Below are 964,449 nucleotides of genomic sequence, written 5' to 3'. Positions count from 1 at the left end.
CACTTTACAACATGTGAACTTCAAATATAAACAGGGTATGGACCCTTTGTCTTTCCATATACCACCTGTGGATACCCAGGAAGACCTGGTACCCAAAAAAATACATGACTTTAGGAGAAGCTGGGGAATCTCAATTTCATTGGAAAAAACATAATCCAGATCCTCCAGTCATATACATGTATATGTGTCATTATTGATTTATCAGATATTAGAAGTATGCAGAGCTAAAGAATGAAGATTTTATGAATGCATAGGTATTCATTTGAATTAGTTAAAGGTATTAATCCTACTGTTAGAGTATAACTGATAATGATCCTCAGAACGATTTTGATGAGAAGGACTCGGATTTAATTATAATAAGCTTGAGGTGCATATAGTTCAAGCAAAATATTAAGTTTTGGCCTTGTGAATGCTGATTGCCAAATTCAAAAATCAAAAGTTTGACTATATGCCTGAGTCATCTATCTCTGTAATATGTATCCATGTTGACAGTTAAATTCCTAGAGGCTGGTAATATTGATGCATGAAATGAAAAATAGTTTTGCATAACTTGGAAGCTGGGTCTTTAAGGCAATGGGGTAAGTGTAGATTTGGAGAACTTTAAATGTGATCATGGAAAAGAATGGGGATAATAAAATGAACTGTATTAAGTGATGTGCTAGTTAGGGCTTAAAGGAGTAGCAGCCTTTGATTCCTTGCTCCATCAAAAAACTACCTTGACCAGTGGACTAGTAATACCTGTAAATTTTACTCAAAACATTCGGCATTATTTTTATAGCCCACCGGTATACTGTAAACCCCTTTAGTAAGAAATTATTTTTCATTGAGATCCATATAAGTCAAACAAAAAAAATTTTCTGCCAACAATTTGGTATGTAATATTTTTGTAAAATTCTTGCAATTCGTATTTTTACCATATACCAGGAAATTTGTGGCCTCTTCCTGTTTGACTCATTAATGATTTACTCTACGTTACTTTTATCAGATAAAATGAAGACACAATAAAAACATATTATCATATAGTTAATAAATTAAACTTTTTTCATTTTTCAGGAATAGATATTTTTTTATTCCACTAGTTGACTTTTGGTAACCTTTTCTTAGAGTGGCATATCCAAGTTAGTGAAGTGCACTTATTGAATTGTTTCATGAAATTTGGTATTTTAGCCAAGCGTTTTGTTGTTATGACAAGAATGAACTAGTCAAGGCTGAACCAAGGTGTCCATTGGATCATTCCGGGGTTTATCAAAGGTCAATGAATGCTCACAAAATGTCTGGTATTAATCTAAAATAGCAAAAGTTGGAATTTCTAATAGTAGTATTCAAATTATTTGGTAACTCTTATGTTATTAATACCACACTCCTTCAGTCACCATCACTCATATTTGTGTTGCCCAAAAGTTAGCATATAAGAATGAGTTGTTCCAGGTTGTTAACAATTACTGGTTTATGTTTGTTAGTTGTGGGACAAGATTGTTCAGTATCACCTGTAGTTTTTAGCTTATTTGCAATGGAAAAGAGGCAACATTGATTCAATATTAAAGATATAAGGAAACAAAGCATTCATTGAAGTAAGATCTGGTGCTTTCCTGGCATATTTGCTTGATGAAGTTTTCTCAGGTCTTCCACCAGGTCAGGGGTTCCATGTTGGCCGATGTTTCGATGCACTAGTCGGGCATCGAAACGTCGGCCAACATGGAACCCCTGACCCGGTGGAAGACCCAAGAAAACTTCATCAAAGCATTCATTGTGCAAGATTAAAACAAAGCAGGATAAAGATGTATAAAATAAAACAGGTGGAATGTAATCTATAAATAGAGGGAGTGTATTAGACAGAAGAACACATAGTAATAAGAACTTGAGGGTATGGATGTCACTGTTCATATTCATAAGAAAGAATAACTCTGAAAGTAATCAGTTCTTAAAGTAGTAGAGATATTTGTTTATGGCTGTGAACTAATAAGTATAATCAGATGATTTATTGATTTGGCAATCTTCCTTCATCTCTGTGCCTTTTAGAGCTAGGGAACAATGTTAACCAATGAACCAATTCAGATACACATTGTCACAGTTTGTTTAAAATACATCCTCTCAAAAATGCAGATATACCCATGGCCATGGTCAAATGATGAAATGTGGTTAAAGCCACTAATTCCTTGTTGGGATACCAAAGGATTGTCCAGAATTAATTTTCATTGTACCCCTTTCATGCCAAGAAAACATTTAAATATGTGTTCTTGGGAAAAATTTTTGAATTTTTTAAAATAAAAGTATCTTGTTTGGTTAAAAATTACATTTTGACAAAATTTTGAGGGCAAGATGTCCATGGGTCTGATAGAGGTAGGAAAATCATCTCATGCTTTCCTTAGCGAAACCTTTTTTCAGCATGGCTGATTTTTCAATCAGTTTGGAAAATATCTGATCTTCATTTAAAAGTACATTATTGTGAAGTAGATAGTCTAGTTGTAATGGTTTCTCAAGTTTCTGGGAGAAAAATTATGCAGAAAAAGATATAAAAACACACAGAAAATAGTTGTTGCTTGATACACAACATTCTGTGTCATGATATGTCTATATCAGTATCAAGACTGTGTGTACCATGAGTTCTTGTTACTGTCCATTTTTTTTGGCAACCCTGGATTTTAAGTCTCTCCCTTCTTTTTGGTAAAAGTAAAATTTTTTTGGTTGCAGAATTTTCAGCTGTTGGCCATTTTAAATAAATATTGTTATTTTGAAAATCCAGTCCTGATTTTTGGAGATTGCTCTCTTTTTGTCAGTCATTGTTGCTTGTTTGAACAGCTAGCCATGGATAACAGTGCCCAAATCAAACATTGTGTACCATTTGAGAGAATACTTTCTCTTTGTACTGATGACTTCAAGAGGTAAGAACCATACAACAGTGATACACAACTCTCTATTATGCCATTAACAATTCAAATTAATGATACCGAAATGCTGTGTTGAAACCAGGCTGTTTGCATCATGTTACAGAGATTTATTCGTCATCTCTTCATGAATTTTCTCCTGATTTCATACACATCTAAATATGCAATCTCTCAAGAAATTTGACACATACATACATCCATGACTTTAAGCCATTGGGAGAAGAGGAGTCAATAACTCCAACTAGGAGAATACAGAAATCTCTCTTAATGGCTACTATTCTTTAGAACCAATATTTTGTTTCACAAATTCCACCTCTGTGAGATTAATCCCCGATTCAAAGTCTATGTTGATTACCACAAGTTTAATATGTATTCAATGGCCACAAATTTATGAATAACATCAAAATGTTGAGTGTCATTATTATTGTTATTAAGTAATCTACTGTTAAGGTAGGTTTTGGATGGACACAACTACAAAATAAATATTTTGTGACTCCTTACAAAATACAATCCAGCAACCTACTCTACATCAGGACCCTCTTCATCTCTGAGTACTTCCTGCCTCCTTCATTCTGTCCAAAATCCCTATCCTGTTCCTTCCCATTCCTGGATTGCCTAACGTTCTCTCATCTATTTCAACATCCCACTCCAATCAATACACCATCCATTTTTCCTGCCTCCTTAGGATTTCTCCCAAAAAACCCCTCTCCTAGCCCACCATCCCAAGGACTTCCTTATTTGTTTTCTTTTTGGTCCATTTCACCTCCACCATTCTCCACAACCATATTTCAAAAGCCTCCAATCTACTTCTATCATCCTGTTACAGTGACCACGTCTCCATGTCGTACACAACTACACTCCATATCTGAGTTTTGATGAGTCTTTTCTTAACATCCTTACTCAATCTCCCTCTCATCCACTCCCTCCACCTTGTGAAAGACTCGTTGTCTAGCCCAATTCTTCTCCTTACTCTCCTATTACTTTGACCGTGTTGCTCCAAAACACTTCTAAGATACGTAAACTGTTCTACCTGCTCTAGTTTTTACCCTCCTATTTTAATGCTTAGTTTGGTCTTCTTCTTTCTCGGAAATTTCATCACCTTTGGTCAATTAAAGTTAATTCTTATCCCATATCTATCGCACTGAATTTTCAATTCACTCAGTAATCCTTGAAACCACTTGTCTGATAGACAAATCAGAGCTTGATCATCAGCAAACAGCTGATTTTACAAATTCCCCTCTGACTTTCATTCCTACCTTCAGTTCTTCCCATGCCTCTTTAATCACTTTTTCTACATATACGATGAACATCACCAATGATAATGGGCAACCCTGCCTTATATCTCTTCCTAACACTGCCCATCCGGACTCTCAGTTCTCCTCTCGTACCTGAACAGTCTGAGACATGTACAGGTTGCGGATTAGCCTCCCATCCCTCCAATCTATTCCTATTTACTTCAATATGCAAGAGAGAAAGTTATTTACCTGGTTCAGTTTCATCTTTGATCAAGAACTTAGGTTCTTGATTTCTAGCTACATTCTTCAATTATTTACACTATCATTACATTTTTTCACCATGAATCTCTCTGATAATTAGGAATGAAATGTTAAATGATTTGGTGCGCATGCAGTTTCAAAGCTGATAATAAATCAAATATTTAGATTATGACATAGCCCATACAGTTAAACCTAGAAAAACAAATTCATAAAAATACTGCTCCAGAAAGAATATTCATTTTCATTATAGAACAAAAATTGTCATAAAGCAGAGGGTTTTCAATGGTAACTATTGCCACGACATTGGTCCGAAACCAAAAGAACTAACAATTGTACCAGAGCTAAATTCCCCTGGTCACATGCTATGCGTATATTAAAGCCAAACTGTGAGCTTCATTTTCAGTAGTGTCTTCAGGCAATACATTTCAGCTTCTTGATCAGATTGACATGCCTTCTAGAACTGCTTCAATTGAAGCTAAGATTGATTGTTTGTTAATACACTTCAAAATGATTTTTATATCCATTGAGAGAAAAATGAATTTATATAATCAGTTCAGGGGTACAAAACTGGAATTTGTAACGAGTTGAAATGAGAAAAATAATGCAAACAATGACCAAATGAAGGTTACTTATTGATTTTTAGTACTGATGAATGAATACTGATTTCAATCTTTTTTCCTGTTCTTTGTTTGCAAAATATGGATGGAAGCATTTTTAATGATGAGGTCAATTTTATAAGTTTCCAAGTTTTCATTTAAACTACTCAAAATCACATTGATTAAACCGCTTTCCCACCTACCACCATTCTGTGATAACATTTTAGTGTGGGAAATATTATGCTGCTTTTAAGATGTCATCCGGAGTTGAAAAGTAAAGAGCTTACTCCCATGAGATTCACTGAGGACCACCAACACTGTTGGATCCACACAAGGCCAGATCTTGTGAATGCACTCATTTTTAGAACTTTTTTTAGTGCACAATGTTTCTCTTGAGTGCTTTGTTGCCAAGTTTATCATTGTTTTTGTAGGTAAAAGAGGCTTCCCTGTACTTATCTCTTGACTTGCAGTTGTTATTTGTCTTTAGAGATGATGCTTATGATTTAATTCACTGTTGATTGCTTTTCAAACCTAGGGGGATTGATTCCAAAGAATTAAAGAAGATATTTACCTAAATTCAAGTTATTCTGCATCAGCAATTACAGGCTGATATTTTGTGCCATTGTAGTAAATTTGCAGCAAATGTACAGTAATAATATAAATTCACACCATCACTTCCTTATCCTAACCTTTGAGCTAAACATGGATTATATATATTCATTGAGTTGAAGTAAAATTTTAATGCATGAAAATTAACTACTTAGCTTGTATAAATTGACTATGAGCCAAAAAATTACACAAGTTTTGAAGTTGATCTGAAAATATTACTAATGCCTAGAAATGCCTCGGTCCAATGTTACTTTCAAATGTCACAAACCTTTGTTGATAACATTCAAGTCAGAGTTAACCCATGAGTTATAAAGCAAATCCATGAATATCCATGACTAGTCATGCTTTTGTTCTTTAGAGTTGCGAGATATATCAATATCAATTGATTGCTTATTACTTATGTGGTACTGAAAAAGAATGGGGAAAATAATTTCTATGAAGAGGAAAACAAATTCTGAAGTTTTAAATATGGTGAAAAAGGGAGAATAATCATGTTATCAGTGGAATTTCCTCTCATTCTCTCTGGTTGATTTTTTGTACCTCACTTAAAATGCCCCTCTATGTATCTCAAGAGTGAGAGATATTGCTAATGAAGTAGAGTACAATAAAATATGTAGGTACCCTTTTCCCTGTTCTAGCCAATTTTTTTTAATACCCACTGAATCATTGAAATGGTAGGAGCCAGCATGTGGTAAGAAGATGCAAGAAAAATCTTTCTAAAAGATTTCTTAGTGTACTATGTCTTTATGTGACTTATTGTTGATGCTATTGTGACAGAAAATACAAGTTGCTACAGTGCCTGTTCAAAATACATCCAATCATATGAATATCAGTGAGGAAGATTTTTCTCTTTGGCATGGAACACTGAGGAATGGACAATTACAAATCTAGGATTTTCAAAGAAGATTGTTCTATTAACTTAAAATGTAAGCCCAAATCATTAAGAACTACCTATTAGAGCCATGCTGTACAAAAATAACTATTGCTGATGCAAAAAATGTAGTTAAGTTTTGAAAGAAATAGACATAATCTATGATTAAAGTAAAAAGTAAGGAAATTACAGAGGCAGAAAGAAAGAACTATTATCATTTTGTGACTTCTTTGATTATTGGTCAAAATTTATATCATAATGTGGGAAGATATGGTAAATATATATATGAAATAACGCTTGTTTTGAAAACTCTTTCAAAGAATGAAAATGAATATAAGGCCACAATGTGAACTTGAACTTCAAAAGAAATATAATGAAGGTAATTAAATACCACATTGAGGATTGTTAGAATGACTTCATTGTATTTACAGATTTTACAAAATAATCTATAAATAGTGCAATTTGTTCAACTGCCAGCACTGAATTGCACAAGCATTGATTCTTCTTAACCCTAGATTTATGATAATTACACGATAATGTAATTATCATAGTTTAAATAGACCTATATTAAGTGTTTAAAGGCGACATGTGAATACTTCTTGGTTTTTAAGTGGCTGATGAAGCAGATAAGACACAATGAAAATCACAGCAACAACTATGCACCTGAATGCCATGTCTACATTAGAAATGACCTCATTTCTCTTTCAAATAGGCAATTTAATATCTTTTAAAATGGTAGCAAAACCTGGTGCCATTATAGCGGTTTCAATAATGCTTTGCTACTTCAGATGCCTATGCTTGTCAGTTAAACATTCAACTTAAAATTCATAATATAGTGATGAATTCAAATAGTGTCTCTTCCATTTAAATATTCTTTTAAATAATGGAAATAAAAATTACATATAAGATGTCTTTGTGGCATCATGTCTCCTCACAGGCAGATGAATCGCTTCATTATCAGATTCTTTGATTGATTATTCAAATATCTTTGGAACCAAATATGCATAGCCAATTTTTGATTAATGGTAATCATATTTATTATTGATATATTTGTGCAGCTTAAGTGTTTTTCTAGTCGATGTAAAAAAAATTCTTGATTTTTGATAATACTTCAGTGTTATGTTTACAGTAAACCCTTTTACAACTAATTTATGAAGATGGCTACTTCACAAATCCGAGGCTTAATCTATAGAGGAGTTCAGAAAGCCCATTTCATCATTATCAATTATTATTTTATTTGAAAGGCAGAATACAAACACCCATGCATATTAATTTTAGTTAATAATAATATCAATTACATGTAAGATATATGTGGGGACATGGTAGTCCAGTGAGAATTGTATAGACTACTCACTGGATGGCCTGTCTGATTTTTTGGGTACCAGAACTTCCTGGGCAACTAGAGGTGGTGCTGTGATAGGAACTGATCTCCTTACCCTGATGCATGAAATTCACATGGTTTTGGGCTTAGTGTTAGGTGAGCTTTACCCTCACCTATCAAGTTTTCCTTTGGGTTGACAACTGTGGCTTTTTTGGAAAGATGTGCACACTATTTTTTTATGTGACTGACATAAACTAGAGGTGACAATTTTTTCACCCCTCCTGACCTGTCAACCATTGTTTCTTACTTATGTATAAACTTACACACTCACAGATATATCTATTTATTGTACACAAAAATAGCACTAGTGAGCAAAAACACAGAGAAACGCACACAAATGAAACTCACAGATATTCCGAATTTTCGGTGGCAAGATCACCTTTCTCAAGGGAGAGAAGGAACTCCCCATGGTATGCATGCCAGTGTGTGTATATATAAATAGCAGTCTGACCTGAAGAAAGCCTCAGAGAAGGTTGAAAGCTCAAACTTTCTGAAATGTGTTGTTTTACATATTATATGCCGTCCAAATGTTTAATTGCTCTCGTGAGTGCTTCAACATCATCAAAAGATATACTATATATACACACTATCATATATGCAGTTAGAATTTTAGTGCATGCACCTAACAAAATTTGAAAACAAATCCATCCATAAATTCACCCGGCATTTCAAATTTCACAGTTGCTGACCACGTTAGTCAGATGAGTAATGCACTATTCTGCAAATCCAAGGATTGTAGGTTAGAGCCCCCCACAGGCATTAATGTAGCATCAACTCTGGTGGCTCAGCCCCAGAGCCAAATGCTCATTAGAAGCCCAAGAGGCACCTGGAGAATAAAAAAATGCATCAGAATTAAGTAGTGCTGTGCAAGGGCATTTTTGGGCATTGCTTTTCTATCTGATGAGAAGTACTATATGCTGCTTTTGCTAGGATTCAGATTCCTTTTTTGAAGTATTTAAAACTACTAGTGGTACGTTGGCACATGTGAATAAAGAAGGGGAAGCGGGTTGATCCACTTTACTTTATTTTGGAGGGTTTCCTACAATCGGGATGCCATAATTCAAAGGGACTTCAACACCTGGTACCCCTTCCATAGTCACTGCTCAGGATTTTAAGGACACATCAAATATAGGATTCGACAGAATGACCCTTGAGCAGTGCTTTCATTTTTTTTAAAGACTGCTGAAAATGAGTCTATGTTAATCACCTGTTTCAACTGTACATAATAATTTAGCTCCCCGTGATATGTCATCCTGATATCGCTCACTCAAAATCCATTGACAAATTGATCAAGTTTGGTTTTGGACTGTACCAGTAATATTAAACCAAGAAGATATTAATTTAACTGAGGAAGAGATAGTATAAGCTGTCCCAACTGAACAATCTTACTTTTATTCGTGGTGCACGGTGGATGCATGATGCAGCCTCAGACACAACTAAAATTTCAGCCAGCACTAGCAGTATATTACTGCATATGAATAGCCATCTTGGAGTAAAGAATCAATTCCAAAAGAGCAATTAGGTAGGTATTACATACGTCACCTTACCATTTAGGCTAGCATTAGATATCAGCCCAAGCATGGGAAAAAATCTAGAGCATCCAAGATTGGCCGCGGATGTGGAGAGATTTGTGTAAGATAAAGCTAGAAAAAGTAATAATTAAACGAAAGTGTGGAAAATAATGACCTTGCGGTTAGAAGGAACTCAAAGAGTTCCTTCTGTCCGCAGAAGGTGGTTGGGCCACCAAAAATTTTGGAATATGTGTGAGTACTCATTTTAATGCGTCAATTTATATTTGTTTTGGCTGATGCAGCTCTTTCCTTCGTTTTATGTATGTACATACTTACATAAATAGTCACTTCACTTCCTTCTTACATCAAAGACTAGTACCACTTTCAGAAACGTTTACACTCAACTCCAATTCCTCAAATACGACCATTCTCGTGGCTACAATAGACATTACATCCCTCTGCACCTCAATTCCCCACAAAGAAGGCCTAGAATCCCTCAAAAATTACATCTCCCTACGAGCCACACCACACACCCCGTCCACAGATTTCCTCATTGAACTGACCCAACTCGTGCTCACCAAAAATATATTCACATTTAGCTACAAAATATATTTACAAACAAAAGGCACTACAATGGGTATGCGTATAGGGCAAGGAGTGTAGATATTGTTCCGCGAATAGATTTAAACACTGATCAAATTTTGAAAAATATTGGGATTATCTTAGATTTTTTCCTGAACCACGATGAGACAGTGATTCCCACGAAATCTTAAGCCTATATCTACCCTGATCATCTATGTTATGGCCGATGATTCATCTATAAATATGAATTCGACTGTAAAACGTCGCAATCTTGATGGCTTTTCTAATTGACATTAGGTTAAGATACCGAGTGACCTGACCTATCGTCAATTTGTATTTAGTCTATACAATGAAAATTTGGACTTAAGTGGAGCAAATGACATTAGCAATCCTGCACCATTCGGGATAAAATATATTCTAGACGAAAAAACACCCTCGAAGTTCACTATAGTAAATTAATTGTTCTCCAACATGTTCAGCCTGTCCCACTTTCCCCTGGGAGAGCAATTACTTTCGTTCGGTGTTGTTCAGGTGCGTGATAAATTCTCTTCTTAAGTTAAGTATATACTCCCCAAAAAAGGCAGCAACGAGAAACTAATTTTTATAATGAATTTTCTCTTCCCCCGCTTCCCCATTCAAGTGTCTTCGGTGTTTCATACCTTCGTCTATGCCGTCTACAATGCCTATTTACTCTCTGCCACCCCTTTCTTCGCCTACGATTTTTCAAAATCTCCTAAACTCAACTTACATGACATCTCCGTAATCTACAGACTCCATTTCTTTCCATAGAAAGTTCAAAACTTGTTAATTATAAATCCATCTAATATACGCTGACCAGGGACACAGAACATAAAAACTAATTTGAAAAACAGGAAAATAGAACAAAGTAGATCATTGACATGAGTCAGATTGTAGATATTCGAGGACGAGAAAATAATTTTTAACGAGTCTTAATTATTTCGTGTCAATTGAAGTACTCTGACTTCGGATTGAAAGATTGTACAGTGAACCTACTTATTTTTCCTTGAATCAGCCTTTGCAAACTCATTGATATCATCTACATTTTACCTTGCAAGTCAACATGAGGGTGTGTGGCAGTGGGTCGCCAGCCTAGTCATCTCTTTTGATCGCCAACATTATCCCTTGGGATCTTCTCACTTGTCAGATCATCTCTTGAAATCCATTTACTCACACTCACAAAGATAGCCACCTCACAAACACTCTCTTTCTGTCTCTTCGCCTCAATTTTGCCGTAAAGGAACAAAACGGTCGATAGCCACATACAAAAAGTCTTCAGTTACCCGAAATTTCCTTCTCTCAATCTTTTTTCAAAATATCGGTTCGCCCGGAGCAGCACTCAAAAAGAGAACACCTCAGCTGCAATTTCTCATCCGCCCAGCTTATTGTCACAGCTCAAACCGTCTTGGGAAAGTGTCAAAAAATAAACACGCCGTACGACTAAATGCTATCTAAAAATAAATAGAGGAGCAGGGCTTGTGTAGATTTCGAACCGGACGTAATGATTGACCTTAAAGGCTACATCTGCGGGACTCAGTGATCTTATTTACCTGTACAGGGCGGCAACGGATACGTGGTCGATATATGGGTCACGGCGTTAGTGCGATCGTAAATGACTATAGCATGGCAAAACTACTTTTAAAACTATGGATAAAATTGAAGTATCATCAAATATGTATGTATGTGTATCAACTGAGTAAATATTCAAGAACAAGGGACTCGATTGTGAGGGGTTATGTGAATGTAATTTGGCGATTGTATTTTTCGGGAAGATATATCGGAGAGGTTAGAATAAGTGGACCGTGAATGAATGTCAGTTGGAAGCACGGTTAATGGACAAGGTTGAAAGAAGTACTCAACACTGATTCGATCATGGTGAGAGAATGGATCAGAGACAAATCACGAAACAGATGGAGTCAATGTTTCGAGAAGAAGAGATACCTACTGTACATATAGAAGGTCATGGGTGATTGTGGTCGAAGATACCTTCATTTGCAAGGAATATTAGAAGTCACGGGAACAGAACGGCATGCATGAATGTAGCGGAGGCAAAATAAATATACGTACAAGGAAATGGCATCACAGGAAAATTTGGTGAAACAGTGTCGTGACCTAAAATTTAAGCTTTTCTTCATGGTAATGTCTATCTGGACAGGGAACGTTGCCAAGGGTTGCGTGTATGCATTTTTCAAAATCCAATTATCGGATCACATATTTCGCCCACTATTGGTTGCATGAGAAATCTATTTTTCATGAGGCAAGCTTAGCCCTAACCTCATACAAGGATTTGTCATTATTAACCTTAGTGAAGCCCTGGAGACCTGAGAGCGTGTAGAGTGCGGAGACGAAAACCGGCGTCCTCACCGACGACAATATTCATCCAAATATTGTCATTTTATTATTTCAATGATTATTGTAATTTTTCGTTTGAGTTAGGTTTTAGATCGCTACGCAAATTAATCACCACCACATTACCAAGCCTTTTATAGGCTAGACATACGTGACAGATGACGTTACCAGAAAATACTTCAACTCCATATACTTCAACAATTTTCGAGCCTTTTCAATTCAATTAAATTTTCAATTTTTCAATTTTTTGACCGGGATCCCGATCAAGGTGAATGATTCTTACACCCTGAAATTGTTTCATCGTAATGAGAATTTAGCGGATGACTCGGTTAAAAGTTACTGTCATGACATCTCCCGCAGTTTTCTTGGAATCCGTATACTTATTTTATCCCTTCATTCCGTCCAACATGCTTATCCTACTCCTATCCCTTTCCTCGCTCGCATAACGTCTTCTCTCTATCACTCGCTTCAGCATTCCAACATCATCCAAATTTTCAATTGTTCCTGGCTCAACTTTGTGGAAATTCATGTTTATTAAATGAAGAATACAATGTATCTATCCACTGTCCTTTATTAACGTACAACTAGTTTCAAGGCTCAAGCATCATCATCAGGCACCTGATGATGACGCTTGAGCGTTGAAACTAGTTGTACGTGAATAAAGGACAGTGGAAAGATACATTGTATTCTTCATTTAATAATCATCCAAATTCTCTGCATCCACTTTTCCTAACTCCTTCAGTTTTCTTCCAACAGCCCCCTCCGCTCTCCCACCATGCCTTGTATATTGCTTTCCTTACCGTCTGTGTCTTCTTTTTCATCTTTTTTACACTAAAATTCCAAATGCCTCCCTTATTGGTTTTGCCTTTAAGGGCCAAGTTTCCGCGCTGTATATACCTACCCTCTAAATCAAAGTTCTCGCCACGTTTTATCTTGATCAACATCCCTGTCATCAACTCTCTCCAATCTGAATATTATTAAATTGAACTATTGCCTTCAAATCTCTTTATTTAACACCAAAATTTACCCTACCACTTCGCTTTCTTTTTACTTAGATCCTAATAGATATATTTGTAAATTAAATTTTAAATTAATCTTCGGACTCGATGACATGGATTTCTGATATCGGAATTCCAAAAGCTCTGGAAGTATATACCTGTAGCTCCGGAGTTTTCAGATACACTATATTTATTGTAAATTTTCCGGGTAAATGTAGCACAGTGTAAAACTACATGTGACAAACCTCCAAAATATGTAGCATAACTGCAGTCCTCTCTGTTCCTCGCCTTAAGAATCAAGTCACGAAACAGTGACGGCACGATGACTAACCTACAAATCCCTCAAGGAAAATACAATCTTCACCCCTCTTTTGACGCAATTGTTTCATTTTTGCCGAGTTTAGATCCAAGAGCTTGTCTCTTCCACCTCGCTACATATGAATCAAACTTGACGATAGTTCGAAAACCAACCCCTTAAGATAAAAAGATGTTACTGATTGGTAGATCCAAACTAGATTGGCTCTATCGAAACGGATTCGGCCTCTTATTTCACCCTCTTCCAATAAAGCAATAATACCCATAGTCAATAATGCAAAACAAATAGAAACGAGGTTAAGAAAAAGCAATAACAGATACTTAAATTTGCGCGATAAGATGCTAGACAGGACCTTAGTTGTTCTCGCAAGTAAAATACTTTCAAAGAAACACGCCACGAGATATGGGAGGGAAAAATCTGCGAAAATCCAAAGCCTTACGTCGGGTCAATGAAATAATCAAGCATTTCATACATATGTGGAGATTGCGACGATATTTCGAAGCCAAGGAACAGTTTATGTACCTGATTGAGGGAAAATAAATATCAAAATTCACCAATGAAGAGTGCAGAGAGGAATAAATATTTCAAGATCGACGAAAGATATTAAGGAAGAAAGTACACGCTAGCAGTAAAGTAGAAAACTAGAACGTTCAGGAAATTTTCAAATTAAAATATGATTTATGTAACATTTTTCCTTCTTCCATGAGGTTTGGGCAGGCTTAAACATTGATGGGAATAGAGTATAGTAATTTGATAGGGGAGGCCATCGATGACTGAAGTCTTTTGCGCGATTTAGGAAAGGTAAGTAATTATGTAAGGGTACAATTTTCAAGGAATGGGGGTGGGTAGGGTGGAGAGAAATCTGGCGCCGTAATTGGCATGCTCTTAACAATAGGTGCCTAAGTTTAACCGTTTAACATCAAATCTAACGGACGGTGTAGTTCACTTGAAATGCTTGCCATATTTAATCCAAGTAGGGATCGGGATGCCATTGAAAAATTCTGAAATCACTGGGATCTGAAATCTACCTGGTGCTTGCACCCCCTGCCACACACCTTTTTGATGGATCGCGGGGTATTTATCAATGAACCGTCTCCCTCTGGTTGGGAAGACAGTACAATGTCCACCATACCAACCCGATCCCCAATTGTAAACCACAGAATATTTAGCATGGCCATATTGTGAGCAGGTTTCAACTATGTACATACATGTATATGGACGAAAATATTACTTTTTACTTATGCTTTCAATTTAAAAACTCATTTCTGAGAGGAAGGTTTTAGGTGTAAAAAAATAATTAAGCAAATTCAACGAATATTTGCAAGTAGATTCCTCATGTAATTACGAGTTATAATTTATCGTCTTTGGTAGCCCACCGTAAAAATGAGGTTTTGGATGGACACATCGCTACATATCTAAGCCTTTCCTAACAAAATATAAACCTATCCACTTTTCAACAACTTTTCTTCATTTCGTTTCTTTCTCCCTTCAGCAGTACCTACAATTAATGTTTTGTTTTTAACATGTTTATTTCATTATTTTATTCATACGATGGAAAATGTAAAAGCGCGGACTGCCCCTCAGATGGCCTCACTATTTAATTTCATTGTTCCGAACATGCTCATAGCCAACTGAACACTTTCCCGTCCTTCCAACCTCCAAAAAAATAAAGACTGCGAATATGGTGACCTCTCCCACCCCTCCTTCGACCCACTCGAACGCCTCCAAACGTCCTCCCATCTCTGAGCCACCGTGGAATTTGCCAATTCTCTGGCCTTTTCATTGTCGAGCCGCTCGGACTGTGGGTGAGGGTGGGGGAAAGCAGAGCTGGAGGGGGAGGTTGGCGCGGCGGTGGGAACGGCCTCCGGGGTGGGGTAGAAGGGGGAAGGTTGGAGAAGTGAGAGGGGAGGTCAGCCCCCCCCCTAGGGGGTGGCGAGGGGGAGGTGGTGTTTGGAGAGGGGGTTCGGAGCAGGGAAGGCTTGGGACGCCCCCCATTCTAGACAGACAAGACACTCCCGTCCGTGCCGTTCTTGCCACCACCGACCGATCCCGTAAACTGCCCTTACTCGGCTCCCCCGCGCTCGACGCTCTTTTTGCCCACCAGATCACCCAAACACGCTCCGCAGTGAGACTCCGGACCCCCCGCGAAGACCCTGAATACATCGTCGGATTTCGGTCGAGGGAGGCATTTGGCAGCGCTTCGTCGCCGTTCCTCTTTCGCCCCGTCCTCCCCACCTTCCCTTCGCCTCCCCGTTCGAGTCGGACGGAAGTCCCTCCCGCTCCTCCTGAGCCTCTGCAAAGCCGCTCCCCCTCTGGAGTCCTACGAACGATTTAGTCGATTGCATCGCGACAGACAGCGAGATGACATCTGTGCTCGCCGGATCTTCCTCGGGCGGCGGTGTGTCGTGGACCTTACGGACGCGGACGGTGAGTCCTGGCCCGGATTTTATTTTTTTTGCACGGTTTGGAAGGGGGTCGTCGCGAGGGTTCACGCGCTTCGCCAGTGGTGCGAAGTAACCACCGCGTTGAAATCACCACTCGTGTTCCAGTGTCGGTCCGCATTCGAATGCAAGGCAAAAGTTTCTCACAGAGGCAACGAGTTTTTTGGTGATATCATCGTCGACATTTCGGAGACTGGCGACTGCGGCTGGCAGTTTTGACTTCTTCCCTTCCTACTTCCTGTCATATTTTTAAATCGACAGATACTAACGCGGGGTGGAGGAAGGAAGGCTGAAGGAATTTTGGAAAAATTAAAGTTCTTCCCGAGTGATTTAGTTGAATAAGGACGATCCAAACGAGTTTCACCTTCCGACGTTTTCGTTTCGAAGTCGAAGATTGAGACCAGCTGTATTTCTCTGTTCCTTCCCTTATATTTTTCCTTTTGTCTTAAAAAATCAAGAAATTTTTAAAGAGGTTGGAAAACATTAGTTTTCCTCGAGTGAATCGATGTACATATGGTGTTCATCATTTATCAATTCCCAGTTCGTTAATAATCGCTTAATATTCTTAATTTTCTGTTGGATTATTCTAACGAATAACTCGCCCGCTCACTAACTCAAAGGTCGCGGGTTCAAGTTAAGTGTCGGAGAGAGGTGCGTATCAAATATTAGTGGTTCGGTCACCAGGAAACCTAAAGACAAGCGCATGCAGGATTAACAGGATCAAAGGGCACATTCGCCACCAGAAGTGTCGACAGTTAAAAAAATAATCGTTAGGTCTCTCTTGGAAAATTAAGAAAAACGAGTGCGTTTGATGTAATCACCATTATGAGCAACATATTTGTCTCCTTGTGTGTGGTATACATTCTTCGGTGATTGTGGGAAACAATTTGATTCATTTCACAGCTGATTTCAAAACTTCATGATGCTCTAAACTCTGGACTAGGCTGATAGGGTTTCTAAATATCTACTTCTTTATGAAGAGTCTATGTTCAGGGACAGAAGTTGTAGGATCATACCAGTTTGTCTCTCTGCCCTGATGTAATTATTTGGATTTTAACTCCTTTTTGACTACTGGACTACATCAGCCACGATTTATTGCTGCAAAAAAATCACCTTTTTGCGGGGAGAGGACGGACGTGAAATAGAATCAATATAGAGGAGGAATAATAAGACAGAGGTGTTATCATAAGGAAGTCCATCAAAAAAGAAGTGTATAAATGAGTATGAAAGAATTTAAATAAAGATAGAAGGATTATTTGTCCCCGAAACATGGCAAAAAGTGTAAATAGTTTAAAATGAAAGAAATTAATCGAAACACTGAGATTAATAATGAATCAGCGAATAATAAATAAAAAGAGATTTCCGCATTCAGAAGGATGGAGAGGAAAGTAACCGAAATTGTTGTGTTGCGTGTTGGATTGGAGTTTTCGGAGTATACCGTTTTCAGAGTAAATCCAAAGAGGTTAAAACGATAGCCAGAGGGTATTGAGTCGCAATTCATCGCCTAAATCACTGACAGAATATGTTAGTTGAAAAGGACGAAAGGGGCGGATAGTAAAAGTAAAAAGGTGCAGGAAGGAGTAAAATAAGTGGGACAAAAGGAGTTCACATCGTGTGGAATCACTTTTAAAATTTAGGACGAAATATAGCTTAAGGTTTCGTCCTTAATTCACTTCTAATCGAACACCAAAGTATTTAACCCGAAGTTGATAAGCGAGGGAGGAACTTAATTCGTTCTGAGTCTATCCTATATGGTGAGGGATAATCGAACGTCAGGGTATGCGGGGTGTAACCATTAGAAATTTCAGGAAGACCTGGTACCGGAAATAATTACAAAATGCGGATGTAGCTGGCGGTACAGAGAGCCACTTGATTTTGAACCAGTGCCCCCTAATCATCAGCCACACGCACCACTGAACTGCCACGCCCCTCTAAATCGATAGATTTTCTATATGTGTAATATGGGGGCTGGTATATCCCGCACGAATGCAACGGGCTATAAACCTTGACAAGCCTAACATTTTCCTTTTTCCTCAGGTATCAAAATTAATGAATTTTTCTAGAAACAGGAAGGTTAATTAAAACTTTAAAGTTGAAGACCATAGACCTGAGTAGTTGTAACATTGTGCGATATCTACCCAAGAAGTGTTTTGAACCAAGACTCATATTTGTTGGGGCACAAGAAGAAGAAACGTATTAGGCAAAAACAATTTTACAAGAATGTGACAGTAGATGACAAGGGCGCTGAGGACGTATGTTAAAAAATATAAGTGAAAACTTGGATTCAGGGCGTAGTTTGTAAGGTGCGAAAATTTGATCGCAGAAGAAGATTGGAGGCTTTTGAGATGTGGGTGTGGAGAACGATGAGAAAGAAAAAGACACCGTGAAGTACTAGGCATAGAGAGGGAGGAGAGAGTTGTTGGTAGAAATCCTAAGGAAGTAGTTAAAGTGGACGCACAGCGTTTTGATGGTTGATGGAACGTTGAAGACTGATAGAGGGGAGGACGTCAGGCAAGCGAGGTAGAAAGAAGAAATAGGTTGTTTAATTTTGTCATGTTAGACGAGGCTGAGAAATGGTAGTTATTTATTAAGTAGTTAGTTTCTGCCAATTTGAATCCAAAACCTATCTTAAACGTTCGACTGCCTTAAATAATAAACACGTCGTTCGTCGTATGAGACACCAAAATCCGTGCCCATCAGTTGAGAGGAGACCAACGCCGAGGTCGCGTCCGACTTCTTCCGTACGCTCATTCCGTTTCCCCGATTCCTCTCCGTCCCTAAATAGAATCGTTCCGGCTGACATTAACGGCGAAAATCAACTGCAGGATTCGCTCCCATTCTACGACGTGCCACGCGTCAGTTGGGCCGAGCGTGAGGCAATTGCGAGCGGGGTAAGGCATCCGTCTGATGAGACATAAAACCGCGTAATAGTCGACGGTCACTTTCGCTTGAAAAATTTCTTTTCAGATACGTCCCCATTCTCATACCCATCTTCCACTCCATTAACTACACTTCGACGTAATTGCCGACCTATCCCTAATGAAGCAAATGACCTCATCCGTCGAGAAACATTCACAATAAATTCTCGTTAGTCCTCAAACTTGAGTGATCCGGAGAGGGTTATTTGGCAAACGAAATGCTGCCGCGATTTAACTGCTTAAAGCTGGCTATTGTTCGCGCTTTGCAAGGTCATAATGAATGGTACATTGAAGATTTTAGATTGTGGCAATCGGTTACATCTTTTATGGAAAATCTTTCTCTATCAGAAGTTGCATTATTCAGTTGGCAGAAAAATAGAAAATGTAAAATAGAAAAATTTCGTGAAAATTAATAATGAGGTGGAGTAGATAAATATATATCATAATGACAACCAATTTTGATGACTATATTTTGTGATAGATTCATTTTCGTATGAAGTCTTGATGACCTGGCAGTGGTTACCGGTCGGAGGGTTCTCAGCTTGAATTCTTAGGTCAAACCCATCTGAAATCTAATTTGTTCACTTTCCTGGGCCATGTTTTTCAAATATACGAGTCGATGTTCTAGTCCCCTGAAAACAGTCCTTATTAAACGTTTTAAATTCACATATTGAGCAAATTTGGCATCGTTGATGATCGTTATTAAGTTCATTGTGTCCAAATTAGAAGGACTTGTAAACTGATTGGTGGATTTGAGAAACGAACCCCAGATTATATGGAGGAATCAGAATTTATAAGAAGCAATGTCAGGATTGTACAATTTGTAACGAAAGATCATCTTTGAAAAAAGCTCTCCATTCCTACCCCAGTTAAATAGTATTTTTTATTAATAATATATATTTTAAATGATTTATTGTTTGAATAAAAGAAGTAGCATTATTTTCAGGTGCCATTAAAATATAACGGAATGAATCTTAGACTTTGCTACGTGCGTTCAAGATCAATGCTCTTTTAATTTGTTTCTAACAAACTGCATTCACCCGAAAGTTGAAATTGCTTTTGTGTTCGATTTTTGTCGTTTATCTTTGTTGTTTAAACTTCTTAATCTCACTTTCAACGCAAATCTTTTCACAATATCGATGCCATAATTTCATGGGCGCCGAGAACACTTCCGAAATGTACCTTTTTGCCTTCGCGAAAAACCGGCTGGTCCGTGGTCGAGGCTGCTTGGATTCGTTGTCAAATGACGTTCGGTCTTCTTTAAACTATCGCACGCATGAAAGCTCAATTTTCATATCTATAAAATCATTACCGCAAATCTTATTCACTTGAAGATTAAATTCATCAATTTCGATGGGTTTAGGACTAAGCAAACGGAGAAAACGTATCGTATGACCACACGCTCTCTTCGGTAAACAACGTCATATTAAGGATTGTAAACGCGGGTATCTCTTGCGGTAACTACACAAACCATGTGCACTGGTAAAGAGTTTCCATGTTTGTTTACTCAACCAAATCTTTCTGTCTGCGCCCAGTCAAGAGAATAAAAATTATTAAGCGAAGTCCTGACTGCTAACCTTGGATCAATTCCGTTAGCAATCAGGAATGTAGTAATGTAGTGATATTCATAATGAATGACTAATTGCCGTTAATTATTTGTTTGAAAATAGAAGATTGATCGTGTAATAACTTTTCCAAGGACGAATCACTGATTGGAAATTAATATTGTATCTTCGGGTGCGATGGAAACACTGAGGGAATGGCTTGTAATGAAGTTTCTATAGTTGCTGTGGTATCCCAAAAACTGCGCCAGATTTACGCAACAGAAGCTGGCAAATTGGAAGATACATAATCATCTTCTCGCCCTGTGAAGGCTCGTGCGGGCATCGATATAATCTATGCGGCAAACCCCTCCCCCTCGCTCTTATTACCGTAATCGGTGACTTTCTCTGAGGAAACTGCTCTGAAAGAAGGAAGGCAAGCCTAGCCGGGAACTGTGCATCTCTCCTAGGAGAGTGATCGAATAACTCCAGCCCACATATTTACGCTCCGAGTGTGCGCTCGCGTCTGGGATATTTTTGCAAATGTTTTGTCCCTAGGATTTTGAAATGTTGAGGAAAGGACATTACAAATCAGCATCGAATGTTACGGGAATAAATGCGGTGGTAAAATACTCACCAAATTACCGCGAGTACTGAAAGTTTGGTCTCGAATGCTCTTTGACAAGTGTACGCCACAGTAATGTTAGCACTTAATATCATTACCTCAGAAAAGCCTACATAAACTTTTAATAGCGTTAGATGCTATTTCATGTTTGTAAATCCGTCCATACTTAATGAAAGTATATGTATACCTTCGGGCACATATTTCAGCTTAAATTTGTGTTGTTATCTTTGTTGATTTAAGCATAAGGAAATTTAAGGTAGAAGTCTGGTGTTAGGTTTTCATTTACACTTAAAATCATGTTCCTATCATGCATTTTGGCCTTCGTGAAAGTTATCTATATAACTGTATCTGCGTTGCATACTGACGGAAATACATATTGCGCTATTATCTTAAGTTTTTTTTCATGATTTCCGACCGTGATTGGAAAAATTATTACCCACAGTACAGCTAACATTATGCACTATGCTGAGCAGGTTATCTATTAGGTTTATATGTCATTCCAAAGTTATTTTTGTGTACGGGTCTTGAGGTACACAATTTATAACAGGTATTGCGTTACCACAACATCTTCAATTAATTAACTTATTAAAATTGTATTAAATTATCAATTGACTGATATTTCATGAAATTTGTAAAACCTTTTCACATGTAATCCATAACCAAAAGTTGTTGGATAGTAGCTACAGTTATAACACAGGCTACCTTTAAGACTGCCTAAAATTACTCTAAAACTCTTGAATGCCTGTTTATGTATGGATCATTTTTTTAAATTTTTTATTACAGCATTCATGAAATTTTATTATTATTATCATTGAAGAGGGTTAAGTAGAAACAAAATAGAAGTGGAAGTGCTTTACGTTATTTTTATGTTTTCATTCGACTTAATGCTCGCGAGTCCGGCGGAATTCTCTCTTTCTAATGTTTATGTTGACTACTTCACTAATATTTTTCTTACTATTGACATTGGTTCGTCTTTTGTCGACGAAAGATGAACTGATGAATACGCCCGCGGATTTCCTCAATGATTACCCAACCTTTGCATTTTATGAAAGTGATTGGGGTGAGGTGAATTATTTTTTTTTTACCTATGCGATGCCACAACCTTTAAGGGTAAAACTCATTCGACTTGATCGGCACTCGAACCCGGATCCCTCGATGTCCGGCAGGGTGCTAAGCCAGTTAAGCTATCGAGGTGTCCTCTTTCACTCCGAAGTATTTTTTTTCGGAGAGTAAGAGAACGCCTCGGTAGCTTAATTGTCTTAGCACTCGGCCGGACATTGAGGGATCCGGGTTCGAATTCCAATCACAAGTTCTGACTTCTACACATTGAAATTGTAGCATTAAATGCTACAATAATATTTGCGGATGACTCAGTTAAAAATGTTACTGTCGCGGCATAGTCCACAGTAATTTGTCATTGCAACGCATTTACCAATAAAATGAACTCGTTCAATATACTATATTTCATTATTTCGCTGCGTTTTAGGTTTGACCATCAAATAAACGTTCCCCATTCATTGTGTTAGGGTTGAGAATGACGCCAAGGTGATAAGCTCAGGCGTTACTTTTGCGAATGCTTAATGGGTTCTAGTAGATGATCACGATTCCTAACAAGATTGAATACACGTAAAATCATATTTCATATAATTTAAAATCTGAATTTTCGTAAACCTATTATCGCTGGATCAACTTATAACATTTTTATATTTTTATTGTGCTTGCATAGTTAAACCCTAATCGGATGATAGTTAACGTATCGCAGTCTCGGCTCGACTGTCTGCGTGAGTTGTGATGTGCATGGTCTTAAAAAACTTCAAAACTTAGAATATACAACATAAAATGAAAGAATCATGTTAGGCGATGTTGGGAAAATGAACTGTCACCTCAGCCTTTTTTGATTTCAATTACCTTCGGGTTATTAATAAAGCTTTTCTCTATGAAAAATGTGACCTGGTCTCGGAAAGTAAATGGCAAGATAAATATCACTCCTTTAAATAGCCTATCATGACTTCTTTCACACTTAGATCTAAGGTCGAGCTCACACTCGTGGCATTTCTATTAAGTAGAACAAGACCGGTTTCAAAGTGGACAGATTTTATCATTTCTAACTTTCATTAGAATTGATACATTTGAAATTAACTAGCCTAAATATGCATGCGTGCAAACGATTTGGATGTGAAATATCTCATTGAAATTAAGAACAAGGAGGAGATATTCTAATTTGATAATTCAAAGATGTCGTAAGCAGGTCGAACACTGAATATTTTAATATGTTACAACGTGTAAATTATTTATTGAATCTAATTTCAAACGTACGGACAATTCAATTTTCTAGTTCACCTTGCTGAGCGATTTCAAAACGACTCGCTAACCTCAGAGTCAAAAGTGGTAAATACTGCCCTTAAATATTTCCAAAAATATTTTTGCCCATTATTTTAAATAATTTTCGCGTTCAGTAACAAATGAGGTCATAGATTTTTATGTTTTATAGGATTTTGTTTATCAATGATCTTAAAAATTAGGAATAAAATATGTATTTCCCTCTGCATATGCATTTGATTTCATATATCCTTATTCATTCAAAAAAATATATGAATATGATTTGTTAAGTAGATATATTTAAGAATATTCTTTAATATTTTTTCCACTAATTAATTCTTAAGAGCAGTAACAGGGAAAAAGTACAATTCTGTAGACGTATTTTCTTCCTCCGATTAAAATTCACTATCGATCATCCATTTGAATTGTTTCGTCATTAATGAGTCCTTGCCAAGGGCATTTCACCTCGATATTGTGTTATTAGTTCAATGAAGAGAAACATTTTGAAAACTGGCACTGCCATATTTTTATCTGTTGCTATGTGGACAAACGGGGACACGAGGCCCTGAAATGGAAATAGTCCATAAGCGATGCATAAAAATGGACCAAAACCGACCGATACATTATTTACCATTTTTAGGTATAATCTTTGAGGCAAGAAATAATCGCAAAATAATGTTGCATATAAAATACTATTTAACATAAAAGTACAACTTTTGACAGAAAAAGGTTTACTCACTCTAGTCATTCTAATCATGTTTATCCGGAGTCGAATATTTCTGACTGTAATATTTAGCGGGAGTTGAATAAAAGATTCAAGTCTTGAAATATGAAATCAAAATTATTCGGTTTTTGGGTGCATCAAGTACTGTCCAAAAAAAGTAGAATAAATCCGGGAAAAAATTATTGCAAATGAAGGTACGAATTATAAAAATTCTTCAAAATAGCACCCATTGTTTGCATCAACACACCAATACCTATGCCTGTCCCAGTCGCGGTACACTTCATGGAAGGCGTCGACGGGAACGTTCGGGCACCTCGTCACGACCTATTGATGTTGTAAAACGTTCCAAAATGGTTGCCCTTCAAGCTCCTTTTAATTCTTGGCAAAACAAAAAAGAATCTGACGGCCCCTGGGACTGCCGCCTTGCGTTTGACCGAGTACTCGGTCACTAGGTGGTGTGGGACGGCATGTTGTCTTGGTGCAGCCTCCAGTTGTCAAAAATCTCCTTTCAGACGCGTTTTAATCTTTTCCACAGGCTTTCAAGGGCTTCTACCTCAAACTTACTACACATGTATATACACGCACACACAATAGTTTCTGGGAAAGACCCTGGAATCATAGAATGTGTCTTGAGAAGGGGAAACTACTTGTAACCTATGCAACAATTTCAGAGAGTTAAAAATCATTCGTCTTGACTGGGATTCGAGCCCAGATCCCTCAATATCCGGTCGAGTGCTTTAGCCAGTAAATTTATCAAAGCGTCCTCTTAAACTCTGAAATTTTGGTACTTGTAACCTAATTACTATAATCACTTATTAATCACTGATGATAGCATATAACAGTAAAATGAGGAGGTGACCACAAAGAGTGAGGACGTTTGGAAATCCTATGAAAACGCAAGTAAACGCTGTTTTAAGGTCAATCACTTTCCTCCATACGAGATTTGAAACAGAACAGCGATAGATTCAAAGGACTATTTAAACCATTGTGTCCTAGATGAACGGCAGGCAGAAACTTTAACCTTCGAGTCTCTTTCCCATTGCTTCGCTGCGGCTGTTTCCGCTGGGTGGCTTCATAGGCAGGCGTCTCGAACGAGAAAATGTGCTAGTTTTTTTCCCATCGACAAGCTTGCGTCCACTTGACATTTGCCATGACAAGCATTTGACATGAAAAAGTCGTCAAAAATGTTTTCCATCAACTACGATAGAGGGAAGTAACTCAAGACCTGTGGCCACACCACCCATATTAGTTTTCAAGAGAGGGTGCTAGGTGACGAAGGCGAGGGAATAGCGCGAAATCTTTTTTTTTCTCTCGTGCGTACTTCCCAAGGGTGATCCAGAGAACTGAAATAACTGGTTAGATTTCAATTGGGTGAAAAATAACTTGACGTGAAAGTGTAGGCAAGATAATATGAGACCAAGACAGCATAATGCTTCAAAAAAACGCAGTGAATGACCTCATGACACAATTCAAATAAGTTTTTGAATATTCGCCGCATTTAAATCAACCGGGTATATTTCCCCTCCTCTCCCTCGCTCGTCACATGCTGATATTATTCAAACCACCCCGCCCCGTCCTCAATGTGTATGAAAATGTGGTAAGGCGGTAAAGTCGTCCGGGGTGTGTAGATAAATAATATGTTGTGTAAAAGCACTTGCAAGTCGGTCAAAATACTAATTTTTAGTAAGTCTCAATTTCAGTCATGTTGATGTGATATCTTCTACAGTTTTGCTGCCCCTCAAAACTCTGTGTCAGGAGGATTTACGCTAAGTACCTCGCCCTAATTAATTAATTTATTTCTTCATGCCTTTGTTGCATTTGAAAAAGTGCAAGGAGTGGAATATTCGATTACGAAATCGGACTCGCGTCGAGTTTGACAGCGTAGTTTTTATAATTCAAGCTGGCCGGAGCAAAGATTTTATCTCCGTTCATTCATTCATCCGTTGAATTGTGAAGCTATAATTAACCCGAAGCTTTGTTTTTCTTTACCTCTTAAAACTCGATCAGTGTGTCACGAAAAACTATGGATACAGAAGCGGGCTCCGATAGTCGTGATGCAGTGTAACTTACGGTACGTAAAGAATTTGAATCCGAAATTCCTTCCGACATCTTAGGAAGTAGTATAGAAGTGATAGGATTCCGTTTTTTTTGTGGTCAGAGGAGAATGGCAAGGTAAAGAGGGGTTGAGGAACTGTTAGTTAGAAGAAAGTAAAGTTTTTTTTGCTTTTAACAGCGGTAGGTAACGTATTACGATATACATGCTGTAAACACGAAAGCTATAAATTGACAATTAGGAAAACCCTGTATTGGGTAAAACGTGATTATAAATAAAGAAATTTACAGCAAAAAATGTAAATATAAGATTTTTAGACAAAAAATAAATTGGAATGGAATAATTACGTATACAATGATAATGAAATAAAACGGTAAAGAATTTGTCAAAGGTAATGAAAGAAAACGGTAAAGCCCTTTAATTTGTCTAAAAGGTTCTATTTCTCATTTTTACTATATTAAACACGCACTATGCTTCGTTTCAATAGACTTTTACGAGTTCTATCTCAACTCATTGCTTTTCATATCTCCCATCGTCGCCAAAAGTAGTTGATCCTAAGGTTGATTGTGATGGATTGAATACCTTGTATATTAAAATGTAAATACTATAATCGTTTTCCATATTCAGATTACATTAAGATTTTTCATTGATGAAACCTCACCTTTAGACACTCGAAACATTATGACCTCATCAAACAAGATCTTTTATTTTTATTAACTTTTGAAACTCACTCATGATGATATTTTGACATCGAGACTTTTCAGTGTGTCTCTCGAGGATTTTCCCAAGGATGAATCTGACCTCCAGACGCCTTTGTTCAGACGTTTCAAGTTTGTTGTGACTGGATGACAACAATTTGGCAGTCGTTCGCGAAGGGAATGATACTCCTCAAGTCACGTCCCCTCACCCTTGGCACGTAGGGAAGAAGACGTTGTAACCACTCCAGTTGGACACGTAGATGAATGAATGTCTGCATTGCCCATGTAGATATGTAATAACACTTTTTTGGCGTTCATCAATGTTCGATGTATACGCATATATATATATATATATATATATATATATATATATATATATATATATATATATATGCGTATACATATATATATATATATATATATATATGCGTATACATATATATATAACATCTATATATAAATATATATATATATATATATATATATGCGTATACATATATATAACATCTATATATGAATATATATATATATATATATATATATATATATATATATATATATATATATAGATGTTAGCGTGGAAAATATTTTTATAAAGATTAATAAAAATTAAAATAACTCACTTATATTTTGGTGGTCTCAGCCGTCTTTATCAGCCCACCTTTTTAAAAATCAGCCAACTGATCCCAGCCTCTTTTTTACATAGAATTAATAAAAATTAAAAGAACTTGCTTTGTTTTGGGTGGTAGAGTACGAGAATTAACTGGCACTCCTTGTGCTCTACCACCAAAATATCGGAGAGTACTTTTAACCTTTAATTATCTTTTTTTCAAATATGTTTTTATGATAGTAATATATACGTGTATGTATATATATATACATATATACATATATACACAGATATATATATTACGAAAGTCTCACGGATGTAAATAATAATCAAACGAGGGAGCGAGATGGCGTCGGCCAACACAAATATAGATAGACAAATAAAAAAGGACACACACGTATTTCGAAATTTTCGGTGGCATAACTACCTCTTCTTTGGACAGAACCAACTCCTGTTGGCAAGAGGAGTTCCATATGCTCTTTTTCCGTGATACAGGTATGATGCCAGCACCTGCCAGTTCGTCGCGCGGCGAAGTTGCAAGGGTTGAACAACAATATGGCTTACTGCACATTCTGCCGCGCGCCACTGTGCCGCTCAGGTTTCTTTTCCAACGCCTTGTAAATCCTATGTATCTCCTACTCATGTCCTCCGGGGGAAAATATTTCATCGTGTAACAGCATTCAGCGGCTGAACGGAGGATTCTGGCTTCAAATCCGCGTTCTGGTGACATTCATAAACTAAATCGAAGTCGCATTATTTTCTCAGGCGTCGACACTTCTCGAGAAACCGCAGGCGGCTCAGGGAAAAGCGCTACCCACGCACCCTTCACTGTCACGGTGGACGAAATCGCCCACCGATATTTCTCACGCATTTGCTATACCTTTCTCGACTCTCAGGTGGACGATGTCGTGCGATAATAATGCCGAAGAAAAACGAAAAAGAAAATTGGCATTTACAGTTCTAAAAGATCGAAACTCAGATAAAGTCATTTTAAAGAAATATTGATACAAAAATAAAAAAATGAGTCAGTTAATGTGTGGTTTTAGTTTACCGAAGGGCTTAATACCAAATGATCTCAGCCTTCGGCTATCAAACTGACTTTCAGGTTGGTAAATGTAGCATTTTCAGTTACACTTTTTGGTAAATCGTTTTCAAACTTGGGAATGGATATATTTCGGACATTCCTCTCCCATCTCCGCATTATTTTTTCTATCCTACGATCCGGATTTTAACTAAATAATCTTCTCATTAACCTCAGGATTTCATATTTACCTAGAGTAAGCGGGCTTTTCAGAAAGGACATTTTGTCGACCTTAGCGATGCAAATAAAACAATCGAAATGGACCTTCAGCTATTCAACTGTGATAGAGAAATCAACAGCAAAAGGATTTGAATATTATGGTAATTCTTGGAGGGAAATTTTACCCAAGTCCATTGATTTTAAATGTAGTTTTATGAAAAATCCCCTACGACACGTCAAGGCGATAATAAACCCATATGAGCTTGTAGAACTTGTAAGCTCAGAGGCTTGATAAGTGAGGATAGATCTCGACAGTGACGCTTGATCTCCGTTTGGGGAACGTGAAATTCACTCACTCTGGGTCGGGAAACCAGTTTATTTCCCTACGGAGACTGTTCAGTAGGGATGAAATAAAACTTCTTGAAGGTTTTACCGCGGGATGTCCCGAGGTATCACCCGGATTCTATAAATTGGGGCCATCAAGCTGATTGGCCGAACGCTATGCAGCCGCGGGGCTATGACTTGCGACCTTTGGCGAGCGACTTAAAAAAATTACCAGTATCTACGTCTATAATTCAATTAATTCCGAGGGTTTTGGCGAGCGAGTTGAATTCGCCTTCCCATTCGCACGCCCCGCTTTGCACCTCTGCCGGTTGCACCACGGGAGAGAAGGCATGAGGGGGGAGGGAGGCGCGTGGTGGACGGATAGGAGGGTGTGACCGACCGCATCTGAATCTGGTTGTGCATTCGCGCGCCCTCGATCCTGAAAAACAGGCTCCCACGCGGGCGGGCCAATGTCGCGCGAGCGGCCTCGCGAACACGCGCGCGCGGACGACTCGAGAAACGACGCACTGCACCATGGAGTCACGGACTGACTCTCTCTCTCTCTTGCCCTCAACGATGAACGGCGAAGAGACACAAACCAACCGAGCGACCCAAGGGCGCCCGTGCCCTCTCTGCCCTCCCTCCCTCGCAGCTAACCTATCCACACCGCACACGGGCGAGAGGGAGAGAGACCTTCAAGAGTCTGCAGGGTTGGGAAACTGCGCGCATTTAGTGGGTGGCGGAGTCTTTCCACTTCAAACTGAAAGCAGGCCGTGATAAATGCTCAGCGGACCCCCTTCGAGCTGGAGGGCGGTGTGCGGGGTTGGGAGAGGAGGGGGTTGGTGCTACCCCCGGCGTAATGAGTCTACAAGTCAACCCCCCCCCACATCAATGCAATCTCCTCCTCTCTCTCCCCCCGCCTCCCCCTGACTGGCAAAAGTTTCGCAAGCATGTCTCGGGCGTGGGCAGACACTAACTGCTCCATGACATCGAGGTTGAAAAAAATAAAAAGAGGGCGGATTGGAATTCGCGGTTGCGTGCCGGCTTCCTCGGTTTTAAACGGTCTCTCGATTGCAATTAAACATCGCCACGGGACATGGACGTCTGGGCATAAATAAGCTTTCTTCTACTTAATGAGATACGGGGTAGGGAAGGAAGTGGTACTGCACGAAGAAATGAACGGGATTGGATAATCGCGACGACTGCGACAAGTCAAACCCAAAATTATCAAATCACTGCGACCTCCTCCACTTGAATTTGTGTTCATTTTCCCGCATTGCTTTCATACGATCAGAGTCCTCGCGTAAATGGAAATTTTAAATATTCTCTAAATATGGAGAGGCAAGTAAGTCGGAACAATGGTTTTTTTTTCTGTCCGGCTTCAATTTTTATGCTAAATTTTAAGCGATTCCCATGGAATACGTTCATACCCTACCCTATTCTTTCACCAAATAATGATGGGTGAAGAAAAATTGATTGGAAACTTTGAGAATGTATGCTCAAATTTTTTCGTGTACACGTTTGCCATACACTTTGAATGTTATAGTTTAACACTAGATATCTCGCTATCATAGTTCGTTGTTATTTCATAGTTTTTAATTAACTGTTATGAATCCATTTCTCGAAAGATAAAATTTCAACAAATTTTGTGATGGGGTCACTTAGGTTCCGTCGCTGCTGACACTAGGGTAACTGTTCGTGTAAAGCGTCCCCTGGCAGAGAAATACTATATGGTGAAAATGTAGAACATGATTTTTACACCTATATACACACATATATACCACGATAATCTCTACAGAGCGTTGAGAGTTGAAATGAGTTACTTAAGCGTAGTATTATCAGTATTAAAAAGTGAGTTTGTGGTAGTTTCTACCCTATGGCATTACATTAAGACTAAACTATTTCAAGGAAGATACACTCATTTATGTATGAAAATATCCGTAACTGTAAATCGGCAATATTGGAGTAATTTTATAAAACTGGCTACTCTTTCGAGACTTTGAACGAAGTACAATGAATGTAACTTGAACGATCATTTAAATTTTAAAATCCAGCGATTCATTTTTCAATCAATACACCAACCAGTTACCTCTCACAAGATCTGTAATGTAGAACCCAAAAAATGCAATGAAATTAATAAGGATAATTTCTTTACTTTTTCCGACGGAGGTTGAATATTTTATTGGTGGGATGGATTTATTGGTAAGATGAGGAGACTCCGTTGATAAAATGAGCCAGAAATAAATCATTTGACTTCAATAATTATTCGCATGTTTGATAATACAAATGCCGAAGGAATAAATGGCCAGAAGACTCGGGAATTTCATCCCCAACGTTTGGTGTCATCGCACCCAATGACCCATCCTGCTTTTCTATCAAGTAATGTGATATGTATAAAAAAGTGTCACCTGTGCTCCTTCACTTGCCAGTTTATGACATGGCGTCCCCGCATTATGGTTCTTCGTTAATTCAACTTAGTTATGTAATGAATAAAAAAAGGCTATCTTTTCTGGATTAAATAGCGTTTATGATGTCTTAGTACTGTGTTAATTTTACAGGAAATCCAAGAAGGCATTTCGATGGTAGGGAAACTTCGTCATAATTTATTTCATCGTTATCAATCTTAGATAATAGTTATTTCTACTATTGAGCATGCTGAAAATCACTGCGCAGCATAATGTCCATTATGCAGTTTATGGCAGCTCTTTTTTTCTTGCTGAGATTGACGGAACCTCTTGCCGCAACATCGCGCTGCGAAAATGTCTATTGGATTCGCGACACGTTTTGCACGCAACAGATTCTTGACATTGGGAATCAAACCATCGTCTCATGAATTGATGTTTGACGAATTCGAATTGTGTTCCAAGACTTCTGTCTTCGAACGGAAACGGCTACACACTGTTTGATAACAAGATTAACGAATAATCGTTACTTATCTAGAGGTGGTATTCAGAGGCAGTTCTAGTGGAATTTTTAAATGTCTTCCCTGAGATCAGATCCTTCGGGGAGCATTAGGATCCAGCTTATGATTGGCAGGAAAATAGTATTTGCCCAGAGCCACCCTCGGTTTTCTCACTTTCGAATTCACGCGAATAAGCATAATTGTATTCGATGACATTCAAGTAGATTTTGTGTTGAGAAAACCGAAATGTAATGTTAAGTATGATGTTACGACATGATTCGGTTCTTTCGTTCGCATTGGACATTGGACGCATGAAGGGATGGTACACAGGCACGAAGGAAAAATATTTCTTCGAGTCAACGGAGATTTTTTTGTAGACGCCAGTTCCTTGATGAGATCTCAGATAAAGCACCTTAGGCTTCGTGCGGAAAAGAAAATTCGTGAATGAGGCCGTGAGTTTCATGAAATTCAGTGAAAGCGTTCGGTAGCCGCGACCCGGAGCGGGGATGCATCCCCGCCGTTGGCCCCGAGAGCCTTGGCAATTCCCGATGGCAAGTCCCAATGAAGGGCGAGAATTTTCTTAACAATCCCCCCGTCCTACCGTTGGCTCACGCCAAATCGGCCCAAACCTCAACATTTCGTTCTTTTTATTTAGAGTTCGTTTTATTTATCACCCTTATACGATTCGGCGGGAATATTGAGCATATTGAAATTAAAATATCAATTTGCCCTTTGTTACTCATTAGAGGTGTCATGTTGGAGATATCCTCAACAGCAGGAAGATGGAAATGTGAATTTTCAGGAGGATAACATGAATAATCTGTACAGATAAGAAGACTATGACATAGAGAGGGGAGAAATTTGATGCAAGAGTTAGAGGAAAGGCAATTTAAATTGGTTGGAAATGTTCTTCGGCATAATAGCTTTCTAAAAAATACAATGGTAGGAAAAGTCTTTGGATGAAATGGAAGATAAATGGAAGAAATAAATTCCTAGATGATATTCAAAACATTACTGATGTTACAAAATATCAAGAATTTAAAGCTGCAACGATGAGGAGACCCATATGGCTGTCACAGCGAGAAGATGAGGTTATAGGCAGTAGGAAATCTCCAAAAAAAAATTATGTAGCGAGGATTTCATGTAAATTCACTGCGCTACAACCTGGTGTCATCGCGTTGTAATGTATATTGGTCCATCGGAAGGGAAACGATGGAATGCGGCAGCTTAAATGAAATTAAAAGTTGAAAATCACTAAGAGGAAGTTCCTATTGCAATATCCGCTGTTGGACAAAATGCTTTGTCCGCCATAGAAAGCACTAGAGGTGCGCGAATCCCATAAAAGCGCTCGCGCGAAACTTGCTGTGCCTATCTACGTACTTGAGGATCACGCTCGACGTTTTGAGGGTGGCAGCTGTATCGAGGGAATATCGACGGGCGGAAATAGGTCGTTAAACGGAGGGTAAAGGATGCCGGAAACGGAGAGCGAGAAGTTAGATTTTCACGCAAAGATAAGGATTGCAATTCATGCACTTTCTATGCCCGATGCGTTTTTGGTTATTTTCTTCACAAACTTGCATTCCTCTCATCCATTAAAGAGCATGGGCGATCCTCGTTGTAACCATAACTTCACAATTTTCTTATTTCTCAACTCTCTCTTTCTTCCGCGTCGCTTCGTTTTCTCAATCCCCTCTAATTGATTGTTTCGTCCGCTACTACCACACAACCGGTCTCATCACGCAACAAATGGTTTTATTCCTTTCATCCGGTTTAAATACGAACATTGGTTTAGGGTAGAACTATATTAATTCTAGCATTGGTGTTTCGACATTTTCACTCTTTGGTTTGAATGACTCCTTCAGCAAAAACGTCAAAATTATGAGGATATTTTTAATTTCCGAGTTTAATTATTAGTGATAATTAAAATTCAATTACATGATTAAAACTAAATTGTCATTAAATAGCACCTACAGGTCTGTTTCAACGAAAATTATACGCCATTTGATGACAGTCGTTGTTTCTTAAAATTTAAGTTTATTCATTAAAATTCAAGCATGAAAAAAATTCTCGCCTAATTTAAATCTTCTATTTGCATAATTTGCACAAGGTATGTATCATCCTGTAGTATCGTATTTCTGTATCAGTCAGATATATTCCCCTGAATTTGATTTATATTAGGAAAATAAGAAATGAGGCTCAACTTTAACAGTGAATACAAATGCCCTCCAGGGTCATCGAGTTTCGAAAATAATCTAGTATTCGTCGTTTATATAAATGTATGCTTAATGCATTGCATGTAAATACATGCTTAATATGTATTCTTAAATTATCTTCGTACATTGTTTATCTATAACATCATTACTCGAACCTTTTCTTTAGCAAATAAATAAATGGCGATAGAAAAGAAAAAATATTTCACTCAGAGAAATTCATCACGAAAATAGGTCATCTTCAAACATCTCAACCCCTATGTTAAATTGGATGTATCACTAAAATTTTAGTACATCGGAGAGAGTGTTGATGAGGACAGAACTAATTACAAACATTTTCAGAGATACCGTTTCAATTTAAAACACGGAAATTATTCCGTGTTGCTAATTTTACTGCCGTATACATTTGTTGGATATGCCACAAATTTGACTGGAATTGCTATTTCGTTTGACAAAAAAATATAGGAACTGAGAAAGTGAGGAACATTCCTCTCAATTAAGTTAAAATCCTCTACCTTGTAAGAAAATAAAAGGGTCGTTATTCGGAGACGGCTGGGGTGGAGATGCCGTCCTTCCGCAGTTGGCAAAAAGAGCAATTTTGCACTGGCCGAGCGATAACCGTTCGAACGACCACCGCCGGTATTTCGGCGCACGGTGGCTGGATTATGTCTATACCGTTCAGTGTGTCACCTTATTTTATGTAGTATTAACGACGAGTGATGCAATACTCATTTTTTTGTATACTTGTGTGAAGATAGGATTTGAGTATGCAATCTTTAAGCACCTGAGGCTCATATTCATTTTGTAAACGTGCTCTAAAACTTATTTTGGAATAATTCTGAGGTGCCAATTTCTGAATCTATGTGATTTTGGCTGTTTTTCCCCTAATTTATTATTGTCACTGAAGTCAAGACGGGCTAGTGCTGTTACGCAATTGCTAGTGCAACAATTGTATAATTGCGCACATAATATCTCATTGAGGCGGGAGGATATACGTAGATTGGAGGCTTTTGAAATGTGGGTGTGGAGAAGAATGGAGAAGGTGGAATGGAGAGGTAAGAAAACAAATGAGGAAGTTCTTGGTATGGTGGGCGAAGAGAGGGGTTTGTTGGGAGAAATCCTATGGAGGCAGGAAAAGTGGCTGAAGGGGGTATCGACCGGCAGCGGGATGTTGAAGACAGTGATAGAGGGGAGAGTGTTGGGCAAACGAGGAAAGGGAAGGAACAGGATAGGGATGTTGGACGGGATGAAGGGAGGAAGAAAGTACTCACAGCTGAAGAGGGACCTGATATAGAGTAGGATTCTGGATTATTTGTTTTGTTAGGAGTCACAAAATATTTATTTGGTAGTTGTATTCATCCAAAAACCCACCTTAACCGGTAGATTACCTAATAATAATAATATCAGTTTTTCATAAGAATATGATGTATTATATTTTTGTACCATAAACCCATAATTATTTTGGTGATAATCCTCCTCTACCATAAGAAAGTGTATTAGATATTGCATATTTTTGATATATTTAGATATTTTAGTACCCTGCAGGCTATTACTAGCGTGTATGACCGAGGGTAAATGCACAGGATGTCTGGCGTCATTCTATAAAACTAGCTTAGGAAGGCCCTATTTCATCATCCTCATTTTATAGTTTTTAATTTATGCACTTGGGGTTATAAGTGGAGGAACTTTTATCAAAATTACATACAGGTATACCTGTATACTTGACATCTCGATGAAACCTCCTAAAGAATGGACCATCTTCATTTAAAGTAATTAGAGACTTGGTGAGCACCTATTTTCAAAAGAATTAGCCTTTGCATTCAACAGATTCAGGCGAGATGTAGTGGGAGTTCGTCATTATGGAAAAAAAACAATTTTTCACTTTTACAAAAGTTTATTGGCAATGTACTACGCGTTCCGGTTCACAGAAACATCATCAGGTACAAGACAGCACTCTATTTCAAGCTAAAACTCAAAATCTCAACTTAACCTAAACTCGAGGCTCAAAGCGCTACCGAGGACCAAAGCGTTTGGTCGTAACCTTCGACCCAAACTCCGTGCAAGCGTTGTGGCAAGTTCTGCACGCCTGAAAATCACTTCACTTCATCTTAACGCCCCACGCTCGTTTCTGGCATGATAAAGTGCCGATTCTGAGCCGAAAAATTAGTTCTCACACTCCAAAATATATCCCTCGATAGGTCCACAATCTCTTAAATTCAACTGACCGTTAAATTTGTCACCTTACAGACTCACCTTCCAAAGTCAACCAAGGCCACTATTTCTGTAAACTGACCGGTGGTGCGTTTGCACTGTCCAATTTTTCGCCACGTAACGGATTACCGAAGAGACTCTGGTCCGAAATTTTCACCATATCTATTTTATGAAATTTGATCACCAAAACATTGTATTCACAAATCTAACATGGGACGACGAGTCTAGGTACTTCACGGCTGATGAAACCGTGACATTTGTGTGAAAGATACTGGGCGCAATAATTCTTCAGCTCAGTTAAGTTTTGGTGGCGTTCATCGACCCTTAAAAACAGCCTTCCAGTCATGTGGTTCCCATTTCAGCGGTCCATCCGACCTCAGCCAAGAGGAGATATCAAAAGGAAAGGAAAAAATCATTCTCCAATAGTGGTACACTTTCCACAATTGTGTTTAAGTAAATTGCATATTCGCAGCAAGAGTTTGAGAAAGAAATATTTACGATGGAATTCGATCCATTTCAATAACTCTATCAAACTATGAGCAATGGTTTAACTAAGGAGCATATCGACGACATAGAATTTAGGATTTATGCCAGAGAGAGTTTTTTTAATTAGCTGATGGATACTCTTAACATTTTTTAAATATCTGTAAAGAAGTAAAAGCATCCAGATTCATCCTCCCTTATTCTATAGGCCTCTGATAAAAATGTAAAGATATTTAAGATACTTATATCACTCATATTTCAGTGAATGAGAATACATACAAGAGAATACTGCTCTAATATTTTTATCGAGGAAGTTACCAACTGTCAACCGATCAGAATGATTGCATCACCAAATAAGATGTGCGGGGATTCACGAATAAGTAAAATTGATATCTTCAGTTGAAGCAGGGAGCTAGGATTGTATCTGTTACGGAAGGTGGCATTGTGAGCATAAATCTTGGCGTCTGACGCTCCGTGACAGTGAAGCATGTGGCGTTTCACAAAGTGAGCTTGTATTTTTCCCTCTGGGTCTAAGTTCAAATAGGAACTCAAAAAGTTAACTGGACTCCGGGTCAAAATAAGCGGAATGATGCACTTACAAATGTACCTTTCCGACAAGTGAGTTTAATGAATGCATATAATATTATGCGGAATAAATTTGCCCCATAATAAATAGCATACATTCGTTTCTGAGAACTTATTAACCAACGTAGAGAGCAAAAAAGAATTCGGAACGGGGCTTGTGAATAATTTTTCAAACATACGTGCGGATTTTTTTTCTACTAGGAGGTTACTCGTGACTCGAATGCTCACAATCCGAGGCTTACGTTGATAGCTTGGGGAGGAATGCAGGCACTGTAGCAGGGCAAAACGTCAAAAAAGAGATAGATGATCAAAGAAGAGGGAAATGGGATTCGTCTGGTTCGTTCTTGTGTTCATATTTACGTGTCTGAATGCACAGGACTTATATAAGAATTTTTCTTTAGGAGATAGATATACCGTATCTACATTTTGTTTTATATTTAGAAAGGGTAAGTAACTTACGCTATGAATTATCGCAGTTAAATTTTAAATCATTAAAAAAAAATGTTTTTAGTAAAAAGTAAACAGCGAGCTGATAACATAATGAAAAATATGTTATAATTGCATTTAGATGTGAAAATTTAGGGACGAATGGGCTAATGAATGCTTTACGGTGAACTCGCGAATCGATTGTATGTCTCAAATTACAGAGCTACACTTAATGTAGTTTTATTTATGTAACTAATTATTGGCGAAACTACTTAAAGATAATTATTGGGTTAAAAAAATGATCTGTGAAATTCTTACAGCAGCGTAACACTCGAACCACACGGCGCGGTATCTATGACGAGAGTCATCAAAGTCGTAAGTAATCTACCAATCAAAAGTATATTTTCGGCTATCACGATTATTCCTTTTCTTTTTTCCATATAATATCCCTTCTCAGTTCTTCATACTATCCACCACTTTTCAAAAAGCACAAAAACTTCATCACATCCACCCCCTTCCAGGCTTAGCGAACGCTTTCTTTTATCTTATGGTTTTTAACATCTGACTGCTTCCCGTTATTGACTCCGCCCCATTTTTCTGACCTCACGCGTTTAGGCAGTATTTCGATGGAAAACGAGTGTAGTAGTTCGGACATTATATTGAGTATTACGCCGGAGTAAGAAACATTTGCGTGGAATAGGGAATTGAAGAGGGGAATTGAAGTTTAATTGGTGAAAATCGGAAAAGACAATAGTGGAAAAATATTTTGAGCATAGTAAAATGTTTGAGAGCCTACCGTGAAACCTTACTTTGTAGATTCATTATAGTCTTTACGCTGTCGAACCTCAAATATCAAAACATGTAAATTAAGCGCTTCGTTTTATTTCGTTCAAAAATTACTCACGGGAAAATTGAGCAGTGGTATACGGTCACAGCAGTGGGGACATAAGGAGAAGAAATGCATTGGGCAAAGAAGCTCTTACAAGACGATGGGAATTGATGATGGGGGCGTTGGGCAACAATGTTAAGAAAAGGCTTATTAAAACTTTGATATTGAGCGTGGTTTTGTACGGCATGGAAAAATTGTCGTTAAAGCAGGTTGATAGGTTTATTTTGCAGTCTTTTGAAATATGGCTGTGGAGACGTATGTAGCAGGTGAAGTGGACTTAAAGGAAAACAAAAGAGGAAATGCTAGGCATGGTGAAGAAAGAGAGAGATTTGTTTTGATTACACATGGAATGTTGATGACTGCGATAGAGGGAAGAACGTTGGGCAAACGAGGAAGGGGTAGGATAGGATAGGGATATTGAATGGAATGAAGGGAGGAAAGAAATATACGGAGATGAAGAGGGACTTACTGAAGTGACTTGATTTCCGATTTCAGGTTGTCATTTTGTTAAAAGAGGCAAGTAAATGTATTTTTGTGCAATTTCTTAGGCTGTGTCCATCAAAACCTACCCTAACCGGTAGAATAACAATCCTTGGAGGATGGAAAGAATAGGGATGCTGGACGGGATGAAGTAGGCGGAAAGTATGCCGCAATCGAAGGAGAGTTTACCGTAGTGTGTAGTATATCGCGATGTCTTCTACATCTACATCTACAGAATACCCCGCAAGCCGCCGCAAGGGCGTGTGGCGGGGGGTGTTAGGTCACCAAGCGTAAAAAGGAACAATACCACATGCAAAACAACAACGTGGAAAATTACACCCACAGCAGCGCACACACTCATGCAAAAATCCCTTCATCCAACACTCATGCAAACACATATACCGCAAACCAACAAAAAACTGCACCCCAGGATGCAGCACGAAAGCCATCCAACAACACGCAAGCCAGGACACAACAAGCAAGAATGTGAAACACCACTACCGCTTGAACATGCACCACAAAAACACTCTACCTCCCGAGGAGACTGTAAAAGGCCGGGAATGCGACCCAACGTTGCAGGTAGCAGGAACCAACCTCCATATTTCTAAGGTGGGGCTTAGAAATATGGAGGTGGGTTTTCAGTTTATTCTGTCCAAAAACTACTCTGATCGGTAGACTACAATTAATAAAAATTATACGAGAAAATATTTCAATTTAACGTATTATTTTCTGCATTTACTAAAATTTTCCTAGTGGTTTACGGATGTTTGGGGGAGTAACAGTTCCAGGGCGTGATGATAGACAAAGGTAAGGCACCACTAATATATGTTATAAAGATTGATCTTCTAGATTACCTTCCCGCACTACGCCACTGTACTCGTATTGATTCACTAGAGCTTCTACCGGGACTATTTTCCTTAGTGATCTGCTTCTGTGCTCTCATTGAAACCTTGAAAACTTGCGGCCAACGTGAATCCGATAGTCTTTCGCCGACCGCGACTCATCACTTACTCATGCAGTTCATTACGCGAGAGCGCATGCGCCCGACGCCGCGAAGTAACGAAATCCATCACTGCATTTTCTCCCGCACATTTGATCGTTCTTTTTCCACGCTCCGTAATTATCTCTCCGTGCACAACGCGACCTCGTTGTAGACATACCCAGTGCGGCTAATCCCCTTTGAAGAAGTTTGAAAAATCAGATCGCTGCCGATTGAGCTGCGATGGGATTTACGAGTATAATATTTCGGGTACTCGTGGATTCAAACTCGATGAAGCAGTTCGAGGGAGAGAATATCAATTAATACCTTAATTTTAAAGATATTTTACTCGCCGGTGAAACGTGTTTGGAGTAGGATATTTCTTAGGTGAGATTTCTTGGATTCAGCCTGACGCTCTAATTAATTAATCGCCCTTGAGGTTATAGGAAATGATTCCGGCATGCCTGGGTATGACGTCCTGGGTTAACGGAGTCGGGCTGGAATACTCATCTTCCTTTGAAATTATTGTGTTCCATCTTTAAACATTTAAAACTATTTCTAGCTCTACTATACTTAAGAGTAGATTCTCTTTAAGCCTCTTGTAGAATTACATAACCCCACGGATGTGTATTTGATCAGGAAAAACGACATTTAAATACAGCGTCGCGTATAGCCTCCATCGATGCTGTAGACGAATTGAATATGTTTCAAGTTGCAATGCCAGATACGGACTCATTACTGGAGTCTAAATCAATGAAATATGTGCCACATATACATCACGCATTAAAATAACTAAATAGCATACAATCACATTTTTATACAGTGAATTCTGAGAGTTGATCTCTCTTTATTGAGAAAAAGTGTCACTTTCTAACATATCTAGTCATTTATGATTTATCCAATACATAAGTTAATAATTATACTATCCATGAATGGACATTCTAATCATAAATACAATTATATTCAGAGATGACGCAAAATTATATATATATATATATAATTATATATATAATATTTAGGTTGGGTTCTCAGTTTTGCGGTAATACTTTCGACCAAATACGTAATTCTGCCATGTGTCTTGAGTAATTCTTGGCACTTGGTAGTTGAGAAAAATCCCGTGTAATATCATTCATGGAATAGCACTTTCCTCTTCCTCGACATATGCGATGGTATGTGTCCAAGCCAATAAAATCGGTTTTAAATTCAGCTTCTGATCATTTCTCTGTGTGGTGAAAATATGTACGCCAGATCGTAAAGGCAATGAAATAATTTAGTTACCCATAAAACTCGATTTTTCTCGTCGAATCAACTCTCGGCGCCGGCTACTCTCAGGGTCGTTGCCAGGGTTGAAAACATTTCCCCTTTGAAGCATCCGGGATTCGCCGACTGGTGCTATGAAGAAGCTTAGTTTTATTTTTTAATTGATGTTTTTTTCTCACGTAACGTTTTCTTTGATACTTCTGGAGAATTTCTTGAACTCACCCTTTGTGCGCGAGGTCAGTTATATGCGAAATTAATGATTCACACTAAACGCATCTCCCATTCACATAAAGGTAGACTCCGACATTAAAGAAAATGAATTCTAATTATTTATGCAGTATTATATTCAGACGAATCATTAATCACTTCATCATTTACGAGATATTCGCATTTCACCTGGTGCGTACGAACGGTGAACGTGTACATAGGACGAGAACTCTTCCCTCTTACGCCAGCACGGGTTTATATTCATCATCTTTAAGTGCTTACATATGCTAATTTCGGTGTTGGAAGCTCATGGTTTCCCGAGTCATACGATAGCGATACTCAAAGCAGCTTCATTTGTGAAATTCTTATGAAAATATTTTCTCCCGAATGGGGAGGTTTCCCAAATATGAGATTTCTAAAACCTTGATCACACTGACGTTTTCAGTGTACTCAGTTCGATTTTCGAGCATTGAATGCGAAATAATTCCCATCGTATCTTTCGATATTATTTTAGCGGTATCTTTCGTTGACTTCACGTAAGCCGTACCGAAGGGACCCATAAACCGTTCCTATCCGGGATATTTTTTATTATTCAGGTGAATCTGCCGAAATATTACAAGGTTTTTGAAGAGAAAATGTTACCTTCTTCTGTTAAATCGGTGGTGACGAGTATCGTGTAGACCTTTCTGCCACGTATGGGTGCCAAAGGTAAAATCAAGCCAAGAGTTATAGCCAAGGTAAGCGATTTCCCCGAACCACATGCAGCCTTGATCATGTGGACTTACTGTTTATCCACGTCACCACTGAGTCAAAATTACTTTCCCCGCCTGCTTAAAGGCCGTCGGACTCCGAAATACGGTCTTTGTTTACGAATGAAATTGGCTGTGGAAACGAAAATTGATGGCTATCCAGCTGGGAGGGGATTTAGCCTGTGGAAGGGCGGAGACGCGCCTGCAAATGACTGTTTATGCATTCAATTTTTATGTAAATTATACCAAAGAGATTCTGGATCACTGGTTACTCTTATGTTTCCGCGAGGGAAATTGAATAGATCTGGTATTTTCTCCCTGCAGGGAAGAAATTTGAAGCACCCTACGATGGCCTAAAGGTGTCTTCAATGACTCCTGTCATATTTTAGTTTATAAACACAGAGCGCGTGAATGCCGTAAAAACTGATTTGAATGAACAATATAGAAAATATTCGTTCTATTACTATATTCAAGTACCATCGTGATGTTAAATTTGGATATTCTTATGGAACCCATACTTCTATAAGTCAATTGAAAATATTTGCTGTAATTGTTTTCATGTCGAGATGAATGCGGGAAATTAAATTTGGGAGTATCATAAAGCCAGGAAAAGTCATCGAGGACCCAAAAACACGATTGAGACTAGAAGTACGTGCTATTAAATTCTCTGTTTTCCAGGACTGAAGTAAAATAAGCCACAAATGTGTTGCAAGCACAATCATATTTTAAAAACCAATGTTAGGATTCAGTGGCTCGTAGATCAACAATACCGAGCTAATGGCTGTTGAAAAAATTTATTTCAACCATTATAAATGCTAAATCTTCCAGCGTTCATTCAAATAATTACACTTCTGCGCTATGAAAATTGAAAACTAAAGTAGGAATACAACATATGATAATTCGTTAAGTACGAATACCATTAATATTTAATGATTAGCATGGATATGGGCTAATTATGAAGCATAATAACCTCTCTTAGTATTGGTATTTTCTAAAATCACTTGGTTATTTCAAATCCACATTAAGTATAAACTTGAAGAGCTATTAATGAGGAACTAATTATATGAAACTTATATTTTCGATACCTATTTGGAACAAATCGTCAATTCAGTCATGCTTTGCAGTGTACGCTTCACATAAAGATGCTAATGATTTACGAGTTATATTTGATGTATTGGACTATTTTTTAATTAAATTCATGTTCATTGATGGCTTTGAGAGCGCCAGAAATTTCAATATTTCAAGTACATATTTCCGGAAGGGTATTTACTGAGGATCAATTATATAATTGAACCTGCCAAACAAAAAAAATATTTTCCGCGATCCTCCCCGTTCCCATATCCTATGCTTAGCTTCAAAATGATGGAAAACACACATTGGCCGAACGGATGCAAATCGCATGAGGCGCATTAGGACTCATAGATTCGGTAACACTTTTAAGTTATCCTTACCTTCGCCTCATTTTTTCAAAGGAAATATTCATAATTTATGATGAATGAATATTTTATTCCCTTGTATGTTCCAAGGCTTTACTATCGATGGCGGCCCTATCACTGACTCGCCATAGATTAAGGTTTTGAGAGAAATCCCTCGTCAGCATTATCCTGTCAATATCGTAAAGAAAAATGTGCTTGTAAAACGATGATTACACTCGTGTAGGCTTGTGAGGCATGACGTGATGAATATAGATTTAAGACCCCATCAAACTGACGGCTCAAACTGCACTTGTGACGTACTCGATGCGATGGTGGAGTGAAGAACAAAATGCTTTAAGGATGGTGAAATATCTTCCATTAGAAATTTGAAACCTTGGAGATTTCGCAATTTCTCAGGCCCTTACTTCGAGGCTAGTGCATTAACCGCAGCAACCAACCTGATCAACCAACCCTCAGCAAACTTTCTTCCTTGCTAAAGAAGTAATACATACATAAATATCTTTAGAGGCAAGATTTGAAGCGGTATTTGATCACGTATTTTTTTTTATTTTTGGCCTCTCCGAAAGTACCAGAAGCGTAAAATGCACCTTGTTATCGGAGCAGAATCAACGAAGCAATTAGGTATTACGGCATGGTTTGCTTTTCGGTCTTTACGAACCAATATCGCACCCTCGCGAGTGGATCAAAATATTCTACGGCAAAAGACGGATATTCCTCGTCCAATCCTTTAGGGATATCAAATCAAAGAAGCAGATATTTGAAAGATTTTCAATGACGGAACTGTAGCACCCGAGAACGAATTTCGCGTTGATCTACTTTAGCATGTATACTTTGGTGCGATATCCAAGAGATAATGAAGCTCTTGGGGAGGGATTTTGATAGAAAATGCTCCAAATAAGATTAAGAAAAACTTCATATATGAATTAGCCCTTCGATGACTATCTCCGATGAGGATTTGTACGTCATTGAGCGTTTGATTTGCGTTTTAAGTATTAATAATGATAATTCGACTTTAATAGGGCGAGATTAAGGTTGTGGCAGTTCCTTCTTCCCTCTCACCCATCGTCAAATACATTCAATGAAAATATAGTTACATTTCAGTGCTAAATAATATAAAATAGAACTAGATAATGGAAATCGATTTGCAATGAATATGCATGAGTGCAAAAAGTGTAGAAAAATATGCGAAATTGTGGGAAAAACGTAAGGAATAAAATATTTACTTGTTACAGAGTTGGCAAAAAGAAAAATTTATCAGATGATCTGTAAAATCATCAACACATGTGGAACAGACACTTGGCATACAAGCAAAACGATATGAACAACATTGGAAGCTGTTTATACGAAACCCTTGCGAAGAAGCTGTTGGCTAGACTAAGAATATAAGAGTAAAAGCTGAAGAATTCAGAAGGAGATGGAAGTTAGAAAAAAACAAAGAATTCCAGTGGTCAGAGAACTAATGTTTTATGGAAATATGCGTAAGATGGAAGGAGAACGGTCTCTCCCGGGAATATAGTGATTACAGTTTCTGGAGAAGGGATGGAGGAAGACCAGGGGAAGGATGGAGCAATGATGTTCTCAGTGATATGAGGATGGCTTGAAGAAGAGTATCAGCCAATCATCCAGCTCGGCTGCATCGCTTTAGGTCAGAAATCTTCCAAATAATTATCCATGATCCGATCGATCCAGAAAAGTCCGTTAACTTGGCCAACCAAATGCTGAATCCTTTCTGTGCTTCTTCGTCGGATGCCAAAGGAGTTATTGTTTGTTTTTTGAGGAGTTATGATAACGAGCTATTATCGACTAAGATGTTTTTATAGTTAAATCATCTCTTGAGTCATTTTATAGTTAAATCATGAACTTTAACTCTTACGACATATTTTGGCATAACCTAGAGAAAATGTTATTCCATAAGATTCTCTGAGATGCTGAGAGTTGGGAATATCCCGAGATATACGGTGAGGCTAGATAATAAATTGATTTAAATAAATTATCAATAAGATTGATAGCTTTAACGAATGTATGCCAAACAAGAAGTGAAACAAGGGATGAAAAGTAAGTGAAGTAAAGTACGACAAATAAGTAGAAGTTCTCAATGTACGTAGAAGGCAATTATCGTTAAGGAAGGTCCAAAATCTACCCTTTAATAAGTAATGTCTAAAATGAATGAATTATATGTTGAGGGAGGAGAATTCTGTCCTTACTTTCAATATGTATTGCTGGTTACATAAAATATATTTAATGTTTTTAAATATATCAACGACTACCTCACCTAGCCCTTTAAAAGGGAAGATGTGAAAATGTAATGAATGATATTTCGTATGGTCATCCGACAGAAAGTGCGTCTTCATAATGAAAGTCACATCGGAGCCCTGATGCGACTCACGGATTCTTATGAAAGCACCCACACCACCTGAAGCCCATAAAATTTGGTCAACACCCCTTTAGGACGATTGTGTTAACGTTCTCCACGTAATCTGGTTTCTAAAGGTGCTTCCCTAGTGGAGCTCGAACACAATGGATTGATTCCGGGATGAAAGCGGACGATAACTTAGAATCGTCTCACGGCTCCCTTAATCAATCAATCATAACCCCGGAGGCGACGCTGTTGCAGGCCCACGAGAACCTTTCTCGTCCGTCCCTTGGGGAGGAGCCGTACACGAAGTCGTTTCGTAATTTTTTTAATGCAGAGAAGCCTTCAGGAGATGATTTGTGACCGTGATTTTGGGTGAGAATGGATCCCACATGGATATATATATATATATATATATATATATATATATATATATATATATATATATATATATATATATATATATATATATATATATATGAGAATATATATAATAATATATATATAATTAATAGATGATATAATATTTAATAATTATAGGTAAATTTGAACATTCACATGGATATAGATATAAGGAAAAGGGGTAGGAACACAGAACGGTGAGGAAGGTAAAATTACGCGGATCACAAGCGTGAAAATGTTTCCTTGACCGGGCTTGAACCACGGACTTTCGACGAAATGTAGCTAATTAAAAATGATTAGTCCTTGAGAATTCCCTTAAATAAACTACCCACCCTGAAGGAGCAATGTTTACCATTCGATAGATGGATGCAAACGTTCTAATGCCACCGTTTTACGCCTTAAAGTGACCGCAAACGGGTCGCCGAATATCCCTACACAAGTGGTTCGTTCCCAAAGTTACGCCACACGTATGGTTGGGAAAGGACCGTTAAGGCGTGACAGAGCGTCCCATGGGGAAAGGAAAACTATCGATCGGTGAACAATTTCATCCATCAATGTATTGAATGCAATTCTGTTCTCCGAGAGTGGTAGGGGAGGGTTGGGTCAGGTAATTGTGACGTATTTCTAAAATCGAGAATTTGGAAAGTATGATGTAGGTTTAAGGTGGGGGAGGACAAACATGGTCAAAAAATTTAGTGTGACGCAATGCACTGACGTTCGCCAAGGTTAAGATTCCCGATCTGATTTACGTTCGCATGGTATTCGAGCCAGTGGTATCTTTGAAAGGCATTTTAGCAGAAATCTATCATGAAGGGATATGTAACGGTAGAGGTTGACGATCCAGCTCTATCGACACTTTTGAGTTTAAGGGGTTACAATTTATACCCTTTGGGGAGAATCCAGAAGTTGAAATCCCTCCCCGCGTAAGCTCCAGCGTTGCCTTACTTTCTCAAGCTACCGTAATCGGCTCAGTCTGGTCAACAAAACGCGCCGATCCGATGACCCAAAGGTCATAGGATCAAGCTCCGCTCGCGGCATGACCGTGGTGCAACTCCCTTCGTTCGTTCCTTGGGAACCTGGACCTGTTTCCGAAATAGCTTTTCTGCGTTTTGACTGAGCACATGGCTCACTATTTGGGAAATGGAGGGAGCGGAAAAGTTAATTTTGAATTTCCTTGAAGAAATTTCGAGTGTAAAAGACTTTAACTTTTTGAAATTCCGTCTTAGTGGGAAAAAAATAAAAATACCAAAATTTCACGTTATATTGAATTTAAAATTATTCAATTATTAAGTTTTTACTAAGTATTTTTATTTATTTCAAACATTCATAGAGATTCTTCGTGTTCTTGGAATTTGTGAGCTATTTCTTTTTTCAATTGGATACTCCCGAAAATGAAAGAAACATTTGCGATAAGAAGGGAGTTGTATTGAAAGTTATGCTATATGGAGGAGACGCAAAGAAAGACTTAGTATTGATTTTAAAACGGTGCTTATGGGCAGAAACCTGGCATTTGAGGTAAATGGATATGAGAGAAAATTGGAGGATTTTGAGATACGGTGTTTGAAAAGAATGTGACAAGTATGTTGGGCAGAGAGCAAGACTAAGGACGAAGTTAAACTTGTGTTGGGAGAAAAGAGGATATTTTTAATGAAATTGAGTGGTAATGGGACATTGAAGGTCGTGATAGAAGGCAGAATTTCGGTAAGTTAAGTAGAGCAAAGAAGAGTATGGACTTTTTACTCATGAAGGCTGATAGAAGGTCCGTAGATCTGAAGATGAAAAATACTAGGAAGCTCACGCACTATGAAGCTTCATGGTAGTTTCAAGGGATGGTTAGAAAACTCCTCAATACGCAGATTACCTTCACGATGTGAAACTCTACGTATCTTTTTGTTAAAAAAACTTAATGAAAATAAAATAAAGTGTGTGGAATTACAAAGTCAATAATTTCATTTCATTTCAATACACGTATCTTACCGACTCGCTCGACAGTTTCGGGCAAAATTAACAAACTTTGCGAACGCTGGCTGGCCCACTCTGGATAAACCTGTTGTCAAGTGAAGGCTTTTCGAGATTGCAGTGACCACAGGGACCGCCCGTGGTCTCGACCAAATCGGAGAAGAAGAAAGTCATGCTGGTAATTGATGGCTTCTTTTGCTGCCCCCGAAATCAAAATGCCGCAAAAAGAAAGAAAGGAAGGTTAAAAAGGGCGGTCACCTGGTTTATCACGTGAGTTGAAAATGGGGATCGCGTTCGAGTAACCTTTTGTCAAGATTTTTGGTTGGATTAAATATGCCGAAATACGTTAATTTCATACATCACATATTGTATTTTAGTTTTAGTTTTATCATCAGCTGAGCATCAGATCTTAAACGAACTGACATTTATGTTCACTACCATTAATGGTGCAAGGAAAAGAACGTACAATACTCTGACGCAAATTTTCCTCCAGTCTCAGTCATCCTTAATTCCAAATATTTCTTACGATTATTCTTGAGGACGAAAATAAATATAAAATAGAAATGCAAACGCTTCACAAACCCTTACTTACGTAACGCTATAACTACCGCTAATTTCTTCCTGTATTTTGCGTTGCGTAGTGGAAAATAAATACCTTACACATGTTCTTGTTTATTATCAAGAAAACGGGAAGAATGATGAATAGTATCGAGTAAGCTCCCGATCAGTCGACGATGCACCACCATTTGATTGACACATACTGATGACGATTCAACACTTACTTCATTGCACTAATGATGCATGCTACGGTGATGGTAAAGTGCATTTTAATTTTAAATGCATTTAGATACACTGAGAGGATAATTCGTAATGACGTCGACTTGACGAAAAATGATTCGATGTTTCCGTTATAAAAACAGAATCTGTGTGTATTTCCAGTGGGTGCGATTCGAACTACCAAGATATTATTTATTTATTTTTTTTTAATTTACACAATTACGTTGCAATTAGGCAAATTTCCTGGTGGCAACGGTCAGGTTCGGTCAAAGATAACTACTAACAACGAAAATTACATACGAACACATAAAAACAGATAAGGTGGAGAAAATGTTTGGAAAAATGGAAAAACAGATTTGGTGGAGAAAATGTTAAACCCATGAAAACTTATTTTATAACTTCTGATTAATGTAGGAAAAAGTATGCAGAACTCAATTAAAATGATAAACCAAGGCGTATATATGGCAATAGTGCATTATGTGCCTCAGAGAGTATGGCTTATACACATTCAAATCAGCGGAGTGCAGTGTAACTGAAGTGAAAGAGAAAGTTTAGTCTTTAACAACGATGTAGACCCTATCTCAATGCAAATTAGGGTCTATAAATTACAAGTATGAATAAAAAATGCTCAAGAAAAATTTTCTTTAAGACGTAGAGTTGATACTTGGATTTACGTTATTTTTTTACGATTTTTTAGCACGAACAAAAATTTTAACTAGTCATTTTTTTACTAAAGATTCCAAAGATGGTTTCCAGAAGTCCAAGTTTGATTTAAATCACTACAGAAAGACTGAATAAAATGACAGAGTATTTGCGACGTTTCGCGTTGATGCTGGAAATAATAATATTCATCATTATGACCCTGAAAGTCATAGTGAAGAATATACGAGGCGTTTATAGAAAATTAATATCGCTTGGGTATTAAAAAAAGCAGAAAATTGGAAAAAATGATAAATTTTCCGATTAAATGGTTCATATACTGTCGTTAGTTTACATTTCACACAGCCGCCGTGCAAATTAAGGGAGTCATAGAATGGTTTGAGGCGTCACTTTGCGGAAGCGATTCATTTCGGAAAAAGAAATACTTAGTTATTCCATGTATAAAATATATGTGGAATATCTAAGTATTTCTTTTTCCGATAAGTTAAGGGATTCATTTTATCTTTGAAATAATTTTAAGAGATATCTCTGGGTGAATGAAAAGGACGTGATTAATGGACATGGTCTTCATTTTACTAGTCTGACATTCTTAGAACTTACTCGCTTGACTTAATAAAATTAGTTAAATAATTCCCCGTTACCTATCGATGCGTTCAATTTAATGACTACGTCCACTCTTCTGATTGTGAACTCCTTGAAGTCTTCGTGTCTTTAGAAAGAATAGCATGTTCTCATTTAGTTCACCATTTATAATATAGCTAAAAAAATATCAACGAAAGGTCGTTCTAATACGGATTTTAGTGTTTTTAAAAGTTCTTGTGTATCGTGGTCACCGAAGAAAATGCTAGGTGTTTGGGCTAGACAGGTTCAAACACGAAACTGAACGAAACCATGCGGGCACCGTTTAAATAAAAAATCTTTAATAAAATGTACTGAACGTCCGATTGATTTGTTCCCGAAATATTTGACAGAGAGTTGTTTACAAATGTTGTCAACTATTCATTATGTGAATCATTTTTAATATCGAAATATTAATGTTTTATTTGTTTATTATAACCATCTTTAATATTATGCCTTAACAGAAAATAAGTTTAGAGTGAGAATATTATTCTTCTTTCATTGAATTGTTATATCTAACACAGATTGAAAAAAACTCATACCGCAAACGACGTGAATATAATTTTTTTATTAAATAAACTATTGGTAGTTAGCCAGTTTAAAAAAAATAATCCCTTCCGACATAGGAGAGTCAATTGTTCCTCCGGTTGGTATTTCAAAGCAGCGAAAATGATTTATTTAACCGCATGGTCGTAGTTTTGTCGAACGAATTTTGGAGAATGCCTTCACTTACAGCGCGGGCTGGCAATTCTACCCAAAACTTGACCGGAAGCAATCCAGATCAAAAGTCGTAACCTTCTCTTCACGCTCGAAAATCATTCACTTTCCCTCACCCCACTCGGCTTTCCCTTTCTTTCTCAATAGTTTAATCCTCCGAGCCTCACGAAAACGTATTGTTTTGTCCGTCGACGAAATTGCTGCTTCCTTTGGAAATCTATTCTCGACCTCCTTAATATATCTTCGGACGGAGTTTTCAAAAGCACTTCACTCTCCATCCTTCCACCACCCCGAAACACCCTCCCTCTCTCACTTCGACGCCCTATCACATCGAACGGCGTTCCTGCAGCCCTGCACACGTACGTATTGAGACAGGCTTTCGCGTTCCGAGGAATTTTCCGCAATCTTCCACCACATTCAAGTGATTGTGAAACGTCCTTGTTGGTTAAATCGTCCAAGCCGGAGGACTACATAGGCATCCCTCAAACAAGCATGTAACTATTCACTTTTAACAAGAACGATTACGACCGGCGGTTACGCGTAAATAAACCATTGAGCATAGAAATTACCTGTGAGTGGAAGCCTTTCACTCCTATGTGCCGATACATCGTCTTTTCTTCTCCAGCGGTATGTACATCTCGGCCATACCACGATAAAGTGGATATTAGGAAGATTTTTTCCAAAATAATTTTGACAAATACTTATTTATCACCAAATTTTTCACAGGTACTTATGATGGCAAATAATATGGAGTTAAAAATTGTTCTCTTTGGTGTAGTTCGGTGATCGTATTAAGTATTTTTAAGTCGGTGACATTGCTCATTGAGAACGGTTTGACAGAAGTACATTTTGTGCCAAACTTTTCCCTATGTTACCTTTCCCTATATTCCCCTTGAGCCTTTATATTATCTTAACTCATGAGGTAATTGACGTTTTATGCAACGTTTGTTTGGGAAAACTTGAAAAGGTTTTGCTATACATGCAGTAGTTGGGAGATTTATTATTGCTTCCGTATAAGCAAAACTATTCATGTGAACACATCTGTGAAGATTTCTCAACAGTAAAGAAAATATCTGGATTAACGAGAAACTCATATTTCTCTATGAATGTGTTTATGTAATTGTCTTCAATGTAATGTCGAAGGATTAGGTGGAAGAAGGAACAATAAGTCTCGATCTCGCCCAATTAAGTCGATACATTAATAAATAAATTATTTTATGGCATTACACAATATGTAATTTTAATTATAGTAGCAGTAGTTTTAGGGGAGACCAACGACAGCCGTTACCTTACTTTTAACTAAAGGCGCCAAGGGGACGTCCCATCCGACGGACGGCATACTCACTCAAAGTGATCTCCGCAAAGCACCTCAAGTAAGGATCGGGATACGACAGAAAAATATCTGTTTTCTCCAAGATTCGAACTGGGTCCTCTCGGTGGTAAGCCAGTACCTTAGCCACAGCACCATCTCGATCCCAATTTAAAAATAAGGAGAAAAATTATTTAAAATAACCGCGGACAACCAAATAATTAATCGTATGGAACCATCTTTTGTAGAATGTCATATTAAGAGCAAAAAATTTGGTTATGCCTTTATAAATACAATGAAAGGATTTAATTTGTGCTCAAGCTTGAAAAATGATATGTCTTTCCGCTTTGCCACGTTTTGAAAAAGTTATCAAGAACCAAAGGTCATGCTAACCTCAAACGAATCAATTAAGACGATTAATTTGACGAGAGAATTTTTTTCCTACCTTTTATTTTCAATGTTATTAATGGCACACATTTCCTCTGACTGCCTCTTGAGTTCATCACTGATTAGATGGAAGAGAAAACCTATCTTGTCGCAGGGCTACAATAATATCTTAGCTTTGGTCCACGCAAGAATAGGAATCAATATTCGTTCATTCTCTGCATCAAGTGATGCTGATTTTAACCTATCCCCGATTATATTATATGTAACGCCGTGATCATGTGCAGCCATCAGACGATATTACTCTTCTGCAAGTAAGCGTAATCTTCACGTTATGATACTTGCAGACGTATGTAGATGAATAATAAATATATACAATATGACTCATTCATTTATTCGTACGTATTTCATTTCGAATGCCAGTTTACTGCAGCCCTCAAATCCCAAATAAATATGACCCCGGGTGTCTTGCCAAAGGGAGGAAGATTAATTATCACCATCAGTCGATGACTAGTGACCACACCCATAATTAATCTTCAATCGAATGTTTGTTCCCTCACGCCCAGATTGCCTCCCTCTTCAATCTCTCATATTTAGTCCACTTATTTGTATCGTGGCACCTTCCTTTATGTTTTCCCATCAAATAGTACATTGTGTCTCGAGTTGTTCCAAACCTATATGGTCTATTTTTCTGTGAAGAGGTACATATAACCTTTTGGAGTGTGGCGAAGCTTCTTGGTATGTGTAATGGTGGCGTAATAGCTTTCATTAAGGAAAGGTATTTTCTCCTAACTTCACATAGTTGGTATTGTTATATTATAGTAAGTGGAATTCAACAGCTTTTGATTTTGGTAGATTACCCCTGAACGTAATTGGGTGGATTTTAACATTCATTCAGCAACATCGGAAAGAAATTATGCAAAATTAAGTAAGAACATTTTATTTTTCATAACTGATTGCAAAGGAATATGTTAATTACACGTCTAATGGACGAATTAAATCTTAGGTTTTCAATTGCTTTCTTCATTATTCACAAGCACAAGCGATAAACGTGTTTTTCGACGTGTTTCAGATATCGAATCGGAAGAAAAATTCTGATGTATAAAATTTTACCTGGAATTCAGTTTGTTATTTCGAAGTCCATGCTATTAATTTCTCAACGATTACTCCAGTGGCACAAATGCGATTCTCCCAAACAGGCTACAAAAATGTTCAAACGAAAGCCAGCTATCGAATTCCTCGAAATATTTTGATAGCCGTGGGATTTCCACTCGGAAGGAAATATTTGCGATCTCGCTTGAGATACACAAAATGTAATTCATTGTGTGAGAAAACTTTTCCCCAAATAACGATAACCGTCGTATGCGGGAGCAGTATAATTAACTGGAGGAAGGAGATTTGTTTGGGTCTCAACTCTGCGATTTACTAGGCTAGATATAAAGAACACTCGGAGATTTGTGTTGGCTGTTAGGTGATCAAATGCAGTGCGCTCACCTGCCATGTAAACTCCTGTTTTTAAAGAAGAAAAACAAAATCCATGAAGTCACGGAAACCCGAGGTAGAACACGAGCGTGCCTTTATCAGAGATAGAAATCTACCTCGCTCATGACAAATGATGTGTGCGGAGATACTTTTATACGCGCATTTTCACTCGGTGCGAAAGCAACGCCTTAAGGAGTGGTAATGGGTGCTGAATCTTCCGCAAGGGCGTGCACGTCGCGATGAGATACTCTCCTTCTACGGCGCGGTCTTCAGCTCTTACGCGGGTTAGGGGTCGAGGGTCGCCAAACCATTGAATGACCTCTTGACTAGTTCTCCGTCTGCACCATGGGAAAACTACGTAATTTGCAGTGTATTCGCTGTTTTTAGCTGGAATGGATAAATGAGGCAAATGAAAGAGGTGAAGTAAAATAATGGAAAGTTGCATTTCTACGCGTATGAGGGGTCATAACATCTACGGATTTATTTCGTTGGCACTCTGCATTATTTCCCTTAGGAGAGTTTCGCCACCTACAACGAAACTCTCCTAAGGGAAATAATGCAGAGTGCCAACGCAGTACTGGGGAAACGACCAAAGACGAAACTAATTTCCCCAGCAAGAATAATAAGCGACCAACTACACCTGTACTACGAAGAGACACACCTACCACCTTATCGACTGGGCAGCATTCTACCAGTGCCCGAGAATCTACGCCCCATCGAGGAGTACCCACTCTTCCGAAAGAAAACAAAACGGAGAAAACAACAAGGGACTGAAGAAGAGCCGCAATAGGAAACAGCAGTGTAGTGATAAAAGTGCCAGTGAATAATGTGTTTTAAACAAAGACAATTACTTATTTATTTATTTATACTATTTATACTATATTTTACATTCATGTTAATTTATTTATTTATTTATTTATTATTGGACATTACTGTTATGGACTTCCTTATGGCGGCCTGCGAAGGGTTTTTCGGGTTTCCCCTTCGCCTAGGGTGAATGCCAGGCCAATGCTACCCCGCGAAAAGAGAAAAGATAAAAGATACATGCAATAGCTGAACGAAAGACTTTATAAAACAGTTTTTAGACCCTGAAGAGGCGCACAGCCTAAAACAGGGCTTCCTTGTTTGTTGTACAACTTACTGTTTTTATATATACTGTTACATTGTTACCTGTTATTTGTTATTGTTGCTTATAAATGTTATGTACAACAACCTGGAAAAAATAAACACCTTTTTGAATTGAATTGAATTGATTTCAGAGATCATTTCGCTAGGATGTGGGTATCGCTAGGAAACACGTGGGAATTTTTTCAGAGATATTTTCGCTGGATCGTCGGTTTCAACAGCAGATGCGCAACGCGCACGTTGGTTGTTTTCGAAAAGAAATATGGATTCAATAAGGTGTGGTTGGCCGCATGATTTTAATTTTAATAGGGATAGTTCACCCTGTAGAGGCAGATTTATGACGGTACCTGGGAACTATTATGGATCATCGTAGACTTCTTAAACTGTTAAGCGTCATATAAAATCCTTTTACCAAATCATTATTGCCTCCTTGAGGTCGTCATTTTTTCAACCATCTACCTTTAAGCCATTCAAAATACGCAATATATGGTATACTCTTCCGCCATTATCAAAAGTTCTATCATATCTTTCAGCGCCCGATACCTTGCATTATCTGTATATATATATATATATATATATATATATATATATATATATATATATATATATATATATATATATATATATATATATATATATATATATATATAGGTCTGACCTGAAGAAGGCGTCAGAGAAAGCCGAAAGCTTAAACAATCTACAATGTGAGTGTCCTTTTACGTGTTATCTACGAGAAATCTCGTATTTAAGAAAGCTTTCGGCTTTCTCTGAGGCCTTCTTCAGGTCAGACCTATATATATATATATATATATATATATATACATTACTACCGGTTGAGGTAGGTTTTTGGATGGACACAACTACCAAATAAATATTTTGTGACTCCAAGCAAAACACAATCCAGCAACTTACTCTACATCAGGTCCCTCTTTATCTCCGAGTACTTCTTTCCTCCCATTATCCCGTCCAACATCCCTATCCTCCTATCCTGTTCCTGCCCTTTCCTCATTTGCCCAAAATTCTCCCCTCTATTACAGTCTTCAACATCGCATACGGATCCAAATTATATACAGGCAGTAAACACAACTTATAATCTGCAACGTTTTCCGGATCATCGTCCGAACACATGCTCATACCTTAACCCTTTACAGCGTAGGGTATGTATAGGGTGCGGCAGCATAATTTTCTGAATTGAATGACAAATGCTTTGAAAATCAACAAGCTAATCAGCCGCATCCCTAACGATATTATTATCACTAATGATATTCTGCCGGTTATGGTATATTCAGCATGGAGGCATAGATACTACCACTACCCTCCTAAACCTCACCTAACACGAAAATAACAACTTCATGCTCTACATTACAATAAACTAATATATAAATATATACATACATACATACATATATATATATATATATATATATATATATATATATATATATATATATATATATATAAAATATCTTCGAAATGGAACGCTCTTCGGCGACACACAAATATATAAAAACACAGATGTAGATTTTTAGAATATAGAGACACAAAGAAAGGACACTCACAATTTGTTATTTTACGTTTCGACAGCACGGCTGTCGTCTTCAGAATGGCGTTCTCGGGGAAGAGCGGAGAGGATGTGCGGGGGAGAGGTGGGGGAAGGAGAGGTAAAGGGACCAATAGGAAATGAACAAGGGGGTGGGGGGGATATGTAGGCAGCCAATTGATGCATTCAGTGGGCTTGGTTCAGCCCGGGCGGTTTGAATGATTGGGCCACCCAGATATGCGCCATCTCGCGGGTTCTCACTTCTATTATACTCGCAGATTTGGGAAGGATTTCAATCACCGAAACAGAGAAGCAGTCGTCAAAAGATTGGTTGTGGGAAGCGGTGTGAGTGGGGATGGGATAATTAAGAAAGGTGGGAGATTTGGTGGAATATCGGTGGTTATTCATGCGGAGGGAAAGTGCGGTCGTGCACTCGCCCACGTAGAAGGCAGGGCAGAAGTTACAGGAGAGGCGATATATAATATTTTTTGAGGTACAGGTGGCGAGTGGTTGGGAGTTGGTACTGAGTGAGGGGGAGGGTCTTAAAAGATGACAGCATTTGCAGCGTGGGCGGTTGCATGGTGCCGATAGGGGCGGGGGAGAGACGGGGGTGCTTGAAGTTGGATTTGTGGACTTAAAGATGTCTCGCAGGTTCGACGGGCGTTTAAACGAAACAGAGCGACAGTGTGGGAATAAAAGTGATGTGGACTGAGTGTTATTGATAATTGGGAAGATATTATATATATATATATATATATATATATATATATATATATATATATATATATGAATGTATATATATATGAATGTATATATATATGAATGTATATATATATATATGAATGTATATATATATATATATATGAATGTGTATATATATATATACACACATTCAAACACGAAATCCCGCCAAACGGCGAATAAATACTCATATATACAGAAACAGATATAAGGAAAAGGGATAGGAACACATATAAAGGACGAACACAATAAAGGTGGGGAAGGCGGAATCGAACGGATCACAAGAGTAAAAATATTTCCTTGACCGGGACTCGAACCTCGGATCTTTCCACTTGCCGGGCGGATGCTCTTAACCACTCGAGCTATCGATTGAGTTATTGAGGGTAAATTACGTTTCCTCGATAGCTCAAGTGGTTAAGAGCATCCGCCCGGCAAGTGGAAAGATCCGAGGTTCGAGTCCCGGTCAAGGAAATATTTTTACTCTTATGATCCGTTCGATTCCGCCTTCCCCACCTTTATTGTGTTCGTCCTTTATATGTGTTCCTATCCCTTTTCCTTATATCTGTTTCTGTATATATGAGTATATATATATATATAGTACACATTCATATATATATATATATATATATATATATATATATATATATATATATATATATATACACATTCATATATATATATATATATTTATATATATATATATACATGGTGCTTTTCTTCCATCCAGTGGTAAAGAAGGTTAACCTACCGAAAATATTTCAAATCTCATTTGTTCGTTATAGATGTGACTCCCAATTTTTGTACACAATCGCTTCAATAGCCTTTCCACGAATATATCGGTCAGTCAAACTCTCGATATAGAAGTAGGAGTACTTCCATTGTCTTCGTCTCTATCTAACAACAACAACCTCATCCAATTTAAATGGCAAAATCTCAACGACCACCGAGCATAATTGCGAGGAAAAATTTGCGGTAGCTTTTTAACCTTATTTAATCAAAAGAGAGCACTTGAGACGGGAAAAATGTCGATGGAGGTAAGAGCTCACGCCGCATGACGCGGATCTTTCAATAACACTATAAAAAAATGTGCATTTTAGAGGCTTTCTTAATTTCATACCGGTTCTCTTTCCACAGAGGTCCATAACAACTACGCAATGCTCTGTGAAACGGCGTGCGGAGAAAACTAAGCAGTGCGCTCTCCGATAACAAAATGTTTCCTCGCGAAAAGCGTTGCACAAATGGATGGCGTGGTATTAAGGTGGGAGATTCAGCGTGTCAATCATCACTTTCCCTAGAGGGCTATAGTTTATAAATTACGTCATGTCCATTAGGGAGTGGACGGGGGTTCGCATAGCGTGGAAATAGATAGATAAGTTCAGATCGGAACAAGTGTCTCGCCGCATCAAAACAGCTACTATGGAGTGGAAAGAGGAATCGGATTGGTGTGGTAGTCAATGTACTGGCTTCCCACCCCGAGCGTCCGTATTTGAATCCCGACGGTGACAGGATATTTCACTAGTTTATCGATTCCTAATTGGGTGCCACGTTGAGAGCATTTCGAGTACGTCATTTTAGGATGGGATGTAAAGTTATGTGACCCATTGGTTTCCTCCGTTGATATAGTGAGTTAAATACGACGCCGGGTTTCCATCCACTCTACTTCCCCCATTACCACGAAATCCTATATCTACCAAATTACCCACCTATCCCCAATGTCGCAAAGGACCTCAGCGGTCCTTCGCCTGTTCTAGCAGCAAATAATTGTTGAGGAATGAGTATTACCGTTGATGTACCGGCCTAAACCCTTTCCATTGTTTGGATTTGTGGGAAATTTTAAAATGCTCGGTCAAAAAAGTTTAATTTTTTTTTATTTATACAATATGAAAAGGTAGTAAAATACAGTTTAGTGTGCAGTAAGGTTTGTGAAACCGGAATAATGGTTCATTTTACATAAAATTATGTTTTTCAATGCTATATAAAGTATGCACCATGTTTGGGAAATGTTGTTGAATTATTAATTGCTATTACTATTTTCACCAGAGCGGGCTCTTTCCTTCTTTTTCCTGCCTATCGGATTTTATGTAACTTTGTTCTGCGGCACAACATTGTCTCAGGACAATAAACCTTTATTTATTCATTTGCACGACTCCCAGAAAAGCAAGGATATACATCAACACGTGCCGATTTCCCTATTTGAAAGAGGTGTACGCTTGAAGAGAACTTAAAAGTCGCCCCGTGGTAAGCTTGTCACCGGCTTTCGCACTCTCAGCCTTTTTAAATCCCTGCCAATATAACCTGTGGCGAACGACTCCTAAGGACGAAATGTCACCGATAAGATGACGTGAAAGTCACCCGGAGTTGCCTGATGTCGACTTGTGTCTTGTTTGGGGAGAAACCATTTGCCCGCATTAAAGTTTAATGGCCATTTCCACATCGACAGGAGCCAACGCCTCGTAACCAAGCTTTCATGATTTGATCCGAGTTTTCGTCCCGCAGACTAAAATTCGAGATGAACCTTTTGTGCTGTGATTTACACTAGTTTATTTAATATTAGACAGGGTTAATAATTCTAGGAGAATTTTATTTTTTACATAAGTTACTATGTGTTATTAGTTTTTCATTTGTTATCGATGGAGGAATCAGTTTTTATGCTAAACTCAAGTGGCATATTTCAAATATAAGAAAGAAGGAAAAATGACCATGTAAAAATTATTCTTGAATGGAGGTTATCTTCGAGAAAAGTAAGTTTGCGAACGAATGCAATGTGACTAAATTTCTCCAGAGAATTTGATATTCACCATCTGGAACTTCAATATAATAAAGATAAAAAATCATTAGGAGAGAAATGAGTAATTAGGTCGGTTCACCTGCAAACCAAGAGGGCGTGGGTCCGAGTCTAGCTTCGATATAGATGCTGTTTAAAATCTAGTGGTTCGACATCTGGCACTCTTAGTGGCATGGCATTTCCAAAAGCCACATCCCAATTACAATTTTTTTCATCGCAGGTGTCTTTTTAAGGAAAACGATTATAGTTTACTATTAATGGTCTTAATGCAACTCAAACTGTTTAGGAAGTTTTTTACAATGGTCAACATTGTTTAAGAGGGTTTGTATTCGGATTTTGCCTTTGAGGTACGAGCCGATCTAAAAATAGCACATTTGAATCCCAGGAGGTATTAGAATCGACAGGTATGCTCGGACATAAAATAATATTTTCAAGTTCTCTCGGGTTTCCCACCGGGTCAGGTTGCATTACACCGACGTTTCGAAGGCTGACTCTGCCATCGCCTTCAGGGTGAAGACGATGGCAGAGTCAGCCTTCGAAACGTCGGTGTACTGCAACCTGACCCGGTGGGAAACCCGAGAGAACTTCTTGAATACCATACGCCGGGAAAACCTGAGATCCTTCATTAAAATAATATTTAATTGGGGATCGGTAAAAGGTAGATAAACCGAGTAAAGTTTAATTCTGACGTAAACCATGACTCCTGAAACTGAAAAACAAACTTTTCGATTTTTCGAACCGGGCGTTTCAGTTGAAAATTCATATTTTATTTTCATTTTTTGTTAACTTTTATCAGCCACCATGGTCTAAATCCGAAGAAACAGGTGAGCCTGAGCGAAGAAGTGCGGCAACACCGGACATCTTATCACTCGATGCCTATCATGTGATAAGTTCTCCGTGGTTTTTTTCCTTCGGTCAGGAGATCTTTTTGAGTACAGGGGGATCATATGGAGCGCTAGAAGGGTAATTAGCTCCTCCCAAAATTACTACCTTGAATCTCTGAACACGGTGAACAATGAATGACGGCTCGTATTGATGATTCTTAATCTATCTTTGAGAGGCATGACATTAATTGCTTGTTATTAAAATAACCAGAGAGTTAGAGGGAGGAAAGAATTAGGGATGTCGGGCGGAATGAAGTAAGGTAGACAGAGTAGGTGGGTTTAAAAATGTTTTATCCTGATTTGGGGTAAGTTTAAGAGGACGCTTCAATAGCTTAACTGGCTAAAGCACTCGACCGGATATTGAGGGATCTGGGTTCGAATCCCAGAATCCCAAGGCAAATGATTTTTATACTCTGAAATTGTTGCACTGATTTGGGGTGTTAAGATATTCATTGTTGTGTTATGTTTAGCTACGAAGGATCGCAGTGCTGAACTCTCTCGACAACCATCAACCTACATTGACCACCTGGCTACTGTTAGTAAACATTTTAAAGACATTCGTTTACCATTAACCGGAAAATATACTATATTAAATACATTACAATTTCCTGAGTTAAAAGATAGAAACTATTAAAAAATCTCGAGCTTCCAAGTAATGCTCCTTTCTCAGAGTGGCTATATATATGCTTTTCTTAAAACGCCATTCGACCATCCTGGATACTAAACACGCATGCTTTTTGGTCTGCTTATGCTGTTAATCGCCACCTTTCCTCATTCTAATCAAAATGAGAGTCCAGCAAGAAAATATACCATACTTTTATTTGCATTTTTATAAATTAAACCCGTTGGGTGAAGCCCATGACCGATTAATCAGTTCAAGCAAGATGGTGCATCACGAAGCCCAGTACTACACATCACCCGTTGGATCGACGGGCGGGTTCGTGCACAGATTTCAGCAGGGGGTCCCCGTGAGCCTGCTGACTTCCGTTTTGACCAAGGAAACCCATTTTTCATCGACAGAAGTGAATCTATTCCTTCGGCGTGCGCGCATGCAGCCTCTTCAATCAAACGCTTGAGGTCGGTCGTTCCTGAATCGAGTGGCTGTTGCGCGTGATCCCGCTTCGTCCCGGAGGGGTTCGTGGGGCTGCTCCCCTTTCCCCCCTCCGCGAAAATGAGACTGGTCTACAAATTAATCGACACGCGGTTAATTGGTTGGAGTTGCGAGGCGAAGTTTATCTCCTTACGGCCATTAAATATTTTCCCAGCCTGTCACGAACTCGCTTCGTACACACTTCGGCCCGGGCAGGCGTTGATAAGCTTTATTTTCGCGGCATTAATTTGGACCACGGCCGTGGTCGAGTTTATAAATGCTTTGGATATTTATGCGAAATTATAATTAGTGCAAAATGCACGTTGAATTTCTGGAAAAAAATACGTTAATCTCGGTGAGCAACGGGCCTTTCCAGTACAGGGATATGGGACCGCATTTTGAACACATTCCCGGTCTACTGTCAGCGTCACAAGGTGAACAGGCGGCTTGAGAATTTAAGGTCTAATGAGTAACGGAGTATAAGGAAATATCTAATTAAGATTATCCCATGCGTAAAAAATCTCACATTTAGCTCTATACTTGTCTACTTTCGAATAATGGGGTAATTCCACCGAGTTTTTATTTCATTTCCTTTGTGGGTATTCCTTCACTCTTGCCTATATTATAGGAATTCCCTTCACTGTAACTTTTGTTTTTGGTTAATTTTTACTGCCTCTTCACCGCTATCAATCTGCAAACACGTGAATCACTCGGTGCTATGGCTAACACGTCGCTTGAGTCATACTAAAATTTCAAAACATCTATTTCCTAATTCTGGAGTCACCTTTTCCTCCTTGCGCGGAATTCGTGTTCACATCTCGTAAAGTTTCTTTGGTGTAGATGGAACTCCCAAAATAATATCCTTAATAGTTGCAAAAACAATAATGTTTTCCTGCATGCTTGAATTGTCCCAGTAATTCATTAGAAATAACAGGGAAAATGAAGAAAGATGAATGTTATTGCCTTTCAGTTGGGAGTAGATTTTGTACGAGCCCTGTAAGGTATTAAACAATGCTGTCGACTTCTGATGAGATTCCTCATATCATAAACTTGGGCTGGAAAAGAATAGAAAAGGTGAAGTGGAGTGAAAGGAAATCAAACGAGGAAGTGCTAGTCATGATGGTGGAGTAGATGGAATTACTGGGAGAAATCCAAAAGAGGCAGGAATGGATGCAGAGTATTTTGATTGGCAATGGGATTTTGAAGACTGTCATAGAGGGGAGAACGTTAGGCAAGCGTGGAAGGAGTAGAAATAGGATAATCATGTTAGACGGCATGAAGACCGGAAGGGTGTGTGCGGAATTTAAGATAACTACTGTAGCGCCCATGGTCAGGTTGTGTCTTGCAAACGTAGAGCTCAGAAATGTGCGAAGGGTTAGTCAATGTATTCATCCAAACATACCTCAACCATCAGATTCATTAATAATAATACCGTAAGCACCTTTTGTCTAACTAGTAACTAGTCCTCAAACTTACTGTTCCCACAAAACCCCGATCAAAATAATTCTTATTTTACTCCATCCTACCAACCTTCCTACATCCTACAACCCGTTCACCCTACATCCTTCCATCTGAATAACTTATGTTCCATTGAATCCCAATTTTTACTTTTATTCAATTATTCTGTATTCTTCTAGTTTGTTGCAAAAAATGTTTTCCTTTTTTTCACCACTCCTAATGCCTCTTTTGTTATCTGCTTCGGTGTCTACCAGCTTTTCTTCATTATTCTCCTAGCTCATATTTCCAAATCTTACAAACTACGACTGTTTCTCTTCCCTCAAAGATCAATTTCTCAAGCATAAAAGTGTAAGCTCTAATAAAACTCTTCTGGTACCTTTTCGTGATGTTGGTACAGGTACCTGTATGTACAAAGATTTGAATCCATCAATGACATTCTTTTTGTAAAGAGTACTTTTCCTGACGCAATTAAGTTTTTATGTCCAAAATTCTCAAACGCATGACATGTTCCACCTGCTCTAATTGATGCCCTCTTACTTAAAATTAAGCGCAGTCTTTTAATTGATGATAATTGCGTCACTTTCCATTTCTTATGATTTATCACCAACCCATGGTTAACTAAATTGAATTTTTAATTCACTCAATAATGACTTTATTCGCTTGGATGACGTGCTATTTGATCATCAGTCTTAATAAATTACCTTGCTAACTTTGATAACCTTAACCTTAACACCTTAACCGTAACCTTCCTGACACTATCCAACTCGATTCTATCCCCGCTATTACTAATAGTACTTTCAATATCATTTACAGATTTCGTAAAAGATGCACATAGTCTACAGCCTTATGTTTACTACCTTGCCATAAAATCTTTCCACTTTATTTCCATCCAAAATGGAAGGAAAAACAGATTATTCTATTTTTCTCCTAATGATGATCTGGGACTATGAGTTCCTGAACCAGTTTAAGGGTAACTTATTACCCTGTCACTCCATACATTCTATCGTTATATATTTTCAGGGGTGGGAAACATTACCCACCGAAAAAAGTCTTCCGATTCATAATGATCAAGTATAAATGCTGATGAAAACTCGTCCCTCCATCCTTTATAACACTTTTGTGTAAAGATTCTGTATTGAAAATATTGTCTATTCGGACTCTCTTCATTTGTATTCATTTCCTGTAATGGTTTTTATCTCTCGCTATCTTTTATTCTTGGATCCAAGGTGTCCTCACCCATGTCATGTAGTTGCATTTATACCTTAGCTAAATGGCCTAAAGCCTTGACCATTAACATCTTCCATGTACTCCTTACGCCTTCTCTGAATCTCTTTAATGGTTCCATTAATAACTTTCATACCCTATCTCTTATAGCAGGTCTGGTAGTTTTTTTTTTATTTTCACGATTCGTTCGCCTTCTTGCACAGCGCTTGGTATGGCGTCATCTCTACGTACTCCGCCTCTGATGCCACTCCGTCTCATCATGCTGTTTTTTCGGAAATGTATCCTTCAAGTCGTTTGTTTCCTGTATAATTTGTTATGTAATTATCTTCACATTATTTTCTTCATGTTATTAATTATCTTCTCCCCAGATTCTTGCTCACGGTCTTCCATTCCTGTCGTCCTTATGACTGCATGTTGTGTCGGTAAATTTAAAACTCCGCTTACGTTTAACAACACATTGTTCTTACTCGAAAGTTATTAGCTGATCCCTAATATTTGACCGTTTGTTTTAAGTGAGAGCTTTTCCCCTCCAATTTAGGATCCCTTTCGTCTTTAAAATCGCTGAAATTTTAAGTTACGCTTGCTAAACTTTTAAGGATGACCCGAAGGTATATCCATCTCCGAGATTAGGTTCAAAGTAATGGTATTTAATCCTTAATGAATATGTGGCCATCTTAGCGTATTCGATTCACTGCCTATTAATCAATGAATTAATACCTATAGCATAGATTTTTTATTTCTTCCTAATTTCAACCAAATGTTCACCTCATTGCATATCTAGTTTTTTTCACTTCGTTCCTATCCCTCTCCTTCCAACTTTTTTATTATTATTTTATTATTTTATAGTTACGTTGCAATTAGGCAATTTTCTTGGTGGCAACGGTCAAGTTTGATCAAAGATAACTCTTACAACGAAAATTACATACATACACGCACTATAAAAACAGATAAGAGAAAATATTCCTACATACAATGACACTTCCACATCACATACAAACAAACTTCCACATCACATACAAACAAACTTCCACATCACATACAAACAAACTTCCACATCACATACAAAATGCCGTCCACATCACATACAAACAATATTTTAATAACTACAATGAAGTTTATTACCCAGTGGCTGCTTTACATTTATACTTAAAACTTTTAAAATTGGATGGAAAGGGCTCAAACAAACCTCCAGGCAGCTGGTTCCAATCAATTATGGTTCTATTTAAAAAGAGTATTTTTTCTTATTTGTTTTTTGCGTCCTTATTTTTATTTTGAAACTATGGTCGTTTTTTCCCTCTAAGTTAGGCTTTTCTATCCCTTGCCATAAATCTTCCCACCCTTCATCCTTTTTAACAATTCTATACATCGCGCCTAACCTACTCCTTTTTCTTCTATTTTTCAAACTCTCCCATTTCAGTACATCTAACATTTCTGTGACACTATCTGTTCTTTTGTACCTTCCGAGTACATATCTTGCTGCCTTTCTTTGAACTTTTTCTATCTTTTTAATATGTCCCACCTCATATGGATCCCATACTATGGAGGAGTTTTCCCACCATCCTTCCACAAAACCACATTTAATCGCAAATTATGCACCAAAAATTACTGGGAGTAATTATTTATTGGCGCAGTAAAAGGTATTTCCACTTGCTGGTGCACATAAACTAAGAAAGGATGCCATTTATCAAAGCGACAGACTTTATTGGACCAAGTATTGATTAAATGGTGATACAACAATATATGACGTACATGATGCTCATATGGTGATTTCATCACTCTCCCAGTACCAAAAAAGGTAAATCACCTTCCATTCTCCCAGAAACGCTTGCTTTGAACAAGTTTCGTTTCTGTGTGACAAAATTAAACCGTTAGTAATACGCGCTCCTCGGTACACATAAACGGCTCAATCAACTACGCATTGCAGTCCCTATGAAGTTATCCATTGAGCGAACGGTCTTCGAGGTGTTTACGACTTAATACGGCAAAGTGTTGGCCACAGCGCGAGCTGGAAATTACCGGCCAAGGGCGGCCGTTAATGAACTTACACCGCTTCTTTCAAGACCAACCCGGTGACTGGGCGCTACCGTGGACGAGGCACGGAAATGTGAAAGTGGGACCGCGATGGTCGACCATACGAGACGGAGGGGAGGCCACCTCTCTCTATCTCCCGGATGAATGGACGCCTAGGCTCCCAAAAATCCCCGGAAAATTTTGACGTTTAAAATCCGCGACGAATCAATTCCATTAAAATTCAAAACGAGGCTCTTGTTAGAATCTCATCGTAGAACATGACTACCAATCGGGATTTTAATTATTATATATACGTTATTATTTGAAAGGATAAACTTATAGACTGTATGCAGTTCAGTTGTGTTCATTTGTCGAAATGGAGCAGTTAATATTTTTCTCTCGCAGAGCAGCTAATGGAATTGGGAGTGAATAATGTCTTCAGGACTTTTTCTGGAAAATTTTCACTTGGCTTTAGCTATAGACCATCAGCATGACCGTTCCTCAATGGCATGATTAACACTTGCGAAGTTCATATAATACTAGTCAATCGAAACATAAAAATATTCAAATGGATAATGTAATTGATCAGTTTATCGTGTAAAATATCAAATTACCTATGTGATCTTGCCTTAATCATAAGCCTAATTTGAGTTAGAGAAATTGCATTGTAACTTAATAAAAAAAATAGCTTAAGCGATCTACGTATGTTCGTATGTGGTGAATACGAAGATGCATTTGTCAGATATCCTTTTTTAAATTTTCACAGCGGATGATTATTAAATTCAAGAGTAAGTCGCGGGCAAACTAGCGGATAGCTTCTATCTCTTCTCACTTCTCTCACCTCTATATTGGTGGCTGAATCGGGTAGGGATTCTAGGATGCTAAGAGCAAAACACTGGTCAATTGAAAGGTTTTGGGAATTTGCGTGTGAAGGGATAGGAAGAGAAGAGAGTGAGGCAGAATTGCAGGAGTACCGGTGATTGTTCATTCGAATGGATAAGGGGGTAATACATTCGCCCGTGTAAAATGAAGTGCATTGTTTGCATGATAAAAGATAAACAATGTTTTTTGAGAGGCAATTAGCGTGGGAACGAGGTGAGGGATCAATGAGGGGATGTGGGGAGAGGGGAGTAGATCTAATAAGTAGATAAGTTTTACATCGGGGGCGGTTGCAAGTAGGGGAAATATTAGGAAATTTGTCGCGGGGGGGCGCCAAAGGGTTGGGGTATCTGAGAAGGTTTTTGAGATTAGCGGGTCCTCTGTATACGAGAGATGGGCATTGGGGTAGTAAGGATGAGGTCGTGTCATTGTCATTGACAATCGGAGATGGATTGTGTATATAATGGCATTATGCCCCGATTATTCGGGTTTGAAATACGGCGAAATTTTTCAACGGTGTCCCGATTGGGTCCCCTTTGGCGAGCGCTTTAGGTAGAGAACGCCGTCCGTCGGATGGGATTTTAGTTTGTATTATCCCTTGATGCCTTTTATTAAGAGGAGAGACATACCTTTAATGGCACAAATTATCTAAGCTTTCGGTTACCATATTAAATTAACTACATATATATGGATAAAGCAATGCAAAAATGAGAGAGAGGAAACAGATACATGCAAGACTGATGTAGTGAAGAAGAAGTCGGTAAAAGAAAGCATATCTCCAAGTTATAATAAAAAATACTCCTTTTTACGAGGCGAAAAGGAAAGATTTGAATCTTACGTTCCTTGGTATTTCAAAACCCGTGAACTGAAGGCTTGTGGCAAGTGTCATGATGGATTGAACGTCATTGAACGTCGCGGTCGAATCCTCATTGAGCACTCGATCGCGAGGAATCGTCAATTGAACTGTCGTCTTCGAGAGACGTGACCATCAGAGAACATGCGAAACGTCGCTTGTGGACGGTTTTCGCCCACCAACGCCTCAAGTGGAGCCTTCCGAGATTGTGACTCGTGAACCTCCTCGGATACCAATTAGGAATTACCTCGCTCGGTTTAAAATTCGATGTTCTTTCCCTCCCCTCCCCGTAAAATCCTCTCCTGGTACCGATTTAAACGCCGTAAGGATGCTGCGGACATTTTTATCCGTTCTCTCTAGACCTGATCGAGGGGACGGGCCATTTTAGGTAGACACAGGTGAGTACATACACCCGCGCCGAGTAGTTAGTTACATTTACAGCACCGCCTCCTCTACTCTCCTCCTCCCTCTTCCCCCACGCAGTGTCCCCTGCATGAGAAAACCGCTTCTCCCCCATTCGCCTCCCTCTTGCACTTCTGCGTCACGACAGCCGTCCCCATACCCGTTCTCCCGTCGACTTCCCGTCGATTTCGATTTCGACGGCCATCTCCCTCAAAACCACTACCCCACCCGCAATCGATGAATTATGGCGACCACACCTCTCGGGCGCCGGAGGAGTGGGAAAGCAGAGCGTCACTCTCCTCAGTACCTGGAGAGATTTTCCTCCGCGCCGTGAGGTAATCCAGGCGCTCAGAATAATGCATCACGGGAAAGCTGGAAGCGGGATCAGTGGTAGCGTGTTTCTTTTATTCTTTCCTCCGAACGCAAGTTTTCCACTGCCGTGGAATAATGTTCGGAGTCGCAGGCTGTCACGCCGGAATTGATTGAGTTGACGCGGGGACTCGTTTTCTGAACTAGGATGTCGAAGCAGTCCGTTGTGATAAATCATATTCGCTTGGTAAATTTTCACACCTCTCTCATTGTAATAGGTCATGATATTGACGCATGTCCTTGATAATAAAGCACGATCGATTATATACAATAAGGATGAAAATTAACCTAGGGATTTTAAATAGTTGTGATGATGAAATTAAAAAATCCACAAAGTAACGTCTGTATCTATTTCAAATACTCGTTTGAGTACGCAGCTCTCCGAATTCTGGAATACCTACGCCTACATATCCCAAATTGAGGTTATTGCAATTTCAAAGCATTACGGCATTAATCGAAGGTGCATTGATGGTCAAATGAATTAACATCTGTAATCTTCCAATTCACATGCTTTAAATAGATTTCAAGTTCTTTTCCAACAATGTTAACTCAGTTAATGATAGCTCTGCATTACTTTCTCTGATCAATTGGAGAGTACCACCTCGTTCTACCCGTAACCACTCCTTAATTTGTATGCTACTTTCTAGATTATCACATACTAAACGCTCGCTTTTCTTCCGCCTATCTACTGTCCTTAACTTACTTCCTGACTGCATTGATCCTTTCCATTTATCCTCAATTACCATTTCATAAACTGGAGCAGGTGGAATAGTTTACCCAGCTCGAAAGTGTTCTGGACCAAAATGGTTATAGCAGTATGGACATAAGACGGAGATTTGCATAAGTCAAAGAAGCTTTCACAACGAGGAGGGAATTTACAACAGGGACGTTGAGTGAGGATGTCAACAAAAGTGTCGTCAAAAATTTGATGTGGAACATGGTTTTGTACGGTGGAGAAATATGGTTGTTTAAGCAGGATGATAGACGTATATTTATTATGTCGAGTGAGGATGTTAAGAAATGGCTCGCCAAATATTGATATGGAACGTGGTAAACGGCGTGGAAGCATAGTAATTGAATCAGGATGATACGCATAGACTGGAGGATTTTGAAATGTGGGTGAGGAGAAGTAAGGAAAAGGTGAAGTGGACAGTAAGGAGAACAAACGAGGAAGTGCTAAGCATGGTGGGGGAGAGGATAGGATTTTTGGGAGAAATCCAATGGAGGCAGGAAAAATGGATGCAGAGCATTTTATTGGCGTTGGGAATTTGAAAACTGCCTCAAAGGGGAGAAAGGCAAGCAAGGAAGGGGTAGGTATAGGATAGGCATGTTCGGCGGTATGAAGAAAGCATGCGAGGAGTGGTTTATCAGGCTCATCAGGTGGATGTCAAGCTATATTTTATGGGAGAGGCAAAGGAGCCATCAGTGTGCTCTTGCTTAGCCTGTGTCCATTTAAAATATACATATACCGGTAGATTACCAATAATAATAATCAAATAGTACAAATACCTCTAACAACCAAGCCCTATCTCTACAATAAGCAATTGTTATAACCCTGTTTTTCAATGCTTGTTATCTTTTTGCTACCATTGTTCATGTCAATGTTTGTAACTTTAAGTCTCTTATTCTATGATTTATAATATGTACTGCTATAAACTGGCAGTATTGCTGCATGCGAATAGTTTTTCTTAATGAAAAGTGCACATTTTTGAGCGATTAAAGAATTGCAATTGATACCCGTTTGACATGAAAAAAATTGATAAAAATAGACAACACTTTCCACTACAATTGCAGAAAAGTACAACGACAATGTGGCTCGGGTCGTTCGGCCACTAGAAATTAGTGTATTTAATTTTTAATCATCGAGAAAGATTAGATAACTCTGTTATCAATTAGTTCGAATGGTAGCATGTGTTGTTTTCTATCAAAGTGACCACGGAGTAAACAAGGGAAAAGTATTTATTGCATCAATTCGTTCAGAAGGCTTTTGAATTACTTTGCCTTGACTTTTCATTTTGGTCCTGCCTACTGGTGTAATTCGGGGCTAGAAATATTTACTCTACGTTCTTAAATTTACCTAATTCTTACTCATCTAACTGGCTTAGTTTGGCATACGTTATTAGGTCTACCAGTAGCTTCCAACCAAGGTTCTCAGTCATCGCTTTCTGCCTTCCGATTATAATTTAAGATTAAAGGTGAAATTTTTTTCTTATCTGATATTCTCTATTTACTCCTTCGATTGGCACCTACAATTTAATATTTAGGATATAAAAAGTGGCAATCAAGTTCGGACATACGTTTCAGTGCACTTCACAATGAATATAGAATGCATAGGTTATAAACATGAAACGTTATGTTGAAACCTGGATGTTGAAGAGGAGCGCGAAAGACAAACCAAGTTTCGTCGATAATAATTTTTAAGCATCGTCACTTCGCTCGTTTTTGATCGTAAAATTTCAAACTGCACGACTGTTGTCCATTTCAAGTGTACGATGAAATATGTTTACGTTCCCAGGACGTTTTGAAACCTCATTCCATTGAGCAAACAAAATAATTCAACCGCGAGCATTATGGGAAACTAAAAGTTTTTAAAAATTTTTTTACTGCAATGGATATATAGTCCGTGAGAAATATAATCACTTTTCCGCCACATCCCCTGGGGAACAATGCTCAATGTGTCCCTCAGTTGAAGCTTGACTTTACCTGATAAAACGAACGGCATTTCATAAAATTTTATGAGTCACGTTCTGGGTCAAAATCAACGATGCATGGTGCTCCAACTTTTACGAGTGCATCCACATCCTCTCGCATCGTAAAGCACTGGAGAAAAACTAAACCAGACCTAGAGAGAGAGAGAAAGAGATACCTGAGTAAGAGAGAAGGAATTTGCTGCAGCTTCGAAGGCAAGAAAAAAATAAGTACGTCAAATAACTCGGCACCACCCTACTTGCTTGACAACTTGCGGGCTCCTGGGCTTCTGGAGACGCAGCAAAAAGCATGAAACCTGAAATTAAATACCGGAATGCTGAATTCTCTTGTGATGCGTACAAATTTGGGAATACAACGCTCTCGAAAAGGCGACAGCTTTCGATAGTTGGACCATTATCGGAGGTCATCTGACCCCAAATGGGTGGTGGATGGTGGTTAACAATTACCTAAAGGTAAAGGTTTATTCCTATTGGTGAGAGCTAATTCTGCATTGGTTTTGGATTTTTTTAATGCAAGAGACGGCTTTGGTAAGTTCTTCCTTCAACTGATTGCGAAAATTTTTGTGATGAACGGCATCAAAGTTGTCAAATTTTGGTGTGGCCATTTATGAACACATTATGGCGGACTATTTTCAGATAAAGCGATGAAAACTAGATTATATGAAGAAATTGCAATTCTCCTTTATTCTGTATAGAATCTTTTCCGGCGACCTTCCACTTAAGACGATTCAACTCAAAACCTTCCACTTACCTAACGAATACGTCACCAAAACGACATTTGAATTTCGCGACTCAAGCTTTTTGGGCACCGGCCTTAAATTACTTAATTTAAGCGAATCATGAATTATTAAAGTACGTCATAACAACTTCCCAAGGTCTTTCCGTCCACAACTTTGGGGTGCGTAAACCTTGACTTCGTTGTGATCGGAAAGTTGAGCAACGGAAGAACGAGTACGTGAACGTTCCCTATTGTGGGCCTATTTATTTTAGCCGGGTGGTTTAACTTGCCAATACATTTTTATGTTATAAAAAAATAATGTGTGTATACTATCGTTTCAAGTAGATTTTGGATGAGCAAAGACTTGCAAAGATTGCACGTCTTTACGTTTTCTAACTTCTCTTCATTAGACAGAACTTGATTCCCTAATCTACATTAACCGTTCTTCAATTCCGAATACTTTCTATTTTTCTTCATACCATCCAACTTGCCTATCGTTTTCATCCCCTTATTGTACCTGCCTAACATTATCTCCCCTCTATCACAGTCCTCAGCATTCCATCCCCATTTAAAATGCTGTGCATTCATCTTTCTTGTATTTTTTGGATTTCTCTCACCAATTCCAGTTCTTGGTTTATTTTCTTATCCGTCCACTTAAAATTTTTCCATTCCGCTTCACATCTGCATCACAAAAGTGCCCACAGTCTCAGCATGCTATCTTACGATACATCAACCGTTGCAAGAAGGATTTAGGAAAATTGATGATGATATAATCATGCACACGCCATCGGTCATTTAGGGCTATCGTCTATACGTACCATGTAGTTCATGTTCATTGCGGTTCAATGTAAAATGGGGTTATTTGATAATTTAAGCGTATGATATACGCATTGTTAAGTTGAAAACTAAGTATTATTTTTTTAATGGGAACTTAAAGGGGGTAGTGTGAATGGTTGAAGTGTGAAACTGAATTATTAAGTGAAAACTAAATCACATTACAAAGTCATTCATTTCTTGAAAACAGGAAATGAATGAATCAAAGTAGGCGTAATCATTAAGTTTTTATCTTCCAGATATTAAACTTTGTTGCCTAGGCAGTTGGTCCTTGAAACTCTTAATGCTTCTTATTATTTATCAAGTCCTAAGCATTTACCCGTCAATGTTATAATTCAATTAGTCATGCCAAATTTGAGAGGATGACGAAATTAATTATTTGGGGTAATGAAAGATGAAATTTCCATTTTATGCAGAATTGAATAGTCGTCCGGGACCATTCAGAACCCACCTTCATTAGAAATTAAATAGAATAACTGGAATTAAATGAAATTTGAGGGAAATACCGGTTTTTTTCTAGTGCAGCGTTGGAGGAGATATATTATTATTCAGTGTTGTATGTTATTGCTGACACTGAAATAAGTACTCCATTATGAATAATTTTAAGTATAAGTTGCTAAAATATAGACAGCTAGTTGAACGCTACGAAGGCTCATAGGATATGTCCTGGTCCCCTATTGTTGACTAAGGGTAAAGTGCGGTCATTGTAACTGCCGCCTCTTGGATGAAGGATGACCGATGCTGAAAGCTATATTAGCTAAGAGAATATTAGGTATGAGAGGGAGAAGAAGTAAATTAAAATTTTCCTTAAGAGAAACAGTTTCTGAAGAAACTGTTGTGACAGTTAACACTGGTTTAAGGACACCTTGAGCCATATTTGTTAGGGCTTAGGAGTGCAGTAGTGTACCGCACCAGCGTTGTATGGCTTTTATGTCATCTGACAAAGTTGCTGTGTCCTCAGGTTTGCGGACATTACGGTAAACCATGGTATCGTCGGCAAATAAACATATCTTACTAGTGACAACGGAGTTAATGTCGTTAAAATAAAATATGAATAAAAGAGGTCCGATAAAACTTCCCCGGGAAACACCTGAAGTAACTTCTACTGCATTTGAGCAAACTCCATCTATGTATTGTACCCGACCATTCAAAAAGCCTTAAATCTAACCCAGGATATTCCAATTTATATCATATTCCCCTAGCTTTGTGAGTAGTTTATTATGAAGTACTTTGTTAAAAGTTTTCCTAAAATCTAGAAAAACCGTGTTCACTGAAATATTGCTATCTCCCAAAATAACGATATCATGAACAAAAAGACGAATATAAATGACGAACGTTCGAGACTTCATGGTATCTGTCATCCCTAAAAGCACAGGGCACCTCTCACGTGGCGATATTCAAAATCGTGTCTTCGCCTTAGTTGCTCCTTCGAAAATTCCTCTCTGCGGAACCGAAAGTAAATAATACCCGTTTTCAACCGGGGGAAGCGAGAAAAGCCGTTCGATTGCCTCATTCTCCCGATTTTCCCGCGACCTCCGCAGATGAACCGAAGCCATATCCATCGTCTATGGATGTAGCTCAGAGGTAGAGTGGCTGGTTGGAGGGTGGGGGGGGGAGGGGCAGGATTTGTAGAATTTGAGAGCACGCCGTCGTGCTCCCAGGGGCGAAAGTGAGGGTAAAAATCACCGCTCCACGCTCCAGTTGTTTCACGATCGTCCCCGGGCTAGAGGGCCACCAGTCTGCCATCACCTCGCTCCCTCCGTGGGTGCCCTCGACTCACCCAGTGTCTCCAACACAGAAATTCGCCCTCCGACCTCGAGCGCCACATTGACTTCATTCGAATTGGAAATCATCTTGTCCACGATTTCACAGCCATCGTCTGTTTTATCGCAGAGACTACAATGCTGAAACCACTCCATAAGATCAAATTAACTCATTATTTTAATGATTGATATAAAGAATAATTTATAACGAATAGTAAATGTAGGTGTCTTCTTGCCAGATCACACATTTATTTTATTTTTTATTTTATTTCCTTTTTTCGTTGCAATTAGGCGATTTTCCTGGTGGCAACGGTCAAGTTAGATCAAAGATAACTCTTGCAACGAAAATTACATACATACACGCACTATAAAAACAGATAAGAGACAAAATATTCTTACATACAATGACACTTCCACATCACATACAAACAAACTTCCACATCGCATACAAAATGCCGTCCACATCACATACAAACAATATTTTAATAACTACAATATTTTTATAACTACATCCTAATGGTGGCTCGAAGGGTACTAAATAAAACTATAACTAAAAAAAAAGCGATTTAGTCGAAGCATAAATGCACTAAAATAGTGACTGATGATTGAGAATTAAATGCATTAGAAATGTAATAACGTATGTTAAAAATTATTAATGATAAATAGAAAATTAAGGAGAATTCGATGGTTTCAGGCTCTGCTAGGTGAAAATTCATGATCACTGAATAAGTCAGCTTTTTATTTTTTTTCGCTTCAAATCATTACATTACCATCGGTTTCGACGCATAAGCGACATCATCAGGTATTGAGTATACATGTAGATAGGTTATAGAGAGTAGTAGCTCATACCCTGTATACAGGGTACACCTGATGCTGTTGCCTATGCACCGAAACCGGTGGTAATGCATTCAAGTTTAGTGTAAAAACATACATGGTTTACATATTCAGAGAAAATTTGAGGAGTTCACTAGCCCGATGCGAACGATTCAGTTGAAATAATTCATAAATACTCAAATGGCGACCATAACGGTGGCTACTGCATCCACGTATCGAACTCAAACATGCTTGATAGTAATATCGTCATTGGATAGGAGAAATGAACACGAATGTCTTGAGGATTAAAAGTAGTGGGAGATGAAAGAAAAATGCTGGGAAGTTCAGTAAATATTGTAAGCAGTGGAGTGCCAATGAAATAACTCGGGATTCTGAAATATGCGAATTCCAACTACCGTTGAGCAACGGAGCCTCTGCCGCGTGCGATCATATTCCCAAGCGCACTCAAGCGAAAGCACTTATCTTCTGCTTCTGATAATAATTGAATTGGTGGCATGCCGTGCGACCTCCCGAGGTGTGAATATGTACAGGATTTCGGATACTTATGGTGAAATACTCTCTAACCCACTTCTTTCGTAAACGACTGCATTGACAAACGGTATCTGGGTCGATTTGGCGAATATCTACTCCACCCACAAGGTCCTCCTAAAATCATCTGGATTTAATTTTCTTTTCAACACTCTCTATGAAATTATCAATAGAGTAACTGGTTCTCTCAACTGGTGACTTTCTGGCTTAATCAATTATATTTAACGTCCAAGTCGGTATGTGGCATGTGGATCGGAAGTGCTTAATTCGAAAAATGGCAATTTCTCCGGGTAAACAATACAAAAAGTCCGAAGAATTGAGAGGGTGGTCAATTTACAATATGAAATTAAATTTGAAACACTTCGCATTTCCTCATAAAAAACTTGTGGTCAATGTTTACTTTATGTACAGGAGCCGTCTATATTTTAATATCTTGTCTCCAGTTTTGCAAACGGAAAAGGGTTTAACATTAACTATGGAGTTCTTTATACTGAACATCCAGTGATGTCACAGTTCTTGTTCTAAACCCCTTTGCCCTATGTGTCAGATCCAAAGATTTGTGTTGTAATGAAGCTCTGCTTCATACTATGCTAGTTAGCACTATGTGTTTTAACGGAAAAACTCAGTGAAGTGGTACGGACGAGTTTAAAACCATTCAAACCATACCATAGAGTCATGTACACGTAATAAAAGTTACACTGGTTTATACTCATCGCGGGTATAGTCTTTCGAAGGTAATTGGGTACTAAAACATACATAATATATTTCAACGAATCCTGTCAAATTCGGAAATATCGAAATATTAATGCAGAGAAATCGTTTTCTTATTGTTTAAGACCACCAAAAAGATGAAACCTGTGAAACGCAAACGGAAACGATTCTCGTCGAAAATTATTGCAAGAATAATTTTTTGTTGAATCTTTGAGAGATGGATAGTAACGTTTCAGATGGAAATTAAAATAAATATTTATATTCGGAGTTGAAGTTGCTTCAGTGTTTTGTTTAATTTGTAATTCAACGTTTCCAATTTCCACTAAAATTTCCATTTTCGTTTTTTTATAATCTGTGTAAGGTGGAAACCTTGCTATTTCGAGAAAGAGTTCATGGTCCTCCGTGAATCTGCCACCAACAAATTTTCATGTAATTTCCTTCTTTTTCCGACTTTGTTAGGTTTCCGTCTTAAACAGGTTTCACTGTGATAATCATTTGGATGTTTCGTGTTGCATTCTTTAACGTTTATTTTCTCTAATTCATTGACGCGTCACATGGCGCAAAGTCGAGACCCCCTTCGAGTCGCGAGAGTTACAGTTTGGAAAGTTCAGAGCTGTGTCATTTCGTGCATGAGCAATACATTGTAGGGGAGAGCGGGGGGCAACGGTTTGTTCGGGTGTGAATCAGCGTGAGGAGGTGGGGCCGTGATCTTGTATCGCAATCGATAAGCTTCATTCTCCAACCGACGAGGTGACTGTGCACAGTACGGCACACTTTAAGTCTACAGGGATTTGGAAACGGGGGAAAGAGAGCGAGTGGAGGAAAGGGAGACGACGTAGGTGTTGGGAATATTAAAAATTCACGCAATATAATTCGTGGAATTCCCGTGCGAAAATGTCAAACGGATAAAATAACCCACCCGGAAAGCTGAGACAAGTAACATCCCTCGATTGGGATGGGTGTCCTGTGCGACCGCAAGGCCGTCCGGTTTATTTGCTTGCTCTTGGTTTCTGAAATTCGAGAAAAAAATGCGTGTTATGTGTGTGTGTGTATAAATAAATAAATAAATAAATATATATATATATTTATATTTATTTATTTATTTATTTATATATATTCAAACACGAAATCCCGCCAAACGGCGAATAAATACTCATTTATATAGAAACATATATAAGGAAAAGCGATAGGAACACACATATAGGACGAACACAGGAGAGTTGGGGAAGGCGGAATCAAGCAGATCACGAATGCAAAAATAGTTTTTAGACCGGGATATTTTTATCCCAGTCTAGGAAATATTTTTGCATTCGTGATCTGCTTGATTCCGCCTTCTCCACCTCTCCTGTGTTCGTCCTTTATGTGTGTTCCTCTCCCTTTTCCTTATATATGTTTCTCTATAAATGAGTATATATATATATATACAATATTTTTTTTCTTTATATATATATATTTGTTTATGCATATACTTCACTTTTTTAAACAATCGGCATGCACGCGACAAAACGGTCTTATGGTCATCAGTTGCGCATCCAAGGAATATTTTTGGTCAAATCAATGCAGTTGGGTTACTTATTGTATGGTATCTCTCTCATATTATTATTTGATAGGCTATCGTTTAAGGTAGGTTTTGGATGAACATAGACTGAACACCCCAACATTTTTTAACTTCGCCCAAGAAAACCTGACATCCCACACTACAATTAATCCTTCTTCTATCCTACATACTTTCTCCCTTCCTCCCTTCATTCCGTCCGGTATACTCATCCTATTCCTCCCTTACCTAGCTTTCTCGTCTTTCTTCTCTCTATTTCAGTATTCAACGTACCATTGTCAATCAAGAATCCTGTACCCCCTTATCTTGCCTCCTTTAAAGTTCTCTCAACAGCCCTCACTCCTCGCCTATCGTGCCTTTCTTTAATGAACTTAACTCTGAAAATTCAACGCATAGGAGTTCATGAATTTACTTTATCATGAATAAAATTATAGCAAAAAGTACAATTAGGGAAAAATTAATTTTTAAAAACTACATGCTTATGAATGAGCCCTAATAAATTCGTGTATTGTTTATTTTTGTGTTCCCTCTTCAGACGATGTGGAAAAATGAACGATGCCTTTGAGTAACTTATGCTAAAATCCAGGAGTTGGGAATTCTGGGTACGAGAAGTTCTTAGAAACTCAAATATAGTGAATAATGCTGAATTCTGGTCCTTTCTACTCGAATGTATAAATTTCACAAGTTTGGTGCCTTAGTATAAGGCGATTTTTATCATAACTAACCTTTAGTCATGTTTCAACAATTTCACAGAGTAAAAATCATTCACCTTGACCGGAATTCGAACCCGGTTTCATCACAACTTCTTGTTCCTTTAAAGCCCTCGAAATTTCTGAGTGTAAGAGGACGCCTCGATAGCATAACTGGGTAAAGCATTCGGCCGGGCATCGAGGGATTCGGGTCCGATCGGTCGAGGCGAATTACTTTTACGCTCTGACATTGTCGCATTGTAATACATATCAGCGGATGACTCTGTCAAAAGTTACTGTTGCGGCAACTCCCGTAGTTTCTTGGAATTTTTCAATCATGTTGGTAAGTGTATTCATGCGAAACAAACACATCATATAAGATTGGTAATAGGCCTGGTGCTGTAGGCAGGGCAGAACTAGAGTTTAGAACTAAGGACAATAACACTAAGTACCAGCATTTGGGGTACGAATACTAGTCCCTCTGTATTGCCATGTATCACAATAATACCAGGTAATACTTGATGCGCAGGCACCTGTAACTACAATTGTTTTGAATATACAAAATATGTATAAAGTTTCACATATTTGTGATATAGCTAAATCGAGAAAAGCAACAGCCTTGGGTGAGATGTGAAGGTCTATGAAAGTGGTATTCACGGACGAAGAATTAATTTAAAGGACTTTAGTTTTATTGCGCAAACAATTTGTTATGTGCACTGAGCACTGGTACTGCTAGGCCAAGAAGGGTCAGTGTAAACTTCCAGGCCCAAGCCGCAGTCGAGATAGCATCCGGTTCATGTGTGCCTGAGTGTCTCCATGGATTGCACCATCGCGCGAGGCATGTCACGAAGATATACAACAACGTTAAGCCGTATGGGAGATAGATACAATCCAAACCGAAAGCATTCAGTTTAATCCTCCTTGTTAGACGCGATTTATATTTAAAGGCCCATTGAGAGCGTGACCTCGAGGGGAGGGGGTTGGAGGAGGAAAAAGGGCAAGAAAGGTCGCCAGCGGAAGGTCAGCAATGGAATGTAGTTACCATTTCAGTGATGGGTCGTATTGAAATTCAATCCGGAGGGAAACTGGAATCAATGTCACAAAAATTAAAAATACGTGTGTAAGTGAATTCAGCCAAGTCCAGCACTGCGAATTATGTCGGATGCATAGAAAAAAACAAAAATGTACATGAGTAGAACAGATCATCTATTTACGAAATATTTCCCAAGAGGGTGGGAACTTAATAGACATTAAGAAGATGCAAAGAAGGATTGCAATTGGTGATGAAGCTTCTCTATAAGCGCGGGAGTTGATAACATGTGTATTAAGTAAAGATGTGAAAACCTGGTGATGTAAAGGCCAGATACGTTGTATTGAAACCGGTCGAAGTAGAGTTATATTTTGTGGAATAGCAGAGTTATAGATATTGGGGAATTTTGGGTTGTGGGTGTGTAGAAGTATGAAAATCAAGCAAATGGATGGAATAAAAAACAAACGACGAAGTTATAGGCATAGGAGTCTAAGCTCTATGAATGCTAGGTTAGGGAAGAGAGATGGATGTTGGGAGAAATTCAGTAATGGCAAAACAAGGGGATGCAAATACACTACGAGGCGATGAAAGGCTGAAAGGGGTAGTATTGGGGACAATGCCTGGAAAGCGAAGTGTATATAGGAAAAATTTAGGCATTTTGGATGGAATCAAGGAATAGTTACTCAGAACTTAAGCATGGGTAATTGTTATACAATATTTGGAGTTTAAGGATATTTTGTGCTGTCTTTTTCAGAGATTGGGATTGAAGTAGTCCGTAGTGTCTTCCTCATTCGAAATTCTACCCTATCTCGGCAGACTAATGATAATAATAGATAAATATCATAAATTTGCGATAGGTGGGTAAGAGGTCTATCGGTAAAAACTAATTTTGTAAGAGTAATAAGATCGGGGCTGTATAAATGTCATTAGCCTTTAATCATTGTTATCGAAATATCAAATTTACAAGATGCTCACCTCCTTCAACGAAATATCTTCCGAATTATATATTTAAATATCTAAGAAAATTTAATATTACAAAACAGTACTGACATTATGTAACATGTCAGTATGTAACATTGACAGTTCGTCTAAACGCCTATAAGCGGAAACCAATGGACAGGCAGTTGACTCGCCCATCCAGTGGAAAACCTATGAAGACTTCACAGCAATAAGTATATTATTGCATTAAATACAAAAGTACTAACAGAAGTACTTCCCCGGTGTGCAGTCTTTAAAAATTATTATTAGAAATTCTTATCCCGTCGTCTTCAATAAGTGAACCACCGCCAACCTACTTTCCAAAGGCCCCTCTGTAACATTTGAACGTCCAGCTAATATTTCAATATTCTTCAACCCACCTGGCCCTTTTCTAAATCCATTCTAATTCCCAAAACCCTTCCGACTCCATGCAATTGTGTTAGACGCAAAACTTGTTCCATTCTTATCACGGATTCCCTTCCGCAACATCACCTGCTCAAATACCTCCTGTGATATCGGGTTGGCGCGGAAGCTAACGTACTGGTATCCCACCAAGAGGGTCCTTATTCTGATTCTGGAGACAACAGATATTTTTCAGGGGCATCCCGATCCCTAAATGAGGTGCTTTGTGGAGAGCACTTGGAGTGAGTACGCCCTCCGTTGAATGGGACGTTTAATTGTAGATCCCCTTGGCGCCTTTCGATAAGAGTAGGCTAATTTCGACGCCAGGTTTCTCTCCACCTTTCCTCCTTTCCCATCCATCCCAAATGGTGCAAATGACTTTTCCGTCCGCCACCTCCCCTAAAACTACTTCTTCTACTCAAATATCTCCTGTCCCTCCCGAATTCTTCCTCTATTTCTAAATTTATCATGTATAATGTATACTCTTGTACCTCCTGAATGTGTACACTCTACCCAGCTTTTTATATCGGCCAATGTACCACGCCCTTCAATATTAGAATTTACAACCACAGATCATCCTGCAACACATCCTACCCATTCACCTCCCTCCCAGTTCCCAGACATGCAGCTCCCCAAAGTTACGATAGTTGTTAGAAAGTATCGACCATTTACTTCCTCCTGTAAACGGCCAAAGCAATCCTATTAAGTATCTAAAGATAGTTTGCACCATACTTTTAAAATCTGCCGATCCCTTGGATTCCACCATTCTGATTAGCTTAAACCTTCCCCTCCATTTCTCTCAACAGCCAAGCAACGATTATGTATGCCCCTCTACCCTCCTCCCAGAATCTATATATATATATATATATATATATATATATATATATATATATATATATATATATATATATATATATATGTATATGTATATACATACGAGTGTAGGCTGAAAACTGAGGCGAGTCTCTTCTTAGCATCCTTGCTCAACGTCCCTATCATTAACTCCCTCCTCATTGTGTGTGTGTTTATATATATATATATATATTCACATATATGTGTGTGTGTGTATATATCTATGTGTATGTGTACACACACAAGCATACATACATTTATACCGAAGGGAAACTGTGAAATTACGGAAAAAGATTGAAAACATTTGCTGAATCAGGTATGGGGAACCGTTCTACCCCGTGGGACTAACCCGTCTCGCGTTACCAATCTACACGCACTTACTCGTTCCCCTTAATCGAGTTATAAAATTTGTGGACCGCGCGTTGCGAACATCCATCCTTTCCGCACATGTCGTTACTCGTCGATACTCCGTATTTGGCGATGGACGTTGGCCACCGCCTTTGCATCCACTTTCGCTTGCATCCTCCGGCCAAGGACCGGTCCGGCGTCCTAAGTTTCTCGTGCCCACGCGAATGTGACCCCTCCACACAAAAAGAATACCCCGCAAATAATTGTCAATGCCGTGAAAGTATTCTTCGTCCGACTTTGGAAAAAAGATAGCGATTGAATTAGTGTGTAGCTTAAGTGGAGAATCGACTCGAAAACGTTTTTTATCCAATCCTTAAATTATGTATAAAGACAAATACAAACGGCGTGTAGCATGGGCTTCGCGAGTGGGATGTATTAACTGTCACTCGAAGGAACCATCGATTTGTTGTACTGGGAAAAAAACCCGTTTTTGAATGCAAATGATTCAAAAATGAAGTGAAGTCCACCCAAAGTGAAAATATAGGCAATATATTTACGCTTTCCTGTCGTATGTTAAGACCACGATGCTATCCATGTTGCAATTTACTTTATTTTACATTTTAAAATCTAATAGAGCCAAAAGGATGCATGGAAATATCGTAGTGAAACTTTAAATGAAATTTAGAGAATTTGGATTCCAAAGACAACATTATATTGGAGAATAATTGATAATATACAGTTGTTGTTGAAATGATTAAGTTTCTTTTTTTAACCTTTTACATTGATATAATGAGCGTCGTGATAATTTGATAATAAGTGCTTAGAAATACATTAGTGTGAAAAGTCTGGGTCCATCAAAAATCTACCCATACCCGGTAGACTGCTGTTATTAATTGAATATTAACCTTTAGTCGACCATGACTTTTACTCGAGGGAAAATATGGTATTGATACAAAAAGCTAATGAATTCAAGAGTCAAAAAGAGCCGCCTGCAAGAAGAGAAGTCATTAAGAGAAAGCCCTAGAACAAGTTGTAAAACTTCCGCATATACATTTATATAAAAATTCTGGATAGGGGTTATGCAACTGATTGAAGATTAGACAAACTAAAAGAACGTGAGAAATGGCGAGAAATCCAAGTAGCAAGGATAAGAAATTAGATTAATCGGGTGGTAAGAAACTCCAGATAATAGTACCAAAGGAATTTATTTTACGAAGAAATATTAAATAAACTGGCACATAAAAGATTTAGTGGCATGAAATATGTATTAGTATAAATAAAGGTAAATACAATACGGGAAGAGAAAGGTAAATTTTCTTAAATTGAAAATAAAATGATATTATTGAAAAATAGTTTGAGCAACTTTAATAAGTTAAATACCTTTATACAAAAATAATTTAAAACAAAAAAATCAACAGCTGCATCTTACTCTATAGGTCCTTACGCCGCAAATAATTGGGTTAAATTTGATTAATTGAAAATTTAGTTGTAAATTATATTATGTATTACATTACTAAAATATTTTTTTCTAATCTTTTGGTCTCGAATTAAAAGTCAAATATGTGGATGAAGACAACGATAGAGATCCATATATATTTTTATATGTAAATATATATATATATATATATATATATATATATATATATATATATATAATACAATGAGGTTAGAGAGCAACACTACTGGGAATTGAATCAAATGATGTCGTAGTGATGTGCTCATACAGGCAAAACTCCGGCATCGATTTTGCAAATTCTGAGTTTATTTGAAAAGGCTTGAGGGAAAACTTAACTAAAATGCACTAAATCCATCCATCTGTGATCTGTTACATATGCCAAAATAAAAACATTTCAATGGGATTCTAGGAATTGATAAAGGTCCTAATCCCAGTTTGGAGTGGGTTGAATATTGTGAAAATTCCCATGAGATCTCTTCTCTTGCACATGTATCAAAGATCTTGACAAGATTCAATTAATGAAAAATGGCGATTACAGCTAATGAGATCCTAAACAATGGTCGGCGTAGATCGATAAAATTAGAATCGCAAGAAAACAGAAAAAAGTTTAGACCACTCATACAACAATGCATGGATGACTTTAACTGGAATTAAAGTATTCTTCTACTGAAGGATATTTGAGTGTCTCATAATGATTGTAGAGAGATTTTCAGCTCCCATAAAGCGAAAATTAGTTTAATTAAATAATTGGAACCATGTAATTAAATCTGGACCGATCGCATAGAATAAAGGATTAAGGAGAAAGTTTACCACTCTCAACCATTCACTTCAATGGCTAGTTCAAGAATGAAATGAATGAAATTAAAGGAAATCCATCGGGGGGGGGGAAGGGGGAGAGTATCTAGCGAGAAAAATATCAAAACGTCATACTGAAACGAGTGCGTGGTTGTTGTGACTGGAAGAGGGAGGGATAGATCTGAAAAGTAGAATCGAACATTTGGAAAATGTCATTAAGAGGTAGAAACTGGATATAAACAAAGAAAAAACAATTTTTTAAAATTGTGGCGGAATAGCAAAAGGAATTACAAATGAAAACTGATGTCTCTTGTCGTAGAAGAAATGGAACAGTTTTATTTTGGAAATAGAACCACCAGCGATGGAAGTATCAAGAAGGAAATAATTAGAAGAATAGCATGGGCAGAATAGCCATGTATAGCTGTCATTTGTAGCTCGTATGTCAGCTAGAAACACTTATTAAATCGGAGACTGGCATTCCTACACGTATGATAGTAAGGCATCGCGGGCAGAAGCAGAAAGGACTGAAAGCATTGCAAATGTGTGGCTACAGGAGTTGATAAAGATGAAATGGAAGGGTCGTATAATATACGAAAATACACTAAAAGGTATGGAAGAAGTCCTATGATGGAAAATCTGAAAAGAGAAGGATCTGAATAAAAGATGACTTCGTCGGACAGATTTTGAGAGTCGATGATACTTGATGAATGTAGTCGTTGAGAGACGACATGTGAACGGGGAGGAATATAGGGGGATGAGATACATGGAACAAGTAATGGCAGACGTCAAAGAGGAGATATATGTGAACACGGAGGGGTCCGCTGAGGGAGGAATCGAAAAGAAGTCTCCGTCAAGCCAATATTAGGATTGATGGCCGGAGATGATGATGACTTTTCCTTGCTCACGGTCACTTTAATTAGGTAAAAATGCATTCCTTTTAAGGGCCAACTTAATGGATTTTTAAGGATGACCTCTTCCTAAAAGGATAATTTGCAGTGATGGTTTATTAATGGCACTAACCAAGGGCCAATTTCTCTAAAGGCCATGCGCGCATTCATGAATACATATTTTTTGTGGCTAAAATACATGGAACAGAGCATCATATTTATTGTGAAAGCACGTTGTACGAGTATGCTGTACTGAAGACTCATAAAAAAAACGTTTTGAAGTACATTTTAGCGGTGGTAAGCTGGGTGACTCAAGAAATGAAGTTGACGAATTCTTTTCTCAATGATACTTTTACCTGAGTATAGTGAAGAAGGGTATAAGCTAAAAGAATATGGGAGTAAGAAAGGGCTGCGCATTATCTCCCTTCATATTTTTTGGGCACATTTTGGAGGAAATCAACGAAATTCAGGAAAAATAAGAGGTGGCGTACACCTAGAAAGGATATGTTTGCTGCGATTTGCGGACGATATATGTACTATGCTTGCAGAGAGGAAGGAATACCTGATAAGGATACATGCCACTACGAAAAAGGGAACGAAAAAGTATCGTTAAAAATAAACAAGATTAAAACTAAGGTAAAAAATAAAGTAAGTAAACTATGGTCTGGAGTCGAAGTAGAAAAAAGATGAGCTCTAAGTAAGACTAAGGGATTGGCATACTTAAGCAAAGGACAGATTTTTACAATATGGCTACAGGATCACTTGTAATGGAACAAGGAAGGGATACAGTCTATCTGAAGAAGCAACGACAGAAACAAAGAAGGAGAAGCAACTACATGTACTAACACCAAATATAAATAGCATAGACATAAGGAAACGATTTATTAAAAGTTATATATGGTTTACTTTTCTACAGATATGAGACTTGTACGACAAAAGTAGCAGTGAAAAGAAGATCGGAGGAGATGGAAATGTGGTGCTACCGGAGAATGGTGAACATAAAATGGATAGAGGAATAAATCAAGATGTACCTTGGATGCAGAGGGAGGCCTATGAAAGACACTCGCAAGAAGAAGAGAGAAATTGACCGGATATATCCCGAGGCATTATAGTTCATTGAAGACCGTGATCGAAGGAAGCATGGTGGGGAAGAATTCCAGAAGTAAGCCTAGGATGAACCAAGAGAATCAGAAATGGAACATGTTGGTGCGTGGTGCGATGAAGGAATGAAATGCTTGGCAGGTAGCAGGATGTAGACTACAAACCAATTACACGGATGCAGCTACAAACCAATTACACAGATCAGTAACCCTTGATGATGATTTACAATATTTGATGGGCTGAAACGGTGGATGCACCTTTCCACGCGTTCCCCGTACCAATGGGGGATGTCTGCCATGGCGACCGGAGTTTTCTCCTTAGACCAGACACGATACAATCCTTACCGAAGGAACATCCCGTACCGTCACAGATTACTGGGTGAAAAAACAGCTGACTGTCCGTGTCCAGATTACTCCGCCATGACGCCACGTGCAAGCTCCAACTAAAATTCACACGGCATTCGAGTATGCCCACGATAATGGGGATAGTCTTTCCAGTCACCATAAGGCCATCAGGGGTCGTGGAGGAAAGGTAAGGGGAGGGGGGGAGACATGACGGGGGAAAGTTTGAAAGCAGCGGACCATTTTGTGCGCGGTTTGTGGCCGGCGCCGTCGGATTCGCACGCTTCTTGTGGTCATCGTGTCGCCGCAGTTGCAGCGAACGTTGCGTAACACGAGGAAAGAAAAACAACCCCGGTGGCTCGTGGAAGGGAATGCGACATGGAAAACAGATGGAAACCATTCAAATCAGTTGGGGGTTATTTGTGGATCGACGTGGGGAGCTAGCTATAAACCTCATCAAGTGGGATTACGGACAACATCCTGCACCTCGAGCGCCCGGGTATGAAGTCACCCCGCCCCCGGCACTCGAGGTGGTCATGATCGGAGAGAATCAGGGCCGTCGACCAAAGGAAGGTGTGGACTCACTCGTCGCGAAGACTCGATTGTGATTGCTCCGAGGCATCAGTTCCATAAAGTTTCCGACGATCCGGTTAGAAGGGGAGTGTAGGATGGTTGTCAAGCATCACCTGGCAAAGCACGTAAGGACAGGGAGGATATCACATCAATAGTTTTCCAGAGGCTCATCGCAATTATTCAAGAGTTTTTTGTTGAATTTATGGTCTAAAAGCTATGAATAGTCAAAAGAAGTCTGTTTGGAAGTATAGCTATTAACAGTCAGAAGAAGTGAAAATTTTCGTCGGGTTGAAGTTGAATTTTAAGAGTAAACTATTGGAAGAGAATACTTATACTGTTTTATTTATACTGTTAAATTTTCACAGTTAATGTCGAAATTATTATTGCCGCCATGGTAGAAATTTAAATGTAAATCTTGAACTCTCACATTTTTCTGTTGGAATTTAACAGTTTACTGTGGAGATCCAGAAGTCTGGTCACAAATTTGCTCCTAAAATTCTCTAAGTTTTTTCAACATCAACATGAGTAGGATTATCTAATACAATCAGCAATTTGATGACAGAAAATTCAATATTTCTAATTAACTGATAAAATTTCATGTTTTATCACAATGGTTCCTACTCTTCTAAGGTTTCGGGGTAGAACACTACGGGGTAGATCCGTCTCACGTCTCATCCAACTTCTCCCGAGATCTCTTCTGTCACGTTATGAGTAATTTGAGAGAAAAATACGTATTCTCGTTAAAGCTGTCCCTTATGCAAAAATACTGCTTTATTATACCTTCCTGAATTATTCTTAAGCAAAGAGGAAAAGTCCTTTCTCGGATGTTCATGGGCTGACTGCATAGTGACTGAAATATTGGATATATCTAGCACAGTTTTTTTCCTGTCTCATTTTAAATAGAGGCTGGGGAATATAAAGAATGGGTGGTAACCTTCAAGCTTACGATATTTTCATGCCACCATTCGAAATGTTATAAAGTCAGAGTAGGTGATTTGGAAAGCTTTGTGCGTTAAAACTGTGAATTTTGAAAGTAGGTGCTCTTACAGATTCATATCATCAGTAATTTATCCCGGCTAATTAACTGCTAAATGTGGCACGAAAATTAAAAAAAAATTTTGCCAAAACCTTGTTAACGGAGTAGAGGTATTGAAACATCTGTGTTTTCTTACATATAAAGTAGAACTGCAATAAACAACACACGTTATTTTGTCAAAAGATAAATTTAAGCCGACATCTGTTATTTAGAAGCGTGGAAATAAAAATATCTCCAGGACTTCGAGCCACTTCGCCTTTACGAGTTAGACAATTGCTTTTAAATCTACTGGAGCGTGATAAGTTCGCATTAATTCATGTAAACTGAATCAATTTAAATTACAAGAGAACACTTTTATACCTACAAAAGTTAGTTACAAAAGTCAGTCATATGAAATGATATTTTCCACATATTTTAAATTTGAGTCAAAGGAAATGAACATCTACCTATTTTTGCTCTGTCAATCGACTGCTGTTGACATTCGAGTGGTTTCCATTTCTTTAGCTTCCGTGTTGAGGTTTGCAGTGCGAGCATTCAAGACGAAAATACCGCTGAGACAGCCGCACTGCCTCCGGCACTGAAACAGCATATAATGCCTTCCATTAACGGGAAGCTTATGAAACACTAGGCGTTGAACTTTCTGAGCATGATAACCAAAAAAAAACTTATCTTCTTTTCCCCGGCACTTAAAAAACATCCGTACTCGTCCCTATGGTAATATGTTAGTAATAATGCGAAAATTAATTTGCTAAACATAAAAATGTCTCCCTCTCCGAGCAGGTGAAGTTATAAAATTTGACGACTATTTCCCAGAATTGATTCCTCTGTATATTTTTATGAGGAGAAAAATTAACGAGTATATACCCTCGCTGGCTAGCAGATGGTCATCATTAAATTGAAATTTACACTTGAATGAATCTTTTCTGAGAAAATTATGTTGTGATAACCATGGTTTTTCTTTCATTCGCGAGCCATCGCACGAGATAACGGTGAGATTTCCTCTCGGAAAGCACGCAAAGACTTATATTAGTGATGCTCGCGATGGTCGTCGGAGTGCCTCAGCTTTCGCAACCTTGCATGTCGTATTAAATGCAGGATTTAAGACTCCCTGGCGGAAATTAAAGACGGAAATGAGCGAATGAGCAAGTAATGCGTGCATCACTGGCCGAGATTTCTGTTGGACGATCTCCAGTTATTCATCCCGAGACGGTTTGCGTCTGAGAAAGTTTTGCGCCGGTCTTCTCACAATGCATTGAATCTAGAGTAGGATTCAGTCGTTAGCATGTATTAAAAAGATTGAAAAAATTAAACCAGCAATCGGAAACTCAAAATTTTTTACGCGAGCACGTTACATTTCTGCGGAGTGTGACATCATCGTCCCCCCGTCATGAACATCCCCCGTTCATCATCAAACACTTTTAAACGTTCCAACTTGAAGGAATTCTGCGAAATTATACCTAGAAGGTTAAAAGATTTCGTTACCTTAAATTATTACTCATCAGTTGTTGAGAGTACATACCGAACGTGCCATTGGTAAAGGGGGTGTTTTTTTTTACTCTTCACCAAATGAATAACAGAAATCGTTCTCAAGAAATCATTCCATATTTTGTTCCAAGAGTCCATCACATAAAGAGGTTGATTTATGGTGATTGACTCTTGATTAGAGGCCAGCAAACAGAATGGTTGGTTTCGACATAAAGTCTTCGCCGAATGGGATTTAAGCATTACGAAATGCGACTATGATTTCGATTAAGTAGCGTAATGTTTCTTTGAATGATTTACCCCCATATATACGCAATTTGGGTATATAAGGTCGCGGTTAGAGTGTGCATTAAAATTCTTGGCCTAGAAGTCGAAAGAGCTTCATCGGACAGGTATGCGAGAGGCGGAAGCTCCCTTTTCATGTACATGCAATCAGAAAATTAAAGGGAGTTAAAGAACACTCAGAGGCGCTGCTAGGAAAAATCTCGTAAATCCAGACCCTCATGGGGCGGCTTTAGGCATTATGCATTTCGCAAAATTTTAAAGATAAATAAATTACAACATTTGGCTTCTTTTGAATATCTCTGATTTCATAAATCAGCATGAAAAGCCTTACATCGTGTTCAAATAAATGAAGTTTTATAGCGAAAATCCAACAAATGGTGGACACATATTCATTCGCATGGATATATGGTAGTTGTAAGGAATAGGGATAGGAGAACATATAAAAGACAAATGTAGGTATGGTGGAGAAGGTGTAATCGAGCAGATCACAAGCGAATAAAAGTTTACCTGAGCGGGACTTGAACCACGCATCTTTCGCCTTGCCGGGTCGATCCTCTAACCATTTGAGCTGTCGAAGGAACTTAATGACACTAAAATATGTGGGAGGTCTACCTACCACCACCAAGCACCCCGATCCTTTGGCCTGGAGATGATGTTGGAGAGATGTTTCGCCTACTGTAGAAGAAATGGACGAGGATACAAGAGGAAAGGATAGTAGAGAAATCAATCATACAACGTCATAAAGGACAGGAAGTGTCTTCTATATGTGTTCCTAACCCTCAAAAACCTACCTATTTATTTGGATAGGATGAAGGGAGGAAGGAAGTTCGCAGAGATGAAGAGGGACTTGTTGTAGATTAGGATGTTGAGTTGTGTTTTGTTAGGTGTAACAAAATATTTATTTGATAGCTGTGTCCATGCAAAACCTACCTAAACCGGTAGATTACCTAATAATAGTAATTATACATATATATATATATATATATATATATATATATATATAGTATATATATATATATGATTTCGTCGGCGTAACACGGAAATGCCGAATAGTACATTACACAGTAACAAACAACATAGAAACACAAAAAAAGATCACTCACACGTTATTTCTTGATAATTTCGACGGAATTCTACTCCGTATTCATCGGAAGATAGAATTTTCCGATGAAGACGGGGTAGAATTCCGTCGAAATTATCAAGAAATAACGTGTGAGTGATCTTTTTTGTGTTTCTATAATGTTTGTTACTGTGTAATGTACTATATATATAATATTATATATATATATATATATATATATACATTCAAACACGAAATCCCGCCAAACGGCGAATAAATACTCATATATACAGAAACATATATAAGGAAAAGGGATAGGAACACGTATAAAGGACGAACACAATAGAGGTGGGGAAGGCGGAATCGAACGGATCACAAGAGTAAAAATATTTCCTCAACCGGGACTCGAACACCGGATCTTTCCACTTGCCGGGCGGATGCTCTTAACCACTTGAGCTATCGAGGATATGTAATTTACCCTGAGATCTGTGGGTCTTATATGTCGCCAAGCGCCCCGATTCTTTAGCCAAGAGATGGCGTCAGGGGGCTGTTTCACCCACCAAAGGAGAAATAGACAATACGCAAGAGGAAAGGACAGTGGTTAGAATTCATACAACATCATACAGGAAAAGAACAGTGCGCTTCGTGGCACGCATAGCCAGAAGAAAGAGATGAGCCACATTGGCCAAATACACATTCAAACACGAAATCCCGCCAAACGGCGAATAAATACTCATATATACAGAAACATATATAAGGAAAAGGGATAGGAACACGTATAAAGGACGAACACAATAGAGGTGGGGAAGGCGGAATCGAACGGATCACAAGAGTAAAAATATTTCCTCAACCGGGACTCGAACACCGGATCTTTCCACTTGCCGGGCGGATGCTCTTAACCACTTGAGCTATCGAGGATATGTAATTTACCCCGAGATCCGTGGGTCTTATATGTCGCCAAGCGCCCCGATTCTTTAGCCAAGAGATGGCGTCAGGGGGCTGTTTCACCCACCAAAGGAGAAATAGACAATACGCAAGAGGAAAGGTCAGTGGTTAGAATTCATACAACATCATACAGGAAAAGAACAGTGCGTTTCGTGGCACGCATAGCCAGAAGAAAGAGATGAGCCACATTGGCCAAATACACATTCAAACACGAAATCCCGCCAAACGGCGAATAAATACTCATATATACAGAAACATATGTAAGGAAAAGGGATAGGAACACGTATAAAGGACGAACACAATAGAGGTGGGGAAGGCGGAATCGAACGGATCACAAGAGTAAAAATATTTCCTCAACCGGGACTCGAACACCGGATCTTTCCACTTGCCGGGCGGATGCTCTTAACCACTTGAGCTATCGAGGATATGATGATGTTGTATGAATTCTAACCACTGACCTTTCCTCTTGTGTATTGTCTATTTCTCCTTTGGTGGGTGAAACAGCCCCCTGACGCCATCTCTTGGCTAAAGAATCGGGGCGCTTGGCGACATATAAGACCAACGGATCTCAGGGTAAATTACATATCCTCGATAGCTCAAGTGGTTAAGAGCATCCGCCCGGCAAGTGGAAAGATCCGGTGTTCGAGTCCCGGTTGAGGAAATATTTTTACTCTTGTGATCCGTTCGATTCCGCCTTCCCCACCTCTATTGTGTTCGTCCTTTATACGTGTTCCTATCCCTTTTCCTTATATATGTTTCTGTATATATGAGTATATATATATATATATATATATATATATATATATATATATATATATATGCGTGAATTGCATGCACCGGCATTAGTCAAGTATAAAAGAAGTTCGCTCCGCGGGTTTGTTCTTGTTTCAAATAATAGGTGAAAGTGGTGTGATCAAGTAGTGTACCATATACCAAGAGGATATGGGTTAAGAGAAAGGGATAGACCGAGAATATTATGAGTGAATGTGAACGAAGACACACTCGAGGTGGAGGTTGCAGTCTATCTGAGACAATGCATAAATGAGGTAGGGCGGGAGGAGTGTGAGAACGGTGGTATGGAAGAAATTAGTGGGAGGGAGAGAAAGTTTTTCCGTAAAATCCAGTAAATCATACTTCTTAAGACTTCACCTTCCCCAGGCGTGAAGGGTATTTATGTAGGCATGCATGCAATGAGCTTGAATTGAGTGCATCCACTTTCGGAGATCCCGTATGTCATCTTGACCAATCGGTGTCATGGATACAGACGAGAAATCACTCCACCCTTCAATGCAGGTAGGCGCGGCAATATTTTTCGAGTGGCCGTGGAGGGCGAACAACGCCGCGCGTACTTACGTAAGTATTGACGCCCCGTCGCTCGCATTTAAATTTCAATCCTTCGCTTACTTTTATGATTTTTATTTCTTCGTATGGCAACTCCGTATGCAACGATGATTGAATGCAACGGCCTTTGTTTCCTCTTTGCATTCAAGGTGACCCAGTTAAAAAGGGCCGTAAATTGTTCGACTTTTGGTCTCGGGTTTCGTTTTAAAAAAAGATTTTTTTTTGGCTCGCGCGAAACACAGAGCTATTTCGCCCAAAATACTTATTTTTTTGGTTTTCTTCTCTCTGTGAGAGCGAGATGAAAATAGAACGATCATCGATCATCGACGAGGATGTCGATCATCAATCAGGTAATCGTCCTTCTGCTTCACAGATTTCGCGATGAGAAAGAAAATCCGTTTGGCGGTCGTCGATTTTTTTGCGGGAGCCGGAGGCTGGATGGGTTTCAAAACACGGGTTTTCTTGAACAAGACATTATGTTGTTGCAAATTATCGATCCCCCTTCCCTCTTTCTAATTAATTCGTATGCAACATTTCCCCGTGCGAGATATACAATCTGGCGAATTTAACACGCTGTTTTTTTCCATTCGAAAGATATTGCTGACGAGAGTCATGCTCATAAATATATGATAAATTAAAAAATATCATCGTTCCATTTTTTATCGTATAATTTTACGCTTAATTCGGTGCTGGTAGTGTGCGATTTCTACACGGATAATTTTGAATCTGGAATCACCTAGTTTTCCTTGCCGAAATGCCAATCCCTTTATGCAAAATAGGACCATGATTATGAGCAAGATTTTCATTTCTAACGATAAATACGTGTTAACTTTTTGGCCATAGGTAGCGCAATCGTGACTTTGAGATCACTAGATGTAGTTTAAGCGGTTACATTTTTTGGAACCTACAATTTCAGAACTGATAAATAAATTTTCGCGCATTATCACCTATCAGGAATACCAAGACGAGTTCTTTGACAGACACCCGTGTCCATCAAAACTCGAGCAGAAAACCTTCACTGCCAATACGGTAAGAATATCAAGATTGGCCAGCATACATCAGTGCCACGTAATTCAATATCTTTTATTTAGAAAAAAATGACAACCTTAGTCTTTCGATAGTTTTATGAGCAGAAAATTGCCAAAATATCTCACTGTTTGGTGTCGTAATCTCTTCAGTATCGGGCCGTTATTATGGCTGACGACCTGATAGGTTTACACCTTTTTGAATAGGTGAAATTTTAAAAGAGGGGATGAAGAGTGGAGAGATACCCCCCGGCGTTGGATTCAATCTAATCTTATTGAAGATCTCCAAATAGCTTTTGATAAGTTTAGGCTTTCAAAATCAAGAGGAGCTGCAAAATGACGACATATTTTGGTTCCATTTTATCTACAATATGTTTACCTGATGATATGGAGCCTATATTACAAACATAATCGACATAATGAATATTGTATAGTATACAGCAACGAAAACGTCTATATTATGGCGAATCACGAAGGGAAAGGGGGAAGTATGTGCTGTAAAAATGTCCTGATAAAGTCGTGCTCCAAGCTTAGATGACGTGTGATAGCATTCATTTCCAGGGAGATTTAGTTTTGAAGCGAAATGTTTACATTTTGCGATGTGGAATCTGCATGTTTAAAATCAACCATCGCCGAGCCTTAGTTCCCATTCACCACCTACATCTGCAAGTTCAGGCATCCGTTCTTGAGAGTCATGATTTCCCTCTGGACCTCCCCGGCGTCGGCGCGAGTGCTTGAGTGATCCAGAGACGCCTCCGGTGATCTCGTTACTCGGCCTCCTCACCCCTCCGTGAGGTCTACTTACCCCCCTTCCCCGCGTACCGTCCGCTCATACCCCCCCTCTCCGGCCCTTGGATTTTACCTCCAAGACCTTTCCATCCCGTACGCGGTTGGTCGCCGCGGTAAAGAGTTTGGTTACAACTCTCGCCCGTTGTCTTGCGGCTAGCCCTCTGGTACCTATGGAAAGTCGATTGTCATCGTGCACCAAGAATTCTCTCCGAAATCAACCTCTGGTGATATTTAGCTTGGGAAACTCCAGTGGTGATCCGGAAAATGTCTGAAACGAGGAAATTTTTGAGCCGCGGAAAGTGTTGTTGGTCTACCGAGCATCATCCTTGGGGAGAGAGTTATTCATGGGCGCCTCATATATTTTCTTCTCACTTATTTGTTGAGTCCTTCCCTTACCTCATCTTCTTTATGTATCAGAAACGTGGGACATTCCAGTTTTTTATGATGCAATAAATTCACAAAAATAGAATAAATGAATGTATATATAAATATACATAGATATAATATAAAATAATATGCATATGATATATATGTTAATAAATGTAAAAGTATATAATATACTCTAGAAAGAAAAAGGCTACCAAAACGACCATCGGTTTGATTACTGTGTTTATGGTTTATATATATATATATGTATATATATATATATATATATATATATATATATATATATATATATATAGATATATATTTTCTAGATCTATAGATATCTATAGATATATACTTTCTCTGTAAGATATATATATATATATATATCTTACAGAGAAAGGAACTGGTTCCTCTAATGTGTGAAATACAGAACAGCTCTCAAGGAGTGAGAGAATTAACACTGAAAAAAGAATAATGAAGAGAGGGCTACACTAAACAATTCTAAGGATTGAAATACTGATGGATGATGATGATTACGCATCACTCCGTTTCCAATTAAAATGTGGAAAATCATTAAGTACAATTTTACTATCAACTTCTCCCTGTGCTCAATTGTTATTCCTTCAATAAACTCATGGAATCTGTTTGATGAATTTTACCATTGTTGAATTCTCGTTATGCTACTATGCGCGGTTATCAATCAATGTGTCCAAGTACCCAATTCGGATTGCCGAAATCACAATTTTTCTGAGCGTGTTACGACGAGCTTATGCCAGATCTCAAGTTGCTCGCACCCTCTTCCATCGGAGAAGGAGGGGTAGGGGTGGGAGGCACTGACCAATCTTTCGTACCTTGTCCGAAGTTGGTAATCGCGCCGATTTTATACGAGGGTCATCCGGAAAGTAGTACCCGTTCGTGAAATAAAGACACAAAAGTAAATATTAACAAACATAAAAAATTTTATTTGAAAGAGGATACTTTAAACTACTTCTCAACATAATCTCCAAGCAAATTAAGGCATTTGTCATAACGTGTGACAAGTTTCTGTATTCCTGCTGCATAGTCCTTCGCCGCCAGCTCATTGAGATACGCGAGGGACCCATCTTGCACAAATTTTTGCATAATGCAGATGGTGTTTAACAATTTCATGAACAATTGTTCGAGAAACATTGGGAAAATGCTCACAGATGTCATCAATTGTGACGCGCCGATCGTTCCTCACGAATTCGTCAACTGAGCTCACCAGTTGGTCTGTAATGACAGACGGTCTCTCCGAACGCTCATCGTCGTGTGTGTTCCCCCTCCCCATGTTGAAGTTGCGACACCACCGCCGAACAGACGACTCGTCCATTACATTGTCTCCATACACCTCCTTTAATTGGCGATGAATATCACATGGGCGAACGTTTCTTGCATTGAGGAATTTAATCACTGCCCTCACTTCACAACTGGCGGCGTTCTCAATTTTTTTAAACATTGTAAACAATCACAGAAACAACACAGGCAATGCTAGCGTCACGCAACTTGGCTCAGAGAAGGCAGACAAGCCACTGAAGCTATCTGACCTCGTCCAGCGGCTACTCGCGTCGTCAGCACTTCATGCGGCACGAACGGGTACTACTTTCCGGATGACCCTCGTACATGTGGACAAGCTGTATCTATATTTAGCATGGCAAGAGAAAAGTGAAGGCATTATGGAGGGCGGCGGCACACGACCGTATCCTGTTGTACATGAGATAGTTATCGCACGGCTCGCTAGTGCTAAAGACTCAAATACGCGTCCAACTTACACCCTCGCCTCAACGTGATCATTGCCGTCAATGGCTGTCCAGCAAGGTTTACGTGGATTTAGGTTAATGCAGTAGTTTTCCAGGGGCAAAACCCTTCTTTACCTGGGCAAAAACCTGGAAAGCTCTATCGTAAGAATAGACTTTTAACGACTACGAGAAAAACATTTCACACCTTCCTCTTCTTTAAGTAACATATCCTCCAAAAATATTGGCAATCAATCAAATGTATACCTGTATGTATCAAAAGGGGAATACTCGATTTCCTAGGCTACATAGAAAACAAAAATTATAAGTCTCTCCGTATATTCTTTCATTCGAGGTAACACTGAACGCAAATGTGGCCCAGGACGGCGAAAATTATATTTACTCAAAACACGAATGGCAATGGAATTACAAAAGAGGAAGTACTATGACGCCTAAATAGACAAGGTAAATATATATAGATAGAAATATATATATATAGAAATATATTATATGTATATATATATATATATATATATATATATATATATATATATATATATATATATGCTTTCGTAGACGTAACACGGAAGTGCCGAATAGTACAATTCACAGTAACACACAATATAGAAACACAAAAAAAGAAGAACACTCACACGTTATTTCTTGATATTTCGACGGGAACAATCCGTCTTCATCTGAAGATATAGAAGTAATGCTGGAATTGTAGAGGTGAGGGGTGCGAGAGAAAGGAAAGGGGGCCAGGGGAAGGGGAGAGAGGTTAGAGGGGAGCGGAGATAGGCAAGGAGGGAGAGACAGGAGGTGGAATTGACAATTGTCAATACGTAGATGTTGAAGGAATAGCGTCTAAATAGTCTAATCACGTAAAGGTATAGGTAATACTTTGTTAGTTCGAATTTATATCAGCTCTTGGATTGTATTTATTTAATGTTTTCTTCTACATCTAATTTGTTGGGTTTAATCTTTATTCCGTCAAATGAACCAGCCAAGGCTATGAGATCCGATTCTCCTTATGACTACCTTTCTAACTGGTAGTGTATTCTGTATCTCAATTTCTTATTTACGAGATTATTTATGATTTCTTATTCAATTTATTAATTATTTCCTTCTAATTTCATCGATTCAAAGATACTTAACAACCACAAAACATACTCTGTTGCTTTTACTAAGCCTCAGAATTTTCCTTAAGAAAACAATGCCGTTATTAACCGAAGCCTCGGTTTCGGTGGTTTCAGCTCATTTCGTACCATGTGAAATTTACCCATCAAGATAGGTATTCCAGAACCATTCCTTGTGCCCCCTGTGGTTTCCAAGGAGGATCTGATTCCCGAAAAATCACACAACTTGTGTGAAGTCAATGTAGCCCATTTTCATTACCTTCGATCAAAATTACGTATTTTTTCCGTCTCGCTCCCTCGCTTTCCTAGCATTCTCTCCTCTAACTCTTCCCTTCAACATGTCGTCTATTCTCAATCTTCTTAATCCATTTTATCAACCTTCTCCAAACTCCCCATATTAACGTAAATAAGGGAAAATAGGATGGAAAGCTCCGAGGAAGTACACCTTCGGATAAATACGAGTAAAGAGGCTGAATAAGAGCGTATCTAACGGAGTTATCATTAGAAATGGTCGAGTAGAAGGCTAAATTCATCATTTCTTCGAATTAAAATATGTACTATGGATATCCTAATCCTCTTTTCGAAGACGGTACTGCTAATATGTCAATTCTATTTGTGATTCAAATATGCCTACGCATTAACGTGCCTAACTCTCGGAGAAATATGAAAGTTGAAAATTCTCCGGGATTTTTTATTTACTTTAATGAATCATAATAAGGTTGAATGGAGACTTGAGAGATCCTTCGTTAGTCCCCGGTAGGTCACTGCACTGATGTTGCAACACGACATCAGTTCCATGTCCCTAAAGGATATTTTAATATCGAAGACAACCATTTCGAGGTCGACATCAACTTCGATGTTGATATCCATTTTGTCCCGACATCCACTGTCGCGTCGACACTGTTCAATCTCTCTGCCCGTCTTATTCCCGGTATTGTCTATTAAATCGGCCTTTGGAGCCCATTATAGAAGAATTTAACTCCGAGCAACTCCAAATAGTTTACGTGTCGGAACTCATACCAAAATGATTCTAAGAGAGTGAAATAATCGGACAGGGAGAAGTAGTCTTTCAAACCTATGACATAGCATATTTTTGTAAGGTTCCCTCAAGTGTTGGCAGATATCAGGAGTCATTATTGACTTACGTTCAATCCTTCAAGCCTCAGGCGTAATACTTAAATATGTAGAAAATGAGTTGGATGCCTCCAAAACATGGAGGAGCAGTTTGCTCGAATGTAGTGTAAAGAGAAGTTCTTTCTCGCATTCATATTTTTTTTCTTAACAGATCTGCCCATCCCAACATAGGGTGCCAAATCAATTTCAGCCTCGATATCAGTTATCGATATCGACGTGAATATCGGCGGCGACATCGATATTGACGTAGAAATTTATGTCGCCCATGATATTTCGACAGATTAAAATTAAAGTTAACGTCGACACCCACTCGACACATCGAAGAGACACACTGTGGCCTCCGTCCACAGACTGATAAGTCGTATCCAATGTTCGATTGTGAAGGCAGTCCGAAATCCCCCTCCTGCCATGCGAGCCATTAATACGTGAGATAAGCGTGACAGAAATATCGTCTTAAAATATTTCACACCATCGGCCTACGTGTCCCGAACCCCTAGCTCAGTTTCAGTCTTCAGAGTTGTCTTTGTAGCACGAATTGAGTAAATGACACGCTCTGAATTCTTTCCGTCCGTCTTTGGAGTGGTGTCTCGCATACCATTGGGCAAAGCCCTCCATCCACGTCAAGAGACAAAACCGGTGAACACATTAATCATGAAAAGATCTCTATTGTCATTCGTAGCTAACGCTTACATACACGCAGATAAGGCTGGGTTAGTTCTGGGTATGCGGGTATCCATTAAAACTGACGGGATCCATTAACCTAGCGAAAATTCAGATTGCGATCATATGGTAAAAAAATAATTTCGTGACCTGTCGGCAGCCCAGTCATTCGAGGTTTTGAGAATGTATTTTTAATACTCGTATATGCCCAAAGCTGTGGGTATTGGCGGGTTCGAAGTTATCCGAAATTTCTACTTACAATTTGGGCCCTATAAAAATTAGATGTATTCGGAATTAAAGAGGTGCTTATTGTAATGTTGAATTTTAGGTTGTGTTTTGTTGATGAAGACAAGGAAATTTTCGCAGTACCGTTTGGTAGCCTGTGTCCATCCAAAACTTACCTTGATTGGTAGATAATCGATAATAGTAATACTTCGGCAAACATTTTAAAGAGAACTTTCGAGTGTCTTGAAACTAACTCCTAAGAATTGCGTAGTGCCAATTTGTTGCGATTTAATATATCTACTCTGTCCCATCACATACATCAGCATCTGAATTACATTTTTACGTATGTAATACGTAAAAACATTCAATTTAAATTCTACTTTCTACCATGCTCTAAAATGCTCCGGTTCTTATTTACGTAATTTTCTCCGTGTGTAATGTTTGAAACACATTGCTAGGAGCTTACCATGCCACGGCTAATTGTCCAGGTTTGCGAATATATATTGCACTATTATTTTTAAAACTGGAGTAAAACCATTAATGTTCAACTACAACATTGATTCGGAAGCACACATAATATGTGTCGAGCAACGAGTATCGTCTAGGATGGATAATTGAAACTCATGATCAAACTTTCGGTGTCAACTTTTCCTGCAAACTGAAATGAGAAATGGCATCGCAATAAGCATATTTAAGACTTGATTGAACTCATGCATATATGCAGCGCTACCTCATTCCAGGAGGCGAAAGATATTATCGGACCCAATGAAGGAAAAAGGCTCAAGAATACTGATTCGTATACTTGACTTTTCATGCGTGACGAAACTTCAGGTTGAGTATTTTCCTCGTGAAACAAGTTGAAAAAAACATGCATTAAGGTGAAGAACTTAAAAACATACCTTTGAATGTGAGATTATAGAATTGCCGTTTAATTTGAAAATCTGATTCCGTAATTGAGTCAAAACTGTGCGTCCGTTTGAAAAAGACCAATTACTCATGGTAGTACATACATTTAAATTGTATAATGTGAATGTTATGAATATTATTAAATCGGTGACTCACAATAGTAACACAACTCGTATTCCAATGTCAAATAGTTAGATAGTCAATTTTTCAGTGCAAGAAATGAAAAACAAGGTCAAATTTCAAAAGAGATTATTTAGGTCAACGATAATACCTGAGAAACAAATCATTTATGCCAATTGATTGCTTCTATGGGATATACGATCCACATTTATAAACACACTGTTGGTATAAATGTGCCATTTTTCAGTGAAAGTCGAGAGAACAAGTCCTAGAGAAAATTATATAAAAGTGTATGGGACTAAATTTCAGAAACGATGAAAATACATTTGAAGCAAGCCGTGTGATGTGCAAGTTCTGCATAAAAACATCAAAAAGTTTGTCCCGCTGTATTAATAAAATTAATATATTAAGATATTTAAAAAACTGACGTCCGTAAAATTTCGGTTGCAGCACTTGTCCATTGGAAGAGGAAAGAAAAATATTCTTTTCTTCGTAGGATAATTATGATAATTTGTTAATTTGTCTTAGGTCGGATTAGACGTTGGCATCCACTTCTCCCCCGACCCAAGGCTTATAATGTACGTAATGGGTACCAAGGATATAAAATTACGTTGGGCGCGCAGTTTATATGTAATGTTACGCAGGGTCTCCAAGTGAAATGAATTATTGCAGTCATGAAGACTGCTTCTCTAGGATCAGACATGAATGGGAATGTTTTTGCAGTTAACCTTCTTTCTTGGCCGCTGCCATATAATAAGGAAAGAAACTTCTTAATGCTATGACATTTGTTACGACCACTTTTGCTGCTGATAATTGCCATAATTAGCATTTAAATTTAGCATCGTCACGATAATACGAATTTCTTTGTTCAAATCCGTCTGTCCACATTCTAATGTCCTCCGCCAAATTAAAAAAACTCACGTTTTTTCATCTCCTAACACTAAAACCTACCCGCTGTGTACTATTTTATAGCCTGCTACTGGTAATATTCCTTTCACTTTTCTTATTACCCTTAGTTACACACATAATTTGGTTTATGTTAGATAATTACTCTTTCGCCAACTTACGGTTGAATGAGTTACAACATATTTTTTCGAATGGAAAAGTCGTTTAAAAAAAAAGTGAGAACTTCTGAGAAATGACAAAAATATGAGGTCGAAATTTTAGCGCAAGACAGCCGATTGTTCCGTACTGCACCGATTGTAAAAATACTTTCTCAAATTGCTTTGCTGAAATAAATCTCGTAATTCAGTTTTTCGAATTGTAGTTGCTTCAATAAATGAGTGAAAAAAAACTTATTTTGACCGTAACAATATTTTTATTACGGTCAAAAACGTTTTTCTCATTCCTTTGATGGAACTATAATGGCTTAACATACAATTAGCAGATGGTATTTTCCTTACTTTACTATAAATCATTCAAGATTTCATTATTTCTGAAACTAAGTTACCAAAGAAATTATTTTTTACATCTGATTTATTGAGATCTCGATCAAAATGGAAGGGATTGAATATGAATTAATATTGATGACAAAAGACACTTTGCTTTTATGCATAGAGTATTTTTATTTCGCAGTAACATAGGTCGTCACACTTTGCTTTTCCACATAGATTATTTTTATGACGACTTAGGTTACTGCCAAATAAAAATACTATACGTGGATAAGCAAATTGTCTTCTTTCATCATGAAGCATTTCCACCATGTTATGTCTGACACTGTGTTATTGACGCATTATGTTTATTTAAGCTCCTTAAAAAATTAGTAAAATAATTGCTTCGCACAGGTTCTCGGAGGCCATCAAGGCTCTGGTATCCTCTAACATTGGCCGCAATGAGATCCTTATACAAAATGACACCTTAACCGTCTCTGTAAGCATTCTGCGTATACATTTCTATAATTCGCCTACTACGTTGTAATGTCCCTTTGGATCTATCGATATCCTCTTTGGTATCACGTCTTTGAATCAAAACTGTTCTCGTCTTACTTAAAGAAAAAATGTGGTAGAATGGCATGAAGACGTACAATCGTACAAGGTAGCCTGCCAAGGTGGCCTAAAATAAATTTCTGGAGATGACCTTAATTCACTGAATCTGATAATGGTTTTCTAAAAGAAAAGGAGTTTCAAAGGCAAATATAGGCTATTGATAATATTTTAATTCCTAAAGACGGATCTTAATGCACAGAACTAAGCATTTGATGTTTTTCCACTTTTTTTGCTATTTTTAGTGTGCTGAGAGTGGGTTCAAAATGACTTGATTGGTCGATGAACCCATTAAAACACCGAAATACTAATAATTTTTGGTTCTATTGAGAATAACGCCTTTGGTGCGATAAATTAAACGATCTGTTTAATTAACAATATTATTAAAGATATAAGTAAATAACCATCATTAAAATGAAACATTTACTTCAAATTTGAGCGTCTTCGAAGTCAATCAGACTAAACTTCAGGTGAATTGAACTGCGTATACATTTGAAATATAATTCTGGAGAAACAAAACCTGGTATTTTTTGAGTTCCCGAAGCCTCACGTATTTTCTTTCCTTCTTTCCGTATTTTCTTCGAAGCGAAATTGTGCTTGTGTGGGTTCATAAAAGAATCCAACCTGTAACATTTTAAACATCCGGAATCTGATATCCTATTGGTCTATGATAGATGTCAATTTTGAGCGGAAAAAGAGGGGTTATATGCTAGGTGTGAACGATATTTTTCGTAAACAGAAACGAGAGATGACCGAGGGATTTTAGAACAGGGTTAACGACCGAAAATAATGAGGATTTGTGGATGTGAGATCAAAAAACGTCTTTGAGTTAACCTGCAAATATTATGGCCAATATATCTTAAAATAATTCCATTAATAATTTGTAGGTATATTAATAAGAAGAATTGGGAGTCAATTTCATGGAATCAGTTCGGATTTAAGGCCAGTGGTTCAAGAGAGGACATAACCTACCTAAAACTATCGGCTGGAATAATAGTACACACCAATATGCCATTGTAAGTGATAAAATTGGTCTTTTAGAAGTTCTTTGATTAAATAATATTTGGGAAAATATGTTCATAATTCTGATAAAAATCATGCAAATTATTTTAGCCAACAGTATAAAAATCTAGCAACTCTTCAACAAGAATGAAAAAATGTACATTCGACAAGAGACGGAAACAAATTGAAACTTAAATAAATAAAGGCTTGAGAAAAATCTGCAAAACTTACCATTGCGTTTATTTACGTTTCTTAGGTAAGGTACTTAAAGAGCCAAAATAATAGTAATTCAAGTAACGGGGGTGATTGGAAAAATAATGTTACGTATCGCGAATTAGTTCGAGGTTGCCGCGGAGAACTTAAAAGAAATTAATTCATCCTTGTCGTTTGAGGTATTTCAAGGGTATAGCACTTAATTCAATTGGAGTAAAACTTGCATTCCATTTAACGGAAGAGAGGATCCGGATGAAGTACACGTAGTTGCGGTAAAAATATATTTGTAAGAAACGTAAATATTGGATATTATGAGACTGTCCCAAAAGTTAATGAGAAGGCCCCATCAACAAAGCCAAGTGGTAAATACATCAGAAAATTAATGCTGGAAATAAGACCTATTAGGGAATTGTTAGGGAATAAGAGAATTCGAGTTGGATAGTAAGGGTTGGGTTAGAGGGTTGCCATTGAAGGAGAAATTACCAAGAATTTCTCAAGAAAAATGTTATTTCATTCCAATGTTCGATTACATCAATAGATACATACCAAACTACATTTCTGCGTTCGCAGGAGCCTCATTTTGTCCTACTTTTGAAAATCCGGTTGAGAATAAATTATGCGAAATTGCGTCATATAATTTTAATCCAGAGAATGAGGCAACAAATAAAAACCATCCCTGAAAGTTAGTACTATAATGACCAGAGTAAAAATAAAAAAAACTATTTCTCGAATACCACAACATTCTTGCATCACGATCTCATTGTATTCCCTTTTCGTCAATGTTCGAATGTTGCTCCGTCACTCTACTAAATGAAAAACCATGAACACATGTTGAAGTATGAAAGGGAAAAGGTACTGTACCTCCCCCTTGAACACAGCGATGCGAAATATATTCTAATTGCACGGTGTATACCTAGAAGTTAAAGGTAAATGTGATCATATTATTTTTGTTTTTTTACTTTGCTATCTCTTTCTTTCAACCATCTCGTTAGTTTTTAAAGCGCGTGGATCCGTGTGTAATTTTGCATGCACGGAAGCATGAGTATTTGCAACTCCTGTGCCCGATTGCAATAATCGTGTTCCAGCTCTATGATCCCCATCGGGAGTCTCCTACGTCAAAAATCGCGTGCACAGTTGTGACGTAGAAGACTCGTAAGAGGCTCCCGGAGCTGAAAGACGACTATTGATGCGAGCCTTGGTTGCCTTTCATGTGTGCTGAAGGAAGATTTCCCTTACACCATTTGATTATATTAATCATTCGCGATGCCCACTCCTTGAATGCAACTCCTTCCAATCCTTCATCTCCCTACCCTTCAGGTCCCAACCACTTCATGCTCATTTCCAGCAGTTCACGCGTGATCACTTAAACATCGTTTTGTGTTTTTTTTTAATGCTCCCCAAGCAACCTTCCGAGACTGGCAGACAAGGCTAAGGAGAGATAAAATCTTCGAGGGAGCCAAAGATGAAATCGAACTACCGTTGAGATGCCGGCTGACTTGAAAAAGGAGGGGTATCCTTGCCTCACTGAGATACTCAAGGAATGATGTGGTATCCATCATGCATAGACGCTCTTCGCTTGGCATGATCTTTTTGTGGTACTCACGTCCTTATTGATTTAGGAGCGCTTCGGTACATATTCGTGCAATTTACATAATTTGTAGGTATAAAAGTGGTCGTTTGAACCGATTTGTAATATGGAGCGTAAAGGTTGAGGATTCTTCTCAGCAGAAAAAAAATTCCTATGAATTTTGAAACAGAATTATTCCGTTGAACCTTGAAGTTTTCATTAAATAATTTTTTTTAATTATTTACCTGTACCAAATAATCCGTTCAGTTCCTGATTCCTTGCCTCAAATTAAGTAGTTTTGGATTTCAAAATAAAAACATTACTATTAGTTATTTTTCACGAAGGAGGAATGATTATTAGGTAATAAAAACTAATGAAAATTTGAGAATCTCAATCACCGAAAATTGATTTCATTGATTTCTGGTCTTGACAAATGGTTAACCTTCCATTAATCTCGAAATAAAAAGACATCGCGTAATTTAAGTATTTCCAAAATGATTTACTTTTGTGAGCAGAAAAGGTTTCCGAAATTTCCAATTTATTATGTCCAGTTGTTCGACTAAAACTGGTTCGGAGTTTCAGGCTAATTACATTGAACGCTCTCAGTATATTCGGAATTCCTTTATATTGTATTCACAAGTAGACGAACCAACAAACTTAAACTAGCCGGCAGTTTGCATAAAAATTTCAGCAAAAGTCTAAATGTCTTAAACTTTGACTTCATGAAACATTCAAGTGGTCCTGTTACTTCGAGTTAATGGAAGGTTACTTCGAGAGAATGTAAAATCTTGGACTCTTTCCCATTATTCAAAAAATATTCGATCAATTAAGTCTTTGTATCCTTTCTCAATCAAAATTCCCAATTTATTTTATTCAATTGCGTATTATACTTTGCTATACATGTATTTATTTATTTTATTGCAAATTGTAAATTCTACTTTGCGTGTTTTCTTTCCTTAAACTTGTACTCGAGGTTGGTAGTCATCATTTTTGGTGAGAAAGTACATTTTAAGTTACGTATTACCCAAATTGTCTTATGCAGTTTACTAGACATGTGCTGATACGCCAAACGTCCATTGGCCGTCCCTCACTTAGAAGCCTTGGGTTTGTAGTCAGATAAGATTTTTAGTATAGGTGTCGCTTCCACCCTGTTAACGAATTAAACCTAGTTTTCCTTATATCCCCGCGCAATTCTTTCTAACGTTCTCACATTTAATTCATACTCGTACATAGCTTCATTTTTAATATTATCTTTTCTTGCGTAGCTTTAATTTTCATGTAAAATTTCGTCTCTGTTATTCTAAAAAATTGCACGATTCTCGTCATAATTGACCATATTTTACTTTCACAGTACCACTGGAAGAGTTGACGTATTCAATAAACGTATTTATTTCTCACTAAGTGGTTCACCAAAATCTTGGAACGGATCGAATATGTATTTAAATAACGGTTGTAGTAACATTATTTTTAATTGTTTTTAGATAATAGATTCAATGTTTAGTCAACAATCGATGATGAACGAAACTATATTATGGACAGTAGTTTTATATGAATCGGAAACTTGGTCCTTGAGGTAAAACTCTAGGCGCAGATTGAGGACTTCTGGGATTCGAATATGGAGAAGAATGGAAGAAATAAAATTGACTGAAAGGAAAAAATGTGGTGACATTTTAGGCATGATAAGGGAAGACAAACGGCTAATGTGGGAATTTTGAAGATGGTAAGCAAAGGGGATTTAGGAGGTTTTGAGAGGCATTTGTGTTCTGAAGACGATAATTAAGGGGAGAATGCCGGGAAAGTGAAGTGTACGGTGGGAAAGAATAACCATTTTATATTGCATTGGGGGAGGAAGAGCCTACGCAGAGCCGAATAATTATTTACTTTAACATGTTGTATGAAGCCCAACGGGATCTACTGCCCTGTTAATATGGGCCAAAGAGTACAGTAGTGTGTAGTGCCAGGGCCCATCACTACCAATTAAAAAAAATCGATGATAGAATAATATTCGAACATGTGGGTGCATTTTGATATTTCATTCCATAATTTGCCTTCCCCCTCTCCTGTGCCCACCACCACAAAGGCCTCCCCGCCACGCCCCCGACATGCGTCAAAGTCCGCCGCAATCGCCTTTCCCGTGACCTCCCGCACTGGAGATTTCAACGCTCGAAGCGGTTTCCCTCCCTCGCACCCGCCCCCGTCACCCTTTGTCTCTTGACTGCGGCCCCGCCCCATCGTCTCTCCACACACCCCCACACACAATAACCTACTCCCCGCTCCCCCCTCTCTGGTGGAGAGCCCGCGGGGGAAGTGATACAAGAAATTTGGTTTTGGAGCGTGTGAGAAGAATCATTGCGTTCACTTTTCGGGGACCCTATGAGCGAAGTGGATCTGCAGTCACCAAACCCGAAGATCGCTCTGATCTAAGGCTCGCACGTGTAAACGACCCACTAAGGTTACGCCTGAATACGTGGGGTGAGCTAAACATAATTATTCGGAAGGACGGAATCAGAAAGAGGGGAATTTTGGGTTTTTGGATTCGATCAGACTTTTTTCAAGCTGTAGAGAACACTTTGCCATTTTTCTGGAAGCAAATACTCTTAAAAACCTCCGGGAAATTTTTCTTACCTAATCCATTTAGCTGCTTTTCCCAACATAAATGCTTTTCATAGTAATTAAAAGGGAAGTAATTTTCTTTGCTTGAAATTTGTGACTAAATTAATCGATGCTCAACAAACCTCTACTGCCCTCATTTTCAAAGAAGACAATAAATGCCATTAAAGATAAATATTTTGTAGTTGGAAAACTAGGTGCTTAAAGATTTAGATCCAAGAAAGTATAGATAGGTGCTTAAAGTTGATAGTAAAAATAAAAAACTTTTCTATGTAATATAATATTTGTGATCATATCGCGGTAAATTCGAATAATTTTTACACTAAAATTATTGCATAATTTTCGTAATTTTAGCTTCAATTTTATTGATATGTTCAACTTTTCCTGTCTGATATCAATTAGTGCCTTCCTTCTACCAAATAATCCAGCATTTCTCTACAATTATTATATATTACACAAAGAGTACATTGTACGAGCAGCAGGATACTGTAATAACACATACTGGTATATGCATTTACTAAATAAGCGCCTTAGAGATATAATAAAATATTTAAGAAAAATTGCAAGCGAAAGATTATATCTTTCTAATCAAGATATTTTCATTTCCCAAATTGGTATTTTATTTTAGTTTAAATTATTTCGTCGTAGTTAATGCAGTTTAAGTGGAGAACATATTTTATCTTTTTATGCGTAGAGTTCACTATTTTATTACGTACAATTATTATTATTATACATTCAAAATAATGCATTAATAAGCTGGCGTTAAAGCATTGTCTTCAGGATAAGTTTTATAGTTAATTCTAGAACATTCACTGATACCTTGATGAACAAAAATGAGACTCAGCTAACTGTTATAAAGTCAAGGCCTGTAATGTCTGTAAGAATATCGAGGCAAAATCCATCACCATCAGGATTGGATTTTACCTATGGAATAATTACGTAAAGTTAGAATTCATTACGTGAGGTAGGTATTCAAAAGTTACTCGAAAGGATCAGCATTGAATTTCATTAGAGTTGTCATATCTTTCGCGAGCACGATAAAATTATTATGAAATCATACTAGGAGGATTTTATAAGTGGAAAGAATCACCATCCAAGTGTTTTGCTCAAAACGAGAAATCACGTCTCACTCCCTAATATATTGCTCCGTCCCTCCGTCAGCCGATTAAGGTCATCACGTCCTTCAGGCGCCGTAGTGATCAAACCGGGAGAGGGTGAGAGACAAAGAAAGGTTTTTTTTAGTTGTGGGAGCCGACCCAACCTTCTCTCCCATTCGAAACTCAATTTTCGAGTGGGAAGATGCTATTGGGAGTCAGCGGGGGAAGAGAGGGGAAAGGGAGCGGAAATCGATTCGGTCGACGAGATGGGAAAAGATGAAGAGGGTGCCGATTTTGAGAGATTAAGGCCCACAAGAGCCGAGGGCGAGGCGAGAGTGCTTTCCTCTTCTTCTTTCCTCTTGCACAATCGCGGGCTGAGTCTAAAAATAAGGCCCCCGTGTACATATTTTCCCCGAGTGCACCTGCCGTCCAATGCGTCGGGCGAGGCACGGCATTTAAGAAGCGGAGCAGATGTGTGCGACGCTTCAACTTGTCCTGTTATCGACAGTGGTAGCGGAAGTGGCGAATGCATCTTTTTGTGCGAGGTGTTTACCTCTCTGCATTCCGTCTGAGGAATGGTTTACTCAGCCGCATTAGTTGCTCCGGCTCTTGGGTATGATTTCAGAGGAATGAAAGCGATGATGATATTTGTGCTGGAAGTACACATTCAGCCGTGAATAGAAATATAAGGAGCGTTAGCTTCGGGTTTGAAGATGATGTGATTGGGTTTTGTAATTGAAACATTGTACCTTTTACTGGTGCTATGAAGAAAATGTGAACTAATTTCCGTAAAATCTTTCCCAAATTACTGAGTTTAATGAGATAATTCAACAAATTAATTATGAAATACAATTGAAATAGGAAATATTTATGAATTCTCATTACGATAAATAGATTTTAAATAGGTATTAAGCATTTAAAACAATAGTACAAGTTTACCGAGAATATTTGCCATCATCAAGAATTAACTTGATTGATTAGCAAACAACTAATTGTTTTTCTCCAACTAATGTTTAAGACCCAATAAATGGCGAATAATTATGCTAATGAGAGTTCTTACAATTTTTTTCTGCATTATTATTCATATCTTATTTTTCGTATCCTTATGAAAATTCTAAATACCTCCAGTTTTGAAACACCTTCATTTCATAACATGCATGTTTTGAGAGCCCTATGGGAATACCCTTAGATATGTTTAAAACTTATACGTACATCCAAGTCGTTGCGATATAACTTCTATGTCCCTTAGTGCACGAACTGTTCCTCAGTTTGAAAAGCCAGGTTCAGTTCTGGGGATACTTGGCCTTTTCGTGATAATCCTCAATTTGACTCGAACCATTGAATGCAACGTTATGGCGTGAGCGGGGACGGCGAAGTGTAAACTACACGACCTATTGGTCGTCTCGCCGAGAGTTAGCCTATGACCAGCGAAGAATTCCTCCTCTTTCTTTTCGCTCCCTTGTGTACCGTGGCCCTAATTTTGCAATTACTATTGGCGGTGGTGGTGCAACTAACCGAGGCTATCGGACGCCTACTATAATGGCCTCCCTTCCCTGTCGTACGCTCCCGGACTGACAGCCACTCGAAGTTCATTCCGTCGCTGCAGCATAAATTTCTCTGCAAAGTACACCCCACTTGCTAGAAACATTTTTCTCAGAAGTGTTTATTGGCTCGCCAAAGATCCCTTGTTTAATCACCTGGGTGCGGAGGGAGTCCACTTGCGAAACGGATCACGTTCGCCATGCGTTCGCCGAAAAGCGTGGGTGAGGCTCGTTTAGTTACTGCCAGTGTAGTTTGCAAAAGCATCCAACGAGTCGTATCCGAAAGTGCATAGAACACGAAAAATAATTAGAGCAAAGTGCCCGGGAGTTAACGGTTTTTTTAAGACAAATATAGCATTTATATCACTGAATGAGTTAAAGATTTATATTTTCACAAATGATGCTTCATGGTCAGAGTCTTTTATATTTTTTTGGCTTTCGTAGGTAGTGGTGCTCTTATTGAATTCAACGGTCTCAGGCTCAGCACTAATTGTGAAATTATACTGTTTACTCATTCATTGATCATAAAATTTGACAAATTAAAACGATCTGAAACGATTGAAACCATCAAATTTTTAGCTTAATTCAATTTTCATAGGACCACATCTCGGCTACAGTGATTTATACTGTTTAATAGTTATAAACACTGCAACAATGCAAGCATCACTTCAATCGCCACTATACTGCCATAAAAATTTCAAAACTTAATATAAAATATCGAAAATATCCTTGATTCCAATTTTAAGTTGAATAGAAAGGGGTCAAATTTCACTTTGAAACATGTAAGGGGATCGAAATAAAATGGTTATATTTTAGTGTTATTTTCCAAAGCAATTAGTGCAGACGTAACAGCGTTTTAAATCCAAATATCTATCCTTGATTTTTCTCTTTATATTTCTAGAAACGTCCGGAGATCGCTGGTTCTACAAAATTATCCTGCACGATATCAAGATGTTGGTCAATGAAGGCGGCCGAATTAGCCGCATTCCGATTGTATTTCAGTCATTATCGATAGCATGCATTCCAATCGCATAGTTTTTGCATCTCATGCCGACCGCAATGTTTTTAGGGCGCGTGATGTGAATAATAGATATATGTATGCATGAACAGCCGACACGAACTTTCCACCCTGCAATGAAATTGCATTTTTGTCTTACTTGCGCTTAACGAAATACCTCATGGACTTTATATGTCAGTTCGACCTTCTCCTAGGTGTAACAGTCGTTTTCTTCTAAAACCACATAACTTTGTTAAAGACAGAAAACCTTTCGCAAAGAAAAACTTCAAAAAAATGTCGGGGATCATTTAGATATTTTTATAGGCTCAACTGTTAGTGAGGATTGATTAGAGAATACATTATAAATCACGCCGTTAAGAATTGCAATGGAAGAATATGCGGTAAACCTTAATTTACTTGATTAACCTGAGGTTAATCTTATTGTAAATTCAGTTGTATCATTATTATCCTATACTCTCAATACTACCACCAATTGCCATAGATTAGAATCAATATTTGAAATGCCAAACTGTATCCTATATTACTTTAATATTGATGTTAGAATGCAAATACAATTAAGAGTACGGGCGCATTGAGTGGTTGTGTCATTCTAAGTTATAGGAATTCCTACCATATCTATATTAAAAAAAGAACCTCTTCGTAAAATCTTAAGCCATAACAAGTATGATACAACAATTTCAGCGTGTAAAAATCATTCGCTTTGACCGGGATTCGAATCCGGAGCCCTCAATGTCCGCTAACTTAATTGACCAAACCACTTGGCCGGAAATTGAGGGATCCGGGTTTTGATCTCTGTCCAGGCGAATGATTTTTGAGTTGTGAAATTTTTGCATTGTAATTTACATTTAGCGAACGGCTCCGTTGAAAGTTACTGTCGCGGTATCTCCCGCAGTTTCTTAGAAGTTGTCTTAACAGGTACATTTTAATGAACTTATTTGGATGTGCAAAATTAATTATGATAATTATTAGCCTCAGCATAACATTAATTCACCATTCTCTGTTTTCTAACGCCGCCGAATATCAAACTTCCCAACTCAATCCGGAGTTAAGGTGTTTGGTGTTTCTGTTGAGGTGTTGATTAAATTTAAAAATCTTTTCTGGATTTTGTCTACCCACAACGATAGTCCCAGCCGTCTACCATATCCCCATCCCGACATAACGAGAACCCCTGGAATCTCCCCACCATCCCCTGCCCGCAATTACCTGCCGCGCCGCGGCCCAGCGGCCGACCGACGGCCAGACCATAAATCCGGCGAGAAGATTTCTCACTCGGTGTCCTAGAGGGGCGAGCCGCCATGTTTCCTTCGGGAGGATGCGATATTTACGAGAGTGGGGAAGGGGGAGAGAAAGAGCATCTCTCAAAAACACACGGGCGGATTGGTTACTTTCCCTCAACACGAGCGGATCCTGAGACTCTACTGCTTTAGCACGCTCGCTCGTTTCGCAACGCGCGCGCACGGGGAGGCGGAAGCCCCGTGTGCTCTTGCAGCGCCTCGACTAGCGGTTTTAAATCACTCCGAAACCCTCTCCACCTACGTCCATCCCCCCCTGGATCCGCGGGCATCATGATTTGTGCTCACCCGGAGGGGAAGTTGGTCTCAGGGGGGTTGGAGGAGAGGGGAGTGATACTGTGGGTGTCGAATGCTCCAGAGGAATGATATGGAATACTCCTCAAAACCCTTTCTTTCCCAGACTTCCCTGTGCCACAAGCCATTCCTCACCATCAGTTTGGTATTAGTACGCTAGCAGAATAAGAGAGGAAATTTGAATCTCAAGGAGGGAGGAAAAAATGTGGGGAGATGTAGAAGGGAATAGTTTAAGGTGCAGTTTACTTATAATGCCACAGGGGATCTGAGGGCGGGAGAGTTAGGAAACAAGGCCATCTAAAGTACTGCTTCCTTGGTACTTGGTATTTCCTACCTCATCAGGGATTTCCAGTCCATTCTGTCCCCTACCAATCATTCTGCTTCCTCTTAGCTCCTTGCACCGACATTTTTAATCGCCTGCATCTCCTAAGTCAACCTTGGCCTCCCCCTGCAATTCCTCTCTTTCGTTTCCTTAACGTCTTCAGTACATTTTCATTTCATGGGATGTACCCAAATAGTTTTCCTCGTCCTCTTGTGGGTGTTCCCCATGGGACTATCTCTTGATCCATTCTTTTCATGTACTACATCGTTTATTATTTCATGTATCCATTTGATTTCCACCAATTTTCGGCAGCACCACGTTTGCAATGCTTTCAATCTTATTTTTTCTACCACACCTATCGTCCAAGATTCACGTCCATTGAGAACCCATTCTCATTCCACTTCAGTAAAAAATAAACTGAATTTGAAAATTTTCGGCCTTTTCCAGTAAAATTTCTTAGAATGAAATATTCAGCGCTTTCAGCAATTGTAATCTCCAAAAAACTGAGAGCTATTTGAGTTGAAAATTCGGAATATTATGACCAAGGCTGTTTTATTTTTCAGTACAAGCCTGCTTTAAGTTCTTAAGTTCTCCTTATTTGTTTCCAACAAAATGCTTACACCAGAAAATTGAAACATTGTGACTTCTCAACATAATCTCCCTGTGTTCGTGCACCTTTTTAACGACGTCGACTCCATGATTCCATAGCCGCCGAGAACGCTCTTTAGGTGTCCCAATTTTTTCCCACTGGAAAAACCGACTGGTACATGGCCGAGGCTTTTGGAGTTTGCTGTCACACGATGTTTGACATTCTTTAAACTACTGCTCTCCTAAACTTACATCTTATCCACATCCATAGCGCCATCACCATACTTCTTACTCAATAAGCGACAGATTTTGATAGGTTTTAAACTACACAAATGGATGAGGCTGAGGATGATTACCCGCAGTTCTTGCTCACTACGCCACGCCACGACACGACGTCAATTCAAGTATATACACGCCTCTTAACTTTATCGACAGATATTTGAACCCTGTGAACTGTATGATGAAGTCTTTATAATTTGTACCCTAGAGCTCCCACGTAATTTTCGCTCAACCACATCTTCATACATACTTCCAATCCTGAGAAAAATTGGGGGACCTTATAACTTGAACCCACCTCGTAATATCTGTATTTTACAAGGCCGCCTCGTCTGCTATCATTTTTTTTAAATCCGCATGGCAAACAAGCTGATATAATAATGGCATAATTTGAGTTACGAAACGATATCCGGTATAACTACATTAGTTTCGCCAAATGCGATAGCAGATTTTTATTTGTGAAAATTTTGTGCGTATTCTGTCATTCTTTGTCAAATATGAGTATATAATACCATTATTGGTAAATCATTCAAACTAATTGCACATTTCGGTCCGAAATAATAGACTACTATTTAGTGCGAGACTGCTATAAAATCTGAAACGTTAAAATCTGCGATAGAGTGGGGGTGGTGGGGTTACAAAGTTAGAGAGAAAAAAGTACATGGGATTTTGGACGGAATGAAGAGAGTTAAAGTACGAAAGTACAATAGAGACGGAAAGTACTTAGAGCTGAAAAATGATAATTATAATATGTCGTTCAAGGGTATATATCACTTTAAGCGGGGATCAGGAGTTAAGTAGTGCTCGGGTGAACCGAAATCATACTTTGACCTGGTAACTATTGCTAACAATACTTAGGAGTACTATTTGTGAAGAGTACGATAGGATTACGGACTTCACGTGGAACGACACCTGAATTGATGCCACATACCGCTGTGGTGACCAGAGAAAGACTTTGAGGAAGCCTCTATTTTCCCTGGTGATGCCGGCAGATAGTCATCGTAGCGAATGGAGGAGAAGGGAGGCGATTGGAAATTTAACGCCGAGCGCTGATCGAAAAAGTATTGGGATCACGCAATTCAATTTCCTGGGGCCACTGGACATTCTATTGCCCCGCGGGTGCTCCTCATAGGCGCGCTGATTATATTTCGGAGCGATCGGTGCTTAAATCTTTTTTTCTCCCTTCCCCTCCGATTGTGATTGGAACGAGGGCACATTCCCTTTCCGTATTTTCTCCCGCTGCTGTCATGGACCAAGTTCTTGAAGTTGTGGCTCCCGCAATGAGATATCTATGTAAGTGCATATATTTTCCAAGACCGTTTTAAAAGCTCATTACGGAGTCAGTCGTAATTTACTCGAGCGGGCAGAAGATTGCTGGTACCATGTTCGGTATCTTTGATCAACCCATCACGAATAATAGTTAGAAATTAATAAACTCGATAATTAAAAAGGTCCTTACAGTAGAAAGAATTTTTTTGAAAATCGTATTTTGTTGTCTGAAATATTGGTTTCTTTCATTGCACTGGACTTTTGTTTTTTCATATAAACCTCTCATCAATTGAAGAAACTATCTCTAAAACTGGAAATCTATTTTTGTGGGATAATTTCCACGTTTTAATAAAAATAGAACTCGACATATGTGTATGTGCATAATAGACTGAAATTAATATAGCTTGTCAATTTGTGATATGTTTAATTCCCATGCTGCAAATATTTTAAAATCAACTATTATTATTTTTAAATCTTTTTTTAATTTCCTCTTAATTTTAGTAAGACTAGCGGAGGTGGCAAACACTAACTAATTTCTAAATATTTTGATTTTTGAGTGGTATATTGAACGCGTTACGCAGAGTAATAATGGGTTTCATGGAATCCAGCTTCTGTAATAACCTCCTCTCATCATAAAGGATCAGGGATCCACATTTGAAGTGACACTACCATATGGATATCTTCGTCTTGAAAATGGCACTTTGAATTCCCCATCAACCAATAATATTTCTCAGAGTATCAATTTAGAAGTTAGAATCCAAGCAAAATGAGTCTGATACCCTTTTTTAACCATCAAAAATTCATGAAACGATCACTTTTTTGTATTAAATAACAAGTACCATTCAAATATATTTCCCATTATATAATATTTTAGTAGCCTAAATAAAAAAAATATTTAACTCCTTCATTGACCTTTAAAAAATAAGATCATGGATATAAAGGTTATATCATGCCCTTCGAAATGATCTAAGTCGGTTAGCGCATTGAATTATATAAAAACCGCAAAAAACCAACATGTATCGTGCTGCAACAATTTAAGTCGGATGTAATATAATAGCGTTTCACATTGAAAAAAATACAACACCACAAAATGAACGCCAAATTCTCTCTCTAACGGAGGAAAAAGCATTACCTTGGACTGCGTCTGAATGTGTGCCACCATGTAATTGCAGACCTAAATGAATACTATTACCTCTTCTAATGATGGCGATAAGACTCGGACACCGCAGGCAGTAATCATTAATATTTATATTATGCCTTTTCTTATCTTTCTAAAGACCTCTCTCCCACAAATGTGCTTCGAACTAATCGAAATGGCCGAACCCCTTACTTGACATCTAAGTCATCATTTTATGTTTATTGACTCTCTTGAAATATTATGAAACCGGGACTCAAATTGTACGAGAAGAAAGAGAAATTTTTGTGCAGTTAAACTAATGCTGTCGCAAAGAACTTGAACAATGGATATTAAAATGGTGTTAATGAAAACATATCACCCTATGAAGTATATTTAACAGTCATGGCGGAGAGTATATTCCTATTCCTAGGACCCTGTCCAGAGAGTTAATTCCTATTTTAGGTAATCAAGTGGATTCTCATTTCACTTTTATATAATGGCAAAGAGAGAAATCACTGCTTCATTTGGCCGAAGTAAATAATTTATCGGATAAATTATAAAATATTACAGTCGGAAGCGGTATGTTCCCAAGTAATGTCCCCAATTTAGCGTCGTGTGCCTCAGAAATGACACAAATTGACTTCGATCTCTTGATTGAATATGACTTAAATATATATATATATATATATATATATATATATATATATATATATAATATGTATATATATATATATATACATATGGGCGAAGAGAGGGGTTTGCTGGGAGCAATCCTATGGAGGCAATAAAGTGGCTGAAGGGGGTATTGACCGGCAGCGAGATGTTGAAGACTGTGATAGAGGGGAGAATGTTGGGCAAAAGAGGACTGGGAAGGAACAAGATAGGGATGTTGGACGGGATGAAGGGAGGAAGAAAGTACTCAGAGATGAAGAGGGACCTGATATAGAGTAGGATGATGGATTTTGTGTTTTGTTAGGAGTAATAAAATGTTTGTTTGTAGTTGTGTCCATCCAAAAACCTATATATATATATATATATATATATATATATATATATATATATATATATATATATATGAAGAGGGGTCTGATGTAGAGTAGGATACTGTATTTTTTATTTTGTTAGGAATCACAAAATATTTATTTAGTAGCTGTGTCCATCCAAAAACCTACCTTAACCGGTAGATTACCTAATAATAATATGTATATTATATAATCATGTCGCTCCTAATCTGAAAATTGCCTGCAGGAATTATGGAATTCAACAAATTAATTCCTTAGCGAGACATCTTAATTCGGTAGTAGAGATTCAATGGCCTGAGCATATTGATTAATCGAAGTTGATTACACGCATCTCATTTCGACGATTTTCCATTAAACGGCCGACAACGCACTTTCATCGTGTCCGTGCTATCATGTGATGAAATCTCAATTTCAACCTTGGATGTTTTTATGATTCGCGCGAAAAGTAGAGCAAACTGCTTTCGCAAAATCATGTACGACGTGAGGGGACTAATTCAAATTTTTACCGAGCCCGTAGCCTGAGGGATTTTTCCTCACAGATTAGTAATTCGAACTCACACAGTCACCGATAAATAACGATAATTTTACTTGAAAGTTTTTCTCCACGTGCTCTTTAAACACGTATACACCGAAACTGCAAACTCCACCTCAACGAGAATGGATCGGCTCCGGTATTTGGCTTGCTATCAGTGAAAGCCATCTCTTGCATTATCCGGTAAGCAAGTAAACCCCTCATTTTTCGTGACAGTATGCGTCCATTAGAATGTTAGAAGGCGCATATCCATATGCACTCATTAGAATAACCATATAGTGGTGATTGAATGACTTATGTTCTGGGTAAGAACACTTCGTTCAATTTGGAGAGCGATAGCGTTACGATGATGGGAATTTAAAAGTAAAAAATGGGTATACTCTTAAATCTATTCTTTAAACCCCAAAAATTGAAGTAATGGATAATGTGACTGATATGGTGGAATGTAATACGTATTCTAGTAATAAAAAAATGATGAGACACAGATTATGCTTGGCCAGAAGCTAAGGTTTCTTGGCAAATTCAATTTGATACTAGTTGTATAACTTGTTGGATTAAGAGCAATGATTTTTATCGTGTGATTCAGAAAGTAAAGACTGTGTTATAGATCATTTTAAGTTATGAAAATACATATTAAAACAATTTAAAAACCTGTTATTAGGTAAAAAATAAAAAGTTCTAGAGAATAAATAAAGAGTAAAGAATAGGAGAACAAAATATTGTACTATTCTTTCCGACAGTCGTTAGACGACAATTCAGGAATTTCAGATACATCACCTAAATCCATGCTTAAACATAAATATCAATCATATATTACAGAGATATTTTTTCTAAGAATGACGTGAATTATGAAACAATACTAAGATAAATTAAGGCTTGCCACTTGAAGAGAATTTTAAAACTTTTTCCGCTTAAAATCATTTTCATATCGATGAATATTTAAATGCAAAATTCATTTGAGCATATACTTGCAAATCTTAATCAGGCATCCAAAGAGACTTATTATATTTTAACATTAGTCTACCGATCCATATAGATTTTTATGGAGCCAGAGACTAAGCATTGTTACTCTTCTAAACCTCGCTTAGCTTTACACTGAATACCCTAAAGCCAAGTGTTGCAATAAACAATTCTTTAGCTCTGAATTCCCATTTCCACCCTTCGTTCTATTAAACATGCCAAATGATTTCTTCCCTCTACCTTGTTTACCCGGCATTAAGCCTTGTGAGAAAGCATTAAACATTTCCACTCACTGAGACCTGCATATGCTTTTCTCGCTTTCTTTGGATTCCTTTTAGCAACTATCTCTCTTCCCCTTAAAAGTCTAGTTTTCTCGTTTATTTTACTTACTAGTCAATTGATTTATAACCATTCTTTTCTATACTAACATCCCAAAAACCTCCATTCCATATCCATCCTCTTTCCTTAAACGAAATTTTGAACCTGTTCAAAACTATATCCATATTAATGTTTTATAGAGATCAAATAAATAAACAAAATAAGATAAATTTATCATCAAGGTAATAGATACGATTTTATAATTTTGTTACGTCTTTTAATGCGTATCATTGGCTAATTTTATTTATTTATGTACCTTGTAAGTCAACGCTAGGGTGTGTGGCTGGGGGTGAATACACACCGGACTAATTTTTACCCGAACATAATACTTACTTGAAGTAAGTATTGAGCATAATACTTATTTGAATTTATTATTGAACATAGTACTTAGTTGAAGTACATGAGAGTTTAAATGTTATAATTCCCTCATACAGTTTTGCAAATCTTGCCAAAATTATAGTTTAAGCAAAATTTATTGTAAAACAGCGGCAAAAAAATTGAATTTAATTATTTATTTTAAAGTTTAAATACACCATCGTAGTCGACATTGAATTTGATCTCTTGATAGCACGAATTTCCATAGACTTCCGTTTAACTTGATTTTTAAAAGTTTTCAGTTCACGAAAACTACTTAAGCCTTTTATTAATAGAGATACGCCAATATTTTCCAAATTAAATGCTACATAATTTAACTCAACACTCGATTCATATCCCCAGAATTCAATATCGATTCCCTTTAAAGTTCTCTCCTTCTCGCGAGGATATGAGCATGATCAAAGTCCACCTATTGGTGAGAGGAGCCTGCCTTTGGCCGCAAACGAAGGGGCGCTGGATGAGCGCATCTTCTCGCCGTGAGGCGACTCAACGAGAGGCGTGATTCACACAATTGCGATGCTTTTGTCCCCCCCGCTGCCATCTTAACCTTGACTGAAGAAGAAAACAATTCATCAGCGGTGGGTAATTGGTCTCTGACTTTCTCTACCTCTCCAAATTATGATTATTTACGAAACCAATCATACAAATTACGATTCCGATAGCAGTTTCCGTTAGATCAACCTCGGGCTGTACCACCATTCACCATTTCCTACTGTTAAGAAGATAAGTGAACTAATGCACATTTATTGACGTAATGAATAATTGAATACCACTTATTCATCGTTGAATCGTAAATAGATTCACGCTAATGACTCAGCCATTCACAGATTCTAGTTTGCAGCCTCGAGAGACTCATCACATGTTTCAAGTTTTAAATTACATATCTTCCTCGAATGGGTAGTAATGATATATAAGGTTTTGAGAGCCAACCGAAAATAAACGCATTTTAATATATAGATGTATTAATTCAATATCCACATCCTATTACACTGATTTTCACCATTTACTTTTCGGCATTAATTCATATGAACGATTATTTGAGATTGTACTTTCAGGGAACTCGCAGCAAAGTCTACCTGAAATTGATGATTGGGGAATACGAAAAAGGTGAATGAATTACAACAGAATATTTTTTTACAGAATTCGCATATGCTTGGGAAAGATTGAGACAATTTTTTACAGGTTCCTTGGGACGTATACCACTTATCTATTTCTTTCTCTATCTTGTGAGGAGTTCCTGATTTTCAAATATAATACAAATAACAAAAGGAAACATTATTTTAGGATTAAATTTAAATCTTAATACCTTTGGTGCTTTTACTCTGAAGCCAAGACTAAATGCCACTGCCGACCTTAGGAGGTGGCAAGTGGTGCGACGGCACCGGGACCCGCGCTAGCATGGCGCTAACAAGGCCTCGCGGATGTCGATTACATACATGCTAGTTATTTCGATCACGTGAGAGATTTTGTGGCTTCGCGAGGACCTCACAGAAAAAGCCATGAAATGTACGAATAACTTATAAACGATAGAAGTTTGCAGCATCCTCTGTCGTTGTGCGGTTATTATTTTCTGTCTTGTCGAAACTATAATGTTCCCGCAGATCACATTTTTACCACTATCGCTACATTAAAACCAAAACGTCAGGCCCCTCGGTCATCAAAAAGGCCGCCTCGGCTCATTGTTCCATTCAATTTAATCCAATTAGTCGAGCTCGGTTTTAGCGGAAGGACATCCTCGCCTTTTATTGTGTAGGTAATGGGTTCAATTCTCCCCTACATGGTCCGTCCCAAAAACAAGTAGAATATTTTCGAAAAAAAAAGTATTGCAGATCAAAGCATAAATTACTAAAAGTTTCCGAAATAGTACCCTGGTGCATCGACGCAACGCACCGATGCTAGCGCCTCTGCCAGTCGCGTTACGCTTCCTGTAAGAGGTCGACGGGAATTTCGTTCAGGCACCTCGTCTTTGACAGTATCTAGCGTTCAGAAATGGTTGACTTTCAAGTTCCTCTTTATTCTTGGGAGCAAAAGGAAGTCTGGGGGCTCCACATCAGGGCTGTAGAGTGATTGGGACAGCCTTACCACCTTTGGCATAAATACCCCGCGATCTACCAAAATGCTGTGTGGCAGGGGGCATCTTGTGATCGACCAGGTACTTGGCCACGAGGAAGGCGGATTGGGATGGCGTGTTGCCGTTATCTAGCCTCCAGTTGGCAAATGTTCTCTTCCTAGCCCTTTTCGCTCTTTTCCGCAGGCTTTCGAGGACTTCCACGTAAAACTTATTGTTTACTCTATGCCCCGATGCATAAAATCTTTTAGATAAAGGCTTTTTTAGTCAAAAAAGACCAGAAAATGAATACTTATTTTTTGGACAGACCCTTAGGTCACCTTTTTAATGCCCACCTAGATGGATAACCCCCCCCCCCAACCTAGGGTTTGAGTGTTTGCGACTATTTCAAGTTTGCAAAATGGTGACATTTAAAAGAGTACGCTATGACCCAAATTTCTGCATAAATGAAGATATTTTTTCTTCCTAATTATTCTGGTACAGCTATTCTAAAGTCCTAGCACCTCTATTGATTCAGGCTAGCCATAAGTTTTCGAAAAAAATAGGGCGTGTATTTTGGTCACCTACCAACTCTGGGAGACTTCAATGGATCTCGCGAGTCAAAACTTGCCAATTTTTATAAGAGAGACTCCTAACGACCTCCCAGTATGAGCATAGGACAAAAAATCTTGATTTATTGATTTCGTTTCAGAGGTACAAAATAAAAATAGGCTATTTTAAACACTCCTGCTGGTAAGTCATTTTTCAAGCATAGAACCGCACCAAGTTTACAAAATATTCTTACCATTTTTCTCACTTTACTTCATATAAGCTACAGAGTTAGATTGACCTGTTGTCTGGCAGTTGTCAATTCCAACTTATTTAGTTTCTGGGTCATCATATAAGGATATTTCCTAATACTTTTAAAAATGAGTTAATTTAAAAGTTATATTTAAAATATTTATAAATGAATTTTATAACATTTGGAATCGCTCTGACTGTGAAGTGTAGACATGATGAGTATCAGAAAAAATGTTGTCATGAGAGTGAACTTTTAGTGTGCCAATTGAATTTTGCCTTTGAAAATCAGACCTCTTAAAATGCTGCCGAATGGCATGGTTGAGATCAAGGTCCTTGTGTACGTACTTGATGAAAGTAAAGTGGCTGTAAGAACTGCTACTTAAGGGAAAAAATATTCAACGTTGCGTTAATGTTACATGACGGTATATTTTAGATCCAAGTCTGGTTCACAAGTGTCAAAAATTGCTTTTTGAATTATTCAAGTTTCGAGACAATCGAAGTTAATTCCGGAACTCTGTTACTCAGTATGGCTTACTGTAATCACACTCAGCGACCATGACCATGAATGAGTGGAGGGATTAGAATAATTACAGGTTGTTTCACGAATCTATTTGAAATGATTTGTCCTTAGTTCATCTTCCTTGAATCAAAGTATAATTCATGATGTGTGCCCATAGCTTGAGGGTAGACTTGAAAATTTCCGGATATATACGCATACATATATACATATACGTATAGCAGTACAGCGACGATTCCCTTGCCTCCCACACCAAAACACATCCCGACATCCAACCCAGCATATTCTCCTCTTCAACATCATCTACATACATGCTTACTTCCTCCCTTCATTTCGTCTAAAATCTCTATCCTATTCCTACCCCGTCCTGACTTGCCTTAAATTCTCCCTCTATCACAGTCTTATATATACACACACAAATCCCTCAGTAGGCTATCTTGATACACGCAGTTGTACACGTTATACTCAGCAAAAAGGTCTGAATTATCTAGAAAACTTTCATAAGATATAATCGAATGGCTATTCACAACATTTATAGTAGCTTTCATTTCATTTTTATTCTGAACCGATAATAAACGTAGTATCTCCCGATTATTACAGGAGAGAATTGTAACGGCATTCGTCATCGTTGAAATGCAACAAACTCATTTAAATCGAGTCCAACCGCCAACTAGAAATTGATCCACAATATCGGAGTCTCATGAATTTTCACCCGATCGATTATGCCGGCATGTATATAGAATGCAAAAATCGACGTGTTTTTCTTGAGGCCGGAATTTCTCATCAGCATTCAGCGAATCGCGAGTCATTTGAAATTACAATGGGAAAGAAATTGTCTCCCCTTCATCTCGCTGCTCACCTCAGTAATGAAATGACATCATAGGATGATTTTGATTTTCTTTGCCTCAAATTAAACTTGAATACGATTACTTGAAAATATTGTAGCCAGTTCATCATTTTGGCCATCACTATTGATCAACTTCTATGTAATTTTCTGGCATCATAAAAATATCTCAACTTGAGGATTGGCAACAGAGCTTAATAATTTAAACTATACAATTTATTTGATGAAAATAACAAAGTAAAGAGATTTACAAAAGTTTCACATGAATGTTGGCAGAATAACAAAGGTAAATTTTATAGAAGGCAGTATTATACAAAAGGAGGGATTAATATTCGGTCGAGTTTTCCGCACTAAACCCTACGTGGGCATTTGGTAGTGTCAATAAATTGATCATACTTGAAAAACTTGACATTTTTCTATAGCCTATTTTCAGTAGCTTACTCAGTTCATGTAGACAAATGACACCTACAATATGAAGATGAGTTGATGAAGAGACAATTGGTATGAGTGATTTAAATAAATAGTCGTTTGTTGCATGAAATAGTAGGGAAATCAAGCCAGGACTGAAGCACCTTAAATCCTACCAAAGCTTCTCTCACCTCCAAGTTTACATTAAATAGGCTCAACCATTTCACGTGGTCATTCGTTGTAACTTACGAGATAGATGGAAATTGATTGTCTCCCTTCTTTAAACGTTTAAAACCATTTTATATCTGTTTCATACAAAATCACAGACTTTTCATAACCCTTTTGTAGCATTATATTATCCTCAAATAACGATTTATTCAGGCGAAAGTAAAATTTCAGATCATCGTCGCGTGTTTCCTAAATCGTCGCTGTAGTCGAACTGAACATATTTTAACTTTCAACGACTGCTACTATTGTAAGACGTGAGTAAAATCAATGAAACTTGTACCACATAAACTATATACATTAACCTAAAAATTAAATTAACCTTTTTACCATAAACCATTCGAATACAAATAGATTGATCATGCTTTATTAAACAGCTCCCTCTATTTTTTTAGAAAAATAGCACACACATAAATATGTATATACACATTTCAAAAACGTCTTCAAACCTAGCAAGAAATGTACCTTGCGATTTGTGAGATCGGTGTCCGGTAGAGTGAGGGAGCTGTTTAAAAATGAGAGGCGATAAATAATGAATAGCTCGTGGTTGGTTTACAGAAGCACGCCCTCAGCTCTGAGACGAATGGTTACTCTTTGAGTACTGTAACAGAGAAGTGTATCAATCTTTGGGTGCGATCGAATAAAATGCCATCAAACCACTAATTCCAAAGTTCAGGCTCAAGACAAATGAGGTGACTTGTATACTTTCAGCACAACTCCCTATAGTTTATTCCAGAAAAAAAAGTGATTGACTCCCCTATCATTACTCTAAGGAGAAAGACAGAGAGAGAGATAGAGAGAGAACATACGCCTTAACACGTGTTTTGAACCGAAAACGGTAGAACAAGTCCACATTTTCACCGAACGAACGTTCACTCGCTCCGATCTCTAGACTTTATGCAAAGTAGATCCAAACTCTCATTATGAAACCCATCTGATATTGATAGAACATGAAACATTAGCGGCTATATATTCAAACTTTTATGCACACGGAACACGAAGGCTCGTGCCTCGCTAGACTATTCAACGTGCACTTGCAGCTTTTAAAATAGCGTGTACTCCTCCGAATCATGGCCTCCATAACTTGCTCAACCAGCACTCGATGCGAACACGGCGGGAGCAACGAATGAGCTTCTCCGCGTTCTCCGGAAAGCAGAGAGAAAATATTTCCCGACAAAAGCACAACTTGAATTCACACTCTTAACATTTGTCGTCCTCCTCGCTGGAGTTCTCATCCGCACATCTCGTCCCAGAAAGCTATCTGTAATCGAGTTCTCATTACGAAGAACCCGTCTCCTTCCGAGGATTTTTTCCTTTAGTAGTCGGAATGCGTCCCTAACTCCTATACTGTACGTAAATATGAATTTCTTACACGCTCTCCGTCCACCTTGGGTCCATTTAAAATCTTTGACACTAAACCAGCTTTTTGAACTCCAGGCGTGACCTTTTTAAAAAGATTAGTATCCATTTCATACTGACGGAGTGTTAGGAGGCCCGTCAATTGACATGGTGGAAAAACTTCACACATGATCAAAGATGTCGTTAAAACAGTTTAGGTTCTCTTTTTATTGCATTAAAATGTGTTTTATTAGTAATAGGGTTACGTTTTGGTAAAATATATATTATGTAGCTATAGAAACCCCTTGACAATGAATGATTGGATTTTAATCCAAAAACTTTATCTTAAATAATATCCTCGGTCGACTTTGTGTAACTGATAACTGTAGTATCTATGACTAATTCTATATTCATCGTTTTTGGTTGACTATCAATGTAAATAATTTAGAATTTAATTTTGATGGCTATAAGGTATACTTAAGATACTTAGTTAAGAGAGAATAATAAAAAGTTATTCTTGCAATCATTAGTTCTTATTAATTAATAAAAGTAATAGTTCTTGTAATTTATCATTATTCTTCAACACAAAGAGTCATAAAAATTGGTCGAATGAGTCAATTCTGCGTTTCTCATTGTATTATAACCAGGTAAAGTTTAATTTCCTTGCTACGTCAATACATTTTCTTAGCCTTAAATCTTAATATAGCATTATTATTGAGGAAATTTGGATGAAAAATATTCCATTAAAATTATTAACCATCAAATTTTTTGGCATAATACCTAAGTAATTAATAGGATTAATTAAAAAGCATTTTTCATTACTTATTTCTTTAGAAATTATTCAAAGAAACGTCTCGGCTTATTTAGAATATTTTTTAAGTTTAATCAACCTCACATGATGTATATCTTCAGAAAAACTGAAATACATAGGTGATACTCTTCAGCCTGTTCTTCTAAGTAGATTTTTCAGGTGTCAGCCCAGTAATTTATTCGTAAAAGCATACGGAGCGTTCAGTGATCGGTATATTCGAGAATACAGGTCCCAGAATATTAATCCAAATGACTTCCTAAGACTATTGGCATTCGAGGTAAGTCATTATTATAGTTTGAAGGATGATTTGAGTTAACATCCAATGGTAGTTATTTTTGGTAACTAGTTTCAATTTGAAACTTATTACTTTGCCTGCTGTTATTTGGCTGCAAATAATAACAAGTTTTATCAGGATAATCCTGATAAATTTAATAGCGCGCTTGATTGAGCTAAGCCTTCCCTTCGATTAATTATTTCCGATCGCCTCACGGTTGCCCCAGAAAAGTTGGACTGAAACGTAGTTCTTCCATAATTTAGGAAATATTTGGGTAAATAAAGTACTTCAACACGAAATCGGAAGAAATTTGCGGTGAGAAATTAATTTTGCTTCACTCGGATGCCGAATTGACAAGACAACCTGAAGTGCTACTGCAACGACCTCCCCTCAGGGTAAAGCCATCACCACATTTCTCCCAATCAGTCACCATCAATGGCCTTAATATTGGTAGTGAAGTCTCCCTTTCCATTAAATTTTGAATGTAGTATTACTTCCCTACTTTGCATTGTAGTTTTACATCTCCCATCCATTGAAAATTTGAAAAATATTGGGTAAATAGAGAAAATTGCTAGATTTAATCCGAACAAGGCAGAAAAAGTGAATAGAAGAAATATTGAAGGACATTGAGATGTTAACGGGCGTGATAAGAGGAAGTATTTTTAGTTGGCGTAGTAGAGGACAGAATTTTTAGTACAAAAACCTGAAGGTGAAAATAATGTAGGGCAATGAAAGACGAAGTTCACACGATAATCAGTCGCAAATACTCGTTTGAAACCATGCAAAATCCACCGTAAATAGATAGAATACCTTGAATGATTCATTTCGCTGGAAACTAATTTAGATTAAATCGTACAACTCCTCTACAATGCTATATCCAGCAGGAACATAGTTTGGAATACCAACAGTGGGAAGCAAACAGGCACTACTCTCAAAATGAAACGTATAGGAGGAGAAGAGGGATGAAGCTTGCGGTAAAAGGTACTTCCATTTTTTTCCGAAAGGCTTCAGAAATCTATATAATATATTAAGATTCCTTATGACCATCCAAAACATTTCTCTTAATTGTACATCTTAGTTTGATTCACTCCCCCTCAGGATTACACCATACATTTTTTTTAAATGGTATACATTTATTTCTGTAACAATATTTACCATCAATCGCTTATATACGAAGATAGGCTGAAAACTAATGCACACATGCTTGTAGACCACAAACAAAATGACCTTCAGAAGCACTTCTGGTGGCATGTGAAAGTAACATACCCCCTCAACACGCATGAGCAGGTTTTATGACGTTACATTCATTCAGTTTATTTTGAGAAGCGGAAGTATGCAGACGTGTTTTAGTGTTATGCCAACGCGAGTTAAACAGCGTACTGTTATCGAATTTTTACCTGCTGAAAAAGTGACTCCTACTGAGATTCATCGTCGTTTGAAGGCTGCTTATTGTGACGATGCCTTTAATAGGTCTACTGTAAATCGATGGGTAGTAAAATTTAATGTTTGCGAGCCTGGAAAAGCCATAATTGTCGATGAAACACGCAGCGGAAGTCCGATCACTGCCACAGACGAGTTTTTTGACCGATTTTCTTGAACAGGGGTTAACGGTAAATTCTTTTCAGTAAAAACTCTAAAATACCTCCAACGACGAGTTTATCGTGTTAAAGGCAGCCTAGCGCCAATAATCTCGCAACATGACAACGCTCGTCCCCACACTTCGCGCGCAGTTGGAGAGGCTCCGCGAAACCTGAAATTTGAACCGATTCCACACCCTCCTAATTCCCCCGATCTTGCGCCTTGCGATTTTTATTTTTTACCTTAACTCAAGAGACACCTCAAGGGTAATCTTTACACCTCGGACGATGAGATGAAGGCAGCTGTCAAGTCCTGGATTCAAGAAAAGTCGGAAGAGTGTTTCAGTGATGGAATGAAAAAACTTGTTACACGTTGGAAGAAATGTATTTGCCTTAACAGTGACTATGTTGAAAAATTAATATATTAGTTTGAAACTAAATAATTGCAGTTATGTACGAGTCGTAGAGGACTAAATAAAATATCTGGGAGCCAATGAGGAAAACTCAAAGTGAATCACATTGAAAGGACTGTGGCACTATATGGAAGAAAATTGACTTCGTCATAATTGAGAAATACCCCTAAACGATTGAAGGAATTTGTTATTTCGTGTGCGTGGGACCTTATCATGAGCATGCGTCGAACGTTTGTGATCTTGCACACAAGGATACAATTCCTCAATTCAAAAATACATTCTAAGAAGAGCTTCATCGATGATGAAAAATCTTTTTTAAAGAGAAGAAATCGTCACATGTTTATTTGAAATCTTGTCTTTAGAGTCACTGGGATGATTAACACAAATATTACGTGAACGATTCAAACTATTTGATAGATACCAATCTTATGAGTTTAACGTTGGCACAGAGAAAATAATTCCAGCCTCGATTCACGTTGATATGTGAGTTCGCAACGAGAAGTTAATTATTTTATAAGAATCCCTTTTTCCTCGCCGAATCCGTACTCAAAATAATAGGGAACGTCTATCTATCAAACAAACAAATCAAGCTATATTAAATGCACATCTACCTTTAGTTTAAAATCATACAATACCAAAATGAATGGTAATATTAAACCCGCTGCCACACAACTTCGTAGCGTAAATATTACACTAATAGTTACCTATTAGTACTTAACATATTAATTTAATATAAACTAATGTTGAGAATTCTGATCATTCAGAGTCATCATCACGACATTGAACCAACTTTTGCCTGATAAACATATTTTTCTAGTAATTAGTTCACCAATAAATTATAATTTATGAATAAAGACTCTTTCTACAAATGCTACGCGTGTATTTTAATTTTAAAGGGATAAAGCATATTGAAAGATTTTAAGTTCTATGGATATATACAGCTAATTTAGTTTTCTAAATGACAGATCATTTTGGAAGTATTAGTCATATTGCTAGACCACATTGGACAGGTCGAAGGAGAGGAACTCTATATAGAGTATGTAATAACCTGATGTGATAATTAGGATGTTTCTCCTCCATGAGTCTAATCTCGATAGGTTTTTTTCTGTCAATATCTGAGTATATTAATGACCTTTTTCAACGAAGCATCCATTAACATGTCACAATGTCATCATCCAGTCTTGCCTTTCGTTATACTTACGGCTTGATTAGTATTCTTGAAGATTCTGTTTCTCCGGTGAAAATCAACAGTAGCCCTTGATTAATTGATAGCAAAATAATGACCGTCTACGTTAAGGGAAAGTCGTGTTATCGTGTTACTAACAGGTAAGATGCCAACTTGCGGTGCTTTGAGCTTCAAAGAAACCATAAAAATGAACTAAAGAAATCTTATTTTTTTAAATTTTAATTTTTAATTTAATCCCAGGCACAGGGAATATAATATGTGCCTGGAATCATTACGTACACAATGAAAATATTAATATTCCCGAAATTAATGTATATAGTGTCTAATATTCTTTCCAGACTTTACGTTACATTCTTCATTCGTGAAAATATCTTTTCATTTTTTTCAGTCTCTACCGATATGAACGCATTTCCTCACATAGAGATATACATCGTTATGAGAAAAAAAAACAATTTCTCACTTTTCCACAGGTCCAAACCAGGTAAAAATCATTCGCCTTGACCGGGTTCCCTGTCAAGGCGAATGATGTTTACCCTCTGAAATTGTTGCATCACATACTTATCTTTTTCATTTTTAATTATTGCTTTAAATTCATGTAACTCTCTAAGGGCATCACTTTTTAGTGGCCATTATTTCCCTCATGAGTTCTTGTGCCCATAGTGCTATAATAATTGGCCTTTTATATTTGGCACCCAAACGTACAAAGCGCCTCTAGTCTATGTAAATGCGTCATGTATAAATTAACCCAAAAGCCCTGAGAATGATTTATGATACGGTGAAAAAAAACGCTTAAACATATGCTTTGAGTTAATGGAGAAAACTTGTTTTTTTTATTTTGGAAAATTTCTAGCGGTCTTTAGATTCATGTTAATGGGAGAGACTGTTGTTTCAGATTCTCCAAAAGTTGACGAAGAATTTTTAAAAAATTATGTTTCTTTTGACTGTACGTAATGGGTTAGTGGAGATATTTCCAATTGCAAATAATCATATGCGATGTGGTGTAGATGGGGCATAATACCGTCTGAAATAATAGCATTTTTCCACTTTTAAAGTATTCAAGTAGGAAAACTTGATCGAAATAAATATTTCTCTAGTGGAATATTGTTATTATTTCGGACAGTATAATCGGGCTAAATATGTTTTCTCCCAAATTGAAACCCCGGAAAAAATGTCTTCCGTGTACCATCAGGATTCCAACCGATCACCAAGTGGAGCAAGTAATTTAGGTATAGTAGCACCACCCGCGACAAAAATCGACCATTAATAGGGCCAAGAGGGCCTAGCCCCGCATGTACATTTGGAAGTCTGCGAGTTTGCTCCGAAAGTCAGTCAAGTGAAGTCCTGGAGACAGCGGAGGGAAACGTCGAGGATCAAGAGTCGGGAATCGCTCCCCCAACCACCAGTGAGAGAAGTCCCTATCTACCCCATCAACTCCTCCTTCCCCGTTCCACATGACAAAAGCTCCCTTGGAACCGACAGCTCCGAGGGAAAGGAGTCAAGGCCGCGGCGGTCGCACGACAATTGGCCGGGGGAAAGGAGGGGACGCCCCCGCGGGCACCCGAAAGGACACCGCCAGAGGTGGCGGCCGACGGCTGACGAAGGCTACAGAGTCTTAGTCTTTTATTCGTGTCCGTGTACCGCGATGAGAGATGTACGTCGGATCCCGGATTTCGACGCCAGGGCGGTGGTCGGGTCCGCAACGCCACGGCCCGACAAACGAAAAGGAAAGTTGCCGATGGGAATCGACCCTCCGGCCGTGTAAGCTGCGCCCGTCCAAGGATCTGTCACTCGAGTTACGGGTCGCTATAGAACCAAAGTATCTGGAGTATGAAAGTGCCTAAAAAAGAAATTGAGCACAATTTTAATATGGATAACGAGACGAGAATTGGATCATAAGAAGATATATCACATTATAATATTAAAAAAAAATATATATATATATATATATATATATATATATATATATATATATATATATATATATATATATATATATATATATATATATATATCTATCTGTGACGAATCAATATGAATCCTATTTCACGCTGTTAATTTCAAAAAGCGACGCGAATGCTATTTTGAGACATTTTTGTTTGGTCATTGGTCATTGATGTAATGCTATCCATATAAGTACATCTAAGTATCGTCACAATTCCTATCGGCGCGAGCCGCCGCGCCGATAGGAATTGTGACGGGGGAATCAGAGCACCAGTCATAAATGCACTTGTATGTCCATACATGTATATGAATATATGTGTACTCATATACACAAACACTCGTGCACATACACACACAAAATACTATGTACGGAATGATATAAGGGGTGTATTCGACCAAATAATTGCATTTTGGTCTCTAAGTCAACATATTCGAGTGCTCGAGACGGATTTTGTTATGATTGCGTATCTTGCGAATGAAAAATTAGTAATTGAATATGTATGTGACGGTGACTATCTCTCTATTATTACATCCCGGTGGCCTAATCTATCAATGTGATTTTGGGCCGCAAGACTTCCCTTGTTGTCTCATTCAATATCGAGTGTTCTGTACCTTTCTAAACACCACAATTCAACGCCCAATCCGACGGACGAGCAGACGGACGGACAATTCTTCAATTGAAGAATTATCCACATAGGATACAAATCTTGCCTGTTTTCTTCTTGAGCCAAGGGGCTCCCAAACTAATTCCTCCAACATACTAGTCATGCTTACTATCTTCTCGTAGAAAGTTTTAAAACACATAGAAAATTTTCACAAATCTTTTGCCAATTCATTAATTTACTTTTTATTACAGGAGTTCGTGTTACTTTCCACATATTTCAAATGTGGCCTAACCAAAATGGATAAATAACAACTCCCTAACCTTTTCGTTGCATTACAGCCGTCTAATGAAACATTATTTCCTAAAGACGGACCTGCGCAAGCTTGCATGTATTATGAGTGATTTGCGGTTAGCGTTTGATTTTTTAGTCTGTCATTACCTTTTCCCTCTCGTTTTGTCATTTTATTATAATCACCTTGATTATCGTTAAAAATGGAAGGTGTTTAAGAAGTTAAAGAGAGCATCTTCAGATATTCATTTGTAGAGCAAAATGTAACAAAAATGAAAGCTTTTTTGTATCTTACCGTGTCTCATCAACTATATAGTATGTAAACGGCCGACATACTCTCCTCCTAATTGCAATAAATCAGATGTGACATAGTGTAAATGGAACATATTACTTTCCGAATTGATATAAACTATCTGCTAGAATTTCGACCTAGGTTGCGAAGTTTCTACTTCATCCTCAGGTCAAATTAAATACTTATCTATTAAAATTGTTATTATTTGTATTGCATTAGACTCTCCTGCCTTCAAATATCTCCTTTGGTGCTTCCTATATTCCCTCATTTTAATTTATGTTTTTTCCCACCGTTATTCTTTCTGTTCTTGCCTTTTTTAATGGCCTTTAGCAGTAGTAAGCAGAGGAATCGATTGGCAGTTGTTCGTTGGCGCCATTTAGGATTAATGGATAATTTGGTTAGGACAGGGTGATCAGGGAATCTGGGGAGAAGGGTGGAGAGAGACCCAGCGCCGACATTAACCCACCCTTTACGAAGTACTCCAAGGACAATTTAACGTCCCATCCGACGGACGGTACACTTCAATTGAATTACAGTAGTAGTAGTAGTAGTATTTTGGGGAGGCGACCGACAGCTGAGGTTATTTGCGCCATAGGGGATGGACAGGAAAGGATGAAGGGTGGAGAGAAACCCGGCGTTGGCATTACCCTACTCTTCACGAAAGGCGCCAAGGGGTCCGCAGCTTAACGTCCCATCCGACGGACGGCGTACTCACTCAAAGTGCCCTCCACAAAGCACCTCAAGTAGGGATCGAGATACCTCTGAAAAATATTCAACACTGCCGGGATTTGAACCCGGGCCCTTTGGGTGGGAAGTCAGTACGTTAGCCCCCGCACTATCTCGATCCCCTAAATTGAATTACTTTTCACAGAGTAGTATAAGGATGGGGATACCTCAAGAAAATTCTACCCCCGGAACCATCGGGGTGGGAAGTCAGTGCAGTAGTTGCCACATGAACCCATTCCCCTTTATGGTCCATCATGTCAAATAATAACGTAATGATTTATTCACATCTTTGTTGTATTCTCGATATCAAATTTCATTCATATCAATAGGAGTCTAACCTTACTTTTCTCTTCCACCAAATCTGTTTTGTTTCCTTTGCTGTTCAATCCTCACTCACTTGTAGAATCCGTGCCCTAGGTTAACGTCATGAGACGCTCGATAAAATGAATTTCTGTCGATATCAGCGCATCGACGCTTTTGCTATCATCAATTTTCATGGCCACGAGTCGTAACGAATCAGAGCGCTTAGCGATCGAATGCCCTTTCGGGTCTAGGAGAGTGAAAATTCTACTTTGACGGGGGACATTGTGACCTCTCTATTTTCAGGGCTGGAGGGATTTTCAGGGAACGAGATTAGTGGGGTAGAATGTGGGAAAGTATGGAATAATCAAGGAACCGTGGAGAGATGGGAGGCGGACCGCGGGTTGGGGATTGGAGGAAAAAGAGAGAATGGATAGGGCGTCGGGTACATTTCCATCTTGAAGGAGGCCGTCCCCGACGCGAAGTGATTCGGCACTGAATACCTAATGAGACAAGACGGGAGTACACTTGAGCGTGAAGGGAGAGGGGGAAAGGGAAAGGATCGGCTGATGGGTTGACCCTCATCTCCTCGACGCGAGCCGGCTCCCGTCAGCTGAGACCCAATCTCCTCCTTCGCGCAAGAAACGAGTGTGTCGCTTTGTCGGAGAATTTAACGGCCCTCTCTCTCTCACTCCTCATAGTTCCCACCTCCTTAAAACGAGGAGCCTGAACTAACCCCTTTGTCCAATGTCGCATGGTGAGTGACGAAACCGGTCGCGCGAAGAAAAGAAAATAATCTCGCGTCAAAGCCGAAAAGTCACTGCGATAACTCGCAGCGGAATTTCACAATACCGGGTCAAAAAACATTGAATGCTATGTCGTATGTTTATGAATTGACGTTGAAATATAGAAATGTTGAGCTCAGCGTGATGTTTTAATTCGAATATTACACTGCCCTACTTTTGACGTATTTTCACGCGTCGATACTTGGCCCAGGTTGACAACGCCACCCAATAATTGTGAAAAGCAGCATTTATCAATCCGAAGATATGGGTTATAGCACCTCCCGTCAATTCAGATAGAGGTCCATGTATGTCGGCTTCCGAAACACGTGGTACCCCAGGGTGCCGTCTTGCTAGTGGTGAATTTGGATGTAAAGGAAGAGTAGGCTGTAGTTTTGCTCCATCTGTACGGTGAAATTGATGTTCGGGTGCTAGTTGATCTTGTGGTTCAGGAGCTCCTGGAGCGTCTTGGTCCCGTGGGGCCAGATATGTTTGGGTTTCTGCTTCACAGAGGAGGAATCCTTCTCCCCAAAGCCATTTTCAGCTACTCAAATTCTCGCATCTTCATTCATTCCTTCCAAGATATCCATCTTCTCTCGCCCTTCCTCTTCATACTACTTGTAAAACGGAAATCCTCCCTTCAATCGCAGTCCTTCAGCCTCCCATTAACTCCTCACTTATCTCTAATACAAATATCAATACCCTCCGAGGAAAATTGCTAAATATTTTCTTTATAAAACGATCCTTCTTACGAGTGTTCGACCCTTTTGACGGTTTCTCTTTTGCCACTTCCTAAACAGATGAGGGATATTCATGAAGTGGTTCAGGGAAAGTAACTAGGAAGTACACTAATGTAGACGAATGGGATGGTGGGAGCTTAACGAGTATTAACTTGTAAATAATCCATACTAAGAAGGCCCCACGATGGGGCAACTACTACTTTGCTCAAAGAAGATAATTTTGAAATCCAGGAAAGTGCGTGAAAGCATTCATGTAGAGTGTAATACTCTTGAATTACAGCTTTGGACCATTGGATAAGCTGACAAGAGAAGAAGAGAGACCTTCAAAACTTAGTTTCGGAAGTGAATTTTCGAAGCTCGAATGTACAGATAAAAGTATCCCGATATTTCATTTTAATCTCAAGTGTGTGATGATGCAGAGGGACACCATCACACACCATCATACCAATGGCGTTCGGGTAATACTTAGCTGTGGTTTTACCCTCTTTGGAAAGGTATTCCGCGGAAAATGCTTCACTAAAGTTCCGATACTTATCCGATGGGACTTCGAACTCTGGATTAATTTCTTAATGCAACTTAATATAACTCATGGCTTAATGGAACGGGATAATGATATCAATGACGGATTCGCTGACCCTCCCTCGTGTCTCCAGCGGCCAAGTGCTCTTAAGATGGATGCAGCCTCAGAGCTGAGGGCCTCTTCAACGTTCATCCTTCTTGCATCCCTTACATTATTTAACTAACTCTTATGAGTACTTGTAACGGAGGCTACACAACGCGGCGTGTCATGTTCTTAGAAACCAAAGGCACATGTACTCAGGAATTCTCCCGAGGATGATTATTACTCGTTCTAAATATTCTTGAGTCTCTTTGTTTTAGATCAATAATCTTGGTCGAGGTCAGCGTTTCATCTGCCTTTATTTATTGAAACATCGAGCTTCATTTTGTAATATTTCCTCACCGTCCTTGTGGACATAAGACTTTGCAATACTTCGATGCATATCCTAAACATGCGAATTGTGAATTTGAATTACTTTATTTAATGTGTTTTACTATATTTTTTAATAAATATGTCCATTCCCTTTTTTCCCTTAAGTTTCCCTAGACCTTACTCTATAGACGGTTGTCCACTTGTGAGTTACAGAATAGTCTGATTAATATACAGGTAGTACTGTACATCTCGACGTGAACGATTGACGTCCGTTTACCCAGGTGGGAGGGAATATTTTTTTAATGACAAAATTTTTATTATTAATTATTGGCGAAATATTTTTACGATATTTAGCCATTTCATTGTCATGATATTATGTGGGAGGGATTATTTTAATTTTCGCTGAAGTTTTTGCCATAATTTGTTCGATGTTTAATTATTGATATTTCTAAATAGCACATTGGTCTTAGGTTACCTATCATTGCCACGATTCGCTCGGTGCTCAAAGATTTGAACGGTATTATGTTCTATTGGATTCGTAGTTGTTTATCAGTAATTAAAATTCCACTGCCAATAAAACTAACCGTAATTAATCTCGCATACATCTTCCAAGAACATAGAATGTCTTAGTTAACTCTTCGTAGGTATTCTTCGAAATTTTTGCCTAACTCTATAACCTAAGTAATGTGAAGGAAATGGAGGGAATATTTTTTGTAACTCGCAAACTTAGCAGGCTCGTAGTATTTGTTGAAAATGAACAGCACAGTAAGAGGAGTAAAATGGACAAAACCGTGAGAAATTTCGCATTGCGAAAATTTCACATTCGCCTCCAGCGGGATGGAATGTGGCAAATGGAGTAGATACACACATTTGACTCCGTATAATATTTTGCCGCCCCGATTGTTTCAGGGGAAAGTGACTTATCTCGAATGAATATCAGCGAGATCGGTAAATGTGTGACGAGGATGAACGTGACGGAAAGTTCAAAGCTCGCGTCGAACGAGACCGCCAGGGTAATGGGACATGTTCAAGGTGCAAATGACCTCATGAGCTGTCGACCACCTGTTACGGCTGCCGACGTTTCGCTCGCCCTTACTCTAGTTCGTGCTTCGCCCGGCGTTTGCGTCGACGTGAACTGTGGGATTGGGTGGGGGGCGGGAAAGCGGAGAGAGGAAGGAAAGACTCACGAGTCCTCTCTCCTTCTCAAGATGAGGGAATGGGTCTTGGATGACAACAGCATTCTCCCTTACCCGCAATTCCCCCTCCAGTGCCATTTTCCCGAGCGAGCGAGGACTATCGCGGCAACTTCACGATCTCCCAAGTAGACTCGCCGACAAGTGTGGCGAATAATCAACCATGGCCATCAAACCGGTCTCTTTGATAGTATAGGGCAGATACGACCCCTTCACTGGGCCCCAAGCACATTAAATTCACAAGTTCGGATAAAAGCGTGGATTCCTCTACCAGTTCCGGCTTTGGGTTCAACCAGAGCTATAAAAAATCGGGATATCTTGTATTCCGTTTAAAATTATCTTTGGAATTATCATCTTTTTGTCTAGTTAAATCATTTTGAATGACCAGAAGATTTTCATCTGCCATCTGATAAAATACTACCTTGAACAAAAAGTTCCCGGAATAACCACCGTGTGGCGCTCCCATCGTTCCGATTTGAGTTCTGTTTTTTTTGTTAAATTTGTACATCTGTTGTTGATATTCCCTTTAAATCTGAGTGTCATAACTTGACATTTACAAAAGTTACGTAGCCAAGAGTACATCTATCTCTGTGTGTGTTGGCGATTTTTTACAATTGCAGAAATGGATTTAAATTTGCAACAACGAACTTGTATTAAATTTTGCGTAAAAAACGGATTTAGTGACGCACGGACGTTGGAAATGTTGGAAAAGTGTTTCGGCAACGATTCTCTAAAAAAAACGGTCGTTTACCAGTGGCACGAGCGGTTCAGAAGTGGTCGTGAGTCAATCGAAGATGATGAACGCAGTGGCAGACCATCGACATCGAAAGTCGGTGAAAAAATTGATAAAGTAAAAGAAATGTTGGTCAATAACCGCAAATTAACCATCAGAGAAATAGCGGAGGACTTGAACATTGCCTATGGATCCGCCCAAGACATTGTGGTTAATGATTTGGGTTTCCGTCGTGTAGCAGCAAAGTTGGTGCCAAAATACCTCAATTTCATGCAAAAAAGAGACCGTGTTGACGTCGCAAAAGACATGATTTGCGAGGCTGAATCCGATCCCACATTCATCAAAAGGATCATTACTGGAGACGAGACGTGGGTTTATGAGTACGACACGCAATCCAGACATCAGGCAAGTGAATGGCGTTCACCAAATGAGCCGAGACCAAAAAAACCACGTCGTTTTCAGTCAAAAAAGAAGGCAATGCTGACGGTTTTCATGGATTACAACGGTGTAGTGCATCATGAATTTTTGCCAGAAGGCCAGACAGTAAACAAAGAGTATTATTTGGGCGTTATGAGACGTTTGCGTGAAGGAATTCGCCGAAAGAGACCAGAAATGTGGGCAGAAAACTCGTGGATTTTGCACCATGATAACGCACCGTCGCACAGTGCTATCATTATTCGTAATTTTTTGACGAAAAATGCAACAAATACCATCCAACAGCCACCGAATTCACCTGATTTGGCTCCCTGTGACTTCTTTCTGTTCAATCGAGTTAAAAAACCATTACGGGGAACGCGTTTTAGCAGCCGAGAGGAAGTAATGGAAAAATCGCAGGAAGCACTGATGGACATACCGAAAACCGACCGTAACTTTTGCAAATGTCAAGTTATGACACTAAGATTTAAAGGGAATATCAACAACAGATGTACCAATTTAACAAAAAAAACAGAACTCAAATCGGAACGATGGGAGCGCCACACGGTGGTTATTCCGGGAACTTTTTGATCAAGGTAGTATTACGCACTTGAAAATGAAATGATTAGGTTTCTGAGATTTTTTCTCCGATTAAAAATTCGGTTTTGGTTTTGACCAGAACCAAGAAACTGTCTTGATAATTTTTTCGACTCTTATGTCCATCTTCTTCTATTTATCATCTAAAGAATTCCACCATAAAAAATTAAGTTTATTTGATTTTTTCATAAAAAATCATGATAAAAAAGTTTTGATCAGTGATTTACTTAATCAATGATGATGAAAAACTTTTGGGTTTCATGAAAAAACGTATGCTGCATACACGCTTCAGAAAGAAAACCATACGGTGCACAAATCTTTGACAGAAATTATTTAATTCAACTCATCCGGGTACGCGTGTTGTTGAATTTGGTATGTGGAAGAATTTTATCTATCACGCTTCAAAATATTATGTGAATAAGCACGATTATGCAACTATAATTTTTCCCTTGTAAAATATACTACCTTGATATACATATTCAAGAGTAGACTAGCATGCAGATATCTATTATGTTGGTTCTATTTATAAAAAATATATTGCCGCTGGATTGCTCGAGAGGTAAATTCATCCGCTGAAAGTGCACGTACCACCGTCAGGGCGGTCTCCACGTGGGGAGGAGGTGTCGGCGGCAACTGTCGAACTGCCCGCCTGCCTGAGGCTTTTAATGGGAGTGCACGGGGTGGGAATGCCAAACGAGCCTCGTCGATCGGTTTTTGCCCCAATCTCTCGCGAAACACTCCGCTCGAGTCGTCCGCGGCCTTGATCCGTTTATCCGACCCCTTTCACCTTCGCCCAAGACTTCGTTTCCTCCGAATGAGGAGTCGGTCGACGATCCAATCGTTGAGGGGAGAGAGAGAGGGAGGAAGGGCAAAAAATAAACGTGTTTAGATAAATATATTTTCAATGGTCTAAACAATTAAAAACATCAAGCTAGCTTAAATGAAATGTAAACATCTAAAGCCTTGACATCGAGATTTACGGAGAATTTCGTCTCACTCTTGGGAATATACGCTATACTAAATACACATGCTCGAAAATGACGTATAGGACACACATATTCTCCTGTACAGCAATTTCTCATGTGCTATGAGAAACACTTGAGTACTTTCAATACACACCTGGTGTTCAAATTTGCTACGATCATTGGAGTTACATTTATCTCATCTACTTAGACAGTATAGCTCCCATCTCATTATCGCGGGATCAATTGGTGGCCTTCGGCTGTGTTGTTGAAGTTTCAGTAATATCCCTTGAGGGAACCCAGAAAAATTGCGGGACAGCGGCAAATGGCGTGGGGGTGCTGCTTTGCACGAAGTCTCGGCGATATTTAATGAATGGGGAAAACCGATCGTTACTTCCGATTGGAAAAACCACGTGAGCAAAAGTTACATTTATCTTTGACACCGTTGGGAGAGAGAAAAAAATTAAAATTCATCGCTGGGCTGTACTTGACATATTTAACGTCGGTCATCGTGCTGTACTGAGAAAATGCGCGAAAGTAAAAAAAGGGTGGTATCTCGCAACCTCCTGGCGAAGGAAAGTAAGAATAAATACACGTTTATGTGTATATATGACAAAACAGAAATAAGGTTCGCAACCAGATATTAAGTAGTGTTGAAATGCGACCAATTCCGCACGTTCTCCTTAAGAAAATACTCAACTACTCGCCTCGGGATACGTTCTGTACGACGCTTAGTGAATCGAACTTTTATTATTTTTTCATTATTATTGCACTATTAATATAATTTTAGCATATGAATAAAGTGTAGGTTTGAGATTTACTACTTTGTACGCACATCCTCGTGATTTTTGTAGGTATCTTTGGACAACCTTTAGTTAGTTATGGCAGTGCCGCCTCCCTGATATACCTACCTTAAGAGTGCAATTGGTTCATTTAAAAATAATTCAATTTTAAGGGTGAATGATAGGTGCGGGCAGAGCTCCAATTTCAAATTTGGCGCGATCCCAATTTCGCGTTTTGGTGTACCAACTTTGCTTATGCCATCATTCTCACGACATACATTCACCCTCATCACATTCATAGGTACATTCATCACTTAAAATTACAGATTTGGCGGATACAAATCACTGGTATACATTTCCTGTGCATTTTCATCCATTCTTAACACTTACCTTCTCTATGCTGCCATGTTCTTCCGCTCACTAAGTAACTTTTCATCGCCATGCTCCTTCTTAAAGTCTTTGCTAATCTTCAATTAGCGTCTTTATTTAGCTTGTATGTGATAAGTAACCCCATATTTTCAAATTCTTCTATTCTTTATATTATGGCAAATAAATTAAAATCCTCGCCAAAAGACCCTAAAATTAGGAAAGACTTAAAAAACGCGTATCTGATACCTGATCTCTGAGAGAAGAAGATGAGCGTAGGCGCTTTGAGATGTGAATGTGGGAAAGAGTGAAGAAAATTAGTTGGTAAGAAAGAAGGCTAATGACGAAATTTTAAATAGGGAGGGGGAAGAGAGAGGGCTTTGCTGGGAATAATCCTAAAGAAACAGGGAAAGTGGTCGGAGTAAATATTGAATGATAGTGGAATTTTCAAGGCCGTGATAGATGGAAGAACGTTGACTAAGCTAAATGGTTAAAATAAGATAGTAGACAGCATGAAGGCTGGCATAAGTTATGAAGAAGTCAAGAAAGAAATAACGTAGAGCAAAGAAAGAGGAAGATCTCTTGATATGTAGACGTGAATGAATGTTATGGACCTCCCAAAATCTACCTTTACATAGGTATACTGCCTTTTATAAATCAATAGACTCCGGTCCCATCGATTTTACTGTAAAGGAGCGATCGGTGGAATTGCAGAAATGAGTTCAGTTGATAGGGACATTCGGAAAACATAATCTAAATACGCAAATGAATTTAAAGCAGGTACTACGTCACAGGAGGTAGACATCAATCGATTGTAAACTTGATATCCTGCAGATGATTCTATTGAAGTGAATTGATGATGCTATTAATGTATACACTGTTATAGTGTACGAATAAAAACGGATATAAATATTACGATGATTATCGAAAACTTTCCAGAACCTTAACTAATATTCGATACTGATTAAAAAACGACCAGATAAGCAATAGTCTATGCTAGCGTATTTGCAGTCATCTCGTAAATGAGTGGTTATTTGATTCAATGGGAACATTGTAAGTTTTTGATGTTGTACATAAACGCCATTTAACATTTATTTATTTGAAGTATCAGAGATATAACGATTGGAGTACACTTTTCGTGAGTTGAATCGAATGCATCGGGAGGAGAACCAAATTTAACGCTATTCCGACAGTGTTGGCATTTACGAAATGAAGTCATTTCAGTCGTGTTTCAAACACCGGCCTTCTTCTCATTACGATTACGTTTTTCCATCTTAATAAGTCAGCCAAAGAATGTAATCTACATCCAATCAACATTCCGCTTAGATGGCTGTACGCTCTGGTAAGAAGGTTGCCAATAATTAATCAAGCCCAAGGCCACTTCAACTAACTCTTTACATCTTAAAACTCTAGCTTTCTTACATTTTTGAATATGCCAACAAACTTGACCCAATTTTAAATTGACATCCATTAATAAAATCACAACAAAACTTATTTTGATTTCTTTCCTTCAAACGCCACCTATTTGCAACATCTCCTCGTTATTTCTCCAGCCATGCCATGTATTTTAATTTTCACTGCAAAATTTGACCTTATTTTAATAGTTGCCAACGAGGTGGAGGTTACTGAGGTAAAAAATATTATAATTTCATCACATACCCTTTACAATTTCTTTGCGCGGTAGGCACCTACTCAAAAAGTCTGGTATTTCATTGCGAAAGGAAAACTAATACCTCTTAGTAATTCCTTCCATAGTACCATCTGTGTTTTGCGTCCTTCATTCCTCTCCTTCACATTCATACATTGTTTCGTGCATGGTCCTCTGATGCTCAGACTTCGAATACCAATTTTCTTTGCCTTGAGAATCTCTTCAACCACATTCAACCATAACTTTCCGAGTCTACCCTTCTCCTAAAAAAAACCATTTAGTCTTCTCTCATACACCTGCTTGGTGATCCGAGTCCAGTCCATTCTCTTAACGCAGACATCGCAGAGTAGCACATTTTTTGCGTACATGTCTATCACAGCTCCACCCAGTCCATATCCATCCATGACCCACTCATTCCCTCTCCTATCTCTAATAGATAGAGAACAATACTGGAAAAGAGGTTGGCGAAAGGAAACGAGACATACTTCTCCAACACCACCCGAAATTACAAAGACGAACTTTTTTTTTTGAATTCATATAAACGGAAAATACATACATTCGTAAAGTTGACATTCCGCCTTCGGGGTGTGTTTCCCGCGCGGCTGAGGGCGGAATACCGATAAACTGAGAGAGATTTATTCGCCGTCCTGTTTGATGTCGGTGGAAAGGTTCTAAATCAACCTCACCCCCGTCGCAAGGGGACGTGACTTTCCTCCTGTATTATTTTTTATTAGCGAATTTCTTCACATCCCGTGTCGTGGTCACGTAGGATGCCCTTTTAATTCGTACTGACGACAGCAGATGACCTCCTGACTCTCGAATTGTGGCCAAATTGGTCACCTACGGACGCTTCGAGACCCAAAAGCCTGGGGCGGAGCCGTTTGCAACGCCGTGGAATCTTTATTTCGGCACGGTGGGCACCTTCACTTAAGGTTGTGACACAGAGATTTTCAACTTCGTGGAAAAACCATTGCATTTATCATGGCGAAAATAATAAACTACTCTTCAAAACTTGGTTTGAGGAAAGAGAATGGACGTGGGCTGGAGGCTCTTGACATAAGACACTGCACGGGGGTAGAGGAAATAAGCTGGACAGAGTGGAAAGAAAGATGATAGCTGTTGTGTTTTTAAGGAAAGGAACGTTTTCGGAGAAATTCCAAGGAGGAAAAACGAGCGGATGAGGACAATGTTCAAAAGGAATGGAATGTCGACGACTGCGATAGTGAGGAGGATCCTTAGGTATGTAGAGACGGGTAAGGAATCATTTTTGACGGGGAGTTTGTTGTGTAGCGGTCTAAAAATGGATTTATTGCAAGAGTTAAGGTATTCACATTAGCAAAAGTGCTAAGGTGCCCTCTAAAATGCACATATAGATTTTCAGGCCCATTTCAAATCAATCGGTAAGCTACCGTATTTAAAAACAAACAGGGATTTGAATTTCGAAGGAGTGAGTAAGATTTATTTCTATGAGAAAAATAAACTGGGCAATATTTTCAAATGTTATATATTTTTGTTCTGATGCGGCAATGGATGTAATTGATAATGCTAATTACTTCGACTCTTTATCTGATATATCACAGGGAAAGATTTCAGGCAAAATAACGAGATAAATCCATGCTCGGAGAGGGATTTAGACGCACGACTTTCGTTTTAGCCTGCAAGTGTTCAACTAAACGCTCTGACGGCTGGGATATATTTATCGGATATATTATCCAACAACTTCGGCTTCTTATTTAGTTAACGGAGCAATATCAATTTCCCATGCGATCAATTAGATCACGGTGAAGTGTGTTTTTTGTTTTTTTTTCATCTGTGGTTCGCCACTGATTTAATCAATCGTTGGGCGGAACATCCATGACAGAGCCGGAACTCGAAGATACGATCTTTAGGTTAGCAAGCGCTTGCATTTCCCCACCAGATCTACTCATCAGGGAAAAAATATATTCTTTCATGTTGCAAGGTGCCAATGATTTTAAAGAAAGTGCTCAAGAATCAAACCTGATGGAGAACTCACTTTAGAGGAAATATCGCCGAGTTTCACCAGATGTTGGATCGTAAAATTATGAAATTTACCGAGGTACACTTCCAGTATAACCACTCACAGAGTAACGGACGTCACGTTGCGTAGAATTTAAGTTGGTTCTTTTGATCAGTCATTCGTGGAAAATGATAAGGAAAAACTGCGATTAATGTTCACAAAAGATTCGTGGTAAGAATCGAAGCAATTTTTCCTGTTGCGAAATATCTTTCTGAGAGGCGCTCGTTTGCTGTGGTCAAAAAGTGACCGTTAATGTATTCGGACCTAATGCAGAGTACACGAGTGACAAAATTATGGTTTTGCCTTCCCACTCTCATGTCTTTGAGTCAAGCGATGGGAAACTACTCTTCCAATTGCTATCGACTCAAAAACAAAAGTTGAACTTTCCTTTTACACTCCTCACGATAGTGTCCGCCTTCTTCTTTGAAATAACAACAACAGATGTTTTCCTTCCTCGGTCCTCCTCAAATAGCTGCATGAAATTTCTGAAAGACGTCATAAGTAAACAATTCTGCGAATAATAATCCTAAGCAATGGCGAGCAATTATGTCGAAAGGTAGGAATCTTTATGTGAATGGAATCACCCTTGAGTAGTGAAAGTGTGGTAAACTCGCCGGTTTCCTTTTGCTGAAGCGAAATGGAGCCTAGGACTTGTGAGCAAACGGGATGACCCTGGGGTAAAAAATTACTTATTTACGTTCCATCTCCAGCGATTCCCCTAAGTAAGCTTTAACATTAAGAAAATGTATCATGGAGTAATTAAGACAAGAAATCACAATAACTGCGTATATTACTTTTCCTTTTTGCTCAATTAATACGTATGTTTCACTTTCTTGACTGCTTAAAGTTCGGTATCATCCTTAAAATATGGAAACGCAAGGGAAATTTCGAAACAAAAATGTTGCTGTTAATGCTTTTCAAGTTAAATCAAACGAAATAGTTGAACGTTGTTTTGGTATTAGAAACAACTAGGTCATGTCGTCTTGGTCGGTTATAGACAACGCGTAAAGATTAATACGAATTCTTCAAATTGAGAAAAAATAGCAAATTTTTGCTTTTTTGACAAAATAACTAAGCTCTTAAAAAGTATTCCACATTTTAATTATCCGATAACGTGATATCTAATTATCTATCGCAGTAATAAAAAGTGAAGCAGGGCAGGTTGGTGATTCTAACCTGGGAACTACTGAATTTATTTTTTCAAATTATACGTTCTGATTCAAACATTTGTCTTTATTGTTACATTTTGCAAAGTGAAAAAGACGCGGGAGTTTTCATATAAATTTGTCAGCCTTGATTCAGCCATTTCATTGAAGTTGAAGTTTATGTAAAACGGTTTGCTATTCATTGAAAGAAAAGGAATATTTTACTTAAATCGAAATCAAATTATCAGCACCCCTGAATATTTTCCAGTAAGAATTGTTAATTATTTTTAAGTGAAAGGAAAACTCAAGAGTTCTTGTGTGATAGCACAGTATTGGAGTTTATATTTGACTTCTATAAGGGATTAAACGGTGCCAAAAATAAGCTCTGCACCAAATTTTGCGAGAAGAACCGAGATAAATGCGGTAGATAATGATTAAAAACGAATGAGGTTATGAATCACTTAATTGAGAAGAGCAGAAACATTAGAGTTGAAGCTGAAGAAAAATCAACGGGTACCAATACGGAAAAATACTTGCACGGTAAGTATAAAAATGATAAATGACCATAAAAGGGTAAAATTGGGTAACCATATAGTATCCATCATGCTTGTAATATAAGTACAGACACCATGTTCTTGCGAGAAAAGACCGCCCGTTGACTGATAACTTTCGCATTTTCGTTGTAGACAAACCCTTCAATGCGACTTGGACGCTGCTAGGTGTTGAAGAATGATTGCTCAAGAGCGTCAGTCTCGGCATTTGATCTAGTATTCTAAAACCTTGCGACTATTTCACAAGATTTGAAAATATTGCGTAGCTCTACGACCGTGCTTTAAATTGACAAATATTAAAAGATGGTGCAAAGACTTAATAGATTACAAGCAAAGCAATTAAGATAAGGAAATAAAATTTAGATGAAAGTACACGTAGATTGAAAAATATTTTGTGAAATTTTATATTCTTGATACAGTAGATTTAAGAAAGCAAAGCCATAAGTTTCCGCCAAAAGAGCCTAGAACGATCGTAAATTTTTAGTTTTGGTCCATAATTTCAAAACTTCAGAAATGTGAGTGAACTGGTTAAGATAGGTGGACATCAGTCCGCCCTTAACGACCTGTACTAGAAAGATATCGTTGAAGTCGAATACACCTGAGGTCTCCTTACTATGTTTTAATATTACGACCTCAACATGTGAATTGCCTATTACACCTGGAAATCAAGCACGGGCTGAATAAGTGAGAATCCAGAGTTTTAAATCAATATTCTTTTTTATATTATTTAAGCTATTGTTAAGAGGACAAAGAAACAAATCCGTATCATTTTACCTAATTTTTTTAGGAAGTATTTCCAGAGAAGTCGAATAAATAAAAATATAAGAGCTTTAGGTTTATTTCAACGTACAATTTATAGTATTTTATGAAATGTTTACTTTCTAAAAGAAAAATTATTATCTTTGAATCGGCCAGCGACCGATCGGGGATTTTTCCTTTTTATGCAGATATGATGTAATCACATTCACCCAAGAAACGTACACTAGTGATCTTTGTATCTAAAAAACGTGACTAAAACCACTGGAAAGACCTTCATATGTCATCCAGTCACTTCAAGAATTCGTATAACGAATGAGACCGAGTAATATCATCATCCTTGATTTTAACACTCCTTTTTATCTAAATAAATCAACTCTCTGGAATGTTTGGAAATAACTGGCAGCATTAAATTTAACTTTTGTATTATTTTGTAAGATTTTTTATCACCACTTGGATATACAATTCTTGGATAGTCTATCTAAATAGTGAGCTACTCTCCCACTATTTTTGAATGAAATCTTTTTAAAGAATATTCCATTTAAAAAATTCTTCATCATCTTATTACATAAACCAATTTTCTTATTTTATTTTCGATATGAGGGAAAAAATTCTCAAAATAATCTCAAAAGAGATAGAATTTAGGGTGTGAGAATATACGCTACTTGGAATTCTAGTCTACCTAGTATTATTACCTAGTATTTATTGCTTTTTTGAATAATGTTCTTTGAGAATTTTATTTGTCAATATTTTATATAAATTTAATTGGAGGAAATTTAGGTATTACTTTAATTTGAATCGTTAATTTTTTCGTTTATTTCCAGTCAAACTTTCTGACATTTAGAAGCCTCATAATAATCTACACAGAAATTATAAATATGGTGAATCTTATTTCAAAATGCTAGGCTAACTTCTGATACTGTTTTAAAATGATTAATAACTAGTAAAAAACTACGAAATCCCGAAAAAGGTATCAATAATAATGCAATACTACTTAGAACTTCCATATACTTAGTTGATATTGTGGCATTTTGGTTGAGAGAGAAGTTCAGTTTTCTTTGGAGACCAATTATGTCTTATTATTTTAAATTCCAAAATATAGCAGTTACCTGGAAGGAAAATTTCTCAATGTTAGAAGGGATGATAACACCAAATTCGTGATATCCAATGAGATAGATTACCCACGCCTGGGGAACCAGGCATTTAAGTCTTTGCTACAGTCTCCGTTACGTGGAGACTTCAACGACCGACATTCCCTGAATTGTTGAGACCTTTCTGAGATTTCTCCAACTTCAATTTCAGGCCAATTTGGTGAACATCTCTTTTATTTTTTTAGGAAGAAGTGGAATTGCAGGGTGGGTGAAAATTTGTGCTTGATTCAATATTTTAGAGAAAAGTCCAAGGAAATGCGATAGGCGTTCGTCTCACGTCGTCGGAGTGAAAAAGAAACGAAAATATTGGCTCATGAAAGAATGCGCTACGGAGACTATAAAGTAAATATATATGGCACCATGACTTCTCTTAGGGTAAGGGTTTACAATGTCAAGTTAGAATGAACGTCAGGGACGCCCTCAGATCACTGAAACGTACAGTCCAGGATTTTGTATTTAAAAATAGATTATTTTTTACAATGATGATATAAGATTACCACCGATGTAGTATCAAAATGGTTTTATACACTGGGGCCATAAACATCCACCCTTAGCCCTGGTCACTCAGCTATTTATATAAATGTTGTATTATATATACCTACTACTATTAACTATATCCTTTGGAATGCGTCAATTTCAGCACTACAGCATATATATTTTCGTGCTTTTTGCACATGAAATATATTTTAACTGAAATTATTAGAGGTTAAAATTAAAAATATTCTAAGCAGGAATCTATAGGGTGTGTGAGGGACTGTTCCATAAATCTTGGTTGCTATGGTTTCGCTTTTTGGTGTTTTCCTTTTCCTACCTTTCTAACACGACGACTGTCGAGTGAAAACTGCGCCCGATTTGTCTTTCTGGCCAAAGTAAGCCGAAATCTAAGCCTAATTCAGCCTTCTCTCACCGCTTTGTAACCCGTCATTCGGCTTCTCCCACTTCCCCTTGCCCTTATATCTATATAGGCTTGTTTTTTATTTCGGCCCACCGTTTTATCTCGGCTCCCTTTTCCACTCACCTCATCTCCTTCCTCATTCCCTTCTCTCAATTGCACCCTCCCCTTTCCCTGGCGGCGACCACAAACACCTCCTACCTCCCAGGTCCTCGGAACACGTGCAACGGTCTGCACACCTACCTTCTTCGTTGGGGCTCTCGACACGTTCGTCGGTCGGATTATATCTTTATCCCACTCCCTCGCTCTCATTTTATCATGTAATATATATTTCGCACATTCCCCACGCAACACGCTCTGTCCTTAACTCCCCCCACGAGTTTTCCCTGGGTTATGGTAACAATTCCCTCCTCCAATTCACAAGGGGAATTATATTTTTCTCCTTCCGTCCACTCCCTTCCCAGGGATATTTCTCTTAAAGCGGTTCGCAACATTTCTTATCCGCCTCCACCGTTGTACGCAGCAGGCAAAGTCAAAAAGTTTCCTCAAATTATAACATATTACCAGGTTTCAAAAAATTTAATTTAATCATATTAACGCTCTATATAATCTTCATATACTCCAGAAAGCCGCAAGAGATACTACTGTTTCCTATATTTTAGTGTTTAGAGAGCTCAAAGTAAAGAAAGGGCTAAAGAATGGTAATACAAAATAATGTATATGTATATCATGCCAATATCATTAATATCTGGTGTAGTATTATATGTTTGTATAGCTCCTAATCAGGTGCGAGTCACTGGTGCATTCTTTTTAATACAAATATGCGTAAATTTGGAATTTTATAACCCGCCAACGTGCATCGTGCTATACTACATCTCCAGGAGGATTTCTCGTGCCTTTTGGACCCCCCGTGGAAGGACCTAACTTCTAAATTGAGCTAGATATAGATAAATGCTGATCTTTTCGTGAAAAATCGTCATGAAAAATAAAAATTGCCACGGTATTATTGAAAATTTTATATTTTAAGCTTCTGTTATGATAAACTGCACGTAAAACACAGAAGTAGATAAATATAAATCGGATTCGTTTAACTATGGTTAAATATTCTAGGGGGAGAATTGTTCTAAACCCGTATTGTTTTGGGAAATGGTACAATTGCGTACACGCCTACACTTCACCTAATGACGTACAACGTCGAAACCTGGGTCGCGTTTTAAAACTAGGTGTGTGGAATATTAAAGTCGATGTTTTCATTTCATTTCAATATATATCATGCAAATTCCATAAGGTTACGACGGCGACAACAAATATGTTTGAGTTTTTTTAGGGAGGGAAGAAACAAAACCTTGTGTTTAACCGGTGAGTGTTCTTCCTTAACGCAAGTACTATACCGGATTAAATTTTCCAGAAATACCTAATTTTTATGTGGTGTACAATGCTATCCACCTACCTGCTAAATATCAAACTCATAGGTCTCCTGGTAGTGCTGGAACAATTATATGCATCATCAATTCAGTGTCAAGCTAGACGCAGCTTTGCATACGTTAACAAAAAAGGCTTATATATTTCACTGTTCAGGGTTGAGGTAATGCATATGTCTGAAATAAGACCATTGAAATAAATATTCTTGTTATGTTTGCTTCCTCACCGAACGCTCGAAATTTCGTGAGAAAATTCCTTCAAGCACTTTTTCTGAGTCATCTTCTCGAATTAATGTTGCCATTCTTTTATTAAGTTGAACTTTAAATAAAATACTTAGATTTATATACATACACACACACATATATATATATACACATATATAATATATATATATACACATATATAATATATATATATATATATATATATGTATATGTATGTATATATATATTTAAAATTATACAAGAAGCTGTATGTACACTAATCACACTCCTACGTTACACACACACATCGGCTCGGCTGGTATTGTTGAAGTTTGTAACAGCAAACAAAAACAGTCGTTGCGCGAGGCCATTGAGAGGCGTAATCATTTGTGCCACTATGGATATCGGGGTCACTCAATTGGAATAAGTGAACGGAAGCAGAGAGGGAAAAATTTTATCTCGCTTGTAACGAAAGGCATCAATTATAGATCTGCGGTTTAAACTGCTATCTGGTCGTCATAGAGATACACCAAGTACCCCAATTGCGTACAGTTAAGTCCTGTAAAATGCTGACAAATGCAATTGCTATCGAGATTTAAACTTAAGGGTTCGACGCAAGGTTAATTGTTGTATGAGCCATTATAACCCGATTACTAGTGAAATGTTTTTTCCAATTAAAAATTATAACATTAGATGGTAAAGTATTTAGTCCAGATGATTAGAATTATCGTTAATTAGACGAAGGGGTGCATATAAATGGAATATTTGCATTAATAATATTTAATAATATTACTTTAATAATTTTGTCTACTCTCTTTAGGAGTAATTTAAATGTGTTGACATTTTTCAAAAGTTTAGCATTCAAATAGGAAGACAAAAATTATGGCAGATGAAATTCATCAATCTTGGCAGTTTTGGTTCCAAATAATCGGATACTATGGGCGTTAAAAGAAGAATTGCGTTAAACACAATCTTTATCAAGGAGGAGGGAATGAATAACATTAACGTTGAGTCAGAAACTTAAGAAAAAACTCGTTAAAACTTCAATAAGCAACATGGTTTTATACTGGGCGGAAACTTGCCGTAGAGTGGAGGGTTTTGAAATGCGGATGTATGTGGATAAGGATGTAAAATGTAAAGAAATGAAAACAAAATAGATAGTGCGAGAAAATAAGTAGGAAGAGGGAGGATTTTGGGAGAAATCAAAAGGCATATTAAATGGAAATCATAAGATATACGAGGGTCATCCGGAAAGTAGTACCCGTTCGTGCCGCATGAAGTGCTGACGACGCGAGTAGCCGCTGGACGAGATCAGATAGCTTCAGTGGCTTGTCTGCCTTCTCTGAGCCAAGTTGCGTGACGCTAGCATTGCCTGCGTTGTTTCTGTGATTGTTTACAATGTTTAAAAAAATTGAGAACGCCGCCAGTTGTGAAGTGAGGGCAGTGATTAAATTCCTCAATGCAAGAAACGTTCGCCCATGTGATATTCATCGCCAATTAAAGGAGGTGTATGGAGACAATGTAATGGACGAGTCGTCTGTTCGGCGGTGGTGTCGCAACTTCAACATGGGGAGGGGGAACACACACGACGATGAGCGTTCGGAGAGACCGTCTGTCATTACAGACCAACTGGTGAGCTCAGTTGACGAATTCGTGAGGAACGATCGGCGCGTCACAATTGATGACATCTGTGAGCATTTTCCCAATGTTTCTCGAACAATTGTTCATGAAATTGTTAAACACCATCTGCATTATGCAAAAATTTGTGCAAGATGGGTCCCTCGCGTATCTCAATGAGCTGGCGGCGAAGGACTATGCAGCAGGAATACAGAAACTTGTCACACGTTATGACAAATGCCTTAATTTGCTTGGAGATTATGTTGAGAAGTAGTTTAAAGTATCCTCTTTCAAATAAAATTTTTTATGTTTGTTAATATTTACTTTTGTGTCTTTATTTCACGAACGGGTACTACTTTCCGGATGACCCTCGTATATGCATTCAAACACGCAAATCGGCCATATGGCGAACAAATATTCATTCACTTGGAAATATATATAAGGAAAAGGAATAGGAACACATGTAAAAGACGAACACAGAAGAGATGGGGAAGGTGAAATCGAGCAGATTACAAGCGCAAAAATATTTCTTTGGCTGGGACTTGAGCCAACGATCTTTCGACTTGCCGGTCCGATGCTCTGTGTTCGTCTTTTAAAGGAAGGGGGTTCGGCCACCGAAAATTCGAAATACGTGTGAGTTTCATTTGTGTGTGTTTCTCTGTGTTTGTATTCGCTAACGCTATCTCGCTTCTCCTTTTAATTTATTATTTACATCCGTGAAAATTTCCTTCAAGATATATATATTTATATATATATATATATATCTTGAAGGAAATTATATATATCTATCTATATTCTATATATATTTATATATATATATATATATATATATATATATATATATATATATACACATATATATATACACATATATATATATACACATATATATAAATATATTAATATATAGTATACACATGTATATATTTGTGTGTGTGTATTTACTGTATGGTTTCGTAAATTGTTCAAAAGTTTCCCGTTTTAAACAATCTAGGTAAGTGACATCATTCACCAAATGATCTACGAACATTTTTAACCATTTGTGAGCGTATCAAAGACTAGAATGCCCATTTAAACTGCCGCAAGAGATACCAAAGGTGATGTAGGTCGCAGTAAAAGCATTCAAGTCCTCAGGAGGGCAAATGACGTGGGATTGCTTTGTAAGTAGGAGGTTACCGCCGTGAGAAAAGGCAAAAACGATTGCCGAATGGTCGGAGAGGGAAATTCATCACCCGTGATGTAAAGTCTTCCGAATAAAGAAGCGTGTCGTATGCTCAAACGACTGACGTGTCTGTATGCTTGCACCGTATGAATCCCTTTAAATACAAAACAGGGTTGATAATAGGGTAAAACATCCCATGCTCTATGGGGGCTGATCCATAAATTTCAAAATGTTTTGTTGAGTGAAGTCAATAAACTGCTCACAGTAACGGGAGTGTGAAACAATTTAACCCTGACCGTGAATTTTCGTAGAAATAACTTTCATTCCATATTTTTTCATGTAGATGGCCGCATGAATTGCTATTAACTGTCAGATTGTCAGCATAACCACCACCAGAGGGAACCGTTAAGTATACCCGATCCGAAAATATATCGAGTGGTGCGATTTCCTCCTCTTGAATCCATCCCCGGCCGAATTTGGAACAAACAGCATGTTTATGAGGAAAAGAATATGAATAACAGAAGGCAGATAAATGTTTTCGTTCTTTGAGAAGAGTGAGGAAATAATAGTGGCTCGTAGTGCGTAGGAAGTCCATGATGGATCTTAAACGACACGAGTATTTACCGCAGATTTAATTTTATTCCTTACACGGCAATAAATATAAAATCTAATAAAGATGATAATGGTAGTTGCGTATGTATATTTCCTGCTATTTTGGAAAACCTATTGGAAAATTAAAAAAAAAACATTATTTTGCTTTGGCATGTTCGAAGAATGTTGTCCAAAGATAAAAGAAAGTTAAATATGCATGGCAAGAGTTGAGTGAAGAATCTTTTAAAATGTAAATATACTTGTATAGTTCACTTAAAAATGTACAAGTATGTTTTTATTTAGAAAAGAAATTAAAAAGTTTCATAAATATTTTTTTAAGGCGTGGCTTTATGGAATCGATTCAATTTAAAATGAAAAAATATGACTTTGTTATTCCACAGTATTTGATTTTGAGTTTAGACGTTCAGCGTCGAACCCTGGTTGTGTTATCCGATGATGACATTGAGAGTCAACTCCCATGTTGCAATATGATATATGTGAATATTATATATGTGAATATGATATATGTTAATATGATACTATTTTTGTACAAAGTTATAGTTTTTTCCTATAAATCGTTTTTTTCACAAAGTGACGATTGAGACATTGAAGTTTGAAATAAATGAGTTTAAAGGTAAATTTATCGTACCTATACATTTAAAGTACAACCAAGAAACCCGCATAGTTATTGACTGTAGGGGAAATATACACATGGAAAATACAGGGAATTAATTAATTTAATTTTTTAGGAAATATATGTTTAAATAAAGTGATCGAGTTCTGAGATTAAATTATAACGTTATAAAAGAGTATTGATCCAACCTGGATCAAGGTAGTTTTTTTAAGAGAAAGGGAAAGAGAGGAAATCGATATGATCTTGCTTTAAGAAGCAGGCTCTATCTGGTCCACTATTTAAGACCCCGTTCTCTGGGTTTGGTATCGTGCCTAAGGCCATCCACCAGAGTAAAGCTATAAGAATTAGGTCTAAGTAATATGAGAACAGATTAAGCTCAGGGGAATAGCTTGGCTATATTAAGACTGAAGAATTCGCCATCTCCAGGAATCGAAACCAAGTCCAACAGCCACCAAACCAGTCAAATCACCTCCCGTACCGTCCCCATAGAGGATGGGAAGGCGGCCGGGCATCCGACTCGCTGAGAGACGCGTGAATTATTTGCCCTCCGTCCCGCAGCCGGCTTCCGCCCAGCCCAGCCACGAAGGTCCCACCTCCTCCGCGATTATATCATACGCTCGCGAATGAACATACCCCCCCCCCCTTCCGCCCGCCAAGGACACCTGGAGGTCAGGTGCTCGAGGTTCGACCGAGGTGTGAGCCCAGGATGCGGAGAAACAAAACAGATCCTCTCCCTCTCTCCCCCTTGATGACGACGGCGCGGAGATACCTTCTCCTCCCGGCAACGCCCCCCTCTCCCTCCGCCGCCGCCCACGCCGCGTCGGTCGTTGAGCATTCCGATACCGTCCGCCCATTCACAAGTTCCACACACTACATCCGCGCCGAAACAAGGACGGGCTCGTTAATGGCTCGCAGATGTGCGTCACCGATAAGCATTTCGCTTTTGCGCTGCCACCACCACGGCGCAGGTGTGCGCTCGATAACAGTAAAAGACGTGGTACAAGGTGTGATGGTTGTAGTGCACACGCTGTTGACTTAAAAGAGACTCTGGGACCATCTGCAAAGACTTCGAGCCTACTTAAGGTTGCGCTGTCGCTTCGGGAGGTGTCAAATCTAAGGCGGGCGATGACGTCAAGTGCGCGACCTCGACTGCGACATAGCTCGCGATGTGTAATGGTCAGTGTCGTAACACCTCCGAGGCTTACCTGTCATGCGAGAGCATGTCACTGCGGCAGACATTCCTGAAATGTGAGCATGGTATCAACAAATAAATCATTTTAAAAGTTGATATCGCATTTCAGTTTTTGGAATACAGTAGCAGAGTAGAGAATGCATTCAATATTTGCAACATTATCATTATTATTTTTTATGGTAGTATTCTACCGGGTTGGGGTAAGCTCGGATGGACTACACTATACTACACACTGCTCTATTTCTAAGCCCAAACGAAGACAGCACAACATATTCTCAAGTCCCATACTACATGTTACAAAACCCGTACTTAAGTTCAGCATACTCCCTACTTTTCTTCATTCCATCCAAAATGCTGATTCTTTTCTTCTCTTCCTCATTTTTCCAGCATTTTCCCCTTTATTCGTATTCCATCGTTAAATTTACTCTGAGCATCTTCTGCATCCACGTATTCTGCCTCCTTAGACCTTCTTCCAAGAGCTATTGATAGAAACTAACGGCTGCTGCACTTATAAGGGTCAACTAAAACGACACGAATGAAGTATATAATTCGCTATAATGAACCATTTTTTTAATTCAACTCCTCCCTGTCTTCCGTTCCTCACCGTTTAAATTCCCATTTTTTCCTCTTTTTGTCTTACTCACCTATCACACTCCTTTTCTCCTCTTATATCACAGTCATTAACACTCAATCGTCTCTCAGTATAGTCTGCATCCACTTTTCCTGCGTTCTTTAATTTTCATTCGAATCCAACCATCAAACCAATTCTCTCTGTAATGTCTTGGTATTTCTCCTTCTCTCTTTCTTTCCTTCCATTTTTTTCATATAGATTAAGTGAGTTAATGACTGCATGCGGGACTTGTGTACTAATGCGTACGAGTTAGACCTAGGTTTCCCGAGTATTAGCTAGCTGATATCTTCATCATTTAGAGTGAAATTGTGTTCTGATTTTATTTTTATTTTTTCAATCATTTAAAACTATTTGAAAATGAAATTTATTTTCATATGTCATTCAAATGTATTAAATGTCACAGATCCGTTTAAAATTTTGAATAATTCTATATTTTTTTGAATTAAAATTTCAAATGAATTTTTTTGGGGTTATCTCGTATATTTTTAACGAAATATCGAGTTTTGTACATATAAAGTTTTATGAAATGAATTCCATTCTTCCTGTATTTCCCAATAAGAATTTTGATTGCTGATGATGGACATTAATGCGTAAAACCTCTTGAATAGCAAATGACTTCCCATTGATTTAAGGGAAATCCAAGTCGAAAGGAAACCTTTTCGTATATAATGCGATTTGTTTTCGTGCTTAAAAAAATGTAACTGTTGAATCATTTTTATTTTTTACGCTGTGCTCCGTTGATCACGGGAGATTTCCCCGGGGATAGAGATGGTGCGGGGGCTAACGTACTGGCTTCCCACCCAGAAATTTTGAATTTTTTTCAGAATTTTTTTTAACTTAGCCAGAAATTTTGAATATTTTTCAGAGGTATCTCGATCCCTACTTGAGGTGCTTTGTGGAGGGCACTTAGAGTGAGTACGCCGTCCGTCGGATGGGACGTTAAGCTGCGGACCCCTTGGCACCTTTCGTAAAGAGTAGGCTAATGCCGATGCCGGGTTTCTCTCCACCCTTCATCCTTTCCTGTCCATCCCCTATGGCGCAAATGACCTCAGCTGTCGGTCGCCTCCCCTAAATACTACTACTACCCTAGATTTCCCCGCATCGACGTGATAATAATTTACTGTAAAGTGTGAGGATTTGTTCCAAGTCATCTGTATAGAATACTGACGGCTGGTAACGTATCCGGAGAGACATTGCTTTTTCAGATTCACTTACGTGAGGGCATGGTCAGTCAACGTTCTTCTCCGGAAGATTTTCACAACAAGAAATCTCTCAGTATGATCGAATTTCGAAGCAGATGATTGCCGTCGAGTGTGATATCAGCTCATAATGTTAAGTAACCGTTCGCAGTTATTTCGTGGCCTGTGTTGCTTGACGTATGTATCTGACAATATTTGTAACAATAACGTATATTCTATTATAGTTCCCCAATCAATACTTATGGAGTTACAGACGAAAAAGGCTCTCGCTACATGCGAAACCGTTCACTCTCCATCATAATCCTGTTCCGGTGATTGCATTTTCGTGAAGACAAAAATGGACCAGAATATTATTCGATTTCTTTTTCTAAGATGGAGGAAAATCTGAAATACGACTGGAGATAATAAGAGTAGCAAAAATAATCCGAGTTGGACGGTCACGAATTGGTGAAAATATTACCTTCCGTCATCCTTGAACATTGCCTTTCCCATGGGAGTCATAAATGACCCTTCCACCTTGAAGCCTCGGCTCCCAACTGACCTCTTTCCGCCATTATCGCCGGCCACCAGTGCGTTTGAATACATCCTTCAGCTCCGTCCTATTGTGGTCAAATTCTCGTCAGTGGAACGAGATCGCATATCAGTTCGCATACTCTCTTTGTGTCTTGGGAGTTAATTTCTCAGCGTCCGGAATTTTTTCGGCTAATTAAGTAGTATATTTAAATTTTGGCAAGCCTAAAAGGCATTTAAAACCTTTTAAGTTTTATAACAGAGACATTAATTGCTCATCACTGTGTGTTACAATGAATAAACTCATCTAAATAGAGTAAATGTTGCTCGTATTAAAATATCGTTCGCGTCCAGAATTTTTCCGGCTAATTGAGTAGTATATTAAACTTTTGGCAAGCCTAAAAGGCATTTAAAACCTTTTAAGTTTTATAACAGAGACATTAATTGCTCATCACTGTGTGTTACAATGAATAAACTCATCTAAATAGAGTAAATGTTGCTCGTATTAAAATATCGTCCGCGTCCGGAATGTTTTCGGCTAATTAAGTAGTACATTAAAATTTTGGCAAGCCTAAAAGGCATTCAAAACCTTTTAAGTTTTGTAATAGAGAGATTAATTGCCCACCACTGTGTGTTACAATTAATAAACTCATCTAAATTTAATAAATGTTGTTCGTATTAAAATATACATGAAAAATGATAAAAGTGATTTAGAAAAGATATTAGTTCTCAATTTTTTTGGATCTAAGGTAATCAAAATCATACAAACTGGGGAAAAATCTGTTGCCAATTAGTTTTGGAAGTTGATTGAGATCTTTTTGGAAAGGATTCAGGAAAACGATTTTTTGCTCCAAATTCGTTCGTTTTCGTTGCTATCGTTTTATTTTTTCCATTTTTCTCCACATCTCAAAAACCTTCAACCTCTTCCTCTTCAGAGAGAGTTACTTTTTCCCATAGCTTTTTTGGCTCCAAAACATGGTCTTTTCAAAACCACATTTCGGGGCCAACAAGACTACTCAACTACTATCAACATTTTCACCAATTTTTCGGGACAAATCATCTTAAGCCTTTATTATCAACGCACTTCTTTACTGAACGCAGGTAGTATCTCAGTATTTCCACTACTACTAGTAGGTTTTAGGTGAGGTGATCGGCAGCTGAGGTCATTTGCGCCAATAGGGATGAACAGGAAAGGATGAAGGGTGCAGAGAAACCCGGCGTCAGCATCAGCCTACTCTTGACGAAAGGCGCGGGGATCGGGGTAGGTGCGGTGGCTATCGTACTGGCTTCCCTCCCAGAGGGCTCGGGTTCAAATCCCGGCGGTGTTGAATATTTTTCAGAGGTATCTCGATCCCTATTTGAGGGGCTTTGTGGAGGGCACTTTGAGTGAGTACGCCGTCCGTCGGATGGGACGTTAAGCTGCGGACCCCTTGGCGCCTTTCGTGAAGAGTAGGGTAATGCCAACGCCGGGTTTCTCTCCACCCTTCATCGTTTCCTGTCCATCCCCTATGGCACAAATGACCTCAGCAGTCGGTCGCCTCCCCTTAATACTACTTCTACGAAAGGCGCCAAGGGGTCCGCAGTGTAACGTCCCATCCGATGAACGGCGTACTCACTCAAAGTGCTCACCAAAAAGCACCTCAAGTAGGGATCGGGATACCACTGCAAAATAGCTGCCACCGCCGGGATTCGAACCTGGGCCCTCTGGGTTGGAAGTCGGTACGTTAGCCAGCGCACCATCCTGATCCCTCGTCTTTACTACTTTATCATTTTTTTAAATGCTCGGAAAATAACTGAAATGTCCACTAGCTACACTTATCCTTGAACCATTACAATTATCGGTATCAACGTTGAAACCTGTGCATTCCCTTAATTACGCGATGATAAAAATTAATTTCTCCCGTCAATCGTAATTAAGTGATCATTGTAATCAAAAATTGATTTCCTAACCAAAATGACCTCTGCCACGGTCGTGTTTACGCCTTTGCCCTTAACTCTTACACGAGTTTAACATTCCCCTCCCTCACTGATTTTCGTGAAATTTCTCAAATAGGTTAATGGAAACAATTATTAGGAAGAAGCAGCAAGAGTTTGAAAAGGGAAAGCAAAAAGTCATGGAGAGGTAAATGGAGTTTCAGCTTGCCTTAGCCGAAAGCACGTGAAACTCGAGTAAGACCTTAAAAAAACGCACTGAGTCATAAATCTTTCTTGACAAGGAAAAATTACTTAATGAACAGGAACATTTGTAACACATCTCAAGTTTTGATATCGAGTCTGTAATGATATTTCAGCGAGGCATGGAGAAAACTGTTTGGGTTTCGCAGGGTTAAGAACGCTCAAACCAGTTATGTAAATCTGTGGCCGATATCAAAATCGAGTATTTTTGGATAGAGGCCTCAGGAGAAGGAGATCTATTTGACTATGAAGTCATGTGAGCTATTCTTCTCCCATCTCACAGCTGTTAATCCTCTGGTATGTATTTTTACTCGTCCTATTGCCTCGCAGACCAGTTTTCGGTTCAATGCAACGCTATGCTCCATCAATCAAGTTATTTTTTCTATTTGAGATAGATTTTTAACGGTCCTCGTATCTTCTACGTATCACAACTTCCTTTTGCTTTCCCTGCATTATTCTCTTCCTCATTTCTTCATCAATTCAGTTTAACTTCATGATGTCTGTAAAACCCTATTATCTTCCTTCCTTCCACACCACTAATCCGAAATTCTTCTAGCAGCCATGGCCCCTAACATCCCATTACCTCCCGATTTTTCTCTATCAATCTCTACTGCCTTTTTCGGATTTTCCCCAGTATCCTCCTCCACTCTGCGATCCTATTTAAAATTTCACTTTATTGCCTTCTCCCCTGTCCAACTTATTTTTAACATTCTTCGCTGCACCCAAATCTCAAAATTTTTCAATCTAAGCTTTTTCTCTTGCCTCGAAGACAAGTTTTCAGATCCATAAAGCGCTACGCTCTATATTAATTTCTTTACTAATCTTTTATTCAAATCTGTAAACCTTGCGTCTTTTATGCGTCTTTCCTAAGAGTATCCGTCATCAATTTTCTGATTAATGAGGATAAAAAGCTAAAACCTCTTTTTCTAGCGGAAATTCGATCTTAGGACTCTTTGATGGTTACCAGAGGAACGAGCGTCTCAACGTTTTCGGGCACCATTAACGGGATAATGAAATTATGATGATAGGTTTGCAATGGCAACATGCGCACCCGTATCCTTTCTAAAACCAAACCAATCTTCCCCTAATTAACCATTATTGCGTTAATATATCGATGATGGTATCGAATGAAAACAATTTCCTTTAAGCAAACACACTAAATGTGATAGAATAAAAATAAAACGGATATGAGTCACTCCGCATGGATCTACCCTTGAAAGGCGTCGGTGTAGTTCGAGTTTCTTGTCACTGTTTCGGTTTTTAAATGCTAGATGGAGAGAAACGCTTTTACACTTGACTGCTATTTGTTCAGCAATCTGTCCCTTGTCCCTCGGCCCACGGCCTTTTTCACCTCTCTTGGGCACACCCGTGCGCCGTGGATTCCTTCGGCGCTCGGCACGCGCGCCCGGCTCGCTTTGCCTCGATACTCGGTGATGTTAGTAGACAGGGATTGGCGTGACGAGAGAGTTGAACAAGTAGGCATGTCGATGCTCGACAGACTTGAAAAGGTTGATGAGCACTCCTCTCGAAGGGACGATGAAGGACTATGGCCTTTCCGGTTTCGGTACTAATTAATCCTTATGTCTATAGTTGACTCGTGGGGTATGATAATTAAGATGCGAGCTTTAGTCGCATAATGGTGTTAGATCAACATGATATCATGTAATACCTGATTACAAATCTCACATAATCTTTTAAAGTCGACGTCTGCTTAAACTTTGGATTTTTTGATTCGTTCAAGATAATCCGACATCGACATAAATACTCTGCGATCCACCAAAAAGGTGTGTGGCAGAGGGTGCAAGCACTAGGTGGGAAGTGTAAGTGATAAGGTAGAATATGGGAGAGGAATGTAAAAGGGAAAATATTCAATTAAAAAACTATCAAATTACGTGCAAATTTTTATACATGCTGGAGGAAGACACAATTCAAAACAAAGGGTAAATACACCTATTAAATTACTTATTCGTTATGCAAAAAAAGAGATTAAAAATGTACCAAAGCCATTTATACGACAGGCCTCTACCATAAAAAGACACGTCATGCAGAGCCTACCTATTATAGGTAGGCAGTATTGTAGTCATGCAGTGTTCTACCTATTTTAGGTAGGAGGTTATGCAATATTCCACCGATTATAGATATTTTAGTGCAATATTCTACCTATTATAGGTTATGCAATATTCTACCTATTATAGATAGCTTTGGATGGCTCCAATAGACAGTTAGCTTTTACGTATCACGGGAACATCCACGTGTCCGTTTTACATCATTTCCTTCTTCATGAGTGAAATTTCCTCTCGGGACGAGAGTTTCCATTCTTACCAACGTTTCGATGCCAAACGTGGGTCAGAACGGAGGCTGACCCGGGAGGAATTTCTAGACTCAATACGAAGGAAAAGTACCACATCACCCTTATTCATATCTCATTAACTTTTGCCTTCTTTGGTTATATCTTAAAAGCCCATTCTTTTCTTTCCTCTAACCCACTTACCCAATGTTCTCCCTTCTATCACGCCCTTCAACAACACATCGCTTCTCTATATCTATTCCATTTGCTCTTTCTGCTTTAACCATTGATTAAAAATATATTATTAAGGAATATTATTTTTAAATATTGATATTTTTAAAACATAATTTGATTTACCAATGATCTCTATGCAATTAGTACGTGGGTATAAATAACTATGAAAATTCTCTCTTTGCTTTATGATGGAATTTGTTTCCGTTATCACAAATGGGAACATATTACCATTGTTTTTTTTTAAACCTACTAATCAACCGGGATAAATGCGAAACGTGAACATTGCATTATCCCATGAAACACCCCATAAAAAAACAGAAACCCGATTTTGTTCTTTTTAGTAGGAGTCTGTTTCTTATGTTAAATGGGCGGTGGCCTTCAAGAAGGGCTTGAATGTTGACCGGGGTGTGTCTTGGAACATAATTAATATACGCGACACAAGGAGGACGAAACGTGGGAACAATGGAGACGAGAAACGTGGGTCCACTTTGCGTGGGATCATTTGTACGCCACCTTCCCAAGCATCTGGCGAATGAATAAGAGAGTGGGGTTGGCTCTGCTAGCCGTTACCGACGTTTCGTCCAATAATGGTCAACGCTTCCGCTTTGGGTAGCTTAGTGCGCATTCGGTCTCTGAAATAACGAATGCCTGCGTGTGCACGACAAAATATTATTCGTACGACAATATCTGCACCTGCTTTATATTACTGGTAGTTTTATTATCCTTTATGGTAGCTTTTGGCACAGACTGAACATCGACAAACTTATCCACCAAGTCTAGCAAGATACTCCCTAGCACATCTCGCTACATTAAAGGTCCCTGTATCAATGAGAATAAAGCATTTAAAATTATTAAGTCTCTGTGCATTGTTGCCGGATTATGAATATATGTTTATTACTGAAATCATTTTACCGGGGGCACATGCACGATTAATGGAAAAACATTTCAATTCATTTATTGTTTTCGTAAATTTTGATTGAGGCTGGTTGTAAGGTTTATCGAAACAAAAAAGATTTCTCTCACCAAATTATGAACAATTCACCGCTGCAATGGAAGACGAGAGGTTGTTGGTTCTATTCCCGCCTATGTGTGTTTTTCTCCATCTAGGGCTCGCATGCTTGTAAATGTTTATATTGTTGTTATTATTATTATTAAGTGATATACCGGTGAAGGTAGGTTTTGGATGGACACTACTATCCAAATTAAATATTTTGTGACTCCTATAAAAAAACAGATCAACACATTCAGCAGCCAAATCTACATCAAAGGCCATCTTCATCTCTATGTACTTCCTTCCTCCCTTCATCCCGTCCGACATCCCTATCCTATTCCTGCCCTTTCTTTGTTTGCCTAACATTCTCCCCTCTCTTACAGTCTTCAACATCCCACTGCCTATAAATACACGCTTCATTCATTTTTCCTGCCTCCTTAGAATTTCTCCCAACAAACCCCCCTCATCGCCCTCCATATCTAATACTTCCTCACTCGTTCTCCTTTCGGTCGATTTCACCTTCTCCTTTCTTCTCCACACCCACATTTCAAAAGCCTCCAGTCTACGTCTATCCTCCTGCTTCAATGACCACGTTTCCACGCCGTACATAGCTACGCTCCATATCAAAGCCTTAAGCTTAATATCCTTACTCAACGTCCCCGTCATCAACTCCCTCCTCCTTGTGAAAGCCTCTTTGCCTAGCGCAATTCTTCTCCTTACGTCCCTACTACTTTGACCGCGTTGGTCCAAAACACTACCGAGGTCCGTAAACTGTTCTACCTGCTCTAGTTTTTGCCCTCCTATTTTTATGTTTAGCTTCGCCTTTTTCTTTATGGAAAATCTTAACCTTTGTTTCATTAATATTGATTCTCATCCCATATCTGTCGCACTGAATATCCAGTATACCCAGCAATGCTTGCAACTCCTTGGCGGATTGGCAAAATTAGGCATGGTCATCAGCAAACCTAACTGATTTTGCGAATTCCCCTTGTATAACTAAATTGCGGTCAGAGTCCGCATCCGCTCCCGGGTAAGCTGTGCGAATTGACCGCACTGTTCCTAAACCTGTGTCTAACCAGAATTAAATCAAACGGATACCTTTCTGAGTTAACTGACATTTTCCATATATTCCTCCGTCTTTTGTGGTGTCTAAACCAAGTGTTGGCGATGACTAACCCTTGCCTCCTGCAGAATTCAATAGCTTTCTCCCCGCAGTCACTCCTCGTACACAAACTGTAGTCCCCCACTTCATCACCATCTCTTCCTTCCCCTACCGCCGTACACATACACTCATATGCATACACACACATGAACACACAGACTCGCATATGTGCCTATATTTTTATGCAAAAATGGGTGTGTCTGACCAAATCATTATATTTTGTTTTTTTTTATAGAAATATTCGGGTCCTTGGGTTATACTGTGTACCAAGAGAGGGATTAAAGAATAGTGGAACCCGCCATTGGCGGTATTCAACTTTTTTTATTTTATCCCGGTGGTCGAGTCTACCAATATAATTTTTCCTCTACGTAAAAACCCTCATTTTCGTAATAAAACTTCAGTCTCAGGCATTCCTACGTAAATGAGGGTGTTCCCAACCAAATTGACTAGGCAGAGTAACTGACTATAAACTTTTTCTTCTCTAGAATAGCAACATTTTAATATTATTCAAGAAAATTATATTTCTCATTTATTTCAATGCAAGTATTATTGGCCAATGCAATTTGCTATGGGCATGGTAAAAATGAAATAAAGCTATTTTTAATTGTTACAACTCAGGTAAGTTTTTCTTTGGCAGTTTCTTGGAACTGCAACAGAAAAAGGCTGAGTCAGTTGGTACTTATCCACTTACATTTTATGCCTTGAAAGCTTACCATAATTATCATAGCTAACAAATAAATTCAACGAGCTCTGGGACGAGACAGTAAATTTTAACGGACTCATACGCTAATGTTCATTAAAATACTATATGTTCAATGAGTAAAAATCATTCGCCTTGACTAGCATCCCGATCAAGGAGAATGATTTTCACACCTTGAAACTCTTGTATCTGAATAGCTAATAGAGTTCAAATTAATTCTAGTCTCTCTTCTCTGATTGATTTTTTTCTTGAATGAGAGGCCTTTCCTCTTAATAGCTACACTAGACAGTTTTATTGAGAACAATAACCTCTTGTAATATGTTTTCCATAATTCTACCTAAGCACGATTTTGACTCATCTTTAACCTTCTGCATGAGCTTATTCAAGTCATATACCATATTCATTTAATTATTACCTACGATTTTACATTATAATTTAAAATAAATTAATTATACAGCGAGAGATTTAGTGTCCGGAGTTTTGTAATTCAAAACTTCGTCCAGTGATCATCACAAAAGCCTCAAAGGAATTTTGCTCATCAATCTTGATTATGAAATATTACGGAGAGAAAAATCTCGAACGTGGGAAAATGTTGAATAAATGGCTAAGTGAAAGATGAAAGAATAAATACGAAATGTAAAGAAAAAGGTCAAAAAAATCAATTATCACTCATGTATAATGAAATTTTATCGCCAAGTAGATAATTATATACCGTATTACTGAAAGTCATTTTTCATACTATTTGGTCTATTTGAATGAAAGTGATAATTTAAGAAATGACAATTTGTCTATCCCATGACTCTATTTCATTATCACTCGGTATCTAGGATGACGCCTCAAACAGGATACAAGCGGCTTTTTTGTCACTATAGAGCAAGTACTTAACAAGTCCACAAAATTTATCTTACGCAGGATCATTTAATGTCAGTACGTCTCTTCAAAAAATTATCATTATTACGCCCACATTTCATGTAATTTGATTTTGCGATGGAACAAAAAATGAACCTCATGTACAACAAATGAAAACTAATGTACATTTTAAAAAATTTTCCCATTTCTCCGTGACTACCTTCACCTGTTGGACACACCTGCTCTCGATTAACTGGAGTCTGCCAAGACACTTATTTAATCCGTATTGTAATCGTGCAAACCCCCATGTGTTCTTCTTGCTCAATTCAGTTGAGTTCAGATACATACTCTTTCTGGTCGTCGTGTCATATTCTTGAAGCGCAAAATAACGCGCCTTGAGGCTACAGAATACATCAGAGTTGGTCATAAATATACAGGTACGTGAGGCAGTAACGTTGGAAAAAAAACTGGAATTGCTTATCGAGTTACAATTTCGAGTTGTTCTCACGCCTTAATCGACGCGGTAACGCGAAGTAGCGAACACTAGATCCCATTCGAGGGTATTGTTACTCACGGACTCGTGGCTGAAATGAATTTAGAATTGACGAGGGAGCGCAGGTTGCGAAGTCATCTCTCGCTAATAGGTCTTCGGGAGGTAATCATCTGTGAGAGAGTGGACTCCCATACCCTCCCCTGTACAGGATTAACAGATACGTTTAAGAAATTAAAGAGACGGCGAAACGTTCCATGGCACAAGAATGCTTCGATGGATGTTTTTCATTTCGATAATGGCGGTGTTGTGCACTGATGAACGCGAAGAGCATTCATCTTGCGTTATTTCCCCTCTCGCATTGTCGGCATTGGCGTCAAAAATTACTCGTGGAAGGCATCGTATTTCATGAGCTTGTGGCATATTCAAGCGCATTCCCTGGGAATAACCCCATTGTAAAAATGAACTCGTAATTACTAAGGCTCTCTGAATCCAACTCCGCTGGAAGATTATACCTTACCTCATATAATTCCATTCCATTTTGAAAAGAATGTTAAAAACGAGGAGAAATGGATTCACATCTCTACTACGTTCACTTACGTTCACGTGTTAACTACAAAATGTGATTATAAAGCTATCGCACAAAAATTCCTCATCTATCCTTGAGGGCTTAATTAAAAAAATTATGAGAATATTTTGCTTCAGTAATTTGAGTTCTGATAATTTGCTTCAGTTTGAGGTTATTTCATTATTTTTAATGAAGTTAGTCTAGTGTTTTGTGCGGCAAGAATGTCCTCTACTTCTTATTTTGAAACAAACTGGTCATTTTACACATATTTAGAGGTTCATCCTGAAATATTTCTGTATTATGCGAACCATTTTCAGTGGCTATATAATCTTTTTTTAAACATAACTAATATGGCATTTTCATACAATCAGCATATGCACAAATTTTGGTTAATAAAGTATTTTCTAGTGGAACTTCATCCATTTTAAAAGATTAATTGAGACACGATTAACTTTATTTGATGGGAGATTAATTATGAAGTACGAAGTACTCCAAGAATATATATATATATATATGTGTGTGTGTGTGTGTGTGTGTGTGTGTGTGTGTGTGTGTGTGTGTGTGTGTGTGTGTGTGTGTGTGTGTGTATATATACTCATTCACATAGAAATAGATATAAGGTGAAGGGATAGGAACACATATAAAGGACGAACATAGTAGAGGTGGGGAAGGCAGAATCAGGCAAATCACAAGTTTAAAAATATTTTCTAGACCGGAACTTGAACTCCGGATCTTTCCACTTGCCAGGCGGATGCTCTTTACCACTTGACCTATCCAGGAAACTATATTTATACACACACATACACGATTCGCGATAACCTCTTACATTATTAAAATAGAAGTTACAAATTGTTTGCTCCATAAATGTAAATTTGAAAATATTAGAAATACATAATATATTCCACTCAAAAATCCTTAACGAAGTTGCAAGGTCTTTACGTCACCATAATAAACCTTGAAACTAATATAATTCTGAGAGTTAGTGAAGATAAATGCTCCGGAAGATGCCCATATTCATTTTCATATCTATAAAATTTCATTTTATTTTTTTACTCATTTTTAGGCTAGGTCATTTAGAGAGAATTTACGTCCACTTATTCATGTTCTAATGACTATTGGAATGGCTTCACTCTTGCCAACTGGTGAATGAAGATATTCCCACAACTTTCAAGCTATGAATCACAGAGTTTTACGCGAACTGTTTTTGTCTTTTAGGATAATTAATCATTATTCAGAGGTTTCAGTTCTTAGATTCGCTTGTAGCATACGTACCTCCAAGCTATAACTCCCATTGCCAATCTCCCCATTTCTTCACCGCACTTGCTTCTTTCGCAGACGTCTTCGACCGCTCTCCTCACATAAGTCTTCCTTGACCTCTTCCATTATTCATCCTTTCATGACTTCCATGTAACTGTCTTAATTGCACCTTTGTGCTTCAAAATTGCTCACTTCGTATTTTCTTCCCTTTACGGTATCTTGTTCCTTCACGCTCTTCCAAAGAGTCGTCCATAAGTCACTCTGTTCAATTTATTTCCATAATTCATTTGAAACACAAGGTCTCCATTAAATCTTATTTTCATCCCTGTGCCACTCCTACCATCCTCTTCAAATGCGTATAAATTTGAACTCTTAAGTTTAACTTTCTATGCATTGTCTCCTTATACTCAGATCAGTTATATTTGTTGTCATTAAAAACTTCATCTGGTAGAAAATCCTTATTTGTTTTGGTCATTCATCCTACTATTTCCCCTTTTAACTTTCACTGCTGGTTATCTTGCTTCCCAATCTTAATCTCAATGATTTTCAGATTATTTATTACGTTTGTGTAATGTTTTTCAGGACTCAGGAGTATAGTAGTGTGTAGCGTCAGGGTCCATTGAAAACCTACTCCAACTCGTTAGACTAATTCCAATAATAATAATTATATATCATATACCGGATTCGGTGAGATTTTTGATGAACCTAGACAGTACGCTGCTATACTTCTAAGCTCTGAGGGACACAGCATAAAATACCTTTAAACCCCGTACCACAGAGTATATAATAACTCATTCTTTATTTCTGCATACTTTCTACATTCCCCTCAACTCCATTCAAAGTGCATATCTTCCCTCCACCTCGCTTTGACGACATTCTCTTCTCATTTAGCGTGTTCAACCTCCCAGCACACCACCCTCACTATCTCATCCGACTTGTTCTGCCTTCCTCGGGTGTTCTCAAAAGCCTTTTATATTATTACGTTTTGCTTTATTTTCAGTTACTACTACCACAAAAAAAAGTTCGTTTGGGATTTATGAAAGCGTAAAATGAATTTGCGAGAGAATTTTTGTGGACGAAATGATCGGAGCCCGTACCCGAGGGCTGTGGAAGAAAATGTCTTAACTGTGCTCCATTTATTCAAATGTAGCACAATGTTCCTGTCCTAGTTTTATTTGATCATATCCTCCTTTTCCCGAAAAAATGATCCGTCTTTAAATAATTCTTCAAGTATAAAATGCCAAGTCAGGTGTAATACATTCTCCAAATTAGGTAGGCATGGGGTAGAAGCTACCAAAGGGAAATCATACTAGCCAATGAGACAAATCAATTTCAAGAATCTATCTTTCAAAATGATGGGACACTTAAAGACGCGAGCAGAAGTCTGGAATAATTTTACCAAACTGTAAAATCAATCTTTTGCTGTAAAATGTTATTATATTCTACGGAGAAGTAATGAAATCTAGCGCCGTGACCCTGCGATGAAAATTTCTTATGACTTAATAAGCACCAGTCCCTCAACCAAGTTAGCATAAGCACCTTGTCATTTGTCATCTCCCAAAACTCAGAAGATAACACAGAAATCGGACCACATATTTGAAGAACAAAAATACTGCAAAAAGCTTGTATTTTATTTATTTAATTCTATTAAAAATACAGTTAACAAGTGAAGGGAGATCGGTCGATACAAGTGATTTTTCGGACCTTTCCTAACAATCTTTCTGGTTGAGAAGACACCGATTAGTTTCGTAATAGAAATCATTTCGATCGCTTATCGACGCAACCCCGCTGCCATGCACCCCTGAAATAATTGGCACGTAACCTTCGCCTCATTCCCGGATGAATTTCAGAAGAATAACTAAATAAATATCCACACGGAGAGTATGGTTTGGTGTGAAAGAAAGGCAGGGAGCCATTGAATAAATGTTCCCGGACAATTGAGGCCGATTTTCATTTAATCTGTCCGTTCACTCGTTTGAAACTGTCCCCGGGCTTGAAAAATGTAACTGGAGCACGGGTTGATAAATCGACAGAGCTACACTTGGAATGACTGCAAAGACATTCCAGTTTCTGTAACATTATCCCCAAGTATTTGGAACTCCCGTTCTCCTATCTTAATTTCCCATTGGGCCCGCAATTAGCCTTGGGCTCGAAACATTTATCAGAGAACAGAAGATCGATCATAAATTGGCCCCGCCTCCCTCTCGGAGTAACGTAGAACATAAGAAACTCTACCCGAAGTATTGGCCGCGCCTCTATTAGCCTATTATTAATATCGGATTTGAAATAAACTTAAATACATCCTCCTGACAAAACGACGGTAAGCCCCTCAGCGAACGATCTGAAAATCAAAAGTCCTCGGGGTTGGGTGGAGTATCGTCATTTGTTTACGCGAATCGAGAGATAGTTTAAGCAATAAATGATCTCCCCCGTCTCAGAGAAACAAAACCGTATTGAGGCTACCAGTCAAGTGACTCAGCATTCGATACGATATCCAGCATCCGTTTTGGTTAATGGCTGTTCTCAAGCGATCTGACGCAAGGGATGATTACTTCGGATTCCAATTGCCCGCTCTCTTTCCTCGCACACATTTTCCTCTTGTGCGTGCCCCATTTTTAATTTTTCGAGACCACCAAGGCAGCCAACTTTAACTTGGAGCTTGGAGCGTTTGTGCGGATCTGAAACTTGGCCTTTGAAACAGGAAAATTAGTGTAGATTGTAGGCTTTTGAGAGAGGTGTAGATGTGAAAAGAGAAGAATGGAGAAAAAAATGGGACAGAGAGGAAAAGAAACGCTGAAATTTAACTTGAAATTTTAAACGCGGTGGACGTAGAGAGGAAGTAACCGAAGGGAGTCATAAAAATGGAGAGAAAGTGAAAGGAAGAAATATTAGGAAGTAATGTGTCGCTGAGCAGAGTGATGGAAGGGAGAAGTTTGGGTAAACGGGATAGAGGGAGGAAGAGAGTATTCTTTAAAGACAGCATGAGAGCAGGCAGAGGTTGCGAAGAAATGAACAAGGAAATGTAGGAAAAACAACGTTATGATACATACATTATAGTATTTAAGAACCATCCCAATCACACCTTTTAATAGGCAGAATACGCGTGCCTGGAATGGATGGTGGCTGTCGACTTGGCTCAATAGGAGCTCAATATCGGCCCTTGCGAAAAGAGGTACCTCAGGGCCTCTTATCCATCGGTTTCGTTCGAGCTCAAGACTCCATTTTCAGGCCTGGACGTGAGCGTTCCTACGACGGTGCAATATTGCGACATGTGTACTGTGGTGTGAGATGTCGGGCCGTCATGGTTTACGATGCATCGCACTTTGATGTAATTTACAATATACTTACCGCTCCCCGACTATACCAAAGGGTTTCGAGTTCGGGTTGAGAAAACAGCTGCGCTAGGACCTATGGATACCTTTCATGTTCATCATAGATGTTCCAGGAGTCTTATGTCTGTTTTAATACTACAAATTTTACTATTATAACTGTAACTTTTCCAGCAGGATAAGCACAACTACGACAATATTCATTTTACCGAGAAAGTTACTAATGAACAAATGTATGCTCTCGAGTGGTATGCATTTAGGCGTACCAGCGAGTGAAATTTTCCCTTCAAGCAGAATCTGAATAAATGAGAGAGGGTAACCTGAGAATCTATGCGATGTTTAATTCGCTCCTTTCTATGATTCTTCACATTATTTTTTCACCAATTTCAGACCGAACGTATTAAATGGGGATGGATTAACACTTCAGTAGGCAATCAGGCAGTTATATTTCTCAGAATTTCCTGTAACGAAGAAGTAAAACGCATGATTTTCCCTATAATCCAAGTAATATTGATAAAAGCTTCATACTCGGGGAAGGATGTGTATACAAAAGGGTGTATGCATGCCCAAAAATATTCACCTTACTGTAGGAAGACAAAGGAAGTTGAAAATTGGCACATTGATAGTTTTTACGAGAAATCAGACAGAAAAGTCGTGAAACCTGACGCTGAGTCCCTTATACCAACGAGAATGAATGCCAAAAAAATATCTATAATAATTTTTGGGAAGTACTTTGGGAAAAGAAATTTTAAAGTGCTGTGTAATCCTTCACTGATTTTGGACTAAGAATACACAAATATTACTCATGACCGCGGGAAACTTTTATAATTCTTGTAAAACACTTTATATTTCAATTCTAGGAGTGAAAGTAGGTGAAAAACTTGTTGAATAAAATTATTTTAACTTGTGAATGATCAAGCGTTAGCTAGACAGCAAAAGAATTATCAAACTAACGCTTACAGTCATAACTCAGTCAATTGCAGAGATAGACATGGGATTAGAATCAATAATAAGAAAACGAATAGAATGAGAATCTCATGACATAGAACAACTAAGGTAATAATTTAAGTTAGAGAACATAAAATGAAGCAAGAAGTTCAGTTCACCAACATAGGAAATGTTTTAGAAGAATATGGGGAAAGTGCGAGTAGAAAACCTAGAAGTAAGAACATAACGAGACGAATTTGCGTTAAGTGGATAAGTTTTTATGAAGAGCCGGGAGATGATGACAGGCCCCTTGAGATAAAGAGAAGACTAGCTAAAAAAATCATATGGAGAATAATTTTTTTACTCAGAAACTTGGTCATTGAGGTAAAAAGATAAGCGCAGATTAGAGGCCTTTGAGATGTGAGCATGGAGAATAATAAAGAAAATAAAATGGAAAGAAAGGAAAACAAAGTATGAAGTTCTAGGCATGATAAGGGAAGAAAGAAGAAGGTTTTTGGTAGAAATTTGTAAAAGTATTAGAGGATTCAGGAGATATAGGGAGGAATTGGAATGCTGTAGACGGCAAAAGAAGAGAATACGAGAATATAGAACACGTACCCTGGGAAAGAAATTTGGTATTTAAAAGGTATTTTGGATGGAAATAGGAGAGGTAGAAATTGTGCAGGGACATAGAATGAGTTATTGTGACATATAGTTTGAGGTCTAACGCTATCTTGAGTATTATTATTTGGGTCTTCAAAGTACAGTAGCGTGTAGTGCCAAGGTCCATAAAAAACTCATCTAACATTTATCGGGTTAGGATAAGTTTTCCATGAACCCTGCCACTGATAAAATCACTGCTATTCATATAATGACTTTTTCTATTCTTAAATGCCCAAATGTTTTACCTTAATTGGAACGTTTATTGATATTTTGAGGGTATGTTACGCGGGATTACCCTTATTTTTCATTTCAAAGATACGTCTTATAAAGCTACGCAGGTTAATATTTCAGTAATGTTTATTCGATGCTTGGTTTGCTCTGTGAGCAATGTTGCCTGTTTCCCATGTGATGGTACTCTACTCACGGAAGTTACGCCGTGTCGGTATCATAAAGAGAGGAGTAATAAAATGGTTTCCAGGAATTTCCCGTGCGAATAAAGGTTAGGTACAGCAGTCATGGTGTATGCAATGCTAAATTTATTCATTGCAATTTCCGTAGTACATTTCCGTCCGTGCTATTTCAAATTTCCGAGGGGGATAACGACTGAAGAAATGACGCGAGATTGAAGAAATGGTATGTAACCCAACATGATGAATGAGGATATCCAGTCAACCAGCGCTGATTACAAATGCGACGCGATATTGAGAGCAGTGAGCGATATATTAACGTTACATGTGCGACGCATCGAATCGAAATATAATCTTATTTCGACATTCGTACATTTACGTCGCTGTTTAGATGCGTGTTAAATTACGGGGCATGTAATTCACGTCACGTTTTAATATCCGGGTTTGAACGCCGAAGCATCGAAGAACACCGTAATCCCATCTAGGCAACTACTAGAGTCCCGGATGGCGAGCACCCTCGTTGGTGATTTATTGGGGTTGGCAGCTTGCATAATTCCGCGCATGAACTGCGCATTGTAGGCACGTTTAAATTACCGGAGCGAGACTCTTTGAGGACCCATAACCTCCAGTTTGGTCGGACCCATTGCCGATGTAACGATCGCAGTACCCCCCCTCCCTTCCCCACAGCTCCGGGCACCCTCGTTACTTGGACATCCTTTTTTCGTGGTGTGGCCGAACTTATAAACCGCACGAACAAGATGGCAGTCCTACCCCGTGGCAAATGCAAAATCCTTGAAATTTTAAAGAGCGTAAGGCAGGTGGGGAACCATTACGACCCGATCCGTTCGGCAATAAATAGGTCGCGTCGACCAACTTCGAGCAAACAATCATAACGAACAATGCGGCATTAAAAGTGTAAGAAGTGCGTGAGCTTGAGGGAAGGACAGCGGACGAGGTCCCATGTCAATCAGCCCGGGGCTGCCTCACACGACCGCCCGGCAAGCCCTAGTCAGGAGATAACGGATCTGAAAGTTGGTAATGCATTCCATTTCCCTCTCCGCGGGTATTAAATTGGGTTCCCTTTTGCGTAAAAAAATAGGTGAGTCCATCAAGGTGGGAATGAAGTAAGCTCACTTGAACGATCACGCAATCTTGGTAGAGAACAGCCTTGACCGGGAGTCGAACTGTATCCCTTTCGGGGCCTTCATTACGCGGGATGATAAAAGTGTCAATGCATTCGCGACTTATGAGATTTATGTGTTGTATTGGAGTGAATGAAAATGCGAGACGGAAGGGCGTGCCGACGCCCGTGGATTGCGTATCAGTCGTTCTATTCTAGATGGAGGGAATTCAGTCTGAAAGTATGAGGCGAAAGAATGATCATGATAAAATACTATGGAGGCTATTGCTTGAGAAGCTTGAGAGAACGAAAATGGGTGCGCACAGTTTGATCGCGTCTAATATGACCAGAACGGGTTTGCAAAACAAATTGAAGTCAGCAGAAATAAAGCAGATGACGAAATGGAATCGGAGGTCGAGTGGGCAACATTCTGAATGAAATAGTATGAGGCAAACTAGCTGGAATAACACTTCTTCGCAAGATTAATTCCTAAAACTCATGTTTATTATTTCTCTTTCCGTATTCTGCAAAAAAAACTCTCTCCTGGGACCATCCACAAGTGAAGGGCCGCGTTTGCTCTTAGAGCAAATTAGGCGCTAAAAAAATAGATGAAATAGAAATGCAGGTGGTCACCGAATCTAAACACTAAGAAACATTCCAATGAAGTCCAAGCTCCCTGGACACACAACGCAAGAACAGAGAAATTTATTCTGAATTTATTCAGTGTTTTGTGCGTTTAATGAGATATTGTTTTTGCTCAGAAGTTTATATTAAGATATCTAAATATCCAATTCAGTGAAATAATGCAGGACACTCTGGAGTTTTTTTGTTATGTTTCCCAATCATCCGAATGCAGTTTCTGTTTTCTACCCTCAAAGACATAAGAGTTCCTACATAGGGTTTGGTAATTTTTCTGCCGATTTTCACTTAAAATACCAACTTGTGTGCCTTATTCCAACTTCCTTCATCTTCTGCAAGTAGTCTACATATTTTCGGCGCAAACACTATCCTTTGTACCATTTATAAAATACTAGATAGCTGCTAAACAATTGTCTTCAATCAAAAGTTAATTAGCATTTATCTACCGTATTACGGTAGATTTTTGATGGGTCCAGACTACATGATGCTGTACTCCTAAACCCTAACCAACATGACACAAAATATTCCTAAGTCCCATTCTCAACATTAAAATAGCTAGTGTAAACTGAAAATGTGTACGTATTTATTGCATATATATATTTTTGTCTTTTTATCAGTGACCATTAATAAGAATTAGTATTTACAGGAAATAAGAATTGTCAGAATAAAGCATAATAGAAAGACTGAAGAAATATAAGTGAATAATAATAATGGAAAAAATGAAAATAATATTGAGGTAATAGAATAAATTCAAGAAATTTGTTACTTGAACGGCAGAATTAGCAACGATGGAGAGAACAAGTGAGAAGGAAATGATTGGAATAGCCGTGGCAAGTATGATATACAATCAAAAGAAAATTTTACTATCAGCCGACAGCACAGACTTTGAAAGAAGCATTTCCTTAAGACGCATAACTAGAGAACGCATATCAATAGTACCCAGTGAGGCATAGACAATAGGAGCAGCAGTGAAATGAAAATAAAAAGCAATGGAAATGTGATGCTTAAGGATGGCGAAAAAGATAAAATGGACGAGTACGTAACGAAAAGATTCTACGAGCGATTGGAGAAAGAAGTTCAATGATAACTCGGAAATGAAAAAGGGATAATCTTATCGGACGCATGCGTAGACAACATGGCATGATGAAGATGGCAGTCGTGGAAATAGTGGTAAGAAAGGTTTACAGAGAAATATCATAAATGAGATACCTGCATGGAAAAAATAATAATGATATCAAAGGAAATGAATAAATGTGCAGCCATGAAAGGGAATCCAATCGCGAGAAGGGCTGCGTCAAACTAATCTTACGGTTGAAGACGAAAGCTTAATATATTGATATATGTCATTGAGAGATTTCCAATAAAGTTAATATGAATCCTTAATTCTTGTCAAAATATGTGTATGAACAGAGAAAGAATTACATAATTTGAAATTGATATAGATGCAATTTTGTCATTTTTGTTTGTGTTTGTTTGCTTTGTAAGTGTGTGTATATATATATATATATATATATATATATATATATATATATATATATATATATATATATATATATATATATATATATATATATCGGGGACCAGGGTTCGATTCCCGTATTAGTAGTCCAACAGCTGTAAGTATGAGGCCAGCTCTACCGACAGTAATGTTGCCATTGGTTATTTTCATCAAACACCATAGAGCATATGAAAGAATATTAATTAATAATTTTAACATTATTTAGTCAAAATAAAAGATAAATTGAAAAGTTTTTCGAAAGACATTTGGTGGATTAAAGGAGCTGAAGGTGTGAAAGATGGAGATTCATTTAGGAAAATTCTCAACCCTATGAATTAATGCATGATTGTTTTAAAAATAAGAAATATTTCATCAGATAATATTGAAATTTTTGCTTAGCAGATAGCAATCATCTCTACGAAGGTCCGCATACATTTAATGGGAGTTTACCAATATCACAATGGATATAGTTTTCAAGGTCGGCTGAACTTTTGAATAAATTGAATAAATACCAGGTAATTAAATGCATATCACCAGGAAATGTTCATAAAAGAGAAGCAATTCATTTCGGTCTCAGTCAGTGTTTGAAATACAAAAGATCCCGTATTCTTATTATCCCTTTTTATTTTGTATCCCTTATACTTTTGTTTTCAACTCTTTGATACTGTTCTGTTGATCACAATTCTTAAGGATTGGTTCTCATCTATTAAATATTCTTATACTTTCAGGTATTATTAAACATTCCATATTTTATTTTCTTCTTTGAATATATAAAAAAAATTAGGATGTTAAGGAACAGGTAACGTGGAGGCACCATCGCTCAGGGGTAAGATTTGTAACGATTCGCATTTTCGATCCCCTGGCCGCGTGATTATGTAATCTGTCATTATCGCTCATCTCCTACAAGCGTATAACTTGGCTAATATTTTTCTATAACAAGTATTTTTCCCGAATATATCTAATTGTTAGCAAATATTTTCCGTTCTTAGTTTCTGACATTGATTTAACTTTCTTGTATAGTGCACCGTTTTCACCCTTCCTCCGCAAACTTTCCATATCTTCGCACTGTGTCTTCCACCACGCTTCTTTTGGGCTATTACCTTTATTTTTATTTGGGCTCTAACTATCTCTATGTTTACATTGTTCCATTTCCTTTCCTCGTGTATCTCCAATCCTATCATCCGTAATCCATGGTTTCCTTTTCCTATTAATAGTTCCTATAGTGTTTTTTGCGGCTTTCGATACCTTTTTCGATATATTCCCATTTTTCCTCGATAGTATTCAGCTTTTTTCCCTCATTCATGATTTTCTCTACAGGCTACTGATACTCCTTCCTTGTCAGCCCATTTAATGCTTCTACATTCCATTTTCTAACTCGCTCCCCTGCCTTATCTTTTTGAAACGGACGCTACACTTCATAATAACTAAATTGTGGTCCGAGTACGCATTTGTTCCCGGGAAGCTATGCGAATTAATCACACTGTTACTGAATCTGTGCCTTACCAGAATATAACCTAACTGATACCTTTTTGAGTCACCTGGCATTTTTCATGTATACCTACGCCTTTTTTGGTATCTAAACCAAGTGTTGGCGAAGACTAACCCTTGCCTCCTGCAGAATTCAATAGCTTTCTTCCCGCAGTCACTCCTCGTACCTAAACCGTAGTCCCCCACTTCAACACCATCTATTCCTTCGCCTAGCGCCGTATACATACACTCATAAAACATGAACACACAGACTCGCATATGTGCCTAGCTAGAATATAATATAACTGATACCTTTCTGAGTAACCTGGCATTTTCTATGTATACCTTCGCCCCTGTCTTTTATAGAACTCAACTGCCTTCTCCCCGCGGTCATTCCTCATATTTAAACGGTAGTCCCCCACTTCATCACCATCTCTTCACCTGGACCCTCAACATTCGGAGTTCCTCTTCTGACTAATTCGTTCTTCTTCTGCGTCTTTTATGCTGCTCCTGGCAACTTTCTTTTTCGAGGATTTTGTGAGATGACGACCGCAGAAACCTTACATCTCTCACTGTCGGGCACGACATGCGGCCGATTGGGCTGAGTCCCGTAGTTGCTAGGACTCATGCTCTCTACACTGTCCATCATTATATTCTTGGGAATGATAATTGAGGTGGTTTCCCGTTGCCTTCCTCAATAGTGTTTTTAACGTGACTCCATCATTCAATGGCCGCCCCACTGGGGTCAGACGCCTTTGGAGCCGCCTCACTGAGGATAAGACGATGCGTGGACTACCTTTCGTCTGGCTCCTAACCTTCGACCTATAGGTCCCTTCGACATAGGTAACCCTACCAGGAGCAATTATCACTGCTCCCGCCAACCCAGCTCCATCAGTATTCACAAACCCTTCCACCACGTCGAGGGTGTAATTCGTGGAAGATATATATATATATATATATATATATATATATATATATATATATATATATCTCACAGTATGTTAAGGACACTCACAATATGTTATTTTTAAATTTTTAGCGTTCCATTTCGAAGATATTTATATATATATATATATATATATATATATATATATATATATATATATAACAAGCTTTGACAGCAAAAAACAATATAAGAACACATAATGGGGAACCCAAATTTTATAGGCAGAAATGATCACAAATTTAAGATAAAATGCCGGGCACAGAGAACAATTAAAAAAAAATTTTCTTTTCTAAATAGAACAATTGTTGAGTGGAACACTTTACCTGCAAAAATATTCGAGCCCTTTCCTAACAGAGTGTATACTTTTAAGAATAGATGTAAGGCATATATGTAAAATTTTGATTGATGTGTGGTGTATGGTATTATATGTAATAGCTTAATTTTTTTTAAATTTATCTTTTTTTTTCTTGCTGATTAATGGTTGTAAATGGGATGGGGATTCACTTGTTTTGTTAAAGAGATTTGTGTTTTGAAGTCTAGTTTTATGTATTATCTTTTGCCATTATTTTGGACTTGTGTGCCACCTGACAATGTCTATCAGCACATGTGTATTTTTAATAATAATAATAATAAAAAGATCACTTACACGTTATTTCTTGATCATTTCGACGGAATTCAACTCCGTCTTCATCGGAAGAAGTAGAAGTAATGACTAAGTCAGTCGAGTTGAATTCCGTCGAAATGATCAAGAAATAACGTGTAAGTGATCTTTTTATGTGTTCTTATATTGTTTGTTGATGTCAAACCTTGTTATTCAACACTTCCGTGTTACTTCTTTGAAATCATATACTATATATGTATATATATATATATATATATAGTATATGCTTTCATAGACGTAACACGGAAGTGCCGAATAGTACAATACACAGTAACACATAATATAGAAACACAAAAAAAGAGAACACTCACACGTATTTTCTTGATATTTCGACGGAAACAATCCGTCTTCCTCTGAAGATGTAGAAGTAATTACTTCTACATCTTCAGAGGAAGACGGATTGTTTCCGTCGAAATATCAAGAAAATACGTGTGAGTGTTCTCTTTTTTTGTGTTTCTATATTATGTGTTACTGTGTATTGTACTATATATATATATACTACCTTGATCAAAAAGTTCCCGGAATAACCACCGTGTGGCGCTCCCATCGTTCCGATTTGAGTTCTGTTTTTTTTTTTAAATTGGTACATCTGTTGTTGATATTCCCTTTAAATCTTAGTGTCATAACTTGACATTTGCAAAAGTTACGTAGCCAAGAGTACATCTATCTCTGTGTGTGTTGGCGATTTTTTACAATTTCAGAAATGGATTTAAATTTGCAACAACGAACTTGTATTAAATTTTGCGTAAAAAACGGATTTAGTGGCGCACGGACGTTGGAAATGTTGGAAAAGTGTTTCGGCAACGATTCTCTAAAAAAACGGTCGTTTACCAGTGGCACGAGCGGTTCAGAAGTGGTCGTGAGTCAATCGAAGATGATGAACGCAGTGGCAGACCATCGGCATCGAAAGTCGGTGAAAAAATTGATAAAGTAAAAGAAATGTTGGTCAATAACCGCAAATTAACCATCAGAGAAATAGCGGAGGACTTGAACATTGCCTATGGATCCGCCCAAGACATTGTGGTTAATGATTTGGGTTTCCGTCGTGTAGCAGCAAAGTTGGTGCCGAAAGACCTCAATTTCATGCAAAAAAGAGACCGTGTTGACGTCGCAAAAGACATGATTTGCGAGGCTGAATCCGATCCCACATTCATCAAAAGGATCATTACTGGAGACGAGACGTGGGTTTATGAGTACGACACGCAATCCAGACATCAGGCAAGTGAATGGCGTTCACCAAATGAGCCGAGACCAAAAAAACCACGTCGTTTTCAGTCAAAAAAGAAGGCAATGCTGACGGTTTTCATGGATTACAACGGTGTAGTGCATCATGAATTTTTGCCAGAAGGCCAGACAGTAAACAAAGAGTATTATTTGGGCGTTATGAGACGTTTGCGTGAAGCAATTCGCCGAAAGAGACCAGAAATGTGGGCAGAAAACTCGTGGATTTTGCACCATGATAACGCACCGTCGCACAGTGCTATCATTATTCGTAATTTTTTGACGAAAAATGCAACAAATACCATCCAACAGCCACCGAATTCACCTGATTTGGCTCCCTGTGACTTCTTTCTGTTCAATCGACTTAAAAAACCATTACGGGGAACGCGTTTTAGCAGCCGAGAGGAAGTAATGGAAAAATCGCAGGAAGCACTGATGGACATACCGAAAACCGAATATAAAAAATGTTTCGAGGATTGGATCAAGCGCTGGCATAAGTGTGTTGCAGTCGATGGGGATTACTTTGAAGGGGACAATATAGATTTAGATGAATAAACTTGTATTTTTAATTTTCTGAATAAATTCCGGGAAATTTTTGATCAAGGTAGTATATATATATATACATATATATATATATACATACAGATATATATATATATATATATATATATATATATATATATATATATATATATATTTGTACACACATGTATATATACATATATATTCTTGTATATATATATACTACCTTGATCAAAAATTTCCCGGAATTTATTCAGAAAATTAAAAATACAAGTTTATTCATCTAAATCTATATTGTCCCCTTCAAAGTAATCCCCATCGACTGCAACACACTTATGCCAGCGCTTGATCCAATCCTCGAAACATTTTTTATATTCGGTTTTCTGTATGTCCATGAGTGCTTCCTGCGATTTTTCCATTACTTCCTCTCGGCTGCTAAAACGCGTTCCCCGTAATGGTTTTTTAACTCGATTGAACAGAAAGAAGTCACAGGGAGCCAAATCAGGTGAATTCGGTGGCTGTTGGATGGTATTTGTTGCATTTTTCGTCAAAAAATTACGAATAATGATAGCACTGTGCGACGGTGCGTTATCATGGTGCAAAATCCACGAGTTTTCTGCCCACATTTCTGGTCTCTTTCGGCGAATTGCTTCACGCAAACGTCTCATAACGCCCAAATAATACTCTTTGTTTACTGTCTGGCCTTCTGGCAAAAATTCATGATGCACTACACCGTTGTAATCCATGAAAACCGTCAGCATTGCCTTCTTTTTTGACTGAAAACGACGTGGTTGTTTTGGTCTCGGCTCATTTGGTGAACGCCATTCACTTGCCTGATGTCTGGATTGCGTGTCGTACTCATAAACCCACGTCTCGTCTCCAGTAATGATCCTTTTGATGAATGTGGGATCGGATTCAGCCTCGCAAATCATGTCTTTTGCGACGTCAACACGGTCTCTTTTTTGCATGAAATTGAGGTCTTTTGGCACCAACTTTGATGCTACACGACGGAAACCCAAATCATTAACCACAATGTCTTGGGCGGATCCATAGGCAATGTTCAAGTCCTCCGCTATTTCTCTGATGGTTAATTTGCGGTTATTGACCAACATTTCTTTTACTTTATCAATTTTTTCACCGACTTTCGATGTCGATGGTCTGCCACTGCGTTCATCATCTTCGATTGACTCACGACCACTTCTGAACCGCTCGTGCCACTGGTAAACGACCGTTTTTTTTAGAGAATCGTTGCCGAAACACTTTTCCAACATTTCCAACGTCCGTGCGCCACTAAATCCGTTTTTTACGCAAAATTTAATACAAGTTCGTTGTTGCAAATTTAAATCCATTTCTGAAATTGTAAAAAATCGCCAACACACACAGAGATAGATGTACTCTTGGCTACGTAACTTTTGCAAATGTCAAGTTATGACACTAAGATTTAAAGGGAATATCAACAACAGATGTACCAATTTAACAAAAAAAAACAGAACTCAAATCGGAACGATGGGAGCGCCACACGATGGTTATTCCGGGAACTTTTTGATCAAGGTAGTATGTATGTATACATGTATAAATATATATTTTAGAAAGTCCACTTATATTAGCAAATACAAACCGAGGCATTAGGAGAATTAGAAAAAGACTGTCGTGAAACTACCGGATATGGTGGATGCTTCAGGGCAATGGGGTGAAATATAAGAATGACAGAAATACCACAACTTATTCTGGTAACAGAATTCGGTGGGATTTCCAAGTAAACAACAACGTATATGAATATAGCTCTACTCGAAATCGTAGTTTAATTTGGTTGAAGCGATCTTATTTCCATTCCGTATTATTTATTTTTTTGTTTCTAGCATTCTTAAGAGGGTGCACGGATTTTCTCTAAAATATAAGTTCTAGTCCAATCCCTAGAGAGTGTATTTATCGTGAGAATTTGTTAGAACATTTTCAAAACGGCGGACTTTCATCGGAACGCAAACTATTCATTCTCAGTCTTGTATCATTTCCCACCGACGAGACGTGAACGCAGAGCAATTTATTTGTACACCACTTCTGGATACAAAATGATGATTTTTTTTTGTTTGCTCTCGTGGCGAGCCGGCGTTTCAAAAGTAAGTAGTACCTCTTAAAAATACCATGAGAAATCCATAAGATTTTTTCCCGAAATTGCGGGCCGTGGTGAACGATTTTGAGCATTCATGGCGGTCGCTCATGGATCCCTAGAACGGGTTGGCCTCCCGTGGAGAGGAAAGTGGGCTATGGTATAACTCCGATTTCGTGAAAGGCGTGAAATTTCCCACGGGGAAAATCGCTGCCGCACGCACGTAATCGACGAAGTTTCTTGGAGGTAGGGTGTTTATGCATCTGCGCCATTGAAGGCTGATGGAGTAGGTAGGTACGTCCAGCAGGCGTCATTCTTTTTCATCGCCGGGATGCCGTAGGGCGCAATTACTTCCCCCCTCGAAGTGATGTATGCGGCGGTAGGAATTGGGTTTTTAATGTTCTCCGAGTGCTGAGGTCACATCGCCCACCGTAAACTCTGCTCGGGGAAATCCATTACGAAACGACGCAACACCCACGCCCCGGGCGGGGCTCGAAGACGCGACCTTCGGGTTAAGTGGCCCACGCGCACTGCCCACCGCGTTAACAGGAACGGGTGCTGTTCCCATACTGGTTTCGCCACCCATACTAATCAATTTGTCACCGATTGCTGATAAATGTTGCAAATGAGAGCACGTAAACAGAAATATGAGCTTTAGCGTCAAATAGATTTATAAAGTTGAACTCTAAAGTTGAACTGTAAAAATGAAATCTATCTAAAGTTCAAAAATTGTGTTACGCGACAGCTAGATCATACAGATACGGTCATATGCATATTATGATATCAGATGATAATAATATGGTAATATATACTTAATTGTGGGTCGCGGTAGGGGGTAGAGCGTTTGACTGCTGACCGGAGGGTCCCGGGTTCGATTCCCGGGCAAGGCACTTTGGGCACCTGCAGCTCCACCCAAGCTATATGATTTTTCGGGTACCAGATCTTCCTGGGAAACCATAAACGGCACAGGGAAAGGAACTGGCCCCCCTACCCTAATGTGTGAATTTCACACGCCGTCAGGCTTAGTACTGGGTGAACTCTACCATCATCTACCAACCCGACCTTCGGGTTGATTACTGTTTATGGTTTTATATAATTAATTAGATTACATATTTGCTATTGATTTATCATGTTAATTTAATTATAAAGTACATTATCTTGCATAAAAACCTACTTTTATGAGTTGGGATAACTGCCTTCACTCAATGATTTGAGGCATTTTTCTCGGTAGGAATAATTCACAGGGTTTCTCCATTCTGCCTCGTATATTTAAAAATATTTTAATAAAAATATATTCATTAATAAAATAAAAAATGTAGCGAATTCAAGTGGTAGAACTAGTGATTTATTTAATTTTTTGCAAATCTTTATATATTATATCACGGTATTTTTTATTATGAATTCTCAATGGTACAAAATGGTACTCGCAGGCTTAGCAACATCCCCAATAGAATATTAATCCTTTTTATGCAAGAATTAATATCAAGAGTAGAATATTCTGAAAACGATGGAAATTCAAGACTGAATCTAAGTAGCTGAGTGACGGTTAAGGCGGCAGGGGTGATTTTTGGATATGCACTGACGCTGATTCAGACAGAGCTGAAATTGATAAAAAGCCAATAGATATAGATTCAGACAAAGATAAACAGTGCCACAAGCTCCTAACTATGCACAGAAATATAGTACTTTATGACTGAATTTATTTTTGCAATAATTTAAGAAGTCTTTTAAACTTATCTCTCACCGTGGAAAATAAATATTTCCGTTTTTCTTAAATGTTTACATCTAAACGTTCACGAAAAGGGCACGCAAAACGCACCATATGACCAGCATTATATTTTCGTCCTAATAGACGTTAATCACTAAGATTAATATTTCAAATAAATTCACGTAAACGATTTTCTGCTATGTTTTCTAAATCCTTGGGGATTAAATGGAGTCAGACCGACTGTCAATGACCATAAAATATCTAATTAAAACCTTCACATCTCACAAATGGCGAGGTATATATATGGAATTCGCGGCCTCATTCATTTGAAAACGCTTGAATAAAATGAGGTTCTAAAATTTTTCAGAGTGGAATAAAAAGTCAGTAACTTTAAAAATACTCTATGACACAATTACTGCTTGAACCGCCTTAACAACGTCGTTATATATATAGAATTCTATCTATTTCTTGCTAGACATCATAAGCTTTTAATGAATTTCTACGGCAATTCTCCTTTCTCTTGATCCACTTTGATGACACAACACATTAGACTAATTTTTAATGGTTCTCGTGGACAAGCTAGGAGGACAGGGACAGGAATGAGATGAAGCTATTCATTACTCTGTCATGTCATCGCTGCGAGCATTCTTTTCTTTACATAGAATTATCCAGTTGCTTTGTTCCTGAACTCAATTTGAAGTTATTAATCTCAAATCAATTCAATGAGAGAGAGAGAGAGTGGTTTCTTGGATTAGATTAATAGCTACGTAGTCCTTTGTTTGTCAGCGAGCGGGACCACCTATGGATAGTTGTTCCTCTCCCCCCCGTACGGAAAACCTGTTTGGGATGAATCGTTGCTGGAGCATTGCGAAGTGCACGCACATATTATACGACTGCCGCAACCGTCCATCGCCGATCCTCCAAATGATTCATCCCGAATCCCTGCCTCACCAGCTATTTTTCTCTGAAACTACGGTGGAGGGGACGTGACAAATGAATGGGGCCGATATGTACTCGGTTGGGAAATGGGCCCCACCAACGAGAGTCGACCCACCCTCCCGCCGAGGCGATGCTTCGGGAACACGGGGATGGGCTTGCCCCCCTCACTCCGCTGTCCTCTGGCGGCTGGGAGAGGCACGTCTTCCGCTCGTTACATCACGGCCACCCCTCTCCCCGCCTACACTCCTCCCAATTCGAGTTGGGAAGAGTCTCCCTCGCACCCTGAGGTTAGGGCTGTGCAGTGCAATATTAGTTTTCTAATATTGACTGTCGATGTAAAATTCAAGCGATCATGGTGGCGTCGATAACTCTAAATGGCCACAACTATCGATGTGCATCGGAAATAATGTAGCAACAAGCAAGAGGAAGTTTTCTCGACACGCAGAACAAAATCCTTGTGTGGAACCCTCCAAAAACATACCTAAATAAGTATATTTCTTTTGAACGACGTAATTTCGACAGTGTCGGGAAAATCGATAAAAAATCGGCGATATCGTAGCTCGAAGAATTGATCCAAAGCATCTGTGTTGTGTAATCTACCCACGAAGTTCATAGTCATATCGAAAAAATCGATTTTATTTCTTCAATTTGACTGAAGCGTTCATTTCGATGTCATCGTGCGTATCGACCTATCCATATGGTAATGTCTACAGTAAATATCGACTCCCCGTTTCCTTAACATTATTCATATCGATATAGCATTTATGAAAACTATACCTATCGACATGATGTCGTCATATCTCACAGGCCTGTGACGGAAGGCATCTCGGGGAGCGGCCGAGACTTCCAAAGGGATTCGTGACTTCCAAGGTAGCCGGGGAAACGCCTAATGGTGAATTCGTCGTCAATTCGTGCGTGGACAGACGGAGTCAGCAGCGTTAACGCCCTTTCCTTTGATTCTCGACACGGGAGCTGTGGATGCTGCGTAAATCAGGGTTCCACAAGCATCGCTCAAATCCCAAGAGGAGACACGAATGACGTGAACGAGTGGGCGCATTCGGTGACCCTACCAAACTTCGAAAAGGGATGAAGTTTAATTTGAGACTGAGGGAAAATTTATTTTAGGAAGCTTATAAAAAAAATTTATAGTAAAACTTTATACAAAAATCCATTATTAATACCCTTTTTAAATTCATATCTTATTTGGAAAAAGGAAATTGGAAAATGGACAAAGTAACAAATCTCTAATCTGTCATGAAAACTAATCCTAAATCCTTTTTTAGAATCTTCATTCATAAAAATTCAATTTGAAGCCGTCCATTCATTTCTATTCCATGTTTATCCCTAGGATTACCACCAAGATATCTTCATCCTCTCTCGATTTCAATGGATTTTTTGTCTATCCTTTTGTTTCTTCAAGTACTTCGTGATATCCGATCATTAGTCTCGACCAGTGATATGACTGTTTTGCGGTACTCCGAATATTAAAAAATAACGAAAATAGCAAGCAATAGAAATTCATAAGATGTAGTGATGAAGCATCGATTTCCGATATCATTTGTGAAAGTGATTTTTTCCGTATTTTGGTATCACAATGATTTATCTTATAAACTAGGTCAATAGTGCAAATTACAGAAATATCCAAAAACATTTCATTTCAATTAACAAAATTAATTCTGAACTTGGTTATAACAAAATCAAATTTAAATGAGGATGAATGTTGAAATACCATTCGCACTAGGAAATGACCTCAACTGATTATGGCATCGTTGTGTATCGGTCTAATAGCGAAACATTTTCAATAGAAATTAATAGTTGGAAGTTTAAATGACAAAAAAATAAAGAAACAATAAACACAGTAATCAACCCGAAGGCCGGTTTGGTAGGTGATGGTAGAGTTCATCCAGTTCTAAGCCCGACAGAATGTAAAATTGACACATCACGGAAGGCGGGCCAGTTTCTTTCCCTATGCCGATTATGGATTCCCAGGAAGAGCTGGTACCCGTAAAATCACATAGCTTGGGTGGAGCTGCAGGTGCCCAGAAAGGCTTGACCGGAAATCGAACCCGGGCCATCCGGTCAGCAGTCCAAAGCTATACCGTCTACCGCGAAATAAATAGCTAAATATTTACAGCGTTAGAATCATATTATGAACATTAAACTTTCATAGCAACAGCTTCTTTTCCTTTCCCTTCTTATTTTTATTTCATAGCAATGTACGACCTGTAATCATTTCTAATATTACCCCAATGCTACAAAGTGCCAAATCAAATGTTTCATCCTAATACCTTATTTACGTTTTCATTTAATAAATATATATTTATTCGTTAAAATGAAGAATATTTTTTAATAAATTAATGCCGACCGCTTACTGGAAAAAGTACATTATCGGTAGGTAGCTGTAATATGTTTAAGTAATTCTTTTATATCATCTCACATCATGACGTATTAGTTATGTCATCGCATATATATATATATATATATATATATATATATATATATATATATATATATATATATATATATATATCATGTTAATCTAGAAAATCGCATAACCTAATAAAACAAAGGTTATGCGATTTTCTAGAAAGAAAAAGGCTAAGCTTAACATTAGAATAGGAGGGCAAAAACTAGAGCAGGTAGAACAGTTTACGTATCTCGGTAGTGTTTTGGACCAACACGGTCAAAGTAGTAGGGACATAAGGAGAAGAATTGCGCTAGGCAAAGAGGCTTTCACAAGGAGGAGGGAGTTGATGACGGGGACTTTGAGTAAGGATGTTAAGAAAAGACTCGTTAAAACTTTGATATGGAGCGTAGCTATGTACGGCGCGGAAACGTGGTCATTGAAGCAGGAGGATAGACGTAGACTGGAGGCTTTTGAAATGTGGGTGTGGAGAAGAATGGAGAAGGTGAAATGGACAGAGAAGAAAACAAATGAGGAAGTACTTGGTATGGTGGGCGAAGAGAGGGGTTTGTTGGGAGCAATCCTATGGAGGCAGGACTATACTATACGGAGGGTCTCCTCTCGTATATGTCGTTGAGAACGTTTCAGTTTTTACTGAGAAAATCTGGAATGTTTTCGACAGTTATCTTTCCTGTATTCTTTCAAGAGGCAAATATGGATGAAGTCTTTACCAGCCTATGTATTTACGTGCAGAGTAATCATCATTTCAAATCCTATTTATTATCCCAGCCAGGAGTGAATTGCTTTCCAAGCCACCAAACTACCTCCCCGACATTTCTCTTTCGGGTTCCGTGCCTTGATTAGCCATTTCTCAAAATGGCGAGACTTATTTTCCACCTCCGTGATCCTCTGAGTGGGAGAGGAGATGAACAAGGAGCGCGAATTCCCCAAACGTAGGAAAAGCAAATTTTTTAATATAAATTCGGGTCAACTCGGACATTTCTGCAATCCACCCCCGCGAACAATCCCAGACGTTTCTTATTCTGCAATCCTCGTTGGACGCGTGACCTATCCATCCGACGCCGGGAGAGTCGATTCTCTGCTGGACGGGATGACCAAACCCGACCGTGCACGTGCTGGGCGGATGAGGGCGCGGTGGGACGATTCCCGGGTGGGTCAAAGAAGGCGGTCGATCTCCACTTTTTCCCGCGCGCGGGATTCCTCCCCGTAGATCCCAGCCACTACGGTTAAATCAGCCGACGCCATCCGTCGCAGGCCAGGGACGTGCGGGGTTCAAGCTCACGTCGCAATCATCCTTCAATGAGGGGGCGTGGGGGAGAGGCGAAGTTGCCGCAACTGGTGCACGAACTCGGGGCCGCGCACGCAAAAGAAAGAGGGGAGGGACGTCCACCGCACTGAGTGAAAGACGTGGAAGAGAATTTGGTGGAGAATTATGAACGTAGCAGACACACCCTTCAAGAGTCGAGGACAATGCCTTGATTCGCGCGGCGGCGGCATTTAAAGAGGTAAAAAAATGCGAATCACAGGGAGACCGCCGTGCAATGCCTCAACAGTCGCTGGTATGTTACGATTTACAGTAGCAGTCTAATGACACATATGTCGCCATGACCAAAGTAAGGACAGTGAAAGGTGCATATTTCACGGTAGCGACTTTATATGCCTTCTCCATAGTTTTCGACCCTAAGTTTGAGTTTTCATAAGTGAGGACGTGATTACCCCAAAGAAAATCCTAGGGGATGGAATTGGTGCGGTGGCTAGCGGACTCACTTCCCACTTAGAAGGACAGAGTGAGACTGTTAACCCATCCGCCATCAGTTTTTTTGGGTGGAGATATTAATATACCAGTCTGATAAATCATTCACCATCTGTAACCTCCAGGTTACGTACTGAATTACATTATGGTATTACTAATGCAGTGCTATCAAAATAATTTCAGCCTTATTCGATGTTTACCCCTCGTTCCATTAGACCTTCGCATCTCAGGGATAAAAGAGCAGTTTTGTCTCTTTCCTGAAAAATGAAATACTAAAAATGATATTTTTAGAGAATATTCAAACAAATGAATTTGGAGAAGTGACACACGCTGACTGAAAACCAGCTGTATCGTTCTGCATGAGCTTTCAAGGACTTCCTTCCAATTAATAAGAACATGTATTGAATTTAGCCTAGAGTAACCATATCCCTCAAGGTTTTAAATGACTGCGTTCACTTTCTCTCACCACAGCCAAAAATAAATTTTAAAAAAATGAGTTGTCCCTCAGTCTAACCCGACTGGCAACGCGTCCAGGGACAACCAAAAAGTCGAAGTATTCGGGGTTGTGTTAACTGCTGTGGTTTCATCCCTGGGAGACCCGATGACCTGGATAATGAAGATCCCGGTAAGTCCTGAGCGAATCTAGAGCAAAAGACATAATCAGACGAAAGTCGGGAGGACCAACGAATTGAAATTCGCGCGTCGCTAAGCGACTTTTGTTCCCCGACTGATTTATTTGTCCTTGCGTGATGGACGGAAGCGAATGAGGGCATAAGAACGTGTTTCGCTCCGCATTGAATCGAAATGGTATTGTCATGCTAAGACCGGGGTATCTCCCGCCGCCCTCTTTAACCTCTATTTTGGGATTCATGGACATCAGGGCGATCCATCACAATCCATTTCCACTCGAGCGCTACGCGCTCCATTTTTCTCTTTCCCGACGCATTGAATTCGCAAAACGTCTTGATCTTTCGAGCTTCTGCCATAGTCTTTTCATCATATAAACCTCTTAAGTGGATTCAGGCTTGGCAATTTGTTACTATCATGAGCAAGATAAAAAAATGTTTTAAACATATTTACTACAATTACTTTAAGAATTACTAAATGCTCCAGGAGAATTTATTTATTCAGTACGCGCTCTGTGATATACGAGTACTATTGGTGAATGGATTTATCAGACAGGCATTAATAGCTGAATGCCAGTAGCTTATGGCAGAGGTGTTAAAATTCTAAAGAGAAAATATTTAAAAGGCATTTCCATCATGCTTAAGAAAGTTTTCTTTTTTCAAAGGGTTGTAATACCATCTCATAAATATGTCTATTTTTAAATACTAACCACTTGAATAGTCACGCAGGTAAGTATTTAAACGCAGCGTGGTATTTAGAAAGGAGGTAATGATAGTCAATTCTCTAGTTGAAATTTGTTAATCCGAAAAGTAGCCACCCTGTGATTAACGTTTTAAACACGTTTTAATTATATTCCCATGTAAAATTTTAGGGATTCAGCATGCAGCAAACTACTGACACAAGCAAACGAGACCTTAAGAGGGAACATCTGAATACTCAAATTTTGCTATGCAATAAGTCGTTTAAATTATCCACGCCTCGGCATTAGGATATAAACTAGCACAGGTACTGACAAACCAGAACGCTTTCCAGTTATGAGCTGATATTTTAACGGTTTCAGAAACCTACCACAATTATTCAAACCATTTTCAATGATAGTTATCCATCATCCGCATACTCTCTTTTTATCCTTTCCGAGGTTTACTAAGTAATTGGATTAGTGAATATTTAATGAGAACATTTTTTTGAGCACACCACATAATGGGTACCAAGGTAATTTAGTCGACTTTTTCAAAGGTAATTGAACAAATTTAATAAATGTACGATGCTGGGAAGTGGTGGTATTTGTTACGAATTTACAAGTATCGTTCAGATATGCTCTGATAATAGGTAATAAAACTCACTTCATTTCCAAGTGATTCAAAATTAACTCGACAATATTTCAATGAATATCCCTTTAGCAGTAATTGTACAGATTAAAATGGCAGTTTCAAATGTACCCAGTATATTGCAATCAAGCACCGCAGCAATAAACAATAGTTCTACAAACAAACTATAATACTGAGCTTAAACTGATGGAGCTCCACCTTAATCGAAGAGGGAAATTCACTTTAGACTTCGGCCGAAAAATTATAATTAAATACGTATAGGATTAGCAAAAATAAGGTATCATGATCAATTATTAACTAACATGATACTGCTTCGATAATTTAATAAATAAATACACTGCCCTTAGATTTGAAAGCTCTATTTTTATCTGAGTGAATCCCTCTCGGATCTTCTACCAGATTAAGATATCCATCCCTCTCTGTGGACGTTTTGATAACCATCTCGTTCATCGCCCTCAGGGCTTCTGAGTATTTCTAAGCGTTCAAAAAGTACCAAAATGATGAGCGCGACGGTTATCGAAACGTCGGAAGAGATGGGGAACTTGACTCGGTGGAAGACCCGAGAGAAATTCGCTCCGTAGATACACTATGCCGGGAAAGCACCGGATATTTCATCAATGTCGTAGATTTTATTCAATAAAATATTTTCTGACATTTTTTATATAATTTCCATCCTACGAGTTTTTTATCTCTTTTTAATATATTTTCTAGTTGAAACGGCGTTCCTAACATATGGGAGAACATCGATCTTGTGGCAGACTACGACCCACCTCGATCATAATTGTATTCTATATGAGCACACAAAACGACTCATACTTGCGACTCCGAAATCATATAATTTGATCTGTTGTTCCTGAGCGGAAATAATTCCCAAAAAAAGTGCCTCTCTGAAAGGTCTGGGTTTCTCGTTTCACTTATGCGAAGGACGGAGATAAAGACGAAAGCCTTCCAGGTCCTGGAACTTTGCATTGTAACCCCATTTCAGTCACGGTCGTATTCATTTCGATCGATCGCCGGACGTTCTCACGCACCCGGCGGATTTGGCCGAAATAACTAACGCAAGGCCTCATCACCTTCGTTATTAATCGCCGACAAGACGGGGAAAAGTTAAACCATTCACTTTAGAGAGCAATGCATCATCCGCCCAAACTTCACAATGGATTCGGTCCCCACCCACGACACCGCGGGTAGAATGTCGAGCTAAATCGATCGACGAATGACAATCAGTTTCTCCATTCAATTCCAATGAGATGCTCGGGAAACAAAATACATGGTAAGGCACCTACCAGAAGGAGTAAGTGGTGCGTGCCATTTAAGTCACGAACGTAACGAGAAGAAGCCCTCAGTTCCGCTCGATAATTACCTTGGCATTTCTTCCGCGGGGCGTACGATAGCCCTCCGCACCCTTGCACTGATCTTAGACAACGTGTTTGAAGAAGCTCTGCGGCCAGTCCTTGAAATGGGAAGCTTTTGTTCTGTGCGGAAGGGGAAGTTGGTGGGGGGCGTGGCGTGTGTAGCTGTGAGCACGGGAGGATGCGAAAGGATTTCCGATTTCCAATTTGGGCATGGCGAGGCTGTTTAACTGTTACGACGGGTATTCTGCGAATGGAAAACAGAGGAGACGCCCTTAATGGTTTTTCTGAGGAATTTTACTTTATCTCTTTCTTATGATGACATCCTAAGCCGCGAGGTACGCGAAAGGAAGTCGTTAAAATGTGAACACGACAGTCACAAATTAAACATAAGTTTGGGAGATATTTTCTTAAAATCACTGGAATAAAAATTCTTTTAATGTTTTCGTTAATTTATTATTTCCTTTTTCAAAGCACATCGATGTGCTGCACAGTTAAATTAACCTACCTCATTTTCAGCGAATATTGAATTGGTTACCTAATTTTTATTTCTAACATGTAATTTGAAAAGTTGTACTCCTCATGAATATATATATATATATATATATATATATATATATATATATATATATATATATATATATATATACACATATATATATATACACATATATATAGCACGCGATATTAGATGTATATTAAAAATAAATGTGTAAAAATTTTTATCGTTTAACTCCTGAATAGTAAGTCAAATGATTTAAAGGGAACGACAGATTAAAAGAGAAATAACTCAAAAGATATAAAGTAAAAGAACTGTAGAGTAACGTATGGTATTGTAATTTCTTCTAAATATATAATATATTGGTCCACAACGCCTCTGAGCATTACCTCATAAAATTCTCATTTTCATGAAATACATGTGGCAATAGTTCTTATATTTGAGATGACATGAGAAATTTAATAATTGTTTTTTTTTGGTAATTGACTCATTGATAATTTGAAACTCGATAGTCGCTAATACTCATTGATCCATTTGCCATAACTCGACGTTCTTTAAGACCAATTCATTTTTTATGGGAAACTTATGTGTATATATTGTCTAAGAGATAATTTACGGTGGAATACACCTAGTACCCGTACTCACTTACGAGTCCGTTACTTAAAGGAAGTGAAATCTGATGTAGTTGAGTCTGCACATATAACCGGTGATGGAAATTCAAGATAACCATTGTAGACCAAAATTGACGCTATCTTTATAAAAAAATAAGCTTCAAAATGCGCACAATATCAACATTCCAATTAAAGATATCATTAATTAAAATTTGTTTTCTCAGACATCCTGAGAAACAAAATCAAGGTATATACTTATTTTCTAAGCAACGGAGCTGACATGATTTGTTTATTCTCTGCTTTCTGACTTTAACACCCTTACCTTACCTTTCATTTCCAAAATTGGAAGGAAGAAATACGTTTTCGATTTTTATGCCCCGATGCTTAATGAATCTCTAATAATATTAGGTAAATACATTTCAGTATAGTTTTTAATCGCAATGGACTTCAAAACGTGAAATAACCACTTTTTGTCATCTTCGTATTTCTGCTAAAAATGTAAAATATTAGACAATTTCAATTAAATATGTGTTAACTTGGCGTACAAATTGCGGGTCACAAGGAACAAGAAGTAATGTTGTCGGCCGGTGTTATTCATGTAATTGGATCAGTTGCCTTTGCACCATTTGCCTTTGTATAATTCTGAAGTTAGAATTAAAGTAATGGTTGCTTCGAGGACGAAAAATCTTGAATTCATGGTCCAAACTTTAACCTATTAGGGTTGCATTCGCTGGTTATCGCGTATTATCTCGGATTCTAAGAATTGACTTCGTGCATTGAGGTCACAGAGAGTATTCCTCTGTGTCCATGGGACGGTTTCAAATCAGCGGAGTATTTTCTAAAATTTTATAGCTATCGTTGCCACTATGTTAAAGATGAATCCATATCGGATATAAGATGAAGATATACTACCTTGATCAAAAATTTCCCGGAATTTATTCAGAAAATTAAAAATACAAGTTTATTCATCTAAATCTATATTGTCCCCTTCAAAGTAATCCCCATCGACTGCAACACACTTATGCCAGCGCTTGATCCAATCCTCGAAACATTTTTTATATTCGGTTTTCGGTATGTCCATCAGTGCTTCCTGCGATTTTTCCATTACTTCCTCTCGGCTGCTAAAACGCGTTCCCCGTAATGGTTTTTTAACTCGATTGAACAGAAAGAAGTCACAGGGAGCCAAATCAGGTGAATTCGGTGGCTGTTGGATGGTATTTGTTGCATTTTTCGTCAAAAAATTACGAATAATGATAGCACTGTGCGACGGTGCGTTATCATGGTGCAAAATCCACGAGTTTTCTGCCCACATTTCTGGTCTCTTTCGGCGAATTGCTTCACGCAAACGTCTCATAACGCCCAAATAATACTCTTTGTTTACTGTCTGGCCTTCTGGCAAAAATTCATGATGCACTACACCGTTGTAATCCATGAAAACCGTCAGCATTGCCTTCTTTTTTGACTGAAAACGACGTGGTTGTTTTGGTCTCGGCTCATTTGGTGAACGCCATTCACTTGCCTGATGTCTGGATTGCGTGTCGTACTCATAAACCCACGTCTCGTCTCCAGAAATGATCCTTTTGATGAATGTGGGATCGGATTCAGCCTCGCAAATCATGTCTTTTGCGACGTCAACACGGTCTCTTTTTTGCATGAAATTGAGGTCTTTTGGCACCAACTTTGCTGCTACACGACGGAAACCCAAATCATTAACCACAATGTCTTGGGCGGATCCATAGGCAATGTTCAAGTCCTCCGCTATTTCTCTGATGGTTAATTTGCGGTTATTGACCAACATTTCTTTTACTTTATCAATTTTTTCACCGACTTTCGATGTCGATGGTCTGCCACTGCGTTCATCATCTTCGATTGACTCACGACCACTTCTGAACCGCTCGTGCCACTGGTAAACGACCGTTTTTTTTAGAGAATCGTTGCCGAAACACTTTTCCAACATTTCCAACGTCCGTGCGCCACTAAATCCGTTTTTTACGCAAAATTTAATACAAGTTCGTTGTTGCAAATTTAAATCCATTTCTGAAATTGTAAAAAATCGCCAACACACACAGAGATAGATGTACTCTTGGCTACGTAACTTTTGCAAATGTCAAGTTATGACACTAAGATTTAAAGGGAATATCAACAACAGATGTACCAATTTAACAAAAAAAAACAGAACTCAAATCGGAACGATGGGAGCGCCACACGGTGGTTATTCCGGGAACTTTTTGATCAAGGTAGTAAGATGAATCTGAATTTTTTTGGCATAAAATGTGTACATCATACATAAAGCCCGAAATGTTTCAGCTTGCAATAAATTAGTCGTTCACAAACTTCGAAATAACCAGAAATCCGAAAAAAAAACTCACAACTCGGGTTCGAATGAATCGTTGTCATTTTTAAGTGATGGCTTCAAAGTCATCACCATCTTCAGGTAAGAGCCTCAAGGTCATCATTTTCAGGCGAAGAAGATGATGATGATGATAAATTGAAGCACGGCCAGGAAATTCCACGCATGGTTTTGTGAATGAATGAATTTTTCTGTAACGGAATATCACAAAGCAAGTTAAGAGGCACCTTTCTTTTATTTAAACGCGCCATAAGTTTCGTTTTCGTGATCGCGACTGTAAATATTCTCGATAGTTCGCTTTGGGAAGATTCTGAATAAGCTTAGTGCCACCGAAGGCGAAAATGACAAGAAATATTACGTATTAATTTATTTATTTCAATTTTTGACTTCAGTTATCTCAGTTTATTTCAATTCACGTATTTATTTACATGTATTTCAACCATTGTATTCCTCTCAATGTCATTATTTATCACAATATACTTCAATCAATTTATGTATTCCAGTTTATCTAATACTTTTCAATCTATTTATGCCATTCTATTTTTGCATTTAAAAATATTTGAATATATTCATGCAATTATTTCTATTGGTTTATTTATTTATTATAATATATATTATACAATTTATTCATTTCAAAAATTTATTTCTTTAGATTAATTTACGTATGTATTTCCTTTTGTCTCTGTAAATTCATCTATCCCATCAATTTTGTCAAGACAAAACATGATGTTAGAGACATCGAACGTGGCATCATCGCAATGCTACGTAGTACCTAAGCAGTGTTTGGAGGTGTGGAACTCTCTGGCTGGTTCGATTAGAAGGTTCTGACCACGAAGGTGTGTGGCTAGGGAGGTGATGGAACTGGCCTCCGCTAACCAATCTCTTCTAATCAATTTCCTTCTCCCCCCTTCTCTTCCCGCAGATGCACTCATTCGCCGCCTTGGTGCTGTTCCTCATGCACGCGGTCCACGCCACTTCCGCGTCGGCCGCGCCACTCGCATCGACCAATTTGAGGATTTACGGGGCACCGCTCGTCGTCCGCCACAGGACCCCTCACGTCTACCCGGCGGCAATTTCATCTCCCGGTGAGTGATCGAAAAAACTTCGAAATGTTGCATCCACGCTTTTTAAATAATTCCCTGCCCAATACAAGTGCCGTGGGAGAGTGTTTCCTTGCTGGCGCGTGCGCGTTGAACGTATAGCGCTCACAGGCGCCCACGGTACGACCCTCGAAAAAAGTGTAGGGAGAGATTGAAAGAGCGTTTTCTAAATTACGCCCGTCTTACGATAAGAGTTCCGCGCTCAAGTAAAAAGGCGAATACGATCGAAATTCACGCAACCCGTGCAAAACACTTGAAAAATAAATAACATGGTAGAGTGCCTTGCGCACTGAAGTGAATTTTTTGTATCGGGACGCCTTACGTTTCCTCTCCTCCATGAAAAACATGATGGCCCTCTTAAGGCCCTAACGGTACTATAGCGCCAATTGAGGGGAAGAAAAACTTTTTCATGCTCTTTAAAGATGAACTTTCATTTTTACTTCACTGGCGACATGAATAAGAACAAATTAGCACACTTCAGAACGTAGTGTACACTTCTGCGGACTGCGCTACATACTACTCGTAGAGCATGAAAAATAATAAAATGAAGTTTTTCGCGCTAGAATAAATATATATTTAATGATTCGGAAGAGTAACGAACATTTAATAGAATATATTATTTTAATACGCAAGCCCTGTGAGTCAGGGGCGTCTGAGGACAGCTAGTTTGTTCTAATGGTTACAAAACTCCATTTCTTTTTAAATCAATATTCTTCTTATGTAAGTGACTTCGGGCTAGTAAGAAGAATTAGTTCCTATAACTATTGCTGAAACATGAAAACAAGGCTTTGCATAGATGTAATCCTTATTTTAAGTTCTAACGCAGGGTATTGTGGAAATTTCTATGCAAGACAACCAAAACCTTAAAACACCAGGCTTAAAAGAGCTATCGAACGGTTTTTAAATCAGTTTTTAATTAAAAATTTGGAGTTAAAATTTCGTTCCCATATTTAAAAACCTGATATTGTAATCAGTATTTATAAAACACTATTATTATTATATAAACAATTAGATATCAATTAATAAACTATTGAATTGCATTGATACTAACTCTCACTGTGCTTATTAGTTTTTCTATTGAAAATATTAATATTCAATATGAATATATGTGATTGGCACCACTTGGTAAATGTATAAATGTGTAAAATTGTACTGAATACGAGTATTTATGTGTGAAATAATTTTGAAATAAAATAACACCAACAATTAGATATAATAGCTCTGCTGAATTATATGTATAAGTAAATTAACATGCTGTCTTATGGAAGTGATCGATCACCGTGCATACGTACCACAGATTAGAAGTAGGCACTTAAACGATCCCTGACAGAGAAACAGAGCTTAAAAACGTTTCACTTCTCCCTTTTTCTTTTCTTTTGTCAACTTCATACTCCTGGCAATTCTCATATTCCTTCACGTGCTATAAAATGTTTTCTCCCCCGTCTGCATGTCAATGAACCTCCGGCCTCACATCATCATGACAGGCAGTTTGTGCCTCTCAATTTTTTTCATTCAGAATTTCTTTATTCTTAGTTTTTGATTAGGAATGAAATAGAATTGGCGTAAAAAATACTGCCACATGATTATATTTTCTTCATTCACATACATTTTTGACAGAGTCTTTATTTTCTCGTTACAGATATAATTTAATTACAGATTGCAAATGTTTTCCAACATTTTCAACAACTCAAAAATCAAGTAACGATCGTAGGTGAGAACAATTTGAACAGATTTGATAATGATGTCAATTTAAACTTGGCATCGAATCCGATTGGTTCTTAATTTTCCGACCCAAATTAATGAGTGTATTTTTTTAAGGTCATGATGAAAGTATTTATGTGAAAGTATACCAAATATTTTTCAATATGTGTCAACAAGGGTTAATAGAATGATAGCCTAGATAGAATAGATACGACAAATGTGAAACCTCCTGCAACAGCAAGCTCCCAAAGTAGAAATGATTTCTGTTAAACAGTGGCCAATAGCCAAAGCCACGACTAAATGAAAATATTATTATAGATAAACTCTTCTAAATCCAGTGCTAATTTCGTGAAAATTGTATCAGAAAGTAATTCACTTGTAGCCAATGGTGTTCTCGATCTTATTTAAAAAATTTCATCCGTCTTCCTTGATCAGATTTTTTACATTTTACTGGTGCCATGAAAACTTGCCAATCACTATGAAACAGATTTTTTACAAATTAATTCCTTAACGGTTTTTCATTATAATTATTTAGAACGATATTTCTGATGTGAATTGAAATTCTACATGCCATTTATTATACTTTTCTTGTTTAAAATATAATGTCATAGCTTTATTAAACATTTCTGCTATTTTTTAGAATAAATAATCATTGTAGCCATTTAGGTTCATAAAATCAATTTCATGCTTGTGAGAAAAATTGCTTCATAAACCTCGACCAGTACCATGAGAATTAGAGAACTATAAGTACTGTAATACAACATAGAAACGATATAAAATAAATATTTGAGCACACCCGGTAAACGAGGTAGTTGAAAGAACCACAACTCGAAGGTTGGCTTGATCGGTTCGAGTAAAGATCATCTCGCCCTATGCCCTATATGAGTGGCATCTACACATAAAAGGGTCCCTTTGCTTGTGCCGCTTGTGCTATCCAGGAAGATTAACTGCTCGCAAAAATCACACCGAAAAGTTGAGAGTACGTAGAGCCATCAGGATTTGAAATCCGGGACTTCCGGTCAGTGGCTCAATCCTATATTCCCGTGGGCCATCGCGCCTCTTTTGGTCGCCTTTGAAATAATTTTATTCACAATGTTAACTAAGCAACTGTAGACTTATAACAGCCGCTCAATTGACGATTCTCGGAATTCCATTTCAGCCATTGTTCCATCGATAACTCACAACTACTTTCTTTTTAGCATTTCAGCTACTTATATTGACGGATTACATTCTTAGTAGTAGTATTTAGGGGAGGCGACCGATAGCTGAGGTCATTTGCGCCATAGGGGATGGACAGGAAAGGATAAAGGGTGGAGAGAAACCCGGCGTCGGCATTAGCCTACTCTTTACGAAAGGCGCCAAGGGGTCCGCAGTTTAACGTCACATCCGACGGACGGCGTACTCACTCAAAGTGCCCTCCACAAATCACCTCAAGTAGGGATCGAGATACCTCTGAAAAATATTCAACGCCGCCGGGATTTAGACCCGCGCCCTCAGGGTGGGAAGCCAGTACGATAGCCACCGCACCATCTCGATCCCCGGATTACATTCTTTTACATGCGAAATGGTAAAGGATTAGGTACCTCATATCCCTTTCGAGGCTATTTGGTAAGAATAATTACTATGGCTGGATCTCAGGGATAACATTTGTACACGTAAATCATAATGCGTGTCGTTCGTCTTGAGCATTATGTAATTTTTGTTCGATTAGCCATCTGGGTAGTAATCTGCACGATGTCCCCGCGACTGGCGAATACTCCGCCACCTGTCCTCTAGAATTCACGTCGAATTCACCGTCGCTGATTACAGCTTGTGTTCGAAGATAGCGTTGCGTCCCTAACGACCCCGGTGGAAATGGATTCTGAGGCATTGGAAAGAAAGGGCGAAGGTGGGGGGAGGGGGCGAGAGGTATTCTCCGTGAGCAAATGATTATTCAGGTCATACGTTGAGTTATGAACGAAGGCTGTGCAGGGGAGGCGTTGGCTTTTGTCTAACGTCAGGAGATTGGGCACATTAATGCAGCGCAGACAATGACATCACCGTGGCCTCGCATACGAATATGACGTTTGGAACAAGGGGTTGACGCTAATAATAGCAATGACAAGATTCGCCGTCCGAAACATTTTTCAAATTATTTCATTTTTTCCACAACGTCCCGGGTAGGGAAACGGTATGAGAAGACTTTATTTACGACCGCCGACTGTTCCGTCGTCGCGTCCCTTCGGGTTCAAGAAGTTGGAATATCGCGATAGTCTGGACTCGGGTTATTATTTTAATGCTTTCGATTTATTTTTTCCTTCGACGGTCTCTCCCTCGTGAGCGAAAGATCCGATCCGCATGAGTGTGAGTGTTCCCACTACCGTGACGTAGCTTGGAAATTGCGCTGCGCGGCCTAGAAAAATGAGTGAAGGGGTATTCTCCTGAGGTTTCATTCACTGCGCATTACTTGGAGAGCGGACGTGTCGCCGGGGCGCTCGAATGCCCCTTAGCGAGTCCCGGCCGGACGAACGATCTTCTGAAATTGGTCAGTTTATCGATGCGATTTCGGTGGCCTTGGAGACTAACCGGAACGCGGGACCGCTCGACGGGAATCGATAAAGTATTATTGAAAAAAATTGACGCCTTGAAAAATTCCATTTTCTGTTTCAAAATCTAGAAAATTCGAAAGGTTGGGTGGGGGGACATTTTCATAATATTACTTAAGGTAGGTATTGTATGGACACGAACTGCAGGATACGTTGCTACATTTCTTAGTCTTGCTCAACAAGGCAAAACCTTACACCCCGAAAACAATAAACTTATCTTCATTTTCATATGTGAAATGATATAATACGATAACATTTGTTGTATTCAAAGAAAGTGGAAAACTACGTACTTAGAAATCGTACTGAATTAGATATCGCAACGTACTCAATAAAAATAATTTTATGCCCGATGGATAGCAGATATTCAAAATTAGTTTCGCGTGTCTATGTAATTTTCCGTATATAGTTATGTATAGGTCGATCCTGTGTAAATATCAACCCCCCGAATTTTTAATTAAAATTTCTCTTTTTCTCATGCATAAGTCTACCCTAGTTTTCCTCGTAATTATGTTATACTATTGATTGTTAGAAGTTAATTCAGGTGAGTTAATGATAATTATAACTCGCGAACTTCTATTATCTGCATGTTTTCATGTATTGAGGACTGAAACGAATATAATTATACATTTTGACAATAAAAAACAAGTTTTAAACAATAAATATATTTGTTAGGATTATTTCAATGCAACGAAATTATCGACCATTATCATCGACAGTGATATTTTTAGTACTTTCCGAAATTCACCGTCAGCACCACGATTGTGTCTGCAATTGTTTGCTTTTACTGATGTGCTCAAACAAGCAGGAAGCACTAGCTTCAGTTGAAATGAAATGAAATTACTGACTTTGTAATTCCACACACTTTTATTTGCGTCAGTATTATTTGTGGTGAGAAAATTCCTAACTGTGTTGCTCAGCATGCGACTTGTAGAAGTTCAAATCACTTCTAAAATAACATCTATTTTAACTTACTATAACTACCTCTACTATTAGTGGATTAAGGGGGTATTTACCGGCAGTGGGATGTTGAAGACTGTAATGAAGGGGAGAATATTAGGCAAACGAGGAAAGGGAAGGAACAGGATAGGGATGTTGGACGGGATGAAGTAAGAAAGTACGCAGAGAAGAGGGACCTGATATAGAGTAGGATGATGGATTTGTAATTTTGCTAGGAGTCACAAAATGTTTATTTAGTAGCTGTGTTCATCCAAAGACCTACCTTAACCGGTTGATTACCGGTTGATTAACTACCTCTATCGTAGGTCGACCCATTAATTTTTTCTTTTAAATTTTGTATTTGAAGTTCGACTCATTAAAGCAGGAGGATAGACGTAGATTGGAGGCTTTTGAAATGTGGGTGTGGAGAAGAATGGAGAAGGTGAAATGGACAGAGAAGAAAACAAATGAGGAAGTACTTGGTATGGTGGGCGAAGAGAGGGGTTTGTTGGGAGCAATCCTATGGAGGCAGGAAAAGTGGATGAAGGGGGTGTTGACCGGCAGTGGGATGTTGAAGACTGTGATAGAGGGTAGAATGTTGGGCAAAAGAGGGAAGGAACAGGATAGGGATGTTGGACGGGATGAAGGGAGGAAGAAAGTACTCAGAGATGAAGAGGGACCTGATATAGAGTAGGATGATGTATTTTGTGTTTTGTTAGGAGTAATAAAATATTTGTTTGGTAGTTGTGTCCATCCAAAAGCCTACCTTAACCGGTAGATTACCTTAAAAAAAATACTATAAACGAGTACAAACAGCAGTATTTTCAATTTTATTAAAGCCAAAAACAGACGCCAAAGGATACATACCCCATCGTTGGACCCTCCTATGTGCCAATAAAGAACTATGCGAGACTCCGAATTGATCGATTGCCTTATTACGAATACTTTAGATTGTCGAGGATTGAAGGCTTTTGATTTGTATTTTTGTCATCACACCGTCTCACTGCCTATCGCCTCTCTCTTTCAAAATTGAATAATAAAAAAAGACTTCAATTTACGCAGTGACCCATTACTGACAGTAATCTAATTGTTTAAACCAACATATTCTTTCTTTAGGCACATTGCAATGATTTAAGGTCAAGAGAAGTTTCAATCAAAAATCGCTGGTAGCCACGAGTGAATAACGAAATTAAGCTTGAACTATGATCGATATAATATCTTTAGATGGAAGGTGAAAAATATATAATGTTAACATAATAAATTTAATTTTATGGTGATTTTTTATGTCAGCGTTGTAAATTTAATTCCATGGTGATTTTTGAAGTTTTGGAGCTCCTGTGAAAGGCCCTTTTCCTGAAAGTGATATTCTTATAAGTTAAAGTAAATAAAGTTAATTAATACCGTACCGTTTTGTTTAAATAGGTTTAGGGTCGTAAAAAAACCGCCAAGAAACAGCGTATTTGATGCTCATTTGAATAACAATTAAATAATTAATAAAGTTTATTATTTAATTGTTATTCGAATGAGCATCAGATACGCTGTTTCTTGGTGGTGTGTTTACGACCCTGAACCCTATTTAAACGAACACGGTACCAAATTCAGCTACCATATAGTGTCTTTCAAAAGTGCGTGAATACAATATGTACCATTCAGGACATAAAATTATATCATGGGTATTTTGGTACGTACTCAAAGCTATAAGTCGACATACAAATCCTCTGAAAACTCTTCAAATTAACATAAAACTTTGAAATTCGTGTTCTGCCTGAGGGAGACAAGTAACAAGTACTGCCATCGTTTATTACCCTCGACAGGCTCCGTACGAGAGGTAAATTACGAAGACTTACTATGAGCTGACTTACAGCTTTGATAAAAAGTATCCAAGAAATTTAATATTTTTTTCAGTGATCCGTAATTCTTCCCCAATAAATCATTCTCACGGGTCCTCCTTTCATTGTCTTGCTAAATGATCTCAGGAGTGAGATATGGACACGAATTCCATGTTATTACCCTCTAAAAGGTTTTCCATTAGACGGCTTAAGTCGTGAGTTTCTACTTTGAGGTCGAAGACGGCAGCGTGTTACAAACAAGGACGGATTTTGCGATGTTTTCAGGATTTTTACACTTGGTGCCATGGAAACCTAATTGTATGGACTTCCATTGTTGGTCTCTCTTGCATTGTCATAAATGAAGGTGGCTCTACACGCATGATTTCACCTGTTCTATTCAGCTCTCGCGCGATTATATCGATTTGAGGGACAAATACTGTCTGTTTACCTTTGCCATTTGCATGACGTTTCTACTGTCACGGCATCGTAGGACTCATTAAACGTCACAGATGATGCTGCAGGAGATTCCTCAAGCATCAATTGCTCCGCGTGTATTATTTCCTTGCATAATAAGGATTATCATCGAGAAAAAAAATCTGAAAACCCTGAATGTGTCTAACAATGTGTGGGCATCTTCTTTTTTTGCTTTGCTTGACATTGTATTTTAATTGCACGCCGTTCCACTAAGTGAACATACACCCACCCACACACACACGCACACACACACACACACTATCTTTTTAGTGATTACAGTCCGCTTAAATGTTAGCAGTTGGAAATAAATCGACTTGTTGACTGCAATTTATGTCTTGTGTAATTTAAAAATGTATATATTTCACCGTCGGAAACCCGAGTAAGCGCGCTTAACTATTCCCAGCACAGGTTTCAGGAAATATCTAGCAAGGAGAACGTGAGAATCATAAGGAATAGCTACGTGAGTAGAATTCAATTGTCCAAGTTTGTCTTTTTCTTAGATGTGATACTTATGTTCCGCTTAGTGGATGTGAAATAGTTGTTTAATTATTTCGTAGAACGTCGTATTTCTTGTCCGGTCTCTGCTTTCCCTGCATTTCACGTGTGGAGAAGGGTATGAGTTAAAAAAATATATGTATACAGGTACTCCATTAACGTCCATTAACTTAATGCCGTAAATAAATCTTATGATATACTTTATTGTGTTTCCGGCTGTTATAGTAATATTTCCTTCTCTTTCATGTTTATATTTAATTTAAACAAAACATATTGAATTTTATTCACCGATAAGAACTGTAATCGCGGATTTTGAAAAGTTGGGGATGAATTGAAATGTATACAGGTTTTGATACCTCAGACGGCGACAATGTTTTATTTACTGCAGCTATCGAACACCAAGCTTCATTACAATACCAAATAACGTCAGGCATCCGGTATACGTGATCGACAGGTGCTTAATGATTATTTAAAATCTCAAGGAAATGCTTAAAAATTCAGCTGACAGGAATTTCCTGAGATTCAATTTATAAAAGCACTGTGTTCATCATTTTTTGCTCTGCAGTGAGGTCAAACAGAAGTAGTCTGACCACGGAAGGAACGCTATGAAAAATCTTCTCAATCAATGCTGTGTGAAAACGTTCCATGTCAGAATAAACCATTACCTTGTATTTTTTCATGCCTCATTTGATAAGTGACCAACCATTATTTCGCGAATTCACTCTCAAAAGCCTTACTCACTGCATTTTTCTACCGAAGCCATTTTCTTTTATAAATTGTGGTGCGAAAAATTACTGAAGTAACCATTCATCTCAATTTTAATTTTAAAAAGTCTTGAAAATTAGCAAATTTATTGAAATTTTTGAAATTTTCGTCATACTATGGCGTATGTTATCTTATTTGTAAGGTACGGAAAGTGGCTTCATTCGATGGGCAACTTGAGAATCAATGCGGAAGTGAATGGGATAATTATGAAAAGACGCCTTCGAAGATTAGTCAAAGAGATAGCGGTAACGTCAAAGGCCCCTCTCTCTAACGCTGTGCTGAGAATATCAAGAAAAGGAATGTGGCGGACTGACTCGCAAACAGAAGAGTGATATAGCTCTATGCTTGGAGAAACCAACAGAAAACATGTAAAAAATATTTAAAAAATAATACAATGCCCTATTATTCCATTCATTAAGTATAGTCCCTTCTTTCAAACGTACATAACGAAGGATTGTATTTTTTTATCGACAGGCTTTTTTTTCAAATGCTAAGAGAAGGGAAAATATGAGAAAATTTAGCGGAGACATCCTCTGAAATATCATTATTCTATCTTTCCGCCGGGGATGGAGATGATGCGGTGACTATCGTACTGGCTTCCCACCCTGAGGGCCCGGGTTCAAATCCTGGCATTTTTCAGTGGTATCTCGATCCCTACTTGAGATGCTTTGTGGAGGGCACTTCGAGTGAGTACGCCGTCCATCGGATGGGACGTTAAGCTGCGGACCCCTTGGCGCCTTTCGTGAAGAGTAGGCTAAAGCCGACGCCGGGTTTCTCTCCACCCTTCATCCTTTCCTATCCATCCCCTATGGCCCAAATGACCTCAGCTGTCGGTCGCCTCCCCTAAATACTACTACTATCTTTCCGCCGCGCCAGTGTAAGCTAGACGTCATAGTGGAAATGGCGGTCAACCAAGGATCGAAGTATTCTTTACAACCTCAGCTGTCGGTCGTTACCCCTAATAACAAGGATCGAACGGTCCCCAGTTAAATGCCGAATAGCACCTTTGAACACCCGATGGTGACAAGCGGTGCGATTTTCTGGGAACCAGAACTTATTGTGAAATTCCAAGGGGGCATGGAGAAAGGATCGCTTCCCTCTATCACGACTACGTGAATTTCACACACCGTTGGGCTTGGTTACGGGTGAGCTCGACCCACCTCCCCTATCGAGATGATCTTCGGTTTGAAGACGGGGTTTTTTCCGGGAATGGCGAGAGGTTTTGAAAAAAATCATACATGCCCTTCATGAATCATCGCCTCGATGACTGATACGTCACCTTTCGGGATAGGCACAGTAAAAGGTGTGTTTATTATAGGAAACTTACGTGCTTTGATTTATCTCTTCCACCTTTCCCTAACCCTAGTGGATAATCATTTTGCTTCCACTGTATTTTTTTATTGTATCAAAAAACATACATCTTCTTGAGACTCCTGATAGTTCTTGGTGAGAATGTGGCGGGGAGAAATTGGAAGAAAGAGAAGTCAATTCGGGCAAAATGAGTGGCAATAAAATCTTGAAGATTGTGATAGAGAGGAAAATGTTGGGTGGGCAAGGTTTGAGATAGGAAATGATTTGGAGTGTTGGACGGAATAGAATGAGGAAGAAAGTATGTGATATGAAAAACCTAGTTAGACTGGTAGAATGCTACTAAGAATAGGTATTTTATTTCGATTTCAAAAACTCACTCTTCAGTTGAGTGACCACAGTCACCTTCTCCCTTTCAGAAGCCTCTATTCCTCATTGCGAAGTGGGAGCTGGGGTACCAACCACAATTGTACATGAAAGTCTGCAGTTTTTACTTTTGGCATTTAAATTAATTTTTAGCTCTCATAAATTGACAACTTCTGCAGGAAAAAGATCATCAAGGTGGCTGAAGAAAGCATGAAGTGATTTAGCACCGGAAATAAACGCATTTGTTTATTACATTTCAGTTAGGTTTTTTTTAGACGCACAGACTAAGCACTGCCGAATTCCTGAGTCTCGCCTAACAAGAGACTATCTGGCACCCTGAAATAAACTCTAATTTAATTCCGCATACTTTCAATTTATTTATAGGAGGAGAAATTGATTTTTGCTAACTTTAAAACGGTTCTTTTACTGTGTTTAAAAAACAGAATCATCACTTTCCCATCATTGGATCACGCAAGGCCCGATATCTCTTCTATTTTTCCTGCGCCTTCGATCAAGATGTATACAGAGTTTGTAGATACTGCCCCAATGCTGGGCAGTTGTCCGAGAATGTATCGAGTTTTTGGGGAGTTCAACAGATGCGCCCGCTTCAAAATTATTTCACTTCATTCGTATCGACTAAAAAGGCAACGAAAACCGGCAATATTCATTTTTACGAAAACAATTCTCATTCTCAAGTTGAAATGCAGAGATGATGTCAGCTGGGTAATGAACGCTCGGGGATGCCTTCAGCCTCTCTCATATCCATCAATCTCTCTCTTTCCGCCCATACGAGGCTTCGAGGAACACCCGAGGAACCTACAGTAGGCATGGAATCACACTATTGATCTATTGTCGCGTGGGGAAGTGCAGAGTTTAGAGGAGAGAGGGTCGAAGAGAGTGAAGTATGGCTATGAGAGGGGAAGCTGACAGTCGGAGATGAGTTAAGGGGGAACGCGAAGAATTTTAATTCTTGTCTTGCTATCTATCGAACTTAGACGGGGTCTACAGCTTGTGAAGCCTCATTGAACCATTATGAATGTTCTCTAAGGCAATTGTATCGATAGTCAGTATCTCATGGAAATGATAAAGTCAACAGAAAAAAAATATTTCATTAATGGTTCCACTACATTAATGTGCCATTTTATTTCAAATCGTTCCAAAATATTAACTAAATATTCTAATATATTTTCAATGATAATATACTGCATTTAAACTGAAAAAAAAATCCTTCAGTCAAATATTTTATTACGCATTCCAAATATTTGGTGCACTGGGATGGAAAATCAATAAAACAGAAAAACAAAATATAAACAAAACTATTAGATATTTTATTTAGGATGTAGAAATACTACCATGCATGCATTCCATTCGCGCCGTTCCAGATTGAGGCAGGCGCCAGAATGCCTAACTTTTGTAAAGAAAGGAGACTTGTATAAATATATAATGTATTCCAAGATAGCACCAGCGAAAAAAAACATAGAAACACACACAAAAAAATCTTGATCCTGATCCCAAAATAAACTGTGCATTCTTTTCCTTGAGAAAAGTGTTATCATCACCGAAAATTCAGAATTCATGTGAGTTTCTTTTGTGTGTGTTTCTGTGTTTTTTTGCTAGAGCTACTTGGTGCACATTATTATTCACATCCGTTAGACTTTCACTCGAGTTTTATATAATACATATATATTATATTATACATAAAATATTTATACTATATATACAAGCTTGCATGTATATATACGAGGGTCATCCGGAAAGTAGTACCCGTTCGTGAAATAAAGACACAAAAGTAAATATTAACAAGCATAAAAATTTTTATTTGAAAGAGGATACTTTAAACTACTTCTCAACATAATCTCCAAGCAAATTAAGGCATTTGTCATAACGTGTGACAAGTTTCTGTATTCCTGCTGCATAGTCCTTCGCCGCCAGCTCATTGAGATACGCGAGGGACCCATCTTGCACAAATTTTTGCATAATGCAGATGGTGTTTAACAATTTCATGAACAATTGTTCGAGAAACATTGGGAAAATGCTCACAGATGTCATCAATTGTGACGCGCCGATCGTTCCTCACGAATTCGTCAACTGAGCTCACCAGTTGGTCTGTAATGACAGACGGTCTCCCCGAACGCTCATCGTCGTGTGTGTTCCCCCTCCCCATGTTGAAGTTGCGACACCACCGCCGAACAGACGACTCGTCCATTACATTGTCTCCATACACCTCCTTTAATTGGCGATGAATATCACATGGGCGAACGTTTCTTGCATTGAGGAATTTAATCACTGCCCTCACTTCACAACTGGCGGCGTTCTCAATTTTTTTAAACATTGTAAACAATCACAGAAACAACACAGGCAATGCTAGCGTCACGCAACTTGGCTCAGAGAAGGCAGACAAGCCACTGAAGCTATCTGACCTCGTCCAGCGGCTACTCGCGTCGTCAGCACTTCATGCGGCACGAACGGGTACTACTTTCCGGATGACCCTCGTATGTATGTATGTATATATATATATATATATATATATATATATATATATATATATATATATATATATATATATATATATATATATATATATATATATATATATATATATATATTTATATATATTTATATATATTTATATTTATATATATAGACTTATAAAATTCACATATCAGGGCTGGGGGCCAGATCCTTTCTTTGTTACGGCTATGGTTTCCTAGAAAATCTGGTACCCAAAAAATCAAAATTTCAGTGACTACCACCTCCTCTCGAATAGTGAGGAAACCTCATCTCCCCATAAATCTGTTTGGTGAGTGAATCTCATCCAAAATGAGGAAGCCCACTTCTTTCATTATTTTCTTCAACGGGTAGGAGCATCTAATTACTATTCTTTCGTAACTCAACCATAACTCACATTATCTCTATTATTTTTATCACAAATATGCCTCAGGTAGCCCATAAACGAGCAATTAGTTCATCAGATGATGAATGTTGACAAAAAGTCCCGGAATCAAAATTGCCAAATGACTTTTACCTGAGGTAACAATCCAGAAAACTGTAGAAGTCAGTGAAATCGAAAATCAATTTCTTTTGGCCATTTAATATGTGGAATGCTACAAAGAGTAGAGTGATTCCGCATATGCTTGTCTCGTTTCAGGATGGTTACGATGAATCCATCAGAAAACAAATTAAATAGCCCTATATCTTCCGTCTACTCTGTCCCGTAATCCGGTTATACTTTTTGTCTCTTCAAGCATTTCGTGCGCCCCTGTGATCCCAATGGGCCTTCGCGTATCGTTGAGTTTGCCAGGGAACGAAACACTAACGTTCACGCAGTACCACCGTTTCTTAAGTCGGAACTTAAAACCCACTATCGTTGGGTAGGACTAACCCTGGAAAAATGAGTTCACACGATTCGTCGTATATCTTGCGATTCGCTTTTAGAAAACCTTTCTGGTGTTTTAGTAAACTTTTCCGATTGTTCATTTATATAAATGTAAACGTTCGGCGAAAAGCTTACGTCTTTAACCTACTCATCTTTTCTAACCCTTCCTCTTTCCGGTATCCACCCGCAGTAATACATCTCCGGAAGTCATTGCGACAGGGGCGGTTGGTAGCCCTTTGGATGTTAAGGATCAGACGAATCGGTATGCAAGATCTGTCCACGAATCAATCGGTTTGGAGAACCCTTTAAGTCCATGGAGGATGAGGGGGGGGCCAAGGAGCGAGGTGGGTTGAAGGGCATCAGGAAGAAAAATACCAAGTCCAATGGAAGCTTGGGGTCGTCAAACTTGTAGCGTTAGGCAGGTGTGACAAGCGATATGAAGGACACGTGCTATCCTACTTAGGCAACGCGTAGGAACTGCTGCTGGCCCTCGTGAGCCATTGTGCGATGTGTTTCCCGAGGAATTAGGCAGATAATGTTCATTCGCGATGGGTAGGTTAATTCGAAAAAATATTGCGATAGGAAATTAATCCTTAGGGATTCATAGGAATACATATTTTGGTAGCCAGTTTTAGAGGGCAAGCTGAATTTGAACTCGTACTTAATGTTCAGTGCTCCCGAGCTTGCTTTTTTACATCAATGAAATGATGAAAAACCTCATAGAAAGGGAAGAGTCATAAAAATAGGGATGTGTATTCAAATTTGCACATCCGAGACAGTAGTTATACATTACTCTTCCGCGTAATTCCAGAATTTTCTAGGAAATTTTAGGTTTCTAGAAAAATGAACGTTGTGGATAAGAATAGAGAAAATAAAAAGGGCTCTCAAACGATTGAGTTCCGGGAAAATAGTAGGGAGAAATTCGAGGGTGACAGGAAAAGTGGATGGAGGAGGTACTGAGTGGAGATGGGATGCTGGAGACAGTGATAGATGGAAAGTGACGTGGAAGAGAGTAAAGGGAAGGCATATTGGTAAGAGTTATGGGGTAGAAAGTATGTAGAGCTGTAGAAAATATATTGTTACATGTAGTATTGGGCTAAAGTTCTTATTTGTGTCATTTCAGTACATGGTATGGGGTATAAGAGTGCGTAGTGCCCGGGTCCATCGAAAACCTACCTAAGGAGGTTGATTACTGCAATTATCAATTATTTTTAAAAATATTTTGAATTTAGTTCCTGGCGTTTCCAGGCGCCCCCCCCCCCCTCACGCCGGGCTTTAACCCAAAGAACTCAGGCCGACAGTCGAGCTTCCTACTTCCCCCGGAATTACCCCGTTCACTCCGGATGGGTCCATAATTGGGAAGGACAAAAGGTGGAGTGACGAACGATGATGCAATGCGAGTGGGTGAAAGGTTTTAGTCCCGCACGAGAGAGGAAGCGATCACGCAGTAATATTTCGGACGCGAGGTAATGTTTGCCTCTGCTACGTCGTGAATGCCATTGTCACCTCCATGCTTCCTAGCGGCTCGTCTGAAAGAGTTTCTCAAGCCACGAGGGGCTTGTCGATGGCTCACGGCTCGGCTTCTCCTCATTCGCCGGCCGCCACGGCACAGAACGAACTGAACAGGGTGTGGGGACTTCATTTTTTTCAACCGATGCAAACGGACAGGATGTTCGGCGCGGGGCCGTTGGCGCTGGTACGAGAGCGGGTGGAGGAAACGTCAATGGCTTCAAAGCAAGCGAAGTCGCCATAATGCGGTCCTTAGGTAACCCGTTCAGGTGCCAAAAACGGATTCCGGGTGAGATAATCAAAACAACGCGGGACGGATAGAGGGAGGGGAAGGAAGGGGGCCTTGACCGTGCAGGGCGCTGGTGAGGGGGCTTGGAGAACGGGGCGGGAGGAGAAGGATTTGAGGGGTCAAGGGGAACGGAGGTTGAAATTCGGCGCGAGAGACACGGACGAGGGGAGTGGGTTAGCGCAATCACAACTACGGAGGACCGGAAGGAAGCGTTTAAAAAAAATGTAGCGTGCGGGAAGGAGAGGGGTTGATGGGCGGCTGAACAGAGGGAAAGGTTTTTGACGGAGTTAAGAAGGAAGACGCATAACACACTCCTCTCCCCCTCCAAGGTCGCGATTTGATGGTTTTCGTCGGCTTTCGGCAGCGTTGCGACATCACCACTATTGAGAGGGAGGGCTGGGATTCCCCACGACTCGTGGGAAAATGAAAACCTGAGAGAGAGAGAAAAAAATAATATATTGTTGGGGTTGGTTTGGACTGAGGGTCGTTCGTATTGGAGGTGGGGTGAATAGAGGGAAAGGCCGATTCCGTCCTGTTTCCTTTCGTCCTCACCCTAGTCAGAAGGATCGAGGGGAGATAGGTGTTTCTGAGAAGGGAGAATGCCAGGGCTCGAGAGTCTAGCTTACGGTGTTGGCCCCGAGGGGCAATTACAGTCGGGATATCGTGATTGAATTCCTCCAACTTATTTTTTTTAATTTCGCGAAGCTCTCAACTCTCCCCGGTTCAGCGGGGGAAGGTGGCGATGATATCCTGAGGGGCGGGCAGTGGGTGTCGGGCTGAGAAGTCTGGAAGAGATCGTGCTTGCAGGAACATTTCCTCGCCCCCTCGGCATAGTTAGTAAGCCCAAGTCGGGCGCCACTTCTGGCCCGCCGGTGATTTCAAAGGGACCCGCCGGCTGTTTCCAAGTTGCCCGAGGTTTTCGCGTTGTCATAATATTAGCACGATGCCTGAATGTAAATGTAACACATTATGCATTTCACAGTATTATTGAAAGCGAGAGAAAGGGGAAGAGTATTGGCATACCATATTGTAAGAGGTGGCTGGTTGGTAGGGTATAAAGTACGAAGAGCTAAAAGGAAAACAGCACATGCACAAAGGGAAAATGGTTTTTTGAAATTTTACGAAGGTGGCCGATGAATCAATGACTTTTTATAATAAGTGAAAGAAAAAACCTACTTCTATGTTTTGATTATTAACAAATATTTTTTTCCTGTACTTAATCGTGGTTAGGCTATGTTTTCATTGGACTTTAGCTCTAGACACCATGAAATTCTTAAGACTTGATTAAAATGGCACAAAAATCCTTTACCTTATGCTTTACAAGTATATTACAATGACTGGATATTTATCTCTGCATTCTTTTTACATCCCTTATTTCCATCCAAAATACTTTTCCTCACTCTACCTCGCATTCATAATATTCTCCCCTCAGGCAATACTCGAGAAGGAAAAACATTTCTTAATTTTTAAGAATGATGTCGATTACTTTTCAAGGCACACCTTTTTTGTTTTTTTAAGAAGCACTCCTTCGTCTCTTAAGGCATATTTAAGCACAATATCTGCCCCACTAGCAAAGAAACGCTGCTAACGCATAAGTACCTACTTATATAGAGACTACTTTCCGTCTTCAAGAAGCGATTGTAAAGATTGGCAGGATACCAGCCACTAAAGAAAACTTTATGGCGATATTATGTAACTCAGTAAACGGTAAATTATGTAACTCCTGAAGAATCTTTTATTAAATGGTTAATATTTTCTTATATTAAAATTCAGATTATTCGTGAAAAAAATTCCTGCACTGGTTATTTTGGCAGCCAATTTCATGGATCAGGAATATACTCAAATGGCTTTGCTAGAAAAACTGAACATTGCAAAAATACCAGTATATTGAAATTGTAATGAAAAATGAGATCAGGATACATATCACATTAAGATCACGTATTTTATTTACATAAAAACCGTGCGAGCAACTTCGCTATTGAAATTATCGGTGTGCAATATCCGCTCACGATCCTCATACCACGAAAGTTTTATCTTTCGAGGTTCGGCATTTAAAATGAAATATTGCATTTGCAAATTTACGTCGTGACGTTGGTGGCTATCCATCGCCATTCGCGATCAAATGACCGCGGATCATAGGATCGCTAGTCAGAGGAAATGCATCGCAATACATATTGTGGAGCCCTCGATCAGCTGAGAACTCGGTAATAAATTGCCATTGACTCCAGCCAGTGAGAGAAAAGAGTGCGGGGGAGGCGTTTCTGGGCGTGGGTCGTTGGGAGCTCTTTCGGAGGCCATCGTGTTCGTCCGGTGGTTACGCTTCGTTAAAATGCACCCTCGTCATGGTTCACTCCTCGTTTCCATGGTGACGTCTTATTTTCGCTCAAGTCACCTCAGGAGAAATAATGGAGTGATAACTTTTTCAATCTAGCAATCTCGGTAATTTCTCCATTCTCAACGTGCTGACGGCGAGTCCTGGTAATGACGCCCGTTCTGCCTCGAGCAAAAACGGATCGATCATTTAAAAATCGACCGGGTCGTTAGCCACGAAGTATCTTAATGCCTTTCGATGAAATGACTCGACATATCTTATGTCTTTCATCCTGAGGGGGTTGGATTGGTGTTGATATTAGCGTGAGAATTCTCCACGGCGAAGGATTGGCATGGATTTTAGCGAAGGACTATTTTCAACGCTATTCTCTGTGGTTTATATTAAGCACTTATATTTCACAGTCTGTCAGATGAGACGCTAAACTGCAGTCCACTTGGAGTCTCTCGGTAAGAGTTAAACAACGCTGATCCCTGATTAATTCCCACCCTGCCTCAGCTGACCAAATTTCTGCATTCGTCCAAATCACTTGGCCATCACTAATTGCGTAAATGATCTCTGCCTGTGGTTACTTTCACTCTAATAATCATTAGTATTTTTTTCACATCGGGACATGTCATAAAATAAGAGTATGTTATGGTGTAATCCAGAATAAGCTTGTGGTATGTATATCTTACATTTTAGTCCATAGGGACTATAATTGGTGGATAATAGCGAACATACAATTAAAAAACAATCTATACAGAGTGGCTTCGGACGTACTCCATTCGTCTAATTACAGTTAAATGCTTTTTACTCAAAAGATTGCGTTTAGTTTTTAATATTTTGATACTTTCCTCTCCAGCGTCGAAGTTTCCAGCCACTCTCAAGCCCACCATCACGTCTATGGCACGGAAGTTTTGAAAACTGTAGCGTTCATCTATTTATATTGTAGAATTTCCAAGACACAATGAACGAAATAGACGTCAAACTTTTGTCCTGGGACCCAAGTCTGCGCATGCTAGTTTTGTCATTATTAATTTAACTGAATTATGCCGTTTTTCCTCCCGTAATTACTCAAATTAGAATGATAAATGGAACTAAATACTAATACAACCGTGCTCCCTCCGGCAATAGTGATTAATTCACCGCGAATTTGATCACCTCTTTAATTAATATTCGTGTAGAGACAACGGCCCCTTCATCTTGACTTGTATGCATTTTTTTCGGGGCCTCCCATAATATCCTCCTTTCCCATTATTAGATTTTCGCTCGCGGAAACCACCTTTCGCAGGGCCTGCAGCCGTGGCTTATTTAGAAGGAAAGGCGCTCCATGCAAAATCTTCCGCAAGACATGAATGGAATAAGATTAGCTCCGCTCTGAGATGGAAAAGAATCCGCCACATCTTAGTGTTATGGACAGTTTCATTTTTTTTAATATCCATTGGGGACGTATTTCATCCCGACCCAACATTTCCGCATTTTTCAGTGCAAGTATCTATATTTGAAAGTTTTTCAGTTCAGCAAAGATGAAAAGTATCCATGATCCTTTGTGAATTTCCAGCGTCTCATTCAGCGTTCTGCTCCCAATTACAAATGCATGTGATGCACATACATAGTAACACATAGCTTGTGGTGTTATGGTATTAAATGTGAAGCTGGTTGCAGCAAATATAAATAACAATCACTCTGGTGGAGTTTTAGCCTTAAACAACATATTGTACGTAAACTTCCTGGTTGAAACAAATTTTTCCCTTCCTGAGCTACTCCTGCATTATTCTTTGAATCTAGATAATAATGCGGCAGCAAAACTCCTTGCAAAGTGGGAGGGAAGAGAAAGGGTATTTTTCGCAAAACAATACCAAATTACGAACAATGGATAAGTATTGACATGTTTTATTTAAGAAAACATTCTCTTTCACCACTTGAACCCATTTTACCTTCCCTTTTCCTAAATTATTAGCTATAAAATCTTTATGCCTATTTATATAAAATTCAATTCCTTTGTCAATGTCTCACGTCATCCTAAGTCTTTCTAACATAGTATGATTGATACTTGTATAATATTGAAGTAACGCAAACGTTAACGAATCAGTGACATTGCATGTCGAACTGTCTTTCAAGGGCCGTAAAAATCTTCACTCTGGTCCACACGCAAGAGAGGTCTTTACTCCTTCGGGTCCGAAGCAAACCAATCAGGCGTTAACCGAAACAATGGAGGCGTGCCGCAATCACAACGGTGCATTGTCTGTTTACGTTGCAAAATGCTTATTTTGGGGAGTAATTTAACGTTTCTTAGCGGAGTAGGAAGTGAAAGGTGGTCTCGATTGCATGATTAACGATGCACTTATTTTTTTTATTGCACCTGACTCGAAATACGGAGCAAGGATCAGCTCCACGACTTTGATTCGAAGAAGCGAAGACGGAAAATATCGTAATATTTGGTCTCCGTTCGAATGTGAATCACGGTGTCTCTGAGAGCACCCCATTTTGCCAAAGCATTTCTCTCGGCCATGTCTGACCTATAACCTTAACGGCTTTATAACTTGCTCATTCGTGTGTGGATGATGAATTTACGGCCAAAACAGCCGGGTAACAAGTGAAACAAATGAATCACGCGATTCTGGGCATCCGCTGGACGGTCAATCACCTCCATTTTCAAAGCGTCACGAGAAAAAGAGATTACGTCAGAGTTTAATGGTGGCACAGTTTTATTCTATCATTTGGTTTACCGTCGAGGAGGTGATTATTTTTGTATTAACATTAATATCCATTATCTCAAGCGCGAATAATCTCAGATAAGTTCCCCAGGAATTTTTGACCAATATGTATTATCTGGCCCTCTATTTAATGATTTTAACATACCGTATTACACGATGCTTTGCAGTGCGAAGAAGCAGTTGGAGGTATAATCGTAAAAAAAATCCGAAATCAGTGTCAAAATGAATAGTCATTCTCCTGAGTCAGATAAAATTAGTGACAGTAATTTGTCTGAGGTTATTTTGCCTGGGAGGAAAGATGGATGCAGATCATTTTGTTTGGAATGTTGAAGACGGCGATAAAGGGAGGACGTTAGGCAAGTGAGGTTGGGATAGGCAAAGGATAGGCATGTTGGACATATTGGATGGTATTGTGGGAGGTAGAAAGTTTGCGGAGCAGAAGAAAATTTACTTTAACGTGGGAGGTAAGGTCATGTCTCGTTAGGTAGGACTAAGAAATGTATAATGTTATAGTTTGAGTTCATTCAAAGCCTACCTAAAACGATAGGTACAATATTCTGATAATAGCTTCCTCGGTCGATGTGACGCAAATATTTACTCGTTCAGTAAAACCTCTGAACGTTTAATAACAATATTAAGAAAACTTGTTGCCGTGGTTGTACGAAAATAAAGGTGTTATTCGATTAATAAATTAAATGCACTTTGTGCTTTTCTTTGAAAACTATATTCTGCAGTTTCTCTTCAGGCCTTCAAGAACGTATCCAGGGACACTTAACCGACCGTTAAGTCTTCAAGTCGAACACTTTTGTTCATAAATTATTTTTTCCTTTCGAACGTCCCAACTGTTAATGGTTCTTCTAAACATCTTTGAAAAACAATTCTTAGTAGAGCAGCATTTGAATGATCGCTTACCCCTAAACGCGGTGTATTTCTTCCTTCATGTTTAACTGCGAGAAGAACACTAACTTGGTGAATATGAAAAGGAAATAAAAAATCGAGGCAGGCATTCAAGAACTGTGAGAATCTAACAGCAAATCTTTCAAGTCAGGTGATCGGAATAATAAATACCAGCCCGTGAACGTAATCTCTTCATTCAGCGCTGAGCAGGATGTCATCAAGCCTGACTTAACATGAATTCCGTCATCGGGGCGTATGTCACCGTGTGTTGGAACCTCAGTCACCAACAAAGACGAGTACTTGAAGTATTTTGTTAAAAGAGGTAACAAACGCAACTGGGATATAAGTTCATTCACCCAGATGGTAGAACATGGTAGGGGAATAGTAGGATGTTGAAGCCCGTGATAGCCGGTTTAATTTAAGTAATAAAATATCAGGGTAGAGGAAGTAATACGAGTAGAATAGTCTTTTCAAATCCTCATCAGGCAAATTTATAAGTAGACTCTTTTACCAACTTCTGAAGCTGCTGATTGTGTGATTTAATAATTTCAAAGACGTCAGGTGCAGAAGAGCGCGAGATGAGAGGAAATTTATGCTGACGAGAAAACGCTGGAAAATTTAAGACAGCAGTATCATCGGGGCATGAGAGAATCAGCAGTAGATGAGAAATCAGTCAAAAAAACGTGCTGATTGACACACCAGGGCCAGAGAAATATTTCAATTTGATAGCTTATGTATTACGTCATGCCACTTGCAGGTGATATTCAGGCATTGCAAAGAAGATTGTCCACACTAGAAAAATGAACGGCAGAGTATGACATGAAAATAATGGTAGAAAGACAAAAGTTATGAAAATTAATGATGAAGAGTTTATGAAAGTAACAATAAATGGAACAAGGATGGAGGGAGCTGAAATGTACAAGTATCTGGGAAGTATGATAACTGAAAACGTTAAGAGTGATGTAGAAAGTAGAACGAGAATAGTCATGGCAAAGGGGGAATTAAATTGAATGGTTGCCAAGCAGTAGTCTTGAACTGGGGAAGAAAAAAGTGAAGTACTTCGTGAGGAGTGTAATGACTTTTGGATGTAAAATGTTAACCTTGGGTGGAAGAGAGAGGGAGAGAATTGAGATGTATGGACGTGGAGGAGTTTGGAAAGAATAAAATTATGTACAGGATGAAGATGAAAATTGGAGAAGAAAGAACTGTCCTCAATGCGATCGAGAGGAGAAAAGAAAACTGGATAGGACATTTAACAAGAGGAGAATGAAATATAAAAAGAGCAAAGAAAATCAAAAGAAAAGAGATGGGGAAAGAGGAGATTGAAAATGTTGCATGATATCAGGTTTGGAAAAATCTATAAAGGAACAAAGGATCAGGCAAATTACAGAAACAAATGGAGAAAGTAATGGATTAAAGGGGCTACCGTGTTGCAGAACAGCGGATGATGAATCCATATGCGAACTGGACAGTGAATATAAGTACATTATCAAGTACCACGAGTGAGTCCAGCCCCTGTTAGGCTGCTAAATGTTTCAAGATGGGTCCAAAACCGTGGTTGCGTAATACCTGGTGCTCCGATAGAGTTGAAATGTGGGAGTGTGGCGGTTTTTTGTGAAACTATCCAGAAGAATGAGTCAGCACAAGGTCTTGCGGATGGCATAACTCCGAAAGGGATAAAAAAAATTCGCCCTCGGAATTTGATAAACGGCCGATTGAGACAGGAGGCGCGGGTGGCGTTGAAAGGGAGAAAAAGCATTTATTGAATGGAAATGTCATCCAGTTGGGATTTACTTTCGAGCAGTGCTTTAGGAAACTTCCCGCAGAGTCGGTTTCACTCTCGCTTCGAGGCCTATTTATGGCGAGCGCCACGTTACTTGGGGGGATAACTGCTCCAGCTTTTTGGCTGGGATGTTCTCGACCGTGAATGATTGGATTCGTTAGATGATCGGAGGACTGGTGAGAAAAATATGATACAGACCGTGACCTACTAATTTCAACCACCCATATTCATCGGAGAGCTTTACGCACTTAATTCGCGTAAATCAAGTTACGTTATTATGCCCCAATCTTTAAGGAGTTATCTAGATTATTCAATTACCTTACTCTGATGGAGGTGTAAATTCCACCGTAAACTTTATAGCGAGTTCCTGTCGGAGAACTATTTTAGGACCAATGGGATTTTGAAGTAAACTCGTGTTTCAACAATAGATTATTTTGCCTCTTTTACTTGGGTAATAATAGTAGTAATAATGTATTCAATGCCCACAGGTGCTTATATCATAGTGAAAACCAAATAATTAACGAAAATAGAGAGGTAATAAAATGCAAACACTAAAAAAGTATATTAAAATTTCTGATAACAAATTAAAGTTTGTTTAAAAGCTAAACGAATATTTGGAAATGTTGGATTCAGATTTATAATCTAAAAATTCATTTGCCGATCAAAACACTCGCGTCAATGGTTCAAACTTCCTAAACTCCTCCACCCATCCGAATCAACCTCGAAAGAGTGGTGTTCTCCGCGCTAGGGACTCTAATATCTACAACTCTTAGAAGAAGGCCAGAGCCATCAGGTCCGTTCAAAATTTTTAAGAAAAAAATTACGTTGGTAACCTACCGGCTTACATTTAAAGGAGTTAAACTTAATTATTGGCATCAATTGGAATAGTCACTTTCATTAAAAATAGGGTCATTATTTTTTGCAACACATCTAATTAACAAAACGTGTATCTATTTTCTCAATAGTATCTTTTAATATTTCAATCATAAGTTAAATGCTATAAGATTTCAGATAACGCAGCCGTAATCAAAAAAAGACGGAACAGGGGCGCAGCATAATTGTACTTGGGTATCGATAGAGAATTTGGAGGATTAGTTTCCCTTTAAAATCCCCGATTAGATATAAAAAGGCCTTTGATTGGATAGTTTAAAGTGTGAATTTCAAGTTAGCTTGTGATTATTTGACACCAAAAGCAGTTTTTGAAGTTACCCGCTCGAGAGGAACACTATCGACAATATAGGTGAAATTGACAAATCTTTTCTTCAATGTGAAGGTGATAATAATATTGCCAGTGTTTTATAACTTCTTCAATGAAATTGATTTAAAAGCTCGTTAAATGATGCATTCAAGATACAATTCCGCATATCTTAGTGATTGGTATATTCATTTATATTTTTTTTATTTCTTTTAATGCTTATTATTCAACTATTGAAGAACAGATTATATATATATATAAGTATACCATTATTCTTACATTTTTTAACAGTAAGCTCTTTAAAAGACTTCTTTTGACATCTGTATACACAAAACCGTGATGAGAAGTGTTTTACCTAAAATTTGAAATTTAAATAAATGCAAATAAAATACATGCCTGACTTGCGATGAGAATATATCTTTGAAGATTAGAGAATATGAATAATGGGTCATGTCAAATCCTGTCAAAATGTTAATAATTCTTCTGAATCTTAATTTTACATTATTTAGATACGCGTACTGTTTTTATATTTAAATAAAAAATGATTCCTATATCCAATTTTCTTAAAGCATTGAAAAAAATACAAGAGCAATACATATTTTTAATGTAACCATAGGGTCTGCATGGCATAAAGCATTGGGATATGCTGTGTCTTTAAATATGAAAATGTTCAATGTTTAGCTATGATTTTAAAAAATGTGAGTTCGTTTGTGAAATAAATATTTTTAGTTTTTTGCAGTTTTAAAAATTTCCCAGCATATAGAATAATGTTTTGAAACTTTCAATCATTTTGATTGTATCCTAATCTGTTTCAATGAATCATTGTCTATGTAGAGTATTAACAGCTTTTTCACCTTTGTCTCATTTGTTTCTTTCATAAGCATTTTCATAAGCTTTCTCTATGCTCATAACTCTTTTTTTATTTTTTTACAAAAGTATTTTTTTCCATAGCGGTAAAATTCTGTAAGTTAATGAAAAGACACAGGAAAGATTCCAATTAAAAAACAACATCACTGTTGTACTTCCTCTATCAGTCCATGTAGCTAAGTTGTTGGTAGAAAATAGGGAAGCAATCGTTGTCTTCAGCCATTGTAATCGTTATAAGGACCCTCGCGACGAAGCTCGAGAAGAGAGCATGGAAATATCTACGACATGAAAATTTCTTAATGAGCAATTCAGAACTGTTTATGTATTCCGATACAATATCTAACGAACAAAATAAAATACTTTTTGAAAAATTTACTGCATCGGGTTACACTACGCACTTATTAAAATGATTTAATATCAATAAATAAGATCTATCTTGAACAACTTCTCCGACGCCGCTCTAATGATGGCATCGTATGTTGAAGTAGTTCATTAAAGTCCTCTCAAGTGCGTACGATTTTAAAACATATTTCAAAAGAAGGCCAGTCAACGCCGCCTCGTTTCATTAACGTGGGAATAATTGAGAGCATTGCTGCGGAATGAATGAGAAAATTACGGACGGTAAAATGAATGCGTTTTCATCTTGCGGAGTGCTCTCAGTTTTTTTTTCCTGTCCCCGAGTTGTCTTCGTTCGTTTTTCCAATGGCATCTATCCTCGCGACTCCCGAAGGAGCGTGAAAGGCGTTCGAATGAACTCGCATGCATCATTGCCTCGCCGTACCTGAGATCAAAACGAAACGAAAAAATAAAGCACCAGTTCTACTTCTTCATGAGCGCCCGGGTTGACAAATAGCTCTATAATATACGCGCGAGTGAAGGCATTGTCGCAAAAAAATGTGGCCGTCTCAATGTTGGAATTACTCATGGGAATCCGATGTGAGGTAAAGAGTGCGTTTCGATGGACGAAAATATTCGCGAATGGAAAGTAACAACCTCGCTCCGTGCAATTAGGCACCGACACGTGACTACCCCTGCGTACATTAAATGGGAACTGGAGAGATTCATGGTGGCTTTCTGATACATTTTAAGATCTTAGATTTAGATTTATGTAGTACCCTGCAAGCTAGGGGGTATGGCAGTGGGTGATTACACATCAAATTACCATTGACCCAAAACACCTTCCCCCCTAGCACGGTCGGAGGGTTACGTTAACGCTTACGTCATTCTGATCCCTTATAGCTCGTGGGAAAAATAACATCTTTCACCTATCTGTTCTGTACTTAATCTCTCGAAGTTTATTGGCATGATCTCTCCCACCGTAATACGATGGAGCTAATTATACATTTCCCACATCGTTACTTAAGAGACACCCTTCCAATTAATGCAAGAGATTGCATCTATAACTTAACATGAGTGATTCCCATCCTAGATCCTATAATAATGTTGATGCGACTTTTATTTTGTCATAACGTTTTACAAATCTAGCTCCTCTATGCTGTACGCAATCTAATTCGTCAATTCACCCTACTTCATGAGGATCCCATATACTAGCAACATAGCGAAAGATAACATTTCTCCTTTACCTTGTCATCACATTTCCCCAAAACTCATCTGATAAATCCTAATTTTTTGTTTGTTTGACCTCATATTCCACGTCTATGTTTCTCCCAGGACAGATCGCGAGTGAGGGTAGAAGATGGATTAAACGAAAAAACTAGATCGCTACTGTGTGTATCAGAGAAGCCATATCTTAGGGCCCCCCAGGCTGAACCCATCCCAAAGACTGCTTGAAAATATCAAGGTACAAAGGAATTCTCTTTAAGACAAACGCCCTGATAGGTGATTTATATGCAAAAAGGTATCTAAAATTCGATGTCAAAACCGTGAAAAAGCTCTCGACACGGTGGTAATTGATTTTCGCTCCGCTACGCGATCGCATGCAAATTTGCAAAATTGTCCTATTTTTCCCGAGTCGTGAAGTAAATAGCATCCTGAAGTGAGAGGTAACGCGTTTATTTTTAATATTCCAACGAAGTTGAAAGAGATCGCTCAGTCAAAATCAAAAGATATTAATTCGATTGGCGACGGTGTTCGACCGCCATCGATGAATTTTGAAACCAGGTCCAACGCTCGGGATCCAGAATTTCATAACCCGTGTCATGAACAACTCCCACCCCTTCTACAAAATATGGCGAAAAGGGAATGATTAATTGAAGTGAAACATCGGTGGTGATTTCTGAATCTGGCACTACTTTCGCTAATCTCTCAGAGTCGCCTTGACAACGCCCTCTTCTTGAATGAGATACGAGTACGTGGATGATTATGGAATAAAAGTGATTAATGTAATTTAGCAGTCGTATTAGTTTATAAAAGTTAATGAAAAATATCCGAAGGTGTATCTAACAGTAAATCATTGGGGAAACAGTCAAATTATATTGACAGGTATCTATTATTTAGAACAATACGTAATGTTATTAGCCGTTTAAGAAATTTATTATTTGGAGCAAATCAGCACTGAATGATCTCTTGTAAACGCTGTTTCGCGCATTTTTCCATTGGTATATCTCATACACTAGATTGAAACGTACCTAATCTTAATTAAGGTTAACGCGATATGTTGGAGCATGATGATTTCCAGATGAAGTTGGTAGTTTTTAGGGGAGGCGACCGACAGCTAAGGTCATTTGCGCCATAGGAGATGGACAGGAAAAGATGAAGGGTGGAGAGAACCCCGGCATCGGCATTAGCCTACTCTTTACGAAAGGCGCCCAGGGGTCAGCAGTTTAACGTCCCATCCGGCGGACGGCGTACTCACTCACGTACTCACTCTCACACAAGTGAGAGTGAGAGATCGAGGTACCTCTGAAAAATATTCAACACCGCCGGGATTTGAACCCGCGCCCTCAGGGTGGGAAGCCAGTACGTTAGCCCCCGCACCATCTCGATCCCTCTATGGTCTGGAAAAGTTTTGCAGAGCATTTCAATTGGTGACAGAATATCGAAGAATGTGACATGGGGAGAATGTTAGGGCGGGAAAGGTAGGGGGAGGAAAAGAATGAGCATGTTGAATGGGATTGAGGAAGGTTGAAAATGCGTGGAATCGAAGAAGGATTCGGTACGGGGTGTCACGTTGTGTCTTGTTAGACGAGCCTTTGAAATGTAGCGATCGTAAGGCGTGCGTCATCTCGAAACCTAGCTTAAACGGTAGTTAATTAACATTAGTTAATCATTTCATTTATTCCGTAGATAAAATTCCAGAGTGAAATTCTTAAATTTCGAGAAGATTCCTGATGGATTACACAAAATAATTACGTCAACCACATTAAAATGGCAAATTTTATATCCTTTGCATCATTTGGTAATAATTTCTTGAGATTTCTGAATCGAAAAGAATTCTGATTCCATTCGCTTTCCCATTGACTGAGTTAGCGTCTGCATTTTGCTCTATTTTGGTGTTAAGTTCATACCAATAAGATGAAAGTAATTGATATTTCATTTCATTTTTTGTAACAACATTATTATCAATACCATTTTGGATCCATGCAACTGCTTTAAATGTGATCTGTGTTCTCTTTAAAGGTTCCTCATATTTGTCAGCGGCGGCTGAGGCAGCGGCCGTAAAGAGAAGCGCTCACTTCCTGTACCCTGACAGCCATCGTGCAAGTGGTAATCACATCACTCTATTTACTAACGGTTATGCTTGAAAGTATGAAACTAATTGTCACTATTAACCACATAGTCCATGGTGCTAGAAATAGTTGAATGCGTGTTCAATGCTCAGAGAGAAAAAGAAACTGAATTTGTTGGTCTGATTGGACAATAAGTCCCATCGTACAGATTGATACAACTGTATCATTTTTTATCGAGTTTTTTTTCAATTTCTTATTGTACAGTAATACATTCATTTACATGATTTAACAGTAATAAGTGTATTAATAGTAAAAATAAATAATTACAATATAAGTGTGACGGAGTGTGTCTTTGCAACCCCTTTAAGAGTGTGTCTTTGCAATTTAAACATATTTCAGGTATTTTTTGAACAAATGTGTAGACATAATAGATTTTATTTGGTTTTGGCTCCTAGTATTATTAATATTATTCGGTGAGAAATCCCATAGGTTACTCTAGAAGACAAGAAACGACCCTGTAGAGTAAATATCCTTACTGTTGATTTCCTACTACGAACTTTTATGGCGTATCTTTATGTTAAATTAGAGCAGGGTTAAGAAAAATAATGTGAGATAGAGGAAATGCAGCAGTTGCAGGTGAAATTAGACTTTCGCGCTGCTATTCAAAAATGCTTTCATGTTTAAAAGATTTTACTCGAAAATAACGATTATCAGCCGCGAATCTACGCGAAAAGCTCTATTAATTTATCACATTAACAGATCTCCAATGAAACACTGATGAAGCTTGGTTTATGTGATGAGAATCAATGATTAACAAATTTTAAGTTTGGCTTAGCGGTTATCTTATTATTTTGTTTTGTATATCGGCCGTCCTGGCGCTACCTTCGGGTATATGCCAATTGCTGCACATCCATGCATTACTTACAATTCACAATTAATTACTTCCGTAAAACTTTGTAATCAATTTTTAGAATGTTTGACGTACACGAGTGTCAACATTTATAGTTACACTGTCCCAATAATCACTATACGTCATCAAAAAGATCAACGTTATAAAACTGAGTTGGCAGTCTACATTTTAAGGCACACTTTGGACAAGCACAAACTTCGCACTCATGCATTTCGTAGCCTCGACTAACAAGATACACCTAACCTGACACCACTCTGTACAATAAACCCTTCTTCTTTTTTGCATGAATTCTGTCTTCCTTCATTCGTGTCAACATGCCCATCCTACCCTTTGTATATCTCCCAACAATCCTCTCTCTTCCCCCACCTTGTCTTGTTCTTCCCCGTTTGTTTTCCTTTCTGTCAATTTTATCTTTTCCGAACTTCTCCACGCCCACATCTCAAAAGTCTCCAATCTATGACTATCATCCTACTTCAATGACCATGTTTCTGCACCGTACAAAACCACGCGCCTTATTCACTAATCGTTTGTTAAAGTCGTTACTCAACGTTGCTTTTATCAAATCCTATTCACTTCTTGTCAAAGCTTCTTTGCTGCTTTGACCAACTTGCTGCGTGCAATACACTTCCAAGCTATGTAAACAGGTGTAAGCTGGTTTAGTTTTGGGATGATATATACCTGTAGATAGGTATTGATGAAATAAAAGTTATATGCGCGTCTCTTCTTCTCCGTCTTCTGAATAGTGAACTTTCATAGTCATAATTAACTATTTAATTAAAATTTGTGCAGTTTTCAAATACTTTGCTTAGGCATTAATTATGAGAGACGGCTTCCATCTGCTCGAGATGATTAACGGAAAGGAAAGCAACCTCTTCGTGATGATCGTGAATATTCAGTAGACATTTCCATCGGTGGTTGGACTGCGTTTCTAATCATAGCTCAAAAACGTGGGTATCTAAAATATGTTATGAGACGTTACCTAGTGCTTGCAAATATTTTTTCACATAAAAATTATGTATCAGAAAAATGGCCGCTACCCTCGTCTTTCGGGCTATTACACATATTTAACATCATTTTTAAAGATTTTCTTGCGAATAAAGGAAAATTTTGCTGAAAGGGCTTTCAATGAGATAGTTTTTAAATTACAACGTAAAATTATACAGTTTTAGCTTCAAAATGCTCAAACCATGGGGAAATGAAGTAAATTTAGAAGGAAAACTTTTTCATTTTTTCTAGTGTCATATGAAGGCTTTTATTTACGCATCCACTTGTTTTATTTATTTTTTATTTATTTGTGTACCCTGCAAGCCACCGCTAGGATGTGTGGCAGGGGGTGAATATACACCAGAATAATTTTTACCTGAACATAACCCTACCGCGGTCGGACAATGCTATTATGATCCCTTATCGTTCATGGAAAAAATGACATCTTAAATCTTACTGTTCTACACTTGACCTCCCTAATTTTGTTGACATCATCTCTCCTTCAGCAGTACGATGTAGGTACACATTTATAAAATCACTGGTAAAGAGATGTCCTTACAATTTATGCAAGAGATTTAATCTGTAAATTAACCTTCGCTCCGTGAGTGATTCCCAGCCTAGCTGCTCTAATATTTTGGACACGCGACTAAGTTTATCATAACAACGTTTTACTAATCTATCATTTATTGATCGATTCATGGTTGTATGAAAGTGCATACAGCCACGAATTTATTTTTTTATCTTGCGTGAGTGCCATACTCTCAATAAAGAAGCGACGATATTCAGGTACGGAAAAATCGAAAGTAAAATCCCAAGGATCCCCTCGACGAGGCAAAAAAAATCTCAGAGTTTGCCGGCAGCATGATCTCCTGCAGAAAAAAAACATGAACCGTTTTCGTGGTGGAAAAATTGGGCCCGAATTTTTTTTTCGGGCGGCCTCGCATTCCCTGTTAACAATTCATTATTGATGCTTCGATGAACTACTGAGATCAGATTTTCTGATATGTGAGAGGAAACCGAGTGAGGGTATATTGACAGACGTATGGGGCATTTTTTTTACGTAAATGCCACGATTTAAGTTATGCTGCTAGTTGAGGCTGTACTGGTCTCACCCCACCCCACTCTCCACCCACTCAGTCATGTATTTATTGGAAACGAGTCACGTACTCACAATTTTAATCGTAATTTAAAATCTTGAAGCAATCACGATGACAAAAAAAATTCACTGTTTCTCCCTTATTTCAACCTGCTCCGGGGTCCTTGTTTGCATTCCCGCACGGAATTTAAACGTTATGACCTTACTTGTGAAAGCTTCCTTTGATTTTTTCGACTGGTAATTAAGTAATGAACTGATAATAAAGTCATGTAAGTGGGAGGGGGGGGTCTTACCACCGAGGTCAGCCCATCCTTCTTGGGGAGGCGAGTATTTGAATTATTAGGGTTAAGCCAGGGAGAAGATAGAAGAAAGGAAGAGCTTTCTCTGTTTAGCCCTTTCTCTCGAAATGCTAAAACAGGCCCAGTTTCTCAAACCTTTCAGATGGAATTGGAAATGATTGTAAATGCTTGTAAAAATCCTTTCCAACTGAAATTCGACTTCTGCCATTATATCGAAGATACATTGAGTCAAATACGGACGACGACGTTTCGACGACGGCAATCCACGCTTTACCGCGAATCATTTCTTGATTTGTCAGAATGTTTCGTTGAAAATGCGTGTCATCGGCAAAAATAATCGTCCATCGAGGATCAAATTGTCAATTGAGTCTCTTTTGGAAAATGAGCGATCTAATCAAGAATCAACAAAAGTACCGATTACTTGCTATTGCCCGATGAAGAAATAGGAATCGTACTTTTATACCAGCAAACTAAGGAATCTCGGTATTACCTTAAAGATATGCCTATAAAGTAAACGCGTAGAAATTGAGTTTAAATTATGCTTTTAGATTGTCTGAGACTACTGCTGATCGTCAAATCTTGATCATTCTACGATATTTTGCACCAGGTAGTGTTCTAGTGAAGTTTCTGCATTTCAAGCATTTGTAGACGGAAACCAATAACGAATTTGTTACTAAAGCAAAATACAATTAACAAAGTATCATGGTATTTGGCCTAAAAGAATATCAGGGAGTGCTAAGCCTCTTAAATTTGATATCTGAAATTATTTATTTATTTGGGATACATTGCTGTTAGGCGATAAGCCGGGTGGCAATGACATGATATAACAAACAGTAGTCATTCTTAAAACATATCACAGTGTCATTAAATAGTCGCCATTAAATAGTGTCATTTAACAATCCCATCATGTATACCTTTTGCATTCACGCCTAAATGATTTAATGCTTTTGGGTAAGGGCTTAAAGAGTTCATCAGGCAGCTGGTTCCACTCTTTGATTCCCATATTTAGGAACGAAAACTTGGCGGTGTTTGTCCTTTGGGGCATGTATTTGATTTTAAGCGGGTGATCATTCCTGCCGAGATAACATGGCTTATTTACACTCTCGTTCAGTTCTTTCCAGCCTCCGTCAGCTTTCAATATTTTAAAAATGGCACACAGTCTATTCAGCTTCCGTCTGTTCTTTAGTGACCCCCATCCTAGTGAGCCTAGCATGTCACTTACACTGTCGGTCTGCCTATGTCGCCCTAAAACGTACCTGGCAGCCTTCCTTTGCACTGCTTCTAATTTTTTCACATGCCCTATTTCAAAGGGATCCCATACTGTGGTCGCATATTCGACAATAGGCCTTACAATTGTTTTGTAGGCCAATTCTTTAGTTGATTTAGTGCTTCCTTTGAGGCTCCGCATGACCCAGTGGAGCGATTTAAAGGCCTTGCCTACCACATAATCTGTGTGAAGTCCCCACCCTAAGTCTTTACTTAGGTGTACCCCTAGATATTTACAATTATCTTTTGTTACAATCGTTTCTCCCATTATTTTATATACCCTTCCCTCACCTGCCTTCCTTTTGGAGAATGAGATGTGGATAGTTTTTGCAATGTTTATCTCCATTTTGTTGATTTTGATCCAATTAGCCACGTTATCTATGTCACCCTGCAGAACGTCGCGATCACTGCTGCTGCTGATTTCCCTATAGAGTATACAGTCATCAGCGAACAATCGTATTTTGGAATTGACACATTCCGCAAGGTCATTCACGTAACAAAGAAACAGAGGAGGACCAAGCACGCTACCCTGAGGTACTCCGGATGTGACGCGGGTTTCTTCTGAGATTTTGTGCCCAACACGAACCTGCTGGGTTCTATCTTGTAGGAAGGCCTTCGTCCATAGTAGTACTCTTTTATCAATATTTAGTTTTCCAATTTTATCTAACAATCTGTCATGGGGAACCCTGTCGAAGGCTTGAGAAGTCGAGTATAACTGCATCTATTTCTTTACCTTTGTCTAAGCAGTCTGATATTTCCTGGCAGAGTCCAAGTAGTTGGGTTTCGCATGAGTACCCTTTGCGAAAGCCATGTTGGTATTTAAATAGCCAGTCCTTATCCTCCCAGAAGTCACGTAGATATTTTGCGACCTTCTTCTCCATTAGTTTACAGGTTACAGACGTTAGGCTAATCGGGCGATAGTTCTCTACACTGCTATTGGTCCCACCCTTAAAAATTGGTATTACATAAGCCTTCCTCCAATCATCGGGGATTTGATGATTATTTAACGTAATGTTAAAAATGGTGCGCAGATACGGTATCATTGCCTCTGACCCTAATTTGAGTGCGTCTTCAGAGATGTTGTCAGGGCCAATCGATTTGTTGACTTTAAGCTTTTTCACTTTGTCCATAACTTCGCGGTCACAGATCTTCATATACTTAGGAATAACAATATTACTCTTTGAAGGTGTGATGACTAGTTCGCCCGGACATAATACGTTCTCCCCTTCACAAACATGAAAAACACGTGGGGGGAGGTAGATTGTTCCTAGTTTAAAAATATTAGTGGCAGAATTCATTACAGTGTTTGAAAATGTGAGGATATACTATTCCATTGGGTGGAGCACTGAGCTACTGATCGCCGGGCCTGCGTTCGATTTCCGCGAACTCTGTACATCCTCAACTTCACCCAATTTGTGTCCTTTTTCGGGGGCTAAAACTTCCTGGGAAACCTTAGATGGTAGAGGGAAAGGAACTGGCCTCCTTACCCTGGTGTGTGAATTTCAGACGCCGTGGGGGCTTAGTACGACATGAGCTCTATGACAACCTATCAAACCAACCTTGTGGCTGATAGCTGTGGTTTTTTTAATGTAGCATTTTTAATGCATTTCATTTAAAAGTATGGGATAGGTGAACATGAGAGTGGCAATATTTATTTTTTAATTCATTAATTTACGGAATTCCCAAGATTTACTCATAAACTGTGATGGAAAGGAAGAGCATTAATGGACGTTAAATTATAAATATTAAAATATGATAGTGGAATTTTTCAATTTTAACCTCTCATTTCAACTGGATTTAAAATTAAATATTAATTATTGCATTTTATTTTATTTATAATAGATATATGAATAATTCACAGAGAATTCCGGAAAATAATCAAGGATTAAAAATTGCATTCTATCTCAGTGTAAATACTAAATTATGATAAATAATTAAGAATTATTACCAAAAAATGGGTTATTGTATATTCTACATAGATATTACGTGTCACCACTCCATTACTAGGTACAAAATTACTCCAGCGAATGCATAAAAAAATAGAAGAAAACATTTACAATTTTAAATTTTTAATTTTTATTCCTCATTTTCAAATTGCAATCTAACCACACTTGCAGGATTGAATAGTAAAAACCGAGCGGTCTCCTATGTATTTTTTAATCTACAAATTTACATTAAATATCTATATACTTTAATTCACACTCACAGACCGCTAGTGAGCATGTTTCCAAAATGAATTTACGCATTTAAATCCCAAAAATTAATTAAAAGTTAAATGCTGTCATTGTTTAAAATATAATGTGCAGTTTATGGTAGGTTCTGGAGGGACACACTGACTAGCCAGGGCTACATTTATCACCCTCGTCCAGCAAGAGACAACTTGACATCTCAAACTGTTCCTCAATTCTGCATATTTTACATCTCCCTAAATTCTGTGCGTTCTCTCCTGCCTTACGTTCTCCCCTCTATTCCGTTGTAATTGTTCTTAATTTTTTGTGTGAATCCCTTATTTTCATAATTCGAATTCTAAGTACTTTGAGAAGGCGCGGGTAAGTTTTTATGCTCATGGGAAGTATCAACCAAATTAGTTTCAGAAGACCGTTCATGATGCCACGTGATTAAAATTTTAAAGATATTTCCGAGAGAATTTTGAAAAAACTTCCTCCACTCACTCGAATTAAATTCTTAAATGTTCTTCGAGTGATCAAATGGTCCTCAGAACATATGTCCCGGTGTCAGTAGCTCGTTATTTTTTCTCCTTCGGAGGCATCTCAATATTGATGAATGGGCACGGCCGAAGTTATCCAACGTGAAACGGCTTCCTTTTCTCATCTCCAGTCTTCCCACCGGAGGGGAAGACGGGTGCCCTCTAGGCACAGCAGGAGGTTCATCATCCCGCGTATCAAATTCGCGAAGAAAGACGCCCATTTTTTCTGCATTTCTTTTTTCCCCTTCCCCGATGGCCTCGCATTCCTCCCCGAAGTCACGTTTCGTGGCACACTCTTAAAGATCCGAGAGGTTCTCCACTGTGGCGTTGATGCGAGCAGAGACTACATGCGTCTTATCTTCGCAAACATCCATGCCTCTTGTGGGGCGAGGGGGATGAGGATGTCAGGGAAAGTTGCGCACCGTGTGGGTGGGGAGCGATAGGCTTTTGTGTGTGCTCGCCCCACCCTTTCGGTCCTCAAAAGTGAGAGTCAGTTTCCTATCCGATCCCTAACCCCCAACGTGTTCAAATGTCACGCAATTGGTGTGCATTCAGGGTCGTCAAAACTTCTGCATCCTACCCTTGCAAACCACCTTTGAAATTGTAACTTTACAATGCCATGAATTTGTCGGATGAATTAAATAATTAAGTGAATGAACGAAATGTATCAGGTGATATCACTTGAAATGATAGTTCATTATAAATCAATTTATTTTTAATTCTATTTTTAACGTTTGCTACTCGTGAAATGTTGTAAGTGAGGTGACTTTCATGTTTTTGAGTGACCGAGTTACTTAATTCAACCGATTACCTGTTGGCTGGTAGTTATTGCTATTTGGCAGTCTACAGGTTTAGGTAGGTTTTGTGTGGACACAGATTGAACATCGCTAAATTTCTTAGCTTTCACTAATAAGACACAACGTGACATCCCGCCTTACGACAAAAAACTGACTCCTTCAAACGCCACACCCATACATATCCAAGCTTCGCCCAACAAGACACAACCTGTCACCTAACACTGTATTAAATCCTTCTTCAACTCTACAAACATTGTTCCTTCCTTCATTTAATCCAACATGCCTAACATTTTCATCCCCCTACCTCGCTTGACTTAGTCCTACCCTCTTATCACTGTTTTCAGCGTCCCTTCCCCAATTAAAATGTTCTGCATCCAACTCGCCTGCCTCCTTAAGGTTTATTCCAGCAATGCCAATACCACCTTAACATGCGTCGTTTATTTTCCTTTTCGTTCATTTTAACTTTCCGTCCTCCTCCACGGCCAAATCTCAAAACATTCCAATCTACGCCCATCATACTATATTTCTTCAATGATCATTTCTCCACGCCGAGCAAAATCACGCTTTATTTCCGGGGAATGATGAAATGCTATAAAAAGAATGCAAAATAATGGAAGACTTTGAAACATTGCTCTTTACTATTTTTATTTTTCAAGAAATACTATAATATTTAAATTAGGATAATTCCTCCCAAAAAATAAACCAAGGGTCTCGTTGTCAAAAAATAAAAATCACAGTTTGGGTTAGCTGTCATTGTCTAAATTGGGAAAACTGAATTGGAACTTAGTACCCAAATACTATTACGAGATAGGTACTCGTAGGTAGATGACATTGCAAACACTTAACGATCATCATCACGAGTTGCCAATCCGAGGATTGGTCTCTACTACCATCCAAACCGTTCTTTCCCCTGCTAATTTCTTCATTCCCTCACAGCTCCTTTTACAGGCATCTTCCATCATCTCTTCGAAATTAATGCTAGGCCTTCTTCCACCAGGCAAAGAAAGTAGGGGCGGAACCTGATATTCTTTGAACGCTTGCTACCGGTGAAAGATTGAAAACGAGATGACTCTCAATAACACATATTAGTTTCCAACGTATTTAATTCAAACGTCTGCTTTTTGGCGTGGATACATGGCTTCCGTTGAGTAATAAAAGGCTATGAGATGAATGTGAAACGGGACTTCTTCCAATGTGCGTTTCTCGATTGAAGGTAATGTGAAAATTATGATAACTCTTGTTTCTCAAGAATCTTTCGGAACAACAATTTGGGAGAAAAGCAAAATGTCTTGTTCATTGGATATAAATACAAATGTTCATGGTGATTCACTAATATAACTGCTTTGGAAAATTGAAGAAAAAGCTTGTTTACTAATCGGGTCTTCAAATTTGTGTCGCAAAATAATAAAGTAAATAATTATTTCAATATTAAATTGCACTATTAATTAGTTAATCATGGGCAGAGAAAATGTTTTCGTATCCTTTAAGAGCAAGAGATAACTTAAGTTTCATTCAAGTAAGCTTCTAGATGCATTTGGTGTCGCTTCATAAGAGGAACAGGGTTGCAGCTTTGTGCAATTGGGGTGAAAATGAAAATATTAAAAATTTGAAATTAAGTTTTTAAAAGCACTCTTTTGTAACTTTGCAGGATAGGTCCTCGCCCAGAGTATAGAGAGAGCTGGGAAAAATTCTTTCCAGAATCCTTCAATTTGAGGTCAATTCTTTCAAAAAATTACCATTTTCACATTAATTGACAGAAATCTTTGCAAAGACTTGATTGGTAAACGGTTTGTACAATAAGATCTCTGCATTTTTTCAGTGTGTCTAGTCATTGGGTAAAGAGCCGGGACGCAGAAAGTCCAAATCATTAAACCGTAGAATAGCTCCTGGGAAACCACAACCCACGATTACACTCCCATTTTGGAAAGAAATAGACCAGCAAAAGGGAGTCGCCATGCTTTATCCGATGCCAGAACATTCACTACTGCCATGAAGGTCCGTGGTGAAATACTTCATAGTATAGGATCATATCGCTGGCCTAACCTATGAATATCTTCCGATCTCTAAAGTGATGATTCTAAAATAAGTCTTTTAAAATGATAGAGTACACCCTTTTTCCAGCATTGACTTCTCATTTGACTTATTCACAAAATAATATGTTTATTGTTAATTTATTTTATTCATGGTCAGGAAACCTTAACGTTCTGGCTTCCCACCCAGTGGGCCCGAGTTCAAATCCCGGCAGTGTTGAATATTTTTCAGCGGTATCTCGATCCCTACTTGAGGTACTTTGTGGAAGGCACTTTGAGTGAGTACGCCGTCCATCAGATGGGACGTTAAGTTGCGGACCCCTTGGCGCCTTTAATAAAGAGCAGGCTAATGCCGATGCCGGGTTTCTCTCCTCTCTTCATCCTTTCCTGTCCATCCCCTATGGCGCAAATGACCTCAGCTGTCGGTCGCCTCCCATACAAACTACTACTACTGGGTACCTCCACCCCAAGGTTCATGTCAAACCTTGAGATCAACAAAGGGATACCAATCCACACTGAGAGAGCACCCACATTATCTTAGATTAGTTCAGTGAATAATGTTAACTATTTGTAGGTCACGTAGGAGTTCAAAGGTGGAGAAATTGACTGCCAAGCATTACAGTCGAGTGTGTTGTGGGACTGCCAATCCTCTGAATTTCTAAGTAGAAATATGAAGGGTCTTAAAATTGATTGAGCAGGCTAAAATTCAATTAATATTTATGGGAAGCAACAAGAGGTAAAACCCAAAGAGGCAAGAAAAGTCTATGAATGGAATTTTGATAGGTGATGGAATGTTGAAGACTGTCTGAGAGGAAAATTGGTCAGGTAAAGTAGTGGGAGCAGGAGAATAGGTATATTAGGCGAAATGAAGGGAACTAGAATATAGTATACTCATCATTGGAGAAGGGTTTATTTAAATGTGGGATGTAGTCTAGTTAGGCAAGGTTAAGAAATCTAGGCATATGTCCATCTAAGACCTATCTTAAAAGGAAAGCTTCATAATGAATTGATTCATTTTCTCTATTAGAAGACATATTTCCAGGATTATCATGTTTTACACCACCCTATTTTCAGAATGTTTTGTACCCTTACTCAGCAGGCCCACTTCTACCTAGGGGTGTAGTCACTACTCTTAGTCCAAATCCCACGGGTAAAAAGACATGCTTTTTCTTTATCCCTTTCCCTGCAGCTATCTCTTTAGGATTTGGATCTCCTCTTAGCAAGAACAGTGACAGGTATCATGACTAAGGAACTGTTTTTTGATAAAAATATCCATGAGTAAGAAAAGTGATGTTAATGTCAAATTAAATTTAGTATGAATTTTATTGTAATGTACGAGAAGAAGGTATCTCAAAATTAATTGACTGTAGAAGCCTTAACTCTGTGAAATTCCATCTCTATGCAAACAGAAATATAATTACTGAGTATACATTGTATATTGTGAAACTTTACCCAGTAATTTTATTTCTAAAGGTTAAAGGTTTACTTGTGGGGAATCAGAGTGTAATTAAAAAAGAGGTGATGAGAGTTAACTAGATTGTGATGTTAAAAGCATGTTCAAAGCAGCCTACTGAGGGACTGTACCAGTACATCCACAGCATTGGAAAGATAAATCAGCATCTGCACTATTTTTTTAAATTAAAAAAATCACCATGAAAAGGCAAAATGTAGTTTAAAAATATTTCTTTGATTCTTTCAGCATATTACTTTTTGTCCCTACTGAATTAAATCCTGCCTGCAACTCTGATCTTACTCCACATAATAAAGTATTTAGACAGTTATTAAGTTCTGTCAAAAATATTATGTCCATACTCTTTTCTCATTCTACCAAGATTTCAGGAAATTTCATTCATCAAATTGTTTTACCAGGAAGTAGTTTGGTCATTTCAGGTGCCTTTTTGAATATTTTATTCCTAATGCATCTATCTAGTGATCAGAAATATCCCACTGATGAATTTTAAGTTGCTTTGGCCTCACCGAAATTGGTATGAAATGTATAGATAGATATTAACTGGTGCCACCTATTTGTGTTTCATGCATTTAGCATCGGAATCCATGTTATTACTCTGTAAAATCTGTGGTTCCTCAGTAAGTTCTGGTTCTGGTAAAGTCACTTGTTTTGGGTATGTTCAGAGATATCACCATGATTATCTTGGAGACATAAGAGATGATGAAATGGGTGTACTATGCATGAATGTGAAAAACTTTCAGGTGGTAAGAAAGAAAAATTCATTCACTATATCAGATCTATACAATAGTATAAGTACCTGCAAATAGATAAATATCATTGCTACAGAACTACTCAAGAGATTAGAAAAAGTGGAAGGAAGAATTTTTTAGGACTCATTTATGAACAAGAAATTTGTAAGAAGACTTCATTTGGTTAATATGAATTCCCATCCCAAAAAGCAGTTTTATGTGATTACTATAGATGTAGAACAACAAGTGATTTTGCTTGAAACAAAGGAAGTAGGTACTCAGGAAAATCAATGTGGAAGGATGCCAAATAAAGACTTAAGAAGGACAAGATTGTAAACAGAGCGGCAAGGGGTATGCATGATGCAATAGCAATTTTGATGTCACCGATTGAAAAAATTGTAAGCTGATTTACCTTAGAGGTATTTTTCAGAAAGTCCCCAGTTTAAACCTGGGCAACACCTCCAAACGCCCCACATTAAACAAAACCTCTGAGATTTATGGAATACCAGAATTTACAGTTTTAGAACAGACTAAATGTGTAAAATTCAATTTAGCTGATACTATTTCAAATCTATTTAGACATCAAGATACTGAACAGTGATGAGAAAGAAATTACATAATGTTAAATAGCTTATTAAAAATCATTTTTAACATTGCTAAAAATATTTTGTTCAAATCCATGGGGAGATAAAATATCAGGGGTCAATTCTGGCTATTCGCAATCCCAGACTTAACCAAAAGCATATTTCAAAGATATGCTATATGGTAATGTGGTAGCATAGTCTGTTAAGTAAATTGTGTAGATTTTCATAATGAGATTTTTTTAATGGGACTTGAAGGCAGGCTTATTTATTTGCAAAACTCAGGCAAGGAGAGGGTAGGTGGAGAGAGGTCCCTTCATGTGCTCAAGCTCACCTTCTCACTGTACTTCCCTGCACACTCTCCTCCTGTGAGTTCACAAATAGATTCAATTACCTCCATTTCTTGTCACTATTATTGCTCCTGAAGATGTCACCCATGTGATGAAACCAGTTTCATTGCTTTAATGTTTCATCCCTATGATGTTTGCAAAACTGAAACTATGACGAGACTTGAAGATGAGGTTGCACCAATTTGACTTCACAACTGTTGATTTTCAATGCCTGATGGCCAGGTGTGAAATTGGGTTTAATATTAACATATCATGTAGTAATATCAAATATGATATAGTTTATTAAATAAATTTAGGCCTCATTTAGGATTTGCTTCTAGTTTAGGGGATCATCATGAAGCTAGATTGATTGCTGAATTAAATAACATACAGGGTAGAGGTGCTAGATTTGTAAACAATTGTTATGACAAATGGAGTAACATATCAAAACTATTAGAGGAACTAGGCTGGGAATCACTCTCAGAGCAAAGGTTAAATTACAGATTAAATCTCTTGCAATGATTGGAAGGATGCCTCTTTAGCAGTGATGTTCAATATGCATTATTATCCCTTTCATACTACCGTAGACGAGATGATGTCAATAAAATTTGAGAGATTAAGTGTAGAACAGATAGATATAAGATGTAATTTTTTCCATGAACTCTAACGGATCATTATAGCATTGTCCAACAACAGTAGAGGTAAAAATATTCGGGTCAAAATTAGTCTGATTCACCCACTGCCACACACCCTAGCGGTAGCTTGCAGAGAACTTAAAAAAAGATATTCAATACTCGGAAATTTCAGACTCTTGGGTCTAAACCAAGTGAGTTTATACAATAAACTCTTAACATTCTACTCTAAAATACATCTTCTCAAAATGGATTAATGAATCAGAAGAATCCTTGCAATATGAAGTAGTCCTTCCTATAAATATTATCATTACTGTGGATTCCTAGATATTCACTCCCCCTTCCCTAATTAATCCTTACTTAGCCAGTCTTTTGGCATTTTCTTCACCCTTTTGTTGATGATTCTTAGGTAGAGCTTTTATGCTGATAATTTATGTCCTCTTTCTTTGCCCTAATCTCAACTACTTTAGAACATTTTTCCTATTTATTTCCATTCTGCACATTCATGTAATTTCCCACTTTACTCTAATAAGAACTTTTTTAGAACTTTCATAAGAACTTCTCACTTTTCCTTAATTTCCCACTTGTACTGATGGATTAAAAGTGAATGATAATAATGCTTTCCTGTTACTCTACCTAATGATGTTTTTAATTGCATTTATAAGTAGACCTACTCACCATTACTTACATAGTCACAGCAAAGTGTCCAGATGTGTTTCTAGCCAATGAACTAAGAAATATATGTCATTTAGCAGTAATTATATCAAATATGTGGATTTCCTTTCATTTGGTGTTTCATGTTGTAGCTATATGGGCAGATGAAGGACTATGAAACTCGAACAACTATGCTATTACGGGGTGTCCTGAACTGTTGTTAAAATATCTTTTCACATCTTGAAACCCTGAAAAACAGAAGATACTTTCAGTTATCCATTATACAGATGTCTTCATTAGCTACTACAGGATAAAATATTGTTGATGTCCTTTGAATCAATGTGATTTAGAAGAAGTTTGCCAAGTAATACATTTCTTTTAATTTCCAGTTAAAAAGAAAACAAAATAATCACAAAGTATCTAATTTTTCCACATGACGGTAGCTTTCCTCATGGTTGGCAAAAGTTTTGCCTCTAAGAACTGCTAAGATAAAACCCTTCAACTATTACTTCAAAACTACAGTAATCACATGGAATATTGGTTAAGAGCATTACTGTCAAATGAAAAAGGATTTGTCTAGAAAAATTATAAATGAATAAATGACTTTACATAAATATTCTATTCTGGTGCTTTTATAACAGTCCTGCTAATTACTAGGACCCACCCATAGTAAGATAGTATTCTGTCGAAAGATGTCTTTCCTCAATATCTTATAATAATCAGAGCAGAGAAAACATTTCAATGGAGCAGGTAAAATATAGGTTGCAAGTAGGCCTGCAAATATGAAGAAGGCTGAAAATGACAAATCTATAAAAATAATTTGCTTTGATAAGGATAAAGAATTATGGCATTTGAAGTACACAACTTTGGCCCATTGTTTTTACTACTTGTTTGTGCAACTAATCCTTGAACTTGACCCTGTTGGTTTCTTTAAAGGATCCTCCTGTATTCAGAATCAAAACAAATATGATAATTGAGTTAATGATGCTCTCGTTACTTTCTATGTACTAACATGGCTTACTGATACACTGAAAATCTCAGAAAATTTATACATCCTCTCAACATGTTACCAACCAAGTTTTCTGTTATTGCAGCTCCAAGAGCAAATATTCTGCAAGCACTGGACGACCATGCATTTCCATGGGCACTGCAAACCTCAAGTCCCGGACTTCTATCAGCACAGAGTGCTGCTGAGGCTGCATTGTCACGAACATTGTTCTTTGATGATTATCCCCATCAAAGAGCCCTGGGAGCCTACATCTCATTCCGAAGGGAACAAGGACTGCCTGACATTCGCCTTGGAAGCATTAGATTTTCTTCACCTTTCCTGTTAGCATTGTGAAAATGGACATTAACTTTATAACGATTTATATGATTTTTCCTATACTGTAATCTGGTCTGGGTATTTCATCTTTCCTGGCCCATATTTAGGATTTCACTTAAGAGGTGGCATGATTATGACTTACAATGAGTTAATCATTATGAATTTAGTATGACAAAGAGCATGCAAACATCCTGGAATTTCATAATTGGTACATTTGAAGAGTCCCTTTGAATGTGAACAAACATTGATTTGTTTTCAATGGATACACTAACAAATCCAAGTATAAGTAAGATTAACCTTTTAAATGAACATGCATTAGTGATCCAGAACATATTATATACTGAGAGGTATGGTACGAATAGGTTTACGTCATTTTTATATCATGAAATATGGCAAAATATTCCTTTCATTTAATATAAAATCTTATATTAGATGTTTACACTAAATTCTGCCTTCAGCCTTAACATATAGATATCACCCCCCTTATTGACATTATTTATTACCTCCCCATTTATAAGGTAGGCACCATTTCTATAAATCCTCCGATCATAGCTTTGTTTAATTTTTTGCAAGCAATTAGTCTCCACCTCTAGAGTAAAATATACATACAGATGCAGTTCAGAAACAACATACATAAAGAAGAATAAATATCAAAATATTTGGTGAATGTGTATTTCTGTATGTTTTGTACATTTTCTGCTTCTGAAGTTACCAGTGTCCCTACTCATTATGCATAATAGTATATTGAGTACCTACTTACCTAGATATCAGAGATTGGGAAAATCATTCTGCACAGAGTTAACAATTATCTTATTAAGTATATCAAGTAAAACCTGCCAATTTTATTCGGATATGCATTCCATTTGAGTGGCACTAAGCCTATTCTATGTATGGCAATGTATATGTAGGTACCACACAAATTGACTTCTGAGCTTAAAATTTACCAGTGGTCATCCACCCATTTATTTAAATCCCATAATTTTGTTGGAATATTTTCAGTTTTATTTAATAGAATTAGGTACATAATAAGAACATAATACCATTGATTTATTTAGTGGTATTAATTTTCAAAACTATACTACAAAATTTAGTTACCTTTCTTCCATTGATCAATTAGTTCTACAATTTGCACAAAGGCCATTAATTTACAAATCAAATGTGATATCATCGATAAAAAAATAACAATTTGTAAAATCCTTCCCCCATATTTTCATCGCTAAGAGTAGGTTTTGATTTGCTGCCCTTCATTAGGTACCTACCTGCATAGTTTTTCGGCATGGATAAATAATTATTTATTTTTTTAATAGAATATAATAAATTGATTTTATGAAGGAGATGGTACCATGTATTTAAATGCCACAGAAGAAATACCTGGGAATAAGTGTACTGTAGTCGGTTACTATCTGTGTGGGCATGATTGACAAAAACCATGGTAATTGTAAATGGAGCATTCACAATAATTTTTGCAAGAAACAAAAACAATAGAAGAGAGGATACAAAATGTATCCTTGAATTAATGTCCATGAATCAGTGATTAAGTATGAAAAATATATTTTTTTAAAGTTTCCAATGCATAGAAAACAGTAAGAGAAGTAGTAGTAGATATTATTCACTGGCATCACAAGTAGATCATTAATAATGAGCACCATGTACAACAAACCCATGGATAATAAGGGACTACTGTATAAAATGTCTGTAATTATAGTTACCAAGTGTGCAATGAAAAAATATAATTCTGTTAGGTATATTTTAATCGAAATCAGAAAAATTTATGTGAACCATGTTAACAATATAAACTAATAAATGTAAAAATATATGACAAATAAAAATTTATTTTATTTCAGCCTTGCTGACCAAACATGAGACACATCAAGTGCAGTCAAAATGCAATAATTTCATCCAAATCAACCATCTTATCTTATAATCTGGATCTCGTCTTCCAAATGTTTCGGATATCCAAGTACATGATGATGTCTCATTTTTTCAAGCTTTTATTTATAGATATACCCCAAGAGGAGAACACGTCAATTTTGGAAAAATGATTGATCCTATTGTATCAACACTATGAAATGATAATTCAGGAACCAAAGCACTAGAGTCAACATACCATCTATTCATCAAGATAAGCTCTTTAAACTATCTCAGAGAAATATTAGCTCATACATGAACCTATGAAGCTAAGCCAGATCTTGAGCTGTAAAAAAAATGTTTTCCTACTTGGTTTTTATTAAATATGTGTTTCTCCATGGAAAAAAGGTGACTTTTTTTTAAATGTATAGCAGATAAATTGATCACAAAAAACAAATAGTTTTGATACGCCTCTATCCATTGCATTACATAAGTATTGGTCTGCCTAACATTATTTCATGCAATATATACCTATTGCAATCAAATCTGAATTAAAGGGAAAACTAAAGAGGTACTAGGCATAGTGAGAGAAGAGAGATGATTGTTGGGAGAAAAAAGTGGATTCAGAGCATTTTGTTGGGTTATGGATTGTTAAATACTGCGATATGGAGAAAAGTACATTAGTCAAATTAGGAAAAGGGAGAATAAATAGGTGAATAGGAATAGGTAGAAAGTATGTAGCATCAAAGAACATTTTATTGTAATTTGGGGTGTCTGGGTGTGTCTCATGAAGAAATATGGCAATGTTAAGTGGATGTCCTTCCAAAGCTTACCTTAAGTAGTAAAGGCCATATCAAATAATTTAATATTTTTACTACTGGCATTATCATTTTTTCAAATAACTTGTTAAGTGCTTCAACTATCAACCTTTGAACAGCTTTAAATTTTGATTATGCAGTTACCTGCCATGGTAGCTACCTTATTTTTTTTGGTTGTTCATATAAAAAATTAATAATTTTAATAAGTCTTTGAACTATTTATCTCCGTTTAATGTGTTTTACAACCCCAGAATATCTAATCCATCAGTGTTGAAAGAATAATTTTCTCTAGAATTTCCATTGCTAATTTGCTAAATGAAAACAGTTTTTCAAAATGGTAGAGGTTCTCATTTTTCAAAATTAAATGAAGTATGTGCACATTTTCATATATACTTTAAAATGGCTAGAGAGTCTCTTGTACTCTGATTTATTCTTGGTCCAGCTGATGATTCCCATAATAAAACAGTTCATATAATGTGCACAGTGGGTTCTGAAATCCTATTTTATCCTGCGTAACACAAATTTGTAACCAAATCACAACCCTGTTTAATAGTCACACTGGAGTCAAGGCAACCTGCATCCAAGAAATCTATTATGAAACCTATTTTCAGTTTTAATAACATGACATTGTTCATCACTCTCTATGAAAGCCTAAACAGATTTACTCACATAAATTATGCAGATTTATTGAAAACAACATTCAACAAATGTATTCACACTTTATTAGGAATACAGAGTATTATGGTTACTCTCTCATATGGCCTACCACATTTCCACACTTAGAGAGACTGTTCAGATCTAGGTTAAGAAAGCATGTACAGTTGAAATTATAATATTTGTTTTTGGTGCATAATGTATCCCAATATTTCCTGAAATAACTCAATTCAGGTTTAATCAACAAAATTTTTAACATTTATCACATTTTACGAAAGTACAACATAAAGTATGTGTGTAATTATATCTGTTGTTATCATCGCATGGCTTGTAAGGCAATAACACTGCTGAAAACAATATTTCAGCTGCAATACTGCTTGATACATGTTAATTTCAATTGAAAATACAGTTTATGACGAACTCAAAATGGAACAACCACCATTGTTATCCACCCAAAGGCAGATGTGATAAGGGGGGGATGAACTTATGGAATAATAAAACCCCTACTGCATATGAAATTCACACATTAAGAGGGCAACATGGGCGCGCTAGTTCCTTTCCCTGTTCCGTCTATGGTTCCGAGGAAGATCCGTCACCCAAAAAATCACATAGTTAAGTTGAAGCTGAGGGTACCCAGAGGCATCACCCAGAATTGACACCGGCCCCTTCCGTCATCTCTCTACCCACTGAACTACCATGCTCAAAACAAATAAATATAACAACATGTAACCATAAAAATATTCAAGTTGTAATAGAGTGGGTCCGATTTTTTATTGGTGTTGGTATGATTGGGTATTGGGGTTGCGTTATAGTTTGGGGTGGGGGTGAGCACCCCTGGCTAAATTATGGAGGCGATTGTGATGCATGAAGAGCGGTGAACTTCGCAGTGAGACGCGCGAGCACTTCCGTGAAGGGAGTGTACAAGGTCGAGTGCAGTCGTCATGGGTGGAGAAGGGAGAAGTTGAGAGCGCGGAAGAGATTCATCGAAATTCAAGGAGGGAGGACTGGAGAACGGAAGAACGGGTGAGGGCAACAACCTCCCCGAAACGGAATTCAAATTCTATGCATAGACAATGTAAGCATCCCACAAATCCGACTGGACCCATGTTTACGTTCTAATGATTATTCCCAATCCACTTGCCTCGTTTTGTCTCCTCAAAACTAATTCGTGGGGTCAAATTTCAATCTAAGGACGGAAATTTATACTTATTTTTTTGAGGGTTGAAAAGGTGAACTTGGTAATAATGTGTAACGAAGCTTTTGGATGTGAATATATTTCTTGTGGATTTTCGCGAGCGTAGTAGTTTAAGCATTATAAGTGAGAAGGGGGATCGAGATGGTGCGGGGGCTAACGTACTGGCTTCCCACCGTGAGGGCGCGGGTTCAAATCCCGGCGGTGTTGAATATTTTTCAGAGGTATCTCGATCCCTACTTGAGGTGCTTTGTGGAGGGCACTTTGAGTGAGTACGCCGTCCGTCGGATGGGACGTTAAACTGCGGACCCCTTGGCGCCTTTCGTAAAGAGTAGGCTAATGCCGACGCCGGGTTTCTCTCCACCCTTCATCCTTTCCTATCCATCCCCTATGGCGCAAATGACCTTAGCTGTCGGTCGCCTCCCCTTAAAACTACTACTATAAGTGAGACAGGAGTGTCGTGTTCGAATTCCGCATTGTGTGCCAAAAGAAGGGAGTATTGCGAAAATAGTTTGTTTTTGGCATCAGATTCGTCAGGGAAAGCTTTTTGCCTTCAAAAATGCATCACTATTTATGACTGTGAATCATTTAAATTTGCTCTTGATTGCAGCATATTTTATCTTGATTGCCATTTTAATAATGTATTTGTAAATAATCAGTAATCCTCATTATTATGCGTTTATGTGGAGAAGAATGGAGAAGGTGAAATGGACAGAGAAGAAAACAAATGAGGAAATACTTGGTATGGTGGGCGAAGAGAGGGGTTTGCTGGGAGAAATCCTATGGAGGCAGGAAAAGTGGGTGAAAGGGGTATTATCCGGCAGCGGGATGTTGAAGACTGTAATTGAGGGGAGAATGTTAGGCAAGCGAGGAAAGGGAAGGAACAGGATAGGGATGTTGGACGGGACGTTGGACGGGATGAGGGGAGGAAGAAAGTACTCAGAGATGAAAAGGGACCTGATATAGAGTAGGATGTTGTGTTTTGCTAGGAGTCACAAATTATTTAATTAGTAATTATGTCCATCCAAAAACCTACCTTAACCGGTAGATTACCTAATAATAATAATAATAATTGAATATAGGCTATTATATCGACGTTCTATTGGCAAAAGTTATCATCCCCTTCCCAAATTCTACGGCACACTCCGTCCTTCACTGCATCAGCCGTACATATACGGCATCAAGCGTCTTGCATCTTCCTATCGATACTTTACGTCGAATAAGTGAAGAAACTCAGCGAAGAATTTCTTCTGAAAAGGGTAATCAATGTAAGATCTAGGGAAAGCCTACACGCGTGACTGAACGGTAACCGAAGGTCATTGGGGGGGTTCAATCCCATGTCGAAATTTATACCGCAGAGAAAAAAGAGACCCTCTCCTTCCGCGTTGACTCCCCAAGATAATGTTTAACCTGAGCGCGCACATCTCCGCCTGGGTCTATCGAGGGGAAACATTCACCTTCTCTCCCGATTTGCTTGAATGTCCATCTATATCTTGTTAATGGAGTCAAGGGAAGTGGAATCCGAACGGTGAAACCAGAGGTAAGTCCTCGGCTGTGCTTCAAGCGTACATTTACTTCGTGTGTTCTGGGGGTTCATTTTGAACGCGGCTTTGCCACACAGTTGTGAAAAAAAGGCAGGTCAATCAAGAAAAAAGTGTAATTATTTTATTCACGCTCGAACTAAATGTCATTTTCTTCGTGGGTTCATAGCTATTGCTTCGAATAGAAAGGTTTGACTCCGCAAGTGTGTCGAGTTGATAGCCAGTCCGGCGGGATGGATGCGGAGATGAATACAAAGAACGTGGGTGAGTAACCTACGCGTATATCTTTCTTCCAACTTGGTAATTAGCAGTCTTCAGTGCTAGAATGGTGGGCGGGGAATGAAAAATTGAGTCCTTAGGTCGTTAACGACCACCGGCGCGTAGTCAGGCGGAGAAGGTAATCAACGGAACCTAAAGTAGTAACGGTTTCGTACCGACTGCCTAATACAGTCAAACCTACTGAATAGAGTACATGTGTATCCTGGCTAGGTGTACTTAAGCTGGTGGCATCTACACTGTAGTCTGAATTTTGAAAATGTTGCGAATTGTCCATTGTACGGTAAATCAAGGTGGGAACACTTTTTAAAATATTCTCAACGAGATCTGTATTAAAAAAATCTTTCAATATTTTTCATTTCGGAAATGAGATTCGAAACGGGTATTGCAAATTCAAAGCCACAATTGCGATATCTTGTAGTTTCCCGTGTATAGCGCCTATTTGTGCATCGTGCCCATATGAGGAGGTTGCTACTATCCGCTTATTTTACTTTATCAAGAGAAAATTTGAGATTGTGCACTGAATGCTTCCTTTAAATTTAATTTATTACTGAAGATACATTTCATTTTATTAGGGGATTGGGATAGTCCGGTGGCTAACGCACAGGCTACCCACCGGGAGGGCCCAGGTTCGAAGCCCGGCGGCCTCGAATATTTTTCATTAGTACCCCGCTACCTACTTTAGGGGCTTTGTGAAAGGCACTTTGTGCCTCCGTCGCAACACCGTCGTTAAACTGCGAACCACTTAGCGCCTTTCAGTGACAGTAGGCTAATGCCGACACTGGGTTTCTATCCACCCTTCCTTTCCAAACCCTCCTTAATGGCGCAAATGACCTTAGCTCTCGGTCGCCTCCCATAAAAACTATTAATACGACATCACACATCGCACCACCAGACAGTGTCCTCCCCATCAAAACGTCAAAAAACGATATACCCACTCTTCCCTGAGGTTTAATGTTTCAAAACTTTGATGTTAAACGTAGCTATCCTACTTCTAGAAAATCACATTACTTTTGATTCATAATAAAAATAATTTGCGAATAAATGAAACACGCTCCTTCAAAACTATGGTATTCCTTTACAATTATTTGATTGATGGGAAACTTTAAAAAAAAACTACAGATACAGAGTAACACTATCAGGGTTGCAAGGCATTGGCATCATCATCGGGCTCATTTACTTTTACGGCAAGTATTTGTGTAGACATGTTGTATGAGACCCTTGTCTGGGTTCATTGAATGGGTCCCACGACGGATCTTTTAATGACACGCGCGCATTTCTGGAGGGACACGCATTCGCATGGTTGGTTGGTGGTCTTGGAGGCAGCTGTACACGCGGCACTCAAGCGTTCGGCGAGGAAGCGAGCGGTAAATTGAAGAACCCCAGTTCGCTTCGTGCAAAGCCCACCAAAGACACGTGAAATGTGCACTTTTGGGATTTAAATGGGCTTACCTGCGCGTCCTTTTCCATATTCCCAATTCGACTTCTCTCTCTCTTTTCCGGTGTTTCCCACTCAACTCACCACCCAACCCCCTCCCCCCTCCCACCCCCCCCCCAACCTGTCCCGCCTTCTCCACCCCTCTTGCCGACGGGCATTCGGTCTCGCCTGTCTGACGTGAGAGTCGGGATGAGCCTGCCGATCGGGGCGGATGGATTGGTCGCGATCCCGGAGTTGGTGAAACCCACGAGACCATTTCGTCCAGCTACTCTTGAGATGACTAAGCAGTCGAAATCACGGGTAGCTCTTGAATCAATGGTGGGTGGCGATTTAATAACATTCCATGTGCAAAAATTCATTGATACATTGGGCTTCCTCATATACGTGATGTGTGTCAAGTTTTTAATTTTCAGTTGTCATTTATCTAGCTCTAGGAGCCACTTTCCAAAATTGACGGTGGCAAGTTGGTACGTAAGTAGTCATTCTTCAAAAACTGTTTTGAAATGTGCTTTCTCTTGCAGGCAACTGTATATGCATACTCTGAGCCAAGGTTGAAGTATGTGGTAATTCCGATATTCAACCAGACTTAATTGTCGTTGGTTATTATCCCGGGGAAGCATTCATTAAGGTCTCGTAATCCTCGTCGTCTCTGGGGATCGGCATGGTGCGGTGGCTGGCGTACAGGCTTCCTACCAAGAGGTCCCGGCTTCGAATCCTGGAAGTGGCAAATATTTTTCAGTGGTATCCTGATCCCTACGATTACGGTGCTTTGTAGATTGAGTGAGTACGCCGTCCATCGGATGGGACAATAAGCTGGGTCCCCCTTGTAGGCTAGTCCCGATGCCGATATTCTTTCCACCCTTCCTCCTTTCCTATTGGCGCTGATGACCTCAGATGTCGGTCCCAGTCCCAAAAATCGATGCTGCTATTGTAGTGTCTCGACAATACTTAAAACCAGTACTGCGGGGGACCAAGATGGTGCGGGGGCTAACGTACTGGGTTCCCACCCAGAGGGCCCGGGTTCAAATCCCGGCGGTGTCGAATATTTTTCAGAGGTATCTCGATCCCTACTTGAGGTGCTTTGTGGAGGGCACTTTGAGTGAGTACGGCGTCCGTCGGATGGGACGTTAAGCTGCGGACCCCTTGGTGCCTTTCGTAAAAAGTAGGCTAATGCCGACGCCAGGTTTCTCTCCACCCTCCACCCTTCATCCTTTCCTGTCCATCCCCTAAGGCGCAAATGACCTCAGCTGTCGGTCGCCTTCCCTAAAAACTACTGCTACCAGTACTGCTGTACTGCCATTCCTAGGCTGTGCTCAAATTTAGCCTGAGGCTGTGCTGAAACAATTGTTTTGCCTTCTATAATTTTAAAATGTTTCCTAATTAAAAATTATTTCCTCCGAGAAAACTTGCATGCAAAATATGGCAGTGATTACTGATTGAGGCAAAACATTTTGATAGATCACTACTGAAATATGCAATAGCTGCCAATATCAAGTTGGTATATGTAGATTTTTTGTTTTAATATGATTAGGAAATTCATCAGTTTGATGACACCCAAAGTGAAATTATGGTTTCAAATTAGCTTTTATGTTGAGAATAGAGTAGCCCATGTTGGAAGCATCATATCTTTCGAAAAACAATGCAAAAAGTAACCAAAGAAGCCCAATTAGTAATCATTCCAGTGATGCAGGATTGTTGCAATCTTGATAAAAAATTCATAATTTTTTCAAAATTTATCCTGAAATTAGTATAATGTCATTTCAGAAATTCAATATGCAATTATTTCTAGGAGATATGGTAGCCTTAGTGATTAGATGATTCAGTTGCAGTCCGGAGGGCTTATGAATGCTTCCTGGTGACTATAGACAATTACCTGCTTCACCATTGTTCTGTTATTTTTCAGGCGCTCAACATTGAAACCACAGGCGGCCCTAGGAAGGGAACTGCCTCATCTCCCATCCTTAGTTTTTGCAAAATGCCCTAATATGCTCAATACCCTTGCAGCTGATTGTGAATTATTCTGTTAAATTATTTGAATCCCACATACCTTAGCCCTTCATTATAGGTAAGCTGTACTCTTAGATTTATGAAAAATCAATATTTTTGCTGAAAACTGTGGTTTAATCATTTGGCTAATTTGATTTTCAAATTGGTTTTGAATTAGACTAAAAGTTTCATGGATTTGGGTGAAAACAGTGCCACAAATATGCTGACATGGGGATCTTAGTTTCATTTAAGTTATCCAACAACATTAATAAACTTGTAGGTTGGCTTTGATAGACCTCAACTGTCCTAAGTCTAAATGCATATGACATCCACATATCAAGAGGGGAATAATGAGGCCAGTTCCTTGTGCCACTTTTTGATACTTCAGGATGATCTGGTTTACAAAACATCCCACAGCAAGGATGAAGGGCAGAGGGTCCCCAGAGGCATCACTCGGACCAAATCCTGGATGACCATTGGGCTATCACACCACCTGCTTAGGTTGTGTGCTTTATATTTTTTAATGAGTTGACTTAAACCAAATTAAAATTTCAGTTAAACCAGAATTAGCTTTAATTCCTCCTGTAAATTAAATGAAATATTTTTACTCCCAGTAAATGTTATTCCAAGAACTTGATCATTTTCTCTAGGTAATAAATAATCATTATGAAAGCCAATGAACACTTAAATTTCTCTATATAGTATAAAATTGTCATGTTAAATTTTTTCTTATCATTCTTTCATCTTTTCCTTGCATTGAAATTTTATTACAATAAGAATCTCCTTTTTGTGAGATGGATTAATTATTGTGTCAAGCTTTGCTTAGTTTAGTTCTTCCTTATAAAGTGCAATTTGAAAAAAGCTGATAGAAAAATATTTTAAATCATCGAGGGTTGCTCAACTAAATAAATTTTTTAACATTTTCATTTAAGTATTGGTATCTCAGCAAACATATGTACTAGTTTTGTAAAAAGACACAGGTCCATGCATTTAATCGTGAAATGATGTAAAAGGATATTGATTTCAATTTGCCATCCATGCCTTTTTGCCATCCATGTTTAAAAAACTGGTGTGTGGAATAGTGATGCTATAAATGTTCGAAAATGTACACATTGATGCACACAATTCAGTTCCTGCATAAGTCTCTAAAAATATTAAAACTTGTCCATCATTCTAATTTTTTCTCTAGGGTAATCATATGGAATAGTGCTATGGGGATCATCTGTATGCATATTGCACAGTTATTCCAAAGAAACTGCAGGAGATGCCGCAACAGTAACTTTTAATGGGGTCATCCCTTTATTTTTAAAAAAATTGAGAAGTGTACTTTGTGCTTCTTATCATACACGGTGTAGGCCCTTATTTAAAAAAACTAATTTTGTTACCAATCCTTCTATGTAATATATTTGCTATGTCTGTCTAAATGAAAAATAGTACCTATATGCTATTTGTGATTTTCACTCAAATTCAACAAGAAATCATCACATCCATAAAAGTTATTATAAATCAGTGAATATCACATATATAACGCCAATAGCATTGGGTGTCCGAATTTATAAACAATACCAAAGTCATTGAAAATGAGTAATATATTGTAGTTTCAAATTGAAACTCAAGAAACTCCTGGTCAAGAAGTGTTATTTTTCATTGAATTAATTTTTAAATGAGAAGTAATTGTAATGCATTGTTTTTAATACACACTTTAATATGTATACATTTTTTCAAGCATGTTCATAGTAGCAATAAGTATTTCATAAATTTCTTGTTTAAAGACTCGCCTAGCAACATGATATGCATGGTATGTGGATAACAAAATATTATTTTTTATTGGGCACTCATTGCTTCAATTACTGACTGTGCAATTTCTTCGTTTCATTCTTTTCTGGTTTTAGGTTATTTGTGATTTCATCTAATAGTTAAAAAAATTCTGCGATGAATGTTCTTCTTCCATGATAGACATTCTGGTCTTGATAATAACTTGCTGTTTTCCTCCTATAGTGTCCAGCTGGTCATTTCTGTCAAAGCTGTGATGTTTACTGGATGCCAGATTTTCCACCACAGCACTTTAAATTTCCTCCAAAGCATCAACTCTTTCCCTTCATTCTACCTTTTAATCTAGAACGTCTTTAGTTGTATTACTCAGAATTATTTTCTTAAATCAATTGACAGGGGGGAAAAAAGATCTTAGCTGACAACAAACCCTTACCATCTAAATCTAAGCTCCGTCCACCTCACATACCTAGCATTCTCCTTTCTATCACAGCCATGGAATTTTTATTTCCAGTCCATATACACTGCAATAATTCCAACTTTCTTCAAATATCTCCCAAAAAACTTCTCTCCTCCCCTACCATGCTGCAAACTTGTTGCTTTAATGTCATTCTAATTTTACTTTTTTCCATCTCCATTCCATTTCATAAGCTTCCAATACATGCTTATTCTTTAGCATTAGCACTGTTTTTAGTGATAATAAAAAAACAAAATTTGTTTCAATAAGTACTTGCATTCTCTGTTAAAGGATATTAAGTAAGGCAGATGTTAAGATTAATAACTAGCAAGACATTTCCTAGTTTACCCTCGCTGTTTTCCCACCTCTCTAGCCTCACACTCAACCAACACACTCTCCTCTACTTCAATTGTCCTTCATCTCACATCCCAATTATCTTCATTTCTTGGTTCATTTTTGGTCTCCTTTTTGGGATTTATGACTCACATGGGTAGGTGAAGAGGGTGGAAGTGTAGGTTTAGCAGTCATCGCAGATCCTTCAGGAAAAACTCTGAATCCATTAATAAGTCTGTAAAAACTTGTTGTGAACTTATTTATTATTCCATGTGACTTTCCATTTAAAAAATTTTTGAAGGTGAACCAATCTTTCATCTTTCAATCTGAAACCCATAGATATTTCTTCAGCTCTTTTGAAAACTCAAGTATTTATAGATATTTTTGCTCAAAATTTCTTGAATTAGTCAAAAAATTTTATTAACTTAAAATTCATTAAATTCACATTGTTTTCCTTCAGGTCTTCCATTGGATGCCTATCCTAGGAGAGAACAGCAGCATCCATGGGAATCCAGATTGATCAGCAAACTTTGCCTCTCTAAAATATGGATAGTGCCATCAGCATCTGAAGTGCACTTCATGGTGGTGTCAGCCTTAAATGAGGCCCCTGATAGACTGCAACTCTTCCACCGCTACCTTTGTGGATAGTGGCAAATGTATTTGAATAATAAAGATAAAAAAACAATAATGTGGTCTAATTTTTAAATCGTTATCCTTTTCTAACTTTTGAATTACTAATTTTGCCTTAATATGCTGGTAAAGAACTAAAAAGAGAAATATAAGAATCTAAGAAATATATCTTTTTTCCCGAGGTTAACACTCAATCAAAATTTTTATTTGAATTTTTATCTAAAGTGCATTCAAATGTAAGTAAATATATTCTAAAGCTCTCCAAAAATTAGCAGGTTAAATTAATTTATCCCATCTGACATACTCCCATTTGCCAAAGTGGGTTATTTAAATCGTTATGCATTACAAAACAATCAAAAGTTGTTTATTTAACTAAAACAGCCGGAATATCCTGCGAATATCAATGCGAAAAAAATGTTCATTAAAGTTATTGTTTAAAAGCCAAAAAACCGTGAAAGAGGCGTCATTTTTTATAATTATCGGCACGAAAAAGTAAAGTACATTTATGTTTACTAAAAAGTACTTTACTATATCTAAATCATGTGTAGCATTTGTAAAATGAACAGATGCCTTAATCCTCAATGATAGCTTACAATATTGTTTCATTCATCGACAGTAATTATATCCTATACCGCTGAGCAACATTTTCTGCAGTCTGAGCGATTGCTATTTGTTTTTTATGGTGAACTCGTAAGTCGCTATTGCCCCGAACATATTATCTCAATTTGCTCGCAGAGGATCAAAAATTACGTCACGCACCGAACTGGACAAAGTCCAATAATTAGAGTTAACTGATCCGTCACATGCGAAAGAGCATGGTATCGAATGTCTTCCAAGAGCCGGCTCACGTTCCAAAAAAGAGTAGCTCGATCGATGCGCGACCGCTAACGAACCGTCTCGGAGTACCGCGAGGCCCAAGGTGAGGTCCCAAGCCTCCCCGAGAAAATATATTTCAAGTCCCGAGTCCACCCAGCGAAAAATATTCTAAGTCCAGAACCCCTCGCCAAAAGTGAGGCGTCGAGGCAGGCAGATGCCTTAGATTCGTCAGGTGAGAGCCTTGCCGAGCTCACGGAGTTGATTTTGAGAAAAAATTGGCAAAGTCCGTAGTTTTGCAGAACAAATAAAAGTTCCGATCACACAATTTACAAGAAACCCGGTAGCCTGGGGGACAAGAGGCGGAATGCGGAGGGGAGGCTATAGGGTGTATTACTTCGGTTTACTTTTGCAGCCGAATTTTTTTTTTTTTGCAAAATATTTTCGATTCATTAATATGCACAAAAGTGTCATCAGAGATTTTGACGGTAGGTTCAGGACGCCGCGGGAGATCAGGAAAACAATTAAATATTGAATATTTTTGTGAAAAGGGCTGCCATTTTTTCCAGCCGGGCGGCGGGGCGCCGGAAAAAATAGCAGCCCTTCTCACAAAAGTATGCAATATTTAATTGTTTTCCTGATCTCCCGCGGCGTCCTGAACCTACTGTTAAAATCCATGGAGACCATTTTCTGAAAATTAATGAACAAAAAATTAATAAACTGATAGGTTGGAAATATAGTCCACAGATGGCGCATGCCTTCACTGGTTGAGACATCCTCAACCACCAGCACTTCCTAATACATCATTTTCCCACTAGTGGCACCACCATATAATTTCCAAATTCAATTTTTTCATGGCTATATAAAATGTATTGTTATATATTTCTTGTTTGGCTTTGGCTTTTTGGGATTCGTTTGAACTTGGGGCACGATTAATATAAGGTATTTTTCCTATTATTAAATTCAGAACAGATGCATACTCCTTTTTCTAATAAATATTTGCCCAAACTTCGTAAGGTATTTAAACATTAACTAGTTATTAATGAGTGGTCAAATTAAAAATGTGGAAGCAAAACTATTAGGCCACAATTATCTCCGAGTTCATGTTCATTAATTGATATATTTTTTATATGAATGAAATCAGTCAATATCTGAAGTATAGAAGAGGTAAAATAGGTTTGATCCAAAACAGACTTTTATATTGGTTGATAATATCAATTTCCAAACATTCTTCTAGAATTTTACCTCTACACCATTCAATGGTACAGATCATCCATACAATTCTATCCACTGCACAGGTTCACACATGGCTGCAGTCATGGTAGTTTACATTGTAATTATACATAAGAAACATTTGCACAAGAATATATTCAAAATCTTTATTGATTTCCAAATTATAGAATGCAAATATGTCAAAAAAATATGCCCTGAATTTCTTGTTAAACAATGTGGCAAACAATTAACAGTTCTGTTTCTGAAGACTCCCTAAATTAGAAAATTAACTTTATAAACTACGTCTCCATACTTCACTCTAGTATGCCATATTCATAATTAATAACATTTAACTATTAATGAGATTCATATTTAAAACCTACCAATGATTTATTTGAGTAGTTGTACAGGCATAAGGAGTTTAGATTGTTTTGTATGTCCCAAGGGTATATCATGAGACCACATACGAGGAAGTACTATTAATCATGGGAAAGAAGAGGGCATTGTTGAGGTAATTCAGCAGTAGGAATGATGGAATCAGAGCATTATGATCAGCAATTAGGTGCTGAAAATTGTGATAGAGGGGAGAATCTTAGGCAGGAGAGGAAGATGGAGGAATAGTAAAGGTATATGAGACAGAATGACGGAGGAAAGAGGTATCTAGAATTTAAGAGGGGTCTACTGTAGTGCTGGATGTTCAGTGTGTTTTATTTGAAGCGGCAAGTAATTTGTCACTGTACTGGTTGGTAGTTGGTGCTCCGCAAAAACCTACCATAACTGGTAGTTTAATATAATAATTATTATTATTGCATTAAAATTTATGGAAGGATTTTGGAATAATGCAATTTCGTGGCTACTTTTTGTCTAATGTTAAAGAACAGGTAGAGTATACAGAATACAAGGAAGAGTATACAGAATACACAATCAAATGAAACTAAGATAACAAGGAATAGAAAATAAATAGATTGTAAATCAAGTACTATATTTGATCTAAATGGAATCTGACATCAAAACGAGGATTACTTCTCAGGTAAACATTGATCAAAACAGTTTAAGAACTGCTAAATATGCTTAACAGTAATTTACTAGATCAGATTTCCCTGATAATTACAGAACAAGACAATTTCTTATGCCAGGGGAAGGATTTTAATTGAAACTTTAATGGGGGCTTTTAAGGGAACTTTCATTTGCCAAGACAATTAAATGTGTCTCAAAGTAGGAATAAAGAATATTAGAAAACTCCAAAGTGCTATTAATTCTTTCCATGTTTCATTGCACCCCTCAATTCAGATTAAATTACCTAGTTTGAAGATTTAGAATTTGGATCTTGAGAAACTTAAGTAGTAAAAAGAGGGGAAAAGAAACCTTTGGAAGGATTGGAAGAGTACATATATAATAAAGAAAATATAGCAACAATTTTCCACTAGATAAGTTTAATAGTACCATTGGGTTTCAATGTATCATATTATCTTCACCTGAAACTAGTCAATTTGTACCTTTATACCTTGTATATTTTAAGGAAGAAACATTTGTAATCAAGATCAAATGAAAGTAGGCCATCTACATATGAGTGAGTGATTGAAGGCTTTTTGGATTTCATGTCTCTTAAAGAACTATTTCCAAAGGTAGCTAAACAAGAGATACATCAATATGGTTACTTTATTGCATTGAACTCATTGTTTTTTGTTTACAGTTAATCCTGTTTGAATGATTTAATGTGTTGAATCACACTTAAATATAATCATCTGAAATTCATATATATTCAACCACAGGCACCTACCGTTCTGTTCATTTGGTCTGCTGCTTGCAGCTGGTTTCTGGTAGTTAAAAAATGTATGGCTGGATATTAAATATTTTTCAAAATTCTACAAATATATAGGAAAAGTATTTATTTATACACTTCATATTAGGGATTGGATTACATGAAATTGGGAAAAATTGAGTAATTATAAAAACAAAAGACTAAGCAAGCCACAAGGAATGAAAAAAACACCATTATAACCACAAAATAATTTAGGTTGGCAGCACTACAATATAAACTACAAAAAATCACACTCATCAACCCAAAGTTCTATTTGGTTGGTGATGGTTGAGTTTGCTCAATATTATTCCTAAAGGGGTGTTAAATTCGTACATCAGGATACAAGGGCCAGTTCCTCCTCTGTGTCAGCTATGGTTTCCCAGAAAGATCTGGTACCCAAAAAATCACACAGCTTGGGTGGAGTTGAGGGTGTCTGAGAGGCATGACTTGGAATCGATCCTGGGCCCTCCAGTAAGCAGTTCAACCCTACTCCTAACTACCACGTTCCCCAATGATATGATCATATGGTTTTTTTCCTTTGCCATCATATTAGAGTGAATATTTGGCCCAGTTTTCACATATGTTAGAAGCAATTAGTTTATAAGCTGACACTAACTCAGTTTCTGTAAAAAATAACTTTTATCAGGATTACGAACAAAATTTAGCATAAGAAATGAACATCTTGGAAAACACACTATTTCATTCAAACATTTTCATAGACGTTGTGTTATGGACTGATTGATTACATGTGTGATTTTCCAATTAACTAGATCTCCCTGGGAAATCATACTATCACTCTCTGTACATACATTTGATCTAAGAGAGTTCTGGTGTAGCAGAAGCTGCCTAAATTATCCAGATAGGCACACTCCATACAATCCTTCCCACATCTGTTAGAAATATCTAAAATATTTCATTATAAGCCTCAATGACCATTTGAAGAAAAGCAAACATCAGGATCACTGAGTGGGCTAATCTTCATGACTAATATTGAGAGTATAAACCTCCTCATTAGTGCTTGAATAAATACCTTAGGATATCACTCAAGGAATTGGGGATGGGGAAAGATAACCTATGTCGGCATCAGACTACTATTAGTGAAAGATGCCAAGGGGTCACACAATTTAATATCTTATCTGATGGATGGACGACTGCACTATGGCTTTCATAGGCCCCAAGTAGGCATCAGGATATCTTAGAAAACCGTTCTGCCACCACTGGGATTCAAAACCAGGCCTTCAGCATGGGAAGCCAATACACTAGCTGCCACACCAACCTGATCTTGATTGAAGCCATGCTATTTGGCAAGCAACAAAAATTGCAAAACATTCCTAAGGAAATTCGATATTATGCATTGATTGTTAGAATTAATAAATTATTTTCGAGTTAATAATTATGTGCCATCAGTTTTAAATGACATGTATATATTGACTATGATTAATTATCTTCACTTTGAGCGAATTTATCGTATGTAAATGTTCAGAGACACATGGGTGAGCAACTTGCCTACCTGGGTCTTTCCTTGCCAAGCAACCACTCCAAACATTTGGTATACGTACAAAATTAAGATTCCTAATAGAATAATGAGATTTGGTAGTCTTGAGGACCGAGATTTTACCCACTGATAAGTTGCTCCCGGTTTGAAATCTTGGTCGATATCATTGAAAAAATTTGAAATTAAAATTGGAAAATTAACTGGTATTCCAGAAATTGAGGAAAACGATGTCGTTCGGCAGATAAATGAACTGAATGGTCCCATACACTCGATTATTGAGTTTCACGCGGGCTAAGACAGTTCATCGCGAGCTCTACAATCATCATAATCTTTCAAAAAATCCCTTCGGATCGATTACCAAAGCATAAATCCATGGTGAGAGCTAATGAAATTTATTCAAGCCCCCTAGGAATACGCGGCTTAATCTACCCTCACTCCGCAACTTATTTCTTATCCACCTTCCGCGCCAAACTCCACTCACGTCTCCGAACGAGGGAAGGAAGCCTGCTGGGAGTAGAACGGAGAAATACAGGAAAGACGTCGAGATGGAGGAATGCCAGGAATGAAGAGCTGGATGATGTGTGCGTATAAAGTGACGGAGAGAGAGCAAGTGAAATGGGAGACTTCGACGCCCGCCTGGGACGGGGAGGGGAAACGATAGAGGAGGGTCACGACGAGAGAGGAGAAGGGGGACAAAATTGAAAGAGGGGAAAAATTCGTCCACATCGGTCAACCTGACGGATGAGGGCTCTGGAATGGTGAAATGAGCGAAGGAGGAGGAGGGGAGGATAAGTTTGTTGGGGTAGAGGTCCTTTCGCATTGACCTAGCCGATGGCATCGCGCGTGGTAGGCGAAATAAGTGGAGAGGTTGGAGTGATTTTAATGAGCGCGGGTGCATTCGACCAAGCCAAGCGCGGCGGTTGAGTGTGGTTCAGGTACGTGTCCAAAGTTTAGTAGGCTGCCCCACCAAACGGAGTGCATTGGGGCTGCTGTACTAAAATCTGATACTAGGCCTTCAAGGGGACGGTGGTGTGGGCCGTTTCATTGCGTCTCCTTACTGTGGGTAAGTGAGAGGAGGTCTGGGCCCCGTGCCAAATCTTTCCTACGAAGCGAGCCTCTGCTAAGGCACACGTAAGAGAGAAGAAGGATTTCGTTCGAGAGTCTCTTTTACGAAGGTAGTCCACGCCAAGACTTGAAAGGTCGGCCGCGAGTTCCCTTTGTTTAGGCCGTTCAAACAGAGGAAGTTTCGAATCCGAATGAGGCTTTTCTCCATTCTCGGTAGGAAGTAGGCGGAACAAAGCAAACGAGTACGAAGACAACCTTAAATAGGTGGCTCTCGGTACTGGCCTCAAACCTTCCCAAAGTTTTATTACTGCGAAGTTTCAACAATTTTAATGAGGAAAATCTTTATGACTCTATTTCACCAAAACATCAATATAAACATCACATTTCACGCCATCCCAAATGGACTGGACGACGGGGGTTGATGGTGCGGTGGCTAACGTACTGGCTTCCCACCTTGAGAGCCCAGGTTCGAATCCGCCGACGACAGATATTTTCCAATGGTGTCCCGATCCCTACTTGAGGTGCTTCCTGAAGGGCTTCTTGAGTACGCCGTCCGTTGAATAGGACGTTAAGCTGCGGACTCCTTGGCGCCTTTCGTTAAGAGCAGGCTAATGCCGACTCAGGGTCTCTCTCTATCCTTCATCCTTTCCTGTCCATCCCTAATGGCGCAAATGAACTGAGCTGTCGGTCGCCTCCCATACGAACTACTACTACGGGACTGGACGAAGACAAGCGGGTGTCGGCCAGGTTATCACGAGCGGATAGCTCTTGGTTTGTTCATCGATGACCTCTCACTGCAATTTTAGCTTTAGTTCAGAAGTTTCCTGAGCCTCCCTTTTTCGCTCTCTCGCACGATTTTTGAGCGTTTTAAACAGCGGGAATATTTTATCCTTATTGCAGTAAGTAAATGGCCCTTCTCTTTAAGATGGGAGGCTTGATGGCGCTATCAAAATCGATTAAATCTCTTTCAACTCACGATTGCTTAGAACTATCGGAATGTTAGTTTAGGAGCTTAGTTTAATCAGCAAAGTCACGGGAGAATCTGAACTGAGGGAAAATGAGGATACATTTACCAATGAGATATTCACAGCAAGCATGCCTGAGTTTTACGACAGTATTTTTTAAAAATTGCTAATGGGACGGGTCTCGACACATTTGAAAGGTTTAACTTTACTGACTTGTCACCTGGTTTCCACGCCAACAAAGATTACTGATCCGCATTGGAAACCAAAATTAATGATTGTATCGCCGAGATCTAGTCTCGTATCCTTCGATGAATTTCTTTTTGTTAAATCAAGGAGTGATCTCAGTTAATTCCGATTTTCGTCATAAATGTGAGTTTAAATAGCCGAGAATACAGATCTAGACTTAACTAAAAAATACTTTGGTTTTCAAACTGTATGAAGAAGCCCGACCTATTTGATCAGCAGTATCGGGACAGGCTAAGGAGTTATGCTAGCGCTAAAAAATGTCTACTAACAAGCGGAAACTCAACCATAGAAATGAGAAAACTTCATTCAATCTGGAGTATGGTTTTAAGACTCGAAGAAAAACAAAGAAAAGTTTTGAAGCCCATAATAAAAAGAAAGAACAATCTCATCGGAAATCATGTAAGTATTCTGGTATTGCAGTGCGTTGTTTCGAATACCATTTCTCTAACCGGTATATTACCAATAAAAATAATAACTTTGTAAACAGCGGAGATTTTCAATTATTACTGATGGTATCATATACGTGGACAGTTTGTCAAGTTCTCGGAATGGAACAGAAATAAACGACTTAGCTCAGTGAAATATTTTTTTTCGTTGTATTCTCCTTGTACACCAATGCACCTGGTCAAGCGATGTTCCTATGTCCTGATCGCACCTCGAAAACTAGATTCTTTCAAGCCAACAAAATACCCGTCCACCTCGGCTGTTAATTCTTTATTTGAAGAGTATCACCACTATTTTTGTTTCGAAATCAACAAAACATAAATAGTCATCCTGATTACATTCTATGTGTACATCATTAATGCAATCGCATCACGCGTGCCTCTCCCATCCCTCAACCGAAACTGATCATCCCCAAATTAATCATTTTTCCTGTTTTCCACCCTCTTGTTGATGATCCTCTTAACCACTTTAGCCACTTGGGAAATTAAACTTATTGTTCTGTAGCCCTTACATGATTTATCCTTTACCCTGTTTAAAATAGGAACTAACACTGATCCAACCAAGTCTTCCGGCCAGTTTCCTCTCTCATAAATGTCATAAGTGATTTAGTCCATAAAGACTATTTCTCCCATATTACCATTAAAGCATTAAGTAGTTCCGCGGGATTGTTGTCCACCCCCACGGCCTTGTTTCACTTCAATTCCATCAATGCCCTTTCTATCTCGGCATCGAGTACGCCTGGACCTTAACTACCCTCATCTACTCATATTCTGTCTCCAAGTCCACCCTACTATCCTAAGTTCTTTACCATACAGTTCTTCTTATTCCATCTCTCTTGAATATTTTCTGGTTCAACTAGAAATTTTCCCAACTTATCTGTTATTTTGAACACAGATTTTCCCCTTCTTACGTCACGATATTTCTTTAACCATTATGTATAGCGCACCCTTCGTTTTCTCTCGTCCCCTCCGCTGTTTATTACTTTATAACTAATAATTCAGTAATCCCCGCTATCCTTCCATCTCACCTGGCGTAGACCTAAAATATCTACATTTCTTCTTTCCACCTCTCGCTTTATATTCTCTAATTTTCCGGCCCTCCACATTTTACTAGTATTCCAAATATCTACTACAACTAATTTGGTCTTCTTCTTTGTCATCTGTGCTTCTGCTGTAAGCTTTGCAAGGATTTCGTGTGATGACGACCAGAAGCCTTGCTCTTCCCACTGCCGGGCACGACATACGGCCGATTATGCCGAGTTCCTGAGTTGCCAGGAATCAATTTTTTGTATAATGTCCATGGTATAAATCTTGGAAATAATAATTTGATATCCCGTTTCCTTCTTCAATAGTGTTTTTAACGTGACCCCACCACTAAATGGCCGCCTTACTGAGGAAAAGACGCTGTGCGGACTACATTTCTGGGTCCTAACCTTCGACCCACCTTGCATGGGTGACCCTAGCAGGAGCAAATGTCATTACTGCCGCCAGCACTCTATCGGTCATCGGAATTCACAAGCCTTTCCACTACGTCATGGTTGTAGCCAATGGGAAGGTTATAGGAGTAATGGATAAATATTGCAATCTAAAAAGAACAGCGTTGAACGGTGGTGATTTCAGGAATCATATTCCTACCTCAAAACTTATATGGCGACCTATAAATTGAGGGTCACTAGGTATAATAGTCCCTCCCCGGACTACAACCTTGACGTGGTGGAAGGGCTTGTGCGTTCCGATGACCCCTAGAGCTGTACTGGCGGGAGTAATAATTATTGCTCCTGGTAGGGTCACCCATGCCAGATAGGTCGAAGGTTAGGAGCCAGACGAAAGGTAGTCCACGCAGCGTCTGTTGCTCAGTGAGGCGGCTGCAATGGCGTCTGACCCCAATGGGGCGGCCAGTAAGTGATGGTGTCACGTTAAAAACACTATTGAGGAAGGCAACGGGAAACCACCTCAATTATCATTCCCAAGAAAAATATGATGGACTATACAGATATTTTGAGTCCTGGCAACTACGGGGCTCGGCCCAATCGGCCGTGTGTCGTGCCCGGCAGCGGGGGAGACAAGGCTTCCGCGGTCGTCATCCCACAAAACCCTTGCAAGGTAAAACCAGCAGCAGCAGGACAGAAGACGCAGGAGAAGACCAAATTAGTTAGAATAGGAACGTGGAATGTTGGGACAATGATGAGGACAGGGAAATTGGAGAATGTTAAGCGAGAGATGGAAAGGGGAAATATAGATATTTTAGGTCTATGCGAGGTGAGATGGAAAGATAGCAGGGATTACTGGAGTGATAAGTATAGAATAATATACAGCGGTGGGGACGAGAGCCAACGAGGGGTTGCCATAGTATTAAATGAAGAGGTAGGAAGAGGCGTAGTCAACATAGAGCAGGTAACGGATAGATTGTTACTACTAGAGATAAAAGCAGAACTGACGAACTAAATTATTATTAAGGTGTACATGCCACCGAGCAACCATAAGGAAGAAGAGGTCGATAGGATATACGATCAGTTAGAGGACATGATCGCGTGTGTTCCTTCAGGGAAACATTTGATAGTGATGGGGGATTGGAATGCGACGGTTGGCGAAGGAAGAGATGGTGACGAGGTCGGGGACTACAGTTTAGGCACGAGGAATGACCGCGGGGAGAAAGCAGTTGAGTTCTGCAGGAGACAGGGGTTAGTCATCACCAACACCTGGTTTAGACACCACAAAAGACGCAGGTATACATGGAAAATGCCAGGTGACTCAGAAAGATATCAGCTAGATTATATCCTGGTTAGACCCAGGTTTAGGAACAGTGTGATAAATTCCCACAGCTTCCCGGGAGCGGATGCGGACTCAGACCACAATTTAGTTGTTATGAAATGTAGCGTACGTTTTAAAAAGATAAGGCAGGGGCGGCGAGTTAGAAACTGGAATGTAGAAGCATTAAATGGGTTGAAAAGGAAGGAATACAAACAGGCGGTAGAGAAAATCATGGCGGATGGTAAAGGGCTTAGTACTATCGAAGAAAAATGGGAAATGATCAAGAAAGGGTTGTCTAAAGCCGCAAAAGACACCATTGGAACCGTTAACGCTAAAAGGACTAGGAAACCATGGATCACGGATGAGATGATTACAAAGATGGATGAGCGGCGAAAATGGAAGAATATAAATACAGAATTAGGCAAAATGAAGTACAAAGAATTGAACAATAAATTGAGGCGGGCAACAAATAAAGCAAAAGAAGCAAGGTGGAAGACGCAGTGCGAGGATATGGAAAGTCTGCAGAGGAAGGGTGAAATCGGTGCGCTGTACAGCAAAGTTAAATCGTTATGGGGAAGTAAGAAAGGGAGAGCTATGCTAACAGTTAGAGATAAGGCGGGTAAGGTAATAGTTGACGCAGGAAAGATCCAAGAGAGATGGAAGGAGTACATAGAAGAACTGTATGGTAAAGAACTCAGACCAACAAAGTTAGACATTGAAAAAGAAAATGACGTAGAGGAGGACAGCTTAGGTCCAGGCATACTAGACAATGAGATAGAAAGGGCATTAAGGGAGATGAAACTAAATAAGGCCGTGGAACTTTTAAAATGCTTAGGAAAATGTGGGAGGAAGAGGCTATATGGGCTGATCCGTAGCATTTATGAGGAGGGAATCTGGCCGGAAGACTTTGTGAGATCAGTTTTAGTTCCTATTCCGAAAAAGGTAAAGGCCACGTCATGTGAGGACTATAGGACAATTAGTTTGATATCCCACGCAGCTAAAGTTGTTCTCAGGATCATAAACAAAAGGATAGAGAATAGGGCAAATGATTACTTAGGGGATGATCAGTTTGGGTTTAGGAAGGGGAGAGGTACGCGTGATGCCATTGCAGTAATGAGATTATTAATCGAGAGGAATATAGAACACAACCAGGAGGTATTTGCCTGTTTCGTAGATTTCGAAAAAGCGTTTGATAGAGTGAATTGGGAAAAAGTAATGAGTATATTGCAGAAAATAGGAATATATTGGAGGGAAAGGAGGCTAATCCGCAACCTGTACATGTCTCAGACTGCTCAGGTGCGGGTGGGAAACGGGGAGTCGGGATGGGCAGTGCTAGGAAGGGGTGTGAGGCAGGGTTGCCCATTATCACCGTTGCTGTTCAACCTGTATGCAGAGGAAATGATCAAAGAGGCATGGGAAGAACTCGAGGTAGGAATGAAAGTGGGCGGGGAAGTCGTAAAATCAGTTAGGTTTGCTGATGACCAAGCTTTAGTTTGTCAGTCAGTCAAGGGACTGCAAGCATTGCTGAGTGAATTGGAAATTCAGTGCGACAGGTATGGGATGAGAATCAATATTAATAAAACAAAGGTCATGCGATTTTCTAGAAAGAAAAAGGCCAAGCTTAACATTAAAATAGGAGGGCAAAAACTAGAGCAGGTAGAACAGTTTACGTATCTCGGTAGTGTTTTGGACCTACACGGTCAAAGTAGTAGGGACGTAAGGAGAAGAATTGCGCTAGGCAAAGAGGCTTTCACACGGAGGAGGTAGTTGATGACAGGGACTTTGAGTAAGGATGTTAATAAAAGACTCGTAAAAACTTTGATATGGAGCGTAGCTATGTACGGCGCGGAACTTGGTCATTGAAGCAGGAGGATAGACGTAGATTGGAGGCTTTTGAAATGTGGGTGTGGAGAAGAATGGAGAAGGTGAAATGGACAGAGAAGAAAACAAATGAGGAAGTACTTGGTATGGTGGGCAAAGAGAGGGGTTTGTTGGGAGCAATCCTATGGAGGCAGGAAAAGTGGATGAAGGGGATGTTGACCGGCAGTGGGATGTTGAAGACTATGATAGAGGGTAGGATGTTGGGCAAAAGAGGAAAGGGAAGGAACAGGATAGGGATGTTGGACGGGATGAAGGGAGGAAGAAAGTACTCAGAGATGAAGAGGGACCTGATATAGAGTAGGATGATGGATTTTGTGTTTTGTTAGGAGTAATAAAATATTTGTTTAGTAGTTGTGTCCATCCAAAAACCTACCTTAACCGGTAGATTACCTTTAAAAAAAAGGTATAATAATGAAAGTATAATAGTAGTAGAAATATAATAGAGATAAATTAATAGAAATATAAGTAGAAATAGTAAAAAGATATGAAATATTCGTATTTTCTTGGGGAATACGGAGAGAAAGAGAAAAGCGGGATTTTGTAATAGTTGCCGTAAAATGATGTACAGGGTGCGTTCGAAAAGTAATGCAATTGAATTTGCCGCACCGCTGCTTTTGGTCGCAGTGGAATCGAATCCCTTCGATAAGGTGAGGGGAATAGAATTCGGATTAAGCATTGCCCCAAAAGCAATCTGAGTGATCTCCAAGCTGTGGAAGCGGCAGGACGTCAGTTATTGTATACGAGGGAGGTTCAATAAGTACCCGTTTTTGACGACAAAGGGCATTCCTGAGGGAAGTTTATGTTATCATCGTGTGCTGCCATCTCTCAAACGACCGTGAAACAAATTTCAGACTGATTTAAAGGTTAGTTTGGATTTGTCAGCCATTTGAGTAAGACGTGTTTCGTGATTTTCGCTAAGATGGAAAAAGAGCAGTACCGTTCGGTAATTCGCTTTTGGTTTTTGGATGGAAAGAAATGCGAGGAGATAAAAGCAAAGTTGGCTGCTGTTTATGGGGACACTTCGCCATCTATGACCACAGATATTGGTTCAACGAATTTAAACGTGGGCGAACATCTGTTTTTGATGAGGAGCGACCAGGACGCCCGGCAGACTTGATCAGATGAGCGTCGGAGTCAAGTATTTCATTTCACTCACCGTCGTCATTCGGCAGAAAACCTCCCCGCGGACTGGGATGGCTGATGAACTCAGCGCAACTGCACACCTCTTACGATGCGTGGCCTAAAGAAAACAAGGAGAAATGAGAACCGATTCGGTCAACTATGTCTCCCTTTTTTTAATTGCTGATGTTATATCTGATCGAGAATATATTTGTTAATTAATCCTTCTCTCTGGATATTATAAGAATCATATTCCTCACGAGGATATGCCCTTACGTATTGCTTCAAGTATTGAATTCGGCCTTCGGCCTTCGCATTCTCCCACTTCGGCTCGACTCGAGCGATCAAGTGAATGGCTTACTTTACAGACAAATAGCTGCACATGCTGAGTTAAAAGTTCCGGAGATTTGCAGGAATTCTTTCCTCGTGAGAATGATTGCATTTGACCAGAAGAGCGGACAACGAGCACCTGCGCGCTGTCGAAAGCAAACAGATTCAGAGGGTGGTGGAAAGTGGACGCGGGAAGGGATAAAGAGAGAGAAGAACTGTAATGGAGGAGTTATTGAGTGTGAGAAGGAAACCATTGCGAGCACAAGGTCCTAGAGGCAAGAAGGGAGAGTGATTTTTCCAAATGAACGAGGCAAGAGTTGAGAGATGGGGAATGGAAAGTGAAAGTTAAGAGAGGGTAAGAGGACTAGCAATTTGTTCGCATGTATACACGATAGTGTTCCGTCGAGTAAAATTCTATCTGAAAAACTCCTGAGAATCCTAACATGACTTTGGTATTACCCGTGCTCTGGACGGCCCCTATTCTGGGTATCCTTCATCCAATGAATTTTATGTTGATGCTAGTATGCCCTACAACAAGTTGAAGTAGAAATTTGAAAATTTAATCGTCCGAAGTACCACCATCTTCATTTAACCCCGTATGAAAATTAAACTCATTATGATGCAATTAAGAAAATTTAAACGGGTCATGAGCCCATTCGTTTAATATGAAATTTGAGAATGAAAACTAACAAGTGTTAAAACATCACATAATATCATGTTTTCTGTATCCCGAGGGTCTCTCTTAACATTATTTGATTAAAACAGTTTACCTGACAATTTTTTAGCCAAAAACCTTTCGGTGATGATCAATGATGGTCCTTTTCTCTTGTGCCATTAACTTCCAAACATTGAAATTAGTACTCTTTACTGCTGCTAAAAATGTGTTCACAACGAAAGGAACCTCATAGATTTAAGTTTTACTTCCCAAAAAGATTAAAAGCTTAATTGTGAATATTCTCTTGAAATTTGCGTTTAGACTCTGCTCAATGCAATCTACTCCTTTGGTCAAAATAACTTCTCCTTTGGTGGAGTGCAATTGAACTCGTATAAAACATTCACATTATTTTTTTCTAACGGCCGATTTTAACAATTGAAAATTGTACTTCGGAGAAGTTAAAATATCAACTCTATGAAGAAGTGTTAAGGTTTAATAGCCATAATAAGGATGGGGAGAGTGCGAAGAAGATCTCCATTAATTTTAAGGAAATGAGAAACAGAAATTTTTCACATACCCTGGGCGCAATTAAAACCTCCGTAAACCTTACAAAATCTATTTTTAATAAAATAAATACATGTCTCCATCATGAACCAGACCCGTTCTCATGTTATATAAGAATGCTTCAAGAATCACGATAGCCGGATACGATGAATATATAAACATCTACGTTTCAGATCCATGGCTTGTCACGATTCTCTCAATCCCATTTTCGGCGGTTTCATTTCGAATTACGCTTCCCTCCCATTTTCGCTGCCATCGTCCTTCGAAGCGGTGACACTGGAACATCTGCACCGTATCTCCTTCGGAATACACTTAAATTCATACCAGTAAACAAAACCTCGTTATATCCGTCATAAATATTTTTGTTGAATGATAAATGAACAAAAGTAAGCGGCACAAAATTATGAAGAATTTATTTTTTGCCAAATATTCCAATCCTTTCCGGCAAACGCAGTAATTGATAGTATAGAGCCCAAAATGCTCCCCATCTATCTTTCTTGTCATCTTATTTCTACCAGCATACCCTCTCCTCCACCAGCATACCCTGCACTTCCTCATTGGTTTTCCTTTCTGTCCACTTAACCTTCCCCATCCTTCTCCACACCTACATTTCAAAAGCCTCTAATCTGCACCAATCGCTTTGCTTAAATGACTATGTTTCCTCACTGTACAAACCAACCTCTTAATCAAACTTTTGATGAGTCTTTTCATAATATTCCTACTCAATTCCCAATACTCAATTTAGAAACATTAAAACAAGGCTTAAAACATCAGGGTTCTCTAGTAGGATTGTTCCCAGATCTCCTGATATATTTAGCCTTTCCCGTACCCTCCGGTAATTGTGACACTCCCTCAAAACATGTCCTTGTAACTAAACCATGATCCCTTACCTCATCACCATCTCTTGCTTCACATACTCTCACATTTCAATCCACCCATCTAGGAATTGTCCATGTTCAATCACCCATCTGTAATTATGACCGCCAACTGATTGTATATCCCATCGACTTCTTCCTCCGTATGAATTCTTAGTGGTTTGTATGTATACCTGAACAGTGACCAAGTTCATTGGCTTAGCTTATATGTCGAATAATAATATTATGAGGAACCTCACTGAGGAACAGACACTGCTAGGACTACCTTTCGTATGACTAGCACCTTTGGAACAATTCACCCTGGGTGACCCTACCAAGAGCAAATATCAATGCTCCCACCAGCACAGCTCTAGGGGTCATTTGATGAAAATATTAGACAAGGAAAATATTAGCTAACCAAATGCATGACTTACGATTCCATCACGTTCAATGGTAGCACGGATTTGCTCAGAGCCAGGTGTCACATGGAAAGCAATTTTAGACTTCAGGCCATGTTTCAGGGCTTGCTTTACAATGCTTCAACAGCGAACCATGTCCTCGTAACTGAAATTTGTGCAGCTACCAATCAGTCCTACAAGCAAAGCAAGAATATATATTTATCATAATCATATTTTTAAAAGCATCCACTATTTGCAGTTAGAACATTTCTTGTAACAATGAATAAAAATTAAGTCAATGAGCACTTAACCCCTCAGCGCGGGACTCAGTACGTGATACATCGCAGTCGGCAGGCCTTATCCGCAGATTGGCATATGCCGAAGGCGCCGCTCCTCTCCCTTGGTTTTGAATTGTTTTCGGGGCACCGTCGAATTTTTTTTAATAAATATGGTTGCCCTAGGACTCTTATATAATAAGTCTTCCCCATCGTTCTTTTTGGGCAACATGAAAAGGCACTCTGTAAGGAAGATAAATCTATCAATATGATTGATGGTTGAGGCCGAGACTTTGTGGAAATCCATTGCGAACAGGGGTTTCACCAAATAACTTTGCAGTTTCCACATAAAATCAATTATTTTATGTGGAAACTGCAAAGTTATTTAGTGAAACCCCTGTTCGTAAATCTATCAAGTCCGTCGTTATAAGATAAGCAAATTTTTGGCATATACGCTTTCTCCTCAGGTTGGTTTCGTCTTTATTGCTCGATATGATCTCCCTATTTAATTTCTATGGAACAATTCGTGAATCAGTCTTCCTTTTTGTTTCGTCATAATAGTTGCGAGGTCAAAAGGCCTCAGTTGTTATATTTCTTTCTTAAGAAAGAGAAGTAAAAAAGCCTTGTATATAACCCCCGTAATGCATTCCAAGAGGGACAAGCTTTTTTTGAGTGAAGATAATATGGAGAATATAGTTGAATATTTAGACAGAGAAAGAGAAGTGAGTATTGGATGTATTAGTGCAAATTCAAGTGAGAAAGATTGGTAGGGGGGCATTTCGTTGAAAAGATACGGCCGAACGGGAAGAAGTCCAGGCCTCAAACAAGATGTCAGGTGTGCTCTGTACGAGGGATACAGTGTACTGGTGCCCCGACTGCAATGTAGGCCTATATTTACAGGATTCTTTCAAATCATGTCACACAAAACCAAACTTTTAAACAGAGGTTCGAAACTTAAAGGCGAATGAAGAAGTGAAAATATAAAATATTACGTAAGAAAAATATTTGCCAAATAGAATAGGTAATTTAACATAAGGTAATTTTTTTTAATTCTAGAATTGATGTTTTAAAGATATAAATTATTTTAAACAATGCTGCAATAGGGAGAGATATTTTTGAAAAGTTAAATACCGCGAGTGGGGCCGAAGCATTTAAATACCTACACTAGCTTGAAGGGTTAAATTAAGGAAGTATTTCATAGAAAAATTCTAATAATATTAATTCATAAAAGATATACACTTCGGATCCATTTTCACACATTCAATCATGAAGTCAAATTAAATAAAGAGGACTAAGGAATTTTTTTTTCATATTGTTGACATATCTTCGTTGGATTTCTCGGGAAAACCCCCTCAATCCCTTAAGGTAGAAATAATTTCTAACACTGATTAAAGAAAATTTACTGGTGCACACTTAAACTACATCTTACTGGCCATTACATGGATTCTGAAAAAACTGTTATAAAAATTATATTACATAAATTTCTACTGCATCGTTTCAAAGTTAAGTAAGGTGCACTGAAACACTAATTAAAATAAACGGCCGTTATACTCCAAATGAGGACGACACTCTTTAAATAATCGCTAAAATCACCGTAAAAAATATTAATAAAAGACTACAGTCAACATTTCAGTGCATTCATGAAAATTTCAAACTTGTTGAGGTCTCATATTGTTATTAGCAGGTGGAATTTCCCCACCTGATTCCTTTTTACCCTTAACCAGATCGCCATGGTTGCAGAAGGGAAGGAAATGCTGAATCGAATAACAATAGAAACGTCTTCCTAAAGAAGAACAGATGAAACCTATGAAAAGATAGTTGTTGTAGTTTTAGGGTGAAGCGACCGACAGCTGAGGTCATTTGCGCCATTAGGGATGGGCAGGAAAGGATGAAGGGTTGAGAGAAACCCGGCGTCGGCATTAGCCTACTTTTAACGAAAGGTGCCAAGGGGTCCGCAGCTCAACGTCCCATCCACCATCCAACGGAGGGTGGAGTCATTCAAAATGCCCTCCACAAATCACTTCAAGTAGGGGTCGGGAAACCACTGAAAAATGTCGGGCCCTCTGGTGGAAAGCCACCGCACCATCTCGATTACCGTATGAAAAATTCTAATGCCTCTGCGTATTTAGGAAAATCTCCCGAACTAAAATCATGCCATGCCAAGAAACCGTGACTAAGGACCGATTCAAATGGTAATTAATATTTCGATTTATTTGGAATAAATTAATATTTAATTCGTTCACGTTCACTGAGTCCGGGTGGGGTACACTGGAACACTATAATGTTTTCGCAGAAGCACAGCAACTATTCCATGTGGATATATTGATTTAGGTCTTAAGTCGTTCTAGAAAATAGCTCATCCAAAAAATGGTCATACTACTCCGAATAAGAAAAATATCGGTTTGTTATCGCTTAAGTCACCGCTAACTTGCCAAATTTGCAACAAGTCAACGATTTAAGATGCACATTGCGTAATTTTAGTCCAGGAAACTGCTATGCGGTGTTGGCACTAATTAAAGTCTTATACTAACATATCCCTCGTGGCTTATGGGCTTTGAGTTAGGGACCGAGTACGGCAAAAATAGCCATTAAAAATAAAAGGAGACGAAGGCAGCAGATTATGCTTGTACGATTATGATTCGTTCCGGGGCACCGATCGGAATCCAGGTTCTGTTCATTACCGGCGGTCGAATTTCCATTTCTGCTCTTCATACGCAGAATAACACGTTTCCATGCCCTGCGAGGTCAAAACCCCGACTTGAGGGAGATCCGAGCACACACACACGGGATAAGCGAAGGCTCTGGACTCGCCCTCCGAATGGCCTTCTGAATGCGTCCTCCTTTCAAACTGATAGGCCACGGGTTCGAACGAACGGAGGGTGGCGAGTCCATTTGACCGCAAATGCTGTATCCACCGGGTATCCATCCGGCCGCGCAACTCGACAAGCACAAGGAATTAACTCACCTTTCTGCTGCTGTTGATTCTCCCGAAGAGGAACTTCCGTGCCTTCAGTCCTTGAAGAACCGCCAGCCAGCCCAATGCGAACGGGTAACATAGCGGGCCTTGACCCTTGAGCACACGCTCTCACCAATCGAACGCAAGGAAAGAAACAGCTCGGCGGTATGTTCTTTTGTGTTTTGAGAAGACACGTCCGTCCTCCGCTCCTTCGTAGGGGGGGCGCGGTACTATTTGGAAGCCATTGAACTGTTTTTGCGTGATTTTGCGGGGATTGTGGGAGCAAGTGAATGAAGCCGTGGCGAAGTGAAGGCCGTGTTCTGCGGAGAAGACCACGCGAGAACGGGATCAAAAGTCGCGGCCACGGACCCGCTGTCTTTTTAAGCAGAGTAATTTCGCAGGTCACGGCTGAGAGTGGTGTGAGTCAAGGCCTTCGCCACGACGAACGGACGAAGATGGGCGAGGGTCCTGAACTCGCGGTGTTGGGGGCCCCAAAAGAAATGAACGCCGAGCTCGCGCTTAGGGCCGACTGCCAAGACTGGGGAGAGGGAAAGGACTGTTCCTGGTGGCGGGCGGTAAAGGGGTGAGACGGAGGGAGGGAAGTGAGCAAGGTGTGGGGATTAGGGGCACGTTGGAGGGGCGGGGATCCTGAGGCGGGGTCGGGTGGATAATATTCGTGTTGTTAAACAACATTCTTTACCCTGAAAGTCTTACAGTTCAATCAGTAGGAGTCCGTCTAATTATCTGTATCTGAGGATGATAAATGGACCCACTGATGTACTCCAGAGCAAATAATAATCGAAACAGTGCATTAATAATGTGAATCCGGCCCCAAAGAGATCAAAGGCAAAGAGAATATTCTCCAAACTAAACAGAACAATGTCCTTTAGCAAAACATTCGAACGAACATGTCATTTCTCCAAATGTTTTTCGACTATGAAAATGAAACCACAATATGTAGATAGAGTTTTAACAGCAGTCCAGTAACTGCACTCTTGATATCACATTTAGGGCGTTAATCTAATGTTTTCCATTAGTTCCCTTTTATTTTCAGGAAACTGGTTTTGACTTGGCAAGAAACGTATTTCTCCTCTTCACGCCAGTACTGTAAAGGTAGACACTACACATTGACCTGACAATAATCCAACACCAATAAAAATGACAGAAGGAGAACTGTACTTTTCCGCTTAATATTTACCATTAAAGTCAATATGATGGATAATGTTATATCTCAGATAGTTAATCCCCAGTATTACTATATTCCCAATTGATCAATACTCATCAACAACTGGATATTTTATACATATTCGTGAATTGTGAATCCATAGGTACAGAATAAAGATAGCAGTGAAAAGAGACAATACAATAATTGTTTAAAACAACATTCCCATTATGGACACAAATGTGTAAAACAGGAATTTGAATGGCATGAATGTGTAAATAAGAATTTCATTGTGTCATTTCAATTGCTTATTAAATTCTGAAGTAAAATGTTTCACTGTTAAATATTATTTTTGTAAGCCCGTTAAAAATCTATTTTGAATTTAATTGGGAGTTCATTCCTTTATGATACCCAAGAAATAAAAAATCAAGAATCTGAATGGTGGCCACATCATGCCTGCAAGCCACTGCTTCGAAGTCGGAAACTGACGTGAAGAGGAGCGATAGGTATTTCGGAAACAAAATCATCTGGAAAGCCAGCAAAAGGTTTCGACGTTAATTTGGCATCTTCATGTCACTTCATTATCTTACACTTGCCAAACTCCATCACTTAGAACGACGCATGAGGGCCAGCCGTTTAGGGAAATCAACCCCTCCTCGACTGTCAATGACTTTTTCACCTACTGGCATGGATCCCCAGCCTTCCTCTTCCTCCGCTCCTTGATGACCAAGCGTAGCGGAGTTCCACGGACACACATTCTATATTATTTTGAAAATTCTGTGAATCCTTACTTTGTTCCTTCCCTCCTCATATACCCCGCTCCTCCCTAATTATCACCAACTTTCCCCTTTGCAGTCTTAGGGAAGGATGGGAGGCAGGTAATAAGGGCAATTGAAAAAAATATTATCTAGTGTGGGGTGCTAGGCTGTGTCTTTTTAGATGAAGCTAAGGAAAATAGCAATATTAAGTAGTTATCCATTCAAAACCTTCCTTGAATAAAGACTGCCAACAACAATAATAATGATATTGAAAGACAAACGCAAAAACTCGGCAAAATTAACCGCAATTATTCTTTGGAGACGAGAGACTGAAAACCGACCCTCTTCATCCCAATTAGCATCAACAACTGTTATTTACAGGACTCGAATAATTCGAAGACCTCGGCTACAAGACTTGATATTGAAGGACCATTGCAGAACGTCTTTAAGACTTTCAAGCAAACGAAAAAAATACCACCTTCACTGAACAAAATACATATTCATATGAGCAATCATATTCTTTGCCACGGGAAATAATTATGGCATTGCCTTGCTTTTGTAGGCGAGATCGCTACTCAAGGAGTTAGGGCAATTTGACCGCTGGGTTTATTATTATTATCGGTAATCTATAGGTTAAGATAGGTGTTGGATGGACACAAGCTACCAAACGGTACAGCGACAATCCATTTCCAGTGACCATAAAAGTAACTCACTGGTAGCACACTAAGAGGATAAAGAACGTGGTTATTCTAAGGTATAATACGAGATTTAAATTGGTAAATAGACGAACGCTATGTTCTCTAACCTGATAATGGCCCACTTACATTCGCGAGACCGGGGTCGTGAAGGTGAATCCTTTCATAAGATGTATTGAACAATTCGCGAGAAGGTTAAATATCCTCTGGGGCTGGGGTATAAGTGCCTGTCTATGGAGAGTCGCACTTTCTTACCTGCCAGTGCAAGTTGAATCAGGTTGTAAGGTGTGGCCGAGTCGTAAAGTGGGCCAGCGGGTTCAACGTTTCGCTCAGCACAAACGCGATAACCCGGAGGGTAGGAGCACTTTATTCCGCGTTACAGGACTGAGGCATTATCCCTCGCGCGAATACGATGACACTGCCAACGTTGTGTCCGACTGACTCATAGTCTCTCCTTCGCCTTCATGGCTCAGGGCATGATTTCGCCTTCTAAACCTCACGTTATCAAAAGAGTGTACACCGCCTGCACGTAATTGCAAGAATTTCATTGGATTTAAATGAATAAATTGAGTCGTATGAAAACATTTTCCTACCCACTTATCCGCGCTACTAATTTGCCAGTTATACAATGACCATCCGAAACTTTTCTCTGACTGCAATGTTCAGATGACTAGCTCTTCGGCGCCACTGCCTCAGCATATCGAAAGTACTCACCCCATCCAATTTTTGGATACCTATAAATGATGTGATTATTTGGATAAATGCCTCCTATCAATACTAGAATGAATGATCGTCAGGTACTAATGAGGGACAACATACTCATATAACGATATGACAGCATACTCATTTAACCAATTAGTTTACCGTAGCCAAGCTTAGTGTCGTACAATGGATGATACTGACTAAGAAATCGCGTTATCATACATACCAATTTACTTCGCTGATTTTAGTTAATCCCGTTGAATTCGTTTTGAAAAATACTTATTTTATACACCTGTGTGAAATTAATTAAGTGGATGAATTTTATTAAAAATGGTGTGCCATTAAAATGCTTGTCAGCAGGCGAGAGCTTAGATCTAGGCCGGAGAATCTGTGATATTCACGTCAACGGTAAAGTTTCCCCATAATGGGCGCTTCAGGGCAAAAATATCAAGTGACCTTGTTCATTTGCTCTAGCCCATTTCTAATTTCAAATAACCTATATTCAAACTGGATATTTTATTGAAGAAATTGATCCGCATGCATCATCATAAGCAGAAAAGCGCCACCAAAGTACAATGTTCGTCAAAGAGAAAAATAATTGTCATCACTTGAGGATGTAATTTAAGGTTTCATATTTTTTCCCCCCTCCTCAGTGAAGAAAATTTTCCATTTCTGAAACATTCTTGCTCATTGTTAATGTAAGAGTGTAAATGGACACACAACACACAACTTACCTCTGTTTAAGTTGCCGAGGATGACATGTATGCCTACATTTTATGCCTATGAATGCGTTGATTTTATATTTTCGAAAGGGTCAGACCAAATTCTGATGACATATATAGGACCCTTCCCAAAGAAAATGTCGGAATGTTATTGCGATTCTTCAACTGTTCTGATAGCTAGGATGAAGTCATCACCCAAGTATCAAGCCCGAACTCACTTTGGTAACGCCTACCCTCACATTAATTCGCGAGAGAAAGAAATGAACCAAATTAAACAATATATTGTCGCCTTTCAAGAAGAATAAAACTATTTTTTCATCACTTCAACATGTAGGTTAACTTTCTCGAACGTCAGTATTCATCGTGAGAAATATTCTGAGACTTCAATATTCACTTTTGAGTGAATTAACAATTATGATTTGTGTTATATAACACTACTGAGGAATCATTTGAACCAATTTAAAGGAATAAATTTCTTCAAATTAAATATTTTAGCGAGTTAAGATCGGTTTAAAAACATACCACTGAACAATAACTTTGCACAAGTAGCAAATGCACGTTAAATCGAACGTTTTAAAATGAAGAAAATGTACATCCTAATTTCTAAAATGAATGGATATTACACTTATTTAGCGGACATGTGAAGGAACGGAGGTTAGATGAAAATAACAGTGACTTGGCTGGTGAAGGGCTAAAACTTCACAGTCGGGAGGTAAGAGAAATGAATAATTTCCCATAGTTGCTATCGATTCAAACGTGAAAATGTATAAAGGAGATTAATAATAAGTATAAAAATTTAAAAAAAATTAAGGACTTAAGCTCTTTGCGAGGCATAATATGGATTAAGGGTCGACGATTAAAGAACAAAAACAAACGTGGCAAACCAAACTGTACAACTAACCTCAACTAATTACCGAAAGTACATATACTCAGTATCCTGCAAAGTCTGCAATTTGGCGAAACTCTTATGCAATGTTGAGTTGCATTCCTCAACAATACGTAGAATGCTGAATTACAAGAAAGGGGGGAGCCTGATGGAAAAGGCAAGTGTTAAGCTGAACCTTGAGACGGTCGGAGCCAGACATCACCTTCCCTTATTGCTCATGTATGCCATTACTTGAAGGTACTTTTATCACACATCATATTTATTTTCAAAATTAATCCACTTCCATAACATTTCAATTATTGTTTCCACAATAAAAGGAAGGTATGAGAAAAAATAAAGCTTAATTTTCTTCTCTTCACCAGCTTAATGAACAGGTTGTACCATTCACTCATTTGAGAAGTCATTCAAATTAGAATGGGCAAATTAATAAGGATGGTCAGAGAAGATTTGCAATGGGTAAAGAATTAATTACCCCAAAGGAATTTATTACGAGAAACTTGAATGAAAGATGTAAAGAAAATATAATAGAAAATCGTTTTCCACGTGACTTCATGAAACTGCTTCATGATTAAAAGAATTGAAAGCGCTACCCACCCGGCCCCACCTTCCCACCCCTACCAAAAATGTGAGCATATCCAACAGTTGATAATTTCTGTATCATTGCCCGAAGATGTTGCACTGCAATAATACTTGGTCCATATGTTAGCGTCGAATTAATAAGCATTTCATACTCCTTTGATTTGAAAAAAATAGTATAAACTATGTAAAGAAAGTAAATTCATCATCATGAAAGTAAATCATAAAAAATATGATGTGGAGAGTGGTATTTCTTTATTCAAAAACTTCATGTAAATTGACTGAGGTAATCAAGGAACAAGGATCAGAATAAAGTAAAAGGCTATGAGATATGGACCTGGGTTGAACAGGAGAATGGGTTTGTGGAGGAGGAAAATATATGACATGCTGAATACACGTAGAATTAAGTAGTAGTAGTATTAAGGGAAGGCAACCAACAGCTGAGGTCATTTGCGCCATTAGGGATGGACAGGAAAGGATGAAGGGTGGAGAGAAACCCAGCATCGGCTTTTGCTTACTCTTACCGAAAGGTACCAAGGGGTCCACAGCTTAATGTCCCATCCGACAGATGGCGTACTCACTCTAAGTGCCCTCCACACCTTGAGTAGGGATCGAGATACCACTGAAAAATATTCAATACCGCCGGGATTTGAACCTGGGCCCTCTGGGTGGGAAGCCAGTACGATAGCCACCGCACCATCTCGATCGCTACGTAGAATTAAGGAAGATAGAAAAGATGTATTGAGGAAAAATAGTGTATTATTGTAAGTTATGTTTTATTTCAAAGTGGGTGTAAAGTTTCAAGTTAGGAGGGACTTAAAAATCCTTGGTTCATATGAGCAGTTTTTCCAAGACCATAAAAATCTTGCTTCTAAAAGGAAAGGTACTGCAAATAAAAATAAGATTTGCATGAGAAATCTACAGTCATTTTATTAAACCTTCCATCATTTTAATAATCCATCAATTTCATTGTTCCTTCCATTTCATTGTATTCCAGAACTACTGAAAACCACAAATCCACTTTGCTTATACAATGGGTTTATGGTTCTGTAATTTGTACATTCTCCCAATTGCAATTGGCAGGGATACATTAAAATACAGGGAATGGTTAACATAAGAGAATACTTTCTGGAAAGAGGGACCACCGAATGAGATTAGAGAAGGTGGCTGGACATCAAAGTTATTAATAATATCAGATGCAGGGGAACACCCCACAGGTGAACACTTCACTCCACCTCTGAGTGATTCCTCTCTCTACAAAGTGCCAAATAGAAAGCATAGGTGGCTGGTATGGTCTTCTCCATTAATGTCTTTAAAATTGCAAAAACTATGTAGAAGCCATTGGCAATGGCTCTCTCTACTAACCCCAGTGGAAAAATTCTTGATTTCCTGGAAAAGCAAATTGGTTCAGGTGTTATATTTCAAGTGTATTGCGTATGAATGATACCGATGGCATTTTTTCACAGACTACTAATGAGTACTATGGGGTTTAAACCCTAGATCAGCACTATTGCTGTGATGTAGCAGTGATGATATGCTATCCTTTATTACTTCATATTCATAATATGAAGTAAAAGAGGACATGAAAAACCTTTAGTATAATGACATTCATGGCTTCACCACTAACTTGGCCACACAAATACATTTGTTGTACCATAGGAAACTCTTCCCTAACACTTTTCCTAAGCATTACCTTCCCCTCTGTATCTTAGCTATAGATACTGAATAATGACACACTGTCAGCGGTATCCAGCAAACCTGGTTATCATTATCTATGACATTACCTATGATTCCATGAATTGGCATGCTAAAGTTTCAGTAATTATTATGATTTTCACTGCTACACCAATGAAATAATAAATAAATCATTTAAAATATTACAATTACTTTAAAAATTATGAATACCTAACGTGCAATATGAACACCCGCAGTACTAAACTGAGTAATATCCTGGAGGTGATTATTTATTTCAACAAAACAACATATTTTCCCCAAGGAAATAATGTCAACAGTAAGTAGATATTATATTAACAAACAAGAATTTATGGGTAATCATCTAAGAAGTTTTACCAATCATTCATTGGCATATTCCTCCAACTACTAGCTCCTTTAATTTTACCTGATTTTGTCTTCAGAGCAGAGAAATTGATATCAATGACTCTAACACTAGTCTCTAGCCAGTTGTATTACAGCCTAGTTTCTGAATTTTACATGAAAAGTATAATTTTTTCTCGTAATATAATATGAAATTGTATGCATGATGAAGGGATGTAATTAACGTATTAAGTAAACATAGTAATTATCCTATAGGTCAGTTTGGTAGGTGATTGTAGCGTTCACCCAGTACCAAGCTCTACAGCATGTAAATTTCACATGTCATAGTAGAAGGGCCAATTCCACTTCCTGTGCCGACTATGGTTTCACAGGAAGTTCTAGTACCCAAAAAAGCTCACAGCTTAGAGTTCCTGAGAGATGTGCCCGGGAATCAAGTCCAGGTCCTCCAGTCAGTAATCCATCGCTCTACCCTTGGGCCACCATGTCCCCATAATCTATTGAGTATCTAATAGAGAAAACTGCAATACCAATATTGTATTCGCAGTAGTTTTCTGGCTTAGGGATGGTTTTTGATTAACTCTGGCACTACACATTATGGTAGGTACTCCTATGCCTTCCTAACATTATACAAAATTATCCTTGAACCCCATACTATATATTACAACAAATCATTCTTTAGGTATGTATTCTTTCTACCTCTTTTATTTCCAGCCAAAATGCTTATTATGCTCTTCTCTTCACCTCAATTTCCCAGTATTTTCCCCCCTATTACTATGTTAATACCAATTTAACGGATGTAATTCTAGGATTAACTTTATAGAAGCATAGACATTCAAGAAGCTATGTTAATCTTGTCCTAAAAACCCCACTTGAATCACATTTGGACTATGTTGCCATAACAGAAAAAAGCAATGTAGCCTTCAGCATTGTAAGTACTGAACACTGCTGGCATGAGTACCAATTGAAAAAATGTGCTTTTAAGCATCAATCTAGACAAGGGGATTTTATTCACAGAGGATTCTACAGCCCCATACAGATTCTGCAGCTGACAGAGATGAGTATGAAACATTAGAATGCCTCCTCAAGCACTAATGGAAAACTCTAACCTGGTCTTGAAACAATATTATGTGTTGCACTTCCATAATTCACAGCATCTGAAGTAGGGAAAATGAGTGTAGGGAGCTAATATTGTAATCATGTCAAAGAGAAAATATGATCAAAACACATATAAACATGGAAAAATGTCCAGCCTATATACTAAAAAAATAGAAATGTCACCATAGTCTTCTTCCTTCACTTTGAATCAAAACATTATTTCACACCTAAAATAAGCATGCAATAAATATCTGAGAGCTGTACAGTAGTCAGTATTTTTAAATTTATATGTGATACTAACCTAGAGCTAGCATTTTCTATTACCTTTGCAGAATTTGATAGCTAATGCATCTTCTAGAGCCATTTAAGCAGGAGCATTAGGAGCATGCTTGAAGGTGGTTGGTAGTTTAGGAATATGAAGTTTCTCAGTTATTATATTCCCTCCAACTTTGCTAATCCCATCCATGTACTCTGAATGCCATGGTCTTATTAATGCTTCCATTGCTTGAGATAGGGATTTGAATAGGATTTTTATTCACACATGGGTCCAAGAGAAATGCATGATATGTTAACAAGTCACTTTAATATTTACTTAATTATAGTTTTCTCAGATATCTCAAATTCAATGGTAACCATTTCATACAATGTTGTAGTGATCTCTGAGTGAGCCAGTAAGTTGGAAAATACATGTTAACCCTTTTTAAGCATTTTTGTGGGGTATACATATACATGTTCATGAATGATCATTTTGATTGTTATGATAGTATGAATTAATCATTTTGGCATTGACTGAATGTTTCAGTTAAAAGGGTGGGTACTGCTTAGTATTTATTTGAAATCAGTGCCTTGAACTATTTTCAGTAACTGAGAAAATACAAAAAAGAGGAGATGCTAGTTTCCTTGTAGATAGTTCTGGGTACAACAGAAAATATGTGCTTTGCATCTTTCTATGATTCTCATTGGCAGCTAGACGAGAAAATTTCTACTGTGTACCCCATGAAATTAAAATGACAAAAATGGAATATTTTTATTCATTACCAATAGACTCAATGATAGACTAAACAGTTCTTACTGGTATAATTTTGTTCACTTTGGATACTATTGTTTACAAAATTTTAGGGTTTTGATCATTTAGGTAGGCACCTAAAGTAGCATTACACATCCTGTTTGATGATTTAAACTAAATGCGTTTTTTTCTGTTAAAACTGGGAATGAGAAAATTTGAGGTTTTACATTTTTGTCATGAGTACACCTGAGCAAAACATGAAGAAGAGAACAAAATTGTACATTTGAATGTTTTAAATAATAGATTTTATTCAACTTCTGTTTTAGGTCATTAGAGGAAGAGAGGAAGTACTACATTTAACCAAAGGGGGAATGAATGTTTAAATAAGCACACATTTAAATAAAATTCTACTTGAAGTGTGAACGTAAATTGCATGCAACAGATTACCAACATTTCTTATGGCATTACTAATTGAGATGCATCCTTGCCCTTTTCTGTACCAAAAGTAAAATCCAAAATCTGAAGTAAGTTTATTAAGGACCTCAATTGATGTATATTTTGATTTTAAACTGTTAATACTTCTTTTAAAACAATCAATTAACTGATTTAGCATGAAAAATGGTATGAAATAAAATTATTCCTGTAGGATTGAGTGAGTGAGAGATGACATTGTGATAATTTTAAAACATCCTTAATTATCTGAATGCAGATGCCCAACACAGGTTTTAAAAAACTATTTACGCAATGTAATTCATTATTTATTTAATGTATCCCATACTTACGCTTAGAAGTACGTCTTGCCTTCATCCTTTTGAATGATGGTGTGGTTTTGGCTGATGCATAGTTCCTAAATGCTAAGGGGTTTGATGGTTTTTGCAAAGCAAAGCATTCTGGTCTGTCCCATTGGCTGGACATAACACCTTCTATTCTTCGTTCCTCACAAGGAACTGTGTTGTGAAACCTGTATAGCTGGCATGCTGAGGTGTATAAGGTAAGAATTTTTATAATGCAAGCCATGCAAAGGAGATATATCCTTATATCAGTAACTATGCACATAGGTAGAGGCACATAAAGGTATTTATGTCCCTTTCACAGGGCTCCATTGACTTTGACTAGGAATATTGAACAGAAAAAAATTGAAGCAGGATTTGAATCATCACCCTGCAACTGTAATTAATAAATATCACCATACACATACTAACTTATTAGTTAATGATATTTGACAGCATGAGATAAAAGAAACATTCAACCGGATTTTTAGCAGGGCTTAACTGAAAATCAAATCATAAAAGTTGATTCAAAATGAAAAAGGCTAGGTTTCGGAATGTATTTTAAGCTTATGGAATGAAATTGGAGAATGTTTTGGCCAATGAATGAGAATTGTGTATTCAATGAACTAAACATAATCATACAGAGATCCATTCAAACCACAAATATTTACAAAGCCTTTGCAAGCAAAAAAAAACAATGTAGCAAGAAAATTAATTAGGATATGTCTTATTTTACTCTTTAAAGAATGCTTAACTTTAACTTCATTCATATTCTTTTGATTGCATGCTTGAATGTTTTCTAAAAGAGCAAATTTTATAGATTTATCAATACCACTATTCACTAGGTTAGAGCAAACTAAAATTCATAATATGTACACAGTTCTTCTCTTTAATGTTACATCAAAATTATTTCAAGTAAAATCCATTCTGCAGAGTACTATAAAGAAAGAACCAAGAACTGGCCATGGCTATCCATCAATTAATTTATGTATAAACATGAATTTGTACTATTCTTTAACTCATTGGAGTAGTTGCATTTAAAACACATATATTCAGATTTTAAAAAATTTACTAAATAAATGGTTCCATTCTGTTTGGCATAGATTTCACTACATTGTCTAATAATATAGGCAAGTCTCATGGAAGAGGGGCCACAATGAGAATATATTCCAAAAGATACCAAGATTTATATCACATTTGCACTCCTCTCATCATCCACACTTGGCACCATACATATAACTTCAGTGGCTCAGGACTGCCATTCCATCGAAAAAGACTGTTTGCATTGCCAAAATAAAATGCCATGAGTTATTGTGCAATTTTGCACCAAACTTGACCGACATGTTAAGTGTAAACATGCATTTAAAAGAATTCTTTAAAAAAGAAAACATCTTAAATGTGCTAAGAAGGAAAATTCCCTTGACTTACGATCTCTCGAATAGCTATTCTGATAGACAGAGCAAAACCGATCCTTCTTGAGTTTGGCCATCATTTCATTTTGATATGACAGTTGCTTGTCTTCTGGCTTGTAGATGAAAGGATACCTTTGCTGAAGCTGAACAGAATGGCATAAAAAGTTAACTATAAATGTACCAAGTTTATTCTTTCTCTTTGTAAAACAATTTTACAGTGGCACTTTGATCAATTTCCCAAAAATCTTTGAAATTTCTCAGGTATGACTGCATGGAATGATGGATAGTGATTCATAATCAAAACATTGACTACGTAGTCTCCCCCATATATTCATATATGTATTATTATATCCCCCGTTCTTCCCAATTATGCCCCAGAAAGAATATTGCCATAATGGTAAAGCTTTTTGAATACATTTTAATGGTTATAGGTACATTCCCTATTTATTTACTGAAGTTAATTCAGATTTAACTCAACTGAAATTAATTTTATTGGGCCATGAATATTTATGAACTGTGTTAAAAACAAATTTTATGGAAGTCAAATGAGCTAACAGTTACAGTTTGTCCCCAAGTCTGCCCCTTATCATAGTCAATACATCCCTTCTGTACACAATTACTATATGCATCAAAGCCATCATCATTATCAATATCTTGCTCATACCTCCCCTTATACATGGGTGGAACAAATTGACAAACATCAACCCTGCAGTTAATGGCTGAATAACTGAAATGGCTATAAGTTGGTATAAATATGAGCAAGTCTTTGAAAATTTCCTTTGAATAAATTTACATGAATATATAGGCTTGGGAGTAAAAATTACATTAATGGAGTGGACAGCTTAGGTAAAACCACTAATTAACATGGGAGAGAATTGGCGAAAGAAGCCAGAATTAACCCAGTTAAGTATGTAATCTTTTAAGCAAGCTGCTGCATGTTTTATATGTACGTACAAAAAATGCAAATTTCATGGGCTTTCAACTTTATAATGAACTCCCAGCGGAGATTAAGGCCCAAAAAAGTGTGGCTGCATTTAAAGTCAATCTACTTTGGTTCTTAAAATTAAAAATGTTTTATTAAATTGCTGAATTTCTTGATAATGCCTGATTTGTGTCTTGTATCCATTGTATGTATTTTGTTACTTTCTCCTGAAGTGTCTTATATCAAGTGTAAAAGTTGTAACAACTTGATTGCTCAACAAATAAAATGTATCATTATTATCAAGCAAGCAATTTCTTATCCATCCACTAAATTATTATGGATTCAAATTCGTAGACATTTTATCAACTCACATCCTCTCGAGCATCTGCACATTTCATTTCTCTGATGCAATCAATGCACATGCAGTGAAGGTTATTGTAAGGGCTTCTAACATGTGGTTTCTGGTGATATGAACCACAGTTTCCCATTGGCTGTATCCTACACGGACCAAAGTTTTCACTCATTCCAGTTTGACATGTATTTTGCAAATCTTCTCGGGTTGGAAGGTTCAAATAATAATCCATTGGATTATATACTGTTGGATAGTAAAAACACTCTCCATCTTGCCTATAAGAAATCACCAAAGACATTAAAATAATTATTCTAACATTTTTACCAGATTTATTTTAATGCTCTTCTAAAATTTAGTCAAGAAAAAGTTGATTTGGTACTAACCTGTAATTTTGGGATGGGAGGTAAGGCCATTGGTAATCTCCCATGTAAGTGCTAATGGCTGGATTGATTAGTTTTTCCATTTTGCAAATTATGCTCACTGAATTATATTTTAGAAATTTAAAAAAATGTAAGAATTCATCCTTTCAGTGCTGAATTTTGACAGATGATTAGTGCAGACTGCAGTCACCAGGAAATAGCTGCCATGGAAACTAAACAATGGGAACAATTATTCAACAAATATTGCTTCTTTGTTACCAATGATTTCTTCAATGATAAAGATGGGCTTCCAACCAAACCAGCAATTTGAATTTTCTTTAGGAATCTCTGCTTTTCCTTCAAATAGATTTTTAAACAAGTTTTATTTCGGGTTCACTCTCCAAGCAAGATGTTCCTCTATTACAATATTTCCAGTCTTGTTAATGGCATATTGATATTCAGTGAGTCCCGTTTTAATCTGCATTGCACGCTTTGTTGCTTCTGGAAAGGTGTATTTTTTTCACATTAGAAGAAAATACACAGAAATAGACAGGCAAATCACTGGCAAAAATTTACTCATGGCATGGGCATACATTTGAAATCTACTCAGAAAATAATAAAATATGCAATTGTTTATTTTAAAGGATTGTTTCTACCTATTGGCTAAGTACATTTATCAAGTTTTAGCTCCAGAAGGAAAGCATTTAATTCCATACAGAGGTTTCTTTTTTGCTTTCTGAAATTACATACACTCAATGCTTACATTTCTGATCCATTTTTATGCTAACAACTTTTAACAAACTCTTGAAAAACTTTAATGTTTTTATTTGATTGACAATGGAAGAAAACAAAATGGATAAAAAGACATAAATTGATTGATTATACTGAATCCATGGATTAGATGACAGAAGCTTAGAAGACACAAAAGGGAAGGCTTTGAGAGATGAGAATATTTATAAAATGATTGTATAAGACAACATATAAGATGTGCCCTCATTTCAGTAGGCCACACAAAGGAAAGAAGTCAAACAGCCCATGCAAAAGCATAACACCCCACCAAATTAATTGTTGGTAATTTTCGGCTATTTTTCCTTAATACAATAATATCACTCACAAAGAAGTGAACATGCTGTTGTGATAAAATATGACCAATATGGAGTTAAAACTTTCACATATAAAAAAGGGTGACTTTTTCATCATAATTTTAGAAAAAAAGGTGCTTCTAATATGCCATCCAATACGGTATGTAATACACAAAGGTGAGAGAACAATTGGGCACTTGAAATCAATTTATGTTGGAATATGGGTGTAGGAAATTTCATCGGCAGGAAAATATGGACACTATTAAAAAGTTGGAGGACAGTGGTAATGGGATTAAAAAGGAAAAATTATGCCCGGGGCTGGAGATCAAACCCGAATTAATTACCAGAACATTTATGAAAGGTAGAGAAAATGCATGGAATACCTATGGACACTATACCTATATGCTTCCAGCATAAGATGAGTTAAAAATATATATTTGGGGACTTCTTTATTGCTGGATATTATTGATAATGATAAATTGAAAATTGATTAAATATATTAACACAATCTGCTTCCAAAGAAGAAATCAAAATTTTGTAAACATTAATAATATTTAATTATGATCACCAACAGTATTCATTAATGCCCCACTGAATTTTGATATTATTTCTGTTATTAGAGTTATCTAATATCCATACCAAATACTTTAGGAAGTGTATGAGGAAAAACAATAACCAATTTGAAATAAATCACAATTAAATGAGTCAAATGAATCCAATCCACTTGAATATTCTAGTTGATCAATCAACCAAATCAAAATCCCTCATAATTAGAAGTATATGTCCCTGATTGTTTGGTGATTTGGACCTTATCGGAAACTAAGACATATTTTGGTATATGAACATCCTATTCATATGACTTATGAACATGTGTTAATCATTCGATATTACTAACAAAGCTAGAATATTATAGTATTAAGGGAGTTACACTGAAACTAATGAAGTCATATTTGGGTGATCGCTACCAATTGGTTGAACTTGATGGCTGTCGATCTGCAGCAGAAGTAAAATGTGGTGTACCACAGGACTCTATGCTTGGCCCAGTACTTTTCATCATCATGATTAATAATTTGCCCTGTTATATGAAACCTATATCTGTTTTATATGCTGACGACACTACTTTTGTGCCAAAATTTCAACATCTAGAAGATGCAAAGGTACAATCTAGCACTACCCAAAGACAGGCTAAGGAATGGTTTGATGTTAATAATTTACATTTAAATAGCAATAAAACTCAGCATATTGTATGCAGTCTTAAATAAAAAATAACTGATATTGAAACTGCTAAAATACTAGAAATTTATATTGATACAAAATTTAACTGTGAGACCCACATCAGTCAGATCTGTAATAAACTGAGTAAAGCTGTTTATATGTTAAGAAAGGTCAACTTTCTCATTTCAAATGAGTGTCGTTTAACACTTTATCATGGCTTCTTTCAATGTCATTTGAGTAGTAGTAGTTTTGAGGGGAGGCGACCGACAGCTAAGGTCATTTGCGCCATAGGGGATGGACAGGAAAGGATGAAGGGTGGAGAGAAACCCGGCGTCGGCATTAGCCTACTCTTTACGAAAGGCGCCAAGGGGTCCGCAGTTTAACGTCCCATCCGACGGACGGCGTACTCCCTCAAAGTGCCCTCCACAAAGCACCTCAAGTAGGGATCGAGATACCTCTGAAAAATATTCAACACCGCCGGGATTTGAACCCGCGCCCTCAGGGTGGGAAGCCAGTACGTTAGCCCCCGCACCATCTCGATCCCCATGTCATTTGAATTATGATGTTGAGTTATTGGGTCATTCCCCACATGCTAAGCAAATGTTGCTACTGCAAAAGAGAGCTATTTGCTCTCTTGCTAATATACCACCACGTGATTCCCGCTAGCCTTTTTTTTATTAAGTATGGAATCATGATTGTATTTAGTTTGTATATCTTTAAGGCTATGATTTATGTGAAAGTTAATCTAGAAACTTACCAATTTAGATCTTACATCCATAAGTAAACCACAAGGGGTAAAGCGAATCTAAATACTACTTATTGTAGATTGTCATCAACTTACAACACATTTCATGATATGACCATACGACTGTATAACTATCTGCCTACTCAGTTGAAGTTGGACTGTATCCAGAGTTTCAAGAATTGGGTATATACCTGGTTACTTCTTCACCCACTTTACTCATTTGATGAATTCTTTTGTGACAATCTTCATCACATTTAAGAATATATCTTTCAACATTTAATATGGTTGTACTATTTTTCAAAATGAATTAAGTATTATTATCATAAGCATCAAGTTGAGATAAAAATCAAACATTGGCACTTAAATTCAATAGCTGCTCCAAATTACAATGACTATGGATCATTTGCACATTAAATAGCTGATAACTTATGAATGAAAATATTCACCAACCTCTACATATTAGCTAAAGCAGAAACAAGAATACTCACCACTCAAAGTCAAATTCTCACTAGGCTTAACAAATGGCTTTGGGCGAATATTCAAGCCCATATCAGCAGCAAATTTTGGATCTCTATAAGAGGATCTCTGTGTGGTTTCAGGAATTTTAGAATCTTTTGGCAAGAGTACTCTTTGGTTTCTCAATGTTCTTGCAGAAATTATATCAGAACCTGGACAAAATGTAGTTGCATGTTGGTTTTTTCAAATTAACATGCTCATGGCAATCCAAGATCAAAGAGCTATGTGCCATTGCATGAAATAAATATTTGTAGTTCAGTAATGATTTGCTGAAAACATATTAAAGCTAAGTCTCAGAGTAATAATAGTCAAAAAAATTTACTGAACAATTAAAAACTTGTTTCTGACTCTCATGGTCAAATATTCACCAGACTAACCAACAAATAAGATAGCTGTTTATTGAGAAAAAGACATTAACATCTCATTTTTTTCTAGTAGATGAATTAATTAATTGAATAGAATTCATGATAAATTGCCAGCATCTCTTCCAAAAAGAATATGGCATGACAGTAAAACTGCACAGTATTAAATAAATGCTTAGTATGTGTAAACTCATCAATGCATAAAATATTATTGACCTGGGACACAGTAATCCACAAAATATACAGTTTTTTGAAGATCTTTTTTGCTTTGTCGGATCACATCATCACTTGGTATTCCTTTTCCAAACTGTTGCTTAAGATTCGATTGATATTTCAAAACCTAAAGTTGAATGAGACAAACAAATGAAAACATGCAAATATTAAATTTATAAGCTTACTCATCATTAATAAACTACTTAAAATGACAATAGTTGTTGAAGAAGCATTATATGAAAAGAACTTGAGGTCATGATGGCAAAAGATAGTTAAATGATGTAACAGTGCATATATTTGAAAGGTATTGTGCATCAAGATTCCTTGATGGCTGAAGTGATCTAGTATTAAACTTAACTCAAGGAATGACCAATGAAAGACTAAATGTTATTGAAATCATGATTGTAATATTACATTGCAAATATATTACCTAGCAAGTTTAGTGATAGAGATATTATTTTTAAATTAATAATAGATAAAAGGAGGCAGTCAGGAGACACATCCGTAACCTGTACATGTCTCAGACTGTTCAGGTGCAAGTGAGGAATGGGGAGTCCGGATTGGCAGTGTTAGGGAGAAGTGTAAGGCAGGGTTGCCCATTATCACCATTGCTGTTCAACGTATATGTGGAGGAAATGATTAAAGAGGCATGGGAAGAAATGGTGATAAGAATGAAGGCCGGAGGGGAATCCATAAAAATAGTTAAGTTTGCTGATGACCAAGGAGGCCCAACTGACTTTGTCAGTCAGTCAAGGGGTTGCAAGCATTGCTGAGTGATTTGGAAATTCAGTGCGATAGATATGGGATTAGAAATAATATAGGTAACACAAAGGTTATGCAATTTTCCAGAAAGAGAGAGGCTAAGCTCAACTTTAAAATAAGAGGGTAAAAACTAGAACAGGTAGAATACTTTACGTATCTTGGAAGTGTTTTGGACCAAAATAGTCGACTTAGTCGGAACATAAGGAGAAGATTTACACTAGGCAAAGAGGCTTTCACAAGGAGGAGGGAATTGATGATAGGGATGTTGAGAAAAGGCTAGTCAAAACTTTGTTATGGAGCATAGTTATGTATGGGGTGGACATGATTACTGAAGCAGTATGATAGACATAGATTGTAGGTTTTTGAAATGTGGGTCAGGAGATGAACGGAGAAGGTAAAATGGACGGGACGGAAAACAAATGAAGAAGTGCCAGATATGGTTGGTGAGGAGAGGGATTTGTTGGGAGAAATCATAAGGAGGCAGGAAAAATGAATGAAAAGCATATTGGTTGGCAGTGGGATGTTGAAGACTGTGATAGAAGGGAGAATGTTAGGCAAGCAAAGAGAAGGCAGGAATAGGATAGGGATGTTGGATGGAATGAACGGAGGAAAGAAGTATACAGAGATGAAGAGGGGCTTGCTGTAGAGTAGGATTGTTGTGTGCAGGTTGTTTTGTCATGAGAGACAATATTTAGTTGGTAGTTGTGTCCATCCAAAACCTATGTTAAGCAGTAGAATACCAAATAATAATAATAGATAATAGTTCAATCAACTTGGTTTATTTGATAGGTGAGTATAGAGGCCACGACTAAGCCGAAGAGCATGTAATATTCACACATAGGGTTGGGAGGACAAGTTCCTTGCCACCTGTGATTTTCAAGGAAGATCTGGTACTGGAATAGGCATGCAGGTCAGATTGGGTAAATATAAGGGTGCCCAGGTTAACCCATATTTGAACAAGGACCCTCCTGCCACAAATTTGCAATTGAAAGGAAATATAATTCGGAAAGAATTGATAAATGTGAGAGCATCTAAGACGATGAAACTTATTCAATGGTTATTTAATTGAGGATGGACAGTGGCACAGCAAGAATAAGTTGTTTTAGCGGCTAAAGAAAATGTTGAATAGTCAGATAAGTCGGTTTTAATTATTTTGTCATGATCCCTCTATCCCTGGTTGCACCCAAGATGATTAGAGTTAGTATGTTTAGTTCCCAAACGACGGGGAAAGTCCAAACACAAAAACCAGTGATTCTAATATCCTGAACGTTCAGTGGCAACATGTACATATGCTGAAAAGACTATATATTACTTGTTTAACAAAGTGTATTATAAAGTAATCGTATACATATACAAAGTTAAACGATCAACTTAAACCATTTAGTAGTTATATCACAACAAAGTATGAAATCCATATTGTTTAGTAACTTACTTATTAATTATTGGTCTGCGAAAATATATTGTTAAACCCAATAAGTTTATACAAATAGATTTAATTCCATGAATTCCAGAGGTAATACCTTTTTCAGATATTCGTCAGGACTTTCGTAATTCCCTATTTCCGTTTTTGCGGCAATTTCGTCTGGCAATAAAAGTGTTTCTTTAATGGACAAAGGATGACAATCTTCGCGTTGTGGCACAATCATCGAGGTTCTAATAATAATATTGATATAGACTTAGTAAATACAAGTAGAGAGGTGAAAATATACAATTAGCAGTGAATAACAACTTACCGCTTAACAGGGTAATAAACGAAATCCTTCATGGTGGTTGTTACAAATTCTTCCATGTTTAACTCTCACAAAAAACATGGAATGAAGGTATAAACTGGGTTTCGTGATATTTCGGAGTTCACTTCAATTTACGTTTAGAAGGTAACATTCTAAAATGACTTTCAACTGTACGATCGTCGTCTTTGTTGTCATGGAAACCATATCAACCGCGGTCTTCGTAACTTTCCCCTTTCACCACTACGCAAAAATCAATTTTGCTCTTATTTAAGTTTGATACGATCGTGTAACATCAATGAAGAATATTATTCATATACCTTCAGCAGTATTTTCTCAGGTTGCAAAGTTTTGGTTTACACTAGCTCTTGAAAAACGCAGGTTTTGTATGTTAACTATAATCACGCCAATGTTATCTCTTGAAACCGTACGAACGAGTTGATATTTTTTCTGTGAGAACTCATCAAGTGCAGTACAAATCGCCCAAGGTCATGTGGCTCAAAAATATGTAATTCTGAATAGGCATTTATCACAACTTACATGTAGTAATTGCATCGGAAGAAAAAAAACAACAATTACAGAGTAAGGATGAACGTGAAAGTTTTAGAGATATTATGAAATTTATTTAAACATAAATTGTCCGTGAATCCAAACAATTCCTTTTCAAAAGACCTACGTGCTTGAACCTTAGGTTATCCGCTTCGCCTATTTTTGTATGTATAACGGTGGCTCAGCCAGGACTGATCTTGATTTTTCTACAATCGTACTACTTTTATTACGCCTCCTCTTGCCTCAGGATATCATCAATAATTCATATTTCTATGAACAAAAAGATAAGCCATATTCCTAAACGGGATAACGTACCTACTGATATCGAGTTGATTCCTTGAGTTAAACCAAAAACGGTATTCTGGAGATCAAGAAATTATCTCTCCCACCCTGGCTGCGAGGCAGTAATGAAACTAGTTTGGTATTAAAATTCATGAAAATCGCTCGGAGGCTATGCATCACAAGTTATGAATACACGAGTGCCTGCAATTATATATTAACCTTAACTGAAGGATATGACATTCTACGATTGAGATATAATTTGCATTTTGACAATTATCCTTATGTTTTCAAAATCTACACGCAATCGTAACAAAGTGTACACAAGAGGTGTTAGTATAACGTGAGAAGCTCTAAATGTAGTCACAATACAGCATTTCATTGCATAAATGATCAGGTTTCCAAAGGTGACTGAATGTCGCAGTACTGACCTTTCTCTGTAGGGATCTCTCCGTTAAGGTGAGATGAAGGATGGACTCAATCCTGAATCATTCATAGACGCAAGCCAAGGCAAACACTTAACAAACACCCCACATGCTCGAAGTCACACGCAGAATTTTAACGATACGAGCACGTGCGAGGGAGAATGTGGATAGGATTCCCTCTTCTTTGGCGCAGCAAGGAGCCTGTCTGTCATTCAGGCTCCCTGGGTACGGCGAAAGGGGTTTGGAGGGGAAGGCAAAAGCGCTGGAGGCGGGGAAGGTCGGCGAAAATAATGTCATCCATGAAACAGCCTTGCCAAGAATTGGACACAACGCCCTTTCATGTCTAGGACTTGAACTATATTCTCAGAGCATTTTTTATTCGAAGACAGGAGTCATTTCATGTCGCTAATCGCTTTGTAGTAAAATACTTAGTTTCAATATTCGTCGCTGCGTTGCGTTTCCCCAGATATCCGTAGAAAATTTTTCCGTAGAAGTTTTCACTTAATTTTTAGCAAATTATTTATCCGCATATAAGAGATCTCTTCATGGCAGAGTAAATGCATATATTTACCTATTGGCATAAAAGCATAGTAAAATAAAGAGTGGTTATCTTTGGAAAGGAAAATGCTCAACGATTTTCTCAGAAAAGAGATATCGCTAGGCATAACTTGAGACGTCCCAATTTTTATGCTCTAATAAGTAAATGATGGATGCTATCATTGCTTTATTTTCAAAAAAATATGTAATTCGGGGCATTGCTTTGACGGCTTATGGCATCACCATTTTGATTAATTCTTTGATGGCGAAACATCGAGGGTGGTTGGAACAATTATAAGCGATGCAAAAATTAAACTTTCATTCGGAATAGCAGTCCGAGGGGTGGTCCTTAAATGATGTAAGGCTCTTGGAAAATGGGGAGGGTTATGTCATTTCATTACTTTTCCTTGAGGAAAATTGGGGGATTCCAGGAGGAATCATGCGAAGATTTTATTATTCTATTGCTCAGCTTTATCGACGAAAGGAGAATTTTTTCATTATTGACCACCTCAGAAAAAATTGCGCCAAAATTAACTACCAGATATGTTGCTTCGGAGTAATTTAAAAGTTTAAAAATCTGTTAAAAGTATTGATTTTTTATTTCACTGTATTTATTTCGATACTAATAATGAACCGAGTTTCTTTTAAGATGGTGTAAGTACTTCTTCAAGTCAAACAAAACATGTAACTGATCAGACGTCTTAGTGAAGAACTTTTTCGTCATATTTTTTTTAGAAAAAGGCGATTTATGTATTAATGGTAGCACCGATAAATATGCAAGAGGGATTCATGTCTTGCGGGTCCTCACAAATCTTTGGGAGCAGTAAAAAGGAGTTGAAGCGTAATATAATTAATAATACGCAGTGAGGAAGGTCCCCGAAGAAGCGTGGGGACACAAGGATGAGAGTGATATTCGAGATGATATGCCTACACCACGCGAGGCCAATAAATATATAATTTTACACACCATCGCGTGGAACGGCCCAAAATCAACTTTTCAGTTGACAGAAGTATTGATCGCATCGATTCTTCCTCACTGGGTCACAAAAATTCGAGAATAAGCGGAGAGTAAAGAAGTTTGTGGAGAGTGGAATGAAAAGATTCGCTTAAGAGTGGCGTAGAGTGAGAAGGTGGCAAGGCTGGATAGGCTCCAAGGTTAAGTAACGATATTTAAGTAAAGACGCAGGCAACCATCTTTTCTATGCCATTTATGTAGTTATTGAATGACATTTATGCATTTATTCACAATTTCCAACTGTTTTAGAGACTTTCCAGTTAAATTCAAAGAAACTGCGGAAGATGCCACGGTAGTAACTTTAATGGAGTAATACGCTAATGTGAATTGCAATGAATCCGCTAATGTGAATTGCATCCTGATCCCCGGCTAGGCGAATGATTTTAACACTGAAATAGTAGCATTTTTTCAGCTAAGGCTTTTCAGGCCATTGGCACGATTTTATTTCTATTCTTCCAAATGTTCTATAAAGTTCATTTCGTAATATTTTTTTATGCATACCCTCACCCAATTTTTGACAAAACTATCATTTTGCTTTGCATAAATTATTTAAAAAATCATGCATTTGTTATAGTGGTGGGATGCTCATGGGAAGGATGTATAAAGTGTAAGAGGAGGGTTCTGGAGAGGGTCATGTGGTAAGTGATAGGAGGAAAGAATGTATGACTGATGTTTATGGCTTTGAAAAGGAATATGAGAAAGACAGTTCAGTGGATGATAGTACTGGAGATTATAAGATTAGACTGATTTGATCATGTATAATGGAAAGAAAGGTCGCGGTAGTCAATGGGGTAGAGCGTTGGACTGCTGACCGGAGTGTCCCGGGTTCGATTCCCGGAAAAGGCACTCTGGGCACCTGCAGCTCCACCCAAGGTAAAGTCTTCCTGGGAAACCATTACCGGCACAGGGAAAGGAACTGCCCCCCCCCTTCCTTTATGTGTGAATTGCACACGCCGTATAGGGCTTAGTACTTGGTGAACTCTACCATCACCTACTAAACCGACCTCCGGGTTGATTACTGTGTTTATGGTTTTTTTAATGGAAATAAAATGTAATTGCAATCATTTCCAGTTTCGAAATTTTCTCACTTTAAGCTGTTGTACCCAACAGAAAATGGTGAGACTGGAGAGACAATTTAATTGTACTCAAAAAAATATCTTGACCAAGGCATCCACCCTCCTTCTGTAATACAGGAAGTATGTGTGGAAGTTATTAGCTCTCGGCAATATACGTGGAGTTGGACTAAAGAGGGTAACAGTCCTCTATTGCCCTGTCTGTGGCTGTGCCATGGCTGGGAAGTGGATATGATTCATTTTCAAAAGAACAATTAATGATATAAAAATAAAGGTTAAAGATACCACATTTACCTGCAACAATATACATTCAGGGAATTTATTGCATCGATGGAAGAGCTGATGTACATTCTGGAACATTCTACAAAGCATAAAAAGATGTCATAAAATAAAAAGATGGGTGTTTTGGATATATTTATTTATTGGTACCCCACCCCAAACAGAGAATATATGACTTATTTACATGCTTACATAAGCACAAGGGTTGAATCTACGGCGAGTTTTTACAATATCCAATCATAACTATTCTGCTCTTCTGGTAAAAGCTGAAAATTAGACCTTTATGTAGCAATCAGTTAAGATGTGTTGCAGTTCATAGAAAATACAGTCACTGGAAATAGGAGAAAATATCATACCAAGAGTCAATTTATTAAACTGATAATGATACCTTTTTCCATGGGTAGGTACCAGTCTACTTAATCATCTTCTATGCTGTTCATATCATCAGCCATTAGTTTTGCACAGCTAGTGGAAAGAATAAAAAATTATATTAGCTCCATGGTAATAAAATAATAAACATACATGAAGTAAAGATATAAAATGAATTTCAGGTATTTATTAATATTTAGATTTAGGCAATTAATATTAAATGTTACTCTGGAAATAATTTATAGCAGACAAGTTGCTATTGATAACTATGAGGACAGTCCAGGAAGTAACTTACGTTTATGTGTAGCGAGCAAAGTAGTGGGGGGGGTGTCTAAATAATTGCTGCATTGGCACACACACACTAGGGCAGTGCACCTTGAGCTATGGTGTTTGGAAGGTCACATTCCTTTTCGTTTGTTTACGGTAGCGAGTCAAAATGAATAATACAATTGAAAATCCCTCCAAATGTGCATGTAATATCCATTTAGTGATAAAGCTTTTACTGAAAATAAATTTCAATGCTGTTGACATTTATTGATAAATTTGTGCTGTGCATGAACTAAGTGATGAGTGACAGTGCTGTGCATCAGTGGTGTTGTTAGTCTAAGAGTGAACAGACAAATGGTCATGATGTGCTAGAACTGCCCATCGGTCAGTTCATCTGTCACAAGGCTAGGCCGACCACTGCGGTCCTCGTCATGAATATTGGTGCGGCCATTTTTAAACTGAATGCACCACCGCCTCACTCTGCCTTCACTCATTAGTTCATCTCAGAATGCTACACAAAGTTGTCTATGAATTTGAATTGACTAGTGGTTTTTTGCCAGTAAAAACATAATCACAGATCCCACTCCACACATTGCAGGATTTTCTTTTGCGGCACATATTTTAACAGTTCACAGGGAGCAAAGTTGAAGAACAGGAAGAAGTTGAGTGATAGCCATATAAAGTTTTGCTCAACTATTATTATTATTAATATAATAATTTCTTTATAATTTAGTGAGTCATTATATGTTTTTTCTTTCTCTCTGTAAAAAGGATTATCAGAAATAATGAATAAACAAAAAGCTATTGAGGGCTATTGAAATGGCTCTAATATGCCCAAGTATTTTCATGGTTGGACTAGAAAGGAAGAAATACTAAGAATTTGAAATAACTTATGTCACATATCTCACCTGCAACGTTCAGGCACCCATACTAGTCCTGTTGTGCACTCTCTTTCAGCAAGACATTCACATCTACATGTGCTACTGTTCCAAAACCTTCCACTACCCTTAGAGTAGCATAGTTTCCTCTCTTCATCATTCATGCACAGGCACATGCACTTTCTGGGTATGTACAGCTTAAAAAACAGAAACATTCTAGTTAAAATGATTGATAAAAAGGGATAACTTCATCAGAAATGTTAATTTGAGCAAGTACAGTTGTGCATAAGTTATTCTGGTTAATTTTTGGTTTTTGTAGCTGAATTTTAACTGGTACATTAAATCTAAAAATTAAGTAGACTTGGGGCTTTAGAAATACGATTTTTGTTAGCATAATATTAACTAGTCAATCATAAAACCAAGCTGATTGAGGCTGGATTTTAAAATGCATGTACTTTGATACTCTCTTTAATAACTACACAATCAACACTATATGCCTAATTTTTCTTTCTAATCATTGCTCAAAGATGTGGTTTGTTCAAAACAGGGAGATATTTATATTGATATTAGTGACACACCTGTTTCGGGTTGCAGTGATGTTCCATAACAGTGCATTCACAGCGGCATCTAGAATGTACTTCCACATTAATAATTCCACACTTCACTCCACTGAGTTCATCAAGAACATGCAGTTGTTCCACCTGACATGTACAAAAATTCTATTCAATAGAGAAATATAAATTCTTCATCCCTTCACAATGCATTGTAATACCACAATTATGATTTAAGAAAGTGCTTCGCCTCTTTCCATTCAGAATGCCTTTGATTTATCAACAATGGGTCGGTAGATGCCTGATGACAATGTCATTAGAAAGAAGCTCACAATGTAAGGAATACATGACTTGATGTTGATTGTAGATAAGGGAGATACTTTGAGGTAGATAGCCTGAATAGTGTGCACGTGGAAGGTTTACCCTTTTCCTCATCCCACTAAGCCAATAACTGGTATGGAAATGAATAAGGCTAAGGGGCTGAAATGATGATTTTTAAAAAATGCTACCAAATAAAGGCAAATCCACTGAAAGGTTAGTGGAACTTTGAGACTTTTAGGAATAGTTATAAATTTATTATTAACCTGTACATGTCTCACACTGCTCACATGCGAGAGGGGGAGATCGAGTCCAAATGGACAGTGTTAGGAAGAGGAGTAAGACAGGGTTGTCCGTTATCACCTGAGCTGTTCAATGTACAAGTGTGAGTGGAGGAAATGATTAAAGAGGCATGGGAAGAACTAGAGGAATAGGAATTCCTATTTTATAGGAATGGAAGTTGGTGGGGAATTCGTAAAATCAGGTTAGCTGATGGCCAAGCTCTGCTTTGTCAGTCAGCCAAGGGAATGCAAGCATTGATGAGTGATTTGGAAATTCAGTGTGATAGGAATAAATGTAAATAAAACAATGGCTATGTGATTTCTCCTGAAAAAGAAAGATTAAGTTAAATATTTATATAGGAGGGCAAATAATGGAGCAGGTGGAATAGTTAACGAATCTTAGAAGTGTTTGAGACCGAAATGGTAAAAGTGGTTTGGACATAAGGAGAAGAATTACATTAGGAAAAGAAGCTTTCACAAGGAAGAGAAAATTGATGACAGGGATACAAGGTCTGCCCAATAAATATGCGAACTGAGGCCATAAAAACTTTATTTAGCAAAATTTAGTCCACATCGATTTTATTGCCTTCAAAGTATTCTCCGTTCGTTGCTATGCACTTATTCCATCTTCTTTTCCACTGTTTATAGCACCCTTGGATGTCCTCAGTAGTTAGGCTTTTTAGTTTACTCATCATTTCTTGTTTTACTCTGTCCACATCTTGCCAGTGATGTCCCCTTGTCATATTTTTGCATTTTGGGATTAGGAAAAAGTCGCAGGGGGCAAGATCTAGCAAATATGGAGGATGATCAAGGATGGTGGTTGCATTTTTGCTAGAAACTGGCAAACAATCAATGCTGAATGTGCAGGGGCATTGTCAAGGTGAAAGATCCATCCATCACCTTGAATCAAATTTGGTCACACATGACACACGCAAACTCTCAAACAATTGAGAACTGTCAGGTAGAACTCAGCAAATACTGTTTGTCCTTCAGGAAGAAATTCTTGATGAACAACACTTATGACATCAAAGGAAACCAGGGGCGTGACTTTGATTTTCAATCGGCTTTTTCTTGATTTTTTGGTTTGATTTAATCCACTTGAAAACAGATGTTTTCTTCATAGCATTATCACCGTAAACAGCTGTCAACATTTCAGTAATTTCTTGATAACTTAAACCACATGTGGGGTTGCTGGAAATTATATTTCCGTGAACGGTGCTAGGAAATACTAATAAATCACATTTGAAGCGTTTGAATAAACAGCAGATTTATTCTGTGTGCTGTGCATAACAGACCAAGATCAATGCAGTAAGACATATTTTATGGACGCATCGTGTACAAGAGGGATGAATGCTCGGCTGGGGTTGAGACTTGACCCGTTCCGCATGGGTCATGCCTAGGGTGACACCTTGCGGCACACCCCTGAATTGCACAAACAAATGTACCACCACATCACCCCCCTACCAAAAACTTTGCATTGATTCGTTGCTCTGTGATTTTGTCAATTTCTATTTTCGACATACAGTCAAAAGAAGGACAACAGAAACTAACATAACTGGCACCATACGCACAGCTCAACGATCCACCAAGCACAGATGGCTCATTGGGTCTCAGGCATCTAGCGCCACTAATGGGTGGGGCTACAGTCTGCATCATGGCCACCAGGTTTTACCAGTTTGCGTATTTATTGGATAGGCCTCATATTGAGCAAGGATAATAAGAAAAGGCTTGTTAAAACTTTGCTAAGGAGCATAGTTATACATGGTACAGAAACATGGTCATTGAAGCAGGATGATGGGCATACAATAGAGGGGTTACTTATTGGAGACTTTTGAAATGTGGCTTTGAAGGATGGAGAAGGTGAAGTGGACAGAAAGAAAACAAATGAGGAAGTGCTAGGTATGCTGGGGGAGGAAAGGAGATTATAAGGAGAGAGAAATAATTGATGCAAGGCATATTGATTGGCAGTGGTATGTTGAAGACTGTGATAGAGGGCAGAATGGTGGGCAAGCAAGGAAGGGATAGAAAAAGGATAGGGATATTAGATGGATTGAATGGAGAATGGAAGTATTCAGAGATGAAGAGGGGATTATTTTAGGGTAGGATATTGGATTGCATTTTGTTTGGAGAAACAAAATATTTATTTGGTAGTATTGTCCATCCAAAACCTACCTCAACCGGTAGATTACCTGTACTAAAAATAAATTCATTATAATAAATTAGGGTAGGTTTTTGTTGGAACTGGCTCAATAGACCACTCTACTCTTAAGCCTAACTGACATGTCATCCATCTACATCTCTTTCACAGCATGCTCCCCTCTTATCACCCACCGCCTTAAGCAACCTGCTGCCTGTCCATAACTCCTGCATCCACTTGTCCTGCCTTCATCAAATTTCTAGTCATCTCTCTTCCCATACCATGCCAGTCCCACATCATTTGTTTTTATTTTCGCTGATTTTTAGATCTCCCAAAAATATTATGTTTTTCCCATCTATTTGAAACAGCTGAAATTATGTTGAGAATATTTTATTTTTTCATATAGGTGTTCATGAAAATATTTTGGCTTTCACGCAAAAAGCCAGCACACCAAGTTCTTGGCCAGTAATTGAACTTACCTCAACAGGGATTGTAGTTTTATTTGTAGGCATGCAAGATAATTTGGCATGGCATTCACCTGCACAGCGGTTGACCTCAACTTTGCTTGGAACAAGCTGTGTAAAAATAAAAATTCAATGTAGGTGCATTAGTGCTCTCCAAATGCTAATTCATTACCAATAGTTAAATGGAAATATTCAGCATTTTATTTTATTTATTATTCACCCTTATAAATCTGTTACTATAATGCATGATTTAGTAATTAGTGTTACAAATGGTTTTTCATTGACATTCATTTGGTGTTATTGAACTAACCTAAGGAAAATTAATATGTATATGCATTTATTACATGCATAAGTATGTCAATTTTAAATACTCATGAAAAAGACAGTACATGTGCTCATGACAGACAATAATGTTACAATGAAAGTCATGTAGCTTACTCACAAGTATCCCTGGTGAAGAAGAAATCAAATCAACAATTACAGGTCGAGGCATACAATTGCTGCTCATCATCACTTTGCTGAACTTCTTGAAAAATTTTCTGTCACATTTGCCTACATTAAAAGTAGATAATGAAAAATCATATTAATATCAAGTGGCTTTGAATGTTCCACCCAGCGTAATCAATATTGACTCCTGCCAACAAACACTGCTAGAAGAAAATATTGTCCTCAAAATGACAGCTCATAAGTAAATTCTATGAATTCTCCTCGGGTCAAGGTCTTCATTGAATTAAAAAAAATCTAACCATAGAGTAGGGGCTTTTGCAAAATATAAGAAGGAAAATCAGCCATTGAATGGGCCTAATATGTATGCATACATTAGAGAACTTTCTGGGAAGATTCTTAATGCTTCAACCTCCAACTGTGAATGGTGGATAATGGGTTGAATGAACTGCCAATAGAAAGGAATGGCAATAAATTTTAATTAAAATGCATAATAAATTTTATGTGTATTAAATTCATTAATACACCACCCTCATTAATCCATAAGGGAATATTATAAAATTCATTACAACTTTCCTCAATTTGTGAATCGCTTAAGTTTTTGTGTCAATTATTTCCACGATTTATTTCCATTATTTTCAAGTTCCTTACATTCTCCTCCTATACCTATCCCACCGACTATCCAATGCATTCAACGATATTTTCAACCCCTCGGCTGACTGACAACTGAAGCTTGATCAGCAAACTGCACTGACTTTATGAACTCCCCACCAACTTCCATTTTATCTCCAATTCTTCCCATGGCTCTTTAAACACTGAAAAGTACCAGTGATAATAGGCACTCCTATGTTACCCCTTTTTATATAAAAAAACCAAGGTTATATGGTTTTCAAGAAAGAAAAAACCTAAGTTAAATGTAATAGTAGGTGCTCATAAACTAGAGCGGGTGAAACAGTTCATGTATCTTGAAAGTATTTTGGGACCTAAATTGTCAAAGCATTAGCAACATAGGAATCGCCTTAAGCAAAGTTTTCATAGTGAACAGGGAGTTAATGACAGGAACGTTGATTAATGATGCTAAGAAATGGCTCGTTAAATGGTTGGTTTAATAGAAGATAGTTTAGATCGCGCCACACCACGTCGCTTTTTTTCAAACAATCACAAATCCCAAAAAAAGTCGTAAATATTTAAGAACAATGAATCTTTTTGTTTGAGCCACGGTAGTTAAGTTCCTTTCTAAGCGCCACCCATGACTTCCCAGCTTAATCTGACAGAAAATAAATCATACAAACTTTTTTCTGAGTATGTCCTGATGTAATTTATGTCATGAAATACTTCCTCAGTTAATGAGCACGCCCTGAAATACTGTTGCATCATTCACCTTTTACTTCGGATGCTTGACCTTCAATTTTAATCATCATCACGGATCTAATTTCTCCAAGGAATTGGAAGAGTATTTTAATGTTTCACGGTATACTTTTGGTTTGCACCGAGTAATAGATAGGTGACTATTTTCTACTATTTATTATTCGAACTAATAAGTGGGTCCGTAAGCCTTCTATTTGGGGGAGCCGAAGAGGTCCTGATAACCAGAGAAAGAAAACCACAGCATTCGGCCTGAAGACTGGTTGGGTGAGTCGAGGATTGAGCTCATCTCGCACTAAGCCCCGCTGGTATCCGAAAAATCTTACAGGGTAGGGTGAAGACCAGAAAGGCGATTTGAACCCGGGCCCTCCGGTAAGGAACCGAACGATCTATACCCCTGGCCGGCACGCTGCTCACAAAAGACAAAGAGGTATGACAAAGTCGATGAAAGAGTCAAAAAGAGATTAATATGGGGTGAAATCGAAGACAGAGTTAGTGAATGACTAGCAAATGTTCTACCCGCGGAGGTAAGGGAGGAGACATGGGGGAACCACGCCCTGTAGTCAGCAACTAATAAGCCGAACGGTGGCACCACTAAGGAAAAGTGATCCTACTTCCACCTGAAAAAATCTCTTAAAAATTACGCACGGCTATGAATAGGAAATATTTCCAAATTCATTTCACAGCAGGTAATGTAGAAAGAAACGTTCATGGCGAACGGATTCGAAATATTTAAAGCTATTATTATTCTCGTTCAATGAAGTTAATATCGCACAATATTTGTGTGTGGAAAAAATAGTGCTTCGGTGCATATATTTTTCGCACCCAGACTACAGACGAGCTTCAGCAGTTAATAAAGAACGAAACTGTTTTAACGACACTTACCTATTTCATGGAATTCGTGTTGATCTTTTTCCATTGCATTTCTTTTCGCAATTTCCTTGGATTCCTGTGAGAAAACGAACCCATTACTGTGTTGTACGGAGAGTGTTAAGCAATTCTACAAATTGCTGTCGTCATACTTACCACTCCTCTAATCGTGTAGGTCATTGAAAGTAATAAAACTAGCGAAAGCGTGGAGGCAATAGGAAGAAGGGAAACCCCCATGTTGTGTGCCTCACGTCGCGTGCCTTAAAACTGCGGAGAGTATGGCTGGTCTGGGTTCCCGGTTCTTCTGCGCGATTATGCGGTGACCACATCCTTCTCCTCCATTTTCTTCCGCTTGAGTTCCAAGACAGAATAGCGAAGTAACGGCAGGGCCTCGGTTGCATCACCGCGAAATTTGGAATATTTGGAAATTTTAGTGGATTGTTTTCTGCTCTTCTTGTAATAATAACCTACCTGCATTTCTCCATGTTATTTCGAACAATATCAAAACATTTTTCTACGAAAGGTTTATTTAGGAAGAGAAGTATCTAATACGAGGAATTTCTCAAATATTGCACCCCTGATTTGGCAAATAACCATTTCAATTTCGTATAATTTGCAAAACTAGGCGTAGTAAGCGATTCTATAAAACGATGGTCAGTATGAATCTTCCTCGGTGAATATATTTCGTGCCAAGTCAATAGAACTTCTCGATTTACGTAAACACGACAACGCTCGTGGTTCCTAGCTAGGTGGATTTCTTTTTCGTGAATATTTTCACGTGTAACAATATCCAGCCCTCATTCCACGGGGTATTTCCCGATTCAAACGTTAGAGTAAATTATGGAAGCATTTTACAAACTATTGTCGTCAGCTGTCACGGTCGTTTACGCAATAAAGGCTGGTTTTGATCTACCCAAATTATCATTAAGCTTTGCATTGGAACGGATTTTTAACTCTCATGGGCAAAAGGCCCCGAAAATCTCAGCTGTCCTAATAATCGTAACGGGGATATTCAACTTATTTTCGCTGCAAACTTACTAACTGGCGTGCATAACAAGAGACCAAATTATCTCCCGTCCAAGGATATGCGCAGTACTATTTCAAATGGTGAAAAATCACCGCAAAAGATTTTTCGCGCACATTCCTCTCCTATGAATCTGCCGCCACTTCCCACGGTTGATAGTGTTAGTTACCTTAGCTGCGTGGAGGGGGATTGGGGCGAGTTAGCCTCTCCTCTTTCGCTGGTCCTCTCTCGCCAGCTGGTTGCTCTGGAGACGAGATCTGTCTTCTGACTCGGCTGAAACCGGGCTCAGTGCTCTCCAAGCTGTGGAATCGGCAGAACGTGTTATTGTAAACCTCTGCGCGCCGACCGTGTCACGATAAAAATGGACTCGACGATCGAGCATTTTCTCCTGTATTTTCATCCACCTCGTCTGGGACTGAAAGTAATAGCGTTGGGCCATGAGTTATCACAGCATTAACTTCATCACGTTTCCTTATTTCCCTCCTCATGCTTTCCACCTGTTTTCATGCCATCCGAAAACCTAGCCTCATATTTTCTCTTCACCATTTACATAACATACTACTTTCCTCCATGGTCTTGTAACATCCTCTCATTTACAAACAGTAAAATTCCACAAATACTTTTGGCTATAGCCCTCCTAGGGATTTCCCTCCCAAAAAAAACCATAGGTAATTAATAAACGTTCCTCCCCAAGGACCACTAGAATATTGCATAAAGGTGAAATGTTGATAGCAACTTATTTAAATAAATTGTTATCAACATTTCACCTTTTAGCCACTTATTCAATTAAAAAGTTGATTAATAACTATGTCATACAAGAAATTTAAGTTTTCAATTTTCAAAAGACAATGTGTGTGCAAACAGGAGCAACAAATGATAGTTAAACATCAGGGATATTAATTATTCAATCCTTATATTTGCCATATTTTACTAAACCAAACTTTAATTTGAGTGAAACCCCTTATTTGCATTATGGCCACTATTCAAAACATTTTCATCATCAAATTTCAGCTTAGTCCAATGACACTAAAATCCTGCTTGAATAATATTCCATTTTCAATTTTCCCAATGTTTCTGTCTTTTTCTACTGCATTGTCCAAATATATTCACCAATTTTCCATCCATTTAGTATATGTGGTAGATTATGAAAGTAAGGCGCATGATTTTATTGTGACGTGACTATCCATGACAGCAAGGTAAAACCGATGCGGGGTCTGCCCTTCCAACGCAGCCGGTCACCAGTTTCCTCCGAGTCACCGGAAAGACTTGCCTCCAAGTAAAGTTTGATTTTCGACTTTGCAACATGGCACGATGGAGCGTTCGCTTTAACAGCGGTACGCCATCAAGTTTTGCGTGCAGCTTGGGAAGAATGCAACCGAAACATTCCAGATGATTCAAGAGGCCTTCAAGGACGACTGCATTTCCAGTTCACAGTCCGGGAGGTGGCAAAAGACGTTTAAGGAGGGCCGGGAGGAGGTTGCTGACGAACCCCGCTCTGGACGCTCAACAACGGTCAGAACCGACGAAAATGTGAATCCTGCACTCGAAGTTTTGCGTTCCGACCGTCGATTGAGCATCCAGCAAATTGCTGGCACTCTTAACATGTCCACATTAACGGTACATGAGATAGTGACTGAGGATCAGGAAATGTGCAAGGTCTGCGCGAAGCTTGTGCCGAAAGTGTTAACGGAAGAACAGAAAGAATTTCTAGTTTCACGTTGTCAGGAATTGTTTTCCCGCAGGATTTTGTTCCCCAATTGAATTTTGGTCCCCTAGCCCCCTTAGGAAGGCCGCCAACTGAAATGAAAGCATTGGAAGACCGTGGAAAACATCCAAAAGCATGTTACAACATTCCTAAGAGACATTCCCGTCACGGAGTTTCAGGGTGCCTTCCAGGCGCGACAGACACGTCTAAGCAAGTGTATTGATGCAGGGGGAGAGTATTTTGAAGAATTTTAAGCATTTGTACCAGTACAAGCAATAAATCATGCGTATTTATCTCATAATGAACCATTAATGCTTCCAAGTTAATTAAAATATACTACAGCTTTATTCTGATAGCCATCATCTACAGAAATTAACCCAAAAGTTGGTTTAATAGGTGAGGTGAGATCTTATCTAGTACTAAGCCCAACAGCATGTAAAATTCACACATCAAGGAATGGGGGCTAGTTCCTTCCCCTGAACTTCCAATGGTGTCCCAGGAAGATTTGGTATCTGAAAAATCAAACATCTTGCGTGAAGTTGAGAGTGGGCAGATTGACCATTTTGCTATCACATTGATTTTTTCAACAATTCGACATCATTTAATCAATACATCAAATTTACAAGTTATATATTATTAATCAAAATGATATCTGTAATGCCATGGATGAAGTATACTGATTGGCAGATATATACACTGAATCAATGTAGACTTTTAAAATAGCAGCATGGCTGGCACAGTGCCATTTGGGGCAGGAAGGAAGGAGAATAGCACTGGAGGGGGTGAGAATGCAGTAAATTGTCACAGTTGCCAGGACTCCTAGCAAAACACAATCTCGCAACCTAATCTACATCAGGTCCCTCTTCCTCTCTGCATACATTTTTCCTCCTTTCTATATGTCTAACAACCATATCCTATTTCTGCCCCTTCCTCATTTTCCTAACATTCTCCCCTCTAGCACAGTCTTCAACATCCCACGACTGATATACATTGCATCCATTTTTTTGTCTCCTTATGATTTCTCCCAACAATCCATTCCCTTCTCCCACCATAACTAGCACCTCTTCATTTGTTTTTCTGCCCACTTCACCTTCTCCATCCTTCTAACACCCACATTTCAAAAGTCTCCAATCTATGCCCATCATTCTGCTTCAATTACCATGTATTATATTAAAAAATTAACTTATTTAAAGTTAGGAAATATAAAGTTCTTTATTGCCAGAAAACATCAAAATAATACTATTTTTTTTAGAGCTTCTGTGTATATTATGCTATTTATGCATAAAAATATTTATATCAATCCAATTATTTGAACCAACATGCCAATACTAACACAACGTATTGGTTTTTCTATTCATTTCACACAATCCTTACATTGATAAAGATCAACTAAATTTTTTTTAAACGACATTGAGGCACAAAATGATTACAAGATAACATTCACACACTCATACTTTCAAAAGCTACTGCAAACATAGAGCAGTCACTCTGTCCCCACTCATACTATTTACATCTGCATAGTAACATTATCATAAACATGACTATAAATACATGATTTCATACAGGACAGTAATGAACACGAACTGTAGCATTAAGGGTTCATATCAGTGTTTCATATAGATCAGCAGGAAATCCCCTAATGACTACCAGTCAAGAAAAGTCAAATAAAAAGAGTAACCAAATCACATTGCATGTTGCACCTGCAGACTATTGACAGTAACGGTTAGTAGTCATGTGAATGAATTTTAACCCATTTTTTCAACTTGTGTAATTTATATCCAGATTTATAAAACACTGTCTGTTGTTTGAATCACAGTTGGAATCCACACTCAATGCATAGTTGGGTATATATAATTATATACATATATATATTTATATATGCAATTATAAAATTGTACATGCCACCCAATGTAAAAATAGATTCTCAATACATCCGATTAAATTTCAATTGTGCCCGTGTACATGAGACAGTACATTTCAACTAGAATTTTTAATAAATATTAAAATTTTAAATTTTGATATAATTAAACAGCCAATCAAACACAACTTCCTGCCAGTAGATAGGTTTGTAACACTTAATTTAGTCGACTTTGAAAGCACTTTTCAATAATCCAAAAATCATTAATTAATTTCACATCCATACATAGGGAAGCACTATGTAATTATTACAGATATGAGAGCATGACTCACTTTCAATTACATATTAGCTACATGAATGCATGACGTAGACTTCAAAATGCATGTAAATTTGTTTGAGAATAAGAGCAACCAGACTCAAATTATGTAGAAATGCAGTTAAAAGATTTTCTAAAAAAATCTAACAATGCCTAATTAACACACTGCAAGACAAAAAAGTATTTATTTCGACAGATAATCCCATTCCCTACGGTTTTCACTTATGCCGTCCTTCTAGCACATGGATAATTTATTTGTTAACAAATGAAAGTGATAAGTTTTATTTTCAAAACACTGGTGGTTTGGAGGTTAAAACAGGAAGAAATGATTCTTGCACCTTGATTTAGTCTTTTCTACGTGCAGTTGCACATAATAAAATCACTTATTCCTTCCAAACAATTCCTTCACCCTTCTCATGAGGCTCCTCTTGCTTCGAGTCTTCTCATTTTTTGTGGATGCATGGGGCAGTGTGAAGGTTGCTTCAAACAGCTACAGTAATCCTTCTTCTAAAACGTGAAAAGAAACTTCTTTTCTTCTTATCAGGATTTTTCCCTGTTTCTGAAAATATACAAGGCTCGTTAAAATGGCATGGCTAACAGCACAGTCCTATTTACTTTGACAATTCCCTTTCTGTAAGTTGGGATGAAAATGACAACCTTGTGCACAGCGGGCAGAGGGCAATACAAAATTAATTTTCCGTTAAATCATCAGATAAATTCAGGCATACCAACTCTTCTTACGTGCCAATGAAATATGGGAAATACCCTCTTTGAGGATTCCATTCCAGAAATCAAAATTATTACTCCACATATTTCCCAAATTTACCACATTATCATTTCTACCCTACTAGAGTGATTTTTATTTTAGCACTGTAAATAATATTCAAAGAACTGCGGGAGATGCCACAAAATTAACTTGAATTTTACTGTGCATCATGATTAATTGTATAAATTAAATTTTGCCACAGCAAATCATGATTAAAAGAACCATTTTCCTCACAGAACATCTAGATTAGCAAGTCAATTTGATTTTTCCCATGGTCAATCATTGTGGTCATAATAATTTTCAATTTTCCCAAAGGATCAATGGAACCCATAGGTATTATACCATTTCATTGCTGACACAATACATGAGCCTTATTACAAATCTAACAAAGTTATCCATCTGGCAAATCAATTAAAAAATTTGTAGTAAAAAATATTTTCAGTTATTGTTATCATACTATTAATATTAACATTTTAATGGAATACCAAAAAAATAACCACTGAAAATGTGCATTAGTCCTATAATACTTTAGTTCTCAGACAATTTTTGTTATGATTAATTACAAGATTATTTGTCATGTTTATTAAAAGAAGCTTTGTGCTTCCCAAAGAGTACATAACACTGCTATGCTTAAAAGGATTTCATTTATACCACTGACTATGTAAGTCACAGAAGTTCAAGTCAATGAATTTGACTTATACACTGACAAATCTGTACATGATTCGAATAAATAATTTATTATTAATTTTTCTATCCTTATTTTTCATTATATCCTTCAGAAACTGTAAAAATTATACTCCTTCAAAAATCATTTTAATCATGCCTCTCAGTCAGGGAAAAGGTATGTAATTCAACAAAAATTGGATCAACATTTAAACATAAAGCAAACAAGAGTAATTTGAGCAATATTTTTGAACAGCTGAATGCATAAATAAGAGAATTTCGTCACCCCATTAACCCAAATCACTTCCAGCAGGCACTCTTTATTCAGATGCAATCATATTTTGTAAAGTGGGACTTCAAAATCAATGGACCTGGAGAAACAAAAAATATTGAGGTTCCTGAGTTAGCAGTCTACTGAAAATCCACATATGTTATTTGCGGTGCTGCTATCCATAAACCAGCACTGTAGTCAAGGTAGGGTCCGCTTAGTACATTTTTAAGGGACCAGGGCATGATCTACTACTTCTAAATGAGTGATGTAAGGAACTTTACAAAAAGAGCTCATAACAAGACTGCAGGAGGATGGTTAAGGCAGGAAGCCATCTTAGTACTTTTTGCATTAATAAGACACTTGCGTTTGGTTCTTGAACGCACAGAATTAACAATTATTGTATGAAAACTGGATTGAGAAGCAGCATGTCTTAAAATTACATTAATTACAATATATCAAGTTTGTGAAGAAAAATGCCATCATAATGAAAGCTGCTTGTATATAAAATTTTATGAGTTACTTCCTAAGATATACTCATGCTTCCATTTACTATATAAGGAGTTAACTCTTGCTGGCATTTTAAGAACATTGTTTCGATAGGTACATCGAATGTCTCCTGTCCTCAATTCCCCAAATTGGTCTTCTCTTAAATGACGACGATGGGGAAATAGAGCTGGGAGATATCCAACTGGCTTTTCACCTGATAATAACAGCTATTTTTTTCATATGTAAATATCACCATTTTGAAGTTGATTCTAATGCATTCCTCTAATTTAACAAGTCTAAGGAACTGAAAAATTAGAACATAGCGAGGAGGGAAATAATGATCAGAGTAAACCCATCGAATAAATATAAGCAATTACTTATCAAATGCAAATTAAACTGTTACGATTTCTCATCCTCCAAACTCCTTAACTCATAAATCTTCCTCTTATAAGTACTTAAAAACACAGTAGTACTTGTACTTCAAAAACCAATCTTTCGGTTCGCATAACCTTCAATAAATATATCTAACACTGCTTTCACCTTATTCATAATAAAGCTTCAATCATGCAGATATGATCAATCAAATGTACATCAGATTGATCTCAACCCCAGATGAGGAAAAAAAATCCCAAAAAAACATACAAAATGAAGCTCAGTAGAATTGGCAAACTTACAAATAACTGGTGAGCAACTTGCCATGAAGAGAAGAGCACGTTGTTTTTTTACTGAAATGGGTGGGTGGGAGGCCAGCCCGAGGGGGGAAGGGGGAGGGAAGAAGTAAAACTGCTTTGAAACTTCACTGCATCCTCGCCCTCAACTCCCACTCCTCCTTCCTCTGCTGGATTCGTTTGAAATGAGGCTTACTGTCCTCCTCACCATCCATGCCTAAATCGATGGGCTGGCGGCATACCTCGGAGATTTCCGAAGCTCCAGACTTTCCAAATGCATCTGAGATACCCTCAGAATGCATCTGAGAAGCCCAGGATGGACGCCTCAGCTCAGAGGGTATCCCTACCCGATTCATTTCAACTCGAATGGGTTGAGATTCAGGCGGGAGGTTTATGCTGGAGCCCCTGGGTCGTTTCTCCGGTGAGGGTCCTTCCCTCCTAGGGAGACTTCCCCCAGTGACTGATGAACGGTGAAGTTTTGGACCCTCACCCCCAGGCTTCTCACTGTTACCGTACAAGGAGTTGTTTCGCAGCTCAACATTCCCAGTGTTCAGGGGATTGGGTGGGATGATCCCATTGCTTGAAGGTATCCGCTGCAAGGGTCTCAAGTGGTGAGGTGTGTCGGCTGAATGGGTTGGGGCTGACTTCACTGGATGTTCGGAGTCCTTGAGGAACTCGCCTCGAATGAGAGAATCCCTCTGCTTCTGCTCTTTCGACATGGGAAGTATTACAACATCAATGGCATTATCCCCACTGTCATTCTCCTTGTCACTGTCTCTGGACCTCTGTTGCTGTTGTGGTGGTGGATGATTCTCCCAACTTTCACTGTCCTTGAGTTTGAGAGAACGGCGAGCAAAGACCTTAAAAAGCTCTGGCTCATCCTCTTTACTCTTGGTTCCAAAATCCTTACTTGTAGTAGATTTCCTTCTGGGCACCACCTCCACTTGGGCATCATCCCCTGATACCTTACGAACAGCCTTAGGAGGTAGGGATGCATCCTTGGGTCTGTTGATATCATTCTGTGTCATCACAACCCCCAATGATTCCCTGACTGACATTGGTCTCTGCTTAACATCTTCGTTTTCCTTGATAGGCATGACAACATTCCCACTCCCCTTGCTCAAGTCCTCGGTTGATTTTCTTATCATTCTGCCCACCAAGGGAGGATCCTTGACGGGGGTGCTGTTATTTTCATTGGAGATCATGAAGGGTATCTCCCGAGTTGGTGATTTTCGAATTTGGCTGCTCCCATTCTCCTCTTTGACCGGAGGCTCCTCAAAACTTTCCACCTTATTGGTCATCAAGTCCACTTGTTTTGATTGAACATTTTGGGGCTGAGATGCCTCCTTTGCCCGGCCAATTTCACCTAGCTGGGTCACCTCTGCAAATTCTCGAGTAAACGGTCTACCTCTGGTGGTGCTTGCCAGCTTGTCATGGCTGGTGCTATCGCTTATCACTGCCCGTCCCATTGCCAATGGGCCTAGCGATTCAGATTGATTTGTCTCCAACCCGTCAGCACTGTGGGGCCTCATTCGTCTCCTCACTGGAGTATCACTTGACTCGGGCGTATTGACCGGCATGGGCACACCACCAGTGGCCAATAGGACGACATTAGTCGTGGGTCGGCTATCCACATGATTTAACTGCACCCGTAAAAACTCGGGGACTTCCGACGATTTGGACACTGATAAGTCACTCGGAACAGATTGGTTCCTTTTGTACCGTGGACCAGCCAACAGTGCCATTGATGTAAGTTGATCCACAGGGGTAGGGACTGATCCAGTCACATCCTGCAATGCTGCCTCTGGGACCTTGTCCACTTTGTGTGAATCATCGGCTCTCCTGAAGGACTGCTGTTGAAAATTTTCATTGCTCTGCTCCATATTAGTGTGCTGAAGCATCACCATGGACTCGAATCCACCAACTGTTTGGTTCAAATCATGGACCGGAGTGCATAGGCCCAAGTCCAACTCCTCCTCGATTCTCCTTTGCCCTTCATCCCATCCATCAACATTTGCTCCACTTGCCTCTTCATTAGCACCCAGATATCCACACCTCTCTCCAACCAAAACATCTGTTGGACTTGTCTCCTCAACTGTCCTATTCACATCCAACGTCAGAAGCCCTTCTGCAGATGATTTCAACAGGGCATCCCTTGGTGGTGGGACATCTCTCTCAGCCATGCCATCATTTCTTGCATCATCTCTCAGGAAAGATTCTGGAGGAAGAGCAGAACTACTGTCCAATTCACTCCTCTCAAAGCTCACGGGTAAACTCTCAGGAGCATCTGAGGAGTAAAACATGCCATGTTGATGATCCAGACGGTGAGCCTTCATGCTCGAGGACTTAGCCAGTGTTACTTCAACTTGGGCCTCACTGTGGGAGACAAACGGCTTTGCCTTTGACTTGACAGAAAATGGTTCAGGGCCATGTGTAAATGCATTTTGACCTTTCTCTGTGCCATCTCGTACATGCCGGGAGTCCATCATGTCCTCCTGCAGCATGAGTGGGAGGCTGTGGGGACCACTGAATTCAACCGAAGCCCACATGGCTTCCTCTGAATCATCCTTCCCTTGCTCTATATTCTCAGAAGAGATTTGACGACTGCTGGTGTGGCATGACCTTGGCGTGCTGTGAACAAGGGGTGGCCAGGAGGTGGAGAAAGAAGTGGGTCTCCAACCTGGAGACGGTGGGGTCTGATTTGCCTGAGAGGCAAAATCTTCTGTCTCGCATATGACTTCATGCACATAGCGGCCGTGCACATCCATCCTTCGAGATGGCCCCTCCAAGGCTGCTGTGGCACCCTCTGGTGGCTCATCCACCTTCTTCTTGCTCCCACGCCATGACAGTATTCGGCTGAGAAGGTTGGTCCCACCACTCTCGGTTTCATCCATGCCTGTGGCATCATCAATGCTACTGCCACCTGCCTCTCCACCTGACATCGACTCATCCCCCCACCTTTTTGAATCGGAGATATTCTTAGTGGGGGAGCCAGTATTTTCATTTTTCTGATCGGATGCATCCTCGTTGCAAAACTCTGATGGTTTTGCATCAGCTGGTCTGCTGCCATCGGAAATGAATTGGTTCAGGGTTCTTGGAGGCGGGGAGATGCTCTCAGGCAAGTGCAATGGGGAAGAAGAATCGACTTTGCTGCTTGAGCTCTGGTGATGAGTGTGGGACATTCTCGAAGGTATTGAAGGAATCTCTGCTGCAGGTGAAGTAATTGACGTGTTCTTGTGGAGAGGAATATCAGATGGCACTTGGATTTGCTCATTTGAGGAAGTCTCTGCAAAAGAATGAAGCAAAGCAAGAAAGCAGAGAGAGAAATTAGCATGGTGAAGCAGTGGAAGGAGGAAATAAGCCAAAAGGTTATGACAATGGCACTCTAAAGCATACAATTATTATTATAATAGGTAACATGGAAATGCAGTTGAGTGATTTCTTTTCATCACATGAAGAAATTTATATCACTTGGCAAACTATTCAATGGAGTAATTTCATTGGGCACCTAATTGGGCAATAGCCAACTAATTCAAAAATGAATCAAGAGTTAAGTAAATAATTCAAAGGAGTAAGAGAGAAAACAACATATATAATTTGATTTCCAAGTTTTTTGGTTTATATGACCCAGAAAGAAGTTTGTTTGGCAAAAAAAAGTTTTAGGTACTTTAAGAATCAAAATTAGTTGCATTGATAAATAAAATGAATTAAATGTATTGAAGTTTGTCTGTCCTGTAAAAATATAAAAACAAAGTGAAAGCAGAATTGGGCAATTACAATTGACAAATATATTTTCAATTAAAACACAACAATGCATCAGACTTATCCACTTTTATTAATTTCTCATCAAATATACATGAAACACTCAAAGAGATTAGTGAAAATTATAAGTAGAGCGGAAATATTTGCACAAATTTAAGTTAGTTAGTTATGTTAACCTAGGTTAATTGCAATTTGAAGTTAATTGGTTGAAATCTGTGCATTAATTAGCCTGCATGCACAGTACACCTCAATGCTTTAAATTAATGCCAAGAAGAATGCAGGAAAAAATTAAGCTTATATTTGGGAAAAGGAGTCTCAAATTAGGATTAAAAAACTGAGCAAAGTTTTATTAGTATTTCGTTCATTAATTTTCAAATACTTTAATATTTTAATGCTTTATGTCTCCATATTTTAATTAAAACATAGATGACAAAACATTATGAGTACATGAAAAAATGTCACATTACAATTCATCCTATGGCTATTATTAAGATAACCAGTATGGGTTTTAAAATCACAACACCCAATTCCCAGTACATGCAGGTGGAACATGCGTGGGGAACATCTGTATCTCAACAATCATTCATGGGCAGATATTTAAGACATATGCCAGTAAGTGGACTGCCATAAGCTACAACTGTCTTTAAGGCATACATTAACAACAAACTGAAGGGGTTCTGTAGCATGTAACACCATCTTGGTAAAATAAATTCAATTTAAATAAAGAACTTAGTGAAGTAAATTAAATTTTTCATTTAATCTTTCATGGTTCGTGTTGATTGATCATTTTCTCAGGAAATCTTACTGATATATCCCGGAGTATTGGTTAACATTCCATGATCTTTACTGGCCACTTTTCCAAAGTGAATGAACACCTACTCAATACTCAAAAGAGTACATTAATACTTACACTTTTTGTGCAACCTATGAGGATTTATCGACAAGAAGGGGAGAAGAAGGAGTGGGGCAAGTGTGGAAGGAAAATTTTTATTTATAACAGTCCTCCTCACATGGATTAATTTGAAGCCTCTGTCTGTTGATATTGACTTCTCTAACAAGTAATATTCAAATTATTCTCAGCTTAAATGTAACCACTTTGATACCACATGTTTTCATGTAGCTGTTAAAAAAAGTATCACATACCAATTAATATAGAAAAATCAACCTCCTAAAATTGATTGGAGAAGAATCGATTTGAATTGCAGTAGCAAATTCCAACAATCATTATGAAATCAACTTTCTATCTCTTTTTGACTTGACTTCTGAATGCTTCTGATGGCCAAAATACTCCTGGGATCCTATTAATCTATAATTGTATTGTCACCTGGTTTCTCAGGGGGAAGAAACGATTGGTTTGCATCAGAGCTCAGCCTGAGGTAGAGCACAAAACTGTTGACTTCACCCAATACATTAGACTTCCCTTAATGCCATATCAATTGCACAACATAAAATTTGGTCATCGTTACTTCCTTGAGAACAAAGGAGTGTGTGTCAATATCTCGACCTAAATGGGGTTGAACTTGAATTAAATTGAATCAAATCAATATTGCACCGAAATCAAAACCTGACTGAGCAGAATTGTAATTCGGATAAAGAGAATTAAATGAAGATACCTAGGAATGGGCAATTAAAATAATTTTATGCGGTGGTTCAATTTACTGGATTGGAGACTCCAAATCTGTATTTGAAATAAAAATCCTGGTCTAAGCCAATGATTTACCCAGCAACTTACCGCAGTCAATGCAATCCTGGGTTACAAAGAAGCTTAGAATCATCAAAAGTGCTCGATAAATTCCCACCACATTAAATACCGCCATGCAAGCATGTTTTTCGCCCATGTTTTAGATGCAAATCAACTCCACCTTCTTCAGCCATTAAAAATGAACAATCAAAATAACTCAATCACTTACTCAACCAAAAATAAAAAGACAAATCCATCTCTGCATCTAAACTTTTTATGTCATAACACCAACTAGAAGTAATCACCAATTCGTAAAACCTGCCGAAGGTTAAAAGTGGCAAAGTACACTTAAAAGGCCCAATCAATTCCAAGAAATAGTGGGGTGGGCTCCTCATGCATCAAAAATGCACACGTCAAATCAAAGCACACACAAAATTTGGACCCGAAGAAGTGCAGCCTTCACCAAGTGAAGAATAAGAGCTAAGTACCTACTTGTTTAGTACAATTTTCCATGTTTCTCCAACAAGTAAAACAATAAAATAATGAAACCAAATACCTTGGTTGAAACTTGTCTCTGGGCTGCTACAACGGCCAGAATCTTCATTTACTTCAGGAGTGGTAGGCAAGGAACCAAGAGATGTTACCTGACGAAATGAATTATGACAAAAACACATTTTTCAATGGTCAAAGCCCAACAACAACCCATAAAAGAAATTTTAAACACTAAGCGGAATAGCCACATTAATGTATGATCATGAAAAGGAGAACAAACTGAGACATCTCATTACAGTGGCAAATGATTTCCCAATCTGTAGCTGGAATACTTGATCAGTTGACCAATATATTTTTTTGAGTTGAAATCACACTCAGAATTGAAATATAGAACTTCTTGTTTATGATTTTACCCTGATAAGACATGGAAATAGGGATTGACAGAAAAGCACTATGATATGGTTATCCTGCTGGTCAATTATATGATGATGAATGCCATTCTGGCCCATATAGTGATCTGCCAATCTCAACCTTACCATCAATTTGCAACAAAAAATTTTAAACTTAAGACTCCCTTTCAAATGAAGGAAAAAATGCATCCCATATGGAATGATTTCCTTTCTAAATGCTCATACCGTGTAGCCAGTAAGAAATGAGATCCCTAATTTTTCATTCACGACATGTTGATGTCATCACTCCAGAGAATATTCACAAGGCTAGGATTATTAAATGTCTCAGGAATAGATGAGCACGCATAAAAACAAAATTGCAGACAATTCCACTGTTAGGAACACAAAATAAACACCGTATTCTGAGTTTTTAAATGGAATTTGGTCATGAAAAACACCCCTGTTATCTGCCCATGTTTTGATGTATTTATAAATCTATTTCAGGGCTAAAAACATACAAAGGAATGCACAAAACTTATGTGTCATACGTAAGTATCCACTAAACTGAGAAAGGCATTTCTTATGATGACCATAGGAATCAAATCTATCATGTATCTAAATAATTTTTTATAAATACTAAAAAATATATATCAGATTTGGATTGATAAATAGGAATATTGATGATACATGTTAGAATAGTAGCCCACTACTTTCTTTGACACATTCTACTTCTATGCAAAATCAAATAGGTTAGTCCTATGATGCAGATGAAAAATTACATATCAGACTTATGGGTCAATGGACTCGAGCAAGATCCCATTAGGATTATTAATGGTTCACAATGAGGCAAATTCAAATCCATGCCAGCGAATTCATCAGGACGAGACTGTTGGTGGATCAATCCGAGGTTGTGCTGGGCTCAATATCAGAGATGGTAAACATAGCGTATCAAAACTGACTTTTAAAATATTAATGAAAAAATTCACCTCTTTTAAGCGTCTGAGTCTTGGAGCACCATGGGTGCGTTTTGGCCTCACAGCCATCTTGTGACGTGCTGCACTATGGCTGAGGGGCTCAGCAGTGGCACCAAGGTCCAGTTCAAGGTCTTTGCAAAAAAGATTTTTTGGCATAATGGGTACATCATCAAAGAACAAATCATTACAATATGCCAAAAGTAAAAATAAGGTATCGTGAGAAACAAAGATCTCTTTCATCATAATCACATCGATGCTCATACATTAATGCCCAATGACATCACATAAAAAAATCAATAATAGGGTATGACGAAATAAATGTAAGAAAAGATATTTAATTTGAGTACACACAGATAGGTTTGCATTTTTCGTGTCATATTTCATTACCGATAATATTTAAAAATCATTTTTCAAGTGTGTAAAATCGGAACACAATCAAAGAATAAACTAATATTTAACATGAATAAATATTTGCATTAAGTTTTATTAAATAAATATTCATTTAAAACATGCTAATTAACTCAAATTCAGATATTTATAACATGGTGGGCACATTTCGGGAATCCCTATGACACAGGGTTTTGGCGGTACCAACTCCACACATATATTCATTCTCAACATATAACAACTCCCACTTATTACAACTCAAAACATACATCAAAGACTTTGTTTAGGTCTATAGAAAGACCACCCAAGAGAGTGGAAACTCTTGAAATGTGATTAAAAACTTACAATTGTACTCTGCACAAGATGATTAAAATAATGTTTAAAAGAATTGCTTGGCAACAAAAAATGTCTTTTAATAAGTTTAGATGACTTACCATACTGACTGCTAGACTTCTCCTGCAATGACAATTTCGAGGAATGACCAGAAAAGTGTCCCTGGGAGTCCTGCAATGTGATAAACGTTGTAATTTATTAGCCACTATGGAAAATAAACTCAACAGGGGACATTTCAGTTATAATTAAACACAGCATTTAAATGCAGTGCATACATTAAATTAAGTCATAATGGGCTTTCATAGATAGACAAAATACACTGATTTCTCAAATATCTACAGAAATAAATACAGGCAGATACTGTTTTGCAAGGGATTTAGGCTACTTGAAGACGAAAAGTGAATCAAAGTTTAAAAAAAAGTGCCCATATTCCATGTATTCCTATGATAAATAAACTGGCACACAACGTTTTTTTGCAAAAAACATAATTTCTATATAGCGATATGTATTTTGATGTAACCATACTCCTGAAGATTGGAAAATATAAAAAATCAACAGGAAGGGAAAAAACGAAATGTTAGGCATGACATGGGAGGTTGCTACGAGATATTTGACATAGTGAATTCAGGTGATAATGAGAGGAATGTTGGAGACCATAAAATAGCTGCTGGAGACTGTTGGGGAAAATGTTGAGTAAGCAAGTTATTCAAGGGTGAAAATGATACGACATGTTGACTGGAATTGAGGCAGAAAATAAGGAGCGTTCAAAAATGGTTCATTCTAATATGGCAGAATAATGTCAAATTCAGAAAGGCTTAGCAGTGTGGCGGCGGAAGTCTTTGGGTGTCAAGAAAATCTTGACCAGTAAAAAACATTTTATAAAAATGGTAACAGTATCTAGAAAGGGGCATGAAATTACAATCATATTGCTTCCCATTCCCCAGTTAGGACAAAGTCCATGACCTAAGGGCTAACAGATAAATGCACTGTCCTCCATGGTGAAAATCTCTGATGGTGGACATTGATCAAATGGCATAGATCTTCATATAAACACCTCTTATTTTGATTAAATCAATATTTTATTATTGGCAATATCGATAACTGCATGCATCAACCTGATACTTAATGTGATAATTTTAAGTGGAGCTAATCTTATAATAGGAGTTATGAACCTCTCATGCTCACAATAGATAGGTAATAGATAGTCCTCTAGGTAGTTAGATGATATATAGATCAATTGTCCTCTTAAAATACCTTGCAATGAATGCAAGTGGCACTCCAAACAAATAAATGGTTTTTCATTCAAGTATATAAACTGCTAATATTCAACCAGTCACCCCCATTAACAGTTCTGTTTTGTTTTGTGCATATTTCTATTGCCAAACACAAGTATACACACCTCATCCATATCTGAACTTCCCATGCTGAGCAGTGACCCCTCACTGCAAGTGCTGTGAGACTTGCTCTGAATTTCCTGGAAAAAATAAATAAAACTGAAGTCAGCCAAAATATTCAACAAAGCTGTGTTAATATATTTAAGTTTACTATCAACAGCATTTATGTCAGACATGGGTGCTTTAGCACTTTCTTTGGTCAGCTTGATTTACTGTGTACCTCAATAATAATATTTCAAAATATGGTAAAAATCATACAGCATTCCGTACAACAATTTTGAAACTAATTGAACAACAGAAAATAAAACAGGCCAGTTTTTCATTTAGTGACTCAAAGAGAATCGGTTGTAAGCTTAAACTATGGGCAGAATGGTTCACCTTAAAGATATGACCTATACATAAGTGCCACAAAAATAGCCTCCTCGAGGAACTGGCTAAAACCTTGGACTAGAACAAGTGATACATTCATCATGCTTTGCAAAAAAAGAGCACTTATAGGTCAATTTTTAACAACACTAAAGCAGAACCAAGCAAGTAATACCTTTTGATCAGAGCGCAGTCCTGCTTCACCAGATGAAGGGGAGTTACAGGGACTTCTTGGAAGGCCGAGGTCTTCCTCCTCATCACTGCTTCGGCCGGCAGAGGCAGCTGCACCTCTCACCTCATCACCGTTGTCCTCTCTGTCCTGCGAATGGCCCCGCCAGCGTCGTCTCCTCACAGCATCAAATAGCTCTGCCTGCAAAAGGAAACATACAAACAGGTCAATCTTAAGTAACTAATTTGAAGCCAGTATTCTTCACCCTATATGATTTCCCAGAAACTTAATTTTATGAGGAAAATCACAGATTAACACTCCCTCCACTGAAGGTCAGTTTGGTAGGTGATGGTAGGGTTCACCCAGTACTAAGTCCGACGGCGTGTGAAATTCACACATAAGGGTAGAGGGGCTAGTCCTTTCCCTGTGCCGGTTATGGTTTCCCAGGAAGATCTGGTACCCGAAATATCACATAGCTTGGGTGGAGCTGCAGGTGCCCAGAGACTTGCCCGGGAGACGAACCCAGGACCCTACGGTCAGTAGTCAAATGCTCTCCCCCCTGGACTACCATGACCCATATATATATATATATATATATATATATATATATATATATATATATATGGGTCATGGTACTATGAATCAGTAATAGGAGGAAGAAAAAAATTATTAAAATCACAGCGATTTAGTTGGCCCAATACTGCTTTCAAAAGTAGCCTTACTCTTAGCTGACAAGCATGTGGCCCTGATTGGAAAGAGAGGTTGCCAAATAATGATATTCAACTTCAGCTGACAATGCCAAATTATTCAAGAAAAACTAATTGGGCCAACAATTACATCACACAACATATGTCAAACAAAAGGTATTTCAATAAAAGCTTATTTGCCATTGCTATTCTAATGCTGGACAACAATTTCATAGCAAAAATAATTTCATCACCACAATAGAGATTCCAAAAAATGTTAACCATGGTTTAAAATGTTCCCAAATCATTTTAAAGTTCCCTTTTTGAATGTTGATTTTCCGATTTTTGAGAGAATAACCAAAATTACACAAAACATTTAATGTACCAGAACAAAAGAATCATTTTAGTTTATGGCTGCAATTTTATAGTGATTCTTCAGTTTTCAGAAGAGCAAAATTAAATTACACAAACATGACTAGTTTTTTTTATATTATTCGAAAATCCATCTGTTAAGGAGACATGAAGACACGTTTTTTACATTTCAATAGAGTTATTTCAATCAATCCGGTTTTTTTTTGTATTCATAAAACAGATAACAGCTAGATAAGTGGTGTAAACAAAGTCCCTCCTGATTTTGTACATCAGTTATATCAAGTTTTTAATCACCAAAAGGGTGTTATCTAGACAAGCAATCAAAAGAAATGACAATTACCATTATAGAGTGGTCAGTACATATGAGATTATCCCAATGCCATAAGCATCATCATTAGCTTCGCCACAAAAAACTTGGAAGGAATACAAGGGATTATCACAGCCAATATCAGCCTGGAATTAATCAGATAAACAATCATGTTGTAACCATGGAAAACAATGACGCCTGCAGGGTACGTTCTATGGGTTAAAACCGGTAACACTCTGGATAGGATTTTTCCAAATCTTAGCTTGGTTTCATAACCTTTTTCTCTTTCCCGTGCATTTTTCCCATCGAGCCCGAAATCCCGTGTGTGTGCTGAAAGGAGAGTTGACTATCGGGTTTAATCCCTTTCACTGGAGGGAGTCATGATGTCGTGAATGTTCATTGAGATGTTTTTTCCTCAAAGTTTACCGATTCTCCGACCTTGATTTTTGTCCTTGGTTAGTTGTTCCGAGACAGAAACGAATACACTCAAATTCTGGGCTTTTATCGGACCGGAAGTCTCCTCCTTCCGGTTCCCCACACACAGAGCGCAAGGTGCACTCCGCCACTGAGGGAACCGTAGCACGCGTCCGTGATTCAAGAAAAAACTTTTACAGACAATGCAACCAGAATTATTAAAGCTGATCCGAACTGATGCGAACACCGATGGCAATTTGAAAAAGAATCCTGGCGAATGCAGTGAAGACAGACTTGTCGAATTGTTCCTCTCTGATAGCATGTTCCAACTAAACTAAAGCCGTCCCGTGGACTACAACGTTGAAGGGATTGCAGGTTTTGATGACCCCTAATTCTTTTATGGTGCAAGCAAAGATAGTCATTCCTCCATTAATGCCCAATAGATCAAAATCCAGGCTAGGGCATTCCGCGCACCAATATTACCTTGACTATGCTTCTACAAGACAATCTGGCCCAAGTGTGGTGGCAAAATACGCGATGATGACTCGTTAAACGATACAATTGAGGAAGGAGCAAAGAATTACCATGATGTTACGATGGAACACAACATTGAATCTAGACTCAGCTCAGAGGAGAAGGTGATTCCATAGCATGAGGCATGATCTCACTTTCGTGAGTGAAATCACGAAATACTTGAAAGGCTACGTGAAGACCAGCAGAAAAGGATGCAAAAAACAACTGTGAGAATAGGGAATAGATGGTGAGGACAGCGACAGAAGAAAATACTAAATAAGAAGTGTAATGTAATGTAAGAAGTATAGAAATTCACAGAATGAGTTACGGTCTAAAGATGGTAGGGATTACTTGAGCTTATAATAATTTATAGTGGAGGATGAGGAGAGTCACAATGGAGAAGCCCTAGAACTGAAGAGAAAACTAGGAAGGAGGGTGGTAAATAAAGAGTAGGTTATTGACTGATTTTTGTCGTTAAAAGCACAATAAACAGGTTTAATTGTATTTTAAGTTTAGCTTCCTAGTAATCAAAGCGAAGAAGAAGGTAGCATATGAGACCAACAACAGAAAATAACTATTAAAGTTTCGGAGATAACCCACTTGATGGCGATGGGGTTCGGGATATCGTGGTGTGCCTCGGAAGGCATGGATATTAGATGCTTGTTTGAGGTCTTTTCGAAAGGTTAAGAAAACTAGCAAAAGGTTGTAAGGTTCGATGCACACAGGAGAAAAGATAGCCACGATTTGTTACCAATTTGCGCCTTGCCTCACGAAGCCATAAGCGTAAAAGGCGAAAGCAGCCTGCGCATAAATGCTCATACTGTAAACCCAAATATTCTTCTTCGAATCATTGAATGGCGAAGGAAATTAATTAAAAAATTAAGGAAAATTATATTTTCATCAAGCGCTTTGAAAAAACCAACTCAAACATCCTCCTTGGTAGAATTAACCTCAAGGAAAACTTCACTTGTACATTGAGCGTGAGGATCGGGATGATGCGGCGGTTAACGTACTGGCTTCCACCCCAGAGGGCCCGAGTTCGAATCCTGGAGACGGCATATATTATTCAGTGGTATTCCGATCCCTACTTGAGGTGCTGAGTGAGTATGCCGTCCATCGGATGGAACGTTAAACTTCGGACCCCTTGGCACCTTTCAGTAAGTCCATCCTTAACGGCCCATCCTTCCGGTCGCCCTTAATCTAAAACTACAACATTGAGCGTCGTATCCTCCATTGTAGCACACCCGCTAGGGCTCAATCATTAATTTCCTTAAAAAACAGCCATTGGCCAATCTGCATTGAATCACCCCTGAAAACTGAAAATTTTGCTGCCGTATCGTACCTAAACTGATCACACTGTTAGCAAATAAGCACCTCTGAAAGACAGAACCAGGCATATGCGGAACAAAAGATATATTACAATAATCAATTACACATAAAAATGTGCAAGAAACAAATTTCAAACCAACGTTTTAATGAGGATTTTTAGGTCTGTTTTGGGGGATTTTTCCTGATGAAACAACTCCTAAAACTCTACATCCTTAGTTCTTTAATAAAAAATTATTATTTTTATGAACTAATTTTTTAAAGGAAAATTAAATTTTACAAGACAGGTACTTCGGCGCCCCTTCAGGTTACATTTGAAAACATCCTGGCCGTTTATTTCGCTGTACAAGGAATGAAAAACGGAGCATTCCGGAGCTATCTCATTGTCAGCTGCAATTCCTACTTAGACAGAATTTACTATATTACGAGCAAGCTGCAGGGGAAAATTAGTATTTCAGTTCGCACGTCCACAGCTAGTAGTCGAAAAGCAACACCAGAGTTTCCACCCCAGATCTCGCATTAGATCCGGGTTAAGCCAGGCAGCTAGGATGGATGAAGGATTACCACTACCTAGTAATCAACCGAGGGTTACTGAGGGGGATTACCAGAACTCAACAGTTGGGACAGCTATCTCGTTCATCCATTTGACATGCCCGTGGCACACCCTAACCTTCTCGATTCACGCAGTTTTGACAGGCGATGTAATTTCTAGTCGCTCAAGGCAATTTGGATGGGTCAACTGCAGGATGGTTATCTCCTCCCACATTTCACGCAATTAAATAGGAATAGCAATAATAAAACAATCCCAATAATCCTCTCTCCTCCCCCACCATACCCAGCACTTCCTCGTTTATTTTCCTCCCTGTCCATTTGACTTCTTCCATCCTTCTCCACACCAACATTTCAAAAATCTCAAACCTACGCCTATATCATCCTGCTTCAGTGACCATGTTTCCACGCCATACAAAACACCACGCTCCACATTAATACTTTGACGAGCCTTTTCTTAACATCCTAACTCAACGTCCCAGCCATAAATTCCTTCCTCCTTTCGAAAGCTTCTTTGCCGAACGCATTCTTCGTCATAGATCCCAACTATTATTTTGCACATTTTAGTCCAGAACACTTCCGAGGTGGGTACGCCGTTCCACCTGCTCTAGTTTAGGAACTCTGATATTTAACTTAATTTCTCTTCCTGAAAAACCGCATAACCTTCGTTTTGTTTGCATTTATTATCACACGCCTTTATTAAAAAAGAAATACACTCAATGAAAAACTTGAAGGAGTAATTAGGCGTGAACGAAGAATAAAAGAACAGGAATTCGTGACTATCGATAGTGCAGCACTTAGCGCATCACGACAGGAACCCTCTGATAAAAAAATCCCGTATCCACGAACCTTCCGTTGATTCGGGCGCTCACTTCCGAAACAAGTGACTTCGGGCACCGCGCCCCAGTTGCTAAGGTTGGCTGTCAGCCCTTCTGGTGGGAGCGTCCTTCGGCGATTGCCGCCCTCCAAGTGGCGAAAAATCGACTCGGTGTGGAGTAGAGGGAAAAAGGAAAATGCACCCTCCACCCACTAGCACAAAACTAATGTCGCAGGGATCAACATCGATCGTAAAAATCTCGAAAGATCGCACTGTTTCGTGACCCCTTTCATTTTTATGCCATGAGGGTGTCCCTCATTGAGCTATTTTATTCTTCCGCACAGTTTCCAATTCCGTCCGCCAATTATGAAAAATTGATTTCAAAAAAGGGAAAATAGGAGAGAAAATCGCATTGGATTAACCGTGGGGCAAACAAATATGCAAAGCAAAGAGGAATGTTGGACGGAAGTAAACATTAGAGAGGGAAGTTTGGAGAACTGCAGCAATAAAGTAATCCTCCGACTGGCATAATGCGTAAGAATGAATGTATTATTAACCGCAGTAAATAAATTATCAGTTGGTACGGTAATCATATATCAACAAAGCCATATTCTAATAAACAATAAGTTCCGTATGGTGTTGAATTTGGCACGCACGCGCACCGACCATCGAATTGTACGCCTCTCTGAGCGTGATCCGCGGATTCGTTTCTGATTGATGGAAGACGTCTTTCTTTAAAGGATAAAGCGAGAATATTAAAAAGAAAAAAATCACCTCGAACAGACAAAAACTCCCAGTGTTTGAGCAAAAGGCATGTCCTTCCGATAAGAAACCTGTTCGACCTCGAATATTTGCGATAAAATCAATGTTATGAACACTCCATACAACTTAACAAATGAATACAAACGCGGTTAAGGCTTTGAAAAGAGAATCACACCAATTCATAAAAAATCAAGATTTTTTTCTTGTTATTCTAATGACATTATTTAATACTTCTCACTCGGTCTTCTACGCTGTGCTTCAACGCTATGCTATTGATATTAAGGACAATGAATTCAAACACTAACATTTGACGAATGGAAACAAAATTTTATTTGTGACTCAATTCGGTTGGAATGGATTTCACAACGCCACGCCTGAAACGACGGAATTAAAATTATTAATTTATAATGTGTGTGTGTGTATTTATAATACATATCATTATAAGGTTATCTACCAGTTAAGGTAGGTTTTTGGATGGACAAACATACCAAATAAATATTTTGTGACTCCTAGCAAAACACAATCTCGCAACCTAGTCTACATCAGGTCCCTCTTCTTCTCTGAGTACTTTCTTCCTCCCTTCATCCCGCCCAACATCCCTATCCTGTTCCTTCCCTTTCCTCTTTTGCCCAATATTCTCCCCTCTATCACAGTCTTCAACATCCCACTGCCGGTCAACGCCCCCTTCATCCAATTTTCCTGCCTCCATAGGATTTCTCCAAACAAACCCCTCTCTTCGCCCACCATACCAAGTACTTCCTCATTTGTTTTCTTCTCTGTCCATTTCACCTTCTCCATTCTTCTCCACACCCACATTTCAAAAGCCTCCAGTCTACGTCTACCCTCCTGTTTCAATGACCACGTTTCCGCGCCGTACATAGCTACGCTCCATATCAAAGTTTTTACGAGTCTTTTCTTAACATCCTTACTCAACGTCCCCGTCATCAACTCCCTCCTCCTTGTGAAAGCCTCTTTGCCTAGCGCAATTCTTCTCCTTACGTCCCTACTACTTTGACCGAGTTGGTCCAAAACACTTCCGAGATACGTAAACTGTTCTACCTGCTCTAGTTTTTGCTCTGCTATTTTAATGTTAAGCTTAGCAATTTTCTTTCTAGAAAATCGCATGACCTTTGTTTTATTAATATTGATTCTCATCCCATACCTGTCGCACTGAATTTTCAATTCAATCAGCAATGCTTGCAACCCCTTGGCTGACTGACACACTAAAGCTTGGTCATCAGCAAACCTAACTGATTTTACGAATTCCTCGCCCACTTTCATTCCTACCTGCAGTTCTTCCCATGCCTCTTTAATTATTTCCTCATTTCCTTCACATATACGTGGGACAGCAACGGTGACAATGGGCAACCCTTCCTTGCACCTCTCCCTAACACTGCCCATCCGGACTCCCCTTTCCCCACTGGCACCTGAGTAGTCTGAGACATGTACAGGTTGCGGATAAATATATATGTGTGTGTGTATATATATATATATATATATATATATATATATATAAACACACGCGCGCGTATAATGCTTATGAATAAAATTAATTTGTTTGTTTCTTAGGGGACACATCACGCCAAGACGGTATAATTCACTTCAATGAGGGGCGACAGTTAAATTTTGGCATAATTTCCCTAGCTATTATATACTTGACAAACAGCCGACAGCTGAGGATATTGTAAACAGCTGTTTATGAAGTCGATAGATTCGGACGATTGCTTTAAAAGTTAACTTCAAAAATGCATTATTTGTTCCATTCGGATTCAGTGTTCATTATTCCAGGGAAGACGTAATCACAAAACCAACTGCAAAATCGCGTGCTCAACAAGGACACCGTTATGAAGAAACTACCTATGTACATAAAAAAGCCCACAATACAAATGAAATCCAGTAACATCCGTACGCATAATTTGGTCCAGCAATGCCGGTCATAGCCGCTAGTGGATTTTATTTTGACAATTTATTTCATTCATAAGTAATTTTATTATTAATCTTAGACACTGATGGGCCCTTAAACGACTATTACTCTTAATGTGCCGCGTGGATTTGATATCTTTTGCCTGATTTACGTCAACCCAATGGTACTGTGGAATGCAGAAGGCTGTTCCCGTTGTTACGTGCCGACGGGGGACAAATGATGGGACTTCCTTCACGGAATCGAGATCAATGCACCTCCCAAATGTGACCCATATTCTAAACTTCATTATGGAAGGCATAATGCCGTTAAAAAGATTTGAAATCTCTTTCGAATAATTTTTCCAGCTCTATAGCTCCAAAATATTTAGCGACGTCCGGAAAATCACTGGGGAGCTAAAGAGATCCGATTCTCCCCTCTCCCTTTCATCTGACAGACAAGGCATATCGGGCGAAGGCGGATGCGGACTGAAAGCTTTTAAAAGCGCGGCGGGTTTTATCCTGGGTAATACCGGTCCCATCCTTCGTTTAGCTGTCTTATCTTTAGGAAACAACTACGGATCATAGAGAAATAATAGAATACTTATTGTGACATGAAGTGAATTATTGTGGCCCCAACATATAATGGTATATTCGACCACCGAATGACATGAGAGCGACAGACACCGTCGCTGACAGTTTCAAATACTCGTTCTTCAACGCAGGACACACAGTCGTAACGAAATCGATCCCAAGCACCCGAATATCCTTTTATTTAAAATAGCAAAAATTAATGATTCGGTCAAACGTTACTTTACTGCATGGTGGATCACGAATGGGGGCGTGTGCGTGTATGCTCGTTGGTGCAAAACTTAAATGCATACTTATAACCACATATGAAATATTTGCGGGAGATAGGCTGATACCCTAAAACACCTTTCGCCACACGTCCCCGCGGCGGTTTGCGGAGTATCGTTTACATGCATATGCACGGACTTTTCATTCGTAGTTGAGCCCCTACCGTATTAAGACCTCGGCCTATCTCGACAAACCAATCGGCTAACTACTGATCACCCCTTTGAGCTCAAAACTCACGGAACAACCAAACTATCGACCACAATAAGCAAGCACTATCCCAACGGTGCGTGAAAATCACACATAAGGGTAGGAGGGGGCAGTTCCTTTCCCTGTACCACATATTCTTTTCCAGGAAGATCTGGCACCCGATAAATCACGTAGCAAGGATGAATTTTCAATCAGGTATGGTCAAATAAGGCATCGGGAGTATGACGGCACACTTTAGAACAGATCCACGCGAGATGCACTCCGGCCGAAAACACGTCACTTTGGCCTAGAACGTGGGACATCCCGACTCGACCAAACGGGTCCACACCCATCGTCATCCTCGGGACGACCCAAGCACCCTCAGAAAAGACACAGACGCTCGACCCATGAGAGAATGACCTTATCCAAGTTCATCTTCCTCTCGATCCCCTTCCAGAGAGGTCAGCCTCGAGGCTCGAGGACCCCCGAGTCACTGATGCGGTCCACGGTGGTGGCCGGTGCGAGACGGTGAGACGACGCACTGGTTGCTGGGTACCGGGCTCGGAGCACTGCCCAACGGCGAAGACGACGAGACGCACTCTCGGGTGCAGGAGAGGCGCGGGAGGGAAAAGTGGAGGACGTCGGCGGGCGAGGGGAGAAGGATTGATACCATCAAGAGCCCTCGGTGACACACACTGATGGAGCGAGGAAGCGCCTCTCTCTCGCTCAGCGCGGGGAAGAGGGGGAGCGATGGTGGAGGGGGGGATTCTGGGGACGGGTTTTTTTAAAGGGGTATCGAAGGAAAGACGGGTGAAGGGGAAGGGGATGAGGACTGGTGGAGATTATTCGGCGAGGAAACGGGGTGGGAGATTTTCCTCGTTCCCTCCCCCACTTCACTGGGGAGGGGGGGGGAGGAAACAAATGACTGGCTGGTGAAGTTTTTAGGGACGCGACCTGGGCCCCCGCCGACGCGGCCGCGAATGCACCACGGGTTCAGAGACCGGGGAGCCGAGTGTTGTTCGGTTGCGTCACCAAAACAATTGGATCGGATGTGGGGCGGTGGGAAGCGTGCTGCGTTCCAGAGCTAAAAGGCCACGGGTTCGAACCCCATCGGCCGCTTCTATCGACAGCGAAAACTACTCTGGTTTATAGGGACGTCAATTATGGTGATTTGAACAAAGGTGGACGTAGGGGGGGGGGGGCTGTCTCACTTTTACTAATACAGTAAGCGTAACTAAGCCTTCATGATGGAAAAAATCATAATTGGTAATTCAAAGTTTAAGGTACCTTTTCTGATGGACACGCACTGAACATCGCCACATTTCTTAAGTTTCGAAAAATGTACATTGGAAATGAAGGATAGAAAGCACACAAGTAAAGGCAAGAAAAATCAAACTTCAACCAAGCATTGTAAATATTTTCATACCGCGTAAAATAAGAACTTAGGCCACCAGAACTACAAAAAACTATTCTCGATACTCATATATCTTGCCAGGCAAGAAAGAGAACTGCGAACGCAGAAAATACGAACTGCATCAAATGACCACAACCAATAATAATTGCCACTAAAATCTGCATTAATTCAACAAACTTAAAACCTAGCATTCCATTTAAATAAACTATTTTTTTAAACAAAATAGATAAATCATATCAAATTTATAGTAAAATTTTCTGGTTGTCAAAATAATAGGGATGTAAAAAGGTAAAGCATTCCTACGCCATATTGTACGTTTTACAACAAAGGAATACGGTGGAGGGCTTGACGTCCCCGATCCCGTCCATACTTGCATTGGCATTATACAGGAGTGGGCGGCGTAGTGACTTTCACTGATTGGAGGGCTCGGGTCCTAATCCGAGCGATCTCTATATCAAAACACCTGATCAAATTGAACGAAGCATGTTGAACATTAACATACTGAGAAACACCCAATGTTTTTTATATTGATTCAACAGCGATGCTTTGATTGCCCATCAATATGGCCATATATGGTATTTTATCTAATTCCAGATTAAGTTGTATCTGATGTCATCGATCTGTTGCTGCCACGCTCTTGATAACTTCTCCGAGTAATTTCATCTTTCTTATGCATTGCCTCATGCGACGACATACCTATAATTACTGCAATGACGCGGAGCGAATTTTCTGTTTTTTACAGCGTAGTATGTCACACTGGCTTGGTCAAATGTTAGGGATTCAGTGAACGAGTGATTTAAGTCATTAAATATGTTTCCATCACAAATGGCATCGCCTATTTACCAATTATTTAGAATACTAAACTCGTGTCGCTATTTTTGAAATACGTATTACCTGTTTCCTGCAGCACTAAACGCATGCTTAATTACAAAAGCTCTCCGAAGTGTTATCTAACTGTCTAAGATTTCAACTGGCATGTGTTACAACATTTGTTGTATACAACATTTGTTTCTAGGAGTCCTAAAAGTTAGTTCACCAACTTGGACGTAAAGAGAAAGGTTCAAGTTAATCGCAAGTCATTTTAATCGCCTACGAAAGTCTTCCGTCTGCTGGCTCAGTATTTAGAACGCTTTGATAAACTGACTTCCTCTATGTTTTTGTTGTGATTGTCGAAATCCATGAGATAATGACGACGTTATAAGTTAAACCGTAGCGCCCGAACACGATAGTTGACGGCTCCAATTAATGAACATGAAATTTTTAAAACAAAGCACGTCACGTCCATGTGTTTTTTGCACGTACGTCTATAGACTGTAACTTGACAGCCATGTAGCAGGAGTGTTTAATACCGAAGAAATTTTGGAAAGGCGGCTTTTTATTCTAACCTCCACACTCAACAATGGACTTGTCGCACATTAGAGCGTTTCCGAATCTTCGTTTCTTAATTGAACTGCATGAAGAGGTTTTGATTACTCACGCGTCTCCCTCAAGTGGTGAAATCTGCTATGGAATGATGTTCTAAGGTGCTTGCTAAATAAATATTTCCTCAGTTAAGGAGATAGGCACAAGCATCGTTTCAAATCCCGATATAAAATCGCCAAATGTCAGTCCAAATGAACCATCGGTCTCAGACTTATTTTTTGTAACACATATGTTTTGTAAAACTTTCGATGTTGCATGCCAGGTGTCGAACTACCCGCTACCACACACTCTAGCGGTGGCTTGCACAGTACCATGCAGAAATAGATAAAGGAACGGCAAGTCGCTTTTCATCAATTGGATCTGCTGACAACCAGAGGTGTAAAGATTACTTCTAAAATGCAGTTGATTACGGAATACTTTTGACATCAAACAAAAATTATTTTTAATGAAATGGCTTTCCTCAATCAGAAAACAATTACTTTCATATGACATGTTGAAATCAAAAACACTTTTATGTACAGCAAATTTTTTAATGATGTTTTTTATTACTTTCGATGGATTGCATAAGAAAGCTCAGAAGTAAATAATACGGAATTAGAGCGAAGTTTAATAATAAATATATTTTGTTTTATAGGAATGCTATCTAATTGTGCTAAAAATAAAATTTATCACATTAACACTTAACACAATACTCATAAATACGTTTTACATAAAAAATTTACATTATCTATGTCTCTCATCAAATGTATTAGAATTAATTGAAATATATTCAAATAATTGAAACAATCATTTAAATATATTTCTCAGGTTCTATGCAGTCAATAAGTTGCCCACCTCTGTCTACAAATTTCGGATACACTTTGCCTGGTATATACACCAGTGATCAAAAAATAGCTATCAAATGCACACAATTGGAATGCCCATCAAGGTTAAACATCAACCCTAAGAAACCACAGAATATACACAACGTTTGTTACACAAAAACACAATTATGATATACCTAGTTTAAGAGTACTTTCACAATCTAAATTATGTTGATGCTGAAAATACGTGAAAGAAACTAAAAATATGTATTACATCCAAGTATCCACCCCGGAGATTGGGAACCACGAGATGTGCCATCAAGTTCTACGCTTTTCTATTTTTCCTGACAAACCACATACACCAGATAGTTGAAACTCAGTTACTTTTCAATATACTATCCTTGTAGACGAACTGATTCATCACAATGTCGCCATGATTTCATGGCCGTTTAGAACGCTACTTCAGTGATCGCTTCTGCCCACTACAAAAACCGGCTGGTCCGTGATCGAGGCTTCTTGGGTTCGCTGTCACAGGAAGTTCGTTTTTCTTTGAAATGTCAACACAGCCGAACGCACATTTTTACACATCCGCAACACCACTACCGCAGGTGTCATTTTTATTTATGATTACTTTCGACGTGTTTTAAACCATAGCAGTCGAGATAACGGATGGTTCAACTGTTCTTGCACACTAATTGACGCCATTTTAAACACTGAAAACATTTCTCACCCTATCGGAAGTAATACGAACCCTGAGCACTGCTCGGCGCAGTGCACAGGGTTCTCTGTTTTCTCTTCTTCTATTCATAAAGATCGCTCACGGTGGAGTTTACGTAAAGCTCTACCGCATCTTTGTACAATTTCTGAGAAAAATTTAGGATATCTTAGAACCCGAACGCGCCTCGAACGTATCGAGGGGAATACGAGCGGCTTACCGAACGATCTCATTGAAATATAAGCAATAGAGACAATGTATTCAAAACGCATGACCTTGAGAGAATACATACACTTGTGCACCATCGTGTATCATATAGTAGTAGTTTTGAGGGGAGGCGACCGACAGCTGAGGTCATTTGCGCCATAGGGGATGGATAGGAAAGGATGAAGGGTGGAGAGAAACCCGGCGTCGGCATTAGCCTACTCTTTACGAAAGGCGCCAAGGGGTCCGCGGCTTAACGTCCCATCCGACGGACGGCGTACTCACTCAAAGTGCCCTCCACAAAGCACCTCAAGCAGGGATCGAGATACCTCTGAAAAATATTCAACACCGCCGGGATTTGAACCCGGGCCCTCTGGGTGGGAAGCCAGTACGGTGTATCATATATAATAAGAAAGGGATATCTATGAAATCGTAGCCCAAGAGCAAAATTTTTGAGTAACCACTCGCGTCACCAATATCGTTCGTAGCTGATTTCCAAGAAAGTCATTTTAATCGAGAGGGTAATCATGGCCACTGTCAAAATATCATAATCGAAATTCATTTCATATGAATTTTGCCAACTTCAGGTATAAATTCACTGCAGGCAATCAACATGAAAAATACTCGGGTAATGTAATCTGATTAATTTTGAACTGATTACTTAAAAGCCCTGTCTAGAGTAATTCTCGGAAATTCATCAATGGTTGCGTGTACTTACGATAGATTCTGAGAGTTTCTATTTAAAAATTCTGCGGACATTCAAATAAACGATTGACTTTCAATATTGATAGGAAATTTCATTCATATGATCATTTAGGAGCGTTACTATCGTCTTTCTACTGCATTCCTTGATTGGGAAATATTAATGGCAGAACTTCTTCAGGGTCGTATCATGACTCATTCATGCTATTAAGGGACGAGTTTGAGAAAGTTACATCCAACACAGCTGTCAAATTACGTGTACACACAGCGTTTTACGAAAATGTTAATCTCTGAATTACATTGCGCGAGACACGTTTAAGGCATTTAAGGTTCCCAACAATGAATAGCGGTGGCCCTTGTCGGGGAACTTCTCGTTGATTGGGAGATTATCGGAAGTATCCGAAGGAGGACACATTTAATAGTAACAGTCGATCCAAGCCAACAAGATACGACCTCTGACCCTCGTAGGGCCCATTCGCTAATTAAACCCTCTATCGGTAGACCTAATTGGATGCTGAAAAATACGTGTCTCCATCAATGACAGCCGTTCTTTCCCGGCAACGGGAATATCTCCACCAAACAGAACTAGTAACAAAAGAAAAGAACCACAGGTGTCATTACATTTTTTCCATTCGCGAAATAGTTACCAATTAAGATAAGGCAGCTAGCACAAAATTATAACATGGACCTCATGATATGGCTTATAATACTACAAGTATGTCGTCGACAGTAATTACACCGAAGGTTGTCCTGATAGATCACAGAAGAGCTCACCTAATGCGTATTGGGTTCAAGTTCTACGACCTATTTTTTTCTGAAACAGTAGAAAGGAGAAACCACCAGAAAGGTGAAACTTAGGATGGCGTAACGGACATGTAGGACATTCTGAAATGGGAGAGTTTGCAAAATAGGGGTAGGTTAGGGGCGATGTATAAAGTAGTTAAAAACGACCAAGAGTGAGAAGATTTAAGGAGAGAAATAGAAATACCCGGTTTTAAGGTAAAAAAACGACCACAATTTAAAAATTAAAATAAGCACCCAAAAAACAAATATACAGGGTTCGTCCGGAAAATAAGTGTACTGACTCCTGGGCTGGGCGCGCCGCTCCAGGCGCGCCCAGCACCGCTCTGACGGGCTGCGATTGGAGGGGGGTATGTTGGCAAGCGACGCTGAAAAAGGCAGTCGGCTCTGAGCTGTGGTGTAGTGAGGACCTCTGTTAACGCGAACCTCCACGCTCGACCCACGTCACGGAACGCGATGCCGAAGCAGCGTTATTCCATCAAATTTGCGGTAAAGCTTGGGAAATCGTCTACCGAAACTGTCGGTATGATTAACCAGGCTTACGGCGAGTCAGCCATGTCCAGAAACATGATCTTTCGGTGGCACAAGATGTTCGTGGAGGGCAGAGAAGAGGTCGACGACGAGTCTTCGAGAGGTTCCCGATGATGCCTTCGCGGGAGCGTTCCAGGAATGGGAACGCCGCTGGAACAAGTGTATCGACTCACAAGGGTCCTATTTTGAGGAATATTAGCTTAAGATATGTAAAAGTGTAATAAATTTTTTTTCCTGAGCTCAGTACACTTATTTTCCGGACGAACCCTGTATATACGTTTTTATTCCAAATATAAGTATTGCGAAATCGAAGCAGCCAACTGAAGAGTTGCTTGAGTCCTGGCCATCAATTGCTAGGGGTTTTAAGAAAAATGTATGGTAGCCACTGAACAAAGGACTGGGTGATAAACTTCACAATGACTGTGTGCGACTATGATTTGTAAGTAATGCAGTTGGTGCGAAGTTGGGACTGTGAAAGTGTGTGATGCTGGACGGTGCATGATTTTGGACGGTGTGTGACGTTGAAAGGTGCCTGGTTTTCGACGTGATGTGACTTGGTAGGTGAGTCGTTCGTATAGTGTGACGCTGGGCCAAGTGTCATAGTACTGGCTTCTTATTTGATTTGGTTATCTTAGTATGCAGTAACTAATTTTTTATTTCTTTGTTGAAGTTCGCGTTATTGATTCAAGTTTGTGATGCTAGAGAGTTGTGTACCACCTGACACTATCTATCTGCACATGGATTTTAATAATAACAATAATAATAATATATATAATAACTTTCAATTCTCGATATATCGATTCCTTGAAAATATGCAAAAACAACCGGTCGATAAGGAAAATATTTCGACATCGTGTCGGTTTACTATCAAATCAAAATTACCAGCTTGGTTTGATGGCTTCTGTCAGGTTTTTACGTGAAGTTTTATGTTTTTCGGTTTCCCGAATCGGCCTCCCATTTCCGTGGGCCCCCCGCAACCTAAAAGGTAAACGAAACCGTTCGGGAAAGAGGTTGAATGCGCGACATTTGCGAGGAATAGATAAATAAAAAACCTCCTTCACAGAATCTCATTCCGTGGCGTCCCGACCTCAACTTCCCCCGCTCCGCAGAGGCTAACTTAATTCCCTCCATCGAGAAGCATTATCTCCAGATGACTTATTACGATCAAAAGAGGAGATCAAAAGGTTTGAAGATCGCACGCCATTATCATCTGCTGCCTGGCCAGCATCAACGCAACACTGTTCGGCCGATTCCTAATATTCGATAAAACGCCAAGAGCGAGCGCTCGGCGCTTATCTCCAACGCTAGCGATGATAAGCGGCAGATTGCACGCGATCTCGCGAAGGAACAATCTTATAAGCGATGAAGCAACGACATTAAACGGATAATAAATGCAAACAAACTGCAGCATCTAAATGATTTCCATTGAATCGTCCCGTTCCGGGAAGTTTTAAGGTTTTCCAATGAGCAAACAGTGATTTGAACATGTGGGAAAAGAATAAGATAATCGCATCATCGTGGAAAAATCAATACTTAGCTCAAGAGAACGTTCAACTTTAAGGATCTGAGAACTTCAGGAAAATACGCATCATGAAAAAGTAAGAGAGAGGTGTCACTTCGTTTTGGTTAGGCCACATTTAGAATACGATGTAAGTATCGGGGAATCATGAGAGAAAAGTTAATTAAGAAATTGAATGATGTCCAGAGGGAGTCCACCAGGCTTGTCAAAAACTGCCAAGAGAAGTAAGTAAGCGTGAAGGGTATGCTGGGGGCATTAGTTCGGGAGCCTTTCGATTCTCGAAGAAAGCAAGCAAGACTTACACTTCTAGAAATGTACACAGCACCTGCGACCCAGGGGGCATTATTATGACACCAAATCATATTGGACCACCGGGATATAATAAGATAGATATACGCCGTCACAGATAGCTTCAAGTGCTCGTTCACCTCGATGAGTATGAAAGAAAACAATTTGCCGTTCCACGCGATCTCCTTTTATTTGCAACCGGTTTCGAAACAGAGTATAATCCTCTGGCCACTGGTGTTCTGTATCGAAAGCGGTGACAAATAAAATAATATCTTGTGGAACGGCAAACTATTTTCCATCTTGCTCACCATGAAGGAGTTCACCCCAAAGCAAGGCCATCTACCATTGCATGCTTGTTCTTCCCTCGCGCGATAAGTAATCTTAACAAATTCAAACTCAAGAGTCCGAAAAAACTACATTCATTTGGATACAAAAATTTAATTAATTGATCAAACAATAATTTTTGCATGATGCATACAGGAATTTATGTGAGTATGAGCAGAGATTTTTTGGTTATGAGTCAGCACATATTCGAGATAATATTTAAACTAATAAATCTGCATGTATACCTACTGCCCCACACCTCCCGCCACACGACCTTACGGCAGCTCTCGGTGTATTGTGTAGATGTAGAACCGAAACTTTAGAATACGACCATGTGAGCTCAGTGCGCATTATAAGGTGGCTTCAGTTAAATGATAAGGCATTCACTTTTACGTCTAGAGACTAAAAGCCTGGGAAAGACGTTACTGATTGAGGCGGCACCTGTTATCCAAGGGCGAGGAAAACTTCGTAGGGTACACTTCATCGAAGGAAGGATCAAAATACTCGGGGATTGGGCAATTGATACCGTCCAATACAATTAAATGTCACATCTTCTACAACTCTCAGGAATGTTGATCGAGTGCCGGTTGGTTTACCAACACACTAAAACATTGCAGAAGATCCTACTCCACGTGGTCGGAGGAAAATGTTCCAGGTTATATGTTACCGCTGATTTCTACGGACCCAAGAGTGCTTACCCTCCAGAGGTCAGTGGTGTATGATGAGAATTCCTACTAATAGTGAATGAAGAAAGGGAAGCAATGTAATTGAGTACACACAGGTATACAATTCCAGGAATAAACACTTAATAGCAGAGACATGGAATTATCATTCCCTAGAAAAATATGATGGACAATAGAGATATTTTGAGTCCTGGCAACCACGGGGCTCGGCCCAATCGGCCGTGTGTCGTGCCCGGCAGCGGGGGAGGCAAGGCTTCCGCGGTCGTCATCCCACGAAACCCTTGCAAGGGAAAACCAGCAGCAGCAGGACAGAAGACGCAGGAGAAGAAGACAAAATTAGTTAGAATAGGAACGTGGAATGTTAGGACAATGATGAGGACAGGGAAATTGGAGAATGTTAAGCGAGAGATGGAAAGGGGAAATATAGATATTTTAGGTCTATGCGAGGTGAGATGGAAAGATAGCGGGGATTACTGGAGTGATAAGTATAGAATAATATACAGCGGTGGGGACGAGAGCACACGAGGGGTTGCCATAGTATTAAATGAAGAGGTAGGAAGAAGCGTAGTCAACATAGAGCAGGTAACGGATAGAATACTACTAGTGGAGATAAAAGCAGAACCGACGAACTTAGTTATTATTCAGGTATACATGCCACCGAGCAATCATAAGGAAGAAGAGGTCGATAAGATATACGATCAGTTAGAGGACATGATCGCGTGTGCTCCTGCAGGGAAACATTTGATAGTGATGGGGGATTGGAATGCGACGGTAGGCGAAGGAAGAGATGGTGATGAGGTGGGCGACTACGGTTTGGGCACGAGGAATGACCGCGGGGAGAAAGCAGTTGAGTTCTGCAGGAGACAGGGGTTAGTCATCACCAACACTTGGTTTAGACACCACAAAAGACGCAGGTATACATGGAAAATGCCAGGTGACTCAGGAAGATATCAGCTGGATTATATCCTGGTTAGACACAGGTTTAGGAATAGTGTGATAAATTCCCACAGCTTTCCGGGAGCGGATGCGGACTCAGACCACAATTTAGTTGTTATGAAATGTAGCGTACGTTTCAAAAAGATAAGGCAGGGGCGGCGAGTTAGAAAATGGAATGTAGAAGCATTAAATGGGTTGAAAAGGAAGGAATACAAACAGGCGGTAGAGAAAATCATGGAGGATGGTAAAGGGCTTATTACTATCGAAGAAAAATGGGAAATGATCAAAAAAGGGTTGTCTAAAGCCGCAAAAGACACTATTGGAGCCGTTAACGCTAAAAGGACTAGGAAACCATGGATCACGGATGAGATGATTACAAAGATGGATGAGCGGCGAAAATGGAAGAATATAAATACAGAATTAGGCAAAATGAAGTACAAAGAATTGAACAATAAATTGAGGCGGGCAACAAATAAAGCAAAGGAAGCATGGTGGAAGGCGCAGTGCGAGGATATGGAAAGTGTGCAGAGGAAGGGTGAAATCGGTGCGCTGTATAGCAAAGTTAAATCGTTATCGGGAAGTAAGAAAGGAAGAGCTATGCTAACAGTTAGAGATAAGGCGGGTAAGGTAATAGTTGACGCAGGAAAGATCCAAGAGAGATGGAAGGAGTATATAGAAGAACTGTATAGTAAAGAACTCAGACCAACACAGTTAGACATTGAAAAAGAAAATGACGTAGAGGAAGACAGCTTAGGTCCAGGCATATTAGACAATGAGATAGAAAGGGCATTAACGGAGATGAAACTAAATAAGGCCGTGGGGGTAGATAACATTCCCGTGGAACTTTTAAAATGCTTAGGAAAATGTGGGAGGAAGAGGCTATATGGGCTGATCCGTAGCATTTATGAGGAGGGAATCTGGCCGGAAGACTTTGTGAGAGCAGTTTTAGTTCCGATTCCGAAAAAGGTAAAGGCCACGTCATGTGAGGACTATAGGACAATTAGTTTGATATCCCACGCAGCTAAAGTTGTTCTCAGGATCATAAACAAAAGGATAGAGAGTAGGGCAAATGATTACTTAGGGGATGATCAGTTTGGGTTTAGGAAGGGGAGAGGTACGCGTGATGCCATTGCAGTAATGAGATTATTAATCGAGAGGAATATAGAACACAACCAGGAGGTATTTGCCTGTTTCGTAGATTTCGAAAAAGCGTTTGATAGAGTGAATTGGGAAAAACTAATGAGTATTCTGCAGAAAATAGGAATAGATTGGAGGGAAAGGAGGCTAATCCGCAACCTGTACATGTCTCAGACTGCTCAGGTGCGGGTGGGAAACGGGGAGTCAGGATGGGCAGTGTTAGGAAGGGGTGTAAGGCAGGGTTGCCCATTATCACCGTTGCTGTTCAACCTGTATGCAGAGGAAATGATCAAAGAGGCATGGGAAGAACTAGAGGTAGGAATGAAAGTGGGCGGGGAATTCGTAAAATCAGTTAGGTTTGCTGATGACCAAGCTTTAGTTTGTCAGTCAGCCAAAGGGCTGCAAGCATTGCTGAGTGAATTGGAAATTCAGTGCGACAGGTATGGGATGAGAATCAACATTAATATAACAAAGGTTATGCGATTTTCTAGAAAGAAAAAGGCCAAGCTTAACATTAAAATAGGTGGGCAAAAAATAGAGCAGGTAGAACAGTTTACGTATCTCGGTAGTGTTTTGGACCAACACGGTCAAAGTAGTAGGGACGTAAGGAGAAGAATTGCGCTAGGCAAAGAGGCTTTCACGAGGAGGAGGGAGTTGATGACGGGGACTTTGAGTAAGGATGTTAAGAAAAGACTCGTAAAAACTTTGATATGGAGCGTAGCTATGTACGGCGCGGAAACGTGGTCATTGAAGCAGGAGGATAGACGTAGACTGGAGGCTTTTGAAATGTGGGTGTGGAGAAGAATGGAGAAGGTGAAATGGACCGAGAAGAAAACAAATGAGGAAGTACTTGGTATGGTGGGCGAAGAGAGGGGTTTGTTGGGAGCAATCCTATGGAGGCAGGAAAAGTGGATGAAGGGGGTGTTGACCGGCAGTGGGATGTTGAAGACTGTGATAGAGGGTAGAATGTTGGGCAAAAGAGGAAAGGGAAGGAACAGGATAGGGATGTTGGACGGGATGAAGGGCGGAAGAAAGTACTCAGAGATGAAGAGGGACCTGGTGTAGAGTAGAATTTAGGGTTGTGTTTTGTTAGTAGTCACAAAATATTTGTTTGGTAGTTGTGTCCATCGAAAAACCTACCTTAACCGGTAGATTACCTTAAAAAAAGCAGAGACATGAAAACCCCGAAGTATATATTTTGGTCGAAAACGTTGATGGTGCGACCGTGAGAAGAATTTGTATTGAGAGATGAACATCGGGTGATACGAGAAGAGATCGGTACCTATCTACAAACTATTGTACAAAAATAGGTACACCAAATCAGCTTCAGGAGTGTAAGTTTTTGTACTCACGAGGAAAACACCTCGTGTGTCATTGAGACAAAATAGTTAACAGCAGATACGATGGAAAATACCATAGAATGGAGAGATTTAAGGGAAGATTAAGAGAATCTGAGTGAATTTATGAGTGACAAGTGATGAAGGGCGTCATCATAAGGAACAATGAAAGAATGTAAAGAGTGGCTAGTGACAAGATAGCTTTGAGAAATGCTAGAGAGCATTCTCAGCGATAAACAATGAAAATTATGAGGAAGGGAGTGTGCTTCGAGGTGGAAAAATGTTCAAAATTGCCCCGCGGCTCCCTGAGAAAGCATCATACGTGTATTTCGAAAGGTCAACTCAAAACAAATGTACTATGAATTCCACTACTTTGCCAAAAAAAAGTTTTAGTTTTTTCTTTCCAATTATGGTTGATTTTAAGTGAAAAAACTATAGAATATTTCAAACTTTGTAAACGCAAACGCGACTCAATTGTCCCATGTTTTATTTATTTATTTATTTATTTTATTTATTCAGTATAAGTCCGAAAACAGCACATTTTGGCCTTTACATCGAACTATTAACAACGATAACAATGGTCACATTTTACAAACACCCAAGCCCGAGATGGAGCGAAACTCACCCAGGCGGGAATCGAACCCGCGACCCTTGGAATGGCAGACGAGGACGTTACCCCGCCGCCACCGGGGCCGACTATACATTAAATTTGGCGTATAGGGTGAATTACGACAGATTTATTTTAAGACAAACGCTTTAAATAATAAACGAGGGCGTATCGAGCTAAATTAAATTATTGTGGTAACACCCTTAAAATACTGTCGAATCTGCTGTAAAGCTACACAATGGCTTGCTATTATAATAGTATTTGATGCTCTTGTTCCGGAATTTTATTGTGATTTTTAGCGTCGCCAAATTGAACGGGTAAGTTTACAGCATGACCGGGTCAACAAGTTATACACGTGTATAAGGTGTAATATATATAAATATATATATATATATATATATATATATATATATATATATATATATTAATATTACACTTGGACGGATCATTAGAACACAAAAATATAAATAGAAAACACGTAAAAGGACACTCACATTAAACTTCCTTAAATGTGTCATTTTACGTGTTTTCTATTTATATTTTTTGCTCTATTGTGCCGTCTAAGTGTTATCTTGCTCTCGTGAGTGATTCCACATAATTGATATATACACTGCCCCATCCCACCCATACATATAAATATATATAAATATATATTTGCATAATGTATGTATATATATATATATATATATATATATATATATATATATATATATATATATTGTTGGAGTCGAACCTCCTTTCCTCCCTCCCATCCATCAACCCTGCCCCTCTTCCTGACAGTGTGAACACCCTGTAATAAAAAGTATATTTCCTTGAAAATACTACTCAGAGGCAACGATGGTCGTGAGAGTGAAAAATTAAATTAAATTTGTAGGACTGCAGTGCCTTCATTTGTCTTTGCGATGGACAATAAACCACCGAATAACAGCTCACAAATTTTCGTGATTATTATTCATTATGAAATTATTTCACCAAGTGAGGTCTCGAGCAAATATAATTTCATGAGTGGTTATATTAACCTTTTCCTGCTCTAGTTCTCCTTACGTACCTACCCGGTCTAAACCTGAGATCTGGATAATCAACCCTTAACGGCCGGTAGGAGACGACCATGAAGACATTTTCGCTCGACACCAAGCGATCGAATAGTTCCGCAACAGACACCCTACGCGCAAGGTTCCGCACACCAATAGGATCACACCCCGTTTCCCCTTTTCGCCAATTTTCCGAAGGCGTTCAATTCTCTTCTTTTCCCCCCCGAAACCTTTCTTTATATTATCCTCCCTCGGATTTCCGTGGGTCCGTCCGACGATTTAAACGCGGGTTGAATCTTTATTTTCTCCTATTCGGACACGGGGCCGCGCCAACGATTTATACGTGCCAGCCATTGAGAACACTCATGTTTTTCTTATCGAAGCTTCGGCCGCACTATGCATGCTTCCGACTCCGGGCCCATTACGGCGAAAAGCCATTTGTTTTAGATAGCGGGCCGCGCAAAGATTAAATGAAACATACATCGGCTTCCTTCCCTTCTGCGCGTCGGCATCACGCTCTCGCCTTAAATTCAATTTCCGACGCCGGCCGCTCCCCCTTCCCCCCCGCGCCAAGAAAAATAAAGAAGCGCCCGCCCTCGGTGCTGAGACATTCATGAGTTCTCCCACGCAGCGGAGGAACGCGTGTTCCGCTGCCTAAGTGGGCCGCAGTGAAAATGGGGCGGAAAGGATAAAATTTAAAGAGTCTGCTGTATCACTTCCTCTGAACCCGGATTTCGTCGAAAACAGTTCAATTTTCACGAAATGCTATGGAAAGATCTTTCATCATTATTACTATTACTACTGCTGACAGTAATCCACCGGGTTGGGATAGTTTTTCGAAGAGCCCAGGCACTACAAAACACTGCGTTCCTAAACCCTACGTAGCAATGCACAATATATCTTTATACCACGCTAAAAATTACAACAACTCTTACTTCAACTCTGCATGCTCTCTACCTACCTTTATACTATCCAACCATTCTTTTTCTCCCCCTACCTCTTTTTCCAAGCATTCTCCCTCCTATTACCGTCCCCAGCATCTCACTTTCGTCTCAGTATGTCCTGCACCCACTTGTTCTGCCTTTTTCGAATTTCTTCCTGCGGGTGTCTATCTTCCCTTGCCGTCCCTAGCACTTCTTCGTTTGTTTTTCTTCCCTTCCAATTTATTCCCTCCGTTCTTGCCCACAATCACATCTCAAAGGTCTCCAATCTATCGTTATTTTCCTGCATCAGGTTTCGAATCCATGCAAAACTACGCGACATTTCAAAGTTTTCGCTAACCTAGACATTTACTTCAGATGCCTTTTACTAATTCCCACCGCTTTGTAACAGGTGCTTTGCCTTGTGCAATGCTTCTTCTTTTAATGCCCGTAATACTTCGACCAGCATCTTTTAAAACAATTTCTAAGAAGATTAATAGTTCCATCTATTTTAGTTCATTTTTGGGAGACCTTGGAAACTGAATACTTTTCTCTAGCGCACACAGTAAAATAACGAGTTTTTAATGCCTACCCAAACTGAAATCCTCTTCGTCACATGAAATAGATGGCTACGCCTTTTCTTCATCGAAATTCCAGACTTTTTCCGAGTTTCCCGACAAAAATGCTGTCTTTTTTTTTTCGAATATTTTAGAATTTTACATCAAAATCTGCCGACTTATAATAACAAGCGAAATTAGACAAAATGCAATCTAAAACGTTTCACAGTAAACATCATATAGCACTTTCCACAAGGTTTCCTAATAAATCAGAAATATGATGAGTATATTTCGTCATTTTCAAACGATAAAAATTGAGTTTCTCGTGAATTAAGATGCAGGATGTTGCACCGAACTTCAATCATACCTTTTCCCTCCGAGTCAGCCCCACCGTGTCACTAACACCACAGTCGGGTCCATTCAGTTTTGGTTACTGTAAGCGTTTGAAAGCACAGGCCATTTCCAAAGCTAAGCTCCAAATGTCTTCAAACGTAAATCACACATCCTCCTCTTCGATAATCAGTGAATCGTGTACCATACTCTCGATTTGCTTTTTAAAAAAATTGGCCATATTTCCGAAATTACGAGGAAACCGAAAAATTTTGGAATTTTCCACGATTATCCCAACAGAGTGGCTGTGGCCCTAATCTTTAAGGTCCCATGACAATCGTATGCATTTTGATTTTTCATCGATATTTCGCTCAAAATGTTTGCAAGTGAATACAAGCATCCATTTCTCCAACAATTTCAGAGTGTAAAAACCATTCGCTTCGACCGGGATTCGAACCCGAATCCCTCGATGTCCAGCCGAGTGCCTTAGCCAGTTAAGCTATCGAGGCGTCCTCCAATCCATTGCTCCATTTAAATCCTCATCGAAAAATTTCGTTTGTGAATAAACCCAAAATTTGAAGGTTCGGAATTCATTACAACGACTGAAAGTCATACTAGAGACAACAGTCCAACCAAAGGGTAGCTAGTTAACCGATGGTGGACAGCACGACTAATATGCAAAACAATTAATCTTAAAAAGGTGAGGGAAATTCGCACAAGCTGGAGAGGGCGTGGTTTATTTCCCTGTGACGCCTGGGGTCACCGAGGAAAATCTGGTTCCCAGAAAATAACGCTGCTAGAGCTTTTAAGTTTGAAAAGTGCGTACATGCAAAACCATTACCCGGGATGAGAATCCGGACCCTCAGGTCAGAGGCCGAAGGCCATGCACGCTATTCCACCACAGCCTCCCACTGCTGCGTGAGTTACAAGGAACACGTTCATTTATTTCCTTTTCCATTTCGATTTTGACAACTGAAATTTAATCACAAGGAAACACAAAAGGGGGATTTTCTTTGGATTCCCACGATGAGGAATTAATGACTCTACAGTTTTATTCCTGTATATCGAGGATAGACCATGACAAAAGATAGCAGAAACGATTTATCCAACGCAACTACCTGACTGAGTACTGACTAAAGAGTCTCCAGCCTAATAATGAGGTTTCACTGGTCCCAACAACCAAAAAACATGTTTTCGGAATATTCCCTAACGTAATTAACATGCTATTTGGGAGCCATTAAGAATTTATGACTTTGAAAATGACTTATTAGTGAGACAGATAAGTGGACCTGGGGTCGACTTGCGGCTGGGTGAAGGGAAAAATTACCACAATTTTGATCGGGGGGAGGGGTGGGACAGATATAGAAGAATAAAAAAAATAATAATTAGCATAAATAAATAGAGAATGTATCTACAGCCTTTGAAAAAATATAAAAAGGGAAATTAGAGGAAAACCCTGATAGCAGTACTTTTTTTGAATAATTGATACGTAGCAGTTGACTGTTTTAGCCGTTACTCTGTGGAATTTTTCCATCGTATAGAAAGAAAGAAAACACAGCAATTCCACATTTACACTTTATTTAGACGACCATGGTTTCACCACTGCGTGGCATCTTCAGGTGAAGGCATACATAGTAGAGGGCGGGTATATATACACAGTCAGGGAGGGAGGGTGGATTGGGGAGAACGGAGGAGGGAGGGGGGGGAGGAGTCTGGGTAATGGGTATGAGTGGGAGAAGTCTTAGGCCACTCAGCGGGGGTTTGAAGGCTTTGCGAGGTTAAAGGGGAATGGTTTGGTAATGGGAGGCATAAGAGAGGGGAACGGGAAGGGTACAAAATCTCATTGACCAGGTGGGTTTCTTTAGAATTCTTGCGGGTGATTATTTCCAACTCTTCCAGTGCATCTAACCTTGGACCTTTTTTCTCTATGTGTAAGATGTTGGGGATAAATTTACTGTGGTGTTTGTGTGTTAGTAGATGATTTGCGAATTGGGATGTATGTTTGTTGTTTGTGAAGCAAGCTAAGTGTTCTTTGGTTCTGATGTTGAATGTTCTCCCAGTCTGTCCAATATATATTGCGTTACAGTCATCGCAGCGGAGCTCGTAAACTCCGCTTTGTTCCATTTTGTCTATTTTGTCTTTGTTGGATCCCAGGATGTCTTTTAGTGTCTGTCTGTTGTAGAAGGCGGCTTTGATTTTTTCCCGGGGGAGTAATCTTTGGATTTTGTGTGATATATTCCCAAGGAAAGGTAGTCTCCGCCGTATGCCTTCACCTGAAGATGCCACGCAGTGGTGAAACCATGGTCGTCTAAATAAATTGTAAATGTGGAATTGCTGTGTTTTCTTTCTTTCTATATGATACGTAGCAGGTTTTTTAAAGTCAAATTCATCCGGTTTTCGGTTGCTACGTCATTTGAAACAGCCTGAAAGAAGCACAGAAGGCGTCTGAAGGGCCAGAGTACCTTACGGGCGGAGGAGTACCAGGTGTTACGCCCCCCAGCCACCACACCGCCTGGATACGGCCCTAGCTAGAGACCTGCGGCAATAACCCTGATAGCGTACCTCACTTGGCGGGATTTTTAAGTTTCAGGCCAGGCATGCTCCGATATGAGTATAATTGGGCATAAATATCTATCAAAACTTGTTAGTGAGAAGAGATAATAACCGCAACTGATATTCTTTCACAAACGTTTGGCGAATCGTCATCGACTTGCTCCATCTTGTCCCCCTCCCTCTCCCGAGGAAAAACCTTAACAAGACCCATCACGGATATTGTTTTCAGATTCAGCGGATTTTTTCGAGCGGTTCAAATTCGATTCTCGTCCACTGCATCCGGAAAAAACAGCCGACCGCGTTCTCAAAACCACTCATGATAACCCCGTTAAATAGTCGATTCGCCCTCGCGAAACCTTCGCGCTAAGCCGCTTTCTATCGTCCGCTTCCCGCTCACGTTATGCTATGAGAAAACGCCAACGGGGGGCCACCCGGGGCAAAATTATCTCCCACTTTCATCGCACCGGAATAAATTGCTCACTTGATGGAGGAAGCGTCAAAATATCCGCCGCGGGGGAGAGGGGTAGGTGGATGTACGGGCATCCGCCGCCGACACTGGGCGCGAGGAACGTCCACGTCGCCGAGCAAACTCCCTTATCTTCCCATTTCGGTTTCATCCGAAAACGTGCCGTGGGAAAAATTTGCACGGCGGACCCGAGAGTTTGCCAAAATGCAGTCACCGCCGCGGATGCATAAGTATGTTACGAGAGGGAACAGTTATCACTGGTTGATTTCAAGTTTAAATGTCTTCCAATTTATTTCTGATAAACCACTAGCACCAGAAATTTGAAACTTACGTTACTTCTCGACACCATATCCCTGTAGAGGTACACATTTTTCACAACGCCGACTCCATGATTCCATGGCCGTCAAGAATGCTTCCTTAAGGGGCTTCCACTTTTGCCCTCGGGAAAAACTGGTTGTTCCGTGGCCCAGAAATTTGGGGTTCGTTTTCCGCCCGACGTTCACCCTTTTGTTGAACTTTTGCATCAACTAACGCAAATTTTTCACATTAATAACACCATCACCGCACGCATTTCTCGATTGACGCTCAATTTCGATGGGTGGTAAACCATAGAAGTGGATAAAACGAATGATCACACTGTTCATGTATACTAATCAACGCCATTTTCAGAATTGAAATTGCGTCTCAATATAGCGGCAGATATACCAACCTATTGACTGCGTGGTGCAGTCATGTATGTATTTCATTCATTAAGAGGGTCCTCGTATTTTAAGTCCAATCACGTCTAATTATCTACTCCCGACTCCGAGAAAAAAATGAGTAACCTTAGGACTTAAACGCTAGGTTGCACACAGCGTTTTGAGACAGTTACCACCAGTTATCTACCCTTTAACGCAGGCTTTTGACAGAATATTCACCGCATTTGACAGCCTCGATTAGTCAACGGTTAACTACAGTAAATCTTGCCAAGGGTGAACTCGTAAGGCACCACTTATGATTTCTGGAAATAGCAGGAATTCCACAGACTAGTTAAAAAAAATTGATATTTTGATGGAAATTGAAAAAGTAAAAGTTGTAAAAATGCCATTTAATAATCTTTATTTCAAACTTGAGTCCAGACTAAGATGTATTTTCAAACGATACAGGGTTAAAACCAAGGGTGGCGTTTCAACGTTTTGACAACTCAATTCCCGATTACATATATTTTTTCAGAATTTTAGTCTGATAACATCCTCTCAAATATTTCAATTGAAACTCCGCCGCTGAGAACATGGGGCAGAAAATGCTTTCCAACAGCGTCACACATGTTTCTCAAATGGGTCATTCAGCGGGTTTTACATGAGAATTAGGCAACCATGATGAATTAATATTCCGACATAGCAAATAAAAACAAATTTTTAACTCAATAAGCATTCTGTCTCTTCCATTCGTTCCATATTTTATCCTCTCCTCCTTATATCTCGCTAATTCAACTCACACCCCTCTACCCAATGCCGCTTATGTCAATATCTCCATCCACTTCTTCTGTTTCCTTTGAGTTTTCCCCACAATCTTCTTTCTTCCCAGGCAACTTCTACCCCTTCCGTTTTTATTCGCCTCTACACCCAAAGAGGGATGCAAAATAAGTAAATGACATACTTATTACAAAGCTCTTCATCTATGTATATCTATATAAATACCCACCGATCCACCAAAAAAGGTGTGTGGCAGAGTATGCAAGCACCAGGTGAGATGGCGGAGTAAGAGATAAGGGAAAATAGGGGAGAGGAAGGGAAAAAGGAAAAAAAATCCCTAAAAAACCTCCAAAAAAGGTTCATTTTTTAAACGCATGCTGGCGGAAAACTGAACAAAACAAGTGGCAATTACACCCAATAAAAAATAACATGCAGGGCCCGTATAATAAGTATCGCGACTGGTTCGCTGTAGCCTCCACGGAGCGGTGGATGGGGGTCCGCCAGGTCGGCTCGGTAGAGGGGTTCCCCACCACTCAGGCGCACTAGTTCAGTCGCCTCCCGGCATGCGTTGAGACAGGAGGTGGATTTTTATGACGTGTGATTGTTTGTGGTGTCGTCGCGCCAGCATGGAGCGCACCGTCGAGCAACGCTACGCTGTGAAGTTTTGCGCTAAACTCGGGAAATCCGCGTCGGAGACCCTTGAACTCATTAAACGGGCTGATGGGGATGATGCCTTAAGCCGCACAAAATGTTTAAGGAAGGCTAGGAGCTCGTCGAAGACGAGCACCCCGTCGGACGCCCGACGACCGCTCGAACCGATGCTCCGGTGGCCAAAGTAAAAAAGTTTTGGACTCTGACAGGCGTTTAACCATCGCCCTTATCAGTGAGGAGACCGGCCTTTCATTCGGAACCGTCCGTGCCATTGTAACAGAGGATCTTGTGATGAGGAAAGTGTGCGCGAAGTTGGAGCCGAAAGTCTTCAGCGAGGAACAAAAACTGTCGCGGGTGGAAATTTCGCAAGAAATTTTGGACTGCGTCCAGGAAGATAAAGATTTTCTCGACAACGTTATTACCTCAAAGGGTAGCTCAAAAGGAGCTCAAAGGATATCGGTTCGACTCCATCGAGGCGGTTCAAGCGGCGACGACAAAGGCTCTCAAAAAGTATTCCGGAAACCAACTTCCAGCAGGCTTTTGACGAGTGGCAGACGCGCCGAACTAAGTGTATCGATGCAGGAGGAATGTATTTTGAAGATTATTACGCAATTGTAATGATATCCGCAATAAATTTTGATTTTTGGAACCAGTCGCGATACTAATTGTACGGACCCTGTAGTTCTTTGTTAGACGAAAAAAAAGGGAATGAAATTGAAACACAACCACCTAAACGACAGATTTCCATCGCCTGCGTGCATTTAGAGACTGCAAAAGTTGGGGTTATTTACATAATAAGCCACAATTTCCAGTCACTCCATATTTATTGAATGCTGCCTCGAGTTGCTGTTGAACGAATCAATGGCATTAAAGAGTATTACTGCATTACTGCTTAACAACTTTGCTTATTTGAGACGAGAATAAAGGGATAAAAATGGTCACACTCATGTTCAGGATTTTTCGAAACGAGGTTTCACACTTCCAGAAATATAGAGACTTGCTTCATCAATGTGCGCCGTCACGGTTTTGTGTGCACGCCTCAAACCACGCAGTATTCGCATAAAGGAAGTGACTTTGAAGTGCCTTCACGAGTCAAAGGACTGCAGCAACAATTATTCACGTGCAAGGAAGCGCTACGCACCTTGATAAGGGTAGCTTTAATGAACCTTTAAAGCTCCCAGTATTACCCAAACTTCCCCAAGAAGAACGGAAATAAACCAGCAGCTACCGATTCAGACAGACGAAAAACAATTAGGATTAACTGGAATCCCATAAAACTGCAATGACCACCCTGTTGCTCACAATGACTATTTTTTCAATTGAAATCGATATTTGAACATACACACCCCGTAGGCTTTGGAAAACGAAGTGATTACCAAAGGTCATAAAGGCTTCTTTTATTGTACAGCATTCAATTTTATCGTTCCCGATTACGTTTCACTGACGATCGCCTGGTGCCCGCATAAGTTCTTACATTAGGTTGTAAAAACTTTACCACTGGCCAAATTTTAAATCCAATCGCACTGCAATTAGAGCGATACCAAATCTTCTAATCTAACAAACGATATCACAGCCAACTACAATTACATTAAACACTACTAGTGTTCATATTAACATTTGTTTTTTTAATATACGCTTCACTAATATTTAAAACAATATGGATAACCCTCTGGGATGAAGAAATGTGTATGTGATTTCGAACACCAATGCCAAATTTATTAACTAAATAGTGGAGATTAAACAATATAATCTGCGAAGTTAATACTTCCTGGGATTGTAGGTACTACTTGGATGTACTACTTTTTGCCAAATCACGAAAACCGCCAAGTCGCTGAAGTCTCGAAGACGATCACAAATATCCATTCGGTCGGATGACTCGAGTGTAGAAAGATCGCAAGCAATCAAGGGGGGAAACCTCATCTTAGCATATATCGGCGAAAAATATGAGAAAACGTAGCCATCAAAACGAAATCGGGTATAAACATTCAAATCGCACCTTTCTAAATGATTTCACGAATTCCACAATGAACGGCTATGGGAAAGGAGGCTTGGATCTTAAAGATCATTGGCAGTTTTAAATATTTTAACGACCAAACTGAAATATTTGTAGGCATATAAATATTAGTCTAATATTTCCGATTGCCTTTTGTTGAAACATATGATATCTTCAACTATTTAACGAGTCTCTCATGGCATTATTGTTGAACTAATCATTTTGGTTGATTTTGTACTTGTGTTGATTTTGGCCAGGACTCAATTTTTAATTAACTTTAAGAAAACAAATGAGGTGATATCTCATACTCCCCAATTACGTATTTTCACCACGTATTGGAGATCCATATATTATCGGTTATTGCGTGTTTTGAAAACGTCTTCTATGTACCTCAACCAGCACCTTACAGACCTCTGAACAGTGTGCTTACGTGGGAAGTATTTACTCGAAAATGACTACGTCTTATCGTCGAAATAATATTCGCCCTAGCTTTTCTCAACTTTTTCTAGTGGTTCTCAACGTAACAAGTACTGTGGTGCATTTCTGCTCTTCAAAAGGTAATCAACTGTTTCTACGAATGAGCAGGACGATAAAGCTTCCCGATATAGAACGACAGTGATAATATGCGAAAAGATTTGAAACCGTCCTGACATCTACCAATAAAGCAATGAGTTTCCTGTTTCACTACCTCAGTTTAAAATCAGGGAGCACCATACCCAGAGGAATAGAATAATTTAATTCCTCCATTCTGTAATGACAACAAAGGGGATCGAGATGGTGAGGTGGCTATCGTACTGGCTTCCCACCCAGAGGGCCCGGGTTCAAATCCCGGCGGTGTTGAATATTTTTCAGAGATATTGCGATCCCTACTTGAGGTGCTTTGTGGAGGGCACTTTGAGTGAGTACGCCGTCCATCGGATGGGGCGTTAAGCTGCGGACCCCTTGGCACGATACGACAAGAAACTTTAAGTAAGGCACTTCCCTTCAAAGAGTGTGTTGACCACAGATTTAAATGATCGGTGGAATAACAGATAAATATGATGGCTGAAAAACTACGGCATTTGACAACTCCTTCACCAGAAAAAATAAGTACCACTTAATTTTAATGGGATCGAGATGGTGCGGGGGTTAACGTACTGGCTTCTCACTCAGAGGGCCCGGGTTCAAATCCCGGCGGTGTTGAATATTTTTCAGAGATATTGCGATCCCTACTTGAGGTGCTTTGTGGAGGGCACTTTGAGTGAGTACGCCGTCCATCGGATGGGGCGTTAAGCTGCGGACCCCTTGGCGCCTTTCGTAAAGACTAGGCTAATGCCGACGCCGGGTTTCTCTTCATCCTTTCCTACCCATCCCCTATGGCGCAAATGACCTCAGCTGTCGGTCGCCTCCCAGTAATACTACTACTGTGGTATTTTTAATATAAACTCTAAATTTTTTTATAATAAAAAATTATAATAAATATTCTACAATTGTACAGCGATACACTTACTTCCCTCTCATAACAAAACAATCTAATACCCAACACATCAGTAAGCCCCTTTCCAATTCCGCATACTCCCTTCATTCCGTCCAACATCCCTATCCGATTCATACCCCTTCCTCGTTTGCCTAGCATTATCCCAACTACCAGTCTTCAACATCCCCCAATCAAAAAGTTCTGCATCCATCTTTCCTACCTCCTTTGGATTTCTCCCTACAGTCCCCTCTCCTCCCTCACCATGCCTAGCACTTATTCGTCTCTTTACCTCTCTGTCCATTTCACCTTTTCCACCATTCTCCACATCTGCATTTTATAAACCTCCAACATACCAATCCAAACCTATAATCAATGACCATGTTTCCGCGCCACACAAACCATCCTCCACATTGTTTTGTCAAGCATTTTCGTAACATATTTACTCAACGTTTCTCCCATCAATGCCCTCCTCCTTGTGAAAGCTTCATCGTCCAACGCAATACATCTTATGCATATTCTTATTCATATTCCATACTGGGTTTAAAATTGCAATTGCAGCGTCCCAATTTATTTGAAAGCGTTGGTTCCTCCGGGGCACACAAAGTAGCATCGTTTAATTTTAGATCAAGAATGATGCAGCTACATAAACAGTTTCGCTTTGACGTAGACGACCACGGTCTACGATCAGCTGATTAATTCCTCGGTCGTCAATTCATTAAAATTCTAGAGGAAGGCTAATTAAAGGGAACAAATTATATCATTATTTTCACTTGAGGCATAACAAAAGAGGAATGCGACCCAAAGCTTGAATGAAATTACTTTCAACCATTATTCTAGGTCTACACAGCGGACGCGGACTTAATCTGCCGCGATACACGCTAGGTCAGGCTGCTTAAAGGAAGGCGGGAAATGTTGAGGATGAAAGAGAGTGGTGTGAGTAAATAAGGTACGTTGGTTTATTAAATTAATTTCTTTCCTCCGTTTTTCCTTGGGTGGAAAATGGGAGGCGACCGTTTTTCTCTTCGCCTGATGATGAAGCAATGACTTAAGAACCTAGATAGGCCGAAATCAATATTCCTGTCGTGGAAAATCGCTACCTTTCCGTACAATATTACGTTCGATTTCCGACACCCCACGCCTCATTTATCGATAATGAATTGGAATAAGTTGAACAACAAAGAGTAAAACACAATAACAATTGTATCCGCCTGGAGAACAATGCACTCGACTATCATGCCTATTGTGCTATTATGGTCTTCAGTGCGAGGATCATTATCACCGAAAACAATAAGAAAACATCCCATAAAATGTCAAGATGACGCCAAGACCGACGCGGGACAGGACCATTGTAGGAGGCCGGTAGCCGCCGAGGACTGCATGTGATTGCCCGTATTGTCATAGGTCGCTGATATGTCAGGACAAAAATGTTCAAACCTAAATGAGTATACAGAGACCCTTATTTATACAAATAACTTTCGTATAACGCTGAATTAACTGGCGTCCAACCACCATAGTTCGTCCCGAACGCAGAAGAAATGGAGAAATACCCAATACTCGACGACATCTCTGCCCCAAGTCGGCGAATGATTTTTTTTAACAGATCTCGCATCCACGTTGCGTCAACATTCTACCACGAACCCCAGTGCACCGTTAACGGACGAACAGCGGCTTGGCGTGAGTATATCAGGACGTGCCCGCGCGTGCGCCGGTGTGTGTGCGGGTGTGTACTTACGCAGCGTCCGCACATACTACGAGCGCGAACATGCAATTGCCGAGAAAAAAGCGCACGGTCATCAGTGGAGCCTGAATGAACCGGAAACCCATCAATACGCGCTCATGAGAGTCGGGAAACGGAGAGGGCATCGCGCGCGAATTTCCGCCCGCGGGAATTACCCCGAGCGTGAAAGAAAAGGAGAAAGCAAAAGAGGAAACGGACTGCTTCGGAGCGGGAGGAAAAAAAGACTAACGCTTTCCACGCGTCGTCCGCCGTCCGGCTTCCACAAGCGAAAGTGGATGCGAATTAATTGACGAGTGTTTCGGTGAACGCGAAGCCGGAAACCGAGAAGCGTGTGTCGTTGTGGGATGAAAACCTGAGGGAGGATGTTGACGTTCCATTTCGGACGGGTTTTTACCGTAAGTCATCCGTCGATGGCCGACGACGGCATCATATCGATTGCAGCAAGGATCAGAGTTCAAAAAACACAGGAAGTATAATGGTAGTGACCTCAGCCATGATTAACATAACCTATACGAGCATAACCTGTACAAGCAGCAGGGCTTCCGAGAGATGCGCACCAAGTTATTTAGATATTCGTACGAAAGGTAGTAATTAACTTCGATCGTTTCGAAAACCCAGCTGGATTTTGACCGCGGCGTACCATTTTATGCAATGCTCTGGCAAAAAGAACATTCTATTGATTTTTTCCCATTTGCTTGAGCGAAAAAATTGATTCATAGCAGCTCTCCGAACTTTCGCTTTCCCTGCCACTCTCTTAATTTCCTCATAGCTCCTTGCACCAACATTTTCCATGACCCGCTTCTTGTAATTAATTCCAAGCCTTCCTATGTAATTCCTACCCTCAAAATGTACTGAATTAGTTTCCCCCTAAGTTTCCTCCATTAGTTTCACTCGTGACCCTCTCTTCTGAGTACTTCATCTGTAGCTCATCTACCCTTTTCATTTTCATGATTGCACTATATTACATCGCTAATAACCTTCTTTTTCCAGCTGCTCCAATTGCCCACATCTCACATCTTTAGAAAAGTGTACCGTGCATATAAGTTTTGATGAATCAATTCCTAATCTTATCTTAGTACACACGCTCTTTGTTGTGAGAAATGTTCTACAGATAGACAAAAACTTTTTAAGATGCTATCAATATGAAAACTAAATATACATACATATATATATATGTATGTATATATATATATATATATATATATATATATATATATATATATATATATATATATATATATATATATATTTGAGAGATGGAATATATAGATATATAGAAGAACTGTAGAGTAAAGAACTTAGACCAACAAAGTTAGATTTTGAAAAAGAAAATGACGTAGAGGAAGACAGCTTAGGTCCAGGCATACTCGACGATGAGATAGAAAGGGCATTAAGGGAGATAAAGCTAAATAAGGCCGTGGGAGTGGATAACATTCCTGCGGAACTACTGAAATGTTTAGGCAAATGTGGGAGGAAGAGGCTATATGGGCTGATTCATAGTATCTTTGAGGAAGGAATCTGGCTGGAAGACTTTGTGAGATCAGTTTTAGTTCCTATTCCGAAAAAGGTAAAGGCTACATCATGCGAGGACTATAGGACAATAAGTTTGATATCCCACGCAGCTAAAGTTGTTCTCAGGATCATAAACAAAAGGATAGAGAGTAGGGCAAATGTTTACTTAGGGGATGATCAGTTTGGGTTTAGGAAGGGGAGAGGTATGCGTGATGCCATTGCAGTAATGAGATTATTAATCGAGAGGAATATAGAACACAACCAGGAGGTATTTGCCTGTTTCGTAGATTTCGAAAAAGCTTTTGATGGAGTGAACTGGGAAAAACTAATGAGTATATTGCAGAAAATAGGAATAGATTGGAGGGAAAGGAGGCTAATCCACAACCTGTACATGTCTCAGACTGCTCAGGTGCGAGTGGGTAACAGGGAGTCCGGATGGGCAGTGTTAGGAAGGGGTGTAAGGCAGGGTTGCCCATTATCACCATTGCTGTTCAACCTGTGTGTAGAGGAAATGATTAAAGAGGCATGGGATGAGCTGGTGATAAGAATGAAGGCCAGAGGGGAATTCATAAAATCAGTTAGGTTCGCTGATGACCTAGGTTTACTTTGTCAGTCAGCCAAGGGGTTGCCAGCATTGCTGAGTGAATTGGAAATTCAGTGTGACAGGTATGGGATAAGAATCAATATTAATAAAACAAAGGTCATGCGATTTTCTAGAAAGGAAAAGGCTAAGCTGAACATTAAAATAGGAGGGCAAAAACTAGAGCAGGTAGAACAGTTTATGTATCTCGGAAGTGTCTTGGACCAACACGGTCAAAGTAGTAAGGACGTAAGGAGAAGAATTGCGCTAGGCAAAGAGGCTTTCACAAGGAGGAGGGGGTTGATGACGGGGATGTTGAGCAAGGATATTAAGAAAAGACTTGTAAAAACTTTGATATGGAGCATAGCTATGTACGGGGCGGAAACGTGGTCATTGAAGCAGGAGGATGGACATAGATTGGAGGCTTTTGAAATGTGGGTGTGGATAAGAATGGAGAAGGTGAAATGGACAGAGAAGAAAACAAACGAGGAAGTACTTGGTATGGTGGGCAAAGAGAGGGGTTTGTTGGGAGAAATCCTATGGAGGCAGGAAAAGTGGATGAAGGGGGTATTGACCAGCAGTGGGATGTTGAAGACTGTAATAGAGGGGAGAATGTTGGGCAAACGAGGAAAGAGAAGGAACAGGATAGAGATGTTGGATGGGATGAAGGGAGGAAGAAATACTCAGAGATGAAGAGGGATCTGATGTAGAGTAGGATACTGGATTTTGTGTTTTAAACCATAATCATTATTATAATGGCATCTCCAAGTAGTATTTTTCATCACTTCTTCAAGTTACGAATGATTTAAATACCAGCTAAGCTGAAAGAGCAGTTATGATTTACATTTGATAGTAAAATTAGTCTGATTTTTGAACGTTAGACAGTTTAAAAATTATAAAGCATGTAACTTGAAGATTAAAATGGAACGACAACGAATGATAAACTGTCTTTGAAGGAAGGAAGCCCATTCAAATTTCTAATTGAGGAATCAAAAATGCTGGAAGAAGTGGAAAAATTATGATATTTGGAAGCAGGTCTACATTTGATGAAAAGTGCAAGGACACAATACATGAATGGCAAAGGCCATAAACATGTTCCATGAGAAGAAAAATCATACACAAAATTAACCTAAAAATTAAACAACTTTATCAAGGGTTAACTTATGCATTCTATCCCTATGTCAATGTGAGATGTGGAGAGAGGTACCTGAAGAGTAAAGACAAATCAGGAAGCAATGAAAATATGGCACTTCTAGACAATTACGAATTTGAAAAGATCAAGTCAAGTTACTACCAAGGCTCATCTACAAAATGTTGAAGGAGAAGTAGCAGCCTGGAAACAATTAAGCGGTAAGGAGTTATCTTACCAAGCATATTTTGAGGCCTGGAGGCATAATGAAAAGCCAAGTTTAAGTTTTTAATGGATGGTATGAAAGTAAAGCTGAAAAGGGCTCACAAAGGATAGCTAAGAGAAGATGAATGAAAAAGAAATGCTGATGACCTTACTAATAACTACTGATAAACATAACTATTGCAAACTTCGGGAATCATCCTAGAAAAATGGATTTCCTTTTAAATAAAACAAAATAGGCACACATCACTTGCTACAAAAATACATAATAAACTTATCACATAAAGCATAGAGAGAGAGTGTGTCTAAAGTAGGAATTCTTTAGATCAAAGAGTAATGATAGAAAGGTGAAGGCTTCTCTGAGCAATACCAAATGCAATCTGGAGCTTGACACATTCTAATCCTCTCCGATTCATTATTCAGAACTTTATCAGGGTTGCAAAATTTTGGGAATAGAATAAACAAAACATGATCTAAAATTCCCTTTATCCTTAGGAATTGATATTATAATTTCTAGTTCCAAAGCTTTTATGTTGAAGACCCTAGCCATTTCACCGCATGAAAATAATTTTTCTTCTATATAAGGATAGCAGCATGCTATGATCCCATTCCCCCATGGTGTATAGCTATGGAAGCAAATGATGCCGCATTGATGGAGCTCAAAAAGGGATATAACATACAGTGGTAGGCATATCCAAACACAACACCCTAAATCAGACCATAAATCACATCCCTTCATTCATGGAATTCAATGCGATACTGTCTAAGCTTGAGAAATAAGGATCAAGACATTGCAGTCAGTCATAATTTAATAATGTACTCATTGTCATGGCTCAGTTCACAAGTACATGAACATAATTTTAAGCAGTTTGGAAACACTTCACTCATACTGTTATCAAAAGTGGTCCATCAGCAATGGCTTCACAGAACAGCATATAATTCAAATGGCAATGCATAAAATACCAGTGCGATAGAAGCAATTAAAGCAACTGTTTATAAAATATCACTGCTATTTCGAATTCCAGAGAGAAACTGTGTAATTGGCATTGCAGCAGAGATAGTAATTCTTGTTAGATACTAGGCTCTCCAAATTCCTACATTATGGGCACACATTAGTCAAAACTTCAAAATCCCTCCGCACAGAATAAAATTTTCATTGGCCTTCAACTCTTGAGAACATAAAACCCAACCTGTCGGAGTTTATTATGAGAAATGACCATATGCTGTTATTCTTTTAATGCAGACAAGAGGAAGAATGTGTCTACTACATAACTTTAAGGCAAAAATCGATTTGAATGGTGGTCAAAATCCAAGCCTAAATGGCAAAGCGCCCACATCACAAGCAAGTCCCCACCCAGAGAGCTACTCCCCTCAGCCAACCTCTCCTCCAATCCTAGTGCAGCATCAATATCATTGAGATTCTCCCTGGAAGATGCTATATCTCCCCTTCCCAACACAGTCCTGTTTTTGGATCCAGGTGGTCCACTTGAACCACAAAGGGGCTTGCATGTGAGTGTTCAATGAATATTGATTCCAACATGGAATATTTGGCTCAGGCTTTTTATTCCTCCCGTCCCATCTCCATGGGCACCCGCTGTCCAACATAGACCTTGAAATCAGGGCCCATGTGATAACTAAATCAGCCTACCCATGACAAAATAGATTTCTATTATGAAGAATTCTTGTGACTGTAGAGTATAGACTCAGTTATAGGACATCTTTTTTGGTAACAACCTTCAAGTTTAAACATATCCATTTTTTTAAGTACCAAGTGCAATCAAATTCTAGGGTGAACAAGAGATATTCACTGGAATACCATCAACTATCAAGATTAAGTATTGAAATAGTGTCAACTTCCATAATATACTTAGTGGCTCGGAATTGGGAGAGTTAAAAAATCTAAAAAGTGAAGCCACAGTACTTTTCTATTCTTCATGCTAAGGCACATCCAGGACTGCAATCTCATATCAGTGTTTCCATTTTTGGAAAAAAATTTTTGGATAGCCATTTTGACAGAACTCAGACTACATTGATAAAAACAGGACAGCTACAGAATATGCTTTAAGGATGTGAAGTACTATCGTTTCCCAAATAAATGTGTACCTGACAATGATCATGCTTACATTAATGTGAAATCTACAAAATATGGCAATTCTTAAAGGTATCCCTTGCCATGGTAGGTTAGTAGGAATATGTTAAAATTTTGAAACATGAGTTTACAAATACAATAATACAACTATGCCATGATGTCAACAGCTATTTTTTATTGAAGCTTAAAACCTAGAATGTACCAGAAAAAATCTACTCTATTTGGAGCACACCTGCTCCAAAATAACCGAGAGCCTGTAACTCTCCATGCGCAAAGCCAGCAAATGATGGTATATCAACATGAAGATCTCCAAAAATACACCAATGCCCACTTACCCTGACACTTTGGTGCGCGGCCACCTGCTGTGCAGATGACGATGGTGCCAGGGGCTGTGGAGGCCTCCCACTGCTGGCCCCACTCCCCCCTCCTCCACTGGACACCCTTCGCTCCCCAGATGAGAACACACTGTCATGGGAGACGCTGTGCCGTAGACTGTCCTGGAAGATCTCTCCAGATGTCCTGCAACCACTGCAAAAGAGATGACACCAAACTGAATAAAACATACACATAAACACACTGTTACGTCAAAGATATATGTATGCATGTATTTAGAGCTATGCAGGCAGTATATACAGAATATGCCTACTAATCATTATGGCAGTACATGTCGGGTATGTCTAATAATCATTATCTTTTTGGTACACCAGATCAACTAATCCTAGACATTTTCCAGGGTAACAGCCAATAAAACTTCTCAATGGGAAAAGCCATTTGGATTTTGCCATTGGGAAGTTTTATTGGTTGAAGAACCTAGAGGTTACATAAAATAATGAATATATTCAGTCAAACTTCAGGAAATTTCATCATGAGTTTTTTTTTCATAAGAATTATTTTAACCTCTCCAACTTTCACTAAGCGACCATTGATATCCCACTTTTAATTTTTTCTACTTACTTTCTCCAAGTAAACCAGCCATTTCTTAGGGACTTCTAGGATAACATGAGTGTTATGTGCTAAATCAAGTAAATCCTTAAATTCAATATTCAGACTAATTGTGGGCACACATTTAACAGCAAAAGAAATACTAAATAAACAGAAAATCTTCAATGAGGCCTTGCTTCATCATCAACTCTGGTATTTAATTGTTCATAATACATATATCTTTTCACCAATGTTCCCCAAAACGTTTATATCCGAAGACGATCAACTGCAGAATGGGGCTAAAAAGTAGTGGGCAACCACTATCCAATGAATGAATATCAGATTTTTTTTAGTCACTCTTTTTGCCTCTTTAGTATGGGATGAACATTAAAATATAAACAATACCCTTAGAGGGAACAAAATGAGATCATCATGTGTCTTCATTTGTAAGGAACTCTTAAGAATTAAGGTGTTGTACTTGAAATAAAACTCTAAATTGAATCCATATTGTTCTTCACCAAAAAATTTGACTGTTTCAGTCAGGTAATTTGCATCCCCCCCCCCCCCAATGGTCAAGGATGTGGTCTCACCTAAGGAGTGAGTGTCATGTAAATTCATATTTTCATTCTGGAGAAACCTAATTGCCTGACATAAGTGGAATAATAAATCCTTATGGGCATTCAGGTTACCAGAAAGAGAAAATGTCAAATGAAACTTCAGTTTTCTTTGTTTTTATGAGTTACATGTATCTCGTACAACACAATTTGAGGTAATCTACCTAAGCCAATTGAAAACTCCACTTGTTTCAATTGGTACACAATGGAAAGTGGGTGTACAAGTGGGAAAAATATTTACAGATTGAAACATTAATCACGTCCAAAATGTATAAAATACAGACCTGTGTTGAAAAAAGGTTATTACACATGCAACTCATATGTTAATAAAAGTGAGAAAGGTGGAAAGCGCACACATGTAATGTAATGAGTTGATTTTTTAAAACAATTGTGCCAGATCAGTGGACAATTTTTAGTTGATTCATATTTTTATTGGACATTTAGCATGACAACTGGCTTTGATGCATGTCAATTTTCAGTTAATAATTTTTGATGGTACAAACTGAAAACAATATGTTGAGTCAAAGAAGAAAATAGAGCGGAATAAAAAATACTTTATTAACCCATGATCAAGAGTAATGACTTTTAAGTACATCCAAAACTTACTTATCAAATCAAATGACTGAATTAATTGTTTTATTCTTACTTTATCATTTGATACACTGCATGCACAAAATAATTAATTGGTTGAGATATCGTCCTTAGTCCAGAATTGTGAGCTCATCAATTTCATGCCTTGAAATGTCTGCTCCGGGACATTTATATGAAATGTTTTTGTGCCAATTTGTTTCTTGGATTTTGGAACATTAATGATGGCAGATAAAACGGACAGCAGAAGAATTATTTTAGTGCATGAACAATGGATTAAATTTGTGTTTTTGGAAATAAAACCAAAAATAACAAAACATCTCATGGCAACGGCAGGGTAACTGAAATAAGCAGCTAGTTTGCAAGGCCTCACAAAGTAGTTACTGTAACAAAAATAAGCCAATATGTTAGAAGTGTAAAATGTGGGTCCTATGTAATGAATAGCAAATAATAGCTTTATGTTCATTCAAATGGAGCATTCATGTGCTGATGAAATATTCACATAACAAACTGGATGGTGCTTCAACAGATGGGGAAATATGTGATTATAGGTTCAATGATGTCGTCGATACATCTGCAGGGAAATAAATTAAAGTAAAATGTGTTCAATGACAAACTTGATGCTCATTTTGCACAGGAAAATCCAAAATCCAAGGAAAGCGAATAATTCATATGTAAAATGCTGATTCGCTTTTCGTCGTACCGCTAATTCGTCGCATTTTTCAAGCTCGCGACCAGTCGAAAAGGCGGCGACTGCCTGTGTTTCAATGATACTCTCATAACCACTGTTCTACGGCGCGGACTCACCTTCTCCTCCGGCTATCTTCCTCCGGGCTCCCTTCCTCGTCCTCCTCCTCCCCAGAGAGTAGCTCGGACGCGGACCGACTTCGGTACGCCTCGTCTAGATCCCCGCAGGCTGCGGCCGCCTCCCTGCGGTCGTCCGAAGGTAGGGTGCCCCCGAGGGCGGAGGACCCCGCGCCGCCGCCCGCCGGCACGCGCGGAATATCCCGGCCGCCCTCGTCCGGGGACCGCCGCGACTTCCGCCGGAAGATGCGCCGGAGGCCTCGGAGCGGGTGGAAGCGCCGCTTCTTTGTGTCTGTGGCGGAAGAAGAAAAAGAGGGAATGGAGAATCAGAGCGAGGAACCAGCCGACTTGCATTTCAACCGACGCATCGGAAATCTTTGTTACCGCCCCTTTGCCAGCCAGAACAATGTCCTGGTGGGCGGTAACGGCAGGTGTCTCGCATTCAGGACCGCCAAATGTTCCTATTTTCTGGAACTGTCTCGGTTTATCAGAACTTCCACTTGGTGTAGTAGCAAATTCAAGAGACTTTCAGAATTAAATAACGGACCAATTATGGAAATTGTTTTCGCCAATATTAAGGATTAGAGCAGAAATAAATGTTGAAAATGTATAGAGGAAAGAGGGGAAGTTGATATTTACACAGTGCTTCCACAAGTACAAATAATGCTCCCCATTCAGAACAATATCATTCCAACAGGGGCAATTAAAAAGGCAAATCTTTAGAAATTAATATTGCAGCAACAGTGCAATTACTGAATAATTAACAACCTACACTGAGATAAAAAATTGGTCAACTCAACAACTTAGAATTTCAGACCATTGATTGAGGAGTTCCTCACACCATTGCATACAATTATACCTTAAAACGTCCTCTCTACTACTCACAAGTGATTTTGATTGTACAATGAGGTTCAATTGATCTGTTTAATATGAATCTATCAAAAACATAATTCTCTAAATATATCTTGTGGTAGTAAATGGTCAGAAAGGCATGGCTATCCCTGGAAATTAGTCATGCTCACGTTGAGGGGGATTCGAAAAAAGGCAGAAATGGGTGAGGGAAATACTGAAAGGTAATGGTATGCTGAATACCGTGATGGGAGAACGTTGGGTAAGCGGGGAAAAGGAAGACAGAGCAGACTTCTGCAGTCGTATGAAAGCAGGCAGAAGTAATGAACGAAAGAGTAAAGAAATAATGTAGGGCAAAGAAAGATTGTAAACAGTGGTCCAGGACCCTTTCGAAACCTACCATTAAATAGGCAAAATACAGTGAATGAAAGAGTAGCTGAACTGCATTTAATCCAATAATTTTGCCTTTTCAGTCAAAGCTAATAATATTGATACATTATTGTATCGTTTTCCTTAAAACAAAGGTGCTGCATCTAGAAAGCAAAGAAATGAAGGTCGCCAAAAGATGTGGTTTAATTGATAGCCAAGTATACGAGTCACGTAAAAGATGAACAATTCTCAAAAAGGAATCATTTGTTGTGGTTTATAATTAACTATGAAAAATTCAGTGAATTTTGAACTGTGATGAATAATGTATATATATAACCGTTATCGTAAAAAACCTAAAAAATAAAATAGGGGCAGTGTGCAACATTTTGACCAGTTCCATTTGAGAGAGGCGAGGAGGGGAATATAACCTGACCGGAGGATTGTTAAATGGATGCAAATCCCCTTTACAATTCAATACATCTTTACTTCAAGTACACTGAATCATGACAAATACTCGGAAAAGAAGAGAGACTAGGGCTAGAGAAGTTTTGAAGGCAGGTTACCAAGGGAGATTGATACTGTTTATAGGCTTGTGACGACCTTTGTCATTTGAAAGACTTTCAAGCAATGTTTGTACAAGTGAGACTTTTAGGGACTTATTTAAAAATAGGGGAAAGGTCTCTAATTAGGGACCGAGCGTCAGCCCTGCGGTTTACTGCCTCTTTGTTCCATTGTCGCCCGAGAAAATCTTTCGGGATAACGTATCCGACTCAAAAGACGCTGCTCAGTTGATAAAATTCGAAAACCATTTCGGGAAAATAAAATTTAACGCTCGCTTTCCATTTTTCACTATTTTGATAATTTTTTGTGGCGGCACAGATTTCACAAAATTACAACAAGGTGTGAAGAAACAAGAAGGGAATATGAAGTTGCAATGTTTTTCCCCAAACATTTAATCGAGTAAGTGAAACTAATCGCATGTGAAAATGGTTTAAGAATTTTGAGCCCTTTTTCTAACAATAATTTGGCTGTTGTGCGCCGGCGCAACATCTGGTTCAAGGGCTAACATCCTTAGCATTTTTCAGTTTAAGCCATTTTTACATGTTATTCACCAAGGAGAATCTTATATATTGTTTCGCCATTAGAGGATTAAGATAAAAGGGAAGACTTCGATTCTAAATCTGCGACTTTATCTTATTCCCTAACGTGAAGAAATGGCTCGCGGGAAAAAAATTTAGCTCAAACGAGGAAGTTATCGCCGAGATAGAGGCGTATTTTGGAGAGTTCGACAAATCCTATTGTTTGGAGGGGTTAAAAAAATGGCCGGAACGTTGGGATAAGGGAATCCTTCTAAAAGGGGACTATGTTGAAAAATAAAAAAAAATGTTTTTGAAAAAATGGTTTCTTCATTCCTTACACGGGTACTTACTGAACCGCCCTCGTAAGTCTCAAATTGGCTTCAAAGAAAGATCTAAAGATCAGTTGTTTTTAAATAGATTTTTAATAACTTGTGGAACCCAATGCACGGCACATTTGGGTCGTATGCTTTTAGATGACGTTACCTACGCTTGAATTTCATTATTTTTTGTGACTTTTTTACGCTCACCATCACATAAATAAAAAGAGCAAAACGATTATAATTTAACCACATTCGTGGAAGAAACATGGACCAGCTAACGTTATAACTACCTGATTATCATAATGTAATATTAAATTACTCAAAATGAAGACATTTAGCTAGCTTAAACGTTGAACAGCGTGAAAAACGGATAGTCCATCGAAAAAGGAAAAAAATACGAATGTTTGCACCTGCAGAGAAGTCACAGCCTACCGAACATAAAAAGGTAGTATTTTTGAAAACATAAAAAATATTTGGTAAAACAATGCGTGATCATAAATTTAAAATTCACTAAAATCACACTTCAAAAACAACATGGAGTGCTACTAGAAATGTTTAAAATTCAGATTTGCACATTCTAGAAAATTAATGTTTACCAATAATATTAAATTCCATCACGAGCCTTTGCTGACTAAAGTAAAAATACGAGGGTCATCCGGAAAGTAGTACCCGTTCGTGAAATAAAGACACAAAAGTAAATATTAACAAACATAAAAAATTTTATTTGAAAGAGGATACTTTAAACTACTTCTCAACATAATCTCCAAGCAAATTAAGGCATTTGTCATAACGTGTGACAAGTTTCTGTATTCCTGCTGCATAGTCCTTCGCCGCCAGCTCATTGAGATACGCGAGGGACCCATCTTGCACAAATTTTTGCATAATGCAGATGGTGTTTAACAATTTCATGAACAATTGTTCGAGAAACATTGGGAAAATGCTCACAGATGTCATCAATTGTGACGCGCCGATCGTTCCTCACGAATTCGTCAACTGAGCTCACCAGTTGGTCTGTAATGACAGACGGTCTCTCCGAACGCTCATCGTCGTGTGTGTTCCCCCTCCCCATGTTGAAGTTGCGACACCACCGCCGAACAGACGACTCGTCCATTACATTGTCTCCATACACCTCCTTTAATTGGCGATGAATATCACATGGGCGAACGTTTCTTGCATTGAGGAATTTAATCACTGCCCTCACTTCACAACTGGCGGCGTTCTCAATTTTTTTAAACATTGTAAACAATCACAGAAACAACACAGGCAATGCTAGCGTCACGCAACTTGGCTCAGAGAAGGCAGACAAGCCACTGAAGCTATCTGACCTCGTCCAGCGGCTACTCGCGTCGTCAGCACTTCATGCGGCAGAACGGGTACTACTTTCCGGATGACCCTCGTACTATCACGAGAAGAATCAACATAATTTGAAGCCATATCCCAGGACAAAGGCACTTCAAAATGAGGTCAAAATTTTGATCATTCGAAAAAGCTGGTTAAATGATTTAATGAACATAAGTGAGGGACATAACTCATATAGCCCTAAAATTATCTCCGAATTATTTTGACAGCACTCAACTAACATTCGGAGGCAGAAACTCATTTCAGAGTTATCACTACGATAGCGGAAAATTTAAATTAAAACGCACATCAAATTACTGCAGGTGCATTTGCATATGAACACGTTCCTGTTCTCTTGTCCGAGAGTATTTAAAATTCTATTTTCCTCCAAAACTCCACCATGCAGAGAGGAGTGAGTAAGAATATTAAGTGCTTACCGGTGGAAAATCGAAGAAGAGTATTGGTGCTCAGGGCTACTCGAATGAGAGAAGGGAATGAGAACATTCGACGAGGAGGAATAGAGAAAACTTGAAAGATTATTAAGTATTTTTTTCCATTCGTATCATTATAGAAAGTTAAAATATAGAAAACCTATTCCAATATGACGTACCACTAGTTGCGTGGATGAATATCCCTATTATGAAACGAAATAGAAATATAATGCGAGGAGAACATACCATGAATAGATAATTTTTAACCGTTCGTTGAGATTTTAAATAGAAAATTAACACGCCCAAGACTTGAATACGCTGAATTAATAAAAAATGAGGGGACTTACGAATTCGCGGAAGAAACAGCATGCACGCCAAGAATCCACAGCTGCAAAGGCCAACTAATAGCTAGAAGAACTTATAATTAAGTTCACGTATGTATTCATTTCGACAGTATGTGCGAATTAGCTCTTGGGCTGACTCACAAATTTGGAAATTTACATGATCGAGCGCTCTTTAATAGCTCTCCTCGTTTCTTCTTCAGAACTATTCGTGGAAAATTAAGCCCTTTGCCAGTCACGACCAATTCGAGTATCGAAAAGATCTTGCACCAAGACACTAAAAAAAGTTATTTATAACCCATACCCATCCACTTCCTTCACTTTAATAGTTTTCTGAATTGGTTAACATATTTAATTGAATTTTAATTTTTCTTTTTGAATCGTATTCTTTTATCACTCCATTTTAAGGCTTACTTTTAATTGCAGTCGATTTTAGATATGTTTTCGTTATTGACGGATTAAATAGTGAGTGATTTTACACTCATGGTTGTATTTTTATCTATTATCGTGTTTTAAATGCTTTTTTGAAAGATGACACAAATTTTAAGATTGAAATAAATATAAATAATTTTAGAATTTTGTAAACAGGTAGCTAACATTCATTTATAAAGCATACTTAATAATATTCATTGAAGACATTTACTGAGGCGTCAGACTAAGGGTCTTCAACCATTCGGACGAGACAGACCACTACATTTTGAATCCCGTGGAATATTGACATGACCATTTTAAATTGTACAAGATTCTATGAAAGAAGGTTTATAAATACTCCAATGTATTTATATTAAACGTATTTATTCATAACAAAGTACTTAATCGTTATTTTTAATAAATAAATTATTACGATATTTTTTGTTCTTGAAATTTTTCGCGGAAAATATTCCCGCGATGAACCGTTAGGGCACTACTGCTCTAGGCAGCGGCATTTTTCCGTGTCAACGAGAAATAAATCGTTCCCCTAGTGCCACCGGGGTTCACAGAGGGGAGAGGGAAGACAAAGCCATTTGTGCATTGCAGCCGTGTTGCGCATACGGTGTGAATCTGTAAAAATACAGCGAGCGAGCTCTCTCGTTTCCCAAGAGGGCGTGAACCGTAGCGCCCCCGTTTACCGATGGGCGGCGGCCCGCCCTAGTAAATTTAGAGAACGGAGATGAGGTTAAGGGTAAAAAAAACATATGTATGGGTGCGTGTGTGTGTTCCCTCTTTCAAATTTCGAGGGCGCCGCGAATTTTTATGAATGGAAAAGTGGGCGAGGTCTTAGAAGGGGAAGTGTCTCGCCCTCCCTTCAACCGTACCGCTCTCACCTCGCGAACGTTCTTCAACGCGTTCCGACCGCCTTCACCTAGGACGGTTAAACCAAGTTGAATTAGAAAACCAAGTGGAAAAGGTTGGTGAAGGGAGGATAGAGGGAGGGGGGACTCACGGAGAGACGCGTTAGTTAGCGACCGAGGTCGCGGGAGAGTGGTGCTCTAGAGGGTCGCCAAATATTTGCCTTGACGTAACGCCGACGTTCCTCGCAGCGACCCATTAGGAGAGAGCTTTTTACTTGGCGCGGCTTCTTTTTATTCCCCCACCTCTTTCCGCCCTCTGAATACCGATCTACATCAAAGACGCGGAAAGTACGTGAGTACTTGCCCGAGTTCCGAAGTCGGTTGCTCGCACAGCCCTTAACGCGACATGGACCCCTTATGAATTTACATATATCCCATACCTCAGAGGCGCGCCCCATTTTCAATGCAAGAATCGCTGGCACTTTTTTAAATTTATATTATTATTATTACTACTATTACAGGCTCCCTGCAGCTTCTAAGATCTCTCATTTTTCTCCGAAAATCTACTTTGGCCAGAAACTTGAAACGTCTGTTGCTTCTCAAAATATTCTCCCTGAATACATGCACGTTTTTAAATAAGAATGGGGAAAAAAACTCCAATGGCCGTAATAATTAGTCGCAACTCTCTCGTCAGGCCAATTGTTGTGTTGGTTTAACGGGAACCACGTCAGGGACCAACCACTACCTCTCGACCAGAATACCCTCCTCTGTGGTGGTTTACGTTCCACTCAGTCCATTGGTTTCTGTTTCCCCCCAACCTTCCTCCCTCCCCCCCTCCTTCCTCTTTACCAATACGTTTAAAGTACTCCTCCCCTTTCCATCTTCCCACTAATTCGATTGGTCCCCCAAACTCCCACAGTTTCTATATATATTTGACGTTTGTCTCCGGTTGTTTACTTTCAATCTTGTTTTGGAGGTGTTTTCCCTTCGGTTCGCTGAAGAGGGCCACTTTGTGGCCGAAACACGCGACGCATATCCTCGGTTGCGCTCTTTACCTGTGTCCAGATTCTCCCACAAGTTGGGCTCTTTTGAGTGAGTGAGTGTGTTTCTTGAGCGCTTGTGTGTGTGATTGGTCTGTTCCAGTCACATAGTGTGTGCTTGAGAATATCCTGGAATCTTTAACGGGGTCTACTCTACAGCCTCGTGAAGGATTCAATCTCCATCTGAAATTCTTTAACAGGGTCTCACAGCCTCGTGAAGGATTTCGGTCAGGGTAGTGTGCGTGTGGCTGTGTGTTGGTCCCTGACGCGGATTAATTTCCCGTAAACCACCACAGAGGGTATTCTGGTCGAGAGGTTGTGGTTGGTCCCTGACGTGGTTCCCGTAAAACCAACACAACAATTGGTCTGACGAGAGAGTTGCGACTAATTATTACGGCCATTGGAGTTTTCTTTTCCCAATCTTATTTAACTGAGAGGCCGTAGAGCTCATTATTTCTTGCTATGCACGTTTTTCATAACGTCTACGCCGTCGAAAGCAATTCTTTAATCATCCCTTTCGCTCACTGGATAATTGATATCGGTTCGTGATCGAGGCTTCTTGGGTTGGTTGTCACTCGTCGTTCGACCTTTTATGAATGGTCGCACTCTCGTACGCACACTTTTCACGCCCACTACGCCACCACCGCATGTCTCACTCAACGAACGAAGAATTTCGATGGGCGTTTACATGTAGTCACTCAAGTAGAGAAAACGGATGGTTAATGCTGCGACCAAACTGGTAGGACATTAGGGCGCATGGCTTAGGGTGCCTAAATACAAATAAGGCACCTAACGAAAAGGTACCCTGAGTTTGGATACCCTACCCCGTAGTACTACCACCTACGTAGCTGAGAGTAAGTTATCAACAGATGACGTACGAATATAAATATTTTGACCATTGAGATCGAAGTAGCTATTGCAAAACGTGGTTTTTGCGTAATTCTGAGTTCACTTCACAATTCATTCGGTATTTTTCCTTAAAATTTTCCATTTCTTTCTTTTAATTTAGTAACTTAGGTGGGTTTTTGGATTATTGTCGTATTTTATATCCTTTTATCGGATTACATTTACCCTGTACAGGTTATTCGCATTTATAGATTTTACTTTGATTTGTTAGTTCAGATAGTATATCATATCAATAATGTTAGACTCATATCTCATATGGTTTCAGTGCAACAATTTCAGAAAGCAAAAAATTATTCGCCTATCCCGGTCAAGACGAATGATTTTTACACTATAAAATTTGTGCATTGAAATGCACATTAGCGGATGACTCCGTTAAAAGTTACTGTTGCGGCATCTCCCGCAGTTTCTTTGTAATCCTGTATGGTATTACATAGTATTTTACTCCACGGTAGTTTTTCGGTTATTAATCATTGTGAGTAGTTTTTTAAAAAATTAAGCTTTGTATCAACTAACGTTTCATCATATCATTAGATTTTGTCGGCACTTTTTAATTTTTGTTAGTTTTATCACTTTTTGGGTTTTTTTCATTTGGTGTACTGATGATTACCTTTGCAAAGGTACGGCAAACGACCTATGATCACCTAGTTGCATGTATGTAGGCAGTTCTATTTTTACTAAGGGCATTACTGAATGGTTATACACGCCAAACACAACATCACGCTTGAAGGTTGTTTTTCCAAATATTTAGATACCAAAATAAGACTCTTAGGAAGACCACAAATGAGGCATGCACACAACCCAAGTGGTATCCTGGGAAAATAATGGCAAATAGGAGTATATACAATAATTTAAAAATACGATTTTCTTTGACATGAAATGAAGCACCAAACCATGATATATGTACTTATCTCTACATTTGGAATGCCTATATTGAATAACTTGATAAAATACAGTTATCACAATAATTTAAACTACATGAATTCGTAAGACGCCGAATTTTTCTAGCTGTAAAAAAGCTCCGCCTTTTCCCACCTTGCGGTAAGAAATTCCTTCGTTTTTTCAGCTCTCCTTGAGTAGTAATTAGTGTACTCTCTCAAAGAAAAAACCAATGTCATTGTGACTAATAATATAATACATTCCCACCATGGCGATTATTCCTCTCCTGGTTTCCGCGCTTCCAGCACATCGAATTATGGGGTGGCAATAAGGCGTCTTTAGGATACACTTCTTGCACCCTAAATCCAGGGACTGAAATAGGTGCCTCAATTCTCGCCCTCTTGCTGCCACTAAGGAGTTTGAACACCCTTCAAGACGGCGTCCTCCCTAAATTTCAGCGCATTAGGCTCCTAACTAATGAATTCGGACGCAACACAAACGGTATTCTTGCATCCCAAGTGATGCCATTTTGAGTACTGAAAAGGTTTCCTACTCTAGCGGCAGCTTTACGAACCCTGAGCCCTGCAACAGTGCACCATCTATGCCTTTTATTTATTTAGACAGAGTGCACTTGAATTACATCAACCCCATCTTACCTTGGCCTCTCTGACCCGATAAAAATATTGGAATACTTAAGAACTTGAAGGTACCTCGTCACCGTAGTTCACTGGTGAAGTTATATTTTTGATGGACCCAAGTAATAAGAACTGCTACACTTCCCGCCTGAAAGCCCCGCTAAACAGGACGATAAACACCCTCAGTTACAATCCTCCATTTTTTATTTCCCTTCCTCTCACCTCCGTTTATTATTCCATACAACACGCCGAATCTTTTCCTCGCTCACCCAAAATTCTGCATCCCATCACTGTCTTCAAAATTCCATTACCTCTCCATATGCTCTCGACTCAAATCTCTCCTCTTCATAAGAGTTTCTTAACTCAACGAGTTTCTTACTTAAATGTCCTTACTACTAGGTCCGTCTAAAGCAATCCTACATAAGTGCCTCGCTCTACTTGTTTCCGTTCAAGTCTCACAATTTTAATATTTGGCTAAACCTTTCAAATCTATTTAGAACGTAATTTTCATGATTTCATGTAGTGATTTTGAATAATTCCTGGCTAAATATATTAAAATCTACGCATGCTGCGGCGACTTTTTAAAACATTGGGGACGGGTATATTGAGTCTACGGTGACGGTGAATCGAACTAACAATAAAGAGTTTTTTGAGGGGAAGGGAATCACCTTTAAAGCGGGGAATTGAAAAGGACGTTTTCACCGCAATCGTCAGGACAGAGCTCGTCGTAAGTTTGACTCCACCAGTGTAATACGAAATGATAGCGTAACACAAGCCACGAATTTAACACTGGAAATGCACCGAGTTTACGAAGAATTACGGTGAATAAGGAAGCACTTCATTCCAGATTAGAACTGTAAAATTGTCACAACAAAAAACTGAGAACCCACTCTAAAACATTTATACGCGCTTAAGAAAGGATTTTCACATTTTCAAGGGCCGCCGACTACGTTTAAGGAAGGAGATCCGAAGAAAATGATAATCTCCACGGAAGGGAAGGTGCCGTACTATGTTAACCCATGCAAAAATTACACGGAAAAATAAAACAGGCACTTGCAAGAAGAGTAGAAAGCTCCGCACTAAATCAAAAAAGGAAACGATTTAATCAAAATGAGTGAGACCATTTCTCTAATTAAGAGTTTTCCTCATTAAAACCCCTTTTTACACGCTTACGAGATTACGCTTTTAATACAGCTAACAGCCATGAGAAAGAGCGAATACTTCATGAAAATACTAGTCTACACTGTGATGCCGATGAAAACGTACCGAATACTTTTGACTCGTACAAAAACAAAAGAGAACGCTTGCATGGGCGGAAAATATCCTCAAATTAGGAGCGATATCAGAAAGAAGATGGAGGAAATGAAAGGGGGAGAACAGAATAGCGCTAGGAAAGAAGGCTTTTTTATCAAAACAAAACATCGATGACCCTTAACATATAAACAGGAAATTGTTCAGAAAAAAGTACCAAGTTTATTTTCCCGAGACTATCAGACGTTGACGACACAGTTAAAACAAAAAAGAACGTTGAAAGCGAGGTAATCCAGGGGGAAAAAATTAAGTCGACAAACCGCGCATTAAAAACATGAAGTGTATACTAGGAAAAGTCAGTGAAAAAGCCTGCGAGAGTTAGCAAAACGGAAGAGGGGGAAACTAATTCTACAGCTACATAATATTTCACTAGTCACTGCAACGGCTTGTGGCGGGGGATTTAGAATGACAGCTTCTATGCATTTAACACTCACTCACCCTTAAATATGAATTTGCACATGTATAACACACGTATGGTTACACACATCTGTGAGCGCTTACTTAATGGGACACGTGGAACGAACGAACTGAAGAGGATGGCCAAGAAAGAATTCCGAGGTAGAGTGATGGAAGGCGTAGTTTCAAAGTCGTGAATGGTTGAAACCAATCTTCTGCTGACCCACGAAGGTGATAACGCTGTCAACCATGGGAAAAAATGAGTCGAATTTCCGCTCGAATGGTCAAAATCTCGGGCTGCGGACACCGTCTTTTGGGAACGATCCACATCCAAAGGGGGATAGGCATGGGACCCACTCTTGGGGGAATGTTTTTTTGGCCTTAATTAAATTCAAAATGAACATTACTTAAATGCGAGATACCACTTTTGATTACCTGCTGCTCCCTCGAGCATGAAATTGTCTACTGCAGCGTCCACTGCGGTTTCTAAATTAATGTGATTACTTTTTAAATTTTTTAATGAAATCCAACTTCCTTCGTAGGAAAAAAAGGTTATGAAATTATTTTCATTCATATTTGAAAATGCGCCGCTCCCATTCAGGGAATGTTTAGACCCGCTACTGCTTCGGCAGCTCCAAGGCTTCCTCGCCCGAACACTCGACATTTCAGTCTTTGAGGAGTAAACGTTTCGGCGGACCCGCGTGAAACTCAAGCGGCCGTGATACCGCGTCACGCGATATTTACGCTGGTGGCGCCCCTCGGTGGCGAGGGAATGACTAACTCTTCCTTCACCTCCACCACTTCCATGGATCAAATCCACCCGACCGAAATGAGACGGAGAGGTGACGGAAACCAACCCAACCACCCTCACCTCTCCCCACCTACAGATTCCCCCTGAGAAATCATCAACCTACTCTCTATAGGGAGACCTCCCCCACTAATGAAATCTCGCCTGTGACACCCATTCTTCTTCTCCGCCGCTTCGTCCAGAATACCATAGTCTTCAAAACAGTTCTCGAGCTTGACTCAACCTCTACACGTCAAAATGTAGACTCAAGTATAATCTCAACCCAAAAATTGAGCCGAGCTCAAATTTAAGCTCAAATATTTTTAAGTGAGCTCAAATTTACAGCAAAAAAAGGACAGTTGATTTAGTCATTATATTCTCATTTATTCTTTTACACAATAATGCACAGACATAAAGCTAAGCATGAATTGTCTACGCCCAAAATAAATGGAAACAATTACGACAGGTTGTCAGCCATATATTTAAATATGTTCCAAAAGAGAATAATTAGAGTTAACAATTCGTTTTTTCATTGCTTCTATCCGAAAATATCCCATAAAACATTCAGTAAAACATTAACTGTTTAGTTTAAAAAGATAAAAAGAAAAGTACATCTAACCAGAAATTTTCTCATTTCAAATAGAAACGGGAGCTACTTTTCAAAATTAGAATTCCACAAACTTGTCCATCTTCCAGGGTAGGGATTAGGACATTTGCATTGTTTATTTCTAAAAAGTCGAACCAGCAAAATTTTTCAGCATATTTATACTCACCAACTGAAGCAATTCCGTGGTTTCCCCAGGGGAAATAAATATGGCTTCACAGGGATTAATTTGCTAACGCTTCTCAGGGATATAATCGCCAACCGGAATCTAATACAACTAAAAAAGAATCCGAGCAGGTCAAAATTAACCCCATACATCGTATCATCATTGTTGACGAGGATTTCCACGCGCACGGAATTTCTTGGAAGACACAATTTCGTGAATTTGGCTATGGAGGCACAAGACCTGAATTTCGAAAATGAAAGGGAGTGAAAATATGGGCTACGGGCACAACCTTAAATTTACACTCGTGAGGAATGGTTCGCCCTACCTCGCGCAATGACAGTTTCCCCACTAACGTATGCATCTGTTTCTTCCACTCAAAATTTCACGTTGAATCCGACATTTGATGACCCAGGAATCAATTTATCTCCTAACACTGGAGTCAGACGAAGACACCCACAAGAAACTCACACTCGGTATGCATCTTGTTCAAAAATTGCATTAAGTTTTCATTTTCCGTTTCCCTTCAAATCATTTCCACCTATCATAACCTCATGCTTTCTGTACTTCTATTTCTTTCAGTTAGTGGTTCCAAAGAGTATCTTCACCCTCGTGTCTCGGGTGTTCCAACGTCTGGATCGTTCCTCAATCTTAAATCAATCCTCTCTCAAACAATGCCCGTTTAACCATTTTTTCCTTCTCTTCCCTGTTCTCTTTCACTATTTCTACGGGGAGTGCCTACTGTGGCTATTGTACCGGCTTCCCACCCCAAGGGCCCAGGTTCGAAACACGGAGGTGGCAGGATTTTTCAATGATATCCCGACACCTGCTGTGGTAGAATTGTGTAGATACCTTAAACCGCCCATGGTGGATTAAACTTAGGACACCTTGACGTTTTTCGCCATGATATTACGCTAATGCCGACACCAAGTGTTCCTCCAACCTTCCCCCCATCCCGCGAAAATCCTAAAAACCTTTCCCCAATAGCTCAAATGAATTAGCTGCCGACCGCCTCCCATACTTACTACTACACTTTCCCATTTATTCCAATGTATTTGCAGTTTCCTACCATCACTGCGACCTTCCGAATTCAATCAGCCGTTTCATTTACAATCGCCAGCGCCCTTGTAGTAGCGAGTGCCCTTGACCTTGCAAGAGAACTGATAAATTTTAGGCTGGGAAAGACGAGGCTAATATTGTAACTACCGAAGTCAGCCACATGACCCACCACTCGAAGGGGCCGATCTTAATCACCCCGACTCACCATATGATAAAACTTCCCGAATATTACGCAAACAATCCAGCCTCCGGGAGAACAGAACCCTGGGGGGCAGGGGGAAAGAACACGAGCACGAAACAAACCGCCGCAATCCGATCCCCTTCACAACCGCTGCCGGGATACGCAAACGAGATAGCGCGGCGTTCGCCGAATTTTGGCGAATGATTACGCCCGAGACGGGGGGGAGGGGGAACTTGTTTACAAGCGAATGGGTGGGAAGGAGGAGGTCACCGCGGGCAAGGAAAGCGAGACCGACCCCGAACCCCGGGAGGTGGGGGGACGGGGGGCGCAGATAAAACATAACCGCGCCGGCGCGCCGACGGGGGGAGGGGGGGAAGAGAAAGTGATGATGGCACGGGCTGCCAAACCGAATTTTCCGTCGCTCCTGGCCTTCCTTCCGCGGAGACGAAAATACCCACTGGAAGCCTCCGGGGAGGGGAGGTGGAGTTCGGGGGCGGAGGGACTTGGGTTCCCTTTTTCCTCCGGTTTCTCGCAGAAATTAACCCGGAGCGACTAGAATAACAGTCCCGTGGCCTTGCATTGAAGCCAAGGAAAGAAGGAAAGAGCATCTGGAACGGGGAGGAGGGAAGGGAGCGGACAGGCAGCGCAGGAGGAAGCGGAAATGAGAGAGGGACGGCGTTGTTTGCGTTCGTCCGGGGGAAGCCACTCGTCGTCAGCGCGGAGACGAACCAACGAGATGGGCAAACAGATAAATGTATTGCTTTAAGGAGCGAGCGATAGGTAGCATAAGGACGAATGCGTTAGAGTGCACACGAAACTTTGTAGAGGGTGGGGAAAATCGGCCGAACGAAAATAAGCACGATGCGAATGGATTAGGCAAAAATCACACGGCAACACGGGTACACCTAGGGCGAAAAAAACTCGTTGAGCGCATTATTACGATCAAAAATATAAATCCACCTACATTGCAGCGAAACTAACTGTCCGCAAAAAAAGAACGCATATAAAACGTAAGTAAACAAGCAAAAAACTCATTGAAACTGGAAGGTCACTCAATTATACGCACAAGAGAGACGACTTCCGTTTCCTCGTGAAAAGGTCATAAAATTTCGATTTGTATGAAATAAGTTTTGAGTAGACGATCTTTCTTCTCAAATTTTGGGGTAAAAAATTCAGAAATCGTTTTAAGTCTTAAAGAAATCGGCGATTAATTTTGAAACACGACAGTGTGGGAGCCAGGATAACGATGCGAAGTTCAGGATACGATTTGATTGGGTGTAGTGAAATAGGGGTTTAAACCCTCCTCTAAAATGTTATTAAAGTAGATGAATGATTTTTAATTTAACTTTCACGCCTCGAGTAGTGAATGCGGCACCAACGGTCGACTAAAGTCAACTTCGCTCGATATCGTTACCATACGCCTACAACTTACGAAATGTCTTATCTTTGGATACATTTTAACATTTCATTCCAATCATTATTTTTTTTCAATTTTCCCCGGATGGTTTTTTTTTTAAGTTTCATAAAACATTCAATTGGAAAAATATGTTTTCGAACAGTGAATATTCTACAAGAGTTCAGATTGATGAAAACCGCCGTTTAGCCAAAATTGCAAAAGAAGAACAAAAGGCAATTGGCGTATATCAAATCGCACCACGGCTATAAAGACTTAAAATATCCATAACAATAATGATAAATGGGGACAAGCCTATCCATCCATTTTCACCATACATGCATGTCACGGGGCAATGACAAACAATGATCATTTTCGAAGAAAAATTTTCGATAGAACAATGGCAGACCGAGGAAGGGGAAGAAATGAAAATATGATAAGCGCGCCTAAAGATGAAATTTTCTAACGATTTCCTATAATTCGTTCACTCGAAAGAAAACGAATTTGATCGTATTCAACAGAGAAAAGATTTTTTTGGTACTGATTGGAGTGGCACTAGTACTGAACTGCTTTGAAAACCTCGGGAAGAGATATAATTATCAATGAAAGAGCTTCGACGGACATTCAATTCGCAAGAGTTTAAGCGAAGAAGAATATAGTGACGGGTATGTTTAAGCCACCTTTCGCATTAGACTCCGCGAGGGCAAATACGAGTTAAATAAGTGAAAACTCGAGGGGAAATTTACAATTCAGACAAAAGGATTATTGGTAACAACATATGATCAATTAAAAGCAACACAAAAGAATTTACGATGGGACATCTAATGAAAGACGAGCGAACGAATGAAATGACGAATAAGAGAATGCATAAAGGATTAGAAAAAGGAAAATAATTGGAAAACGATGAGGAGCAAGAATTTCAGGAGGGTTTTCCACACCACTGGACCAAAGAATTCATCAAGGTGATAATGGATGACTAATGAAGGGATGACTAATGAAAGAAGGTTAACGGATGAATGAACAGAGAAATTAAGTAGAACGATGAGGAAATATAACCTATCGAGGCAGTATTACCAATCAAAGAACTCCCAACCTTCGGAATGAAAACTAACGATGATGATTAACTTTGGTTCTTGGATTACACGTTTTGAGTCCGGTGGAATAGTTAGAGACACATCAGATGCCATAACCCTCCCCGCCACACGCCCTTGCGGCACCTTGCGAAGTGCTTTGTAGATGTAGTTTTTTGAAGAGCGTAATCACGTCACAGCAGAAGAAGAGGAGAAGAGAGATTTTTATTTAACATTGATTCCTCCGCTTAAAATTTGGTTAACTGACAGCAGTTTCCATAGACGCACCGTAAATATCCACGCCCATGAACTTCGTCACTTTAAAATTTGCATTTTTCGCAATACGTGTATCTTCCCGTGAGAGACGACATGAGTTTTATAAAATCCAAAAATTAAATCCTCTTTAATTTCGAATCTTTTTATTTTGTTCTGGTGTTTAACTTCTGGCTATCAAAAGTTACCGATGATCTAAATAAAGCAGTACTTTCAGTAAATAAAGAATCCAGAACCCATCATTATTTACGCGAAAACTAGGCAAGGAATTCAAGAGAGAGAGAGAGAGAGAGAGTACGGCATAGAATAACATATGACCCATGATGAGGGAGAGCAAACTCGAGGAATAAATCCCAGAGACTGGATTTTCTTTTTTCAGACCTTTGTGAGGCCCGGTGATAAAATGTGGGCCAATAATGAATCCTTCCAAAGGGAATTCTGGGGATTTCCATGGTTCAAAGGGCTTCCTCACTGGCAGCATGATAAGGCCTTATCAGGAATCAATAATTTTATCCGCATGCCTCTCCGCTCTTGTTTCTCTCCGACATCTCATTATTCTTCGAGCCTCGGAATATATTACTACGGTGGACGCTCGAACGTCATCCACCAACGGGCAACTTTTATCAGGCACATCCACTGTTCGTATTAATTAAATAACCCACCATCGATCGCGATTTGCAACACACTACCTGCTCGGTCAAACCGAAAGAAATCGAAGGGCATAGAAAGTCAAGGGAGCACCTTTTGAGTCAGGGTTACGTCACTTGCATAAAAGAACGTAGTATGAATTCTATTATTTCAATATTATAATGTTCTGTTACTACAATATTTGCACTTCGCCTAGCAAACGCCGAGTTATAGTGGAGATTTGGAAACTGTAGCATACAGCATGCGTGTTAAGTCGTTTGTAGCCCCAGTGGCTTCCGTCGTTTAAACCAAATGACTCAATTAGTAACTACCCTTTCAGCAAAACGTTGATTAGATCGATGATCACCGCCTACCACAAACCCTGGTGATGGCTTACAGGTTGCACATGAATAGCTTTCCGATCTTTCAAAATTCCCACTCTTAGCCGCCATCTTTAATTTCCCTCCCAGCATTCCCTGCACCTCCCCTCCCCAGCCAAGACCCCTAACCACTCTACAGAAAATTTTCAGTCCTACTTGAAGAAGGCCGAAGGCTTAAACAATTTACAATTTGAGTGTCCTTTTAAGTGTTACCATTTATTTGTGTTCTACTGTGCCGCCCAAATATTATATATAATATATATATATACTCATATATACAGAAACAGATATAAGGAAAAGGGATAGGAACACACATAAAGGACGAACACAATTGAGGTGGGGAAGGCGGAATCGAACGGATCACAGGAGTAAAAATATTTCCTTGACCGGGACTCGAACCTCGGATCTTTCCACTTGCCGGGCGGATGCTCTTAACCACTTGAGCTATCGAGGAAACGTAATTTACCCTGAGATCCGTGGGTCTAATATGTCGCCAAGCGCCCCGATTCTTTAGCCAAGAGATGGCGTCAGGGGGCTGTTTCACCCACCAAAGGCTATTCGTGCCACGAAACGCACTGTTCCTTTCCTGTATGATGTTGTATGAATTCTAAACCACTGTCTTTTCCTCTTGTGTATTGTCTATTTCTCCTTTGGTGGGTGAAACAGCCCCCTGACGCCATCTCTTGGCTAAAGAATCGGGGCGCTTGGCGACATATTAGACCCTCGGATCTCAGGGTAAATTACGTTTCCTCAATAGCTCAAGTGGTTAAGAGCATCCGCCCGGCAAGTGGAAAGATCCGAGGTTCGAGTCCCGGTCAAGGAAATATTTTTACTCTTGTGATCCGTTCGATTCCGCCTTCCCCACCTCAATTGTGTTCGTCCTTTATGTGTGTTCCTATCCCTTTTCCTTATATCTGTTTCTGTATATATGAGTATTTATTCGCCGATTGGCGGGATTTCGTGTTTGAATATATATATATATATATATATATATATATATATATATATATATATATATATATATATATATATATATATACACACACACACACATACAGATTCATTCATATCGAAATAGATATAAGGAAGAGGGATGGGAACACAAGAGAGGTGGGGAAGGCGGAATCGAGATCACAAGAGCAAAAATATTTCCTTGACCGGGACTTGAACACCGGATCATTCGACTTACCGGGCCGATGCTCTAACCAATGCTTGTGATCTGCTCGATTCCACCTTCCCCACCTCTCTTGTATTCGTCTTTAATGTGTGTTTCTATCCATTTCCTTATGCCTATTTCTATGTGAATGAATATTTGTTCGCGATATGGCGGGATTTCATGTTTGAATGTGTGTGTGTGTGTGTGTGTGTGTGTGTATGTGTGTATATACGATATACACACTCGTATATATACACACACACACAAATATCAGACACCGAAAAGTTTTCTTTCCCTCGTTAAAAAGGTTCAGCTGCCATATCAAAAGAAATTTGTGGGGCAGAGGTGACCTAGGAAGCAACCCGATGCAACGAATTTTAAAAAAATGCAGGTTCAATAAATATATATGAACCGATACCTATGCACACATGCATATCTCCGATATCTACGAGTATGCATGTGCAAACCGATCCATGGTGGAACACTCGCTTTTTATTGGACTATCGGAATTCCACGGGCATCGATCCAAGGGGTCTCGATCGGACGTTTGAGTGAAACTTCTTTTTCCAAACACAAAAGTATGACTGCGACGAACCCAATTCACAAAAAGGCAATTTAAAGGTAAAAGGAATAAGAAAAAGTATGATCACTAATTCATAACAAACACTTTTCGAAAAGTAGGTCGCAAAAAGACTTCTGCGTGTCGTCCTGCTCGCAGGTTGATTAAAAAAAACTCTTAATCGTCAGTAAAATTTGGGAATTTGTTAAAGTAGTAGTAGTTTTGATGGGAGGCGACCGACAGCTAAGGTCATTTGCGCCATAGGGGAAGGACAGGAAAGGATGAAGGGTGGAGAGAAACCCGGCGTCGGCATTAGCCTACTCTTTACGAAAGGCGCCAAGGGGTCCGCGGCTTAACGTCCCATCCGACGGACGGCGTACTCACTCAAAGTGCCCTCCACAAAGCACCTCAAGTAGGGATCGAGATACCTCTGAAAAATATTCAACACCGCCGGGATTTGAACCCACGCCCTCAGGGTGGGAAGCCAGTACGTTAGCCCCCGCACCATCTCGATCCCCAATTTGTTAAAATAACACTATCCAACGTCAATATAATGACAGGAATAAAGTGGTCCTATATCAGTATTTCGGTCGTCAAGGCGACAATCTACAGGGGGGAGGGATTTTTATTAGATAACGTTCCTCCTCACAATATATGATCTCCTTGACGGATTACTTGAAAAGAGTATTTTATTCGTTCTCATTACATAGCCTTAGGATTTTTTTCCAATAACTTACAGCCAACAGCTCACAGCTTTATTTATTTCAGATTAGGTTTCCAATATCACAATGCTTGAGAAGTTGTCAAACGGAAAGCACTGGAACCTCCTGCTGAAACACTGATCTGGGGTCTGCACGACATTTTCCAACTTTCCAATTATATTACGCTAAAATTTTATATAAGGCAGGAAAAACGAAAGCATGCGTAGATGCGTAGAATTGCGTAAAATGATGCAAACCCCACCGGTCTTTTGGAATAATAAAGCGAAAGGACTATTAAAGAAAAAATTATTCGTGCTTCATACGGTGAGAAAAGCTAAATGTTCAACATCCCTTGCCATACGCTGCTGCGGTGTGCGGCAGATGGTGCTGGATGCCATCCATGAGAATATTTGTGGAATACACCTCAAAAAGGGGAGATTTATCAGTCTGTTGGCGTTTCCCTCTCCTACTCTGATGGTCGTGACGAGCGCGAGGGAAAAACGAATCCTTTAGATGTATCGAGGGAATAACTCTCTAATTGTACCACTATCCTACAGCCTACCGGTGTAGTAATATTTACAGACTACCATTTAAAGAGATCCGTCAAAAGATTCTTCTTTTCAAAGATTTTTGACATCCAATGTATTCAAACCTGATTGATACGTCGGCTACACAATTACCGCCTCCAAAATCAGGGACGAGAGGGAAGGGTGGGTGATTCATATATTCAAGAGAACGCGACGTGACGTCACGGTCACTCAGACAAACCCCCGCCCAAAAAGCGTGACGTCATTCAATGCCGGAGCCACGCCAAAAGATGGTCTCCGTTCCACCCCGCCCAAACCCCCCTAGGGGCCGCGAGAGGGTGCAACAACATCCCCTCGCCTTCCTCCTACGCCCATAGTGCGACAACCCCACCCCCCCTCGAAAGAACGTAACATCGTTCATGAACGGTGCGCCATCAAATTTCCCCGAACGGATGATTATCGGTCTTCTCCCGCGTCGCGTCCCTCCCCCCCGGCCACTCTCTCCGAGTCCCGAACCCCCACCCCCTATGGGACGCGAGAGCAAGGATAAAAGGGAAAGAGGGAAGTGGGCATGGGAGGAGTGGAAATAATGGGATTATGGGAGCTATGGGAAAATTACCATCAGGGGTGGCAACCATAGAAACGCTAGCTGGACCACGTTCTTGTCCAATTCTCGTAAGATTATTTTGATTAAATCACGGCCCCTCGCATCAGATTGAACTATTGAACACAATAGAGGCACATCCAAATTCAGAAATGTTCTTGCACGGAAACAATTTTGCCAATTTTTTCAACCAAATGTTAACAGTTTGATACAGCCACTTGGACGAAAGATAAACATGGAGAAAGCATTTTAAGGGACAAATCTGGGATGCTGCACCTGGTAACATGGCAACTTTCTGGAAAGCACACATTATTAAATAAACGATCTGATTTATCAAATATGTGGTCCCGTGTTCAAACCCTTAAAAGTCGATCTGGATCCCTCCTCTGATACGTATTGTACATCTGTGCAAAACCCCGGAAACCACTGCGAGAGCGTGTGGCGGGGGCTGTTAGGAAATCAATCTAAAATTTATAAATATTCACATTCACACGCATATGTACATGCCTACTTTATCATTAAATAATGGGTGGGTCCGAGTAGAGTTATAAATTTTGCTTATTGCATTTAGAATATAGAATGGGTACAGGTGAAATGGACAGAGAAGAAAACAAATGAGGAAGTACTTGGTATGGTGGGCGAAGAGAGGGGTTTGTTTGGAGAAATCCTTTGGAGGCAGGAAAAGTGGATGAAGGGGGTATTGACCGGCAGCGGGATGTTGAAGACTGTAATTGAGGGGAGAATGTTAGGCAAACGAGGAAAGGGAAGGAACAGGATAGGAATGTTGGACGGGATGAAGGGAGGAAGAAAGTACTCAGAGCTGAAGAGGGACCTGATGTAGAGTAGGATGTTGTGTTTTGCGAGGGGTCACAAATTATTTAATTAGTAATTATGTCAATCCAAAAACCTACCTTAACCGGTATATTACCTAAAATAATACATCTGATTTCGATATGGCAACGCATCACGCGAAGGAATACGGAGTACTTGAATCTGTCAATACTGGTATCCATCCATCAGGTATCCGTCAAGGTCGCGGGTTAGATTCTCCTCTAGGTGGGTTTTCCTCCTCCTAGGGATTGGGTATTTGTAATGGTCTTTAATATACGTAAATGGTTTAAGAGTGAGAAGGGACTATGAAGCCTAACTCTTACCCCAAAGAAGTCGTTAAGCAAACAAATATATTTTCTTATCCTGATGGAAAAAGATGCTTGTGTGTGTGAAAAGTAATGTGAGGCCATGAATTTGCCTCGGTCTCCATAGCAAACTCAGTTGTTATATCCCTCGCTAATATTATATTTTTTGCTCGCTCTATTTTACCGATGGTCAGTTCTCATAAGCCGCATGTCTTGTGTAGCGAAAAGGAGTAAGTTTTTTTTTAAAAACGTTGCCATGAAAAAACTTAGTAACGTCACCAGATTATTAGAGGAACTAGGCTGGCAATTAGATTACAGATTGAATTTCTGGCATAAACTGGGAGTAGGTCTCTCCAGCGATGATACTGAAATTGATGATGGTGTTGCGAAGATGCTGAAAATGTAGCCTACTCGTACTGCGGCATGAGAGATCATGAAAATAATATTAGAGATACAATGTGTACAAACGGCAGATTTAAGAAGTCATTTTTCCTGGGAACGATGCGGGCTCAGAAAAATTGCAAGGGATAGCAATGGGGTGAAGAGAAGTACTTAATTGTTCTAAGCAGCCTAGTAGGTGGCCTTTATTTTATATAACCGTCATTTCAGAGTTCTTATTGTTACTTGCAGCTGATCTGGCATGTGTAGAAAAATATTTTACATTTATATACACAAGTACAAGTAGCTGTGTTCATATTACCTCCACCATTTGAAATATTTCAGTTATCTCTATCTACACTGATAACCACTAACGAAGGGAAACTTAATTTCCACGCGGGTGCAGCCATACGCCTTAGCATAGCCTTGTAGGGTACCATTCAGATGCCTGAGGCTAATCAAAACTTCCAAGTCGGCCGGAGGATCCACGCACACAGTGTCGTCCATTTCAATGACTCGGGATATTCCTCCCTATAAACAGGACTACTGCGCAATTGCCACGAGCTTGGGCTCAATGCTACATATACATACGAGTGCGTTTATGTATGTGTAACGATTCGTCAGATTCCCCTCCCCCTTGACTCACCATGCCGCTGTTGCTTCCTCCCCTCTCCTCCTCCACCCCCACCACCCGGCCCTCCCCCGCACTCGGCCGCCTCATCACCGCCCTCCTCCGGCTCCTCCACCGGCGACGACTCCCGCACGCACGACATGAAGGAGGAGGCTATGTGATGGTGGTGGTGATGGTGGTTCTGGTGTTGCTGCGGCTGGTGGTGGTGGTGATGATGGTGCTGGGTGGGCGGGGGCGGAGCGGGATGGAGCCTGCTCACGGCCATCCTCCCTCCAGGGGGTCGGGAGGGGGAGACGACGCGGAGGGGGCACGGGAGGAAAAAGAAAGAGGAGAGCGACTTCGTCTTGCTTCTTCCGGGAAGGGGACGCGAATGCGGATGGGGTTGGGTGTCGGTGGGTCGGCGGGCCTTGGTCAGACGGCTGGCCGGAACCTGGAGAGAGAGAGAGAAACGAGGAACATGAACAAAATATACAAATGCAACACGGCCCATCAAACAAACACATCTGGGTGGATAGATACCACTATCAAGCAATGATCTTTATTATTACTATGGAACTCTACCGTTTAGGGTAAGTTTCGGGTAGGTAAACAGAATGAGAACTGCTTCATTTCTTAAGCTCGCCTCGCTAGACGTAACCTGACACCTCACATTTAAATAAACCCGTCTTCGGGGGTCGAATAATTTCTCCCTATATTCCATCCAAGATTATTTTAGCCTATCCTATTTCTACACTTCCTAGCTTGCATAATGTTCCCCCTTCTGTCACAGTCACCAACTTCCCATCACCAATCAAAACGCCCTGAATCCGTATTTCCTGCCTCCTCGGGGTGCCTCCAAACAACTCTCCCTCATCCCACACCACGTGAAGCTTTTCTTTTCGTCCGTTTTACTCCTACCCCTTTCTATTTCTCCTTATTTATCATATGAATGCGAAACTTGATCATTGAGTCGAGAAGATGAGCGTAATGATATTTTTAATATTATAGACGCCCGAAAATTACATATTGTTCAAGTATTACGGGCAAAACATCAGTGATCAGGTAATTTCCATGCGAATCACAAGCGTAAAAAAATTGTTAATTGTGATTTTCCACGTGAATATATTTTCTAGCACTTTTCCGTTCACCGGGTCGTTTTTCGGTCACGCGCACGTTGAGACATCACAAATAAACATAAACACGCTAGACACGCGTGCACATTTGAATAAAACCAACGAATTTCAGGATTCTGTCGGTGGGTATGGTTGGGGGGAGGGTGCTCGGGTCCGATTAAGTTGCTTGCCCTTGGTCCGACTGTATTTACAACCTGCCTTGTGACTTTTCGCGTGTCCCGACATCAGTGAAATTTGAGGCGGTCGATGTTATCGCATTGAACGCGCCACAATATTTTCTCGTCCCGGGGAGAGAAGATAATGGCGTCAAGCCGCGACGAGCCCAACTGCACGTGAAGACTACAATTAATGAGACGCGATAATTTAAACCGAACTGTGGGGGGGGGGATGGAGTGGGGACCGGGGAGGGATTGTTCATCGCCGACGAGGCTTAACTTTCGTCGGCGCGCAACGTGATGAGGCGACGCCGGGAATTCGGGACTGCCTTCTCGGGGACCGCACGAGAGCACGCCCCGAGTGAACGCACCGCTGCCGCCATCTGCGCGCCCACTCGCGTGATCTTTTTGATCACGCGAACGCCGGGCCGTGCTGTCGCGTGCCGGCCCCCGCCGAGTTCGGACACCAAGACGTGCTTTCGAGCGGAACGCGAAACGAATTTCAAACGCTTGCCGAATAAATGCATGCTGAGGCACGTCTCGAGGAGAAGTTTATGGCGATTATGAAAATATCAAGCTAACGAAAAGATAATTCAAATTACCGAAATGTTCGGAGCCTTCATTATAAGATTAAGTAACGTCCCATTATGGTTCCGAGCAGATTCCCTTTGTGGTAAAGTAAATTGGACGGGAAAGAGAGGATGAAAACATTGAATTCCCCCCCCCAGTAAGAATTTGGCTTACGAGCCCCTAGATTCACGTAGAGAGCATGCTTAAGACTTAAAAAGATTTCATAAAAGGTACAGAACGCCCTAGTTTTCTTTCAATACAGGGGAATCATTATGGCTGCAAATTATACCGGTAGATTCGACCACCAGGATGAAATAAGACAGGCAGACACCGTCATCGGTAGATTAAAGTACTCGTCCTTCCCTCACACGATACGCAATCATAATATAAACGAACCCAAGAACCCGAATAAAATTACTTGAAGACAAAGATTTAGCTATTTAATTGAAAGCTAGTGAATAATTTCATGGCGTACATAGGCATATGGGGAGTGCATGCGTATATGCGCTAATATTTATTCAAAAGCATTTATCTGTTCAAATCCCGGCGGTGCAGAATATTTTTCAGTGGTATCTCAATCCCTACTTGAGGTGCTTTGTGGAGGTCACTTTGAGTGAGTACGCCGTCCGTCGGATGGGACGTTAAACTGCGGACCCCTTGGCACCTTTCGTAAAGAGTAGGCTAATGCCGACGCCGGGTTTCTCTCCACCCTTCATCCTTTCCTGTGCATCCCTAATGGCACAAATGACCTCGGCTGTCAGTCGCCTCCCCTAAATACTACTACTATGAACTAATATTTGTGAATATATACCTGGGTACAATAAGTAAATTGTGTGTATGTGCTCAGATTGTGGTTCGGGAACAACCTCCTAACGAGAATGACGGCAAAAAAATGAAATCCTAATGAATTGGAATAGTTGAACTTCAGCTACAATTCAATAGACCTCCGAAACTTTTGAGGCAAGTCGCTCACATTTAGTATTTTGGACAAAATTTCCGTTTCGAGTTCACACATATTTTGAGTCAAAGTTTTACAAATAAATACCTCCAGCAAAAGATTAATTTTTTGAAAACATACTTGGTCAAAAGTCATACCCTTTTTCTGACTGTCACGAATGTGACCCTATCTTATCAAGTTTTTGCACCCTATTAACGACTTGAAAAATGTACATCATCTGAAACCCCCTCGAAAATAATGGTCTAGAAAAAAATAAAATTTTATTATAACAGGTAATTAATGGAGGAAATATTGAGAGATAGTGGAATTCTGAATGAAGGGTAGAATGTTGGGTAAGAGGGGATAGAGGAATAAAGAGAATAGGCATTTTAGAAAGTATGAAGGCAGTCAGGAGTTACCGAGTCAAGTAGAAGGAAATAATGTGGGTCAAAACGTTATCGGGATGCGCAGAAGTAAGTAGTCTTAAGGGATCAACCAAAATCCCCACCTTTAATGGGTAGAATGGTTTAAAATTTATGAAAAAGCACGGTGACATTTCTCATTTTCCATTGATAAAAATGTTAAAATGGTGGCTTGCGAAAAAACAAAAAAGGAAGGCATACTGCAGGCATCAAAAATACAGTACGGTGAATGTGTGAACCGAGGATATGAAAAAAACTCAATTATAAGAAAACAACAAATACACTCGTATATTCACCCCAAGAAACAAAGCAGTAAGTAACGCGAATTTCAAGTTTGCCACATATGAGGGCGTTGAGGATCAATGCGTCCCTTTAACTTTCCTTCGACTTGCTCCGGCGGCGCTATCAGCCTTGACGCTCGCCTTTCCACTCGTGGGTAAATGGATGAGGAAGCACCACCATAGCAGAAACGCTTTACCTAATTTCCGAAGGGAATTTGAACGCGGCACGTCTTTCTACACATAGCCTAAGCGAAGAAGCTTCCAGACGTGCGATAACCGTTCCTTGGGAATTATATGAAGTTTTAAAAAAATGTCATTAATTTCTGTTTAGACCTCAATGTTAGATGGCTTAATGAACACGAAATAGTTGGTTCATGTAGTTACATAAATCCATGGTCAATGTTGGTTTACAACACTCCCAAACGACGTTTTTCTGCATCTCACGAGAACTTTCTCTTTTTTCCCTAAACCTTGTCCTTCTCCACTTCTTAAATTCTACCCACCACCAATCAGCCTAGAAAGATCTAATCCTTCCTCTACCCCGCTGACCAATATTATTCTCCCTTCTACCGCGGCTTTCAATATACCACCGTCCCTCAATATTTCCTCCGCCCACTTTTCCCGCTTCATTCGGATTTACCCCAGTAACGTCCTCCTTTCACCTACTACATATAATACTTCACCATTTGTCTTCCTCTCTGCCAAACTAATTTCTCCTAATGTAAGTTAAAGCACATGTACACTGAAGTATAGCGAGTGAACGAACCTATGAAATCTATTTCCCGGATGAAATGCCTGAATCTTTCCAGGTAAAACTTTTTAACCGCTTTTATTTCCTCCGCAGGCTAATCATTTCCTCACGCTAGTCTTATCACGTACTGCATCAGAACTCCTGACCTAGGCCTTCAATAGTCGAACTGATCAATGCTATACAAGAAGAAAACTGATGGATTGCACTTCATGCCATTACTGCTTTGCAACCAAAGAAAACAGCGCACCTATTCCAAACAAACCGGTTGCGTAAAATACATGGTATCGGTAAAAAGTATCAGGAAATTTTCTTCCTGACGCGACTGTACGTCGCACTTCACTCGCACCACGCAGGCTAAGTAAAGGGAGTCTGGTTTCCAACAAGCGCCAATCGCCTGCGAACGTTCGTTTAGGCTAGATCGTGTTTTTAGTGGTATCCTGTCGAGTACCTCGGTGCGAGCGCAAAATGCAGCGAACGATTGAAGAGCGGCATGCCATCAAATTTTGGGTTGGACTGGGGAAATCGGGTACGAACGCGTTGAGCATGATTTGCTAAATGTTTAAGGATGAAAACAAGTCACAAACATCAGTTTTTTAAGTGGAAAAAGCTGTTCAAAGATGGCCGAGAGAGTGTGGAGGACGAACCCCGCGCTGGACGGCCGTCGACGTCAAGAACCGACGACAATGTGAAACCTATGCGTGAAGCACTGAATTAAGACCGCTGTTTAAGTGTGCGCATAATTGCACATCGGATTACTGGAAATTTGGCGATGCGAAAACCTGCGATCAGCTTGTCCCGAAGGTCTTGACGGACGACCAAAAGTAGAGTCGAATGTCAGCTCACGAAGATCTGCAAGGCGTTGAAGAAGGCAGAGACTTTTTGAACTATTCCGACTTGGCACCAGCGACTATTTCCTATTCCCAAAAGCGAAATTCTTCCTCAAATGACACCAACATGGGACCCTAAGTGCCGTCAAAGAGGCTTTTACGCTTACCCTTAAGGACCTTCCTGAAACCACCGACCAGGGAGCCTTCCAGTCGTAGAAAAGTCGCTGGCAAAACTGTGTCGACGCTCAAGGGATTTATTTTGAAGAATTTTGAGTACTTGTAGCAATATCTGAAATGAATCTATTTTATTAAACCTTTCCGGATACTTTTTATACGAATCTTATAAGTGATTTCCTTGCGGAGGATGGATCAAAATCATTCAAACTAAAACCCACTCCCGAGTCGGTACATTTTCACAGAGATGGTCGAAGATCATAGCGTTTTTGTTGAAATATTGCAAAGAAACTTCTGCTTTCTAAAATTGAATATTGGCACCGAATGGGGGGACGAGGTAGTCTAGTGGGTAGAGCGTTTTACTGCTGACTGGAGGGCGCGGATTCGATTCTCGGGGTCGCCTCCGAGAACTCTGCTCTTAACCCGAGCTGTGTGATATTTCGGGTACCGGATCTACGAGTGAAACCATGGACGGCATAGGAAAAGGAAACTGGCTTCCCTACCCTGATCTTCGAATTTCAAACGCCGTTGGGCTTACTACCTAGGTGAGATCCACCCATACCTATCAATTCAACCAACGAGTTAATAAATGCGTTCTTTTTGGTATATAATATTGTGGTTTTTTTTGGCACCGAAAATAGCCCAGACGATTGGTTCGGTGGACGAACGAAGGTTTGGGGCCGCCGAGGAAAGCGCGCCTTCGTCGGCGTGCTGTGCAAGGGGCGTTATTTTCATGTAGTCGTGATTTAATCACGAGTTGAATTACGATTTGAATTCGATACGAAGATTCGCAAACTACAACTGTGCCTCTCCTATGGCAACCACGGAACGACCACGACGGCTATATGTAGAGCACGGACCGGAGCATCGAGAGCAAACCCTAATACCGGCCGTCTTTAATCGTGCGATGGACGAATAGGGAGGGTTCCTCCTCTTTTTTTCGGGGGTGACGAAGGGGAGGAATAGAGCTCTTCCGGGGGGGGGGGGTGGAGCAGTGACCTGAGAGAGACTGATGACGACAATAAAACGCGTCCTCCGCGAGCGCCGTAATCTCTCGGGCGAGGGGTTTCAAGGGACCGGAGGAATTCCACAAATTCCGATGCGGGGAAGGGGAGCTGGGGGGAGGGGGATGGTAGATCGGAGGGCGCCCGCACCACCAACCGGGATGCGGGCATTCGAGAGCGGGGTCGTCCGCCTACTCTCCCCCCGGAGAGCGACATGGGACTGGACCAATGGGAGGGAAGCTCCCCGCCCGAAGGCCCTCTGATCATTTTTCCGATGGGAAATGCACCGAGAAAGGGAAGATGCGACTTCCATATCACAAAAGACTTCGCGGGGAATAAACGTTAGGAAGTTCGGCATCCCATCTATCGTCGTGACCTCGCGTGGTTTATTTGTGAGCTCGAGGTACGATGAAAAGACACGAGGAGATGGAGTTCCCAGTAAGGACCTCAATTCGGGCGCATGACGGTGGGAAAAGGGAATGCGAGGAAACCGCATTACCCAAAGTGCGTTGGAATAGGATGATCGAAATACTTAGCGTCAATTGTGCCGATCACTTATTCAACTGCAAATGGTACCCAGCGTATTATGATGAGTAGATGCCATGTACACTTGGTATGCTCTAATTTTTGGAAATTAAACATACATTGAGATAGTAAAATTGCAATTTTACGCAGTGATATTTTTCGAAAAATGCGTTTCAATGCATATACATCAGGTATAGTATCCGTGTTGTTTAATGGCGGAATTGCACGTGATGTACTCGCATTTAAACGAGTTGTACGGAAAAAATCACTGGGGAAAATTACAAATTTATTATTTCACGGTTCGATTCCTCGCTCACGAAAGGCGCAGATGGTACTGCTTCATCTCGCTTATTTCTATTTATTTATTTTAGTACCCTGCAAGCCACTGCTAGGGTGTGTGGCAGGGGGTGAATACACACCAGACTAATTTTGGCCCAAATATGAACCTACCGCGGTCGGACAGTGTTATTCTGATCCCTTATTGTTCGTGGGAAAAATGACATCTCATATCTATCTGTTAAACACTTGATATCTCTAATTTTATTGATATGATCCGTAATAAGATGGTGGTAATTATTGAACTAATATGACATAAAGTGAGGCCTAGGCAACAAAGCTCAGTGCTGTACTGAATTTGAATAATTGACCAGAACGACCAGTGTTCGAAAAACCTAATTGAATGAAGGACTTGAGACAGGGCGCTCCTGTGGTATTTTAAGTCTTTTACGAGGCTGAAACACTTTCGTAGTATCGCTTTATGAAGTGCGTGAAATTTATCATTATTTAATGCACCAAATGACTTCGATGCTCAATTTGGTGGAATCTTCCCATGTCCCATACGACCACTGGGACAACGTTTGCACTTCGTATACAAGGGTAATGACTTCGAGCGACGAATAAAATTCCCTGACCTTCCCCATTCCTTCGAGAGATCGGCTCTGTGAACTGCAATCGAATGCATCCAGATGTTTCTGGTAAGACTCCGTGGGAATTGAAATAACTTCGTGAAAGTCAAAACTCATACCGGGAATAAATGCACCCTTCGGAACTATTAAGAGTGGTTCAAGGATTTATTGCGTTGAAACCACATTATTGCGACATATTTTGCTAGGCACTTCGAATCGAAGTCCATTCTCTCATAACTGTATGCATGAACCCAACTCTAACCTCCTTTCACGAAGTACTACTTCCCACGTGCTAATCTCACAAAGTCCACCAGTTACTAAAATTATGAATGACATCGTGGGGTGGGAAAAAATGCTGAATCATGTCGTAAACAACAGTTTAATCATGATAAAGTATATTTATAGCTCAAAAACACATAAAATATACGTAAAAACGTTCTATTTTTTTATTAGGTAATATACCGGTTAAGGTAGGTTTTTGGATGGACCCAGCTGCTAAATAAATATTTTGTGATTCCTAACAAAATACAAAATCCAGTATCTTACTCTACATCAGACCCGTCTTCATCTCTGAGTACTTTCTTCCTCCCTTCATCCCGTCCAACATCCCTATCCTGTTCCTTCCCTTTCCTCGTTTGCCTAACATTCTCCCCTCTATCACAGTCTTCAACATCCCACTGCCGGTCAATACCCCTTTTATCCACTTTTCCTGCCTCCATAGGATTTCTCCTAGCAAACCCCTCTCTTCGCCCACCATGCCAAGTACTTCCCCATTTGTTTTCTTCTCTGTCCATTTCACCTTCTCCATTCTTCTCCACACCCACATTTAAAAAGCCTCCAGTCTACGTTTATGCTCCTGCTTCAATGACCATGTTTCCGCGCCGTACATAGCTACACTCCATATCAAAGTTTTTACGAGTCTTTTCTTAATATCCTTGCTCAACGTCCCTGTCATCAACTCCCTCCTCCTTGTGAAAGCCTCTTTGCCTAGCGCAATTCTTCTCCTTACGTCCCTACTACTTTGACCATTCTAAGTTATGTAACGTAAATGTTAAGATGATCTATTATTTTTTTATCTCTCCTAACCTCCCCGATCATTCAACCAAACAAAAAATCACGTACCACTGAAGTCACGAATATCACCGGCTGAAAAATATTGGTCCACGTGACAGAGATGAGTTTTCTATTTGCAATGACTTTCGCACTCACGACACCGTAAGGAGCACCACAAAATCCGCATAAAAGAATTAAGGCGACTGAATCATTCCCACTGATGGTTCGAATTGAGTTAATTGAATTTTAGGATCACCGTCGGCAGAGGTGGAATTGCGCACCATTAGAATGAGTCATGAAAGACTATTGTACCTCAACACACTCACCCGACCGGAGGCGGTACTCCATACCTGCATTCCAAGACTTAACGGAAAACGAATTTCCACCGACAAAACTGGGACAAACTTTGAATCGCAAAAAATTTCAACCTTTCAAATATTTCCCCATACAATAAACAAGCCAAATTTCAGGGGAACATGAAACAAATAACCGTGTCGCGTGCATGAATCGCCATTGCATAGTTATTACATACAGTGCAATGCTTAGAGTACTTTCAGTAATGACAATTTATCTTAGAAGTTGCACAAAAATTCCCCCATCAACCATTTTCAAACAAATTCACTTAAGAACTGAAATTCTAATTCCAACGAACGAGTCAGTACACGCACCAGTTGGTGCGCTCACTTTTAAACGGGAAGGAAACTGGTTAAAATTCCTCTCTCGGCAGATATTATTCGCTAGCTTTCGCGTAGAGCACTCCTCTGTGCAGGATATAAGTAAGTCTTATTTAGCGATAGGATCTCGCCAGTCCAACCAACTTGGAAACCCAATTACTACACATTTCTGTAATTGATATCGAGAGCCAGCACTGAAATCCTATTTCCTAAAATAGTATTTTTTTTCTTGTCTCGTAGGGTCACATCGGTAATCCCGTGTGCTCCTGGGATCCCGATAAGGCATTTTTGGCTCGTTGTCAAGTTTCTCGGTGGCTGAATCCATCCAGGGGCGGAGTGCCCGGAGAAGCTAACGATGCTGTCTCATCCTAGGAGTTAACAGATAATTGGATGCCATCCGTTATCCATTGTGTAAAAATGTCCTTTCACTAGAGTAATAATTTTCAATTTTCATCTCTAGCCTTTCCTTTTGTCACTTGTTTTCTCCTATCATCTGAAGTTATTTACAACTTGCGCACGTAGAAGAGCCCAGAGAAAATGGCACTCGTAGGATTTAAAGTAGTTTTCTGATATCTTGACCTGGCGAGAGGCAAAATAAACGAATTTAAAGCTAGCTATCATAATCACCACAAGCTTGATTTCAAGAGCAAACGACAGGTCCATTTTCTTCAAACGGATAATTAATTAACGATAAAATAAGTAGGAATTAAAATATTTTTTCTTTAAAAGTTCCAAATTTTTTGTCGTCATTTTAGTGGGTAGTAAGGAGTGCCAGGTTGTGTTTTTTTTCCTAGGCAAGACTAAAATATTTAATGGTGTTCCGTCTGCGTCGATCCAAAACCTATCACAGTTAAAAAAAATAAACCAGTGATTAATTCCTGTACATGATTCAAATTAATGTACTTTATTTTCTGCTGATCTGTTTGAATTTTCATAAACGAGCAAGAGCACATGCGTTATTTCATTGCACTGTAAGACCGAAGGATTAAGCTACTGCGTAGAACTGGCATGGATCTTATCTAGTAACTGACTTATGATCCGCTGCCGGAATCTATCTCGTAATTTAATTACCAGCCAGTGAGAGAGAACACAGAGTTCACACATTCACACACACTGATGGCCGAATAAATTAATATGCGCTGTTCACATTATAAAGTGTGAAATAATTCCCAAAATTGTTCAAAAAAATTAAATAAGCAAGCTAAATAATAAAAAAACTCTGAAAATTAATTTTTTTAGTTTATTTCATTGGGGGACATCGTGCCAAGAAGGTTAGGACTTAATAATTTTGCATACATGGGGTAAAGAAACATAATGCAACATAGGCTCGGTCCGATTTGGATATACTTTACTAGAAATTTTAGACATCGTAAAAATCGATGTTTTTGAAAAAAATATCCTTTATTCACACTCATATGGCAGCACAAATTTGACTAGGAATTGCAATTTCGATTCATTCACTTCGATAATAGAAGCGAAAATTAAGCTGCCGCATTCTTTCCCTAGCTATTGCCGCATTTGTAAACGTACATTATGATTGAAGCTAAGCAATCGCTTCGTACATTGTAAACAGGTGCTTTCAAATTTGATGGTCTCGGATCATTTATTTTAAAGTTAAGTAAAAAGGTGCATTATTTTTTCGGTGAACTACAATTGCGAAATTCGATGGCCTCGAATTATTTCTTTAAGAGTTAACTTTTAAGGTGCTTCCGTTCGTTTATTCAAATTCAGTGTCCATTATGCCTGAGAAAAATAAAATCGTACTTTTCCAAAGCATCTGCAAAATCGCTTGCTCTAAGACGACACCGTGATGAAGGAACTGCCCTCGTACAGGCCCATAATACGAATAAAATCCAATTACAGTTATACGGAGAAATTGGTTCGCCGGAGCCGCGCAGAGCCTCGCCTACCAGGATCTGGCACTAAACATTACAATGAGACTACTTTTTAAAGCTCTCATGCGTTCTATCCCCCTTCATTCCGTCCAACTAACCTCTCCTTTTCTCTCCCGCACATCACTTGCCTTACCTTCTCACCTCCATCACCGCCGTCAACATTCCATTGCGAATTAAAACGCTCTGTATTCATCTTCCATGCCCCCTTTGAATTTCTCCTCCAACAACTCATGAAATAAAATTAAAACTAATATAAAAGCCCCTCTGCTCCCTCATCATTCCCAGTATTCCTGCATTTAATTCATTTTCATAGGGTTCACATATTGGATGAAATTTCGGAATTTTCCGGTTTATGCCCTCCGAGTAGTATTTAATGGGTATTCTTGTTCGTCTCTCCATCTGGAGTCATTCCGTACCGAACATTATTAAATATATAGATATTCACGAAGGAAAAAAAGAAAATTGTAATTTACAATCGAATATATCGAGGATTAGTCGCGACTCGAAAGAAAATACTTAAAAACACATTGAAGAGAATGAAATTTTAACACGACTAGTGTTAAAGAGGTGGCAGTCGACATTAATTTTTTGCTCAGGAAAATGATCAGAACTGTGGCAAACAATCACCACAGGAGAAAAACAATTGGGTATCCAGGTTTTCGCAATACTAACTCATGCAATGAGAAAATATTTTAGGTGAAGTGCGATTTTTAATGTTATTCTTGCATAAGAGTTTCGCCTTACCGTTCCAAAATAATAACAATTATGAATCAATGATTGAGAGCAAAGGAGAAAAGAAAAGCGCAATGGATAGATGTAACCGATGAGACCACAATGGCAAAGACTATTAAGAGGAGTCCAGAAACGGAAAAGCATTCATGAAAAATATCTAACATGCGACGGAAGGGGAAAAAGTCTACAAGGATGTAGTAATAGTTAATTAGAAATTAAGTAAGTAAAGGGATTGAGGTTCTAGCAATCATTTTAAAAGAGGCTTTTTTGAATTTGCCGAACAGCAGCCAAGGCAACAGGCGTGGGCATGTGTCTGCAAGTTACGTTAGCTAACCGTAAATCTTTCAATTTGAAGTAGACGAATTCCTTCGTAGAAGAAGATGCAATTCTACGAAGGAATTCTGCTACGATTATAAATAGATGATCATTTTAAAGAACGCTTATTTTCCATAATGGATGAGCCATGTTTAAGATAAAAAATACAAAAAAATAATAAAAGTGTGACTAGTGATAAGGAACATTTTTTTTATTTGTCTTTTCCACACGCAAGCAGCGCCATTTATTCGTCAATAAGCACATTTATATACAAACTCTTATTTCTTCAAGCACTTCTATTCCAGTAGCTAACACCTCCTTCAAACTCACATGATCAAACTCTAATTCTGAAAAGAGGTGTAAAGTCCCTTTAGGATAGCAGACTTTAATACTTAATGACAGAGTTCGTAAAACTCACGGTTGGTTAAGTAGAAATAGTGTCCAAATCTGTGTTTGAGTTGTTCGTCCTATTATCATGTATTTTAGAATATCATGCATTATTTCTAATGATGGCCGCCTTGAATTCACCCTTCGGCTCCTAAGTCGAGCATCGCTTTCCTGCCTCGTTCTACTCGCAAGGCTCCCGGCTCGGAAGGGTCGTGAGGACAGGATATTCGCGCGGGGGGTGAGTTGGGGAGGGGCGAGGGAGAGAGATAGGGATATGGAGGCGGGGAGGAAGTGAGGGGGGATACACGCAGTATAATATACGGTGGGGGAGGTGGTGGAAGGGCTGAGTCGGGAGGGATGGAGGAGCGAATCGTAGATCAAAGTAGGAGTGCATAACAGGGCCGGAGAATGATATCGATCGTGGTGAAAGGGAGTAGACGGAAAAGAGAGTGAGAGGTGAGGATGAGGCGGCTCCGGGGGAGAGGGGCGCGGAGCGGACTCGGTGGAGTGGGGGAGGTCAGGAAGGGAAAGGGGGAAGGAGGGCCAAGTACCACTCGGCAGTGCAGTCGCACCCGACACCACTCATTCGCCCCCACCTGACAGGGAGGCCGGGGGAGGGAGTTGGGGGGGGGGGAGTGGGGGGGAAGGGAATCGGCGAAACTGTGTCCCGATTCAATTCCCCCATTCTCCACCCTTCCCCGGGCACGTCCCTCGGCGCCACGTGAATTTCAACTTCGCTGTCCCCGGTCCACAATCGACTTCGGCTGCGGCGGCCAATAATTGCGGATCCCAGGACTGTCGCGTACCGTCAACGTCTCAGCAAAAAAAAATTCGCCCCTTTTTAATATGCCCACCGTGAAACTGTGCCCTGCCGACTGACATGACGCCAGAGAACAATTATCTAATGAAGTTTCATGCAACTTCCTCGACAATTCGTTCCGTGTCCCAAAGCGTTGATGCAATTGCAAAGGGGACGCGACCTTTAAGCGTTAGGGATCACATCCGTTCCATTCCCCATATAACTCAAATGTGTACTATTATACTCGTATTCTTAAAGTTCACTTGATTTGTTAGTGATACGAATACACTTCGCTCAAAGTTGTCACTCCTCAACATTCTGACATGAAATTTAGTCCAAGGTATTCCTTCCCTACAAAAAAATCCCATATTAGGTCAACAAAATCAAACAAAGACGATTAATTAAAAATAGCAATTTTCCACAAATGATGATGTAGTAACATTGAAACCGGTCGCATTAAATTTTATTTTTGTGGAAAATTGCTATTTTTAATTAATCATGATATTCCACCATATCACGCCTGAAACGTCTCTTTTTAAACAAAGACGACTTTGGTGATTATCTCCTCCGCAAAATATGGTTTAGAATTAGTTACCAGGCGTCGCTTTAAGAGAAAATATTTGCTGATAAGAACACGAGAAAAGTTAAAAAGTATCGTCTGGACTTATCACGAACTGCCACTTCATATGAATTTTGACAGTAGATGACTTTACAGAAGAAACTACCATTAAAGTTAATTGACCAGTTTATCGATTTGCTATCTGTAAAGAAAATACAAACAGTTTCTATTCTTATCAGCAGAATATAAGGCATTTGACTAATTAATCGGTATTTTCGACTGTATTCATCATTTATCGGCTTTAATAAAGATACAAAACAGTGAAACCATGCTGGCTAAGACAAAAAATTGCGAATATTTACTGAGTCATGAGTTCCATTAATGTGAGAATTAGGAATGTTCACAAAATGAGGCCAGACGGATTATTTTACTTTAATGAAGCAATTATGAGAAATTTTAAAAAAAGGTACGTTGAGAGTCATCTTTGAATACAAAGAAATATGAAAAGGATGAAAGACAAGATTTTTCAAGCACAGATTTTCTTTTTACACCACCATTTTCTATTAATGACTGTTAGGGTGTCTAAACTTAGCTTTTTAGGATCGCAACTTGTGGAAGGAAAGAGAGACTACTTATCACCGAGTCGATCTCTCCTAATTATCTCCCTTAAATCTGCCGTTACAGAATGCCGAACTTCTAATAACCTCTCGTCAAGGGTTAACTCGAGCACAAAGCTGGATCTTTCTAAGAGTCCTAAGTTAGTTTCGCTTGCTTTCTAATCGCGATAAGAGGGACTACCGGCGTAGTTTCGCCCATAACCCTCTTATACTTTTATTCTTCTCGAAAAAATGATTCACAAACCTAGCTAACAATCTCCGCGCTCCATCTTTTTCCACAATTAATTAACACTTTCACCGCTGGGTTCAAATATTTGCCCCGTATTCAAAACGTGTCCCAATTAATGTGAAATAAATCCTCGGTCGTTTTTCACTGTTTGTTAACAAATCCACGATAATAGTATTCTCTTCCGTCATTCAGTAACTCAAAATCCTTCAATTATGCATTTCTAATTTTTTTTACGTCACCTTATCCTTTTAAGAAAATAATTTCACGAAGGATATTTCTGGTTTTGGATTTCACTTTAAATTGCAATAAATTTTCTACATGTTCCGACTGCTCTCCTAAAATCTTCGACTAAAGGAAAGATGGAATCGGACCATGATGCCAAGCGAAGTAGTTCTTGGCTTAAGCATCATCTCATTAGGCGTGAAACCTCCAGGGCCGTATCCCTCTGGGTAGTGAACTTCTCTCGCGTGGCGAAAATTTATGCTTAAAGGGATTGAAAAATCGATCGAGGAGGAGGAATTCGAACGACCTTCATTACACATTCCTCCTCCCGAATGGATATAAAAACCGCCGGTTGAGGACCCATTTTAGGCACTTGACCGGCGGTTTCGGACCCACAGGTTCACCAACCCGTCGATGCCACAAAATTCCAGCAATCGCGGATTCAATGCGACCGCGACGATGCGAATCGATTCCGAGAGCTTTACTTTCGATTCTACCCACGTCCCCGCCATGCGACGGGTAAGAAGAGCTTCTTCGTGGGCGACCGCAGCGCATCGCTCGGTCGCGATTTGTGATTTTGTGATCAGCACACGCTTCCGGGACCGCTCGCGTGCTCACGACGGCAATCGTGAACTTTCATCGAAAACCGAAAAAAATAATGAAACAGAAGCGATAAGGCACCGAGTAACGAGATGGATCCTGATTCTCATCCTGGATTTGGAGAAACTTGCAGAACCCCCCCCCCCCAGCGCCGTGCGAAATTCATGCGGCCCGAGAGTACGAAGTCAACGCTAGTTAAACTCCTTTTGCGCTCACGCTACTACACCCCCCTCCCCGCTAATCAATCAAAAAGACAGGCGGACGGGTGAAAAAAGAAGGGATGAATACGGACCCCCAAACAAATTCTTCGCCACCATAGGCCATCCACCTATCCAAACTAACTACGCGCCGGACAGAAATATTCCGAAGCACATTCCACGCGAGCGAAACGTGGCCTGGCTCTAGGTACCAGTAACAATGTTTGATGGCCCATCAGTTTTTGATGGCCCATCAGTGTTTGATGCGTCAATCGTTTGCTTTCCACGACCGAAAAACTACGACGATTTGTTTACGATTAGCGACAGCTAGAGGCACTTCGTGATTTGAATTCACTGTCACGCATTTGGCTCACGATTGACCAGCAAATTAAATGCGCGTCTGCAATCGTCGTGCGTCTTCGTTGATATTCGCTTTCGCTGCCCCACACCAGCAATTAGGCGTTCGGCAGTTTTCCTGGCCATAGTTTTAATCCGTAATTAATACGCGTAACAGAAGTAATTAAAAATGGTAGACGAAAGATACACGAAGACATGCACATAACAATTCCCCGCCAATAGCAACCAGAAGCCAGACTAGTGGCAAACGACAAGAGAGACACGTACTGCTCATGCGCTGTCGTCAACCGTGAACTTGAACTGTGAAATTCGAGGCCAGCTGAACTTTGAAACTTACTGAAGTTCAAGGCTGACACCTTTCACGGTCGTAAACCCCTACATTTTCAAGTTCACGCTGAACTATAGTAGTGGTTGAATTTGAAGTTCCTTTTGATACCAATAGTAAACTACCCTCAATCTGCGATAATTGACGGATCATACTTTCAAACAGTGATCCATGAAATCGCTCAACATAAGGAAAAGCATCAGTGATGGATGACTATGATGGCATATAATTAATTCATTGTGACTGATTAATGATAAGAACTACCGACCATGCGAATAAGGATAAGGGAAAGGAATAGTGCTTCATGGAACCCTAGTTGACCCATCAGAACCGTCTTCTTTCTACGGGTCTAGCACGCTCCAATACCTTAATACCTCCATTGCTTAAGTGTGCCTACTTTAAATATGTTACGTTCATATTTATCCTACCCTAAATATATTTAATTTATGGATCAACTCTGTTTTAAGATTCGGCATGTAATCGATTTCGTTATGGCGAGTAGGTCTCTTGTCCGCAGACTTGGCAAATTAGTCTTGGCTCGAAGTAATGAGTTGATTATGTGTAAATTTAAATTCGGATTATCCCGAGATTTCTTCGTCTCTGTGATCTATCGCAGGGAATATTTTTTCTACGGACTCGTTCTGAGAAAAAAACTAAAATACTTTGCAACTCCGTCTCGGCTTCCGACCTCATTTCTTGCATGTAGCCCTTGAGGATTCTCTAATGGAGTCCCTACTGGAGGTAAAAGGTTTGGGGACTACTGTTTTGCACTCCCCTTGCCGATGGGACGCACTTAACGAGGTGAACCCCTGGAGCCTCTTTCCAGCACGACCTCTCCTCTACTAAATTGGGCATGGCTGGATTCAGAGGGTGGAAATACCCCCTCCTCCCTCGGATTTCTTATCTTTAGAAATGCTAATCCTTTGGCTTGATTATACAGCTCTGTACGTTAATCGCACCTTATAAACAATGTAACTCATACGACTTACATCGTGTAGAAGGAGCTACCGACCTAATTCCCCCAATATGTGTCGCATGCACAGAAAAGTATTTTACAATTCGATGTCGTCGTGTCTATGGTCCTATGGTTGGCAGATTCTCCATTTTATGAATTACTTTAACTACTTATTGATATTTTAAAACTCTACCCAATATTTGATGCTGCATGCCAGGGGTTGAATTACACCCCTGGCGGTGATTTGCAGGGTACCCAACATGCGTAGAAGTAAGTAGTGGCAGTAGGCTCTAACTTGAATAAATCAAACTTATTCTGGAATAATAAAAATTACGATCTTTCAAAGCGATTTCTTGCGCACAAGACGTTTCAATGTCAACGCAGCATCAGTATTCCGTACCTGATGATGATACATTCGTGAAAAGTGACAATTTTGTAATTGGAATATCTAAATATTGAATATCCTAATTATCCAAAGCTAGATGTGGAATATCTTAATTATGTCATACAAATCTAATGCGATTATTTTTTGTGTTGAAGATATTAAATTATGAGTCATTCGTGATGCTATCACGGTGATAAATTCTGGCCATAATTTCCACACTTCCCTCAACAATACGCATGAAAAAATAAAGAGATGGCTTCTTAACCTAACATTTAAAAAAAACCGTCCACCTTTTTGGTCCACCTAGGGTCAACGACCCAATAAACACTCGAAACCTGATTTGTCGAGTCCATCTCAAAGGATAAAATACCGAATACCTATCTTCTGCCAGTCTCTTTTTGTCGTAACATGATGATAAAACTGAAAAAACTAATCCCTCAAATATTCTATAGAAAAAATCAAGTTAAAGCAAGGGAAGCAAAGGAAGGGCGACGATGCGGAGTTGCATTATAAGCGAGGAGCCAAGAATTAATTTTCAAACGTTGCATGCACCGCTGGGCGCCGCCCGCGGTGAGAAAAACATTAATTTTACTGCCGTTTACTAAAGCGTGCATTACGACTTCACCCGAGTTAACAAGCTGACATGAAACCAGACGTTTTAGCATATTTAAATTCATTGCTACTACCTCCTTACGGTATGAACGCCCTAGCTGGGACAGAATGGAGCGTAGCTATGTACGGCGCGGAAACATGGTCATTGAAGCAGGATGATAAACGTAGACTGGAGGCTTTTGAAATGTGGGTGTGGAGAAGAATGGAAAAGGTGAAATGGACAGAGAAGAAAACAAATGAGGAAGTACTTGGTATGGTGGGCGAAGAGAGGGGTTTGTTGGGAGCAATCCTATGGAGGCAGGAAAAGTGGATGAAGGGGGTACTGACGGGTAGTGGGATGTTGAAGACTGTGATAGAGGGTAGAATGTTGGGCAAAAGAGGAAAGGGAAGGAACAGGATAGGGATGTTGGACGGGATGAAGGGAGGAAGAAAGTACTCAGAGATGAAGAGGCACCTGATATAGAGTAGGATGCTGGATTTTGTGTTTTGTTAGGAGTCGCAAAATGTTTTATTTAGTAGCTTTGTCCATTCAAAAACCTACCTTAACCGGTAGATTACCTAATAATAATAATAAGTGATTTCGCGGATACTCAAGACCCTCCCCTCGTCACGAAGCGACACAGTTTCGCCATAGCTCCCTCGGCCCCGTGAGTGCGTGGCGTGATTCATGGACGGAGCCAAAAAGTTATTCCCCGGTCCACTCAATTGCGTCGTTGGATTGGCAGTGAAGGTGGCACTTGCGCCGACGCCCACTCGGAGGAATCATTTGCTTAAGTGGCCAGAAGGAAAGGGAACATCTGCCCCGGACACGAGTGGACATCTGCGGGATGACACGAATGAGCAGAAAAATTCGATAGTTTTCGGCCTCAACGGTGGGCAATTCCATGTTCACGATATTGAGGCACACTACACATTTTCGCACCCACATTTGAGGAAAAGAATACGAGACGTACATGGCGTTCCTCATTTTACGAGTGCGAAAAAAACCTTGATAAAAAACATCTCCATCACCGGGGGGGGGGTTAAGTCGTAGTGTGTGTGCGAGCTTTTTCCTGGATTAAAACGTTTAATTAAAAATCGTTCCAGGGTTAAATGAGTTATTTGGTCCGCTCAAAAGCACTTCTCAGACTTTTTTTATGGTCTCGGATTAAATTTTAAAAAACACCACACTTATTAAGCATCATTTTCCATTTCCGCCACCAGATATGCACACGGCTAACATTTGATGAGGTTTGCACGCAATTTATTTTGAGCATACCGTTTCCAGTATACATTTCAGAGACTAGTACATCAAATACAGAGAAAACACTTAATCCCAGCTGTCAAAGAAAGTCCATCAGTCCCTGAGATTAAAATTTAGCGTGGTACCCGAGTTGAATGCCAGGCTTGTGACCCGTACCTGAGGGGGTTTCGTTTCAGGTGGGCAAACTTTATGCAAACTTGGACGTGAATCGCATTTTTATTCAAATAATATTATATATTTGATATATTAAACGTTCAAAGAAGCCTCAGAGTTTAATAAATGGTAGAGACGATATGCAAGGGTCAACAAAAGCTGCACTTTAATGCCGGTGTTATCGTAATAATGCTTCTTCCAACTTGGTCAGTCTGGTCATCATTATCTTTGCCAGACATTCAACAGTCGATGACTCAATCTCGCCGTAAGTATGGGATGTCGTAAAATGAAAAGAGTATTCGGCTTCATTTGGCGTTCACGCCGTGAAAGAAGTCAGCCGTCGGAGCACCTTAAAAACAAGGCCTATCACATTTTAGTTGGTATCCGCAGGTTAACGTTCTCTCACCCAAACGATAGAACAACTAGTTAATACTTGTCGCTGAAATTAATAGTACGATCCCTCAGCAACTTCAATGAAATCACGCTGAAACTATAATGAGAAATTATTACCATCAAATCAAATTTATTACCATCGAGTCAAATTAAATCTCAATATTTGTATTGACATTATAAATTATATGGAACTAAAACATCACACATTTACTCGTATTAATAATAATGATTTTGGAACAACTGAAATTACTTTTAATTTGTATTCATAATTTCGTTTCATACACTGCGTCCATCTAAAACCTACCTTACACGGTATAATGCTAATAATGATAATAATCTATAAATTCTTAGAGAAGGTACGTAAAATCCTATACAATTTTGCCTCAAAATGAATTTAAACGGGAAAGTATTCGTCCAAAATTTCCTGATCAAAAATTTTTATTCAACATTTAGGAGAAATCGCTGAATATTACGTCAACTCCCAACTCGTTTGAGAATCATGCATTGCAAATCAATGCAATTCACACGTTTTCACCGCAGTGTTGGTTGACGTGTTGGGAACGTGCAGAAAGGCTCTCTCCGGACATACTCCTCGAACGTACGTTTATGAATTTAGATAAACTTTTTTTTTGCGGCTGGGCAGCGATGCCAACTCACATTTGAAGCTGGCTACGTACCCGCCATCGCAAAATGGTTCGAAAGGACCAAAATGCAACACGGGAACGACGCCAGAATTGACGCTAGACAGAGAAAGCGTCCTTTTCTGCGTCATTTCGCGACCGAGGGGGAATCGCACGGGAATGGCTGTACATTAACGGCATACAATACATACTCTTCGCTAAGCAAATGGCCATGTCTTCTAAAAATGTCTCGCAAATGTGAAAGACCGACGAATGACAAAAACAACTGTAATCAAACTGGAAAAATAGGAACGCGCCACAGAGCTTTCATTTGATGCTTGAAATGGAGCAGTGCTCCTTCATGAATGAAATATTAACCCTCAATGCTTTTTTTATAAGACAGCATATCACAAGGAATCGACTACTACTGAGTCTAATTTTGCCGAGTTTTCACGCCGGGGACGAGCGTTCAAATCCCGGCGAGGGCGAATTTTTCATGCTCCTTATTTACAAATTATCTTTTAAGATGAGAGAAGTTATAGGCTTCCTACTACTCCATTATTGAATTACAATAATGGGCAGAAGTGGATCGCGTTAGGATAGATTTTTGATAAACCCTGGCAATACGCTACCCTTTATTCGTACGCCCTAACGAGACACAAAATATCCCTAAAACTCATACTACATTTCACAATAACTCGTTCTTTAACTCTGCATACTTTCTACCTCTCTTGATTCTACATGAAATACCTCTTTCCCTCCCCATACATCGATTTCCCAGCATTCTACCCTCTATTAACGTCTCCCAGCATCCCATTGCTTCATTAACTATCTCCTACATCTACTTGTCCTACCTTCCTCGAATGTCTCCCAGCAGCCCTCTTTCTACCTCTACCATTTCCAGAATTTCTTTGTATGTTTTCCTTCCCGTCCATTTTATTTTGTCCATTCTTCTCCACAGCCGCATCTCAAAACCTTTAATCTTACCCTTATCCTCTTGTCTCAAAGACCCGATCCATGCAAAAATATGCTTCATATTAAATTTTGCACTAATCTATTCTTTACGTCTTAATTAATGGTGCCCGTCATCGACTCCCGGCTCTTTGTAGTTGCTTCTTCACCTAACTCGATTCTCCTTGATTACATTGTGTCCCCCTCGGCCACATATACTCCCTCATTAAATCCTACCTACCCCAAGATCAACCACAATGGCTTGAAAAGTGTGTTGCTTTTCCTCAATAACTACGGCTAAGATAGTAATATCATCAACCGTGCCTCATGTGGATTAAGTCGAACCATTTATTTCCCCTGGGCCATCAGACACAAGTACAAACGGTTCATGGATTTGATAATAAATTTACTGGAGTGGATATTACTAGTGATTATTCAGAATTGTAATTGAACATTTTTTAAAGAAAAATACTCCGGAGTTAGGGATAATATCCAATTGAGATAAGATTGATTTTTGTAAGAAAATACATAATGGAAAATCCGGGTGGATTCAATGAAGGGAAATTGAGGAAAAAATTGGAATTCCTCGAATCTGCTTCATCGTCTACTCAATGAGTGACGACGGTATATTTAAAAACAAAACCCATCCTTTTAATTACGACTGCATATCCCAGGCAACGCACCACCACTGACCACGCCATTATGGGGACGTAAGCTAACTTCAGCCAATGCGTCACCGTGGAACGCCAATTTAGCCCTTTGTCAAATTAAATGTGAAAAGATGATGATAGATGCACATGCATCTTTCGGTGATGTTACTTGTAAGAGTCCGCTCTTCGTCTCCCGAGATGACCCTAGCGTTATTTTATGGCTACAATGTCACAAACCTAGAATTATCACTCACGACTATACAAAAAACTTGTCAGCCATTTGCAGCATCTCAAATTAACTTATTTGATTATACGCTGGAAAAATAAAGCAGAATAAGTATTTGCTTTTTTCAATTAGAATTTATGAGGCATTAATACCTCCCTACACGCTAACGTTACAGATACTGTGATGTGCATATTATTTTTCCTTACAGATGCATTAATGAAAGAACGGACTTTTGATTCTATTACTACACCTTGGTATTTGCAGTTAATTCATACTGCAGGCAGTGGACACTACTTCACTAAGGCAGCTACATAATTAGCAATCATTTCCTAGTCGTGCCTTATTTAATCTGCAATGAAAAAAAAATCCGCAAATTCAAACAAATCTAGAAGAGCATATTTTGATCACTAACAATGGCATTATATTATGACTAACTGCCAATTGCGACACCGCCTTGAACGAGGATATCCTTACTTTTTACTCCTTTCCAAACTGTTTTTGAAGATTTACCAAATGGTTCGCGTTTACAGCAGTTGACTATGGTCACCTTGCAAACTCAGAACAAATTAATACGTTTTGCTTATCTAAAATCTTCATATTCTAAAATTATCTTTAACAAATTTGGACATCAAATGGCATAGGTTCTCCTAAATTAATCACACTTTGAAAAGAAAAAATATTAAGAGTGTTAACTGCAAATCGTAAAGGAGAAATGTTCTTGCTAAGTTTTCCGGAAAGAAATATGCTTTCCAGAATGCGTCCTGTTGTGAGAAATACAAAGTCTTTTTCTGCACATCTGCTGGACTGAAAATGTCATTAAATTGATGCGCGATAAATGTACAATATGGGGCACGAAATGGTTGAAAGACGGAGAGAAGTAGTCCACTTATCGTCTCCCATCACATTACATACGATAGGAGATGTGACTCGCGTTATGACTTTCTCAAATTTACAGGCGTTGGCTTTTACATATGTACGTCATTCACTTCCTCACGGAACATTTCCCACCATGGACGACCACTTTGAAATCTTCGGGACATAAAAATGGAGGGAATATAGCGCAGGTCAGACTAGTACCCCACAGTTTGAGATCCACCGTGGAGGCCGCAATACGAAGCGCCCCCTCAACGCTCTCCCAGCCCCATTCGACCACCCCACCCCCACCACCCCCTAAATAACGCCTCCTCACGCCCACATCTTTCCTCCCACGCGCGACGACGCCCGACCCCTGACCCCTCCCCACCATTCACCCTCACTCTCCTCCATAACTTATCTCCGGAGAGCCCACATCTCCTGCCCGCCCTCCCTCGATCCCTTCCCCATATCTCTCTCTGGCGTCCCCACCCCCTCTTAAAACTCTTCCCCCCCTTGTCTCCACCCTCCACACCCCCCGATGCAACCCTCACCATCTCCCTCCTCTCATTCTAGGGTGTGGGAGGGGGTGTGTGGATTAAGGCGAACCACGAGGACCAACCCTCTCCTTCTCCCCTCTCTCACGGTGGTGCCCACTCGGTTGAGCGGGGAGGGGTTGAGACAAAATAAACGAAGGCGGAGAAAAAAACAGAAAACCCTTTTCGAGAGTCCCGTGGAAATCCTCGGGTGGATCCTTCTTTTTAAAAAAAGAGGGTGCACACCAAAAAAAAATAAAAGAAAGAGGCTGGATGATGAAAATTTCAGGAAGGTGTGAGGGGAGGCGAAGGGTTTACTTGGCCGCCCACACGGCCGGCGCGGCGGCGGGTGAGGGGGAGAGTGGTGCCCGGGCCCAGGCGGGCGAGAGCGCGCCTGGGCCCGGGATGCGAGAATACTCGTATCTTCCCATGCCCTGCCGCGGACGCCCCCGGAATTTCCGTCGGCGCGTCTCAAATTGAGAGAATTGAACGTGACGATTGAATTGAGAATTGGAAGTGACGAGGCGGTCGAGTGGGTAGAGCGCTCCTCTATCCGCGGGAAGGTCCTTGGTTCGTACCCCTGGATGACCCCAATCAAAAATCCCTCTGCTGCGATTGTCAGGTCACCGGAGGCCGATTTCCTTTTTAAGACAGTCAAAGGCAAAGTGTCCATTAAAGGTAGGTTTTGATGAGGTCCCTTTCGAACATAATTATGGACTGCGCATCGCCTGGAGTTTCTCTTGCGCACCATACATTATTTCCTTCTTCAGTTCTTCCTCAGCTTTCCTGCGGTCCCAAAGTCCTACTCTCATCCCCCCCTCCTTCCTGCTCACCCGTGAAATTCTCCCTTTTATCTATCTCCCTTCAACATCCCGCTACCAACACTTCCGCCATTAACTTCATCTGCCTTATCCGCATTTCATCAGCAACTTCCTCTTTTATTCCACCCTTTAAAAACTTCCTCGTTAACCTTTCCCTTTCTTAAAGCTACATTTTAAATTAATAAATCCTTGCAATTAACTTACGCAGAATTGTCAAAGAAAAGAAAATAAGTTCGCTTCGAGCACTTTCCGTGCACGCACGGTGTATAGAATGGCTTAAGATTCCACATGAGATCGTTTTAAGAGGACTTGTCAGTTGACTAGCTTCGATAAACTGGCCGCATAACATCGTGGGGAACCGTGGGAGGCAGGGAAAAAGGTACTGCCGATGCCCTCACTCCCTCCGGCCCTGAATGTGTGAGTTTCACACGCCACAGGGAGTGTAGCATGAGTAGAACTCCACCCTCAAAGCCAATCTTCGAATAGATTGATGCGGCTTCTCCTTTTGAAGCGTAATGGCATCCCGAAAAGAATTGGGATGGAAGTGGTACGCTGTGGATGACGATACCGATCGGGCGAAGTAAGTAACCGAAGCAAGCACCCAGAATTCTGAATCCGGGTTCTGAATACCTCAACTGCGGTTTCCACTAGAAAACTCGAATGATATGGCAGATACCATTTAACATTTATGCAATTCTTCGAAAAGTGTTTTAAAAAGCAATTAACTCTAATTATACCATACACTATTTCAGGTTTGCAGCGTGTACGAGCATCCTGGTTTTAAATGATCGCTTTGCATTTTACACGCATATTTTGTTTCGGCCCGTCTACGCCACAGTTCATGCGATTGGGTGAGTTTCTTCCCTCCTTCATTCCAATAACTTTCGTAAGGGTAACTGCTGTGGGATTAACTCTTCTGAAACCTAGTGTGTCTGCGTGACTGAAACTAACGAGGGTCACTGCTTAACACGAACGGAGACGAAGCTCTAATTTTATTTTATTTTTTTTCATTACCATTTAATTTCATCGAATTATAACATTGGCAGGTCACTGGCGCGGGAGCAATTCTCCTAAAACCCTGGTTGTGTGTGCGTGCTTTGAGATTCCATCTTCTCTCTCGCTTCCCTTTTGCCCCCAAAGGATACGGCCTTGGAGATAATAAAAAACATTCTATAAGATTGCTTTTAATCCCTTTTATTTGGGAGTCTTGCAGGCCCAAGGCCATACAACACCATTCGAATCTCCCTGGCTCTCCGCGTGCATAAGAGTACTGAAATCCTTGGGGAAACGGGACTGGTGATCTCGCTGGAGTCCTGGGGGAAAACGGAGGAAGGGAAACGAGAAAGTAACCGCATCCTTAATTTCGGTTTATTAGACTACGCTTCCCTAATGATTTCAGCCATTTCCAACCAGTCCACAGAAACAGTCCGCTGATCTAATCTCACGTGGTGAATGGCAGAGACCTGCTCCGTTTCTAACACGGGAAACGGTCTTTCACGTGAGGAAATAGATTAATGGAAACCTAAGAAATGATTTTTTTAAATCTAATAATGAGTTTCGGGCTTCGGAGGAATCGCTTTCATCCCGAGATGCGTAAGGCATAGGTTCAATTGCTTCCTGCGCACGGCACTACGATTCTTCCCGTGGAGTTTCGTCTCTCCAGTTGAAATGCTTTGCCCATTTATTTTATTCTTTCCACGTTGAATCCGCCACTCGCTTTAAGACTACGGTATAAAAGAGGATGATGCCTTTTACCCCTAATATGGATGAGTAAATAATGTATAGTCCTCGAGTGAATCGCATTAAAAACGAACTTCGCTACCTCTCACGCTCAAACAACGGCCTCGAACGAAAAAAAAAGAGAATCCCCCGCGCGAAAGCTAAAAACACGAGGATGTGGCGAAAACAAATGACGAAGGGAAACTCTACGTATATCATCCTGCGAATTTATGCACGGGATTTAAAAAAAAGTCGATTCGGCCGCGTTAGCCTGGTGGAAAACGGTGTTATCCCGCGCATAATAGGAGCTCAAAACGGCCGTCTCTTGGTCGCCGTTTCGTGTACCGATTGGTGCGTGGATATTGTATGAAGTCCGGTGTTGGTTCGGTTTCGAGCGCGCCCGAGGGCAGGAGAGTCCCACCATAGGATGCCAGGAATTCCCATAACACCAGGAATGCCCGAGAGGTGAAATAAATCCAACCGAGGAAGGCAGACATTTCAGAGATTTCACGGAAAGAAGAATGCTTAATCATCGCCTAATGTAATGGCCTCGCTGGAAAAAAAACTCCAAAAAAGGTAGGAGGTGAACATTTCACAGGTAACACGGGAAGCTTGGTGAATAATTAATGCTTAGTCCTATATATATACTATATACACTCCGATGGAAAATTCCTGCGGTGGAGGCAGATATTTCAGAGATCATACGAAAGCGGCATGCATGAACGCTTAATCGTATTACCCTCGCCGGGAACTCCTGCCTTGTTTACGGCATGTTTTTACATTACCCGGCCTTCGTTTGGGATCATTTTTGCGGTCCACAGCACGGCAATGAATTGTCCCGCCGGCGGGTGCGAGAGCTTTCTTTAAAACACTCCACCGCTCCTAGAAAACTGCTCGTCTTGTCTCTCCCCTCTCTCAAGGCACCCTTGAAACTCCACTCCAGCTGCTCTCACGGCAATCTCATTTTCTTCCCTCCTTCGACCTCCCATCTCCTTCCTCTAAGTTCTCGCAAACTTTTCCTTTTTCTCGGAAATTTTTTTTTCTCTCGCCACCACCTCGCTCGCTTCCCTCCACCCATCGAATAAATGATTCACCTCAAGGTATTGGTTTTGTTGTCTCAATCGAAGGAAAACCTCTTCTCTGGCGTAAGAGGCTGGGGGATCCGGGGGAAACCTGCACCGTCTCACCGCGCGTCCCTGGAGCACTCGGAGAAGAAGACATACCGGGCGATTCGAGCGATACCCGCGTGGAATCTATGAACAGCCAGCGTTTTCCGACGAAAATCTAAGGGTTAGCTCGCGGGAGCACGACAAAGCTGTTTTGTGGACCCTGTCAAAATATATTTCCGACGTATAGCGCTCGCTGTACGTGTGAAATTACATAAACCAGGAATATTTTCCAAAACTTATAATACTCCTTATTTCCCATGACCTAAGGGCCGTTGCGGTGCAACATGTACGAGTTTGGGCGAATTGAACATGTTTCAACTTGCAGCAGCCACCGAGTTCAATGTGGCCCAAGGGATGAGGGACAGCCTGGTTGGGAAGGAGGGAAACCTAGGTCGTGGAAAATATGGACTAAAATTACGTAAAATCACAGTGTTTTTGGTTTCTATAATTATTAACATGCCCTGTTAAGTTACGTCAGAAACCATTCCTGGATATTTAAAATGTTTCAACTGACACACTCATCGGACAATTCGCGCGTCTACCGCTATTTCTTCCCTTTCCCAACATTCTCCGCGTAAGACAGGAGGGCAGCGCGAAAACTTTCAATTCTGAGGCTTCCGGACTATTAAAAACCATAGGGACATTCCGAAACGGAGGTTGGCAAAAAACAATCTGGAGATAATTCAAGACGTCTCAAGAATCGAGGCTCTCTCCATGAATGTGAGGGTCCGACCCAAATGGCTTTCCAGTCTCTTTTATCTGATAGTCTCTGGCAACCCTGACTCAAGCTTTCAACCACGCTTTGATATTAATTGGAAGTCACTCGCTTTTCCGCAAACGCGTTCAAACCCGACGAAGTCTCAAAGGCTAATGATTGCTACACATCTGGAATTATGGATTTCCCTGACTGTGCCATAATTTGCAGAGCAAAATTTCAACGACATTTTCAGTGGTGGCGTATTACCAGTGTGCAGCCATCGTGGGAACCCAATCCAACGCTCCAAAACGCCTTACGGGCTCAAGTTTAGAAACAGGAGTACATCGAGAGGGAGGAAGTGAGAATGACCGTTGGTATCCTATCTTCAACAGGCTCAACAAACTCCAACACGCATACAGTTCTGTTATATCATGCGAAAAATAACACATAGAATTTTTTATTTCCTTAAATTAATTTATTGATTTTCTTAATATTTGCTCCTGCGCCAATGGATGTATAGTTTTAAATAACCAGTCAAAATATATGGAATATTCTGGAGAAGCATCAAGAAGTTGATGTGTGGGATACTTCCACAGTCGTTTTTTCCTTCTACGACATATTAAGCACTAGCATTCAACTCATAATATGAAAAGTTCTAGGACCACTCACATAAAAATAGTCAAGTCATTTAAGTTATAAGAGCATGCCATCATGCATGACTAAACTTTAATCCAATTTTTTTCGTATCCAGGCATCATGTAATTGACTGCGCAGTTATTTTAAAACACCAAAAAAATTTGATGATTTCTCGTGGCCTAAAAAATATCGGACATTCAGGGAATACCTATGCATTGCCGCGGATTTCTCAGTTTTCACGGAAACTTTTCCACAATTCCCATCCCATTACATTTTTCCATTCGCCACATTCATACCCCATGTGTTCACCGACTAAATGGTAATTTGTAGTAAATAAGGGAATCGAAAATTTTTTTCCAAGGCAAAGTTAAAAACGAAGTTATTCACGTGACTTCGAAGAACTCCCCTGTCTTTCCGGATATCCAGTAAAAAATTCAATTTTCCCGTCTCTACCGGCTATCCCGTCCCTCCCAGAGCCTCCCAGCATCCCAACTCCCCCTCGTCTTCTTTCCTTTCTCTTTCCCCACCATCTCGCATCCTTGGATCCTGAATGCGTCCCCTTGAACGCCTCGCGCACCTCCTACTTTCCCTCCGCCCAGGCATCATCTTGCGCCAAGGAACGACACCACCACGCCCGCAGGTGTGAATATATTATATATACACACACTCACGCGTATGCATTTTATGTATGCGCGAGGATATACTATATATATATAGTATATTTCGGTGGCTGCAACAACATTCTTTGGGATGTGGTTTGGGAAGCCAACAAAAATTCAAACATATTGTGAGTGCTACTTTTTATTTTGTGTTCCTTTGTTTCAAATGACTTTTTACTAACTTACGTACAAATATACATTCTTCCGAGGTATTCTACACACTGACAGTAGGATTTGGATGGTTCCAAACGACTATTTTCCTCAACTTATCACGAGAACTTCCTTTTATTCACCCAATTTATTTCCTTCTAGATTTCTACCTGCCTTCAAAAAGCAAAATATGAACATGATGTGTGTGTATATGTGTGTATATGTGTATATATATATATATATATATATATATATATATATATATATATATATATATATATATATATATCACATTCAAACACGAAGACCCGCAAAATGGTGAACACATATTCATTCACATGGATATAGATATTTGGAAAAGGGATAGGAACACACATAAAAGACAGACACAGGAGACGCGGGGAAGATAGAATCGAGCAGATCACAACTGCAAAAGTATTATTAATATTTTTATAGTAATATACAAATTCTGTTTTTGTCTTTCATATGTGTTCCTATCACTTTTCCTTATACCTATATACATGTGAATGAGTGTGTGTGTGTATGTATATATATATATATATATATATATATATATATATATATATATATATATATATATATATATGTGTGTGTGTGTGTGTGTGTGTGTGTGTGTGTTTTTTTGTGTGTGTGTCTGTGTGTGTGTGTATACGATTCATCTCATCTGTGTGTTATTAATACAGGATTCGGCGCTTAAATCCGGAACAATTTCAATTTGAATTTTCCGCCATATCGTAGTTCCACTGGAGGTCACGATTGACGTTCTTCAAAGCTAAGCTATAGGCATCTAGTAAACAGTCATGGCCTTAAAATTGTCGAGATGTTGCGTACAAGTGCGGAGTGCAATCAAAGAGCCGCTATAGTCGAAAATGCTTGCGCTGGGCGGTATATTTCGAAATGGTTCGATTCTTCTGGTACCCCAAACTAACTGTTTAAGATTTCCTGGCTCAGTATAATGCTTCAGCGAATTCTGGGAAAGATTCCAGGCGAGGAAATCTCAAATATGTAAACGCGTGCTTGCCCGGATTTAAGCGCCGCACCCCTTATATTTGGTGTCCCAGCTCTCCAGCATTTTTTCAAGAGTGTGCATGTGTAGATAACTACGTACACACGCATGGATATGCGAGCCAAAGTAAGAGAGGTAAGGGAGGCTGGCACTGCAGCAATGGTGGTTCCCTTCCTCCCTCCACCGCCGAAATCAATTTCTCCGTCTGTGCTCCGTCCCCCCGTCCCCCCCCCCGTGTCATGCTTCCAGTTTTTCCTTCGCGCTCCACCTTTCCCTTCTTCCCTCCTCAAACACTCCACTCTTGACGCCTTCTCAACCCAACCCCTCCCCTTCCATCCCCCAAAACCACTCACCCAGGGCCGAGAGAGTGTGTGCTTTCCCGCTCACCCTTTTCAAGAAGTCTGTCTCGTCCATTGAGGGAGGTGTCGGAGACGTGCTTGTCCCGTCGCCGATGAGTGGGTAATCAGGCGACCGCGAGCGGGATGAGGGGCGTCTCAACCGCGCGGGCGGCCGCGGGTTGAGGGGCCGCCCGTCCGAGGGCACGTTACCGGCGCCGTTCGACCCCCTCTTGGGCGATCCTGTCTACACCTTTCCCGCTCGACATTTCGATAGTCGAGGGTGTATGTATAGCGACGCCGAAGGAAATAGCTACCCGGGAAAATGCATATCCTACTCGGGCTTCGGGGATTACTCCGCGAGTGCCTTCCGCCCAGCCGGGCTCCTGGTTCTTCATAACGCGCGCGCGTTATTCTGGCCGTTATTTACGCGATGGATATAGAATAATCCATCACCGTGATTCAAACATAAAAATCCGAAATCAAACACAGGATTCGTGATTCCTGGCGCGACCATGGAGCCAAATAGCCGACTGATCTAGTGAGTAGAATCGAATCATGGAAAGCGGAAGCGATTAAAGCTCAAAAGAGAATCCATAGATGCACCGGGCTCGGAAAAATATCGTGCCGGCCTTCGAAGTTGGTAGGTTGGCCGCGAGGTCTATTTTTTCTCAATCCCGATGAAAACTATTAAGCTCCATGATTATATTGATGGATTGGATCACTCGGATGTAATGAAGAGAGCTAGACTCCATCCCTGGCAGCTTAAGGTACTCGTTCTTCCCCCGCACGAGACGCACACACTCCTAACAACAAACACAAGCACCCGAATCAGTGAATAGACAAAACTTGGTATTTTATCATGCATAAAACTTTATTAAAATACAACCGGTTTGGACGCGTAGATCAGATATGATAGCTGAAAGTTTTTTTTTGTGAAAAAATATCAAGTTCAATAAACCAGTCATCAATAAGATTCACAAAGTAGAGCCTCAAAGCACTGAATTCATCGGGCATCCGAATATTTTCCATTCAAAAAGCAAAAAATTAACTATTGAGTTAAAACACCATTTAATGAAATAGAATCGGCCTATACATAGGCACTTATGCTTGTAGTAGTAGTAGTATTTAGGGGAGGCGACCGACAGCTAAAGTCATTTGCGCCATAGGGGATTGGTGGGAGAGGATGAAGGGTGGAGAGAAACCCGGCGTCGACATTACCCTACTCTTTACGAAAGGCGCCAAGGGGTCCGCAGTTTAATGTCCCATCCGACGGACGGCGTACTCATTCAAAGTGCCCTCCACAAAGTATCTCAAGTAGGGATCGAGATACCACTGAAAAATATTCAACACCGCCGGGATTTGAACCCGGGCCCTTTGAGTGGGAAGACAGTACGTTAGCCCCCACACCATCTCGATCCCCATTTATGCTTGTGTAAACGAGGAAATTTGTATACGAACTTATGCAAAAGCTCATATTCATGCATGCCTGGCTTGTGCTCTAAACCTCCCGCCACAGACCGTCTTGCGAACTATTATACAGATCATACTGAGATTAAGTGAAAGTTCGGAGGATAACAGTGGAGAGGTCAAGTCTGACTGTATTCTCCTGGAAGTAGTCACCGCCAGCCAACTCCTTACATACCTTGCCACTAATTTCCTCATTTTTATATTCTACTTTCACTTTTTATATTTTGAACGCATTTTCATTAATTTGGGAGTCCCTCAACCTCAAGAACAAGAGCAATGGGAAAAACAATGCTTTTTTTCCTCTCGACTCCCTGGAGGAGGCAGTATTAAAATTTTGAAGTCAGTCACGATTCTAACGAGGCCCTCGGACGGCCATTTACTCTCTGGACACACTTTCGGTCCTGGTTCTCAGCCACATGAGGGCTGAGGGGGTGACCGCTATATCACCTAAGGGTGCCCGCTAGATATGTCAAATATTGTCACGAGAAGAAAGTCACGGGGCACTGAGAGAAAGCGAGGTCGGAGCCCGCCGAGTCACGACGGTGAAAAGCTAGACCCAATGATAGAAAAAAGTACAGAGAACTTAAACGACACCGAGTGCATATCTTTCTCCACGCTACATTGCAGAATAGGCCACCAGAATGAAATGGGAGAAATACAGCCATTATGGATTTAAGTATGCCTTCCCCGAAAAAAATCAGCTATAACAACAAAACTTTGACGCCGATGCAGCCGTCACTAACGATTTTACACTTTTTTCATATATACATATACATATATATATACATATATATGTATATATGCATATATACATATATATACATACGAGGGTCATCCGGAAAGTAGTACCCGTTCGTGCCGCATGAAGTGCTGACGACGCGAGTAGCCGCTGGACGAGGTCAGATAGCTTCAGTGGCTTGTCTGCCTTCTCTGAGCCAAGTTGCGTGACGCTAGCATTGCCTGTGTTGTTTCTGTGATTGTTTACAATGTTTAAAAAAATTGAGAACGCCGCCAGTTGTGAAGTGAGGGCAGTGATTAAATTCCTCAATGCAAGAAACGTTCGCCCATGTGATATTCATCGCCAATTAAAGGAGGTGTATGGAGACAATGTAATGGACGAGTCGTCTGTTCGGCGGTGGTGTCGCAACTTCAACATGGGGAGGGGGAACACACACGACGATGAGCGTTCGGGGAGACCGTCTGTCATTACAGACCAACTGGTGAGCTCAGTTGACGAATTCGTGAGGAACGATCGGCGCGTCACAATTGATGACATCTGTGAGCATTTTCCCAATGTTTCTCGAACAATTGTTCATGAAATTGTTAAACACCATCTGCATTATGCAAAAATTTGTGCAAGATGGGTCCCTCGCGTATCTCAATGAGCTGGCGGCGAAGGACTATGCAGCAGGAATACAGAAACTTTCACACGTTATGACAAATGCCTTAATTTGCTTGGAGATTATGTTGAGAAGTAGTTTAAAGTATCCTCTTTCAAATAAAATTTTTTATGTTTGTTAATATTTACTTTTGTCTTTTTATTTCACGAACGGGTACTACTTTCCGGATGACCCTCGTATATATGTATATATATACATATATATGTATATATATACATATACATATATATATATATATACATATATACATACATATATGAATAATTGATTTTATATAAATCATATATCAACATCAGTATTTCAATCCTAAAATTGGTTTACTGCAGCCCTCCATTATACTCTATTTAATTAGTACAAATGTATTAGTGAATATTTATCTATGAAACGAATGGTGTTCTAACGGTTTCCGCCGACCACCCTTTAGCGGAGTATAGGGTAGATAAAGTACATTTTATTTTCACAACCTGAGTTCCGATTTTGTAATTCCGTCACTGTAACGTTGCAACCACGTTGTGAAAATGAATTATAGTACATGTGTACATGAATAGCCGAGTTATATACAACAATTATTAATAATTTCGACACATTTATTGAACGATATTTAGAAAATGAGGAAGGTAGGAGATGGAGAAAGAATTTCGGACTGGAGTAGTCACCGGCTACTTGGCTTCCGATATCGAGGTCCCGGGTTCAAAACTCGGCGATGGAGGTAGTAGTCATAGATATCAGTAAATCACTGTGATGTAGTGCCGTGCGCATTGAATAACGGAAGACCAAGTGCTTCTCACGAGGCAATAAAAACCGCGGAGATGATGAAGGTTTACGTTGAAGGCAGGCAGAAATCAACGCCGGGCTTCTCTCCACCCCTAGCGACCTCCATGAATTCCAATCGAAGTCCTAACGCACACACCTAATGGTGCAACTAACCCTAGCTGTCGATCTATTATAGCTTGCGAGCTCTCTATTAATAATACTTCATGATGCCCGAAAGATAACTTCTGAAGATCGAAAAGAATTTAAAAAAGATAATCCTATCATTCACAGGCTAGTATTAATTAATCAATAAAAACTGTTCGTAATAAATTGATTGAGAAAAATCGGGGCCAAGTGACCTTCCGGCAGCACATCCACGCTTTCCGACTGGACTGCATAAAAAAATATTGATATCTTACCGATTATGTACATGCGACCGGAAAACGAAGAGTCCGCGGTTCGATTCTCTGACCAGTCAACATTATTGCGGTGCAATGGCTTTCTGAGAGTACACGGAACATTTTCAGTGTCACAAATACATATAAAAAATACTCATCTTTTAAAATTATGGAACAGAAAGTTTAAACTTTAATTCAGATCATTTACATTAAAGTTTGAGCCAACTTCTTAAGTCACACCAAAAATTAATCTGAAGATTGTGCGACATAAATTCTTCACGTGACGCCACACAATCTCCAAAATAATTTACGGCTTTCGGAGTTAGCTCAATTTTGAACAACCACACACGCCATACTTAAATGTGGAATTTATCAGAAAGAGATAAACACGAAAAGTAAATTATTATTCAGTAGGAGATTATATTTTACTAAAGCAAAAATATATGGTGCTTTCCAGTCCGCCTGTGACAAATTTATCTCAGCAAATATTTTTTCTCGAGTGAATTCATGTAAATACGTAAGTGCGTATGTTGCCTAAGCTAGCTATTGTTCCAAAGCTCTACACGCGTATAAGAGCCGCGAGTGGTAAATTTCAATTACTATTTAAAATTGATCTAAAAAGAAAGGAATAATAATGGTTTATCGTCCACCATTATTATTATTATTGGTATTCTACCGCTTAAGGTAGATTTTGCATCAACACATACAATACAACGGCAAAAAGATTCATTTATCTGGCTCTTTTAACAAAATACAACCTGACATCCGACACTACAATAAACCCTCTTTATTTCCCCACACTTCCGCCATTCATTCCTCCCAACATGCTCATCCTTTCCCAACCCCTTCCTCGCTTGCCAAACGTTTTCCCCTCTATCAGTGTCTAATAGCAAATAGTGAATATAATTAGACATTGAAATATAAAATCTAGACAATCTTCGGCTATTTTAAGTTACTCGTTGGCCGAGTGATAAGCTCTTTTGATTACTGTTGACGCTATAATCTTCTTCCCTTTACAAAAAGCGGGATTTTATTCAAATTTCTTCCTGCACAAATAACTATAACGACTGTATCACATTGGTATAGAAACTTAAAGAGATCGAGGAAAGTACAACAAACGCATATTCATGATAAACATTAATAATACTTATAGTTTACCGCATTTAATACTAATTTAATTAATTTTTTTTTTAATTTTTAACCTAGATTGCTTCTTAAACAGATCTTCTGCCAGGTCGAAGGTAGACAAACACCTCGAGACCTCTCGCCAAAACAAAAATGACTCAAAAAGCGAGCGACCGCAATCCACACAGATAACTCGGTCGTATTCGAAACCGATATGGCGTCGTTGACGTCATTTGAAATCCACCGATTGCTTTCCCTCGCGGCATCCCCTCCTCCACAACCCTCTCCCGCTTCAATATGGCTCGACCCTCTGGACGCGCGGGGCTGAAATATTTACGCACTGGATTTCAATGCCTCTCCCGATCACGGTTTGACCTAAGGAGGGTGGGTGCTCTCGCGTGCACACGCGCGCGGCCCCGCTTGCTCTTGGATCTCGGATAAACTTTCACCTCGCCTTTCGCCTTCCCTGCCGTCTCCGCACCCACACACACGCACACACTCTCCCAGGGCCGCGAGACCCCTAACACCTCCCACCCCGTTATTAGGAGCGTCCCATAAACGGCGTCACGTTCAAGGGTAGAGGGAAAAGGTTTCCGAGAATGGGGAGGGACGGACTGAGGAAGCGGAGAGAGAGAGAGTACGATCGCGTGCGCTTGTGGCACGACTTCAGGAATTAAGAATGCGCCGTGGAGAATAATGGTAACAATAAAATGGGCGGAAAGGAAAACAAACGAACAAATTCTGAGCATGGTGATGAAGGAAAGAAGGCAGCTTTCGGGAGAAATTCGAAGGAGAGACGTCATATTCAGTGATAGTGGAATGTGGGTTATTGTGATAGAAGGGAGAATGTTGGGTAAGTGAAGTGGAAGGAGGAATAGCTTCGGTATTATGGACTGAATGAACGTTGGCATAAATGTTTTTAACATTTGTCTCTTAGTAGAGTTAAAAATGGTTAAAGTTATCACAAACCATTAGGGAATTTATACTAATTTATAATCATTTTACGCGGGACGTAGAGGTGTTGCTGGCTACCTTGCCCCCGAGGTCACTAAAAATTACCTTTATGTGAAGAATAGTGTTAATACTAGTAATACTAACCACATTAATCAACCCGAGGGTTGCTTTTATAGGTGCGGATAGAGCTCACCTAATTATAAGAAGAAATTCGCATAACAGAGAAGAAGTCCCGGTTACTTTCCCTGGGTCGCCTGTGATTTCCCAGAATTATATGGCATTTGACCGAAAAAAATAACACAGCTAGGGTGAACCTGAGAGTTACCACAGGGGTAACCCGTCATCGAACCCGGTGGCCTTACATTCATAGCCCAGCGCATTGGACAATCACGTCGCAGTAAATGATAGTAATTGATAATACGCCTTTTCATCGAGTTTACTCCCCACGCAAAGGTAGCGGAGACGCGTCAAGAAATTCTAATTCTATCACTACACCGGGATTCGGATGGGTCTCCCATTTGCGTTTTCCAGTTAAAGAACAACCACATTAAATCTACACAAAAGGGAAGTCACAAGTGGGTAAACTTGACTTTAAGAGAGGTTCGAATCACCAATTAAAATGAATTTTCACGGCGGATATCCACGCATTAGCAACGTGTCACGCTGGGTAAATATCCGTGGAACGTTTCCTTCGCGGAAACGACTGAGCGAAAACTGAGAGCCAAGTTCTCTCGTGGGACCCTTTCAAGACGTGTTTTTCATGTACCAATTTCCCTTGCAACATCTTCGCCCGAAAAAAACCTTCTCGGAGGGGTTCACTCTTATATCAGTTCTCATATCTGCTGTTATGAAGACAAAATGGATACTCCTCCCACTTGGGAATGAAAACGTCTCCCGGCTTTCTCACTCCAGTTGTTACGTATTCATGTCTGCGCAGTGCTGTCGTCTAATATCAGTTTTTTATCAGTATGCGCTGGAATGATCTTCTGTTCTCGACCTATTATTGCTACACCTCGGAGCGTTAGCGTATACAACATTTTTCACGAATCATTCCAATGGGACTAATTTTATGATGAATGATTAAAAATGTGAAGGCCGATTTCCACCGTTTCCTAAAGGACTAGTACGCATACACCATCGCGGACCCCAGAATCACTTACGCACAACACAAACATCCTTTTCGCTACACCAGTTCCTTCTTCGCATCTTCAAAGTTCCTCATTATTTCTTCAAATGACGTACTTTTCTTCCCAAATAACATTACATTCGATCGCTTTAAACGGTCGTGGGATATGAATATGAATAAATATGAGAGTGTTAGTTTGATAAATCCTTCTTACTTGGTACTCTTTTCTTCTCTCATTGTACATATAGTATTCAAATAAAGGGGTTTTCCTATTTTCATTCATGTGTCAGTTGCAACTGACTATTTTGCGTATTCCATTTTTTATTCAGTGCGCTCTCTTATGTTCATTTCTCGATCCTTTTCTGTGTCATAACGTCAATTCCGCTCATTTGATTATGATGCGCAGAAGAGTTTAATAAAACCTTAGAAAAGAGTCGTGAAAAGTTATTTATAGTTACGTTATGCATCCAACCGAGAAGGCTATGCATACATGTAACATCTGGCGGTGCTCTTACCGATATTTCTGCCGAATAAAATATTAAGAATCATATTGAATTCCCGATTTTTATGAAAACGATCCGATTTAGGTCCGGTGATAACTTCCGATTGAAGCTCGACAGGATGAAGTACTAACACTCGTTTTAACGAATGCCATCAATTTTATTCAACTTTACACGGTTCGGCTACCGACAACGGAAAAGGTATGAGGTCATCCTATTTTTAATCTGCATATCAAATTCTGACTCCCCATCATCTTCTGGAGTATAAAAATATTCAAAATATATGCATGCATATTTCCTCCTCCCTACATTTGAGGAGAGCCTTGGCTGGATCGAAATTTCGATTCTTTTTGCATTTTTTTTCCACTGGATTTTGAGCCTGCACGTCAAATATTTGGTGCAATATTAGTGGCACGGCAAAGGCTCATATGAGCGATGCCGCGATCCATCATAGGGAAAGATAAAACTATTAATCATGTTTCACGAAAGGCGCACGGAGGAATAAGCCCAAGAAAAATTGCGGAAAATGAATTCAAAAAGCCCGAATCAACAATAATGAAAAATGGTGAAAAAATTACCAGTTAGATCCATGTAACACCTTTCCTCAGAACCAAAATTAGGTATAATAATAATTAATGTTCCCGGGGATTATTTTAGAAGGTGTTTTCTCTCATTTTTATCATGTCTATAAAAAACCCACGGAGTTCCACGCCTGACAAGTGAATTTATTAGCCATAAAAAAACATCTAACAGGGCGTTTGAGTAATTTCTGGGGTTTTAAGATATGATACTGCATCGGAACGTAAAATATTGAGTACTGCGTGCTTATAAAACACATATTTCTATCTCTAAAACTACCGCTGAAAACGAGGAAGGTGCTTTTTCGTACAGTCTAACTACTTGGTTAACAAATATGACCATAAAATTCTTTGGAAGTTGATGAGGTGCGCAGGTGACCCTTCATGAATCCGGGAATGACCGACCATGTTTGCTATCTAACGGCATGGTGAGTAGGATTCAAGGGAGAGGAAGATTCCATTGCAAGTCTTCACTAAATTAAATTCATTTATGGTATTCTACCCATTTTAAAGGTAGGTTTCTCAACGTCCCAAAAGCCGATGCACTTCTATGTATTCCTAGAACATCCTCTCTTTCTCCGCCCTAAACAATTTCATTTTTCAATTCTTCGTAACTCCGGGACAACTTTTAATTAAAGTAATGGAGGAAGAAAGTATTCAGAGCTAAAGAACGAGTTATTGAAATATGCGGTTTGTGGTTTAGAGATATTTTGTGTCGCGTTAGTCGGCGTTTACGAATACAAGTGTGTAGTGACTGAGGCCATCGAAAAACTAACCAAACCAACCAAAAACTACTGCTGTTGCTATTATCAAGAACATTTTTTTGTGAAATGAGCAAAAGCAGAGAAAGGAAGACAAATTCGCGAGAAACAGCAAGTAGTTTCACGGTGATTATGAAATGGGTAGTTTGACGGTGATTATAAAATAGGTAGTTTCACGGTGATTGTGAAATATGGATTCCAAATGCATCGGCAATTCGGTTAACAGCGAAACAATTGAGAAGCAGTTCGCGACCTCAACACGAGCAGAAGGAAACAACATTCTCAAACATATCTCCGACCCTTCCTCTTAATTTCCTCGACTGAAATGACAATATTTACAACTTGTTCAACAACTTTTCCAAACGTCACTAAAAACAATTTTTTCTCTAAAAAATTTAAATAAACAGGCCAAACTAACAGCATCATATCCATACAACACGCACGCCTATGCACATCCATACCTTCCCCCTTTTCCTTTATGCGTGATACGAGCAGCCTGGTATTAAATGACGAAAGGAAACATTCTCTCTCTCTCTCTCTCTCTCTCTCTCTCTGCCTTCTACACTGACCTGTTCTTTCATACAGGATTCCCTGTACTTCCTTCGCCTGCTACATTCGTACATGGGTGCCCTTCCGTTACGGAACGTCTAATATCACGTGCTCCATCCACTACATGGCTTTCTCCGCCTGTTCTTTAATCGCAAACCATTCACCCCACTCTCATTCAATCTCGGAGATGTTTGGTGATTCGACCCCCACCCATTCCAATCCAAGTTTTTTTTATCATGTGCCAATATATATTGGCAATATTGCTGCCCGCGGACAATTTTTCTAAATAAAATATAAATTAATTCAAACCAAACCAGCTTAAGACACTCCTTTCATACTCTTTGACACATCCAATATATCCACTTGGATGATTGTACCAAAAATAGGCATTATTTTCCCTTGGTCTCTTCCATTTGCACATGAAAATGAGAGAATTAAAGCATGGAACAACGACAGCCGAAGACCCTTATAGAAGGATGGGGAAATGGGATGTAGGGTAAAGATAAGCACGTTGGACGGAATGGAGGGAGGCAGAAAGAAATCTGCATTGAAGAAGGGTTTATAGTAGTGCAGGTTATCAAGGTAGCCGAGGAGAAGTTAAGAAATGTATCGTTGATTAGTTTACAAAAAAATCATATAAAAAAGCTGCCTTAAACGGTATACCACCATAGTAATAATGATGAAAAAATCCCATTTGAACAAACTATTTCTGTCGAAGAAATATTTCGTTGGGCAAAGAACTCGGGAGGATTTTGATGGCTATTCTTCTCCTTTATTCCTTCGCCAGAAAAACACTTTTAACGCAAAATTTAACGGTTGCGACGGAGTGACTGCAGTGTGGCCCTTAGAAGGGTGAGGCGGGGTAGCCCGGGATTATTCCGGGGAAAGGGCATCGCAGGCCGCTCACTGATGCGGGCGGAGGGAATAAAGGATATTAAAACCTCATCCCGGGAGCCGGCTGTTTCGAAAGCGATGAATAGCGGCAGCTGCTGACAGCACTCGGAGAATCTCGTCTCCCAGGGATGAGAAATACACCGACGGGCGAATTTTCCAGAAATGGGATAATGTGCAGGAAAATGATAGCAGTGTTATTTCCCAACCTTGATATTGACATAGAGCGGACTACGACGAGAAAACTGTATGGCAAAGCGTTATTCTTGGCAACATTTTGAAGAGAAGGCTAGAAACATGAAAAGATTAACTGATCTTCAGGCTCTTGAAACATTTACGACAAGAAACTTTAAGTAAGGCACTTCCCTTCAAAGAGTGTGTTGACCACAGATTTAAATGATCGGTGGAATAACAGATAAATATGATGGCTGAAAAACTACGGCATTTGACAACTCCTTCACCAGAAAAAATAAGTACCACTTAATTTTAATGGGATCGAGATGGTGCGGGGGTTAACGTACTGGCTTCTCACTCAGAGGGCCCGGGTTCAAATCCCGGCGATGTTGAATATTTTTCAGAGGTATCTCGATCCCTACTTGAGGTGCTTTGTGGAGGGCACTTTGAGTGAGTACGCCGTCCGTCAGATGGGACGTTAAGCTGCGGACCCCTTGGCGCCTTTCGTAAAGAGTAGGCTAATGCCGACGCCGGGTTTCTCTCCACCCTTAATCCTTTCCTGTCCATCTCCTATGGCGCAAATGACCTCAGCTGTCGGTCGCCTCCCCTAAAAACTACTACCACTACTACTACTATTTCATTTTAACTACCATTGGCAATTAACATCAAGAGCATACAACAATAATAAATGGAGAACGCGTTTTCAGGTATGAACATTTCTGAGGCATAATCTGCTAATTTGAAGATATTCTTCGCCCGACAAAATTGCACTACTCTCCTATTGAAACGAATAAATGACTCCAATAATGAATAAATTGAATTGACACAATTCCCTATCAGCAGAATGCATTAGAAGTATTGGAAATTTAAAAATATCATGCCAAACCTTGACATAATGGACCGCAAAAATTCAAACACTCACATGAAATTTCACCGTCACAATGTGGCGCACGTTTTATCAACCAGATCGGCAAAGTACTCTTTAACATAGATAATCATGCAACTAAGTGCAACCACTAAACAATAGAAAAACGTTAGCGCTATGGAAACGGGCTTTGAAAATCCAAGGATAAAATCGGCCACACCTTTTTTCACACTCTATACGTGGAGGCTTTGACAATAAGGTCATGCAATCCATCATACCCGGAAGAAGATACCCGCGTATTTTAACGTAAAAAGCCATTTGACGGGTGAGCAATAACACTTTTTCTCGAAGTTATTTACTTTTCCAAGAAAAGCGAAAAACAAACTGCCCAGGTACAAACTGTTACGGAATTGTTTCAACAATTACAATGCAATCAATACTTCAAGGGAGCTAACTCTGAATTTGTTCACAAGACGTAGCGATCCGATATTTTTTGACCAAGATCTTTTAATTTCATCCAACCTAACACAGAAAAATATTCGCTGACCGATATTTTACATGCTATCACAGTAGGCAATTAATCAACCATTCGCACACCAATTATTGTCAGAGATTTCTAATCAGGGGTAAATTACATTGAAAATCACTTTCTGAGATTTGGATCAAGTTAATGTTTATAATATTTTGAATGACGTATTATTTTGATTTTTTGGTCTCAATCCATTTACATTGGTAATATTTTACCGACGTTTATAGCGTGAGAGAGATACTTATTTCTAAATATTCATCCCGTAGATAATAAGTAAGTTTTTCCAGAAATACCTTCGGATTCCGGTTGGAAATTTATCGTAACATCTGCCAACTTTTCCTCGAGAGTGATACTCAAAATCAAACTTTCCTGCTGTGGTCGGGAAATAGTGACTTCAAAGAAGTGGCTTCATTCAGGGCAAGTTTCGTCTGGCCGTTGAGGGCCAACGCAGCGTTCTTGAATCTTGATCCGTACACATACATTTCTTGTCATCAAGTTAGAAAGTTTGCTGAGGACGAGGAGCGAATAAATCTCACCCTGGAACGTATCGGGGGGGGGGGGGGGGGAACTAAAGGAAACAAGAGCAGGTCCATGAAATATTTCGATCAATCGACTGCGATTTTCACTTCGTATCGCACTCCGACGTCGACCCATCAATTAATGACACTCGACGCAATGTACTTCAGATGCATTTAGACTGGGAGGGTGCAATATTCCGCTTTTGATATCGATCAATCGATCGGTCGAATATCGGAAATTGTCGAGCTAGTCATACAATAGGGGTTTAATCGAAAAATACTGCAGGCGTCGTAAAATTCGACTTCGCTCGCAATCACAATGAAACGTCTCTTAACGACCACTCCATTTAGGCTCTCTCGCTCTTGATCGACCACTTTTTCTAGTCGAATCAATTGATTGTATTTTTTGCATCATCAAAGTAATTTAATATCATTATCTGGAGATCGCCAACCACTCACCCCGACCAACAACTACTGTTTCGACGCTTGAATGACCCTCAATAAAGAGACGGGGAACGTTCGATGAGATGAGTTTTTCCCAATTTCTGAGAATCAGGCACATCCCTTAAGATTAGCATTGTGCATTTGGGACGCAATTCCCGTAATTGGCAGCATCCAATTCCTATTTTGGCCTCCGAGATAATGAAACGATAAAAACCACTACGGATAATGAACCGTCCCTACATTGCACATGTCTTACCGCTCGGGGTATCAAGAGGCCTTAATCCACCTTAATCCGTCCACAGGATGAATACAAGAGACTTGTCGTGAATTTGTCCTCCTCCTTAACTTAAACTGAACTGTATGACGTGGACATTCCATACACATGTCCCACTTTGCAGTAAATTGCTCTGAACGAACATTATTATTATCATTAACACTAATGATAACCTGTTTTCCCTCGCAAGGGTTTCGTGGGATGACGACCGCGGAAGTCTTGCCTCCCCGCTGCCGGGCACGACACACGGCCGATTGGGCCGAGCCCCGTAGTTGCCAGGACTCAGAATCTCTGTATTGTTCATCAATTAAATCTTGGGAATGATAATTTTTTGTGTTTTGTTAGGAGACACAAAATGTTTTATTTAGTAGCTGTGTCCATCCGAAAACCTACCTTAACCGGTAGATTACCTTATAATAATAATAATGATAACCTATCGGTCATGAAAATTTCTTGCCGTTAATAAAAACCGGTCAATGCTAATTTTGTAAGGACCGTAAAACAAGACACTAAAATCATGACAAAATAAACTTTGCACAATGTGCTTTCGAATTCTAAGGTAACTTGATTACTTTCCCGGAATGGAGTAGAAGGAAAAATATGGCTGAGCTTAACATAATCGGCAACTCTTAAAACGCACGAGTTACTATGTATTTAGCTGCACCTCATAGTGCGGAGGGTTTCTATAGCAGCCGCTAAAGTTCGAAGCGTTTCCAATGCTTAAAATGGCATCGCCTAGTATACAAGAACAGCGAGCAATATCTCCGTATTTTTTACTAACGTGATTTAACAACCATCAATACTAAGGCCGAAGGTCGTGTGACAACGAACAAGCTTTGGGCACGGACCATTAGAAACTTTCCGGGAGGCAAATGAAGAATAACGTAGAAGCATTGTCGCACGGCCATGATGTCCACGTTGTGAAAAATGTGTACATCTAGATTGAGATTATGCAACATAAACTGGGAAACTGATTGAGAAGTAACATCAACTTCAACTCTTTGATGCAGGTAGCTTGTCAGAAAAAATTAGGAAACCTTTTAACTTGAAAGCACCACGGACAATAAACCATTCTTCCAACCCGCATACTTCCTGCCTCCCTTCACTCCCGTCTTATCTTTTCGTCCCCCTACCCTGCCTTCCCCTTCCACCATAACTTTCAACATTCCACTGCCTCTCAAATTGCCTCCCTCTATCCACTTTTCCTGCCATCTTTGAATGCATGAAAATACTACCTAATGACAATAATAATGAATTAGACAATCGCCATTCATACGGCTTCTTATTAAGTTACCAGTTCCGCATAGGTTTCGAATTTCTTACGGTGCGCGAGTTTGCCGAATTGCAAGCATAACTCTTGAAATCATTTAGCCGAGCACCCACCCGTTTCCCCGTCGAATTCCATTCTCCACTCCAATTTGTTCGTCGGAGCCGTCCGTGGTCGCTTAAAGAGAGTTTCCCTGCAGTGGAGTGAGTTGGTGTATGGCAGGAGCGTTGAGACGCCGACAATGAAGAGAGAGTGGAAGAAATCCATATCCATGAATAGGGAAGTGATAAAAGTTAAGTACGACTAGTAAATTTTACACTGCACATCTCATTAGCCACCTACCATGGCTTCAAACGGATAAGCTATCCTTGTTCAGGTACAAATATCTGATTGTCAACACACATACATAGATACAACCATTTTCAAAATTCTGGAAGATGATCACCGACGGGACGATAAGGGGGGATGGGGTGGAAGTTGAAAACTCTCTTTCTATTGGCATTCACTGATTGGTGGTGTTCAGTGGTTGGCTCTTCGGGCATCTCATGGAGACGGAAAACTAATGCACTACAAGGACATGCCTGCCACTGAAAGCCAACATAACGAACGCTTCCATCTCTCCCCGATTCTCGGACCACAGGTGACTGCCTACATACTTATAGGAATGATAGCACATCAGCACCGGCGGAGAGGTAATGGAATAAAGGAACTACATGTACGTGGAGTAATGTTGAAAATGGGAAAAAGGGAGAGGAGGGTTGTGGAAAAAGCAAGCCTCCAAGTTAGAGGGCTGGTTTCAACGTTTGCGAATGTCTACAGAGTGAGTGGTACTGATTTCTAACTGCATCATTCTTTGCATTGCGAACGAGAAATTTTGCTAGAGACTTTTATGTGTTTTTTTTACACTTTCGACACAGCGAAATTTTCTCTTTTACGTCAGATATCTCTTGAATTTACCGGTAAGCCATTGCGGTTAAATACTAGCGTGTATTCGTTCAGCAGGAATGCATGTATGTACACTTCATTCAGGTCCATGCCGATACGAACGCTTGTACATCGCGGTCACTCGATTATTCTTTTACGATTTTCAATTCAAGTGCATATCGCAGGGAGGAGTTTGAATTCGAACGTCGCATATCTTTGATATGGAAGCTCTTTGACGGTCGGACTAAAGTAAATACTGAGGCAAGAGAGAGAGACGGACAAAGATGTAGAGCGAGACATAGTGCCAGGGAAAAGTTTGTGATAGCGAGAGCGAAGGATATCTCGCGGCGCAACCCGGAACACTCCCATGCCGATTAATCTCTAAGCCATGTAGACATTCCCCGTTGCATCGCCCCAACCTCCCTCCCATCCAGCTTGATAATTGTCCTCAAAGGCACCGCTCATCCTCTCCCGACTCGAAAAGCGTACTGTCCCCGAAGACGTCTAGCTTAAATTTTATTCTCAAGTCTTGAACCAGTATCTCTAAATATGGAACAACAATTTATAAGTTAACATGTAGTCTACCAGTTAAGGTGGTTTTTGATAGACCAAGGGCATAAGCACTACTGCACTCCCAAGTACCCGCCTGGCCTAATACTGGATATGTACCCTAGAACCACGCATTAAAAACCATCATCCTTCAAATCTACATCCACCTCCTTTAATTCCGCCCAGTATTGCAGGCAAACTAGGCCGCCCAAACTTGCCCTGTCTTTTCCTCACTCACCCTCGCTGGCGTAACACTCTCCCCCTCTATCACAGCCTTCGACGCTCCCTTGTCTCCCACTCTTTCCCACCTATACTTTCCCTGTCTAGTTCGAATTTCTCCCAACTACCTTCTATCTTTTCCTACGACACCTAGAACTTCGTTTGTTTTCCTCTCCGCCCATTTCACCTTTTCCATTCTTCTCCATATCCACATCCCGAAAGCCTACAATTTACGCCCATTCTTTTGTCTCGACGAACAAGTATCGGCTACGTCAGAAACTACGTTACATTTCAAAGTTTTCACCGATCTTAACTTCTTGCCGGCCACGGTGGCGGAGGGGTAACGCCCTCGTCTGCCAACCTAAAGGTCGCGCGTTCGATTCCACCTGGGTGGGTTTTCCTCCACCTAAGGCTTGGGTGCTTGTAATTGTGCCCATTGTTATGATTGCTCATAGTCCGATGTTAAGGCCAAAATTTGCTGTTTTCGGACTAATGCTAAATAAATCTTCAATCAAGGTCCCTATCACCAACTCCCTTCAGTTCGTCGAATATTATTTGCCTAATTCAATCCTCTTCTTCTAATTGCTTTACTACTTTCCCCAGCGCTGTATAAGCATGCGGCATTGGAAGTGACAATTTAATCTGGGATATCTGCCGTTACAATAATAGGGTGCGGTTGGGATGGAACCAAGCGATCCAGAGACGAGAGGCACCAAATAGAGACCGACGAAGGTTGATAAGCAAGCCATCAACACAAGGAACGTTCCGTAAGTCCACGAAACGGATCGAATATCGAGATTATATTACTATGATCGACAGCAGTGATCCGACGCACGCATTTACACAAGTCATCGTATGACCTTTGAAGACATCGAAAAGCATTTATTTAGCTGCTCACTACCTCGCTTGGACTGGGAAGCGCTACAAAATAAAAGATATTGCGCAACATTGTACATATTCAATAAAATAAATAGGGAGTGGTGAAATGTAATAAATTTTCAAACGACCTCAGTTTTTTGCCAATCGGACCGCGGGCATTAATTAAAAATATGGAAACAAAGCGCGGTGGGAACAAAATGAACGAACTCGCCGTGGCAAAAAGTTCTATTCGACAAAAAGCACACATTATCTGAAATATATTTTTTTTAAGTCAACCTCTATCTTAAAATTTGAAACATATAACAGACTTCAAGGCAGATGAGGAAATATTTATTGATAAGGGTGGAACATTTGGGAAAAAAGATAGGTTTATCGCAGAAAAAAATATCAAATAATTAGTAATTCAAGGAGTTTGTGAAAATACAGGGGGTTCACCAATCAGGAAAATATCAGTTATTATGCTATTCTAGTCTGACGAACAAATCGCTCTTAAAGCTTCCTACATTGAAAACGTGTTCTTCCCTCATATTAAAGGTTTGTTTTCAAGCAAATGATTATTAAACCGTTCAAGTGCATCAGGGCCAAATTCTTAACAATGTGGAACCGTTGAATGACATCGCACCTTGCAAAACCCCGCCAGAATGTGTGGCAGGGAGCACACACATTGTCAAAAAAATTATCAGGAATATTCGTTATGCGTAAATTATAATAAAATTGAATTTCAATTCCATCGAATACCGATTTAAGCCTCCTTACAACGCAATGTAATCAAGATCTAGTCAGACAGCGCGTGGAGCAGGTGATTACGTCATGGCACACCAGACAGAGGCTGGTATTACAACTCCTATCAAAACAGGGTCCAAGACCCGTTTACTACCGTGAAAATTCCGAGAAAAAAACAGGAGGAATTAAGCGGAAATGGCAATTTTACCTAATTGAAATTCTGAGCCACAAATGTAGCAGAACATGAATATGAGTTCACGTGGACAAACTGGTTGAGTGGGTCCCGGACAGGAGCAGTTCTGAATCGAGCCTTAGGTTATTTACCTACGAAGAATATTTTCAATTCATGCTTTATTTGGTGGGCCTGTAACCTACCAGTCCTATAATACGAACCGAATTTATGGACGGCCGATGGTTGAACGGTCAACTACGAACATCTCCGAGTTTCCATCGGGTCTCCTTCTCACACTCTCAATCTTCGGATTAATCTACAGCAGTCTTCCAGTCACCACTCATTCCTGCTCTTTTTTTTCATTTCTTTTTACTTGTAGAGTTAACTAATCGTTATCAGCTCTACATTCCTACGGCGGCGTTTTCCTCGACATCTCTCTCCCTCTGCCATTTCCACGAACAATGGCTTAACTTAGCTGTCCCGACGGATAATATCTTATGAGTCTCAAGCCTCATGTTTCTCATACCTCTACAGATGGTGTTACTCTTCCCTACCCTCTGATAAATTTATTTCCTCATTCGCAATTTTGTATTTCTCCAGCTGTTCATGAGCGTTCACCGACTGCGCCACTCTTCAAAGGACTTATCGTCTCCTTTTCTCCAACGACCCTGCCGTCCAGGTTTCACACCCATACGTATAGCGTCACACTCCACACGTGCTCTAAGTGGTCTCTCATTTGTACTTAAGCTTATGCACTTGGTAGTAAAGAGGCATTTCTTATTGTTAAATCCAATATTTGTTCCTTGGCTTACCATACTTCTAATTTCTCTCTTGCTCCTCCCATCTTTAATAATTCATTTCCAACGAGCAAGGCTCTGCAGTCATCTACATCTACGCAAGTACCCCGCGGTTCACCAAGGCGCTTGGCAAGTGGTACGGCCACCAGGTGGAAAGGGTAACGGATAAGGGACAGAGAGGGCTTTTAAGGGGCGAGGGAGAGGGAGGAAAAATTATCCGATCAAAATCCGCGAAAACACGTGTATGGCGGTGTGAACCCATATGGACAAGTTCGCGGAAAACTTAATTTTTAACTAGCGCTAATTTCATCCGCTAAATTTACGCTAAAGTTTCGACATCCAACTCGTCCATCTTCTTCGGGCTTCTGAACGAAGACGATGGACTGATCGTGCACCGAAAATTCGGCAGGAATGAAGGCCTGGACTCACCGAAAGTTCCGAGAAGAATTCGCTCACGGCAATAACTCCGAGAAAGGACGACATCTCTCATCCGAAAATGAATTCCGAGGGTTCGGAATAATTATCGAATGGCAATATTACATCATCAACCAATTTCAAGGGGATCGGCGTTTCTGGAAGAGGGTCCGCGAATATCGATGGGCGCACGCGTGCTCGCGCCGAGCGACGAAAATAAACGGGCACGTGCTGGAGCGGCGAGAGGCATAGCGAACGTCTAGGGGCGGGGTCGGTCGGAGGGTGGGGAGGGAGGAATAGTTGGGGAGACGAAAGAAGGAGGGAGGGGAATCGTGGGACAAAGGACGACATTTCTCTTTTCCGGGATGGGAGAACGCGAAGGGAGGAGGGGAGGATGTTAAAACCTTCCCTTCCCGACATTCCTCACCGGTCTAGGAATAGAGAGGGAGAGAGAGAGAGTGTGTGGAGAGGGATTATTTTAAAGCGCCCCGCCGATGAGGGCGAAGGAGGGGTGGGATCAGTGACGGGAAGAGAGGGGGACTGGCGGCCGGGCGGAAGGGGGAGTGTTATTGGGGACGGGGATATACCCGCTTTCCTCGGGCGACAACGGAAACTGAAAAGTCTCTGTCTTTCACTATCTATCTCCAAAGTTTCGAGACTTAATTAATGGCTTTCGACGCTTACGTAACGAAGAGGGGAATTATAATGAGAATGGAATGGAAGAGAAAAAAATACTCAACCGAGGGCGACCTACGGTTTCTTTCGCCCCGCAGCTTCGATCTACTCACTGCCTCCTGACGTTGGCGCTCTCCGAACTTCTCCTAATGGAGTTCAACAATACATACCAATCAGCTTCTGAAAATATAGCACGGCTTATCATGGCTACCTTATTATTTCAGTGAGCCTAAGTCAACTGCACCAAAGCAAACGTTGCTGAAGTTTCCCCAATGTTGATAAGAAAATGTTTTAAAATTCAAACGGATGAATACGAATTTCTTAATAAATAAATAAGAAGATCGGAGGAATGACGAAAAGCAAAATATAACATCCGAAGTTATAAACCCTTTAGATTATTTTGATGTGCGAGATTAAAGATCACCTAATACTAATATACTGCGGGTGGAATTCACTCATCAGGGTGGGGTGGGAGGTTCAGTTTTTTTCCCTGTAAATCACCGCCTACGATTTCCCAGGAAGATCCAGTGCCCGAAAAATCACATAGCATGGGTTGAGCTTTCGGTGTCCAGAGGCGTCAACCGGAATCGAACCCAGGTCTCACACCCGGTAGCCCCGAGTTCAATCTATCATTACACGTAAATGGCAGACAGAGATAACGAGTTTGCTTTGTCCTGTGCAAGGTTGTGCGAGCGAAAGGAATTTTAGCGTAGGAAGAAGGCACTCGATAAACCACACTATTCGTCTCGAGGACCACTACATCTTCTAATTATTACTCGAATTGGATACCACTTAAGAATACTGAAAGGAAAGAAATTTTTAATGGGCGGCTTGAAGGCGAAACTTAAATGATGGAGCCCATTAGACTTTTTGGAGAATACGAACATAATACCAGTGACCCCAAGCATGACACTTCTCGAGCAAGCAACGGCGGCAAATATACCCTACAACAAACATTTTATTAATTAAGTCATCAGCAGCGCGAAAGGGGGCGAGCACAGCCCATTCCTAGAGGGTTCTCGACAATAATTTGCAAACGGAAAACACGCAAAATGGTACGAGAGGTCTGGGACTTCCGCGAGAGTGAAAACAAAACTCGAAAAAAAATAAAGAGGGTGCGAAGAAGTTGGTGGGACCGACTCGGGGAAACAAGATAAAAAATTAACGCCTGATAAAGGAAAACGGAGAGATATATGAGGAGGAACTCCAACGACTTAAACATGCGGAGATTTAAATGAGACCATTATCTCTCCTTGGATCCAACCGCAGTTAATGCGGTGTAAACAAGGGTTTATGGAAGTCGTCTTATTTTTATCCGAGCGCGCCCCCTTGGACGAATTAATTTATTTCATCTTCCTCTTTTCTTTTTAATTCCCCATCCAAGGTGAGAGATTTTTGAGCCGAGGGGTTCATTCCCGGCTCCTCATCACGCCTATTGCGAGACGTGTTCCGGCGCGCCACGCCCAAGAGGAGATACGGGCACGACGAGGAACCAGCTCTTTTAACGACCGGCGACACTATGCCACCCACGATTGATTTTTCGTTTCCCACGACGTCCATGACCCTACTCGATAAATTATTTGGTCATTATTTCAATTAAAAGGCAGTGCGTTGTATAGAGGTGGAGTTTGGAAGTTCCCTGAAAATCATTGCTCGTCATTGCGAATTAATGAAGCAATTATGCATAATCCATGATAATAAACAAATATCTCTGTGATTTTTCACATTTTATTCTCATCTTCAGCGACCATTCGACTACTTGGGTCATTATCGAGATCACAAGTTATCCAAATATTTTCCGGGGATTCTGAAAACTACAGTGTGAAAACTTACAAAGTTGTTTGGTCTAATATAAAGGATATTACAAATAATCACTAAAACATTCTGAGAAGCATCTAACATAAAGAATAAATAAAATAAATTTTTGGCATGACTTTAAACATGGACAATATAATACGAGCCCAATGAGAGGTGGCCTTAATGTAGAGTTTTTTCATAAATAACTGATAGTAGCCCTATTCGACTGGATAATAGTCAGTGGAATAGTGCTATCACCTATTCATTATGTTCGATTTCCACCACATCACGCCCGAAACTACCCAATTTGTAGAGGTTTTTATTAATATCGCCAATCTTTGTCTAGCGTTGACTGACAACTGTTTATCTGACACAACACTCAGTTCAAGAAGTTCGTGTTTAAAATAATACGTCAATTTCAATTGATTCCTGCGTTTTTGGAGAGTCAGGGAAATATATTTCTCAGAAATGCATGTCCAATACTAAATTAGATAAAATATCTTAAATTCTGCACATAATTAACACCTTTAACCCTCTTCCATTATATTCTCAAGCTTTTCATATTGTCTAACCTATTTACGCTGTCTGAAATACTTTTTCTTCCTAAAATTCCCGTAAAGATGACCTCATTGTTTGTGTCATCCTTCGGGGATGATAGCAATCAATAAAATATCGGGGTCACATCCCCCCCTTTTACCTTTTTTTGCTGCGAAACTCCAAACTATGTCCATCCCCAAGTTTAAACGAAGGTCAACATCCGCGGTCGGATATACGACGGTTGACCCTTCCTGCCTCCTACTCAAAATACCGCACACAAAAACGTGTTAGAAATCCCTCCATACTGTGGGTACCGACGAGTGGAATTTCCCATCAATGAGATAAAATTATTAAATTACTAAACAAACTGTTTCATTAATGCATTAGTTATTTATCATTATAAAAATCGTATTCATATTATGTGGTCAACAAAACTAGTTTAATTAATGGTTTCTGGCGTAACTTTATGGAACCGATTCATTATAAATAAATGAAAGGACTAACTTTGTAGTTCCAGACGAAAACGTGTGGAACTACAAAGTTAGTCCTTTCATTTATTTAAAACTAGTTTACATATTAATTTTAAAGAGACGAACAATATGATTTCATTGGGTAATCCAGCGTAAAAATACTATGATAAAATTGACGATTGATTAATCAATTGATAATATAACAATTACTCTCTGCTTCTTCCTCTTCCTTGCGTATTGGCCATTCGCTGTTCCGACAAAAACGTCATCATGCCTCCCAGTTCCGTGTCCATCCACTTCCCCGGTCTTCTCCTCCACTTCTCACGCCAAATCCTCCCCAACCACAACTCTTAAGACAGGGTATTACCAACAAAGGTCCAAAACCAATACTCGAACTGATTACCTTTAAGTAAGTCGCAAGGCAATGCGCCATGCCACTCTGGAAACTCGATAGTAACTCAATGCACTGACCCACTGAACGTCGATCAGCCTGCAGATAGAGCAGGAGGAGGGGAAGGGAGAGTCCAGGTCAATAACCCGTCCACGGTCACTCCCAAGTCGGGATCGGAAACCCTAGTCCAGCCGTAACTTCATTGTCTGACAATGTGGCGTCGCTTTAATCTCTTTTCCCGGCAATTCTTACACAGCGGTCGTCGGGAAGCGACATTAATCTTCCCGATAATTAACAAAGCAATCGCATGATTTTTCGCCCATAAAATATTTTTGGGATTAAAAATCTAGATAAACGACACCCAATTACGGAGCAGCCCGATTAAAAATGAGCTCCAGTTACGACCTTGTTGAAGGTTCAATGGCTACGGGGTTGGCACTAATTAGCTCGTGAATTTTAATGGAAGCCCACTCGTAAATGCTTTCGAAATTGACTTCCAAAAGCAAACAGAAATCTGAAATCATGAAAATATTCAGGAAATGAGCTTTCAAAGGAAATTTTTCTCCAATAACCCTCTCTTTAAATTGATAATAATTTCCATATGCTCTCGTGCCCTACGCTTGAACATATCCCTACTCTCCACTCCACCTCGATCATTTAATATCAGCCTCCCTCTTATCTGAAATTCTTCTGGTAAACAACCCTCCCCTCCTAATCCCTGATCTCTCGGTAACATATACCCGCCTTTCACTGCCTCTCTCACTTTTACTGTAGAATGACACAATGCATCGAAACAGTTAGATCACGATACAGTCTAGTCCAATAGTTCGAAGTGTTCTCGTTGGAACATAAAATTTATTAGTCGTGTATGGCGTCCAGGAAACAATATTCACGACATTCATAAAACAAAATGCGAAAAAATTTCCCTGAGCCGGTTATGGTTTCCCAGGAAGATCTGGTACCCAAACAATCTCATAGCTTGGATGGAGCTGCAGGTGCCCAGAGAGCCAGGGAATGGAACCCGGGCCCCCCGGCTAGTAGTCCAACGCTCAACCCCCTGTGGGCTATCGCGACTCACATAATACATGCGAGTTGTGTACATACATACGACGTGGTCCGTCGTATGTATGCACATACTATATGTGTAAGTATATTCTGACGAATAAGTTTCAATCAAGCCGAAAATCAAACAGTAAACGAAATCTAACTTTTGTTTATTATGTACGACAGAATGACTGAAAACAAGAAATTATTAATGCTAACGATGCAGGAGGTGAAAAAGTATAATTTTATTCTGAGGTCGAACATGTTGCCATTATTTTATTCGAACCTTAAATTATTGCTCTTCTTACTACTAGCAGCCCGTATCGTGCATAGATAAGTATGTATAATAGACCAAGATACTACAGCACATGTATCAGTAGTTAACATTGCTTCTGTCAGTTAAAATGTTCTCTCACATTTCTTGGTAATTGACAATAAAGCAAAACATAACTTGGATGTTTGCATGCCTGGTGTGGAATCAACACCTGCCACCCACCATAGCGGTGACTTGTCGGGTATCATGTAGAAGTTGAAGATAATACTCTGCCATTTTGAGGTAAGTTTGATAAATCGAGGGTGAAAAAGATGTACCCATCTGCCTTGATACAGGTATTAATTATTGCATAATTCATTGCCGAAGGATCGAATTTCTGCCTATTATAAGGTAAAATATCCAAAAATGCCAAAAAGAGGAATTAGTTCTAACGAGAGAATTAATCCCAATAACGTGAGCAACCTGAATGAATCACACTCACAAAAGTAAAACGAATCCAGGACGCGGGATTTTTAAGGGGATTACTTAGAGGCATATCGCCATTACTCTCCCCCACCACGCCCAAATTTTCGTGCGCCCCCCCCTTCCCGCCTGCCCTCCCGACGACTCGGCTGCTTCGAGCTCGACAGGCCCGAAGGAAGGGGAGGTTGGGTGGGGGGGTGGAACGAACAAACACACACACCCAATGCATACATACTCCACCTATCCCCTTATCACTCACGCGACCCTCCTCCTTCCCCCTCCCACTATGTCTAGAGAGCAGCGCTCCGCTTCTCTACGACGGACGAAGACGGCACAAGACGAAAAAAAAGAACGCTATAAGCATTCATTTGAGTGTTCTTTTTATGCGTGATCCAAATTTAATCAAAGTCCAGTTTTATTTAATTTATTTTGTGGCCGCCGATCTCCAGCGCTTTTACATGAGCGTGTTAGCTTATACATTATGCATAAGCCTATGTGCCGAAACCTTTCCTATTTTTCATACTGCAAAGAATTATTTCCATTAGTGCAAATAAACTATACGAACAAGAAATATTACATTCGTACACATCCGTAGCTTGTAAATTCTACCGGAGACCATCGAAATAGTACAGGGAGTTCATGTAATGTTTATCAATCCTTTTTAAAAACAGTATATATAGCATCATTTCTTTGTTTGCAATGCATACGGTACCGTGAGTTGTTTGAAAACATACTGAATTTGCGTATTATGTGTTTAGACTTAAGTATGCACGCGTTAGTGTGAACGCGTGGGCATGAGTGTGTCCGTTAGTGTGTATATGCATACATACATATGCATTTTACCTTTATAAAATAAGAAACGACGGGAATTCTTCATTAACATGCATTACTGGAAATAGAAGGAAAGACTGTAAACCTTTTACAGTGACTATTTTTTCAACAAAAGACATTAGCAAATATTTTAATCCATTTGAAAACAATCTAAACATTGTTCTAACTCACGTTTGTCACAAATGTGAAAGGAATATAATGCGATCGTCCAGATTGTTCATCGGAGAAATATGTCTTAATTTTTAATTACAAATGTAACCGTGTTAAATGTACTCTTGCCAATGAGTTGTAACGTTTTCTTATCTATTTTCAAAATTTTTCAGGAAGAGTATTGGATTTTTTTTACATTTACAAAATGGTTGATTTTCGTTTAATATTAACTCATACCCTAATGCACACTACATGATCAATGTTGAGCATATATTTGGTATCTTCTGAATGTGATGTATCTTTGTGCACGACATCTGTCTCCCGATTTGATTGGAAGGATATAAAATATAATGAATCAATACGCACAAGCCATGAGAAGAAGGATTGAAGGTTTTTCGGGAAGGGTTGGAGAGATAGAGGGCCGACGAAGTTCGAGTTCACGAGCAAAGGGGGTGGTGGGAGTATCGATGGTGCGGAGGAGACTGAAAGAGGCGCCCCTTCTCTCTTCTTTCCGTCCTGTGAACAGTATTGAAGGAGAGCCGTCGCATTGACGCGGGCCTTCCCCTACCCGAAACTCGTGGGGCGCGCGTTCCTCGAGTCGAACTCCTTGAGACCGCAGCAACGGCGACGGCGGCGGCGGCTGGGAGAAAACTCCCGCTTCCCGCACTGCAGGGATTCTCCCTCTACGAAACGAGGGAAAGGAGAGAAACGAGGGAAAGGAGAGAAGCGAGAAGGGGAAAACGAGCGAAACACAACGAGACAGAGGGAGGAAACGTGAGCTCTCTACCTCCCGCAAAGGAGTCTCCGTCGAGAAATCTTTTTGCACGCTTCTTATTCATACCGTGCGCGAATCATTTCCCTGGGTGGTTCCTCGTTGACGTGCCGTTATATTGGGATAATGTTGATGGAAACGAAAAATCAAAAAGTGGAGGCAGTTGCGATGTTTGTACGCGGAGAGAATGGAACTAAGTGAATAAATAAGACTCCGAGCGCTAGAAAACTGAAGTACGCCCAAATATGAAACACTATTGAGTACGTACTGTTCCAATTGTCAACCTAAAACGAACTCCAACGAAGAAGAAAGCGAGCACAAGGAACGCGCAAAAAAAGTGCATTCATAAATTCCTGATCCTGAAATGAAAGAATTTTTCAATGGAAAGTCGTTTAATTCCGAGCAGCCGTTTGTACAACAAACCCCACGACCAAGACGAGGTAACCGCGCAGAATTTAAAAGTCGTTTAAATAAAAACTTCACCTGTTCCATTATGCAAACATTTCTACGTGGACGGAGTCACTTCGCTTGACGGAAATAGGACGCATTGACATATAATTTGCTGTAGGAACCATTGGAGTGCAACCCTCATCCACAAATTCAATATTCTAAAGTTCCTTGAACATGAACTGAAATTTTAAAACAAATGTGAAGACTCACTTTGCCAACTCTTCTTTTCACTGGTTTGAAACATGCTCCCGGAGAGTAAAGTTTAAACAGATACCCGCCACAGCCACAGGCAATACTAGTCTTTGACGGCCGATCAAAAAGATCTTCACGACATATTTCACGTTAAAAAAAACCCGTTCCCGTCGTCTTCAAGAGCGTTTATTTAAATGGTTGGTTGGGCGCACAATCATAACTCATGACTTAGGCTACTGTAGCAGAAAGCCTTTCACCTCCGCTCACTTGAAGCGAATGCGGAAGAATATAGGCACGCCCGTGAAGATTTCTTGGCGTAGATAGATGCATAATTTACCGCTATCTACTGGATTTAATTGTACATACAGTTGAAAAACTAGATATATAGTTTTATTTTCCATCGAAACGAATCATATTTTGTAATAACTAAAGAATTCACCCAAAAACGATCAGTTAACGTTTAAACCTCAATTACGTAAAAAAACCTCCCGTACCTACTACAATGTTCATACTTAATTTGAAGTTACTTGTACTTAAAGCAATCATAATTCACTGCATTGCCCCACTTTGTGCCTGTTTGGGTTAAAAACATTAGGTTTTACTTGTAAATACCTGCTGAAACGTCCAGCACGTAGGTAACTTTAAGATTATATTTCAATGGGAACATTGTTCTAGTCGCGATTCCTTAATTAATAACACTTGGAACTTCTCGACCATAATTTCTCGGGCTTTCACGGTGAGAGCTTTCACAAGCGAAAACGCCGCCCCCATGGCACCAACGAGAATTCCATTTCTTTTGATTACCTTCCTCGGATTAAAAAGAAAACAATACAGAGATTGTGAAACGAACCCCGAAAAAACGAACGCGCACCGCGAAGAAAGGTGGCACGAAGCATTCCATGCGTCAAAACCTCTTCTCCACCTAACCCCGCAAGACCGCCTACCCCCTTTTCCCACTCCCTCGACAACGAGGTCCTTCAAAGCCCCGTCTTATCGCATGATATTTGATCCTTCCCGAGACCCCGTAAGTCAGCGAGTGCTTAATACCAAGGCAATTACGATTAGAGTCGTCCATGAAGCATACCACTGTGCTTTTATCAGCACGGAAGTATTACTCGGATTTAGGTCGTGGTGTCCTGTCGAAAAGTCATGAATAATTTCATAAACAGAAAAAATCGAGACTCTATGGCCACCGAGTTTAATTTCAACATGTATGAATTCTAATTTTTACCGTGCGGTCGTGGTAGTTTAATGGTAGAGGGCTTAACTACTGGACGGGTGGGTCAGGGTTCGACTCGGGATGACTTAACTGGGGACCCTCAGTTTAAATCAAGTTGGGTGATTTTTCGGGAACCAGATCTTCCTGGGAAACCGCTGGCAGCGCAGGGGAAGGATTTGGCCCTCTCCTACCCTGATGTGTGAATTTCACAACGTACAGGGCTTCGCTTTAGGTGAGCTCTACACTCACCTATCGAGCCGAACTTCGGATTGATTACTGTGGCGACATGGGCAAACTAACACAGGTAAAGGCAGGCGCAGAGGTTTCGACAAATGAAGATAGAATAGCGAGTGCAAAAGCGAACGCAATCGGTCTCCAGCCACAGGAATCTAGTAAGGAACAAGCGAGAGAAAAAAGCGTAACTATACAGAATCGTGTCCGTACCCCAGAATGTATGCGAAATACGGATGAAGCAATTATAACGGATTATTTATTACGCGTATCTGTAGAGAGAGTGAACTAGTTAACGGTCAGGACCTTCTGCGGGATCAAGTACCTTTTATAGGGACTTCAGGTCTGGATGAACTGTTTATAACCGTCTCTAATTCTGGATTGATTCGGGTTCATACCTTAGACTCCCTTTTCCTAGTTTCCCCCTCCGCGTCCCGAGGTTCTCATCAGGGAATATAAGAGAAGACAATCGGCAGGGACAGGAAATAAAAGAGAAGAAAATCCTCCCGCGGGGAAGTCACTCACGGGGATGTAGACCGGAAAAAGTGGGGCCAGGATTAAGATCATTTTCATACAGTTCACCCACGCACGGCCTTCCCATCCCTACCTCCCTCTCTCCACTTGCCCTCCACCGAACAAGGTCGCCGCCCGCCGCCATGTCCATCGGTTCGGCCGACCCACCGGGGGCCGCCCGCTTGCGTTTTTACGGCCCGGTCATGCGATTCGACGGTGTGTCGAACCTTCACCGGCATTCGGGTCATTTATGCCCGCCCCCCACCACCCGACGGCAGTCGACCTCGTGGAGGAGTCCACTCAGAAGGTCGACTTGATTACACCCCGCGAGATCGCTATCGACCAGCGCCGGGTTCGATACTCGGATGAATAAACCGCCATTCAACATGTTATTCGAATAACATCAACTATTTCGATGAAATAGCTCGGATCGGACCCGAAAATAGGGACACTTTTACTGTGCTTCGGGTATTTAATTTGCAAATATTTTTTAAATATTTGATACCAATCATTAAATAATATAATTATCAAGAATGTATTTCTTAATTCGCTGGTATATTCTTGCTCAAGAACCGTTTGGCACTGATATCAAAATAAAAGAGCTGATAGTTTTGAACCTGTAGACACGACCCGGCTACCAACGTTAAAGACCGGTGTTACAATCCAGCTCATTCCCACTGTCGATATGGACAACTCGGAGGGACAGGGTGCGGTAACATAACTTCCTTTTTTCAATTCAATGCCCATAGGAAAAAAGGAAGTTCTGTTGCCGCACCATGTACATAGATATATGTATGTACGTGTATATATATTTTTTTAAGTAATCTATCGGTTAAGGTAGGTTTTGGATGGACATAACCACCAAATAAATAAATATTTCGTGACTCGTAACAAAATACAATCCAGCAACCTACTTAACATCAAGTCACTCTTCATCTCTTTGTACTTCCTTCCTCCCTTCATCCCGTCCAACAATTCCATCCTGTTCCTGCCCTTTCCTCGTTTACCTTACGTTCTCCTTTCTATTACGGTCTTTAACATCCCAATGTATATGTATGTATATATATATATATATATATATATATATATATATACATATATATATACATATATATATACATATATATATATACATATATATATATATATATATATATACATTCAAACACAAAATCCCGCCAAACGGCGAATAAATACTCATTTATATAGAAACAGATATAAGGAAAAGGGATAGGAACACACATAAAGTGTGTTCCTATCCCTTTTCCTTATATCTGTTTCTATATAAATGAGTATATATATATATATATATATATATATACATATACATATAAATACACGAGTGACACATCGGATATTTTTTTCTTAAATGTCACCGAATTTACTGGATCTTTCTCCTCTATCGCTCGATTTCTCTCTTGCTCCGAGCCTGAGACTTTCATCGTGCCCTCGGCGTTCCAAATCCTAGATAAAGAGGGCAAAGAAAAGTTTGCGAGTCTCTCGCCATTTGTTTGCTCAAATTGGGAGATAGCCGAGACGTCGCCATATAAATCCTTGACGTCACACAAGGCGCACAGGACACAGCGTGGAATTAGCCTTTCGACGATCCCTGAGGTCCAGTATGTGCACATTCTTCACGGCTTCATGAACACTCCTTTCCTCGCACTATTTCCTTTTTCCAACTCTTCATACAGTTTCCGGCCTCTTAGTGACGCCAAAATGCGTATTCTTTTCCTTCACGTTCCCGGCTCAGCTAATATTATTCCTTCTCTCACGCAACTTCGACACCAAGCCACCTGTCAACATGCCCTCCATTTAAATGGTCGGCCTTTTCCGAACTTCCGTCACCAAACACCCTCTCTCTCTCTTTTTCTATTTCAACCTCATTGTTCCCCCGGACATTTCTGTCACTTCTTCCTTGTCTCCCTCCCTTTCCACCTACCTTCAATCCCACATTCTGACGATACAATCGGCATTCCCCGTTCCCACCTAGTGCGTGCTAAGCATGCGTTTTGCGCCATATTGAAGGGTCATGACGTACGAGTATCTTCGATCAAAACGATATGACCGTTCCGGTCGATAAACCACATAAGCGACTAGTACAGCGATCTTTATAATATTCTCTATAGCACACGCTAACTAATTTCCTAAATTCTATGACACGTCGAAAATAAATTATTCATTTCACATGTTACCGTGCAACTCTTTCAGGACATTTAAACGAATTTCAGGACGTTTAAACAAATTTCAGGACGTTTTAAATGTGTGGGAGAAGAGAAATTATTTCGAGTTGAACTTTGAAGAAGACAGACAAAGCGGATGGAGGAAATATTGAGAAGTAGTGGGATTTCAAAGGTTTTGTTTGAAGGGATAATTTTGTGTAAATGGGGTAGAGGAAGAGAATTGAGGTTTTTTGGGCAGCGTGAAGGTGGGCAGGAAATATGAATAAAGGAAGAGTAAAATAATGTAGGGCAAACGGGATATATAATACCGATAAGACCACGAGACACGAAAAACATAATACGTAGTTGTTAGGGACCGCCCAAACCTATCCTTAATAGGGCGATTGCCGATGATGATGAGTTTGCACGTTTCTGTGCAGCCATGCGAACTTTTATCAAAGCCGTATATTTCTTCTTGTCGCGGACTACACGACTATTGAATTAACTTATATAAAATAACCTTGCGGCACACCTGTGGCCTTCGAGCGCCACACAAGTACACCATGGGCACACCGGTTCTTGATCGCGGATCTGGTATACGACGTGAACTTCTTCTTTATTAGCATAAATATTCCACAGTATTAAAATTAATTAAACAGAGCTTTTCCTAAGGAGTTAAATTATCCTATAGCCCAGTTATGGGATCTCATTACCCATTAATTAGCCTTGTGAGTATATAGCAATAGATTCCAATGAATCAGCACTTGAAGATCGTCATAGAAACATTAGTTACCTACTATATGTGGAAATTATGAAGATTGTATGTTACTGGAATGCATGACGTTTTGGAAATTGACGACTTTTTTTTTAACAGTTTGCACATAAGGATACGAAACTACCAGGGCTAAACGAGCGTTCGCGTATTTACTAACAGATTTAAACCTTTTACATTTATATCACTCCCCGAAGACTTTTTAGATTTAACAACATGAATTTCTTTCTCTCGCCATGAAAATGTTCACACGAAAAACAATATTCTTAGTCAGTAGGTATCACAGAGACCCACAGACCCATGGTACTTGCAAATCACCCCGAATGTCAATGCCTATTTCAAGTAACCTATCTGCGATGATCCCTTTTGATTTTGCCAATATATTCATTCCTGTTTTTCATTACCTGTTCAACATCCAAATTTGTCACAGGGATTAACCCTACTTTATTCAAATAAACCCTGCTCTAGTCGTTTTGATACAACGGGCATGGATGGTTATTAAACATTACGAATGTTTTAGGCTAAATATGAAATGTTTTCCGATATTCTCTAGATTATAAAAATATTTCATATTATTTATTTAAGACCTCAGAGGTTTTCCAACAAAGAAAATGCACCAAAAGTTGAAAATTCATTTTTAATTTATTCTGTCTGATATGAATTACCAAGTAAAATTAAAATGCGAATGATTAAATTTATTCAAGTTAAATATACGTAACCTCAAAATCTTAAGGATAAGTAAAAATTAGGAAATTTGTAACAAAAGAAATATTTCTAGACTATATTAGACAAGAAAATACAAGGAGTGATCGTTGAACCGCTGTAACTAAATTGAATATCATCTCGAATTCACTATGCTGAAATATTTCCTCGTGTGCCACATACCTCCTTGCACAAATCCTACATCTCTAGTTCTTTACGAATGATGAGGTTATTTCCATTCGCCCAGTCAAGTGGCATTCCCAAGAGAGAGAGAGAGAGAGATGGCATTGTTATGCGGTGCAGATTTCTAGGGCTTTGACGGGTTTCCGACTCTTGACGAATTTTGCTCGAAGTATACGTGCGCCTAGCACAACCCATGATCCATTCACGGTGACATCGCGTCATGACGACATTCATCCCTCGTCGGGGGAATAGTGGAAGTGTACGGGGGGAGTGACACACATGGCCGCCACGTACGGGAAGCACGTAGTATTATTGTATGGTTTCCTCCAGAGAGGCAAGCGAATCCGGGAGTCCGCTCTTCAGGGATCGCGGCCTCCGGAAACCCGAAAGTACGCGGGTTCGAGCGCCGCCCCGGGGACAGGGAGAGTACTCCAGAGAGCGCCAGCTGGTGAATCAGCGATTTGGAAAAAAACTCCTAGACTAATATGCCCATGTTTACCCATATGTAGACGAATTTTATCGCATCTATTATAAGTAAGCTAGGCTGTCACTACACACTACTGTAAACCTAAGAACTGGACACCTACACAGCACAAAATATATTTAAACCCCACACTACGTATTAAAAAATATCGTCATATTGGTCCTGTGTCCAGCAAACTGGACGTTTTTTTTTCCTTTTTTCTCCTCCATGGGGGCTCTAACAGTGTCTTTTAGTGATTGCTTCCCCGTTTCGATAAAAAAAACCCTTTATTAAAATTTATCTACCAGCTGTTTAGAGGGTATTACGGGTATTTCGTTGAGTGTCGCAGGCGTCTATATTTGTTTGCCATTTATGATATACCGTATTACTTCATTTGAATTATTCCTGGATAACTAGCTAAATTTTTATGTAGCTAGCTACATAAATCTACGCCCCACATGGTCACCTTTTTTTTCTATTTTTGATTAAGGTGCCTCTCATCAATACATGCTTCTTAATTTAAGATTCTTTATCTAAAGCATTTCTTCTTTTTATGTCGCAACGAACCTGAACACCCTCCTCCAAAACACTAATAAAAACACAAAAGCGGCCAACAAATAAATGCCCCCCATGCTTATAGCATCCCGTTTTAAAAATTGATACTTGAATGCATTCAATTATAAATAGGGTGGTCACTCAGTTTATGGATTCCCGTTTGTGATATTTTTCCTATTTTCCCGACGAAAATCCCATTGGTGTTCCCGACTTTTCTCCCGAGTATTAGGGAATTGATTGAGTATTTTTCAATGGCTCATCCCTCATCTCTTAGCGGGTCACTGGTGACAACGAAGTTAGTCAGAATATTGACTCGGTATTTTTCCAAGGTTGGTTCCAAACGATGACCTACACGAAGTAACATCGCAACTAAAATTAACATCGTTCTCATCCGGAATTCCCAATTCCAATATCATATTCCCCATTCGAATATTGAACGCCATATTTTTGCGAAAAATTCAGCCTTTTCAATTATTTTTTCCAAATTTTGGAGATAATAACGTAATTCCCGAAAGGGTGGCCACTCTGATGAACTACAAACTCAACTGAGCACGCATATCCCATTGATATGGAGATATTATTTAACCCCCACAAAAATGAGTAGCCAAACAAAAAAGTTGGCACCCTAAATATCCACTATTAGAAGAGACGCTACTATGATTTTTCACTAAACAAGTCAAATACGAGTATGCATCACTGCTTCCGCTGGTTAATTACTTCCGTCATTGCCTCCAAAAAACATTCTATCCTTACGGGATGGTACCCGATAAAATAAATAAACACTCATTTCTTTAACAGAGCCCTGGAAGGCCTAATCGCTTGCTAAATTCAATGTGGAACTTAATCGATACTATGCAAAAATGAAAAAGATTTTGACTGCATTGACGAACGTGTCAACCCAGGATGGAGAGCTGACGGTGTTAATTCAGTGGGAATCCATGGGGAGGATAAATAATTAAGCAATTATATGTTGGTCGAGACACTCAAGAAATCGGACGGCAAATATTTTTTTTATTGTTCTATTCTTTTCCTCCAACTACCTCGCTAAAAAGACGTTTGCTCCTCAAGCACAATCTTCACCATTCCATCACCAACGAAAATGCTCCGCATCCTTTGGATCTCTCCCAACGACCCTCTCTCCTCACCCAACACACCCCTGGTGCTTCGTTTTTTTTTCCTTTCTGCCCATTTCAATTTTTCCCATCCTTCTCCGCACCCACATCTAAATATTTTCCAATAAAAACTTATCCTCTACCCTATGTTTTCTATAATAAAAGTTGCGAAAAAAAATAATTGGGAAGGGAGGGGAAATATTTTCAAAATTTAATTCGATGTCGTAATAAACCTCAAACAAAGTACAACTCAAAATTGAACAAATTGAGTAGCTTCAGGCGTGATGTGGTGGAAGTCGAACATAATGAATAACTGATCGAAGCACTTTTCCACTAGGTAACTTTATTCAAATATAATTTCATCACGTGGAAAAGTGCTTCGATCAGTTATTCATTAACTCAAAAGGGGTTTAAAATAATAAGTAATAGTAAGTGCAAAGCAACTATAAAGCAACAACGAAATACGACCATAAGTACAGAATTGGCAAAGGAGTTAAACTACAGTGTGACAAACGCATGAGTGTGGAGAGGGATTAAAAATGCGTCTCAATTCTACCGAGCAGGTACGTATACGCTGAGACCACTTTCTCGTGGACAAGAACTCGCGCCCCTCAGACTAGAACAAGGGTAATCACCTCTCTTAAAAAATGCACGTCGCGTTGTTGTACGTCTACTCCCACTACTACCACGTTACCAATAGCTTAATTAGAATCGTCGGCGTTGTCAATGCTGGCCAATTAGCCACGCTGGAATGGAACCGAGGAAGGTGGGGGAAGAAGATTTAAAGAGGAGCAAACTCAAAAGACTTTGGCACGATACGTTAGATTGAAGTGGTGAGCAAGTTATAAAAAGAGTGTTAACTCGAAAACATAAAAGGGGTGGGAGAGGTACTTCAGCGCATGCTAAGAGGAAACCCGTCCCTCTATTGCCGGCTTCTTATGGTTTCTCACAAACTCGGCCAGCATGGCAGGGCTGCCAACACGCGAGAGAGCACGCGTAGTAATATGCGCTCCCCACGACTCCATGAAAAAGAATGGCCAACTCGGACAGGTGGTCGATTGTCAAACCTTTCACGTCCTGCCGCACATGAAACAATTCACTCAATGGAAAAACTTCGGTCGAGTACTACAATACACCATGGGGCATCCGAGGAACACGATTTTTTTTTACGACTTGATGGAACGGTGAGCATAAGCCGAATACGCAAATATGTACATCAAAACTCTTCCCCTCATTCCCATGATTTAGACATAGCTGCCCTGAATTAATTATAACGAACACTGAAAAATGAATATTCGCACCACGGACAGTAATTGCCCGTCATAACTCCACGTCCATATGAATGACTAATTCATCCTGTTTTGAAATTCTTATTACCATTACAGTTGGATAATTATTATATTTTAACATTCCTTTGAGTCCCTACGAATGTGGCCAATTTTCTAGGGGAATCATAAACCATACTTAGAACTACCCCCCTTAATAATACATTGAACAGGATACTTATGTATGTTAGCAGAGCCGAACGGATCAAACCAACGGAAAGGGAATATGATAGTGTAATTACTATTTATGGCGCAGCTTTTCACATTAGGCTACTTGAAAAATTTTGTGATTGCACATGAATGCCGAAAAATTCATCCGTGAACGACGTCATTTTATTGGCGCCATTATTTTATATCAAAGCCCTAAAAATAATATCATATTGAGGTTAATGATGAAGGCTAAAAGTATAGAAATATTTCAATCGTGAAACTGGCAGTTTTTTTTAAATCCCGTCTTTTCGCAATAGATTTTTCTTCAACCGTCAATCTCGTCTGTCTATTTTGCACCACCACACGCGACAACTTTACCCATTTTAGACGCTAATTAACCAGTGAATCGATTGAAGTAACGAGAATCGGATTGGTGCCATGGCTAGCGTAATGGCTTTCCACCCATAGGACTCGAGTTCAAGTCCAGGCGGTGACAGTTAATGTCAGAGTTGTCCCCAATCCCTACTTGGTTGTCATATAGAGAGCACATCATGTGGAGTCGGGTGTACAGCTAAACTGTGGGCTCCTTGGTCTTGTCTTCGCCATATTATCCACCGATCTTTGATTTCCCAAATGATAGTTGTCAACTACCTTCCAGAATAGCCACAATTACTATTTCCATTTTCAGTAGCTTAAGATCAGGGGAGAAGAGGACGAACAGTAGGCCATTCAACATTAGAGAGATGGGAAATAATTTTTCCATTTGGATATGGAAATTGTCAATGTGTGCATTATTACCCCAAAAATAATCAAGTATTACGTAAACCACCACTGCGTTAACAACCAGAATGTCGGTTTGATAGGTGAGAGCACGGAGTTCACCCAGTACTAACCTCAAGGGCGCGTGAAATTCACACATCAGAGTGGGGTGACCAGTTCCTTTCCCTGTGCCGTTTATGGTTTCCCAGGAAGTTCTGGAACCGAGAAATCAAACAGCTTGGGTGAAGCCGAGGTTGCTCAGACGCGTCACCCAGAATCGAACCCGGACCCTCCAGTCAGTAGATCAGCGGTCTACCAACTGGAGTTTCATGTCTCACCATCACATGACGACAACAGTAAACATAAACCCGTTTCAGTTGAGATTTGACAACACCAAAAAGTTAAAACATCACCCGTCGACCAACAACCATCGCTAGTCGCACGAGTCTTATTATTATTCCAGTGAAGAGTCAATTGACTCTTAGACTGGTGGCAAGTCAAGCATCTGATTATATGTTCCGAATACGAATCACGTCAAACAAGGTATCTACTACATATTCATAAGGAATTGCAATTGATTAAACCTAGTTGTTAATGTTTTTTTAGCTTAGATATACATATCTAGAAACCGAAGATTTTTTCCTTGTAATAGTAAAAAAAAAACAAACGAAGATTTATTAGGCATGGCGGGGGAGGAGAGAAAGTTGTTGGAAGAAATCCAAAGGAAGCACGAAAGGTGAATGCAAAAAATGTTGATTGGTAATGAAATGTTGCAGGCTAGGCAAGAGAGGAGAACGTTAGGCAAGCGATAAAGGGATAGGAATAGGAAAAGAATTTTGAACAAAATTAAGCGAAAAATAATGTCGGCTTTAAAGAAGGGTTTAACTGAAGTGCAGGTTGTCAAGTTATAATTTTTTTAAGCGAGGCTGAGGAATTTGGGGGTGTTAAGCTTTTGGATTTGCAAAACCTGTTTTTAACGGTAAACTATCAATTGATTATGACTGCAATGTGGGGTATGAAGTATTGTTTTTTAGGCGGTACTACGATGTGTAGGGGTGTCAAGTTTGTGTCCATACACAACCTACCTCAAACGGTAGACTACCAAATAATAATTTTTAACCTATTTATTTGAAAATATTTTTTCCATTTAATTATGTTTTTAACAGCCCACTGCGGGGCCAGAATCCGAGCACATGGACTGCCTAACTTATAGGGACCAAGGCACGTCGCACCCAAAGATATCGAGTCAAAAATACTATTCCGTGCGATAAGAAAAAGTTCGGTCTTGTGTGCTGCGATACCTTTTCAAAATTTTCCGACTTCCCTCGCCCTGATACACCGAGCACATTCCCGAAATCCCCCGGGAATCCGTGGAGGAGTGGTGAGGGGGAAGGGTGCCGTCGTTAACCCCCCCCCTTCTCCGTCGCACCACTCGACGTCTACACGCCCCATCGCATCACGTTAAAGGGCGTCATCCCGCCTCCGCATTTAGAAAGCCCCGAGTAAGGTATTCATTCCCCTTCCGACATCTACGCGCCCCGCCTCTCCCCCTCCCTACCCTCTCCCAAGAACCGAGTAATCCTGCGCACGCCACGCGATGCATCCGCCCTGGTGGGAAAAGGGCACCGCCCTAGTACTTTTCCTACTGTGTCCCCAATACGCTAAAGAGGTATATCCTGCGCCAACAATGCACTCACTCTATCGCACCGCATCGAGCTCTCCGGGTGAACCATACGGCCCCGAGTCACGACACGCGAATGATTAAAAAAAAAAGAAAAACTCCGAGCGGAAGAAAAATGAACGCGGTACATATTTCGTTCCTCTTCATTTTTTTTTATCCACGCGGAACTGGAACTGCTCCGGTCCCGCGCGCGCGCTCCGGGGGATTTATAAATAAAAACCGTAAGGGATACGGCGGAGCATGGAGTTTCCTGTCCCGAAATATACGCCACTACAATGATAGGATTATGTGGATGATGCGTCCCTACGTCAGGCCTACGGAAGGCTAAGTTACGTACTACTGCTAAGGGAAATTGCACAGCGAGCGGAGGAGTTTTCGGATGAAAGGAGGAGATATTCGACTCAACATAGGAAATAGTATACCTAATATATTTTTGAAAAGTTTTGGTTGGTCTTAACGACGGCTTACCATAACCCAAGCATTGCGTGAAATTCCTCTTGCTTCATTCGTAGGTCTTCTACCTATTTAGGGACTATCTAGTCTCAATCTAGCCCCAATAAAGATGTTTTAACATTATTATTATTTAAAGGCAGTTGCGGGATTGTTCCTAACGAATATTTACTAAAATGTCCCCTTTTATCCCTTTCATTATGTTTCCTTCTTTACTTCTGGCAATTAACAATTCACTAGGTTAGTAACAGTGAACTTTTCTTTGATGCTTCTCGATGACAGTTGGTAAGAGGGGAGAAAGTTCGGCAATCTAGGAAGGAGGAGGAAAAGAACAAGCATGTGTAAGGTAGGGGTAGTCAATAAGTGGAATCGAATAAGGATTATTGTAATGTGGGGTGTGGCAATGTGTCTCGTGGCTCGAGACTTAAGAAATGCAAGGGTTTTGAGCACGTTTCCATCCAAACAAACCTACCTTCAACTGAGGATATCCAAATAATAGTAATTATTATATTATCAAGTCCCAAATGTTACGCTGTGTCGTGTCGCATTTCTCGTCGCTGCCATGAAAATATGTTCAAGAAATCCATGATTTCAAAAATAAGAATTATATGCATTCCCCACTCATAAACGCGAAACCGTGGCAATAAATGAATCCAAAACCGATTGAATGCTTCTATTGAGTCAATGAATATTGGCGGAGAAATCTTCAAACAAAGAAAAACATCCTAACTTCCTTCTTAACATTGATCTCATCTTCGTTCAAGGTATTCTACCTATCCCTCGCATGCCATTTGTTATCTGGCAATTCGGACTTCGAAAAATCTTTAAGACTAGCGATGATTGATATCCGGCCGAGCATTTAATTGGATAGGATATTGGGAAACACCCACACGGAGAAATTTTCTATCCTTTGAATAATCTCCCTCCCTTTTGTTATCTACGAGTCACTACAGAGTGGATCCAACAAGACAAGGGAATCTAAATGCCGCTTAGGATGCTTAGCGGGTCACTCAAACGAGATCCATGAGCAGCCCATCAAGACGCCACCCCACAAAATATCCAGCATTGTATCCATTAAAAAGAAACTGAATCATTTGAAAAGAAATGAGAATGAAATGGGAAATAAAATTTCGGAGCTTAATTGATTTCCTACCGATTCGGTAAATCAATAAAAAAACAGTTCGGCGTCGGAGCGGTTAATCGTCAATGGGTTCCAATTTAATGGGGGATGTAACATTCTCACAACTCGAAATTAGCGATCGAACATCGCCTGAAATGGATGGGAGGCTACGGAAAGACTTTTCGAGGGTGCTGAAGGCATGGTTCGTAATTAAAGCGAGCCAGATTCCTCATGAGTCCACCTCGCTGGCCGCGACAACCCCTAAATCACTATCAACCCACACTGATGGTTTAAATAATTGAGCCGATACAGGAGGCTAATCGGCAGGCCCTCCAAGACGACAGTGATTCAGAGCAATACTATTGAACCCTAACTTTCTCTTGAGATTTAAATATTCTATCAAGGGGATAAGAGACCACGCCCACACAGGAAAATTGTCATCATAAATCACATATTTCGATAGACTTGAACAGAAGATTAACAAAAAAATATTACCACCAAAGGTATGCAATAACAAACCAAATAGAGTTGCTATGATCACGCGTTACAACGCCTTCTTAGGAACTAAAACAGAACATTTCAGTGATTATTTCGTCAAATGGACATTATGACTTTCGTAAACTCTTAACTATTAGCTCATTAAACGTAGCAATAGAAGAGAAAGGAGCTTAAGTGCGTAGGATCTCTCTAAAATATTGAACGCCCTTGTCTTCAGCACTGTTGTACCATTTGAGGACGTGAAATGCAAAATATTGAAACTGACTCGACAACCCGAATTCCATGAGGCTAGAACTTTCATCCTCAGTTGAAATGAAAAACATTTTTCTCTGTTTACAATCCAGAAAATGACAATCTTATGGGATTATTCCCGAAACATGTCTGATTGGTCGGAATCGATGGGGCAACGCCAACGGTCCATACATCGCACTTGTAAGAAAACCACCGAAAATAAACACACGACATCGTCCCCGAAAACGTCAGGGAAATCGCGAGGGGGGACGGGGGGACGGTAACACCGGCCAGGGTGTACCGCTTTACATACATGCATATGCAATAATTAATATTCCTATGGTGGTTGGTCCCTTCGACTGAAGCCTTCTGCAGTCCGCAACGTCACGGTGCACGATTCAGGGCCCGGAATCTAAGGTTCTCCGCTACCCTTGACCTCAGCCTCTGTGTACCGAAACGACGTTCCAGTGCGTCGCACCACGAAGCTCTCCTTTCCCCAACCAGTCCACGAGTGCTAGTTACGTACCTGCAACAAAATAATATGGCATTAGACGGGGGATAGATAAACACTAATTGACGATCGCTCAGAAACTGAGACTAAGACGATTTCTTCAAGTACTCAAGAGAAATTCGGAGAAATTGAAATGTGGCTTTCACATTCAGCATATTTACGAAAAAAAATAACAATTATATAGAAACACACACAGACATTCAAACACGAAAACTCGCCCTTTGGCGAACATATACTCATTCACTAGGAAATAGATACATGGAAAAGTGATAAGAACACATACCAAAGACTGACACAAGAGAGGTGGGGAGGGTGGAATCGAGCAGATGACAACAAGGAAACGTTATTTACAATGAAATCTGCGGGAGGTTTATGCAATTATTGAGGTTATTACAATTAAAATTAGTCACAAGTGAGGTCATAGAATAAAATATGTAAACCTAAGAAGCATACATACGAGTATATGGAAACCTAAGAAACACAAAAAAGGTACTGTGTGTGTATGTATATTTATCTCTCTCTGTCTGTCTATATATATATATATATATATATATATATATATATATATATACATACATACATACATACATATATATATACACACATATATATATATATACATATATATATATATATATATATATATATATATATATACATATATATATATATATACATTCAAACACGAACCATTTCCTTGTATGTGTTTCTATATGAGTATATACAGATATATATATATATATATATTACATATATACATACACACATGTTTAACATGACTACCATTTACATATATATGCAAACTTACAGTTTCGGAGAAGACTTAAATTATATGTTTTCACCTTTACCACTTATATTTCTCGAAAATTATTAGTTTTTACTGACATTTTATGCTGACAACTTCGTCGTCCCACGCCGGGTACTTAATACCTCTCGTTCTCAATTTACACGCCATCTTAATTCGGCTGTTAGGCACCAGAAATAACTGGTTGAAATTTTATTTTCAAAATATCTAGGTCACACCCCTATCACATTAAAAGCATAAATGTTTTTTCACGACATTTAAATGCATGTAACATCCATTGTAAATAAATAAATAATCCATTGCATAAATAAACTGCCATGAAACCAAAAATAATTCGGTTACAATCAAGAATTTGTGATCAAGGAAGAAGAGGGCTAACCTATCCTCTAGTGCGGTCTACGGTCACAGAAATAGACTCGAAGCCGCATAAGCTTTTTTATCTACAATTGCAACGCGTTACATCGTGTAATTAAGCAAAGATGCCGATGCACCGAGTTAACGAAAGTAGTAATTAGTACAGCGCTGATATAATAAACGTGAAACATATTCTATAGAATGGCAAGTACAAACAATCACGGCAAGATTCTCTCGAATCCTGTGTAATAATGAATAAAAAAAGAGGAGGGAAGTGAGATTGACGCGGACAAAATATTTCGGTGCCTATACAACGTGGGCATCGTTACCGTATTTTGGAATAACTGAGCTAATGATTCGAGCTATCAGGATATAACTGGAGGGTCTACCGTTTAAATCTGTACGGTATATCTGGAAACAGATTAATCATTAGTATTATTTTTATCCGTGAAACTATATCCAGAACAGGGGAAAAAATGTATCCCTAAACACTGCAGGGCACAGCGTGATCTTCTTGTGCATCGCTCCAGCCTCGCACAGATGGCATTCGATTAAAGAGCAAATTGCTCATACTACGGGAATTCTGCCACGATAATCACCGATTTCAAAAAAGTTGGCCATGGAACGATCGAGAAGGCCAATGAGAGCTCAATGTACAAAAAGTGATATTTGCAACCTCAGAAAACTAACTATTCTCACATATTGGGTCAGATATAACCGCTTTAAATTTGTATATCCACGAAAAAACAAAATCCGGCCAACTTTCGCTGGGCCTTATTTAAAATGAGCCGGGCATTCTTCCCTTACCCTACTATTACAGATATTCCCGGATTGATTGCAGGAATCATGCGTCTGGAACCTGCCACACCCTATAAACTCGCCGCTAGTTCAAAGATTTGCTGATCATTAAAAAGTGAGGGAAATAGCGATCTATTTTCTCGAAAGCAACAACAGTGACGCCCCCAACCTACTCGTAGGAATGGAAGATGCGCGGATGCCGATATCTTCAATAATGTTAACCCAGTATTATAATAATGATACACTTCAAACAAGCATGGATTGAGGAGAAACCCGCGGAAACAACCATAAAAAAAGCCTACTGCTCAGCTTGGTACTTCTCAGACATACATGCGTACAATATGTCATATATTATAATTATTCCTAATGTTTGCATTTTTATGTCGTTCCAAATCAATGGTGTCATTTTATTCCTCGGCGAATATTAAGACACGAGGATTAAATCAAAACCAAGAATATGGCCTGCAGGAGAAGAGCAGAAAGCAATACAACTGCTGAAACTGGGAAATCAATGACTAGTAAAAGAGCAAATTTCACTATTTCGGAAATAAGAGTCACGAGCGGTCAAAACATCAAGGAAGCAATGGAAGAACTCAGCCGAAGAAAGTTTTTAAACGGGAGATCAAGAATTTAATCGACATCACAACAAGAGTTAAATGAACAACATGTTTCTCTGGTAGGACTCTACTTACAGCCAGCAGCAACATAAGCTTATAAGCATACGCACATTAACTACAAGAGGAAAGCGAATATAGCAAGGAATGGATACTGTACAATGCCGCAGGAGAATGGATTCAGAATGAATGGACGATGTAACTAACAAGTCCGTTCTAAGATGGATGGGAGAAGAAAAAGTATAAGGAATGCTTAGAACAGGTATAAAACCAACAAGAATGGATCACCTTATCGGATACACACACAGATGTGATAACCTAATGAAGGCAGCCATCGAGGAGAAAGTTAACGGGGGAAACAACAAAGGATGAGATATTAAAAAATACGAAAGGCGGATGTTAAAAAATATGAATGGCCCCAAGGCGAATAATAATTTACTTAGTTTTCACTGCCGTAAGTTTTTAACACAGCGGTGAACAACTGTTTCCTATCAACTAGCCGCCAAACAGATATTTTCCAAGTTTTCAAGCCCCATTAGGAAAACAGTAGTGAACACTGTGCAATTGTGCTAAATGCAGCAAATACAGTGGAAAGTTTGTGAAATTGGACTATTTTATTACCTTACTAGGCGCAGTAAACATAATTTTTACTATCCAAAATAAAATTAAACAATAAATGAGCTTTTTATTTGAATTTAAAAACAAAATTAAGGTTTTTCATTAACTCTATATTCAAAAAAATAAATTTTAATGCGGCATTTCGATTTCACAGAATAATTTCAGCCATTCAAATATCAACGCTCGCGAGGGTTTTAACATGATTTGAACATTTTCGTTCTTCAAGGTTATTTTAAATTTCCACTATGCATACTTTTATACAGCAACGTTCATTCGAAGTAAAAAGCACGGAATAAATACTATAATTTGCACGCATGCCTGGTAAAATTTGAGTTCGATATGACGATCACATAATCATGAACACCGAGAAAAACGGAATTTGAGAGAGGCAATGCTAACCGGGTGAAGAAGATCGAATAGACGGATCGAATGATTAATGAAGGTCTGAGGAGAGTGTAAGAGGAATGAAATTTAATGGAGAAACAGAGAAGAAGATGGGATAAACCTATCGGGCAAATTCGGGAACACGATCGCTTCCAGAGAGTAGCCAAGAAAGGAAAATTGATAGGGAGGGATCCGAGGAAGGCCCGGGGTGATATACAAATAATGGCGGATGTGAAAGAGAAGAAATATTACCGTAAGAGTTTGGCAAAGAGGAGGGGAGAACTTAACGACACATGAAACATAGTACTTGGTTATCCTTTGGTGCTACTGAGATCGGATTACAGCATTTCACACGAAATTTCTCCGGCATATTAGAATCCAATTCCTTGCGGTCACGATTCCAATTTTTTTAGGGAGTTTTGTCAATTCAAAATATTTTTTCCTGTTATAAAACCATTAGGATATACCAGTATCATTTTTTCAACTTTAATAATGCCAAGTAGGCGACGTGTAGATATTGATCTTACTTAAGTGTTAAAAATATTTCCCATGCTAACATTTACCTTCCCTACGTTTTCCTTTTCCGATCGGAGACCCGAGGGATCTGGTTCCGAGTCTGGGTCGTTGCGAATGATTTTTACGACGTGCAATTCCGGTATCTTGGTGTACATCAGATGACTCAGAGTAACTATCGCGCAATTTCCCAAAATCATAGGAATTTTCCTTTTCCTATGCCGTTAGAATGAGTGAAGGGATGAACCATACCAATTTAAAGGCATATTATCTTATAACGAGAAATTCATTGCGATTTCCAGAGGATAACGGGCATTTTTTCGGTAAAAATGTAACTTTTGCCGTTGATTTCGGGTTTCATCTACTGATTTTAGTCCGGTTTCATCCAAGCTTTCAATGATCCTCAATCATTTCTTAAAATTAATGAATTATTATTGACAATTAGACGTTAAGATCATATATGGTCACGGTTTTCGGTCTGATGAACATTTTATTGGCCATCAATTTGAGCATATGATGCCGGACAGCTCTTTCCATTCGTCCGCGGAAGTGAAACAATGGGCAAATCAGGAAATAGTCGGCAATCAAACGTTGATTGTTGTCGGTGAAACCGGGCCTTAACTGTTTTTTCCAGCCTTCTTTCCCAAAAACTTTCCCACGACCGATTTTTCCAAGACTTTCAGGACTTCGTGCATGCCAATTTCCGGCCTGATTACACAGGGTTGTTGCAAAAGAATATAACGTTTCCAACCACATATGAACACCTGATTGTCTCACACGTGCCTAAGTCACAGGTAACTAAGTCCGAGAGCGATGAGAAAAGTTAATTTCGTTCCTCGCCCAATAAACAACGCCTACAACCCTCGATGAATTACCTAAACCATTTGACTCATTAACACACATTATCGACTCTAAAGCGTATTCACAAGCTATCGTCAGAGCTTTCTCAGAGATAAATTTGAGAAATCTCCGTGGGATAATTTTCTGGAAACATTTTCATGGGTTCGTCTGTTACGGAAATTTACGCCCGAAAGGTATCGAGTGATATGGTGGCCAATTTTGTCGCATTTCTTACTCAAGTGCTGATCTCCTGCTGGGGACGAAGGCCATGAGGTGCGAGATTTGACAACAATGGACAGCTTTCCACTCTAATCTAATAGATGAAAGCATATTTTGCTGCTCGATATCGCCCCCCCCGAATCATCACGCCTTTCCCGAACGATTCGCGGTATCGCCAGGGATCGCATTATTTCAGGTTCCATAACGTGAAATGGAATGTTCATAAGAATACAAATACCGTTTTCATAATATTAACTATGATGGCATGCGAGTGCTGTGAAGGTAAGCGTCAGACCCCCAGGGCTTTTTATCAGTTATAACTGTGATGTTCGCCTTTCGTACGGTTCAAACACACACATAAGTGTCGAAAACGTTCAATTTCTTTGTAACAACTCCTCATACACGTTTTTCCTGGGGGTTTACCTGCAGCTCGTCCCGAGTATCCCGGTAAGGGATGAGAAGGACCCAACCTTTCTCCTTCTCCCTATTCCTCCCTCCCCCTGGACTGATCCCCGCGCCACGCGCGTCCCCCATTCGCCTCCTCCTTTCACCCTCAGTTCCCTCACTCAACTCCGCGAAGAGAGAGGGTGGACTTTATATTTATAGGTAGCGAGGCCAGAAGGACGTTGTTCCCACGCAATCGCCAACCGTGGTGGAGAAAAATTTCTCCACCGCACGAAAACGCGCGCGCGTGTCTCGAAGGCGTTAAAATAAATAATTATTGTTTTATTACGGAGAGCGTGCAGCGCGGTAGCCTGGTGATAGAGTGCTTCCGAACGCTGACCAAATGTTCCTGGGTTCAGCCTTTCCCCGAACAAAGCCATCAAGTGATCCCATATCGAAACCCACCGAGCAACGGAATTTTTCAGATGCCAAAATGTTTTCAGTGATCGCTGATGGTTCCTGGAAATAGGGTTTGCCCCACCAACCTTACATGCGAGAATTTCGCAGGACAACCGGGGTGGTGTCAACCTCTATATTGATCAAAACTAATATTTGGATTGATAACTGTGGTATGTTATAGGTAGTTGGCCGAGAATAAGAAGGATTTTGGGGATGAGGAACCAGTGGCCGGGTAGGCCATCAAAAGTGTGGCCTTTCAAATAAACCTAAATTTTGCCTAGGAAATCATTTATATAAATAAATAAATAAATAAATAAATATATATATATATATATATATATATATATATAACACTTTTTGAAAGTCTCGCGGACGTGAATAATAATGTATAACACTTAGCACTTGTGGACACAGACAAAAACACAGAAAAACACAAAAAAGAGACTCACTATTTTTCGAATTTTCGGTGGTCGTTACCACCTTTATCAAGGAAGAGGGGGACAGAACTGAAGGGAATACGAGAATATTTTTTTGTGTGTTTCTGTGTTTTTGTCTGTGTCCACTAGTGCTAAGTGTTATACATTATATATATATATATATATATATATATATATATATATATATATATATAAATGAATGATTTCCTGTAAATGAAATGTGTGTATTTATATTCGAAATATCGGCTCACGAGGAAAATACTTCTGGCGCCCATGTCTCCCATGGACCTGGATTTGCCGTCTCGCATTCATTCGCCGCCCTCGAAACGACAATCACGAAATTTCTCCAGTCACGACAGCTCCCTTTGAAAACGTACCCGTGCGAAATGCTTCGGATGACACGGAATGAATTTTAACATCACGCATTCGTCGTAATTTCTTTGTCTTTTTCCACGGAATTTTCAATTGGTAAAAAAAACATCAGCTCGCTCACTGGCAATGCCCGACAGCCCGCCATTCACTTCCCATACATTTATTCACGTGGCATTTGATTAGCATTACAGAGAGTTAACTTAACTTTTAGGAAGGATCATAACCTTGTCTGGTTCAGCGACGATTCTAGTTAGCCTCTAAAGAGACGGGAGAACTTCCATATATGATCAGAAATAATTTCATAACTTCTTTTCTACAAATACATTTGAAAAATATGTTATATTTACGAGTAGTCGCGTTAATTCAGAGATCGAAACGCTCCCTGCAGAAATTGCCCTTATGCCAAGGGACGGGGACAAGAGGTATTGAAAACTACTGTCAAGGAAGTAATATTAACGTCGAACATTATTACAGCCAAAAGGGATATTGCTCCAATGCCTCCCCACGCAAAATCCTGAGAAGAGCCAATTAGATGACACGCCGAATGTATTGTTCCTTTACCGATTCGGTGCATACGTTTCCAACAACTAGGTCTCTACTTCGGAATAGAATTATATATACTGATGAAAGGGATGTCGCGATGTACGTACACGTATTAGCACACTTCGTGATGACGATTGGAACTCGGAGAGGAGCAATAAATCAAAAATTGGATATTACAACCAAGTCGACTCCAGTTCGTGCTCACTAGTTGCTGGGTGTGGAGGTTTGTGTCCCTTGGGAGATTGGAGTGGGCGATTGTATTAGCCTGAAATAGCAAGCGATCCGAAATAAGAAATTAATACGCTATAATCTCAAATAAAATTCATGAAATTTCCAATTCCCAAACGGCAAATAAATTTAAAAATATCCCTTTTAAAATGACAACCTTTCCAATGTTTCTCGTTTTGATTTTTGATCAATTTTAGATTTTCGATTTTCCTAAAGTCTACGGTCTCGAGGCCTTGTTCGGACGTCTGGTTCCCATGTCACTAAATATACGACTAGTTTGAACCAAAAATCCACACTTATCAACGTTCAAAGCTTCCGCCGTCGATTTTTTACGCTGTTCTGCCAGCATACTTGGCTCCGCAGCCCTTCTCCCTCCGCCACAGTTCTAATTGCAACTCGCGAAAGCTCAAGGCCCCGCAATCCGCGTACGCCCACACATACAAACACACCGCGCATTTCATTCGTAGCATATAAACCACGTGTAACTCACGACTTGGTTGAAACTGTGCGATGAACGAAACGGTTGTCGGAAAGATCCCACCCCGTTGTTTATTTCCGCGAGAGGGACGTCAACTCACGGTTTTGGCACGAGCGCCCAAGACCGCACACCCATCGGCAACCTCGGCTTGGCTTGGAGATGTTTATGTACACACAAACCTCCGAGGAGGGACTGCACGCATCCCCTGCGTGAATCAGTGGCCGAACTATTTTTGAATCGTGTCGGTAAACGGGAGGGCACACTCGAGTGTTTTTTTTGTGCGCGAGCTAACACCCCCAGTTGCCAACCAGTGCAGCCAATTCAAAATAATCCGGTCTACTCCCTCCCTTTGAGCAGTCTGAAAGGAAATGCTTTTAGTGCAGATAGGAAGGTATTTTCCGTGAAGTAAAGTTACTTCATTCCCTAATTTTTTCACGTTTTCACAAACACCTACCGATCCCATATCCGATCCAGGACACAAACACCGGGGGATGTGGGTCAAATCCCTTGAGCAGACGGTAGACTGACGATCCAGGAGCACCTTTCCTCTACCTTCGGTTTCCTCAGGAGAAAAATTGCGATTGAGTCCTACCGTAAAGTGAGAGGATAAATTACTTGCTCAGCACGGGATTAACGGTACCTACTCGATGGTGGAAGATGAATGCTTCATTCCACAGGACAGAAAGGAATAGTCAAGAGAGGTGAGCTCACTGGGTCGATTTCATTACTGTAACTATCGAGTTCACGGAACGATTTTTTTAATCCGCCGTGGAAATACAAACCGCAGTCTTAAGCCAGAAGGTTGGGTAGAATGGTACAGATCACGTGCTACTGCGGCGTGTGAAACATATTCAAGGAAGGCGGCCAGTTCCTTTCTCTTCGCGCTGCATGCGACTCTCCTGACGGTTCCCGTGATCAGACAACCACAACGTTTTGATTCGATTTGGGTATGGTCCACGGCAATTCCGGATTCGAACCCAGGACCCTTCGGTGAGCAATCGAACGAACCATCAAATATTTCATCGTGCCACGAAGGGGAAGATGGAAGTTGTGGCCACAGATTATATGCGATAACTCGGTATAGATTCAACTGCAGGCCATAAAATGCGTCTTTTAATGTCCATTCTATTTATAAGATCGATTCATCAAGGTTAAAATTTGACCAACTGATAATGTTTTAGATATTTCGATAGGTTTCAGGCAGATATGTATTCATTGCAATAACCATTGCGATGTTTTAAGACTAATTACCGAGATGAAATTGACAGCCAATTTATGTTTATAATTAACATTAAAACATCCCAACTGCCATAGAAATAAATAGTAATTATTTAAGTTTTATACTGATTTTAAAGAATTTTGTACTTCAGTCGATGTCTAAAATAAAAATTACTTATATATGATTGAAATTTTTTAAAGCTCACTAAAAGGTAACTTTACCATCCGGAAGCAGTTTTGTCTCATCACAATAAGAATATCGACATTAGATTTAAATTAATATTTTATTAAAGGTGGTTCTCTCACTTCCATACCAGAACTATTTTATCATCAATTATTTTTAAGCGCAAGTTCTACTCATCACATTACATGACAAAATTACCTTCGATTGGTGCTATGTCTCATTATAGGTTTATATATTTAGCTGAATCGATGTCCTCATCTGACCATATCACTAAGCCATTCCTTAGCTGAGCTATATTATTAACCCATCCTTAAGGTAAAATTTAGAAGTTTCAGGTCCGATGTGGTGCAACGTAAGCATGATGAATGGCCTAATAATTTCAATATTCCACTTTTAAATTAATTTATTCCATTGTTACCCCGTTATCTCCATGCGATGATGATGAATTTCGACAGAAGATACCAAGTAAATTAATAAAAAAATATTCTTTCAACAAGCTGAAAACAATTATTTTTGAATTAATACATTTTAAATACTTAAAGCGTGGGAAAAAATAAAAGAAACTATTATTTACCTCAAAAATATTTCCAAACTATGAAAAGAAAAAAGTTTATAGCTTAACTTTTTTTAAAGAAAGGTGAATTCACTTTGAAAATGAAGTATGATCGAAACCTAATTCAAGATAAATTATAATTCAAAACTGGAAGAGAGCAATTCTTTTGTCACTCATTACCTTCATGACATTCAAAGTTATATTTACCATTTTTCCCTCCACCTTCCGTAGACTTTTCCAATCCACTTCTACCACATTTCCTGCACGGGATTTCTTCTGAGCATACGAGTTATGATACGATGTACGATATATCTCGTACATCGTATCCTAAACAGATCGCAAATCTTCTCACCACCGGGAGAATCAACGCCTCTCTCCACCACCTCTCTTTTCCCGCCCCAAATACTCAATACCGGAGCAATTAATGCTGGAGAGGGTTTACTGAATTCACCTCCGTCTATTCGTTCGACTGTTCCATTTAGTCCGGTTGGTTTGACAAAAACACATAAAATGCGTGATATATAATGCGTCAGGTTTAACCTCGGGCCAACCTTGATCGTATTCTTGGAGATTAACGCACTGCCGCCCGTCCTTCATTTTGAAAACATAACTTTTTTCTAAAAACAATAATTCACACATCTCTTTCATCTACGCCCGATTCTTCAACTAACGCATCCTTTGCCATGTGCCACTCAGAGCGACTCCCTTGGGTGGTCCGACCGCGTGGAGAGGGGACTCTTTGAGCCTACACGTGTAACGACTAAAATTTTCATACCAATTTGTATCGCTCGGAAGTTATTCTCAAAAGATGGAAACATGATATTTCGTATTGAATGCAAAACGAAACGATGCAATTTTCACATGCATACACGTCCCTTTATGTCCGGGAAAGACATTATCCATGGCAGTATATCCTGTCGAATGCAATACTTAAATAAAACCTACACTTTATTCTACCCAGAAGTGATTTTCAAAACCGAACGCGGAAAAGAAGTAATGAGTTAACCACAGTCAGCGTACATATTTTAACAAACGATTCACTACACCACTGAATACTGATATTTCCCGTCGGCGTCGAACGCATGCTTTGCATGCACTTTTTTTCACGCAAATTCCGGGCATCACTGTGAACATTTCACTTTCCAGAAATTCACCTCATCAATCAAGAGCCACAAAAACGACAGCCGTTGAAAGGGTGTCTCCAAATTCATACCTTTCCAGTAATCGTTTTACGCCCAACCCACTGCCTGAAGGAACGGCTGCTGACGAAAATATCGATATTTCAAGTCGTCGTCAAGAGCAACCAAAATGTTTTTCGTGCCAGAAATCCTGGTGCACGACCATGAGTGCTTTTTACACGCTATCCTTATCTGTATTTATTACACGATTGTCTCCTCATCTAGAACAGGTCTGCGATCAGAGGACATGGGAAACAGATCCAATAGTTAGCGCATTGGCGCGTTATTCTGCGTTTAAAAGCGTGAAAGTCGACTGAATATGATTAAATATCCGCAATTCACTTCGTTAATGACGATAAGGGGAACGCATTACGAAGGTTCGTGACTGCACCCTTGATTATTTGAAGATAATACGTTCATATTTTAAAACACGCACACGTTTCGATCAGCGATTCCAAATTTTTCAGCGCGACCACCCATTTTCTACATTCTCGAATTAACCGACAACGTGACGTCCTATCACCGTTTTTTCCCCGAATAAGGTAGCTCTAAATGATCCCTCAATCGTAGCGCCCGCCACTTGTTACTGTTTATCATAGAAACCAGTTCGAATATAGTTTTAGGTGATTTTTATCAGGTTAGCATGCACGATGGCTAACATCACACACGAAACACTCGCAACTAAACGGAGCATCATTCTCATCGCGAATTCCCGATTCGCAAATCAAATTTCCGATTTCGGAAAAAACAACTATGCCTCCTCATATTCCCTCTTTTTTTGCGAAATTGAGCAATTTCCGCATTGCTCCAAAATTTTCCCGGCTAAGTGGACACCCAGGAAAAAGGCAGTCCATCCATTTTCTCATGAATAACGAAATAATTTACGGCAAACAAAAGGAAAATCTCAAGAAATGCATCAATGTGAGATTCGTTGGGGACCGTCCAAAAATAATCTCTAATACGAAGAATACCTTAAATGAATCTACTCCTTACCATGGGGACCGCCGCGGGGGCGTGTGGCAGGGGGTGTCAGACCATTGGAAATTAGTGTTATTAGGTGACCGTTGGTGTAACGTAAACAGTTTGGTGTCCGGGAAGTACTATTTCGAATGTGATAAGGAAAGGTCTCTGGGACAATTGCCCTTAATTTACGGTCGTGATCCTGCGTCGATGTGCTGAGAGGCTCTTAATTCTTCTCTCTCTGTCAGCGTTTAACTAAGATGAAATTCCCAATCGTGCAGAGAAGACTAAATTAACTTGACGTTAATGAAAATGCGAAGACGTGAATACGCTCCAACACCGAAGCATCTTCGCATCAATTTCGGGTATCTACTGCGAAAAATTTCATTTCCTGGAGAGTCACTTCGTCGGTCGATAAAAGAGGCACGTAAAAGTAAATGCCAACCTTCAAATTGGTGCTTCCATTTCATACTTTCCTGGTTTACATTTATTTATAAGCGCGACTGTCGAAGGAACGACCGTTGACGAACAGACCGGGGGACCCGCTCGACGCGCAACAGAGGGACGGGGAAGCGGGATGAAAGCAGCGTTTTTCCTCCGAGAAGTCGGAGAGGGAGAGCTGGGAGAGGTGGGGGCGGGAAGGTGGCGAGAGGTTAGCTCGATCGAAAGTGACATTCCGTGACCGCGGAAGGCTATTCATTATCACCAGCGGCTATCAGGAAGGAAGGAGGAAGAAGGGTGACCCTCCCGGCTTCCTCCACCTCTCGGCAAACCGGAGAGAAGGGGGGGGAGGGGGGGGGCTTGGACACCCTGACGATCCCATCACTCTCTTTCTCTCTCTTTCAGTCCCTTCCTTCCCACCCGAACGGTTGAAGGCACCAATAAAATACCTAAAAGCCATACTATTATCACCGCAGAGAGAGAACACAAACGAAGTTTTTAATATGGTGGGCGAAGACAGGAAGTTGATAAAGAGGCAGAAAAGACGGGTGGAGGGAACACAAAGTTACTGGTATGTTGAAGGCCGCGATAGAAGGGAGAATTTTGGGTAAAGCCGGGTAGAGGAAGGAAGAAAATAGACAACTGGCAGTCTAAAGGCGGACACAGTTACAACAACGAAAGAACCAAGGAGAAGGACTCAATTCGATATACGATTCGACTTAATTCAAGATATTTTCATAGTAATATTAATAGTATTATTCGTGTTTACTCTGAGTTAATCAGAATTACTATGAAAATATAGTACTTCCTACTGACATATATTCTATTTACAAATTTTAACATGTAAATAGTATGTATAATATTATAAGGAAGGGTCAAATGATAACGAATACCAGCCACAACAACCAGTCCGCGCACCAAAAAGGGCATAGCCCAACAACCGCGTGCGCCTGTGAGTTGTCACTGCGCATCACTGTCGTCGCTGAGACGCTACTGTGTACAGTATCTATAAAAAGCTAGCTTTTAGCTTTCAGCGGACTTTGCGGGTGTTCGACTTACATCCGACTGACCCTAGTATACTGAATATAAGCATGTGTAATCTATTAATAAATTAATAAGAAATTGCAAAAGCTATTGAAATGGTGATTAATGACTGAGCTGATTGTTAACTATATACTATGTAATATTGTATCATGTTAATTCTCAACTTAAAAAAATACATAATTATTATTTTTTAAATTTATTTTTATTTTATTAGTTTTGCTGTAATTATTATAATCGTTGTTGTTACATTTAATATTATAGATATTTTAGTATTATTATTTCATTTGGAGAATAGGGACGGGTGAGATCCTTTCACTACGTAACCACGGTTCAGTCCCCGCAATTTTTTAGGAATCAGAAGATTGCACTACTTGAATTTTGAGTTAGTCAGATATCTCTCTCGGGATTCGTACCTTGGACCCTCCTCGCCAGTAACTGAACGCTCAACCCATTAGGCTACCACGCTAACTTCAAGAGATAATTATTAGGAAAACACTAACGGTCCAGTTTCGGGAATACTTCTCATTCCAAATTTTAGCCAAGACCAAAGGGAGAAGTTAAACTTAACTGCCCATAGTGCTACGCATTAAGTAGGAATCCCTATTGCCTAGATACTGTGGCAGGCTACTGTGCCTAGATACTGTGTGAGGGGATATTCATACTACATGAAAATAGAAACATTTTTGTGTTATTATTTTTATTCCTAACGTACTCAGTTTATGAAACGTTGTCAATATACAGAATCATAAAAAATACAATATTTTTCGTTTACGGAATCCTTCTGCAAAATTAAAATTGGCAATCACAGCAACCGAATGCATTCATTGCATACAACTATTCAAAACTACTAGCTTACTAAAACCCTACTTGACCTCAACTCTGCATCGTTAACTTTGCAATACCTCTCTCGGATCTGCAGGGAGACGGGAGAGATACAGAGCGCTGGATATATCCAACACTCACCGACTGAGACTTAATCCTCTCGGACTATCCTCCTATACAACAGGCTCTGTTTACTAGGGTGCAAATCTGAGCAAAACTTAAATTACTTTGTGATCGAAAAAATTCAATGAAATGCCCAACTCGTTTTAATTACAGATCAAATTTTTGCACCTAATTCCCATGAAGATGGAATAAATTCTTAACAAGTCATCATCCGTGTTAAATGAGCAGGTCATACTGAAATCTATCGCGTTGAACATCTCTTGAGCTCGGAATAGACATTAAAATATACACGTGTCAAAACGTTGTTGCACATAAGCAAGTTACAATCTATTATAACGGCAAAAGAGAGTTTATTCCATCAATGTCTAGCAAAACTAATATTCCTTCGAGATTAGGTTTGTAGTTCTGCCCCTTAAAACAGATTGGAAATTCAATCTTCAAACATGACCACATTATGTCGGTAGCTTACTGCATAACGTCGCATGTCTGACAAGAAGGCCGCCATGAAGTTGGCAGTATTCCTCGCGTGATACGTCTCGAAGTCGAATACGAGGGAGAAGGAAAAGTCACGCGAAACAAAGGAAATGGAACCGTCCGTAAAATTTGATGGAATATGAATTCCATTTCGGAACCCACTTCCGTATAGTTTCTTCTTAACTTCCTGATGAGACAAGTAACCCAAGAAAAATGATAGGCTAAAGTTTACTCAGGCAATATGTTCTGTTGTTTCAGTTTTAAGAAATTTTCCATCAAAATTCAACCTCACTCGTAGCAAGTGTGCGCTATTAGTATTTCAAGGTTAAATTTATATTTGGAAAATTTTCAGTCAAATTAAAAAAAAATTACTCTTTGAGAAATTACATGCAAAGATACCATAAAGTTTCGCTAAATTTTCTCAAAAGAGGATCAATACAAGCATAAGTTCAAAAGCGAGGAAAGAACGCGCATGACAATTATTTGTAAACCTACGTTTTCTCACGTGACGACATCTGCATATGTTTACAAGGCGTTGAACTTTTTTTTATCAGACGAGCTAATATGCCGTATATTTCCGATAGTGTACACTTTGACGAAGGTAAAACAAAGCTAATTCAACCAATATCACTGCATTCAAGAGGCCATTTGTTTATACGTGTTCAAGGATTTTTGGATTTCCTGAAGATATAAAACATGCTTGATTGCGTAGTAAGTCGTATTATTTTCCATGAATTTCGATGGCAAGGTTCAAATGTGATGTGAGGAGAAATAGTGCTAGTAAAAGCGAACATTTGATCACGAAAGCTGAATCTACTGCAGCTGTGACTACTCCGAGCCGCCAACTAAGTTACAGTCCAGGTGAGACATTTCCTCAAAGTCGGTCGCCTGAAATATAAATCATAAACGGAATAAGACCGATTAATGACTAAAAGACCATTGTGACAGGTTAAGCATTATTTTAACTATTTCAGAAAACCGACCCACATACAACAGTATCGAGCGTTTAATTTTACCTTTAAAAATCATAAATAAAAACGTGTACCTGTATACATTTAATTCCCCAAAGCGATCATGCAGGTGTGTCCGCGAAAATTCGATACGTTCACAAATGAGCCAATACTCGTAATTTCCAAACTCGCAAACCAGGGTCGTTCTTCCTCGAGAATTGCAAGCAGGAAACTTGCCATTATATTATATCGCCACGATTTATAAAAGCAATTGGGTCATCTTTAACCAGTTAAGATATTCGGCGCGGTCAGCAAACCACACTGTCCTTTGCTTCGTGATTACTCTTCAGTCGAAAACGGATCGAGCCGCTCCCCACACGCTCCTCCCACACAATTCGCGGGTCACTCAGCATCGACGTCGCATTTGTTTGCCCTCAGTGAACCACTGTCCGTGTACATAATGACTCGAGAGCTCGGTCGACGTCGGTCGAGGGTGAGGAGAGATGAGGGCAGTATGAGGAGGTCGGGAGGGATGTGGGAAAAGTGCGCTACCGCGGAGAAGGGGAATCAGCGCGGAACGGGGAAGAACGGAAAAGCCGCGGTTGCCAACCTTCGGATTGGTAACAAATGACGCCCATCGCATGGCGGGAGGGAAGCTCCCTCGCGATTAAACACCTCCCGCGGCTGAGGATATTCGCGAGACGCGAATTCATACCAACGACCCCCCCTACCCCCAGAACCACCGAGGTGAGCGCCGGTTGGGTCGGGCGGCATCCCCGCCGGTGATTACGTCGGTCGCCTGGGAAGGGGAAGGTAAGAAAACAAATGCGGCAATTCTTATCGTGCCCCGACGTGAAAAGTGAGACGGACCGAAGAAATTTCGGTGCGTCCGCGATCGATAGCCACTCCATATTTTCTTCTTCGCCCTCCCCCCCCACTCGCCCTCTCCCCCCTCCTCCACCCAGCCCCCCCCTTTATGTGGTCCGTATGGATTTTTTTTACGCGGGGGGAGTTGGGGGACGAACGGAGAGAAGACACACGGAGGTGTTCCCAAGGAACACAGGGTCTCAGCTTTTTGATCACTCACTCCCGCAATGCCGCAACTGCACCTCCTCCGTGTGGTGCCGGTGGCTCGGGAGGTCGGGTCGCTTAAGGGACGCGATACTCCGATGCAACATTTGGAATACGCGATTCCTTCCCATTTTAAGAACCAACCTTTTATATCTTTATTTCTTCCATATATAGTAGATGAATCAATAAAAAATAAAATATGGAGGCTTGAAATTTGAAATGGACGATCGCACATTCCAAAATTTTCAACATCGAATCTTTGAGCGACTTTAAAACAAACGAAGCGATGAAGATGTAGACAGTGAATATAGACAAAATTTTAAAAATAGCTATGCCTTCAAATCGACCATCGATATCGACCAAATCGAGATTTGAGGGTTCAAAACGACACACAGTATAACCGTCGTTAAATGATACGGCATTTAAAACCACGGACACGAAGATTTTATGTGCCTATATGTGCCCAACCTTTACATAATACCTCTTATGACACGGGAGACCATGAGGGGAGGGGGTCATTATGAAAAAATGAAGAGATTAATCGATATAGGAATTCAGTGACAAACAGCGTCCAAGATAACCTATAACTGAAGTCCAGATTACGATGCTAATTAACATCTACATAATGCCCTGCAAGCCAAGGAGAGGGAAAGTGGCATGGAGTTATGGGACGCCAGGCATGAAAATAAAAGAATAATTCAGCAAAGGGGTGGTTTGCGTTGGTGTTTCAGTGGATAGACTGCCCGTCTTGTACAATTTGTACTGCGAATTTTGCAAAGAAAGTAAAGATCTTTAAAGCTCATAATACTGCCCTAAAATTTTGCCAACAGTTTAAAAATTGCCATTTAAGTGCAAATATTGCATTATTTCCTCGGTGCATCAAGTAAAATTACAAGGTTGACAGTAAAATTATAACCGATAAGTTTATATGACGCTGAGTCTTCGGAGCTTCCATTGACCTCTATCCCAGATCATTTAAGACGCTTTGCGATATTTCAGCGAAGGGTTTCACGAACTGGGCTGCTTCTCTGCATCTGGACAAAATGCAGAGAATTGAAGACAGGAGGGTGGACCGTTCGATTGATGACTGGTAACCCCGATTTAAATCATGGTCACATTTCTTGCATACCGCCACCTTCGGCTGTGTGACCAAACCTTCCTGGGAATCTGCAGGCGGCATAAAGCAAGGACTTACCCCTCTCCCCAACACGAAATATCAAAATTAACACCATAATTAGGCGGTGATGAAGCTAATGCTTTGGAACTCGGGTCGTGTGATTTTCCACCTTAGGTTATGTAAACGTTTCCCAACAAAACAGTGACATAGAATTTTTCCTTCACTTTTTCATCGCTATACTATTAAGCCTAATTACGGCGGTAAACCGGCTGAAGACGGATCTTCCAAAGAAGTACAGGAATGATTAAAGAAAAAGGGGGGTTTCACTCTCAAATTCGGTCCTCTTAAAAACGGAATCCGTGTTTCTCAAATGAGAAGCAGTCGCCGTACTTTCTACTGTATCTGTATCACTTGCATTCGAAAACTAGTAAGGCATAAGTGAAATTTCACACACATTTTCTGTTCTGGGCTTAGGACTTCACGTTAACACCAAAATTGATCGTAATCTCCTATAAATTTCTTCATGTATGACCTATTACGCGCAATTCAATGGTAAATTATGCTTTCAAAATAAATTAAGTTATGCCTTACATACTTTTAATTTTTGAAACGAAGTCAGCCCATTCCGTTGATTGAAAAAAACTGTACATCTTGGAAAAATAACGCGGTCCACTGCGATTCCTGTCTAACTCTAATTTGAGCCAAGTACTTTTAGAATGACAACTTCCTAAAGGCGTCACTGCATGTCGATTCCGAAGCGCGATAATGAAAATGTAACTCGGAGAGTAACGTGCAATGCGTTTTCGACGCGTCGTCACCCACTGCTGCAGGGAAACGAGCGACGAAAACACGTGAGATGGGGTATTGAGAGGAAAGGAGGGGAAAAAGAAGGGTTTTTAAGCGTATGTATGTGTGTGCGTGCGTGGGGGAATGGGGCGTGGAGGAAAGCGGGAAGGAGTCGGGAGGCTGGGAATGAGTCAAGGGGCTATTCGGGAATCCGAATGCTTCGAGACTCACCGGGTAGAGGCGCGGGGACGGGGGCCGGGGGATGGAGCGGGGTTGGAAGCGAGGCGGTGGATATGGTGGCAGAGGAAAGGAGCGGACTGACTTCTTCCATGAGGGAAGAAGGATTCCTCCCACCTCCCCCAAACCCCCCTAACTCGTCTCTTCGGACGCCATAGGCCACGCCCTATATAAACAGCATCCATCCCCGAGAAGAACGGCTTTGACGACGTGTTTGTGACTCGTCAGCCCGTTTCGAAGAAGAGAAAAGAGAGACGTGGGGTGGGGATCCTTTCTTACATTCTTGCAGTGGTAAATGCATCCAGTCTGCCTACTCTTCCCCTTCTTCTCTTTAGAAAGAAAAAAAAGAACCACTCGGCGTAACCTTTCCACGCAAGCCGTGCGACTGACAGTCAAGTGAGCAGTGCCGATGAGCTTTTACGACCAACTTCTTCAACGGCTACATGGCGCGCTTCGCGAAGACATCCCAAGTCACACACACGCAGGCTTAGACTCATTTGCGGGTCATACGAAAATAAAAACGACATAATAACTTCATTTAATGAGTGCGAAGCAAAAACGTCACACGCGGAATAAATCCTTGGGTAGATTTGGTGATGAAAATGTAGTAATTTTAAGCCCCTCCCCCAATTGCTGAAAGAGCGTAATCCCAACCTAAACAAAGCAGGTGGGATAAAGCGAAAACTTAGAAACACCATAAATTGCCAACTTATGCAACCTCGATTCCGATAATTATCAATTCTGATATCGCTAATAAGGGGGTCGCGCACAATAAAATTTTACGATAGTAATTTTAGATAATGATTTCATACTAAGGTAGAGTACCACGGAGTATATGCTGAGATATGATGGCTTAACGAACGGAATGAGTAGTACAGGTAAGACGATATTGATTCTCCTGTTCCCATGGCGCACTGACGTAGAAGTTGCTCGACTTCTCACTACGTCTCGTTGCCTTTTAAGTGACAACAGTTTCGCCCGCCATCCCGCTGTCGTCTTCATTCCAATACACCATGAAACTGCCGCCTTCGTAAATACATCGAAAAAGGATGGAAACTCAAAGCCCGGCCACATTTATTCAACTGAAATGCCATCACTTTTACAGAGGTGTAGTGATGCACATTACATTCACAAACATAGGTATATCTTGTACGTAAATATAATATAATTCACCAACTATGGAAAATACAGAAATAAAATTATTGACTTCGTAATTAAAATTGAAATTGTAGACAACAAAATAAATTTGACAACGGAAAATGTTTCATAGAAAGCATAAATAATTAGAATCCAAAATTTCAACCTCATGTTACCAATTAATAATGTAATAAGCCCAAATCATTATCTAAAATCATCAATAATCAAAATCATTTTCTTATTTTCCAATTCACACGACAGTGCTAGTTGGAAATGACTTTTGTTTGCGTGGAAACCTGAGTCGAAAAATGAACGTTTATATTGCCACCATTAGCATGTTCATTTAATTCATAAAATAGAGCACCACAAGGTGCTTTATTTTATGAATTTTCACCACATTTTTTCTTGCTAAAACGAGATGCAGTGTATTACAACACACATACTCCCATGCTAAACATAAACTCGCACAACGGCGAGATCGACGGTCACGCGACATCACTAATGGAATCCTGAAAGATTTTAATGCAGCGTCAATGTGTGTACATTCCCTCGAGGGAGCGAGCGCCGTCGGTGGTTGTTCTCCGACCAATACGTGTCCAAGCGCAACTCCAAGTCTTGCCAACGTTGGCGCGCGTGCCAACGACTCGTCACCCCTGCAATCTCGTGCATGTTGAATGAGACGAATCAACAGTCACGAGGACTTGGACTTTTACCGCAGTCCACGTAGGAATTGGTCAACGTGTCTGAGGAAGGTCACAAGCGCACACGGTCATCCGCAGCGAAGAAAGTGACCACCGATACCGCTGGACCGGACGATTTTCTTTTCTTTTTTTTTTTGGGAGGAACCCAATGCCGCATTCGAACTGTTTACCTTGGAGATCTGCGGTACTTTTCTCTTGCGACTATCCTCGACATTTAATTCCTACGCTCTGAATCGTAATGAAGGATATGTCAGAACTATTACGATTGCACTTGAAGCAGAACATTTAGGGTGAACCAAGGAGTTACGGAACATTTTAATTGATTGGTATCGAGTTGACATTCGGATCGCTGATCAAATCGATAGGTATCGAGTTTACACACCATATTTCAATCATCGATTTGGGAAAATGCCGTCGAATTTCAGCCATCAAGAAACAAAAATTTCTCGAACTAAAGACTATGAGGGGTTAAATGACATCAAAACCGCTACTTCAGTAAAAGGGAAAGATGGAAAGTATATTTGACAAGCTTCCAAGTTCTACAAGTAAGTACATACTACCGGCTTTATCAAGTTGTTGAAGCTTCCTCCGGCTACTACGGCAATACTAGAGGGGAATAACATCTCTATAGAGCTCTTTCACCTCTAAAATCCTTGAACATAAAATTGTATTTTTATTATTTGCCGTCATGAGGAACTCAATAATTACGCATATATTAAGAAGCTTTTACAGTGTCACGTACTCCGTGAATAAATACGGCTGAGTAGCCCATGTTCTAATTACGTCAAGCAGTTTACGACGGTAGCAAGATGGCAACGATGTCTCTTCGGCCAAGAACACTATTAACGCCACAAAATCACGGTTAAGTGTATAAAATGGAGGGGGGGAGAAAGGTTATTTCTAGCAAGTTTGGACATTCAATCCTTCCCTAAAGATACATCCAAGTGTACACTCTAATGCTATTAATTATATTCAAAGTTAACATATTCATTAATTATTAAGATACAAAAAAAATATTTACAAATTATTTTAACTATGCACGGAAATTCATTAGAATCTTCAAATATATTCACCCCTAAATACAAAGGCAAAAACAATTATAATTGACTAAAACTAAGTTTAAAATGATTATATTATCATTGCACCCATGGAACTCATTAAACTTCGCCCTCAATTTGAAAGATTATCTGAATTTAACTAATCTGCACGATGATATTCTATCATTCATCATGTGTGTAAAATGAATAATACAATAATAATATTGACGATAAATTCTAAGAAAACATTAAATTAGTCATTGTGAAAATATTAACTCAAAATGTCTGATTTTTAATAACTGCTAATTAATTTTCAGGAAATCCAGAGAAAGCACGAGAGGTGAAAACGGAGAATTTTAATTGGGAATGGAATGTTGGAGGCTGTGATAAAAGGGAGAGCGTTACGCAGTCAGGTAGGGGTAGAGGAGAAGGACAGGTATGTTGGACGGAATGAAGGGAGGAAGGAAGTATGCGGAATAGAAGAACAGTTTATTGTAGTGCGGGGCATCAAGTTGTGCCCGATTAAACGAAGCTAACAAATGTAGACGTTTTGAGTCTGTGTCCGTCCAAAATCTTTTACTGCGGACTAAAAAATAATAAAAACAAATTGACTTTCGCATCTTATAGAATACTCACGATCAACCACCAGCCACCGTTTCGACACCGCGTGTAATTTTCAATGACCCTTGAGAAAATACAAAACGGTTGTCATCAATCCAATTGCGAAATTTAAGCAAGTGGTTTTACTTGACGAAATCAGAAGACTAACGCAAGTGTCGCAGGTCATTCTACTGAATCATAATCACAGAACTTCCGCAATATTTACTCGTTGAGCGAGCGCATTCTTCAGCATCGTTTCTAACCCATTTTGTGGCGAAGGAGTTTCGATTGAGGAAAATTAAACTCACAATTGGGGTATTTCCCGATGACCACCCATTCGAATACCATTCGGCGACACCCACTCGCCAGTGAAATTGAGAAACCCTTTCGCGACGCTGGCCAACGAGCGATGACAGATTATGCAGTGACCTTCGGGACACTGGGAGGGGGTGCATTGCTCTGGGGTTACTCAGAGGGGAGGAATCGAGGACGAACTCTTCCTCCAAGAGTCAACCGGAATGATCGAGGGAGTTTTCAAGTGATTCACGTACCCACAGGGCTTGAGTCCAAGGCGGGGGAAGCCGTCCCACGCATCTCACACGAAACCCGGGGGTGGGACCGCCTCAATCGAAAAAGAGCGCCGAAACGCCTCCCCCCCCTCCCGCTTCACATTTATCCTCTCCCTCCAGAGGCATTTGCATTCGCGTGAGATGTTTGACGGGGAGAGGTGAAGGGAATGCAAATGGCGCACTTCGAGGATGAGAAATCCATTTTTTTTACGACACGCTTCCTTTCAAATAGCTCAGATAAGGCGAAAAAACGAAATATAAAAAAATTTCACATTCAAAGTTAAAGTCCATGTTTCACCGGTCACCACAGGGCGAATTCATCCGTGGATTCATTTCGATGGACGGATATCGAACAATTGGAATGCCATCGTAAGCACGATTCGGGTATGATCCTATAGGGTTCTCCTATATCCTTTTTCTCAACACGTGACGGGTCGACGTCACAGTGCGAGTATCAAATGAAAAGCGTTTCCCCTTCCACCTCACTTTCTAGCTCCAACGAAAATCCTAGCGGCCGAGCGGGATTGTCAGTTGTGGCGAATTAATGCACATTGGACGGCAGGGAGTCGCGATAAACCCTAGTTGAATACCTTAATTTGACTGGTCAGACTAAAGGAAACAGAAGTAAAGGCAGTCGGAGAAGGAGAGAGAGGGAGTCCCCCTCAAATGCATTCCGTATCCCTCTTTTGTGATTGGCTGGAAAAGTGAAAGCTACGCCAGCGCTTTCAAGGTCAGCCGCCATGAGTTGAGAAAAAGGGTATAGTACTGAGATCAACGGCGTGTAAAATTCACATATCAAGGCAGGGAGGGCAGTTCTTTTCCCCGTTCCAAGGGCTATGTGGCGAGAAATTCCACGACAACAAGCGAATTTTCATCGGAAAGACATGGTACCTAAAGATCCTTTGATGGAAGATTTTGTCTCCCCGAACCGAAAAGCCTGGAGATCCCGTTTGGCAGAACAAGGATAAACGCCCAAATATTTGAATGCACGCAGTCCATCTATACGTCCGCGTAGCAGGATGATGATGGCATAAAAATAAACAATTTTCTGCAGTGAATTTGCACAATCCGCTAATAGAAAATTCTGCGAATACGTAAAAAAGGACAACAGATATAAAAAATAATTATGTGCTTTGGATGAAGCTGGACGAAGTGTTGGGGAAATTAAAGGAAGAATTACGTTAGGTAAAGAACTGCTTATAAAGAGGCGGAAGTTGATGGCCAACATCTTAATTGAAGATGTAAAAAAAGACTAGTAAAACTTTAATTTGGAGATTAGCAACATATTGTTCAGAAACCTTGTCGTTTAGGCAGGAACATTTACGTTTATTGAAAGCAAGTATATTCAGACGTGAATGTGAAAAGAAGAGAACAAATAAAATGGACAGGAAAGAAAAAAGACTATGTTCTAGTCATGGTGGGAAGTATACAGAGCTAATGAACAACTTGTTGTGATATGTAGCGCTAGGTTTAAGCATACATGCGTATTGTTTCATGATACTCCGGGATTAACCGTACAGTAGTTCGAAGCTCTAGTCCACCAAAAAACCACCATAAGACGGTAGACTACTACTAATAGTCAGTGGTGGGGCGGTGCAGTCCAGTGGAAAGAGCGCTAGGCTAATGACCAGGCTGTCTGGGCCTATGAATGAGTCCGGATTATGCTTCTGGGTACCCTCACCCAAGCTGGGTAATGTCTCAGGAATCAGATCTTCCAGGGAAACTAGAGGTCACATAGGGAAATCAACTGGCCCCATATCCTATGTATGCGAATTTACATGGCGTGACTTAGTGCGAGGTGAGGTCCACCAGCACATATCAAACCAAGCTTCGGATTGAACAATATGGTCTGGTGGCAATATCTGTGGTTTCACTGTGATTAATGTAAACCGGCATCTAAATTAACAAAATATAGGTATTATTTCTATTGATGGGCCAACTAAATGCCTTTTCCTCTTAACCACCACGGTGTCGACGTTTAAATTTATCGCTCCACACGCTGCATGAGTCACGAAAAATTTGCACGCGCGTAAAATCGCAGAAAATGCGAAGTGAACTTACTGACGCGTGATTCCTAACTAATATTATATTAGCCCTATTTGCGACTTGACGTACTCATCGAGACGCACAACAGCGCAAAAGAAAGAACAGCTGTTGACTGTCTCCTTCGGTTTTCCTCTTCGGCCGGCCGGAGCCGTTCGTTGTGAAATCCTCCGTGGTAACCGCGTGACTACCCCCCCGACAAATGCTCAGGTTAATTTCATAAATTGAAACCACCACTTGTTTTCAAATCCATGACAACAACTGCCCAAGAGAAGGAAATTCAGAGATTCGCATTTTTTTTCTTCAAAAGACTCCTCGGCGATCGAGCATACGGATTTACCTATCCAACCCGTGGGAGGTCCACGACAGTTATTTCGTCACGCGGACCGAAACATCGGGAATTATTTTTTTTTCCACGGTTCACTCCGCCAACCGAAAGGTTGTCTTTTTAAATTCGGCGATCGCTTCGATTTATTTTTTTTTCAATCCGCGCACTGACTGTCCCCGAGGCCAAAAAGCTCGAAACCAGTTCTGCTCAAAGGGTCAAGACCAACCACATTCCAAGATACCACAAAAAAACGTAAGATGGTGGCGTGGCATCGGAAAATACCATTTGGGAGAAGATCCCTCCGGGAATTCGCATCGAAATAACGCATTTCTTTCGCATAAAGCTGTAGAGACCCGCTTCCTGCCAACAATCCCTCGGCTAAAACCGTAAACATTTATCAACGTCGACATCTTCGTCCGACGAAAGCGGCCGTGACGAGGCGTTCCCGAAATCTCGTTTTGGAGTCATTTCCTCGATAAAAATATATAAATAATCGGAGAAAGGGATAAAATGTCAACCACTTCGTTGTCACGGCTAAACCTTAAAAAGTGCTTCTCCTTCGGGGAGTGACACCACCACACACGTGCAACGCGCGTAAAATTCAATTATCAATTCCAAGCGAGGACATCGCCGAATAAGGCAAGACAGGGACCCACGAACCGCGGACGCAATCCCGGGTCGAACTGCCAACAGCAACAAAATCAAAGAAACGAATACTGCACAATCCACGTTCGACCAATTCTCGAACGCAGATTTAAAAAATAGCAATCGAGACCAGAGAATTCTACCAGAGGGTAGGGTTCACCCAAGGCTATGGCAACAGGAAGTCTGTTACTCGCAAATTAAAACGGTGGGGGAGAATTTTTTTCTCTGCGCCGCCCTTGTTTTATCATGAAGACCTGGTACCCCCCAAAAAATCACACCGCTTGGTTGAAGCTTCAGGTGCCCACCCGGAATCGTACCCGAGACCTCCGATCAGTAGTCATTCGCTCTACCAACTGGACTGCTAAAACTTTAATTTCGAAAAGTGAAACAAAAATAAATTATCAGGGCCGTGATGGAGGGGGGAAGGTGACTGGGAGAGGGATAGTTTTGAAGAGCTGGCTGCCATGACCCTTCGCACATTTCAACGGCGACGGCAGTCGAGGGGAGGGGGGGGGATACGGCGGCATTTATGCCACCGGATATTGGCCAACGTAATGGACGTAGGAGGCGGGGGAGTGTCTTCGCTCCATTCCCGCTCGGCGGGTGGGCCGCCAGGCGATCGCCTCGATTGACCCGATCTCCTTCCAGGAAGAAACAACTTCATCCGCCGAGGGCAAGCAGGGGAGGGAGAGGCGAGCATCTCCCTCCAGCCCTCTCCATCCTCCGACCCTCCCTCACACACGCCCCCGGGGGGGGGGAATAAATGGGGGGAGAGATGGAAGGAGAGACGAATGGCTTCGCATGCCTCTAGGCCAAGCATCACGCAGCTACCCGATCCATCCGTTTCGAGCGAAAAGGCGGCTATGGCGCCGAATTTCGCACGCCGCGACCTTTGCCTCAAGGAACAAATTAGGTAGACGGAAACGAAGGCAGTCATCTAACTCGATGTCGACCGATCTGAGTGTCCCAGGATCTAATCTGCTCATTAAGGGCGATTTGCTTTTGCTTACATCGACTTGATGATTTGGAAGTTAGTAAAAAGGTGCGAAGAAAAGATTACCGAAGCACCGTTCTACACGGCTCCAAAACTTAAGTCGTTCATGCAAGAAGCTAGGGATACGCAGATTGAATGCTTTAGAGACGCGGGTGTATTCAGAAGGGCGGACTAAGTGGAATGTACTGAAATATAAATGACCGAATAAGTACTCGGCGAATAGAGGAGGAGAGATAGGCGGACGGTAGAAATACAATGGATCGGGAAACGTGGATGCAGGACATATTTAATGACAACGGAAGACTGAGATAGAGGCGTGAAATCATGTAATGTGGGCTGAGGCATGGAAAGAATATTCAAGTAGTACGGAATGATGGGAGGGGCAGAGTGCATGTTAATTTAAAAATTGGTCTATTAAAATGTGTGAATAAAAAAGGGAATTTCGGCTTACGTGTTTCGGCTTAGAAGGGTATCACGGCTTAGTCCTTGGGTCCATAAAAAACCTGAATTAATAAAATACTAATATGATTATTACAAGTAATCTAAAGCATTATGGTGAGTTTAGGATGGACCATGACACTATTGTACTCCTAAGCCCTAACTATCACGACACAAAATAACCTTAAACCCCATACTGTACTTCACGAGACCTCATTCATTAGCTCAGTATACTTTCTACCTACCTTGACTCCTTCCTAAATGCCTGTTCTTCACTATGGCCTACTCCGCTTTCTCAACACTCTCCCTTCTTCCACCGTATTCAACATACCAGCTTACCGTCCTCTGTATCTCTTGTAAACACTCTGCCTTAGTATTTCTCCCGACAGCAGTCTTTCTGCCCCTACAATACCCAGAACGTCATCGTTTGTTTTCCTTTCCTTTCATTTTATTTTCCCTTTTCTTATCCACAACCATTCTTCCACAAGCAAGTTTCAAAGACACAAAACTACGCTCCATTAATGTTATCACCATCCATTATATCTTTACATGATGTGTCTGCCATTAACTTCTACCCTTTTTATAAGCTCATTACCTACATTAAGTCCCCTTTTTATGTCCCCACTTCTCTGCCCACCCTCCACCAAAACAGTTTTCAAATACATGAGTTTTTCCATCTGTCCTAGCTATGTTCCCTAACTTTTATGCCTATCCCAACCTTCCTATTTCTTCATTAATATATTATATCTGCTTTCTTGTGATTAATTCTGTCCCTATACCCTATGAAATTTTAACAAAATAAAATGAAAACTCCCATAGCCATAATAAGTAAGCACCATTCGTCCTGCAATTAAAAAAATTGTTACAATGGTTTGTGGGAAAAGAAATTCTATGACAGTGACCAACTACAACCTCTCAACCAAAACACACTTCTTTAGTGGTTTGCGGAAATGCTACTTCCCTTCAAAGGAGTTTTCATTTTATTAATTTACGAGGCCGTAGAGCTAAAGTTTCCTAGATTCCATGAACTGCTGTTAATGATAATTCATATTCTTACTGATGCGGTCCATGAGGTAACGAAGGGATGTCAGACCAAAATAAAACCCAAAATACAGTAAAAGTAATTTCGAAATGTTTATCCCTAATATGAATGAGACGTCGATCATTTCGATTGCGATATTAAAAAAACCGACACCAATTTCACAATTCAATCGAGACCGGACTCCTACGCCAATTCCACCATCGCAACGTCATTGTCACCTGCCAATCTAAAGACCATTGTTTAGTTTTTTTTATTTACATAGTGCCCTGTAAGCCACCGCTAGGATGTATGACAGGGGTTCATTACGTATCAGATTACTTTTGACTCAGAATACTTTTCCTTCTTAGCGCGGTCGGGCAACGTTATTCTAATCCCTTATCGTTCGTGGGGAAAATGAAATCTTAAATCTATCTGCTCCACACTTAATCTCTCTAATTTTATTGACGTATCGCCATCCTCGACGCTTAAGTCATAAAAAAGCTGAACCGCGGTACAACCCTCGGGTTGGTACGATAGGCGACCATAGAGCTTAGGTGTTACGAATATAAACCCAACGGCGGGTGAAATTCACACGTTCGGGTAAAGGGTCAGTTCTTATTCCCGAGTCGCCAGAGGTTCCCAGAAAGATCTAGTACTGAAAAAAAATCACTTTGCTATTTTTTGCTGAGAGCGGGATTCGGAGAAACCGCCAATATTTTAAACGGGGCCTCCTGGTCACACTCCAACGATTTACCCAACACACGCTACCACGCCACGATAAAATCGATATTTCTCAAAACATCCCGTATGCACCTACGCCTCAATATTATTCTAAATCGAATTTCAATAATGTAACGCCTCGAACGGGATGCCTATCCGGGAAACTCTTCTTTACGATCTACAGACACTCTCATAAAAATATGAATCGGTCCGAATGGAAATCGATGAATTATTTCCATGATACTGTGACGACTCTCGGTGGGTTTCTATGCAAATTCGTAGACGTTTCTCTGCAGAGGAAGACAAACCTCCACTTTTCAAGAAATACTGACCCGAAAAAAAAATCCCAAAACTTACCCGATTCGCGAATAAATTCATAGATGCGTACCAAGAGGGTGGAGGCTTCATATCGTATTACAATATCGAACAGTTAAACTTCCCGAATCGAATATCGAAATCGCCTGGGGTGGAACATGACACTGCTTTGCATACATGAAGGTTGTGCACGGCACAAAGGCTCCTTTTCCCGAGGGACAACCCCTGGACGGATGACGGAAAACCACCCCCAGCCCCGCCCACTCTCCTCGAAGGCAATTTTGTGTGGCACGCGACGTGTGCCGATGATGGTGGCTCTTTACATAAAGGCGCCTCTCAGACACGGCAGTGGCCCTGAGAGCTCGAGAAGGGGGTGGGATGGTGGGGAGAGCTCAATACCGCTTAGACACTTACAAGTGGGCCCCCCCGACGGTGCTTTTATCGAGCCTTGAGCATGAATCCACAAACGCCCAGAATGCCCCACGCTTTGGTTTAAACGAACGCTGGCGGTGTGCCCAGGGCGCTTTCTCGAAAATAAGGTTCAATTTCCGAGTCCTTGATACATTTATTTCGATGGAAAACGTAAAACATTAAATGGACGGAAAGGAAAAATAAACATAGAAGTACTAGACATGAAGCAGGTAGAGATAAATTCAAAATGGCAATTAAATTGGATGCAGGGTGATGGAATGCCGAGGACTGGGATAGAGAGAAGCACGTTACGGCATATTTGGACGAATTAAAAGGAAACGGAGTGGATGCATGTGGAATTGAAAAAGGGTTCATTGTAATGCGACAAACGAATTTTCTTCAAGGATTTCTTTCGTCATGATTGACTTTCAAAAAGTATCGGTCTCCAACAACAACTGCATTAAGGCTTGGAGCCCGAGTAAAAATTTATTTTTGTCTTCTATTGGAGACGATTTAATCAAATGAATCGCCGATTCAGATAAATTGGAGCTGAACCCTTTTCAAATCGTTGTAAAACCCAGGTTCGACTCAATGTTTTCAACGGCGGCAGATGAAAAATCCAACAGAACGAATCACGAGAAAGTGGCAACACGAATTGAGGGCAAAAAGTAAGTAAAATATTTCCAACAGATTAATGACCAAATAATTGCATTTTTACCCTAACTAACAAATTTATTTACGACAAGGTTCCAATGTACCACGTCTGAAGATGATCAGAAATAAAATTATTAATCAGTGGAATATTTGGTCATTAATTTGTTTCAATTTCGCCAAACCACGCCTGATTTTACGCAAATCTTTATTTCAAGAAGCATTTGAGGGTGGTACATCTTCATTGCAACATTGCTGAAATTCTATTGTCCAGACAAGACTAATAAAAGTAAGAGATTTTATCGCACAGGTTCACCCGAGTATGCTGAAGGACTCGCGCCTACCACATCTACGATAGCGAAGTACGAATTTAAGTACTTGCATTGAAAGCACACTACATGCTTAGAAATTAAATGCTCACACTAAATGTTTCACGTTAAAATATAATTTTATAGAGTCCATTTCAACAGCGTCTTGAATTCCGTAGCTGCAATAACACGATCTGCATGAAAACGTGCCAAGTGCATACGATCCGATGAAAGAGAAAAGCCAAACATCCCGCGGCGGGGGATGAGGCGCGCAGACCGTGGGCTTGGGAGCCATCGCCCGCCGGACGGCTGAGAGGGGTGCAGCGAGTGATAAGCACGCGCCGTTCATGTCGAGACGAATACTATCGATTTCCCCGCGGATATAGACGCTGAATTCGGATACGCACGCCGTACAAATGGGGAAAAAATGAAACGAGGGCGAGGAATGTTAAGACCTCGGGAGCAATCCAATCATAAGCTTAAGTAAGTCGTTCGGAGGCGGTCACATACCCGACTTACGCATTCGGAGAGTCATGCTCAACCAATGTACTCTGGAAAGGTTCAGTTCTTCGTCGCGAAAAGGCGACGCAGCCAACTCTTTCCCAGTGCACACTTCCTGCGACGTTTATGACTTTTATAGCAATTTACTCGTGACGGGGTCACAGTTTACCGGCGTGGCTTTCACGCATCATTAAGTAGTATTTAAACTTGACAAAATCTGGTAGAGTGACCCAAGGAAGAAGAAAAATCCGGGCATGATTCACTGATGAAGCAGCCAAAATTGGCAATATTTCACAGTCGATTTCGTTAAAACGTCGTTAAAAGAGCGATGAATGTAAAAATGGAAAACAATACAATCATCACATTGGAATTAGTTCTAATTTTCTAATTCCAAAAAGTTACGCATGACACCAACAATGTTATCAAGGTAAAATTACTTATCATCTACATATACACGATACCCCCGCAAGTCCGGCATCAAAATTTTCATGGGGTACACAATAAAAATAATATGCGGGTAAACCTTAAAGAACCTAGGTTTCATTAGATGGGTTGTAGGAATATCCAATGAAAAAGTAAAAGAAGTGTTGTTTCGTTTCAGTTATTCCACCTTTAAAATACGTAGAAAGTAACCGAGATGCATTGGATGAACGTTAATTGAATAATTAGATAAGAATCACAGAATATATCTGCTAGGTTTGTTAAAAATTGCTACTTGTGAGTAAGCCTCACTCACTGGTACACCCGATAATTTGGGCTGGAAACATTTTTATTCTCGCAGGGAACAAGCAAGACTTGGGGCTTTTAGGAAGGCACAGGACCACTTGAGGTTTCTTACGATACAGAGAGAACCATTAAAGCACCAAATTGTTTTGGCAGATTCAATCACTGCTATAAAATAAGACGGATAAACACAGTCATAGATACTCAAGTTCTTGTTCTTCCCTCGCACGATACGCAATCGCAACAAAATTAAACCTAAGCGCCCAAGAAAATTCAATCAACTTAATTCAATGAACTAAAATTAAACGAATTATTTTTTGCATGAACAGCTATTATTCAAATGAACGTATAACTAATATTGCCGTACTTGTGGAAGGTGCCCTAAATTCGCACGCCCTTGTGGCGGTTTTCGGAAAATTGTGTAGATGTAAATACGTTTTCAGGGCCCTGTAATTGGTCTGCTTTCAATAGTGTATCAGCAAAAGTTGGTTTCTATAGTCCTAACAAAAGGAGTTGAAAAAAAGGTCTTTTTGTTAATACCTTCCTGGAAATCATTCGCGCAGAAGTATAATCCAGCTTAAAGTAAGAAAACATATATAATCATAGCCACATACATTTTCCGGCGCCAGACGCAAGAAAATAGGCATAACAAGACACTATAAAATTATTAAAAAGGCGTACATACGTTATCTAATATCATGCTTTTTTTTCTTCCTCTACACTGAAAGAGTGCTGTATAAAAGTTAATCCCGTACATATAATGAGTGTGTACAGAAGAAATTATATTCATTTAAGGGAGATGTAAATGATCACAAATATAACGAGCTTCATTCTGAATTAACACAATTTTTCGTTTGGGAACATGGTTCTCCACAAATACAGAAGGCATTTAATAAAATTAAAACCCGTCTAATTTTTCGTAAATCTGTTTTATTCAGGCCCCTGAGATCAACGCTAACCTTTCATGAACGATAATGTGACTACTTCAAGCATTTTCATGGCTTCTTCCAGGCTCACGGGCTTCCTTGACCCATCTCGGCTCTTCCGGCACATACCCAACCCGATTCAGAAATATGATCCAAGTTTTTTTCATTCTAGGCAGTGGCATAGGCTTCATTTTACGGAGACGGGTGGGCGGCAAAAGGAAAGTAGATAAATCGAGCGTGGGAGGGTGGAAGTTAAGTTATCGAAACCTCATTCAACATTTTAAATTATAATGGAAAAACAGCCTCGATTGAGCACGTCATTACCGACTAAAGGGGTAATCAATCAGCAGCATCTGATGCGGGCGTTGATTTGACGTCTCATTTGCTGGCATGGATCAGAGAATATGGTTTTTTCCCCTGAAATTGCACCCATTATTCGGAATCATAAACCTATTCACTGGCGCTCACAGGCAATGACAAAACGTCCATTAAAAGGGATACGTCCAAACATTAGTCCCAGCTGTGGAGCAGCTAGTCGCTATAACCAAACCGACGTCACTGAATTAATAGGTAACGTCCAAAAAGCATTTCATTCGTCAAAATAAAAGAGGACTTCCTCGCGCCATTTGGGTCAAATTCACCCCGAGGAAAAGGGATAATAAATCACGAGAGAGTGGAAATGCAGCAGCACCTCACATAGGAGAGTTGTGACAGTTGGTCCCCGTGGTCCCATAACGCTTTCACCCGGCCTCCATAACGCCTTCGCCTACTTTATGGCTGCACTCTTGAAATCCCGGGCGGGCTTGGAATTATTAAGGGGAATAAAGCAAAGAGCTCCCTCTGAAATATGCAGCAATGGCTTTGCATTCATTTCCCGGCATCCAGCTGGGAAAACAATCTATCCCCCCCTCTCTTTCTCTCTCGCGAGCACCCTAAAGAGCTCCCACTTCCATCACGGTCACATATTTTTCCCCCGTCCGCCTCCGCTCTTTCCTCCGCCGCACCTCACCCTACCCATCCCCCGACCCACTCGTCTCCCTCACCTGAGCTTCCTCCTTGCACATCATCAAGGTAAACATTTACCGCTTCTAACGGCCCGAACTACCGGATCAGTACGATGTAGTGTTTGCGTGTGTCGCACGCCACGTCGGTTACCTAAACGGTCGAGAATAATTGCCACACCGCGAGATGGAAGTGAAAACATTTCTTTCGCGTAAAAATTAGTCAATCCGTCTGTTTGCGCATCCATTCATCCCCAGAGAGCATTTCTAAAATGAAGGAACGACTGGGAGCCGCGACCACAAAACAATCCTTCGTTTACCACACAATTGCTTCCTGAAATTTACGTCCGAAGTATACTCACCTTTTCCTTCGTGTGCACTCTTTTAAGAGTATATTTACGTCACATTCTTCACTTCTTTGCCCGCGGTGACCAAGGTGATTCGTTGTGAAACCAAATTTTATCCATGTGCGGTAAAATTCAAGGTTCACCATGGGAATTTGATGCAACAAAATGAAAATGCTAATAAGAACCCCTCTTATATTTACGTGTACCTTTGGTATGGTTTATTTATTTTTTCTTTGCCATTTGAATTCGACTATGGCTGCACCAAAAGGGATCTACGTGAAATGGCAACATAATATACTAAAACAGACTTTATTAATTTAATGCATTTAAATTCTTTGTAACGGAGACGTTTTCTGCTATTGGCGGACTTGGCAGTTCATTCACCGTGATCAAATATGTTCATATATTTTTCTGAAAACAAAACATTATAATAGGAGGACAAAAACTAGAGCAGGTAGAACAGTTTACGTATCTCGGTAGTGTTCTGGACCAAAACGGTCTAAGTAGAAGGGATGTAAGGAGAAGAATTGCGCAAGGCAAAGAGGCTTTCACAAGGAGGAGGGAGTTGATGACGGGGACATTGAGTAAGGACATAAGAAAAGACTCGCAAAAACTTTGATATGGAGCGTACGGTACGGAAAGGTGGTCATTGAAGCAGAAGGATAGACGTAGACTGGAGGCTTTTGAAATGTGGGTGTGGAGAAGAATGGAGAAGGTGAAATGGACAGAGAAGAAAACAAATGAGGAAGTACTTGGTATGGTGGGCGAAGAGAGGGGTTTGTTGGGAGCAATCCTATGGAGTTAGGAAAAGTGTATGAAACGGGTGTTGGCCGGCAGTGGGTTGTGTCCATCCAAAAACCTACCTTAACCGGTAGATTACCTTAAAAAAAAATATTTCTGAAACTTTAAGGAGTACATGCGGGGGGAATACAGGAATATATGAGCACCGAGGAGTGAGGTAGCAAGAGGGTACACGACCCGAAATTAATGCCCCCCCGCGCCTTCGGGAGCCCAGGGATAACCACTATTATTTAAAACATTCCATATTTTTATTTGGCAATCTATCGTTTAGGATAGGTTTTGGATGGACGCCCTCTTGGCATCGCTATATTTCTTAGTTTCGTTCAACAAAACACACCTTACACCCCACCCTACAAAAACCGTTCGACAATTCCATTAACACTCTCCAACCCTTCACTCCGCCCAACATGCCTATCCTATACCTCCCCCTCCCTTTCCTCGTTTGCTGAACGCTCTCCCTTCGACCGAAGTCTTCAACATTCCCTCGTATATCAAAACACCCTTCATCCACATTTCCTGCCTCCTTCGGATTTTCCCAAACAACCCTCTCTTCCCCCCCCCCCCCCACACACCTTTCCCTTCCGCCAAACTCACTTTTTCCATCCCCACATCCACACCCACATCCACATCTCAAAATCCTCCAAATTTACGTCTGTCATCTTGCTTGAATGACCACGTTTTCGCGCCGTACTAAATCACGCGCCATATCAAGGCTTTCACTAATCTTTTCTTAAGGTCATTTCTCAGCGTCCAAACATTTATTAAATAATTTTACTATTTATGGTAAAGCAGAACTTAATCAACCCGTATTTCGACGGCTATCCTTATGGAACTCAACAAATCAAAACTTGAACTTTGCGACACTAATTAGGGATGTAAAGGAAAACAAATGAGCAAGTTTTAGGCATGGCTAGGGAAGAGAGAGAAGATTGTTGGGAAAAGTTCGACGAAGAAGGGATTAGTAAATGCAGGAGATACTGGCAGGCAAAGAGATGCTGACGATGATAATCCAAGGGAGCATGTTCGGTAAAGAGAGACAGAAGGGGCGGGATAGGCATTGTTGATGGAATTACAGGAAGTTCAAAGTATGCAGATCTAAAGAATTAGTAATTGTAATAATATTGTAATAATATTTTATTAATTAGGGCTTAAGGACATCTTGTATGATGTTAGTCCAGGCTTAAGAGCGCCGTAGTAGTGTAGCGGGATGTTCCACTGAAAACCAACCTTAACCGGGTGGGCCACTGCTAATAATAATAAGGTTTGCAAGGGGTCCTCAAATATTATGGGGAGGGTATCCTAATTAATGTCTGCATGGGGAACCCCTGAAAACCTCACCAAGCCGCTGACACATTGGGAGGGGTTGGAAGAGGCAGGGAGGGTCGACAGATGGTGGAACCCTTTCACCTGAAGTTTCGTCCCATGCGCTGGACCTCCCTGGATACGGTAAACCCTATCCATTCCGATCACGTTTTCCCCTCGAAATACCTAAGGGGAAGGTCCAATCGACCGACCCTCCGGTCGCCCACACTACCCAAAAACTCCTACGGCCAGATCGCGATACCGTATGAGGATGGCGACGCACAAGATACCTGTAAATAAATATCTTGGAAATTAAATTTTTTCCAGAGATGAAACACGGACTGGTATTCAACATCCAGTCCGTGCCGAACTTCTTTTCGACAATGGGTCAAGTCGGAATTTCGATTGACGATTTCCTTTTGCATTGGCATGGACGTTTTTCCCCCGAAGTCCGGGAATGCGATGGAATTGATGGAATGACAAGAGTAATGTAATATTGGTCAAAGTCTACCCAATCTCTAAGCTACAAAGGGTGATAAACGCGACTCTGTTTATGCACAACTTTATTCGGTAAGTGACGTGAAATTACATGAAATGTACTAGGCCATTGAAATGCTACCGCAAATAATTTTATTTATTTTTTTTTTGCTTTTAAATACTTAGTATCCTGCAAGCCACCAACAGGACCCGTGGCAGGGGGTGCTCAAACACCAGACTACTTTTGACCAAAAATACTTTTCAACCATGCGCGGTCGGACAACGTTATTCTGATCCCTTATCGTTCGCGCAAAAAACGACATCTTACACTCTCATCTTTTCTACAATTAATCTCTCTCATTTTATTTACATGATCTCTCCTACCGTATTGCGAAAAGTATACTGCAGAGTTTCATCTTAAAACGAAGTCAAGGGACATGCATAGCTTTCTTTCCAGCCTACTGGAGCCCGTTTAATTATTAAAATTTAAGAATCTTCGTCCGACATTGTGGGTTAAATTTAACTCAATGACGAACTTAGTCGAATACCTTTCTAATTACACATGGACAAGATTTTTTTTAAACTCGCGTAACTCATTCCAGCTTTTGCCGCTAAAAATATATTTCGTGAAATTTCCGTTCCAAGTTGCAATCAAACACATCATTTGAGTAGCTAATTCAATGATGACTGCGTGCAACTGGGAAGGCGACACAAATTATCGACGACGAACATATGTTGCACGCCATGAGTCATCTCTTACCAAGTTCTCATTTTTTTTCAAACCATTTTTTGCATTATTCTGCAGGCAAGTGTACCGAATGGCAGTCATCTTTATATGCTCAAATGTGACCAAAAGCGAAACCAGCGCATGCGAAACTAAAATAAACAATGTCAGACTAAAATTGATTTTTGATTTCAGATAGTGCCTCAGGGGTCACTTACTTAAAGCAATATTGGATTTCCCATACAATATACGGCTGAAATAAGTCAACTTTCACACTTAATATCCCGATCATGCCTTTAACATAGTCTCATTGTCAAGGTGAAATTCAAGCATAGCGATCTGATATTTTGGTATGGATATGAATTCGCTTGTTTGATTTTTATCTCGCTAATGACACACCGTGTTTAAAAATCATGTCCAGGATATTGAATGAAAAAATTAACTTTTATCCTTTTATTGAAATGATCATTGATTTTGGAATAGTTTACCGCAGAAAAAAATATATATCTGATTTGTAGATATTACCTGAATAGCGGAAACAAATTCTTTTCGATGTTAATAAAGTAGACCCAGAGGAACTCATAAAAGCCTGTTTGTAGACTTCTAGTTTATGGAAACTTGGTGATCATATAGGTGATACAAGCTATTTTACCTTGGATGTCATTTGTGTTTCCTGCATACCACAAGTCTAAGAACTTGTGTCAGAGGAAAGTAAACATTTTAGATGATTCACAGTTCATTCATTTACATCTATTTCAAAACGCTCGTGCATTTGTTTGTGCAACGTCGAAGGCCTACTTTTCAAAGACTGACCGTGACGCAGTCCTATTCTCCGACTGCGTCAACCACGGCCGCCACATATGCGTGTATAAGTTACATCTCTTACACATCCCCTTCTCCTCTTCATCTGCTGCCTATATCCTTCTTTCCACCTCCTTTCCCCTTCCACCACTGCCTCGCCCTCCTTCCCACCCTCTCAACTCTGCCCCCTCCCTGCCCCACGGACTCTCTCTCTCTCTTTAGCTCTCACCCAACCTTCCTTCTCGACTTCACTGGCTTCCGCAAAATTACGACCCATATCGATATCACATATCGCCGCACGATGTCGACGCAAAACGATCCGGACGGTGATCGATTCCGAAATGTGTCGTGGTTTCAATCAGACAAATCATGAGTTCGGTCTCTTTTATGCCGCAGTTCATCCAAGGGCTGGGCGTCTAACGGATACTTTGTTTAAATTAAAATAATATTCCCGTGCATATCAGCTAAAAATAACGAAACCAAGGCCGCATTCAAGGTTTAAAGAGCAGTAAAAAAATCAAATAATATGCCCGTGCGTATCAGCAAAGAATAACAAAACAAAGGATGCATTCAAGATTTGAATAAGAGTAAAAAAAATGATTGTCCGATACGTTTTCGCAATGTCCCTTTTGTTATCTACACACGCGTCAAAGATATTGTGAGGTAAAGTTATCTTGCTAATAATGTTCGATGAACGCTCCTTTGGTTTACGGAACTACTCCGATTAACTCACGTTCTATTTAACCAATTTGTGGATGCGAGAATTTCCCAGAGCGTCTCGTGCATCATTCGTCACGACTGGGATCCGAACCCAAGATTCCTCGATATGCGGCGAAAGAGTTTTACACGGCAATATTTTCTTTTTTAGGCAAACAATAGCTGATTATTTTGCTAAATAAAGTGTCACGGCATTTCCACAGTTCTTTACAAATTTTCGAATGTTGTTGATTCGAGATGCATTTTAGCGATTCCAATGGACCAGCAATTGACGCAGCAATAGTATTCAAAATTATCCGGTTTCAATTGGAGATTAATAAAGGATATTATAATTATAGTCACAACTTTTAACAATGAGCAAGAAAAAAATACCAGTTACAATCACATTTTATTTTAATCATATCCTGGGAAACTAACCCTAGTGCCATTATTTTGACCAAAAACATAAGCAATGAAGACTCAGTACCACAAGGAGAATTCCGAGGATTTATTATCCAAGGAGTAACGAGAGCGACTGAAAAACATACAGGTGAAATTGCCATCTAGATAGCAATGACATTCACGCAAGCATTGAGGATGAAATTTATCTGAGACCAAACGAATAATCGGCGAGCCTTTTAAGGAATTTTAGACGCGCGGGGGTTCAAATATCATATATAGATGAGGAAAGAAATTCACTGTTGGCACAAAAATCGCGACTACACCTGGTTTCTCCACAATCGCCACATTGGATTTCTGCTGCAATGCGAAGGAACACGACCATGTGAAAATTTCCTCTACAGTATACCGCCCCAAGTTTGCTGTTGGCGATTTCCGCCGATAGAATTTCTTGGAAAGGCACATTTTTGCGCTTCTTGCGGAGACACAAAGAGTAAATTTTGAAAATGAAAGTGAGCCAAAAAAATGAGAGCAGCCAGAGCGCGCACAATTGAAATATTTTGAACGCTTTCAAGCATAACGCTCGTAAAATTTCAGCGCGGACCAAAAAACTTTGCTCTAAGTATACATTTTCCAAGCTAAAAAAAACTTCTGTGTCGGTACGCTGGTGCCATCTGCTGCTAATATCCATGAGGCAGGAAGATTCGTGGCTGGGGGTAAACGGAAAGGTGGGGGGTTAATACGTATCTTCCAAACGAACGTTATCGTAATTAATGGGATGGGTAAAGCAAAACGCTGTTACCGTCCGTCAAATTTTCCCTTAGAGCATCCCAACATATCCCGAAGCTACCATGAATTATCGGAGTTGGTTTGCAAGATACTGGATCACACACTGCGTCACAGTATAAAATGGAATTATGGGTAGTTACATTGGGCAGAAATAGCTCCCTAATGAATTTCTAGATTCGAGAGCATCACAGCAGAAGGAGGAAGCAAAAAATTGTCACTTTACGTGTTTGCCACTTTTAACGGTCTCGCTAGCTAAAAATGGCAGCGATTTTGGTTTTCGCTAATAGCACTTACTGTAGAAAAAAAAGTTTTGACATTATAAATACAAAATGAGATTATTTCAATTGCCATCAATCAACAACACTCCTTTTTCACCTTCTTCCCATTTGATCATAAAACTGAGGTCCCATATCAGAATTATACATAAATGCAATCGGGAACAGCAAAGTTGCATACATTGGTTAATTTTCATGACATAGAATACACAGCACATTGTAATTTACAAAGCGCACCTTTCAAGCCAAAAAGAGAAAATATAAGTTTTAATCATATCTTCGCGAGAATTAATACTACAGCCATTATTTTCACCAATAAATACTAAGTACATTGGGAGAATTGAGAGATTGTTATTGCCCTAGGCGCAATGAAAGGTAAACCAGCTTATAAGCATCCTGGAGATGTTGACATCTAGATAGCAATTATATTCACGCAAGCAAGTGAGGAATAGGTTTATTTTCAGTTTACGATTGTCAATTTTCACAATAAATTATCAAGGCATCTTTTTTGAACAATGATATCGGCTCACTTATGGTTTTGTCTGAATGCAGAGGACGGTGCTACGTGGCTGCGAGAGTGATCTGAACTCCAGGTCCTACTGCGCCCAAGAGGGCAAACTTATTGTGCTCGCAATGGGAATCAAAGGTCACACTTCGGGTCCTTTGTATCACAGTCAATGAGGTGCTCTTTGAGTTGAATTAATTGCTATGGCGAACTGTGATAGGGAATAGAAAGAGCACTTAAAGCCGTCCGTAAATAACCACGTTTCCCTCATTTTAATCTGGTAGTACAATCCGCCGATGTAGTTCGGGTCCCTGATAATTCTCTCGTCAACGGGTGCCCAGTACCTCCCTTTGTCTTATTCAGAAACCCTTGTCCCCTTCGCGTTCTGTGAAACTCGTGCCCGTGGGTGGATACAGCGGATAATGCAGCGGGGAGCTACTAACTACTATCGGCGTTAAATTGGAGGGCCGATGGATTTTGAGAACTCATACCCAAGTTAAGTACAAGCTTATACTATAGTACAATATACATTGTTTTAAAGGCATTTCTACAAACATGATATTCATACTTTTTAATTTGCTAAAAATATATAAAAATGTAAACATCGCATTGCCATAATTAACTCCATGCTCTCACTAAAATTAACAGTTTTCTCAACTTTATGACTTTTTGTAACTCATTCTAGGGAAACTTACTGAATCTACAATTAAGAAACTTTTAGCAAAATTTGTAGGGATAAGTATTACACCAAACTTACACCTAAAAATGCATTGCTCGTGGTTTTTTCAAGGAAATGTTAAAACACTGTCTATTCCTACATTTCGTCCAGAATTGAAAAAATAAAATTAACTCTTAATTAATTTTTGCATTTTCCGTGATTCTTAATAAGCATTTACTATTATTTGCATATGCTAATAATAAATCAATGCCATGTCGCCAAACTGAATGTCGTCGGACGCCTGAGGCTCCCACGTGCACAAGCCGTTGAGCACGGGGTAAGATACCTACGCTTCCAAAACCATGGTAACCCTAGTAACCGTAATTGACGTTACCCATTCCTAACCCAGTAAAAACGGTTTCAGTCTCAGTTAAACAGAGCAACGCCGGGCAACCACCTCCACCCAACGACACTTCCTCATCTCTCTCTTTCCCCGTCCTCCACCTCGTCCCAGATCTCGAGCCTGCATACCTCCTGGATGGCGAATGAAAAATAAACTCCCTTCCACTTGTGGAATGGAGGAACTCGGAACACGACGTAGATGGGGAAGGGAGGGATAGTGAGGGGGGGGGCGAAGACGGTAGAATGAGAGGGGGAGAGAGAGGTGGGGAGGAGAAAAGTGAAACAAAACGGAAGGGAAAGAAACAATGGCGAGTGTCATCTGTGCTCGACAATCGCGCTATCCCGTCGTAGACTGTCGAGTGGCTCTCGTCTCCAAGACGGAGAGAGAGGACCGGGGGAACGGGACGAGGGAAGCTCGCTTTTTATTGACGCGGGAAAAGAAACAAATTAGTTCTCCTCCTCGAGATCATTGCTTACGTTGTAAGCGGCAAAGACCGACGAGTTGGCTCCGATCCTCGGTAACAAAAAATAAAGGGATGTGTGCAGGGACGGATCCTAATGCGAGGGGAGAGATAGAGCCCCTGCCCTGCCGCCCTCCATGTTCTCCGTCACCTAGGATATACAGGGTCGCACCCAAAAGTGGTAGGACTGATTTCTTTACAAGAATTTCATTGACGATATACTAACATCGACTTAACAATCTTTGAAGTATGCTCCTTGAGCTGCTACACACTTAGTATAACGTTGCTCCCATTCCCCGTGCGCCCGCTGGAAATTTTTTTTGGGGATGCCGTTGATGACCCTCGTCGAAGCCTCTTGAGCGGCCTTTATCGAGTGAAAACGTGGTCCCTTGAACTGTCTTTTCATCAGTGGGAAGAAGAAGAAGTCCGGTGGCGCATTCCCGAAGAAGTGTTAGCCAATTTTCATCTCGGTGCAAATTGGCTAACACTTCTCCGGAAATGCGCACACGCGTTGCCTGTTGGTCGACACTCAGAATTTTCGGCACCATCTTGGCGCGCACCTTGCGCATGGCCAAATCCTGTGAAATATTATAATGCGTTGGACGTTGGATGCAGACAGACCCAACTGGTCTGAAATTTCTTCACTGGTTAAGCGTCGGTCTGTGTTCAGCAGTGTCCTCCCTCTGTCCACATTCGTGTCGGTTCTTGCCGTCGACCGCCGTCCGGAGCAATGGTCGTCTTCAACGAGCTCCCTACCCTCTTTAAACAACTTGTGCCACTCAAATACTGTGTAAAGGCTTAAGACAGTGTCCCCATAAGCCTGCTTGATCATACCGAGGGTCTCAGTTGCCGTCTTCCCGAGTTTCGCACAAAACTTCACGGAATAACGTCGCTCTAAATTCAGATTCATTTTGTTTTTCGACGCGGTCAAAAAACTTGCTTCACTAAAAACAGTGTCCTCACTCAACGACAGCCCGCAGGCGACTGAGGTTGGTGTTGGTCTGTTGCTAAGAGCCCCCTCCACCTTACCCTGCCAGGTAGGGTAAGGTGGAGGGGGCTGTATATCCAGCTTAAGAAAACCGAATATGTATATTACCTATATGCCCGACACTACTTCTGAATACTTGCTGACCTCAAGAGTTTAAAATTATCAGATGAAGGATGCGTTGTGATCTCTAAATTAGTACAATTATAAATAAAACAGTTTCAGGCGTGAATTGGTGGAAAATGTTCATATTGAAATTGAAAAATTAATAACTTGGCTTTTCCACGTAGAAATTTTTTAATTTAAGGCCTAGGTTTCGTTATGGTATAACATCTTCAGGTCTTCAGGACCTGTGTATAAGCCAAATTGTTTATTTTTCAATTTCAATAGTACGATTACATTCATATTTCAAAAAATGATCCTCAAATTTTACATCTGAAAATCGCGCCGTCTACTGAAGGTTGCTGAATCCACGACACGGCACCACATCGATGGTGATGCTCGTGACTATCATATTCCCAATTTGGATAACAATTTAATGATCTACCTATATTTCTGCTGAGGGTTTCTGCACCATTGTGGTCGTTTCGATGCTCGAAGACTATTCGCATGAGATGAAGGATACATTTGTGGGTCACGAGCCTATGTGTCGAATGTTTGATCCCATACAACCGCGCTGATAATCTACTACCTTGATAAAAATTTTCCCGGAATTTATTCAGAAAATTAAAAATACAAGTTTATTCATCTAAATCTACATTGTCCCCTTCAAAGTAATCCCCATCGACTGCAACACACTTATGCCAGCGCTTGATCCAATCCTCGAAACATTTTTTATATTCGGTTTTCGGTATGTCCATCAGTGCTTCCTGCGATTTTTCCATTACTTCCTCTCGGCTGCTAAAACGCGTTCCCCGTGATGGTTTTTTAACTCGATTGAACAGAAAGAAGTCACAGGGAGCCAAATCAGGTGAATTCGGTGGCTGTTGGATGGTATTTGTTGCATTTTTCGTCAAAAAATTACGAATAATGATAGCACTGTGCGACGGTGCGTTATCATGGTGCAAAATCCACGAGTTTTCTGCCCACATTTCTGGTCTCTTTCGGCGAATTGCTTCACGCAAACGTCTCATAACGCCCAAATAATACTCTTTGTTTACTGTCTGGCCTTCTGGCAAAAATTCATGATGCACTACACCGTTGTAATCCATGAAAACCGTCAGCATTGCCTTCTTTTTTGACTGAAAACGACGTGGTTTTTTTGGTCTCGGCTCATTTGGTGAACGCCATTCACTTGCCTGATGTCTGGATTGCGTGTCGTACTCATAAACCCACGTCTCGTCTCCAGTAATGATCCTTTTGATGAATGTGGGATCGGATTCAGCCTCGCAAATCATGTCTTTTGCGACGTCAACACGGTCTCTTTTTTGCATGAAATTGAGGTACTTTGCTGCTACACGACGGAAACCCAAATCATTAACCACAATGTCTTGGGCGGATCCATAGGCAATGTTCAAGTCCTCCGCTATTTCTCTGATGGTTAATTTGCGGTTATTGACCAACATTTCTTTTACTTTATCAATTTTTTCACCGACTTTCGATGTCGATGGTCTGCCACTGCGTTCATCATCTTCGATTGACTCACGACCACTTCTGAACCGCTCGTGCCACTGGTAAACGACCGTTTTTTTTAGAGAATCGTTGCCGAAACACTTTTCCAACATTTCCAACGTCCGTGCGCCACTAAATCCGTTTTTTACGCAAAATTTAATACAAGTTCGTTGTTGCAAATTTAAATCCATTTCTGCAATTGTAAAAAATCGCCAACACACACAGAGATAGATGTACTCTTGGCTACGTAACTTTTGCAAATGTCAAGTTATGACACTAAGATTTAAAGGGAATATCAACAACAGATGTACCAATTTAACAAAAAAAACAGAACTCAAATCGGAACGATGGGAGCGGCACACGGTGGTTATTCCGGGAACTTTTTGTTCAAGGTAGTACTTCAGGTTGACCTCGTGCTAACGCATATATGTATGTAGTTATGCATGTTTGCGTATGTATATTTTAATGCATGTATGCATCTATGTGTGTATGCATATGCTCACACATGTATGCGTACATATATTTAAACATTTAAGACTATATGTCACAATATGTCGTTTTCCGACTCTCCATTTAGTAAAAGCCATAGCGAATGGGAACTCGTCAACAGCAGGGGATCCCTGATCTTCGAGAAATGACGTCCATGCGTTCCAGCATAATGAAGTATTTTAAGCACATCCGTATTATCTAATTCAACGTGAATACTATTAACAGAGACGCGGAGGAGGGATAAAAAATAAGTATACCATAAAAATATCTCCTTACGAACCAAATATAAAAATACTTAAAATTCGTACGCAGACTACCCTTCACATGCTCATGGAAGACCCCAAGGAATACACTTATTATTATTTGGTAGTCTACCGTTTAATGTAGGTCTGGGATAAACACTCTAAATTTCTAGGCTTTGCCTAACAAGACGCCTCACATAACACTGAGCCATTCTTCGATTGCGTATTAATTCTACTTCCCCTTCATTCCATCTATCATACCTATCCTTTTCCTCTCCCTACCTAGCAAGCCTAACATCCTCCCCTATGACAGTCCTCAGCATTCCATCGTCAATCAAAATGCTCTGCATCCATCTTTCCAGCCTTCTTTTGATTTTTACCGACAAATCCACTCCCTCCATACATACGAGGGTCATCCGGAAAGTAGTACCCGTTCGTGAAATAGAAAGACAAAAGTAAATATTAACAAACATAAAAAATTTTATTTGAAAGAGGATACTTTAAACTACTTCTCAACATAATCTCCAAGCAAATTAAGGCATTTGTCATAACGTGTGACAAGTTTCTGTATTCCTGCTGCATAGTCCTTCGCCGCCAGCTCATTGAGATACGCGAGGGACCCATCTTGCACAAATTTTTGCATAATGCAGATGGTGTTTAGCAATTTCATGAACAATTGTTCGAGAAACATTGGGAAAATGCTCACAGATGTCATCAATTGTGACGCGCCGATCGTTCCTCACGAATTCGTCAACTGAGCTCACCAGTTGGTCTGTAATGACAGACGGTCTCCCCGAACGCTCATCGTCGTGTGTGTTCCCCCTCCCCATGTTGAAGTTGCGACACCACCGCCGAACAGACGACTCGTCCATTACATTGTCTCCATACACCTCCTTTAATTGGCGATGAATATCACATGGGCGAACGTTTCTTGCATTGAGGAATTTAATCACTGCCCTCACTTCACAACTGGCGGCGTTCTCAATTTTTTTAAACATTGTAAACAATCACAGAAACAACACAGGCAATGCTAGCGTCACGCAACTTGGCTCAGAGAAGGCAGACAAGCCACTGAAGCTATCTGACCTCGTCCAGCGGCTACTCGCGTCGTCAGCACTTCATGCGGCACGAACGGGTACTACTTTCCGGATGACCCTCGTAGTATTCTTCGTTTGCTTTCCTTTCCGTCCATTTTACCTTTATCATCTTTTGATACACCTTAGCTCTTATATATTTTAGAGCTAAAATGCTCCCTCCTTCCTCGCAAATATTAGACATTTAATTGTCAGGGGTTTTAAATGGGTTTAACAAAGCTTAGATATTTGATAACATATTTACAACCTTTAATAATTTTACAGCAGCTGCAGCAAAGGATTTTTAAAATATGAATATTTCTCTTCACCCACCAAATGTTATGGAGAACCAAAGAAGAAAGTCGCACGGCAAGTGTGTTTCACCTTTGTAGTTTGCAGTTTTACTAGGCTAGAAACCCGTGATACATTTCCGCCAGTAGGGAAAGTCATCACGTGTCAGTACCTTGTTTTCTTTTTTTTCAACGCAACTTTATTTCCGCCAAAACTAGTTTATTTGCAACGCGCAGCTAATAACTCCGCTCATGCCGCATATGCCGGATGCCGCTTCCTAATTGGTGCCCCGATTTCTCAAAACCTCCCAATTCTGCAAGAAGCATTGAGAAAGCGCCACCTCGAATTCACATCACTCGCTTAACAAAATACGTCATTTCAATCTAAGGCATTTCCTAAATTACGAATCACCCGGCAGGAAAGCATCACTATTACATCATTGCGGCCCTTTCTCAATCCTCAACGCAATAAAAGATACGATTAGTACACCAAACGAGACATTTCATGACGCCGAAAATTAATTCTGCTTCACTCCCTAATGATTTTCTTATTTCTATCACAGTCCATTGATCATAATTTCGAGGCATATTATTTGAACTGAACGTATCGCTAGTATTTTAACGACAGCGTTAATCCAACAAACATATATTATTGGTGCAAGTCCATCACATCACAATGTACACGACGCGACCGTAATTCTTCTTTCTCTGCCAGCTCTCTTTCAATTCCATATTGGTATGCACACAATTTCTATTTATTATTTCAAATAATAAACTGTTGAACAATAGTGCTTATTCCACGCCCAGCTGAGAATAAATTTGCCAAAGGATATTCCATACCACGCTTCAGTGCTGTCATCACTATGCTCTGGAACATGTGCCTAGCAAGTCATGAGGGATAAAAATGTATCCTCGGGCTTCTAATCCCATACTCGCACCAATGCGTATTTCATGTCTTTCACGTTTCTTTTGTCAAGTGATTTCGTTTTCACTTGTGCCGAGGGGGCCGGACGTCTAAACAGCTTAATAAAATGCAACCATTTCAGGGTGAAAAAGTCATTCGCCTTGACCGGGATTCGAACCCGGATCCTTTTAATGTCCGGTCGAGTGCTTTAGCCAGTTAAGCTATCGAGGCGCCCTCTTAAACTGAACTCTGAAAGCACTCGACTGGACAATGAGGGATCAGGGTTCGAATCCCGGTCAAGGCGAATGATTTTTACCCTCTGAAATTGTTGCATTGAAATTCATATCAGCGGGTGACTCCGTTAAAATTTACTGTTGCGGCATCTTCCGCAGTTTCTTTGGAAGCTTGATAAAATGTATTCCTCCGCCGTTTCAATATACGTGTTGAAGATAGATTTTGCAAACACCATGACAACTATTATTATAATTGCTGATCAGGAGAACTTCCTTTGTCCGTCCTACATATTTTCTTTCTACATTTCTTCATATTTTCTACCTGTCCTCTAGCTGTCCAAAAAGCCAATTTGTTTCTTCTTCTCCCCGGTTTCCTCGCCTATACTTCCGATTATTTCCCTCCATCACGGCCTTCAGCATCCTTATACTCCTCAAAACAAATTCCACCCATTTAATCGGCCTCCTTCGGATTTCATCTAGTATTTCCCCAATTCTCTCGCTATATATATATATATATATATATATATATATATATATATATATATATATATATAGCGAGAGAATTGGGGAAATACTAGATGAAATCCGAATATATATATATATATATATATATATATATATATATATATATATGCAGACACACGTATGCATGCATGTTATAATAAGGTAATCTACTGTATGTATATATACACACACAAACATACATATACAAACCTGCACATATACACGTACGTATACTTAACTTCGTCGTTACCATTCTCCCTTTCCAAGCTGTTGTCCCCATTTCCCGCATTGTTCACGTTAAATCTCAGTCCAGTCTGCTGTTTTAAAGAACAGGATTTAAATCCACATTGCAATTAATACGAACAGTTTTAAAAAAACTCTACTAAACACTTAATGCGTGCCACTTTTCCTCGCCAAGTGTTGGATTGTCACACATAAACGGGGAATAATAGTATTTCCCATTCAAATTAAGCCAACGCATTCCGAAAACGGTCTCGTACGACAGTATGGGAGAGAGTAGCTGGTATCGATTAAGTAATAAGAGGCAAATGAAATATACCCAATGGATTTGAATATTTTTGGCTCCATTGGATCAAGAAGACGACCGAATGCATGAAAATTTTGAAATCAAAAGAACAGAGGAACCACGCCGTCACAATGCTTTTTTTTAAATTTAAAAATCAAAGCAAAGGCAGAAAAGCTGGATTCTACATCGGATTATTGAACAAGATACAACAACTAGCGCAAACAAAAATTCAAAAGACCTGGGTGGAAGTTCATCTAGTCGCGACTCTAATCCGCGACCCTTGGCTAAGCAGACGAGAGTGTTATTCGCCCTCAATCGCGGGGTTGATGGGATGTTTAATGGAAAGTACCCTTTAAAAGAACCGGAAAGGGGAAAACCGCACGGCAGTGCATCGGAAATAGTCTCGTGTGCGTGCGAATGAGCATTCGTAAGCAATCATTCCGCTCTTATCTCGCACGGGCAGAACACACGTATAATCCCAAAATTAAAACGCGATCAGTAGCTGGTCACACAGTTGACTCACGTGACCCGCCCTGTAAGAAGGGCTTTCTTTATTTCCCAAATACCAATGTTGACATGGCCCCTCGACTGCCTGCGTACATTGAAATCTCAAAACGCGCATGCGCACGCCATACGTTTCCCTGTCCACAAATTCCACAACGAGGAAAGGATCGTAAAACCAAACTGCGACAAAGGAGAAGAAAGGAGGAGGGGATGGCGAAAATTAACCCTTAATAGCAAGGGAGGAAGAGAGGAAGTAATTTATGAAGAAAAATTAATAAAAATAATTTCGCGAATACTAAATTAGCTTTCTAAAAACAGTTTAATGAGACTAAACCTAACCGTCGCTAGGAAAACGCACTCTTAAGTACATATCTATGCAATTTGTACTGAGGAATATAAAAGAAAAGTTTCGTGGGATTACTAAGTGAAATTGTTGCATGACACTAGTAGAAGGAAAATAATGTTAATTCCACATGTTTTTAAATTGAAAATGATAATTATATAAAATTAATTATTATTTATTAACTTTATTTTTTACTTTTGTTGCAAAACGGTTTCATATTCCAGTTGACAATTGATCAAACTAAATTACATCTCATTATTCACGAGTATCACGAGCGTGATTTAAAGAGTGAGATACATTTTTCTTCTTCAAAAAATATTAACTTCATACAAGGGAATTGTTCTAATGCTGGTAATGTAGTTAAAAGCAACAAAAAGGTTGACGGGAGAGTTAATTTAATTAGCAAGATCATATTATTATTATTTCGAATGTACGGCAATTGCCCGAGGCCCAAACCAAACGGCTTTTAAAGCCGTGTGGGATAAGAACGGTACAACTCGCATTAAAGTAATGAGTCCCAAATTGAATTTCGTTGTAATCACTCGAGTATTCGTATGAAAGAGTTTGAGGACTACTCCAATTTTTCCCATTCAAGCCGTGCGCAACTATGAATAAGACGCGAGCATGGCGCGAAGGCGTTATTGTTAACGACAAAGGAGTTCTGCAATGCGAAATGTACAATGGGCAACAATACAGCGAAAACATGAATAGAAACTGGGATAAAGCTTCCACAGAAGATTTAATCCCCAAACGGGAGGAATATCCACTCGCTTCAAACAGAACAAAGATGAAAAATGCTTCACAATAAGCTCCTCCAATTCGTTGCTTGCAATTTTCCTGAAGCTGTATACTATGTGAGAACGCCACGAGATCAATTGCATGCGAATCGGATGGAAAGTTTTCTCGTAGGAAATATTGAACTGAATCTTCACCGCGTGTTATAGGACTTTATATGAAGGAATTACTCGTAATTGGCTCCATGAAAAGGGCTCCTGAATTTGAAAAAAAAGAATACGTTAGAAGAGGGAAATCATGTGTGACAACTCAGCACGTACGTGAGAAGTGCTAAGCCGGTACTTTCACTGTCACCAATGCGTTGCCCTCTAGTTTAGTTCCGACTCTGACAAAACTCTAACACACATCGGCGTATTACATGTACTGGACGAATTGAATCGGAAACGTTTCCGCACAGATGGATGACGTCATAACGATTTAGAATGGTCGCCTATGAATTCCGGAAGTCTTTTTGGAGATTTCACACTTCACGTATTTTTAACGTTTTTAATTCCGACGATACGTCAAAAATCGAACATGATGCATGAGAATTCCCAACACTCCTAATTAAGTGAGAACTGAGAGACGATCATTTTGGCTCCCCTTTGAAGCTCTTATTCTCTTCGCACAATTAGCGATGACAACAGAATGCACATTTTTTGCGGAAATACCTCTTTACCGTCTACCCATATCTTTTTGCGAATGCATAAAATAAATATATTTAATTTCTACCATTAAATGTTGAATGCCTGGAAACAGGATGAGAATTTTCTAAAAACCAAGACATCCTATATCTTTTCGGTATAATTTGTGAGCATTCCACTACTATAAGGTATTCTTAGAAAATCGATATCATCAAATTCGATATGCATACCGTTAACATAGAGGCGCCCTTCTAAAATCATATGCATACGTTAATGGAGTTTGACCAGGAGTCACAACTTATTAGTATCGTAAATTTAAAATCGAAATATGAAAAATCAATAAAAGGACATGGAAATCGCTGCAACGCATAAACGGACAAGGGACCGCTTATAGTTTGTGATTCAGTGGTAAAACCAATTGATATAGTAAGTTCAAAAATTTAAACAGCAATGTGAAATCGACATCACCCCATCCCAATCGATACATGGCAACATCGGAAAGAGCGCCACCTGGGGATCCGAAATCGGGCCTCTTAACGTATTCGGATAATTCCACGGCAAATTCGTTGAAGCGTGAAAGCGAAACACTGGCTCGCATTTTAACTTAAAAAGTTTGCGGAGTTAATTATGAATACGGGATGGAAGAAATTTACCGCGCGGGGTTGTACCATATGGTACCACGGAATTCAGTTTCCCTAAAACTGAATTCCGCAGCAAAGAAAGAGCCTTCTTCCCACTCCAGGGCCGAGGCATGGTGGGTGAAGCCACTGCGGGTTTGGATTGGTGGAAGGATTTATTTAATATTCTGCACATACCGAGAGATATACGAAAAATTTACGAATTAGAGCCTAATTATCTCAAAGGAATTCAAATGTTTTGCTATAGTGTCATTATAAAATAAAAACCTACGGCGAGTCTATTGCACTTGATATAACACTTGACAACGAGAAAAAACAGTGTACATGAAAGGTCGACTTAACACCAATTACATGCTATTTTTTTCATGTCCTTTGAAGTCAATGGTTAAGAAACTGATATATTAGTAATACGATATAATCGTGGAGACCGTATACGTGTAGATTACCACTGGGGTGCGAAGGCTTTAAACAAAGAAATATTGTAGATACATCGAATTTGTAATGTTGGCGGATGCTGGCAGGTTTCATCACACCGAGATAGCCTCTTTATCTAGACCGATATTGGAATGAATAGTGCACATCCCAAATTTACACCACTACATAAAACAACACGGTCACGAGATGTATCTCATTGTTTAGTGATTAGACAAGAGTATTTAAAACCATATAAAAATCGTAAATCGGAGCCCATTCATTGATGTACCGCAGCAAACGCCATTGAAATGCGAACTAGATAACGAAATTTCGTAAATAAAGCATACTTAAACCTGTCAGGTATATTCTGCACAGTAATACAGGGTGCGGCAACATTACTTCCTTATTTAAACGTGTTTTGCCTTATGAAAAAGGAAGTTATGTTGCCGCACTCTGTACAAACGCGCTAAGAGTTTATTTTTTTCGTAGTCTCTCAGTCTATGTTAGTCTACGTCCATCCGAAGCCTACCGTAAACGATAGGATTCGGATGGACGCAAACTGACTACCACTACATTTCAAAGCCTCGCATAACACGACATAATGTGACATTCTGCCATACAAAAAGGCCATTTTTCAATTCCGCCGACTTTATACTTCCCACTATCTCGTCCAACAGACATATTCTTTTCCTCGCCCTACCTAAGCTACCAAACATTCTTCCCTCTATTACAGTCTTCAACATTCCGCAAACAATGAAAATACTCTGCATCCAATTTTCTTCCCTCGGGATTTCTCCCGACAATTCTCTCTCCTCCCCAACCATGCACAGTGCTTTTGCTTTCCAAAGAAATTATCTCCTCCCTTGCCGTATTATATTGTTAACATAATCGCAGTACGTTAATCACCTGAAAAAGTGCAACAAAATAATAACCAAGCGCTGAGGTTATCAGGCACGAAAATAAACTGAATTCTTCAAGAGTTTTCAATATGCCATTCCTTCCTTAACCAGAAGAACGTAACCAGAAGTCACACCAAGCATTCTGGGCCCGTAAAGGGGCACCTTCACCATCATTCATACACGCTAAGGATGAGCAAGACTCTGGCAAAAAATGTTCGCGTGCACGTGATTCCCTGCACTCGAGTACCACGCCCATTGGAACAGTAGTTGCCCACTACCGCATCCCATGGCCTCATTTCCCTCGGCGAAAAATCTCTTTCGATTATGAGTGGCGTCAGATACGCCCCTTTGAGAAATTAAGCGTTTCGTACAATGGAGACAACTTTCATCATCTTTAAGTGCTACCGTGAAAAATAATACAATACAGCTAAGGAGATACTGTGTATCCTGCACTTGACTTTTCAGGGCGTGGTCGCCACCCTGCTCGCTTTCCTCTCACCCCTCCTTTGGATCAATTGCGAGTCCACTGTCTTCGTCTTCAATCGCTGAATTCCTTTTCCCCGACTCTCTTGTCTTTTTTATCTGTCTCATTCCTCCGCTGCTCTCTTTTCTTCATCTACCCTCACCCGATCACCCCCTTATCGAAGGAAGGGTCACGATGAAAATTTCAGCGCGTCATGGAGATGGACGCGGGCAGAAAGACGAAAACGTCATTATTACACTCCTTGGTATAAAAATCACTTCGGTTGGAAGACTACTTCGTGGCCCCGAGATTAATTATTAATAATTATTATAAATACACATGTGCTAATAGACACTGTCAGGTGGCACACAAGTCCCAAACAATTGCAAAATATAATACATAAAACCAGACAAACACAGATCTCTTTAACAAAACAAGTGAATCCCCATCCCATTTACAACCATTAACCAGCAAGAAAAAAAAGATACATAAAAAAAAAAATTAAGCTATAACATATAATACCATACACCACACATAAATCAAATTTTTACATATATACCTTACATCTATTCTTAAAAGTATACACTCTGTTAGGAAAGGGCTCGAATATTTTTGCAGGTAAGGTGTTCCACTCAACAATTGTTCTATTTAGAAATGAAAATTTTTTTTTATTTGTCCTCTGTGCCCGGCATTTTATCTTAAATTTGTGATCATTTCTGCCTATAAAATTTGGGTTCCCCGCCTCTTTCCTAAGATCTGCCCAAGCTTTCTCCCCCTTCAAAATTCGGAACATTCCACAAAGTCTGCTTACTTTTCTTCTAGATTCTAGAGGTTCCCAGCCCAGCGTTTCTAGCATGTCAGACACACTCTCCATCCTCCTATGCTTCCCCAGTACATATCGGGCAGCCTTTCTTTGCACCTTTTCCAGTTTTTTAATATGACCTTCTTCATGAGGGTCCCATACAAGAGAAGGGTACTCTAAAATTGGTCTTACTAGGGTCTGATAAGCCTTCTCCTTGGTTGCTCTAACGCTCCCTTTTAGGTTTCTCATTACCCAATGAAGAGTTTTGAAAGCTTTCTTATAGATGTACTCCACATTTAGCCCCCACCCTAAGTCCTTAGTTAAATATACACCTAAGTATTTGACAGTATCACTTCTAGGAATGACATTTTCTGAGAATTTATATTCCCTATGGTTTCCATTTACCTTATTGCTAAAAGTGATGGATTTGCATTTGTTAACATTAATATCCATCCCATTTTTTGTCACCCAATCAGCCATTTTATTAATGTCCCTCTGAAGTTTGTCACGGTCTCTGTCATTTTCGACTTTCCTGTAGATAATACAGTCGTCTGCAAAAAGTCTTAACTGAGAATTAATATTTATTGGGAGATCATTTATATATATTAAAAACAATAGCGGGCCAAGTACGCTTCCTTGTGGGACTCCCGATGTTACCCTTGCTTTTTCAGAATACACTTCTCCTAATTTTACCCTTTGTGTTCGACCTTCCATGAAATTTCTGACCCAAGAGATTACTCTTCCATCTGTGTGTAGTGGCAATTGGCCCATCTTAAGCATTAAGCGATCGTGGTCAACTTTGTCAAAGGCTTTTGACAGGTCGACTATTATAGCATCCACCTCTATTCCCGCATCCATAGAGTCGAACATCGAGATCGCTGGATGATGCCACGAAAACAGGAAGAACCAAGTGTCGAATTTAAAAATCGGTGACAGTAACAGGTTTTAAGCTCACTGATTAAAACGATCTGGGCAGCGCAATAAATACTTGGATATACAACTATTTCGCCAAAAGAATTTTAAAATACTTTTACGAGCTTGCCATTAGTGCGTTTTTGGAAAATTTATTCTTAAGATTTATTATTATTATTATTAGGTAATCTACCGGTTAAGGAGGGTTTTTGGATGGACGCAAATATTAAATAAATATTTTGTGACTCCTAACACTCCTAAACAAAATCCAGCAACCTAGTCTACATCAGGTCCCTCTGAGTACTTCCTTCATCCCATCCCACATACCTATGCTGCTCCTGCCCTTTCCTCGTTTGCCTAACATTCTCCCATTAATTATAGTCTTCAACATCCCATTATTGCCCATCAATATACTTATCATCCATTTTCCTGCCTCTTTAGGATTTCTCCCAAGAAACCCCTCTCTTCGCCCACCATACCAAGTACTTCCTCATTTGATTTCTTCTCTGTCAATTTCACCTTCTCCATTCTTCTCCACACCCACATTTCAAAAGCCTCGAATCAACTTCTATCATCCTGCTTCAGTGACCACGTTTCCGCGCCGTACATAGCTACGCTCCATATCAAAGTTTTTACGAGTCTTTTCTTAACATCCTAACTCAGAGTCCCTGTCATCAACTCCCTCCTCCTTGTGAAAGCCTCTTTGCCTAGCGCAATTCTTCTCCTAACTTCCCTTTTAAGTGACGTAATTCTAGTTGAAGGTTATAGATCGGTTAAATCTTTGCAAATACCCATCCTGTATAGGCGAACCAGGAAGGATGCCGGCATTACGGGAAGGTGGGAGAGATGAGAGCGTAGCTGGGAGAAATCCAAATGAGGCAGGGAAAGTGGATGCCGAACATTTTAATTGGAGATGGAATGCTGAAGAGTGATTGAGGGGAGAATGTTAGGCAGGCGGGGTAGTGGGATTAAAAGAGAAGTTATGTTGCTGAATTAATATTTGAAAAATTTGCTGAGATATCTACATGGAATTCCTTTGTTTCTGTCGTATTGCACATGAACGCCAGTGTGTTGGCGATGGTATGTTGGAAGATGGTGATAGAGGGTAGAGCGCTTGGCAGGAGAGGTACGGAAGGTAAATGATAGGCATGTTGGGCGGAATGAAAGGGTGATTGAAGTATGAGGGAAGAATTAATATCAGTTTAATGCAGTTTGCTGAATGGAAGAATGAAAATAAGAATAAACAGAAAAGAAGAAGGATTTACCGTAGTGTAGTGCGTCAGATTGTCCGTTTAGGTGAGGCTTACAAATGTAAATGTAGCAGTGGTTCGTCAAGAGTACCCATCCAAAGCCTAACTTAAACGGTAAGCTACCAATAATAAAAATCGACGAACGAGAATAAATTGCTATTCAACACTTCTTCCATGACTACTTCCGAGAATGACGAAATATGATGGACACTTTAAAAACCAAGAACCCATCGATTCCTCATAATTAAAGGAAGCGTTAAATATCGTCAATCAATTCTCCTTCCATTACCACAATAATAAATGGCAGGGTAAACATGTTTAAAATCAAAGGTCTGACTAAACTATTGTAATTACTGAAAGTGTACAATGTCCGATAAATGTACAAAGTCCGATAAATGTACAATGTCCGATAAATGTACAATGTCCGATAAATGTACAATGTCTGAAGAAATTTTATAAACACAACACAAACTCCGTATTTAAGTTTTATAACATCTTGATAGCACTAGAAATCGTTTTTGTCAAAAAATAAAATATTTTCAATTTGCACCAAGTGATTTTCGCGGAGAACGATTCGCGAAAGATGTCTCGTGGCAGTTGCGCGTCCACTTAAAGAAGAGAGAAATTTCATTTTATTTCCGCCATCATGCTTCATGAGAGACACCATTCCGATGGCGACGTCTGGACGTGTCCACGGAATAAGTAATCCACGAATTAAAACGTAAGCGAATCAAATATTCCGCGCCTCTGATCTAAAACGCGTACGTCAATTCACAGATTAGTCGGAGATGGCTAATTAGATTAATTCCAAATGCAAAAACCAAACCAACCGCAATCGTCAATCTTATTTGCAGGGGCGATTTGAGCAACGGATAGTGACATTACACGCCGGTAAGTAGTGGTAAGCCCTTCCACGGATGAAACCAGGACTTCGGAGTTTTAAGGATTATTATCTCTCTTTCCCCCGTCCCAGACGGTTTTTCCCAAGCGGATCACGATTCCGGCTAATCCCAACGACGGGAGGGAAATGACCGAGGGGGTCGGGAGATATCGTTTTCATTTGGGCCCAGGACCCAGCCCAACGTTTACATCACCACCACCATCGGACTCCCAAAAGTGCACGTGGCCCAGGAAGCGACTCCGAAAGAGGATTAGCAAAAGGATGCCGCTGCTATCAGAGACATGGCGCACGGCTTTACATGTTTCGCCCGAGGTAAAAAATATAAAGACCTGGACTGAAATAACGAAATCTCGATCTTTCTGAAGTTTCTGAAGCGCTCGATAAAACATGTCAAAGGTGGCTTATTTCTGGTGTGAATTGTTGGAGCCGCAGCGTTTGCCTTAAAACACATGAAAGATCCGACGTAGGCATACGACACGTCGCACTGAAAATTTGCCCTCTGCAAATACCTCCAGGCGCACACTCGAGCGCTCGACCTACAATCGCTGGAGATCTTGTACCCACTCTGAATGCCGTTACCCCATTTTGTGATAGTTGATTTTGAGCATCGCAATACGATGTAAATTGACCATCACATGTATGAATTTTGGTATGACAGAAATAGAAAACCGAAAAATGGTGCTAAATCTTAATCAACGCTCAAATATGAGTGACATGACATTCACGTCGCAACACTGCATGACGTACACCGTATTCGCATTAAATTTATCTAAGGTTTGTGCGGTTTCGTTAAAATTCCACATGGAATTTAAACCTCCCACCGTACACACCGATATTGGTGATGAGGATGCAAATTATGTTGCTCGAATTTCAACCGCTCCATATCCTTCTATACACCTCGATATCTTTAAACATTGGGATGGGACTCGGAATGGACCATAGCACACCCCGCAGACTCAAATTTCGATTTCAATGAAATACATCACGTTCCTTGACAGACCGTGGTCGTAATATCAAATCAAGAGCATATCGAATCGATGTAACGGATGCTCTTTCGAACGTACCTGTAAGCAACAATCCCCATCCCTACCCTTTGAACACCTAACAATATTTAGCAGACCAACTAACATTTTCTACAGAGATTTCAAAGCCATCCGTTAAAATAATGATTTTTTACAGATCTATAAGGACAAGAAAAATGTACAAAACGATCATTCGTATTTCAGTTTGATTTTAGCAGGAGACGTAAATTATCCACAATTATCTTACCAGAAATCCTCAAAAGTTTTTTTTTCCTCTCTCAGAAGTTTATAGAATTTGGGGCCAATCACGAAAAAACCCCATAATAAGAAAGTAAATTATGATAATCATGATTTTTCGAATTAATTAAGTCCACGCAAACTTTTTATTCGCCTATAAGTGGACTTATTTTCCAGTTCTGACAGAGTGAGATTTACTTTCCAGTTTGCATGACCTGACTTGGTATGGTGGAGGTCTACCGTATGATTGGTTGTGGTTCATTTTTACTACCTTCGTTTTCGTGTAGCAAATAACTATTTGATTGCGTGAAAATACCACTGGTTTTCCGCCAGCTTGCATTTAAATTTGCACGTTTTTTGGAGGTTTTAGTGAATGTTTTTCCCTTCCTCCCCTAACATATTCACTTATCCCTTACCCATCCCACCTGGTTCTTGCACTCCCTACCACACACCTTTTTGGTTGATCGCGGGAGATTTATGTAGATTTAAATGTGCATTAATCTTTTAAAACATTAATTGGCCTTCCCCAAAAGAATTTTTTTCTTCATCTCCAAAGAATACAAAATTTAAGAATTCCGAAGAAGTTGCTCACAAAAAGGTTCACTATTTTGAGGAATTTCTATAGGAACCCAAGGGAAATTCCGTTCATAGCTACATGTTTTAAGGAATTAGCACAGAATTTCCTGGCAGGGCTAACGCACGCCAGGCACACACCAAAGTGAGCGAGGGACCCGTAGGAGGCAAAGAGTTGTAAGTGGAACGATAAGGTTTTTACGACGACGACCCTTTCGAGGGTCGAAGGGAGTGGGATTGAGGTGCCAGGGTTCCATACATTACCGAATCCACCCTCTCTTTCCTTCTCTTCCCTCACTCCATCGACCCTCTTCTCACTCCTCTCCCATAGCCCTCATTCTACCCAATATCCCTCGCCTTCCGATGCTCGATTTTTTTTAAATCGGAGCGTGACATCAGCAGGATATTGCCAAATCCAAAATTAGTGTTAGGTTACTACACACAACTTAAATGTCAAAATCGTCATTACGTATTGTACATTGTACCATCCCAAAAAGCTCTAAATATAAGCAGAAGTAGGCACGCAATCGATCGACTTTGGCAAAGTCGAATACGAAACCGAGTCCAATTCTTAGGAGAACAGTTCCCTTAAATACAAGTTCACATGAAACAGGAAGGCAAAGATAAAAATTAGTGTTAGGTTACACCAACTATAGTACGTAGTTCAAGCACAACAGTTCACATATTTAGGAGGCGTTTTTTAAGGTGGGTGAAGTAGGGAGGCATTAAAAAATTTCGTTAGGAGACGAAGCTTTCAAAAAGAGAGAGTAGCTGATGAAAAATATCTTAGGCAAATTCGTAAAGAAAAGTGCGCGAAAAATTAGTGCGCACTTTAATATGGAGCATGGCATTTGATTGTGCTTGGCTTGGAAACTTAGAGAACAGGCGCAGATTGGATGTTTTTGAGATGTGAATGTTGAATAGGAAGGAAAACAAGTGAAATTGACGAGAATAAAAACAAATAAACAAGTTCTGGGAAAGGCAGGGGAGGGGAGAATATTATTTGGAGAAATACAAAGAATGCAGCAGGGCATGCGGAGTGGGAACGCGATGTTTGGATTAAATAAGCTTCGCAGTGCGACATTGAATAAACATCGAGGTCGATATCAGACACAAGCTGACTCCTTGACCGCGCGAGGATTTAAGAGAACGAAGATAAGGATAATTGGGAGAAGACTGTGAGATGTGACAATATATTAACCGCACTTTGACATTTTTTTGCATTTAAACCAGGTCGATATGAATAATCTTCAGGACCTGGTACATCGAGGGGTTTATAATTATCACTATAGGCAATCTACCGGTTAAGGTAGGCTTTCGATGGAGACAAAATACCAAATAAATATCCTGGTTCTCCTAACAAAACACAACCCGACATCATCATCTCTACAACCAGCCCCTCTTCAAGTTCATACACTTCCTTCCTCCCTTCATTCCGCCCAACATCCTTGTCCTATTCCTGCCCCTTCCTCATCGTCCACATATTCGATGCACGAAATGGACGATTTTTTCAAATAGACGATAAAATCGACATATGCTGTGGTCGATATTAGTCGAAATCCTCGATAATTTTCTCTATGTTGACGTATCGCCGCCACCTTGCTATTCATTTTATATCGACGACCGATACTGGAAAGCGAATATCGCACGGCCCGATGAAGGTAAAAAAGGGCAAATGGAAGACGAGTGGGGGCGTAGCACAAGGGGGATGGGGAGGGGAAAGCTGCAGGCGTGGTTGGTCGCCGTCTTCGGTTGGTGACGGCGTGAAATATCGTTAGGGGCGGAGAGCATCACGTCGCCGCCCGCCGGAAGAATGCCAATGCCCCCCCCTCTCGCCATTCAATGCCACCGGCAGCACTCAAATGACAGCCCTTAGGGTAAGGAAGGTAGCGTATACGAACGGGAGGGGGAGCCTGAGGGTTTTCGGGGTTCGCCGCCGGGGCCCCGGTCGAAGTGAGGGGAGGTCATTGAGTTCCTTTTCATGTTTCTTGCGGGGCAACGGAGCGAGGGCTCAATTTTTTTTGGGCGTTCATCCTTGGAAGAACAGGTCGCAGGGGCATTTGGGTTTCAATTGTATATTCTGCCCCTCTTTTTTTACGCCACCTAAACCAGCGGAAATAACTGGAGGAGATAACTTTTCGAATTCAAGGGAGAAAGTTAAAGGAACCTTTTTTCAAATAACTGAAGAACGCACTTTCACTCACCAACAACCATGATGTTCGCCATCGAAATATCAAAGTAAACATCAGCAAGCCAAAATATTTATTAAACCATTTCACTCGAGATGTTATACCCGAATTGAAATTTTGAGGGTGGAGCCGCATTTAAATTTTGAGGGTGACTTCATTGAGTTTTCTTATTTAACAAAGTTTCTCTCTGCATTCTTATTGCCATTATACACTCATGTTCACACTCTCTCGATCGACTAAAATGCTCTTCTTTCCTCGCACACACGTAGACGCCGATAAAAGAATTACTCGTGTAGGTAAAATTACATTCACGAATCAAGCGATTCGGAATCGTTCATAAAATTACAATCGCCCATCTAGAATTCCCATTTCTACAAACATTTTTTTTTAAATCTTGTAAAAGATTAATTTTTCATTTAGCACCAATCTAAATAGAGCAAAATTGGCCTTTTACATGAAATTTCAAACCGACCTTTAACATAGACACAACATAATAATGTAGACAAGCAACCTAGGCGCTAAGAGGACGAAAGCCCATTCAAGTGGGAATATCGAACCCACGACCCCTGGGTCATGGGTTCGATACGGGAAACCAGGACGTTAACCCACAGCCACCGAGGCCGGAAATAAAATCAAAATGTATTAAAACGATAGATTTTCGAAATCGCATTAAAATAACAGACTTTCGAATTAATCGAATCGGAATCCATCCATCTCCAAACGGCCCGTCTCGGCTTGGCGAGAAATTAAAATCATTCTAATTGGAAAAAGCATTGAAATAATCGCTTTCGGAGTGAATCGAATCGTAATCGTCCACACCGAGGTCCAAATTCTTCGCGATTATGGATAAAAAACACCCGTGGTGGGTAAGAAATAAATGCACTCGACTAACTAATGAGTTGTTAAAGAGAGCCTCCGGCGCTACGTACGCCAACACGGTTTGAGTGCCTACACCGGGAACAGCTGATGGATTAACGGCGGCGGGCTGACTCAGGCGCACTGGTGCGGAGATGGAAGGAGATTGGTGGAGAGGGAAGAGAGGATGGTTGCCTCCTGAATCACGATGGAATTGATTGTCCCCGCCGACCAGTCAGTCGGAGCAGGGAGGGATTACGATGCAAAAAGCGAGAGACCGGGAAGCGAAACGAAACCGAAGAAATCTTTACCGCCTCCGGGGACCCCGACCGCCTTTCCTTCCCAATGCAGGGTCCACATAGCACAGGCACCTAAGTACGTCTCACAATGGTGTCGAACAACTAAAATATCGCAAACGCCTCAGAGATATAATAGCTATAAAACGTTTATATGATGTCTCAGAGACATTCGTATTACTTACTCTTTCTCAGAGATTATCCGGAAATCTTAGTGGGGTTGTCCGAAAACGGTGTCTCAGAGATATCTCACGATATGTCTCAAGAGACTTTTCAGGGTCATTCCGTACTGTATTAGAGAGGTCACATAGACAACGCAAAATATTACCTTAGGCCTCGAAAATTTCTCCTGTACCTCTCAAACTACAAGTTACATCTACAATGTCTCACACCCTGACACATTGAGATGCATTAGACACACTTGATACCTCTCAATAAAGCAGTATAATCTCAATAGTTGGCATTTCATTCTCGAGGATTCCTCCGTCCCACCATGCTAATGTTGAATTTTCATAAGATTTATGCATCTCATTTGATGTCCACAAGACACGTCTCTGAGACGGCTCACCTTTAGGTCAAATATCTCAAATATCGCAAGCGATTCTGATATATGTCAGATATCTACATCTACATCTACATAATACCCCGCAAGCCGCCGCAAGGGCGTGTGGCGGGGGGTGTTAGGTCACCAACCGTAAAAAAGAAAAATACCACATGCAAAAAAAACAACACGGAAAATAACACCCACAGCAGCGCACACACTCATGCAAAAATCTCTTCATCCAATACTCATGCAAACACATAAACCGCAAAACAACTAAAAAACTGCACCCCATGATGCAGCACGAAAGACATCCTACAACACGGAAGCCAGGACACAACAAGCAAGAAATTGAAACATCACTACCACATGAAAATGCACCACGAAACACTCTACCCCCAAAGAGTCTCTAAATGGCAGGGAATGCGACCCAACGTTGCAGGTAGCAGGAATTTGCCCCCGCGGAGAGGGACGAGGGATTGAAAGGGAGACTTAAAAACAGATGAACGGAACACGAATGAGGTCATTCGGAAAGAATGGGTTATTATAGCAAAACACATAAGGTTAGTGGAAGAGCATGTATTTAAATACAACTAATTATTTTTTAGACGCTGAGGGTGGCAAGTGGAATTTTTGCTATCTATAACCCTGCAGTTGCTATCCCGTATTGTCCGTGGGAAGAAGGAGTCCTTGAGTCGGCTAGTTCTGGCATATATTTCCCGAATTTTATATGCATGATCCAAGCGACTAATGTATGTAGGAGTACGAATAATTTGCGAGACCTCGGTGCTGAAACATGAGATATATAGATAGATGTCAGACATTAATTGCCCTAGAAACATTCGTATAATAACTCTGATATATCGCCGAGATGTCTCAGAGAGGTTACTATTCCCGCCAAAGGGGTATCAAAGACAGCTCGTGAGATATTTCAGTGATGCCCCGAGACGTGCCAGAGGCAATCCCTGAAGTATCAAAGAAACTACGGAGACAACGCAAAGTGTTAATCAATGTCTCACAAAATTTTTAATTTCTTTTAAGCTACTCGCCGAGCCTCTTTGTCGGACCCCTCTGAGACATCTCCACTGATCTCAGAAGCATTTCTGAGGCATTAATCAACATTTTTCGTGGTCCATGAGAACCACTGATATATCACGGAATGACTAGGAGACGTTTCGAGACATCTTGGTGATATCTAATGGGATGTCCCCGAGACCCCTTTCCCCGGGCATGGCAACCCCTTTGAAACATCTCCGTAGTATCCCCGAGAATTATTATGCGAATATCTCCGAGATACAGCTGTATTATGCGGGTGGAAAGGTTGGCGGGGAGGGTAGAGAGCGAACGAAAAGGGAAGTGGAAAAAGTGCACTTTTCTCAACGGACTCCCTCAAACTCCCCCTCCCTCGTCACTCAAGGTGACTCAACCTCCTCTGCCGGAGGAGGGACCCCGCTCGCTCTTTCCGCCTTCGCTTCATTCTCCAATCCAATGTGGTACCAGATTTTTTTCTTCCCTCCCCCCCCACTCAGATACCCCGCGTCATCCCTCCTCTCCCGTCCTTTCCCGGAGTTCTTGAATCACCCCGACCGATCCGTCCGCCGCCATGATGCTGGCTGGGGGCACCACGAGGTAGGCTGGCTTAGTTTATGTCAACACTAATAAATGGAGAAGAGAGCCGCTGCTGCACTACACCCCGATTGATGCATTCACCGAATACCAAATGGCACTTCACGATTATTTCAATTGACCCTAACTACGTACATTTAGTACCCCGAGAGCAGTCTCGAGGATCCGTGGCGGGGAGTATTAGGACACCAATCTTTCTTACAATAATATGAGCTCACGCACAGCCGCCAGCGTTCGAAATAAGCGGCAAGGATACTGGATCCACGCGAGGAAACGGTAATTTAGGAATTGAAAATGTTTCAGAGAAAATCCGATCCCCTTTTTCGAACGATCTGGCAACGGGAGCCTAAGAGGTCCAGTGCCAAAGAATTGTGCAATTCTTAAGGGAAGGTGGCTTTGATGATGTAATGGAACACAAACAATAAGGCTTCGTCGGAGCTGGAGATATCTCTGATTATACGTAAGCGAATATCGTTTTCTGCTTTAGGCGCGCTGGCGGGAATACCATATTGGTAGAGCCTTTCAATTAGGATACATAGATAGATTAATAAAATTATTCAATTAATATGAAAAACTCACTGGAGTTAACTTATGAAGTTTCCTTACTACACCATCTTATAAGTAGTACAACTTTATCACTCCTAAGTAATTCTGTGTGTCAAGTGGTATTGACACTGAAACAAATACGGTGCTAAGTAGAACAATTGACTTTTTTATTCTAAAGTTGGAACGTTCATAACAATGCAACCCTGGAATACGAGATACAACTATAATTAGAATATTAATATTAATTGAAGAGATTAAAAATACATTTATATTTGCACGTTTGTACATTAAAAAACGTTTGAAGCAAATGACACTACATGAATGAAACGTCGTAGAGCTCCCATTCTCACATGTTTCCCATACCCTTGGGACAATTTCAAGAGCAGATTATCCCATAAATGGGCATTCTGTCCTTATTAGGAGCCTGCTTACCGCCGTTGTTTGTTCTCGTGATACGCCGGTGCTCTCGGGTGCAGAGGCGATTTGGAGTTGTTAAAAAACTCATGACATATGCATACTTACATCCAACCGAGATATAGTATTCGTCACCATGACATCCGGGTTGATTAGGCGACATCCACCCGTATAAGGCCCGACCGATCAGCTCAGCAGTCATAGGTTAATTTTCAAAATACGACCAAATATAATTACGAACCTTCTGGGATACGAAAACGTTTAGCTTTTTTCCCATGGCCTTGATTCAAAGTTGGTCCGCGAAAAGGAAAACGTGCCATCGTAAAAGTTGTTAGCGAGCGTGATATTAATGGCGGAACTACATCAGTTGAAATTACTTTTGCGAATGAACTTCAGCCATTTTGTCATCCAAAGGCGTTCATTAAAATGTCATTTCATTAACGGAAGTCGCCATGTACATCTCTCGATCGATTTACACACACAGTTATAAACTCTTAATGGCTTTCAACGGTAATTATACTATATATGAGCATCTATCATCATTGCATTCGCAGCACCGGTTTTTGAAAACCGGATACATTAGGCACGGGCATCCGAGAGAACGAATTTATTTTTAAACTAAATCTGCCTTACCCTTGCAGAAAATATAACGATAGATACCCTAACGAAATTTAATATTTATTACAAATTTCCCTTCGAAAATCTTCATTTAATGAAGCACTCTTATATTCCGTGACCGATTCGCAACTGATGATTTAACTTTCGGTGGGCGAAAGATTATTTTCATGAATGAGCGAGAGAGAGGGTTCCGAGAGAAAAGGGATAAAAGAGACAGCGCCCAAAAGGGAGACCGGGGAAAAAATCCCGACCTAACAGTAATGGGGCAATTTCCGAATTCTCCGCTCATTTGATATGCAGGCCGAATGTATCCTTTTTTTTTAAATGCTCTCCTCGACCCCACAATTTGAAGCCGGAGAAAATCAATGAATAATGCGCGACTTTCGCCAATGAGAATGCTCTCATATTCTGCCCCCCCCTCCTCCTAAACGACGCTCTTCCTTTCGGCGTCGCCCTCCCAGCTGAACCAATTACACGATCTCCTCTCCCCTTTCCGACATCCACGAGCCGCGACGAGCCGATAAAGCGAGACAGGAAACGGTTAATACCAAAAATGCTTCCTCTTGACCCGACTTGGCCGAAGGCTTCACGCTCTCCCGACCCTCCCACCCCTCTCCCCTTCTGCATCTGAGGAAGGGAAGGAGGAGCCGACGTCGCCGCCTCCTTTAATCTTGTCGTCTCGAGATTTTTACGACGCCCACGGGATGCGACGCCGCGAGGCATCGGATGCGAAAGTGCGACGTCCGAGCGATGTCGCGAGCCCGGCGCCGAATCACCGGGAGCACATCATTTCTGCTTCATTAATCTCCATGGGAGCAAGTGTGGGATGCCCATGTGAGTCGACAATCCTTTAAGGTTCATCTTCATCATTGGCAGTCTACGATATCTCTTATAGGTGGGTTTAAGGAAGGTTCCGAAACGCAAGTCTTAAAACGCAACAGAAAATATTCTAGACATGGTGCCTTCCTTTGATACGGCTCATTCGTTGCCTGAAAAGCGCAAAGGCATGACTGAGGAAAGACGTACAATGAAGTTTTTTTCTTCGTTCGCCCATCGAAAAAAAAACAATGACTCTTTGCTTGAAACTCGGTCCATGAATCGCTGAAAAAAAATTCAGACAGTCGATATTCGTTACCAGCCGCCCTTCTTAAACGAAAGCAAAGATGGGGAGGAAGAAGATAGCTACTGTAAGTTACATTGCATAAAGATTTATGAAGCGCTGCGTTTTATGAAAACCAAAAAGCAATATTCATTGGCATATATTACGAACGAGTCAAGGCTAAATAAAATTCAAAGGATGAAAACCAGTACGCTCCTTCCTGGAAAAAAAGCATGTATGACAGTTATTAAAATTTGTTGTCTCAGGCGTAACTTTGTGGAATTTGCATAACATATTGAAATGTAATGAAATAATTGACTTTGTAATTCCACAGACTTTATTTAAAAACACGACCCAGGTTTCGACGTTGAACGTCATCATCAGGTCAGACCTGATGATGACGTTCAACGCCGAAACCTGGGTCGTGTTTTTAATTTAAGTGTGTAGAATTACAAAGTCAATTATTTCATTACATTTCAATATATGACAGTTATGCTTGAGTACAGAGCGAGGAATATTCGAAAAGTAAGCGCCATCTGGTCATAAAAAATATATCAGTTAGAAAAGTTTTTATCAATGATTTTTGTTCACTACAACATTCACTTCTAAGCACTTTTCATAACGCTGCACCAGCTTCTTTAATCCGTCAGCATGGAAGTTCACCGCCTGGGAATCGAATCAGTTGACAACCGCGGTCTTGAGTTCCATCGTCGTCTTCAAATCGTTGTCCACTAGGCAACTGTTTCGAATGCAAGAAGAGGGAGTAATCGCTAGGTGCAAGGTCGGGACTGGGTCTGACGGTCTAAAAACGCTAGTCCACTCAACATTCTTTGCTCTTTGTGTAGGTCATTAAGCATTTTCGGTGCCCACCTTGCACACAATTCGTGATATCCGAGCTTTTCGGTGACGTTCGCGAAAACAGTGGGGCGTCCAGCAAGATGAACTTTAGCCAGCCAGGGCACTTATCATCAGTCAGATAAGGGAATCGAGACTATCGTACTGGCTTCCCACCCAGAGGACCCGGGTTCGAATTCCAGAGGCGTCGAATATTTTTCAGTGTTATCTCAATCCCTAATTTAGGTGCTTAGTGGAGGGCACTTTGAGTGAGTACGCCGTCCGTCGGATGGGACGTTCAGCTACGGACCCCTTTGGCGCCTTTCGTTAAAAGTAGGCTAAGGGCCGACGCCGGGTTCCTCTCCATCCGTCATCCTTTCCTGATCATCCCTAATGGCGCATATGACCTTAGCTGTCGGTCACCTCCCCCAAATACTACAACTGCCAATCTGATCTCAGTTCTTGGCCCTTGGTTACTGAATACTGGGCCTGCCACTCCACACACTTCATTATCCACATTTGTGCGGCCATTTTCCAAGTCTCGACACCATGGTCTTTCCTCCTCTCATTACTGTACGTCCAAAATCTAGGCACAACTCCTTACGAAGTCAGGCAGCTGATGATCCTTTTGCGCTCAGAAATCGAATGAAAGAACGCATTTCGCAACTGGTGGGATCGACGATTTTCTCAGGCATTGTTTTTTATCTGTATTCACCAACCGCCAAACGACTGCTGACAGAAAGCAATAATTTCGGTGGCTTGGGAAACAATCAGTAGATAGCGCTGCATGCGTACAACTTTATTATTTTCAATATTTAAATATGAGATGACGACCATTACTTTAAGAATATACCTCGCACAAGCTTGTATTATATGTCCCATAGTAGGTTTTTTCAGAGAGTTAAGTTGCCTAATTCCTGGTATTTTAACAAGCTTGTAATCACGGATTGCCACGAAAGAAACCACATTTTTAACGTTGCTACTTTCAAAGAAACTGCGGCAGATGCCGCAGCAGTAATTTTTAACGGAGTCATCCGCTAATGTGCATTTCAATGCAACAATTTCAGAGAGTAAAAATCATTCGCCATGACCGGGATCAAGGCGAATGATTTTTACACTCTGACATTGTTGCATTGAGTTGCTACTTTCGTTCAAGGAGTATTCCTTGAGTTAACTAGTGTTTGAACACCATAGGAAACAATAATCAAGGTGATTTCCGCGGCGGATAACCTTACTTTCCAGATGGGCCTTTTACGGGGTTATAAACCGAAACTTTAACCAAATGGGATTTTTAGTTCCGTGCGTCTGCCAGATTATTCGCACCGTTAATAACTCATAAAACATCCATAAATATAAAGAATAATATTAAAAATATAGACATTAGGATACACCCGCATATATTGAACTCGCGAGATATATATTTTATACTATTACAAAAACTAGTTTGCTGCTAGCAAAAAAACAGTTGAACACTAATAATTGTCCTTTGGATATCCGCTAAAACCTCGTAAAATTGGTCCATTAATTCGTTTGTACGCATTTTAAAAGCATTGGTTCAGTTCATACTTTTCAGTCATAGCCAAAAATGCAAAAAAAGCTCTGACCCAAAATCGAACCAGCCTTGGAATGTCAGCCGCAGAGAAGTAAAACGAAAATTTGAGTCGAGTATTGTGTTGTGACCATATTTTTTTCCATATTTGTAAAGAAAAGGACCAATGGGCTGCAATTAGGCGGAGCTAAGATACCCTACCTCCTGACTTCGAAGTGAGAATCCAGCTCCGTTGCTGAATCTCTTAAATACAAGCGAGGGAAATACCAAAATACCAATTGTCAGGGGGGTCGGGATGGTGCGGTGACTAACGTACAGGCTTCCCACCGAGAGGGCCCGGGTTCACATCCTGGAGACAACAAATATTTCCATTGGTATCCCGATCCCTACTTGAGGTGCTTCGTGCAGATCACTTTGAGTGAGTACAACGACCATCGGATGGGACGTTAAACTGCGGACCCCTTGGCGCCTTTCGGCAAGATTAGGCTAATACCGACGCCGGTTCTGTCTCCACCCTTCCTTTCCCATCCATCCCTAATGGCGCATTGACCATAGCTGTCGGTGGCCTCCCATATCAACTACTAATACAACCTATTGCCAAGGTCATAGAGTCATAGTCACCGCTAGATTTTAGTATAACACTGGGTATGATTCGCCGAAGCAATTATCAAATACCATATGGAAACCAAAAGAATTAACGAAACAAATGCAACATTGAGTGAAAGAGCATCAATCGAGAAAATCTAGAAATTCTGCCAACAAATGATGAATTAATCCCTGTGAGAGGAAAGGGGTGATGGAGGAAGGTGGGAGGAGAGAGGGGGGTTTCTCCCTTCCACGGAGAAGGTAAGATAAAGGACCAAGTAGGTTATTTTCCATGCGAACGTGCTATAGTGTAAAGCTATGTTTACGTGCGCGTTTGGTTCTGCGTTCCGTTTTCGCGTCGCCGTCAGAACCACGTTTCCGAGCCTATGGCAGCGACAATCGGAAACAGCAAATGGCCGTTGACCTGTGTGCTGTGTGTTTCCATGGGAGATGAACAAATGACAGAGCCCAAGCGTAAGCAATCGCTCGCTGCCACCGCAACTCCGTCACCGCGTGGGTTAAGAGAAGTTGCGATGCAACCAGCGGCGGTGATCTGCGTCCTAATTGGCAGCGCTGTCTGCGGCGCCGCACAACCAGATGCCTGAAAACGTAGCTTAGCACTGTGACCGATGTGATGTGCGAGGCTCAAGTTCGAACATAGAACGTACAGCACCATTCTTCCTCAGACACTGCATTCGGTGCCAACCGCTGTCCGAAGATATGCCTCCAATGCTCGGCAACTCCCACTGGCCACGCTCATGAGGACGCTTAGTCATGAGGGATAAAAATAAAAGAGTTCCCCAAAACATTCCCCGGACCGCGACGGTATATGACGCATGGAAGAGCTCCGAATCGGGAGAAACTTTTTTGGGGGACCTTAGATTTTTTTCTCGAACGGAGGCAAAACCTATTCTCTCGACGACCAAACATTGGCACTGCCATGCCTAAAATCGAATTTCGCCGTCGAATAATTCGTCACGAGACCGACGCGAGAATTTAAGAGAAGCAAATCTTCGCGCGTGTTTAGTTCCGCTAAAATTACAACACTTTAAGAGCGAGATTCGCGGTTCTTAACATCACCCCCACTTCACGCTTAACAAGGTGAGAAAGTGAACTGAAAAGGAACACTTCCGGAATGATTACACCTGACTAATAGTGAGTATGCGGGGCGTTTCTGAGTATCTCCCGCAGCGTCCCCGCCATCTCCATCTGACTCAATTATTTGGGCTCATTTAGGGATGACAAAACGATGCCATAAAATGGGGCAACCGTCACATTTCACCAACGTGATTATTTCACGTATAAGGGCGGTAGGTTGGGCCAAAACTGACTTAGCATTGAGGCCGTTAGGGAAACAAATACCCAGGAGAAGCGAACACAAAGATGTGGACTTCTAGTACCATCGAAGAAAGAAAATCCCTTGGTAGGTCAAAACGTCCTTGCGATAAAATAGACGATGAAAGTACAGTATTTTGGGAGGATTTTTTTATTTTCCAACATAATTTCCCTTTGGCGCGACACACTCTTCCCAGCGTTTCTCTGACTTTTTTAAGCGGTCCAAAAAGTAGGATTTCAGAAAATCCTCAAAATAGGAATCTGTGTTGGGGATAACCTCCTCGTTCGGCGTGAAATCGTTTTCCCCTATGCCAATTCTTCAAGTTTGGAAATGGCAAAAGTCGCTGAGGGTTAAATCTGGTGGATACGGTAGATTTTGTAACAATTAGAACTTAAATACCATAATCTTCGGCATTGCAGAATACTTTTCTTCGCTAAATAAGGCCGTTTTCTCTGGATGTTTTCACTGGACCGGTGCAATAAGGACGGATAGTACCCCACACTTCTCGTTTAGTCCTTATTGCAAATAATCGATTTAGATGATTCCACGTGTATCTCAAAAGCCGAGGCCATCACTTTGTCGTCCGATTTTACCGTCTTCGCCTTCTTCGGAGCCGGATTGACTATAGAAACCCACTACATTGACTGTTCCTTTCACTGTTGTGTGTAGTGTAGCCATTTTTCGTCCACAGTTATGTAGACGCAGAAACTCGGCAGGATTGCAACGAAAGAGAGCCAAACCAAACTCCGAATCGACCACACGATTGCGTTTATTCTCCAATTAGATCAAACTCGGCACCCATCTTACCGAGATTTTTTCGCACCCAATTTTTCGCGAAAAATTGAAAACATACAAACTCATGATATGCCTGTGACCTCAACTATTTTGCGAAATTTGATTTGTCGATCACTCAAATCCACATTGTCAATTTTGTCAATTATTTTGGAGAAAGTCACTTTCATTGAACCTACCGGACGATGCTCACCATTTGTGTATGTATGGCCTCGTTTGAACTCATTTCCCCATTTGTACGTGTAAACAGTCGCAAACACAGATACAGTTATGCCATGAACTTCATTCAACTCAGCTTTGATCTCTTTCAGTTTCAGCCTTCTAAGTAGAAGTGTTTAATCACCGCACGAAACTAGTTTTTTTTCGTTTTTCTAAATAAACAAAAGTTTGTTGCAACGCGATTAAAACACCAAAATAAGTTCTTTCCCTCCACTGAAATATTGAGAAGGGATGACACTATAGAGAATATTAAAAACTCCTTTGGAACACACCATTTTGTTCTTCCTCTAATGATTCATCGCGGAACATCGATTTGACAAAAAAATGGCACGAGAATACATTATAATGAATTGCTTTCGAGCTAAGGATGTCAACAGGAAAATACCCAGCGGGTAATCAATTCGAAGGAAGACATTAGAGCGAATCGATTCACGACCACGCGATAATGAATTCGACAGAAAGAAATTTTCGGTTTATGACGAAGGAATCACTTCACCCTGGACGTGGGAAGGGGAGCAGATGGCTTGGCTCTCGCCAGAACCCTCTCCCCGCGTTCCACGGCGTAGCATGACCTTTTCGCGATCCCCCATGTTATTTTGTGGCACTGGAGCAGGTAATGGCAGCTCTTTACACAAATGAGCCCCTCGGTACATAATCGCAATACCACGGAGTAAAGAGCAGAGACGGTCTACGGCTCGCTTCAGCTCTGCAATCCATCACATTAAGGCGACGGAAATGGATGTGGAGGGGGAAAGGTCACCCATTTCCGTTGATCACGAACTCGGGTAACGCGTTGAGTCAACTCGGCGCGTCTCATACAGTTACTTCCGCAACAAAATCATACACGCACTTAAAGTGGATGTTTTCACCACATGATAGATAGGTACACACCCATTAAACAATCAAGGAAACCTTGAGGAATGCCGCAAAAATTACTCTCGCAGAGCCACCTGCTGATTATCACACGAATGCTGAAATGTTAGAGTGATATATACATATATATATATATATACATATATATATATATATATATATATATATATATATATATATATATATATATATATATATATATATAACACTTTTTGAAAGTCTCACGGACGTGAATAATAATGTATAACACTTAGCACTAGTGGACACAGACAAAACCACAGAAGCACACAAAAAAGAGACTCACTATTTTTCGAATTTTCGGTGGTCTTTGCCACCTTTATCAAGGAAGAGAGGGACAGAACTCAGTTCTGTCCCTCTCTTCCTTGATAAAGGTGGCAACGACCACCGAAAATTCGAAAAATAGTGAGTCTCTTTTTTGTGTGTTTCTGTGTTTATATATATATATATATAATATATACATATATATACATATATGTATACATAATATATATATACATATATGTATACATAATATATATATACATATATGTATACATAATATATATATACATATATATATATATATATATATATATATATATATATATATATATATATTATAATATATATACTCATAATAAGTATAATATATAGACACATATATTGACCGTCGAGTCGCCGAGACGTCCTCTTCGGAGTATATGTAGGGCTTTAAGCGTAGGAAGACCGGCTGCCAGCTTAACTTGCCGAAAGTACTCAGCCGGATGTCGAGGGGTGCAGAGACGAATCCTGGGCAAGGCAAACAATTTTCTGACAGTGGACTTCTCACAATTCTCCCAATACAAACCCTTCGCGTCGCTCCCACTCGGTGTAGGCCTGGTCAAAAAAAGAATACCGTAATCTTAAATTATTTTAGGCAATTTGCTCCATTCCGTAATTTCTTCCATGTTGCTCGATCCTGCCATACTTCTCACGCCTCTGTATAGAGAATTTCGACTTTCGGTGAGTCCCTTTCCTAATAACAACTCCGAGCCGGGGTGAGGGATAAGTCTAGGAATTAAATCGTAAGTTTTTGAATGAAAACTAATCGGCTTTTTTATTAACCGATTTATTGGCACATAATTAAAGAAATATTACATGACGGGAGGCGTCTTGGACGGATGAGCGCAGTCGATGGGCCCCTTGACCCCTCTGGATCCGTCTCTGACTCACCCCAACTTGCTCGGTCTGTAATTTCCTATCAAGCTATTCAGTCCCGTCTCATTAATCTGTTTTGTAATGCGACTCTCATCCATTCTCACAGCACGATCTAGCCAACGTGAAACACTCCTCTCCCTTTCATGCGATGTTTCCACACTCGCCAAATATTTAGGCGTCTCTCCCCGAGGCGTCCCTCTTTACGGCGGGAGTGTTCGACACGAAGAGAGGCAGACAATGCCCGATTAAGATCCAGACCCGGGGTCGAATGACGGGAGTCTCGAGCGACAAAATAGTCGCAATCGGCGCGATCGACTTGACCCCGTCCACGCCCGATCGGTCGCGATAGAGTCATTTAAGAAGATTTTTAGATTCCTTCTCTCATTTAGAACGCAATTAAAGTAAAGCCCCATCTGCCCCTGGAAGAGGCCCTGGCCTTAAGGTTGGGCGAAGTGCTGCGTCGTTTACAAAGTGAAAACGCGACTATAATCTCTTCCTGGTGGGGGGTTGAATAAGTAATACGCGAAGCGACCTCCAGTTATTCGCGCGAATAGGGAAAGTTGGGTGACTTTGGAAAAGGTAGAAGTTTCAAAAAATGGTAAAAGAATGGAGAGAGAGAAACCCGGCACTAAACTTGAATACTTAAGCGATACCCTCACTCATTTCCTATCATGGGTGAAACACATACAGGGAACATGTGGATAAGCTAACACAAAATTGGAAGTTATTAGAAGAGTACTAGTTAAATGTGATGAAAAGGTCAAAGAGAAATATTATATTTCGCTGGTTAGGCCTCATTTGGAACATGCTGCAAGTATATGGGATCCTCACGGAGTTGGACTAATTGGATCTCGTGTAGCGTATGGAAGCTAGATTTGTAAAACGCCACCATAATAAACTGAGTAGCGCATTCAAAATATTATAGAAGCTAGGCAGGGAATCACCCACGGAGCGAAGGTTGAATTACAGATTAAATCTCTCGCATTAATTGGAAGGATGTCTCTTTAGGAATTATGTTGAAAATGTATTATTACCCCCATCGTACTACAGTAGGCGAGATCACGCCAGTAAAATTAGAGAGATTAAGTGTAGAGCAGATATATTTAAGATGTCATTTTTCCACGAATGATAAGGGATCAGAATAACATTGTCTGCCAAGGTAGGGACCAAAACATTCGGGTCAAAATTAGTCTAGTGTGTATTCACCCCCTCCCACACGCCCTAGCGGTGGTTTGCAGGGTATTAAAATATCAAGTATCAAAATATTACCAGCCAAATTTCAACTAAAAGCGCCAGGACGTCACTTAAATCATCATCTCATCCGATGGACGGCGTATTCCACCATAAACTCTAACCGGAGAGTTTTTTGAAGAGCGAGAGCGGACAAAAAGACGTCCGCGTCAATAAGAAGTAGCTTTGGATCTCGGGATACGAGACAGGGGAGGTCCGAAAACCATCCCGTTCGACTTTCGCGAGGGAGGGACGGAAAAGGTCACCACGAAGGGAACGTCTGCAGCTGCCCTCCTCCTCCTTGCCAACCCTCCTCCCACCCCCACACGTTTCCTTTTGACAGTAATGCACCGCGATTAACTGCGCAAGGAGACGGGCATGTGGGCGCGCCCTCTCGAGGGTGGCTTGTAATCTCCCGGCGCAGCGGCGGCGGAAGCGCGGGGTCATTTTCGGAGGAGCGGGAAGAACTCGTAAAGCGTGACGATAAACATTCAAGATACCGCACCGCCGCGTTGGTTATGAGGACTTCAATGAAATTTCGCGCAGGATTAGCCCGCGCGCCTTAAAAGCTAAGATAATCTCCCTCGAAGCGTATAGACATACATCCCAGCCTCGAGACATGCAATCATCTCTGGTGTATTCTTAGTCCTGAGTTTCAAACCATCTCATAAGCAAATAAGTCACCGCTTAAACAAGAATGTCCAATAATTGTTGAGTAAAATATCGGTTCACTGAATTTGCCCAAGTGTTGTAAGAGGGTTGTAAAAGTACCAAGGGAGAGTCTTTGTCCATCCAGAACGTACCTTGAACGGTAGACTTACGTAACATATACTGACATCGTCCATGACAATAATTAAATGTTATTTTTGACGTCCCCTTTTCTGGTCATTCAAGAGATATCTGTTGAAACTATAGTCAAAAAATACGATAACAGTATAAAAATCATAGAGCCAAGAAAGTATGAAAGAAATCTGCCACCTGCTCATTAGTCAACATTTTGAATTGAACGATGTTGACCATGGCCATTGAGAACGACATGTTATATACATAGATATATATTACATGTCCATTCCCATGAGTTCTGAATACAAAAAATCTAAAATGTACACAAAGTGAAGCCAGTGACAACGCTCATAATGACTTTAAAAATTTAAACGCCAGAACGGTAGTATGAAACAGTTAAAAAACCAAACAAAAAATATTTTCCACTAACATTGTTTTTTTGCATTATGTTGGAAATTAAACTTGGGCACATAGTAAACAGGTGCACATGAAACCATTACTTATCAAGCTTTCCATGAGGCAAAAGAATTCAAGAGGATGAAAATTATACGCATGACATTCGCCAGGAAGATGGATGAGGTCGCCACCCAAATTTGGCGAAGTAAATAAATTCGAATCAACATCATCGGCCGCAATTTCTGTTCGAGTTCTAAAAGGAAAAATGCATTAACCTTCGGAGCTATATTTAAAAAGGGAAGACGCAAACGACCCCCTGACGTCACTTCACAAAAGGAAGTCCAGCCCTTGAGCGAGGTCATTGTGACTTATAAGGATAACTACTGAAGTCGCTATCCACACCACGAAAATGAAAGGCGCTTTAAAATTTACATGAAGACAGTATGCACCTGAGTCACTCAGTGTCACCCAGAATTAGAATTTCATATGCCGTTTTGTTTTGAAACATATTAGGACAAATTAGAAGGCAATGTTGACAATATGACACAAAATTGCGGGGAAATATTTTTCATATCTTTTGATACCCATTAAAGGTATGTGAGAGTTCGTGATGATAAAAGAGGGAAAAATTTAAAAAAGCGGGATGTATTAAAATACGTCCATTTGTCGACGATGCAGTGATTTACAGTTATATCCGTAATCCTGAGGACACAGCAGCTCAACAGATGACCTAAATGCTATACACAACGCTGGTGTGACACTTGGCAATCAGTATTAAACTTTAAAAAAATGTAGAGATGATTTTTTGAAAAAGAGTAACTCCCACCCGAACGCTTACTGCATCATGAACCCCGAAATGTAATCAGTAGACTCGATTAAATACTTTGACGTTACCCTCACTCACGACCTCTCCTGGGCGAAACATACTCGCATTCGGGGAATATGAAGACAAGCTAACAAAAATTTAGGATTCATCATAAGAGTACTGAGTATATGTGAAGAGACGGTTAAAGAGAAATGCTATCTTTCAATGGTTAGGCCTCATTTAGAATATTCTGCTAGTGTATGGGATCCTCATGAAGTTGGATTGAATGCCGAATTGGATCGCGTGCAGTGCAGAGGAAGTGGATTTGTAAAATGTTGTCATAATTAACTCAGTAGCGAGCCCAAAATATTAGCGAAGCTAGGCTCGGAATTACTCACGGAGCGAAGGTTAAAGTAAACATTAATCTCTTGCAAAAATTGGAAGAACGTCTCGTTAGCAGTGATAAAGAAGATGTATTATTAGCCCCACCGTACTACGGTAAGAGAGATCATGTTAATAAAATAGAAAGATTAAATGTAGATCGGATAGATTTAAAATGTCATTTATTCCACGAACGAAAAGGGATCACAATATTGCTGTCCGACCGCGGTAGGGATTAAAATATTCGGGTCAAAATTCGTTCTGCGAGTATTCATCCACTGGCACACACCTTAGTGGAGGATTGCGGGATACTGCATAAATACTTTCAAACATTCTTGTAGCGTTAAGTGGATCTTAGAAGAGAAGCAGTTCATAGTTCACTGGCCCCTCAAAAACCCATCTCGAGGGGTAGGCTGATGATAATCTGGTACATTAGCTTGATTTTTCGTCCCCAAAGAATACGTACATATACGTTTCCTGTGGATGTTGAAGATCCCCCTAACTACATTCATTAACTCAATTCACGATGAGAACATTTTCTCCACTTCAATTTCCTTGCTCATAAAACCAAGCCGATACTTATCGAAACGGGAACATGATTTCAAAAATATTGACGAAAATCTGTACCAAGTCGATTTCACTGCCGTCTTCAAACCTGCTTCGAACCCATCCGTACGGTGTGTTCCCAAAACCTGACCAGTGATGGAGGTAATCGCCACGGCTGGGGGATGATCACTCCATTAAGGGAAATGTAATTCCCACCTTAGGCTTCGGCCTAAATGACTCAAAAATATTCAAATATGAAGTGTGAGAACAAGTTAATTATTTGGTGAAAATAAGAGCAAGCCTGTGCCATTTGGGTGAATCACCGAATTCAAACGCGAAGCGTATTACTAGGCCAAGTGGGATAGCTTGAATACGGGGTGTTGCAAATAACCATGAGCCACTAGCTTGTGATCATTGAATGGCAAAAAAATAAACAAAAGGAAACGAGATTATAAAATACCAAAGTCAATATATTTTTTATTGATAATGGACTCTCACCATCACCTAAGTTAACAAATTTTATAGATTTCTAGGGATGTTAGAGTTATAATCTAATTGAAAAGGAGAATATGAAACGCTAAAGAAAACCTAGAAGTACGAGACACACGGACAGGTGCATGATAGATGGTAAAATTGAAGGTAACATCCGAGGAGGAAGACGAAGTGTGACTAATGCGTAGACCAAATAAGGAGGAATGAAAAGCGGTAGAGGCATCTGCACGTTAAAGAATTAGCGCTGGATACAGAAGAAAGGAGTCCTGTATTCAATCAATCATCATCGCATAGATACAATAATGATGAAAAACAATTAAATGAACCCCTGAATCATAATCTCACCTAATACATCAAAGACAAACCACCACTTTATCATTTTCCAATTCTATTACCGTTGCTCTCAAATGTTAAATATGGCCTTTGCCACTGTCCTCGACAAAGGGTAACACGAACCCTTGCTCAAATTATCCTGTGAACATCCAACCTTGAAGACTTCGATGTTTACTCCAGGGGAAACTTAAGTGCCACTATAAATACTCGCCGAAATATTTGGCCAAATTCATTCAATTTTTCTGGTAATTCTTTCCTAGTTGAAAATGGTCGTCGCGGGCGTGGCGTGGAGTAAAACCCGAACGATGACAGGGATTCAACGGCCAGTGATGAGCACCTAGCGACTGGTATTTTCTTCAGGAAAGCAAAGCACGCTTTCAACAACTTTTGTGAGTCGTGCTATGCATTTCCAAAATATAATAAACCTTGGGCATTAAAGGAGTCAATGTGAATGGCGAAAAAATGAACATACTGCGGTTCGCAGACGACATCGCAATAGTAGCAGAGACGCGAGAGGAACTGCAAGCAAAACTGTATACTATGGACCAAGTACTTCTGGAATATAATATGAGCATCAACAAGAGGAAAACGAAAATCCTTGTGTGTGGAAGAGAGAATCTGAATGCAGATATCACAATTCGAGGAGTGAAACTAGAGCAAGTTGAATCCTTCATCTACTAGGGCAGCAGTATCACTTGTGGTGGAAGGAGCTCGACCGACATCAAGCGAAGAATAGCCCAAGCAAAGAAGGCGTTTATTGAGACTGATGAGACAACTACTATGTTCAAAGAAGATTAGATTGCAAACAAGGAAGCAGTTCATCAAAACGTTCGTGTGAAGCATGGCACTCTACGGATTGGAAACATGGAATATTCGAAAAGTGGACCAACGAAGAATATGAGCTTTTGAAACATGGTGCTGGAGGAGAATGATGAAGATTAAATGAACAGACAAAAATTGGAACGATGAAGTATATCGGAGAGCAGATGAGGAAAGGACCATATGGAGAGCTCTACGGCAAGGAAGAACCAGATGGATTGGGCATAACTTGAGGCACAATGGATTAGTTAGAAACATAATAGAAGGAAAAATTGAAGGAAAGATCCCGCGACGAGGGCCAAGAGACAAGTATATAGGGCAAATTAAGCAGGACATTAAACAGGAAACCTATAAGAGGGTGAGGGAATCAACACTAAATAGGGAAGAATGGAGGAATGCAGTAAACCAATCTTAAGATTGAAATACTGATGATGAATAAAGCTTAAAATTACGCATTTTTTCTCACGCACTCTAAAAGTTCCTCCGTTAAAAACAAGAATGACACTTTTATCTACTAGTCGGCCGAAAAGGGGATTTCCGTTCATTTTTTTTTTCTCGTTTAAAACCCATATCAGTTGATGAGATCTTTCAATCGACTCATGAAAATATATAGAATAATCAATTTTTAGTTACAAAATTCTTTTTTCCCGCGACCGACGGAGAGGGGCCTATGAAGAATGCATCATTAAGCAACCCGTGTCTTACAAAACACTATTCTCAATTCGTTTAATTTTCGTCGAAAAATTTTCTCATATTTCTGCGGCTGTCCTTTTCCTGGTCTTGCCTCCTAATTGCGACGGTTTGTCGCACGCGAGGCGGCGAGAGAAACGCGGACGGGGACGAAAATCTCAAAAAGCGGCGCATTTAGCCACGGTTTTTTTCGGAGTGGGAGTGAGTTGATGCTCACGCGGCGATTCCGGAGAATTACGTCAGAGGAAAAAGGGACAACGCACCACTACCACCACTCAGACAGGATGGTAGGGTGCGATGACGACGAGGACGCTCTTTATTGGATGAGACTAGAGGCTTCTCTCCCTCCTTGAGATAACGCACCCACCCCGTCGGCGGATAATTCTCGAAAGGATAAAAGAGGGGGCTGGAAGGGCGGCCTCATCCTTTGTAAACCTTAATTAGCGCCCTAATTGGCGTCTTGGCGTACGTCTTATCGAGCTCACACTCGCGCGCACTCGTTACGCGAACGCGGGGGTGCCTCAAGAGGGATAATTCGCGGAAGTCATCCCGGAACGTCCATTAAGCTCGCGGAAAAAAGTCCACTCCTACCGGTGAGTCGCCTCCCGACATGTGTGCCCACGGCACCAAAGCGAAAACTGCACGAAGTAAGGCCGTATTGGTCGATAGAACTTCGACGAGCCTGCCCGCTTGCAACTGAATAATATTTAACCGATGCTCTTTACGGAAAGGAAAACAAACGAAGAAGTACCTGGTGCGATGGGGGATGAGAGAGAGAGTCGTTGGGAGAAATCCAAAGGCGGCGAGAGAAGTGCAGAAAATTTTTTTTGCCACGGAATTCTGAAGAGAGTAATAGAGGGGAAGGCCATTAGGCAGGAGAGGTAGGACGACGTAGAGAACAGGTATGTCTGACGGAATCAAAGAAGGATGCGGAATTGAAGAATGGCTTTTTGTAAGGTTGGGCACCAAGTTTTGCGTCGTTGGAGGGTGTAGCTGTTGGCTCGTTTGTTCAACCGAAGCCTACTTAAAACGGTAGAGAGAACCATTATTTATATTATTAGGTAATCTACCGGTTAAGGTAGGTTTTTGGATGGACACAACAACCAAATAAACATTTTTTGTGACTCCTAACAAAACAAAATCCAGCAACCTACTCTACACCAGGTCCCTCTTCATCTCTGAGTACTTTATTCCTCCCTTCATCCCTTCCAACATCCCTATCCTGTTCCTTCCCTTTCCTCGTTTGCCTAAAATTATCCCCTCTATCACAGTCTTCAACATCCCACTGCCGATCAATACGCCCTTCATCCATTTTTCCTGCCTCCATAGGATTTCTCCCAACAAATACCTCTCTTCGCCCACCATACCAAGTACTTCCTCATTTGTTTTCTTCTCTGTCCATTTCACCTTCTCCATTCTTCTCCACACCCACATTTCAAAAGCCTCCAATCTACGTCTATCCTCCTGCTTCAATGGCCACGTTTCCGCGCCGTACATAGCTGCGCTCCATATCAAAGTTTTTACGAGTCTTTTCTTAACATCCTTACTCAGCGTCCCCGTCATCAACTCCCTCCTCCTTGTGAAAGCCTCTTTGCCTAGCGCAATTCTTCTCCTCACGTCCCTACTACTTTGACCGTGTTGGTCCAAAACACTACCGAGATACGTAAACTGTTCTACCTGCTCTAGTTTTTGCCCTCCTATTCTAATGTTAAGCTTGGCCTTTTTCTTTCTAGAAAATCGCATCGCAGAGAACCATTATCGATTATAATATCCTTAACCTATCCTAACCTAGATATAAACAAATACATATGAGAAGATTCATCTTCACTTTGCTTGAGGTTTTCAACACAAATATTATTTGAACTGACTGAAATATTTCATTACACCCAAAAAGAACAAAACGCTGTAGAGGGTCGTTCCCCTACTTACGTACACTGGCTTCAACTTTCTACGGCGCAAACGCGACCCATCTCAAAAATTTTAATTGCTACACATGTTTTCCGACCCAAAGTGTTCTAAAGGGTCGATAAGAAACACACCACCGAGGGTGGTCCGTTTACTTACACCCAGCCAGGACAAACTTTTAACTTTCTACAACAGATGTGTGACCCATGTGGAAATTTTTAACTACCAGAGACGATTATCAAAGGTTAATCGAAAAAAAAACGCACGATTTTCCCAGAGGATTGCTCTTAACCGTCCTGATCTGCCCAAGGCAAGTAGCCCCATCTCAGGATACTCACTCACTGTGGACTTTCCATCACCGAGTGTCTAAACAACGACTTCCGAAATTACATCTCGAAAAGCTACATTATGCGATGGGAGTTGGTGAAAGTTCGGGAATTATCATTAAGCACTTGAAATCGGGAACTTCAAAATCAGAGCCCCCTGGTTCATCGAAAATTCCCGTTCCATGCTAATCAGATCAAGGAATAATATAAAATGCGGAGTGCGAGCACACAGATACGGGATTAAGAACGCTGCGATTTGCGGATGGCATACGAAACTTGCAGCTTTGGAAGAAAGTGGACCTGACAAGGACACTGGGCTGCATGAAGATGGGGATGAAAGAGCTAAATCTCTAGGCCAACAAGAATAAAACCACGATAATAATGGAAATTCGAAGGAAGATAATACGAGTAATAATAATAATATAACCATCTGCATTGATTAATTGAAAGGGGAACAACGATAACAGGAGAGTATTATGCGTCATTATTGGAACGGCTGAGCAAATAAATCAAGGAAAAGCGTCCTCAACTGAAAAAGAAAGAGATTCTCTTTTATCAAGACAATGCACGGATGCACACCTGCGCAGTTGCGATGGCCAAAATTATGGAATTAAAGTTCCAATTATTACATCATCCACCGTATTCACTCCGATTAGATTTCAATTTTAATAAAATCAATCAATCAATTTTACTAAAGCAAGATCGACGAGAGGATGGCAGACAATAGCTTCGCAATACTACTCCACACATTACTGTTGACTTTTACATTTACGTTACATTCACCTTGACTACAAGAATAACAACAATGCTTTCCTGCAGCATAACCATTAAGAAAATCAAATGGGGGCTGACTTCGATCATTTATAAAACAGCGAACTTGGGACACTTTTACAAGATTTACTTGGCCACAGAATAAACATCGACGCAGTGGAAAGATACAAAAACGATCAGGGTGCCAAAGACAAGCACGAACCGCGGAGGAGAGCATGAATATTCATCCAAAAAGAATGTTAAACGATTTATTGACGACACCGAGAAGGTGTGACTAGCATTCACGCGCATCGGGCATACCAGATTTGCTGAAAAACATCTCAGAGTAACTCAAGAGAGACTCGAGATTAAACCATCGATTTTTACATGCATTTTTTCCCACTAGGTCGCCAAACAGGGGAAGTTGATTCGAGGATCTTCAATGGGAAGGAATGCAAATCTACACACTGTAACATGTCAAACCACTTTATAAAGCCTTCAAGCGTGTACTATATGAGCCATGTGATGTGAATACGACCTTGAGATGAGGCATCGTTAGGAATTACGACTTAATCCACTTGACTACTATATACACACACGTGCCAATCGATTGTTATCGAGTCACAAGCAAAATCAATTCGCGTTTATAATGCGATTGGTGACTATTGGTTCAATATTACATAATATTGATGACGGCATTATTTCAGCATTTTCAATTTGAAAAAAACTCAAATGACTTTCGAGCAGAAAATAAATCATCAATAATAAACCGTTATTTATTAAATTACATATAGTGTCCCTTTTCACGGCTCGGTACCCCTATCCGATTGACTAGCTCGAAATAATCGAATCATCCTCACAACGACTAGAATGGCGGCTGGTGCATTTAAGTATCGAACACGGCCGTGTACTATAATGAAGTCATAATAGGGCTGAGCACGGCTCACGTAATATTTGATCTTCCAATTGGACTCCTAAGTATACGATCCAAATACTCCGCGTAACTGACACTTAGCAATACACAGTATATTGCGATCTCTTCATTTCGATGCGCGACATCCAGATTATTTCGCATTTCGACTTTGCGCCACAAAGCAATCCTACATATCGAACTTCTTTGATGAGAAACTGTAACAAGACATTCCAGAAAAAAGCGTCGACCGTCGGCGTTCAAAACAGGTCGAATAGAAATTTAAAACATAGTGACAGAAGAGAGTCGCGGGAGATGGGGCCATAGATCGTATAGACAGAAAGGAATGGAAGCTGCCGCTATCGCGCATGGCAAAGCGAGGGGGAGGTATAATCAATGTGCTGTAACATGTCACGAGCCCTAATGCACCTGAGTCAAGCGACGCGAATTCGACGTTTACGATGAGGACCCGATAGGATATACGACGGAGGCCATTTGCATCGCGGCACTCGATATACATCGACACTGTTTTGACATCCAATTTATTCTGTGCTGCCAGGCTCAACGACGAACATTTAGCGTGCCGGGTCCCTGGAGGGAACACCTAGCACACCGCCACCAGTTGCACTCCCCGAACGCCCGCCGTCCCGTCTCGTTCAATTGATCGACGAGACAGATTTAGGGGAGTCGGCGGGGGATATAGGGACGGGAGGGATGGGAGAAAATAAAAATGTTACGACTTGTTGGTTAAGAAATTACACCCTGGGTCTCCCAAACTGTTGCTCTCCTCCTTCCCACTTGAGAAAGGAAGGGAAAACAATTTCATGTAAATGTTGAGGAGAACAATTTTTCTTCTAGAAGCCCGAGGACAAATTTATATAGAGCGCGCTGTTCTCTCTCCTGTTATTTCAAATAAATTTAAAGGAGTAAATTTCTTGGAAGTCTCTTTCATTACTATGATGTAGAAGCTCTTCCATACGCAATGGCCACAAAAAAATCATTTTTTTAACCGCCCCCGTACAATCGTCCTGTTGGAATAATGACGCTGCTAAACAATTCCTTCCCTTTCCCTCACTTCCTGGCATCAATCTCTTTTTTACTCAGACCTTCCCATCACAGTGCCCAATAGAATCGAGGGCAAATATTTGGCTAAAAACATGATGCAGACTGTTGACTAACCACATTTTGGAGCGATGGCCTACTGACTGGAGGGTCAAAGTTCGATTCCGGGTAATGCTTCTTTTCACCATTATATGTACTGGGTATTCCAAAAATAAGTAGATCGATTTTTTATTTTTTTAATCGTTTAGGCTTTATCCGCGAAGGGTTTCGTGCCTCAGAGAGAGACAGTGAACAGTAAGTTTTACTTGAAAGTCCTTCAAAGGCTGCGGAAAAGGAGGCTGCAGCACGACAACACGCCGTCCCACACAGCCTTCTCCATGACGGAGCACCTCACCAAGCACCAAGTGGCAACGCTGCCCCAGCCACACTACTACGCCGATGTGGCACCGCCTGTCTTATTTTTGTTCCCAATAATAAAAAAGAGCTTGAAAGGCGACCATTTTGGAACTCTGAATAACTTCAACGAGGTGTGTGACCGCAGAAGAACTTTGAAGAAATTTAGTAATTTGTACTTTAATCTGCGATACATTTTCCCCAGATTTATTCTACTTATTTTTGGGATAGACCCCGCATGATTTTTCGGACTCAACATCTTCCTGGGAAACCACAGGTGGTACAGGTAAATTGCACCCCCCGTCCACTATTCTGATGCATGAATTTCACGCAGGCAGAGATATTAGTGCCTGTACGTATAATGCGAGGTGAGACATAACACCGCCTGTCAAACCAGCCTTCGGGCTCATTACTGTGATGGTACGTAATGGGTCTTACCTATTTCCTAAAATCCATTATACGACTGCAATTTAGCGACCCCCCCCACCAGAAATGAATCGGCGCGTTCCACCCGGGCAGGGCTGAGGGGGGAGAGGGGGAGGGAGATACAGCGGGCGAGAAAAGAGAAGCTGACGCGTCACGACTGTTGGGTCAGCGAATTTTTTTTCCCTCCGGAAAAATTGAAATAGCAGGAGCGTGAAGAGCGGAGCGGGAGAGGGTTGGAGGGGGTGGGGAATTTTCGGGAGTTCCGAGAATAATCACACGGCGGTGGGACGATCAGACTACAACCAGCCCCGTGGAGTGGGAACGCCGCGATCTCCCGAAACCGCGGAAGCGAGCGAGAGGTTGAGAAGGAGGAGCCTTGCTGTCTCCCACAACATCGGCTGGTCCAACCCTAGGTTGCGCCATCTCCCTCGAAGCTCGGCCGACTAAGCGAAGTGAACAAGCTATAGATAATGAAGAATGGTCTACGTCTGGATGCTGGATGACCTAGGTCGACTCATATCAAGCCGGCGCCGAATAATTTTATATTCATATTTCACCGTTTTTGGTAGTTTTTGAACGAACAACGATAACTTTCTTTGCATAGCAAAAATACAACCTGACTACCGACGGTAGAATACACCCTAGTTCTATTCCGCACACTTCCTTTCATTCTGTCCAACATTCCTACGCTATTCCCACCCCTTACTCGCTTGCCTAAACGTTCTCCCACCCTATCTATGTCTTCAACATCCCTAGCAACTAATAAATGATATTATTAAATTTCTGAAATCATTAAAATCATAAAGCCAGACCTAATAAGATGTGGTATTCATTTCTTTATAATATACCACACGGATAAATTTGGAATGAAAAAGTACTTCGATGTATGATTAGGCCGAGAATCGCGTCGTGCGCAACGTTTGCCATATTTTATAATCTAGAAGCAAGGACCAGCACCAGCGATATCAGTGTATCAATACGGCCGAGAATGGCGTCGCGAGCAACGTTGACTGTCCTTTCAATGTAAAGCCTTATGGAAAAATGAGGACAGTGACGCCACGCTCCGGAAGCGGGTAAGTGACGAATTCACCGGACAGACGCGATCGTTTTATTTTTTATTTCTTTCGCTCCGACATCATTTTTTTCATAAAAACTGAAAAACGGAGAGGAACTTGGGATTATTGCAAGGATGCCAAGGCTTCCGGTAAACGGTAAACCACCGTCATATTTTTTTTTGCACCGCATTCGGAGCACGTTCTCACAGACTCGACTCGAGGAAGATCCACAAGCCTGATGTTTAATCGGTGAGAAGCAGTGGAGCCGAACATATATGAGCTGGTTACACGTGGAAACCGTTTTTTGTAATTCCTTTTATTTAAACATGGCTGACCAACCTATGGACGGATACAAGTATTCGAATTACATATGCGGATGTGTTTCTCCCGAAAAGGGAACAAAAAATTAATTATATATATATATATAATTAATTTTTTGTATATATATATATATACAAAAAATTAATTATAATTTGAATCATATTAATATAATAATGTACATAAGTAAGAATGAACGATAGTGAGCGTAATGCTCTTTTTCGCCGAACCGATGACTAGTGCGGCCGTAATTGGGGCGTTTGGTGACTGAAACGCTTCGGTTCCAGACACAAAATGCTCTATGGGTAAGTAAACTCGAAAGACAGATAGGCAGCTACTAACAAAGAGTTACTTATTGTTAGCGGAACATCAGAACAACATATTTTTTTATCCATTTTTAACTTTCAAGAATACTAGCACAGTACGTGACGAGTAAATACGTGTATATTGGGCCTGTGACCTAATCGAGGTGGCCCTTTAGTTGGTTGATAAGACATCTTGAATGTTGATGTGTCCTTGTAATTCAATCAACGCAATCACTATCACAGGAAAAGCTACTCAACTAATCCCTACCATCAAATATCAATATGAGAATGATTACCCGCAAAAATCAAGCAACTAAAATTATACACTCATGTATACATACGTGTGTGGGTTCGTTAAAAGAGCACGTATGCATCAAACACACCAAGACACAAATACACAAAGGAATTGCCACCGATTCATTCATGTTTAATTCCATCAAAATACGAGTACTTGGTTCGTACTAGCAGTGTTAGGAGTGATTCCATAACAACTTTTAAAATTGAAAAGAAAAAGAATGCAGAATTTCCTTCATTTAAACGAAAGTGCTCGTTTCAACACGTGAAAATGACCAAGAGCATTAAAATGCATGGCATTGTTTTAACAAATTCAAATTGCGGAGAAAGAAATCATTTCTTTCCACTAAATTTTTTCCATTAAATAATTGAACACTTCACGGCTAAAAGCATCATTAAAACTCCAACGCACCCGACGTATTGGTTCACCTGCTTCCACGAAGTGAATTAAGTTCCGCTCATTTGAGGGCAAACCGAGATTGCCGTGAACATTGCTCAACTTACAAATTGTATTGCATAACTCACAGGATGGGGGAGACTTATTAATAATATATCAAATGTTTCCGGGAGAACCAGTTTTTTCTTCAAATTAAAAATTCAAAGCTTGGTTCGCACCGACTATCCGATGAAATCGTATTTTTCATAACTGCAATGCAAATGTAGACCGCGCGCCGCTCTCGCTGAGGACGGACGACGAGAAAGCAATCGCTTCGGAGCTGGACGACTACATGGCCGACTCCTTTAAATGCACACAGCCGCGCTAACTTCTTCGGAACGCATTACTCTCATTTTCACTTTCGCTAATTATTTTTTCGTCATTTTCAATTAAACCGCGCGCTCATTGGAGCTAAACTAATTAAGAGGGTTCTAATGATGAACAAATACGCCCATTCTAAACGTCTTTCCTTCTTCTTTTGAGGGGAAAAAAGAAGGCATCGCGTTTATCGTGAATGGCCTCGCTCCCTCTTCCCATCATTTCACCGAATAATTTGTGGACGCGGAATTGCAACACACGCAATGATGCTTCCCGGAAATGCTCGCGTTATTCACGCGTTAATGTGCATGAAAAATATGAAAAATCTCAGAGATAATAAGGAATGGTTAAGAGACACTACCCAGCAATATAAATTTACGCGACGTTAACGAAAAACTTCATTCCCCAAAAAATATTAACTTATATAAAATACTGATTTGGGTCAGACGGTCATTAAAATGATATTCTAACTCTATTCTATTGTATTCTAACTCAAGGATACCGATCGGGCACCATGGTGCTTTGACACCTTTAGGCCTCTATTCTTCCGGCTCAAAGCCTTTTATGAACACCGAAGAATTATCGCGGCACCATAAAAAAAATGCAAACTTGACTTTTTCCCATCGTAACTAATTTAGAGTATTCCGGGAGAATTTTTTTTTACCGTTTTGAATGGTAGGAAATTTTGTGCTTCCTCCATTACCTGTGAGAAGGTCGCCTGAAAAGTGGGTTTACGAGGCTAATTATCGGAGCAGAATGAAGAGTGAAGAATCGCTGATGGAAACACGCTCCATTTAAAATAGGAACTTAGACTGAGAGGAGTCACTGTAAAAAACATATATATATATATATATATATATATATATATATATATATATATATATATATATATATATATATATATATATATATATATATATATATATTATTATTTTTATTATTATTATTATTAGGTAATCTACCGGTTAAGGTAGGTTTTTTTGGATGGGCATAATTACTAATTAAATAATTTGTGAACCCCAGCAAAACACAACATCCTACTTTACATCAGGTCCCTCTTCAGCTCTGAGTACTTTCTTCCTCCCTTCATCCCGTCCAACATCCCTATCCTGTTCCTTCCCTTTCCTCGTTTGCCTAACATTCTCCCCTCAATTACATATATATATATATATATATATATATATATATATATATATATATATATATATATATATATAATATAATGTATATAAAGTTAGCACTTGTGGACAAAGAAAAAACACAGAAACATAAAAAAGAGAAAAGAAACTCATTAGTTTACGAATTTTCGGTGGTCCAAGCCACCTTTCTAAAGGAAGAGAAGGAAAGAACTCAGAGGAAGAAGAAGTTCTTTCCTTCTCTTTCTTGAGAAAGGTGGCTTTGGCTTGGACCACCGAAAATTCGTAAACTAGAGAGTTTCTTCCCTTTTTTGTGTGTTTCTGTCTTTTTCCACTAGTACTAACTTTATATATATTATTATTCACATCTGTGAGACTTTCACATAGGTGTTATATGAGAGAAAAAAATGTATGTATATAAATATATATATTAATACCTACATACACATTATATATACGTGTATTCACGTCTCAAACTGATGAGGGTGAATTCCAAAGAAACTGCAGGAGATACCGCAACAGTACCTGCGAGCTGCGTGAGATGCCGTAACTTTTATCGGAGTCCTCCACTAATATGCATTTCAATACAACAATTTCGGAGTGTAAACATCATTCGCCTTGCCCGGGATGATTTTGGCGAATGATGAGGGTGACTTTGACCACCGAAAAATTTAAAAAGGTCGTTAGGTCGTTTTTTCCTTCAGTGTGTGTTCCTTTTCCGTTTGTCATATTATTATTACAAATCATCTACCGGTTAAGGTAGGTTTTGGATGGATACAAGCTAAGCGGTGGTACAGCGACGATGCCCTTGTTCTCCCAACAAAACTCAACGCAACATCCTAACCCACAATAATAACCCTCGTCATTTCCGCATATTTTCTTACTACCTTCATTCTATCCTATCCCTCTGTCTTATTCCTGTCCCTTTCTCGTTTGCCTAACATTCTTCCCTCTATCTCGGTCGTCAACATCCCGTTGCTAATTAATATGCTGTGCATCCATCTTCCCTGCCTCCTTCGGATTACTCCCAATTCCCTCTCCTCACTCAACATATTTGGCACATCCTTATTTGTTTTCCTTTCTGTCCACTAGACTTTCCCCATTCTTTCCCACAGTCATATTTCAAAAGTCTCCAGTCTAAGCCTATAATCTTGCTTCAATGACCATGTTTCCGCGCTGTACATATCTACGCTCCATATCAAAGTTATAACGAGCTTTTTCTTAGCAATCTTACTCAACGTCCCTTTCATCAATTCCCTCCTTATGAAAGCTTCTTTGCCCAATGCAATTCTTCTCCTTACACCCCTACTACTTAGACCTTTATGATCCAAGACACCTCCGAATCTAAACTGTTCCACCTGCTCTAGATTTTGCCCTCATATTTAAACGTTTAACTTAGCCTTTCTCGCTCTAGAAAACCGCATAATCTTTGTTTTATTTACTTTTACTCTCTTACCTATCACACTGACTTTCCAACGCACTCCGTGTGTCATGTATAAATAAATAAATATACATATATATATATATATATATATATATATATATATATATATATATATATATATATGTATGTATATATATATGTATATTTATTTATTTATACATATATATATAGAGAGAGAGAGGGAATGAGCCAAAATAGCCTATTAATCACTCATTTTACACGATAGAAGAAAGCCAAAGCCTGCTCGGCGATCGATACCAGAGCAAGGCGTTCATTAAGGCCAGAGAGGTCGAGAGGCGTAAACAATAAAACACGGAACAAATAGGGAGAAAGCTACTCTCGTTCTCGCAATGCTAAAAATTAAAATCCTAAATACGGGGACGTCGGGGGAAAAAAATTTACAACGGCGCAGTTAGGAAGAGAAAAAAAGATGCAGAAGGAACAGGAGAGGGCATCTGAAAAACCGACATTGAGCGCCGAGATGTGACGTGAGGGGAAAGAAGGGAATGGGGAAGTCTTGTTGGGGGGATATGGGAGGGGAGAGGAAGGAGTTGAGGGGCCGGAAGTGAGACAGAAGTTTATAGAACATCCTCCGGGCCCCCACCCTCCACCATATCTCCCCGTGAACCCGCTCTCCTCTCCCCGCAGCCGTTCCGTCTATTCCCGCCGTTCCATTCTTCTTCCTCCCCGTCCCTCCTCCGGGTTGCTTGACGATAGCCCACACCATCCGAGGGAATGCGTCTATGTTCGTCGATCCCCCTGCCATTTCTTTTCCGTCAGTGGAGGCAGATCAATTATTCACACAGATGTACACCCTCGACGTCGTTCTCTATCGAGGTAGATGCAATACAAAACGTCTGAATTTAAGCTGCAACAAGAAAATTACTCTGTTTCCAATAATTTCTTCCACGTAGCATTGTACACTTTTTTCCTCTTTCATATTCAGGCATTGTGCCACGCGTGCTCTTTTATTTGAAACAACTAAATTCCTCAGCCTTTTTTAAAAAAATTAGTACATTCCATTACTCTTTATATTTTAAAACTTACAACTATGATACGCCTAATTTATTTATTTATTTAACGACTTTCATTGAGGCGAGATTGAGACATTTCTTCCATGTTACTCCTATACGCGAACATAAATATACTACAGACAATTACGAACACCAAATTCATTCACCATTCACGGGAGAAATCCTAAAGTAGGCAGGAAAAGGTGGTATTATGTGACACTGGAATGTTGAAGCCTAGACAAAGGGGAGAAGGTTACGAAGACAAGGTAAGTGGATGACAAGAATAGTCGGAGGGAATGGCTTTGGGAGCTCTACCGGCTTGATGAAGGGTTTATTCTACTGACGAGTGTCAAGTCGTGTCATGTTAGATGAGACTTGGAAGTGTTCAGGCTATGTACACATTCAACCTACCTCTAACGGTAGACTACTGTTTAATATTTTTTTAAATTTATTTTTATCTCTCTCGCTCTCGGTACACTAATTAGCCCTGAAGTAGCGGAAGAAATGACGGTGTTGCCCAAACAGTCCAGGTTAAACAAACAATGAATGCATTAAGCGAATAATAAATCCATAAATATTTATTCTCTTCACCCGACTTCAGCTATGAGGTTTCCTTGGTCCCATGAACTTTTCTCATCCCTCCCTCTCAAAACATTTCCCCTCCTCTTAACATATTTGCTTGGCCACTCTGCTATCACCCATTCTCTCGAGATGACCAAACCAGCGAAGCACAAGGTCTTTCGTTCCCGCTTACTTCGCATAAACATTCACAACATGAAAAATATCATATAAAATAATGACCCATTAAAAAACTTCCAGGATTCAAGCTTTCAATGTGGCCTCTCGACTGTGTTCGATTAATGACACAACTGTACCTGTTTACCATTTACTGTCGTCATCAGTATTCTACCAGGTTGAGCAGTCTTGGGGATCGAGATGGTGCGGTGGCTATCGTACTGGCTTACCACCCAGAGGGCCCAGGTTCAAATCCCGGCGGTGTTGAATATTTTTCAGAGGTATCTCGATCCCTACTTGAGGTGCTTTGTGGAGGGCACTTTGAGTGAGTACGCCGTCCGTCGGATGGGACGTAAGCTGCGGACCCCTTGGCGCTTTTCGTAAAGAGTAGGCTAATGCCGACGCCGGGTTTCTCCCCACCCTTCATCCTTTCCTGTCCATCTCCTATGGCGCAAATGACCTCAGCTGTCGGTCGCCTCCCCTTAATACTACTACTAATTTCACTACGAAATTAAAGTCTCGAAGCATAGATTCCGAGTGTTTTTGCTACATACGTATGCCATTAAATAGAAGAAAGAAATCTTTACATTTGTATATTGCCCCAAATTTTTAAAAATGATTCCGCTAATTCCGCAAATCAACAAGTAGGCGAAATTTAAGAAGGGTTTATTGCAATGTAGTGTGTTATGTTGTACCGTGGTAGGTGAAGTTGACAAATGTAGCGCAGGATGCCAGCAAGCCCATCCAAAAGCTACGTTAAAAGGTAGCCTACGTTTTAACAACATTAACAATCACCTCATCCCTCTGCGTGCATTTCTTGTCCTTTCCATCCCTAATGGCGCAAATGACCTCAGTTGTCGGTCGCTTCCCTCTTAATACTACTACTCGAGCAGTCTTTCCTAGAAAGAAGTCCAAAAGATGTCTTTTTGATTTTCATACACGCATGAAACTCTTAATGACATAATCAATTCATTCGAAATGTTCAACTTATAAAATATATCATTTGAATAAGTGAACGTTTCCCGTACTTCATAAACTGCGCTGAAAAAATACATCAAATACTACCATTAGTTGAATCGAAAGGGGGTCCAAGATTTTGTCAGTGAGTTTCACGACTTTCAGAGGTTGAAACGCTAGTGGGTGTGAGCGTACTAGCGAAAACTAGCAACAAGAAAGTCAAAATATGATTTACCATAGTTAAACAATTTACCTCTAAAAACGTCACAATCAAGTGAAATGACTAGTTTTTAAAAAATCTATTTCAACTAAGTCATACTCATAATCGGGGAACCAATGGCCGGCCCTACGAATGATTCAAGGCGTGCTTCACCATAAAACAAAACTTGGGACGCCAAAGAATTTAGGGAGGATTTGGATTGCCTCAGAAAGAATGGAAAAGCAAACAGAAAAAAAGTCCAATACCCAAATGTGCTATTGACTTCCAGGGCTCTCTCATTCAAATTGTCCCCATTAGCATTCTTCTGCCTGCCCTCTGTCATATTAGCAAAATGCCTCTTTCGCATCCTGAGAGCCCTCGCCTTCTTGCATCATCTTCTCCATCTGCTTGTCTTCAAATATTCTCCACTCCCTCTTCCCACCGCCCAGCCCTCTACACTCAAGAAATGGTCTCACAGATCGTGGAGATTTTAATATTAGGATTAAAAACACCGATTCCTTTGATCAATGTTTCCATTCGGGAATTTTTTCCCCAGTCCCTGATTGGCATATTCACTCCTGTGGGGGAACTTATTCGACGTTACGAAATGCGACACTGATCTGCGGCTCTTCAGCAGTCTTTTCATGGAACTGAGGGTTTATTTTCTCTCTTATTGGGACTCGATGGAAAGAAGGTCCACTGAATAATCCACCGCCTTCGATATCAAAGGGCATTAAATGAGTATTCACGACTCCATTCCGAAAGCTCGGGGATGCATGAAGTCGTTACCACTCCCCAATGGACGGGAACCTTAATAAGAGTAATGTTTACGAGCCGCCCCCTTCCCAATCGCGTGCAAACGAACTGAGGAATTCCATTGGAAATCTTCGTTTTCTTTAACGGCTAAAATCTTTGCAGACAGATAACCTTTCGAATGTTGGCACAACGATTATGCTTGTTGTCAATTGGTTTTACTCGTCCATCACCACCCGTAATTGTAGCATGGCTTGTCCGACGAAGAGGATGGGATGTTTGCATTTTTCACACAGCCGCGAGGATTGTTAAGGCATAATTTTGCCCCAGTGCGATAAACAGGAACGAAAATATGAGTATAAACACGGCTTATGAGCTATGCACGGAGTAATTTCCACCGGTGATTATTAAGCACCTCGCACCTCGTTATTCCCGCGTGCATGCTGCATGAGCATTCCAGGACCATCCCTCATCTACCTCCCCCGGAACTGAAGCAATAAACCCGGCGGCAGTAAAAACTTTTGTCCATTCCTCCCTCCTCCTAAATTCGTCTTCCCCATGCACACTTCCCAAACCCTTTGCCGCAACCCACTGAAACCTCCCCCCCCCCCCACCCCACCTCCATGATTTCAACCAAGATCCTCATGGTTCGGTGCGGGAGAGAGGGGAGTGAGGTTTGGTGGATGGTGGGGTTTAAGGGGGGAGGGGGATCCCTCTTACGCCTCCCGCCCACGCAAGAAGAAACCTCTTCAACTTCCTCCCCAGCGAGCTCAATGCGGCTGCGGGCGAACCTCAACCACCCCCGCTGACGGGGCGAGGCCACTTTCCCTCGCGCGAGGGGAAGGGGAGAGTGAGGTATAGGAAGGGGGGTGGGTGGCAAACCGGTGCATTATTTCTGGGACCCCACCCCAGGGCCCCTTCCCCCAGAAGAAACGTCCTCTCGAGGCAAAAAGCACACGAGCCTCTGAGTGAGACGACACTCACCATCAGGGCGAGAGAGCTTGGGGCAGGGACACCTCCTTCGTCTGATGAAGCAACGCGCACGAGGTGGCAGGAGAGAGGCCGAAAGAAACAAATCTATGTAATCAGCCTGGATGAGAGCCCTTGAGAGTCGAGGGAAAGCTTCCACGCGGTGCACTGCATGCCAGCGCTGGGGTGTGTGAAACGGGGTGATTCAACAACAGGAATTCCACATCAACAATAGTTTTTCTCATTCGTCATTAAAAACAAACATATAATAAGATTCAAACAATTCAATATTGAAAACAACAGGTACGTGCACTACGGTATCTAAGCGTGAAATAGTTCTTCACCTACGCCAAGGAGACGAGCTCCTTTCATCAAGAAGGACATTCAAACCAAGATTAGATGTGGCAATGACAATATAATAATACCATATTGAAATGAAATATTGACTTTGTAAATCCATACACTTTGCTCAGGACACGACCCAGGTTTCGACATTGAACGTCATCATCAGGCATACTCATCATACACTTAAAAAATACTCATACCATACTACTTAGAATAAAAGAAGAAATATATTTTCAACCCCCCTCCCCAGTGTGGTAACTCACATTTATTCTAATTTCTTCTCGTTCGTGGGAAAAATAACATATTTTATCTATTAGTTATACACTTCACTAATCTTCTTGTCATCCGCCGTACGCCGCAGTAAGATGAGAATAATAATACGTTTTCAACATCATTTCTAATTTTTAAAAATATCCTATCACGGTGCATACACCATATATTACAGAAACAATACAAAATAGATTGATGCACATGTAATATACGTAGATCGTGTACGGAATGAGGAAGCTTTGGAAAATATCAAGGAAAGAGAACTCTTCAAGTGACCATGAGGAAGAGAAAAGCGAAATGGATAGACCATGCGTTCAAGAAGAGACGGTTTGTTGAAGGGCACTATTGAGAACACGGATTAAGTAAAGCAGTAAAAGGAGAGAAAACGAACCAAGATTCTCGATGAGCTGAGACGGGGAATGAAGTACGGAGAAATGGAAAAATAGATGGTCGTCTTTATTTCGGGGGGAGATTGAGACTATGGAGTCTCTTCTACCAACTAACCCCTATAATGACAAAGACAGGGTGACAGTGGAGAAGAAAGTGGTAAAGGGTTGCTGAATCAGCTCCAGGAGCATATAATCTTGGACGATGAATAACCGAGATGAAATGCATTCAGAATAATCTGACTGTTACCTACTGTGGTAATTTCATAAAGTTTAATTTTACCCCACTGCACTTAATTTTTATTTTTAATGTCTGGTGGCCATATATTACAGGTAAATGTGGAATTCAAAACAAGGGATTCATTAAAAGCTGTAGTCCTATGAGCAGAGCAATACTACAGCCTTCATTCACTTCTAGTGATAACATATACAAATATACGAAGGTACGTGATTAAAGAGATAAAACATCTGACCTGATCAAGACCTGATTCTTTGAGATAAAAAAAATCTGCTAAAAAAACACATACTATCGACATTTCTGCCTGTCTGTCTGCCTGTGACAAGGGACCCAGAGGTAATGCAAATGTGGGGGTGGGGAAGAATCGCCATCAAGACCAAATAGACGATCGAAAAATCCAGCAAAACCACACGAAAGACCAAGCAAGTCTAAGAGGAGGACCTTGAGAAGAAAGGAAGGACTTAAACGGTGCCTCGTAATTGGTAGCAGTAATATTACAATGCTTCCGACATTCATATTCCATGTAAAATATAATTCCATCAGGGCGTGAAAGTTTTAGGTTGCCTGTGTCAGGCCAAACGTCATCAATAATTAAGTGAAACGAAAGAAAATAAACACAGTCACAATATCAGAGCTAAAATAACATTCTAAATGAACTAGATAAGATTAATTAGGTCAATCTCAAGACAATACATCAATGCCTCCTTTAATCACTATCCAAGATTTCCCATTTCTAGAAACGTTTAACTGTTCAAAACGTTTAACTTTTTCAGACAACGTATTCGTTCATTGACAACTTTTGAATCCATACAAACAAATGATCGCTTGAATATAGTTAGATTAAGTTTAATCAACGGCACACTTCTTCTTCGAATTTCATATGCACTGCATCAGAAATAGACGGCATGCTAACTTCCTGAAGATCACTTTGGAAGACAGGGTGAACGAGAGCGAGGCGTAGGAAGAGAAGACGAGATAGATAATTATTATGACGAATGGAAGAGTTTAGCAGATGGGAGGACTAACATGAATCAACTCCAGGAATAATGAATACTGAATATGGTGATGATTCAAGACTCTTCCTCTCAACCCCCCCCCCTTCCACCCATTTTAAAAACTAAAATCGCCCGCCCACTCACCTTACCTGCCTCAGGCCCCTAAGATGGGACTCCGAAGAGGTATCGACGGCCTAAGCGGGCACTTTCAGTTCTGGGAGAACATCACTAGGCGTAAAATTCCCCCAGGCTGCTACGCTCTCATCCATCCCTCCCCCCGTCCAACCATTCCCCAGTTCTGGATAGTTTCTCCTCTCAACAATAGACGGCCGGGATTTTTTTTCCTTTCCTACCACCGTGAGGCCATGAGGGGCGATAGGCGGAGGAAGAAGGCATTGTCCGGAGCCCCCGCACTGCCGTCTCGTAACAACGAAAGCTTGGATTTCCCGAAAAGGACGAGCGACGCTCACGCTTAGATGCAAAATATAAGTGGAAAAAAATGTTGGACACATCAACATCGATGCACCAATTATTAAATATACATCATACATATGATAACACCTATAACTTCAACAACATATCGCGTTGCCGACCATGCCGTTTGGCTTTGACTCGATGTTTCAGATCGGCAGGAAAAATCTATGTAACTACGCTGCAAGCCGCCAAGAGAGGGTGCAGAAGATGGTGACAGAATTATTCTCATTCTGCTAGCGTTGAAATCGAATTACTTCCATACATCCAGTAGCTTGTTTGAGAATAGAAGTTGAGTATGCGACCCAGATGCTTCAAATTGTTCGCGACTCAGGCTGTCCAATAATTATGTGACGCCCCCCGTTCACTTATAACGATATTTCGGGAAAACGAGTAGCTTCCCTTGGTAGGATGATGATGGAAGGTGAGGAAGAAAGAATAGCCGTGTCAGTTTAATTTGCGTCAGACTGGGAGCTCGCGGTCGACGTGTTAACCAACGGAAGAGTAGGCACAGCACCGGCGAAACACTGTCTCATTTTATGTTGGAAAGGAGTTTAAGGACACTAAACTGAACCCAATACATCAGGTGATTCCCTATGCATCGAGGTTTTCTAACAAACGGTGGGAGTCATAGGAAAAGGAACTGATCCTCCGAAAATGAATGCAAGAATTTTACACTATGACGACCACAACCGTGGTCCGTTTCTTGAAGCCTCGAGTGGAATTACAATTAATTACTACCTGCGACGTAAGGGGTGGAGACCATACGTTCCACGGCCATGGATTAACACCATTTTCCCCTTATTGCTTTCCAGTTCTGCATGACTTGTCTTGGTAACGTGGTAGTCTATCGTATAAGTTATTGTCATTCATTTTACTCCCTCCTTTTTCGTATACCCGAGAACTTCTGCAGTGGGTAAAATGAACACTTGTTTATAAACTACGCGGTCCGCTAGCATGTACAGGATGTATATGAATCAACAGGTCTTTTCGGGGATTTTTAGTGGTTTTTCCCTTTTCCTAACCTTTTAAAAAGCCTCCTTCGACCTTATCTCTTACCCATTCTAACTGGCGCTTACATCCCCTGCAACAAACCTTTTCGGTGGATCGCGGGGCATTTATAAAGATGCAGAAGAGACCTGCTTCTTCCACACGGTACTCAGCAAACCACCGATATAGCGTGTGGCAGGGGATGATCCCACAACAGATATGCAACTCTTTAAGTTAAGTTTTGCCTATCTATTAGTTAACAATAATTGTGCAAAATGTTCCAAATAATGTAGATGATGGTAACCACCTTAAATCAGCCCTTAAAAATGTAATCACACAAAACGACATGTTACGCTTAAGGATCTAGAAAGGCAACTTAATTTTCGTGCACAGACCTATGTAAATTCTGAGACACCACCGCACACGCCGCAAATCACAATCGATACATCGGCCCGGGGGGGTTGGGAGGGAGCAACGTGGACTCCCAGACGAAGAGGCCAGGTTCTTACCCGAGGGGGCTTCGATTGTGCTCAAAGAGGGGATGGTTTTAGGGATTCATTCTTCTTGAGACCATTGTGCCAGAGAGAGGAGGGGAATGGTGCAGGCCGCTGCGACGCAGAGAGCGAAGGCAAAAGGGATCGGGGGAGGGAGGGGAAAAACTGGGGTGCCAACGCGGACGGATGAATCAAACGGCTGGGGAGACAAAAGAAACAATGCCCTCGGGGCCCTTTCCTTTCTCGGGCGGGAGCCTCCGCGGCGACCATCCCCGTGAGAAAAGTACTCGGCTCGGCGCAGGCGAAAGCACAACCCTTTTAGCACTTTCTCGCGATCACTCCTCGCCGCAAGCACCGCGACTCGCGATTCAGTACACGATCCCATTGCCACAAGCGCAGCTCAACCCACCAGATTTGTCGCTCCGTCTGGGACATGCTTCCTGCCGAGTTTACACAGACCAATCAAGAATTAATTATCACTAATGGCAATCCGCGATGCTATTCATTACTAATGGCGGCCAAAGGGGTAGCGAAAGAACCATTTACAAGAAAAGTGAACTGATGACAGGCTAACTAAGTGAATGTGTGAAAAAGAGATTAGTGAAGACAAATATATGAAGCTTAGCCCTGCAACATAAAGCTTGAGGGAAGAGAACGAGTGCAGACTGGAGGATTTCGAAATTTGGTTGAGGTGAAGAATGGAAAGCAATAATTTGGGCATGGAGGAAGACGAGCGCTGAAGTTTTAAATAAATATGCCGGGTGAAGATATAGGTAGTTGCTGGTGGTAATCCGAAAATGCCAGAGAAATTGGGTGGAGGAAACATTGAAAGGTGGTGAGATATTGAAGGCTGTGATTAAAGGGAGTGTATGTTGGGCAAGCGGGCTAGAGGAAAGAAGAGAATAATCTTTCTAGACAGCATGAAGGCAGGTAAAAGTTTGATAAAGAACTGAATAAGGAGCTAATGTAGGGCAAACAAGAGGACGTTCTGGTGTTACGTAAAATATAATATTCGTTATCGACCGTTCAAAATTTACCTTTAATAAGTAAAAAACCTTCAATGATCGGAGGCAGTCTGTTACTATAGGTAGGCGTTTAATGGAGCCAGAGAATAACCACAAACACACTTTGAAGAAACGCCGAACACGGCATTAAATATAGCAAAACCCTACACCACGATGAACCATTCTTCAGCGCAGCATACCTCCTGCCTTACTTTATTTAGTCACATGTGGCTAATTTTCCTCCCTCTCATTTATTTGCCTAGCTTTTATTCTCGACTCTATCAGTCTTCAACACCCCATTTCCTCTCCGCATTTCCTGCATTCATTAGCCTTGCTTCTTCGAATTTCTTCCATCAGCCTTTCCTTTCCTCCTACCTTCTCTCTCCGCCTAGCACTCCATTCGTTTTCTTTTTTTTGGTCTATTTCACTTTTTCCTTAAGAGCATTTTATTAACGCCCTATATTCACTGCCTCCATATTTCAAGTCCTTTTTTTTACTTTCCCGACGATGGAAGACGCAGACATATGACGTAGATCCAGATGTAGACAACTCACAGATTCGCCACAAGGGAGAAAAGGCGCCGGGAGCACGAAAATGATGCGCCCATTTCTAGCAGTTTCCTCAGAAACGGATCTCGGCACCGTCCCAAAACGTGCCGAACGAAGGAACCCTTCCTTTCCCTCACTCCTTCCCCCAGCAGTGAAATGGGACGACGCCCAGAGCGAGAGACCCCATTCACTCGCGGTCCCATGCGTGCATGGGAGGCCGACGCAAAAAAATAACGAAACCGTCAGCGAAAAAAAAATATATAGATATGTTCTCTCTCTTCCCACTTTTTTTTGCGTTCCGAGCCAGCGAAGACTATGGGAGAGAGGGTCGAAAGGGGGAGAAGGGGTGTTCGGAAGAGGGGGGAGGATTCCGAAGGCGGAGGTGGGCGGCACGGAGGGGGGGAGGAAAAAACTACCCCAAATGAGAATCGACGACACCCGAGATGAGCCCATTGTTGCCCGCCTCTCTCATTTTTGCGGAACCCCCATCTCCGAAAGGGAGGGAGCGAGCGACTCGGCGACTGCGCATCATGATGCAGCCGCTGGTCGCATTCACCATTGCGAGCGGGGGGAGGGAGATGACAAGTGGAACGCTCTCGAAGGTAAATCGGAACATTTCACAAAGCACGGGCGCGGGATTGAAAGGACTCTTTTGTTTCCATTTTTCATGGAACGAAATCCATCCGTTTCATTTTATTTATTTCGAGTTCACCGAAAAGTATGCACGAACCACCACCGTTTTATGACGCTTTGGCAAAAAGCTGCGAACTTATAATTAGTTGAGGATGGGTGACGACGCGTGAAAATGGAATGCGTTTGCGATGCTGAATTGAGAAGAGAGATACCTCCATTTTTGAATGCCGAAGTGATCGAGGCGGATGAAAAACCACAGTCATCAACTCGGGAGGTTGGTTTGATGAGCGAGGCATGGCCCACCGCGCATCAAGCCCTGCAGTATTTGAAATGTACACGTCAGAGTAGTGGGGGAAGACAGTTCCTTCCCCTTTGCCGCCCGTGGTTTCCCAGGAAGAGCTGGTACCCGAAAAATCACAGTAGTTAGATTGTGCAAGAGAATCATCCAGATTTAAACCCGAAACCCTCCGGTCAGTAGGCAAACGCCCTACCCAACATGCTCTTCATGATGGTACGTATCGCCATGGAGAGCGCGCATAATCGTTATTACGGAGGACCAAAACACACCGTAACAATTACATCGGCCATCCTCATCCCTGTTTCGGTCATACACGATACAAATTTACACGTAATTTAATCACATTTTCGATTACAATGATTTTCAATATTCACTTTATAACACACATCGGCATTTAAATTTGGACACCACACGGAATAAATACAAATGTAATCATTTTCGGCGTCTCATCGAAGACTGATTTTGTCTGAATGCGACACTCTTAAAAACTTCATATTTGCTTCCGAGTTACTTCAAAAACTACTTTTCCCAGCCAGCACTAGCAAACCAAGTAATATGGAAGGAATATAAACAAAATAATGAAAGTGCTCTAAACTTTCACATGAACTCCGATGAATTACACATCAACACTCAAGACACGCCAACCGGGTATCACTTCATTATTAATCAATACCACTTTGAATGATAACGCTCAGCTGCATCGGATACAAACCGACTATTGTTATATCCACATCCTTTGTTTGAACTTACGCCAGTTCTATCGTAAAAAACAATGCTAAATGGTCACAAATAGTCCTCCAGCAATTAAGCAAACTGAACGCGTCTTCGCGTGCACACAAGCAGTGAAATCTAAAACTAATAGAGGCGGCCATCCATAAAATTATAACATCTACATAATATTATGGGTTGGAAAAACGTAAGCCGCAACCGCAGGAATGTTAAGGCTGAAGTTTCGGCCTCGGGAGAAGTGCCATAAACCACGGCTACCCTTTCCGGTCAAGTTCATGCCGCGGCGATCGCGTAGGGAAAGTTTTCCCGGCCGCGGAAATTAAACTTAGGCAGGGCAACTTTGCGGCCACATATTTGGGCGAAAAGTCGAGCATAACTTAAATGGCAATGCTTTAAAAAATACCTTATGATCTCCGTTCCTCACTCCGATCGTCTGTCTGCACGGGAAGGACTATTTCTCTGAAACGACAAAAAGGAGAAAAAGTGAAAATTAGTATGAGTGTTCAAGAGAGGATGACTGAGATAACTTTATACATTAAAGACGACAGATAAAATTTAAACGTTTAAGCACCCTGAAGAGTAGAGAAGATGTAACATAAGGGGTGAATTACACCCTAAGGGTCCCAATTCTCTCCCGTTAGTGAGGGTATAACTGAGACCATAACGCAAAAATAAAAATTAACATATTTATTATTAAGGTTAATTTGCATTTACTTCCTTTTCTATTATGACTACGATAATCAAAGTAAGAACAATTTTTTAAAAGGTAATCTATCGTTTAAGGTAGGTTTTGAATGGACACATTTACATAATAAATATCTTCTTACTCCAAACAAAACACAACCCAACATCCCACTCTACAACAAGTCCCTCTTCGTCCCTATGTACTTCCATCCACTCTTCATCCCGTCCAACATCCTTATCCTATTCCTGCCCCTTCCTCAGTTGCCTAACTTTCTCCCCTCTATCACAGTCTTTAACATCCCAATGTCAATAAATATGCTCCGCATCCATCTTTCCTGCCTTCATAGGATTTCTCCCAACACACCCCTCTCCTCGCTCACCATACCTAGTTCTTCCTCGTTTGTTTTTCTTTCGGTCCATTTCACCTTCTCCATTCTCCCCCACACCCACATTTCAAATGCCTCCAATCTACACATATCCTCTTACTTCAGCGACCATGTTTCCGCACAGTACATAACTACGATCCATATAAAAGTAAGAACATAATGGGTAAAACAATAAAAAACCATAAACACAGTAATCAACCCGAAGGTCGGTTTGGTAGGTGATGATAGAGTTCACCCAGTACTAAGCCCGACGGCGTGTGAAATTCACACATCAGGGTAGATGGGCCAGTTCATTTCTCTGTGCCGGTTATGGTTTCCCAGGAAGACCTGGTACCCGAAAAATCACAAAGCTTGGGTGGGGCTGCAGGTGCCAAGAGAGGTTTACCCGGGAATAGAACCCGGGCCCTCCGGTCAATAATCCAACGCTCTACCCCCTGGACTACCGCGACCCACACATACATATAATAGTCAATTGGTTTGATAAACTTGATGTAGCAATATGTCACAATTATCATTGGTATACATACACTTGAATACATGTTAGCTCTTATTCCACTCTCATGCGTTGAGGCATAATTGCTGCGCAAGGCGAAGTCTTTAAATTCTAGTATTCTAGTTAATTTTATTTTGCGGGTTTCTTGGTATGGTTTTGTTAAGTTGGCGTATCTTGCGAGGGAAGAACGAGTACTGGAATCTGTCTCTAATGATATCTACATCTATTATTATATCCAGGTGGTCGAATCTGCCAATGCAATTCGGTGCCCAAACAGGTATTAAAGGTATCATGAACTTCAATATCGCAATATAAATATTAATAACAATCGTGAATACTGTCCAAGATATGATTCTAAAGCCATATGATATTGTATCAGGTCTCACATGTGTGTCGGAATTATTCCAACGTGATAAAAATACACCGCTTGATAAATTTTCACTGTCAATTTATTACAACTGGGTTCGCAGCGTTAGCTCCGACATTACAACACGCACAAATTCAGATAAGAATCCACTAACCAACAATCTAAAAGTGCCAGATATTAAATTTAGGTTAAAAACTTATCTAACTTAAATTGTCAATGGGATAACATTAATTTTCTACGAAGAAAATGCGAATAAAATACAAAAATAAATTTCATGCAACAATTCAACACCGATTCAAATAAACCGATCTCATTGGCTCCGAGATGGCAGTAAACATGTCTTCAACGAGAAAGCGCGCAGGCACACACACTGACCGTTGGTACAAAAATCCCTACGATCATTTTCCAGGACGGTTGGGATTTTTCGCATAATATTATCCACCCATTCACGTGGGAAAATTTACTGTGGCCTCCTGAGTTACTTCCACTTACTTGAAATACCACCGTACAAACTAAAATTTAAACGAAACTAGAATATTTATTTGAAGCCATTGTTTCTGGAACCGTGGCCTCTAACAAAACCAACTCCCATGGCAACGACCCGTTTTTTTCGCAACCGATGGAGCACGAAAAATGAGCCCGCCATGCCGATACGTGTGCACGGAAAAAAGAAGAGTACTTTCCGTGTAACACCATCCCGAAAGTAAAAAAAATCGAAGAAAAAGTAACAAAGAAAACACGCCGGGCGGACCATTTATCTCCCGCGATAACGGGCGGCGCAGAATTTTTCAAAGCCCCCGAAGACGAATGCGAACGGCGGTAAGTAACAGCGAGAGAGGTCGCTGCGAAGTTTCGCGTGCCCCTTCTTAGCTTTCATTCGAGCAAGGAAGAGGAGACGGTCGGCGAACCCCGAGTTCCCTTCTTCCTCCCATCTCCCTCTCCCCCTCCTCCACCCACCATTGCAGAAGGGCACGCGTCCGTTGTGGCTAATAAATTTAATATGGCCGATTTAAATTTAATTGGCAAAGATTTCCCAGAGGACGATAAGATCCACCCATCACCCTGGACGCTACGAGATATAGAGCCCCGTGGATGGGGCGGGTGGGCTAGATGCAACGGACCACTTGCGCGAGGGCAAAGGAAAAATTTGTTGAAGGGCGGGGGGGAGAGAACGATGTCGGGAGTAGGGCGTGGGGGCAGACGAGGGCATACTAAATCGTCTCTGGGTGTGAGCGAAAGACCGGGAAGCGTGGACACCCACGGGACAAAGGAGAAGATATCGGACGTGCTACAACGAGAGAGACAGGAGTGAAAATATTGCAAACTGATTCATGAAAAAAAACAGCAAATTCAACAGCAAAACAGAAACGCGGGAATAATCCCAAAACTTACACAATTCACCGGCAGGCTTGGGTCTGTATATAAATCAAAAGAAGCAGGAGCAACGCGCTTTCCACAGAATTAAATTAAAATTAAACTACGAGTAAGTTGTTATATACACAACTTTCACGAAGTGAATCCTGATTCAATAAATTTTACCAATTTTTTATTTATAGTTTGTATGCAGATCTGCAAGACTATGAAGGGGTCTCCTGTGTCAAAATTTCACCTGATCTTCCACTCAGAAGACTTCTCTAAAAACACGCAGAGATTTGAAATCACATTGAAAACTTTGACGCAGGACACATCTAAAGTGTCTCAAAAAGACTACTAAAATTACGTGCCTTAGATAGCCAGACAGCCAAGGGATATCCGCCAATGCTGAATGCAATGCAGAATCAGTGCGATATACTTCGAATGAGAGTCAACGTAAAAAAACGAAGGTAATGATGACCGTAAGTAAAGATTCAGAGAAAACGACGAACAATAAACCATTCAATAAGGAGAATCATATTGTACAGCGCGTAAATTTTGAGGCGTTGAGGCAAGCTGATGGGGCTTAGATTGAAGGATTTTACGATGTGGGCTTTGAAAAGAATGGAAAATTGAAATGGACGGAAGGAAAACAAACGAAGCCGTTCATGGAATGGTGGGGGGATGAGAGAGGGTTGTGTGGGAGGAATCTGTAGTAGGCAGGAAAAATGGATGCAGGGCATATTGAGTTGCGCAGGACTGTTGAAGACTAATAGAGCCTAGAATGTTTGGTAGATGAGGTGGAGGCAGAGAAAAGGCTTGCTGGACGAAATAAAAAGGGGGCAGGAAGTATGTGACTTCGAGGAATGGTTTATGCAGGTTTTCGAGTATTTGTTGAGTGTTATGTTATTTATGACTTAGAAATGCGGCAGACCTTAGATATTGAATGCAACCAAAACCTTTCTACACCTTTGGAAAACTCTTAGTAATGAATAACTTCATTCACCAATGTTGTACCCCGCGAAAGTTTTAACGATCTGACGATTTTCAAACTAGACCTAAAGCCGACCCCGGTGGCGGCGGGGTAACGTCCACGTCTGCCATTCCAAGGGTCGCGGGTTCGATTCCCGCCTGGGTGAGTTTTCCTCCACCTAGGGCTTGGGTGTTTGTAAATGTGATCATTGTTATCGTTGTTAATAGTTCGGTGTAAAGGCCAGAATGCGCTGTTTTCGGACTTATACTGAATAAATAAAATAAAATAAAAAAAAATAAATAGCATTTCCACCTACGAGGGCGTCAACTAAAGACAAATTCCAGTTACCAATGAGTCAAGTCAGTATTTGAAAAAAGTCATTTCCATTGTTGCCACATTTGTTCATAAACATTTATCAGCTCCTCGAGCTGAAGTTCAGGATGCGAGATTCGACAACAGTGGCATCCTTTCAACTGGGAACCTAGTGATCAATAGGTTCGGGAGGTCCTTTCAATGTGCTATATTATAACTTTCGCTATCATTGACGCATATCTCTTCTGCAGTTACAATTATTCGTAGTAGCGCCAAGAATTCTCTTATGCTGAGTTCTGCCGCCCAGAATATGAAGAAAGGTCTGAACGATTCCACGACTCATTGCTTTAATAACGATAATTTGCGCGTCTTGAGCATATCTAACTGGCCCTCCGGGTCAGTTAGTGAGCCTTCGTGCGGATTGAGATGTCGTGGTGTCCAGCGCACTGGATTCACACTGGTGTCTAACGCACAGGGCCCGGGTTCGATTCCCGGTGTTGGCCGGATTTTTTAGAGATATCTCGATACCTACTTACGGTACTATATGGAGAGCACTTTTAAGTGAGCTCGCCGTCCGCCGGATAGGACGATGGACCCCTTTCGTTGTGAGTACGCTAATACCGACCCCAGATTTCTCTAAACCCTTCCACCATTCCAATCCATCCCTATAGACACAAATGACCATAACTGTCGGTCACTTCCCTTAATAACTACTGCTACTGTTAGGGAAGCTCCGTTCAACAGTAAGGGAGTGAAAATACGTACCTTGTGCCGGATTTCTCCGCGATCGATGATCCGAACCTCAAGTCTAAGGCCAACAGATCATTAATTGGACAACTGTGAAGAATTTTACTAACGAACCGTGTCAAAAGATTGAAATATAATTCGTAAAGTCCTTAATTGACAACATTCGGGTGCCTGCTAGGGAACTTCACGCCCTATATGACCCTTGTACCATAACTCACGAATCTAAATGTCATCCAATTAAAGTAATTTCCAATTGATTTTAAATAAGACCTCGCAGATCCTAGGCCACAGATAGCCGTGAAATACCGAAGATTCTTAATTGCAGTACTGGAACAGGAGTCCATTTTAAACCGAGGACGGATTCGTAGCAAGAAGGAAGACGGGGCAAGTAAGCAATCAGCTAGATTGCAATCATATTCATGGGCAAAAAGCAAAGAGATCTTTCACTAATTAAGAAAGCATTTTCGACTATGTTTTATCCCCCAACTACCCCCCACGTAAAAAATAGAATCCAACATGAAGCACCTTCGCAAATCTTATCTAAGAACCTGAGGTTTGTTGGAACTCGTGCCTAATACTACCTTGATCAAAAAGTTCCCGGAATAACCACCGTGTGGCGCTCCCATCGTTCCGATTTGAGTTCTGTTTTTTTTGTTAAATTGGTACATCTGTTGTTGATATTCCCTTTAAATCTTAGTGTCATAACTTGACATTTGCAAAAGTTACGTAGCCAAGAGTACATCTATCTCTGTGTGTGTTGGCGATTTTTTACAATTTCAGAAATGGATTTAAATTTGCAACAACGAACTTGTATTAAATTTTGCGTAAAAAACGGATTTAGTGGCGCACGGACGTTGGAAATGTTGGAAAAGTGTTTCGGCAACGATTCTCTAAAAAAAACGGTCGTTTACCAGTGGCACGAGCGGTTCAGAAGTGGTCGTGAGTCAATCGAAGATGATGAACGCAGTGGCAGACCATCGACATCGAAAGTCGGTGAAAAAATTGATAAAGTAAAAGAAATGTTGGTCAATAACCGCAAATTAACCATCAGAGAAATAGCGGAGGACTTGAACATTGCCTATGGATCCGCCCAAGACATTGTGGTTAATGATTTGGGTTTCCGTCGTGTAGCAGCAAAGTTGGTGCCAAAAGACCTCAATTTCATGCAAAAAAGAGACCGTGTTGACGTCGCAAAAGACATGATTTGCGAGGCTGAATCCGATCCCACATTCATCAAAAGGATCATTACTGGAGACGAGACGTGGGTTTATGAGTACGACACGCAGTCCAGACATCAGGCAAGTGAATGGCGTTCACCAAATGAGCCGAGACCAAAAAAACCACGTCGTTTTCAGTCAAAAAAGAAGGCAATGCTGACGGTTTTCATGGATTACAACGGTGTAGTGCATCATGAATTTTTGCCAGAAGGCCAGACAGTAAACAAAGAGTATTATTTGGGCGTTATGAGACGTTTGCGTGAAGCAATTCGCCGAAAGAGACCAGAAATGTGGGCAGGAAACTCGTGGATTTTGCACCATGATAACGCACCGTCGCACAGTGCTATCATTATTCGTAATTTTTTGACGAAAAATGCAACAAATACCATCCAGCAGCCACCGAATTCACCTGATTTGGCTCCCTGTGACTTCTTTCTGTTCAATCGAGTTAAAAAACCATTACGGGGAACGCGTTTTAGCATCTGAGAGGAAGTAATGGAAAAATCGCAGGAAGCACTGATGGACATACCGAAAACCGAATATAAAAAATGTTTCGAGGATTGGATCAAGCGCTGGCATAAGTGTGTTGCAGTCGATGGGGATTACTTTGAAGGGGACAATATAGATTTAGATGAATAAACTTGTATTTTTAATTTTCTGAATAAATTCCGGGAAATTTTTGATCAAGGTAGTATATTTCTACAGATGTCCCACTCAGAATATTAGATAGTTTCGGGAAGAGGGAGTTAATCTTCACCTTAATTGAGCATTATATAAAAACAGGTTGAGATGGAAGAGTCAGGAAATAGATTTCATTAAGTGCTGCCCCAATCGATGAGCACAAGAGAAGGGTGGTTCAATAGTTTGGTCATGCTGAAAAGAGTGCATTAGATAAAAGCTTTTTTTTGTCTCTCGAATTGAAATGCCGCAATGGATGTTCAAATCTGCTTATTATTTCAGCGCGAAGCTGTGCTTCGCTGCCAGTTACATCAAACTCCCCTTATGTGGTGAAGAGCGATTAGAATTACCATAATTCCTGTTATCGATAAAGTGCAGAAGCTAGGCATTAGAGTACAGAGTATGGAATATTAGAGAGTAGAGGGGGCAAAGTAGAGACTGAGTAAGGAATAATTTGTCGGGACGACCTAAATTTTATTGTAATTAGATCATTACGTTAACAGCAGTCCACTCCCGTTTGTAATGTTATATTCATCCGCACCTTCCCCGCGTCGAAGGTCCTACACAATATATTTTTTACGGATGACTAAAAAGTAGGTCCCGTCCACACGATCACAACGACCTCAATAAAATTCAGCCGCTAATCATCCGAAGGACTGTACTGAATCGCTTCATTGGGAAGATGAGTGATTTAAAACCTTATTTTACAAACAATCAAGGCATACCATTAAAGGACACTTTAGATGGAAAACGAGAGCGGCAAAATAATTTTTCCAATGTATTTTTCCTACATTCTCTTGTGCCTTATAGTTATTATTACTCTTCTGCAAGCAGGTTTTGGATGGACACACACTATAAAATGGTACAGCATTACATTTCCTTGCCTCTCCTGAGAAAACAAAAATCTCCGAAACAAACGAATACATCGTGATTGTACTCGATGTTTCTCTCTATCAGTGACCTCTTCACTGATATGCCATTGCGCATGCTCCATTTTCCCCCTTCTTGAAACTAAATTAATCATCCCCTTAGATGATTTTATGCACTACCTTTGACTATTGTTTATAGTCCTTACAAACCTTTCCCTTTTTTTGATACCTTTAGCACTGATCTAAGACAAAATCTTCCGGAAAAATTCATCCCTCATAAATGTCAAATCAGTCATGAATCAATAAAAAAAACAACTCTTCTTCCCGAGTTTTCCTACACTCTTAATTAGTTCCGCGGATTCTCTTTTTAGCGGTCGAAGCATTGACCGACTAGTTTTCGTCAAGGGGTACCCTTTTGCTTCCTTTCACATTATGCTCACACGACAATAATCAGCAAAAAAAACCGAAGGAAAAAAAACAAGAATTGCAATGTCCCAGCCAATTCAATTAATGCATAACCGGCTTGGACGTTCCCGCCGTTAGAAAGGTACAACGTGAAAGTACCAGGGCAGAAGATTGGTTTACATAGGCAGAGGAGGCGTATACGACCGAGGATCGTTTTAAATTAACGGGATATAAGGTTGAAACAAGGTTTGACTCAATTAGGTTAGGTGCTAGGATGGTGAGAGGCACAAAGAGCTGGAGGAGTCTGCATTGCGAAGTGGGAGAAGGAGTTATAGGGTAGGATCTTATTTAAACACATCATGTCTGGAAGATTAGAGAGCTGAGCACATGAAAAATTTCAAACTAATGCAATTCAAAGCCTTTTTCATAGAAATGCAAAGACGTTGGATCAAACTTAATTCCGTGGCTGGCGTGAAAACATGCATAGCAAATTTCGACTATCAGATTAATATCCACAGTATATCTTTCGTTATAAAACATGGATGCTAAATCTTCCACCCGTTAGGCTCGCATACTTAATCCTGATGAACACCTTTTAGTGCGCAATAATTATATGCATAATTATGTCCCTTAGAGATAGCTCATATGGAGAGATGTCGCCCTTAAAAATTATTCATGTATTGGCATTAAAAATCTTTCAGACAGCACGGATATAATGAGAGGGGCAAAAACGCGTTTGACTTTAATACAGTACCATTAAAATTTTATTTTTTAGATTATCTCTCAACTCGTTTATTTCTTTTTCAGCTAATTTTTTAACTCAACTCGTTTACTTCATCATAAAAAAACCCTAAAATAACAATTCGCACATTAAAATTTTTACCTCGTCGGGCGAAAGGGGATCTCCTAATCTAATTTTATGCTGGAACAAATGGCGAGGTAAAAGAGGAGAGATCGAGAAGAAAATTCAACTTTTATCTTATTTAGAAAGCTCTAATTATTCTTCAGCTTCTATAATAAATATTCATGCTTTGCCAAATGTGAAATAATTTTTTATCAAGTTTCTTCGGGAGTGAGAAAATTACTGTCATATCAAATTGTGGATTACCGTAAATTTTGTTCTCATATGAGAAAAACAAATTTGCACTTTTCCACAGATTTATTCGTAACGTACAACGCGTTTCAGTTCATCGAACCATCTTCAGGAACAAGATCGTCTCGTACCTGAAGATGGCTTGATGAACTGAAACGTACGTGACAAATAAATATGTGGAAAAGTGCAAATTTGTTTTTTCCTCATAACAACGAACTTCCACTACATCTCGCCTGAATCTGCTGAATATATTTTAATTCCAATTCGACTCGAGGATTAAACTTTAAACTTACTTCAGTTAAACTCACATTTCAAATAACTATATTCTATAGTTACTTAACTTCACCATTTCAGTATACGTGCACTTTCATTCACGCACTTCATGGAATTCACTGAGAAAGATATTGGAAAAGATGTATTCATCAGAGTAAAATAATGTAGAATGTAACTTTTCCCCTTGGAACGCTGATCGCTACATTACGAAGAGTTCGCGACTTCGATCGGAATGACTCCAGATATTTCAATACGTCTTCAGCCCTACGTCCTCCTCGCCATTTGCCAACATCCAATTACCTACAGTGAGCAAGAGAAATCCCACTAAGAGTTATTTACGCCTATCCATAAAAATGGAAGAAATAAGTGGAAAAATGCTGCCACGATAAAGAAACAAAAGCCGCGAGGAATGATGACGCCATTCTTCGGGAAAGCTGGGAAAATCCCGTGCAATAAGATTTCACACCAAATTTAGGTGTAAAACACTAAAAACAAGCCTCACTCTCACGGCACTTGAAGAGTGTAAATTAAAATCAACTTTTAAAGGAAAAGTTATGCAAGCACCACACCATTCCTTTCCGATCTCCCATGAATATCACTCACCGATGAATCTTATTTTTTCAGATGATTTGATATAGTTTTCACTTGGATTAATAGCAGCATTCCTTAGGGTTAAGGCAACCTTTCCCATGGATTCTGAATTCCCCAGACCCGTACTGCAGACCTTGCTAACCCGGCCTAAGAGAAGGGACTACCCCGGCCACCTTCCTTGCCCGCCCGGGCCCGTCTCGCCCACACCTTGGCCCCTTCTCTTCCCCCCGACCCACCACCACACCGATTGAAAATTAAACACGCGTTATCCGACCATTAGGGCGACAGACCACGCACTTTTGGTCCACTTGGTTGCCGACCTCCCTTGACCCTCAGAGCAGGGTGAACCGTCGGTTCGTGGAGGGGGGAGGACGAAAAAAACATCATCCATCATCATAAGGTGGAGTTCTGCCTAGTGACAGGTCCAGCACACCAGTATTGTCTCCATCCACCCCTGTCCAGGACTTGTTCCTCGGTCTCCTTGTATCCTCTTCCCCTCTTAGATCCATCTATAAAATTCAATTTCCTCACTCTTCTCTTTACTGCTCCCTCAATATCCATTGTCAGTATCCTTTTCCACTGATCACACGATTAATCCAGTTTTCTTTTCTCTTACGAATAGCGTTCACAAGTTCTCTAACCTCGCTAACACCGTTTAAAATCTCCTCGTTCCTTATTCTGCCCACCCAATTTGTCCTTTTCGACCTCCTCCACACCCACATCTCAAAATCCTCCATCCTGTCCCTCCCTCTCTTCTCCAAGATCCAAACTCCACACCGGTACATCAGAACACTTTCACGGAGAGCATGTGACCAATCTCTTCTTCAGCTCTAGTTTCACATTGCTACGTAGTAAGATTTTATTATTATAGAAGGATATCTTTGCCATGGCCATCCTTATTTTGAACTCAGCCTCACTCTTACAATTCTCCGTGAAAATACTCTCTAGATATAAGTATGCTGTAACATAAATCTTCTCTTCCTTCATTCGTCACGACAATCATTTCTTCTCTGTTGTTTATCCTCATCATTTTCGTCTTCCCCACTTAAGCTCTCATTCCGTACTCACATATTCCTCATTCAAAGTTTACACACTTCTTTAAGTGTTTGAGTATCATTAACCAGTACTACCGTATCATCTGATCCAGTTTATCTTCTGTCCCGCAAAACTTATCCCTTTTTTTAATTTCGTTCATTCTCTCTAGCACGTCCTCAATTGAAATTACTGAAACTGAATTAGCCGGTGATAGGAAGCAACCCTCTCTCTCACTCCTCTGCCCAACTCCATCCGATTTGCCAGACTTATTTAACCATTACGGCTGCTTCTTGTTCCATGCACAATTCTTTGATTAAACTGTCCCTCCTACATCAAACCCGAAAGGAAAGAGAAGGGACGGAGATGGGATTGAAGGGGGGGGATGGAGAGAAAGAGTTCGTACCTACGGGGAGAGAGGCCGTCGAGGGCAACACAAGAATGTCCACTGGTGAGAGAGTGGGTGGGTGCGGAAAGGCGGTCGTTTCTTTTTTTTTGCGAAGGGGGAATAGCGGGGGGAGGGGGGCGGAGCAGGAAGGGCTGAGGGAACACCGGCGCGTGGGCAGGGAGACGGGAAAGGAGGAAAATGAGGAATGTTTGGTGCTCGTGGGGGCCGTTGCCCTCCGCGCGGATCTTTGGGAAGCAGAAAAAAATACGAAAAAAATTAGCGCTTGTTTTCCTCCGTGGACAGTCTCTCGCTCGTGTGAGGAATGAATCCGAGATCCGATCGCTCGAGTGGGCGGGAGATGCGGGAGGTGTCCCACGGGGAGGAGATGCGGGCCTCGGAAAACGAGTGAGCGTTTAACGCATATTTCGAGGCGGATATGCGCTTAGAAAAGCCTCGAACACACGCAGGAAATGATTCTCAACCGATAGAATCGAATACTAACTCGAAGGGCACGGAAGGATGGCCGCGAACATGCGTGTGCGCAGCGTTGAGCACACGTTTTCTTTTTTCTCACTTCATCCAAATATCTATCATAAGATTAACCAGAGGTAATATTTCACGGAGATTTTTAAATCAAACATACTAACATCTGATAAATAATAGCATAAACATAAGTAAGGCATTATGTACCCTTATATGTATATCGAGTCTGCAATTCTAATGTCGTGAGGATCGGTAAGATTACTGGAGGTAATTCAAATTACCTCCAGTATTAATTTAATTAATTAATATATTAATAGAAAATATACATACACACACACACACACATATATATATATATATATATATATATATATATATATATCTTCGAAATGGAACGCTCTTCAGCGACGCACAAATATATAAAAACACGGATGTAGATTTGTAGACTATAGAGACACACTATATATATATATATATATATATATATATATATATATATATATATATATATGCACCTATGGGAAAGTTCTTCGAAGAGTGAGTGAAGAGAGGAGCCTACGACTTGCAAAAAGAAAGAAGAGGGATATTGATTGGAAGCATCCTCAGGCACGATAGTTTACTGAAGATCTTAACTGAAAGACACACGGAGAGGATGTATTACAGAAAAAGATCAACAATGAACTAATTGATGCAGGTAATGGAAAATGTCAGTGCATGGATCTATGAGGAAATTAAGAGATAAGACAGAGAAGACGACGTACATCGGAGAACTGCTACCGACCAATCCACGGATTGATATCCCATGATGATAGAAAATATCTTTATTGGTATTCTACCGGTTAAGCTTCGTTTTGAATGAACAGATCCTCTACAATTTTACATTAATACATTTACTTGCCTATATAATGCCATTAGTGTTGAACTACAGAGCAGTGGAGGGAGTTCAACGGCGAATTTTTGGATAAAAACATGAATTTACTAATCGCCTACGTCCTTATTAGTTAAGTTTGGTCAGAGCTGTTTCATGGTTTTAAACGGAAATCAATACCTAAAATATTCTTACCTCTAGAGATGAGAAGGCCATCATTTCAATAACCCTTGAGTGTACGGACATCGTGCGTGACTGATCACATTGTAGCCATTGTTTTTCATTTAAATATTTCCCAGCGTATCGATAAGTCAAGACTGAAGGAGATTTCCATCTCTTCTCGGTCTGGACTTTAATTTTCGCAGAAAGGTTTCGCATTGCCGCCTACTTTCGTTTTTCCGATCGCGATTATTTCGATTCGATCGGATAAAACAGCATGTAATATCGGAGAAATCACAAATCGCGAAAAGGTCGAACCACGATCGGCCATAGCTCATGTAGGCTCACATTGACTCGTACTCGTCCCACAGAAGATAGGACAAACGAGTCTTTACCGACGACTCTTATCGCAAAATCACTTCAAAAGGACGTAAAAAAATCTGAAACAAAAACGATAAATGACATGTACATACCTACAGTATGTACCTGTATCTACAAAACACGTTTTTCAATCCATTGCTTCTAACTTGAGGATTAACTTTCGGATCTCAATTTTTGCAATTAATTTCTTGAAAATTACGTATTTTCTCACCGCTGATCGTCATGCTCATGAAAGCGTAGACTACAACTGCACTAAAATAATATTCACAGTATACCCGTAAAACTATTGTAGTTTATTATATTAAAAAATAAATAACTACTATTTTAAATGAAAAAATTTAAATTTTATTTTAAATTTCAATTGAGAAAAGAGCAAAACTCAAATGCTCTTGGCAGAAAGGAACTCTCAGCGCTAAGTAATCCTTTTAGGAGCACCCCTCCATACGATTAGCGATGTAAGTGACTCGTTTGATAACGAAAAAGACGGCTATTTTTTCTACAAATCTATCGTACGCCATGTGGAAACGATAACGTAAGGTTCCTCTAACTAGTTCATAGTCGACCTTCCTATGAAAAGGCGGTCAATCTGAAAAAACCATCTCCACACGAAATCTACTATTTATGTTGATGCAAAAAAACTGCATTTTCCACCAAATGTTTTTCTTGGAATATAACTCTTCTTAACCATCATAGCGCCGAACTTGAAATAGATGTAACTCATTGACCTTTATTTACAATGATATGAATCCGAGTTTTCGGCGAATCCATTGATTCGAAGCGCGCAGTTATCATTTACTTCATGCACATTTTTCGTTCACTTTGAAATATTTAAAGGTGTCATTTCTCATCAGAGACAATTAAGAAACTGCAATTACTTTTAATTCAATAAAAAGAGCGACATTGGTAACGAAGGCGTTCGGATAAGGAGAACCGCACCATAACCCACTCAATACACGCACAATTAACGATTTCGTTATTCCTCCGGCTGAATATTCAAAAATTTCAATCGTAAATACGCAATTAGAGTTTATTCATAACTTTTACGACACACGAAATGGATGTGGAATTAGAACATTTGTAGAATACAAACGCGCCAAAAGAAACTCCTTCAATAATTACAATAAAAAAAAGACATTTAATAAATGTCCTAGTCTTGTCGAGGGCCGTCCCGAGGGTTCAGCGAATTGTAAGGACGGCCTCTCAAGGGGCCGACGCCAATTAGCAAAGCGCAGACTGCTGCGTAGCCGAGATTTCTCGAGCGGCGCAAGTGCTCACCTCTCCTGGCCCAGCGTCCAATGAGGCCCATCCAACTGGAGTTACTGTTAACATTCTTTGCTTATAAATTTTCGATGATGTCTGCCCATTTGAGAGCGCGCGTGCACTTCTTTACTATATTTTGTACTTGTGTGTGTACTAACATTACGTGAGTGGGACTTTGTGGACCTGATTTGGATAATTCTACCTATCTGGGCAACACGAAATGTGATGTTTGTTCAGCATTTCATTTAGAGTAGACGAAATGAATTAGCGACACTGGAAATAACAATACCCGGAAGTTATTAGCCAATTTATAGACCAATGGATTCTCCTATTCGTATCTCACACACTTAGAAAGATAATGAGTTTCTCCACCGCGCACAAATGGTTGCTACGTAACGTTCTATCAACTAGCGTAATCTTGGTTTTTGCGATGTTTCTGCACTGCACAGTTTTACCCGGCACCAATCATTTCAGTGATATTTCGAAGATTTCCAACTTCCTCCTTTAGCATCTGATTCAGTGATGCCACTGGATATCATTTCAGTAAAAATAAAAAAAAGTCTCCGCAACTTGTTCCCCTGACAAGCTTTCGTGCATTTACACTTGGAGAGTTATTTCAATTCATCGGATCCACTATAGAAATACCACCTAATGAGAGAATAAAGAAATAGCTGGGGACGAAACGATGGAGACTTTTTATGTCAAGCAACTGAATGTTTACTTCTCTACAACGATCTCGAAACCGGCAGTGAATAATTTAGCACAAGACCTAAAGTGAAAGGAAACTTGTCCTATAATTAAAAGAGGAAATGCTAGCGCGTTTGTTCCTTGAATTTACCAGGCATCATTATGAAAAGAGAAAACTTTGCAGGATGGAATTACGGATGAAATTTGCAATCGGGAGAGAAGCATTCATTTCTTCTTGCATTTAATCTTAGGTGCATTTGGAAAATTATGTCGTTCATTCATTACACTCGAATTCATCGTGACAATAAAATCCTTTTTGAAACACAATATATAATATTATCGTATGGAGCTATTATCAACACTATTTTCCCTTATCATTGATGTTTGCAGGAGGGATTCTAAACCTGATGACAGATCTACGTGCTGTCCAACATTTTGCTTTCAAATGGGGATGTGTTAACAAGGGTGTACTGTGGATTAGTCGGATGTGTCACCTAAAAGAGTACCGCGATGCTTCCGAAGATAGATAAAAGTTGAGGTGGCACCATGTTAACAATTTAATTCTTCATTAATCTCGAGTGTGGAAAATTTAGGAAAAGTTAAAGTAATTTGGAGTATTGGCAACTACCTCGGTCTAACCACAACCGACAAACCGATTTATTATATAAAAGCCGCCAAGAATTGTGAATCCCCAAAGCGCCTACCAAACTGGATCGCAACTGACACTTAATGCAGTCTGGATGTAAAGTAATTATTTTAAACTGTCGTGAACACGTTCAAGTGAATCGCTTCCACCACATCTCACAAACACTACCCTGGTCCATTTGGTGAAATTTACGCGCATTTCCGCCAAGATAAAATCGCTTGAGCTCGTGTAATGATCTGGTTTTGGAACGTAAAGATGCCGAGCTCGGACCCAGGCCCTTCTGTTATTATCACCTACCGCTTACGCTCAAGAGAAACCTCGCTTCCCTCGCCGCGAAACTCGCTTGTTTCCGTCGGCCTGCCCCCCATTGGGAGCTCTCACACCTGCATCAGACAACACATCCGAGCGTCTCTCCCCCAGTTTGCGTCCGATCCTGTGCGCGCCTCAGCGGGATAGAGATAAGGGCACTTCCCTTGACGTGAACCAGAAAATTGAACGCGACGGATGACCTGCACGCGCGTCGCACCGCGTAAGAAGATTGGAGCGAGATGCGATTAGGGACAGGCGGAGGCGGAACCAGGAAACAAACTCAGGGGCGGGGAACAGTTTAGAAGTTCTGGTTTCCTACGTGAGCAAACCTTCAAAGCTGATAACATTGACAGCTTTTTTTCTTGAGCTATTATTTTAATTGGTATTCTATCTTTTAAGAAATGTTTTCGATGGGAACAGGGTGAAAACCGACACATTTCTAAGTCTCACCGAAGAAGATATAATCTGACACCACGCACTACAATTGACCTTCTTCAATTCCGTATGATTTCTCACTCTCTGCATCTGGTCCAACGTTCTTTTTCTTCCCCTACCCCCTTTATCTCGCTTACCTAACATTCTCCGCTCCTTCACGGGGTTCAAAAATCTATCGCCAAATTAAATTCTCTTCATCTGCCTTTCCTGGCTCCAATAGATTTTTCCCAGCAATCAATCCTCTACCCCCAGCATGCTTAGAACTTCTCCGCTTGTTTACCCTTCCGTCCATTTTATCTTTCCCATCCTTCTCCACACTTACTCCTTCTTAAACTGTACATCTCAAATCCCTTGAATCTACGCCTATCATCTCCCTTCAACGACCAAGTTTCCGCGTTGTAAAAACCATACTTTAAATAAAAGTTTTCACTAATTCACTGTGAAGCGTTGGGAGCTTTAGAGATATGATTGTGGGGAATAATGGACGATATAAAATCGAAGGAAAGGAAACAATGACTGGCAGGGATGAGAACTCTTTTGGAAGAGATCCGGAGACAAATTGAAACGGAGCTAGGAATACAATGATACTTTTGTATGCCCTGAAAGCAAGTGGATCTAAATGACGATTTTTTTAGGAAGAAGAATTATTAAGACGAAAATAGTTTTTAGGAAAAAGAGTTCTTTGTCGTCATTAGTTAATCCGAACACCTCGGAACCGAGCGATAGTGTAAATGGTCAATATATGGTAAAACCCTGCCAATTACCGATGTACTAGAATAAACAATGATATTTATAGCATGGCATCTGAAAAATAGACAAAAAAAGGATAAAATGATCGCTAAAACCCTGTTATTGAAGAGACTTCAAAAATGACCGCAGAGATGACTTTTTTCAACTTTTTCCGAATCGTCGGAAGAGTTTCTCGGATGGGGGGAGGGTTAGAAAATGTCCAACCTTGCCCCCTTCCTACTCGTGAGTCCGCTACTCAAGAGCAGGGGGAGCTAAAAATGGGGAGAATGGATTCAAACAGGTCCCCCGGCCGAGGAAGGCATGGTCCCGTTTACGACACCCCGGGAAAACCTCCCCATTGGCTCGCGCCCCCGCGTGGGAGGCCCGCGACAACACTTCCTCAAGTGCAGCGCCCTCCTCTTAACCACGACGGCGTCTCTTGGCAACGCCACCTCGCCTTTCACCTCGAGTTCCTCCCGATTCTACCAACGCCGATGCAAACACCGGTTATTACTTTTTTTTACAGAGCTCTTACTCTTGCACGATAAAGAAAACGCACCGACGACATGGCAGTTGAATATGCCAACATAGCGGCATATGGATGTAATCATAAACACGACCAAATTTAAGTCCGCTCTCCCTCAACACCCTTCGGGGAGATGAAACCGCCCGTGACCGCCAAAACCAATCTCATGAACACGATTTAGGACAGAGTGACCGCCGACGTTTGCGCCCCTGCATCGAATAATCACCACGCTGTGGTTCCCAGAGGCGTTATTCCCAGCAAACCCTGCATCTACACAATATAAAAGTGGCTACTGATTACTGTAAGACTATGAAATGCCCGAATTTCTAGTGCCCCATCCACGCGACCTCGTGGAGGTTTGAGGAATATTGCGCACATGTACCTGACAACTGGCGGGATTTTCTATTGTATTTTACATTTTAACAGTTCGCAGGGAGAAAAGTAGAAGAACACACAAAAGTAGCAGTCTGTACCCTACCATAGCAGGATGCGTACTGAGTGTAGGGACGTTTAGACACCAAGATGGTGGCTCAAGCCCTACCCACCGCCACGCTAGGCCGAAACGTAAGTTACTTTCTTGAATGCCCTCGTATATTTTACGACCGAAGAAAGCACTCAGGGCTACTGCGCGATACCAATAAATACAACTTCCTTTGATTCTCTTTGAAATTAAATTTATTTAAACTGCATCGTAAATATGCCCAGGGTATATGGGACCCAATGCAGAAAGATATAATTTGCGGCTTATACAAAATAAAATAGAAAGTTTGGCTATATATTTTTATGAAATAATAGCGTCACCGATTCTTCAATACCATATAAGTAGCCCACTCGAACCGCGACGATTAAGTGGAAGACTTATTCCACGGGTTAAATATATATCGTACAGTTTTAACTCCGACACTGACACCGAGGGGAAAAATTCAAATACGATATACCAATTTTAATATACAAATTAAAAATATTTTCATATAGAACCAACCGTTATAATGCATCACTTCATGATAGAACATTAAAAATATCTAAACTAATATATTATCTCACCGCATTCCGAATTACAAAATGTACCTAATATCCCTTGGATAGTGAACTAGCGCCGTGCCCAATCATAGATTAGCAAGGCACCAAATACATTTAGCCAAATTTTAAACCCAAATTTGGTGATTTCTGAGTTTTAGAATTGCTTGGCAAGATGAAAACAAAATACCTTTGGGTAAATGACTGATTCTTCCAAGTCCAAAATAATGTATTTTTTCAGTTGTCATGTACAGATAGTTCTCTGTACCAGAATTCTCATTCAAGTGAAACACGAGAGTTAATGTTTAAAAATTATTAAAACTAGGGCAATTAGATTGTGATAGTGTGCATTAAAAGAAATATAGTACATTACTAAATTAAAACTATTGAATTACCAAATTGCAGATTTAAAATCAACAACTTCGTTTATGCTACAACTGCTTATAATGGCGGTATTACTACTGCCCTAATACTGTCATGAACAAATAAACCGACGGTTGTCGTGCACGCACAGTTACATGGGAATGTTTTTATGGAGGTCTTAAAGATACTCAGGTGAAATCGCCTCGTAAGCATAACATAAGGAAGTTCACTGTAAGGTATGATTTCGAACCACGAACCTCAGAGAGGATGACAAACAAGAAGAATGTCTGGATCTGCTACCGTGTACGTGTGCTCCCCGAAGCAATAAAGATACGTTCGCAATCAATAACGCCAATTTTCGGCCGTAAAAAAATCATCAGAAATGCTCGCCCCCATAATCGCGGAGAAATCCATTTCGAGCTGAACGAAAACGTATGTATTCCAACACCAATTCCCGGAGTGAACGTATACCCGTTACAAAAACAATTAGATAAGAATCGGTCGTACACGGTTGTGCCAATAAAGAGCCGATCCTTACGTGGAGAAGAATACATTCCCAATGGGCCCCACGTAAGGAGCAATGTGTCTTTCGCGGCATTTATTCTTCTTTCTTTTCCTTTTAATTACCCCTCGGAAGTCGTTAAGGTCCCCTGCACGCAACCTTCACCCTGATCCCATGAAAACTATTCCCCTCGCATGCCTCACTCCTCTCCAGTGAATGCCATATATTTTTTTTTTCATTTTTGCGGAAAATCATGCCACTGCTCTCCCATTTATCCACAGCCCTGGTTCCTCCCCACATCACTGCAGAAGTCATGTGCTCGGAGCCTTCCCCGTCCCTTCTCCACACACAAACCCCTTCCTCCCGGCCTGATTAGCGCGGTGGCTCGAGTTTTCTTGTGGCCTCGGTGGAAGGGAGAGGATGCTGACTCACGCAATAAAACTAAGCCGTCGCAAGAGAGCACGTCCCGAGGTCCATGTCCTTATGACAAACGACAATTTACTCAGCAAGCAGACCTCCTGAGGATTTCCGCATCCACCTCCCGTACGACAGCCACCATCCGAGCCGGATGTTTTAGCCGAAAATTGGAAATACATCCCATAAGTACGCGGTGAGACGCGGTCGCAGATCTCTGCACCCAAAGTGAAACGTACCGAAGAAAATGGTCTTCCGCGGCGATTACTGAAATACTACCTTGATCAAAAAGTTCCCGGAATAACCACCGTGTGGCGCTCCCATCGTTCCGATTTGAGTTCTGTTTTTTTTGTTAAATTGGTACATCTGTTGTTGATATTCCCTTTAAATCTTAGTGTCATAACTTGACATTTGCAAAAGTTACGGTCGGTTTTCGGTATGTCCATCAGTGCTTCCTGCGATTTTTCCATTACTTCCTCTCGGCTGCTAAAACGCGTTCCCCGTAATGGTTTTTTAACTCGATTGAACAGAAAGAAGTCACAGGGAGCCAAATCAGGTGAATTCGGTGGCTGTTGGATGGTATTTGTTGCATTTTTCGTCAAAAAATTACGAATAATGATAGCACTGTGCGACGGTGCGTTATCATGGTGCAAAATCCACGAGTTTTCTGCCCACATTTCTGGTCTCTTTCGGCGAATTGCTTCACGCAAACGTCTCATAACGCCCAAATAATACTCTTTGTTTACTGTCTGGCAAAAATTCATGATGCACTACACCGTTGTAATCCATGAAAACCGTCAGCATTGCCTTCTTTTTTGACTGAAAACGAAGTGGTTTTTTTGGTCTCGGCTCATTTGGTGAACGCCATTCACTTGCCTGATGTCTGGATTGCGTGTCGTACTCATAAACCCACGTCTCGTCTCCAGTAATGATCCTTTTGATGAATGTGGGATCGGATTCAGCCTCGCAAATCATGTCTTTTGCGACGTCAACACGGTCTCTTTTTTGCATGAAATTGAGGTACTTTGCTGCTACACGACGGAAACCCAAATCATTAACCACAATGTCTTGGGCGGATCCATAGGCAATGTTCAAGTCCTCCGCTATTTCTCTGATGGTTAATTTGCGGTTATTGACCAACATTTCTTTTACTTTATCAATTTTTTCACCGACTTTCGATGTCGATGGTCTGCCACTGCGTTCATCATCTTCGATTGACTCACGACCACTTCTGAACCGCTCGTGCCACTGGTAAACGACCGTTTTTTTTAGAGAATCGTTGCCGAAACACTTTTCCAACATTTCCAACGTCCGTGCGCCACTAAATCCGTTTTTTACGCAAAATTTAATACAAGTTCGTTGTTGCAAATTTAAATCCATTTCTGCAATTGTAAAAAATCGCCAACACACACAGAGATAGATGTACTCTTGGCTACGTAACTTTTGCAAATGTCAAGTTATGACACTAAGATTTAAAGGGAATATCAACAACAGATGTACCAATTTAACAAAAAAACAGAACTCAAATCGGAACGATGGGAGCGCCACACGGTGGTTATTCCGGGAACTTTTTGTTCAAGGTAGTACTTCAGGTTGACCTCGTGCTAACGCATATATGTATGTAGTTATGCATGTTTGCGTATGTATATTTTAATGCATGTATGCATCTATGTGTGTATGCATATGCTCACACATGTATGCGTACATATATTTAAACATTTAAGACTATATGTCACAATCAATATATCACTCTTACAGCATGATTTGACTAAAAATGTTGGTGGTAGCATGGGCATTCCTCTCGAGTCCGATAAGCGGTAACAAGTTCATTTGCATGTCGGCATAATTTTCGGTAATGGTGTCTCGTGCTTAGTGCGTGACTTACTCTGTCCATGTGGTGTGCATGTCTGATGTAGATACACCCCTAATACACACCTTCCCAACGGCTTGAAGGGTATTATGTAGATGTGACAAACGAACAATGGGGACGGATTCAACGTTATCAATCACGTCCATTTCAACGACGGATAATTCTCTATTCCAAAAAAGTAAATAACCATAAGAGAATGTTGGGAGAGTAATAAGATGTAAAATAATTCACATAATGCAGATCATGATAACTTACGACGAATTCATTACGGTATCCAAGGGAGAGATATATTTCTCCACGCATAATCGAGGAGCTATTAGTAACAAGGTCAATAAACTAAGGTTATCTGACATATTGGAAACATACAAGGCTACTTGAACAAAAAATGATTCCCCTTTCCTAACTTGGTCACTCAAAGTTTTTCGGATTCCTAATCGTTCTAAGGGAAAATTGTATCTTAAATCTGTCGGTTCTACACTTGACCTCTCTAATCTAATGAGCATGATCTCTTCTACCATAGTACTATGTTGCTAATAATGAATTTTCAACACCATCGCTACTCTTACATCGACGGTCGATATTGAAATATTAATATCGCAGGGACCTAACCGCAGCGGGGAACTCCCATAAACTTGGTTCAATTTTCCCTCTCCTTTTTTTCGCCGACGGCTTATCTCGCGCACACCTTGGGAGGAAGGCGACTAAATTCCCCGTACTCTTGTCCCCTTCGATCATTAAAATGCCCAAAACTCCTGTCCTGCCCCTCGACTCGAGAAAACTTCCCCGGGGCCTAATTATGCTTCGCCCGCGATTCTTTTGCGCCGCGGGAATTCTTCCCATCTCAACAATAGGTGCGTGAGTGAGTGGCGTGGAATGACGGGCCACGAGTTCGTGCTCGCTTTGCGTGTCGTCGTCGTTCGACGGATCAAGGACGACTGGGACAAAAGTGATTCACAAAGAACCCACAACTGGTGAAACTCGTTATCTCGAGCGTAACTTTGTCGAATCGAATCATGATGAATCGTAACATGAGCATGCACACACTTTGGTGATCCGACATAAAGTTAATTCAAACCAAGACACAGAGGTTTAGACGTAAAACGCCATCTTAAAACCGTGCCAGATACTTACAGATGATATATTCCAACCTTGACGGTACATGCATTCATTCATCTACAGAATTTATTATTATTTATTTATTTCATTACTGTCTGTAAATTTGGAGATATCCGTTTCCTACTCCGCTCGAGGGTGACAATTTATATAAAAATCTAGGACGTTTAAAAAAAAAACTACGTGAAAAAATCAAGTTTTTGAGTTTAAACAAACCCTTTGCGCTATTTCCAAGTGGTTCGAATGCTCACAATAGATATTCCAATTCTAATGACTCGAAAATCGATTGCATTGATTGATGATTGCAAAAATTAGATTTTGATTCAACTCCAATACGCTTACGATGAGTGTATCCCTTCCTCAACGCAGCAAACAAAAAAAATAATAGCAAACAGAAAAAAGTTCCGATTCGTTTGTTGAGCAACATTTTTTTATTTAATATTTTTCTTTAATTCTCCTGATCGCATTTATTAAGCAAATAACGTTGACATATACTGCCTAAGTGATAGATCATATTAACTGTCATTTCGGTTATGAATAAAATACTACTACCTACTTTTCAATTATTCTTTACTAAAAAAATATTTTAATACTTGAATACACTCGTAAATTGACAATGTATGCATACTTCCATGTATGCACATCCTTGAAAATGTCAAACCTTGCATCGCTCACTCCATTTAGAGTACACATTCCATGAAATTCAATATAATATGAACAACTTCCTATACTAAATTAATCAAATATCACTTCAACAATTACTGCCGATTAAAGAACTTTTCTGTTATCATCAAAGGCAAAATATGATCAAACCGAATTCATGTAAATCTATACTTTCTCGTCTCTTTATGATTTACTAATAACTTCTAAACTTCTATTTTACGCATAGTAGATAACGTTTGACTGCAGGTGAAATCAACTAGATAGTTAAAACAAGATCGACCAATGGAGTACCCCATGTCATTTTCGCGATAGCCCGAATTAATATCACAGTTCAGAGCTACCCGAAGGATACTCCTACCTTGAGAGGTAGCTTATTTGGAGCGTTACCTCGACAACGACGAGCAGATCTTAACCTTTGAAAATTAGGCTTTGGAATACCGACTTGATTGCACAAGACCATGATACACGATACCACCAAGCCTTTCAACATTTTACGGATCATAGAATGATTCGCTAGCTCGAAACACTGTCACGGAACGCCAGATGGATTAACAAGCAAAAAAAACGAGGAATTGGCTACTTTCCTTTCCCTAGGATTCAGCGGGGAAAGGAGGAGGGGGGGCAGGGAGACGTGGACAGGACGATGGAAACAAATGCCTCCGTACGACGCTCAAGGACCAGCCACATGACCCATCATCGCAAAGTCGCGCTGTTTACTGTCACTCATGAATAATCTCTACCGAAGTCACGGAAAGACAAGAATACATTCAAGAGGGCACGCACACAATTCCAGGCGACAAGGGATGGGCGGGTGGGGCAGGGAGGGGGCTGCCCCACAGCCGGTCCCCAAAAATAATTTTACGCGAATAAATGATCGCGACGAAACATGACTCCCGGGAGACCCTGCTTTTTTTTAAAAAACGTCTTTTCCGAAGAAATAAAGACGAGGGGCAGTAGAGGAAAGAAGATCGGCAGCCGGGTACAAGGGGGGTACGACGGGCCAAAATATTTCTCCGGCTAGGAGCAAAGGAGACGTGGGGAATGGAAGCGATGACGGACGTCCGAAAACAACCCGATATCCAGCGTGCGGTGGAATGCCAAAAGACCAGGAGGGTTGAAGGGGATCGGGATGGTACGGTAGCTAACGTACAGGCTTCCCACCGAGAGGGCCCGGGTTCGAATCCCAGAGTGGGACGTTAAACTGTGGACTCCTTGGCGCCTTTCTACTGAAGTAGGCTAATGCCGACGCCGGATTTCTCTCCACCCTTCCTTTCCCATGCATCCTTAATGGAGAAGGAGAATTACCTTAGCTGTCGGTCACCTCCCCTAGAACTACTACTACGAATATAAAATATGACCAATGCGCTCAAAACACCCTCTCCGTGTACCAATGGATATGCGAGGGTAACTTAAATAACTCGCAAAACAGAGGCAATAATAATCAAATTATTATTATTATTATTAGGTAATCTACCGGCTCCATATAAAAGTTTTTACGAGTCTTTTCTTAACATCCTTACTCAACGTCCCTGTCATCAACTCCCTCCTCCTTGTGAAAGCCTCTATGCCTAGCGCAATTCTTCTCCTTACGTCCCTACTACTTTGACCGTCTTGGTCCAAAACACTACCGAGATACGTAAACTGTTCTACCTGCTCTAGCTTTTGCTCTCCTATTTTAATGTTTAGCTTAGCCTTTTTCTTTCTAGAAAATCGCATAACCTTTGTTTTATTAATATTGATTCTCATCCCATACCTGTCGCACTGAATTTCCAATTCACTAAGCAATGCTTGCAACCCCTCGGCTGACTGACAAACTTGATAATCAAATTAACCTCCTGAAATTTATTCCACTTTTCTACATATCAACCCCGTTGTAAATACAGACACTCATTCCATCACTTTACAAGCCCTTGATAGCCTGCTGCAAATAAATCTTTTATTTTCTGCCGAAAGGCAACGAGTAACCTCAACAGCCTACGGCCACCCTAATGATTTTTAGTAGCCGATCAGATGAAAATCACTGGGGATGAAGCTGGGACTGTACGGTGCTTGTTCCAAGCCTTCCCAATGAAATATTCGTAAAACACGTTCTCCGCGTGTAAACTCATGCAACACACCCGCCATCTTGCACTGGATGCCACTAACTGACTGACTGACAGACTGACTGCGAGATGGCACGCAGCCTCTTCAAGCATAAATGCTGCTACCAGCTGGCAAAATATGCCCGTGTAATTTTTAAACATGGCATACGATAATCTGACGTTCGCAACTTATCTATCGACTTACCCACGTACTTTAAACGTCGACGGTCAATAATCGCACGACCAAAATGTTCACCGCAACATCGCATTCGCCCACGCCTGAATGAGTGCGGGGCCGCACAAAGGTCGCACATCGCAGCCCACACATCGTAATTATCGTCCATCCGTGGGGATGGATGGAGGTTGCCGTGGGTGGAAGCGCACGTCCCACCCCCGCCTCAATCCCCTCCCCCTACGAAGACAGTGAAATTCCTTTCCGCTAGGCAGACCCACTTGCTAGAAAATTCACCCCCTCTGCCTTCCGATGCCACGCACGCAGCGCAGTGAAAACACAACCGCGGAAGAAGAGGAAATTTCTCAAACGTGCAAGTTGGGTCGTCCACAGTCTAAATTCCGGATAATGTAAAAAAAAACAAAAATATAGTATACCGTCGCAATCATATCGAATAAGAAGGGTTGGGCGCCAGCATCTTGTTTACACGAGCTACGTGGGAAAGAAAACATAATTTATGATCCATTTTTAATATTATTCCGTAAAACATAGTATTGGCAAAACAGTCTTAATTGTAACCACAATTAAATAATTCATTTTCATACAAGTTTCAATGTAAATTTTCCCCCAGAACTCTTGCCCCCTTTCTTTGCTACCCATTAAAACCTATACCGAACTTAATTACTTTCATGCCCGAGACAGTTGGACATTTACAGCCAAGAGAGCCACACGCTAATTTTCAACACCACACATATAAAGGACAAACTACGCCTGCGTTGACTGAAAAATAAGTTTTGGTGGAAAACGAAATTTTTCACAAAAAATTTTTTTTAATTTCTTTTTCACTTTCAAATGAAAAACCTTCTTTGACGTTTGACAGTCGCGCAACGTTAAAAATGGACTTTATCTCACGCTGAGCGAACGTTTGCAAAAATATTTTCAAGAACAAGCCCTCGTTCGAACTTTGAGAGAGCCAAATACGTACTATTGCAAACTGTTTCTGCCATAAAAGGAGAAAATGCACACGCCTCCTTTGCGTCCCACTTTCCAGCACTGAGTTAAAACAATTCCCTCCTCGGGTGTACTATTTTTTTACAATACTGTTCATTAGAGCGATTACAGTGGTTATGGTGGTGGCGGCATTGTCATGGAAAAGTGAACAATGAGCCTCATTATCACTTAGGAAGAAGGTCGACATAGGGGGAAAAAAAGATCATACTCCTTAGATGTCTAACGTCGACAATGAGCCTTTGTTGGGTCTTCGATTGAGGAATCAGTCACAATAGTCCATTTACGGAGATTTTGTTCCGTGATGGGCGACGCACAGAAATATCAGCCCACTCATGAAATCTGGGTGCATGAATTGACGCCATTTCGAGCATGACAATTCAGTAGGACGCCCCAGTCTAAAATTCGCTCCTCAAGAAATATTTTATATTTTTCCCCGGGAAAGATACCGTCGACGAACAAAATTTAAGTTTAACACATTTAAGACATTTTAGTCGAAAGCCTGCGGAAGTGGAAATCCAAATTGACCTTGGATAATCGTATGAAATCTGGCCTCAAGAATTCCTGTACTTATTATCCGACAAAAAAAACTGAAAGGATATAAATACTCCCGAGACGGTGTCTTTCAAACGATTAGCTAGAAATCCTTGAGCAAGAGGAAGTTTCACTCATTCGCCATCATCGTATCCACCCACTTGCGTTAAGGACAGTCCCTTGATTGATAAATTAATTAGATCTCGCAACTAAACTTCAACATTCAAAGGGAGACCATCTTCATCATTCGCAACTTTACCCCGTCAAGTCAAAAAAAAGAGTTCAAAGAGAGACGCCATTGAGACCAATACAAATAACTACAGGACGGATGATCCCACTGCAACTCTAACAATTTTAAAATTTACTGATGAGGAGATACACCGAATGAATATCTAAATTAATATCTTATTTTAAGGTGTCGTACTCCCTCCCAAAGAGACGTAAATAGCGAAGTAACCAAATACGAGGGGTAACATCAAAGGAAAGTTGGTAGGAAAACGGATGCCATTCGCATCTGCTTCATTGCAGACGGCAGCCTAAACACAAGACGACGGGACACGACTGAAATGTGGAGTTTAAAAGGGAAAATAATCAAGGAAGAGTCCTTAAGATCAAATGTAGGAAAAAGCTTACAAAAAGCACTGGTGGGAGGGCGTGACAAACACTGGATGTATCCGGTGGCAAAACAGCTAGCGGAAGACCAAAATAGAAAGGATGAAATACAAACAAAACCTGATACTGGCATTCGTTAAAATTCTACTGTGATATTAAAATGATACAGTACTAGCTCAGCAAATTTATTGTGGGAGACAGATTCAATACAATCTTCATTAAGGGCGCCATATCATCCAATCCCATTGGGAATAATGATTGAATAATATTAGCCTGAGTTGGTGAATTTTACTACAGTATCAAAAATGCAATCTACGGCGCACCTACAACTATGAATGAATAAAAGGACTGGCGAATAATGTAGCGCACATTAGCGCTCCGACATCAAATCAAATAACTCTCAACTGCCGATAGTGTAAGAACATACATTCGCCTAGTTAAGTACGACCCAAATGATTACTAATCCTTAACATGTCGTAAATGCCTCCTGACGCAATCGCTTACGCTTGCTTCTAAAATCATTGCATTTGTTTTCCGAAAATGCAACGCATAAATTCGCGATAGTTTCTCGCCTAGTTATTATCTATTCATAAATATTCTTCGCGTAAATAATAATATGTCGTAAGCCAATGAACTTCAATTTCATCTCCCGAAATTAAGAATTGCGAGCTTGAAGTATGCATTAAATAACTCAGTTACCCAAGGTTTTCCGCCCGAATTTGCGCATCTCCTATCATGAAAACTAATTTTGACAAATCAAAATACATCTCTATTAAATTCCATGACTTCTTGAACATAAGTGAGAAAAAAATAAGGTCGTGTCTCAAGGGGTTTGATGAATGAAAACTGAAACTAGGCATCAAGTTCCTAAAGAGACTCAAACACCATTTCGGAAAAGACGGAAAGTCACAAATCATAGACGAGAGAAAGAGTAAATCGACATTTACTCACCTTAAATCGACCTTAAATTTTGCAAACCTTTTAAATTCAATAACATCGGGGTGGCGGAGATTATATTGATTCCCCGGGGTCATTCCGGATCCTGATTCGAGAGTAAACCTTGAAAATGAAGCATTAAGTCCGCGGAAGGTGGTCAGCAAATCATGGGGAATGTTGCCACTGGTTTGAGTCCGGCCGTCGGCAACCACCCTTCGCGGGATGCACGAATAAGGAAAGAAAATTACCGCTCGTACACTCTCCGAAGGCCACTTAAGTGCCTATATGCCCGCTCAAGCACTCGGGACTGCATTCGAAGCCGAGGGAGATCGACGAGGCCGCCGAGTAAACAAAACGAAACCTTGGGTGGGGTCACCAGTTGCCAGCCAAGGATGCCTCGCGTTGCTGGGGGCAAATCTACATCTGCACAGTACCCCGCAAGGACGTGTGGCGGAAGGTGTTGTGAGAACAACAGCCATTTACATATACATTCAATTTTACATAAAAATTTCATACGCATAAACACACGAATATTTACATATACATGCTCATTGAATAATGTGTGTACGCGAAGGAACACAAGCCCGTCACTGTTGTTATCCATATACCTCTCTTATTTTATCCTGGTGGTCCAATATGCCAATATAATTTTGGGTTGCAATAATTCATCTTCATCTACGCCGTACCCCTCGAAGCCACCCAGGAGGCGTGCGGCAGGGGCTGTTAGGTACTAATTTTCACTAACGAAACGGACAAGTGCTCGAGTTTGGTAGTTAGCAGCTATTTCCATCGGTTGCTTTTTTGCTGCTTATCTTTCTTTTTGCTGTGAATGCGAATCCCAAGATGAAAAAAAGTCTAGCAGAAAGAGAAATCTATCGGTGCCGCAGTCAATCTACTTCGCCCTATCCGGATGGTCCAATCTGCCAATATCTTGAGCTCTTAATTATTTCTTCGGGGTCGATAGTTAAAACGAGTATCCTGTACTTGTCTAATAACCTTTGTGTACATCTAGACATTACCCCGCAAGCCGCCACAAGGACGTGTGGCGGATGTTGCTAGGAAACCACCCGTAAAATAGAATGCAACTACACGTAAAATCAACGAGTCTACTTTTCTCTCTTGGTACTTGGAGAGACTTTCATCCCAATTCCTGTATTTACCGCGGATAAGGTTAGCCTTAACCTTGCTTGCTCTTTACATGAATCTAGAGACTTCCATCCTATTTCCTCCAGCATACTCCTCACGCTTACTAGTTTCTCGTAGCACACTGCTGGAGACAACACCAAACTGAGAGTGGTGGTGGATCAATGGTATTTCTTTCATCAGTGACACTTCAAGGAGTGGGAACAGTGACATTTTTCAATGGGAATTGTAATTACATTAAAATGACACGACGTTGAAATATGAATTATAATTAGACCGCAGCGTTGATCGTGTGTAGTTTACGTTGGCGGTGCGAAATGAAGCACTCGACGCTCATTGACAAGCTGACTACGCCATCCTTGTATTCCCTCTTCGACCCAGACACTCGAGTATGCGAAGGTTCACCACCACTGCCAAAGGGCTTCTCACCCCCTTCCATAACTATGCATGTAATTACGATATTAAATAGGACGAGAGAGGAGGTCTGATCTGTTCGGTGGCCTTCATACCGAATTCCTACGGTGAGGGCACAAAACCCAACCGACCGATCTTGACCGAGGACGGATTTTAAGTAGAATTTCAATTCGAAGGCTTTTGAGAAGTGGGTGTGAATAAGTTTTGGAAAGTGAAATAAATGGAAAGAAAACCAACGAAGACGTTCTAGGCGTGGCGGGAGAGGATAGAATGTGTGCTCGGAAAAAAATTCAAAGGAGGCGGGATAGGTGTATGCAGGACATATCGAGTGGCAGGCTGCTGAAAGCAGGTAGAGCGTAGAACTTCGGGTTGATAAAGCAAAGGTAGGAAAAGAATAGACATGTTGGACGGGATAAAGGGTGGCAGAAAGTAAGAGGGTTTGAAAAAAGGCTGAATTTTTTGCATGCAGGTAAGTTAAAAAGGTTTCCACATGAATATCGCATTCGGCTACATGGATGTAGGTTTGCAAGAACTTGTTGGTTTTGCATATGGTTTTATTCTCTTTTACGGGTGGTAACCTAGCACCCCCGCCCTACGCCTTTGCGGCAGCTTCCACGGTATTATGTAGATGTAGATGCATTGCAGGTTTTTGGATTCATTTGAAACCTAATTCATTGGAAACCTAAGTTGAACGGTAGGTTACTCTTTATACTAATTCAAATATATTCTTTGGCGTGTGAATAGCGATGCTTCCGTAGTGCTTTGTTAGACGGCTGGGGCTTTACCCGTGCATTCCGAGTAGACGAACCTGGACAGACCCCACCCATTCCCACACCTCCTAATTTCCTAACCACCACCTAATTAACACTACACATCCGCAATGGCACAAAAGACTTAGTCCGTCGGTCACCTCTGCCTAATGACAACTTCTCAACACAGAGATTTCACGTAGCTCTGACGATCGTTGTTGGAACTAACAACTCAGTCGCTTCGCACAAACATATCCAGAGCGGTCAATACTCGGGATTTGTCACCTGCTGAAAATTTTCGGTGCAGGAAACACGGACATGCTCTCGAGGAAGAGAACCTTAATGGTATTTTCGTCCGGGAGACGGAGAGGAGCAGACGGGAGTGAGTATTTGAGTGGAAGGGACGCGACGGCGGAGGGCGCCGGGGAAGGCGAAAGGAGACTTCAAGATCCAGTGACGGAAACGGCGGCGAGGCATGCACAGCAGCTGAGGTGGCTCCCGCCCTCTCCTCCGCCCCCCTCCAAGTCTCTCCACCCACCCCCTCCATTCCTTCCTCCCTTCGCGTGTTTTCCAGAGCCCGGCTCCCCCCTTCCCGCACATCCATCACAACTCCCCCCAGCCACGGCCCAGAGAGCGCTACACAATCCACTTTCACTTCCGAGAACGAAAAAGCAGCCTGCACTCCGCCGCAGCTGGGCTCCTCCGCCCCGCATGTGACGGGGACAAACCAGTTGAACCGCCGGTCGCCGCCGCCACTGCTGCCCGCGAACACATGTAAGCGGTGTGGCAAATCTCACTTCTACAACGGGCGTTGCTCATGAAACTACCACTTCATTCTCATTTGACCACTCCAAAAATCGATGGCAGTGCCCGCACGGTAACTAGGACTACCCCAAGCGGAGAGATCCTTCCTCCCGAGATCCTCGGGTACGAGGGCTAATTCATTGTTAATTTACGTGAATATTGGCATTGAATCATAGAGATAAAAACAAAATAGTACTCAAGATACACCCGCACGCAAATTTAGAGGAAAGCTATTTATACGCAGGTACATACCTACAGCGGAAAGCACGCGAAAACGGATAACACATTAATGGTTGACAAGAAATGTAGGCGCGGTCTGTTTCGCCTTCCATATTTTCCGATGCATATTCGTTCATTTTACATGAAATGGTTAACGTGAAAAAATATTTCTCTTCCAAGAAAAAAAATTCGAGCAATTTTTTTCGGACAACACGAAACGACATTTTCGGGTGTGTTTTCCAATTTTTCCCTGCGGGGTACTACAAGGGGTGCAGGCAAATCAACTTAATATTTTCTAAGCGGCTATTCCTTAAAAGCCTCCACCAAAAGTCGATTCGAGGTTTCCCATTAAAACAACGCCGAGGATGTATCTTTACAAAAGTTTTTATGATTGTTTAAAAATACATTAAAACATGGCGAATTATAGGTGATTTCGTTGGTTTGATGAAACTTAGCAAATTTTCAAATTTTTATCTGTTAAAATATGTGGCAATGTATATTCCTGTCTAATGAACCCAAAGCGGCAAAAAAATACTCGCTTGATATTTGTTTAGAAAGGCTAAGGTGAACATTAAAATAAGAGGGCAAAAATTAGAGCAGGTAGAACAGATTACGTATCTCGGTAGTGTTTTCGACCAACACGGTCAAAGTAGTAGGGACGTAAGGAGAAGAATTGCGCTAGGCAAAGAGGCTTTCACAAGGAGGAGGGAGTTGATGACGGGGACTTTGAGTAAGGATGTTAAGAAAAGACTCGTAAAAACTTTGATATGGAGCGTAGCTATGTACGGTGCGGAAACGTGGTCATTGAAGCAGGAGGATAGACGTAGACTGGAGGCTTTTGAAACGTGGGTGTGGAGAAGAATGGAAAAGGTGAAATGGACTGAGAAGAAAACAAACGAGGAAGTACTTGGTATGGTGGGCGAAGAGAGGGGTTTGTTGGGAGCAATCCTATGGAGGCAGGAAAAGTGGCTGAAGGGGGTATTGACCGGCAGCGGGATGTTGAAGACTGGGATAGGGGGTAGAATGTTAGGCAAACGAGGAAAGGGAAGGAACAGGATAGGGATGTTGGATGGATGAAGAGGGACTTGTTTGGGAGTAGGGTGCTGGATTGTGTTTTGCTAGGAGATACAACATATTTACAAGGTAGTTGTAGGACGACATTCGGCCAACAGGAACTATTTGGATTTCCCCTCTACATTTCGGTATAAGATGCTTTCACTCAAATACCCCCACAAGTCACGAAAAGGGTGTATGGCATGGTAAGTTTCATCACCAGCATAGGAAAATTAGTAAAAATGACCTAAGTAATGAGAGAAAATGCGATAGTAATTTAATCATCAAATTAAAGGCCGATTGGGAAATAATTTAGGTTCGGGTACTCTGAATTCAAATGCCCATTTTTTCATACTGTAGCGAATTGTGCGAGCGAAAATGGACAATGGACCTGTCGCAATGAATTTCAATTAACGTCTACTAATCGTCTCGCCAATTTAAAGTAATGGAGAATAAAATATATGTCTAAACCAAACTATCACTACTTAGTCGTATTTTCGGTAGATGACCCATGTTATATGTGCGTTTTTCATCACTGGTTTTGTTATCATATTGCATACCTTCCTGTTCATTCATGACAGTCATAAATGAGGTGGATATCCTTAATTTCTATTTTCTTTAATTGATAACCTCCTTGTTTCTCCGCTGAGTACCAAGTAATCAAGATTCATTAGGAATGAGGTCAAATCATCCAAATGCGTTACTTTATCGTAATTACTTATTCAAGTTGTCGTTAAAACACATGGACAGATAGACATGAGTATTCCCAAGGTAATCATGGCAATCTCAGACCTCCAATAATAATTCCATATCCAATATTATACGCTAAACTGATTTCCAGTGAAAGCTTTTTCAAACTGTGCTTATGGCTATGAATTTTTATATTGATAATATTTTAATGTGGCTTAGATGAGCTGTGAGGAATAATTACATAAAATACAGGAGTTAATTTGATTTTCTAATAGGTCTTATCAACAGCGCCACAATTTTATTACGATAATAAAACGTAAAAACATGCAATGTCGGCTCTCTTCAGGTCCTTGCATATTTGGCAATGGTACATTTGATGATATGGATGTTTGAACGTGCATGTGGTATACGCACATACCAGTAGAATTCTACAAGCCTGTGTAATGACATTTGCGAGAGCATAAGAGTCCGAGATATCATAACTTCGGTATTTTCCTCACATCCCAAGTAAATACCTACTTCATAAAGGGCCTGTATGTTTTTGGCGCTACAGTATTGACAATCGGTACAAAAACAATATCGCCGTAGCAACAATGGATATGTTAGCGGCGTAGCTTCAAACAGTCTACAACTTGAAGGTCACTTTTTGAGACGAAGTCGTCCGAATTTCAATCCCACGGATTGCGTACTTCAGACATTAAAAGTAATGCGGCCAATTTTATTTCCAATTGGCTTCGCTGCCCAGGAGGCCATGAATGGCATTATGGCTGCCTGGTAAATACGAGATACTAATCATCTTGGAATTGCCTTGGGCTGCGGAACGATATCAAACGGATTTAATTCCGAAGCTCTTGATGTCAGTAGCTGCACTCTGTACCGAGATTAGTCAACCACACTGCTGATAGGGTCATAACAGAAGAGAAGATTGCCAAAGAAAGAGTAAGGACTTTGACACATTTGTCATTACAGTAGATGCTTTCCTGTTCACAATAAACCTTAACTGGTGGGCGGAGGGAGGAATTTCTTGGGAAATCGGAAAAGGCAGAGAACAAGGGAGGGGGATATGTTGAATGGTAGTCGCGAATTAAAGGTAGAGATAGAAGGAAATGTTTTGGGTAAGTGGACTAGAGGAAGGAATCGAATGGACTTCTGGACGGCATAAATGCAGGTAAAAGTAAAGGAAGAAATAAAGAAGAAAATAATGCAGGAAAAACAGTTTCCGCGATACGCAGACCATCCAAATTTAACCTTTAATGGGCAGACTATCGTGAATGAATAGGTTAAAAAATTCTTTCACTAATCATCAATGGAGTGGTTGTAATCAGAGTGACATGTGATGTTTTCGAATTTATGTTCGTGCTCAATTTGATAAAAGCAAAACCTGCACCACACCTTGTACGGCGTTATTGCGCGCGTCTCGGCCCTGACGTAGAAGTCAACCCTCACAATGTATTACACTGAGGATCGCAAGGGTCATTACAGTCAATGGTCGAAAAATTAAATTTAAATATCTGTACAGCTCAAAACACGCTATTTCATGAGACAAGGGAGATATGTCTTAAGACTGCATCTCTGAATTAACGGACGAACTCAAACATTGGCTAACTATTGTATTCTAGACCCATGGCAAAAGTAGAATCTCTCCATCTTACTTTTCAGTTCTGCATGTCATACCTAGTAATAATGGAGGTCTTGTCGAAAAAAAAATGGAGGTCTTGTCGGTTGTGGTTCATTTTCACTCCCTTTTTTCGTATAACAAAGAACTAATTGATTAGGTGAATTATCAATTGTTTTGAATGAAGTCTCCCGCCAGCATGTTCACAAATGTGTATACGCTCTTTGAGGTTTTTTATTGAATATTTTTTTCCCTTTTCCCTTCCTCTCCCATATCCTCCCTTACCACTTACCCTTCCAACCTTGTCCTTGCACCCCCCGCCACACACCTTTTTGGCGAATCGGAGGGTGTTTATGCAGACGTAGATGTGTTTATCTCTCTCCAAGACGTTCCAAGGGATATATCTTCACAAGCCACGAAAATATTTTTTAATTTCTGTCAATCATTAATGAACGTGTAACAACACTGAATTAACCAGGGCGACCTTCTCAACTTGTAGCAAATTTACGAACGACGTCATCGCATTGCCATATCGCACGGTGCCCCACCGCACGAGCAAGCTCGAGCAAGGAGAAGCATTTTTCCCTCCCAGCAGAGGGCGGGATTAGCTTCCATCCGTGGAAACGATGTTGATGACCTTCGCCACGCCTTCGAACCCAGAACGATCTGCTGGTACACGCGTCCACGACATCGGCCCAGGGCGCCTCCCTGCCCCGCCGACGTTGCCGCCCTCGGAAACACTCGGTGCGCCCCGCGATGGCGTTGCCGCCTTCTCCCCAGAATCCCGAGACGGTGACGGATGCTCAGTCACAACCGTTGAGTACCTTCTAGTCCTTGAATGATGCCGACATTATCTACAGGCATAAGTGAGCTTCGATCTGTCTTTGTAAACTATTACAGGCCATCGCGGATGCTGATAGCACATCAAAAAGAAAGATACTCATATTAATCACATATAATTGAATCGACACATGATCATGAGCTTCCACTGACGTTGGAAGGAATCCAAAGTATACGCTTCCATTGCAGAAAAATTGCGAGACAGCAAAAAATCAAGCAAAAAATGTATAAACTATTTAAACATTATTTTAATAGTTTTTCGTAAATCACAGAGTATCATATAATTTCATTTTTTTAAATTCCAGATAACAAATATAGCCCTGTAAACAGAAATGCCTTGTTTTCAGAGGAAAAAGTCAAAATGCTTCCTTTTTTTGAGTAGCATGAAAAAAGCTTCTTTTGAATATATACACATTTGGATTTGGAAACTGAGTTCAATGTTTCATAAGAACATGTTCGACAAAAGTTTTACCAGAGCAGGAAGTTCTCTCTACTTCTGGCCCCACACTATTCCCTTCCTTATTTTTCATGTTAATTCCATACCGCCTTTTTTTCACCAAGGCACTCACATTTACGGCGTCCAATAATACCTGTTCTCTTTTTCCCTCCTCCTCACCCAAATCTCTCCCGCCTATCACAGTCGTCGGCATCCCATTTTCAACCCCACAGGAAATCCACTTTCTTTAACTTCGAATCTCCCCAAATAAACATCTTATTCACTTCCTCGACCATTCCTTACTTTTTTAAGTTGAGAGTATTTGCCTTTCCTTCCATCCAGGTTAAGTTCCCTATCAATCTTCATAATCACATCTCAAAAACCTCCAATTCCCGCTCAAACTCTGCCTTCAAACATTACGTTTTTGAATCTTACTTGGACTAAGTTTTATACTGAGGTTAACGCTTTTTTAGGTATCTTCTAACAATTTGCTTCACTCTCTTCAATAGGATATTCATATTAAACAGCTTCCTAGTTCCTTTTGCCAACGCCAATATTCTCCCTAAGGCTTAAGAATGCGAACATTTTCCATAAAAACTGACCAAATGTGTGTATTCTTACGACTACTCGATTTTATGCCATTATTACTTATTCGCAATATTCCCTTAGCTTCCTATACATTTCCCATTCCATTACTGTTTTACCAATTAATCAACAGAAGAAAATATTCCACAATAAATACGATAATACCATAAAATTGCGTTAATACACATTATTTTCTTAATGTTTTCATTCTGCAGACGGAAACATGCCAAAAACAGAAAAACATGAATCTCCGAAAAAAAGAGCTCACACCTGACTTCGCCCGAAGGCAGAGAGAGAGGAGTGATGATTATTTTGGATCCTTTCCGCGCGAAACGTCAAGGAATGGAAAGTGATTGGAGATTAGGAATTCGATTTAGAACCTGAGGGTCATAGCCATGATTTTCTGCGATGCAATATTGCTCCTTGATTGGTTTTAGAATTAAATCATTGTAGGTAGGAGAGGAATGCAATTTCTATCTTCAGAGGAAGTTCAAGGACGAGTCAGATATAACATTTACTGGAAGACGTGAACGAGAGGAAACGGGAAAACTGAAGAAACCATTGGGGAACAGAAAAGAAAGGGAGAGGTGCCAGAAACCAATCCTAGAAATCGTTCGCGCATGACGGCGAGGAATGAAGGTAATATGAAATTAACGCGAAGGGAGAATTGAAATTCTGAAATTTAGGTGTGACGTTTGACTAACATTGTCATATAATTACCGGCTTATGACATGCCATACCCAGTTCATGGCACACCGGTTTCAATAATGGAAAGTTCGCGGGGTTGAACTCTCCATGGGCATGGGTTCTGCGTTTGAAACTGTCTTATTTAGATTGAGAGACTACTTTCGCCGTTGGAGCACCAAAACCTGATGCTGAACACTAGGTGCCAATTTATGTCTTCGGCAATAAGTGCTATTTTTATGAAAAACATTATATCAGAACTAAAAATTAAAAAACCCAAACTAAAACGTGATTATGATAGTTTTAATCGTTTACTTATACCACGCGTAATGGGACATAGGTATGCTTACAGCGCTGTTTAATTATTAGCATTGTGACTACACGTTTTCTTTTGTTTTTAGGACATTAAAGTTAACGTTAAAATAATGTCAAATATTTTATACATAGGTGTGTTGAGTGTGTGTGTGCATACACATAAATACATAAATATACAAACATGCACTAGTGTAAACTCTTAGGCTTTATTTTCACGATAAATTTTCTAAAAAACAAATTTATAGTTATAATTTTCAGCAGTGCCCATTTACTAAATTCAACAGCAACAGCAACAGCAAACATATATGTCCCCCCGCGCGTAAAAATCGGAGTAATTACCTTCCGCCTTCGTAGCACAAAAAAATATATTTTAAGAGGAGTTATTTAATCATACACAATACACGCGAGGAGTAAAACAAGCAATGCATTGCAATTATGAAATCATTGTGGAATTTAATAAAAAGCTAATATATCCTTCTATTTTTTTGGTAACGTGATTGTGATGAGGATCTCAGAGAAAATTCTGGATAAAGCACTTGTCAACTGTGTAAATACGACGGTGATTTCACACCGCTTTGAGCACCATCAGGGAAACTCATTCGAATGCCCTCACAAAATAATGATCCACCAGAGATCACTGCAGCAATAAATCGATTAAAAAATCCGCATCCAATTCACCTTGAGAAAGGTTTCCCCTCAAACCGCAACCCCTCGGCGGGTTTCTTTAGTTTTAAGCTCGACACGGCAGATCGATTGAGCCGGGTCGTCTCGTTGACACTTTCCCAACTCCATTCGCACCGCTGCGCCGCGGGGATGGAGCGAGCGATAATCCCTTTCCCGCGGAGGAACTTTACTTTGGGATTCCTGATTCGGGCACCCGCGGCTTTCGCCGAGGCCTCTGCTCCCTCGAGTGAAGACGGGACCTCCCTGCACCAGCGAATCCAGCCTACCCCCCCCTCGAGGAACAGTCGAGAATGGCACCGGGAGGGTGGAACTGTTGCGCTCGGCGACGAGCGCGGGGGAAAAAACAGAAAAGAGAGACGAAAGAAGACGTTCCTCGAGATCAAGGGCGGGTTGGAAGGGAGAGAAAAAATATGCGACTCCGCACGTCCACAAAGACACATGCTGGGTCCAAATGTGTGTGAATGATACAGGGGCGGATTGAACTGAATTTCAGCCAGGCTTCAGGAATCCCCTAAGAAAAAATATCCCTAAGCTTTAACAAACATCTCTTAATCCAATTTCACTTTGGTCTATGACCGTATAGCATCATATACCTTTAATCAGCAGCAGTCAGCCGGGTTAGGGTGAATTTCCGACGGTCACAGATACTAAACACTAATACACTCCCAAGCCCGGAATAATATGAAACCAAATATCCTTGGATCCCATACATGATAAAGGGATGTGGTAGAGGGGATAAAGTTCGACGAGTGAGGCGGGTCAAGGAAAGGAACGGGAACGTTGGACGACATGAAGGAAGGCGTAAAGTATGCGGAATGAGGAACGTTTAATTTGCGCTGACAATCACGTCGTGTTGCATTAAGTGTAGACAAGAAATCTAGAGACGGTTGGTTTTTGTGTCCATTTAAAAACTACCATAAGCGGTAGATTACCACAACCCTGAATAAAAAAATGGGTTTAGCATAAACATGCAAGTTTGAGATGGTGCCTCTACGATCCGCCCGGGACGAAGGAGATAGATTGGCGAGAGTCCAAGGAGGGATGGGGGTAAGAGGGGGAGAGACGAAAAGGAAAAGGGAGATAAAAAGTGAAAGGAAAGAAGTGTGAGTGAAAAATAAGGCTTCGCAGCTCAAGAGTTTCAAGCAAGTCTCGGATGTAATACTGTATCTGGACCGACTCTTCTGTATTGCTATCGTCCCGTTTTTTGATTTGCTCTGAAAATTGAATTGAAATTTTCAGACGGCTGGGTTCGTTTAGCTCTGCACACTGACCATCAGCAAGAAACACAAGAATTTTACGCCGCGGAATCCGACCCCACAACCTGCCGAGGGCTGCAGACTAGAGCGCTACCAAAACTCTTCGAAAACTCTTCAAAAGAGTAATCTGGTGATAATGCTTCGTCAAAAACTCAAACAAATAACCATCCACTCATACGGTTTTTTTAAAGTCCGGACTACCAATCTCTATCAATATAAATAGGTATCCAACCAATCACAGGTGGCTTTTACACGGTTTCCGTGTTAGTAAAACTAGTAGACGTTTTCGTGATTTTTCACACATAACAGACACCATCTTCCTCATAGCTTTTCCTTTTCTACCCCACTCATATGCTTCGAATACCTATTCATTTTTCCCTCTGAAACGCCAACTTAGACATTCTCCTCTATGTCAAAGCTTTGAACTTCATCCCACTACATTAAAATAATTCCCTTTTCCACTTTTCCTGTATTTTTCATAATACCCCCCTTTTGTTCTGTCACTTCCCTTATAATATCCTTCGTTTTACCTCCTCTCGGGTCAGCCTTTTTCATTTCACTCTCCCTTCCGATTTCACTAATTCATACCTCAAAGGTTCCAGCCTACATCCATTCACTTTCCTCAAGCACAAAGTGTCGTATTTGCATCAATTAAACGTTTCTTTACGTCCATCGGGTACCTTGGTGTCATTAATTAACTCTTGATTCGTATGTCTCCTTTGCCGACGCAATTATTACCCTTGATCTCTAATTATAATGTCCATTTTCATCCGTGAATACGCTTACGAGTTCGGATTATGGATATAGCATTCCAGAATGAAGCATAAAATAGCTAGTCGACTAATTCCAAGCGAGAGAAAGCCGAACGAATTGGAAATGAGGCGCTACAGAACAATGGCGGATATTAAACAAGCGGATCAAATTGTCGACGACGAAACCCTAAGAAGATTTGCACAAAAATGGAAACCTTGGGAAATACTGCTTCAAAAAACTACGATGTGCGTTTGTGATATTCAATGGAGGATTACTTCAGCTTGGAATTTTTTATCAAAGGAAAATCCATATATTTCGACAACGGGTATTGTTAAACGACAGATAATGACCCTCCTAAGAATATCACCGGAATAAAACTATTGAAGCAGTTAAGCTATCGTGACACTTACATATAATGAAATTCCTCTGGGGTTCAAAGAAACAAAACTTTCAGCTGAATTACCACATATAACCACACTGCCAACATGTGAAGGCTGGGTCATTTCATGTTGTTTATTTAAATTTACCATTCTGATGATTCTTTACAGTTTTTAAAGATTATTTTAATACTAGCGAGATGGCACATTCTTTACCTTTCTAACTATGCATTGCTTACGGCTCTAGTAGCGAAACATTGAACCAAAATGTAGCCCAGGGAGGAAACACCCTATGTGGACATTTCACGTCAAAAAAAATCACTTCAATTGGTTCCCTTGGGAGTTCCTGGCACAAATGACAATTCAAAAATGGACGGAGAAATGAACGAATCCTCCGCTCCACCCACCCCCCTGCTCGTCTGTCTACGCACGACTACGCGATAGTTCAACTCGAGGAGATAGAGCACGACACGGCGATCGAGTCGCACGCGTCCCTCCCCCCCCATTCGCGATGCTCGCGAAATTAGCGTGAGGAAATTGAATCGACCAATCGGTTACGACGAATCGGCAATCGACATTCCTTCCCATTCTTTCGCAACACCCAACTACAATCGTATCCACGGCGACGCTCCTGATTATTCCCCCTTGGCTCATCAAACTCCCTCACGGAAGGTGGGATTGAAAGAGGGGGGGAGGGCGCGAAGCCGCGCAATCTGACAGACTCGATCCGAACGTCACCGCCGGGAGAACTCTCTTGCAAACCCGCCAGACCGCTTTTATAATGCTCACGACACAAAAGTACACAAGTAGGCACGCCCGTGATAGGCATTAAAGCCAGGCGCTCGCTCCATCAAAAGTAGACGAAGCAGGTACTCGCGCCAGGGAATTCTCTTCCACTGAGATTTATTCCTTTCTACTGCACGAGTAGCAAGTTTGTTGAAATAATATCTGTCGCTAGCTTATATGAGAAAACTATGAAAAGAATCAGTAGCCAAGGGCTTGCGTATTAGCGGTTGTGGTTAATTTTTATTCCTTCCTTTATCGTATAACAAATAACTATTTTATTGGGTGAAATTAACAATTGTTTTGTACCAAAGTTTCCGTCAGCATTCAAATAAATTTGCTTTTTCTGAGATTTATAGTGAATTATTTTCTTTTCCTTTTCCCTTCGTCTCCCTCATACTCCCTCGTCCCTTGCCCATCCTACCTGATGCTCGCACCTCCTGCCATGCACCTTTTGGATTGATCGCATGGAATTTATGTAGAGGTAGATGATCGTAATCCCTCAAAGTATTTGGGATGCACTGGTGATTTGAATATTTATTTCAAATACTTTACAGGTACACGGCAGGTATACTATTTAACAACATTAATAAAATTCAGGTCATCGCGACATGAATTTTATTAATACAGTTAATGCTTATGCTAATTATAAAGTGGACCCAATACCGATTGAGCTCACAAAGAGTTCAGACGCCTTACCACCCAAATACTTTTATTTAATTACCTGAAATTACTACTATCTTCACACTATTTCCTTCATTTACTTCAAAGATATCGATGTTCCATTTACACGGTGGCACCAAATAGCTTCATTGATATCGCCACTGGCATAGTTTTTAAATTGCTTATTTTTCCTTACTGTATACATAAAAAAATGCCGTGCCTGAGACCTGGCTCCATTATCTCATATTTTTTAACTTTTACGACGAAGAATTCATATGCTCACGGTCGATTGAAACAACCAAATTTCATATTTAGTTCAAAATTCCATAAAAGTCCACAGCCATCTCTTCCGGGGTCCCTTTCCCTAAAAACCCGACGCGAAAAGTCAACATCGATTTTTGTCCATAATTTCCAAGTCTGAGGAAATTCACTCTCTGAAACGGTACACTCTTAGGAAATGGAGGAACAATATGAGGAAGGCTTAAGCCCTTCGACCGCTGAATAAACAGATACGGTGTACCGTACCCTTCGATATAAGACCTTCCCAACAGATTACTCTCCGTTGACGTCACGTCTTCGTCTATATATCTCTCCCTCTCGCGCGAGAAGCACCTTGTTTTCATTACGCTAGGAGTACCTCCTGGAATGATTTGGACAAGTATTGGTGCTCTTTCTGATTGCACCCCGCAATTTCGAACAAAATCGAACGTGAAACAAATGGATTGTTCAAATTATACGTCATATACAATTTATTCACATCCCATAACAATAAACTCGTGTGACTAACACTTAGCGATTTTATTTCGATAACATATAAGTTTTAATGATTACAATAATTATCTTTTATTTAAAGCCCACAAATACAAATCCAAATTATAACATATTAATAAAGGTTGTTCAAATTAAACGGTAATAAAATATTGTAAACATCCAAGGCTTGGGTCGGCGAAAATTCCCCGAGGTGGGGTTCGAACCCATGGCCCTGGATTAGCGGGCATTACGTCGCCGCCACTCAGGTAGCAAAGTGCACTTTGTGTCATCATGCAAATATATAACGTCAATAGATTGGCAATAATGAAGAAGATGAATGTGAAATTTCAAAGGGGAAAATGAATACTTGTTGCCATAACGCCTGCCTGAATCTGCAGAAATTTCACTACGTGGGGTCAAGATAGTGCGGGGGCTATCGTACTGGCTTTCCGCCCAGAGGGCCCGGGTTCAAATTCCGGCGGTGTTGAATATTTTTCAGAGGTATATCGATCCCTACTTGAGGTGCTTTGTGGAGGGCACTTTGAGTGAGTACACCGTCCGTCGGATGGGAGGGTCGTTTAGCTGCGGACCCCTTGGCGTCTTTCGTAAAGAGTAGGCTAATGCCGACGCCGGGTTTCTCTCCACCCTTCATCCTTTCCTGTCCATCCCCTACGGTACAAATGACCTCATCTGTCGGTCGCCTCCCCTCAAAACTACTACTAATTTCACTACGAAATTAAAAATCTCGAAGCATAGATTCCGAGTGTTTTTGCTACATACGTATGCCATTAAATAGAAGAAAGAAATCTTTACATTTGTATATTGCCCCAACTTTTTAAAAATTATTCCGCTATTCCCGCAAATCAACAAGTATACGAAATTGAATAAGGGTTTATTGCAATGTAGTGTGTTATGTTGTACCGTGGTAGGTGAAGTTGACAAATGTAGCGCAGGATGCCAGCAAGCCCATCCAAAAGCTACCTTAAACGGTAGCCTACGATTTAACAACATCAACAATCACCTCATCCCTCTGCGTGCTACTGGTAATCATTTTTTTCCACGTGTAATTTAAGAAATTGATTAATGACCGACATTTTACCGATTCATCCTATCGAGTTTCCATCCTGATCTAGGATGATTTGAAATGTGAGTTAACGAAATGAATTCGATAAATATTACTTATGAATTAATTTAAGAATTAAGAATCGTAATTCCAACTCTAAATAGATAATTATTTCCAGCTTATCCTATATAGAGAGAAATTTTTGATTTAAGGATCCGAAAGAGGAGAGAATTCTTCCCGACATGAAGAAATCATCGGAAGATGCACAGGTCGTGATGTCATTTGATGAAACCATGTCGAAAAGATAGCGGGCAGTAATTTGATCCTCTCAGTTCAAGGCTTTGACATTCGAAGGTATCACGTGGCGAATAGGGCATAGCTGCGTATCTAGGATGTGTTTACGATGCTGCTGTACTTGATACGCAAATGGAAAGAAATGACTGGGTCATCAGGGCACCTCCTAACACCTACATTCGAGAGACGAGTTGGGGTAACTTTTGGTGGGCGTTTCCCCGCAATTGTAAGTACCGTTTTTATTGAAACTCGTATTTGTATCACAAAGCATCGAGGCCAGGAAATTAAAATAGGGCGCGCGCCATGACGCCCCGCCAATTCTCGAAAAACGTCAATTACATCCCTTCTGTTCGTACTTCGCACATTTCACCTCAGCTTCAATTTTTATCGACGGCAATCAATCGCCTTCCATTTCGAAATTTCCTCTCGGAGGTTTTTTTTTATTTCTTCATTTGTTCCATTTCCAATGAACTCTGCGCGCATAGTTTCTGTAATAAAAGAATTTTTGTTTGTTAATGCAGCATATGGACGTCGAAAGTGTGTTCCAGTTTTTGGTGGAGAGGTAGCATTCGCACTACAAGGGAAAATTTCATCTGATTATTCGCATTGGAAAGTTAAGGAAATTTATTTTATTCCTTCCAGTTCAATGACTCGATGAGGATCTTTCCGGGCATCAAAACATTTTAAATCTAGAATATAATAAGGAAAATTCCACAAAGACACATTGAAAGCAGTCAGGCACATGGGTGCCGAGTAAAACTTTAGTCCAAACCGTAATATCTAAAACTTTTGTATTAAGCAAGCAAAAATATCACAGAAGGCTCAGCTGCGGAACTGATGAATAGACCCTGACCCTAATGTCAAATTCCGGAAGCGTGGAAAGATTTTTTTCGCAACAGATATCCACGTCATCAGGACATTAAATTCTTAAAAAAATCTAAAAAGGGCTAGGTATGATCCTGCCCAAAAACAAATATTGCGATCCACTTTGAAAAGAATAAACTGAAGTCTGAACGCACAAGCATTAGATTTTCAATTCTAATTGGAATGCCACAGACAATTAAAGTACTTCGGCTAATCCACGACAGTAAAAGGCTATTGGGGAGAACTCACGCAAATAACGGAAAAAACAAACGTTTCGCGAGTACTGCCAAAGAATTCTGGACCCCGAATCGACTTTCTTGAGGGGGTTTCCTGATCAAAATGCTGAGAGGGAGATGAAGAGAAGACTGACTTCAGCAAGAAATGATACTTGACAGTTTTGTTAAAACTAAAAAAATTCGGATTTGGAGCTGTTGGTAATTTTAAAAAAGGTATTGAAAAAAAACACGAGAATTTGGGAGCGTAAGAATCATTCGTCATGAACCCGGATCTCTCGATATTAGGCCGATTGTTTTTAGCTATTTAAACTGCCTAGACTTCTCTGTAGCTTAACCGGCTAGAAATATCATTTCATTAAAGGTTCTCGCGCGAGCAATGGGCATTTTGAACATCCTCCATGGATAAGCCACAGGCTTGGACATCAGTTTTCCACAGTAATGCATCCGACGCCATCGGGTTACTTATAAACTAAAGACATCGACTGCAAACGACGGTAAATTTGCTATCCCAACTAAATTGACCAACCCGGAGAAATATCCAGAGGACGGATCACCGTTAGGCAATTGTTTACGCGATATCCAGGGAGAAATTCTTCTAGCATGAGTTGTACTAACGCAAATAATACGTCACGCGTCCCTTCTAATCCGTGTCATTACATTTTATACACCTACACGTGGACTGAATATCATCATCATCAGAATTTCAATTCTACGATACGTTGACTGCAGTCCTCCGATCTTCTCTATTCAGTGTAAATTCCGTCAATCCCTGAGAGCTTTTCCGTTTTACATCCTTCTAAATATGACCTACATACCTATCTCTTGGTCTTCTTCGCGAAATTCCCCCTCTATTATGTGCCTATGGATTTAATGAAGCAAAAAAAATGAGCTCACCTGCACCGTCATGTGACGCATTTCGCCCACGCGTCGACACCCGCGTAAAAGTCGACCTTTCACTCGTGAGCAGCTTGGATTCCTTTCGTCGAGCAGTACGCGGGGTTACACGAGATCCAGTTTTGAGACAAGAGGGAGAAATTCCTTTCCCCACGTTTAACTTCCACCCACGTCGCCGAGCTCGAAATCGAGGAAAGCGTCGCCCACGCCGAATCCTCTCCTCCGAAATGTCGCCACGATTCCTAAATGTCACTCATTCGGAACGATGCACCGCAATCATCTCCACCACCTGCCGAATGAAATTTCCTCGCCCATGCGGACGCGGGGGGGATGCAACTCTTCTTAATGCCTTCCGCACTTCTCCCGCTACCTTCCCTTCCCTCCTCGAGATCTCGCTCGCAACGGCGATTGCGACGTCACCGAGTGCCTGAGAAAGGAGGATCGTTTGGTCTCACCGACTCTCCGGCGGCAGTCTCGAATGATGCATCGCGATTTAATCTACCGATGATATGGCGCGACGGCAAAACATCGCAATACCAATTAACGCGGCGCCCGCGGGGGGTTTGGCGAGCTGGCGCGGTGAGATCGGAACGGGGCAGAGTGAGAGACAAACCCAGGTCCGACGGGATGCTGCGACGTATCGAAGCCAGCGGCGAGTAATGTCGAAACGCTAATCGTATGGGTGTGGTAGACCACTTTGAGAAGAGTGTTCGACTAATGACTGGAGGGTCACGGGTTCAAACCCCGGGAAAATCCATGACGCAATTCTATCTATAAAAAAATCGATGAGGCACGATTTTCTGAGCACTAGATCTTCAGGGAAAACTCAGTGGTGGCAAGGGTAAAGGAATCGCCTCCCTTCACCCAGAATGGGTGAATTCACACGCTTAGAGGTTAGTTCGGAGCGAGATCCAGGGTGGAAGCTATCGAAGCTGGGCTGATTACTGTGTGTGATTACTGCGGGAACAATAGCCACTTCGTGCTCGGGTAATTGTGCTTTCTAAGAAGTTGTTTCCATTTTCCCTCATCAGAATGTCACAACGATGATTAACAATAAATTTATTTTATTTCCAAAAGTTCAGTAGGCAAGACTCAGCACGCAATCATATTAAGAACTTTCGATAAACTTAGAAGAGAACCTCAAATCAAATTAGCTAATGAATGATGTGTGCGAAATTATTTTTAAAAAACAAATAATAAAAGAAAACTTGCGGGAAAAAACAGGCATGAATACTGTAGCAAAAGAAAAGAAAATTTATAACATATTTTTGAGTACGTTACTCACTAGGATATAATTCCAATCGTCCAAATTTTAAACTAGCTCAGAACGGAAACTACACCTTTCTCTTTTCAAGATTTATAAGGCAATAAACCAAAACACACAAAAAATCCACATTAAAATACCTCTCTTTTAAAAAAGCATCACTTTCTTTTCCTCCTTTAACGAGTCTACTAGGCGTAAACATCATAAGTAATCTTGAATGCGAAGAAGTGCACATTGCAGAGCTTGTTGGAGTCAATGTCTAGCATAAACAAGTTGTGAATTATATTAATGTACAGGTAGAACTTTGACAAAGTTTTAACCTGTTAATTTCCATTGCATTTTTTTAAATAGTCCATTCTTAATGTTTAATATAATATATTAGAGTCGTGAGTCACTTTAAACTCAGGGAATTGCCACAATACGAAAAGAAGAAAGTGATTTTTGATGTCCATGCAACATGACACCGTCGCTGAGAGTCAAACAATATGAAGCAGAGTAACGAAACGCAAATGCAGCGTGATTAAGACGACGCAATGGGAATTCAATATCGCTCATCAAAATCATCAAAAAGACTTCGTTACTTCTACGATATTGTATTGTGAGCCCAATATTATGTTCAAAAAGGAACATCACACAAGCCTTTGCCACGAAAGGCAATATACAGGATTTGCTACGTTGTAGTTAATAGCGGAGAAATTGAGAATTGAAAATCTATTTGATTCCTTGTCAGACGCCGATTCGTTCGTAAGAAAATGTATCAGCGAAGCGTGCGGGAAAGACTTCTGGAGACGGAGGTGGAAAAAAGTATGTTGGCTTTCTACTTGGTGCCACGCTAAACGTTACATCGTGCACAATACGTTCAAATTCTGCATTAGTATTCCAGTACATTCGTGCAACTTAGTTGTCGAAATGATGAAACCTACTTATCGAAGCATACGATTTGTAACTCGAATGAGGTAACCTATCGAGTCGAAACAGACCCTCGAGTAGAAGTCTTCACCTTTCCTTAAAATTCTCGCCTCCGTCTGATTTTAGTGGCAATGACATTTTAACGAGCAACCGATAGCCAATCAGTGAATATTAAGATCGCTCCGTCGATCGAACGACACTTATCACGGAAGCTCATGCTCACTGGACAGATATGTGCATTCCTTTTTGAATGAGGTCGGTTGGGGAATGCTATCAACTGCCACTGGCCGTAATTCAATCTCCAGCATGCACTTCCGCATACTTGTCAGGTCGAAATAAAAATATGTTCCTTCTCAACCACAATCAACCCACACAGAACTTTCCACTATCCAAGCTACTGTATTCGTATTCTCATTCTTCTGAACAAGGTATGAACTCACAATAAAAAGTTTACAAATAAACACGCGGATATTTCTATATTTTTACTTTTTTTAAACAGTTCCAAATTGTCATCATTCTTGCCTCCAATTCAGGTTTTAGGTCATCAGAAAGATGTGGTCATGTCACTATCATTCAGATCATAACTGGGGTTAAAAATGCTTCCAGGGGTGGCTCAATGGATGAGGGCTTTAAAAAGCCCTATTTTTGAGATGGACACTGAAGACCCCCATTTTATTATTATTGTTATTGATGACAGCCCAACGTTTAAGGTAGTTTTCGGAAGTAATCAGAATTTCTAAGTGTCACTATACACGACACAATGCGACACCCTGCCATATGATAAACCTTACTTCAATCTCGCATGCCATCCACCTTCCTTTATCGCCTGCAACATGGATTTTGTTTTCCTTGCAATCCCTCGCTTGCATTATATTCTCCTTACTACCATGGTCTTCTACGTACCATCAACAATCAAAACCTCCCGAATCCACTCTATCGGTCTCCTTTGAACTTTTCACAAATACCCTCCCCCAATCCCTAACATACTTCATACCCTCCGTATGATTTCTTTTCCCTGTGATTACATTAACAATAAGGATTCTGTTCTGATTATGAGAAGTTTTACCAAATATTTATAGGTCGCCCGAAAACGTTATGAAGCACTACCCGAGACATAAGACACGGTACTGGGAGGGTTACATCATAACACGACCGACATACCAAAAGAGGAACCTCACTGCAAAAAGAGTAAAGGGAGAAACTCTGTGCCCACGAACAAAACCATATGCTGTGATTAAGACAGTATTCGAGCCAGTTCAAGTATGTGGGGAACATGACTCGGATTATTGTTATCGGGAGCTTTCCACTCAGATTTGGTATTTACAATATATTGCTGGTAAAAGGGTGGAAAAGGTAAAATGGATGGGGAGAAAAACACACGAAGAAGTACTACGAATAGCTGGGGAGGATAGAGAAATGCTGAGGGAGGTGGATGCAAGCATTATGATCGATGATGACGACTCTGATAGCGGGGAGAACGTTAGAAAAACGAGGTAGGGGGAAGGGGAGAAAGGATAGGTGGGTTGGACGGAAAGGAGGTGGAGTATGCGGAATTGAAGAATATTTCATAATAGTTGGGAAGTGTCAGGCTTTATCTCGCTGGGCGAGGCTAAGAAATGTAGCGACGTGCAGTCTGTGCCCGTTCAAAACTTAACGCAAATGGTAGACTGACAAATGAAATATAAATTGGTTAAATGTAGAACCTTGATGATTCAAGATAAGGCACACTGCTCAAGGTCTCTCATGGACTAAGGATGGCAGTCGTGTGCAGCACGATACGCAATTAGAAAAAAAATCGAACACAAGCACCGGCATACTTTTCCTAAACACCAAATATTAAAAATTTAGTCAAATATATCAATTATATGTGCATGTGTATGCTCAAGTGTATACATTCAATTGCGACTATGAATCAATACTTGTGCATGTACGGTTGGTACCCTAAAAACCCCAGCCACATGAATCATATTCGGGCAACTTCCTCAAAAATATATGCGAACGGTAATAACCCTGCTATTCAATTTTGAGCCATTATTCTGAGAATCATCCAAACCGTCATATGCCACAAGTGACCGCCGTCCTACTTATTATCTCTAATTTCGGTGAATTAGTATCATGCACTCACTAATACGTTAAACGCATGCGCAATAAAACTAATCAGTTACGACTGCTTGTGCAGGTTAAATATTTCTACTGGATGGCTGGCACTTTTTCGTTTGTTTCCTTCCCATTCATTTCATTCTCTCCCTTCTATTACTTTTCATTCACTAGCTCATTTGCATTATGCTTCGAATTTACGAGAACGAAGGGAGTCCGTCTTCAAACGTGTTATTGTTTGCAGAGAGTCAACCAAACGGGTAGGCACGCAATCAAAAGTTCCACCGTTTCCCCTCGCGCGCATTCGGTCGCTTTCAGAAGCATTTCCGTCGCAGCCCTTCCGAGAGCCTGCCACCTTAATCACCATACTGGAGATTAGAGCAGCCGGGGGTAACGACTCCAAAACGGTTGAACGACGAGTCGCCATTGTTTTTCTTTTATTTTCGAGATTCATCCATCACCTGCACGAGCCATGCGGGAAGAGGGGAAGGGGGATGAGGATGAAGGGGGAGGGGGGAAGGGACGAGGGGAGAGTCAAAGGAAAGAATCGAGGAGAAATAAGACAAAACCTTTCTGAGCTCACCATGAAATTCGCCGAAGAACATCCGCGCGATATAGACTCCCCCAGTCTTCCATGAGTTTCAGAAGCGAAGACCTGTTCGATGCCGATTTATATCGAGGTGAAAATCGCACATCGATACGAAACGAACATCGTCAAAGAATTTCCATGAAATACCAGACCATGAAGGAGGACAACGACGAAAACATTTCCATCTAAAATCAACGTCCCCTCGCCTCTTTGCTAACTACATTGATACAAAATTTGGTGACTTCAACGAGAGAATTGCATCATAAATATCTGCTATTACCTCATCACCTTGATTTTTCCCATTCTGAAATTCGAGTGAAATGGCAGATCCGAAAACAGCGACTTTCCGATCATCACTTCAGTCTACGCAGTCTACGCTGTGAACAATACCGATATTAGACTTGATGGCATCGGCAAAGCAGATGAACTCCAAGATATCCCCCGCTATCCTCTCATCAAAACGATATATTTCATAACATTGGCCGAATTTGAAAATAAATTATGCATCTCGAACAACCTATATCCACGATGCCATTCGAAGGATCGAGTTATTCGGCGGCTTACGAAAGTATCGCATTTCGTAACCGAAGATGCACCGCAATATCGCACAGCCCCCAGGATGGTTTGGGGGTCTAACGTATGTTAAACCCGCCAGGGAGAGAGAACACAAAGGGGAGGGCAAAGTGAAGTCTGCGGAATTTCCAACCAATCGGACGACATTTCTACTCCTTTTTATGTAACGAAGGTTTTCGAAAACAAAAACTAAACCCGCCGCGTGTGGTTCGGGTTGATTCTCTCTCCCCTTCCCACTACACTCTTGCCCCCCCACCCCCAACACTCTCATTGTCGCGCGATCTGGCAACGCCGCGGCCGGGTTCTTTGCGCGGCCAGATGGCGCTTGCTTTCCGCCCTCCGCTCTTCCACCAACGGCGTAAATTTTAAAATCCTTAATGGCGAGTGATTCATCGTTCATATTGGGGGGAGGGGGGCGAAGAACTGCAAATGCGGTGCATCCAATGGAGGCAATGTTTGATGGATTAATAAACGACGATCCTCGATGGATGACGACACACGAGTGCCGGCTGACAGAATGACCCGAGTGACGAAAAAGCCGAAGTGCGTCGCGCGGCGAACAGCTCTGCATTGCCCATTGCATGCAACAACCATCATTCGAACCTCAACAGAGCGATTGTTTCCGCGCAACCAATCTAATGCGCATAATTTCCACATAATGTCGGTCGTTTATCTGGGTGGCCACCGTTCGAGCTTGATCGATTGTCAATGTACGCATGCCATTCGCCCTTTCTATTCTACGGCATGCCATTATTTTCGGGCGTTACATTCGAATTCGCTTTTCCACAAAAGGTTTTCATTCCATGCTGGACTTTATAAAAACCTAGAGCCACCGCCCGGAAAATTTTCGGAATGTCCAATTGACCGGAGCAGGTGTGACTACGTATCCCTGTGCGTTATCATGCGAACGCCCGAGGAACGTTCACGTGAGCGGTAAGGATTTCAAATGTAATTTTCCGCATTACCATTCGCCCAAAGTAAACAGAAATGCCCATCGAGTGAAAATAAGCTGCATCTCATCATAGGAACGTATCGGCTGATAATGTTTTATAATTAATTCCAAACGTCAAAATGTGTTCGTAAGTAATTTATAAGAAAAATCATTCGTTATTTTATCGAAGGTTACCGGAGGATCCAATCAATCTTTACTCTCAAATGTGCTTTCAGCTATTCTTACTGTGAGGTAAGTAAGTGCGCTAAAAACTCAAGCATTGGTTGTTTTTGCTGATAATAGTATGGCGAACTGATTAAAAACCTCATTTGTTGCTCTTCAGTTTTTATGCATCCTCCCAGAGCATTAGAAAAAACTCCAAAATGCTAAGTGTAGATTACACAAAATACAACTTATGAACAATTTAAAATTATTATTAATATCCAAATCAAATTCTCTTATCACTTCGCGAATCAAATTATCACAAATGGCACATACACCTGATCTCGAGACCTCTTTCCATTATTCCCTGGCCGGATTGTATTGAATAAATAGCTATAATTTAGCTACTTCTGTTCTGAATTGTTGAATATTCCGCAAATGACCGCTATTCTAAACTTAGCCACGGATATCTTGAAACAACCTAAAAACGCTCGCTTCAAAGAATCTACATGACGTTGCGTGAGTAGGTATACGTAAGCACGCCTATTTGACATGACAACTTCAATCTCTACATAACGAATCCCTCTCCGAAATTTAATTATAGACCTGACTATTACAAATTTTCACGTGAACTGTGAAGGTAATTTGAACTTACGAAGGTAATGGGACCATGATTAAGGCCGAATCAACAGTAGGGAAGTCACAAAGACGGTCTAAGGACCATATCCGTCATTATCCGAGTGTGTTGACGTCACGAGTAAATATGAAATTCCTGAATTCTCAATACACCAAAAGGTTTCGTGCAATGCTCGGCCTGAATCCACGGCAACATTCCCCTGCCAATGAAAATGGGGTACCGACACCCTTGAACCATGAATATTACTCTGGCGAAGGAATGCGCCGAACACCGCAGGGTTTGACACCAGAGCGGCGGCAACATTTCTGGCGATTGAATGTTGTTCTCTGGACATATCAGTCCAGGCACTAAAGCGTTCCTCGTTACGTATGGCTTCGCTCGCCTCAGCCGCAGCCGTCATTAGCGCGGTAATGATCGTAATCAAGGAACGCCCGCGGAGGCAAGACGGAGACTTACGAGTCGCAAATTTATGTCAACAATTTAGGCATTCGCATTAATTATTTCGCGTTCGAAAAAAGATACACTCCTCGCATTCGCCCGAATGAAATTAACAGAAAGCACAGGAGATGCTAATGAACCATCAACCTATTTACGATCATGAGCTCGACTATTTTTCAGTAGTCTCACAAACAGCAGTAGGAAGTCTATGCCCACTTCGTTCGCACAATGAACCTGGTTAGAAATCACATTTCGAATGCAGGTCCTAGTTTTATTTCGCTGCTTGCCGTTTGTTCTATTAATTACGGACGGAAAGTGATGATGATCGTTAAGTTCCCGGAAACGAAGATGAAACTGAAGGAGCTTATCCCAAAAGAATAAAATAGAATTCTGAGGAATGGACATGAGTACCACTGTAAATATAACAATACTAATTTATTTCAGACTTTAATGTATATACCTGTATAGTTGTAAATAAAGAGCGGAGTGAAATCAGGCACTCCAGTAGAGAAATCTTGGTCTATTTTGACGTTACCATCCTTTGAAAGCAACAGTACGTACATAGGTGTATATCAATAAATAGCATTCATAGGTTCGATTTACATAATGGAGATAACAGTTTTTGTCCTGAAGAAGGCCTAAAATGCCTTACGTAGAAAAGACCAGACTTACCGCGATGTTAAGAGTAATATTTGCCGGTTCATAGGTGTTCTGAGACGTCTAATACACATTTCAAAAGATATTCATGACGATTATAGAATTAGTCCACCTTATCCAAAATAATACACCCTCAAACTTAGCGAAACCAATCCTCCAATCCTTAATGAATAAAAGGTGAAAATGTTACATATTTTACATAAATCAGATGCATATCCTCATATTATGAATATATATTTCTAAGCAAAGATTCTAACGTAAGAATATTGAAAAAATGATACTCATATAGTCATCAGAAGTTATCAAATTTAATGTAAGAACTCCGAAAACACAAGGAACATGAGGGTCTTATTCATTTATTTATTCAGTATTCGTCCGAAAACAGCACATTTTGGCCTTTGCTTCGAACTATTAACAACGATAACAATAGTCACATTTTACTAACACCCAAGCCCTAGCTGGAGGAAAACTCACCCAGGCGGGAATCGAACCCGCGTCCCTTCGAATGGCAGACGAGGACGTTACCCCGCCGCCACCGGGGTCTTAACGAAGATAAATTTTCTTTAATAAACAAAAAGACGCACATCACCATTCTTCAACAGCTAAGCACGCGATCATTACGAAAAAGTCACCGATTATAGTTCAATCATATTAAGTAATTGACCAAAGAAATAAATACCAATATCTATGAAACGTGATATAAAAATCCTAGTAAAATATTCGCTGCTGAAAACCGGAAATATTTAAACATGAACATTTCGCCTGCAGAGAAAATTTAATGACCTGAGCGACAATCAAGAGTTCTTAGTATATGAAAAGAGATGGTTCGTTGATTTAATAACAACAGTTCCTTCCTACACCTGTAGCCAATTTGCCCAAACATTCTTTTCTGGGAAACTTCTAGAGCAGCAACACCTGGAAAGGAGAACTCGGCCATTCTTCCCTCATCCAAAACATTTCGCAATAAAATCGAGACTTCACTAGAGAAGCTGGTTTTTGCCTGTTTAATGACGGGCGATGGGTAAAACCGGGATTTCGGGAAGAAAATTCATTTTTCCGACTCCTAATGGGGCTAGTTAATGAGAACGACTTAAACTCTCTTATGCATTAATTTAACTCATCTATTTGATGCGTACACAGCACACATTGAAAATTACAAACATTTCAACGTTGTGGCAACCCCAAATGTAATTTGGGAAGTAATAAAAAATTATAGAAAATATCATGAAAGCGAGGAGACGCTATGTCTTACCCTAAAAAATATTCAAAGCAAATGAAAAATTTTGATCTCGCAAAATTAGAGACGAAAACGGGAATATTAGTCATAAATTCCTAATTATATTACAAAATATCTTGGCAGAATAAAAAAAATCAGCAATAAAAGTAGGGAAAATGCCACACCTCACATTGAGAAGAAATTCTTTTCCGTTCACCCAATTCCAGATAACTATGTCTGGAAAAAAGTAATGAAAAATCTCTTAATAATTACCCCACGGGCTGTTGACTTAACACCTACTGCCACACCCCCTACGTGGCGTCTTGTCGGATAAGACGAGGTTGAATAACTAACTCAAGGTAATCTTAATCAGTGATGATTTCCATACGCCCACGTCGGTTGAAGCGTTCATATAATAACCATCACGAAACACCACATGCCCAATACTTCCAGAAAATTGATACGAAAAACGATCCGGAGCGACAAACCAAACCAACTACGAGGGGCAGCGCAAATATAACAATAACGCCATCAAGGCAAACGAAAAAAGCCGTCTTAACCGCCGCCCTAGACCCAAGCGAGGGTCTCCAAGGCAGAGATTAATAAAAGATTCGGTGGGAAGTACAGCTACCCTTTCCCGGGGACCTCATCCTCTGCGCTGCAGACTGGAGTAGGCAGGTATTACGGCAAATGAATCCGCCCTTGTTTTAAGGGTCGCCGCGGGAGTAATTTAGAATTTTCGGGGGACGGCGGAAGAAAGAAGTGGGTAGGGGGAACAGCAGTCGGCCATTCGGTAGAATCTCTTCATTGAACGCGAGAGCCGAGAGGGTGGAAGAGGAGGCTTTTGTTCTGACCCTCATATATACGTCCACGCATTTCACAGTGGATTAGGCTAATGTCTAAAACGGGTTTCTCCTTCCTTCCTGCTTGCCTTCCCGCCATCATGTGGACCTAAAGGAAAAAAAATTCTCCCGCCCTCACTCCCCCTCTTCAAGGGCAAAAAAACTCGTGAGAATGGAGGGGGCGTGCGTCAGGGCTTATGCATGCCTGCGTGAATGGTAATTACCCACCCCTTCCCGCGGTGCGGTTTTTTCCGTCCGAATTTCAGGAACCAGGGCCGAGGGAGGAGACGAAGAAGACTGTGGGGGAAGACTGTGAAGAAGACTAAGCCGGTGCCATGCACTCGAACGATCGGCGTATTCGCAACAGCGGCTGGATTTTGAGGCTCGTCCAGGCCCATATCCGCCACACTGAGGATCTTTCTTTCCATTTCACTTTTCCCACCCTTCTCCACGGCCAAATTAAAAAAAAATACAATCTACGCCTGTGATCTTGCTTCAACGACCATGTTTCTGCGCCGCATAAAACCACGCATCATAGCAAAGAAAAATCTTGTCTCAATATCCTTACTCAACTTCAGCAATTCCTTCCTCCTTGTGAAAGCTTCTTTGCCTACCGCAATTCTTCTTCTTATGTCCCTACTACTTTGACCGTTTTGGTCCGAAACACTTCCGAGATAGTTACACTGTGTTCCATTTCCCCCAGTTTTATGAAATTCTATTTGAATATTTAAATTCGCCTTTATCTTCCTCATAAGTCGAATAAAATTCGTTTTCGTTCCATTTATTCTCATCCTCTACCTATCGTACATACTTTCCGATGCGCTCAGCAATGCCTGCAACCCCTTGGCTGTCAGAAAAACTAAAGCTTGATCACCAGCAAACCTAACTGTTTTCATGAATTGTCCACTAACTTGTCATTCCTATCCCCAGTTCTTTTCACGTCTCTTTGACTATTTCCTCCACATGTAATTTGAACACCCCTGCCTTGCTTCTCTTTCTAACCCCGCTTATCCGGACTCTTCATCCCCCAATCAGACCTGAGCAGTCTGAGGCATGTACAGATTGCGGATAAGTCTCCGATCCTTCCAATTAACTCCTATTTTCTACGACAGATTCATTGATTTTACCCAATTCACTATTTCAAATGTCGTCTAAAAATCTATGAAACTAACAACTAAAAGCTAAATAAATGTATTATTTTCCTCTCTATTAGTGACATCATTATTACTATGGCTTCACGCATGCCCCTCCATTTCCTGAACGTAAATTGATCATCTCCTAAATAATCATTTGCCTTTCTCTCCATTCTCTCATTAATGAACCTAAGTACTACCTAATCTGAACACGTAATCAAACTTATTGTTCTGTCGCCCTCACATATGGCAGACTTTCCCTTTTTAGGGATGGGAACCAACTGATCTGACAGTTCATTCCAGTCCCGTTACAAAAAAACTACGGAGAGTGTAGCATAACCCATACTATCAAGGTTCAATGGCTAAGTGATATTTGGCATTTATTTTATTTTACCTTAGCCTGATGACAACCATTCGTCACCTCCTCCCGCAACACAGGGGTTATTATGGTTCAAGTTTTACTGCACTCATGAAATATTTCAAATGTACAATAGGTACAGGAAAGCGGATGTTAAAAGTATGTAAGAGTATAGAAGTAGTCACAAGCATGAGGTAACACTTTCCATAGTAAAACACACCTTCAGAGATACTAAAATTTAGCACGTCTCATTACTTCCTTCCACAAACAGATTATGTGAACTATAATTCGTTATCTCAGGCGTGACTTCATGGAATCGACTTAACATAATGAAAGGAGAAACTTTGTATTGAAACAATCTATGTGGAATTACAAAGTTTCTCCTTTCATTATGTGAACTATGCCCATATTGTCCTCCACGAGTACATTGGGAAACACCTATTACTCCTCTAATGTCCAATGAATGGATATTATTACAGGGGAAGTCTCTTATCCTAAACGGTGACGAAAAATTAATAATTATTTGAGCACCACGGTGCACCATTCACGGACAAGAGGGTCGAACAGAGCGCAAGAAAGTCCGAGAATGAATGACAAATCCACCACATGAAATTGAATGTCAGCCGCAAGAGATCCAAAAAAAAGAGCTGAAATCGAAATAAATTGAGTTTATTAGCATCATGGTAACAACTTTTACGTATCACAGGCAACCTGTACTTAATCTACATTTACCCAATACGCAGTAAACCACTGAGAGGGTGGGTGACGGGTGGCGTTAGGACACTAGTATGTTATGAATAAATACAATTATATACATATGTTTTGGCAAATTTACATACAGACGGGCGGGCACACATGCCATAATGGGTGTGTTCGAGCGTATCTTTGCATATACGTTCATCAATAAATATCAAGGAGTGATTAGTTTTTAATTTGTTTACGATCATGTGTCACGTGAAGGAACTTGGGTCACTTATGAGGTAATGTGTACAATTTCAATCAATTTGTTTGAAAATAAACATAAACGGACATAAAACAATAACTAATGCCCACAAATTTCATTGTTAACACCAATGGGCTGAGTATTTAATCAAGAGATAGGAGGAGTTACCAAATGGCGGACGAGTTCAACGCATACCAAGCACAACCGCGCGTGACATTCACATCTACGTGTACGTATCTCACACCGCAATCCACCACTATGAAGTACGTATGTCAGGGGGTGTCATATTTACAGCAATTAGGGTGATTATCGTTCTAAGCAATCCGTATAATTTTTCTTTCGGGTATTTCAACATACCGTACGTGACGTTTTCTACTGTTAGTGCCACACTGATACACACATCTTCAGAGTGGGGGTGACAAACCAATCACAAAGGTTATGATTATCTCGGAGTGTTCAAAGTCGTCACCCGGATTTCAATGAAGGACACAGTGCAATCAGAAACTGATATTGTCCCCGAAGAGAAGCGAAAAAACTCAAACTTTACAATCGCTTCTAATTAGCAAAGCAAAAAGAATATTTAAAAAACAAAAATCACGAACCATAATCCTCCCCATCGTGTGCCAGCCGAAATCATTGTTACAGCGGGAGATATCTGGACATAGAAGTGCCGGTTTATACTTGGGATCGTATATCTTCGGATATAATCCCAGTGCTTTACTTCATAACCGATTACATGGTATGTAGGGTCCGCTGAGGGTTCAGGTACAAACCCCTTGATGTGATAGCTGACGTGAGGGATTCTACGGCTGAAACAAATGACGAAGCACCGCAAAACAAGAAGATTTAGGTCGAAACCTGCCACTAAGGGTTTGACCTCTAAAATCCATTACGAACGTGTCGAGAATATTTCGTTGGCTGTTACCGCAGAGTACGATATACGTCAGAAAAAAATAGATTTTCCACAATATCGTCGTAATGGCTTACGCATAATAAACATTTTCTTCAACATATGAAATTTTCTCTTTTGGATTGGGGTCTATCATTACGACAACCACCCCCCCCCTCCCCCGACACATACAATCACACACAAAACTATCCAACTATAATCATAAAATACGACTATATATACAACACGAAAAGGAACATTTACATGAATATATTTCCCTTTACGACAGCCATGCCACCTTCGTTTGGACTCACAATGACAAAGGAGGCATGACCACCGAAACGTAAAATATATATATGCGAGTGATTATGTACAGGAGTGTCTATTTCTCAACTCTCATCTTTTCTATAATGATTACTTATTGTCGTATTTGGTGTTGCCTCTCTTCAGCGTTCTTCCGCGAGGGTGCACAGAAAAAAATGTCTAATAAGACGCCATACAAGACGGCAACTGGTCAAACCAGGAAGAGTGGGAATGATAATACATTGAACCTAAGTCTTAATCTCAAATAACCCCTTCTGAAAGCCGGAATCCATCGTACGCTGCTGGAAAGAATTCAACGTAGCTTGTACTCTACGGATCTTCATCCACGAACCAGTTGAGTTTATATTCAAAGAAAGAGTACAATTCAAGAACAAATAATTTCAGTGAGACTTTTCTGGCGTCAGAATCAAAGTTAACATACAGCTTCATCGCAAATACCATTAAAATTATTCTTTTACCAGACTTTTAGACTTGTAAAGGTAAACCATTTCATTTTTTAAATTGAGCTATGCCTTTTAGGTTTTTATGTTCTCAATATAGTCCGCTAGTGCCATTACTTCAACCTGTCTACGATGGATATTTATGAAAAAATATATCTATATATATTTATACTTTATTAGGTAATCTACCGGTTAAGGTAGGTTTTTGGATGGACACATCAACCAAATAAACATTTTTTTGTGGCTCCTAACAAAACAAAATCCAGCAACCTACTCTACACCAGGTCCCTCTTCATCTCTGAGTACTTTCTTCCTCCCTTCATCCCGTCCAACATCCCTATCCTGTTCCTTCCCTTTCCTCGTTTGCCTAACATTCTCCCCTCAATTACAGCCTTCAACATCCCACTATCGGTCAACACCCCCTTCAGCCACTTTTCCTGCCTCTATAGGATTTCTCCCAACAAACCCCTCTCTTCGCCCACCATACGAAGTACTTCCTCGTTTGTTTTCTTCTCTGTCCATTGCACCTTCTCCATTCTTCTCCACGCCCACATTTCAAAAGCCTCCAGTCTAAGTCAATCCTCCTGCTTCAATGACCACGTTTCCACGCCGTATATAGCTACGCTCCATAGCAAAGTTTTTACGAGTCTTTTCTTAATATCCTTACTCAATGTCCCTGTCATCAACTCCCTCCTCCTTATGAAAGCCTCTTTGCCTAGCGCAATTCTTCTCTTTACGTCCCTAATACTTTGACCGTGTTGGTCCAAAACACTTCCGAGATAAGTAAACTGTTCTATCTGCTCTAGTTTTTGCCCTCCTATTGTAATGTTTAGCATATTGGTATGCATATGTATTGAGAGACTTCGGACGGAACGGATCCAAATGTGGGCTACCATTTCTCGACCGCAATTCCTACGGAAGCCGGACTTTATTGCTACGCGAGCTCCGCCCACACTATCGCCATGAAAATGCGAGAAAGTCTGCGGGAAACAAATCAAAACCGTGCCGAAAGCATAAAAATTTGGTCATGTGGGAGGATCGTAAAATTTGCCCGGGGAAATGCTTTTTATTCCACTCACCTCATTTGGAAGACGTGCACAAAGACGCCGACCAGTTTACGGGTAATCCAACCGTTCCAAAGCTCTTCCATCCAGCAAATCCTTTCTGCTCAAAGTTCTTATTTCACGAGACACCTGAAAATGGAACAAATCGATCGTTATTAATGTTTAAAATATAATTCAGTCGATAGAATGGGATTGATTCTTATTTTCAACATTCAATTTCCTTCGGCACAATTTACCATGATATAGACACATGAATAGAAGGTAAAGAAGTTTGCAGAAGGTGTTAGGACCAGGATTCATTGGGGTGATATTCCGTCCATAATTGGAGAATGGGTATGAAATAAATCATTTTGCTAAACCGGGATTTGCACTCGGGATGCCCTAGTTTCCGGTGGAACGTGCTACTACTGAGTGTATTGTCCGTTCATGCGAATTTGGAAAGATAATTTGCAGAGGAACAGCTGTCAGTATTTACTTCCAAAATAGATAGTCCATAGTATCACCTCCTCTGAGGCATTGCATACAGTTTAGAGAGTCAATTTAATACACTAAAATAAAACTTTTAAGTTAGAGGCTTTGATTTTATTGGAAGATGAGAAGTTCCTGTCATTCAGCTTTATGATAGCAGTGATTGTTTTCTATAGGTTGTACTATTCGTTTAACTCATTTTTGGGTGCCCAACACGATAGTAATAAAAAATCCACGAAGTCTATATTCCATTCATCTGGAAATAATGCTCAGAGGATATTGTTCAATTTCCAAGTTATATTGATTTTTTCAGCTAGACAAATACGCTTTGACGATGGTTCACACTGGTGTGTCTATTAAAAAGGCAAAGCAGCCGACCGAATAAGCCAAATAAACATCCTTGGAATAAAAATGGCTGTTTAATATCCGTACGTTTATGTTTCTCATGGCATAACGGCAATCCAGACCAACATTTTGCCACTATTGCGACACACAACGCTCCATTTTGCAATTAAATCGCCTAAAAATACTGCCACGACAACTACAAATGCACGTTTGACTGAACACTATCTGTATAACACTCCTGAAATCCGCCTTCCACGAAATAAAGCGGATGCAAATACCATTGGATTGGGAAGAGGGATGGAATTAGGGAATGCATATTGAATTATTGGGGACAATGGGCATTAGTACGATAAAAGCGGATAATCAACTACTAAATGCATTTACTGTTCTCTATAAATACTTATCTAAGGATACCAATTTTATAAAACCTTTTCTTGGAAGTATATCCGTCAAGCAATTTCTGTTAAAACTATATTTTCCTAAACGCTCTGGAAATATTTTTCACAAAATTTAAATTATTGACCTAAAGGGACAAGAAAAGTGAGGGCTAAGAACGTTTGACACAGATTCAGCACGCTCAAAAAGAGGAGTGAGATTTATCTGGTTAGTATTTTATTGTGTAAATAATTCTGAAATTGATTAATCCACCCATAATAACCACTAATGCCGACACCCCCAAAGAACAAATCCATTCAACGAAAACTTATTTTGTAACGTGCTTTGAGCAGTTGACTATATTTGCGAGAAAAGTTTACACTTTTCTCATTTGAATTCCGCGCTTAAATTCGCCGCAAAACGTGAGGGTGAAAATATCGCCTGCGAGTGTAAGGAGGGGGAGTCAAAAAGGCGTCATGGTTTGTGGTGACTCAAGTAAAAGCCGCGGAAGCGGGGAGGCGATACAGTTTCCGAGAGAATCCTGGCAGAATTTAAGGTGAGGCACGGGTAATTTGGCAAGGGAACTTGGCGAGGATCTCGGATAATGATGAAGCAAGAAAATGCTCCCGAGATGTTCTTCAGATAAGACCATCCGTGGTGGTTACTTCCTCCTTGGGGCCCATAAAAACGAAACTGCCTCGCTCTTCATCATTTACAGCGGACGCTATACTAAGGTGGTGGATAATATCATGAGAAGGCGCCACGTGCTTTTTTTAAAGGACCCCGAGCGGAGGTAAATGACTCAAAATGAAATGGTTAGAAGCCATATTCCGAAGAATACTGGGTGCATAAAATCATAAAACGATTTTTCCAACAGAACAATCATTAGAAACTCCTTCACATTTATTATAGCATTGATAACAATATCAATGTTCACTAGTTAGTTACCTACTAGTGTTATTACTCAATTAATTCATTCATAATACTAATCGCGATTAATACGCAGAGCGTTTACATTGAATAATCGTGGCAAAGAGAACTATCGATAAAGATCAATATCATGCGAAAAATTTGTGAGAGATTATGAAGAATTCCCCAAACACTCGTAGAATTTTATCGCTAAATAACCGCGTTCTCCGCGAATACAACGGGAGCATTCAAACGTCCATTAGTGCCGTTGCACCATTAATCTCGCGGGAGGGTAAGTAGCTCGTTGCTTTGACGTCATATATATCTCCCAGTTGGTCCGTTCGAAGTGGAGCGATGCTCAGAACCGACGCAGAGCGCGCGTCGCACAATAACGCCATCAGCTAACTCTCTTTAAGTTACCAATTACGAGAATCCTACGGTAACTCGACCGAACAGATGAGCAAAACCACACGGTGTAATCACGTAGACAGTTGCCTGTTCCTTCCCTCGGCAAACATCTCCGAAAGTTTACTGAATGAACTGTGAAAAAGGAAAATTATAACTTAGTAATTCAACAGTGTTTTATTTAGAAACCCCCCGGACTTGGACGCTAAACGTCATCATCACTTGGGTCGTGCCTTGATGAAATCCTGTGGAATAATAAAGGCATAGTTTTCCATTATAAAATGAATCTATTCGACAAAACCATGCCTCAAACAACCAATAACAAATAAAAGGCAGTTAAATTATTGTTTAAGTACCATATACTTATTATTTAATTAATATATCTTCATATTTGTGTTTATTTACCGAAAACAAAAGTTATAACCGTCCAACGGAAGTAATAAAAAATTGATTTTGCATATTAGTCGCGCGTGCACTTCGTGACAGCATGAGTGGAGTTAGGATTAGATGCATATTTTTGCCTTTACTTAGTATCCGTCTTCATATGAAAATCAAGTGTCGTCGGCAGCTATTCTATCCACTTTGCAAACGTCATCTTCAGTTTTCACGAAACTGACAACGCTGAATGACTTGGCAAGTAAGTTCGGGGAAATCCATGCTTCGAAGACCAGACGACATTTTAATCATTTATCATCCACGGGTGGGTCCAAGGGTGATGATCATGTCCGACCTTTGGAAAGTATTTTTGTCTTTAATAAAATTTATAATTAATAATTTTTTTAAAAGCCCGACATTAGTTTTATGTCCATTGCAGAAGATTATTTACAGCAGTTTGCATTTTAATCTTTGAAAAATAAAACTGCTTCTGGCGTGACTTGATGGAAAATCTTCATATTGCAATTGAAATATAACAAAATTGGCGTTTGAAGCTTGGTTTCTTCTCTTGGCTTTTGCTTTGAATAACCTGAAGATGTTATACCATAACGAAACCTAAGTCGCAGATTAAATTTTCTAAGTGGAAAAGCCAAGTTGGTTATTTTTCAATTTTAATTTTTGAGTTAATGCGAATTGTTTCAGATTTAGAATAATTTCCACCTTTCTTTGCGAGGAAAATAGTTTAGAAAATTATTTTTGCCCGGAAACGAAAATTTCTCCCCAATACCCTTTGAGGTTTTCTAGACCCACTACCGCTGTCAGGTAAGTTCCATCTCGATTCCATTGTCTATTAGCGGCATCTATTTCGTTCCATTGCAATGAATTACGCAATTCATAAAAAAAATTTTTTAATTTGCACATCCTCCGCACCCTTCTACACCCGTTTCATTATTTATTCCCACTCGAATTCTCATCTTCCGCTGTTTTCTGGCTCGTACGAATGAAACCGTGATTTCATATTTAAAATTAGCCACTTCTGACGAAGTTTCGTAAAAGAGAACGACAAAAATTACACATAAAAACAAGAAAGCCGTCATCAGCAGCTGAAAATTTAAAAGACTGCTTTGCTAAGTCCCTAATTGTATACTACTCTGTTAAAACCCTCTTCTCTTTCCAATTCATTACAAGTGGATCGTTTAGCTCTTTCGATTTTTTATTTTGCTCTTTACATCTCTTTTTCGCTCTTCTACGATATCAAACAATCCGTCATGGTTCAAAATATCTTCAAAAAAAAAGCACGACTGTTATTTTTCACAAGGCTTCGTTATTTCGTATGTTACGCTCCGCCTTCGTTGCGACATTTCCCAGATGGAACTCAAGATGACACACAAGAGAAGAGAAAAAATAGGAGCTCGGTGAAATGCTTTCAATCCTTGGATAAAAATTTAGTGATTTGTAAAGTAAAAGACATTCTTCCTTTCCACTCAGAAGTAACTGAAGCTTATACATTGTACGCAATGCAAGGAATTTTAAATTGTAGAGCCATTATTCGAAAAATAGGACGGGCGCATTTTTCTATTTTTTTAAATAACAGCGTAGCTCCAAAAGTAAATGTTATTGTGAAGAGAATAAGTCAGATAAACTTGAATTTAATTCCACAACCATACAATACGAGTACAAACTTCTAAAATAACTATAACTACAACAGATAATTATATTTTTAAATTCAGCACACTTTCGTCAAAAACGACTCCATTAAGAAACAAAGTTCGCTCTCAATCACACAAAAACGTATTAAACGATACATTCATTTGCATATTAAATCGATATCATTTCCGTTTCACCCAATGTTGAGTTCAGAAGAGAAAGTAAATTAGGTTTTGTAAGAGAACTGAATATTGAATTGAATAACTTTTTTTTACATCCAGCAATCTCTTCGCAGCCAACCACTTCATCAAAAACTAAAGAAAACCCAATTACCCCCTCCATTTCACCACATAGAACCCAATAAAATAATTAAGCACCGAAATTAAGCTGGCGGTTATTTTTTTACGTATGGAAATTGGATGGTTCTTTTAATTTCGTCGGAATTGCGCGTGAATAATGGTAGAGGGAAGGACTATTCCAAACGAAGAGTGAGAGAAACAATAACGAGCCCGTGTTGACAGTCCCATGAGAGGCTAGGAATAAGGTTCCCCCTTCTCCATCCCGGCGAGCCTTTTTTTCGCGGAAACAATGCCAGAGAGAAGAGGAGAGGTGGCGAGAGCGGTCGACTGCATCCCCCGCGGCATTCATCCAGGCCGCGAGGCACCCCCCCCCCTTGATCCCGCCCCTCCTCCTCCACACCTGATCCCCTCCCCCGTGAATAGACTCCTTGGTCTCCGCCAGCGCAGAAGCAAACAGACAGCAATCTTCGAGGGGAGGATGGGGTTATTCCGCGGGATTTCGGCGCAAAGAATGAAGAACTTGAACGAGAGGGTAGCGGGGATTGAAAGTTGTCCGAGGCATATTAAGGTCATAACGGACGTGAAAGAATTTGGATTACTGAATCAAGTGGCTAATATTTCCATGGATAGGACCGCTCTCGTGATATGTGCTCCGCAAGTTAAAGACTCCGAGAGAACTTGAAACTGGAGAGTGCACAAGCAAGTTCGCATTGAGTCGGCTTAACGGGATTCCTATAATAAGTTTCATAATTGAACGCGTTTTACAATCTAGCCTGATACCGTAACGTAAAATGGACGGGAAGGTAAACAGACGAAGAAACACCAGGTATGGTGGGGAAGGAGAGAGGGGTTGGTGTTGGAAATATAAATAAAGCAAAAATGTTGGATGCATAGCATTTTGATTGGCAATAGAATGTTGAAGACTGTGATGGAGAGGAGAAATTGGACAGGCGAGGTCGGGGGAGGAAAAGAATGGGTATGTTGGACGGAATTAAGGGAGGCAGAAAGTATTCGAGATTGTAAATGAGTTTATTATAGTGTAGAGGGGCGGGTTGTGCCGTGTTACGTGGAACTATGAAGTGTGGCGGTGATTAGTCTGTGTTTCTATCCTAAAAGTACCATTAATTAGGAAAAGTACCTAGTAACACTTACTATCCTTTTTTTGGCTCTATAAATCGGATACACCCTATGTATACTCACACTATTACAAAAAAAAATAGAATTCTACGCCTTGCTGATTTCAGAGTGTGTTGGCATCGAAGAAAGTGACCCCAAGAGATGATGAGAGTATTAAAGAGACGTCGCAAGAGACCATTTCATGAAGTCCACAAAGAGACGGTGCAATGAGAGTTGAAGCATTATTGCTATGGGGAACACATATTCATGCGCCTCAAATCGTGCCAAGCAACAGCCTGACGAAGGCACTGAATGAAGAAAAAACGAAATGTAAATGAAGGAATGGAGGAAAAAAACAGGCAATGACTCGTGATGAAGGCGATGAATAATTGAAGGATAAATGAGCGGCATCTGAAAGGAAATTAATCAGCCCTTGCGTGCAAAGAGAGGGCGTAAAAACCGCAATGGGCAAACGATTTGGTAAAAGAGCAAAAACCAGAAAGCTGGCACATGATAGACGACTAGAGGAGTAAACGAAGCCTGAGACTCGTACTAAGGACTGCGCGGCGTGCGAAATTCACACACGTCAGGGGGTGGGGGGGGGGGAATCAGCCCTTTTCCCTTTTGCCGGCCGCGGTTTCCCAGGAATCTCCAGCGCCCGCAAAACTCACACAGCTTGGGTGAAGCTGACTGACTTCGAAGTCGCCCGGAATATAATTCATGAAGCGGTTGGAATGTTTAACTACATGTACGAAGCCAAGGTTGAAGTCTTCGGAGGAAAACAAAGAGGCCGCCAGTGAAGGGAACGGATTACAGGACCGCCTCGGACCACCCCGCCGAGGAGGAGTGCCGGCACCCGTTGTCCCACTCGAAAGCGGTTACGGCCGGCGGGGAATGGCCTAGCCACCCACGGGCAATTCATTAGCTCAAAAACCCGAGGGAACCCTGAAGTAAGTGCGGCGGGGGGGGGAGGAGGAGAGGCTGAGGGAAGCCGAAAGAAATACAATGAGAAGACGTCCGTCCCTTGGAACTACCGTTAACAACCCACGGATCGCGTCTCCGTTATGCGTGAGGCCCTTGTGCATGGACTGACTGGTCGGGGCCCTTGATTCGCACGTTCCCCGAACGACATGAACAATGAGCACTCTCTTGAAACATTTCGCGTCCCCCGCACAGCACGAAAAAAACACATGACGACTGAGGTCTCCTCGCCTAATTCCTAACGGCAATGGTATAATAGCATTATGCGGAGCCCAAAAGCACGAAGTTCGCAAGTATTCCATCTCGTACTGTCACTCTTGGGGCGGATTCAAGGTCGAATTTTGGGGTTAAAAAATATTTTGATGGCGGCGAACGAGAGGAGAAGACTGAAGTTAGTGGAATTACCAATCGATTTTGTAAAAACCAATTTTTTTTAATTTTTTTGGGTGCTGGGTAATTAACAACAATTTTGGAATCGAATAGAATAAATTTCCAACTTTACCTTCGATATTCTATGTGCACTCGACCAACTCTTTTTCAGAGATTGCACGTATAGAAACCCTTCCACGTGGAGTCACTTCCTTATAATCCAATAGCATGCAAGGAATCTTTAATGTCTTAAAATAGGTACTCGGGGAGTACGAACCGTCACAGTTTTGAACTCTGTAAGTTGTGGATTGCATCAGCTTTTAAGATAAAAAAGTTACGTTTTCAGAGTTGGATCAATTTCAAAAAGGGTGAGTTTTCAGAATGCCACATCCATTAAATTCCTCACTAATAGGATACAAAACAATGCGTTTATCACGATTGAGTATGACACAGCGTGGGGGAACAAAAATACGACAATATAAAAACGACAATTTTCGTTTAAGTATTACGATGGCCTAGGTAAAAAAGGAACTTTTCAGCAAATCAGCTTTTTGAAAGCATCATCGAAATTTGGTATTTCAATGAATTTACAAAATTTTCACGGTTGAATATTGAACGGCTCACAGTAATCACAGCAGGATTCAAATATTTCGTTTTTAGAAATTACACAAATTTGATAATATTTTACCAATCAAAAGCCATTTATAAACCTTATCCCTGAGATCACAGAACATCATTCCAGTAGTCAAGCAAGAATGAACTTTGAAGTCAATTCTTTTTTTCAGTCCAATACACTCAACCTACTTATCCTCATCCTCCTGTTCTTAATTGAACTCCGAAACCATTTTCAATCGTACAAAAAATCGAAAAAGATACTGATAATCGCGATATTCGTCCATGCATCGCAACCATCTGACAGGCGAAACTATCCAGTCATCAAAAAACCATTCGTTAATCGAAATTCTCGACACTTCCAAAACTATCAAATCATCGGAATTGAATCAATAGTAACGGCATAGGTCACTCGCTGAAAATTGACAACGATCGAAATCCCATTTACCGGACCGTCAAACTGGCCTAGCTACACGTAAACGCTTTCCCTTTGCTCACATGAACCCGCAATGAGAACCCACCCCTTACCCATCATCCACCCACCCACACCCTCCCAGCCTATCGCGACTTTTCCATCTCGGAGCGGGATTGCACAATCGCAAAACAAGAGACGCTGCTGCGGACCCAATGCAAATCGATGCGAGGAGGATGTGCGGCCCACTGCCCTCCGCTCCCGTGTAAGCGGTTCAACGAGAAAGCTTTTGGGCTTTAATTAATCCGATTCCGCCATAAACCGAAGGGACGTTCGCTTGCTCACTCAGCCCGAGGTAAAGGAAACGGAAATCATCTCGAAATCCTCCCGGCTAGAGTGGCGAGAGATGATTTCTCCCCACTCGCGAACAGGCAGCAATAAAAAAGGAAGCGAGCTCTCTCCATCCGCAATGGATTGCTCAGCTTTTTTTCTTTGCCCATACGTCCCTCCTTTTTTTTTCTCAACGGCTGTACTTTGACATTTATGTTATGCCTCACAACGCTGGGGATAGAACATTCCTGAGTCTCGGAGTACACTTTCGGTGATTCATCATAACACTCTTCTATGGACCATAAGGAGAATTGAGACTTTCCTGGATGCTGGGCCGGCAAAAATGGTATCATGAGAAAGCCGTCAATTTTGTAAGACTTTTATGCACATCCCATTGATTTTAATAAATTTATGGGATGGGCCATCCGATTGGCACCCCATGAGAAGCTTACGCCGGCAAAATTTTCCGAATTTGCCCGAAAAATAGTACGGTTGCACGAGGGTAAGTCAATATACAACTCGCAAAACTGGATTGACGCAGAGGAAATAATAATCGAGGTAACTTCCTGAAATTTATTTCACTTATCGGCATATTCACTCTGTACATTAAAACACTTATCCCATCTCTTCTTGATAATCCTTATTTATAATCACAAGTCCTTGATAATCGGCAGCAAAGAGGTATTTTGGTCTGCTGAAGCGAGTAACGTAACGAGTAACCTCTACGACCACCCAAATGATTTTTTAGGGGCCCGAATAGATGAAAATCACTGGGGACTAAGTCAGTAGACATATGCACGCAAGTGTATAACTTCGCCAAGGCCCTCATGTGATGCGTGCCTTCATGAATGCCTGCCTGCCTCACTCGAATCACCTCAAGCGCGGATAGTATACAATAAAAACCTTCAATTCCCCGTTTTCGACCCCGAAGTGGGTAGCTTGAAACTTTATTTCTCCTTGACATAATAGACGCTCCACACGGTTTACCGAATCAAGTCGACTTTTACTGAATACGTAGATAACTTGTGACACTTATCATCACTTATCCATTTTGTTTTACTATCCTTGCTCCTAGTTTCTCATTGAAACAATGAGACAACTAATACGAACAATCATATGAGGACAATGTCAAAATTGTCATCAGTATAATAATTAATAAAATAAACCACGATTGCATCAAGCAAGCTCTCAACACGAAGCAAGAGAATTGAAAAACCAGAATTAATGTAAACCAGAATTAATGTAAAGAGTTCTTTCCTCAAAGATGTGTAAAATTTCCAAAATCCAATAGCCTTTCTCTTCAAATAAATGTAAACTCGGTTGAAAATTAATAGTTTCATATTTAAAAATTATAATAACTCTAAATTGTCCCATAACCCAAATATCCACTCCTTACGAAAATATTGTGGAAACACTCCGGCTGGTTCTTATTAGCAAATTATATTTTCGCTCTACAGTGGAGCCATCGCAGATAACTATTGGCATCAATATTGAGAAACCATGCTGGAATATAAAAAGCCTCCTGGCTAAAAACGTGAACGATCAACAGCGCACACTCGTAATCGCCGTATAAAACGGCTTGAAAATTGACGAAAGCACGACCAAGAAGCGTGAATACTGCAATTAACTACAAGTTGATACAGCTTTACTATAAGTCTCCGCTCGGATAGTGAGTTCAATCGCCCTTGGTGCGCCTAGTACGGTGTTTTTCCAAGGAAAACAAAATAACATTGGTTTATGTTCAGGGTTTAATGGAGGTTTATATTTTATTTGGGCACATAAGAACCTTGAGGGGCTATAACTTGGGCGGAGGTTTGCTGTTGGTAAACCCAACCCGGCTTACACAGTAAACATGTGCCCGCGGTAAGGTCCTTGACTGTGATACCTGCCAGGCTCACGTTGATTAACACCCTAACCAAAAATTTATTTTTTTAATCAACATTACTTTCTTATTTCTGAAAGGTTGGCCCAAAAAGAAAATCTAACAAAAACGGAGAAATCTCGTCCTATACTCGATATTCATTGTCTTTGGAAATTAGAAATTATTAATACCATTTTGTCAAGTGATTCTTTTAGCAGTCGTCTGTCGGTCTATAGTAAGCTTCACACGGAACGTACGAAAACTACGAGGGTCATCCGGAAAGTAGTACCCGTTCGTGAAATAAAGACACAAAAGTAAATATTAACAAACATAAAAAATTTTATTTGAAAGAGGATACTTTAAACTACTTCTCAACATAATCTCCAAGCAAATTAAGGCATTTGTCATAACGTGTGACAAGTTTCTGTATTCCTGCTGCATAGTCCTTCGCCGCCAGCTCATTGAGATACGCGAGGGACCCATCTTGCACAAATTTTTGCATAATGCAGATGGTGTTTAACAATTTCATGAACAATTGTTCGAGAAACATTGGGAAAATGCTCACAGATGTCATCAATTGTGACGCGCCGATCGTTCCTCACGAATTCGTCAACTGAGCTCACCAGTTGGTCTGTAATGACAGACGGTCTCCCCGAACGCTCATCGTCGTGTGTGTTCCCCCTCCCCATGTTGAAGTTGCGACACCACCGCCGAACAGACGACTCGTCCATTACATTGTCTCCATACACCTCCTTTAATTGGCGATGAATATCACATGGGCGAACGTTTCTTGCATTGAGGAATTTAATCACTGCCCTCACTTCACAACTGGCGGCGTTCTCAATTTTTTTAAACATTGTAAACAATCACAGAAACAACACAGGCAATGCTAGCGTCACGCAACTTGGCTCAGAGAAGGCAGACAAGCCACTGAAGCTATCTGACCTCGTCCAGCGGCTACTCGCGTCGTCAGCACTTCGTGCGGCACGAACGGGTACTACTTTCCGGATGACCCTCGTATCATTAAATCGTTTGAACTTCCAACAAAACAAGAACGTCTAAAAACAAAAACGTAAAAAACCATCCGCCATTATAAAAACCATTGCGCATAATAATTTTCCAGGTTCACTCACTCTTTCTATCTCCCTACTTTCAGCCAAAAATTTCTTCTCTGAGCCTCCCTCTACCCCTTATCCTGAACGTTTCCCCCTCCAACAGTCTCCGCCATCTCGTTTCCCCTCAATTTCGCAAAATCGGCGACATCCCCAACCACAAAAAAGCATTTTTTTTAATGAATGAGAGCACACTTTGAAACTTTGCAGAGTTTCATTTTGGCGGAGCCACCAGTTTTCGACGCCTAAGCGTCATCATTGGGTACAGCATTTTGACAATCAGGGTTCATTTCCGTATAATACACACGGAAGCTAAACGGGGTGGGGGAACGAGTGGAAGTTGTTATAACGAGAGTCGAGATGGAAGGTAATTGGGGTCGAGTGGGTGAAATGTTTTTTTTCAATCTTTTCTCTTTAAATATTTCCTTTAACATCGCCCTTGAACACGCTCGCCCAGTTATACATATAAAATATAAACACTCAAGGATAACCGCTGGAGAGCGGCGATGGGAAATTAAATTTGATAAAATATAACTTCAATTACATTTAAATTATTGGATACACATAAAAAAAGAGTAACAGCATACATACTGTTCACCTTTTGTGTCAACGCTGTCCGTTGTAGAGCGGTGTGTGCGCGAGGAAAGATATAGTTGCCATATTTTTCATATGCGAATGTGAGTGGCAAGTTTGTATCAATCCAAAAGGTTTAAGATGTACCAACCTAACACCCACATATTTATAAGCTTCGTACAACAAAACTACAGCCTTATGGAATCATGATTTACTCGATTAATTGCTCTACTGATGACATTTATGAACGAGTGCTCGCGTGAGAGTTAGTATTAATTGCTTCAATGTTTCAATACGAACCTAGGAGAAAGAATGGTGAAAAACGGATGCGTAATGCTAGCAGACGGGCATTCATGAAGGAACGCAAAACAAGGGGGGCCAGGTGTGTATGTGTGTGTAAGTGTGCACACACACACACACACACACACACACACACACATATATATATATATATATATATATATATATATATATATATATATATATATATATATATATATATATATATATATATATATATATATACATATACATATACATATACATATACATATATATAATGTATAATACTTAGCACTAGTGGACACAGACAAAAACACAGAAACACACAAAAAAGAGACTCACTATTTTTCGAATTTTCGGTGGTCGTTGCCACCTTTATCAAGGAAGAGAGGGACAGAACTGACTCTCAGTTCTGTCCCTCTCTTCCTTGATAAAGGTGGCAACGACCACCGAAAATTCGAAAAATAGTGAGTCTCTTTTTTGTGTGTTTCTGTGTTTTTGTCTGTGTCCACTAGTGCTAAGTGTTATACATTATTATTCACGTCCGTGAGACTTTCAAAAAGTGTTATATATATATATATATATATATATATATATATATATATATATATATATATATATATATATATATATACACACACACATATACATATATATGTATGTACATATTCTTATACTTATACCTACATACTTATACATACTCATTTATAATACTCATACTCTACATATAACTTACTCTTATAGTATAGGTTATATCTATATAAGTGAGTATGCACATTTATATATTTACATACTCATTACATATTATATATTTATATAATCATTTATAAAGATATGACCTAAATATAAGGAAATGGGATATGAACACGGATAATATAAAAACAATGGAGTGGTAGGGAAGGTGGAATCTTCGACTTGCCGGGCCGATCTCTCACCACTTGAGCTATCGAGGAAAAGTAAACTACACTGAAATCTGCGGGGGGTTTGCGCAACCAAGTGCCCCGATTGTTTGGCTATTATATATTGCTCAGTGAGACCAGTTCAACATTTACTCCAAACCCTAAGTTATCGTGGCGTGCGTATATTATTTGCCGCACAGATAAAAAAACTCGAACAAAAGGAGAGAATCTCGATGGCTTTTTAAATTAAATTCATCCGTACAGCTGCAGCTGGGTTTAATTCGTATCATAGGTCTTTTTCTGTAAACAGGCAGTTTTTTGTCATGGTGATGTCTGTGAGCACGCGATTTTGCAGATGCTTTGAACAATGCGATTTGATTGTGGTGAGCTCCGAATCTATCTTTCCTGCCTCTTTTGCATTTGTCCCAACAATCGTCTCTCATTCACCACTTCCTTGTTTGTTTTCCTATCTACCCACTTCACCTTTTCCAGCCTTCTCCGCACCAATATTTCACAAGCCTAAAATCTACACTTATCATCTTGCCTCAATGACCATTTTTCCGCGCCGTCCGAAATAAAACTAGAAATTTCACAGAAATATATGGAAACTAATGATTAAAGACCTAAGTTTAAAAGCCACATACTTAGTGTGTAATCACCCCTGCTACACACCTCAGAGGAGGCGAGCAGTCACAATGTAGACAGGCAAGAAGCTGGGGGTACCCAGTACCCTCACACGGAAGAGAACTCAGACCCTCCGATCAGTAGCTCAGACGTCTATCCACGAGACTACTGTACCCCGAAATATACAAATTATTTCGAAAGCAATTATTGCATATGAATCCTAAAAAAACACAGAAAATTTTACACAGCAATTTTCTCCCCAGCTCAAGGAGGAATCAAAGCCACCAAAATTAAAAATATGAAATCTGTGGATAGATGATGTAAATTAATTATTAAATATTGAAAAAAAACTCGAACATACAGGCAGAATCTCAATAGTTTAAAAAATAAAAAAAATACCTTCATTCGATAAGTATATTACACCACTGGTATAATAGTATTTAAAGTTCTGGAAATTCTTGAAACAATCCAGACAATCCTAAGCTTAACTCTTTATCATACATCTCCTTTTCATTTTCAATCATCTGGCCTCAAGTTCAAATTCAAATGCTAGACTTTTATATACATAGAAACACTTAATCGTAAAAAAATAATAAAAAAGATTAATTTAAAATTTTATAACACTCAATTAACACTTTTAATTTCGGTGGTCCCAGCAACCTTTATTAGAGTACGAGTAATGAAGTGGCAATTGATACGCTACTCATCCCTTTCATTCCTTTATATTCCTATATTATCGCGGAGAATACAAGCATATGTATGCGTGTATCAATAATCATTAACATATGTTTTAACTTCGCTCACATAAATTGGTATTCCCATTCATGAAGACTGCCTTTATAGAGCGGCTTCACAAAAATTATTTAATCGAGAGGAGATCTAAAAAGAAAGAGACAAAAATATCTAAACAATCATCCAATTTTAAGATGATGTTTGCTCTGAGCGAGGCGCAGCCGCCGGAAAGATATTTTTTTAAAATTCTATTTCACATCTGAAGCGAAGAATGGACTTCTTCTCTCGATGCGGAAGAGGGCGATCAAGATGTATTCCGAAGAAATCAAGATCCGTTAGTGGGAATTAGGATTCGTGACGACTCAATGTAAAAATCAAGTCGGAGCAGTAACCGGAAATGTGTGAAAACACACGACTGCCGGGAGGCATAAATGGTTAGCTAAAATGCTTCAAGGGAGCTCCATGACTGTCGGCAAACATTTAGCGCTTGTGGGCCTACAAAGGGCGAGCATTGAGGTGTGAGAACAATTAATTCCTTCGACGAATCCGAGACATTTATTGCCATTCGCCACCTAACTTGTGCGAAGGTCAATGGCCCTGGTGCACCTAAGGCCGATTGAGAGGGGGGAGGGTGGGGAGGGGTTCCCAATCATTCTATTTTTTGTGTATCCCCTAAGATGAGAGAGTGATGAACCAATGGACAGAGCTGCGTCGACTGCCCCACCCTTCGACACGTGGACTGCCCTTCGAGAAGTCGGCAGTCGGTCACTCGAGAGAGACTCCTTTGGGGGGTTAACAAGGGCAATGCATTTAAAAAAAAAAGGAAAGGCGGGCCGAAACGAAAGGGGAGGAGATGGGGTATCAACACGGATGAGATTCTTTTCATAATACGAAGCGATCCAAGGTGATACAAAACGCTCGCAGCCACGGGCAACGTTTAAAAACAGGAGAAGGGGAGCGTAATGGCTCCACTCGAGGCGCGAGGGAAGAAAGTCAAGTCAGTCATCCCGCGAACATCAATCATCGAATACGGCCCGCATCCCCTCATGACATCTAACCACGCGGAAATCAATTGGGGAATCCTTCCCATCAACTGTTTCCAAACAGCGTGAGGGAGATAGAGAGAATAGCTTGGATTGGGATATGGAATAATAAAAAATACATCTTTTAAACATTAGGCCTCGGGCATTAGCGGCGTTCGATGTTTTTCGAATTTGTGAAAAACGCTCGGTAACCCATTTCCTCATTTCCGCGTGTTGTTTTCTGCTCTCCCAGATAAATGAAATGGGATTCGGCCATCTTCGTAGCATTCAGCTTTGTATATATATATATATATATATATATATATATATATATATATATATATATATATATATACATTAGCTGATACACCATTTGAATTAAAACGAATAAATAACAAATAATACAACACATGATGGTAATTAGAAATTATTGTTTACGCCAGAACGATTTCACTGAAACTTGATATGCTCATGTGGCGGGACAGAAATGTAACTGATCAGTGTCACGTTTCCAGGGTTAATGATGTCTAATAGTGTGTTTAATTAATCTCCTGCTTGATCGTATTGGCTTTAATGGCATCATAAAAACCATTGAGCATAATAGTTCTCCAGGTTCACTCACTCTTTCTATCTACCTACTTTCAGCCCAAATTTTCCTCTATGAACCTCCCTCTGCCTCTTATCCCGAACGTTTCATACTCCATACATTCACTTTATTATTCCTCAATATCTTTAGGTTTAGTTCATTAATTTTAAGTTTGGCCTTTAACAATAAGGTTAGGCTTTCTTTTGTAATCTTTTAAGAACAATTTTACAAGTTGCCCGCATTCGCATAACAAAATAAATATCAATAGGCAAGAGGATATTAGAAATCGGAGTTTGCACACGAGGAAATTCAAGTTTAAATACCTGGGGGGATGGCGGAATAAAAAGGGGTGGATGGATCGAAAAACCTGAAAATAATCACCTTTTTACACACAAGCTTTCACTGATTTCGATTCCTAACTCACAGAAATGATAACTTAATATCACATGAATCCGAATATTTTAATTTGACTTTCTCGGGATGCAGGCGTACGATCTTTGTTGGATTCAAACTATTGACGTGGACCTTAATGCGAAAATTAAAAAAAAAACATTTATGGTGTACCCGCATTTATTTAAATCAAAAAATTAGCCAAAATAGTGAAGAAAATTATTTGATTTCAGAAAATAAGTAAGAGTAAGTAATAAGTTACGATTCCTATACGCTGGAATTCGGCAGGATTCATAGTTCATAGGCAGTGCATAATTCTATCTTTCGCATACGTATGAGTTCCATAATATCTGCCACCCACTTCACCTTACTTCGGTAGTTTTCACTGATATGCATATACACCTCACCGGCAAAAAAGCTCGCTTATCAACCTTTCTTTTCACTGAAGTCCGGTTCCTCTGGGAGCAACGTCAAAGACGAGGCGGGTATATATACCGTGCCAACTGTCAAGTCGTGACAATATCCGCCTGCTTCTCATGCAACGAACGCTTGCAGAGGCAAAAGAAGGAATACCAACACACGCAGTATTCTTGGAAGCCACCAAACACGGTGTAGAATGGAAAAACAAAGAAAAACGACAATGTTTTCAGCAACTTGCCGGCGGCAGTAGCAGCAACGAGACTGATGGTAGCCCCGTGTACGTACACCCCCTCGTCGTGTTCGACCCTCCCGTGGGAAACACGAAGGTCCGCGCGAAACAAAAGATTCGGAGGAAAGGAGGTCGGAGTGAAATGCTTCGTGCTCATTCGTCGCGGTTCTTTAAGGAGGTGGCATCGGGAGGTCAAATATATGTCATTTTGATAAAATATCCTGTACTTGTCGTCATAAGTGCACTCTATCATATGACAATGATAAAATAGGGTCCCCCCGAGTTCGTTTCAATAGAAATGGACATAAAATATCCAAAACTGTACTTTTGTGGCAGTAGAGGACCACCACCTGAAGAAACGTGGATTAATGGTGCATAAATACATGTCGTTCTCGCGAAAAACTGATATCATATGTGCAATTGTATAATAGTTGCGATAGTGTCAATGTAACAGCATCCACTTACATTTGATTACACGATATTAAACAGCCGAAATCGCATATTTCCAAAAATTACACCTAAAAACTAATCCAAAATAAATTTTAGAGCACGTTTCAAAAATTAATGAGGACCACAGGAGCTATTAAAATATGTATATTCATTGCATACCTGTTTACAAAATACGTATGAACAAGTGTTGCATCAATTTCATCAATCTTCATTAATATGTGAACTAAGGTGACACATAGAGTCGTGCAGTCACGATCTAACCTCCCTTAACGACATGCAGGTCGTTGTTGACCACATGTGAGGCCTCAAAACTCGAGACAAATGCATTCCTCCGCCGCGGATTGGAAATTTGGTGAGATAATGTCATCGACTGTCATCTTCCATTTTTTTCAGGCGGTGATGGAAATGAGCGATCGCGTGTGGTGTATAATACTTTAAACCTTCGAATTACGAGCACGCGAGCGTGGGAGCAGCGCAGGCCTTCTTCTTTTTAACGAAAAATTACTTTCGTGTTTCTATGTCAACTTCGTTCCTCATCGTACCAACATGCCCGGTTTTATTTTATTTATTTATTCAGTATAAGTCCGAAAACAGCACATTTAGGCCTTTACATCGAACTATTAACAACGATAACAATGTCACATTTACAAACACCCAAGCCCTAGATGGAGGGAAACTCACCCAGGCGGGAATCGAACCCGCGACCCTTGGAATGGCAGACGAAGACGTTACCCCGCCGCCACCGGGGCCGGCAATAATATAAATTATATCGCGTATTCAATGCATACACACGTAAACACACCCTCTACGACACGGCGATGGAACCAACTACAAAGGAGACGATTGAAATTACGCCCATTACCACTACATATCTCGTTCGACACTGATATACTCCTCCAGACAAAAACAATGGGTGAGCGGCATACGAATATGTACGAAATTGATCGCCCCAGCAACAGTAGTGGCTATGGTGATTAGGGGAGGCGATCGACAGCTGAGGTCGCTAGCGCCATTGGGGATGGGTACAGAATCCTATATGGATATGATTTTCAAGTAATTGGGGAAGAATATCGGAGGGAAACCCGGCGTCGGCATTAGCCTACTCTTCAATGAAAGTCATCAATTGTTCCACAACTGAACGCCCCATTTTACGGTCGGTGTACTGCACTTGTTCTATCATTGATTATAACCATCGCAGTTCTCTCCGCGTGACACCGTAAGTGGGGATCGGGATACCTATGAAAAATTCAGCCACATTAGAGATCCTAAACTGGGCCCTAGGGATGGGAAACCAGTACAAAAACAACCGCACCACCCTGATGATCTCATTTCGAGATTATCAAGATCACTTCCACGATTGAACGCAATATTTTAGAGAGATGAAACATCCTCCATTTGATCTCGCATACCTTTGTGCCAAATGCTATAAAAATACTCATTGGAAGAACAAACGCGATTCAAGGAAAATAACCTTCTCTCCCCAAGGGTGCTCAAGACATCGACGGCGCTTTCTCCGGGAAGGATTTTCCAACAATGAAGATGAACTCTGGTCTTTAAATAAGTAATTGAGAAATGGCAAGTAGCCCCTCTTTTTCTTCTCTCTGAGCACCCTAGCTTTGCAACATAATCTTTCAGTAAGAATAAATTGAAGCATTTATTAATAAATTAAACAAAGTAGTCCTTTGTTGGATCCAATACCCAATTAACTCTGCAAAATTTCTGAGCCCCATCTAACACAGTACAAGGTAAATACTCTTAAAATCTACATAAACAATTCTTCAAATCCATATACTTTGCGCCACCATTCATTCCGTCCAACATCACTATTATTTTCAGTCTCCACCTCGTCTACACAACATTCTCCCTTTCATCAGTCTTCAACAGGCGATCGGCACTCAAATGTCCTCTGCACCCATTTTTCCTAGCTTCTTTGAATTTTTCCCAGCAACCTAATCTTCATCACCGTGCCTAGGAATGGTACGTAAAATCACCGGTTAATATATTTCAGCAAAGGGTAAGTGGAATAAAATGTGAGGAACAAAATAGAGCAAATTTACACTACATGGTGGGCCATTCGATTTCCAGCCCCATGCTTTACCCTAATTTTTCCGCAAGGAAAAATGGAATACGACGACGTCCGAATTTCCAGAAAAAAAATGAGCGATCCTCCATGCAGATAAATGAACGGTGGGGAGCGAGAAAGAGAGTAGAAAAAAAGAAGCGATTTCGACGAGAGATTTGAGGATTAGCCGTTCGGCGTGGAAATGGGATCAAGAGAAAGTACTCTTACACTCTTTCCGAAGTCTTTTGTCTCGAAAGTTTTCCTCCCCGCTCTCGCGGGAGTCGAGGGAAGCCAGCCCTTTCCGCCCCCCCTCCACCTCGTAAGGGCTCTCCTCTCTTCTCTCCCCCACCCCCTCGAAGAAGCATCCGCGTGCTGCCCCTGCGTTGCGGACAGAGGTCACCTCGACTCCGTACCTCCCTCGGCCCGCACCGACGATGCGGTGGACTCGTGACTCGGACTTCTGACACCAATCGAATCCAGCTGAACTGATTAATCGCCGAAATTATTTTGCCGGAAATAATTATTGAGTAGTAGCGTAATCCTTCTCCAAACATCTGGAAATCTCCTCGTCAACATCGACTGGGGCAAGCCATGTAGTCTCATGCACAAGGTTGGGGAAGAGAGGGAAGCTGATGTGGGGGAAAATTCGGAGACGATGGAAAGGGTGGATTGGCGAGATGTGAGTCAACGGGAAGCTAAAGGTCGCAATGGGGGAAGAGGAGTGAGGACCGAAACAGTCCATTTGGGATTGAAGTCGCAGTCAACATGATAGATACGTACCTAGAACTTGAGGTGCCCTACGGTAACATTGGGCATGATCTGTGGAACAAATCATGCAGATTAGATTCATCAAATCGTCTTTGGAAAGAATATTCATTAGTCTTTAAGTTCAAACTTAAATGTTGGGATAGTATATTGAACCTGCCCCTACTAATCGATTAAAAACGTTATAAAACGCGATTCAAACCCGTAATATCTCTTAGAACTACTTACAGCTCAGAAGGACACCGAATACGAGAGAGCAGTGCATTTTTCATTACAATTCAGACACATGGTCCTGAAGAATCTACATTTTACGAGTCATTTACATGATTACTACATTCCTGGTAGACGTTTCAATTAAAATTCAATTGAAGATTAAGCATTTCATCTCTGTAAGTAGTTGTAGTATTAACTGGACTTCGCCGTGTTTCCCCGAGAAAAAACGAGCCGTAGACCAGTCCAAAGGGTACTGATAGAAAACAGGCAAAGAAAAATCGGTGTCTGAGGAGAAAACTAGAATGAGGGGTAAATCGATGGCAAGGGGTCAAGGAAATGAAAACACTTTGGGGCTGAATGTATCGTTCGTCGCATGATTCCGCAAACAGACGCTTGAGAACAAGGAGGACGTTGGTTTTCATGTAAGGGTGGATTAAAAAAGAATGAAGAAAATCAGTAGGTTAGAGAAGAAGAAGCAAACATGGCAGTTGAAGGGCTAACCTACATCAGGGGACGGGGAAAAAGGGAGAATGAGTGAATGGAGGAGAATCTATGTAGCACAGAGGCGTTACGCGAAAAGTATGCGGATGACATGAAGCACCAAAAATCTACTTTTAAGAGGTGAAGGACACATTTAAATTCGGTAGAACACTGGCGATGGAAATAAATCAAAGCAAGATAGAGTTCGGGAACAGAAAACCGCATAAAAACCGCGAAAACCGAATAAAGTTTTCCATCAGTAGGAACCAGCGATGAGGACTCAAAACCTATTCGGTCCAAAATCTTCGGAAATGAGTCAATTCCTCGTGATTCTTTTGCATACCTTTTTCGTTAAAAACTTATATTCGCGGAGAGTATTGAAATTTAACACTAAGCGCAACGCATTTTCACCTACTAGCAGACAGATTGGGGAATCGACTAGGAATGGTATCAAACAAAAAGAATTAATGATGAAACTCACCTCAAAATATGGTAGACTTTAAAGATAAGTATTAAAATTACGACGGAAATAAATAATTTCTCTGCTTCCTTATAAATGCAAACCATTCCGCGTGTGATTCGAGACACAACTAGTCTTCATTTATAAAATGGATCGATTGCATCATCATGGCAGTAAGATGAAAATTCTGAATTTTGTACATCATTACAATTTGATTGAACATTGTTGACTATCACTCGACATAATTAAGAATAGCTAAATACGGTAGAGAAGGATTTAATGTGGCGTGAATAAATCGCCGGAAACCTCAAGTATTAATTCTGCTTGAATTATTATTCAACGATGAGTCGTGTGCCTACCGTAAAAAGCATGACAAGAACCGGAGAATATCATTAGCAACCGCATTCGGCTCGAGATTTCTCCTTATCCTTTTGAAAGGTGGCAGATATATAACGATGTGTGAAATAATGGTTTTGCAACACGCATTGCCGTAATTAATGCCGCATTTAGATCTTAATTAAGTATGCTCCGCGATAGCTATGTTTCGACAGAGAACTCAGAGCAGCATTTTGAAACTGCGAAATGGAGCACAAATAAGCAATAATGGAAATGGCGAGGTGCCATTTTTGGACAATAAATGAAAGTTCCAGCCATACTCAGAGTATAATTATCATCCAGGAAATTATATTATAATTATAATCCAGGAAAATCGCCAAATTGCAACGTAATTGTGTAAATAAAAAATAAATAAATAATGACTGCTTTTCAATTAACCATTAAGGGGTGATACAATTGCAATGGGCCACCTGAAAAAAATAATTTACACGCACGTGTATTCAAGAGCGCCAACTTTCCCAGGAATAACCTGGTAAAAAATCAGTAATCTCAGGCATGACTGCGAAGAAAAAAACTCCTTTAGAAGAACAATTGGTCCTTCCGCATAGGAGACTATTGAAAGGATACGGGTTTGGATGGTTCAAGCCATCATCATTAGGCAATATAAATAGCAGACAACTGACTTATTTAGTGCAGTAGGATGACCTGCCATTGCATTGGAATGACTTTTTATAATGCTCCCTTTCAGTTTACCAATTTTCTAGGACGAATTTCTACGTGAATTACCAGCAAAAAATGCGGAATCGCTTTTAATCAAACCCTTAGGAAATACATTAAGTTTAGAAGCATGGAAAATTGATCTAAACATCCCATAAATCTGACCCACCGAACCACAAAGAGGACATGTCGCAGGAAGTATTAGGAAAATTACCTTTGATGTAACTAACAATGGGGTATTATGAAGTGCTTATCAGGTTAATCGCAGATGAAAATCGGGTATTTCGCCTTAAATGGGCTAGTATATAATAAATATAAGTATATATAAATAACTCGTATTATTTAAATCCAAACAATTTAACGTTTTCAAACATATATTTAATAAAGTTTTCACGCTAATATTTAATATAAAACGGCCACTGTTTCCACGTCAGGTGTCATTTGTTGGATGCATATGACAGTGACAGTTTGGCCAGGTTTAATTCAATGCCATCATGACAACGAGTGTATTAATTTCATTAACACTAATATAACACGCTTTCACCAAATGACGCATGCAAATCTATCTAAGAGGGGTTTGAAACTTTGGTTTTACTATGACCGCGAACAAGGAAATCAAATACATTTTGAATCGATAATTTCAAGAATTTTTACTCTCTAATTTTATCCGAATTATCCAATCGGCAGACAATGCGTTGGGGTCATAATAAGTGAATAACTCGTCGCAAGTGAACTTGGTTGGCCCCTAGCTTTCTAAAAAAACGTCTTCCTGTAGGCTTGGACCTTGAACTCCATGCGAATAAAGTTACTTGAAACCCTAGTGTAACTGACAGCTCTGTAACACTCACTCTAGCATATTTTGACTAATTACACCTGATCTTTTTAGGGTTTCGTCTAATTATCTGGCGAATAATTTCCCCGATCTGTTCAAAATACACATTAGCCTTAGGAGAAGGTCAAATAAAGATTTAAATTTGTGGCAAAAATTACCACTGCCGTCGTCCGACATCGCCGGGGGCGGAAGCAGGCGTTTAAACGTATTCCCCAAGCCGCGAAAGATTACTTGTAATCGAGGTGTGGTTGAGTGCCGATCATAAATTTTCGGCGACGGAAAACTCATGCCCGCATGACTTGCAGAGCGCGAGCGCATCGGCGACGACCTTAAAGAGAGGACGGCCCTGAATTCCGAACTCTCCCACACGAAAATAAAAAAAAGCAATCGCCAGAACAAGCAGAAGGCGTTAAGAGTTGACAGCCCCAAACAATGCGTCTTGGACACCTGCCTAATTTCGACGGGGAATTAAAAGATCGTTATCGCACGCCTGTATTCATTGCAAGTGGCCCTCGGCGTGCGCACTTTTCCGGCCGCTGGATATCCTTCAAGAGGAGGAGTTCACCATTCGCAAGACTACGTATTTTGCAAATGCCAACTACGGAATATAAATGCCTTCCACAGGCGGAAGAACAGCCCTTGAAGAAGCGTTCACTCTGGAAGCATTTCAGGGTAAAAAGTGGATATGTACTCGTTACATACTATCATACTGAAATCGGCTGAAGGAAAAGTTAAGAAAACGCTACTGATATCACAAACGCTCACCATCACAGCATTTCGATGAGCACCCAAAAATATAAGACAAGACATTTTAACACGCCCTAAATCCAAATGTATAGCGGGCGGTACGACCTTTGACTCACTTCAAAATTTATGGAATGTGGGTGTGGAGAAGAATGGAGAAGGTGGAATGGACAGAGAAGAAAACAAACGAGGAAGTACTTGGTATGGTGGGCGAAGAGAGGGGTTTGTTGGGAGCAATCCTATGGAGGCAGAAAAAGTGGCTGAAGGGAGGAACAAAGTACTCAGAGATGAAGAGGGACCTGATATAGAGTAGGATGATGGATTTTTTTTTGTTAGGAATAATAAAATGTTTGTTTGGTAGTTGTGTCCATCCAAAAACCTACCTTAACCGGTAGATTACCTTAAAAAAAATTACTCCACTCCGGCATTTTACTCTATAAGCCACAACAGGGTGGGGCTAAGTCATCAGCCATTAGGGTAATCAGTGATCATCGACAATATTTAGTGGGTGATGATCCATGCTTTTATTTTCACGAATTGCACGAAGGAAAGATTCCTTAAATGGCTCCGCCCGGCAGTAAATTTACTCTCATTCCTCGTGATGGTAACGCTTACTAATATAATGCGGGGCAAGAATTATTTCCTCTATGCCCGCGTTAGCCTTGTACGCTTTGTAGATACCTATAAATAGAACGCTTAAAGCCTTTTGTGTGATCTACGTATTCCCCTGGGCACTGATACCATTCCCAAAATCTCATTATTAAGGATTTCACAAATTTAGCTTTTTAATCGTCATAAATTTTGACGCGTTGTATCTTTTGTAATGTTGGAATAAAGCTGAATCCTTGTGTATTATTATAGGTAATCTACCGGTAAAGGCAGGTTTTGAAAGGACACAAACTATTACGCTACCAACCTAACAAACGGTACACTGATCATTATTTGCCTATCCTAGGAAAACACAACATAACATCCAAGACTATAGTAAATCACTCTTCAAACCCCGCATATTTCTATCCTTCCTTCATTCCGTTTAAAATTCTTATTCTATCTCTGCCCCTTCCTTGCTTGCCTAACTTTTCCCCTCTATCACAGTCTTCAACATCCCATTGCCAATCAATATGCTCTGCATCCATATTTCCTGACTCCTTTGATCTCTCCAAACTATCCTCTCTTCTACCCCAAAATACCTGGCAGTTCCTCCATTTGTTTTCTTTCTTTCCACTTTAACACTTCCATCCTCCCTTCAAGCCCTTCCTTCTCAACGCCAATCACCTTGCTTCAATGACCATGTTTCCACGCCGCACAAAACTACACTCCATATCAAAGTTTTTACGAGTCTTTTCTTAACATCCTTACTCAAATACCCTAAATTTATAAAATTAATTTATCCTTGTGCATAATATGTAATAACTGACACTGGAAAAAATGCAACATAACTTGTATAAAGCGTGTGTTGTGAGTGGGAATTCACCTTATTCTCATTACAAAAAACTGAGCTCACCCGTAGTTACTTTGTTTTCACTGCGTTGACACCATGGTAGCTTTTCCGCAGTTCTGCGTTTCTCCAAACGCCAGGAAGACAGCGAAAACGCCAAAATTTCACCGCAAAAAAACACTACATTATAACACACGCGTCGTCGGTTGATGAGTACACAACTAAGTTAGCACCTCTCCCATCTCTGCCAATTATCCTAAACATCCATCAATATACGAATATGTATTACCCTACCAGCACACGGACAAATTAATTTTTCAAAGTCAAAAAATTTAAAATGATAATATAGAAAAATACCCCATACGCAAAACCATACCACGACTTCAGAAAAAGGAAGCACTATTTTTCAGAAATTACCCTAATAGCCTTCCCTTGCTTTTAAGAAAAAAAACCGGGGTTTAACTTTGGAACAGCGTATCTTTTCGATTTTTCATTTTTTAAATAGCCATCGTTTCCACGAATTCACACCAAACTCCCTTAATTTTCACTACGGAATTTCTCGATTCCAAGGACGAGAGGATAGTCTGCACCCCGTTAATCCTTAGTGGAGGAACTAAGAATTTTCGCGACCGGAATGGAGGTCACGAAAATCAACGAGGTCACACAGATTAGAGAGTACGAAATAACAGAATGCGGCCCTAAAGAATCATGCACATGAATTCGTATTGCTCTAACTGACCCTGTTAGACCGGTGGGTAATGAGCGCATTGACTAAGGTATTGGGTTCGAATCCCACATTGGGCATGCACGACGGGCTGTCGTGTTACGAATTGTTCCGATGAGGAGCGTAACTTGCCTTATGAGCCTCGTTCTAGGACACGAAGCAACTTAATGTTTAAGTTGATAACAATAATAAATGGATCCTACAAGAAGAAAAAATATATAAGCGTCCATAAAGACAATTTCGCTTCAACTTCCGTCGCGGCGACATCGGCGTGTCAGGACAGATGTAATTGATGCACTATTTCAAAGAGCTGCATCACATAATGCAGTGAAATTCTAATCTGTCATCTTTTACACACGTGACCGGCTACCGCAACGCCACTGACGGAACCAATCCCAAAGGGTTTCTTGGACACAGTTATTTTTTTCCAAATAAAGTTTTGCCAGTTTACATAGATGATTGATAAGGATTATTCCCAATTAAACTGAAAGGAGGCAGAGAAACTCAACGAATGGATAAGCATAGTTTCGAAGAAAGAAGCCCATTCTGAAGTTCCATCTCTTGGCCCCGTCATCACTACGCCTAAATAGCAGACGGAACGCCATGAAAAAATTCCACCCTGTCCGAGAATCGAACCTGAGAATACCACAGAGAAACAAATGGCAGCTCATCTATGCACAGGCGTTCCTAGAGTTCTAACGACATGCCCTTTCAAATGGTATGTTATCCGAAAATTCAGTTCGCCATTTCAGTAGGTTGAGAGAGCTTTTCACTTATTTAGGCAGTGCTTCCAACGGAAAAAGGGGAAAATGATGAGGAGATTAAAATAAGAATTCCATTACGCGGAAACGTTTTTGAAATGAGGAGGGAGTTTGTGTAAAGATCCTCGAGTTAAGATGCAAGGAAAATAGCAAACAAAACTTTGATATAGAGCTCAGTTTTGCATGGCTCGGAAAACTGGTCGTCGAGGAAATAGGGTGTGCGTATACTGGAGCCTTTTGAAATTAGGGTGTGGAGAAAAAGTGAAAAAAATAATTTGGATGAAAAGAAAGCAAATTAAGAAAGAAGTGGGGGGGGCATGGTGGGAGAGGGAAGAAGATTGCCTGAGACATTCTAAAAAGGCAGGAAAAATGGATGGAAGAACTAAATTATAAGCTGGCAAGTGCTGAAGAGAAACAATGGAATGGTGGAGGCCGTCCGTCGTGAGGGAGGAAGAGTTTTGGTTATGGGTGAAGAAAAAATTAACTTTGGATAGCATGAATGGTGGTAGGAAGTATGTGGAATACAACAATGGTTTACAGAAATATATATATATATTTCAATGATATTTTCTGTCGTAATAGGCGGTGATTTTGAGCGTGTCCTCGTCCAACAAAAACCTACATTAAACTGTAAATTACAGCTAAATTATTTTCGCAGATATACTTATTGCATTCGGTTCAAAAGGCCCCAGCACGGGTGTTAGAGCTAAATCAACTGACTGATGTGAATGCATTAGATGACCAATGAAACTGTCAAATCGATCCGAACGATACACTTTCGATCCATTGAAAAGCGCGGTTCTGGCTGCTCAGACATGCTGAACAAATGATAACGGCATAGCCTCTGTTAAACCACCTAATACAGTAGACAAAAAAATCGCAAAAACTTAGAAAACACTGAAAATGCATTAAATTCGCCGTGATCGATAAGCACTTTGAGTAAGGGAAACAATGAGCAATAACGTGCGTTACTTGAAAGACAATCAAGATCACAATAACGGGAACTTAATTCGCAATTGTGTGATAAGCCGGAGCGAATCTTCGGAAACCTGTAAGGTTTTCCTTTAATGTCATTCATGTTATCTCCGTGTTAGAGTCTCCGTTGAAAGACGTAGATAACTGGCTGAAAGCAATCTGCTCGTTTTGAAGGCGTCGATTAACTGCTCACAGCCGGGTTCAGTGGGATAGCGGCACACAAAAAGGAAGTTATTTCATAATAAAATTTCAAGTCCACGGCTTTTGAGCTAGCAATTTTGGGGGCGAGGAAAACATTTACCGCCGGCCGGATTCTCCAGCGTGAGCTAAGAAGTAGTCACGAGATTATGGAATATGAAATTCATGCTGTCTCGTAGGATATCGAGATTGGAGAGATAAGCCACCGAGGAGAAAAACAAAGAAACACCTTTTCACTTGCGAAGCGGAATATGTTAATGGAATACGGTATGGACGCGGGACCGTTGCCTTATTTTATATCCATTCTGGCGCCGAATTTTGGAAATTTCCGTGAGCGTTTTCTTTTAATAAATCCCAAACTGGGGAACTCAAATCATTTCCGACCCAAAGCTGTACTTGAGGTGACCGAGGGATGGGACAGTTCGGGGGGAGGGGGCGGCCCCGGAGAGCCGAATGGTGGAAGCAGTTCTAAGGTACAAAAGTGCAACACATTCCCGAATCCTTAGGACAAACCGAAATCATTCAGATGAATCCGTCTTCGGCGGAGAAATGCACTGGACTGAGAAGACTGCACTTCCGCTGAGGAAGAGAGGAGGTTTGTATACCAAAAAGAGTACGTATGTAAGTTTCAAATGCATCCTTAATCTTAATTTTCCAAACAACTTTTCGGCAGCCGAATGCCTGAGAACATAAAGCCGTACTTCTTACTAGGCACGTGGGGTAGCCATGAGAATTGTAAAAATCCAAAAGGAATCAGGAAAAGTTAATCCAGAGCATTTGAGTGACATTGATGTGTAGAAGATTGTAATAGAGGGGAGAATTCTAGGTAATCCTGGTAGAAGGAGAGACAAAAAATGGCATATTCGACGGGATGAAGGGAAGCAGAAAGCATGCGAAATCGGTTTACAGGTATTGTAGTGTAGGGCGCTTTCCTATTAGTGGCGCGTCACACAGAACAGAATTCTGATGATCTTAACCAATGACCATCCAAAACTTTGTTTCTCATTAATCTTAAACATGTCCAATTTAATTTCACATCAAAATCCTAGCTTGACCGGTAGACTATCTTACAATAATAATATATAACGTAACGTATGTACATTACACACATAGATTTGTGTTTGCCATGAAGCTTACGTTTGATGAAGCAATGTTACCTCAACTGTAGCACCACCTAAAACCTGAATCGAACCCCGCAGCTAGACGGACCACTATAGAGTGGAGAGGGACGAAAAATATGAGTTCTCTTCGAGAAACAAATTTTAATCTCCTACCTCATATTCTCTCCAGGAATTCGACAGCGTTTGCGTGGGTGATCCAGACTTAAAATTGCATTTTTTTGAGTTATTGCGAAGGTCTTCACGGGTCCCGGCGTATTTACTGCCAGTTCTCCTTCTCCTGGAATTTTCCAAGGGGATTGTAAGCGAAGTTGCGCGAACATACATTTCCCAATCAAATGAGCTTCGGGCGCATAGATATGAACTTTAGACGGGGGGGGGAGAAGGGGGACATTTATGAGATATTCGCTGGGAAAGCGCGCACAGAGCCAAGCCATGGAGAGACAGAGAGAGTACGTGGGCGCGTTTGGGGGGAGCGAGAGTGGTAGGGCATGCACGACAGGTGTTTCACAATTCCAAAAATGTCCCATCGGCGATGGAAGGAGGCATGCAAGTAATCACTTCAAACCCACGCTACCGAAACCCTTACCTCGGAAAACCCATCGTTTCAATTAGGTTTTGGATGAACACGCAGACTTTGGATGAACACCGCTATATTTCTAAACATCAACCGACAAGATAAAACCTGATAAAACCCTACAAAAAATCATTTTTCATTTAATTAATCAATCGTTTCAACCTTAAAGAATCTGGATCTCATTAGACGGGCACAGCAAACTGTAATGACAAGAGAAATGATTAATTTACTTCCCTTTAGGTATTAGGGATATGCGGAAAGCGTTCGGAGTCAATGAGAGAGAACAATAATTAAGAATTGGAGAAGTTCGCCATGTCCGCCAAATGTGTTCAAATTTTCTACGATAGGATAGCAGGCGCGGGGTATTTGTTAGATGGGGGATCGAGATGGTGCGGGGGCTAACGTACTGGCTTCCCACCCTGAGGGCGCGGGTTCAAATCCCGTCGGTGCTGAATATTTTTCAGAGGTATCTCCATCCCTACTTGAGGTGCTTTGTGGAGGGCACTTTGAGTGAGTACGCCGTCCGTCGGATGGGACGTTAAACTGCGAACCCCTTGGCGCCTTTCGTTAAGAGTAAGCTAATGCCGACGCCGGGTTTCTCTCCACCCTTCATCCTTTCCTGTCCATCCCCTACGGCGCAAATGACCCAGTTGTCGGTCGCCTCCCCTAAAATACTACTGCATATGTTAGATGGATTAGGTTTGGAGCTCATTAATTCATGAAGGTAGAAGACAGACTTTTTGAAAGTTACAGAACACACTAGTTTGCTTGCGATTAATTTTTGGCACGGAAAAGAGCTTAAAACGAGCCTACATCCATTTAGATCCTCAAACTGAATCCCAGAATTCAAATTGGCTGTTTTTATCACGGTGTGTCGGCAAAAAGCGAAAACGTCCGATCGGGTCGAGTGGTGTCGGTCGGATTTCCATTCCCCCATCGCTCACAAAACGTTTCTAACGAACAAAACAAGAGTGAGTAATAGGATGCATTCGCATTTTCGAATCGAAAATAAAACACACACAATAACACGCGCGCTTGGAGCTGCCTGCGAATAACAAGGAGGGAACCTCAATTTCGCACGCATTCAAAATATTTCACCTGCATTCCTTCCCCCCCCCTTCTTCTCTGCCGCGCTCGATCCCCGGCGCCCGAGATCGCCCACGCTGTGATTAAGGGCAAGGAGATAAGGTCCGGGTGGGAAGGGGGGAAAGGAGGCGCTAACAAAGGATTCAATTCCCGGGAACCTCACGACTGCCACCGACGCGTCGGGGAACACGGCAAGCGTAACCCTGGAGGGAATCGGAAAGGAGGTAGGAGGGAAGGAGGTCGGAGGAGTGGGGGCGGTGGGGTGGTGGGAAGATAGCGGTGCGCCCTCCTACCCCTCCCCCAAACCGACCACTTCTCACCACCCTCGCACACACAAACACATGCACGCGAGCGAAGCACCCACGCCGCTAAACCCACTCCCCCACAAAACTGCGGGCAGAGACATTCACGTAAAGAAACGGGATGGTCTCGAGCAAAAGATGTTGCTATATATCATCCCTGGGCGCGTGTTAGCGTTTAGCGGTTACCCAGAGCATGACAAAGCTCGCTATTTTTTCTATTGTTCAATGAATGAAATAAAATCACGAATTTACCAATCCTCTCACCCATATCTACATAGCATTTATCAATCCACCGCTTGGGCATGTGGCAGGGGTGAAGCCACGCCAGGTTTCAGCACCAAATTAAGCGTTGCTTAATTATTTATTAACAATTAATTAGTTTCTCCGGATGTTTCCATTCGAATTTTATGATATGTGATACTACCTCAACCATTTTAGCCCCTTACACCCATGAATCAGGCCCTTTGATTCCACAGAAGAGTAAAGCTGTTTTCCCATGTTTCACCCTTAGCCTCGTTTCTAATGAAGAACAGTCGTTTAAGTTCACTACCACGAGTTTAACGAAAAAAGGTAATGAAATTATAACTGATGCTGCAATCAATGAATATAATTACACATATGCCAGCTGCTTGCTCATAGTGATAGAGAAATACAAAAGAGCCCAAAACTATGCAAGTTCATGAGAAGATACCCACAGCCACTAACATATGTCTTGGGTTTTCGTCGCGTTCATTAGAGTTGAATAGACTGAACAACGATGAATTTTTCTTTATGAAACTATATACATTTCTTCTTTCTACTTTATCGAAAACTCCAACGCAAAACGGAGTCACAATTCGACCAATGATTAATGTATCAACGAAGAAAGGAATTGCTGATAAAATAAGCAAAAGTTCGGGGGAAATTGAATCCCTTCTCTGCCGGATCCAATGGGCGGATGCTCGAAAACATCCTCTTCGCGCGACTTTAAGTTGGGCAGATAAAGAACTTATGTACATATAAGTGGGTGAGACCAAAGCGTTATTAAGTTAAAGGAAACTTTTACGTCGAACTACAAGGAATTCCCTTTTTCCTCACACACGTGCATGCCATACGCGATCATGAGAGTAGGAAACAGAATGTCACATTAAATTATTAGAAAACACGAAAGAACAGTAGATTACATTAGAATATTAGGAAACAAGACAGGGTAGTAAGCTTTTGAGTTTTATTTTATTTATTTAAACACCCTGCAATCCATCGCCAGGGTTTATGGCAGGGGTCGAATACACGCCAGAATAATTTCACCCGAACATGACCCTACTGCGGTCGAAAGTACGCAATTGACATGAAGCAATAGGGAACAGGACAGTAGGCCTAAATGACAAAACACTTCAATCATAAAACCTGTGCACACAATACACCGAATGAAGACAGCTTTTTGTTTTTCATGTGATGAATTAAATTTAGATGCAATAATTTTATATAACGGGCGTGCATAATATATTATACGGATCGAAAGAGAGAGAGTCCGCGATGGAAAGAAATCTCTGCTCGAAAAGAGTGATGAGGGAACGATCCGATCAAGAATGGGACGGAGTAGCGAGGGCACCCGCGCACGCATTGTCGGGCATGCATCACCCTAGTCACTAGCATTTCTGACCCACCCCTACCGCAGAAGACGGCCGGGTGCAAGGGCCAACCCTGTCACGTTCCTAACGGGCAGGGAGGGCAAGCGTTTTCGCAAATGATAGCAATCGCGACGGCGGATCATTTTCGCAGAGGATGTTGACTCCCAGCGCGGCGGGAGAGAGTTCCTCTGCGATGACGACTCCACTTACTCATGAGAAAACCACGACGTGGACTGTAATTGTACGCGGAAAACGGGCGTCTAATCTAAGGGATGTTTACACGCACGCTAATGGAGCCATGATCGATAAAAACAACGGAATGCTTTCCCAAACGCATTTCGAGGATGATCCCCATCAGATAACATAACGCCGCTGGCCGAGTAGCAATGTGGCGCACGCCTCCATTAAACGAGTCAAAAATTAACAAGGGTGGTTAAGAAAGCAGGGACGGAATTCTAGTCATGCTAGTTTCATTGCTAGTCCCGTTTCGTCAACCGGATGTAACATCAATAAAAATATATGCTATTTTTAAAAAATATATCGACATAAATATTATTGATACATCGATCTGATTGTTATTGAACTATCGGTAATATTGATGTCGATACATCAATAAAAATAAATATGAAATTTATAGATATGTCGACATAAATATTATTTATAAATTGGATTTATTATTATCCATATGCAAATTTTAATAATTATAACACCAATTTAATTATCCGCTTAATTCGATTCGCCCATCGATCTATTAATGCAATGTGTTTTTGCATGCGAACAAAAACCAAACGAAGAGAGCAAAACTTATTCATCAATTGAAAAATTACTTCTTCCAGAAAAATGACCATCTCCTGATAATCAATAATACTAGCTTTCATGTATTCCAAGGCACGCATTCTCTATCCCGGTATCCTTCCGTCTTGCCACGTTCTTAAACAGCTCGCCACCTGCTTTTTCTCCTCACGCCACCTTTTCTATCCTTTACGAAAATTCTGCATCAACTTCACCGATCCTTTCACATACTTTTCACTAATCTGCCTATGAAACTCATTTCTTCCAACCTCCTTCAAATCTACATCTCGAAACCCTCGCAATCTTAAAAAGTCATCTTCCTTCCTTCTCCTAAACTCAAGCACTGGAACCGTACGACGCCGGGCTGTATATAAAAAGTCTTGAAACGCCATTTATTTACTTAATTACGCCAATATTTACGGTAATGCCACAACGGTATGTTGTCCTTAATTACGCATGCGGGTGCAAGTTAATGCACTAGGTTCGTTGAAGAGATTTTAACCTGATCGGGTTTGCAATCAGAATGTCTTTCAAGTGAGGCACCTAAGTCACCGTAGACGGGAGTAACTCATTACTCTTTGAAACGCACGGTCTTCAGGAATGATGACGTCTCTGAAGTTTTGCATTCGGTGGCCAACTGAAATGTAAAAGGGAAACTGACCTTGCATTTGGTAAACAGAGGTTCGAATTTAAGCCGCATGAAATCATTACTGGATTTGGATTTTCATTGCCTCATCTTAACCTAAGGCAACTAAGCACGGCTGGGCACACACACGGTTAGCTTTCTCGATGCATCAACGAGGAACGTTTAATTCTGAGGCTACAACATATAATATTACAAGTGATCTTTAGAAACGTGCCTCGCGGATGGTACAACGTTGAATGCAGGAACTGCAGTGCATTGAAATAGTATGAAAATCGTAAGGGACATTTTCCAGTAGACCATTTCCCCACCGATATGTATTCAACTACCAATCTAGAGAGGGCATTGAGTGAAGACGCGAATATTAATAACAAAAGAGCCCCGCTGAGCGAACGATAAATATGGTGTCGTCACAATGGTCGACAGCACCAAACATATGTTCGCGGAAGCTGGAATAAAGACAAAACGGATATTTTAATCTTGGGTGAGGTGGAATACCCATGCCTACACGACAAGAACGACAATTACTATCGCGTTAGCAAAGATCTTCCATATTACTGTACGCGATGCTCTCAAAGTTATCGTGTGAACGGACGCCACAAGATAAGTTTCGTCATATTCCGATCGGATGACTTCCCGGTCGAAATGTTGAAGGGAAACTTTTCCCGTGTGACTTGCCCTCTGAACCCCCCCACCATTTACCAGATAAGCGGAGAAAATTACGTTACAACGAAATCAGTCATTTTTAACCTAGCTAGCGAATAACAGTCCAAACATTTACCGTAATAAGGTAATATAAATGGAATAAAATTAATTTTATTTGCTGAAAACTTTCATGGTCATTGATTTCCCTAGAAAATAGATTATGCTAAATACAGAGACATTTTATTCAAAGTCTCATCGAAAGCTGCAAATGCTTAATAGAAAAATTATCAGATAACAATTGCAGAGCATACAGAGAAAACGGAAGACTTGGACATTGATTGATTACGAAGATAATAGAACACGTGCGTGCAACGAAACCGGATTTGATGCCCTGATGGGAAGCTGCAAAATTTACTCAAAGCGATTTCTTACTCCATGTCACCAAACACAAGTGGAAACAATCCTTTGCACTCGTTAAAGCCTCCAAAAGCATTAAACATAACATTCAATATCCTGCCAACATTACGTCAGAATCCGAACGCTCCGCCTGCGGCGAGCGAGTCCCGATATCCGTCTTCTGAAAAGATGGCCCGAACTAATCCGTCACGAGCCGACTGCTTTGGGCACACTTGCCAAACGTGCTCACCTGAGTTTCACTCCGTGCGTCACCTATATTGAGTGCGTGGGAGGTTCGTGAGGCGGCGAAAGAGAAGGGGAATGTGCACACGTGTAAATACACGAGTTCGGACGTCTTGCATGAATGCCTTACCCGGGGGTGCCCGAGCGAAAGCCCTTGACTCGCTCACCACCTCCCCAAAAAATTAAATCGTTCTTCTCTCCTCCATGGGAAAAATAGGTTTCCGATACAGGCGATACATGAAGACGTTGAGGGTCGGGAAATATCCGAGGAGCGATTAGCTATTCCCGATGCACGCTGGGGAGAGGGAAATTAGCGAGTAAACCATTTTAAACTGATTGTGCATGGTCATCATATTACCAAACCCGTCAGTGAATTTCTAAGGATGATAAAAGGAAGACAGTAACACCACCATCGTGATCCATCCGAAGGTTAGTTGAACAAGTAACGTCGATTTAACCTTCTTTTAAATTCTAAAAGACGTATGAAATTCACACATCATATATAGGTTGGCCAGGCACTTTCCCTGCGTCAATTGCGGATCCCAAATATGATCTGGTACCAACACGAAAAATCAAGCAGAATCATCATTATTTGAACCATCATTATTTGGCCCTCGCACGCTTAATGACCCCTCAGTAGACGATAATCCTACCTGCTGGTCGACCTCGCACCTGAGCAAAATACAAAACCGGTAAAACCATACTCTAAAAGGTTGAGTCGCTATTTTAGACTAAGAAGAAAGTAAAACTACCTTTCTAAATTTTATAAATTATAAATCATTACTTTTGAATGATTCCAATGTCTTCATAACCACGTGCCTACCCGAACTAATGGATTCAGAGGTGATCTAACTGTTAATTAGCATAAATTTAGAACGAGATAAATATACCTGGTTTAAATACTCCTACAGCCAGCTTGATAATATCCCTCCACTGCATGATGTTTAAATTAAAATCATTAACTTCAAGAATGAATCTATTTTTAATAAATTCTAGCAATTCTTCGAAAGTCAAAAGCTATCATTTAACAGCTCTGGTGAATGATCTTACAGGCACAAACGAAACGAACAGTGCAATAAATCACGTTCATTGGAGATTCATCTTTGGCGTAGAGTGGACAGCATTCAAAAGAATGCTCATACTAAGCCTATGTAAATTGCTAAAATAATTCAAACTGACATCGGATTCAAAGAGATCGGGTCCCAGAAATAAAACTCACGACGAGAACAAGTATTCCACAGAATTATCAGAATCAGGCACGCACCAAATAAGCACAATGGTCAAGCAACACATACGTATAAACTCAATTACAAGCAAATGAAAAATAAACATTTTAGAGAGATTGTGAAAAGATCCACTTATTACCAATGCCATGCCCCGGAATGGAGCGCACGATGCCATCCTATGTACATCAATTCCTTTTCCGGCAAAGAGTACCGATCCCTGCCTGTTAATGAAAGTTATTTTAAATCCAACCTCAAAAATACAAAGGAATATACGACCGCGTGCGGGCAAGACTGAGCAAAGAGGAAAAAGCTAACTAAAACTTTCATCCACACTGTTTTTTTCCGCAGCGGGAAATTTTTATTTCTCTCGGCCCCCCCCCCCCTTCCCACCCTCAAAACAGCGCTCTTTCGGGTTTTGCTCGCAAATTGAGAAGATTTAGGCGTGGCGTGGTGGAATTGGACCATCATGGGTTCCAGAAAAAAATAGGAAATTTTCCACGGGAAATAAACTTTGATACATCCTGGGCTGTTCAAACGTGATACATAATTGTTGGTTGAAAAGTCAAGCGACAGCTCACAACTGACCTGAACCCGAGTGACCGTTGAGAATGACAAGAAGGATGGGTATTGGTGATCGCGTTAAAAGTGATTTCCCTCACTTTGCACATAAACGGCCACCGGTTCTCACTCTTCGCCCGATGATGACGCATCGCTTTATCGGGTCTCATTAAATTTTCATGACGCGGAAAGTTATTTTATTTACTTATTTTTAGCAGTGCTCTACCAGGTTAGGGTGTATTTTTGAGGAAACTTGGCACTACACACTGCTGTGCTCCTAAGGCCTAACCTTACATAATATTGTTAAACTCAATACTTAATATCGCAATAATCCGATCCTTGGCTCTTCTCCTCTTAATATGCTTTACAGCCTGTTCATTACAAATGCATTATCCTAAAATATTATTTCTTTACCTTCCTATATATACCAGCATTTGCTTTCCCATTCCGGGCACTTATCTCTCGGACTACCTTACTGGCTTCCATTCTGTTGAATTGTTTATTCCACGTCTTTCTTCGCTCTTTAAGCTAATTGTTCATTGGTATTATTTTACATTTGCATTCACTAAGTATCCTAAATACCTCCAGTAGATTGAATGGGTTGGGTTGATTCCAAATCATGCACTTTAAATATCAAAATGAATGTTTGCTTAAACATTAGTAACCAAAAAATATTTGAATTACACCAATTCAATGATTTTTCAATCGAACTCTTCCACTTCTTGCAATTTTTTTCTAAGGTTCTTCATATCGGTTTTTCTAGTAATCTAGCTGCGTATGCTTGTGCTGCCCTAGCTTTACTATTATTGTTCTCATAATTATTAGTTCTCATAGGCAAAACTTTGATTAGGGTACCGGAGATTCAGTTGACCTAATCTAGTCGTGTTTCCAGTTCATATTGTAGCATACCATAGCATACTTTCTCCCTCCAATTACTCCATCCAAATGCATATTCTCTTCCTCCCTCTCCCTAGTTTTCCCGACATTTCCCATTCCATTACGTTCTTCGGAAAGTTGTTTATCACTTTATACTTTAATTTGGTTTTGACTCCATTCCCATTCCTAAGTCCCACGCAAACGCAGAAAAATTCCTTTCGACAGAGCTGGACGTGTTTCAATCCCCTGAGTACTTCCATAATTCGACACGGGCGAGCACTGGACACCTGTAAGCATCAACGCCCTCATTGCCCGACTTACACCGACGGCTCGAATGGAAAGTCGAACGACCCAACATATCTTTCGCCAGGTCAACTCCATGGGCTGTCTTCCGCGAACGCCCCGCTCCATCCGCGAGAGTGAGGGGGGAGTGGATGGGGGAAAGAACGGCCCGCCGCCGCCGCCGGGCCGAAAAGTCGGCGTTGCCTACTCGCACCCGCACCGACACGCGTTCCCTAATAGGCCCGCGCGCACCACCAACGCGGCATTTTTTCGTGGGCGACCGGTTGACCGCTGCCCACGCCGTGACGCACCCCTCACCCCCGAGCGGGTTGCTGAGAGAGCAGCTCGCGCTCCTCCCCACCCCCGATTCCCCATCAACCGCGCTCTTCCGCCCCCGCCCCTGTTATGAAAAAATATGAGGAGGAACCCCTCTCCTTACGCCCCCCCCCCTTCCCCAGAGGCGGCGCATCACTCTCTCGGAGATTTCAATCGGGGACGAGGAACACATTGTGTGCCCGCAATGTTAATGAGTCCCCGAGCTCTCCTCCCCCATACCCTCCCTCCCCAATGGAGGTCACACGGGAGACCCGAATCCCACGCGGAGGGAGCTACACAACAAGACGATTCGCCGAAAACCCCGCATCAATCCCGCGACAACCCGAATTTTAAGCGGGCGGAGCACGCGAGCGCGGAAGCTACACAAAAACACGTTTCGCACGACACGTTTCGACTAGGCGTGCTGTTAACACGCGCGCCGCGTCTGTATTTGCACGGCGAACATTAAATTTTATTGTCGAGGCAAACTCATCCTGCCGCACCCGAGATTAAGCATTGTTGGCTGTTGGGTGTGGACTGTTGTAGGGCGTGAGCAAAGAATGCCTACCCACTGGGCGAAATGGACATATGGTTGAGGGGAAAAAGTATTAAATGCTAGTTTGTATTTATACTATTTAAAATTTGAAACCCAGTAAACTCACGACCAGATTCAGGCTTTGGCTTGACCTCTAGAAATTGCGGAAAGGTGGTCACTGATTGACTGTCCGAGAGTTGGGAATTTGTAAGTGACCTAGTTTCCCACCCCCCTAAAACTCTATTACTTATACATGTGCCAATGTGATCTAGTTAATTTCTCCGTATTACGTACGTAAATTAATAATATACCGAACCAAAATCACAGTAATCAACCCAGGCGGTTAGTGTAATATAGGGTAGAGTAGGGTAACAGGGTAGGGTAGAGGTCACGTAACACGCACAACTTTTATACTAATAAGGATAGGGTGTACAGTCGGTAGCCCAGCGCTCTACCTACTGAAATATCACGTCTCAAAATATTAATTGTATTGTAAATATTATTTCATACAATAAAAGCTATTAAATAGAAATTCCATCGCCTTTCTGATGAAATTCGAGCTACTGCTCGCTGGAGCTTGCAGAACAAGCACTCTTAAGAAGAAAACACTCGTAAATTTAATTAATGCAAAGAGTTGAAAAACGATGGGATATTATAAGCCTACGTCCGTAACGGCACGAAGGCATTATGATAGGTGCATCCTATTATCACAGGTTATAAAATGAAAAAAATAAAAGAGTTTAAACAAACATGCGATGTGTTCCAACCCAGTTTTAACATTTTCTTGTGAGGTGGTAATGAAAAAATTGACGACTCAAAAGCGTGTATGCGCATATATTAAATTTCATTCCACAAAATAATAAACACAAAAAATAGAAGGTACGCCTGAGTAAATTTCACGCCTAAATATTTTTAATTGGAAAACTCTTAGCAAATTTTAGCTCTTGTTTCTGCAGAATAATCTAAGTACGTACGGCTGATTCATGAACATATTCGAAGGAAAAGGGAAATGAAGAGGGAATAATTCAATGAAATATACATTGAGTGCATAATTGAGAAGAGGTAATGAAAACAGTCGCTAAAGTGGGTAATAAATATAGCTGTGTTCGCGAAAGTCCAAGGAATAGTGAGGAACTGTACACGAAATGATAAGTATTGATATTGGAATGTACTCTTGGCGAGAGATAAATCCAGCTCCTGAGAGGTCCATGTTCACCATATCACTATTTCATCTGAACATATCCGGAAGAAAAATTAAAAAAAAGGACAGACTAAAAAAAATGGCATTTTACACACGAATGGAGCGTGAGAAAAGAACTGTCAACCTAGGGAGCGAGTGTTGAGCAGCCACGCGTTCAACCGTTGAGGTTACGCCAAAAGGTTGATTTGGGAAAAAAATGATTTAACCCGACGAGCGAACTTCTCTCCTTTTTAACCTTTTCGTTCCAGGTGCATTGGAAAAACATCAAGCGCAGATAAGATAACTAACTCTCTCAAAAAAAAAAAACTTGGACCGAAGAGACCAATGTTTTCCATTGCCGTGAATTTAGCTCGTCCTGCCTCGGTCGTATCAATTTTTCAAGCAATACAAGCGGAACATCTGATTCCGGGAATCTTTCGCACGCAATCAGTCAACGTTTGACGAACGCTTGGCACTCGAAATAATTTCATTGAAATGCGATATCTTTCCCGATGGAAAAAGAATGTAAGTTTCACTCACGCAGAGACAATTCCGATTGTGGACCATGCCCATATAGATCAGCACGTATTAAGGTACAAGCTAATTAACATTAAGGTAATCATAAAACATCTCGGTCATGTAATCGCTTTGCCTCCATTACATTCCAATTTCGATCGTCACGGTGAAAAACCACATCTAGAGGTGGATTCTGGGCGGGATAAGACCACGCCAAGGGTGGCCATGCATTCCCATTGAGAGATAGTTTGTAACGCATATTTGAGGTACTTAATTTATCACTACCCTATAACCACCTTTTAAATTGAAATAAATCATCTAATACCCTTGATTCAAGATTTTATTTGCTAATGAGTCAAAGGATAACAACAAATATTGCAATAATGAGAGATTTAGCGCCATACCACAGGTATGGATTCAGGAAAAATCATGGCGGGGATAAGGTGGATAATGTACCTGCTTCTCACCCTGAAGGTTCGGGTTCTATTTCCGGAGGTGGCAGGAGTTTTCAGAGGTATCCCCTTACTTGGGCTGCTAAGTTGAGAGTACTTCAAATGGAGTACGCGTTTGCCGAATGAGACATACTATAAAACTCTGTGACTCCTTGGCTACTGTCGTGAAGACAAGGCTAATCAGATTTCTCTCCACCATACCTCCATTCCCTGAAACATCCTACCTCTATCAATTGGTCCATCCATTCCTTATGACGTAAAATACGTTAACAGTAGGCCGTCTCTCCTTACAACTACTGCTACTAAAAATCATAACCAAACAAAAGCATTGAGATTATAAAAAAAGGAGAAAACCAATTTAACCATTATAGTAAAGGGGCCATAATAAGATCAAGCGGAGTACTTGAGGAAGATTTAGCGGAGAAATAAATGGCCACGTGGACGACAGAAAAAGAATTCTATCAGCAAATCAATTTACCACGAAAAAAGATGGAATTTACGGAATAGCTGTCTGCGAAATCGCTGAGTGAAGATTGGTAAACACTTTTATAGGCAGCGTTTTACATTTCCATGGCTTTAAACAAAAGAGGATGAGCGTGAGTCGTGAGTATTTGAGAAGCGGATGAGGAGAGGATGCAGAAGAAAGTCAAGCTTTAGGGAAGTCAAACGAAGAAGAATTAATCAAGGCAAAATGGGAAGAAAGGTAGTCAGAAGAAGAGGATAATAGGCGACGGAGAAAAAAGTGAACGGAAGAAATGTTGAGGGTGTGAGTGGGATGTTAAACGAAGCTATGCTATGCTCCCTTTGTACTAAAACATAATCAATTAGTAACTACCGCACAACACATTAACGAACGCATCTCAGAGAACAAAATGACATTTAGAGTTCGGAAAAAAAAAGATTTTTTTATTCCCAGCTCCTCATTAGTGACCTTACTCCTAAAGTGAATATCTTCAATTTTTTTCTAAGACGTTCCAAACATTTTTCATCCATTTAAAGCCACTGATTCCACAAAATAAGTTCATGTCTAACTTTTAATGGCTTCAAGAAATACGACCGTAACAAGGCCACCCACTTTAAATTAACACATCTTTCGTAAAATGTTCAATAAAGTTGAAATTGAAACTCATGAATTCTTTACACGTTGCGCATACACGCCGTACGCGCGAGCAGTGAAAACGGTCACATTCTTTCCCAATACACACATGGATCCGCTTTGATACAAGGCCACGGGCGCAGTGCCGGATATGACCTCCGCATAACGCGTTATATTTTTTTCTACTTGGCAAAGGGCGACTAAAACGAGACTTGAGCGAGACAGGAATATCAAAAGAAATAGCAACCCTAACGCGAGGGAGCAACGGTCAATCTTGGATACGTGTAATGGGTATATGAACCGATGAGGCTTACGGCGGTCCAAATACAAAACGCGAACACAAAAAAAAATTGGGAATTACATACATTAAATATGCAAATGTGCAACCTCAGAAGAATCAACGAAAAACAGTTGCCTAACATCTGATCATGTGAGAGGCATGGATTCATATTGGCTCGTAAGAATTCGCGATTACATCAATCTACATCTTATGCAAATGTAGATAAGATATTCTTGCGATTGTTCCCTGAAAATCAGATATTATAGTAACTAGGATATAAACGATTCATTTCAGCCAGGAGGAAATTTAGAACATGAGTCACGCGAAGGAGTTAGAATCATGGATAACGAAAGAAATTCAGCCAGGGAAGGGCAAGATATACAAACGAAGAGACAGGGATACAGAACACAGGGATAGGAAAGGAAAATGCTCTGAATCAAGGAATGCGGGAATGTGAAATTAAAAAATTAACACGGTGTGAGACCTAGTTCCTTTCCCTGAGGGATCATTCGGTTTCCCACTAAGGTTTAATAAACAGAAAGTCGCACCACTTGTATATTTCGAGTAGTACAGAGGCATCGCTCAGGACTTTGACCCGGGATCCTCCAGATAATGCCCGAATGCTCTACCCAATAAGCTACCTCACTACCTTGGAAGGGTGCATTTTCCAGCGTATTCGCACAGGGGTTCCGGCGGTCGGGTTACACTGTCTTGTTCAAAATTTAACTCTTGAGAAGACTCATTACTGGGTAATTAAGGAATTAAGGAGTAACAAGAAGCGTGTACTAGGCCAATTTGGCTCCCGAGATTTATGGGGGAGAGGGTAATGTACTGGCTTCCCACTCACAGGGCCTGGGTTCGAATCCTGGGACCGGCAGATTTTTTTCAGTGGCATCCTGATCCCTACTTGAGGTGCTTTGAGGAGAGCACTTCTGAGTGCACCATCTGCCGCATGGCACGTTAAATTGTGGACCCTTTGGCACCTTTCGTTAAGAAAACTTTAATGTCGACGCTGGGTTTCACTCCACCCTTCCTTCATTCCCATCCATCCCTAATGATGCAATTGACCTCAGCTGTAGGTCGGCTCCCCTAAAGCTACCACAATTTATGGTGGGGCCACAAAAACCACTTGTCCATAAATAATTCAATGACATACATAAACATGAGTCATAGGGAAGCCAACAGTTGCAATGGGGTCCGATATTTTGTCATCCCCGAGGGCACAAAACATTCTATAATCGTATCAGGACGTTCTATCGCACGAGCTACCAAAACAAAAGAAATATTTCTTTGCGACCGTTAAAGAATCATATGCGTTCGGTTGTTGGCGAGCATCCATGGGAGGGGAAATGTTTTCTGCTCCCCCCCCCCTCCTTATAGAGGCATGAGATGCTTAAGAGCGGAGAGAATGCATGAGCCAACGTCTTGAAAGGGGACCTCCCTGGCAAATCCGACATTTTCGCAACATGTCTCGGAAGCTCGATCGCACCTCCGGCTTGCTTGTCCCTTCCCCTGATTCGGAGGGGAAGAGCCGGGGAAATTAATTACCCTGGCACATATTCCCAACCACACCACGCCACAGGTGGTCATGTGAACATACGCGAACGCAGACATTTTAACAAATGCATTACGCTGCTCCGAAATCGGGATTTCGATGCCGTCGCGATAACCACCTGCGGGAACACGAATGCATCGAGCTTCGGAAAGGAAACACGAGACTGGTTCACATATCTTTTTACTGGATTAGGTCGGATTCCATTAACCCTATCTAAAGTCATGAATATGCTAATGATACGGATGAAAATATATATCTTTTGTGACTCTGCGACCGGCTGACATTTAAACAGAAATTAGATTCCAGCGAGTCAAAAGCAATCTCGATAAGATTACTTTCCATCGTATGGCTGTCTCCAAAGGATTAAAAAATGTGCATTTCCTTCAATGGGATAGTCGCACGATACGCAAATCGCAAAACTCGATGGGTTGACCCATGGTGTCATCATCACTGACCATTAATGCCATGATTAGTCTATTGCAACTCCCCACTCAATTGTTCCATACGCTAACCTCATCATGCCTCCGTATTCCTCCTCTTTGATATCTGTCATCAAGTATCCCATGGGGGTTCTTCCTCCGCACTTCCTTCCCCCAGCTCACCTTTTCCTGAAATACCTTCCTCATCAGACCAGGCCTTTTCACGTACTCACCCTCCGTAAAGGCACAAGTTATTTTTCTTCACCAAGGATTCTCACAAAGTTTTGATTTACACCCCCGTAAATCAAGAATACATTATCTCGAAATATTTATAAATACATAACATTTTAGGAAATGTATCTATGAGATGAAATGTTTAAAAATTTTAGGAAATCACTAACTGTAGCACGTGGAGATTCTATGAAATGAAACTTTTAGAAAATAACAACTACATTATACCCCAGCAAGCGGCAGCGAGGGCATTATGGGGTAAAAATCATTCGTGAGAAATTCATACCATTCCAGCATACTGCTGACACGTAAGAAGTCACACACAGCGACGCATTATATTAATAGGCGAGACATCATTGTTTTGTAAGTGAACAAGATGTAATCAGACATTGTTACGAGTACGCTATTCTTATCTATCATTACGTTATTCTCTTGAATTGTATTTTTGGCAATAATTCACGGTAAAAAGGCCGAGGGAAGATTTTTGAACAAATTCATGTCTACGTAAAGGGGTTACCCTAACACATTAAAGTTTCTGTCTATCATCTGTATATGTCCATGCAAAGAGTATTTTGATTGGCGATCGAATGTTGACGACAGTTACCAGAGGGTAGAACGTTAGGCAAATGAAGCATACCGGGGGCATATGTGAAAAATAAGCATGTTGGACAGGATGAGGGAGGTAAAAAGTATGTGGAATTGAAGAAGGGTTTATTTCAGTGTAGCGTGGCAGGATGTCTTTTTGAAAAGCCAAGAAATTTAGCAGTATTTTCCATTGTGTTCATACAAAACCCAACAAAAAGACAACCAAATTACTAATATAAATTACAGATTCAGATGTGATGCGCGAGAACTGTTTCATAATAACATAGACGAAAACTTGAGCAATTTTCCACCAAATTACTATTGAATTTTTGGCGACAATACATTTTAAAAAGTTTGAACAAAGACTTATGTACCCATGAATTCGTCCTTTAACAGCTTATCTCATCATCAAACCACACGTTCTTCCCCCGCACGATATGCAACCATAATGAAATCGAACCCATACGCCCGAAAAACTAAACCAACGTCAATACTAAAATTTGAATGAATTAGTCAAGCACGACAGATAATTCATGATGCATACGAGATACGCATGTATGTATGTTCTTGAGTTTTTTACATATCTACATCTACATAATACACCGCAAGGGCGTGTAGCGGGGGGCGTTAGGTCACCACCCATAAAAAGGTACAAAACCTCAAGCAAAATCAACACATACATACAAAACTATATGCAAAGTGGCATATACATTCATGCAAAAATCCTTTCATTTTACACGCATACAATTAATTGCATATACTATCATCTAACAAATAATGGCACCTAAGGATATATATGAACTACCATAGTGTTAAATGAATGTAAAAAAAATAATATCACTCCTCATGTGGCTGGTGCCCGACCACATGCCCTTGTGGCGGCTTGTGTACATGTAGATTTAGATGAGAGGATTGAATTTTCTATCCATTGGTCAGGAAAACTCTTCATTATCCAATAGTTCCTTCCTCTTCAGGTTTTTAATGCACTAACAAACAATTTAAGGTATCTGTATTTCCGATTTTCAATACTACTCGACGCCTCAAGTATTTGGATTTGGATTTCCAATGATTACTCGACGCCTCTCCATGGAGACGCGATGCACAAGTTCTTGAGCCTCAGCTTCGAATCATTTTTTGCCCTCGATTTTCCGATTCCCATCCACAATACCGTTCACATCAGCCGAACCATGCGTCTCCCCTGATATTAAAATGAGCTTATCCGCACCCATAAATGGGAATGATCGCGCAATGACGTCCACAAAGAGTGGGTGGGGTGGTATAGGGTTAGCCTGTGGTTTCAGACGGGCGTAATGCCTCCTTCGATTTATCGTTAAGCGGATAATCACTTGCGCCGCGAGGGACGAGCACTATCGGGTGGAGGAGGAAAAAGAAGAGCGTCGCCCCGCAAGTACAGGGGCGTGAAACACGAGGAAGTTTCGCCATTATTCCCTCGCGCTCCTTATCCCCTAACACCCTCGAGGGAAAATTTTCCAATGGAGGGGAGACTTCGAGCCCATTATCTCACCCTTTAATGCCCTCCTCGAGCGAACAAAAAAATAAAAGACCCGAAAGACAGGGTGAAGTTCGAACGTAAATCCACCTCGGCGATAACAACTCGATATGGGGATCACCTGCTTTTCTGAATGGGTCACCACCACGTGGGCTTGCGTATGCATTTCCGAATGATGTGCACATCGTTCCCCGACGCGAGCGAGTGAAGACGGTCCAGTATCGAACGCATGGATCGAGTGGGAAACTTGAGGTGATCAAGGGAGATGCATGGGTGGGTACTAATGGCAGGAAGTTCGGGTTATGGGAGATGCGACACACACGATGAAGCACGATGCATTTTTTGAGGAATGAGGAGACGAGGCGTGCTCCAAATAACTAACTCTTCAGGGACATCTATTTGCCCGAGGAATAATCATTCCTGATGGATAAAATATCAACGTAAAGAAATTTTATCTATGCTTTTAAAATTCATTCATTTGGACATACATTGGAAGCGCTCAATCTAATGACATAGTTCAGTTCACATTGTGTTTTCAATTTATAGCTCGTTAAATTATGCAAAATTTTATTAAAAAATGCTCACTGCGCACACCTTCACTGGTGATGATCAACCACCGCGTCTACGTCCACGTATTAATTTTCCAAAATTTGACGGCGAGACGCTTTCACAATAAGGCAATTCAACGTTCAACGGTAAAGAGCCCGGAGATTAAACAAGTTTAATCACATCGAGCACACTTCCTATTGATCCTAGATGGCAGCAACAGACAACGATACCGTGTGAAGTGTAAATTTGGCATTCACGCCAAATGCTGGAGATCAATTGCACGGATAGGACACCCATTGAAAAAGTTCTGCGAAGGGTGGGGAAAGAAAAATACATAAAAAATTCAAGACTATAATAAAGAACAAGCATATCTGACATATTTTGAGGAAAATAACCGGATGAAGAAAATAATGGGAGGAAAAGTTAACGGGATGAGTTACAGAGCAAGACCCTTGATAAGACGTGTGATGGACTGCGGACAAAAAATATAAGCAATCACGAAAAGGTTAGGCTGGCAAAAGAATTGTGTGAACAGTTTTGTCTAACCAATCCTACTAATGATGACTACACATGGTGACGAGGATGATGGTAATGGCATATTCAAGCATCGCATAAGAAAGTTTACCCTTAAAAGACAAAGTGTCAATTAATTTATTGAAATCAGCATCTTATTATCTCATCGGCTCATGCCCGTCGCCGCAAGTGATCACGTTCAAAAGAAAATAATCAGACGGCGGCACGAATTAATCGCACACATCCATCATAAGCACGTACGAAATCGACGCTGACCCGCCATGGCAATAAAAAAAAGCCCAAATCCAAGTTTTTTTTCCGGATTCACCACTTCTATCTCTTAGCCGTGCGCGATGTGGACCGGGAAAAAAAATCTGGCGAAGGATGCCCTGCCTTCGTTTTTAATCTTAATCCCTCTGCAATCCCGGCACAAAAAAAATGCGACATACAGACGGGCAGTAGAGACGATAGCCAACACCGGTATTGCATCATGCGACCGCGCCGTGGAAAGCGGATAATTGAACCCTTTTCATATCGATACGTGAAAGTAATCGATCGGCCCCATTGTGTACACCATAACGAGGTCTGCGGTGATGCAAATGAGAGAACTCCCAGCAATCTCGCTTGACAGGACTGCTCTTTTTAAAGAAACCAAAGACTTAAAAGAACATCGAGAAAGAAAGAAATGGCCACCTTACATTACTACCGATACGCTGACAAAGAAAAACTGGCACCCCTCGCCTTGGAAACCAACAGAAAATGGTATTACAGGAACCTGAAAGAAGAGTATGACTGAATTATAATCCACCACCCTCCAGCCTCTTTCGTATCGGCAGCAATCTTCCAGGTGTAATTGAGAGAGGTTGGCCAGAATCAGAGTTGTGACCTTGGAAAAAGAAACTAAGACGGGAAGGCAGCTTGCTCGCCCGGAGATATTACTCCGCCTTATAAGTATTACGGTCCCAAGGCGCCATTATAAATTATAACGACCATTTACTTTTAGCCCTCATGTAAAGCGCGAAAGGAAACTCATGGTGCGTGAAAAATAAGCAACACGGGGCGTAGCGGACGGAAGCCCGGCGTAGTCTTCACAGTTACGAAACGAGAAAACTAAGCAACCGGAAAGAGACGTTTTAAACAGAAGCGCCCCATATCTACTATTTAAGGAGAGGGAAAGCTCTCTCGTAATTATCCTCCTTGCGTTTCGACACGGGGGTACAGCAACGGGAGAGAGTGTTGGAAAGATTCGAGCGGGTGGGGGGGGGGGGGTGGCGGGACGAAAGGAAAACGCTTCCACCCACGCAATACATGTACGAGGGGCCGGGGAAATGCCACCGAAACGGAGCAACCAAATTGACTCGCTTGACGACCAAAAAACCGACGGAAGGGACGCGGAGAGAGAAGGAGAGAGAGTGAGGGAAGGAGGGGGACGAGCTCAAGGAGTTGCCCGCTGGAAAACTGGCCAAAAGTGGAGTCGCAAGGAAACATGCGATGTTCACTTTCTGGATAATCAGGTTTACCATCGTACACTGGTTAAAACCCTCCATGGTAACCTGCACGGATAGGCCGAAGGATGGGAGAAAAATATCAGTGAAAACTTGGCTTTGAGTGAGGCTTTTGGGATGTGGGTGTGGGAAGGACGGAGAAAATAGCAGTGACGGAAAGGAAAACAAACAAAGAAGTTCGACATGTGATAGGGGAAGAAATTTCGTGGCTGTAGAGAGGAATTCGAAGAAAGGGGGACAAGTGGACGTGGGCATATTGAGAAGCAATGGGATACGAATTTAGATGGTAACATAGGGTAGATGCTAGAGCAGCGGCGGAGGGTATGGAAAATAATACGCATTTTATATGGAATTACAAGAGGTCGCAAGCAGCAAGTATGCAGAGCTAATGAATGAGTTAGTAGTAGTAGTATTTAGGGGAGGCGACCGACAGCTGAGGTCATTTGCGCCATAGGGGATGGACAGGAAAGGATGAAGGGTGGAGAGAAACCCGGCGTCGGCATTAGCCTACTCTTTACGAAAAGCGCCAAGGGGTCCGCAGCTTACGTCCCATCCGACGGACGGCGTACTCACTCAAAGTGCCCTCCACAAAGCACCTCAAGTAGGGATCCAGATACCTCTGAAAAATATTCAACACCACCGCGATTTGAACCCGGGCCCTCTGGGTGGGAAGCCAGTACGTTAGCCCCCGCACTATCTCGATCCCCATGAAAGACTTACAGTATAGCAATATTTAGAGCGTGATCTAGGGATATTATGTGCCATGTTAGTTAGGTCTCAGGGGTACAGTAGTGTACAGGGTCAGGATCTATCATAAACCTATCCTATACGGCTCAACTACTACTTAAAAAGATCATTTAAACAACAACCTAACGGGAGAGACTCCCGTATCCATTTACTCGAATGTATATTTATTTCACAACTCTCGGTCAACAAAACATTATCATCAAGCCGAGACAATGTTTTTTTCCGTAGCAAGTCGTGAAATAAAAAGACAACATTCATGGAAATCGTCACTGAGTCCTTTTGACCCAATTCCACCGAAGTGACGGGCGGGTCTGATCATCTTAGAAGACATGGACAGTTAGAAAAATTGAAACAAATGTAGGTTAAACTTTTTAAATACTACAGACCTTTCACGGAAGTTTTGAACATCCATTGAAAAAGAAAAATCGTACATTTCAACGTAAAATATCTGAGACTATGCTGCGACTCCATGCGGAATATAAAAACTAATCTTTTCTCAATGAGGAGTGGGTAAAAATACCAGCGTTACTCCAATTAAATGATTCCAATTCATAAACTTCCGAGGCCATCAGAGAGAGAAGAAAGAAAAGATTTTCAAAGAAAAATTTTGGAGTGTAAGTGGTGTTGTTAATTAATGCTAATTAATCACTCGCGTTAAAAAATTCAAACAATACGAATCGCTGATGCAAACTGAGAGCAGATATACCCGTTCTGTAGAAATTTACCATGGATGAACGACGGAAATCATCCCAGTATTATTACCAGAAAACCTAGGATAAGAACTCGGATACCTCCTCACTTTTTGCAACATATGGCTCGATTCGATATGATATGCAAAGCACTAGAGGCTAATTTTCACAATGAGGCCATAGTTCAAAGCACTCTTTTAAAACCACGACAGACAACCGCGATTACGTTCCGGGAAGTAGGTTTCGAACTAACATGCGCAAGCGTCTTAATAAATCAAGCACAACCTTCCACCGCAGTAAATGAAAAAATTCTAATAAACGACCGCTTCCCATATTTATTGTGACAAATATAAGTGCAACTCTTCTATACAAATCACAAAATGCCAAACATGTTATTACCAAGGGAATTATTTTAATAAAGGCTTTAAAAATGTTACCAGTTTTTCTACTAGGATTTGCGCCCTATTACCGCAGTCCATGAAGAACTGTTACGGAAATAAATTCGGCAATCACAGTGACCTAAAGGCCGGCTGAATAACACCGATCATGGCGTACGTCTCCTCGTGAATGTATCACTTTTACCGCAGTATTCGCTCATAGATACCGCACTAGGCGGATGAAAAATGTCACGACCTTCCATAAACCGTGCGACGGGGTAAACATTCTCGGGAAATTGAACGTAAGAAGTAGCAACTTCATTGGTCGAAATTTAACAGGTAATGAATGTTTTCGATGAAACCAAGTTATCTGCACAACCGCATTCACCAACATTACACGACGCATAAATTCCACACCAAAAAAATATAATATTTTAACTCGATGCACTTTCTACCTTCCTTCATTTCATTCAGCATGCCAATTTTTTTCCTTCCCCTAACCCACCAAACATTCTCCCCACACTTTTTCACAGCCTTCAACATTCCATTGCCGTTCGATATGCTCCGCGTCCCCTAGTCCCACCTTCTTGGAATCCCCCCCAAACGTTCCTTTCCCCGTTCTCACAGTGCCTTCTTTTCTCGTTTTCCTTTCTCCTCGCTTAAATTGTTTCCATCCTTTTCCGCACCCACATCTGGAAAGCCTCAAATCTACGCTTCTTCTCTTGCCTGGAACATCAAGTTTAGGTAGGTTCCACACAAAACCTCTGCCACATCCAAGTCTCGAAATTGGACATGTTGCGACATGATTGTACTAGAAAGTTGAAATTTTCCACCCGGATTCATCCCGAAACCGGGAAATGTACGTACTTGCATGCTACACCATGAGCAAAATGCATGAGACCCTTCCAGGACACCAGTTCTGACACCCGTGCGCCAAGCATCTCGACTAGGAACCAAGGGTGTTATTTACCCCTCCAGACGTCGCGACGTGGGACAAACGACGCGTCGTCCGCGCGTTGCCCGGGGGACGTCACGGTAGATTCCAGAGCATTCCACCCAGGAATTTCCCGTGAAATCCCAATTCATGTCTTAAATGCGGGGTTCTCGTAGGCCACGTGGTCGGGTTAACATGTGTGCGGCACTCCTCCCACCAGTTTCCCTCGAAAAGGAAGACCAATCCACTCATCGACCTCACCCGACATCTTCGCGCGTATTTCTTCATCACCCTGCACTGGATCATCAATTCAAATTCAACCAACTTTCCGTAGCAATGCAAGACAGGTCATACGACCATCCTCGGGTCATGATTTTAAAATACTGAACGGTTTGACAAAAGATAAAAAAATTCTTTCACACTCTGCCAAATTTCAAACAGAAGACTCACGGCTGTTACCAAGTGAAGGTAGTCCACCGTTTAAGGTAGGTTTAGGAAGAACACATATTAGCTATCGTAACATTTCTTAACCCCGCCTCACAAGACAACCTGACATTCCCCACAGCTTTATATCCCTCTCCAATTCCGCCTATTTTTTCCCCTTCATTACTTAAAAAAGTGCAGAGTGATAAATTTTAGGGAAAAGAGCAATTCCCTCCCGAACGCCTACTGAATTAGGAACACCGAAATCAAATGTGTAGACTCAATTAAGTACCTAGTCGTTATCATCACTCACGATCTCTCCTCGGTAAAACATACGGGGAATATGTGGACACGCTAAAAAAACATTAGGATTTATTAGAAAAGAACGACATAAATGTGATGAAAAGGTCAAAGAGTATTGTTATCTGTCGCTGGTTAGGCCTCATTCAGAATATGCTACAAAGTATATGGGATCCTCACGAAGTTAGATTGATTGCCGAATTGCCGATCGCGTGCAGCGTAGAAGAGCTTTTTTTTAAACGTTATTATGATAAACTTAGTAGCGTATCCAAAATAGTTGAGCAGCTAGGCTGGGAATCACTCACGGAGCAAATGTTAAATTAGAGATTGAAGCTCTTGCATTTATTGTAAGGATGTCTATTTAGCAGTGATGTTGAAAATGTATTATTAACCCCATCTCAATACGGTTAGAGAGATAATGCCAATAAAATTAGAGAGATTAAGTGTAGAACAGATGGATTTAAGATGTCATTTTTTCCACGAACGACAGGGGATCATAATAAAATTATCCGACCGCGGTAGTGTCATGCTCGGATAAAAATTATTCTGGTGTGCATTCCACCCCCTGCCACACACCCAATAGGTGGCTTGCAGGGTACATAAATAAATTAAATAAATTCCGTAAAACGTGCCCATCCTTTTCCTCCCACAACATAGCTCGCCTAACGTTCCCCCATACTGTATATCACAGTCTCCAGCATTTGAGCGTCAATCAAAATACTCTACACCCACTTTACCTACCTCCTTCGGGCTTCTCTCACCAACCCTCTCTCCTCCCCCTACATATCTAGTTCCCTTTTCCCCATGCTTGTATTCCTTTCCGACGAAGGAACTAATATATAAAATGAGCCAGGGAAACTTATTAAATAGAAGTTTTCCAAACCTAAAAGATAACATTCCCACTTGTTTATCACATACATAAATTTTTGAAAGCATAGTATCAGTTGGAAAAACACCTTATACCGTCACCAGGTAAATAGGGAAATGACTGACAAACAAAACTTACGCTCCGCGGAACCCGCAACATACCTAATTGTGATGAGAATTAAAATTGGCCCCAAGACATGTACTAAATGCTAAAACAAACACTGTTTAAGAATTTATTGAATTAGACCCACCAATTTCCTTCAGCCCGAGTTTTTGAATTCCTTTCATGCATCAGCAGACCAGCTTTTTCTGAGCGGAGTTAATTACCCAATGGTAACTGGGCGCTGAAACTCCCTGCTATTTAAAAATTGCTTGTTTACGCTCATTTTGGAATTCCGTTGTTTCCGCAACCATTTTCCCCGAGGGGACGAAAAACCCCTAGCGATAAAATCGCGTCCCCCCGCTTCTCAGCAATTAAGACAGTGACTGAGAAGAGTTCCTCCCCATCGGAAATAGTAGTCTCAAGAGCGAGCGAGAGACCATTATAAGAAGGCGATGATAACCGAGGAAGCATCCGACAACAAGCCTGCCTCCACTACACCCCCCCCCCCTTCTCCTCACCGCCTCTCTCCCGGAGCCATCATCCAAAACCTTAAAGGAAGAACGACGGGTGAAAGACAAAAAAAACTCATCATCAAAACCCCTACGAGAAATGATAAAAGAAAACAACAAAATCTTTTCCCCTCTCCCCCTTCCAACTCCCCGCCGCACGCTCCTCTCCTCGGGGTACCCACCCCACGGTCCCCATGACTCCACTCGGTCGTCTCACACCCTCGGCCACGTTCCGCCCTCCCCCCCGCACCAACCCGACGTCGCTAACGGGAACCGGTTGAGGGAAGACAGTTAGACCGACCTCTCTCGAGAGTTCGGCAGGGGAGAGAGGTAAAGAGAGAGAGACGGAGGAGGGAGGGAGAGGAGCGTATTAGGTGTTGGAGAGTGGTGTGTACGGTAGAGTTTCCCGGGGCAGTGAGGTGAGGTGAAGCGGGGTTTTGCGGGTTGGCAGAGGGCAAGGTGGGGCGGGGGAGGCGGGTGGGAGAGAGAGGGGGAAGAGATGGTCGGCGGTGCGGAGGAGGGCGGCGGGTGGAGAGAAGGAAGACCACTGGAGCCAGACGGCAGCGCCGCAGCCGCGCGAATTCTGGAAACGCGATTGGATCAAGGAGCGAGAGAGCGAGTGGAGCCGGGCAGTCGGCGAGGCGACACATCGATTCGACTGAAGTACTCGATATGTCAACGCTTATGAGGAGAGGAGATGAGTCGTCGAGACCATATTTCTTTGCGCTCGTCACACAACACGACACGAAGGACATACTAGTACGTACAGGACCGTTGCGATACGTCCATCGTTGATATTTGATATTTTAGTACCCTGCAAGACACTTCTAGGGTGTGTGGCAGTGGGTGAATTCACACACTAGACTAATTTTGACCCGAATATGACCCTACCGCGGTCGGAAAATGTTATTCTGATCCCTCATCGGTCGTGGAAAAAATGACATCTTAAATCTACATCTTCCTAGTATCCCGCAAGTGCATGTGGCGGGGGACGTTAGGTCACCACCCATTACAGAGAAAAAAACCACACGCAAAATTAGCATCCATGGAAACCTACACCCACAGAGGCGTATACATTCATACAAAAAACCCTTTCAGCTACTGCGCGGACAAATTTTCATTATTGGCATTTGCATTTTTTATTGACATAATCTCTGCTACTGCAGCACGATGGGGGTAATAATACATTTTCAACATCACTGCCAAAGAGACATCCTTCCAATTTATGCAAGAGATTTAATCTGTAATTTAACCTTCGCTCCGTGAGTTCGTTCATTCGTTGTGCGCAAGGCACAAGTTACATCATGGACCAGGAAAGGTGAAATGGATGCAGGGCATATAGACTCGTACGGTACTCAGTTTCATGTTAGAAGGAGCTTAAAAGTGTAGCAGTGATTAGTCCCATGATCCATCTAATATCTAAATTGATTGGCGGAATATCTTAATAATAATAATAATCACCATTTAATGTCCATTAGTTAGGCATGTGAAAATAATTATGAGGTAAATGATACGTAAAGCTATAAATCTGAGCTGCGCGACTGTCCAATACCAACCGATGACTTAAAAGGTGATCAGGACAGTGTATGGGAGGTCTACCCAATATATCGTTGTCGCAATATTACACACTAAGGCAAGCTCCAATTCATAGAAATGTTCACTTATAATTGAATGGCGATTGTATTTTTCCACTACTCTTTTCAGGTTAAGGCATGCACGACGCGTTACGACGTTCAAGCGTAAAAATCGCAGATAAAATACATCTATTCAATACTAGGGGCTCAATGTCCAAAAATCGACTAATTTTGAAATCCATGGTCCATCAGATCAAAATTTCTATTTTTTCATCACATTTTCCTAGCATAGGTCTAGACCGAAACTGGGACACGCATACCAAAACTTACAACCGCTTAATATATTAATCGTTGAGATAAAAACTTACATCAGGGGCTAATATTTTGATAGCCTTATAATACAAGGAGCATGACAGAGGGTAGCTTTGTTTTCCCGACTGAATTTGGCCCTGGAATTCAGTTAAAGTTTTCGCTGGTCATAACTTTTCCCAAGTTTCGAAACAAGAATTTGCACGACATTCACGTAAAAGGCAGGACTTGCAAGGTATCTTCGTGCTACCAGGCGGACGTAATGACCTAGAGGACGCCCCCGGCCGCCATTGTCTCCTTAAAACAAATCATCTACATTTTACACGGCAATCGGTTGGGGGTCGGGGGTTATTATGAAGAATAACTGAATATTTATTGCGGTTATTTTTTAACTCATCAGTACTCATGAAAAACATCATTCTCATATTAATAATCACTCCCCTATACTTGACTGAATATGTCGCCGTTTTTACGGTGAAAGAAGAAAGTATTCTTCATCGCTATCGCAGAATTCCGAATTAGAAATAGTGGGGCGAATGGAGATGTTTGCCCAGGGTAACGAAGTGTTTACCACGACCACCCCTGTCGACATGCCTCGGATAATGATATGCTTTTCCGCTCAACATCGAAAGAGGAACGCTTCGATGCTTTTCCCTATCGGTGTCGCCGACCCACCCATCCGACTCCGAGCACTGGCGGCCAGAAGGAAGGTAAAAGAGCGGCGGCACGAAGTTCTGCAAGCGTGATCGGTCCCTGATTTGCCCGACCGGCCCTTTCCATCCACGGTGGGAGGGGCGGAGGAGAAAAGAGGGAGGACGAAGGGCGGATGAAGCGCGAAGGAGACGAGGAACGAAAGGAGAACAAACAGGCGCCCATTGACCGAGTCCACGCCCGTGCGATAAAATCGATTGTCATCCGTTTCGCAGATTGACCATCAGCGTAGCGTCCGCTCGCCGCCGCGAGGATGAAAGAAGGGATGGGCTCGGAACGAACATCCCATCTCGGTCCGATGGAATCCCGGACGCTGGAGAGCGATGGCGCGATCGTGGTCCTTCACGAAGAGCGGTATCGTTCGTTATTAGCGCGATGGATAACGTGAACGCCGCAAAGGGAACTTCAGACTGAATATCCAAACATAACACGAGATCTTCACCCAAAGAAAGGAAACTTTATTTGGAGTTGATGATGTTCGTGGGAACGGGTCCATCCACACCGGGCCTTGTGGACAACTTCATGTGCATAACGTCACGCTGAGTTGCCATGATAACGTGAACGCTTTTAAGGGCACTTTACATCGAAGATTCCAACTTTGAGTGAGAATTTAAGTCAAAAAAGGAAATAATTTCGAATCCACTGCATGCGTGAAAACGGAAAGAGGTTCTTTCTTTAAAGTCGGAAGTAATTAAGATGGCCAAAAATTCATGCGAGAGCTAGGGTCTTAAATTCTCCGTTCGCATGCTATCGGGGGCCGTGCATGTATACTGGCGATTAAAGAAAACAAAAATTCCAATACCGTAAGAGTTGAAATACTCGCAAAGAGTAGAAATGGAAATTTAATTAATATAACTGATGTGATAAATATATTCCTCTGACAAATATCGTTCAGAGTTATAAATAATAAACGAATTTTCACCAGAATCGTATGATGAAAGATAAAAAATGTATATTACAGAAAGAAAATATAGAATAATAAATAAGGAAGTACATAATTTACACAAATATTTAAAATATATTGAAAAATTCGATCACTCATTTCAAAATACAGTATGCATCACATCCTGCGCAGCGGTGGTCTAGCATTTATTTATTATGTATTCTATTATTATGATATTATTCATTATCTTACCATTATTACTTTAGTTAGTTAATTAATAATTACTGATTAACACAACTATATTAATATTCATCCTGGCATCTTAAATTGTAATCGTGAAAGTATGAACTTTCCACCCACAAACCAAAGCCCGCTTCTAACAAAAATCTAACTATTTCCATGAGTTAACAGAATTTCGGATGTTCAAAATTTTAAAGCTCCAGGTTTTCAAGGGCAAAAAGGCGCCGTAAGTCGAGCGCAAGGAAAATATTTTTTTCGAGGACAAAAACTGTATCTAAGAGAATATTTCACTGTTTGTACACGCGTAAAATGTGTGCCGGGTTCATTATGCAGATTTTCAATTTGCAGTCCGTCCTTTTCACCAGTTGACTACGCTAATTTCAATACGCTGGTTACAAAGATCTTCGAAGGCAAAGGAAAAAAAAATATTTTCCTTCCAAAAGAACAGTGATACCATTCTTCCGAAATTACAGGTTTTTCCACGTTTTATTCGTGAATTTCACAGTTTCCTTGTTTTAGGTTTTCAAGGAATGAAGACTACCCATTTTTTCGTACCCTTTGCAATTGAGGCCGACGGAAATGGATTGATTAGAAGTGGGAGAATTTCAAAATGTTACTATCCCACATTACGTAGTGTGGTAAGTTGGATTCTCCAAATAAACTTTTCACATTTTCTATTTCTCTCATTTAATATTCACATTTCGGGAGACAAATATTAGTTCGTCGACGAAGAATATTTTAACTTTTAGATGTATACATACCCGCTCTAAATTTAAACAAAATTATTCCAATCTAGCGGTGATGTTTTCTTTTCGCCAATTATTTACAAACTTTTAGTGCTTTCACTTGTAGTACGATAGATAATACTGCGCTTGGGTTCAAGCATAATATTTTAACTATTTTTCTCACTTGAAATATCTCGCATTTACGCTTCGATGACCCTTAAAATATAGAATTCATAGCCAGCGTGAGCTTCACCCACTTCCCTTCCCATCCACTCAAAACTCACTTTCCCAGTTTCTTCCTTACGCCATTTAATTTCTATATGAGGACCGAAATGAGAAGTCCTCTCGCTATACGGGCACACCTCCTACCAGCGATCAGACAGGGCTCATGGAGGCTGGAAATTTTGACTAAAATTTTAGCTGGTACGACACCATAGAGCATTTGACTCCTTGTGGAGGTGGGTAGACAAATGAATTCGCCCCTACTCGACCGATCCCATGTTCCTGCCCACGTCCCTGACATATACTCGTAGCCATCGGATGGATTCAAAATCAAAATATTCCACATTCAAGAATTTGCAATTCACTCCAAAGTATAACAACCCACTTCGGACGTAAAAGCTTATTTGCACGCCAATATGGATTGTAAGAACTGTCAATTTCATCATTGCCTATAGTTTCCTTGAAGGTTTGACTTCAAACGGATGTAATATTCATCTTAATTTTCATCATTGAGCACGTAGCTCAAAACAAAATGAAATAATAGAAAAACCTAGCGAGTAATTCAACAAAAGGGTTTTGCACACAACTAATGGTTGAAAACAGATATCCAACACAGATATTATTCCCTTCTTGGCATATATACAGGTATATATGCCTGTATAATGGCAGGTATTCTTTTACATACATCAACGGTGATTTTTTAAAAAGATGGAATTCGATCGAATGATGTTCTTTGCCATTAATTTCGATGCACAACTTCAACGATAGATTCCATTCTGAGAGCAGCCATTCATCCTAGCCATAGAGCTCCATGACTTACCATCTACTCCTAGGCAAATACGAAAAATGGCATGATATAGAGGAAACGAATCGATGGAAATAAATCGATGCCTAGGCGACGTCACGAAGGTTTACACCAAAAAGTTTTGAACATCGAAAGCCAATGTGTCTCGAGCAAACCCGTCCCCCATCTACCTCGTCCCAGAGCTTGGCTCACAACCACGACTTTTATCGCTGCTTAAATAAACCTCTTGTATGAAGCAATAAATTGATCTTCGAACGACAATAGGGGAGGACTAATTGCCAATCTGTATTCGGATCCCACGGCTTTGGGTAACGAGAATTCGATCATGTATGCGGTCGTGGTAATAATGGCTTCACCGACGTAGTATGAAATATAGCGGGTACGAGCGGGGGGGGGGGGAGGGGCGAGAGGGCGAAGAATTCGCAACGTTCGCGACAGAAACGAAAAGCTTAAAAGGAAGACGTCCCCGCATTTTAATTCATGGCGATGCTCTCGACAAGGTTGCCAAGGCAGAAGAGGGAGAGCCACTCCCAACGACGGTTGTGGAATAACTAAGCCAATAATAAAGTTCACCCTCATTCACAAATCTCTCCGACAAGGGTGCCGTGGAAATTTTTTAATCCCCTGCCCTTTAACTCCGTGCAAAACCCCCGGCGTTGCCTTTATAAGTCATCTAAACCCCCTGGAAGCCATTCATATGACCGAGGCCATTTATATTTATTCGAGAACCAGGTTACTGAGCGCATGAAAAACGAGTGACCGCGTCGGTAATTGGGCAAGGGATTCGTCGTCCTTGAAATGAATGATTTCACGAACGAGACCGCTGTCCCGCGACAGCTGAGGAACTCATGATGCGATGGAAACTATTCCTCCCTCCCTCTTTTCTCTTACGAGGAACATCTCATCTTGGAAATATTTCCCTCCGTTGGAAAAGTTACTCATTCCGGGGAATCTCTTTCATTCCTTTCTTTCGGCCACGCACACTCACGATGTCACATTCGCAGAATATCATCCGCATCGAATGGCGGTTTCGGCAATCTCGAGGTATCTGCTTATCACAGGGAATAGGTAGTCATTACGCTCGTAACAATCTCCATCTCCTGTCCTTTTACGATCTCTCACGCAGTTTACAACTGGTTTTCCAAACGAAGACTCGAGTAATGTTTATTTCATCCTGTTGTCCACGTTCACAACAATACAAATACTACCCATTTCCCGGTCAACCCAAAACGCTGATTACAATGTTTTTTTCCATGCGGGACATCCCGTCTTATCATAATTGCACACTGATTTATACATTGATTAACATAATGTGGGAGATTCAAATTACTAATCAAATGAAATTAACAGTGCATCTATGACGTTATCAGTACACTGCATGACTTGTGAACGGTTCAGATATTTATATACTATACCCTAAAAATTACATTGTGAAAATCGCAGTGCCTGAAACTTTATCCACAGTTCAATAATTCATGAAAGCCCTTCAAACACTCACCATGTTGAGTACGATCGTTCAGGGATCATACAAATCCTACCGTCTATCGGTGAACTACTCATATTCACTGCATTAGAGGCAATTTCAAAAACCACGCTTGGGTTGCAAAATAAGTAACATTTAGTAAACCGCCGATGATGAGCGATATCACGGAACATTATTTCGTTTGGGCTATTGACAAATAAAAAATTCAACTAAAAAATTCACCGTGTCCAGTGAAAATCCAAGGAGAACATGTGAAGGGAATGAAAACAAATTTTCACTACGTACTATTATTTACACGCCACACCCGCATAAAGCCGAGTGTGCTAATGACCAAATGTTCTCTTAGGATGATAGCATTAAACTCGTGTCACATTCACAATCGAAATTTTTGTCTGATGTGAGATGCCTAATACATCTTCTTTAAAAAGCGAAAAAGGAGTAACTACATTAAATGACGTACGTTGAACGCCACGGCAACGAAGAAGTCGACGGATTGGACACACCTTGAGGCACAATGGATTAGGTACCAACATACACCATAAAAGATGGGAAAACTGAAGTGAGAATCCAGCAAGTAAGACCTAGAGACACGTATTGTAGGACACGTTAAGAAAGACCTAAAACAGAGAAGCTATCATGAGGTAAAGGAATTAACACTGAATAGAGAAGAATGTAGGATTGGAGCAAGTCAAGCTTAGGATTGAAATATTGATGACGACGATCAATGCTACTACAATAAAAAATAAAAATGAGCAGCGTTGGAATCACCATTGCACTTCAAACTCGCATGAAAAACGAGTAAAAAAATATATATACATGATACCCGGCTCAACCGCAAGTGCTCAGGTTTGCAGACGGTATAAGTAACGAACTCAGTGTACCGCAGGGGAGGATTCCGTCCTCAAAACAGATTTCGCAACGGTGACGACTCTTTTCATTTTATTCTCCTGCAGACCCAAGTAGCAAACACCACCAACACCATTCAGCCCGCAACCATTCTGAGCGTTATTGCACACAATCAAGGCCTCGAGCGGCGACGTGACGTACGAAGTGCGATGCAAGGCGCACGGCGAAGAGGCCGAGATCGCCCGGGTGAAAACAGGCCCAACCTCATCTCGGGCGCGCTCTCCATGAGAGAGAGAGAGAGGGAGAGAAAGACGCGGAATTTCAGCGACGAAAATGTTTCGAATAGCTTCGTTGGAGGTGACGGCACTGGATGCTTCACCGGCGACAGAATCTTCGCTCGCCTTCCAAATTCACACCTCCGCATGGAGATATTTCCCCTTATATATTCCCTTTAACGAATTGACGCTCTGAATGAACGCCGAGGAATGGGAAGCCTAAAGCGAAATACCTCCGAGGGTTAGGGATTGTGAAGTGCTCGATGCAAGCCAGCCATCCCCGTGGAAAAAAGAAACTCGCGCAGCAAGTTGTATAGATGGCTCTAGCAAGCTCTATGGATGAGGATACGCTCGATAGAACCAGTAAACACGAACGAATTCATTCTTAGGGTAAAGGTGAATAAAAAATTGGTTTCAACGGAGTTTCATGGCATATAATTCCGAGAAAAATCATCGGCGGGAGCAGTACAAACTCGTTCTTCAAGCAAAGGTTAAAAATATTTATTTTCGAAGCAGGCTATCAAAATATTTTCAAATAACCTTGGTATTATATTGAAACTTCAAAAAAATGGATAAAATCACGTTAAAATCGTAATTATTTTTTCCTTAAATTTGCTATTTTATTTATGACGTGAAATAAAAAAATAGACGACCATCAATATAAACACGTTAACCAATAAAGCCTTGCCCGAGACGCTAGGACGATTCGCAAAGTTCATGACTTGATCGTGAAGAGCTCACTTTTTGCAAAATGCTGGATTTTGGAAAAGTTGACTTAAATACCGCACATTATTCAAACCACGACTTGAGTCCATTGTAATTGAGAACTTGAACATATCGCAATGCTTGACAGTTCCCCTGATCCACCTTTCAAACTTAATCTTGCTCACCAATTTTAATTAAAGGTTAAAACCTTGGCCCTGCGAACACTAAAAAGATTTCTGGGTCCAAAAAATATTCCCGAGGTCGCTATTCCAATGGGCTGACGAAAGTAACTGATAATCCGAGAAAGACGAGGAACGGTGATTGTTAACCTCGTATATTTGTTGTCAAATAAAGATTACGCCCAAAATATATTTTTATTCCTCATAGTTATCGTAATTCTTCCGATAAAATTGTCGATTTCGGACTCTCACGAATCAGATTGCTCATCACGAGTCCGAGATCTTAATACAAGGAAATCGGCACGACTTAAAGATGGAACACACAATGATACCTCTCGAATTTCATCCATTTCCCTTCCTTGATCCAACCAGTTCCGAATCCTCGATTCACGAAGGTTTCAGTCGGACCGTGGGGTTTCCGAAGATTTCTACTCCGCTGCCTCCTGCGGCTTCGGATCGCACAGAATTGTGAAACGCTAAAGAAAAATGTTCTCCACGCATCCTGTACTCCGGAAATCGACCTTTTTTTATCCTCCACAGCCACTCATTTCCGCTCGGGGAAAAAACATCTAACCCTTGGACTGGTCCTGGTTCGCACATTAAAGGAGGAATTTATTGCCCTATGCTTCAATTGCGCCGCCTCTTAGCCAAGAGGAAGCGCGAACTTCCCGATATTGGCGTAACATGCGTTAAACGACAAATTGACGTTCGCGAAATTCGACGGTTCCATAATGCTGAGGGATGCTTCAGCGAAAGTTGAGGCTTACCAAAAAGTTGGGTGATTATTAGTGAGGGAAGATCTGAAATAATTATCGCATTTGTTATTTTCATGGGACAATATCTTCGACGGCATTATCAGGTTATCATAAATATAGATCTCGCAGTTTTACGGAGAAGGGATTAAGTTGAAGAGTCGTTCCCTCTGAGGTTGAGATTTATTTATTTTAAAACATTATTCATATACATCAGTAGTACCGATTTACAGTGAAAACTAAAACAAACATGAAAGAGGACAAAAAACAACTACAGCATAACAATAAACAACGAAACCCGAACATGGGGGGATCGAGATGGTGCGGGGGCTAACGTAATGGCTTCCCACCCTGAGGGCCCGGGTTCAAACCCCGGCGGTGCTGCATATTTTTCAGAGGTATCTCGATCCCTAATTGAGGTGCTTTGTCGAAGGCACTTTGAGTGCCTACGCCGTCTGTCGGATGGGACGTTAAGCTGCGGACCCCTTGGCGCCTTTTGTAAAGAGTAGGCCAATGCCGACGCCGGGTTTCTCTCCACCCTTCATCCTTTCCTGTCCATCCCTAATGGTGCAAATGCTCTCAGCTGTCGGTCGCCTCCCCCTAAATACTACTACTACTACCAAACATGGGCAGGGGAAAAATTTAATTTGTTGAAAGGCGGATAAGGCTTGGATGGTGGAATTGTTGCATGTTAAATTAAAAGGGTCAACATTGTGAAGGAGCGAATTTAGAATGGGAGGAGAGGCGAAATAACGGTGAGCGCTCGGGGAGAGATATTCTAGGAATAGGTTGATGGAGTTGGCAGCGGGTGCGGGTGGATCGAGTTGGTATCCTGAAGTTGAAGAGGGAGAGCAGTGTAGGGCAATCAATAGCCGAGTTTAGGGTATTGTGTACGAATTTTAATCAGCTTTAAGTCTGTGGTTTTGGGGACTAGAAATTGATAAAGAAAACAGAACAGCATTTGAGGACATATTGCAGAAATGTGGGACTCTTTATTTGACTATTTTGGCAAAGAAGTGAGAGATGCAATCGTGGGATTTTAGATTAGTTGGGGTTGAGGTGGACCAAATTGGGGAGCAATATGATACTATGGGAAGGACAATTGTTGAGAAGTATGAATGGAGTGCTATTGGATCTCTAATTTCTGTGAAGCGGTAAAGAAGGCCTAATAGGGACATAGCTTTATTTTTTACACTCTGTATGTTGTCGAAGTAATTTAGTTTATGGTCAGTTAAAATACCAAGGTCTTTAATGGTTGTCACTCTATTTAAAGGAGTTGAGTTAATTGAGTCGTTGAAAATCAGGGTTTCTTTTTTCAGAGCAAGAGTCATGATGTTGCATTTTCCAATGTTTAAGAGTTAGGCTTCCAGGTATCACACCACAGGGAAAAAAGAAGGAAATAGGGCAAACAGGTGGTATTCCTGGTGGTGGGTAAAATATAATAGTCCTCGGGGACCGTCCGAAACCTACGCACGTACGTGCGTGTATAACAGGGAGAATACCCTGAATAAATTAGTTGCAACATTGCAATCGTGTTTCTCGTAATTATTTCTTATGTAATTATATGGACAGAAATGGTAAAACACGGGAATTACCCAAGAATTAGTCAGCTATCCCATGCGACTGGGGTCGAAGGTTATGCATTGCCAAATTGCTCCGGGCGGAAATAACACGTGCTGTTGTGGAGGTGGAGTTACGCGGGCCGAGGGGAAAGCAACGTAACCGTCCGACCCTCCCCACGTAGGTCCTTTCACCCTCACCGGGCGGCTAGCCTGGTGAGAGTCGGATGGAGAGGGAGAGGACAAAAAGATGCGAGAGGAGAGAAATTTTTTGAGGGAAATTTGGGATTGATGGAGATAAAATGCCTGCCTCAGCACGCCACTCAACCTTTTTCTCCCCTTTCGAGTTCTGCCTGTCCCATTAACTCTACGCTCACTTGCATAACAACTACGTCGGCGGCGGAAGCAGTCCGAGATTTTCCCGTTTCCAGAAGGGGAAAGGAGAAGGGAAAAAAAAGAATCACACTTGAATGGGAGCTCCCCGACGTTCGAATTGGCGAAGGAAAAGTTTTTCCGAGTTGCTGATCAATTCCGCGGAATGTACCTTCAACGACAATGGGGATGGAGCGTCTTATTTCGCCGGAAGGATTTCGTTCCGAAGAATTTTTTTTTCAATTATCTTTTTAAATGATGAGAGAATCCACCAAATTCACTCGAAAAAAAGATAGCAGAAAGAATTTCGAAGATTTCGTTTCGTTTGGTAACGTATAATTACATCCTGCGGTCCTTTTAAATAAGTTGGAAAACGTTTTTAGGCAACAGGTTTACGAACTAGATCTCTTAACTAAACGTTGATTCCACGGAGACAAATCACTTTTCAGCCCATTTAAGCACTGCCTGGGTCTGTAAATACACGGTTAATACGTCCAAAAAATCTTCCACCGATTTTATAAATATATATAAATCAATTTAAATGTCCTCTAAAACAATTGCGAGGAGAATACAAAATATTACCGACTACAGTGACATGTAATATAAACCAGTGATAAGCGGTAAATAAGATTAAACGAGTAAGATCAATTACGGTTAGAATTCTCCATGCAATAAGGCCTTGAGGAAGTATAAATACGTTTGACCTTAAAAAATATTGTCACTTTGAGTACGAAATCAACATTGCGTCTAGCGCAAATAGATTTTAAAAAGAGGTGATCATATCTGAGTAAACCTATGTGGAAACGTATGGATACCTGAGATTTTAATATTAAAAGCTCTATAAGATGCAATAATTTCAGAGCGTAAAAATCATTCGCCTTGACCGGGATTCGACCCCGGATCCCTCAATGTCCGTTTAGCCAGTTAAGCTATCGAGGCGTTCCTCTTGCACTCTGAAATTTTGAGGGGCTTTTAAAGGAACAAGATGTTGTGGCGAAATACCGTACATACAATGTCACAGGCATTCGTAGATTACACATATCTATAAGATATTGTAAAACAAGAAGATGAATTCTCTACCTCCACAACCAATTAAATTGTTTGAAAAGTTACCATATCGAAGCATCTTCTCTAACATTTATGCCACTGAAACACTTGAAAAGTTACATTTTAAAATGACTTCGTGGGGAACCAATTGGTTGAACCAAGGTAAGGGGCTTGTCCTTCCGACTGTGACTGAGAGAATACCACATGCTTTAAGGCTTAGTAGTTCACGGTGATATCTGCCTTCGCGTATCAAAATGCACTTTTGCACGGATTACCTTGGGCAATCTTGCGAATTCAATTCAGGGCCACCTTTCATATTACTAATATTTATGCTGTCTACAGCACAACGATTGGGTGTTAGATTACTGGAAAACCAATGTATTTAATCACATTCCGGTGGTACACAACGAACTATTAATGACCGGAAATACTATCTTCTCTCCAAAATTAACTGTCTCCATGGCGACTACGATATAAGTTAGGAATACATGATGAGCACTTATAGCCAAAGAATGGATTCGCTGAAATCGACTCCGGAAATTGCTCAAGTTACGAAACCTTGGATTCTACATTGGCTGGACTATCTGAATTCCACGAATCGTTCACGGAGACTGATGGGGCAGAAGTTAAAAAAAAAGAAGAGGACCCATATGGATGAAGATACTACTTAAATTAATTGAAATTAAACGGTAAATTCACTCATTATAATGGTTAACAGGTGGCTTGGAAGGCCAGAAAGTAGAGAGCTGGGCCACTGACCTGATGGCCAAGGTTCGATTCCGGGTGATGTCTTTGCCAAGCTTTACCCTCAGCTCCACCCAACTTGTGTCATTTTTTAGGTACCAGATCTATCTAGGAAACCACAGACGAACCACAGGCACAGGGAAAGGAACTGGTCCCCCTTATTACTCTGTTAACGTGTGATCCCCGCACGCAGGATTGGGCTCAGTGTACAAGGTGAACTCTACCCTCACCTATTAAACCAACCGTTGTACTGTCGCGAGGAATAATGGCTTACACCCAAGCTATGAGAGAACTAGCGGCGATATACCAAAGACCAAGCCCTTCGTGCTATATCTGTCACGTACAAGTTTTCCGGGTGGTAGTTCGGTGGCTATATTACTGGCTTCCCATCCCGAGAGCCCGGGTTCGAATCCCAACTGTGATGGTACATATTTTCTAAGGTATCCCGATCTGTACTTGGCTGCCGTATGAAGCGCACTTTAAGCGGAATACGCCGTCCATCGAATGGAACTGTGTGAACCATTTAGCGCCGTTCTTTAAAGAGTAACGCTGGCACTGGGTTTCCCTTCACCCTTCCTCCCCATTCTCCTCCGGAAAATTTTAACTCCCCAAAAATATCCACTTATCTCGATGGTGAAGATGATCTCTGCTGTCGGTCGCCACCCCTATTAAATATTAATAGTACGATTCGCCGGGACCGACGGCCGGCCCTGATCTCCCGGACGTGTCTGCCCTCACGCACGAAAAGACGAATAACAACGAAGGAATTTTCGACGCACGGTGGCTCGAAGAATGCCGGTAGCGGCCTCAAGTTTCTCGCAAGGCGCCCACATCCTTAGCCACTGGCGAAAATAATGCCCCAGCAGCCGCAAAAACCGCCAGATCTCAGCCATCATCACTGCTCCCTAGGTGATCGGTGATTCACGAGCCATTAATATCAAACGCCTCCGTTTACGCCCCTCGCCCCACGTATTAGGGGAAAGGAATTTCGCACGCTCACCCGCGGATGGCCTCGCCGTCGACTCGACTCGTTCGTTCGTAAAAAGTGAGCGTCACGTGTACGAGTAGCAAGCAGCTCGGAGCAACGACAAAAAAGAATAGAAAGGAACGAAGAAAAAAAACCTAAACGCACCCGATCGAGCGGACTTCCAAGGAGAAACCCAATTCGTCATCGAGTTGTAATCCGAGATGGGAGGGGAGAAGAACGGCCGAAAAGTACGGCGACGGAGAGAGCACGCGATCGATTTCGCGAAGGGCAAATAAAGATAGCCTCTCGCCCATCAATGCGGCCGGTAATTGCGACATCTGCGAGGCCTTGCGAGGCAAAGGAGACATCTCAATACAAACTTTCCAGTACAATGCCGTTATAGAAAAGGGAAAACGTCTCATCTTTCGGAGATTGGGAAAGTACCTTCCATTAGAATGACAATTTATCGTCTCCGGTGACTTTTTTTAATTACGACCAAAGTTGGGATTGGGTAGCCATCCGTGACTTGATGGGAAAATGAGGTATCCATGTATGCATATATCTAAGAGTAAATGAAAATAATGGTGGAATAATTGACTTTTGATTTAATAAGAACAATTATTCCCGAATATAAAATGGTAACACGAAAAGAATACAGATCAGAATAAATTCCAGACGGCAGCTCTCATGTAATCTCTTTCTCGATATCAACGGGCGAAAATCATTAAACTATTTCAGATTCAATCCATCTCACATACAATTAAACGAAAATTATTCATCCATGATATTTCAATAAAACTTTCAACACTGCATTGCCTTCTTCGTCAAACTGAATCTGATATCCCCAATTATACGGCTTCAAAACGTAATCAAGTGCTATAACATTTGGTTCTTCACATCCAGTCAGCATTTATTACCCTGCCAATGATGACACCAGAATAACGCCTCAACATTGGAATCACCAATTGAAAAATACAAAACTTTAATTTTAAAATTAAAACTAAAATTTAAAAATTAAAAATAAAATCCACATCTACACCTTTCACTTAATAGCAGTGACTTTCAGACATTGTTATTTCACGGCACACAATAAATACATACTACAGATAAAATTCTACCGCACACCAAAAATATAGTTTGTCTGTGTTTATATTGTTTCTTACATCTCCATACAACTATGTTTGCTTAAAATTTTCTTCTTAAGAGTCATTTCTAACGGACATCGCACGATAAAAAGTTTATAACTAATATGCATTCAAAATACGTTACGCTTGCGTACTTCTCGTAGCACAACATCCTTTCACGAGCACACGGATTAACCATCCGTGCCCTATGCGATGAAATTCGATTTACTTTTACGTGCACCGAACTCACTTTCCCGCAAAAATTTAAACCCTAAAAAATGAACTCAATCAGACGCAATAAATTTCTTATCGCAAACGTTGCTACCTTCCCGCAGACCGAATGAGAAACTAAAACAAAAATTTTCCAAACAAAATATTGAACATTGGAATTTCGGGAAATAATGCTACGTAGAAGTGGCAACAAATTCCTGTGAAAAGGAATACGTTGGCACCAAAGACCTTTATTGATATTCCCTAAAAGTTACGGCCAATTTGATATATAAAAACGTCCGGATGCTTAAAATAAGACAGACTGGTGCAGACTGAATGATATCCGAATCTGATAAGAATTAGGAGGGGAGTCGCATAATAAATTTTAAGGAAAGCGAAGAAGTATGAGACTGGCTAGTTTTTTTGTATCTTCCTCTCTGTTAAGTTTCCATTCTTGTAAACTTGCCATTATGGCAAGCGTCCAATGGAGTACGCGAATCTCTTGGTCCAGAGAAATATACGTCGTGAAACTCGTAGGTAATCATAAAGAACTCATTTTGGGCATTTTCCTGGATTTATTTTCTAGACCCTCTAACTCCGCCGCCACAGATAAATTTCTTTTATCCCCTCCATAACCTTTCTTCAGGGGTTAGTCGATGGACAATGATATTGAACTCTGATAGGATGTCTACTTTTAAGGTGTTATGACTCATCTTACACTCTCCACCATAAATTTTGCCAAAATTTTATTGATTCCTCCGATGATACGCAATACATTTTCAAAAGGTTTCGCAACTTTTTCGCATATTTACTTTAATTTCCTTATATATCTTTTATTCAACATTCAGACAGTCATCACTTATTCATGTCGATCGTTGTTATAAAGAGATAAAGGGTTTTCCAGAGTACAGATAAAAATTGTTCAGAAATGAGAGATTTCGTGAGCAACATTCCTCGCTTAAAACGATCGCTCTTGTGGGGAGCCTTAAGGGTATAACGAGCAAATCTTTACGCCAGATAAACGTGCAGATAACTACCATACCGATGACATTATCGCATTGCCTCTGCACGACCTTAACCCCTCCCCAACTCCTCCATCCTTCCCTTTATCTCTCCACGGTGAGAACAACTTCCAACAATTTCAAAGATATTTTCAACCTACATTCACAGTGATTTAGGTACGGAGGTCAATAATTAACGTTATTATTTATTGTTTTTACCACACCTGCCACACTGCACAAAATATATTTGTGAGAATTCACAGCGTCATTTCTCGGAACATCCGCCTCAACTTTACAATGAAAATCAATCGATTTTAAGTGCATACTCGCCAATTTATTGAAACCACACAACACGTTACAATGCCTTACATTGTTTGCAAGGGACATGCAATGAATCTTGTAGGTGTAAAGAGGTTTACCTCACGGGATGGAAATGATGATGGGCTGGAGAACGGATTGTGAGGAAGGCTATTGCAAGTGAGGGTGAGAAAAAATGAGGGGAGGTGAATTTTATTAGAAACCCAGGAGGTTAACCTTAACATAGTAAGAGTCAATCTTTAGTATATTTGGGATTGTGAGCGTGCGAAAGTGAGTTAAACAGTACGTGTACGTGTATATAACATACTGCTACTTGCTACGGATAGTACGTGAAATGACAATTACGAGCATTAGTCTTCGGTCCCCGGCATCTCGTTTCAACCGAGTTCATATTTATATAATTACATTTTGTAACGTTCTCCGTCTTTGAAATGTTTTTAGCATAATTCGGACAACCACCAGGGAACCGAGAAGTGGGGGGGGAAAGGGTTTGGCTAGACTGCCTCCCCACAACCCCTGGCTACGTGCCTAATTCACCCACATTTCGAACACACCAGAAGCCACGAATTCAGCTGGAATTTTCACCCGCCGCGCAAGCGAGAAGGAGGCACTCCGCTCATCCGGACCGAGGTAAGAGATGGGCATACATCCTGAAGCAGTCTCGTCGGCTAGACAATAATGACAGAAGCGTCTCTGGGAAGACAGCGGGACTAGCGACCGCGACCTGCAGGCTCTCGCTCCGGGGCGGAGGGGAGGCTGAAAAGGTAGGGTGGAGAGGGTATCTCCCCTTCTAAGGCAGGAAGTGCACCGCGGACGGTGGTGGGGGGGGAGGAAGGGATGGATGTGGGCAAAACGGGCTGGATGGGGCGGCAGGATGGGGGCAGAAGAGTGGTGGTGGGAACGGGAGGCGATCCCCGGCGGTCGGTGAAGATGCTGGCTGACTGCTCCCCATACTTACGGAGCGAGAACTTGCAACCAAACGAACGGAAGGATTTTTGAGTGTCTCTCAAGACGGCGCTGGTCCTTGAGGGAGAGAAGTGAGGGAGGAGAAACGAGTTGGTATGGGGAGGGGGATGAATAAATAAATAAACATCTTTGCTGGATGGAGAGACTGAAGAGGGATCCTTACTCCACTTCAACCCTTGTCCGACAAGGGTCGGAAAACGAGGGACAGATTAGTACGAGTGTGGGAATGAGCATTACGGGCTCGCTGATTATCATGCTAAAGTCGCTTGCTTCGTCAATTGACGGTTGCTCCTGACTGATCCTTTGTTAGAACGTTCTTCAGACGGTACCGACGACGGAAATAAACTCTCACTCAGGCGTGAGAAAATATGTAACATCTCAACGCTGCCATTCCCTTCCTATTTACCTATCAAAAAAACTAGATACGAAAGCACTCGTCCCTTTTTGGAAAGGTACAAAAAAATGTTACGTAGCTTTTCACGAGACACATAATCATATTTCGCCACACTTAGACGCCCTTATCAGTTCAACATCGGGTGGAGCTATACGTTTGGGAAATCAGAAACACTAGTTTTACACTTGAAATTTCCCACGCACGTGGACGCGCCAGATACACGAGCGATAATTAGTCGAAACTCCGTTGTTACCGAAGGGAGACTTGTGATAAGTTCATAAATTGGTCAGATAAGAACCAATTCTTATTCATGCAATTCTACCATCATGTGATTTATAAATATTTAATTCAAGAAATGAAAATCCAAATCCTCGCCGCCGTGACAAGCGTGAACGCATTCACTAAACAAAGTGCACACGAGGAAGTCGGGATGAATTTCACGGCCGCACAAGAATTTCTGCGATAACTAGCCTAACGTGCGAAATTCACAGGCTCGAGTACAAAGGAAAGTCCGGTTGAATCGGCATCACCGTAAGAATCTCTATGGCACACACTCTCACAGGTAAATTCTACACTAACACGCGGAATTTCTACGGCAGGTGACAAGCCTATCGAGTGCATTCCTTCAACAGGCAAGGGGATTCATCGTTAAGCCAGGCCCACTGCAATAATATCCCATAGCAAGCAATCTTGAGAAAAAATCTACGAAATCCTAAGAATTCCGAAAAACATTCGCGCAGAAATCTTTGAATACGTAGCAGAGAAACTAACCTGTAATTGTAGTCATACAAAAAACTTAATACTTAGGCAATTCGGAGGACAAAATTTATAATGACCAATGAAGCCAAAATAAAAATAAAACATTTTTCCGCCCTCTTCCTCTTTAAATCGATGCAGTTGACCCTGAGAACACGCCGATTCATTCGGAAAATAAGTGCGCTGCGCGAAAATTATAGACCCACTGAACGGAAACGGGTACACATAAAACCGCCAATTCGGGTGCTTGGAAGCGGAACGCGCTGCAAGAGTGACATTAAAAGATAAGAGAGACTCTTACGTGTCAAGAGGGCCGAATTTATCCATTCCACTTTCATCGTATCCTTCTACCTCAACGTAATTGTTGAACTAGCTGAAACCTTCAAGAAAACACCCTAAACCGACAGGAAAACTCATTTCGCGTAGAAGTTTCACTTCATTATTAAATTAGCGGTAGAATACCGGGCTACGGTAGGTTTTTGATGGCCCATGCACGGCACACTCCTTTCCTCAAAATTCATCACTTATACGACAAGAAGTTTGCCTAAAACCCTTACTTGACAATACGCTAATTCATTATTCAGTCTGTATACTTTCTACCCATCCCCAAAATATCTATTCTTTCCCTCTCTCTACTTTTTTCTCTAGCATTCTCCCCTCTATTAGCGTCTTAAGCATCCGATTGCCTATCAGTATCTCCATAATCAACATGTCCTATTGTCTTCCAATTTCTCCCAGCCACTATATCCCCAACCATGCCCAGAACTTCCCCTTTGTTTTCGTTTCAGCCCATTTCAACTTTCCATTCTCCTTCGCACCCACATCTCATTAGTCTTCAATTTACGCGTATCCTGTTGCACTAACTACCATGTTTCCGAGCCACACAAAGCTCAAAATCTCAAAGTTTTCAAAACCTTTATCTTTACATTTTTGCTTAGAATGTCAATCATCAACACGCGCCGCTTTGCAAGCACTTCCTTACCTGATTCAATTCCGCTTTTAATGACCCGACTACTTTACCCACCATCCAGGGAAAACACCTCCTAAATAGGTGACCTATTCGATCCTTCCTAGCAGATGTCCCTCAATTTTAATGCTAATTTTGGTCTCCTTACTTCTTGAGAATTTCATTATCTCCTTTCGGTTCATTAAACGCATAATGAGAGACCATAAAAATGGGCGGTTTAGGGAAATAAACTGAGCAAGACTCAGAAAGCAAATGAGTATTTATTGCCTTAACTTTCCTCATTTAATCCTTGATCCGTTAGTTCGGGGTCTCTCAAACTCAACGACTCCGAAATATCGGTCCACGTACGACGTATGTAAACGACACTATTCCTCGTCGACTGGTGATGAAGCTGCCCTTGGTCGATCCGATTGTTTCAGGCATACCCACATCCGAAATTTGAGGAATTCGCCCTGAGAAGCATCAATCAAAGAGGTACGATGGGAAATAGAAAGGCGGGAAGTGTGGTCTTTGGAAATGCGTGGGAAACTTGAACGTTTGTGAGAAGAGGAGCTCTGAGGTAGAAAAGAAATTAGCATGGAATAGGGAATAATGGCGGGTTGTAGTAGCCCAACTTCAGAATGTACTCTCGAATGACGCTGTTCAGGTACATTTCGAACGCGGTTCAGGCGACTCAAATATTATTGATTACGACTAGTATTTCCCGGCATGGCCTTGTTACGATCTCAAGTCCACGAAAAGGATGTCTGCTTTGTTTGCACGGCAGTGGAAAAAATTGACCATCTTAATTCATATGCCAAGACCGCGTATTTCCCGAGGTCAGATATGGTCACGGTTCGTTGCAGTTCGCAAGTGGAAGACAGGGGGGCAAGACATTTCGGAAGCCTTGTTGAACGAAGAAAATGACTGGAAATATGAAAAATGCGGTTTATGGGAAGCCTAAAATAAGTGGAAGTAACTTAATATCAGTGTACATCGTCGACACTGACAAACGAAATGCTATCTGAGAAGTCATCTGCAAAATACGCCCCAAATAGGCATCTATCCATTACAGAAAGACATAAATTGAGTAAGATCATCTCCTGTGGCTCTTAGATCAAACCACGAAGCTGTCATGGCGCAGATAGAATCAACGAAATATAAAGACCTCTTCATTAAAGTAGACATAGCCACATATTATTCCTAGGTAGTCTACCGTTTAATACTTCGGGAAGGTTCTAAATGGACTGCACATCGCTAAATTTCTTATCCTGGCCTCACAAAACAAAAAACTGACACCCCCAAATAACAATAAACCCTTCTTAAATTACAAATACATTTTACCTTCCTTTACTCCGTTCAATGTGTTTATATTTTTCCTCCTTGCTTAAAGTTCTCCCCTCTATCGGAGACTTCAACATCCCATTCCCAAAAATGTGTTGTCTCAGGCTTAACTTTATGGTATTTGCATGACATATTGAAATGAAATAATTGACTTTGCAATTCCACACACGTTTAACTCGTTACTTAATAAATTAATTCCTTCATTCATTTCTTAATTCATTAATTCAATTAATTAACTCCACACACAAAGTGTGTAGAATTGCAAAGTCAATTATTTCATTTCAATATCCCATTCCCAATCAAAACGCCCTGGATCCATTTTCCAGTCTCCTTTGGATTTATTTCAAAAGTCCTCTCTCTTCCTCCAACTTGCTCAATCCCTCTTCGATTGTTTTCCTTTCTATCCATTTTACCTTTTCCATCTTTCTCCGTACCCAAATCTCAAAAGTATCCCATCCATCCCTATTGTTTTGCTTCAACGAACATGTTTCTAAGCCGCTCAAACCCACGCTCCAAACCATAGTTTTTATTTCTTTTTTTCCGATTAAAAACATATAAAAATCCTTCCCGAAACATCTAAATTGTTACATTCCATTAAGAATTGAATGAATAAAAGTTATAAATAATGCCTCTGGCTTCAAGTTGGGGAAGCGTCTCATAGCAAATAATATAATATCTTACTATTTTCAATTGATTCATCATTTATTGGCACCAAGCATCGTTTAAACAGAAAATTTTCACTTCCAAATTTTTCAGCTTAACCGCCAATGGAAAGTGACACGTCAGTTGTCAGTCGAAACACGTTGGACGTCAATAAATAATGCGTCAAAATTTCCAGTGGCACGCCCATTTATTATACAGTTAAGTTTTTCCTAGTTCCAACCCAGTATTTAAGTATTCATTCCACGAACTAGATTCGCATGCCATTCAAAAATGAAAATTATTCATTACAATACAACGACCGACCCCATTCCACTAGTAGTATTGGCAAGAGGTTCATCCGTGAGGAAGCATGACCCGTCGCGGGTGCATTAGCACCTACTCATGATCTACTGAGCCCGCCCGACCGATTGAGGGATCACAATGAGGCCGAAATACTCACCTGACAGCCTCTGTTTATTTTTTCGACTCCTTTCCGAATTGGCGGCGTGTCGCGGTTGGGTCGTTTCACGTCCATCCCCATCGATCCCATTGATGCCAGGATGGCCTTTTTTTTTGCTTCCGGACGCCCTGTTTATGCCGAAATCAGGTTGAGCGTCCTCCAAAATGCTTTGTCTCCGTGTAGCATTATCTGTCTTTCTCTCTCGCCTTTTTTTTCAACCATTACCCATCGTCTCAAACAAGGGGAGATCGTGACAGATTCTACGAGGTTGGTTAGGGAATTGGGAGTCCTTTGCCCGTGAAACCGATAACGGCCCAGGTCGAACAACAGTATCGAAATGTGTGCCTTGCTCGTCATATTACAAGCTTCTCACGATGAAAACAAATGCAAACCTTCGTGAGGATCCCATATACTAGCAGCACATTCTAAATGAGGCCTAGCCAACGACAGATAACATTTCTCTTTTACCTTTACACCGCATTTACCAAGTACTCTTCTAATAAATCCTAATTTTTCTGTTAAAAGTTATCATACTTTTCCCAGATACCTGTACTTTTCAACTTATTTTTCTCCTTGCTTCATTGACCAAGAATTGTGAAAAAATACATCAATGTACGTGCATATTTTCGGTCGAAAGGTTAAGACCGAAAAGTTTCGTAATAAGACGGCATGCCCCCACCTCCTCTCACATGTCGAAGGAAAACAATGTCTCCTTAGACACAAAGTAAACAATCTCCGGAAGACTGATAAGCTTCCTCGCACCCCCCACCCCCCAGACTCCATTCCACCAGTAGTTCCTCCCATGTCTCTTGGCGTCAAGGACAGGAAATAATAGCTCATGCCACTGTGAAAAACATTTAAAAGGAAAATTTCTGAAGCGAAACACTCGAGCCGAGATTTTAAAGATGGTGCTGGAAGAATAAAATTGTCTGAGGCGTCACTTTGTGGAAGCGATTCATATCGGAAAAGAAAGAAATACTTGGTTGTTCCACATATATATGTGGAACAACCAAGTATTTCTTTCTTTTCCGATATGGTGCTGGAACATAATTCGAAAGATTAAATTTTTGCTGATACGTATGACACATTCTCGGTTGCTTTCTTTTCCAATTCAAGACTAATAGACTCGCCGCCGTACATCTTCTGTACCATTTTATTTTAATATCAGTATTATTTTCGTAGGATGATAGAGAAAATAAGTCGACAATTCCCACAGTATTAAGATAACTACTATTTACTGCAATTATCAGAAGTCAATACGTGCGTTCCACAGTTAATATAGATGAATGGCCCTTAACAAACAGACACCGTAAAAACAAACAGCATCGCCAGATATTTATTCCCACTCAACTATCATTCACACAAGACTAATTTAAATTAATCTCATGTCAAAAACCGGAAGTTCAGTTTGAGTGGCAATTTGACCTACCGGCAGCAAAAATGGAGAGAATTCATCATAAGGACGAGACAATTCAACTCCATTTTCCGTATCTCTTACGGAAATGTATGCATGTATGTAAGAATCACCTGACATCAAATTTCTAGCTATTCATTCATTTATATGTATATACTCTGCAAGCCAACACGAGGGTGTGTGGCTGGGGATCATTTTTAGAATTAAGGCCACTCAAATGCAAAGCGATTTAATACCAAAGGCAGTACTCTTACGGGGGGCACGAAGTTAGAAGAGGTTGAAGGCATAGAGATTACACACACGCGCAAGAACGATAACCCCACCCCCGGAGTTCTTGCTGGATAGTGAACCTCGAGAATGAAGAACAGGCACAGGCGGTCTTACAAATATGTACGGTTATTTTTGAAATCGTCAAGTGCCATCGTTATTCTTGAAAATCCAAAATCCCTTTTACCTCCATTAAATTGGAAATATTTATTTATCGACTTAATGGGGCGAGGTTGAGACCTATAGTCCCTTCTTCCACCTAACCCAAATATTAGGGTGCTTTAAAACATTGAATTAATTTTGGAATTAATTTTGTAGGCATATTTTTATCATACAATAGCAGCTTTGTTCATACATATGACGTAAAAATAATTTTTCGTAAAAAGGAAAATGCAATTACTGTTTCCCTTACTGTCATTAGGCACCGTGGTAGCCTACTAGTAGTGGGTAGAGAGTAGCGGTTAGAGAGTAGTGAGTAGAGAGGGCCATAGGCTCCTGGTTTTTCTGCATACCATATAAGCTCTACCATCACCTTTCAAGGAAAATCACGGTTTAATTACTGTGGTTTTTATCACAGTCTGCGCTGCCACGACTGGATCTACATAAATCACGTATCCTCAGTCAAGTAATATTTCTGTGCAATCCGTAATAAAATAAATATAGTGTTTATCGTCTCTTTTTACACCCACTTCAAAATCCTTTACCCTGTCCGAAATTTTAATTTCACGCCCCCAAAAAAGGATTCCTTTTAAACATCCCTGATTATTAATTTCCAATGGAAAGATTCAAGCATACACAAACGCAGGTTAACCACAACCCCACTCTTACGAATGAGTGTTTCCACATCTTTCCTACTTCGTTCCTGGCCCTCCCTTTTTGCCTCACCTGTTTGCTTCCTTCGCCCTGCTTCCCTCCTTCCAATCACTATATTTCCCCCCTCCCTACATCCTCCACCACCGCCGATCACCCCGGACAAAACGAAGAGGAATGGGCCGCGCTGGAAAAGGCCTAGAGGACGGCGATCCGCCCTAATGCTTTAAATGGCCATTCGAGCGGAGAATTCGGCTTCGATTGATCCCTCCTAAAAACTACCTCGTCTCCACTCTCGACTCTTCCGATTCGGCACACAATCACTCCCAAGCAGATCCCTGTGGGCATATATATATATATATATATATATATATATATATATATATATATATATATATATATATATATATAACACTAACACTTTTGCAAAAGCCTCACGGACGAGAATAATAGTTTTTAAAGGTTAGCACTAGGGGATAAGGACAAAAAACAAAAAAAAGAAAATAAACTCACTAGTTTTCGAATTTTCGGTGGTCCAAGCCACCTTTCTCAAGGAAGAGAAGTTCAGAGCTCAGTTCTGTCCTTGCCTGTCCTGTCGTGTTTCAGTGTTTTTGTATATGTCTACTAGTGCTGATAAATATATACGATATATATATATATATATATATATATATATATATATATATATATATATATATATATATATATATATATATATATATTGTGTGTGTGTGTATATATATATATATATACACACACACACAATAAATATATATATATATATACATACACACACACGCCTATATCCACGACGCGCACCAATGCACGAACGGCCGGCGGGCACTCTCGTGGGTTCCGATCTCATAGAAGACCAAGGATGCTCTCCACGATGCTCCCACAGCGCAGCGGAGCCGCGAACGAAAACAAGAGCACGGGGAAAACGGCGCATTCCGCAAAAACTACAATCATGGGGAATCGAACAAATTTCGATGCTGCAAAGGTTCCACAGCGGAGATTTCCCGCTAGCCGTCCGAGTTTGTTGCCCGCTGGCTCTCTTGGGCGAAACGAAATGTCATGGGTCGACTGGGTGGATAGGGGGAGAAGGTATAATAAGATCATGGTAGACAGTGGAAAGAAGAGGAAATGAACTAATTGGACACTTCCTGAGTCACAATAGTTTATTGGATACCGCAATGGAAGGTACAGTGGAAGGGAGGATGAGCGCAGAGGAAAGCAATTACCAGACGCAGCTGCCAGAAGAGGCAAATCGTAAATTTCGATGTGGCTATATAGACAATTTTTTCGCTGCACGTCATGAGTATCGCTGAAAATATTCGGGAAAAATAAATGAATCCGTGCTAATTGAGATTCTTCGGAAAAATTGCAAAATTAAGTTTTTTTTTATTTCCAAAGCACTTTGATGGAGAACAGTGTATCCTGGGCATCAGGATACTGTCAATAATGACTCACTTATATGGGCATGGAGTGCTTGCTACAGCAGAAGCAGAGAAAGGAATTTAACCAGCAGCGGACGAACGATGTAAGGAAGGATATAGAGGAGTCACCGATTATAAAACCCCCTACATTTGAAAGGCCGAAGTGTGTCAAGGAAGACACGGGCAAGACCAAGAGTGATTGGACACATTTTGAAACAAAATAGTTTACTTGATATCAAATCGCAAGGGTCTAATGGAAGGGTAGGAATAAGGAGGAAAATCAAGGATGAATTTCATACTCACGCGAATCAAAAGATGGAAGGCGGCGAAGGGATGAAGAAATTGGCAGAGGGGTTGACAGACTGCAAGGCTGCTGCGGGCAATCCTGGCATTGATAACCTAGGGTAATGAAAGAAAGAGCGGCGAAATATAAAAAAATGAGAAAATAAATAGCATCGGTAAATTATATCTCGAAAAAAGCTAACACATATAAAAGGTTGACGAAATGACTTTTCATAGACATGTGAGATTAAATTCCATCTAGTTTTGGATTTCTAACATCGTTTTGCGTAAGGTTGGTAGCTTGTTTAACCAAGTGCATCTAATCTTCAACGCGAAAATAAAATTATTTTCTCCAATGACGAAGAGAAAAGTGAATCTACTTTTCACAGATTTTGAAATGAATGCTAAGCATTAATTTTAGCACAATCTCGAATACGCATCACTTAAATTAATTACGTTAATACGAAATTTTATGAGACTAAACAAGTGGCAAATCTACCATTACGAGACTTCGATGTTTATTATCTTTCAGAGGTAACGTTTCCCCTTCAAGCACGTGTGCACGATTAGAAAATGACCCCATATAATGCTGTCAACTTATAAAAGAGTACTCATTCGGATAAGAAGGAAGATATTACAAACTTGAGTGAATCACATTCGGAAGCATTCGTTTTCGCAATCATACGCACAAACTGCGGCGAAAACAGAGCGGAAAAAGACGTTTCTATCGGGGCCTCGCCCATACTGAATATAAAAGAACAGCGGGTCCGCTCGGTATATTACGGTTGACTACGAAAGAGCAAGCCGATCAGGTTTTCCACCTTACCGCGCATAGTAACATTCCTAACAACCCGTTATCACCCAGACAAGTTCTAAGAGCAAGCGCACTGACTCGGGGACGGAATTGTACCCATTTCGAGGTCACCCGTGACTTTTACTTGCGAACGCTATGGAGACTAAGATTAATCAAGTATTTTCATTTACGCTTCAGTCTATCGCCCGCGACGACGGTATCCCCTTCGGTCCCTGAAAACTACTACACAGCCTTGCTTACCCTATAAAGTGATCTGAACAAACCCTTTTTGACCTTCCTCTTAACTTCTCGTGGGTTCTATCCTGCTTTATACCGCCCATAATGTACATTCTCTTCCAACACTCCCCCTTGCCCAACCATTCACCTTCCTCTTGCGCCCTTCAAAATACCAAAACCCTTCCTCGATCAACACCCCCTCCGTTCTCCACTTCTCTGCCTTCTTCACATTTATCCCACCAACTTCACCTTTCCTCAAACACTTTCCTTTCATCTCCTCCTCTCTACACAATTTACTTTTTCCATCCTCTTCCAAACCCTCCCCTCAAAGAGCTTCCAGTCAATAACCACCATTCTTTTCCCCTAGGACGAAGTTTCCGAACAATTGGATGCGCTTCACTTTAATGCTTTCGCTCACTTCTCTGCTCAAAAGAGTCCTGGAAGTATTTTCCTCCACCAAACTCCTTCTATAAGCACGATTCTTCTGTTCTGAGCACGATTCTCTAATTCATCTAAGCACGATTCTTCTGATTTCTTCTGTTCTTAATATACATAAATGACTTAAGCACACACGTTAGTAGCAATCTAAGGTTATTTGCTGACGACACGGTGATATACAGGGAAATAAGGAGCCAACTAGATCGCGAGCTACTCTCTAGAGACTTAGACAATATCTCGGGATGGTGCAATAAATGGGGATTAACACTTAATATAGATAAATGTGCAGTTTTGAAATTTTGGAATAAAGGAAGCGAGGAACAGGATATAAACTACAAAATAGAGGGTTCCGTATTGACTACGGCAAATCAAGTTAAATATTTGGGGGTTGTTCTAACACCACGCCTTTCATGGGGAGCACATATCAGGACAATATGCGGATCAGCTTTAAAGAAACTTGGCTTCATAAAACGGGTGGTGGGGAAATGTAATGAAAAAGTTAAAGAGAGGTGTTATTTTGCTCTAGTTAGACCTCATTTGGAATATGCCGCAAGTATTTGGGATCCGTGGGAGAAAATTTGGCAAAAAGAATTAGATAAAGTCCAGAGAAAATCCGCTAGATTTGTTAAAAATTGTTATGATAAAAACACAAGTGTGACAGGTCTCTTAGGGGATTTAGGCTGGGAACCACTTGAAGTGCGGAGAGAACAAGCGAGGCTTAGACTTTTAGAAAGGTTCAGAACAAACGAGTTTAAATATGACACTGAAGGAATTATAATGGCCCCACACTACTTAGGTAGATCAGACCACAAAGATAAACTAAGGGAGATAGATTCCAAGACAGATAGGTACAAATACTCATTCTTTCCCCGAACAATCAGTAATCATAATAGCAAGAAACCGAAGTAACTTTAGAAATATTAAAAACTTTGAATTTACAAGTCGGAACAAAATTAAACACTATAGAGATGTTAGGTATACTTTCAGGTGCATGTGTATGTTAGTTGGTAGTTTGAGTGTTTGCATGTGTGTGGGGTGTAAGTGTTCATGCATGAATGTATGCCATGTTTTTTTTTATATATGATTTTGTCGTTATTGCATGCGATTTTTTTTTTCAATTATTTTTCTTTTCTAAATTATGGGTGGTGTCCTAGCACCCCCCGCCACACGCCCTTGCGGCGGCTTGCGGGGTATTGAGTAGATGTAGATGTAGATGTAGATTCTCCCCCTAATGCCCTTCCTACAACCCATTTGCACCTTCTAAATACGTGAATTGACACGCGAGATCCACCTGCTCTGATTATTGTCCTCCTACATCACCGTCTAATTTGGTCACATTGCTTCTTCATTATTTCATCACTTTCCTTTTCACGTGACTTGCAATTCCAGGGGAAATTAATGATAATTAGACTGTATTTTCTTGAGGGAGTAATCTAGTACCAACACAACAACGTAAGATAGTGATGCTCCGTTTAATATCTCACACTGGTCAATTAGTTTCGCGTATTAAAAAGAGCAATGCTCTTCAATAACGCTCATGTACATTCCGAAACAAGGCATTGCATGCAGTCACGCCAGCTGGATAGGTCAATAGACTCGTGCGTGGGAGTTCACGACCATGAACAATATTGAATCGGTCGAAATGGAAGTTTTATTCTCCCGTTGCGCATGAAAACATGGCCACAACTGGCAAAGGCACGATGTTTTCGCAAGCGCATAATTCCGAGGCCTAACTCTATGTAAGTCACATATCCAGGGACGTAAAATCCTTCGCAGATTTCCAAAATGTACTGGACGACCGCTTTAAATTCAATAATGGATTATCTGGCACTTACAATTAGTAGTGCTTACATTAAATCATGACGGGAGAGGAAAGCTGTGGAAAATGTGGCAAATAAAGCACAGAACGTTGTCACCTGATCTCATTATAGGGAGAAACTGATCCGAGAGCGTTGAATAAAGCTGTGAGAAATACGGCAGCTACATGTATTAACTACATGGACATTCCAAATATTGCAATTGCATATCATTGGAAAAATTAACCAAATCACAGTTTGGATCAAAGGGTGTGGGGCAAATGGCAAACGGCACTTATCCTGCTACGAATGTACGTGAAATATTTCGCATTCCTGCGTTCTGAGAAAGTTATCGAGTATATCAGGAACTGTCAGCAACTGCGCATGGCCCACTGTAATGTACGCCATTGAAAAAAATTGCCTGAGTAATTATTCGTGGGGAAGATACATGTTATTTCTTTCTGTATAATACCACCAATGATAACTAAGAGGATTGTATTTCTCCATGGGTCCTTAAGACCCAGCGGGACATTCAGTGCAGAAAAATAACACTTACATTCAATACAGAGCAACGATAACACCGGGATATTATTGAATATGAGCAGGAACGGAAATAGAAAATGCAGATGCAAAAATTGAATGTTTTTCCTCGATGACACTCCTTTCGTAAATAAATTACGCAGACTCATCGTACATGTCATGTATTTGGATACACATGACACTTCCTTCCCTGCTCATGCAAAGTCGTTGCGCTGAAAATGAACACCAAAAAGAGAGAGAAGTGACATATAACGTCAAAACCGATGAAAATCCCTCAGGAAATCCGATGAAATGCATACTACACTCCGGCCGAGAGAGCTTCACCGAGCGGACGCACTTTCCCCGGGAATAACTGCAGACGCGCGCGTGAAAACACACCAAAAACAGAAGGATGTCCCCCAACGCAATGGTGAGCTCGGAAGCCTCGGGAGCCAAGTTTCCGTGAATCGCGGCTGCGGAGCGAACAGTTTCCGATGTTCCCCGGGGGGGGGGGGGGGGGGATTTGTGTCGCGGAAAGGAATCTCCTTCCTCGTCCCAAATACTGCAAGGAACAGGCACTTGGAAAGCGACGAGGAAGTGTCACCGACGATACCCGTCGCTCCCCGGCATATCGGTTTCGGGATGAAGATTTTTCTTAAAGCGAGCGAGAGGGACGTCGGATAGGGTAATGATTCGCCCCGATCGCGGTGGTGTCGGCTGGAAAGGGGAGGGGGAAACATTTTCACGCGTCGCCACCGTGCTAGTTTTCCCGCGGACAGCTGATGCCACGATTTTTTCATGCAGGGATACAGGGCAGACCACTCGTTTCCTAACATCGTATTAATCTCCACTTTCTCGAAAAACTAACCCTGATTTTTTCAAAATTTTTCTGACGAATGTTTGAACCTGATTGAATCCTTATTGTGGATCAATATGTACTTCAACGCTGAACGTGACACTGATACCACTGCAGTCAGTTCACATATCGTTATTTTTCAATATTGCATGATAGCATGATCATGTGCGAGCCTATGTATAGGTGTAATTGTGCATATTTATACATTAGGGCATATTTGCGCATAACAGACCATTGTCCTATAGTCCCGCCACACGTTCTTGCGGAGGCTTGCGGTGAATCGCGTAGATATGAATGCAGTCAGAGCGCCTTCCTGCTCCATAGCACCGAATTGATTTGCAACTCAGAGGAACATTGTCTTCAACTGGAATTCCCGATTCGCATTTAACTTTGTCACATTTTCAAGAGAAAGCCTCCCTCAAGAGAAATGCACGCCTTCAGTTCTCCGAAGAAACTATTCCATAATAAATTACAGACGGAGATGTGCGAAAAAATTTAAAAAATCAACCTTTTACATTAAGGGACAAAAACTGATTAGTTAAGGGCGAATAGGCTAGACTTAGCTCTTTGCTAGACGGATTGCATAGTCACATGTTGAAACCCTAATGATGCCATCACCAGGCACTTGGAATGACCTATCTAAAGCAAATCCTATCCAATGATATGTGCAGCACTAACTAAAACACTTCAGATTTTTGGACATTAAAGCAGACCATTACATAGAGCATATCGTGATTCAAATGTTAGGCAAAATAATCAAAAGATGCAATCGAATAATATCGGCGTAAATTTTCAAAAGTCGAGTTTGCCTTTTCAGCTGACCACTTTTAAAAGACTCAATAAGAGCGCATAGAAAACAATTAACGAAATACGACAACTCAACTATGATACGCAATCACCAAAAATAGAATCCCACCAGCATAAAATGGTGTAAAAATGCAGCGAAGGTTGAGTGAATTTTTTTGGAAATCACTGTCGCGGTTTTACTCTCAACCGAGAGAAATTTCAATATTGCCCCTAAAACGTGAATTGGGCATGAGGAATGAAAAAATCATTCGGGTAACCGATTCCATATTAATGATACCACCCGATGCACATACGTAGCGTAGAAAATAACGAACATAAATTAATCAGCGTGAATCGAAATGTCTCGCCAACTATTAAAAAAAGATGAGGGAATGATGAAACGTTTCCAATCAAAAAATTACCCCCTTCGGCAACACCCTATCCACCGATAACTTTCATGGAGAATACAATGGAACTTTTTGTCCGGTAAGAATTCAATTTATACTCCACATCACGAAAAAAATCACACGAGGGCGTTTCCATTTCTTTTGTCACGCCATCAAATTTTACGGATGCGACGAGAAACCAAGGAAACAGTGGCATTCGCACCGGGCAGAGACCAACGAAATGATGACTCATCGAGACTATACATTCAGCTCCAAAAGTGGAACTTGAGGTCAAAACACAGATGGCAAATATGGAAAGAGAGAGACTCAATATGGATCGTAAAGAATGTCAAGGGCAGCCATAACAATCGCCTCTCGTAAGCCACATTTCGCGTAAAGGAAAGTCGCTTCTCAAACGTTTCTCCTGGCGCTTGTAAGCTGTCGGGTCCCGAGAATTGAGTTATCCCCGAAGAAACAGCACTTCCATTCTTTACCCCGGAGTAAAGTTACGCCGGCGGTACGCTGTGTCGCATTTACGGAATGTCTCAAACAAATTTATTCGCGGCAGATTGGTCAGTTTAAATTAGGAAACTCATCGAATACTCCAGATTTATCGCAAAATATTCCCGGACTTAAAAAAAAAGAAATCTTCACAGATTTTATCGTTTTCACGGGGTTAACTTCTCATTATACAAGAAACTTTATCGTTTACTTTATACAAGTACGATTTACCTTCTTATTCTTGATATCGCAACAGTAGCAAAAGGTGGGTTTCACTTAAAGTACGAAACCAAAGGTTTTTGGATTTTCTCCTTTTTTGGGTCGCTCAGCATTGACATGGCTTGAGGGATGATCCGAAAGGTTCTGGCAGGAATGACAAACAAACTCAAAGCCACAATTACATTCATTGCTCTTCGTTCATCTCTCAGAAAATTTAAACGGCTTCTAGAGAAAGTCTCCATGTACCCACTGTTGTACGTGAAGCCATCTTAAACCACAAGAGTCATCCCCAATGATCGAGCAACTGTTTAAACTAACCATGATAATATAATAAACAGCTATGCACATCTTCGCACCGTGTAAGTTATCTGGTTACGACAAGCACGCTTTGTATAAATAACATGCTTTACGACTAAAAAAGCGAAAATACATTGTGAAAATTTACACAGTTGTTTATCATCATGGCTATTAGACATTTCCACAAAGTGACACTAGACATAACATCTATTAAAATGGGATGAAAATGATGCACACATATAGGTGAAAATAAATTCAAGACTTTAACGAAGATGTACGATAAGACATTTCCTTTTGATATTTCAATCATTATTATCCTTCGCGTTTACGTTTACAATACGCGCATAACTATTCACCATTGAAATGGGTCATCTTTGGAGGCTTTGGGGAAAAACTAATTTAAATGCAATCCAAAATAATATTGTGTACTCTCTGAAGAAAACCCTGACTTTCCGCGAAATTCTCTCACCTTTCCCGGTGTTTTCTGTCACCGGCCAAATGTATGAGATAACTCTTTGACACCCAAGTCTTTCGGTTTGAACCCACGTTCACCCATATCGCTGGACTAGAGTTTAGTCGCCATTCCATTTGGCGACCTCAGATCCGAGAAGTGACGCGATGAGGATGCACTTCGAACCTGAAGATGACTGAGATGATCGTCGCCCAAAGATTAGGATGACAAATGTGGGTCAGTTTCTGTAAAAGTACAATTTTACTTTTCTTCGATACATCAAGGATATTACAATACTATAATAAAAACCATAATCACAGTTATCAACCTGAAGTTCGGTTTGATAGGTTATGGCAGAGTTCACCCAATACTAAGAACAACGGCGGGCGAAATGCATACAACAGGGTACGAGGGCTAGTTCCTTTCCCTATGCCAAGAAGTTCTGATGCCCGAAAAATCACACAGCTCGGGTGAAGTTGAGGGTTCCCAGAGGTGTGCCCGGGGATTGAACCAGGGCCCTCCGGTGAGTAGTCCAACGCTCTACCTCTTGACCACCTAGTCTTCCTAACATAATACTAACCATAATATTCTAGAAAAGATCAAACATCCAAGAAACGTATATCGCTCCTGAAGTTGGGTTGTCGGCAACTCCATTATTTTTTCTGCTAGCTTCTTTATTTATTCACAACTGCCACCATGCACATTTCCCCTTACCTCAAGAAACAGATATTATTGTTCAACTCCTATATTCAATAATGGACAATTCCCGCATTTTTATATTTGTTCATGATTTAAAATGAAGGGAAACCATTTTTATAATCAAATTAACTTTTTCGAGCAATTTTGAATTATATACAGGCATATGATACGTACAAAATATTAACTCATTTCTATTGACATGTCAAATATACTTTTCAATTCATTTCCTACACTACGATTAAAAAAACTCATTTAATACTGATGTAAAAGAAAAATGAGGTTCTTACGGCCTCTTTTTAGACTTACTATAATAAATAATGTTTCCTCAAAAGGGTTTTTACACCACTGTAAAAGTACAAGGTATCTCAATTTTCCCCTCCTTTTTCACTTTTACAGTGGCGTAAAAAACCCTTTACAGGTCACGGAAATATTATTTAATAAAGTCAGTCTACTGATGCTAGGGTTATGCCAAATAATCCAAGCTTTTTCATTATTTACGAAATCCCTCGATCATATAAAATCCTTTTGATAATAACAAGGACGAAAATTAAAAAAATAAAAGGAATCGGAGAGTATTAAACAGAGTTCATGAATGGGAATCCAATTGGAATAATAAATCATAATAAGTTAGTTATTCATGGTTCACTTTACATTGTCTCGGGTACTGTTATTCAAATTAAAATATTCATCAGTTATCAGACGAAGTGAAAAAATGAGAGAAAAAATTTTAAAATGAATATTCAACGCAAATTTTCACGAAAAAAAATTATTTCACGAAGCGATTAAGCAGATAAGAAGATTTAACGATAAAATGCATGAAATGCTGCCAGGCACGGAACAATATTGACCACGTCCTTGGAAAAATATGCTTGCCGGAAAATTAGACACATTTTGGATCGCATACATTTTTGTGGTGACCAGTCTCCTCCTCTGAAGCGCATATTTCAACAAAAAGAAAACCGTTCGACGCATATTCTTTGAGGGTCCTTGAAAATCCCCGCTATTCGGCCGTCGAACTAACGAACAGGCCATCCCTGTCGACGGTGGTCACCTACTGCCTCCGAGAACCCAGAGGACGGGAGACTGGGTCCGGGGGAATAAAAGACGGGAGGACGATATTCCCTCTTTCTTCTTGTTGTGGGGGAGGCGGCGGGCCGAAAGGGGAAAAACCCGGTCTTTCGCGCAAGCCCACACCCAAAGGGACAATGAATCATCGACCCCGTGTCACGGAGACCTGGTCTTTTACGCGCGTTATTATCCCGGAGGAGAGAGGGGGAAGGGTCCGCCTTAATGGGCCGTTATGGTCGGACTAAAACCATCGACCCCCTTCGAAACCTCGCCGCCTTCGGTGCGCTGAGGCACGCAAGGGTTGACCGTGGATTGTAATCCGGCAGGAATCCGAAGGGGTGAAATAACCAAACGCCCGAGGGCGAATCGGGAGTTGAGATGTATCGAATGCGATGCGCGGCGTCCGCGCGATATCTCGATCTCGCGATGTCGAGCCAACACTCAAAGGTTTGAGAATGGGAACAAAGGACGTGTGATGTTCCCACATAAATATCGACCCTCGATGTCACCGAAAACGCATCGAATCATTGATAATGCATGTATAGACCTGGCAGGGGGATCAATATCTCAAGATGAAAACGAGAGGGAGTTGATAATCGACGAGCGTGAATAACAGTAATTTCATGCTTCTAATGAGGGACTACCAGGGCTAGTCTCTCATAAGTTTAGTTATTCCCAAACAAGATAAACATTTGGGTTGAAAGGAAAAACATAGGCCAAGTATAGCGCACCGATTATATCAGAAAATATTTGCAAGAAATTGGGCAATAGAAGTAAAGAATAAGGAAAACAACTAAGGGAACGACTGCATCAGGTAAAGGGAAAAGCCCAGATTTTCGGTATGAGTGAAAACCTTCCTATTTTACTATTTTCTTCCATGCATGAGGGCTCTCCAGAAAGAAAGCTCCGTTCGCGTGTGGCGAGCTAAGTAGGAAGGGTATCCGATTGTCTGCTGTATTGACACATACAACGGGGCAGTACGCCTCGATCTGCAGTGTTTGAAAGGTCGCGTCGCTTGTCGTTTGTTTACCGTTGCGAGTCAAATTGAACAATACAATTGGAAATGCCGCCAAATGTGGAATCCGTTCAGTGATAAGATTTCTATTGGCAATAAACTTCAAAGCTGCTGACATTCATCGGGAATTCGTGCTGTGCACAGACTCAGTGATGAGTGAAAGTTTCATGCGTCGGTGGTGTTGTTATTACGATAATAGCAGTTAATAGGGAGGTAACTGACAGCTGAAACCATTTGCACCATTAGGGATGGACAGGAGAGGATGAAGGGTGGAGAGAATCCCGGCGTCGGTATTAGCCTACTCCAGTCGAAAGGCGCAAAGTGGTCCTCGGATAAACGTCCCATCTGACGGACGGCGTACTCACTCAAAGTGCCCTCCACTAAGCACCTCAAGTAGGGATCGGGATACCACTGAAAGGTATCTGCCACCGCCGGGATTCATACCCGGGCGCGCTGGGTGGGAAGTCAGTACGTTAGCCACCGCACCATCCCGATCGCCGGTGTTGTTAGTTAAAGAGTGAATGGACAAATGCCCATGATGTCCAAGAACTGGCCAGCCGTCAGTTCATCTGTCACAAGGCTAGGACGACCACTGTGGTCCTCGCTGTGAACATTGGGGCGGTTATTTTTAAACTGAATTCACCTCCGCCTCACTCTACCTTCACTCATCATTCCGTCTCCGTACACTTCACAAAGTTGCCCAAGAATTTCAATTGGCTGGTAGTTTTTTATCAGTAAAACCTAATCATAGATCGCACTTCACAACTCGCGGGAGTTTCTATTGTAGCGCACATTTTAACAGTTTGCAGCGAGCAAAGTAGAAGAGCCAGTCTGCACACTGCCATAGCAGGATGCGTACTGGGTGTGGAGACGTTTAGACACCAAGGTGGAGGTTCTAGCTCTACCCACCGCCACGCTAGGCCGAAACGTAAGTTACTTACTTGACAGGCCTCGTACATATAACCCTGTAATTGGATTTTCCTTTCAATTTTTTTCACATTAGGTATACCTTCATAAGGGTTTTGCTATTCCTGAAACTTAAGAATGTTTTTTGTTTCGAAGGCCTCTTCGGCCATATTCACTCGTGAATATCTCGTTTTAGCCCTCCCTCTCGAATCATTCACTATTCTCTCATTTAACTTTTGTTCCGTGATCCGACTCTCATCCATTACCACATGACCAAAACAGCTCAGCTCACAATTCTTTCATACTTAACCATTCCATATTTTTCCATCCAATCCATATTTTTCCTTGAAACACTTAGTCTTCATTCTATTTCTCCTTACTTCAATTAAAAGGGTCCGCTTAAATGAAAGTTTTTAAGCATGGCTATGAAGTTTTCACCAAAGGAAACCCTGATTCATAAACGCTATCAAAAAAGTATTATTAGAAAATCATGAAAGTTTTCCAACTCTTGGGTAACGAAGCCTGCGGTTTCCATCGTAAAACTACACCTTGAAGATAGGCGCAACCCCGCATCCCCTCACCCCCCGAATGATAGAGCTGTTTGCTGCGCCCCCGCCGTCTCCTCCGTGGTCGGGAACCGCGGGCCGCGAGAGAGAGACCACGCCCCGCCACTTCCTTTCACCTCCCCAGAAATTGGAGAATCCCGGAAACCGAAAATGGGGCATCACGTGCCAGTTTTTTTGCGGCAGCATCGAGAAGGCTTCTCTTCCTTCCTGCGGTAATTTTCGGATACATATATTAAAATAAATATCCGCCTAACTTTCCGAGTGAGTGCTCGACCAATGTAAAATGTATTATAATGTAACATGCGAATATATATATATATATATATATATATATATATATATATATATATATATATATATATAGAGGGTAGAATGCTGGGCAAAAGAGGGAGGAAAGGGAAGGAACAGGATAGGGATGTTGGACGGGATGAAGGGAGGAAGAAAGTACTCAGAGATGAAGAGGGACCTGATGTAGAGTAGGACGATGGATTTTTTTTGTTTTGTTAGGAATAATAAAATGCATGTTTGGTAGTTGTGTCCATCCAAAAACCTACCTTAACAGGTAGATTACCTTAAAAAAAAAAAAAAAAAAAATATATATATATATATATATATATATATATATATATATATATATATATATATATATATATATATATATATATATATATTTTAAAGGTAATCTACCTGTTAAGGTAGGTTTTTGGATGGACACAACTACCAAACATGCATTTTATTATTCCTAACAAAACAAAAAAAATCCATCATCCTACTCTACATCAGGTCCCTCTTCATCTCTGAGTACTTTCTTCCTCCCTTCATCCCGTCCAACATCCCTATCCTGTTCCTTCCCTTTCCTCTTTTGCCCAGCATTCTACCCTCTATCACCGTCTTCAACATCCCACTGCCGGTCAAAACCCACTTCATCCACTTTTCCTGCCTCCATAGGATTGCTCCCAACAAACCCCTGTCCTCGCCCACCATTTCAAGTACTTCCTCATTTGTTTTCTTCTCTGTCCATTTCACCTTCTCCAATCTTCTCCACACCCACATTTCAAAAGCCTCCAATCTACGTCTATCCTCCTGTTTCAATGACCATGTTTCCGCGCCGTACATAGCTACGCTCCATATCAAAGTTTTTACGAGTCTTTTCTTAACATCCTTACTCAATGTCCCTGTCATCAACTCCCTCCTCCTTGTGAAAGCCTCTTTGCCTAGCGCAATTCTTCTCCTTACGTCCCTACTACTTTGACCGTGTTGGTCCAAAACACTACCGAGATACGTAAACTGTTCTACCTGCTCTAGTTTTTGCCCTCCTATTTTAACGTTAAGCTTGGCCTTTTTCTTTCTAGAAAATCGCATAACCTTTGTTTTACTAATGTTGATTCTCATCCCATACCTGTCGCACTGAATTTCCAATTCACTCAGCAATGCTTGCAGCCCCTTGGCTGACTGATAAACTAAAGCTTGGTCATCAGCAAACCTAACTGATTTTACGAATTCCCCGCCCACTTTCATTCCTACCTCGAGTCCTTCCCATGCCTCTTTGATCATTTCCTCTGCTTACAGGTTGAACAGCAATGGTGATAATGGGCAACCCTGCCTTACACCCCGTCCTAAAACTGCCCATTCTGACTCCCCGTTTCCCACCCGCACCTGAGCAGTCTGAGACATGTACAGGTTGCGGATTAGCCTCCTTTCCCTCCAGTCTATACCTATTTTCTGCAATATACTCATTAGTTTTTCCCAATTCACTCTATCAAACGCTTTTTCGAAATCTACGAAACAGGCAAAAACCTCCTGGTTGTGTTCTATATTCCTCTCGATTAATAATCTCATTACTGCAATGGCATCACGCGTACCTCTCCCCTTCCTAAACCCAAACTGATCATCCCCTAAGTAATCTTTTGCCCTACTCTCTATCCTTTTGTTTATGATCATGAGAACAACTTTAGCTGCGTGGGATATCAAACTAATTGTCCTGTAGTCCTCACATGACGTGGCCTTAACCTTTTTCGGAATAGGAACTAAAACTGATCTCACAAAGTCTTCCGGCCAGATTCCCTCCTCATAAATACTACGGATCAGCCCATATAGCCTCTTCCTCCCACATTTTCCTAAGCATTTTAAAAGTTCCACGGGAATGCTATCTACCCCCACGGCCTTATTTAGTTTCATATCCCTTAATGCCCTTTCTATCTCATTGTCTAGTATGCCTGGACCTAAGCTGTCTTCCTCTACGTTATTTTCTTTTTCAATGTCTAACTTTGTTGGTCTAAGCTCCTTACTATACAGTTCTTCTATATACTCCTTCCATCTCTCTTGGATCTTTCTTGCGTCAACTATTACCTTACCCGCCTTATCTCTAACTGTTAGCAGAGCTCTTCCTTTCTTACTTCCCGGTAACGATTTAACTTTGCTGTACAGCGCACCGATTTCACCCTTCCTCTGGAGACTCTCCATATCCTCGCACTGCGTCTTCCACCAGGCTTCTTTTGCTTTATTTGTTGCCCGCCTCAATTTATTGTTTAATTCTTTGTACTTCATTTTGCCTAACTCTGTATTTACATTCTTCCATTTTCGTCGCTCATCCATCTTTGTAATCATCTCATCCGTGATCCATGGTTTCCTAGTCCTTTTAGCGTTAACGGTTCCAATAGTGTCTTTTGCGGCTTTAGACAACCCTTTCTTGAAACTTTCCCATTTTTCTTCGATAGTACTTAGCTCTTTACCATCCTCCATGATTTTCTCTACCGCCTGTTTGTATTCCTTCCTTTTCAACCCATTTAATGCTTCTACATTCCATTTTCTAACTCGCCGCCCCTGCCTTATCTTTTTGAAACGTACGCTACATTTCATAACAACTAAATTGTGGTCTGAGTCGGCATCCGCTCCCGGGAAGCTGTGGGAATTCATCACACTGTTCCTAAACCTGTGTCTAACCAGGATATAATCTAGCTGATATCTTCCTGAGTCACCTGGCATTTTCCATGTATACCTGCGTCTTTTGTGGTGTCTAAACCAAGTGTTGGTGATGACTAACCCCTGTCTCCTGCAGAACTCAACTGCTTTCTCCCCGCGGTCATTCCTCGCGCCTAAACCGTAGTCCCCCACCTCATCACCATCTCTTCCTTCGCCTACCGTCGCATTCCAATCCCCCATCACTATCAAATGTTTCCCTGCAGGAACACACGCGATCATGTCCTCTAACTGATCGTATATCCTATCGACCTCTTCTTCCTTATGGTTGCTCGGTGGCATGTATACCTGAATAATAACTAAGTTCGTCGGTTCTGCTTTTATCTCCACTAGTAGTATTCTATCCGTTACCTGCTCTATGTTAACTACGCTTCTCCCTACCTCTTCATTTAGTACAATGGCAACCCCTCGTTGGCTCTCGTCCCCACCGCTGTGTATTATTCTATACTTATCACTCCAGTAATCCCCGCTATCTTTCCATCTCACCTCGCATAGACCTAAAATATCTATATTTCCCCTGCCCATCTCTCGCTTAACATTCTCCAATTTCCCTGTCCTCATCATTGTCCTAACATTCCACGTTCCTATTCTAACTAATTTGGTCTTCTTCTGCGTCTTCTGTCCTGCTGCTGCTGGTTTTCCCTTGCAAGGTTTTCGTGGGATGACGACCGCGGAAGCCTTGCCTCCCCCGCTGCTGGGCACGACACACGGCCGATTGGGCGGAGCCCCGTGGTTGCCAGGACTCAAAATATCTCTATTGTCCATCATATTTTTCTAGGGAATGATAATTGAGGTGGTTTCCCGTTGCCTTCCTCAATAGTGTTTTTAACGTGACACCATCACTTACTGGCCGCCCCACTGGGGTCAGACGCCATTGCAGCCGCCTCACTGAGGAACAGACGCTGCGTGGACTACCTTTCGTCTGGCTCCTAACCTTCGACCTATCTGGCATGGGTGACCCTACCAGGAGCAATTTTTATTACTCCCGCCAGTACAGCTCTAGGGGTCATCGGAACGCACAAGCCCTTCCACCACGTCAAGGTTGTAGTCCGGGGAGGGATATATATATATATATATATATATATATATATATATATATATATTTATTTATTTATTTATGTAATGTAACATTTATTAATGCAATGGTGAAACATTTTACAAGAGCCGAAATAGTAGACTCCTGCATCATTACTTCCGCTTCTCAAGTACAGCTAGGTTTCAAAAGAGCAAAGGTTTATAATATAAACACCACTTTATAATACCAGTTATTTTAAATTCGAGTCGTCAAATCGGAGATTACAAGATTGTAGTTGCGGTAGGCTCTAATTTGTTTACATTAATCCTAATCCGAAATAATGAAAATTGTAATTTAATTTTGTATCGATGATGACACTTTGACACCTGAATGCGTTGCACACAATAAATCACAGCGGAAATCACAACCGCTGTGGTTTCAGAGTAAAGCTAAAAAATATATATATATATATATTAAAAAAATGAAAAAGAGCACTCTGATGATGGAACGACGTTTTTCAAGAATGCGCAAGTGTAAGACTTTATTTAAGATTTTAACATAATACGAGTATCACATACTACTCCGAGAGGACTTATAAATCATCTTGTGTACCTTGACTCCGCAGCTGAGAAGCATTCGGATCCAAGTCATAGATGATGACACTCAAAAAATCGAAATGAAATAAATCGCACGCTTTTTTGGGGTTTATTTTCCTGATTCAGTCTATTTTCTCGTAACCCTGTTATCCCGGAGACCATCCACTCCAGAACTTATGCCTCTCCGGGACACAAATATCCAAGTTTTGGGACTCGGATTCGCGAAGAGAACTCAATTTGAGAGAAAATACGACTTATCCTCAGATTCCAATGTTCCTCGGGCACATATTTTACCCATCCTTCCAAAACAAATCTTCCACTAATAAGAGAGGGTCTTATATAGTATATCCCAATAGATTATATACCCCAATTTCCTCATTTAACCGATCCACGGATCCCGGGGACAACATACCTTGAGGCAATTGATACTTCCTAAGCGATCTATAAATGTACTGCACCATTAAACTGTTGGTAACCAAGCGAAATGAAAGAGAAGGGAACGGGAGTTGGACAGCGATGTACCACGAGGCGAACTGCGGAAGAGAAAAATAAACTAAATTGAATGGACAATTTTTACATTAGCAGCAAGGGCAAACGGGTAAGCAAGACCCCAGGAAAATTCCTGGGATGAAAATAGATGGGAAAGATTAAGGAAGACGCTGACAATGGCGCTATTGGGTGTAAAAGAGAATGAGGAATTAGGAATGGAGCATTTCCAAAACAATGGTTTGAAAACTAATGAAGATTCATCTGACACACGAAAGAACCGTTGTGAAAAAAGCATAGAGGTACTCGGATTTCCAAGGTGACAACTTGCGGTAGAATGCCATAGAGTAATATACCTTTGGAAACCTAGCGATTTAAAAGAAACATTTATGTCACTCTTTCGTATTCACAGTAATCTCGCCCAGATTGCACCTTGACATTTAATCGCACGGCACCATCGGTTGTCCCTGCGGAAGTCGATCATCATTTTCCTGTCGACAGCAAACCCTTCGGGAAACATCCATCCAAGTGAACGTAACGCAGTCCCCAAGCCCAAGAGGTGACGTGAACCACTATGCCTTTCCACTACCGATCATACTTTGTTTCTTACAAATCAGGACATCATAGAAATGTTGAAATTAAATTTAAAATACTTCGCCTTTCCACATAAAATACTTTTATTACGACCTAGGTTTCGTTATGTTATAACATCATCAGGTAAAAATACAAGTCAAACACAGTATTTATAGCTCTGGACGGAGGAGAAGAGGAGGGAGGGAGGAAAGCAAGGATTGGTTGAGGTAGGAAGAGGGGGCGGAAGAGGAGGACTGGTAATATTGATAAATTAGCAGGCTGGGAGAAGAAATTAATACATTGTTGAAAATATAAAATAACAAAAAAATAAGTTGTTGAAAAATACATTGTTGAGAGAGAGAAAAAAATTAAAAAAATAAAATAAAATATTTTTTTAATAAAAAGTATTTCAAGGCGAAGTATTTTAAATTTAATTTCAATCTGAAGAATTTCCACCAACTGTCGTCAGAAACTGTTTCATTTATCATAGAAATAATTTGGGATCAATGGCCCCGATTCATTTTTCAGTCTGCGAGATGACCATTCCAGCTATACCTCATGTGGTAAACGATGTTGGAAATGGGAAACAAAAATTCTTCTAGAACTGCAAAGTTAATTGAAATACGTTCTGTTACCACTTATAATTATGTCGACGGATGCGCCGTTCGAAATCCATCTGTTCGATTAAACCTATCAATCAATTGATTTTAGAATCGCACTTCACCAATGATACATTCTTAGAGAATTTAATTGCAAAAATATCAGAAATCCCGAATGAAATCATTTTAAACAGTCGAGTGATTAGAGAAAGATTCTCAACGCTCTGTCATCATTTTTACTCATGCAAACATATGCACGTTTTTCTGTGCACTTGCTCCAAGGATCAACTCACATTACGTTCTATATTATTTCCTTCTTCATTTCTTCATCACTACTACCAGATCTCTTATCGTTCCAAAAGCCTTTAATCTATCCTCCCTCTTTACCCCATATTCAACATTGTCTTCAGAATGAGCTACTAGTACACAAATGAAGTAACATTCTTTCTGGGTCATTCATTACTGACACCCATTGTATATTTATTCATATTTCCCGGGCTTCCAGAAACCCTGAGCGAGCACCATTCTACACCCTCGACCGGGGTTGTGACCTTGATCTCCACATTACCCATCGCGTGCGCCCTTCGCCGTCCATTTTCGACACATTCCACACGAGCGCACCTTTTTTCAGCAGCGCACGGGAGTCTCTTTTTAAGTCTTCCCCCGGACTTTTTAGCCCGCAATTAACCCCTCGCGCGGTCGGTCGAACGGGACCACTTTCATTAAGCTCAGTGCACCTCGTTCCCTCCCCCCCTCGTCCCATTCCCCACCCCGCGATCGATCAGAATGGAGCATTTCACCCAGATCCAGCAGCCTCAACCCCGCCCCCACCCCTCCCGCGGCCTTCCGACTGCGGGTGCGAATTCAAGTGTCACATCCCCTTTAGGCGATAGTGTCCCACCGCGTCGGCCAAAAAAGAATCAATCTTCTCGGTGAATAGACAAGGATCGCGGGCGTAGCCCAGAGATAAGGCCTTAATGTCTATTTCAAGTACGTCCTAGTTATCAGGAGTTTTTATAGGTGTGGGTGGGGAGAAAAATAGAAAAAATAAAGTGGACGGAAAGGAAGAAGCCAAACGAAATTCAATGTAAGATGCAGAAGATACCGCGAGGCAATGCGATGCCGAGGAAAGCGAGTTAGAGGGAGGAAAAGATGCATGATGAACGGAATTAAGGGCGGTAGAATGACACAGATCCAATGAGTTATTCAAATGTGTTGTATGGGGATCAAAGACATTTATGAGATGTTAGCCAAGGTTTCAGGAGCACAGCGGTGTCCTGTGCCATGGTCCATCAAAAACTCATCCTAACCCAATACCAGAACAATCAATCGGTTTGATAGGCGAGGATAGAGCTCACCTAGTACTAGACCCGACGACGTGTGAAAGCCACACATCAGGGTAGGGGGGCCAGTTCTTTTCCCTGTACCGCCGCCTATTTATTTCCAGTAACCTCTGGTACCCGAAAAATCGAACAGCTCGGGTTATGCTGAGGGCGCCCAGAGGTGTCCCCACGAAACGAACCCGGGTCCGCCGATCAGTAGTAGCCTAGCGACCCTTACGTCCGCCACTGGACTACCACGTCCCACCTCACCCGGTAGACTACTCTCAAAAAACAGCCATCAGAGATTGTGACCGACAGCTACGATAATTCGCATACTTAGGGAAATATACGAATTGGTAACTAGGTATACCTGTAGGTAAAGGTTTCCGGGGACGGGAGAAGAAGTGTGAAGAGAAACCCGGCGTCGATATTCGCCTGCTCGTGATGAAAAGCGCACAGTCCTACCCGACGCACACCACTTGAAGTGCTCTCCACATGGCACCCAACCAGGGATCGGGATGCAACCGAAATATTATACTACCATCGGGATTCGAAGCCGGGTCCTCGAGGTGGGAAGGCAGCTAGCAAATGCTCCGACCGGGACCGGGCACCGCTGCACCGGGACGCCGTGAGATGGCTTATACGACGCGGACTTGCGCGAATGGAGGGAACGCCGCGGACGACGACTTTAAGTGCATTTCAAGGGCGGGGCTTAAGCTTCTCCCGTCACCACGAGACGTTCCCTTTAAGCTCACGTACTACTTCTCCCAAAGCTGAAATCTCTTGCCTCCAGGTCCGAGGATGGAAATCCAAAACAAGTAGTGGGTAATTCGAGGGCGTACGGAATGTAGCGAGGTGGGAGAGGGGTGAGACCTTGAAACACACTGCGGAGATGACACGACAAGATGGAATAAAGACAGCGGTCGTTGCAAGAAAAGCAATCGCAGAAAGAGCAGAGGGAGGAACGGATCCGTAAAACTGACAATTGATGATTGGAGTCCGAGCAATTTTGGGAAGGCTTTACCCCGTACACAGAAACTCAACGGGGTGGCAGTCAACGATAAAGATCACTCACCACAAAATACTAGGAATAAACATAGGGGAGTATTTATTTTTGGAAACAATGGGCACGTATCGCCTCTTGAAGCAAAGGGAAAATTCGCTGTTTGACACAACGTCAAAACATTCGAGTAATATTGAACGCACCTCGTCAACCTGCACATAAAACCAATACACAGAGAACGAGGAGATAACAGATTTAATGAAAGTATTAGGTCCGTGCACGGGATTGAAAGTGGAGATTACGTACGTAAAATGAGCATCATGAGATAAGTCGAACCAGATTGCACTGGAAGGAAATAATTCTCCGTGCAAGCAAACTCTTGACGCTTGGGTCAGAAAATCAAAGAAAAAGGTAAAAAACGAAATGTGACAGAAGTGCATGTGGCAATGTAAAATTAGTAAGACTCCATTAACGACCAACGACCTGACTTCGGGAATTAACCTGTGGAACGTTTCCATTTGTAACCGAATGAAATTAATATCATCATTTTAAGTCTCCCACATCATTCCGTGATGAGAAAACTGTCGTTGAAATTAACTGGCTCGTAAGGGAAGGCGTCAACAAGTAAGCATCTTCATCTGCCCAGTCCGACGGACACGCTACTGAACTTTTATGCCTTCTCTCCGGATGACATCCTTTTATGGACCAGAAACGACTGAACCACAGGAAAAATCTCCATTATAGTGATTCCGTGATCTTTGTGAGAAAAGACAGGACTAAAGCGATAACACGAGGCTTTGGATTGGGAGGGACATTAGGAGAAATATACGCGTTGACGTAGAGGTCAACGATGCCCCAAGGACGGTACAGGATGGTCGTGCAGGTGTTGACAAGAGATCTAGGGAAACAGAGCACCATAAATCCCATGACAATCATTCATCATTGGAGCTCATATTCCCACCTCCTCACTAATGGAAATATAGGATAACCTAATTTTAACGCCAGAACATACTATGCAGGAGAAAACCTGCAAATAAACGATCGTTGATTTAATCATTTAAGCAGTTTCAACGTAATTTCCATTTGGTTGAAATTAAATTATACTGAAATCTCTGAATCTTTCCCATGTCTAACCATGAAAAAAGTTTCTATTACACTTTTTTGTATTTACTCTAGTTGCACTACTGTAGAAATAACTGACAAAGTAGGAAGATGATTTCATTTTAAACTTGTCTTTTCCGGCAACTGAAACCGAAATGACGCACACGAAACCGAAAACCGCTGCCGAATAAAAACGAGAAAGACCAGAGGAATCAGTCTGACAGCTAACGCCTGCTATAGCAAAGCTAACAAGCGCAATCCAAGCCGCTAACATGAATCTACATTGTACCCTGCAAGCCACCCCTAGGGTGTGTGTCAGGGGATGATTACACACCAGGCATGCAACATCAAAAATTAAGTTTTTCTTAATTGTTAGTTACTTTATATACATATTCATTTATTTAAATTATTAAAATAATGAGTGCTGCGTATTCGCCATAATTAAGGCGCCAGAGAAACCAAATATGAATCCCAGGGAACCTAGAAACAAACGGTACACAGTAAATGGTGCGGACAGAAAATAATGACGTCAGAATGAGGACCCAAGGTACTCTTTTTCAGGACTAATTATGAAATAAAATAACCCATAATGCCGTACTCGAAGACGTCTTTCAGGAAAAATAATGTCCCACCATTGGCTCGGGGCCCGAGAAATCTTCCGGCCACCCGCGAAGACGGAACACGTCCCCTATTGGGCACGCCACTCCAGCGTCGTTCACTGTCAATGCCCACGCACTCTTTAGACGGATTTAGAAGAATAGGAAAAGGGCAGAGGGCGCCAAGTAAAATAAAAAAAACTCTAGGAGGACCGAAATATACATCGAGAAAATCGACCGACCACCCAAAACACCCAAACGAAGAGCAGAGCTCTTTCGGTTTTGGAGTCTTGAGATCATACCCCAAAAACAAATGTGACAGTTGATTGTTTGGTTCTTTATTGCTGGGGTTAGGAAAATCACACCGTCAGATCAAGTCCGAACAACTTAAATGTGCACCACTATATCAACTCAAATTAGAACTCATAAAAATAGCACTACTCGCGCGCTCGAAGATACGCTCGCGCGTTTCGAAATTTGTTTAAAGTTTCCCAACCCATATACTATCGTAAATGCTAGCATGCATTTAGCTGCCGTCTTGTCATTATTAACAAGTCTGCTTCCATTCAATATCTATACTTATGGTACGGAACAATATGAATAAAATTTGATACCCGCAATACTGAAAGACTATTTTTCGTACCCCATTTCAATTATTTAAAAGGTTGAAATTAAATGAAATAATTGACTTTGTGATTCCACACGATTTATTTAAAAAAACACGACCCAGGTTTCGACGGTGAGCGTCATCATTTCATTTGCTTCTATGAGGACCACCTGATGATGACGTTCACCTTCGAAACCTGGGTCGTGCTTTTTAAATTAAGTGCGTGGAATTACAAAGTCAATTATTTCATTTCAATATGTCATGAAAATTCCATAAAGTTACGCTAAAAATATTCAAAAGGTCTATGAAATAAATTTAATTCAAGATATTGGATTATGTATCCGGAAATCCAGTACGCCAGCTCACACTACCTAGGACATAAGACAATCTCTTTCCAGCTGATGGTAGAGATTTTTGATAAATTCTAAGGAAATCGCCAGGAATTTTATACTTACGTGTTTAATAATATCGAGCGAACGGTTGAAAGGCTTTTAAAAGTACATACTCAACAAATCCTTAGGGAAATAATAAAGTCCTTCAATGGGATAGAATTAATATTATTCCTTCGTGTGTACGGCGTAGAAAGATGTGAGGTGAAATCAACGCATTAGATGAAGAAACAAAGTCCTTGCAAAGGAAAATGACGAATGCAATACGTCAAGCAATGAGCAATGTAAATGCGGGGAGTGATGAAGAAATGAAGAAACCGCCTAGAAATGATAATTACTAATATATATTACATTTTACTGTTCCCGGCTCAACTTTGTGGAGATCCATGTTAATTAAATGAAGAATACAATGTATCTTTCTAATAATAAAATACAGTGGAAATGAATTAGTATAGGACAGTGGAATGATACCTTGTAATCTTCATTTAATTAATATATTACATTCATTCACACCAACGCAAAATAACAAGACCCAGTTCACTACGTACAAGTAAATGGATTAGAAAACGCCTAGTATAATTATAATAGCGTGTCATAGAGGTTGACAAAAAAATAAGTTCCGAAAACGGATACTTAGGACCGCGCCGGGAAAAACATAACTGGCACTGGATTAATATTCGCAAGGTCGTGAAATCACTAAGTTTTCCCGAATCGAGTCGCAATCGGAGTTGAGTCCCCTTTCTCTGGAGCAATACAGGGTTTATGGCTCGACTGCTAACCCCATGGAGCCAAGCACCAGATTAAAAAAAATCCCTAGAGGATTACAGAAATGACAAAAGACAAACCCAACAAATCAGCGTCATTGGAAGACTAAAAAAAGAGGCAAACAAAAAAATCGACGAAAACTTTCACGATGAAATTGAGCCACGGAACGACACAAATTGGAACCGGGAAGAGTGACCATGGATTTAGGTTTTAAGATTTGGAAACACAAATGGAAGAAAAAAAATAATCTGTATGAAGAGGGAGTGTGAGAGAATGACCGAAGATGGCGATGGGGGACAATATGGTAATGGAATTACGCCAGCGGGCGGTCGCCGGTGGCGGAGGGCGATGGGGACGGGAAGAGCCACCGAAGACCACTATCCCAAGTGCCCAGAAAATGAAAACGGCTGGAACGGAATCAATTACGTGAAAGGGGTGGGGAGCGGGAGGGAGGGTTGTTGGGTGGGAGGTAATGGGGGACGAGAGGGGAGCGGGACGGGGGGCGCAACTCCGCTTTCCGTGGCGAAGATCGTCGGCAGTTCCGGCGGAATTGGGGCCAAGTGGCGGACGGGGGGCGTGTGGGTTGGGGAAGTGGCGGTGGAGAGGGTGCGGATGAGAACGATGGGTGTATTGGGTTGGGGGCGTGGGAGGGATAATCAATCGGAAATGGAATAAGATGGGCGTGCGGCAATAGAGAGAGATGGGAGTGACGGGGGAGGAAGGGAGTGAGATGGGAATGGGCGTGGCGCCATGAGGTGTGGGTGGAGGACGCCTCGGGAACTGCGTCCTCTATCGCCGGCGGAAACGCGCGATGCTCGACCCAGAATATGGCGATAATTTGATATACGAGGGTCATCCGGAAAGTAGTACCCGTTCGTGCCGCATGAAGTGCTGACGACGCGAGTAGCCGCTGGACGAGGTCAGATAGCTTCAGTGGCTTGTCTGCCTTCTCTGAGGCAAGTTGCGTGACGCTAGCATTGCCTGTGTTGTTTCTGTGATTGTTTACAATGTTTAAAAAAATTGAGAACGCCGCCAGTTGTGAAGTGAGGGCAGTGATTAAATTCCTCAATGCAAGAAACGTTCGCCCATGTGATATTCATCGCCAATTAAAGGAGGTGTATGGAGACAATGTAATGGACGAGTCGTCTGTTCGGCGGTGGTGTCGCAACTTCAACATGGGGAGGGGGAACACACACGACGATGAGCGTTCGGAGAGACCGTCTGTCATTACAGACCAACTGGTGAGCTCAGTTGACGAATTCGTGAGGAACGATCGGCGCGTCACAATTGATGACATCTGTGAGCATTTTCCCAATGTTTCTCGAACAATTGTTCATGAAATTGTTAAACACCATCTGCATTATGCAAAAATTTGTGCAAGATGGGTCCCTCGCGTATCTCAATGAGCTGGCGGCGAAGGACTATGCAGCAGGAATACAGAAACTTGTCACACGTTATGACAAATGCCTTAATTTGCTTGGAGATTATGTTGAGAAGTAGTTTAAAGTATCCTCTTTCAAATAAAATTTTTTATGTTTGTTAATATTTACTTTTGTGTCTTTATTTCACGAACGGGTACTACTTTCCGGATGACCCTCGTAGATTGAACATCGCAATGGTCTCCATAACTCAATCGATGTAGTACGGACGTCAGAAGAACAATTTTTTCAAGCAAAGAAGCTTTTTCAAGGAGGAAAGGCGTTGGGTACAGATATTAAGAATTTATCAGAGAAAGCCTTGATGTGTAGCTTAGTTTTGTACGGTTCGGAAACTTGGTCTTTGTGGTAAGATGATCAGCGGATAGAGTGGAGGGTTTAGAGATGTGGATATGGAGAAGAACTGAATAAGAGGACTGAAAGGAAAACAAACGAGGAAGTACTAGGCAAGGTTCGGGAGAGATTATAGTCGGTAAAAATCCACAGGAGGCAAGAAAGGTGGATTCACAGCGTTTCTATTGGTGATGGAATTTGGAAAAATGTGATACAGGGGAGGGCGTCAAGAAAGCGATGCAGTGTTAGAAAAAGTATGGGCATGTTGGTCGGAAAGAAGAGAGGTAGAAAATATGAGAAATTGCAAAAAGAGTATTCGACGGTTTGCATGAACTGTAAAGAGGTTTATCACAGTTCAGGGATTGAGGTTCAGTGTGTCTAGTTAAGCGAGACTTAGAAATGTAGCAGTAGTTAGCCTGTTTCCATTCAAAATCCAACTTTATGGTACAATACCAAATAAAAATAATAATAGTCATCATGGATTGATAACCCAACATACATCGTACGAGCCGGAGTCTACGAGAGGTGTGTTTTACAATAGTAAGCTGAGTAAAAGGAATGATTTGTGACATTATGAAGCGAAATTCTCGACACGTACTTGCAAGAATGTCAGCAGAGCTTGCACATGCCTTGACCTGACGACCTGCTCGTGGCAGTCGTCTCAGCGGGGTGTGCACTCGTAGATGAGCGAAAACGACACCGAGGGAAGCTGTTGGAATTACTCACAGTTACACCTGCACTTCGTGGCGACCCCGATAATGTTTTTCTTGGGAGCGTCTGGTCACCCAGGACGAAGCATGGGTCCACCGTTTTTACTCGGGGGCCGAGAAGCTATAAAAAAATTGGGGACAGTCCCAAGCAGAGACATTTTATCGAGGATGTGGTAATATCCCGATGAGGTGGCTCCAACGATCCCTTCTGTGTCAGAGGTGTGTTCGTGTGTCTAATGGCTTCCTTAAGACCGATTTACACGATGCTTATTTCAGTACTGAATTCAAGACACTTGTAATTGTATCGTTTAGAGGCAAAATCGTATTCGATAAATGAGTTGAATTTGATTTTCAGCATGTTGAAAAGATAAATAAGACGATACTCAATATCTAACCTATTGTTGAATCCAAATACCAACCACAGATGAGCGGGAATGATTCAAGAAACTGCCGATTGTGGCGATGCAGTACACATTTTTTTACGGAGTCAGTGTTCGTGGTCTGCCGGTAAAAATTTGTTTTAGAATAAAGAAGTCACACGAAGATTGGAATACCTCACAATGCGCAATTGGGGGACATTCGCAATTAACCTCAGTCACTGCTAACTTCTAAATTAAGCGGTTTATTGCGCAGAATCGCCTATGATAAGTAAGGTTCCTTAGCTTATGCGAATTCAACTCTTTGCCCAGATTTCACTTTTTCGTTTTGTATACCTTTGGAATTTAACATTGCCTTTAATATTAATTTGAACACTTGTTAGAATTGAATATGAAATCTGGCACGACGACTATTAAATGCGTGTTAGACTTGAAGCGTAAACATTGTCGTTGATCGATGATATTATGCAATAGCGTGTGTGAAAAATCGAAAGTCTTATGGATAGTTGGATCGTGTAAAAGGATTCAGCCAAGACTTGGTACTGAGATAGCATCCGATACTGAATAATCTCATTCGAGTAATCATTTCGGTAACTGAATTAATCATCACGTTTAATGACCCTAAGTCCTACATTCGTCTCGATTGTTCTACGTAAGGGTGCGTATCGTATTTAAACACAGCCCACTTAATAGATTTTCGCTACACTTTTTCACGTTTATATCGCACCATCTTTGAACTTGGTCTAATATCTTTAAAGACATTATCTGGGATCAATAGAATGGTTTAAGGCGTCACTTTGTGGAAGCGATTCCTAACGGAAAAGAAAATACTTCGTTCTTCCACATATATTTTATTATACACGACCCAGGTTTCGACTTACAAAGTGACGATGACTTTGCAAGTCGAAACCTAGATCGTGTGTAATTAAATATATGTGGAAGAACAAAGTATTTTCTTTTCCGTTATCTATGATGATTCACAAATGGTTATCGTATTTCCGAAGAATGTTTCCTTCCAAGCCACAGTTTTTCTAGTATTTTCAGTTCATTCCAGTTAGGTTTAATGGTACGTACGAGAGTTTTCTATTGGGAAATCTTGGAACGTAAATTGGTATTTTATTTTTTAAATTGACACCGGAAGCACATCGCCTAAATTGAAAATCTACAACTGTGCTACAACATACTGGGAAGGGCGTTCTGTCTTTTGCCCTAACAAATCTATCGGAACTTAAGTAACCTTTACCTTTCTAAAGGATTAGTATCGCTAGATCTCTTCCAAGCGTTTGAAGGCTCCCTAGCCTAGTATTAAGACTAATCATTGCGCAAAGATTTTCCACAAATCTAATGAATATGAAAAAGTCGAGGTATTATATTATATATATATATATATATATATATATATATATATATATATATATATATATATATATATATATATATTCATAAATTATATGAATACATTGATAATAGTAATACCAATGACATTACACCTTGAAATTTGATGATTGCTATGTTTTATTTTTAATCCACGAGACATATTTTATGCACACAGTATAATACTGCACACTGGCCATTTATTATATGCAATAAATAGATACTACCACGAAGTGAAATTTACGTTTGGCAAACATTTTTGAGATCAAATACGCGCATAATCTAAGAACAATTATATAGGTTAAAATAATTTTTGCTGTTTGAACGCTTTGGGCTGAAAACGTTCGGGTATGCGGTAAAAACGTACTATTTGAGCGACGCCTTTTTATTAATAAGATTGCCAGATGGACCGTTTTCATTGAAAATGAGAGCAGGAAGAACGCACGCTTACCGCGGTGCCATATGTACAAATCGGCATCTTGAAAAGCACCGGAAAAATATTTTTTGCTGTGCCTAACGACCCGGAGTGGAGGGGGATGGTATTTCACATCTCTTTGGAGACAACATTACACCGGAGAGAGGTTCACATAAGAAGCGCGAAGAGCATTTTATCGTACATTTAACGTCACTACGGCTGCCGTATACTCCGTACGTTACGAAGGAATCATCCAATGGAAATAAATTTAGCGGAGAATGTGCGAAAGTAGCTTCGGCCTAACAAAACATAAACTGTATCACATAACCCTACAACACATAAAAATAACAATTTAACACCGAAACTGATGCTGCATTTTTTTCAAATTTCCCAAGTCATTGCGACAGGAGGTTACCATGCGATTTATAATTTCAGTCTACATTCTCACTGAATGAAATCCTTATTGAGTCCCAATATTTCTCTCTGCAGAATAACTCAAAATCCGTAACAACCTCATACTTACTATTACTTCCAAAAATCTGGAGGTAGTTACCCCACGCTGAGGTCTGGAAAAAGACAAATATGTTCTTTCTGCTTGGATTCAATGGCAGGCAGGCACAAAGGATGCGATGGTTTAGGGTCTCTCCGAGTGGCGGGAGAGTAAGGCAACCATTGTATGGGAGTATCGCCGAAATGTATTTAACTTTTCACATTCACTAGATTTGTGGAAAATGTTTGCGTTATGACTAGTAGTAATACTAGGTTGCGACTCCTTCGAACGCAAGGAAGAGATCTAGCGAGACTAATTCTTTAGAAAGGTACAGGTTACTTAAAGACCCTAACAAATACATCGACACAAATCCGATGGATTTGCTAGGGCCTCCACCGTAGCAGGTCAGACCAAGGCTGAAACAGTTTGTTGAAACCAATAATTCCAACACCGCCCAAAAACGAACACCTTGCCCAGCATGTCGTAGCACTGTTCTACATTGTAAATTCCGGCGATAGAAGCTTCTAGTGCCCATTTAAATAAACAAAATACCGATATATTCAAAAGTTTTCCGATGGAAAACTCTCGTGTTCACCATTTAAGTTGGCTAGAAAGAACTGGAAATACCAGTAAAATACCTCGTAACAATATAAGTATAATCAGCTATATTACCATGACTTTTGGAAATGATGGTAGCTACATGTATTAGGGCTGCAAGACTTGAAAAAATATTTCACGGAATGGAAGCCCTCACCTAAATTCCTCAGGAAATACAGTAACAGTAGTTATTTGAGAAGGCGACCGACGACAGAGATCATTTTTGTCAGAAGGGGATGTTCAAATGGGTGGGCAATGTGGAAGGGGAAACGTGGAGAGAAACCCGGCGTCCGCATCAGCCTACTCTTGACGAGAGGCGCCAAGGGGTTCACAATTTAACGTGCCATCCGACGGTCGTCGTACTCAAAGTGCTCTCCACACAATACCCTAAGTGGGGATCAGACTGACTCCAATGACACTGATCAATTCAACGGATATACTCTGTTGCATTGAAAATTAAATGGATAGAGAAAATAACAAATGAAGAAGTACTTCCAAGAGTTGGCTTTGGAAGACACTTAAATGAAGATTGAAACACTACGGATATCCCGAGGGAAGATATATCACCAAATAACTTAACAGAATAATTATAGGGGAAAGACTGTGAAGAGCCACGAGAACCAGGCAATAGAAAATGTCAGTGCGAGAAACTATGAGGAAATGACGAGATCGGCAGGGAACAGGATGTAGGCTGGGAAGATGCTACAAAACTATCCTCGGATTGAGTCTTGTTACGATACTGGCGCCGCCAAATCCTCATCACTCCGACAGTATTTTTAACCGAGTGTCAATGTGTATAACTTAACACCGCACATCCCGAAATTTACGTCGCACTGTTTTGGCAACTACAGGTTCGTCCGGAAAATAAGTGTACTGAGCTCAGGAAAAAAATGTATTACACTTTTACATATCTTAAGCTAATATTCCTCAAAATAGGACCCTTGTGAGTCGATACACTTATTCCAGCGGCGTTTCCATTCCTGGAACGCTCCCGCGAAGGCATCATCGGGAACCTCTCGAAGACTCGTCGTCGACCTCTTCTCTGCCCTCCACGAACATCTTGTGCCACCGAAAGATCATGTTTCTGGACATGGCTGACTCCCCGTAAGCCTGGTTAATCATACCGACAGTTTCGGTAGACGATTTCCCAAGCTTTACCGCAAATTTGATGGAATAACGCTGCTCCAAAAACTTCGGCATCGCGTTCCCTGACGTGGGTCGAGCGTGGAGGTTCGCGTTAACAGAGCTCCTCACTACACCACAGCTCAGAGCCGACTGCCTTTTTCAGCGTCGCTTGCCAACATACCCCCCTTCAATCGCAGCCCGTCAGAGCGGTGCTGGGCGCGCCTGGAGCGGCGCGCCCAGCCCAGGAGTCAGTACACTTATTTTCCGGACGAACCCTGTAGAAGATAAGCTTGATCACATCACACCAACCCACACGGGAGCCAGGCGACATCAATTTCTACGACACTCGCATCATTCGATTCGTAAGATATTATATATATACGTACATATATATATATATATACATATATATATACACACACACACACTCACACATATTTATGTAGGTGCATCACTACTTTTTCCGATTTTATTCCCAGAGAACTTTATTGCCCTTCCGTGACATACCGCAAAGCTCGGGGAGGGGAGACGAATTTATCCACGCGCTACGATTTATCACCGCTCGGCAGTCCATGGGGGATAGCGGAGACGTGAAAAAATACGTACCCGATATGATGAGAAACTTAATTTTCCATGATGAGTTACGGCAAAAAAAAAGACCCATTCATTACACTAAAAGACAAGACAAATTAAAATCTTACCTTATTTTGGGAGGAATAAACATTAGTCAGGGCGACTCAAAATTTGATGTATTGTCACCGCCATACCCACGCATTGTACACGTAATTCCAGGAGAAAAATGTTATTGACCAAACTCTGGGTATACGCACGAAACATGGTAAACTGCTAAGACAGGCAGACTGAAAATTATCTAACGCCAAACGTTTTATGTAAGGTATATATTTATGTGTGACTTGTATTGAGACACATTATCACGGTTATGCTACCCTTCACAGTCTTTAACTCAGAAAAAGACATTTGGTTTAAAGCACGTAACACGGGAGCAAAGTTACTGTAGGAGCATCGGGAATAAAAATGATTTTGCTTCAAGCGTATGCACCTAAAAAGCAACTTTCTGAGGCAATGAGTCAACAGGAATATTTACAAATCCCCAACAAACAGAAAGAAAATAAATGCAATTTAATTGATCGCATAAACGAGTAACTTGCAAACGCATCTCTATTCTATTATCCTCGCAATTAAAATTTTTAAAATGACGCATCTCTATCCGTATAAAATGTATATATATTCTTCTTCCTAGCATACTTTTCAAATCTACACAGGATTAATAATGTTACGTAAAAGCCAGATAGGTAGAGGTAATAATGTACGGGCATAGTTGTCAGTTACTAAACTTTTTCACACACGCACAACCGCGGAAAACAAAACCGAAATTGATTCCCCTCGTAAGATTATTACTTGTATAATATCCTCTATCCATAGCATGCTATCTATTGTAAACTGTACTTAAAGTATATTTTCTTAAACACCTTCATAGTAATAATCTTCCTGCATTAAAGGTCCCAACCGTTTCACATCGAACAATTACGAAAGAACAAAATTCGCCCAAAAAGAGAATGTGTGTTTATTGATATGTCGTATCGTTTAATCATTTATGAGGCGAATCGGAAGCGAAGATTGCTTTAGTGAGACTTTTTGCAAGGATGTTCCATTACCTCAATTATTGAGCTAACGTTAAGGCTGGGATCGCCCTCATAGGTTTCCAGGCAACTAACACCGCCACCAGTTATCACCGGCAGTACTGACCTTACGCGGAGAGGGCACTTCCCTCCTTGATGTAAGGTCTCGGTACTTGCTTCAAGAGACGAGAGGGGTATCTAGGGAGTTTATACTGCACCTCATTTCGGAAAGAATACCCTCATCACCGTCAAATGCACTCATCACTACGAGAAGAAGCTGGTTGCGGCAGTACGTTTAGCTACCCTCTCCATTTTTCCGTGATCCATTCTCGCTTTAAAATGTTTTATGGACTGCTGGGTCCGAGGATCAAATTAGGTTGACGCCTCCGAAACCTCCCCAACTAAACACACAAGTTTTGCAATTTCCTGAGCACTAGAACCTCATGGAAGACAGATGGTACGGGGAAAGGATTTGAAGCCCGCTCTCAAACTGAATTTCACATTCTGCAACGCTCAGGAGCACGGTGAGCTTTGCAATAAATTATAAAATGGACGTACAGTCAAAGAATGGGTTTCTAGTTTTGGAATTGCATGTATGGGGAGAAACATAAATTATACCCCGATCAAAACGCGATATTTCCGGAAGGTCTCTCATTTACAAATCTTTCTGGCTCGCATCTGAATTTCATCTCTTTGGAATGTCCAGCCGCAAGCACCAAGAGAAGCAGCCCACTCAACAGGTCCCGCAATCAGCAGAGTAAACCCAGGGCGACAGCTCTGATGAGATGGAGTTTTCGTTTTAATTTCTATTACCCTAAGTCCCAGCTTCCATGTATCACTATTAGTAGCAGCCTACCGGTGAAGATGGAGCTATGCACTGCAACACATTCATGCCATTGTAACGTGACATTAAATATTCATACTAAAACTACAATTTACAACAAAGCATTTCTTAACTCCTAATATTTTCTATCTATTTTCAGTATTCAACGCTTCATTGACATCCTACATGCCATAATTCTATTTTACTGCCTCCTTTGAACTTATCCCAACATTTTTCCAAATACCATGTACATGTACCATGCGTAGAACTTATCGTATGTTTCCCTCTCTGTCCATTTTATTTTTTCCAAATTCGCACCTCAAAAGTTTCCAATCCAAGGTTACCATTTTGCCTGAACGACAAAGTTTCGGATTCCATTTAAACTACGCCGTACATCACAGTTTTTCCTGATATTTTCTTTAAAATCTCTCTTAATCTCATTGACATAAAACCCCCGCTCTTTTCTAAAAGCGGAAGTAAATAATAAACTCTTTATTTAAGTTATACTACTTAGTCAAACATTACTGCGGAAAAAATCACCTAGCTAAGTATTGTTTCAACATAAATTCGCCAAAAAATTGCAAGTTTAAAATTAATTATGTAACTGTTCGTTATGCACAACACACCCCAAAATGATGCTGAGGAGGCATGCAAATCCTCAGGTCGAAGGCATCCGTGTAGGTTCAACTTTTCATGAAATATTTTTTAACGCATAGGTATGTACTTCAAATAACGCAAAAATCAACCAACAGAGGGAGGGCATTAATCCACCCACAGGGCATCCATCCTTCGTCCATCCGTAAAATTGTCCAACGCCCAACTTCCAATCCCATTTTTGAATATATTGCCCGCGCACGTTTCAAGGGAAATAACGGAAAGCAAACATGAAACGACCCCTCCGTCGCTATGTCAAAGTAAAAATTCATGCAATTGCCATCACGGGCACATTCCGAGTGGGATGGGGAGAAATAAAGGGGAGAATCAATCTTGCACGACATCAATTCCAATCACCTTCCCTTAAATTAACCCACAGCCGTAGTTCATAAAGCTCGATGTGACGGATATAAATGGTATGGCAGCACAGGCGAAGGCGTGGTTCCCGGTGAAAGGACTTCTGTCGTCCCATACGCCTCCGCGGAGCGCTGACGAATGCATGTATCTCCTTTCTAGGGACGCAGTTTATCCATTTCGACGACGACACGTTTTACGGATGCACTATAACAGACGAGAGGTTTCATTGAGTAATCACTACCGACCTGCACAAACCAACTGGAAATCAAACGATACTTGTCGCACGTCAAAATAGTTCGATCGGATATCATCCACGAAAGATCACGGATCGAGACAATTTGCCAAAATGATTCGCGTAGGACACAAATCGCGGAAAATGGAAGAGGAAAACTAAAGAAGAACTTGCCCGAATAAGTCTCCTAAAGGGCCGTAAGAGCACAACGTTGACCTAGTTGCAACTTCTGAGAGAAAAGAGTCATTTCATTCTTCAAAACTTCACAGGAAGGAAAAAAAATCTCAAATTACATTGCGTAATATAATGAAATAAGATAACGCTAATATTAATAATCATATGATCTGGAAACAAATCTTACGAAAACGGTATGGCCGTTTAAAAATCCAGCGATACCACATGAACTAATAAACTCGCACAAGGTTTCCCACGTGGCGGCGCAAGAATTTGTTTTCGGTTGCGATGTTATTCCAACGGAGGTGTGAAGTGGACAGGCAAAGTAAGAAACTGCGGAGACATCCAGAGGAGCGGGAGAAGAGAGAGAAGAGCAAACATAAAGGGTAAATGATGAAACGGATACGCTGAACAAACCACGAGACACACGAACACGCGAGGAACACGATGGAAAGGGGAACTACGGGGCAGATAATAAGATATAACAAAGTGAGCTACAGCGGGGAATAATGGAGAGTTGGGGAACCAATCTTGGCCATGAAAACTAATGATGATGAATAAGCCATGAGCTGCTGGCCTTAACACATCCCGCCGTGGGGGGCTCCATGCCTTTTACTTCATCGTCAGACGCGGGTCCAAGGGTTGGTTTTATGCGACACACTCGCTCTGCCGCCTCTCGGCTTTCACCGACTATTATCATCACACCTGTTTTAAGTATGCTATTGCAGTCGGAGTCGTTTCTCTGGAATCCCACCATCAAGTTTCTCTTTCGTTGTAGTTTCCAAAAAGCCTAAAAAAAACCGATGTTCCTCAAAATTCGTAATTTAATCCTTTATCCCCTTTAAATGTCAATATCATCCTGAAAGACTATTCACATTCCGATCTCAAAAGGTGAAAATAATCAATATGATGAGCAATAATGTAAATTCTAGTTTTAATTAGACACAACAGACTTCGTTTCCGAAGAATTCGTTTGCCACGGGACGAAGGTAGGTGTAAGATACGCTGAAAGGAAGAAGAAAATTACGCAGGACAAAAAAGAGGAATGCCAAGCGATACACGTAACACAAAGCAGTTGTTTGGTGAGTGTCCAAAACAGTATCTTCTAATAGGTAGATTACCTTTACCGAGGGTCATTTTCCTTCAACTGTAAAATTATCAATTTTGCAACCACTACCCAGGGCAGTATCTTAACAATGTGAAGACAATGTTGTAAGTCAGTAAGCGTTTTAACGTTCATGGAAACTTTCTCAAATTACTGACCAGCTTTCTTTCGAATAGAAATCAGCGAGTAATACTATCTGGCGCCTCATCTCCTTGGTCCTCTGTGACATGTGGAGTTCCTCAAGGTAGTATTCTCGGGCCATATCTTTTTAATCTGTACACTGATGACTTAGCTTCCCTAGTCCCGACCTCCCTAGCCCACACGTTACTATATGCCGACGACTGCAAAATTTTTAAGGAAATTAATTCCCCAACGGATTGCTACCACCTTCAGGAGGCTTTAAATAAAATTTCAGAATGGTGCAGCACATGGATGCTAAATTTAAACTCAAATAAATGCAATACTCTAGTTCTCTCCCTAAAAAAATCTCCTCTTACCTTTAACTATACAATTAATTCAGTTCCTCTGAATCGTGTTGCTTCTGTCAAGGATCTTGGTGTATTAACTGATCGCAAACTAAATTTCTCAGGTCATATCAAAGCAGTTAAATGCAAAGCCATGTCTCTTCTAGGTCTACTTTACCGCTACACAGAAATAAAAGATGTACAATCTCTAACCGCATATTTCTCAACCATTATCTTACCATTAATTACCTACTGCTCCCCTATATGGTCAATGTCTGCTCTATCTAACCTTAATACCCTTAACACGATAACTAATTTTTTCAGTAAAATTGTCAAGTACAGAGTCCCCCATCTTCGGGACTCGCCCACTGAATCACTTCTTTCCTCGCTCTCGATTTGTAATCTCTCCACTTAAACTAATTTCCCTTATCAATTTCAGAGTTCCCCCCCGAGTTACCCGCGATCACTCTTTATTCCACCAACCCGTTCCCAGATTGTCCCTCACCAAACGGTCCCTTTTCTTCCGTCTCCCCGCTTTACTGAATTCCCTTCCCGAAAGTATTGACCCCCTCTCACTCCCAGCCAACACATTTATAAACCTTTCTCTGACACATCTCTCACACCTCCCTCAATAGTATAGTCTTGTTGATGTTTGTATGTTTGTGTCCTTATATGTTCCTGTTATATGTGTCACTGTAAATTGGCAATCCTGCTGTATATGCACAATTTTTACTAAATAAATAAATAAATAAAATAAAATAAAAAACTTTGAAATTAGGATATGGTTCTTCGACATTGCTTTCCATAGGCTTCTTTTTGAACTAACCAATTGCAGGCTATCTCTATCAAGTAAACTTCTTGTTGTACACCCATGGCAAACTTTCATGCAACAGGAAATCACGATACTGAAGTATGCTCTAATTTTGAAGATTTGCCCACGTGTTCGGATAAATTTATTGCAGAAAAAAATTATTCCTGGCCATACTCGGATCGCCAATGCTACTTCCATGATTTTCCCAACGAATTACTCTCGCTTCGTGGGTGACGGAATACTTTCGATCCAAAAATTTCATTCTCACTTCCAAATTTCCATCCCAGGACTACTCGAGATAGTAAAAGATTCCCTTTCATTTGGTTCTACCTCTATGCCTCCAGGTGAACTTGCCATGTATTATGGAACATTAAAATCTATAGGTTGGGGTGAAAAGACGGTTTCCATACTGAAATTCATGCCTCTATGATTCAATTCTCGTGAAGCACTGGAATTATTGTCGGAAATGAAGAGATAATGGGAGTCATTTAATTCCAACATCGCTCAGGAAGTTCCGCAATAGATGCCAAACGCTCGACCATTGCCGAACATTCGAACAAGAAATCCCAATTTCATTCACGAGTTCGAGAGACGGAAGCCAAAAAAATAAGTTTTTGATGTAACGTTCCAAAATTAGTCATCCACTCAAAGAACCAAAATGATAATACGGAAAAAGTTCCGGTCGCTCAAAGAAGCCGGATAAGTCATCGAGATTTTTTTCATTAGTGGCTTCGCCAACGTAGACGAGAGGAAATACGGTGTCAATCACGGAACGTTTCCGCCCATACGCTGCGAGTAAAAATGCGTTCAGTGCGATCAATTTTTTTTCCTTTTATAACCCTAGACCCGATGGACATGTTGATATTGACGGAGACGGAACCATTATCGAACGAAAGCTTGCGATATATATATGGGCAAATTATGATATAAACATAAAATAATGAAGTTTCACTAATCGAGATTAAAATGAGGAATACTTTAATGAATGTCGCGGAAAGTCATTTTTGTACCTAAGTAGTTTGCTTTGAGAGCCTAAAATAAGTTTCTAGAATTAATTTTTGGAATGACATGCTTAGAAATAATGGGAGATGAATTATTACATTTTTGTTAACGTTTTAATTCTCTAAATGACCTAGCGTAAATCCCATTACTACCGAATGTGAAGCGAATACAAACATTTCAGAGGGATCTAAAGGGTAAATCATCGGAACAATGTGGATAAATTTTAGAGATATGATCACATACCAAATTTTTTATTCACTTTGGAAGAGCCGTGAGCAAGAAAATAGATTAGTATCTCCACCTTCCGAATCAAAACAATGGAATGGATGAGGCGACAGACTGATGAACAAAAGGATAATAATTTACGTGCCTAACTTTTAAATGCTGGGGTACCCTAAAGTCGAGAACGTTTCCTTGGTGACCGAAGGACCCGGGTTCAAATCTGGGCGACATTTGGTACTCTTTAAACTTCACCTCAGCCGTGCGAAGATTCGGGTACAATTTGTTCCCGGGAAACGCCAGGTGGTACGGGGAAAGTACCTGCCTCCCTAGCCTGAATGGTGAATTTCTAAACGCCGATGGGTTGTCTGATAGTTGAGCTCTATGTTTATCAATTTCGATTTTTATTGGCATAGTCGTCAACGGAAAACTGCAATAAAACGTATACGAACTTGTACACACATCCACACGCATGCGATACTGAGCGCTGCCATTGGGATGGCTTCGGATTACGTGGGAAGTGAAGCAGCAGCAGCGAGCAAACAAAGACGGCAGAACCGCACCGAAATGTGTCGAGCTCGAGGAGCGCGCGTGCGCGTCGGCGGCTTTGGGTCCCGGGGAGGAGGCACCTCGAATGTCCGGAAACCACTCGAACCCCTTCCAAACGACAATGCCCAACGAATGAGCGGACGCGACAATGGGCCGCGAGGGAATCAGGAAGGTGGGCGGGGGGAGCGGGGAAGGAGAGGGCAATCGTTTCACGGCGCAACAATACCGAAGCGCAGTGGTCGAGCCCTCACATCCCGCCCGCGTCCAGGTGGACCTTACCTAATGCACTCTGCGGAGAGAGGGACTCCCACTTTTCAATGCAAACCAGTTACGAACTCGACCGCGTGCTATGCGCAAATAGGAAATGGGAAGAAAGAAGGAAACGGAATGGTTAAGGTTTACGAATTGCACCTATGCGAATTTCAAAATTCGATCCTAATAAAGATCAAATTTTGAAATTGGCACAGGTGCCATTCGTATACCGTAATGGTCCCATACATGCGAACTCTTGAGTGGGAATGAGGACTACCGCCGAATCTTTTAATCCCCACGCCTAATCGTGTCGTAAAATACAAAATTACTAATCATATCACTACATATTTAGAGGGTGGTTCCATGCGTCAAGATGTGGGCGTGTGTGTGTATATATACTGAAGTTAAAGAGTGACAACAGAACTTTGTTGAGTCATATCACATTAAATGGTGCGGATATATTGGAGTTAAGTCAATAATTATCATTTCATTCAAAGTACGCCACTTATTTAAAGGTGGGTTTTGGGCGGCACTTAACGCCAATTATGTCCTGAATATCACCAGAACTTCCTTTTTTTAACTCTAAATATTTCCTCCTCCACTTCATCATAACTTTACCCATGGTCTCATGCCGTCTAAAAACGACATCATTCCTATTCCCTTATCTCTGTCGCAACATTCTCACTTTCATCACCGCCTTCAACATAACACTACCATTTAATATTTTCTCCGTCCACTTTCTCTGATTTTCCCCAATCCCCAACCCCTCTTCTCCCACCATAAGTGAAATCCCTACCTTTGGCTTCTTCTCTGTCCAGCATATTTTTGGAGTCACCTGAAATGGCATATTTCAGGTGAGCGCGATGGATAAGCGAGCTGGATGTATAAAATATCAAAACAGTCCACATTCAGCAACGATATAAATATATCGCTTAACTGTACCAAACGGAAAAAAAGTTTTTCGTTTCATTAATAGATCTCAAAGAACACACCTCACGTAATATGAATAAATCAATTTTTTTAATGCAATATCATCAATTTATCAATCACATTCATATACGGTACCGGTTTAAAATGGGAATTTTACGACATAAAACGCAGGAACGCAAAAGAAATGAGCAAAATATAGGATATACTTATCCCATTACTATATATATATATATATATAGTAATGGGATATTACTTCTGAACAATACATTTTTCAGATGGATGAGAAAATTAGGGTATTTATTTGGTCTACATTTCCCAATCTTGAACTAAACGCGACACATCGTGGTTTTCGAGAATGCGATTAAAAGCGAAAGTAATTATTGTCAGTAAGACGAGGAAATTGTAATTACTGAATAAATTATGAAGTACTGACGTTGCTTGCCGACAGGTCGCAGTGAAGAAAGTTGAAGCAACCAAAAAGCGGATTGATGACTAATGATTATGAAGGAAATACCATAACTGAAGTATTTAACTAGTAAAACTTCATGAAGATGCAAGGTTCGAATCTCAGAACGATTAACCAACAAATAATATAAATTTGAAAGCATGGAAAAAAGATTCAATAGATTTATTCTTTCATAAACAACCGCCAACGAATTACCAATACAGTTACCAGTTTCTTTTAGGAATGAAGTAAAATATAGCAAAAAGTGTGGGTATTATGCGGAATAAAGTGAATGACTTAACATAATTGTAAAATAACTTGACAACCTAGTGTTCTAATCTTAAAAAAAAAGTTGAACGCGTGAATGACGTCACGCAGTAGGGGAGGGAGATTTCGGATCAAGGGGCGATGGAGCGTGAAAAAAAATGGAGGGGTTGGGGGGGGGAGGAGTTTGGGGATCAAGTTACATCACTTTCACAAAGGCAAGGGACGTATTGACCCGTCAGCACCGAGCGCAACTCTACGGTAACTGTGTGCGTCTACCATGACACTTAAATCTCGTACCTGAGTTGACGAAAAAAATTCACCTCGCGCGTGAGAGAACAGGAAAACCGAGGAAAAATCCGCATGCCATCATTCCTGCACGAAAGCGAACGAGAAACTCGTGAAAGGATATTTATTCCGAGATTCCAAAACTTCCCTAAGAGAAAACCTCCGTAAATATCGTGTCCCGAAAACCATTCGCAAAGCATTCAATTACGCAATAAAAATCCAAGCCGATTTTCTGCTGAATCCAAAAGCTTATTGGTGACTGTTATACTCTTTAAATTGCCCCAAATAGTTGCATACTATCCACACTTTTGAAGAAGTATACTTTTATTCATCACCGCATGCACATAAAAATGCATATGGTTAATTGAGTACACCACGGCACAGAACTGCGTAATTGACGAAATTAAGCAGTCATTCGTTGCAGCACTATCACTTGATGGCTTCATTGCTGAATTTGTAGGCTTCATCCGTAAATGGACTGACTTAAAACTTTGACTCTATGCTAAACATTGCATTTCCTCTTACGGTATGCACAGGAATAGGATAATTCTTCACCTTTACAACACCTATCTTCGTACTCGCCCGGAGCCTTCACAGATGGGCCATACCTTCTTTTTGATACCTCATAAATTTTATGGGTTTCAATTTACGCCACATCCAACTCCTTTCCCGTAGAGTTATATATGCCTTCTCCTCTGTTCTCCTTCATATCGTCTACAACATCTGCCTCCAATACAAGATCCAATGGGTTTTCGTTACCCTCCGATCAAAACTTCCGAAACTCCGTAAATTCCATCAAATGTGCACGCTCCAACCGAAGATTCCGCATTCCTGTCCTCTTTGTTTCCAGCCCTATCTACTGCGGAGTATCACAGTTTCCCCTTTGACGCCAACGCCTCCTTAATGTAGGCCCTCATTGTTCAAAATTCCCTCAGGAGTTTTCCCCGACCTGTGGCCAACGCGGCATCTCCCATCCACCGCCAGGAACTCAGGGGTGCACCCCGTGCGCATATCGGAATGCATTTGGCTCGAGAGAAACCGGAGATCGGGGTCGGCTGCAACCCCCTGATCCCCACCCCCGCACAAGTTCGCGAGCATCCTCGTGAAGAGCAGGGCAGGAGAGAAGGGCGGTGAGAAGGCGCTGATCGATCACGGATTTCTCCACGTCCCCCGGAGTGGGGCGAGTGAGAGTGGGCGGGGTGGGAAGGGGACACGACGCCCCATCCTCGTCCGCCGTCCAAATCCCCCTCCCCACCACACACTTCACCACGCCACTCCCCACGAAGGCTCGACAACCAGAGTCGCCGAACACGCCACCCCCTTCTCCCTCCTCCGACACAAGGACATCGCGGAGACCCCCAGGGGGAAGGAGCAGGATGCGCACCCCCCCCCCCCCCCCACGACCGCGAAAGAGAGACGGTGGGGCGCAAGGGAGAATGAGGATTTCCTCAACGCCAGGAGGAAGCCTTCTCAGCCGCCGGGGTGAACTTGGTGCCCGGGAGGATTGCATTTTGAAAACATTCGGAAAAGTGAACAATGGATTACAATAATGAAGATGAAGACAAAAATATTGAAGACTTAAACATGGATCAAAGGTCGCATGGATCAGATTACTGGTTTCCGAGGCAATAGGATGAGCGCAAATTGGAAGACTCTTGGAGGAGACGTGAGTGCGCAGAAAAATGGAGTAAATTAGTTGGACAGAGAGCAAGGCTAACGCCGAAATGTTGAACTTAGGATAAAACGGAAAAAGTTACCGTAATAAATCCCATGACGGCAAAAAAGTACGTGGAAGGAATTTTGAGAGGTGGTGAGATTAAAGAAAATAAATAGAGGGGAGAATGCTACATAGTTGAGCGGGAAATAGGAAGGAAGAGAAAATACTTTGTTAACGGCATGAAGGCAGGTAGAACATGTAAAAAAGAAGGAAATACGTAAAATAAATGAGAGGCAGACCACGCCTATACCTACTTAACAGCAGTTTGTAACGGATTACCCAAGACCTACATTATAAAAACAGATTGATTTAGAAGACTGAGGAGTGAGATCATACGTGCTAAGGTAAACTGGATCGGAACACTACGAGAAAACAGCGACCAGTACGAGAGATCTAAATCTGCAGACACCCGACTCTTTCACTTACCAGAGAGAGAGTTTATTGTCCCCATAGGTTTCAAACCTAACCACAAAAAATAAGAGAGAGACCATATGGATTTGAAGGGTAGCAGATGATTAGTCCGCTTCCCCCTCGCCTCCAGTCGATCCCTCTTAGCTAATTTCTTTCCCTCTCTACATAGTTTTGGAGTACCTTTGCCTTAACCCCCAAAGTTGCATCTTAATACATAATTAACAAATGCATACTTATCACATAATTATACATTCATATTACACAAACATAATAATACATTAATTGGTTATAATACAATTAAATGTCAATTTATCTTATATTCCAAAGAAACTGCGGGAGGTAACGCAACAGTAACTTTTAACGGAGTCATCCGCAAGTATGCATTTCAATGCTACAATTTCAGAGTGTAAAAATCATTCGCCTTGACCGGGATGATTTTTCAAGGAAATTGTTCACTTTATCTTGATTCAAAAATAGTTTGCGTCAGCTCTTTTTCTTCTTACTCCTAAGTTGTCTTCCTCACTGGCCTGGATGTTTTCTTTCAGGAATTTAAATGCTAACGAATTTGTCGGCAGTAGTTTTCCAATGCCTTTCAATGTATATTCAATGTTATTGGGCCTCTATTTATTTCCTCCAGCTGTCTCTAGTTTTCTGTGTATATTGGGCAATGAAGAATGCGGTGTGCCATCGTATCTTCGCCCATTCTGCAACTGCATTCCCCGTCGTTGGTTTTTTCCCATGCTTTAAGATAGGCCCATAAGTTCCCATGTCCTGTTAAGAGTTCCGTTAACTTTTGGCTCATTTCAAATTTTAGCTCAAGGCGTGTCTTAATGTCAGCGAAGAATTGGAGGGTTAGCCTTCCTAGGGTTCCCGCATCCCATTCTGCCATTCGTTTGAGACCAGGGTTCTAATTTGTCTCTTGACTATATTTAATCGGTTTTGTTCAATTGGTTCGCCTAGTAGGTTAGTTACCCCTTTTCTCTTTAGATCTGAAATAGCTTTTCGCCCATATTTGCTAGGGTTGTTGGAATGATCCCAGTCATAGCAGTAAGGGTATGATTGCTATCGGTTCTATACCCTAATATAATCCCGAGTAAAGAGCATCTTTGGGCCTTATTCAATTGACGGTCTATTCTGTTGAAAGTTAGTTTTTCCCTCAACTTTCGCATTCGTATGGTAGGATTGGTAGTACCGCTGAGTAATAGAGGATATTTAGATTTTTACTATTAATGGAGTAGTGAATTTTATATATATTTGCAGAGGGTTTGAAATATTTTTACTTTGGTAACAATTTAGTTCACGCGTGTTTAGAAGGAAATTTGTCGTCAAAAACGATTCCAAGGTATTTAAAATGGGAACCTCTCTTGATATTTTTCCCGTACAGTTTTATAGTAGGATTCCTTTGAAGATTCTTCCCAAAACACATACACACAATCTTTCCTGTCGAGATTTTTAATTTAACTGAAGAACTCCGGGTGGTTTACTTATTCATGCACTCTTTAGCTCTGTCTATCTAGCATCCCTGGGGAAGGGCCGTGGGGAAGTACCCATTCATCATGGTATTCCAAAGTAATGGCCCAAGGATGCATTTGCTTGATCATATGGGATAAGAAATAACTAAGTTTTGTCCTAAAATCTGTGCCATATCTTCTCTGGTTATCTCGTAGGCTTTTTCTCATAATTTAGTAACGCACTAATCACGTAAGATTTTTTCCTTTAAATTTTAAACCGTTTTCTACTTTTTTTACGATTTCCCATAACCTAACTCGTCAGCTCCGGAGAAAACCCACTTGCTCCCCTAACCATAATATCGTGGGTTCGAATCTCTCCGAAGGCACTAGTACTTAATACCATAATATTTCTTTTGGATGTAAAAAAATCTCAACGGCCCTAATATATCCCTAAGTAGAGACCAGCTCCTCGGCATGAATAAATGCATTTTCCTCACTGAAACGTGAACGGAAAAAGGAACGAGTAAAATATTTAATCTTCATGTTCACAAACAACTCCCCCGACTCGTTTGAAACCCCGGCTTCACTTGACGGAGAAGCCTGAAGCCAATCATGGGATCGCCTTCCGCATCGCTGATTGATTGATCCACAACGGACGAATCATATTCCACTCGGGACCCCTCCACCGATGCCGTGACCAGAGGAAAGCATAGCAAATGTCGGTCGGACCAGCTCTTCCGGCAGTCAAACAAGACTCGGGCCACCTGCTGACCCAAAAGGTTACGGTTTCGAGTTCCGCGTCGCGCAAGTGTCATGTCGCATCAACGCTCTCGGCTTGCCCCCTCTCCACCTGGGACACCGGACAAAACTCGCTAAAGCCTTAATGAGGTTCCCAGCAGCGAGGGCGACGGTGAATCCATCGCTGCTGTCGGGAACTGGGACTTCGTGTCGGACCACTGATTTGCCCGTTTGACGCGAAATTAAGGAAGGGTCCAAGACCCGATTAGGTGAGGAGAAAACACCCTAGAGTGGGTAAATTAGATATCGCTCAAGGGTTAGAATTATTAAAGGTAATCTACAAGTACAGGTAGAATTTTTTGGGTCTAATACCTTATCTATGTTACACTTCTTCAGAAGCAAACCTTTATAGCCATAAATTTGAGTGTATTAACCCCTGCAGCGAGGAAATCGGACGCGTGATATTCTGGGATTGCATGAAAACATCTAGCAGTTATATAGATACAGTAACTAAGACGGAATAGTAGTTAGTACCCGCTCTGAATTTCAAAACGTCCTCCAATTTCACAGCTTTTGCGACCCAAATCACATTTTTCCCGGTGACAACGTAAAGGAAGCAAATAACTTTACACGATACTATAAAAAGGAGTAATTATTCTGAGATGAATGGAAAACTGCCAACACATGTCTTTTTGTAGAATGAAGCGCACAGGCACCAGCATTGTCCATGAAATGTAATCTTCTCAAAATAAAATCAATGCATCATAATTTTACAATCATCGCATTAATTACACTTAAATCTTTAAATGACACTCGCATTTTTAGGTTTAATTATGAATTTGTCAGGTTTGTCTCACGTTTTGCTGGATTAATATTTCACTTTCGCAACTTTTCTACCCATTGCGCATTTCCCGTGGTCGTATTAGTATTTTATACAATATAATGGCTCTTAATTCTAAATCGTTTCTTAAAATTAATATTAATCATCACATACTACCTAAACTATATTGCACATGCATTTTTATATTCATCCACAATTATTCCCTTCCATCCGTTCGGTGTCTTCGATATGAAAATCAACAGGATCATCGGAGCAGAAACAGCTACAGTACCACGCAGCAGATACTAAATGAATTAAACGGCCAAGAATGGTTTTCCAGACCGAGAATTTTCGTCTGCAGATGAAGTCGCAGATAGATGCGTACGTGCCGACATTTGGCTATCGCAGATCGTAATTCTACGGCGATAACTTCAGACGCAACTGCTCCTGAAGCGATCCGCATTCAAATTCAAATCATCCCATATTGGCTAATCTCAAATCACTTCGCGCTGGGAAGAGACACGGGCACACATCCGCACCCCTTCTTCCCTTTGCCCTTTTTCACCAGCAACGGGATGCGTGGTTTCCACACACACGCACACATTATACCAGGGCGATAATTTCTTCGCATATTTTATTCATGACATCGAGCCGAATCGGCCCGAGAAGCACCATCATCCGCGGGCAAAGTTTTTTTTTCTCTCTCTCCTCCATCCTCCCGTCGAGACTCGACATGAGCACACACACTGGGGAGAAAATAATAATCTAAAAAAAATAGCAGATCTTTAAAACACTCCCGACCGCCGCGAAAAGGGGACGATTAAGTCTCTCCCTTGCCCGCTCTTTTTCAGGCCTCAAACCCCACTTAAAATGAAACGATCCGTGTCGGAAATGTCCTCGGCGGGAAGAACTCCCCTCCCACCCCGGAGGCACGTGACGGGAACCGAGGGAACTGGTGAGGAAGAAGGCGTTGGACGATGGATCTCGGAAACGAATTATCCTCCCGCCGATAATTTTCCATCTCCGAAGCTTCCCTCGCTTTCGAAATCACGACTCCCGACGTTTCTTGAGATCCCATCTCGGGGAGAGGATTAACACATTTCGTCTCGACGAGCGGTGACTCCGATCCGAGACCAATCGAATCCAAGATTAGTCAATCCGTCACCGGTAATCCACCCAGTCGAAGTTGGCCACCTCTGAATATTTTTGATGGACAGCATTCAGGACTCCTGATGCATGACATTCTTGTTTGTGTGCATCAAAGACTATGCATACATGTACGATATATCGTACAACCACCGCCGGTAACTTAGCAACGGGACGCCAATCTCACATGACTAGAATTCCTATTAAAAATTATTATCATTATTATTTATCTACCGAGTTTGGGTATGTTTTTGATGTACCACGACACGAAAAACTGCTGTACCTCAAAGCCCTGCATAAAATATACTTAAACCCCAGACTACAGATTATAATACTCGGGTCTTTAGCCATGCATACTTTCTAACTCCCTTTATTCCATCCAAAATGCCTATTCTATTCATCTTTTTACCTCGCTTTCCCGACATTCTGCCCACTGCTGTGGTCATATAAACTTTATAACAAATATAAAAAGCCGGAATCCTCATTATAGATAACAATTCCTCTTCGGAGTTAAAATAAATGAAAAGGTGCTGCAAATTTACCTGAGGTGGCAGACATTACGAGTTCAAAACTACGCTCCATACTAAATTTGTCAAATATCTTTTCTTAATATCTTTACTCTAGATGCCTGTCATCAACTCCTACCCTTTTGTAAATGCTTCTTTACGTCTGGTAATTATTCTAATGATCTTTTCTCTCTATCAACTCTGTCGACCCTCCTCTAAAACACTACCTAAATAGGTTAAGTATTTAGGAAGTGTTTTGCAAGAGGGTGAGCAGAGTGGTGGGGACATTTAAAGAAGAATTGCCTCAGGTAAAGAAGCGCTCACGAAGCGGTGGGAGTTGATGATCCCAAATAACGCAAACGTCAAAGAACATTTTCGCTACGCTTTTCTCTAATTAGCCCACCTCCATCAAATGGAAGGCTGGTTTACCACATGAAGATACAGCTCAGTACATACTACGTCTTACATTCCACCTACATCCGGGGTACGGGGCCAATTCCGTTTCCTGCACCGTGTGCGGTTCGTTTACATAAATAAATCAACACCTGGCCGAAAAAAATACCTAGGTTACCGGGATGATATTTAGTTACCAACAGTACGGCGCGGAAACGTGGTCATTGAAGCAGGAGGATAGACGTAGACTGGAGGCTTTTGAAATGTGGGTGTGGAGAAGAATGGAGAAGGTGAAATGGACCGAGAAGAAAACAAACGAGGAAGTACTTGGTATGGTGGGCGAAGAGAGGGGTTTGTTGGGAGCAATCCTATGGAGGCAGGAAAAGTGGCTGAAAGGGGTATTGACCGGCAACGGGATGTTGAAGGCTGTAATTGAGGGGAGAATGTTAGGCAAACGAGGAAAGGGAAGGAACAGGATAGGGATGTTAGACGGTATGAAGGGAGGAAGAAAGTACTCAGAGATGAAGAGGGACCTGATGTAGAGGGGGGTGCTGGATTTTGTGTTTTGTTAGGAGTCACAAAATGTTTTCTTTAGTCGCTGTGTCCATCCAAAAACCTTCCTTAACCGGTAGATTACCTAATAATAAACCGGGATGATAACTCGCATTCTTATCTGGAACCCCAGGGTGGACATCCGAATTCCCTGACCACTACACCATCTACCTCACTCGAGTCCCCACATATCCCCGTACGTATTCTCCCTTCTGTGACAATTCTTAACATCCGATTACCCCATCATTTCTCCTCTATCCAACGTTTCATTCTTCTTAGAACACCTCTCACCAACGCCCTCTCATGCCTCATATAGCTAAACTTGTTCACCTTTTTTCCTCCACTCGATTAAGCTCTTTTTCTTCATATTTCCCCTCGTCCACGCCTGAAAAGCCTTTCACTTGCGCTCATCCTCTTCCCTGAGAGGACTAACTTGAAACGCACATGGCCGTGATGGATTTCGGAATGCCGACTTACCTTCTTCATTTACATCCCTGCTCAGAAAAGATTTCCCCTCGTCAATTTCCCACATTTCGAAAACACTTCGTTCAATAACGCAATTCTCTTCCGCGCTGCTGTGACCGGTTTTCGATCAAAATTGTGCGAATTCACGCAAATTATTTCAAAAGATATCAGCGACGCCATTATTTCAGCACGAAAACATCTAGCGCATATCACCGTACGCGAAAGCCACGGTGACTGTAGAGAGCACACGCATAGTAAATCCAGGAATAACTCCACCAATTGGAGTTCTAAATATACCATACTACACCCGTTGAAAAATATAAATGACCTCACTGCGTTCCATTGTGAAGCAAAAATGGTAAACATGAAGCTAATAGAGGGGCATTTGACGAGGGCTCACCGTAAAGTAATGTCGAACTTGAAATACACGAGGAGAAAATTAAAAACATTCACCGACACATTTTTCTCGGACAAATGTTTTGAATAAAATAATTCTATGCAATTTAAATGTCATTAAAAATATTGGCTGAACTCAGGCTGGTTATTCACGATACTTCACATTTTGCATTAAATATATTAGACACGAAAACAATACTTTTATCGTTTAATTTATTTTTAATCGGGGTTATAACCCTGAATGCCAGCTAATAACCAATTTGCGAAGCTAGAACCCAAATTCTATAGGTTGCAGAGGAACACAATCGAGAGGACATTCGAGATGAGATTCAATATTTGCACACTACAGTACCAATGAACGGACCAAAAAAATAAAGAAATGTTAGGGTTTTTCAATAAATGAAACAGTTTCTGGCGTCACTTGGTGGAAATTCGTCTTCTTGGTGGAAAAATATTGAAATTAAATTTAAAATCCTTCGCCTTTCCACATAAAACACTTTTATTACGACCTAGGTTTCGCTATGGTATAACATCATCAGGTAAAAATACAAGTCAAACACAGTATTTATAGCTCTGGACGGAGGGGAAGAGGAGGGAGGGAGGAAAGCAAGGATTGGTTGAGGTAGGAAGAGGAGGATTGGTAATCTTGATAGATTAGCAGGCTGGGAGAAGGAATTAATACATTGTTGAAAATATAGTATATATTTAATTTAAATTAGGGTTTTTAATTGAATTTTTAAAATAACTGCGGGGGAAAGATAATTGTGTTTTGCAGATGCCATCATTTAAATAATTCGAAATATATGAGCATCCGAAAAACTATTTGACCTTTCGTCGGATAAGGTAATTTAGGAAAGATTAAAATAATCAGTACCCAAATCACTACATTCTCGGGTCGTCGTGGGCAATGGTCCTTTCCCAGCACGTTCGAGTGAATGCACGCCTCTACTAGCAGCGTTATATACCAAAGTACAGATAAGCTAATGGACATCAGAAACGGAAACACAAGAAACAAAATTCGATCCTCCGAACATGCCTCTTGATTTTCGACATCTCATTCCATTCATTTTAAAAACACATCGCCGTCTTGGACGCAATCCAGACGACCGGTAGTCAAGGCAAGGACGACTGCATTTGTATCGCTCATAATTATCAAGGAGCCTTTGCCTTTTGACTCGCTGACCTGCAGCCACTCATCATTCGTCCTTTTATGGGCGTATCAATTTTCGGATATTGCGACGGCTACTGGATATCATTTAGCAACAATATGGTTTGGTTGATTTGCGAAATAAAATTTTAGATAGCCTCATTATAGCTTATTATTTCAGGTCAAAATCGCATCAGAAAAATTAAAAGCATTTATACAAAAAGAAAAACAAATATATGCCGTGGTGTATACTTAATTCTTAGTTACTCACGGAGAGAAATTCAAATTCGTCACGTTGTGCAGCTGTTCTTAACAATTATCTTACGTGGGATTCATTATTCACTGGGAAAGAACACCACAATAGCTCCATCATCTAGATTTTGAACTGGAATAATGGATTCCGAAGTATTCAGACATTTTCAAAATAAGTTCAGTAAAATTTTTAAGCATCAGGTTATACTTGAAGGAATTCCTCGATGCTATTCCTAACATGTTAGTATGTGTCTCCTACGTTTCAATAAAAAGGGAATAAAGCAGAAAGTATACTCTAGATTTTATTTGCGAGCGATTTAAACGCAAATTACTGTTTCAAATCGTGAAAAAAATAGGTGCGAATTTTACAGATTGTTTTCCTTCCTCTTCCCTATATTATAAACAAGACTGGTTGTGACCTTTAAATAATATCCAAATAGATTTTTCAAGACAACTTATGGACCCCATTACCGTCAGCATTTTGATAATAATCAGACATGGGTCTCATCGAATCACTCAAAATTGAGATAAAGGACCCTCTAATAAAACCACTTCCCAATGCTTTTACGACAAATTAGCTTCACAAAACCGGATGGCGAAAGCTTTAAGAGTCCCCTTAACAATCCCAACGGAGATATAACTCATAAAATAAATGCTCGAAAGTCGATCGAGCTATATAAAGCCCAGGCTGCTGTATTTGCGACTAGTTCCCTAGGATGTCGCCATGGGTTTCAATTCTCACTTCAACTAGGTAATTGATAAATAAACATCGAATGCGAAGGAACATTTAAAAATGTATCCATCCCTGTGATCATGATGATAAGAGAAATGAGACGCTTTAAAATTTAGACGTCACCTCCGCAGGTCAAATTTATGGAATATTAGACCGAAATGTCATCTACTCGAAGGGAAGACGAAAATAAAAACGTCCCCGGGGGAAATATTGGATGGGGTGTTTTACAACACGGCAGAACGGAAAAATTTGAGAAGTGTGTGTGTGTGTAGGAATGAGACAGCTTCGACCAAATTACGTGAATGCGGCGCTATTCCCCGGGCGAAGACGCGGCTCCGGGAGGGAGAGGAAAACCAGATACCAACTGGCACTTTCTCCGCAAAAAAAAAATATCGCGCAGCAGGAGTTCACTGAGGCAGTCGCCTACCTAGCGGACAACTTTCCGCGAATCGAAAGAGGAAAAGTGCGTGACATAAAAAAAAGAATACATGATACTTCCCTACACGATTCGATTACATCGCTGGAACATTTAACGCACCCACGCATAGGGAATTTATACATAAACCTCAGGCTTCACGCGAAATCTTCGCCGACCTTCCCCGGGCCGGGAAAACGATCCTGAAAGCCCAGCCGACCTCACGTCTTCCGTGCCCTCGCCAGTTCTTACCCGATTTTCCCTTTCCTAAAAAAATCCACTTCCTCGCCCTCTTTACGGCACTCAGGAAATGTAGACGTTCGTCCCGACCATTTCCTCCCCGCGTCCTTCCTTAACTCCTGACTTTAACCTCTCTCCACCACCCCCTCCTTCTCCTCCTCCTCCCAACTCCTCCCCCACCCATCGCATTTAGCCTCCCCCAAGGTCGCCCGAGCACTCAAGGACGTAGTCATGGCAACAAGCGAAGACACCACGCCCTCGAAATATCTCTCTCTCTCTCTCGTCCGCGTTTTTTATCCCTCCCACCCCCCTCCCCCAGCCGCTATCATTTCCTCCACTTCGTCTCCCTCCTATTCTTTTCGTCCTCTCCCTTGCCCTCCCCTCTCAACCATTGTCCCCAACCCCAAACCCAGTCAATCGGCTTCCCAACTCAACCTCCCCCTGAAGCCATGGCCATTCTTTTCTTTCAGGATCTCGCCTTTAAAGAGACGGACACACCACACCCCCTACCGGGGACTATCCTGGACGACTCTGGCATGGGGTGCGTCGAGCGCGGGGGTGGACCCTCGTGCTTGATCCCACGACGGAAAGGGATAGAAAAACGGGGGGGGGGCCAATTCGATGAAATACGCAATTTTTTTCAGCACTCTAAAATTTTACCCATCACACACATTAAGTAAACTTTCAACTTGCCGAAAAAGAAAACGACATAATTCCCCCTTCCCCATAAGAAGCGACAACGAAAATCAATCTTTAACAGTACATCAAAGCTTCAGTTGAATTCACAACATATCTGAATCGGGTCTACAATGAAAGCATCTAGATAATCGCACATCAGTACAATCATGTACGTGCTAACGATGAACTTTGGTATCTACGCGTATCACAATTTACTGACCCATCGCACGAGGTCATTAGAATGTAATTACTGATTATTTCAAATTTTATGAGTATACCATTTCCGACTCTCCTGAGCACTTTCGCACAAACCTAACTTTTTACTAGACGCGTCATATCAAACTTTTGGATCCTCAGGATATTAATCTTAGGTTTTGAACAATGCACTTCTCAAATAAAATCAGACATACTTTAATATGGAATCTATGAATACGTTATGAAATCCTTGGAGACGATCTCTTTTTTCAACGGATCGAAGCTTTATCAATTTGAAGAGGCAAGCGGAAAATCTCTCAGGAAACGCGATGAAATCTGGCGAGACCTAAACGCATGGCCGTCCTATCCGGGGGTGAATTCAGAGCGAGGGATGACTTTTCCCCCTTACAATGCAAGAGGGCAAAAAAGACGTCATGGAGTGCGAAAATTATTGTTTCCCTCCCGCTTAATAGGTTTACTTCGCGTGCTTTGCTTGGATACCAAATTTCAACAATCCAAAATGTGGCTTTGAGACCGAATTTCTTACGTTTCCCGAAATTTCTATTCTAAAATTGCATTTAGAGACGGTGAACTACTGTTTTAAATGCATATTAGCACCAATAACAGTTATCATAAGGCTGGGAGAAACAAGATGACAGAACATATTACTCCGACATAAAATTCGAGGTCATTTGGGGGAATTCACCCAATATCTATCCAATCATTTAACATTTTTGATTGCATTAAAATTTAATTTGATTCCAACTTCCAAACGCGGAGGACAGAAGTGAATCGTAAGTTATGCAATTCTAGTTGCGAGTATCGCGACCTCACACGAAACTCAAAACTGTGCCGAGGGCTTCCGTAAAATGTTTGCGATCCCGACTAACACAGGGAAAATACGTCCATAAATCCAAAATACTGTTTGGATGATAAGAATTTCAATGCATACATGGACAATAAGGACTAAGTGAAAACCAAAGAAAAAAATCGTTCTCGGAATCGGCCTGGTAATAACGACCAACATAAAGGCTGCTATTTTAATGGGAATTCAATGCGTGGAGTTCCGAGTTATAATTCTGAGTTAAGCCATGAATTAGAAGGAAATGTGAAACCATACCAACAATTCAAAGGGTAGGCTTAACTTTTGCACAGGCCTTCTCTCGGCCAATGAGTAAAATGTGAGGATTCATACGGAGAATATTTCAAAACATCTACTCATGTCATATCAGACCGCTTCCGTAGCTGTTAACAATGAGACCAATACAACCTTGATGCTAACCAACCTGACGTCATTTTAATAGCCAAAATTACGAAATAGCAGGTAACAAAGTTAACCCAGCATTATAGGGATGTTCTCAGACGAGAGGATGCAACATAGGCTGGATAAGTATTTCATTACATTTCAATGCAACAATTTCAGATTGTAAAAATCATTCGCCTTGACTGGGATTCGAACCCGGATCCCTTGATGCCCGGCCGAGTGCATAAGTCAGTTAAGCTATCGAGGCGTCCTCTTAAACTCTGCTGCATTTTGGCAGATGACTCCGTTGAAAAGTTACTGATGCGGCATCTCCCGCAGTTTCTGGGAATTCGTCTAAAGTATAAACAGCCTAAGTGTTTATAGTTGGCTCTAACCTCGTGGATTGTGGCGCGTCGCGCACGATTACGAATGCCTGTGACATTGTATGTACGGTATTTCGTCACAACATCTTGTTCCTTAAAAGCCCACAAAATTTCAAAGTTTAACAGGGCGCCTCGACAGGTTAACTGGCTAAAGCACTTGGCCGCACATCAAGTAATCCAGGTCAAGGCGAATATAACTTTTACACTCTGAAATTATTGCATTGAAATGCATATTAGCGGATGACTCCGTTAAAAAGTTACTGATGTAGCATCTCCCGCAGTTTCCTCTCCAGCATTTCATTGCAGTCAACAACCTGAGCAGCATCATTCTTTTGGAATGTTCTTCGCCCCTCCGCCCTAAACATCAAGACTACTGGTGCTCTCTTCCGCGGCAACCGCGCACATCCCTCCCAACTGACTCTCGATTAATCTCAAGAACTAGTGAACGCGTCACTTGCGCTCAGGAATCGGACTCCATTCGCGAGTACAACATTTCACCGGAAACTTTCAACATCACTCAGTTCCATTCCCGTAAAACTCGAATACGACCTAATATAATTTGATGAGGTGCCTTCACTCGCTTTTTATCGCACCGCTAAAACATTTTAATGGCACACAAAACAATTCATTTTCCTTCAACGGGCGCAACGATCCAGTACACTCACGTCCATTCATGCAGCAGCCTCATGCATTCGTCATAAATTATCAAAACCATCACCACCAGAAAGCATATTTGTCATCAGTCTAATGCAAGAAGACAAATTATCATTAGCACCAAATCGCCAATGAGCATTTTCATTACACTTTTTTCTCCAAAAATATCAAGGACTCTCAAAAAATCTCAATAATAAAGGAGGCGCGCAAGTTGCCCTATATTCTCATTAAAATTATTATCCATTAATAACTTCGAAATCAAGCAAACATCCACCTAAACCCTAGCCATTGTGTATAAACTACAATGGTAAATTACAAAAGTCGACGATAATTAAAGTTATCTGTTCATATTCACCTGATCTGACTATTGAAATCAACATTTTTATTTACACAATTCTCATGAGCTTGCTCGTATAAATGGAAACCATGACAAACAAACATTCGTTGCTAAGCCAGATGGGCACACACAATCAGACTCTTATAGATAATCCTGGAGGAGGTTAAAGGTGGGATTCAAGTACAGTTAATACCAAAGGGCTAGCGGAAGAGGAGAAATAGATAATCATTTGAACCTGATTTTTCGTGCACTAACGTCGTGCCGGTGAAAACGAACGGCAACAAAGGACCCCAAAGCAATAGTCCGGGCAAGCGTGATAACTCTTGCATATAATAACTATATTAGTACAGTGAGGACAGTCGTGGAGGTCGTAGTAGTTTTGGTGACATTGGTTACCTGAGGGAGTCCCACAGCTTATATTATTTGCGCCATAATGGATGGGTGGGAATTGTGGTAGAGGAGCAGATTTCTCGGGATAGAGAAAGGAAGGATGAGCAGACATCTGCCGCATCGACATTGGCCCTCTCTTTAAGGAACTGCAACGAAGAGTCGCGCGATTCAATACAAAGTTCTTTCCGACACGACGGTCAGGTTAGTGCAGCTGGCCTGAGATCTTCACACGGCACCCAAACAAAGGTAGGGATATACATAATAATACTATTCTTCCAGGAGTATTCAAGAAATCGAACACCGGAAGAACTCGGCGCCGCATTGTATTGAAGGCGGACCGGAGTTGCGTGAGGGCAATGCTCAACCCCCATCTCAACAATGAGATACCAATCTCACCCCGATTGTGCACGTCCTACAAACTACCGATTTGGAGGAGTTTTCAAAGCGAAATCACCTAGGTAACCGCCATTTAACCGTTTGAGAGGTGAGCAAGCAGGTTAGCCAAGAAGGGAGAGGAATAGGCCGCTCAAAAGATCGTGTGGCATTGTGCACGGAAAGCACACATGCGCGAGACAAGTAGCAGAGGTGGACAAAGCCCTATAGCGTGCCGGCCAGCGACATGGACTTACTTGGCACACTCATTTCATTGACTTGGAAGGGAGATGACACAAGCCCATTTGGATAGCGCGTCCTACTCCCAGTCGAGGATTCGATTCCCGACTAAGGGTACGGTGAACCTTGATAGACTCAACACATGCAACACCTAAGGACATCAAAAATGGCTTGTCAGGATCATGGAGACAAAAGAAACAACAGAATTGTCCAAATACGTGGGTGCTTCAAAAAGATCCTTAAAAAATCCAACAGATGGCGCTCGCAATATCGGAAAATGTTCGCTTTCAGTAAGCCTCATCACATAGTAGCCTGCTGTTAAGGTTTCGGCTACACTCATGGCGTGGATTAATTTCCACAATCAATCGGAGCAAAAAACTTTTGCTTGCTTAGAACAATGGAAAAAAATGAGTGTTTACGACTGTACACAATTGGGTTAATTAGTCTAACCGTGATTATACATCCACAGATGATGAACATCGTTCGGGACGTCCAGGGGAAGTGGCTCCCTGCGAAATGATTGACGAAATCCACAATATGGTTTCGAGTGATCGACGAATCAAAATTCGCAAAAACAGTTGAGGCCACTGACATTTCACAAGGTGGAGTGTTTTCAATTTTGCACTCGAAATTGAGCATGAAGATGGCAAGATGAGTACGGAGCTGGGACTCGGTGGAAAATAAACGCAATCGCGGGGTCGATTCGGAGCCCGGTTGAGTGCTTTTCCGTCGAAATCCTGAGGAGTTTCCGCGTCGATAAAAAACTGTGGACTCCTAAGAATCCGAAGAATTGCCACAGTTTTTTGGGACGCACGCAGAATCATCCACCGATTACTTGGAAAAAGGACACACAATAAATGGGGAGTATTATGCGTCGTTATTGCTCCGTTTCAGCGAAGAAATCAAGAAAACCCGTCTCCATTTGGCAAAATAAAAATTCCCTTCCATCAAGACAATGCAAGGGTACACACCTGCTCGTTTTGAGGGCGAAAATTGTGGAGTAAAAAGTTCGAATTATTACAACGTCAACCGTATCCACCAGATATGCTGATATTTTTTAAAAATTTACAATTTGGAAAAAATGTTTGCACGGAAAACGATTTCCGTCGAACGAAGAGGTCACCGCCAACACAGATGCCTATTTTGGGGACCTTCTGAAATTCTACTTTTTGAACGACTTAAAAAAGTTAGAGAAACGCAGGGAAAAGTGTAGCGAGTAACAAAGGGAGATAACGTTGACAAATATTTTAAAAATCTACCAAAAATAATTTATTTTTCTATTTTCTCAATAGGTCTTATTGATCGCCCAACCTAACGAACTGAAAAAGGTAAAGGTTTCTCAGGAAAAATCTATTCGAAAAATTACCCGTTAGTGTTGCTCAAATTGACCACGGTGATTCATTTTGAATAGGCACCCGGAGGACCCTTACACCCGCAAAAAAATGACGTTAAGTTGCCGGGGGGAGGGGGGGGCGAAGGTCACGTCGGGTCACGTCAGAAAGTGGCCCACAAAAAGTGGTGCAAGACACTAATGGCCATCCACTCAGCTGATGTGGGAGCAACACTCCCATTATCGCCGCAATTTGCGGGCCCTGCTGGCCATCTTCGCACGTCCGCCCTGTCGGAGGGAAAAGCGAAAGGGACAAGGAAACCTTCTTAAAGGGAATCCCGGACCGGAGTGGGAATGTTTACATTCCAGGAATTAATCTCGGTCCCACCGCCTCCGGTGTGAGGACGGAATGGCTTCCTCCTGCTTGGTGCGGTTTGATGAAGTAACAGAGACGGCGCGCATGAGCGTCCTGCCTCCCCAGAAGGCAGATAACGCACCATGTACTCCCGGCCTCCCAAACCAGGGCTGTCGGATTTACGAGCCCGATTCCGATAGTCGTGCATAAATATACTTCTAGAGGATTTTCCGTTCCAACATCCTTTTTTACCCACGTCCCTGGTCATCCCTCTCAGAGCCTTCCCCTCTACATATTATACATAATGGCAGAAGAAGTAAATGCAGCAATGGCAGGAAAGGCAGCTGAAGGTAGGATTTGGATGAAAAAGGAATTTCTAATCCTCACATAACTAGACACAACGTGACATCCTAAACTAAAATAAATCTTTCTACGTTTCCACATACTCTCCGCCTACCTTCAACCCGTCCCACATTCCCACTCTTTTCCTCCCCACACTTCCCCACTATCCCTGAGCTCAACATTTTATAACCAACCAAAATTCTCTGAAACCATCTTTTTGATTTCTCTCAACAACCATCACTCCTCCCTCACCATTCCTAGGACTCCTCCGTTTGTTTTCCTTTCAGTCCATTACCATCCTTCCACACCCATAATACTAAAGCCTAAAATCCACGCTTATCTTGTCTCAACGCCTAAGTTTCTGTCACGTTCATTACGACGCCCTACGTAAAATTTTAACTAATTTTTTCTCAACGCCAATACTCAGGGTAACTGTGATCAACTTTTTTTTCTAAAAAAATATGATGCATCGAAGCGCGACTAATACGTCCGGAACATCACAGGTTTTACCACCATCTTTTAACTCGCGTGCAGAATTATTCCGGCCGTGGTCCAACGTCAGTCATGAAGCTCGTTCTCGGCACTCCTGTTTTCACAAAAACTTAAAAAAAGGCTGACCGCTCTCGGCGTTATTTCAACCTAGTAACAGCCTAAGGAAAATGAGAAATAACATTGTCTGGGTAAACTGATACATTTAAATTTGGTAAAAACAAATAAAAAGAGACGTTTCAGGCGTGATATGGTGGAATATCATGATTAATTAAAAATTGGCAATTTTCCACAAAATAAAATACCGGTTTCAATGTAGCTACATCATCATCAGGTTTAGAGTCCTGATGATGATGTAGTCACATTGAAACCGGTCGTAAAACAAATTATTTTGTGGAAAATTGCCAGTTTTTAATTAATAATTGGTAAAAACGATGTCATCAAATCAACGATCAAATAACTCAATAAAATTTCAGCTAACGTCACCACGATCATGGTATTCCCTTTTGAACGTTAATAAATGCACATCTGAGATTTTTACGTATATGATATTCGCGTGAATCTTCTGCAAAGAGCAACATCAAACAAAACACAATCTACGCGCGACGATAATACTCGACGTGCGCAATGGTCTTATTCCTTTGTTCTGGGGGATCGAGATGGTGCGGGGGCTAACGTACTGGCTTCCCACCCTGAGGGCGCGGGTTCAAATCCCGGCGGTGTTGAATATTTTTCAGAGGTATCTCGATCCCTACTTGAGGTGCTTTGTGGAGGGCACTTTGAGTGAGTACGGCGTCCGTCGGATGGGACGTTAAGCTGCGGACCCCTTGGCGCCTTTCGTAAAGAGTAGGCTAATGCCGACGCCGGGTTTCTCTCCACCCTTCATCCTTTCCTGTCCATCCCCTATGGCGCAAATGACCTTAGCTGTCGGTCGCCTCCCCTAAAAACTACTACTACTACTCCTTTGTTCTGTTCAATCAACATTCATCAATCCACAGACTACCACGCCAAATATGCATCCCTTCACTCCAAAGGCGAGCCTTCGCCTTACTCCGCAATTTCCACATATTACGGCACACGTCGACCACACCCGCGACACTTTACATATTAGGAGAGTTAACTCTGGAAGTCTCCCAAATGGATTTCATTTATTCGATTCACGGCGCCGCGGTTACATCGCAAAAACCACTTCACATTCAGACAACTCTCACCCAGCTGTGGTCCGAGCTGAAGAATTCTGTCATTTGGCATTTGAAGATGGTCTCTGCGCTGTTTTTCCCTCGAGATCTATTCCCCGTTTGCAACTAATTTTCCTCCCTGAATATTCCTTATGATTTATATGCAAAACAGTAAACAGCAACAAGGCTCGCAAAAGGTGTTACAGGGTAAATTTGATCACGTTGGCCGCACCATGTTCCTGACATCCAATGCTCAAATTTAGTTCGCAACTCAATAAATATAAACGTAATAACATTTCAAAAATATTTTATTACTGGCGACGGATACCAATCAATGGTTTTTTCGTTCACTCCATAACATAAACACCAGAATTCCTGAATGAATACCCGAAGGATTTCTGAGATAAGCTTCTCTGAATGCGGATGATCAAAATTAGGAAGCAGCCAGAGTTGATATCACACAAATGTAATTAAAACACATTAGATTAGCTAACAGCTTCAAACAATCTGTATTCGAAAAATTATGCTTCTGAATTCAACACCAGTTCTCACATTTTTTTTACAAACTAATAATCCCAGCAATTCGCAATTTGTTTTGATTTTGCAATTTTTTTAGCTCAGTCCGTCTAGAATTTTATAAAAAGTACGGTTCCCATTCAAACGTTTAACCTAATATTTTTAGGTATAGAATTAAAATACAAAATTCACCCCGTAATCTGCCCGCAAAAATCATTCACTTTCTGTTCAACGCACTAATAAACCCTTTCATGCATCGCTATCAATCGACGCGAACATTACCTATGCCGTCGGAATTGAAAACTACGGTCCAAAAAATCTTCATACAGGACCCGTTCCCGGAGTACCAACAACCCACTAAACTACATAGGCGCCCAGAATGATGCGACAAGGTTACAAATAAATGCCATGCCCTATTAATTATGACATTTTTCCTTCATAACATCGCAATGAGCGCACTGGAATATTTGAACATGAGTGCCTATTTGAATATGACTAACTCGTGCCTTCAGGGAAGATAGCCCAATTTCCCCACAAACTGATGAAATATAGCAACATTATAAAAAAGAAACTGCAAAGTGATCTCACGAGTAAGACTTAAGTGCTCATTTACTAAACTGATCGGCCATTGAAGCGCAGTGAACGAAGGAAAACCAGTGATAAAATCCACGTAATGTAAGCTGACGAAGTTTCCGAGTGGATTAACCTTCCGACTCAAAAGTTATTACCAAAAAATCCTCATACTTCAAGCATTCCAAAAAAACCGCATAGTAGGAGTTATTCCAATTCAATAAATCGGTGATTTGACCCAGAGCCTATGGTTCCAAAATACAAGATTTTTTATCGAAACCTATTGTGGAGAATAACACCAGAGAACACCACATTCAATCCGCAGGCAGGAGCCACGAATTTCATTGAATGCGTGTCGACGAACCCAGTCAAGACTCATCCACCCCAGTCGGCCTCGAGTAAGATTATTAGTACAAATACGGAACCTGATAGCGCGGGCATCCGCTTCGCCATATCACGAGAAACACTATCTCTTTGGCTGACGCCCGCAGCGTCTTTACTCAAAAGAGAAGGGAAAGAGTTGTTTCCCGTAGTCAAAAAGTAGAGCCACACACACAGAAAGGTCAAAGGCTCGCGACTGACACGAGAGGATAGAGAGCTTTTGCTTATCAGAGAGCGAAGAGAGGATGGATTCCCGTCGGAGCAGTACCTACACACTGTGTGTTACACCTTGCAACACGACCGCATTATCCTCTCCGGCCAACACCTTACGCCTGAGCGCTTCCAACAAGGGAGTGGAGAACACGGCCGGCCGCTAATAGCAGACGAAATCGGCGTTGCCAAACCGTACATGCGTCACAGCCGCGGGCTATTGTTTTTTTCACTATATCCACGAAATACATCACGCCCAGACTATCCAAACACTTGCAAATTATGCGACGACGCTACCGCCTTCGGTTACAAGGTCGATGCACAAATGTGCACAAGATAAATCTCTGGAAAGGTGGAGGATTTCCTAAGTTATTGCATAAATGCACTCGAAATTAATGTTTCCAGTTATGCCGTATTGTAAATGTACTCGATCTTTTAGAGCACGTCCAACGTAGGAATTTGAAAGCCCAGGTGGACATTTATTTGCGCCGTGGAAAATAATTTTGAAACACCTGGCACACCGATTTCGATATTTTTTTTTCTTTTACGAATAGTGGATGCGAAGGAAGCAGATGTTCCGTCGAAAAAACGGTATTCAATTGTTTTAATCAAGTCTTCGTCGTGATGACACAGGTGAGTTTTCCTCCCGAAACTTGAGATAATATTTCATCATCAAAAACAAACGAAGTTCACCCATGAATACATCGCAAAATCATTGACACGTTCCACGATGATCGAACAACTAATTTTCTATGATGCATTAAAAAATCATAAGCACAGTAATCAGCCCAATTGGCAGGTAAAGCATAAACTTCTAATCATCTCCGACGTTGATAGAAGGCTTTTTAATGATTCATATAAAATTTTACAAAAAAATCATTCACACTCATTCCACGAACAGCTCAATCCGCATACCTTTTGAATTTCCTAGCATATCAAAATACAGAAACTCTTTCCTTTTTGGCATCCCGTCAATTAAATTTCATAATTTATTTTCACCTCAACCGACATAAGAATATTTTTTTTATTTGCACGTCTTACACCAGTGTTACATGGTTGGAGTTTACGCAAAAATCCATTTAAAGGCTTAGCACCTATATGTATAGCATAACGATCCACATGTTTTAAAATGTCAATTCCATTTACACAGCTAGGGATAATAAAAAAATTGAATCAAATATCAGGAAAAATTCCAAGAATCTTCGGGAGATGCCTTAGCAGTAACTCTTGACGGAATCATCCGTTAATATGCATTGCAATGAAACAATTTCAGAGTGTAGGTCCCGGTCAAGTAGAATGATGTCTACATTCTGAAATTATTGCGTTGTAACAAATATTAGGAATTCATGACTGCGGATTCAATTACCGCCTTATCAGACTCGTGCGACATCCTTAACCAATTCCCAAAGCCCTACCTGGTGCCGAGTTATGTCTTCATGTGTGCACTGAAAGTAAAAACATGCTCGGATCTGGACTTCCGAGTGGTCTACGAACGTTAAAATCCCCGTGAACTTGAACCGGTAAACGTAAATTAATCTAGATCATATTATATCCAATGTTCCTAAAACCGAATAATGGTGTTTTTTAAATTATTCCCGTCACATTGTCGGTGAAAAACTACACAATTCACGGATATTGAGGAAGACTGCAGCGGTGGAGTAGAAACGTTGGCTGAAACCAAGAAAACTGCAGGAAATACGCCTTGCTAGGCATGGTGTAGCACTGAGTGTTTGACATGGTAAATTTGATACGCCGTTTTTAAAAAATAAAATATATTCAAAACACTTTGATTTCAAAGCCTTTTTATCACTGAAATAGTCCGTAGCAATACCTAAAAACAACAGCAAAAAGAAGGAAACGTAATAATTCAGAAATCACGTGATGCTCAAAGAGGAAACAATAAAAAAGTACAAAATGTGTTTGTTTACGATAATTACGGATAAAAATATCGAGACTAAAGTAACATTTCGACTGTGAGGGTAAGATTCGAATTTACTCATATCGACGGAGCCCCACCGGGGCAGCGGCATATTACATCACCTGGATAGCACGAAAGAAACATTCTATTTAAGATATATTTAAGCATTGGCTCAATCCCGTGAAGATTTGCAATAACAAAAATTTATACACGGGGTAATATCCCAAAAACTGTGCTCTTAAAAATCATACGGATGTCATTACCGTTATTAACGTCACATATTCACCGTTAACCACAAAGTTAAAAGGTTGTGCCGCAACACGTCCTCGCGGGTCGTGACGTAATTTCAAAAGAGGTGCTTCATAAACCTAGGGAACGTGAAAAAATCAACCCCCTCCCCCGAGTTACCAAGCCGTACTGAGTCAAATACGTCAAAGGGAATAAGATGCAAAGGAGTGATTTCACCACACCGACCGCACTTGCCCGCAGGTTTTTAACGGTATGCTCTCCGCACTGTCCTTGCCATCCGCCTCCTTCCTCTTCAGGCTGAAGTGCATCTCGTCTACCACAGTGGGACACAAAGATCACACACAAGCCTCCCGTCCTTCACCCCCTAACGACTTCAAGATCTTTCACCATCACCGCGAGCAATGGGGGGGGGGGACTCAAACGGACTCCTGATGCCCGTCGCGTCGGGTCTTGTACGTGGGTATTTCAATACACTTCCGTAAACTTTTGCAAAACTCCCCCCCCCCCCGGCCACAGAGTGTAAACAAATACGTGTCGCCACGCCCAGCGTCCGTCTATATTTGCCCCGATGCGACCTGATAAACGGGGGCCGCAGGAAAGGTCTTGATTTTTAAGCCGGGAGGTTATACCACTCCGCGCAGAAACTTGCGAACGAGGCGAAGAGATAGAAAGGGAAGATGCTCCCGTTCTCCGATCCATTTCTCTGCGATTAACTATTGCGGCAATATTTGGGAGTCCAACAATTTTTCGCCTCAAATTAATTACCGTAACTAATAAGGCGAGCGCGCGCAGGAAAGTCTTCTTTCTTTTTTTTATTTGATTGACGTAAACGAATTCCGCCGACGAAATTCGAATATTAGCGGAAAAAATTCCTATGGCACATGGAAATTCGTAAGAAGTAAATACACAACCACGCATTTCTCAGATGCGATGCAGAGTGCGATGCTATTCTCCTGAAAAATGTCAGAATTCTAATCAGAAGAAACGCAGGTCAACTGAGAAAATTAATGTTCATCATCTTATCATTATTATGCACTTTAAATAGAATTGAGAGATCACTTCGGACTCAACGCACAGGTTCCCAACAAGGGTTTCGGATTTCTTCCTTCTGAGGGATAAGGAAAATTGACATACTAACGCGAAAATGAAAACAAAATCGCTAATTTATCTTAAAATCAACATATCGCACTCGCAAGTGCCCAATCTTCACGACTCTGCGAATAGATCCACATTGTCTAACGAGAGAAATGTGGGGATCCCGAAATACAACAGGTTGCGGGCCCTTGTTCGGATAAATTAGAATCTTTGGCTGTCATGAGAGGGTAATTAGAGCTAATGGGGAGACGGTACAAAAATGTGATTTGCATGGCCAATAAACGCCTAAAAATATTACTCATTTGTTATAGTGTACGCACCGCAGTGCAGCAGTGCCACTTATCGGCTCACGTTGAATACGCACTACATCACCATACGCAAAAAGAAGTATTTGAGAGATAAAACGTATCCACAAATTTAATAAAATCACAATGCAAGCATAATATATACTCTGTGGGAAATTACAGAAAATAGCAGTACTCAAGTACCCAAATATGATGATGAGAGCAAGTCGGGCAACTCTGACAAAACCCTATACGTTGCAACACTGAATTATGGGAGGGCGATTCCATAGTACTCGCACCCAATCATTTCGACCGAAGAATGAAGGCAGTTATGTGAGTAGGTCCGATTGCATGTAATTCAACGTACAGGAACAATTTGTATCAAAGTGATTTTCCACAAATACACATTTTGAGACTTGCAAATCCTCAGCAAGCGGATTTAACAGAATACTGACCTGCAGATGTCTGTTTTTCAGTCTTAGACGGCGAATGAAACTTCAGGTTTTTGTGTTAATATACCCAATATGAAGTATAAGAGATCTTCAAATATTTCAAATATTCTACAAATATATATACTAAATCTACGACCACGAAAGTGAAAAGGGGAAACGACACCTGGGCGGTGGTTGCCCATGGCGTCCATAGTAAATAAACTGGAGTTCAAAACACGATTTTTACTCAGCTGCAGCGGCAACAGCTACAAGCGACTTTGGAAATAAAATTATTTCTTCTTACCGAGAGTTCCGATATTTCGTCAAATTTTAATACGAAAAGATCACCCCGAAACAAGTATATCGGAAAACGGGAATGTCCTAACTAGCAAAGGGAATGAAAAGCCTCAGAGGAAAGAAAGAAGGAAAATGTAAACCAAATATTTACCTCCAAGGCCGGATGATGCAAAAATAACACAAGAGAGGAAAGTAAAACGTCTCGTAAAGGGTATCTAAAGAAATTGCCAATTTGATTCAATCCTGATTTCCGATAGGTGAAGTTTTAGAAGGACGACTAGATCTTCGAAAAACGAAAGAATAATTAAAGAGTGCAGCCAACGAAATAATATCAACACCATGTAATTGAGCACCAGCACAATGATATTTTCGTACACCCTAAGAAACATCCATCGCTAAAGGTTTTTATTTCCTTACAATGTACCACATACGCAAAACAAGGCTTAAAGAAAGATTATAGACGGCAAAACATGATCAACACTCACGTCAAAGGATGTAGAGTCCGCGTCTTATTTTTAACGGGCATAACAAACACAGGAGTGAGAAGTTGCTATATTGTGACCGCGAGTTCCGTGCAATGACAACAGTGAATTCAATGTAAAAAAATTCTTAATATATTAAGCAACAATAAGCGAATGATAAAGGATAACGGCGAAGGCTAATGGCAAAATAACTTTGGCTTATGCCTTCCGAGGTAGAAGCGAGCCAGCCTGCCGACGTCGACTGGTATCGGGGAGGGCCCAAAGATGAGGGACTGATGCGAGGAGGCTGAAGGAGATTATTCCCACCTTCTTGAGGTCGGTGCTCCTCGGCCAACTAGTCACTCCAATAGGCGCGCAACAGGCACCGCCTCCACCCCTTCCTACCCCGTGGGTGCAACCGGGTCATGTATTAGGTATCAAGTGATGAGAGCAAGTAGACAGCACACAATGAAGGTTGTTAAGCGGTCCAATCCGCGGTAACTCTGTTCAACACGCTAAATGTTATTGTTATTCAAACAAAAATTACACCGTAATTAGTTTTTTAAAAACAAACACTGTTGAGTTAGTAAAACACACTGATGAGACCCTAACTTCGTCACGTGTCACTGTAACTTTAGAATGGGCACTTGGATATGTTTCACATCCAGAATTGTAAATTATGTGCGGCCAGAGGAAAAACACGCTCCTTGGGCAAAGCACACACCACCTTGCACTTTGCAACCTTGCCGGGCACTGTCCAGAAAATCGAGCTTCAATTTCAGAATGTGCGCGACACTTACAGCTTCGGCGGTAAAAATGGCAACTACAAAACCGGATGGATTGGTCCACGGTGAGTGCAACACAATGGATTCCATGCTGCCATCTATGTGTCAAGTATAGAAGCGTAAGATACAGGTAGTTTTCTTCCCTCCAAATTTCAAGTAAAACATTAAAATTCCTTGAATTCGAGCCCATGGGCAGCATTGTAGCTCGTTTCCAGTAAGATTAGTAGGAATTTTTATCAACGTAGTATTTCAGATTCTAAAATAACAAATTAATCTGTCATGCTTGAACGTAAATACAAATGCTGTAATATGAAAGGATTATGTTAATGAAACGATCCTAACTTTCTACATTACTCGCATACAGGTAAAAACAAATCACATTGTTATGTATAAATCTTGCTCAATATTTAACTTTAAAATTTACCAATATATGAAACTTTTCAATATGACAATGTGGTCCTTAACCAATATGAATTTTGGAATGTAGGATAATTTACGGAACTAAGCGATAGGACAATGAAACTCTCATTGAAAATGCTCTCAACTTTCTCAGTTTTCGTCTAATAATTATACTATTATTATTGCACAATCCAAGTATTCGTAATGCGCTAATCACCACATAAAACGACGTAAGATATGTACATACACATTTGTTTTGTAAATATTAATACTACATAGAAGTCAACCAAAGTTCATTGAAAACATATGAAAAGAGGGTCTAAAACACGAAAATTGAAGTTTTAAAGATAAGTTATTCCAACTAAGTGACAGAAAACATGCTAATATCTGGCACGCTGAGCCCGGTATTAACAATTCAACAAAAACTAACACTATTTCGCAGGAGCAGAAAGTCTTTCGATTAAAGAAATAAATTAATAGTGGCAATATATTTACAAATGAATTCAAAGGAGTCAGGATATAACATAACGATTAAAATAATGAATAAAACTGAATATGTCTACCTTGTTCTCCATTTTCGAATCCCCAGCCGAGTGGTCACAGTGCTTTTGTTCTCTTTCGCATTTCTAGTTCGTATTGTTCTCCGCATGTGCTTTTGAATTCCCGCGTGGACTGAAAATAAGATACGATAAGATTTGAGCTCTCTGTAACGTAGTGTGGACTTATTTTCTGTTTCATAAATTCTGTTTATACTGTCTATTAGATATTTCATAAAAAATATCGCTTTCCATAAAAAGCACTCCTTTTTAAAATGGCTCAAAGTTTTCAAGCGCTTAAATGTTTTCGGTGTCACACTTTCCAAGTAATACTAAATTTGTTTTATCATTTGGAATTTGTGTCGTTCACTTCTTAAAACCGATCACTTTTCGTATTTTAGGTCCAGATAAAGAAGAAGAGTAACCGATGGGCGTGTAAACTTTGCGGAGAGAAACAATCGCTCGTTAAGGTAAACGAGTAAGTCCCAATGTGGTAGAGTAAGATTTCCCTTTACAGTAAAGACATCAGCTTACCTAATATCCTCGCCTCATGTTGTTGACCAACTTAAGTGATAAATCAGGTAATGGTTTGGTTACTATAATGGTGCAACTATGATGTTAATGAATCCTGCGTCTGTGATTTTTCTTTATTATCAACACCTAAACGAAGCCTTCATGAGCTTTGTCCAAAGTGCCTGGCGTCGTCAAAATTTGCCTTGGAATGAAATTAAGAATCAAAACACTGCCATATACTGATTGCATTATTTAAGCTGAAGTGATACTCAATTTGTACCTGTTAGAACTTTTCAATTAAGAACAACTTTCATCAATATTTCCTTGAAAATAGTGAATTCATTACGTTTCTCTACAGGCTTATTTAATTACCTGATTATCTTATTGAAACTAAGAGCAATATTTACTTTAGAGAAGTTTTTTACTCAGAATTAGGTCAACTTCTTCTTGTACTCGTTACTTTTGCTCAGTGTAAGGCTTCTACTTGCCATGTTCTCATATCTTCTCTTTCATTATCCTCTAGAATTGGACATTACTCTTCATGGTCACCCAATTATGATCTGAATCCTAAAGCCCTCCCAAGAAACTGAACTGATGGTACTGTTCCTAAATCTATGCTTACAATAAATATGATGTAATTGGTGTGATCAGAAACCAGTAGTGGTTCTATAATACCTGTTATAAGGATTTTAATTTATGAAAATAATGTTAAATTTGTCACTAATTGCACTAATTTAGGGACTCTAATGCACCCTGCAGAAGATAATTTTATGCTTTGTGGACAGCAGCTATTGTAAAGTAGTGTCAGGCATGTAAGAAACATTAATTTTTAATATTATTAAAGCCAAAAATATTCCAGAAGAGAGGACATGGTTCTCGTGCTCCTTACCTCTTGAATTGGGTCCACCCCATTGGTACATTTTCCAAATGTGTCTGTCTGTTGTGGTGTTAAAACTGTATTAGTTTTAATGCTACCATTTCTTCTGCAGAACTCTATTGTTCTATTCTTGCAGTTATTTCTTGTTCTTCAACCAACTTTCCCACGACACTCTCATCCCTCCCATCACCAACCTCCTCATTCCAAACCTTCATCACTATCAAATGTTTCCTTTGAGGAGCACTCACTATCTTTTCCTCTAGTTAATTGTGTATACACTTTCTACCACTTCCTCATCGTGATTACTTGTTGACATGTGGACCTATATAAGAACCAATTTCATTGTTTATTATTTCATCTTTACTACCACTCACCTGCTCTGTGTTTACTACACTTCTTGCTGCATTTTTATTCAATGCTACTGCAATTTCTCACTCTTACCATCGCATGTATATTACTTGTAATTATAATTCCAATAAATATCTTATCTTCTCATCTCAACAGCTCGAATAAATCTAGTATATCTATTTCTTCTTTTTCCATTTCTTTCTTGAAGTATTCCAATGTCCTTGTTCACAACATCATCCTTACTTTCAAAAGTCTCTATTCTAACAGTTGCATTGCCCTTCTGTGTTTTCTCTTCTGCTGATGTCAATGCAGCTGTGCAAGAATCGGATTTGACGTTGCCGCAGCATGCTGAATAGATAAACTGAGGGATATCAACGTTGTTTTAAAATGATTATTGAAAGTGACATGTCACAAGTATTGTTGTTGAGGAATGCCAATCGAGTGAAATGATTTACTATTTTTCAGGTTATTTTTCTGGAGAATTCGTGATCTTTGAAAAGGGGGTTTCTGTCTCACTTGTGAATACAAGAGACTTCATAATCAGAATAGTGCACTCACCCAATGTTCTTCATGTATTTATGCATACTTCAATCATACAGAAGAATATAATGTTAAGCAGTCAATATCACATTGAGTCTACCAGCATCTGTATAATTTTTTATGATTAACTAGCGGGCATTCTAAGCCAAAAGAAACTTATTTGGGATTGTGGAATATCCTGTGGGATGGAAATATTCCCTGGAAATGTTTGGGAGTTCCTTGATAGACATGTGGTTGGATATTGGACATCCTGAGGTTTTGATGTAATTTGAATTTTTCAATTATGTCCATGAGTCATGTGTTAATGTCACTAAAGTTCTCTTGACTCTGAGTCGAAAAATTTGTCTTAAGATGAAACCAATAAATAGGTGTGTGTTAGTGGTGACAAAATGGATACATTGTTAATGTACTAATTCATTGTAGAGCTTTTTTCAGTTATTAATTAAGTATTTTAAATCAGTCATAATAAGTGTAGGGAGACACTATGCATTGGTTTCTAGCTGAAACCATGGATGTTGGTATGAAAAGAAGTTGCATCATCTTATCATATAAACTAAGAATAAGACAAATTAGCGTAAAAAAGGTCTATGGTGACTCTTCAAAAATTGCTTGAAAGTTTTCAATATAACATAGAAGATATCATAAACTTGTGGTCAAAATTTCAGTTATCTGACTTGAATATGGAAGAATATCTGAACAGATATCTTGTTGAAATGTTGAAGGTTTTTAAAACAAAATATTCATGGCCGCAGAATGAATAAGTCTAAATTACAGCTATTTGTGATTTTATTATTGATTCATAAAATGTGCATAAGATTGAATGTGTTTCAACATCCCACTGGCGATCAATATGCCCTTTATCCACTTTTCCTGCCTCCATAGGATTTCTCCCAACAAACCCCTCTCCTCCCCCACCATACCAAGTACTTCCTCATTTGTTTTCCTCTCGGTCCATTTCACCTTCTCCGCACCCACATTTCAATAGCCTCCAATCTATTTCTATCATCCTGCTTCAGGGACCACGTTTCCACACCGTACATAGCTATGCTCCATATCAAAGTTTTTACGAGTCTTTTCTTAATATCCTTATTCAACATCCCTGTCATCAACTCCCTCCTCCTTGTGAAAACTTCTTTGCCTAGCGTAATTCTTCTCCTTACTTCCCCACTACTTTGACCGTGTTGGTCCAAAACACTTCCGAGATACGTAAACTGTTCTACCTGCTCTAGTTTTTGCCCTCCTATTTTAATGTTTAGCTTAGCCTTTTTCTATCTAGAAAATCGCATAACCTTAGTATTATTAATATTGATTCTCATCCCAAACCTGTTGCACTGAATTTCCAATTCACTCAGCAATGCTTGCAGCCCCTTGGCTGACTGACAAACTAAAGCTTGGTCATCAGCAAACCTAACTGATTTTACGAATTCCCTGCCCACCTTCATTCCTACCTCCAGTTCTTCCCATGCCTCTTTAATCATTTTCTCCTCATACAGGTTGAACAGCAACAGTGATAATGGGCAACCATGCCTTACACCTCTTTCTAACACTGCCCATCTGGACTCCCCGTTCTCCACTCGCACCTGAGCAGTCTGAGACATGTACAGGTTGCGGATTAGCCTCCTGTCCCTCCAATCTATTCCTATTTCCTGCAATATACTCATTAGTTTTTCCCAATTCACTCTATCAAACGCTATTTCGAAATCTACGAAACAGGCAAATACCTCCTGGATGTGTTCTATATTCCTCTCGATGAATAACCTTATTACTGCAATGGCATCACACGTATCTCTCCCCTTCCTAAACCCAAACTGGTCATCCCCTAAGTAATCATTTGCCCTACTCTCTATCCTTTTGCTCATGATCCTGAGAACAGCTTTAGCTGCGTGGGATATCAAACTTATTGTTCTGTAGTCCTCGCATGATGTAGCCTTTACTTTTTTCGGAATAGGAACTAACAGTGATCTCACAAAGTACTCTTACCAGATTCCTTCCTCATAAACATAACAGTTTAGGTTTAACTTTGTGAAATTCCTTCATGATAACTGCACTTCCACATGTCTTTATGTAGAAGTGCAAAGTTTCTTTTTTACCCTCATCCTTCCTCATAGATACTACAAACCAGTCCATATAGACTCTTCCTTCCACACTTTCCTAAACCTTTAGTAGTTCCAAATTGTGGTTGGAGTCCCCATCTGCTAATACACATATGTGCATATTATTTATTGTCTAATCTATATTGTCATCTAATGGTTAAGGTATGTTTGGTATGGACTTAACTGAAATTTCAAATCATGAAATACTATGGATTAACTGATCGATTATTGTGTCTCATTTATTGAAAATAAATATTTTAAATCTTTCACTTAGGTGAACGCTTCAGTGGACACTATGCACTAATTGTGAATAATGGTACCAATCAGCTTAGTGAATTAATAGTTAACAAAGAACAATGAAAAATTAGTTGTGCCGAGTGTGTGACATTAAAATAACTTTCATGCCATTTAGAATATACATTTTTCTTCACTGTCATTAGTCTAATAACTCCTGCTATGAAATAGAACTTTCTGACCAATGATAGAATGTGTTGGGCATACATTCATGTTAATGAATGTTTAGGTGTAGTTTTCTTGCTGTCTCCTAGTTTTCTTGTAGCTTATTATTGAAAGGTTATGTCCCATGAATGAATTGCTAACTTCCAATAATGGCTCAGGGTACTAAGTCTGTGAGATGAATTCAGTGAATTTAAAATGTCACACTTTCTTCAACGATATTGACTTTGGAAAAGTTTCCTGTTTGGAAACTTTCTTCTTCACTTCAATCTCCTTCCCCCTCTGTCACAAGATATTACCCATGGACTATAGTGATTTATCCATGGTTTTTAAGGATTTCTGTCAATTTTCAGTTTTTCAAAATTATTGTAATGTAATCAGCAGAATAGATTATGGCCAGTCTTTATCCATTCGTTTTGGCTAAATTTGTTTTTTCCCCTCACTTTATATAACATTCATGTTAGATTGGCGATGACTAAAACATTTATATTTGTGTACCTAATGTCATTTAAGATTTACTATTACATATTATAGCCATCATCAATCTTATGCTGACATGCGGTAGTTTTAAATGTCATTATAAGAAAAATTCTACTAAGCATTTTTATTCTGTTATAACTTGTGCAACAAAGAACACATTATCTCTAGTAAGTACATATTTAAGTCCATAGTAAGTCTATAGTAAGCATGTGGTAGTTTTAAATGTCATTGCAAGAAAAATTCTACTAAGCATTTTTATTCTGTTGTAACTTGTGCAACAAAGAAAGCATTATCTCTAGTAAGTCCATAATGCACTGTCCCTAAGAGATTAAAAAGCTTTGAAAAGGAGAGAAAGGTCATTTCATCTCGCTATTTGTAAAAGTGGCTGTTATTGCAAATATAAATAGCTGTTAATTGCAACGATTTGAAAATATGGGCCCGAAATTCAATATTTCAATACTGTCATAAAAGAAATTAAATTTGCTAAGACTCATAAAGAACTCATTTCCTTTTTAAGATTTAGTATGAACTTGACAATTAATTACACTTCAATATTTATGGAGTGCACTTGGTAAATAATGTATTGAAATATTTTCATCGTATATTTTTCTGTTTTAATGTTACTTTGTAATTGGCTTCACCTGTGAAGAATTTGAAAATGAATTGCAAACAATTTGGTGGGTTTTTAGATTAATGGAATGAGAGGTAAACCATGTTATTGACTTCCTGAGTATAGGTAATGGAATGGTAGAATGAGTGTAGTGAGAGTTGTAATGGTCATTATGACGTGTATCATCTGTTCCAGTAATTGCAGAATCATCGTGGAATCAGCAGAGCAGTGGCTGAGGGAAGGGGATGAGCAATGTTATTGCTTGGTGGAAAAATAGTTTGTTGAATTGGAATTGTAAAGTGTTTACAGATGAAGTTGCTTTGTAATATTCTGCACTCTAAACAACTACAAGAATCAGTTTTTAACAATTAAGTCATCATCTTCAAGTAGCTTACCTGAAGTAACTGGAGAAACCAATGGCTGTAGTTCTTAAAAGTTACAGATTAAATTAAATATTACATAAATTTCTTTCCATGATGACGATGTGGATTCAAGCTATATCCTATAGAATGTGTATTTTTAATTATTCTCAAAAATGTGTTTTTTGGAGAAAAAAATTTTTTTTCACCATTAGAATCCTACTTATCATAATTTTTAGTAAATATTCATCCATGTAAAAGGCACAAAAAAAACTAGAAGTTATGAGTGCACAAGTTGTCCTCAATAGACTGCAAAAAACTGAGTATTACAAGACTAATCAATACTCTTCATTTTGTTCTGGTATATTTTATTTAGATTTATGGAGAAGGTAGCAGCAAGGATTGCAGATTGCACGTTCAGAAGTTGAACAATTTGCGAGGTGCTCAGGAGGAAGCACAGAGGGCTAAATGGGAGGCCACTAATGAAGCAGAGGAAGTTTTAGCAGCCAGCAGTACTGAATGCACAAGTGAAGATGTATCTGGGCATGGTAATAATTATAAATATTAAATTTTATTATTCCTCGGACAAATTAATATGTAATGGATCCATAAATTAGAGCAAAATCATCATCATGCTCATGTGATACGAGGGTAATCCCAGAAGTACCCGACCCAACAAAGAAAACGCAAATATTTTGGAAAAAAATTATTTACTTTTCAACATTATCTCTTTTCAGCGATGTTCAATAAGTTCGATACCCTTTTTATAATAAGAACTGCTTACTCCTCAAAATAGCCATTAACTGCAGATGCCACTTCTTCATGGTAAGAAAATCTTTGACCACCGAGCCATTTTTTCAAGTTTGGGAATGGAAAATAATCAGAGGGGGGGTTAATCTGGCAAATAGGTTGCATGAGGTAGCAATTCAAACTTTAATTCATGAACTTTGGCCATTGCAATAACGGATATGTGAGCTAGTGCATTGTCTTGATGAAACAACACTTTCTTCGGAGCCAAATGCGGCCACTTCATTTCTTTGCTTAAACTTTGCAATAAGTTTGCATAATACTTGCTGTTGACAGTTATTCCTTTTTCAAGATAGTCAATGAAAATTATCTCATGAGCATCCCAAAAAACCAATGCCATGACCTTGCCCGCTGATGAATCGGTCTTCGCCTTCAGTAATGTCATGTTTCATACAGGGTTAAGAAATGGTGCAAAAATTCTGCTTTGTTGCTGTGAAACTTGGCTAAACACTCAGTTGAAACATCTTCACAACACTGGTTTTGCTTGAGTATGAGCAAACATGGCAAAGATCTTGCACACGGCCTTCTCATGTCCAAATTTTCAGTTAATATGTGATGTAGCACACATTTTGAAATGCCTACTATGTCTGCTAGCTCATGCACTTTCAGTCTATGATCATCCAGTATCATTTTGTGGATTTTCTTCACCGTTTCTGGAGTCATCGCCTCATTTGGTCGACCAATGCGATGCTAGTCTTGACAGCTCGTGCGGCCTCATTTAAACTCTGTTACCCAATATTTTACTGTTGTAAACGAAGGAGCATACTCACCCAGAGTAGAATCCAGTTCAGTTTTTATATTGGTTGGGCTGAGGCCTTCCAAATAAAAGTATGGTAACACATAACGATGACCAATTGTCTCCATTTTCACAAATTCACTGAAAACATTCACTATTGATGGCTGCCAAACAAATACCAAACAACATAGCATCTTCAAACTTGAAACATATGCTTTATAGGTTGCATACTTTCTAATGCAGTAGTATTTCACAAACAACTACCACCATCTCTAGGTCAGGCGGGGTACTTCTGGGCCTTCCCATTGGCTTTTGGATCTCGGGTGAAAAGTGAAGCGGGCCAATATATTGGCTCCAGCGAAAGCTATTGTTCATGATTAGTACACTAAAACAATTACAATTATTTTGTAAGGTGATGTAAAATTCATTCTTAAATATTACCTAATTTAGTGAATGTAAAATTTATAAAAATGCATATGGATATATTTAAAAATGACTTCGAAATATTTTTTCCCCTTAGATGATTCATCTTAATAAATTACCCTGTGGTTTTTTCACTATTACCGCTGGTAGGACGCAGCAATGACAGGGTTTAATACCTTAATCCTTTTCCATATTCATCTAAAACACTTCTTGGATAGGTAAACTCTTCTACCTGCTCTAGTTTAATGCCTCCAGTTCCAATGCATTGCTTATCCTTATTTCTTGAGGACCTCATTACCTTAACAAATTCCAAAGAAACTGCGGGAGATGCCGCAACAGTAACTTTTAACGGAGTCATCCGCTAATGTGCATTTCAATGCAACAATTTCAGAGCGTAAAAATCATTCGCCTTGACTGGGACTCGAACCCTCAATATCCGGTCGAGTGCTTTAGCCACTTAAGCTACCGAGGCGTCCTCTTAATTGACTTCATTGATTCTCATCCCATGTGTATTGCAAAGGTTCTGTAATGCGCTCAGGAATGATTATACTCCTTAGGCTGAAAGCTCTAGGTTATCGTTTGTAAATCCAACTGATTTGACGAGTTCCTTTCTTAATTTCACTCCTCCATCCTGCCCTGAACACATATTCTGTAAAATTTTCTTCATGTAATCATTGAAAGATATTAATGAATAATCTTTTCTTTTATCCTTAAATCATAACTTTTCATCTGCCATAACTCACTTATACAGGGTGCGGTGCTTAAATCCAGACAAGCACGTGTTTCCTCGAATGAGACTTCCTCGCCGGGTTACTGAAACCTTCCCCAGACTTCTCCCAGGCATTATGCTTGGCCACAATATCGTAAAAAGTTGATCTGGGGTACCAGAAGAATCAGAAGTATTATCAAATGAAATGCCCAGCATGAACAATTTTGATAATAGCAGCTATTCGATTGTACTCCGCACTTGTTTGTAACATCTCGACATTTTTGAAGTTATGACTGTTTACTAGATGCCTATAGCTTTCAAGATTGCCAGTCATGACCTCCAGTGGCACTACAATATGGCATGAATTTCAAATTGAAATTTTTCCGTATTTAAGTGTCTTACCCTGTACAGTCTGAAATTTGCTCAGGTTTTGAATAGGGATAGGATCTCTAATCATGAAATCTACTCATACTTTCTACAATATGTATGTTAATGTTGCCCTATATACTCTGTTAATTACCTCATCAAAGCCCATGAAGCAAGTGAAGACATTCTGTTTAAATTTCATATCCCTTTCTATCAGTGGTCATATCATCCTATTTACTTTTGCAATAAAGTATACCTGGGCCTTAGCTGCTGCCAATCACATCATAATCTCTATGTATGCCTAAACTTGCTAGCTTAATATCATTGTCACACTCTCTTCCTTTTTATTCGGGGCATCTAGCCTGAATCTTTTCTGATTCAATTTATATTTTCCTATTGTATCACTGATGGTGTGCGTAGAATTTTGTGATTGCCTTCCTTAGTGCTCTTTTTATTGTGACACTTAAAATGGGTAATCTCACTTGAGCCATCTCCTTACAGTCACCTCTAAGTATGATGCAGGGGTTATGGAATTTTAATGTTTGCTTTTCATGCTAATGCCAAGCTGCAAAGGTTTATATAGACCTTATTTGCCTTGTAGGTGATACAAACTTGCAAGTCAGAAATTATTTTTCAAATGTGCCTTTGGTCAATATATATTATTGATGTGCAGATTATGACCTACAGATTATGGTCGATTGTACTCTAATTCTAGTATTAACTCCTTGCATTCACCTGCAATTATGCAAACGCTAAGGTTTTTTACCTAAATTTTTTCTATTTTAGCTGGAAAAGATGGGGTTGTACATGTCAGGTTCGTTTTGCCGTCTGGATAGATACTTCAGCTAAGGCCTTGAACTACATATTTATAAAATTTATGAATACATATGGAAAGATTGTTTCAATGTGTTTATTTATGCCTATTCTCATTTTGAATTGCAAATATGAAATTATTACGTCAAGTACTTACCCTGCACATTGCCACATGGTCACATTTTAGCCAATATAGTCAGTCATCAGCAGTCAAGGTAAGGTGATTCATAGCATTTAGGTAACATTTGTTTTCAGGTAGTTATATTTCTTATGCATGATGCTTTCTACTTTCATGATAGTGAATTTTGTAAGGGAGAAAGGATTTCTAATATTGGTCTGTCTGTGAGTTCATATGTCTCTAACTTGTCACTGCTGTCTTTCCTACCAATCTTATTACTTGCAATACCACTTGTACCAGTGATATTGCAAGTGGTATTGGTTGCTATTATCTTGTCGTACTTTTTTTACATGTGAGTCATCAGTTTCAGACACATTTCGGCCAAAGAGCAAGTGGACAACCTATCTTGAAAATGAGTCTGGGAATTCAGAGAGTGATGCAGAAGAGGAGAAGACATGCCAGCCCAAGATGACCCATTCAAAAAAAAGAATAGCTCCAAGCAGCAAGTGGGCAGATTATGTGGGAAATGATTCAGCAAGCACATCACATGATGAGAAGAAGCATGAGATAGACCAAATGACTTCATCCAACTCAGGGTATGTATCCTCTCAAGTGTACTGTAAAATTGCATTCCAGTACCACTGCAAGTGACTTTGCAGGCTAGTATTTTATCTCTTCCACTTGAATAAAAAGACTTTACATTGCCAGTATAACTTGTGTTTTATTTAAATAAAAATTGTTAAATGGATTAGGTACCCCTTTCTAAGATCTTGCTATCATTTTAGACTAAAATTTAAAAATGACTGCATGTGTAATATTTGCCAATTGAAGAAGAATACTGACTATGTTTATTATTATTATTGAATATATAAATGTTAGTTTCTGATTGTAAATGCTATCAAGTCGCAAAAAATACTAATCATGGAAAGGTATTTGTTAAAGTAGTGCACTACCTTGAAATGTTTCTAACCACTTATTTCATGGATTATATTTTCAGTTCCCCGATGGAAGGGCGAAGATCGCAAGAATTGAATCGATGCACCGAAGTAGTTGAAAAATGTGAAGTAGATTTATGTGGCAGTAATTATTCTCCTCAACATAAATCAGTTTCACATAATGTCACCGATTCACGAAGTTTCAAGAGAGCTTCAAATGAAAATTCCATCGACAGCCCATCAAAAAAACTTTGTGAAGTGGATGCGAAATGGGTAGAATTTTCAGGTGTAAATACCAGTTCCTCACCTCACACGCGTGCCAAAAAAGACCACGGAAAAATATTTACCTCGACTGAAAATGACGAATTAGATGAAGTTTTGAAATTGTAAAAATATCACCTGCATGGATTACTGGACATGACAACTGAAACGACTATTATAACGACTGCAATTTGAAAGATTCAAATGTATTTTTATCAATTGTATGATTTATAAATAAAATGTGTTATATCAAGTAATTGCAATGAATATATAGCTGTATTATTTATACTTGTGGGTTAAGTTACCGAGAGCGTCCTATTAAATAACGGTTATTCACGTAACAAAGCGAAAAGTAATGACAGATCGGTATCAAATGGATATTACTCTCAAGAGTTTTAAGAATCTTTAAAAGAGAGATACACACAAGTGTATATTGAAAAATAAGTAACAAATTTTGTTGACGTAAACATTAGTTCAAAATGTTTCACATTTTTGAAAATTGGTGCCTGGTTCTGTACAGTGGTGACACCTCTACACTGGCATCATAATGCGAACTGCTTACATGACTCGCCCATAAGCTCGATATAAAAGAATACATATAATAAAAATATTTATTATTTTCAAATTTTAATATAAAAATTACGTTTTAATTTAATAATTTAAAGACATACATGTAATTTTCTTACTAATAAATACCTTTAAACATTGATTTCAAAACTGTTGCGAAGACCGATCTCTACCAGAAAACGACGCTTTTCCCACCTACTCTATCACTTGAATTTGAGAGACCGAAATGGACGAGTCCTTCAAGATCGGTGATTTGGTGTGGTAAGAAACTCTTTGTATAATCGTAGTTAATGTTTCTAATTTTAGACAGGTGTAGATTGTTTCTAATTTCTTAACTTGAATTTTGCTGTTTGATTACAGGGCCAAAATGAAAGGGTTCTCCCCGTGGCCCGGTCGGGTAAGTGGTGAAGCTACACTTTACGACACAACACAGGGTTGCCCTGCGTGAGCCCGCGAGCGGGAAGTAAACTGAATGATCGTGGAGGAACAGTGTTTAACTGTCGGCTCTTGCGAGTGATGCTGTAGTCCTGTGCAATATGTTGTTAATTGTGTCGTCGTTGTTTTCGAGTATTTATGTTGTCTAATTGACGTGAGACTGTCTTGGTGTAAAGTTTTCTTATTTAGTTCAAACTAGGATAATAGTGACATGCGGAGTGAAAATTTTCAATCTGTGTCGTTACTGTTAAAAAAAATCTAAAGTTTCGTGAAGAAGATAATCGGAATATTAAGTTTTCATTACTTTACGTACTTCCATTATTTCACGGTTATATTTTTCACAGTTTAATTCTTTCACGTAATATACGGAAACATCCTTTTTTTGTAGCAGTGCGTTGACTCTTATTAAGTCTTATATTTCCAGGTTGCCAGCCCGACGAAGGACTTGAAAAGGCCGGTATCCAAGAAAAGCAGGTTTCATTGTATCTTTTTCTTCGGAACCAATAATTAGTAAGTACTTTCTTTTCCTTGTTATACTACCTTTAAGAATGGGTGATGCAACTTCATTCCAAGTACTTGTATTTCGCAGCTACATAGTCTTAGGTGGCAGTATTTCCCTGTGAATTATAGCATTCATGTTCTCGCTGCAACATTGTTTCGCGCCCTACACAGTGCAGATGATCTGTGCGTTCTACTTACAGCGGAACGTACATCCTTTTACTTGCAATTTATTTATTAGCATTTTATTCGTGACAAGCTCATTTTTGGATAGCCTCAATTAAATGTTTTTGTCAAATATTTTGGTCTTATAAACTGTGGTACTGTAGTTTACTAAATTTTATTGATGGCCTACGCTCGATGGCCTACTATGCTCTTGATATATGGTTACGCTAGTCGCATTGTGCAGGACAGTAGACCACCGACCGTTACTGATAATTACGTTGCTGATATTGCAGAAGTGTTAAACATGTATGTGTAATATTTTTCCAATGACGTATTCAGTGCATTGTTTTCCATATGACATCTTTGTACTATTTCTCCAAAAAAAGTGTCGGTTATTTGTTTAATGGTAATCCATAATTGGATGTATTATTAGCACATATTTTTCATGTTGTTTGTCTTAGTGGTCGTGTTTGCTGGAATGACTGGCCCGTGCTATAGACTATTTTGTTTGTGTAGTTTGGTCAGTGGGTTTGAATTATGTTTTCATAGATTTTTACATGACAAATCTCCTAATCGTAGATTTAATATCGTAAATATCTGTCAAATGAGTGGTGTTACGACAGGGTATGCCAAATACTTCACTAATATCCCACTGAGTTAAATATGGTTAACCTTTAAACTAATGTCCCAAGTAGTATGAAACTAAGTTAACGAGCTTTGAAAGTGCTATTAACCCACGTATGGTCTATTCGTCTGCAAGATGTATGAATCGGAGGGATTGAATCATTTCTCATCTCTAAATTTGGGTTCACATAATGAAATTACGTTAATCTCGATGGAATCGTCACAGAAATGATTTTTCAGCAGTTGTCCTTGGAAAATACAAAATTAAACGAGAATGGTGAATTTGGGTTATTGAGAATAGGAATTTAGTTTGGCTCAATGAAGTGTTGGTGAAATTCAAAACACTTGTAGGATTCTCAGAAGACCCTCTTTACTTTACTCCATGTGCTATTATAAATTCATCTTTGAAATTTAATGCTTTTAGGATTGTGAAATCATTTCCCATATTGTAGACTTTCTTTATTTAAATTTTGGTGACCTATTTTTTTTACTTAACACAAAGAATATCATCAGTTATGGCCCATATTCCAAAATGTTAGGTTCACTTGGGATACATTTATTTTCATCCATCCATTTTGATATTATTGTAAAATGATACAATTCTCTTATCAGTTCCCAAAAAATATATGCTTAGATCAATGGGTGGTTTCTTTAAGCTCAATTAGCATCAGTATAATGGGTCTATTCCATTGTTGTTAATGTTACAAATGTTTTCCCATGTACCAATGTCTGTAAATGATACATCAAGATACCAACAGCATTTTGCAAGCCCATTTTTACTGTTGCAGTCATACATTCAAGGTGAACTGAACGTTTTAGGTTCTTTGTCTTGGATGCTAGGTTAAATGTTGAGTTAATAAGATAACTGACAGAGATTTGTAGTGGACCACAAACTAGTATAGGGCTTGTGTAGTTGCATAATCACAATTGATTTTCATTGGATACTGGCATGACATATTATATGTCAATTTTATTTTGTGTTTTCATCGTATTCTGATTTAATAGAAATAAAAGTGACAGCATACCCTGTAATTGTACTGAATATGGGATTGTGGTAAGTAGTAGCTTAACGTAAGTTTGTGCATAAGTTATTTTCTGTTTGGGAAACTGCTGGAATGGTGGTTAGGAGGAGAACAGATGTCGGTCATTTACTTAACCTTAACTTCGGTGTGCATAAGTGAATGAAAATGTTTATCAAAAGTTAAATTTTAACAAATGCTTATACTGTTCAAGAAGAGTGGATGATGGGAGAAGTGAGGGAAAATTATGACGACCACTTATCAGGATATCTATTTGTTTTTTTGTGCAAAATTTTTGAAAGATACATGCAGTGGTAGCTTGTCAGTATGCATGTGCATTAATAATAAGTGGCAGTATCATATTTTGCCATTTGCATGTGACCTTAAATGGAATTCACCGTTGACACAATGTGAGTGATCTATCTTATCTAAATTATGCTGGTAGAGACATTTTTTGAAGCGACTATGATTATAGGTTTTGTTATTATAAAGTACTCTTTTGTAGGTTTAATTCCAGCACATCCAGTATTGTCTCCATTAGTGTTTAGTATTAGGAAATACTTAAATTGCATGGGAATGTAAATTTAAATTGTGCTGGCATAATAGGTATGGCCACTGAATGTACTCAACAATGTTTACAAAGTTAATTTATTGTAGAATTTTTTCACTTAGTTCAGTATTTTCTGGGGTGAAGGTATACATGTAGCAGTACTTTAGTATGTTATTTTTGAATGCTTACTTAACACAACTCAAAGTACTAAACAGTGAAGTTTCAAGCATATGGCATTTCTGGTCAAACCTCTATCCCTAAATTAAGTAATCCCATAATGATTTCAATAGATTTCTATATTTTTATTACTATCTCTTTCTGTTGAAATATGATAAGAGATAATATTTTTGTGTGTAGAGTGATGAGCTCAGCCTGAGTGAATTAGCTGGAATAAGAATTTCATTATAATTAGCAGGGCACTGTTACTATTTGCATATTAAATTGTGATCAGTTAAGCGTAAGTAAATTAGAATTAATTTTTAGGTTCAAAAGTTGTGTATCCTGCGAGATAGGCAATGTGTGTGCTGAAATGGTTGGCACTCATGGAAAACATCTTCAAATCCTCCCGTGGTGTGTATGTTACCTGAAAATGGCATTACACTTCTTATATATCTTGCAGACTTAATGCACTGAATGGCTTGAAACTTAAAGTTGTCGACATCTCATCATATTCATTTTTTTACGAAGAAAATACTGGAACACAGTACGCAAGTGTGATATGGTTCAGTGCTATGCTGATGAATTTTCTGGCAAAGGAGAGATAGGTATGTTATTTTTGGTGTTAGCCTTGGAACAGCATTGTGTTACTCACAGGTTTTGTACACAGGAGAAACAATACCTTAAATTTTGATAAATTTTTATGCATTTTATTTTTCGCCTGGTGCTCAAGGCATTGAATGATTTCTTATCATCAAAAGTTATAGCAATTAATTAAGAGCCTCGGTGATGATAGTTCATGGTTTGGTTTGATCGTTTTTCGCTGTGGCTTCTTACAAGAAAATTTTATAAATGTCTGCAATATATAGGTAGTTAAAATGTATTTGAAAGATAAGAGTTCACATTACTATGACCTAAATAAAAAAATGGAAACTCATTTTATTTCTCAAATGGAAAGTTTTCCGCTATCATATGTCTTCTCTGCTTATGAAAAAACTCATCTTCAGTTTTATCATTCTTTGAGGATGCAAAATTAATTGCAAAGTTTTTTCTTGGATTATAATTGTAATTTGACTGAATTTTTCTTCCTCGTGTTCAATTGTTTGGGGAAATATGTTAAAAACAATTCTTTTAAGGATTGCTTTAGATGTGTAATCAGAAAGATACACATTTTAATTGGTAGAAACGAAAACTTTTATAATTTTTTACTGCATGGAAATAGTGTGCATTATCTAAGGAGTTTAAACCACAAAGTAGCAATTTTGCATTGCTTACAATTTAGTTAGTACTTACCTGAATGGTGATTTAGATATCATATGATTTTGATCGATACTGCCGTTGGTAGTTCACCTGAAAATTAAATGCTTACCTACTCTACATTCTATTTATTTATGTAACGGGTTAAAAAAACAAAACTTTGTTTCAGAAATTATTACTCTCCACTGAAAACTTTATAAATCCTTTAAAACAGTTTTAAAATGAGATTAAATTGTTAAATCTACCAATGAAAACTAATTGAAAATAATAGTACTGCTACATATGATTAGTCAGAATGGTGTTCTCTGCAAGAACTTAGAAGGACTTATTATGTGACTTCTCTTTGAGCGCTGAGAGTAAGTTGACAGCAGTGAAAATAACTTGGTCAAGAATTATTGCTGCTTAGTGGGCCCAATAATTATATCATAACAAAGATAATTTTTACTAAGATATAATATATCTTAGAGGCTTCATAGGGTGAATTATGAAGTGAACTAATCATTTTAATGTGGAAAATGATTATAAAATATGGTAGTAAGAATGGCATAAGTGAAATAATTCTGTTTTTGTGTTCTATCAACTTAGATTGGGGTTTTTGTATTGGAATATGTTTTATTGGTAAGATTTAATTCTTCCAATCTCTTTTTTTATAAACAGTGCTGGCATGCTGAGACCTGTTTCTAACTTGCTTTGAAAAATAATTGCATTAATTATTCAATTCAGGTATTCATTGCCATGAGGGTTGTTAGAATCTTTTAATCGTAAATTCTATTTTGGGTGAGTTTATCATAGATTGGTGGTGGGTGATCTTGGGTGAGAGAAGGACAGAGGTGATAGAGGTTAATTTGGTAAAAAATGTTAACTTTAAAATCAATTTTATTAGGTGCTTCCCAAAATCTTAGATCAGTTCACACATGCTAATGCGGGTTTCACAAAATAGCCTGGCAGTTCCTTTAAAAGTCACATTATGCAATGGTGTCCAGCAAAAAAATACCTCATGGTATCAAGTAGCACACAATATTTTCTCAATAGTGACCACATGCCATCCATAAATGGCATCTTACTTACTGATTAGTGTACGTAATTTCATTAATGAAATAAGAATTACTGAGGAATTGGTGCAATTTTAATTATGTTATTTACTCAATTGTAAAAAGGTATTAGGGAAGATATTTCATACTTGAAACTTGAATCACTATTAGGTTAAGGGGGAGTGTATTTGCATAATTATTTGTGCCGACAAAGTAGATGTGACTAGTGTAAATTGAAGGCTCTACCCTCATCAAACTAAATGTTATTAACTAAGAAGTTTTTTTGTGATGGACATAGCAATGGGCTTGGTGTTACAGGAGAGGGCTAGAAGTGTTTCCTTCCTGATGGAACATGATAGGTAGTTTGGGTGCTTTGGAAAGTCTAAATATGTTTAATATCCTTAATTGGAGATACCTACATGAATATTCATATGTTCGCACAAACTAGGGTACTGTACTAATTGAATAGTTAAATACCATTTCAAATTTGGTTAATAAAATTTATAAAAAAACCTGCTTTACTCAATAGTAAATAGTGGTTAATGCTAGGAAGTGCATCAAAGTCTCCCAGGTGGCACATCGACCTTTATACTCCCAACATACCTTTATTGTTGGGTTCATTCCCAGTTTACATCTCTTTGGTTCCATCATAGTATCAGCTCTTAATCCCCCCTCCTTTTTGATGAGAAGGTTCAATGATCTGTTCCAAAGTCTTCAAATAGTAAAGGGTCGAAATAAATTTTTCTCGTTTGCGGTGATTTCTTGGTAGGCTAGGGGAAAATAATGGGTTGTAGTATTTGATTATTTTATTACATATGAAATCACCAAAGAATTAATTTTAGTGGAATCTTATCAGAATATATTTCAAAGCATTCAACTGTCAAATTTTACCTATCAATAATTGTTTGCTAAGTGCAATTAATCAATCAATTTGAGGATGTTATTGCTTTGTTGGAAGTTCCTGGGTAATTCCAATCTCTGTCCCACTATTCTGATTTTGGTGTAATATCTCACATTATTCCTTCTCCTTTCTCTGGTCTTCCTTGACGTTAATTTCTTTGCCAGACCTTAAAAGACTATGGCAATTTCAAGGTCATGTTTTTTGCATAGTTGAGAATAGTATTTTTATCATAGTTAACATTTGAACAGTTTATTACATGTGCATACATATTAAGATTAAAGGCCATTCCATGCTAAGAAAATAGAATTTAAAGCCTTGGTGAAAGTTTACAATTTTTACAATTGTGACATGCTGTCTGCATCAGCAATGAGCCTAGTAAGATGTTAGTGGTGAGAATTTATTTTGACAGCAGTTAGTTTCCAGGGCTTAGAATTGTGGCAGTAATTAATTCTTTTGCTTTTGGTATATTTACATAAATGTTACATATCTGGAAAAATAATGAAAGTTTTGTACAATATAGACGGTATACCAGTGCAATAGGTTTCCCAGTTCCTTCAAGTACTTTACAATTTGTATTGCAATGTCAGTCATAATTTGAAGTGTTCAATAAACATAGTTGTGCTTTGAATTTTTAGCCTAATTATCTATGAAATGATATGGCAGAGTTATTATCTGAAATCCTTCAAAATAGATCTAATTTTTTTATTTTGCTGTATAAGAATTGATGAGTCACATCGGAATAAGTCTGTTAGAGGAGAGATCATTGGGTTAACAAGGAAGGGGCAGGAATAGGATAAGGATGTTGGGAGGAAGAAAGTATATGGAGAGGGGCTTGTTGTAGAGTAACATGTTGTGTTTTGATAGGAGAGACAAGAGAAATATTTGGTAGTTGTATTCATGCAAAACCTACCTTAACCAGTAAATAACCTATAAAAATTGCAATAAGTTTGGCATTATATTTCTCTAATTTCTGTAGAGGTAGACATTCCAGTCCGGCACTACTTCACTCTAGATTTCTCTAGGAAATTACTTTTTCATTTTTTCCTTGCAGGTGCAAAGAATTTCCTCTCAGGTTTATGTCATATACATTAGTTTCAGTTATCCATTTTCCAAATTAAGATTAGTGCTGGAGGCAGTGATCGTGTCATTTTTATTTCAAGCTAATGTCTGGTCTTCTTATCTCATTTGTCTCGTTCAAATCTTTTATATCACCTCTTCATGTTGTGTCCATCATTTTGCAGCTTCCCTTTTTTTATGGATTCTGAGGATGTGAATCCCCTCCAAACATTCATCCTTATTTAATTATTAATGTTTCCAGCTGGTACTTTTAAAAGTTTTTAAATTAAGTTAAAATAAGTTTTTAGAAAAGCAGTATTTATATAATATAAATCAGTAAAATAATAATATTAAGCAGTATTAATGATAATAAAAATTTATTATTAAATTAAAAAAGTTTTTATAAAAGCAGTTTTCAGAATGATTGTTAAATGAGATAAACAATAGGAAAATTTTCCCAGGTTCATTTTTGCTTATAATAATACTTGATCAATAATTTGGTCGTTAGTGAGCATTTACCTCGTGTATATTTTAGTGAAGAGGGACAATTAAAATTCTTTCTTTTAAGTAGCGGTTGGGATGATAGTATAATAAACTATGTTAAGATAAATCCTGATCCCCCTCACCCCCTATAATGGAAAGTCAATACTTTTTTCCACAGCTCCCACAATTTTAATTTAAAGTCACCCCCAATTCCTGCAAAAAGATCATGGAAAAATATAAAATTTAAAGTTGCGGCATAAAATCATTGAAAACTATCCCCATGTTAATTTGGCATTCACCACATATTCATAATTGTAATGTTTTCGTATTGATATAAATATATTTGGCACATATTTTGATTCTTGTGGTGTCATTCAAGTAATCAAGTAATTCAGTTTTTTGTCCCAAACATCACTATCTTTTCTGAGAATGCGCCATCCTTGTGTAAATGTTACCAATGGTTTTTTTAAAGTACTGGTACATACATGGAAAAATCAGAGTAAATTGATATTTGTAAAAGATAACTTTGTATAATGAAAAAATATTTTGCCTGTAATTGTAGTGGTTGTATTAAAGGGGAAAGAATTTTTTTTTACCATCTTAAGAAAAAACGACCGAATTCAATGTCCCACGTTTGAAAAATCCAATTTAAAAATGCGCATCTAGTATATTATGTCTATTGTATGGTTGAAGTTATTTCAGCAATGTGGTAAACATGCCAAATTGGCTATCCACCACTTATTTTACTAATTGATTTGCTTTGTGTTAATTAAAAAATATTCTGTAATGAAGAAACTACTATTTAAGAAGTTTTCAATATGTTGGTAACTAGTGAGATTACAGGAATTCCCCATTGGGACTCGTATGACATTTATTCCTGAGCGAAATGTATGAATTTACTTCTGAGAATTAATGTTTTGGGGATTATCACATTAGGCAGATACATGTACATATCTCAACATGGATCCTAAAAAATTCAGTTAAGAATTCAGCATATTGAAATATTATTATTATAATACCACAGTAATTTACTCTCGTCAGTGTGATATGTGACGGTTGAGCTCGCCAAGTATTAATCCCAGAAGTATTTGAAATTCATACATTATAGATGGGATTCAGTTTAATTTTATGTGCTTCCTTTGGTTTCCCTGGAAGATTAGGTACCTGAAAAGTCTTACAGATCACGTGATGCTGCGGGTCCCGTGAGGTATTCCCAGGGATGAACTCATGCCCTCCAGTTGGTAGCCCATATCTTCACTTGACTATAGTGTCTAATGAGTTTAAATTATCCTCTTGGATTTCTCATATAATGTTATTGTCTATTTATTTAACAACTACCCCAGTTAGAGTCCACATTTTAGTTTGTAGTCGGGCCATTTTACAATCTCCACTTGTACCTAAAGGAAAAATGTAAAAATAAGTATTCTACTCGACAGGAACAAGAGGCCATTCATACTTCTTTGGTTGAGTTTTTCTGAGGTCTAAGGAAGCATGGTGCAGTACTCCTTGGGCTCATCAAACTTAACATTTAATGCGGTTGTAATGGTCTTTGTGATGCCAGGAGACATCAAAGGATTCTTGAGAATGTTGGTCATGATAGGGAAATTCCTTTGATAAATTGAGATGATAAAATATAAAATTTTAATTTGTGCATTCATTAAGAGTTTGGAAATAATAGAATTTGTGAAAACTAAAATTGAGTTCTGAATTATTCATACATTTGTAATAAATTATGGGCCTTATGACAAGAATCATATTGCATCATCTCTTTTTATAAATCTCAATGTTATTGAGTGGAATCAAAGCAGTAAAATCACATGCTCCACAAGCCTTCAATTATGAATAAAAACGTTTGAGAACTAAATAGCTATGGTGGTAGATCTGCATCATTTTCTCTTATATTCATATAAAATGCTTTTTAAGTGGCAAGCTTTCCAGTTTTTAGGGAAACTTATACTTACTTAAGTTCAGCTAATCACCTAGGCTACATTTCATAGGGTTATAGTCATTGATTAAAAATAGTGGTAATTTCATAAAAATGGTTTTTGAGCTTTTTTTTATCTTTGTTCAGTTGATTGGATTATATGGACTTCAATTTTCATCTTACTTAGCATCTGCTTATCATAATTTCTTTTGAAAAGCACTTAAAGTCGCACTAAAAAGAAATCTCATCGTAATTGGTAATCGCATCTTAGAAATCTCAAAACTCAAAACAAAGGAAACGATCGTAACAATTATTTTGAAGAGTAAATCAGGCAAGAGATATGTGGGTTTTAAAATATTGCTGTGTGGAGGGATTTTTATTTGTTTTTTTTTCATTTCAATTCTCTTTTGATTCATTCAGCATTAATTTTGATGACAAATAAAATGGAGGAATGACCTACGTTGCTAAAAATTGTGGTATGAAAACTCTGCATGACTGAGAAATGAAGCTAGCAGGAAGTCGTGAAAATTTTCCTTTATTGTGACATAACAGTCTATAACCATTATAAAAGTTTTGCAACAAATACTTCAAAGCCAGAATTTATGTCAATATAAAGAATTATCACCTTTTGGTTTTTAACAAGTGAACAAATTTTCCATTTTTTTAGTCATGCTTAAAGCATTTCATGGGTTAAAACTTCTCAATTGGGTTTTGGCTGATGTCATTTAAAGGCAGTTCATTATTTAAAGTGGGTACTTTTCCATTTGGAAGTATATTTAATAATTCATGTGAGTATGCATGAATGGTTTTTTTGAGTAGGCAAAATAGAGTATGCTGAAGTGTTAAAATTAGAAAAAAAATTCTACATTGATGGCATCTCTTTTTGCATTTGCGAATTTTAGCTTTTTAAGGAATATAAGTCTACATTTTATCTGATGCTGAACGTATGACTGTAATGAAAATAAACTTCATTAAAGATACTGCAATTAATGTCCATATTTGATCCAATGAAGGTTTCATGAGAATGGTCATTTATCATTGACATTCCGTTGAACGTCATGCGAAAATGTGGAAATCTCTTGGTGGGGTTTTTTGAAAATTTGATGCTTGGGTATTTACACCATCATACTGATGGCGATTATTCAGAATTGTTTTGAATCTGCTCATTTGGTGTAATTCCATTAGAATTCGCACTAGTACTTTGGAGTGTTGTTAGTTTGACAAGGATGCTCATTGCTATGGAAACAGAAATGGCTCCCTTTCGCCATACATTTTAACATATGCTTGCTGTGGTTTACAAGCATTTAAAGTTCTTCTCCTGGAATTCAGGAACTGTTTGTGTACAAAAAATTTCCTCTCGATCTTGAGTTTGTCTTTCATGCTTATTTTTTCCAAATGGATAAGTGTGTTGGTCTAACTTTTTCACTCCTCTATTTTTACTACGGACTCCTTTAAAGTACAGACTTATAAATATAATAATAGTAATTAAGTTTTTTCTATGTTTTCAGAAGTTTTTCAGAAACTTTTGTTCAACATCACCTGCTGATAGGACTGAGTCAGTTTTGGAATTATGTTAGTCTTACAATTATGAGTTGTGTATCTCAAGGTACTTCCTTAAGGAATGGCTTCTACTATCATGTCAAATTGAGAGACCTCATTGCCCAGCCCTATGATGGACAGGTCTCTAGTTAGGCCTTAGACTGGAGATTAAGAATTGGAAAGACGGTATACCCATTTGGGACTTCGTATGTAGTTGCTATTCAGGCTAACAAACCAGTTTTCTGACTACTCCTTTGATCAATTTGTAATCCCAAGTTCTTTGTTGATCAATATTTGTGGCTAACTTATTGGCTTCCCATCCAGAGGGCCCGGGTGGTGAGCACTTTGAGTGGGTACATTATCCGTCTGTTGGAACGTTAAACTGCTGGTTGTGATATTCCATGTGTAGCCACCATGTGGATTTTTGCATTTTGTTGTCGATTAATAATTTCCAAGAAACTGCAGGAGAAGCCGCAACAGTAACTTTTAACGAAGTCACCGTTAATATGCATTTCAATGCAAATTTTGTTTTAATGTCTTGGAAAATGGTCTAGTCATCCTTTTTATATATGCTAGAGTAATCTGTCTGCAAAGAGTAAATTTTATTGATGTTTATGATGGGTTTAAAATAGTCATGTTCTCTTTTAAAGTTTAATATAAATTAGCAGCAGAGGAAAATGAGTATCATGTCATTCTCCCTGGACTATGTAATGTAACTGGGAAAGTGTTCATATATTAAGGTTAGTATATGCATTTTGATATATTCTTAATTAGCAAATGGGTCACAGACAGCAAAATTTTCATTCCTTAACGCAAGACTAACCTACTTTTAAGCTTTACTAAGTGTGGACACAAAGAAATTGGTGAATAATGAACTTGGACTAAGCCATTTGTAATATGGTTCTTTTAAACTTTTGAATTCTTGCACATGGTATTTTGGTTGAATGTAAAATTGAGTATTGAATTGTGATTTTTTCAGTTTTCAATTCATAGAATTTTCCCTTATCTCAAATCATAAAACAGTGGCAAACGATTATGTTATAGTAATCCATTGCTGAGTAATGCGTACTGGGTTTATAAAATGGATTAACATTGGATTACCAGGGCATAAAAAATTCAAATCTTATTAGTTGATTTGGCATATCTTTCCATGTTTAAAGTATTGTAATTGTTGCCATTATTGTGTGTATTTGATATACTCTACTCTTTTATGGTAGCATGGTGAAAAGTTTTTTTTTCTTGAATACTATTGTGTTATTTTGTTTTGAAAGAAGGCTGTCCAGATTTTGTTAATAGTGTGTTACTTCCTTTTTGTTAGGGATTCAAAAGAATAGTTAATCACTTTCCTTTGAATCAACTTCAACTGTGGGAGGAAAAGTATTTAGACAAAATCATGTGTAAGTGGAAATTATGCGTGAGCACTTTTTCTCCAATTAGGAGTCTCCTTTGTCGCATGAAGCTTAAATTATGCCCGTAGTTATTCCAGTTCTTGGAAAGTTGCGAAATATGAAAATTCTCTGTTTTGGTCCTTTGAATGGTCCTAATTTGAACTAGTGTCAAATGGAATCTTATAGTGACCCTTATAAAGAGATATATTTGTTGTGATACTAATTACAATCCTTTATTCTTCTTTACGGAATCATGATATGTAATAGAAAAATCATTTGCATTTTATTCTGGTTCAGGATTTATTAGAGAAGTAAGAGGATTATTTTCAGTGGTAATGAAATGTATTGAATTTGTAATCACTGGGGTTTTGGTGTCATAATTTATAGTTTTCTTTAGTTAAGCCCCCTATATTCTGGTAGATCACAATATTCATGGCTAGTATTTGATATATTTTCAGCCACAGCTCCAGTTAATACTTTTGAATCTTTACGCTTTTAAATATATCCTAGAATGTCTTAGAATATTTTTTGTCAGAATAAGGTTTTTCTGTTTAGATGACGGTATAGTCTTAGTACATTTTCAGTGATTCTATTAGGCTGGTTTAGACCTTTTTCTCCAGAGTTTCATCACATATGTCGCTATCAGTTGGCAACAGTTTCACCAGTAGTTCGGTGAGCTTGTAATCTCAAGATGCCAACTGATATTCTGGTGAACTGTTTGTCAATGGGTGGCAGCATACGTATTGATCCTTAAGAGAATGCAGCCTTGTCAATCTCAGTACTATGGAAGGCACCAGCATTGTTCATGGTTATTTATTCCTGTCAACCATACAAAACCATTCTTCTCTAATCTCGGACTTCTGTCAGCATTTTAGTCAGAACTAATTTTTTTATAACCAAAGAAGGATGTGACAATTGTCTTTACTGTTGAAGCTTTGGTTTATGGATTCTGTTGCCTCTATAATATATCATGTGATACATCTAGCTAAAAAAGAAACCGCTTTTTTCAATAATTACTCAATGACAGTTAAATATTTATGAATTTTCCAAAGGTCATTGGCACATTTGGCTGTATCAGAGCACACACAATTAGGATTGGCAAATCTGACCAGAGAAAAGGTCACCATAGGCATTTGTGAATTACATCTCCCTCATATAATTACTCCCGAGGAGTCAGACAATTATTCTAGTTCTAATTATTCTAGCAGTACTATATGCTGAATAATGTTGTGTTCATGAATGTATTTGACTGATCAGCAGCTATAAGATATTGTAAAACAAACAGAACACTTCAAATTTTCCTTGGTTTGGTTTCCATTGAATAATTGAAACATCTAAGTTCAACTGAGGGTAATCAATACCAGAATGTGATAGAAACCCATGAATTATCAGAAAATGGTCTCATCCGCCCTATTCAGAATTTGTGGATTTTATGATTTACAAATTTGTTGATTTGTTCGATTCACATTTCTTGTGATGTGCGATGTACATTCCACGTATCATCTTGCTATGATTTGATGATAGGACAGTGATATTTGATTTGAATGCTGTGGTTTCTTTTTTCTTCATTAATGTTGGTTTGACAAAATAAGTAGATAAGAAGCATGGGGACTTAGTTCCCAGAAGCAGACAGATCAAGTAATCTATTATAAAACTTGATCTAGTGTTTGTCTGTAGTCATATAGATATTGTGAGAATTAGGTGATTACCATCAAAGTTGAAAGAATTGTTTTTAGCTAGGGTCACAGCAGCAATCAATTATTTTCATGGTTTTCATTTGTAAATAAGTGTTCTATTCAAAGTCCTCCTTTAATTTATTCCCAAGATATAAAAAGTTATAAGAGTCAAAGCACAGATTAACCACGCAAAGTGATAGTATTAAATTTCATCAGTCAACCCTGCAAAGAGTTATGATTTTGATTGATCCCTGTTGACTTAGATTAAGCACGAAAATTCGGTAATATTTATGCTTGCGTTGTTGTAATGAGTGAAAATGCTTGCAATTTCACCGCAGTAAGTCGTGAATAGCAAACATTTTGAGAAATGAACAGGCCACTTTGAACTAGCAAAGGATAAGTGGTAGGTTTACTTTACCAATTGCTTGTCAACATTGCCATAAATAATCTTATCTGTTAACCTCGGTTTACCTCCGGCGAAGTTTTCAAATTGGGTGCGTAAACATCTGGTGAATTTTGTGCCTCTCAGGAGTTGGTTTTTATCCTGAGTAAGCCATTGTTATAATGCTCTGTTGTGTGATTCCACAATGCTTGTGTCTTTGTTAATGTTTTGTCGAGTATTCCAGATTTATTTTAAATGAGAGATATTTTGTACAAAGTGTTCAACTGTTAATCATTGAATTCTTAAATCTGTAGATGCATGAGATAATCCAGTCATGGCTATAAATATATTTTCCCATCCTGGCGTGGATTTAGAAATAATCCACAGCATAATAAATGAGAAATATTAGCCAATGTTCTTATTGATAAATTGTTGAAATTGCTGATAACTTGTGATTACCTAGGCAGGGTTCCTGTATGCTGTCCATGGATAATGGCTTTGCTATTCCCTTTTTTATTAAAAAACTTGGATCTCTGCATTACTTACCTTATATTTGGTCCAAAATTTGGTGCTACTCTTGGGGCATTTTATTTACTTTTTCATTTGAAGTTTGTCAGTGTTTCCTTGCAGTGATATCTAGCATGTCAGTAAAACTTGAGTAATTACGAATGCATAAAGAGTGTGATGAGAGGAACCCCAAAATGTATGCTGTGATTGAATTATTTCCATCATATTGCTAGTAGAGTCCTGAATGATGAATTTTGTTGCTATGACTAGCATTCCCTCTTCATGTAAGATCTAACTCTTGTATCCCCAAATGTTTCTCAATTAGAACTCCTTCAGCCAAGCACGTAACAAAACATCTCAGTATAAAATATTATTTCGATTCAATGTTCCAAGTTCCATTGATATTTCTTTTTTATCAAAAAGTTAATAATGGTGTTCTTGTCCAAGTCTTTAACATTTTTCATTGAGTTATAATTCTCACAATTTATGAATTGGCAAAAAATTCAGCTGCCTTTGTTTTCACTATTTACTCAATGACAGTTCAATATTTATGAATTTTTTTTCTTTTGAGAAAACAGAAAATTCCCAAGTGCTTGAAACATTGACAGCTGAGGAGTGTGTTATGAACCATAAATTTTAACTGTATTCAATACTTTTGATGTAGAGTAGGTTGCTGGATTTAGTGTTTTGTTAGGAGTCACAAAATATTTATTTGGTAATTGTGTCCATCCAAAAACCTACCTTAACCGATAGATTACCCTATAATAATTCAATACTTCAGTTGATTTTAAGTGTCTATTGCATTGGTTGTAAAGAAATACATTGTTTTGCCTATAATGGTGACACTGCTTTCCATTCTTATCCCCTCTTTTTCCAAATGAAAATATTTAATCATGGAGATGGTTTTGTTTCACAACATGCCTGGGTCATCAAATAGTTCATAAATTATCAATATCATTTTTAATATCTCCTGTTAAATGTGTGGAATTTCTAATTAGAAATTATTTTAATCATTGTTTTAATTAATTATTTAAGTGTAGCTGCAACTTATTGCCTTGGTTAACATGGTTATTGGTCATTTCTCTAAATTGCATGCAGGTTTTATTTTTGGACTTTCATATTCCCTTCCTTTTTTCTTTTTCTACCAAGGATACTAGATTTTCATAGTTTATGGAAACATTTGAAGCTCCATGTATTATAAAGTAGTAGGCCTACTTACAGAATAGTTTTATTCCGGTAGGGGAGAAGGTAGCCCTTAACATGGGTTTCCTATGGAAGAATGGCAATTTTTGCTATTTTCGATTTTTATTTCAACTCGTAGGTAGCGCGACAGGTTTTTTCAATTCATTTGTCTTTTTGTGCGATTTTTGTGCCCTGCAACGTACCAAGAAACACTTCTTTCACTTTCTAATTGCAGTGTACACGGTTTTATTAGACCGTCAGTTAAGTGCGCCTATGTTCGCATATCGTATTTGAATTAATAAGGTGACCCTGGGCATCATTATCACGGAAAATCTGGCGATGCGGAAGTTGTGCGTTAAATTCCTCCCGCAAATGTTGACGGACGACCAAAAGCAGAGTCGAATGTCTGCTTGCGAAGACCTGCAATGTGTAGACGAAGACCGCGACTTTTTGGATTGGCACGGCTTGGCGCCAGCAGACTATTTCCTTTTCCGAATAGTGATATCCTCCCATCGTGGGACGTTGAGTGCCGTCAAATAAGCTCCCACGCGTACCTTCAAGGAACTTCCGGAATCAGCCTACCAGGGCGCCTAGGAATAGACGAAAAACCGCTGGCAAATGAGTGTCTATGTTTAAGGGTACGTAGAAGAATTTTCAGGCCCTGTAGCAATATAGCTTTACGAAATTCTTTTTTTCCGGAACAATTCCCGATACTTTTTATACGAGCCTTGTATGATCGGCAGTCAGATTTTTTTTGCATTTCGGTTTTTTAGTTAGTTATTTTAGTACCCTGAAAGCCACTGCTAGGGTTTTTGGTAGGTGGTGAATACACACCGGATTCATTTTGACCCGTGTATTATTATTATATAAATCTCGTTGCAACTAGGCAATTGTCCTGGTGGCAACGGTCAAGTCGGGTCAACGGTCACTCTTGCGATGCACATGCATGCATACGCAAGGAGGGCAGATTTGAGACGAAATGGTCTTGATACTTATATGACCTTGCCGCGGCTGGACATCGTTATTCTGATTCATTATCGTTCGTGAAAAAAAAGGACATTTTAAATCTCTCTGTTCCACGCTTAATCTCTCATTTTATCGACAAAATCTCCTCTACCTTTGTACCATAGGGGTAATAATACATTTTCAACATAACTGCTGAAGAGACGTACTTCCAATTTATGCAAGAGATTTAATCTGTAATTTAACATTCGTTCCGTCAGTGATTCCCAGTCTAGCTCTAATTTTTTGGATAGGCTACTAAGTTCATCGCAACAGCATTTAACAAATCTAACTCCTCAACGCTGTCCGCGATCCTGTTCGGCAATCAATTCAAATTCCTCAGGATCCCATATACTAGCAGCAGCATATTCTAAATGAGGCCTGACCAGCGAAAGATACCAATTGTGTTTGACGTTTTTATCACATTTACCCAGTACTCTTTTAATAAATCCCATTTTTTTGTTAGACTGTCCACATATTCCCCGTATGTTTCATCCGAAGGGGTCTTGAGTCAGGATAACTTCTAAGTATTCAATCGAGTCTACACATTCCATTTCGGAGTTCCCGATGTAGTAGGCGTTCGGGAGGGTATTGCTCTTTTTCCTGAAATTCATCAGTACGCACTCTTTTTTTAAGTCTAATTTTATTCTGTAACACCATTATTTTGTTGGCATTCCATCTTGCAAAAGCTAGTTCTAATTTTCTGTTGACTACCTGCCAATTCCTCTATATTTCGTGCGATATTTTTCATCGATTTTGCACCCAACATGTTTGCTTAAACCCTTGCATCACCAGTGCTTATAGAATGTTTAATGACTTGCCCATAACATCCTCGTGGTCGTTTTTCTGAATGTGAAGGCCTTCTCTAGTTATTGGAATGATTATTATGAGCGAAATAGCGGCCGGGAGCATTATCATTATTTGTTTTTCAATTTCAGTCAGTACGGCAGCCTGCAATTAAGATCCACAGTCGTCCCTCTCTCAAAAAAAAGTTTTACTTCCCCAAAGATTTTTTTCCGAACCATTGTGTTTCGTTATAATCACTAAGTGAAGGAAAGAGACTTATCGGTGTGTCTTCGGGTAGAAGTAAGCGTCGCCGTTATTCGTTGCGGCGTATTTACGGTTTCTCGGTATCACTGTGGGTGTGTTTCGTCGAGTCACCGGGAATGGTGTAGCCGTGGATTTCTCTCTCAGGAGGGGAGCGTACTATGTGCATGAAGCTGTAATTAGCTGCATGTATACATGAACTACGGTTTGCTTTTGAATTGTTCTCGGGAGTATTTATTTTTTTGCGTAGGAGCGGCAAAGAGTAGTAAAACCTTTCTTGGAAACTGCCAGCCTGCTGACATTCCCTTATCTCTTCCACCGGCATGGTTTCTGAGATTTTTACACTATAGCCTTGGACGTCGTCAGTACGTGATTATCCACAGTTTTGTCCGTTATTTGATCCTTTTCGTGAATTCCGATAACGTCTTTTGTTTACCCTTCGGGCGATTGAACAGTTTTAGGAAGCATAGTAGTTACTCTTTGTTGAATCAGAGGAAATAGATTCATGCTCTCTCTCTCTCTATTGTGTGTTATATGAGATATGTGGTAATCGTTGTTTTAGGATGTTTCGCAGCACCCTATTTGGCAATATTACACTTGATTGGGAGCTATGTTTTTTTTCGCTTCCTAACTGCGGTGTTGTGCATTACGCAAGAGAGGATAAGCATTTAGAGTTAGAGGTTTTTGGGTGAGGGTTTAGATAATCGAGGAAAAAATGAAAATGGCAGGTATAAAAACAAGGTAATAAGTTGTCAGGCATGGTGGTGGAACGGCTCCCGGCGAAATTTAAAAAAAAAGGCGGGAAAAGGGGAAGAAGAACATGTTGAGTGACGACGGAATGTTGAGGGCTTGCAACAGATGAATGCAATTTAGGCAAGTGATGTTTGGGAGGAAAAGACTAGGCGTGTTGGACGGTATGAAAGGAGGTAGAAAGTATTTGTAGTTTAAATCTTGTGGTTCTCAGATATTGTGTCTTGTGAGGCGAGAATAGTAGTAGTGTTGGCCTTTGTGAATAACGCCTTATTGCTTCATTGTTAGTAAGTATTCTTTCTTTCGGGCAGTCAACGGCGTGTCGAGGCCGTCGAGAGCACGGAATAAAAACTTTCGTTCTCCAAGTGCATGCTTAGTTGAGATTATTTCTTCCCCGCTTGCCTTGTGGTCAATCCTCCCTCCTCGCGTCGGTCCTGTGAGTACCCTGCAGTAGTAGTTTTGCGCAAGGTCTTTCTTAATATTTCGTATGTTCACGATTGATGTCGATCTGTGTAACTTAACCTCACCTGCTCACCTTGTTTGGATCACATTCGCGACTTCACTGGGCATTAGGTGGTTGTCCTTGATGGTGACAGGGTTAAGTCCTCGCCTGCTAATTGTCTCCGAGGTCGCAGTTCGAAGCCTGTATTAGGTAGGTTTCTCTGCAACCAGACAGGAATGAGTACCTTAATGTTGTATTGAATTTTTTTTCATCACGCTTTGTCCGTTTCACGCCTTCAAAATCGTTCTGCTTCGCCGAAACTACTCGGGTACAATTATTTCTGGGACAGCGCATTCGGCACAGGTGACGGAACTGGCCTCCATACCCTGTGTGAATTTCACAACACGTGGCCGAAGTAATTGTGCAAGTTCAAATATCACATATATCGCCAACTGCTTTTCGTACAATTACCTTTTATGGATAGGAGAGTTCTGGTAAACGTAAAAATATTTTTTCCTTGAGAGATGTTTGAACAAGCGCTGTGTTAAAAAAATGTTACGACGAAACCGCCGCCCACCGCCTGAATTTTTACGTTTTCCGGTTGAAAATTATTTTCCAAAGTTCCTTGAGAAAAGATGTAATGGAATCTTTTCTGTCCTCCGCCTTGACAAGGGTACTGCGTCTGCTGGATTTTTCTGGCGTCGTATGCAAATGCATTTAAATGGGATCGTTGGTGTTGTTCAACGTGCTTTCAAATGTGTTCCATTGGACGTTTCTCGAGCTTCAATTTCTAGAGTTACCTTCCTTCCGTCCCCCTGGTGATATTCAAGTGACGCGTCGAGTGCGCCTTTGTTCACCCGGCGCATGGTAGCCGCCAGCAGCATCAGGTGGTTTTGTACTGCCCGCCGCAAAAGGAAGATAGTGAGGGTAGGCTCCTTACGGGAGGCCTCCTCCTTTCCCCGTGGTGGCTATGGGGGATGGAACCGCGGTGGGTTTTTAAGAAGAGACGACAGCGAAGTCGCTCGGATGCAGTTACAGCAGCGGTAGAGACCTTTCTCTCGTTCCACATCCTTAGCTGCCTTTGCTCCGTATCGATTCACTCTGACGAGTTGGCCGTTTGTTGGAGTGTGCCGAGGCACGTCGTCGCGGAGCATTTGACCTGCACCAAGGTTAAATCCGATGGTGCTCGTGTGTCTTGTTAACTCGACAAGTTGCCAGTTGACGCTGTTTCCTAGAGATCGTGGGACGATTGCTCGACGTCAGATGGCCCTAGTTGGTCTTGTTCGCTCATTATTGTGCTACTTTTTCATGTGTATTTAATGACAATCGCTCAGACCCAATGTGGGACATGAAGATTATGAGAACTAATACGGGCATGCCATTGAGAACGCCGAAGATAGAATTGCCTCGGCTGTTGTGTCGGCAAAAAAGAACTGATAGTAGGAATTTATTATTGGGGATTTAAAGAAATAATAGAATGGGGTTTAAATATGGAGCACGGCGATTTGCGTATTGGCTATGGAGACGCATGGACGTAAGTCGCTGAGGAGCGATGCAGACGGCATAAAGTAGTTTGCGAATGAATAAAAAGGAAGACCAATTGTTTGGAAGTAATATTTAGGCGTACGAGGAACTTAGTGTTTGCGTTAAGGGAGTTGAAGATTCGGGTATCGGGAAAGAGGGGGGGGGGAAGGCATCGTAAGGTGTAGGCTTAGGGCTGATGTCAACCAGAAGGTATTCGTACCCACATGTATACCGCACCCTTTCGGAATAGAAAGTTTTCATATCTCGTAGAAGTGTTTCCGACGATCATGAAGATGTGGACATGGATCGTCCGAAAACCTAGAAATTTAAGAGTTCCAACAGGACACCACATTCCATTGCGTGTAACTGATTTTGGAAGTCTTATCAATTATGGGGCCTTTCCGTTGATATCATTATATTGTCGGGGTATTCTGCACCCGTAGTCGATAAAGGAATAAATTCGTTGCGCTACTGTGTCCAAAATTCGTACGTTCTACTTGCGTGCGTGATACCTGTCGATTGGCGCCAGACTTTCAATGCAGTCACTGATGTAGGTGCGTCATTCCTTTTCCCTCTTAGAAGCTCTGGGTAAGCCCCATACCTCACGGTACCCGCCCTGCCGTAAAAATGAAATCAGTATGTTGAAAAACTGACGCAATGAACTCCAGGTTGTAATGACTCCAAGCCCTCGGTGAATAGAATCATGAGTATTCAGTCAGAGTAGGATTATTTTCGATAGTTATTCATTACAGACGAGGCTCAGTCGAGCTTCCCACTCGAGGCGCATGCACGTGTAAACTTTTTGTTTCCCTCGTGCCGAATCGTATTCCGACATCACGCTTCCTTTTATCATTGACTCCGTTTTTTATCCAACACTTTTCTTTAGGAACCTCATTCCATAATAAAAAGCAATATCCCTTGAAATTCTGCGAGCTTACTGAGTGGATTATGCCTGATAATTATAATATATTTATGTATATATTATCATTTATCTCTTCGGTTTCATATGTATAAGTAATTGAAGTTATTGATTAGTATTGCTTCCTTGCTTTAATTATACCATGCTTCTTGTGCCAAGTATTAGCATTTTGCGTATCGGGCCCGCCGGGGAGTTGCTGTATTCATAATTTCAGACAAGCCTAGTGTCCTGGCGATTGCTGGTCGAAGGCCCCTATGTTCACGGATCAACTCGGGATTCTTACGTATGAACTAAAAATGTTGGAAGTAAACAGCATATGGAAAGTTCGCCGTTTCATGAAAGGTCGTAAAGAGCGAACAGATAGCTCCACAGTATTCCCTGATAGTCTGGGTTATTCGAAGTACGAATATAATTAAACCATTAGGTCAAAATAATTAGATTTATACAGGGAGAATTATTTCAGCTTTGCATTACATCAGTAAATTGACTGCCTAACTTCCTTTATTCAATTTATAAGAGAGCCTTTTTCCACGCACAATTCTTGATCGCTTCTGTAGAGCGTATCAACAGGCTCTCCACTCAGTCGGGAATTGCCCAATTGCCGAAAATATTCCAGGAAGAAAAGGGGTTATGAAACAGAATTGATTGGAAAAATAGGGAGTTTCTATGAAAATCGTGAATATGACACTCACGCTTTGGAATTCGAGTTGAAGACGACATTGTTTTAATGTTAAAAGTTACATGTTGGTCGGAGGCCTGTGCAAGACCTTTCAAAAAACTGAAATAAAAGCAGGGAACGATTTCGGCGACGCCGGTGGCACGCGAAATACTGAGGGATGGTGATCCGCACATAGATGAGGAGTACCTAATCATATTCCATAGACTAGGGAGGAAAATCCCCGGGGTTCGTGGAAAGTTGTCAATGTCACGCTTATCGGTGGCTACATGGCCTAGTATCAATAGAACATCTTTCGAGTATTTTAAACTGCAACGCTTACAATTATAATAACGTTTTCGTAAGGCCTCTCGTGTTCGATTCATTAATGTTTGTCGTGTGAGCGACGTGTTCCCCCCGATTGCCGGAGGTTCCAGGAATGTTAAGGCCATAAATCACTTCAAGCAAAACGAAAAGGCACGGTATCCAATTAATCGAGTTTTCCTCCGTAGCATTGAGCGGATTTGAATTTTTCTTTCATATTTATGTGCGCGTGGAATCATTAGTGGACTGTATTTCCGTCAATTTATGTATGCCGAAGACCAAATTGCTTCAGGTGAGCATTTTGTGAGTTCTTTAAAACCCTCTATGTTCTCAGTTAATGATTAGGACGTTTCCTCGTCTACGATAACATCATGTTGTTTTTCGGAACTGTTATAACCTCGAAGTGCATATTTGTAGTATTTTCATTACATTAGTAATTGATTCTTTGCATTTGTTCCTGATGTTTAGATTATTTATTCTTGTGGCATTGGAAAAATTTCGCATTCAATTATCTCCGATGAACTTGAGATTTCCTCATTTGTGTTACGTGCATTAACCCGTGGGACGTCCTATGTTTTGCAGCGTAGCGATTTTACTCTAATTGGATCGTTGAGATATTTTTCGCTCTTTAAAGTTCAAGGAATTTCCGCTATAAACTGAATTTCACAGTATTGCTTTGCAAGTCTGTGGGAGGATAGTAGTATGTACGCTTGTAGGCTCTTTTATGATTTATCTGCATGCTTGAAATAACTCCTTGGAGTGCCATGCAGAGGTAAACTGATATTGTATTTATTTTTATCGTAAATCGTATTACCAACCTTTCCGACTCGAGTGTTTCGTGACGTCTCTCCTGACCTAACCTGCGTAAATGACCGAAATAGATGATTGCAGCGTGCCCGTGAACTTAACCGTACTCGGCTCGCAATGCTTATGCCGCCTAAATCATCCTTTTCTAATCACATGTATCACTTAGGATTTATATATTGTGATATTTTCGGGAACTGATGAAGTGATATTAGTAATTACGTTGGATTAATAGGATTATTGACAAATGAGGCGTATTTCATGTGTATCTGGGATGCATTAGTATACAATTATTGTCTGCGATACTCTTTTAATCGATCGTTAGAGGAGATCTTAAGTAGCGATAATTGAGTGTAGGAGAAACTTTTAGGAAGACGTTGGGAAAGTCACATATTGAATTAATATCGTGGCACTGATCGACGTGTAAGAGCAATGGGACCCGTGTCCATTTTTGCTTGCGATGATGCAACAATTTTTAACGTTGAAACAACCCGCCCAAATTGGATTTCGTGGGAATATTGACCCCCCGACACTTCTATGGTGACGTTTAAATTTTCTATGTGGTCTCGCAAAACGGGATAAACCCTTAAGTATCAAGAATCTTCTGCCGTGTTCGCGGGTTTAGCCTACGTCTTCCTAGGATTAAATGTTCAGAAGGTGTCGGAAAATTTTTTTAGTGCCCGAACTACAACACCTAATGGATAATTCCATAATTAGAGTGCAACGGATAATATGCATGAAAGGTCAATATCAAAGTCAATTGTAGCAACTTGTTCCATTCGTTGTTTATCATTTGATTTCCAAGTGTAATTTTTACCGAGTCTTTGAATTATCTTTTAAAACTGAATATGACTTTATGTTAATGGCTGAAATTTGGTTTAGCCTGGAAATGGCCCGCGGAGGCATGGCATATTATAGGCCCGCGATAGTCTATTCACTAGTGAGAAGAGGAGTGTCATTTAAAGTAAATGGCAAAGGATACCTCTTACTTCCCCCCTCTCTTCGTCCCCAGTCTTCAATCCTCGCAGAAGTAGTCAACTCCCCCAACGTGAAGACTCACGAGGCAAGTACCTACTGGGTGCTCCTACCCCGGTCTCCTCTTCTTTGTCGTGCCCTTATCGCATTTCTTTCTATCGATGATCTTCATTGACAAACAATTATGGTGTTTTACCGATCTCCTGACTGCGTTGTATGTGGAAGTTCCATCGCTGGTAGCGGAGCTTGAAACACTTTACCTTTGGAGGCACGTCGCCTAAATTGTAATTATCAAGTAATCTACCGGTTAAGGTAGGTTTTGAATGGACACAAGCACCTTATAAATATTTTGTTATTCCTAACAAAACTAAAAATCCACCTACTCTACATCAGGGCCATCTTCATCTCTGAGTACTTCCTTCCACCCTTCATTCTGTCCAACATCCCTAACCTGTTCCTGCCCTTTCCTCGTTTGCTTAAATTCTCCCCTCAATTACAGTCTTCAACATCCCACTGGCGATCAATACGCCCTTCTTCCATTTTTCCTGACTCCATAGGATTTCTCCCAACAAACCCCTCTCCTCGCCCACCATGCCTAGTACTTCCTCATTTATTTTCCTTTCGTAGACTCTTTCTTCCACCTTTTCCTAAACATTTCAGTAGTTCCGCAGGAATGTTATCTACCCCCACGGCCTTATTTGGTTTCATCTCCCTTATTGCTCTTTCTATCCCATCGTCGAGTGTCTGGACCTAAGCTATCATCATTTACGTCATGTTCCTTTTCGTCTCACTTTGTTGGCCTAAGTTCTTTACCATTCAGTGCCTATATATATTCCTTCCATCTTCCTTGGATATTTTCTGTGTCAACTATTATCTTACCCAACTTATCTCTGTTAGCATAGATCTTCCCTTCTTACCTCCCGACAGTGAGTTAACCTCGCGGAATAGGGCGCACCAATTTCACTCTTTTTCCGTAAGCTTTCCATATACTCGCACTGCGTTTTCCACCATGCTTCTTTTGCTTTATTTTTTGCCCGTCTCAAATTAGTATTTAACTCTTTGTACTCCCTTCTGCCTTGCTCTGTTTACATTCATCGATTTTATTCTCTCATCTATCTTTGTAATCATCTCATCCGTGATCCATGGTTTCCCAGTCCTTTTAGCGTTAACGGTTCCAATAGTGTCTTTTGCGGCTTTAGACAACCCTTTCTTGAATCTTTCCCATTTTTATTCGATAGTACTTAGCTCTTTACCATCCTCCATGATTTTCTCTACCGCCTGTTTGTATTCCTTCCTTTTCAACCCATTTAATGCTTCTACATTCCATTTCCTGAACTGCCGCCCCTGCCTTATCTTATTGAAACGAACGCTACATTTCATAACAACTAAGTTGTGGTCAGAGTCCGCATCCGCTCCCGGGAAGCTGTGAGAATTTATCACACTGTTTCTAAACCTGTGTCTAACCAAAATATAATATATCTTATACCTTTTTGAGTCACCTGGCATTTTCCATGTATACCTGCGTCTTTTGTGGTGTCTTAACCAAGTGTTGGTGATGACTAACCCCTGTCTCCTGCAGAACTCAATTGCTTTCTCCCCGCGGTCAATCGTCGTACCTAAAACGTAGTCCCCCACCTTATCACCATCTCATCCTTCGCCTATCGTGTCACCTATTTCTAAAATCGGTCAACTTTTCCTCCTCTCCCTCTGTTATCTGCGCTTTAGGGAAATTTGCTTTTATTCGTGACTTCATGCATCGGGACGTAATTATTGTTATTTTTTGTCACCTATCGATCACGTGCTCGCCGTCTCCGCTCCCGCTCAGTATCTTCGCCTCCGCTTATTAAAAAGTCTATTTGTTTAACCTGTAAATTTCCGTGGATTGGGCTATCTTCTTGCCGTCTAATCGGTGGGTTGCATATCGGTGACTCAAGCTTTCTCAGATTACCTCGGCAAAGTTGCTTCAGCGGTCTATGAGTATTGTTAGTTGGAATGACATGCAAACGAAAAGAGATGGTGTATGTCCCCATTTTTTATTATGTCGACTGTAAACAATGAACTTCAATTAAGTATCGCAACCGTCCCGGTTATTTTTTAAGTCAGGAAGTCCCAAAATTTGTCCTCACCAGTGTGTAGCAACCCTGGATAAGTGTCTCTTGAGGTCTCCTAATCTTTTATATATCGTCGGATGTTATTGTTAATAGTTTGTGGCCTAATGCTGTAAAAATTCCTACGCCATTTTATTATATTCCTATGTTGGAGTAAAATATTCATTTCTCTTCACATTATGCGCGGACTTCTCGAAAAGTTGCACTTCCTGAGGAAAAACCTTCACCAGTAGTCACTTTTTTGACCGCTGTGACAGCGATACGTAGCAACTTCATATGACCACTGGAATGCGTGGTCTTGGGACAAGGCCCTTGCTAGGGTGGAGGGCATTAGGCGGCACCGGTACCCGTAAAGAACTGGATGAGGAGTGATGTAACTCCTGCATTTTGTTGCCCAGACCTGGGTATTCCTAATAGACTCCCTATTTTCGTTTAACGCAAAACCTGGTTCAGTTAACAAACCCATCTTACTATATTCTGACTTGCAGTTGAGGTTCCAAATCCTTTGTTTGGTCCTTAAATTCAATTCGCATTATTTTCTAGAAATGTTCAGCCCTAATAATCCACCTTTCCACTCTCCCCCAACCTGTTAACTTTGACCCTTTCGCTATCAATTGTAAACGGTAATTGATTATACAATGTACCAGGGTATTGAAGTAACTGATGTTTTTATTTTCTATATAATTGAGATGACTTCGGCGTTGCGTCATGTTGCTCATTGAAAATATCAGCCGCTAAACCGCCGGGAAACTTTTTTTTTATTTTACTCCATTACTGTGCAGATGAAAAACGTTCGCAATAGTTTCTTATTTCACCATTATTTTTGGTCACATTAATGTTGATGGAAGCTAGATTTCCCAAGATAAGAATTAATTAGAGGTTAATGTTGATGGAAGAAGAATTTCTCAAGATAATATTTCATCGTGGGTCAGGGTTTATTGTACTGAGGATTTTCGGGTTGTCTCGTGAGATGACGATAATTTTATTAAGCTTGGGTTGCTGCGACAATGTGGCCAAACACTATTTTTTCCTGGAATGGGAAAAAGTAATCAATACCTATTGGGAAAAAGTAGTGAAGAGAATTTTTTTCTAGAAATTATTATTGTTATAAATTTCCGTGTAATTTCATTTGAAACCAAGCATGTTCCTTTTGGGCAAGGCACACTAGTTAGGAATCTTCTGCCAAGTTCAACACGGTGAATGATCTAGTGCAGGGACCTCCCTTCGAAAAATCTTGGGAAAAAAAATGTTGTCCTTGAAAACATGCAAAAACTGGTAGAAGGACTGGTAATCATTTTGGTCGCAATCCTCTTCGGTTAAAAAGAGGATGTTGATGTTGCGTTATCACTTCGTTCACAGGGGTCAACGGGTTTGACCGGAGATAGGTAAGGAGTGTTTATTATACAACCAATGTCATTGTGAATCTCAGTACGAACACAGTCCGTGCCCCCAGTCTGTTCTCGAAGAGTGTAATAAATGGAACGGAAGGGTCTTGGCTGGTGGGTCGGAAAACCTGAGAGATCGAGATTATCACTCGAGAAGTGTTCTCATTTCTTTCCATTGCGTTCCTCGCCAAAATGTCCATTCATGTGTTAAATGGGGCTTCCCAATCTTATTCTACTCGCGGCTCCAAAATTATGATGGACTGCAAGTGCAGGCAGTCTTCATATATTTGCGTTATGATCAATGTATAGGATTTTATATCCTCGGAGGTTTTCAAATAGAATTGGGCGTAGTTTTATATTACGAACAAACGTCTAATGGGACGCCATGAGACACTTGGCTGGAGACACTTGAAAAGGAAGGACGGGAGTTCATGCAGCTTACTTATGGTTTAATGAGGGCGAATAAAAACAAAATGAAATGCGGAAGTTGTTGAAAATATTCTCGGGTACTTCCATGTATTTACACATCCCAGCCCGACGCTTTAGTAACCATCGAATGGTACATTACGTTGACATTCGCAATAGCAACCATCGTGGACGGAGGATTCGATCGAAGAACTATCCAGAATGTGATTTGAACAATATTTCATGTGGGAAGAAACTGTTTCAGGCTTTGTTTTTTTGGAAATTATCCATTGTGGAGAAACAAAAAATCTCCATGAAATCCCGTCACGTTTACCATTAATATATCCTAGGTTTCGGAGATACTTCTTCGGTTAAATTTCGCGTATTTTATTGTGACACGTGACACAAGAGGAATGACTGTAATCGCGAAGGGTCGCTAATTACATAGTCGATCTTATAGTAACTGCAATATCGATAACAGATGAGTATTATTTTTATTCTTATTTTCTCAACTTTGCGGTCCACACTCCGACGTTAAAGAGAGATGTTGTATTTCGCTCGTTAGGCCTCGCGTAGAATATGCTGCTAGTATATGGGGTCCTCATGAAGTAGAATTAATTACCGAATTGGATCACGTGCAGCGTAGAGGAGATAGCTTTATAAATCGTTGTTACGAAAAACTGAGTGGCGTATCAAAATTATGGGAGGGTCAAGGTTGGGAATCACTCGCGGAGCGAAGGTTAAATTACAGATTTAATCCCTTGCATATATTGGAAGGGTGTGTCTATGGCATTGATTTTGACAAGGTGTTATTATTCCTATCTCACTATGGTAGACGAGGGCATGTAAATAAAATTTGTATTTCCCACGAACGATAAGGGTTCAGAATAAAATGAAGTTTGCCCGATCGCGCTAGGTGGGAAAGGTGTGTTTTGGGTCAAGGTTAGTCTGGTGTGTAATCACCCCCTGCCAGACACCCTAGCGGTGGCTTGCAGGGCAATAGAAATCTAAATAAAAATAGATTTCTTTTGTTACATCGCCCAGGTATTACTCAAGTGGTGCAGGTGCTGTAGCCATTAGGGAAATAAAGTCAAAATTCCGCGTAATAACGAGGCTACCGAGAATGGACTTCCTACTGTTGTGGCTCGGCCTTAGGTGCCACATATGGTGCGGTTTTCCTCTACGCGTGTGAATCGCCTCGACTACTAGAGCAATAGTCAAATCCATGAACACGAAATCGCGAAAACTAGGGCCATGCTGTTCTAATGACAGCAACCGTTTTATTTCTGGACATATCCTGATTTGACCCGTTTTCGAATACAATTGGTCAAATGGTCGTAAATTCTTGGACCAAGTGTCAAACCAATGGCTTGCAAAATGCCAGTATGAGTATAGTTCATTGATGATTTATTAAAAGAAGTACTTCGAAGGACGTGTTAACGAGAGAAGGAATTACAGAGGAAGGAACTATGAATGAAAAAGTACGCGGAGATCAGGAACATGGAGCGTTGCTACAAACCAGTCATCGGGTCGATAGCCATTACGATGCGAGCTAGCTAGCCTCTCAGCTTAAATCTATATTAGGCACGGTGCCCGCAAGTGAAGTTCACGGGTGACGTCTTGCAGACGGATTTCAGTGTTGAACATTCACACAAGATTGTACCCAGGGGACCTCATTCACTTTCTGTGGCGCAATGAGTGCTCATTGAGTCGGTATGTCCGAGGATTAACCTTTGCTATGCGATAATCTGTATGCTCTCCGCTTTTATCGTCCAATTGAGGACTTTCGGTTGACAGGAATCGTCGAACGACGTACCGAGTGATTTTCTCGGGAAGTGAGGCTGACCTCCTTGAGTTACCCCTGCCTCCTTGCAAAAGTTCGCTGACACGCAAGCATTTTCCTGAGCCCCACGAAAATACGAATTAGGTACCTGAAAAATCTCATTGTCAGGTATTTGACGGTAATATCTCTGTTATTCCCAGGTGACCATTATTATTTCCCACTTAAGGTAATGATATGCTGTTACTTGTGGTGTTGTGATATAAATGTTTCGGCCAATGGCATCAAAAGTCATTTGATCTTAGGTATGGTTGTTGGGTTTTTTATAAAAAGTTTTTGGATAGGGATTTGGGCGGGATGGAGGGAGGAAGTAAGTATACGGAGATGAAGAGGGGCTTGTTGTAGATTAGGATGTTGGGTTGTTTCTTCAGGAGAGACGAGATATGTATTTGGTGGTCGTGTCCATCAAAAAACCTATCCCAACCGATAGATAACCTATTTAAAAAAATAAAAGGTTTAAACCGTTAGTCCACTATTTCCCTGGATGGAATGACAGGGTAATGCAGGTTAAGGGCTGACCCTCCGTGGAGTTATTACGGATAACATGATAGTGCATATTCAAGTGAATGGATGTTATAATTCTATTTTCGGCCACGTAAGAGCGTGCATCATTTTTTCGCAGCGTGGTATTTAAATAGTTGGTGTTTACCTGCCGACATTGAATTAACCAAGCTTTTAAACCTGGTTCCATGTGGCAGTTGTAGTTGAAAAGAAGAGAATTCACCCTTCGTGGTAAGATTAATCACGCTGTATTGATTGTGAGGCTAATGCACTATTGGAAAGAGTCAGTTTTTACTGTGCTAATCAGGGGGCAAATTTTTGACTCCACTTATTTTTATAGGAAAGAACACGTTTCGGGTAAACGACATGACTGCCTTTCTGTAGTGGCCTTGGTCGGCTCGTAAGCTCATTGCACTGAAATGATTTGAATCCGAATTTGTATTTATGGGAGAAGGGACCATTTGTTTACTTATGTGATTTAATTTTGACTGACAAACCCAATAACCGCTGTAATAATTTCATAACATAACCCTCTACTTACCCTTGCTAAATAGCTGGGTGGTAATTATATAGCGGATGCAGCCTCGACCTCTCGGGGGGCTCTTCTACATGCTGGCGGGTTATGCAGTGGTCATCTGGTATTAATGGCTTGTTTACGTTGTAATACTTATTTGTATGAAAGTGTAGGTGTGTGCCCTATTCCAAAAAAGTGTTTGCCAGGATGCCTTTCTTCACTTAAGATATTTTTTTCATTTGCATTAAGAACTTTTGGAAATCGGAATTTTATGGTTCTGGGCCACGTCATTTGGAAAAAGGATCCAAAAGATCCTTCGGATCCCTCCGAAGTCCGGCCGAGTGCTTAAGCTATCGAGGCGTCCTCTGACACTGAAATATTGTGGGTTTCAAAGGAACTAGATGTTGTGACGCAATTCCGTGCCTACAATATCACAGGCATTCGTAGTCGTGCGCATTTCGCCACAGTCCACGAGGTTAAAGCCAAGTTGAAATACTAAGGTTGTTTTACCTTTGACAAATTCCAAGAAACTGCGGGACATTCCGCAAGAGTAACTTTTGACGGAGTCATCAGCTAATATGCATTACCGTGCAACAATTTCAGAGTGTAGAAATCATAACTTGATCTTAACTGGCTGAAACACTTCGCCGTAAATCGAGGGATCCGGGTACGAATCACGGACAAGGCGAATGATTTTTACACTCCGAAATTGTTTCATGGTAATGCATATCAGCGGATAACTCCATCATAAGTTACTGTCGCGGCATCTCCCGCAGTTTCTTGGAATTTGTCAAAACATTTTTCTTAACAAAAGACTAACTTGACACCCGACCCTGCAATAGCCCATTCTTCAATTCCGCAGAATTCCTTCCGGTCCTTTCATTCCGTCCAGCATTTTAAAATATGTTGGGATATTTTTCTATGGACTCGTTGATGTTCCGGTATTTTTATAAAACTAACAATAAGCTTTTTAGTCGTGATATCGCAGTACGTATTTTCTGAGAATCCTTGTAGCTATTCCGTAGTCATCTGAATAAATTGCTGAGAAAAGCCATTCCAGACCGGAAGTTGTCAGCGAAAAGTTAATAAAACCAGGCTCCGGAAAAACGCTGTGTGAATAAAAAATGTCAGATTGTGCAAAATTATTTTAACCTGCGATTCACGGAAAAATGGTGATGCGATCTTCGAGTGAGATATCTTCTCTGGATAGTGATTGGTTTCATTTTGCCTCTCTTCCGAAGTGTCTCCTTTTGAAATTTCTGTTCAGATCGAAGAACGATGGATTGAAACTGATAAGTTGAAAGTAAGAAAAAGCAAAGAAATGCACACGTCTCTTAAAAGCCTGATGCGTATATTTGAAACGTTGCTGCATTCTCCATCATGTTACGTAAGCCTAGTTCGGTTGGTAATGCAGCCGTTTTTCCGTGGCTGATCAGAGTAATACTTTTTTGTGTGGGAATGGTTTACTCTCAAAAGATTCTGATATGATTGTGCAAGGTGAATAATTGGAAGTATGCAATGTGTAGAAAGATATGTTTCGGCTCACTTTCAGTGCTCATTCGAATTTTCAAATGGAGTTGGTTCATGTTTATATTAATGGAAATCATCTGTAACCAAAAGTTTTCATCTTGCACATTTCCGAAAGGCTGGCCAGGTAGTGGACCAGCATCAGATGAAGTGATCTTTAATAATTATTTTGAGGGAATTTATTGGAACCATGAATAAAACAATCACGTTTAAGTAGGGGTAGTTACTGGGCCCGTTGTCTTTCGTTGCAATGTTTTTCACAGATAAATATGGAAAAATTTTAAATGGTGCCCCCATGATATAGAAAATTTTTTCAATATCGGTCTTTAGCAAAAGCTTGCTCGTATTATTGTGCAAAATCTCCACCTACGTAAAAATAGGTTAACACGTCTCCAAGTGCCGTTTTAGAAAACTAGGTAAGAAACTGAAGGGAGTGAAAATGTGGGAAAAATTCTGGAGATTCATTTTTATGCATCCTTGTTATTTAGAAATCATATTCAACTCTTAGCATTACAACAATTATCAGAGGTGAATCAGGAAATACAAAAATTTTAAAAAATAATGTAGCATTCAATAATGAACTCATCCCGAACTTCGTGGGAGTGGCAACTCTTATGTTGGAAATCTAGGATTTTTAGATTCTCTTCGTGTAATTACAATTCCACAAATGGTGGCATTGTGAGGCCACCTCCGAGGTTTTTCCAAACTTCTCTAACACGGCGTGCGTGTTTAGGTATTATCAAAAATAACTCGCCAGAACGGTATTACTTTAAATACATATAATGTGGCAAGCGAGACTGTCATTTAGGCCTAAGCACGCGAACACGTATTCATGTGGCACAAAAAGCTAATTCCAGAATAGTTGGAAATCTGAATTTTATCGTGCAGCCTTACCAGTTATAAATCATGGCAGCCAAGTCAATTTTTGCTTAGTAAAGAAGAATATGCCGAATTAAAGAATGATATAAAAAAGTATGTTTCGCTCTGTTTTGTGACCTAGGCAATGCGTGAAGGTTAGAAGCAAGGGGGACTTGATTCGTCATATTTGAAGGTCATTTCCATATCAGCACCGATATTCACTGGCCCTGAATGAGGGCTCACTCTTAAGGGAAGGGTTGTAATGGTTTTTACCGGTTGCGATCGTGCCTTAGGTGGAGAAACAATTTAATCTCTCTTTTTTCGGCAAATCAAAGATGTTCCAAGAGAAGGAATTGGACTGTCGTCGATATCGTTGTCATCGTGTTCGGGACCATTGTCTATCTAAAATGCTTACGTAATTATGATATGCGTTGAATGTCGTCACGGAGAACTCACCTCAGCGGAAATGTTATGTTGAATATGATCAAATTTGGTAGGTGGTGGTAGAGTTCACCGAGTACTAAGCCCGACGGCGTGTGAAATTCACGCATCAGGGTAAGGGGGCGAGTGCCTTTCCCTGTGCCGGTTATGGTTTCCCAGGATGATCTGGTACCCGGAAAATCACACGGGTGGGGAATGAGGCTTGCCCGGGAATCGAACTCGCGCCCTCCCGTCAGTATTCCAACGCTCTACCCCTGGACTACTGCTACCCACTTAAATATATAAATAAATATGTAAAAAAAGTATATAATTAACGGGAATGACAAAGGAAACGTGGTTTTAAATTATCGCCGCGGAATGTCAGAATGCGAAGTATAATACTCCGATGGATTGGGAGTTTAGAAGCCCTCCCCAAAGTTCTGTTTTCAACCTGGTTAGTGTTGACGGAATTGCTAAACATTGCTATAACCAGAGACTTTGTAACTAAGAAATCGGGACATGATAAGATTAATTATGGTTAATATTTAGTTAATTATACACGTTCATTATCAATTTGGGTGATTGCAATTGATTGGGAAGTATAGCGTAACTAAGAAATCTGGACATGATGATAGGATTAATAATGGGTAATATTTAGTAATTGTACACGTTCATTATCAAGTTGGGTTATTGCAATAAATTGGGAAGCATAACCTTCCATTAATCTTGGGATTATAATGTTTATTATTGTTTTAGCCTAAAGTTAACATTTTTTAAACCGTTTTCCCTTTTCAAAACGATATTTGCTTCCGGGTAAAACTCTAAAATGTTAACAAATTTATAGAATGGAAGTACACGCCAAATTATGACTGTTTCTGGTCAATTTGTCATTGAATGCCGAGGGAGAGGTTTTTGAAATGATATTATTAAAATCTGAAATTTTTATAACTAACTTGTTATGTGAACCTGTATAATTTAAGTTACCTTGACTGATCCCTTGCTTTGACCTTTTTTAGACTGTACAATTAATTAAACATTTATTGGGAATTCAGTGTGAAATGTTAATCCATTTTCATATTTTTGCTACAGTAATTGATCATTTCTAGCTGGTCCAGGTAGATTATTAAATTATTCGAGTGGCACTTGATATTGTAAAAATGATTTTTTTTATCAATGTAATTTGATTGTAAAACCTGATTTGGAGCAACCCCAACAACAGAGTGATAAATATGTGATAACTAAAACTAAAATTAGAAGTCCCATCTACAGCCTTATTGTAAAACAATTCAATTATTTGCGGTAGGAAATTTTTCAGTTACTTAAGCTCTTCAAACTAATGAACTTAAGTTAGTGTTGAATGTTTTAGGACCCTGAGACGCACATAAATGGATAAATACAATTCCTTTCACAATTACGTAAATGTAATGGTGAAAGGAGTTGCTGAGTGACTGTAGCAACATTGGCACATCATGTTGAAAATGTTAATGCGCCACAGCTAGATTTTATCTATCCATAACTTTTCGTTTTGACAATTCCTTCATTGTCAATTTTTTGTAATTGATATTTGGGCAATTGGCTGCTGCTAATTGCTGGTTAGGACCCTTAGTTATCATGATGTGTACCAGCCTCTTTGCAGGATTAATCTGGCATTACATGAGTACATCAGTTTAGTTTCTTGGGCATCTGCACATTTGTTCCTCGTGTATGGTTCAACATTTAAGTGCTATTGCATTTAGATATGGAATGTCTCACATCTATTAAAACTTGATAATGCAGTTTGTTTTCATTTTTTGTCCTAGGAAAATTTCCTTATTAATTTAAACATTGACTGATCAATTTGTGTGAATTTTTTAAATATACTTTAATTCCAAGAATTTGTATGTCCACTGCTTCATGAAACTTAATAGTACAAAAGTTAAAATATATGATTACCGAGCCTTCCCATGCTATATTTGTCTTCAAGGTTACTCTAACATAAAATCTTGTTCAAGGATTTCATAATTCCAATCCCTTCAAATGAGATAACAACCAAGCTTGTGTTTATGCCAAGTAAAGTCAAAGTTGAGATCTCAGAGTATGTATATTTACTTCCTTCTTTTGTATGCAACAAAAATTCTGTCTTTTAACTTGAAATCTTGGAGTCATGTGGTGAAGGCTTTTATTATTATTATATGCTTAGAAGAAATATGGTAATACCATTTCTGTAATTTATTTGAAAAGAAATTGCATTGAATCCGTGCAGCAATGTGGAATAATTACTCTACATTTGTTTTTCTACTCTTGAATTAATCATTCATATTAATTGTGTAACGTCATGTATATGTGTAATTCCATGTGCAGATTTAATTAATGGATGTGGACCATTGATGCAACCATTTAAAACTTGCTGGTGTATTAATTGTTGTTTTTCATTTTATCCACAGAGTATTTATTGTTCCACACAGAATAAAAGTTTAATACCCAAGTATCCTTTTAACTGTGGTGTTGAACTTTAAACACTATACACATTGTGTGCTTGCATGCAGTAATAAATTCATTTGTAAGAGTAGTCTTTTTAGCTTTTTCGGAAATAAAACTGTGATTTATCTACATATCAGGATAAAACACTTCCCTAATCAGTGATCCCTATTATTGATATCTGGTCTCTCTCATGAATTATTTCCTATATTTATTGCCACCTGTTTGTTAGGGATATAAAAACCTTTTGTGATGAACTAATTCTTTTATTTCCACCTGATGGAATATAGTTCCTTATTCAAAATGATTTTATTTTCATTTCAGTGCCTGGATTGAAGAAACGAACATCAAGTTCTACTCTGAGTACAAAAATCAGTTTATCAAGATCAACAAGTCGGTCCCATTCAAAGATGCTGTAGAAGCTATTGAAAGTTACATAGAAAACAGGGGAGAGGTATTGCTATTTGAAGAATAAATGTTGATCCATCCATAATCCTTGCATTTGTGTTTCTAATTATACTATTCTCTTGTACATAGAGCTGTAATGACTTGGATGATCCAGATGTAGAGTTCAATCGGCTGCGGGAGTCTGTGAGCGGACAGAAAAAGGATCCCAAACCAAAGATCAGAAAGGTTAATATTCACATTCTACTTCAGTCGGTTTAAGTTAATGTTGGGGAATGTTATTCTTATTTTGAATGGTAATTTTTAATGTCTCTGAATAGGACCATCCCCCAAAGCCGGTAGTCAAAAGGACAACCTCCGAAAGCAGCGCAGGGTCACACTCCCAAAGCAAGAGGATTCGCTCTAACTCTCTGGATGAAGGTCAACTGCCAGGGATGAACTCACTCAGTACCTCACCAATTGCCAATCACAGCCCCAGGAAAGGGGTCGTATCTAACCTATTGGACCGCCCGACGAGTGTAACTAGGCCTGTAAGTTTTCAAAATATGGGTATAATCTGCCAACTAGGGTTGTATTTGGCTATATGGTATCATTGGACAGTTATTGGCTGAGCTACTTCTTGACAAAGATAAGACAGATGGTTCAGATAAAGCCTTACTTGGAGGGAAGGTGTTCTTCAAAGGAGCCTCCACACGTGCTTATGACAAGGACTAAAATTCACGGGATTTTAAGCTATATGTACTTATATATATGTGCACACACATATATAGTTGTCCTTTATACTGTCAATGCATACATTTTGTCATTTATACTTTCTTTAAATAGGAATGAAAGATTCTAAATGGCTTCCAACGATGATTTTAGTTATCATGTGTGCCAGATTTTCAACTTTTCCCCTCTTTGTGGAGGGACTTGCTTTTCTATCTAGTTTTAAAAAGTAATATACTGTTCAATTATTGTTTCGGTCTTCCTCATTCTCATTACATTGATGATTCTTAATCTGTGCGCTTGCAGGAGAAGTGATCTCCTCCTGCAAGCTTGGAAATGCTGAGTGTTGATTTACTATTTAATTCATTGAGTTCAGATAGATCTTTTTAGTCCTCATGTCTCATGTTATTCTTGAATCGTTTACATTCTTTGTGCTAATCTTAAGGTGTTTCCCTATATCCTTGTAGGATACACCACCCATTGATGTAATGAAAATTACAGCGACTCTTCAAGGAAAGAAAATAAATCCCTCACCCCTCAAGTTTGGCTTCCTTGGTTTAGGGATCATGGGTTCTGGAATTGTGAAGAATCTGCTGAACTCAGGCCATTCTGTTATAGTTTGGAACCGAACACCAGAAAAGGTAGGAACTCTATGAATTGAGATAATCTTCTAATTCTTTTAAGTCATTGCAACATGGAAAGTGCATAGGTGTTCATTTTTCAAGTAACAGTGTGTATACCAGTGCATTTAATCCCAAATGTTCAATTATTTGCATTTTCTGGTTTACTTCATCTAAATTTATGGCTTAACTGGTGTGTGACAGACAGGGGAACCTAGGTTAATGAGCATAATTCATTCCAGAATCTTACTAGTAATGCGAAACTCGTGCAGGGAAACGATTTTTTCCGTATCAATTAGTGTAAAATACGTTAATGCGTTCCATGCAGAAAAATTTATTAAAAACTGTACATTAGGTTTGTTGTTATTCAAAGAAAATCATATATATAATGTTAAGGATCTTGAATCATCGTCACCTTTTCTTCTGTCGGATTTTTTGAATGATTAACAAGCAGCGGTTTAATTTTCAAGCCCATGCATGCATTGGCATAAAGCAGTAGTGTGAGACGGTCTTTCATTTGGGCTGTGGCCGGGCAATGCATTTTTCTCTGCTATGTACATGGTCGCGTCGACATCTTTTTCCTGTTGGGACCTGTTTCTTCACAATTAAAAACCTGTTGCGTGTAGTAACCCTCAGAATCTTCCAGCTTCTTGAAGCCTGCCAAGTTCTCGGATGCCATTTTGCCAGAGGTTGCTGCTTCGCAGTTCCTCGCAACTCCATGGATGCCGGTTTTTCTGTTAAGCTTACCTAATCACCCACGGCTTTCCCTCAATTCTTTGGACGTTAATAATCCCGGTGTCTCTTTAGCGACAACGACAAAAGTCACTTTCACCTTTTCACAAATGATATTATCGGTAATAATGTCACATTTTTATTACTATTCGTTTATCCATACGAGAAGGAACCTATAAACATCGTTGAGAATACGTAGCCGTTGCATACACAGAAGATATTCTTATCACTCCCTCTGAAGCATTTATCAATTATTTTTCGGGATGGTGCAAATCGCTGATGAAGACCATACGTGCTTGATAATCACGCTAACTCTTTCTCGGTGTTTAATGATTTAACCTTTTATTTCTACGGTTATTTATTTTCTCTTATGGCCGCCTTCCTGCGGATTTATCTTCGTGGACATTTTTTGAACGGGTTATGAAATTTTGCCCAAAAAATCACAACTATTGCCTGAACATAAGCTCTGACTGATGCAGTCGGCTCACAATCTGTGACTTCCCCTCTCCGATCGATCAGCGAGTAAATTTTTAACGATATTCTTGCTTGTTATGCGAATTTCTCTTTAAGCTAGTTCGCACTGCGCACTGTAATTCAGGTAATTTGTGTGATTAGTAAAGGGGTGAATGATTTAAGTACGGTAAATTTGAAATACATATTTATTAATACCGGTATCACATTTACAGTCCTCAGTTTGAATCATTTGAGTTTAAATATACCAATGAAGTAGGCAATTAATCTCAAGTAGCCAAACATTTCATTTCTTGCAGTCCATGAGAGCATTTCATTACATGCTTTTTCACATAAGAGTTGAGAACATCTCAAGGTCTAATGGTGCAAGCAAATTGTTAATGTAAAACGTTTAAAAATAGGACTCAATGTTTTCTTAATTCCCAAATTTGCATTGCAAACAAGATGACTTTAACGATATATTTCCAACTCCCATCTAGCTAGGTTGATGCTCTCTATAACTATAGGCAAGTTGTTAAAAAAATATTTACAAGAAAAACATCACAGTCTTCAATTATTAAAGGAAATCAGTGTTAGGCTCTAACATTTTATTTCACCTTATATTCCTGAAAATATAGTGGTAGGGCTTCACAAGGTTGTGAGAAGAAAAGGCAGAGGAAATCAGTCCCTACTTTTCTACCAATTATCTGAAAATATTTTTTTTTTTGATTTTGCTAGGTTGAATTTCAACATAAGAATGATTTTGTTGCACCTTTTTTCAAAAGCCAATATTATATTGGTATTATTTCCGATTAACAATAGACAAATAACAAACAGGTTATGTCTTACCTTCACAGGATTGTGGTCCACCACTTAATTGTTGTTACTAATACTTAAATGCATTTCACTAGCTTATGAGGATGCATCCAGTTCTTCTATCACAGGGGTTTTAAATTATCACACTAAACCTTATTGGCATTATAAGGCAGTTTCACAATTATTTATTTGTCCACTTGGATTATCACTACTCACAGTCACTCTAATGCACTCTTCACTGTCAACAATAGTCTCATCTTCACTTCTGGGAGGGCTAATTTCTTCATCAATCTTGTCTTCTGATGTAGCTGGCTGTATATCCTTCCGGGTGGTTAGCTGAGGAGAATCAAGTTGAGTTCTGAACACTGCACAAGGGCCTTCCTCACTTATTGAGGAGGAAATTGAGCTACCTCTATGTTTCACTTTTTTGTGTGTTGTTGATCTCTTGGTGGTTGGTGTGTAAAATGGGGAATTGTGCAGATCATATGGAGGAGGGGGGCAGTCAAATTCTGCTGCAGCCGCTGCGGGGCAGGCTCTTTCGGTTTCCGGTGACATCTGAAGGCCATCAACTGATAGCTCAGTTGGTGTGTAGTAAACAGAGAGGCGACTCTGGTTGTCTTCTTCAATGGGCAAGATGTCCCTCAGGGCTGCAGCAACTGCTGCTGACAGGTCGACTGGTGTGTGCCTGTGGTTTGGAATGATAGGGGGAGGGATTCGTGGCGGGCGGAATTCATCAAAATCTCCAGTTTCAGGGTGGGTTCCAACGCCCCCACCTGTACGACAATTTTCTAAGTAGAGACTGGGCAGATTTTCCAAGAGTTTGTTGAGTGTCTGTTGTTGGTACTTGCAAGTCTCCCGCAGCCGGAGGACTTGGTGTGCGCTGAATTTGCGTATTCGGTTTCGTTGGAAGACATAATTTTCACGAACCCAGTTGAGCTGGCCTGTTGAATATTCTCTCACTCTTTTCACCTGCAATGATAAAAATGTTCAAATTTGATTCCCTGTAATGACAATTACTTGAATAGATCTTATGGAAGACGTGAGCTTTCTTACCTGGTCATAATATTGATCTCTAATGGTTGTTAAATGTTGTGTTCCATAATCCCTAATGTCTTTTAAATGTTTCACTTGTCCTTGATAGCTCTCTCGAATCCATTCAACTTGTTGGGTGCAGTTTTCCTTAATGCGGTGAACCTGTTGAAAAAGATGTTAAGTGTTAGATTGTCACCTAGAAAAGAGTAATTAGTTTGAAGTTAAGATTTTATTGATACAGGCATGTACCTGATCAGTATAGTTCTGTCTCAGTCTTTCGAGCTGTTGAGACTTATATTGCTCAATAGTCTCAAGTATTTGGTATATCTGCTTAGTTCTAGGCGACATTGTGTCATTTTGGCAGCATATTGACCATCCACACCTGAAAATAGGAATAGAAATGAGTAACATTATTAAATATTCTGCCTCAACTGACCTTTAAAAACCGGTATAAGGAAATGGAAATACTTATTTACCTTCTGAATATGTAAAGAACCAGTTGAACAATCAAGGTTATCAGCAGAAAAGAAGCAGCTGCTATGAACCCTACAATAATACTGGTAATTTTAATTTCATGAATCGTGACTGGATCAATGCTCAGTTTCACTTGCACTGTAATATTGGATATGGGATTCGAAGCAAAACAGGTGTAGCGCCCACAGTCTGACCGTAGAACGCTCTCAATGAATAGTGTTCCATTGTTGAGTATTCGCACCCTATGATCTTCAATTGCACTCATGTTTGCATAGTGTGCCCTTGGGTGTTTGGCAAATGGATCTGGTGACAGTTCTGCATCTGGAGTCCAATGGAATGTTTGACCTGTGGGTGTTAGCCATGTCATCGAGGGTGAAGGCCAGCCCCCTAGATGGCATTCGAGCATAGCACTACTGCCTATACGAAACTGTTTACCAGGTTCTGGAGTCACACCAATCAGTTTCAACGTACTGCACTCTAAATTTCTTAGAGTGGCCAACATTTCAGGTGGTGGTTTGTGTCTCTTTCTGTTAATGTCTAGCAAGCAACTGGCTTCATCAGGCACCATAGTGACATTTCGTCCTGGACCTAATCTCCAATCTACAAACCATAACATACGGCAATCACAAACCCAAGGATTATTACCTGCCAGTACTTCTTGCAATAATGCGAGGCCAGAAAAAGAATGAGGAATATGAGTAAGATTGTTGTCCCCTAGGTCAAGGTATGATAGTTTTGGGGTCATATCAAAAGCATACCTATCAATATCTTTAAGCCAAGGGTTTTTCCTTGCTATTAGAACCTTTAAACTTTTTAGGCCTATCAGGTCTGAATCTTTTAATGTAACAAGATGGCTACCCTCAATTATGAGAGTTTCGAGTTCTATGCAGTTGTGAAAGGGTTTGTTTCCTAGGGTCAGCAATGGATTGATTCCTAAGTTAAGCCATAGAAGTTGCTTAAGATCCTCAAAGGAATCATCAGGAATGATAGAAATAGTGTTATTACCCAAATTGAGGTATTGCAGATCATTTAGGCCATGGAAAAGACCCTCGGGTATTTCCGAAATAGATGAATTTGAAAGTTCAAGAGTTTTTAAGTCGCGTAGCTCTTTGAATGTATAATTGGATAATCCTATGTAATGGTTCCCATTAAGAAGAAGTGAAACAAGATTCTTGTTAGGTGCAAAAAAGTTATCTCCTAAATAGGTGAGGTGATTGTGTGAGAGATCTAGTGTGTGTAAGCGTCTCAGTGGGGAGAACAATTGGAAAGGTAAATCTGATAAAGCATTTCTGCCCAAAAAGACAACCTCAAGGTGGTCCAAACCCACAAAAAGACCCCGCGGAAGGTGTTGAAGAGTGTTTCGTGTGAGGTTCAGGGAACGTAACGATGCGAGGCCTTCGAATGTCTGCTCGTGCAGTTTCTCTATGTGATTATTACTGAGATCCAAGTGTTCCAAATGGGTCAGGTTTCGAAGTGAACCAGAGTCTATGCCTCTTATCTCACTGTGCTGCCAGGACACAAGCTTGAGAAATTTCAGGTTGTTGAAGGTGTCGTTGGCCAGTGTTCCGTCCACGAACACGTCCTCGAACACCAGGTGGACGGTGCCCTCCTGGGGCTGAATCCCCTGGAATCGCCGCCCGAAGCATGATATGGTGACGGGCCGGGATCGGATCCCGTGTAGGCAGTCGCAATGCGTGGGGCAGGAGGTGCTCGTCGGTGACGAGTGGCGGACATGGGTATGCGACGAAGACGTCTCCGCTTCGGCCAGGACGGCGAGGAGGATCAGGAGCGCAGCGGGCAGGCACCGCCGCGGCGCCGGGCACCACCCCCGCACCCCGGCGCACCGACCTCCCACGCTCATGGCTCGCTCATCCTTTGACCAACTAGGCGGCGATTTCTCACGTCAGGCACCTTCGAAAAAAATAACATTTTTCGTATTAGCAGTGCATTCCCGTGGATCAGCTGTCACGCACAAGGAGCAGGTGCCTGTTCGCCCATGGCAATTTAAATTTCATGTTCATTTACGAGAAACTTAAGAAGGCTACTCGCACTGCTCGCGTTGAGCAGTGCGAGTTTTAGAGGATCTTAAATTACAGGTCCCCCTCCCACTTTCTACAACTACATGTGCCCAATGCAAAGGAAATATATTCGCGGGAACGGTCATTATTTAGGTGTAAATCCGCAATTCCCTTTTAAGCGAGGGTGGCAGCCGAAAAAAATCTTGGAACGTTGCATATATTACTTCGCGTACGATAGAACGTTATTGATTTTTCTAACCGCCTTTTTTTAACCGTGTTTAACAATGGTACATAATCAGAATTGGAAATAAGGAAACCGGGGCCGCTAAGCTACTCCCCACTAACTAACGTATAGTGCGAGAATGACTGACGACGCGTGCTCGTTGCTCTGTTCTTATGGGATATTAACGCCGTACCCTTTGGGCCGCCATTCCGCGACCGTGATGGGCACGTTATCTCGGCTGGCCTTTCTCGTCAGTTCGAGGGGCTCGGAGCACGGAGCGGAGCAGTGGACCGGGTCGCGTGTAAATCGCGCGGAACTGACTGCAGCATGCGAGGGACGCGGAGCACACACCACTTTCATATTGCTCTCGCGCGGAGGCGACTTCGTGTACTGAGAGGACGTCGGCGGTGTTCCTCAGAACAGTGGCAGCAGCTGCTTCCTCTCCCCCTCGTCGGACGCGAAAGTCCGCCTCCCTCTTTCCCGCCGTGCAGAGGCGACGTCGTCGTCTATTCCGGCACCCATATCCTTCCTTCCTTCACCTCACCCAAGCCGAATTGATTTTCCTACCGCCCGACCCCGGGGTTGGTTGGTGTGCGTCGGGGAGCTTATAGTTCACTACGCTGGTGGAGACCACAGGCTAGCCCCTTCCAGTCTTTTCGGGGCATTCCTACGTTCCCACCCCTTTCTTTGCTACCAACACCACCGGTCCCCCCTTGCCATCTTTCCTCTCCCACCACCACGTTTTTATAGCATCGCCCCTCACCGAGGTTCGATCGATATTTTGGGGAAGTGTCCCCCCCCACGTCAGAGTTCGCCAACTCACCGGCCGCGGTGCATGGTGATCCCTTCCTTGGTGTGTGTTAGTATGAGGTAGAGGGGAGCGTAGTACGTGTGTTGTGAGCGCGGGGTTCCCAATCCGCCTGGTTCCCTCTCGGCCGCTCCTTCCGCGGAAGGTAGGGGAAGACTATCGTGCGCCGTTCCCCGTTGGCTCGACCGTGCAGCGTCGGCTGGCTCGGTGGGAAAATGGCTCCCCGACACTCGTCCTCTCGACCGGGTGGGTCCACTGTGGCGTCGGGCCGAGGGAAGGAAGGTTGTAGCGTGAGGGGGAAAGGTCGCAGCGGCCGGAGGGGTATGGTAGCGATGGCAACCGAGAGGGGAAGGGAACGAATGGCGTATTTTGGAAGGGGGAAGCGGGAAAGGGGGGGAATGTTGGTTGCTCGTTCGTCTGGATTGCTCGCTGTCGGAGAGAACGGTGTTCGCCATATTGGGATCTCGGTTTCCTTGAGACCTTATCGCTTACTTTGCGTAACTTAAGGTTTTTTCCGCAGGGACCCCGCCGCACACGCATGTGTATTCTATTTGTTCGTCTCGTGTCGAGCGAGATCATTTTGATCACAGCAAGTTTTGGTATTTTTTAAAATAGTGGCTCGTAAATAGTACCCGCGAGAAGTCCCTCAACGGGAACTCGCGCAAATTCTGTATGCCATCGGGTAGAATGATCTCAAAGAAGGGACGGGATTATTATTTTTTTCAAACATCAATGGCGAACCCTGTTGATCCAGGCCGGGTCTGGGGCGGGCGAAAAAATATGCGGCTTCCGCTCGGGTTAATGTTGTGGTTTTCTTGTGGGTGGAAGGGTCGGGTGCGATTCTGTCTGCATTTGAAGACGGAGATGGTGAATTATCTTGGGGGGGATCCATTAAGTCAAGTGTGGGGAGGGACCTCGGAGTGAGTAGCTATTGCTATTTTGCAAGGGCTCCTCTGCCGTCGCGAAGTCATGTTTTTGTCTCCCTATTGTGTTCAAATTTGACGCATTTACCTGTCCTGTCTGACCCTCAAGTTAATTCAAACGAAGTTCTCTTTCATCAAAGAGCTTTATTTTATGACTAATCAGTAATGCATGTTACTATTAGTGTTTTAATAAAAAGATCTGCTATTTTACTTTTTTAAATTTGATATTCATTGGAATCTGCACTCCCTCTCCTTCTAGAAATGATTTATTCCTCGTATATTTTTTGTGGTTTAGACATGCATAATGTTGGTGTTAACAGCCCATTTCACCTAGTTCTCCCCTCAGGATCAGTTGTCTTACGTTCACCAATGCGCGTGTGGCTTTCTATGAACATAACTTAATAATGAATGGTTACGGCCAGCGGACAGTTATCTATAAACCAAAGTGTTTTTATGTCCATTATTTGAACCGTCACCGCTTCCTTGCTGCCCTTTAGTCGCATTTGCCAAGCACGCGTGGAAGTCGTATTTTCCTTCCAGTGGGAAATCGTGAAGGGTCTCCCTAAAAGCATTTTTTTCCGATGCGTGGGACAGCCCTATCCATTGTCCAACTCCCCGGTCGCCAGCTCAACTTTCTGACCATGCGTCCGAAAGATTATGAATTAGAGATAAGTGAAGTCCGAGGTAACGTTTCGGACAGGCTTGAACTTCGTCGCCAAGGTGAACGTGCTTTCTGTCCGCGTTTTCATTTTCTCTGGGTTGAAAACAGGTCTGTCGGCAGTAAGTAATCTGAAATTAGTCCTGCCTACAGGGACGTAGACCTCGGAATGTCTCCCCGCATCCGAAGAGAGTCCTCTCACTAGTGCGAATTGGTGCGTAACTCACGAGTATTCGCATCTTCAGAGCTTGGAAGCTTGCCCTCATCGAGCCCGTCTCGTGCGGATGAACGTTCTGGACGGGAGCGTTTGAGCGGTCGAGTGTGGGAGCGCTCCGGGTTTTGTCGAAACGGAAAATGATCATTATCACCCCTACGCTTTAGGAAAAGGGAAGAAAGTTGGAAAGATGTCCTGGTGTGTGTAAGATAATGTCGGAATGAGTATTTATGCACCTTTTTGCAGAATGTAGCAGTGTGTATTGAAACACTCGTTCTTCCTTGGTACGTTTTATAACCATAACGAGGTCCAACATGGCCACTCCCGCTTTCTAAATTCAATAAGCAGGCTTTAAATCAAATGCTCGAGCATCCATTGTAGCATGATGTCAATATGTATTTATATGTTACTGAATATTTATAAGTAACAGGCTGGTGTCGCCACGAATTAATGTGGTCACTAGATTATCGTCGCGAGGACGCGTCTAGCATAGGGTGCCGGGTCCCCGGCCATTCTATTTCTAATCCATAACTTCCACTACACACAGCACCACGCGATGCACCGAAATGCCGCCTGCGAGGGTGGTGACCGGACATCATTCATGCAACATCCGTTAAGCATATTACGAATATTACACTGTTAGTAAATACTCCACTATCTACATTAAAAAGACAAGGAGATCCATTAAAAAGGGCGGGCTCACATGCAACGCACCCACAAATTATCGAGTGGTATTCCCCTCATATTAACGGACAATTCAAGAATGCATTAGATTTACAACTTTATTGCACGACACCCAACCCAAGGGTATGCGGTGGAGGGCGTTAGTTCGCCAGCCACGAAGTGAGTTGAGGGGAAGAAACATAAGTTCCACATTTCTACTTGCCATTGCATACCCAATCTTGACTTGACACTACTTTGTGTGCCCCCCCCCCCCCCGTGTTGCATATTATAAATAAAGATGTTTATGTATTCAAACCAGAATGTCATCATTCCTTTGCCGTAATACCTACGTGTTCTATTGGACGTCAGCTAAGGCGCCCGCTAGCGTATGTAATGGTCGCCATTACGTCGATAACTGCTGGGCGTGCTCATTAATAACCCATGTCCAAGACTAATTTATGGAATTTAATGCCGTTCACTGGTGTAAACTGCGCCTCTGTCCTTTATTGAATGTATGTCAATGCGGTGATATCGTCCAATTGTTGGCACGTGTTTTCAGTGTTTACGAATGATTTCTTTGGCGTTGTATCGTCTACGTCAGGATTTTCCGTGCGTATTACGATTGTCAGTCGAAGCTTAAGAAGACGCGGTGAAAAGTTTATCAGTTGGAGATAATGAAAAGCATTTATGGTTGCAAGAGGTTCAGTTGATCTCTGCGCATATGACTGAAAGGGCGTATTCCATAGGGCACAAAGATTATTGTCGACGTCTTTTGGGATGATCATAAGTTCAAATCATTTTGTGTGAAGAGAAGTGCCGTAACTTGCCCCTTCATCCGTCTGAAGTACGCTTTGTTGTGGTCTGGTTTTTCCCACTTCGATTTCGGTCATATCTTACATTGGTATCTGAAGTGAAACAGGAAATACTGCAGTCAAAGTAGGTGTTTTTCGGATTCAGTATTTTTCTCGTTCATTTTTAAATAACTAAATTGGGCGCGACTCTGTAGCTAGATATGACGACGTCCCAAGGTGATCCATTCCCTCCGAAAAACTAGTTGATTAGCGTCTTAGTATCAAAATTGTGCGGTGTATTTGAAGGAAATTTCTTCTCTAATGAAACAATACATAAGCCTTCATATGTTTAGGGAAGAGCATGCATCGCGACTGGCGTTGTATATCATTATGGGTCATAAGCAGTAATGAAAATATTTTGGTCGGATTTCAAATTCGCTCGCCTGTTTTCCCCCATTCACATTTTCTTCTTGGCACGGGAACCGAAATTTACAACGATCCGCTCATTTATGCCTCATTTTCGTTTTGTTTTTTTTTAGTTGCATCACTAGAAGTTTTGTGTTGGGCACATGCTGTTTTTAAATATGTGTTGTCTACGTTGAGTGCTTCCATATGTTCCCGGTGTATTGTCTCACCAACACCTTATACGTAACCACAGCATTTCATGATGACATCTCATTAGCAGAGCCTTTTGAATTTTTTTTAAATGGGTTACGCCCAAATTGCGTAAATTATGCCCCTAGTTCGTCTTCATATTTTTTTTTCTATACTCCATCCTTTTGTGGAATTGTGCATTGTGTAAAAAGCTTTTGTAATAGCTTGTTCTTTCGTAAAAGGCATTTATAACAGGTCTATGAAATTTCGTGGTACGCACTGCTAATTTTTTGTTTGGCTTGTGTATGAAAATTTTCCCCGTCCCGTGCTTCGCGGATAGATGATCGATTTATTTAAATTACCATTTCGGCTTTCGTCGATGCTTTTTTGTCGAATTGATGTAAGCGGCAGTATGTGGCTTGCGATGTAGTGTGGGTTAGTGAATTATTTCGCCGAAGTCGCTATAAACTCGAGACGTTGATTACTTTGCTTAAAGTTAATTTAGCCTTGAGGATTAGTGTTTTAAGGTGCGTAAACACCCCGTGTTTTCCAATGATGGCGTTACACTTGGTTTTTTCCTTGTAGTTATTCACGAAGGGAACGGTTATTCTATCTTTTTTTTCATTTCGTGGATTAGTTTTCTCCAAACTAGGTACCAAATACCACCCTCACAGCTAGGTGTTTACCACAGAAAAATATCAACTTCCGCCCTACATGCTGTCTGTCCGCTTGTCAGATTGGGGTATTTGCCGCTCCTGTTACAATCACTGTAGAATTTGCGACGTCGGCATAGGGTTGTTATTAATCGCAGAAACTTGGGATGGCAGTGAAGATAATTGAAGTTACGAGGCACAGAAACGAGATAGTTTTTAATGCGCCGTCGTTACTGGTGTGATAAAAAGATTATGGTGGCTCACGTAGCTTCGGTCTTTATGGCTTCTTGTTGGTGGGAGTTGGTGAAATAGTGCGAACTGCATTAATTATTACGGTGGAATTTCGAATTTAAACCGTAGTTAATTCAGTTTTGGGGAAATTGGGTTTTGTACAAATTGAACACTTATGAACTCGGAAGGCTTTATAGTATGATGAATCGCAACACTCACGAAATGGGCACATACTCGTAGATATTCATTGTTGAAGCAAGATCTGCGACCGAGGCGAGGTGAAAAATGTATAGATTCCTGGAATCAAACTCCTTTTGGGAGATACGGTGCTATCCAGCCAGCCTATTTCTTCTTTTGCTGCTTGGCTCCCGGGCTTACGTTTCGCGTGCGGGAAATGATAGAACGAAATGACGTAGTGAGAAGCTCGCGTGACCCGGAATCCTGAAGGACTCTTATCACACCCCCCCCCCCTCGAAAACGGAGCGAAACATTGCAGAATCTGTTTCTTGTTAATAAATTATTCGTGACGAAAATTTGTCGAGAATTTCTCTCGGAACTCGAGCAAAGGGATTGTCACGGATATTTATTTACTCCGCTGGTGAATTGGTCTCTCTCACCCATTCCCCCTACGAACGTATCTCGTCCCCAGAGACAGCTGTACGAGGACTGGGAAGGGCAAGGTTGGCGCACGATTTTTTTTCAAGAATGGTTCAGATTTATTGAGGGAATATCTGGCGAAGTTCAACTTTCGTAAACTATGAAAATATCGTGGTATCATTTCGTTTTTATAAATACCATGAGATAATAACTATTATTAAGAGTCATCTACAAGTCGAAGTAGATTTTTGATGGATCCAGCAATGTATTTCTTAACCCCACCTGACGCAGCACTACATAAGTATTCTTTAAATGCCTTCATTAGAACAAGTCATTCTTCAATTCAATTAATTTCTGCCTCTGTTTATTCCGTCTAACTTGCCTATTATTTTCTTGCCTCTTCCTTGTCTACGCCAGTATTCTACCCTCGACCAGGTTTAAACTGTTTTAGATGGATAAAGGACTGCTGCCGAAATCCGCACAATTTTGGAATAAAGGCGTCATGACATGCCCGGTTGACTCCGCGCAGATGCTAAACTGTGTCACTAGAGAGATTTAGGATAAAGCCCGAAGAGCGAACGAAGTTCGCTCCGTGACGTAAAAATACGCGTCGTGCGGGTTCTCTGGCAGATACTCCGCCCCCTGTTCTCTTTTTTGGGGAGAGTGCGAGGTAGAGACAACCGACGTAATAGTAACGGGGTGCTTAAACCTCATTCCTCGAAATTTTGTTTTTCATATTACATTAAGGAACAGTTTTCTTCCATCGGATGGAACCACGTAAAATCCAGTCAACCGTGAAAGAAGACGCTTTGCTTTTCCACTGAGAATTTTTTTTATTACGACCTAGGTCTGAGGTCAGGTCAAACCTTAAGATTTTACGCTGTAACGAAACCTAGATCTTAATAAAAAAATTCTATGTGGGAAAGCAAAGTGTCTTCTATCATCATGAAGGATTTTCATCATGTTACGCCTGCAACTGTGTCCCATAAACTGTGATAATTCAGTGAAATGTAAAGCTATTAAGGTGGCCCTGCTAAAATAAAGCTTGTCAGAGGCGGAATAAGCATGAGGTGAAAACTTGTCAAATCCTGAAATATCAGAATAATAACACTGAATGATCGCCGTATTCTGTAGTAAGTCAATCTGAAAGGAGGAAACTATGAGATACGGATGGAAAACATTGCTCTCGCCATTTTTTTCATGAATGGTTTTTGTGTTGATCTTCGAGAGGCGTATGTTAATCAGATGGGAATATCAGAAAATACATTGATTCGAAACACCGCCCTTGGTCTTCATCCCCCGTCGTTAGAAATAACTTGATGTATTTCTGGACTCGTGAAATTGAAAGGGAATAGATGAAATTGAATAAATGTAATGCAGCCACATTTTTTATTTTACTCCAAAAATCCGTTTTGCTCTGTTAACCTGTCTAATGTGAAAAGCCTGCTGATTCCGGAAATCATGTGATCTTTTTGAGTCTGCCTATGGTAAGTTTAGTTATAGTTGATTTAGCGATGTTGCACTGCAGGTTACATCAGCAACTCGTGAGAGATAAGTACCCATTGCTATTGCTAAAACGCCTTTAGATGTGATTACGCTGCCTCCAGGGCTACCTCGTGCCAAAGTTTAAACCCTAATTTGCAGTTCTTGGGCGAAATCTCCTAGGTGACGTTCGGAAAACTGCCGTATTACGGTTGTTAAGACAGCCTTGCGTCCAACGGAGTAGCCATTCCGGCCGGCGTTTTAAACATTCGACTTCTATAGCTACGTCGCAATTCACGAACGTTAATCTGTTACTGAAGTGCACCTGGTTGCTTTCACTAATTGCTCTCCTGATGAATATAATCCTAAAAACCATATGTCGACCATTTTGACCTCTGGAATTATATGCCTCCAAATCTTATTCAAAGGAGTAAAGAGATAATCTCAAGTCGGGGAGGCTCGTTGTACGACGTTTGTTAAGTTTTCCAAAGCGAGTAGTTCCGATGCCATGAAGTGAGAAACAATAAATTCTTTCTGAGCAACATCGTGAAAATTGTGGACATAATCACAGATTATACCGACTTCATTCCGGTTTAAAGAATATCGTTGTTTAAGGACCACAAATTATCGCATTGTGTTCCTTCTGTGAACTAGTAATCCCTACGGGCGTATTCCCGAGCACTAGTTAGTTACATCTGTACTCAAGAATCAAGCAGAAATCTGATCGAAGGTCCTTCCTGCCCGTAGGTGAATTGTTAAAAATGCTCGTGAATTTTAAAACTATTGCTGGAATTGTATCGGTACCGATCGCCAGCCATTTCCCAGTTAAAGGCGTGCGGCATGACCTTAATTGTCAAGGTGTGCTCCAATTCCTAGTTATTAGGTCAGCGAAGTCATGGATCCAATCAGTACTTGTATGAGATGTGATTCGCGTGGGTGTGCCTTTCACATTTGGAAAACCCACGTAAATGAAAGCGGACGATCGCTCTCTCTCGGTTCGATTAATATGGCAAAAGTGACCTATTCCAGCTTCCTCTGCGTAGGGTTGTCCTGTGCCTAAAATTCGGGACTCGCGAGCACACGTACGATGGACACTCCGTTTGTGATTCATGTATATATTATTATTCGCCGAAAATTTATTGTACGCCCGACGCACATGAACTCAATGGAATAGAGCGTTGGGTTCCTTTTCTCAAAATGAAACGATTCCGTTCGGTAAACATTGCTTTTCCTTGCGTTTAAAGCAACTTTCTGTACGAAATTTCAGAAGCACTCTAAAACTTACGTTATGTTCCCTAAAGTCAACGATGTACGTATTTGAATAAGTTTATAATTGGAATTTTTTTAATTCATTCATAATGGTTCCAGTTAAATATTTGAGGAAACTCGTTAACATCTGAATGTTAGCTCGCCAAAATTCGTAGGTTGTGTATAGGATTGCTCACTCCCGCTGTGGTGCTCATTGCTTATACATTTCTAGCACGACCTTGTTAGATTAAACCACAAATAATCTTCTCCAATATGCCATTTCCGTAGGCGGAAGTCTGTGATATGGACTTGTTTTTTGTCCACAGATATGACCCATTTGGCATTGCTGTTTCTCTCCATCCTTGTACCATCATAGATGCAATAAATGAAAGGCTTTTGAATGGTACGGTCATCTACGCCGAATGAACGAGGACAAAATACCACTTAAGGCTCAGGGCAAGGAGTCGGTAGGAAAGAAAAGAGAGATGTCGACCAAGGAAAAGATGTGAAGGACTACATCGTGGAAATTGGAACGAGAGTAAAATAAATGGCGCTTAGGTTGCCAGAAAAGTGGGGATCTAAAGCTGTAAATACTCTTTCTTTTTAATTAAAATATTCAGTGGAGAATATGTACAAAATTTGCTTGAATTCACTGTATTTTCGACCAACGCAATGATTATTTTTCGACGGAAAAACGCCCGTTTAGCTCATATTCATGTTTCTAATGCTCTCTACTCATTACGAAAATTTACTGGGAGAGACCGTGCTGTACGTTTGCGAATCCGTTATCGCCGACGTTAACTTAGTTCGTTAAAGTTACCCATTTTAAGTGCCTCTTCATTTTTTGCGAACTCGAGCGTGGTGATTCTTCATGGGCCAGGCTCCCGTTCCCGCCTCCAGTTTGTCGGAGGAGAACACTCTTGGGATCAGGCGCTGCTTCTCCTTACCAGAGATTAGTGCGCATCGCTGGAGGCGTGTGCGTGGGAGGGTTCGCCCAAGTGAAGCAGTCTCGTGAACTGTTGGGCGGGACGTGATGAATAAATCGGGCGTTGGTGTGACCGTCGCAGTCACCGCGGGCGCCGAGCCATTCATTACAGCGAAAAAAGTTGTTCTCTGTACTCCCCATCTAGGTCGTTCACGATCCCCCATGTCTCCCTCAGCTTACTGGTCGTCGGTCCCTATATTCTCGATTCGAGGGAGGTCGGGAGCGTTCTCGACAGCACGAATAAGAAATTTTAGGTCGAGCAGAAAAATTTATAATTGCAGAGAGTATTTGAGCTAAATAGCGCCTTTTAGGCAGCTACGCACGTTCTCTGAAGACCTTCGTGTATTAATATCGCTAACAGATAATGCTCTTCAATGGCTCATGTGAAATGCTTAGGTACGTAATGAGAGCAATGTGAATGAACGGGCTGTGTAGCTGTAGAAACTTAAGAACCAAAGGAATTTTTCTGGCATCTGAATCGGGGCGAAACGTATGCTAATTTTCAATTCATGTACGTTTAGGTTCGGCCGTGGCGGGAATTCGCTTAAGTTTGTCTCCACTCTCTGGTGAATTTCGCAATAACTCGGTAGCCTTCGCCAAAATGTAATAGAACATGCGAACCACGAGAAACTATATATCTCCCTTTAACAGGGTATATCAACTTTAATGTCGGGAGCGTACGCTGTTGGCATTTCGTTATGTAATTTAGCGCAGTAAGCAAGCTCGATGCAATGGGTAGTACGTCGCAGGTGCATTATGACGCAACGAATGAATTTTTTGGCACCTGTGAAGCTGGATATGTTAATTATTTTGAACGTGAAAGTGTAAAATGTCGTAGCGTCGCTTATTGTATCAACTTATCCCTGATACCAGAATGCATGGCGTTTTGGACCGAGGCGCATCGCCTCGCTGGTTATATTTTTCCCTTGAAACTGAGTACTCTCGAACAATTACGAAAACGACTTAGATTCGGTTAAGGGACAAATGGTTCGCAAATAAGGGTATTTTTGTGGTGCTATATTACAACCACGGCAAAATCATTCAAAAACCCCCCGTGTTCAAAGAAAATCTGTAGTGTGAACTGATTAAACTGTGTGTGGTTTCAATATGATCGTCAGTGTTAAGGAAAATTCAATTTAATCGCCAGTTAGTCGCGAATTGAATGTTAGTCTAAATGCTATAATGAGGATTTTCCCAATGCAGATTATTATTATTATCAGTGATCTCCTGGTTAAGGCATATTTTTCCAAGTACACAAGCTGTCAAACGGTGCGACAATTCCCTTGTCTCGCTTAGCAAAACATAACCTGACATCCAACATGTCAAAATCACGTGTACATAATTTTGCGGAGGTGATGATGAGTATCTAATGAACCATTCGTTCAGTGAGTGAACTTGACGATGGAACTGATTAACGCCAACTAATTGTGTTGGTTGTGCACGCGAATCTTGTAATTAATAGTACAATGCCCCATGACATTTTTAAAATGCTGATAGGAGTAGTTAGCGTCGTTGAGAGGAGCAACTGATTGTTTCGAGTATTTTACTACCGTCGGTGCGCTAGCAATGTTTTGAAATTTGTTTTTTTTCTTGGTTACTATAAAATAAAAGGAACTGTTCTGCGAATATGCCCAGGCGTAATTATCAATAAAGCTGCTTCCTTTTTTTCATTCTGGAAAGACTCTAGTTTTCCCATCAGTTTTCATTTTCACATCCACATGAGGTGGATTTGCTGATGGGATTACGTACGTATTGACCTGTGCCGAATTAAAGAAAGTAATCGGTAAATGGATAGCAAATGTAATGAAATGCATGGAAAATGCTTGGTAAAATGTACAGTATGAACTTCTAATGTTTCCAAATTGTGCTTCAAGATAGAATTCGAACATAAGTGTGGGAAAGTGAAAATAAGGTTTACAAGTTGATCGAGAGGAAATGAAAGACACCTAACGAGAAAGTACTTGCCATGATGGGGGAGGAGAGAGAGAGGGCTCTTGGGAGAAATTCAGAGGAGACGGGAGAAGTGGATGCAAGGTATTTGATGATGGAACGATGGAAACTGATAAGAGGAGAGAACGTGATGCAAGCGAGGTAGGCGAAGGCAAATTTACAGGCACGTTGAACCGAATGGAGGCAGACATTTATGCGGAATCGAAGAATTGTGTATTGTAATGGATGTTTTAACGTGTTCGTCACTATCATGACGCTAGATTTTCTTGTAATTTATGGTGTTGTGTTAGGTGAGGCTTTGAACTGTAGGCTGCCTGAATCCAATACTTATTTTCGGTGGATTAATAACATTAGGAAACATGGTGTCGTGCTAAAAACCACAGGAAAACATCCAAATTTATAAAGCATTGATAGGGGCTGGTGAAGTTTCACGCATTAGGCAGTCATGCCGCGGGCAAAAGCGGTAGGAATTTTGACCCGTTTGTTCCTCGACTAACTGGGCCGTAAGGGCTTAGCACACTTGTGCGGGTTCCCTCTCAAAGAAGTCCCTTGTCTTGAGTTATTCACGTTTCGGTCAGCGGGAGTCCGGCCCGAGCGAGGACAGGTGTCCCGGAGGACGTTGCTCGTCGAGACGGCACGCCACTCCTAGGGAAGATTATATATGCATCAAAAGCTCCACCCACCGCCTCGCAAAACAATCTGACGGTCGCATCTGAAAATGCAATACGGTAGTGTACTCGACGGGACTTAAACGATGGCCTCCATTTCTCCTTGTTATTTTCGGATCCCGTGAGCCACCGTTCAATACGGCTTTTCTTTGGGAATGGACGAGTGGGCCGAATAGTCATGGCGTTCGTTCTCTTTGTCTCTTTCCGCCCGCTCGTGTGCATATGAAAATTGTTGACGAACTTCTACTCCCAAGTGCCGACACTCAAAATTTTCGACAAGCAATGCTGGAAGTTTTCAGAAAGTTGAGTGGGCAGTGTTCTGGTTGAATCGGATCATATGCTATTATTGAGGGAACTGAATGCTCGTTATTGTTTATTATTCACGTATTGATTCATTAACGCATAATACTTATGAAGTTTATGCGGATAATGCGTTCCATGGCAGTAGCATTAAACCACCCAAACAATTATTTATAGCAGTATTGCACTTGAACAGTGAACATTTTAAATTCCGTTAGAGATAATGACATATTCATCGAACAATGTGTGTTGGAAGAGCTGAAGACGATTATTTTAATGCAATTTTTCTTGATCCTGTAGTCTGTTCCAATTTTTGTCTGTAAATTGTATTGCCGATTAGCGTTTTCCCTCCGCATTTTTCGATCCGTTTTTCGTTGCCCTATCTCTTTCTTTCTCTCTAAGATACAATTCACCCCGTCCTAAATGCCGTTGAATTAGTAACTTGACCAAACTCCCCTTTCAGTTATTTATCATTGAAATATTTTTGCTGGCAGTTCTGGGTGGAAAATCAACTGTAGAAATAGTTGCTACGTAGCAAGACGTCAAGCTCTCTTACGGTTTGTGAATTTCCTACAACATAGCAACTGTTGCAAGTGAAGATTCATTGAAAATCCTAGTTCTTGGAACTAGAAATTTATTATGGAAAATCTAAATTGTAGAGATATATGAGAGCAAATTTGAGAGGATTTGGTGGGAAGGATATTCATGGGTGAAGCTCATGAGAGTGTCAAGGCAGGTAATATTTCTGTCCTGGAAACAGAAAAGCATTCATGAAGGTGATTCAGGGTAAAGGAGTATGGAAGAAGTCAGTGAGGGTGCAAGTTCACTGAAACTTTTCCTGGGCCTACCCCGAGCGGAGCTAGTTAAAGGCACGAGGGTATTTGTATGCGTTTGCGTAATGTGTGCACCTTAACAAATGCCCGCTTTAAACATCCGTCCACGGGGGCAAAATATGAGCGTCGTCCGATACCAGAATCTGCCCACAGCAGTGTGTGATGGGTGTGTTGCCAGGCGTTGTTTTATATTTGTTGAACTTATATTTTTAATTTCTCCGCCATTCCCACATCTGAGAATGTTTCAATATGCGCTCATCTTCTTGCCTTGAAGAAATTTTCGGGGTCATATTCTACGCTACGCTCTGTATTAAAGCGTTCAATAATCTTTTCTATAGTTCTTTACTATTTAAAAGTCTTATTCAATTTTAATGGTTTAATGTACCCAGGGTGTTAAAATCAGTGGCTATAGGAGGCTATCTGGTAACCAGTCAACACATTTCATGGTCAACAAGGTATCAATCTTCGCCGTACGTTACCTACTGTCTGCCATTTAAGTAAGGTTTTAGATGGGCAGGTGCTGATCGTCGCTACATTTCATAGCTCTTTCGAAAAGACGCCGACTGGCACCGCTGATATCATTATTTGTTATTCTATTACGAATACACTCTGCCTCCCTTCATTGTCTCCAACATGCCTATCCTATTCGTACCCCTTCCTTGCTTGCCTAACGTTCTCCCCACTATTGCAGTCTACAGCACAACATCAGCAACCAAAATGGTCTGCATCAATCTTTCCCGTCTTGTTTGGATTTCTCTCAAAACTCCCTCTCCTACTCCGCCATGCCCATTACTTCTTTTGTCTTTCCTTTCCTTCCATATCACCCTTTCCCCATTTTAAAAACCTCCAATGTACGTTCATCGTCTTGGTCCAGTTTTAACTAGGCAATAAATATTTTAATCTCGACTTAAAGGTTGCTGTAAGCACTAAAACTATTTTTGAAGCGACTTTTATTTATTCCTTATTTGTCTCGGTTAAGTTTTTATTCACGGCTTGCCTCGTCACGTTATCGATTCTCCTTGATGCCTCTTGGCGAATATAAAGAGGTCAAGAATTAATGAATTTTGATTCATTCTTGGTTATCAACCCCAAGAAAATTTGCTAGGAAGAATTCCAGCGTATCTAAAATTAGCCTTACAAAGTATGAGTATTCTCCTTGTTCAGAAGATCTATATGCCGTGACCCCAATGTAATAATTACCTATATTATAATAATTACTGAAATTCCAGTTCAGATAATTTAAGGGCTTCATGGCATTTTTGTATCCATCCGCTCAGTCTCTCTTTTGTTGCATTTTATTCTTTCAACTATCAGCGTCGTAGGAGAGTGTGAAATTGAGGTTTTATTTCTACGTTCTTTGCTGTGTAACGCTCTTCGCATTCAAATTTATATTTTTGTGTGTTTTTAAGAGTTTTTTATGCCAGTCGGAGATCATCGGAACTAGTAATTGCTTATGTAAGCGATGCAGCTTCTAATTGTGCTTACTGAGAAATTAACGAGAATTTTAGTGTGAAATTAGGAACTAAGCCTTATTTTTAAATGGTACTATTGCTACCTGAAAAAGTGAATGTGTTCAGATAATATTATTAATAGTGTTCAGTTTTTGTATTTAAAGAGAAGTAATTCCTATTGAATGGGCCTGTAGTTCTTAAAATATAGGTAGTTAGGATGCCTTTGACGTCATAGCTGTTTTTAATTAAAGTATATAGCATCCACTCGCCAACGTTTAAGCTATTCACTATCCAAGCGACTAGGCGGTGCTATGTTGGTATATGTCGAGGAGGGTGTTTCGAATCTTTATTGTGCACAGGTGAGTAGTAAACTGGTTCCGTGACCTAGCCTTTCTTGGCATGGAGCTGCACAATCCATTGAATCCACGTATAATATTGGGAGTGGAGTTCCAGCTAAAAATATAGCTATTGAATTTCCACCGCTACCTAGGATACTCAGAGATGAGAAAAATACTGTGCACTTTTTTTATCGTCCCGAGACTTGATCGCGGGGAAATGGTTTCCCGAGATGCCTTCTCGCGGAAATCGGTTGTTTGGAAGCCACTGGATGGGGGATATTATCCTCCCTTAAGCCGGTCAAGAACGGGCAATTAATCAAGTGTTCGACCCGTTTCGGTAAAGCTTGGGGGCCAAAGTCAAAAAGGGTCGGGGATCGCGTGTTGGGAAAGGTGCCAACTGGCAGTGTATTTTCCGCTTAAGTGGGTTAAACCCTGCGCCGGGTGTCCCTCTCCCACATGCATTCAATTCGGGTTGCATATTTCCCTCGCTCTTACTTGCAAGCGCTCGAGGATTTCTATGTCAGTGGGCCTCGCCTACTACACAATGCCCCGGATTCGGGTCGATTGCGGTGCAGTTGAACCTTTTTCTCGCGGCGGACAAGTGTACCCGCGGTTGCGCGAAAGGCCTCCGCCAAATGCGAAGACACGTATGTTATCTCCCGAGTCCATCGCTCTCTTTTCGAATCGATACGGATTTAAATCGTTTCGTTCCTTCTCGGGGAAGTTGCGCAAGTCCTTTCGCCATTCGCAGTTCTTGGTCCCCACCGGTGTATTCGCGTTGCCTTCTGCCTGTCGCTGTGGGTAGTGACATTCTTAGGAATGGTTTGTATTTACAGATTCAGTATCGAATTCCGGGCATGGGCGAGAACTTCTGCGTCATCCAAAAGCGGAAGAATTTTCGTATGCAGGATACTTATCCTGCATTGGCATTTCCCAAACTCAACTCATCCCCCAACACAGGAGGATAATTCTATGAGGTCCTCTCTTATCTGGCTATCTTTCCAGTCCTTTTTAATTACTTCTATAATCCCTCGCTGTCCTTTTGTTTTAACCTGCGAAATGTAGTGTGAATAAAAATGTCTTTTTATAATGGCCCATTAAATTTTTAAGTTATTGGCGGCAGTAGTTAATTTGTTTATACAAGGAAAGTTGCATCAAGCATAACCCGCTTTTATTTCGTTTTACCATTAAAGAGATAAACAGTTTAGATAACCTATAAAAAATCGTCTTCTTGCCTAACACGTAGTTGATAATAGCTTGTGGGTGTCCAATTTTCATATGCAGATGTTATAGTTGTCTTACGATCAGGGAATCGATTTATCTGTTGCTTCATGAGTTGATATCCTTAAACTCTTTTCAATGTTGTCGGTGAAAGAAAAAACAAGTCTTGATTCGGAGGTGTGATAATGGTACAATCAATAAGCGCCCCGGAGTGTGAGATCAATTTAACGCTCCCGGTTGTCGTGCTAGTTCTCTTCTGCGCATCTTTGAGGTTTTGCAGGAAGATGTAGGTGCCTAGCAAACCATAAATCTTAGATTTAGAGAAGGGTTGTCGAGGTTAATCCCTCAGATTTGAACCCAGGTTACTGATCAGTCGCCGAGCACCACGACGCCGGAGGGAGGAGGCACTTTAAAGCGTTGTTGCCAGTAATATTCATCGATTTGGTCAATAGCCGACTGCGAATGTTTCAATTGTCTGAATAAATACCATACTCGGCAGTCGATTTACGCTTGCTATTCGAACTATGTAGTGAAGTCATGTCTTTTTGTTTATGGCCGTGACTCTCGGAGTATGTTTCCGTACAATATTTTCTCCGAGAGAATGCCGGATTCGACTTGCTCGTGGCATTTTTCACACAGTAAAACTTGCTGATCGATCTAATTCAAATAGTTCTCATAACTTCTGTTTTAATGGAAAGGATAATTCTCCCATTTCTGGATTGAAACTTAAGTGGCAAGTTCATTGGCATGTTCTCGTGGGTTTGTCTGCTATTATCAATTGTTTTTTAGTCCACGATGCAGCGTTCGTTTGTCATTTACCGCCATGAATTCGCGACGTGATTCGTGGTCGCGTTTAGCCTAAAGGGATAAATCCGACCCTGCCCCGACCTTCTCCTCAGACATTTCTCACACAATTTCTGCCCAATTCAACGCACTGTCTTTTCCTCGGTGCGAGTTAAGCCGAAGCAGAATGAAACATTATTCTGTCCGTTTCATGGCCGTTCTGCTTATGTGACTCTGCTTCCGCGGAGGGTATGGCATGGCGGACTGCCGTGATTTTGCTACCCCGGCGACTCGCTGGCAGATCGATTACCAGCACCTCTCAAGTCCGGAGTGTCCCCGCCCTACCCTCCTCCATACAAGTTAATCCGCTTACCGTAATTATTATCGCGTTTTCGCTGCGGCGAGAATTCTATTTTGTGCGTCGATATTCCTCCTCTCGTCTCGTCGTTTATCTTGTCCCGGAGAGGTTATATAGAGAGGCGCGTGATACGTTAGCAATGCACCTAAGGTCATCGCCTCGAAAAGTATGACGCAGAAACTCTATGGAAAACTATCCACCGGGGTCCCGCTCGTGAAAGGAGAACCCTGCCGTGAAGATGGCGCGTCATTGTTTACTGAGGCCGTCGCAGGGGAAACGGTACGGGGACGATTTCTTCGGCGATGCGGATTTCCCATGCGGCAATCGCCCTTTTTCGGATGGCCGCATCATTTTCACTCCAGCGCGCTGTATACTTGTAGTTACTTTCCCGTTGTTGGATTCCGCAATTTGAAGTTCTCAACCGTGACGAGGGCCCCTCGTGGGCACTGATGAGTAGTTAAAACGATCCGTTAATTCCACTAAACGTATTATAAAAATCCTTTTTAGGGTTTCTACGAGCTTGGAAAAAAATTATCTGTGAAATCTAATGTAGGTCATGGAAGCCTTGGAAAGTTGAGTGAATTAAGGAAAATATATCTTTAGTAATGATTTTTATGGAGTTAACACACATTAATTGTAACAATAGGTTGGCCGATATGTGGATATAACATAAGCGACAAGTAACTGAAGCGTCAGAATAAGTCCTGGCTGAGGCAATCTGGGAAATTTTTATGCATTAGGCTTCAGTTGTGGGAAAGAGTGGGTTTTTATCTTGTCTTCCGAAATGGGGCGACCATTTTGGAACCCATATCTGGTGCTTTAATGGTTTCCATCGCGGAGAAAATGTTTTTATGCGATAAGCTGGATGCTGCGATTGGATATTCAATAATTCCTGTTGTACCTTCGGGGATGTATATTTCAAACACGAGGTAAATATGTCATAATTCAGTGGCTGCATTGGTGTATCATAGATAGAGTAACTGCCCTAACGAAATACCTAAATCAAATCCGAAATTATTTTTAATTTCTTGAAATTTAAAAGAGGAGGGTCATTTATTTTTGTCTAATTCATCAAGTGTGGTGAAAAGGTTTGATCTAATTCGGAAAACTAGTTTAATTGGCTATAATTGCGTCTACCTTAAGGATTGATTCACGGTTTCATGTGTAATTAAATGTATAAAGCCATTTCAATTTTTAATGTTTTTCGTCCGTGACGGAAATTCCAAGCATACCAGTAGAGAGAGAGAATAAATTAGAAAAAGAGAAAGGCTTGGGGATACAGAAGGTAGATTGTAGAACGGCAGAGGATGAGGCTAGTTTTTAGAGGTTGTGATAAAGGGGGTACATTGTGTAAGCAACAAGATATTAGAAAAGTAATATTCATTTTTGTATAGCTTGAAAGGGCATTAAGCATGAGGAACTTAGGAAGAGAATTTTTTTAACACAAAGTTCTTAAGACGTAAACGACCTCTTGTGTTACGTTTTGCCATGTAATGGCGATAATTCATTATCTGCCGTGAACAGGTATGGTAAATGTATATATTAGGTTTCGGCTGATTGGGAAACTGTGTTGAGGTCTGTCGATGGTCTCTCTAAAAAGTTAAACAATTATCTGATTGGTGGTGATCTTCAACAAGAGGGAATTTCACGGCCAGCACCATGCCTTTTCGTTAGGCAAGAGATGTCGGTGCCTTCTTCAGGGCTGCAATTTATCAATCCCAATTCGCCTCGCAATTTTTTGTGCGATAATTATGGCAGAAAAAATGCCCAGGTCGAACGAGCATCATATAAAAAAGGGAAAGTTCAATGATGTTGCGAAGGGGAGGGGCAACGGAGCGGGAAGGAGTGTAGTGAAGCGAAGAACGCGTGGTTTCACAATCAAATGGAAAAAATTCTGCTTGAAACGGCGCTAATTTTTGCGGGGTAAGTTAAATATAAACTGGCAGAATTGTTAGCCTTGGGCTTACTTAATATCCATAGATGAATATCGCTGTTGAATAACGAGCTGAACGTAGACTTATAACCACGTTAACATTTCAGGGGACAAAAAAATTGATGGAAAGAAATATGTTAGGCTAGGGAACGGTCGAGGAAGATCGAGAAAGATAAGAGAAATTCATACGAGGCAGGGAAAACGTCCTGAGGTATAACAGAACGCTGAAGACAAGACTAGAGAGAATTTTGGGAGAGGGAGGAAAAGATGTTTGTTTGCTTAACGAAAAAGATGAGGTAGAATGTATGTGGAGATAAAAATGGCAAATGTTAGTTGAAATATCGTGTTATTCGCGTGATTCCATCGAATACTTAAACTTTTCCGGTAGACTATTGCTAGTAATTACGGGGGTCACGTCTTTGAAAGACGCCGCACTAGGCGGGTCAAGGTGACTCCTTAAATTGGCGAAATAAATGGAATCGCGTACTCAAGCTCTGGTGGTGTGCGCAGCGATGGCATGTAGCCAAGCGGTAGAGGGTATGAACCGAAGCGCACGTGAATGAATATGGATATGCATAATCCCGTTTTCTCACAGTTGGTGTTGGGGTTTCCACTTAATTTTACTCTTGTAACTTTCGGCAATGCTAGAGTCACCTACCATGCCAAGAGTTTCGCTTTGAATTTCATGATTTAAATCGTCTCTCTCTCTCTCTACATCTCATCAAAGTGTCAGAGCATTATAGTGTGCTTCTCGTGGGAATCCATATCCTTGCGCGAGCCGTCGACATTATTAAAAGACGTATAGTATTAAAGGCAATTTTTGGATAATATATTTTTTTAAGGTAAAATATTCATAGAAAGCAGCCATTCTCAACACTGTGCCTTGTCATCTGGATTCCATTTGTCCTTTTTTGGACTATTAGCAGTCGAACGGTTGAAATGCATGCCAAAAATCTTAGCTCTTGGTTTCAGGTATGTTGAATGAATTTTCGTAATGCATTAACTGATGCTGCGTTGAGTTTACATGTACTTAGCTATTTGCTACGTGGGAGTACGTAGGTCGTCGGGAAAATATAAATCTGTGGTGTTGCGCTTAGTTTTCTGTCCATAGGGATGGGTTAGTAACATAACTTGATTGGAACACAGTGTCTCGATTATGTTCTCTGATAATCGTTATCAGATATGCGTTCCCTCTATCGGGAGCCACTTAACCTGATTAGTCACTCAAGGTTCAACTTAATTAATTGCGATAGCATTTTGAATCAGAGGTATAGTGTGCCGAGTCGCGCGAGTGATTTAATTTACAGGTACGGCTTTTCTTCTTTGCCGTGATGTTATTTTAACACTGGGAGGCGTATGAAATATTTGCCATGATGATAATGCCGGAACGGCCTCCAACCTCCTCGCATTCCGCTCCGTTTTTCTCTACGTCCGCTGTCTTCGTCAAAATATCAATATTCCATTACGCCGTGAAGGGCGCCCAATTTCTGTAATGCAGCCGTCGTTGTGGACGTGGGGTAGTGCGCTCCAGCGTGCAACAGAAAGCGCCGCGCCCGGCAATCCATTTCCTCCTTCACTTCCCCCTTCTCGTCGTCCCCCCCTCCCCGCAGAATCTTAGCACTTGGCAAAATTGATTTCCCCCGAGATTTCTGCGGAGTCGCGGCAAGGATTTTCCAGACTCCTCGCCGCGGCTTCGATGAACGATTTCTTCTTCAACAAACAGCTGGGTTTCTTCCGTCTTCCTCGGTTGCCACGCTCAATAGACTTGCACCGAGTGTGTGTGGAAATCTTGTTTTAGCATGTTGGTGAAATTTACCGAGAATTGCGCAAACTGGATGCAGTTCCTCTTTGGGTGGTACTGCTTGGAATTCCTGTCGATGGATTTGAAAATATTAAAGGAGCCGTAGAATGTCAGATGACACGTTATGATGGCATGCAGTAGAAGACAATGCTAATTTGCGACGAAGCATTTTCCGTGATAGTAGTGACTAGCTGGGTGTAAGAGATTTTTAATGGCTTTAATTTTCCATGCTTCCCTCGTCGGTGGATTTTCACTGGGGAGGCAATGAATTGCAAAACGGAATACCTATAGGTATCCCATCGTTTCGAAATTTTGTCCTTTCCATGCCCTTAAGTGCCCCATGAAAAAAAACGCCACTCTATTTAACCATGAAAAATATGTTGAGCGAAGCTTAGTACAAACGTACATTCTTAACCTTAAAGCCTTCAGCTGTACGCGCATTATACGACAGCCAAGGTCAACCAACGATAGCCCGCCTTAAATCGAATCATTGTCACGTGCTACCGCCTGATAATTTGGACCATAAAAACCTGCTTTTTTGTGAGGATTTCGCAGTTGAATTCGCTGAGTGAAATCCTGACATGTTGTAAATTAATCATTTAGTATTATTTCACCCCTTTTATTATTGTACATAGATTTTAAGGTATAATCGTCATTTTAAGGAGGTTTTGTGTTTATATGTCTTAAGTTGAAACCGATAGAAGTGCAGTAATAAGAAATTTGGAAGATTAAAATGCAGTCATGATGAACTGTTCGCTCATTTGTCTTTAGCACTATTGATGTTTCTCCCTCGGTTAATTTTGTTTTTTTTCCAGAATTAGTAGTCACCGCCGTGGGCTTATTTAGTGGATATATTTCAGGTATTCAACAGTTGGTGCAAGATTAATTGGAAAAATGAAATGATTATTGAACTGATGTTATTTTATATTCCAACTTCAGCATTTCACAATGGCGAATAGATACTTGCGCGCATAAATCGCATCTTAAAATTTGTTTGTAGTGTTTCATCCTTACTAGCGATCGATAATTAATTGCCAGGGTGCTTATGTCTTTCAACGCGAATATTTACACCCGTGGTTCTGTATTATTCGTGCAAAAGGATTAACTTAGCACGGGAACGAGGGCACTCTCGTGCACGGATGCACGATTTTTTATCCGGATTGGCGTTCAATACCGGTCGCTTCTCACTCTTACAGACGTGACGTGCATTGCGCGCACAGCCAAAGGCTTTTAGGGTAGTTATGCTCGTTTATAGAGAACTTCACTTCACTGAGTATATCTAGTTGTGCGTTGTTTTTATGGAGTAGCTATTTCTTTTGATAACTCCATTGATGACATTCCGCAGTTTCGCAGTGTGCATAAAAAAGTCACGATCACATGCAGTAGTTCCTCCGGAAATCTCTGCGCTGAACCAGCATGCGCCACTGAGTCCACGCTTCAAAATCCCATCCGACGATCGGTGTACCGCATTGAGGTTTTCTCCACACAGTGTCGGTCGTGAAGCGACGTGCCAAGGAAATACTGCGGAACTCCGAGACTAAGTGAGGGAAATCGCGTAGCTGGCGCACCAAGTCTGTCGGTTTTCTTTTCCAGCCTTCATGTTCACTTAAATGCCTTAATATGCTATTCATGCTGGGAATGCTAGACTTAGTCGATCAATCTCGCTGGTAATCTCTCAAAAATGCTTCTGAAAAAGCTATTGTCCCATAGATGGAGTCGGGCGTTACTAGATGACATGTGATATACGTTCCGATTACTCGGTGGTTCCGTACCAAATAGGCAATGTATGTCATTCCATAAATGTAAAAGTTCTTTGTGTACCCGTCAAAACGATAGATATATTTTTTCCTTTTTCATCACAATTCGTGATTGGAAGACTTCTTTCGTCTAGAAGTCTGTGTAAGTGGTTTTTGTTGATAAAAAATTCTCGAAATCAGGTTCGTTGATCTTCATTATACGAGGGTCATCCGGAAAGTAGTACCCGTTCGTGCCGCATGAAGTGCTGACGACGCGAGTAGCCGCTGGACGAGGTCAGATAGCTTCAGTGGCTTGTCTGCCTTCTCTGAGCCAAGTTGCGTGACGCTAGCATTGCCTGTGTTGTTTCTGTGATTGTTTACAATGTTTAAAAAAATTGAGAACGCCGCCAGTTGTGAAGTGAGGGCAGTGATTAAATTCCTCAATGCAAGAAACGTTCGCCCATGTGATATTCATCGCCAATTAAAGGAGGTGTATGGAGACAATGTAATGGACGAGTCGTCTGTTCGGCGGTGGTGTCGCAACTTCAACATGGGGAGGGGGAACACACACGACGATGAGCGTTCGGGGAGACCGTCTGTCATTACAGACCAACTGGTGAGCTCAGTTGACGAATTCGTGAGGAACGATCGGCGCGTCACAATTGATGACATCTGTGAGCATTTTCCCAATGTTTCTCGAACAATTGTTCATGAAATTGTTAAACACCATCTGCATTATGCAAAAATTTGTGCAAGATGGGTCCCTCGCGTATCTCAATGAGCTGGCGGCGAAGGACTATGCAGCAGGAATACAGAAACTTGTCACACGTTATGACAAATGCCTTAATTTGCTTGGAGATTATGTTGAGAAGTAGTTTAAAGTATCCTCTTTCAAATAAAATTTTTTATGTTTGTTAATATTTACTTTTGTCTTTTTATTTCACGAACGGGTACTACTTTCCGGATGACCCTCGTATATTATGGCCACTTGCCACTTCTATTTTTGCGGTTGTCTTAAGGTGGGTTTTAGGAGGACAGACTAACCACAGCTATACTATATTTCTAATGACGCCTCACAAGACACAACTTACCAGTATATTTCACCAGCCGATGCGTCACAACATCGTTTGATATGTCTGGAATGTCGCAGAATTGTAACCGATAAATTTAAATACGATATGTTTCTTTGGTGAGCTACGAAGTTGGCTCAGGCGCAGATTAGTAGTCCTTGACCAAACCATTAGAAGCTGCCGTGTGCAATGCCAGGGCTTTCGCTCTGATAAGTAGCTTGGATCCACACCACGCGAAAATAGAGTGGGCTGTGTTGTTGTGGTCAAAAAGTGTTCCTCATGACGTTGATATAGAATTTTTATTTCAGAGGTCTGTCTGCTTTGGATAAAAGAAAATAAATGTTCTGAAAGTGGAAAACTTAACCAGGTTCAATCTTATTTGGTGGGAGGGAAATTTTTGTAGCTAAGCAAATTAACTGGTGAACAGAGACGAGACTTCACGACCTTCACGTGCAATTTGCATGGTAAAGTTTAGACGGGTTACCAGAGGGCGTTGGCTTGAAAGATACGCATGAAGAAAGTGAAGTTGACCTCCGATTGGTGTTCGTTTCAATTTTAGTTTTGTAAGACTTGAATTCCTTACCGAAAGTGCGCACTGTTTTTAGACAATTGCAAAATGTAGATGAGTAAAGGTTAATATTTGTTTTTAAATAATCACTGGGGAAAATTTATTCTGTGGGTTTGAAGAGGTTTATTTGCGATGACGTTGAAGATAATTGGCGACGGGAATCATCTGGCTAGGGTGACTGCCGGCCCTAACGCATTGATTTCGGATGTTATAGTATGTCTAGGCGTCCACAGGTTAGATGTGAAGCATTCGGGGTGCGTCAAAATTCCTCTTTCCGTGGGCATATGGTAATAACTTGGACTAGCTATGCCTTTGGCCGCACAAGCGGCCGTCGTATGCCTATTGGTTGAGACCCGAGTGCCCCATGGATTTTCACCGCGGAACTTCTCAACTGAAATATACTATCACCGGATCACCAATTTTACGGTCGTATGTAACGAGTATTTCATTTTTTTAATACGGCTCAAGTAGGCAAAAATGTGTATGAAAATTGTTTGCGATGAATGGACGAACGGGCGTCATTTTCCGACATTTGAAGTTACAATTGGGAATGCAGGAAAAATCTACGCGAGTTGAAGTTACTAGACAATTATGGTGTCAACGATACCATCTTTCCGCAGATGCTGGATTAGTAATCTAGCAGATTTCGCTATTTCGTCATGTTTGTTAATCATTTCTTTTTCGTGTTTTTCCTTTTGTTGATAAGCGTGTTTGCTGGTCTTTAAACCGTCCACCCGTTGATTTTCATGCCGGTGTCCGTAGTTGAAGGTGGTCCTTAATATTGGCGCACTCGGTAAGCGTCACTCGCGCCAAATCTGTTTTATTTTTAAAATCATGCTCTGGGCGTGTCGTGCCCCAAGATGTCTGTGACGTCCATTTCCTGAGGATTGTTCCTAAGCCGAAAATGCCGTTCTTGAGCGGAGCCCAGTGAATGACACCTGTGACTAAATTTTTTTTGGTCTTCGTTTTATTAGCGCTACCTACATTTTTTAGTCGGCCGGCATTTCAGAGACGGGATTCTCCCAATTTAATTGGCAAAGCTAATATTTCCTCTTGTCCTTGTCATCAGAAGCATCGTCATTGTTGATGACATAAGGCCGATATCTCAAGGGTACAAGTTAATTTCTGTGTCCTTGAAGAACAGTCGAATAAGTGGGGTACGATTGTATTTTATATCGGTAAATGATAATTGTTTTAACAAATATATCATACTCCATGGGTAAAATAAATGAACTGAAACCTGACTTTTGAAATGGGTCCCTGGTGAGGGTTGTAAATGCAATGCAAAAATGCGTTCGCCGTAGGAGTTGCTCCAATTTCACTACTACAGTGATACTACGATTTGTTTCTAATGATTCATGCAGTTCATTGCGTTCTAGACGGTTCCAATGCTCGCAGGTCTCTAGTAGTAGTGCTCGTATTGTTTTCATAACTCAAGTAATTGAGCCTTTTTACCGGCGCCGATTTCCCAGCTCGCCGGAAATTAATTTAATTAATATTCCGTTTTCCTCGTGGAAATTAATAGAGCTAGTCAAAATATTTGCGTGCTTATTATGCGTGGTCTTATATTGATTTTTAAAGGTGTGAAAATGAATTATTGTGAGTAAAGGCATTATTATTATTATTTTTCTCTTGACCAGTGGTGGTACATTTCTTATCCTGAATTGAATTCCTGTAGATACGCGGTAGTTTCCAGCAGTAAAAGTTAAATTGTTAATGGAATTGATGATTCAGTTGTTGGGGGAGGAAGCATCTTAATCCACAAAAGCGAAGTCCTTCGTCTTTATTTTGATTTTTAAATGAAGTGTATCGTCGTATATATCGTTGAATTTTCCCTTTGGTAGATAATATTTACCAAAGGCAATAGTTTTCATTCTTGGCCAAAATTAGACGGCACCCTTCAAAGTTTCTCGAGCCCAAGTCATCACGCCCTGCCGCTTGTGAATGAGTTATTTGGCATTGGGATCAGAATGGGAGTGGCTGGGCATTCAGATTCATTCAGTAGCATCCGATCGAATTTCCGTCAGCCATTGTCGCTGACGAAAACCTGGGCGCCGCTCTAAAAAGGTCTACGCTGCGTCAAGGACAGAAGAGAATAAAAACAGCGTTCGCTTTGAATGTCAAATGCTAGCCGGGGTCATTAGTTGAGCCGGCAGGGAGCGCGATTGCGAGGCGGGGAGCCAAAATAACGGGATTATCATTTCGAATCAAGGAAAAAATAGTTCGTCCTTTCCTCGAAACTGGAATTTTTTTAAGTACAGTTGATTGAAGTGTCTCGGAATTCTCCGGTTTTTGAGAAAAATTATGTTGTGATCGATCAATTGATCGAAAATGTTGACTGCTTATTGTTGTGACATTCATCCAGCGTGTGACGTAGAGGTTGCTAAATAATGATGTTTATTCTCCTTACCCTGGTGGTGCGACGATTATTCAACTGGTACATAGCTGAAGAGGAATGCGAATTTTCCAACGTGAGAATCAATCGTGGTCGGAAATTTTAACTGTACAAAAAGTTTAAAGTTTGCGCCGGCAGACCAGTTAGGGGAACTAATGAATCTAAAACTGGAAATAGCCCTGATATCGTTCTCATTTAGTGCGCCGGAGATTCTATCGTAATTAAAATGGTGGCGTGCGCGTGGCTGGAACGTTGCGTGCGCGATGGGCATTATTAAAACTAGCTAAACTCCCACGGCCCTCTGTATCATCTTCATAATCTCCGTCGCGGATTGGGCGAAAACGTTGGTGTCGATCCACGGTAATCCATGCGTGGCTCCTCGCAGGAGCGTCTACCCACGGGCTCCGGTGCCCTCGCCAAAGCCCTGCGGAACTCGTCCGTCCCCCTTAGGACCGCTTAAGATATTTTTGAGACTCTAATAATAGAGGGAGAGATTTCTTTTTGACTTTTAATATCCAACAGTAGTCCTTTTTTTAGCGTGGTCACGGTATACGCGCAATGTCACATGTTTGGTTCCTGTGGCCAAAAAAGAATGGCAAGTTTTGCGGCGCAAGCGATTCGAGCAACGCTATCGATTATTGGGGCGTTATTCTCGAGGGTCGCTTAGCTCCGCTGGCACTTAATAGACCGATTGATTCCCAACAAGGCGACGGGGCTACTACGAGGATGGTCGAGGAGGGGATATGTGCTTCGTCCGCCCAGTGAAGCTCTGAATTTCACCCACTGGACCCCCTCCCCCGGTACTTGAGGTACTCTTCGGATGTTTGCCCTGGCGGGCAGTGATACGAGGACGAATAAATGACGCTCTCCTCGTTGTGCTTCATCTTGAAAGCTTTGTTTGTCGTGACCACGAGCATCGTATTCCTAATGGTTTAATAATCTGCTGGCGAAATCTATCAGCCACCGATAGTTAGTGCGTGTGGCACCTTGTACTCCACCATTTGATATGCAAGATACTTTACGACAGAAGTCGTTCGGAACGGTACCAGAAGTCTAATTCAAGTGATGAAGTTTATTGGGGTCTTTAAGCCAGCAGCTAAATGACACAGTTCCAGCCGTAACAAAAAGGAAATCCTTCATGATGAAAGAAGACAATTTGCTTTTCCTCATAGAATATTTTTTATTACCACCTAGGTTTCTTTACAGGGAAACATCTTCAGGATCTGAATTAGTAGTAGGGACACTAGACGAATAATTGTGTGTTGGGTGAAGAATTTTTCGCAGGGATGAGGAAAGTAAGAATTGGGACATCAAGAAAAGATTATTACGTAAAAGCTTTGATATAGAGGGTGTTTTTGTACAGCGCGGGAACTTGTCCTGCGGCTTGTCTTGTTTGTCAAGGCAAAGAAATTTATCGCTGTTACGTATTATATCCATCCAAAACCCACCTTAAACGGTAGAATACCAATTAAGGTATGCTGGCAATAGTGAGACCAAAGCCAAGTTGGCATTGGGCTGACGATTGCCAACTATCTTCGTACACCTTCTAAGTATTGAAAACAAAATAATCTGATTTACATTACCTCCATGAATGTAATAATATTATTACCGATATGGTAGATCATGATGTTATTAATTTATGATATACTTAAGGTATCGGTGTTCTGTAGTTACAAATATTCACTTTGGCGTTATATTTTATTTCCTCGGTCAATTGTAATATGATAACCAGTGCATATTGCCTTTGTTCGTCTTCTGTCCATTGGATGAACTATAAATTATTTTGAAGCTATTTTCAGCTGGCAACGAATTATTTCAGAGGTTTGATTCTTCAAATTTCAGTACCTGCAAAACCAGCTCCGGTTGATATGTATTTTATGGCATTATAATTAGGAAAGATTAAGATTTATTACTAATGAGTATATTGCAGAAAATAGGAATAGATTGGAGGGAAAGGAGGCTAATCCGCAACCTGTACATGTCTCAGACTGCTCAGGTGAGGGTGGGAAACGGGGAGTCAGGATGGGCAGTGTTAGGAAGGGGTGTAAGGCAGGGTTGCCCATTATCACCGTTGCTGTTCAACCTGTACGCAGAAGAAATGATCAAAGAGGCATGGGAAGAACTCGAGGTAGGAATGAAAGTGGGCGGGGAATTCGTAAAATCAGTTAGGTTTGCTGATGACCAAGCTTTAGTTTGTCAGTCAGCCAAGGGGCTGCAAGCATTGCTGAGTGAATTGGAAATTCAGTGCGACAGGTATGGGATGAGAATCAATATTAAGAAAACAAAGGTTATGCGATTTTCTAGAAAGAAAAAGGCCAAGCTTAACATTAAAATAGGAGGGCAAAAGCTAGAGCAGGTAGAACAGTTTACGTATCTCGGTAGTGTTTTGGACCAACACGGTCAAAGTAGTAGGGACGTAAGGAGAAGAATTGCGCTAGGCAAAGAGGCTTTCACAAGGAGGAGGGAGTTGATGACAGGGACTTTGAGTAAGGATGTTAAGAAAAGACTCGTAAAAACTTTGATATGGAGCGTAGCTATGTACGGAGCGGAAACGTGGTCATTGAAGCAGGAGGATAGACGTAGGTTGGAGGCTTTTGAAATGTGGGTGTGGAGAAGAATGGAGAAGGTGAAATGGACAGAGAAGAAAACAAATGAGGAAGTACTTGGTATGGTGGGCGAAGAGAGGGGTTTGTTGGGAGCAATCCTATGGAGGCAGGAAAAGTGGATGAAGGGGGTGTTGACCGGCAGTGGGATGTTGAAGACTGTGATAGAGGGTAGAATGTTGGGCAAAAGAGGAAAGGGAAGGAACAGGATAGGGATGCTGGACGGGATGAAGGGAGGAAGGAAGTACTCAGTGATGAAGAGGGACCTGATATAGAGTAGGATGATTGATTTTGTGTTTTGTTAGGAGTAATAAAATATTTGTTTGGTAGTTGTGTCCGTCCAAAAACCTACCTTAACCGGTAGATTACTTAAAAAAAAAAAATTTATTATTAGTTCATTTTAACTTGCGGAATGCGGCACCTTTTCAAGTTATTGTTTTGGGTGGTAATAGTGGGTGGCTCATAACAGCCCACGTTAATATTGCGAAAGTTGAGGAAAATATTTCCACAGGTATTTTGGGAAGCCAAGTATGTCATCATCTATGTTCATAAAACAGACTGGTGCTTTAAAAGTGATGCATTGAACTTTTCGTGATATCTGGAGTAAGTTACCCTCAGGCCAGAGCAACCTTAATGAGTAGCTTGAGGCGGTGATAATCTAAAAAGAGTAACGTGAAGTTATTGTCCATAAATTAGTGATTCTAGTGAGCGAATTCTTTCAGACGATACTCTTTAACCAGTAGGAAAGCTACTTCCCACTGGCCCTTCCGTTCCTTCCCTCCCCTCCCCAGAATTGTTTCCCCGACTTTCATTGTGGGCTTCTGATGATAATCGATCATCTTAAAGCAAAGCTGTGATCTTCCAATCTATGACTCTGGTCCAAATTCAGAGCGGCAGCTATGTTACCCTCTGTTTTTATTCTTTTACTCCGATAAGTCACACTCGTCTCTTTCCAAATCCAGCCGCTGCGGAAACCCCACGAAATCAATTCTTGGATAAATGCCTGCAACTGGCATTGTCAACTTCAATTGAAACGTTTCTCCGTCGGTTTTTTAATAGTGTTTAATTTCTTTATGTCCAACTAATTTAGAAAAGTGTAAATACGTGTGGCATCCTCATGTTATGTGCTTGCGGCTATCGGAAATATTATGATAGGAAATGGAAAATATATTCATACGGGAGTGTTTGAAGTACTAAGTCATTACCCAAGGAACGTCGAATACAATTTTCCCGAATCATGAGAACTTCTGCCATTTTAATGCCTCGCTGGAGGGGATGATAGTCCTTGAATCGAAAACACTTGTGACAAGCACACGATAAATACTAAGAATTCCAATTGTGTTTGGCGTTATCGCGACCGTCGGTCTTATCATCTTCCTGAAATACATCCGCCGTTCCCCTTCGACGCTTCGCGCTTGTCCCATAGGAGGGCGTACGAACGCAGGTCAATATCGTCAATATGGAGTTCTTATAAAATGAGTTAATCTATGGGTTACCGTTCAACTCAAGCGACCTTTGCGTAAAATAAGTGGCGTTGTGAAATAAATCCGAAAATGCCAAATATACACTGGAAAAATATGCCCATGGCGGTCGTTCTACTGTTCAAGTCTCACGGAAAATGTACATAACCCTTCCATCTACCGGATAATGAGGAACAATTCGAACGAAATGGAATTTGGGAGTCCAGATTAAATAATCCCTGATTTATGAGGAATTAGAAGGAACGATAAGTATGAGAACCGAGGAATATCATTGTCAATGCTTTCATTATGGCCATCATGAAGGAGAGAACACATACAGGGTTCGTCCGGAAAATAAGTGTACTGAGCTCAGGAAAAAAAATTTATTACACTTTTACATATCTTAAGCTAATATTCCTCAAAATAGGACCATTGTGAGTCGATACACTTGTTACAGCGGCGTTCCCATTCCTGGAACGCTCCCGCGAAGGCATCATCGGGAACCTCTCGAAGACACGTCGTCACGGCCTCTTTGACGGCGTCCAAAGTCCCGTATCGCGTTCCTTTCAAACTCCTCTTTATCTTCGGGAACAGAAAGAAGTCCGGTGGTGCCAAGTCCGGGCTGTAGGGCGGGTGCGGCAGCGTTGCCACGCCGTGCTTGGCCAAGAAGTCCGACACGACAAGCGCGGTGTGAGACGGCGCATTGTCGTGATGCAGCCGCCAGATGTTTTTGATCGCTGGCCGGACGCGGGCGACTCGCATTACTTTGCTGGGCACATTACACTGCTCTGCTATCATCCGAACACTAAGACGACGATCAGAGTTCAGTACATCGCGAACTTTTCGCACTTTTTCGTCGGTGAGTGTCGTTGATGGGCGTCCAGGCCGTGGTTCGTCGTCGACCTCTTCTCTGCCCTCCTCGAACATCTTGTGCCACCGAAAGATCATGTTTCTGGACATGGCTGACTCGCCGTAAGCCTGGTTAATCATACCGACAGTTTCGGTAGACGATTTCCCAAGCTTTACCGCAAATTTGATGGGATAACGCTGCTCCAAAAACTTCGGCATCGCGTTCCGTGACGTGGGTCGAGCGTGGAGGTTCGCGTTAACAGAGCTCCTCACTACACCACAGTTCAGAGCCGACTGCCTTTTTCAGCGTCGCTTGCCAACATAACCCCCTCCAATCGCAGCCCGTCAGAGCGGTGCTGGGCGCGCCTGGAGCGGCGGGAAAAAATCAGTACACTTATTTTCCGGACGAACCCTGTAAGTCCCCGAGCGTTGATTAAATGTTTCCAATGCGGTCAACTGAAACTTTAATTATTACGTAAGATTTTACTGCCTTCACCGAAAAAAATTGCAGGTTTGGATCTTCGGTGTGAGAATATTTTCTCGTGTTGTTCTGTGAAACGATGTTTGAAAAAGACAATTGTTTGAAATATGGTGCATCGCATGCTTTGTTTCCTATATCGGATCGGATGAATCATCTTGCTTCCTCCGCCCAACGGTCTTGAGTTCCTCGTCGTATTAAACCTTTGTCCAAGCCACTGCTTCAAGAACAAGAAGACGGCAGTCGTTAGGTTCACGATCGGGACCGAGTCGGGCGGTCCAAAAACACTTGTTCACTCTACATTCTTTGCTCTTTTTGTTGTTCGGTATTGCTCGTTGTTTTTTAATTGCTCATATTTTTCCAATAATGCTGTGGGCTTTTCCTCTTTTATTGATATTTCTCTTGTTTGCTTATCTACTGGTTCTCTTCTCTGATCCCTGGAGTCCATACTCCCCACAAATTGCTTTACGAACTGCACTGAACTCTTCAGGTGTGTAATCCTGAAGCTTGATATAAATTGGATTTTATATTATTTTTTTAAACTCGTGCAGTTCGTCCGTCGAACCTTTTCTCCTTCTTTTGTTATCCACCGTCAGAGGCCCATGAAGATTACTCTTGTTTCTAATTCTAAAGTTCGTTGTGCCATATGGCTTCATAATTTGTCTTCCGCATACCAGACTTAGTTCCACGATTTCTGCAGGTGTATGTTTTCGATTCTTTGCCGTCTTCTTGGAGCCAATGAACATTCATTGGCCTTAGGTTGGGCCATTCGCACGGCGTATCGTTAATCCCTTGGATCGTATGAGTAGCGTGAGCGAGCGAAGATGATGAGGAAATTTCAAAGACTGCATTAATAATATGATAGATGGAGGAGATAATCGAGAAGCATGAGGATGTTGAAGGTTATGTTTGGAGTGTTTGTTGAGGGGTGCAAGAACTGTGAGGAGTCGAAGGAATCGATCTGTTTGGGAACGATGACATTTTTGCTGTACTAAAGTAGTGTAGCGATAAAAAATTATATAAACTAGATACCACGTCGATGTGGTCGACCTTAAAAACAAGAAATACGCTTACAGGTTTCCGCAAATATCAAAATTTCTCCTCGGGTAAAATAATATAATCAACGGTAAACGTTGAGCGTGTTCTTGTTACCAAATCTTCTCCTTAGGGTTTCAACTTAGATACGGGAAATAAATACGGAATGAAAACTCATATTTTCCCAGGGGTGACTTTCGTGTCGTTCTTATTCTTCCGCATTTCCCGTATTCTAATATTAGTGGTGAGTCAGTCGATCATTTCTACTATCAAAGCCGTTCTTTCGGCGCTGTTTAGATCTTTCTTTAAACTAAAACTTCGCTAGTGCCCTGATTGTAGTACCAGCAATTTAGTGTAGTGGAAAATTTTAGTAGGCTCTCCACAATTACAGTGGTAATGTGCTAAAAATGTTCTTTTATCTGTTCCCTTTTCATTATTTTTCGGTTAATGGAAACATACGAAACATACTGTAAAAGTTTACCGTGAAAGGTTTACTTGGGTACAAGTATTTTTTTAGTGGTCGCCAGCCTAGCGTCCGCATTGCTATATTTCACCCTTGCAACGGATTACCATCGTAGAAAGTCAGTAATGGGAACGGAGCATTAGGGTGTCGTTCCGTTTTTATGTTCCCGGGTCCATCTTAGGGCAACGAAGACACGCCAATATCTTCATTTCTCGAAGGTGCATTGTTCGCTATAGAACACGTGATTACGCCGGTAGCATCCTAACCCATCATTACTCACGAGGGTTTTGATCGATTCCCTTGCTATTCCGTGCAGCCATATCCCCTTTCGCCCTCGTCATGTGCATGCAATGCTGACCTATTTGCCGCCGCCCATTTTTGCTGCACGTAATCAATTTCCGCGTGAACGGGTCGTATTGATCGGAGTGGGAAATCGTAAGACCAGATTGAAGTTACCCTGTTAAGTTAACCAGCGTAAAAGATTTTGTTTTCGTTTTGTACCCGTGTACTGTCCCAAATAAAGACCTCTATCTACTGTCGAGTGCAGCTCTCTCGAGGACAAACGTCGCCCTCCACTCTTCCTCAAAAGCGGATCTAAACTTGCTCATGAGAATCTGATTGGATCGAAGTTAACGATTAAACAACGTCGTATCGGAGTTCGCAGATAGAATCGAAATGCCCATCTGCTGAAATAGTCAGTCTCTGAATTAAAGGGCGGGGAAGTGGTATTTGTATTACACAGTAGAGAAAAATTACCTAGTCAGCAATATTGTTACTAGTCGAAAAAATGTCAACTGTCTAGACAAATTAACCGTCACTCCCGTATCTAGCTTGTAGGCATTCGCGCTAATGTTATTAAGTCACTGCGATGCCAGAGGCTAGTTTAAATTTTCAAGACACAGTCGACAGTTTAAAACACTCATCCGTAGTTGTGGCCACCATCGGCGTGACCCAATTCCCATGTTATTTTTCTCGCGGTTTTCACGCTTCAGTTCATTTCACATGTCAGTGATGGTCATATCACGATGCCGAATCATCAAAATGAAATCGCTCTTTGAATTTCAAAAGTCTCACGAGTAATGCCGCTAGAGACTTAGAATCAATCCAATTACTCAGCGAATCTGTGGGTTGGAAGTATCATAAGGCTTCAGTGATGGACTCCTACGAAGTTTCTTCTCTTTGTCCAGGTATATGAATGAAAGTGGCGTGCCTGGGCGCAGTCGGAAGGCCGACCAATTTTGCTGGATCCCTCGAAAGTCAGTAATGGCCCGAAATGCGACATGGGAAATGCCGTTATGTGCGTGCCAGTTAGAATTTTTATTTGCTTGCCTTTGAGATTTTCGTTTAAGACGGCCAACTGACAGCGAGGAATCGTCCCAGATTAGATAAGGCGCGACCTCATATAGTGCAGTGGTTCCTGAACAGACAGTCGCGCCTCCATGGGAGTTAGCAAAAAGTCTAGAAATACAGAAGCAAGAGAGGCGAGGTTCTACTTGAATGTTATTATTAATGTCTTATTCCTTCCTCACCCTGCCGAATTAATAGGTCCTGAATGTGGTTCTTCAATGTATGAGTTGTAACTTTTCTTTCTTTACTGTAGTAACTTTTCACGAAGCGTTTGATTTCTTAAATTCTTTTCAATTTTATGAATTTAAATTCTTAGAGTAAGTTGCTTTGATATGAATGTTGCTTTTAGAGGCCCTGATATTTCACGAATGAGCCGAAAGGATTGATCAAATCGAGGAACGTAACACGTGACCCTTATACTCCGTGGTAAAAAGTCTCTTCATAGCCACGTAGTGATATTCGAGACAGTCTCCCACCCTTGTTTCGCTTTTAGAGTTTGTTCGCGATAAGTTCCCCATAGAGAATCACTTGGGTGTCACCTGCGCTTCATGGTAAACTGTGCGAAAATAAATGGCGGGTTCTGTGGATTTTCTCCCTCCTTTAAGGTGAGTGTTTGCATTTTACGCTCAGGTAACCAATCTCATCGGGTGGGACACTCGATTCCCTTGGCTTTCGGTGTAACGTTCATAGTCGCAAGATTGTAGATACCGTATACTTGTACATTCTAAACTAAAGCTCACCAGAGATGGGGGCTGTGTGTGTGGCTTACAATATGAACCTCCGGTCTGCTGGAGATTGAAGTCCCCATGATCTTCCAAAATTCTCAATCGATGGTAAAAGTAAAATTTTAAGTCCCTGTGGTTAGCTAATGCGGTATTGCAATGACAGTCACCTTATAATTAGGGCAAGTTTTGGTCTCGCGCTTTGTGAATTAAAGTGTTTCATTTTTCATTTTGACTGTTATTGCCCGAGAAGTAGCAAATTGGAATTTGGTTCGAGAAATGGGCTCTATCATCCATTTTATGGACGCAGCGTTTGTTTTCCTCCTGTGTGCACATCTAATTAAAGAGTTCATTTGTGCTTTTATTAAAATTTGCGTCGAAACAAAAGCCGATTTCTACGAAAGCTTTCACATGGGATTTCCGCAGTTCTCTCAAGCGGTTTTATTGATAATAAGCCTTGGGGACAATTTTCTCCCACACGTGCCCTATATAAGTGCGCGTTCTCGTCTTCCGCGTACCAACTTTCCTCTAGGCTGAGAGTGCAATCATTCTCCGTAGCGCGAGTTGACACTACCGCTTAACCGCCAATTGAAAATTCCTGCTCTGCTCCATAGAAATGGTTTAACTTTGCGTTCATTAAATTAATTATAATGGAGGGACAATTTGTCCGGTGGCATTCTGTTATTATTTACTACTCCTCAAAAAGAGTTGGAATATCGGTTGATTTACCATTCCGTCCTTTCCCTTTGAAGTCCACTAACCACCAGTTCAATCAATCATTGGTCGAACGTAGAATATATTTTTAGCTGCTTGCAGTTTTTTTTCGATGGCTCATTTGCGACATTTGACGCAGGCGAGCATCAAGGACAGCGGTTCAAGGGGGATCATCGCGTGGAACACAGGCAGAGGTCATCGTAAATGGCAAAATGCACATTATATGATGATAAATGTATTCAGTGTGTGATTGCAATGCAAGAAAATGCGCTTTATTCTTAGTTTTTCTTGCTTTTAAGATTGCATGGTACTACGTATTTAATTGAGATATTAATGTAAAGGTTACAAAACAAATGCTTCCGAGCAATTTTGTGCGGTATGAAGCAACCTTTAAGCCTACGTTCATTTCCTACTGATGCAAGAAATGTAATACATTCATGTAACTCGTTTTTATGTTAAATTTTTATTTCAATGTAACACGAAGGTCTCGTAATTCGTCTCATGAGCGAATGGAGCTGGTATTAACGGTGTAAATGAGCATCTTAAAAAATGACAGTAAACTTCTTTCACTATTGCATATATCATGTTATAGTCCTCGAAAATTACGTATATTATAGCAAGCAGACACTTTGGCTAATGCATTTTTAAAATAGTTGCCTTGTTGTTGTTCCTCAATTTTTAAATTCCACCGTATACATGATCGTATTAGCACATGCCGTATCAGACGAACTTCATACCAAGTGATGGGTTTACAGTTTACGTTAAACAATCCAATCACTAGGAATAAAAACATCCATAGCCTGGTCAATCATTGCCCAGTTTCGCAGTGTCAGCAAAGCTTCCTGTTTATTGTTGACTCGGCCGACGTCTGCGGTTTCCTGGTATTTCGACATCCCATTCGAATGTCTTGTAGCTGAAGGCACTTGGGTTACTAATTCCAAGTCATCGGAAATGCATGCGTATCTCCCAAAAGTCTTCCGCTTTCCCCGCACCGCGTTTAGTTAATTGATTCGATGGGAAGATGTTTTCTGTACTTCGCTTGCGTTTTATAAAATGTCTTCTCATCTAAACTTCAAATGTCCTCCGCAGCGTAGCTTTCTAGTAAGTACCGCCTGGTCCACGCCCGGGCGTTTCGGGGTGCGCAGTTTTGGGGTCGCGATCGACCACTTCCTTCCTTGTGGAGCATCTGCCGCATCTCTTACTTAAGTTCTCTTTCACGCGATGGATTCCTTCACGTATCTCATTTTTGATTCTTATCCTGTACCCATTCCCTTGATTTCCCCCTGCGTTTATTCCTGGTCCCTTTCCTTAACACGTGTGAGTGCGAGGTTATCGTTCTTAACTGCGAATCAGAAATTTTCCCGCATAATCTGCCTCGAGCGTTTGCCTAGTTTACGGTTTTAAATGAGTAGCGCCGGCACGATTGGGCTAATCTTTTCGTCGATACCCCTCACATTATCTGTTTTATCCCGCCTAGGTTACGGGATTTTATTGATTTTACCAAATATTTTATCAACCTACAACAAGAAAAATCCATTTTGAATGTTATTTGTTTAATGTATTATTTTTTTTGGAAACGGTTTTCATAACTACTTACATTGCTACTCCTACAGTCCAGTGAAATTCAGGCCAAGACTACAGGCCGGGAGACGGAATGGAGGAACCATATCCCATAGGGAACAAAGATTTGAACGGGGAGGCTCGACCCAATGCGAGATTCCCCCTTTCCCCTGACTACGAGCACACCTTCACATAGTGATGGGCGCCACTTTCACGGTGTTTTTTCGTAGATTCTTGGAGGCATAATCACACGCCGGATACTATTCGAATGTTTCTGAACTCATAAACTGGGCATAGCAATCGGCTGCGCCGAAGTAGCGTTCCCGCCGAGCCACCGGTTGGGATAGGCTCAGGCTCATTCACCCCATGATTTTTTTTCCCGAGGCCGAAACGGCCAAATGCCTTTTTCTTCCTCCAGACAAGGCATTCCGGGGTGGACCCTCACATGATCCACGCGCCCTCTCGCGTTCCCATGAACGCGCTGGTCGAGGGTCCCGAAGCATAATTCCGACGCATGCGCACAATCGCTATTCGTGCCGTTGCGCCATTCGGAATGGCGGTAGTTTACCCCCCCAATGCAATGTAATTACAAGAGAGAAAGCAAGAAGCCGGCCAACCGATGCCCAGAATTGAAATGTAATTTATTGGTTTAAAGCGTTGGTCAAATAATATTAAGCCTATTAAATCCTCCGGGCTCGATCAAATACCCGCTCGTATATTTAAGGAACTAGAGTCGGAAATTGCATCGTATAAGAAGTCGCTAGTAGATCTCAAGGTTCTCAGAGAGTGAAAAACGGCTAACGTAACTTCAATATTTAAAACCAGAAGCATGGAGGAACCGAGCAATTGCAGACCTATTTCCCTCGCATCCATTTCATTCAAGGTCATGGAACATGTGTTGATAGTTCGATCGTGAGACACCTCGATAATCAGAAGTTGTTAATGAAAAATCAGCGCGGTTTCCGAAAAGGTAGATCTTGAGAGACAACTTGCGCTTTTTGTTCATTATATCGCTTGTTCGGGAGAGATCAATGTTCCAGTGGACGCGATTTTTCTAGATTTTAAGAAAGCCTTCGACAAAGTGTGGATACAGATTGAAGCTTTTGCATGAATTGGAAGAGGTATCTTTAGCAGTGATGTTTAAACTTTATTATTACCCCCTTTGTACTACGGTTAGAGAGATCATGCTAATAACATTAGAGGGATCAAGTGTAGAACAGATCGATTTAAGATGTCATTTTTTTCCACGAACGATAGGGAATTATAATAACCTTGTTCGACCGCGATGGGGGCATGTTCTGGTAAAATTATTCTGGTGTGTATTCACCCCGTGCCACTCACCCTAGCAGTGGCTTGCAGGGTTCTAAATAATGCAAAAAGTAGAAAAAATTAACTTACGTGCATCGCCTGATCCGGCCGCAGTACGATGGTCGTTATATAATGTTTCATTGAAGTAACCGCCGCGTATGTAGTCTTGCCCGTACTAGTTCATTTCATGAGAAGCGTACCCATTCACTCCCATTCTTCTGTTCGTAGTATAGTATTGACCAACTGAGAAAATATTTCCTTCAGTTAGTAAGTAAAGCTACGCTCACTGGTGATTTCTTTTTTCCCAAAAACTATTTTTGAGCCTTGCTTATGTAAGAGTGGAAATTTGTGGCTTGGGTAAACAGGCCTAAGTTCTGTCTTGTTTTTCACCTTTTGACTCTTGGAAATGTTTACATGTCTTTCATTCGAGTTCATTTTGATATTCTCTTCAACCCAGCCCTTTTAATTGTCTGGTTTCATTAATGTGCGAAAGCTCATTTTCCGACGATACACACGCTCATTCAAACCCGTTGCAACACGTGACGGAAAAAGCGTTTCTTAGACCGATACCTCGAATAGCTTCCTCGTACCCTGATGGCTGGAGATGCTGCCTATGAAAACAGCTGATGAATGCTACAATTTGTTCTGAAATGCATGGTCTTCGTTGGTAGTAGTCTATCAAAGAAAATGGTTCCGTTGGTTGTTCGCGGAAATATGATTTCGTCAATAGCATTATTAATCAATGCAACATAGGGACTCGAGAATAATATACATTGAACTTAAATGAGGTTTTTGCTCGGTTTGAAGGCTTTTTTCATACATGCACCAGCAGAAACGGAAACTAATGAAACCCTTGTAATATTGCCCGTGATATTTTTGCTTCATATTAAAGGTCGGCGTATTGTTGGTGTATTTTGTTTCAATTTGTTGGGCATGATTTATAAGTCTGTGTATTTTTTGTGTCGGCAAATGAATGGGAGAAGCAGTTGGCGGGGCCTGCATTTAAAAGGGAACGCAAATATGTTTTGGCGAATACACTATTTACCTTTTCTGCCTTGCAGTTTGAATTAATACGCGGGCTAGGACCGTTGGAATAAAAGAAATATCGTTTTCCCTCCACTTGAATGTCCGTTATCAGAGCCATGGAAAAATAACGTACAAAAATGTTAATATTTATCGAGACTTTTATACCATTGCGTGTACATCCCAGCTCTTAAATCTGCTACAGGTAACATTTTGAAGTTAGGCCATCTTTTAATTCAACCAGTTTTTATCCTGAACTCTTAATAAGATTCATTTTAAGGTTGCACATTGTCACGTGTGAAAACAAAGTCGTATGGCGTGGTTATAGATCCGTGCGCCCTTGAACTTTAGTTACCGGGTGTGGCGTGTGTGGTTCAGGCTATGAGGTCTGATAATTTTCATCAGCGTGTATCACGTTTTTTAATGGCGAACTTCGAACTGTTCAAGCAGTGATTTGTCGCTCGTGATTTTTTTAGCTTGCTCTTATATCTTTGATGTTATTATCATTACTGTGGAAAGCCGTTGGTGTAGATGTGACCTCGCTTTTCATTTGTCGAGGTTCCATTACTCCCCTGAAGTAAGCATAGGGGAAATGTACCTGTGCAACGTCGATAGTGTAAAAAAGCTCCGGTCAGCTTTTTTCGATCCGCGTCGCAGGAATGCAACAGCCATTGCCCGGGGAGTGTCGTACACGCTTTTCCGGTAGGCGGACCTTAAAAGCGACCGCGCTGCCATCTGTGGGATCCGTGGATCAGCTCCTGCTTCGTACGCTCCCCTCACTTCGAAGCGGTGATCTGCCAGCCCCTCCACGGTATACTGCCCCCCTCTTTCCTCTCCTACCTCTCCGGCTATCCTTCCGTTACAAACCTTCCCTCCGCCTGCCTTTCCAATCCCATATGCTGCTCCCCATCCCCCCTTCCCTGCTGACTTTTCCGCCATTCCCCAGGCTTTTCCCAGCCTCGCGCCGCCGGTACCAGGGCCCCCCACTTCACCTGCTCGTCGTCACCTCTGGCTAGCATAGGTGTATACCCTCAGCTGGTCCCCCCTCTTCACCTACTTCCCTAGCTCTCCACGTCAGCACCTCGCAATGGACAACTCTTACGGGATATATGACTCGTGGGTTCAATGCGAACCCACGTGACCTCGCGGTGTGAACCCAGAAATGTGCGCAGTTTTCCCCCTCATTCAACTCCTGATTAACCTTAGACGAATTAGATCGAAGGTCTGCTTCATCTCAATCAATGTACAACGTATTTATTTATGTACCCTGCCAGCCACCGCTTGGGTGTGTGGCAGGGGGTGAATACACACGACTAATTTTTACCCGAACAAGACGCAACAGCGGTCAAAGAATGTTTTAATGATCCCTTATCGTTTATGGAAAAAATGACATTTTAAATCTACCTGTTCTACGTTGAGGCTCTTAACCCATCGTTCAACAGTAGGAGACATACATTTTCAGCATCACTGCTGAATAGACTTCCTTCCAATTTATCCAAGAGCTTCAATCTGTTATTTAACTCGCGCTGTGTGAGTGATTCCCAGGTTAGCTGCTCAAATTTTTTGGAAGTACTACTAAGTTTATCATGGCGACGTTATATAAATGTAGCTCCTCTACGCTGCATGCGATCTAATTCGGCAATTAATCCAACTTTGTGAGGAACCCATATAGTTGCAGCATATTCTAAATGAAGCCTAACCAATGACAGATAACATTTCTCTTTGACTTTTTCATCACATTTACCTGGTAGTCTTCTAATAAATCCTAATGTTTTGTTAGCTTGTCCACATATTCCCCGTATGTGTTTCACCCAGGAGAGATCGCAAGTGATAGTAATGCCTAGGTATTTAATTGAGTCTACACAATCCATAACGGTATTCTCAATGCAGTATGCATTTGGGGGGGAATTACTACGTTTCCAAAAATTTATGACTATGCCCTTTTTTAGTGAATTAATAGTTAACTTATTTCCCTGAACTTCTCCAATGTATGACCATAATACTTTTGGATTCTCTTTCAAATTTTCCACTAAGCCTTTCCTTTTAAATTTGCTTAACACTTTCAAAATAATTCTTGGCATTCGCCCTAGATATCTTTTAATCATAAGTGATCTCATTCCTTTTGTCACTACAGATATTATCCCTAATATTTTGTGTATGGATAGGTTGGAGGATTATCCAATATATGTGTTAAATATTTGTAATATTTACTATGAATCCAAGCAAATTAGTGGAATTGATCGATGAAATTTTAATGTTGATTAAAGCACAATGCAATATGCTGCAAGACCATGAGAAATAAACAATCAGTCAACTATGTTAGAATTTCCATTGGATGTTCGCAAATTTAGACAATTATTTTAACAGCAGTCATAACATTTACTATTTTGGCTAAATAATGAATTCTGGTTCCCTTTTGACTTATGCTGGTGATAGTGATGCTTCACTACTTTTTTTGATTAAATACTCCAAGCATCTTCTATAAGTATAAAGGTTTCAAAGTGCTGGTGATATTACAGGCCTCATAATTTTATTTGTACTATTTGAACAGAAACTAAAGATTTGGTTTTTGGAACAATTTTACTCGGGCGAAAGTAGAAAATGCACCAAACAACTCCACATGACCTAATACAGCTGTAAAGAAAAATTGATATTTCTAATTCCGTTTCATAGCAGTAAATTTTTTTTTCAGTATTGCTTGTTAAAACACTTATATAACATAGATGTCTTTCATTTGAGTAATCTACCAGGTGGCATTGTTTTAGATTGTTTAAAGTGCAATTGTTCCATGGATGTATTAATAATTGGGGGATGCACTGTTGTGTTTGCATTTGTTTTAATTTTATCATTTGATTTGAATCCTATCTCTTAAGTACTGAAATTATGCCAAAAATTATTTTTCGACTTGAAACTTGACTTATGTGAGTAAATTATGATTACAGTGATAGAAATTAAGATTACAAGTAACTTACTAGTTGCGATTAGACTTCAATGATAGTTCTCACATTTTTTCCTATCTTGCAGTTATGTGTAAATCTCAAAGAGTACCATGTAGCAGTGATATCAATGTTATGACTCAGATTAATGAAAATTGTCCCTATGTGGAAAAAATAAAAAATGATTTTAATTGAGACTATTTTGTTTCTAAAACCTTGTGTGGTTTTGGAATTCGCTTGCAGTTTCAACTCTGTTAGGATGATTATTATTCCTGTTAATTCACTAATGGTCCGCTTTTACTTATCATTAAGACAAAGAAAATGATAGTGAACTCAAATGAAGCAGTTACAATAATGACACAATTTTTTTGATACTGAAGATTATGGAAAGATGTCAGTTATCTTTGCTTTATTCCTGTAATGTATGGCTGAGTTATTAAGTTTTATATTAGCTGCATATGCCATCCATGTGCATTTCACTTAAAATTCACTTTTTAATTTCAGTGCAAGGATTTTATAAAAGCAGGTGCAGAGCATGGGATGACACCTTCAGACGTTGTCCAAATGGCGGACGTAACATTTTCTTGTGTAGCAGACCCACAAGCAGCAAAGGATGTAAGTAAAACATCATCTATTCATGCAATCCTTTTTGTTTTAAGGACAAAGAAGTTAGGTGTAAAAGTGATTTTTTTTATTTTTTACTAATTAAAATATATCTGTGCAATTCTCATTCAAAGTTGACAGGAATATTTTTAAGTTTGCTCTTAGCTAAATTGTAGAATTTTCATTTTCCACTATATACCTTCCAAATAATCATGACTGTCAGTCATGTAAGTTATTATCTCTTGTTTCCTTGCCATTTCATGGAATTGAAACTGCATTAACAATTATCATAAGGAATTGAAATATAGCTACTTATATCCATTCATGCATTTGGTAAAACTACTAGCAATTATATATTATCTTGTTGCATTTCAGATGGTATTCGGTAACTGCGGCGTTTTGTTGGAAGTTTCATCATTGAAGGGTTATGTGGAAATGACCGGAATTGATGCTGAAACCTCTCAAGACATTGCTGAGGTATTTCTTGGTTCATGTGAGGGTAGTGGGAACTATTGCTGGTGATATTTTGCCAATCACCCGGATGGTTGTGAATCAAGTTGACAGGAACTGATGTGGAGCGGCTTTAATTTTTGCTTTATCACTGTAATACAATAGTCAAGTCTCGAATTTTCACACTACCATTACTTTCCAATCTCTGCATGTGTTTAGTGTAAATAAAACTACATTGGATCAATCAGTGGATACATGTCATATGACGGCCTTTATGTGACATAAGCTAAGAAAATGGCATGTATATGATGTTGCTGATCAGAAAGTTCTGTTCACGCTTGGCAATGTCCATGGGGATAACTTGAGTGGAGTGGCAAAGCATGCAGCCTAATTATCAAGCTAAAGATGAAATCAGAACAAATTCTGAATATCTTTATAAAAAGATAGTTGTCAGCTAATGTTGATTCAGAGTCAAAGAAAAATTCTATATATTTCGTGGAATAACATTTTTATTAGCTGACATAACTAAAATCTATAAATGAAGGCAAGGCATTTTCCCTATACACATTTAAAAATGGTGTTATATATTATTCGGTTTTTTGTGAAGTGATTTTTGTAGAGTCAACATTATTATAGTCCTTGTTTATTTCCATTTTATGAAAAGAAAAGTCTCCATAGGTGACAGACATAATTCATAAACTTGGCACTTAACGTTCACTTTTATGGATATGGAGCCCTTGAATCATTCCATTTGCAGAGTGAAGCTGTGGTACATTGATTCCTTATTTACTTGCGTAACTTGAGGAATGACACTGTAAAAGTACTGCTGGCAAATCATGGCTTCAGCATTCTAATGAAGATGTATTACTCCTCCACAGGCAATACAGGCCAAAGGAGGCCGTTACTTGGAAGCCCAAGTACAAGGTAGTAAAACCCAGGCAGAGGAGGGTACCTTAGTCATTTTGGCTGCTGGGGATCGAACTCTTTTTGACGATTGCCAGTCATGTTTTGAAGCAATGGGAAAGAACTCATTCTACCTAGGTATGTTGATGTTTTTCAGTTTTATTAGTTGTAGCTAAAAGTTTCCGAGCCACTGTAAAAATAATGTTACTGTTCCTAAACTTACATCTAGGATGTATAATCTGCACTGTTGGCTTGAAGTTATCTGTACGTGTTCAGCTTTCATGGACTCTAGGATTTGTCCCCGAAGTCTGTGGAAGTAACTTTATGCAAATAGATTTTTTGCTTCCATTTATGTGTTTAAGTGATCACATTTACTTTTCATTGGGTGGTATATGGTGTAAAAACTAGCAAAATTTTATGCATAAGCTGGACATCAAAATGATTGAAATAATTCTGTGTCAATGTCTGTAATTGAATGCCAAATTAATTATGGTTTCTTTGGTAAGTTTTAGCTAGACTTAGAATATGGTCTGTTTTAAGTGGCTAAGACTACACGCGGGCATGAAAAAGCAAAAGCTACATAGACCTAGATTTTCATTGAACTTCGTTTGAACTTAATTATGGAAAGATTCTATTAGCACACCGTTAGAAATCCGGATTCACTTCTGCCTTATTTGTACGATAGGAGAACTCCTGCACTCTCTCATTTTTCACTTTCTAATCAGTGTGGGTCTACTGCAAATTGGATATGTTTGACCATTGTGTACATAGCCATTGTGTTAATTATATCGACAGCAATTAGTTGCGTTCATCATTATGTCGTCTAAATCAAATTGTAACAAGTGCTTTGAAGAAAATTTTCCCCTGGGCTCTATACTTCTACAAATGCAGAGTTAAATCTCACAATGCAAAAGGGAATCCTAGTATTTGATTCAATTGACTCACTGCTTTTACTCATTGAAAATCAAGAGTTATGGGTACACTTAGGTATTCATGATTATTAAAATTTTCTGTGACTATAGAAATTGATCATACACATGATCATGATGCATAAGGTTTATTGTTCGGGTTGTACCTATGTACCTTTCCATTCATACATTTTTGCATCAGTTTAAACTATCTTGCCATTTTTGAAAACAGCAATGTTTAAAAGAGAAGAGTTCAAACATTCATATGTATTAATCACTTTTATTCTGTACGTGTTGGTATACATGTTTACTAAATTCATAATGAACATCAGATTAAGTAAGCATTACTATCGGTGCTTCTTCCAGTGTGTGTCCACCTTCATGTGTGGTTGCAGAAAAATTCATTGCTGAATATTGATTGCCATATTGCCTAATTCAATTACCATAATAGACTACCAGATATAAAATGAGAAGTCCAAAGAAATTAAGAAAAAGGCACTGTGATAGGAATTATTTTTTATTCAAATCTAGGATTCAAGCTTAACTATAACAGTGGAACTTCTAGCCTGCAATAAAAATCATCTGTTTTATTTTGAATGTAAATTATTATTATTGGTATTCTACTATTAAAGATTTCGTTCCTGTACTTTAAGAAGGATTTGAATGGACACTCTCTACAATTATACATTTTTTGCTTCGCGAAACACAACCCGAAGGCCAATGATACCACCCTGTCTTTAATTTGTTATATTCCTATGATCCTGACATTCCATCCATTATGCATATTCAATTCTTCCCTCTATGTGGCCTGCCCAACATTATTCCCTCTGTCATGTTTGTTATCAATCCATTGCTAATCAGAGTCCTCTTCATCCATATTTTCTGCCTCCTTTGGATTTCTACAAATGATTCTCTCCCCTCCCCCACCATGCCCAGCTCATCCTCCTTGGTTTTCTTTTCTGGTCGGTTCATCTTCTTCATCCTTCTGCACAACCACTTCTCAAAAGCTTCCAATCCATGCCTATCACCCTCCTTCAATGGATTTCTGTCCATATGAAATCATGAAGTTTCCCTCTTCTTATCATCTTTATTAGCTGTCCCATTTTCCTTTTATCAGCCTCCTTCTTGTGAAACCTTTTTTTGCTATTCATTTCTTCTTCTTGTTTCCTCATTACCTGGACCATATTGGTCCAAATCACTTCCAATATAAGTAAACTTCTCGCCGCCTAATGTCCACCAAATTTAACATTAAACCTTCCCCAATCTTGAAAAACTTATTATCTTAATTTATGTACCTTGATTTTCATCTAATATCTGTTAAATTGATTGTCACATGGACACTTTCATTCTCTCTGTAATAGCTGTAACCCTTTGGCTGAGTGGCTAACAAAAGCTTGGTCATCTTCCAAGCTAACTGATGTTATGAATTCCCTCTCCCACTAATTAAATTTCTAACCTCAGTTCTTCCCATGCCTGTCTTACAATTTCCTCCACATGTATGTTGAAAAGTGCAGGTGTTAAAGGACAACCCTGCCTAACACTGCCCATCCTCACTCTCCATCCACTACACACACACACCTCAGAAATCTGAGATGTGTGATTGTGCAGTGTATCCAATACTTTTAAAACATTCACATTTATTGATTCTAGAAATATACTCCTATTAAATGCGATCTAGAAATATACTCCCTTAATCTGCGATCCTTGCCCAACAAAGCCTTTACTCTTGCAAGATTTTCATCACTTTTTGGCATTGAAGGGCATCCTGAATATTCGGGACCTTAAGCATCTTCTCTATCCTCCTGAAACAACTTTTGCCCCTCAAAAACACTGGATTTACCCATGGTATTTTCATCTAAAGCTGCCTTGTGCATGTCATGGATATCTTTCCTGATTTTGCCCAGTTTCATGCAAAATTTGATGGAATAGCTGTGTTCCGTTAACCAGTTTATGATGGGGCAGAGCAAGGCCATGCTGTAGAGATTTTGCAAATGAACAATCTGCAGAGGCTGGGATCTAACTGGCACCTGCCTACATGACTTCTTGAGATTCCCCTCAAACCCAGCCAGAGAAACCTCTGTCTATCTATCTAGGGAAAAAATAAGTTCTACTACCTTTGGGACAGATCTAGTATAAGTAGAAATTGCATTCTCATAATTTCCTATTAGCACTTTTATGCATTAGCCTTCGTGCCTACTTGCCCCTTGCACTGTACCTAACAATTCATTGCCTCTCACTAACTTTGGCATCCATTTTTTGTGTAGTAGTCTAATTTTTCACGAATATCTTCTCTTTTTATCTGCCATCTACGCCACTCTCCATTCATTTTTCCATCTATGTTCATTTATTTTTTACAATCTCCTCTATGGCATAATTTCAGAAGTAAAGGTTCCATCTAAAAAAGTTTTTTTCTTCAGATAAGGGTTGTTTCTGATATTAACTACCTCTGCTTTAGCTATTGCAATTCTTCTCCTGATGTCCTGACTAATGTACTTGTTTTCATCTAAAACACATCCCAATAAATGGACTTTTCTCTATGCTGCAATTAATTTCCTCATACTGACTCTGTTAGATGCTCAAAAATGTCTCTTGATGCTCCCTGTCAATAGCCAGTAGCTTTGGCTGAACTCTCACTGAAGCTTGATCAGCAGTGATAGTAATTTATGTAATCAGCTTTTGTTCCTTATATTATCTACTCTATTGAATGTCTCAGAATTCTTTCATCAAAACAATTGGATGCAGTTGATAGGGAGTATAAACTACTAGCTTCAAAATTGTTGTCTCCAAATAATTGCTTATTAATGAAAGTTGGTGGGGAAATCGTAAACTCAGTTAAGTTTGCTGATGACCAAGCTTTAGTTTGTTTGTGTGAATTGGAAATTTAGTGCAACAGATATGGGATGAGAATCAATATTAATAAAACAAAGGTTATGTGATTTTCTAGAAAGAAAAAGGCTAATCTTAACATTAAAGTAAGAGGGCAAAAACTAGAGCAGGTAGAACAGTTTACGTATCTCGGTAGTGTTTTGGACCAACACGGTCAAAGTAGTAGGGACGTAAGGAGAAGAATTACGCTAGGCAAAGAGGCTTTCACAAGGAGGAGGGAGTTGATGGCGGGGACTTTGAGTAAGGATGTTAAGAAAAGACTCGTAAAAACTTTGATATGGAGCGTAGCTATGTACGGCGCCGAAACGTGGTCATTGAAGCAGGAGGATAGACGTAGACTGGAGGCTTTTGAAATGTGGGTGTGGAGAAGAATGGAAAAGGTGAAATGGACAGAGAAGAAAACAAATGAGGAAGTACTTGGTATGGTGGGCGAAGAGAGGGGTTTATTGGAGGAAATCCTGTGGAGGCAGGAAAAAGGATGAAGGGCATATTGACTGGCTGTGGGATGTTGAAGACTGTGATAGAGGGGAGGAAGTTAGGCAGGGAAGGGGAGGAACAGGTTAGGGATGTTGGATGGAATGAAGGGAGGAAAGAAGTACTTGGAGATGAAGATGTACCTGATGTAGACTAGGTTGCTGGATTTTGTGTTTTGTTAGGAGTCACAAAAAATTTATTTGGTAGTTGTGCCCATCCAAAAACCTAACTTAACTGGTAGAATACTAATAATAATTATTGGTATTACGCGGTTTATGATGAGTTTTGGATAGACAAAGACTATACACATTTATTTTCCTCTCCTAACCAAAACACCCTGGCATCAGAAACTATCTAATACCCTTCCTCAATTTGACATACTTTCTCCCTTCTTTCTGTCCAACTTCTATTCTATCCTATTCCTACCCCTTCCTCCCCTGCCTAACATTCTCTCCTTATGATTTCTCCCTGCAATTCCCTTCCCTCCCCCACCTAGCCCAGCACTTCCTCATTTCTATTTCCTTCCATCCAGTTCAACTTTTCCATCCATCTTCATACCCACACTTCAAGTGTGTTCAATCTATACCCATCATCTTGCTTCAACAACTGTTTCTCAGGCTTACAAAACCATGCAGTTTAATGAGCTCCTTCCTAACATCCCTACACAATGTCCCTGTCATCAAATCCTTCCTTTTGTGAAAGCTCTTTTTCTAATGAAATTCTTCTCCAAATGTTCATACTCACATAATCATTTTGGTTCAGAGTACATCTGAGATAAGTGAACTGTTTCACTTACTCTATTTAGTTAACTCATTTTAATATAGGACTTAGCTTTCCTCTGTCTCAGAAGCTCATAGCTTGTGTTGTTTTTACATTTATCCTTATCCTATACCTAATGCACTGACTTTCCAATATGCTCTGCAGTATTTATTAAATGAAGAACACAATGTATCTTTCCACTGTCCTTCATTGCGTACCTGATGATGACGCTTAAGCGTTGAAACTAGTTGTGCGTAAATTAAGCAAAGTGGAAGGATACATTGTTTTTTTCATTTAATAAACGTGAACTTCCGCAAAGTTGAGCCGCGGACAATTGAATATGCTCAGCAATTTTTGCTTCCCCTTTGCTGACTGGCAAACTAAAGTTTGATCATCCACAAATTGTTGTTATAAATTCTCTGCCGGCTATGATCCCTATCTCCAGTTCTTCTCATGCCTCTGCAACAATTTCCTCCACATATGTATGTTGAACAGCACAGCTGATAATGGCTACCCCTCACTATTCCTCCTATCACTGCCTATCTAGATGCCATATGTCACTTGCCCTTGAGTAGTGGGAGACATGCACAGGCTGCAGATAAGTTGCTTATCGCCTTTAATCTTCTTCTATTTTAGGCAATTCTTTCATTTAATTCCACCCAATTCACTCTATGGAATGTTTTTTCAAAATCAAATCAATCAAACGAATTAATATTTCCTGATTGTATTACATGTTCCTCTATCAAATTTAATGTACCATAAAACACATAGCAATGTATACATGCAATTGCAAATGTGCTTGAACATTATTCAGGAGACATTTAATTTCTGGATAAGTGCATTTATAGAAGCTTAATGCTATGTTATGATTTCAGAAACTATTATCTTGTATTTCTCTCTCTCATGCCACTCAATTATTTAATGCATTATATTTTTTGTCAGATGCACTGCTTCACTGCTGCTCTATTATCTTGTAGGTATATTTCATGTCTTGAAAATTTTTTGGCCAACATTCAATCTTGATCTTCCCAGTCTACCCCATGCTCTCAAACCATTCATGTCATAAATGTATGGTGATTCAACTCTCATCTGTTCACTCAACCTCTGAGCTAATAAAGCATAATGCTTTTAAACTAGCATTAAGGTGGTCACTCAATTTCAGGATTATGAATTTTCGAAACCGTAAATTAGCTGTGAACTTTATATCCAGAAGAACAATTTGACCTCCACACTTGCATTTTATGTAATTTAGGGGGACAAAAATAATATTATTTTGTCCTGAGGAAAAGTCATGGTGCTGTCCACTGATGGCTATAAAATGTGCTTTCAAATGAGGTACTTATTTGTGTATAGTTGTGTCATGCTTGACAAATTTGCAATTATTTGTCAATTCAGGAGATTAGTGGTGCAGATGTCAGGAATGAGAGAGGTATAATATGCCTATGATAAAAATTTCTCTTGTGTTATCAGCTATCGTGGTAGTCCATTGGGTAGATGGTTGTACTACTGACCTGTGGGTTCAGATAAAAAACCCTAGGACACCTCTGAGTACTCTAAGCTATGTAATTTTTCAGGTACCAAGTCTTCCTGGAAAATCCTATGAGGCACAGGGAAAGGCACCTTACTCCTTGCCTTGATGTGTGAATTTCACATGGCTTGGTGTTAGTAATAGGTGTACCCTACCCTCATATATCAAACTGACCTTTGGGTTGATAACTGTGGATTTTTTCAGTATTGTAATAATACTATGACTTGGAGGTAATTGCACCAGTCAAGATCAAGTTTGTGGCAATGGCCAATGAGCAATACTAATGTTTTAAAATCATTGTGTATTCATTGTGGTTGAATTAGAGCTCTACAGAATTCTGCTATGATAGAATTTGTAATAATTTACTTTTCAATTCTGGAGCTGTTGATAATGAGGGAATTAAGCTGCATTGCTTCCTTGTAATCCCAGTACATTCGCTGTTAGGAAAAGTTTTTGAGTGCTTCATGTACAAATATAGATCTAAGACTGAGCAGAATCAGGAGCTTTAATCTATCTTGTACATTATCAGCTATTTTCTTGGATCTGTTAAATTTAATGATAAAAATCTTGGAAGGCCTGTGTAGCATTATTTTGCTTCTACCAAGGGTTTCCTTTGTTTCCGTTTGGTCTAGTAGCCCATTAAATAGTCTCCTGTTGGTTCACATGAGGACTCACGAAATTAAGAACTACCACCCATTCATTCTCACAGAATTTTTTATCACTTCTTGAAACTGCTACCCCCAAAAATGTTAACCCATGCAAGTTTTCTAAAAGTAGGCAACATTCTTAGGTTAGTTACGCTGGTTTAAAGCTTTCCCTATGCAAGTACTGAATCACGGCTTGGAGACAAGTATATATGTTGGACTGATAGAGAACTATATCTAACAATTAATGTAAGCTGTAACAGCATTAGTAGTTGATATATTGGAATGAAGTTGGGGTAATGTAATAGATTATTTTATGTGAAAAAACCAAGCTTTCTTTTTCAACATAAAAATATTACAATTAACGTTAGCGAAATGCCACTACAGGGACTTCTGGTCGCCATAAGTTTCCTCTGTTTCCTTAGATTGGCACCCTTTTATGATGGAGGGATGTACCTAATGGGCCTCACAAGAAACCCTGGCAACTCAATATTTTCCACATTTCATTTATATGAATTTGTAGCAATTTCTTTTTCTTAATTTTTAGTTCTCACTTTTTTGAGCTTAATTTAGTGTATGTTTTATGAATTGTGTTATTTCTTTAGTAGAAGTTTGTTCTCTTACTTTCATTTGATACATTTTTATAGTTAATTGTTGCTTTGAAAAAGTTATAAAATGATATTCAGCTATTTAATGGGAAGGCAAAAATATGTAAAAATGTAAGACCATATAGTGGTTGCTTGAAGTGGATTTTGAAGATAAGTAACATTTTCAGATTAGGATGGGTTATTTATCCAATTATTTAGTCTACCGTGTTAACAGTTAATATCTTTGAATTAAGTCAGGAATATGTAATATATTGCACTATGTGGACAAACAGAGCTTTCTTTTTCAACATGAAACAGTTCCATGAAGTTACACCGTTTACAAATTTTGTTCGTTAAATTTACAAAGTTCACCTTTACAAATTTATATCTGGCGTGTCCTATATTTGTGTATGTATGAATATGCAACAAATCTCCGGACAAATAAATGTATTATTATTATTATTACCAGCTGCAGTTCTCATCTACCACTTGAGAAAGCACATTTTTTGCGTGAATAACTCCTTGGCTATAGAATTAAAGGTTGATAGCATCTGTATTGAAACATCATAAATAAAACATTTAATTTAATTCTTTCTGATCAGTGATGGTTAGCTGTTCAAAAAAGAAGCCTTGTGTTGTGGCTTTATGTTCCAATGTGTTGTTTCCTTCTCATTTTATCATGTATAAAATTGTTATTATTACAATATAAGATGGTAAACTGTTACTGAGGCCATGAAAAATTCATATTATTTGCTGAGGCCTTAATATTTGGCCTTCATTTTTTGTAATAAATAATTATTTCATTGGTAAAAATTTATATTCTTTCCAGTAGTGATGAATAATGTTGCTTTTTCAGGTGAAGTTGGCAATGCATCTAAAATGAATCTAGTGCTTCAGCTTATGACTGGAGTAACTCTTGCAGGATTAGCTGAGGGAATGGCTCTGGCAGACAGGGCTGGACTTCAGCAACAGGATGTCCTAGAAGTGTTGGAATTAACATCATTAGCATGTCCAACTATTCTTGAGAAAGGAAAATGTAAGTGTACTTTGTGTGTGGTTATACATCAATTTTTTGCGAACCCGATTTGACTGCCTTACAAACTAAGGGGAAATCCCAGGTCAGAGAAGAGTAAGGCAAGACACATATTCAGAAGAAAGAGCTAGCTAGTTATTTTTCAATGACCTGATAATAGTCAGCATTTGTTAAACTTTTCTTAACAAAAATATGTAGTGCACTTAGAATATAGCTCCCAATGTCGCATAAATGCTAATTGAATACCATTTAACATTAGTATTGATGCTAACTTGTGTATCACCAGTGTTAACCTTACATCAATGTCCCCAAGCTCGTAAGTTGTGCCTGCCATGAATTTGCCAATGTAGTGCATATTCTCTGCCAAGGTGAACTCTTGTTTTGGCTGATGTATCTGATTTTCATGATTAGGGAGCATGGAATGTATCCTCAACCGGGAAATTCCCAGCAAGACTCAGAGAGCCAAACTTAGTATACATATAGTGCAGGGGATAGTGCAGAAATTTTGTTTTCTCCATCCAATCTCCTGAGTATTCCATAAAAACCTGGTTACTTTATTCAGATTTTCCCTCTAAATCTCCTTCAAAAAAGAGGGTTTGATGCAATGTGAATTAAGTGTCCTAAGTCAGGTCAGTTGCTCCGAAAGGCTCCTGGGATGATGTGTCATTCTTCCGATCCCCTTCTCTCTCTTTCCTCCTGGGTCCCCAAGCCTTGCATGTCTTGGAAGTGAAATATGGAAATTGTTACTGTTAGCAAATGCCTATGGGACTGGCCCGTTATGCATGCTTAAAACCAATCGGGGGCTCTTAAAAACTGTTCAGATATGTTTTTGGGATTGACAGCTCAACATTGCAATGTGTACTCTGTCTGTGTTTTAGATGCACATGGAGGTGATGATTGTCACATTAATTATGTAATGTTTGTCATTCCATGGTAATCTTGTGAAGTATCCCTTAGGCCTTTGACGAGTCCCTAGGTAGATCCCATTGTAGAAGAAAAATAGGAAGGGTTGCCGTTATTTTACCAGTAGAGGTCTATTCTTAGCAATTAAATTGGTTCTTCATGTGCATGGAGTTGTCCGGAGGGGCTGCCTTAATGGTTACCAAGTAGAAAAGTTATAACCTTTTCTGTTAAATATTTATGCATTCTAATGCACATAAGGGGAAGATTCCAATAAAGTTACTGTTGCAACATCTTGCACAGTTTCTTTGAATTTGAGTATCTTAAGTTTGTCCTTAATTTCTATTCTCGTAAGTGTTGGGGTCTCTCATGGATGCTCATAATATTTAGTACCCTCAAATTATCAATATCTACGTTAAGGACGCCATTATTTATTATTTAATTCAGATGAATGTGAAGTGTTCATATAAGGATTTCAAATAATAATGAGGTTTGTCAAGCCTTTTTGTTTTGGCAAATTATCTTGTTTATGTTCTGATTGTATAATGTTGGGAGGGAAAATATCAGAATGTGTCCATATCACATGCTCTTTCTCTTATTTCAAGTGTTTGAGCTGATGTACTCGGATAATGTGAGATCCTGATAAGTCCTTTGTGTTGCAAGCAAATTCCATAGTCATCTGGCTTTTGAAGTCGCACTCATATTCCAAAATTTCTGGTATCTAATGCAGTTATTTAATGTACTCAATCCATTTGTTTCTTACATCTTCCTTCGTATTTTGCATCCACCTATCTGATTTGTTAAGAGTAGGCTAATGCAGACACTGGGTTTCTGTCTGTCCTTCCTCCTTTACCATCCATCCTTAGCTGTTGGTCGCCTTCCCTAAAAACTACTAATACTTAACCTGACCTAGAAAAGTTAATTGAAAACCTATATATGGAGTGTAGTTTTGAATGGCAACTTTAAAGCTTGGACATTTTAGGCATGATGACAGGTAGAGATGCAGGTGTGTAAGAGGATAGAAAAAGTTGAGTATGCACCCTGTTTCACAGGAGCTGTGATTTTTTTTTTCTTCATGTTTGTAAACTTGCACAAAAAGCCGACAAGGGTCCAATCTCCAAATATCCAAAAATAATGTAGTTCCGACTACATAAAGATATCACTGCTTTGTTTCAAAGTTCAGCGGGAAACATTTTTGCATCCAACTTTAATCGTTTGCCCACATTACTGAAACAATCCATATCTGTTAGACCTTTCCTGTGTGTCCTTATTCTGCTTTCATTTAACTTCCAAATTTCTTCCATTCTAATTTATACTTGTAACAACTGAAAAGAGTTTTCAATGGTGAAATCTTAACTTTGATAGCAAATTCTCTCTCACTTACAGCACCCGAAAAATGATAAATTAGTTTTCTTTGATATCCATAACTTTTGAAGCTTAAGCTGATACATTGAATCTAGTGGAATATATGTTTTAAAAACCTCTAACTAGATTCCCTCATCCCAAAGGACATTTCCTTTTTTAAGTAATATTTGCCCAGAAGTATAAAGTTTTTAGTCTTTTATACTATAAACAATGCTGTTACCTAGCGGTGGGTTCTTCCCACTTGCCCTGTAGCTGAAATTTATACCCTTTGCCCTTGGTTCAGAATGGACTAACAATGGTACATGTTACACAAAACTTGAGCCTTCATGAATAAATCTTCATGATAGGAAAAGATCACCTAGGTTACATAAATTTTCAAGATCTTACAGTTTCTATCAAAACTCAACGGAGGCACATCTAAAAGAAACCAATCTCTACACCATCTCTAATGATCCCTCCCACATCTAAATACATGGTCATGCTTTTTTTCACCCATTAGAGCGTCAACTTGCCGCTCTGTGTCTCAGCTTCTAATTTAAATAAAGAACACTAACATTTACATCACCCTGGACGATTGTTACTACACCAATTTATTATTACGTAATTTGCTGGTTAAGGTAGGTTTTGGATGGACGCAACTACCAATTAAATATTTTGTGACTCCTAACAAAACAATTCAACAACTTAAGTCTACATTAATTCCCTACTACTTTGACCATGTTGGTCCAAAACCCTTCCAAGATGCGTAAACTATTCTACCTGCTCTAGTTGTTGCCCTCCTATTTTAATGTTTAGCTTTTTCTTTTTGGAAAATTGCATAACCTTGGTTTTATTAATATTGATTCTCATCTCATATCTTTTGTGTTGAATTTGCGATTCACTCAGCAATTCTTGCAATATGGCTGACTGGCAAACTAAAGCTTGGTCATCAGCAAACCAAACTGACTTTAAGGATTCCCCCGCCGACTTTCATTCCCATCTCCAGTTCTTCCTGTGCCTCTTAAATCATTTCCACAGCCAAATAGTTGACAAAATTCTAGATTAAATTAAGGCAGCTAACCATGAGAGATTTTCTCTTTTGTGACACTTCCTCTGATTTTTCTGGAATGCCATAATGTTGCGTATTCATGAAGAGAAATGGTCTGTGCATAGGTACCAGCACCACAGTGGCACAAAAAGTGCCGCTTGAGTATAAAAGATAAGTTATGAGGCACCAACTTATGGCATCACACCAACGAGAAGAATGCAATAGCCATAGATTTCTAGCCTTTTTAAAATTTTGAAGTTAGCAATGTATGAGATGGACATTGTGTATGAGGAAAGTTAAAATAACTGTGAAAATGATTTAGCAGCAGTGATGATGAATTTCTGAGATTCTAAATTGAATAAACGTTGGTATAGCTGCTAATATTTAAATGTAACAATTCTATTTTCTTTGTATTGTGTGTTAGCATTGAAATATTTTGATATTTTATGTAATCATTTTTCATGAATTCTAACATGAAAAATCACATTGCATCCAATGGGCTGGGAAGAACGGTATTTGGATGATGTGCTGTCCGCTGATAATTGGGGAATTCTTTGCTCACCTCTGGCATGGAGTGCATGATTTTACAAAATGGCAAATGAAATGGTGTAGAATTAACAGAGTTTTTGATACACCTAATATATTATTATTAATAGTAACATTGTTGTTTACTTTGAATGCAAGAAAGGGAATTTATTACTTTTCCTATATATTTATTCAAAAATATCATGATGAATTTGATCCAATTCCTGAGCTTGTGGTTAATGTATGAAACAGAGTAAGTTGGTATTGGATGTGGCCATAACAACAACTCAAGTGACCCATTTTTGAATCCAAAGAATTATGAATCCAGAGTAATTTTTCATTGTACCCCATTTTTGAAAGTATAATTTGCAAGTTTGGCCAAATCACGCATCCTAGATCAATGCTTAAACATTATAAGTGTGCATAGTTATTCATTGAAGGTAACTCTTCAGCTATTGTATGCTATATCTGAATTGTGATGGAAGCTTTACATGAGTGTTTATTGCCTATTTCCTGTTTTTACAAAACATCTGCAAGTTTGTTTTGATTGAAGGGACAATCTTTGAAAACAAATGTTTCAATCAATAGAGAATCTGTGGGAGTGTTCGGAAAGACCTAATTTTTTTAGTATTGTAATTTATACTGTCTGTGACTGCATTACCCTTGAATTCTGAAACACAAAATTGAGCGTTGGTGTTTGTGAAGATTTGTTTTTTTTTCATAAGCTTTGTGAGATAAGCCCGTAATATATCAAACAATACAGTAAACTCTCGCAAATGTGAACACACACCGACCACCCACTGGCAGAGTCCACTCATGTAGTTAAGTGAAAACCATGTATAAATATTTCAATATTTTCCCAGTAGTATGGTAAATTATGAATTACCAGTGCTACATAAAGCAACTAATTCACTTGTTTATCAAAATGGCATTAATCACATGGTCACGACATAGTTGTTAACAATGGACAATAGGTAATAGAGTTTCTGGTGAAGTCATGAATGTTGATTGGAATGCAGTTGAACCACTTACAGGTTAAAATTGCGTGCAGTGAAAGCTGAATATGCTTTGCAATTATGTCAAATGCATAATTCAGATGAAACGGTTCTGTATTGGAGAGCTTTGTTGGAAAACATGCGAGATTAATGAAGTGAATCAAAAGTTCCTGGATGAAAAATTGCCACAAGTTGAAGAGTGTTTTTGTGGAAAAAAATTGATAACCTGCAACTCCTCCTCCTTCCTGAGAGGAAAATTATGAATCAAAATCATAAATTTTATAGGCATTTGACAAGTGTGTGTGGTTTACTGGAGTCATCTCAACGGAATGCTTCCAGAATCACTTTGTTCCTCAAGTTGTTATACTAAGTTGATATACGTGTAACTCCAAAGGATGAGGTAAAAACGCTAGATATTGGACCATAATGCCTCCCATCCTGAGATAAACAATTTGCACAGCAGGGATGGTAAGATGAGGCATATTGTTTTTCCAGATAACCCAACTATTTCAGTCAATGGATCAAGGAGAAATTATTGCTTTCAAGAGGGTATGTGGGAAAAGTTTTTGAATGAAATTAGAGAAGTGCTGTAGTCAAGTAATGATGTGATTGAATGTAGGAGACATGGAACAATAATTATTTAAAGAAACTATAATCTGAAGCATGTCCTTCATCTGTGCTGATTCTTTGTGAAAGGTGTAACAATCCTCTAATGCAAATGCATGGAAAAAGGTGCTGTATGAAAAAGGGTCATCTTTTTATTGTCACAGGATTTTAACCTGAATATTATGAGGAACTTTTGCAGTCTGCGGGAGAAATATCCTTGGTTATTAAAAATGTCAGACTGGATTTATGTTGAGTAACAGATCGAAGCACTTTTCCAATTGATAAAATTTTTTTAATTTTACGAATGGGTTTTAATGTATTGCATGATCATCAGGTCCTGATGATGATGCAATACATTGAAACCCGGTCGTGAAATACAAAATTATTAAGTGGAAAAGTGCTTCAATCAGTTATTCATTATGTTTGACTTACACCACATCATGCCTGAAGCTACTCAATTTGGATTTATGTTGATGAAGGTGATCTGGGTTAACAAAGAGTATCGGAAGAAGAAATATCTGATGGCGTTTAGACAAAGGGGAATGTATATTTGGAATCTGAAGAGGAGCTTGTTAAAAAATCAGTTACAATTTCAAGGGTCTGACAGAGCCTGGTAATTACAATTTTATGAAATTAACATCAGCCACAGCCATGCAACCAAATTTGAGAACTTGCATGTGAAATTGTAATTAGGAAGTAACTCGGCAGCAGTAAGCAAAGTTAAATGAATAAGTTTTTCAAAATATTGCCCTCTTCTTCCCGTACCTCACCACACCTTAACCCATCATATACCAATGATAGAATGTAGAAAGTCTATGTTTGTAATTAAAATACAATAATTCATTCTTTTCAAAGGAAGGTTAATAATAATAAATATTTTTTCCAGTTTATAATGAGTAAATCCAATGATTGTTAATTGTCCTTTGCATTATTTCTTTGATCATTTAATATTATTAAATTTAATCTTCATAATTTTTAATACACTTGGGTTTGACAGAATTTATTTAGGGAAAGTTACATCAGTACCTACCTTTTAAAGTTCAATAAAATAGCGCAAATAGTTCAATAGTCATCTAGCGCAATAAATTTATCGAGGAATATCCTTAGCGTGATTTCAATGCTAAATTCGTACTATTACTTTAACTCATTATACCATTTAGTTGTCAGTAATTTCTACCATAATAATCAAGTGAATGAAAACAAATGCTCCTTCAGTGCTATTCATGAATCAACAGCTGTTAACTTGATCAACTTCATTCGTACATCGGGGCATACTACCTTGAGTAAAACCTTGCGGAATTCAATTGGCAGGTACAATTTCATGTTGTCACTAAGAAAACCTCAATGTAATGCCCTAAAATATTTCAGCGAAATGAATAAGATATATTCATAAGTGTCTTTCTTCTATAATACCAGAGCGTAGAGTTGGCTAAGCATTATGCCACCACGACTTAAATTGAATAAAGAAAATTAGCACTATTTTCTGAAGATAAACTCGCATTTGTCAATTAAAAACCTGATTCACTCTCATTATGTAAAAACATGTGTACACAGTAGATGGAATTATATGCAATGCATACTATTTAAATGGAAGATTCAAGGTTTAGGATTTCATTAACTCTGCATAAGATTTGTTTAATAATCGAAGCTTCATTTTTACCATTTATAGTCATTTTAATTTTTTTGCAGATTAAACACACTCAAGAATATTGGTGAAAAATACTCTATGGGGTTGAATGTCTGTCCTCAAATAATTTTTGACGGCCAATAGTTTTGGGTGCTTTTTTCTATGAATGTTATTTTATGTACAGCTCAGACACATCATATGAAAATGCCAAAAAGTATTTTGAGAGATCCTGTTTCTGAAATTTTATCAAGTATGCTGGTAGATGAGTGAATTTTATTGTGTAACCTTGCACTAATCTATCTGAATATCTTATTTCAGGTATTGTTGAAGGTGGTTTCCAGTGCCATCTTCCTCTGCAGCATATGCAGAAAGATCTCAAGCTATCCATTTATATGGCTGACCAACTAGAACAACCACTGCCTCTTACCGCCGCAGCAAATGAAGTTTTCAAGCATGCTAAGCGTCTTGGGTATGGAGAACATGATGCCTCATCAGTGTACATCAGGGCACGGTTTTGATGTGCCTTTAGTGGTTACACATGTACTAGTTGGGGAGATAGGATGATCTGATAGATGGGAGGTAATAGAAGTCGAGTGCATTACTTCTGCTCCTCACCACTTATCAGTGTTCCCTACATGATTCTCTTCTATCCTCTGGATACCTGAACAAAATATCTAAGGGCACCCAAGCTAAATTGTGCAGAAAAAATTTTTGGGAACTCTGTTTTTATCACGTTATATCCTCCCATGCCTTTACGGAAGGACTAGATCCTTCTTTGACTTGAGGAAAATCTGGAAGGCAGTGTTGTTGCGTTTGCTGTACAGAGCCCAGAAAATAGCTCGGCAAATTTGTCCCGGAACAGTTGTGGTTAAGGGAAGTGAATGCTTGTGCATGCCTGCCTTATCTTTGATTTGTGGCATCCGTTGTAATGTCCATTGACTTTTGAGAATGTTTATTTCCTTACTTCTGTGTTGACCAATCAACTGTGAGGTAAACATTTTTCATAAAACTTGTGGTTATACATTAATATCATTGACTGTGTCTGAAAGCTATTATCCAAGGTTAAATTACTCTTCTGTTAATGAATTAGTGACATGATGGCTGGAGAAAGTAAGCATCCTCATTGCCTTCATATTGTGTGGATTTCCTTTTACTTCGTTACAAACCACAAGGGACCATGATGATTAACATTGTCAAACCAAAGAGAATGTCGAATCTTCCTTGTAAATTGTTATATTGCAACATTTCAAAAGAAATTGGTGTTTGATCACTTTGAGTATATCATTTTATTGTTCCCTAAGCTGCATATCTTTTAATTGTCAATATTATTTTTACATTTTTGTAATGATTTAGCAATTTAAATGCTGCAACTTCTCCCAATCAAGTGCATTTTGGTGCATTACAAATTTTTATTGAAGGTATAAAATGAGCTAATCTTCATCCATGATTTGACATTAATCTTTGAAAATCACCATGGCTCATTTTAATGGTTGAATGCTCATTGGTTTGCCTAGGCAATATTTTATTTTCTGGTATAAAAATGTGTTTTCACTATATTGGTTTAAAAGTGATGATTAGGTGCAAAATATGTGGAATTGTTGAGTTAAACCAAGTTCAAGAAGTCAAATGTTTTTGACAATGTCTTTGCCTTGTTTTTCATTTTAAGGATTATTGTATTATAGCCTGAAATATTTTAGCACAAAATTCATTTGTATGTACAGATATTTTCATTAGAAAGTCATTTATTTACTGTAAGGGTAATTAGTATAGCTCTATCTGTTACTAACAAAGAATTTTGGGATAAAAATTTGGCACTGAAACCTGAATCTTGTGAACATTGTCACAAGACATTCTTTGTGTGTTTAGGATTTTATTAAAAAATAAAACTTATGTAGACTTACAATTTTGATTATTATTGTTGTTGTAATTCTGCTTTAAATTAATGCTCTTTGGCGTTAAATTTTGGAGTGAATATGAATGTACTGTTACGTACCATTGTTATCTGAGATTAATTCTAGTTGAAATACTAAATTTTGCTATTCATGAACATAAACATTTTCAAGTACGTAATCGGGTTGGTGATTAATTGAAGTTCCATGCATAGTTTTGTTCTCCCTTTTGTTATCCTAAGAAGTGGATAGAGGAATACAGTGCAAGAATTTCAAAGTGTAAAACTTAATTGCCTTTCTGGTCAAGTTTGGTTTTGACAATTTGTATTTCTCGCATTGTGATGTACATTAGTGGATGACTCTGTTAAAAGTTATTTTTTCGGCATCTCTTGCATTTTCATCTTAATTTGGATAGAGGAAGGTTTGTATGATCACTGTGGATGAAATAAGAGTACATCTTAAAATCCTCAGAAATTGAATGCTAAATTTATGTATTTAAACTTGAGTACTCAATGTTTTCTTATATCAAAGGTGACTAAAAGCATAATCATCATAAAGTTAAGAATATTTGATCATCTGCCCGAATAATGTATATGTTTTGAGCGGCATGTGTTAAGGAATCATTGTTTTAATGTTCATTCTAATGATTGGCTTTGATATGCATACATGAAAATTAGTTAAATTTGAATTGATTCCGTATGAATTGCTATATTTGATGGCATGTAAGTCGCATCTCCTTTTCTGAAGATCATATTCAGGAAAAGTTTTCTCATCATATTTGAAAGCAGGGTACTTAATAAAATAAATTGCTTAAACATTTTTGCTTACCTGGTTATTCACTGGTAATGTTAATGGTAGCAATATTGCTTAAGGAAATCATACTATATTGGGAGTAGGGATAGGTAATACTGACCATGAGGGTTAACACTCATCTGCAGTAGTGAGTATCATGGATTACTCATGCTTGCAGAAAGCATCACCTTCTCATGAAGGAAGTATGGATAATTTTTGAGTGTGTTCAACTTGTGCACCATAAAATATGGTAATTGCTCTTCCTTATTAACACATTTTTTTAATTTGTATTATTTAATACTGGGTGACTAAGAGTTCTCTATGGAGGAAAGATGAATGAAATGGAGAACATACATGAAAATTTAGGGGTACAGTAGCCTATTTTGTACAGGACTCTATTTGATTAAGTTTCCAGGTGACTTAATATCCATGGCTTAACCAAAGTTGCTATGGTTTGAATACAAAATCATATTCAGAAACCGCAGTAGGTAAGAGGAAGGAACTGGTCCTTAAGCATGATTTTTGAATGCCCTTGGGCTTATGTACGTTGAGCTCTACTCTGGCCTATCAAACAATACCTATTCAGTAGCCAATTTATTTCAGGTCAGGAAGCTAAATGTTTCAAATTCATTGCCATTTGAATTCTTGGATGGCCTGGTTGTTAAAAAGAGTAAGAGATCATATTCTGTTTTTGTTTACTTATGTGTGGAAAGGACAAAATAATCCCTGTGTAATTTAATTGCAATCCACTGGGAAATATCGATAAACTGTGAAAGGGTGATAAAATATAGTTCAGGTAATTGAAAACCTTCAAGATTGAAATATTTCTCTTAGAATTTTGTGAAATATAGATGTTATCCATATTTAAAATTATAAATTGGTTGTATCTTAAAGTATTATTGGCTGCAGATGTGCTGTGCCATGATTGTGGCCAATAAAACCTGTGGAAACTACTTATTGATAATTTTAATTATGGATAGCCATTATATGTTGCACTTGATTCTATTAGTTTATCATTGTCATATTCAAAGATTCAGACAATTTATTAATACTGAGATACAAGGACCATGAATCCCCATTCTGTGAAAAACGTTCTCTCCTGGATGGAGCTAAACTCTTCATTCGTACTAAAAAGTAGCTTAATTAGAACAATGTTCATTTCGGGCAGGTATTTCACTTGTAATATGACATTTTATTTTTGATGGCATTGGCTTATGAAGGGAGAAATCTACAAAACTTCAATTAATACACCAGAAAATAACCCATTTCAGGTTTTACCTGAAATTTGTTAAACTATGGGCTGAATCTAACCTCCTGTTACTGTCAAAACTGTTTTATGACTGTCAGGTCAGTTAGAAATTGATTGTTAATATGCTAAATAACTGACATTGTATTACTCTGGTTACAAGGTTCATATTTGCTAATGAGCATTCTTTTCTTGTAAAATTTGACTTGTCTGCTATCTCCAAGTTATGATAATATCCACTTAATGATTGGGTCTAAGGAGCCATTTTAGAACCTGGCCTGAGTAATGAACACTCAATGGAATACATAGCAATGTGATGACTAGGGTTACAACTGACAACCCAAGAGACCCCTCAAACTGCTGGGTAATTTTAATTGTATGGAATGACACTTTGCTCTGCAACACTGGATAATATATCTTAAGACTCCCGTATTTTGCATTAATATGAACCATAATCAACCTAAGGCTGAATAAGGGTTTCATTCTCTTAAAAAAGGCCAATATCATGGGGAAGGTACAAAATAAGGGGGACTAAGTCACTACGCCTGAGCCACCTGCAGTTTCCCAGGAAGATATTGTCAAAAACATCACACAGCCGGGGCAAAGCCGATGACTTCATATTCCATTTCCTATCTCGACACAGAAGAAAATACTCTGTCCTACATGAAAAACAAGTTTTCATATTTTATTTGGTCAAAATATAGCATTCTCTGTATATAATATGCAGATAACCAATATTTTACACACATGTGCAAACTTCTAAGTAAAAAACGTATTTCAGTTATAATTTAAGTATAATGTTAATATAAGCCAGTAAGAAATGAATGGCAAGTAACCTATTTAACGAATGGTTAAGGTGTTAGATGAAAACTGAATTTGTTCAAGCAATAGTGTCTATTTTTCAAAACGGGAGTAAAGGTAATCAGTATTATATAAAGGCAGGTGTAGTGAAGACCAATATGATTTTTAATAAAAATGTACCTCCTAAGTTTGTGATGGGGACATTTAGAATTTATACCGGTAATTAAATACATGGGAAATCAACCAGGAGACGAGAGGAGCAAAACTTAGGTTAAAAACTTGAGCTCCATAATATTTATTTGGTGTCATCACGGTGCGTGATTTTGAAGGGTTATGATGTAGAAATGTGGGTGATGTTGGACGGTGCATTGCTTTATATGGTGTGAACCCTGGGCCTTATGTAATGGTACGGTTGGGTAATTCGAGAATCTTTAAATGCATTTTATTTCATATATTTCTTCTTGTGTATTATACGGGTGCATTGCTAGATCGTTGTTACCGGACCATTTGATTACTGTAACGAAATTTAAATAATAATGTACATTAAAGTTTTTAAGTAATCGGCGAGGGCAAAGAAAGGTTAATTAACGTAACTGAACTAAAAAAAAATTTAACAGGTACCTCCGAAGAAGGCCCCCCTTAAACGCATTCCGTTCCTTTCTGGAATGATTCCGCCTAGCCCTACACTTACTGAACATCGAGCCCCATGCCCTTGTTTCATAGGATTCTTAAGGGTCACAATATACACCAGTTTCGCCACTATATCTTAAGTTAAAGGTTAATTTGGATTTCCTTTGATACAAATTGCCGTGGTCATTGAAACACTAAAATACCCCGGAATAAAAGAGAGCCCTTCTCCGAAAGTGTATAATGCACATATATCTTGAGGGAATGCACATATTTCTCAGCATTTTAAAGATTCTGGGCCCTAACAAAAAAGGTGCGTCTTTTGAGCTCCCACACAAACGATCGCCTGAGTCAGGCTGAAAAGATAAGGCACAGTCAAAGAATTCCACCCTCCATCGTTGTTTTGGCACACAAATGGGTAACTATTCTCTTGTAAAAAATCTAGACATATAGATGACCAGTAAGATTTAGCGCTACTGGCGTTCATCAGTCCATAATGGGTGACCCTTAAATTCAACTTAAAAGTAGGGGGAGGGGAGAAAGCGAGGGCAGCAGCCGCTGATTATTTCTGGGAGCTGAAAAACGGCCTTTATAGGGCGGAATTCATTTAAATTTCACTCGGAGTCTATTAGTCCACACTATCTGCAAACGCATTTATCCATTCAAATCCATTGATCTGCCCAGTTTTAGCACAATAATATTATCAACAAGTCTTAAATTAGAGCAGGAAAGCCCAATCTAACAGATTTTCTCCACATCCAATTTCATTGGAGATTTATGTATTAAATGCATTGATAAACAAATGATGACACACGCACTTCATCGGAGAATATATCATATAAAGATATGAAATATACCATGCCAATCAGTTTAAACATCTGCCTTTCGCCGGCAGATAGTCAACTGTTTATTTTGAATTGTTTAACATTCGTATTTACGTATATGAATGATATGCTGTAATCAGTTGTTACAGAATTAACTCTTCATGGCGAAAGGAAGAAACGAATGGGAGTATTTCATCGTAGGATAAGCTCTAGGATGTATTTGAATCGTGCTCGAGACACGGACAACATCATTTGGCATGGCGCCACAAATTTGTAGCTGATAGTTATGACGTAATAGATTTTCATCTTTTCTTTATTGTAGTTTATAACGTTATTCATCATTAAACAAAATAGTCTCCATTTTGAGCAATAAATTTAAACTACAGCAAGCGGATGTGGTTTCATGCATATATTTTTAAATTAGCGATCTGATTACTAAATAATTTATCACTTGCGATGCCATTGCTTCGACGCGTAGTGATACGACCTGTTAAAGAAGGGGTGCAATACGTCTGTGTATCACAATGTTGATAGCAATTATAATTTGGCAAGAAAGTTTTCCGTCATAAACACGCTAATTGTTTACTGTCCATGGACGTATTTGAGACTGTTCTTTTCCTAATTTCAAGGAGAAGATGCGAGATTGAGCCTATTTTATGAGAAGTGTTAACTGTTCTTCGAAGTTTGTAAAATCAAGATTCAATTTTAGTAACAGAGTTTTTTAATTGTGTGCCTACTTTTAAACATTTGATCAAAGGTTAACGCAGACGTTTACATTGGCGTTCCAACCGAAAATAATTATGAGTGAAACGGATGGTCGTGACCTAAATTAAAAGTGAGTACCATGCAGCATTCCTTCTGCTCTTGATTTTATTTACGGTTTTATTGTGGTTTTGTTATACATTTATGGGGAAAACCATTTGTTTCTGAAAGTCAACCAGCAGTGTGTATTTGACCTCGTAGTTGAACGTGAATAGCCATTAATCGGGCGAAATTGTTCGATCCTATTTTTAGTATGTGACAAATTAACACGGATCGTATTACACATAATGTGCACAATCGGGGAAGGAAAACTTGAATTTCTTCGATTCATGTGTTTGCCAATGCTATATCTTTAAGTCCGTTGGCCCCGGTTGTTTGTGATCTTGGTGGTCGGTTTCCAATTTAAATCGAGCTCAAGTTGCTCAGATTCGTTACCTTGCTCTTAACACCTCTTGTTTGTTGGTTTTTCACACCACTATTTGAAATTAACTTCAACATTTATGTCAAAGTAATTTCTATGAGGTAATATGAAAGAAAATTAAGTTCATGATTGGGTGTCAGTTCTTAAGTTATGGAGCTCTGTACAGTCTGTTATTTTACAGAATTGTAATATTTTTTTGGTTGTACGGATTTTAGTTAAACATTGTATACAACTAGACAATACGGTGTCTTCTTTTAAAATAACCTGATGTTTGATTTACTCATTTGTTATTTTTGTATTTTATTAACTAGTTATTATTGTTTCTGCTGTTGAATTATTGTTCATGTTCATAATCTTGGCGGAAATATGTTTAAAAATGGATAGTCGGTCCATGAGTCAACAGTGTCGTAGCGACTTAGCAGTTTTTTACCTAACAAACCTAAATTGAAAATAAGCCACACAATAATGTGATGATGAGAAACGTTCGTTTGGTAAAATGTTTGCTCGACCTCCTAATGGCACAGTTTATCTGGGATATCTCTATTATTTCTTGACATCCCCAAAGACTTCGTTTAAATTTTCTTCAAACAGAATACCATTTTGCCATTTTATCGATACTGCAGAAATACTATTTTCAAAGTTGTAATTAAATTTATGGGCAAATATTTTTAGGATGACGAAGAAAATCTATGCACTGATAAAGTTTGCAATGTAAATGTGAACAGTTATAATTTGGCCCACATGTAGGGCAGTTAGTGCAGCCAAAAATCAAGATTGATTATCTCTGGGTTATGAAAAGGGCTTTGCTCAGAAAAAAAATCAAATTTGTCGAGTAAGGGTTGCTTATTCACCAGTGTATGAATTAAGAATTCACAATAAATACATTCATTGGAATCTCTCAGAAGTTGGTCCTAAAGTGATAAAATTTTCAATTGGTGGTAGTTTTGCTGGCTCATCTTCCTGTGACAAGAGAAAAAACTCAGAATGAATGATTCCTCAATTGTTTATGTAAAATGAATGAGAAGGCAAGGTTGGCCGGGGAAAATAATTGGCATTTTGAATTAAACTAAGGAAGGTGTGAAGTGTGCAGAGCTAAAGAATAAATGAATAACATATGGGGTTTAAGGATATTTTGTGTCATGTTAGTTAGGGCTTATGAGCACAGTGGTGTGTAGTGCCAGGGTCTATCATGAGCCTACCCTAGGAAGAGGTAGACTACTACCGCTGACAAATAACAGTTATTTGATTCTGGGTAAACTATTGAAAGGGTAAGATATAAAGAGACATGGAAAATGTAGAATTACCGCTCATTAAGCATCAGCACAAGAAATTAGACAAAGTTAGTTTGCCTTTGAAAGAAATGATGCCACTGGACTATCTTAGCATGAGGAGTTTTCAGTCTTTTTAATTTTGCCCCTTGAAGTTGAGATTTTGGCTCCGGGTATTTTAATCAGTCGCGGTTGTCTCCTTCAAAGAATTATTGGAAAAGTTACTGATTTCCACTCGTTTCCCCATTGTTACTTGTTCAGTAAGTACTCAGCAAAAATTGTCTTGGTATCCTCTTAAGTCCTACTGCATTGCTTTATTTGGGCATATTGGTTACACATTAAGAAGGATCATTAATTCAAGGTATCACATTTACCAACCTTTTAAATTACACAATGACATGTTAGGAGAATTATGTACTGTCATGTTAAATTCTATTTGTTGATCAAACGGTAATCCTTTCCCTCGTTTTTCATATGTGATCTCATAACAATCGGCCACATGTCTATAGGTTAGTAAGTGGAGTGTCTCAAATGTAGTAGCTATCCTCTTTTTCCTTCTCTTGCTTTTTTCATAAGTCATTTTGTGTACTCACATTTCTAAACAAAGCTTTCTGTGGTTTTTATGTACTTTTACAAAGTGCTTCCTTTTGAACTCTTCTTTTGTAGCACCTCAATCGTAATGATATGATTGTTGTTGAATTACATCTTATGCTCATAGTCTACTGCTTTTTTTTATTAGTATTAGACTATTTTGATTGAGTTTAAGAGTAAGTGCCGTCTGACATAAAATTGGCCCTTAGTTGGGGTTACCTTACATGGTTTGATCCTCTTAATTTTCAGCACACTTAATCATGCCCCTCATAAGATAGGAAAGGTTGCCTTTTGTCTTTGTTGTTGATTTAATGAAAAATTAGTTGGTTTCTATCTGAATTATTTTTTTGAGATGATGTTCACAATTAATGTGTTTGAGAGCTCATTTGGTGCAATCTTGGACATGGAGTATATTGCATTGGGATCCGTCTTAGAAAAGGCTGATTCAGAAATTGCCAAATCTTTTGGCAAGCGGAAAGAAATACAATCTTCTAATGAACTCCTTTCCATATTTCTCATGATTGGAGTCTAAACACCATCCTTTGTCCAGCGCCATTGTAACCTATACAACTTGATTAGTTTTAGATTTAATAGCTGTAGTTATACTGACACTTAACAGCTGGGTGGCGGTGATATTTCAAATCGACAAGTTTAAAAATTCTACCGAATGTCAGTTTTCATGTAGGTGTTCATTCTTCTTAGACTGATGGTATTGCCATAAAGTGTGAACAGCATTGCAATTCCTGGCTTTATATCATTAGAAATTTCAGCAAACAACTCACGACACCATTATGACACTTTGGCCCAAGAAAAATCCAGGCCCATCCTTTCCCAGTTTCGATGGTTCCTCCTAGTTCAGGTTCATTTCACATTTTTTTTTGCATCATAATGAGTCTTCTGTTTTGAAGTATCAAAACATTGGCATGTGTGCACCCATTTAACTAAACATTTACTTGATTATTGGCGTGGGATATTGTTACAACATCATAAATGTGAGAATAGTTGGTGAATATTATAAATGTTGTCCTTCTATTACTTCACATGTATGCAATTATCTTGGTTGCTGACTGGTAATTAGGAAGCTGTGCAATGTGATATTTTCCCATGCAACTGCCTTAAGGTTGCGATGGTTGAATTTACCAAAGCTTATGTGACAAATTATGATATTGAAAAAGCAGCATTGAAGGCATTGTGTGAAGAAATGTTTTCAATATTTCTAAGGTCCAAAAGGTCATAGCGACATATGAATGCTGCCATGATAAAGTTTATGTATGATTATACTTAATGGGAGAAATATGGGTTTTAGGTTATGAAAATTTTGCGTTCATGTTAAAAGTCATTCCATAAAGAGAAACATATTATTCTAGTTTTCCATCCCACCATCTCGTTGATGATAACAGTTGAGAGACATTGTTTGTTCAGTTGTGTCCAATGGTTTATTTTATTCATATTCAAATATGTTCTGTCCGCATCCCTGTCTTAGCTTTTATTTGTTCAATGGGAGAAACGTCTTTTATCTGGCCATCCAAATCCAGCCTTCGTATGGCCTTGTACAGCGAATGAGTGGGTGTAGAGAATGCATATTTTGTGTGCACATTTTGAGGTGTCATCCTGTTGCACCTTCTTCCCATAAAAGAAGTTAACAGCTTCGTTCAGAGTTTAAAAAAAATATAAACTTCACTAAATGGTTTTTGTTGTTCATGGAATAGTTAACTTTATGACATCCCTAAGAAACAGTGTTTGCCCCAATAAAGGCATGTCATTTAGTCTGCTACATTGCACAACACACTCTTGAACATTTTCATTTTGGTTTTGGCTACAATGTATGGGTTTTCTGCTTTAATATAGCCCACTGTGGAGTCCTTTGAATTATTTTTCACATGTGTTCAAAGCTAGTCTTCTTTTCTAGCAGTGGAAAATGAAACTCCAGTTTCTGATGTTTAGGGACCTCTGGAATTTTTCTATTCACAATACCTCGTCCAGTTTTGAGATTCAACTTTGTTTTCATTTAATGTGCTAGCTGCATTTATAGTATCTGCAAATTCCAAGAAACTGCGGGAGATGCCGTGGCAGTAACTTTTTGAGGCAGTCATCCACTAATCTACATTACAATGTAGTAATTTAAGAGTGTAAAAATCATTTGCCTTGACTGGGATCCAAACGTTCAAGGTGAATGATTGTTATATCTGAAGTTGTTGCATTGTGATAGTATGTGTAGTTGAAATTTGACTTTTTTAGTTTGAAAGGGTTCGATTGACTGCAGTGAAAGTCAAGTAAAGATGTGTTCATTCAGATTGTGGTGGGATTCATTCATGTGTTTCTATTTGCAATTAACATTTCCATAGGATCTCTGAGATTTTCCCAGATAGTATAAAAGTATTCTGCATATGTCCATGAGCTAAACTTGATTACTAGATGTGACATCAGAAATTTCACCTAAATAATGGAAAAATGTTTTTAGGCTCATGAGCACTCATTGTTGAAATGTTCTGAAGCATGATTTCCTGAAGGGTCATAGAGATTTTAAATCACACCATAAACGTCATCCACACTTTCATGTTTTCAAGTGAAGTGACAAGGGATGACATATTGTTAATAATAATTTTGTTTCCTAGTTCCTTCGAGGTGGAACAGTTCACCCATCTCAGAAGTATTTTCGACCAAAGATGGTCAAAGTGGTAGGGGACACAGGGAATAAAATTGTATTAGGCAAGTAAAATTTTCACAAGGAAGAGAGAATTGACGACAGGGTCATTGAGTGAGGGCGTTAAAAAAAGGCTTGTCAAAACTTTGACTGGAGCATGGTTTTAATGCAGTGCAGAAACATGAACATTGAAGCAAGGTGATAGATGTAATTTGTAGGCTTTTGAAATTTGGCTGTTGAGAAGGATGTGAAGGGATGAAATGGACAGAAAGGAAAACAATTAAGTGCTAGGTATAATGGGGGAGAAGGGTTTTTGGGAGGAATCAAAAGGAGGAAGGAAATATGGATGTTGAGTGTTTGATTGGGAATGTTGATGTTGAAAACTGTGATGGAGAGGAGAATGCTAGGTAAACGAGGAAGGGGTAGGAATAGGATATGTTGGACGGAATGAAGGGAGGAAGTAAATGGGTATGAAGAGGGAAGTATGCAAAATTGCAGATGGAATTTTGTAGTGGACAATTGTAATATCAGATGTCAGGTTGTGTTCTCTGGGAAATGCAAGGGAATCATCATTGTACCTTTGTGTAGCCTGTGTTCATCCAAAACCTGCAGTAACTGATAAATTACCAATGATAAATTGCTGTGATTACTGAGTTCATCTTGTTATTAATTTTATGGCAAAAAACCATTTGATATATTAGCTGCATTGAAGTAGGATTTATTGTTGTGCAGTGTGTCACATTGTGTCCACTTTGAAAGGTGGAAGTGGTTAACCAGCGTGTCTGTGAAAAGCCTACCTTAACCAATAGGCTACCATTAGTAAATAAAAATGCCCTGATTGAGTTCCAAACCGACAACCATTAACGAGAACCATGTTGATCACCTGACAGGCCTGATTGGCAATGCATTTCTCTGAATTCCCTTAACCTAAAGCTTAATGATTGTTGGGATAATCCCTTCTCCAGAACTATGACATGGCACCTCCAATACAGTAGTACTAGTACCCATCTAAGCAATTATTCTAAGCATTATTGTTTTCATGTCGTAACCAGTGAATTATCATGGGGCTATTTGTTTAAAAAATTACTTGATCTATTTGCGAGTTTTTCAAGCACTCCCTCATGACCTAAGCTTATTTTTTCCAATTTTATACTTTCCATGTAATTCCTTGCTCATACCACATTGTGTTTTATGTTACAGCATGAAATATTTCACTACCCCTCAGTATCCCCTTTTTTCATTTTTTTCCCTTCCCATTTCCCGAACGTCCACTCCTTCATACCAGGGTTGTAAATTTGTTCTTTTTGGGTGGTAGTTGATGGGGAATGGTTTGACTGTATCTTGCCTCTCTAGGATTTTCGAATCGGATCTAGAATCTTACATTGGTTGATTTTTTTTAATCCTTTGAAATTTTATTAAATTGCATTTGTTTTTATAAATTATTAAGGTTCTGTGCTTTCATTCTCCAATTGCTGATATCAGAATCATGTGGTCACCTAATGCTGAAAAGGCATGTATTGTGAAAGTTTTGAGAAAGAAGTTATTTTTCTCAATAGATATTTTCATTACATACATTTTACATAATTAGTTATGAGCAAACCTGAGGTTGTTTTGGGCTGTTTCTCTTCACATCTTTCATCTGATAACGTTGTCATCATTTCATGTTTACTTATGTTTCTATATATTTTTATGAAATCAATCAAGTCAGGATTTATGAGAACATGCCGGGTGTAATTCATATATGGAAAAAATAATTTGTTTGCAAGCATCTGTGGGTATTAGGATATGTCCATTAATATGCTTGCGTTATTAACTCAGGGCTAATGCATCCGAAGACAAGAGTTGACGTTTTCTGGAACTAACAAATGTGTCGATGAACCTCATTAAAAATGCGACGCCCACCCCACCACTAGATGTCCCGAGTTCGGTGCTGAAAATCATCAACTTTTCTTCTTCTCCATCGTGGGGCGATTTCAGATGTCGCTTCCGGCACTAGCCCATGTGGTATTATTATTATTATTATTATTGCTAATATACCGGTTAAGGTAGGTTTTGGATGGACGCAAGCTACCAAACGGTACAGCGATAGTTCCATTGTCTCTCTAGCAAAAAATAACCTGGTATCCAACATTACTATACGAGCTCGTAAACTCCTCTTCAATTCTGAATACTTCCCTCCTTCCTTCATTCCGTCCCACATCCCTATCCCATCCTATCCCTTCCTCATTTGTCTAACGTTCTCTCCTCTGTCGCAGTCTTCAACATCTTATTACCATTACAATTCAAAAATTTCAAAGTGTAACAGTCATTCACCTTGAACGGAATGAATCTTTCTTCGAAACCCACTGCCTTTCAAAATGCTGTGCATCCAACTCTCCTGCCTCTTTATGATTTCTCCCGACAATCTTCTGTCACTCACCACCATATCTAGCGAATTCCTCGTTTGTTTGCCTTTCGGTCCACTTCACCTTTCCCATCCTTCTCCATACCCACATCACAAAATCTCTGCCTATCAATCTGCTCCATCGACTATTTTTCTGCGCTTTATAAAGCCACATTCCAGATCAAATTTTGACGAGCCTTTTCTTAACATCCTTAATCAACGTCCCTGCCATAAAATCTCTCCTCCATGTGCAAGGCTATCTGCCAACACAAATCATCTTCTTTTGCCCTTGCTACTCCGACCATTTTGGTCTAAAACACTTCCGAGATACGTAAAATGTTCTACCTGCTCTAGTTTTTACCCTCCTATTTTGATTTTAAGCTTAGCCTTTCGCTTTCTGGAAAACCACTTAACCCTTGTGTATTTATGTTGATTCTCATCCCATGTCTATCGTACTGAATTACAAATTCTCTCAGCAATGCTTGCAACTCCTTGGATGACTGTTAAACTAGAGCTTGGTCATCAGCAAACCTATTTGATTTTATGGATTTCCCGCCGACTTTTATTCCTATATCCAGTTATGTCCATGCCTCCTTCACCGTCTCCTCCACATATACGTTGAACATGACAGGTGATAATGGACACCCCTGTCTCTTCCTTACACTGCCTATTTGGAATCTCTATCCACCGTCGTATTACTTAAGTGCGATATACTTCCGAAGTTAAGGAAAAATTGGCACAATATCTGGATATTTATTCCGAAGTATAGGACTGTAGCAGTAAATTCAACCGTAACCATAAAAAAATCTTTCCTTGGTATGTTCTCACGCCCTTAATACTTGTTACGAGATGAGTGCGGAGTAGTCAAGACAAATGCCAACGAGATAATTTGGGTAGAAAACAATGGGAAATATATCATTTAATTATGTGGTTTAATCAGCGATGTAGGGACTCGCATGTGGAAATCCAAATTAATCGGAGCCATAATGTCGATATGTTCTGGTTTTTTTTAATGCTCCTCAAAATAAGGCGCCTCAGGTGCCTTTTTAATGCGTCCCGCCGTTAATTTGGTTCTGTACCCATAAAGGCAAAGGAGGAATACGGCTGGAATACTTTTCATGCCTGCATTCGGGCAATCAGTTGAGTAGCAATGGCTCTGTACTCGTACGTATCATCCATATTTCATCCATAGACAGCTAGTATTCCATCTGAACGGAATGAAAGAATTCCTCTGCATCTTACTATACCCACCACAGCATTCCGGCAATGGTATGCATTTAATGCGAAAACTTTCTCTTTATGTTAGACATCCCATCCTCTCAATACCTCCGTGATCTTCGCTTACGATTGATTAAAATTTTCCCTACAATTATTATATCGAATTTTTCTCGGTTCAATGTAAATAAATTTCATAGTTCCTGGCTCGTATGCATTCAGGATCAACGGGGACTTAAAGATCTGCGAAATGGCGACTTATCAGCACACCATCAATATTTTTTTTCAAATAGACCGAACCGGTGTGGGTAAATTTAAATAAATGGCGTATTGAGAGATGGAAATTATCGTTGATGGGCCATTTAGATGATGTAATCGATAGGATGGTACGGTCGATATATGTAGAGATATAACGTATCAAACATATTAGAGGAACTAGGATGGGAGTCACTCACAGAGCAAAGGTTAAATTGGAGATTGAAGCTCTTGCATGAATTGGAAGGAGGTCTCGTTAGCAGTGATATTTTAAATGTATTTTAACCCCGTCTTACTACGTTATGAGAGATCATGCTAGTGAAATTAGAGAGATTAAGTGTAGAACAGATAGATTTAAGATGTCATTTTTTCCTCGAATGATAGGGGATCATAATAACATTGTTCTACTGCGGTAGGGTCATGTTCGGGTAAAACAATTCTGTTGTGTATTCATCCCCTGCCACACACCCTGGCAGTGGCTTGCAGGGTGTATATAAATATATAAATAAAAATAAAAAAGTCTCTCGCGTTCCAGCTCAGGAGCTTTACAATGTGTATTCTGTCCGCGATACCAGGAAAACCCAGGTTGGTTTGCTTCGAAGTTTTTTTGTCGGGGACGCCGCGATGGGGTAGCCATCCACTGCGTTTTTAAGTGGTTAATTTTGGCCCCCCGTCAGCGGCGTTCGTTCTTTGAGGTTTCACCGCTATGGCTTCCGGTAATAGATGCCCAATTCGATCGTTTTTTGTTGATAAGACCTCGGCATTGGGGGATTGGCTGAATGCAAACATCATAAAATACACTGTATGGACCGCAGTGCTCACGCATTACTGCAAACTAAATAGAGGGAATTTGTCTGTTTCTGTAGGATTAGCACAAAATTTCATTCTTTTTGGCCCCGGCGGTAGAAGTTTACTTACTGAGGGAATTGGCGATGTTCTACTGGATCCCGGAAGTGGGTTGGATGTTTGGACCACGGCATGTCTTTCGTTATAATCACTCCCGTGCCATTTATGCGGGGTCAACGAACTTATCATCGTGTGGACACTGGGAAATACCTCTATTGCGAGGAGTGGATCAGTTTGAGATTTTGACCCATTGGCCTTGTGGTTCGTTATGTTTTAGTCAAGGGAAGATTGGATTTTGATGCCGATCGAACGGCATCGAGTTCTCCCGCAAAGAAACTGGATATAAATTCCTCATTTGTGGTCTGACTTCCATAAATATTGAAATGGGTAAGCCATACCTGTAGTCTATGAAGTTAGTCCTCTTCGTCCGTAGGTTCTGCAATTCACAGAACGTGACAGCAGGCATCGTTCTACTGCAGCCGCTCGAAGGATATAAATGTTTTGAACGCAGATACGGGATTATTTTGAGTTTTTAACTCCTCAGCGGGGTTTCTTCTCCCCTGTGTGAGCCCCGGCTTGTGTCGTATTGTCGTGGCAGAGGGTTGGACTCGTTGGATTTTACTCAGTCTTATAATTTATTGCGCCAGTAAGGCAATATTTTAGTTCAAAATTCTTTGAACACCCGCTAGGTATAGCGTATTAAGGTTATAAAACTGTCCCCTGTGAGGATTTTGGTGAATTCAACGTCACTAGGTTAATGAACCAGGATACGTAGTCGGTGCGTGTATTGAAAATCCCTACGAAATATCAATTCAACCGGACGAAATATGTTTGCGTCCGTAACAGCCTCCCCAATCGCAAAATTGTTTCGATCAAATATATATATATATATATATATATATATATATATATATATATATATATATATATATATATATATATATATATATTTTTTTTTTTTTTAAGGTAATCTACCGGTTAAGGTAGGTTTTTGGATGGGCACAACTACCAAACAAATATTTTATTACTCCTAACAAAACACAAAATCCATCATCCTACTCTATATCAGGTCCCTCTTCATCTCTGAGTACTTTCTTCCTCCCTTCATCCCGTCCAGCATCCCTATCCTGTTCCTTCCCTTTCCTCTTTTGCCCAACATTCTACCCTCTATCACAGTCTTCAACATCCCACTGCCGGTCAACACCCCCTTCATCCACTTTTCCTGCCTCCATAGGATTGCTCCCAACAAACCCCTCTCTTCGCCCACCATACCAAGTACTTCCTCATTTGTTTTCTTCTCTGTCCATTTCACCTTCTCCATTCCTCTCCACACCCACATTTCAAAAGCCTCCAATCTACGTCTATCCTCCTGCTTCAACGACCACGTTTCCGCACCGTACATAGCTACGCTCCATATCAAAGTTTTTACGAGTCTTTTCTTAACATCCTTACTCAAAGTCCCCGTCATCAACTCCCTCCTCCTTGTGAAAGCCTCTTTGCCTAGCGCAATTCTTCTCCTTACGTCCCTACTACTTTGACCGTGTTGGTCCAAAACACTACCGAGATACGTAAACTGTTCTACCTGCTCTAGTTTTTGCCCTCCTATTTTAATGTTAAGCTTGGCCTTTTTCTTTCTAGAAAATCGCATGACCTTTGTTTTATTAATATTGATTCTCATCCCATACCTGTCGCACTGAATTTCCAATTCACTCAGCAATGCTTGCAGCCCCTTGGCTGACTGACAAACTAAAGCCTGGTCATCAGCAAACCTAACTGATTTTACGAATTCCCCGCCCACTTTCATTCCTACCTCGAGTTCTTCCCATGCCTCTTTAATCATTTCCTCTGCACACAGGTTGAACAGCAACGGTGATAATGGGCAACCCTGCCTTACACCCCTTCCTAACACTGCCCATCCTGACTCCCCGTTTCCCACCCGCACCTGAGCAGTCTGAGACATATACAGGTTGCGGATTAGCCTCCTTTCCCTCCAATCTATTCCTATTTTCTGCAATATACTCATTAGTTTTTCCCAATTCACTCTATAAAACGCTTTTTCGAAATCTACGAAACAGGCAAATACCTCCTGGTTGTGTCCTATATTCCTCTCGATTAATAATCTCATTACTGCAATGGCATCACGCGTACCTCTCCCCTTCCTAAACCCTAACTGATCATCCCCTAAGTAATCATTTGCCCTATTCTCTATCCTTTTGTTTATGATCCTGAGAACAACTTTAGCTGCGTGAGATATCAAACTAATTGTCCTATAGTCCTCACATGACGTGGCCTTTACTTTTTTCGGAATAGGAACTAAAACTGATCTCACAAAGTCTTCCGGCCAGATTTCCTCCTCATAAATACTACGGATCAGCCCATATAGCCTCTTCCTCCCACATTTTCCTAAGCACTTTAAAAGTTCCACGGGAATGTTATCTACCCCCACGTATATATATATATATATATATATATATATATATATATATATATATATATATATATATATATGCCCCGTAAGCCACCGCCAGGGTGTGTGGCAGGGGGTAATTACTCACAAGAATTATTTTACCCGAACATGGCCCTACCGCGATCGAACAATGATCCCACATTTTCCTAAGCACTTTAAAAGTTCCACGGGAATGTTATCTACCCCCACGTATATATATATATATATATATATATATATATATATATATATATATATATATATATATATATGCCCCGTAAGCCACCGCCAGGGTGTGTGGCAGGGGGTAATTATTCACAAGAATTATTTTACCCGAACATGGCCCTACCGCGATCGAACAATGTTAGTATGATCCCCTATCGTTCGTGGAAAACATGACAGCTTAAATATGTCTGTTCTACACTTAATCTCTCTAATTTTATCAGGATGATCTCTCCCACCGTAGCACGATGGGGACAGCAATGCACCCTCAACATCACCGCCAAAGAGACCCCTTCCAATTAATTAATTTATTAATTAAATAAATGAATTCGAAGGAGGTCTCCCCAGCAGTGATGTTGGAAATGCATCACCACCCCCGTCGCACTACGGTAGGAGAGATCATTTTCTGCATGCATCAAAGTCGCAGAATATCAGCACCCTATTCAAAGCACAGGCGTAGATACAATTATTGGGCGATCCACTGATGCTCTCGACGGTGAAACCCTCCCAAAATCCCCCTCCATTCACAGAAATGACCGAGCAAATAGAATCGGGGGTGGTGTCCCTACTGCCGTTAAAACTTCTCACGTCGGCAGGGCTGAGATAATTCCGGGCAATGGCTCGGAAAGGGTTTGGTGCTCAATTAAAAGTCGTCAATCCGAAAGAATTTTATGTATCCACATCCCACTGACCGCCAGTCGGCAGAGACAGTTCAACACTAGTACTAGATCAGCAAATCAAAGGCTCTCCATCCCAACACAATGATCACGACGCTACAATCGGTGGAGACTCCTATGTCCCATCCATTGATAGGAGCGCGCAGTATCAAAACGGGGGGCAAACACAAAGACATCCGCGAATCGCTATTGAATTCCTTTACGTTGAACTCACTGAACCTACCCGTCACTTCACCAACTTGGGGCGACAATATTCTTGACCTGTTAGCAACGAACATTCCCGAAAAAGTCCCAGCTATAGACACTATAAAAGAAATCAGTGACTACAGGGCAGCAAATGCCAAGGCCCCGCTTCATGGGGTCCGAAACAAGAAGCCCAAAAGGAAAAATTTACCTGCTTATAGAAGGGGACCACAATGTCCCCAGAGTGCGCGCCCCAGTATCAACAAGTCCCAAGAAAGACAGCAATCACTGAAACACTGAGGACAGTTTGAATCACTTCCCAGAGACCACGCGCCCAACAGTCAACAAGCTCATTCCCAGCAAATTGTGGAACTCGTGGTAAATTGTGGACTCGTGGGAATAAATTAATTAATATCATTAAATACAATAATAAATCTCATGAAAATATTTCCTCGTAAATGTTTTTACTCATTTAAAATATCCGAGCTATACCGTTGCTACAGCCGTAAGTGGTGTTTGGAATTAAGATCAAATAAAACGCTATGATGTTTTTTTAATATTCGATGTCTTCATTGTCACTTCCTCGCAGGTTTTCTGCTTCTTTCGTGGCTATTGATTTTAAGTAAAAATTTTCTTGGACCGTCACTGTCGAATCGTCATTGTTTGTGTTGAGGTTTTGTGCGATTCGAACCGAAGGTTAACATGTAAGTTATGGGGCACAAATTATAGGGCTTTCAAAATGAATTGCATGAGATTTCGCGAAATTCGTAATATTGATTGAAAAATATGATTTAATGGAAACAAAGGACACTGCAATAGTGCTACTGTTTCTGTAAATTCAAAATGACGTCTGGTGGGAAAGTGTGTGCAACCTGGAGGTTTGGAGTGACGTTTTCAACAGATTATGCGATGCTTTTCTCGTGATATTGTTATCCGTTTAAGGGGTGCCAAATATCTCTGATACGAGTTTGAAGCCATTCCTGTTTTTTTTTTAATTCGTTGTATACTTCGAATGTGGAAGATCTCCGTCGCGTCGCAAACTTTCTCCATGTTGATTATGGAGCGTAAAGCACGCATGATCTACCTTTCCAATCTCCTTCTCCCCACCCACTTTACCGTCGCTCTAAACTCGTTTTCATGGCCAGAGTTTCAAAATAATTGTGACGCGCGAAGTATTTATATTTTATTTTTGAATCGAGTCGCAAGTCCTTTCTGCGATTCGCAGCGATCGGCCTGGAAAATGTAATGTTTGAGCACCATTGAACGCGAAAACATTATTTAGTCAACCGCCAAGGTACTTGCCTCAACCTTCGTTCAGCATATTCAGTCGGCATTCGATATTATTATTGTAGTTTACCGTTTAACGTGGATTTTGGATGGGCACACAAAGTAAACATCGCTCCATTTCCAGGCATACCCCTACTACTCCATTTCTAGGCACACAGCGTAACACCCTCGCACAGTTCAGTAAATCCCTCTTCAATTTCACATACATTATACATCCCGTCATTCCATCCGACATGCATATTCTTTTCCTCTTCTTGGACGAAATGAAGGGAGGAAGGAAGTATGCTGAATTGAAGAGGGGATTAATGTAGTGTTGGATGCCAGGTTGTGTTTTTTGGGAGAGGCAAGGGAGTTATCGTTGTACCGTTGTGTAGCCTGTGTCCACCCTAAACCTACCTTAACCTACCTACCAATGATAATAATCTCGTTTGCCTAGCGTTCTCATTTCTATTACAATCTTCAACTTACTATTATTAGTCGAAATACTCTGCATCCACTTTCCTTACCTTATTTAAATATTTCCCAGCTATCTTTGATCCTCCCCCGCCATGCTTAGTACTTCGTTTGTTCCTTTTCGTCGATTTTACCTTTTGTATCTTTCTTCTTACGTAGATTTCACAAGCTTTCAATCAACACCTATGCATTGCCTCAGCAGCCATATTACCGCACCACACAAAACTGCACTCCTTATCAATGTTTTAACTATTTCGAAGCACAAGTTTCCGGGCCGTTCCAGAACAAATTCCTCATCGAAGTTTTCAGTTGCCTTGTCTTAACAACCTCACTCAACTTATCTGTCAAACTCCCTCCTTGTAATTACTTCTTTACCTAACCCACATGCCCGTTCTTCTGTCACCAACTTGGTCCGAAACGCTTCAAAGATAGGTGAAGTAGTTTATCTGCTCTAGTCAGCACTAAATAATTTTAATTTTTGATTATTGGCCAAATAATTGCAATTTGCTATTAGTTAACGGTTTTATTTCCTACTCGATTTCGATGTACTGCCTTATCTTCCGGTTATAAATTAGCACACAAGTTCCGTCTTGTATGCACTTTTGTCTAGTTGGAAAGGAGCAACCCCCCTCCCTTCCTTTTCTGTCTTGATAAAAGTGAATTTAGCAGGGCACTCATTCTGTACCTGAAGACGATGTAGTATAACAAAACGTATTCAGAAATGAACTCATCTTGTGGAAAAATTCAATTATTTGGTCATTAGTATGTTCCATTTTCACCGACTCATGGCTAAAACTACGCAATTTGGTTCACGTTTAATTTCCTATGTGTATCCATACTTGCGTAAAATTGCCCTCGGTCTCATCTCCACGGAAGGCAATCTCTCGGAGGCAAAGAGAGAACAGCTTTTTGAGCGAGGGGTGATGAGTTTTTTTGTGAGATTTCTTCTCCAGGCTTTCGGGGCGCGCATGTGTCGTGGCCCCGATGTAACTCCATCCGTCGGTCGCGGTGGTTTGTTCCGTGATTGTCACCAAGGGCAGGTGAAGCCCCGAAAGTGCCCACGTGTTCGAGCGCGGGGCCTATTGCTCGCCATCTCTTAAACAATGGACTCCCCTGTTCCTCTCGGTTTGGTATTTTGCTAAGATGGTTTGCACGCGAATTCTCGGAATTAAAACTTGCTCCAATGCATCTTCATTTTCTGAGGATGGGCGAGAAGTTGATATATTTAAGGATATTTTCGAAATTATCTCGCGTCATAAAGTTCTCCGGGGAAGGTGGAGGAAGATTTAATGGTGAAAAAATAAATGAAATGCTTTCGAAGACGAGAAACTTGAGGCTCCTTTTCCTCGTGTTTTTAGTGAAACTCGTGAAAAATTAGGAAATATTCAAAAACTTAGAAATGTTTATTCATGTACACCCTGCAAGCCACTGCCAGGGTGTGTGGCAGGGGGTGAATACACAACAGATTAATTCTACCCGAAAATGGCCCTACCGCGGTCGAGCAATGTTATTATGATCCCTTATCGTTCGTTGAATAAATAACATCTTAAATCTATTTGTTATACACTTAATCTATCTAATTTTACTTGCATGATCTCTCCTTCCGTAGAACGATGGGAGTAATAATACATTTTCAGCATCATTGCTGAATAGACTTCTTTCCAATATATGCAAGAGCTACAATCTGTAATTTAACTCTCGCTGTGTGATTCCCAGGTTAGCTGCTCAAATTTTTTGGATACGCTACTAAGTTTATCATGGCAACGTTTTATAAATCTAGCTCCTCTACGCCCCAAGCGATCCAATTCGATAATTAATCCAACTTCGTGAGGATCCCATGCCATATACTTGCAGCATATTCTAAATGAGGACTAAATAACGACAGATAACATTTCTCTTTGACCTTTTCATCATTTTCCAAGTAGTCTTCTGATAAATCCTAATTTTTGTTAGCTTATCCACAAAGTCCCCGTATGTGTTTCACCCAGGAGAGATCGTGAGTGAGGGTAACGCCTAGGTATTTGAGTCTACGCATTACCTTTCGGTGTTCCCAATGCAGTAGGCGTTTGGGAGGGAATTAATTTTCGTAAAAATTTCTGACTAAGCACAAATTTAATTCTAATTGCCAAGTGTCGCACTAGCATTAGATAGCATTAAGGTCATCCGACAAAGTTGCTGTGTTCTCAGCATCACGGATATCCCGGTAAACCACTGCTTCGCCAAATAAACGTATCTTACGAGTGACTACAGAGTCAATGTCATTAACGTTAAGTAGAATAAAAAGAGCTCCGATAACACTTCCCTGGGGAACACCTGAAGTAACTTCTACTTCATTTGAGTTGACCCCACACATGACTACTCTTTGTACCCTACCATTTAAAAAGTCTTTAATCCATACCCAGATATTTAAATCTCTGCAATATGCTTCTAGTTTTGCGAGTAGTTCCAAGTACTATGAGGTATTTTGTCGAAGGCTTTCTGAAAATCTAGAAAAATCACGCCCACTGGAACAAATTCCACTCCCGAAATAAGAATATCATGAACAAAAAGCGCAACTTGTGTCTCGCAGGATCTACCTTTTCGGAAACCGTGCTCATTTTTCATTAATAACTTCTGGTTATCGAGGTGTGTCATGATCGAACCAGCAAGTTTACGTTCCATAACCTTGCGCGGAATGGACGTGAGGGAAATAGGTCTGTAATTACTCGGCTCCTTGTCTCCGTTTTTGAATAATTGTGTTTTGTTAGCCGTTTTCCAATCTCTGGGGACCTTGTGATCTACCGGTCACTTCTTAAATACATTATTTCTAGATACGGCGCAATCTCCGAAGCTAAATCCTTAAATATACGACCGGGTTAATTAATCTTGATATTTTTCAGCAAGCGGTCTATTCCATTTAATGAGATTTCAATTTTGGGCATCGGTTGACCGGCACGATTTGATGAGCTATCGGAGGTATTCGGTGAGATATTAGTGCAGACGCTTTGAAAGAAGGAATTTAATTATTTAGCCTTTTCCATACGCTGGTAAAATTTCACCTTTATCATTTAGGACGAATTAACAGGTGACTTATTTCCCTGAACGTCTCCGACGTATGACCAAAATGCTTTTGGCTCCTCTTTCAAATTTTCGGCTAACCTCTTCCCTTTGAATTCCCTTAACGCTTTCAGAAATTCACTCTCGGCATTTGCCCTAGATAAATTATAATCATAAGCGATCTCATTTTTTTTGTCGTTAGAGATATCAGCCCTAATGTTTTTCATCTTGGCGTGACTCATCCTTTGGCGTCGTAATGCCTTTCTAACATCCGCGTTGTACCTACTAGGTTCCGTGTTATCTTTTATGAATTGGGAATGAACTTGTTGTTTATAACTGGGAATGAACTTGTTGACTGCTGAGCACGTAATCTCAAGGAAGTGATTCCATTATCCTCAGTATTTCGGCGAAAACTATCTTTTTTAAAACTAGCAAATTGATTCTGTAGCACGCACTTTAGGCCATTGTAGTTCCCTTCTTTAAACAAGTAAATTTTCTTTTTAGGTTTCTAAATTCGGACCCCATGAAGTGAAAACTACTACCCTGTGGTCACTAATTCCTTTTATAGTTTCTATAGTTAAAGCTTTTTCGGAAATATTCGTTGCTCACAAATCACGACTATTATCGCCCCTAGTTGGTGAAGTGGCAAGTTGATTCAATGAGTTCAACGTAAAAGGATTAAATAGCGATTCGCAGATATCTTTTTCTTTACTGCCCTTTTTATAACTATATGTGCTCCAGTCAATAGATGGGACATTGATCTCTTCATCGATTATGACGTCGCGATCATTGTGTTGGGATAAAAAACTTTTGATTTGCTGATGGATTTCTAGTATTGAATTGTCTTTGTCGACTGGAGGTCTGTAAAATGCGTATACATAAATTCTTTTGGATGGAGGACTATTCATTGAGCACCAAACGCTTTCCAAACCATTACCCGGAATTACCTCAGCCCTGCTGACGTAAGAATTTTTTACTGCAAAAAAGACTCCGCCCCCGATTCTATTTGTCCTAGCATTTCTGTAAATAGAAAAGGATTTAGGGAAAATTTCACCGTCGACAATATTAGTGGATAACCAGCTTTCTGTCCCAATAATTATATTTGCGCACGTGCTTTGAATAAAATGATGATATTCTGCAACTGTGTGCATTAAACTTTGGCAATTCACTACCTAATGCAGATTACAGTTTGATATTACAGTTTTTGAATTTTTAACGAGGTTTGTCTTCTTAGTAATATTGAATCCATTGTAAAATTTTCCCTCCGATAGTATCTGAATAGTGTCAAATGAATTATTTCTGGCACTGAACCTCACTTCACTTAAAGCTGCATAATTTGGCATAGAAGGCTTTAGAGAATCACTATTTGACCTACTCTTTAATCTAAAAAAGCCCTGCAATGCTCGGATATCCTTCTCGGTACACACCTGGCGGGCTTAGACGTGTTGTGAACACCAGAACGGTTCAGGGGGTTCCTGTACGTTAAATTGTCCATCATCTCCTTTGCGCCTATCGTAATGAGTATGCAAATGCCGACACCGGGTTTTTCTCCACCCTGCCTTCATTCTCTGAACAGGCTATGTCTACCTTATTACCCTTTCCCTAATGGCGCAAATGACTTAGCTGTTGATCCCCTTCCCTTGCACTACCACTTCTACGAATCCATTAATGATGTCTATTTATTGATTTTTGAGGTCTAGAAAGCGCGAACCATTGGCTTATTTCGAAGTGATTGAATTACTCGGTCGAATTCATTCTGCCGGAAGGTTTCGATTTCATCTACCGGAGAAAAAACTCCCGTATTTATAGGTACGTAGCAGCCTCACTCTTATCCCAGAAGAAGTGCCTTTTTTTTAATATTCTCTCCTCTAAATTGTCCTTCGACTTACCGTGTATCTGAAAGATACCCGCGCATTGGAATGGGAACAGAAGAGTATTAAGAAGTCCACTAAAGTCTCCAGATATGTTAATTACGTTCCGACTTGGAATTGGAGCCAATGTGGTGAGAACCCAATCAACGCGTGTTTTGGAGTGATTGTCAACTTTAATTTTCCAGATGTAGATCACTCTTAGGGGAAAACCATCACTGCTAATCAGTCCTCACAGACGGTCAGCTATGTGGATATCGTATGCTACGTGGTGCTTGCTTTCACACAGTGAAATTGGCGTCCGTGTCCTTCCTTAGCTTCGATGATTTTCCGTCCGTGGTGACACGAGGCGTGTTTCGATGTCAAAGAATGGCATTCGGCACCCGAAAGCCGTCCCATTCCTCCCACCGCTTACCCAACTGAGTGCAGTGTCCGCAGAATTACTATGGTGTAATGGTCAGTTCTTGTCATTTTATTAAGGCGCTCGTTCCTGCATTCATACAAAAGGAATTCGAATGCAATGGGCGGGTATGAAGTCACAGATGGACGCCTAAGGTGTTGCAATTGCTCGGAATAACACGTTTTCCTTGCTCGCCGACCGCATCATCCTGCCGTAAAACCTATATATTTCCCGCGGATTACTCCCGTGTCCAAGCGGAGTTCTCCCTCCCTTCGTGGTCGGTGTTTTTGTGTCCAGAACATCCCGCGACGCCTTGAACGGGCTAATCTCCTTATCGGTCATTTCGGATTGCTGACTTTGGGTGGGGTAGTGTCAGGAACATACCCAAGGTGACGCCTTGGTTACCCTATTAGGTAACTTAAGATTAACTCGAGTTGATAAGGGCCTAGAAGCGTCTAAATCCAGAATTGTTCGTGATCATGTCGTGGCTCCGCCGTGAGGTCGTGAGAGATTTGATTCGATTGGTATTCAGCACAACCCTCTCAGCTGTGCCCAAACTTCGTTCACGGGATGCTTCCCGCTTGGCAGTACTTCCGCGGACACTAATCAACTCCAAAACTGATAACGAAGTAAAATATAAACTTGTCCGACTCAAAAGGAAGACAAAACCTGATGCGACCCTGGTCGTTCTCGGGCGATGTAATTGGGGTCACTAACCTTGGCCAAGTAGTAGTAGTATTTAAGGGAGGCGACCGACAGCTAAGGTCATTTGCGCCATTAGGGATGGACAGGAAAGGATGAAGGGTGGAGAGAAACCCGGTGTGGGCATTAGCCTACTCTAAGCCCGAAGACGCCAAGGGGTCCGCAGCCTAAAGTCACATCCGACAGACGGCGTACTCACTCAAAGTGCCCTCCACAAAACACTTCAAGTAGGGATCGAGATACCACTGAAAAATAGTCGACGCCCCCGGGATTCGTACCCGACTAGAAGCCAGTACGATAGCCACCGAACCATCTCGATCCCCCATCTAGGCCAAGCTTTGTGGTTATGCTTATGCTTGTTATTTCACCTATCACAATCTACTCTTTCCCATTTACGAGCTCTTCTTCCATGTAATGATTTAATTATTCGTGGATCTGTTATTTTTTAATTGTCCTAAAGAAGAAAAGCTTTCAAAAAGAGGACGACGTGGATGACGCGCACCTTCAAGTAAAAATGTAAAGAAGAGAGGACTGATAAAAAAAACTTCACATTGGCCCTTAGTTTTTGTATGGTTTAGAAACTTGGCCGTTGGCGAAAAAGGTTTGGCATATTCGTAGGTTTTTGAGAATTGGCTGCGGATAATAATGGAAAAAGTAAAACAGACTGAAAGTAAATCAATCTGAAGACGTTCTTGGGGAATAGAGACAGCTGTAGGGAGAAATTAGGAGGAGGCAGGACAAGAGGTTGGAGGAGATACTTTGAGGAAATGGGATGTTGAAGACGGTAACAGAGGGTAGAATGCTGGGTAAGCGAAGTCAATAATGAGCATTTTAGATGGAATTAAGGGGAGTAGAAAGTACGAGTATACTGTACACGGTAAAGAACGAGGAATAGTAATCTGTAGTATGGGGATTAAGGGTGTTTTGTACCGTGATAGTCAGGGCTTAGAAGTGCTGAAGTGTTTAGTTCCAGGGTCCATCGAATGCCTACTCTAACCTGGTAGACTACTGCTACTAATGATATATATACTAATCGGGACTTTCAGCTCTTCACCTTTTCGGCAAAAGAAGTTTTTTTGTGTGATCGACGAGCTGTCGTGTGAGATGCTCATCTTCCGAGGGATCCCATTAGAAGATAGGATGGGAGTGATGTGGGGCGTCACCTGAAATGCCGGGTTACAATGATTGCCGTGTAACAGAGGTTCGATGATTTTACAACAGTCGAGCCATAAATGTGTTGTTTGCATTTTAAGACGCGATCAAGAGCCTCATAAACCACGAAGGGTGAAGGTACCTCAATAATTGCATTCCATTGTTTCGTTGCCTATAGGGTAATTGGGAGGCTCGGGTTGGAGAAAACAGGTAAAAAAGCTCCGCTTGCACGTTGAAGATAAATACTATAATCTAGTTAGGTTGACGCTTTTATCGCTGAATGCTACTCCTGAATAACCCAATTCTTCATAACTTTGCATGTGAGACGTGAATTTTCCATCAGAGTTAATGTTTTAGACGGAAAAAATAATTTTTTTCGTAAATTTGCGTTAAGAGTCAAAGCTATATTTTTTGTTTTGTCATGACCAGATAATAATGACCTAGTTTCCTGAACTTGCCCTACCGGTTCACTTCCTTCAAAAAGCGAAAGCTAAAATAGTTCTTAATGTCCATCGGCAATGGTTGTAGCTAATTATTAATTAGCGTAATACCAGGGAATACTATTCCTGACTTTGATAAATTGTATAATTTGCTATATCTAGAGAACGAAGACGATCTTTGATGAAAACATTCGAAATAAATAAATATTTATGAAATTAAATTAACAATGTCGAAACAAAGATGGTTAGCATAACAGTTTCAGGTTTAACTTTGTGGAATTCCTTCATTATGAGGGTAAAAAGAAACAACATTTCAATCAGAAAGATTCAATACGTGACCATGGTTACGATGCTGCGAATCATCATCAGGTAACGTACATCAACATTATTCAACTTACATAGTCTAGCTCCAAAAGGGGAGTAAGGGAGAGGGGTAAGTTGAGGTTTGGTGCAGCAGCCTATTAGTGTTCTAGGGGAGGGAGAGGCTATGTATTTGGAATAGACTATGTATGGAAGGTTACTGACTCAAATTTGTGAAAGTTTAAATTAATTAAGTGATCATTAAATGAAAAACACTATGTAACATCCACCGTTCTTTAGAAATAGCTGCGGAAAAAAACAAACACATTGTGTTCTACATTTAATTAGGGGGTGTGCTTGTCGACAATGGTTTGGAAATATTAAATCTTTTTGGTGGAAATGTTGTTTCTTTTTACCCTCGTAAAGATAATTAGGATTGAATAATGAATTATTTGGCTTGCAGTGGAGTTTGAACCTTTCCTAAGCAAGCTTTTATTTTATTTTCAAATTTTATGTAGTTGGTATAAAATTCTAATTTATTATGATATAAATTTCTTATTTGATAATGTAATATTTTAAATTTGTTATCAAAATCAATAAGGACCAAAAAGTATGGGCATTGCTAAATTTCTCAGTGCCTATCAGTAGTGTAAACCTAACGTACATTTCTTAATTTCAGTATAAACGACATTCGACAGTAGTATTAGTATTTAGTATTTCTACATTTCTCTATTCTAGTATAAACGTAATTCGGAAATTAAACAATGTCATGTTTTTTTTGGGAGAAGCAAGGGTATGTCGTGTTGTATAATTGTATTGGCTGTGTCCATCCAAAACATATCTTAACCAGTATAATACGAACAATAATAATAATGAATAATAATTTCCAAAACTCCCACATTCAGTGAATTTTCCCAAAATGGAGACCTAAAAAAATCGCTTTTTCGCACAAACGAACAATTCATCCAATTTCATTGGAATCTTTAGGCCCGTTTTCAAGATAAATTTGCGAGGGTAGCTGGCTTTATGGTAAGATTCTTTTAGGTACTTTTGGAAAGCATTTGCTCGAAGGAATGAGTATCAGACGGAGGCTTTGTCATAACTTATATAGATAGAGTTCTTCTGAGAACAATGCTAACAACGATTTGACGTAGATTATCGATTATACATTTTTTTATTCGTTCCTGATGGTTGTGTAGCTCCAATCTTACCTGTCGCTGTATATACAAGACTCCCATAATCAGACAATCTCGTTTTCATTATTCATGCAGAGCCGCCGTTCTCTGTCCTCTATTGACGTCATAAAGGGATTTAATTGAACCACCACAACTTTTCCTTCGCTTACGAGTTGTCATTTTGCCTCATGCTCATTCACGTTTCGAATCCCAGTGTAGTGAGTTGGAAAACAGCTGAAAGTTTAATCCTTTCGTGAGAAAATTGCAAACTAATTCATCCGTTGTACCGTACAGGGTTATGATCAGCGCTATGTACCGGTTTTATTTTAATTACTCAACACGCACGTTCGGATGAATTGTTACTTTTAGTTCGTCGGTAAAACGGACAATCAAACCGGTTTTCTCTTTCGTTTCCGATGACTTTCTTTGTCTCGCTACTTTTTCTTGGTTATGCATGTATAATGGAGAAAGTTGGCTCTCCTCGAACTTGAGACTTATTTTTCCCTCGCTCCGAGAAAGTGGCGGTAGCACTCGCAATCACTCCGGGCTTATTAATGATCGAGAACAAATGGTCGAAACTACTGGAATTTGTTGGCTGAATTTCTTTGCTGAGGGTCTGTTTGCTATTATATTTTTTTCGATTCACAGCTTCACCCAAGCTGTGTGATTTTTCAGGTGCCAGTTCTACCTGGGAAACCATAGCTGGGAAAGGATCTGTTCCCCCTACCCTCATATCTGCATTTCACACGCCGTTGGGCATAGATCTAGGTGAACCTAAACCGATTTTCAGGTTGATTATTGTGTTTATGATTTTTTGTACTAGCGATTAAGAATAATTTGAATTAGGTCGTCGCTCCAATCAGCTCTATGTTCTATTACCTTAATTATTTGTTGTTTATGTTATTAATCCTTTTTCTCTCGTAATTATCGCTCACAATCTTTCTCTATTGTGTTTCTCTTTTCATATTTGCAACTTATCTTGTCTCGGGCTTGTTGCGGTGCCTTGGAATTTGAATAGACTCCGATGAGGGTTTTAGACTTTTCCATAAGTAACGTATTTTTCAAAAGGTTTCGTCGTTAGGTAGTCGACTTGATCACATGATTATCAGTTTTCTCATACCATATTTTATGGGTGATGTGCAATAATGATGATTCTGACAAGTTTCGTAAAGCTATTTAAATATTCCTCTCTGTGATGAAAAATTACATTTTAAAATTGACCTAATCAATTTGTGAGATTTGTTTTGTAAGATTATTATTATTATTATTAAAAATACACATGTGCTGATAGACATTGTCAGGTGGCACACATTCTTTTAGTGTCTCTTACAATTTTCGTGGCATGCATATTCCGGATTTTTTTTTTTTCGTTAGAAAATATTTTGAGTGTCTGTTCCATTGCTTTGATCTATGCCCGTCTCTTTTTTCGCGTGAATGCTACAGACATCTTTTTTCCGTTGGTTCGTTCACCGATACCCCAATAAACGTTTCTCAAAAGTTACGTATGTAAAATGAAACTTCGCCGTTGCCGCGGTCAATTTATTTATTTTAAAATAACGAACTGTGCGACAAAGTTTTGAAGCATCTACTCTCGATTCACTGGCCAAATGTTAAAAATAAGAAAAGGATCAATTATCCCATTCATGGGTTGGCTGTGTTTCAATATGCATTAAGTAATGCGAGAGTCATTAAATGTATGTTACCTCAATATTTACATTGCTTGCGGACAGTTTTAATTGCCTTTCCACGCTTTGTTTAATAAACCAGAGTTGTAATTCTTGTTTTTTTTTTAAATAATACACCGTGAAAAATCCTGGACGCGTGAGGATTGAAAGTAATTGGAATATTGTGAAATTTCATCGCAGTCGTTTTCCCACCTGGCGATCAATGATTCTGAGAGATTTCGTTAATTAATTTGACATCAGTGGGGTCGGATGAGGGATATGTGGATTTTCAGGATAATCCCTCCGGGCATTCGAAAATTGTATGCGGGCAGCACTAAAATATTACGGTGAATAAATTGCGTTGTAATTAAGTCTGGGGACTATTTAATTAAATGTGTAAAAATATATCACATTATTGAGGATGAGTGTGGGCTGGGGGTTTTTGTATTGACCACCGTTGATTTTGTGGCGTTGCGTTTATTACTCTTCACGGTCGTCATACCTTTTCTGTAGGGGTTGGGGGTTATGTCAATGCGCGATTGATGGGTTTTCTTCGTGGCCTAGTACATGAGAGTACGACCAACAATATATTCTCGTATGCCACTTCTCTTGTTCCCGAACTTAGGGAAAATTGCCGAGGTCTGTTCGAGATGTTCAAGGGACGGTTTCTCGGGAATTTCGAGGAATGTTTGGCCGGCGTGGTTGTCCTCGGGTAGGGCTGACTGATCCAAATGGATTTGAGGTTTTCGCTCGGTAGATTATTTCATTATGCACGTAAACTGAGTGTCGACGCAGGAGGTTTGCTCCTCACGAGACAACTATTGCTGCCGCTGTCCCAAATATCTTGTGGGACCGGATTGCGAACTCAAATTACGGGAGACTTCATTCGCTGAATAGAGTGGCCGTTTAGAGAGACTAACAGGTTCTGGGGATTTGAAAACAGGTGTCTCCATTTCGTTTCTGGTACTAGTGGTAGTTGGTTAGGCTAGTGACAGCTGAGATTATTTGCGCCATTAGGAATAGGCAGAGGCAGGATTTTCAGGGAATGGGGGATGGTTGGAGTGAAACCCAGTGTCTGCATTAGCCTACTTTTAACGATCGGCGCCTAGGGGTCAACAGTTAAATGCCCCACCAGTGGGCGGCATATTCCACTTGAAGTGCTCTCCACATGGCACCTAAGTAGGGATCGGGATACCATCGAACAATTGTGACTGCTGGAAATCGAACCGGAGCCTCAGCTTGGGAAGTCAGTACACCAGCCAGCGCACCAAGGAGATCTCCCTCACTTCAATTTCAGTGGTCAAAATCAAAATTGCCGTCCAAAGTCTGTTTAATGTGAACTTCGGTGTGAATTCGCATTTGGGTTCAGGGATACGTTCCATGCGATATATGCGGACGCACATTTTGAACTCTCTTCCCGCGTGATTACCCGAGGCGAAGTTTCCCCACGTTTAGTTTTTTTTTTTCGGAAGGGTAGTTCCCCAGGGGGGTTGTAGCGAAATATTCCGTGCCCTTGAACTCCATCCTGCTTGCTGAAAGTTAAATCGCATTACTGTGTTCTGCGCAGTAGGTGTGATGTATGCAATACTGAAATGGCGCTGATAAGCTCTGTTGACGTGTGTGCCCTTCCATGAACCCTTTAGAATTCGATTGCGCTTTCAATTTTTTGATATCCGTCATAAATAGGGCATTTATGTAAATTTGGTGCGAAAATTCTCCGTCTATGTCGCTCGATTGGATGCAGCTGTAAATGATATTTCATCTTAAAAGTAGGATGAATGGAAAGGTTAATTTCAGAATCATTATCTGTCGATTGTCATCGTACTTTAAAAATTGATTTTGTGTCGAATTTGATACATTTCGGTATTTCTTGTTGAGTTTTTTATCCGCAAGTTCCAGCACATTTATCAATAAAAATCTCAAACAGTGCGCAGTATTGAGATTTGCATATGAGCATCGCACGATAGAAACTTCGTTTTCAAACAACCAAGTATAAGAAGCATAGTTTTATGACAAACCTTAGAACTTTCCTGCGATGAAGTTTCCTCGTTGTGCTTGTGAAAATGACATAGAACTCTAATGGCACGAAATACCTGCGACCATTCTTTAAATTTGCAAGTCGCAGGGGCTGTGATGAAATGGGAGAATGGTATGGTTGAAGGGAGAGAAGGTTTCAACGGAACGAAAAATCGTGGATTGACATTCTTGCTTCCACATTTTATTTCTGCGGTCCCTGCTCGAATTCAAAGTTGTGGTGACATACTGAGCTACTCAACGTTAAGAAGGGATTCGAAACATACCATTGGAACCGCACGGCTGAAACCTACGTTAATCGTCATTGTCATAGCATGGTTTTCTAGTGCAAGTTTCAGGTCCCTCTTCTCCAGTTCTCAGACCTTCGCTCTCCTTTACATGTTGGAATTTGTTTTTTCTTCGAAAGCATCCATATTCCTTCTTCTATCTCCCTTTGACTTTCGAGCATACATCTGAAAAGGTATTCCCATTTTATACGTGCCAATTCCATTTGCTTTTCCTGTCCTGTGCGATATTCAGAAGTGGTCCTTCTTCGTCTCCTCTGCTTAAAACCTACACGTTTCTTTTTCCGACTATTTCACTCCACATTACACTCCACTCTGAATCAACATTTCAAAACACTGCTCTCTCCTTCTTTTTCTTTCTCTTTACCGTGACCGTGTTTCACTTTCGAGTGACGCACTCAAAATGGACGAATGAATGAAACTCTACGGCTTGCTCTTTTTTCAGTTCTAGCACTATGTTATGGGAAAACGTCATTAATTTCTGTCTACAAGCTTGCGGTGTCTTTTCAATACCTCTCGATTTATATCGTATAACCGATTAATGCCGAAATTAATCAAATCGTGCCACGCGATCAGGGCAGATCGCGGGCCCTCAGATCATCGATTTCTTCGTGCTGTCACGACAGCGATCTGGAATCTCAATGGGTCGTAATCAGGACAAATGGAAATTGGATAACTAAACGTCGATTTGAAGAAGCTGATCGCATTACAGTGATCGATTTTCGATTGGAACATTGTGGAATCGACGTTTCCCCTCCTAGGGTGTGCCAGGAAGCAACGCGGCGAGCGCCGTTTCCCAGAGGAAAGCGCCGCTTGGAAAAATTTGTTCTCCGCGTTCCCTCTGCTTTGGAGTGAATGGTCCGTATGCACGGGTGCAAGTTGATTGATTCCCACTTGACTGGAGAGCGCCGCGAGAGGTCATGCACGCGGTCGTTTGATGTTGGTGGCCTTGAAAAGCTTTAAATACTCATGTGTCGAGTTTTCATAAGGTGTTCATATACTTTTCCTAAGAGTAGTTGATCAATGGGAATCTCAGATCGTGGCGAGCACGTGTATTTCGTGTCGCGGTATCCTTATAAGCGGATCACCAGGAGTGTAGGATTTTGGGTTCAGTTGTGGCCATGCCTGCGGACTCCTTCAACAAAAATCGGCTGTTCGTGTTAAGTGTAAGAGCTTAGATATCATACGGAGAGGGGAAAGCGTGGTGTCGATCTCCCCGAACGAGAGAAGTAAGGCACCATAGAGTTGTACACGAGGCGGGTTGTTTATCTAGTCAAAATCTTTGGTCCTGACTCCAGTCGTGGATCTAGAAAACCTCTAAAGGGCTTCGTTTTCATATGTGGACAATAAAAGTTTAACGTTTTGTTTTCCTTCAAAGAAATTTGTGCATTTTAAGAGTCACCGTTGCCACCGAAACAATTGCCTAATTTCTACGAGATTTATACAATAATAATAATTCCTCTACTATCTAATATAAAAATTTATTGAAGGTGTTGTCAACATATGTTGTCAAATACTTTGTCAAAATGTGAAAAGAATGTTAAATGGGTAACTAATCCCACTAATTTAGAGACCGCAGTTCACCATAGTGTAGATAATTTTATGCTCGGGGTACAATTATGTGGTATAAGTATTCAAAATTAGTTTGAAGCGTATAAGTAATATTTATTTTGAATTTTATTAAGTCTAAAAATGTCTCTAAGGGGGAGGGGGGCACCAACAAATTGTTGAATATATTGCTAAGCGCATTAGAAAATCATTTTTTTAAATATGGGATAAGAATCAATGTAATTGAAACAAAGGTTGTGATGTTTTCGGGAAAGGTGTAGGGGAAATAGAATCTTCAAGTTGGAGAGCAGAAATCGCTGTAGATGAAACAGTTTACCTCTCTTGGCAGTGTTTTGGACAAAGATGTTCGAAGTAGTAAAGACCTAGGAAGAAAAATTGCGTTAAGCAAAGAAACGTTTGTAATGAGCTCGTAGTTGATGACAGGGATAAGGAGCAAGGACGTTTAGAACAGATTATGGAAAACATTTTTATGTGAAACTTGGTTTTGTTCCGCAAGGAAACATGTACTTTTGAGCAAAATGATAGAGAAAGAATTGTGGGATGTGCAAGAGTTGTAGGGAGAAATCCAAAGGAGGCAAGAAAGATGGCTACAGGGTGTTTTGAGTGGCGATGGAATGTTGAAACTCTGATAGCCGAGAGAAACGTTTAGCGAGCAAGGCATGTTGGATGGAATTAAGGGAGATAAAATGTATGCGAAATGGGAGGGTTTGTGGTAATGTGGGGTGTTTGACTGTTTTTTGTTAGGTGAGGCTTAGAACTGTAGCGGTGTTCAGTCTGAGCCCATCCAATACCTTCCCTAAACATGGACTCTCTCAAATTATAGTAATATAGTCACATCCTGAAGGTTAAGTTTTTGATTGAGTGATCAGGGAAGCTTATTGAAAATAACGGTTGAACTAGCGGAAAGCCATTTCCGTTTTTATTTCTGTTGATCGACTCTTTATATAGTCTTCATCATGACCTTTTACTATATTTTATTTCGCGCAAGCGTCTGCAGCAACAAGTGGCGGATTTAGGCTTTTTGATGTCTGCAGATTCTTTTGGAGCGGGGCATAGATCGATCCCGTTCCGGTTCAAGAGGGTTGCCAAAAGTGCGAGCAACGTTGGTCATCCTATAAATTTGCCGGACGTGAGGACTCGTGCAAAGAAAGATTGGATTTCTTTTCGCCGAATGTCATCTCTTCTTGAATTCTCATGTCTCCTAGTCTTCAATAATTTTAAAAATTGATTTTCATTGTGGCTGAATGTAGTGGAAAAAAGCATTCTTCGAGAGGAAACCCTAGAAGTTCACCCAATTTGTTATTTGGCTAACGTGATCCGTTGCTAAGAAAAATTTGGTTGAAAAGCTGCCTCCAAGGAATACTTTGCGTTGAAATATAGAAACTGTACGTTGAGACATAGCATACTTCACGTTGAAATGAAATGCAAAAACACGCATGGGCCCTAATGAGATACCGAAATAAACGTTAGCATTTTACATATCCGCTCCTAAATTCAAAAATAGGTGAATGGTTTTTAAATAAAATAAAATTATTTGCCCCTGGTTATAGGCATATTGTAAAGTTATTTCGTCGTAATATTTATCCCCGTAGGTACTCGTATTTATCCCTCCTGAACAATGACATTTGTTAGTTACTTTATTCGTGAACGTTAAAAGGTTCAAATGTGAGGCAAACGCTTTATTTATAGACTAGTGAAAATATTCATAGTATCAGAAAAACAGCCATGTTTGAATTGCTCGTTCATCAGATTTCTTTCGCCAACTTACTGTACACTGCGAGCGTCCGGTAGAGTGTGCCACGGGGTGATTCAACACTAGGCATGCAACATCATAATTTTGAGTCACAATGTATTTGTAAAATAATTCAATATTGTAGCTCATGATATCTACAGGTGCATGAACTACGGTATGTACGTTTGATATACTTCTCTACGCGTTTGGAAGCTGTTATTAACAAGAACAATAACTATGGTTCTATGAGGCGACAACGTACTGAACTCCTTATAATGAAAAGAGAAAATTAACTTTCGAAAATACTATCGCCGTCGGATAATATTATTCTGATCGGTTTGTGGGAAAAGTAACATTGTTTTAGATGTAATTTCTCTAATTTTACTGTCTTGATCTCTCCTACCGTAGTACGATGGGGATAATATTTCTCTTTCAGTATCATCACTAAAGAGACCTGCTTCCAATTGGTGCAAGTTTAATCTGTAATGCAACCTTCGCTCCGTGAGTGTGATCTCAACCTAGTTTCTCTAATTATCTAGAATCGCTACTCCGTTTATCATAACATTTTACAAATATGGTTCCTCTAATCTGCACCTGATCTAATTCGGCATTCAATCCAACTGCAAGAGTATCGCATATACCAGTAGCTTCTTCCTAATGGTGCCTAAATAGTGAAGGATAAAGTTGCTCTTAAACATTTTTGTGATATTTCCTCTATACTCATCTAATAAATCCTATTATCATGCTAGCTTGTCAATAAATTACCCTTCTAATGTTTTACCGAGGTGAGCTCGTGAGTTAGGGTAACGTCTAAGCATTTATTCGAGTCTGAACGGTATATTTCGGTGTTCTTGATGCAATAGCTGTTCGGGAAGGAACCACTCCTATTCCAAAACTTCATCACTAGACAAATTTTTAACTTTGATACTAATTGCCAAGTGTCGCACCTACGTTTTATTGCATTGAGGTCATCTAATCAAGTGACGTTTACCTCGGGATTACGGATTTCTCTGTAAACCTCTGCGTCGTCGGAAATGAGCATGGAGAGATTAAGTGTGAAGCAGATCAATTTAAGATATCATTTTTCCCACCAATGATAAAGCATCAGAATAACACTGTCCGACCTCGCTAGGGTGGTAAAGTATTTCGGGTCAAAAATAGTCTGATGTGTTTTGCAGGGTACTGAAAAAGTTAACTAATCTCAAGTGAGCGAGTGTTACTAGTAACGGCGAGGTTAATGTCCTTTACATTCAGAAATAATAAAATAGGCCAGATAACACTTCCCTGGGGAACACCTGAAGTGATTTTACTGTATTAGACCTAGCATTATCTTTGACTATGCTCTATACACTCTCATTCCAAAAATATTTAATCCAGCCTAGGATGTTTTATCCATGCCATAGGCTTCTAGCTTTGTAATTAGTTCAACACGGGATACTTCGCCGAAGACTATATTAAAGTTTCGAAAACCCGTGTCTACTGGAACATTATTTTATCCCGAACCCAAATTGTCATGAACGAAAAGTGTAAGTAGTGTTTCGCAGGATCTGCCCTTTCGGAAGCTTGCTGGTTTTTCATCAAGAACTCCTTGACTATCGAGGTGCCTCATTATCGAGCTAAGAGTTATATGTTCCATGGCCTTGCGTGATATGAATTAGAGGGAAATATGTCCGTAATTACTCTGTTCCTCCCGGCCTCCGCTTAAAATGCAGATGTTACATTAGCCGTTTCCGAACCACTGGGAGGGAACCTTGTGCTCTATTAAGGACCTATCAAACATGATATCTAGGTACGACGCCAGATTTATGTAGATTATTTATCTTATCTAGATTTCCATCGCTGGCTCCTTCAATACTGGAACTGGTACATGATCAGGCCCGGACAATTTGTTAGGTTTGAAGTATTTCAAATAACTTTCTATTGCATTATTTGAAATTTCAATTTTGGGCTTCGGTTGGCGGAAATGATTTAGTAAGCTATCCGAAACATTCGGTGAGACATTGGTGAAAACGCTTTGAAAGGAGGAATGAATTAAGTTGGCATTTTCTAAACTGTTGGTTAACCTTTCGCCTTTATTCATATTTTGTGTGTGAATTAACTGTAGATTTTCTCTGACTCTCTCTGACATAGAACCAAAATGCTTGTTGAATTCTCGTTTAAATTTTCAACTAATAGTTTCCTTTTGAATTTGGTTAGCTGTTCCCGAAATTCCTCAGTGGCATTTGCCATAGATATAAGGTGGTCATATCTCTTTTCATTCCTCCAGATTTGAAGTGGAATCGCAGAAATCAGTTTAATAGATCAGTGCTCTCTGCGAAGCTGATTTCCTTAAATGATTCCGATAACAATTCAGCAAAGAATTATATCTAAAATGAGATACTACTCCTCCATAGGGAAGTAAGACGCTCTAGCTTTTGCTTCACGAGCCCAAAGTATATGTTCCCGACTTAATTTGTGATAGCGCAATTACATTTCAAGCTCGTAAAATGTGTGTGCGTTACTCTTGAACGCGCCTCTGCCGCGTTCGGAACGCACGGAGAGTTACGGGGTCGCGGCACTCAGATTCATTTGCTCACCGCATTTCGGGCTTTTATTTGTGCTTCGTAATATTTTTTCCCTTGTGTGGAAAGTGGGCTGCCTCTTGCGTAACTCTCATTCATAACCTCAGCCGAAACGGCATCCACTTCATGTCAGGAGACTCTTTTGTCTATCCCATATTTCTTCCCTAGCATTTAATAGACTTCACACAGTCGAATGCGGTGACTTCATTCTGTCAGCATGCATTCATGCCCGCATTCACCCATGGCTCTATCACCTGTCCAAAAACTGCCTCCCGCTCACGGATTACCGCTCTCACTGAAGTTCAGCGCTCTCGTTAGCCACTTCTCTCTGCTTTGATGAAGCCACTGTTGAGAACGACCTTGACGGGTGACCTAGCCTTGGCTTATTTATTCAAACATTCGTGTTAGCTTTATTGTCATAATATAAATCGCTTTCCGCAGAAGCATGCCGGCTCTCGATGGCGACCCTGTGTGATGGCCTAAATACTCTTTTATACATAGGCATGATATAACTATTTTATAATCCCGATAATTTTGTAATTTTATCTTCGTTCTCAGCGCTGGCTCATATACCCCACCGTGCGGCGTGAATACTCGTTTGTTTTATGTGAGCTGGAGGCTGTAATGAAGTTAAACGAAATAGCCTTAGGGTTGCGTATACCGATTTCAATAATAGTCACGCTTCTTGGAGTTGTTAAACAGACGGTGATAGTGAGAGGAGCAGAGTGAAAAAACCCGGACTAATCTCTAGTTGCTGCATTGGGCGACTATTAAATGCAATAATCCTTGTGTTTTATGGTTACATTAATTAAGGTTGGCGTGGAATAGCCAGTAATGAAGAATAATATACATTTCTGTGTAGGCAACCTAGCGTTTGGAGGCAGGTTTAAGGAAGCTTTCGAAAAACTCTGATGCATCGTTGTAGACTTCCTAAAACATTTCTTCGGCGCATAAATAATTCTGTGCTACCTCTAATGCCTTCTTCAGCGCCTTATAATTCCTACCCGTCTTGTTTTAATAGAAAATGCTTATTGTCTTTCTGGGCCCTTCGTTAGGTCCCTAGTTTTGAAAATATGTTCTCTTTTGCGCTTTGAAAAATTAATTTTTTTCTAGAAAAGTCCCTGGGTGGCATTTTTCGACATATTCATTGGCATTTTTCGACATATTCATTGGCATTTTTGGCGTAAAAATGTCCTTATAACTCATATAACATGAAACAGGTGTGTGTATTCTACGGGCCTTTCCTGTCTAAAAGTTAAGTTTTTTGGCTTAACGTCAGCTATCATCTGTGACGATCACATCTTTCCGTAATGTCGTTAAAACGATTACCTCGGTATATTGGTTCATCGAAGTACTCATCTCAAATTCAATTTGGTAAATTGATGCTATACGTAAGGGACTAAAGCTGTGTTCTACGTTTTTTACTCAACGATCATGGTTACTCATTTGTTGAATGTCGTTGTCTGTTTTATCCGTCTGTGCTTTTCTCGTGACGAAGTGTTAATTTCTTGCGAATCGAGGCGGGTCCTTCAAAAATTTCCCTGAAACCTTCGTGAGATATAGGTCGTAAAAAATACATCAATTAATGACACAAAGTCGACAGTCGAATCAACAAGAGGTGAAATTAACTTGTGCTTGCATCTCTTTGATTCAACATCATTTAGTGATTTCTCTTGGAAATCCAAAAAAATTGGCTTGTTCACGTTCGATCCGACTGATGTATGTACTATTTACGTTCATGCTCCAGTCTTAAGAAATGTTTTTTTCTCCTGTTATACACTCCATGCAGGATTTCATAAGAGTGCAGCTTTGGGGCTATTTTAAATGGAAAAAAATCAATATTTTTTAAATGAGTAATGGGCCGATAAAGGCACGCCTGATTACGCATATGCTATTCTCAATGATCTGTAGTGTTTCCTAGTCGCCGGCCACATACTCATCACGAAATAATATTTAATTACGTCCACCTCGGTAACGCACCTCCTCGAATGTCACTTCCCAGTTTCACGTAATGGAGCTCGTGTAGCGATTTGCATGGAAGGTGTGGCACTATTGCTTCCACTTCAAAAGAGTAGAAAAAGAGCAATGAAATGAAGTTCGACCTCGTTCGCTTTATGTCTCGTTCAAGTTTACTTTCTCCACTTCCAGCTCGCTCAACGTAGTCCGAATCTCCTTTTCGTTCGTGGACCACACCTCTCATCATTTTGACGCCGTCATAAAATTATGCATAGAAATAAACGTATCACAGCCTCCTAGATGGTTATCTTCGAGCTCGTAGACTGATCACGAAGTTCCGGAAGGCTAATCGTCTGCTTCGTAATGCATAATTTTCTAAGTTATGGTACTATGGGAGAGGCTGGAAAGTAAGGTTATTAGTCCCGTTGGCCAAAGATCTCTGTAAAAAAATGGGTGATAAGCAGGCTGGCATTTTAGGAGAGGCTTTTGTGAAGAACATATTCTGTCCGAACATAGATGCAGAGTAAAGCTATTTTTTGTGTTGGAAATTGTTCTTCGGCAGAGGAAATTTGGCGGAGGTGGAAGTTCTCAAAATTCAAGCATAAGAATTCACGTGGATTTTTTTTTATTCAGCTAATTGTTATAACGTTTTCGCCTCAAATCGGCAGTTAATTACATTAAAAAAGACAAGTTCATCATTTAGAGACACCTTGATTTTTTCACGAGGGCAAATTTGTTGGTCTTCCTCGCAGATTATCATTTATAATGGCTTACTTTTGTCTTGACATGATAACGTTGGGGCGATTATTATCTCATCGATGTTGAGACGACTAGGATGAAAATCCGACTGGAAAAGTTAAGAAAAAACAATAAATAATATTCGGCAAAATATAATCGTCTGATAATTTTCTTAATTTTATGGAAGAACTCCTATTTTGATGTGGGAGATTATCCGCAATACGCTCAGTACTGTTCCAGCAAACATCAATGTTACACAGTTCATATGAATGAGGACTGGAGGTTTCAGCGTGGAACAGTATCAGCTGTTCGCGTACGATCACTCTTACTTTCCATATCACTACTACTATTACTACCGAATGTTTGGGTTTTCCATTTGCAGCGTAGGTGAAGAGCAAGCGTATTTTTTTGTCATGACCGACATGAATGAAGTTTACCTGTAAACGTATTTCATTAACTAGTTCCGGGAAAATCCCTTGGAGCTCTCAATATGGATTTCCAGGAATAGCTCCCGAGTCAAAAAATAAAATAAAATGGCGATGCTTCCGCTGAAATTGATTCCATGGAGAGAGTGCGTAGGTAGTGCGGAGTGCTTGCTAACGGTGAGGCTGCCTACAAGAGGGCTTTACAAAGGGCACTCGCCCACGCTAGTAACTTTGTGAGTCTATTGTTGTGAGTCTTGACTCCGTTTTGGAAATTGCGGATAGTTTCCAAAGTTGTTAAAAGTCTCGTAAGCTTGGCACTGCTATCAGCTGATTTCTCTTTAAATAATATTAAAAGGCAAACTATTTCGAAGACCATTCGTGTAATTCTGCATTTTAACCCTTACCTATGTTAATGAATATGTGTGTAAACTGATTTCTTTTATGTTATGTGTCATTTATTATGTGTGCATGTAATGCATGATTGTTTATATTTCTGTTTGTGTGTAATGTCTGTATGTGAGCATAAGTGCGAATGTAAATATGTGTATACACACGTATGTATCGTATGTATATGTGGGTCGCGGTAGTCCATGGGTAGAGCGTTGGACTACTGACCGGGGGGCCCGGAGGCGCCTTTCGTAAAGAATAGGCTAATGCCGACGCCGGTTTTCTCTCCACCCTTCATCATTTCCTGTCCATTCCCTATGGCGCAAATGACCTCAGCTGTCGGTCGCCTCCCCTAAATATTTCTACTACTTCGATTCCCTGGCTCTCTGGGCACCTGCAGCTTCACCCAAGCTGTGTGTTTTCTGGGTACCAGATCTTCCGTGGAAACCGTAACCGGCTCGGGGGAAGGCACTGGCCCCCATACCCTGTCTGATATGTGAATTTCACGCGCCGTCGGGCTTAGGACTGGGTGAACTCAACCATCACCTACCAAACCGACCTTCGGGTTGATAACTGTGTTTATGGTTACATACATACTATATACACATGCACACACATCCCCTCGCTAAAACAATGGGCGATTATTGTGAAAGGATTGATTCCCAAATGAATCGCTTCTTTCACAGGGTGTTTGACAGACAGAAGCTAATTCTATAATACAGTTAATGCGTACTCGGACTGAAATTGAAATTTAATTTTAAATTTTAATCGAAAATGTTTCCCTGGCTCGAGATTGAATCAGGGTATTGCCGGTTTACCCATCGGTCCTGCCAGGTCGAGCACGGGTTCGAGGAGATGATATCTTCGGCGGTGAGTCTTAAGGTGGTAAATTCGTGATTTTTTACAGATTGAGCATAAGTTTGCAGTGCAGCTTGTGCAAGTATGTGTAAAGCCTAATTCTGTACTTTCGGTATTTCGATCTGTCACCGGATCAAGGTCGCTTAACCGAATCATAGCTATTCAGATGGGATTTCGATGGACAACAGTGTAATGTAATCTGCCGACCCGGTAAACATTTCAATCGATTCGCCGCAGAGGCACGAAAGGCCGTGGTTCGATTTCAGCCTTGAGCATTAAATTAATGTAGTCACATGCAGTGTTGCTCAGAGCTCAGTTTCTGATGTGATATGATTCCAATCGTCAAATTGCGATGAAATATCGAAGATCTTATTTGAAATGAAGGATGAACAAGTGAAACAAATCAATATCGTTCTTCTCCACTGCTTAGAGTGTAATTTATTCCGACTGGAGGTCAGGAGGGTGGATGAAAATTAAATTAAATGCCATTCAGCGATCGAAGACTTCAAGCCAGTTTCTGTCCCCATGATAGCATACAATTTATATTGTGTGAATAATATTTCCCCCTCCTATATTTGGCATTATCTTGTGATTTGCCTTATCGCCTGAGTTGATATCTGCTTGATGTTAATACATTTCCAGATATCAAACCATAATCTTTTTCTTAAAATAACCTTTCAGAGATATATACATTCGTGCGAGACAGGCCACTAAGCAAATGAAGTTCGTTTGTTTCGGAGTGGGAAGAAGTATTTTTTTGTTTCCCGGTTTGTTTATTCAGATATTGTTTAACATTGTTGATTGTAATAAATCGGATTGATTTGAGCAGGCTCTTGCAATTATCAGAAACTGATTTGCATTGCTGGGCATGGAAATCACCAAGATTGTTGATAGTAGGGATTAAATTACCTCGAATCGATGGTATATCGTCCAAAATATTTTCGTTTATAATTTATTATCTTTAAGGTTGGAAGAATAGATGAGAGCGAAGGAAATAACCTGTAGCCGTTGCATCCCCGATAATTCTGCCTGTTAACATTAAATCCGTGCTGGGCCCAATCATTCAATATCAGTTTTGCCCTAATGCGTCTTATTGACTCAATTAAACGGTAACTAAACATAAAACAGTTTCTGGCATCACTTGGTGGAAAATCTTCATATTTAAATTGAAACTAAACAACTTGACTTTTCCACATGGATTTTTTTTTATTTATTACCTAGGTTTCGTTGTGGTATGACATCATCAGATGTTGATGATCGACCTAATGATGTTATACCATAACGAAACCTAGGTAGTAAAAAAAATTTTTCTTTGTGGAAAAAAGAAAAGTTGTTTAGTTTCAATTTCAATAAACGGTTACTGCTAAAAAGAAACTGACCAGTAAAAATTTGATTTTTAAATAGTTTTTCCGTTAAGTTAATGTATTTTGAAACGATTTTTATTCCTTTTAGTACAGCATCTACGTCCATCCTTTCTCGATTACTTGTTTACCTTTATCTTTTGACAGTTTTCTCTTGAAGACTCGTGCTCTTTCGGACGCTAATTATATCTTTTATTTGTAGTTTTTCAGTGGATACTCTTTTGTTTTTCATTGCGTCTATCTTATAATTTAGCCATTGTAAATGTATGTTAGGACGGTGTAGATAAAAGCAAGAAAGAATGTTATGAATCCTTATCTTAGATAAGAGGAAATTTGATATTGAGCGAGCTACCGTTAGTATTCGTACATTTCCACCGTACTTCTACTTGGGGGAGCTTTCCGCATTGTGTTGGATTCCCGTGTCCCTGTTATTTCTTTTAGAGAATAACGACAGTTCCAAAAGCAATTCACTCGTATTCTCAGAATGAAATTATAGGTCAAAATAAATCAGTTTTAAGGGAGTTGTAAAACATTAATTTTTTTAAAAAAAGGGAATTTAAAAATGCATATTTGGTTATATTAATGGACAAAACTGAGAGTATAAAGCGTTCATATTACGACTTTGTGAAACGTCTTTTGAGGCCCCTGAAATATCGGTTTCTCTTAGACATATTTGTCTCCTTCCGAGCACTTATGCACGATATTTGTATTATTACTTCCTTCTTGCGTTATTGGCCTCCCCCGCTTATCTTAATTTCCGGTGTCTAAAAGTGCAAATAATAAGTGCGTGGTCGTTTTTTTACGAATTCATTCAGCGAAAAATTGAAGTATTAGGAGTGCACGTTGAAAAAAATCCGATATGGGCCAGGGAATAACTTTCACCATAAATGTAGTGGTTATCGACAAATCACCCATGGCTCTATTGTAGGGGGTGCAAGCAGTTGTGAAAAGAAGTGAGCGATGGCGTTTAAGTGCGTATGTCACACGATACAACGCTATTGCGTCATGTGAGTGAGATAAGCCTAAGGCTAAACTGATGGTCTTAACATAAACCACAGTTGAGTGGGCATCACAGTGTGCGTGTGATTGAAATCACTCGGTGAAATTTGAACTATCGACCACCTTGTCCGCACGACAGTGCTTAAAGAATATATTTCCTTCTCATTTGCCATTTATTGGCAAACTTCGCAATTTAGCATATGCTATAGGATTTTTAGGAGGTCTAATCTGGCCATTTGGATTCCTCGAGATTGCTCCAAAGGTTGCATTCTACTAATTGCACTCGTATCCGTACCTCCCGAGTACTACATGCGTGTAGTTTTTTGAAAACAATTGGCCGTCCGCAGATCTGATTCTTATGTTGTTAGATGCCCCACGATCTTTATTTAAGTTATTCGCTTGTCGGGAGCGGTCATGGATCTTTCTTTGTGCATTATCGCTAACCGTAATGCGATTTTCATTTTTATCATTGCTTTGTAATGACGAATCTTGCGACTTAGCTCAGTGGATCTCGACCTTGCTCTGTTGCGCCAGGAATCTACCTTACCTTCGGCTTCATAGCACGAAATGGGAGAACATTAATTAGGTTGGAATACACGTATTTGTTATCCCTCTCGTGCATGACGATATCGCGCACGCGCTTCACGTTAATGCAGGTTCGCACCCCTAGTATTATTTGGTGTACTTGTTCTATTATGTCAATGTTATATATTTGTAATATATTTGTCACTTTCAGCTTTTCTCTTATTTATTTTATTTCATAATTTCTATTGTTTCCACGTTTCAATTTAAGACTAGTTTCTATGTAAACTTAATGATGGAATTTCTCCGTTTTTGGAATCAAATGGAATGAATTAAAGCGTGATGCCTTCAGGTTGTTACCGAAAGATATCACTATGTTTCGAAATTCGGATCGTGCATATTAAATGAATTCGTGGAATACGAAGTTTTTCATTATAATGCAATAGTTTCAATGTATTCTAGGGCGCCTACTCATTCGGGAAAATGATGAAGAAATGTGAAAAGGGCATTTCCTGAAAAAGTCGGGAATTTTTTATTCCATTTGAGAACTAATGAAGATGAAGTGTTCTATTTTTTTACGAGCATTGCTCAGAAAAGAGTGATCATACTAATTGTATTCGCATGTTACATTTAGGACAAATTTAATTTTGTTATATTGTTAGCTCACTATGTAATTTACATGTGGTACAAGTTTCATTCATTTGACTACAGTATCGAGTCAATGACAGCCGTTACAAGGTGAACCATGTTCAGTTCGCTTACGGAAACAATGGAGGCCAAACGTAACGCTGCAGTGAAATTTTACTTTTGCCTGAACAGATATCCAGGTGATTCATGCTCCAGGAGGAGGTTCATGGAGAACCGTATTCCCTATAGTACAGCTAGGAAATAATGGTTTAAAATGTTGAAAGACGGGAGATAAATCAAGTTCAAAGTAAGGTGGGCTCGGAGCGACAGTCAGTAAACATGCTGCTGTTTAATCTGAGGGAAGGTCGTCGAATAGCGTTAAGAGCACTATCACAAATATCGGGAATTTGATTGGAAGCCGCACACAGGTTGGCAACAGAAAAAGCAGTGCAAATGAGACGTTTTTGTGCGATGTAGTAGCCAGATTCCACCGCGATATCGCGATCATCTCCCAGAAGTCAATGTGAAATGTGATCTTCATCCACCCTATAGTCCCGAGTGACTTTTACCTGTTTCCAAACGTGCCTAAACGCCTTCGTGGAAAGCGTTTTTCATCATCAGAAGAAGGCGTGGGCGAATGTTTCAATTTGCAGCGGCAGCCGCTGACGCAACTGGAGTCAAAACGGTGAAGCTTGAGCCACATATACATTAAACATTAAGTTACCAATATATCATAAAATTGCATTAAATTATGCAAATAAATAAAATTATGACTACTGCATTGATTAGCCCTCGTAGTCGCGAGATCAGTTCGTGTTTAGCCTAGGGCATAACACACGCAGGCCTCCGTAAATGCCTTAACTACAGCAGGATCGGCTGGCACCAGTAACACACAAAGCGATTAGCGACGATCAATCCCTAAGCAGTTTTCGAGCCTTTTCTTTGAAAGAATCCGGTATAATTCAGCCGGAAAATAAAGAATGAAGGGTGTCTCACTGTCATGTCGTAAATCGGAATAATTTAATAAATTTAAGGATAAGGTTATACTCATGAAGTGGGGTATTCACTCGAAAGTGATGGAATACATCAGCACTAGTTATAATACAACGTTTATTTCGTGGTAGATAGCGTGATTCTCGCCATCCAGGCACCCATTTCAGGAGGCAATCACCCTCTCCCCCATTTGCACGTCTGTGCGGGAAGGGGTCAATTCGGTGCATGTGGAAACCGCGTCGGCAAATGGCGCGCGGAGAGGGCACGTCGCGACGTCTCCAGACGAGGAAGGAAAAAAAGGGGAACGCTGACCTACCGCGTGCTAGATAAATGAGTGCTCCCCGCGCCAATCGATCTCGCGCCGCTGCAGCTTAATTTCGGATCGCGGATAAGTATTTGAGTGCTCTCTCACTCAGTGGGATGGTTTGTTGTGTACCCTTCCTTCTCTTTTTTTGGCACCTTCCACCCACGGATTTGCGGTCGAATAGCATTAATCCGCTTCTTCCAGCGGGGATCGTCGATATTTTTAGAGCCACGCTTCAAGGTTACGTTTGACGGTAAAAGCATAGTGGCCTTTCGTGACGTCTCCCCTCTCGGGCCATGCCTTTTGAAGTCGTGCCTTCGAGCTTTTGACTTAAACCCGTCCCTGGAAACTAGACATGAGCCAAGATAAATCCCGGAGCTATTTTCCGCCCTCCTCTTTTTTTATCGCTTTTCATTTTGAATTAATGGCTCGAATGCACCAGCGTGCTTCTTAGTGATTCGATACACATTTGCGTTGCGACCACGTTGCAATCACGATACGGTCTCGCTACAGTCGCAGCCCACACCCATTCAAGCTGACAGTCCCACTTCGTGCCAGACGCCGTTTGGCGGTCGGATGTTCTTGGCCACAAACAGCGCTTTGAGTTTATTTACACATTTCAATAAAAATCTCGCCAATCGAGATAATAATGATTATTTTGCTTGTCCCTTTCGTGGGTCTAGCCGCCTTCCATTTTTATTCCGATTCATGCGTATCCTTCACCTTAGGTAAAGAAACTTTCATGACCGAAGAACGTAACGAGACCAAAAGCAACAATTTCGGAATTGAACAAAGCAGTCAACAGTGGCTACGCAACGATGACCAATGGCTCTTGATCAGGCTCTTACGATAAATAACTCATTTGGAGGTATACTGTTGAGCCGTGAACCTGGCGATATCGGTCTGTTACGGTAACTTCAACGTTGATGTTATTTGATCCATCTAAATGGTCCTGAAGTATATTTTATCGGAGTGAGACTTTTGTGATCGTAAAGCAATGAGGGGGGATCGGGATGGTGAGGAGGCTAACGTACAGGCTTCCCACCGAGTGGGTCGGGGTTCAAATCCTGGAGACAACCAATATTTCTCATTGGTACCCCGATCCGTACTTGAGGTGCTTTGTGGAGAGCACTTTGAGTTAGTGCGACGTCCGTCGGATGGGATGTTAACTGCAGACCCCTTGGCGCCTTTCGACAAGAGTAGGCTAAGGGCTTCTCGCCACCCTTCCTTTCCCATCCATCCCTAATGGCGCAAATGAACTTAGTAGATTTTGAGGGGAGGCGACCGACAGCTAACTCGTAAAGCAATGTGTATCTAGCTTAACCCGTTTTTAGTGCTGTGTGTCCTTTACGTAAACGTGTATTTCCTATCTTGTTAAGGCTCCAAGTATATCTCTTGGTCTTACACTTTCTGCCACAAGCGCACGTGTTGGCTCGTAATGGTTTGGTTTATTCGTAGATATCTGTAGATTTAGTGGTTTTATAGCCGCAGTTGTAGTCATTTGTTCTTGCACGCACAAACGTGATTATATTCTTGTATAATCAGCGTTTATGCAAAAAGGTTTGGCCTAATAACCATTGCCACGCTACTTTTCGGAGTCTTCGGGAGTGTCGTGTACGTAATTATAGATTTGTACCATCTGACCGAAGTAACTACTCCTAATACATTAAAATTATCAGTGCTCGACAAGGAGCTTGAACCCGCGACTTCAATGGTGCCGGGACGGATCGTTACCTATATGATTATGGCTAGAGTGTGAAGTTATAGCAATAAATTTCATTTTCTCAGATCCAAAAAATTATGCATTAAACGGAGTGGAACTCATTAGTAAAATTTTTAATTATTCATTTTCCGTCGTAAGTAGTCCATTGGCATGATTTAAGAGATCATTGGAATAATTTAAGAGCTCGTTCTCAAAGGAGGTTCATTACCAAATCAACTAAACTGGTCCAAATCCACAGATGCATACCTCAAAGGCTAACACGGTTTAAGAGATTATTTCTGAAAACGAGTCCTATTTCCCTTGATCTTTCTTATTTCGTAGATCAGATCCCATGTTTATTTGCCAACCAATAGAGAATTGATAGAATTTAACTATTTTTTTGTAATTTCGGCCTAGACTGGTTTTCATTACACATTTTTTCCGTCTCTTCCCTCCCGTCAGTCCGATGCAGTAGTGACCTTCCTTGTTGGCGTTAGATTTTCGTGAAAATTACCGCTACCAAAGTGGGCCGAAGAATGTAAAGGCTCGCCCTACGATTCTGTGTGAGATGAATCCACTGGCATGCGTATTACGGGGGCTCATGGTGCAGCAGAGAAGGCGTTTTCCGCGGTAAATCTTTACACTCCGCTCCAGACGTTATTAGAAGAGCTCGCGTCCCACGGAACTCATTAATCACCCGAGTCGTCGTCTCAATTTCATCGTCCGGCCGTTTCGAATGCGGAATGCAACAGCAGGGGCGCGGATGTCGGAGACTTCGCCTCGTGTCTTGGGGGGCGTGCGGATTGTCGCCATGCGCACTGATCGTGCGATATTGTTAGCTTTGCGATTCTCCTACCGCTAAGCCGTTCAACGCAATCGCTTTCCGATTTAAAGCGATGCGACCGTGCACCGGAATCGATTCGGATAAGACAAATAGGAATGAAGAATAGTCGGGGATGTGATGGCCAAATGGAAAATAGGCCCTTTTCCTATTTTTTAAGCTAATTATTTTTTAGATGCAGGTATTTTTGTAAGATACATGAATATTGCTTAAACGTCAGTGTTGAAATGCCCCCCTCTATATTCTGTTGTTGTGTGCTCCCCGTTACATGGATTCCTATGCAAAAAGTTTGCGTGTCTTAATTACTGCTCATGGCTGGCGGATTCGGTGAACTTGCCTGTATAGGATCAAACGCAGTCAATATTAATGTTTGATCGTTAACACTTATTTTACAAGCAATTTATGTGCGATGGCAAGGATTCATTAGTAGTATTAATGTCGTTACAGTGTGCACATTCGGAAGGGGTTGCAATTTGTTGCGCTCTTCATTTGCATTTGAATGACAATCCATTAATCCTTTTTTAACATTATAAATGTATATTGCAGTAACATCCCTTAGCGAGATCTGTTAAATATTAGCTAATAAACGTTTTAACGCTTAGAGAAACGGCCTTTGATTAAAATGTTTTTCTCTTCGTCAGTGCATTGAGTTTGTAATAAACCTGGGGCTTTTAAACTTTTTCACCCATTGAAATTAGAGATTTTCTTTATGTAGTACCTGCGAATGGCATCATCAATTGACATAGAACCACCTTGCAGCCTCTTAGGTTCGACGCTCTCCGGAAATTTTATGGAATTATATTTCGTTTTGTTTATTTTTGGGTTAGCGAGATTTGTGGTGAGATTAAAAGGCGAGCTCAAAAAATGGGGCCCCTTAATTTTAGTGAGGATAAGTTTAATCTATGGCCCCTAGACTTCCGACGATGCAATTATAGTGCCAGGTTTGAGTGGGTATAAAAATTCAGTTTTTTAAATTGTGGTCGGTGATGAGATATGAGTGGAAGATGCTTTGCTTAATGCTACCGTTTGTTTTAATTTCCTCGTTCAGTCTTTGAAAAGAAATCGAAAGAAAGAGGGTGAGGTTGTGTTAGATAATAAAGTAAGAATGTTTCTTTGATCTTTTAATATTTACTCTAAGAACTCTTGCCTACCTTCGTTCGTTAATTTATCAATCATTTAAAATTGCTTTCGCCATGTTTATGTGTTGGCAAAGAATTGTGTAGAATGGTTTTAGTTGCCCAAATCACTTATTTTTGGAGTCGATCACATTAGAATATAACTTACCGTAGCCAATAGCACGAAGTTCTGCCCTGTTCATTTCCCCGCTTTTTTTCCAGGGAATGTTTGACAATTCTAATTAACTTTCTATGCACGGGCACTTCCTAAAAAGTGATTTATTACGCCCTTTTATCCGGGTGAAATTGCCTCGACTTGGCTCGGGCTCTAAAACGAGAGTATTGGCTGAAGAGTCCCTTGAATCAACCTAGAAGTACGGTCGTTATACCGCTTGGATTATTCATTTAGAAAACTACTGAATACCTCCGTTTCAACCGAAATCGTGGATGAATGTTCCATCGCATCCGAACGTTTCATAAGTCGTATGCACACAGTAGAAATAAGAACTCAAGACGTCTCAAATTATCAATGCCATTTCAAGTAGTGTTTGGTTTTATTGATTGATTGCATCAGTAAGTGAACCGTGGCGTGCTGACATCCCGTTAAGGTTAATCTCGCAATAATGAGCATTGATTCAACTGTAGGAAGAAGCTCGGTCACGGTGAAAATGGCTAGTTTTATGCATCGCGTATAGTAATGTCAGTGAAAATGTGCGAAAAAAAATGGCACTGTAGTTTTATTTAAGGTGAGTGTTTCGAAGCCTCCAACAGATACAAAAAACGTCTGATTTGCGCCACGCTAGCCTTCGTCTGCGCGCATTAATTTAACGTTACATTTTTCCACCGCTCAAAATTTTCTAATGTACATGTATCTCGTATTATTTAATAAATTTAAAAAGATGCGAAGCGCCGTTTTTCATTTGAACAGATTTCCTTTGAGTGCGACAGTGGACATTTTTCGGAAGCTACGCTTTCTTTTGGTTTAATCAATAGTCCTGTGTGATTTATGTTTGAACAGTGAGTACAGAGATAACTCTGATGGGAAGGCCAATGTTTGATATTACTGTTACGAGTGTCATTGGTGTCGGATTGTGTCATCTATGCGATGATGTAGGTTTATAATGCAGTTAGTACAGTCACTTTGGAACCTACAATCGCGACGATTGGAGCTATTTCCCGTAAAACCTCTGCAAAAAATCAGGTGAGCGTACATAATGAGGTTGTAATTTTTCCGATTTTCGAGATCTTGGTCAAACGATGTGCGTTGTTTACACGAACGAGAAATTCACGCGGTTGATTGCTGTATGGTTATTATTTGTTTATTGGCGTGTCATTTTGGGAAAGTGTCGAGCGGTTTTACTCGACCCCTTACCTCTTTTCACCGTCCTGGTGGGCTGTACAAGAATACATGCGATAATGCAGTATGCTCCCAATAAAATGGGCGAATCTCGTTCTCAAGACAGGATTATTCCGAAATATATTAAATGACGAGGAAAAGCCAAATTTTTTGCCATATTATTGCGCTAGACACTCAAATAATTGTATTAAAGGGTAATCTACTGGGCATGTTAGGCTGGTGATGGATTCAATACTCGTGTGGGTGTGTGTGTGTATATATATATATATATATATATATATATATATATATATATATATATATATATATATATAATAATATATAGCTATTTTATAGAAGTGGGATAGTTCATTGTACTCAATTAAATTTTCGGGAGTAGAATTTAAATGTAGCCTCTTCATTAAGTCTCGATGCAGCTATGGTATCACCTAGATGTCCTCTATCGATATTATTGAAAGCAAGCGAGTTAAGAGTTCGTAACTGACTTGATGGTCAATATCATTGAAGGCGGTAATTTTTTTTAAGTTCATGCAGTGCCATGTTGTAATCTGGCCTCGACACCGTTGCGCAGCTCTCATGTAAATGATAGCGATGTGGTAAGAACCGCGTTGTCACCCATTTGCATCACGAACTCCATGGGCCGAATTATTTTTCGCGACATTCGGTTCCGGCTCCATCGGTCGCACAGCCGTGCTCGAGGCGGAATTCTGCGCGGTCTTCGCTGCGCCCTCCTTGGGCTCCCCCCCCCCTCGCCTGGACGCAGAACACGTGCGCGTCCTCGCGAATCTTTCCACGGGAAACCTCGTGCCGTGGCTTAGATCCGTGGATGCCCTTTCCCCCGCGGTCACGGGCACCGGTCACGTCGGTTTCGGCCACCGGGGTTCTCTCGCGGCGGGACCGACCTCCCCCTTCCCCTCCTCCCCGCGACCCATTCCGCCCTCCCTCGTATTCCACGGCTGAATGGAACGACTCATTGAGATGGGTGTGGTTCTCAGATCTCTTCTCCCTCCCCACCCGACACCCCCTTCCCTCCGGGTCGCCACAAGGTTCTCGCGCGCCCCATCCCATGCCATCGGGTCGACCTCCCCTCCCCCCTCGCTCACCGACACCCCCTTCCCAAAAAACCCCGCCGTCTCCCCACGCGGGTCCCTATGCCCGCCCTCACACCCCTTATCCAGCGCTCTTATCGAACCACCAAGCCCATCGATCCTCCCCCGCGGCTCCCCTTCTCTCTCTACGCCGCCCCCGCGCCCCACTCTTCCCTTCCCCTCATCCCCTGTCCTCTTCTTCTCCCCCCCAGCCCCTTTCCCGCTCCTCTTTCCTTTCTTCCCCCACCTCGCCTTCCCGCCTTCCCTAGAGAACCCCCTCCCCCATAACCTTTTCCCTCTGTTCTTCCTCGACCGGCGTTGTTTTGCCCCCGTAGCGC

General features: G+C 40.1%; 6 protein-coding genes and 3 long non-coding RNA genes across 15 annotated transcripts in view; 5 read left to right on the top strand and 4 right to left on the bottom strand.

Moving 5' to 3' along the window:
- The first annotated feature begins 15,632 nt into the window (after positions 1-15,632).
- LOC139697696 (uncharacterized) lies at positions 15,633-249,798 on the top strand. Its single transcript, XM_071596516.1, has 4 exons — positions 15,633-16,039; positions 202,938-203,100; positions 232,098-232,184; positions 247,726-249,798. The coding sequence occupies exons 1-4, from the start codon at positions 15,974-15,976 to the stop codon at positions 247,971-247,973; spliced, it is 564 nt and encodes a 187-aa protein (XP_071452617.1). The 5' UTR covers positions 15,633-15,973; the 3' UTR covers positions 247,974-249,798.
- Positions 249,799-255,946: 6,148 nt separating this feature from the next.
- Positions 255,947-257,759, top strand: LOC139698094 (uncharacterized). The gene is made up of 3 exons (XR_011702848.1): positions 255,947-256,040; positions 256,244-256,502; positions 257,626-257,759. It is a non-coding gene; the product is annotated as an uncharacterized lncRNA (long non-coding RNA).
- Positions 257,760-305,126: 47,367 nt separating this feature from the next.
- On the bottom strand, positions 305,127-313,187 carry LOC139697869 (uncharacterized). Of its 5 annotated transcripts, none has more exons than XR_011702827.1 (8): positions 313,073-313,187; positions 312,932-312,995; positions 310,680-310,789; positions 310,253-310,348; positions 307,065-307,187; positions 306,517-306,683; positions 305,329-305,437; positions 305,127-305,251 (listed from the first exon to the last, which is right to left on the bottom strand). XR_011702827.1 is itself a non-coding variant. In XM_071596727.1 (8 exons), the coding sequence occupies exons 1-7, from the start codon at positions 313,151-313,153 to the stop codon at positions 305,389-305,391; spliced, it is 690 nt and encodes a 229-aa protein (XP_071452828.1). In that variant the 5' UTR covers positions 313,154-313,187; the 3' UTR covers positions 305,127-305,251; positions 305,361-305,388. The 5 variants fall into 5 exon arrangements, 3 of the variants coding, with proteins under 3 accessions (XP_071452828.1, XP_071452829.1, XP_071452827.1); XR_011702828.1 differs by having other exon boundaries at positions 305,127-305,238; XM_071596727.1 differs by having other exon boundaries at positions 305,361-305,437.
- Positions 313,188-320,801: 7,614 nt separating this feature from the next.
- Positions 320,802-372,389, bottom strand: LOC139698004 (microtubule-associated protein futsch). Its single transcript, XM_071596860.1, has 9 exons — positions 372,368-372,389; positions 371,749-371,963; positions 370,665-370,826; positions 330,627-330,821; positions 330,091-330,165; positions 328,793-328,862; positions 327,984-328,102; positions 326,673-326,760; positions 320,802-323,959 (listed from the first exon to the last, which is right to left on the bottom strand). The coding sequence occupies exons 1-9, from the start codon at positions 372,387-372,389 to the stop codon at positions 320,802-320,804; spliced, it is 4,104 nt and encodes a 1,367-aa protein (XP_071452961.1).
- A 25,436-nt stretch (positions 372,390-397,825) lies between these two features.
- LOC139697907 (uncharacterized) lies at positions 397,826-788,816 on the bottom strand. The gene is made up of 5 exons (XR_011702832.1): positions 788,408-788,816; positions 721,492-721,587; positions 639,646-639,759; positions 576,775-576,830; positions 397,826-398,161 (listed from the first exon to the last, which is right to left on the bottom strand). It is a non-coding gene; the product is annotated as an uncharacterized lncRNA (long non-coding RNA).
- Positions 788,817-789,924: 1,108 nt separating this feature from the next.
- On the top strand, positions 789,925-801,448 carry LOC139697835 (MRN complex-interacting protein). Of its 2 annotated transcripts, XM_071596694.1 has the most exons (6): positions 789,925-790,126; positions 790,202-790,270; positions 790,837-790,910; positions 796,453-796,624; positions 800,413-800,644; positions 801,046-801,448. In XM_071596694.1, exons 3-6 carry the CDS (start codon positions 790,908-790,910, stop codon positions 801,371-801,373), a joined length of 735 nt encoding a protein of 244 aa, XP_071452795.1. In that variant the 5' UTR covers positions 789,925-790,126; positions 790,202-790,270; positions 790,837-790,907; the 3' UTR covers positions 801,374-801,448. The 2 variants fall into 2 exon arrangements, with proteins under 2 accessions (XP_071452795.1, XP_071452794.1); XM_071596693.1 differs by lacking the exon at positions 790,837-790,910.
- A 555-nt stretch (positions 801,449-802,003) lies between these two features.
- Ndf (Nucleosome-destabilizing factor) lies at positions 802,004-910,761 on the top strand. The gene is made up of 12 exons (XM_071596692.1): positions 802,004-802,072; positions 802,172-802,208; positions 802,671-802,756; positions 839,366-839,495; positions 839,579-839,674; positions 839,767-839,976; positions 840,622-840,795; positions 890,774-890,884; positions 891,248-891,349; positions 892,201-892,363; positions 900,868-901,047; positions 908,408-910,761. The coding sequence occupies exons 1-12, from the start codon at positions 802,038-802,040 to the stop codon at positions 908,605-908,607; spliced, it is 1,524 nt and encodes a 507-aa protein (XP_071452793.1). The 5' UTR covers positions 802,004-802,037; the 3' UTR covers positions 908,608-910,761.
- LOC139697833 (uncharacterized) lies at positions 842,150-847,571 on the bottom strand. 2 transcript variants are annotated; one of them, XM_071596691.1, is made up of 5 exons: positions 847,343-847,571; positions 844,281-846,189; positions 844,054-844,186; positions 843,826-843,966; positions 842,150-843,741 (listed from the first exon to the last, which is right to left on the bottom strand). In XM_071596691.1, exons 2-5 carry the CDS (start codon positions 846,137-846,139, stop codon positions 842,935-842,937), a joined length of 2,940 nt encoding a protein of 979 aa, XP_071452792.1. In that variant the 5' UTR covers positions 846,140-846,189; positions 847,343-847,571; the 3' UTR covers positions 842,150-842,934. The 2 variants fall into 2 exon arrangements, with proteins under 2 accessions (XP_071452792.1, XP_071452791.1); XM_071596690.1 differs by lacking the exon at positions 847,343-847,571 and adding an exon at positions 846,713-847,136.
- Positions 910,762-914,770: 4,009 nt separating the features above from the next.
- LOC139697970 (uncharacterized) overlaps positions 914,771-964,449 on the top strand; it is a 251,866-nt gene continuing 202,187 nt past the window's right edge. Inside the window, exon 1 of the long non-coding RNA XR_011702837.1 lies at positions 914,771-915,103. This is a non-coding gene — a long non-coding RNA (uncharacterized lncRNA). The remainder of the gene's footprint in view (positions 915,104-964,449) is intronic.

The sequence above is a fragment of the Hetaerina americana genome, unplaced genomic scaffold (assembly GCF_022747635.1).
Source record: "Hetaerina americana unplaced genomic scaffold, ioHetAmer1.1.p SCAF_8, whole genome shotgun sequence".
Classification (NCBI taxonomy): Eukaryota; Metazoa; Arthropoda; class Insecta; order Odonata; family Calopterygidae; genus Hetaerina; species Hetaerina americana.
Note: the sequence above shows the minus strand (reverse complement) of the source record. Positions and strands in the feature narration are given on the sequence as shown.

Coding starts and splice junctions, on each gene's coding strand:
- Ndf (XM_071596692.1), top strand. CDS start 802,038: ATGGACGAGTCCTTCAAGATCGGTGATTTGGTGTG. Junction 840,796..890,773: donor GGAACCGAACACCAGAAAAG/GTAGGAACTCTA, acceptor TTTTAATTTCAG/TGCAAGGATTTTATAAAAGC. Junction 891,350..892,200: donor CCTCTCAAGACATTGCTGAG/GTATTTCTTGGT, acceptor ACTCCTCCACAG/GCAATACAGGCCAAAGGAGG.
- LOC139697696 (XM_071596516.1), top strand. CDS start 15,974: ATGACATCTGTGCTCGCCGGATCTTCCTCGGGCGGCGGTGTGTCGTGG. Junction 16,040..202,937: donor GGACCTTACGGACGCGGACG/GTGAGTCCTGGC, acceptor CTCTTCCCGCAG/ATGCACTCATTCGCCGCCTT. Junction 232,185..247,725: donor TGACAGCCATCGTGCAAGTG/GTAATCACATCA, acceptor CTGTTATTGCAG/CTCCAAGAGCAAATATTCTG.
- LOC139698004 (XM_071596860.1), bottom strand. CDS start 372,389: ATGGCTGGTTTACTTGGAGAAA. Junction 371,964..372,367: donor GGCTGGTTTACTTGGAGAAA/GTAAGTAGAAAA, acceptor TGTTTTATTCAG/TTTGGTGTCATCTCTTTTGC. Junction 323,960..326,672: donor AGAGACAAGTTTCAACCAAG/GTATTTGGTTTC, acceptor ATTCTTTTGCAG/AGACTTCCTCAAATGAGCAA.
- LOC139697833 (XM_071596691.1), bottom strand. CDS start 846,139: ATGAGCGTGGGAGGTCGGTGCGCCGGGGTGCGGGGGTGGTGCCCGGCG. Junction 843,967..844,053: donor GACAGAACTATACTGATCAG/GTACATGCCTGT, acceptor CTTTTTCAACAG/GTTCACCGCATTAAGGAAAA. Junction 843,742..843,825: donor GAGATCAATATTATGACCAG/GTAAGAAAGCTC, acceptor TTATCATTGCAG/GTGAAAAGAGTGAGAGAATA.
- LOC139697835 (XM_071596693.1), top strand. CDS start 790,076: ATGGCTCAAAGTTTTCAAGCGCTTAAATGTTTTCGGTGTCACACTTTC. Junction 796,625..800,412: donor TGAAGATGTATCTGGGCATG/GTAATAATTATA, acceptor GTGAGTCATCAG/TTTCAGACACATTTCGGCCA. Junction 800,645..801,045: donor ATGACTTCATCCAACTCAGG/GTATGTATCCTC, acceptor TTATATTTTCAG/TTCCCCGATGGAAGGGCGAA.
- LOC139697869 (XM_071596726.1), bottom strand. CDS start 313,153: ATGGGGGTTTCCCTTCTTCCTATTGCCTCCACGCTTTCGCTAGTTTTA. Junction 312,996..313,072: donor CCTACACGATTAGAGGAGTG/GTAAGTATGACG, acceptor GTTTTCTCACAG/GAATCCAAGGAAATTGCGAA. Junction 310,790..312,931: donor ACACGAATTCCATGAAATAG/GTAAGTGTCGTT, acceptor CTTTTAATGTAG/GCAAATGTGACAGAAAATTT.